The sequence below is a fragment of the Carcharodon carcharias genome, chromosome 1 (assembly GCF_017639515.1).
Source record: "Carcharodon carcharias isolate sCarCar2 chromosome 1, sCarCar2.pri, whole genome shotgun sequence".
Lineage (NCBI taxonomy): Eukaryota > Metazoa > Chordata > Chondrichthyes > Lamniformes > Lamnidae > Carcharodon > Carcharodon carcharias.
Window position 1 is genome coordinate 87,235,456 of NC_054467.1, and position 1,034,959 is coordinate 88,270,414.

General features: G+C 43.1%; 1 protein-coding gene and 1 pseudogene across 13 annotated transcripts; one reads left to right on the forward strand and one right to left on the reverse strand.

Moving 5' to 3' along the window:
• Positions 1–15,827: 15,827 nt before the first annotated feature.
• On the reverse strand, positions 15,828–16,265 carry LOC121281307 (annotated as a pseudogene).
• A 51,402-nt stretch (positions 16,266–67,667) lies between these two features.
• On the forward strand, positions 67,668–950,597 carry ank2b (ankyrin 2b, neuronal). Of its 13 annotated transcripts, XM_041195707.1 has the most exons (50): positions 67,668–67,761; positions 201,094–201,155; positions 275,139–275,231; positions 579,160–579,261; positions 586,802–586,900; positions 591,284–591,382; positions 649,414–649,512; positions 677,022–677,207; positions 682,362–682,460; positions 693,712–693,810; positions 697,992–698,090; positions 706,637–706,834; positions 711,832–711,930; positions 712,033–712,131; positions 717,621–717,719; positions 719,604–719,801; positions 723,238–723,336; positions 725,074–725,172; positions 735,805–736,002; positions 743,300–743,398; positions 743,966–744,064; positions 748,502–748,600; positions 749,087–749,185; positions 756,363–756,435; positions 781,572–781,716; positions 788,892–788,954; positions 795,334–795,421; positions 795,908–796,011; positions 797,785–797,832; positions 807,331–807,555; positions 822,433–822,587; positions 824,003–824,214; positions 824,350–824,554; positions 847,480–847,576; positions 847,753–847,981; positions 849,553–849,678; positions 854,719–854,841; positions 857,876–857,908; positions 863,542–863,563; positions 887,317–887,397; positions 889,391–889,522; positions 895,761–895,907; positions 896,931–897,267; positions 913,012–913,303; positions 916,553–916,642; positions 921,974–922,057; positions 922,389–922,553; positions 935,852–936,031; positions 939,161–939,252; positions 948,867–950,597. In XM_041195707.1, exons 2-50 carry the CDS (start codon positions 201,135–201,137, stop codon positions 949,048–949,050), a joined length of 6,213 nt encoding a protein of 2,070 aa, XP_041051641.1. In that variant the 5' UTR covers positions 67,668–67,761; positions 201,094–201,134; the 3' UTR covers positions 949,051–950,597. The 13 variants fall into 13 exon arrangements, with proteins under 13 accessions (XP_041051641.1, XP_041051674.1, XP_041051613.1 ...); XM_041195740.1 differs by lacking the exons at positions 67,668–67,761; positions 201,094–201,155; positions 275,139–275,231 and adding an exon at positions 318,203–318,309; XM_041195679.1 differs by lacking the exons at positions 67,668–67,761; positions 201,094–201,155; positions 275,139–275,231 and adding an exon at positions 420,002–420,136.
• Positions 950,598–1,034,959: the final 84,362 nt, after the last annotated feature.

A 1,034,959-nucleotide genomic window follows, 5' to 3' on the forward strand; every position in this document is an offset into this window, starting at 1 on the left:
GGTAAATAATAAGACAAACCATTGAATTGTTCAGGACGAGCTTCAGGTGTCTCCACTGATCTGAAGGCACTATTCAGTGTGCCCAGCTGGAGTCTTCAGGATGGTTGTGGTTTGCTGTGCCTATCAACATTGCGGTACAAAGAACAATGGAGCTGCAGGAAGAGGAAGGTACAGGAAGATTAGCATCTAAGGAGGCGGAGTAGAAGGTGCCAGATGTAGCCATGCAATTGCTCACCTGGCTGACAGAGAAACCCATGATAGCCAGGTACGCTTTTCCTAACATGTGTGTGAAGTGGAATGTTTATTGAGGATGACATATGAATATTTGTGGAGGGTGACTGTGAGGGGTGGGTGTGAGTTTTCAATAGGATGAGGATGAGGGTGAGTATAAGTGTTCAGATGGAGATTTGAGGAGCTACCTGGAGAGAAAGGAATGTAAGGTGTGTCGGTAAGAGCAGTGTTGGGCTAGGGAGGTGCGGGAGTAATGGATGTCACCTGACAGTCGAATGGTACTCCCCTTTCCTGACTTACTGAAGTCGTTAAACTGACACTGTCTTCAGGTCCTGGGCACCACACTACTGCTGGTCATAGCCTCTCCAACTTCTAACTTGTTTAATTTGGGTGGCTGGCCTCTTCCTCCTGTTCAGCAGAAAGAACATCTCCGTTCTGGACCTCACTGTCTCTAGTATTACCTCCAGGAAAGAGTTAGTGAACCAGAAGAGGGCAGTCTTCTCATCTTTTTCTATCATGTTTTTACCTCCAGTAGCTTTCAGTAGTAAGGTTTCTAGCAGCCATCCTGATCCCTCTGGGCTCCCTTTAAAATAGAGAGACTTAATTCACAGTGTGTGGGTTGTTATCACGCCCACACCATCATTGGTCGGGAAACCCAGAAGTGGGATGCTACTGCTGGGTCTGAGTTAAAGAGCCATGAAAAGCCATCCAAAGGAAGAAATAGGTTCCCAACCCACTACTGCCCTCCTTGCTGCATGCGCGTCAGTAATGATCAAATTCCCACCAGTGTTTCCTCTGATTAGTTTTAAATTTATCCCCTTCATGTACAAGGCATGTCCTCTGGTTCTGCTGTTTCTCACAAGATAGTTTGTCATGGTCTGCACATCTAGTTCATTTAGATTTTTAAGAACAGCAATCATATCACCCCTAGGTCTTCTCTTTCCCAGTGAGAACACACTAAATTCACATAATTGCTCCTCATAATCCAACCCCACCGTCCCTCCAGTCATTCTGCTTGCTCTTTCATGTATCTTTTTAATAGCTGCTAGCCCTTTTGGCATTGTGGTGACCAGAACTGTACACGATATTGCAAGTGCAATTGTGCCAACTATTTATTAAGTAGCAGGGCAGTCTCAGTATTTTGCCTCAATACTGACCTTTTAATACGTCCCTGCATCTAATTTACTTCATCCACTGCCACCGAACATTGCTACAATAGTTTCAATTAATTGTCGATCAGGACCTCCAGATCTCCATCATTTTTCATGCACATTATTTTTTCCTCTTATTAGTACTTTTAGGGGATTTTTTTTGTCTCCATGTCTGTCATCTGCCTATCCAATTCCCAAGTATTTTCAAGCCAACCTGTTCAACTGTGGATAAAAACAAAAACAAAAAAACTGCGGATGCTGGAAATCCAAAACACAAACAGAATTATCTGGAAAAACTCAGCAGGTCTGGCAGCATCGGCGGAGAAGAAAAGAGTTGATGTCAACTCTTTTCTTCTCCGCCGATGCTGCCAGAACTGCTGAGTTTTTCCAGATAATTCTGTTTTTGTTTTGTTCAACTGTGGAGTTTTTTTGCTTTGCATAATCTGTAAACTTAGCTATGGTGCTTGCCAACCTCTAAGCCATTTATGAATATATTAAACCAAAGGTCCCAAATCAAGCCCCTTTGGGACTCCACTGATAACATTTTCCCAGGTTGATGAAATTCCTCGTGGCACCACACTTTTAGGTTCTATTAGTCAACCATTTACACATCTATCATGAAATATTTCCACAATGGGCATCAAATGCACTGGTCTGAAGTTTTCTGGGTTGCTTTAGCTACCTTTTTCAAACATTTTTTACAACTGTTTTTATATGGAAAACTATTTTACTATCATTACAAGTGATACAATAATGAAATTTCTACAAAAAAAAAATCAAAGATAATCGATATTAGAGGTTATAACCACTTTTAAAAATTAGACCCGAAGTAATTTATGGTGCAAAGTATCAGTTTTCCTTGTTCTGTGAAGTCCATTTTATTTAGAATCACCCAAAATGTTCAAGTTCCAGTTCTCACCTCATTTTTTTTTGGCTGATGTGACTAATTGCTGCTTTACATGAAGACTAATATTAAGTACATTAACATTGTTTCCCCAGTGCACAGATGTGATGGCAATAGTGAATCTCCAAGGTGTGCAAATGTCAGGAGCCGGATTCAAGCTGGCAGGCAGGGGTAGCGAGGTGGAGTGGGGTAGTGGGAGAGAGGGAAATGACAAATTACGCTGCTCATATTTTACTAGCAGAAGTTAGTGCGAATAAGCTATTTGTAGATGAATGAAACCAGTATCAGGTTTCTTTTAAATGAAAGGTGAAAGGTGAAAATGAAATCGCTGGTTTTGAGTGTTGCAGAATCTAATTTTTGGAAGATCTTGTTTGGCTTATGATAAGCAAAGTTCCAAAAAGTTGCATGCTGACTGTAGGCTTTGCTTTTCTATCTCTCAGATTTACCCTATTTTTCTCACTGAGGGAAAGAAAACTTTTGTTTCAAGCATGTTCTCTTTTGTTTTTCTTTCTTTAACATTTATTTTTATCATTGTTTATTTTGTTTATTTTCCAAGTATCAAACAAGTTGCAAAATTTTGTTTTTTTTTAGACTTTTTCCAACTGGGGACAGTGATGGAGAGTCTGTTAAATGATCTTTACAGAATAGTGTAATGTATTTGTGAATTCCTCACTTTAGTATAATTATGTTATATCATTGTTCACCAGGAAATTATGGCCGTATTCCCCAAATATTTTCATACAAATGATGGAAAATTGTTGAGGTTGGACGTGCATTTCTACGAAATGTAATCCCATTGGGCTTGGCTGCTTGTCAAGAGCATAGCTTTGTGAAGCATAGCTATCTGCTTAAGTAAAAATTTTAAGAGCGTCAGTCACACTTCAGACATTGCTGCACTTTGGCATGTCCTGAGGTTGTGAATGGTGCTATATAAATGCAAGTTTACTTTTCTTTTAGATGCTCCAATGCACCACTGCAGAACTTCTTCTGACCTTGACAACCTAAGCCAGAAACCAGAAATTTACAAGAAGCAACAACTGATCTTTAGTTAATAGCAGATGTTCACAAGCAGCTGCAATTTAATAGATTTGTCTATTTAGACCACAGGAAGCACTTGAACTGTGGTCTTAAAGGACAAGGCTGTACTTTATCACAGCAGCTAAGTTGTAGCTGTGCTCCAGATGTTAAACTAATTGTGAGCAATACATGGGAGCGTATCTGTATTTATTCACAAGTTTTCGATTAGCAGCTTCTATGTTCAGGAGAGTTAATTTAATCAACAGGAAGCAAAACTGAACGATACCCGACTACGGTAAAATAAAATTCTGCTTGTTGTCCACCTGAATATAGAAAAGTTATGAGAAGTTCCATTATGTACTTTTGAAGTGTTGTCGTTATTGTAGTTTAGGAAAGAAAGAGGAAAGAATTTGAAAATTATGTATGTTTAAAATAGATCTAAAATTATCATACCCAAGTGCTGATACTGTGGAATATTTTATTACTATTATCTGGACGTTGCAAGGTTTAATAACATGCAAATAATGTGGCAATGTTTTTCTAATCTACTTTTCTCATTTCCGAGAGCTCTATCCTAACAGTCTAGTAATATAATTTGGAACAATAAATCCATATTAGTACTATTAGCTTGATTAGCTAAAACAACTGAAACCGCTAGTGGCTTCCTGAGACTACGACCATATATGTTTGTGGTTTTGCACTATAATGTTACAGCATTAAAATATTTTAACTCCTTCAAGATATAATAAAGCTCTCTCTGCTCAGCCCATTAAAGTACTTCAATACCAGTATTAAAAAAGTACCTCGACTGTGCCAGTGTAGCATTTTGTTTTTCAGTAAGCCACTGTAATAATATTTCTAAGTGATATTGAGAGGTTAGTGTCAATTTTTGTGAAATGTTCGCAGTTTTGTTATGTGAACTCATATCTATTAGCCCAGGTAAGCAGAGAGAGGAAACTAATTTTATTAGTTTTGAATTAGATTGGAATCCAGTCCCATAGGTCACACAGTACCATCTTTTCAGCCATTTCGATTGTTAATCTCATTTTGTTCCCTTCCTAGAGTTTGGACGATGTTATTAAATTAATTGATAAATAACAATCCAGGAAATGTTTGTTTCTTTATTTAAAACCTCTGTAATTAGAATTCTATATTTAATTCATAACAAAAATGAAAATATTGTCACAGACAAAACGTATTTGCTCTCTTACAGCCCATAATCAGTGTGTTTTGTATGGAAAGATGTGTGTCTTTTCTTACCATTAGAGTGCGTATTCCAATTAAATGATACAGTAGCAAGTTTTTGTGAGTTTAAAATAGCAAAGGTTATTTATTCTCTCACACTTACCCCAAATTAACGCAATGTCTCAGTCAGTCAGTCACTCACTCTCTCTCTCTCTCTCTCTCTCACACACGCGCGCGCGCGCACACACACACACACACACACAGATTGGATACACATAAAGAGGGTGCATTTTTACAGATTATAGTTTTTTCAATCTGATTTAGATTCCTGGTCTTCCATGTGGTAGGTCTGTGGTTTCTTGAATGGTTTTACTATAATTTTGAGTGACGTACATCAAGGGGTTGAGAGCCCTATTTCCAAGTTTGCTAATGAAACCAAGTTAAGTGGCACCATAAAATAATGCAAATTGTCAGACTGTTGTCCAACATCTAGTACAGGATAAGCGGGGATTTCTTCCAACTAAATATTGGGAGAACCAAAGCCACTGGTTCTGAATTTTGCAGTCAGCTATGAAGTGTTTGTGCTTGCCGTTGATCTCTAAGAAAGCTGCCCGTAGAGATTGTTTCGTCGTCATTACAACTGCAAATTCTAGGCTACTGTCTTCCATCCCTGCCACCGACTCCATCCCTCTTCCTGGCAACTGTCTGAGGCTGACCAAAAGTGGTTGTAACCTTGTTGCTGTATTTGACACCGAGATGATCTTCTAACCACTTATCATGTCATCATCAAGATTGAGTACTTCCATCTCTGTAACACTGCCTAACTCCACCCTTGCCTCAGTTCATTTTGTAATGAAACCCTCATCCATGCCATCGTTGCTTCTATTCTTGACTAATCCAATGCTTTCCTGGCTGGCTGCCTATTTTCTACCATCTGTAAACTTAAGCTCATCCAAAACTGTGCTGCCCACATTGTGACTTGCACCAAGTCCCATTCACCCATCGCCCCTGTGTTCCCTGATGCACATGGACTCCAGGTTCAGCAACACCTTGATTTTAAAATTTCCCCCATAGCTTCTCCCCTCCCTTCCTCTGTAATTTCCTCCACCATTACACCTCTTTGAAATACCTGCACTCAAATTCTGGTGTGTTTTACTAGATTAAAGGTGCTCTATAAGTGTAAGTTGTTGTTGTTCTGGGAGGAGAATGTTGCAAAGGGACATTGATACGTTAAATGAGTAGGCAAAACACTCAGATGAAATTGAATGTGGTAAAATGTGAAGTCATCTAATTTAGACTTAAGAATGATAGCTCAGAATATTTTTTAAAAGCAAGAAGCTAGGAATTATGGAGGAACTGAGAGATTTAGGTGTTCAAGTACAGAAACCATTAAAAACAGTGGAAAGCTGCAAAAAAAAAATTAAAGGACAAATAAATTGTTGCTCTTAATCTCCAGAGAGTCAGAATGCAGATGATACAAAGGTAGATGGAGGGACAAGTAGTATTGAGGAGGTGGGGAGGCTGCAGAAGGATTTGGACATGTTAGGAGAATGGGCAAAGAAGTGGCAGATGGAATACAACGTGGGGAAGTGTGAGGTCATGCATTTTGGTAGGAAGAATAGAGGCATAGACTATTTTCTAAATGGGGAGGGAATTCAGAAATCTGGAGTGCAAAGGGATTTGGGAGTCCTAGTCCAGGATTCTCTTAAGGTTAACTTGCAGGTTGAGTCGGTAGTTAGGAAGGCAAATGCAATGTTGGCATTCATTTCGAAAGGACTAGAATATAAAAGCAGGGATGTGCTGCTGAGGCTTTATAAGGCTCTGGTCAGACCACATTTAGAATATTGTGAGCAATTTTGGGCCCTGTATCTCAGGAAGGATGTGCTGGCCCTGGAGAGGGTCCAGAGGAGGTTCACGAGAACGATCCCAGGAATGAAAGGCTTAACATATGAGGAACGTTTGAGGACTCTGGGTCTATACTCGATGGAGTTTAGAAGGATGAGGGGGGATCTGATTGAAACTTACAGAATACTGAAAGGCCTGGATAGAGTGGACGTGGGGAAGATGTTTCTATTAGTAGGAGAGACTAGGACCTGAGGGCACAGCCTCAGAGTAAAGGGAAGACCTTTTAGAACAGAGATGAGGAGAAACTTCTTCAGCCAGAGAGTGGTGAATCTATGCCATTCATTGCCACAGAGGGCTGTGGAGGCCAGGTCATTGAGTGTATTTAAGACCGAGATAGATAGGTTTTTGACTGGTAAGGGGATCAAAGGTTACGGGGAGAAGGCGGGAGAATGGGGTTGAGAAACTTATCAGCCATGATTGAATGGCGGAGCAGGCTTGATGGGCCGAATGACCTAATTTCTGCTCCTATGTCTTATGGTCTTATGGTCTTAATGCCAAGGGCCTAGAAGTTATGTTACAGTCCCATGGAGCTCTGGTCAGATCCTGTTTGGGGTACTAGGTTCAATTTTGGACACTGCACCAAAACGAGGATATATTGGCATGGGAGGAGGTGCAGCACAGATTCACCAAAATGATACAGGTGCTAAAAAGAATAAATGATGAGAACAAGTTGCATAGACTAGGCTTGATTTCCCTTGAGCATGGAAGATTAAAGTGTAAATATCTCAACTAGATTACAGTGATTAAATGTGTTGGTAGCTAATTAGAGAGAAACTATCTCCTCTTATGTTGGACTCAATAGCAAGGAGGGTAGGGTGGGGGTGCAGATAACCTTAAAATGAGAGCTAGGCCATTCAGAGGTGATGACAGGGAGCGCATCTTTAAATAATGGATTGTGGAAAAGCAATAAAAACAGCAATAGCACTTTAATGTAAAAAAAAACATTCCAAGGCATTTCATAGAAGCAGTACAGAACAAAATGTGATAACAGTCCATATAAGGAGATATTCAGGCTGCTAACCAAGAGCTTGGTTAAAGAGATAAGTTTTAAGGAGTGTTTCAAGAGCGGGAAACAGGGTAGAGAGGCAGAGACGTTTATGGAGGGTTTTCCAGAGCTAAGGGCCTAGGTAACAGAAGGCACAGCCACTAATAATGGAGCGATTAAAATAGGGATGCTTAAGAGTCCAGAATTAGATAAGCAGAGACACTGTGAAGGTTAAAAACAAAATACTGAGGATGCTGGAAATCTGAAACAAAAACAAAAAATGCTGGAAAAACTCAGCAGGTCTGACAGCATCTGTGGAGAGAGAAAAACAAAGTTAATGTTTCGAGTCCATATGACCCTTCAGAGCTGAAGAGAAGTGGAAACGTGATGAAATTTGTACTGTTTAAAGGGGGTTGGGGCAGGTGGAGCTGGACAGAAGGTCAGTGATAGGTGGGGACAAAGGAGGGATCAACAAAGATGTCATGAACTAAAGGACAAAGGGATTGTTAATGGTAGTGGTTAATGCTAAAAAAGGCGCTAATAATGGTGTAAAGGTAAGAAAGTAGAACATGATTATAGCAGAACAAGTGTAGCATTGTGTGAAAGAACAACATGGAACAAGTGAATCAGTGATGTTAATGCCATTGAACATCAAGGGGAGATGGTTGGATTCTCTCTTGTTGGAAATGTTAATTGCCTGGCACTTGTGTGGCATGAATGTTACTTGCCACTTGTCAGCCTAAGCCTGGATATTGTCCAGGTCTTGCTGCCTTTGGACATGGAGTACTTCAGTACCTGAGGAGTCAAGAATGGTGCTGAACATTGTGCAATCATCAGCGAACATCCCCACTTCTGACCTTATGATGGAAGGAAGGTCATTGATGAAGCAGCTGAGGATGGTTGGGCCTAGGACAATACCCTGAGGAACACCTGCAGTGGTGTCCTGGAGCTGAGATGACTGACCTCCAACAACCACAACCATCTTTCTTTGTACTAAGTATGGCGCCAACCAGCAGAGAGATTTCCTCCTGATTCCCATTGACTCCAGTTTTGCTAGGGCTCCTTGATGCCACATTTTGTCAATGCTGCCTTGATGTCAAGGGCAGTCACTGTCACCTCACCTCAGGAGTTCAGCTCTTTTGTCCATATTTGAACCAAGGCTGTAATGAGGTCAGGAACTGAGTGGCCCTGACAGAACCCAAACTGGGCATCAGTGAGCAAGTTATTATGAAGCAAGTGCCGCTTGATAGCACTGTTGATGGCATCTTCCATTACTTTACTGATGATGGAGAGTAGACTGATGTGGCGGTAATTGGCTGGGTTGGATTTGTCCTGCTTTTTGTGTTCAGAACATATCTGGGCAATTTTCTGCATAGCCAGGTAGATGCCAGTGTTGTAGCTGTACTGGAACAGTTTGGCTAGGGGCGTGGCAAGTTTTGGAGCACAAGTCTTCACTACTATTGCTGGAATATTGTCAGGGCCCATAGCCTTTGCACTGCTGTCAGCCATTTCTTGATATCACATGTAGTGAATCGAATTGGCTGAAGACTGGCATCGGTGATGCTTGGCACCTCTGGAGGAGGCTGAGGTGGATCAACCTCTCAGCACTTCTGAATGAAGATTGTAGCAAATGCTTCAGCCTTATATTTTGCACTGATGTGCTGGGCTTCTCCATCATTGAGGATGGGGATATTTGTGGAACCTCCTGTTCCAGTGAGTTGTTTAATTGTCCACCACCATTCATGACTGGATGTGGCAGGACTGCAGAGCTTAGACCTGATCTGTTGGTTTTGGCCTTAGCCCTGTCTATCACTTGCTGCTTATGTTGTTTGGCATGCAAGTAGTCCTGTGTTATAGTTTCACCAGGTTGATGCCTCATTTTTAGATATGCCTGGTGCTGCTCCTGGCATGCCCTCCTGCACTCTTCATTGAACCAGGGTTGATCCCCTGGCTTGATAGTAATGGTAAAGTGGAGGATATGCCGGACCATGAGGTTACAGATTGTGTTCGAATATAATTCTGCTGCTGGCTCACAGCGCATCATAGATGCCCAGCCTTGAGTTGCTAGATCTGTTCAAAAGCTACCCCATTTAGCACGGTGGTAGTGCCACATAACATGATGGAGGGTATCCTCAATGACTGTGTGGTGGTCACTCCTACTAACACTGTCATGGACAGATGCATCTGCAGCAGGCAGATTGGTGAGGATGAGGTCAAGTATGTTTTTTCCTTTTGTTGGTTCCCTCACCAACTGTTGCAAATCCAATCTAGCAGCTATGTCATTTAGGACTCAGCCAACTCAGTCAGCATGGCCGCTCTTAGTGATGGACATTGCAGTCCCCCACCCAGACTACATTCTGTGCCCTTTCCACCCTCAGTGCTTCCTCCAAGTGGTGTTCAATGTGGAGGAACACTGATTCATCAGCTGAGGGAGGATGATATGTGGTAATCAGCAGGAGGTTTCCTTGTCCATGTTTGACCTGATGCCATGAGACTTCATGGGATCTGGAGTCGATGTTGAGGACTCCCAGGGCAACTCCCTCCCGACTGTATACCACTGTGCCACCACCTCTGTTGGGCTTGTCCTGCCGTTTAGACAGGACATACCCAGGGATGGTGATGACGGTGTCTGGGACATTATCTCTAAGGTATGATTCCATGAGGATGACTATGTCAGGCTGTTGCTTGACCAGTCTGTGTGACAGCTCTCCCAATTTAGCCACTAGCCTCCAGATGTTAGTAAGGAGGACTTTGCAGGGTCAACATGGCTGAGATTGCCATTGTCATTTCTGGTGCCTAGGTCGATGCTGGGTGGTCTATCCGGTTTCATTCCTTTCTTGTGACTTTTTAGCGATTTGTCACAACTGAGTGGCTTGCTAGGCCATTTCAGACAGCATGTAAGAGTCAACCATATTGCTGTGGGTCTGGAGTCACATGTAGGCCATACCAGGTAAGGATGACAGATTTCCTTCCCTAAAGGGTATTAGTGAACTAGATGGGGTTTTGCAACAATTGACAATGGTTCCATGGTCATAGTTAGACTTTTAATTCCAGATTTTTATTGAATTCAAATTCCACCATCTGCCATAGTGGGATTCGAACCCAGGCCTCCAGAGCATTACCCTGGGTCTCTCGATTATTCATCCAGCGATAATGTCACCTCCCCCTAATCTTTTCTCATAATCCTTCTTTGCTTCTCGTATTTGCTTTTTCACATTCCTTCTGAACCTTGTATTCAGCTTGGTTCTCTATTGTATTTGCTACCTGACACCTGTCGTAAGCACGTTTTTTCTTCTTTAACATAATTTCTATTTCCTTTGTCATCCAGCGAGTTCTGGATTTGTGGTGTCCTACCCTCCCCTTTTGAGGGAACATACCTTGACTGTGCCCAAACCATCTGCTCTTTCAAGGTTGCCCATTGTTAAGCTACTGTTTTTGCCGCCAATCTTTGGTTCCAGTCCATCCATCCCAGCTCCATTCTTGCCCCATTGAAGTCCGCTCTCTGCCAGTTGATTATTCCTGCTCTGGATTGACCAATATCCTTTTCCACCATTATCCTAAACCTTATGATACAATGATCACTGTCCCCTAAATGTTCCCTTGCTGTCTCTTGATCTACTTGGCCTACCTCATTCCCAAGAACCAGGTCTAGCAGTGCCTACTTTCTTGTTGGACTGGACACATACTATTGTAGGAAATTCTCCTGAACACAATCTAGGAATGCTTGTCCCTCACTGCTCCTTACACGACCACCATCTCAGTCTATATAAGAGTAATTAAATTCGCCCATTATAATTACTCTACGATGTTTACATTTCTCTGTAATTTCCTTGCAGATTTGTTCCTCTATAGCCTACCCACTAGCTGGTGGTCTGTATAATTACCAAGCAATGTAATTTCATCCTCCTTATTCCTTAGCTCTAGCCAAATCGATTCTGTCCTTTAATCCTCTGATGCATACTCTTTCTCCAGTACTGCAACACTCCTTCACCAAAAATGCCACCCCTCCTCCTTTTTCCTATCTTTTCTGAACACTTTGTAACCAGGAATATTTAGCACCCAGATCTGCCCTTCCTTAAACCAGGTCTCTGTTATCGCCACAACATCATAATCCCACAAAGCAATCTATGCCTGTAACTCCCCAGTTTTATTAACTATACTCCGTGCATTCACATACATGCAATGTAACTCTGATTTAGACTTCATTACTTGCTCCCTTACTCTGAATCCATCTCTTAACTTACTATTCTCTATTTTAGTGCTATCTGCCTCTCCCAACATTCCGTGCACCCTAGAATTACTTTCTAATATTTTCTCCTGGTTCCCACACCCCTGCTGAGTTAGTTTAAACCCTCTCCAACAGCACTAGCAAAATGACCCGCAAAGAACTCAGTCCCAGCTCTGTTCAGATGCAACCCATCCGGCTTGTACAGGTGCCATAATTTACTAAATACCACCCTACTTAAAATATTATGAGCTACCTGCACATAATTTTGAAAATTTGAAATTAGAAGGTAGAATTAAGATAAAAGCCACACTGACTGTTGTTGGTGAGAGGTTTTATACTGATTAGGTTTACTTCTAACAAATTATCAAAGCTGTTTTCTCTAACTCATATTCTATTATCTTAGTGTGTCCCATTGCTCCGTTCTTTCTCTTGTTCTATTCCTCCATTATATTTGTGACCTCCCTGACTCATCATCCAGTCCTAGCCATTCTTTGTTGATGGTTGCATTCTACATTTGTCAGCTTCTTCCATATCATAGAGCCTCAGTATGGGCAATCATCAGTCCTTTCTGATTGCCATAGTTGATTTATTACATCCTGATCTTCCCAATGACCTTCACTGGAGCAAAGGAAATTATGTTATTTTCAATTTCTCACAGACATAAGGGAGAAATTTCATCTCGCTGTTAGGGCACGTGCTGGAAGGGCATATCAATAAATTGCACATCCGAGCCCATGATTTTCTGTGTGGCCAGAAGATTGATGAAGGCAGGGATGAAATTTCCCTATTTCATTTCTTGGTGTGTGCCAGGAGTGCTGAATAGAAAAATCTTCCTACAATTTATTTAATTCTCTTGCAAATGCAAGTAGCAGCTACTTCCTCTTACTTTTCATGACTCAATCCTTACTCCTTCTTCATCTATGACAACAACCTGTGTTATATAATGCCTGTAATGCAGAAACGTCCTAACAACATTCTGTCCCTCTATCTACAACTTCAGTCACTACCTGATTGACTCGTAATTGCCCTCTAACATGGCCCATTAAGTACCTCAGTTGTACCATGCGACCCTCAGGGCAAATAGGAATTTTACTCAGGATTGTTTCGTCTTCAAATTCGGTTCATTTTTTTCAGTTAGAACTGTCATTGAAGCCTTGGGGGGGAGACCTTGAAAAATTCCAAAGGTGAGCTGAGTTGTGATATTGTTAAAGGAGGTTTCTTTACTAAACTCAGCAGCAATGGGCATTGATATAGTTTGTCAGTGTTGGATGTATTCGAGGAGGAGCAGCTCCAGAGGTTTGAGATCATTGGAGTTGGGGGCTTACATTAGTTGCAAGTGCTGTACTATCTACACGGTGAGAATGCACAAGAAGGGAACAGCTTGATGGAGGCGCTAGTTTGGATGGGATTGCTCCTCATGCTTGAAGGACTTCTAATTTAACATTTAGTGGCTGGAAGGCTTCGGACATGGGCGGACAGAACACCACAACATCTGGGATGCTAACGTCTCTGGTGACAGCTCTTTACTCCAACGGGGAAGGGGAATGTTGGGGAGGCATGGTATAACGGTTAGAGTGTGAGGACCACACACTTGAATCTCAGTGAGGAAGTATAAGAAGGTCACAACTTGATAACATGATTTCTGGCCTGTGCCAGCTCCTGGAACAAGACAATATGTAACCACTGAAGTACAGTGAAATTGACCATTACATTCAATTTTTAATCCACTGCATTCCGGGCACCAACTGGAGACATTATGCAGTGTGTTTTTGCCCTCTTCCACTAAATTTCAACATACTTCAACTTTAATAATGGTGCACAGTGCCATCTGGAGAGATACGTCCAATCTTACCAGTTATACATTGTTCTACAAATTCAAAACATCATTGATTTTTTTTTTATTCATTCATGTTATGTGGGCATCGCTGGCTTGGCCATCATTTATTGCTCATCCCTAATTGCCATTGTTCAGGGGGCGTTTAAGAGTCAACCACATTGCTGTAGGTCTGGAATCACATGTAGGCCAGACCAGGTAAGGACAGCAGATTTCCTTTCCTAAAGGGTATTAGTGAACTAGATGGGTTTTTACAACAATCGGCAATAGTTTCATGGTCATCGTCAGAGTTTTAATTCCAGATTTTTATTGAATTCACATTTCACCATCTGCCGTGGTGGGATTTGAACCCGGCCCCCAGCGCATTACCCTGGGTCTCTGGAATACTAGGCACTGACAATGCCACCACCTCCCCTATCTGTGCATTCATATCTGTTAGAAATATTTACTGACTGGAGTATTGAGAAAAATTAATTCACCTTCTTTACTAAATCCTCAATGTTCAGATCCCTGATGGAATCAGTAGCAAAAGTTGCACAAGGTAATGATTGTTTTTGGGGGAATGTTTACAGCACATGGATTGAGAGGAAATCGGTTTCACCATCTGTTCAAGGCGGGATGCAGAAAGCAATGTCTGCTTCTGTTGAAAATAAGCATGATTGCCATAATGAATAAATGTAATTATCATTGCACAAACAAGAAACAGCGTTATTTGCATGAGCATTAGCATCGGTCAGGCTTTATGTCTGTATGACCTTCCATCCTATAATACCTATAATGGCTTGTCGCAAAGTGAGGAGTTTTATCTGTGGTATGCCAACCATCATTCAGGTGTGATGGTGCCTGTTGAAGGATATCTTTGTCAACAAATAAAAGAACAGCATTCATTGAGATGTAATTTTGTACAGAGAAGTAAAGACTGTATATCTAACAGTGAAATGCAGAAAACTTTGATAGTTGAATATGGAAATGCAGTCATTTTGTGTAGTCAGCTGTATCAGTGTATACAGATAATGAGGTGATCAAGCAATTTTCTTAGCTGCATTTGAACAGGCCTGCCTTTTCTAGATTGTCTAATTGTTCAAAATAGCCTTATTGTCTTTTTTTATGCTTCAGCCCCAGAATGGTACTGGCTGCACTCATGTTAACAATACTCCTGCATGATTATTCAGACAAACATGGTTGGCGTTGACAAGCTCTTTGGGTGGGCATTTCCATCAATGCAAGATAGTTGGCACAATGCACATACAAAAATATAATTGGCAGTTATATTCATATTTAGCAAAATTAGATAATTGACAGTTATCTCATTGCTTATCTTGGAAATTATTTCAAATCAAACACCATATGCACTTCCCTCCAAGCATGATGCATTATGGAGAACACACCTATCTCTCGTAGAATTGCCTCCATGTTTGTTGGATTTCTGCTTCATGGTGGATTGTCCTTTTGGCCCATTAAAGGCAATTCTCAGTTCCCTGATGCAACCACAATAATCTGAAGAGCTTTGATCAGTGCTTCAATTTGCATACTTTACAATTAAACTGGCACACTGAGCATTATTTGTAACACTTACATGTACATTAGGTGGTTAACTACTGATTCAGCACAACTCTTGCAATTGTTCTGAGTAATTATTCTGATTTTTGACAGCTGTGATGAATCCTAGCTATGAGGAAACCTGCGTGTTATTGTAAGTGTGCTAAGAATAGTAGGAAAAAAATAATTTAATAAATACTGTGCTCAAAGCAAATTAAATCTTTTGGTACTCAACAGCATATTTTTTGAAGGCATACTCATGTTTAAGAGTGCTTTGTGTCTGCGACAATTGCAAAATGATTCTGCAAATGGAGCATTTGGTTTGTGTGATTTTCAAATCTACTAAAATACTCTCATTTTTATTGAACATATTAGTGATAGTCAATTTTTTTCTACCCTGGATCTCCATATTTCCTACCTTTTGAGTCCTGAATTTACCCCATATAGATTGGAAAGTGGCAAAAGCTTTCATACAAACATACAAATTAGTAGCAAGAGTAGGCCATTCGGCCCTTCGAGCATGCTTTCCCATTCAATAAGATCATGGCTGATATGATTGTGGCCTGAACTCCACATTCCTTCTTACTCCCATACCCTTTATTTACGTTGCTTGTTACTTCCTCAAAGAACTCCAATAAATTAGTCTAACATGATATCCCTTTCACAAAGCTATGCTGACTCCGCTTGATTGCATTGAGATTTTCTAAGTGCCCTGCTATAAACTCCTTAATAGTAGATTCCAGCATTTTCCCTATGACAGATGTTAAGCTAACTGGCCTGTAGTTTCCTGCTTCCTGTCTCACTCCTATCTTTAAATTTATTTACACAACATTTCCATTATAAACTGTTTACTTCAGAGGGATGAACCTGGAGGAGTGAGTGGCACCGATTCCAGGTCTGCCATGCTTGACAGGTTTGTAGGTGATGGAGAACTCTCCAAAATAATGGCCAATCATTTCAGGCTTGATTTCAACCCAGTTAAAGGTTTTCCCATTGTACACACCAACTATGTTGCCGACCGTCTTTGGGAGGATAACCATATCCTGAAGAGTCTTGACAGCCTTTGGTTTTTCCATTGGTGGAGCTTCCTTTTTCATCTTGCGCAGTCTTTTCAGGAGACACTGCTGTTTTCAGTGCAGTCCTCTGTTCACACGCCTATGCTGACGGGCACAGTACAAGTGCATCAGTTGTTCATAGGACATGTCAAGGAGCTGATCCAAGTCAACACCTCTGTAGGTAAATTTCCTGAGAGTTATTTTCTTCTTCTGTTCTAATTGGTCAGTCATTTACACCCAGTCTCGCTGGAATATAGGAGTTGCATTCGCTGTTTTGCAATCTGATGGGACCTTTCCAAAATATTGGCGCAATTTGGAAAATTAAAACGAATGTGTCTACTATCTCAGTTGCTATTTCTTTTAAGACTCGAAGATGAAGTCCATCAGGACCTGGGGACTTGTCAGCTTTTAGTTCAAATAATTTCCTCAGTAATTGTTCCCTGGCGATTGTAATTGTTTTAAGTTCTTCTCTCCCTTTCACCTCTTGATGCATGCTTATTTCTGGGTTGTTATTTGTATCCTCTACAGTGAAGACAGATGCAAAATATCTGTACAGTTCATGTGCCATTTCAATTTTCAAAAGTCTATGTTGATGTTGTGGAGGATTACTTATGACAATCAGCAAGGCTACTTAAAATCATCATCCCGAAGCTCATAAAAGGTTGGTGAATGCAATGACAGCATCCAGATGAAAGAATCTCTGAAGAATGGTATTTAGCTTCAAAATAAGAGTGTGGAAACTGTAGTAGGCCTGCCTTGATTCCGTAGCCCTTAATACCCTTGCCTAACAAAAAATCCAACAATTTCACACTTCAAATTTTCAATTGACCTATCTCCGATTGCTTTCTGGAGGAGACAGTTCCAGATATCTGCTACCTTTTTTTGTGAAGAAGTGGCCCAGCTCCAATTTTAAGGTTATGCCCCTTGTTCTGATCTCCCCCACCAGATAAAGTAGCTTCTCTCTATCTACCCTATCAAACCCTTTAATTACAATAACAACCCATTTTATATGGCACCTTTAACTTAGTAAAATATCCCAAGGCACTTAACAGAAAATTTGGCCCATAATTGGATAATTTAATCAAATGCTCTGTCAATTACTTAAAGTCATTTCAAAACTAAATATCAGAAAACATTATGCCTAACAAAGAGGAATTGTTACATTTTAATGCTTTTTTTAAACAAGTGGACACTTGGCTGGGCCAAAATTCTGGAATTCTCTACTTAACGCTGCCATGGAGACACCATCACCCCAAGGACAGTATTGGCTCAAGGAAGGCCCACCATCAGTCAACTCCTTCTCGAGGCAACCAGGGGGTGAACAATGCATATGGCCTTACCTGTATCCTGACAATAAAATTTTTAAAAACTGACATAGTAAACCAAAGTAGAATAAGTAAAAATGGCATTCTAAATAAATGTTCTATTTTAAGTGAGGTATTTTGTATAAGTTTATAATCCTTTTATCCTTGATTTATAAAACAGTTCTGCTGCTTACTTACATAATTAATGGTCTGGAGCACCTCTGTCTTTGATAACAATGACCCATGAGAAATCAGTCCATGTGGTACCATAAGTCCTTTACACTATTAAGTGAGACTGCATCTTTTTGGCTCCCTTCTCCACTTGTCCATTGCGACTCAGGTTTCAGTCCAAAAAAAAACAGCAAACACAATGAAATAAAATTTCTTTTAATGTAGTGTTGGGACAATTTTAGCAGTAAGCAAGTTCAGATTTCATTTAGTTCTGTATTAGTAATGTTGATGCAAATGCATCTGTTTACTTATTCACAGAGAGCTTTTATAAAAGGATCATCAAAGTTGATCAGGAACATAAGTTCACAATTCTATAGCTAGTGATGCAAAGTGATTAAAAAGTGATTTGTATTTGGAACCTTATATACTTTATTTCATGTTGATGTAAATCAGATTATTTAATTACCATGTTTCCTGTAGATACTGTTGAAGGAGTAGGGTGGGGAATCTCACAAAGCTCACATTAATTTGATTACATCACGTTTGAATCAATATCTGTGTTCTTTTAGAATCTTTGTTTTTCCTTCCATGTTACATATTATTCCCCAAATATTAGAGAGCAAGGATAACATCTCTGAAATCTTGACCTGTGCCACTTTAAATTGTATGCTAGAAGATACTTGAGAACAATACTGGTTCAGCTATCTCCTGTTTTATCATCTGACCTCTTGGGAAGTGCTTCCTCTATTCGCAGTGTTTCCTGCTGATGATGAGGTTGCACTTTTTAAAATTAACAATTCATGAAGGTGGTTTAAAACTACTTTTAAAAACCCTCCAACCTGCTAAAAGGAAGTGTTACGGAACTGACTGTCTTTTCATAAATATTATTTTGATAAAACATATGGGCATTTCACATTCTAATCGATTGCTGAACATTCTTTAATACTATTCATGCAGAGCTTCATGAGAATGGCTGGCTATGGTCTGCTGCTAGCCAGATATTTAATAGTTAAATTTCAGCTGACACTTTCAAATGGAAAAATATTCTTACTTCGATTTATCTGCTATTGTTTTCTTTAAAACACAAAAATATGTGACATTATAATACTACCAAGTATAGGATTGAATGTATGCTGTTCTGTCAACCCATTTGTGCCTGGCCTTCAATGATCCACCCAGACCTAAATTACACAATAATTGAAGAATGCTTAATCAGCTTCAATCATATTTTTAAAATCCAGTCAATTAATCGGACACTAAATTCCTTTTGAAAATGGGCATATAAAAATTAATCCATTTATCCCTTTTAAAACACTGTAAGAAGCAGTGAGCTCATTCAATAACTTGAAAAACAGCAAAACTTAAACTTCAAAAAAGCCTCAGCTTCATTAGCACTGGCTTCTTCGCGGAATTATAAATGTGCCCAAGTTATCTAACTTTGGAAAGTAATGGGTGGAATTTTCTGCACTTATTTCCTACTGGAGCGGTGGAAACATTTGCAGGTCAGGACCCAATTCACTAATTGGCGAGTTTTGCCAAGGCTTTTTCCCAGACCCATGCATTATCGTACCTGCTCCAGGTTCCCCTACCAATCAGGGAGGTTGAGAGGGATAATGCCCCTAAACAAGCAGTGAAGGACCACTATTTAAAGGGACCCTATATTTAAAGGGCTCGCAGTGGCAGCAGTGAGTGTTGGCATTCAAGATAGGACTAAAAAGGAGGAAACTACTGCAGTATGGAGGCAAAAGGTGGGAAGGCTAATTCCCAGTTCTTAGACTTGTCCCTGGAGTTCATGTCAAATGCAGTGAGGCACGATGAGAATTCCTATTCCCTGAGGATGGGAGGAGGAGACCAACCAACCTCAGCAAGCAGGCTGGCTGCAAGTAGCAGAGGTGGTTCCCAGAACCTGAATCCAGTGCAGCAAAAGATTTAGTGACCTTATGAGGTCTGGCAAGGTGAGAGTTCTGCTACCCTTAGCTGACAGCATCACTCTATCACCTTCCTAGCATTCACCCTTACAGCACTCCTCCGACTGACACATCTTGCTGTCACACTCATTCCTTTCTCTCCAGTCTCTACCTCCAATCTCCATCTCAACAGACAACACTCACCCTCATCCTATTACCTTCTCATTCCTCAGAGTCATACTCCTCAAATGTTCATACTCCATCCTTAGCAATCGGTTCACTTCTCACACTCATAACTCTCTGCCTTTTCTCATTGCAGGAGAAAAAAGCCCACAGCCTCAGGGAGAGGCAGAGAACTTGGGGTGGATCTGCAGCCATGACCACCATGACTGCGATAGAGAAGGAAGCACTTGAGATCAACAGGCTGACACAAGTACTGGCCATTTGATAGCAAAATGGGGTGGCCTAGAGACCTAGTTGTCAGCCTTAGATGAAAGACTGGCACTTAACTGCCTTCATGTTGAATTGATGTTGCCAATAAAATAAATATATCATCATTGGCATGCAAACTTGGAACCTTATTTCATATAGCTTCGGCGCCAACTCATGTTGTTCATCTTTCACAGGGTCCTGATGCAGGATATGAGGGAGAAGCTTAAGGAGTCCTCAGAGGAGGACCAGTACTCTGAGGATGCACTGTCACATGACTCCTGCACACCCTGCACCAGCGCAGTTACACACACACACACACACACACACACACTCAGTGGGTCTAGCATCACAGAGCGATAGGGTGGTACATGATGAGAAGCACATTGCATGCGAGCAGGAGCAGGTGCTGGAGACAGGAACAGGTTTACTCTTGGTGGATGCTGGAGATTTCAAGCCCTGTTCAGCTGGGCACAGGCGCTGAGCATCGGGTCATCTATGAGAAAGTAATTTTCAGCAGTAGAGGGAAATGTGTGTGCTTCTATCAGCATTTCCAAGGGCAATGTGCACCCTTACACAGAAAATGGAGAAATTCATATCTGAGAGGAGTGCTGTGAGATTGATGCTGATGACTATCTTCATGGAAAGCATGGCCAATCTCATGAAGAATGAGATGCGGCAGGCCAGAGAGTCTGCAGCAATGGCTTAAACGCTTTGGTTGCCAGTTTACACATTCATGCAGCTAAATACTCTCCTGCCCTTGTCTAGCAGGAAAGTGCAGGTGGACCATGAGAGTGAAGATGGAGAAAGGGTACATAACATTTGAGGCTCTTCTCAATGTGTTCCCAACAACTTCTTGGACCATATCACCCCCTCAAGCAGAGCTGCACCCGCTGCCTTCTGTGCTGAAACCCGAGTCTATGCCTGCACAGATGCAGGTGGGACAGACTTTAGCGGGGCCCTCAGGGGCCCTCAGGGGCTTCAAAACCCGGAGGATGGGCATCTCATGTCAGGGCAGAGAAACAAACAGCCTCTGTCTAGCTCAGCTGAAATCACCACACAGAAGGAATAGAAACTGTAAGAGCGAGACATCTTAGTTGCACAAGGATATTCACTTGGGTGTTTATTACTGTATAACTGCCTCTACTTTGTTGCCTCTCTCATTCATCCTGGCCATTTTAATTCTGCTGAATGGAATGATCAGCCTCGATGAGGAGGAAAGGTTGTGAATGTGATGGTTAAGTGGGTGTCTGCTGGAAGTGGGAGTCAGGTTGGTGTCGTTGTCCAAGGGGCCTTGATGGAAATCTTATAATGTTGCAAGTACACTTTTCAAGTGAAGCATGCCTGAATGAGATCGTCATAGGCTTCCCTGGCATCTAGGTCTGCATTTGCAGGCATTATACAGCACATTAGGCCCTTCCTTCTCCTTGGATGCCAAGAGATCTCCACCTTCCTGTAGCACCTGCTTCAGTCCTCTCTGTCATGTTGTGAAAGCACAGTGTATCACAACAATCCTGGAGACCATCACCAGGGCACATTGCTTCCAGATCCATCAAGGCAGCGGGCTCTCCAGCTAATGGCTTGCTTTAGTTGTCCTAGTGGTGACAAGTCTCCTATTGTACTTCTCCTGTGCCTCTGTGGTAGAGTTCCTCACTGGGGCCAGCTGCCAGGTTTTGAATGGGTATTCCTAGTCCCCCAGGAGCCAACCATTGAGATTGTCTGGTGTAGAGAATGCCTGTGTTATGTGAGATGGTACAAGTTAGATGCCTTGGCAAACAAGTCACAGGTTACCTCCTTGCAGATTGTGAAATCCTGCAGGTATCACAAGCTGACCCTGGAAGGATTTGGATGCGAAGAAATTGAGGGCTGGAGTCACCTTGGCAGGCACGGACAGTGTATGGCCACCTGCTCCTCTCAGGTGGAAGTGTGCTTCCAAAAGGCTGGAGATATCTGCGCCTACCTGCTCCAAGAGCCTGAGCCTTCTGAGGCACTGCTGTTTGGAGAAGTCAAGGAAGCTGACCCTTGGTCTAAAGACCCTATGCTGGTAATATCACTTCTTTCAAGCTCCAGCTGTCCCATGTCCCGTGAAGTTGCATGTGGGAGAAGACACTGCTGCTGGAGGGCCTGCCCCGTTGCTGTGATTGCTGGATTGGAACATACTGCAGTTCCACCTCAGAAGTCCAAGCTCTGGCAAAGTAAGCAGCCCTCATATTACAGGGAGGTCTCACAGGCAAAAAGTTTAGACTGAGCTCAGTGGATCAATGCACTTGAAAGTTATTGAACAAAGTTGCAGTTCCCAAAGAAATCAGTGATTTTAGGTTGAAAGGCTCCTGTTAGCATTAACCTTTCACGGTGGTTAATCATAGACTTGCCGATTTTAACCTTGATACAGTTGCTAACAGGTGAGTTTCAGTCAACAATGACTTCCTGCTATGCATTCGCCTCCTCCAGTCTGGTGAGATGTAGCAAAATTGTGGAACCTGTTCAATAACTGTAAAGTTGGGAAGGCAATGTAAAAGAATCTCTTAATTGTCTTTGTAATTGCCTTAATTAGCTTCCTGCCACATACTGGGGGAGGGGGGTGGGGGGAGTGGGTGGGGGGTGTTGGCGGGGTGGTGCTCACTGGCCATGGAACCTGCCCTGGGGAAAACTGGAAAAATTGATGACACTTGGATCACAATCTGATGCCACTTTTAGGGGACTTAATTCCCACATACAGACAAAGCAGCCTCACCTAGGAAAACTCGCCCCTATGGGCGGAATTTAATGGAACCAACCAGAATGAGCATAATGGCTGGGGGACCGGGAGAATTGGGTGAGAGTACTTGAATCTGATTCCTGGCGTTGGGTAACTGGATCTAATTTATTTGGGGTGGGAAGGGCCCAATGCAGGAATCCTGCCCGCTGGTGGCAAGATGTCAGTTAGGTTCACTGGAACATAGGAACAAGAGAAGACCATTCAGCCCGTCGAGCCTGCTACGCCATTCAATACAATCATGGCTGATCAAACATTTCAATGCCTTTTACCCACACTATCCCCATAACCCTTAACATTATTGTTAATCAGAAATCTATCAATTTCTACCTTAAACATACTCAATGTCTGAGCTTCCATGGCTCTGGGGTAGAGAATTTTAAAGATTCGCCACCCTTTGAGTAAAGAAATTTCTCCTCATCTCGGTCCTAAGTGGCTTCTCCCTTACTTTGAAATTGTGTCCCCTGGTTCTAGACTCCCCAACCAGGGGAAACATCTTAACTGCATCTACCCTGTCTATTCCTTTAAGTATTTTGTAGGTTTCAATGAGATCACCTCTCATTTTTTGAAACTGTAGAAAATACAGGCCCAGTTTGCCCAATCTCTCTTCATAAGACAGTCCCGCCATCCCCGGAATAAGTATGATGAACTTTCATTTCACTCCTTTTAAGGCAATAGCATCCTTTCTGAGGTAAGGAGACCAAAACGGCACACAATGCTCCAGGTGCGGTCTAACAAAGTTGAAGCAACACTTCACTACTCCTGTACTCAAATCCTCTTGCGATAAAGGTTAACATACCATTTATTTGCCTTCCTAATTGCCTGCTGCACCTGCATGCTAGCTTTAAGTGACTTATGGACAAGGACACCAAGCTCCCTTTGTACATCTACACTTTCTAATCTCTTACCATTTAGGAAATTCTCTGCACATCTGTTCCTTCTACCAAAGTGGACAACCTCACATTTTCCACATTATATTCCATCTGCCATGTTCTTGTCCACTCACTAAATCTGTCTAAATTCTCCGCTTAACATCTTCCTCACAACACACATTCCCGCCTAGCTTTGTATCGGTTGCGAACTTGGAAATGTTACATTTGGTCCCCCACATCCAAATCATTGATATATATTGTGAACAGCTGGGGCCCAAGTACTGATCCTTGTGGTACCCCATTAGTCACAGCCTGCCAAAACAAGAATGACCTGTTTATTCCTACTCTCTGTTTTCTGCCTGTTAGCCAATCCTTAATCCATGTCAGTATATTGCTTCCTATCCCATGTGCTTTTATTTTGCTAATCAACTTCCTGCAGGGGCCTTTATCAAAAGCCTTCTGAAAATCCAAATATACTATGTCCATCGACTCCCCTTTATCAGTTTTGTTAGTAACATCCTCAAAAAATCTCCAACAAGTTGATTAAGACAATTATCCCTGAGCCCACTGGAATTTAATGGTGCCTCAGGGATTTAACAGGACTCGCTCCATTTTCCCATGCTTCCCAAAGACCACCCAGCAAACCTTATCAGGTTTGCCAGTGGCCTATCAGGTTGGGGGTCCTTTGTTGACAGGCGCTCAGTATCCGACCGTGGGACCCAGCATTGGGGAGATGTGGGGGACTACTGAAAGCCACGCCCCTGCCCTTACATCTGATCCCCTTCCCTGTGACCCCCCCCCCCGACCTGCCTCCAGGGATGTAATGATGATCCCTGGTGAAGGCCTCAGAACATTACTGGCACCAGCCATTCCTGGTAACGCTGCTGGCAATGGAGAGCTGGTGGCCTCTTTTGAGGTTGGGATCTCCACCCTACTGGGGCCTTGAACGCATGGGAGGCTTGATGCTGGCTAGTTAAGTGCCGGATTGCAAGTTAATAGCATCGAGCCTCCTGGACAGGGTGACGTGGGGGTGAGGGTGGGGGTGGGGGTGGCGTTGTCCATCGTAGGAACTAAATTACATTGTGTCATCTTAGCAACTTCAAAATTTTTACATCAAGTTAACCAAACGCCAGTCAAGTTATGAAACTTATCTGACAAACTATTTTATGAATCAATGTTAAAATTGAATTATAATTAATTTTTTTGTCTGCTTCTGTTGAATTTTACAGTTGCATTTACTTTTGAATATTGGTGATCTCAGCAGGGAAAACAACTAGAGAAATAAATATCTGATAGTATGAGAGAGTTGAGAGGGAAATAACAAGGTCACTGAGAATCCCAGGTTAATAGCTCAAGGGCAATGAAGAATGGGCAATAAATGTCAGCTTCACCAGCAACGCCTGTAAGTCTAGAATAAGAAACAAATTCACTGATGATGTGTCCCCATATTGTTGGATAATAATTTGTCCAAAGTTTTTTCCAATTGTTTTATGAACACTCACTGTTTCAACGTTGATTTTTAAGTAGATTATTATAGCAAACTTTCTTATTGATGTCTTTCACTCATCAGACACTGGCAATTCAGTTCTAAACTATTTTTGGTCTTCATGGTTGCAGTGGATGTGCAGTGCGCAGAAATATAGTACAGAATAGCTGTAATGCTCCTGGAAATATATGTGTATGTTTCTGCATAAAAATAATTAATGCATGAGTGCTTTTAGTACAGTTTAATTGCGGGAAGCATTAAAGTGGTGGATATTAGTTTCCAAGTATGGTGATGATCCCAGTGGCATAGTACAGGAGCAGGAATGACTTGATAATAATGCTGAGTTTGAGAGCTACCCCTCTATACCTCTTATGAGGAGATAAACCATATAAACCAGTAAGGTCCCAGCTTTAATCCCAATCTTTGTTGAGCAGATTGATCCCAGCCCAGGTGTTGTTGGTGCACTACAATCCACGTCTCTGAAGCAGGGAAGAGAAATTAGTTAGAGTTCTTGCACATCTTGCTTGAAGGACATGTTTGGGTGCTGAACAAAACTAGGGAGGAGTCTGGCTATGAAGTCCCTGTTGAATGGATAGTCAGCGCTCACTGTCCAGGCTTGCGGGGATTGAGAGTTTTATGGAAGCAGGGAGGTAATAGCATCAAAATATTTGCTGCTACAGTAGTCAACAAACCCACTGGCATCCTTTGCATCTTCCAGCTATGTGCGTATCTTCATTTCGTGATACAAGGATAGGTAGGAAGGTAAGTTATGAAGAGGACATAAGGAGGCTACAAAGGCATTTAGATAGCTTAAGTGAGTGGGCAAAGATCTGTTAAATTGAGTATAATGTGGGCAAATGTGAAATTGTCCACTTTGGCAAGAAAAATAAAAAAAAAACATAATATCTAAATAATGAGAGATTGCAGAGCTCTGAGGTGCGGAAGGATCCGTATGCCCTAGTGCATGAATTGCAAAAGGTTAATGGGCAGGTAGAGCAAGTAATTAGGAAAGCTAATAGAATGTTATCGTTTATTGTGAGGGGAACTGAATACAAAAGTAGAGAAGTAGTGCTTCAGTTGTACAGGGCATTGATGAGATCACACCTGGAGTACTGTGTACAGTATTGGATTCCTTATTTAAGGAAGGATAACAAGAGGGTTCAAGGTCAGAGTGGGCCTTTGCCCTTGAGAAGGTGGTGGTGAGCTGCCTTCTTGAACCGCTGCAGTTCATGCGGTATAGGTAGACCTACAGTGCTGTTAGGAAGGGAGTTCCAGGATTTTGACCTAGCGACAGTGAAGGAACAGCGATATATTTCCAAGTCAGGATGGTGAGTGACTTGGAGGGGAACTTCCAGGTGGTGGTGCCCCCATGTATCTGCTGCCCTTGTCCTTCTTGATGGTAGTGGTCGTGGGTTTGGAAGGTGCTGTTGAAGGAGCCTTGGTGAATTCTTGCAGTGCATCTTGTAGGTGGTAAACACTGCTGCTACTGTGCGTCGGTGGTGGAGGGTACGAATGCTTGTGGATGTGGTGCCAATCAAGCGGGCTGCTTTGTCCTGGACAGTGTCAAGCTTCTTGAGTGTTGTGGGATCTGCACTCATCCAGGCAGGTGGGGAATAGTCCATCACACTCCTGATTTGTGCCTTGTAGATGATGGAGAGGCTTCAGGGAGTCAGGAGGTGAGTTACTCATCGCAGGATTCCTATTCTCTGACCTGTTCTTATAACCACTGTATTTATATAGCTAGTATGGTTCAGTTTGTGGTCAATGGTAACCCCCAGGATATTGACAGTGGGGGATTCAATGATGGTAATGCCATTGAATATCAAGGGGTGATTCTCTCTTGTTGGAGATGGTCATTGCGTGGCACTTGTGTGGCATGAATGTTACTTGACACTTGTCAGCCCAAGCCTGGATATTGTCCAGGTTTTGCTGCATTTGGACATAGAATACTTCAGTATCTAAGGAGTCGCAAATGCTGCTGAGCATTGTGCAATCATCAGCAAACATACCCACTTCTGAAACAAAAACAGAATTACCTGCAAAAACTCAGCAGGTCTGGCAGCATCGGCGGAGAAGAAAAGAGTTGACGTTTCGAGTCCTCATGACCCTTCGACCGAACTGAGGGTCATGAGGACTCGAAACGTCAACTCTTTTTTTCTCCTGCTGAGTTTTTCCAGGTAATTCTGTTTTTGTTTTAGATTTCCAGCATCCGCAGTTTTTTTGTTTTTATACCCACTTCTGACCTCATGATGAAATGAAGGTCATTGATGAAGCAGCTGAAGATGATTGGGCTGAGGATACTACCCTGAGGAACACCTGCACTGATGTCCTGGAGCTGAGATGTCTGACATCCAACAACCACAACCAACTTCCTTTATGCTAGGTATGACTCCAACCAGTGGAGAGTTTTCCCCCTGATTCCCATTGACTCCAGTTTTGCTAGGGCTCCTTGATGCCACACTCAATCAAATGCAGCCTTGATGTCAAGGGCAATCACTCTCACCTCACCTTGGGAGTGTTTGTCCATGTTTGAACCAAGGCTCTAATGAGGTCAGAAGCTGAGTGGCCCTGGCAGAACCCAAAGTGGGTGTCAGTGAGCAGGTTGTTGCCAAATAAGTGCCACTTGATAGCACTGTTGATGACCCCTTCCATCACTTTACTGATGATGGAGAGTAGGCTGATGGGGCGATAATTGGCTGGGTTTGATGTGTCCAGCTTTTTTTGTACAGGACATACTTGGGCAATTTTCCACATAACCGGTAGATGCCAGTGTTGTAGCTGTACTGGAACCGCTTGGCTAGGGGCACAGCAAGTTCTGGAGCACAGGTCTTCACTACTTTTGCTGGAATATTGTCAGGGCCCATAGCCTTTGCAGTATCTAGTGCTTTCAGCCATTTCTTGATATCACGTGGAGTGAATTGAATTGTTTGAAGTCTGGCATTTGTGATGCTGCGGACCTGTGTTGCTTTTGTAAGTTGTAAAGAGTTTCACTCCTTGAACATACAACTGGTGCAGCCACAGGATTGTGCTTGTTTCCCAGAGAGCTGCCACTACACTAACATCTTAAGCAACTCACAGCTCCCAGAGTTTTTTAAACCCCAGCCCGGTTGATGGATGGATCCCCAGGGACAAGGGCCATCACCTCGATACATTGCTGATGACAGAGTGAGGCATCCCCAGAGCTAGGCAGAGGAGTGCTCCAATCAAACGTATGCATCCACCAGAGCCATTGTTCAGCACACCACTGGGCTTTGTAAAATGCGTTTCTGCTGCCTTGACCAGTCTGGAGGGACTCTGCAATATACATCCCAGAGGGTGTCATGAATAGTAGTGGTCTGCTGTGCACTGCACAACCTGGTGCTGCAACATGGACAAATGTTGCAAGGGGAAGAAGTGCAAGAAACATCAGCTCCCCCTCAGATTACATGGATTTGCCAGAGCATGAGAAGGAGGCCATCAATCCAAATGAGCCTTCATGGATGCCAGGGCCATGGAGAGACATGCAAGGGATGCCGAGGACAACCTGATCCACATAAGGTTTACACAACAATAACGAATCTGCATGACCATCACTCTATCGCCAGACCTGTATCGCCTTCCTGGGGCGCAGACCTAAACCTGCCATCCTTCCTTGCAGAATTAACTCTAAACCTGCACCCTCTACCACCTAGAATAGAATGGAGAAAATTTTGTCACACAAACTCGCTAATGAGTGCTGGTATCAAGGACATCTTAGAGGTATGTGGGCATCCATGTAACAGCCTGCCTTGCCCAATTATTCTGATCCAGCGCCATCTTTAAAGTGCTTTGATTGCAATTCATGTGCCTCATTTATACCCATGGAGAGTAAAGTGGGTCACATCCTCTGGAGTGCAGAGATGGAGTGGCCAGCTTTGCGTGCATTTTAATGCATGTTCATAGAATGCTCATCAGAGAAGTAACAATTCACACAAACATTCAATAAAGAATACATGAAAATGCAACACGTTCAGGAATAATGTTTATGTCTGTACCTCCTCTCTAGCCACATCACGTTGTGAAAAACATAGGGCATACTATGACTGCTACATCTGATACTATGAAAGGGTTCAACACTGCTCAATAATAAGAAATTATTACAGAAATAAATTAAATAATGTGCATTATTACAGGTCAGAAAGACATGGATGATTCACTGTGCCACCTTAGTGCTTATATTTTATTTAATTTTCTTTCTCTACCGCCACATTTAGGTGCAACCCTGACATCAGCAGCTGAGTTGGAGGGAGTGTGCTCACTGTCATGCCCTGTTGCCTTGGATGACTGTGGCAGGCATCCTTTGGAGACATGGGGCCTTGAGGGCTTGAGCGTGCTGGGGATCTCCTGCACTGGTGCAGGGGCGTCGGCACCTCAACCATGGCTGCTGGACTTGTTGCGGTCAGTGGTGGAGAAGATGAGGAGATGCCACTAGCCCTGGGTGTGTCCTGTGACATAGCCCCCTGGCACGCACTCCTCCTTGATCTGAATGCACAATGGTACTTCCCTGCCTCCCTGAGGGGAAAGGGCTCCTGGATGGATGTCCAGGGGTCTAGTCCCCTCTCGTTGAGCTCCTGCGCCGAGCCCATGGCTAGAGTGGTGGAATGCAGGTCAGGTTGCATATGGATTGAATGCTTGACTTGGCTCTCAATGGCAGATGCCATCCTCTCCATGGATGAAGCCATGTGCTCAAATGCCTGAGACATGGCAGGTCTTATGGCATGCGTGGACTCCTCCATATCCCATGCCAAGCTGCACGTAATCACTGGCATCTCTGCCATATTTTCCCCCAGCCCCTGTTGCAAATACTGCAGGTTCCTTGTGGCTGTGACCAGAGGCCCATCATCACCCTGGAATTTAGCAGGAACCTGGTCCCCAGGAGTCTTCTGAGTATCATGGGACCTGGCTGTCACATCATCCCTCAACTGCTGGGACGTGTCTTTGGTATGCCACCAGATTGTGCTCCCAAATCTACATGTGACCCTTCTGTGAAACATGTGGGTGTATCTGTGCTGGATGACAGTGCTTCCTCTGGGACACTGACTTCTTTGTCCCCAGAGGTCAAGTCTTCAGGCTACTCCACTGGCTCCGGCCTGACCTTTGGATGGTGATGACTGTCATGGAGAACAAAAAGAGTCACATTGAGAATCATCACAGTTTGAGCGCTTCACATTTTATCGCATCAATCCCATATGCCACTAGCAGGGTGCTGCCTCTTCCTCCTTACAGTGATGGTCCAGCCTTGCTGTTTACGACTGATCATGATCCCACTTTCCCAGCAATCTGCATTGCCTCCTCAGCGGCTGTGAAGAGCCTGAGGTCAGGAACTCCACTTCCTGTGCATCTCTTCTCATGGGTGTTATGTGTCTGTTGGTCTGAGGGGAGGGTCTTCTGATTCCATCTTCACAAAAGAGCACCTTCTGTCTTTTACTGGTGGCCTGGAGGAGAATGTGCAGGGAGGCATCACTGAACTGTGGGTCTGGTCTGTTGCAGTGGTCAGACATCGGGTCCGATGGAGTGTTCGAATTAATCTGACTAATATGGCACTCTCCAGCACTGCAGTGTTCTGGCAGTGATGCACAGCCTCCCTGTTTGAACAGGAGGCTTTTTAATAGGCCGCTGGTCGATGCAGCTTTGTCAGCTGATGGTGGGTTTCACCAATTAAAAGCTGCTGCTAAACCACACATATTTTTCATGCACACTGCCAACCCTTAGAATTTTAACTATAATCATGTGGGAAACAACAAAAAGAGCGAAAGTGAAAGTGGTGCACTGCTCCAGTTACAACGTCGGGAGCAGCATGCTGTTGACAAAATCCTGGCTGTTACGTTCTAGCTGTATGAGATGAGTTTAGACAGTCCGAATCCACTTCTTAGCCGACAAGGACAACCCCCAAGTGACACTAATGAAGGGAATGGAGAAATCACAAGGTGAAGTGGGTGAAAATGGAATGTTAAGACAGACTAGAGGAAGCTTTACGCTGTATCTAACCTGAGAGTGACTGATCCTGACAATGATGCTAAAAATGGGAAAGCGTTTCATTCCCTCAGCACTTAACACCCCTCAGTTGGATATACATAAAATTCACTCAAAAATTGCCTTTTGAAAACTAAAACAACTGATATGTAGTAGAGATTCTCCGATTATAATAAAAACATCTTTCTTCCTCCCTCCCTTTGTATCTCAATTTTTCTCAAGACAATATGTGGTCAGAGATAATACCTTTTCCCTCTGGATTTACAGAAGAATGAGACTGCCTAAATGTACCAGTCATCCTTATCACTTACAACACACAGTGTGCAAGCATGTGATAACTGTGTTGAATCTTACTACAAAATGTTGTGAGTAACATTATAAATATTCCTGCTAACCACCTCGTTTTGTTCCTACATGTCATTTTGATCACTTACTTTAATCATTGATGTGCTTTTGTCTCTCTGACAAATTGTCAGTGTACCATGCAATGTTTCCATTATGTGTAGGGTGCATGATGCAACAGGTGGTAATCTGCATGGACCTGTATTATGATCTGCCCCCTGAAAAGCCTAAAGTCTAAATCTCATTTTCAAAATGTCAGATATGTACTATATAACTATCATCACAGATTTGTCTTCAAAGATTTGACATTAAAGTGATACATTAATTCAAATTATAGCCCCCACCAACTTTGAAAAAGCAAAAAAGCATACTTAGTAAGATCATAGACAATGACACTTTTTTACCAATCGCTAGCCAAATTTCTTTCCACAAACCTCCCACGTGTTCCAGAATTGGCAAGAATAAAGGAATTCCAGGTGTCGTTCTGTAAATTAGCACACAATCCATGCTGGTACTTCTGCCTTCATATACCACCTGTACATTTCATAGGCTTTCTTACATTTCCTATAGAGGAAATGCGCATTTTCCACAGGTACACAGATGGGTATAATCAAATACATGAAATTAGGGAGGTCAGTAATAATTTTACAAAAACTTAAATTCATTACTGTTGTTTTTATTGAGATGTTGAATGCTGATTTAATGAGAAATTCTCCTGAGGAAAATAGCAGTGACTTGAGGAATTAAATTGCCGGCAGGGATCTGAAGGATTCTGGCAGCATATGAGCTGAGTGCTGTGGTTGCTTCTGTTGGAAATAGCACCTTGTAATCCTTGTGTGCCTCACAATTTGATCCTGTTGTAAGGTCATGAAACAATTGCTTTTTAAATCATTTTGCACACTGAAAGTGTATAACTAACGCAATACATATAAATCCTAAGAAGCAAGGGGCTGAATTTTTGCGCAGAGAGGCTGCATGTCTTTGCAAAAATGGCTGTGGACGTCTGGATCTGGAAGTTCCGTCCCGGAACCTGGCTGCCAACAATTTTGCAGTGGGGCAGGGAATTAGGGGTTGGGGGAGAGGGTGGTAGTAGTTGTAGTGAGGTTCTAAATGGCACATCTGTGGTTCACCGAGGAAACTGCACATGTTAATGTGCAGCTGCCTTCAGGCTGATCTGATTTTGACTGGTGAGAAGTCCCAAACATGATTTGTGCACTTTAGACCTGGTAAGAGAAAATATAAAGTTAGCAGCGTTATTTGGATAAGTAAGATACCCTTTAGGACAGGTAAGGTGCCCATTTGGATATGGTCCTGGGACATCTTTGGGAGAGGTCAGGTGCCCTTTGGGATTAATAAAAGTCGACATGAACGTGAATAAAAAGTTGATTAAACTCATTGGAACTGTCAAATGGAACTGTCAAACTGTCAAGAGATTTAAATATTTGAGTAAAAATCTGTCTGCAGTTTTAAAAAAACATCAGTGCTTGCTATTTCACTATGTCTGGTGAGATAAGCCTGAGGTCTAGAATTATAGGATTAGCGCTGCATAACTGATTTCACAACCTATCATTCTCAGAGTTGGGTGCCTGTCACTTCACAGTTTGACAGCTCCAAGTGCTTATAAAGTCCTTGAAGTGGGAATGTGAATACTATGTTGTTGTATGGGATTAAGTATTTGAAGGAAGGTAAATGTTGAATTATGATCCCAGCTGAGATTACCCCTGGACAAGTCTGATCCCATGGTGGAACCCAGCTTGCTAAATCCTAACTTATATTTGTTTGTTTAGATACGTGGGGAGTAGCTACTGGACAGAGTCACAAGAGTCAGCTGATTAACTTTTAACAAAAGAATAAAACACTTATTCAACAAGAAAAGATGAACTGTATTACAATACTCCTTCCCCCACACCTATACCTTAACTGATATATACAAATTTGTAAGGATAGCGCAAGCTACAAAAGCTCTTGTCTCTTTATATCTAAAGCTTTGAGTATTTTTTTCTGCTCCTCACTCTTAACTTCACTTAACAGGATCTTTACCAGGTTCTTGTCCTTCATTTGACAGAAAGGTCTGCTTGGGACTTTCTCCTGTTGCATTCCCCTGGATTCTTGGGGTTTTTCTTTAGCTTGGGACTTGCTATCTCTCTCCTTTGCTCCAGTCTCTCCTGGCAGCTACTTTCAACCAACATTAGCTTGGGATTGGCTATCTGCCCCTTCTAGGTTGCTTCTGCTTGAGAGCCGTCTTCAAACCAACTAAACTCAAACATCTTCCAAAATCAAACTGCTGTTTTTCTTCTTGTGTTTGTGTGCATTTGTGGGTGGAACCTGCCTCTCTGGACCCCTGTTGTTAGGCAACAGCACTTTATTTCCTACTTTTGTTGCATAACTTAGCTTACAGCCGTAAAAGCCTCATTAGAAATGCAAGCATCTTTTAAAGTGAAACTGAAACTCAGTTTGACCTTTCTTAACACACAGAGACAGAAATCAAACTTAAACACTAAAGTTAAAACTCATTCCTAACACTTAAAAAATACAAAAAAACTTACTTAAGCTATCTTTATTTCTTAACACTATTGAATGGGTTTTTATCAATGAGGGTTTTTTAAAAATAGTGAATTCATTCATCGACTCTTAAGGTTATTTAATCTCAGTATGGGTCCTGCTGTCTGATCATAGTGGATACTGGGTGAGCTGGCATGGAGGGTGTAAGGGCAAAGTGTGGAGTAATGGGTTGGCATGAGTTGGCACTAAGTTGGCATAGGGGCTAAAAAGCCATGGGGCTAGGTAGTGTGGCATAGGTTGGCATGGAGATTATGAGAGGCTATGGGGGCACCATGAATTGACATGTATGGGGACTGGATTGTGTAGAGAGGGTAGAGGTTGTGAGGGCTGGAGGCCTGATTTTTGTTTCATTCGTTTTTTTCAAAACTTTGACAAAGTGCTGGAGCACTTTTCATCCAGCCTGCCTCTGCATCTGGCAGTCTCCAAATTCTTTCCAGGGTCATCTGCCACAGCTTCCATTTTCTCTGCCTACCATCTCCCCCTGCTCCTTCTGGGCCAAAGATCTGAACTTCCAGGGCGCTTTTTCCCAGGTTGGGTTTGTGGAGCCAGGAATTGTTCCGATTCAGGCCAAGATGTTTTCCATCAGAGAATTGTGCTATTAGTTTTTGACCTACTGCTCATTGTGAGATGGGCAAACAGTGCCAAGGTATTGTGTGCTCCATTTCTGGGCACTATCAAAAGACTCTTCCATTAATTAATTGAAATGTGGCTCTTTCCAGTAATTGAATAGTATATGTGTGAAATATGTTCATTTTTACATATGTGAGTAAATATGCTGTGTAAAGCACAAAGGTAAACTACAACTACGCAAAGTGCAATCTGTATTAAGTCGTGTCATAGACATTAGTTTCATGCACGTACGTAAAATTTATTTCAATGCATCTAGAAAATAGATGCTGGGGCTGAGGACCATGACAAAAAATGGGGTATCTCAGATATAGTCACAGACTCATAACAGCACAGAAGGGGGCCATTTGGCCCATTGAGTCCATGCTTGCTCTCTGCAGCGTAATCCAGTCAGTCCCATTTCCCCTCTATAAGCCAAGTAGTCCAATCCTCACCAGCAATTGATAAAGTGCCACACAATAGGCTTGGGGGTAAAGTTAGCTTTCATGGAATAAAGGGACAATAGCAACATGACTGAGCGACAGGAAACAAAAGTTGTGGTGAACGGTTGATTTTTGGACTGGAGGAAGGTTTATAGTGTGTTACAATCTTGGATGAGACCAGTAATTTTTATTTTAGAATCTAAAAACCCAGGTATTTACTAAAAAAATGAAGTCACAGGTTGACAGTTTAAATCAAAAGTATTTAGCTAAATAAAAATTAAAGAACATGACTACAAATAAATACATTCTCTCTTAAACAGTCAGTTGCAATAAAGATAATAAAGTATAATGAACTCAGTTACTCATAATCTAAACTGAATTTTTTGAATCACAGTTATTTCTACACCCATTGGACTTACAACCCCAATAAACTCAAGTCAGACACTTATCAAAAATTCGAAGATTAACGCCTTGGTCTGAACACTGCTTCAAAAATCTGTGTATGGGTTGAGATTTCTTGTGCCTTCCGCTTACTTCCGGCAAGGTTCTCCCTTTACATCTTCTCCAACCATCGTACAATTGCAAACTCCCCATTCAACACAAGCGTCTCTGGCACCTTAAGCGTAGCAACCTAAGGTCAGAACTCTCCTGATTCTAATATTTTTCTCTTTGCATCTGAATCTCTCTCTCTCTCTCTCAGCTTGGCTATCTCAGAAGTTCACCTCACTGTTAGAAGTCCTTCAGTTAACAAGATTTAGCCAACACACGAAATTTTGAATGAATTCTGTTTGAATGAGATGTCTGGTCTTCTGCAGCCAGCTTGTACTCCCCCCCGAAACCTAAACAGCTTGAACACAGAATCATATTCTATAACTAACTTATGTTCACCCTTTTTTCCCTCCATTGATTATCTCCCAGGCAACCTGGTCAGATGATCATTTCCTGGAAGCTACATGCTTTACAAGAAATCATAAGCTAGAGAAACCTGATTATTAAAGGGACCATTGCATCAACACAAATATTGGCTTTTTCTCCAAAGCACATCGACTATCACAAGTGAAGTCCCAATGGAATAGTGTTAGGACTCCTGCTCTTCCCGATACATGTTAGTGACCTAGACCCTTATGTACCAGGGTACAATTTTAAAATTTACAGAGATATGGAACTTGGAAGTATTGTAAACCCTGAGGAGGATAGCAAATAACTTTTGAAGGACATAGGCAGGATGGTGGAATGAGTGGACAATTTGTTGTGTTTAACTATTGGTACCACCAATAACCTTTTAGAGATCGATAAATACTCATATAGGCACAGAGGTGGTTGAACAAGGTGCTTTGTTTATTGACTGCAATAACTGAATTAACCAAAGCAAAATGGACTCTGCGATCCCACAGTGCCCAGCTGTCAAGTACGGCAAGCACAATAAGACATTCAAAAGACATTTAATACATAACATCTTCCTCCCCCCTTATTGAAAATGTCTGTTTAACAAAACATTTTCTGGACTAGGGGAAGAGGGTAGACTGCCTCTATGCCTGCTGAACCCATCTCAAGTCTCTGACTTCTCTCCTGCTGTGGGTTACGGCGGATTTCCGGTGCTTTGACAGAGCATTACTTATCGGAGACCGATGGCAACCCAGGACCTGCATTGGAATCCAAAGTTATACCTAATGCAGGTGAAGAGGAGACGACCTCAACTTCAGTCGAGTTAGACTGAGGAGGTGAGACGGGAGTCAGTATTCCTTGACTTGGAGATGGCTCTTCCATAAGAGGTATCCTTAGATTGTGCTTGACTTTGCAACGGTTGGTCAACATGTCTCCGCCAGGTGAGATCAGCCTTCAGGGTTATGGGTCAACTGCTGAAAAATGGGATTAGTGTAGTCAGATCTTTGTTGACCGGCATGGATACAATGGGACAAATGGCCTCCTTCTGTGCTGTAAATGTCTGAGTCTAAATGTCTATGAGTCTAAATGTCTATGAGTCTATCATTTGCTGTTTGGACTGTGTACAAAACAGGCCCTGTCTGAGCAATCACAGTAGCAGGAACCTATTTAGCTCCTTTAGCATAATTACAAGCTAGAACTTCTTGTCCAGAACAGAAAATTTTTGGCTTTGACCTTTGTACTCCTCTCTCTACTTGGTCATACTGTTGATCTTGCACAACTTGCCATGTTTTTGTTGGTCTCAGCAGATCAAAGCAAGTGTGCAGTTGCCGTCTCAGTAGTAGGAATGCTGGAGTTGCTTTAGTCGTAGCATGTGGTGTGATTTGGGATTTCAGCAGAAATGTGTCCAGACACTTTTGAATGGAGGAATGTCCTCATGCCAAACTTAAAGCTTGTTACATGGTTTGAACAAATCTCTCAGCTAACCCATTGGTAAATGGGTGGTATGGTGCTGAGGTGATGTGATGAATTCCATTACTTCTCAAAAATTTCTCAAACCCTTGCGAGACAAACTGAGGTCCATTGTCAGTCACAAGTTGTTCTGGTAACCCGTAACGACTGAACATTTCTCTAAACCTTTGAATTGTACTTTCAGCTGTAGTAAAGGACATCACTGAAACTTCTGGCCATTTGGAATGAGCACCCACAACCACCACAAACATTGTTCCTTCAAATAGACCAGTGAAATTGATGTGGATGCGCTGCCACAGGTATTCCAGCCAATCTCATGGATGGAGGGGTGCCAATTGAGGCATGTTTCTCACACTGTGACATGAAGAACCAGATCTTGCCTTGGCTTCAATGTTTTGATCCAGGCCAGGACACCAAAAGTTGCTTCTTGCAATCTCTTTCATGTGAACTATTCCACAGTGTCCAACATGCAGTCGGTCCAACACTGGTTTCTTCAATGTTGGTGGAATAATAACTCGTATGCCCCAAAGCAAACATCCTAAAGTGACTGATAACTCCATTCTCCTGGAAATGTAAGGATGAAGGTCAGGTGAGACTTGGAAGTTCGGGGAAGAGTTGCCATGCATCACAAGGTCCATGACTTTGGACAATGTTGGGTCCACTCGAGTGGTTTTCTTGATTTGGACTGAAGCAATGGGTGTGTTCTCCACCTGTGCAAAGTAGAAGATGTCATCAACATTGCCATGAAAAGTAGATTTTCGGCATTTGATGTCACATGTGTGAGCGTTCAACACAACGCCCAACGCTGCATCTTGCCTCTGTGTGGACCGAATATTGAGATGGGTGGTCAATGATTGGTCAGTAGCGTGAATTTCCGTCCAATCAGGTACTGGTGAAACTTCTGGATTCCGAAAATGATCCTCAGAGCTTCACGTTCAATTTGAACGTATTGACTCTCTCTGCTTTGCTTAAAGTCTGCGAAGCTATTGGCTTCTCCATACCCAAGGACATTGTGTGAAATAACGGCCCCAACTTCATAAGGCGACGATCACATGCAAGTCGTAGAGGTAAGGAGGGGTCAAAGTGCGTCATTACCTCAGAATCTGTCAGTGGTGCTTTAGCCTTCTTGAATGCATCATCACAGATGATTCCCAGGCTTTATTCTGACACAGAAGCTCATGAGGGGTTTCAGCAGGGTTGCCAACTGGAATAAATCTCCTGTTATAATTCAATAGCTTTAAGAACGAGTGACGCTGGTTGATATTCTGAAGAATTGGAGCATCCACAATAACCTTGACCTTGGAGGGTCCTTTGTGAAGCCCAGCAGCATCAATGACGTGCCCCAAATATTCCACAGAGGGCCGAAAAAACTAGCATTTGTCTTTGCGACTCTGTAGGCCATACTCCTCTGGCCTTTGTAGCATGGCATCCAAGTTCTTGAGATGATCCTAATCAGCCCTGCCCATTAACAAGATGTCATCAAGGTAGCACTGAACTCCAGGCAAGCCACTTAGGGTCTGGTCCATGGCTCTCTGAAACAAGGTTGAAGCTGATGTTATTCCAAAAGACAACTGGGAGTATCAGTACAGTCCTTTGTGTTGTGATGGTCAGATATTCTTGTGACTTCTCATCAATGTGCATTTGTAAGTAGACCTGAAATAGATCTACTTTGCTGAATTTCTGTCCATCAGCTAGGCCAGCAAAAAGGTCCTCAATACGGGGAAGTGGATATTGTTCAGCATACAACACAGGGTTAACAGTAACCTTGAAATTTCCACAGGTACGTATGGAGCCGTTTTCTTGAATACTGGAACGATAGGTGTTGCTCATTTACTGTGGGAGACAGGTACCAAGAGTCCACGCTTGACCAGATGCTCCAGGTCAGGTTTGACTTTTGGTCATATGGCATAAGGCACGGTTCTGGCCTTCAGAAATTTTGGTTGAGAGTCAGCTTTGATATTCAATTTTACGGTGATTCCCTTCGTGCTTTCCAAATCTCCTTTGAAAACAGCTGTCAGACCAGTGTCTTCTTTCGCAATGCTTGCTACTTCTGCCCAGTTTAACCAGATCTTCTCAAGCCATGACTGTCCAGCTAAAGCTGGGTAGCCTTTCACCACAAACAGTGGTAGCTTAACAGTCTGTCCATTTAGTTCCACTTTAACTTCAGTTCTGCCCATCATAGGTACAGATTCCCCTGTATATGTTTTTAGAAAGATTTTTGCAAGCATCAAGGGAAGATGTTTAAGCTTCTTCTTATACACAGCATCTGGGACCAGAGAAACTGCTGCCCCTGTATCCAGCTCCATATGTATTGGTTGGCCCTCCAGCAGCGGTGTTACCCAGTAACCCTGTGAATCACCTGCTACTGACAAGATGTGGAGCGGCACTTACTCTTTGAACTCAGTGTCACTCTGGTCTAACCATTCTTGCTGTATGACATGCAGATTTTTCTTGTTACACCAGACAGCAGATTCCTTTTACTCTGGTTTGCCTTTCTGATTCACTGCTACTTTTTGTTTTTACAGGCACGCTCAATGTGTCCCTTCTTGCCACGCTGACAGCGTTCAAGGTCTCTGTACCAACATTCAGATGGATGGTGACCAGGCTTTCCATGACGGTAACATTCTCAGCTGCTTGCCATCTTGTGTGCATACTCAATTGTCACGTTATGCACTCAATTCAGCTGCAGTGCTTCTTTTCCAGTCAGCTCCATGGAAACTGCAATCACTATGTTTTTCTGCAAAGTGAGGTTAGCCTCTGTCAGGAGGCGTTCCTGGATTGCTTCAGTACGAAGGCCATAGACCAACCTGTCACGGAGGGTTTCATTTAGTGTTTCATTGAATTCACAATGTTCAATTAACTTTTTAAGTACTGCAACATACTTTGCAATTGTTTCCCCCCCTTCTAGGGGTAGGATTTTTGAGTTGTTGGGCGGACGCGTAAGGTGAGCCCATGAGCAGCTGGGAAATGACCCACCACCTGTGATCGGCCCCTGACCGTGATTTCGCGCTGGCTGGCCAATTAATGGCCAGTCAGTGTGAAAGGCATGCTGAGAAGCTCAGCGCTGCCGGGGTAGGGGCGGGATGAGGGTGAGCGCAAAAGTCTACGCATGCGCAGGGGAGTGTGCACTGAAAGCTCCCTGGAAGCAGGGAGCTGCCTCAGGGAGCTGAAACATTTTAAAATAAAAAATAAAGACCTTGAAAATTGGAAAAACATGTCCCCACATAGGACTCACTCACATGAACAGAAACATGATAAAAATTATGTCAAACCATTATTTTCCTTTTTAAATTAATGCCGGATAGCTCATCCTGCCCACGGATGAGGTTTCTTCAAAAATGCAACGGCTGCCTGGCCAATTCGCCTGACTGCCAACCATAAGGTTGGATGGGCCACAAAAAGCCGCTGTTAATGAATGCTTTAATGGCCTTAACAGGCCTCTTAATTGTTGGTGGCTGCGCTGCCAACTCTTGCACAGCCCGCCAACTGCAATATTGTGTGAGTGTAGATGACATCGGGATGCTCGCATGACACCATCGTGCACTATTTTACGCCCGATTTGGTTGGACCCGCGCCCGACCATGGGATGTAAAATTCTGCCCTTGGTTTCTTTAGTGATACCTCAATCTTTCCACTATGTCAAGTGGCTTAGGGGAAAAATGTGTCTCCAGGACTTTTACAATGTCCTCATATGAATTTGTCAGGTTGCACCAAGCTTCTTAATAAGCCAAAGGTTTTAGCTCCCATCACACTTAAGAAAGTTGCCACCTTCCTATCATTTTCAATTCCATTTGCAAGGATAAAAAACTCAAAGTGTTACACTCCATTGTTCCAACAGTCTCATCAAAATGCCCCATAGGTCTGGTGAGTGTAGTCATTTTTATTTTCTCTTCTTCGTCAGGTACTTTCTGTTTACTGTAGTTTACCTTTTTTTGTAGTTGTCACTTTAAATGCTGTTACTGCTTTAAGATGGTACCCATTTGTTTAACTCTGGCTGTGAGCAGTTGCCAGTTAGCTCCTTGTGGTTCTTCCCGCACTTTTCTGCTTTGGCAGGCTCCTAGCGATTGTGGGCCTTCTTTTGTAAACTTTTTAAAACTTTCAATGCAAGAGCACTTCTTTCCTCTAGGATTCTTGCATTTTGGTCCTGTTTTGGAACTTTGGGGACTGTCTGCAACCGTCGGCTCTGCCGTTGTACTCTTCCTGCTCTTTTCTTGGGATCCCCACGATCGTGGGTCTCTTGTTCTTACACGCTTGAAAAAAAAAAAATCACTGCAGCTCTTTTTCCACTGGCTAGTTCTTTTTACTTCTGCTCTTGCAGATCCCCTTTGTTTTCTTTATTAATTTCGGGAGCGCTCGGGAGACTTCTCAGCCAGTCAGATTGGGACCAGTTGTTTCTTTAAACCCAGAACTGCAGCACTGCTCCTTGCTCTGATTGCCATTTCTTTTTAATCTTCAGAACAGCAGCAATTTGAGTTTCATTTTTATGAAACTCTACAGGGACTTTTTTTTTGAACTTTGTGCTTTTTGTTTTACTAGTAATTTCCTTCTACCAGCTGTTTCACTGTAGTTTCAATTTTCAAATGTCATACTGCAAAGGTCTGTCATCCTCATCGCCAATTTGTTGTGTTTAACTATTGGTACTGCTGATAACCTTTAAGAGATTGATAAATACTCACCGGTGCAGAAGTGGTTAAATAAGGTGCTTTGTTTATTGACTGGAGTAACTGAGCTAACCAAAACAAACATGGACTTTGTGATCCCACAATGCCCGGCTGCCAAGTACGGCAAGCTCAATAAGGCATTCAAAAGGCATTCAAGACATAACACAAATGACAGATGAAATTTAATGCAAAGAAGTGTGAAGTAATTCATTTTGGTAGGAAGAACGTAGAGAGAAAATATAAAATAAAAGGGTACTATTCCAAAGGAGGTGCAAGAGCAGAGGGACCTGGGTATATATGTGCATAAATCATTGAAGCTGGCATGACAGGTTGAGAGAGCAGTTAATAAAGCGTACAACATTCTGGACAACATCAATAGAGGCTTAAAGTGCAAGAGAAATGAAGCCATGTTAAACTTGTTTAAACAATGGTTCAGCCTCAGCTGGTGTATTGCATCCATTTCTGGGCACCCTACCTTGGTAAGGATGTGAAGGCATTAGAGAGGATGCAGGAAAGAATCATGAGAATGTTTCCAAGGACGAGAAACTTCTGTTACATAGAAAGATTGGAGAAGCTGGGACGGTTGTTCTTCGCGAAGAGAAGGTTGAGAGGAGATTTGACAGAAGTATTCAAAATCAAGTGGGGTCTAGACAGAGTAGCTGGGGAGAAATTGTTCCCAGTGGTGGAAGGACTGAGAACCAGAGGGTATAGATTTAAGGTAATTGGCAAAAGAAGCAATGGCAACATGAGGAAAAACTTTTTCACGCAGTGAGTTGTTAGAATCTGGAGTGCACTGCCTGATAGTGTGGTGGAGTCATGGTCAATTGAGACTTTCAAAGGGAACCATTATCTGAAAATGAAGAATATACAAGGCTGTGGGAAAAAGGTAGGAGAGTGGCATTTGATGAATTGCTCCTTTAGGGGGCCAGCACAGACACAATGGGCCAAATGGCCCCCTTCTGTCCTATAACCGTTCTATGATTCCAAGTATTATTAGATGAAATAGTCCAGTCTGCAAATATTTGGCCACATTTTGACTTGGATTTTCTGATTATGACCAGGCTGTGTGCAAAATGTGCCTTTTATATATACAACGAAACTGAACCAAGAATTTGATTTCAAAATTTAGCAACTAAGTTGAAATACAGAATAATTTACCCCTAGATAACCACTTACTAAAACAATCTGCCAGTTGTTTTTAAATTGGACTACTTTTGTTATGTATTCTTATACCAATTATGTAGTGTGTCCACAATATATAATGTAGTACAATAAACTGTAACAGAAGAAAAATTACATTAATAATATAAATGTTAAAAATCATATAGTGCAGAACTGGTTCTGCAACTAATGACAGCAATAACTGAAGAAGTTAGCAGCTGGATCTCAGAGCCTCTTAAGACTGAAGTGAGGCTGTCTACCATTTTGAGCTGCACTATGAAATGCCAGTGATTGTGCCCCATCCATTGCTGCACTATTCACTTACTGGCATATCTACAGTCACTTGAGTGGAAGGTTAGAGGAACATGATGTTATGATGTTCCAAGAAGCACAAGCCTCACTGTTATAGCCTTGGCCCTGTTTCTTTGCACTCCCTCGTATGTCCCCTGATCTGTATCGGAGTCATTCTCCAGGTAGCAACAAGTTAATTGAAGCCCTGCGTAATGACTCTTTCAGTTTAATCCCCAGAATTTTCAATCAGACAGGAATCTCTCCGAAGCAGTTGTGTAAGTAGTCATGGGAGATTGTCTCAGCAATGAAGGACCACTGCTATTGGGAACTGTGCTGCAGATCTCCTTGTAGCTGCTGCATTTTCTACGGTGGACTATATTTCAGAAAACAGCCATCATGACTTCACAGATGCAGCTAGTAGAATATCAACTATCAGATCTTATTGCATGCTTGGTACACACTTTAAACTAGCCATGACCGTAACCAGCTGTTCTACTCCTTTAATCACATTTTGATTTAATGTTTGTAAGTTTCCTTTAAGGTTTTGGATTTCTTTTTGCAGTACCCCTTTAAGGGGGCTCCCTTTTTAATTTGTTCCTTACTCTGTTAATTTAGTTTAATTGGTTGTACTCAAAAGAGTTAGAGCGGCAACATTGCCCCCTATCAATGTGGCAAATTACCAACACAATTGTTAACAAAAAGCAGGACAAACCCAACCTTGTCAATTACTGCCTCTTCACCCTGTTCTCAATTATCAGTAAAGTGATAGGAATAAACCATTAACAGTGCTAACAAGCAGCAGTTACTTAACAATAACCTGCTTACTGATGCTCAGTTTGATCACATTATGGTCTTGGTCCAAACATTGACACGAGCGGAATTCCAAAGGTGAGGTGTGAATGACCATCCAAGTTTGGCATCAAAGACCCCCAGTAAAATTGAAACCAGCGGGAATCAGGGGGAAACTTTCTTAGTGTTTGGACTCAGACTTGACACAAAGGATGATGGCTTTGGTTGTTAGAGGCCAATCATCTTAGCCCAAGTACAATGCTGAGGAGTTCCTCATGGCAGTGTCCTAGGCCCAATTATCTTCAGCTACATTGTCAATGACCTTCCCTCCACCATAAGGCCAGAGGTGGAGCTGTTTGCTGATAATTGCTCAGTGTTCCATTCATACTCCCTCAGACAATGAGTCAGTCTATGCCCACCTGTCAGCAGACCTGGGTAATAGCCAGGCTTGGGCTGATAAGTGGCAAGTTGTATTAATATAATGGTGGGAAGCAGATGGACAGTGAGGGGTGGGAGGACATGGTCACTATTGACAAGAAATTCAGCATATATACATCATGATTACGATGTAGCTCAGAGACTGGGTGTTCCATGTCGAGTGACTTACCTCTTGACTCCCCAGAGCTTCTCCACCACATACACGGCATAATTGGTTGGTAGATGTAAAGGATCCCATGGCACTAGTTCCAAGAAGAGTAGTGGAGTTGTACCCAATGTCTTGGTCAATATTTATCCCTTAGTTAACATCACTAAAGCATATTATCTGGTCATTATCACATTGCTGTTTATGGGAGCTTGCTGTGTGCAAATTGGCTGCTGTATTTCCGACATTACAACAGTGACTACACTTCAAAAGTATTTTGGCTGTAAAGCGCTTTGAGATGTCCAGTGGTTGTGAAATATGCTACATAAATGCAAGTTTTTTAAATTATGCATGAACTACAGAATGCAGTGTAGCAGCTTGCCAAGGCTTCATAGGCAGCATCTCTCAACATCTCCATTAACTAGATGGACAAGGACAGCAGTTGCTTAGGACCACCACCACCTGCAAGTTCCCCTCCATACCACACACAGCCCTGACATGGAAATATATTGCTCTTCCTTCATTATCACTGGGTCAGATTCCTTGATCTCCCTTCCTAACTGTGGAAGGTTCCCGACCACATGGACTGCAGCAGGTCAAGAAGACAGCCCAGATCTGGACACAGTGGAGGCCTGCCAGGAAGTCCTGTTCCCCAGCTCTGGGCAAAGACCAGCAAGCAAGGTCATCAATCCAGGATGGGAGGTGGTGGTCAGCGCCAACGCCCTGTAAAAGAGAACAGCCATCCAGTGAAGTAAGAGGATGAATGCTCTCTTCTGTTCCGACAGGGTAAGTCACTCTTCTCATCACTCTCAATTCACACACTCACAAACCCATCACACGTCCACAGGGCTCTCACACCCCATGGGACAACATCACTAACTCTCACATCACACCCTCACATCCTCATCAGGCTCATATCCTCTCGAGCTCGCTTCCTCATCCCGTCCATGGCCCCGCTCACCACACAAACATTCCACGCAGTGCCATGCGTCCTGCTCACACACTCTACATCTGTTTCCAGGAGAAGTTGGCTCACAACAGCAGGGAGAAGTCCCAAACCAGTGGTGGAGTGGCCCACATTAGGCCCCTCACTCACTTTGAGGAGCATGCTATTGCGTTGACAGGTGAGGACATGGACCGTGCCTGCGGCGACAGTGAATTTGGTGGCAAACGCCCCCATGAGGATCCCGCATCACATCATCCCTCTCTCAATGCAACTCTGAGTGCTCTCTCTCCTGTTTTTAATTCTGCTGATGTGCCCTGATTATCCTGACTTTGCTTCACAGGGAGCTCTGCCAAGTGACTGACACCTTCAGTCAGCCGGTCCCTCAACTCCATCCAGGTCCTCATCCATTGAAGATCTGGAAATAAGCAACCTGGAAGACCTGTCGCAGTGCTTACCCACACCTGCACCAGTGCAGAGAAACACACCTCAGTGGGACCTAGATTTAGGGCGGGCTTGGGTTCACAATCTTGTGGTCACTACATGGACACATGTCCACAGCAGGAGGAGACAAATTCAGCTGAGCACCCCAGCACTCAGAGGACTGCTGGGGAAGAGGCATCTGAGGTCCAAGTCATATGATGAGCCTCTGGATTTGGTCTTCTAGCTTATCATGGAGAGTCAGCAGAAGGCAGGGAAAAATCACGCAGAGCTGTTGGAAGCCCTCAACAGAGTGGCACGCGAGTCAGAGGAGTGTGTCTGCCTGCTCTCTGGTTGAAGTGGTGCCCACATGTGCGCGCATGGAGATCTCCATGAGGAAAATGGCGGATGCCATGGAGACCCTGATCCAGCAGAACATGGAGATGCGTGCAGACGTGTACTCCACCACAGTAGCCAAGGGCAAGTTCCTGCAATGGCAACGCAAGAAGAAAATGGGGCACCTCAATGTCCCTCCAAATGCTCCTTCTCCTCAAGGAGTCAGGCCGGGCTCCTTGGGCACCTGCTGGGAGGAGGAACAGAAGCTGGACACCCCAGGTCATCCACTAAGCAACCTCAGAGGCTGTCCGCTCCCTGAGAATCCCCTTTGCCTGTGATCCCCTTAACTTTGTCCTCTGTCACCGCAGAGGGAGCATCTGGCCCACAGGAGAACAGCCAAAACAAGCTGAGGCCCTCAAGGCCTTGGCTTTCCAGAGCCACAACAAAATCATCAGAGGCAACAGGGCCAACAATGGCACAGGCTTTCTTCACCCCTCCTGCGGATGTCAGGGCAGCACCTAGAAGAAGCAGTAGGCGTAGAAAAGTTAAGAATTTCTGATCACAAGTGGCTGCGTGGGCGAACATATTTTGTCGCTTTATAAACTGAAAATATATTCACTTTCACTGAGTAATGTGTAATGGTGTCTTTCAGCTTCATTTACAGGCTTCATGAGTCCTCCCCCTACATCCCTCCTCACTAGCAATTCAGCTGCACGCAGCCAGCACAGAGTGATTCTAGAGGGAGAAGTGTGTGTGTGGCAGGGTCTTTTGGAGCCTCGTGCAGACATTCTTCCAAGCATGCAGAACCTCCATCACACTCATCTCAATTTTCAATGCTGCTTGTTGGGTTTCTTTTTCAGTTTTCCATCTGAGCTGACCTGCATCTCCTCCCACTCACTGATCGCACTTCCATGTAGCACCTGTGCCCACCCAACATGAGGCTTCTCTCACTTTTGATTTCAAAAACATGTTTGTAGTCAGATTTTTACTCAATTCCCTCATCCTTTCCCCTCCCCTCACCCATGTCCTTTCTCCCATCACTATTGATGCCCTTGACATCACCTTCCACCTTCTCACTGTCACCTACCAACCCGAACCCTTTACTTTCCGGGATGTCCAGGTGAATGTGCACGTTCCCTACCTTCCCAGATATCCCACACCCAATCCATATTCACCTCCGTGACGTCCTCCTTCCCACTCCCAGGGTCTGTGTCTGCCTCCAAATCCCTACCAACCACCTTCGCCTCTCTTCTACTGCTACCGATGCACCCTCACCCTCCCACCCTTCCAGCTCACTCTGCCCCCTCTCATACTCACCATTCCCTCCGACCATGCCTACTCTTAGTTTACTCCCCAGGAGGCAGTAATTGACTCCACAGACCCCTCCCTTGCACATTCACCTGGACATTCCCCCCCAATTCCCTCCTCCATCCTTAATCCCTCCTCCACCCCACTTCCTCCTCCCCACAGACTCCTTCCTCACCCTGGAATTCTTACCCCCTCCAAACTCCTTGCCTCCTCTGAACTCCTTGCCCCCTTCGAACTCATTCCCTTACATCTTCCTCCCCTGTAACACATACCTCCCCAGTTGCTGCCTTCTCCCCCATTACAACGCCTCCCCCCCCCCCCCCACCCCCACCCCACCCCCACCTCTGAAGGACCTCTTCTGCACTGTGATTCTGTGATTCATCATCTTCAGCTCCTCCTTATTGCTCAACAACTCACAATCTCCCATTGAGGCTCCCTCATGAAAGTAACTTCCACACCTCCTCAAACACAATGAGCTAAATATTGGATAGCATTGATGATAGTTGTTTGCAGGGATTATGATTCGTGACCTGGTTTCAGAGAACCTTGATGGGGACCATACAGAATAACTTTGTTGGATTCACACATCTAGATGCTGGGTTCATTGGCTGGCTTGCCAGTCAGCCTCCTGTTACTGTCAAAGAGCATGAGGGATTTGGCTTAAACTTGGCAAAGAAATGACACAGAGCTTCTCCTCCCCACACCTCTGCTCCATCTCCGCATTTTGTTGCAGACCCAGAGTCACTGCATCTGCAGCTCCCATACCTGTTGCAGTCTTTCTGTGGACAGGTCACCCAGTCATCTGCTTACTCTGTGAAGATAAAGGAACTCATAGAGTCATAGAATACCAGCTGTTTACAATTTATACGATTTAAATGACTTGGATGAACGGACAGATGGGATGGTTGCCAAATTTGCTGATGATACAAAGATAGGTAGGAAAGTAAGTTGTGAAGGGGACATGAGGAGGCTACAAAAAGACATAGATAGGTTAAGTAAACGGGCAAAGATCTGGCAAATGGAGTATAATGTGGGCAAATGTGAAATTGTCCATTTTGGCAGGAAGAATAAAAGAGAAACATATCTAAATGTTGAGAGATTGCAGAGCTCTGAGGTGCAGAGGGATCTGGGTGTCCTAATGCATGAGTCACAAAAGGCTAGTATGCAGGTACAGCAAATAATTAGGAAAGCTATTAGAATGTTATAATTTATTGTGAGGGGAATTGAATACAAAAGTAGGGAGGTTATGCTTCACTTGTACAGTGCACCAGTGAGACCACATTTGGAATACTGTATACAGTATTGGTCACCTTATTCAAGGAACAATGTAAATGCATTGGAAGCAGTTCTGAGAAGGTTTACTAAACTAATACCTGGAATGGGTGGGTTGTTTTACGAGAAAAGGTTGGACAGACTAATTTTGCATCCCCTGGAGTTTAGAAGTGTAAGAGGCGACTAGATTGAAACGTATAAGATCCTGAGGGGCATTGACGGGGTGGATTTGGAGAGGATATTTCCTGTTATGGGAGAATCTAGAACTAGAGGTCACTGTTTAAAAATAAGGAGCTGCCCATTTAAGACAGAGTTGAGGTGAAATTTTTTCACTGAGAGTTGTGTCTTTGGAACTCTCTTCCTGAAAAGATGGTGGAAGCAGAGTCTTTGAATATTTTTAAGGCAGAGTTGGATAGATTCTTGTTAAGCAAGAATCTTTATGATATAATAAGCTATTCTTTTGTTGAACTGTTTTTCCACTGTATGTTTATTTGAGCAATTAAGGAAATTCATAATGGATTTAATAAAAACAAATTGTGTTCAACTAACTTGATTCAGCTTTTTTTTGATGTGGTAACAGAGAGTGTTGGTGAGGGGGTGGGATGCAGATTTCAGGTTACTATCAGATCAGCCATGATCTTATTAAATGGCGGAACAGGCTCAAAGGGCTGAATGGCCTACTCCTGCTCCTTGTTTGTATGTATGTACGTTGAGCACTGTAGGCAGCCATTCGGCACATTGTGTCTGTGCTGGCTCTCTGCAAGAACAATTCAGCTAGTTCCACTCCCCGTCCTTCTTTCTAGCCCTGCAAATTTATTTCTGTTCAGTTGCTTATCAAATTCCCATTTAAAAGCCATGTTTGAATCTTCCTTTACCTCACTCTCGGGTACTACTTTCCAGATCCTTACCAATCGCTGCATAAAAAGTTTTTCCTCACCTCGCTTTTGGCAGCCACCTTAAATCGGTGTCTTCTGAATTTTGACCCTACTGCAAATAGAAACAGTTCCTCTTTTTCTGTTCTGATGATTTTGAACACTTCTGTCAAATCTCCTTTCAACCTTCCCTTCTGCTCCAACCCATCCACCATCTTAAACATTCACTCTCTGCACAGTAGCAGCAGTGTGTACCATCTACAAGATGCACTGCGGGAACTCAGCAAGTCTCCTTTGACAGCACATTCCAAACCCACAACTGCTACCACCTAGAAGGACAAGGGCAGCTGGTGCATGGGAACACACCACCTGCAAGTTCCCCTCCAAGCCACACACCATCCTGACTTAGAACTTTATCACTGTTCCTTCACTGTTGCTGAGGTCAAAATCCTGGAACTCCCTCCCTTACAGCATTGTGGGTGTAACTACACCACATGGATTACAGCAGCTCAAGAAGGCAGCTTACCATCACCTTCTCAAGAGAAAGTAGGGATGGGCAAAAAATGCAATTCTCGCCAGCGAAGCCCACATTCCATGAACAAATAAATAAAAGAATAAAACAACCCCAGCTTCTCCAACCTAGGTAACTGAACCCCTTCATCCCTGGAACCATTCCCGAAGTGTAGTTCCTAGAATTGGACACAATACTCCATTTGAGGCTGGACCAGTGTTATAAAGGTTCAACATAACCTCCTTGCTTTTGTACTCTATGCCTCGGTTTATAAAACCCAGGATCCTTATGCCTTTTTAACCAATTCTCCACCTGATCTGCCACAGTTAACAGTTCAGATTCTGTGATCTTGCACCCACTTTAGAATTGTAATCTTAATTTTATGATGTGTCTCTTTGCTTTTTCTACCAAAATGCATCACTTTATACTTCTGTATTAAATTTCACCTGCCACATGTCAGCTCATTCCATCAACCTGTCTATGTTCCCTTGAAGTCTTTCGCTATCCTCCTCATAGTATACAATACTTCCAAATTTTGTGTCATTTGTAAATTTTGATATTGTGCTATGCACTCCAAAGCCTAGATCATTAATATATATATCAAAAAAGGAGTGGTCCTATTAGTGGCATCCATATACCTGCTTTCAGTCCAAAAACTAAAAGTTCACCAATACTGTCTGTTTCCTGTCACTCGCTCAATTTTGTATCAATGCTGCTATTTTCTCAATTATTCCATGGGCTTCAACTTTGCTGGCAACTCTATTATGTGGCACTTCATCAAACACCTTTTACAAATCCATGCAGACCGCATCAACTGCATTACCCTCATCAAAACTCTCTGTTACCTTATCAAAAAAAACTGAATCAAGTTACTTAAACACAATTTGTCTTTAATAAATCCATTATGAATTTCCCTAATTGCTCAAATAAACATAGTGAAAAAACAGATCAACAAAAGAATAGCTTATTATAACATCATAAAGATGTCAATCAATCAAGGCTAACACTCCACTTCAGCCTGTATAAACACACTCTGCTTGGCTGATTACATGAGTGAATCTTGGAGCTCAGCCAAGCTTTCATAATCAGGCCATCTGGAGAAACAATTGCCTGACCATTTGTTTCTGTTGATACAGTTGCCAAATGGTGTACTTTTTCAATGCCTTAATGCTTACTTGGAGAAAATTAGATATATGAAGTGGGGGGTAAAGCTCTGATATTTAAACTATTAATGGCAGTGTCTGATTGACACCTTTATAAGGTTGTAAGGGCAGCAGTTTTTTTTTCGAAGCAGATTTATGAATGGGTGTTTGTCATAAGCATTTCAAGACTAGCCATTGTTATATGGCTCTTTGGTTCTGTACATAGTACATACTGGGTGAGTGGGCATGGGGAGCATGGAAGAATCATGGGAGATATGAGTGGGCATGGAGGGGCATGGAAGATTGGAGGGGGCATGAGGATATGAAGGGCGTGGAGGGTCATGGGGGATATGAAGGGGCATGGAGGGTGCATGGGGAGTTGGTCGGGGTGAGGGAGTTTGAGGGATGAGGGCTAAGGGCCCTAACAGCCTTTAATACAATTGGGCCAAAGGTGGGCCTTCTAATCAGCATACCTCAGCACTCGCACTCTGTGGCCACCTCTGATCAGCTTCCAGAAACAGTGGGCCTGACTCAATCCATGCCCCATCTCCCTGGAATGAAAATAGTGCATGCCTGGGGTATTTACGTCGAGATGAGTATGTCTAATTGGGAAATTTACCGATTTGAGCTTTGTGCCTTCTTAGCGAAAATCAGGCCCTACAATTCAAACTAAAAAGTTACACAATAGCTATGAAGCTCTTTGGGATGTACGGAGAACAGGTAAGGTGCTTTGTTGTTTTCTTAAACTGTACTCTGTATGCAAGCAATCTTCTTTTTACCACTAAACTTCCCTTGATTCCATTATATGTTATACCAACAAGTTATATTAATATAGCACCTTTAACATAACAAAATATCCCAAGGCGCTTTACAGGAATGTTATAAAGCAAAATTTGACACTGAGCTGCATAATGTGATATTCAGACAGATGGCCAAAAGCTTGGTCAAAGAGATAGGTTTTAAGGAGAGTCCTAAAGGAGGAGAGAGAAGTAGTGAGGCGGAGAAGCTAAGAGAGGAATTTCAGAACTTAGGACCTAGGCAACTGAAGGCATGGCCATCGATGATGGAGCAATTAAAATCAGGCTTGCTTAAAATACCAGAATTAGCTGAGTGCAGATATCTAGAAAGATTATGGGCCTGGAGATTACAGAGACAGGGACTGGAAGGATTTGTAAATATGGATGAGAATTTTAAACTTGAGGCACTATACGATCTTCTAATGTAATACCTGAGTGGCAGGAATGTGCATGGTTCCAATTCATTAGTTCCAACTTGGGAATCTTGGGATTGAGGCAATTCTCATTTCATGGAAGTTTTTTTTCTTCAGTAAAGTGCAGATAAAGGGAAATTTCTATTGGGAAATACATTATGCCCCGAAGTGGGGGAGGGGAAATGGTGAGCCCACAATAAATGGCACAGAGGCACATGTGAAAGTAGTTAGCAACAGCTGATAATCTAAAGCAAAATTATAATATAAATTTCTGCAAATCCACCCAATCCAGTTAAATGGCTGGCTTCATTTTCTCAAGTCCCTAGAAACCCCAGACATTTCTCTTACAGCAGCAAGAAATAAGAATGGTGGCTTTTAAGATGGAACTGATCAAAAATATAGTTTATAACATGGCCGTATCATTAACGCTCATGTGCATGCACCTAACCAAGATACACTGCAGTATTTCAGCAAGGCGCCATTAGGTCGTGCATATGTGGCCTCTTCCCTACTGTGAGACAAAGGGACCCAGGCTGACTGAAAATCCTTCCATCGAAAAGAAAATCAGGTGGCCTATGCCATCCACCCTTAATCTGCCGTTATTGCCCCCTTTTTCCTCTCTCCTGCTCTCTTTATCTTCCCCAATCCTACTCGTTTTCCTATCTCTTTTTGCCAACTCTCCATCGATCTTCCTATCTTCCTCCTTTTCCTGTTTCCCCTTTTCTCTTTGCGCTTCCCCCTCCCTCTCTTCCGTCCCTCCCATCCGCTCCATGTTCTGCCATCTCTCCCCTTCCCTACCTGTGTCCAGCTTGTTTTAACCCTGCTTGACCCGAATGTTGCACTTGGTCTTGGCTTCCTGTGAAATATCATTGTAGATTTACTTGCATTTAACAATGAACCTGGAAGATCTGTCATCCAAAAAAAAAACTGACTAAAATGTATTTAGAGTACCTTAAAGTGTCAGTATTCTTTATTTTTTGATGAGGCTACAATAAGTTATTACTAAAGCTGGTCTCCTTTTGTCTGTGCATCACTTTGAGACCAGTAATATCATACATGAATGAAATGCGGTGAAGTATTTGACAAAGACAAATTTGAATTTTAGAGAATTTGGCCTCTGTCAGAGCTAACATAAAGCAACATTTTTTTTTTGAATTTGTACAGTTGAATTGTAAATTTATGTGACGTGGATATGGTTGGTCTGTTTGTTCCCCTTTGCTTTTTCACCCACCTCTCCTTTCCCAAGTGGTTATCTGCCTGTGTGTGAAGCCAGACAATTAACCATGCAGGCTTCACATCAGAGTGTCCAACGTTGTCCAGATGTACTTTTTCAGGAGTTGTTGCATGGAGAGTTGAGAAAGTTGAGATGGGAGAGCTTTTTTCCTCACCCTACTCCAGGGGCACTGAGGCCAATTGTGGTGCCCTTATCGTCAATCTGAGTGAGTTCAGTTAATTCAGCAGTTACTGGAGATAAAAATGAGGACTGCTGTGTTCTGTATGGCTCACTTCCAAACTTGGCTGTGCATTTTCCCAACCTAATGAAATATTTTTTATTAGAGAAAGCAATGATTATTTGCTTTCATGAGCCCATGGCACAGGTGATGACAAAATTCTCTTATATCGCAAAAAGCATGTTAGCATTCTCCCGCAGGCAAGACTTGGAACCATTTTGCTTCAGCCTCCTTTCACCTGATGTGCTCCTCTCGGAGATGCACTTTGGATGTACAATTCCCTCAAGTGAAGATGCTAATAGCCACTACATTATGCTGGTAACAAATAGATCGCTATGACCTTGGCATGCTTTCATTCAGATACTAATGGATTTATCTTTCACCCGCCCCCCCACTTTATCACCACCCATCGTGGTTTACTATTCCTTTAGTGATAATGCTTACTTAGAGCTAGGATTGACTGAATTACCTGAGTATGTTTAATAAAGCAACATTTGTGACACCTAACAACCCCTTAGTATGCATCTTGAAAGAAATTCCAAGCACAACATTTGCTCCAAAGTAGAATAAGCTGGAGTTATGTGAAGCAAGAATTTGCTATCCATGATTGGTGATCCTTTAACCGGTCTGAATATTGATACTTTATCTGGATCATATTTCACTGATGTGGTTAATGAAAGACATGCAAACCATTGTCCAAAAATTTAAAATGCTTTGTACACAGGGAAGATAAGGCAAACTAGGGGACTGGTAAATCTGTCTTCTTACCAAATCCTAAGAGGAAAGGTCTTTTTTTACCGGGGTTTAGTATGAAGGTAGATTCTAACATCAGGACCATCATCAGCTCACCATTGGTATGGAAATAAAATAGCTACAAGCTGTATGATTCTCACATAGGTTCTGTATTTGTTAGATCTGTATTTGTTATTGGATTCACCACAACTATCTTTTGGCCTGAGCTTTTGCAGGGATGGAAGGGATCCAGGCCTTAGCCAAAAATATCTGCCCTTCCAAGGTCACAGGCCCCACCCTCCAACTCCGTTGGTGTCAGCCACACACCTGTATTGAACTTCACTTAGTGGAACTTTTTGAAGCTCTCCAAAAGGGTACCTGACCTCTCCAAAGAACTCCGGTCAGTTTAGACCTTAATGCTTACTCAGAGCCCTGATTCTGGAAGTCTCCCCCCCAAACATGGCACCCACCATTTTTGCCAGGGAGACTGAGGGTGGGTCATACTTTGGACATACGTGGTTCGCGGAGGCTGCTGCACATATAAATGTGCAGGTGCCTTCAGGTGGGTGTAATTTTCAACACCCATGTTTCTGAAAGATGCCTCATGTGTTTTACACTACAGGGGAAGGTCTAAACTTACCGGAGTTCTTTGGAGAGGTCAGGTACCCTTTTGGAGAGCTTCAAAAAGCTCCACTAAGTGAAATTCAACACAGGTGTGTGGCTGACACCCAAGGGAGGATGGGGCCTGTGACCTTGGAAGAGCAGATATTTTTGCCCCTCATGATTCAGGCACCCAGGGGGGCAGGAAGGTGTCAAATAAGGGAACAGTGTGCATAGTGGCAAAGAAGCTGCAAAATAAGATGGCAACTTTGCACATTCGTGACATAGAGGCACATGAGCATGACCAATGTGAGGCCAGAGGGAGGGGACCAGGCCAGGAGTTAGAGGCAGTGCAGCACTCACCAGGGAGGAGGAGAAGGAGGACATCCAGGTTTTACCCCAAGGTAAGGATCTGCCAACTGTGGAGGTCACATCTTGATATGACTATGAACCAATGCAGAAGGTGCTCACGTTAACCTGGGAATTGGTCACCTACATGTGTGCCATGGTCCAACAAGTTCATGAAACACAGTCAGCCGATCCACATGCTCTGCCTCTCAAGGTCACCATTGCTCTGAATTTTTATGCAGTGGCTCTTTCCAGGGCTCAGCAGGAGACCTCTGCACAATCTCACAGTCAGCCACACACAGTTGCATCAGGGCTGTCAATGATGTCCTCTTTGCTCGGGTGTGGGGGAGCACGTTTTCTTCCCAATGGATGTGGTGTCTCAGACGCAGAAGGCCAGGGGGTTTACAGAATTAACATGCTTCCCTTAGGCGCAGGGGGTTATCGACTGCTCCCATGTCGCCATAAGGACAACAACTCATTAACCTGACACCTTCGTGAACAGGAAATCCTTCCACTCTTTGAATGTGCAGGTGGTCTGTGACCGCAGCAAGGTGTTCATGAACATCTGTGCCCAGTACCCTGGAAACTGCCACGACTCATTCATCCTGAGAAATTCCCAACTGCCTCAGCTTTTTCAAACAGTGATACAGGTTCGTGTTTAGTATCTGGGGGACAAGGGCCCCTTAAGCTGGAGGCTGATGACCCCCTTTAGGCGGCTGCAAACAAGGTCTGAATAGGATGATAACAATAGCTGTGTTGAGACCCACAGTACAAGATGAGCTTCAAATGCCTTGACTACGCTCTAATGTATTCCCCTGCAAGGGTGTCCGAATAGTAGTGGTGTGCTGCATGCTATGCAAAATGGCTCAGTGGTGATACCTATTACTAGAGGGGACAGAAGCCGCCCCTTTATCTACATGATCTGAGAAGGATGACAATGAGGAAGATGTGGAGAGGAAGAGGAGGCCCTGTCCAGACTCATGGATCTGACATGGTGGAGGAGGGAGAAGGCAGCAATGATAGACCAACTGAGGGGCAGGCCCATGTAGCCATGGCTGATTCTTTGCAGGAGAGAGTTATTGCCAGAAGCCTCCTAATCCAGATCAGATTCACCTAGGCTCCCGAAAATTCACGGTTAACAATACCATTCCCTGCTGAACAGCTTTCACATAATAAGCCTTTAACACGAAAGCTTCAGGGAAATGTTCATTCTCAACAAGAGAGAAAACAAAAAGCAAGTAATTAAAGTCAATGCCATAAACATGGTTGAAACTATGACTCTTGGCCTCAGCATATTGCACAAACACAATGTGAGAAGTCCTTCACAATCTGGACCCTTCACATATCTGTTCGTGGCTGTCAGTGAGCCAGCGAGGATGCCATCCTGTGCCTACTCAAATCATGCCCACCATGCTGAGAGTGCCAGTAGGAAGCAGGATTTTTCACCCAAGACCTACAAATATGATTGTATGTGCTAATAGTACTGCAGATAATACACATTGTGCAAGATGGGGCCACAGCATTGTTAGAACAACTCCTTTAATTATCTTCCACATTATCCATCCACCACCACCGTCCAGTTCCAGGAGGGTGCATCATCTGCAACATGCAATGCTGCTAGAAACCTCGGTTCCCTTAGAAACCAAAGCCTATACCACCTGGAAGACAAAGGTTTCCAATGTAGTGTGGAAACCATACAAACATGCTTCCCTGGAGCAAACATGGCATCTTGACATGAAGAGCATCCACTTACCTAACTGTGTAACACTTACATGTGAAAGACTGCCTTCGACACAGCACTCATGCTTAAACTGCACCTGATAAATTCCACCTGACATTTCAGTGTGAACGTTGATCCTTCCTGAAAGTCAATCATTGACAGACATGAGATGCTGCAAGGAGCATCTCAATCTGCTACCCATTGGTGAATTACTACCTTGTCTGGAGGAGGAAATAGTCTTCCACTGCCGGTCATGCATGGACACACCCTTGCTCCTGATGGCATCAATGTGAGATGGAGTTTAGCATGCAGGCTCCAGTGCCACTGGTGAGGACCTCCTTTATTTTATTGACATTATCATTGACGGTTTTAGTGTACAAAAGCGGGTCGAGGTGTTTTTCAGTGTAGTAATATGTATTGAAAAAGTGTGTAATTTTGATGTGTAAAAATGATAGTGTTACCACAGTGAACCCATTAAGGAACAAGGTGACATGGTGCCTTGTGCTTGCTAATGCTCCTAAAAGCAGGTGTTGCCTTGGAGGAGGTGGAGGCAGGCTGCTTATCTCTCGTTCTATATGAACGTGGTGGCCAGTCTCGTCATTCAGGGACCTGCTGGGTAGTTACTTCAGACTGCGGGCTCAGCATTTCTGCATGGCAGTCGTTGGCACTGGCACATGGGGAGCCAATGAGGGCCCTGGGGGAGGGACTGGGGACTTGGAAGAAGATGATGGTGCTGAGATGCTCTCAGAGCCTTCATACTCCTCATTAACCTCCACTGCTCTGGGTTGGCCTTGTGTGGGGGGAGGTCAGCGGGGTTAGTGTGTGACAGTTGTCCATTCCAGCAACTGTTGTGCCACCAGTGCAACTGTACCTGTTAAGGGAGCGCAGCTCCTCGTGTAGTGCATGGATGTCATGCTCATAATCTGTGTGGACTGATCCAAGTGACTGAGTGAGGCTACTTGCACCCTTTGCAGGCAGTGATGCTGCTCTTCCATCCACTCTGAGTGATGCTGCCTGTGTCTCTCCATGAGATTGGGCAGTCTCTCATGCTGGGAGAGCTCATATGGTTGAGCCCCTGAGACAAGGTAGAGCTCATCACCACGATGGACTCCTCTGCTTCCATTGCATGAGCTCGTATTGCCTCAGGAAACTCTGCCAGATGTCCACACATGTGCTGTTGATGCTCCAAATACTGTGCCCCATGTCCTTGCCCACTGGAGCATCACTGTGACTTTCCTCAATCCTCCGAGGGGGACTGTGCACAGATGTTTCTGACTCTGACACCTCCTCCTGCATTCTGGTGCAGTGCCCTTCACTCTGTGCTACCGGCTCTACACATAGGCTAAATCCCTCTGAGTATCTGTGTTGACTTAGTGTGGGCTAATAAGATTTGATCCTGCTGTAGATTATGACTGGCTTTGTGGAGTCAGAAGGTGAGTTACTCACCATAGGATTCCGAGCCTCTGACCTACTCTTGTAGCCACAGTATTTATATGGCTAGTCCAGTTCAGTTTCTGATCAATGGTAGCCCCTAGGATGTTGATAGTGAGGGATTCAGCATTGGTAATGCCATTGAATGTCAAGGGGTGATGGATAGATTCTCTCTTGTTGGAGATGGTCATTGCCTGGCATATGTGAGGCATGAATATTACTTGCCACTTATCAGCCCAAGCCTGGATGTTTTCCAGGTCTTGCTGCATTTGGACATGGACTGCTTCAATACCTGAGGAGTTGCAAATGGTGCTGAACATTGTGCAATCATCTGTGAACATCCCCACTTCTGACATTAGGATGGAAGGAAAGTCATTGATGAAGCTGCTGAAGATGGTTGGATCTCGGACATTACCCTGAGGAACTCCTGCAGTGATATCCTGGAGCTGAGATGACTGACCTCCAGCAACCACAACCATCTTCCTTTGTGCTAGGTATGACTCCAACCAGCGGAGAGTTTTCCCTGATATCCATTGACTTGAGTTTTGCTAGGGCTCCTTGATGTCACACTCGATCAAATGCGGCCTTGACTTCAAGGGTCATCACTACCTATATTGCGAGGTAGATGCCAGTGTTGGCATTTGTAATAGGCAGAATGTCTTTTTGGCCTTGTGAATACCACTCATTTTGCTATTGCATAGTAGCAGCGTGAAACAGTGCTAGCTTCACCTGTTGCTCAAAATCTTGAGATACCTTGCCCTTCCAGGGTAATCTGAGGTAGACTGGGCACTTTTCAAGGCTGAAAGTGACAGCCTTAGGCCTGTTCATGAGTTTGCGCAAAAAACAGTGCTAAATGATCTGATCAGGGTAGCCATTATCCTGCAGGATGTGTTTGATGAGCCCTATTTCAGCATCAAGCTTGCAAAGTGAGCAAAGGGCTTGGCTGCTATTCACGAGGTTGCTGATAAGGCCAATTTTATCCCAACGTGTGCATTGACCAGTGAAGGTAGGCTTGTGGTAGACTGGGGGTTCTCTACCACATAAAGTTAGGATAATAAGAATAATATTCCCAACAGAGAGCTTTATCTGCTGCAAGTGCATAAGAGAAATAATGGCAGCATGATTTTTCTGACTACTCATTTAAAATGACCTTTAATTTGTTTTAACTTAAGCAACTTAGTACCTGATTGATTGGCATTGTTGATAATACCTTCACAATAACTGGGTGTATTCAACACAAATCAAACCCCAATATTTCTGAATATGAATAAAACCTTTGGCGCTGCCCCAGAATAATATTAGCCCCCCAGTCTACCACAAGCCTATCTTCACTGATCAATGCATGCGTTAGGATTTTTACAGTTCCACATGCTATAAAATTGGCCTTATCAGCAACCTCGTGAATAGGTCCCAAGCCCTTTGCTCACTCCTAACAGGATGCTGCCGCGAATGATCAGATCATTTAGCGCTGTACATTGCGCAAACTCATGAATGGGCCTAAGGCTGTCACTTTCGATCCCGAAAAGTGCCCAGTCTACCTCAGATTACCTTGGAAGGGCAAAGTATCTGAAAAATTTGAGCAACAAGTGAAGCTAGCTGTTTCAAGTTGCTACTATGCAGTAGCAACACAAATGGCATTCGCCACTAACAGGATGCTGCCGCGAAGCCAAAAAAAAAGGTTCTGTCTATCACACAAATGAGTAATGTGGTATATGAATTTCTGTGCCAGTGTAATGCTAGGTATGTAGGCCGTACATCCCAAAGACTGGCAGATTGTATTAAATAGCATGTCCCTTCCGCAGTTCACAATGGGTAGGGTATATGGGCAGGGTATAGACCATACCCAACCAGACCGTGGTTGCAAAACTCAAAATGCAATGTCCATCATTAGATGTGATTCCACAAATAGGCAACATTTGCTAAATAATCCTCAGTGTGCTATAAATATGCTGACAACAAATTTAAGATTGTCAGTCAGGCTCGCAGTGTGGCACATTAAGCTGTACTGGAAGCTGCAGACATTAATACAGAGGGCCTTGTTCTTTGCAGACAGGAAGGACATGTACACACAATGTGCCTACTTTAGCTAAATAAAATAAATGATAGCCATTTGCTGGTTCATTTCTCAGGACAATGCGTTGACCAATCAGAGTCAAGTTGCCTGGTTAAATTTAAAAGAACACTTGGCAGTTAACTGTCAACCACCATTAACTGGTGCATTCTCTATGCCAGTGTCTTTACCAATTAGAGCCCACTTGCCAACCAATCAGCACTCTCTCCTCGTACAGTATAAAGTTGTTGCTTCCCTTGACATCAGTATTCTTGTGATTGTCCTGATGAGTGCAAGACAAAAAGCTTCAACAAAATGTCTTTTTTCAGCAATACTTTTCTAAAATTTATTTAAATGGATATTTTACAGCTAATATTATTCTGGGGCAGGGCCAAGGGTTTTATTCATATTCAGAAAAATTGGGGCTTGATTTGTGTTGAATACACCCAGTTATTGTGAAGGTGTTATCAACAATGGCAATCAATCATGTACTAAGTTGCTTGAGTTAAAACAAATTAAAGGTCATTTTAAATGAGTAGTCAGAAAAATCATGCTGCCATTATTTCTCTTATGCGCTTCCAGCAGATGAAGCTCTCTGTTGGGAAAATTATTCCTATTATCCTAACTTTATATGATTGGTAAATAAACTTGAAAATTTCCAAACACAGCACAGAGTTCAGTGGGCTTAGCAGGATTTTCCATTAGTAGGTGGATGGATAATCCTGTGTGGCCCACTAACTTCTGTGTCTGAATTGCTGATTTGTGCTCCCAGTGGAAATGCAAATTTATAAAATATGTTTTGTGTATTATTGTGCATCTTACTTTCAAAGTACATTGATGAATTGGAGAGGGTTCAAAGAAAAGTCGTGAGGATGATTCCGCAACATGCGACCCTAAGTTATGAATTAAATTCGTTTCTATTAAGGAAAATAGTAAGGAATAATCGCTGGTTTAAAATGCTGAGAGAAATGGATAATGTAGGTGCAATCTTAATTTGTGTTTGGAGTGCAGAGTTGAGCCTGTTATTGTAAAGATGCATTTAAATTCCACAAGTTCCTCACTAGTGCAGAGCAGAAGTTGTTTTGTGTTGATGATAAACTTAGAATGCAAATGAGTTTCCAAGGTCTGAACTAAATCTGAAGTGAAGTGCAATGGGACTGCATCCTCCTGGGAATTTCACTAGTGTTTCCTCAGGTGTCAGATTAGTCCCTGATGTTGAAGTTAGACTACACCTACACTCTGTCTACAGCACTGATGCTATGACGCTGCATTTGGAATGTGAATACAGCCTAAGATGAGCAAGTCTTAAGCAGAGTTGAGGCTGTGTATAATAAACCCTCAAACACCTGGTTTGTATTGGGGTTAATAATACATTCTTTGGTGCCCGATACATAGCTATAATCCAGATGCCCATGCTTCATATTTTTTGGTACACGAAGATCTGATGCCAATGTAAGATAGTAAAGGGAAGGCATGCTTGAGCAGCTACTATTCACGGAGTTTACCAGACTTCAACTGCAACATGGTTACGTTGGGAGGTCTTTGCTTGCGCCACAGTGGAATCTGAGAGAACAACCAGCAGACACTCCATCATCGGTTGACCTGGCAGTGAGGACATTAAGGGAATGGATTCACGGTGGTCCTTTGCTTCTTTCTCCTGTTGTGGGTGATCATCTTCTGCAAGAAGAGGACAAAATATCAGTGATTGCACATTGTTGTGGTTGGGTAATGTGCCTGCCATAGCAGAATAGCCCTAGGTATGTGGAGGCATGGAGAGATATGTGTACGGCTGGCATGGTTGAAAGGTGTGTATGGGTGAGGTGTAGTGTAAGGATTTTAGGGCTGAATCCTGAGTACCATGGTGTGCTGTTGGTTAAGCGATGAGGATGTTGTTGCATTGATCAGTGTGAGAGGTGTGTGGTTTGGTCAATGAGAGATGTGGGCGGTATTTAATGGAGATGATGAGGTTCTTGCCAGCTGGAGAGCTGGTGAGAGCTCCGCATCACCTCTATTTGGCAAGGCCCACTGAATTAAGTGCCAATCAGACACTTAACTGGGTAGTGCCAGGCCTTCTCTGGGATCAAGGACCGCTGAACAAAGAAAAATACAGCACAGGAACATGCCTTTGGCCCTCCAAGCCTGTGCTGATCATATTGCCTGTCAAACTAAAACATTTTGGACTTCTGGGGTCCGTATCCCTCTATTCCCATCCTATTTGTGTATTTTTCAAGCTGCCTCTTAAACACCACTATTGTACCTGCTTCCATCACCACCTCTGGCAGCGAATTCCAGACACTCGCTACCCTCTGTGTAAAAAACTTGCCCCGCACATCTCCTCTAAAGTTTTCTCCTCTCACCTTAAATCTATGTCCCTTGTAATTGACTGTTCCACTCTGGGAAAAAGCTTCTGACTATCTACTCTGTCCATGCCACTCATAATTTTGTAAACTTCTATCAAGTCGCCCCTCAATCTCCGTCACTCTAGTGAGAACAATCCAAGTTTCTCCAACCTCTCCTCGTAGCTAATAACCTCCAAACCAGGCAGCATCCTGGTAAACCTCCTCTGCACCCTCTCCAACGCCTCCATAATCCTTCTGGTAATGTGGCGACCAGAAGTGCACGCAATATTCCAAGTGTGGCCTAATCAAGGTTCTATACAGCTGCAGCATGACTTCCCAGCTTTTATACTGAATATCCCTACCGATGAAGGCAAGCATGCCATATGCCTTCCTGAACACCTTATCCATCTGCTTGCCACTTTCAGTGACCTGTGGACCTGTACACCCAGATCCCTCTGCTTGTCGATGCATTTAAGGGCTCTGCCATTTACTGTATAATTCCTGCCTATATTAGACCTTCCAAAATGCATTACCTCGCATTTGTCCGGATTAAACTCCATCTGCCATTTCTCCATCCAAGTCTCCAACTGATCTATATCCTGTTGTATCCTTTGACAATCCTCTTCACTATCTGCAACTCCTCCAACCTTAGTGTCGTCTGCAAACTTACTAATTAGCCCAGTTACATTTTCCTCCAAATCATTTACATATATTACAAACAGCAAAGGTCCCAGCACTGATCCCTGCGGAACACCACTAGTCACAGCTCTCCATTCAGAAAAGCATCTTTCCACTGCTACCCTCTGTCTTCTATGACCAAGCCAATTCTGTATCCATCTTGCCAGCTCACCTCTGATCCCGTGCGACTTTACCTTCTGTACCAGTCTGCCATGAGGGCCCTTGTCAAAGGCCTTACTGAAATCCATGTAGATAACATCCACTGCCCTTCCATCGGCGATCATCTTTGTCACTTCCTCGAAAAACTCGATCAAGTTAGTGAGACATGACCTCCACTTCACAAAACCATGCTGCCTCTCACTAATATGCCCATTTGCTTCCAAATGGTAGTAACTCCTGTCACGAAGAATCTTCTCCAATAATTTCCCTACCATTGACATAAGGCTCACCGGCCTGTAATTTCGTGGATTATCCCTGCTACCCTTCTTAAACATGGAACAACATTGGCCATTCTCCAGTCCTCTGGGACCTCACCCAAAGCCAGTGAGGATACAAAGATTTCTGTCAAGGCCCCAACAATCTCCTCCCTTGCCTCCTTCAGTACTCTGGGGTAGATCCCATCTGGTCCTGGGGACTTATTCAACTTAATATTCTTCAAGACGCCTAATACCTCCTCATTTTTGTTCTCAACATGATCCAGGCTATCTACACACTCTTCCCTAGACAAATCGACCGCTAAGTCCTTTTCTTTGGTGAATACTGATGAGAAGTACTCATTTAGTATCTCTCCCACTTCTTCTGGCTCCGCACACAGATTCCTACCTCTGTTCCTGAGTGGGCCTACCCTTTCCCTGGCTACCCTCTTGCTTTTTACCTATGTATAAAAGGCCTTGGGATTTTCCTTAATCCTGGTTGCCAATGACTTTTCATGACCCCTTTTAGTCCTTCTGACTCCTTGCTTAAGTTTCTTCCTACTTTCTTTATATTCTCCACGGGCTTCATCTGTTCCCAGCCTTCTAGCCCTTACGAATGCTTTCCTTTTCTTTTTGACTAATCTCACAATATCCTTTGTTATCCAAGGTTCCTGAAACTTGCCATGTTTATCCTTCATCCTAGCAGGAACATGCCGGTCCTGAATTCTGGGTGGAAGTTCTGCCCACCAAGAGCTGCTGGCCAATCAGAGCTGCCCCCCTAGACCCCCCCCCCCCCCCCCCCCCCCCCCCCCCCAGCTCAGCAGGCCTCCCCCTTCCCAATGGCAGGTTCCTCAATTAGGCACTGAGTGCCTTTGAACGAAGGACCACACCTGTGAGCCTGCTAGCAACTCGACAGGGTTCGCATTTCTGGTTTGCCACAGGGCAAGTCCCCTGCCCACTGTTGGGTGAATAATTGTCCCCTTAAAGGTCACAATTAGTGGTGGTGGTAGGGAGGGGAAAGGCTTTCCATGAGACTTCCCACCACAAACTTAATTGGGACCATGGCAAGAAGGCAATGGGGTCCCCGCCTGCTACCTTTCTGCCTGATTAAATACCTTCTTGCCACCAAACTTGCCATGGAGGAGGGCATTATATTCCACCCGTGATGTGCACCTGCATTCACACACTTTGACCACCCAATTAAGGATATTAAACTTTTTCCAGCAAAGAATGGCTATTTAGTAGCCTGCAGTACATTGTTGCTATTTCCTTTTCATAGGAACTTTAAAAAGGCGAGGCTGCCTGGAGTACATGGTTTCTTTCCAGTGCCATTCAGTCCCTTGGAGTGTGGAGAGGAACTGGCACAGTAATGGAGTTCAGGGCAACGCGGGAGCCACTTGAGGACATACCACTTGCAGGGAAATGCGGTGGGTGGATTAATTTTGTGCCTTGTCCACATTGTTTCCAAGAGACACGGGCAACCACGAATCTCAGCCCCTGAACCTAAAAATTGGGGAGAATGAATTTTGAGCCTTTTGCGTCTAATCACAGAAAGGAGACTTGTTTAGTGAGACGAATGAGCAATTAGTTTAATTTGAAGAGGACATGGGCCCCAGTTAAAAATGAAATGGGAATCGGTTGTTGCTTCTTGTATGTAGAAATAGAAATGAATACTTCTGTGAATTTCTAAGCCTTTCCATCACTTTGCAAGTTTTCCTTTCTTGGCCTCAAGACCTGGATTTAACACACTTTGCATTTTATCTTTTTGCAAATCTATTCTGGCAAAATCCTTTGTAACTTAAGATAGTAAGCAACACTAAATAATGTGAATATTTGTTGTTTAAAAAATACCCTTTTAAATTAACTTTTGGATCAGGCACTTAAAGTGCCTATTTGAACTGAATTTCCACAGCTCTGGTATCAAATCAGAGGAGTCGAGAGAGATATTGCGCAGGTTGAGCTTGAATTTCTTTTAATAAAGAAACCCTGTTAGTTTGAAACTGTACACAGAACTGTGGTTTGATGCATTGTAATTCTAAATTGGGCAGTGTGCTTCAGTCTAAAAGGAAAGAGGAGAACCCACGGATTTTATATGCTTCCTACTTTCTACCTTGTGTGATACAGGAGAGTCTGTGCATTAGACGAGGCATATATGTGCTTTGAATTCTGAAAGAGAAGCAGTGATTGCATTAAGACGCAGCAGCTGAATCATATGTTGTCTGTGCATTAATAGCAGGCACTGAGGAAAATAATCACATAGTCCTGCTACTAGCCAAGTGGTAATGGTACTGGGTTTGTAACCCCAAGATTAAGAGTTCAAATCTTACAATGGCAAACTATGAAACAATGTAACTTCATCTGAAACAGATGGAAAAGGGTTTGTACTTGAAAGAGTTACATATTACTATAGTGTTAATGATTTTACACTAACCTGCATGGATTTTATTTTAACATCTGCAATATTTTAAGTAAAAATTTAGGTTATATTATGTATGAGATTTCTTGTTTTGGTTACTGAATGATTGCAAATTGCCAGCATACTCATAGTGCCACTTTATTAGCCTCCAGATCAAAAATCTGCTCATTGGATTTGTTACGTGAAAATGTGATACTTGAATTTTTTTAAAAAAACATTTTAAATAAAACCCTTTTTTGTAGAAACAGTGAACCATCTCTCAGCTGTTCTAAGGGCCTGTAAATGCTAGAAGCATCCTTGCTATTAGAGACAATTTTCTGGTTTTCTGACAGAATACAGCTATGTTTGTAGCTAATTCAGTTTGCCAACAGAAACAACAGAAGGTTCTTGCATTGTGTGTACATCTAAATCAGATTATCGAATGATGACTTTGGCAAGTGATTTAATATATGAGTTATCTTGTTGCTTCCACTCAAAATTAATGGCTAAATCTATTGTGACCTGTGCATAAAAAAAATGTACTGAATACAAAAGTGAATCCCCCACCCTGTTCAAATGTATCTGATAAATAACAGAAGGGGCAGGAGAAAAGGGAATGGGAGAATAATGATTGGTGTCGTTGCTTATGATGTAATATGAGGGTCATGTGATATTAGGTGAGCTGTGACTGGTGGAATGGAAGCACATGTATAATGTAGAGGTACCAAGAACAGATTGCCTGCTAGACATCTTTAAGCTGGCAGTTGTAAGGACTAACAAGCTCAGTATATTTTTGGTGTCTGAGGATTCAGATCACATACAATTCGGCAGAATAAGCAGTCAGATAAGTGAGTCTGTAATTGGATATGATATTGAATCAAATCACCCTATACTTTCCTGATGTCTTTATTTATAGCTGCATGTATTTAACATTTTAATTATAGATAATCTAGCAGAGCACAGTTTTTCTGTTTCCTAGCTTTGATGATTGACTTCTATTGTGTTTTAAATCATCACTATTTAATTATTCTACATATTTAAAAAAAGTTAAAAATTAACAATTATAAATTCAGTGTCGTCTTTTGTTAGCGAACCTTCCGTTTTTATCTGTTCTATTTGCTGTCTTTGTCTTTTGGCTATTGTGGAGTGGATGGGCCAAGGTGTTTGTCATTGCTGTAACATCCTTCATTTGTTTACTGTGTTTGGGTGTGAACACTCCAGCATTACTGATTCTGCCTTGTTCATGCAATCAGTTTAGTGCAATTATATAATAAAGAAAGTGATTAGTGCTCAGATGTTAACATACAGCAGTATTTTCTTTGTTGCTGCCCGTAAAATCTGTGTCACTTTCCCTTCATTAATCAGGCAACTGCTGGAGGCGAAAGGAACTGCTTTAACTGTCTAACCACTGGAAGACTGTGCAGTACAGGAAATTGCCCCACCCTTGCCTTTGTGTTTTCACCTTCTCAGCAGTATCATCAAATTACTTTTGCCTGCTTTTCTTCAACGGTGCATTTTTATCAATGATGGTTTCACAGTATATTTTTAATACAGAACTAAGTTGTTACCGTATTCTCAAACAGATAAAACATGTGGTGTTGTTATGCAAGGAGCAACTATGAACTGATGTGTTATTATCAAATTTTCATTTTGTAGTTTTTGATGAGTAGGAACAATGATGTCAAAAACAAGACCAACAATTGTGACTTGTGCATGGGTTTACAAAATTTACACTTTAACTCGTTGCGTTCAAAAGATTTTCAAATCTAGTAATCTCATTTTCTAAGTCAGTTTTGTGTGTATAGTGTTCCAGACAATGATTTAGAAAATATTTAATGTGAAGTGTGACTGAAATAGTCAAAACTGCAAAATAAGACTGCTAGAATCGATACAGCCAGTGTGGTGTGGCCTCTGCTGAGCCATTTTGCCGATGAAGGGCATGTATTGCTAATGATATGGTTGGCTTATTACAGTAATTGGCGCTAGCAATCTGCTTACTCGTGTATTGTGGGTAATAATGCAGGTTGCACATAGTGTTTTAATGGCTCAGTGACTATAGTTTTTGAACTGTATATTAGGCACACAAGTCAAATGCAGGAGTGTCAGCTCTGAAGTACAATCTATAGTGCTGGTTCATAGGAAATGTTTTAGCAAGAGAGAGAGGGAAACAGAAACAAAGATGTTTAAATCTTGCCATTGGTGCAATAATGATAGCATAACAGTAATAAAATGAGAATTAATGAGAGAGCAGTGGTATTCTGCAAGAAACAGTGCTAAAAGTAAAAAAAAAAGGTAATCTATAATATTAAGCCAACAGCAGATTGAAGTTAATCCTCAATTGGTTTGCATTGGAGGCAAGTATTAACGTATTAAGATTTGGAGAACAGTCATCTGTTCATATTTATTTTCTAGATGGGCAAGTTGTGAATTTGAAAATAACGCTTGACATGAAAGAATTCTTGAAGTTCAGAATTTTTTAAGATAGTGCAAGCTCTGTGCAACAAACACCATACGTTTTATTTTACTTTACAATTTGCAAAGCTATTAAACCAGAAAATGTTTCCATGACTCGTTCAGGAACATTCCTTTTATGAATGATGATTTAATGACAACTGCTGAGCCTTGCCAAAAAGAAATATAAACTGCATGGCAAAAGGACAAATTAAATGCCAACAAGTGTCATAGGATTGAGTGAGGTGAATACTAACACTGTGCTCGGTCTATAAAAGACCCAGTGTCACTAGTTGTATTCAGAATACAGATGAATGTAGCACATTGCATGAATTTGTAGTGCAGTGTGGGGATTTCTACAGCAATCACTGACTGTTACTGAGTCAGCCTATTCTTCATGTATTTGGAATAGTAAACAAGCAAACCAGACCTGGAGTAATGGGGGTGAGGTCTTTTCTGTTCATTGCATGTCTGCATTAGCACAGTAATGTGAAGAATCCAGCAGTGATTTCAGTCCAGTTGCTGGCCTGGTGGTATGGAATAGTGTTGCTGATAGTAAAACTATTTAAATCATCAGTGACTTCAGTGTTTACATTAATGCAGCATAAAGTTATAAAGAGTTATGACTTGAAGCAGAAGAATAAGATAATGTATGTGGTGTAATCACAGAGCATCGTGGGTAACCCCACCCTACCATATGCAATGCAAGTGAGCATAAATTATATATAATTTTTTCATGACGAGATGTATCTCCCTTCCAGAAGATGAAGAATACCATTGTTAAATCCACTGTAATCAATCACACAATTTCTTGTGAAATTCTGCAGTAGCAAGTCCAACTTGTCAAGTCTCACTTCATGGAATAATATGGTTGTTCTTGTTTAAAAAGGACCCATTTTGATGCATGCCACTCTTTAGTGCAACACCTTTGATTAAGTGGGTATTCAAGCTATTGCACTCTTTGTGTCAGACAAGCATTTATAATCATATTCTTAACATGAAAAAAAATCAAAGGAGTAAATAGTTTATTTCAAACAACCATTTGATAACACACAAGGAAGTCAGTTTTTGAAAATCTACTCCATTTGGCTGGTTTAAATTTGGATTTTCATTCAAATGACAAAATCAAAATGTTTGATTGGATATTTGGAATTAAAATGAAGGATGCCTGCTGGCAGGCTATGTTGGTACAAGGCATTGGGATTGTGCTCACTCTTAGCTATAACACTTTCAAGGATGCCAATTCTCATTGATGTATAATATCTTCATTAACCCACATTGCATTCAATTCAAAATTCTTTTCATCATCGATTAATCCCACCATGATATGCCCATTCTATCTTTGCAATGTCAACCAACTTAAAGATGTCCCTACCTGAAACTCTGTTCCTCTAACTTAGGCCTTTGTGGACCCTTTCTCCCTTTGATTCCCCCCAGCTACTTCATTTCTGTTCTTTGGAACGTTCCCCCTTAAGCTCTCGGATGCTGCATCTTACTCTGTTATTAAAATCCTCCTCAAACAATTTCTGACTGAGACGTAGAGGAGAGGAGATTTCTGGTGTTGAAAGAGGATGATGGGGAATGCCTGAATATGCGAGGGCTCAGGAGCCTCAGAAAGAAGCCTCTGAATGTACCATACAGAATTATGTAGAATACTTAATAGGATAGGGAAAGTAAACCCAGAAGAATACCTTCAGACACATAAAAGCAGCAGGAAGAAGAAAACATATCCACAGTTGTGAAGGGCAAGTTTAGGACAGAAGTATTACTTTACAGAGGATAATCAATAGCTGGAGCAGATTAGCAGGAAAGGTGGCAGAGGCCATGGAGAGTGGACTCATTTAAGTAATAGCTGGATGCCATAATAGGAAGAAATAAGGGCTGTTATTCTAGAACAATAAAATCAAATGGCCTAGAGGCTATCTTAAGATCTCATGAAAACAATAAGGACTGGATTTTTGCAGAGTCGGGAAGACATCATGAACCTTTTCAAAATGGTAGGTAGGACATGGTTGTGAAAGTCCCGCCCACCCTTTCCCATGGGGGGAGGGCGTGGGGCATAATTCAAATAGGAGAGAAACCCAAATTCAGTAGGGCCATTTTATCTCAGTGTTAGGTTCGAACAGACCTCATTTTGGTTGTTGCAAGGGCCTTACCCTGCAGTGAGAGTCATGATGGAGTAGATGCAAGCACTCTTGAAAAGCAGATGAGGCTTGTGTAACTGTCATTTTTCTTCTCTCTGAGGGTTGAGAGTCTTTGGAATTCTCCTCCCCGAGACGGCGGTGAAAGCAGAGTCTTTGAAAATTCTTAAGGCAGAGCTAGATGGATTCTTGTTAAGCAAGGGGGTGAAAGGTTATTGGGGATAGGTGGGAATCTGGAGTTGAGGTTACAGTCAGATCAGCCACGATCTTATTGAATGGTGGAGTAGGCTCAAGGGACTGAGTGGCCTACTCTCTCTCCTAATTCATATGATCTGATTTTTCAAATGCTGCACTCTTAAATTTTGACAGCTACAGCCTGTTTTTTTTATTAGTGAGAATTTTTAAAAATAAACTTCTGTTGGAGTGCTCTGATCAGCAGGCCTACTGGTCATGCAGTTTCAATAAAATTCCTTATTGACATCTTCCCAAGGGCCATCATTATATCATTCTGAATGTTTGGCTGAGTTTCAAAAGCTACAATTATCTCAGCAGGCATTCTGAGTTCACAGTTTGATTGACAGTTAAGGCTATTAAAGTATTAGCTGTCTTTGATGTGGAGTCTGAATAGTAGTTCCTGTTTTTTATAAGAGATTAACCACATTAGATTTAAAAGCTTTGGGTCCAATGAATAGGAGTTTTTTTTTCAATATGAAGTGTGTGTGAGAGAGTTGTGTTAGATTGTTAGTATTTTTTTCATCTTTACATGGCTCCTGAGGTTTGCTCTTGGCAGATACTGGACGAGTGGCTATTGAGGTGGCATGGAGGCTATGAAGAGGAATGGGGGTGGATGGAGGGTATGATGGGCTATTGGGGTGGGTGGGGAGTGTGAGGGCTGAGGGCTAGAGTACCTAATGATTTCTAAAACAACTTGGACAAAATCCCAGCTCTGATCCCAGGGTCAACAGGCTTGACTCTATCCTGCACCCACCTCCAAAAGCAAAAATCATGGGTTTTGGGATGTTTTTAAATCGAACTTGTGCTGACATGTTGCGAGATTTCCAAACTCAAACTATCCACCTCTGTAGCCAAAATATTTTTCTGGGACTAATTTTTTGAACTTGCACTGCTGGCAGGGAACCTCTAATGTCTCTGTTGTGTGTATTAAGAAACTATGGGTGTGCTGATCTCCGTACATGCACAGCTGATGGGTAAAATTATCTTGAAAATACACAAATTTAGAAAATTAGGCCTCTTGTACCTATATTCCAAAACCATGGTTTAGTTCCATGACTGTAACCTATTGATACTAACCTTTATTTAGTCTAGTTGAACATTGCAATAGTTTTTTTTTCATGGCCTGGATTCTCTTTTTGAACTATCGGCCTATTGAGCTATTAAGAGGTGCAAGTTGTCATTTATCCAAGTTAAATTTTGAGTGGATTCTATCACTCTGGACAATTAAAGAAAGAAAGCTAATGTGACAGTCAATATCGAGGTCCTACAAACAACAATGAGATGAATCATCTGCTTTGGTGATGCTGGTTGAGAGAGAAATGTTGGCTAGGATAGCTGGAGAACTCTTCTTGAAATAGTGCCGTCAGATCTTTTGCATCCACCTTAGAGGGCAGACAGAGCTTCAGTTTAATGGTTCACCAAAAAGAAGACACTTGTGTCAGTGTAAGTCTATAATTGTGCACTGGAATGTCAGCTTGAATTAAGTGCCCAAGCCTCTAGAGTGGGGTTTGAACACACACACAGGCCAGAATCTTCTGCCCCTTCAGGAAGTGTAGAAGGAAGCAGGCAGGCCTGGATATTTGGTGGGTTGGTGTAAGGATCGATAACCGATGCCCTCCTGCCTCCACCAGAATTAAGTTCTGGGTGGGAAGGCCCATGGTCTACCTCCTGCCCTGCCTCCACTTGTGTCTCTTAAGTGGACAATTTAACAACTACATAAGGGAACGCTGTCCCTCATCTTTGTGACTTCCTGGAGACTCACTGCTTGGATGAGCAAGTGAAGATGATCAAGAAGCTTGCAGATCATATCACCAACCTGAAGAGACCGGGAGCCCCTGAGAGTGACATGGGAGAGTACCTGTATGACAAGCTCACTCTGCATTGACTGGGATTCTAGAACCACTTGTTCTATATGGTGGAAATGAAGTGTAACCAAATCCTCGTTGATATTTTGATTGTGGTAATTCATACCTGTGTATGCCTCCGCTGCAATCTTCCCAGCTCCAGGCAGGTCTGCCGACATGTGGCCTGTGTGACTAGTAAAGCTGTGCAGGCTGCATGTCAGCTGGAGTGGGGGTGGTGGGGGGATGGTGGCAGTGGTCCCTCAATCTGCACTAATTTCTGCATGAGTGAGGGCATGTGGTAGGGGTAGCTGCTGACAGCCACACCCCCTGTTCTTGCTGCTGACCTCTGCGAGAGCAACCCCCAATAGCACTTACATGTCACCCCATGATCCTGGACTTTGGGGGTGTTGTTCCAGAGCAGGCACAGCCTCCTCTGTGGCACACCTGAGTGCAAGAGCTGCTGGCCTCTGGCTGGCAGGCTTTGGTGGGCGGTATGTCATATCCCAGAGTCCTCAGTTAGGAGGACAGTGGCGGGTTTTCCTCTCAACTGCCTGATGGGCAGAAGATATGGCGGGCCTTCCTCCTAAGAGTTGTTGCTTTCTCAGGCAGTGGGTGAGAGCCTCTCCGTTGTGGTGAAAATCCCAGAACTGGCCGTAAAATCTAAGCCTAGCCCCCAAACACAGCATATTCCATTTTCATGGGGGTGGGACTGGATTTGGGCCTTCTGCCCAGCCCGCCTCTGCACCTGGCAGCCCTCGCACACATTACAGGGGTGGTGGGCCTGATTTCCAGCCCACCACTCCCAACACCGGAATGAAAATCCAGGTGGCCATTTTTAAAGGTTGGGTTCACAGAGCTGGGAATTATCCCGTTTCTATGCAACTGACCTGGGAACATAATTCTGGGCCCCAGTCTTCAGAGACAGGACTGAGAGTACTACCACTGAGCCAAGGCAGACACTTGAACCTCAATTTTAACTGTGCCTACTCACAATGGATGGGTGGTTAAATAGTGGTAGAGTAAACCTAACTTTATAATATCAGCGAACCTAAATACATTATGGTTATCCTCTCATCTAAGCCTTTGATATAGCCAAAGACCAAGCATAGATCCTTGTGGCACCCCATTAGATACAACCTTCAAAGCCAAAAATGTCCTATTTGTTCCTACTGACCTTTTTCTGTCCTTTAAGCAAATCTCAATTCATGTTCATCCCCAATTTTGTGCAACAACCTCTTGTTTTCTTTTGAAAATCCAAATAGACTACATCTACTGATATCCCTTTATCTACCCTGCCAGTTACAACCACAAAAGACCTTAGCAGATCTGTCAAACACAATTTTCCTTTCATAGCTAAGTGACTTTAATCATATCATGATTTTCTAAATGACCTGTTATCATGTCCTTGATAATAGATTAATTGTAAAAGAAAGTGATAAATGACCTAAGGACCATAAGTGGCAGAGAATGAAAATGCTTTGCAGCATGTAAACATATGAATGAAAAATGCTTAAGGGATTTTGCTGTTCAGAAGAAATAGTAGGCTCAGAATACTGAATAATAAAGAGCTTTGTTTCCCGTGGAAATTATTCTATTGGGATTGCTGGCAATTCTACTTAAAATAGTTCATTTCAATGAAACAATGACCATGATGTACATGCACCTGTGACTTCCACTTAATGGCCTGCTCTATTTGAAATCCTGAGACATTCATAAATCTTACAGACAATGGTTGCAGAGTAAATAAACAAATAGGCATGATGATGGTTTATTTTCAATACTCCTTTAGTCGTGAGAAAGACATTCCCAACACACAAAATGAGTCTCGTGCTCAAATTAATAGGGGCTCAGTCATCAAACATTTTCAATATTTATATAATCTGAATAAAAGCACAAATGATAGAAGCCTTTCCACAATTTTTCCAATTAAAAACGGCGGGAACTGTATCGCAGATCGTGTAGGCAGTAAGTGGAGCGATCGCACCACCTGCCTGATGGCACCATCAAGAGGCCCCAACTATTTTTTGGTCAGGCATCATTTTGACTTGATGGGTTAGCTGCCAGTGCTCAATCAACACTAACAGGGAGTTTGTCAATTAAATTAAAATGAGGGGTGGGAGAAGTGAAGTAGCTCTTGTTTGGGGCTGGGTAGGAGAGGCAATCTGAGACCAGAATCATGGGGGTGGCACTGAAACATCTGACAATGTTATAAAGAGAGCATGGGTTCCTAGATTTTATAAATGGAGAATAGAGGTAATGCTAACCTTGTACAAATCATTGGTGAGGCCACAATTTGAATATTGTATCCCACTTTTAAAATCTTACTTTAGGAAGGATATCAAGGCCATTCAGATGATGCAGAACAGACTCACTAAAATAGTACCAGTGGTAACAAACTTCAGTTAGGAGGAGAGACTTGAACTCTTTCCATTAAATGACAGAAGTGTAAGATGAGATCTAATTGATATGTTCAAAATGATAATGGGCTTTGATAAAATAAATAGGGGAAAAATATTTCTCCTTGCTGGTGATTCAGTGAGTCACTAACTGGAAAGCATGAATTTAGTGTTTTTTTACTTATTCTTTTGTGGGGTGTGGGCGTTGATTGCTGGGCCAGCATTTATTGCCAACCTCTGATTGCCCTTGAAGGTTAATCACAAAGAATGAAAGGGACCTTTTTCTTTGTGTGAAGGGTTGTTGGCACATGGAATTCCTGAAACAGCAGCGGCAGCATAATAATTTCTGGAAGGAAAGTGGATAAATATTTAAAGAAATAAATGTATGGATAAAGGGTAGGGCAAAGGGACTAAGTTTAAAAGAAATATAACTAAAGTGACATAGCGAATGGCTTCCATCTGTGCTCTTAAAAAAAGACAAGTGAAGGAAAAAGGTTTATGCTAGAAAACATCACAAAGATGAGAGGAAATTAAGGGCCTGAATTTCACACTTCCCTGGCGAGTTTTCAGGCGGGGAGAGAGCGTGAAATTGAAGGAACAGGGTTCCTTCGGTGTTCCCGCCCACCCTTGCCCCACTTGAGACCCTTGAGGGCTGTTTCTCGCTCAGCCTCAGTTTTTAGGCTGGCAAGAGAGTTTACTTGATATGGGTGAAGCTTGATAAAGAATGGGCCTGGAAATCAGGTGGGAAATTTGGTGGGGGAGGGGGCAGCCTCCACTAGAAGCCCCCTTCTGACTGCTGGCACTTCACCCCTTAAAGTCCAGGGACTACTGGACCTCCCTCCCCACCCTGGCCTTTCCCCCGACACAAAGATCGCTCCCTTTTGTAACCCCCCCGGGACCCTTTTAGCCTTGTCCCTTAGTCCCGAGACTTAGGTTCAGCCTTGTTCCTGAAGTCCCTTTTCAGTCCACTGCAGCTCTTGTCTCCGCAGGGACTGGAGACCTGCCGGCCAATCAGATTGACGGGGCCGATGTCCTGCCTGCAACTAATTGATGCTCATTCGAGTGTGAAATTGCTGTGGGGCAGTTGGAGTCAGTAAAGGTGTGTTCCCTGCCGACTCTTCGGATAGCAGGAAGGGAAACCCCACCATCTGAAAAATTCAGGCCAAGGAATTTTGATTAAACAATGACAAACTTGTGTTTTAAAGGCCAGAGGAAGAATAAGGAAGGAACAACTGAGGATAATGATGTGTGTTATATTTTTTTTAAACCTTATTGAAGAAGCTTAATGGAATTAGGAACCAGGGAGGAAGAAAGAGCATGTGTAGAATGTTATATTTGGAGCCCAGTCATATTTAGAACACAGATGCAGATGGAACAACAGAGAAAAAATCAAAGGAATAATAAACATAGTGACGTAAATAAAACAGAGAAAGACTAGCAAGATTGTAATGGAGAGGCTGGAGCCAGCAAACAAATACCCAACTGTTCAGATGTGAAGCAAGTGATTAACTGGCATTGTTCTCGGCTGTGAGGTACATTTTGGCTGTAATGCTGAGCATCATGAATGCTGGATTGTTCTCAATAAATGTGATCCAAATACGCTTCTAGGAAAGCAAAAAGCTTTCTGAATTCAATGTTAAAAATTAAATTATGTCTTCATTACATGTTGAGATCATTATCTTCTCCACCAAGTGGCCCAACTTTCCATGTACCTCAGCATCTAATGAGTGACTGAAATAATGATATTTGACCAGCGATTATTTTGAGAGGCAAATTGCACTTAGAAGAACAAAATTCAAGCAAATAAGTTATGCTAAACCTTTATGAATCACTAGTTTGGTCCCAGCTAGCATGTTCTAGGTACCACACTTTGAGAAAAATGCCAAGGTCTTCTAGAGGGTGCAGAGGTGATCTAACAATAACACCAGTGACGAGGGACATCCAATATGTGAACAGACTGAACAAGGTGAAATTGTTTTCTGAAGAGCAGAGGACGTTACGGGAGATTTGAGACTTATTCAAAATTGAGGGGTTTTGATAGAATAAATTAGGAGAGACAGTAACCAAAGGAAGTGGATTGGACACTAACCAAAGGAAGCAGATTTAAAATAATTGGAAAAAGAATCATGTGGCAAGGAGGAGAATGTTTCCCGATGGGGTTATGATGATCTGGAATGCACTGCTTTTAAAGGGTGGTGGAGCAGTTCAATAACGACACTTGAAGGGAACTGGATAAGTGCTTGAAAAGCAAAAGAAATTTCATGACTGTGGGGAAGCCAACAGGGCAGTAGGTACAGGACTGACACAAACATGATGGCTTCCTTCAGAGCATATTATTCCATGATTCATATAATCTGAACATAACTTCAAAATCCAGATTTTATCTCCCTCTGGGAGTCACATGCAGAGGGACTAAGGCACAAGGCACAATCCACAGTGTGAGGCCCAGGAGATTTCAACTTGTGGATCTTATCAGCACAGTCCTAGTCAGCCCTCCACCCAAATCTGGAGGAAAATGCTAGCTGAACAGGAAGGAAATTGAGAGGGATTTCGGACGGTGGGAGACCAAAAAAACGGTCCCTGTGAGTGATGTAAGGTCATAAGAGAGGGCCCGGAGATCCTTACTGTCAGGGGAAAGGGAGGAAAAGCCAAAGATTTCCTTGTGGGTTTACTGGAGAATTCCTGTTCCATTCCTGTTCCTCCTGACTCACAAGGGAACATAAAATGCTGCACCTCTTAAGGTCCTGGATCTGTTTGCCACCATGTTTTACTGGTGGGTCCGGTACTGGGTAGAACTGTAGCAATTTTTAGTTAAAATTGTGTAGATCCTAATTGGATCATATAATTTGTATTTTAAGGTATTCACAAGGCCTGCTACAGCAGGTGCCTCAGCCTTCTTTGTAAAGTGTGTGGTTAAAATGTTGGTAGGAGGGAGCACATGGGGCATTCTATCACTACAAAGTCCAATGAAACGTTTGGTACAGTTTGATCTAAACTATCTGGGGAGTGGGTGGGGGGTGGTTGGGAGAAAGTGTTCGGTAATGTCGTAGTTATTCATAAAATTTTGAAGTTTGATAGCAGTCATTTACAAAGATTTCTGTGTGGGATCCCCTGCAAATATTTTAACATATCCAGGAATCTCATGCAAATATGACTCACTCCCAGCAATTTCCTCTGTCCTAACTTCTGAATGACAGTGTCAGGAAAACAGTTCTAATGCAGGAAATGTTTTTTAATAGTATGAGCAACAGAGGTAATATACTGTTGCTAGTAAGCCACCAAAAATAGCAAAAGTATGCAATGCAAGATTCTTGAAATGCTGAGCTCTTGGTGTACATCATGCCTCAACCCTCATGCCAACTTGTGGACTCCCATGGTCCATGGACTCCAGTTTGGAAAGCTATCCATTATACAAGAGTTTGAAGTTGCTCTGAGTATTTACGTTCAAACTCATTTTCATACGTTGTAACATTTTTACTACTAATTAATCAGGATAGTCTTTGCATTGATAAACCTGATATATTTATACAGAGTAAAGTTCCTGTTCATTTCTTTTAAGAACATATGAGTGGTTCAGTTGGAAGCATTGTCACCTCTGAGATAGAAAGTTCTAGGTTCAAGCATCACTCCAGGACTTGAGCTGCCATCTGTCAAAAGACATCAAACCAGGGACCTGTCTGTTTATGCTGGGGACACAGATGAACATTGAAAATCTAATAACACTATTCGAAGAAAAGCAGAGAGTCCTGGTTCATAGCCAACATCAACAAAAACAGATTAACTTGTCATTCTGTTTGTGGAGTCTTGCTGTGTTGCCATTTTCAGTAATTGCCAAAAATGCAGCTTGCAGCAATTTTTCCACAAAAAACCCCCAGCATATTTCAGCAGCCCAGCACATAATGTTACAGGCAGGAGAGAGATGGCAGGATAGTTCTAGTTCTACCTCTTGACTGACCGAAGACAGATGTGTTTCAAAAGAAGTGTTTTAACCCCCTGAGTGCTTTAACTCTCAAGAACAGACAAATGACGGTTTTTCTCATAAGTTTTAAAAATAGGATAAATGCAGCACCCAAAGTGTATACGCAATAGAACATGGTCACATGATCTCTCACACACGCACACGATGTGACTACAAAAGAGGTATCATGTACTTGTGTCTTAAGAGATCTATAAAAATGCTTTGCTGGTCTGGATCTGAGAATAGACAGAGGCCTAAGACTGCAGAGACACGGCCTTGGTCCTTTCCACATAATCTTTGAGAGCTGTGACAAATTGACCTTCGAATCAAAGATTAATGAATAAATGCTTTGCAGCTAGTATAGATGTACTTCTTGGCGTGCATCAATGCTGGTTAATGTAAGAATGAATCCATTACCACAGTTTCTTGGCATTAAGGAATAGGATGCCGAGAACCAAAAACCTGTTCAGTGCCCATGAGACTTCCTGCAAATGGAAACAAGACTGTCATTATAAGAGAGGATTGGACCCCAAAAGCTTTTCATCACATCAATTTTGTCCTTGTATAATATAAGTTCTTGCTTTGAATTTTATCTTGCAGAAATAATTTTTCATATGTATTCCACTATTCGATTTTTTGGTTATTAATCAGAAAATTAGAAGTCACTATCCGTAAGCTACAACAAATAAGTAGAGACTGAAAAAGTTGAGATTTTAAATTACATTATCACTAAACATCCTAAAGTAATAGTGAATGCTTTTTCTCATTGGTTGCAGACTTGATAAAGTGCAATTGAAGTAGGAAAACTATTTTTCCTGGCAACAGCCATTATCAGCAAATGAAACAGATAAGGCAAATTAAGTAGTTGGGATGAGGCAAGTTTTTATTCCTCTTTGAGCTTCTGCATCAGTGATAATAAATCAAAATATGATACGTTTGTTTGCATCTGTGAACAGAGTAAGTCACATGTTTTTGATGCTTTTGAAATATACTTGATGAGTTAGTATTCTCACCAGAGTTATAAAGTTGACATGGAAAGTGAAAAAAAATTTTTTTTTGTAATTTTAATAAATAGCCACAACGTATATTACACAATGTATCAATGGACCCAGTTTTGGTAAAAATCAATCTATTTAAAACATCTAAATGTGTGCAGTTTTATAACATTGTAATCTACTTCAAGTCTGATGATCTATGAGGATAACATTAGGGAAGTGAGTAGTGGAAGTGGACACATGAGCTACAGCGGGACAGGTAGGGCTGAGCGGGACAAGCAGGAACGGAGAGTTTAATGGAATAGTGGATCAGTATTAAGGTCCAAGTAAATAATCAGTTTTAAAAAACAAAAGCTTTTTATCTGAAGGTGCGAAGCGTTTGCCTTGAGATGGGTGAACAAATGACACAAATAGAGATACTGTAAATAGTTTAGATCTAATCACTACTACAAAGATGTGGTTACAAGGTATCCAAGATTGGGAAATAAATATTCCAGTGCACTAAATATTTCAAAAGGACAGGCAGAATGGAAAAGGGGGAGGAGTAATAGTAAAGGAGGACATAAAGACAATAGTGACACAGAATCTTGGCTCGGAGGATCATGACGTAGAATAAATATGGGTGGAGATTAGGAATAGCAATGTCCAGAAGTGCTGATGGGTGTGGTTTGTGAGGCTTCTAACAGTAATTACACTGTGTTGGTCAGAGCAGTAAGCAAGAAATAAGTGGAGCCTGAAATGAAGGCATACAATTATTGTAGGAGACTTTAATCTACATATAGACTGGATCAGTCAAATTGGCAAATGTGGTCTAGAAGATAAGCTCGTAGACTGCTTCCATAGGAGGTTCCTGGAACAATATGTTATGGAACCAACTAAGGATAAAGCTATTTTAGATATAGTATTGTGCAATGAGACCAGGTTAATTAGCAATCTCATGGCAAAAGATCCACTGTGCAAAAATTATCATAATATAATCAAATTCCGTATTTACATTTGAAAGCAACATATTCCGGTCTCAAACAAGAATCTTAAACTTAAAGCCAAGGGAAGAGCTGGCTGAAGTTAATTGGGTAAATAGACTAAAAGGAATGAGGATAGATAAAAAGTGGGAACGTTTAAAGGAATAATTCAAAATGTTCAACAAAAATACATTCCATTAAAAAACAGGTCAGAATTTTATGCTCCCTGATCGGCGGGTTTTTATGTGGGTGCGGGGGAAACGTGAAATTGAAGGGACGGGATTCCCTCCATGTTTCCGCCTGTCCCAACAGACAGGGATTTTACGCTGGGATGGGCAAAGCCTCAGATGGGAAGTCAGCCCTCTCCCCAGTTGAGGCCTTAAGTTGCCAATTAAAGGCCACTTAAGGGCTGTTTCCCACCCAGCTTCAACTTTTAGGCTGGCAAGAGGATCGTTGTGTCTTGGGCTTTCCCCACTGAAGTTCAAAGTTATACCTCAGACGGGAAGTTGGGGGGTTGCTGCCTCCAGGTTGCCCCCTTCTGAAGTTGGGCACCCGCCCAGTGACTTACAGTCCAGTGGCCTCTGGACCTTCCTCCACCACATCCCGGCCCTTAGCCTTCCCTACCCTCCCTGCCCTGGGACCCTGATTCCTGGACTTGGTCTCTGATGTCTTCTTGAACTTCCTCTTCTGTGCACTGTCACTGCAGGGACTGGAGAGCTGTTGGCTAATCAGTTTGGCTGGCAGCTCTCTAAGGTGGGACTGCCTCCTAAGCGAGGGGCGTAAGTCCCGCATGCAGCCAATTAATGCTCATTAGGTTATAAAATTGGCTGTGGGGCAGACAGAGTTGACAGAGTTCCCCACAAACTCTTTAGATGGCAGGAAACAAGACCCTGCCATCTGAAAAAATCAGGTCATAAATTCAGCAGGAAAGATCCATCCATGACTTACTAGGGAAGTCAAAGATAATATTAGTGTTGCAAAGAATAGTAATACTTCTGAGGACTGGGAGTGCTTTAGAAGCCATCAAAGGCTGACCAAAAAGTTGATAAAAAGGGGAAAAAAATAGAATAATAGTAGAATATCGAACATGAAAGTAAACTAGCTAGGAATATGTTAACCGATTGTAAGAGCTTTTATAAGTATATAAAAGGAGAGTAGTTAAAGTAAACATTGGTCCTTTGGAGGCAGAAACAGGAGAAATTATCATGGGGCATGAGGAAATGGCAGAGGCATTGAACAAATATTTTGTCTGTCTTCATGGAAGAAGACACAAATTACATACCAGTCATAGTGGGTCACCAATTGGATAATAAGAGTGAGGAAATTTAGCTAATTAATATCAGGAGAGAAAAAGCATCGGAGAAGCCTAAGGAATTAAAATCTGACAAATCTCCAAGATCTGATAGCTTGCATCCTATAGTTCTGAAAGAGGTAGCTGCAGAGAAAATGGAAGTGCTGGTTATGATTTTCCAAAATGCCCTAGATTCTAGAATGCTAGAGTGGCCCTAGCAGATTGGCAGATTGGAAGTTAGCAAATATAACTATTCACGAAAGGAGGGAGAAAGTCAGTTAGCCTGACATCTGTCATTAGGAAAATGCTGGAATCTCTAATTAAGGAAGTCTTAATAGTGCACTTGGAAAATTTGTAGCATGATCAGATCAAATCAACACAGTTTTATGAAAGAGAAATCGTGTTTGACAGATTAGGATTTTTTGAGAATGTAACTGTCAGTGTAGATGAAGGGGAACTGTAGGTGTAGCATACTTGGATTTCCAAAAGCCATTCAGTAAGGTGCTATTCAAAAGCTTAATACACAGAGTAAGGGCTTATGGAGTTGCGCATAATATATTGACATGGATAGAGGATTTGTCAATGAACAGGAAGCAGAGAGTAGGGATAAATGGGGCATTCGCAAGCTGGCAGGCTACGGCTAGTGGATTGCCGTAAGGATCAGTACTGGGCCCTCATCTAATTACAACCTATATTAATGACTTGGACAGAGAGTAATGTATCTCAGTTTGTTGGCAATCCAAAGCTAGGTGGGAATAATCAGCTGTAAAGAAGACTCAAAGAGGTATTGACAAGTTATATGAGTTTGCCACAGATGGGAAATGGAGTATAGAAGTGTGAGGATATTCACTTTGGTTGTAAGAATAGCACAGTAGAATATTTTTTAAAAGGCATGAAACTTGTAATGATCTGAGAGACTTGGGTGTATGCATACAAGGAACACAAAATTAGCATGCATGTACAGCATGCAATTAGGAAGACAAATGGCATGTTGACTCTTATTGCAAGAGATTAGAGTACAAGAATAAGAGAGTCTTCCTACAATTGTACAGGGCTTTGGTGAGAGAACAGTTTTAATCTCCATAGCTAAGGAAAGATATAGTTGCCTTGGAGGTGGTGCAGTGAAGGCTCACTGGATTGTTTGTTGGGCAGAGAGGGTTGTCCTATGCGAGAGGCCGAGTAAATGGGCCACATACTCTCTGGAGTTTAGAAGAATGAGATCTTGTTGAAACATTTGAGATACTGAAGGGGCTTGATAGGGTAAGAGATTGTTTCCCTTGGCTGAAGAATCTGGAACAATGGGCAAAATCTCAGGATAAGTGGCTGATCATTTAGGAGAATTTCTTCACTCAAAGGGTTATGAATCTTTGGAATTTTGAGGGTTTTGGATGCTCCATCATTGAATATATTTAAGGCTGAGAAAGACAGATTTTTAAAAAATTCATTTTTGGGATGTTGGTGTCGCTGGCTGGGCCAGGATATATTGCCCATCTCTAATTGCCCTTAAGGTGGTGGTGAGCTGCCTTCTTGAACTGCTGCAGTCCATGTGGTATAGGTACACTCACAGAGCTGTTAGGAAGGGAGTTCCAGGATTTTTACCCAGCAACAGTGAAGGAACGGCAATATATTTCCAAGTCAGGATGGTGACTGGCATGGACGGCAACTTCCAGATCGTGCTGTTCCCATGTGCCTGCTGCCCTTGTCCTTCTAGATGGTAGCGGTTGTAGGTTTGGAAGGTGCTGTCTAAGGTGACTTGGTGAATTCCTGCAGTGCATCCTGCCACTGTGAGTCGATGGTGGAGGGAGTGAATGTTTGTGGAAGGGGTGCCAATCAAGTGGGCTGCTTTGTCCTGGATGGTGTCAAGCTTCTTGAGTGTTGTTGGAGCTGTACTCATCCAGGCAAGTGGACAGCATTTCATCACATTCCTGATTTGTGCACGGAGATGGTGAGCAGGCTTTGGGGAGTCAGGAGATGAATTAGTCGTCACTAGATTCCTAGCTTCTGACCTGCTCTTGTAGCCACAGTATTTATATGGCTAGTCCAGTTCAATTTCTGGTCAATAGTAACCTCCAAGTTATTGATAGTGGGGAATTCAGTGATGGTAATGCCATTGAATGTCAAGGGGCAATGGTTAGATACTCTCTTGTGGGAGATGGTCATTGCCTGGCACTTGTGTGGCACGAATATTACTTTCCACTTGTCAGCCTAAGCCTGGATATTGTCCAGGTCTTGCTGTGTTTGGACGTGGACTGCATCAGTATTTGAGGAGTCGCGAATGGTGTTGAACATTGTGTCATCGTAAATGAACATCCCCACTTCTGACCTTATGATAGAAGGAAGGTAATTGATGAAGCAGCTGAAAATGGTTGGGCCTAGGACACTACCCTGAGGAACTCCTGCAGTAATGTCCTAGAACTGAAGTGATTGACCTCCAACAACCACAACCATCTTCCTTTGTGCTAGGTATGATCCAACCAGCGGAGAGTTTTCTCTCTGATTTGCATTGACTCCAGTTTTGCTTGGGCTCCTTGATGCCACACTTGGTCAAATGCAGCTTTGTGTCAAAGGCAGTTGCTCTTACCTCACTCAGAGAATTGGAGGATATGGGAAGCAGGCAGGAAATTGGAGTTGAGGCAGAAGACAGCCATGATTGTATTGAAAGGAGGAGCAGGCTCGAAGGGGCCCAATGGTCTACTCCACTTATTTCTTCTTATGGTCACTGTACACCATTGACATGATTTGGCTTGCTACAAGTTAAATGTTCTTGATAGCTTTGGTCACCACTGCAGACTGGGGTATTTTGTATCATCCACACCCAATGCATAATATCCATAGATAAGTAAATATAGTACCAGTTCTTCAAAGGGTCTTTAACTCAAACTCTTGTGATGGAATCCATGGCTTCAAAACTTGTATTTTTTTTTAGCAAGACCCTGATTGAGTAGGGAAAGTGATCCTTTCAGTTTTTAAGGAAACTAAGACTGAAACTTAGGTTGGAAACCAAAACTTCTGGGGAGTCTGAAACTGGTTGAAACCATATGAAAGGACAATGCCACCAGAGCTCAGAAAATGATCTCAATGGTGCAGTACAGGCAGTCTGAAGTAGTTGAGGATAAATCCAGAAGCTGAGAATAGGCAAAGACCCAGCTGCTGAGGTTGTGCCTATTACTTGAAGATGACATTGGTGACTATTCATCATCCAGATCATCGTAAGCAGAGTTGAGAAGGTTCTGCAGATGTGTGCCATTTTTGGTGAAGATCATGCCCATGGAACTCTGTGCGCTGCTGTCGGTTGTGGATGAAGCTAAATTCCAGGAGAAGGAGCTGAAATTTTTCAGGAAGAAGACAACATTTTGAAGGACTTTGTGACTGAGATTGGTGACCTACATACTGAATGGACTGCCAAGCCAATTCATAAGACCTGTTTTAGCTATATCTGCCATTTGGTGCGTAATTTATAGTTTATAATTGACCACAATTTGTCTGTCAATTCATGCTTAACTTATGTTGATTCTGGGTTTTGGAGTATAGGTGATTACCCAAGATGGTGTATAGTACTTGCTTTGTTTGAGTTTGTATTGTAAAAATCTTTTAATTTTGATCTTGTGGCTTTAGTCTTTCAACAATATCTTGAGATTTCAGATATATTTTTTAAAACAAAAGTTACTGGTCTCGACCGAGATAATAATTGTTAGAATCAAAAGTTGTCAGAATTTTTTGATCATTTTTTCATAAAAAAGATTTGAAAGATGGAAGCTACATTTAAGGTTTGTATTTTAAAGCAATTTGTATCCTCATTTGTTAAAGAGAAAATGACAAGGTAGCTATCATGTGAATAAGTTGAACTTTGATGATATTTCCCTAAAGTATGTTAACAATAAACAGTTTGCTATGTTGTCACAGTATTCAATAAACCCCTCCCATCCATTGTGTTGGCAGGTTCCTCAGCCTCCGAACAGGCCAGGGGTTGTCAACTGTTGCAACCAAAGACCCATCTTTTGGTCTCTGAACATTCAGATAAAAATAGAGGCTGAGGCAATTAGGCAGATTTTTAAATAGAAAGCTGCAAGGACAAGTTTCTGCCTGGGTCAGAAGGAGAATGCAGGAGGCTAGTTGGTAATTATTTTATTTAGATCAAGCAAGATAATCTTGGAAAAGCATAGTATGCTTATTGTTAATTATTGGCAAGTTGTATTGATTTGAATGAAATTAGTTTAAACATTACCGTTGCTCTATATATTTAGTTTCTGTGAAATAAAGCACGTAAGCTATTTGAATCTGGCCTTATTTTATCAAGGCTTCAATTGGCTGACCTTTGAAAAGATTGGAGAGACACAGTGAGGCATATATGTCACACGGGGCACCATTAATTATACTTTCCTGTTACTCTGTCATATTGTTAGATATTGCCCAATATAGACCCACTCCTAAATGTAAGATGGTCAGACTGCTTACTGGAGTCACGAGAACTGCTGTAAATGAGAATATTCAAGATAAACTTGTAAGCTAGATACTTGCTGAACATTGACATTAGTAAATATTTCACAAGGTGACAATAGATTAAGGCCTGGATTTCCAGATGGGACTGGAAATTCCTGTGCAAAGTTGCACGACATTTGGCTGCCTCTCTGAATGTTCTGTCCTGCCTGTGATGGAGCCCCACCGCAATGAGTGAATTACAAAACCCTTTCTGCACATGGTAGAGCAGCAGTAAATAGGATATCTCTCTGGTTGAATTTTCTATTTTAATCTGTGATAGTTGTGGGTTACAGATCACTCAAAGTCCAAGCTGCTGTGGCAACATGCACATTGTAGTCTGGAGCTATGGATAATGATGGAAGAGGCTTCAACATTCTTTCCATCACTAACCAGGAAATCTGTCCAACTCTTACCATCTGCCATTAGCATGTGTTGGAAGGATTTGCAGGTTGCTAATCAGCCTGTTTGGCCACATTATGAACACAACTCCCTTTGCCATCAAGTTTTGGGGTGGAACTCAAACCCAGAGCTTCTGGTGTAGAGGAAGGGACACTATCCATTGTGCCAGTAGATGCCCTCATTTAATCTGTAGCAAGAAACGAATATTTTGCACTTGCCATAAATAAATGAATATTTATTTTAACCCCCTGCTATGGTTCTATTTGAGAAATTCTAGACGGTTTGCATTAGTGTATTATTTGCACAATTTTAAATTCATCTGTGAGAAATGGTCAAGAAAAGTATGGAGTATTTGTCACAAGCTCTTTTTTTGGCCTGGCTTTAAAGTTCTAGCTAAGCAACACATAACTTGGTTTGTGAAATTGTCAAGGAAATGCTCAAAATATATTTGTCTTATGTTGTCCTGAAAAAAGACTTAAATTAGAGTGAGTGGTTTGCAGTGAAATGTGTTTCCATGTCAGGGTGAAGATCCAAGACACACAGACTTGCAATGTCATTGCTGCTGGTTATTCAACTCATACTTTTGGATGTCTGGATGCCTTAAATATTGTGCAAACATTATGGTATTATCCTTTTGATCTCTTGTTTGTTATACTCTGATTTTCCAATTAGCCCTGATCTCTTGGCATTTCCATATGACACTGCAATTTTTTCCCGTTCAACTATTTGTTCAATTTCCTTTTAAAAGTTACTGTTGAATCTGAACCCACCAACCTTTCAGGTTGTGCATTCTGGATCATAATAACTTGCTGTCTTTAAAAAAAAAACTAATCTCATCTCTCTGCTTCATTTTGCCAATTATCTATAAATCTGTGTTCTCTGCTTACTGACCCTTCTACCAATGGAAACAGTTTCTCCTTATTTCCTTCTATCAAAACCCTTCATGAATTTAAACACCTCTGTTAAATCTCTCTCTTAACTTTCTGAAAAGAACTTTAACATGTAACCTTAACGTGCAGCCCAGCTTCTCTAATCATTCCATCTAACTGAAGTCCCAAATCCCTAGTACCAATTTAATAAATCTTTTCTACACCCATTCTAAAGCCTTGACGTCCTTCCTCAGGTGTGGTGCCTAGAGTTGAACACAATACCCCAGCAGAGGCCTAAACAGTGATGAGTAAAAATTTAACATAACTTCCCTGCTTTTGTACTCTTGTACCTCTGTTTATAAAGCCATGCATCCCATAGGCTTTTTTTTAACAGCCTTCTCAAATTGCCCAGCCCACCTTGCAGGGATTATATACATATACCCCTAGGTCTCTCTGTCCCTGCACACCTTTTAAAGTTCTGCCATTTAGTTTATATTCTCTCTCCTCATTCTGCCAATCAAAAGGCACCACTTTACCTTTATAAAAACAAAAAAACTGCGGATGCTGGAAATCCAAAACAAAAACAGAATTACCTGGAAAAACTCAGGAGATCTGGCAGCATCGGCGGAGAAGAAAAGAGTTGACGTTTCGAGTCCTCATGACCCTTCGACAGAACTTGAGTTCGAGTCCAAGAAAGAGTTGAAATATAAGCTGGTTTAAGGTGTGTGTGTGGGGGGTGGAGAGATAGAGAGAGAGAGAGGTGGAGGGGGGGGGTGTGGTTGTAGGGACAAACAAGCAGTGATAGAAGCAGATCATCAAAACATGTCAACGACAATAGTACAATAGAACACATAGGTGTTAAAGTTAAAGTTGGTGATATTATCTAAACGAATGTGCTAATTAAGAATGGATGGTAGGGCACTCAAGGTATAGCTCTAGTGGAGGTTTTTTTTTATATAATGGAAATAGGTGGGAAAAGGAAAATCTTTATAATTTATTGGAAAAAAAAGGAAGGGGGAAACAGAAAGGGGGTGGGGATGGGGGAGGGAGCTCACGACCTAAAGTTGTTGAATTCAATATTCAGTCCGGAAGGCTGTAAAGTGCCCAGTCGGAAGATGAGGTGTTGTTCCTCCAGTTTGCGTTGGGCTTCACTGGAACAATGCAGCAAGCCAAGGACAGACATGTGGGCAAGAGAGCAGGGTGGAGTGTTAAAATGGCAAGCAACAGGGAGGTTTGGGTCATTCTTGCGGACAGACCGCAGGTGTTCTGCAAAGCGGTCGCCCAGTTTACGTTTGGTCTCTCCAATGTAGAGGAGACCACATTGGGAGCAACGAATGCAGTAGACTAAGTTGGGGGAAATGCAAGTGAAATGCTGCTTCACTTGAAAGGAGTGTTTGGGTCCTTGGATGGTGAGGAGAGAGGAAGTGAAGGGGCAGGTGTTGTATCTTTTGCGTGGGCATGGGGTGGTGCCATAGGAAGGGGTTGAGGAGTAGGGGGTGATGGAGGAGTGGACCAGGGTGTCCCGGAGGGAGCGATCCCTACGGAATGCCGATAAGGGGGGTGAAGATGTGTTTGGTGGTGGCATCGTGCTGGAGTTGGCGGAAATGGCGGAGGATGATCCTTTGAATGCGGAGGCTGGTGGGATGATAAGTGAGGACAAGGGGGACCCTATCATGTTTCTGGGAGGGAGGAGAAGGCGTGAGGGCGGATGCGCGGGAGATGGGCCGGACACGGTTGAGGGCCCTGTCAACGACCGTGGGTGGAAAACCTCGGTTAAAGAAGAAGGAGGACATGTCAGAGGAACTGTTTTTGAATGTAGCTCCCTCCCCCATCCCCACCCCCTTTCTGTTTCCCCCTTCCTTTTTTTTCCAATAAATTATAAAGATTTTCCTTTTCCCACCTATTTCCATTATATAAAAAAAAACCTCCACTAGAGCTATACCTTGAGTGCCCTACCATCCATTCTTAATTAGCACATTCGTTTAGATAATATCACCAACTTTAACTTTAACACCTATGTGTTCTATTGTACTATTGTCGTTGACATGTTTTGATGATCTGCTTCTATCACTGCTTGTTTGTCCCTACAACCACACCCCCCCCCTCCACCTCTCTCTCTCTCTATCTCTCCACCCCCCACACACACACCTTAAACCAGCTTATATTTCAACTCTTTCTTGGACTCGAACTCAAGTTCTGTCGAAGGGTCATGAGGACTCGAAACGTCAACTCTTTTCTTCTCCGCCGATGCTGCCAGACCTGCTGAGTTTTTCCAGGTAATTCTGTTTTTGTTTTGGATTTCCAGCATCCGCAGTTTTTTTGTTTTTATATCTATAGCAATAACCTTTAAGTTTATTTATCCCTCAATCAACATCACAAAATAATTTACCCTGATGTTGATTGAGGAATACATTTTGGCCAGGACACCACGGATAACTTGCCTGCTCTTCTCCAAAATAGCACCTGAGGGGTTTAATGTCTCACTCAAAAGACAACACGCACCCACAGTGCAACATTTCCTCATGTACTGCACCGGAGCGTCACCCTAGATTTTTTGTGCTCAAACCATGGAATGGGATTTGTCCCCAGAACCTTCTAACTCAATAAGTGTGTGTGCTACCAATTGAGCCAAAGCTGACACTTCAGTGAATAAAGTGTTATAAACGAAGTGTGTAGGATACAGTTTTGAAGAGCAATATTCATTGATTGTTTTCCTGTTCTTATTAAGTATTCACAGGGGTTTGCAGCTTCTGTGGCTAAGTAGTGAGATGATATTTAATGTAATGGCGTTGGTTACAGAATGTGTCTGTTAAGGAAGTCTTTGTAGTCTTCTTTGTATTAACATGAAATCTTTATTAACTACTTGTAACTATATACATATATACAGTAAAGGACACAGGCCAGGAGCCATCTCCATGTCTCTGGCCAACACCACACTGACTCTAGCTCTGAGTCATGTGCCTTCTTGCATCATTATGTGGGAGGTACTGTGCTCAGTCCCACATTAACCTTGTAGTATACCAGACCCTTATACTACAATATTCTTCTACACCTCTGCCAGTGTTCTTCATCTGGCCCAGAGTAAGTAATAACAACTACTGAGGATTTAGAATCTGATTACCTCGTATTCCTCCAGCAGAATACGAAGATTAAAAACTCAGCAGTTTGGTGGGGGGAGAGCCCATTGTATCCTTCCATTGTATGGCCATCTATATTGGTGTTCCAATGCACTGTTATAGTCCAGATACAATTGGGCAAAAATTCAACTCCTGCCTGATGTAGGTGTAAAGTCAGTGGTGCAGCTGCTCCACCTGTCCGTTTGTGTCAGAGTGAGGCCCAAATCAAATTTGGGTTCTGGCTTTATCGCCATGTGGCTGGTATGCTGCAGGTACCAAACAAACGTTCTGCATCAGCCCATTCACACCAGGCAGTGCAGTAACTGGCAGCCCCTAGGCCGATCTTTCCAGTGGTGTGGGGTTCACCGATTGAGGAGAGCCGAGTGGTAGAAGAGATCCATATTATTCCTGTGGAGCCAAATGAACAGTCCTGCTCCTCCGGCCCCACAAAAATATACAATTTGCTTTGCTTTGTGGGACCGCCTCCTCTTCACTATCTGGCACAACTAGGCAGAATGCGCATTGTGTAATTGGGGTTCTGGACCCACAGAGGACCTCTATTTGCACATTTAAGCAGCTTGGTTTGTTTGAAGTGTACAGGCTGCTCGCCCATTTCCTGGCACGCTGGAATGTTACAATATTGGGTGTCAATGGGATGGCTGACCCCAGATTTTCAACTGCAGGCTGTCCGTTTCCCTGCTGCAAAAAGGACAACCATGATTTGAATTTCTTCTCCCAAACCTTTTTATGAAAAGTGTAAAAAATAGTGTGTGTGTGTGTGTGTGTGTGTATGTAAATCTACAGCTACTTTTGTAAAAGGATTGGCCAAATAAAATGCTGCTGTTTCAGCAGAGCTGGGTAGGACGAGAGTGAAAAAGATAAGATTAAAAAGACGCAGTTGCCATGATTAGCATGAAAGTTGGAACTGAATGTTTCCAAGTTTCGATAACATTTAAAAAAAGGAAAAGAATCTTTTGAAAAAGACAAATAAAGTAAGCACGTAAGAATAAACGTGCTATGTTTGAACACATTGAATGGAGCTTTTCTCTGAGCAGACTCTTGAGTAAGTAGTTAAGAGGCAAGCTGGCACTGGTCAAGAGTAGCTACTTCAGAATATGTACAAAGGCCCAGATGTGATTGTAGTATATTGTGCACTACATTGCATTTCATTTGGCACTATTTGATTTTTTTTACCTTTTGGCTACAAGATTATCCCCAAACAGTTTGACAGAAACAATTCATTCTGTGTTGATAAACAGCAGCAGCAAAGGTCTATTGAAAAAGAAAAATTAACAACCATTTGAGGCAGTAAAATCTCTTCACAATCACCACACATTTGTCTCATTGCAGTTGCGTGTAATCTTTTCTGATACTGCGCCATTTTATGGTATTTGGTGTATTTGAAGAAAGAAGATTGACCTTTAATCTTATGAGAAAGCTGTACTGCCTTTGTAATTGAGTGATCAGTTGCTTCTAACCAGCAACTGGCAGTTGTGTATTAGACTTTATGTGTCAGTGATTAGTAAAGTGGTTTTCCATTTTTAAAGAGACTGCCCATTTTAAACCAAAAAAGGAATTGTACTTTAAAAAATAGTGGAAGTCAAACCTTCATTTCATTGTCCACTTCTGTTGTGATCAATGTAATTTAGGCACACTTGAGCAAAGATAAAACAAAAACAACCACTTCCATTTGTATGGACCGTTATTGTAGAAAAATGACCCAAAGTAAATAGAGAAACATGGATCCTAGGCCAAAGGGGGAGCAATTTGAAGTTTCTAAATGCTTTGCCAAGGAGTGGAGAGCTGGTGCGGTTTGGAGGGTGAATTACAAAGCAAGGAATCTGGACAGTGAAGGCACAAACATCAATGCTGGGGCAAAGGAACGCACAAGAGGCTGAAAGTCAGAGGGATAGTTTAAGATAGGTTTGGATTACTAGAAAAATTACAGATTTAGAAATGGGTAAAGTCAAGAAGATATTTAAACAAAAAGAAGAGAATTAAAAGTTTGAGTGTCAAGTGACCATGAACCAAAGTGGATCACGAGAAATGGGGTGGTAGGTGAACAGAATGTGATGCAGGATAGGATACAGAGACTGCAGTTCTGGATGAGCTGAAGTTTATGGAAGATGAAGGATTGGGGGCCAGCTAGGAAGGGATTGTAATTGTTAAGCATGGGAATAGTCAAGACTAGAGATGACAAAATGAGACATGGATGAGAGATGAAGGAACAGATGGGTTAAGGTCGGAATTAAAATCCTTCAGATTGCCAGACAGATGTAGGCCACCTTGATTGTGGAGGTGATATGGGGTCATAAGATTACCTAGAAGTTGAATAGGATATTGACACTGGGAATTAGTTAATTAACCTCAAATACTGGCTGGGGAGAGGGATGAAGTTGATGATGAGGGTACAGGGCTTGTGACGGAGGCCAAAGATAATGGCTTCAGTCTTCCCAATGTTTAGCTGGAAGAAATTGATTCAGTTGAGAACGGAAGTTAAATGAGCAGTCTGACAGAAGCACTGCTGAGCAGCAACCATCAAAGATGAATTGCATGTAGCATACATGTGGAAGCTGACTGATTGCTGCAGGCGATGTTGCTAAGGGGTAGTGTGGAAATGAGAGAGCCTTGGTGGACTCCTAAGGTGATTGTTCAGGGACAAGAACAGAAGCCATTGCTACAGATACATTGCATTTGATTGAAACTAAAACAAATACAGTTTCACCGGGATGGAGGAAGATAGTATGGTTGACCATTTCAAAGGCAGAGAGGTTGATGAGGAGTGTTGATGAACCATGTTACAATCACAGAGAATGGTAAATGCGAATTTGCTTAAGGTCATGAGGGGTGATTTTGTTGAAACATACAACATTCTGAGAAGGCTTGACAGGGTAGATGTTGAGAAGATGATTCCGCTAGTGGGGGAATCTCAAACTAGGGGACATAGTTACAGAATAAGGGGACATTCATTTAAAACTGAGATGTGAAGGGATTTCTTCTCTCAGAGGGTTGTGAATGTTTGGAATTCTCTACCCCAGAGAATTGTGGAGGCTAGATCACTGAAAGTATTTAAAGAGGAGGTAGACAGATTTTTGAAATATCGGGTAGTTGAGGGCTTTGAGGAGCTGGCATGAAAGAGGAGTTGAAGCCTGGGACAGATCAGTCATGATCTTATTAAATTGTGGGGCAGGCTTGAGGGGGCGAATGGCCTACTCCTGCTCTTGTTTCTTATGTCACATCAGTGTTGTGGAAGGGAACTAATTAAACATGATTGAAACTATTCAAATTTAGGAGTTTAATTACTAAAGTACTTGCTTTCTCTAAGTTTCAAAAAAGGGTGCAAATTCTCCAGTTGACAGTTTTATTGCAGCTTAAGTTATCCCATTGCAGAAGCTGTTTTTGTTCATAATTATTTCTGACATGATCATTTCAAATAGCTATTAGTTTTAAAATGATTTTTAATATTGTAAGGAGCTTTCAGCAAATGTTGTGGTATATCTTTGGGTTCATATGAATTTTATCAATTGTGACTAACTATCTATGTAGGCAAAAATAAAGAGTTTGAATTTATGGAGAACCTTGCACAATCTCAGGATGCCCCAATGTACCTAATAACCAATTCACTAATTTTGAAGCAGAGTCATTGTTGTAATGTAGAGAAATCTGATAGCCATTGAAGGCAGCAAGATCCCACAAATAGCAATAAGATACATGACCAGATAATCTATTTTAGTGATGTTGGTTGAGGGATAAATATTGGCTAGTGTTATCATCCCAGCTGATAATCCTGGACAAGTCAGATCCCAGAGTGAAGCCTGGCTTGGTAGATCCTAAAATTGATTTTTATTTTAGAAACCGTGGAGGAAATTTACTGAACAAATTCACAGGAGTTTACTGATGAATTTTTAACATAAAGAATAAAACATTTTTCCCCTGTTTAATAAATGAACTATATTGCACCAAACATAAAGGTTGGAAAGATTGCAATACAAAAGCAAGAAAATGATTCAAACTCTCACCATTCCTCTTATTCCAGAAAATACCCTTACAGACACACAACTCCAGTGAAGATTTACCACTATCCTAACACCAAGACTTCTTGCTTGGGCTGGCCCACTTGCAAATGGTTTTCTTCTGGCCGACTTCTGAGCATTCACTAGATCCTTTTTCCCCAGCTGGTATGTCTCCTTAAGACACTCAAAACTGCACTCTAAACTCACTATTACTTCAACTGCAGAGCAAACACATGGGGCAGAATTTTTCTTCCCGTGGGCAGGTGCGTGCCTGACCCGAATGGGAGTGAAATAGTTTTTGATGACATCGGGTGAGCGTCCTGATGTCATCGCGCACTCTTGCGATCTTTTGGTCGGCGGGCACACATGAGAGATGGTAGCGTGCCTGCTGACAATTAAGGGGCCTGTTAAGGCCCTTAAGCAATTAATCAAGTTGTAATTTTCGCTGCCTGCTCAACTGTTCGATTGGTGGGTGGGTGAATAGGCCTTTGCATTTTTCACGAAACCTCATCCAAGGGCGGGATGAGGTTTCCAACGGTTACTAAAAATTTTTTTAAAATTTAAACATTTTTTTACATGTTCCTCTTCATGTGACTGAGTCACACGTGGGGACATGTTTATATAATTTGGAAAATGTTTATTTTTGTAGTTGAAATTTGTCAGCCCCCTGAGGCAGCTCTACACCTTCAAGGAGCCTTCAATGTGCGTTCCCCCATGCATGCACAGACTTCAGTGCTCGCGCTCCTCCTGCCCCACCCTGGCAGTGCTGAGGCTCTTAGCATGTGTTTGACACCGGCTGGCCATTAATTGGCTAGTCTGCGTGAAATCGGGGTTGGAACCTGATCATGGTCTCACGGGTTCCCAGGACCACCCGCCCGACAAGGGGAAAATCCTGCCCATGAGTTCCCTATACTCAGTCCCCAGCAGCGTTGCAGTATTTCTTATCAGAGAGCTTGGAACTCCTGTCTTTACTCTCTGATATATGCACTCTGAACTTATTTTCTATCTTTCCCTGTGTCCCTGTGTGTCACTGGACCTCTGTTGCTAGGCAACAGCATAGTTTTTTTCAATCTTGTGTTTTTCAAATCCCTATACTTCTAACTCCTTTTTAACCCCTCTCTTCACTTCTCATTAAAAATGAATGTGTACAAACAAATTCAGAAAATCTGACCTTTTTGTTAGGAGGATCTCCAGACCTCCTCGCACCAAACTCATAAAAAATCTAAATGAAACTAAAATCATATTCCATTTTTCTTAACACAAAAAATTATACAAATTGAACTTCAAGTTATACATTGTTCCCAACACTAGCACCTGCTCATCTTCAAAGAGTGCCATGTGATTTATTACAACCACCTGAGAGAGCAAATGAGGTATCGGTTTCACTTCTCCGAGAGACAGCAGTTCCAATAGTGCTGCATTGCCTCAGTGCTGAGCTGAAGTGTCAGCCTGGATTATGTCCTCAATTCTTAAAGTGAGATTTGAACTCACAACATTCTGACTCAAATGTGAGAGGGCTACCAATACCAACACTTAAATATTGCAAATTATCATGAAATATTTTAAAATATAACTCTGAGAAATAAACTATTGCTTTCAGAAGTTCAATCACAAAATGGTAGGATCTTACTAGCATATCAAATAGACAATTATGCAACAATTTTTGTTTGATTACACCTCCGTGAAGTGACTTGGGGCATTTTCTATATAAATGGAAACAAATATTGTAGTACAATTTTTAGCATGATCAGAAATGGGAAGTGATTTAGCAGTTAATCAGTAATGATTCAAAGAGGGAAATAAAGTGTTGCAGTCAACAGTGATAACTACTGACTCGCGGAAGAAGACTGGGCTCTTTAGAAAGTGAGATTGTGGGATAATGAAAGGATATTGTTATCGCTGTGCTGTGTCACAATGGAATAATTTTTTCTCTAAAGGTCCAGCACTTCAAAGTTCACTTACCAATAAATTATGACCCCTTGGGTTAAACAAGTAACCTCTAGCTACTGCCTTTGGCACCATAGTCCACTTCAGTAAATCCTTGAGGTAATATATTTGTATGATTAGGATTACATTCACTCATACTATAATTTAGAATAGACTTACTAATAACTCAAATTTGTAATTATGGTTGTAATATTTCTGTGCTCTGACATGTATTATTAATAATTATTCTCAACTAGAATTTACACTTTTAAACAATGCAGTTTGAGTCCTGCAGTGTAGTCTAGATTTGATGTGATTGCATTACTGACAGAAATCTAATCTGATTCCTGCTTTTAACTTCCCTTGGTACATCCTGTGAATTGACCCATATGATGGATAATCAATTCCTGCACCTTGGCTCTGTGGTTATAATATATTAATGGTTTAAATTCTGACTTTCTCAGCCTTGAACTGTAATACAATATCTTATATTGATAGCAGAATAAGGCTGAACATGCAAGAGTAGGTTATTATGGAAAACAAAAAGCACATGGTTAATTGATTTAGCTTATTGTATACTATTAAGAGTTTTTTTTAAAGCAGTATTGTATGTTTGGAGGAAATTTGTAAGAAACCATTGTACCATTTTAAGTGTTGGCCAGTTATTTCCTGGGCTCCATTCAATTATTTGATTGCAAATTGTTTTTACCGATTTCAATGCTATATCATTTAGTTACCTTCTCAATTTTCTATATATATATTTAAAACTTTCAATCATGAGCCATTTACAAAACACCTGGATAGCCAGTATAATACAATAATTCTTTACAGCTCTGATGCTAATGGATGCAGAAATGTGAAAGATACACACATGGCCACAAAAATAGAAACTGCCAGCAATTGTGTATTTTAAGCAAACATTTAGGCACCGTCACAAAATGAAAACAGCAGAGGAATAAGCAATTAGAAATGGTATGTGAAGTAGCAAAGAGTTTAGGATGTTGGCTTCTGTCAAAGTGTTGATGATCTCTGAAATGGCTGGAGCTGGATACAGAATCAATCTGTAATGGTTTTCTGGTCAGTTTTTGAGTACGATCCCTGTAGAAACTGATTACTTTTAGAAAGATATTTGAATTTCTGGTGACTGGAAGGATCACACAACAAGACTTCATGTTTTAAGACTTTTACTGTAACAAATAAACTAAAAGCAACTTTGACTAAACACTATTTCAGTGGGCAACTTATACTCTGAACTACAGAGAAATTTCTCCATTTAACTTTTAAAATGTTTGGAAATCCCCCTCCATGGTTATACTTTATGCCCCCCGCTTAAGTGGATACTTCATTCTCCAGGAACCAATCCAAAGCTATTCTTGGCTCCTGATGGCTTGCTTGCTTTTTCCTTACCCAGATGATAACTTCTCATCTCTGAACTGACTTTCATGGTGAGGGTTACCCTGAGATCCCTCCCTCTAGCCAAAGCTAGGCAAACCTTTCAGCTTCATTTAAATCCTCATGAAATTGGTCTCTTCAATATGAGTGTGAGCGTGTATCCACATGCTTTGTGGTGAACAATAGGGACTGGCTTCCTGTATCTCTCTGCTCTCACTCTTTTGCACTCTCTATAAGATTCTTACAGATTGAGCTGTCTGTGAGGTATGGGGATATCTTATGAAAACCCTGTAACCTGATACTACAATAGCTTGCTATGGACTCTTTCTCCTTTCAAAGCCCATCTCCATGGTAATGTGAATCACATGGGTCTTGTATCCAGAAACAAATGTTAGTTAGTTATCCTTTAGACTCCCAGCTCCACTCTATCTTGAAATTAAATAGTTTAAAGTATGACCAAGCATCAATAATGAGCACAGATGGAGGACCAGATATCTTGCCACCTGTTTCTATTGAAACAGTGTTAGGTGGCTTCATTATAAAAGCTTTGTCGAGCTCACAAACTCTCATGCATTTGCTCAGCTGGAGTTCTGTTTTCTCAGCTGAGTGGAGTGTATACTTTGCTTGATTGACCATCTTTATGTGGTTATAACAAGTTAATTTGTCTGTTATCTCTTTTTTGTCAATGTCTGAATGCTTATTTGGACAGATTCAGAGATGTGAAATTGTTAACGCTTCTGATACTAATACTATAATTGTCCTGTCTGACACTTTTATAAGGCTGTAGGAACAGCAAAGTTTTTTTCAATGAAGATTTCTGGGCTTTTTATCTCAGCATTTCAACAGCTTGCCATTGTTATTATATGGCTCATTGGTTCCATACATAGTGCAAACTGGGTGAATGGCCATGGAGGTGAGATGGGATATGGGTAAAACTTTTGAACTCGCCTTCAAAAGTTTCCTGAATCCAGATTATGGTTTACAACTCTGAGTGAACCATGAGCTATGGAGAATTTGGCCTGACTTCACAAAAATTGCACGGAGTTAACAGATGCCTACCCATGCCATGGAGTTGCCCACATCCCGAATGCAGGGTGTGGCTAGCTACCTGCACCATCAACCCACACTGGCAAAAATAACTGGTGCAGAAAATTGGGGCAGGAGTCATGGAATTAGGTCCAGCCTGGCATTTTAAAATCTGGGCCTGTCTACCCAAAGTCAGCCCAAATACTCTTCCCATTGTCTACAACATCTTGCACTTTCTTCCCAATAAAACAACTTGGGCATCACTGTCCCTGTGGTAACCAAGCCACCATAGCTTGTTGTCAAGCAGGATTCGGAGCAGGTCAAATGACCTCTTCATGACTCAATTTTTCCTTTAAATTAAACAGACAGTCACAAAACATAACAAACTTATATGCTTCATATTTGTAACGGTGGTATTGGCAAAAACCTTGGAACAAAGTGCCTTCAGAATTCAGGAGTGGCAAATGTAGCTTAAGGGACCCAAAAAAAGGAAGTAAATTAATAATGCAATGAAAACTTAAGGCACTAAAGTGATTTACTTGGTTTCCATGTGCCTTACGCACAATCTGATGTCTGAGTGCTAGAAAGCAATACAAACATTAAGGGGCTGAATTTTCACTATGGATTTGGGATCAGGATCTGGGCTTGTTTTTGGGTCAGAAACTGCTCCTGGGGCTGGGGAAGGGTGGGGTTAATTGATTAAAGTTAATATATTCACACGGGTGAGCCATTAATTGGCATAGAAATGGGGTCCCTGTACAATTTAAGGATGGTGGGTAATCTCTTGAAGCTGGAAGGCCAGTCCAAGGCCTTCGAGTTTCAGAGGAGAATCCGGCTGCAGTCCAAAAAATAACTTCAACATAAAGGTGCCCTCTGAGCCACTTTCTTAAAAAAAAATACAGAAAGCTCCACTGTGTGGTTGAGGAGGGCTCCCCTTTGGCTGTACCATCGCCCTGGCAGGCAGGGGGGCCTGTCTGCTTTCCAGGAGCACAGCACCCCCCCCAGATTGCCACTAGGTGCCTGCCTTGAGGCAATTGATCTTCCCCATATTATGTTCCGAAATTGGAGGCCACCAGGAAACTCCCAATTAGTTTCCTTTACCTAGCTTTAGCAAGGTCTTTAATGACCCTAATTTCCTTCTTGCGTCCTAGGGGCGAGTGCCTTTCCTGGGCCCTGAACACACTTGCCCCAAAATGGCCAGCGGTGTCCCAAGACTGGCATTCTGGGTATCAACAATATTTTCAGGCCCAACCCTCTTGTAAAGTGCATCAGCTCTGCTCACCTCAAGAAGGCCTGTGGTGTACCAACACTGGGAGATCCCACATCCTTGGCACCTCAGTCTCTGGGCAGATCTTTGAGAAGCTTGGGTGCCAATTGAGCCCACTTCGCTGGCAGATGAGGGGCATACCTATGCGTCCATGCTTGGGTTGTGGCCTGAACCTCCGGAGACATTAAGTAAAATGTTTTTTGTTATTAACTACTTTACGTAGGGGGCCGTGGGGATGCTGATCGAGATCTTTGTGGCCTGGCACACTTACACTGCAGTATGCAGCTTTCTATGGCATGATGGCAGCCTACTGATGCAGGCACTTGCCAGGGCAATTCAAATGAAGGACACACACCTTGATCCCACAAACCCCACAATTAGTGGAATTAATGTTGTAGACCCCAGATAGAATGCAGCTGGGACTAAATGATGATATTTGCAGATAAGGTGTAACTTTTGCAGCAATGGGTACAGAATAACACAAAAGTAGCTCTGGAGTCATATCACAATCTGACTCGGGTGCAGTATAATTTGAGACCCCATTCAAAGACATGGCACTGGACGGAGTGCATATTTCACTGATATGTTTAACATAATCTATATTTGTTGGACCTGCTATCGCTTTATAAACTTAATGCAGAGTTGGGTTATGTTATGAGACAGGGGTCACTCTCTGGGCCTGCCCTCTCCTAACATTAAGAATTACTAACTAGATAGTAATGGTTCACTAATGTCCTTTAAGGAAGGAAATCTGCTGTCCTTACTTGGCCTGGCCTATATGTGACTCCAGACCCACAGCAATATGGTTGAGTGCCCTCTGAAATGGCCTAGCAAGGCATTCAGTTTTTCAAGGGCAATTAAGGATTGGCAGTAAATGCTGGCCTAGTCAGCGATGCCCCTATCCCATGAACAAATTAAAAAAAAGGTCCAGACAATGGCCACAGCTTCTGATTGGCTGGCAGCTCTTGGAGGCATTCAGGCCTGTTGCCGAGTCCCCCACTGCGTTGATGAAATTTCAGCCAAGGAAATAACATGAACAGCAACTTTAATTCGGGGCTTGAATCTTTGTCGAGGCTGAACCGTTAGATGGCAAATGCCATCCCAAGTAGTGAAATTTCCAATAATTTAATATATATAACCTAAATCGGGAGTATTTTGAATGGAACAGTGAAACCCCCATGCCTCTACAAGCATTTGCAGAACTAGCAGCTAATAAATATACAAGAATAGCAGAAGGACCTCTGTCTGCTTAGTCGCCAGGTGTTTCTGTACCACCCTGCCTAGGATAAGGACACTTGAGTGTGTGTGAGGCTGTACTGGCAAACCTTTATCCCAGTGGCCACTTGTGCTGCTCATTGCTGTTGCAAAGTGTTAGACTTTGGAACATCTTCAACAAACCTCAACAGCTTTGTTCATGCACAGAGAAAGCTTGTAATTAATATAATACATGACAAGACTGCCCTTCCTCTGATATATGTTCTCTCTCATTTCCTCCTTCGAGGTGTGCCAATTATTGAAACTCAAGCTCTAATGGGAGGCACATGGAGGTGTCAGCTTCCTCCCTTTAGACTCAAACTTCTGACATTAGAGGTGCGGAGCAAAGACGCAGTAGCAATTCAAAGTTCTGTTTAGTTTCCATTAGAAAGCTCCTGAGACTGGCCTGTTTGTGTTTTTCAGTTATATCTTACATGGCCTTGTGAATACTGCAGAGTTTTAATTTGAATGTGGATAATTTGCTTTATTTTAACACTGAAAGTTTACAGAGAGTGCTGTGACCTAAGGCCCAATTTTAAACTTGCCCATCTAATGGGAACACTGCAGGTGGGGTTGGGGGCATAGGGGGAACTGAAGTGAAGGGATGGGGGCTTATTAAGAAAGTGGGAGGGACACACCTATCTTGTCCTTCCACTATCTTAACATGTCTCAGATCAGGCATAGGAGGGTCACCTGTCCTGGGCAGGCAGGGGTCCAATTTAGATAGAAAAGTTATGACCCAGTCACTGTCTGCACCTTACTCCATTTTAATGTCAATTGTGGGTGGTCTTCATGCGATAAGCCCACCTGATGAATACCTGGTGGGGGGCAGTAATGTGACCAGAAGAGGCTGAGGTAAGTTTTTTGTGATGATTCCTTGTGGGCCAAATGGAGCATCAGCACTCCCTGCTGAATCCCACAACAAATCCTTGGGGCTCCTCAGCTCTGGCTTTCTGTCTCCTGTACCACCATCGCCAGCTCCTTTGCAGACCCCTTTCCCAACACTAAGGTTATTCTAGGGAACATAGCCTTGGGTACACTGCAGAGGCCATCCAATTTCAAAATCTTGCTGAATTTCCTACAACTATTCACCAAGTCTTGCATCATTCATGCTGGCTTCAGGTGGGATAGAGTGCATAGTTTAATCTTTTATTTACAAGAAATTAATTAAATGCTAAGATTTATGAAAAAATGTTGATATATGTAGGAATTGTATGATGTTAACGTAGCCAGGTGCAATCTTTAATAATTCATTATGCTTTGTAAATATTTAAATGGACACATGATCCATTATAAGACAGTTACACAAATTGCTTTATATAAATGCTAATTCTGAATATTGTAGAGATGCTTTCAGAGAATTTTTACAGAGTTCTAAAATGTTTTCTGGTACTCAAACTCAACTGCATCTGCAAGCTTACATTAAAAAATGGTTTTGATTTCAAAGACCCTCCTTTATAGAGATGGGAGAGTCAATAGAATCTATAAAGCATTGTAAAAGAAAACTTTTGACAAGCATTCAGACATGACATTCAACTGCAAAATACAACTCTGATGAAAATAGAAGCAAATGTTCATTGTGAATATTGGGGAGATAAAAGTGACCTCAGATTTGCTGCACAACCAGAACACAGGAAATCTTCATAATCTTCTGATAGATGATTTCAGACAAACTCAGGTGCTGCCATTGTTATCAGGTGCCCTCCTTGCTGCAGCAGTTTGTCTCTTTTTGCAACCAGCCCAGACCATTTTTTTTCTGCTTACTGTTGTTCTTCGAAGGTGAAAGTTGCAGATTATTTAAGAGTACATTTTTTCCTATAGCATAAAATAGCAATCAACCTGATGGCGCATTGCAAGTGATTGCAAAATTTCCCTTCTCTTCACCTAAGGGTCATTTGCAACATGGCACGAACCATTGCACAGCCAATCACTTCTGAGCAGTGGCGTTTGGTGCCAGGGTTGGCACAGGGTGCTTGGCAAGCTAAAGAGTGAATGGAAATAGAATAACTTTTAATATATTTGGAGATGACATGGATTTCAAATGTCCTAATTTATGATAGAAGCTTGCAAAAAAAAGTCTGAAAATGCACTGTGCAAACCAAGCTTATTTCAAACAATACGTTCACAATTTAGAGATTATGAATGATTATTCAGATTCAAATTGATACCAAGTATTGTTTTAAAATAAATTTGCTAATTATTTTAATGCATATTTTGAAAAAAATATAATTGTGTGTGCATGTAAGGAAAACACAACAATATTAATATTTGAAGTCAGTAATTGTAAATAGAGGTAAAATTTACAGTAGCCTAGTGCGTCTTAAATCCTAAAGTATAAGTCAGGCTAGTACACTTAAAATATTGCAGGTTGGCCACTATTTCACTCCGTAAACCACCTAAGTTGTGACAACTCTGTGTGGTTTCAAATGGTGTGTCTGTGTCAAAATCAGTTAGAATTTTCCTTTCTATAGATTAATATTGACTTTGGAAAAAGAGACTAACGTCTTTGTATGATCAGGTAATTCAGGTGACTGCCAGTAAAACAAAATTACATTTTTACTTCTGGACTGGAGATATTTAGGATACTGAAACACTTGCCCTTCAGAACACTGAATTATTTTGAAGTGTATCATTTTGTGTTTGATAAAGCAGTCACCAAACCAAAGTGATTATGTGGTTACAGACAGTCAATCAGTTCCAAAAGCAAATCACTGCACCAGTTAGATACCACCTGATGTTTTTTTAAAGCAGGTTCGAACAGGATTTTAATGTTGAAAGACTGACTCATAAACAACAACAACTTTCATTAAAGGTGTCATATAAATATAATGAAATGCCCCAAGTGCTGCACAGGAGCATTATAAAACAAAATATGACACAGAGCCACTTCAAGAGATATTGGGTTAGACTTTCACCCTCAAGGCAAATAGCAGGAGTTGGGAAAATTCTCAACTTGGCCTGCCTGCCTCAGGAGAAAACCCTGTCTTCCCTGAGACTTTCATTCTGGGGTGGGTGCAGGCTACAGTTGGGCCACCTGACTCTGGGATAAAGTTCAGAGGCAGCCACAGGGGCTACTGGGTGCCAAGGAGGGCTGTTTAAATGGCCCGGATCAGTGCTGTGGGATTTCATCCCAGTTGTAATGAAAAAAGCAAGGCCCTCAAGCCCTCACCCACCACACACTCCAAATGCTCCATCCATGCCACCGTATGTCCCCAGGTCATTTGTGATCTAATGGATTTTTGGGCTTTTAGCCAAGAATACATAATGAGGCTTGGATGAAAGCTCAAATCCATTAAAGCTGCTGAAACACCTGAGCCCCAAGGAAAACATTGCTTGATTGACAGCTCTGGCTCTCAGATTTATGCTGTCAATTGCACAATGTTTATTTACACAAGATTAAGAGGTTTCAAGCGCTTTTAGTTTCTGCTATTGATACTTTAAATGGTCTGGATGATTGACATTTTTATTGGCCTGCAGTAAAAGGGATTTTTTTTCAAAAAAAAAGTGGGGAGTGGAAGCTCTGTTGTTGAGTACGTCCGAGATACAGATCGACAGATTTGTACATAAAAATGACATAAGGGGCTGAATTTTCTGTTCCCACCCATAATGCTTCCCACCATGCGTGGGGCAGAAACTTTGACAGACCAGCCAAAGGTCAGTTGACTTCAGGTGGGAATTTCCAGTCCTGTCCACCCAAAGGCTATGGAAATAGTGTAGGAAAATGGTGTTGAAGTAGAAGATCAGCCACATTCTACTTGAATGGCAGAGCGGGCTCGAAGAGCTGAATGGTATACTCCTGCTCCTATTTCTTATGTTCTTAAGTTATAAATAAATGACTTTTTCAAAGCTTTTTTTTTACACATCCGACTGTCACAAAAGCGTTCATTGATACTATACAATGTATAGTGGATGAATGAGCATGGAAATACCATAGCTTGGGATGGGTGCAATGAGGGGCCATGGGGGGTGAGTGGGGAGCATCCCTTGGCATGAGGGGCATGAGGAGGACCTTTTGAAGTTGGCTTTCAAAAGACTCTCTGATGCAGACTATGGTTCATGACACCACCTGAGGTGCCGTGAACTAGAACTCTTTGAAAAGCTGACCCGACCCCATGAAAATTGTGGAGGACTAGGACATGCTTATCTCTGCAAAAAAGCTGAGCTTTGGATGACCTCAAGCTTAGAGGGTAGAATGTGGGAGACCATTCAGGAGTGCATTGGAATGGTCAAGTCTAGAGGTAACAAAGGCATCAATGAGGATTTCAGTAGGTGAAGAGCTTAGGCAGGCAAAGTTGAGCAATGTTATGGAGGTGGAAATAGGCAGTCTTAGTGATGGCATGAATATGAGGTTGTAAACTCATCTCTGGGTCAAATATGACTCCAAGTTTATGAACAGACAGATTTAATCTCAGATAAATAGAATCACATTGTTGTATATCTTTTACAAATTAAGCACTAAATTGCAGTTACATTTTTACTTAACAGTGGCTGAGACGATCTGCCTGTGCCACTCCCCCCGCACCCCCACCCCCCTGTTCAAACTTTCAATGGAGCTAGAGCAGCTGGGGCATGATACTGGTTGGGGACATGGTAGAGCACTCGTGGGAAGCCCGTCTTCTGTACTTAAATCAATTTAAGGCCAGAAATTCAGCTCGGGGATATCTCAGTGGCAGGCTGAAGTGTTGCCCCGGTGGAGAATGTGCCAAACAAACGGGACTAGCAAGTCCAAGTCAGTATTTGTAAATTAAACGGAAGGAAAATGGCTGCACTGATCAGGTAAAATTGTTTACTTAAAGGAACTTGCAAGCTTGCAATGACACCAACCAACTTTGCCTCCACCTTCTCTTGCAATCCTGTACTGCTGCTGTGATGTCAGATTGCTTGTCAGACATCCAGTTTTCTTTTTATTTATTCTTTTCATGGGATGTGGGCCAGCAGTTATTGCCCACCCTTAATTGTCCTTAAGAAGTTGGCGGTGAGCTTCCTTCTTGAACCACTGTAGTCCATGTTTTGTAGGTACAACCACAGTGCTGTTAGGAAGGGAGTTCCAAAATTTTGACATTGAAGAAACAGCGATATAGTTCCAAGTCAGGATGGTGTGTAGCTTGGAGAGGAAATTGCAGGTGGTGGTGTTCCCATGCATCTACTACCCTTGACTTCTAGGCGGTAGTGATTGAAGGTTTGGAACGTCCTGCCGAAGGAGTCTTGCTGAGTTCCTGCAGAGCATCTCATAGATGGTACTGCTGCCACTGTTCATTGGTGGTGGTGGAAGGAGTGAATGTTTGTGGATGGAGTGCCAATCAAACAGGCTGCTTTGTCCTGGACGGTGTCAAGTTTCTTGAGTGTTGTTGGAGCTGCACTCCATCCAGGCAAGTGGAGAGTATTATCACACTCCTGACTTGTGCCTTGGACAGGTTTTAAGGAGATAAGAAGTGAGCTCCCTGACCTGCTCTTGTAGCCACAGTATTTATATAGCTGATCTAGTTCAGTTTCTGGTCAATGGTAACCCCCAGGATGTTGATAGTTGGCGATTCAGTGATGGTAATGCCATTGAATGTCAAGCGGGGATGGTTAGATTTTCTTTTGTTGGAGATGGTCATTCTCTGGCACTTGTGTGGTGTGAATGTTATTTGCCACTTGTCGACCTAAGCATGGATATTGTCCAGGTCTTGCTGCATTTGGATATGGACTGCTTCAGTATCTGAGGAGTCATGAATGGTGCTGAACATTGTGTAATATTCAGGGAACATCCCTGCTTCTAACCTTTATAATGGAGGGAAGGTCATTGATGAAGCAGCTGAAGATGGTTGGGCCGAGGACACTACCCTGAGGAACTCCTGCAGTGATATCCTGGAACTGAGATGATTGACCTCCAACAACCATAACTATCTTTCTTTGTGCTAGGTTTGACTCCAACCAGTGGAGAATTTCCCCCCTGATTCCCATTGACCCCAGGTTTGCTAGGGCTCCTTGATGCCGCACTCAGTCAAATGCTGCCTTGATGTCAAGGGCAGTCACTCTCCCCTCACGTCGGGAGTTCAGCTCCTTTGTCCATGTTTGAACCAAGGCTGTAATGAGGTCAGAAGCTGAATGGCCCTGGCAAAGCCCAAACTGAGCATCAGTGAGCAGATTATTGCTGAGTAAGTGCTGCTTGATAGCACTGTTGACGGCACCTTTCACTACTTTGCTGACAATTACGAGTAGACTGATGGGGTGATAATGGGCCATATTGGATCTGTCCTGCCTTTTTTTGTAGATGAACTGCAATTTCCTTCAGTGAAGGAGCCCAAGGGAAAGTTATTTCATCTTATTCCAGCAGCTCTGGAAGAAGATTTGTATACTGTTGTTGCAGATTGTTTAGCAGGTTGGTGCCCAAAATGTACACCTAGTGACAGGCACCCACCAGTTGATTGCAAAGCCAGGCATATTGCCCTCAAACTTTATTGGGAAAGTTGGACCCCATTATTTTAAAACTGATATTTGGAAATATTTCTTTGTTACCAACGTTTATTATTTTTTGAATACTTTGACAGTTGTAGTAGTAGTGACATCAAAAAGAGGCTGCAGGCTATAATGGAACAACTGAGTGTTAGAACGGCAACTTTTAGTGGGGTAATTGACCTTTTACTTAAGTTTCACTTTTCTTATGGTTCTTAAGTTCCATTTTAGGCTGGGTTCTTGATGATAAATGATCATCTCGGCTGGTGATTCTGGTCATTTTTGAATGTGGTGATGTTTGAAACAACATAACGGGTTAATACTTTTTTGCACGTGAGATTAGAGAGGGGTGTTTATCTCACACTTCCCTTTTTTGGCCTGTACCGTAACAGCAGGTGACTTTCTCCCCATCCTTCTTTCATGACTGCATTTAATAAAGTTGGTGGGAAGTGCATGAGAAAGGTCCAAGGATAACTCTCTTTCTCTCTCACTTTCTCTACTCCTTCTTACCAATGGGGAAGCAAATGTCTTCTCTCCTATTTCCCTTGTGGCAGTTAACATTGGGAACTGTCACAGAATATATCCCACTAACTAAAGCCATTAGTGCTAAAACTATTCCCTATTCCTGGAATGCAAAAATATATCCTGGCTTCTTTTCTCTGTTGCAAACTATCATAAGACCATAAGACATAGGAGCAGAAATTAGGCCATTCGGCCCATCGAGTCTGCTCCACCATTCAATCATGGCTGATAAGTTTCTCAACCCCATTCTCCCGCCTTCTCTCCGTAACCTTTGATCCCCTTACCAATCAAGAACCTATCTATCTCGGTCTTAAGTACACTCAATGACCTGGCCTCCACAGCCTTGTGTGGCAATGAATTCCATAGATTCACCACTCTCTGGCTAAAGAAGTTTCTCCTCATCTCTGTTCTAAAAAGTCTTCCCTTTACTCTGAGGCTGTGCCCGTGGGTCCTAGTCTCTCCTACTAATGGAAACATCTTCCCCACGTCCACTTTATCCAGCCCTTTCAGTATTCTGTAAGTTTCATCCTTCATCCCTTCCTCATCCTTCTAAACTCTATTGAGTATAGACCCAGAGTCCTCAAACGTTCCTCATATGTTAAGCCTTTCATTCCTGGGATCGTTCTCGTGAACCTCCTCTGGACCCTGTCCAGGGCCAGAACATCCTTCCTGAGATACGGGGCCCAAAATTGCTCACAATATTCTAAATGTGTTCTGACCAGAGCCTTATAAAGCCTCAGCAGCACATCCCTGCTTTTATATTCTAGTCCTCTCAAAATAAATGCCAACGTTGCATTTGCCTTCCTAACTACTGACTCAACCTGCAAGTTAATCTTAAGAGAATCCTGGACTAGGACTCCCAAGTCCTTTTACACTCCAGATTTCTGAATTCTCTCCCCATTTAGAAAATAGTCTATGCCTCTATTCTTCCTACCAAAGTACATGGACCTCACACGTTGTATTCCATCTGCCACTTCTTTGCCCATTCTCCTAACCTGTCCAAATCCTTCTGCAGCCTCCCCGCCTCCGCAATAGTACCTGTCCCTCCACCTATCTTTGTATCATCTGCAATCTTAGCCCAGGATGCCCTCAGTTCCTTCATCTAGAACATTAAGGTATAAAGTGAAAAGTTGTGGTCCCAACACTGACCCCTGCGGAACTCCACTAGTCACTGGCCGCCATCCTGAGAAGGACCCCCTTTTCCCCACTCTCTGCCTCCTGCCAGACAACCAATCTTCTATCCATGCTAGTACCTTGCCTCTAACACCATGGGCTCTAATCTTACTGAGCAGCCTCCTGTGCGGCACCTTGTCAAAGGCCTTCTGGAAGTCCAAGTAGATAACATCCATTGGCTCTCCTTTGTCTAAACCACTCGTTACATCCTCAAAGAATTCTAACAGATTTGTCAGGCATGACCTCCCCTTGATGAAACCATGCTGACTTTGCCCTATTTTATCATGCACTTCCAAGTATTCTGAAATCTCATCCTTAGTAATGGACTCAAATCTTACCAACGACTGAGGTCAAGCCAATCGGCCTGTAATTTCCCTTCTTTTGCCTCACTCCCTTCTTAAACAGGGGGGTTACATTAGTGATTTTCCAGTCCTCTAGGACCCTCCCTGACTCCAATGATTCCTGAAAGATCACCACTAATGCCTCCACTATCTCTTCAGCTATCTCCTTCAGAACTCTGGGGTGTAATCCATCTGGCCCAGGTGATTTATCCACCTTCAGACCTTTCAGTTTTCCTAGCACCTTCTCCTTGGTAATGGCCACCATACTCACCTCTGCCCCCCGACTCTCTTGAACTTTGGGGATGTTACTCGTGTCTTCCACCGTGAAGACTGACGCAAAGTACCTATTCAGTTCCTTGGCCATTTCTTTGTTCCCCACTACTACTTCTCCAGCGTCATTTTCCAGCAGCCCAATGTCCACTTTTGCCTCTTTCTTACCCTTTATATATCTAAAAAAAACTCTTGCCATCTTCTTTTATATTACTGGCTAGTTTACCCTCATATTTAATCTTCTCCCTCCTCATTTCTTTTTTAGTTGTCCTCTGTTAGTCTTTGTAGGCTTCCCGATCCCCTAGTTTCCCACTGCTCTTTGCCGCATTGTATGCTTTCTCTTTAGCTATTATGCTGTCCCTGACTTCCCTTGTCAGCCATGGTTGCCTCATCCTCCCTTTAGTATGCTTCTTCTTCCTAGGGATGAATTTTTGCTGTGTTTCCCAAATTACTCCCAGAAACTCCTGCCAATGCTGTTCCACTGTCTTTCCTGCTAGGCTCATCTCCCAGTCAGTTCTGGCCAGCTCCTCCCTCATGCCTCTGTAGTTGCCTATATTCAACTGTAATACCGTTACATCTGATTCCAATCTCAAATTGCAGGGTAAATTCTATCATATTATGGTCACTTCCTCCTAAGGGTTCCTTCACCTTAAGCTCCCTTATCAAATCTGCCTCATTACACATCACTAAATCTAGAATTGCCTGTTATCTAGTGGGCTCCACCACAAGCTGCTCCAAGAAGCCATCTCATAGACATTCTACAAATTCCTTTTCTTGGGATCCACTACCAACCTGATTTTCCCAGTCTACCTGCATATTGAAATCCCCCATGAACACTGTAACCTTGCCTTTTGTACACGCCTTTTCTATCTCCTGGTGTATCTTGTGCCCCACATCCTGACTACTGTTCGGAGGCCTATACGTAACTCCCATTATGGTTTTTTACCTTTGTGGTTCCTCAACTCTACCCACACAAATTCTACATTATCTGCCCCAATGTCATTTCATCTTAAACCCCTCTTCCCTGTCCCCTTCAACTTTACCTTCAAGAATAAGTGCCCAGATCTCATAGACTTCTTTGTCACCAAGATTGAGACTATCCGATCAACTGCCTCTGTCACATCCCTCCCTTCCACTGGCTCACCACAGCAAACTTGCTCTGACAATCTCTCCTGCTCTAGCCCTGAACTCGCATCTTTCTTCAATTTCTCCCCTTTCTCTCCTCATGCCCTTTTTGAACTCATCTTGCTCACAAAACACACCTCCTGCTCCCTTGATCCTATTCCCACTAAATTGCTGATCGCCCAACTTCCCCACCTGCTTCTCATGTTAGCCAATATTGTAAATGTTTTTTTCTCTTCAGGTGTTGTCCCCCTCTCCTTTTAAATCTGCCGTAACCAAAACTCTCCTTAAAGTCTAACCCTTGACCCCACCATCCTTGCAAACTACCATCCCATCTTCAACATCCCTTTCCACTCCAAATTCCTTGAATGTCTTGTTGCCCTCAAATCCATTCCCATTTTTCCTTGAACTCCATGTTTGAACCCCTTCGATCAGGTTTCCGCTCCTGCCACAGTGCAGTGTCACAGTCTCACAGAATTTGCACTGTGACAAAGGTAAATTTTCTCTCCTTGCCCTTCTCAACCTGTCTGCAGCCTTTGACATGGTTTACCACGTCATCCTTCTCCAATGCCCCTCCACTGTTGACCAGCTGAGTGGAACTGCTCTCACCTGGTTCTATTCTTTCCTATCTAATTAAAGCTAGAAAATCACCAGGAATGCGTTTTCTTCCTGTTCACACACCGTTGCCTCTGATATCCTCCAAGGATCTATTGACCGCTTATCTGACACCCAATACTGGATGAGCAAATGTTTCCTCCGATTAAATAATGGAGATCCTGAAGCCAATGTTTTTGGTCCCTGCTCCATACTTCATTCTCTGGGTACTGATTCCATCTCTCTCCCTGGCAACATTCTGAGATTAAGCCAGTCAGTTCACAATCTTGCTGTTACATTTGACCCAGAGATGAGCTCACAACCTCTTGTTCATGCCATCACCAAAACCATATATCTGTAACATTGCCTGACTTCATCCTTGTCTCAGCTCATTTGCTGTTGAAATCCTCATTCATGCCTTCGTTACCTCTAGACTTGAATATTTCATTGTGCCCCTGGCTGGTCTCCCACATTCTACCCTCCGTAAACTTGAGTTCGTACAAAAACTCTGCTGCCTGTGTCTTAATTCAGGCCAACTCCCGTTCCCCAATCCCCCTTAAACTTGCTGACCTACATTGCCTCCTGATCAAGCAATGTCTTCATTTTAAAAATCTCATTCTTGTTTTCAAATCCATTCATGATCTTGCCCCTACCTATGTTCGTACTCTCCTTCAGCCCACAACCCTCCAAGGTATCTGTGCTCCTCGAATTCTGGCTTCTTGTGCATTCCTGATTTTAATCTCTCCACTATTGGTGGCCGCACCTCCAATTGCCTTGGTCCTATACTCTGGAATACCCTTTCTACACCTCTCTGCCTCTCAAGCTCATTTTCTTCCTTCAAGGCATTCCTTAAAAGCGACCCTTTTAAGTTAGCTTTTGGTCACCTGACCTAATATCTCCTTATGTGACTTGGTGTCATATGGTGAAAGGATTTGAGATGTTTTATTGCATTAAAGGAGCTATATAAAAAAAGTTATTATTGTAACACATTCAAAATATAAAGCACACCATTACCCCACACAATGAAAAACTATCTTTAGGAATGTTCACAGAATTGTTACAGCACAAAAGGAGGCCATTCAGCCTGTTGTATCTTTGTTGGCTCACCAAATGAGCAATTCACCTAGTGTTACTCCCTTGTCTTCTCTATATAACTCTGCGCATTCTTCCTTTTCAGATAATAATCCAATTCCCTCTTGAATGCCTCAAATGAACCTGTCTCCACTACACTCTTAGATAGTGCATTCCAGATCTTAACCACTCACAGCATGAAAAAGTTTCTCATTGTTTCCGTTGCTTTGTTTGCCAATTACCTTAAATCCATGTCCTCTGGTTCTTGATCCTTTCATCAATGGGAACAGTTTTTCCCTATCTATTTTGTCTAAATCCCTCATGAACTTGAATACTTCCATCAAATCACCTCTAAGCCCTCCCTTCTCCAAGGAGAACAGTCCCAACTTCTCTAATTTATCTACATTACTGAAGTTCCTCATACCTGGAACAATTCATGTGAATGTTTTCTGCACTCTCTGCAATGCCTTCACATCTTTCCTGAATTGTGGTGCCTAGAACTAGATGCAATATTCCAGTTGAGGGGGAACCAGTTTATACAAGTTTAACAAAACCTCCTTGCTCTTGTACTCTTTGCCCCTATTAATAACGAATGGGATGTTATATGCTTTATTAACCACTCCCTCAATGTGTCCTGCACCTTCACTGACTTATGCATTTATATGCACCCTGTTTGATCTGCCCCTGTATCCCTTTAGCATTGTACTCTTTATTTTGTATTGTCTCTCTTTGTTTTTCCTACCAAAATAAATCACTTCACACTTCTCTGCATTGAATTTAATCTGCCACTTGCCCGTCCATTTTTCTGTTTCCTGTCATTAAGCCAATTTGTATCTGTCCCTTTTATTCCATGAGCTATATCATTGCTTTCAAGCCTGTTGTGTAGCACTTTATCAAATGCCTTTTGGAAGTCCATGTACATTACATCAAGAGCATCACCCTCATCAACCCTCTGTTACTGCAGTTTAGTTAAATATGATCCATGCTAAGCTTCCCATAATGAACCCATGTTTGCTCAAGTAACTGTTAATTTTTCCCCAAATTATTGTTTCTAGAAGCTTCCCACCACCCCAGTTAAACTGACTGCCCAGCAACCACAGGCAATTCTGGGGAGGTGGTGGCATAGTGGTATTGTCACTGGACTCAGGGTTCAAATCCCACCATGGTGAAATTTGAATTCAATAAAAATCTGGAATTAAAAGTCTGATGATGACCATAAAACCATTGCAGGTTGTGGTAAAAACCCATCTGGTTCACTAATGTCCTTTAGGGAAGGTCATCTGCCTCCTTACCTGGTCTGGCCTACATGTGACTCCAGACCCACAGCAATGTGGTTGACTCTTCAATGCCAATTAGGCCAATTAGGGATGGGCAATAAGTGCTGGCCTAGCCAGCGATGCCCACATCCCATGAACGAACAAAAAAAATCTGCAACTGAAGTTCATATTTTTGTACTTAAAAAATGATTCAAGCAAAGATTATGCAGGAAATCTTCTTGAATTCTGCAACAATATCTTTTGCAATATGACCAGAATGTTGCTTTGTCATGGAAACAATCTTAACATAACCGTTTCCTTCCTACTCAGTACAAAGCCTTAGTAAAGCTGTCCTAATTACAGCTCTTGAGAAGCAGGTCTCTTATGTGATGCTTTCCCACACCTTCGACTCCAGTCTCTCAAAATCAAAAATTGCCAAATTGGGAACAAAATTTATCATCATAACAACTTGCACTTACACAGTTCCTTTGATGTAATCCCAATGAGCTTCACTGAAGCGATTTATTTTAAGAAAAGATGCCAAGTTAAAGAAGAGGATATTTGGACAGGTTAACCAAAAATTTGATGGATGAGAGATGAGCTTTGGAGAGTCTTAAAGGAAGAGAGGGGAGTGGAAAGGCAGATGTGTTTAGACATGGGTCTAGGTGGCTGAAGGCATGGCTGTCAATTGTGGGAGAAGGGATGGACAAGAGGCCAGAGTTTGAGACTTCAGTGGAGTTAGAGTTGGAAAATGTTGTGGAGATGGTAGAGGCAAGATCATGGAAGGGTTTAACTTTAGGGATAAGCATTTTCAACTTGAAGCATAAAGGGATCTGGAGCTAATGCACTTCAGTCAGAATAGATTGGGTGAGGGCAGCAGAGTTTTTGAGTAGCCAAGGGTGGAAGATGGGGGACCAATCGGAAGAAAATAGAATAGTTGAGTCTGGAGGTGGCAAATTAGAGTTTCAGCAGCTGATGAGCTGAGGTAGAGATGAAGGCAGGTGATAAATAAAGGCGAAGGTATGTGGTTTTTCTGATGGATTTGGAAGCTCGGCTCTGGGTCACATAAGACACTGAAGATGCAGGTGGCCTGGTTTGACATTGACTGGGGAGGAGGCTAGAGTCAGCAGTGAGGTTACAGAATTTCTGGCAGGAGCTCAAAATGACGACTTCGGTTTTCAGTCTTTAGAAGAGGGAAAGTACATTTAATCCAAAATTAAGAACTGAGATAATGTTGAGGTTGCCTTGGCTAACTCTTCATCTCAGCAATTGGTTCAAAAAACTACTTCTGTCATGATTTCAGTGGATAAAAATTGATGAGGCATCGATATCTCCAGTACACATATTGGGCTGAATTTAACTTAAAGGAATGGATAGATATTGGTCTGTTGGAGAGAGGTCAAGTTTGAAGAATCCACTTCCTCACCCCAACACCCCTTCCTTTTTCAATTATTACTGAGGCTGGACGAGCAGCCAACCCACCATAGGGGGCAGGTTGGAACATATGATGATGAGTTGCAAGCCTCATTGTCAATTAGGCTTTAAACACTAACATTGGATGTCTGGGTTTTTCGAGCTACGGGAAACCCAGTAGCTTCATTGAGGTGAGGTCTTGGTGGAGTCAGGAGGTAAGTGTCTTCACACCCTGCCCATCCCACCCAGCCCCTAACAACTCAGATTCCAACATGAAACCCCTGATTTCCACCACCACAAGGTGACTGGACCCCAATCCCCATAACACCCCTTGCCCCTGACTTACGTGCTGCTACCGCCTTCACTGACTGGCTTCCTGCCCAATTGGAAGCCCAACCTGTCGATCAGACTGGCATCCAGACAGGGAACCAATGAGTAATGCCACGGACATGTAGGGCGGTCCCACATTGCAGGTTTCCCATGCATTTCTGATCAACCTACCTCTTGCAGGTCAGAGAAATAAAAACTCCCCCCATTGTCTGCAATATACTTTGAAAAATAATATTTTTTGGGTATATGGTGGAATGGCTTCAGTGTGGGAAAAAAAATGCATGTTTCACTAAAAATTAGAAAGTAGGTGCACACACTATAGGGCAATTTTACGCAAATGTGGTGGCCCCCCACCTCTTGATTCAAAAATTCATTAAGTGGCTCAGGGCAAATCTTTCACCCCATTTGGGGAGGAAATCCCGTCTCGAGAGCTGCCAGCAAATCAGATGGCTAGCAATTCTCTAGTCTCAGTAACGCCACTGAAGAGTGATGGCACTGCTAGGACTACAGGCAGTCCCCAACAAAGAGGAGCCAGGAGCCTAACACTGAGGTAAGTTTGGGGATTTGCTGGGGCCAGGTTGGTAATTCCTGGCACATAAGTGGGAGATGGGCTTCTGCAGTGAAGTTGGGGGAACAGGTTGGAGGGAACCATCTGAGAGGGGGGGGTGCCTTCGTTGGGCACAGAATGCCTGAACAGAGATGCGCGCGCCCCCAACCCCCGCCAGCCTCCTTCTGGGGTGGGGGTTGGGGAGGGAGAAGGGCTTAAAATTCCACCCTATGTATATGAATCATTTCTGTTCAGTCATGTTCTATAGGAGTTGAGTTGACTAACATTGAAGATAATATTCAAAGCATAAACTTAATATCCACCAGCAAAATGCACTGAACTTGGACTGCAGCCTAATTCTTGTTTATTTTATTGACTGTCATCTTGCAGAACAGAATTTAATGGCCATTTTCAAATGTAGCTCCTGATCCACCCCTTCAAACACTAGCTGTTGACCTTGAAATCAATATTAATGTTATTCGTATCTATTTGCATTACTTTGTTTTTACACCCAAGCAATTTGACCAGAATTTCCTTTCATGATCTGTTTGAATACCAGTTCCGGCTACACATTCGAACATCCTGTACAGCTCTATTGAAACCTTAGAAATGTTGGGACTGATTTTGCTCCCTGCCCCCACCACCTGGGAGCAAGTCACATAAAGTGTGTCTCTGTCTGATATGGTCTAAACCCCTCCAGTATTTTGAATTCAGGGCACCTGCATAGCTCGGATTTAGCCCCAGCCACAATCTGACAGCCTCAAGATCTGATGGGTGTTCATGCTGACCCTGAAAAGTGAACAATTGTTAAATTGGATTTCCCAATTTCAGGGGGGCTGCACAAAAGCAATAATGCCCAGTAAATCTGCAAACCAAGGAAAATGAAATGGAAGGGCATGGTGACATCACTTATTAGTTACCAATCTCCTTTTTTGCACCTGCTTCATGAACAACGCAATAAGGTTATGGTCCCAGCATCACCATCTTGGCCACTTCTGCTTTGTTGTAGCAATAGTTATAGCCTGGCACAAAATAGAGGAAACTCAGTCTCCTGGTTACTAATTGCTTTGTCTAGGTTCCTAATGTAGATGATAATGAATCGAACGTAGAAATCTCTGGACCATATTTCCCCAGGCCAAATGATGCTCATTAATAATTACTTTTTGGCTTTTTGTTGTCAAGTTAGTTTTCAGTCCACTTTGCTATATGTCTCCTAATTTTATCATCCTTCATCTTTGCTTTTTGTTTCTCCTAAGGCAGTTCATCTATTACTTTTGAAATTTATAGCACAGTGCCATATTGACAGAAGATTTAACCCCCAAGGGTTAGTGGGAAGTAAAAAAATAAGTCTCTCACCCAATCCCAATTTGTCTATTCCCAGTTTTAACTAAACAAGTGATTGGGCGGATGACCAATCTGCTGTTGGGGTCAGTCAGTCTGTAAAAGCTTTCAAAGAGGTTATGTGCTTCCATTTTTAATAGTGGTTTTATAAACAAAAACTAACCCATGTAGATCTTGCCCGCAGCTCTTTTCTAAAGTTATTATTGAATTTTCTGCTGGCACAATTTTTCAGACAATTCCATTGCTACTTGGCTATAACTATTGCTACAACAAAGCAGAAGTGGCCAAGATGGTGATGCTGGGACCATAACCTTATTGCATTGTTCATGAAGCAGGTGCAAAAAAGGAGATTGGTAACTAATAAGTGATGTCACCATGCCCTTCCATTTCATTTTCCTTGGTTTGCAGATTTACTGGGCATTATTGCTTTTGTGGGAGTTTGGCAAACCCAGCTGGTTAAAGGAGGCAAAAAGGGCTGTGTGTCTGAAGTAAGTACAGCAGTGCCTGTAGCCCAGGAGGTGTAGGAGTGTTTCTCCAAGTCCAACAAACTTCTCTCTTTACAGGCCCAGCCACTGGGCTTCCTGATCTCAATTTCTGATCTCCCTAGGTCCCCTAGTTCCCCTGCAACCACTGCATAGCTGCTTTCCTTGGTTGTAAACCTGCTGGAAAAAGAAATAAAGGACACGTTGCTGTTAATCTCATCCTTATTTCCAGGTTTCCCATCCAAAAATCACCCCTGCCTTGCTGCCTCCATGTCCTGAAATAAATATTGGGGTCATTGTCCCTGGGTTTTAAGTTTGAATCAAGGTAACCATGTATTTAAAGTCACCTCAAGCTGTTAGGTTTTACTGAGCACCCTCACATCCATTTGTGCAGTAACCTAGTTACTGGTCGTTGTGGGGCCATTACTGCAATGTTACACGATTTTTCTAATAGCTAGTTTTTCCATCCATTAACTTTGGGCAGAAAATCAAGCCTTAAATTAGCAATCTCATTCACAGAGGCCAAGTGGAAAGCCAGTGTCGAAAAGGAAAACAACGTCATATGATCTGTAATCAGGCCTGAAATAGAAACAGCTTTACTTTGCCTCTGACTTGTGCAATACTGACCTGTCGTTGCCTGCTGCTGACAGAGTCCCTTAGCATCTTTCGCTGTAACCGCTAATCAGTCAAACTCATTGACGTACAATTTTAAAAGTCACCTCTTTCCTTCCGTAACTATTGTCCCGCACTAGTTAACTTACAGCAAAATATTGAATCTGATGCTGCACATCACCAATGTTTAACTATAACTCAGCTCAATGGAAGAATAAAATTATTAATTCAGCTAATAGCTAAAAAGCGACACATGGTCAGACAGACAGTATAATGCCGGTATCAGTTAATGTCTTTGGCTATGATTCAAGTAGCAATGGAATTGTCTGAAAAATTGTGCCAGCAGAAAATTCAATAATAACTTTAGAAAAGAGCTGCGGGCAAGATAGTGAAAGCCATGGAATAATTGCACTTTCTCACCACCTTTTTCAAGAATTGATCTCTAGATATATCTCCAAGTAAAAATGATCCTCATATGCTTTAGAAAAACAAATTCAAGGTTGGGTTTTGGAAATTGGAAATCCATTTTGAATCAGTACATTTGCATGGTGACATCTCCATGAGGCATTCAATCACTTGTGTCAATTGCTAAGGCAGCATTATATATAATCAGCTGGGTTTACTGTTATTCTTCAGGCTTATCCATGATGAGATCGTTAAAGTTTAGTTTGTAGTCAAACTAGATACTCACTCACTCACTCTCACCATGTAAACCTTAGTATTTTTGTCTAGTTTGTATATGAAGCCTAAGGCTGGACTTTAAACAGTCTGTTTAAAAGATAAACTTAATCATGGTTAAAATTATATCATTCTTATCAATTGTTTCTGCATTACTCCAAATGTTTACTACTGGGAGTGGGAATGGAGATGGGTGGAGATGCACCAGCTCTCAATATTCACTGATCTCTGACTATATAACTGTGGTATCCATTAGGTATCAGATTCCTGGCATCATAGCTGCCTGAAACCATTTTCTAAATCAGTTGAAGCTGGCCAAGGGGCCAAGACTGCATCTTGAAATTTAAATACTGATGCATTTAACAGGAGTGAAGGTATCTATCTAATACAATTATGGCCTGCATAAATGAGGTCACTACTGGTGATGCCACTGGTTGCTACATGTTCATTAACAGATGTAGTATAGAAAGCTGCTGCTCCATGACATTATTATTCAGGAAGATTACAGCATTCATTTTAGATTTTGTCCAAACATTTACATAAGAGCTGAATTCCAGAGGTGAGTTAAGAGCGAAGGCCTTTAACATCAAGGCAGCATTTGATTGAGTATGGCATCTGGAGCCTCAGCAAAATTGAAGTCAATGGGAATTGGGGGCAGACTCCTCACAGGTTTGAGTCATACCTCACACAAAAGATGATGTTCTGGTTGCTGGAGGCCAATCATTTTAACCTCAGGGCATCGTTGCAGGTGTTCCTCAAGTATCCTAGGCCCAACCATCTTCAGCTCCTTCTACACTGGTCAGAACTGGGGATGTTCTCTGATGATTGCACAATGTTCAGCATCATTCACGACTCCTCTGATACTGAATCAGTCTGTGTCCATATGCAGCAAGACCTGGACAACATTCAGGCTTGGACTGATAAGTGGCAAGTAATATTCATGTCACACAAGTGCCAGGCATTGACCAACTCCAACAAGAGAGAATCAAGCCATCTCCCCTTGGAGTTTAACAACATTATCATTGCTGAAACCCCCTCTATCGACATCCAGCAGGGTTGGAGGGTGGGTGCGTGGTGGTGGCGATGGGGGCATGGGGAGGGGGTTACCATTGAGCAAAAACTTAACCGGAGACCAGCTGTAAAAATACTACGGACACTAGCCGGTCAGAGGCTGGAAATTCTGTGATGAGTAACTTGCCTCCTGACTCTCCGAAGCCGGTCCACCATGTACAAGGCACAAGTCAGGAGTGTGCTGGAATATGCTCCACTTGCCTGGATGAGTGCAGCTCCAACAACACTCAGAAGCTCGACACCTCCCAAGACAAAGCAGCCCACTTGATGGGTATCCCATCCACTCAAACATTCATTCCATCCACCACAGTTGCAGATTCTCTGTGGTCTATAAAATGCACAGCAGCAACTCGCCAAGCCTCCTTCAACAGTCTCTTTGAAATCTGTGAAGGACAAGGGTGGCAGATGTATGGAAAATCACCATCTGTAAGCCCCCTCCAGGCCACACGCCATCCTGAGTTGGAGCCATATTGCTGTTCCTTCACTGTTGCTGCATCAAAAACCTGGAACTCCCTAACTATACTCTAGGTGTAAGCGGTTCAAGAAGGTGGCTCATCATCGACTGAAGAGCAATTAAAGATGGTCAACAAATGCCTCCTTGCCAGAGGCATTCCCATCCCATGAATGAATTTTTAAAATGTATTGCTTTTTTTTACTGCACTTTGTAAGGAGACAAGTGGCTCTTCAAATCTTGATATCTCTATCAGTCTGCATTTCAAAATTAGCCCACTAGGATGAGTACTTTCATACTATTCAGTCCGGGCTCGCAGCCATTCTGGGCCTCCAACCCACATCAACTGCTCCTAATTGTTTATCATCATTTTATGGTTACCCTACTTGCCAGTTCTCATTACGTCATTGCACGATTGCTTCTGAACATTACTATCATCTCTCCCAAACTGTAGCGCTGACTGCTTAACCTTGGAATAAAACTGTTTGGGATTACGGTGAGTTGTGCACATTGAATCAAGCTCGTGACAGACTGTATTTTTATCCTGTATAGAGAATGGATGATTAAATACTAATAAATAAGCACCTGTCTCCATATTTGTTCTACTATAATCTTGGATACAAACATTGTGCATGAATGTATTTGTGTCCTAATATAAGGGGTAATTTTATGAAGTTGCGCTCTGGCTGGACAGCCTCATCCACTGGGATTGTATGTTGGGAACCTGCAATTGTGTGAATCACAGAATATCAGAATAGCATGGAATTCTGGCTGTCCTCCAATCTCCACAGAATCCATACCTTCAGTCAGTCCCTGTAGAACAGCTTGACACCAACTTGCTCTTAAAGCATATGTGGTTGCGATATTGGGGTCCAATATCAGTTTTATTTTCTGCCATTTTATTATGTGCATGTTTTGCCTTTAAACTTGAGAGTAATGAGTATTAAGATATGATTTTCCCATGGAAATTACTACAATACATTCTTTCCCTTGTGTTCTCTGATTTTTAGGTACAATAGAAATTAAATATGACAGTATTTTCTTCATATCTATCTCCAACTATGTATGCATATTGCTCTTTAGCTTTCACTACTTCACATATCATGTTGCACAGCGGCAGACAAATACTGCACAAATTTGAACAGGAGTGTCACAGAATCACAAAGTGCAGAAGAGGCCCTTTGGCCCATTGAATCTGCACCGACACATGAGAAACACCTGACCTACCTACCTAATCCCGTTTACCTTCACTTGGCCCTTAGCCTTGAATGTTATGACATGCCAAGTGCTCATCCAGGTAATTTTTAAAGAATGTGAGGCAACCCTCCTCCACCACCCTCCCAGGCAGTGCATTCCAGACTGTCACCACCCTCTGGGTAAAAAGGTTTTTCCTCACATCCCCCTAAACCTCCTGCCCCTCACCTTGAACTTATGTCCCCTCGTGACTGACCCTTCAACTAAGGGGAACAGCTGCTCCCTATCCACCCTGTCCATGCCCCTCATAATCTAGTACACCTCGATCAGGTCGCCCCTCAGTCTTCTCTGCTCCAATGAAAATAACCCAAGTCTATCCAACCTCTCTTCATAACTTAAATGTTTCATCTCAGGCAACATCCTGGTGAATCTCCTCTGCACCCCCTCTAGTGCAATCACATCCTTCCTAAAATGTAACGACCAGAACTGCACACACTACTCCAGCTGTGGCCTCACCAATGTTCTACACAACTCCAACATGACCTCCCTACTTTTGTAATCTATGTCTCGATTGAAAAAGGCAAGTGTCCTATATGCCTTTTTCACCACCTCACTAACATGCCCCGCTACCTTCAGAGATCTATGGCCACACACGCCCAGGTCCCTTTGTTCCTCAGAACTTCCTAGTGTCATGCCGTTCATTGAATACTTCCTTGTCAAATTACCCCTTCCAAAGTGTATCACCTCACACTTTTCAGTGTTAAATTCCATCTGCCACTTATCTGCCCATTTGACCATCCCGTCTATAACTTCTTGTAGCCCAAGACACTCAACCTCACTGTTAACCCCCTGGCCAATCTTAGTGTCATCTGCAAACATATTAATCCTACCCGCCACAAAGTCATCTATGTCGTTTATATAAATGATGAATAATAGGGAACCCAGCACAGATTCCTGTGGTATGCCACTGGACACTGACTTCCAGTCACTAAAGCATCCTTCTGTTATTACACTCTGTCTCCTCCAACTAAGCCAATTTTGAATCTGCCTTATCAAATTACCCTGTATCCCATGTGCATTTGCCTGCTTTATAAGTACTTGTCACTTAAAACTTAAGACTATTGCATTCAGCTATTGTTTGTGGAAAATACGCATATGCCTTAAGGTTACCACTTATGCAGTGAATGCATCATTTAATATTCATGATGCTTTCACGGCAAAGATTTTCTATACAATGAGGACATCTTTGTTGTTTGACATGCAAGTTTTGTATTGATCTCTTTGTCATATAACTCTCTTGGTCATGATAGTTTCTTTTTTCATTTCATCTAAGAGTTGCTTAGCTGAAAATTTTCTGGAACCAGCATGAGGTCCTCTTTCATTCCGTGAGCCATACTGTTATTTGTTTTGTACTCTCCCTGAAACACAATGGGCTAATTTTTATCTTTATTGCTTGGGTGGAAACATGGTGTAGGTTGCCTGCTTATTATAGAGCCTGCTGTTTCTTTTAATTCAAAGCGATGAAGATTAAAATATAATATTAATAATAATTACTAATATTTATCACTGGCATACATTTTCCAAGGGACCTTGAATGGATTTTTAATGTTTTGACTCGCCATTGAGCGAGGGCGTCCCGAAACTTATTGGGAACCTGGAATTAGTTGCAGCACATTTGTTAGTGGCGTTAAACACAGCCATTGTGTTTACATCCAACTTCTGGTGTCTTTCAGCTGAACTATTTAAAGGGACACTGTGAAGATGACAAATGAAAGGTTGTGCAGTAGGAGGAATAGAGGAAGCAACTGGACTAATGTGGCAAGGCTGTGCCTCGGTTCATATGCATCCCTAGACAACATGTCGTGCGTAAGGGTCCCACAGGAGGTGGTGAAAGGAGAGAACAAGCACTCCTCCAGAGGAGGTCACTCACTTTTAAGGATGCACCATCACAAGGCTCATGTAGAGAATGCACCAGCTCAAATGCGCACACCTTGGCTAAGGTCAGTTGGGTTATTAGAAGTGAGGAAGAGCAGATGGTGGAGGCTGGATGCTGATGCAGGGCCTCTGGGACTGCCAGTGAAGAGGATAACTCTGGAGCAACAGCAAAAGATGTGTGAGGTGGTTGCAGCCTTCTAGCTGCACACTGTATGCTTGGAGAAAGATTGGATGATTCCATATCAAACATGAGTCCCATTATGTCACAGGCATGTGCAATGTTGTCTTTGGCCATGGAAAGAGTGGCCACTGCACGGACCATCCATTGTGGGAGCCCAATGAGAGCAAGCTGACCCTCAGTAATGGCTTACTCTTGAATGTGAATTAAAACAGATTGATCTAAAACCTAGTCTTGGCCCTTCAGTACCTCATTGCTGTGTAGCAAAGTGCTCTCCAGCTCACTGCTAACAAGAAACTGTGAGTGGGCCATGGGAGGGAAAATTGTGAAAGGGGACATGGAAGTGTAGACTTTGCTCCTCTAAGCATTTGCACTTCTAATTCCCAGCAAACTGCGGCCCATCTCCCACAAGTCAGTGCCTCACATGCTACCTTGTATCCCAATGGCTGAGTCCTCCCCTGCACAGGTGCAGGTGGAACAATGTTTAGCAGGGCCCTCAGAGGCTCCACAAACCAGAGGATGTGACTAAGAGCATCCTGGCAGTCAAAGTAGAGACCTGAGCATATAAAAACAGAAAATGCTGGAAAAACTCAGCAGGTCTGGCAACATCTGTGGAGAGAGAAACAGAGTTAATGTTTCGAGTCTTTTTGACTCTCCAGAGCTGAAGAGAGGTAGAAATGTGATGGGTTTTATACTGTTGAAGACAGTTTGCTGGGAGTTAGAAGTGCAAATGCTTAGAGGTGCAAAGTCTACACTTCCATGACCCCTTTCACAATTTTCCCTCCCATGGCCCACTCACAGTTTCCTGTTAGCAGTGAGCTAGAGAGCACTTTGCTACACAGCAATGGGGTACTGAAGGGCCAAGGCTAGGTTTTAAATCAATCTGATTTAATCCACATTCAAGAGCAAGCCATTACTGAGGGTCAGCTTGCTCTCATTGGGCTCCCACAATGGATGGTCCGTGCAGTGGCCACTTTTTCCATGGCCAAAGACAACATTGCACATGCCTGTGACATAATGGGACTCATGCTTGATATGGAATCATCCAATCTTTCTCCAAGCATACAGTGGAACAAAATAGAAGGTCAGGGATAGGTGGGAGCTGAGGAGATATTTGACAAAGATTTAATGGACACAAGACACACTGCCTACAATGTCAGTGGTCTCAAATATGAATGTAGTGATTTTGTACATACTTTTACTTTCCATTCATGTCTATTGGAAACAGATCACGAGTGAGTGGTTAAGCAAAATGGTCAGCCAATCTAATAAGTTAATAATGTAAGTGAATACCATGGTGATCACATTTTAATCCAATAACTATTTCCTATGTTACCGAAAGGGAAACAAAGGCTTGTAATTTCTGACCGGTGATCCATTGAGCGTACGTTAATACATTTATTTCATTTCCAACTGCTCCAAAGGGCCAGAATTTGTCTCAGTAGAGCGACTAACAGTATCTGCCATTAGTCAGATTTGCTCCTGCACACTTCAGCTCAAAAACATTTGCCCACTAAGTTGCTGAAAGTGCGAGCTGATGACGGCAGAGCACAGTGCATTTAGGACTTGAGTCAACAGGCCTATCAACAGGTTACTTCCTTAATGAATCAGATTTAGCAATTGGGAAATAAACAGAGAAACACTGAAAAGGAGGGTGACTTTAAGGGTATAACTTTAATGTCAAATAGGATAGATAAATAGAAATAAAATGATAGAGAAGACAAGAATGATTGGATTAAGGGAGAGAGAATTCCGAAGTCCAAATCATTTGGTTAAATTGTGGTCTCAGCATCAATACTGTGGAAAGCCATTTGCCACATTTTTACCGATCTGAGTTGATAGAAATCAGCATGATGGTGGACCTTTGTGTTGCTTGGTAGCCTTAACTGTGTAGCCAGAAAGCAGAATCTGCTTTTTTAGTGACCTTGGTGCAAGATTCAGTAGGCTTAGGTTGCATTTTGCTAAAAGGACTATTGCCAGTGTATTGTATCATATATAACAGAGTTGCAATAACGGGAAGTAAGAGTCGGAACATCACGGAAATTGCATTTAGAAGAAGCCTCATATCAAACAAATCTAGTTTTCTAGGCGTTCAAGCCTCAATTATAGTATTTCTATTTGTATTTTCAATTATTATCAAATTTTACTGGTATCAAATGACATCTAAATGAACACTCAATTTTTGATGTGCAGTATACAGAAGACGTTGAATGTAAATATGTTATGAAGTCGTGACCTAATTAAAGATGAAATTTCAAAAGGTTTATACTTAACTCTTTTCCCTACATAACTGTATAACCATGTGATGCCATTTTGGAAGATGTTGTCGACAGTGCTATCAGTGTTGTTATCATCAGCGTTGATGCACAGTTTAGGTTCTATCAGGACCATTTTGCTCCACACCTCATTAAAGCCTAGGTCAAAAATGGGCAAAGGAACTGAATACAAGATGTGAGGTGAGTCTGATTGCCCTTGACATCAAAGCAGCATTTGACTGAATTTGACATCAAGAAGCCCTAGCAAAATTAAAGTCAATAGGAATCAGAAGGAAAAATCTCCACTGGTTGGAGTCATACATAGGACAAAGAAAGATGGCTGTGGTTGTTGGAGGCCAATCATCTTAACCCCAGGACATAGCTTCAGGAGTTCCTCAGGGTAGGCCCAACCATCTTAAGCTGTTCCATAAACGACCATTCTTTCATCATAAGGTCAAAAGTGGGGATGTTCACCGATGATTGCACAGTCACTCTCATCTCACCTCTGGAATTCAGCTCTTTTGTCCATGTCTGGGCCAAAGCTATAATGAGGTGTGAAGTTGAGTGCCCCTGGCGGAAGTGAGCTGGTTACTGCTGAGTAAGTGCTGTTTGATAGCACTGTCACTGATACCTTCCATCACTTAGCTGATGATTGAAAGTCGATTGATGGAGTGATCATTGGCCAGATTAGATTGGTCCTAAATTTTGTGGACAGGACATACTTGGGCAATGTTACAGATTGTCTTTGTAGATGGCAGTTTTGTAGTTGTAAAGGAACAGCTTGACTAGGGGCTTGGCTAGTTCTGGAGTCAAGTCTTCAGCTGGGATGTTGCCAGTGCCCGTAGCCTTTGCAGTATCCAGTGCCTTCAACTGTTTCTTGATATCAGGTGAAGCAAATTGAATTGGCTGCAGACTGGCATCTGGCATCCCTGAGGAAGAGGCCGAGATGGATCATTCACTCGTCCCCTGCTGGCTGAAGATGGTTGCAAATGTTTCAGCCTTGTCTTTTATACTAACATGCTGGGCTCCCCCATCATTGAGGATGGGATGTTTGCTGAGCCTCCTCCTGTGGTTAATTGTTTAATTAAATGGGGTGAGAGGGACACGTAAAATAAAGCAAGTTGCCAGCCTGTCACCTTCGTGTCCACCCCTGACCTGTCCCACATATGACACTGGGTAGGTAAGACATCAAGCAGCCTGCCTGATCTTAGGCCTATTGAGGCCCTTAAGTGGACAATTAACTGCCATGTAAGGACCTCATTTCGCCTCTGCTGTAATTTTTCAGTCAGTGGGTGAAGGCGGGGGCAAGTCGAGCAGTCCGGCAGTTTTCACTGGACAGGCAGGAAGTGGGGGTTACCTCCTTTGGTCCTTTTGCAAATTCCCTATGCCAGTTGGGGTAACCACCACCAGTTGCTCCCCACTGCCTCTCTAAGCCAACCCCCAGCCTCCCTCCCTGCCTGCCTTGCTGGGGTATCTCATTTATGCCTGTCCAAAATTTGCCCGAACTTAACTGAAGTCCAGAAGACATGTTCACTTGTTCCTCGGGACAGTTGTTGTCCCAGCAGTAGCCACTACTCTCTTCTGGCGCTGCTGAGACTACAGAGCTGCCAGCTGATCTGATTTGCTGGCAACTCTCTAAGGTGGGACTTCACATTCTGATCCTATTAAAGCCGCCCCCAGTGTATTATTGCTGTTGGTAGCCTGGTTTCTAGTCAGCATAGTGCCTGCCGACGGACTTTTCAGTTGGGGGTCCGGATAATCTGTTCCCCTAACTCATTTACCAAGATGGTAATGCCTCACAACATAATGGGTTTATTCTCAGCGTGAAACTAAGACTCTTACCAATGCTGTCATAGACAGATGCACCTGCAACAGTTATATAGTTGAGGATGTTATGAAGTAGGTTTTTCCCTCTTGGTGATTCTCTTACAACCATTTTTTTAATTAATTCATGGGATGTGGCTTCACTGGCTAGGCCAGCATTTATTGCCTAGCCTTAATTGCCCTTGTTCAGAGGGCATTTGAGAGTCAACCACATTGCTGTGGGTCTGGAGCCACATTTAGAAATACTAGCCCAATGACAATACCACTATGTCACTGCCCCCTAACCCCCACCCCCCTGATGCAGACCCATGCTGTCTGACCTCTCCTTCAGGACTCTGCCGGCTTTGTCAGTAGTGAGCCACTCATGATGGTGGGCATTGATGTCCCCCCACTCAGGGCACATTCTGTGCTTTTGTTAACCTCAGTGCTTGTTCTAAGGAGGTCCCAAATATCATGCTTGATTAAGAGATGTTGCAATGGGTCTTAATTTCTTAATAGTGAAGCTTCAGGGAACAGTAAGAATGTGCTTCACTGATTTCCTCATACTTCTGTTTTCTCTTTCTTGTGAAAAATATTCTATTTTTCTGTTTGTCACCTCTGATGATTGGAGTGAAGAACTCAACAACAACTTAGATTTATATAGAGCTTTAACATAAAACATCCCAAGGTGCATTGTAAAACAAAATATGACATTGAACCATAAAAGGTGTTAGGTCAGATGACCAGAAAGTTGATCAAAGGCGTAGGTTTAAGAAGTGTCTTGAAGGAGGGGAATGAGGCAGAGAAATATGGGAGGGAATTCCAAAGCTTAGGCTTGGCTGGTTTAGCCTCAGAGAGTTGCTAGGGAGAGGTAACTAGGGAACAGAGTTTGAAGCAGGAACTGAAAACAACAACTTCAGTCTTCCCAATATTTAATTGGAGGAAATTCCTGCTCATTCAGTTCTGGATGTCAGATAAGCAGCCTGGAGGAGTAGAGGGGTTGGTGGTCAGGTAGAGTTAGGTGTTGTCAAAAGTGAAAACATGACAAGTAATGCTGTGCTTTTGGCTAATGTTGCTGAGGGGCAGCATGTAGATGAGAAATAGGAAGGCACCCAGGACATCCTTGGGGAATAGCAGATAAATGCTACAAGAAACTTTTGGACAGGAAAGGGAAAGGAGATGAGACAGTAGTTTGCAAGTGTGTAAGAACATAAGAAATAGGAGCAGGAGTGGGCCATTCGGCCCCTCGAGCCTGCTTCACCATTCAATAAGATCATGGCTGATTGGATAGTAGCCATAACTCCACTTTCTTGCCTGGCCCCGCTCCCCTTCCTGCCCTCAAATAACCCTTGATTCCCTTGTAGATCACAAATCTGTCAAACACAGCCTTGAATATTTTCAGTGACCTCTGCTTCACTGCTCTCTGGGAAGTCTGAGGGAAGAAATCCATCCTCCTCTCTACCTTAAATGGGAAACCCCTTATTTTGAAACTATGCCCACTAGTTCTAGATCTCCCCCATGAGGGGAAACATTCAGCATTCACCCATTCAAGCCCCTCAGAATCCTATATGTTTCAATAAGATCACCTCTCATTCTTATAACTTCCAATGAGTATAGGTCCAACCTTTCCTAATAAGATAACCCCTTAATCCCAGGAATCAACCTAGCAAACCTTCTCTGAACTGCCTTAAATGCAAGTATATCCTTCCTTAAGTAAGATGATCAAATCTCCACAGAGTACTCTAGATGTGGTCTCACCAATGCCCATGTACAATTGTGGCAAGACTTCCCTATTTTTATACTCTTGCAATAAAGGCTAACATTCCATTTGTCTTTCTAATTATTTGCTATACCTGCATGCTAATATTTTATAATTCATGTACCGGGCACTCAGATCCCTCTGTTCTGCAGTATTCTGCAGTCTCCCTCCATTTAAATAATATTCTGCTTTTATATTCTCCCTGCCAAAGTAGACAACGTCACATTTTTCCACATTATACTCCATCTGCCCAATTTTCACCCACTTGCTTAGCCTATCTGTATCCCTTTGCAGACCCTTTGTATCCTCCTCATAACTCACTTTCCTATCTATTTTTATATCATTAGCAAATGTAGCTACAATACACTCTTAATGCAAGTCATCAATTTGGATTCTAAATTGTTGAGGCTCCGCACTGACCCCTGTGGCACTCCACTTGTTACAGATTGCCAACTTGAGAGTGACCCATTCACCCCGACTTTGTTTCCTGTTAGTTAGCCAATCTTCTATCCATGCCAATATATTACCCCAACAACTTGGGCTGGATTTTACGGCTGCAAATCAGGCCACCGCCCACCTCCCTGCACTTGTGTAAAATGTGGCATAATGACATTGGGTTGACAAGATGATGTCATACTACACCCTTCCTCCACCACCCAGTCTCCGATAAAATGGAAGGTGAGCGGGTGCGGGAATCAAAGCCCACCGCGCTTTTGGGGGAAAAAATTAATTAACAAGCTTTTGAGCTTGTTAAAAAGCCAATTGACTGGATTTTTCATTGCTCACTCCGTTTTTTGCCAGTCACATGAGAAAAACGTTGGGAGTGAGTTACACCAGGTGAGGAGGCAGCACAAGGACGGATGAAAAGGCCTGTAAATGGGACCTATAGCTGCATGTAGCAGCAGAGTCTGCTGCTGAAGGTGGCAGTGTTTAGCTGCTAGTGGACTTTATTTGGTCAGTTTTTATAGGCTGACATAACAATTAAGGAGAGAGTGAGAGAGAAGGGGGACCTTTAAATTGGTGGCTGGAACCAATATCCAGTTCATCGCCTAAGCCCTGTTTGCCTGGGCACCCTAGACACCTGGTTGGGTGCAGAGCCATCCTTCACAATGCTAATTGGCTGGTATTCCTGCTGGCTGGTTGCTAATTGGCCAGCTGACTCTTCATTTGACATGTTGAAATAACAGGAATAGGTCCGAGTGCACTTCCCATTCCGCCTCACTTACCCCACCAGTAACTATAAAATCCAGCCCCATCAGCTCTTATTTTGTGTAGTAACCTTTAATGTGGCACCTTATTGAATGCCTTTTGGAAATCCAAATACATAAGAATATAAGAAATAGGAGCACTAGTAAGTCGTTTGAGCCTGTTCTGCCATTCAATAAGATCATGGCTGATGTGATTGTGGCTTTAACGCCACTTTCCTGCCTGCTCCCCACATAAGCCCTAACTCCCTTGTGAATGAAAAATCTGTCTAGCTCAGCTGTGAATATATTCAATGACCTAGCCTCTACTGCTTGCTGGGAAGAGAATTCTAAACATTAATGACTCCTGAGAGAAGAAACTCCTCTTCATCGCTGTTTTGCATGGGAGACATGTATTTTGAAATACACTCCATCTGCAGGTGCGCCTTTATTACATTCTCAAGATATTAAATCCTTTATTACATTCTGCTTGTTACATCCTCAAAGAACTGTAATAAGTTTGTCAAACACTATTTTCCTTTCATAAAACATGTGACAGAGTCTGGAGTTGTTTTTTTTGAGAAAGGCAGTGACGGCAGATTAAAGGTCAGGTGGCAACACCTGAAGAGAGAGAACAATTTAAAATTTCATCTGACATGGGGCCGAGAGAGAAAGTTGGGTGGTCGGCAGTTTAGTAGGGATCGAGGTGGCATTTACAAAGTGAGCTTGGAGAGGATGTGAGAGAAAATAAGAGAGCAACTAGAGAAAGATGTGAATTCAGGGCGAGGGCATAGGGAGTCTTTAGAGGAAGTTTGGCCTGGTAAGATAGAAGCAGCTGATTGTACGGTCTTGACAAAGAAGCCCCTCAGCCGTAAGGTTGGAGTTGAGGGTGGAGGAGATTTAAGAAGGTAGTTTGTACTGGAAAGAAAGAAGCCATGGTTTACCTTTGCATTCTAGAATGATCCTGGATTAGTGAACAGTTTTTAATAAATGAGAGCAGGACCTGATTGTGCTTTACGTGGTGCAGCCAGATCTGCAGTGATTGGATAAACCAGCTATCCACCATATCCTTTCGAGTCTGTGTCCCTCAAGCTCGAGAGAATGAAGATGAAGGCTATAGTAGGGGAACAGGGTAAGAGAGAATATTCATTTTACTGGAGACGAGGCATCAAAGTTTGAAGTGAGGGTGAGGTTGAGCGAATCTGTAGGTGCTGAAATGTTGGGGCGAATGGTGGGCCAAAGGTTAGACAGCTGAGATTTGGAAGAGCAGTTGTAAGTGAATTGGATGATTTTTTTTCCCCAGGGGCAGATACAGAAGGAACTAGAGTGGTGCAGTTGGTATGCTGCCCATAATGAGCCAGCACCGAGTGCCTCGATGAGCCCTTCAGAGACACAGAGGAAAGCTGTAGGCTCATCAAAGAGGGAGTCGAGCCTGAGTTGACAGCAAGAGAGCAGGAATGTCGAGGAGTACTGAAAAGTTGGTATAGAGAATTGGGAGGACTGAGTAACTGAGAAGGGAGAAGTGAAAGGAGGCATGATGCTAGAAGAGAGATGCCTCAGAGGAGTAAAAAAGAAAAGCTTTTTTTAAAAAAAAAAGCAAAAGTGGAGAAACTGTGATGGGCTTGAGTCAGGAGCAGCAACCAAAATGTGTATGCGAATAGAATATCATCATCACACCAGAACCTAAAGCACAAGCTCACGTCCTTTCAACCCCATGACATTTCGGCCATTTTAATTTCACTTGGAAAATACCTGTTGAGTCATAGAGTTATTAGGGTGAGAAGGAGGTCAGTTGGCCTATCAAATTGTTGGATTTGAAGTTGGACTGCATTATTAACACTGTGACATTCTCCAATCCCTCTTATCATGGACAAATTACCACACAAATAGCTTATCAACATGGATAGGAGTCACCAGGAATTGAGTTTTAGTATGGTGAAGACCTTCTCGCGCTGCTGATAGCATATATGCTGACCCAGAGAGACAACAGGAGGAATAATTGCTTTTCCGACGTTAATATTAATTGTTTAACTAAGTGTTTCGTTGCTAGTAACCCTATTGCAGCCAAAGGTTGGATCAGAATGATTGGAAGTCTAAATTGTCGTTTGGTGGCGTGTTCTAAAATCATCAGCAGATTAGAATTTTGAGAACAGCCATCAGCCATTGTAACTCTGCAACACAGTAAATTAGAATCTACTGACTTTTAATGCATGCTGCTACAGATAATTGATTCTCTAAAGAATCTTGTCCCTAGTTCTGTAAGCATCAAAGGCAGACTGCTGCTCTCACAGGTGAATTGAATATATGAAGACATCCTGACATAAGAAATGGGTAGGCACAGTAGACCATATGGCCTCTTGAGCTGATTCTGCTATTCAATAAAGTCATGGTTGAAATTCTACATCAACTCTACTTTCTTATTCTATCCCAATATCCATGATTACATTAGTGCCCAAAAATCTATCTTCATGTTAATAAGTTAAAAATAGAAACAGGTGACTTTTGAAGTCAACTAATTTCTTGTTATTTTTTGTCTTCTTTTGATAGTTAGGAAAGGTAACTGTTAATTACTTACATCTTACAAATTCCAATTGCAAACGCATCATCATCCCTGTTGCTATAATGTGCGTGATCTATAAAATACACTGCAGCAACTCACCATGGTTACTTTGGCAATACCAACCTCAGTTGTGATCTGTACCACCAGAAGAACAAAATAGGAATGTTAGAGAAACAATGGACAGGATTTTTGGGTCGTCGGGTGAGCCTGGGAGCGGCCGGGAAACAGTCCGCTGCTCTCGATTGGCCCCCAACTGCAATTACACGCTGGCTGGCCAGAGTGAAAGGCACGCTGAGTAGCTCAGTGCTGCTAGGGTGGGTGCTGGAGGAGCACGAGCGCAGAAGTCTGCGCAAGTGCAGGGGAGTACGCACTGAAAGCTCCCTTAAGACAGGGAGCTGAAGAATATTAAAATCAAAAATAAAGATTCTGAAAATGTGAAAAACATGTCCCCACATCGGACTCACTCACATGAATATAATTTTTTAATGTTTATTTCAAATTTTAAAAAAAATTAATGTTGGAAACCTCATCCTGCCTGTGGATGAGGTTTTCTAAAAAGTCTAAAGGCCGCCTGGCCGATTCACCTGCCTGCCAACCATAAGGGGCAGTGAAAAATAGCTTTAAATTAATTGATTAAGGGCCTTAATAGGCCTCTTAATTGTCGGTGGGTGCGCTGCCAACTCTCGTGTGCCTGCCGACCAAAATACCGCATGAGTGGGACACTCGACCAATGTCATCACGTGCTATTTTAAGCCCAGTTGGGTCGGACAGCTGCCTGCCCGTAAAACGTAAAATCCTGCCCATTATCTCAAAACTCACTCCAAATATGCGCCATCCAGAGATAAAAACAAAAAAACTGCAGATGCTGGAAATCCAAAACACAAACAGAATTACTTGGAAAAACTCAGCAGGTCTGGCAGCATCGGCGGAGAAGAAAAGAGCTAACTTTTCGAGTCCTCATGACTCTTCAACAGAACCTAGTTCTGTTGAAGGGTCATGAGGACTTAAAATGTCAACTCTTTTCTTCTCCGCCGATGCTCCTAGACCTGCTGAGTTTTTCCAGGTAATTCTGTTTTTGTTATGTGCCATCCAGACTTGGATACATATTGTTTTTCCTCCATTGTCACCATCAGAGTCTTGGAATTCCTTATGTAACAATAAATATGGCCTCGGTGCCTTTCGCATCCAGAGAGAAAATTAAAAAGAGTAAGAATGACAAAAGAGATGCAGACAGGGGTGTCTTTCCTTATTCTAATTTTATTTTTAAAAGAACACTAGCTCAAATTTTCAAAGAAAACAAAGCTGCTTTGAGGAAAACATATAAAGAAACAAGCAACAAGAGACTACAGAATGCAAAAAAACTGACATATAAGGGAGAGACCGTATTCCTTGTCATGCTTTGCACAAGGCTACAGGCGATCAACCAGTAATATTTTTTTTAAAATTTATAAAATTAAAATTTTCAGTGCCAGAGAGGTTGTTTAACTATATTTAATGCCTATTGAGGCCATTGACAGGATCATTTAAACAATTAAAGGACCTGTCCATCCAACCTTAAGGTTGACAAATAGAAAAAACATGAAAACTCACCCAACAGTGGGATGAGATTTCATGCAGAGTTCTAAAAAGTTTAATAAAGTTTTACTGTAATTTATGAACATGTCCCATCTCGTGTGTCATACGCATCTGAATGCACCAATCCTAACTTTTTTAGGCATGTTTAGTGGATAGGTAGCACAACTTCATGTCTTTACATTGATTTCAATGCCAAATCTCTCAGTGAGGGTACCACACAGTCTGCGGAAGAGCAGAGCAACTTGGACTCAACCACTTTTCATTGTGCAAGCATCCAATCCGGAAGTTGCTGTCCAATTTATTCCATAATAACAGTAAGTGCCGCTAGCTTCTCCAGTTTTTGATGTGCAAAATCCAGGCTTTGGTACTGAACTATGGAAAATTGACTAATCTTTTGACAAACACATAAGTTATTAAACTTCAAAATTTTTAATTTCAATTTGCAATGCTAAGTAGAGTAACCCTTCTGTACAATGTGATTTTTGGAAGACTTAAATAATATATGTGAAGGGTATACAACAGGGAGCATGTATATTTTCTTTGTTACTGTGGAATCCATAAACAATTTTGCCATTATCTGATGTTGTAGCATTGAGAATAGCCTTATTCTGTTTGTAAAAGGTCAAGGGTGAAAGTGTTTGCTAGGGCAAATAAGCAAGATGATATCACTTGTTTTGCAGATCAAATCACTACATTAATTTGGAAGGAAGAGGGATGTTTGTGACCATACCACTGCAGCAACATTCTGTTATCTGATTCTGTAACCACTGTTTTTGCTTGACTGAAAACAAAAATTGTGTTTTTATCCATACATCATTGAAGTGTTTGGCCAAATTTTGTCTCCGCAATCAATTAGATTGATTGAGATAGGATAGCAGGATCATTATACTGTGGGAAAATTTCACCATTCTCCTTCATGGCAATGTTCTTATCTGCACATCATATAATGTACCCTACAGGTTATTGCATTTTTAGATTTGATGCATACTAGCTGATTATTTATGTTATTGTATTTTGATAAGAGTATTAGTGGATTGCCTGGTGAGTCAAAGGTTAAGCTTTTGGAACATGAGAAGGCAGGGGCTTGCAGGGCTCTGATTGCCTCTGAAAGGAGTTAGAAAGAACCTTGTAAGAGATCAACTCAGAAATAAATGGGGATAAACATTCCAGGGCTGAAGAGCTACCTGTTGCTTTTGGCTCTACCATGGCCAAATCCCAAATCCCAGGAATGAGGTTCCTACCATGTTGGGAAACAGGCATCTGCTGCAGCAGGTGCTTATGATGGGTACCAATCTGCTCTCCAGTAGGAGGACAGACTGTCACCCTGGCAACCTGAAGGGGTGCACACAAGGCTGAATGGTTCAAAGACACTGATGCTTGACTTTAATTCTGCATGCCACTCCTTTGACAGTAGCAAATATCAATCCATCTGGGAGCAATTGATTTCTGCTGAATGGGGCCTGCAAACACCCATGTTTGCTTTCTGCAGACATATATCCTGCTGGATCTAATGTTAGAATTTTCAGAAGATCCCAGGAATGAGATGTCCCTAAAAACCTGAGGAAGAAATGCTCCATCTCACTCAATTTTAACTTGTCATGTTTTTATGAATGGATCTGGAATCCCACCCTGAGTAGTACCACATTTTCTGGGATTGTAGGGATGCCCCTCAATGCAGTTCCCCAGCTTGACCAGCATAATATCAGCAACTTTTAGCAAAAGCCAAAAATTATATTAAACCTAATTTACCAAACATCTGTGGGAAAGCATTTATTGTTGATTTAGTCTTCAATCATGTTTAAGGTAGTACCTTAATTCAAAATCATCCTCCATATTTACATAGTGAGACGGTCCTTCTGGAATTTCTGATGCTTACATGTTAATCGTTTGATTTTGGATGTTTGCTTTGAATTCTGAAATAAACTTGAGCACGTGACATGATGTAAAGATTTAACATTGTCAAGAATCTTGATGGAAAGTTTCATTTGTCACATTCTAATGCACTATAAGCAAGCCCTTGAAAATAATAAAATTATTTGCAGAAACAAAATCACACAAGTGTTAAACACCACATGCTTTAACTAGTTTTGATGTTTTATACAAAAAAGTGTTATATATGAATAGCTTCTTTTATTATTCCTGTTGGTTTCTGTCTGCTGCTGGACTAGGGAAGATGTGGGACTTAGAAACAGCAAGTCCTGGAACACCATGTAAATGGACAGGCAGGTTGTTAATCTTATATTATTCTCAAGTTGTATGGAGAGGTGTGTACGGGAATTATAATCAGCAGTGAAGTTAAATCTCTTAAACTGGCTGTGATATATCGAGGAAACTGGATGAACTCGAGGCTTACATAAGCTATCGTCTCTAATAGATAAAGTTACTACTGACATTGTAAATGTAGTAAATGTTTTTTCTGTAGGTAAGTTGGATCATTTGCTGTTTTTATGTCTTTATAATGTTATAAACTTCATTCCCAATGTAAGCATTCAGATTCTCAAGTCGGCAGGTGAAATGATGAAAAATAATAGTTCAAGCAATTTGCTTGTTTCACCGATTTTATTTTTGAATTGTGTCACTCACTGCCCATATTTGCTTTCATTGGGGCTAATTTTCAACTTCTGACTCTGTGGACTATGATCAGATGGTTCTATAAAGGGTCGGTGATCTGCTTTGCCAGATTATCACCCCGGCTAAAAGTTAAAAAAAAGTGCCCTCATTGTTTTCTTAGATCTTTGGTTGTTCTTTGTTGGATGTTTCCCTATTCATTCATTTATATGATCCATCTCTCTTCAATTTTAATTTGTTGCTATATCAGCATGAGATTTGCGGCAATCCGGTACAAAGAATTTGTGGATATATACAATTATGGCAGTGAAGCAGATGGTCAAACATGCTATGGTTGACTACTCAGCATTTGTGCTGGGATTTTGATTGAATGGGATTTGTTTGAAGCCATTGTGCCTTATTTACAACTCCATAAAGGAGTGCTTCAGGAAATAGGTTTGTGATAGACTAGGCAAAGGATTTCCTAGTTACTACCTTGTCCATATTGTCCTTCCTTATTCTATGCATTTACCAATTTTAAAAGAGAAAATTTTGCTTGACTTTAACTCAGTGAAAATTTAGTTTTGGGGAAAAAAAGTCACTTGTGTGGTCCTCCAATTTTACAATTATTTCTGGTTGTTATAAAAGCTGGCACTATATTTTATTACATGGTACCTAGCCTAATTCTTCTGTAATCTCCTTCCTTGCCACTCACCCTACAGTCATCTAGTCAGCAGCATGTCTCATCTATTTTGAGACACTACAGTGCATTTTACAATCACTGTATCTCCTGCCACCACACTGAAACAGAACGTTGGTGCCGCTGATGTCATCATTGTGCATCTGGAACAGGAAGTTGGCACCCACTTCGTCCCTAGGCACATGCATGGTGCCACTTTTGTCATCGTTTGCGCCTATTGAACTCTTGCCACCTCCTTTCTTGCTGCCCTGTTGGCCGCTTTGCTTGCTGCCCCACTGGCTCCCCACTCTACCCTTTCCTCCCCATCCCACTTGCCGCTTTGCTGGCTGCTTTGCTCCTAGCCATACTCACTGCTTTTCTCCCATCTCACTCACCACATTTTTTGCCACCCCACTCGCTGCTGTTCTCCTGCCCCACTCACCACAGTTCTCGCGACCCCACTTGCTGCTTTTCTGCTGCCCCACTTGCTGCTTTGGTCACCGCTCCACTCCTAATCTTTGGCCTCTTCGCTTGTTACCCTACCTGCTCCCTGTAGACAGCAAAGGTGCAGGGCTGCGAGTGATGGGGAGACAGTGAGGGGTCAGGAACAGCTAGTGAGGCAGTGAGAAAATTGCAGTCGCAATCCAAGGATTTTTAACTGATGTTTTCGGGTTCAATATTCTGTGACAACTGCAACCTTTAACTATGGTGAAAGGAGAAACACATTTTATTGATACTGCACTTGTTTAAATATTTTTACATTGCTCAATATTATGGATAGTCCCACCCTCTGATACAGGCAGGTATCTGTGGCTGGCAATAATGTCACAGGCACTGCAACTGCATGTCCAGTGAGTACCCCTCCCTGCAGTGTTGTTGGCAGCAAATGCAGTCCTCAGCAACCTCAACAATACCACCAATAGTGGTTGCTGCTGCTGAGACTGCAGGGAGAAAAAGCAGGCACCTTGAAGGGCAGGCACTTTTTAAAAATGTGCCGGGGTCAGATAGGCAGGTCCTGTTGATTTGAAGGAGTGAAATCGTCAGAGGCGGTGTTGGAACGATGGGGCATTCATGGCCACCAGGGAGCCCCTGCATGGGCCATGAAGCAGCCATTAAGGAAGCGCCACCCCCCCCCATTAAAATACCAACACGGGAGAAAAGTGGGCACTAATTAGCCAATTAACTCAATTAATTGGTTGCCCACTGTCATTTTACCAGCCCTCCTTCTGCCTTCTCAGCCCGTTTCCGGAGGTCTGGTAAAATCCAGCCTGTTAACTCTGTTTCTTACTCCACAGATGCTGCCTAACCTGCTGAGTTTTATCAGCATTTTCTGTATTTATTCTCTATTCATACTGTGCTTGCCTGCCCCATACATTAAGTCAGCAAATACCAGATTTATGGCTAATTGCAGTGATTTACTTATTTGAATCTACATTGTTGTTGAATGGTGCTTGTTCATGGAAAACAAAATGATAACATCATATTCAATCCAGAAATGATCTCAGAAACATAATTTTTAATGTAATAAAGCTACACCCTAAGTTCGAATATTTTAATTTATTTGGTCAAGATAGTAAATTGTGGCAATAACTATTTAGAGAAAAACTTCAAGAAGATATTTCAAAGCAAAAGACAAAAGGTTTAAAGAAAACTCACTCATCACTTAAAAATAATGCATTTTCAATAGCACTGTCACAAGTACAGACCACTGCCAAATATTCTAAACTAGTCTGTTGTGCATTGAGAAATTCAACTTGCAAGACTACATCTTTATGGAAGGTTCTTACGAAATAACAATTTTGAGACCTCTTTCTAAAATTCCATGGAAATAAATCAAGATTTGTTCACTTGAGTTCTTTGCATGTGGCTCTGACAACCACAGAGTCCAAGTCTGTTTAAATTGAAATGATCCAGAGCATCAGTTGATGAATGAACTTAGAATTGAATTGCTAGGCTTTTGCCAACAGCTTGTGAGGATACGGTTTGTCAGTTCTAATGTACCAACATTTATTGTATGAGACCACTGAAGCAAGTAGGACATTACACCATGTACAAAGCAAGAATGTCTTATTTTTTAAAAGGGTATAATTTTGAGCTGGTTAGAAATTAAATTTACTTTTGTGGTGAATTTCTTCAGATGATATTTAATGATACATCATTTACAAAATTTTTTAACATAGACGAAAAAGAATAAAATTAGAAATTTTTCATTGATATGCACTCATTTAGGACAGTATAAATTAAGGTTGGAATTCAAGACCAGAGTATTGTGTGCTTTTATTAAAAAGCTCTTTAATTGATTATAAACAGAATCACATTCATAATTCAATTATAAAACTTTGATTTGGCATGAGGCAAAATATTAACCACATCACCAGGAGGTTATAGAAATGTACTTCAGTTACCAGCTTGGTGACTTATTTGGAGCAAGCTGCTCCAGAATTTTAGGCAGTCCTAAACTTGCCAACATTGCTATAGCATCATTTTAAACATGATTGCTGATTGAAATGGCTGTTGTTTTTAAAATGGAAAAACTACAAAAGGAGATGTATAGGTAATTATATTTTAAGATTACTTAGATACTTTTTAATCAATTAGCATACTGATGAAATACAAAGTATTGGGAGAAATTAGCTGTTGTTTGTTCTTTTACTTAATGTGATTCTTGGTAGCATTATCAAACAGTCTCTAATAGCCCAACAGTGGAACTCATTCTCAGGATGGATTCATTTCTTTGTTTTTCAGCTCACCCTTTCCTCTGATTTTTATCTCTGCTCTCCCCGTGCTCGCTTAAAAATGGTAGTTGTCCTTGACTTTAATTCCAACTGATATCTCACTGCAAGTGGTCATTCTTTATATGTATATCTGGGCAGAGTTGACAGGTTATTTCAAGCTTGGGCAGCATCACAGCAGGTTCCGATTTTGGGTTCAACTAGCTTCCAAAAAGGTACACTTCTCAGCAGGGGGCCATTGGATAGCATTCAGCAGCAAGAAGCCTGGCTGTTATTTCTATCTGATTCGGGAATGCTGACAGCTGACAGTTTAGTACCAGCCTAAGTGAACACTGCACGATGTACAGATTTTTGGAGGCAGAGTTTAACTTTGAGCCAAAAGCTAGTGAAAGTTAAAATTGATCCATGGTCTATTTTACACCAGATATTTTATTGTCTTCAATCAAAATTGAAGAAATACAATGGCATTTTTATGGTCAGCAATGAACGAACAACGCTTGCTGTTCATTATGCTTACTCTTGCCTAGAGACTTTGGGGAGTTCTACAATATGATTTATAGCAGTTAGAAATACAAAACAATGAGGCATCTTTTAGATCCATTAAAGTGAAGTGTCTGGAGAACCAGGGAATTTGAACAGCAACTTCCTGATGTCCACATTTAACTGTGCATGTGGTCAAGAACTGGCTGTCCAATTTAGTCCCTCTTAACAGTATGTCAAAAGGAACATTTGACATGTTCATTTGATTTTACTCTGCCAGTCACCCGTTTTCAGGTGACAAACAGGTGATGATATTTGAAAATCGTTCTTGTCATTGATTTTTTTAAATTGGAACAATTGTGCTTTAATTATTTGACCTATATTACCAACAACGTTTAACACTTTCCATAACAGAATTCAGTGCTGCAGTTCAAAATATCACATTACAAACAATTAACCTGTAATTATACATGACCTTTTAGTCTGATAGTTTTTCTACTGCATAATGCAGTGCTGGTGTTAGTAAATTTAGATGCACTTTCTCAAAAAACATGGTTCCATTAGGTATGTTAATAGTGTTGCTATGCAACAGTTAAGAACAGCTACATGATATATATCTAGATAAATGACCTAAATTGACACCAATGACACAAATCCAAGATGAACAAAGTTACCTTGCTCTGAGATAGTTAAATAAATAGATTTTTAGTGGAGGGGGTACAGGCAGATTCTGTAGTTGAGAAACATCTGCTCAGTCTCCCATTAGGAGGGTTTGTCTAACGAGACTGATGCATTTGAAAGTGATGATATCAGACTGATTCATTGATTTCTGTTTGAGAAGGAGTGAGAAAAATATCAAGTGATTACTGGGATAAAATCATTGCTTTTATAGTGAACTTCACTTTCAATTTAGTACCTTCCATAATTTTCAACATTACTATAAAGGCACAACAAGTACCTCCTATCTTGATGGCTCATTCTGGTGCCTTTCAATCACTCGTGGCAACAGCCAATAGGATCTTGAATCTCATAGCCAAAATAGTTGAGTATTAGTAACAGGAAGTACTCTATGCTCAGAGTACTTCTACTGCCTTCAGTTCTGGTTATCAAGAAACAAGAAAGATTATTAGAGACAGCGCAGAGAGAATGCACAAACTGATACCTGGTGCCAGATTTTCAATTCTAAGGTGGGACTAATCCTGATGTTGCGATCCCACCTTCTTTGCCAGACTACTGAGAAATGGGATTTTCTGGACCTGGAGAACAGTAAGGGTCGGTGCTTTCTGAAAGCAAAACATGAGAGCAAGAACCATATTGGCACTTGGGGTTGTGGGTCGGGGAGCAGTTGGGAAAAAACAAAATGGAGGACAGAGTTCATGGTCTGAAGTTGTTGAACTCAATGTTAAGCCCAGAAGGCTGTAAAGTGCATAATCGGAAGAAAGAGGTGCTGTTGCTCAAGTTTGCATTGGGCTTCACTGGAATGTTGCAGTAGGCCAAGGACAAATGAGAGCAAGATGGTGAATTGAGATGGCAAGCAACAGGAAGGTCGGGGTAATGCTTGTGGGTGGAGCGAAGATGTTCTGAAAAGTGGTCACCCAGATTGTATTTATTCTCCCCAACGTAGAGGAGATGGCATTGCGAACAGCAAATAGAGCAGACTAAATTGAAAGAATTGCAAGTGAATTTCTGCTTTACCAGGAAGGAGTGTTTGGGACCTTGACTGGTGAGGAGGGAGGAGATAAAGGAGCAGATGTTGGGGATATGCGAATACATGGGATTGCGTCTGTAATAATCTTACTGATCTTTTAAGTTTTTTTTTCATTCATGGGATGTGGGCTTCGCTGGCTGGGCCAGCATTTATTGTCTATCCCTAATTGCCTTTGAGAAGTTGGTGGTGAGCTGCCTTCTTGAACTGTTGCAGTCCATGTGGTGTAGGTACACCCATAGTGCTGTTAGGAAGGGAGTTCCAGGATTTTGACCCAGTGACAGTGAAGGAACGGCAATGTATTTCCAAGTCAGGATGGCAAGTGACTTGGAGGGTAACTTCCAGGTGGTGGTGTTCCCATCTATCTGCTGCCCTTGTCCTTCTAGATGGTAGTGGTCATGGGTTTGGAAGGTGCTGATGAAGGAGCCTTGGTGAATTTCTGCAGTGCATCTTGTAGATGGTACACATTGCTGCTACTGTGTGTTGGTGGTTGAAGGAGTGAATGTTTGTTTGTGGATGTGGTGCCAATGAAGTGGGCTGCTTTGCCCTGGCTGGTGTCAGGCTTCTTGAGTTGTGGGAGCTGCACTCATCCAGGCAAGTGGGGAGTATTCCATCATACTTCTGACTTGTGCCTTGTATATGGTGGACAGGCTTTGGGGAGTCAAGAGGTGGGTTACTCATTACACGATTCCTAGCCTTTGACCTGCTTTTATAGCCACAGTATTTATTTGCCTAGTCCAGTTCAGTTTCTGGTCAATGGTAACCCCCATGATGTTGATTGTGGGGGATTCAGTGATGGTAATGCCATTGAACATCAAGGGGTGACGTTTAGATTCTCTCTTGTTGTAGACGGTCATTGCCTGACACTTGTGTGGCGCGAATATTACTTGTCACTTGTCAGCCCAAGTCTGGATATTGTCCAGGTCTTGCTGCATTTGGACATAGAGTGCTTCAGTGTCTGAGGAGTCGCGAATGGTGCTGAACATTGTGCAATCATCAGCGAACATCCCCACTTCTGACCTTAAGGTGGAAGGAAGGTCATTAATGAAGCAGCTGAAGATGGTTGGGCTGAGGACACTCCCCTGAGAAACTCCTGTGGTGATGTACTGGAGCTGAGATGACTGACCTCCAACAACCACAACCATCTCCCTTTGTGCTAGGCATGATCGCAACCAGCGGAAAGTAAGTATCCTAATCTTGGAATAAACAATAGCCAAACAAGTTAATAAGTAGAATATTTTTACAAAAACATTATATCTAAAGGAATAGTTTTGTTTTAATTTATATATGCAAGTGATAATAGTCAATAATAGGTTAGACAAATGTTGTTGGGATTCTTGCATGAGAGGCTGAGGGATCCACTATGTTGAAACTTAAGGGTTAGAGCAAATTAAATTCTGTATCCATTGTTTCCTAGTGAAGATATTTTTATAGCTAAGTTTGGGATTAAATCTTATGTTATTTTATCATTCAGTTTTTAGCTTGTGGTACAATAAAGCTGGTAAACACTAATATTTCAAAGTTTTTATTTGAAGTAGCCTTTACCTGTTCTCAATTCAGTTGATGAAATCTTTCAAATAAAAGGACAATATTTTCAACAAAACAATTCTACAAATCTTTGTTCACTATTATGCAGTTTTTAAATTGATCTAAATTAGTTTGAAATCCACCACTGTTTCACTTTTGTGCAATGCACTCTTGGTTAAGGCAACATGCAGAATTACCAAGTTTTTTTTTCATGGAGTCCAAGTGGATTTTAAAGAAAAAGCATCTGATTGGTGAGTAAATTCTGGGAGCGGACTCGGAGGGAGAAACACTGGAGCGGTGAGTATAAATCTAGCTTACCTCGGGGATTCGCGGCCTTGTCACTAGCGAGCAGACTCGGAGGGAGGAGCACTGGAGCGGTGACCTCGGGGCACAGAGTAACTGAAGCCAAAACTGAAAAATTGACGTCACAGGAGAGCTGTGACCTGAACGGCTGGTAGGAAATCTGCACCAAATTTGAAAAAAAAAACACTGCAAAGCTAATTAATAAATTAATTGTCTATGTAGAGGTGGCTGGGCTGGTGATGTGCTGTAGCTGTTTGATGTGGGAGCTGGCAGATCCCATTGCGAGCTGCAGTGACCACATCTGCAGCAAGCGTTCCTTGCTGGAGGACCTCCGGCTCAGAATTGATGAGCTGGAGTCCAAGCTCCGGACGCTGCAGCACATCCGGGAGGGGGAGAGTTACCTGGATGCTTTGTATCAGGAGGCGGTCACACCCGGTGGATTAAGTACCTCAAGTCCGGTCAGTGGTCAGGGTCAGCAGGGTGTAACTGCAAGTGAGGCAGGTAGAGGGATCCTGTGTTCAAGAATAGAGGAGCCTCAGCTCCTGACCTTGTCCAACAGGTACGAGATACTTGCCCCCTGTGTGGATCAGGAAGAGGGCTGTAGGGAGGATGCGCCAGCTGACCACGGCACCGTGAAACGGGAGGCCGTTCAAGAGGGGGGAGAAAAAAGACAAGTGGTAGTTGTAGGGGATTCTATATTTAGGGGAATTGATAACTTCCTTTGTAAGCAGGATCCAGAGTCCCGCATGATATGTTGCCTGCCTGGTGCCAGGGTGAGGGACATCTCTGACCAGCTTGAAAGGATATTGGAGAGGGAGTGGGAGGATCCAGTTGTTGTGATCCACGTCGGGACAAAAAACATAGGTAAGACTAGGAAAGAGGACCTGTTTGGGGATTATCTGGAACTAGGAACTAAATTAAAGAACAGGTCCTCAAGGGTTATAATCTCCGGATTACTACCCGAGCCACGTGCAAATTGGCATAGGGACTCGAGAATAAGGGAAGTAAACACGTGGCTAAAGGAGTGGTGCGGGAAAGAGAGGTTCCATTTCATGGGGCACTGGCATCAGTATTGGAATAGGAGGGATCTGTACCGTTGGGACGGTCTCCACCTGAACCAATCTGGGAACAATGTTCAAGCGAAAAGGGTAAATAGGGTGGTCAACAGGACTTTAAACTAGAAAGTGTGGGGAGGGGAGGGCAGGGTAAAACTCCAAGAAATATGACTAATGGGAAACAAAGCAGCAGGTTAGCAAGTGGGGCGGGGAGGGGGGAGGGGGGGTGTGGATTCAACTTCAGGGAAAATTATGAAAAAAACTGAAAAGAAAGGAGAGCCAGAAGAGGCTATTAAAGTCTCCAGAACGAAAAGTAGGACAGAGTGTTTGGACAGGGCTCGAAATCTAACTTCAAACATATCAGATAAAGGGACGACAATGAGTAAGGGGACGGGAAATACAGGACTGAATGTGTTGTAGTATACGAGATAAGGTAAATGAGCTTGTGGCGCAGATTGAAATTGGCAGGTATGATGTGGTGGGCATCACGGAGACATGGCTGCAAGGGGATCAGGACTGGGAGCTAAATATCCAAGGATATACATCCTATTGAAAAGATAGGCTGGTTGGCAGAGGGGGTGGGGTTGCTTTGTTAGTAAGAAATGAAATTAAATCGATAGCAAGAAATGATGTAGGGTCAGATGATGTAGAATCTGTGTGTGTAGAGTTGAGGAACCGCAAAGGTAAAAAAAACATAATGGGATTAATGTACAGGCCTCCGAACAGTAGTCAGGTTGTGGGGCACAAGATACACCAGGAGATAGAAAAGGCGTGTACGAACGGCAAGGTTACAGTGATCATGGGAGATTTCAATATGCAGGTAGATTGGGAAAATCAGGTTGGTAGTGGATCCCAAGAAAAGGAATTTGTCGAATGTCTATGAGATGGCTTTTTGGAGCAGCTTGTGGTGGAGCCAACTAGGGAACAAGCATTTCTAGATTTAGTGATGTGTAATGAGGCAGATTTGATAAAGGAGCATAAGGTGAATGAACCCTTAGGAGGAAGTGACCATAATATGTTAGAATTTACCCTGCTATTTGAGAGGAAAAAGCTGGAATCAGATGTAACGGTATTACAGTTGAATAAAGACAACTAAAGAGGCATGAGGGAGGAGCTGGCCAGAATTGACTGGGAGATGAGCCTAGCAGGAAAGACAGTGGAACAGCATTGGCAGGAGTTTCTGGGAGTAATTTGGGAGACACAGCAAAAATTCATTCCTATGAAGAAGAAGCATACTAAAGGGAGGACGAGGCAACCATGGCTGACAAGGGAAGTCAGGGACAGCATAAAAGCCAAAGAGAAAGCATACGATGCGGTGAAGAGCAGTGGGAAACCAGGGGATTGGGAAGCCTACAAAGACCAACAGAGGATAAGTAAAAAAGAAATAAGGAGGGAGAAGATTAAATATGAGGGTAAACTCACCAGTAATATAAAAGAAGATGGCAAGAGTATTTTTAGATATATAAACGGTAAGAGAGAAGCAAAAGTGGACATTGGGCCCTTGGAAAATGACGCTGGAGAAGTAGTAGTGGGGAACAAAGAAATGGCGGAGGAACTGAATAGGTACTTTGCATCAGTCTTCACGGTGGAAGACATGAGTGAAATCCCCAAAATTCAAGAGAGTTGGGTTGGAGATGTGAGTATGGTGGCCATTACCAAGGAGAAGGTGCTAGGAAAACTGAAAGATCTGAAGGTGGATAAATCACCTGGACTAGATGGATTACACCCCAGAGTTCTGAAGGAGATAGCTGAAGAGATAGTGGAGGCGTTAGTGGCTATCTTTCAGGAATCACTAGAGTCAGGGAGGGGGGAGTGAGGCAAAAGATAGGATATTATAGACCGATTAGCCTGACCTCAGTCGTTGGTAAGATTTTAGAGTCCATTATTAAGGATGAAATTTTAGTATACCTGGAAGTGCATGGTAAAATTGGGCAAAGTCAGCGTGGTTTCATCAAGGAGAGGTCATGCCTGACAAATCTGTTACAACTCTTTGAGGAGGTAACGAGTAGGTTAGACAAAGGAAAGCCAATGGATGTTATCTACTTGGACTTCCAGAAGGCCTTTGACAAGGTGCCGCACAGGAGGCTGCTAGTAAGAGGTGTTAGAGGCAAGGTACTAGTATGGATAGAAGATTGGCTGTTTGCCAGGAGGCAGCGAATGGGGGTAAGGGGGTCCTTCTCAGGATGGCAGCCGGTGACTAGTGGAGTTCCACAGGCGTCAGTGTTGGGACCACAACTTTTCACTTTATACATTATGATCTAGATGATGGAACTGAGGGCATCCTGGCTAAGTTTGCAGATGATACAAAGATAGGTGGAGGGACAGGTAGTATTGAGGAGGCTGCAGAAGGATTTGGACAGGTTAGGAGAATGGGCAAAGAAGTGGCAGATGGAATACAACATGGGCAAGTCTGAGGTCATGCACTTTGGTAGGAAGAATAGAGGCATAGACTGTTTTCTAAATGGGGAGAGAATTCAGAAATCTGGAGTGCAGAGGGATTTAGGAGTCCTATTCCAGGATTCTCTTAAGGTTAACTTGCAGGTTGAGTCAGTAGTTAGGAAGGCAGATGCAATGTTGGCATTTATTTTGAGAGGACTAGAATATAAAAGCAGGGATGTACTGCTGAGGCTTTATAAGGCTCTGGTCAGACCACATTTAGAATATTGTGAGCAATTTTGGGCCCCATATCTCAGGAAGGATGTGCTGGCCCCGGAGAGGGTCCAGAGGAGGTTCATGAGAATGATCCCAGGAACAAAAGGCTTAATATATGAGGAACGTTTGAGGACTCTGGGTCTATACTCGATTGAGTTTAGAAGGATGAGGGAGGATCTGATTGAAACTTACAGAATACTGAAAGGCCTGGATAGAGTGGATATGGGGAAGATGTTTCCATTAGTAGGAGAGACTAGGACCTGAGGGCACAGCCTCAGAGTAAAGGGAAGACCTTTTAGAACAGAGTTGAGGAGAAACGTCTTTAGCCAGAGAGTGGTGAATCTATGGAATTCATTGCCACGGAAGGCTGTGGAGGCCAGGTCATTGAGTGTATTTAAGACCGAGATAGATAGGTTCTTGATTGGTAAGGGGATCAAAGGTTACGGGGAGAAGGTGGGAGAATGGGGTTGAGAAACTTATCAGCCATGATTGAATGGCAGAGCAGACTCGATGGGCCGAATGACCTAATTTCTGCTCCTATGTCTTCTGGTCTTATTCCGGTCTTATCAGAGCTAGCACATGATTCTATAAACTGTTACTGAAAGAAAAATGTAATTTCTATGATTCTTTCACTAGCTGCCAATTTTAAAGTACTTTAAAGTACTAGTGAGTCATAGACATAAAAATGAGATTACTGCTGTAACAAATTGTTTTTTTCCAAGCATTGATTGAAGTTATTCTGTACAGTGGAAAAGCCGGCCTAACCCAACAGCGCAATAAATGATCCAAAGGAGAAGCCATTGTATTCAAGGCTGTCTTTATGAAACTCGTACATAAATGTGTCATAATGGCACAGCTTCATTTTAAAACTAAGGATAAATTTTAGTTTCTGACCCGCGTTTTATATTAGAATTTAATGCATGTAAATAGTTTAATGTTTTCTAATACTCATACCTGGGACATGAAACCAGAGCAGCCAAAATGTAGAGCATCTATTTCACGTTAATGGTCACATACATAATAGATATTCTTCACCAAAGATGAAGCTACTGTCACCTTTGGCCTGTCAGCGCCTTTTCAAAGCCAACTAAGGATGAGCAATAAATGCTGGCCTTGCCAGCGATGTTCATATCCTGAGAATGAATTTTCTAAAATCTACTTTTGTGATATTTCACTACACTACACATGAACACTTTTAAATTCTTAAATTTAAAATGTTAATCTTGCTATAAAGGTGACAGTACATGCATGAATTGAGTTCTGTTACTGGTTGCTTCTGCGGACTTCCATCTACTAAATTAAGATGGGTATTAATCTTTTCAAACTAAATGGTTCACTTCCATTAAAATAGCAGTCAGGGGAACATCAGAAAAATATGTTAAGTGTTTGCCTGCTACAGTTACCAACAATAACTATTATTTTTACATGTTCAAAATCTCAAATAATCTCTCTCTCTCAAGAGAGAGAGCTCTCTCAACTGCCAGTCTGCTTGCATAAAGTCAGTCTCAGGGTAGAATTTTCCAGATCCAAGGCAAAGGACTGGGAGATGGGAAGGCTGGCAGTATGGTGGGGACAGGTGTCAGGAGTGGATCCTGGTGCCTTCCCACTGCCACCGCATGTTGCCAATAGTGGGAACCTAAACGGCACAGCTGGCCATTGGAGAGCCAATTGAGCTGCTTAAGGGTCACTTTCCACCCCCAGTGCCATTTTTCCCACATCAGGAGGGCCACTTGCAATGTGAGGAAACTGCAAGGTAAACCCTGGCAGCCTCTCATTGCATTCTTAAGGGGGAGGAGGCCGGTCTCAAGGGCCGCTCCATGGCTCTTGGGGGCGGGGGGGGTGCGGGGTGGCGATGGCAGGGGGTAGTCCAAGTGGCAGTGCTCCCCACTGTGGCGAAGGTACCACTGCTGGCATATACTGTTCACCTGAACCCGATTCCTGAAAATAAATCATCTGTCTTTGAGGGCGCCTTGGCATTGAGTAACCCTCTCCTTCATGGTGCAACTTCAGCTAGAGGTGGCACTGCCAAAGTTGCTGAACTTCTGGCCCTCTGACTGGTCTGGCAGCTTGGGGGGGTGGGCAAACTACTATCCTCAAGTTAATTGGCCATGGCTTGATCCTTGTTGGCAAAATTCAACCCCCAGTTTTTTGTCTTCATGGGCACATAACGTGAGCTTTGTGTGTCATACATAAAGTTTAAATAAATATTCCACTTAATATCTTGAGCTGCATATATTAGCAATCCAAGTGTTCTGATTTAGGACTTATCTATCAAAGAAGCAACAGTACCACAAACAATCCTTTCAAAGCCTCCAGATCCACACATTTAAACAGGATAAACCAGAGGGTATGCAATTGATATTGAATTCAATATTTGAATTGACACTTGCTGGTTCAGATTGTGCATTGTTCATTCATGACTCTTCAATCGGATTAGATGGGGAGATGCACAGTTGGTTACCCTGTTCACACAGTTCCTGGATGTGCTGCTGAGAATGCTGCGCTGTTTTGATGGTTTGCTGATTTGGGAAGTAATACACTGGATCAGATTAACCAATGGTAAAAGTGAGATGAAAAATAAATGCGTATCATTCAAAATAGCGGTAACAATTAATGCCTATGGGGGTTAAAAGAGCAGTGGCAGCATGGGTAGAAAATTTGCTAAGAGTCAGAAAGCAGAGAGTAGTGTGGAATTATTGTTTTTCAGATTGAAGGGAAGTATGCAGTGGTAGTGCCCAGGACTACTGTTCTTTTGATGATCCAGCATAGCGGAGCAACCTCGAGGGGCTGAATGGCCTACTCCTGCTCCTTGTTTGTATAATATTAAAGCTTGCAGATGACATAAAACTCAGAAACACAGTAAACAATGAGTAGGATATTAACATACTTTAGGAGGACGTGGACAGACTAGTGAAATAGGCAGATGAAATTTTATACAGCGGTTTGATGCAAATGATGAGAAGCAATATAAAGCAAATGGTGCAAATTTAGCTATGATACAGGAACAGAGAGGCCTGGGGTGCACATACACAAGTCCTTGAAGGTGACAAGGCAAGTTAGTAGTGCTGTTTTCTTTTTTTAATTAGTGGATTCAGGGTTTTTTAAAATAGAGGCAAAGAGTCAGGTTTGTGTGGAAGAGGCAGGAAGGTTGAATCGGGGAACTTCCTCACCTGACAGACTGTCCCCTTTTAAAAGGGACCCCGTCCAGCATATTTTCCCTCTGAGGAGGTACGAGTGGGATGGAATCAGGCCCACCACCTCCAGAGGCAGTTGGAGGTGGTCATGGGGTTAGGTGAGTGCCAAAGTGGGCTGGTTAGAAGGCCTGTCTCGATTCTCTGGGACTTCGGACCAGTTATATTATAAGCCCTAACCTAATACAACTCTAGCCTTCACTCCTCACACTCATTAACCTCTCGTCCATCCCCCGTGCCCCCTTCATGCCTCCCATGCCCACTCTTACACCACATGCCCCTTCCAAGCTTCCTCATATCCCACTTGCTCACTCCATGACTTCATATCCACCTATGCCCCCCATACCCCCCATGTTCCTTTATATGCTTCCATTACCCCATTCCCTTTTCATGCCATCCCCGCATCCTCCATGCCATTTTATCCAGTATGCGCCATGTGCAGAACCAATGAGCTATATAAATCAGTGGCAAGTATTTGAAATGTTCATGGGGAAAAAACAGCCAAAAACATCTCCGTTGGGAAAAAAAACTGCTATTCGTACAACCTTATTAAAGTGTCAATCAGACAGAGCCATTCATTGTATCAAAGTCAGAAGCTTGATGCCACTTCACAGCTCCTAATCGTGTCCAAATAACCATAAAGATATTGGAACAACAAATCAAAGAAAGAATAACTTATTATAACCTCACAAAGATGTCAATCAATCAAAACTAACACTTCTCAAGTTGTCTAAAAAGACCCCTGCTGAGCTGATTCAATTTGTGAGTCTTAGAGCTCAACCAAGAATTCATAATGATATCATCTGGCAACTGAATCAACAGAAACAGATGGCCAGACATTGGTGTCACCAGCCATGAACTTGAAGTTGGCTGGACTCCATGAAAGTTGTGGGGTAGTGTGGGATACCTACCCCTGCAATAGAGTTGGCCAGGTGGGAGTGCAGGTTATGTGCTTGCAACCCACCCTGATCACATGCCGGTGAAAATTGCTAGAAATGGGAATGAAGCCGGGAATCCTGGAATCGGGCTCACTCATCATTTTTGGTTTGGCCTAAATCCACAGAGAACAAAAGCAAGGGAAATCTATTCTAAACCCTTATTAATTACTGTTTAGGTCTCAGCTGGAATATTGTGTTCAGTTCTGGGAATCGTACTTCAGGAATGACATCAAAGTCCTTAGCGAGGGTGCAGAAGTGATTTATTAGAATGATGCCAGGGATGGGGGTCTTCAGTCATGTGGAGAGATTCATAAAGGGATTATTCTCACTGGCGTGAAGAAGGTTTAGGGGAGATTAATGATAAGGTTTTGATACAGTAAGTAAAAAAAGTTTCCATTGGTAGGTGGGTCAGTAACTAGAAGAGACAGATTTAAGACAAGTGGTGAAAGAAATGGGGAGAATCTTTTTTACATGGCAAGTTATGATGATTTGAATTTCACTGACTGAAATGGTCGATGGAAGCGGATTGAATAGTATTTCAGAAGGGAATTATATATAGACTTTGAAAAAGGAAAAAGAATTCCAGACCTGTGGGGAAGTAGAATGGGAAAAACTATAGGGCTATGGGGAAATAGCAAGGGAATGGAATTATCTGAATAGATCTTCCAAAGAGCCATCAGATCCATGAAGGGCTGAACAGTCCCATTCTGTGATGCATGATTCTCTAAATTTGCATTTGTATAAGCATCTTTTTAACGTTGTAAAATGTCCCAAGTTGCTTCACGACAGCATCATCAGAGACAGTTTTATACCATGCCACATTGCTGCTGATGCCTGCTCAAAGAAGTAGGTTTTAATGACCGTCTAAAGGAAGACAGAGAGGCAAAGAGAGGAACAAAGTTAATGGGCTGAATTTTCATCGTCAGGATGAAATGTGGGTCAGAAATCCCCAGAGGGCACTTTTGAAGGAGACGGCCAATTAAGCAGCTGCCTGCAGGGGCTCTGTCAACTTAAAGGTGGCGGGTAGACCTCTGAATCTGGAGGGTCAATAGGAGACTTGTCAACAGTCAAAGATTGGAGCTCAACTGTTGGGTGGGAGCTGCTGAAGTATGTAGTTGGTGGTGGGGAGGTGGGGGGGTGGTGGGGAACAGGGGGACACGTGAGAGGGCCTCTATTCCCAGTCGCCAGCCACAAGTCAGGTAGGTAAGATGACCAGGAGGGTTAGGACCTGTGGGTATCAGTGGAAAGCACCGCCCTGATCTACTCCTCAGTCACCACAGCCATCCCTCACTTTCCTATGGCACCTTTCCATTCAAATGCAGGAGAAGCAACATCTTCCCTATTACCACCTCCCCTTTCATCATCCAAGGCCCCAAACATTCCTTCCCGGTGAAACAGTAATTTATTTGTACTTCTTTCAATTTAGTTTACTACAATATGACCTCCTCTACATTGGCGAGACCAAGTGAAGATTGGCTGACTACTTTGTGGAGTGCTCCCATTCAGTCCACAATTAAATGTGGCCCTGAGCTCCTAGTCACCTGTCATTTAAATTCCTCACCTTGCTAACACTCTGACCTTTCTGTTCTTCGCCTGCTGCAGTGTTCCAATAAAGCTCATCGCAAGCTCAAGGAACCGCATTGCATCTTTTGACTGGGCACTTTACAGCCTTCTGGACTCAACCTTGAATTTAACAATTTTAAGTCATAATCTCCATTTTGCGTAGTTTTTCTTTGGTGGCTTTTGCTTTCCTTTTTTTGCTTATTTCTTTGACAATGACATTGCATTTGGATGACAGCAACTTAGGACCCTGCCATTCACATCTCCTCTAAACAATTATCTTGTTTCTTTACTTATTCCATTACCAGTCTCCTTGGTGTTGCATCATGAAAAAAAATCACAGAATCTTTACAGTGAAGAAGGAGGCCATTCAGCCCATCTAGTCTGCACTGGCCCTCTGAAGGAGCATTCTACCTAGTCCCACTCCCCTGCCTTATCCCTGTAGTCTTGCACATTCTCTCTTGTCAGATTGTAATCCAATACCCTTTTGAATACATTGGTTGAAACTGCTTCCAACTCCTCTCAGGAAGTTCATTCCACACTCCAACCACCCTCTGAATGGAAAAAAAAATTCCTCACATCATTATTACTCCCTTTTTCCAATTACTTTGAATCTGTGTCCTCTAGTTCTTGATGCTCTTTTGAGTGGGAACAGCTTCTCACTATTTACCCTCCCCATATCCCTTAGGATCTTGAATACCTCTATCAAGTCTCCTCTCAGCCTTCTTTTCTCCAAGGAAAACAGCCCCAACCTCTCCAATCTATCCTCTTAGCTACAGTTCTTTATCCCTAGAATCATTCTTGTGAATCTCCTTTGTACTGCTTCCAATGCCTTCACCTCCTTAAATTTTGTAATTTAATTTCTCCTGTCCCCCACCCTATCAAGGACCTTTTGTTCTTCTTCCCAACTCCCCCCCCATCCCCTTTCATTCACTCAAAACCTTTGTAGTTCCAACTTTTCTTGGCTCTGATGAAAAAGTTACAGAACTCTGTTTCTCCACAGACACTGCCAGACTTGCTGAGTATTTCCAGCATTTTCTGTTTTTATTTCAGGTTTTTAGAATCTGCCGTTTTTGGCTTCTGTTTAAGAGGCAGAGATATTTAGGGAAGGAATTCCAAAGCTTGGAGCCTAGATGGTTCAATGCAAGGTATAATGCAGGAAATTGAGGTTCACAAAGGCCAGTTTTGAAGAATGCAGAGATCTTGGAGAATTGTAGGGCTTGGGAGGTTACATAGATAGGAATGGGAAATCCCAATCCATAAAGCATTAACAAAGATCTTGACATACGTTGCCTTGTGCAGGAAACATTTTTTGAGTCTAGAAATTGAGGAAATGTTTTTTCAGTAACAACATACAAGATTGATTCCCATATATGCTTAATAAACATTAGCACAAAACTTGAGTATAACTGCAAAAAAGAGACATGCTATCAAAGCTTTTCATCTTGCACTCATCAGGATAGCTCACAAAATTTTTTTCAAAAGTAATGGGGGAACAACAACTTAAACTGCATGAGAAGAGAGTGCTGATTGTTTGGCAAGTGGTGGAGGTGTTGCCATGGAAAATGTAGCATGGAATAGTTAACTGCACAGCTTTGTTCAAATTCAAACCAAGCAGATTGACTCTGGCCAAGGCATTGACCTGAGGAATGAATCAGGGAATGACAGCTCCCTAAGCTTTTGTTTAGTTGAAAAAAGGCACAATGTGTGGACACATTCCTTTTGTCTGCAAAGGACAGAGCACTGTCTGTGAATATATGTGGCTGCTAGCATGCATAATGTGAGCCAGTGGTTTTCAGTGCAATTCTTAGCACAATCAGGATTTTTTAGCAGGTGTTGTCCAATCATGGAATAACATCTAATATTGGACACTATGTTTTGGGTTTTGCAAGCATGGGCTGGTTGGGTATGGTCATTACTTCACCTGTTACAGTTGAAGGGACATGCTTGACATGCTGTTTGATATGATCCTCCAGTCATTGGGATGTATGGCCTACATGCCTGGCACCGAAACAGCACTTAAATTCAAATACCACATTACTCATTTGTGTGAAAGGCAGAACGTCTTTTTGGTTTGATGACTGAACCCTGTTAGTGGAGAATACCACTCATGTTGCTACCGCACAGTAACAGCATGCAATGACTAGCTTCACCTGTTGCTGAAATTTTTGAGACACCTTATCCTTCCAGGGTAATCTGAGGTAGACTGGACACATTTCAGAATTGAAAGTGGTGGCCTTAGGCCCATTCGTGAATTTGTGCGATATACAGCGAGCGATGATCTGATTAGAGTAGCCATTATCCCGCAGGATGGCTTTGATGTGCCCTTTTTCAGAATCAAGCTTGTACGGCGAACAAATGGATCAGGCCCTATTTAAGAGGCTGCCTTTAAGGCCAATCTTATAGCGTGTGGAATTGTAGGAATCCCAACGTGTATATTGACTAGTGAAGGTAGGCTTGAGATAGATGGTAGTAGAGAACACACTGGCAGATTTCTTGATAACACGTCAAGGAAAGGAAGCTTGTTTGACTGCTGTATTCCAAAGGTGAATTTGAGCACAGGATGAAGTCCATTAAGGTGTGTAAGGAAATTCTTACATGCAGCTGCGGTGTCAAACATAGCAAACATATCACCTACGTAGCGGAAATATACAAGGTGTTAGAGGTTAGGTGTCATTCCATTCAAGATGCGTTTCTCATGGAAACCGACCAGGATGTTTGCGAGAGCTGGCTAATGGGGATCCCATTAGATCCAGTACCGTCTACTTGGGCATACATGGTGTTGTTAAAACTGAACTCAACTGCACAAGTTGCTGAATTCAGCAACATTGATAGCATATTTCTTTTTTCCTGCAATACTCGAGTTCTATACCACAAAATTACCGTTTGTATATCTGAGACAGAGGTACAACAAATATATATCCAAATTCTGGATATCAACAACATAGTTCAACACACGGGGATGTTATGAACAGCTAAGCTATCTATCAAATTTCTCCAAATGTGTACTAGACCCAAGGTTGTGCCAGTGTTCGCCTCCAAGTGTCTTGACAATGCCAAAGTGAGAGACAGTCCCACGATCAAGCAAGTGTTTATGCAAGATGAGTTGGAACAAATTAGCGGGAGGGCCATGAATTTATGCCATGCCCTACACTGCACTTGGTCTGAGGTGTGGAAACTCCTTTCGTTTTTTGATTTGATCTGCTTTCGATGCTATATTGCTTCAATGGATGACCGAACCATAAACAATACCCACTTAAAACACACCCGCACTGTAAACTAACTTAAACGGAAATGGTTTGGCAACGCAATTAATAATGTTGCCAAACATGGAGAAGAATTTCTCCCCCACTGTTGGGGGTGAAGTACAGGAGCGGGTGGGTGTGCCTCTGATCGGCGCCCCCGATCGGGGGTGCACCACCATTTTACATGGGTGGGTCAATTAAGGCTCGCCCAGCGTGACGTCCACCATGTGCTCCCTGTGCGGGGGATGGGGGACGGGGGGATCAGTTGTGAGGGGGGCGGGTGGAATTCCATAAGCCAGGAGTGCGCTCTTTTGCACATGTGCGCGGAAGAGCACACTCATCTCCCTGAGCTAAGTGCTGCCTCGGAAATCGACGCCAAGTTTAAAAATGGTACATGTAGAGAAATGAAATTTCCCTGACATGTCCCCTCATGTGACACTGTCACATGAGTTGGGACATGTCCATCACTTTTAAATAAACTGTTATTAAATTTTTAAAAACCTACATGAAACCTCATCCCACCTGTGGATGAGGTTTCATGCTTTTTCTGAAGCCCGCCAGTGCTCCCGGCCTGCCCACCAACCTTAAGGCTGGACAGGCAGGTCCATTAACTGGCCTAATTACTTCTTAAGTGGCCTCAATTGGCTGTTGACAGGTCGGTGGGCGCACAGCTGATTCGGCTGTGCCCCTGCTGACCTGAAATTTGAAATGACGTCGGGAGTTCTGCCCGACGTCATCCCGCGTCATTTTACTTGTTGGCGAGCGGGCCCTGTCCCCTGCTCGCTGACCTTAATATCCTGCCCATGTAGTGAATCTTGCTAACCATGATCTCTCTGAAATCAAGGAGTTCATTCTTGTGAATGACTTTAATTATGTTGTGCCCTTGTCCACATCAAACAGAAAGAGGTATTTGCTGAGTTTGAAATCCTCTACTCCGATCTATCCCGCCACAAACCAGCATCTACTGAAGATGCTGAATTCTTGAAAGTGTGCCTAGCTGATCTAGCGCACTCTTAGGTTGTGGGATTCCAAAGGATTTGACCGATTTTCACATGCAACAAGAATCCTGGTGGTGATAGGAGGCCTCAAGGCCAACCCAGACATAAATATCTGTAAACCCGACAAAGGTACAGGAATACTGTGTGACTATGTCAACAAAATTCATGCCATTCTTAATGACGGGTCCAAATTTGTATCCATTGGACCAGCCCCTAGCATGACTAGATAGCCCAGCTCGAAAGTAAGTTACAGAAATGCTTGTTGGACTTGTTTAGGAGTAATGAGCTGCTAGGTTGGATTTGTCCTCACAGCTCACTGCATCTGCTTATGTAAGGGCTGCCCAAGACACACAAAAGTCCTTTGCAAAGACCATACAGGACTTGCTGGTGGAGCTGCACTCATTCAAGCAAGTGGAAAATATTCAATCGCACTTCTGACTTAAGTCTTATACGTCGTAGAAAGACTTTGAGAAGTCAGGAGGTAAGGCAGTTGCTGCAGAATACCCAACCTCTGACCTGCTCTTGAAGCCACAGTATTTATTTTGGATGATCCAGTTAAGTTTATGGTCAGTGGTCACTCATGACTATCAGGATATTGATGGTGGGGAATTTGACAATGGGGGTAATGCCATTGAATTTTAAGAGGAGTTTCTTAGAATCTCTCTTGTTTGAGGTGGTTGCTGCCTGGCAGTTGTGTGCTATGAATGTTACACCACTTATCAGGCCAAGTTTGAATGTTGTCCAGGTTTTGCAGCTTGCAGGCTCAGACTGCTTCATTATTTGAGGAATTACAAATGGAATCAAACACTATGCAATCACCAGTGAACATCCCCATTTCTGTTATGATGGAGACAAAGCCATTGAGGAAGACACTGAAGATATTTGGGTCTAGGATACTACCCTGTGGAACTCCTGAAGTGATGTCCTGGGTCTGAGATGATTGACTGCAACAATGGCTACCACTTCCGTTGTGCTAGGAAAATCTACAGCCAGTGGAAACTTTTTCTCTTGAACCCCACTGACTATAATTTTATTAGGGCTTCTTGATGCCACACTCTGTCAAATGCTGCCTTGATGTCAAGGGAAGCCACTCTCACCTCGACTCTGGAATTCAACTCTTGTGTCAGTGGTTGGACGAAGGCTGTGATTTGATCTGAAGCTGAGGGGTCTAGGTAGAACCCAGGCTAAACATCAGTGAGCTGCGTAATGGTAAGCGCTGCTTGATAGCAGTGTCGATAAAATCTTACAATGACAGAGTAGGCTGAATGGGCTGGGATTACCATATTGAATTTGCCCTGCTTTGTGTTGAGTATGCAAGCATGGATGAATATTCCACTTTGCCAGGTAGATCCCAGTATTGTAGCTGTACTGGAACTAGTATGACAAGTTTAAGTCCCAATGTGGCATTTGGGAAATTTGTATGTTTATATGTTCCTATAAGTATGAAGAGATATGGGGCAAAGGCAGGCATATGTAGTTAGGTCGCAGATCAGCCATGATTTCATTGAACGGCAGAACAGGCTTGGAGGTGGGGGGTGGAGAAGACTGGAGGGTCAGAGGCATCTTGTTTCATAATCAGCAGGAGGTTTCCTTCAGTGTGCATATTTGTAGGAGTTCTGAGATGCTAAGGTCAGAAGTTGACCTTATACTGTTAACACAAACTCACGTGTCCTGAGCACCAAAATGCACACCGTACCATTTTTCTCCAGAGAAATCCAGAAATGTATGAATAGCAGAGGTCAAGACACCTATCTCACTGTATTAATTTGTATATTGATGCATCATTACCAGTGTCTTAGCATTGAGCAAGCAAGAGCAAGAAATAATTTATGGACAAAATGCTTTAGCACTGGGAGACAATGTAACTAATTGTTGATTTGTTCTGTTGCATGATAAAGAACTGGCTTATTTTTTACACCATGTTAAACCTAGTAATGCCATGCATTTTGATAAGTAATTTTTTAGGTCAATTTTTTTGAAGCAGAAGTTACCCATAAATTAAAGATTGCCGTGTCGCTCTCTGTTTGCAATCATAAAAAGGTGCATATGGTTCAAATGTAAAAATGGAAGAGCAATAATCAGAAACATTTTCTTTGTCCATTGACTATGATTAGGGGGGAAAATTCCATTTTATTTTTACCAGCTTATCTTAACTAATGTCACATAAAAAGCTCAGACAGAGTCTATAGTCTAACTCTGGCTTGTTGCTCCTGGTAATGAATATTACTAACAATTCTAATTAATATTATGAAAGGGTAGTTTATAATAAATGCAGTTTGCTTTGGGGCAGATTACTTGTTGGTAGATTTGAACCCTTTTCCTAGTGCAAAGTAACCATCTGCTGGTTCTATGGCAACCAACTGTTCCACCAAATGCTCATGTCATTATACAGTGGCTTAAATTCAGCAAATCAGCTGCTGTTAGAATAAAGAGTCGATTGGTTCAGAGTCCAAAGTTGTCACCAGCAGCTGGCCCATTTGTGGTTGGAAATGCCCTTGAATTTGGTGGTTATGACAGACAGCAGTTCTCTGCCATGCCCAGTGATTTATTCAAGACCGAGTTCGAGGATGCCTGTCCATCTATCTCTCTGCCAGAGATGGGGTGGGAAAGAGAGGGTGCAATGTCTTCTGGTAATGGAATTGATGAGGGTATGTGTTTTTACAGTTCCCACTGTCATTAGATGGTGAGAGGTGTCTACTTATACGAAGGCTGCAGATTTATGTGAGATGCAAATCTGCAGCTGCCACAAGTGGAATCACATTAATAAACAGTCATGAGAAAACAACAAATGTTACTCTGCCCCAAAGCAAAAACATGTCTCACATAAATATGGACAGTTGCATGTGCCTGGAGCTGGAGTATATACTAAATGTTTATCAGTAGAGAGATATTTAAATTGATAATTAATACAGAGAAATGGATATTTTAGCATTCCCCAACAAATGACAGACTGCAAATTGGCAGTAATGTTTTTTTTAGGTTTTTGGAGTGTCTAGCCAGAATACGTAAACTGCTTTTATTATATATATATATATATATATATATATTTATTATTATATATTACCCTTTGAAAATCCATATGACAGTTAAAAAATTGTGTAAAAATTATTTTATGAAATAAATAGAAAATATTATGCAGATCAGCATGAATACACTGAAATCATCTCGCTCAATAGTTAAGTCATTCAACATTATTTTTTATAAATTTGTATCACTCTGCACCCACATCCCCCTTTTACACCTCAGCCCTATCTCCACCTGTATTTGCAGCCTTAAGATCCTCTATTCACCACATTTCTGCATCTACATATTTGCTCAACCACACCCTCTCCTCCAACTTTGATGCCAAAGTCCCTCATAAAACTAATATTCACTCTCACCCTGGCCTTTTCTCTGATTATGGCTCTCATTTCCACTCCCTTATGTCCAAGGGACCCAAACTTGAAAGATTATGACGGACAGCTGGTCTTAGTCATTCACCATCAGATCTGGCTGGACCACATGAAGCACTATCAGGTGCTGCTCTTACCTGCTAAACAGCTCACTATTTCAATCATCCTGGAATGCACATAAACCCAGCAGATCAACTTTTTAAGCCCCTCTTCCCAATCTCCTCCATCCTGACCTCCAACAATAGGTGCAAGGGACTCATAGACTTCTTTGTCACTAAGATCAAGACCATCCGATTAGCTGTCTCTGCTGCTTCCTTCCCTTCTATAAGTCCACCAGACCAAACTTCCATTATAGAGCCCTCTATGTTTTCTCTCCTTTCTTCCCTCATCCCCTCTCAGAGCTCAACTTGTCCATGAGACCCACCTTCTGCTCCCTCAAACGTGTTCCTACTAAACTGCTGATCACCCAAGTTCCTAGTTCTGATGTTATTAATGGCTCTCTCTCTTTAGGTGTTGTCCTAGAATCTGCTGTGAGTACCACCCTTGTCAAAAGACCATCCTTGACTTCACGACGCTTGAGAACTACCACTCCATCTCCAATCTCACTTTCCTGTCCAAAGTTCTTCAAGGAGTTAACTCCTAAATCTGTGCCCATCTTTTCTGGAACGCCATGATTTCTGAACTTGCCACAGTACTGAAACAGCCTTTATCAAAGTCACAAATGACATTCTATGTGACTTCGGTAAATATAAACTTTTCCTCCTTGTCCTTCTCAAGCTGTTTGTGGCCTTTGACATGGTTGAGCATGACGTTGTCCTTCAATGCCTCTCCACTGTCGTCCAGCTGGATGGGAGTGCCCTCGACTGGTTCCATTCTTATCTATCCAATCAGAGCCGGAGAACCACTTGCAATGGCTTCTCTTCCTGCGCTGTTACCTTTGGTGCCCCCCTTTGGTCCCCTCTTATTTCTCACCTATATGCTGTATCTCAGCAACTTAATCCAAAAATGAAGCATTAGTTTTCACATATGCTGATGGCACCCAGCTATACCTCACCATCACCTCTCTCAACTGCCCCACTGTTGCTAAATTATCAGACTGCTTGTCCAATATTCAGTGCTGGATGAACAGCACTTTCTTTGAATTAAGTATATGGGAAGGCTGAGTTATTGTTTGTTTTTGGTTTCCACTTAAAACTCCGTTCCCTTGCTACTGACTCCAACCCTCTCCCTGGCAACTATCTGAGACTAAACCAGGCAATTCACAACTTTAGTGTCATATTTAAGCTCCAGATAATCTTCCGACCACACATCTGCACCATCCTATAAAACCAATTATTTCCACATTTGTAACTTTGCCCTTTTTCAGTTCATGTGCCACTGAGGCCCTCATTCATGCCTTTGTTACTTCTAGACTTGACTATTCTAATACATTCTTGGCCAGTCTCCCACATTCTGCCCTCTTCACTTCCACCCTGTGTGTATCTGAATTTTGATCAATAGCTCTGCACAGCAATGTGGTTGGAACAGGGATTGATGCTCTATTTTGACACCATAGATGCTCTGTAATTCTGCCTCAATGTACTGTGTAGCTTGAATTTGCAACATAACAGGTGAAACTTTCATTTCAGTGCAACATGGAATGGTCAGCAGTGGATTAGCTGTCTGAGGTCCGTTCCATCAGTTTCAAGTACTGTATATTTTATAACAGCAATAAAGAGTATCTGTGACAAATGAAAGCTGAAATTTAGTGGTCATGTCTACCCACAAGAATAAAAAGATTGTCAAAACCAGAGGATATTAGTACCACTTGATTTATTTTCAATTGTTTAGTTAGATGTTGGAGAACAATTTCATTTACTTTGGTTTTTGTGGAAGTACTGGGACTGGCAAGCAGATTTTGGTGAATCCTTCCTTACGAGGTGTCAGTTCAGTTAAAGTTTTAGCCAATTATTTTACTGTCTAATTTTTTATTACGTTGGAGGAGAAGTGAAAGTTAAGAGCACCAGAGTGAAATTACAGAATTCACCATAGAGAATTGCAATTTTTATTATTTGATCATACTGAGGTAGCTCGCAGGCTGAACCAAGCAACTCCACAGTGATCTGGCTGAAAGATTTTCTATTGTAATAGAAGACCCTGCACATTCTAAAGGTGCTTGCAGGCAACTATCTTCAATTCTTCCATACTTCTGTATGACATCCCTTTCTCAAACTGCCTTATTTTTTACAAGCCTGTACTGCATAATTTACAATATAAATTTCAGAAAAACATTCTTTACTCCTGAAGGCCATGATGTTGCCGATAATGTCTGCCCATTGATTAGGATTTTGATCTTTCTCCTTAATTTGAATCTGGTTTTGTGATTGCTGCTGTTACTTTCTGATGAAGGCTGAATGCAAGGGGCCACATTGTACCAGATATGCAGGTGGCATATAAACCACTGAGTGTGTCAAAGAATGTTCAATTAATTCTGATCGCATGTTAACCTGTTCATTCTTCACGGAAAATGTGTGTAAGAATGCTTTACTCAAAATAAATTGCTACCAGGCTGTGCAATAAATAAATGGTAATAGAGCATACTTCTCTGCCCTTAGCTTATCTTTCCCCCAGCTGTTCTCCCCAAAGCTATGATGACACTGGTCTTTTTTTAATCTTAACGGTATCTTCTAAAAGCAAGCTCTAGAGTAGTTTGGCTCACTGGTAGCAGCTTCATCTCTGTGTAAGAAGAATTGAGGTTTAGGCCCCACTCCAGACCCTGTGCATGCTGTGTATACTGACACTTCTAACCAGTACAGAGGGATTTCTGCATTGTCAGTTGTGCCACTTCTCAGATGCGAAATTAAGCCCTTTGGTCAATATCCAGTGCACTCTTTCGAGTGGAACAGACAAGTTCTTGACCAACATTTAATCCTTAACCAAAACAGATTTAAAAGGTCACTAATCCCATTGCTCTTTGTGGGACCTTGCCATGTGCAAATTTTCTGCTGCATTTGATGGCTTAACAACAGGGTGTAGGTGATGTGGAAGAATCGGTAGGAAACGTTTACTACCTCTCCAAGGGGTGCCCAACACTATTTAAGTGCAATCAAGCACTTAAACAGGCAGTGTTGGGCCTCACAGAATTAAGTCCCCAGTAGTTCCTTCACTATCACTGGGACAAAATCCTGAAACTCCTCCCATCCTAACAGCAGTTTGGGTTAAAAACAAAAAAACTGCGGATGCTGGAAATCCAAAACAAAAACAGAATTACCTGGAAAAACTCAGCAGGTCTGGCAGCATCGGCGGAGAAGAAAAGAGTTGACGTTTCGAGTCCTCATGACCCTTCGACAGAACTTTGGGTGTTCCTACAACACATGGACTGCAGCACTTCAAGAAGGTGACTCACCACCACCACCTCAATGGCAGTTAGGAATGGGAAATAAATGTTGTTTTAACCAGCGATACTCACGTCCCATGAATGAATAAAAAAAAGTAAGGCAGAAGCCCCACACCTGAGAGCTGCTAGCCAATCAGAGGCTGGCAGCTCTACATTACAGACAGCAACACTGGGAATGGTGGTGGTTGTCAGAAGTGCACAGGGGCTTCACCAGCAGTCATTGCTGGATCACCTAGAGCGAGGCGGGTGGGGGATCATTGGTTGGGGTCGGGGTCAGGGGGGTCAGAGATTCCGTTGCAAGGGCAGGAGCCACTCTTAGTGTCTCAATTGGGAACTGTGTGCCTTTGAAAGAGGGGAGCCCCCCTGGGAGGCCACTGCAAATCTGAGAGATTTTGCCAGGTGGTCTTCAGGATGCATGGGGAACCCATGGAAATTCAGCAGAATCCCTGAATCACCAGTAAATCCTGGTGGGCTCAGGGATAATGGCCTTTTGAGTGGCTCACTAATGAGTCTACTTAGCTAGTGGGTGGGTTCCCCATGTTAGCCCATACTTAACATTGACTTCTGCCAGCAGGAATGCGATGCCTGGCCTCCCCGTGATTATATGGGCCCCCTGCCATCTAGACCGCTCCAGTGAGCTCCATTAAATTCCAGCCTATATTTCAAGCACCTTGGGAGGTTTTGAGAATGTGAACAAATGCTTGAAATACTTATTCTAGCATGCTGAACATGCAGGAAAAATACATTCACAAAACCAAACAGCTCATATTAAGCAAATGTGACCCTTAATGGATTAACAAGCAAATTAAAAGTGAAATAAAGGGGACAAATTGCTTATAAAATTCAAGTCAGAAAGAAGGGGCTGATTGGGATGAATATAAGACTTTGCAGAAATGTTAAAAGGTGATTAGAGGGGCAAGAGAGACCTGGTGACAATGAAAACAACTAACACTGAGTGTAGCAATAAAACAGTTCTTTCAGCAGCAGAACAATAAGAGGACTGCCAGGGAAGGGGTGAAAACCATAGAGATGCAAAACACTGAAACTGAGGATGAGCACAGAACAGAAGGTATTCAGAATAATGACTTTTTCCAATTCAGCAAGGAAGACTTGAGAAACATGCCTTGTGCAAACAAGATATTGCAAGTTAAATCAATTATGCTGTTATAACTGAGATTGAAATGCGAGATGGTGTAAATAGAGAAATAAATCCCCACAGTGCTGAGACACACTAGGGAGGAGATTTCTGAGACACTCACTGCACGAACAGATTAGAAACAGACTATCATAGATCATACAGCACAGGAGAGGGTGATTTGGCCCAGCATGCCTTTGCTTGTTCTTTAAAAGAGCTGTTCCATTAGTCCCATTCCCTTGCTCTTCCTTGTAGCGTGTAAATTTTTCCTCTAAGTAGATGTCCATTTCCCTTTTGAAAGTTACTGTTAAGTTGGCTTCCACTACCCTTTCAGGCAGTGCGTTCCGGATTTCAGCTTGCTGTGGAAAAAGAATCCCCTCATCTCCCCTTGAAATTTTTGCCAATTACCTTAGATCGGTCCCCCCTGGTTACTGACCCTCCTGCTAATGGTAACAGTTGATCCATCTTTATGCCATCAAAACCACTCAAACCTCTACGAAGTCTCCCTTAACTTCCTTTGCTCTAAGGAGAATAATCCACATTTACAGAGAAAAACTGAGTCAGGCTGTACAAATCTGTTAATATAGGAAACAATTAATATTCATTGGGAAAAATTTATGTTACTATTGGGGGAGTACTGAGTGGGATTCCTGAGGGGAGAGTACTGCGACTACTGCTGCTTCCAATTTACATTAATTACATGAATTCAGAAACTCAATGCAAAGTTGGTAAATTTGGAGATGATCATCAACCTAGAAGGGACAATGGAATTTGGGAAAGCAACTCCAGCATTACAGAGTGAGTTGGAATGAACTGATGAATTTTAATGCAAAAAAATGTAAAATGTGAAATACTGCATGCAGCAAAGCAAAAGCTAGATGAAATGCATATTCCATAGTGGCGGTGAAATAGCTAAGGATTAAGCTGAAAGAGATGTAGGAATCAATGCCAGTCAGCAGTTAACAAAGCCAGTTGAATACTAAACTACATGAACTAAATGATAGATTATAGTTCAGAGGAAGGTATGGCCAAATGTCAGTTCTAAATGCTGGAGGCAATGCAGAGATCAGCCATCAGGATGTTCGCTAGGCTGATGATTTCATCAGAGATACTCTGCCTATACTGCTGCAGCTCTGTCAGAAGTGAGACTGCCTGGGGTTTCCCTAACCTGTGGGACAGGTTATGATGGATGAGCAGGAGTTGTCCACGGAGGAAATTCCCAGTCCTGGTATCACATGACTGAGTTATGAGAAAAGATTTAAGAAACTTGGTCTTTTCAGCTTAAAAAGGAAAGACCTGAGAGGTGATCTTATAGAGTTGTATAAACTTGTTAGCAACAAATAAAAAAATAACTCGCTATATTACATTAACCTTCAAGAATATAGGTTCAAATTAATAAAGCTTGATTTTAGGACTAATATCAGGGCCAGAATTTTATGGTCGATGTGTGGGCTTGGCAGAAGCGGGCGGGGGCGGTTGGGAAGCCGACTGCCGACCATGATCGGCGCCGCACTGCCATTTTACATGGGCAGGCTAATTAAGTCCTGCCCTGTGTGGATTGGGAGTGCTACCTTTGCGGGCAGGGGGAAGAGGGAGAGTCAGGTCTAATGCGCAGTTCACGCATGCGTGCGAAAGAGCGCTTCAATCTCCAAGGCACAGAGCTACCTCAGAGATTGAAGCGCTTTTTAAAAAAATTAATAAATACAGTAAAAATTGGATGAAGCATGTCCCCTCATGTGATTGTGTCACATGAGATGGGACATGTTTTTAATGTCAAAATAAAGTTTTTATTTGTAATAGCTTTAGGAAACCTCATCCCTCTCATGGATGAGGTTTCCTAAAAAATGTAAAGGCCGCTTGGCCTTTCCGCTTGCCTGCCAACTGTTAAGTTTATGCTGCCCGTCCAACCTCAAATTAATTAGGTCCTTAATGGCCTTAATAGGCCTTTCAATTATCGGTGCACACGTAGCTAACTCTGGCACATGCCTGCCGAAGGAAATATCACGCGTGTGCAAGGTGACATTGGGACGCATGCACAACGTCATCGCACCGCATATTATATTCTAGTGTGTTGGGCGCGTACCCGCACGCCAAAGGTAAAATTCTGGCCCAGGAATTTCTTCATAACACGAAGTGACCAACATGTTGGATAAACTTTAAAGAGAGAGGAGTGGAAGCAAAAACTCAAATATTTTAAGAAACAACTGGATACAACATCAAGGGAAGCATTAAGATATCTATGGATAGACTGAATAAATTTTGTTCATCCTTCATTTATCTTATGAGTTTGTGTTGAAGCCCTATCATCGGTCATAGATACCACTAGGATCTGAAATTCCAGACAAGCTGGAGACCCATTGTTCTGTCTGCAACTCTGAGGTGGAAATTTGTGCAACTACCAGTTCTTATCCTAAAGTGAGCACAAGATTGCAGAAATCTATACTAACACTTGATTTTTGTCAGCATTTAAAAAATTCTACTCTCCATAAACATGATGTATAATGTTTTCGAATTGAAATGGAATTTTTTTTTGCAAGACTATCTTTTTGGTTATTGGCCATTAACAATAGCTTAACCTTGCCTGATCTTTTTCGTGTATATACGTTCAATGAAGGTCAATTCCAGAACTCAACCGACTGAGGGAATTAGTGGAAATCATAGATGTCTGATATCTTGATGGCTGGGGAAGGAGGAACATTGTTACTACTTAGCTCTTTTACTGAGGATGGTTAAGGAAAGCTGTGACCTTTAACTGCAGTTGGGTCATGATCCCAAATTAACTATTGGCTTCACTGGAAATTGTACAGCATTTTAAAAAGCCGTCAAAATTAAATAATATTTGAAAAGATGAAAAGTAACATTTTAACACATGGATTAGTCTGACTGTGTAGTTGAGTGTGCTGTGAGGTTAAGATGTGGGCTGATATTTTACAGGGCCCCTGAAAGCTTGTGAGATGGTGGGGGCAGCGTGAAATTGGATGGGATGGTGGGGGATGTCGTACTCGTCATCTTTCTAACACTTCTGGTCTTTTCGCATCGGTGGATGGGCACTTCACCATGGGGAGATCCTGACGGGTATGCCCTGGTGGCCTCCATGTGGGCTCAGTAGGGGATAAGCCCTCCTGATCAGACACCCTGTAGTCCATGGAGAAACTCCCGGCAGCAAGGTCCACCCCCCCACTGAAAGACCCCTCACAGGGGCCCACTTACCTGCACTCCTGGCCTTCTCCATTGTGGTACGTCTGTGGCCTGCTGCAGTCCCAGAAGTGACCACTGTTCCTGATGGTGCTACTGAAACTGAAGAGCTGCTGGCCATCTGTTTGGTCCTCCCTTAAAGGGGTGGAAGCCATGAGTGCAGACAATTAATTGCTTGGACAGTGTTAAATTCAGTCAGGGTTTCTATGACCGGTGGAGGCTGGGTTGCCCCCAACTTTCTGGCCATTGGATGGGGCCACCACTGTCCTGTAAAATTATAGCTGTGGAATCATTTCCCTTGAGTGTACTGGATGTCATGAAGACAGAACAAGTGACCTGCATGAGATTTACAAACATCTTGAGATGTGGGTGAAATTAGTGGGATATTGCTAAAGGACTATACTTTAGCAGTCGTTTCTGTGTTTTTGTGAATCATAATTTTCATTTGGACCTTTGAAGCTTGTGATACATATGATCAAAAGTTTAACATATTAAAACTTTACACACAAACAGTTTGGCTGGGACACTTTAGAAAAAAAATTAGATACTTTGCAGGACATTACTGAAGGAACAGAATTAACTTGTGTTCTGAGCAGGGGACAGTTAATTAGAACAAAACTAATCTGCTCTATTAGTCCGGACTATCAATATAACTTGACTATTTGCTGTTTTAACTTTGAATTTATTTGTGTTTTCACTGGTATTGACTCAGCAGCTCTGTGTACTTGTACTTAAATGCATCTGGTCTATCCAGTGCGATGGGAACATCTTTGTTAAATTTAACAATGCTAGTTACCTCATTCGTATTACATACTAGCATTGGAATTTTCTGGTAAACAACTGCAGATTATTTCTTTAATCCTGCATTAATGTTCTTCATTAATCCTCTCCTGAAAATGGCATTGTGCACTGAAGATATGAAACAAACAGATGCTGAGGCACAGAAGCACTGGCAATAATCTTTCAATGTTTCCTGGATTTGGGGGAGGTGCTGGAGGACTGGAGAATTGCAAACATTCCGACCTTATTCAAAAAAGGTTGTAAAAATCTGCCGTGCAATTACAGACCAGTCAGTTTAACTTCGGTGGTGGGGAAACTTCTAGAAACAATGATCTGGGATAGAATTAATAGTGGAAAAATGTTAAACAAAAACAGAATTACCTGGAAAAACTCAGCAGGTCTGGCAGCATCGGCGGAGAAGAAAAGAGTTGACATTTCGAGTCCTCATGACCCTTCGACAGAACAAGTTCTGTCGAAGGGTCATGAGGACTCGAAACGTCAACTCTTTTCTTCTCCGCCGATGCTGCCAGACCTGCTGAGTTTTTCCAGGTAATTCTGTTTTTGTTTTGGATTTCCAGCATCCGCAGTTTTTTTGTTTTTATCTCAGTGGAAAAATGTTGATTGATTTGGAAGAATCAGCATGGATTTGTTAAAGGGAAATTGTGTCTAACTAACGTGCTGTGGTTTTTTGGAGGGCTAACAGATGGTTGATGAGGGCAAGGCCGTTGATGTGGTGTATATGGACTTCCAAAAGGCATTCGATACAGTGCCACATAACAGACTTGTGAGGAAAGTTATGGGTCCTGGAATAAAAGCAACAGTAGCAATGTGGATACAAAATTGGCTGAAGGATAGGAAACAGAGTGTAATGGTTAATGGGTATTTTTCAGGCTTGAAGAAGGTTTATAGTGGAGTTCCCCAGGGGTTGTTATTGGGACCCTTGCTTTTCCTGATATATATAAATGATCTAGATCTTGATGTGCAGGGGACAATTTCAAAGTTTACGGATGACACAAAACTTGGAAGAATTGTAAACTGTGAGGAGGACAGTGTAGACCTTCAAAAGGACATTAACACATTTGGTGGAATGGGCAAATAGGTGGCAAGCTTGAAGTGATACACTTTGGTGCAAAGAACATGAAGAGACAGTATAAAATAAAGGTTTCTATTCTAAAGACTGTACAGGAGCAGAAAGACCTGGGTGTATTATGTACATAAGTCATTAAAGGTGGTAGGACAGGTAAAGAGAGTTATTTCTAAAGCATATAGTATTCTAGGCTTCATTAATAGGTACATAGAATGCAAGAGCAGGGAGGTTATAATGAACTTATGTAAGATACTGGTTAGACCTCAGCTGGAGTATTGTGTACAGTTCTGGGTACTACACTATAGGAAGGATGTGAATGCATTGGAGAGAGTGCAGAAGAGGTTTACAAGAATGGTACCAGGGATGGGAAACTTCAGTTACAAGGAAAGATTGGAGAAGTTGGGAATGTTTTCCTTGGAGAGGAGAAGGCTAAGAGGAGACTTGATAGAAGTTTTCAAAATCATGAGGGGTCTGGACAGAGTAGATATGGAGAAACTGTTCCTTCTCGTAAATGGATTGTGAACCAGAAGGCACAGTTTTAAAGTGTTTTGCAAAAGAAGCAAATGCGAGGTGAGAAAAACTTTTTCACACAGCGAGTGGTTAAGGTTTGGAATGCACTGCCTGGAAGTGTGATAGAGGCTGGTTCAATTGAGGCATTTAAGAGGGCATTGGATGATTATTGTTTCTACTTAAATGTGCAGGGTTACGGGGAAAAGGCAGGATATTGGCACTAAGTTAAAATGCTCAGAGAACTAGTGCAGACGTGATAGGCCAAATGGCAGCCTTTTACACCATAACAATTGTGTGATTCTGTCTGCATCATGTGGCTACTAACAAAAGAGGAAGAAAACTCTACACAAAACTATATGTAATATTAACAGTAGCTGGGATGTGGAAGTAATTATAAGTCAGTATATGAGAGAAGTTTGATGATAGCTTTAAAGCACTTAATCTATGCAGTTTAGTTTACAACATCTTCTGCAACCATTAAACACATCTTTCAAAACCTATTACCGGTATCCACTATGCCATGCATGCAACATGATTTAAAAAAAAAATATGCAATTTAAATAAATTGAAATGTTATTTATTTTTATATACAAGTTAAATCCGCATTGAACAAGCAGAATTTTCAATACCATAGACATATTTAGAAATTGTTAGAAGTATGACCAACTCTTGTCTATTTTTTCAAAAATTGTGACCCAGAGTTTCCTCCAGCAAGTTCTACAATGAGCAAGTGAACTGAACTGCCAGTTTATAGCCCAGACGGTGAAGTTGATGATCACCCTCATGAGCTCTGAATCACAATAGCAATTTGCATTTGCTTAGCACCTTAATCATAGGAGAAAACACTCCCATGAGTTTTATTGAGGGAGAAAGGCAAAGTAAATCAAATAAATAAAGCAGATAAATCAAGCCACTGCAGCCATGTTATTTACAAAAATGTAGAAGAACTTACAAAATCATGATAAAACTTGGTTGTTAATGAACAATGGCTCCAGCACTAAGAGCTTTTGTCTTGTTAAAATTATTAATAGATCTCTCATGGTGATGTTATGATAAATAGCATATGTTATTTTATAAGGACAGGAGGATTGTCACATAATTGATGTGATTTTCTATTACTAGGGTGAACCTACAAAGTTGTACGAAACAGACATTAGGTAAGGTCAGGGTTTAATACCTTTTTAGGCTTTTTAAATGTGGTTCATAAAATGAGTCAAGGGTTACAGACAATCCTGTGACATTTAAGGTATTTGCAATAGCTTGGGGACTTCAACAATTTAAACAAATATTTTTGCTTTTTCTTGAGATTGCTCTGTACATTGGGCTGAATAATACGCAGCAAAAACGGGCCTGAATCGTGCCCGCACTGATGTATTATTAGTTGTGATGATGTCACATCACGTTTCCCCATATCATTATGCTGGAATGTGATAATACTGTAGGCGGGTGGACCTAGAAGTCGGAAGACTGCTCACCTTGTTCAAATTGAATTTAGTTACTTTGTTAAGCTTCTTAATGTGGCAATTGACTGGAATAATACGTGCTGGGAGCAATAAAATGCTTAGAGAATGTGAATGATGCCAGGTGGGGATCTGTTTAGTGAAAGATTGAAAGAATGGGTTAAGAATCACCAGCTGGGTCCTTAGTTTGACTTCAGCAGTTCAGGCTGCTGCGGTTACTGCTATCATTTGCTATTGGAAGTTGTGTTTCCAGGGGAATACCTTGGCTGTTGTGAGGCTTCATTTTGTCTCTGAAAGGTGCATTTAAACCCTCAATTGTACCTAATCTGTTTGGTTGTAAAAGCGTGGGTATAGTGGTCTCCGTGGGAGACACATCCTTCAGTAAGGAGGAGGAGTAAATGGAGAGGAAGAAGGCCAGATTGTCAGGGGCAGGATGTGCTGGTGGTGCATGAGGGTGGCAGACCTGCACCAGAGCAAGTTGCTGTGAGGTGTAATGCTGCAACAACGGAGGCACAGAGCAAGGATTTAATACTGCCAATCGAGTATATAGGCAGAGAATGAGTGACCTCCAAATGTCAGAGAGACAGTGCTGGAAGAGACTCAGGTCCTCCAGAGCCACAGTGACCTCTCCCTCTCTCTCTCCCTCTCTCTCTCTCTCTCTCTCTCTCTCAGCTGTTGGCAGGGCAGATTGCTTCCAACTGTGTGGATGGTCACTCAATGCCAGTAGCTGTAAAGGAAACTGTTGTGCTGATTTTTTTTTTTTGCCACTGGATCCTTTCAGGCTGCCTGTGGAGACCTCAGTGGTATGATACAGCCTGCTGCATATCATTACATTTAGGTCTTTACACAATGGACCACCACAGTCAACTTGAATGAGCTAGAGGCTTTGTGGCAATTGCAGGTTTCCCCAGAGTTCAGGGAGCAATAGACTGCTCTTAAGTCACCATAGAGGCCAGCCCCAAACATTCATTAACAGGAAGGCCTAACACTCTTCAAGTGTCCAGTTGGTGTGTGACCACAATCGAAGAATTATGCAGGTATGCACTAGGTATCTGGGCAGTAGCAATGAGTCTTCCATTCTCCGGAACTTCCAGATGCCAGACATGCTTACTGGACCTGATGCTCTGAATGGTCAGCTTCGGGGTGACCAGGGTTACCCTTTTAAGAGATGGCTCATGACGCCTGTGCGGGATCCTGGAACGACGCAGAGAGGAGTTATAATGACAGCCAGAGTACCACCAGGGCCATCATTGAGCAGACATTTGGGCTGCTAAAGATGAGGTTCCGATACTGCAGTGCTCCTTCTGATCTATCCAGGTATGTGGCATCCAGAGCTTCACTGATAGTCATTGTGTGTTGGGCTCTGCATAACCTCACCATTCAGAAGGGATGCCCTGGAGGAAGAGGAGCTGCAAGATAGCAGGCATTCCTCTGATGAGGCGAGGAAATACCTTGATGGAGATTTGCAAGGCATGCATGGGAGTGCGTGGATGGCCTTGACACACGGGAGGCCTTAATAAGACAGAGGCTCCAGTAGGCCAAGCACTCCTGGCCTCTGAGATACGTGTACTGCCTGTGTCTCAATGTCATTCCATTTAGACTGTGAGTTCACCTGAGAAAGTCCTGTCAGTACACTTATCATCTCGATTCCTTAGGCATTGTTGCATCTTGACCAACGTTCACTACTGACAGTTCATGAATCTTTTTTCCATACATTTCCCAAAGTGCTTATAGATAAACTGAGCTTCTGCATGGGGATAATACATTGAAGATTTATTTACATAATTGGCAATGGCCCATCTCATGATAATACCTACAGTACACAACCATGTGACCCACTAGTGTGGCGTCGTCTTAATTCTTTTCTGTGTGCTCCAGTGTATTGCTCCCCTTTTGCTTGCTGCTGCACTGGAGAGAGGCTGCTGATCTGCTTGTCCCTTTGCCCTAGATGCTTTTGGCGGGTGTCCTCTGTGCAGCTGAGGCCTTGAATGCCCTGCCATGTTAGAAGACTCCTGTTGAGTCACAGGAGGAGCTTCTGTCATTGCGGCAATGGAGGAGGACTGTGCCAGCGATGGAGGGGAGTCTTGAGAGATGCTCCCAGTTGATGGCAACTGCTGCTCATCCTCTGCCATGAGGACTGATTGGTTCTCCCTGCCTCTCTCAGATCCCAGGAACTGACTCCATGTCCAGGCTCCCAGTCCCCTGGTCGCCCTGGGTCTGAGCCCCTGAGCTCAGAGTCAGGGCGATGGTATGCAGGTCAGAGCATTGCGTCTGCGATGCGCTTGGTTTGCCCCTCCAGGACAGTCGCTAGTCTGTCCATGGAGGAAGCTTGGTGCTCCAAAGAGTGGTGCACATAGCCTAGATGGACATCTCCACAGTCTGGGTCAGAGCACGCAACCCCTCTGGTATATCCACCAAATCTCCATGCACGTCGTGCTGGACATCCTGGCATCTGCCGCCTCAAGAAAGACTTCAGAGCTTATCATCCGACTTAGACTCAGTCTCTGGATCATCTCAAACATTTCTCCTCCTACTGCCCAAGGCCTGCTCCACCATGCTTTCTGGCAGCTACACAAGCAAATGTGAAGTGCCTTCACCAGATTATGCTTGCCCTCGTCCCAATTTGCTAATCCATGCCGAGGCGCCTGTATCTGTGCTGGTGCTAGGGGGAGGGTGCTTGGTGCAGGGAGAGGATATGCTGGTGCTTGGTACAGGGAGAGGATATGATGCTGCACCCTCCGAGGCTTCCTCTTTCTCCTCGAAGGCTTGTTTTGGTCCCTCAGGGCTAATGTATTATAGGATATATAAAGCTCAACATTGATAAGACCATCCTCAAATCACTCGATCTGACTGGACGGAGGTGGCCATGGAGGTCAGCAGCAATGGTGTGATGTCTCGAAACTGGAGGCAACGCAACAGGCTAATTGACCTTTTGAAATCTGCAAGGGTGAGTCCTCCTTCTGTGTATTAGTGTGCAAGGAAGGCTCAATAATGCTCGAGCCTTGAGAGTACCTCTGAAGTCCAAGGCACGTTATGCACCACTGTCATTGCTTGTGGCCCCAATGCATCTGTATCATTGGGTGGTGGGGGTGGATGGTGGAGGACAACAGCAGAATCTCCTCCTCCAGCGACATGAGGATTGTCAGATTAGGCACTCCACCTCCACCCCCAGTCCTTATGCTCTCCTGGGCATTGTGGATCTGTTCTTCCTGAAATGTGGTGTGACATTGTTATGTTTATTCAGTGGTACCTTAAATTCAACACGCATCCAAACTCTGTGAGGGATGCGTACTCTGCACAATAATTGGCAGCCATTATGCTGTGTCCGTTGCTGCTGACCTCCATGGCCACCTCCGTCCAGTCAGATCGAGTGCAGATATCAGCAACAACTTGCCATGAAAGCCTGAACCCTCTGAGGTATTGGCACTTAAACATGGCAAGGGAGCTGACCCTCTACCTGTAGACCCTAATTTGGGGCAGCTCGCCTCCTTTGAGCTGGAACGCTGTGCTCAGCCTTCTATCCTGTGGAGCAGTATGTGTCTGAGGGGAAGGCAGCTGATGCTGCTGCGGGTGCTTTTGGTCTTGATACTGCTGCTCCTCATGTTTTTTTCACCAGAGCTGCATAAGAGCAGAGCTGCTCCCATACCACAGTGAGGGCTGACAGCGGGGAAATACAGATCAAGGTTAGTGAAGTACAAGACAATTGACATCCAAGAAGTTTGACATCGCCTGTCAAGCAATAAGAGCATACTCTCACAAGAAGTCTTTTAGCAGCAGCCTTTCACCTGCAGCTCTTCAGTATCACCCTTTGAAGGCTTCTCAGCCTGTCTGTTTCACTGAAGAAGCATACCCTACTGTGCACTTGCCGCATTGACCCTGGAAAGATGGAAAGAGTTCGGACCTGTGCGCTAACTGTTACAGACAGAATGTGAGATTAAATTCATAGTTAATTACGTGTTTGCATATTTTAATGACTTCCCCAACAACTGCGCAGGGGTTCCCTGCTCGCCGTCAAATCTGGGAGGGTGTGGAATCATATTTGGTTCCCAACACTGCCACTTTGTGGGGGTTTAACCCTCTACTACCTGAGCCTGTCTCCCTTTGATTGTTAAAATTCTGTCCATCATATTTCAAGTTGCACTTAAGGAAACTTTTGTTAGCTTTCTCCAAATGTACTGATTGAATGTTAAAGATCTCTCACCACCCTATGCTTTCAAGAGTATGACATAGATGTGAAAGAATCAATTTTGACCTATCCAGCTCATTGGGAAACAAATGAGATTGGGTGCAATGTTGAATTTGCACTCTGCTTGATATTACTTTCCATTGAAGCCATTAGTGTGTGATATTGGGACATTGTAAAACTGACATTCCCCCAGTTCCATGGGTTTCTCACTTATGAGTTTAATAAAAATCGCTCGTGATGTCACAGCCTGCAGTTACAAAAAACAGCAGGACAGATGCCCCTCTTCTCTTTCAGGACCATAATGCATATATAAGAATGTAACATGAAAATGCTATTTAAAAAGATATTGTGTTATGACCACAGCTGGCGTTAATTGCTGCACAAACCAAATCTCAGAGGGAAACTTGGCTGACGGGCCATACCCTATTTTGTATTCTGACTCCCCTTTGATACTCAAACTCTCAATTTATCTAAAAATGCAAATGTTAGATCTAACCTATTTACTTGTACCTCAAGTCTAACATCTCTATCCTTTTCATGTTTCAACCTCCCCAGACAACCTGGCTCCTGTTAATCTCTGCCCATCTTAATTTAATCACACCCACACACACGTGCACACACACACACATACACATACACACACCATTTTCCACAGCATAACACGATATTCCCCAAAATATTTTTAAAACATCCATTCCTCACATTCCTAAGACAGCTTTTCAATTTTGAACATTTATTGGTGAAGGTAAACAAAAAATTCATAAAAGAATTGATCCTATCCATTTCAACAGAAGCTTATTTAATAGTTCTGTCTGTGTTCTCTGGCTGCTTAGATATCTTACGTGCATTCTGAAAATTATAGCCTGTAATTTGTCCACAGCTTAACATACATAACACATCATCACAGAATGTAGAAAATGAAATGAAGATCCTGAGGTGAACTTTGTTAGTTTTAAAAACATAATAAAGTTAGTTGATCTTGATTGAACAGTGGCATATTTGGATCACTTTCAGCCATCCTAAAACTATCTAGCTCGATTAAGTAACAAGGAAAAACAATAGTGACAGATATGAACAAACTTCTCTTCTTGTATCTGCTTATTTTAAAAGAGCACCATTACTGAGCTGCCTAGTTGTAGTGTGATAGATACCACTGTGTAAAGCACCAAAACAGTTGCCATCATTTACGTTAAGTGGTTTCTGAGATTCTAACTTGGGATGCACATGATTCTCATCTGTTCTGGGTCTAGTTTGTAGTTAATTCTGCTGCAGTTGGCATGTATTGTAAGCAATTTCTTTATTTGTTAAAACAGAAAGGGCAACCAAAATATTCTATTACAGTCTTGGCCTTAAACTGAAGGAAATACAGCTTCCAAATTGGGGATCTGGATTAAAAATGCATTGCAAGTTGATTAAAAATTACAAGGAAACTATGCTGAGACACAATTTTAAAAAAAACCTCCTTCCTCGGTTAGAATTTTTTAGATTTGTATGGGATTTTTGAAAGAAACATTGGCAGTAGCCTGAGGCAAAAAGTAAATCTGGCCTATTAATTCCTGAGGAATGAAATCACAAGCCAATTATATAGCCTGAATCATAAGTACCACAGACACTTCAGTGACGTGTTACTATTAAAACTGTTTTTATTTTTTTGTTTTACCATGCTTCTTGTAGAATCTTTTGTTCATTCTGTCATTTTAGTTGGAATTCTTTATGCTAAATGGGGGTTGGTGTGTTTGATGTAATGTTGAACAGGCTGCACTATGGAGATGATTAGTGGGTTCTTTGTGTGAGAGGCTGTGGTTTAACATATCTGAAAGGCAGCACCTTTGACAGTACTGCACTGAAGTCTTGGGCTGGATTATGTGCCTCAAATCTCTGAAGTGGGACTTGATCCACAACCTCCTGACATAAAGCAAAAGCGCTACTGTTGAGTTTTCCCCACATTGGGCTAAGTAATGCCCCCTAACTCAACTTCAGAAAAGTATCAGTAAGTTTTTCCATTTCCCACAGCAAACTCCCCTTCTGGCCTCTCTGAGTAATATTGTCAGATTATTGACAATTTATATAGAACTATGAGTGGTTTTGTGCTGCAAATTCATACTCAATGGAAATGATGTTGTGGCTGCTGTAAATTAATTTTGGAGATGTCTTAAAGTGGTGAGACAGACTTTTATCCCATTACTCTTTGTTAGTTTTGAACCCTGGCACCAGAGGTGAAAGGATCTTGCTTATTGAACCAGTCGTTTTCATTTTAGGCTTTTAGATGTAACTATGCTGGTTAGGATATAAAATTAAAAGTAAAATCATTTTTACAACAACTTTTCATAGTCTGATCCCATGGGTGTAAAGGAGATTTCTTTGACTTGTGCAGTGCAGTGATTAAGTGACAGAGCAGACTGTATGAACCATCCTGTATCGTTTCTTGAAGCATTCCACACTGTATTGTGTTTGTCATTTGAACTCTTGCTCCCTTCCAGGCAAACAGTACAAAGGATGCATTTATTCTAATGCTGGTGTCCCAGTGATTCAATTCAGAGCATTTTATTCAATCAAAGGGAGGCTGAAGAGAGGTCAGACAAAAGATCTGAGTTAAAGCCTAGCAAATAAAGAAGTGGCATTTTCTAATGCACAGTGTTAGTTGTTGTATAGCATTTTGCATCTAGGAACTAGCTGTTAATCGTCTTCTAGTTTTGAGGAAAATGTATCTGTGATTAAGCATATCTTCATTTTAATCTCCAACCACCACCAACACCTGCACCCCCCCTCCCCCCACCACCCCATCACTTAATGGAGAAAGGCACCACCCAATGCAACATTAAGTCACATAGCAACCTGTAGGAATAATTCCTGGCCAGAGCTGTTGGCTAAATTCTGCGAGGGCTACAGTTGGGCACAACGGGCCTTAGCCTTGTACTAGTGAGGGAGTGAATCACACCGAGTTTCAACCTGCTCGCCAGTAACTTTTCTGGAAGCTGCATCAGGTGACAACAGGACTAGGCTCAGTTGTGATGCTGAAGGACTGCCGACACCCACTGGTGCCATCTTTACCTTCTCTGCTTGGGTGATAAACTGGTGGGGAGACTCACCCATCTTTTTATAGAGCCCATCCTCTTTTCATTTTCATTATTAAATTCATCACTATTCTCCTGTTATTTGATGTTGCTGCTACTCCAGAGAGTGGAACTCTGCTGTTGGTGAGAATTCCTGATCTTGCAAAACTATTGTAAGAATTCCCACTCACAGCAGTGTGCCTCCTTTGGAACAGTAGCAGCTGTAATAATCAACAGGAGCCAGGAGTGACGCTGAGGAGTGGTGTCAACAGGAGCACTGATTTTCTTTGGAAGTGCAAACTGATCTCACAATTATGACTGAGCTGCCTAGTTTTAGTGTGATGAGCTCTGAAGAAGGATCATACAGATTCGAAATGTTAATTCTGTTTCTTTTTCCACAAATACTGCCAGATCTGCTGAGTTTTCCCCCCCAGTATTTCCTGTTTTTATTTCAGATTTCCAGCGTCCACTGATTTTGCTTTTATCAAAATGATGACTTCCTGGCTGGTTGGCATTTATGCGTAGATGAAAGAAAAGTCTTCCATTTTCCAGCTATGCAGCCCTCGGCTCCACTCAAGTACAGTAATGTGCGTTGTGATAGTCAAGGCCAATGCAATCTACAATAGTTTTGACACCTGCTAACAATGCCCTAGTTGGCTCTTGTTTGCCAACTGTGGCTCAGTTGGTAGCAAGGTCACCTCTGAATTACAAGGTTTTGGGCTTAAGACCCATTCCAGGGCTTGAGCTCAAAAATCAAGCTTGGCACTCCAGTGCAGTACTAACGGAGCACTATTAGAAGTGCTGTATTTTGGATGAGCTGTTAAACCAAGACCCCATTTTCCTGCTTGGGTAGATGCAAAAGATTCCCGTGGCACTATTTTGAAGAAATGCAGCAGAGTTATTAACACCTGCGGTCTGTCCGCAAGAATGATCCAAACCTCCCTGTCGCTTGCCATTTTAACACTCCACCCTGCTCTCTTGCCCACATGTCTGTCCTTGGCTTGCTGCATTGTTCCAGTGAAGCCCAACGCAAACTGGAGGAACAACACCTCATCTTCCGACTAGGCACTTTACAGCCATCCGGACTGAATATTGAATTCAACAACTTTAGGTCGTGAGCTCCCTCCCCCATCCCCACCCCCTTTCTGTTTCCCCCTTCCTTTTCTTTTTTTTCCAATAAATTATATAGATTTTCCTTTTCCCACCTATTTCCATTATAGGAAAAAAAGAAAAAAAAATAATTTTTTTTATACATCTTTTATGCTCTCCCCACCCCCACTAGAGCTATACCTTGAGTGCCCTACCATCCATTCTTAATTATCACATTCGTTTAGATAATATCACCAACTTTAACTTTAACACCTATGTGTTCTTTTGTACTATTGTTGTTGACATCTTTTGATGATCTGCTTCTATCACTGATTGTTTGTCCCTACAACCACACCCCCACTCCACCTCTCTCTCTCTCTCTCCACCCCTCACACACACACCTTAAACCAGCTTATATTTCAACTCTTTCTTGGACTCGAACTCAAGTTCTGTCGAAGGGTCATGAGGACTCGAAACGTCAACTCTTTTCTTCTCCACCGATACTGCCAGACCTGCTGAGTTTTTCCAGGTAATTCTGTTTTTGTTTTTGTTTTGGATTTCCAGCATCCGCAGTTTTTTTGTTTTTATCAGCAGAGTTATTCTCAGTTTCCGGGCCAATATTTATCCCTTGACAGACTTCACAAAAACAGACAGGTCGTTATCACATTGCTGTTTGTGGGAGTTGTTGAGTGCAAATTAGCTGCCAGGTTTCCTACATTAACCTAATGACTACACTTCAACAAGTACTTCATTGGCTGTAAAGCACTTTGAGACATCCAGTGGTTGTAAAAAACACCATTTAAATGCAAGTCCTTTCTTTTCTTCAATACTAAGGAGACAAATTACTCTGGGGGCTCTTCAGTGTGTCCATTGTAATTTAAACAAAATAGTTGCAAAACCCAAGTGTTTTCTCAGGGGTTCTGCAGCCCTTCCACTGAAGTGAACAAGTGGGTAACACCCTGTGGAAATTCACCCCCTATTTTATAGAATTAATACAGCACTTTGCTTCTCTGGCAAAAGTTGACTCTTGCCAGTGTACAGTTCTTCAGACACAATTGGCACCCTGGGAGTTTGCCCAGATAGCTATTCTTTTTCCCTGAACTGTTTGGGGAATTTTACGCTCAATAGGGCAATTAAAAAAAAAATCCTTTCAAGGGATATGAACACTACTGCTAGGCCAGCATTTATTGCCCATTCCTAATTGCCCTCAAGGTGGTGGTGAGCTGCCTTTTTGAACCGCTGCAGTCCATGTGGTGTAGGGACACCTACAGTGCTGTAAGGGAGGGAGTTCCAGGATTTTGACCCAGTGACAATGAAGGAATAGTGACATAGTTCCATGTCAGGATGATGTGCGGCTTGGAGGGGAACTTGCAGTTGATGTTCCCATGTATCTCTTGCTCTACCTTCTAGGTAGTAGAGGTCATGGGTTTGGAAAGTGCTGTCTAAGGAGGCTTGGTGAATTGCTGCAGTGCATCTTGAAGGTGGTACACAATGCTGCTACTGTGGGTCGGAGGCAGATGGAGTGCCAATCAAGTGATCTGCTTTGTCCTGGATGGTGTTGAGCTTCTTGAGTCTTGTTGGAGCTCCATTCATCCAGGCAATTGGAGAGTATTCCGTCATACAACCGACATGTGTCTTGTAGATGGTGGACAGGTTTTGGAGTAATTGCTGTGGTAAATAAACTATTAACAGATTCAGTTAAAAATTTTTAGAGCAGTACCATCTGGTATACAAGCTAAGTGTTTATTCTTCTGATGTGTTTTTAACACCAGTCAATGTGAGAGCTGGGATCAATGTTCGGACCAAAAAAGGCTTCTGTAAATATTCTTCTTTGGAAAAAGAGTTTATAAATTTTTGACATTTTTAAAAAAATGTACAAGTAAGGCCAAGGTAAATGAAAGGAATATATACCATTTTAATTTGGCAGGATCAACATCAAACACTTCCATGTCACACAAAGTTGGTATTAAATGCTGAGTAAAGATCTTTTTATAATGTTCTGATAATGATCCTAACAGCAAGTGCACCTATCTTCTCCACTGCAGCAACATTTCTCCACTTTTTAAAGGTCCATCCCATAGCCTTCTGAGTGCATTGGGAGATGTTTAGTGCTGCACAACCAATGCCCACTCAGAAACCAGAAAAAACTTGGTTTGAATTTAAATCCTGGATTTGGAGGTGGAAAGCTCAGGTGCTGGAGGCAAAAGGTCCAGTTCACTGAATCATTCTTCTTTCTCCTCAAGTGACTATTCCTTTGCAAGAGTCTTAACAATGTGCATAGACAAGGTATTCTGTGTGTAGGATGTTATGACTTTATGCAAACCATACTCTTAGCTAATGTGCTTTTTCCAGCAGGAGTCACTGGATAGCAATCAGGAGCAAGACTCTGGCTGATTTTTATTTTCCCCACGGAGAGCTGAGGGTAATGCCTCAACTACTGACGTGGCACAGACCAGGAATTGGAATCTTGGAATCTTCTGGTCTGTAAAGCGTAATGTTGCACCTTTATCCAGTAGTCAATTGAGGGGGGAGCTGTATTTTGATTTTTATTCATTACAAAACCAAAATGAGCTGATGCTTGGACATTTTTTCCAAGATCCGCAGTATCTCAGGATTGCATGATAGTAAATGCAGCTTTAGTATCGAAATAAGGGGCAATCCTTGCAACTTCTTGATGATTTAGCCTGAAATCAATTGTCGAGAAAAGGCTTGAGAGCATTCTATAGGATGCTTTAAGTGAACATCTAAAGGCACAGTTATCACTGCAACCATGAGGTTAGTTTTAGAAGCAATTAAGTCATGTCTTACAAAGTTACCAGGTCCTTAGAAAAGGTAGCCAAGACAGTGAATGAGGTTAATCAAGTAATGTAGTTTACCTGGATTTTCAAGAGTTCCTTATTAAGCATTTTAGGGGATGTTAATCATAAAATGATTTGTAAATTATCTAAATAGATTGAGAATTGGTTTCACCAAATCGAACCCCACCAGGAGACTAGGTGTGCTTTCTCATATAGGGCATGACCACTAGAATTATAGAGAGGAAGGAGTCAACCAAACAAGATAGTTAGGGCCATCTTCAATCTTTTTGAAGTGAGTGCGCTGAGAAAACATCCTCATTTTAAGCACTGAAATCATTATATGATGTTATTCAGTGTTTGCATCCCTACAGCTTTCAACATACAATCACATGTCCCTCCTGATGCATGAGAGCCGTTAAAGTCGCAATCCGTTAATGCCTCATTCCTAACAGCATACCAACCGTCATGCACCCTTCCCTCCCCAGCCCTCTTAACACATGTTTGTTTCAATTATAAAGATGTTCCTTTGCAATCTCATGACCCAGAGCCTTCTTCCTATCTCACCTTGACCAATGACCCACCTCCACTCATTAGCAGTCAACTGCAGACCTTCTCCTTTATGGTAGTTAGAGTGGTCAGGGTTTGTGCACCACCTCTGGTTCTGCTTCTTTTCCTGGAATTGTGCATCCTCTTCTGCAATTGAAGAGTGACTTTGAAATGAAGATTATTCTCCTAAACAATCATTCCTATTCAAATATGACCAATGCAAACTCTATTAGCAGCATACTTATCATGATGTTTTGTGCCAACTAATCTCTGGCATTTAAACCTCCCTCATAGCACCTGGTGCCATGCAGAATGTCATGTGTCCATCATGCTGCCTAACACTTTTGGGCAACACACAAGACAATCACAACCTTCCATGTATGTCCACTCAAGAATGGTGACACATTCACCCTTGCAGATTTCAGATCATTGAGTCGTTAGTGGCACTGAAATCCAGGTTTTCTGGACAACCCCAAGGCTTTTCACCTCTGCTGTGACCTCTATCCAGGCTGATTTTGTCAGGCTGGGAGGTCCTCTCTTCCCATCAGCAGCCATTAGGACCTCCTGCCTGTCACTTAGTCTGGAGGAGGGCTTGCAGGGGGGTCATCTTCAAACCTTGGAGTTATCCTTAGCCCTCCCCATTTCCTGGCTCCATTCTCTCGGTCATCTGTGGAGAGACATAGTTAACAGCCTGATGTTCAGTGTCTCCCTAAACACTTGACATTCATCAGGGTGATGGATCAGCCACATTCCAATGCTATTTCTTCCATGGCAAAGGTTCTGGATGCTTCCCATCTGTAAGAACAATCGGGCATATTTAAAATTATTCACTTACCTGTTGCAGTGGTTCACATAAAATGAGATTCATCAACAGAACGTTCAGATTCACCCATACAATGTTGCCTGGTGCGTATGACACAGTCCCATGCCAGGGGTCCATTTTAAAGGAACGGCTGTGACCTCTTTCTGGGTGACAGCTGCCACTTCTGTGCCTGGATGTTTTGCTTTCATTGGGCGTGCAGCCCCCCATACCCAGAAGCTGATGGCCGACTCCCCGCTGGCTGCACGTTAATCAGACCGCTCACATATTATTGAACATCTTTCCAAGGTGGGGGCGGGTGTCAGCGAGCGAGCCACTGGCTTCTGGGATGGACTTCTGCGCATCGCTGAGGTACATAAAATTCAGTCCTCACAAGCAGCAAATGGATTGTTTGTGTGTTTTTTTTCCCCCGCTTCTAAGTTTATTATTATTGGGTTGTTTGTGGAGGCATTTCTTATTTTCTAAGCACAAAACCATCTGCAACCTTTTGGGAAAAAATATTCTGAATTGCATTTTTTTTACATTTGGACAGGAATTTTTAAACCTGTATAATGCTCAGTTACTTTAGGTGGAATTTAATGCCCTTTCTGGGATGAGTTTGGAGGGAACAGGGCATTTAATTGTGCAGGCAGGTGCCAGGTGGGGATTCCACTGCTTTCCCGCCTCTGCACCGATTAAATCAAAAGTACGAAGGCTCGTGGATGACCCGCCCTGACGCGAGCAATTAATGACCACTTAGGGGCCTCATCCCACCACTGCACATGTTCACCCAGTGGTGGGTGGGGCATTTGCTGCATGGGAAGCCCAAAAAAGCATACCCTGCTGTTTGCTTGTGGGCTGTCAGGTGGGATCCCTCATTGTCAGGAACTCAATGGCTGATTGAGGGACTCAGCATTGGGAAGTGGGAGGAAGTAGGGGTGCGGGAGAGATGGGGTTGCTCAGAGCCACCCCTTCCATTTCTTCTGAACCCCCTGCACCCCATCTAGCCAGCGACTCCCTCCCCGTGACCTCTGTACCTCCCCCACCTGTGGCCTGGATCCCTCACTGATCCTTGATCCCTGGTGGGTACATTGTTGGCAGCCACCGCTGCTCCCCTGGTAGTGTTGAAGGTAATGAGGAGCTGCACACCTCCAGTTAGCCGGCAGCTCTTCCGCTGCAGGGCCCTATACCCTGGGGAATGCAAACTGCTGGCCACTTAGTTGCCTGATTTAAATGCTTAATATGGCGGGCATCCCCAAAGAAGGCAACATGGTGCTCTCGCTGGCTATCCAGCACGTGCTCCTTTTTAAAAATATATTAGCTCATGGGATGGGGGCATCGCTGGCTAGGCCAGCATTTATTGCTCATTCCGAATTGCTCTTGAGAACTGAGTGGCTTGCTAGGCCATTTCAGGGGGCATTTAAGGGTCAACCATATTGTTGTAGGTCTGGAGTCACATGTAGGCCAGACTAGGTAAGTATGGCAAATTTCCTTCCCTAAAGGACATTAGTGAACCAGATGGGTTTTTACGACAATCAACAATGGTTTCATGGTTATCATTCGACTTTAATTATAAATTTTTTATTGAATTCAAATTTCACCACCTGCCGTGTTGGGGCTTGAACCCGGGTCCCCAGAGCATTACCCTGGGTCTCTAGATTACTAGACAGTATTCACTATGCCACCACCTCCTCCTCTCCATCCTGAGTTTACTGGCAATTTAAAATTGCCTTAATAGTGGCTGAATTCCTGTCACACACCACCTACGTGCCTCTCTGTGAGAGACCCAGAGATTCCAGTGATAACCCACGCACTATTTTTACCTTTTTGAAGCTGCCTGCCATTATCTTCAAGAACCAAGATGTGTAAAGCTTTAATAAAAACAAAAAACTGTGGATGCTGGAAATCTGGAACAAAAACAAAAATACCTGGAAAAACTCAGCAGATCTGACAGCATCTGCGGAGAGGAATACAGTTAACGGTTCGAGTCCGTATGATCTTCATCAGAATTAAGGAAAAATAGAAAAGAGGTGAAATATAAGCTGGTTTAAGGGGGGGTGGGACAGATAGAGCTGGAGAGAGGGCCAGTGATAAGTGGAGATTGCCAAAAGTTGTCACAGACAAAAGGACAAAGGGGTGTTGACGATGGTGATATTAGCTAAGAAATGTGCTAATGGTGACATTAAGGGTAGCAAGCAGGGCGAACAAGGGATAGATAGCTTTGTTACATTAGCATTTTAGAAGTAAGCTCAGTAATTACTCATGTACCTTGACTGGTGAATGTTGAGTTCTAAAAGTATGCCAGGTAGTCTGCATTTTTTTAAATACTTCAGTATTTTTTCACCGTTTAAATTGATTTTATCCCACTATATCTTACATTTATGCCAGCATGTTTGATGTTTGAGAGTTGATGGGGCTAGAAATTGCCCTGTTTCTGGTGCACTAGTGTGGGTATCCAGTGAATGTGTACTGGAAGTAGTTGGTCCTTGCCCAAGTGGTCATTCATCTGTACCAAGGTACTGAGTCATTGACAAAAATCAAGAGTAGAATCTCCAGCTGATTTTTCTTCTCCCTACCCCAAGCTACTAAAGCCATTTGAAACATTAGCTGACCTGAGTAGGAATCAAAGTGTTACCTCTATTGTGTGTCTTTATTTTGCACTGAAATACATTTGCAACTGAAAGTATCAACTGTGGTTCAGTTGGTAACTTCTGAGTCACAAGGTTCCAGTTTCAAGACCCTTCCCAGGGCTTGAGCACAAAAATCAAGGCAGACACCCCAGTGCCATATTGAGGGAGTGCAGCACTGGCAGAGATGCTGTCTTTTGGATGAGACGTTCAACCGAGGTCCCTTCTGCCTGCTTGGGTGGCATTATTTTGAAAAAGAGCCAGCGAGTTATCCCCAGTGTCCTGGCCAATATTTACCTCTCAATCGACATCACAAAAATAGACTATTTGGGCATTATTACTTTGCTGTTTGTGGGGGTTTGCTGTGTGCAAACTGGTTGCCATGCTTGCTACATTACAACAGTGACCACTCTTCAAAAGTATTTCATTGCTGTAAAGTCTGTTGAGATGTCGGTGGTCATGAAAAGTGCTATATAAATGCAAGTCTTTCTATCTTTTATTAGAGGCTTTTTCTTCCAAATCTTTGTGTTCTTTAGTGAATGAAGTAATCCCATTGAACAAAGTAAACAAAGCCTTTTCCCTGGGAACAAAATCAACGTAAATATGTGAGCAATTGTGCAGCTTTTATCTGTTAAAGAAACACTACAGAATCGCACAGCATTCCACACAACACCATGCTTAATTTTTTAAAATAACTTTGAGAGCATGGATATGGCAAGATCTCAGTCAGTTATCCTCTTGCTAACTGAATTCTATTAGTGTCTGATTCTGCAATCTACTGATCTGATTTGACTTGGGAGTGCAATAGGGGTAATAATAATGGGCAGTTTTGGTGCAGATGGGAGGTTGAAATGTGAAAAAAAATCTGAACCAGGAAACACTCACTTCCAGTTTTAATGAAGGTGGGATGAGGGGCAAGTGACCAATTTGGTTCAGAAAACAGATCAGTCATTCAAATCTCTTCTTGTGTGCCTCCATTTTTGCAAAGTTTCTAATTTTAATCCATGTTGGCTGGATTTCCCTGGGCTTAAGAAACCCAGCAGGTAAAAGGAAAAAAGAAGAACTGGATCCATCAAATAAATATTGTCACAACTCTCTGCTTGTGGGCCATAAGGAGCAGGAGTGTTCTCCACCCAACAGCTTAGCCTGTCAACAGCCCTCTGATCTCTCATTCTGTCCCTGATGAATCCCTGTGAATCATGTTGGCCTCTGAATGGAAAATTTGTCTGAGAAAAAAACATATATTTGACAGCAATCTGAGTCCCTGACTCTAACTCTTTTCCCTGAACCCACCTCCTGTTCTGAAACCTCACCCGTGGCAAATATCACAGCTTTGATAAAACTTCGGTGTAGTTACATTTAAAGCCTGGCATTTAAATCTGTGCCTTAACCCTCCACTATTTACAGACGTACATACGAACGAAAAACCGGAGTAGGCCATTCAGCACCTCGAGCCTACTCCGCCATTTAATAAGATCATGGCTGATCTGATAGTAATCTGAAATCTGCATCCCACCTACCACCGATAACCTATCACCTCTTTGCTTAACAAGAATCTATCCACCTCTGCCTTAAAAATATTCAAAGACTTGCTTCCTGAAAAGGTGGTGGAAGCAGAGTTCCAGAGACTTTCATCCCTTTGAATGAAAAAAATTTGCCTAATCTCTGTTTTAAATGGGCAACCCCTTATTTTTAACCAGTGACCCCTAGTTCTAGATTCTTTCACAAGGGGAAACATCCTCTCCACATCCACCCTGTCAAGACCCCTCAGGATCTTTTATGTTTCAATCAAGTTGCCTCTTACTTTTCTAAAGTCCAGCAGATACAACCCTGGTATGTCAACATTTCCTCATAAGCAAACCCACCAATTCCAGGTATTATTCTGGTAAACCTTCTCTGAACTGCTTCCAAAGCATTTACATCCTTCCTTAAATAAGGTGACCAAACTGTATACAATACTCCAAATGTGGTCTCACTAGTGCCCTGTACAACTGAAGCACAACCTCCCTACATTTGTATTCAATTCCCCTCGCAATAAATTATAGCATTCTATTAGTTTTCCTAATTATTTGCTGTACTTCATTGTAGCCTTTTGTGATTCATGCACTAGGACACCCAGATTCCTGTGCACCTCAGAGCTCTGCAATCTCTCACCATTTAGATAATATGCTTTTTTATTCTTCCTGCCAAAATGGACAATTTCACATTTTCCCACATTATGCTCCATCTGCCAGATCTTTGCCCACTCACTTAACCTATCTATATATGTTCGTAGCCTCCTTATGTCCTGTTCACAACTTGCTTTCCTACTTATCTTTGTGACATCAAATTTGGAACCATCCCTTCAATCCCTTCATCCAGTTCATTTACATAAATTGTAATAGTTGAGGTCCCAGCACTGATCCCTGTGGCACGCCAGTCATTACATCTTGCCATCTTGAAAACGAACCATTTATGCCTACTCTCTGCTTTCTGTTAGCCAGCCAATCTTCTATCCATGCCTATATGTTACCCCCATACTATAAGCTTTTATTTTCTGCAATAACCTTTGATGTGGCACTTTAACAAATGCCTTCTGGAAATCTAAGTGCAGTACATCCAATGGTTCCCCTTTATCCACAGTAATGTTACTTCCTCAAAGAACTCTAATAAATTGGTTAAACACGATTTCCCTCACACAAAACCATGTTGACTCTGTCTGATGACCTTGAGCTTATCCAAGTGTCCTGCTGTAACTTCTTTAATAAAAGCTTCTCACTGGAATAGCTTACCCACTGGAACTCACTCCAAATACCTATATTATTTGAAAAACCCAATCAGACTCTCTAGTGCAATCTTTTTTAATCACTGTAGCAGGTAATTTGTGAAAAGATTCATCAAATGCTTTGTTTGGTTTGTTTTTGTATTAGTTGGTAAGATGCGTATTTAACCGAGTTAAAAGAAAAAAGCTTACATTTATATAATATATCACCACTTTGCTTGGGGTGTCTTAAAGCACTTGACATTCAATAATGACTTATATTTATATATTTCGGCCTTACATAATAAAACATTGCAAGGTGCTTCCCAAGAGCATTGTAAAAGAAAATCTGACACTGAACCACGTAAGGAGATAACTAGTCCAATGACCAAAGGCTTGGTCAAATAGTTAGCTTTTAAGAAGTGTGTTAAAGGAGGAAAGTGACATAGAGAGGTGGAGAGGTGTAAAGAGGGAATTCCAAAGCTTAGGTCTTAGACGACTGAAGGTCCAGCAAATAAAGGTGGAACGATTAAAATTGGAGAAGCTTAAAAAGCCAGGATAACATAAGTGTAGGTAATTCAGATGGTTGTGGGGCTGGAGATGACTACAGAGATAAGGAAGGGTGAGGCCATGGAGGGATTTGAAAACAAGGATAAGAATTTTAAAATCAAGATGTTGCTTGACCAGGAGCCAATGTAGGTCAGCTAGTGCAGGGGTGATAAGTGTCCAGGACTTTGTGCAAGTTAAGACACAGGTGGCTGAGATTTGGATGACTTCAGGTTTACGGAGAGTAGAAAGTGGGAACCAGCCAGAATTGGGTTGGAATAGTCAAATCTAGAAGTAACCAAGAAATGAATGAGCATTTCTACAGCATATGAGCTGAGACGGGGTGAAGTTGTTATGTTCTGAAGGTGGAAATATGCCATTTGAGTGATGGTGAGAATATGTGGGTGGAAGCTCATCTCAGGGTCAGATATGACACCGAGGTTGCAAGCAGAGTAGTATGGTTTTTATTCAGTCAGGGGATGTGGGCATTGCTGGCCAGGTCTGCATTTAATGCCCACCCTTTTTGCCCTTGAGAAGATGGTGGTGAGCTGCCTTCTTGAACTGCTGCAGTCCATGTGGTGTAGGTACATCCACAGTGCTGTTAGGGAGGGAGTTCCAGGATTTTGACCCACTGACAGTGAAGAACGGCAATATATTTCCAAGTCAGGATGGTGAGTGGCTTAGAGGGCAACTTGTAGGTGATGGTGTTTCCATCCATCTGCTGCCCTTGTCCTTCTAGATGGTAGTGGTTGTAGGTTTGGAAGGTGCTGTCTAAGGAGCCTTGGTGAATTTCTGCAATGCATTTTGTAGATGGTACACACTGCTGCCACTGTGTGTCGGTGGTGGAGGGAGTAAATGTTTGTGGAAGGGGTGCCAATCAAATGGGCTACTTTGTCCTAGATGTTGTCAAGCTTCTTGGGTGTTGTTGGAGCTGCACTCATCCAGGCAAGTGGAAAGCCTCAGATTGTTGCCAGGGAGAAGGATAGACTTGGTAACTAGGGAACAGAGTTTGGAGTCAACAATCTCTTCTGCTTTCCCAATATTTAATTGGAGGAAATTCCTGCTCATCTGTACTGGATGTTAGATAAGTAGTCTGATAATTTTGCCACAGTGGAGAAATTGAGAGAGATGGTGCGGACATAAAGCTGGGTGTTGTCAGGGTACGTGTGAAAATCAATGCTGTGCTGTGGCAATGCTTGCAAGGAGCAGCATGTAGATGTGAAATAGGAGGGGCACAAGAATATCGTTTTGGAGGACACCTGAAGTAACGGCGTGGGAACAGGAAGAGCGACCGTTTCAAGTGATTCTCTAACTACAACTAGATGGATAAGAATAGAACCAGGCAAGTACAGTGCCATCTGCTTAGACGGCTGTGAAGAGGTGTTGTGAGGGATTAATGTGGTCAGCCATGTTAAAGGTTGCAGACGGGTTGAGAAGAATGTGGAGGGATAGCTTAATTTAGTCGCAATCACTTTTGATAAGAGCTGTTTCAGTTCTGTGGCACGGGTGGAAACCTGACTGGATGTTCAAACACGGAGTTCAGGAAAGATGGACACTGATTTAGGAGGCAGCATCTTCAAGGACTTTAGTGGAAGTGAGATTGGAGATTAGGTGGTAGTTTGTAAGGGCAGTCGGGTCAAGGTTTGGTTTTTGAGGAGAGGTTTTTTGAAGGCAACATGATAAGATGCGATATAAACACTAGTTTTCTTTTCTATAAGAAACTTTCCATAAGAAACTACTAAGAGAATTGAGGAAGAAAAGGCTGTTCAATTAATTGCTTTTGAAAGTGAGTGATTTCTGCTCTGCAGGTGAATATGGGAGTCCTTTTGTGCACATTACAAGATATCATAAATGCAGTGAGATGAATGACCAGTTAATCTTTGTTTTTTATGTGTTGGTTGAAGGAGAAATATTGCTTCAGACCCCAGAGAACTATTCTTTAAATGTGATTTTTATGTCTCAAAATATTTGAGCAGGTTGATATTGCAGGCCAATTGGAGCTAGAACTAAGTATAGATAAATTTTATTTCCAATTTCATTGTTGTAAATTGCACTTGCATTTTGCGACAAATGGATTTTGTTGTAATGTGCTAATTTGCCATACTTGGGCTCAATGCTCACTCTAGTGGTAAGTTTCAGCAGTAGCAGGGGAAGCCAGAAACATTGTTGATAGTATGAAAGCAGGGATTTCTCAGTAGAGAATATTTCCTTGGGGTAAGATATGGCACATATTTGTTAGAAACCTAAGTGTATTAAATGGGCCATTGAGAAAGTAGTTAATACAGAAAAGACTACAACCTGCACTAAGCTCAATGACCATTGTCATTAGTATTTCTTAGATATGGTAAAGTAGAACAGTTAGCTTGCACAATATTGCAACAATTTGAATTGATCACTTTTTTATAATAAAAATTATTTTGAATACAAACTTTGGAATTGGTTGTTCATCTAATTTGCTGCCATGGGATCCTTTTGTGCACATGTTGGCTATCATGTTTAGACTGAAAAACACTTGGACATGTCCCGGGGAAAACATGTTAAACATGTTATATAAAGGCAAGTTTATTTTTCTCAAGAATCATTGCAGAATGAAATAAGAAAAGGCTGCCCGGTTTGTTCATGCTGTCTTTTAAGTCCAAGTATAGGACCTACTTGGAATTTTCCATTTCTCTGTGTGAACGTTCACCTTTATGAAGGTTAGAGTGGTTAGCAAAGCATATAGAATCGAGTTATTCATAAATAGAGGCATTGAGTACCAAAGCAGGTAGGTTATGCTGAACCTTTTATAAATCTCTGGTTAGAGCCCAATTAGAGTTTTACGATGGTCCTGGTCATGACAGTTCTTGAGAGGGTGCAGAGGATATTTACCAGAATGGTTCCGAGGATAGGGGATTTTAGGTACAAGGTTAGGTTGGAAAGGCTGGGGTTGTTCTCCTTTGATTTAAGGAGATTGAGAGGAGATTTGATAGTGGTGTACAAGATGATGACAGGTGCTGATAAGGCAGACAGTGAAAAACTTTTCCCGTTAGCTGATAATAGAAGGACTAAGAGACACAGATTTAAGATTTTGGGCAAGAAATGAAGAGGGGATGTGAAAGAAAATCTTTTTATGCAATGAATAATTGCGACCAGGTACTCTCAGCCCATGAGGATGTTGGAAGTGGAAACAGTCAATGATTTCAAAAGGAAATTGGATATCCACTTGAAGGAAAAGATTTGCAGAGCTATGGGTATCAAGCGGGGGAGTGCGACTAACTGGATTGCTTTGCGGGGAGGCAGTAAGGACTCGGTGGGCCAAATGGCCTCTTTCTGTGCTATAAAAGACTCTATGGCCTACAGCTGTCTTTGCAAAAATGGCAGCACAGACTTGGGTCTGCAAGTCCTGGCCTCAAATCAAGCCCCCACCATTTTCACAGGGGTGTGGGACTGAGGGCCATTTCAAATTTACACATCTGTAGTTCACAGAGGCAACTGCACATTGTTAAGGTGCAGCTGCCTCAGTCAGATCTGATTTTGGCTAATGGTATCTCTAAAATAAGATAGGTGGGATTTTCCGGCCCTGCCTGATGTCAGGATCGTCCAGCCCCACTGAAATCCAATATACTTTTGTCTGGGCTGCCGAGTCTTCCACGGGTGGGTCCTGTCACGGCAGGGCTGGAAATGCCGATGTGTGCACTTCAAACTTTGTAGGAGAAGGTCTAAAGCTACTGGTGTTTTTTGGAGAGGTAGAGTACTCTTTTGAATGTTGTCTCTGCACACCTTTAGGTGTGGTAGGTCCCTTTTGGGAGTGGTAAGGTGCCATTTGGGATTATTAAAAGTACATATGAATGTGAGCAAAAAGTGATAAACTCTTTGGAAGTGTCAATCTCATTGGAGCTGTCAAGTCCATTGGAACTGCCAGGAGAACTGTCAAGGTATCTGTCAAGGAATTTAAATCTTCTGCCCTTTAAATTAAAAAAAGTAGTATTAAAAAAAAATCAGTGCCAGGCTGTTTCATTCTGTCTACTGACATAAGCCTGAAGGCTATCATCAAAGGATTAGAGTTGCCTGATTGATTTCACAACCTTTCATTATCACAGTGTAGTGCCTGTCGCTTCACAGTTTCATTGACAGTTCCAAGTGGCTCTATACTCTTTGAAGTGGGACTATGACTTCAAGTGCTTATTTTCATAAGGAATTAAAGGAAGTTAAATGTAGTAAATGGGTATTTATCAAATAATTTTTTTTTGAAATGTGAATTCATCAATGGACACTTAAGAACTTTATTTGATCTCAGCATGGATCCTGAGGTCTGCCCATGGTGGATACTGGCTGAGTTGGTATGGAAGGTGTAAGGGGAAAGGGTGGTGGGAGGGAAGCATGGTTTGGCATGAGTTGGCACGAAGTTGGCATAGGGCTATAAAGGGCCATGTGGGATGAGTGGAGGGGCATAGGTTGGCATTGGGGTATGAGGGATCATGAGGTGGGTGGGGGTCATGAGATGGCATTGGTTGGCATAGACAATGCATGGAGAGTGTGTTGTGGGGGTTGAGGGGTGAGGTCTGGAGGGCTGGTTTTTGTTTTATTTTTTTATTTTCATAGCCTCAGCAAAGTTCAGTGCACCCAGGCCAGACGTTCGCCCAGCCAACTTCGGCACTCGGCAACCTTTTACCTCTTTCCACCTGCTACAACTCCCATTCTCATCCATGCCCTCGGATCAAAACTCAGAACTTCCTGGGCACTTTTTCCTGGGCTGGGCTTGCGGGGCTGGGAATTGCCCCAACTCTGCTTTCCTGACCCAGGAATGTGTAACTTTACTTCTAAGTCATGTGGTTGGTGTTGGATGTAATAGCCTGAATTTTATCAAGTTATCAAGTAATGAAAAAATAAACCCTTAAGCCAGGGGTGGGGAATCTTTTTCTTATCCTTGGCCATGCACACATAGACAAAATCAGTCGTGGGCCACACACATATAAAATTCAACTTAATTTAGATTTTTTTTTAGAGAGAATACAGAAATGTTCAACTCACCCACTGTTTCAATGCAATGGCTGAATTTGAATATTATATTGTTAAATATTATTTTAGTAATTTAGCTGATGCTTTTATTCAAACCAAATTGGTAACAGTGATGATAAATGTTATTTTGAAGGCACTACTGTTATAGGTCTATATATTTAGAAATCTTGATGTGAGCGGATGAAATTGTACAAGGGGCCGGATCCAGCACAAGAGCTGTAGGTTTCCCACCCCAGCCTTAAGCAATTATCTAATATCATCATTTGACAGCGCCTTCAAACCCACGACCTTTACCACCTAGGAGGATGAGAGCATGGGAACACCACCACATGGAAGTTCTCCTACAAGCCACTCACCATCCTGACTTGGAAATATATCACTGTTCCTTCACTGTTGCTGGGTCAAAATCATAGAACTCCCTCCCTTACAGCACTGTGGGTGTACCTACACCACATGGACTGAAGCCTTTCAAGAAGGCAGCTCACCACCAGCTTCTCAAGGGCAATTAGGGATGGGCAATAAATGCTGGCCTAACCAGCAATGCCCACATCCCAGGAACAAATATAAATTTTTTAAGATTTCATTTAGAAAGCATAAACCATGACGATTCTTCCTTACATTTCTCTCAGTTACGTATATAAATACATATTTATGTTACAACATAAATGGATTACAGTAATCCTTGCTTGGTAAGGGCTCTATTGTGATAGGCCTTTGGTTTTGTAAAGTTACAGTTGCCAAATGACTTTTAACAATCTTGCCTTGGCAGAGAGACTTTGCACAGCATGAAATGGGAACACAACAATCAGCTACTAAAAAGTGAAAAGCTAATAGAGTGCGGATCCAGATTATAGTTTAACTACCTGTGACTAATCTTTTAACCCAGGAGCTTTATTTCTGTATTTTTCACAATATAGTACTTAAAATGTTCCTAGAAGGGTGGTGCATGTGGATCTTTGTCTTCCAGTGAATACCCTGGGAAAACAATCCAGTAATAATTTTCTTTTGGGACACAGATATGTTTACAGTGTGTTATGCTATGTCTTCTGTACATTAATCAACCTCACCCTGAGCTTCTTTGAGGATGTATTGCTATACCTTGTTGATGTCTGGTCAAAATATTAATGACTATTCTGGTCACATGCAAACATTTTGCCATATGCGGATAGAAGAGTTCCAATGTGTACACATGTACATTTTACCACTGAGGGTGGTTTCTTCCTGTCAGCCAGTTTCATAAACACGAGGTTGGCAATGCAGTGAAAGTGAATGGACTCCAAAGTGGAACTATGACTAACCATGCGTAAGAGTTTACCAATAATGCAATGGTAATACAGTGGCTTCTCTGTCACTGTGATAACCTGAGATCAATTGTAGGCCATTCTTAACATCTGCATACACTGCTCAACTCTCCAGGTGTCTCAGTTAATACTTACACTGTTTAATATGAAACTGACTAACAGTTGAGGGAAGTCCTAGGTTTGATCTTCAATTCACTAAGTTAACTGATCACATGGCAGCAGGGGACTAGAATTCAGCACTCCTGTGAGTGAGGGAAAGCAAAAATCTACTAAGGCTCCTGCTACCTCTTGCTATCTCATGACCCTTGATGGAATATGTACCAGTACCAATGCTGACTGAATTAAGCATATCTGTGATGGCCTATATAGTTTGATGGCCTGTGACACTTGCTGTTGAGGCTTATACATGAGGAATGTATACTTGAATAAAGTATCCAGAGCTTGGTCTGTGTCTATGTAAGAGTACATCTGCTTGAGTCAGTGCTTTCAGGAAATGAGGGCAGGTAATTGGAGGGGACAAGATAAATTATACAATCATTCCTCCATCCACCCTCTTTAAAAAGTGTACAATGTTAATAATATGAACAAATCATTTGCATCGCTTTTTTCAAATGACTATCAATCAGTATTGTGAAAGTAAAATATTCAAGCCTAGTTAGACCAGTAATTCTACTACAATATAATGCTGGGTTGATTTACTTTATTCATACAAACAAAATGAGGAAAATGTCATAAGAATATATCTTAAAACTGCTTACCTAACCTTTTTCCTTTTTTTGCAGGTAAGTAAATGAACATTATTATGAGGAACTGACATGGAAAGATGAGCACCATGTTACAGAAGGTACCTGTTCTGTTTTCCTAATATATTGATTCTGCTCTGAGTAATTACACTGATAGGTTGCTGGTTTTATCTTCAATGATATCAGGGCAATTTAATCCTGAGTTCCTTTTAATAGCGGTTCAATATGTGATGCTCCTCTTACATCATTTGTTGGTCACATTTACTGTGTGCTGATGAGCACAGCCATAAATAAGGCCATTCTTTTGGAGTTGAAAGACTCAAACATTCAGAATAAAATGGTTTGTATCAGAGAGCACAGAATAGATCCAGTAGGAATGTTAACAGGAGGATTTGAAATAGAGTTTAAAAATATTTGTTTTAATAAATCTAACCTTGATGTTGTGTAGTGTCTAAAAACAAATGAGTTCTCCAATCTCTAATTTTTCTAACTCTTTCGAATTCAGCGTTGTGATGGGCTGTAGCACTAGTGGGCACTCTGGCTATGGTATCATGGTACCATGGTACTGGAGTAATTTCTTGATGACAAGTCATTGCAGCATATGTTTGCCCTCTGGCTATATATAGGATATCTGAAGTTCAACCTGAATTGACCCCAACTTATTCAACTTGAACCTAGACCCAAACTACATTTCATAGGTGGAAACTTGTCTTAATTTCTGGTTTTCCAACTTGTACTGCAAAATTGTCTTGATGAACAGAGATCAGCCTTTTTACAAGGAGTCTGAACCAAGCCAACTGAAACCAAGCCACAGCATGATTGAAGCAAATCAGCTTGTATGAGTTTAACTTTTTGACCTAGCACTACGCTCTCTCCTGAATATGTTGACTGCAGTATTACAGATGGAGAAATGAGGTAATCTTCAGTTAGATAGAACTATGTGTGCATACCTGCTGCTTCCATTTCTTCATTTTGGATTGATATTCATGATGCTATTGTGGCCATGAGGCACCTTCATAAGCAGTTTAAGAACTAATTACATTAAAGACATATAAACTGTTACTTGCAGTGGGAGGCTGAGCATTGTTTACCTATGATCTAGATTTTAAATTCTTTCTTAAAGCACGACATTGGCTTGACTTGGACAGCATCAATGAAGTGAGTGTGACTGCCCTTGACATCAAGGCCACATTTGACCAAATGTGGCATCAAGGAGCCCTAGCAAAACTGAGGTCAATGGGAAACTGAAAACTGAAAAAATGTGAATCGGGGGAAAATTCTCCACTGGTTAGAGTCATACCTAGCACAGAGGAAGATGGTTGTGGTTGTTGGAGGTCAATCATCTTAGCTCCAGGACATCACTGCAGGAGTTCCTCAGGGTAGTGTCCTAGGTCCAACCATCTTCAGCTGCTTCATCAATGATCTTCCTTCCATCATAAGGTCAGAAGTGGGGATGTTCGCTGATAATTGCATAATGCTCAGCACGATTCGTGACTCCTCAGATACTGAAACAGTCCAAGTCCAAATGCAGCAAGACCTGGACAATATCCAGGCTTGGGCTGACAAGTGGCAAGTAACGTTTGCACCACACAAGTACCAGGCAATGATTATCTCCAACAAGAGAGAATCTAACCATCGCCCCTTGACGTTAAATGGCATTGCCATCACTGAATCTCCCACTATCAACACCATGGGGTTACCATTGACCAGAAACTGAACTGTACTAGCCATATTAATACTGTGGCTAGAAGAGCAGGTCAGAGGCTGGGAATCCTGCGATGAGTAATCCACCTCCTGACTCCCCAAAGCCTATCCACCATCTGCAAACCACAAATCAGGAGTGTGATGGAATACTCTCCACTTGCCTGGATGAGTGCAGCTCCCTCAACAGTCAAGAAGCTTGACACCATCCAGGACAAAGCAGCCCGCTTGATTAGCACCACATCCACAAACATTTACTCCCTCCACCACTGACGCACAGTAGCTGCAGTGTATACCATCTACAAGGTGCACTTCAGGAATTCATCAAGGCCACTTTGACAGCATCTTCCAAACCCACAACTGCTACCACCTAGAAGGACAAGGGCAGCAGATAGATGGGAACAGCACTACCTGGAAATTCCCCTCCAAATCACTCACCATCCGGACTTGGAAATATGTCACCATTCCTTCACTGTCACTGGGTCAAAATCTTGGAACTCCCTTTCTAACAGCACTGTGGTTTACCTACATCACATGGACTGCAGTGGTTTAAGAAGGCAGCTCACCACTACCTTCTCAAGGGCAATTATGGATGTGCAATAAATGCTGGCCCAGCCAGCAACGCCCACATCCCATAAACGAATAAAAAAAATAATTAATTATGTAATCTACACTTTGAGGTGAACAGGGATTTGAGGCAGAGTATACATCAGATTGATTAGAATTCTTTGGCTGGGCAAATCCATTCAATGTGATCTTGGTGGTTATGCCAGGATCCCACTTGCCAGTGCTAACTAATGTTATCCAACTGGGATCAAGCAGAGGGCACCCACATCAATGGGACAAGTGGGCATCACCGAGGATGAGTTGTCCTGCCCTCCTTCCCAGAAACTTGCAATAGCCCCTTTGGCTCCTTGTATAAAAGGGGAACTCAAGGTAAATTTAAAAAGAGAATTGCATTATTCTCCAGGGGTTCAGACAACTTGTTTATGCAACATCTGCAGACGTGTTCACCACCTAGGACCATGTTCCCCCAGAATCCAGTCAGTGGGAATACCTGGGGTGAGTAGTGCCATTTTCAGGCTCCAAAAGTGATGGATGAATGTCTGACTCCATAAAGAGTAGGCGGAAAAATTCTAGAAACAATCAAAACCCATCACAGCCCGGTCTCTGCTGCTTTTCAATAGGTTTTGCTAATGTTTTACCACAGTTACAATTGGAAACTGTGGAACTAGGATTTTCAGGGCCATTTACTTTAAAACCGTTTAAAAATAGAATTTTGATGTGGGCTATCTACTTCAGCTTAGCACATACACATGCTGACTTCTGCTCCTCATTATATTGCAGTAGGATCAGATATAGCAGCAAATGGGGAATGGATGGGAATAGTATAAATCGGATTTAAAATAACACATACTTTTAAAAAAAAAGATATATCAAGCTCCCTGGTTAATCCTGTAAGCTGATGCAATAGGTTAAGTAGATCAGAAGGAACCCGATTCAATCCTTGGTCTGTGCTGAGTTCGCTGACCTCAACTGCAGCTACAGCTAGCCTCAGTGCCTTTTGTCGAGAGGGGAAGTTGTTTCTGTTTGCTGTCCACATGGTGGTCCATGTGTGAATGTTGTTTGAGGATGTGATTCAACTCAGAGCCTGATGAATAGCCTTCCAACACCTCCTGTCATGGATTGCCCATGAACAGAGGTCCATTGGGTGGAATACTAAGGGTGTCAATTGTCCCTTGGAACTGGTAGAAAACTGTCTTGGGCAGCAGAGCAAAAAAGCTGTAACAAATAGCCTGTTATTTGCCTTATCTGGGAACTGAATGCCAGGCAGATCATGTGATATAATTCATTTTGTGTTGTCACCCAAGACTAATAACTACCCTGATATCTCTATGGGAAGGGAAGAGAGAAATTGGCAGGGTTATTTTAAATAAAAACTGAGACAGTGAGATTTTACGACTTACAAAGTTGACACTTCTGACAATAAACAAACTGATGAGTTTGTGCAGTGCATGAGTCAGTTCAATATTCAGTTTGAGCCAGTATTTCCCTCTCCCTTCTAATCCTCCAGTTTGTTATCTCCACCTCCCGGTTTTTACTTCCATCACCACCATGCTGTGCACCATTAAAGCAGACAGCCAGCCTGCACTCAGTCTGTCAGTGCGGCTTTATAGTTGGCTTTCCGGAGATGTGTGAAGGTTGTTAAGATTGTTTTGCTCTTAAGTTTCCTTTCATTACCAGAAAGCAGGAATCCTCCTCTGCTATCACTAGGCGCAATGTTCTGAGACAGCAACACTTCAAAGAAAGCTTTGCCTGAAGATTAGGCCTAGAAATGTTCCAAAAAGATTGTTAAGATTGTCATATCTTGTACAGAACCAAATGTTATTCCTATGGTAATTGTAGTTACTCTCTGCAGGATGAGACATGGCCCCTAATTTATGTGACTGATGTCAAGTTAGTAACTACCATTTGAGTTTCAGATGTTTCTTGTATTCTGCGAATAGGGTAATGACCAAAAGTCCAAAAAGCAGGAATGCTGGCAGCTGATGTGAATGTTTAAGGAAATCAATACCCTATTTTTAAAAATAATAACATCAATAATTTGCTCAATAAATGAAATAAAAATCCCTTTTTAACTGTTTTGGAGTCAGTGATACCCTTGTGGCTAAATGTAGCTGTGGTATCAAGCATTGTGTTTGTTGCTTTATAGAATTTTGCACTTTATAATGAGAATTTTAAGCCTTTTACATGTTTAATTTATTATGGATACACATTTGCATGATGCATTTCGACATTTTCTATGGTATGACACGAAAAGTAAACTCTTTTTAATAATGTGATGTTTTCTGTCATGTTGTTTACATGTAGGCCAGCACATATTCTGTAGAGTACTTCAAGGAAGTCATGTTTTGAAGGCTGAGATGATGCAATTGACTGTGAGAGCAATGCTTGAGTAGTTTATTTGTATCATCTCAAACCCTCCTTGTTTCAGTGCCTTGAGATATATTCTGGAGTGTGTTATGCAGCACAATATTTTCACATATCTAAGTGTGAAGCTCATACTGTTTGATAGATGGAAGAATCTTGTTTGTGCACCTGTGAACTGATAATATTGCTAGTTGGAAACAGTGTTATTGGAATTTATTTTACTGATTCTTATAAGAGAAATTCATAGCTTTATTGAATTATAGTTGAATGGGCATGCATAGGTATGGACATGAAACTCAGAAACATGTTGATGTCAGAATTAGATTCAGGTTAGTTTACCTTTAGGAACATAACAGAAGTAGGCCATTCAGCCCCTCAAGCTGCCACCACCATTCAATTAGATCATGACTGAACAGTATATTCGTTCATGAAATGTGGGCATTGCTGGCAATGGTAGCATTCTTTGCTAGGTTGGAGTGCCACATGCACTGGCCAAAGCAGCAATATTTTGTAGATCTTTAGGAGGCTATTTGAAAAAGGGCCTGATTTCTGTTTGCAATAAATGCCCACCCATATACATTTGCCAGCATCTCTAATATTTGAGCGGAAAATTTCTGGTCACTTTTTCTCCCCCGATCCAAGGGTGTTAAGGTCAAATTTAACATCTCTGCTGTTATTTGACTTGGGCCAACTAACTCAACAGCGACTTGAAATTGAACCTGAGGTGTTCCGGCTCTGCACAGCTCAATTATACCTTATTTTTATGGACTGAGCCATACTCCAATTGGGAACTGAGGAACACTATCTTCATTGGAAAGTGTTGAACGTTTCTATCACATGTTTATGAATACATGTCACAAATTAGATTTGAAATGAATCTACTTGTTGCTTGTACATGAGGTAGAATTTTCTCATCGGCGTGCGGGGGTGGGCCCCACACGCCAATGCATAAGATGACACATGGTGATGTCAGGCGTGCGTCCCGATGTCACCACGTCCCGGTGTCATTCTGATCCTTCATTCAGCAGGCACGCACTGGAGTCAGCTATGCGCCCACTTTAAGGTTAGCGGGCAGGCAAAGAGCCCAAGTGGCCTTCGCATTTATCATGAAACCTCATCCACAGGCGGGCCTTAATTTCACTGGAAACTTAAACTTCATTATCAAAATCAAGCCCCTTTTGTAATTCTTTTAAGAACAAGACAGTCTGTGCCTAACTTAATTGACATAACTAAATTGGTAAAATTATGCTCTTTTAAGTTAATACTGTTTTGGTGGGTAATATAATAATTAGTTGATTGGCACAGTTCTGATTAGTTCTCCAAGTGAAAGGAATATGTGTCAAATTCAGAAAAACTAATGCAGGATTTACTTGAAAATTAAGTTACTAATATTTTTTTAAAAACCTTCCCATAAGATAAAGTGATATGAAGGTATAGCCAAATATCATTTCATATGGTTCTAACACATTAGCACAGGTCTGAGAAAATTCCTGGCCAATATATCAAGCAGCAAAAGTTGATCATTAGCAATAATGCAATAAAAACAGTAGTTAACTCTGCTCTGATCATCTTTTAAAATTTGTAGCCTTTTTAAAATAAACTTGAAATAAGTGTGCAATAATTGTGATTTTGCTTTAAATGATCAAAATAGTTATTAAAATAAATTCGATTTTTATGTGGAATATTTATTTTCAAATAACTCATCTCAATAGAGAAATAATACTGGGACCAAACTTTTTAATGGTCTTATTTTAAAATTCATTCTCCTGTTGTTGAGCATCAGCTGTTGGGAATGCACAGTGAGACTTCAGGCACAGAAATCATTGGACCTCTTGAAAGTTTTCAGATTATTGAAGCACATTAAGGTTATTGAACAGAATGTCTTCAAGAAACTGCTGTCATCCATACCTGAGTTCCCAGGTGAAACTCCATACTGGGAGCTTCAAATTCTAAAATGTACTCTGTATTTTCTAAAAATCCATTTTAAATACCATTGAATTTAAGTATTGCTAAAAAAAGAGACATATCAATGCTTTTCATCTTGTTCTCTTCAGGACACTTTGCAAGAATACCAATTTAAGGGGAAAACAGCAATTTAAACTGTACGAGAAGGAAATGCTGTTTGTTTGGCAAGTGGACTCTGATTGGTAGAGGCGTTGTCATGGAGAATTCACCAGTGATGGTGACTAACAGATAACTGCCAACCAATCAGCACCCACTTCTCATATGGTATAAATTGTTGTTTTTCCCTTTCTTGGTATTCTTGCGAAGTGTCCTGATGAGTGCAAGACAAAAAGCTTTGACATATCTCTCTTTTTTTCAGCAATACTCAAGTTCTGTACTACTAAACAGCTATTTTCCATTGAATTGTTGCCTCAGGGAAATCCACCATGCCAGCTGTTCCCACTTCAGACTCTCCATTGAGGCTTAGAAGTTCAGCTGAATGGTAGTATACAATTTTTGTATCAAATCACTCTGTGCTGCACCTCCTGCGTCCTCAAAACAACTCACGGACTTAAAGTTTCAAAAATAAGTCAACTGTCTATTAAACGTTTCTTTAAGTGCTGCTGTATTGCTCCCCTAATAAATGATTGGGTAAATGAAGTGCTTAATGAAGGCCTGGGTGCATGAAATTAGCTAATCTCAGCCAGGGCAATGGGTGGAGTGCTGGAAGACTGACATGGGGCCTTTTCCATGATTAAGTGGGCCGGGCCGCCATGGTTCCTGCCATGACAGGCCCGTATCTGTGGCACAATGTACTCTGGCTTTAACATACCCAACTACCTGCCTTTTTATACCATTATAAGTGGAATTTACCTGCCTTCTCTTCATGGTTGGAGTGGCATGTTACAAACATTGTGTGCTGCCATTTATGGTAGGAGGGTAACATTATGGCTCAAATTCTATTTAGGAGGTGAGCTAAATAAATGAGAAGCACATGTAACAATCTCAAAGGTAACTCTGCCAAGCAAACATTTTTGAGTTTTTGTACAGATTAATCTCTTCTCTCGCTAGTCTCTCTTATGCCATCTGCTGTGAGTGCATGGCAATACCAGAGCTGTGCTTGGATTAAAGGGTAAAACATAGATGGGTTTATTCAAAATCACTTTTCTCTTGATGTATTTATTTTGAATTACATATATCTGATTTAAAATAATTTCCAACGAATTATCAATTGATTAAATATTAATCATGCCTTGACATTAAAACATTTTCATATTAAGTGGCAAAATTGTATTAAAAAAGAAACTTGTAGCCGATGTGTCATGACCAACAGTGAGCTGTATAAATGCCTGTGCGGAGTTGATTTTCAGACAATAATTGCCAATTTCACAAGTTATTTATCAAGTTTTACTGCTCCTCTTTACATGTCTTTCCACAACACTTTCAATATTACTTTAACATAATGTTTGTAAATTGTTTTATACCCATTGAGTTGCTAGAGCTCCCTCCCAAAGGTAATGGGTTAGCAACTTCAGAATCTCCTGGGCAGGTCTCTAAGGAGTGGATTTTTCTTTTTGATATGTGTGAAGGTTTTCTACCCAATGTTGAACCTTTCATTTCCATTGAAATCAATGGCTTGAAAGTATCCACCTATGTTTAAAATTTGAAGCTGATACATATTGTTAAGGTAAGAAACATAGTAGCTGGATTTTGAAAGCCTGTTGGAGGCAGTAATGAAGGTGGGTAGGCCCACAATTTCTCAGTGCGAGTTAGATGCCGATTTACCAGCAGCTTCCAGTCTCCAGGTCATTTTTAAGGAGGCAGGTTGGTGATGATTGCTGTTCACCAGCAGGCAAAGGGTGGTTTAACATAATTAAAAGGCCCATTAAGGCCAATAATTAGAGGCAGACTAGAAACTTCTAATCGACCTTGAGATCCTGAGGTGTCCAGAACCTGGTAGATGCCTGCATTGTGAAAAGTGCTGAGAGGGCATCTCCACCTTGAGGCACTCTCTCTTTCACTTACTTTCAATGACAGACTACAGCTCCTTAAGTGCTGGAAGACCCCCTATTGGCCTCCCAGATTCTGGAGGCTGCCCACCTTCCTCAATTGGATGGCAAGCACGTCCTCTGCCTATTAGTTGGCCATTTCTTCAAAAATCATACTGGGTGATTATTTCCGAAAAGCTGTGACTCAGGACTGGGATGTGATCCTGATGTCAGAGTCTAAACACAAAACAAAATCCAGCCCATTGACTCCGATTAAAACATTTGTGAATGGATGTTTAGTAATGACAACATCAGATTAACAGTCATGCCATCCATCATTGAATAGCCTTCACCACATGCTGTCTAGGTCTCAAAATCTTACCCATAATATTATACACTTTCAGCACATTCAATGTTGGGCAGATCCATTTTAACTCAAAGATGACAAAATTAATATAGTAAAATGCCCCAAGATAGTGTTACGTGTATAGTAATTGTGTGTTTAATTATATGCAGGTGGTGGGCATTAACTGGGGATTCATTTGTGCCCCTATAAACCAACAGCTTGGCCTAAATAGCCAAGTGGTTATGGTACTGGGTTTGTAACCCCATGATCAAGAGTTCAAATCTCACAATGGCAAAAGCTATGAAACAATGTAACTTCATCTGAAACAGATGGAAACAGGTTTACTCAAAAGACTATCAAGAGTTCAAATCTCACAATGGCAAAACTATCAAGAGTTCAAATTTCACAATGGCAAACTATGAAACAATGTAACTTCATCTGAAACAGATGGAAACGGGTTTGTACTCGAAAGAGTTACAATCCAGAAAATAACATCAAGAGTTCAAATCTCACAATGGCAAACTATGAAACAATGTAACTTCATCTGAAACAGATGGAAACGTGTTTGTACTCGAAAGAGTTATAAACCAACACAGATTAGTTAAGTTTCCTTTTATAAATGTTGTCCTTTGTTACTGTGCACCTTTAATGGGCTATCACTTTAATTTAATGCGTTAAATTGCCCATTTGTTTAATGTTATACTCAAAAAGAGTATAAACCAACACAAATTAGAACTGGAATTGTTGGTTTAGGAGGTGTATACTTGTAATCTGTAACACTGCAAATAAATGCTTACAAAGTATGTAAAGATTAGTTCTAGTTCCACATTTCATCAGCTGGCTTTCTGGGACATAACAAGGAGCTGGGATGGGATCACAATGCCAGGTCATCGTGGTTGCAACATCTCAGGGTTGGTTTTCATCCCTTCTTCCAGGTGGGAACAGGGCAGATGTACATTGAAAATCAGCCTATAATACTTTTGGCTTTGTCCTGTGGTGCAGCCACTGGATTTTCCACACTTCCCTCCAATTAGTGAGCTGCAAATTGATGCTGGAAAGATGCAGCAGCTTGCCTATCAACTTAAAATAAAGCCCCACCATAAGAATGGTTTGAACCCCTCACTGGTGACAACAGACTGACATTGCAATTACTATGCCCAACATGTGTTCAATGTCCCCAGCTACAATGAAAATCAGCCCTGTCCAGTTTCGATGTCAAAACCATAAAATGTTGCAAAATGTTTCAGTGGATCCTTCTGGTATAAAAATTGGGCTATAGAAACTACTGGAGCAGATTTCACTTTCAAAGTAGTCAAGTGCAAAGTAAAGCAGCATCACATAAAGACAAATGTCTGGAGCTATTCAATGTTCTACATCCTTGAGCAGTCATACAGCACAGTGCAGTTCTATCTAATTGCATATTTCGGCTTGGCCATTCTACAATGATTCATATAGCTCCTTGTGCTATTCAGTGGTAAAGCTAAAGGTCAGGTTCATTGCATGAATATAATAATAGTTTTTCAGTGATTGAGAAGTGAATTATCTGCATTTTTCTCCGAATTACAGATAATTTACGTAAGGGGCTATTCGAACCATAAATTTAACCATACAATATTAAAATGGGACTTGTGTGTTCCAAAGGATTTTAACAAAAATCATACTTTTATTCCTTTTCGATCAATTTAATTAACAACTTCTTGATATCCCAGCTGGAGGCTGGAGACATACTGGGTGTGGATTGGTTGTTCAGCGTGTTGGATGGGGTAAACATAGAGGATGAAGCTACAGGCTAGAACTGACACTGGATGCAGGCAGAGTTGGGCCATGGTGGATTTTGGAGAAAGATTCTGGCTTGGGCTACAGCTTAGGGTAAGGCTGAATCATTAGTTGGGTGTGGGTAAGGAGGAAAATGCAGGCTGTGCTAAGGTTCAATTTTGACGCAGATACTGAATCCGATATAAGGAAGAAGAAGGAATGTGCAGATATGGCATAGAGAGTCTGGAGAATGGGTGCAGCTAAGCCTGGGTTGAGATCTACTGGGGACAGTAGCGAAGGCTGTGGTAAAAAGGTTGGGAGCTTGGTTGGGCCAGTAGTGGCTATATGTAAGTGTGAAATCAAATGTGGTGGGTGAATGGTGGCAACAGCTACTGTCGTAACCAAAGAGAAGATATTCACGGGGAGCAGTGCCTTTTTCCTTCATATTGCAGTCAGACCAGTGTTGACATCACAAACAGCCACTTAGTCACAAATACGGATATTCAGTTTTATTTAACATTCTGGATAGAATCCTGTATCAGTCATCATTGTTGCCTTATACTTAAAATACCCAGACAAATTATCATGTGCCTTTCTTTTGTTCATTTGTTGAATGTGGTCATCACTGGCATGGCCAATATTTATTGCTCGCCCCTAATTGCCTTTGAGAAGGTTGTGAGGTGCTGCTGCATTCCTTGTGGGGTAGGCACTTGGTCAGTGCTGTTAGGTAGTGAGTTCCAGGATTATGACAGCACTAAAAAGGAATAGTGATATATTTCAAAATCAGGATGGTATGTGACTTGGAGGGGAACTTGCACATGGTGATGTCTCCATTGACCAAATGCTCTTGTTCTTCTACGTGGTAGAATTCGCAGGTTTGCAAAGTGTTGTTGAAGAAGCCTTGGCGAGTTCCTGAAGTGCATTTTGTGCTCAAGTCAGGCGGATATGTCCTATAAGACTGGACTAACTCTTTCAGTAGTGTTGCTACTGATTTACTCTTGGTGATGCATATTGAAGCCTCCTCCTAGAGTACATTCTGTGCCCTTGCTGCCCTCAAGTGTTTCTTCCAAATGGTGTTCAACATGGAGGGAGTCCTGATTCACCAGCTTAGGGAGGGTGATAAGTTGTAGTTCTTGCATATGATTGACCTGATACCATGAGATTTCATGGGGTCTGGAGTAAATGCTGAGCCCACTCCCTCCCAATGTATACCACTGTTCCGTCACCTCTGGTGGGTTTGCCCTGCTGAATTTTCCAGTTTCTCCTGGACATACCCAGGGATGGGAATGAAGGAATCTGAAACATGAGTCTGAAAGGTACAATTATGTAAGTTTAACTATGTCAGGCTTTTGCTTGACTAGTCTGTGAGATAACTCTCCCAATAGTGGCACAAGTCCCACCGATGTTAGTGAAAAGGGTTTTGCAGGATTGATTGTTCTGGCTTTGCCTTTGTTGCATTCGACATCCAGTGGATGGTCAGGTTTATTCTTACTAGTTATTTTTGTAATGACTTGATACAGCTGTGTGGCTTGCTAAGCCATTTCACAGGGCAGTTAAAAGTCATCCATGTTGCTGTGGGTCTGGATTTACATGTAGGCTGGGCCATGTAAGGACAGCAGATTTCCTTCCCTAAAGGACATTAGTAAATCAAATAGGGGTTTACAACAATCCAGGAGTTTCATGTTCGCCATTGCGGATACTAGATTATTATCCAAGATTTATTTAATTAACTGAAATGAAATTCACCAGGTGCTGTGTGGGATTTGAACGTGTTCCTCTGGGTTACTAATCCAGTAACATGACTATGATGCTACTGTTTCTTTTTTTTTAGGGTAGCCACAGCATGTTTCTCAATTCTAGCATTTATGTGATTTATTCAGTCCCTTTAGAATGTTGCAAAACAATTTAACTCCTTTGGCTGGATTTTACAAGGTGCAGTGGACCTACCAGCCCCGGCTAAAATGTTTAGGGGGAGCTCTGCAGCCATTTAATGCTCGATTAACCTTTAATAGCCTAGAGGTAGGGCTTCCACCCCTCGGTGACAAAAAGTCACACCTCAGAGAGCAGTCGGGCAATTAGCCAACAGCTCTCCAGTACCAACAGACCACTGGGAGAGATGGACACTGCCAATACTGCACTCGGGGCTTGACAAGGTGAGCTGTGCTGGATCAGGACTTTGCAAGTGTTTGGAGGTCTTGCTGGGCGGCACTGGCAGGCCCTAGCAAATGGGTGGGGGATTGGATTACGATAGGCTATTGTGGGGAGTATCTTGGTAATTGGGTGTGTAACACCTTGGGAAAGCCCTCCAATGGGCCCTGGGTGGCAGGGAAACCTGCTGGGCTAGGGGCTTGGCGTGGGACTCTCCCACTGCTAGTTAATTCCCATCAGTAGTGTGATGAGTGAGTATGAATTGGTGGATGGGCCATCCGATGCCACCCCCACTGCTGGTAAAATTATGGTAGGGTCAGGCAGGTAGGTGGCGGGCAAGGTGCCCACTGGATTTTACATGCCTTCAACCCACCAGCGGGAGAGTGTAAATGCAGCGCCTCATTGCTTTCATATTTATATGGCTGCTGGTACGTTTTACTGCTCCAACACATTTCTTTAGTGAAAAGTGGGCTATCTTGGGCCCATGAAATCCAAGCCATTTTGTTGACTGGTTATCTGTTATTGGAGTTCTGGTTTATTGTACTGCATTGATGTGTGGGGCAAAAAAAAAGCCTGTTTGGAAGATGTATATTTGTAAATAAAGTTAAAAAAGAGGCTGTACTTTGAATATTGAAATGTCAGGCAAGCACTAATTCCTCTGGTATGACAGCCAATTTGTCTTTTAAAGCAGGTTCAGTTAAGCTCAGGAATTTGAAACATTGATGTATATAATGACTATTTGCACCATTTGGCGAATAGATGGTTAAGTGGTGCTTCGAGAGTTGGCTATTCTGAAGACATCAAAGTAATCAGTTAGATGTAAGCCCCGATGTATGTGTCAATGAGGTAGATGAAATTAGGATTGACAGTGTCTGATGGAAATCCTTTTTTTAAATGTGTCCATAAGAAAAGCTGGCTGCAAAAATATAGGGCAGAAACTTTCGCTTGGTGGGCGGACACGTGCCTCGGAGATTATGCACCACTCGCCCACACACACGTGCGAAGTTCACACTTGTCCGGCTTGCACTCCCCCCCCACCCCCCCCGGCAGCGCTACTGCTCATGTTTCATGCTGGGCGGCCCCTGCCAAGCACCCCGCCAAGGGCAAGATTCTGCCCATAGTCCAAAAAGACCTTCAAAGAGGAATTGAATTTAAAATTGAACTGTAGCACGCGACTTATTCACAGCCCTAAGTGGAGTAAAGAAGGGAGAATTACATGACAACATAAAGTCGCTTTCTTCATAGGCATAATGAGAGAAAACCTCTCAAAAGATATTCCTGCAGTACAGTTTGCTGAGTTTTTTGAATCAGAATAAATAGTCTCCCAAATTTTATGGAAACAGGAACTTTGAGGAAAGATACTGAAAGCCTTCAACCTTAAAGAACATTTAGGATTGTTATATACTCTTGAGTATTGGCCTATTCCGATTTCTGAAATAATGGCTTTACACTTGAGGCTTATATAATTCATAAACCAATGTTGTGGTTATTTCAATTGGTACATATCTGGACTTCAGATGGTTAAACTCTCTTGTTGGAAATAGCCACTGCCTGCCACTTCTGTGATGCAAATGTTGCTTGCTACATATCAGCTCAAGCCTGATTGATGCCCGGTCTTACTGCGTGTAAGCGCGGACTGCTTCATTATCTGAGGATTTGCATATGGAACAGAACACTGAAATCATTCCTGGCTCAGAAGATTGAATCGAAGATGTTCTAGGGAGTAGTTTATTGCAGTTGTGTTAATTATTAGTGCATAGAGCACTGAAACCTATGCAATAGCAAATTATGTGAAAAAGATAGATTGCACATTCATGGTGGACAAGTTCCACTCATGAACATGCTGTGAAACAGTGGGTAAAAGAGTGCTTTGAAAACCCAGAACCATGACGCCTTCACTTTCCATCTATACGACAACATACAAGTACTGAAATGTTTCTTGGTTACATTGTGAGTAATAAGCAGGTTGTTTGCACATAAGTGTATACTAGGGGCTGTTAGTATGACCTTTTTGTATCTGATAGTTGTAGAAATGTATTTTGTATAAAACTAGAACAAACAAACCTGAGGATGAGAGTTTAAAGGTACTACCAGTTAAATTTGGTTAAAGGAACAACTAATTAATGTTTGACATTGTTCAGTGTTGAAACAGATTGCCACTTAGCAAGGAAAATACTCAAAATGGAATTCAATTCATCCCTGGGTCAGAAGTGGTGGAAGGACTTAGTTTTAGGCCTTGACAAGATGATAACTTATCAAAATAAATGTTGAAATAGGACCTAGATCAGTGTGTCAAATATGGGGAACCATTGCAAATATTTGATACACAGTTTGGTGCCCCTATTTCCTAACTTCCAAATAATGAGGCACCTACCCAAAAGGAAAATAGTGCCAACGTTTAAGATGCTACTCCTGCTGCATCAAGACTGATTTGCCCCAAATATGTTTTGGAGGCAATTTGCAGTTTTCTGAATACCAACAAACAGAACTGTTAACTTGCCATGTCAGATCAGAGATGTGACCTTGTGGGCCAGATTAGAGCATTCCTTTCCCCTATTTTCTTCAAATAGATTCTATTCCCCAGCCCCCAAAGTGATATTGATGGATTTGTCTTATACACCTGCTCATGAGACAACCATGGCTATAATTGTGTACCTTCCAATTCCCAGATTCCCTCTTAATGACTCTCAACTCTTCTCCCAGGCTAATATAGCAGCTGGAAAAATTAAATAGATTTTAATTATTTATGAATTTTAATTTCAGTTTGATGCATGACTAATTTCAAGTCCACTAGATTTGATGCCTCTGAAATAGATCAGTGTTTAATTTTTACACTTTCTGTAGAAAATGAAGTGTTGAAAATCTTCTGTTGCCTCAAGCATCTAATTCGTCTTCACACTTTTTAAACACTTCAATAACAGCTCCACAAACTACACACCAACATTGTTGATGCTAGAAACTATTACCACTTATCAAGAACACACATGTCCTGAAAAATAAATTGTGATTTATATTAGCTTTCTTATTACTTCATTCTGTGCTAAATCTTTGTTGTGTCACAGCTCTACTACTTCACTTTGCCATGGTTGTACTTCCCAGCTTGATCTTATCCCTCTTACGTTGTTGATGCCTACATGGTGGAAATGCTGTAAAGTTTAAGGTTGCTGTGGTCCTTTGCTGGTAAATTGTGAAGTGCATCATCATGATGTTCCAGTAAATTATCCTGACAACAGGAAACAAAATACAACTGAAGTAGCTGACATTTTGCAGGTAAATAATATTTTGTAGATTTTTTTCTGGCGCTCGTTATTGTGGTAAATACTACCAACTGTTAGTTGTAGGGGTATACTTTTGAAAATAAGGATGCTTTATGAAAGATAAAATAAATAAGCAAATAGTATTTTAATAAGATATTGTCACCAATCAGGTATAAATTGAAATTGTTCAAGGGAATCAGAATTTGTACATGATTGCTTCATGACCTGATGTGTCAAGGAATTCACAAGTGGCAGTTCTTAGTTTGATTAATGACGAGTGACCCCAAAAACATAAAGAAAATGACAATTTTGAGTAATGATGGCCGCAGCATGATTAAGGGTGCATATACGCTGCACCAAGTGAGCTGAGTATGAATTGCTGCTGAATTTGCTTTGCATATGGAGAACTAATTTATATTGGACCACCAGACATCTTTTTTGCTGTTTTATTTTCAAGTTGATCTGATGTCTATGACCATAATTGTGTATCCTTGATGATGCCACTGCATTTGGAATGCATGCACAATTTGCAGTATTTACCAACAATGAAAAATATTACATTAATTATCTCTACCAAGGCCAGTTTTATGGTGATATTATTTGTGAATATCATGAGGAGGAATGAATATATTATAAATAGGATGTTTGAAAATAGGAGAGTTATATTAATTGCATCTCTAAATTTTTCTTTAAATTCCCTATTTCATTTGCCATGCTGACAAAGTTGCAACCCTGCCAGCCATCCCTACACTATAGATTTTTGAACCATAATTATAGAAGATATGTTCATATTACATCCCGCAACTTTCAGTTTTAGTGTAAAGCACCCCCCCCCCCCCCCCCCGCTTCAGTTGATTTCAATGCAAAAGAATATTGGGCAGAATGTATTCAATATTTTGGTGAGGAAACTTGGAAATCAACATTTGGGACTGCTTTGAGTGCTGATAAGAGGCAAAGACTGGGAACATTGAACCATCTGCTGTGTGGATCAAGGTTTAATTTAATAGGAGTGCATGGGAAATGATTTGTTACATTGGAATTCTGTACTTGGAATATTTTCTTGGATCTGGAGTTGATTTTGAGAAAAATCAGTTTCTTTTTTTTAAGAGAACAACAAGGCAATGTCTGTCCTTTTTCAGATTTATTGACATCTATTATTTGTCTGAACTTGTTTGACCAGTTTTTAAGCTGTGTGGAAAAGAAAACAGCAGGCCCCCATGTCTGTGCTAAAATAAGATAGCTTGCAGCCATCAGGGTTTTGGGGCTCACTACCTTATGAATCCATAACCAATGAGGGCTTTTATCAGCAGTTATTGGGCTATTACAGAGGGGAAACATCTGAGAGAGACTGACTTCAACATGGGGTATCTATATGACCTCAATATTCCTTGTCTATAATAGGAATAAATTAATGAAACAAATGGCCCTGCATTAAAGAATACTGGACAATGTTGTAGATTTTCTGATGGAATTTTATTTAATTCTAGAATTTATTGTAAAAGAATAGCGATCAGTGTAGTGGTGTAGACTTGAGGAAAGTAAATCTAAGGGTACATTCACATAACATAAGCATGTGACCCTATTACAGCTGATGCACATATTTGTTCTCTTGGGACTTGTTTCCCTCCATAGTCTTGCTAAATGGGAATTAAAGTCTAATGTGTTTCAAGGCCAAATTATGGGAAATGTGTTTACATGGAAGAAGTGACTACACAAGGCACAGCTTTTCGTGAAAGGTACTTCACTAACTCCCCAAGTGAATGTGACTGTTTCCTCTTTAGGTCAATGATTTTTACTAAGTAGCCATGCATTTATTGTCAAAACTATAAAATACTTCAATCATTTTCCATCTGTTTTCTTCATCTTTTGAATTGAAGCTGTATTGTCGGATAATAGCTATCAGATGGGATAACGCATTCACATGAAATACCTTTAATGATATTTAACCAGGACATTAACCTGTCCATATTTATATATTAAAAGTGATACATGTCTGTATTTCCATCAGATCACACTTTCCATATCACAGTTTTCTGTCACATTTATGTAGGCAACTTATTTCCAGGTAAATTTTGTTGCTGCTGTTCGGCTCATAGGCATGTTTTGTTCAACATTTTTTTTTCAAAATCAGAGATTGAAAGGCAGTCATTTGGAATATACAGTTGATTTTCCCAACAGAAAATATTAAAGTAGGAGTCACCTTTAATGGGTGTACAATTCAGTTAACCAGATTACCATCCGTGGATGGAACATTACCCCAGGTTGTCTGGAGCCTCTCACTTAAAAATAATCTTAATAGAATAATCACTGGAGACAAAGAGAAATAAAGCCATACATTGAATTTTGGATTCTTCCAAAGCAGCCTGAAGAGCAACTGAACTCTGAGTGAATTCACCTTGCACTGTTCCCTCATTAGGTCTTGAATTTCCTTAACGTCTGGTACAGCCCTCCTAGATCTCTATGTTCTTCCAACTCTGGGCTTTTGTCTATCCCTGACAACTTTTGCTCTTCCTTTTATTTCCTTTACCCCACCATTAGGGGCTGAGCCTTCCTTGGTCTAGGCCCTAAGCTCTAAAAATCCTTCTCCAAACCTCTCGGCATCTCCACTTCTCCCTCAACCTTTTAAGACCATTATTAAATCTTGCCATTTGACCATGCCGTTTGTCACCAGTTTCAATGCCTCTTTATTTGTCTAGATGTCAATTTCAGTCTGATTACAGTCCTGTTTTCCCCATTTAAAGCACCATATAAATAATACAAGTTGTTTTTGTTTAGCCAGGTGAGGGGAAAACTGGAATGCTTTTAATTCATTGGAGGTTGCATCACTTAATATAACAAGGGCAAGGCATAATAATATTGTTAGGAACAATTGAGCATTTCAAATATTTCATCAGAAAACATTTAAGAAAACATACTGGTGGCAATATGATGGGTGGTTCTAAGTAACCAATTACTCCCTCTTGTGGCTGATATGGATAAGCATCATTAGTTTTTATTTTTAAAACTTTATTTTTAAATTTTAGAAATATGAGTGGAAAATTTTATTACCTTATGAGGAAAAGAATCTGTGGCATTTTTTATAATCATGGCAATGATATCATGTTCATGAAACATCTAGTTTTCCGCTTTATCTCTCCTTTTTAGAAAGTGTTGACTCATGTTGGAGTACCAAATCACAGGAAGTCTAGTCGTTTGCTCTTTGAAGCCCGGAATTTAAGCCAGCTGCTTACACTAGCACAGATTCGATGCTGGAAGTGCAACTTGGGTAGAGTTTGCTTCTGTTGGAACTCCAAGAGCTCCAAGGGATAGTAGGATAGTGCAGGAAAATGGCATTGAGGTAGAAGATCAACCGTGATCTAGTTGAATGGCAGAGCAGGCTCGAAGGGCCAAATGGCCTACTCCTATTTCCTATTTTCAGTATAAGATCAAAAATTTTGCATGGTTGAGGAAGACTATTTGGCCCACCTTAGTTCATCCATCCAGAGAGATCCCAACGCCCCACCTTTCCAACTGGGTTACTCACATATTTGTTTAATGATTCCAGGATTTTTGCCTTCAATACTGTATCTGGAAGTCTATTCAACACATTGTTTACTCTTTGTGTGAAGAAATAATTTCTCAATATCAGTTCTTAGATTATCTTTTACTAGTTTATTCCCACGACCAATTGTCTGACTGCTGCAGTTCAAGCTGAAGTGATATCTGGGCACCTGGAGTGGGCAATCGGACTGTGGGGTCTCTTTCATGGAAGTTTTCCTTGTAGATGTTCATGGAGTTCTCTCAAAATCCATGGTAATCCTCTGTGCTGTTACAGTCCTCTTGCTAGTGGGCTTCTCCATCTGAACAGTTTTCTGCACCGCTCTGTTTGATATAGCCTCTGTTGCCTGTATCAAAGCTTGAAACTTTATCAGTATAATCCTTTTGAAAAGAGGGCCTATGAGCTCCAGGTCCCCTATCTGTCCAAGTGAGACATGATGCATCGAGAATCTCCAGCAATGGCTCCCTCTTAATGCACCATCACTACCTACTACTGCTCATTTGTGTTGTGTTTGTCACCTACTGCACTCCCCCCCTGGCTGATTCTCCAATTCCCTCTGTTGATGGAACTGGTTTATTTGGGATACAGTGAGTGACAGTGCATGGTGTATACTGCTGGCATCAAGAGGTTAAGGAGTTCATGTCTTCATCATGTGACTTAGTTAGAGGATTAAAAGTGTGAAGGAGCTTAAGAGTCTTTTCCAGAGGAGCAGAATTTGGATATCACTTCAGTGTAAAAAAATGTAATGAAACTTTTATGATATCGTTCACTGATTAGTACAGCCTTTATTAGGGAGAAAAGAGAGAAAAGCAGAATGTTCCTTACTGAAGCAAAAAAGATTCTGAGGGGGCTTGAGGAGGCCTCACAGTTGGAGGTGGCAGGACCGCAGAGCTTTGCTCTGTCTATTGCATGTTACTTCTGTAATTTACCATTACTGTCCCAAGTTGTAGCTTCAGTAGGTTGGTACCTCATTTTTAGATATGTCTGGTTGTAGTTATGGCATACTCTTCTACACTGCTCATTTAAACCAAGGTTGATTCCCTGGCTTGATGTTAATGGTAGAATGGAGGATGTGTCGGTCAATGAGATTACAGATTATTAAAGAATACAGTTCTATTACTGGCAATGTCCCACTGTGCTTCATGCATGCCCAGTTTTGACCTGCTAGATTTGTTTGAAGTCTATTCCAATTGGTGCAGTGGTAGGCCCACACAACATGATGGAGAGTATCCTCAGTCTGAAAAAAAGACTTTGGCTGCACATACTCTGTGCAGTGATCACTCCTCCTAATACTGTCATGGACAGATGCCTGTGTGATACGTAGATGGGTGAGGGTGAGGTCAAGTAGGTTTTTCCCTCTTGCTGTTTCATTCAGTGTCTGTCACAGGTCCGAGCTGGCAGATATGTCCTTCAAGGTTCGGTCAGCAGTGGTGCTACCTGCCCTATCTTGGTGATGGATATTGAAGTCCCCCAGTCAGAGTATATTCTGTGCCCTTGCCCTCAGTTCTTCTTCCAAGTGGTGTTCATCATGGAGGAGTATTAATTCATCAGCTGAGGATGGGTAATAGGCGGTGTTCAGTAAGCGGCGTCCTTACCCATACTTGACCTACCTAATGCTGTGAGACTTGATGGGGTTCAGAATCAATGATGAAGGCTCCAAGGGCAACTCCCACCCAATGGTATAAGACCATAATACATAGGAGCAGAAGTAGATCATTCAGCCCATCGAATCTGCTCCACCATTCAATAAGATCATGGCTGATCTGATAATCCTCAACTCCACTTTCCTACCTTTTCCCCATAACCCTTGACCCCCTTACTGATTAAAAAATCTGATATCTCATGCTTGAATATACTTAACAGCCCAGCCTGTACAGCCCTCTGCGGTAAAGAATTCCACAGATTCACTACACTCTGAGAGAAGAAATTCTTCCTCATCTCTATCTTAAATGGCCGACCCCTTACTCTGAGATTATGCCCTCTGGTCTTAGACTCTCCCAAAAGGGAACACAACCTTTTCAGCATCTTCCCTGTCAAGCCTCCAAAGAATCTTAAATGTTTCAATAAGGTCACCTCTCATTCTTCTAAACTCCAATGAGTACAGGCCCAACCTACTCAACCTCTCCCCATAAGAAAATTACTCCAAATCCAGGATCAACCTAGTGAACCTCCTGTGGACTGCCTCCAATGCCAATCTATCTTTCCTTAGATAAGAGGACCAAAACCGTTCACAGTATTGTAGGTGTTGTCTAACGAGTGCCTTGTACAGTTTTAGCAGGACTTCCTTATTTTTATACTCCATTCCCTTTGAAATAAAGACCAACATTCCATTTGCCTTCCCTATTACCTGCTGAACTTGTCTGCTAGCTTTTTGTGATTCGTGCATGAGGACTGCCAAATCCCTCTGTGCTGCAGCTTTTTGCAGTCTTTCTCTGTTTAAATAATATTCAGCTGCTCTGTTCTTCCCACATTATATTCCATCTGCCAAGTTTTTTTGCCCACTCACTTAAACTGTCTATACCCCTCTGTAGACTCTGTGTCATCCTCACCACTTGCCTTCCCACCTATTTTTGTGTCACCCGCAAACTTGGTGATGGTACATTCATTTCCCTCATCCAAGTCATTAATATATATTGTAAATAATTGTGGCTCCGGCACTGATCGCTGTGGCACTCCAGTAGTTACAGATTGCTATCCTGAAAGTGCCCCCTTATCCTAACTCTGTCTTCTACTAGGTGGCAATCCTCTATCCATGCTAATATACTACCCTCAACACCATGGGCTATTATTATGTAGCCTTATGTGTGGAAGTAGCCTTATTTGTGGTACCATATCAAATATCTTTTGGAAGTCCAAATATATTGCATCTACTGGTTCCCCTTTATCTATCCTGCTTGTTACCTCCTCAAAGAATTCTAATAAATTTGTCAGGCATGATTTCTGCTTCATGAATCCATGCTAACTCTGCTTGATTGTATTATGCATTTCTAAATGCTCTGCTATTACATCCTTTATAATGGACTCTAACATTTTCCCCATGACTGATGTTAAGCTAACTGGCCTATAGCTACCTGCTTTTTGTCTTCCTGCCTTTTTGAATAAGGGTGTTACATTGGCAGTTTTCAAATCCTCTGGGACTTATCTGGAATCTAAGGATTCTTGGAAGATTACTACCAGTGCATCCACCATCTCTGTAGCCATTTCCTTTAATATCCTAGGATGCAACCCATCAGGTCCAGGAGACTTTTTGGCCATTAGCCCCATTAGTTTCCCTAGTACTTTTTCTCTAGTGATAGTTATTGTGTTTATTTCCTCACCCCCCCCCCCCCCACGGCCTTTTGCTCCTTGATTACTTCGTATTTTTGGAATGCTATTAGTATCTTCTACCATGAAGACTGTTGCAAAGTATTTGTTCAACTCCTCTACCATTTCCTGGTTCCCATTATTATTACCCCAGCCTCATTCTGTAAGGGGCCAATGTTCACTTTGGTCTCTCGCTTCCTTTTTATATGTTTAAAGAAGCTCCTGCGGTCTGTTTTTATATTACTTGCTAGTTTCCCCTCAAAGTTTATTTTCTCCCTCTTTATTTTTTTCAGTCATCTTTTGTTGGTTTTTAAAACTTTCCCAATCCTCTGGCTTACCACTAATTTTTGCTACATTGTATGCTTTTCACTTTCAATTTGATACTATCCCTAACCATGGGTTTATCCCCTTCCTAGAAACCTTCTTCCTCACTGGGATATATCTTTGTTGTGGATCATGAACTATTTCCTTAAACGTCTGCCATTGTTCATCAACCGTCTTTTCTGCTGAACTCCTTTCCCAGTCCACTCCAGCCAAGTCTGTCCTCATTCCTTTGTAATTACTATACAACTGTGCCATCATCTCTGGAATGTCTGTTTTACTGGTGGGACAGGACATATCCAGAAATGGTGATGGATAAGTCTGGGACATTGGCTGAAAGGTATGATCCTGTAAGTGTAATTGTCTCCATGTCGCTTGACTAGTATGTGGGACAGTTCTCTCAATTTTAACACAAGTCCTCAAGATTTTAGTCAAGAGGGCTTTGCAGGGTCAGTTGGGCAAGGTGTGCTTTTGTTGTTTTTGGTGCCTAGGTCAATGCTGGGTAATCTGTTTGATAGCTGCCTCCTCTTGCCTTTTGTGCCTTATTAAGGTCATTAAAAATTTTCCAGCTTTGAGCAAAGGTGTTGGAATGGTATTCCCTATTCTAACTACCATTTTACATTGAGCCCGAACATTTCTGGTAACCTATATGTTTCTGTTGTAGAGAGGGCTTCCATCCCCTGCTTAAACTCCTGCAGGAGGTCTTCCACAGCAAAATCTAAAAACAGGTTTTGGCTGCTTTTCAGCAGATATTACAGATATTTTTGGAGTAAGAAATTCCTGTGCTATAGCAAAAACTACTGGTTGATGTTTGGTTATTTCTTGTATAGGCGCCTATCCCTGTCAGCGTGCTTTTTAATACCTGAAGCTCAGACAAATTATTAAAATAAGACTGTAAATTACTGTGAGATCAGTGTTAATTACATAGGGTGGTGAGAAATTGTACTTGTTTAACTCCAGTTGGGCTCACGCTTAACTGGAAAATCGAGCCTTGTGCCTTATAGCACACTAAAGGTGCTATAAATATAAGCTGTTATTGTAATACATTTTTCAGGCATCACAAAGTTGCAGCTTTCTTCTGTCATCACGTGGGTAATTTTGTGATTTTGCACATCCAGTGGGGGATGTTATCGACTGATGATGCTTATTGGAAACAGATTTTTCTTTATTCATTTATGGGGTGTGGGTGCCGCTGGCTAGATCTGCATTTATTGCCCATCCCTAATTGCCCTCGAGAAAGTGGTGGTGAGCTACCTTCTTGAACCACTGCAGTCCATGTGGTGTAGGTACACCCACAGTGCTGTTAGGGAGGAAGTTTCAGGATTTTGACCCAGCGACAGTGAAGGAACGGCAATATATTTCCAAGTCAGGGTGGTGAGTGGCTTGGAAGGAATGTCTAAGTAGCCTTAGTGAGTTTCTGCAGTGCATCTTGTAGATGATACACACTGCTGCCACTGTGGTAGAGGGACTGAATATTTGTGGAAGGGGTGCCAATCTTGTGGGTTGATTTGTCTTGGATCATGTCAAGCTTCTTGAGTGTTCTTGGAGCTACAGTCATCCAGGCAAGTGCAGGATATGCCATCACACTCTTGACTTTGGCCTTTGTAGTTGGTGGACATGGGAAGTCAGAAGGTGAGTTACTCGCTGCAGGAATCATAGCTATTGACCTCTTCTTGTAGCCACAGTATTTATATGGCTAGTCCAGTTCAGTTTCTGGTCAATGGTAACCCCCAGGATGTTGATAGTGGAGGATTTAGTGATGGTAATGCCTTTGAATGTCAAGGAGTACTAGTTAGATTCTCTCTTGTTGGGGATGGTCATTGCCTGGCACTTGCGTGAAGTGAATGTTAATTGCCATTTGTCAGCCCAAGCCTGGTTATTGTCCAGGTCTTGCTGCATTTGGATATGGACTGCTTGAGTATCTGAGAAGTCATGAATGGTGCTGAACATTGTGCAGTCATCAAGGAATATCTCCACTTCTAACCTTATGATGGAAGGAAGGTCATTGATGAAGCATCTGAAGATGGTTGGGCCGAGGACACTACCCTGAGGAACTCCTGCAGTGATGTCCTGGAATGAGATGACGGATGTCCAACAACCACAACCATCTTCCTTGGTGTTAGCTATGACTCCAACCTGCAGAGAATTTTCCTCCTGATTCCTATTGATTACAGTTTTGCTAGGGCTCCTTTATGCCGCACTTGGCTGAATGTTGCCTTGGTGTCAAGGGCAGTTACTCTCACCTCATCTCTGGAGTTCAGCTCTTTTGTCCATTTTTGAACCAAGACTGTAATGAGGTCAGAAGATGAGTGAAACTGGTGGAACCCAAATTGAATGTCAGTGAGCAGGTTATTGCTAAGCAATTGCTGCTTGATACCACTGTTGATGACCACTTCCATCACTCTACCGATGATCAAGAGTTGACTGATGGTCCGGTAATTGGCAGGGTTGGATTTGTCCTGCTTTGTGTACAGGACGTACCTGTGCAACTTTCCACATGGCCGGGTAGATGTCAGTGTTGTATCTGCACGGGAACTGGCTAGGGGTGCAGCAAGTTCTGGAGAGCAGGTCTTCAGTACTATTGCCGGAATATTGTCAGGGCCCATAGCCTTTGCAATGTCCAATGCCTTCAGCCTTATCCTGATATCATGTGGAGTGAATGGAATTGGCTGAAGACTGGCATCTGTAATGCTGGGGACCTCCGGAGGAGGCCGAGGTGGATCATCCACTCAGCACTTCTGGCTGAAGATTGTTGCAAATGCTTCAGACTTATCTTTTGACTGAAGTGCTGGGCTCCTCCATCATTGAGGATGGGGACATCTGTGGAGCCACCTTTTCCAGTGAGTTGCTCAATTGTCCTCCACCAATCATGACTGGATGTGGCAGGACTGCAGAGCTTAGATTGGTGAGAATGTGGTCAAGTATGCTTTCCCTCTTGTTGGTCTCCTTATCACCTGCTGCAGACCCAGTCTAGCAGCAATGTCCTTTAGGACTCGGCCAGCTCGGTCAGTAGTGGTGCTACCGAGCTGCTCTTGGTGATGGACATTGAATTCCCCCACCCAGAGTTGTGGGGGGGGAGGGTATGGGTGGGGGCGGGCGGTACGTGGCAATCAGCTGGAGGTTTCCTTGCGCATGTTTAACCTGATGCCATGAGACTTCATAGGGTCCGGAGTCAATGTTGAGAACTCCCAGGGCAACACTCTCCCAACTGTGTACACTGTGCTGCCCCCTCTGCTGGCTTTGTCCTACCAGTCCAGTGACAATACCACTACGCCACCGCCTCCCTCTGGGCTGTGCATGTTTTTTTTGATCTCTTAAAATAACGGTTGAATGATTGTGTGCAGTGGGACCCAAATTTTGGCTGTGGAATCTCAGTACATGAGGATCTCCAATTGTAGCCAAAACCAGAAAATTACATCTTCTGTCAGCTCAGTTTCTATTGTTTGAACTACTGGACAAAACTAGAGCAGGATTCTAATTCCTGTTACAACTTTTCAAATAGGATTCCTGGGAAATTATGGTAGATTCCCAAAGTGACCAGATCTCCAGATTTATTTTTGTGTTCAATTACTGCACAGTGTTTCCAGTGATATTATGTAGATTAATTAAAACTGTTTTCTGCAGTGTAGTCACTGTTTTACTATGGGTAGCAAATGCTGTCTTTCAGTAGGCAGATGGCCCCTAGGAATATAATGATATTTGGAGGGGGTTCTTTGGAGATTATCAATGTTTATAGGAGCTCCCACACATAGGAAGGTTTGAAAATCACATTTGTAAAGTACCAAGTAGTCACAATAGAAATAATGTACTAAATAAGCAGTTGATTTCTTTTAAAAATTAAATCCAAAGGTTCTATCCCAATGCAGAGTCGAAGGTCAAAATCATTCCCGCTGAGAAACAATGAGAGTTTGACTTGCTGTTTCCAGTAATCCATTTGGTTATGACCTGGTTTCTTTGTAAAGCTTTACTCAATGAGATTCTTTAGATTGTTACTGCATTTGCCCCCATATTTCCCAGGCAATATGCCACTGGCCACAATGCTTCTAAAGTAACTTGGAAAGTAGTGTGAGCATATTTTCTCTTGGGTGGGTGGTAGTAAATTTGTTGCTGGATTTCTTTTGGTCAGCAACCTAATTTTCTTTGTGGCACTGTGAAGGGAACCATGTTAATTTGATTGCCAAGCTGACATTCTGCAATGACCATTTCCACTGAAACGATCCCAGGAAGCAGAAGGGAGTGAAATCTTCAAAATAGCAAAAGTGTCATTTAAAAATTGTAAGCAAATAATAAACATCTGTAAATTCTAAATGGATGACAGCTAAGGTTGTTGTAGGTAAAGTCTGCGGGCTGTCAGTACAAATTAGGCAAATTCATGTCCGTCATTGCCCCTGCCGCAATACATTACCTGGCACATTCTTTTCCTTAAGTGGCCACATCCTACTGGAAATCTGAAACGGGGTGAAGGAAATTGCAAACCTGCCACTGACAGCAACCATTTTTATCAATACTCCACGTTAGACAGTGGCTATACATAATGAAATTTAACCTTGTACAGGATTAAGGAGCTGATTGAGGAACACTGTTGGTATGTTACAATTTCCTTATTGGAAACATGTTTAATTATTGTAATAAAAGATGCCTAAGCCCAAAACAAATCAGAACAGTTACAGTAATGAGAGAGCATGGATTTAAGGGAAGTATGTCAAGAGAGTTCTTTCCCTCAAATAGTTCACTGCATATTGCTGAGGGAAAGGTTTATGGCCTCCATGGAAGTTTATAAAGCTCAACTTACTTTGGAGGATAGGGTGTAGATTTCAGGTAAAAGTTCACCGACCCAGAGAAGCTGCTGGAAAAGATTTACTTTTACATTTAGTCCTCATAATTTTTTTTATCATCCAAAGGAATTGTCTTAACTCTAGTGTGCCTGATTCTAATATGTACCTTTTTATTTTTCTGGAATCATTAGTGGTAGTTCCTTTCAGCAGTTAGCAGGTCATTTTGATTTAATGCCTAGTACCCTCCAAAACATTGTCGTTTTTAAGTAAGTAGATGTTTTCACAGTAGGTAAGTATATTGACTGTTTATACTGCAATACATATTAGTGACACTTGTCTGCCTGGTGGGGCATGGATGAGCAGGAATAAGCACCAGGTCACTGGGATCACCCTTCCTCCTGTCCCATGTCCCAGCTGGAGTCAATTGATTTCCTGTATTATCTTGGAATGCCAGTTTGGTGTCCACAGCTCAATAGCAGCACTCAAATGTGGCAGGGGCCTCAAAACGGTTCAGGCCTCAATGTGGTAGCAATGGACAGATGATGAACTTGCTCCATTCACCAACCATACACTGTGCACCTAAAATTAAAATCAGCTTTGTTTTATTCCATATTTAATTTCAGGAAGCAAAAAAATAACAAATAAGTAAATTAACATTTTAAACAGGAAGACATTTAACAATTTATATTACAGGTTAATCAAAAAAGTAAGTTATTTTTTAAATTAAAAACATGGAGGCCAAAGTCGAAAGCAACTGAAAATGGGGGTGGAGGGTCGCAATACATGATTAACCTGTGCCCATTGATTGTGATGCAGGCAGCACGCCGACTTTCTGATGCCTACTCATTTCAAATTATATCAGCACACAGCCAGCGCTTACAGCACTGTTTGGCTAGATGCATTAGTAGGGGACCAATATAATGAGTGGATAGCGCCACTTAAGTTAGCCTGCACCTCTTAAAGAGGATAAAAGTAAAATATTGTGGATGCTGAAAACACAAAATGCTGGGAAAACTCAACAGGTCTGGCAGCATCTGTGGCGAGAGAAACAGAATTAATGTTTCAAATCCATATGACTGTTCTTCAGAGCTAAAGAGAGGTAGAAATCTGATGGATTTTATACTTTTTAAGAGGGGCTGGAGCAGGTGGAGCAAAATAGAAGGTCAGGGATAGGTGGGGAGCTAAGGAGAGATTGACAAAGATGTCATGGACACAGGACAAAGGAAGTGTTAATGGTAGTGTTAAAGACTAAAGAAGGTGCTGATAGTGGCATAAAGATAAGATAGCAAAATGTGTTAACAGCAGAACAAGGGTTCACTCTGTGAAAGCACAGCATCGAAACAAGTGATAGATGGCCCTGTTGGAGTGGGGGTGGGTGGGTGGGTGACGGCAGTTGGGGAAAAAGGATTTAAAAACCTTCAAAAATAAATAAATACATTTTAAAAATAAATAATTGGATTAAAAATTGGGTAAAGATGGAGGAGAGAGTTCATGGTCTGAAGTTGTTGAACTCGATTTTATGTCCAGAAGGCTGTAAAGTACCTAATCAGAAGATGAGGTGCTGTTCCTCCAGTTTGCGTTGGGCTTCACTGGAACATTGCAGCAAGCCAAGGAAGGACACGGGGCATGAGAGCACCTCCGTTTTGGCTGACCTTCTTGAAATGACTCTGACCTGGGAAACATTGAAGATTGGCACAACATGAGAGAGAATGGGCTGACTCTACTCTGGAGGTCTTGATGGAGGAGATGAAAAGGAGGAGGGATGTCCTTCATCTGCAGGGGGCCAGGAAGCCCCAGAGACACATGCTGAGAAGGCAGTGGGAGCAGATAACCATGTACATCAATGCCCAGAGTCAAGCTCTGATGCCCTGGATGCAGTGCTGCAAGAAATTCAATGACCTCACATGAGCGGTCAAGGTCAGTGGTACATCTTCAAATGCACTACCTCACCAACTGCACCATTAGCCTCAGCCACTACTCAATTCACCACACCTTTATCACTCACCTTCCAATAACCTCTATCAATCAGGGCATATACCTAAAATTTGTATGCTTCACTACACCCTCATACTTAGCACTGCTGCACGTTTCACACTAACAAGTCACAGCTTACACACTGCCAGTTATTCAACCATGGCAGCCATGTTATCTAAACTGAATTGATGACACACATAGCACACTTCATTCTCTCATGGAGGACCAGGTGGCGAACAACTGGAGGGAGACAAGCACTTGTACATGCCTTTACCCCCCTCATGACCCCTCAACAATGGTTGAGATGCTCCTGGCCATTATTGGGATATCATTTGTTGATTCTGTGGCTAGTGGTGGTGCTGAAACCATCTGGTGGGTTGAAACCATCAAAGGTAACAGGAAACTTGTGCTCAGTTCTCCTTCTCATAAGATCATTAGAAATAGGAACTGGAGTAGGCCATTCCATGCATCCAGCCTGCTCCACTATTCAATAAGATCATGGCTGATCTGGGGCCTCAACTCCACTTTCTTGCCTTCTCCCCATAACCCTTGTCACCTTTGTAGATCAAAAACATGTTTACCTCATACTTGACAATATTCAATGGTCCAGCCTCCACTAGTCCCTGTGGAAGAAAATTCCAAAGATTAATGACCCTCTGTCTTAAATGGGAGATCCTTTATTTTTAAACTCCTCACAAGGCGAAACATCCTCTCATCATAAACCCTGTCAAGCCACCTCCGGAATCTTTTACATTTCAATAAGATTCTCATTCTTCTAAACTCCAATTTGTATCGGCCCAACCTGATCAACCTTTCCTCATGAGCCAATCTCTTCATCGCAGGAATCAGTCTAGCGAATTGCTTTCAATGCAAGTATATCCCTCCTTACATAAGGAGACCAAAACTGTACACAGTACTCCAGGTGTACTGGTCTTGCCAGTGTGCTGTAGAGTTGTAACAAGACTTCCCGCTTATAATAAAGGCCAACATTTCATTTGCCTCTCTATATAACCACTTGCTGTACCTGCATGCAAACTTTTTTTGTGATTCTCGTAAAAGGAACCCAGGTCCCTCTGTACAAAGATTCTGCAGTCTCTCCCCATCAAATAATAATCTGTCTTTCTATTCTCCCTGCCAAAGTGGACAACCTCTCTCTTTCCCATATTATATTCCATCTGCCAATTTTTGCCCACTCACTTAACCTATCCATACCCCTTTGCAGACTCTTTGTATTCCCCCTTACAAATTGTGTTCCTACCTATCTTTGTATTGTCAGTAAATTTGGCTACAGTACAGTCAGTTCCTACATCCACATCATTAATGTAGATTGTAATTAGCTGAAACCCCAGTGCTGATCCCTGTAGCACTCCACTATTTACGTTTTATCAGCCTGGAAATGATTCGTTTATCCTGACTCTCTGGTTCCTGTTAACACTGAAAGAAATCAGTATTAGTAGGGAAATGGTGTTGGGGAAATTGATGGGATTGAAGGCCGATAAATCCCCGGGTCCTGATAATCTACACCCCAGAGTACTTAAGGAAGTGGCCCTAGAAATAGTGGGTGCGTTAGTGGTCATCTTCCGAGATTCTATAGACTCTGGAACAGTTCCTATACATTAGAGGGTAGCTAATGTAACCCCACTATTTAAAAAGGGAGGCAGAGAGGAAACAGGGAATTATAGACCAGTCAGCCTGACATCAGTAGTGGGAATAATTCTAGAGTCCATTATAAAAAAATTAATAGCTGAGCACGTGGAAAACAGTGGCAGAATCGGGCAGAGTCAGCATGGATTTATGAAAGGGAAATCATGCTTGACAAATCTACTGGAATTTTTCGAGGATGTAACTAGTAGAGTTGATGAGGGGGAGCCAGCGGGTGTGGTTTATTTGGACTTTCAGAAGGCTTTCAACAAAGTCCCACATAAGAGATTGGCGTGTAAAATTAAAGCGCATGGGATTCTGGGTAGTGTATTGAGATGGATAGAAAACTGGTTGGCAGACAGGAAACAAAGAGTAGGAATAAACAGGTCTTTTTCCGAATGGCAGGCAGTGAATGGTGGGGTACTGCAGGGATCAGTGCTGGGACCCCAGTTATTCACAATATATATTAATGATTTAGATGAGGGAATTAAGTGTATAATCTCCAAATTTGCAGATGAGACAAAGCTGGGTGGAAGGATGAGCTGTGAGGATAATGCAGAGATGCTTCAGTGTGATTTGGACAAGCTGAGTGAGTGGGTAAATGCATGGCAGATGCAGTATAATGTGGATAAATGTGAGGTTATCCACTTTGGTAGCAAAATCAGGAAAGCAGATTATTATCTGAATAGCTATAAACTGAGAGAGGGGAATGTGCAACGAGACCTGGTGTCCTTGTACACCAGTCGCTGAAGGTAAACATACAGGTGCAGCAGGCGGTAAAGAAGGCAAATGGTATGTTGGCCTTCATAGCCAGAGGATTCGAGTACAGGTGCAGGGATGTCTTGCTGCAATTGTACAGGGCCTTGGTGAAATCACACCTGGAATATTGTGTGCAGTTTTAGTCTCCTTATCTGAGGAAGGATGTACTTGCTATAGAGGGAGTGCAGTGAAGGTTTACCTGACTGATTCCTGGGATGGCGGGACTGACATATGAGGAGAGATTGATTCAATTAGGATTATATTCGCTGGAGGTCAGAAGAACGAGGGGGGATCTCATAGAAACCTATAAAATTCTAATAGGACTAGACAGGGTAGATGAAGGAAGGATGTTCCTGATGGTGGGGGAGCCCAGGGCCAGGGGTCACAGTCTGAGGATATTGGGTAGACCATTTAGGACTGAGATGAGGAGAAATTTCTTCACCCAGAGAGTAGTGAGCCTGTGGAATTCATTACTACAGAAAGTAGTTGAGACCAAAACATTGTATGCTTTCAAGAAGGAGTTAGATATAGCTCTTGGGGTGAAAGGGATCAAAGGATATGGGGAGAAAGTGGGAGCAGGCTATTGAGTTGGATGATCAGCCATGATCATAATGAATGGCGGAGCAGGCTCAAAGGGCTGAATGGCCTGCTCCTGCTCCTTGTTTCTATATTACATCCAACACCATGAGCTCTTATCTTGTGCCGAAACCTTTTATGTGGCACCTTATCAAATGCCTTCTGGAAATCCAAACACACCACACCTACTGGTAAATCTTTATCTACCTTGCTTGTTACATCCTCAAAGAACTCTAATAAATTTGTCAAACATGATTTCCCTTTCATAAAACCAGGCTGACTCTGCCTGGTTTTATTAAGATTTTCTAAATGCCCTTCTCCTCCCTTCTTAATAATGGATTCTAGCATTTTCCCTCTGACAGACATTAGGCTAACTGGTCTATAGTTTCCTGCTTTCTGTCTCCCTCCTTCTTAGATGGAGATGTTAGATTTGTGGTTTCCCAATCTGTTGAGACCTTTCCAGAGTCTAGGGAATTTTAGAAGATTGCAACCAATGCATCCACTATCTCATCAGCCACTTCTTTTAAGACTCTAGAATGCAGATCACCACGTTTAGAGGACTTGTCAGCTTTTAGTCCCATAAGTTTTCCAAGTACTTTTTCTCTAGTGATCATCATTGTTCTAAGTTTTTCCTTGTCTTTTGTCCCCATGGGATGTTTTTCTACTATTCTTGGGATTTTTTTTGTACATTTTACTGTTAAGGCAAATGAAAAATACTTGTTCAAAGTCTCTGCCATTTCCTTGTTACCCATTAATAATTCCCCAGCCTCTTCCTCTGAGGGACCAACATTCACATTTTCTATATGTGTAGAAGCTTTTACTGCATGTTTTTATATTTCTTGCTAGTTTTCTTTCATACTCCAATTTCTCCCTCTTTTATTATTTTTATAGTCATTCTTTCCTGGTTTCTAAAATGTCCCCAATCTTCTGGCCTACCACTAATCTTCATTGCATTCTACATCTTTTCTTTCAATTTGATACCATCTTTAGCTTTCTTCGTAAGTTATATGGTCCATCCTTCACATGAAGTCTTTCTTTCCCAATGAAATATGTATTTATTGAGAGTTATGAAATATCTCCTTAAATGTCTACCACTGCTTCTATACTGTCTTACCTTTTAACCCATTTTCCCATTTGGCTTTTACCAACTCTTTCTTCATACCCTTGCATATGCCCTTATTTAAGTTTAAGACCCTAGTTTCAGACCCACATTTCACCCTCAAAGCGAATGTGAAATTTCAGCATACAATGATTACTCTCACCTAGAGGATCCTTTATTACGAAGTCATCAATGAATCCTGTCTCATTACACCTTAGTAGGTCTAAAGTAGCTGGTTTCCTGGTTGAATCCAGGATGTATTGTTCCAAGAAACTGTCCCAAATACACTCTATGAACTCATCTTCCAGGCTACCTTTACCAGTTGGATTTGTTCAATCCATATGAAGGTTAAAAATTTCCATGATTATTGCAACATCTTTCTTACAAGCCTCTGTTATTTCTTGATTTATACTCTGTCCTAAAGTGTAGCTATTTTCAGGGAGCCTATAAACTACTCCTACCAGTGACTTTTCCCTTTGCTATTTCTTATCCCCATCCAATTTTGTTCTACATCTTGATCCTCTGAACTAAGATCATTTCTCACCAGTGTACTGATCTCACCCTTTATTAAAGGAGCTACCCCACCTCCTTTGCCTTTCTCCCTTTGAATATTCACACTCCAGCCGTGGTCACTTTGCAACAATGTCTCTGTAATGGCTATGAAATCATATTCATTTATTTCTATTTGTATATCAATTCATCCATCTTGTTATGCATGCTGCATGCATTCAGATAAAAAGACTTATTTGCTGGTGCACTCTTCTGTTTGTATACTCTGTCCGTGTCACACTCTGGTTTAAAATCCTCTCTACAGTTCTAGTTATAGATTCACCAGGGCACCCACCCCAGTATGGTTCAGGTGAAGGCCATCCCAATGGTGCAATCCCCTCTTTCCCCAGTACTGGTTCCAGTGGCCCATGAATTGAAGCCCATTTATCCCACACCAATTTTTGAGCCAGTCATTCAACTGTCTGATCTTATTTGTGCTATGCCAGTTGTGGATTACTACCTTTGCGGTTCAGCTTTTATAATTTATTTTATTAATTCATTGGTTGTGGGCTTCGCCGGCGAGGCCAGCATTTATTGCCCATCCCTAGTTGCTCTTGAGAAGGTGGTGGTGAGCTGCCTTCTTGAACCGCTGCAGTCCATGTGGTGTAGGTACATCCACAGTGCTGTTAGGTAGGGAGTTCCAGGATTTTGACCCAGCGACAGTGAAGGAACGCCAATATATTTCCAAGTCAGGATGGTAAGTGACTTGGAGGGGAACTTCCAGTTGGTGGTGTTCCCATCTATCTGCTGTCCTTGTCCTTCTAGGTGGTAGTGGCCATAGGTTTGGAATGTGCTGTCTAAGGTGCCTTGGTGAGTTCTTGCAATCCCAAGTTGCTCATTCTCCCTCAGCAGAACCTTTTCCATAGTCCTAATTATGTCATTGGTACCCACGTGGACTATGACAACTGGATCTTTTCCCTCCCATTCTAAGTTCCTCTTCAGCCCTGAGGAGATATCCTTAACTGAGGACTCATGCTCTCGGCTGCAGAGAATGTTAGCTATCAGGGTAACACTTACTGCAGATGTGGTTGCCGTGGATCACACAGACATTCACCAGCACCCACATATACAGCTGCAAGACACCACTTGGCCTGCCATGTTTATTTTGTTCTGTTTAACTAATTAGCTTTCAAGTTTAGAAATATTACTTAACAATAAACTGTAATTATGTTATAGATTTCAACTAGTTATGCTATAAATTCAAATTTGTTACAATACTTATCTCCCCAGTACGGTCCCATTTTAGAGAGGGAGAAAAAAAGTGAAATTTCACCTAACTACTCACCTGATTAATGCTCCTGGGCTTCAGCTTTCAGGTCTTGCTGTCTTCGGCTTTCCCTCTCAGAACACTCCTTTTTTTTTGTAAAAGACCAGGCAGGACCACCTCCTTCACTGCACTGAAGCCCCTCACTTATCAAATTCCCAGAGATAAGCACTCAGCTTTGCTGCGTACCTGAACACCACCACTTTTCCACCTCCACCAGAATTAAGTTCTGGGCGGGAAGGCCCATGGTGGACTTTCTTGCCCCGCATCAATTAATGACCACTTATCAGCCTCATCCCACTGTCTCTGGGATTAACTCAGCTGTAGGCAGGCTTGTTGCCATGCGGCATATACGACAGGTGAACCTGTGTGGGCCCTTTGTTATGGACAAAGCTTGTTATGGACAAAGAAAAAGACAAGTTGCAAAAAAATGTTTTGGATTAGAGGAGAGCAGATTTTAGTAAAATAAGGCAGGATCTGGCCAAGGTAGACTGGGAACAGCTACTTGTGGGAAAATCTACAGAAGAGCTGTGGGGGGTGTTCAAAAAGGAAATGGGGAGGGTACAGGCTCAACATGTTCCCTCTAGGGTGAAAGGAAAGAGTAACAAGCCCAGAGAACCATGGATGACTAGAGATATTCAGATACGATGAGAAGGAAAAGAGAGGCTTTTAGCAGGTACAAGGGGAGAAAATCAGCGGAGCATTAGTGGAGTACAGAACGTGCAGGGTGGAACTTAAGAAAGCAATTAGGAGAGCAAAGAGGGGATATGAGAAAGCTCTGGCTGGTAAAAGTAGGGAAAATCCCAAGATATTCTATAAGGATATCAATGGGAAGAGGATAACCAGGGAAAGAGTAGGGCTCATTGGGGACCAAGGGGGCAATCTATGGGTGGAGCCAGAGGACGTCGGTAGAGCGTTGAACGAATACTTCATATCCATCTTCACCCAAGAGAATGAGAATGAGGATGAAGGTATGGAACTCAGGGAGAAAGACTGCGAGGTCCTTGAGCAAATTGATATAGGGAGTGACAAGGTATTGGAGGCGTTAGCAGGCTTAAAAGTGGACAGATTTCCAGGTCCGGATGATTTGTGTCCCAGACTGCTGAGGGAGACAAGGGAGGAGATAGCAGGGGCTCTGACCCAAATATTTAATTCCTCTCTGGCCACCGGAGAGGTGCCAGAGGACTGGAGAACAGCTAATGTGGTTCTGCTATTTAAAAAGGGTTGTAGAGGTAAGCCAGGGAACTACAGGCCAGTGAGTCTCACGTCAATGGTCGGGAAACTATTGGAGAAAGTTCATAAGAAGAGAATCGATCTGCACTTGGAGAGGCAAGGATTGATCAGGGATAGTCAGCATGGCTTTGTCAGAGGGAAGTCATGTCTAACAAATTTGATTGAATTTTTTGAGGAGGCGACCAGGTGTGTAGATGAGGGTAATGCAGTTGATGTAGTTCATATGGATTTTAGCAAAGCCTTGGACAAGATCCCACATGGGACACTTATAAAGAAGGCAAATGCACATGGGATACAGGGTAATTTGATAAGGTGGATTTAAAACTGTCTTAGTTGTAGGAGACAGAGGGTGATGACAGAAGGCTGCTTTAATGACTGGAAGCCAGTGTCCAGTGGCGTACTACAGGGATCTGTGCTGGGTACCCAATTATTCGTCATTTACATAAATGACATAGATGACTATGTGGGGGTAGGATTAGTAAATTTGCAGATGACACAAAGATTGGCTGGGTGATTAACAGTTGTTGAGTGTCTTGGGCTACAGGAAGATATAGACGGGATAGTCAAATGGGCAGATAAGTGACAGATGGAATTTAACCCTGAAAAGTGTGAGGTGATACACTTTGGAAGGAGTAATTTGACTAGGAAGTACTCAATGAACGGCATGACACTAGGAAGTTCTGAGGAACAAAGGGACCTTGGCGTGTGTGTCCATAGATCTCTGAAGGTGGAGGGGCATGTTAGTGAGGTGTTGAAAAAGGCATATGGGACCCTAACCTTTCTCAATCGAGGCATAGATTACAAAAGTAGAGAGGTCATGTTGGTGTTGCATAGAACCTTGGTGAGGCCACAGCTGGAGTACTGTGTGCAGTTCTGGTCACTACATTATAGGAAGGATGTGATTGCACTGGAGGGGGTGCAGAGGAGATTCACCAGGATGTTGCCTGGGATGAAACATTTAAGTTATGAAGAGAGGTTGGATAGACTTGGGTTGCTTTCATTGGAGCAGAGAAGATTGAGGGGCGATCTGATCGAGGTGTACAAGATTATGAGGGGCATGGACAGGGTGGATAGGGAGCAGCTGTTCCCCTTAGTTGAAGTCACAAGGGGACACAAGTTCAAGATGAGGGGCAGGAGGTTTAGGGGGGATGTGAGTCTGGAATGCGCTGCCTGGGATGGTGGTGGAGGTGGGTTGCCTCACAATCTTTAAAAAGTACCTGGATGAGCACTTGGCACATCATAACATTCAAGGCTATGGACCAAATGCTGGTAAATGGGATTAGGTGGGTAGATCAGGTGTTTCTCACGTGTCGGTGCAGACTCGATGGGCCGAAGGGCCTCTTCTGCACTGTGTGATTCTGTGATTTGTCACTTGGGGATAGGGGGTGTGGGGGTGGGGGAAGTGGGAGTCCCTTGATCAAAACAATCAGTTGCTGATTGAGGGACTACATATCAGGAAGGAGGAACTCGCTGAGAGCCACCATCCTGCCCTTGCTTCTGACTTGCTCTGCCCCTCTCCTTGCCACTCCTGCCCTGCAAAACAATCTCCACCCCCCCCCACCCCCCCACAAATTACTTAACAGTAGCTCTGGGTGCTTTGGGGGGTGCCCAGCAGCCACAGCCTCCTCAGTGGCGGTGTTGAGCATGAGCTGCCAGCCTCTGATTGGTCAGCAGTCTTGCTAGGTGGAACTCCCGCCCCTGGGGCCTTGATTCCAGAGTAAGTCCCGCCAGTGGCCTCGCCACTGACTGATTGACATTTGGTTTTGTGAGCCTTCCGAAAAAGAGGTGGCACAGGTCTCTTGCCAGCTCTTCTGCTTGCAAATGAGACCCCCAACTCCACCATAAGATTCCGTCCTCGGTCACAAGCTGAGATACTGGCACTGGTTGTAATTTAAAGGAGAGCACAGAGGCGGTCTCTGCACATTCTGAGACATTAGAAACATGAGTGGCCTGCAGCCAGAGCAGAGTGCAAGGATAGTGAAGGTGTTAGGATGGTAGCCCACATCCTCAGATGAGCTCTCTGATGAGACAAGCTCTCGAAGAAGACAGATGGACGTGTGCAACAAAATGCTTGATGCATTGGGAATCTTGCCAGAAAACCTGTGATCAAGGAACATGGAAGAGTTCAGCACCACTTGACAGACGGCTTTGCGCAGAACTTAAAGTGCACCCGTTCCAGTGAGGAAATGGTGGCGAACTGTTTGCACCATGTGGACCCAACCATGAAGCAGCATCTGATGGTCGACCTCACAGCTTCTTTTGCACCACAAGCAACAGCTGCCCAACATCGGAGTGCTGCAGTGGAAACTCAGACTGCCGTCAAGCAAGTCGAGCTACTGTCATAGTTATGGTTTGCGGTGTTCAAAGGATCTTGCAGGGTATCACATCAGTCCAGCAATCTGTCCTTCAAAATGTTACAAGGATTGCTAAGGCCACCCCCATCTCATCCAGCCCTGGGCGGGAGTGATAGTGACTCCATGCGGCATAAAGCTGCTGTCTTGTCTCAGGAATATATCATTCATCCTCCCACTCTGCCTTTCAGTTGCCGTCAGCCAGCCACCCAAAACTAATGTTGCCCATGCTGGCATGGTGTAGCTCTATGACAGGCCTTACTCTCCAAAGCTGCTTGAGGTTGTCCTCCAAGGCCATTTGCAGTCTCCAGCAGTGAAACTCAGCAACCTTCCATGTTGCAGCCACTGGGGTAGCACCGCATAGGAGCACTAGGACTGGCAAACGTACATGGAAGACAGGCACTAAGGGAATGCACAAGGTGATTAATTTAATTTTGTTCGTGATGGGACATAATTTCATTTATGTATTTGGTTTGGAGTGGCTTATTTTGTAGAGACTTTTATTGCTCCGTTATGGTCAAGCGAAGGCTGCGATTGCCAGTTACAGAGAAAAGATAACGGAGTAGGACTGTTGTTAAACAGGGCATTGGGGCTGTAGTTACTAGTTCTTCCCATTGCTGGTATTGTACTCAGATGAATTCTTCCCAGACAGCCTTGTCAAAAAGTGGCTGTCTAGGTTGCCTCCCCCACCCCCTTTCCTCTTGCACTTCCTCTTTCTCTCAGCTATTTGTTGGATAGCTATTGGAAGAGGTTGACCTTTCATGATGGTGAGATCGTTCAACATGCAGCAGACCACCACAAATCTTGACACCGACTCTGCTAAGCACTGCAGGGTTCCTCCAGAGTGGAACAGGCACCAGAGGGGTTTCAGTACCACAAATGATCTGTTCTATCACATCTTGTATGGCACTATGGCTTTCATTGTATGCATAGTGTGTGGATTAAGCCCCAGGCACATGAGCCATGTTGTCACAAAATGGAGGCATCCTAACTGCTGCCAGGATACTGGAAATCCAGCTGCTCCTGCTGCGTATGGCAACACATCAGCTGAAGATCAAGAGAGTGGAATCCCTTTCAGTTCTGGCATAAGACAAAGTTGACATGCAGTGCCTACAAAGCAATGTGTGTGCAGTCAATGGCACTTGTACCATGTGGAAGTCTGCAATCCTATTGAAGCTGCAACCTCACTCCGCCTACTTCTTTGGCAAGAAAGAATGAAATGTAGTTATCTCTCAATGAATAGAAAGCCTCAGTGACCTCCCTTAGGCAACAGTGAATGGAAAATTGCAAGATCTAGCAAATATTTTCACCTTCAACCTGGAAGGAGCCAGACACACAAGTTTTTTCTCATAGTCACCTTCACAGCCACTGGTTGCAGCTGTGAGTGCAGCAGGTAGCAGATTTCAGTGTGGACATCTTTACTGAAGCACAGATGTTTCTCAAATTGTTCCTTGCTGAGGTTCTGGTTTCTGAACTTCCTGGGTGGATGTGGCTTCCTGCTGAGAGCCCTTCTATATATACTGGTACAGAAAGAGAGGAACACGCACCATCATGTTTCCGAGCGCTACTGAAATAAGTGGCCCAGGGTATGCTCCAAGTGGAGTGGCCACCTTCGAAGATTAACTAAATGTGGGAACCTGCCCCTGACCTTGTTAAGTGGCAGTTCAGCAGTGGAGATTCTCAGCAGACACAGCACAAATTCAAAGTTCTGTGGATTTTCACTTCAAAGATCTCGCATTTGTGATAAATTCTGATAATGCCCTTGATGCCCTTCTCATTCTAAACTGCAAATCCACTTTTGGTTAGTGCACCTGTGATCTCTTTGCTATGCAATGTTTTATAAACTTGTGCATAGGCTATAAACCTTTCAGTCATACTTGTATATCCTTCCAGGTTGATAGAATGGGCATACCAATAATACTTGAGGTAATCGATACCATTTATTGAACAGTAACCTTTTGCTTTATTTGAACATTTGAAGCAATCGAGTACAAGTTTAAAAAAAATATGCAAATTACATTTCAAATGTGCTGGACAATTTTCCTGTGGAGCTATAAGACTTAATTATATTGATCCACTTTGTGATTTAATATGATAATCACCTACCCCTTATTTCTCTGTTCTTGCATTTGCAGAAAACACTCTACATACCCTTTATTATTTCAAAAAATATTGGATGAAGTATTTCAGTAATTCTGTCTCAGAGAATCAATTAACATCCATCACATGGCTTCATAGCTCAGTAGTCTAAAACCTGGAATTATGTTTGTTTCCCTTCTCAGTATTTCTTCTACTGCCTCTATAGGTTAGAAATTGGCATGTGTTGCATCTGTGTTTTGAGCATAAAGTAGGTACAAAGAATATCAGTTTAATTGTGGGACAGCAGTGAGGTCACTCTGTAGAGGTATTGGCTCTTCTGCTGAGGGGTGACTTAATTGAGGTGTACAAAAATATGAGGGACTTAGCTGGGTAGACAGGAGGTCAGTTACTGGGGTCATAGATTTAAGGTGATTGGTAGAAGGATTAGGGGGGACATGAGGAAAAACTTTTTCACCCAGAAGGTGGTGGCCATCTGGAATTCACTGCCCAAATTGGTGGTTGAGGCTGAAACGTTCAACTCATTTAAAAGGTACCTGGATCTGCACCTGAAGTGCTGTAACCTACAAGGCTACGGATCAGATGCTGGAAAGTAGGAATGAAATGAGCAGCTAGTTTCTTTTTTGTTTTTTTTCTCTCCTTTGTGGCCGCCACAGACAAAATGGGCTGAATGGCCTCTTTCTGCACTGTAACTTTTCTATGGTTCTATATTTCTACCTGAAACATTAACTCTGTTTCGCTGCACGCATGTTGCCTGACCTGCTGGGTATTTCCAGCATTTTTTGTATTATTCTATCAATACTTGGCCACTGGTTCAAATGCATTCTGGCCATTTACTGCCAAGTGCAGGCTCATTTTCGTGAATTTATATTTGCATTATTATAGTGCATTTCCTGTCGTCATGTTTTAACAAAATAAACTAGTAAAATAATATTTTGGGCTTGACCCAGTATTGATCCCCCTGCTCCGCTCACCTCGAAAGCTAGGGTCCAAGTTGTACCGTAAGATAAAAGTAAAATATTGCAGATGCTGGAAATCTGAAACAAAAACAGAAAATGTTGGAAAAACTCAGCAGTTCTAGCAGCATCTGTGGAGAGAGAAACAGAGTTAACGTTTTGAGTCCGTATGATGTATGGCCCATCTGAAGAAAGGTTACCCCTGTAGTGGTCAATGCCATTCTCATCTGGGTAAGGATAAAGATACTGCCGGTCTGGGCGTCTTCGCAACCAAGTTCTCTGGAACACAAATGATCTTTTTTTGCAATGGACAGAGGCCTTGATTTCCAAGGCCCTGTAGATACAGGTGTGGAATCCCAGAACCTAGTGAATCCATACCTTTTCCTTACGTGAGCTCGCATTGGACTAATAGAAGGTTTATACCTGCCATGCTGTGGATTTTCAGCCCTTTTAATTTTAATACCTGCATTATTTATAAATATTTTGAAATGAGCCCTCGAGGCAAACACAGGTATTCCACTGTCAGAGCTGTGCAATTAAAATTAATACTGATCATAACATTTTGTCTACTATTACTTAATTTTATTATTCAAGCTACGTTTCCTCTTTTATTCAGAGAGCTTTCACCTCAGCTACAAGACAGTTGTTGGAAACCTTATCAAACATTTTCTAGAGGCCAGAAAATTAAAGTCTGGATTGCACAGTAAGCGGTGAAGTGTTGGCACTTGCTGCTGACCTCAAAAAATGTTGCCTGCATGACAATCTAGTGATCTCTGACCTGGATTGACCCTTTCACGATGTTGGGTCAAGGCTGGGGGATCATCAGGCATATAGCATTGGTGATTTCATCAAGCAGTGTAAACAGTTAATCACATTGAAGGATTTTTACAGAGAGCAAACCATGAGTAAAACACATTATTATTCACGTTTTATAAATTTTACAGAGAGCAAAATAAAGATTGGGCATACACATGGGAATAAGTAGAATCTGAAATTATATAATTAAAAAATATATTAAATATCTAAGGAAATTTTTATTGTGTAAAATTTTTCAGCCCAGCACTACGCTATGTAAAGCGCTAGGCTATTAACATGGGAAAGGGCGTAAACTGAATCTGGCTTGGTTTTAATGTCCACATGAGCAAAACTCCACAAATGTAAAATTAATTTTTCAGGGCCAGAGAGGTTGTTCATGAGTAATTATGGGTAGAATCTTCTGGGTGGCGGAGCCCGCTCGCCAGCGCTTAAAATGTCTCGCGCTGACGTTGTGCAAGCGTCCTGACGTCAGCGTGCGGCATCACGATATTTAGGTCGGCGGGTGCGCTATGCAGCGGGGCATGCGGCCATCTTAATTAAAGGCCTCGTTAAGGCCCTTAACTTGCCAATCGTTGACAATTTTGAGGGGCCCGTGTGAACTTCGGCTTGGCGCATGGGCCCAACGGGCAGGCGGGTAGGTGATTTTTTTATAAACCTCATCCAGTGGTGGGATGAGGTTTGATAGCAGTTTTAAAAAAGTTTAATAAAGTTTTTGTTTATTTCATTAACATGTCCCATCTCGTGTGACATTTTAATGAATTTTTTATTGTTCTATTTTTTATATTTGTCAGCCTTTCAGTGATCTCCCTGAGGCAGCACTTTGCCTCAGGGAGATGTGCGCTCACAGGCGAAAGAGCACACTCTGACAGTTGGGGAATTCACCACCCCCCCCCCCCCCCCCACCCCGCACAGGAAGTGCATTGGCCCGCCCACTTAAAATGGCGGCGGGGCCCATTTTGGCGGCGACAATTGGCTGCCCGCCCACTGCCGAGCTGGTGGGACCCATCAAGGGCAAAATTCTGCCCTATGACTTAGTTTGCATTAAAATCCCACTTACATCCTTTCAACAATGTGTAACGTTTCAGGGTTTGTTTTACAGCAGTAGCAAGTATAAAAAGGGAAGCTCACATGTGTCATCTGATTCCTAAAGATTTCTATCTGCGCATCCTATGGAGCAGCGGGGAATCACTGACAGCAGCTTTTGGCTTTCTATGTTTAACTGCATATGTGTGGATGTTAGAAGTTGTTGTCAGTCTCAAGTTATGATGGCGAGCACTGACGGTTTTTCTGTCATTATCAACGCAAAATCCAGGGCTACTTGTCAACTATTTTACCAATTGGGCAGAATTTAATTCTTGCCCCAGCAGTGGATTGGGTGGCAGGGACGGGATGGTGTTGGGGTGGAGATTGCTCATCTGCTTCTCGACTATCTCCTCCCCGATTAAGTCAGGGGCGGGGAAGGTAGAGGAAGGCCTTCCTACCCGGAGGCCAAGTCAGGCCTTTAAGTGGCCAATTAATGCCCACTTAAGGACCTCATTTTGCCACCATTGGTATTCCACTGGTGGTGGTGGTGCCGTAAGCCACATGGGAGGCCTCACAGTAAAATCTGGTGTCTGCCTTGCTGGCTCAGTGTGGGGAGGGGCTGGGGTCAGGGCCCTTCAGATTCGGGCATCATGTGCTGCTTGGCAGGCCCCCTCAGTAGCAAGGGCCCTCCCCCCATCGAAAGAGTCCCCCTGGCCTCCACAACAACATCCGACCCCACCTCACTGTCTGACTGGCCGAGGTGAATCCCACAAACCCACCTATGCTCTAGGGCTGTCTTCATTGTGACTGCTGTGGGGACTGGCTGCAGTACCAGAAGTGGCTACTACCCTTGGTGGTACTGCTGGGACTAAAGGGCTGGCAGTTCTTGGAAGCAACAACTCTGTCCTTAAAGGCACAGAAGCCCCAATGCCAGACAGCAAACTGCCTGATTGCCATTGAATTCTGTTGCATCTTCTGAATATGGCTGTGGTGGGGCTGCCCTCGGCTTTCCAGCCAGAGGATGGGGCCACTGCTGCAACTAGTAAGTTCAGCCCATTATGTTATATCTAAAAACAACAAATAAAAAAAACAAAAACAGAATTACCTGGAAAAACTCAGCAGGTCTGGCAGCATCGGCGGAGAAGAAAAGAGTTGACGTTTCGAGTCCTCATGACCCTTCGACAGAACTTGAGTTCGAGTCCAGGAAAGAGCTGAAATATAAGCTGGTTTAAGGTGTGTGTGTGGGGGGCGGAGAGATAGAGAGACAGAGAGGTGGAGGGGGTTGGTGTGGTTGTAGCGACAAACAAGCAGTGATAGAAGCAGAATATCAAAAGATGTCAACAACAATAGTACAATAGAACACATAGGTGTTAAAGATAAAGTTGGTGATATTATCTAAACGAATGTGCTAATTAAGAATGGATGGTAGGGCACTCAAGGTATAGCTCTAGTGGGTTTTTTTTTTTTATTTTTTATTTTATATAATGGAAATAGGTGGGAAAAGGAAAATCTTTATAATTTATTGGGAAAAAAAAAGAGAAGGGGGAAACAGAAAGGGGGTGAGGATAGAAACCTTAATCCTGTGTTGTAGGGATGATTTTCTATAGATTTGTTATGGTGAAGGAGTGGATTTAGGGAAGCTGCTAGTTGCTTAGAACGTTTCTTAATATTTTTGCAATAAATTATTTTCTCTTCCCAGGTTACTTTCTAAATTATTGCCTTTTTTGACTATTTCTGACCAAATATAATTCATTAACCAAGGTTCCAAGCTTTCCCCCACAAAGCCTAATCTGCTTTTCATGAGTTATCTACTCGGAGATGTCAAAGAAGAGCTTTTCTGAATCCTCCTCTGACTTTTCATAAATGCATTTCTAGGATAATAATAAATCCCATAATATTATACTTTGGCATTCTGCTGCTGCAACAACTCCCAGCCTTCTCTATACATATAATGTGCATTTCAATATTAGTTAATTTTCAAATTCTTTTTAAAATAACCAGGTGTGTTTTAATAACCAATCTGCAGCCCAGCACCACAGTATGTAACATATGGAGTTGTTGGCACATGAAAGAGTATGGACTGAATCTAGCTTGTTTGTAATGTCCACATGGGCAAAGTGGCTTGCCAACTTGCAAATCTTAAATCTTTATCTTCAATGATAGAGCAATAATCTGAGTTCTTGGAGCACCTGTTCATTGTAGAACCTGTCTGATTTTCATTCCATGGAATGAAATTTGGGTGCGTTTTACACTGGGCAGGCAATTCACTCTGCCAAATTACTGTCCAGGTAATAATTAAAATTTACTCCTCACTACCTGACATGAAGACCACTTGGGCAAGGCACTAGAAGGCTGCCAATGCCCATGAAGCCCTTTCAAAGGAGGAGAGCAGAAGAGTGAAGAAAGTTGATGTGAAACAAGCATTCTCCCTCCTGCAAAAGACAGCTAAAAATAGGTATTAATTATTAATGAAACACACATAGCTCAGGGTGAGAAAGAGGTCATAGAAATGAATGATTATCAAAGATGGATTTGTACCTTAATGCTTGCTGAGTGGTTATAATTAAGGACAGTGGGAAATTCAGTATTGTTGGTGTTCGTAAACTTTCCATTCTTCAGTGTTCAGAAGACAAGTCTGTACGTGTGGCATATTTTGTGAATTCACCTCTTGTTTCTGAGAATACAACAAAAGTGAGAGTAGGAAGATGGCAAGTTCTCAGAATACCTTCCTCCCTCGTTATCAGGAGTCTGCCTTGTTTCTGACTTCACAAGTGAGGAGAATTAATACCCAATAGACTGCACGCTTTCCCAGTCAATAACTGCACATCCGTAATGTGAGAGTGTGTGGGAAGGAATGCAAAGCATAAAAAGAACAGCTGTTAAAATCAGCATTCCCTTACCTTGCTTTTTATAAAAATGACCCCTTAGACGGCATTCTATGCTTGTATTTCTTTTGTAGCCTCCAAGACAGATGTGGATTCTCAAGCATGTGTGATTTTTAATTGAATTCTTAATATGGATATTATGAATGATTATGTTCGGTTGAATTTTATTCTGAATAGTGTCCTCCAACTGTTGGATCAAGCTGTTTTATTTGGTTGAGAGGGTGGGCATAAGATGTGTCAGTGCTAATCTCATCCCATGGTGAGCTGTGTGTGAAACCTGACTCTGGCCTCAGTTTTCTTGTTTACCACTAGGTTAGTGCTCATGGGACTTCTCCAGATTCTTGGCTAAGATTAAGGACCCATCAAATTGGTCACCAGCGCAAACTGATTGCTTACTGCTACTTGGTTTAATGACCATTTATGACTGACAAAGGTGTTTGCAAATTACCCATTTATAATGATCATAAAAATCAATCCCTTAAAATAGTTATAACTATTGATTTTAGATACTATGGGGAGGATAGCAGGGGGGAAGGACTTCATTCAGTTTCTTGAACTCCACTGGATTGCCAACCATAGGATGCTACAATTGGCCTCAATGCCCTGAGCTAGTGCAAAGAAAATTCAGCTAGACCACTTGCCTCTGATCTCTATGCAGTGACTTCTAGGAGGTGTTGGTGTTTGATGAAGACTGGACTGTGATGTCACTACCCTACAGTCAACAGCCTGTCAATTTATTCTTAAAGCTTACACATGCAGAATGGGTAGCTGGAGTACCAGAGAGCTGATGGCTCATGAACTACATGAAGAACAATCTGCATGTATACGATACCTTTAATCTAAGAAAACATTTCGAGGTGCTTCGAAGAGTTATAATCAGACAACAATGGACAGGAACCCAAAGGAAGAGATATTGAGGGGAATATCAAAAATCTTGGTAAAAGAGACGGGTTTTCCAAAGGTGTTGAAAAGGATAAGCAAGAAGTGGAGGGGTATAGGGAAGAAATTCTACAGCATGAGTTCTAGGTGGCTAATGCCACTGCCACCAATGGAGGGGCAAAAGGAGAAGTGCGTGCCCAATCCAGAGTTAGAGGACACTATTCAGAATTAAATTCAACCAAACATAATCATTCATAATATCCATATTAAGAGTTCAGTTAAAAGTCATATATGTTTGAGAATCCATATCTGTCTTGGAGGCGACAAAAGAAATACAAGCATAGAGTGCCTCCTGAGGGGTCATTTTTATTAAAAAAAAAACAAGCCAAGGGAATGCTGATTTAAACAGCTGTTCCTTCACTGTCGCTGAGTAAAAATCCTGGAACTCCCTCCCTAACAGCACTGTGGATGTACCTACACCACATGGACTGCGGTTCAAGAAGGCAGCTCGCCATCACGTTCTCAAGGGCAATTAGGGATGGGCAAAAAATGCTGACCTAGCCAGCCACGCCCATATCCCATAGACGAATAAAAAAAAATAAATTAAGAATGGGAACTGAGGTCAATGGCTTCAGTCTTCCCCAGATTTAATTGGAGGAAAGTTCTGCTTATCCAGTACTAAATGTTGGATAAGCAGTCTGATAACTTAGAAACAATGGAGGAGTTCAGAGAGGTGTAATGAGGTAGAAACAAAAACAAAAATACCTGGAAAAACTCAGCAAGTCTGGCAGCATCTGCGGAGAGGAACACAGTTAACATTTTGAGTCCGAATGATCCTTCGACAGAACTAAGTAAAAATAGAAGAGAGGTGAAACACAGGCTGGTTTTGGGGTTGGGGGGATGGGGGGGGGTGGTGGACGACAAGTAGAGCCAGTAATAGGTGGAGATAACCAAAAGATGTCACAGACAAAAGGACCAAAAGGTGTTGAAGGTGGTGATATTATCTAAGGAATGTGCTAATTAAGGGTAGAAAGCAGGACAAGCAAGGTACAGATAGCCCTAGTGGGGGTGGGGTAGGGTGAAGGAATCGTAAAAGGCTAAAAGGTAGAGATAAAACAATGAATGGAAATACATTTAAAAATAATGGAAATAGGTGGGAAAAGAAAAATCTATATAAATTATCAGGAAAAAAAGGGGGGGAATCAGAAAGGGGGTGGGGATGGAGGAGAGAGTTCATGATCTAAAATTGTTGAACTCAATATTCATTCCGGAAAGCTGTAAAGTGCCTAGTCGGAAGATGAGGTGCTGTTCCTCCAGTTTGCGTTGTGCTTCACTGGAACAATGCAGCAGGCCAAGGACAGACAAGTGGGCATGAGAGCAGGGTGGAGTGTTGAAATGGCAAGCGACGGGGAGTTCTGGGTAATACTTGCGGACCGACCGAAGGTGCTCTGCAAAGCGGTCACCCAGTCTGCATTTGGTCTCTCCAATGTAGAGGAAACCACATTGGGAGCAACGAATGCAGTAGACTAAATTGAGGGAATTGCAAGTGGAATGCTGCTTCACTTGAAAGGAGTGATTAGGCCCTTGGACGGTGAGGAGAGGGGAAATGAAGGGGCAAGTGTTGCACCTTCCGCGGTTGCGTGGGAAGGTGCTGTGGGAGGGGGTTGAGGTGTAGGGAATGATGGAGGAGTGGACCAGGGTGTCCCGGAGGGAACAATCCCTGCGGAATGCCACCGGGGGGGTGAAGGGAAGATGTGTTTGGTGGTGGCATCATGCTGGAGTTGGCAGAAATGGCGGAGGATGATCCTTTGAATGTGGAGTCTGGTGGGGTGATAAGTGTGGACAAGGTGATGAGGTAGAGTTGGGTGTCATCAGCGTACATGTGTCAGGATGGTTTATTGGCTTGGAGGGCCAAGCCACTAGTTACCAATTCCATTCCTCTCTGGAAACTATCTGAGACTGAACCAGACTGTTCACAACCTTGGTGTTATAATTGACCCTGAGAGGAGCTTTCAACCACATAAGATCACAGGAAATAAGAGCAGGAGTAGACCATTTGTACCATTGAGCCCGTTTTATCATTCAGTAAGATCATGGCTGATCTGATTGTGATCTTAACTCCACTTTCCTGCCTGCCTCCATGATGTTTATATACATGCTATCACCCAATTGTAATATCATCTGATTTTGCCCCTGCCTTAACTCATTAGTGCTGAAACACTCTTCATGCCTTTGCTACCTCTGGACGTGACTATTCTAATGCACTCCTGGACAGTATCCCACAATCTATCGTTCATAAATTTATGGTTATCCAAAACTCTGCTGCCAAGTTCCTAATCACACCAAGTGCTAGAATTTTAGGCCCTGCTTGAGATGGGCACGGAGGCAGGTGGTGCTAAAAGTAGCATTGTCGCATGGCATGCTGCCTACCCAGCTCCATCCCTCCCCTGGGCCATTTTCCTGGAGGTGGAATAGGGGAATTGCCATGGCTACCTACAAGCGGTGGGTAGCCAATTGACTCTGTTATTGGCCACTTAAAGCCAGTTGTGAAGACCAACAGGAATTTTCCAGTTGGTCTCCAGGCCCTGCAAATGCTGGAGAACAATACAGCTGCCTGGAAGCAGCCTCCCCACAGCAGACCAGGGATAGGAATGGGGTGATGGGTGCACTCCAGGAAGGCTTAGAGGCACAGCCAGGTTTCTTTTGCAGTCATGGGCTGCCTTGTGGAGGAGCTTCCCTCCAGCAATGGAGGCCTGCCTGCCAGATCTAATCTTTGATTTATTTTTAAAGAAGATTGACCAAGGATGCCTCCATTTTAGGACACCCTCCCCCTCACTTATTTGCAAAGGCACCCTACTGCTTCCCAGCTGGAGAGCCTCCGATTGGTCCTTCTGCTTTGAGAGTCCTCACCACATCCTTAATTGGATGATCAGCCCGCCGTCTTGCCATTAATTGGCCAATTTGGAGAATATCACAGGTGAATGATTGTTTTCCATACAGTATGGGCTTCTGACCCCCATATGATCCTGATGTGCCATCCTGCCCCAAGTCCTGTTCACCTATCACCCTTGTGTTCACTGACTTGCATTGGTTCCTGGTCAACCAAGGCCTTGATTTTAAAATTCTCATTCTTGTTTTCAAGTCCCTTCATAACCTCACCCTCTCCTTATCTCTGTAATCTCCTCCAGCCCCATTACCACGTGTCTTTGCTCATTGATCCCTGGTTTTTCAGGATCACTGATTTAATTGCTCCACCATTGGTACTGCACCTTCAGCTGCCTAGGCCCTAAGTTCTGGATTTCTTCCCTAAACCTCTCTGATTCTCTACCTCTCTTTCTTTCTTTAAATTCTCCTTAAAACCTACTTTGACTATTTTTTCCCCCCATCTGTCTTAATATTGCCTTATGTGCTTTGGTGTCAAATTTTGCTTTATACTGTTACTGCAAAGCATCGATGATCATTTTTATTCGTTAAAGTTGCTATATAAATAAAAGTTGTTATTGCTTGGAACATTATCAGATACTTTTTGGCAATCCATATGGCCAACACCTATAGACACTCCCCTTTCCATCATATTCCTTAAAAAAATTCAAGTAGATTAATCAGAATTGACCTGTTCTTCACAAATCCTCAATGCCTCTCTTTGAACAACCGTTAAAGCATTCAGTCACTGCCTTTAATGTTAAGAGTAATTTCCTTCATTTGATGTTAAACTGATAGATCTATTGTTACTGGTTTCTCCCTCCCTTCTTTAAATAATGGAGTGACATTCTCAATTTTCAAATCCAGAGACATAATTCTTCAATCCAGGCTTTGGAAAATTGTGACTAACACATCTGTAATGTCCTTACATTTCTTTTAATAATCTTGGGTGGAAACCATGTTGAGCCCATTTATTTTCTTCATTACCATTTTTAAAAAACTTATTCGCTGTTCCTCCCTTGACTTATTTTTAGGTTCCTTTGTTATCTTTCTCCACTGTGACAACAGATACAAAGTATTCATTTATCAAGTTTGCCATTTCCCTATTATAGTTTAGTCTGCATTTTTAATGGGACCATATTTTCTTTTACCACTGTTATTCTGGTAATATATTTATAAAACATTTTTTTTGTTAACCTAGTGTTGCTTGTTATTGCTCTTGTGGATTTCCACTTTTCCTTCTTTTTGTGTTGGCTTTTTCTTTCCTTCTATAAACAGACCCTGTCTTGCTTCTACTCTGGTTTGATGAGTTCTGCGATGGCTCCTATGTTCAATGTACTATTCTGCAGACACTGTCACATGTGGGACAGGTGGTGCTTGAAGATTTGGGTAGATGGGTTGTTTGGAGGTTTGTACATTTCCTCTGATGCTTCGACTTCACCCCTGCACGTTCCCGACAAAGTCTCTCGATATGTTTGGTGCCTTCCCAATGAGCCTTCTCCATTTTGGTTGTCCACAAGCCAGGGTCTCCCATGAGTCAGTGGGGATATTTGACTTCTTTGGGAATGTTTTGAGGACATCCCTCGTGCATACCTGCTGCCCTCCTAGGAGTTTCCTGCACTGCCTGAGTTCCAAGTAGAGCAGTTGCTTTGGGAGTCTGTGTCAGGCATATGAGCTACATGTCCCGCCTAGTGGAGCTGGTTTTGAGTGCTTAGCACCTAAATACTGGGCATGTTGGCTTGAGAGAGGATGCTGCTGTTGAACCACCTTTCTTGCTGCCTGACCTGGAGGATCTTGCAAAGGCACTGATGATGGTACTTGTCTAGTCTTTGAGGCACCTGCTGTAGATCTTCGAAGTCTCCAAAACGTACAGGAGCACAGGGATCACTGCTGCCCAGTAAACCAAGACCTTAGCCGTGGGCCTGAGATTCTGTTCCTCAAACATTCTTTCCCTTTGACGGCTGAAAAGGCTGAGTTGGCATATTGGAGGTGACAATGAATTTCATCATCTATGTCGTCTTTGTCAAGAGGAGGTTTCTAGGATACAGAAAATGGTCCACATTTTCCAGGATCTTGCCATTGATCATAATCGATTGCGGGGAGGGGGGACGTGGAGGTGTTATGGGAGCTGATTGGAAGATGACCTTAGTTTCCTGGTGTTTAGTGATAGTCCCATTTTCTCATATGTTTCAGAGTCAACAGTGATCTAGAGCTCAGTCATAGAGCTTCAGTATGCAGATGACGCCTGTGTACGCTCATTCAAACTGAGGCCGGAGTGATTTTGGTTTTGTATTTAAGGCAGCATAGGTTGACTAACTATCTGTTATAGAGATTATCTCCATGGCTGTGGGAATTTGCTGGAGGTGAGGTGTAGTAGCTTTTTAGCTTGATACTCTCATCTCATTTTTTGACAATGCTTGGTTAAATGTATAAGTAGAGCCTTTATCTTTTGTGCATATTTTTATACCTTACCAAGTACTTCCATTATTTGTAATATTTTGGTAATTTTGAAGTACTTGCCACTAAAGTTCAATTTGGTTCCAGTGGCAAAATAGCCCAACCTATGATAGTTTATAGGAGGCATTATGTAATTGTTGTTACTCTATCCGTGATTGACTAGTTGAAGTATGATGAACATCACCTTATTATTCTCTGTTCTCTATTCTGCCCTGAAGCTACTTTGCTGTACCCGCTTTGCAGGCTCAGGCAGTGTTTATTCCCACTGCCTCTGTAATCAGTTATAAGGAACTAGTCTTGATATCTAAGGGAATTATTTGAACTAGAACAACATACGCAGGTTGAATATAAATCAAAATGTTTCAGATTTATTTTCCTTTTCTTACTAGATACATATTCCCCACAATCCAAGCATTGAATTTAATATTCAGCTCTAGGCCACCTCTGTGCATGTGAGTCATGTACTTTTTAAATGCTTAGTTTCTATACTTACAAATAGTAACTATCACGGCCCTTATTCGGTATCCCAGAATAATTTACAATAACATTCCTTTTTATACTGCTTCAGTTTTAAACATGAGAGAATGCAGGGGTCTTAGCTGGTTCTTTGGCAAAACCGATTAGTCCTCATTTCAAAGGCAATAGATTGGTCAAGGTTCCCCTTTAGCCAATGCATAAACTGTCACTTAAATGTATTCCCATAACCAGAAAAGGCAAGGGCTCATGACACTGGATCTTGGCTTTGGCATTTTTCTTTTTCTTTGTTGTTTTGTTTTTTGCTATAGTTTCATTATCTAATCTTCCAGTAGACCAACTTGCAAAAAGCTATCTCTGGGCTACAGCTGATTTAAGTGAGCAACACCCATGGGACCCAGCTGACTTTCAAATGTCTAGATGTAAATCTACAATGTATAAACATTGAATTTTTCCTTCATGCCTAGCAGATACGTGCTTTCATCTATTGCAGCATTTAATAATGCTTGGCAGTAGCCAGTAGACCATCTCTTTTTGGCAGTAACATGGCTTCATCTTCGCTTCATCAATTGCAGATGCAAATACAATTTTTCAAATTAAATTGTGATCCCTGCAATCTCGTTTGGTTCATTAGTCAAATCACATATCGAGGGTATTCCAGTGGGGTGTGCATCAAGGAATTACATCTTGAATAAAATTCTTTGACAGGGATTTTCTTTCAGGTTTTAATTCTAATTTAAATCTATGCCGCTATTTTCTGTATTTGTTAACTCCAATGCGCAGGTTAATGTATAATATTTAAGTAAATAATTTTTCTTCTCATGTCTCGTTTATGTTTAAGCTGTCCTTTGCTGTTATATGTGAATACATCAATTATCCATCTCATTTAACTGAGTAAAACCATGTGGTAAAATAATTGCTCCAGAAAAATAACAAAATCACTTTGTAAAAGAGACTTCCAGCAGATTCTACTGTTTTCCTGAGAAAATTGATGGCCAAATAGTCTAATGAAGTATAAGGGTGAAAAAGAGAAAAAACACACTTTCAAATTGCTAGAGATTTCTATTTGATCAGCTTTTCAGAAAATAAATACATTACAAATAAAAACATTCAATTTCTTACTTAATGTTATTTAAATCCATTTAACTATGAATTTCCTTCGATTGGTTCTCACACCAGCACCATAACTTTGTCAGAATGGGTCGATATTTAACCTACTCCAACTGGTGCAAACTGGGAGTCAAGAGTGTTAAAATGACAAGGCAGTACTCACCTCCCTATTCGTTCATGCGTGTGCTGCCATTTTTATCTCCGATTCGGACTCAGGCAGTCCAGGCAGCTGCTTCTCAAGTGCAGTGTTATATTTACATAGTGCTCTTAGCATGAAAATTGAATTGCAGGAAGCCTATAGTTGAGCCAGTTTGCTCAGAAAAATAGATGCAAAAGCTTTGCTTTTCTTGAATAAATTCAACAACGGCTACAAAATGATACCTACCACGTAGGTACTACCCAAGACTTTTTTTTAAGTGCATTTTTCCCAACATTAGTACTCTGATGCTGTGTTGCTCCGGTGGAGATATTAGAATGGTTGGTTTTGATCTAATAGGGCAGTGAGGATGTTTGTGGTGATGTTTCTGGGCAGTGAGACTCTGTGAGGGACTGGTTACGAGCTAATACATCTCAGCCAGGGCAGAGCAGTATATCTCAGTTAACTTAGCAACACCACATGTTTCATGTTAGACTGCAGAAAAATCATGCATTCCACCAGAAAACTGCACATGCCAAATCTGGGCTCCTTCATGTGCTCAGCAAAGGCTGTACTGCAGGTCGTTCAATCTATTTTATAATTTACTTCCAAGACCTTTCTTTTAAATGCAGAGGCGTCAAAGTTTTCACCTTTGTCCTGTTCGGTAGTGCTTGTCTTCCAGTTGGTTGTATCCTCTACCGTCCTTTTCACCAGTGCCAGCTGTTGCTCACTTTTGATGTAAACTTTCACCCTGTGTAGAATCCTCCAATCCACTATCAATCCTACACAGGCTGTTGAGGCTGTGCTGATGCTTGTTGAAAAGGGAAAGGTTGACAGAGCAGATTGGTGAAGTTGGCTTTGCTCACCTTCTTCCTCCAATGGGGTTGATCCCAAACTTGCAGATAAAGCAAGTACAAGGCAGGTTATGGATTTTTAGGTATGAGGAGTGATGAAGCATCACCAGATTGGCCTATTCCATGATTATATATCAAGATTACTGAACCAGGCTATTCAGTCCATCCAGTCTTTGTTGGTGTTTATGCTCCACTCAAGCCCCCTCCCATCTTTCCTCATTTAAATCTACCAGTGTAGCCATCTATTGCCTTCTCCCTTATATGCTTGTTTGGTTTCTGCTAAAATGTATTCATACTATTCACTTCAACCACTCCCTGTGGTAACAAGTCCCACATTCTCACCACTCTTCTAAATTTCCTATTGTATTTCTTGGTGACTAATATTGATGTCCTCTGGTTATGCTGTTCCCCACAAGAGGAAACATTGGATGGAATTTTATGTTTCACCATATTGTCCCAGAAGTGGGCTGGGAGCTTGTCACCTAAGCACCTCCACAGCAATTTTATCAGCAGGGGAGGCATCGGAAAGCCAGCCTGCCCTTGGGCCAATTGAAGCTCTTGAGTGGCCAATTAATGTCAACTTAAGGTCCTTTCCCCACTGCTGCTAGTATTTTACCAGCCGACGGAAGTGTCTACACCCTGTGACGAGGCCACCTATCTGGCCCTGGCAAAATCCCGGATTTATCCCAGGTAGCTGGTTTCATAGCTCTTCTTCATTGGGGATCGCCTGTAGATCCACCATCCCATCACTTCCCCTTTTCATTGGCCGCCAACTCTCAAAGATGGGTCTTACTCTCAGATGGGGGTTTAAGTGCCTTCTTGAGTCAACTAACAAGCAACCTAGCCAAGCAAAGGTAGATTCACTCCAGACTTTTCAGATAGTGGCAGGGCCATTGCCTCCATGTTAAATTATGGCCATTCTCTCAGTATCCACTCTATCAAACCTTTCATAATTTTAAAGACCTCTAGGTCACCGCTCAGCTGCCTTTTTTTCAAGAGAGAAGTGACCCCATCTGTCAATCCTTTCCTGATATGTATGTCTACGCATCCTTGTAAATCTTCTCTACATCTTCTCCCATGCCTCTATATACTTTATGTAATATGGTGACCAGAACTGCATGTAGCACTCTAGGTTTGGTCTAACCAAGGGATACAAGAAAATCAGGTTAAAAGGCAGCAACTGCGTTGCTGCAATCCTCTTGACTCTCTGTTCCTAATGATCTGATGGAGTTCTGTGTCCACAATCCCTCAGACTGCCTGCTCCAGGGGTCTTGTGGTCTGAATAGAAGCTGTCCCTCTTCCTGCTTGCTTCCACTCCTGGTACTGTGCCCCAATTTGTTCTGAAGAAACGGCGCTTTTTTGTCTTTAGTTCTATCTAAGGTTTGTGAATTGTGTGGAGGCTGCCAATCTTTGAATGCTGAGTGTGACATGCAGTGGGCAGCGGACAGGATCAGGATGGTGGCAAACTGCAAAACTTGTCAGTAGGTTACAAGAATAGTGCATAGCTTTCCTTGCACAACCGGGCAACAGCAGTGTGTGCCAGTTCTTCAACTATCGCAGGAACTCCCTTCATTTTTAAAAGTCTGCTTAAAACTCATCTCTTATAAGTTAAAACACACACAGCTCTTCTGTTTCCCTCTTCCTCTATAAAATGCCTTAGGCTGTTTTTCTATGCAAAAAGTACTTCACAAATTCAATCTCTTGTTGAGAAAGGCTGACTGAGAATAGGAGAAAGTACAATGATTCCTGATTTCAACATAGTTTGAAGTAGAATGGAATGCACAGCAAGGTGTTTTGGAGCTTAAGAATGAGAGAGGAAAGATCAAAACAGCACACACCATATTACTAGTAATGAAACAGATCAAGGTGAGAAAGATTGTAATGGAGAGAAAGAGATTGGAAGCTAGAGATATTGAGCAGAATTTTGCTGTCGGCGAGCAGGGGGCGGGGCCTGCTCTCTGACATGAAAAATGACGCAGGATGATGTCAGGCGGAACCCCCGACGTCACCCCGCCCCATTTAAATTTTCAGGAAGGCGGGGGCGCAGCAAAATCAGCTGTATGCCTGCCGACCTGTCAATGGCCAATTGAGGCCATTGACAGTATCATTTAAACAATTAAAGGACCTGCCCGATCAATGTTAAGTTTGGTGGGCAGGCCAGGAGTCCCGGCGGCAAATAGAAAAAACATGAAACCTCATCCACCGGTGGGATGAGGTTTCATGCAGGGCTCTAAAAAGTTTAATAAAGTTTTACTGTAATTTATGAACACGTCCCATCTCATGTGACATTGCTGCCCCACCCGTCCGCACAGGAAGCGCATAGCGCTTCCCACCAGACATCATGCTGGGCGGGCTTTAATTGGCCCTCCCATGTAAAATGGTGGCGGGGCCCAATTCTCTTGGGGGGATCAGCTCCCCGCTCGCCAGAGATTGGGTCGAGCCCGCTCGTCCGGCAGGCAGAAAATTCTGCCCATTGTATGGGCTACCTTTCAAACATGAAGCTTTACCTTGTATCCTTCCAGTAATGTAACATAGGTATAACAATTATCTCGCCAGGTATGAGCTATGAAGATTTGAATTATAATGTAAGATGCTATTGCACTGCTGGCATTGTTTATAGAGTACTTAAGCCCAGTTTATATAAAGAGTAGGACCAGTGTCAATGAGGGGACTTGTTTGTTCAGTGAGGCTGGTAATCCTTCACAAAGGACTAAATAGGTATGTTTTCTCTCTTCAAATTTGGAAAAAATATTATTTTGGATAATTCCAAAACTCATTACCCAATGATGAACAACATGGTAACTGTGAATTAGTTACCATTTATTGCCATGCTTTTCCTCACTGCTGAATTTAGATGCAGGACAGGAACACTGGAAGAGATTTTTGCTATATTGTGAAGAATATAATTTCAGCAACAAAATAGAAGACCACTGTGACTTTGTTTTCTACATGTATTCCAAAATGTTATTTAAATCAGGATTCTTTCCAATCCCATTCATATCATTCTACATTACTAATGTGCAGAAAATTGTTTGTACAATATTATTTGAGAGAACAGAGTGAAATATTTTAAAAGCTGAAGTCTTTCAGTACTAAAGATGTTCATTTAAAAAAAAGACAAACTGTAGATAACGATTGCAAATTCTCTTGGTGTACTATTGTTTCAAAATGTCACACTCTTCAAAGTCTGAAAATAGATTTCAAATAGAAAAGAGGGAATGTCTGTGAATCGGTAAGCTGCAGCTCTTTGATATATTCCAGTTGCCATTAATTCCAGAAATTACACAAAAAGTAAAGCTGATGCTAAAGTTTAATTTTTAATGGCAATTTTCTTAGTATTTTCAAACGTTCATATTTGTAGACACATTTTATGAAAGCGTTGTACATTTGATTATACAGTACTTGCTGGAGGAGTACAGCGGCACATTGAAGTTTCTTGACATGACTGTGCTTTCATAACAAGCCATATGAGTTTAGAGATTGAAGCAATTTGCTTGTGATCCCTGGTCTTGTTTCTTAACAGACCTGTTTGTTGGGCTCATTATCCTTTCCTACCAATGTAGCTGTAGGTAAACAAATAATCTTAATTGAGTCTAAGTGAGAGAAAATGCTACATTAACAAATACAGTTATTTTGAAGTCTCTCTTCCTATCCCCAAGCCAGCATATTACTTTTTATCCAATTTTCTTTCCCTTGTCTTCTGAAGGTGTTGCTGTATGAGTCCAAATTCATGGGTCACCATGAACCTGTACCAGCTGTGGGTTATTTGGCTTTAGGAGTCAACCCTTACCTGGCAGCTAATTTGTGCTAAATTTAACATTGGCAACGAAGGCCCACATACCATCTGGAAAAGCATTAGAAACCCTGAGTCACTTTTCTTCGGGAGGCCAAATGTTATTTCGAGGCAATCAAGCACTTAGCTGGACAATGTCAGGCCTCCAGTCGAATTCTTTTTTTCTTTATTCTTTCATAGAATGTAGGTGTCTCAAGCAAGGTGAGCATTCATTGCCCATCCCTAAATGCGCTTGAACGGAGTGGCTTGCTCGGCCATATTTCAAAGGACAGTTAAGAGTTCAACTACATTGCTGTGGGTCCAAAATCATGTGTAGGCCAGGTCAGTTAAGACAGGCAGATTTCTTTCCTCAAAGGACATTAGTGAACCAGATGGTTTTTACACAATTGACAATAGTTTCAAGGCGCCTATTACTGTCACTAGATTTATTAATTGAATTTAATATCTATCAGAGCATTTGTCTGGGCCTCTGGATTATCAACCCAGTGACATTACAAGTACACCACCATTTCAATGGAAATTATGTTCTGAACAGGATGGAAATCCTGCCCCCGGGAGCTTCCGGCCAATAAGAGGTGCACTGACCACTACCAGTATTGCACACAGGCCTTCACTAGGGATTACCGGTGGATCCCAGGAGAAAGGCGAGTTTATGCAGGATGGGGAGCTGGGAGGGAGCACTGGTGATTGGGGTGGGCATCAAAAGCAAGGACAGGATGCAGTGTTTAGCATCCCGCATATAACCCTCTCTCCACCCCCACCACCTTTGCTGGGTTCCTTGATCAGGCACAATTGTGCCTGAGAAAGAAGGAGCCCTCCTCCTCACTCTCCCCACACCCCCACTAGTGTTTGCCAGGCAGTCTTACTGGATGATGTGTTCCCTGCAGGATGAGACCCTTAAGTGGTCACTTATTGACCTCTGGGCAGGAAGTCTGCCCTCCACCCTTACCTCCTGAAGCTTGAACAGGGCGAGTTAGAAAGGTGGCAGCATGTCCACCTGGACCCTCCTGCCCAAATAAACAGCTCTCCAACCTCCGGGAGGGTTGGGGGTATTAAATTCTGTCCTGAATCTCAGCATGTGCCGTTTTCTGTAGGGGAGGGTCAGTTGGTAACAATCTGGAGTCAGATCTTTTCTTCCTTGACCTAGAGTAGTGAAGCTAGTTAAAATACCCCTATATTACCTTCCCTAGATTAAGGGAGTGAATTCAAGTTTGGCAGAGTGTAAAATGGGCACTCAGCAAATCAGCCACCCTGCATTTGTTTTTTAACAGGTAGGAAAATTAGGCAGGGTGTGTAATGGGTAGACGATCCATTACCGTCATTTTTCCACCCCTGTCAAAGTTTGAGCCACTTGCTTTGCCTTGGATAAGTCCTGGGGGATAGGTTTTACCTTTTTTGCTGGTGGTTACTGGTTGGACCCATCCACATCCAAAATATCTGAATGGAGCCGGCCTGGGTCCAGAACTGACCGTTACACAAGCTCCTGGTTAGCAAATATGAGGGACCTAATGTAGAAGCAAAATGCTGCGGATGCTGGAAATCTGAAATAAAAACAGAAAATGCTGGAAAAACTCAGGTCTGGCATGCTGTGCAGAGAGAAACATGGTTAATGTTTTGAGTCCTATCTGACTCTTTGAGAGACCTAATGCAAGTTTTAAGCAGTCTCCACTGAATTCTAAAATGTAGCCTGATCTAAACAGCGTCTTTCAGTTGTCTTTGGGGTGCAGGACTTGGATTTCTGAGCTTGGTCCTTTTCATGCCTGTAAAACAGGTACAACAGAACCTAATCTCGATCCCAATGTGAGCCCATACTACAACTCTCTGGCAATGTTGTTAATGCTCTGAGGCGCTTCTATATTGCACTGGGTGTTAATTTATGAACCGTGTTATATGTACAAAACAAATTGTTTAATATAAAAGCCTATATCAGATACTATATATCTGTACAGTTTTGGTTAAAACCTTGCAACAAAATAGTGAATTGACTGCATTTAAATATGCCCTTATTAATGGCTATGCCATGGGAGTGGTCATGATGTAATTTATTTGAATACCATTGTTCTATGTATCCCACTAGCAACTGAAAAAGAAAAATTCGATACCTCAGACTTTAGTTTGTTATGGCCCATAACTTCTATTCTACAGGATGCCGGACCTGGCGGTACCCCAAAGATGCACTGGGGGAGCCCACCACACCCCATCCCCTCCAAATACCCCCGAAGTTTCCACGGCCCTTGGTGAGACCACACCTGGAGTATTGTGTGCAGTTCGGGTCTCCTTACCTAAGAAAGAATATACTTGCCATAGAGGGAGTGCAGCAAATGTTCATCAGACTGATTCCTGGGATGGCAGGATTGTTGTATGGGGAGAGATTGGGTCAACCAGGCCTGAATTCACTGCAGTTCAGAAGAATGAGAGGAGATCTCTTTGAAATGTATTAAATTCTGACACGGCTGGATAGACTTGATGCAGGGATCATGTTTCCTCTGGTTGAGGGGTCTAGAGGGGTCACAGTTTCAATATGGGGTAGGCCATTTAGGACTGAGATGAGGAGAAACTTCTTCACACAGAGGGTGGTGAACTATGGAATAATCTACCACATGCTAAGTCATTGAATATATTTAAAAAGGAAATAGATAGATTTCCAGACTCTAAAGGTGTTAAAGGGTATGGGGAGAGAGCAGGAGTATGGTGTTGAGATAGAGAGTCAACCATGATCATATTGAATGACGGAGCAGGCTCGAAGGGCCGAATAACCCATCTGCCTATTTTCTATGTTTCTCTATCTTACAGGAATAGTTTTCCAGGAAAGTTAAAAGAATTAAAACCATTTCTAACTCCTGGATAACTATAGTACTGACCACCAACCCCCCACCACCCCTCCCCTCACCACCAATTTACCCTCTCAATCCCCATGGTACCTGCAGACTACCCAGCATGGGACATCTCCACCAGCCCCCGACTACCTCCTCGACTCTCCTGACTACAACCCCCACAACTTCCGACTGCCCTCCCCATTCCCCCAACTACCTTCCTGAGCCCCCCATGGGAACGCCCAACTGCCCTTCCCTACTTCCATCCCCACCCCCAGGCTACCCCACAGACCCCAACTACCATCTTTGACCACCCCCTCACTGGACATGCTCCCCCTGCCACTGACTACCTGACCCTGCCTCCACTGACCACCGAACCACAGCCCCACTGATCACCCCCGCCACTGATCACCCTGCCCGCTGACCAACCCACCCTCCCATCCTACCCATTTACCTTACACATGTACCTTCTCCCTGGCTTCTCAAAGTGGCTGGACTTAGCTGCCATAAAGCAGGTAGGTTTAGTGCCGTAAAAAAGGGGGCATGTCTTCCTCACCCTGGACTCTTCTGCACTTGACTGAAGGCCTTGGGAACCTGCTGCATTGCATCTTTCACACCCGGCCCAAGTTTGAAGGTCAGGCGAGAAAGGTGCAGATGCATTTCAGTGTAAGTAAATAGGAGCAGAGTGACAATCTGACTGTGTTTGCCACTCCACAGAAGTTATGGCCCTATATCAATATTAACCACCAATAAATCTTAACCTAAGCCCTATGCATTGTTGATTTTCTTACTCTTTTGATTTACTTACGTTGCTGCACGGATTTGTTTTACATTAACTCTTTGAGAGTGCTGCAAATTCATAAGTGAGAAACTAGAAATAGTTCCAGGAAGAAGCCATACAAGAGTAACCACTGTCTAATAGTCTTAACTGACATTATATCACTCTAGCAACTGTATGTCGGTAGAAGAATGCACTTTTTTGATAGAATTTATTGAAGGAAGATGTTAAAGGCAGCTAGATCAATGATGGAACAGTATAAAAACCTGACTGGGAATGAAATGGCCACCATTATGCTCTTCTTCTCTTCGATATAAACATACCAATCATACACAAGGATTGGTGAAATAATAATATGGCCTGAATTTTTCAGGCGGTGGCGGGCGTGGAGCCGACCGCTGTCTGTGATCAGCTCCGCACCAGCATTTTATGTGGGCAAGCCAATTAAGGTCCGTCCAGTGTAAGATGTGAATGGTAGTGCTACCTATGCAGGCTGGGGGAGGAGAGAGAGTCGGGGCCAGCGCTCTTTTGCACATCTTCCTGAGGCATGGAGCTACCTCAGGGAGATTGAATCACTGCTGAAAATATTAAATACATGGAGTAAAAATTTATTTGAACATGTCCCATCTCATGTGACTGTGTCATAAGAGACGAGACATGTTTTTATATGTAGGAAATTTTTAAAATTAAATTAATAAATGCTTTAGGAAACCTCATCCTGCTCATGGATGAGGTTTCCTAAAAAGCGCGAAAACCGCTTGGCCTTTGCGCCTGCCTGCCAATCTTAAGGTTGAACGGGCAGCATTAACAATTAGCTTAATCACTTCTTTAATGGCCTTAATAGGCTGTTTACATATTGGCAGGCGCACATTCGACTCTGGCGCCCGCCCACCGAAAGAAACATCGCGAGACAGCGAGGTGACATCAGGACACAAGCCCAACGTTGTCACGCGTTGGCGTGTTGGGCTCATCACCAGACGCCGACTGAAAAGTCCTGCCCTATGAGTTCGTAATTTGTTCGTCTAGATTCTTGACTGACAAGTAGAGGCCACAATCAGATCAGCCATAATCTTATCAAATGGCAGAGGAGGCATGAAGTTACATTGTTTCATAGTTTGCCATTGTGAGATTTGAACTCTTGATACTCTTTTGAGTAAACATGTTTCCATCTGTTTCAGATGAAGTTACATTGTTTCATAGTTTGCCATTGTGAGATTTGAACTCCTGATCTTGGGGTTACAAACCCAGTACCATAACCACTTGGCTATTTAGGCCAAGCATCACCTAGTTGTAACCCTTTCGAGTACAAACATGTTTCCATCTGTTTCAGATGAAGTTATATTGTTTCATAGTTTGCCATTGTGAGATTTGAACTCTTGATCTTGGGGTTACAAACCCAGTACCATAACCACTTGGCTATTTAGGCCAAGCTCAGGCCTTCTGTAAGATGTAATGAATCCTCCTGACTCTTGAGTGAGATCACCTGCTGTTTAATTTCTGTTCCAACTTAAACTTGACAGCAGGTAGATTTGTACTTTTTAAGCTCTCCCAAATTTGAACAATTCTACCAGAACCTACTGCTGGCTGTCGGAACAGAGGTGCAATCCCAGAAAAAAAGGGATGGTGTGTGTCGGATTCCTACAGGGATGCAGAATCACCCACATACAGTTGGTTTTGATAGTTGTTTCATTTTCACACAAATTTTCTTCTGCTGAATATGGAAGGATTGAGGATTGTATTTTGCTCATCAAATCTTCAAAACCATGCTGCCACCCTGCCACCATATTACATTCTTCCTCTCTTCGACATAAATGTACCAATCATACACAAGGATTGGTGAAACAATAATGTGGGCTCTTTACTTGAAGATGAGACTATATACAGATGGTATTCACTTGGGGGGCTAGGTATAGTACATTTAATCTCTACTACTGCTTGTAGACTGACTACAAGTCATGAGACTAATACATCACATCCTGTCAAGGTGTATAATGGTTAACAGTAGTTTAAGATAAGCTCCTTAAAGGTGTATGCACATCATAGCAACCCCCAACATGCACAGCAACCATCAGACAGTTGCTCATTTAAAGCAGAAAAACAGATGGATAAATTTAATGGATAAACATGAAGGGGTGAGGCTAGTGGGCAGTCAACTGGAAGTTGTTGATGAGCAAATTTATACAATGTGGAGACCTTGAGCAGAAAAAAAATCTTAATATTATCTAAGAGAATGTTATGTAGCTACAATCATACAAACTTTTAATTTTGAGAATGTTTATAACATAATGGTTAGGCAATTCTTGTCCAAATTGCCCTAGTCAGATATCATTTATTATATGGTACACCCCAGCATTTGATTTTTTTAAAATTCTTTCACAGGATGTGGCATTGCTGGCTAGGCCAACATTTGTTGCCCATCCCTAAATTATTGTTTTTAGAAGTAAGACTGAATTTCCACATGCACATTGCGTTAAATATAGAAACAGTTCCAATAAGGCAGAATTTTGTCTTTAGCACCTGGCTGGAAATATTACCTGGGTACAGAGCAGAGTGCAAAGTGGCAAAGAGAAACATCCAGATGCCCATAACTGAGCTGGGGCGTGAATGTTTTTCCATTATTTTAACTAGAAGTAAAATTGAGCAGGTTTCATTACAGGACTGTGATCCTACATGCACAATTTTACTGTCCATCTTGCACCTGAGTAGTGCTTGCTGCCAAGGTGTTAAAGGCTAAATTCTACCCTAGAATCTTTTTTGGGGATGCCCATATTTGATCAGGAGCAGTTAGCAGTAATTTGAGTTGTAAATGAAACTTTCTGCTGATATGCCATAGCATAAGGGATCTTCTGGTTGGGAGATTTGAATTCCACTGCAAATTGCCATGAATTTTACACATGATGCTAATTTAATGAATTTAACAAAACTGACCATTATATTGATGATTTACTTGTTTGGAACTAATTAAATCAAGAATTGTAGTTTCCCAGTACAAGAACACCAAACATTTTGGAGATACCCTCCATTGGTGCAGTTGTGGTAGAGTGGAACCCTTTCCCCAACATTGAACTGGCCCAAATTTGAAATTCTGACTTAAATACTAGGGAAATTTGCATGGCTAATGTGTGTCATCCAGCGATAGCTCTGCCCCTGCAGGTCTACTTAAAGAAAAGACTGGCTCATCAGTTAACAAAATGATCCAGCAGGCTTCCCTTTCTCAGGTATTGGTTTGTCAGAAATGCTGCAGAGGATTTACTTTAGGAATCTGACTGGATCAAATCGACAGCCCTTTATAAAATTGGTGGGGTATAGAACAGATAGCCAATTCAATCCTGTCTGTTTCCCACTGGGCTGCTTAGAGCAGAGTTAACTTCATTGTATCACTTTAAATATTCTCAAAAAGCATGTTTTTGTGTTCACCTATGGTCTTTGGAAACATCCACCAATGAGAAAATCAAATTGAATAGCTTATGAACACAGCTTAAGGTAGGAATGACATTATTTTTACTTACACCCCTCCCAGCCTAATCCAGAATTCTAGTTGTAACATTCTGGTTACAGCCAAGGAATCATACAAATATTAACTGTACAGATAGCATCTCAGCAGTGCTGCATCAATGTGAATTTATAGCAAAGACCTAATTGTATCTTGTCTACATTATTGACAGTTATCTTCCTTTCGAAAGGTCATGTTAAAGATGTCTGGAATTAGAAACGAATGAGTCACAACTAGTTGCTATGGAAATCTGTCCATATTATATTGCTGTAGTAATATGACTTGCTCATTGTGCCATTGAAATTTTCACAGAAGGCACATGAAAAGGAAAATGGAAGAAATGCATAAGTAATAGCTGCTATTTGTTTGTCTACAATAGTTTTTCACTTACTGGTTTTGCTGGTGCATATCTGTGACTGGTAAAGGATTGAATGTTTGTATTTTTCTAATAGTAACCTACATATTTCTGATCTGTATGACTTGCTGCTACTTTCTGGGCAAAGAGATAGAATTTTAGAATAGGCTTGGACATAGGACATTATTTTATGCCTGTTGCTGCCTGTGACATCGCATGTAGGGAAATAACTGAAGTCAAGTTACCATGAGGTGCTCGACCAGTTTATTTGTGTAATTTGAACCGTGATAAGTATTTTTATCTATTTTATAATCATCATGTGGAACATTCCACAAAAATTAATACAATATTGGTCTAAATAATTGTGCTTGAAAAACTAGTATTGTAATATTTCTCTGCATTGTCCCAATAATAAAAACATTCTTTCCAAAACCTTACCGAAGAAAGACTTCATCTCACTCAGATTTCTCAAATATAAACAATGAGTCAACGTGCTGTGACAGCTTCGTATTTTCAATAAACCTAGGACATGCATTAAAATGTAATGGTATTTTAGCCATTGGGCTCTCTTCAGGCAAAACATGTGGGGGAAAGAGCTGCCTGAAGAAAATCCACATGTACTCTTAAAAATTCCAGAGTTACCAATATTGGCCTTTAAAACTTTCTAGCTACAGGGAACACCTATGGGAAGATTTTCTTGGGTTGCTACTCAGGCACACTTGATTGCCTTAATGAAGACCCAAGAAAATCCCCTCTTTACACACAGTAAAGATATATTGTAAAGTGGTGTTTGGCAAATTCAATTTTTAGTGTATGCTGTGAAAGGTTTGAGGTGAGCGTGTGTTTTTTTTGAGGTGAGCGTGTGTTTTTTTTGAGGTGAACGTGTGTTTTTTTGAGGTGAGCGAGTGTTTTTTGAGGTGAGCGAGTTTTTTTTGAGGTGAGCGAGTTTTTTTTGAGGTGAGCGAGTTTTTTTTTGAGGCGAGCGAGTGTTTTTTGAGGCGAGCGAGTGTTTTTTGAGGCGAGCGAGTGTTTTTTGAGGCGAGCGTGTGTTTTCTTTAATAAGAAAGGTTCTATGATAAAGATGATATGGTAAATTTTAGGTTTCTTTTTCCTAATACAGCCTGTTTTAAGCTGAAAAGTGGAGGAATAAATAATCATGTAAAATGAGGCCAGTAATTATTGAGTGAAAAATCAATAATAATATAGGCTATTAATCATTTTCCCCTCACTTCTGTTTTCAATTTATCGATTTCTGAAGTGATCGAATATAAACAATTGGATTTCATGGCAGCATGTAAACTGCAATTTATAGTCAAATTTACTGTAGACATTGTGCATTTTATTCAGAAGTGTCAAATATAGTGTTAAAAAAACCACACAAGGTTTGCATCATCTGCTAAGTGATTGATTTGATAGATTTCACTGCAAGCTTGCTCCAATTTAAGATCCTCTGGATGAAATAAATTCTAGTTATGAATATCTTGTGCTTGTCATAGTTTATGATGTGATTTTGTGGTTATTTATGACTAAATCACAAAACTTTGCATCCAGACAGCATATTGATAATGGTATTGGACTGGTGATCCAGGGGCCCGGATAAATACCCTCCACATATTGTAGAATTATTACATCCATAGAATTACATAGAATATACGACACAGAAATAGGCCTGTTGATGCAACCAATCTGTGCCATGTTTATACTCCCATCTTTCTTCATCTGAATCTACCTTCATAACCATCTATTCCCTTCTCCCTCATATTCTTGTCTAGCTTCCCCTTTAAATGTATCTATTCGCTTCAATCACTTCCTGTAGTAGAGAGTTCCACATTCTCAGCCCTCTTTGGGTAAAATTCCTGCAGCAATGTCCTGGAGCTAAGATTATTAATGCCCAACAACCAAAGCCATCTTCCTTTGTGCTAGCTATACTCAACTAGTGGAGTGTTCTTTCCCTGATTTCCATTGACTTCAGTTTTTCTCGGGCTCCTTGATGCCACACTCAATCAAATAAGAACATAAGAAAGAAGCAGACTGCTCCACCGTTCAACGTGATCAAGGTTGGCCACAGTCTTCTGGGGTAGAGACATCCAATACTTCACAACTCTTTGAGTGAAGAAATTTCTCCTCCATATTAGCCCCAAATGACCAGTCCATATTTGGCTCTGCAGCCCTGGTGGAACACAAACTGAGCATCGGTGAGCAGGGTATTGCCGAGTAAGGGTCACTTGATAGCACTGTCAATGACACCTTCCATCAATTTGCTCCATCAATGAATATATTTAAGGCTGAGGTAGACAGATCTTTGGTCACTCAGGGAATTGAGGGATATGGGGAGTGTGCAGGAAAATGGAGTTGCGGCAGTAGGCCAGCCTTGATCACATTGAATGGTGGAGCAGGCTCAAAGGGCATCGCTGCAGGAGCCCCTCAGGGCAATATCCTAAGCTCAATGATCTACAGCTGCTTCATCAATGACTTTCCCTCCATCATAAGATTAAAAGTGGGGATGTTCATTGATTGCACAGTGTTCAGTATCATTCACAACTCCTCAGTTACTGAAACAGTTTGCTCTGCATGCAGCAAGATCTGGACAACATTCAGACTTGGGCTGATAACTGGCAATTAACATGTGTGTCACACAGTTGCCAGGCACTGACTAAGTCCAACAAGAGAGGATATAACCATCTCCTCTTGACGGTCAACAACATTACCATCACTGAATTGCCCATCATCAATATCCTGGGGTTACCATTGACCAGAAACCCAACTGGACCAGCCGTATAAATACCGTGGCTACAAGAGATCAGAGACTGGGGATGCTGTAAGTTCACTTCCTGACTTCCCAAAGCCTGTCCACCGTCTACAAGAGACAAGCCAGGAATGCGATGTAATACTCCCCAGTTGCCTGGATGAGTGCAGTTCAAACAACACTCTAGACAGGACAAACCAGCCCACTTGATTGGCACCTTTATGCATTCCCTCCATCACCAGCACATGGTGGGAGCAGTGTGTACCATCTACAAGATGCATTGTAACAACTTGCAAAGCTTCTTTCGACAGCATCTTCCAAACCTGTGACCATTACCACCCAGAAGAACAAGGACAGCAGATGCATGGGGACACCCCCACCTGCAAGTTCCCATCTGAGTTACACATCATCCTGACACTTAGAGCTATATCACCGTTCCTTCACTGTTGCTGGGTCAAAGTCCTGGAACATCCTTTATGACAGCACTGTCAGTGCTGTCAAGTGGACTGTAGTGGTCTGGAAGGCAGCTCACCACTACCGTCTCAAGGGCAATTAGGGATGGGTAACAAATGCTGGCCTTGCCAGCAATGCTAACAACCTATGAGCAAATAAAGATGAAGGAGAGATGAGACAAGGGCTTGGGGGGAAAGTACATTTTATGTTTTAATACTTCTGACAGAGAGCAATGGGACTGCGTTGTGAAATAGTTTGTTCCAGTTGTAAAAGAAAATAGTACATATTTTAGAGCACATTTTGTCATTATCAGAAAGAACAGACTCTTGCCAAATTGCGACACAGTGAACTTTTCACAGTTCATTTAACAGTGCTGCTTTTTTTTGTTCATGTTCAACTGGGCAATAATGATTGATGTGTATCAGCAAGATTTATGGGTATTGCATGATAGCATAAAGCTTATTTGTTGTCATTATTTGAAGTCAAAATTTCCCATGTTCAGTCTTGGTGAGTGAAGCTTTGTGCTTAGAATGCAATTTAAGAATTTATCTTTTATGCATTGTCATAAATTTCTATTTGGAAGCCAGATTTCCTCCTCATTAAGGGTTTAGCGATAGCTGAAATAACAAAGATTTTATTCACTGGTTCAAAGGTATCCTTAGAGCCATGTAAAATGATGCTTTGGTGTAAAAGAGCAGAATTATTTGATATTGATAAAGATCTGATTATGGCTTGGAGTAAAAGCTGGGGAGTAATTTTAATTTTTGATAGGGCCGGAAACTGCTGATAATGGATTGGTCACCTGTGATAAACACTATTCGATTTATTTCACCATTGAAGTCAAAAAAGGCTTTGGATGATACTGTTTCGATTCTGTTTTTAATAGATCAAAACCAAGTTGGAAAGCTTAAGTCCTTTTCAGAGGTTGCCTTCGTATGTTTTTACTTCAAAACATGTTAACTGTCCAGCAGTGATTGAATATGTAACCGTAAATATTTAGATTGAATCAGAATTAAAAAAGAAAGTCTGTCTATCATTCATTTTGCTCTAAACTGAGTAGACAAAAATGTCTACAATTAAAATAATTAGGGTGATGCATCAATCAATAGAGCAGAATGAATATGGAGCTTAATTAGTTGATTTTCTCCATAATTTTTTTGTATTAAAAAAAATGCACTAATTAAACATAGATTTCAGTTTAACTTCTTTTTTCCCACTTTGCTTCAAATATAGCTCAGTTGAGTTAGAAATGCAGTGAAACTCAATCCTGATCCAGGAAAATCAGTTAAACTCATTGTTATAATCTCTTTCTTGAGACTTCCCAAAATGTGACAGTTGGATATTGACAACCATGATGGATCACCATCAAATAATGCACCTGCTCACAGTGATTAGTATGTTGGAGTCAGCACTTAGCCAGATCTCCCTGTCTGAGGATTCTTTTGACCACCATTCTGTTTTATTGTCATGCTGATGCTATATTTCTGATATAATGACAAAACTCTGCACACCATAGCTGAAATAAGCCATTGACATAGTCAAAAGAAGCTTTGTAGTGATGTGACAATGAAATAGTACAGACCAGAAAAGATTTAGTTTGATCGTTGGTGGGGGTTCATTAGCTGATGTAGGGTAATCCTGGAGATACTGCAATTGCCTTCAGGATGTCCTGTTAGGAAAGAATAAAACTAAGTTCCCAGTCCTGATTATTTAGCATAAGTTCTGCTAAATAAAACCTGAACTTTGGATGAGAACAGGTTATGGCCTCCACTGCACACATAACCAATTGACACACGCTACCTTCATGTGAAAAATGATCATCGAAAGGTACAGGAGAGCCAGAAATCTGTATGAGTTGCTATGTTCAGATGAGGCAGATAAAAGGGAAAAAAATCAAAGGGAAGAGATAGAGAAAACAGAATCTTCAAATCCAACGCATTATGGTCTAACTGCTATAAAATTCTAAAGCAACAAACCTATGATCATCTCTATTATTTGGCCCATAAAGTGTCACTGGCAATTCTAGGTAAGACTGCCTCAAGTAGTCACAAGTGACATGAAATTAATAAGGTTTAATATTCAAACAAATCTGTGAATACTTCAGCAAGTGAATAACATTGATCTTTGTGATGATGCTTTAATTCCTCCTGGCCTGGATAGCTGCATTTTGCTTTTAGAAACTTCACTCCTATTTTTCCCCTTTGCAGCATCTGTGCTTCTCTTCTCGTTTTGCTTGTGCAATATTAGCTACTCATTTAAAAAATATAGCTTAACCTCCCTCCAAGCTTAGGGGAGGGGTCAGAATGGCTTTACATATGCTGCACTGCATGTGCTCATGGAATTAAGAAAATCAATTAACTAAAAGAAGCCTGACTATGTCTTTGAAAACTTGATTTCTTTCTTTTTAATATTTTATTTCCTGTTCAATTTCTACTACCTGTCTATATGTTTCATATAGATTCACTTAATCCGTTATTCAATTAATGGATTTGTGAAATGCATACTTAAGTAATATTTTAAATGAATGCTGCTTGCCAGATTTTGTGAAAGTGCAGGATATTTGTGTGTTTATTTGGATTTATTGTGGAGGTGGTTTCCAATTGTTTAAATTATGCTGAAAACCAATATTAAGTATTGAAATTAGATGGGAACCCCCACATTAATACAGTAAAGTTCCTGCACTATTCACTAGGGATGAGCGTTTGAATTTTGGCTTTGGCTTTGGAAGATGAAAGTTTGCCTATTCATAAAGGCCAAGTCAAAGAACAACCCTGACAGCCCAGAGCAATGTGCTATCTTCTCTTGATAAACCAAGGAACAGAAGCATATTCCCCCATTAAACTGCTACACATCACATGCATATGCATCACGAGACTGGCAAGGAATATACACATAAACACATGGCAAGATCAACAGAGCCCAGGCCCATGCAACTGCTACCTGCAGCAACACTCAAGACTGATATCAGATAATACACATAGATACATAGCCATCACAGGACTATTGAAAACTGAATATGTCTCTGTTGACCCCCCTCTCATTCTCCCTTCCAAAACTGCCTGCCCTATTGCGGAAATTGAAGTACACACTTGCCTATGAGATCGTTGTAAATTTAGTGTATGCTTGTAACTAGCCTCCCCCCCCACCAAAAAAAGCACCTAAAGTGCTACAGTTATAGGACCATCAAGAATCAGACAGTCCTTATAAGATCACTGAAGATTGGAGTTATATTTATAATTAAGCAATATAGAACTATCTCTTGTTCCTCAACAAATTGGCCAGGAATGTTTAAGTGCAATTATTTTAGCTACAACTACCAAATTAAAAGAAACAAGACCTGGAAAACTTATGTCTTTGTGAATAAATTGAAATATTAAATTCTGACCACTTTGGGTTTTCAGTTTGGCTGAGCGCTCATCCCTATTAGTCACAGAGGGTTGCTTATCAGAAAAATGTCACATTGCAGCAGTTTGAATTACAGGAATTGAAAGCTCCTGTTATTTGCTTGCTAACAGTATAATACCACTCTGCAATGCCAATGGTTTAATTTCTTACACCGTGACTCTTCTTTTCTTAATTCCCACATGACAGCAAGGTGGGAGTGAAATCACCCCCACTCCCCGGGAGAGATTGTTACGTCACAGGGTAACTTTCCAGGATCAGATGGTCCCAAGTCGTCAGGAGGTAAAGGCTTAATAAGCACGTACTTGTAGTGCTGGACTTCTGTCATAAGCTCGAAAGGAATCTTGAGATCTGAATTACAAGAAGTCATGCTTTACCTGTCCATGTAAAGTCACACCAGCATTATTAACCAGCTTTTCCCCAGCAATAACAAATTGGCCAATTTTTTGTGAAATGAATGCATCTTGTGGCTTGAAATCCTGTCATTTGCATGTAATTAATCACATTTCCAAATGTTGCATTTAAGCAAAACCGATTGTTCTATTAAATGTCTTGGTGGCATTAAGTAATTTTGCAATAAAGTTGAAACTGTGGTAAATTGTTGGAAAAATCCAAATGTTAGTGAGTAAACAATTTTCATATACAAGGTTCTCTTCCAAAACTGGTATGCAAACAAATATTATCGTATTACCAAGTTGAAACTTTCTTGCATTGAAGAGATTTTTTTATGAGTACTTTATTTTGTTGAAGAAAATGAAAGGAATGCATCCAGTCAGGTCTAACTTACCAAAATGTGCTTTTCCGAAATCTTTTTCAAAAATTGAGTTAATAATGAGCTGTTTGGCTTTTCATTTGCAGGTATCACTGTTTTTTAAGGCTATGCACAGGAACTTGAGTCTACAAATTACATGATGGTCCCAGCGTGATTCTGGAGCTATCCCCACAGGAAGGGAAGCCAGAAAATAGGGTGCATCCAGGAATGTCTGGGTTTCTACCCACTTCTTAAATTTCCATGATTTTGTGAGCACATCTCCCCAGTTAAGTGTGTTACAGGTTGTGTCTGTGTCTCTGCAGGCTACTCAGAGATTCCCACCATTCCCACCAGTGGGACCAATGTCTGCTGAGAGCAAGTAGAGTTTAAATTTGGGGAGGTCAACACTGAATTATCCTGGAAGTGGCAAGGTGGTGCTCCAAGATCACATTAGCTCCATGGGTCAAGTGCCCTGCTGCTACGGGCACAGGCACCTACCACCAAACCCCCAACAAACATTGTTGAAATGTTCCCATCCCCAGGAATTGGACTGGGGTCACCACTAGGACAGAAATTCTGTACTTCCATCATGCTGAAAGCGCAACGGTGCAACAGAATATTTGGCATATTTTTCAACTTTCTGTTTCTTGATGGGGAATTTTAAACCTCAAAAATGGATGGATTTGGGTTGGGTGGAAGATGATTGTTAAATATCTGAAATCTACCACTGGCTTTCCTACTTTTTATGTTCTTTCATGGGGTGTTGGCATCGTTGACAAGGCCACCATTTATTGACCATCCCTAATTGCCCTTGAACTGAGTGGTTTGTGAGGTCATTTGAAGGGCAATTAAAAGTCAACCACATTGCTGTGGATCTGGAGTCACGTGTAGGCCTGACCAGGTAAGGATGGCAGATTTTTTTTTCTTTATTCTTTCATGGTATGTGGACATCGTTGGTAAGGCCAGCATTTATTTCCCATCCATAATTTCCCTTGAACTGCATGGCTTGCTAGGCCATGCCAGAGGGCAGTAAAGGATCAACCACATTGCTGTTGGTCTGGAGTTACATGTAGGCCAGACAGGATAAGGATGGCAGATTTCCTTCCCTAAAGGACATTAGTGAACCAGATAGGTTTTTACCTAGACAATGGTTTCATGGTCACCATTACTGAGACTAGCTTTTTTTTTTAAATTGCAAATTGAATTTAAGTTTCACTAGTTGCCATGGTGGGATTTGAACCTGTGTCCCCAGAGCATTAGCCTGGGTCTTTGGATTATTATTCCAGTGACATTACCCTACATCACTGCCTCCCCTGAATAATTTTGTGGTTGCCATTACTGAGGCCAGCTTTCAATTTATTACTTGAATTTAAATTCCTCCACCTGCCATGGTGGGATTTTGAACTTGTCCTCTCAGAAGTTCAACAGAGGTTCAGCCTGGGCCTCTGGAATTACTAGCCCTGTGACATTATCACTTTCAGTTCTAACAGCTGTTGTCAAAGGTAGAGTGCACAAGTAACTAGCTTGCAGGAAACGAGTTAGTCATTTAAATATTATAATGAGGCTACTTGCCTCAGAATTAACCACTCCCTTAAATTTAACCCAGGCCTTGGGAAACCCAGCAGCTAAAAAGAGGTGAGGACTGCTGGTTCCAGGAGGTAATTGTCTTTGCAGTTAACTGCTTGATCCAATTTGCTTGCTTCAGCCACTTTCTGTGATCAGGCACCCCACTGCCGTTCCCCTTCCAATCTCCGCAACCCCCCCCCCCCCCCCCCTCCACCCCACCCCACCACGTTTCTGATCTCCTCTCTGTGTTCTGGTCTTTCCCTGGTCTTTCTCCCAACCCTGGCCTGTGATCACCTACCTAGCTTCCAATCTTTGAATCACTCTCTCCCTTTTTGCTCTCTGGCTACTTCCTGGTGCTGAAGGCATACCTACTTGAGCCAGCCGGCCTCTCAATCTGACTGACTGAGCTCGGGAAATGGAAATAAAAATACAAATCAGTCCTACCATTAAATTTGCTAGAAATTGAAGGTGACCACAAAGCTGCCTCCAACTCTGCTGCCTCCTTCCATCCTGAACCTGGGATAAGACAGGGACCTCTTTCTCATTGTATGATCTTAACCCGGCTGTGTCTTTGAAACCATATTAGATAACATTTTAGACTTCAGTGGAATTCATTTTTGGCAATGCCTGGTTAGTGATTTTGAGACTATGGCTTACTTGCCTGAGGCAGTACCAACAGTATCTGGTATTATGACAAGACCAAAAATTCATCATGAAAGTTCTGTCATCAAATTTCTGCTATAATAAAATGCCAGGCAATTTCCCGACTTGCGCTACCCGCTTTGGCAGCAAAAATCTAGCCCGACGTTCTAGTAGTCTGTGCCAAATGTCTAAGCACCCTTATCTCTGGATGTACCAACTGCACTATTACTTATATGATCGCTTTATTACAGTATGTTCTCTCAAGACAGGGCCAATAAACTGCAGTATAGGGCTAGCACAATTGATGGATCAATGATAAATCTGAGTTGGCAGCACCCTCCTGCCATGTTGTATCTAAGAATAGATAATGGCCCAGATCTTCCGGTCTCCATCTCATTGGAGACCAGACGTGCAACCCAAGATCGTGCATCGGGACCCCACCAAAGTTCTGATGCACTGACCTTTGTAGGAATTGCCCAGGAAGTTTCAAGTTCTGATGGGCAATTCTCCTGCTTCTCTGAGTCAGAGTCAGAAACTTCAGACGGTTCTGACGCACTCACCTGGATAGTTAGCCCTGAAATGTTAAACAGAAAAATCCTAGTCTAACTCCTGGGTAACTACAGAACCCTAGTCATTCACACTGACACCCAATGCGCCCCCACCACCCCCCACCCTGAATCTACCCTGTTCCAACCCGACACGACTACCCGTCCTGACCCAACCTGACACGACCACCTCAATACATTCACCCACCTACCCACCTCACTCCCTGCCACCTACCAATCTGCCATCCTACTCATCTGCCACCCTACCTACTTCCCTAATTGCCTCACAGACCTTACCCACTTACCTCACCCACCCTACAACCCTGCCCACTCACCCATTCACTCAGTCACTGACATTCACACTTACCTTATGGCAGCTAGTGCCGTCAAGAGTGGGTGTTGTTTGTCTCTCTAGAAATGAGTTAATTGAATGCATGAAAGAGAAATGATGAAAGATATGATATGTCCTGAGGACTCAGGAATGCTCATTTATTGTCGAAGAACTCATGGCCCAGATCTTCCGGTCTCTGGATTATCGAAGACCAGGCGTACAACCAAAATGCGCTTTGTGACATGTCAAAAGACCCGATGCATTGGCCTCCATGGGAATTTTCTAGGAAGTTTGAACTTCCAAACGGGCACTTCCTCTGCTCCCCCAGACCCTTCGCAAAAGCATCCTCACATGGATAGTTACCCAGCAAATGTTAGACAAAAAGATCCAAGTCTACCTCCTGGGTAGCTGCACAACAGACCCCCCCCAATCATTCACACTGATCCCCTGACTCCCTGTTGCCACCCCCCCCCCCCATCCCACCCGACTGCCCTCCAACTACACCTCATGACCCCCACCGCCCCCCTCCCCGACCTGACTAACCATCTGGCCTAACCCACCAACCCCTCCTGATCATGCTAACTCCGACCATCCGACTACTCCCCAACCCGGCCTGACTAGCCCCCACCACCCGATCAGACCTGACTACCCTCTAATCCACTATATCTACACACCCATCTACCCACCTCAATCACTTGTCACCCTACCACCTACCCACCTACTACCCTACCTACTTAAACTCTACGACCCTACCTACCTCCTACCCTGCCATACTACCCACCTTCCACCCTACCCCTTATCCCCCATTCCATACACCAACCCACCTTACATCCTACCCACTTATCTGACCAATCCTACCCAACTAGCCACTTAACCTCACCCACCCTATCCGCTTACCTACTTACCTACCACCCAACCCATTCTCTCATTCACCCATTCATTAACATTGACCCATTAACTAATATTTACACTGGACATTTAAACACCGTATGGCAGCTAGTGCCGTAAAAAGTGGGTGGGTCCAGTTTTCCCTCCGACGCTGCAGCTCTCTGATGGAGCTCTTGGATGGAAGCTGCGTTTTGCATTTCAGGAGAAGCCAGGCTCTGAAGACCAGGCCAGCATTGGGGCAGGAAAAAATAGGAGCTTAGCAGCAACCTGAGGATGATTGCTGCTCCTCGGAACACCGGACCCATATTTCCCAATCACTCCAATTCGGATGTATTTTCAGAAAGCCAGGAGGGACAAGTGATTCTGACTGACTCCCCATGCAAACCTTGCCACTTTACATGAAATCATGATCAAAATCTGCATGACTGGAAGGAAGACTTTGATTTTCTGTTATAGAAACTTTCCTGGTTTGTAGACCATGGAAATGACTTGAGGCTCAGGATGCTAGAATTGGCAGCTGTTTCCTCTTTTTATGACAGTCACTTATTTGGACTTCACTTTGTGAATTTTAGTTCATGAATTATGTTTTAAGATCATATATATGATCCCACTTGAACCACTGATGGATGACAGTGACATTGGTGGCATAAACTCACCTGGGAACAGTTGGTGAACTACTTTTCCTCTAGTCATCTACCATTAGTTCTGGATTTTTACTGTTAGGGCAGGAGTCCATCCTCACTCCTGTCCCTATCAAAATTGATACCAAAATCTATCTACCTAAGAATGGCACACAACTAATGAGTGTGGCATGTATACAATGAATCAGGGGAAAAGAAACATTCAGTATTATGAGAATAACTTAGGGACATTTCAATGTATTGTTAAATGGACAGATGTGTGTCTTCTGGGACATTGACTTTAGGATTGAACCCAACGCATGCAGATGAGGCTTTTATTGAAGAACAAGGATTGCCAAGCATCCCTTGTGAGTATCTTTCCCTTTTCAAAATCTGTTAAATGTGTCATTTGTAATAGAATGCTGTGTAAAGATTTATTTGCACTCCATCTGATGCTAAATTTATAGTGTAAATCCAAAGGTAAGGCTGAACCAGACTCCAAAGCCTTCTCTATGGGCAGACTCATTTCTTGGTGTTGACTCATTCTATCTTCAGAGATTGATTTAAGCTATGGTGGCCTCCATATTGAAAGTGAATGTCAATGGGTACAGATTTTCTTTGGCTACCTTATCTTAATCTGTCATAATCTTGGACACCTCTATTGAATCTCCCCTCAAACTCCTTTGGCCCAAAGAGAACAACCCCAGCTTCTTCATCCTAATTTTGTAGCTGAAGTCCCTCATCCCTAGGACCATTCTCGTAAATTTCCTCTGTATCCTTGCAAGGACCCTCACATCCTGACTAAAGCGTGGTGACCAGAGCTGGACACAATATTGTAGTTGTAGCCAAATGAGAGCTTTATAAAGGTTCAGCATAACTTCCCTGTTTTTGTACTCAATATTTCGATTTGTGGAGCCCAATATCTGTTGTGCTTTGCTCACCACTCTCTCAATATGTCCTGCCATCTTCAAAGACCTATGCACATGAACCCTCTGTATCTACACAATCTTTAGAACTGTGCCATTTAGTTTGTTTTCTCTTCCTGTCCCTTCTGCCAAAATATATCACCTCACACTTCTCTGTATTAAATTTGATCTGCCACTTGACTGCCCATTCTTCTAGTCTGTCTGTGTCCTGTTGCAATCAATTTATATCGTCCTCACTGTTTACTGCTCCTCCAAGTTGGGTATCTTCAGCAAGTTTTGAAATTTTACCCTGTAGTCCATCATCCGCACCATATATTTGCAAGGAAGTATTCCATAAACGGCATGACACTAGGAAGTTCTGAGGAACAAAGGGACCTTGGCGTGCGTGTCCATAGATCTCTGAAGGCAGAGGGGCATGTTAGTGGGGTGGTGAAAAAGGCAGATGGGACACTTGCCTTTATCAGTCAAGGCACAGATTACAAAAGTAGGGAGGTCACGTTGTAGTTGTATAGAACCTTGGTGAGGCCACAGCTAGAGTACTGTGTGCAGCTCTAATCGCCACATTATAGGAAGGATTTGATTGCACTGGAGGGGTCGCAGAGGAGATTCACCAGGATGTTGCCTGGGATGAAACATTTCAGTCATGAAGAGAGGTTGGATAGACTTGGGTTATTTTCATTGGAGCAGAGAAGACTGAGGGGCAACGTGATCGTGGTGTACAAGATTATGAGGGGCATGGACAGGGTGGATAGGGAGCAGCTGTTCCCCTTAGTTGAAGGGTCAGTCACAAAAGGACATAAGTTCAAGGTGAGGGGCAGGAGGTTTAGGGAGGATGTGAGGAAAAACTTTTTTAGCCAGAGAGTGGTGACGGTCTGAAATGCACTGTCTGGGAGGGTGGTGGAGACGGGTTGCCTCACATCCTTTAAAAAATACCTGGTTGAGCACTTGGCATGTCATAACATTCAAGGCTATGGGCCAAGTGCTGGTAAATAGGATTAGGTAGGTAGGTCAGGTGTTTCTCATGTGTCGAAGCAGACTCGATGGGCCAAAGGGCCTCTTCTGCACTCTGTGATTCTGTGATATATCTATATATATATATATATATATATATAAAAAAAAGCACTGGTCCTAACACTGAACCTTTGGAAATACCCCTACCGTCCTCCAGTCTGAAAAACAATCATTTAAAAGGACTCATTGTTTTCTTACCTTAGGCCAATTTTTTTATCCAAGCTTCCCATTCAATGAGCCTCAATTTTGTTAACCAGCCTTTTATATGGTACTTTGTTAAATGTGTTCTTAAAACCCCTATAGACAACATCCATTGCTTTCCCTTCATCAATCTTCATTGTTACTAAATCAAAAAATTCAATTAGATTGGTTAAGCACAAAATGCCTTTTCCAAATCCGTGCCGGCTCTCCTTTAACTAACTCAAACCTCTCCAAGTGCCTGTTAATTTTTCCCTGACTATTGTTTCTAAAACCTTACCCACCACTGATGTTAAACTAACTGGCCTGTAGTTACTAGGAAAGTCCTTTCACCCTTTCTTGAAAAAGGATGGCACATTTGCCACTCAATCCAATCCCCTGGAATTGGATCGAGTGGCAAATCCTCTCTAATAGGACCCACTCCACTTCTTAGTACCCACTTAAATTTACATATGCTAGTAGAAGATTTTTGGTTCCATTTCATGTTAACTGCCATTCTATTTTCATATTCTCTCTTTGCCAGCCTTATTTTCCTCTCCATCCCCTCTCAACTTGTTGTAATTCACCTGGTTCTCATTTGAAGAATTCATGAGACATCCATGATGCACCCTCTTTTTTTTTGTTTTGTCAAATGCTCTATTTCCCTTGTCACCCAAAAATCCCTGGCTTTAGTTCCCCAACCTTTTGACCTTGTTGGAATGAAATGGGAGAGGCCATTTATTGATTTGCAGGGTGAACAGCCAGTACGGGGACTGATTATTGTTTTTGAAACCTTACCCAGTATGCTGTCAATGTTATTAAGCACCAGACACCACCTGAAACACCGTAACCGCCTGAGCCAACAGGCCAATTTAAAAAAAATTCTTTCAGATAGATTAAAGGCATAAAGAGATCTATTGTTTAGAAATGTAATTTTCCTAATTGAAATTTATATTACTTTCTGATTTATTCACGTATTGATTTACTTTACCACTTCAAATTATATTGTTTCTTTCTGAACACGTTTTTGAGAGGATCTTTAACTTTATTAAACCAGCTGAGTTTAAACTGGTATATTGGTAGAAATTTAACTGGCTTGACCTCACATTTCTCTGCATTGAACTCCATATGCCACAGTTTTGCACACTTACTTGATCTAATAATGCCCATTTATAACATTCCCCTGCCAGCCACATGCATAACAGAATATTCCTAAATTCAGTTCCTGGTTCGGAGTAGTTGATGCCACCCCCCTGTCAGGCATGGTTTCGGCAGGGGGTAGTGAGGGGGGCACATAAAATATGATGGTTGGGTAGCCAACCACCTTCCCTCCTACGCCCAACCTAGTCCCTATAATATGAGCGGGTGAGGGACGGGGCTGGGTAAAGCAAAGCACCCACTAGCCCACCCATCCTTAGAACTGTTGAAGCCCTTAGTATGCCATCTAACTTGCTGTCATCAGCAAATTTGATATATGGCTCTATTCCTTCAGGAAGAAGAAAAGAAGGGAAATCAGGTTGGAGGGAAACCTGCACAGGTGATCTACAGGGAAGCATATTTTATTGGAGTCTGAGATTTTTTAATGTTCCTTCATCTATTCGAAATTTGGCATTAAAATCTCCATAAAGCCTTAGTATTTTGATATGGAAAGAAGCACTGGCGGAGAAGTAAAGCAAAAAAACGTTGATCTAAAGCTATGAATACAGTTCACGTGGAAACTGGAAAACCTTTTCAGGGCATGAAACGCTTTATGCAAACGGTACAATGAATCTGGCACTTCATGATTTTTGTTCTGTTTCACATTCATGCGTTGAGCTGTAAGATCTACTAAAGGTTACTTACATAATACTGAATAGTGTGTTGTCAAATTATATTGCTTCTATTCCATAGGAAATCCAATCTAATACTTCTTTTCTCTCTCCCTCTAATTTGCTCCTCATTTTCTCCACTGAGTGTTGAGTGATTCATGCTGGACTGCACTACATGGATAGACTCTAGTACCTCAAACAATTTCCCATTATCTAAGTGGACAGACGGCATTGGCAAACAATTCAATTAATAGGATAGGATCCCAGCTGGGGTAGGATAGTATCCCTTCTTTACTCAGCTGCCATTCACACTTGTGCACTTCTCAGTAAGCATCACTGCATGGTCATTATGAATATGAGTCCTGGCTGATTTTTTTTTCTTTCCCTTTCAAACATACAGAAGCTGAGACCAAGGGCTGAATTTTGAGGAATGGGGTGGGTGGGGGGGGGTGTTCCCATTGGAAAATGGACAACTTTAAAAAGGCTGCCCTGCAGCAACAATACACTGCAGGTAGCCCTAACAAGCTACAAGGGTTGAACTTCTGCCACTCAGTGGAAGGAAATCCAGCCCACGAGAGTTGTCGGCCAATCTGATTGCCTTCTGTTGAAGGGTCATGAGGACTCGAAACATCAACTGTACTCTTCTCCGCCGATGCTGCCAGACCTGCTGAGTTTTTCCAGGTATTTCTGTTTCTGTTTTTATTCTGATTGCCAGCAGCACTTGCATTCTGAGCAATGCCAAAACTCAGTGGTGGCCGTTGCTGGGACTGCAAGCAGACTCGCAAGGTAGAGTCATGGGCACCAGAGACAGGGAAGTCCCAGGCTTTTTGGGCGGGGAGTGATTGGAAACTCTAGAAAGGGGGACAAGAGGAGCAGTTGGGAGGGTTTTGTAGCCCAGGCAGGGAGACATAGATGGGAGGCACCGTCTTTGGGGGGGGGGCATAGTGCTCCCCCCAAAGAATGTACCCCTCCTTCCCTCCTGCCTTTTCACCAACTTTGGTGATAAAACAGCCCTCCCACTCTTGCCTGCCTTCCACTGCTCAGCATTTTAAGGCAATGGAGGCAGATCGAGGTCCTTAAAATTGCCTCTTAACTGGGCAGTTAAGGGCTTCAATAGGCCTAAGGACAGGTGGGCTAGTGGGTGCTTTATCCCCCACCCTGTATTATAGGGACTGAGTTGAGTGGGGGCGGGAAGGTGGTTGGCTACCCAACCATCATATTTTATGTGGCCTCCTCTCCTTGCCAAAAACATGCCTGGCAGAGGAGGGCAGGATGGAGGGGTGGGGGTGGGAGGTGGGGAGGGGTAGGGGGAGAATTGTTAAATCCAGTCTCAAGTCTTGCACCCCACAACTACCCCGAACTAGGAATTGACTTTAGGAATAATCTGTTATGCATGGCTTGACATCACGCTGTTATGGTGTATTTATCCCCTGAACCATTGGAGAATACATTTGTTCCTTGCCCTCTTCAGTTTTCCCCTAAATTTTTCTCCATACCTCTCTTCTGATGGCAGTGTCTCGGACATTAGTGATTTGCTAATACTTCATCCAAAAAGCAGTTTGTCATGTGTGATAAAAACGGAAAATGCTGGAAATACTCAGTACGTCTGGAAGCATCTGTGGAGAGAGAAACAGAGTTAACATTTCAGGCCGATGACCTACCATCAGAACTGGGAAAAGTTAAGGTAGTGAAAGGGGGTGGGGGTGGAGGGGAGAGAGTGGAAAAAGAATAAAAGGGAAGGTTAGTGATGGGGTGGAAGATGTGAAAGATTAAATAACAAAAGACTTGATGATGCAGGGCCAAAGCAAGTGGTGATGGGACAAGAAAAGAAAAACAAAAGATATGTCGAGAGGAGATGCGAATGGCAAAATGATGAACAACTGCTGTCAGAAAGCAGGAACAAGGGAAAAATGAGACTAAAACTGAAACCTGTAAAGAAAATGGAATTAAATGGGCAGGGGGCAGAGATTACAGTCTAAAATAGTTGAACTCAGTGATGAGTCCTCAATTCTATAAAGTTCCCAATCCAAAGATAAGTCGCTGTTCTATAAGCCTGTATTGTACTTCATTGGACCACTACAGAAATCCAAGGACTGAGCGATCAGAGTGAGAGCAAGGTGGAGAATTAAAATGACAGCCAGCCAGAAGCTGGGTGTCACGTGGACTGAATGGAGGTATTAAATGGTCACCTAATCTGTGTTCAGTCTCCCCAATGTAGACTGTATTGTGAGTGCGTATACAAATCAAAGTAAGCACACAAAATTCTCTGTTTCACCCTTGAGGAGTGTTTGAGGCCTTGGATGGTGAGGAGAGAGGAGATAAAAGGGCAGGTTTTGCATCCCCTGCACTTGCATGGAAAGAATCCATGGGAAGGAGAGGTTGTTGTTGGGAGTGATTAAGGAGTAGACCAGGGTGTCATGGACGGAGTGGTCCTTTCTCAGTGCTGAAAGGGAAGAGGAGGTGAAGATGTGTTGGCATCACGCCGGAGGTGGCGGAAATGGCAGAGGATGATCTGTTGAAAATGAAGGCTGATGTGGTGGAAGGTGAGAACAAGGGGGATCATATCACGACTCTGGCAAAGAGGAAGGGATGAAAGCAGAAGTTCAGGAAATAGGATGGACATGGTGGCGGGCCTTGTCAACCACTGTGGGGGTTGGGGTTGGGGTGTGGAATCCTTGGTAGAGGGAGAAGCAAGACATATCAGAAGTGCTGGTATGGAAGTTGGCAACTGAGATGGAGAAACTGAGATAGAGAATGGAGGAGAGTTCTTATAGGAAGCGGAGTGTGAGGAAATGTTGTCAAGATAGCTGTGAGAGCCAGTGGGATGCTGTTGAATATTTGTTAATAGTCTATCCACAGAAATGGAGATGGATCAGTCAAGGAAGGAAAGAAGAGTTCAAGATTGACCATCTGCAAGTAAAAAAAAGGTAGAATTTTTTTTTCTTCATTCCCGGGATGTGGGCGTCGCTGGCTAGGCCAGCATTTATTGCCCATCCCTAATTGCCCTTGAGAACGTGGTGGTGAGCTGTATTCTTGAAGCACTGCAGTCCATGTGGTGTAGGTACACCCACAGTGCTGTTAGGAAGGGAGTTCCAGGATTTTGACCTAGTGACAGTGAAGGGACAGCGATATATTTTCAAATCAGGCTGGTGAGTGGCTTGGAGGAGAACTTCACGAGGTTGTAGTCCAAAGCAAAGTTGATGAAATTTTCCAGTTCAGGGCGAGAACAGGAAATGGCACTGATACAGTCAACAATGTATTGAAGAAAGAGGTGAGGGCCCCAACTAGGACTGGAGCAAAGAATTTTGCGCACATCCCACAAAAAGGCAGGTAAAGCTAAGACTCATGCAGATATCATTTATTGGGATGAACCAAGTGAAGTTAAAGGAGAAGTTGTTCAACATGAAAACAAGTTCAGCCAGTTGGAGGTGGGTGGTGGTAGATGGATCATTTGGTAGGGCTCCCAGTCACTTAAGATGTGAAGATTCTTCAAACCATCCTGATGGGGGATGGAGGTAGAGAGATTGGACATCCATGGTGAAGAGGGGTCAGTCAGGGCCAGGAAATTGGGAACTGTTAAAGTGTTGAGGGTATTGGAAGATTCACATTGTAGGTGGGAAGAGGCTGGGCAAGAGGAGAAAACACAGTCGGGATAGGAAGAAATCAGTTCAGAGGGACAGAAACGGGCTGAAAAAATAGAAGCGATTTTACCAGCCCTCTTGGGACTGACTGGTGGTGGGTGGGTGTGTGTGTGTGTAGGTGTGGGTGTGTATGTGTAGGTGGGTGGGTGGGTGTGTAGGTGTAGGTGGGGTGGGGGTGGCAGTGGGAGGCACATGGTGGGCAGTCAGTCTGGGGACCTGTAAAACAGTGAGGAAAGTCGATGGTTAGAGTGCCTGTTGTCTTCCTACTGTCATCTGTTTCACCAGTGGCAGGGAAAGTGAAGCATGCCTTCCTACTCAGAGGCCAGTTGAGCTACTTAACTGGCTAATTAAGAAAATTTTTCCACCATTGGCATATTGTCAGCTGTGGGTGGGCCCTCTACCACATGGGGAGACAGCCTGGTGAAAATTATTGGCCTCCCATTGGGCTTGGGAGGGAAGACCATCTAACTGGGAGCTCCATGAACCACAGAGGCGCCCCCAGTGGCAACGTTCTCACCAACAATCCCCTCCCCCACCTCATCTGGGGGTGCTGGGGCCTGCCTGACTGGCCCTGGCACCCCCATACCCCAGGTGCACTCTTAGCTAGGCTGGGAATCCTGCAATGAGAAACTCACCTTCTGATTCCTCAGAGACTGTCCACCTGTCTACAAGGCAGGAGTGCGATGGAATACTCTCCACTTGCCTGGATGAATGCAGCTCCAACAACACTCAAGAAGCTTGACACCATCCAGGATTGACACCCCTTCCACAAACATTCACTCCACCACCACTGACGCACAGTAGCAGCAGTGTGTACCATCTACAAGATGCACTGCAGAAACTCACCAAGGCACCTTAAGCAGCACCTTCCAAACCCACGACTGCTACCACCTAGAAGGACAAGGGCAACAGACACATGGGAATGCCACCACCTGGAAGTACCCCTCCAAGCCATTCACCATCCTGACTTGGAAATATATCGTCATTCCTTCACTGTCGCTGGGTCAAAATCCTGGAACTCCCTCCCTGACAGCACTGTGGGTGTACCTACACCACACGAACTGCAGCAGCTCAAGAAGGCAGCTCACTGCCAGCTTCTTGAGGGCAGTTAGGAATGGGCAATAAATGCAGGCCTAGCCAGTGACACCTACGTCCCGTAAAAATGGATTTAAGAAAAGTTAGGTGCAGTTCTAGTGGTGGCCACTTCTCTTGGTGGCGTTACTGAGTTGCTGGCTTTCTGATTGGCCGGCATCCCTTGGAGGTAGGAGCTCTGCCCTTAAAGACACAGATGCCCCAACAGATTCCCAGCTAATTAGTTGCTGCATAGCTGAAAAATGAAGCCAGGTGTCCCACAAATGGCCAAGGTGCAGTTGCCCCGGTTTTCTGGCCCATTATTGGCACCATGGTGCCGACAGAATTCTGGCTGACAGGTCTACCATGGCAGTGCTGTTTGCAGGTCTTGGAAAGGAGATATCAGCAGACAGATTGGCTTTAGGTTTATGAGGTTGGATATCATGGTTTGCATGAAGGTCAGCGAAAGCTTTCGATTAGGCATTTTACAGCCTTTTAGACATAACATTGAATTCTACAGTTTCAGACTCTAAACTTTCCCCATTTTGTTTCCTTTTTCTTCACAGGTTTTGGTTTTCATCTTAGTTTGCCATTGTTTTTGATTCAGATGCCAGGTGTTCAACATAGTGCCATTCACATCTCCTTCAGACATATCTTTTGTTTCTTTACTTCTCCCATTACCATTCCCTTTGGTCCTGCATCACCAACTCTTTTGTTATTTAATCTTTCCTGCCTTTCACACCAAACAGACCTGCCTTTTTTATTCTTTTTCCAGCATCAAACCCCGCCCCCCCCCCCCCCACTTAATTACTTAAAACATTACTAACTTTTTCCGGTCCTGATGAAAGGTCATTGACTTGAATCATTTCACTCCACTTCTCTCTCCCGACAGATGCAGATACAGATTCCAGCATTTTCTGTTTCTTTTCAGATTTTTAGCATCCACAGTAATTTTGCTTTTGTCATGGGTGACCCTCGCCAGGAGTGTCAGCAGAGTTTGACGCAGGAGTTTGATCCCATCTGCACAAGATATGCATACTGGTCACTGGAGAGTTCCAGGACTGGAAACTTATCTCTCCTCCTTACTGCTGGAATATTGTGCCCAATCATAGCACAACCACAAATGCCCCAGCTGAGATGGTTCCAGATCAGATTGCTGCGTTACTAAAGCACATGGGTAATTTGATTTTTGACTATGTCATTTCAGCTGCTCGCTCATACATATTCTCCGACTTTTATTTCCATGGAACTGAAAACCGGGGAAATGTATAACATGCGCAAAGTCAAACGAACCCAATGATATATTTTAACACCTGGGTTATTCTACTATTTGCTGTTATTTTTTATTACCTAAGCGTATTAAAGGTAAGAATTAACTAATAGTTTTTTTCTCAAAGAGGGAGGGGATGAGAATGTTGCTGACTCATACCTTGCCAGATACATGTATTTTGTGAAGTGCCACAAATTCCAAATTCAAATTTCTCCCATGCCACACTGGGGTGATGGTTGTCTTCATCATTTGGGCAATACACTGGCAGGATGGATTGCCTTTTGTTGGAAATGAAAACTGAATAATTTTTCTGATGGGCAGGTGTTCTGCCCTGCAGGTTTATTGGCCAAGTGGTGAACATTAAAAGCATTCAGTTAGCATTCAGTATTCCAGTGGTTGCAGGTGATATGTTGAAAATTTTAATCCAATGTTTCTACAATTATTTCTATCAACATTACACAGAAGCTCCCGGAAAACTATTTATTGTCTTTATTTAGTATGTTGTGAAAAACAGATTCTATAAATTTCAATTCCGTACTACTTATCACGGATATTTAAAATACTGAAAGGTATGTGTGTTGTAACTCTCACATGAAACCCATATAATTTGTTCATCATCTACCCAATATCATACTCCATTTCTTCAACAGGACCCTGCACATATCCATTTTAGTCCAGTGGATAAACTGCAATAACAGGGATTCCTTTCCAGGCACACCACCATTTTCCTCAGATTGACCAGTCTTGTAAACAAGCACAGAAAGGACCACAATTGGTCTTTCAGCTCAACAGTACCAAGTAATACAGTGTAGAAATGCTAAAAAAATCCCTGCTGTTCATCATTCTTGGGCATCTTTTCCTCTAATTGTTGGTGAGTCCTCCATCTTTTTGAGAAATTAATTGGCGGGGGGAGAATTCATTTAAGAAAATGCACCCCATTCCTAATACTTATTACCCTGAATCCTCTCTTTAAAACATGAATGAATAACATTATCTGGAATATTTTCTTGAAAAGAAATAGTGAAGAAAGGTGAATGCCCTTCCAAGAAAGTGCATTTGTGGGATTGGTCTATGTGGAAAAATGATTTCCAAAGATTTCTGTTAGTGTAGTTAAAAACAGTACAATGCACTGGTGGGGGTGGGGGGGGTAGAATTTTCCTGTCCCTATCACCTGGTTTGTACTTCAGAATGTAGCAATACTGAGAGTCGAAATAGTGCAATGGATTGAATGTTTTTGTGCCAGTACTCACAGTAGAGGAAAATGATAACATGCCAGACATCCTAAGGAAACTAATATTGAATCAGGGATGGAGGCTTACCAACATTAATGTAAGCAAAATAACTGAAAAGAAGAAATTAATTGCAGTAAAGAGTAACAAATGTTCAGGATTAGATGGTTACCACCCCAAGATTTTAAAGGAAGTGGGTGAAAACATTGTAGATATCTTAACATTAATCTTCCAAAGTTCTCTCAATTCAGGAACCATTCCTTTAGATTGGAAGCATGTCATTATGCTATTTAGGAAAGGTGGAAGAGGGAAACCAGTGAATTACAGACCAGTTAGCCTAAAAATTGTTGTTAGGAAATTACTAAAGTCTACAACTCAGGATAGGGGCCAGTTAGCTTAGATGGCTAGCGTATGGTTCAGAATAATGTCAACCGTATGGGTTCCTGTTCTGGCAGAGGTAGACTTGGGAGCCTGCCTCCTCACTCTGCCCTGAGAGTGGAAGGCAATGGAAAGCCACCACTGACAAAAACTGCCAAGAAAATGGCTCAGGATGAAGCAACAGCAGGCAACGAGCCAAGAATCTGTCTTCAGGCAAAACACACATGAATGAACTAATGATTAAGGATAGGGTGACTGAACACCTTGAATATTTTCAGCTGATCAGAGAGAGAGAGCACAAATTTGTAAAGTGTAGATCATGCCTGACAAACCCGATTGAACTTTTTGAAGAGGTGACTAAAGTGGACAAGGAACTGTCTGTGGATTTTATTTATGTGGAATTCCAGAAGGCACCTGATAAAGTTCCTCATAAGATACTGTTAGCTAAAGTTGAAATTTGTGCTAAATTATTGACCCGGCTAGGAAATAGAAGTTACGCTACAGCTTTACAAAGCCCTGGTCTGACCACATTGCATGTGCTGTGAGAAGTCTGGTGCCTTAGGAAGTATATTTTGGCCTTGGAGGGAGTACAGTTTAGATTTATCAGAATGATACCTGGCTACCAAAGTTTAAATTACAAGGCGTGAATACACAAACTTGGATTGCACTTATTGGAATTTAGAAGGATTAGTGGTGATCTGTTCAAAATTCTTGAGATATTGAGGGAAACGGTAAATAGAGAAAATTATTTCTGCTGGTTGGAGAGTCTAAGACCAGGTGACATAGTCTAAAGATTAGAGTCAAAACTTCCAGAGAAATTAGGAAGCGCTTCTTCACACAAAAGGATGGTAGAAGTTGAAACTCTCTTCCTCAAACAACAATTAATACTAGCTTAATTGTTATTTTTAAATCTGAGATTGATGGATTTTTGTCAGCCAAAGGTATTGAGGGATTTGGAGTTAGGTTACAGATCAACAACAATCTAATTAAATGGCAGATTAGGCTTGAGGGCCAAAATGACCTATTTCTGTTCATATGATCTAGTGCTAACTTAACACTTGATTCTACCCACTGTAGTTATCCTATTTACAGATCTAGATCTCATGAGCTCACCAAAAAAACTGGTGAAGGCATCATGAACCATCAACTTCAACCCTTTCCCTGGCCTCTAAGGCTGAATAAAGCTGTTCACAATTTTGCTATCCTTTTTGGCTCTGCAGTGAACTCCCGTATCACACACCATCACCAATTTCCATGCTTCTACTTCTGTAACATTCGCTGTGTCCGCTCCACTTTTGTTTATCTGCTGCTGATAACCTCTTCCATGGCTTTGGCCTCTGGACTCCAATCTTCTTCTGGCTGATCTCCCAGCTTTCACTCTCCATAAACTTGATCTCGTCTAAGGCTCTACCTCCCAGAAAATGTTGGAAAAACTCAGGTCTAACAGCATCTGTGGAGAGAAAGACAGTTAACGTTTTGAGTCCGTATGCCTCTTCTTCAAGAGCTAAAGAGAAGTAAAAATGTGATGAAATTTATACTGTTAAGAGGGGTGGAGCAGATGAAGCTGGATAGAAGGCCAGCGATAGGTGGAGGCAAAGGAGAGATTGCCAGAGATGTCATGGACAAAAGGGGTGTTTGTCAACACCTTGTTTAGCCAGTACCACTATCATTAACACCTCTTTGTCTTTTGGGAGCATGTTTCCCTTTGGTAACTAGATGAATTTAATATCAATAAGCCTGACCTCAAAAAAATGATACTGGCCCCACAAGAAGTGGTGGCATAGTGGTAATGTCACTTAACTAGTATTCCAGAGACCCAGGGTAAAGCTCTGGGGAACTGGGTTCGCATCCCACCATTGCAGATGGTGAAATTTGAACTCAATAAAAAAATCTGATTTAAATCTGAATTAAAAGTCTGATGATGACCACGAAACTATTCCTGATTGTCGTTATAAACCCATCTGATTCACTAATGCCTTTTAGGGAAGGAAATCTGCCATCCTTACCTGTGACATGTGACTCCAAACCCACAGCAATGTGGTTGACTCTGAACAAGTGAAAATAGGTGTAGGCCTACCCAGTGATGTCCATATCCCATGAACGAATAAAAAAACTCTCTAATTTTAGGAGAAACGGTTTTGGTTGTTGGAGGTCAGTATTCTCAGCTGGAGTTCCACAGGGTAGTGTCCTAGGCCCAACTATCTTCAGCTGCTTCCTCAATGATCCAATCAGAAGCTTGCTGCTGATTGCACAATGTTCAGCACCATTCACGACTCCTCAGGTACTGAAGTAGACTGGACTAGCGATATAAATATTGTGGCTCAGAGGCTAGGAATCCTGTGGCGGGTAACTTGCCTCCTGATTCCCCAGAGCCTGCCCACCATCTAAAAGGCACAGGTCAGGAGTCTGATGGAATACTCTCCACATGCCTGGATGAGTAAACTCCAACAACACTCAAGAAGCTAAACACCATCCAGAACAAAGCAGCCCGGTGATTGGCACCCCATCCACTAACATTCACTCCGTCCATTACCAATGCACAGTGGCAGCAGTGTGTACCATCTACAACATGCACTGCAGGAACTCACCAAGCCTCCTTAGACAGCACCTTCCAAGTCATTGACTGCTAGCTTCTAGAAGGACAAGGGAAGAAAATGCATGGGAACCACCTGGAAGTTCCCCTCTAAGCCACACACCATCCTGAATTGGAAATATATCGCAGTTCCTTCATTGTCGCCTGGTCAAAGTCCTGGAACTCCCTTCCTAACAGCGTTACCTCCACCGCATGGACTGCAGTGGTTCAAGAAGGCAGCTCACCACCACCATCTCGAGGGAAATTAGGGATGGGCAATAAATGCTGGCCCAGCCAGTGATGCCCACATCCCATGAATGGACTAAAAAAATGACTCCTACAAACTGACAGAGTGATACCCGTTGGCTATGCATAGCGATCAAAATTTACCCCCATAGATTTGAATCATAAAGAATTTCATATGCCACCACAATTCATTTTTCTGCAACTTCTCAGTGCTTTTTCCCAAAAAAACTGATGTGCAAACCTTTGTGATGTTTGATTATTCACTTGGCCCATATTCTACTTTGCTGCAGTTTTCACAGAATGCAGTTCTTGAATAAACAGAAGACCTCAATATGGTGTTGGTCAGCCAACTGTTGCTGAACCCTAAACTACCTTTCTCCTTTATTGTGCATCCTTTATATACTGTAGGAGTGCAGTCTACCGTGATAGTTTCTGGCAAAACTACCTGCTGACTGCGCTCTTGAAAAGTTCTTGTGCCACTGCAAATAGATAATGTTACATGTGGTCCCCTACTTGGATGTCTAACCATGAATATTTTCTGTTATTGGGACAATTTAAATAATTTTGGTGAGCTCCTTGACCTTCAAGCGTCCTCCTGGAAGAAGCCTGTGTGGCCAACCTGCTGTAGAATGATCTTGTTTTGAAATGTAAAATTTAAAAGATTTTCGCCCACTCTTGTGCAGTCAAGCACACTGTGCTTGATAGTGGAGGCTTTCAGTTCTTTAAATTGTAAATACTCCTTGCACCATTCATCACCAATGCTGGATGCCAAAAATGAACAGGCATCCTTTTGTGTCAAAAACAGTTGCTCTGTAATTCTATCTGCCACCACAAACGTCATAACTGGAATGAAATTTCCGCTATGTTGATGCTGGTAAAGCTCCAAGTTTTGTCACTTGCAAAGAGCAATCCAGGCAGTCTCAACAGTTATTCTATCTGCAGACTATCAAACACATTAGGTACCTCTTTGTAACGGGAGTTCACAAATCTGACTCAGGACTTCTACCTTTAGTTCTTGCTCTCCCTCCATGTTGTTCAGTCTCACTTTTCTTCATATTTGAGTTCTGATGAAGGCTATGAACCCGAAAAGTTAAACCATCTTTTCTCTTTTAGATGCTGATGGTTCTGCTGTGTGTTTACAGTATTTGCAATTATTGATATTATCCTTTTCAATTAATTGTCACCTATGGTGTAAGGCTCAGGAAAGGCAAAATGGTGACTAACAATCAGATAACTAAATGGAGAGTTGAGTGCCTCCTCGACTATTTGCACCTTTTGGGGGAAAAAAACCTCAGATTTATCTGCTGTGCGCAAGACTTTTAGCAGAACACTTCTACTCTGATATCTCAAAGAAATGCAGTATTGTAAGCAGTGTAGATGGAGGAGTAAAATTATAAAGCAATATTGATAGATTAAGTGAATAGCAAAGTTGTGGCAACTGGATTTCAGAGTGGACAAATGAGAGGTCATCCACTTTGGACAGAAAATTGATAAAATAGGGTACTTTCTAAATAATAAAAAGGTAGAAACAGTAGAAGTCAAAAGAGACTTGGGAGGGTATCCAGGTAAACAGATCAATCAAATGTCTTGAACATGTACAGAAAATAATCATAAAGCTTAATAGAATGCTGGTTTTTAATATCTAGAGAAAGTCAAAGTTAACATTTCACGTTGATGGCATTAACTCTATTTCTCTGTCTAAAGATACTGTCTGGCCTGCTGAACAATTCCAGCATTTGTTGTTCTTAAATTGAGGTTTGAAATATTTGTACAGGCTGAAGAATAGGAAAACACTCTTATTTAAATGGAGAGAGACTGCAAAAACCTGTGGTACAGAGGAATCTGGGAGTCCTGGTACAGGAATCTCATTGAATGGCGAAGCAGGCTTGAGGGGCAGTATGGCCTACTCTGCTCCCATTTCCTATGATCTTATGATCATTAGTATATAACTCCAATGTTTATTCACATTCCACTTATTGATAGATATGCAGCCTTTCTCATTGAAGTAAGTAGCAAGCTGCACTTATAGTCAGCAAGTGTTTCATGACAAAAGCCGTGCTGTGCTGCAAATTGACGATAATAAACACTGCCCAGTAAGCTGGTTCACTACAGCCTTTCTTTTACAAGTAGCAATAGAAGGGAAGGCACACAGCAAAACTGCCACGTGACCTCTACAGCTGACCCAATTTGCACCTCCTGGCTGCAGTGTTTGTATCCATGGATGTCAGCAAATTCCTTCTATTCTAAAGTCCCACGGCACAGTTAGTGCCTCAGATACTTATTTCCATTTTCATGATGAGAGCATAATATCTAATTTCAAGTGAGACTTTATTATTTCCTCTGGAATTCTTTGCTGTATAATAAACTTGTCAGATTGCGAAATCCATCTACTCTGCCTTCTAGGTGACAATTGTGGTATTTTTGACCCTGACCCTTAAATTTGCTTGCAAACCTTGATGCTAAATCTGTTGAAAAGCTTCACACTTTAACTTAATAATGTTTATATATTTGGCATTGCATATCTTTAAATTTAAATCTTTAAAGTGAAACAATCTGTGCAGCATCAGAAATATTTTCTTAACTATGTTCCAATTAATAAGAGCAAACAAAAGCCAGTTACCCTGGAACGTTAAGTCAATGCCAGTCTTTGACATTGTTAAAATAACATAACACCCACTGAGTAACATGAGAATAGAGTCGACTGGATATTTTACCTAATTCCAATTTTAACTGTGGTGCGAGTGTAGCATGTGGAAGCTTGGGCAGGCGGGAGTGTCCATGACTGTACTGGTATGAGTCCTGGGTCATTTTAATTCCTCAACACCATCTTCCAGAATGGACTCATGCCCAATACTAATAACAATTCCAAGGAAGCTAGTGGTCAGAAGCAGGATTTTGTGCTGCAGGAGGCCAGTACTGGGCAGCTAAGGTAAGCTGTCTCGACACTGTGGTAAGTGGTGAAAAAGGGGCCATGACTACTGTCAGTAGTGGAGGAGGAAGCCCAAGCCATGATGAGAACATAATGTAAGGAATAGGAGAAGGAGTAATTATTCTAACCCTCAAGTATGCTCAATTGTCGAATTGGAGCATGGTTGACCTTTTATCTCAACTTCACTTTCCCACTCACCCTCATGTCACTTTATGTACAAAAATCTATTTACTTCTGATTTGTATGCTCAATTGTTGGGTGTATTCAAAGCCCTCTGGGGTAGAGAATTCCTAACGCTAAGTGAAGAAATTTCTCCTCACCTCAGTCCTAAATGACAACCCCTTTTTCTGAGACTGTGACCCTGTGTTCTTGACTCTATACTCTCCAACATCTACCCTGTCAAGCTCCTTGAGAATTTTATATGCTTCAGTGACATCAGCTGTTGTTCATCTAAACTCCTGGAAATATAGACCTAGCCCACTCAATCCTTTCTCATAGAACAATTCCGTTATCCCAGGAACCAATCTAATTAACCTTTTTTCCATTTCCTCTAAGTATATCTTTTCTTCCTCAGCAGTTAAATGGTGAAGGCACAAATCCATTGTGCCATCATGCTCCTCTTGGTTCCAGATCAACCTTAAAGGAAACAAAGGCTTCAGTGTTTCATGAGTGATCTGTTGTGGCCCATTTAAAGAAGCTTTGGTCCACTTAACACTTTCTACCATGGGTATAACATGTGTGGCGCAAACTTTGCCTATTGCTCGTTCAAACAACGGCTAAGGATTATGATTGGCATGTTACAAGTAGGCGCCCACATATTTCACCCCTCTCCTATTTTTAATTAGTTCTGTTGAAGGGTCATGAGGACTCGAAACGTCAACTTTGTTCTTTTCTGCAGATGCTGCCAGACCTGCTGAGTTTTTCCAGGTAATTCTGTTTATGTTATGGAAATTACAGTGACTGTACCTGGAGTGGGAGTAGAGTATTAAGTAGTGCATTTCCATTTTCAGCTCATTATTTTCAGATTTCAGCTGGTTGGAGGCTGTGAATACCAAATGCTATTTCATTTTTAAAGGTAAATTTTTATTTCTCTCTTTTTCAATTAATGAATTTTAGAAAATACTCCAGATATTGTTCTTTAGTAAAATGGGGCACAGACTGAAAATGATTTTGGGACGCTTACCTTCCTGTTTATGCTGGTTCTCTGGCCACTGCCAATTTGGTTCTGGCCTATAGTTGGGCATTGATATCAATTTTAAGGTGCAACTAGGATACCCTCTGCATGCTCTATATTTGTTGCATTGAGTAGCTTAACCAAAAAGCAGTGCAAAACCATTTTCACATCTTATTTTTATGGGGTCATGAGGAACAGGATTGGGTACAAAAATACAGTGGCTTCCTGCCAGGCAATGTTCAGCCTGCCCCGGGATTGTCTTCTACCTACGGCCGAGGCTGTTGGCTAGCTCAGTGTAGAAAGTGGCTGATTTCTGCATGCCACCTGCTCATTTTGTATCAAATGTTAAAATCTATCCAGTGTCTTCAGGCTTTCTTAAAAACCAGACATGTCAGGATTTATTGCAAGTGCAGAAGATTGGGAGAAGTAGTAATGAATCAACCACTACTAAGGTTACATAGTGAAAAGCAGCATTCGTATAAAGGCACACCGACAATCTGTTGTGCATTCTTATCTGTAATTTCCTAAGCTTCTGTTGTGAGTTGGGCGCTCTACCTTCATCTGAAATTTTCTCCCTATTGGTACCCTTTAGTGGAAGATTGATAGAAACTATGTATGATGTAAGTCACACAGCAGTTCAGCCTTCTGGCTGTGAATGTGTTCCTTGAATAAAATACCATTATTATTATTATTATTTTTTGAGATTTCCGTCAGTTACATCAACTGAATGGGACGGCCTCTTGAGAAAAATCACAGCATAAAAGCCTGTTTTTCGTATGCAGTCACATGGTAGGGAACAAAACATTTCTTTAATCACAAACTTATTAGGGAAATCAAGCCACAGGGCAAACAAAACATTTTTTTATTGTCAAAGAATGCACAACAAATAGCACTGGGAGCTTACCATACAGTCCCGATTACACCACTCTGATAGACCATGTACTTCAAGCTACTACTTATGAATCGGGTTTATTGAGATGTAAAATGAAGCAAAAGTAAGAGTAACCACAGACAATTTTATAAGATTACAAGGCTTTACTCAACACATAAGGAGTAACTTTAAATTTTGTCAAAATGGATGGCAGTGGTCAGTTGCCTGTTATATACTCCATCTGAATCAGATGAGATAGATCATGGCTGGCAGAACCACTGCCCATGCTGAGGTTGAAAGCTACCCCTTAGTACCTGTTTTAAAACAATAAATATGTCAATGCTTTCATTTATCTTGAAGTAATACAATACTCTTATTTTGGAATAATACCCATGGTGTGATGTTTACATGTGAAATCATATATTCAATTGATCCAACTTGTTAGCTCCACGATGAAGTAGAGATTCAATGAAGAACTTTTTAACAGAGCTCCAGTTGTATCCCCTTTCCACTTTGAAGATCACTTTGGTATGATCCATACACACCCAGCCCAATAGACCCTGCCGCATTCTCCTTCCTGATGGCAAAAATTGGGAGAGTTGTCCCATAGAATAGTCAAGCAACAGCTTGACATGCTCAAGCTCTCAGAATCATATGCTTCAGTCAACATCCCAAGCTTCTCCATCATATCTGTACTGTCCCATCAGTAAGATAGACCCACCAGAAGTGGGAGGGAATGGCCTGGGAATCTTCAATGTTGACTCCAGACCTTATGAAATCTCACAGAATTAGGGCAAATATGGGCAAGGAAAGCTCCTGCTCTTTGTCACCTATTGTCTTCCCCCAGCTGATGAATCAGTATTTCTCTATGTTGAATGTCATTTGGAAGAAGTACTAAGGTACAAGGGCACAGAATATACTCTGGGTAGGGAACTTCAATGCCTATTGTTAAGAATGCCTCGGTGGCGCTACTGAGCGAGCTGGCTGAGTCATGAAGGACATAGCTGCCAGACTGGGCCTGTGGGAGGTGGTGAATGAGCCAATACAAGGGAAACATCTCTACCTTATGCTCAACAATATACCTATCACAGATTCATCTATCCATGAAAGTATTGGTATCCGCGACCACCCTGCAGCCCTTTTGAAACAAAATTCCATCTTTACAGTGACAATACCTTCCATTGTGTTGTGTGGCACTACCAACATCCAAAATAGATAGATTGGAACAGATCAAACAGCTCAAAACAGTTCATCACGATGTGCTGTGGGCCATCAATAGCAGCAGAATTGTATTTCAACACAACCTGGAACCTCACAGCTCAGCACATCCCACATTCTATCATTACCAACACTTCAGGTGACCAACCCTCGTTCAATGGAGAGTGCCAAAGAGCATGTCTGGAGCAGTATCAGGCATACCTAAAAATGAGGTGCCAACCTGGTGAAGCTATAGTGCAAGACCACATGCATACTAAGCAGCAGCAGGAACATTCTATAGACAAATCCAAAACCAACTGATCAGATCAAAGGCCTGAAGTTTGCCACATCCAATCTTGTATGGTGGAGGACAATTAAACAATGGGAGGAGATGGCTCCACATTCATCCTATTTTCAATGATGCTAGCATGCTTGTGCAAAGCGTTAGCAACCATCTTCAGCCACAAGTACTGAGTTGATGATCCATCTTTGCCTTCTCCCATCATCACAGAAGCCACTTTTCAACGAAATCAATGCACTCCATATCAATGCCTCTAAACTGAGCCATCACATAGCAGCCCAAAAATTTATGTGCAGTCTGCGCACATCAGTCCCTTTGAGGTAACAACATGTGTGCCTGTGCATAAAAAACTTAAAAGGCTCATGTACTTAAACAAATCGATCACACACAACAAAAAAAGTTAGAGAACTCTTTTGGTCACTGTTTTATTAGGAGATAGCTAAACACACTGGGATACAGTCATGGCTATGGACCCCAACAACATCACAGCTGTAGTCCTTGTGCTTCAAAACTAGTTGTATCTCGAGCCAAGCGCAGTTACAAAACTGGCATCTACCCAACAAAGTCAAAAATTGCTCATGTATGTCCTGCCCACAAAAAGCATTACAAATCCAATTCAACCAATTGCTGCTTTCCACTTTCAATCATCAGCAAAATGATGGTATGGGTCATTAACAATAGTGCTTGCTCATCAGTATCCTGCTCACTGATGCTCAATTTACTTTCTAGGGCTAAATATTGGCCAAGACACCAGAAATAACTATCTTGCTGTTTGAAATCGTGCTATGGGATCCTTTTTATCCACCTGAAAGGGCAGACAGGACCTTCATCCAAAAACTGGCACCTTCCTCAGTACGGCACTGGAGTGACAGCCTTGATTTTTGTGCTCGAGTCCCATATCGGTACTTGAGCTCCAACTTTCTGACAAGCTGAGAATGCTACCAATTGAGCCATGGCTGAAACAGCTAAGGTGAAAGTGATTGCCCTTAGCAACAGCGCAGCATTTGAGCAAGTGAGACATCAAGGAGCTTGAGTAAAATTGAAGTCACTGGGAATCAAGGGAAATCTGTTCACTGGTTGGTGTCATACCTAGCACAAAGGAAGATGTTTGTGGTTGTTGAAGGCCAATCATCTCAGCCCCAGGACTTTGCTGGTTTTCATATTTCCATGACCATCTTCAGCTGTTTCATCAATGACCCCCTCTCCATAATAAAGTTGGAAGCGGGGATGCTTGATGATGATTTAACAGTGCTCAGTTCCATTAGCAACTCCTCAGATAATGAAGCAGTCCATGTCCACATGCAGCAAGACTGGATAAATCCAGGCGTGGGCTGATAAGGGGCAAGTGACATTCATGGCCAGGCAATTCCCTAAAATCAACACCCTTGGGGATCACTATTGATCAGAAACTTAATTTGACCAGGCACGTTATTGTGGCTACAAGAGCACATAAGCACATCATGACTGTAGTGTGTACCATTTTAAAGAGCATTGCAGCAACTCCCAAACCCCAGACTTCTACCATTTAGAAAGACAAAGGGCAGAATTTTATGAGCTGGCGAGCGGGGATGGGGCCCGCTTGCCAACGCATAAAATGACATGCAGTGACGTCAGGCGGAACTCCTGATGTCACCGCGCCCCATTTAAATTTTCAGGAAGGCGGGGGCGCAGCAAAATCAGCTGCGCGCCTGCCGACCTGTCAATGGCCAATTGAGGCCATTGACAGATCAATTAAAGTAATTAGCGGACCTGCCCGTCCAGCCTTAAGGTTGGCAGGCAGACCAGGAGCCCCAGCGGGAAGTAGAAAAAATATGAAACCTCATCCGCAGGTGGGATGAGGTTTCATGTAAGGTTTTTAAAAATATTTTTTTCTTTTGGAAATTATGAACATGTCCCAACTCATGTGACTGTCACATGAGGGGACATGTAAGGGAATTTTTTTTTTCTATTTTTAATAATTTTGAACGTAGAGGCGATCTTCCTGAGGCAGCACTTAGCCTCAGGGAGATGAGTATGTTCTTTTGTGCGCATGCATACTCTCAATTTTAGGCATTGCCCCCCGCCCGCCCACACAGGGAGCACATAGCACTTCCATGTGGATGTCACGCTGGGTGGGCCTTAATTGGCCCACGCATGTAAAATGGCGCTGCGCCTCTGATCGAGGACATCGATCAGAAGCACGCCTGCAGGCGTCCGCCCATCAACTTCCCCCCCAACGGGGGAAAATTCTGCCCAAAGAGTAGCAGGCACAAGGGAACATCACTGCCTTCAAATACCCTTCCATTCGCACCTTTCTGACATGGAAATAATATTGTCATTCCTTCCTCAGTGCTGAATCAAAATCCTGGGGCAGAATCTTCTGGTCGGCGGGTGGGGGCAGGCCCTGCACACCGACGCGTTAAATGACGCCTGGTGATGTTGGGCGTGTGTCCCAATGTCATCGCATGTCATTCCGATCTTCGGTTCGGCGGGCACGCACCGGAGTCGGCTGCACACCCGCCAAACTGTCAAAGGCCTATTAAGGCCATTAAAGAACTAATTAAAGTACTTGTCAGGGCTGCCCGTCCAACCTTAATGACGGGCAGGCAAAGAGCCCAGGCAGCCATCACATTTTCCATGGAACCTCATCCATGGGCAGGATGAGGTTTCATGAAGGGTTTATTAATTCAGTAAAATGTTTTATGAAAATTCATAAACGCCCCAGCTCATGTGACAATGTCACATGAGGGGACATGTCTGAATAATTTTATGTTTTTATTTTTCACATCTTTATGACTGAATTTAATCTCCCTGAGGCAGCTCCGTGCCTCACAGGCCCCGACTCTCCCTCCTCCCCCCACCCGCACAGGTAGTGCTGAGCACGTCCGGCTGCGCGTCACGCTGGGCGGGCCTTAATTGGTGACACGCAACTGTTCGCGGGCGGCGATCAGCCCTGCACCGCTCCCGACTGGCCCGCCTGATGGAGAGAAAATTCTCCCTCTGGAAATCCCTACCTAGCAGCACTGTGGAAGTGCATTCCCCACACTGGCTGCAGCGGGACGAGGCTGGCTCGCCATCACCTTCTCGAGCGCAATTAGGGATGGGAAATAAAAAGTGCTGATCAGCAACACCCAGATCCTGTGAATGAATCAAAAAGAAAACAAACTGGGCCATCGGAAGGAAGTAGAGTTAACTTCCCCAGTGGTACAACACTGGCAATCAAAACAGCATTTAGGTACACAGGAATTCCTGAAGATTCTCCTGATGTTGATTTAGTGGATTGTCCTGCACCAATAATGGCGGTTATCTATGATGCCGATTAAACAATCCATCTCATCAGACCTAAGCATGGCTCTTAGAAGTAACTTTAACACATTCATGAAGAAGTCCATTTCCTCCAAAATAGATAATGAAGCTGTCAGATTTTTATGAGAAGCACCTTACATTTGTTGCAATGGTGACAAGTAATAAACTCCCATAACAAATGATTAAGACATAAAGAAGTAATTTCACAAATGAACACTTGCAGTGTTTATTGTTCAACTTTGGTGTCACATTTGATCCATAGATGAGCTTCCAACCACCTATTTGCACCATCACTGAAATGACCTTTTCCAACCTTAGTAAACATTGCTTCACTTTGTCCCTGCCTCAGCTCATCGGCTGCTGGAACCCACATTGATGTCTTTGTTACCTCTAGGCTTGGTTTTTCTAACTTACTCCTGGATGGCCTCTCGCATTCTACCCTCTGTAAATTTAAGGTTTTCCGAAACTCTGCTATCCAACCTTTCTCACACCAAGTTCATTTCCCCCCACCACCCATGGGCTTACTGACCTACACTGGCTCCAGATCAAGCAATGCCTTAATTTTAAAATTCTTATTCTTGTTTTCATTTGCCTCCCAACGCCTTGCCCCTCCCTGTTATCTCCTGCTGCCGCATAACCATCCAAGACCTCTGTATTCATCTAATTCTGGCCTCTGGAGCATCCCTGATTTGAAGCACTTGACCACTGCTGGACAAGCCTTCAGCTGCCTAGGCCAGGGGTTGGCATTTTTTTTGCCTGAAGACCCCTTTTAAAAAAAATTGTCATAAACAAAAAACTATTCGGAGCCACAACATAGAAATTTGGCATTTCTAAACCAAATGCTTGGCAAATTGTCTTTTTTTATTATCAGTTATGGGATGTGGGCTTTGCTGGCTAGGCCAGCATTTATTGCCCATCACTAATTGCCCTTGAGAAGGTGGTGGTGAGCTGCCTTCTTGAACCGCTGCAGCCCATGTGGTGTAGTTAGACCCACAGTGCTTTTAGGGAGGGAGTTACAGGATTTTGACCCAACTACAGTGATGGAACGGCGATATATTTCCAAGTCAGGATGGTGAGTGGCTTGGAGGGGAACTTGCAGGTGGTGATGTTCTCATCTATCTTCTGCCCTTGTCCTTCTAGATGGCAGCGGCCGTGGGTTTGGATGATGCTGCCTAAGGAGTCTTGGTGAGATCCTGCACTGCCTTTTGTAGATGGTACACACTGCTGCCATTGTTCGTTGGTGGTGGAGGGAGTGAATGTTTGTAGATGGGGTGCCAGTCAAGCAGACTGCATTGTCCTGGATGATGTTAAGCTTCTTGAGTATTGTTGGAGCTGCACTCATCCAGACATGTGGAGAGTATTCCAACAAGCTCCTGACCTGTGCCTTGTAGATGGTGGACAGGAGTCAGGAGGTGAGTTACTCACTGCAGAATTCCTAGCCTCTGACTTGGTCTTGTGGCCACAGTATTTATATGGCTAGTTCAGTTTCTCGTTAATGGCAACACCTAGGATGTTGTTCTTGCGGGATTAGGCACTGGTAATGCCGTTGAATATTAAGGGGCGATGGTTAGATTCTCTCTAGTTGGAGATGATCATTTCCTGACACTTGCGTGGCACGAATGTTACTTGCCACTTGTCAGCCCAAGCTTGAATGTTGTCCAGGTCTTGCTGCATTTGGACATGGATTGCTTCAGTATCTGAGGAGTTGCGAATGGTGCTGAACATCGTGCAATCACCAGCGAACATCCCCACTTCTGACCTTAGATGGAAGGAAGGTCATTGATGAAGCAGCTAAAATAGTTGGTTCTAGACACTACCTTGAGGAATGGTTGCAGTGATATCCTGGAACTGAGATGATTGACCTCCAACAACCACAAACATCTTCCTTTGCAATAGGTATGACTCCAACCAGTGGAGAGTTTTCCCCCTCATTCCCATTGACTCAAGTTTTGCTAGGGCTCCATGATGCCACACTCAGTCAAATGCTGTCTTGATATCAAGGGCAGTCACTCTCACCTCACCTCTGGAGTTCAGCTCTTTTTTCCATCTTTGGACCAAGGCTGTAATGAGGTCAGAAGCTGAGTGACCTTGGTGGAACCCAAACTGAGCATCAGTGAGCAGGTTATTGCTAGGCAAGTGCTGCTTGTTAATACTGTTGATGACCCCTTCTGTCACTTTACTGATGATTGACAGTAGACTGACGGGGCAGTAATTGGCTGGGTTGGATTTGTCCTGCATTTTGTGTATGGATCATACCTGGGCAATTTTGCAAATGGCTGGGTAGATCCTAGTATTGTAGCTGCACTGGAACAGCTTGGCTAGGAGTGCGGCAAGTTCTGGAGCACAAGTCTTCAGTATGATTGCCGGAATATTGTCAGGGCCCATAGCCTTTGCAGTATCCAGTGCCTTCAGCTGTTTCTTGATATCACATGGAATGAATCGAATTGGCTGAAGATTGGAATCTGTGATGCTGGGGACCTCCGGAGGAGGCTGAGATGGATCATGCACTCGACGTTCTGCCTGAAGATTGTTGCGGATGCTTCAGCCTTATCTTGTGCACTGATGTGCTGGGCTCCCCTGTCATTGAGGGTGGGGATATTTGTGGAGCCGCCTCCTCCAGTGAGTTATTTAATTGTTGACCACCATTCAGGACTGGATGTGGCAGGACTACAGACCTTAAACCTGATCCGTTGGTTGTGGAATTGCTTAGCTCTGTCAATCACCGCTAATGCTGTTTGGCATGCAAGTAGTCCTGTGTTGTTGCTTAACCAGGTTGACAGCTTATTTTTATATATGCTTGGTGCTGCTCCTGGCATGCCCTCTTGCACTCTTCATTGAACCAGGCTTGATCCCCTGGCTTGGTGGTAATGGTAGAGTGGGGGATATGTTGGGCCATGAGGTTACATTCTGTGTTTGACTACAATTCTGCTGCTACTGATGGCCCACTGCACCTCATGGATGCCCAGTCTTGAGTTGCTAGACATGTTTGAAATCTATCCCATTTAGCACGGTGGTAATGCCACACAGCATGATGGAGGGTATCTTCAATGTGGAGGCGGGACTTTGTCTCCACAATGACCTGTGCGGTGGTCACTCCTAGCGATACTGTCATGGACATATGCACCTTCGGCAGACAGGTTTGTGATGATGAGGTCAAGTATGTTTTTTCCTCTTGTTGATTCCCTCACCACTGCCGCAGACCAAGTCTAGCAGATATGTCCTTTAGAACTCGGCCAACTTGGTCTATGGTGTTGCTACCAAATAATTCTTGGCAATGGACATTGAATTCCCCTGCCAGTGTACGTTCTGCACCCTTGCCACCCTCAGTGCTTCCTTCAAGTGGCGTTCAACAACATGGAGGAATCCTGATTCATCTGCTGAACGGGGGGGTGGGGGGGGGAGCTGAATGGCGTTATGGAATAATCAGCAGGAGGTTCCCTTTCCCATGTTTGACCGGATGCCATGAGAATTCTTGGATTCCGGAGTTGATGTTGAGAACTCCTAGGGCAACTTCCTCCCAACAGTGTACCACTGTGCTGCCACCTCTGCTGGGTCTGTCCTGCAGGTAGGACAAGATGTTCTCAGGGATGGTGATGGTGGTGTCTGGGACATTGTCTGTAAGTCAGTGACTATGTGTGTATGACTATGTCAGGCTGTTGCTTTACTAGCCTATGAGACAGCCCTCCCAATTTTGGCACAAGCCCCCAGATGTTAGTAAAGAGAACTTTGCAGGGTCGACAGGGCTAAATTTGCCGTTTGTCGTTTCCAATGCCTAGTTGACGCTGCGTGGTCCGTCCGGTTTAATTTCTTTTTATTTACTTTTTAGCTGTTTGATAGAACTGAGTGGCTTGCTAGGCCAGTTCAGAGGGCATGAAGAGTCAACCGCATTACTGCGGATCTGGAGTCACATGTAGGCCGGACCAGGTGGAGATGGCAGATTTCCTTCACCAAAAGGAGTTAGTGAACCAGATGGGTTTTTACGACAATCGACAATGGTTTCATGGTCATTATTAGTCTTTTAATTCCAGATTATTATTGAATTCAAAATTGAAACTTGGTCGCCAGAGCATTAACTTGGATCTCTGGATGTGACAATAGCACTACGCTGCTGCCTGCCCTAGGTGTCTCTGTTGTAATGCATAATTTATATATAAGTAAAATACATACATGGAACTTGTGTATCAATAGAAAATAAAATTAAAAAGAAAATAAATCTAACCGATTTACGCACACTGTACTGACAAAATTTTGCAAAAATAGCGACATCTTTAAATCAAGCTTTAAATTATGATGCCTAGAATTTAGGACATTTTTTCAGATATTGATTCTGATGATAAAAAAAACTTCTAACAGCACATTCAGAATAATTTATTGTCTCAGCTGTGTCAGAAACAACAATGGCTGCAACTATAAAACCTGTTCCTCAAAGCAAAGGCATTATATATAAGCATAGTGCCGCCATGCCACTTGTAAAAGGTTTATTTAGAGCATGATAATGTTTTTCGTTAAAACAAACATTTGACCATAAAATGCAGCATAATGATTAGCTTTTTGTCTCCAAGGCAAAAACAATGCTCTTACTTTTCTTGACTTTTGTTTTAGACTTTTTCACGTTAATGTGATCCAACTGGAAAAGATTGAGAGCTGCAAGGGAGATGTATAAAACCACATGTGGCTCTGGAGCCTCAAGTTGCACTCGCCTGGCCGAGGCCTAAACTCTGGAATCCCTTCCTAAACTTCTCTGCCTTGCTCCTCTCTTTCTTGCTTCAAGACACTCCTTAAAATCCACAACTTTGACCCGGGTTTGGAAATTTGCTCTAATATCACCATATATGGCTTGGTGTAAAACTTTGCTTTATAAACTCCAGTGAATAACCTTGGGACATTTTACTACATTAAAGGTGCTATATAAATAAAAGTTGCTCTTTTGCAGCTCCTGAGTAGGACAGCAGAAAGTGGATAATGGAGAATAAGGAGAGTCCAAGTTTAAATTAAAGAATTAGAGGAAAGCAGAGACAAGCATAGTTCAGGTGGGATATGTGGCTCAACGTATGAATTGATAATCCTCAAAAGGTGTCCAAGAGATTTGAAGTAATATCAACTCAGGATTTTAACTTCAAGAAACCCCTTAATTGCAGGAGTGTATTAGAATAACCTGAGGCCAGTAAAGCAGAAACCAAATCATTGACTTAGGCCTGAATCTTCTGGTCGGCTTGCGGGGGCGAGCCATGCTCGCCGACGCGTAAAATGACACAAGATACCGTTGGGCATGCGTCCTGACATCACCGTGTATCATTCCGATCCTCAGTTCAGCCACGTTCAGCAGATTTGGCTGCACGCCCGCCGAACTGTCAAAGGCTTATTAAGGCAATTAATTAACTAATTAAACTGATTCTCAGGGCTGCCCATCCAACCTTAAGGTTGGCAGGCAGGCGAAGAGCCCAGGCGTCCTTCGCATTTACAGTGAAACCTCATCCACGGGCGGGATGAGGTTTCATGGAGTGTTTATTAATTAAGTAAAATTTTAAATTAAAATTCATTGACATGTCCCAGCTCATGTGACACTGTCACATGAGGGGACATGTCTGAATAGTTTTTTTTTAAGTTTTCATAAAGAAAATAATCTCCCTGGGAGATTCCTGCGCACATGCACGAAAGAGTGCAGGCCTGAGCTCTGTCTCCTCCCCCCACCCGCACAGGGGACGCTCAGCGCTTCCGGGTGCGTGTCACGCTGGGCGGGCCTTAATTTGCCTGCCCACAGAAAATGTTGGCGCGCAGCCGATTGCAGGTGGCGATTGGCTGCCTGCCCAACCTGCGTGACGGGGAGAAAATTCTCTCCTTAGTGTTCGGCAAATATTTTAAAATTTCAAAGATAACTTTTTCCTTCCAGTAATGAACTAATTGTTGGCACTGGAAATAAACAATTTAATTATTTAATTATAAATAAGAAGAATGAATTCCCAAATAGTAAATAGGTTGTTTTAAATAAAATTGAACATATGTCCGTTATAGTAGTTAAAGAAAATGAAATATCAATTTCTATGTTCATTGTAGATTTGCATCAGGAAGTATTAAAATGCTGAATTTTCTGCATCAGCTACCCTCACATCCCTTCCAAAAAATTAATATTATGCCTTTCACCGTCATATTCTCCTTTGGATTTTCTTTCCAGTAAAAAGGGTATATCTACAGTGTAAGTAACAAGCTGATGTCCCATTGCACTTTCTACAGAATCACTTGTCTTCGCAAGTTATCACATTCATATAATTTTGAATTGTCAGTTTTTTTGTTGCTTTGTAAACTATTTTAAAGCTGTTGTTAACTTTGGCTAGTTCTCTAAACTGATATGTATGTTTCACGAAAATGAATTGGAAAGGAGGACAGATAATCAGGTTGTTGGGGTGAAATGGCTGAGATTTTCAAAATAACTACTGAAGGAAACATGAAAAAAAGTATCCTTTTTCATTCTAAGAATGTAAAATTAACATTACAAATCAGAACAGGCTGTACAACGACAGATATGATACTTGAACTTACAATCCAGAGGTTATGAGTTCTAATGCCACCATGACAAAGTTGTGAAATTGAAATTTTTGGCCAATGACAGAGAAAAATTGACAATAAAACTTGCTGGATTTTTGTAAATATTCAACAGTTTTGCCAATGTTAACACCAGAGATGTGGCAGCTCCATCCTGCAAGGGGCCTACCTCTGCATGTTCAAAGCAACTGCCTGTATCAAATCATAGCTTTCTTTTAAAATGGAAATCAGGATCCTATGATCTAAATAGATCGCCATTTTGGGCAGAATTTTACATGCCCCTTCCAGTGGGTTTGCAGTTGGGGTGGGAGGGGGCAGCTGTAAAATTCCCCAGGTGGCTTTCCTGAGCTACACGCCCACCTGCAACCTGTTTGAAATTTTACAGGGGGCGGGTGAGGCCCACCCACCCTTGCCCCATTTGAGCCCCTTTGGTGGCCAATTGTGATTTCTGTTTTCGGGTCTTGGTTGCAGTTCGGTAGGTCTGAAGAAGCCTTTGTAGTCATACGTAGGTTAACTGTAAGTCTTTGTCGACTCTTAAAACAATGTACCAATATACAATAAAGGATACAAGCAAAGAGCTGTCTCCATGCTTGCTGGTACATGTGGCTCTGTCCCCCAACACTAGATTGACCCTGGGTGCAGGTCATGTGCTCTCTTACATTACTGTGTGGGCTGTACTGTACTCAGTCCCACATTAACCCTACTTGTGCCAGACCCTCATACGACACATCCCCCCCCAGTCTTTATCAAATGTATTTTAAGTGATTATAGTGTACCTCATGTCTTACATTGTTATTACTATCAGATATTTACATTGTCATTTCTACATACCCTATCTCCCCCTTCAAGTCCTTGAATTCAAAGGTTCAGAATTCTGGAGACCTTATAACACTTACATATCTTGTTTGCACTACTGTTAGAGGAGTAGCAGGCTCTATTGCTGCTGGTTCTTCCTGTAGGTTTGGAGATTATTCTGGCATCTGGGTATGTTTTCATCCTTTTCATCCATTCTTTCGTTGAACCGCTCTTGCTCTTCCCTGGCTGTTGCGCTGATCGGTGGTTTCTTGCAGGGTGGATGATCATTGTGCTCATCTGATTGTTGTTTCTTTCGCTTCTTCCATCGTCATGTGGGTCATTGCAACGTATGTGGAAGTTTATGTTTCAAAAATGGAACCCTCGTTCCCACTTGTTTCATAATTTTACCCAAATTTTTGAGTACTTCTTTCCTAGTTGTTTTTCAAGCTTATGAACCTTTTCATTCAGTGCAGCAACTACTCTGGTAAGTTGAGTTTTCTTTGATTCAGAGTTACCTGCAGAACTCTTATATAAGTTTGACAAGTTCACCTGGGCATTCAGGTCTGTTTGGAATCTTCCTTCCATGGTCACTGACTGCTCCTTGTGCTCTTCCAATTCACTCATTAATTCATAAGTCTATTTCATAGAATTTTTCTTATCTGCTTTTAAAGTCTGGATTTGCTCTTCCACATTGCATATCTCAGCCTTCATGTTGTTCAGATTGGACCAAAGTTCAAGAAGTTCATCAGTTTTGGTTGTTGATTCTGCTTTCAAGCAGCTGTTCCTCTTTCGTACTTTACTGGGGATTTTCTGTCCCTCTTTTTAAGTTTTATGCGCTCCATATTTGGCAAAGGCTTTTAATATTTCATCAAACCTGGTTGAGGATTCATCAATGCCTGGCATTAGGAATACCAAAAGTTCACCAAACCAATATAAAAAGAGGTTAATCTGAACATTTTTTGACTTTCTACTTAGACTCGATGTACTTCAGTAGTTTAGAAATTCTGTTCTCAAGGATGTCAAATTTTCTGTTAGGTTTTGCCCTTGGATAAGTCCAAATTGTTGTTGTTGAGTGGAATTGTGATCCATGGTTAAATTTTTAAAAGTGTATGTTCTGCTTTAAGAGCTTTCTGAATTTCAAAATAGTGCTACTGTTCACTTGGAGACAAAGGGATTTCCTGCGCCTGCTGTTTTTGGCACGCTCCACGACAATGGCAATTGGTCTCAGCTTGAAAAAGAAATTTTCAACAATGGCTGCCTGGATCAACTACCTGCAAAGTCAGTCTAACCTCAGTGGCGGGGAAACTATTGGAAGCAATTCTGAGGGACAGAAATAATCTACACTTGGAGAGGCAGGGATTAATCAAGGACAGTCAGCATGGTTTTGTTAAGGGGAGGTCATGTCTGACCAATTTGATTGGTGAATTTTTCAAAGAGGTGACCAGGTGTGTAGATGAGGGCAATGCATTTGACGCAGTCTACTTGGACCTCAGCAAGGCTTTTGATAAGGTCCCACATAGGAGACCGATAATGAAGGTAAGAGCCCATGGGATCCAAGGCAATTTGGCAGATTGGATCCAGAATTGGCTGAGTGGCAGGGAGCAGAGAGTGATGGTCGAGGAGTGTTTTTGTGACTGGATGCTTGTGTCCAGTGGGGTTCTACAGGGATCGGTGTTGGGTCCCTTGCTATTTGATTAGACTTGAATGTAAGAGGATTGATCAGTAAGTTCGCGGGTGACATGAAAATTGGTGAGGTGATAAATAGTGAGGAGCATAGCCTTAGATTACAGGAGGATATAGATGGGCTCGTCAGATGGGCTGATCGGTGGCAAATAGAATTTAATCCAGATAAGTGTGAGGTGATGCACTTGGGCAGGACAAACAAGGCACGGGAATACACGCTGAATGGTAGGACCCTGGGAAGTACCAAGGATCAGCAGGACCTTGGTGTGCATGTCCACCGATCCCTTAAGGTAGCAGGACAAGTAGATAAGGTGGTTAAGAAGGCATATGAGGTACTTCCCTTTAATAGCTGAGGCATAGAATATAAGAGCAGGGAGGTTATGCTGGAACTGTATAAAACGCTGGGTTGGCCACAGCTAGAGTATTGTGTGCAGTTCTGGAATCTGCATTATAGGAAGGATGTGATTGCACTAGAGAGAGTGCAGAGGAGATTTACCAAGGTGTTGCCTGGGCTGGAAAGTTTTAGTTATGAGGAGAGATTGGATAGACTGAGGTTATTTTCCCTGGAGCAGAGGAGATTGAGGGGGGACATGATTGAGGTGTATAAAATTATAAGGGGCATAGATAGGGTAGACAGGAAATAATTTTTCCCCTTGGTGGAGGGATCAAAAACCAGGTGGCATAGATTTAAGGTAAGGGGCAGGAGGGTTAGAGGGTGTGTGAGGAAGAATTTTTCAGCCGGAAGGTGGTGTGAATCTGGAACTCTCTGCCTGAAAGGGTGGTAGAGGCAGAAACCCTCATAACACTTAAGAAGTATTTGGATGTGTACTTGAGATGCCATGGCATACAAGGCTATGGGCCTAATGCTGGAAAATGGGTTTAGAATAATTAGGTACTTGTTTGACCGTTGTAGACTCGATGGGCCGAAGGGCCTTTTTCTGTGCTGTAGACCTCTATGACTCTATGATAGCATCCTCCTGCTTAGCATCTCACTTTTTTAAGTAGTAAGTTTGTTGAATCCTGCTATTTGCTTTCTCTCATATGAGAAGTCGCTATCCTCCTGGATTATTTAATTATTTTTTTCTGTTTCAGAGCGAGTTCAGAGATTGGGTTTTAGTGATGGGTTTTTTCAAACTGCACTTCTGACTCTGAATTGTTTAAAGATTTCTGAGGACTTGCTGTAGCCTGGAGTTTTAAAAGATGTAGCTCATCCCTGCTGTGTACTCTAGGATTAGAAGCTGGACTTCCAAATAAGATTCTTACGTTGCAGTAAGGAACTTTAAATTTCTGCCCTCAGCCTCCAAACTTATCTTTAGAGTTTTTTCCTGGCAATTTTTCCTCTGTGCCTGTTATTCCGGAGCTTCTTTTCAGGTCAGACTACTATGCTGAATATTTACTTCGTCTTCCAGCATTTTAGTTTTTTTCTGCATTTTTTGTGAGGTGTTGGATTTTTCCACAAGCTGCCACCATGTTGTAGGGTGTCGTTACACTATTGGTAGGCCTTCATTGTAGTAGGTAGGTTAATTTTAAGTCTTTATTGACTCTTAGAACTATTTACAAATATACAGTAAAGGATACAAGCTAAGAGTGGTCTCCTTTCTTGCTGGTGCACACAGCTCTGTCCAATGTTACACTGACCCTGGGTGAGGGTCATGTGCTTTCCTACATCACTGTGTGGGTGGTACTGTACTCAGTCCCACAGTAACCCTATATGTGCCAGACCCTTATAATACAGCTTCTCACCCAGATGCATTTTTGAGGCCGGTGCGAGGAGGTCAGGGACAGAAAGGAAGTATAATGAGGTTGCCTGCTTGGGCCTCGGGCATAGATAGGGGGGCTGCCTTCCTTATGGACCTCCTTTCTCAATCAGGTTCCTCTCCCCTTCCTCCTCCTCCTCCTCCTCCCCCCCCCCCCCCCCCCCCCCCCCCACACCAGGGCCTCCCCTACACCCCTGCTGTAAGACTCCCCACGCTTAATTGGTTCTGGGCTCCTGGCAATTAGAATCTGGGGGCTGCCTGTAATCCCAGCAGTGACCACTGCTCCCAGTGGCACTGCTAGTACTACAGAGCTGCTGACCAATCAAATTAGCCAGCAGCTCTGAGACAGGGCTTCTTTAACCATGGAGCATTAAACAACTGGAAGGCTGCTGACACCAGCGGGGACATGTTCCCTGACGACTTTTTTGGTAGTGGGGTGGGAAACTGGAAATCTGAAAAATCCTGCCCATTAAATCAGAAATGTTCAGTGTGTGTGCCGCGCAATGTTGAACTGTGGGTCTTGCACATATTTTGGGACTTGTTAGACGAATCTTGACAAATTTCATAGAGGTTGTGCTGTTCAAGTTTTGACTTGTGTTTCTGGATGTACTTCCAGTGGACCCTTTGAAAATTTGGGATGAGTGTGTTTTTAAAAAGATTTCTGAATTTGATACCAGCAATATTAACATCTAGAGGAATTCTATTTAAAAATAATAATGTTTTAAACAGTCTGATGATTCTCCTATGCTCTTGCATCTGTACACCAGGTTCTCTCCATTTCTTTGTAAGCAGTCATTTTTCTCCTCAGCTCTCTTGGAATCCCAGAGGATTCTATTAAGTCGGATTGACTCCAGCAGGGAGTCCGGTTGCCGTAGTAACAGCCATGCAGCATCTGACACGACACTATAATTACAAGGTACCTGGGAGCCATGTGTGTACGTGTATCCTTGCCACTTTGTGGCATCTCTGTCAAGTCATTGTTTATATCGGGGTGGTTTTGTATTATTCTGGTCTGGTTGAAGCCAGCCAGCTGCATCAGCACGGTGGAGCCCTGGGTTACCGGTGAAACATCTCATTAGGAAGAATAAGGGAAATCTCAGTGGACCCTCACTGCAGTCACGTTGGTGACTTTTATACTAATTAACAAGCCATCCATACGGAAGAAAGACAACAAAAATGACAGAGTGCCATCTGCCATTAAGTCAGTTAAATCCAAATTATTATTGAAACTAAATTAAAGAAATGTGTACTTTTGGTCTGCACAGAATTAAATAAGGATTTCAGCATGAATGATTTGAGTTAGCAGCAGCTGTGTGGTTGTGAAAAGGGACAAGGATTGCTACTCAGTCACTTTATCAGGTTCAGATAAACAATAAACCTAGTCAAAACAGAAAGTTAAATCTCTGTGAGCATTAATAATGGGATAGAAATGGATTTAAAAAGTCACAAAGTATACGAATTTAGCATAGGACAGCCTGCACCCAGTCAGCCCAGATGTTGTTCCAACTGCCAAATTTGTGGTGTCCACATTTTAAGCATCCCAAGCAGACACCTGACATTGGTGTTTGGTCCCCTTGAATATGTTACCTGAGGGCCACTGCCAGGGAGACAGTCAGCCAGACATGGATGATTTCACTCAGGCCAGCTGCCAGTGGAGGAACAACCTGTGTAAATGCTGGTCATCACACACTAATTACTGCGCTATTCATTGAGGAGAGTATTAGAAAACTTCACCTTCTTAGACCCAAGTGTAGGGAATTCCTTCTTACAAATAACATTATTTCATGAGTTCATGCAGTCCAGCTTCTTGAGACCACTCAGATGGCTCCTTTATTTTTGCCTCCCTTTTCTGTTTTACTTGTCCTCTCCTGAAAGTGACAACTTGCACTGGGAATTGATCCACAGGTGCCAGGAGCCCCATAGGACTTAATTCAAGTGGAATTAATACAGGTGCGTGCCATGGCAGTGCAGGCTCTTTGACCTTGGGGGCATCGCAGCCAAACCTGATCTGTCCTTTCCCATCCATATAGGCAGACCTTTTGATTGGAGTTCACCAAATAAGGATCAGGAGTGGGTATTCTAGGTGAACTTTCCTCTCTATTTTGGGGCAGTATTTTTTGATATTTCTTTCTCTACATTGACTCTGTTCTCTAGTTAACAATGCTTTGGGCAGAATTATTTTAAATCTTAATGTAAAAATAACATTTGTACAGGTAGTTGTGATTGATGTGCAATTACACTTGTGTCATTAGCAATCTCAGAATGAGCTTCTCCCAGGGGCTGAATAGATAAATGGCCTGATGTGGCATTGAATCATATAGACTGAGAAGGAACCACTTTTGATTCCTTGCCTGTACCAAGTCAGATGACCATAGCTAGTAGAACAATTTTCCTTAGTGTCCCCAAATTTAGGAAAGGGAAATCAACCTGGAATTCCTGACCACCATGTGGTGACCGATGCTAGAAGGTATACTGAGTGGGACGTCAGATTTGCACTGGATTGGACTTGGATATGATGGCACCAGTGATCCAATAGCTTATGAATGCTGTCTAAGCTTACATGTGATGAATTGCCACTGAGCAAATCCTAGAGAGCTAATGGGACCTCAGTGAGAGACAGTATTTTAAGGAGAGGAAGGAAGATTGGAAAGAAATTTGGGGGGATAAATTGATTACATTGAACCTTTAAAGCATCATGCTGATTTTATAGTTGTATTGCTTTGATCCTCCCCTTGCTCTCCATGCTGAGTATAAAAACAATTGAATTATTTCAGGTGCACTTGACAAGCAGGAAGTGGCAGATGTGATGTAGTAGCCCAAATGTTCTCTGACTTCAGTTCTTTTTCTGCTTAATTCACTAGACTGGTTATAATTGGTTAAATAAAGTTCAGCAGCACATTCAGATAGCCTTTGTTACTACAGCTTCCAAGGAGACGTCATCATGCTTGCCCACCCAACTCCTCCTCCTTCCTCCCCTCCTTCCAGCAAGTGACAAAACACTCAGTCTGGTGTGTGCAGACAAGAGATTTTGATGGGAGAGCAGTATTCTTTCCACAAAAAAAACACAAGTAGAAAACAATGAGCGATGAAGCCCAGAAAAGTGATGGTGGAGATAAGTGCAATGGCAACAATCAGAAGCGAAAGAGACCCAAAAAGGTAAGAGTGGAATTTACTGTTACAAGCAGGGTTTGGAGAGGGATGCTGAAGAGCTGCTCCCTTAGAAACCAGACAGGCGCCTCAGCTCATCATTATATATCTCTGTGTGTGTCTCTCACTCTGAGCAGAGAAGCTACTAGAAATGTGTTGATAAGATAATTGAGCTGATAATAATCACAAAATTGCCTTTGAAAATTTGACTTAAATCACTGCAGTTAAGATCAAATTGTGTTTCTGATGGTGATAGTGATTCTTCAGTTTGGTTTTGTATGTGGTGAACAGAATTGTTATTTAGACGCGTCGTTGTATATTATATGAACTATATAAATAGAATTTATTTATTCATTTTTGTCTGAATAAATGCAAGACAATAAAATTGGTATCGTCTTAAAAGAGAGAAAATATTTTTTTAAATACTTTCTATATAAAAACATTTTTTGTAAATCAAGGAAATGAAACAATGGATCAGCAGTTATTATTCTGACACATCTTAAATTGAAACAATGGAGGGTCTTATGAGAATCAAGAGAGGCACCAAATAAACTTGATAATTGGGCAGAGATTTACCATTCAATTGTTGTTCACTACCAATAGCAGAATGAAATAAGTTAGCAGCAGTTCAAGATTTATCTTGCATCCAGTTCATTACAAAATGTTTGCACCTAAAATTCAGCTTTTTGCAGGCACTACACGATTTTTCAAAATTGAACCTTTAAAACTCTGTTTTCTCAATTTACATTGTCTCTATGGCAGCCAACAATAAAATGTGGCATTGATAGATTTCAGGAAGGTATCTTTCATTGCAGGCTGCCATTTGAGCTTGAGCAGAATTTATCTATAAAATATGTCTCTGGTCAATATCTTCCGTGCCATTTAAGAAAGACGCATACAGGCATGGCATGATTAAAAGACAGAAGGTGGCATTATCTCTACAATACATCAGTGCTGTGTCCATATGATAACCCTTTAAGTACCAGAATTTAATATGTGGTGACAAGCATGATAAGAATTTTATTACAGCTTTGTTAAAGCCATAAAGAATTTTATTATAGCATTGTTAAAGTCAGACTAGAGGTTCACTTGCTTTTATTCTGACATTATGTTGTGAGAGAAATAGAGGCTTTTATTATTTATTAGTATTCAAATTACTTTTTAGAATTGTAACAACAAGGATTTTATTTTTGATATACCATTTTCAGAATTGCCCCTGACCCTGTGTTTCATATTTCATATCAGAAATCCAGAGCCATTGTTGGAAAAGCAGTAAAATGTTTGCTTTCCAAGTCAGTGGTGAAGGGTTAACCACACCCCCCCCCCCCACATCACTAAGTGTGATGATCTTCATTAATATTTACTCGAATGATAACGAGGACAGCCCCACCCTGGGAACACCAATAGAAATCTGGCTCATCCCTGTAACTCAGGGGCTCATGTGTAAAATTGTTGTGAAGTGAGAGGCTTTCAACAAATAATGTAATCAAACAGTGCTGATTTCAGAACTGAGAAAACGTACACTGCTGCACATCCACTCTGCGGACCTGCTGGTCACCATGGAGAAGTAGAGTCTGGGGGAAAGGAGTTGTTGTTTCAAATTTCAGAAAATAACCATGACAAATCCAAGTGGAAAATCATGAATCGAAAATTCCAAGCAGCATATAATATTCAATGACATTTACTGGTTAACCCAAAGGAATTCCAGACTGTAGAGTTACTGTTCTGCAATGAAGAATTATGGCTTAACCCAAAAATTAGGCAAAGACACAGACCATTTATTAACTTATATTTAAAATATTTATCAAATATTAACTAAATTTAACATATCTGTTCATTTTATTAAACTGTATGTATACTGTTTATCGCTTACTTTTGGAATGAGAATTTAAAATGTGATTTGGATCAGGTTAAGAGAATGGGACACTGGGAGCCCTGTAACCTGTTTCAAATATCAGCATTCAAGTGCAAAATGCTATGTCAAATTTTCAGCCTTAAGGTGCTTTGTCACGTGTTGTTTTTTACTATTAACTGTATGGGTTTTCTATTTATTAAACGTGGTACAGATTGGATCTACCAAAGGCAAAATATTGTTAGGTTGCACATACCAAACCGTTTCAGGCATTACAGCCAGTATTGATAGGGTTGATCCATATTGCTTTGCCATGTGTTATTGTTACTGCTGTGTTTGTATGATTTCTCACAACTTTGGAAATCTGCATCTCTCCTAACCTATGTAAAAGACAAAATATGAATATGCTTCAGCAAATATCGAAATGTAAATGTATAAAAGTAGCAAATAGCATTGAATAAAAACGCAAGCTGATGATCACAATCAAAACTTGCTGATAAGTTTGCTTTAGAAGAGGTAAGATTGTTCATTTTCAAATTGTTTCTAGTTAAATGCAAGTGGTATGATTTAGGTATGGCTTCTGCCCTGTGAGATTGCATATATCTAATCCTCTAGAATAATCTGTGGGGTTCTCAGTAAAGCTTTTAGGTGGCAAAATGCTTCCATTATTAGAACAACTCTGGGTTGCTTTGGAAAAGGAATTTTCAGTACAATGAGTATTATAGCAGTGATAGTAGCAGAAGCAGAGTAAGCAGGAATATGTTGTTTTGCTTCTGCCACACAGAAGATTTGTAGTGGTACGGGATGTCTTTCAGTCAATATGCTGTTAGAACTGTCATCGTATTTCTTCAAAAGTACTGCTTCTTATCATTGGTTTGCAATATGGACAAAGTTCTACACTGATTACCCGGACAATTCTATAACTGAATCTTTTAGTGAAAAGGAACTCTGGCACTCATTACTTTTATATGAACGTCGAAAAAATCTGACATCTAGGTTGACACTCCATTGCACTACTGAGGGAACGGGGCGCTGTTGGGTGTAGCATCTTTCAAATGAGATGTTAAATCAAGCCCTCGCCCGCTGTCAGATTCATATGAAAGACCTCATGGCACCAGGGCGAAGAAGAGCAGGTGAGTTATCCCTGGGATCTTGGTTAATATTTATCCCTCAACCACTAAAAGAAACAGACTTCCTGGTCATAATCACATTGCTGTTTGTGGGAGCTTGCTGTGTGTAAAATTGACTGCCACATTTCCTATATTACAACAGTGAATACAGTTTAAAAGCACGACTTTGGCTGTAAAGCATTTTGGGATGGCCTGAGGTTGTAAAAGGCACTATAATAAATGCAAGTTTTTTTTTCTATGAGAGAAGAAAATCAGAGATAAATAACCACATTTTGTGGCTTATGTATTCAATTATCCAACTTATAAATTGTATTGGATTACATTTACCCTTTTAACTCAGATTGGCATAACTATTTTCATGTGTTCTCCACGTGAGTTTCAGTCACTTCACAATCTTCCTTGCAGTTGTGTACTGAGTAGCCATAGAGGCTTAGATAAAATACCAGAATCCAGTTGCTTAATATGGAAATAGCTTTTTAACAAACTCTTAAACACAAAATGCAGCAAAAGCTTAACATATTGTACCACCATCTGGATACAAAGGCCAATAACAGAGGATTCAGTGTACAGTATTGGTCACCTTACTTAAGGAAGGATGTGAATGCGTTGGAAGTAGTTCAGAGAAGGTTTACCAGACTAATAACAGGAATGGGTTGGTTGTCTTATGAGGAAACGTTGGACAGACTAGGCTTTTATCTGCTGGAGTTTAGAAGAGTAAAAGGTGACTTGACTGAAACATATAAGATCCTCAGGGGTCCTGACAGGGTGGATGTGGAGAGGATGTTTCCTCTTGTGGGAGAATCTAAAACTGGGTGTCACTGTTCAGAAATAAGGGGTCGCCCATTTAAAACAGAGATGAGACGAATTTTTTTCACTCAGAGGGTTGAGAGTCTTTAGAACCCTCTTCTGGAAAAGGTGGTGGAAGCAGAGTCTTTGAATATTTTTAAGGCAGAGATGAATAGATTCTTAGTAAGCAAGGGGATGATAGGTTATCAGTGGTAGGTGGGATGCAGATTTCAGGTTACTATCAGATCAGCCATGATCTTATTAAATGGCGGAGCAGGCTTGAGGGGCTGAATGGCCTACTCCTGCTCCTTGTTCATATGATTCACTTTGTGCTTATTGATACAAATCTCATATCCAACCTGGAATACAGAAGCCTTTTTGTCTCATTTTTTAGGTGTAAAATTAAAACTTGGAATTTGAGCACTAAGCATTGAGATTCTATTCATCAGTGACAAGTGGTTGGAAGTTCGATTTCTTAATACTTGAAACTTGAAATTTGAGAAGGCCTATCGCCAGAAAGTTTGTCAGAGCGCCCAGGAAATTTCCCTCCTCAAACTATATTATTGATGAGGGAAAAAATAGGTTAAAGTTTGCAGTTGTATATGTTGGCTTGTTTATTTTCTGACAAATTATCAGTGATCAGGAAAGGCCATTTCTTGGTTATTGAAGCTCATCCCTCTAGTAACTCCATACTGAGACATATAATTTAATGTTAAAATAAACATTTTTTTCTAGCTATGATGGTTGGTAAATTATTTAATGTGAGCTGTTTTTCTGATAATAGAGAATGGAGGCCGGATTCACCTCCACTTCTGCTGTTTTAGTGGCAGTGCTTGAGGATGGCAGGGTTGAGGGGAGGCAATTGGGGTGTGGTGATGAAAAAATAAGAGCAGAAAATTGCATTAGGACCCCAACATTTTGAATCCCTACCCAATAATTGCTCCTTCCAATTTTCCAACTGAATGCCCAAAGCACAGATTGGTACAGATAGATTCTCAAAAAGGGGATAATGACTGTGTAACAATACTTGCATTTTCAATCATTATTGCCACAGTAACACTAGTTGCTCGGAACATCAGAACATACCTCACACAATATTGTAATACATGTAGAGAATTTTAAACAGCGAAAAGAATCAATTGAATTGATAGAAGGATCAGCAATGACCTGAATACTTGCAGACAGGTATGTCTTTAAGTGTTCTCAGTGTCACCAAAATAGATATAATTTGCAATACTGTTTGCCTCTTTAAGCCATTAAAACATATGGCTTGTCCAGCTTAAAGGGTCAGATTGCTCAGCAAACATTGTCACAGGAGCAGAAAATTTTGATTCTCATGTTTTCCCAAATGCCATGGCAAAATTGTTTTAATTGCATAATTTTGGAAATATTTATTGACTTAAAAACATACTGTACTAATCGTACACTATCAATTGGTAACATTTCATTTAGTGCCCTTGATAAATGATCAATTTATATTCAGTGTATTCCTAGTATAAAGCAGAAACACTTTTTCAAAGCCAGCAGGGTAAACTTGGCTTTACCGTGGGTTGCTACATGACAATAATCAAGATCCATCTTCAGTTCAAATACTGGTTGACGGTTGCACATGGAGTATGACTTTTCAATAATTAGCAAGCTTGTCACAAATATAGAATGCAGTACCCAATATTGAAAAAAAAGGATAGCTCTTTCAAAATCTGGCACAAGCATAATGGACCAAATTGCCTCCTTCAGTGCATTATCAATCTATAGATTTGAAATTTGGATATCATTTTGCTTTAATGTGAATAGTCATTTTCTTTAATGTCAATAATCATTTATCAGAAAAGCAAGGTCAGAGTTCCCATCATTGCTGGCTTGACTTTCACTTAGGTTTCTCACTTAGATAAAATCTTCATTCATATTTGAGCTGATTGTATTAATTGTTCATCTTTATATCAAATTGCAAACTACACTGGTGTCAAAATTACATCTAATCTTTAAAACATCAATTTGTATTGTAACAACTGGATGACATTACATTCTAAGTATCATGGCATCAAAAACTCAGCACAGTACTGTCCTCACACATTCACATTTGCCTAGTGTCATGACCATGGATCCAATCCCCAAATTGCTTATTGACATATTAAACTTTTAAGTAAGTCATTTTTTTTTAGAAAAAGAAATAAAGCAAAAGCTGGCTGAGACTGTAAGGTAACCACTTGCTGAAAAATTCCTATGTGGATTACTTGACCAACAGTTCAGAGAAAACAGAATGTTGCACCTAAAAGGTGTGACACAGCCTACCTTCGACAGAGGTACTTCAAAGGAAAAGATACGATGCAAACTGAACTGTAATCTCCTGTGGTTGCGAAGATAGTGGAATATAATTACCATCTCAGCCGAAACCACCACCTGTTGAGTAATTTCCCAGACTGTGAACATGAATTGAGTTGGAAAAGAAAACAGATCTGGGCGTTTGTTTTTTCCCTTCCAGGAATATGCAAGGAAAGGGATTAAAAAAATCAACTGCAACCTTAGTCTTGTGTGCATGTCTGGTGTTCTGTTCTGGTGTGTGTGTGTGTGCCCTGATGATCACAGCTGGGCATCCCTGCGCTTGCAGGTAAAAAAGTCTTCTCTCTGATTGCTGGAAGCAAGTCACAAGTCAGTGAAGCCACAATCGAAAGGGAAACAGGACAACTCCTTTCAGCTAACCTGCAGTACAAAGAACTCCAACCCAATTGCATAATAGTCAAAGTCAGTGCTACCGGAATCACTCCAACTTAACGGCCCCAATGTTTTGCCATCTCCTCCTCACGGACAAGCAAAAGGACTGATTCGTATATTTTTAAAAACTTTTATTTTTGGACTTAATTTCTCATTTCTAATTTGCACAAAAGTGTGTTGCATTTTTATTATTTTTCCTTGCATTTAGTAACTAATAAACTCACTCCTTAACCAAGACAGCCTGGTTAAATTGGCTCCTTTTAAAACATAAGTACATCTGGACTGGGAAAAGGTATCCACAAGGGAAGGGTTCCTTATTAAATTAACCTTGTTGCGACCTACCGAGGGGGTTGAATAAAGAAAGGAAGCCAGTTCATCCTTCCTCACCTGGGAGCATAGCAATTTGGGGTACCTCACCTGGAATCATAACAAATTGGGGGAATCTTACCTGGGTACTGGTTGTAACACGAGTTACAACACAATTTCTGTCCAGAACCTTTACAATCAAGCTGAATATGCAGTAGATTTATTTGGATTAATGAAGGTGCAGTTAAGTGCTATCTAAAGTTTATATATTCATTGGAAAAGGTATACAATTGGATTTTTAACCTAAAAGCAGGATACTACCCCGATGAATAAAATTGATTAATGTAAGCGAAACATAAACTAGATAAAGTCACCGTAAATTATTAATGATGGCTTCCATAGTGCATCCGGAAAGAACTGAACCATACACACACATTCCCCAAAAGGTAAATTATACCCTTGAATTGTAGATGTCCTGTTAATTGCATAAAGAGTTTCTCAAGAGACTTCATGCTTTGTTTGAGCTCATAGAAACTGAAGATACTGATTTCTAATTTATATACCTGTAAGTACCACAGCTACTCATTTAGTAATTCAATCTGAACCAGAACAGCAGAAAATACTGAAGCAGAAAAATGCTCCATCACTTCCACAAAAGTAGTTACATTTCTAAATGTGCTGTTATGTCCACCGACATTTTAGAAATTGTTTTCTCCTTTTCAAGCACTAAGTATCAAAAGCAAAGCATGTTCTACTAAACTGTTTTTAACTGCTCATTTTTATTAATTTGTATCACGTGTTCAATCCCATATTGAGGTGTTAATTAGAGGCATTGAGCAAGAAATTATTTTATATGTAACTCATCTGTTACGGGCTGTCATGAAGTTCCATTCCAGTGACATCAGGAATAATCCATTGTTCCTATCCATGATCTCACTGGATTAAAATATTATCATATTATGTAGGGGTGTTCCGTACAAAATGGCAGATCCCAGGTTAACCCTAACTAGCAGGTCAACAGCATTATTTACTCTCTATAACAAGGGACCACTGAGAGATTTGACAAATGGAGACTGTGGCTGGGGTTTTAGCAGCATATTAGAGATGGGCTGGGAGATGGAAGATTTGGAAAATGGCGATGAAAGGTGTCACAAGGGGATATTCCCAACAGCAAGAATGGCAGCAGCTCAGCCAATCACGGACTGGAGATGGGTAGCCAATGATGGCAATTTTCCAGGTCCACCAGCATTTCGCCAGTAGCATCATGGCCTCCCGCTGTGTGGGGAGGCTGTCAGCTGCATTGGAGTGGCCTCCCAGTGGCTTACCTGGATAGGTGGTGAGAGACAGGAGAGTTGGTTTCTGGAGGCACCAGGCACTGAGGAAGGGGGCCCTGGCAGCAGTGGCCACCCCTGAGACTTCAGTGCTGCTGCTTGAGAGATTACCCCTTTGATTGCTTGGACCTAGCTTGCCCCAGCTCAACAAAATTACTTTTCATCTCCCCTTCAAGGGCATCTCAATATGGAGGTGACCTCTGTTTTCCCTTGCATTGCGGCAGCAGCCATCTCAATCAGTGAAGCTGCTGAAGGTGTATAGCTGCTGGCCCTCTGATTGGAATGGCATCATGGAGAGGTAGCTCACCGCCCTTAATTGAAAGGCAGTTCAGGTGGCGTTGTCTTAATTGGCTGCCGCTCAGGAGATTGCTGCCACCGTCTCGTTGCCCTTCTGTGTGAGCTAAGGACCCAATCAGGACAGACTTCGTCATGGCAAAATCCCAGCTTCTATCCTTCAAAAAATGTTGAGATTTAGAGAATTCCAATCAAAATACTTTCCCTTTAAAATAATATAAATGAATGTCAAGTATGTGTCAACCTGAAATGGAATGTAGTAAATATATTATTTGCATGCTTTTCCTCTGCATATCAGGCATTTGTGGTGATTGTGTTGCACAGGAAACCTTATTCTGTAATTCACCCAATTTGTATATGTACAACTCTAGATAATGCCATTTTCCATTTTGCAGATCTAATGGTAACTTTTAAAAAGAGAAGATTTATAGCTTTTTAAATACTGGCAGAAGTCCACTTCCTAATAATTCTAATTAAGTCTAATTATACATGCCAATTAAGTCTAATTATTGTAATAATAATTATAATTACAATCTCCCAGCATAACAAATGAAGCCTCCACATTTTGTATACGTAAGCATCTTGGTCTTAAAGTTACTGATAACTGTTTCGATATGGACAGCTTCTTTCCTCCACTTATACTAAAAAGGTTGAGTCAAAAATTTATTTTAATTTACCTTAGAAACATTCTGAATTCTAGTGTTAGCACTTTGAAGCCACTTCAGAATCCAGAAATTGAATAGCAACCTTAAGACAATTAAATAGTCTTAGTAATTGACCAGTTGCTATTACTTCTGCCACCAAAGGTAGGTTGTGGGAGGGTGGGTAGCAGTGGTTGGAGTGCAGAGGTAATGTTTTCATTCCCGTAAGTCTATTTGCCTGTAAACAATATATCTTAAACCATTATATAGGCAAAATACTGCAGATGCTGGAAATCTGAAACAAAAACAAAAAATGCTGGAAAAACTCAGCATGTCTGACAATCAGACCTGCTGAGTTTTTCCTGCATTTTTTGTTTTCGTATCTTAAACTATTGATGGGTTTCAACAAAACTTGGTACTCGGATGGCCCAAGGAAGAACTGATTAAATTTTGGCAAAGGTGCAGATCCGTATGCAGATCCTGGAACTTTTTAAAGGATTATTAACGTTGGGAGATAGGGTGAATTGACTTTGTTTTATAATGTTGTGGGTTGTTTGATTTAGAATGTTATGGATTGTCTCAGCTGCAGTGGTGGAATTTGTCACAGCTGTCAAAATGTGAGCAGAGTTTTTGGATGTGGATTAGCCATTGTCTAAACGATCCAGATTGCTGCCATTATGTGAAATTTTTAATATATGTAGAATAGTGAAGAACACCTGAGTGTTAATTCTATTGGCACGTTTTATGAGAAGATGGTCAGCTAGAAGTGCATAAATGTTATAATGTAGTTTAACTTTAAGTTAACACAAGATGACAGAGGTATGCGCTCCACTTGTTACCTCTTCGCTTGTTACCAGCTGTTTTTTTTTGGAAACATGAAACCTTTTTACTCAGCATCAATAACAAACCTCAGTCTCAATTATGAGCTGTGGTTTTACATATATGTCCATGGTAATGCAACATAATTTGAGACCTCTACACCTAGCCCCTATATAATGAAATGTGTATTAATTGTAGGGTATTTAAAAAAAAAACTGGATTTAAGATACCTGGTTTTAAGCAGTTTACAATAAAGGAGATGGTGAAAGGTGATAGAAATAGAATTAGAATTGAAACCTCCAGTGCAAGAGGTAGTGTCGGCACAGTCAAAATGAACCCTATTCCTATACTGTAATTTTTATGGTCCAGATTTTGCAGTACAGGTCCAGAATCTCAAATCTGGCTATCCAAAAACTGGTGGTGTCCGAAAACCAAACATTTTTTTAAAGCAGACCATGCACGAGTTTTAAGTGCTATTACATGAGTGAGAAAACTTACTGGCTTGATCAGGGAGCTGCTGCATTGGTAGGGTGGCCTGCTGAGTAGTTATCCACATTGCGCATCTGTTATTTCCCATGCTGTGAGGTCGGAGTGACCCTTGATCTCACCCCACTCAGCTCAGAGAAGTTCTGGGAGTTGCACTGTTCTGCATAGCTTCCATCTTGGGTGTTTCTCTAGTGCTCCAGTGACCTGAAGTAAACAGTTTTTAAGTCGTGGCCTTACCTAAACACTATCCAGCTTCAGTGTGGCTGGATTAGACAAAGATTGACAGCCATCAAGCCTAAGTCTAATTACAAGACACATACTGCGAAATGTCTTGGGACCCTTTTCCGTAAACTGGTAAGATCCGAAATCCGGCATGGACTCGGTCCTGAGGTTGCCGGTTTTGAGACACACTACCTGTAGCAATGAGCACAAAACTGCAGCATTTGCTGTCATTACTCCTCCTCTAAAACAATCAGCAACTTCTTGGTAGTCCACACAGATACAGTCAAATGCAGAAATCCAGAAGTTGCTGTCAGTGATTCTACAGGTTAGGCTGTTGAAGGTCCCCCAGGCTGCAATCAATTATAAATCACTGAAATGATGAAAACTTGCTGTTTATTTATGTCTCTTGTTGAAAAAAAAATTGAAAGTGAAAGATTTGATGCATTTTGCTCCCTGTCTGTGAGAATACTTCAATGTGGTTAGCTGCTTACTCCACTTGATGATATCACTATTGCTGGAGACACCTGGAGATTGCCATGATTTGGCTCCAGATTCAAACTGAACTGCATAAATACAAAAGCAAAATATTGTGGGTAATGGAAATCTGAAGTGAAAACAGGACATTCTGGAAATATTCAGCAAGTCCACAGTTGAAACTTAGAAGTTTAAGGTCACTTCAGTGGCCACTGTCAGGCGTGTCAACCAGTGCTGTATGGTCTTCAATGACGAGGGCACAGATTTCTATGGCCATCTGCCTGAAGAGTCTCCTTTGGCACGTGTTCTGGGTCATCTCCAGGTGGCTCCATCCTTGGAGGTAGATCCTGTGTTGAGGAAATGGTCTCCATTGTCTCCCTGTCCTCCTTTCTTCTCCCATATCCTCCTGGTGCCCAGGGTTCAGCTCTTCCTGTGGAATTTTGATTCCGTGGGTTCCAGCCACCGTTTAGTACACCAACGCAAATTATAACATGACTGACCACCACACAAATGTACATTTTCCAGCAGGTGCCACTGGAATTTGACTAATCTTTCTCCACCTGCTGTAATTATGAGTTCTTTAGATGTCTCAATGATGAGATCTTGAGACTTGTATATTTAAACATGAATCTTTAACAATTTGCAGATCCCAGGTATGGTCATGCACGGTGCTGTTACCTCCATGCAGGCTGGTTCCAGAACGTTGTTTCTGGACTGTTCTCTCAGTCTATTACCATGTGACTCTATATATGATACTGTGGGCGGTGCTATTCTCCTGTCCCACATTAATCCTTACTCTGCTGAGCACCTTTACATTACAGTGGCATGCAGGCACATCATGCAACATCACCTCCCCCCCCCCCGCCCAAAAAAAAAATAGAAATATGTCACTGGCACCACTCATTAAGAGAACAAAATAACAGGCAAGCACATGAAGATTGAAAAGTTTAAAATCAGAAATTGATAATTATATATTATCCAGCTGGAACTTTAGTGTTCTGAAGCTTATAGGGTGAATGATTGAGGAAAGTGGGAAATTTCACTATTTTGACATCAAGAAAAGAATGAGTCAGAGTTGAAAGAAAGAAAGAAAATAGATTGATACAGTGTGTGTCATGCCTTCTGGCTTCACAACTAATTGAATGCTTTTCAAGTGTAGGTCACCCATGATATACAAGCAACTACAGCAGCCTTTTTGCATATGAGGTACCACAAAAACTAAGATAAATGAGTGGTATTGTCTTGAGATGTAAATATTGGGTACGACAGTAGGACAACATAGTTACTCTTCTTTCAGTAGTTCATTAGGATGTTTTCTTTCTCCCTGAATATAAGTCCGATGTTTTATCTGTAATTCAGTATCTCCGACATTGAAGGAGTGCCTCACTAACACATTGAAGTTGTAGTCTAACATAGGAACCATTATACTGAAAATCTTAACATCAATAATGGTTTAGGAGAGAACATTCAAGGATAAATATTTTGTTAATAACAATTTCCATACCATGAGAAATTAAATAAGATGAGGCAGTAGATTTAGGCTGACCTGAATTTTTAATTTCTCTCTGGCCACGGGGAAGGTGCCAGAGGACTGAAGAACAGCTAATGTGGTTCTGCTATTTAAGAAGGGTTGTAGAGATAAACCAGGGAACTGAAGGCCAGTGAGTCTCATGTCAGTGGTAGGGAAACTATTGGAGAAAGTTCTGAAGGAGACTAGCTATCTGCACTTGGAGAGGCAAGGTTTGATCAGGAGTAGTCAGCATGGCTTTGTCAGAGGGAGGTCATGCCTAACAAATTTGATTGAATTTTTTGAGGAGATGACCAGGTGTGTAGATGAGGGTAGTGCAGTTGATGGACTTTATATGGATTTCAGCAAAGCCTTTGATAAGGTCCCACATGGGAGACTTATAAAGAAGGCAAATGCACATGGGATACAGGGTAATTTGAAAAGGTGGATTCAAAATTGGCTTAGTTGTAGGAGGCAAAGGGTGATGACAAAAGGATGCTTTAGTGAATAGAAGCCACACAAAGATTGGCCGGGTGGTTAACAGTGAGGTCGAGTGTCTTGGGCTACAGGAAAATATAGATGGGATAGTCAAATGGGCAGATAAGTGGCGATGGAATTTAACCTTGAAAAGTGTGAGGTGATACACTTTGGAAGGAGTAATTTGACAAGGAAGTATTCAATGAACAGCATGACGCTAGGAAGTTGTGAAGAACAAAGGGACCTTAGCGTGTGTGTCCATAGATCTCCGAAGGCAGAGGGGCATGTTAGTGGGGAGGTGAAAAAGGCATATGGGACACTTGCCTTTATCAATCGAGGCATAGGTTACAAAAGTAGAGAGGTCATGTTGGAGTTGTATAGAACCTTGGTGAGGCCACAGCTGAAGTAGTGTGTGCAGTTCTGGTCGCCACATTATAGGAAGGATGTGATTGCACTGGAGGAGGTGCAGAGGAGGTTCACCAGGATGTTGGTTGGGATGAAACATTTAAGTTATGAAGAGAAGTTGGATAGACTTGGGTTGTTTTCATTGGAGCAGAGAAGACTGAAGGGCAACGTGATCGAGGTGTACAAGATTATAAGGGGCATGGACAGGGTGGATAGGGAGCAGCTGTTCCCCTTAGTTGAAGGGTCAGTCACAAGGGAGCATAAGTTCAAGGTGAGGGGCAGGAGGTTTAGGGGGGATGTGAGGAAAAACGTTTTTACTCAGAGGGTGGTAACGGTCTGGAACGCACTGCCTGGGAGGGTGGTGGAGGTGGGTTGCCTTACATCCTTTAAAAAGTACCTGGTTGAGCACTTGGCATGTCATAACATTCAAGGCTATGGGCCAAGTGCTGGCAAATGGGATTAGGTGGGTAGGTCAGGTGTTTCTTATGTGTCGGTGCAGACTCGATGGGCCAAAGGGTCTCTTCTGCACTGTGATTCTGTGATATTTCACAAATTTAGATATTGGGTAAACATGAATAAATTTCTCAGAAGAAAGAAGGCTAAACTGGGAATTAGACATATTGCTTATTGGAAGAACTATGTTGGGGTATGAGAAATGCTGAGTGGGTGGTCCAGGGCGTTTGAATAATTGCTTTTTTTCATTTACACAAATGAACTGAACTTCGAACTCAATGCAAAGTGGTCAAATTTGTTGATGCCAAACTAGGAGAAGCAATGGAACTGCAGAATTACAGAGGGAGTAGGACAACATCTGTAAGTTGGCAGATATTAACACATATTAAAGTATTGCACATACTCGGAAAATGTGGCTGAAATAGCTAAAACTGGAATTGAAAGAAACTCAGCAGCCTTGGTAGACTGTTAAACGTATGTAATCAATGCAGAGCAACAATTAGCAAAGCTAATAGAATATTGAACTATTTAGTCAAAACAGTTATACGTAAGTCGAGGTCATGGTCAAACTGTGCAGTTGGTTAGTCAGACTGGACCTTGAATACTGTGGCTAGAACTGGTTGTTGAGACAGATGGGAGACATTCAAGTGCTGGAAGTAGTGCAAAGAAGGACCAAAAAGCTGAACCCAAGAGAATGAGTTTTTTGTAAGTTGGCTTATGGGATGTGAACATCAAAGGCTCAGCAATATTTATTGCACATCTCTCATTACCCTAATGACATTAACAGTCAATCACATATCATGGGTTTGGTATCGCATGTCGGCCAGGCCAGGGTCGGTGTAATGTATCCCTTCCTTGAAAGATGCAGGCTTTTACAATAATTGACAGCTTTCTTGGCAATTTTATCAGGTGTCAGTCCACAAGATTTATTGAATTCAATTTCACAGCTTGCCATGTGGGATTTTAAACTTGTTGGGTGGAATTTGTTACAGGCAATGGGAGGCAGGTCTGGATGTTTATGGGGTGTTAAATTCTCAAAGTGATGTTGGATTGGGATCCCAACATCATCCCACACTCTTCTGGTTTCACTAGGTGGTTTTGAAGATGCACTGGGAGCCCCCACACAACTACTGGGTATGGTACTTAAATATTATAATAAGCAATTGAGTTCAGTTTTAACCAAGGATTCTGGATTTAACTATTTCCTGAGCTGTGTGCAACTTACCAGGGTCATTAAGGTGAGTACACAATGAGGAGAGCTACTTCAGTGAAACGAACAGGCTGGAAAGCCTTTGATCAGTGGAACTGAAAAGCTACCCAGTGAGGGACTGTTGCTACCAGCATTTCAGTTCTTTTAGTGCTTGACAGGTAATTGCCAACATCTTGGAAAACACTTCACCTGTCTTGCACTTCACTCACTTTCAGCTGCCATTCCCTGATGCCAGCTTTTACCATGGCCTGGGAGTAGTTGACGCAAATCTGCTGCACTCCTCAGCCATATGCTGCTCAGAGCAGAGGAGATGGACACAGCAATCCAGTTCCAAGGCGATGAGACCCCCAACACAAGGTGTGCAGGCAAAAGATTAGCTCTGTTAACATTTGTGAGTGCCAGTGCCTCGGGAGACTCAGACTTTCATGGGAGGCCTTTGCTGATGTCTGCAGCCTCCTGGAACAAGACCTCCTTTCCGGTTCAGTGTAGAGGCTTTAAATCTTAATCCAATTACTTTGTTTCATGTTTACTACTTAGGGCGGACTTTCCCCAGATTTGTGCAAAGTGTGGCAGTGGGCCACAAAAAAGTTGTTTTAGCCGCCAGCTGCAATGGCGGAATTTCACACCATATCATCTCATTCCCGCCTCATTAATTATGCAGCCACTGGAAATGTACCGTCTCGCTGGCAGGCAGCCTCCGATTTGTCTACTGTGCCTTTACCTCGCCGCCTCCTCACACAAGGCACCATATTTAAACTGCAACCGCATGAACACTTCTCAATGCTTGCAGCCCAGGACGTGGCCCCAAAAACCAAGTAGAGTGAAGCCTCCCAATTTCAGTGACTTATCCCTGGGATGCCTTCTGGATGCTGTGGAGGCCCACCGCGATGTCCTCTATCCCCATTCTGGCCATAGGAGGCCTATCAGTCTCTCCACCCCAGCTTGGGAGGCAGTGGCAGAGGTGGTCAATGTCAACGTTGCAAACAAGAGGTTGACCATCCAGTGTAGAAAATGGAAGAATGATCTCATCCATGCCGTCAGGGTAAGGCAACCTTCTTATCATTCTAAACTCTCACACTCACAACACCATCACACATTCACTGGCATCCCACTCACTGCCAGCTCAAGGGTCATCACCCCTCACTCTCTCACACACACTCTCACATCTCCATCTGGTCCCATCTCCTCTGGAGACTGCCTCCTTAACCCCCACCTTGAGGCCACTTCACAGATCAACATTTGGCCCCACACACATCCTGGGATTCCCCATTCCCCAGTACAGTCTGCACCCTGCAGCCTCTTCCCTTTCCTGAGGTCACTTCTCCCCATTCCTCAAGCAATCTCAAGACCTGCAGCCATTGAAAAGGCATCCCTGTCTCATGGCTGGTCTGGTAGGTAGAGACCTGCCCATTAGCGCCTCCTAAAAGTGATGTGGCGCTGCCTGCAAAGCCTGGCGCTGTTGATCGTGAGTGTTGCCCGAAGCAAGATAGACAAACAAACCTCGAAGTCCTGAGCGAAGTGCAGCTCGCAAGGTGCACTTTGTTGATGTTCAGTTGTGGACCACGTCCGTGTGCAATCACACTGATGTGCCTGGATGATTCTGACGAGCAGGGCTTATAATGAGATGTTAAAGTATTGAAATTAGGCTCCCGATGTTTGGCAGCGCGAAATGCAGCCCACCACTGACGGGTGGAGCAGATGATTGCAGACTGGTTTCATGACGGCGTGAAACTGAGTTTTGGTTTCCAGCCTTAGTGTTTAAATTCCGCCTGCCTCTCTGGATCAATATTTATCAATACGATGTCTGAATTAATCCAATGTAGCATGTTTACAGTTGACTGTCTTGGTGAATTGTCTTAACACTTAATGAATTGTGCACCATGACACAATATTGACATCCCAACACTGATCACATCTGTCAGTTTGTTTTTCTTTTGTAAAAGGAAAGCAATGAAATTGAAACATAGACAAGAAAAAACTGGATAACGGAAGTTGACATTGTAGCATATAAAATACTAAATGTAGGACAGACTTACATCTGATGAGCAACATGGCAACGTTACAGTGGAGCTCACCAGTAAAACTTGGAAAATGACTGGTCTGAACTTGTCTTTATACCTTAAAATGGAACTCTAGTTTGGACCAGTACCAGTCATTTCCAAGTTTTACTGGTTTTTCCTTCTGGTTTAGTTCATGGTTTCTGTACAATATCATGGTCAAATTATTTTGTACATATGTTTTCATTTTGAATACCGTTGGATTCATTAGTTTCCCATACAGTCTATCTTTCAACATTGTCTATTTTTTAAATGTAGTTTACTCATGTGGTAACTATTGCCCACCACCACGTTCACAGCTGTTTAAAGCAGCTTTGTATCGAGATGGAAAGCCATCTCCACTTACAAGTGACAAAACATGCAAGTTTTGAAAACAGAAGAGTTTTGCCAACAAGTCAAAAGTATCACTCATTAAAATTTCAAATTTACTTAACATTGGAAACGCCTGAAATGTTTCAGTTCTTTGGATATTTTTCTTGAATATGACCATGCCTTCATAAAGATTTTTATAGGGGTAAGTTTTCCAACTCCTGTGCCTAAGGCAGTGAGTTGAAATAGCTTGAGATCAGGAAGGAGAGCACAACCTGAAGGGAGTCTACTGGATCTTTCATAGGTTAATTTAAGTCCACACCATATTGTATTGTAACTAGCCCAGTAAACTTTCAGCAATTTCAGTGTTGAATTGAAAATTCTGAGAGCAAGCCTGAAACATTATTTTGAAAAGTCATTAAAATCCCATAAAGGTCTTCAATGTCATCAGTGACTCTGCAAACAGGACCCGTTCTTCATTGGTTGAAACTATCTGAATTCAACATCAGCAATGCAATTTTTTGTGGTGCCAGCAGTGTTTGTTGGCTGGTTTACAAATCCATGGATCAATGTTAAAAGATGTGTATGTTAAGCAGTTTCACTTCAATTAATGCAATGCTCATATGTATTGTCTGAAAAGATGTTAAGGTATTAGAAGTGATTATGATGAGTTTTTTTTTTCATTTGGAGTTGTGAAATGGAAGCTACTTAAGTGTAATGGAAGTATTGTTCAAATTATTGTCAGTATAATTGATGAGGAGGTCCATGAATTCTTAACAATAAACATGAACAATCATACTCCCCTCTGACTCTGGTCTGTTTTGCACACTCCCTCCCCTTTGCCACACCATTGGCAACCATCTAGGGGTTCAAAATTCTGGAATCTCCTCCCTAAACCTCTCCAAATTCCCTCTCCCCTTTAAAGATCTTTTGTAACCAACTCTTTAACCAAACCTTTGGTCACCCATTTATTTATTTTTTTTGGCTTGGTGTTCATTTGTTTCTAAGTACACTTCTGTGAAATGTCCTGTGACATTTTTCTAAGTTAAAAGTACTTTATAAATTCTAGTGTTGTGTCTCAGTGTTTTGAAGGACAAAATACAGATAGCGCTCCTGCTGCTGATATTGTCCAATAATGTGTGGATGTTAGATGAGAACAGGATTTGGCTCAGCTCTGCTACCACTGTCAGGGAAATAGCCAACACACCCTGTAGGCTCTTACAGAACTGCACCCCAGCTTGAATTGCATCATTTAGGAGAAAGTTGGAGAGAAGTACTGTAACAATGATCTCATCACTTTATAACGAATATGTAATTACCAGCATGGGAGTTCTAAACTATGATGGAATATTCATCACTTTATGACTTAAGACTTACAAACAATTTTTGAGACTAACTGGCTTGTAAAAACTTCAACTTGTATGGAGGTTGATAACTTAAATTTATAAACTTATTCTTTTGGCATTGTTAATGAAGTGATTGGGAGTGCATTGGATTAGCATACTTGTTCTACTCCAAAAAACCCAGCGATGAAGGATAGAACTGGAGCCAACATACTTTTTATGAGCTTTTATTTACAGATACACATTACAAAACATGCACCTCCTTACCCAACAATCCCAGTTTCAGTCTATTCCTATTTATGGGTGTACATATGAATCCCCAATTAATGCCCATGACCTGCATACAATTAAACACAATTAATATATAATTAGCATGATAGATTTTTCATCCATTAAAATTGCTGCTGTCTTTTTCACCAGCAGAACTAGAGTTAAAGCAAAATCTAAACTGATGGAATGAAAGCCTCCTAATCTTAACACTTGGATAGGATTCTGCATAAATTAGTAGTAAAAGGAGGTAACAATAGCTTGCATAGAAAAGGGGAAATCCCATTGGGAATGTTTGCTGCTGACAGTGGATTAAAAAGTGACCAAGCATTGCATTGTATAGTACTGGTAACAAGCTTCTAACAACTACTAACATAGTAAATCAAGTTGGCAAGGGAAAAAGCTTAAAAATATTATTATTTTAAATTAGTACTCGTTCCTTTGCTGTCAAACATTTCTGTGGAGAACACCAATTGAAAGAGTGCAATATGTGTGTTTACTTTGTAGGTGAATGTGTGTGTCATTTGAGTCTTATTATTATTATTTGTGCGAATGCTAATTAGATGTTTTTATTTGCCTTGTAACATCTATTCTAATAAAAGTGAGAGAAAATAAAACCTTTAATTCAATTCAATTCCCAGTTTTTATAGAATAGTTGTTTCCATTTATCTTTTTCATTAGTATATTTGTGATATCCTATTAAATTCTGATTGTTAAGAGGGTTTGTGTAAAAGTGGCTTTTCTGATCCATCTATCCTCTGTAAATGGAACACCAATAGCCAATCAGAGTTCTTTAAGCATTGTACAGCTAAAAAATGGAATTGAATCTTGGTGTTATGACAGTATAGTTGTTGAAAACTATTGAGGAAGCAGGGGTGAAGATTATCTGAGGGAGTGAGCGTGAGGGCCAAGCACTTTGTTGTGAATAAAGTTCAACGGGATGCAGTTTTAAAGAGGAGTGTCACAATTTGAATTTTACATTTTCGGCCTTTTTAGTGATAAAATCTAGCACCTCCTTTGAAATCTGTTTAATATCTGTGTCAGGAAGACATTTATTTTTTAATTTTCTCTCTGCCTCTTCTAAAGATCATGCTGACTTAGGTTTCCATTGATACCTGTCATCCAAAATCACAGCCAAAGGTTGATTCTTTGTGTTAGCCTTGAAAGGCTATTCAACTATAGGGAGCACCACTGCTGAAGCCAACCGTTCCCTAACACACTGTACTCTTGTAGCAGGGAACACTGAAACCATAAAAGTGCCTCCACTTCTTCAACTGAGATCAGATCAGTCGTGACAAGGGATCTTCCTGGCCTGGGTGGCTTCGTTCCAGACAACAGAATAATTCATTGTACCAACAGAAAGGGAACACACACATTTAACATGACACTTAAAAACTGGGTGTGTAAGCTAAAGAATAAATGGATCATTGATGCATTCACATAAAAGTACAGCACAGAAACAGACCATTGACTCAATTGGTCTATGTCAACAGTTATGTTCCATATGAGCCTTCTCCCACTCTACTTCATTTCACCCAGTCATTTGAAAGATGAAGGCTGCTTGGCAGTGCATCAACCCTGTGTAATGTTTTTCAAGTAATACGTTATCTAAGATTGAAAGGTAAATGAGCAAAATACTCCAATTCATTCACTGCTCTAAGTAATTTGCTTATGTACAATGCTATCAAAGGTATGAGAGCAGGTTATGCAGTTGTTATATTGTGTGAGGGCCAGTGGGTGATATGAAGGGAAATCAATTCAACCATAAGCTTGCATTCTGGTGGCTTAGTAAACATAATAACCATAGAGTCCTGACAGTCCCAGATTTGATCAGTAGTAAATTACGTGGAGGCTGAAATTTGTTGCAGACAGGAATGTGTCTGTTCAGGACCTGTGCTGCTGATATTGGCAAGTTTCTATTGCAGATGCTCAGAGCAACCTTCTTTGTAAGGGGATTCACTCTTTAAAAAATAGGTGCTTTCTCTTTGGAGATTTAAGCCACTCAGGTGCAGCACATTGCCACCAATCTGACTCTGCTGTCACTAATGAAGTGCAGGGTCTCATTGAGAGCCAGCAACTACTCGTAATGGGAGCAGAAGGACAGGCTTGCTGCTCACACGTTCCTGTTACAAAGAGTCATTGGATTGTATACAGGTATGGTGACCCTACCTGATTTTTTTCCAGGGGGATCTAGAACAAGGAGTCACAGTCTCAGGATACAGGGTAGACCATTTAGGACTGAGATGAGGAAAAACTTCTTCACTCAGAGGGTGGTGAACCTTTGGAATTCTCTACCACAAAGGGCTGTGAAGGCCAAGTCACTGAATATATTTAAAAGGAAATAGATTTCGGGACTCTAAAGGCGTTAAAGGGTATGGGGAGAGAGTGGGAGTATGGTGTTGAGATAAAGGATCAGCCACGATCATATTAGGTGGTGGAGCAGGCTGGGACCCTGCTCCTATTTTCTATGTTTTTATTATCACTTAGGCAATGAGATCAATTTTAGCCTCTTAGCATCACCACACTTTAAAAGTTAAATGAAAGTGCTTTTTTTTCCACTTTTAATACCATGTCTCCAAAAGATGAGGAAATGCTCTTTATTTCTATGCTTTATCTAAGACTGCTTCCTGCAAAGTGCCAGGAGAAATGCTTGCACTTAATACAAATGTGATTACTAGATTAATTTTACTAACTATATAGAAGTGGTGCTTCTCACAGTTAAATAAGCTATAATCTATTACATTTTTCCAGGATAATTGAATTGATAAATTTGATGTCCAACATTGAATGGAGACACGCACAAACTCTGAAGATACCAGGCTCTATTCCTGATCTAAGTAGAGATCATATGATCCATGCAGACAAGGAAAGCTATTCATCCCATTTAAGCTGAGCTGTGCAAAAGGGAAAAAAAAGACTGCAGCTTAATGAATTTCGTCTGAACTTCAGGCTGCATGGAAGCAGGGAGCATCGAATAGCCTCAGCATTTCTGGACTATAGTAAGGAAAATGTGAGCCAGATTGCTGTCCAGAAACTGCACGGATGGATATTGAATAAGCACATAGTTGAGTTTGGGTATGAGGCACCCTGTAGTTGGCTAGAATACCAATATTTGATGTCTGAGCTTGAGCATTAAGCATCAACCCTTTGCCAAATACTGGAATACTGATAGTGCCTATGAAAGTATCAGAATGAATGTCTTCAGTGCAGAATATTGTAAAGATAGATTTAAAAAAATAATTCTAGGGCATTAGCACACACAGATGTATGGTTCATTACTTTTGGTTCTGTTGAACTAATACTAACTTCAGAAGTACTTGTTTGTTTATTTATTTGTTTTATCTTTCAGTCAACAATATCTTGCAAGTTTTTCTTTTCTCTTCCCTTAAAGATATAGACTCCTTTTGTGGTTCTGGTTGCACTAGTACCTGGGCCTATTTACCATTATTTATATAATGAGCCATAAAAATGAAATTGGTGGCAAGACTAAGGAGTTAATCAGAGAAGTTGAAGACATCTGGATTTTCCAGCCCTGCCTGCTGCTGGGATTGTCCAGCCTCTCTGAAAGTCAGCGGACTTTTGGCTGGCTGCGGCAGGTCCCACCACAGCGAGGAAGGAAAACCCTGGCCATGGCTTCGATATTCCCAGTTTTTAACTGGAGGAAATTGTGGTTCCTCCAAGCCTGGGTGTACGACAAGTGGGTCTGTTTTCAGCATATTTATTCCTACCCTGTCTTGTTACGAAAATTAATTTGAATGGATCTGAGATTGTCATAAATTTCATTGAACTCTGAACTCCACAGAAAAATTTGATACAATGCAATCTGGGTTAATCACTTCTCTTTCAGTACATATTGTCACAGATGGTTAATTATGGCTCCCCTTTATTAATTCACCTTGAAAACATTGGATCTGTAATAAAATTATACGTTAATGGGACAGCATACAGGTCTGGAGGCAAAGTCATGCACACTTCCTGCATTTTGTCTTGTAGTATTTATCATTTGTTACATCTGAACAAAAGGTGAACACTTCTGTTGTTGGGTGCTTATGGACTGCTTTGTCACTAAGGTTGAGACCATCTGCGCAGCTGCTTCTGCCACATCCCTCCCTTCGGTTATCCCACCAGGCCAAACTTCCTCTAAGGTTTCCTAGCAAACCTTGCTCTAACCCTGAACTTGCATCCTTCTCTAGAATCTTTGCTATCTCCCCTCATACCCTCTATAAGCTCATCTTGTCCATGAGAACCACATCCTGCTTCCTTAACCCTATTCCCGCTAAGCTGTTGATCACCCAATTTCCCTTACTAGTTCCCGTGTTAATCTAAGAGTTATATTGTCAACAGTTCAGTCTCCTCAGGTAGTGTCTGCCTCTCCTTCGAATCTGCCAAAATCATTCCTCTCCTCAAAAAAACAAATCTTGACCCCTCTGTCTTTTCAAACTAACAACCAATCTCCAACCTCCTTTTCTTTCCAAAGTTTTTGAAGACATTGATGGCTCCTGATTCCATGCTCATCTTTCCCAAGGCTCCATGTTTGAATCCATCCTGTGAGGTTTCTGCCCTGCCACTGTAGCAAAATGGTGCTTATCAAAGTCACAAATGATGTCCTGTGTGATCCCCACTGTTCTGGACCCTTCCATTGTCTCTATATTGTTAGACTGCTGTCAGGCATCTAGTACTACATGAGAAGAAATTTACTCCAACTAAATATTGTGAAGACTGAAGCCATTGTCACCAATTCCGCAACATAAACTCATTTCCCTAGCCATCAACTCCATTCCTCTTCCTGGCAACACTCTGAGGCTGAACCCAGACTTTCCATGACCTCAGTGTCGTATTTGATCCTGACATGATTTTCTGGCCTCATATCCATGTTATCACTAAAATTACCTATTTCCATCTCCATAGCATGGCTCAAATCTGCCCCTGTTTCAGCTCATCTGCTAAAACCCTCATCCATGCCTCCATACCTTTATTATCTCTTGACTTAATAATTTCAACACGCTGCTCGCTAGTCTTTGACATTTTACTCTGCATAAACTTGAGGTCATACAGTCTTTGTTGCTCATGCCCTAACCTGCACCTAGTCCCATTCACCCATCACCTCTGTGTTCGCTGACTTACATTGGTTCCCAATTAAGCAACACCTCAATTTTAATATTCTCATCCATTTTTACAAATTGTTCCATGGCATCACTCCCTCCCAAGCTCTGTAATCTCTTCCAGCCCCACAATCCTATATGATATCTGCACTTCTCTAATTTTGGCCTCTTAGGAACCCTGATTTAAATTGATTTACCATTGGTGGCTGTGCCTTCAGCTGCCAATATTTCAAATTGCTTCCCTAAACCTCTCTACATGTCTCCCTCCCTTTCCTCAAAGAAACTTGTTAAAATCACCTCATCTGCCCTGAAACCTTCCTATGTCTCAGTGTCATAATTTGTTTCATAATGCTACTGTAAAGCACCTTGCAATGTTTTATTATACTAAAGGTGTCATATGAATGCAAGTTGTTGGGCATAGTAAAGAATTTGAGTGACAATAATCAAGTTATTTGCACTTTGCTTAGTTTTGATTAGTGGATATAACATACTAAAATCCTACTTGAGAGCCACAAAATAATTTCAAAATAATCAAGAGTTATACTTTGTGTAATGGGGCAATATTTCTCAGCATGACCTCCTCTCCTTGTCAGCTGACAGTAGCCTTGTGTGACAATGTTAAACGATTCTGTCCTGTTGTGTAAGGCAGAGTTGCATGGAGAAATTTGCAGCTGTAATAGAGCTGAATATCATTTTAGTTATTGATTCTAAAGATAAAATAATCCACAATGTAAATTACATCACTACATGGAGGTTATGTCATCATCCTAGCGATTGATAAACAGAATTTTCCTACACCACAATTGTCTTTATTCCGGGAGACTTGGCAACTTTTAATCTACTCATTTTGCAACAATATATACAGAGGCAGGCCTGCCTTTCTAGGTAATGCTGTACTGAACTATCAATTAGGACCTCTGTTTATCCTGAATCAAAGCATAGACCTTTGCACATTGCAGAGGCATAAAACATAATGGGGGGGATTTTAAACTCAACAATGGGTGGGTTAAATTCTTAAAAATCTGAAACCTGCCATGAAAACACATATTTCTGCTTTAACCATAGAGGCTGAGGCAAGTAATCAGCCCTTGAGAGGCAGGTTAGTCAGTTAAATATATTAATGAGTATGTGTTCGTCAGATTTTTAGTAACCATTTAGATTTAATTGTTGCAGGCCAGTTGAGAGGCAAAAACTGCTGATTCCAGCATGTAAGTGCCTTTCCCTTACTGCTCGTGGACCAGCAGGAGCAGGAATGCTTCCCCCCCGACCTCTTCTTCCACGATTGGCCTTCCTCCCTAACATTCAGCAACTACCCTGTCATCCCCTCCCCGCCCCCTCCCCAACTCCCACTGATCTCCAAGTCGACCTGTGATTTCAACACTCCCCACACGCCATAATTTCTTCCTCCTTCTTCTCTGGTCTTGGTAGCCTTCCAGTGCAGACCTACTTACCTGACAGCCAAGCAGCCACCCTCAGCTGGCCAACTATTAGCCGAGAGATGGAGAAAAAAATTCAGATGAGGCCCTGCAGCTGAGTTCATCAGGACATCTGCGTTCGCAGTACTTCTGGGTTTCCTGGTCACTATAGGTTGTCCCCCATCTCCCCCTCCCCACCAACTACCACTCTGCAATGCCCTATTCCCTCCATGTCTCCCATAAATATTGGAGCCAATGTGAAAATTAAAAATTCAATTTTGTTGTTGATTCTTATGTCCCAATTTTTGCCAGTAGCCTGCAGTATAAACCATCATGAGTGGCAGAACTTCCAACCATCGTGGTATGGCAGTTTGGGATTTTCTTCCTAAACCCCAGTTGCCCACATTACTCTCCATATTCAATGACCTCCACCAATATTCATTACAAGCCCACTGACTCCCACAGCTACTGTGACTACAGCTCCTCAAACTCTGCTACGTGTAGGGACACCATCCCATTCTCTCAGTTCCTTTGCCTCTGTTACATCTGTTCCGATGATGCCACTTTCCAAAACAGTGCTTCTGACATGTCTTCCTTAACCGAGGTTTCCCACTCATAGTGGTTGACAGGGCCCTCAACCGTGTCCGGCCCATCTCCCGCACATCCACCCTCACATCTTCTTCTCTCTCCCAGAACCATGATAGAGTCCCCCTTGTCCTCACTTTTCACCTCACCAGCCTCCGCATTCAAAGGATCATCCTCTGCCACTTCCGCCAACTCCAGCATGATGCCACTACCAAACACATCTTCCCTTCACCACCCCCCCGGGACACCCTCGTCCACTCCTCCAACACCCCCAATGCCTCAAACCCCTCCCGCAGCATCTTCCTGTGCAAGAACAGAAGGTGCAACACCTGTCCTTTTACTTCCCCACCCCCCCTCCTCACCATTCAAAGGCCCAAACACTCCTTGCAAATGAAGCAGTGCTTCACTTGCACTTCCCTCAATTTAGTCTACTGCATTCGCTGCTCCCAATGCGGTCTCCTCTACATTGGAGAGACCAAACGCAGTCTGGGTGACTGCTTTGCAGAACACCTTCGGTCTCTCTGCAAGCATTACTCAGACCTCCCTGTCACTTGCCATTTCAACACTCCACCCTGCTCTCATGCCCACATGTCCGTCCTTGGCCTACTGCAATGTTCCAGTGAAGCCCAACGCAAACCGGAGGAACAACACCTCATCTTCCAACTAGGCACTTTACAGCCTTCTGGACTTAATATTGAGTTCAACAACTTCAAACCATGAACTCTCTCTTTCATCCCCACCTCTTTTTGATCCCCCTTTTTTTCTATATTCATTTTTAGTTTTTAATTCATTTTTTTCCCACTTGTTTTCATTATTATTATTTTAAAAATTTATTTTTATTGTTTTAGCCCCAGCTTTTAATCTATTTTTGAGCTTTTCTCCCCACCACCGTCCCCTCCCCCCACCCCACCCCCACTAGGGCCATCTGTCACTTTCCAGAGTGCTTACCCTGGTCCGGCCATTGTCACATTTTGCTTTCTACTCTTAATGTCATCATTAGCATCTCCTTTAACCAGTACCACCACGATTAACAACCCTTTGACCTTTTTGTTTATGACATCTTTTGCAATCTCTCCTTTGCCTCCACCTATTGCTGGCCTTCTATCCTGCTTCATCTGTCTCCCCCCACCCCCCAAACCGTGTATATTTCACCACATTTTTATTTCGCTTTAGCTCCGAAGAAGAGTCATACGACTTGAAACATTAACTCTGTCTTTTTCTCCACAGATGCTGTCAGACCTGCTGAGTTTTTACAGCACTTTTTGTTTTTATTTCAGATTTCCAGCATTGGCAGTATTTTGCCTTTATCTTTTTCCTTAAAATTAATCACTTTAATCAGACATTCCATCTCTCTCCATTTCTGTTCAGTGTCTTACTCCTTCACCTCTTATGAAACATCTTGCAACATATCGCTGGAGACCTGATACCAATATGTAATACATTAATGACTGTGCTTTTAAGAAAAAGCACAAAGAAATTGTAAGTAAATGTTTTAACCAGAGAAATTTAAATCCCAGCTGTCAGTTCTGCAACATGTGGCATTTTTAACAACAGCAATCTGCCCTAAAACTCCAGAACATTGCCTGTTTACAGCAGATCTGCAGTATAATCTGCATCTGAAAAGCAGATCTGCATTTCTAATCCCCGATTACTCCAAAACTATTACACATCCAGGATGAATTTTTAATAGCTGTCACCAGCCAATTTTGAAAGACCTACTGGTATATTGATACCAGTCACTTTTACTAAGTAGATATCACACCCTCCTTCTCCTCTTGAATGTCAGAGGTTGCAGCTGTGTTACTAAATGGGATAGATGTTTGTACAAAACACAATGGGCAGGATTTTCCAGTTTCGCCCGCTACGGGAATTGTAGCGGATGGGATGGAACATTTGATGGACCAGCAAAAGGTCCATTGACTTCAGGCTAGCCTGGGGACAGGAAAATCCCGTCCAATGATTTGATTGTCAGTAAGTATATATGAACAGATGGCTGTAAATGGTCACAATGATACAAATGATGTGATCTATGTGATGGAGTTAGAACAAAGTTTGAATATTTTACGAATATCATGTTAACTATTGAAGTGTTTTGAAGTTCAAAACCATTAGGGTAAAGTTACCATCCAGTTTTCCAATTTCCCACTGTAACTTTGCCGGATGATCAGTGGAAACACCAAAAATGCAGAAGTGGTAATTTGAGTCAGTTTTCTGAGGTTTCCAATAAACTTTTACTGAAGCTATGGTGGGAGATTCGGGAATCATCACAGGTATTCCGTACCCCTATCTTTGTATTCTCAAGAGCTAGCATTCTAAACTCGGCCTTCATTGAGTGAAATGACTCAACAAGTTTTTACATGGTTCTTATTGCATTAATACAATCCCTCGTTAATCTCTATGAAGCAAAGTCTGAAATTTGAACATACTTTTCTGAGGCTAATAGTGGAGTATTGAAATATAGGCGTGGAAGGTCACTTGGCCCATCTTTGCTCATTTGTTTCTGAAAAAAAAATCCCACCTAACCTCCCCCCTCCTCCTGCCCATTTTCATTGTCTAACTGTATCTTTAGTGAATCTAACATTTTCATCTCCATTCTAGTTAGAAGATGATTCCAAGCATTGATAACTCTTTGCACAAAGTAGTTCCTCTTGACACATGGATTAAGTTGTCCTTTCATTAGTGTTAGCCTGGGTTTCCTTGCTCGATTGTGATTACATTGCATCATAAAAACACATTGCTAACTGTTCAAACTTTGAGGTCTGCTTAATATTATAGAAATTTAGCATGAACAAGCTATTTATTGTGAATGTAAACGTATGAAACTTGCATAATATTAGCTGTCGGGATTTGTGTTTGAACCCCTCCAGTCAGGTTTTCATCCCACCACAGTATGGAAGTGTCCCTTATATGTCACAAATGACATCCTATATGAATGTATTGTTGGTAAACTGTTTCTCCTCATCTTTCCCAATCTTTCTGCTGCCTTGGACATGGTTGACCCATCCTCTTCTCGCTATCCAACAGAGGGGGATTGCCCTCACCTGATTTCAATTTTATCAATCCAGTCATAGCCCAAGAATAACCTGCATTGGATTCTCCCACATCGTCACCTCTGGTGCCCCCAAGGATCTACCCTTGGTTCCCTGCCATTTCTTATCCACATGCTGCCCCTTAGCAATACCAAGCAAAAAGATGTCTTATTGCACTTGTATGTTGATGACTAAGAGCTTTACTTCACCACCACTTCTCTCAACCCCTCTACTGTATCTGATTTGTCTCACTGCTTGACCACTTGCTCTTGGCCTACGCTGGGATTTTCGAGTTGCCGTTCAGCTGTGCACAGCTTAAAGGGAACATTGGCTGGAATCTTCGGGCATAAAAAATAATTGAGAGGTCATGACCCTGCTTGGGTAAAAGGTGCAACAACAGTGGAAATCTCCATGAAGTTTGCCTATTAAGAGGCTGCCTCTGTTTTTGTTATCCAGTTAGATGGTAGCCTCTGGCAGCCCCCACTATAAGACCAGTGGGAGCACTGCTGATGTTCAGACTAAAGTAGCGGAAGATGGGCACTGCAGCCGTCATTAGTGTCTGTGGAGCGAATGATAAGCTCACTGCATACAGCTAACAGAGACACCCCTCTGCATGATTTTATCACTGAGTGGCAAGGCTGCAAAAGGAGAAGACAGCAGCCTCACCATTTTCTGCCAGTGAACTCTTCAACGGCATTAGAAGTCGAGCCTCATACCTCCTGCTGTGAAGCAACATCCTCTCAGCTGCTGGGGGCGGTGTGGTAGTGGTTGTGGTTGTGGAGGGCGTTGGCGGACATAGCAGGGAACACAGGCACCATTCATAAGATCTTATTGGAATGGATAAATCCAGGCTAATTGCCCCTGTAATCACCCTAATTGGGTACCCCTGAGGGGTGGATAACTGCTGCGCCTGAAAGCTGGCCTCATCTAATTGGGTACCCCTGAGGGGTGGATAACTGCTGCACCTGAAAGCTGGCTTCATCTAACAAAAGCACATGGAGGCGGGAATGGGTCAGGAATAGATCTGGTGTACAACTATCCAAATTTACCACACCTCCACCTCCAAAGGGCTGGAAAGGTTCTAGCCACTGTCTGCACACCTCCACTTCTGGCCTCTTGCACATCCCAAGTTTTATCACACCACTATTAGTAGGCATGCCTTCAGCTGCCTCAGCCCTAAGCTCTATAAACCTACCTTTTCACCTTATTCTCCTCCTTTACCATGTTTCTTAAAACCTGCCTCTTTGGCGAAGCTTTTGAGAGGCTGAGAGAGTAAAAGGCAGGATGACGGACAGGGGGAGAGCAAGAGGCGCCACCATCGAGAGGCGATGAGAGCAAATGGCAGGGAGAGCGAGAGGCAATGAGAGAGACAGAGATGCAGAGAGTAAGATGCAGGAAGAGCGAAATGAAAGGAGAGTGAGTGTCAAATTGTGTTTGATAATGTTTCTGTGAAGTGAACACCTTGGTAAGAGTTACTATGCTAAAGGTGCTATATAATTGCTGTTGGAAACAGATGGAAGGCATTAATCAAATTAATAAAAACAAAAAAACTGCGGATGCTGGAAATCCAAAACAAAAACAGAATTACCTGGAAAAACTCAGCAGGTCTGGCAGCATCGGCGGAGAAGAAAAGAGTTGACGTTTCGAGTCCTCATGACCCTTCGACAGAACTTGCGTTCGAGTCCAAGAAAGAGTTGAAATATAAGCTGGTTTAAGGTGTGTGTGTGGGGGGCGGAGAGATAGAGAGACAAAGAGGTGGAGGGGGGGTGGTGTGGTTGTAGGGACAAACAAGCAGTGATAGAAGCAGATCATCAAAAGATATCAACGACAATAGTACAATAGAACACATAGGTGTTAAAATTAAAGTTGGTGATATTATCTAAACGAATGTGCTAATTAAGAATGGATGGTAGGGCACTCAAGGTATAGCTCTAGTGGGGGTTTTTTTTTATTTATATAATGGAAATAGGTGGGAAAAGGAAAATCTTTATAATTTATTGGAAAAAAAAGGGAAGGGGGAAACAGAAAGGGGGTGGGGATGGGGGAGGGAGCTTACGACCTAAAGTTGTTGAATTCAATATTCAGTCCGGAAGGCTGTAAAGTCCCTAGTCGGAAGATGAGGTGTTGTTCCTCCAGTTTGCGTTGGGCTTCACTGGAACAATGCAGCAAGCCAAGGACAGACATGTGGGCAAGAGAGCAGGGTGGAGTGTTGAAATGGCAAACGCTTTGCAGAACACCTGCGGTCTGTCCGCAAGAATGACCCAAACCTCCCTGTCGCTTGCCATTTCAACACTCCACCCTGCTCTCTTGCCCACATGTCTGTCCTTGGCTTGCTGCATTGTTCCAGTGAAGCCCAACGCAAACTGGAGGAACAACACCTCATCTTCCGACTAGGGACTTTACAGCCTTCTGGACTGAATATTGAATTCAACAACTTTAGGTCGTAAGCTCCCTCCCCCATCCCCACCCCCTTTCTGCTTCCCCCTTCCCTTTTTTTTTCCAATAAATTATAAAGATTTTCCTTTTCCCACCTATTTCCATTATATAAATAAAAAAAAAACCCCCACTAGAGCTATACCTTGAGTGCCCTACCATCCATTCTTAATTAGCACATTCGTTTAGATAATATCACCAACTTTAATTTTAACACCTATGTGTTCTGTTGTACTATTGTCGTTGACATCTTTTGATGATCTGCTTCTATCACTGCTTGTTTGTCCCTACAACCACACCCCCCCCCCCACCTCTTTGTCTCTCTATCTCTCCGCCCCCCACACACACACCTTAAACCAGCTTATATTTCAACTCTTTCTTGGACTCGAACGCAAGTTCTGTCGAAGGGTCATGAGGACTCGAAACGTCAACTCTTTTCTTCTCCGCCGATGCTGCCAGACCTGCTGAGTTTTTCCAGGTAATTCTGTTTTTGTTTTAATCAAATTAATGATAGATGACATTATGGTTCACCCTTGTGTGTTCCCAGCTTATTTATTTGTCCATAATATAACATGCTACATTATTTCAAAAAGAAACTTGCATTATTCTTCCACCAGTCATAATCATGCATTTATCTTTTCATACTGCACTGTCATTGGTGTCAGGATTGCCGATACAGTATTTACTATTGGACTCATGGAGATCGCTGAGATACTGTGGCCAAACCTTGTCTTCAGTTGTTGATAGTTTTAATTTGGTTAGTATCCTTTTACAACCTGTCCAAAAGCTCAACTGTGAATAGCATTCACTTTTCTAGACTAAGATTATTTGCGTAATTATTTACATCCAGGTGCAAATGATTTGAGACGAAGGAAGCAATATTATCGTGTGAGTCAAATTAAAAGAGATGACGACAAATAAAAAGGCTTGTCACAAGTAGGGGGATAAAAATTCACAAAACTTCTGCAGAGCTCTGAAAGTAGACTCATTCTGTCAGTACTCTTTATAAAGGCTGAAAGGACCAGGAATTTAAGAAGTCACAGGCCAAGATGAAGGAAAAGGGACTATGGACAAATGCTAAAGCAAGACAGTGTTTGTCCTCTTGTTTGGTGGGTGAAGTTGAAGAACTGCTGCAAGAAGGATTGTCCTCTGTGCTCCACAGTGCCATCTTGAAAAAACAATATCGCAGCATGCCTGCAAGATGGTAGAGTCAAATTTCAGCCCACAACCGACCATTACTGGTATGTGGTAACTTGTGACAGCTCAGCAACTTTCTCTCCACCTTTCCCAACACCCTTAAACCCTGTGGTGACTGTTTCTCATTGTTATTCCAGGTAGGCCAGTCAGGGTTTGTGTGTGCAATCGAGCAGATTACACAAGATTAATCTTGGCTCCTGATCTTGCCATGCCATCTTTCATACAGTACCATGTAAAGGAGGAAACGGTGTGATTGGTTCTGAAGCTCAATGGTTAGTGAGGCGTTCATGTCTCAAGGAGATGTCACCAGGTGAGGTTCACTGGTGTGCAGTCTCCTTTGTGAAGATTAGTCTGACAACACAACATCTGCCAAAGTGAGACATTTCATCCCTCTGTGGATTTAATGTGGCAGGTGTAGATCGGAGGTTATACCTGTCTGGCTTCCCTCAGAGCTCCTACTCAAGCTCCAAATATCTTGGCCTGGAGGATGCCTTTTGTTGAATCTTCTGATGCTAATAAATGGAGTTTGGGCAAATAAATAATGACAGCTGGCTCAAAGGCTAAGTGCCAGCAGTATATAGAACAATAATAAGAAGGGCCTGAAAAAAAAGGGGCCTTAAAAGGCTGTCTACTTGCAGATTTACCTGAAACCTGTTTCCTGCTGGGTTTCCAAGGTCATGCTGAGATTCAATATTCAGCATACTCAGCTCAAACCAGATATTAGCTTGAAGCCCATCCCTGCACCTTCTACATGCTTCAGAAGGAAGTCCTCTGCACTTGTGCAATTGCCTCCACCTCAGAAAATTGAATTGTCCTGGAAACCAGTGTTAAGTGGCCAGCTCCATTTTCCAACCACTGCTGCATGTTTTTGGACACAAAGCGGAAAAAGCCAAGTTGGCTCCATTAGTCTCTTCCTTTAAGTTTACTCCTATTTCCAGCAAATAACTTATTTTGCATTAACTCATAGAATATGCTGGAATCACTAAGTTTTTATAGAAAAAATACTGTAAAATTTTAAGTTTAAATAAGGTCTGTAAATCAAGACCTAATCACCGTATTTGTTCATCTTTTATTACTTTTTTCAATTCCCCCATTTCTCTCCACTTAAGGTATTGACTTTTGCCAGTATACGGTTCCACGGACTCTGAGGGCTATTGTTGTGCTTTCCTTGCCACCTCGGCTTGGATCAGCACAGGCTGAATATTGAACCTGGGAGTTTCTTCATCTGCCTTTTATTGTCAATGAAAGCATTTGAGTAGATTTTTTGCATTGCATCATCATATAAATGAAATAGTGTACAGAAGGAGAGCTGTTTAATATAAAATACCGCTGAATAATCTGGAAAGCAATTTTTTTCTCTACTTGATGTCAAATAATTTGTCCCCCCCCCCCCCCATAATAATGGACAACTCTTCCAATATGAAATATTTTAATGCTGCTAGAAGCAAAACAATTTTTAAGTGTTTGTGCCTTTTAGAGAAACTGTGCTCAACCCCAGTAAAACCAGTAAATAAACTGGTTTCTTCAAATTAGTTTGAAACTAATTTCTAATCATTTCTAAATCACTGAGGGTGGGCTTTGATGATTCAGAGTTGAAAAATGGGTTGGGTGAATAAAAGGTCATAGCCACTTGTTGAGAGAACAGCGAGAAGAGAAATGTATTTTCTGTCCAACATTGCAGCACTGCTGGATAGAGAGTGCAATTCCAAAGAATCTTACACATTAACATTCCATCGGGTCTGGTGAAAGGCTTCTTTTGGTGGCAACCAATGTCTTTATTGAAGGACAAAGTACACTTGACAAAAGCATCTATGTGCAGCATGCAGTTTTCATCAAACAAATACACAATGTCATGTTTGAAGCCGCTTTTCACTTAAGCAGAAGAAAAATTAGCTTGGTACAGTTGATGCTGTGATTTCGGATGGAATTTTATTGACCTCAGGGTGATGGGCTGGGAGGCAGGGGATCTGGGAAAATAACAGGGAGTGGCACCAGTCCCACAGCCAAGGAAGTTTGCCAGAGTTGGGGCTGTGATTTCGGATGGCATTTTATTGACCTCAGGGTGATGGGCTGGGAGGCAGGGGATCTGGGAAAATAACAGGGAGTGGCACCAGTCCTGCAGCCAAGGAAGTTTGCCAGAGCTGGGACCGGTCATGGCTCAGCTAAATGGAAGTGGGCAGCCAATTTGTATAATTAAAAACCCAATTAATGTCATTTTCCCCAGACTACCAGCCTTTTCTAGCAATGGAGCAATCACCCTGCTGCATGGTGAGGCAGCCTCCCTGCAGCACCCTGGGAGTTGGGGGGTGGGGGGAGAGGATGGTCTATCGGAGCTGGAAGCTCCATGGCTCAAGGAGGGTGTTGCCAGTAACACAATCCGCATATGTAGCCCAGTGCTGCTGCTGGAGGGATTTCCCCTCTGGTTTCTGGGGTCTGGCTGCTTGGTTCAGCAAGAAAATAAAATCATGCTTACCCCTGTGAGGGCTCCTCTATTTTGAGGTGCCCTTGCATTCTCCTAGTTGCCTCAGCAGTGGCCACATCTCTCGGTGGCTCCAGAGATGCTGTCCCTCTGGGCTGAAAGTGTGGAATGCTGACCCACCATCCTTACTAGACTGCCTCCCTGCCTGTTAGGCAGTATTTAATGGAGGCAACGGGGTTCTCACCCACCGGCTGGAGACCCAGCTGGAGCCCCAGCGAGAGCCCTGTGTTGCCTCTTTTTGGGAGGCCCACTGAATTACGTGCCAATAAGGCACTTAACTGGGCAATGGCAGGCCTTCTATGGGATTAAGGACCTTGGGGTCAGAAGTCCTGCCTGTCAGAGCTGCTAGCCAATCAGAGGCCAGAAGCTTTATTGAACAGCTGCGCCTTCTGGGAGATGGTGGCTGCTGCTGGTGCAACACTCACCTAAGGCGCAGGATCATCATTGGAGGGGGTCACTGGGGAGGGCGCTCAACAGCAAATGCAGAGGGGTGGCCCTCAGTGGCCTACCCTTTCCTTTTGCCGGGCCCCTCAATCAGATACTGTAAATGAGAGATTCCCCAGGAGTCCACAAGCAATCCTGTGTGGGTTTGCTTGTATTCCCTCCATGGTGAGCTTCCCACCCACCACTGGATTAATACCAGTTGCTGCAGGATGAGGCCCTTAAGTGGGCATTAATTGCTCACTTAATTGAGGTGGAGGTGCGAAAGTAGAGGGGCCTCCACCTGCCTGATTAAATGCCTGCCCCCTCACTAAGCTTGCCATGGAAGAGGGCATTAAATTCCATCTTCAGATTTCAATTGCCTTCTCCTTGCAAAGGAGAATTCGTTCCTCACCTCCAACTTGGAAACTACCCTGACCACAAGACCGCCACCATTTTGGAAAAAATTCACCCACCCCTTGTGTGTCTGATTAAGTTCAAGATTGATTCTTCTCCCCAACCACCCCCAGCTCTTGATTCCAACTTAGATTAGACATTTCCCAGAGGAGCATGTAAAAAAAAAATCTAATTGCTTTCTTTCAATACTTTCCCTGATAGAGTGTTCTGGGTATGAACTTTTGGATCACGTCAGAATACAGGCTGAAGACGTTTTATGATCAACAAGAGTAAATTTTTTGAAGTTCTGAACCAATAATGATAGTAGCCTGGATTTAAAAAGCTATATGAATGTAAATTGTTGTTGTTGAATGCATCAAAAAATCTGGAGGCTCTTTATCCTTTTTCCCGAGGCTTCTTCTAAGTAGTTTCAATTTTTGCCGTGTCATTTCAGATTTTTATTGAATTCAAATTCCTGCTGTGAGGCAGGATTTGAACCTGGGTCCCCAGAACATTACCCTGGGTCTCTGGTCTAGTGACAATACCACTACACCATCAGGTAGTGGGTGTCATTTCAGAATAGACAAAAAGCAGGGGCTCCTTAATTAGCTGCAGCATTTTAAATACTGCAGCACAACTTGACTTCCCTTCCTACCAGCAACATTACCCAATGACCAGCAATTTTACTACTAAAACCCTGCATGTAAAGTGATAGACACTCTGTAAATCAGCATGTTAGTGTCAAGGTCACATGAGCAGGCCAAAGCCCCACCCCACAGCTAACTAGTTAATCAGAGGAAAACCAGTTCTCAATGTCCTTCTCCCGCACCTGGCTCTGACTTGGTTTGTCTGAACTTGATACAGATTATGTTCTAATTTTAACTTTCAAAACTCACAAACATCAACCACCATTCTTTCTTTCAATAGCAATCATATTAATCTCTTTTGTATTGTTCTGTTTAGATTTTTTACAGACTGATCGGTGATTATTTCATAACATGATTATGAACCCTGCAGGGGAAACACTGGCTCATTTCCCCTCCAGTCCTATGCACAGTGTCAACTTGCATCTCCCTTCTCTGTTAAATATTTGTAGGGGTCCTTGGCATCCACCAGCCTGAAATCTGGATCCTGTGAACTTCAAATCATCACATGCTCCCATGGATTCCAACAGCATATTGACCTCCAGTCTGACACCCTTGTTCTGGCCACCTTCACGCATATGGGAACGAATTGATTTTTTATAGAATGGCCAACATTTAAAAACATTTTTTTTCTCCACTACACTTTTGTCAATGTTAACTCATACCAAATAGAATTTCCAGTAATATCAAAAATATAGCAGAACAAGCAGTTAGAATATGAGTATAGGGTGAATCAAATGAAATTGAGATAAAACATTAGCAGAAAACTGGAATTTTAATTAAGACGAGTTCAGGTGATGTGCTAAAAATGCTCTGCACCCTGTAAGGAGAAAAAACAGGTCAGAAGGATGCTTTGTGAAATGGATTGACTTTGATGTTACTGTTCTATACTGATGGGCATTTAATTGCCATTTTTAAATTGTATATTAAAATGTGCAGTTTATTAAGCACACGTTTTCATTGGCAATGATAATTTTTACTCACTTGGCATTGGACTCGATTTCCATTCTCTCATAACAACACTGGGGGGGAAACGGAATACCATATGTTAGGATCTGTAAAGTGTGTTTTACGAGAAAATGGACTGGGCTCGATTTTCATCTTCGAGGCAGGTAGCGGGAGTTGGAGAATTTCCCAGCTCAGTGCGCCCGCCTCGGGAGAAAGTGCCAGCAAAGCTTCAGGCGGGTGTTAACTGTCGGGCCAGTCACCCCCAAAAAGATATCAGAGGCAGCCACAGGGGCTGCCAAGGTGGGCTGTTTAAAAGATCAGTGGGGGCAGGTAGCTGCCCTTTAAAGGGACAACATTTCTGACGAGCAGTTAGTTGCCTGATTCCGTAAAGTGCATTTGAGGTTCAAGGTGGGGGTCGCCTCCAGCTTTCAGGTCTGGGTGGCAATGATAAAATACTGGCCTTAATTTCTTTTTCATAAGATTTAGTCATTTATTTAAAGTAAGATGCCCCACAGATTCTATGCAGAAGCATATTTTACCCTCTCCCTTTTACCTTAGCAACAAGTTATTGATCTGCACATGATTAGATTCATCTTGAGAAGATGAGGGTAATTGGGAGTGATGGTCAGGGGTTAGAAGGATTTAGATAACATTAGATGTGAAAGCAAAACTCAATAGTGTGTAACCTTTACATGAACCTGAAGATTGTATAAAGGCCTTGAATCACTCCTTGATGTTGGTGCTTATTTTTAATGAGATTTTCAGTTGTGTGTGCATGGTGAAGTGAGGAATATTCTGGTCAGTTTTCTGTTTGCAGCAGCTACCATTGGAGGTGTAGACCGCCACTGTACTCCATGGATTTCTGCATAATGACATTGATATGACACTGTCAATTATTGTGCTGTTCTAACTGTATGTTTATCAAGAAACAGCTTCTAACAAATCAACAGGAAACGTGCCCTGTATACATTTAAATGTGGGCCGCTCACCATCTGTCACCTTGGAAAGAGCTCTGAGACGTCTTTCTATGTGTCCTGAACCCTATAGGAATGTGAGTTTGTTTTAGCTGCTTTGTAAGATTTTGGCAATTGTTCAAAGAAATACATACTGGTTGGCATGGATGACTGGCAGAGCAGAACCCAGTTTGCCTTTGCACTGGGCCATAGACCCTGCTTCCAATTGTAGGGACATAGTAATTTGTATGATTGGGGCAACCACTTCAGTGGCACTTGTCACAATCCTACCTTGCAAGATGGAGCAGCCCACAGTCATTCAGCCTGAGAAGAGGGATGTGGTCTACTGAAACCCTGAATGGTTTAAAGGGTAGAAAGCTCAGGTAGGGGGTTGGCATAGATCCTACCGCCGGGATATGGCTGCAAGAATCAAAAATAAAGGAGCAGTGTTCCAGATAAACTGAGTTCTGCCCAAATTCTGACCCTTCCTATTCCAGGCCAGAACTTTTAGGTTACCCTTTTTAATATTATAGTGAAGCTTCATTGCTCAAAACTCGAAGGATACAATAATTTTGTTGGTCGTTGTGTTAACCTTTGAACTCCTCTGATGACAAAAAGAACATACTTAAAATTTGGAGAATTATATTAGTACCAAAAGAAAATTTCTGCCTTAATTATGTACTGAGAACTTTTGGATTCATTTAACACACAACGTGGAAAGTTTTAAAAAAGGTGAAAAAATTAGTTCACAAATGAACATGCTGATTCCAGGAATTGAGAATGCTTCTAGAGAACCTCTTGGCCAGCATCACCTGTGTGTCGCTGTTTTACTCGATAAGGAAGTGAAAGACTCTCCGGAGGGAGCTCTTAAAGGGACAGTTTTTACCAAACAGCTTTTTCTTGTTTACTTGTGCTGCATACAAATGCATTAACAATCAAAACATGGAACAGAATTTTGAGTTTGGCTTGTCGCCCACGATCAGACCCCGACCGTGATTTTACGCTGGCTGGCAAATTGACGCCATCCAGCGTGAAAGGCGTGCTGAAAGGCTTAGCACTGCTGTGGTGGGAACAGGAGGGAGGGTGAGTGCTGAAGTCAGCGCAGGCATGGGGGAGCACTCACAGAAAACTCCATGAAGGCCTCAAGGAGCCAAAGAATTCAAATCGAATAATAACAGATTTTAAAATCCGGAAAAATGCCCAGGCAGCAGAAACAGTCACTTGAACACGTACAAGGTGAAAATTCTGTGCAAAGATTATAATTTTTAAAATTAATATTGAAGACCTAATCCCGCCTTTGGATGAGGTTTCCTCAAAAAGGCAAAGGCCGCCTGGCCAATTCGCCCACTTGCTAACTGTGACGTGGACAGGCAGCGAAAAATCACGATTAGCATGTTAATGGCCTTAATAGGCCTCTTAATTGTTGGCGGGAATGCTGCTGATTCTCGTGCGTGCCTGCCGACTGAAATATCATGCAAGCATGCTATGATATCAGGATGTTCGCCCAACATCATCATGTGCTATTTGACGCTCGAGCGTGTCGGGTGCGTGCCTGCATGCCAAGCGGAAAAGTTCTGCCCATGATTTTGTGTAACAGAAACGTTACAGTGACTAAAATGGTCAGTAGCTATACTCTTTGATGAAATCTGTTCCATTTTCATATTGGGTCAAAAATACAGGGCACATTGAAGATAATAACTTGACTCGCTCAGTAAATATCCCAAGAGCCTTATCCTTCAACACCTTAAGAATAATTTAAACTTTCTCGATGCTATTATTGTTTGTTTGTCCTTCCTCCTTGCTGTAATTTCAATAGAAGAGGTATTATTGACCCCAAATACAGCTGCCAGGGTGTTAATTAGCCGCCTTTTCTTTATCAAGTTGTGAGCTGAATTTAAACCCACATCCCAGAAATGTAGCAATTATGACTTAGTACCAACCAACCTAGTATCTCTTGGTCAAAAATGATTGTTATTTATGTTGCCCAGTAATTTCAATGTAATTATATTGCACTGTAGCAGGTCACAGATTTCAAAAGGGAAGGTGAAGACAGAGGAAGAAAGTGTGATCAAATTTATTGATATGCTATTTTGACTTGTGCTGTCAAGGATATGAATTACCATGGCTGTTCTCACATTCATCGACTATAATTTTTGGTACAGGAACTTCCGAACAGGAAAACAGGAATTCCGAAAATAAGGCATTAATGATATTTGTACCGTTTTCCAGGATTTTTTGTGACCCATCCACCAAAACTATGGCAGACAAGCAAGGAAAACCTTGCAGAAGTTCATCACTTCTATATTTTAAAACAAACTGAAGGAAAGGTAAAAACAAAAAACTGCGGATGCTGGAAATCCAAAACAAAAACAGAATTACCTGGAAAAACTTAGCAGGTGTAGCAGCATCGGCGGAGAAGAAAAGAGTTGATGTTTCGAGTCCTCATGACCCTTCAACAGAACTAGGTGAATCCAAGGAAGGGGTGAAATATAAGCTGGTTTAAGGTGTGGGTGGGGGGCGAGAAATGGAGGGGGGTGGTGTGGTTGTAGGGACAAACAAGCAGTGATAGAAGCAGATCATCAAAAGATGTCACAGACAAAAGAACAAAAGAACACATAGGTGTTGAAGTTGGTGATACTATCTAAATGAATGTGCTAATTAAGAATGGATGGTAGGGCGCTCAAGGTATAGCTCTAGTGGGGGTGGGGGGAGCATAAAAGATTTAAAAATATTTAAAAATAATGGAAATAGGTGGGAAAAGAAAAATCTATATAATTTATTGGAAAAAACAAAAGGAAGGGGGAAGAAACAGAAAGGGGGTGGGGATGGAGGAGGGAGCTCAAGACCTAAAGTTGTTGAATTCAATATTCAGTCCCGAAGGCTGTAAAGTGCCTCGTCGGAAGATGAGGTGTGTTCCTCCAGTTTGCGTTGGGCTTCACTGGAACAGTGCAGCAAGCCAAGGACAGACATGTGGGCAAGAGAGCAGGGTTGAGTGTTAAAATGGCAAGCGACAGGGAGGTTTGGGTCATTCTTGCGGACAGACCGCAGGTGTTCTGCAAAGCGGTCGCTCAGTTTACGTTTGGTCTCTCCAATGTAGAGGAGACCATATTGGGAGCAACGAATGCAGTAAACTAAGTTGGGGGAAATGCAAGTGAAATGTTGATTCAATTGAAAGGAGTGTTTGGGCCCTTGGACGGTGAGGAGAGAGGAAGTGAAGGGGCAGGTGTTGCATCTTTTGCGTGGGCACGGGGTGGTGCCATAGGAGGGGGTTGAGGAGTAGGGGGTGATGGAGGAGTGGACAAGGGTGTCCCGGAGGGAGCAATCCCTATGGAATGCCGACAGGGGGGGTGAAGGAAAGATGTGTTTGGTGGTGGCATCATGCTGGAGTTGGCGGAAATGGTGGAGGATGATCCTTTGAATGCGGAGGCTGGTGGGGTGATAAGTGAGGACAAGGGGTACCCTATCATGTTTCTGGGAGGGAGGAGAAGGCGTGAGGGCGGATGCACGGGAGATGGGCTGGACACGGTTGAGGGCCCTGTCAACGACCGTGGGTGGAAAACCTCGGTTAAGGAAGAAGGAGGACATGTCAGAGGAACTGTTTTTGAAGGTAGCATCGTCGGAACAGATGCGACGGGGGTGAAGGAACTGAGAGAATGGGATGGAGTCCTTACAGGAAGCGGGGTGTGAGGAGCTGTAGTCAAGATAGCTGTGGGAGTCGATATGCTTGTAATGGATATTGGTGGACAGTCTATCACCAGAGATTGAGACAGAGAGGTCAAGGAAGGGAAGGGAAGTGTCAAAGATGGACCACGTGAAAATGATGGAGGGGTGGAGATTGGAAGCAAAATTAATAAATTTTTCCAAGTCCCGACGAGAGCATGAAGCAGCACTGAAGTAATCATCGATGTACCGGAGAAAGAGTTGTGGCAGGGGGCTGGAGTAGGACTGGAACAAGGAATGTTCCACATACCCCATAAAGAGACAGGCAAAGCTGGGGCCCATGCGGGTACCCATAGCCACACCTTTCATTTGGAGGAAGTGAGAGGAGTTGAAGGAGAAATTGTTCAGTGTGAGAACAAGTTCAGCCAGACGGCAGAGAGTAGTGGTGGATGGGGATTGTTCGGGCCTCTGTTCGAGGAAGAAGCTAAGGGTCCTCAGACCCTTACACCTCCATCCCCCACCAGGATGGTCTGAGGGCCCTTAGCTTCTTCCTCGAAAAGAGGCCCAAACAATCCCCATCCACCACTACTCTCTGTCTGGCTGAACTTGTTCTCACACTGAACAATTTCTCCTTCAACTCCTCTCACTTTCTCCAAATAAAAGGTGTGGCTATGGGTACTCGCATGGGCCGCAGCTTTGCCTGTCTCTTTATGAGGTATGTGGAACATTCCTTGTTCCAGTCCTACTCCGCCCCCCTTCCACAACTCTTTCTCCGGTACATCGATGATTACTTCGGTGCTGCTTCGTGCTCTCGTCAGGACTTGGAAAAATTTATTAATTTTGCTTCCAATCTCCACCCCTCCATCATTTTCACGTGGTCCATCTCTGACACTTCCCTTCCCTTCTTTGACCTCTCTGTCTCAATCTCTGGTGATAGACCGTCTACCAATATCCATTACAAGCCTACCGACTCCCACAGTTACCTCGACTGCAGTTCCTCACACCCCGCTTCCTGTAAGGACTCCATCCCATTCTCTCAGTTCCTTCACCTCCATCTGTTCCGATGATGCTACCTTCAAAAACAGTTCCTCTGACATGTCGTCCTCCTTCCTTAACCGAGGTTTTCCACCCACAGTCGTTGACAGGGCCCTCAACCGTGTCCGGCCCATCTCCTGCGCATCCGCCCTCACGATTTTTCCTCCCTCCCAGAAACATGATAGGGTCCCCCTTGTCCTCACTTATCACCTCACCAGCCTCCTCATTCAATGGATCATCCTCCGCCGTTTCCGCCAACTCCAGCATGATGCCACCACCAAACACATCTTCCCTTCACCCCCCCTGTCGGCATTCCATAGGGATCGTTCCCTCCGGGACACCCTGGTCCACTCCTCCATCACCCCCTACTCCTCAACCCCCACCTATGTCACCACCCCATGCCCACGCAAAAGATGTAACACCTGCCCCTTCACTTCCTCTCTCCTCACTGTCCAAGGGCTCAAACACTCCTTTCAAGTGAAGCAGCATTTCACTTGCATTTCCCCCAACTTAGTCTACTGTATTCGTTGCTCCCAATGTGGTCTCCCCTACATTGGAGAGACCAAACGTAAACTGGGCGACCGCTTTGCAGAACACCTGCGGTCTGTTCGCAAGAATGACCCAAACCTCCCTGTCGCTTGCCATTTTAACACTCCACCCTGCTCTCTTGCCCACATGTCTGTCCTTGGCTTGCTGCATTGTTCCAGTGAAGCCCAACGCAAACTGAAGGAACGACACCTCATCTTCCGACTAGGCACTTTACAGCCTTCGGGACTGAATATTGAATTCAACAACTTTAGGTCTTGAGCTCCCTCCTCCATCCCCACCCCCTTTCTGTTTCTTCCCACTTCCTTTTGTTTTTTCCAATAACTTATATAGATTATTCTTTTCCCACCTATTTCCATTATTTTTAAATCTTTTATGCTCCCCCCACCCCCACTAGAGCTATACCTTGAGTACGCTACCATCCATTCTTAATTAGCACATTCGTTTAGATAATATCACCAACTTCAACACCTAATGTGTTCTTTTGTCTGTGACATCTTTTGATGATCTGCTTCTATCACTGCTTGCTTGTCCCTACAACCACACCCCCCCCCCCAACTTTCCCCCCCCCCCCCCAAACACACACACACCTTAAACCAGCTTATTTTTCACCACTTCCTTGAATTACCTAGTTCTGTTGAAGGGTCATGAGGACTCGAAAAGTCAACTCTTTTCTTTTCTGCCAATGCTGCCAGACCTGCTGAGTTTTTCCAGGTAATTCTGTTTTTGAAGGAAAGGTAGATTCTTCCAATGTTTTATAAAGGAATTCTGGGAGGTTAATACTCAGGGAGCATTTCCCTCGTGTTCATATTAAGCTGCAAGTATGCAATCAAGTGAAAGAGGGAGGAATGTAAACAGCTAGATGATTAGGATTAAACCTGTCTGAGCTGGGTTCAGATGAAGCAAGCATTTTACATAATTAATGATCATAGCCTGTCTTCTTTCTTTGTGCTGTGGGATGTTTTATTACATTAAAGCCACTGTGAAGATATATGCAAATTGTTGTTTATGCTTTGCAAATTAAACCAAGAACAAATATTTATCTTCTGCTTACAGTAGGGTTAGTATAGTGAACGTTGTGACCAGTGCTAACAAAAGTAACGTGAATAAGTTATTAATCTTTTTTTCACCATCCTCTCCTGGAAGTGCTCACTCACTGCATTATGTTCCAGGGATGGACAATGCTTGTCCACTGGTATGTGGCTCAAGTGGTCACACTTGATGAACTGAGAAAATGAGCATCAACATGCTATTTACATCACAGCCAAACACAGTCTTCATCTGATGCTCATACATGAGAGCTTTGCAGCAGGTTACCAGATAATCAACAACAACAACAATAATGATAATAGTCAACCCTGGTTGAATGTTCTTCTCCCAGTGTCAGTGGTATTTAGGACAACTAACACTCCCAATTGCCATACTGACTGAAATCAACTAACTGAGTTGAGCATGGTTTGAACCTGGTGACCTAAGTGATTCTGTACCTGCAGAGCATTTTTGGGGAGTCATGTGAAGTGTTAAAAAAAAAAAATGAGTCTGAACTAGTTGTCAACTTGCGATTGGTAGAGATTTCAGGTTCAATTTCTGACACATGTCGAAATAGCTTTCCTCAGTTGGAGCTCCCCCTCACTTTTATTGTCTTTCTGCTCTTACTTTTCACTTCTTTTTCTCCTTGTTGCCACTTCAACACTATTTTCTTTCTATTGTACTTTTTGCAAATTTGGAGCTGCCCTATGTGGAGCAGGACGGGAAAGTTGAAGGAGCTAGATAGGCCTTTCAATCAGCTAGGGAGTGGGATGTTAAATAGAGCAAGAGGAACAAGACTTTGAAAAGAGCAGGGCTTTCACAACAGCATAGGATCAAGACTTCAAAAAGAGCAGAGGTAGTATCTTTTTAAAAAGAGCAGAAAGAGTGAAGTTTCAAAAGTAGGAAATGGAGTGGGGGGCATAAAAGGAGCAAGGCTTCCAAAACAGTATGGAAAATGTAAATTAGCAAGCTGACTCCCACGTAGAGTTGGTCCAAACTGTCCTGCCCAATGATCTCTGATGCCTCATTTTCGTCACTATCTAAATCTATTCTTGGACTGAGGGTTAAGTAGCTGAAAGATGGTGACACATGATACTGCTGCATAGCAGGTTCCTGCTTGCTGGAAGTGAGAGTGAGACAGAAATGGAATAGAGTGAAACAGCGAAAGAGAAGGAAATATCTTTTGCAGACCTGACACTGCAAGTACCCTTAGCCAAAGGGACGTGAAAGTATTTTTTGATGTGGATGTCCAGCTTGAAAAGGTTTGAGAACAGCTGAATAAGACTGTTGCTTTTAAATTTGTTGTTAAGATAGACAATTGACTTGAACAAGTCTTGAATAAAGGTCTACAATGGTCTTGACGTCATTTGCTAATGATAACTACAGAACGAATGTAATTTCATTTTTAGGCACTTCTTTGTTCCTTGTTAATAATCTGTCATGGAGTAAAGATACATGACTGTAATCGGATTTATTTTATGATAATCTTGTATTCAGATCTTCAAAGGATTCTGTATATTTCCATAATGAAATTAAATCAGTATCATGGGATGCATTTTCAACTTCTGCCCCATTCCCTCAATGGATTTAATGTCGTCAGTGTTCAGAACAAATTCCTAGGGATGTCTGGCGCCACGACTTGTGTTTTAAACATATTGAAGGATGGGTTAGAAACCATTGTCTTTGGTCCCTGTCACAAACTCTGCCCCCTAACCCTCTCTCTGCTCCTTAATCACTGACTCCATCCTTCTCCTTGCCAACTGACTGTGGCTGAACCAGACTGTTAGCAACCTCAGTCCCATATTTGACCCAGAGATGAGCTTCCAACAACATCCATGCCATCACCAAGACCATCTTCATAACATGACTTGACTCAGCCCCTTCCTCAATTGATTTACTACTGAAACCCTTTGTTATCTCTAGACCTAACTATTCCATTGCAGTGCTGGCCAGTCTCCCATATTCTACCCTCTTTATGCTTGAGGTCATCAAAAGATCTGCTGCTGATGTTGTAACTTGCACCAAGTCCCTTTCACCTATTACCCCTTTGCTCACTGACCTACAGTGGCTCCTGCATAAGCAACATCTTGATTTTAAAATTCTCATTCTTGTTTTCAAATCCCTCTATGGACTCACCTCTCCCTGACTCTGTAATCTCCTCCAGCCACACCACCCTCCGAAATGTCTGTGCTCCTCTAATTTCGGCCTCTTGAGCATCCCCGATTTTAATTATCCCAACATTGGTGGCTGTGCTTTCAGTTGACTGGGCACTAAGCTCTGGAATTCCCTCCCTAAACCTTTCCACTTCTGTACCTTGCTTTACTCCTTATGGACACTCCTTAATACCTAAATCTTTAACCAAACTATTGCTCATCTGTCCTGATATTTCCTTATGTGACTTGGTGTCAGATCATCAGACGTCAGACATACGATTGAAGATACACGTTGTGACCTTGTGGAAGTCCTGACACTTGGTCGGATCACTGTAGGAATTTACCAAGAACTTTCAGCTTCCAAAAGGCAATTCTCTTGACCCCTGGGACTCTCCGCGAATATCTTCAAATCTGAGCTAGACAATTCTGGCCAGGTCCATGGGGCTTACCTCAGTAGTTACCCAGGAAATGTTAAACAGATTAAAATCTAGTCTAATACCTGGGTAACTACACAACTAACCCCCAATCACTCCCTGACCCAACCTGACTAAACCTCACCCCCCTAACCTGACTAACCCCCCACCTGACGACTACTTCTGACCATCCAATTACCCTCCCAACCCGACTACCCGACTCCTCTCCTGATCCAACCCGTCTACCCCATATTGATTACTCACCTAACCCCTTAATGACCTACCGACTCACCCACTCTACCCACCTCAGCCCCTACCCACCTACCTACCCATCCTACCCACTTACCCATCTCACCCACGTACCCACTTATCCACATACCTACTTCACCCCCCCATCCACCGACCCACTGAACTACCTGCTCATCAACCCACCTACCCATTTATCAACTTACCCACCTGACCCACATCACCCACCACACCTGCCTCACCCACCTACACACTCACCCACTCACCTATTCACTCATCTATTCGCTGACATTCAGACAAGGCCTTTAAACTTATCATGCAGTGGCTGGTGTTGTAAAAAGGGGGCGTGTCATGTTTTTCCTTGGCTCTACTCCACTCTGACAGAATTTCCTGTGGGACACTGCATTTCTGTGACAGCTGGGATCAGAAGGTCCCGGAAGAAATGTACAGCAACATCGAGTCAGGGGAATTTATAAGCACAGCGGCAATCCGACTATCATTGCCGCTATTTGGAAGATCTGGGCTACTTTATAAATACAAGTTGTTGCAGCATTTTCAATGGCGTGTTCTTCTAATAACTATATTTGTATTGGATTTGAAAGAAATAGTAACATTGCTGATGTGCTGCAACCAAAGTAGTTTTGCCATTGTGGGTGATGCCATTTGTTGTATCACAAGTAAACAGCTGAGAGATGTTCCACGCCTGGATTCCCATATGTATTGTGCTGCAAATTTTACCAATTGCTTTGGATCTTTACCCTGATACTTTTCTTTAGATCATGAAAATTCTTTTTTATATTCTGCCAGGTGTGGCAGGGCCTAATGCAGTGTTCATATGCTCTGCTATCTGGTGGCATACCTTGCTTCTGAGGATTTCCTCTCGATGGTAAAATTTTCATGTCTACACTATCCTCCCCACCCCCAGCTGGAGGAGATCATCAGACAGAATTTTCTTCTAAACATCTGGATCTTTTCAGCATTGGAAATTTCCCACTGCAGCAAAATCTTTATCGTCTGCAAGCCGTTATTTATGCTGCTGCAGTTGTTCATTATAAGTGTGTTCAGGGGATTAAATAGCCAACAGAAGCTTATTGGAATGCTATTACGTTGTGATCCAAGTCAGGAAAGAGCAAGAGTTCTCTGCAATGCAGTGCCTTACACCAGTAAAAAAAAAAATTAATTTGAACAAAGTAATGGGGAGATATAGGGCTGGGGTAACAGCCAGGATTCACTCCAGTTACTGCTGCATTGCAGAATCCTCAGAACATTTATTTACAGAGAAAAGAGTATTTGACTGTGCTTTGTGGTAAATATAGAGATATGTCTGGACCGTTTAACAAAGAAGATTCAATTAGTGTATATTGTTATGACTGGGTTGGGAGGAGTGTGCAGTTTGACTAGCTCCACCACTCCGCAAGTTGCACCATTAGTTTAAAAGTTTAATTCATTCACCAAAATGGCCAATTGTTTACCTTTTCTACTGTTGCCCAGAATAAAAGAGACTTTAACCAGGCTTCTTTCATTAAATTCAGATGATTGACTTATTATAAAATAAAACTTTTTTAAAAACAGGTTGCAAGAATTGGTTAACATGCAATTTGTAATCTGGAAGTGTAACTATCTATCTCTCTTAAAATTCCCTAGCACGCTTGCACACACAAATGACAAACAGATAGAGATGGGCAGTTGAAGAAAAGACTTTATAAAACAAAGGATAAAATTCACAGGGTTTCAACGTTGTCAATCTGGAGCTCCCTTGTGTGAAGACAGATCATTAGTCCCAGTAGATGCCTGGAGGTTCTCACCAATGGAGCTTCAGCGGGTAAGAAAATAGAGCTAGATCAATCCTTCTCATCTCAGCCTCTCAGGTTTCCAATGACAGACAAGTTCCACTGAGATGTAGATTCCTAGCTGGATACTGATAACCACTATTTCAGGCAAGAGTGAGAACTGGGCAGCTTCACTTTCTCAGTTCATTACAAGAAGTTCAAAACATAAAGCTCCTCGGTCAGGTGATTTCCAGTAAATCACCAGGCCTTTGCCTTTAAAACTGCTTTTTTCACATCAGTTAAAGTGATTACAGTTCAAATAGGCAAACAGCTCTTCTCTTCAAGGGCCGTGCAGGTCAAGTGATTTCTTGGAAAAGGCATGCTTGCTCACAGTTCAAGGTGAACTTATGACTTTTTTCTAAAAAAAAATCCAAGTGTCTTAATAATGCAATGCCCTTCCAAATTTTAAAAACAAGTACATTTCTTGAAGATATGGTTCAAAGAATATGGAGTGTTTGAATTTGACAGGAAGGCTTGTGTCATACTAATAGTCAACCACCTATTCTCTGTGAAGGAATCTCTCATCATGTTTATAGTGACAGGATTTTTCTTCAGTATTTTTCATCTTACTGAAGTGGTGGCTCATGCTGAGGGGTTGGTTTCACAGCCTCTGGCACCTTCCTACTATCTCATTCAAATAGACATTCTTTGCATGATCCAGCTGTTCAACTGTGGTTGCTTCACTCATCCTCGCCTCATTCAGTGACCACACTCATACATGCTTTCCATCAGGATTGAACATACTTCCTCCTTAGCCTGGGGCCATTGATAAGCGCTAACATATCACTGATTAAGGAGGGACCTCATAGAGGTTTTTAAAATCACAAAAGTTTTGAGGGGACATAGATTCAAGATAAATGGCAGAAGGTGTGAGATTCAAGATAAGTGGCAGAAGGTGTAAGGGGGACATGAGGAAGAACTTTTTTACGCAGAGGGTAGCGGGTGTCTGGAATTCACTGCCCAAGTTGGCGGTAGAGGCAGAAACTCTCAACTCTTCTAAAAAGTACCTGGATCTGCACCTTAAGTGCTGTAAACTGCAGGGCTATGGGCTGGGTGCAGGAAGGTGGGATTAGAAAGGGCACCTGGGTGTCCTCAGGCTGGCATAGCCAAGATAGGCTGAATGGCCTCCTTCTTTGCTGTAACTTCTCTCTTGTTCTATGGAGCGTGAGATTAGGGAAAGATTGATAATGAAATAGTAACAAAGAATTATAGACTCAGGATTATCACTATTATTTAAAAAATGTTGTCAGTTAGGAGATAAATTGGAGGGAATTGCCAGTCTTTCCTGGAAACTACTCACAGTTCCCCAATAGACCCCCGCAGGCCCTTTGTCTGTTGAGCACTGGCATAGGTCCTGTTTTGGGCGTCAAGAAGACACCACCAAAAGAGAAACACACAGTATTCAGTCTCAGTGGAAGTTTTCCTGCTCTGTTACCCGAGGAGGATTAAAAAAGTTTTTCAGAAGCTTTCTTCAGACAAATTTGGGCCTTGGGCTCCCCCCTTGGAGCGTGTTCACTTGCGTGTGTGTGTGTGTCTCTGTGACACTGTTACTACAGGTCTGTCCCAAACATTCAAATGACCCATCCTTCGAATTTAGGAAGGGTTAGCAGTGGTTACAGTGGCAATGGAAGCCCTGTCCTGCTGAACTTCCTCCTCCTCAAACTCGATTGTGGGATTTCCAAGTTTCTAATCTTTTCAGGGAACAATAGCATAGCGGTTACATTACTGGATCAGTAAACAAGCAACCTGGACTAAAGATCTGGAAACATGAATTCAAATCCCACCACACCAGCTAGGGAATTTAAATTCAGTTCACTAAATGAATCTGAAATAACAAGTTAGGCCTAGATTTTATTCAAGAAAGAAGGGAGACAGGAAACAGGAAACTATAGGCCAGTTAGCCTGACATCTGTCAGAGGGAATTTACAGAAGAGTGTAAGAAATAGGAGCAGGAGTAGGCCATTTAGCCCTTCCGAGCCTGCACTGCCATTCAATGAGATCATGGCTGATCTTCTACTTCAACACCGTTTTCCTGTATCCCTTAATGCTTTCAATGTGTAGAAATCTATTGATCTCAGTCTTGAACATACTCAACGACTAGGCCTCCCTAAGCCCTCTGTGGCAGAAAATTCCAAAGATTCGCTTCTCTCTGAGTGAAGAAATTCCTCTCATCTCAGCCCTAAATGTCTTGCCCCTTATTTTGAGACTGTGTCCCCTGGTTCTAGACCCCTCCAGCCAGGGGAAACATCTTGCCTGTATCAAGCCTGTTGAGCCCTGTAAGAATTTTGCATGTTTGAATGAGATCACCTCTCATTCGCCTAAACTCCAGAGAATAAAGGCCCAGTCTATTTAATCTTTCCTCATAAGACAATTCCTCCAACCCAGGAATTAGTTTGAAGGACCTTGTTGCACTCTGTCCAATGCAAGTATATCCTTCCTTAGGATGGGAGACCAAAACTGCACACAATACTGCAGATGCGTTCGCCTCACCAAGGCTTTATATAATTGCAGTAAGAATCTTTACTCCTATACTCAAATCCTCTTGTAATAAAGGCCAACATGCCATTTGCCTTCTTAACCGCTTGCTGTACCTGCATGATAGCTTTCAGTGACTCATGAATGAGGACATCCAAGTCCCTTTTGAAGTTCAAAACTTCCCAGCCTCTCACCATTTAAGAAATACTCTGTATTTCTGATTTCACTACCAAAGTGGATAACCTCAGATTTCTGCACATTGTATTCCATCTGTCAAATTTTTGCTTACTCGCTGAGCCTCTCCAAATCCCCTTGAAGCATCTTTGCATCCTGCTCACAACTCACACTTCCACTTCGTTTTGTGTCATCTGCAAACTTGGAAATATTACATTTCATCCCACATCCAAATCATTGATATAGATTTCGAATAGCTTGGCCAAGGACTGATCCTTGTGGTACCCCAGTAGTCACAGCATGAAAATGACCCATTTAACCCTGTCCATTTTGTCCATTAACCAGTTCTCGATCCATGCCAGTATATTCCCCCCTCAATCCCATGGGCTCTAATTTTATTTCCTAACTTCTTGTCCGGGACCTTATCAAAAGCTTTCTGAGAATCTAAAATATCGTATCCACCAGTTCCTATATATATATATATTCTGCTGGATATATCTGCAAAAAAACTCAAATAGATTTGTTGAACATGATTTTCCTTGTATAAATCCATGATAACCTGGCCCAATCTTACCATTATTTTCTAAGTGTCCTGTGATCACATCCTTTATTGTAGATTCTGGCATTTTCCTAACAACTGATGTTAAGCTAACAGGCCTGGAGATCCCCATTTTCTCTCTTCCTCCTTTCTTAAATAATGGGGTTACATTTGCCACCTTCCAATCTGCAGGAACCCTTCCACAGTCGATAGAATTTTGAAAGGTGACCATAAATGCATCTACTATATCTACAGCCACCTCTTCCAGCACTCTGGGATGTAGATCATCAGGTCCAGGAGACCTGTCCACTTTAAGGCCCATCAATTTCTCTAGTACTATTTTTTTTTACCAAGAATACCTTGCAGCTCCTCATAAGACCATAAGACATAGGAGCAGAAATTAAGCCATTCAACCCATCATGGCTGATAAGTTTCTCAACCCCATTCTCCCGCCTTCTCCCCGTAACCTTTGATCCCTTTACCAATCAAGAACCTATCTATCTCGGTCTTAAATACACTCAATGACCTGGCCTCCACAGCCTTCTGTGGCAATGAATTCCATAGATTCACCACTCTCTGGCTAAAAATGTTTCTCCTCATCTCTGTTCTAAAAGGTCTTCCCTTTACTCTGAGGCTGTGCCCTCGGGTCTTAGTCTCTCCTATTAATGGAAACATCTTCCCCACGTCCACTCTATCCAGGCCTTTCAGTATTCTGTAAGTTTCAATCAGATCCCCCCTCATCCTTCTAAACTCCATCGAGTATAGACCCAGAGTCCTCAAGCGTTCCTCATATGTTAAGCCTTTCATTCCTGGGATCATTCTGGTGAACCCCCTCTGGACCCTCTCCAGAGCCAGCACATCCTTCCCGAGATACGGGGCCCAAAATTGCTCACAATATTCTAAATGTGGTCTGACATATTCTAAATATGTTATGCCAGTTTTCACATGGCTCAGGTAATAATCCAGAGATTATTACCTTTTGAAATTTTGCTTTTTAATTTAGTGCCTAGCTCCTCATACTCCCTAAGCAGAACCTCTTTCCTAGTCTGACCTATGTCATTGATACCTACATGGAGCACGGCACTGGACCCTCCTCCTCCCACTGCAAGTCCCTCTTCAGCACTGAGCAGATATCCTGAACCCTGGCACCGGGCAGACAATACAGCCTTCTGGATTCTTACTCTCAGCTGCAGAGAATCCACTGTAAAGTCCGTTATTAAGGAGGTAATAGCAGGACATTTAGAAAATTATAATACAATCTGGCAGAGTCAACATGGTTTGTGGAAGGGAAATCGTGTTCTTTGAGGAAGTAATAAAAAAGGTGGATAGAGGGGAACCTGTAGATGTGGTGTACTTGGATTTCCAAAAGGCATTCAATATGGTGCCACATCAAAAGTTACTTCACAAAATAAGATTTCATGGCGTAGGCAGTAACATATTGGCATGGTTAGAGGATTGGTTAGCTAACAGGAAACAGGGAATAAAGACAAATGGGTCATTTTTGGGTTGGCAGGTTGTAACTAGTGAAGTGCTACAGGGATCAGTGCTGCGGCTTCAACAATTTACACGATATATTAAAGAGTTGGATGAAGGGACTGAATGTATGGCAGCTAAATTTGCTGATGACTCAAAGATAAGGAGGAAAATAAGTTGTCAAGAGGAAATAGAGTCTACAAAGAGATATAGATAAGTTAAGTGAGTGGGTAAACAATTTGGCAGATGGAGTATAATGTGGGGAAATGTGAGCTTTCCACTTTTCAGTAAGACTAGAAAAGTAGCATACTATTTAAATGGAGAGAGACTGCAGAATTCTATAGTATCTGGGTGTCCTGATACATTAATCACAAAAAGTTAGAATGAAGGTACAGAAAGTAATTAGGAAGGCAAATAGAATGTTGGCTTTTATTGCAAGAGGAATGGAGTATAAAAATGGGGAAGTTTTACTGCAGCTGTTAAGGGTCTTAGTGAGACCATATCTGGAGTACTGTGTACAGTTTTGGCTTCCTCACGTAGGATATAATTGCATTAGAAGCTGTTCCTGGAATGTTCATTTGACTAATTCCTGGGATGAAAGGGTTAGCTTATGAGGAAATGTTGAGCAGTTGGGCCTAAAACCATTGGAATTTAGAAAGATGAGAGGTGATCTTATTGAAACATATAAAATGCTGAAGGGGCTTGACAGGATGGATGCTGAAGGATGTTTCCCCTTGTGGGCCAGTCTAGAACTAGAGGATGCTGTTTAAAATGAGGGGTCTCCCATTTAACAATGTGCTTTAAACAAAGACTCAGATGAGGAGAATGTTTTTCTCTCAGAGGGTCATTAGTCTGTGGAGTTCTCTTCTCGGGAGCAGTGGATGCTGTGTTATTGAATATATTTGATAGTTTTTATACTTTATATTTATATATTTTATATATTTTTTTTGATCGACATTGGAGTCAAGGGTTATGGGGGGCAGATGGGAAAGTGGAGTTGAGGTCATAATCAGATCAGCCATGATCTTATCGAGTGATGGAGCTGCCTCGAAGGACCGAATAGCCTACTGTCTGCTCCTAAGTCTTGTGTTCTCTTGTTCTTGTGTTTTTAAAAGGCAGTTTATATAATACTTATAAAATAAGAATATGAAAGGTATGGGTAGTGCTTTAGAAAAGACAATTCCATTCCGTAGAATTCACAACATCACAGGGACAATGACAATGCCTCTCAAATATAAAGGGCATTTTAAAAGAATTTGAATCATTTGGCATCTTGGACATTGCTTCCTTTAAAATGTTATTTTCTTTTTTATTTAGCTTGCCTTGCTCAATCAATTTGTGACATGTTCCTTCCTTAACTTGTCTAATCTAATTTGTGTCATTCCATATATTTAGCATTATTTGTCCTGGCAAATTAAAAACTGAAAATACCAAGGAGGACACTGGGGGAAAGGGAAGGTTCAACCTGACATACCACTATAGGGAGCCAATAAGCTTGAAACTGATATACCTCCAGTGCTGAGAGTCATCCCCATTTCACAGACTGCCTGGCAAGTGGCAAATAACTAGTGGAAAGTCAATGAGAGCTGGTCACCTGCTCACTTTTAGAGAAGCGCCGGAATTAAAGGATTCATACTCTAACAAATATTTGCAAATTAATACAGAAATAAGTAATGCTGAGGTGTAATGTTGATTTTAAGCAATGTGTTTTAAACAGTCATTTCTGATGCTTTGGTGTTTCAGTGACAGGGCCACACGCCTGTCTGTGACTGCCATCTGCTCACGCCTGCCCCCTGCTCTTGTCTGCCCCCTAGCAGCCATGGTGCAGGTTAACACTGGGGAACATGAACACTGAATCACAATACCTCCCCATGCACATGGATTTCAGGGCAGCAAAATGAATTGAATGTGCCAGGAAATGTCAAAACAATAGAATTCAGATAGATTTTAGACTCAGTTGTTTCCTGCCAGATTCCAAAATTCGAAATAAGCTGTCTGCACCACAGAAATTACTTAGAAATTGATGAACCTTTTAAGGCACACTTAACAGATTTTAAAGAAAAAACTGTTAAAGCAGAATATTACAGCCATCTCTTCATGCCACCCTTTTCTCTTAGCTATATGAAAACAATTAGACACTTGGGTGATATGTCATTCCCTTCATCATTTACTTGCTGGAGACTGTAATATGAAACTTCAGAACTAAGAGATACTCAGGCAGCAAGTATGGTGGATCTAATATTGAGGTGGTTCTCATTACAGTGCTGTAGCACTTTGACTTTTCTCTGCTGAATTAGCTGATCTCAGCCCAGGGAGTGTATGAGTTTTAACACCACTGGGCAAAAAAGTAATGGCCAGGATTCCTGCTTCTGGCCACTCTCCAGTGGCCTCTGCTGGATATTGGGCATTTACAGGCATTGAAAAATTAAATACCACTACTACATTAACTTGGATTTCGATGGACATCTTTTAATATAGAAAATCCTCCAAAGGCCTATTTGGACAGAGGGACCAAGGAGGCTGAAGGCAAGGTCAGGCAAAGGGAGAGACAGATGTTAAAGAGGTCAGAGACAGAGGAATAATTGAGAGGTTGTAGGATTGGAGGAAGTTCCAAAGTTAGTAGTGAGACAAAGGAGGGGTTTAAACCTAAGGATTAGAGTTTTAAATTTGAGGGTCAGAATTTTACCGACCCCCGCGGCTAGTTTGCAGGCCGGTGGGCTGGGGGGGAGTTGCGTAAAATTCCTGGATGGCCTTCCCACTGTCCTCCTGCCCACCCTTGACCTGTCCGCAATCTTTCATGGGGCCTGCTTGTCCTCGCCCCAATTGAGGCCCTTAAGTGGCCAATTATAGGGCTGCTTCCCACCTGGCCTCAAGTTTGAGACTGGTGGGAGAAGCCCAGCAGGTCACCCTGCAGCTCAGGCCTCAGGTAGGAAGGGGGGATCGCCTCCTTCAAGGGTCCCCTTTCCACATTGGGCATCCCCCTACCCCACCCCAGGTCTGTCCATTGCAGGTGCTTCCTCTCCCCACCCACCCTCCCCACCCCCCCAAGCCTTTCGAGCAACCCCCACCCACCCCTCACGGGCCTCACCCCCTTCCTTGCCGTGAGACCACCCGCACTTAACAGGCCTGATTTTCATTATTGAGGCAGGTAGTTCAAATCTGGGAATTTCCCAATTTGGCAGACCCGCCTTGGTATAAAGTGCCCCATTATGTGCTATTTCCAGTATGGGGAGGTGGGTGTGGGATGGAGTTGGACCCTCCGCCCTCTGGTGCAGATCCATGGGCTGGTTACAAGGCCTGCCTTGGTTCTCTGCGATTTTGTCCCAGTTGTTTGGATACATTTTACAGCCCTCTAGTCCCCACCCCTCACACCTCATCATCCCCCACCCACTCCCTTGCCACCTCCATGCCCCAATTAAAACCTAATGCCAATCATGACCACACCCAGCCTTATGGCCCCATTATAACACCCATGTCAACTCGATGCCAAGCTATGCCCCTCCACCCACTCATAATGGCCACCTACCATCCCTGCCAACACATGGCACTTACATGCCTATTCACCCAGTACATGAGTAACAATGGCATATGAGAAACTGCTTAAAAAAAAACACCCATTCATAATTTTTTGAATAAAAAAAACTGCTGTTGCTACAACCCTATAAAGGTGTCAGTCAACCAAACTATTAAAACATCAGTAATAGAAACTTTAAGCACTTGACCTTTTAATCTTGTGAAAAATAAACATTGAGCCATTGCCAAAGGTGGCCACAGTACAAAATAACTTGCTATAACTTTATAAACCTTTATAAATCAATCAAAGTCCACACTTCTCTCATTCTGGGTAAACAGAGCTAACTCTTTCATGAGAGTCTTGGCTCTCAGTCAAGCCTCATTTTGCATGCTTGGGGGCTATAAAGAGGCATGGAGGTGGGTGGGGGGCATAAGTAGTCATTGAGTTGGCATAGGAGCTATCAGGAGCCACGGGGATGGGTGAGGCTGTGACTTGGAACTGAGTTGGAATGGAGGGTGTATTGAGGGAGCATGGATAAGGCCTTTTCAACTTACATTTCAGAAAGGTTCCCAAATCCAGATTTTGGTTCATGACATCTCTGAGGGGCCGTAAACCACTAGTCATGGAGAAGCTGGCCCTGCTCCAAAAAATTGGGGGCAGAGCTAGGAGACACCAACCTCCGCAATGGAGCCACCCAGTTCAGGAGTACAGGGTATGGATTTGCCACTCACCCTTATCCCTCACCAGTAAAAATTGGGGGCATCAGGAATAGGGATGGGAATGCTGGAATTGCCCACCCCCGCCATTTCACAGTTTCACAGAATCTTTACAGTGCAGGAGGCCATTCAGCCCATCGAGTCTGTACTGGCTCTCTGAAAGAGCATTCCACCTTTTCCCCTCCTCTGCCTTATTCCCGGAAACCTTGCACATTCTCTCTTTTCAGCAGCAATCCAATTCCCTTTTGAATACCTTGATCAAACCTGCCACCATCACCCTTTCAGAAAGTTTGTTCCAGACTCCAACCACCCTCTGGGTGAAACAATTTTTCCTTATATCAAATTTACTCCTTAATGGCTTCAGAGACTTTCTGAAGCTGTGAAAATCAGGCCCTTGGTCCTGAACTTGAGGATTTGGAATCTGGGGTCTGCTTGTAGTTGCAGTCCTGGCCACAGGTGCTACTGGGACCACAGATTTCTTTTTTATTCCTTAACATGATGTGGGCTTCACTGGCTGGGCCAACATTTTAATTGCCCGTCCTTAATTACCATTGAGAAGGTGGTGGTGAGCTGCCTTCTTAAACCGCTGCAGTCCAGGTGGTGTAGATACACCCACAGTGCTGTTAGGGAGGGAGTTCCAGAGCTGCTACCAATAAGCTGTCTGAGGCAGGACTTCTGCCCAAGTGAGAAGGGTGGAAGTCCTGACTCCAGCCAATTAACTCTCCTTACAGTGTTAAATAGCAGCCGGGCTGCTGTGATTCAGCGGGGGTGCATTGCCCGCTGACTCTTCAGGGGGCGGGGCTAGGAGGGAAACTCTATCATCTGAAAATTCCTGCCCGAAGTGTTGGGGACCAGGAGTGTGATGGACGAGTGTGACTTGCCATGGGATAGGATTTGAGCTGCAGGATATTAGATCAGCTAGTGTTTTTAAAGTTTGGAGGATTGCCTGCTAATCAGGAGCACATTGGAGTAATTGAGTCTGGGGAAGGTCTGAAGCTGGGATGGTGGAAGGCAATGCTATAGAGGTGGAAGTAGGTGTTTTTTGTGATACAGATGATGATGTTGGACATATCTCATAATGACAGCTGCAATGGGGGACCGGAAAAAACCTGAGGGCATCTTGCTATCCTAGGGAATTTTGAAATCCACAGAGAGAACAAAAGAGTATTACAAAATATTGTTTAAACAAAATTGAATTATGTGCCACCAGTTTGTCCAAAACTCAGTTGTCTGTGGTATCCTGCTCTATTTGCAGCAGCACCTTCCAGGCGCATATCGGCCTTCACAGTCATCTACGTACCCACCAGAACCTGGTTAAACATCCCAGATGATGAACGTAGTCATCATCACATCGAAGGACTAACAAGAAGAATTATGTTGTACTAAACTTCTAAGTATATTAATTCGTAATAAAATCAGTAAGATGAGTCACTTGCAGTAATGGGACATGATTAATTATGACAGTTCTGTCATAAAACATAATTATCATATTTAATTTCATAATGTTCTGGTAACATTCATTTGCTGCACAGTGTAAGCTCCTTATTGAGAGATTTGTGAATTTACTATCTAGTATTTGTAAACTGATAGTTGTATAACTGATAAGTTTATGGCTAATTACTTGCTGATAAATTAGAGGAAATGTAAATCAGTTGTTTTGTGTCAATCTTTGTGGAGGATGAACAAAGGCGGGTGTGGCATGAATTAGAGTCATAGTTGTTGCGATTTGTTTGAGACCCAGAGGTGACATCTGCTGGCTGAATAGTGCTGCTATTTCCTTCACTGGTTGCTATGTTAAGAAGTAATTATTCTTTTCTTTAACATTTTATTATTTTTTTTGATCAAAAAATTTTTTGCTTTTGTATGGGGGGATTTTTTTTTTGCTTGAGAATTACTAACTGATTTAGGGTTGCCAACCACCCAGGATTGCCCTGGAGTTTCCTGGAATTAAAGATTAATCTCAAGGAGAACAAACTGCAGTTGTGTTATGGAGACATAGCACTGTTTTCCAAGAGCCTCCAGCGCAGCGAGGCCTGTTAGAAATGACACGTGCACGTGTCCCCAGTGTGTGCTGGAATCCCGTGAAGCAAGAGGCTATCCTGACATCACATAGCCCATCTGGCTGATGCAATGCCAGCATATGAATTTGAGCTATGCTTGTCCTAACAATTAATTTGTGTGTCATTCTGTGAAGATCAGATGTGAGGCTGCAAGGCGGTCCCCACGCTAACACTCCTTAAAGGGCCAGCCACCCAAATTGCCGGTAAGGTAATTTTTTTTACAACTTTTTCTTCTGTATAATGTCTGGAAGTACTATTGAGTATTTCTGAAGGTCTTCTGTGTTGTGTTCCTGGAGAGTGTTGCTGCATCTTCACAGGGGATAAAGACAACAGGTGACCTATGCAAGAAAGTGTGGCACAAAGGCAAGAGATATGGGGACAGCAGTGACAGTGCCTCTGGGTTTGCAGCATGACTGGGAAATGGGGCAATGGCTGCAGAGAGAGTAAGCTTTGCACCTGCCCTCTGTCACCTTGGAGTTAGACACCTCCATGCTCCCCAACAGTGACAGGAGGCTGCCTGGCAGGCCAGCCAATGCACCCAGCACTTTGGTGTGTATCCTTATCAGCTTTCTCCTGTCATTATCCTCATTTGAATCCGTTGCAGCAGAACTCATGCAGCAACTTCAGCCTCCTGATTGTTGGCAAACAAATCATCCTTTACCCCTGGCCTTGTTGCAGCCCACTCATGCCTGGATGACTCACCAGATGTTGATCCCAACTCCATAATAGCCTTTAAGACATGTGCAGTGCCAGTGTCTGAGCTGGAGGCTGAGAGTAAGAGATCAAGTGGCAGGGTCTCTTTGCCACTGCTGTGCTGTTGTTCTGTATCTCTTACTCATTGGACTGCTGTGGCTGGGCAGGTGGCAGCTCTTGGGTGTCTAAAAGCAGGATATTGTTGGGTTCCCTATGACATGGAAAGAAATCCTGAACTTTATTCTTTTGCCATTTTAAAACAATGAATTTTCTGCTGAACCAAAAACAAACGGTTGCTACAAGTCACATGACCACAGGGTTGGCACTATGCTCTGGGAGCTACCACCAGGAGTTACAAGAACAAAAGAATTCCTTGCTCAGTCTGTGAAACCTCACACCTCTTTGCACAGACTCCATATAATCAACAAAAGCAGAGGAAGTGCAGGTGAACTGGCTCACCAACTGGAACTATCACAAAAGACAGAGATTGAAACTCATTATACTTGATGAAATGCTAAAAACCAGCTGCCTCTCTCCTAAGGAGGAACAATGGAATTCTGGCCAGAAGCACAGAAACCGATTGTTATGCTGCAATAAACCATTAATGGACCATGTTGTGTGACCAAAGCCTCTATCTCTTTGGACAGTTTTAAGTTATATCTTTTGCCTCACTTATATCCTTTGTCTGCTGTTTAACATCCAACTGGTGAACCACCAAGAAGCAGAACTCCAGACAGAATAGCAGCCTGTTCCTCAGCGCCTGTCTCTGCTGGAAGATTTCCTACCATTGCCTGCAGAACTGACCCAGTCTTTGTGTATCTACTTCATCTTACGGTATCAGCACCAACTGTAAAGTGATGGTCTTCAGCCAGCTGAACTTGAGCTTTTACTGAAAGAAATCCTCAATGGACTCTGGACTCTGGAAATCACTAATGTTCATTTCTGTGGTTCTTGTACTGTTACTACCCATAGTCTGTCACCCCACTTAATGCGTTCTGCGTGTGCCTGTGCGTGTGTGAGTAACACGAGTTTGCTGCTGGATCTCACACACACAGCATTTGGAAAAACACGCCTCCACGTACTTTAAAAACTAATTTAAAACATCTGCTGTTTATGGACAGGTGGTGAAAGAAAAAAGTACAGTTTGCCCGTCTCTCCTCTCCTTAACAATATTATGAGGGGAAGGTTGTTTTGAGGAAAGTAGGGCTGGGGCTTAAAGCAAGAGATCGTTTGTTACACCATCAGTAGCTTGCTCATTGTGCTAGACAGCAGGATGAGGGTTTGCTGAGATTTGAGAGGGGGCATAAAGCAAGAACACATGGTCATACCCAAAGTTCTCAGTGATGTTTGAAGACACGGGCCCCATTGCAGCCGACTCCATATTGCAGACCACTATCTTCTCTGTAGGGCTCGAAAGATGCAAGCATCCTTGTGCCCAGATGATTTTGTTCTGCTTCCCCCTATTGTGTGCCACCTTGACCTGCAAGAGAGAGGACAGAATGAATGTCAATGATTGTGTATCACTGTATTTGGATGATGTGACTGCCACAGCTGAATAGCTGGAAGTATTTGGAAGCAGTGAGAGATGGGTGCGAGGCTGACAGCATTGGTAGGTATGTGAGGTGAAGTATCGGTTTTCAGGTGTACGTCCTAAGTACTAGAGAGTGCTGCTGGGTGAGTGATGGGGGTGGGGTGCTTTGAACAGCACTGAGAAGTTGATATTGTAGTAGGTAAAAGATGTCATGTGAAAATGCACTTACTGACATTGACTACCTGTGTGAGGCCATTAGACCTCTTGAGCTGCTGCCAGGTCTTCAGTTCCAGGCTTTGATAGTGGATCTCCCTGGCCTCATGTTTCCACTCCCTTCTGGCCCCCTGTGAAACCATGGTATCTCTCATCTTGCTCACTTCCACCATGAGTGCCTCCAGTGCCACATCCGTCACTCTGGAACCCTCTCTGTGCCCTGGTAATCATTTTGCCGCTATTTGAATTGCAGCAATATTCTTCAGTGCAGGTTCCCTTTTAAGAGGGATAGCCTAACTTTAAGAAGAACAGGCTAACTGCGATGTGTGGTTTCTGAACAATGCTACTTGGCTGAACGCAGAGAGAGTTGGCAGTGTTAAGAAGAAGACATCACCACGGGAGCTACTTGGCTGGATGTTACAATTATGCAGATGAGGTCAGGTGCACCAAATTTGCACCCTTGCCCACCTTGATCTGAATGGATGAGGGAATGTCATGAATCACGATCCCAGTACTCAAAAAACAGGGCACCTGAATTTCTAGCCCTGGGATATTACTGTGAGCAACCCGGGAGAGAAATCGTAGAAGCATAAAAATAGATTTGCTTTATTTTCATTTTCTTTGAAAACTTTCTTTTCTTTATTCTATAAACACTGGACATGGGAAAAAGGCCACCTGACTGACCGCCAAGGATCATTTAATTGGGTAATGAAGAGCTTAACTCCTTTCCAATAGGGATGAGAAAATGGTATGACACAGAAAGACAAATCACTGACCTTTGGCGGGAATGTGGGGAGGGGAGGTTTGAGGCAGGTAGTCATGTGAGAAAACTTCCAATAATATGTCCAACTCCAGAGTTGGCAACCCGAAACCGATCCCTTTTTCCTATATGAGCTGATTAACAGATATTACAGTGATACACCTGGATCTGTCACCATAATATGTATAAGGGGTCAGACTGCTGCTGCATGGAAATGTGCTACTATAGGGGTCATTTTTAACTTCCTGCCAGGTGAGAACTGAGTGGAAGTGAGTCAGTTGCCCACTTGAGCAGGACGTAAATTGGGTGGCTAGCCAGCATGGGCATGAGTATGTTGATGAGGTCCTATGACCAATTCCATTGATCTTCTGACCTCTCAGTAGTGCCAAGTCTAGGCTGGAAAATGGATCCTGGCTAATGTCTAGGCCCAGATGCTTTGTAGACCTTTATGATTAGGATTGCATTTCACTTCATTAGTTCCCTCAACTCTGTAAAGTTTTTACTTTGCCTTCTCTCATAGCTTCTTCCAATTCTCAGGCTATTTCACCGGCTGATTATTCCCCTCACTAACCTGAGACTTCTGATCTCAATTGTGGTAACCTTCATTGTGCTATAATAACTAAGCTAAGCAGGGAAAGTGATCCTGAAGTGTTCCTGGTCTATGGTTTGGAACCATGCCACTATTATAGGCATAGAACCATCAAAGCCCCCCAAAAAAACATTTAAGGTTAAAATTTCCCTATAAATTTAGATTTTCATGATGATGACCTGTCGTATGTGGAGAGATGTGGCTGATGAGCAATGTTCCCTCTATTTTGTTTTATGTGCAGCCTATACTTAGATGCACAGGTCCTTTAAGTTTTTTTGCACTGCTGCAAAATTGGGTGTGTCAAATTGCTTTCAGAAAAGTAATGCTGAAATATTCGCTTTATATAAATCGATACCCCCAAAAATATATAAAAGGAAAACAATGAGACATTACGTGCAATCTGGAACCTCTGTGTCAATTTGGTGAAAGGACAGAAAACAGAATTTACTGGACTGGAGGGATTAAATAGCGGTGCACTCCAGTGGTCAACATTGCGCCAATTGCTCATCTCAATATGTATAAAGATCTGAGCTCGGGGATTAAGGGCAGAATATCAAAATTTGGTTAAAATAAAAGTCAATAGAAGGGAAAATCGGGTGGGGTGTATCCCACTACCATTTGTTTTGCGATCCCACCAAAGTTGAATTTTATCCCCTGTAGAGTTTCAGATGTACAAATTTTTAAGACAAGTTAATAAATCTGTTCTTTGTTAAAAGATATGAACCTGGATTTTAGTAGGTTCTGTATGGCAGTGGGGCGGGGTGTGGGCGGTAAGTGTTGCGGCTGTTCTGTGTTTCCAAAGTTTCTATAGAATTTATATGTAGAGCTCCTTTAAGTGGGGTTCCCATCCCAACAAAAAGGCAGAGGCCCTTTGTGTGGGGAGCCTTCTTCACGGCTCAAGCCCACAAGAGCAAGTAGCTGAATTGGGGAAGTGAGAAAGATAATGGTGGGGGTGGGGGGTGAATCTCTGGATTATGTGGGGGGTGGGTGGGGTTTGGTGGGGTGTGTCCAGGTTGCGGGGCGGTGTCTGACATTGGTCTGTAGGTTTCTGATTGCAGGAGAAGAATCTAATGGTGGCCCAGGGGAGATCTGGATTGCAAGAGAGAAATCCAGTGGTGCTCGGGGTGTCTGATGGCTGTCAGGGTAGAGGGCGCAGACAGAGCACAGAGGGCAGTGTTCATCGGTAGAATGGTGAGCCTGTTGGAGCGTTTGCCTCATTAATTTAACCCTTCTCTCCTTCTTTAAACTGTTGAATCTCCCGAGGCTTGAAAGACCTAGCCGCCTCCAGGGAAAAATAGAATGGCTGTTAAAATGAAGGTATATGTCCTTATTACAATATTTAAATAACCAGTTGGTTTTCTTGGAGTAGCTTATTTGTCACTCCCCTGCCCTGCCCCTCACAAAACTGGATGTAGGTGGATTTGAGGAGGGTTTTATCCCTGTTTGAGATTTTTTGCATTTTAACCTTTGACAATATCCCAACCCACCCATTGTTGGGAGTTACGATTTTAGACTATGGAAATTTCGGTATTGTAAATAGGGAAAATGAGTACAAAGCAATGAGGTAACGCTGAAGCTCTTCAAGTTATTGCTGAAAAAGCAGTTAGAAACTATTTGGTTTTGGGCACCTCACTTTAGGTTTCAAGAGTTATTAAGGCGGATTTATAAGAGCTTGACTAAGATGATCATAAGGATGATGGGCATTAGTTATGAATTGTATTTAGTGCTGTTTTCACTAGAAAAGAGAAGGTTAAGAGGAGGTCTTAGGGATGTTTAGGATTATGAAGAGTTTTGATAAGATAATTTGAGAGAATTATTTCAACCGGTCAGTGAATTGATGACTAAAGGACTTTAAATTTAAAGTTATCACTTGAAAATAATGAAGTGCTTAGGTACTTTTTTTATGCAGGCACTTTTTAACATACAAACCACCCTTTCCAAAGAGTGTTAGAAGTAGAATTCCTAAAGCTTCTCAAAGGAAAGTGGATAAATATTTGAACAAGAAAAAATGAAAAGGTTATGGGTCAAGGGGCAGGGGAATTTGATTAAAAGAGACATGGTATAGGGACAGTGGGTGGATTGACTTCCTTCTGTGCTCTAACATACTGATTGCACAATAGCCTACAATCCTAGTGAAAACAATTTTCCTTGTAAAGCACCAACAAATTGATATAGGGGTTGAAAACAATGCTTGAAACATTGATAGTCAGCATGTGTGCTTTGTAACTTAGCGCTGAGTATTCCAGTTATCAGCGTGCTTTCCAAAATTTGTTTATTTTCATTCATTCATGGGACATGGGTATTGCCAGTTAGGCCAGCATTTATTGCCCATCCCCAATTGCCCTTGAGAAACTGAATGACTTGCTAGGCCATTTCAGAGTCAGCCACATTGCTGTGAGTCTGGAGTCACATGTAGGCCAGACCAGGTAAGGACAGCAGATTTCCTTCCCTAAGGGATATTAGTGAACCAGATGGGTTTTTCCAACAATCGACAATGGTTTCAGATAATTCCAGAATTTTATTGAATTTGAATTCCATCATCTGCTGTGGTGGGATTCAAACTCACGTCCCCAGTGACAATACCACTATGCCACCACCTCCCTGCCAACATATAAAATATACATTTCAGTTACGAATTTAAATTAAACTCTAAAGTGGTCTAAAAAGATGATGGGCCCAGATCTTTCAATCTGCAGGTAGCCAGAGACCCAACATACTTTGGAAGATGCACTATGGGACCCCTCGAAAGTCCCAACTCATTGACTCTGTGGGAATTGCCCGTGAAACTTGAATTTCCAATGGGCACTCCCTCTGCTCCCCGTGACCCTCCGCAAAAGGCTCTAATTCTGAGTTAGAGTCAGAGGCTTCAGACACTTCTGACTGACTTACCTGAAAAGTAACCCCGGAAACGAGAGACAGAAAAAATCCTAGTCTAACTCCAGGGTAATTATATAACAGAAAGCCACCTTCCCACCCAATCAGCAAACACTCACACTGACCATCCCCTGACCCCCTCAATCCGACCTGACTAGTTCCTACTGCCCGACTACCACTCTGGACCCCCCCCCAACCCCCCAGCAACTCTATTTAAAAGGATTATCAACTACTTTCAAAAAAGCTGATTCTACTGGGTATTGCTGTGTTTGTAGAATCTTTGCAAGTTTGCTGCATCATTTGAAATCTACAGGGAATGGCGTAGCACATGTTATAGGATTTGGTCCTGACTTCAAGAATTCTGCACAAAGCTCTTGCTCCCAGACATGAGTGCAGTAGTATATATTTTTCCCTGACCTATAGCGTGGCAGGGATAATGAAATAGGTGACTGCAGAGGAAGACAAGCTGCTTGAAGAGGAAGGAAGAAAAGGGGAGAAGGGCTTTCAACACAGGGCCATATTCATTCAGGGCCATTGGAGCAATTCTCCTACCTTGAACCTCAATGAGGAACAGTGTGAGCTTCAATAAGGACCTGCAGCCTCACAGCAGGGCAAGCATCGCATTGCCACTGGCTGTGAAGGTGACTGTGGCCATGAACCTTTAGTAGCTGGCTCTTTCCAGGCTGGAGTGGACAATATTTACAATGTCTCCCAGTTCACCGGGATGTCACTGAGGCTTGTATGCAAAGAGAGTTGAATACATCTTATTCTCTCTGGCTAAAGAGAAGCAGGCAGAGCGAACATGTGGCTTCATGAGGATTCACCATAGTGCAGGGTTCCATTGACTGCACACACATTGCTTTGTGGGTGCCACATGTCTACTCTGAGAAGGACTGCAACTGGAAGGGACACCATTCCCTAAGTGCCTAGCTGGTGTGACCATGCTCTGTGCATCATATAGGTGAATGCTTGGTATCCTGGCAATAGTCATGGTGCCTCCTTTCCGTGGCAGTCAACTGTGCCATCTGCATTTGAGCCACCACAACAAACCAGAGTGTGGCCAATATGCGATCAAATGGCTCATAACTCTGGTGCACAAAACAGCATGCATGTAATCAAAACCATGCTGCCACATAAAATATGACAGAGCAGATCATTGGGTGCTCATATAATGCTTTCACTGTTTGGATTACTCTGGTGGAGTCCTGCAGTACTCAGCAAAGCATGTGTCAGGATTTGTTGTGGTTTGCTGCAAAGCTATGGTCATGCCCACCAGCTATACGGTGAGCAACTGAGGAGGAAGCAGAGGAAGGGAGTAGGCAACCAAAATGTTTGTTCTTTCTGACCAGGCTGTCTGTTTTGACATATCCGATTGCAGTACAGTACCAGTGAACATAACTCCAATTCTCCGTTTACCAACAGTCGCACCCCGACCTTCCCTCTGTCACTGACCATCACAGTATCCTCTTGTTCACAATTCTAAGTAGTAGCTACCGTAAAATGAACAATACTAACTAAATTTATGAATTAAACCATCCAATAGTCAACTAATTACTGTGTGCATTTCTTTAGTGCCTTCTCCTTTGTGCTGCTTCCACTCGCCAAGTGCCGAACTCTGTGCTAAATCCTATGACAAGTTGGTGCCAGTCTCCTCCATGCTACTTGGCATTGATCTGACAGACAGGCCTATATACCAAGCGTTTCATTGTTCCCGCCCGTCATCCTCCTTTGGTAGGTCACCTCATCAAAGCCATTATCCTCTGCAAAGCCCTCTGCAACAGAGCTTGTGTGTCACCTTGCCCCCTGGTGAGCTTTCACCTGTGCTACTCTTGTTCCCTACCCAAGTTGCAGGCCAATCATGTCTGCTAGTCCGACCATGTGCAGATCCCATCTCTAAGCTACTGTCTAAAGTATACACATTGTCAGCATTGAGCTTGTGACTGTGAATGTGGGAGCAAGTGACAGTGTTTCTCCTTCTTCACTGCTTCCCTAGCTCTTATATCTTTAGCTTTTCCCCCACTGCCTGACCAGGTAGTAGCTCTTGGGTATCTGAGCGGAGAAAGTTACAAGGATAGAGTTGTGGTTGTGGGAAGATGGGGTTAGTGGCAGGAAACAAGAGGTGTATGCTTACGCCGTATACTGTAAATTAGAAGAGTTTGTCAGATGAGGAGGAAGTGGAATATGAGAAGAAGGATTAGGAATGGGTATACCATCATCTTCCATTGTTACAGCCACATTGCTGGTCACAGCCTCAGTCATGGTTACTCCAATGATGGAGAGCATCTTCCCTCCATGGAGTAAGGACATGTAGCTGTGCCTGTCCTCAACAGTTTGGTACTGCTGTCCTCCTGTTACAGGCCAGCTTTCCTGGAAGAGAAGGGAAAAGTGTGTCAGTGAGTGCGGTGCAATGTGTTTGGGTGATATGCCTGTCTTGGTTGGATAGTTGACTGTGTGCAAGCTCTGAGTTGGAAGCTTGCAGTACTGCTAATGGGGTAAGGATGAAGTGAAGCCATAAATGTGAAGTTAAAATCAGAAAATGCTGGAATTACTCTGCATACATGACAACATTTGTAGAATGCGGAATCTTCTGCTCTGAAGTCTAAGGTTGGTGGCAGGCATGGAAGTGGGTATTATTCACACTGAGGGGGGTCAAGATGGCTTAACATACACAGTCTTGTGCTGTTCAGCTCATTATTTATGCATCCTTGTGAAGCATGGCGAATCTCAAAGAGGGGCAGGCGGGAAGTCTCACCTTTACTTCGTGGGGTCAAAGGTCCAGGCACCATAATTAAACGGCACCCAGACAGCCTCCCTCCCTTTATCCTCAGTCTGTCTCTCAGGTCCAGCCTCTGCTCCACCCTGCTGTACACCTCCACCCATACTCGCACACCACCACCCCCCCCAACCAACCATGTGACCACCCCCTCCAGTCTTTACACAACTTGTGCTACTGGCACCAGATATGAGTGAAGTTATGAGTGGTCCTTAAGAGGTGAAAGCAGTATCTACTGACCTCAAAATCATGGAAGAAGTGCAACTCGCCATGTGTATGCCACCTTTATACAGTCGTAAAGCTGAATGTTCCATTTTCCTGCTGGCAAAGAACTTAATTTGATGAGGGAACTTCAATCAGGTGAGATGGCATTTTAATGAGCATGCATAACATGCTAATGTATACAAAAGGGCTTCCTGACATTGTTTGCTGTGATGCTCGACCCGCCTTTAATCCGCCTTGAAAGCCCCAAGAACAGATTTTAACTTCCCCGCCCACCTCCCACCTGCCACACTTCCTGCTACTGGTGGGACTGGAAGATCCCACCCAATACTTCAGGTCAATAACCTTCCATCAGAATTGGGAAATGTAATAGAAGATGTCGCAGTTATTAAGCAAGTTAGAAACTTAAAAAATAGGAGCAGGAGTTGGTCATTCAGCTCTTTGAACCTGCTGTGCTATTCAATATGATAATGTCTGATCCTCTATTTCAACGCAGTAGTCCTGCACTGTCCCCATACCCTTGATGCCTTTAGAGTCCAGAAAAATATTTTCTTAAATCTATTCAGTGACTTGGCCTCCACAGCCTTCTGTGGTCGAGAATTCCATAGGCTCACCACTCTGAGTGGAAAAGTTTGTCATCATCTCAGTACCAAATGGTCTACCCCATATTCTGAGACTGTGACCCTTTGTTCTAGACTCCCTAACTAGAGGAAACGTCATCCCTATATCCAGTCTGTCCATCACCATCAGCATTTTATACATTTCAATGAGATCCTCTCTCATTCTTCTAAACTCCAGTGAATACAGGCCTAGTTGACCCAATCTCTCCTCATATGACAATCCTGCCACCCCAGGAAGCAGTCTGGTGAACCTTCCCTACACTCCCTTTATGGCAAGTATATCCTTTCTTAGGTAAGGAGACCAAAATTGCACACAGTACTCCAGATGTGGTCTCACCAAGGCCCTGTACAGCTGTAGTAAGACATCTTTGCTGTTGTACTCAAGTCCTTTCACAATGAAGGCCAACATACTATTCGCCTTCTTAACTGCTTGCTGCACCATCATTGCTTTCAGTGATTGGTGTACAAGGACACCCAGGTCCCTTTGTACATCAACATTTTCCAATCTATCACCATTTAATTAATTGCCATTCTGTTTTTCCTCCAAAGTGAATAACTTCACACTTTTCCATGTTATACTGCATCAGCCATGTATTTGCCCACCCAGTCAACCTGTCCAAATCATCTTGAAGCCTCTTAACTCCCTCCTCATCACTCACATTTGCACCAAGTTTCATGTCGTCAGCAAACTTGGAAATATTACATTTGGTTCCCTCATCCAAATCATTGATATATATTGTGAATAGCTGGGGCCAAAGGGCATTGATCCCTGTGGTACCCCACTAGTCACTGCCTGCCACTCCGAAAAAGACCCATTAATTCCTATTCCCTGTTTCCTGTCTACTAACCAATTCTCAATCCATGCCAATATATTAACCCCAATCCCATGTACCTTAATTTTTTACACACTAACCTCTTATGTGGGACTTCATCAAAAGTTTTCTGAAAATCCAAATACACCACATCCACTGGTTCTCCCTTACCTATTCTGCTAGTTATGTCCTCAAAAAACTCCAGTAAGTTTGGCAAACATGATTTCCCTTTCATAAATCCATGCTGACTTTGTCTAATCCTGTTTTATTACACATCCTTTATAATAGGCTCTGGCTTCTTCCCTACCACTGATAATAGGCTAACCAATCTGTAATTTGTTGTTTTCTCCTTTCCTCCTTTTTTTAAATAGTGGGTTACATTTGCCACCCTCCAATTTGCCGGGACTTCCAAAATTCTGTAGATTCTGGAAGAATTTTTCCATGGCCACCTCCAGTATCCTGGCGATTTATCGGTTTTCAGTCTCGTTAATTTCTCCAGCACTATTGTTTTATTAATGCTAATTTCCTTCAATTCCCCCTTCTCACTAGACCTTTGGTTCCCTAGTATTTCAGGGAAGTTATTGTGTCTTCTTCCGTGAAGACAGAACTAAAGTAGTTGTTTAATTGCTATGCTGTTTCCTTGTTCTTGATTATAAATTCTCCTGTTTCATTCTGTAAGGGACCAACATTTGCCTTCATTAATCTTTCTCTTTTTACATGCTTAAAGAAACTTTTACAGCCCACTTTTATATTCCTTGCCAGTTTATTCTCATGCTCTATTTTTCCCTTCTTAATCAATCTCTTGGTCCTCCTTTGCTGAATTCTAAACTGCTCCCAAACCTCAGGCTTGTTACTTTTTCTAGCAACTTTATATGGCTCCTCTTTGGATCTAATACTATCCTTGGAGGAGAATTTTCTCCCCGTCAGGGGGGAGGGGGTTGGGCAGGAGCGGGCGTGGATATGGGCGTGCGCGCAGCTGATCGCTGCCTGTGATCAGCTGGGTGCCGCCATTTTACATGGGCGGACCAGTTAAGGCCCGTCCAGCATGATGCACGGCTGGAAGCACTCAGCACTCCCTGTGCGGGCAGCGGGGAGGGGTTGCCTGAGTTGGGGCCTGCCTCAGGGAGATTAAGTTCCAAAAAATTTAATAAAGGAAAAATTTTTTTTTAAGACATGTCCCCTCGTGTGAACCTGTCACATGAGCTGGGACATGTCTATTAATTTAATTAAAATTCTTTTCAAACCTTTAAAAGCCTTCGTGAAACCTCATCCCGCCCGTGGACGAGGTTCCATGAAAAATGCGAAGGCTGCCTGGGCTCTTCACCTGCCCACCAACCTTAAGGTTGGATGGGCAGTTCAGTTTATTGTTTTAATTGATAGTTAACTGGCCTTAATAGGCCTTTGACAGTGCGGCAGGCACGCAACCGACTCAGGTGCCCGCCCGCCGAACTGAAAACCTGAATGACGCACGGTGGTGTTGGGACACACGCCCGACGTCACCACGCGTCATTTTACTCCTCGGCGAGCGGGCCCTGCCCTCGACTTCCTTTCTTAGCCATGGTTGGGCAACTTTTTCTGTTGTGTTTTTGCACCAGAAAGGAATGTATAATTATTGCGATTTACACATTAATTCCTAAAATATTAGCCATTGCCTATCCACCATCATGCCATTTAATGAAGTTCCCCAATCTATCTTAGCCAACTCAGGCCTCATGTCTTCATAGTTTCCTTTGTTAAGAATTAGGCCCCTAGTTTCAAATCAGACTACTTCACTTTTCATCCTAATGAAGAATTCTATCGTATCATGGTCACTGTTCCCTGAAGGACCCCGCACAACAAGATTATTAATTAATCCCCTTCTCATTGCACAATACCAAATCCAGGATAGCCTGTTCCCTAGTTGGCTCCTTGACACCCTGGTCTAAAAAACCATCTCATACACACTCCAGGAATTCACCAGCCACAGAATTATTAATAATTTGATTTACCCAATCTATATGTAAATTAAAGTCACCCATGATCACTGCAGCACCCTTGTTACATTCATCTCTAATTTCCTGTTTAATGCCATCCTCTACCTTATCAGTGCTGTTTGGAGGACTATAGAAACTCCCACTAATGTTTTCCGCCCCTTGCTGCTTCTTAGCTACACCCAGACTGACTACATCTAAGTTTTCTGAGCCAGTGTCTTCTCTCATTATCACAGTGATTGCATCCTTAACTAACAATGCTATGCCATCTACTTTTCCTTTTTGCCCATCCGTCCTAAATATCAAGTACTCTTGGATATTCAGTTCCCAGCTTTGGTCACCCAGCAGCCATGTTTCCGTAATTGCAATCATATCGTACCCGTTTACTTCTATTTGCACTGTTAATTCATCTACTTTATTGTGAATGCTTCATGCATTCAGATACAGTGCCTTTGGACTTTTTTAACATTTTTACACATCCTTTTTGTACTGTGGCTCTATTTGCTGCTAGCCCTTGTTTCCTCTGCCTTCCACTTTTGTTTTCTACATTTCTGTCTTTCATTTCTATCTTTGTTTCTCTCTCTTGTGTCTCCCCGCTCAGGTTCCCCACCCCCCCTCCCCGCCGCCATTCTAGTTTAAAACCTCCCGCACAGTACTAGCGAATACCCCTGCGAGGATATTTGTCCTGGTGCTGTTGGGGTGCAACCTGTCCAGCTTGTACAGGTCCCATATTCCCCAGAATTGGTCCCAATGCCTCAGGAATCTAATTCCCTCCTTCCTACACCATCTCTCCAGCCACGCATTCATCTGGTCTATTCTCCTATTCCAGATCTAGCACGCACACGGCACTGGGAGTAATCCTAGATTACCATCTTTGAGGTCCTGATTATTAAGTTAATTCCCAGTTCCCTATATTCTGCTTTCAGGATCTCATCCCTCTTACCTATGTTGTTGATACCGATGTGGACTACGACCTCTTGCTGTTCACCCTCCCCTTCAGAACGTCCTGCAGCTACTTAGGGACATACTTGAACCTGGCACCATGGAGGCAACATACTATCCCCGTGTCACGTCTGGGGCCACAGAAACTTCTGTCTCTTCCCCTTATTATAGAATCCCCTATCACTATTGCTCCTATTCTTATTCCCCCACCCCCATGTAGCTGAGCCACTCATGGTGCCACGGACTTGGCTCTTGCTGCATTCCCCTGAGGACCCATCTCCCTCAGCATTATCCCAAACAGAAAATCTGGTGGAGAGGGAAATGGGGACCCCTGCACTAATGCCTAGTGCTTTTACTCTGCCTGGCTGTCACCCATTCGCTTTCTGCCTGTGCATTCTTTACCTGTGGTGTGACAACTTCACTCTACGCACTATCCACGAAGACTTCATCCTTGTGGATTCTCCACAGTGACTCAAAGCGCAGTTCTAGCTCCAAACCACAGATTTCGAGTAGCTGCAGCTGAAGACACTTCCTGCATACTTGGGGCAGAATCTTCTGCTCATTGTGCAGGGATGAGCCCCACACGCTGACGTGTAAAATGATGTGCGATGACGTTGGGCGTGCATCCTGACGTCACTACACGTCATTCCGATATTCTGTTCGACGGGCATTCACTAGAGTCAGCTGCACGCCCGCCGTAATGTCAAAGGCCTAATAAGGCCATTTATTAACTAACTGAAGTACTTGCCAGGGCTGCCCGTCCAACCTTAAGGTTGACGGGCAGGCGAAGTATCCAGGCAGCCTTCGCATTTTTCATGGAATCTCATCCATGGGCAGGATGAGGTGTCATGAAGGGTCTATAACTTTAATTTTAAAAAAATTATAAAAAATTATATTAAAATTTTTAATAAAATTTTTTATTAAAATTCATAGACATGTATTTACCATTTTTCAATTTATCAGCTGCAGCTGCAAGCAGAGCCTGTATAACCCCTGTCCTAAAACTGAACTAAACCTCACCTTCTCCCAACCCAAAGAGCAACTTTTAGTTAGCTGCTAAGTTAAAGTAAGATCAGACTTTAGATGGAAATGAGCCCTTAAAAGTTCATCTCTCACCAAACTCCAAATGAAGCACTCTAATGCAGCCCAAAGCCACTGCAGCACTTGCACATGAATTAGATTAGAATGAGGGAGAGTTGTGCTGTGCCAGCTTCACCTTCTTGCTTAGGCACATCTTGAGTCCAGTGGCAAGGCAAAGTTGAGGTGGCTGGAGATGATACCGCATGCACTGGATAACCTCAGTACCTTGAATGCCCCGACCACAGTCAGCACTCCACAACGCTTTTTGTTTAGTTGCCCTTACTGACGTTGAACTTGCGTTGAGCTCTTCTGCCCACTTCGCCTGCATAGATAGGCAAATCCTAACTCACTGATGGAGAGACACGTCGGCTATGCTCACTTGCCTATTGCCCGTCTGTCAAGATGGTTTGCCAGGGAGTGTCGACTGTTACATGCAAACAATTATTTGGAACCACAGATAAGAGTGGGAAGCAATGAAAGGTTAACTACTCCAAAGAGTGCAACATGTCCTCTCTTTACAGAGTTACTACTCCTCCTGGGCATACACCCCAAAATAAGTATAGAGGAGATTGGGAAAACTAACAAAGGGGAAGGTTTGTAATCGGATGAAGGGCAAGAAAAATTAAATGACAACAGGATTGATAGTGCAAGGTCAGAGTGGTAATAGGACAAGTAAAGAAACACAAGATAATGCAAACAGAAAATGGTGTAAATGCTCATCAGGATCTTTACAGGGAGATGACCTTTCATCTGAACTGATGATGTATCTAGAGGAGGTGTGAATGGCAGAATCAAGCACAGCAGCCTTCCAAAAGCAAAAAGGGAGAAAAACCAAAATCAACAAAGAAAAAATAAAACAAAATGGGGGCAAAGGTTCTAATCTGAAATTGTTGAACTCCATGTTGAGTCCAGATGACTGTTAAGTGCCCAGTTGAAAGATCAGGAGCAGTTCCTTAAGCTTACATTGAACTTGATTGGAACACTGAACGAGACTCAGGACAGAAAGATCAGCGTGGGAGCAAGTTGGGGAATTAAAATTACAGATGACCGGAAGCTCAGGGTCATACTTGTGGACTGAATGGAGATGTTCTGTAAAGCATTCACCCATTCTGTATTTGTCTTCCCAGTGTTGAGGAGACTGCATCATGAGGAGCAGATGAGCATATTAAATCAAAAGGGGTACACGTAAATTGCTGTTTCATCTGGAAGGAGTGTTTGGGGCTTTCAACATTGAGAAGAGAGGAGGTACAAGGGCATTTCCTGCACTAGAAGGTGCCGTGGGAAGGGGAGAGGTTGTTGGGGATAATTGAGGAGTAGACCAGGGTTTCACAGAAGGAACGGTCCATTCAGAATGCTGAAAGGGGAGGGGAAGATGTGTTTGGTGGTAGCATCAAGATGAGTTTTGAGGGAATGGCAGACGATGATTCATTGAATAAAAAGGTTGTTGTCCTGGAAGGTGGGAACACAATTGTGGTTCTGGGAAGGAGGGAAAGGGGTGAGAACAGAAATGGGCAAAATTTAACGGACCCAGTTGAGGGCATAGTCAACCATGATGGGGGGAATCTGTGGTTGAGAAAAAAGGAAGACCTGTTGGAAGTGCTTGTATAGTTGGTTACCCCGTCAGAACAGAAACAACAGAGAGGAAGGAACTGGGATAATGGAATAAAGTCTTTGCAGGAAGAGGGAAGTGGAGGAAGCATAGTCATGGTAGCTGAGGGAGTCTCTGAGCTTATAGTGAATATTGATGGTCTATTCCCAGAAAAGAAGGCAGCAGTTAAGGAATGAAAGGGAAAAGTCCGAGATGGACCAGGTGAAGGTGAGGGAAGGATAGAGATTAGGAGCAAAGTTGATGAAATTTTCCAGTTCAAGGTGGGAGCAGGGAACAGCACTGATTGTACCAAAAAAGAGGCGAGGGAGGGCTCCGAGTGGATTTGGAATGTTCCACATATCTCGAGTTAGAAAGAAGTTGTTCAATGCAAGAACAAGTTCAGCCAAGTGGAGAGGGTGGTGGTGAATGAGGATTGGTTGCGCCTCCATTCATGGGGAAGAATTTTCCCCCCATCGGGGGTGGGGAGTGATGTGCAGGAGTGGACGCGGGCAGGCGTGCCTCTGATCGGCACCCCCAATTGGGGGCACACTGCTATTTTGTGGGTGGGCTGTCCGCCAGGAAGCACTATGTACTCCCTGTGTGGGTGGGAAGGCGATTCCCTTAGCCAAGAGTGCGCTGTTTTGCGCATGTGCGCGAAAGAGTGCACTCATCTCCCTGGGACTAAGTGCTGCCAAATTTAAAAATGGTAAAGGTGCAAAAGCAAAATTTCCCTGACACGTCCCCTCATGTGACACTGTCACATGAGTTGGGACATGTCCATCACTTTAGATCATACATTTATTAAATTTTCAAAAACCCTCATGAAACGGGATGAGGTTTCATGCTTTTTCTGAAGCCCGCCAGGGCTCCCGGTCTGCCTGCCAACCCTAAGGTTGGACAGGCAGGTCCATTAATGAGGTTAATGACTTTGTCTATGGCCTCAATAGGCCATTGACAGGTCGGCGGGTGCACAGCTGATTTGGCTGTGTCCCCGCCGACCTGAAAATTGAAATGATGCAGGGTGACGTCGGGAGTTCCGTCCAACGTCATCCTGCGTCATTTTATGCGTTGGTGAGCGGGCCCATCCTGTTGGGGGACGGAGCTGTTGAGAGATTGGATGCTCATAATGAGAAAGGAGATGGTTAACAAAGCTGTTAAAGTGTTGGAGGGCATCAAAATGTAGTTGGGAAGAGACTGAACAAAGGGAGAAAAAATAGTGTCATGATAGGAATAAATGGGGACGAATTTTCCAGGAATAAAACAGGTCAGTGGAACAAGAACAGGCTGAAATGAAGTCTCTACCAGGATGGCCCTGTTTATAGAATTGAGAAGGAGGTAGGAGCGGGCTATTTGGGGTTGGAGACTATGGAAGGAAGGTCGCCAGAGGAGATGAAGTCTGTGACAGTCCTGGAAACAAATGGTCCAGTGGAGGTAGGAGAAAGTGTCAAAGAGTTGGTGTTCATCCTTTGCTCTGTGGAAGTCTGTTTGCCAAACAATAAAAATGCCACCCTTGTGAGCAGGTTTAATGACAGTATTAGGATTAGACTTAAGAGAATGCAATGTTGCAAATTCAGAGGGAGACAGTTTACAGTTAGTGAGGGAAGTAGAGAAATTGAGATGGCCAATGACACATTGACAGTTCTCAATGAAGAAATCCGGAAAAGGTAAGAGTTGAGAGAGAGAAGTCCAGGTGCAGGGAGAATTCTGAAGGTGGGTAAAAAGACCCACCTTTCGGGGAAAGACTCCTGGCCAGAGTAATGGGTGCGGTGACGAAAGTAGAAAATCATTGAGATGGAAATGTAAGGCCATGACCCTGAGGCTTTTGCTCAGGACAGACCATTCAGAGTTAGAGACAGGAAGACTGGAGAGTATCATAAATACATGGCAAATGGTGAGATTGGAAAAAGGGATGGGGAAGAAGAATTTGGAAGAGCTTTGATGTCCATGAGTTGTTGAAGCTTGCAATCCTTTGCACCTGAGAGGAAAAAATAAAGTTTTTTGTTAAAGAGCCAGATAAGATGAAGGGTGAAATGGAACTTGTGGACCAGGTCAGCTTTGAGATAGTGAGTCGGTGCTGCTGAAGAAAGAGACAAGAGCGTGCAGCTGGTGGCACATGGCATTGAGTGTGGGTCTCAGGATGCAGTGGGAATGCTGGTCGAAGGAATGCTGAATATCTTGAAGATATCTGTAATCATGGGTGGTTTCCAGCATCTGTAATGTTTCGCTCTTCCATGAATGTGAGGTGTGAGTCATGATTGTTAGAGATTGTTGGTAGGTGATTGAAGCCAGGATGGGAAATTGAGCAGTGTCTCAGGTCCATTTATAAGGACATAGCATTTGCAGTTGCATTCACTGACCTTGACCACTTGTGAGAGGTTGTTAAATTTCTTGCAGCGCTGAATCCAGGCTCTCAGGGCTACATTGCTTGCACTGACTGCGGTGGCTATCTGCTCCAATTGATTTCTCAGAGATTGTCTGGAGGGCTTCCTGATGCCCTATTGAAAGCAGAACACTTTCTTCTTGTCCACTTACTGCACCAAAGACTCCAGTACTACGTATGAAAACATTAAAACACGTTCTCTGCCATGATATTCCATTAGCTGGTGTTCTTCTTGCTTGGAATGTCCTGCCTAGCCACTCGTAGCACCTGTTTCAGCCAGGATGCACCTCCCCTTTTAAAGATGCAGGCTGGTTTTAGGTGCAGGCTAGCTTTAAGTGATGGTAGCCACACATGAACTTGGGTCCCCTGCTGAAACATGCAGCCACTCAACAGCCCATTTAGTGCTGGTCTGCACACTACAATCATCTTACTTAGCAGGCAGCGCAATGTTTGCATGCAACCAGCATTGACAGGAATGGTTCTGGGTTAATTGCACATTGCGATCCCGGTGCTCGAATATAGCCTGCATAAACTCATTGTGATGCAAGACTATGGAACATAAACCTATGATTAAAGGGAAGCCCATTAAATTCCATTGGAAGAAACGACAGGTAGTTACTTTAGCCAAATGAAATTGGTATGTTCAGCGATCCTAGGATGCAATTTGTATTCAAACTGACAATAAACTCGATCTCACTTGTATCTTTAAGTACACTTCATCATAAATATCAATCGACATTTTTAAAATCCAGCCATAAATCAGCCTTTGGCCTAATTGAAATGAGACCTGGATTTATTTTCTGCAATGTTCTCAGCCAGTTCAAATCTGGCCTCTATCCAGCCCATGCTCACAAACATACATACACAGATAATATTGATTGCACATTGTGTTGCCTGCAGGTGTTCCATCAAGGTCACTCTACAGAATATTCATTTTTATTTTGAAAGGTAGTATGTTGTTATGAGAATTAACCCATGTCAATGAAATGAAAGTATCAAATTTGGATTTCTGAGGTGAAACACTGCTGAAAATCCTGACTGTCTGACTAAAAGATTGACCCTTATAGTGAAGATAATTTCTACGGCAGAAAAATAATCCATTTCCAATTAGGAAATGAGTAAGATCATGATATGCTATTGTATGGAATATCCTATAGAACTTGCTTAATAGACTGTTATATTATCTATTAAAGCGCAGGCAAATGCACAGAGAAGCCACTTGTTGCCAGGGTCTAAATGTACACATATCATCACGCCTTAGGGCTGTTCTTTGAAAACACAAGGTTAAAGCTATATTAACTGGCATCTTTATGATGCCTCTTGATGTGACATCTCAGTTTGCACTGTATAATTTTAGGCACATGAAACTTTGCATAACATATTTTTAAATTATATACATTTGGTGTTCATTCATTACCTTATTCTTTTCAAATTGATTATGTAATTTTTCTGAGTACACAGTCACACTCCAAAGTGTTGATAGATATAAAAAAGAAAAAGAAAGGCACACCGGAAGTGAAAAGATAAAAGCAAAATACTGTGAATGCTGGAAATCAGAAACAAAAACAAAATGCTGGGAGAACAACAGTTCTGACAGCATCGTCATATGGACTTGAAACCTCAGCTCTGTTTCTCTCTCCACAGGTGCTGTCAAACCTACTGAGTTTTTCCACCATTTTCTGTTTTTGTTTGACACTGGAAGTGAAATTGGGTGTTAGCACAAAATGAGTAGTGAATTGGAATCACATTTACAGCTTGCCTGATTTGTTTTCCATGAATATTAATGAGAAAGAAAACCAGATGAAATGCAAAGTGAGCTGCCAACTCACTACCACCCTTTCTGTGCTACTATCACAAGTTTCACCACCATTGTGTTTTATATTACCTGGGGCGGAATTTTCCGATTGGCGTGCAGGTGTGCGCCCAACATGCTCAAGCATCATCGTGCACTCACATGATATTTCGGTCGGCGGGCGCACACTAGAGTCGGTAGCGCGCTGGCCAACAACTAAGAGGCCCATTAAAGTAGCAATTGACGGCAAGCGAATCGTCCGTCAGGCAGTCTTTGCATTTTCGATGAAACCTCATCCAAGGGTGAGATGAGGTTTTCTTGATTGATTTAAAAAAGATTAAAATGTTTTGGAAAACTTTTATTCATCGATATGTTGAAGTGTCTCCTTCTGACGCGTGGACATTTTTCCCCGTTTTCACATTGTTTTTATTGATTCTAAATTTGTCAGCCCCCTGAGGCAGCTCTCTGCCTTCAGGGAGATTTCCTTCTGTGCTCTCCCGCACCCACGCTGACTTCAGCGCTTGCCCCCCTCCTGCCCCCACGCAGCAGACCTGAGCCTTTTGGTGTGTGTTTCACACTGGTTGGCCGTTAATTGGCCAGCCAGTGTGAAATTGCAGTTGGGGGCGGTCGGCGTCTGTTCTCCGGCTGCTCCCGGGCCTGCTGATTGCAGGCGGCCACCGACCCGAAAATTCTGCTCCTGGAGCCGGAAAGGTACAACTGTCTGACAATCTGTTAAGTTCTCAAAAAACATTATATAAACACAGAAATACCTGGAAAAACTCAGCAGGTCTGGCAGCATCTGCAGAGAGGAACACAGTTAACGTTTCGAGTCTGAATTACCTTTCAACAGTTCTGTTGAAGGGTCATTCGGACTCGAAACGTTAACTATGTTCCTCTCTGCAGATGCTGCCAGACCTGCTGAGTTTTTCCAGGTATTTTTGTTTTTGTTTTGGATTTCCAGCTTCCGCAGTTTTTTGCTTTTATTATATAAACACAGGTTGACTCGAGGACTTTTTTTGAAATTTGCTTTCCAAAAGAGAGCACCTGTGCAGTCAATTTATAGCTAGAGACCTGGGCGAGGACTCTAACATAATAAACATGCTCCAGAAACCAGGCTACCCATTAGCAATACCAACGGAGATCAGTTGAACAATAATGATAAGAGACACTTACAGAGCAATACAGCAGGGGGCATTTCTGCAGCACACAAGCACACTGTATCCCAAACTGTTTCTTCACAGAATTCCTTTCACCTTAGATCAATATATTTTGCCAATAACAAGTACCAGTCTTTCCTAGCTCACATAATCTTACTTTAAATAAGATCTCATGATCTTATTGAAACATATAAGATCCTGAGGGGACTTGATAAGGCGGATACCGGCAGGATGTTTCCTCTTGTAAGAGAGACTAGAACTAGGGTACACAATTCAAGAATAAGAGGACTCCCTTGTAAGACAGAGATCAGGAAAATTTATTTTCTCTCGCAAAGGTTGTTCATCTGTGGAATGTTCTTCCCCAGAAAGCAGTGGAAGCTGGATCACTGAATTAATTTAAGGCTGAATAAGATGGAGTTTTGATAGAGAAAGGAGTCAAGCATTATGAGGGGCAGAAAGGAAAGTGGAGTTGAGACCTGTAATGTCTTGACGTACCGGACAGGTTTCTACTTGAAGCAGATAACTTTATTACAGAGCTCTTTTAGAAGCTACATGCTTGAATCAGGTCTATGACTAGAAAGCTCTGCCCCTCTCCCCTCCCCAAGATTACCTGCACTTAGGGCTGATTTGTTAAGAACAATTACGTGACCCTTAATAGGCAGTAGGAAAAGCTATACCTTCAACCACTAAAAGACCACAACCAGATTAACCATGATCTTACCAAATGGCAGATCAGGCTCGAAGGACCGAATGGCCGACTCCTGCTCCTAAGACCCATGTTCTTATAATTAAGCCTCCTGAATCTACTTGTTCATGTTCCTTAATTTGACAGGACAGAATTAAAATATTTTTAGCTGCACCCATACAATATTGCAAGATCATAGTTTGACAAAATTCACCCTCTGCTGCTGATGGGGTAAGGGTTTTTTTTGCCATTGGCCTGAAAAATTCACGCTTGGCATGTTTGGCATGTGCGCCAAGTCAGCAGGCTCGGAAGAGGACGTGACATGCGCTTCCACCCATGATCAGCCCCCAAACGCAATTTCGTGCTGGCTGGCCAATTAAAGCGTGAGCGCTGCCGAGGGGGAGGTGGGGGCGGGTGCCAACAGAAGTAAGGTGCGGATGAGCGCTTTTAGCAAGCTCCCTGAAGGCAGACAACTGCTGCGGAGCTACCTCAGGGAGCTGCAGACCTGAACAGATTAAATGACAAGAAAAAAATGCAGCAAACTGTGCAGCACATTCAAGCACCTGACAGCAGAACTCAAAAAACATCAGCCCCCAGGTATCTTTTTTTTTGTTATATTTCACTCTGGACATTTCATCCCAAATCCCTTGGATTAGGTTTTATTAAAAATGGGCTGCCTGCCTGCCTGTTTTTGCCCATGCAACAAGCACAAAATCGCACGGGCACATAAAATTATGGACAACAGGGTTTTTAATTGCCTTAACTGGCCTTTTAATTGTTGGCAGGCGTGGCTCTGATTCCCATGCATGCCTGCTGACCTCAATATTGCTCACATGCGCAATGATGTTGCGACGCAGGCCTGACGTCATTTCGCGCAATTTCACGTGAGTTCGGGTTGAGTGCGCGCTCGCCAGATCAGCATAAGGTTCTGGCCATTATTTCCTCTAAACATTTTAAGGAGGATTGTTGCCTCTTCTTTTGTTAGAAAACCTTGCTCATAAATTTAAATTCACCTATAGAAATTGTTTGCCACTTGCATGCCCATCTCCCAACTACTATCAGGGTGACCAACTGTCCTGGGTTTAACTGAATGTACCTTTTGTTTAAACACTTTAAGTCATGGAATGTCTGCCAATGAAGATTAATTTTTAGAGGAAGAGGAAGTGATTTGTCTGGGTGTGGGGGTATCAGTCAAAACATTCTGTTGGGAAGAGAAAAGCTTCTCAGATGGTTCTATGGTACAGTACATTATAATACCAACATGCTGTGCCAGGAGTGTAGTAGGATACAAGTTTGTGTCTACAATTTCTCACGATGAGCCTCCTATTAAAGATGCTATCATGGGGAGAACAGCATGGAGAAGGATCTCTCCACAGGGCCAGAAGAGTCACTGTGCATATTAGCGGAGGCCAACAAACATTTCACTTGCATTATTTCAGCAAGGAATGGTGTATGGCATGGGTATATTCAAGAAAGGAGGCAAAACAGACTGCACATCAACATAGAATACATTTTAGTGCCATGAAAATTAAATAAATTATAGATGATCCTGGTAAGTGGGTAGTTCAGTAATGCATTGATATACGAGTGCTGTCCGTGGGCTTTGGGCCCATGACGTCTAGATAGCAAGTTCCTGTTCTGAGATGAACCATCAGGTACAGATCGGAGATGAATCGCAGCAGTCAGCTATAGGAAAGAGGAAAATCTTGGACGAAAAGCTGTTCTGAGTCACATCGGCACAACAAATAGAAATCAAATTTGATCTACAAAATTACTTGTTTGAGTTGGCATGCTACAGCATCATTATCCAAAAGTTTCCTCTTTAGTGTCTTAACAGAAGATCTTCACCCAGTGAGAGCCACATTATAAATTCAGGTGCAATCTGTTCTCAGTTTTCTGTCCTTACTTCTAATTGTTAGAGAATTATGGGCAGCACATGCCTCAATCTGAGATCGACGCCCTTATGGCAGATGACGCAGGTGCAGAAGAAGAAAACCTGGGCCACTGTGCTCCTCTTGTCTGATAGGCGTGCTCTTTGAGCGAAACGTTGCAAATAAGAGGGCAGCATGGTTGACTCAATGCACAAGCAATCAATAAATCCCGTGTCTACATCCTGCTCAGTGTAATCGCCCAGATTGTCTGCTCTTGTGGGTTTAGGGTACATCTTTGGAAGGGAATGATATCTCCTGGCCCAAAGTTCTGCCCTGACATTTGAGTTTCTAGTTCTTCTGGGTCATTATGTTTTAGAGTTAGACTCCCTTGCCAGTGCAGGCACTGGCTACATAAATAATCAATCAATCTTAGAACACTGTGGGCAGAATTTTCCCATTGGTGTGTGGGGGCAGACCCTGCATTTCTGCGTGTAAAATGGCGCACGGTGACATCGGGCGAGCATCCTGACGTCACCACGTGCCATTGCGATATTTCGTTGAGCAGGCGCGCGATGATATCCGCTGCATGCCCGCCATTAATTAATGGGCTACTTGACTCCCCCAATTGATGCCGATTTTTCGGCGCCTGTGCAATCTTTGGGTCGGTGCACTGACGCAACGGGCAGGCGGGTAGGACATATTTGAATTAACCTGATCCACAGGCGGGATACGAGGGCTCAGTGGGGTTGCGAGTGTGCTCTGTCAAGTATTGATTTTTCATAGTTATTGAAACTTGCCTGTGTGATCTGCAATACTTTAAAACATATCCTAGCTGCTTTGTCTGGACACTTAACCTTCAGGTCAGCACTCTGCAGTAATTAATCTTTTTTGGGCCTGCAGGTTTCAGAAAGCCTTCCCTTAGCCTGGGAATGGGAGCTGAACTGTCCACTGAAAGCACCACCTCTGAGGAGGAAGGGAGGGTTAGAAGGAGGAGGAGGCCAGGAGTGGACATTCAGCCTCCAGGGGAGCTGCCTTTGTGAGGAGAGGCACAAGGGGCGCAGGGCCAAGAGATAGACCAAGGTGGAAGGGGCCACAAAATACGCCACTATCCTGCTGCCAGGGTATACAGGTGGCGAAGCAGCTACCTCAATATGTCTGAGCTGCAGTGCCTTAGGAGGCTATGTCTCTCAAGGCAAACAGTCACCTATATCCGTCAGATGATTGGGCCTGAGATCTCTGCTAACTGTGTGGGTGGACGCCCCCTGCCAGTGGCTCTAAAGGTCACAGCTGCCCTCAACTTCTATGCCTTTGGCTCCTTCCAGGGGTCAGTGAGTGACCTTTGCGGTGTCTCCCAATCAGCTGCCACCCTTATATCAAGCAGGTTTAGACGCTCTGTTCAGACGGGCATTCACCTTCTTCCACTTCCGTTGGGACCAGGCAAGCCAGACACAGTGAGCCAGAGGCTTTGCGGCGATTGCTGGCTTCCCCCGCGTTCAGGATGCAATAGACTGTACACATGTGGCCATCAAGGCGCCAGCGGGTGAGCCCCGTGCCTTTGTCAACAGGAAGGGCTTCCACTCCATGAACGTGCAGATAATGTGAGATCACAGGATGTTGATTCTACAAGTTTGTGCAAGGTACCCAGGCAGCTCCCATGATGACTACATCCTCAGACACTCCCAGGTGCTGTGGCTATTCAGTGCTCCTGGCTTGATGGATGGCTGCTGGGTGACAAGGGCTATCCCCTCAGAAGGTGGCTCATGACGCCTCTCCGCCATCCCAGAACAGAGGCTGAGCAGTGATACAATAGGAGCCAGGGCACCACAAGGGCTGTGGTGGAGAGAACCCTCGGTCTTCTCAAGATGCGCTTCCGATGCCTGGACCGCTCAGGGGGCACTCCAGTACCCGCCAGATCGTGTGTCGGTGATAGCGGTTGAATGCTCTGCACAATCTTGCGCTGGAAAGGGGGGGATGCTGTGGACGATGAAGACATCGTTGCAGTGGCTGTAGCTGCACACGATGAATCCAGCAGTGAGTCCGATGATGAGCACGCACAGGGAAATGCTGAGGGGTTAGACGCTAACCTGGACTCCAGGGAGGCAAGGACACCCAGGAGGCTTTAATCCAATGAACCTTCAGCTAACCTACCACAGATGGACCTCCAGGACAAGCCTGGGCTGCAGGCTCCATACTCGATACCCAATTGCCAAATCTGCCAGATTAGGAACAGTAACTAAGGGCATTGTTAATAAAGATGAACTTCCCACAAAGCACTCATAACATTTTTGGAAACCATGCACATGCAGAAGAAAAGAGGCACCCTCAGCCATGGTCACATGTCTGAATTTAATATCACAGGCAAAAAAAGTTAAGACAAAAAAATGACACTGGTGTTCCAATTCAAAGCAAATCATAAAGACCTCATCTCGGGCCAACACAAAAGCACCAGTGATAAATCCGTGGTGTGCCTAAGGTGCCTTATGTTTACGTTTCTGGGTGTGTCTTGGTGCTGCCCCCTTGCTGGGAGTGGCATCTGAGCCAGCCTGCTGACTCTGTTGTCCTGTTGGCCTCGATGACCTTGGCAGTCGTCCTCTGCTGGCCTGTGCTGGCCCTGCCTGGGAGGGAACTGCCAGTTCCACAGCTGGCACCTCCCCAGTCATTGCAGCCTTGCCAGATGCTACGGTCACTGGGAGAGGGGCGGAGGAGCTACTGCCCTCATCTGGAGTGCCCTGAGAGGTGCCCACAGAGACAACAGGTAGCTGCTGCACCAATGTGAGGTCACTTCGGTCCTCACTGTTCACCGTGGATGGATGGGACTGAGCTGGGAAACTTGGTGCCCAGACCATTTCCCACACTGGCACTGACCAGCTAAGGTCAGTGCCAATGTGAGAGCTTGCTGGTCAGAGCGCATCCCCAGGAAGCCCTGATGTGGAGAGGGTCCTCCAGGAGACCCGAGAGTCGCCACTTTCTCCATGGAGGACGCATGATGCTCGGACATGTGGCTCATTGCATCGGCGATCATCCGCGTAGACTCCTCCACCAAGGAGACTCCAGAGGCACATCATCAGGCACCGACTGAGCATGTGCCTGGTACCCTGCAGTCCTCTGACTGCTGGCACCATGGGCACTCTGTCTCTGCCAGCTCCTCCAGCTACTGTGAAGTGCCCTACCTGTGCCCTGGGACACTAGCCGATGTTCTAACTCCCACTGAGGTGCTAATATCTGCACTAGTGCCTGCCTGGCAGAGATGGTGTGATGCTGGTGAGACTTCAGGGCCCTGCTCTTCTGATGCTGAAAGGAAGAACAAGGATGTTGGATCAGTTAACGTGGTGACAATGACAAAGTGCATCCCTGTCCCCCAGATCATGATACGCTCATCCTTCCATAAGCAATGGTCAAGCCATGTTGCAAAATTAAATCACTGAACATTCAGCACAGCTATGGCTGTTGGGAAAACAATGCTGACCTCACTGCTGGCCGTACATACCTGGCTCTGGCACCCCAGCATCGCCGACACCAGTGGACCTGGGTGCGTGGCATCTCTCCAAATCCAGGGCCTCCTGCTCAAACAGGCTGAGAATGGCTAACTGTGCCTGGCCGCTGCCAGTCCTCACACGCTCTGCAGCATTGTGAGCATTCTTCTCCTGAAAATGAGGGAAGAATATTGATTAGTGCAAATTGCACATGGACTCTCTTCGCGCATGGCCCACCCCAAACAGAGTGGGACATATCAGGGCTCCAGTGTCTCCTCACCCCGCTGCTGCCGAACACTCACACAAAGATGCTAGGCCTGTTCCCCACCCCACCCAACCCCCCTCTTGGCCACAAGCTGCCTACATCACATTTGGCACCACACAGATCACAGAGGGCAGTAGATGGTTCGTTGCCACGCCACCTTGAAGCTCTCTTTCCAGCATTTCATCACCCTGACTTTGACATGTCCTGCAGTTCAAGCACTGTGCTTAGGTGCAGCTCCTCCAGGCTGCCCCCACACCAGTCATGTGGGTCTCAGTGTAACACATGCTGTGGGCGCAGAAGCCATTCTTCATCACCCTCTCACAGTGACTTCGGCATGGGAAATATCTGCTGGCCCACCCAGCGAAGGACATATGCCATCAATGATTCAATGCAGTCACTATACTCAGACTTGGTCGGGGGGACACCAGGGCGGGGGGAGCTGACTTGCTGGGTTAAGTCACCACTGCTAACATTGTCCTCACCCTTCCAGAGCACAACAAGTCATTGAAGCGCTTGCGACAGTGGACCCAGGTGCGCCACACCATGTCGCAGGAGCTCACTACCTCCGCCACCTCCTCCCAGGCAAGTTTGGTCATGTGGGGGGGCCTCCTCCTTCCGTCCTGGGGAACCAGCACCACCCGCCGTGCTGCCATCTCTTCAAGGAGGGCAGCAAGGCAGTCATCAGAAAAACAAAGGGCCTACCCTCCGGCCTGGCCTGCCCCAATGCCTTACCCTCCAGACTTGCGTCACCTCCATTGCCCATCTGCAGAGCCCTTCGCCCAGCCATTGCGAGCAGCCTTTCCAAAGTTGCCAGGCCTTCCTTTATACAGGCCGCTGGGTTGCCATTGGACCCGGCAGGCTGAGCATGCCTGCCGCCGTCCGCCCACTCCCGCTATGCACGGGAGTCGTGAAGTACGCTGGGCGGGCCTTAATTTGGCATGCCTGTGAAAAATAGTGATGTGGACCCATTCGCAAACGGCGATCGGGTCCGCGCCAGCCCACACCCGCTCCCTCTCTGCCACCCCCCCACCCCCGCCAAAATTTAGCCCTATGAGATTGATGGAACAGGCTTCCAAACAGTACAAATAAAGGAAAACGCAGTGGAGGATGTATTTTGCACCTTTGCCAGCCAAATTCTAGACCGCTGCTCATCAGGCATTTAAAAATGGGGGAGAGAGGCAACGAAGTAGGGATATGGCAATGCATGTCCTTGAGCAATTTTCCAACCCTGCCAATCCCAAATCCATTGATGCATCTGAAAGATTGATCGATGAGTTAGCTGGCTGAAAAATCTGGGGAAATTTTTGCAACTCCCTATTTATCTGACCGTTTTCACTAATCCACCCTCTTTTAAGGTTTCCACAATTCTGGTACTAACTTGTGTAAAAGTTGCATGCAAATGGCTTTTGAATCCATTACAGAGAAAAACAAACTTCCAATGGATATCCAGCATTGCAAAATTTCTTGATAATCAAAGTGAGCTGCTGAGCACATTCTGTAAAACAAGCTTATACTTGCTTGATCCCTCTTTCAAAGTTATTTTAATACAAGTTTTCTCATCTAACTAGCCTTTGAATTTAATTGTAATCATAGCATAATTCTCAAACTGCTTAAGGGGACATTTTGTTTGTTGCTGAAAGAAATGCTTTCTTCAGCAATATTTCTCTGCTTACTAGGCATCAAGTCTCTGGAAAAAAAAAGGCTGCAAACAGCACCTAGGCAGTAACCGTTGTTGTCTTACATGTATATCACATACAAGGTTCCTTTTCTTAAAAAAGCAAAGCCGTAACACGATGTTGAGAGCTTTTCAATCAGACATATTCACCTGTCTTTTCTTTAAACTCCTTGTAATTATAATTATAGTGAAGCAAATCCACTGCGAGTCTTTAGTTGGAAGCACTGGCCGCATTTTAATTGTCATCACTTCCTTCGCTCCCTCATTGATATCATTGTGAAATGAGGCATTAAATTTCAGCATGTTGCCACCATTGATAGTAAGATGCAATCCAAGGCACTATTCCGCTCAGTAAATCTTGTAGGCTCATAATCTCAGTGATTTTTCTGGCACTCACTGTTTAAATATCTTATATGGAATTCAATAGAAATGGTGAAGAGAAACTATTAATGATAATTCTTGATAACTTTTTCCCCATTTTCCTCTAGTTTATCCTGAAGATTCAAGTTGAGATATAGCTTCAGTGCATGAGCAACCTGAAGTACTTTGCCTGGCTGCCAATCTTAGCACGAGCTGCAAATTAAATGAAGTTTGCTTTCACTTATATGCACTCAGAAACCACTTTTGTATGCAATTCTCATGCAAGCAAGTACCAGAGATGCAGAAACTTTAGGGGGAAAAGTTGGATAGCTCCAAAAACAGTTGTGATCATGGTTCATGATTAACCTGTGCCCATACCTTCCATAATTGGCAGCATACCAGCCATGTGCTGCCTGCTTATTTATATAATTAGTAGCATAGAGCCCAGTGCTAAACATGCTGTAGAGTGGCTGCACACCTCAGCAGGAGACCCAAGATTGTGCAAAGCTAGTACCACTCAAAGCCTGACTACACTAATTAAAACCAACCTGCACTCCTTAAGGGGCGCTACCTACTGGCTGCAGCAGGTGATGGGAGTGGCTGGGAAAGAGAACCTGACCTGGAAAAATGACTAATGGTAGAACAAGGAAAGGGCATGCTCCAGGTTTCTCAGATGCAGCACTGGAGTCCTTGGGTCAGGAGGTGAAAGCATGCACATCTTACCTCCCCCACCGCACCATCCCCCCCCAACACAATGCCCCTCATCACAAACCTTACCCGTCCTTACCCGTGAGCCTTTCTCATTTCAGATACCCAAGAACTGCAAGCTGGTCAGAGTTCTGCAGGTTGCTCCTGAAATGATAGAGGGACAGAAACATTGTCACTGGCTTTAACACTTGCAGTTATCAGCTCAGAAATTAACACTGCACATACTTTAGAGGGTAGCTTAGAGGCAGAACCTTCACATGGCGATGCATTCGGTACAATCCAATGATACATCTGAAAAACAGAGTAGTTTTGGAGTCTATTATAAACAATAGTGAACTTCATTTATATGTCCAGCGTTGCAAGATTTCTTGACCAATCAGAATGAACTGCTGAGCGCATTCAGTAGAATAAGCTTAAATCCATTTCAACACATGTTTTCTCACCTAACTAGCCTTTCAATTTAATTGTAATCATATAATTGCTCAGACTGCTTAGGAGGAATGAGTGCTTTGCAGTCAGGATAGGGGGAAAGGGTGTGGCAAGGGCCAACTCACCAGAAATGGGGCACACACAGCTTCTGCTTCAGAGGACTCAGGTGAGAAATTTATTGGGGTGGCCTACAGAAAAAGGCCTATGTGTTTGCACACAGAGATGCTTGGTGCATTGGCAGGCTGCCAGGAAGGCTGCAGTCGCTGTCAAAAAACATGGAGGAGTCTGGTACTGACCTTGCACAGGGCTTTTTACAGAACTTGGACCCTGACCTTCCCAGCATGGACGTAACCATGATGCAGCATCTGATGGCTGACTTCTTTGCTTCCGTTGCAGCATAAGCAGGAACAATCCATCATCTGAGTGCTGCAGTGGAAGCTCAGGCTGAAGTCGTGCAGATTGCTGGCATATACTCTAAGACTGCTGCCATCATGGCTGCGAATGTGAATTTGCAAAGGGACTTGCAGGGTCTCACAGCAGCCTAGCAATCTGTGCTCCAGCTGATTACTATTGGTATTAAGATGCTGCTCTAGGTGAATGGTAGTGGCTCTTTCAGGATGACAGCATTTGTCGTCTTGCCTTTGCCAGTTGTCCTAGCTTGCAGCTATCTATCAGTCACTCAGCCCAGGCTGCTGCTGCCCAGGTGAAGATGGTACATCGGAGCATTCAAGGCCCCTGCCTGGCCATCTGCAGCCTTCCACCAGCCATGCTGCAGGCGCTGGGGTAGCACTGCATAGGAACACTACACCAGGCAGTGGAGCACTGAGGATGGGTACTAAGGGAATACACAAAGGTGATGAGTTGACTTTTCTATGGAATACTGGATAGTTTGTTTGTTAAAGTTGGTTTGGAATGTTTCTTTTGTGGTGGCTTTTATTTCAGCATTGTGACCAAGATTTGCTGTGATGGAGAGGAAGGTAAGGTGTGGGACTGTTGGTGAATGGGCAATTGGAAGTGCATTCACTGAACTCATAGTCAGATGAGCTGATCCCAGCCAGAAAGGAGATTCTGTTAGGCGTCGCCTTCTCTTCCTCCTCCTACTACTGCTGTATATCTGGTGGGAAGAGCTGTGCCCCCAAGATTGCGAAGTTGTGCAATTTGCAGCAGTGGCACCCACTCTGGAGAGCACTTCAGTGCAGCTCCAGAGTAGTCCAGATTTTTCTGAGCCCTCCTCATTGAATCAGAGATGTCACACACAGTGTTCCTGGTTTGGGCTGAGGTAAGGGAATTGCTCCCTGAAGCCCCTGGATGGATATGGCCTCCTGATAGCAAGGGCTTTGTGCAAAATCCTTGAAGTCAGGACAAAATCTTTCAGCAACTCCTTATAGACTTCAGCAACATTAAATAACAATGCAAACACCAAACAATTCTGTAAACACAGGAACAGCCAGGAGAAATCAATCAACAACTAACCTGAAAGTTGTTGATTATCCCTTTAAATGGCACTGGTGGGACATGCTTCCTATGTTGAACACATGCTCAACTGTGCATGTTTCAGAGAGAGCATTAGCTGGAACACTGAAGTCAAAAATGGCAGTGCCAGAGTCAACTAACTGTTACATGCTGACTGATGTCATGATCTTCCCACTGTGCATACTTCAGGCACATGCTTCCAGCACCTGCAATAATGACCTCACCAAAGTTGTGCACACATGTGGAGCAGATGCCAGTTTTGACCTGATATGGCACCCATAATAGTTTTTTAAAAATGGCTCCATACAGCCAAATTTTGTGGTTAGGACATAGACCAGCAGAATGGCAGACAAGTGGCAGATAGAATTTAATACAGAGAGGTGTGAAGTGATGCAGTTGACAGAAGGGATAGGGAACAGAAGGGATAGGGAAAGGCAATATAGACTAAGTGGCACAGTTCAAATTTGTGTGTAGGGAGAGTGTGTCCTGGGGCTTCATGTACATAGATCTTTGTAGGTGGCAGGACATATTGAAAGAACAGTTGCAGGGCATATGGAATCTTGGGCTTCATAAATAGAGGTGTTGAGGACAAAGGCAGGGAAGCTGTGCTGAACCTGCATAAAGCTCTGGTTAGGCTACAACAGGAGTATTGCATACAGTTCTGGTACCACACTTTAGGAAGGATGTGAAGGTCCTTGAGAGGGTGCAAAGGATATTTGTCAGGGGTGAGGGATTTTAGCTACAAGGTTAGTTTGAAGAAGCTGGGGTTGATCTTCTTAGACCAGGTGAGATTGAGGGGAGATTATGTACAAGAGGTGTATGAAATTATGAATAAGATAGACAAAGAAAAGCTGTTACCATTATTTGATGGTACAAGGATGAGGGGACACGGTTTTAAGGTTTTGAGCAGGAGATGAAGGGGAGAATGTAAGGAAGAACTTTTTTTACATAGTGCATGGTAACGACCTGCAACTCGCTGCCTAGGTGTATGTGGGAAGCAGAGACAATGAATGATTTCCCAAGGAAATTGGGTGGTCACTGGAGGAAAATAGTCTTACGGGGCTATGGGGATAAAGTGAGGATATGGAACTGATTGGATTGCTCTAGGGAGAGCCAGCATGGGCCCGATGGGGCAAATGGCCTCCTTCTGTATTATTATGATTCTAGGTCGTAACTGGGTAATTATCCACATTGTTTGGTAGATGCCAGTGTTGTAGCTATACTTGAACACCTTAGCTAAAGACATGGCTAGTTCTGGAGCACAAGTGTTCAGCATTACAACTGGGATGTTGTTAGGACCCATAGAATGAGTAGAATAAAATTGGAATGTCACAAAATAATGACAGATGAAATTCAATATGAAATATTGAAACAGCTACAGAAAAATCAAAAAGGAATAAAATTGGATAGACCACCTGGTATTGATTTAGGCACCGGAAATGGCAAGGGCATACCCAACTCTTCTTACAAACATCTGGGGCTTTGTGCCAAAATTGGGAGAACTGTCCCACAGACAAGTAACAGCCCTGCAGAGTCATAATCACAAAATCATAACTTGTGGCCAATGTCCTGGACCACCATCATCATCCCTGGGTATGACTTGTTCCACTAGCAGGACAGACTCAGCAGAGGCAGTGCAGCACAGTGGTATATAGTCAGGAGGGAGTTGCCCCGGGAGTCCTCAATATTGACTTCAGACACCAGGAAGTCTCATGTCATCAAGTCAAACATGGGCAAGGAAACCTCCTGCTGATTACCAACTACTACCCTCCCTCAGCTGATGAATCAGTACTCCTCCAAGTTGGAGAAAGCACTGAAGGTAGAAAGGGCACAGAATGTACTCTGGGTCTGGGACGTCAATGTCCATCAACAGGATTGGCTCAGTGGCACTACTACTGATGGAGTTAGCTGGGTCATGAAGGATATATCTGCCAGACGGGGCCTACAGCAGGTGGTGAGAGAACCAACAAAGGGAAAAACCTTCTAGACCTTGTCCTCACCAATCTACCTGTTACAGATGCATCTCCCCATGACAGTATAGGTAGGAGTATCACCACTTGTGAATACAAAGTCCAGCACTCACACTTGAGCATACCCTCCATTGTGTCCTGTGGCATTACCACTATGCTAAATAGGGAAGATTCAGAACAGATCTAGCAGCTCAAAACTGGGCATCTGTGAGGTGCTGTATGCCATCAGCAGCAGCAGAATTGTATACAACCACGATCTGTAACCTAATGGTCTGCCATATCTCCCACTCTACTATAACCATCAAGCCAGGGGATCAACCCTGGTTCAATGAAGATTGCAGGAGGGCATGCCAGGAGCAGCAACAGGCATATCTAAAAATGAGGTGTCAACCTGGTGAAGCTACAACCGAGGACTGTTTGCATGCCAAACAGCAAAAGCAATATGTGATGAATAGAGCTAGGCAATCCTACAACCAATGGGTCAGATCTAAGCTCTGCAGTCCTGCCACATCCAGTCGTGAATGGTGGTGGACAATTGAACAACTAACTACCGGAGGAGGCTCTACAAACATCCCCATTTTCAATGATGGGGGAGCCCAGCATCTCCATGCAAAAGACAGGGCTGAAGCATTTGCAACCATCTTCAGAAGTGCCGGGTGGATAATCCACCTCAGCCTTCTCTCCAGCAACACAGGTGCCAGTCTTCAACCACAACAAAAACAAAAAATGCTGGAAAAACTCAGCAGGCTTGACAGCATCTGTAGAGAGAAAGAGAGTTAACTTTTTGAGTCCGTATGACTGAAGAAGAGTCATACGGACTTGAAAAGTTAACTCTATCTTACTCTCCACAGATGCTGTCAGACCTGCTGAGTTTTTCCACCATTTTTTGTTTTGTTTCAGATTTCCAGCATGCGCAGTATTTTGCCTTTATCCAGTCTTCAGCCAATTCGATTCACTCCATGTTGTATCAAGAAATGGCTGAAACCATTGGATACTGCAAGGGCTAAGGGCCCTGACAACATTCTGTTATTGGTACTGAGATTTGTGCTCCAGAACTAGCTGTGCCCCTAGCCGAGTTGTTCCAATTTAGCTACAACACAGATCTGTCCTATCCACAAAAAGCAGGACAAATCCAATCCAGCTAATTACCATCGCATCAAGACTCCTCACGATCATCAGCGAAGTAATGGAAGGTGTCGTCGACAGCGCTATCAAGTGGCACTTACTCAGCTATAACCTGCTCACTGATGCTCAGTTTGGGTTTCACTGGGGCCACTTGGTTCCTGACCTCATTACAGCCTTAGCTCAAACATGGACAAAAGAGCTGAACTCCAGAGGAGAAGTGAGAGTGACTATCCTTGACATTGAGGCAGCATTTGACAGAGTGTGGCATCAAGGAGCCCTGTTTAAGCTGAACTCAATGGGAATCAGGGGGAAAACTCTCCACTGGCTGGAGTCATCCCTGGCACAAAGGAAGATGGTTGTTGTTGTTGGGAGGTCAATTATCTCAGTCCCAGGACATCACTGCAGGAGTAAATCAGGATAGTGTCCTAGGCCCAACTATCTTCAGCTGCTTCATCATGGACTTCCCCCTATCATAAGGTCAGAAGTGGGGATGCTCCCTGAAGATTATACAATGTTCAGTACCATTTGCAACTCCTCAGATACTGAAGCTATCATATTGAGCAAGACCTGGACAATGGTCAGGCTTGGGCTGATAGGCAGCATGTAACATTCACGCCACACAATTGTCAGGCAGTGACTATCTTGAACAAGAGCAAATCCAGGTATCACCTCTTGACGTTCATTGGCATTAACATCCCTGAAGCCCCCACTATCAACATCCTAGGGGTTACCATGACTGGGCCAGCCATTTAAATACTGCGGTCACAAGAGCAGGTCAGGGGCTGGGAGTTCAGCGAGTAACTCAGCCCCCCAGCAGCACCCCCCCCCCCCCCCCCCCCCCCCCCCGAGGAAGGCGGGCCAAGTGGGGAATTTTTCTGACTCCCGCTACCCACCTCTCAGATGAAAATCCTGCCAAAAGAGTTTATTTTGGCCTGTAATGGAACACCAATGGCATGAAAGAAAATAGAAGGAGCTACTATTATAAGGAATGAATGTGATAAAGAGGCCTTGTTATAGGTTGATGCAGTTGCAGTTTGTCCTAATTTCTCTGCTATTTCATGCTGCAACACATTGGAATTCAACTCTTTTTGTCTGTAAAACTGGCAGTGGCACTAAAAAGGTGACATTTTAACATTGTTATTGCTCAGTTATCCATCTTGAATATTTCTCCAATGGCTTTGCTATAATAAACATCTTCAAAGGATTACATAAACAGAATTACCTGGAAAAACTCAGCAGGTCTGGCAGCATCGGCGGAGAAGAAAAGAGTTGACGTTTCGAGTCCTCATGACCCTTCGACAGAACTTGAGTTCGAGTCCAAGAAAGAGTTGAAATATAAGCTGGTTTAAGGTGTGTGTGTGGGGGGCGGAGAGATAGAGAGAGAGAGAGGTGGGGGGGGGGTGTGGTTGTAGGGACAAACAAGCAGTGATAGAAGCAGATCATCAAAAGATGTCAATGACAATAGTACAATAGAACACATAGATGTTAAAGTTAAAGTTGGTGATATTATCTAAACGAATGTGCTAATTAAGAATGGATGGTAGGGCACTCAAGGTATAGCTCTAGTGGGGGTTTTTTTTAATAATGGAAATAGGTGGGAAAAGGAAAATCTTTATAATTTATTGGAAAAAAAAGGAAGGGGGAAACAGAAAGGGGATGGGGGAGGGAGCTCACGACCTAAAGTTGTTGAAGTCAATATTCAGTCCGGAAGGCTGTAAAGTGCCTAGTCGGAAGATGAGGTGTTGTTCCTCCAGTTTGCGTTGGGCTTCACTGGAACAATGCAGCAAGCCAAGGACAGACATGTGGGCAAGAGAGCAGGGTGGAGTGTTAAAATGGCAAGCGACAGGGAGGTTTGGGTCATTCTTGCGGACAGACCGCAGGTGTTCTGCAAAGTCGTCGCCCAGTTTACGTTTGGTCTCTCCAATGTAGAGGAGACCACAAAGGATTAGTCCAGGTTGTAATTTCAAACTTATGCAGCCAGCATGTGCCAGTACTAAGAAGAAATGTCCCAAAACAATTTTTGAAAATGTGTTTTGTTGCTTGTACGGCCACAGCAATATTAATTAGAGTCACGAGAGGCATTGCAAAATTCTTGCAGCTGATGATATCATTCAAACAAGTAATGATGGTACTCTTTGCAGAGGTGATTTAAATATCACATACTGAGGAAGTTATTCATTTGTGAGGAGACAGGGAGTAAAACCTGTGGCCTTAGTATTTCCAGCATTGGTTGCAGACTAAAGTGCAACTGTTTAATACATTGGATTAACACTATACCAGGGAGTGTATTTTGGAAGTTGTTTTTAATGTTGGTACAGAGTACAGGGAGTTCTGCCTATCTGCCCTTGCAACTACCATATACCAATGTTTAGTGAGAAAGTATTCCATTTCCCCATATTATAATCGTCACCTTGACAAATACAGAGGGCAGAATCTTGAGTGACATGGGCTTGAGCCACCAGCCCCTGTGTCACCTCTTTTCACAAGGGCCCGTTGCACCTTGTGCCACTCAGGCATTGACAGGTCAGTGGCGGGCCTGCATCCTGGCTGGAAATTCCGCCTGCCATGAGCTGCTGGCCAATCATAGCCCGGCAACTTTTCTGTACTCTGAGGAGCCACTGGAAGGCGGTGGCTGCTGGCAGTTCATTCACTCACCTGTGACCTCAGATCAAGGACAGGCCTAGGGGACAGACGAGTAATGGCAGGAAGGGCATTGTGGGAACAGGGTCATGGGGGTGAGTGGGGTGTCAGCAGCTAGGTCAGGTGGTGCGGTCTCAGCTGCCACCACTACCACCACCTTCCCAAAGCTGGGTTCCTCAATCAGGGACTGAGTGCCTTTGAATGAGGGACCCTCTCTCTCTCTTCCTCCGCCCCCCCAGAAGTCTGCAAGTAGACATACCAGGGTTTGCTCATCCTGCTCCCTGCATGGCGAGCCCCTGTGACCCGCCACTGGGTTAATGCCAGCCGCAGCAGAATGAGGCCTTTAAATGAGCATTAATTGCCCACTTAAGGCCCTAATTGGCGACGGGGTAGGAAGGCTGTCCACAGGCCCTCCTGTCACGCACATATTGGAGTGAGAGTGGGAAGGGGGCAAGGAGGTGGTGGGATCTCCACCCACGTCCCTCTCGTCCAACTAAATAGCCCCTGCCACCAAACTCGCCACAGGATAGGACACAAGTTTCTGCCCAGAGATTATTATTATTAATTCAGAATAAACATCAAAGTATTTGTGTCCCAGGAGAAATAAAACAGTTTGGACCAGTATCTTATTCCCTAGTTTTTACAATTTTCTCATTTTGGGATGGATTCAACATTTTGCTTGGACCATGCTGGTCTTCAATGTATCCCACAATAGTTACTCCTGGTGAACAAATGGGACTCAAAATGAAGGGAGAGAAAACACTAATTGTAAAAGTAACAGATGTAACAAAATTATTTCAACACTGTAAGAAATGAATTGTTGAGTTAGCACTGCCAGTGGCTAGCTTTGCCATTGGCTGTACATGTGAGGAAATAGCAGCCATTATGCCCATGATTTTCTGGCTGGTGGGATGCCTGAATGTAGCCTCTCTTGATTTGTGTGGCCAGCAGAAGATGCTCCTAGATGGCAGCACAAATTTACCATCTAATATCAACCAGACCATTTGTGTAAATGGGAAAACAATTGTAACAAACCTGCAATTGGAATTCTGAATCCATCTATAATCGATCTATTCCTGATCTTGATAGGGTGGCAGGGGCATGGTGAGGGGTAGGGTGGGTGGTTGTGGGGATAGGGCGGCAGGGTAAGTGGGTGAGGGGGTTGGGTGTAGTGGGCAAGTTTGGGGGGTAGTTGGGGGGCTCATCAAGTTGGGGGCAGTAGTTGAGGAGTTGGGGGGGGTGTTGGTTGGGTGTAGGAGGGTAGTCAGGTCAGGGATGTAGTCAGGTCGGGGGGGGGGTTCCTAGTTGGGGAGATCGGGGGTAATCAGGTGGGGGAGGGGTTAAAAAAATAAATCTGTATGGAGTTAAATATTGCTGTTTTAATTATATCCGCTAAAAGTAAAATTCAAAGATGTAAGTGTCGGACATCTGAGAAGTGTTATTTAACCAGCTCTTTGGGCTTTCACTGGTGTGCCACAATGTTTGACGCTCAAATCCTTGTGGTGAGCACTTACACTCATCTTTTGGAGACCTGCCCTCCTGATAAAAAGACTATTATTGATGATCTGTGGCTGCTGGCTTTATTGAACACAACTTGAATGAACTACATGCTCTTAAAATTTCTACATTTCTTTCAGTTAAGCACTTGATTTAGATGAATTTTCAGTATTTGCTTGTTATTGGAAAGAAATAACTGGTGCTGGAGACATTCATAATTACTTACGTGGCTATCTGGGCAACCCAAGGATTGAGTGAAGTACTACATTACTCAAATAGATTCTGAGGTCACCTTTAACTGCTTATTTTAGATTTTTGAATACAAAATCACATACAAGGTAGAAAGACAAATCGTCAGAAGCAATAACATTACAAAAGTCAGAGCCCTCCATTCCGCACGCATCTATAGATACAAACATAATTACCGATTGCTGACAAAATTGTAGAAACCCATTTTCATGAAAAGACCTGCTTTAAATAGGAAAACAAATATCCAGTGCTTCAGCAGAGACAACAGCAGTAGCTGCACTAGTCATTAAAGCAGACTGCACCATTTCTCAACAAATAGTGAGGTGTAGTTTAAGCTGGAAGGATTTTCCCCACCCACACCCTCCCCCTCACTTTCTGTTAATATGGGTCCTGCCTGCTCTAGTTGGGGGACACAGCCAGTCCCAGGGCCCCAGAAGGCCATGCTCTGACGTTATGTGCTCAAGGATATGTTCTTAGTCTGTCTGCTTATTATCTATTGCAGCTCCAAGGAGAGCTGGTCTCAAACTTGCTTCACATTCTTGGGAAGGATTGCATCTGTGGAACTAAATTGCATTTTGAATTAAGGGTGCTGCAAGAATTTTGTTTGAGAGGTGACCTTTCCAGTGGGATTGCAGCTCTTGATTCCTGCCTCCTTTGCACTGTCCTTGCTAGCAAGTCATTTAAATTTGTGGTTGGGGATGATTTGAATTCTTAAACTGGGTTTTGGCATTTCCCTTCTGGTATGGCTCACGCCGCAGCTCACCTTAAAAAAGCCCGGGAGCTTGATCATGAAGAGAAGGAGAAGGAGAAGGAAAAGGAGAAAGAGAGGAAGAGACAATCAAGGAGAAGCAGCGAACGGCTAAGTCGTAAACGCAAGGTACGCCACCTTACCAAAAATATAGTAGCATTGACTGTTTAAAGACACCTGCTATACGTGACTCTACTCAGCAATGATTATAGATTCACTGCATTGTGGTGCCCTGCTAGCCCTGTCAGAATACCATTAAATTTATAAACATATGCAAAATCAGGTTTTCTATTGTAGGATACCCAACCAGATTTAATTAACTGGATTAAAAGCTGCCCTTTTACTGTTTACTTCTGACTGCAGCAATGATTTGTTTTCATGCAGTGCTTGTGCTGTATCTTCCAATGCTGTTTATTTGTGTGCGGTTGGGAGTGTGTGTGTGAATCTTCCATCACCAGCATGCCCAGAGATACTAGCTAGCAATGCCCTTTGCAGCAAACAGAAACTGCAATAAATTGTCCATCTGCTGGTGCTGTGCTGAGGAGCTGCCTTTCTACTTTGCAATGTGCACAAGGTGCTAACAGATATTAAAAAGAAACTGAAATGATTTTTATCTTTTATAGTGTCATCTAACCTAACTACATTTTACAGAAGTAGATTTATTTTTGTTGATTCCAGTTACTGTCTTTGTTTAAGCAAAGCTGTATTGAATTCAGCTAGAAGTGACTGAGGTGGTATGGTTTAATATTGCAATGCGAAGGCTTTTCTGCAGTAGGGGTCAAACGCTGTTTTAGGAACACCTACTTTCATTATTAGGCACTGCTGCAATTGGAAACGATGGTTTCCTTTTTTGATATCTAAAATATCTAAAGACTGCAGGATTTGAGATTGTAGTAAATTAGCTGCAGTGAAAAATGTAATGTTTGAGGAATATTCAGCAATATTATAAAAACAACCAATGACAGACACTGTAACAAGTTGCTTGAATTTATGCAGTACCTATTCTAGTCAAAGAGAATGCTTATTGATGGGCATTTTTAAATGAAGATAAAAACAATTTGATGTAGGGCTGATTATTTTTCATATCACACCTAATAATGCCAAAGGAGTTTTCAGTGAAAGACATATATTTATTTTTAAAATAGATTCAAATCCAGGCCAGGAAAAGACATAAAATATTGCATTTTCAGTGCTCAAGATATTGCAAAATTTTGACTGGTTCAGTCTGATCAACAAGTTATAAATGTATACTGGTTTTGCATGTTAGATCTTACAAGAAGCTGGAAATCAATTTGGTGCATCCAATGGTTCCTTCCAGTACTTGGGTTTGTTCCCAAATAGCGCCACTGCCTGTAAAACAGTCAGTACCTGCTAGTAAGGAAATTAATTCCAAAACCGAAGCTTCTAAAACTGTGAGTAATTCCATATTGATGAATGCTGTAGGCATCTTCTTGAATTAAAATAAGGTCTGCATTCTATCATTATGCAAAGATAACTGTTTTTATTCTTTTTCTGAGTCCACAAATGGAAAAAAATGGTTCACTTTTATAGAGTGTATTAATATAGGTACATGTGTAAAAGAATCCACAGAGTAAGGCCTTAACAAGTTTGATTGCTGTTTCAGTTAAGGCAGTTGCCATAGATGACATAAAATCTCAGCATCATACTTTGTTCTTATATCTGTCTACCCCTATCATTCTTCCATTCAGATCTTCCTGTTCAGTAAGAATAGTACATGGAGAATAATTGCACTTAAATATAATTCAGGACCCACTCTAGTGGGTAAACTATTCTGTTTTTAATTTCTAGAACCATAGAGGAAATTTGGTGCTGCACCTGTTTAGACAGTCTCTTGAAATTTCAGCTCGGGGTCATGGGTGGATCTTCTGTCCACCATGTCAGTGAGACATAGCTGGAGGAGATCCCAGGCTCACTCAGAAAATTTTGCCTTTTTAAGCCATCTATAGGCCTCAGCAGGACATAAGAGTCCCATTCATACCTATTGAAAAGGCTTCAAAATTTATGAAGGGGAGTCGGAATTGATTTGCATTTCCCAAAACAACGTATTTGCTTCATTGGGAGCTATGCCTACCATCCAGCTCCGGAAAACTTATTTCAGCTTATGTTTTTGGAACACTTCATCTGTGGTGAAAATGATTTGTGAGTTAAAGCAATAAATTTAATTTTGCAAAATTTGAGCAATTCTGATTTATTTGAAAAAACTGAGATTGCAATTTTTCCGAATCACCTGACTCTGGTGTTACAGGTGAATAGAATGGTTTAATGTTTAATGTGCTTTTATTAGTCATCAATAGTGACTCCATTATTGCAGACCCTAGTGGCCAGGAATGACTACAGTCTGGTACCTTTAATCAATTGTACTGTAATAGTTCCTCAATATTATGGTTCAGTTGTGCGTGCACATGTGTGGTTGGTGTCCTGGAGGTTAATAAATAGAACTAAGTCCAAAGTGATACATTGCCTGCATAAGAGATGGGCCACCTATCCTCATTTATTCCATGTTTGTTGTTAATGGCTTTAATATTGCTGATTGAAACAGTCCATTGTGCCATAGAGTTATGTTTCTGAATGTATAAAGACTTATTGGTGCACTTGTGCTCATCATCTAATGGTTAGTTGTACTTGAATGTTTACATCTATCAAATAATGGTAATGTGTCTGAGTCCTACAATCTGTAATGGTTGCATTTGTCTTAATCCATAGAGCTGTATGAATAGTTGGCTGACCTAACCCATTACGGTTTAGTGCAGGCTCTTTTATGTTTGAGTTTCAGATCTAAATGCTGATTTCACCTTGTAGTTTCCTAAGAGAAAGAAACACCTCCCATAATTTTAGGTCCTGAAACTTTTTATTGTTGTAGTTACAGTAAGTAGGTGAAGCATAGTGTTGCTGGAATTTCCTAATGTTATAACACAAGGAGACCAATTTTAGGATTGGAAAGCAAGGTAAATGCAATGTATTCCACAGTTTAGTACCCACTTCAGTATATCTAAGAGATGGGTTACTATGTGAACCACCAAAAGCTGCCCATGCATCTTTCAGAAGATATTGGAGGGAGGTTGTTTTTGCTCTGATGAAAGATCATTGAGCTAAATGTTAACTTGTTTCTTTTTCCACAGAAGGTACTAGACCAGCTGAGTATTTCTAGCATTTTCTGTTTTTATTTCAGATTTCCAGCACCTGCTGTATTTTGCTTTTATATCAATTATTTATTGTTTTGGCTACTCAATTGGGGCTTTCAGTCACCAATCGCATTGTTATCTCTTAATTGTCATATTGGTTGTGTTTTTTTAAATCACATATCACGTGTTTCTTGAATTCCATGTTGCATCTACTATATTGCACTTAAATCTGTTCATTACGATATAAATTGCAATCTGTCTATTGTCAGTCTGTTCTATTTGGTCATAATCACATTGCAAGCTTTTTAGTTATGTGTTGAGTTGTAATGTTCTTATTCTTTACAGCATGGCAATTTTGCTCATATGATTCTGTAAAATTATGTTACACATAGAGAAGTAATTTCCCAGTTGTAGTTTATATGGTGACAACCTTTAGCTCATTTAATGCTTTGTACCTCTGATGAGGGTTGGAATTCTAGCTCTAATGGCATGTAATAGGGAAGTACTTATTGTCTGCCATAAACACAGATAAATCTGAATACTTTTACTGGCATAAAGGAAATAGCTACACTTGACTAGGCTATACAAATGGTGTTTCTTTTTGTGAGGTAGTTCAGGAGTTGCATTGGTAAAGGGTTTATTTTTAACAGTCAAGTTCAGAATGCATTGACTCATATCTCCATTAGTTAGATGCCTCAAGGTACTTTGTGGAGGCAGTGCTGGTGGTTTTACAAAGTAAGCTATGAGAGGTCAGGATTTTGAAGTAAAATACAGCTGAAAGGAATTTTCTCGGTGCAAAATTATTGACAGATAAAATGGAAGCAGATGGTGCAGATACAAATCTCCATTTGTGTTAATCATCAGACTGCATTTAACACTTGAAGGATCGCCTGGAATCCTTTGAAAATGACTTTTGCCTAAAACTCTGAATCTTCTCCCACCAGTGGTTCCATGGTATCACAGAAAGAGAGAATTTTTATTGACCATAGGTGAAGTGATACCAGTGCAGTAGGTACCAATCATTGGATTTTTTTTCATGATGTTGATCTTTGCAGAAAAGGTGCAGTGCATACATCTGTAAATTCCCTGAACACTTTTTTATTATTCAAAGCCGATCTCTTCATGCTTGTAAAGTTCTGATATCTGAACAATGAAACAGGAATAAAATAAGAAACCACGTTAAGGTCTTGTAACCACAGTACAAGGTACAAGATTCTTGAGTTCTTTTACATGGAAACAGTTAGTGCTTTCTTTAAGTTAGAAGTAATTCCATGTGAGTGATATCACATCTAATTCTATATATATGCAGAAGTACCATTGTCCAAGTAATATATTTTCTAAAAGGTGTAAAATTAAAGAATAATTATTTTTATAAACTAGTCACTCCTTTGCTTCAATGATGGTGACATCAATAGACATTATGGCCTGAATTTTAGCAGAGACGGAAGGGCTCTGCACCTTAGCCGAAATGATGCCAGAGCCCCGATTCCAGAAGCGCCACCCCTGAACTTAGCACCCACTATTTTTGCCAGGATTGATGGGGGGGGCGGGGAGGCGGTTTGGGGGGAATGGGGGCATGTTGTACTTTGCGCAGCCATGGTTCACAGAAGCAACAGCACATGTAAAAGTGCAGCTGCCTTCAAACAAATCCAATTTTTGTTGCTGAGTTTTCCAAAACACAACTTGTAGGCTTTAGACATTTGAGGAAAAGGTCTAAAGCTGCCAGAGTTATTTGGATAGGTAAGGTATCCCTTTGGGAGAGGTGAAGTATGCTTTTGGGAGAGGTAGGGTACGGGTCTGGGATTAAGAGTAGACATGAATGTGAGTAAAAACTGGAAAAGCTCTGTGGAACTGTTAAGCTGTTAAGCCATTTAAAGCCCCAGACCCTTTACATTTTTGAAAAAAAATCCAGCCTGCATTTGAAAAAAAAACTAAAAAAAAAAGGGAAGAATTTTCCCTTCGGCGGGAGGTTGTGCGGGGGCGGGCGGAAGCGGGCGCATACCCGATCGGCACCCCCTATCGGGTCGACGCTGCCATTTTACGTGGGTGGGCCAATTAACACCCACCCCACCTCCATGCCTCAGGGAGCTCAGTTGAAGTTCGGAAAAATTTAATAGAGGAAAAAAAAATTTAAGGACATGTCTCCTCATGTGAAATTGTCACATGAGCTGGGACATGCCCATTAATTTTTCCAAAATTTTTTATTTAATTAATAAATCCTTCATGAAACCTCATCCCGCCCATAGATGAGGTTTGATGAAAAATGTGAAGGCCGCCTGGGCTCTTTGCCTGCCCGCCAACCTTAAGGTTGGACAGGCAGCATTCTTAACAATTTCAATTACTTTCTTAATGGCCTTAATAGACCTTTGAGAGTTTGGCGGGTGTTCAGCAAATTGACAATCTTCATGATGCTTGGTGACGTCAGGACACACGCCCGATGTAACCGCATGTCATTTACGCGTCGCTCGCCCGCCCCCGCTCGCCAACTGGAAAATTCTCCTGTATGTCTGCTATTTCACTGTTTGTTGACTGTTGGATTAGTGCTGTTTGACTGCTTCCACAACCTATCATTATCACAGTTCTGGCCTGTAATTTCACAATAATGACAGCTCCAAGTGGTTATAAAGAGATTAGCTTTCATGTGGGGCAATGAATGCAAATATATGTTTTCATATGGGATTAAGTACTTGAAAATGTTTGGTTTTATATAAGGGATTAAATACTTGAAGGGATTAAAATATTTTCAATGAGAGTTTTTTAAATGTAATGAAGTCTGCAATAGACGCTTAAGAACTTTATTTCATCTCACCATGGCTCCTGAGATCAGCCCATTGTGGATACTGGATGAGTTGGCGTGGAGGGTGTAAGGGCAAAGGGTGTTGGATGCGGGGCCATGGGTTGGCATGAATTGGCACTAAGTTGGCACCACGGTTACTTAGGGCTATGCCAATGAGTGGAGGGCTTGGGTTATTATGGAGGGTATGAGCAGCCATGGTTGTGTGTGGAAGGGCATAGATTGGCAAGAAGGGTGTGAAAGGGACATGGGGTGAGTAGAGGGGCATAGGTTGACACAGAGGATATGAGAGGTTATGGGGGGGTGGATGGGGGATATGAGATGGCATAAGTTGGCCTGAATGCGGCATGGAGAATATGTGGAGATGAGATGTGAGGGGTGAGGGCTAGAGGGTTGTACTTTGTTTTATTGTCCCGTGGGGGTGGGAGGGTGATGTTGGGGGTGTAGGGGCATCCTGTGGGGTTGGTCTGGGTCTTCACAATAGTTACCCAGAAGTTAGAAGAGGTTTTAATCCTTCTAACTTTTTCTGAATAACTATCGGTGTAACCCTGGCAAGACCCAACTGAAGTTTGCGATTTAAACCACATTTTTGGATGGTTCCCAGTGCAGCACAGTTGTCCAGAGGAAGTGTGCCATTCTAAGCAATTGCTGTGCAAACCCTTATGTCGGAACTTCCCAGCGGGATTTCCCAGTGCATCTTTAGGGTACCCCCAAACCTGGTGCTGGGGAGCTTGGAAGTTACGGGTCACACCTGAGCTTGGTTGGTGGACTACTGTCTTATCTCAAAAATATCGTGTTGTTTCCCATGTACTTCATCAAGGATAGTGTGAGCTTTACCAGAAAGCTGGGGTTTTCAGTAGCAAGCAGCCATTATTTCTGCATCCTGGCTTCATCACTGTGTGGCTTGAGATCTATTCCAAAAATGTTGTGGAAGCAGCTTGAGAACTGTGAAATTCATCATCAGTTTCAGCCACAATTTCTGCTGGGTGGGATTTGTGAGGGCCAAAACCAACAGAGTAAGACGATAAGACATAGGAGTAGAAATTAAGCCATTTGGCCCATCGAGTCTGCTCTGCCATTCAATCATGGCTGATAAGTTTCTCAACCCCATTCTCCCGCCTTCTCCCCGTAACCTTCGATCCCCATACCAATCAAGAACCTATCTATCTCGGTCTTAAATACACTCAATGACCTGGCCTCCACAGCCTTCTGTGGCAATGAATTCCATAGATTCACCACTCTCTGGCTAAAGAAGTTTCTCCTCATCTCTGTTCTAAAAGGTCTTCCTTTTACTCTGAGGCTGTGCCCTCAGGTCCTTGTCTCTCCTACTAATGGAAACATCTTCTCCACGTCCACTTAATCAAACCCAGGTGTCCCTGGTAATATGACTTAACTTCAACAGAAAATGACACCATAAAGTCATACAGATACAAGAAAATCTTGGCTAAATGACAAAGCCAAGCTTCGTGGTGAGTTTCAAATGCACTTTTGAACTCCTGTGATTTGGTGGTGTACCATGAGGTTTTGTAAAATGCAAATGGGTATTTGGTTGGAACATAACTAATATCATTGGCTGCAGTCTCGGTTGGATCTGCTGTAATCAGAGCATCTGTACTTTAAGCTACTTTCAAGTATAATCACTTGCTTAATACATTCTTTTCCCCCAGTAATCTACAGCTGGTGTCAATTTTAGATCAGTGACCAGTGATTCTGTGTAGCTCAGCTGATGTAGAGATTAGAGATTAAGCACTGGCGACAAATGCAATACTGAATTCGATTTTTGAAGAAAATCTAAGTTAATGTGACTACAGACATTTAACTGGAAGTCCAATTTAAAATCATTTTGCAATCTGCAATCACTGTATAAGGTTTTTTTAAAAAAAATCTGCAGCTTTAATCCATATTTAGAAGTGTGACCTATGATGTTCAGTATGACAGTTACCTATTTTGCTTCTTCTTCAGAGCATATGGAAGCCCTCTAATTTACCCCGCCCTCCACTCTGCAGTTCTTGTTCTCATTGAGAGGGCAAGATGTTTTCAAGCCTTCACTACTGCTATGCAGTGCTTAGGAAGTTCACTGATGCTCACCCCATGTGACCAGTTATCATTTTTCGATGACTACGAGTGATCTGATGGCAGATTCCATCCAAGATACCACCATTTTGCAAAAAGCCATACTTGTTCATCATTTCTGCTGATAAGAGGTTGAACAATTATACCAAGTGCTAATGATTAGAAATATAACTTCAAACTTTATCAGAATGGTTTGACATGGTGATACAAATAATAATTTGTTAAGAGACACATCTTGAGAGCAGATGTGGTTTTTATAAAGCTGACCTCATGCAGCTTTAACTTTACTCTGGTTCATTCCTATTATAATGAAAACGAGATAAATTTTCTCCGTTAGCACTCCCAACAGAGTGCTTCACATTCCTGACATGTTAAATTCTGCACTGGCAGGGCTTCAGGTGAAAATTTACCTTAAATGCTGCAGGGTCTGTACTGGGCATTTCTTGCACTATGGGCCAAATTTTCCTGGATGGATTGTGATTCCAATGGCTCCCTCAGTTCCATGTCAGGAACCTGGAAATGGCTGTGGTGGGACGTTGGACGTGACCTTCCCGGAGGTGGCCAATTAAGAAGCTTCCCCTGGGAGCACTGTCCAGTTAGGGGCAGCAGTCAGTTCCATTGTCGGGAGGTCCATTCAGTGTGGCCCGTGGGGAGGGCCATCAATGCCCTCACAGTATGAGGAGTGTTGGTGGTGCCGTGTATAGTGGCGCTTTCAGCTGGTTTGCAGCAACTGCCATTGCGGCAAGAATTACATTAGCAGAGACTTCTGTCTCCATGAAAGGGCTGCAATGGCATGTCTGCTGCTTTGGGAGGCCTGACCACTGTGATTTATTGCCAGCAACATAATAAAAAGCCTCATTTGGTTTGTGGCTTAGACCTCTCTCAGTGAAGCTGCCTTTGCTCAGTTTCTGGGCTCCTAACACAGCGTGGGACCTGTGTACCATCGGAAAATTTGTGATCCAATTCCACAGTAGGAGCTAATTGCCCATCAAGTCCCCTGATTGGCTACTCACCACTGCCTGCATTCTGGGGTGGAATTTTATTATCTTCTGCTGGCATGTTTGCAGGTGAAGGGGCCTGTAAAATTCCCTGGGTGGTCTTCCAACTGTACTCCCTCCCACCGCTGACCTGTCCGCAATTTTACTTGGGGCAGGCAAGGCTTAGGGTGGCCCATCCACCCTTGCCCCAACTGAAGCCCTTAGAGGAAAATCATTGGCCACTTAAGGGCTGCTTCCCACTCAGCCTTAATTTTGAAGCTGTGGGATAAGTTCGGGGGCAAAGGGGAAGTCCAGAGGTGTCCCCCCTCCCCCTGGGCCTCTCCATAAAGAACCCCGCTCCCCATGCTTCTTCTTCTCTCCCGGCCATGGGACCTTAGCACTTACTTGCTCCTGGACTCCAGGGCCTGGATTTTCACTCCCGAGCCAGGTGAGTCAGGAAATTTCAGGCTTGGCACACTGACCTTGGGAAAATGTGCCCCGAATGGCGGGCTCTTCGTTCCAGGGGAATGGGTGCATGCTGGAGTTGTGTCCATCTACCTTGGAAATAGTTTTGGGATGGACAAAGGGGCTGCCAGGTGCTGAGACGGGCTGGTTAAAAGGCAGCTCATGCCTTTTCACCCATCCCAATGACTTCTCATAACCACCATCCCAACTCATGCCCCTCTACTCATCCCATTGCCCCTTATTGTCTTGAGACAGGACTTTTATCAATGAGACTGTTTGTTTCTTTTATGTATAGTGAAGTCTGTAATAGAAACTTAGCGCTTTAATGTTTTTTCATCTCAACATGGCTCCTGAGGTCTGACAGTGGTGGATACTGGGTGAGTTGGCATGAGGGGTGTATGGACAAAGGGTGGTTGGGGGCCATGGGTTGGCATGAATTGGCACAGGGGCTAAGGCATCATGGGGATGATTAGGGGTTGTGAGTTGGCACTAAGTTGGCATAGGGACAATATGGGGCTATGCAATGAGTAGAGGGGCTGATTTGGAGTGGAGGATATGAGAAGCCATTGAGATGGGTGGAGGGGAATGGGCTGGCATGGAGGGTATGAGGGGCCACTGGAGGTGGATGGGGTGATGTGGGTGGGGGGTGGTGACAGGTGAGAGCTAAAGGGCCTAATATTGAACAACACAAGTAGGCCAAAGTCCCAGAGAACAAAGGCAGGCCTTTTAACAAGTCCGCCTCAGCACTTGTCAGCCCCTGTGTTTAAAATCAAGATTAATTGCATACTCTCTTGCTGTATCTCATTCTTTCTCAGGCCCTCAAAAATGAATTTTTTTACTGCAGTATCTCTTTCCTCCTACAGCCTTTAAATTCTAATAGTGTTACTTAACAAATACTTCTTAATCTATCTGACTTTCTGGCCTACCCTTTCTTTAGCTTTAGCTGGTGTTATACACTACAGTTCAGTCCTGCACACTATTTCCCATAAATCTTACTGCTGCATTTTGTCTAATGAAAATTGAATGATAAAGGAGTATGCTCATTTTTATTGGTCATCTCAATGAACAGACTGTTATCATTGGTACTACTTCCCAGTTCTCTTTATTCATTCTATTTGCACACATCAGCTTCCACGACAGGCCTGTACTTCCTATGAACGAAGGCTCAAACCCATCCACATTTCTTCAGATATAAGTAACATCATCAGAGGCAAAACATCTTCCTGTCTCCAAGGATACACCATATTATTTGTTATGGTTCAAATGACTTCTTGGGTTTCAAACCAGATTCTCTGCCCTTTCACAATACAAAAACAATAGTATCCCCAAAAGAATAATTAACTGAAGTATATTTTAAAAACTCTGGTTGCAAGCCTAGATAAAGATTTTAGTAAGAAATATAAAACATACAATCCAACTATTTCCTTTTGGAATGTCTTGCACTGCTCACCGTTCATAGCCAAATAATCTGCTCTTTCTCACTGGTCCACACCTATGCTGCTCCTGAGAACCTAACTGCCTCCATTTTATTCCCCTTTATCAATTGAGCAGAATTGTTTAGGCATTGCTATGGTGGCCATGGCTCTGTTGGTAGGATTTCCACCTGTGAGTCAATAGATTGTGGGCTGAAGTCAGGATTTGAGCACAACAGTCTCGGTAGACAATTCAGTGCAGTACTGAGGGAATGCTGCACTGTCAGGAGTGCCATCTTCCAAATGAGACATTGAACTGGGACCCTGTCTATCCTCTCAAATGGGCATATAGGATCCCATGACACTATTTCTAGGAGAACAGGGGAGTTATTCCTGGTCTCTGGTTAATATTTATTCATCAATCAACACCACAAAAACAGATTATGTGGTCATTAGCACATTGCTGCTTGTGGGAGCTTGCTGTGCAGCAATCAGCTGTCACATTTCCTACATTACAACAATGACAGTACTTTAAAATGAACTCATTGGCTATAAAGCGCTTTGAAATGTCCAGTGGTCATGAAAACAGCGATATAAATACAAGTCTTTCTTTTTTGCTAATTATCATGTGGAGAACCACAATGAATGCCCATGACCCAACCCACAGTGTGCACTAGGGACACCAACAAAACAACAGAACCATCCTTAATTTGAATATTATCAGGTTTAAAAATGCCATTTTATTTTTTTTAAATGCTAGTGTAAATGTATTTCTGATGTCTTATTGTGTGCCATTGCAAAATTGATAGGCAACTCACTGAAATAAAAAAAATCAACTTGTGTTGCTTTGTACTTGGATTTTCCCCTCAAATAAATAATGCAGCAGCTTGTTTGACTAGGGTAACAGTTGTGCCTCTCACAGATATTATAACTCACTGTCTGTCTTAAACTCATTTGTATTCCATTAGAAGGCTCCACTGCTGTTGAGTCTGACACTCATTAATCAGGTTTTGGAGGGTAATGGAAGTCCAGCCATAGTCTTTTTGGGAGCATGCTGTGAGTGTAGGAAGGATTGTCGATATTATGCATACGGTCCCTTTGTTTAATAGAGAGAGTTACAGCATGTGCAGTCTGCCATATTATGTTAAGGTGCTTACACTTTTACGCTTGTTATGGGATCCTATTTGGGAACGTGTCTTCTTTGGGCAGCTGTCTCGCACTTAGTCCATGAGTTGGTAGCTGATCGCTGCTGTGTAATATGAAATTAAAGGTAGAAATGCAAGCACTACATAATCCAGGTTTATTTCATAGAAGCAAGATCCCTTAATCCAACTGAACACTTATAGACCAACATTTCTATTGCCTCTCACAATAACAACAACAACCTAATGTAATAAAACATCCCAAGGCACCTCACAGAGGCATTATAAAACAACAATACAACCACATAAGGAGATATTAGGAAAGATTACCAAAATCTTGGTCACAGAGGAAAGCAAGGCAGAGAGAGGCGTGGAGAGGTTTAGGGAGGTAATTCCAGGACTGAGGGCCTAGACACAATGATGGAGCAATTAAAATTGGGGATTCTCAAGAGGCCAGAGCTAAAGCAGCATAGAGATCTCAGTGGGTTGTGGCGCTGGAGGAGATTCTGATGATAGGGAGGGGGCAGGCCATGGAGAGATTTGAACATGAGGATGAGAACGTTAAAATTGAGATGTTGCTCAATCAGGAACCAGTGTGGTTCAGCGAGCAGAAGTATGATGGGTGAACTGACAGAAAGATGCTTCTGGCCATGTTCCCATAGTGCAAAAGCACCTATAGAAAAAATTGCATTGAAAGATTAATACAATTGAAAGAAAATTGTAGGGGTTGAAAAAATGTGCAAGGCCTTATGTGTTTGCACAATATTGCAGAGAGGCTCCTGCAATTTGGGCTTTTAATTGCATAGTTTTTAAAATTGAGAAATCTACGTAAAGGACCAACTCTGTGGTAAAGGACAGTACAAAGCTTAAAGAGAGTAGTAGAGAACAGGTCAACAAGAAGCAGTGAATAGGTAATGCCACAATTTAGTATTGAACCCTAATAGAATATGAAGAAGGAAAGATGAGAGAGAGCCAGAAAAATAGTTTTACTTATTTATGTTATGAAATGATATAAACATAATTCAGACCTTTGCAATGCAATTTTATTATTTTTACTTTTAATAAACGGTAATGAGGTCGCTTTAATCTAACCTGCTAGCAGGAAACTGGTGGGATCAGGCTATAACAGTGTAAAATGGGCGGCTGATCTCATTTTGTCAGTGTCCTGTTCCCAATGTGACTTGCAGCTGAGTGACTCCTTCACTTCATCAGGCTCATCACTGTGTTTCTCTTGTAAATTTTATTATGATGTTTTGATCCTACTTCTAAAGTGTGGCATAAGTCAGCAAGCTTGATTTCATTGTTAGTTTAATTATTTCATTGTTCCTCAAATCTGGTAATGATGCTATATTTGGATAGGAATATAATTAGCCTGTCCAGATGGCAATGTTCCGAGTGTCAAATGTCACTTGAACACACTTTGGTATGCTGTGGGCGTCTGGTATATTTCATCAAGAATCTGAATACAACAATCACCACTGATCTGGCAAAAAAGTCAATGCACTATCTGAATTCTCTTGAAGGGCCTGTGTAATGTACAGGTCCTATGTGGAGTTGTTCCAAGTAGGAGTAGTAAAATTATGGTGACCATTTTGCTCAATATCAAAGGCTGTTTTCACACACTGCTGGAGGACGAGGTTATTAAGGAACCACTCAATCAGACAATTGAGATGTGATAATAAATTTTATTGAGTTGTTGATGCAGAATCAGTATTGAAAACATGCCTTGAAGGCTTACTTTCACCTTCACATGGAAACTAAGAAAAACAGTGATATCCCATAATTACATAGCAGAATAATATTGTTTTATTATATATATATATATATATATATATATATATAAATGATGAAAAAATGTTATACTCAGTTTCTCACTGTAGCCTCACTTACAAATGTTATTATTTAGACTGATGGAGGAAAAACTTACACTTGGAATTTCCTTGGAGGAGCTCTTGGTCATTATAACTTCAACCGAAAATTGGTGGTAACACAGATACATATTAAATGAGCTTTTTGTTGATCTTCACCTGAGGTTCCATTGGCCAGTGAAGATAAGAGCTTATTATTACCATCATACTCAACGGTTGTGGCCCATTCAGTAAATAACTTCAAAGAGCTGATTTCACAACTTTTTCCCTGGTTTGTACCCTCTACTAGCCCTTCCTCCATGTAGGCCTCTTCCAGAGAAGGTAGCCTTCTCTCAGTATTTATCTCTCAATACTCTGTGCTGGTGTGCACTCCATTGACCCATGAATCTCAGGCATCAATCTTTTTAAAAAAAACGAATTTTATGATGAGATATACAGGGAAAATGTTTCCTTAGTTTTTTTCTATGTGTGGCAAAATGATTGACATGTTGGCCGGGATTTTATGTGTGGAAATTGGACTGCTGCTGTCCTGTGCATGAACAAAATCCATTTGATGACGTTGGATCACAAACCCAATTTCAACACGTCGGTTTCCCATAACACGGTAGCTGAGTGAGTGCCAAAATCCGCAGCCTGCCCACCATTTAGAAAAAAACTTAGTAACAAACAATTGAGCTTGTTAACAAGTCAATTGACCTGAATCATGTCACCTGATTGGTGGGGGAAGGTGCACGAGAATGGGCAGGCTGCTTTATCACCAACTTTGGTGAAAAAGCCGGAAGGAAAGAGGAGGGCACCTCCTTTTGGAGGGGTGCCCTAAATACATCGAGCACCCTCACCCCCCACCAAGACGCTACCCTTCCACCCTTTGTGCCTCCCACCCAGACTCCAAAATCTGACTCCCCACTCCTCTCTTGCATTCCCTAGAATGCCCGATCCCGCACCGCCCAAAAATCCTGGACTTACCTGAGTCCATGACCTATGCTTTCTTCTTTGAGGGACTGTGCTCTCTACTGAGTTCTGGTGCTGCTAGGACTGCAAGAACTGTTGGTCAATCTGATTGAAGGGCAGCTGTCAAGGACAGGACTTCCTTGCACTGAGAGGTAGAAGTCCCACACTGAGCTTATTAAGGCCACCTCTTGTGTAATATCACCACTATCAACACCACTTCGACCTTTTGTTTATGACATCTTTTGCAATCTCTCCTTTGCCTCCACCTATCGCTGGCCTTCTATCCAGCTTCACCTGTCCCACCCCCCCTTAACCAGTATATATTTCACCACATTTTTCTTCTCTTTAGTTCTGAAGAAGAGTCATAAGGACTAGAAATGTTAACTCTGTCTTTCTCTCCACTGATGCTGTCAGACCTGCTGAGTTTTTCCAGCAATTTTTGTTTTTGTTTCAGATTTCCAGCATCCACAGTATTTTGCTTTTATCACTCTGGGCAGCCTCTTTTACATCAGTCAGTTTGTATAAAATCCAGTCCGTTATCTCTGTATGTATATAAAACATCTCCACAGAAAGAGAAAGGTAATTCTTTTGTCCATATTTTGTAAAGTCAGGACAAATATGTGACCATTTAACTCTTTAGTCACAAATTTTAAGGGCACAGCCTGGAGTATAAATGGAAAGAGTGGTCTGAAAATGGTGTTAGACCATTTAACCTCCCCCTTCGATGCTAGCGCTGTGGCTATCACCATCTTAGTATAGGAACAGGATTAGGCCATTTAGTCCCTCAAGTCTTTACCGCGATCCAATGGCTCATCTGGGACCTAACTTCAGATAACCACCTCTGCCCCATACCTTTGTTTAACAAAAATCTGTGAATCTCAGTTTTAAAATTAACCATTAATTTAACATCAGTTTCCAACTTGGGTAGGATACTGAGATGGGCTGCCCAAGTGATCAGCTGTTTCGGGTGCAGGTCATTTGTAATATGCAAACTGATCTTTTAATATATACAGGATCCCAATAGCAATTTTGAAGTACAAATAGATGGACTGTAAAGGAGACTCCTCTTGGGTCCCAGAGAAAAACTACACACTTGCCCTTGGACTATCCAGAAATTTAAAATTAATCACTCCTGCAAGCAAAACTGGGAGAAAAATTATAGGCGTGTTAAAGAATTGCATGTTTTTCTTTCATTTTCTTTGAATGCTTTCATATGAGAAACCTGTTTGATTCATAATCAACAATCATCCATTCGGGTAACAGAGCCTGTTTGTTGTTCTGACATTGGAAGATAGTGTGTCACAAGGATGGCCATGTTAGGCTTGAGAATGGAGTAGGTGGGATGCTGCTGTTGGGAGGTCACATGATAAAACATGATTATATCCAATCAGAGTTGGTAACTCAAGGGGTTAGATTTTTGCTGGAGGCGTGAAACAGAAGCCGGACTTGTTTCTGTCTTGGAAGCCCACCTCCGATGGGAAGCTGACTGGAGTTCGTATTTTCCAGGAGTGAGCCCTTAATTGATATGGAGATGGGTTTTGCTGCCCAATTAAAACTAGTGGAGGCAGGAATGGAGGGGGACTCATCCAGACATCCCCAGCAGCCATCACTGAGGCTGCTTGTTGTCCTGAGGGAGAGAGTTGGTGTCAAAGCCTGCCACTGCAAAACATGGAAGTGAGACGTCACAGGGGAGCTGGAGGTCAGGTACCCATGATTGAGAGGAGGAAAGTCCTCTTCCTGGAGGGTAGAAGGAGGAGACCACCTCATAACAGGAGCAACTTTCTGTTCAATGACGTCTCTTCCAGCCTCCAATTCCTTCTCCTCGCTTAACCTCCTATTCCTGCTCCTCCCATGATCAGTTGTCCGCTCCCCTGGCCTTACTGTCCTCAAGGTCCACACCTCTTTGGAGGGCCAGATTACGGAGAGTGCAGCAGACCACCACAATGACCAAAACTCTTGCGGGAGGGTATTGCACGGAACAACCCAATCGATCCAGACACTGGACTCAGTGCTCTCTGACCCTGTAATGCCCCATTAGTTGTGAATCTGATGTGTGCTCCAGGCATGGTAAGGAAGGCATCTGTCACCTGGGTGATGCACCAGTGTGCAGTCTCCTGTGAGATGGCACGGGGGTCCACACTGTGACTGCCTGCCTAGAAAGTCGCAGACTCCTTTGGCACTAGTTCCCTGTCACCATAGGTATCTTTGCCTCTATCTTTACATCTTGTATTCAGGGTGGTGTCCTCTTCTCATTCATGCCCCTCATCCCTGTCCTTTGGCCTCCCAATTCTCATTGGTCTGTCCTTCCTGTGCAGGCTGCTGCTCCTCTCCAGTGGCCTTGAGTTCTGAGGGTGCAGCACCCATTTCTAGCTGCAGTATCCCTGGTACTCAGGTGGAGTCCAAACAACCTTGCCCACTGCTCCAGTGCCCACATGATGCCAGGAGGTTGATGGCCCCCTGAACTGGCAATGTTCTTAATTTTTACTTTTCCACTTGGCATGTGATGGGCTGCTGCAACTTTAAATTCAAAGCGGTAAATCATTGAACCAATGATAAGCCATTCTACTTTCATTTAGAAACGTTTATGGCCTCTGTGACTCACCCCCAATGTGGCCAATTCCTGATTCCATCTGCTCTGAGGGAGGCAGCTGCAAAACATGAGCCATCTCTAGGAAAATCCAAAATTTTGACAGATGGGGTTTTCTGAAGCCCTCAACTAGCTTAGTTGACCTCTTTGGGAGGTCAGATGAGTTCACAGGCCTGCACTCCCACCCCCATCCTTAGGAAAATTTATAATGCCAGAAATGAGAGTTGGCAGTCTGGAGGTCACAACATCACCACCATTTTTTCTGGCCACCCACCTCGATTTTGGCCTGACTCAGACCATGACCTTCCAACCCTGGGTCCCATGGTTGTAACAACAAGCAGGCAGCGATTGTGCTCTGCCTGCCTACCAATTACCCAATATGCTCCTCAAATTGCCTCCCCAAAATGAGTGAAAGATAAAACCAGTTGCCTGTACTTACAATGCTAGTAAGTAACATTTAATTTGAAACATTGAGCGAGAGCACGAAAGTTGTATCCAGGTGCCTAGTTCTCATTTCTCTCTCTGAATTAACAAATTCAGGGAAATGGCAAGAATAATACTTATGAACAGCAACAGTGATACAGATAATTCCATGTCTCATGGCGTATAAGAAAACAGATCACATTTGTAAACTAAAATGAAAATTTGTCCCCAAGATGTGATGCAAGAGCTTGTCGCACCATCACTTTCTTTTGTGCATATGTGTGTATACGTGTGTGTACATGTGCATGTATATGGCCTATTATGATATCAGTAGAGACCAGCAACACTTCCATTTTTTTTTTGCTCATTCCAGAAATTTATATAAAAGAATGAAGCCACACATGAACATGAATACTAATAACTACACTCTAACTTAAATAGTCAGTTACGTTTAAGATATTAAATGTACAATGAGCAAAGTTACTTATACTTAAACTGAACTTCCTAACTCTAATTCCCTTCTACATTAATTTGACTTACACCCCCAAATCTGAAGTAAGATACTCATCAGGAATTGGAAGACCACTTTGGTTTGAGTACTGTTTTAAATATTTGTATAAGGGTTGCGATTACTTGGGCCTTCTGCTTACCTCTGGTAAGATTTTCCCTTCAAATCTCCTCCAAACATCCCACTGTTGTAGGCCCCCCCCCCCACTCCATTCGATACAGGCATTGCTCGTGTCGTAAGTGTAGTCATCTCAGTTTGAAACACTCCAGGTTCTAATGTTCTGTAACTTCAGAGTCTTGGATCTAGACCTCTCTCTCTCTTTTCTCAGCTTGGCTTTACCAGAAGCCCAACTCACTGTTAGCAGAGCCCTTTAGTTAACCACTTTTTAAAAACTACTTTTAGCCAATACACAGAATTTCAGCTGCATCCTGATTGAATGATGTTTGGGTTTTGAAATGCAACAGTACTACAAAGAACAAAGAAAAGAGCAAAGAAAAGTACAGCACGGGAACAGGCCCTTCAGCCCTCCAAGCCTGTGCCGATCATATTGCCCGTCAGCTAAAACATTTTGCACTTCCAGGGTCCGTATCCTTCTATTCCCATCCTATTCATGTATTTGTCAAGCTGCCTCTTAAGCACCACTATCGTACCTGCTTCCACCACCTCCTCTGGCAGCGAATTCCAGACACTCACTACCCTCTTTGTAAAAAACTTGCCCCGCACATCTCCTCTATATTTTTCTCCTCTCACCTTAAAATCCTATCCTCATCCTTTCTGACTTGCTGTAGCCATATGATCTCTACCATGAGGGAAGCTCTGTAAGCATCCATTTTACATCAGTTCAATAAAGACTTCAGACTGAAAATACACTGAGAAAGCACTGCTGCATTTGAGCATGAAACAAAGAAAATGATCCTTGTAGCCAACTCGTTCGAAGTTAAACCCAAACTGCTTGAACACAGAACCACACCCAAGAAGCTACTCACCTCTATAACTAACTTCTAGTTGACCCTTTTCCCAAGTGTTTATCTCCCAGGCAGTTTGATCACATGAGCAATTACTGGAAGCAAGTTGCTTTTTTACAATAATTCTTTTTTCAGAGATACCTAGCTCTTAACTACCTAGCACTCCAACATAAAATGTAGGTTTTTGCCCCAAAAGCACACGGGCCATCACAGGCCATTGCGATCTTCTTCCCTTTCACCTTCTGTGACAATATTTCTATCTCTCTTTGGTTTGTCTTTTTGTTTCTCTGTCACACTTTTTTGTGATGGTTATAGCAGTAGTTCAAATTACATTGGTGCAGTGTAACCTTTCCTATTTGTTGAGTTATTTTGTTAAGTTGTTTTGTAAAATGCAGAGAAGGCGAAGTCCATTAAAAAACCCACCTTCTGGTGCCAAAACTAAATTGTCATTTCCATTACTTCTGAGGCACCCGCTCGTCAGTAGAAATTGATTACTGCCTGTCTTTTTCTGTTTGACGGAACAACGAAAGAGACTGGTACCTCAACCAGACAGTTTTTTAAAAGATCATTTCTTTTCTTTTCCAGTGGCTGTAAACTTTGATAATCAAAAGACTGCCATCAACCAAATTAATAATTTAAACACTAGTTTTCCTGAAGAGCTAATTTGCCGAGTGCTAATTGATGCACAGGCCAATGTAGCTTGTTGTTTTCTTCTTAAGAGTTGAAGTCATGCCTTAGTACAGCTGTGCCTATTTATGGGACAAAGCTATTGTGCTTAGATGTGTCAGCTGTGGCTCAATTAGTAACACTGTCACCTGTGAGTCAGGAAAGTTGTGGATTCAAGTCCCACTCTAGAATATGAGCACAAGAATCAAGCTGACACTCTAGTACAGCATTGAGTGGGTGCTGCATTGTCAGAGATGCTGTCTTTTGGATGAGATGTTCAACCAAGGCTCCACCTGCCCTGTTCGGTGAATGTAAAAGATTCCATGACAAGAAGAGCAGGAGAGCTATCCCCAGTGTCCAGGCCAATATTTATTCCTCAATCAACATCACAAACACAGTTGTCTGGTCATTACGGTGTTTTTTTTTGTGGGAGCTTGCTGTCTGCAAATTGGCTGCCATCTTCCCTACATTATACCAGTGACTGCACTTCAAAAGCATTTTGAGACACTCTGTCGTTGTGAAAGGTGCTATATAAATTCAAGTCTTTCCTGCATCAACACATCTTGGAACACAAATGTGATCCTGTGGATTTTAAACCTTCACGTCATAAAAAAATATTTGTAGACACAAATCCGGCCATGATGGAAACATACCCTAGAGCTAAATTTATAATCACACTAAGAAAACATAAAGCAAAACCCAAGCTGTGCTATATTCATTCTGAGAAAGCAGGCATTCACCAGACATTAATCCAGTGCTGAGTATATAGGATTAGCAGGATTCAAAAGTATGTTTCCTAACTCTGTTTCCTAACTCTCTTAATTACGATTCAATCCTCCCACCATCTGCTTGGGTTTTTGGCTGCATGTGTGTGTTCACATGATGTGGGCGTGGTGGACTAGATTTCTGCTTTTTGCTTTAGTTTGAAAACTTCTTCAATTAATTAGTCATATTTGGTAGCCAATGAAAAATCCTAACCATATTCTCATTTCTGTTAAGTCACCAGAGAGTGCGCAGCACTTGCTTTGACCAGTTCTCTCCTAAAATGACAACCAGTGTCCTACATATCATGAAGGACCTTGATTTGTATGTTAGAAGAGACCTGCCACTTCTCTTGTGTAGTATAAAGGGTTAACAGATGGGATATGCTTATGTATGACATAGATGATGATATACTACTGACATTGGTCATGTATTCGACTCAAGAGAGAGAGAGAGAGAGAAAGAGAGAGCTTGGAATCATGGCTAAGAGCAACTTGCCTACACGGTAACCTGTTTAGATGTAGTGCTAATAAACAGGTGTTGAGCAGATGCCAGAGTATGTCTACAGTCTGTCTATTAACAAAGTCCCATGCCTAGAGTGTAAGATTGAAGAACACATCTCAGAACATAGGTGGCAGCAGTGGAGACATAGATGTAAAAAACACATCGGTGTTATCAAAGGAGCCACAGAGTGAAGAAAACTTTGAAAGCAGCTCATAAAAAAATCAGTGGAAGAAGGATACACACTGGAGAGAGGTAACAATGATTGTGCATTGTCAACAGCCTCTCCTCATTTGACTGTCTCGAGGGCCCATAGAGAGACCAGCAGTGGGAGTTATAGAAATGCCATTTTCTCCAGCACTGAGCAGCATCAGGCCTTCATGAAAAGAAGCAAAAGCTTCAAGATAGTTGCTTTCTTTATGCAGTAGGTCCAGCAGCAGACACTGTTTTCCCAAGGCAGGAGGTGCAGGAGTCCACCACGGATTTTGAGTCCATCCTTAAAGCCTTTTATTAGCCTAAAGCAAAACTTAATGATTGAACGAGCAACTCTTAACCAGCAGTTGCAACGACCTGACAAATTGATTGAATTATTTCCAATCAATCCATGTCGCCTAGCAACTTTTATGGATTTGGGATGCTGAAGGACGAGCTAATCCATGTTCCCACAGTCATGGGTGTCACGGATGAAAAACTCTCCGACTTTCTGCAGACCAAAAATGATCTTACTTTGGATTAAACGGTCCAGCATGCAAGGCAGGCCAAGCTTCGAACACTTAATCTAGTTATAATTCGTTGCAACTCTGAGGCTTCACATGATTTTGTGGATTACGTAGGTCTACAAGCAGTGTCCCCACCCATAAAAAAACTACCAAACCAGGCGAAAGGACGGGAAAATCCATGCCTGCAGTCATTTTGAGATGCTTGCGTGTAGCATGGAAAAGCAACATAGATGCCAGGACTGCCCAGCAGGGAGCGTGGAATGCTTCCAGTGTGACAACACTGGACACTTCAAGCATTTCTGCAAATCCAGCAATTTTAATCAAAGTCAAACACAAGAAATTATTTATAAAACAAATTACATCCAAGAAATAGAAAGTCAAGAAAAAGACAAAATTACTGAGCCCTGAGGGGAATTTGATAACTTTAGTCCAGACTATTGGTCAGTTACAGTGCAAGTCGAGGCTTCGGTACTACTTTTAAAATCGACACTGCCCCTGCCGAATACATATTAGCAGCTGACCTCAACTGGTTTCAGCCAATGACCCTTCATCCATCAGGCATCAAATTACAAGGTTCAACTGTACAGGGCTTCTAATCAAAGACAGGATTATTGCTCCTGTCAGCTACAAGGGGCGGCAGATCGTTGATTCTCTCTATATTCTTTACAATCAATGTACATCCTTGTTGAGCAGTGATGTTGGCCCACTTCTAGGAGCTCTAGAAACACCAGATGACGCTCATCATTTGAACAATCACTGTCTTTCACGTAGCAATCTTCAATCTTTTATTTAGAAGCAGTGGAAATTCAGCCTTTAGAAGCTGAAGAAGTTTGTACACTCAGCAGTGAGTTCCCTTCTTCCACAGAAACAACTTCCACTAGATAAAAACAAAAAAACTGCGGATGCTGGAAATCCAAAACAAAAACAGAATTACCTGGAAAAACTCAGCAGGTCTGGCAGCATCGGCGGAGATGAAAAGAGTTGACGTTTCGAGTCCTCATGACCCTTCAACAGAACTCACTAGAGTTCCACTAGATCCTGGGCAGAGATGAAAGTTATGAATCTCTCAGTTCATCATGAAGTAAGGCCAGAGGTAGTGGATGCAGAAGACACTGCAGCAGTTGGTGACCATCCCCATGAAGACCTGCTGGACCTGAATTGGCTTCTCCTTTGCAGTACTGACTGATCTCTTGGAGGTTGGGGTCCTAGAGGATGATTCATCTTTCCACTTGATGGATGACTATATGAAGTATCTGTTGTCTTTTTAGAGGAGTCAGCTATGTCTTTAGTGGCTGAGCAGCATTCAGATCTTAGTTCTGCTGTATCTACATGAATTGTCTAGCCTATCTCCTGTTGTCCATCAAGAATCCTCCACACAATGCCTTGCTTGAGTCCAGGCCAGAGTCAATGAGGATCACACTGCTAAAGAGCAAGGGTGAAAGTCAATTGCCATCCATACTTCAGTCCCAGCTGAAAGTCTCTTTCCCTCCAGAGCTGGAGGTCAGCTGCGGGAGAATCTGTAACATTTCTGAAGCTGCAGAATCCTGTACAGCAATCTTGTTCCTGAATTAATTGCCTACAGGAAATTTGTCTCATTACAGAAGATGAGGCTGTCCTGTCTCCATGTCCTCAGCAATTCTTCCCATTGCCCATAGTGGAGCAACCTCACACAGAGAGAAGTATGGCTCGCTTAACACTGCCTACAGAAAGTAGACAGTCCAACTGAAATATCATTGGGAAATCATCTCTTTTTCTGACAGCCTTACAGAATGTAGTTTATTTTCCTTCATCATCTAAGTTCATTGAAATCTCAGATCTTCAACTGCCTTTTCAGTCATCAATAAAGCAGTGGATGATACAGCTGTGAGAGTCTTCCCTGGAGTTGAAGATCATTCCTCTTCTGAAGCTGTTTCCCCAGGTGCTTCGAGGGAGCAACAAGTTCCTCAGAGTGTCTTGAGTTCTCTTCTAGTCTCAGAGAGCCCAAGGATCCAAGCTTTTCAGTCTTCTCTCTCAGATCGGTCTTTCATTGAAAAGTCTTTGTTGTCCTTACTGTTCATTCATCCTGCAACTTATATTCTGCTTTCCAGCATTGCTGCTAAAGTGCTGTCCCATTCTGCACATGATGTCCTACCCGATGCAGAAGAAAACCCTCAGGTCTCCAAGATGTCTTCCCTAAGGTTCGCATTGAATCCCCCAGGACTGTGACTTGGCGAGGGGAAGAGTAGGAATAAGAGTTGTAAAGAGTCTGTATTTGTAAAAAGGGAGTTACAGAAATGTAATGTAGATAGTTAAAGATATGGGGCTGCATATTATGTTCCCCCACCACCCTACCGGGTGTGTTTTTGGTGGGGTGAGGGGGCCTTGTAAAGTGGGGCAGGTGCCCACTCCACCACCTTCCAACCCACCCACAAGCTCACCCCATAATTGGCAGGCACCGAAATTAGCAGCTGGCCCTGCTATATTTAAGTAGATAATCAAGGGTCAGTTAGGCTTGTTGCCAAGCCACTTGACCCTGATAATCACTGCCCACACCATAAAATGTTTGGCGCTTGGCCTGAATAGCCAAGTGGTTATGGTACTGGGTTTGTAACCCCAAGATCAAGAGTTCAAATCTCACAATGGCAAACTATGAAACAATAAAATGTTTGGCGCTTGGCCTGAATAGCCAAGTGGTTATGGTACTGGGTTTGTAACCCCAATATCAAGAGTTGAAATCTCACAATGGCAAACTATGAAACAATGTAACTTCATCTGTATAAACAGATGGAAAGAGTTACAACAGTGACTGCACCTCAACCAGTCGTTGCAAATAAGTGCATAAATGTTTGGTTTGGGCAGGAGTGGGCAGCCCTATTTTTTAAATAATATCTTCAGTGGGTGGGAAGGAAAGAGGGGCTTCTATGTCTGGGGGCTGCCCTTTGAGGATTGGGTGATAACCTCCCCAAAATAGAACACCACCCACCCCCCATTTCTTCCTACTACCTGCATCATTAAACTCACCACCCCCAACCCCCTGCCCCACTTCCTGACCTGCCCAAACCCTCCCTGCCCTGGACCTCAGATTGCCTGTCTTCCTCCTGCTTTTGCAGTCCTGGCAATACCCACTAACATGCGCTTGCTGCTGCCAGGACTGATGGTGCTTCTGGCAACTCCTGAGGGCAGAACTTCCTCCCCTGTGTTTAGCCCACCCCTCCCCAAGCTTAGCCCGCCCGCAGCGCTTTATGGCTGCAGGGCAGGCTGGCATGGAGCGGGGGAGGGTTGGGACCAGGGCGAGCCGTCTGCCTGACCCCAGTAATATTCAGCCCATAGTTTCATGTTCTTGTTGAAAGTAGGATTGTACACTTGGGGGGACATAGAGGTGTCAAATAGGACATGTTAATCTATGTTATAGATGATGATGTACCACCGACACCAGTCAGTCATGTGTTAAAGAGAGAGAGATTGGAACAACATGCCCAGGAACAACAAGTCTAATCTGTATTCTGTTTAGATGTATTCCTAATAAAAAAAGTGTTAAGCACACACCAGAATATGTCTATAGTCTATCTACTAGCCAAGTCCCATGCCTAGAGTCCAAGATAGAAGCTAAATAAGTCCATCTGAAAATGGCAGCAGATTGAATATCTGTATTAATGCCACGATGAGTCCACAGTTCCATTTTGAGACCATTACTACCTCGTTAACTACTGACTTTAGCAAATTAAAATCAACTTCATTGCCTTTAATTTTCATAAAGCCGACGAAGGCTTGTTCTTTATTCCACTCAAACGTTGAAACATGGCTCCTTCAGGACATTAAGTTGATTGTTTGCTGGGCTAGGAGCTTACTTTGTTCAGTGTTTGTATAAATGAGTCTTGATTCATGTGCCACCTCTGTCTATTTGCATGAAGTACTCAGAAATGAGCTTCCAAAAAGATGAAGATCAACTCTTTGTGTGATTCTACTTTTCATCCAAAGTAGTATATATATATCGTCAGTTGCTGCTGTTATTACTTATTCAGTAAAAGATCATTAAAATCCATCTAGTTTCCCTTTTATGTTTACAATGCATGAAGCATATAATACTGTCACAAAATTTCTCACAATTCAAATTTTTCAAATGTTTTTTGACCATGTGTTGTGGCATAACATTTACTTTGAGATTTCCTACTTATTATATTCTGTGGATGTTACTGTTTTTTTTTGCCAGATACAAAACTCAAGATGAGATTTTGCTCCAGCATCCCTGGTGCTTAATTACGAGCATACAAATTCGGAGCAGGAGTAGGCTATTCAGCTCCTTGAGCCTGCTCTGTCATTTGCTAAGATCATGGCTGATCTGATTGTGACCTCAACTCTACTTTCTGGTCTACCTCCCTATACCCTTTGACTTCCTTGTCAATCAAGAATCTTATCTAACTCAGCCTTAAAAAAGAATTCAATGACCACTGCTCTCTGGGGAAGAGAATTCCACAGACCCCAACCACCCTCTGAGAGAAAAAAATTCTCCTTATCTGTCTTAAATGGGTGACCCCTTATTTTTAAACTGTGTCCCCTAGTTCACTAAGTTAGAATGCCAGTCACTTGGATCTCCCTTTGTGGTGCACTGAACTCTGAGAATAAGTGTAAGGGTGTGCCTGTGTTGCAACATGCTGGTTATACCCTTACATTTCAGTTAGATTACATTCAGGACTGAGGAACACTTATGAGAGTTATGCACTCCAACTGGTATTGACATTATCAGCATGTCTCTGTTAGCCAATCACCCAGCCAAATAATGAATTCAACAGGAACAAGTGCATAATTTGTGTCTGCTCCCCCATTGTTAGAGGCAATAATAGAAAGGTAGTACAAAAGACGAAAAATAATCTCATTCAATTTATTTAAGTCTTCTGTAATTTACTTTGGCTTTTGCACCTGCAAAATATTTTGTTGTATTGTACTATATTTTCAAAGTATCATAATTATTAATTTTTCAGTGTGAATATGATTACACATGTATGACAGAAGTCCACTGATAAATTGCAGCAAAACTCTGCTTGTGCAAAAACAAAACCCATAATCAAATTGCTGCCAAGTGTGTAAGGCTAAGATTTTAATATTATAGAAATTCCATATACCCTGGAGTGATTTCCGTGCAGTAACTTAACCTCTAGGTTGGAAGGGTGTTCACAATGTGCTAGTTTAAGGAAGTTACTATTTGAACAATGTCTTAAAATAAAACAGTAGCTTTGCCCCAGAGCTTAGTGAAAACAGTTTATGTATGTGCGCACTCTTAAAAGCCAACAGATTTTGGATGAACATTTCAATGAAAGCTTAACCCCCAAAATTAATTATAAACCTGAATGCATTGATATTGAGGAAGGGTTTCACCATATTAAAATGTGAGGAAATTGTTACTAGGATAAAAGTATAAATGTTATGACCAGGTCTTAATTGTAAGTAAAGATTTATCATACAGGTTGGTTTAATTCTGTTTGTGTTTCTAGTTGGCCTCATTAATAATTCCCTATCTGTCCAGTGCTGCAGCTAATAACCTGATATTTATTTCTGCTGGCTGTGATGTGCAATCAGAAGATCCTTCTTGCTTGGCCTAAATAGCCAAGTGGTTATGGTACTGGGTTTGTAAGCCCAAGATCAAGAGTTCAAATCTCACAATGGCATGAAACAATGTAACTTCAGAAGATCCTTCTTGTAGTTCATGGTGGCTTGAGATCAAAACAACCACTTTTCAAGCTGATGAGTGGTTTTAGGAAGACATCATTGTGAAGATGGCATTACAACATCATTCTACTCAAAATGGCAGGATAGTCTTTCTCAGTGCCTGACATTTCAGATTCATTGCTTGAGTACCAGATCCTAGAATCCAAAATGTGATTTTATAATTTGATTTTGTGACTCTCACTGAAATTACAGCAGGAGTTCAGGATAACTTTCTGAAATTCAGGTCAATTATGCTCATAGATTAATTTCAGCATTGGTTGATTTTACATGAACAATCATAAAACCAATATTAATAGAGATTATTGCTTTATGGGGCATTCATCATTTTCTCTAAATTGGCATTAGAAAAGTTAATAATTGATTACCCTATCATGATTAGTGCTTTAGGTAGAAATCCATTTCTAGATCCGGTTTTATGACTATGAATATAAAATATGGGGGCCGTTAGAATACAGATATTCAAATAGTACATATGCAGTTGGATGACCTGAGTTATAATTCTGACCTGTGTCTGATAAGGGAGGATTGTGTTCTTTGCATGCGTACTCTAGTTACTTGCATCAAAATTGTGGTTCTTTTTTATATTACTAGGAAGTGGATAAGATAACTTCGGGCTCACCAAATTAACTTCTTGGGAACCTTTAAAACACTTTGGCCTCAAATTCCACAGGATGTTTTGCTGGTTCTTCTGCCACAACTTGAAACTCCTAAGGAAATGGGGTTTCTGCCAAGCTCTTTATTACTTTGTGAGGGGAGAAACTTCTGTTCACCCCATTGCAACTACCAAGATGGTGACCCATAGAATTGGGGGACCTGTTCCGCACTGATTGTGATTATACAGCAGTCAACATGAAACCTAAAGTCTGGATGTGTTCTCACATTGCCCATCCAAGTTTCACTGGGATTAAATTAATGTAATGAAAATTGGACAGGTTCTATAATTGATGCGTGATTCTCTCCATTTAATTATTGCACAGGGGATAAAGATGTAATTCTGCTCCACTATATCTTGTATCATTGGTTGGATCGTCAGCTCAAGCTAACTGGTCACCAGCATACTGTTAGATATTGTTGAAGTCAAGAAGTCTTTTGTAAATTCATGAACTTTCCATTTTGATTCACTGATTCAGGAAGACCTGAAGTTTATTCACAAAGTTGAGCTAAATACAATAAAAGTTATAGTGGCGATCTGCCCAAGGGCAGATTCTCTGCTCATTTCTCCACACCTCGCAGTCTTGCAATTTCCTCTTCATTTGTTAAGAGATTCCCATTTTCAATTTTAATGATCAACATGACTAGGGAAAAGAATACATGAGGTGGTTTCCTGTTGCCTTCCTTACGTGTGCTTAAAGGAAACACAAATCCCCTTCCTGAAGGACGCTTGGTCTGTAAGCAGCTGATGGTCCTTCCACCATCACCACTGAAAATTTGGTGGTTCTGACATTGGCTATAACTCACAACCCTAAGCATGGGACCTTTACTTGGGCCTGAGTCGATTTATTAAAGGGGAGGAACATCCACATGCTGAGGTCTCAAATGGTACCACTACCATATACTGTAATGCTATGATAACAAAGATATATCCTTTACAATATACTTTACAAAGATTGTTCTGTTCAGCACTGTTAAACACTTCCAAACTGTAGGTTTATTCAGATTTTCATGTTCTGTTTTCTATTTTCAAACCTTACATTCCACAGTCTAAATTTTCCAATCAGCGTTATTGTAACACTGGCAGTAACCCATTTAAAATAAATAGATTACCATTAGCACTAAAATAATGCTAATCAGAAAATCTAGGTCAATGAGTTGAAATATAGAGACTGTTTATATTATAATGTTATTCTGATTCCCAGTCAGTTAAATAATTTATTAATAATTCTGGATTATTCACCAGTTAATAAAGGAAACAAAAGCAGAAACACCTTGGGCAGTATTTTGTGGTCAGTAAATGGCACTGGCTATTTGTTATATTTGCACTTATAGAACTTTTGCTGTAGGTTTTTGAATTGGAAATTGCTGTTAGCTAACTTTTCAAACAGCAAAGTACCCACACTTGGGACCTGGGTGAGCAAGTCAAGGAACTGTATATCTCCTTAATCAGCTGGATTGAAGAATCATTAATGAGTAGCACAGAGTCTGAACCAGAAAGTGTAAATTGGAATATTGAATTCAATGTCAAATCCTGTAAAGAAAGCAAAATAAAGGGAAAGGATGATTGGATTAAGAGAGGTAGATACAAGAGACAGAGAAAAGGTTAATTAAAAAAAAATTATTATTATAATCTGAGGGAATAATACTCCACATTTGTAAAGAGTAATTTTAAGTGCCAGGGATAGTGTTTTTTAGTAATTAAGAATTGTCACGCTGTTATAAGCTTCCGCTGAAATGTAGAAGCTTAATTTTTTCTGGTGAGTTTTGTCCTTATCTGTAAGTTAAGTACTGGAGCTTCATGCTGTTCGATATATTGGAATGCTGAGTCAGATGGTGCGATACACTTACACTCACTTTTGGAAGAACAGGACATCTCAAACAGCAACTTCTGAATTTCTGCATTTAACTAGGCATGTGTGGTCAGCAAACATAGTTGTCTGATTTCCATGTAAGTAACAGAGTACACTGTTAGCCTCACAATTATTTCCACCACAAAATCTGGCCCCTTATAACTTTTCTTCTATCAATATTTAGTACATTATGGCTTGTTCTGAGAGTCATTCAACATTCTGTGTGCATTTACAAATATAGGTGACAGCTGACATGTTCATTCAAGTGTGATTCCACAACATAATCAGGCCCCCTGCTTATGTATATTTTGATTCCAAGTATATTAACACTCCTAAGATTTCTATTGAACAGTGTAATTGAAGGTGTATGTACAAGACAATTACTGTCACAAGATTTCAGCCATTTTACGCCACCTCTACTGACTCCATTTGTTGGTCTAATGGGCTTGCCAATTTTCATAAATTACTGGCTTTCAATCCATGGTACTGGAGCAAACAGTATATTAAATATTATGAAGTAGGTGATATTGTCAGGCCATATCATCATTTGCAAGAGCAGAAATGACCAGTTAATATTCAACCCTGAGGGTGAAGACCAGGGAGAAGAAAATCAGACATGGTATAAAATGGGCAACCAAACTGCCATGAGACAATTTGATATTATTGACAAAGATCAATTTCATTCTTTCCCACTCCCCTATGGGTTTTTTAAAAAATGAAAACGTTTTAACTCATTTGTAGTTTCCATAAGTAAATGCTCATTTCATTACAAAAATAAGCAACAAAGATCAGAAATGCCCAGGCTCTGCAAGATCAAAGGCTGTGCTGAATTAGCAGATCACCATTGGGGCGCTGATGGAACATTAAAATTGGCTTACATGTTCACTGAGCTGGGAAGGGAGGAATTGGCTGTAGTTCATGCTCCTTTGTGGTTATTTTCTGTGACAACCAGCTTGAAATGAGCATGTAAGGATGTTGGGCGAAAGCAGAACTGGGCTTTGCTGTGATGCCTTGATGATGAACAGTCTACCAACATGCACTTGGGTAAAGTAACAGAGGGCAGATGCAAGGAATAAGAGGAAAGAAAATGGAAAGAAAAGTTGTTTTGTTAATGTTGAATGTAATGATTAAATTTTGTATTACTTTTGTAAAATAAAAGCAGAAAATGCTGGAAACACTCAGCAGGTCAGTCAGTGTTTGTGGAGAGAGAAATAGAGGGCTGGATTTTACAGCTGCAAATCGGGCTGCCACCCCTAAACCCCCCCCATGTGAACATAAAATACAGTATGATGACATTGGGTTGGCAATACAGCATCATCACATTAGTCTCCAAAATTATGGAAGGTGAGTGGGTGCAGAAATCAGAAGCTTGTCTGCCATTTTGAAATTATTAATGAACAAGCTATTGAGGTTGTTAACGACCCAATTGTCTGCAATTTTTCCTGGCCTGCTGCATTTTTCAGGCATCAGATGTGAAAAAGCTTGTGACTGATTTATGGCAGCTATGACAAGGTGGCACATAGGTGGAAGTAAATCTCCACACACTGTGACCATGGCTGAATGTTGCAGCAGATTCTGCTGGTGAAGGTAGCAACATCTGTATGCGTTTTTAACTTATTTTTGAAGCCTGCCATAAGAAATAAGGTAAAATTGGGAGAATAAAAACCTTTAAATTTGTAACCGTGACTAACTTCCTCTTGGCCACACAACCCCTCTGCTGCTTGACCTCTTGTTCTGACTCCTGATTGGGCTCAGTATCAGCCTTCGCACTGCTAATTGGCTGCCTTCCCACTGGACAGCCACTAATTGGCCATCCAATGAACTGATTCAATGAACTGAGATGGTGGGTGAGGAGGTAGTGAGCGGACCACTTCGTTTCTGCTCCACCTTACTCGCTGCATCGAAAAACGTAAAATCCAGCCCAGACTTAAAGTTTTAGGTCGATGACCTTTGGTCGGAACTGGGCTATCTGAACAGTTCTGATGAAAAGTCATCAATCCAAACTGTTGGGCTCAATCTGGAGATGGGTTTGGAGACAGGGATGTGTCGGGAATGTAGCAGGACAACCCATTGGGAAAATGCTGCTGCTCTTCCACATCTGGGTGACTTTCCCGGAAGAGTGCTGCCAGGGGAATCGGCAGCCCAATCCACTGAGGCAGACAATGAATAGCTCCAATTAAGGTGCCAATCAAGTGCCATTATCCCATGTTAACAGAACTTTTTTTGGCACAAAACAGAACCCTTGCTAAGCCCAGAGCCTACTAACTGCATGAAGGCAGATTCACAGCAATAGATCGGAGGACCCTAAGAGCCTCAAACACCAAATTGCGTAGCCGCAGCCACAATTATTTCTGTGGATGTTGGCCCTAATAGTCCTGGGCCTTCTTTTTAAAACATATTCAACAGACGCTTCCCTTTTGAGGTACCCTCATCCCCACCTTCCTCTCTCATCTGTACCCACCTGGTCTTCACATTACTGCAGCCCTCTCATTGAGCCTCCTGCTTCGGGAGAGGATTGTGAACCTGGAGGTAGGCAATTGGGAGGCTGCATCATGTAGGTTGCTCCGGTGGGCTTGCATTAGCTTCGGAACGCCATATGATCCCGACATCAGGGTTCAGAGCCTGCAGGGAAATTCAGCCAATTAACTCTGCTTTTCCCTCCTTGGAGGCTGCCTGATCTGCTGAGTATTTCTGTTTTTATTTCAGATTTCATCGTCTGCTGTATTTTACAGTTTTGTGAATTTTGCTTTTAAAGATGTCAAATTCTAAAGCAACCTGGTTGTGAGGTGGGTGATACACTCTGATTTGCTATCTTAGTGCTGCACCCCTTGGGTTTTCAGTATTGTCCAGGCTGTCTGGGACATGTACAGAATGGAAGCAAGGCATGTTTCACATAAAAGGAGTAAGCAGAGGTAGAAAGAGAGCCAACCTGGATGACGCTCACATCACATAGTAGGCATATTTAAGACCGTAAGAAATAGGAGCAGGAGCAGGAGCAGGTCATTCGGCCCCTCGAGCCTACTTCGCCATTCATTAAGATCATGGATAAACTGATTGTGACCTTAACTTCTCTTACCTGTCTGTCCCCCATAACCCTTGAATCCCTGGTAGATCAAAAACCTGTCTAACTCGGCCTTGAATATATTCAAACCAGCCTCCATTGCCATACCATCTCAAAGGAAGATAGTTGTCGTTGTTGGAGTCCAAACATCTCATCCCTAGGATATCACAGTAGGAGTTCTGCAGGGGTCGCATCCTGGGCCCAACCATCTTCAGCTGCTTCATCAATGAGATTCCTTACAAGGTAAGGTCAGAAATGGGGATGTTCACCGATGATTCCACGTTATGCAGTACCATTTGCGACTCCTCAGATACTGAAGCAGTCCGTGCCTACATGAAGCAAGACACGGACAATAGTCAACTTTGGGCTGATAAGTGGCAAGTAACATTTGCACCACACAAGTGCCAGGCTATAATCATCTCTAACTAGAGAAAATCTACCCATTACCCCTCAACATTCAATGCCATTACCATCACTAATTCCCTCATCATCAACATCCTGGGGGTAATGATTGACCAGAAACTTAATTGGACTAACCATATAAATACTGTGGCTACAAGAGCAGATCAGAGGCTGGGAATTCTGTGGTGAGTAACTCAGCTCCTGACTTGTCAAAGCCTCTTCACTATCTACAAGGCACAAGTAAGGAGTTTGTTGGAATATTCTCCTCTTGCCTGGATGAGTGCAGCCCCAACAACACTCAAGACGCTCTATATCATCCAGGACAAAGCAGTCTGCTTGTTCATGGCAGTAGTGTGTACCATCTACAAGATGCACTGCAGCAACTCACTAAGGCTCCCTTGAGAACAAATTCCAAACTCCGTGACCTCTACCACCTCTAGAAGGACAAGAGCAGCAGATGCATGGGAACACCAAGTTCCCCTCCGAGACACGCACCATCCTTACATGGAACTATATGATTGTTCCTTCACTGTCACTGGATCAAAATCCTGCAACTCCCTTCCTACCTACACCATGTAGATTGCAGTGGTTGAAGAAGGTGGCTCAGCACTGTCTTCTCAAGGGCAATTAGAGCTGGGTAATAAATGCTGGCCTAGCTAACGAGGCCCAAATCCTGTGAACTAATAAATAAAAAAGACAGCTCATCACCTTCTCAAAGTCATTTGGGGCTGGCAACAAATGCTGGCTTTGCAATGAATGGATAATGAAACATATTTTCCTGTAGAGGGAGTGAAATGAAGCTGAAACTAAACTGGTTTCTTGGATGAGAGATTGAGGAGATTATGCTATATTTCCAGAAGTTTAGAAGAGTGAGAGGTCACCTAATTGAAACATATAAAATTCTTAAGATGCCTGACGGGATAGTCACTGAGAGGTTGTTCCCCTGGTTGGAGACTATAGAACATGGGGCAGAATTTTACGTCCCACAGGCGGGCACGAGCCCAATCCAATCGGGCATAAAATCATGTGCAGTGACGTCGGGTGAGCATCCCTAATGGCCTATTAAGGCCATCAATACATTAATTAAGAGCGATCTTTCACTGCCCGTCCAACCTTAGGGTTAGTGGGCAGGCGAATCGGCCAGGTAGCCTTTCGATTTTTGAGGAAACCTCATCCGTTGGGATGAGATATCTGAGATTAATTTTTTTAAAAAAATGTTTGGACAGAATTTTTGTTATCTTTATGTTCAGGTGAGTGAGTCCTATGTGGAGACATTTTTTTTCTGCATTTCATTTTTGTTTTAAAAATTCTTCAGCTCCCTGAGGCAGCTCTCTGCCTTCAGGGAGCATTCATTGCGTGCTCTCCCCCCCACCACCCCGCTGCCTGCACTGACTTCATCACTCGCCCTCCTCCCGCCCCCACCCCAGAAGCGCTGAGCTTCTCAGCACATGTTTTACACTGGCTGGCTGGCCGTTAATTGGCCAGCCAGCGTGAAATCGTGGTCGGGGGCAGATAACGAGCAGTGCCCTGTTTCCCGGCTGCTCCTGAGCCTGCTGACTGCATCTGCCCGACGACCCGAAAATCCTACCCATGGGTCACGGTCTCAGCATAAGGGGTTAGTCATTTAGCTGTGAGGCGAAGCGAATACCTGGAATTCTCTAACCAGCGAGCTGCAGATGCTCATTCGTTGTATATATTTAAAACAGAAGACAATGGGCAGAATTTTCTGCCTGTCGGGCGGGTGGGCCTGACCCAATCACCAACGAGCAGGGAGCCAATCCCCACTGGAGAAGAGGGCCCCGCTGCCATTTTACGTGGGTGGGCCAATTAAGGCCTGCCCAGCGTGACGTCTGGCGGGAATGCTATGCACTTCCTGTATGTGTGGAGGGGCATCCCTAAAATCGAGAGTGCGCTCTTTCGTGCATGTGCACGAAAGAGTGCACATCTCCCTGAGGCTAAGTGCAGCCTCAGGGAGATCGCTTCCACTTTGAAAAATATTAAAATATTGAAAAAAAAAATTCCCTAACATGTCCCCCTCATGTGACAATGTTACATGAGATGGGACATGTTCATAATTTACAGCATAACTTTGTTAAAATTTTTAAAACCCTGCATGAAACCTCATCCCGCCACTGGATGAGGTTTCATGTTTTCTTCATTTGCCGCCGGGTTTCCTGGCCTGGCCGCCAACCTTAAGGTTGGACGGGCAGGTCCTTTAATTGTTTAAATGATCCTGTCAATGGCCTCAGTTGGCCATTGACAGGCTGGCAGGCCCGCAGCTGATTTTGCTGCATCCCCGCCTTCCTGAAAATTTAAATGGGGCGGGGTGACATCAGGTGTTGCGCCCGACGTCATCCCGTGTCATTTCACGCGTCCGCGAATGGGCCCCACCCCCTGCTCGCCGACGGCAGAATTCTGCCCAATGGATTTTTGGATACTAAGGAAATTAAGGGACTTGAGGATAGTGCAGGAAAGTGGAGCTGCGGTAGAAGATTATCCACGATCTTGTTGTATGGCAGAGCAGGCTTGAAGGACCAAATGGCTTATTCCTGCTCCTATTTCTTATGTTCTACGTTGTTATAACATCAAGTTGATTGTTTATAGGTTGAATCTGATACTCAGACACTTTTAAATGGAGTTCGATAATTAAAAGCTTAACTCCAGATTAAAGCATGGCCTACTCCCTACTCAGCCAGTGAACTATTCAGTCTAGTAGATTTTGCAGGAGAGCTACTTGATTTCCTGCAGCTTTGTGTGGCTATTTTTAAGCTCATAGTAATCTTTAGGGCAATTTACTGTCAAACAATAAGCATCTGGTCAGGCATTAAGAGTATGTTACACAGCATCAACGCTAGTCCACATTGTCTGAACTAGGTCTACATGCTGATAAATGTGTAGGCCAGTGTAAGAATAGCACTAATTGTGCTACTTACAGGGCAGACTAATTGACGTCATGCTTCATAATATAAATTTTAAAATGCATGCTTCACGAACATTAAAGGGTTAATTTTGTGGGACTGGCATTCCTAATGCTTGATTGGAGAATGGATGGAGAATAGAGAATGAAGCCAGCCTGTCAGATTGCTTAAGGCTCATTTTCAGCTTCCACTAGGGATATGGAAGCATAAATATTTCGAGCACGAAATGAGGCCATTTGGCTCATTGTATCTTCTATTTGCAGCAATCTGAAAATAATCCCTGCAGCCGTCTCTCTCCCATGGTCCTGTTTCTCCCAGTGCTTCTGAGATTCATCCAATTTTTACTAACAAGATTTAGGGTTCTGCTAATTTTCTAGTGATTACAGTTAATTTCGTAGCATTGCATATTGAATGCATTGTCTGCTGAACCCAGTTCTTCATTCCACATTGCCATTTGAGGGAAGCTCTGTGCTGGAAAGGCATTACAAAGTGTACCCTTGCAAGTAAGATTCAGACCAAGCTCCCAAAACACCAGTAGGCTTCATTTAATTTAATACAATTTAATTCTTTTAAACATCAGACAGCATTGGCATAGATTTGGGAGCAGGGTGGAATAATGGAGAATGCTTTAAGACAAAAAAAAGTTGAACTTGTCCTACACCTACAATGACAACTTGCATTCCTATAGTAATTTTAATATATTAAAACACCTCAAGGTGCTCACAGGAATGGCTTTAAACACGATTTAACACCAAATCACATAAGGAGATATTAGGACAAATTACCAAAAACTTGGGCAATGAGGTAGGTTTTATACCAGTAGCATAATAGCACAAAGTGAGAATAGATTAGTTGTGTTCCCAAACTACTCCACCTGCATAAAAAACCTCCCCATAGCCCTGACTCGGTTGATTCCCAAAATAATCTACCTTTGTGTAACATGAATGAAATGTTTTGTAACTTGTGATGGAAAATTTTCCCAAAGTATATTTTTTTTGTTGTCATTTTATACATTATTTGGTTATTTCTCCCCAGTAGGTCAGACTAAGATCTTTGCCAGCTTTGCTTTGATATAAGCCAGTGGGAGGAAGGGTGTAACATTGGACTGATGTAGCTCACTAGACTTCAGTTAATGAATACCTTTGGCTGAAGGGTCCACTGTCAAAACTGCTACTTTTTGGCTGAGTGGGAAATGATAGGACCCAATCCATTTGGCATGAAACCCGCTTGGCTTTGGGCATATTGATTTATGCCCATGCCTTTACTCACACACCGTGGTCCTGATATCAGCTGCCAGGAATTTGTTAGAGGCCAAGAATTTCAGAATCTCCTTGCGGCAAGATCAAGTGAAGCGGAGCAGGACCTGGAAATAGATTGTGTCCCACACCTTGACCAGAAATTTAAAGATAGATTCAAAAGGAAAAAAAGGAAAACATTTAAAAAGAGCATGTCTGGTATTATGCATTTGCTACACAACCTTCAATATTAGGCTTGACCTCAATTTTTCTTTACCATAATGAATACAATTCTTTAATTCAATTTAGTGATGATATGCTTTGGAAAGTCTAAAAACATAATCTATATTTAAAGGCTTATATTGTTTAAAATAGACAAGTGAGATCATACTCCTATGTATACCAAGGACCCATCTGTTTAGGCACCTAATAATATATTTCAATTCCAAAAGATATAACTGAAAAACGCACACAGTTTAAATTTAAAAAGCCATTCGTATTTATTATAAACTGTGGTAGGAGTTGTACATTAGGATTTTGTTGTCTTTCCACTTTTATGGTCTTCCATTTGACAGAGTTATTCTGGCATTTCACAAAGGCTACATTTTTTTACATTCAAGTATTGTTATTTTGTTATATCAAGAAATTTAGCAACCATACCTTCAGTCCCTTCATCCAAATCACTTATGTAAATTGTAAAAAATTGTGGTCCCAGCACTGATCCCTATGGCACACCAGTCATTACATCCCGCCAACAGAAAAAGACACATTTATGACTACCCTCTGTTTCCTGTTAGCGAGCGAATCTTCTATCCGTGCCAATACGTTACCCCATACACCATGAGCTTTTATTTTCCACAGTAACCTTTGACGTGACTCCTTATCAAATGCCTTTGGAAATCTAAGTACAGTACAGTAGCAGAGTTGATAAAGGGGAGCCAGTAGATGTAGTGTATTTGGATTTCCAGAAGGCATTCGATAAGGCACCACATAAAAGGTTATTGCACAAGATAACGGTATAGCTCACGGTATTAGCATGGATTGAGGATTGGTTAACACACAGAAGACAGAGAGTCAGGATTAATGAGTCTTTTTCAGGTTGGTAAGGCATAACTAGTGGAATGTCACAAGAATCAGTCCTAAGGCCTCAATTATTTACTATCTATATTAATGACTTAGAAAAGAGGGCAGAGGATAATGTATCCAAATTTACTGACCATACAAAAATAGGTGGGAGGGCATGTGATGGGGATATAAGGAATCTGCAAGGGGATATAGACAGGTTGGGTGAGTGGGCAAAAACTTGGCAGATTGAGTTTAATGTAGGAAAGTGTGAGGTCATACATTTTGGTAGGAAATATCAAAAGGCAGACAATTATTTAAATGGACAGATTCCAAAAAAGTGCAACACAGAGGGATCTGGATGTTCTTGTGCATGAAACATAAAAAGTTAGCATGCAGGCACAGCAAATAATTAAGAAGACTAATGGAATTTTGGCCTGTATTACTAGGGGGCTGAAGTTTAAAAATAGGGAAGTCTTGTTATAACTGTACAGGGTATTGGTGAGGCTACACCTGGAGCACTGTGTACAGTTTTGGTCCCCCTTATTTAAGAAAGGATATACTGGCATTGGAGTCAGTTCAAAAGAGATTCACTAGGCTGATTCCTGAGATGAAACTGTTGACTTATCAAGTACAGCTAAACAGGTTAGGCCTTTATTCGTTAGAGTTTAGACGAATGAGGGGTGATCTTATTGAAATGAACAAGATTCTGAGGGTACTTGAAAGGGTAGACGTTGCGAAGATGTTTTCACTAGTGGGGGAATCTTGAACTAGGGGACATAGTTACAGAATAAGGGGACACTCATTTAAAACTGAGATGCAAAGGAATTTCTTCTCTCAGATGTCAGTGAATGTCTGGAATTCTCTACCACAGAGAGTTGTGGAGGCTAGATCACTGCAAGTATTTAAAGAGGAGGTAGATAGATTTTTGAAATATTGGAGAATTGAGGGTTATGAGGAGCTGACACAAAAGAAGAGTAGAGACCTGGGTCAGATCAGCCATGATCTTATTGAATGGCGGGGCAGGCTTGAGGGGCCGAATGGCCTACTCCGGCTCTTATTTCTAATGTTCTTACATCCAACAGTTCCCCTTTATCCACAGCACATATTACTTCTTCAAAGGACTCCAATAAATTGGTTAAACACACAATTTCTCTTTCACAAAACCATGTTGAATCTGCCTGATTGCCTTGAATTTTTCTAAGAGCCCTACCATACAATCTTTAATTAAAGCTTCCAACATTTTCCCTATGACAGATGTTAAGCTAACTGGCCTATAGTTTCCTGTTTTCTGTCTCGGTCACTTTTTGAACAAAGGAGTTACATTTGCTATTTTCCAATCTAATGGCACCTTCCCCGAATCCAGGGAATTTTGGGAAATTAAAACTAACGTATCAACCATCTCACTAGCCATTTCTTTTCAGGCCCTAAATACAGAACCTCATTTAAAGCAGGTGCTATTTAAATCTGAAATCATGATGGTTCATAGTTAAGCCAAATCATTTTCAACAACAACAGTGCAAATCTCAAATATAGTTTATAAACAGATACGTCTAGTGCTTTCTTTGGAGACAGTTCAGTGTTAAATGCCATCCTGATTAATGCATTTTTAAAAAAAAGTAATTAAAACAAACACTGGTGGCAACATGAGACAGTTTATGTCAAGCTTCAAAATACTGAGAACTTGATAATATCACCAGAGATTTATTAATATCCAGCACTGCTTAAGCATGCCTTTCATTGGTATGTTAAACATGGCTGATAGACCACTGCATAAACACTGCTCAGTCTCCAAGCGCAATAAAAGGGCTCTTAAGTTTCAAGGCAACTCCCAAAACTCTCAAGGGAAGCTCTCCCTTCATGGGTCTGTGCTCATCTTCTCACATCACTGGATTCTCTAAAAAGCAGACGTTGTAAGGGCATCAATTTTTGATTGAAATTCTGCCATATGCCTTGTTTTAATGCAGTTAGTGTGCTAACATAACTTTATTACTTACAGTTTACCCTATGCATGCAAATAGATACAGTTTTGCTTTGTCTAAATCCTTTTTTGAGAATCCCATTGTATAGTTAACATATTCTGCAAAGCAGTTTTTTGTGAGAATATTGATGAACAACATGCTGGGATGAGCTGACACTGCTGAACAATAAGTGTCATCGAGTTAAGGAGATGCACAAACCAAAATACCTAAATGTGTTGCATAGTCAATGGGCAGAATTTTGCCCTTGGTGGGTGTGCGGGCCCCACCTGCTTGGCGGCGGGCGGACAGCCAACCTCCGCTGCCAAAACAACGCCCGCCGCCATCTGTCAAAGTGCGCTGTTTCGGCACTACTCCCTGAGACGAAGTGCTGTCTCGGAGATTAGTGACACTGTCAAAAACTTGAAAAATAGAGAAATAAAAATATTATTAACATGTCCCCCTCATGTGACAATGTCACACGAGATGGGACATGTTAATAAATATCACATGACATTTATTAAAGGTTTTAAAAAGGAACATGAAACCTCACCCCGCCAGTGGATGAGGTTTCATGTATTATCAGAAGCCCGCTGGGACTGCTGGCCTGCCCACCAGCCTTTAGGTTGGACGGGCAGGGTCTTTAATTACTTTAATTAGCCTGTCAATAGCCTCAATTGGCCATTGACAGGTCGGCGGGCAGACAGCTGATTTTGCTGTCCGCCCGCCTTCCTGAAAATTTAAAGGGACGGGGATGACGTTGGGGGTTCCTCCCGTGTCATTTTCCCGTTGGCAAGCGGGCCCCGCCCCCAAATCACTGATGGGAAATTTCTGGCCACTGTCTATGGTGTGTTAAGATTGCAGCATAAATCCACTCATGGCAGTTACCAAACTGCAGAGATAAATCTCAGCTAGATGAACCTCTGGCCTTTCTCTTTAACTTCATCACACTCAACAAAAAAGATAAAATTTAGTATGTAGGTAAGAAATAAGATCAGGGGCAGAATATTGCTGTTGTCACGCGCCATTTGGATATTTCTTTCGGTGGGTGCCAAGCTGTCAGCGGCCTAGTAAGGCCATTAAAAAAGTAATTAAACTTGTTAAGAACGCTGCCCGCCCAATCTTAATGTTGGCGGGCAGGCGAAGAGCCCAAGTGGCCTTCACATTTTTCAGGAAACCTCATCCACGAGCGGAATGAGCTTTCCTGAAGGTTTTATAAAATAATTAAATAAGATTTCCAAACTTCGCAAACATGTCCCAGATCATGTGACACTGTAACATGATGGTACGTGTTTAATTAAATTTTTACCTTATTTATTAAAAACTTTTATAATCCATTCAATCTCTCTGAGGCAGCTCTGTGCCTCAGGGAGATTGCTGCACTCTTTCGTGTGCATATGTGAAAGAATGCAGGCCCCGACCCCCCCCCCCCCCCCCCCCCCCCCCCCCCGCCTGCACAGGTAGCGCTGAGCTGCACGTTACGTTGGGCGGGCCTTAATTGGCTCGGCTGTGTAAAATGGCAGCACGCAGCTGGTCACGGGCGACAATCGGCTCCATGCCTGCTCCCACCCAGCCCGCCCACCAAAGGAAAAATTCTCCCCCAGGAATAGTTTGTGTACTCTGTAGTCCAAGTACTCTTGCCTGCTCCATCGTTTAATAAGGTCATGGCTGAGCTTCTTCCTCAACTCCGCTTTCCATCCCCATATCCCTTGATTCCCTTAGTGCCCAATATGCTATCAATCTCAGTCTTGAATATACTTATTGGAGAGAATTTTTCCTATGGCCTGCGGGCTGAGTGGGAATGGGGAGGGGTGGATGGGCACAGAGCCGATCGCCACCTGCCAATTAAGGCCTGTCCAGGGTAACGCACTGCCAGTAGCACTCAGCGCTGCCTGTGCGGACCAGGGGGTGGGAGGGGTGTTAGGGCCTGCGCTCTTTCGCACATGCGCGAGAAAGAGACACAGAAATCTCCCTAAGGCAGCTCCGTGCCTCAGGGAGTTTGAATGGGTTAGACAAGTTTTGAATAAATAAATTAAAAATTTATTTAAACATGCCCCATCATGTGAGAGTGTCACATAAGCTGGGACATGTTTGTGAAGTTTGCAAAATTTATTTAATTATTTTATAAAACTTTCAAGAAACCTCTTCTCGCCCTTAAGGTTGGATGGGCAGTGTTGTTATAAGTTAAATTATTTTTTAATGGCCTTAATAAGCCATTGACAGTTCGGTGGGCATGCAGCCACCTCTGGCATGCGCCCGCCAAATAAAATATTGAAATGATGCGTGAAGACATCAGGACACACACCTGACGTCATCTCGCGTTATTTTAAATGTTGGCGTGTTGAGCTCACCCCCGCATGTCGACCGCAATGTTCTGCCCATTGACTGAGCAGCTCTGGGGTAGAGAATTCCCTACTCTCTGAGTGAAGGAATTCCAAATCTCAGTCCTAAGTGGCCGACCCCTTATCCTCTGACGATGCCTCCTAGTATTAGACTTTCTAGCTAGGGGAAACAACCTCTTAGCATCTACCCTTCCAACCTTCTCTGAATTTTACATTTTCTTTAGATTACCTTTCATCTTTCTAAATACCGGAGATTGTAGGCCCATTTTACTCAATCTCTTCCCATAAGACAGGCCTCTCAACCCAGGAATCAACCTACCGAACTTTTATTGTACCCCTTTGAAGGAAAATGTACCCTTTCTTGGGTAAGGGAACCAAAACTGTACAAACTAAACCAGGTGTGGTCACACTAAAACCCTATATAATTGTGACAGGATTTCCTTATTCTTATACTGCAACCACTTTCAATAAAGGCTAACATACCATTTGCCTTGCTAATTATATGCTTTACCTGCATGTTAGCTTTGATTCATATTCTAGGACTACTGAATCCCTCTGCATACCAACATCTTTTAACAAATATTCTGCTTGTTCATTTTTTCTACTGTAGTGAATAACGTCATCACACTATACTCCATCTGCCACTTGCTTGTCCAGTTATGTAAGTTGTATAGCCTTTTGCAGTCTCTTTTCATTTTCCAAACAGCTTTCCCACTTATCGTTGTATTGTCAGCAAACTTAGATCTTTAGACTCAGGCCCCTCATCTAAGTCATTGGCCTGGATTTTCACTCCTGGGTTGGATGTGCAGAGTCAGAACATTTCCTAGCTCCGTGAATCTGACCTGGGGAGAAAGAGGCCTGGAAGTTGGGATTTTCAGTTTAGGGGTGTGGGCTGGATTAGAAGTTAGTCCCGCTGACCCCAGAATGAGTTATTAGGTTGCCAGGTGCAAAGGTGGGCTGACCAGAAGGCCTGTCTCTGTGTTCTAGCATGGTGTGGAAGGTTGAACAAAAAAAAAAATTAAAACAAATAATCCCCTCCAACCCTCAATCCTCACCATCCCACGCACCCCCATGCCTAGTCTATGCCAACCCATGCCATCTTATGCCTCCACCTGCCTCCATGGACCCCCATACCTTTCATGCCAACCTATGCACCTGTACCCACCTTGCAGTCCCTCATACCTTCTATACTGTCCCATGCCTATCCACTCACCTCCAAAGCCCCATCATATTACCTATGCCAACCCATGACCCCCACTCATCCCCATGACATTTAATAGCCTCAATGCCAATTTAGTGCCAACTCATGCCAGCCCATGTCCCACCCACTATCCTTTCCCCTTACCTCTTCTATGCCAATTTACCTGGTATCCACTTGATAAGACAAATGACACAAACCTCAGGATCCATGCTGATATAAAATAAACTTGTCTGTTGATGATGTCACTACTTTAAAAAGAATTCTCATTGATTAAAAAGATCAAAATTTTGAAATTCCTTCAACTAATCTCTTATGAAAAACAAATTCACCTCAGTGCTTAATCCCTTCTGTTATAGAAAGTGCTTAATCTTTTATGAAAATGTTTATATTCTATAACCACTTGAAGCTGTCAATCAAACTGCTCACTTAACAGGCACCCCACTGTGAAAATGTTCAGTTGTAAAATCAGTCATGCAGCACAAATCCTATGATGATAGCCCTCAGGCTATGCCAACACAGTGAAATTGCCAGCACTGATCTTTTTTTAAACTCAACATTTTTTAAAATTTAAAGCCCAGCAGAGTTAAACCCCTTGACAGCTTTGACAGTTCCAATAAGTTTTGACAGTTCTTTTACAGTTTAATAGTTCTAATGGGCAGGATTTTATTCATCGGTGAGCGGGGGCAGGGCCCACTCACCAACGCGTAAAATGACGTGCAGTGACTTCGGGGGGAACTCCCGACATCACCACACCATTTAAATTTTCAGGAAGGTGGGGGTGCAGCGAAATCAGCTGCATGCCCGCTGACCTGTCAATGGCCGATTAAGGCCATTGACAGAGGCGATTAAGTAATTAAAGGACCTGCCCGTCCAGCCTTAAGGTTGGTGGGCAGGCCAAGAGCCCCAGCATGAAACCTCATTCATGGACGGGATGAGGCTTCATGTAGGTTTTTAAAAATTTAATTAAAGTTTTGGTGAAAGTTATGGACATGTCCCAACTCATGTGACATTGTCTCATGAGGGGACATATTAGGGAAGTTCTATTTTTCTATTTTTAGGTTTTTTACATTTACAGCCGATCTCCCTGAGGCTGCACTTATCCTCAGGGAGATGAGTGCTCTCTTTCATGCACATGTACGAAAGAGCACACTCTCGATTTTGGGATTCCCCTCTTCCCCCTCCGTGCCCACACAGGAAGCGCATAATGCGTTTGTGCAGGCTTCACACTGGGTGGGCCTTAATTGGCCCGCCCCCATAAAATGGCGCTGCGCCCCCAATTGGGGGCGCCAAAAGGAAGCACACCTGTGCGCACCCGCCATTCAACTTTGCCCCCAACGGGGAGGAAATTCAGCCCAACTAGTTTATGTGCTTTGTTACACACATTTGTGGCTATTATTAGAAATCCCAAAGCGCACATGACCTCTCCCGCAGAGTACCTTAGCTCGACCAAAGGACATGTGACCTCCTGGAATTATATCTATTTTACTTCTCTGAAAGGGTACCCTGGCTATCCAAATTAATCCACAAGGTTCAGACCTGCTCCTACCAGGTCGAATCTGCAAACTTTGTGTTTCAGCCACTTACCTCACCAAAATCACAAGTAGAGGCAGCTGCTGACTTATATGGGCCACTGCTTCCAGGAACCAAGGATGTGCAATTTAGAACAAACCCCCCTTTCCCCCCCCCTCCCCTACTACCCTGCAAAAGTGGCCAGGCTAGGATTTGGGGACAAGACTTCTGGATTCGGGTCTCTGCTGGCCTTTAGACAGAGAGCATCTCCATCTGCACGAAAATTCAGGCCATTGATACAGGTTATAAGTATCAAGCACTGATCCTTGTGGCACTCCACTAGTTACACCTGGCCATCCTGAAAATTACCCATTTATTCCTACCCTCTTGTTTCTATCTGTTAATCAACCCTCAGTTCATGCTCAGATATTAACCCTCCCCACCATCCCATAAATCCCAAACTTGTGTAGCATCTTCTTGTGTGGCGTCCTCTCAAAAGCCTTCTGAAAATCCAAATATATTACACCTACTGATATCCCCATCTCTGCCCTACTAGTTATGTCCTCAAAGAATTCTTAATTATGTCAAACACGATTTCCCTTTCATAAAGCTGTGTTGAAACTGCTTAATCATATTAAGATTTTCGAAGTGCCGTGTTACCATATCCTTTATAATATATTCTAGCATTTTTCCTACTGCTGAGGTCAGGTGAACTGGCCTAGTTTCCTGTTTACTTTCTCCCTCCACTCTTGAACAGCCTGGTTACATTTGCTACCTTTGAAACCACAGGGACCATGTAGAAACTAGAGAATTCTAGAAGGTCAAAATCAATGCATCCACCGTCTCAGTAGCTACTTCTTTTAAAACCTGACATGCTAACCATCAGGTCCAAGGGATTTGTTGGCTTTTAGTCCCATTAATTTCTCCAGTGCTTTTTCTTTACCAGTATTAATTACTTTAAGTTCCTGAATCTCATTAGGCCCTTGGCTCCCAACAATTTCTGCAATGTGTCTTCTATTGTGAAGACAGAATCAATATATGTGTTTCACATCCCTGCCATTTTCTTATTCCTCATTATAATTTTTCTTTTTTTCTAAGGGACCCATGTTAATCTTTTATGTATTTTTACATAATTGTAAAAGCTCTTGCAACCTGTTTTTATTTTTCTTGTTTACTCTCATATTCTATTTTCTCCCTCTTCATCAATTTCTTGCTCATCCTTTGCTGATTTTAAAACCCTATCAATCCTTAGGCTTACGACTTTTCTTGGCAACATTGTAAGCTTTTTTTTAATCCGACACTGTCTTTAGCTTCTGTAGTTTGCCATGAATTTATTACTTTTCCACTGGAATTTTTATTATTCAAGGAAATGTACATTCATGGAGAATTAAGAATTACTTATTTAAGTGTTTGCCATTGCTTATCTACAGTTATTAACTTTTATCTGAATTTTCCAAACTCTGTCAGCCAACTTACCCCTCATACCTCTGTAATTCTCTTTGTTTAAATTTAAGGCCACTGCCGTTTATTTTGTGGCAGGGTTGCGTGCTGCATTCTCCAAAATATCACATTAGTATTGGGTTACTGATCTCACTCAGGCTGATGGGAACATGGGAGGGAAAAATCATGAGAGCCTTTTGCAGGTTCGTCTCCTTCAACTTTTAGCAGTCATCCTGAAGTAATACAGTATTGGCGGATTGCCCACTGTGGTATTGGTCAGAGCCAGTACATGACCTGGAAGCTGGGGAGAAAATACATTCAAGAAGAAGTGCCATATTTCATTTTACACTTTATCGCAAAACTGTAACTGTCAGCTTAAAAAGGGCAAGCTGTTAATGAACTTAAAAACAATGAGAATTTCGATAGGTACAATGTGATCCTGAGAGTGACACCAAAACACTAAGTTAGTAACAAAACACTAAGACTTGCTGTGTCACCACATGATGCACTTTTAAAATGATTAAAATGGAAATATTACTGAACTGCTTGAACATAACTTAGCATTTCTGAAGTGTTGAAATCTCAACATGATACTGTAATCATTGATGGCCAGAACTCTCTTCCTGGGAGGAGAGAAAGTGATACCTCTATAAAGTGTAAAAATGGTGGAAGTTTTGAATACATTGGGCTGAATTTTACAGGGGAGGGGGCATATTGTTCACCGTCGCTGTTACAAAACTCAATTCCAAATCAACCAACTTCAAAAACAAAAGGCTGCCCTGCAGCAATAACTGCTGCGGGTGGCCTAAATGAGCAGAAACCGCCCCTCAGTCGAGGAAGTCCTGTCTTCGAGAGCTGCCAGTCAATCTGATTGGCTGGCAGCTCTAGCAGTCCCAGCAGCACCAGAACTCAGTAGTGGGTGCTGATGGGACTGGGAAAAAGAGCAATGGATTCTGGACTAAGCTAAGTCCCAGGCCATGAGGGCAGGGAGCGATTGAGCACCCTGAGTGGGGGTTGGGCATGGGAATGCAGATTTTGGAGGCCAGGCAGAGAGACACAAATGGGGCATCATCTTGGGAGGGGGTGTCCTTGATGCACGGAGCGCAAACCCCGAAGGATGTACACTCCCTTCCTTCCCGCCTTTTAGTCAGTTGGGATTAAAAAAAAAGGCCTGGCCAATTCTGCCTACACCAACCATATTATGGCACAGACAGCATAATATTTGAGTCAATTGACCATTAATTATTTTTTAAAAATGGTGGGTGGTCTGCTGATTTTGACGCTTACCTGCCTACCGTATTATAGGGACGGGAATTGGGAGTGTGTGGAAAGGCAGTGGGCTAGCCACCCATTATATTTTACGTGCCCCAACACTAATATAATGTCTGGCAGTGGGGCCATAAAGTTCAGTCCGTTACTTTGCTTTTATTCTTTCATGGGACGTGGTGGGTGTCGCTAGCTAGGTTAGCATTTGTGCTCACCCCTAACTGCCCTGGAAAAGGTGACGGTGAGCCGCTTCCTCAACCTCTGCAGTCCAAATGGTGTAGGAATACCCACAGTGCTGTTTGGAAGAAAGTTCTAGGATTTTGACCCAGCAACAGTGAAGGAATGGCAATATATTTCTAAGTCAGGATGGTGTGTGGCTTGGAGGAGAACTTCCAGGTGGTGGTGTTCCCATGCATCTGCTGCCTTTGTCCTTCGATCGTAGGTTTGGAAGATGCTGTCGAAAGAGCCTTAATGAGTTGCTGCAGTGCATCTTGTAGATCGTACACACCATTGCCACTGTGCGCCAGTGGTGGAGGGAGTGAATTTTGAAGGTGGTGGATGGGGTGCCAATCAAGCGGGCTGCTCCATCGAGGATGGTGTAGAGCTTTTTGAGTGTTGTTGGAGCTGCACTCATCCAGGCAAATGGAGAGTATTCCATCACACAGCTGCTTTGTAGATGGTGGACAGGCCTTGGGGAATCAAGAGGTGAGTTACTCGCTGCAGATTTCCCAGGCTCTGATATACTCTTGCAGCCACGATATTTATATGGCTGGTCCAGTTAAGTTTCCGGTCAATGATAATCCCCAGGGTATTGATGGCGGGGAATTCAGCGATGGTAATGCTATCGAATGTCAAGGGGCAATGGTTAGATTTTATCTTGTTGGAGATTGTCATTGCTTGGCACTAGTGTGGTAGGAATGTTAATTGCCACTTGTCAGCCCAAGCCTGTTTATAGTCCAGGTCAGGTTACTGCTAAGTACATGCCCTTGATAGCACTGTCAACAACACCTTCCATGGTTTTGCTGATGATGGAGAGTAGACTGTCGGGGCGATAATTGGCTGGGTTGGATTTGTCCTGCTTTTTTGCATCCAGGACATACCTGGTCAATTTTCCACATTGTCGGGTAGATGCCAGTCCTGTGGCTGTACTGAAACAGCTTGACTAGGGGCACGGCTAGTTCCGGAGCACAAGTCTTCAGTACTATTGCTGGAATATTGCCAGGGTCCATAGCCTTTGCAGTATTCAGTGCCTTCAGCCGTTTCTTGAAATCATGTGGAATGAAATGAACTGGCTGCAGACTGGAATCTGTGATACTGGGGGCCTCAGGAGGAGGCTGAGATGGTTCATCCATTTGGCACTTCTGTCTTAAGATGGCTCTAAATGCTTAAGCTTTGTCTTTTGCACTGATGTGCTGGGCTCCCCATCATTGAGGATTTTTCTTTTATTCATTTAAGGAATTGGGCATAGCTGGCTAGGCCAGCATTTATTGCCCATCTCATGCAGATGACATTTAAGAGTCAACCACATTGCTGTGGTTTGGAGTCACATGTAGGCCAGACTAGGTAAGGATGGCAGATTTCCTTCCTTAAAGGATATTAGTGAACCAGATGGGTTTTTACAACAATTGGCAATGGTTTCAAGGTCATCAACAGTCTTTTCATTCCAGATTTTTATTGAATTCAAATGTCACCATCTGCCATGGTGGGATTTGAACCTGCTTTACCGTGCGGTTTTCATTTTCAAAAAGCAGAGACTTGAAGGCACCCTTTGATTAAGAGGGGAAAATATTCAAGTCTTGAAATTAGAAGACACACATGCCTCCAATGATGACTACAGAAAACTATTGTCGATTATAATAGCCTTCAGAATGTATCATACATACTGCCATGCACAATTGACTCAGGGCTATTGGCATTATTTCATTGTACAAGAATGTTTTTTCTGACTTAAGTATAAAAAACACCTTAGGTCAGTGGGTGGGTAAGTGGGAGGATCCTGAAAACCTGCAGCCACTATAACATTAGTGACAATATGCCAGAATGAATGTCACATGCAGCTTTATGTCTGAGTATTTGGGATGGCCTTGAGGGATTGAAGTCTCCGTCCAGTGCAAACAAAACCGCTGAAGAAAGCATGCGTAAAATTGAGTCACACTCCCTGTGTGAATTGCTGCGTTCCCAGTGGTCCAGACACTGCCGTGGCCTAGACCCCCAAAGAGGAAAATCACTTTTTTTTAAAAAAGCATTATGGCACCATGACCCCCTTCCTTCAGCATGGATTTCTAAAGGGCTGTGTTTAACTAACATGCTAGAGTTTTTTGAAGAGGTAACAGAAAAGGTTGATGAAGGTAGTGCTGTTTATGTGGTGTACATGGACTTTCAAAAGGCATTTGATACAGTGTCACAAAAAAGACTTGTTAGAAAAGTTATACCTCATGGAATTAAAGGGACAGTAGCAATGTGGATACAAAATTGGCTAAAAAAAATGGGAAGCAGAGAGTAATGGACAGTGGATATTTTTCAGGCTGGAGGAAGATTTGTAGTGGAGGTCCCCAGGGTTCAGTATTAGGACCCTTGCTGTTCCTGATATATATTAATGATCTAGATCTTGGTGTGGAGGGGACAGTTTCGAAGTTTGTGGATGATACAAAGCTTGGAAATGTTGTAAACTGCAAGGAGGACAGTGTAGAACTTCAAAAGGGCATTGACAATTTGGTGGAGTGGGCAGATAAAGTTCAATACGGAGAAGTGTGAGGTGATGCTTTTTGGTAGGAAGTACATGGGCAGACAATATAAAATGAGGGGTGAAATTTTGAAGGGGATGCAGGAGCAGAAAGACCTGGGTGTATGTGTGCATTAGATCATTGAAGGTAGCAGGACAGGTGGAGAGAGCAATTAATAAAGCATATAGTATCCTGGGCTTTATTAATAGGGGCATAGAGTACAAGAGCGAGGAGGTTATGCTGAATTTTTATAAGACACTCATTAGACCTCAGCTGGAGTACTGTGTACAGTTCTGGGTGCCACATTATAGGAAGGATATGAACACATTGGAGAGAGTGCAGAGGAGGTTTACAAGAATGGTTCCAGGGATGAGAAACTTCAGCTATGAGGATCGATTGGAGAGATTGAGACTGTTCTCCTTGGAGAGAAGAAGGCTAAGAGGACATTTGATAGAAATGTTCAAAATTATGAGGGGTCTGGACAGTGTAGAAAGGGAGAAGCTGTTCCCGCTCGTAAAAGGATCAAGGCAAGAGGGTACAGATTTAAAGTGATTTGCAAAAGAAGCAAATGTGATGTGAGAAAAACTTTTCCACACAATGATTGGTTCGGGTCTGAAATGCATTGCCTGGAAGTGTGGTGGAGGTTGGTTCAATTGAGGCATTCAAGAGCGCATTGGATGATTATTTGAATAGAAACAATGTACAGGGCTACATGGAAAAGGCAATGCAATAGGTCATAATGCCCATTTGTAGAGCTGGTGCCAACACGATGGGGCAAATGGCCTCCTTATATGCTGTTTAAATTCTGTGATTCTGTGGTAAAGCTGACTTTGAAGATTATTATGAAAAAGAGGGTGACCAAGGATAATGTGGGCCCTTAAAGTCAGACATAGGTGATATCTGTAAACAAGGAAATGGCAGACTTGCTAAATAATTACTTTGTAAAGTATTCACAGTAGAGGGAATAGACAAAGTATGAGATACAAGAAAAATTAAAAATAAAGCAAGAGATTATTTTTTATTCATTCATGGGATGTGGGCTTCACTAGCTGGGCCAGCGTTTATTGCCCATCCCTAGTTGCCTTTGAGATGGTGCTGGTGAGCTGCCTTCTTGAACCGCTGCAGTCCATGTAGTGTTGGTAAATCCACAGTGCTGTTAGGAAGGGAGTTCCAGGATTTTGACCCAGCATCAGTGAAGGAACAGCGATATATTTCCAAGTCAGGATGGTGAATGGCTTGGAGGGGAACTTCCAGGCGGTGGTGTTCCCATGTGTCTTGTATCCCATGCCCTTGTCCTTTTAGATAGTAGTGGTCATGAGTTTGGAAGGTGCTCTCGAAGGAGCCTAAATGAATTCCTGCAGTGCATCTTGTAGATGGTACACACTGCTACTGCTGTGCGTCAGTGTGGAGGGAGTGAATGTTTGTGGATGTGGTGCCAATCAAGCGGGCTGCTTTGTCCTGGATGGTGTCAAGCTTCTGGAGTGTTGTGGGAGCTGCAGTCATCCAGGAAAGTGGGGAACATTCCATCACATTCCTGACTTGTGCCTTGTAGATGGTGGACAGGCTTTGGGGAGTCGGGAGGTGGATTGCTCGTCATACAACTCCCAGCCTCTGAACTGCTCTTGTCGCCCAGTATTTATATGGCTAGTCCAGTTCTGGTCAGTGGTAACCCCTCAGGATGTTGGTAGTGGGGGACTCAGTGATGGTAATACCTTTGAACATCAAGGGGCGATGGTTGGATTCTCGCTTGTTGGTGATGGCCATTGCCTGTCACTTGTGTGACATGAATGTTACTTGCCAGTTGTCAGCTCAAGCCTGGATATTGTCCAAGTCTTGCTACATTTGGACATGCATTGCTTCAGTATCTGAGGAGTTGCGAATGGTGCTGAACATTGTGCAATCATCAGCGAACACCCCCACTTCTGACCTTATATTTGAAGGAAGGTCATCGATGAAGCAGCTGAAGATGGTTGGGCTGAGGACACTACCCTGAAGAACTCCTGCAGTGATGACCTGGAATTGAGATGATTGACCGCCAACAACCACAACCATCTTCCTTTGTGCTAGATATGACCCTAAGCAGTGGCAAGTTTTCCCCTGATTCCCATTGACCCCAGTTTTGCTTGGGCTCCTTGATGCCACACTCAGTCAAATGCTGCCTTGATATCAAGGCCAGTCACTCTCACCTCACCTCTGGAATTCAGCTCTTGCCCACGTTTGAACCAAGGCTGCAATGAGGTCAGGAGCCGGGTGATCTTGGCAGAAACCAAAGTGAGTGCCAGCAAGCAGGCTAGTGCTACATGATAGCACGGTTGATGACCCCCTCTATCACTTTACTGATCATCGGGCGTGGACAGATGGAGCAATAATTGGCTGGGTTGGATTTGTCCTGCTTTTTGTGTACAAGATATACCTGGGCAGTTTACCACAAAGCTGGGTAGATGCCAGTATCGTAGTTCTACTGGGACAGCTTGGCTAGGGGCACAGCGAGTTCTGGAGCACAAGTCTTCAGTGCTATTGCCAGAATATTATCAAGGCTTATAGCTTTTGCAGAATCCAGTGCCTTCAGCCGTTTCTTGATATCGTGTGGAATGAATTGAATTAGCATCTGTGATGCTGGGGACCTCTGTAAGAGGCCTAGGTGGATCATCCACTCGGCACTTCTGTTTGAAGGTTGTTGCAAAAGCCTTATCTTTTGCAGCGTTTCGAAGGTGCTGTCGAAGGAGCCTTGGTGAGTTGCTGTGCTGCATCTTGTAGATGGTACAAACTGCTGCCACCGTGTTTCAGTGGTGGAGAAAGTGGATGTTGGAGGGGCTGGATGGGGTGCCAATCAAGCGGGCTGCTTTGTTCTGGATGATGTTGAGCTTCTTGAGTGTTGACTTCTGGTCCTGCCGGTGGGGGCTGCGATGGTAGGAGTAAATCCTGCCCATTTTCTCCTTCAATAATCTTGTATATTTCGTACAATGTCTAACTTGTATCAATTTCAAATCCAGTTCTCACAGAGATATGGTGAGGAGGGTTAATAGGGGTAATATACTCAATAACAGTAATCTGTATATACAAACTTGTCTTTCAAATGGCTTGTGATTACTATGTAAATCAGAGGTTGCAGATTAAAGCAACTAATATCTTTATTTACAAATAAGTCGCAATATGGAACAAAAAAATCAGTATGTAATTTTGCTTATACAGATACGTAGAATGAATGTCTGTAATGTGTTAATTCATTAGAATGATTTCTGATTTTTCCGAAGATTTGAGAAGCTATGTAGATTTTACATGCCTCCAGTGAACTTACAAATGTTCACAATGGAATAAACAATTTCTTTGGTTTTCACAATAAGAATGCAAGAAATTGTAAACCCAGAAGTGGGTGGGTTTGGTTCAGGAGAGATGTGAAAACTTAAAACAAACCTCAAACCTAATCCCAAACTGCCTCCAACCTGCTCAGATTTTTTTTAAGGGAGAGGGAGGGATGGGCAACCAACCGACTCCTAGAAAATGGTTTGGCCATTTAAATCTGATAATGAATCTGCGTGCTGCAGATTTAACCTAGCTTCCAGGTTTAACCCTGAGTATCCAGGTTTCCCCAGCCTCCCAGAACTTGATAGCTAAATGGAGGGCAACGACACAGGATAGGTAAGTGCTTTTCCACCGTGTCTTGTGGGCCGTGAGGAGTAAGAGTGCTTCCAGCCTGTCTAAGCTGATCTGTTTTTGCCTCCGCAATTAGAGCCTGTTCCCCTGCAGTTGGGCCCATACACCTTGGGATTCAACCGCCCTCCCCTACACTATTAATAATCCAGCAGCAGACTCTCTGCTTGTTTCTGGATTGTGGCCTCCTCTGTTGTCTTTGATGAGGGAAATATTCAGTGTAGCTCGTTCACCTCTTAGAATCCTCTTGATTTGGATTTTCATTGATTTTTTTATTCTTTCACAGAATGTTGGTGTTGCTGGCTGGACCAGCATTTATTGCTGATCCCTAATTGCCCTTGAGAAGGTGGTAGCAAGCTGCCTTATTGAACCGATGATAGGGAGGGAGTTCTGGATTTTGAGCTGGCGACAGTGAAGGAACGGTGATATATTTCCAAGTCAGGATGGTGTGTGACTTGGAGGGAAACTTGCAGGTGGTGGTGTCCCATCTTCCTTTGTGCTATTTATGGCTTCAACCAGTGGAGAGTTTTCCCCCTGATTTCCCAATGACTCCAGTTTTGCTAGGGCTCCTTGTTGCCATACTCTGGCAAATGATGCCTTGATGTCAAGGGCAGTCACTGTCACCTCACCTCGGGAGTTCAGCTCTTTTGTCCATGTTTGAACCAAGGCTGTAATGAGGTCAGGAGCTGAGTTGCCTGGGCAGTGTCCAAACTGGGCGTCAGTGAGCAGGTTATTACTTAGCAAGTGCTGCTAGATAGCACTGTTGATGACCCCTTCCATTACTTTACTGATGATGGAGAGTAGACTGATGGGGCAGTAATTGGTTGGGTTGGATTTGCCCTGTTTTTTGTGTACATACCTGGCAATTTTCCACATTGCTGGGTAGATGCCAATGTTGTAGCTGTACTGGAAATGCTTGGCTAGGGGCACTGCAAGTTCTAGAGCATAAGTCTTCAGTACTATTGCCAGAATATTGTCAGGATCCATAGCCTTTGCAGTATCCAGTGCCTTCAGCTGTTTCTTGATATAAAGTGGAGTGAATCGAATTGGCTGAAGATTGGCAGCTATGATGCTGGGGACCTCCACAGGAGGCTGAGATGAATCATCCACTCGGCACTTCTGGCTGAAAATTGTAGCACATGCTTCAGCCTTATCTTTTGCACTGATGTGCTGGGCACCCCCATCATTGACGATTGGGATATTTGTGGAGCCTCCTCCTCTAACCAGTTGTTTAATTGTCCACCACCATTTATGACTGGATGTGGCAGGACTACAGAGGTTAGATCTGATCCGTTGGTTGTGAGATTGCTTATCCCTCTCTATCACTTGCTGCTTGTGCTGTTTGGCACGCAAGCAGTAATAGCTTCACCAGGTTGACACCTCATTTTTAGGTATGACTGGTGCTGCTCCTGGCATGCCCCCCTGCACTCTTCATTGAACCAGGGTTAATCCCCTTGCTTGATCGTAATGGTAGAGTGGGGGATATGCTGGGCCATGAGGTTACAGATTGTGTTTGAGTACCATTGTGCTGCTGCTGTTGGCCCACAGCACCCCATGGATGCCCAGTCTTGAGTTGCTAGATCTGTTCGAAATCTATCCCATTTAGCATGGTGGTAGTGCCAAACACACGATGGAGGCTATCCTCAATGTGAAGGCGGTACTTAGCCTCTACAGTGTGTGTTGGTCACTCCTACTGACACTGTCATGGACAGATGCATCTGCGGCAAGCAGGTTGGTGAGGTCAAGTATGTTTTCCCCTCTCTGTTGGTTCCCTCACCACCTGCTGCAGACCTAGTTTAGCAGCTATGTCATTTAGGACTCGGCCAGCTCGGTCAGTAGTGGTGCTACCAAGCCACTCTTGGTGATGGACTTTCAACATGGAGGAGCATTGATTCATCAGCTGAGAGAGAGTGGTACATAGTAATCAGCAGGAGGTTTCCGTGTCCACGTTTGACCTGGTGTCATGAGACTTTATGAGGTCCGGGGTCGATGTTAAGGACTCCCAGGGCAACTCCATTCCGACTGTATAACACTGTGCCGCCATCTCTGCTAGGTCTGTCCTGCTGATGGGACAGGACTTACCTATGGATGGTGATGACAATGTCTGTAAGATGTGGTTTTGTGAGGATGACTATGTCAGGCTGTTGCTTGACTAGTCTGTGAGACAGCTGTCTCCCAATTTAGGCACTAGCCCCCAGATGTTAGTAAGGAGGAGTTTGCAGGATCGACAGGGCTGAGATTGCCGTTCTCGTATCCGGTGCCTAGGTCGATGCCGGGTGGTCTGCCCGGTTTTATTCCTTTTTTTGTGACTTTGTAGTGGTTTGTTACAGTGACTTGCAAGGCCATTTCAGAGGGCATGTAAGAGTCAACCACATTGCTGTGGGTCTGAAGTCACGTGTAGGCCAGACCAGGTAAGAATGACAGATTTCCTTTCCTAAGGGGTATTAGTGAACCAGATGGTTCCATGGTCATTGATAGACTTTTAATTCCAGATTTTTATTGAATTCAAACTCCAAATTTGGATTCGAACCTGGGTCCCCAGATCATTACCCTGGGTTTCTGGATTACTTGTCCAATGACAATACCATTATGCCATCGCCTCCCCATTAGATTTAAAAACAAAAGGTTATGAAGAAAATTAATGAAAATTAACAATTCTGCAGGTCCTGATGGCTTCCACACCAGGATATTAAAAGAAGTAGGTGAGGGAATTATAGGTACATTAAGCATGATCTTCCAAATCTCTCCTGATTCAGGAGTGTTCCTGAGGATTGGGAAATTATTAATCACTCCACTATTTAATAATGGTGAGAGGGATAAACCAGGAAATTATAGAACTGTTAGTCTAACGTCTGCTGAGGGAATGGTACTCGAATCTGTCATTAGGAACAGAATAACTAAGCAGGTGGACAAATCAGACAGGGCCAGCATGGGTGTAAAGGGTAAGTCATGTCTAATTAACTTAGTTGAATTTGAATTTTTTAAGTAGGTCATTAATATAGTGGGAAAAGGAGTAATGGATAAAATATATATGGATTTCCAGAAGGCATGCGATAGGATTTCACACAAGAGACAACCGGGAAAGATTAAAGTGCTGTGAATTGGAAAACAACCTTTTGACATTGTTAGGAAATTGGTTAATGGTAGTAGGCAAGAGAGTAGGGATAATGGGTATGTACTCCAACTTCTAGAATGTGGCCAGCAGTACCCTTCAAGGATCTGTACTGGGGTCTCACTTTTTCACTATATTTTTCAATAACTTAAGTGAAGGAATAGAGAACTGTATGTCAATGTTTGCTGATGACACCAAGTTAGTTGGCATAGTAGTAAATTGTCTAGGTGGAAGCAGAAAGTTAAAAAGGGATATTGATTAGTGATAGATAAGATCGGAGTATTTTCTAAATGGGGAGAAACTAGGAGAGGCTGATGAGCAGATTTTAGGGTTCCATGTACAGACATCAATAAAAGCTAGTGCATAGTTCTAAACAATAATTTAAAAAGTTAAGAGAATGTTAGCCTTCATCTTATGAGGACTGGAATACAAGGGATGAAAGTTACGCTGCCATTGTACAGAGCTCCAGTCAGACCACAGCTAGAGTATTGCATTCAGTTCTGGACACCACATCTCAGGAATGATATAGAATCATAGAACCTTAGAAAAGTTACAGTGCAGAAAGAGGCCATTCAGCCCATCATGTCTGTGCCAGCCAGAAAAAGATTAAAAAGAAGCTGGCTGCTCATTTTTATCCCACTTTCCAGCATTTGGTCTGTAGCCTTGCAGGTTACAGCACTTCAGATCCAAGTACCTTTTAAATGAGTTGAGCATTTCAGTCTTAACCACCTATTTAGCCAGACCCCACAGCCCTCTGCGTGAAAAAGTTTTTCCTGATGTCTTCTCTCATCCTTCTACCAATCATGTTAAATCTATGCCCCCTGGTAATTGACCTCTCAGCTAGGGGAAACAAGTCTTTACTGTCTACCCTATCTAAGCCCTTCATAATTTTGTATACCTCAATTAGCTCACCCCTCAGTCTCCTCTGTTCTAAAGAAAACAGTCCTAGCCTAGCTAATCTTTCCTCATAAGCTGCAATTTTCAAACCTTGGCAGTATTATTGTAAATCTTCTCTGTACTCTCTCCAGAGCAATTATGTCCTTCCTGTAATATATATTGGCCTTGGAGAGGTTTGCAGCACAGATTCACCAGTATGACACAGAGGATTAAATTCTGAGGGCTGGTTGCATCAACTCAGTTTATATTCTTTGGAGTGTAGAAGGTAATGTAATTGAGGTGTTGAAGGTGATCAAATCAGTTGATGGATTAGATAGAAAGATACTGTTTTCTCGGGTGGGGTGTCCAGAGCAAGGGGGGATAACCTAAAAATAAGAGCTAGTTCAGCGGTGATGTCAAGAAGTACTTCTTCAAATAAAGCAAATTAAAAACTAGAATTTTCACACCTCAAATGCTATTGAGGCTAGATGAGTTGAGAACTTTAAAACTGAGATTGATAGATATTTGCCAAGTTGAGGGTATTAAGGGAAATGCAATCAAGATGTAAGTATGGAGTTACTATCCTCCATGACTAATTGATTGGTAGAGCAGCTCACATGGGGTTAAATGATGCTACACAACTTGGAAGCATTGTGAACTGTGCAGAGGATAGTGCAGAACTTCAAAGGGACATAGACAAGTTGGTAGAATGGGCAGACAGGTGGCAGATGAAGTTTAATGTAGTGAAGTGTGAGGTGATTCATTTGGTAGGAAATAAATGTAAAATAAAGGGTAGAACTCTAAAGTGGGTGGAGGAGCAGAAGGACCGGGTGTATATGTGCATAAAACATTGTAGGTGGTAGGACAGGTTGAGAGAGCAGTTAATGAAGGATACAGTATCTTAGGCTTTATTAATAGGGGCATAGAGTACAAGAGCTAAGAGGTTATGTAGAACTTGTATAAGTCAGGAGTTTAACTTCAGCTGGATTATTGGGTTCAGTTCTGGACACCACACTTTAGGAAGGATATAGGCATTAGAGAGGATGCAGAAAAGATTTAAGAGAATGGTTCCAGGATGAAGAACTTCAGTTATGAAGATAGATTGGAGAAGTTAGGACTGTTTTCCTTTGAGGAAAGAAAGTTGAGAGGAGATTTGATAGAGGTGTTCAAAATCCTGATGGGTCTAGACAAAGTATATAGGGAGAAACTGTTCCCACTTGAGAAAGGATTGAGAATGAGAGGGCACAGATTTAAAGTAATTAATAAAAGAAGCTAAAGTGTTATCAGAAGAAACTTTTTTACATAGCAAGTGGTTAGGGTTTGGAATGCACTGCCTGTGAGTGTGGTGGAGGTAGGTTCAATTGAAGCATTCAAAAGGGAATTAGATTGTTATCTGAAAAGGAAGAGTGTACAGGATTACAGGGAGAAAGACGGGGGAATGGTAATAGGTGAGCTACTCATTCGGAGAGCCGATGCAGACACAATGGGCCAAATGGCCTCCTCCTGCAGCGTACCAATTCTGTGATTGGCATTTTCCTGTTCCTATGTTCGTATAAACAAGCATTTATCATGACTAGACCATTTTTTTTTGAGATTGGTTGAAGAATGAATATGAGCCAGGACACCAACAATAACTCCTCTGCTCTTCTTTGAAACAGTGCAGTTACTTTTATTTGAGCAGGCAAGACTACCAGGTCTTAGAGGGCAGCATCAGCTTAAATTTTGTACTCAATTTAGTCTCAAGGATTGGGATTTGAAGCTGCAACCTATTAACTCAGAGGGAGAGTGCTACTACTCAGCCATTGCTGATTGGCAAACCCTAACAATGCTCCACACGAATGAGTAAGAAAAACTCAATGGGGCAAATGGTGATTTCTTTTTTCCCCTACAACTTCTTCAATTTTACCTTCTAATGTAAGGTTAGCTACAGTTGAGCATCATTTTAATGAACTATTACTATTATCTAGCAAACATTTTTTCCCTGGTGCTTGCTGAAGTTTCCTTATAATTATCAAAACAGCCTAACAATTAAAGAGATGAATCCAAGGTCAACGGGGAGGTGATGGTGTAGTGGTAATGTCACTGGACTAGTAATCCAGAGGCCTAGGGTGGAATTTTCTGTGCCCAGTGGTGCAGGTGTCGTGGTGGGAAGGCCAAAAACCGATTTCATGATGTTCTGAAACCAGTTTGCAATTGTCCGCACCGCCCATTAATGGCAGGCTCCGTTTCCCATTGCCGCACGTCGGGAACTTCATTGTAATACATCTGCATATCATTATAAGCCCAGCTGGATGGAATCATCCCTCCACACTGGATCAGCCGAGCACGTCGGAGTGCCAATGTGTTTCGCACCTGAACATAAGCAAAGTGCACCTGGCGAGCTGCACTTTGCTCAGGACTTTGAGGCTTGTTTGTCTACCTTGCTTCGGGCAGCACTTGTGGTCATCAGTGTCAGGCTTCGCAGGCAGAACCACATCAATTTTAGGGGGGCTCATGTGCAGGTCTCTATCTACCAGATCAGCCATAAGGCAGGGGTGGCTTTTTAACGACTTCAGGGCTAGGGCTTGCTTGGTGAAGGGGGAGAAGTGGCCTCAGAAAAGGGAAGAGGCTGCAGGGCTATGACATTACGGGGAAAACAGGGTATCCCAGGGTGTGTGTGGGGGCACATGTTGATCTGTGCAAGTGGCCTCAAAAGGGTGAGAGCTGAGGAGGCAGTCTCCAGAGGAGATGAGGCCAGATGGAGATGCGAGGGTGTGTGAGAGAGAGTGAGTGGTGACGTCCCTGGAGCTGGCAGTGAGTGAGAAGCCAGTGAATGTGTGATGGGCTTGTGAGTGTGTGAGTTTAGAGTGATGAGATGGTTGCCTTACCCTGGTGACACAGATGAAATCATTCATCCTCTTTCTGCACTGGATGGCCAATCTCTTCTGTGCAGGGATGGCACTGACCACCACTGCCACCGCCTCCCACAGTGGTGAGACTGATGGGTCTCCTGCGGCCAGAACGGGGGTAGAGGACATGGCCGCAGGCACCAACGGTGTCCAGAAGGCATCCCAGGGATGCATCACTGAATTGCGGGGCTGCAATCTTCTTGCCTTTTGGGGCCATGTCTTCTGTGCAGTAGTCCTGGGCTGGAAGCATTGAGAGGTGTTCGCGCAGCTGCACTTTAAATATGGTGCCCGGCATGAGGAAGCAGTGAGGTGACAGCATGGTAGGTGAATTGGAGGCTCCCCGCCAGTGAAGTGGCGTGTTTCCTGGGAATGCATGATTAATAAGGCAGGGTTGGGACGACATATTGGAAAAGCCTGCCATTGCTGCCAATGGGTAAAACATCCTTTTTCCCACCTGCTACCACACTGAGTGCAAATCTGGGATGATTCCGCCACCAGGCTAATACTCTGGGGACATGGGTTCAAATCACACCATGGCGCTGGTGGAATTTAAATTCAGTTAAAATCTGGAATTAAAAGCTAGTCGCAGTAATAGTGATCATGAAACCATTGTTGATTGTTGTAAAAATCCACCTGGTTCACTAATGTCCTGTAGAGAAGAAAATCTGCTGTCCTTACCTGGTCTGGCCCAATGTGATTGACTCTTAACTGCCCTCTGAAATGGCCTAGCAAGCCACTCAAATCAAGGGCAATTGGAGATGGGCAACAAATGCTGGCCCTGCCAATGAAAGAATAAAAAGAACAACTTGGCCCTAACATATTGTTACTGTTTTTCTCCAGCACTTTGGTATACCTAAACATGCTTTTCAACAGTATGTAAATGTGTGTTGGGTTTATATAGTGTTAATATTTGCACAGTATCCTGCAAGCTGTAGAGGGGAACAGCTTTAATTTAGTTTAAGTTAGCAGCTGTAAGTCCTTTAGCATACTTCACAAATCCAACATAGATATTTTAACATTTCAAGATATGTCAAAACAATAGGGAAAGGAACTATGAATATTGAAAGAAGTTAACATTTTTATTGATTTATAGAAGAAAAAAGCTGGTTAACCAAGAGATTCAATGACTCAGCAAATTCTTCACAACATGTGATAAGTAGAGGATGATAACGATTCTTTACAGTACTCACACCCAATACATGTAGCTGTTTAAAATCTGGTAAATGCATCTGGATGCCACTTGAATGTATTTTTGAAGTATCGGGGCCTAACACAGTAAATAGTGTGTTCTGTCCACCAGGCAAACTCATTGATCATTAATTTTACGTGTGGTTTTGTGTACTGCAGCTCCAAACCCATGGACATATTTCATTTTATAGTTTATGAAATCATTTTCTGTAGAATCACAAATGTTTAGAACCACTAAACATTTAAATTCTAACATTTTCTCGATTTCCAAGCAGTGCATTCCTCAAAGGCTTAAAGAAAGTTGGTAAATTAGCACCACTTGTATCTATTAGCAACACATTGTGTTGATGTGGATTACATCGCATTATACTCAAAATAGTCTCTTTGAAAACCAGGTCAATACAGATGTATACAACATGTGCCAGTATGTTCCACTTCAGAGTGAGTTTGGTGCCAGAATAACACCAGAACTGGACTTCTCTTCATGGGAATGGGGCACATTCCTCATCAGTTGTTCCATTCAGTGTTTTGTTATGAGTCCATTCCTTTGATGAGGCACTCTGTAGTGTAAGTTTTAATGCTTTCCACATGTAATTCAGACAAGAAAAAACAATAAGAAGTCCATTAACATTTTTCTTGCACAAATTGACAGTACATCTGTATTTTCTTTCATCCACTGTGCTTATTCTATATGTGGACTTTAGAGGTTGGATAACTTTGAGGCAAGGTAGGAAGCAGCAGCAGCACCAGTAACAGTAGCACCATCCTAATAAATGGTATCTACGGAGTAAAACAATTGCATACAGACTCCAGTTAGTTCTCGATCTGGATGAATTGGTCTCAGCTTAGGAACTGAAGAATGTAATGTGTGCAAATCCAACTTCTTGTTGCTCATGTGGCTACAGCTTAGTGGACAATAATGTCATTATTTATCAAGAAGATTTTCAGAAAAGTGAGTACAATCATCAGGTTCTTTGGGCGTTGCTGTTTGTGTTTATATATTCTGCAATGTAGTAAAACCTAACAATCTTTTGAAAAGAGGCTTTTCATTTTTCACTTGCAGTATTTCTCCTCCAAGCCTTAGTTACCCTCTCTCCTCCTTTAGCTTGGTGTTATTTCTTGTTTGATCACATTTCTGTGAAGTGCCTTAAGATATTTTCTTACATTGCCAGATAAATGCAAGTCATTTATTTAATCCTGGCAAAGCTATTTTGGACATCTTGTGCTAACATCCAATCTTTTGAGTACGTGGTTGGTTGCTTGTTATTCATTCTTGGGAGGTGAACGTCGGTATTTAAGACCAAGATAGATAGGTTCTTGATTGGTAAGGGGATCAAAGGCTATGGGGAGAAGGTGGGAGAATGGGGTTGAGAAACTTATCAGCCATGATTGAATGGCGGAGCAGACTCGATGCGCCGAATGGCCTAAATTCTATGTCTTATGATACTTATTGCCCATTCCTAGGACAGGTGATGGTAGACATTCTTCTTGAACAGCTGTAGTCCAAGTGGTAAAGATACTCTTCCAATACTATTAGATAGAGAGGTCCAGGATTTTAATATGCCTAAGTTGGGATGAGTATTACCTGGAGGGGAACCTGGAGATGAATGTTTTCACATGCAATTGCTGCCTTTGTCTTTCAGGGTGACATAGTTCATGGGTTTGGAAAGTGTTGCCAAAGAAATCTTGGTGAGTTGCAACAGTGCATCCTGTAGGTGGTAGGAGGGGAGACGGTGTCGTAATGGCATTGTCACTGGACGAGTAATCCAGAGACCCAGGGTAATGCTCTGGGGACCGGGGTTCGAATCCTACCACGGCAGATGGTGGAATTTGAATTAAATAAAAATCTGGTGTTAAAAGTCTAATGACCATAAAACCATTGTTGATTGTTGTAAAAACCTATCTGCTTCATTAATGTACTTCAGGGAAGGAAATCTGTCCTTACCTGGTCCAGCTGTTTGTAGTACACATAAAAGATTGGGAGGAAAATGTAACTGGGCTAATTAGTAAGTTTGCAGACGACAATAAGGTTGGAGGAGTTGCAGATAGTGAAGAGGATTGTCAAAGGATATAACGGGACATAGATCGTTTGGAGACTTGGGTGGAGAAATGGCAGATGGAGTTTAATCCGGACAAATGCGAGGTAATGCATTTCGGAAGGTCTAATACAGGCAGGAATTATACAGTAAATGGCAGAACCCTTAAGTGCATCGATGGGCAGAGGGATCTGGATGAAAGTGGCAACGCAGGTGGATAAGTTAGTCAAGAAGGCATATGGCATGCTTGCCTTCATTGGCAGGGGTATTGAGTATAAAAGCTGGGAAGTCATGCTGCAGCTGTATAGAACCTTGGTTAGGCCACACTTGGCATATAGCGTGCAATTCTGGTCGCCACATTATCAGAAGCATATGGAGGCGTTGGAGAGGGTGCGGAGGAGGTTTACCAGGATGATGCCAGGTCTGGAGACTATTAGCTATGAGGAGAGGTTGGAGAAACTCGGATTGTTCTCACTAGAGCGATGGAGATTGAGGGGCGACTTGATAGAAGTTTACAAAATTATGAGTGGCATGGGCAGAGTAGATGGTCATAAGCTTCTTCCCAGGGTGGAAGAGTCCATTACTAGGGGACATAGATTTAAGGTGAGAGGAGAAAACTATAGAGGAGATGTGTGGGGCAAGTTTTTTATGCAGAGGGCAGTGAGTATGGAATTCGCTGCCAGAGGAGGCGGTGGAAGCAGGTACGATAGTGGTGTTTAAGAGGCAGCTTGACAAATACATGAATAGGACTGAAATAGAGGGATACAGACCCCGGAAGTGCAAAATGTTTTAGTTAATGGGCAATATGATCAGCGCAGGCTCGGAGGGCCGAAGGGCCTGTTCCTGTGCTGTACTTTTCTTTGTTCTAGCCTGCATGCAACTGCAGACCCACAGCAGTGTGTTTGACTCTTAAATGCCCTCTGAAATGGCCTAGCAAGACACTCAGTTGCATCAAAATGCTAGAAAGTCAAAAAGGAATGAAACAGAATGGATCACCCAGCATTGACCTAGGCACTGGAACTGACAACGGCAAATTCAGCCCTGTTGATATAGCAAAGTCCCTCTCGCTAACATCTGCGAGCTTCTGCCAAAATTGGGAGAGCTGTCTCATGGACTGGTCAAGCAACAGTCCAACATTGTCATACTCACAGAATCTTATCTTGCAGACAATGTCCCAGACGCCACCATCACCATCCCTGGGTAGGTCCTTTCCCACCGACAGGAAAGGCCCAGCAGAGGTGGCGGCGAAGTGGTATCCAGTCCAGAGGGAGTTGCCCTGGGGGTCCTTAACATTGACTCTGGACCCCATGAAGTCTCATGGTGTCATGTCAAACATGGGCAAGGAAACCTCCTGCTGTTTACCACATTCAGCATCCTGCCACCACCCCCAGCTGATGAACCAATGCTCCTCCATGTTGAACACCATTTGGAGGAAGCACTGAGGGTGCAAGGTGGGGGACTTCAATGTCCACCACCAAGAGTGGTTCGGTAGCTCCACTTTTGAACGAGCTGGCCAAGTCCTAAAGGACATAGCTACTAAACTGGATCTGCGGCAGGTAGTGAGAGAACCGACAAGAGGGAAAAACATACTTGACCACATCCTCACTAACTTGCCTGCCGCAGATGCATCTGTCCATGACAGTATTGGTAGGAGTGACCACCATGCTGTCCTTGTGGAGATAAAGCCCCATCTTCACATTGAGGATACCCTCCATTGTGTTGTGGGGCACTACCACTGTGCTAAATGGGATAGATTTCAAAAAGATCTATCAACGTAAGACTGGGCAACCATGAGGCGCTGTGGGCCATCAGCAGCCGCAGAATTGTACTCAGCCACAATCTGCAATCTCATGGCCTTGCATATCCCCCACTCTACCATTACCACCATAAGCAGCAAGCGATAGAGTGAAGCGATTCTAAAACCAATGGATCAGATTTAAGCTTAGCAGTCCTGCCACATCCAGTTTTGAATAGTGGTGGACAATTAAATAACTCACTGGAGGAGGAGGAGGCTCCACAAATATCTCCATTCTCAGTGATGGGGCAGCCCAGCATATCAGTGCAAAAGATAAGGCTGAAGCATTTCCAACAATCTTCAGCCAGACGTGCCAAGTGGATGATCCATTTCGGCCTCCTCCAGATGTCCCCAGCATCACAGATGTCAGTCTTCAGCAATTCAATTCACTCTGTGATATCAAGAAACAGCTGAAGCACTGGATGCTGCAAAGGCTATGGGCCTTGACAATATCATGGCAGCAGTACTGAAGACTTATGCTCCAGAACTTGCTGTGCCCCTAACCAAGTAGTTCCAGTACAGCTACAATACTGGCATCTACCCAGCAATGTGGAAAATTGCCCATGTATGTGCTGTACACAAAAAACAGGACAAATCCAACTCTCCCAATTACCGCCCAATCAGTCTACTCTCAGTCATCAGTGAAGTGATAGAAGGGGTCATCAACAGTGCTACCAAGCAGCACTTGCTTAGCAATAACCTGCTCATTGACACACAGTTTGGGTTCTGACAAGGTCACTCAGCTCCTGACCTCATTACGACCTTGATTCAAACATGGACAAAAGAGCTGAACTCCAGAGGTGAGGTGAGAGTGACTGTCCTTGATATCAAGGCAATTTTGACCGAGTGTGGTATCAAGCAGCCCAAGCAAAACTGGAGTCAGTAGGAATCAGGCAGAAAACGCTCTACTGGTTGGAGTCATACCTAGCACAAAAGAAGATGGTTGTGGTTGTTGGAGGTCAATCAACTCAGTTCCAGGACATCACTGCAGGAATTCCTCAGGGTAATATCCTAGGCCCATCTATTGTCAGCTGCTTCATCAATGACCTTCCCTCCATCATAAGGTCACAAGTGAGGATGTTTGCTGATAATTGCACAATGGACTACAAGTGCCAGGCAATGACAATCTCCAGCAAGAGCGAATCTAACCATCATCCCTTGACATTCAATGGCATTATCATTGCTGAATCCCCCACTATCAACATCTTGGGGTTACCATTGATCAGAAACTGAACTGGACTAGCCATATAGATACTGTGGCTACAAGAGCAGGTCAGAGGCTAGGACCCTGTGGTGAGTAATTCCTGACTCCCCAAAGTCTGTCCACCATCTGCAAGGCAGAAGCCAGGTGTGTGTTGGAATACTCTCCACGTGCCTGGATGAGTGCATCTCCAACCACACTCAAGAAGCTTGACACCATCCAAGAATATGCAGCCCTCTTGATGCACACCCATTTACAAACATTCATTCCCTTCCACCATCAACATACATTGGCAGCAGTGTGTACCACCTACAAGATGCACTGCAGGAACTCACCAAGCCTCCTTAGATAGAATCTCCCAAACCCACAACCACCATCATCTAGGAGGATAAGGGCAGCCAACACCTGGGATCACCACCACCTGGATGTTCCCCTCCAAGTCACTCACCATCCTGACTTGGAAATATATCACCGTTCCTTCACTGCTGCTGGGTCAAAATCTTGGAACTCCCTCCCTAACAGCACTGTGGATGTACCTACACCACATACACTGCAACGGTTCAAGAAGACAGCTCAAGGGCAGTTAGGGATGAACAATTTAACCAGTGAAGCCGACATCCTGTGAATGAATAAATAAAAGCTTGTACATACTGGTGCACCAGAGGTGGAGAGGCTGAATGTTTAAGCTAGTGGGTGAAGTGCCGATAAAGTCTTTTGGATGATGTCGAGTGACTTGAGTATTGTTGCAGCTATGCCCGCCAAGCAGAGATTATTCCATCACGCTCCTGACTTCTGCCTTGTAATTGGTGGAAAGACTTTGTGGATTTATGTCAATTTGGTATATCAAATGATCAAATTTTTTCAAAATTAAGAATAAAACTAAAAGATTTTAAATATTTGAATTCTTCCATCTGAGTCTGTAGTATGACATATGATTTTTTACCTGGTTTACTCAGATGGTTAGTGACCTAAATGGCAATGGTGGATTTTAACCTAATTTAAAGGAAAGTGTTCATCATTTCTAATGTTTAGCATTATAATTATCAATCACAAATGATGCATTTTTGCAGTGACTAAGAACACTCTGGAGCTTCACATGAGGTAATGGTCATTTGTGTTTCTCTCAGCCTTAATTTGTCCTCAGTGGACTGGATTTTCGTGGAGTCTGGACTTTTACAAATAGCAGTTGAGACGTGGATGCGAAAGTCTTGTCCCATTTCCGACAGATCCAATTTTTACCAACACGGGGAAGGTAGAGTGGCATGATTCATACAAATAGGAATTCATAGGGCCATTTTAACTTACTGCTGAGTTCAAAAAGACCCAATTTTGCCAGTTCCAAGGGCCTAACTCACAGTGTTGGAATTACAGATTTATGGAGTTGACATAACCCACTCCTGAACAGACGGATAAGGTCTGTTTAAGTGTCATCATCTGAAGCTTTTTTATGTCCCCTACTCTTTAGCTTGAATAAAAACTGGCATAATCTCTCAGTAAGATTTAAAAAAAAAACATGGTCTGCTGAACTGCTTTGATTGCCAGGCCATCTGATATAGGCTAGAAAAATGACAGTTTCAATAGAGTACTTTGTTGACATTTCGCAAGGATTATTATGATGTCATTATGAATGCTTCGCTGAGTTTGAAAAGCATTATCTGAGTAGGGATTCTGAGTTTACATTTTGATTGACAGTTTAAAGAGACTATTAAAGGATTATCTATCTTTGATGTGTCAACTGAATATAAGTGTGTTTGTTTTTTTTTAACAGACAACCTGCTGAGATTTAAAACATTTTAGTGGGTTTCATGGATGGGAGTTTTTTCACTATCAATTGTATATGAATGAGAACTGTATTAGAATTTTTTTTTTTCATCTCCACATGGCTCCTGAGATTTGTCCATGGCTAATACTGCATGAGTGGCTATGGGGATGGCATGGAGGAATGAGAGGGAAAGGGGTTGGGTGGGGGGCATTAGTTGGCAGGGAGATCACATGAGGTGGCATGGGGGTGGATGGGTGATGTGGTGTGAGGGGTGCGGGCTAAAAGACTTAACTTCTAAAATGACTGGGATGAAGTCCCAGAGAAACCAGGCAGGCCTTCTAACCAGCCCACCTTGGCCATCATCAACCACTGTGGCTTCCTATGATCTGCTTATGGGGTTGGCAGGCACGACTCTAACCCACTCTATCTCTCTGGAGCGAAACTTGGGTCTGATGGGGCCATTTAAACCAAGGCTGGATCTGCCGAGTTGGGAAATTTGCCAACTCTCAATTTTAGCCACGGATTGCCCATCTCACTTTGTCCAACTTCCTCTTGGTCTTTGCCCTTGTCAATCACCATGGCTCCCTCTTCCACTGTGGTGATGATGCACAGGTATGGAATGTCTCCTCTTATCTGGGCCCTCTTGTAGGCATTATGTGCCTGTTTCTCCTGAAAGTCCAAAAGAGTAAAAGATAATGTACTCTTGGTCTGTATGGTCAATGCCAACTGCTCATATTAATTCAAAGCTGCATGTATGAATGCTGGCAGGCCCTCAACCGCACTATGGCTTTTTGCATTGCCGAGGAGTCAGAAAGTACCCTGGACACACATTCCTCCCATGTTCAGAGCAGTTCTTTAGCTGTGGTGTCTGCTGGAGGTTGAGCACCCAGAAGTCTGTCTTGAGGGTTTGGCTTTGCACTCGCCTTGCCAGAGTAAGTAAGGTCATCGGACCTTTTCTCACACTGGACCCAATTTCTGTGGACCACACTCCATCTGCTCGCTGTGTTGGTGACTTCCATTCAGGCCTGCTTGGTCCGAGGGGGTGGCATCCTCTTGTCACTTTCCAGAAAGTAGACCTCCCTCTTCTCCTTTACTGCCTCGCGGAGGGTCTCCATGTCAGCATTTATAAAACAAGGGGGTGTCCAGACCAGTTTCTTGGCCTATGCTTCCTCAGAGACATATTTCTTCCAGCAGGTAATGCAGTGAAAAGCCAGCCATGGTAATACCTACCACACTCTGTTTAAATCAGGCCCGCTTTCTTTCAGTCCTGCCTTCGTCCCCACCCCCACTGCAGCTAATTAGCTGTCAAACCCACTCTCCAGCCAATTAACAGAATGTCCCTTTGAAAAAATGGGGGCTGTGTCTGCTTTTTTTAGGGAATGGAATCAGAATCTGGGAACAGTTTTAATCTCCATTTCTGGCCCCCAGAAGGAAAATCCTGCTGCTAATGACTGCTTTATGTGGTCGCCAGGGATGCCTGACAAAGAAGCCAAACATTATTGGTTTGGACATCTTTCCGTCAACTTGTGACATGGAACGTTGATCACTAAAATTGGCAGTCATTGGATCCATTTTGCTCCCACAAAATAGGCATGAAGAAGTCCAATTTCTCCACTTCAGCCCCCACCACCATGTTTCTAAAATAAATGCAGTGGACCATAGGGGAGAATCTTTGGTTCAGCGAGCAGGAGGTGTAAAATGATGCGGGGTGACCCCACCACGCATCATTTAGATTCTAAGTTCAGCGGGCGCACAGCAGAGCCGGCTGCACGCCTGCTGGACTATCAACGGCCTACTAAGGCCATTTAACTAACAATTAAAATAATTAACGAAGCTGCCCGTCCAAGATTAAGGTTGGTGGGCAGGCGAAGAGCCCAGACAGCCTTCGCATTTTTCATGGAACCTCATCCATGGGTGGGATGAGGTTTCATGAATGATTTTAAATTTTCCCAAAAATTTTAATTGAAATTAATGCACATGTCCCAGCTCATTTGTCAGTTTCACGTGAGGGGACATGTCATAAAATTTTTTTCAACACTTTATTGAACTGTTAAAACTTAAAACTAATCTCCCTGAGGCACCTCATGTTAATTGGCCTGCCCATGTAAAATGGTGGCATGGACCCGATCAGGGGCGCCGATTGGGTCCACCCCCGCAAAACCCCCTCATGGGGGGAACATTCTACCCATAAAGAAGTATATAGCCAAACTTGGAACAGCATTTAGACTGCTGTATTTAAAATGTTCCTACTGTAAAGTAATGAATATTCAGCAATATTTAATATTAGAGTAAGTGAGAGTGAGTCGATTAAAGCATGAGGAATAGGACAAAGTGCTTACATCCAAAATTATTACATAAGACAGTTTTAATGGCTTCTATAAAGTTGCTGTAACACATTGAGGAAGATTTTACCCTTGTCGGGCGAGTGCAGTGAGCGGGCCCAGGAGCAGCCGCGCAATGGTCTGCTGCCTGCGACTGGGCCCCAACCGTGATATCACGCTGGCTGGCCGTTAATTAGCCAGCTAACGTGAATTGTGCGCTGAAATGCTCAGCACTGTGTGTGTAGAGGGGGGAGGAGGGCTAGCACGGAAGTCAGCACATGTGTGTGAGTGTGCTTACAGAAAGCTCCCTGAAGGCACAGAGCTGCCTCAGGGAGCTGAAGGTTTTTAACTTTACAAATAAAGATGATAAAATTAAGGAAAACATATCCCTCATGAGCAGGGACATGTTAAAAATGAGTTTTAAAAGTTTTTATTTTTTCTAACCACTGATCGAAACCTCATCCCGTCCATAGATGAAGTTTCTCAAAAAATGCAAAGGTTGCCTGGCATATTCGCCCCCCCACCAACTGTAAGGTTGAATGGGCAGGGAAAAATTAAATTAATTAATTAATTAATCAATAGGCTTAACAGCCCTCTGAATTGTTGGTGGGCGCGTTGCCGACTCCTGTGTGCGCCTGCCAACCAAAATATCTCAAGTGCACGATGACATCGGGACGCTCGCCCGCCTGACGAGGGAAAAATTTTGCCCAATTGAATCATCCAATCTGGATATGGGTTTGATGAGTACAAGAAATTTCAGCTTGAAACAGATGGAAGCTGAGTGTTTATATTTTAATTAAATATTAGTTATGTCAATTAGATGTGCACACAATTTCAGAATGTTCCACATATTGCGTAATCAGGTTCTCACACATTTAAAATGGGTTGCTGGGCACAGAGCCAGATATGGAAGATGCTTTAAGGATTATTTAGACCATTTTAATTTTTGGCCATTTCTGAACTCCTGTTTTGCTGCTGTTACTTTTACTTGAATGATCAGGAGCGTTGTGGCTGTTTTTGATCTCATGGTAGTGGCACAGTGGGTTTACTTATGGGAATTTCCCCATATTTCTGCTTTTTGAGGGCAGAAAACCTGACCATAAGAGACCAAACAAGTTCAGCTGTGCCAGAGGTCCTAAGCACTCATTACTGAGAACATCACCGCTGCATCTATAGTTAGGAGCATGTATATCTTTGTCGGAGGAGCAGTGCATGTGCAAGTGTCAATTCCTAGTGTGATGGCATGAATGTGATACCTTGATTAACAAAAATAACCCCGTGATTAATATTAATGCTGGTGAGTTGCTGAATAGATTTTTGGTCTGTCAGGGCATAAAGGATATTGGGAGTGGGTAGGAAAGTGGAGTTGAGGCAGAAGACCTGCCATGATTGAATTGAGTAGCGAAGCAGGTTCGAGGGGCCATATGGTCTACCCCAGCTCCAATATCTAATGTTCTTCAAAATCCCTCCCAACAGGGTATTCTTACATGAAGGATGAGAAACAGCATGCTAGTCCCCATGACCTAGAAGGACAAGGGCAACAGATAGATGGGAACATCGCCACCTGGAGGTTCCCCTCCAAGTCACTCACCATCCCGACTTGGAAACATATCGCCGTTCCTTCACTGTCACTGGGTCAAAATCCTGGAACTCCCTTCCTAACAGCACTGTGGGTATGCCTACACCACATGGACTGCAGCGGTTCAAGAAGGCAACTCACTACCACCTTCTCAAGGGCAACTAAGGATGGGCAATAAATGCTGGCCCAACCAGCAAAGCCCATATCCCGTGAATGAATTAACAAAAATGCAGCTTGATTGGTCTAATGGGCCACTCTGCTACCAAGTACGTGCAGACCCTGACATACACATTTGACTATGATAATAGGAATCTGGATCTAAAAACTTTTGATGCACGGCGGTGCCATCTGCTGAAAGGACATCTATAGCTAGGATGCACCATTGGGGTGGCACAGCCAATGACAGTAACAATTAGGTGAACCTTTAAAACTGTCTCCTGTCTAAACAATGCTGCCCTATAGTGAGGGTTCATTGAAATGACAATCAGAGCCTACAGCCACCTGATGTTATACTTCACCAGCCAACAAACTGTGAATCAGGCACTGGGCTGTGCTGGTACTTGCCTGCAAACTCTTATTCACTCCTCCATATTGGAATTTATTTCATTTCATTTTGCCTAGCACTTCTTTACAGCTCTGGCGATGGCTAAATACAGAAATGCTTTTAGAGCCTTTTCAAGAAATTAAGAAATGTTTTATCTCAATCTGGCCATTCGCTTTCAAGGGGATGCAGTTTTTATCTACGTTCCCTTGAATTTCCAGAAGAGCAATTTTTCCAGCCCCATTCCACACCCCACCTTTGAACTAGACAATCTACCTGCACAAGACCAAGTCTGTACATGGAGCTGAGAGCAATTACATTTAAAAAACAAAGACTTGCATTTATGATACTCTCTGCACTTCTTGCTAGCTTTGCACACTGGTTCCTAGTCATTCTGGATGTCAGTTTGCCAGAATAGAAAATCTTCCTCTTTATACAATTGAACTTAAAGATAGGAGGAAATAAATGACATGTGCGTGCTCAGAAAGTATTACCAATATCATTTAAGTAACATGCTGAGTTTCTCAATGTGCACATCCTTTGGATGGAAGAACAGAACTGAATTCTTAAATATCTAAAAATAACAGCACACAAGTTTGCATTCCTGGTCTGTTCTGTTACTATATCCATATTGAAAGGAATCTTACTGGGGCAAGGGACAGTGCCCGAGGGAGGGGACCTGTTGAGGTATTCCAGCTTCAACGCAGCAAAATACTTCACTCCTCGCATTTCACTTCTTGTGCTGACTGGTGTCCAATGCTGGTTTAATGTCAAGTTTTTGTTTATTGAAAATATTTAAAAAACACAGGGAAGAGAAGTGAGAGAATTTACTTGCTTGTTTGACGACACATAACCAAGGATGTTTTCCACTGTTGTTTATGTAGCAAAGTCAAAAATAGTCAACCAAGGGCCGATAAAGGAAATCAGTAGGGGGGATATGTAGAAACTATTTTCTCTGGTCTGTGACTCCAGGGAATTCAAGGATAAGAGAGCATAAGTTTAAAATTAATGTTCTTAAACTGGGTAATCTTAATTATCATAAAATCAGCATTAGATCATTTAGCACTGAAATCAGAAATAACTTTACACAAAAAGCACTGAAAATCTAGAGTTTGTGCCCTCAAAAGATTGTGTATCCTGGATCAAATGAAATTTTCAAGACTGAAGTCCATAGGGCAGAATATTGCCGTTGGTTTGCAGGGGCGGGCCAGACATGCTGACATGTAAACTGATGCACAGTGACATCAGGCGCACGCCCAACGTCATTGTGCATCATTTCGATATTGCATTTGGCAGGCACGTGCCGGAGGCAGCTGTGCGCCCGCCGAACTGTCAAAGGCTTATTAAGGCCATTAAGAAAGCAATTTACCCTATTAGCAACACTTCCCATCCAACCTTAAGGTTGGCGGGCAGGCGAAGAGCCCAAGTGGCCTTCGCGTTTTTCAGAAAACCTCTTCCACGGGCGGGATGAGGTTTCCTGAAGGTTTTATAAAATTAATAAATAAATTTTGTCAACTGCACAAACCTGTCACATGAGCTGGGACATGTTTAAATAATTTTAATATTTATTTAGCTTTTATTATCCACTTAATCTCCCTGAAGCAGCTCTGTGCCTCAGGGAGATTGCGGTGCAGGCCCTGACTTTCCCTTCTCCCTCTACCCGCAAAGGTAGCATTGAGCACTACCAGCCACGCGTTACACTGGGCGAGCCTTAATTGGGCCATCGGTGTAAAATGGCTGTACACAGCCGATTGCGGGCGGCGATTGGCTCTGTGCCTGACCCCACCTGCTCCCACCCAGCCCACCCGCCATAGGTAAGATTCTATCCATAGTTTTTTTGTTAGGTAAAGGTGTCAATGGATAAGATGGGTACATAGAGTCTTTTTTAAAATTCATATATGGAATGTGGGCTTCGCTGGCTGGCCCAGCATTTATTGCCCATCCCTAATTGCCCTTGAGAAGGTGGTGGTGAGCTGCTGCCTTGAACCACTGCAGTCCCTGTGGTGTGGGTACACCCACAGTGCTATTAGGGAGGGATTTCCAGGGTTTTAACCCAGTGACAGCGAAGGAATAGCAATATATTTCCAAGTCAGGATGATGGGTGGGGGGCTTGGAGGGGAACTAACAGGTGGTGGTGTTGGTGGTGGTGTTCCTGTGTGTCTGCTGTCCTTGTCCTCCTAGATGGCAATGGTTGCGGGTTTGGAAGATGCTGCCTAAGGAGCCTTGTTGAGTTCCTGCAGTGCTTCTTGTAGATGGTACACACTGCTGCCACTGTTCATTGGAAGGGAGTGAATGTTTGTGGAATGGGTGCCAATCAAGCGGGCTGCTTTGTCCTGGACGGTGTCAAGTGTCTTGAGTGTTGTTGGAGCTGAAATCACCCAGGCAAGTGGGGAGTATTCCATCACACTCCTGACTTGTGCCTTGTAGATGGTGGACAGGCTTTGGGGAGTCAGGAGGTGAGTTACTCTCCACCAAATTCCTGGCCCCTGACTTGCTTTTATAGCCACAATATTTAAATGGCTAGTCCATTTCAGTTTCTGGTCAATTGTAACCCCAAGAATGTTGAGAGCGGGGGATTCAGCCACTGAATGTCAAGGGGCGATGGTTAGGTTCTCTCTTGTTGGGTCATTGCTTGGCACTTGTGTGGCGCAAATGTTACTTGCCACTTGTGAGCCGCCCGCAATCAGCTGCGCCTGGATATTATTCAGGTCTCGCTGCATTTGAACATGGACTGCTTCAATATCTGAGGAGTTGTGAATGGTGTTGAACAGTGTGCAATCAACAGCAAACATCCCCACTTCTGACCTTATGATGGAAGGAAGGTCATTGATGAAGCAGCTGAAGATGGTTGGGCCGAGGACACTACCCTGAGGAGCTCCTGCTGAGATGACTGACTTCCAATAACCACACCCATCTTCTTTTATGCTAGGTATGACTCCAACCAGCGGAGAGTTTTCTCCCTGATTCCCATGGACTCTAGTTTTGCTATGGCTTCTTGATGCCACACTCGGCCAAATGCAGCCTTGCTGTCAAGGGCAATCACTCGCCTCACCTCTGGAGTTCAGCTCCTTTGTCCATGTTTGAACCAAGGCTGTAATGAGGTCAGAAGCTGAATGACCCTGACAGAACCCAAACTGAGCATCAGTGAGCAGGTTATTGCTAAGCAAGTGCTGCTTGATAGAACAGTTGATGACCCCTTCCATCACTTAAATGATGATTGAGAGTAAACTGATGGGCGGTAATTGGCTGAATCCCCCGCTCTCAACATTCTTGGGGTTACAATTGACCAGAAACTGAAATGGACTAGCCATATAAATATTGTGGCTATAAAAGCAAGTCAGGGGCCAGGAATTTGGTGGAGAGTAACTCACCTCCTGACTCCCCAAAGCCTGTCCACCATCTACAAGGCACAAGTCAGGAGTGTGATGGAATACTCCCCATTTGCCTGGGTGATTTCAGCTCCAACAACACTCAAGACGCTTGACACCGTCCAGGACAAAGCAGCCCGCTTGACTGGCACCCATTCCACAAACATTCACTCCCTTCCAATGAACAGTGGCAGCAGTGTGTACCATCTACAAGAAGTACTGCAGGAACTCAACAAGGCTCCTTAGGCAGCATCTTCCAAACCCGCAACCACTGCCATCTAGGAGGACAAGGACAGCAGACACACAGGAACACCACCACCACCACCACCACCTGTTAGTTCCCCTCCAAGCCCCCCACCCACCATCCTGACTTGGAAATATATTGCTATTCCTTCGCTGTCACTGGGTTAAAACCCTGGAAATCCCTCCCTAATAGCACTGTGGGTGTACCCACACCACAGGGACTGCAGTGGTTCAAGGCAGCAGCTCACCACCACCTTCTCAAGGGCAATTAGAGATGGGCAATAAATGCTGTGCCAGCCAGCGAAGCCCACATTCCATATATGAATTTTAAAAAAGACTCTATGTACCCATCTTATCCATTGACACCTTTACCTAACAAAAAACTATGGATAGAATCTTACCTATGGTGGGCGGGCTGGGTGGGAGCAGGTGGGGCCAGGCACAAACCAGGATTTGTCCTGGTTTTTTGTGCGCAGGACATAACTGGCCAATTTTCCACATTGCTGGGTGGATGCCTGTGTTGTAGCTGTACTAGAACAGCTTGGCTGGAGGCATTGCAAGTTCACGTGCACAAGTCTTCAGTACTATTGCCAGAACGTTGTTGGGGCCCATAGTCTTTGCAGTATCCAGTGCCTTCAGCCATTTCTTGATAATACATGGTGTGAATCAAATTGGCTGAAGACTGGCATCTGTGATGCTGGGGACCTCTGGAGGAAGCTGAGATGGATCATCCACTTGACACTTCTGGCTGAAGATTGTAGCAAATGCTTCAGCCTTATCTTTTGCATTGATGTGCTGGGCTCTTCCATCATTGAGGATGGGGATATTTGTGGAGCCTCCCCCTCCAGTGAGTTGTTTAATTGTCAACTACCATTCATGACTGGAGGTGGCAGGACTGCAGAGCTTAGATCTGATCCGCTGACTGTGGATTTGTTTAGTTCTGTCTGTCACTTCCTGCTTATGCTGTTTGGCATGTTGTCTTGTGTTATAGCTTCTTAGGTATGCCTGGTGCTGCTCCTGGCTTACCCTTCTGCACTCTTCATTGAGCTAGGGTTGATCCCTTGGCTTAGTGGTATTGGTTCAGTGGGGGATATGCCGGGCCTTGAGGTTACAGATTGTGTTTGAGCACAATTCTGCTGCTGCTGATGGCCCACAATGCCTCATGGTTGCCCAGTCTTGAGTTGCTGGATCTGTTTGAAATCTATCCCATTTAGCAGGGTGGTAGTGCCACTCAACAAGATGGAGGGTATCCTCAATATGAAAACAATACTTTGTGCCCATAAGGATAGTGGTCACTCCTACCAATATTATCATGGACAGATGCATCTTCGGCAGGCAGGTTGGTGAGGATGGGGTCAAGTATGTTTTTACCTTTTGTTGGTTCCCTCACCACCTGCCGCAGACCTAGTCTAGCAGCTATGTTATTTAGGACTCGGTAAGCTCAGTCTGTGGTTGTGCTACATCCTTCTTTGTAATGATTTTGGATCTTTGACTCTGAGGAGGTTGAAACCCCATTCAAGTACTTCCAGCATTTTCTGTTTTCATGACAGCCCATTCACTTGATTGGGAAAGAAGGAAGCCAGAGAGAAAGTAAAGGAGTGAGAGGTGTAGATTAAGTATTACGGAGAAAAACAGATCAACAAGAGAAAACAGAGCAAGAGGAGGGATTAAAAAGAACAAAACCGCCAAAGAGACAGAAGCCGGTTTGAATTGTGTGCACATAAATGCATGAAGTACCTGGTATGCTTCATAGGGTTTCATCTTACTTATGTTGGGCTGGCTGGGTGGGGGGGAGCCAGTTGCCGCCATGTTACGTGAGCGGTTAAATTAAGGCCCACCCAGCGTATTGCTTGGCCGGCTACCCGTGTGGACGGGAGGGTGGGGGGGGGGGGGTACGCGTGCGGGTGGGAGAATCGGGGCCTGCGTGAAAGAGTGCAGCAGTCCCCCTGAGTCACGGCGCTACCTCTGGGAGATTCAGTTGTTAAAAGAATTTTGTCATAAATAAAGTTAAAAAAAACTTAAACATATTCCCTCATGTGACGCTGTCACATGAGCTGGGACATGTTTGTCAAGTTCACCAAAGTTATTTATTAATTTTAAGAAACCTTTCCTGGAAAACATGAAGGCCGCTTGGGCTCTTTGCCCGCCAACCTTAAGTTTGGGCGGGCAGCAGTGTTAATAAGCTTGATAATTTCTTTAATGGCCTGAATAGGCCGTTGACAGTTTGGCGGGCGCGCAGCTGCCTCCGCCGCACCCACCAAATGAAAGATCTAAATGACACGTGATGGCGTTGGGACGCACGGCCGACACCATCTTGTGTCATTTTGCGCTCAGCGTGTCGGGCCCGCCCCCGCATGCTGACGACCATAAAGTTGTTGCACTGTTTTCTATAGGTAGGAGATGATGTAACAGTATGAACAGAGACGTGCTTAACATCCCTGGTTACAAAATAATCAGGAGGGTTAGACTAGGAAAAATGGAGACACAATATTAATTAAGGATTCTATATAATACTAAAACATATGGATTGTGAAAAAATTCCAAGCATTTGATCAGAGTTAAGAAATTTGAAGGGAACTACTACTCTGTTGGGGGTTCATTATAGACTGCAATGTAGTGGAAAATGAGAGAGAAAGATATGTAGCAAAATTAGAGAAAATACCTGAAGGATTGAATCATAGTAAGGGGTGACTTTTACTATCTGTAGATAGATTGGAATAACAGTAGTGTGATTAGCAAAAAAGATTAGAGGTTTCCACATCGAGTTCAGGACTGCTTTGTAAATGAGTATTTTTTTTACCCCAGCAACTTAATGAGGTTATTCTGGGTTTTGTCATAGAAAATGAACTGGGGTAACTGGTAAGGTAAGGGTCAGGGAAATCTATGAAGCTGCCAGCAGAACACGATTAAGTTCAATAGAAAAACTGAAAAGGAGAGGGAGCAGCCAAAGATAAAAGTACTTGACTTTAAAATAAATCATTTCCGTGAGACCAAAGGAGAACTTGACTGAATAAATTTACAAGGAAATTGGCAGTGAGACAGTGGATGTGTTGTCAACCAAGAAACGATTCTGGTATAAGCCCGACATAACACAGGAAACAAAGAGGTGCAGCAAAAGTTGGAAATCCCCATATGTATAGTGCAATTCAATTTAAAATGAGACTTATAAAAATTAAAGGCAAATTCAGGGCTAATTATACCAAAGTAAATTAAGCAAACTATGGAAAATATAGCGGGGACTCAAAAAATAATGGGACTGAATTTGCAGGTCACTCTCCACCACCACCCCCAAACCCCCAACTAAGAAGTCAATCAGGAGCCCGCCCACAAGAAAGCTGCCTTATTATGGTCGATGTCAATTGGCTCAGGGCAAGATTACTGCCCACCACCCTTTGGGTGGGGGAGGGTGTAAAATGTAAAATGGGGTCTTCCTGTCACCTTCCCACCTGCTGCTGAACTATCTCCCATTTTACAGGGAGCTGGGAAGGCATTGGGTGACCCGCCCATCTTGGGCCTGTTGAGACCCTTAAGTGGACAATTAATGGCACTTAAGTGCCTCATCCCACCACCACCACGATTTTACCCATGGCATGGGCAGGGCCAGGTTAAGTGGGTAGCCTGGCAACTTTTACTGTATGGGCTGGTATCAGGGAGGGGGAGGAATCATCCTTTGGGCGGTCCCCTGTGCCCATTGGAGGCTTCCCCAAGGTAATACTGCCCCTTTAGCTCTACCCCTGACCTCTCAAATCTGGCCACCCTCACCTCTCCCTTACCACCCTCACTGAGGCCTGTCAGTCAGCCCTCAGTGTTACTTTGAACTTAGCTTCAGCCTGGCCTCCATAACCTCCTCTTCTTTGGGGAATGGCTATAGTCCAAGCAGTGGCCACCACTCCAACCTGGAACCAATCCTACAATCAGATTAGCTGGCAGCTGCATAAGGGACGTCCTCCCCAGATGGGGGTGGAATTCTTGCCCTGAGCCAGTTTATGCCCCGGCAAGCATAGAATATCTGTGCGGTAGCCAACTCCCAACCGACTTTTTTAGCTGAGTGGGGGGTGCAGGGAACACAGCACCCCATAAAATCCTGCCTACCAAGCCCTTTGTTTTGGTTTGCCTGTAAAAAATGCTAGTGATATTGAAAGGACATTACATTTGGAGATAGCACAATTAGATGGGAAGGAAGTAGTACTGAAAAAATGGAACTGAAAGGATGGAACCTTCTAGAATGCGCTGGGAAGCTAGAGAAGCATGTAGCAGAGCTTTCAACTACAATCTTTCAGAAATCCTTCAGCATGAAAGTTTGAGGACTGAAGGGTTGCTGATCACTCCTGGTCACAACGGGATAAACTGGATATCGAACTGCTGGCCTAACGGTGGTGGGTAAGCATCTAGAGGCCATAAAGTGGGTTAAAATTAATATTTACTAAGAAAGACATGGGTTAGTAAGGACAGCCAGGACATTTTGTAAAAGGCAAATCATGTCTGGCAAATATTGTAGAATTCATTCAGAAAATAGCAGAGTACATTGATGGAGGAAACACTGTCGATATTATTCATTTTGATTTTCAAAAGGTATTTGATAAGTTGACACATTGGAGCCGTGTGGCAGCATGCTTATGAAACTGAAGAGAATGCATGGTGGATATTTTTTAGATTGGAAGGCTGTAAACAATGATGTCTCCAGGGTGTGAAGACCACTGTTGTTCTTAATACGTGTAAATGATCTGAACTCGCAAATGTGGTGCACAGTATCAAAAATTGTAAGGCAACATAAATATGGGAAATGTAGTTAACAGCAAGGGAGGACCATAAGTGACTTCAGGAGGACATAGGTTAGTAGCTTGAGTAGAGAGATCATAGAAAGGTAGAGCACAGAAGAAGGCCAGTCGAACCATCGTTCGTGTCATCTCTTTGGTAGACCTATCCAATTAATCACCCCCAACCCATCTAATCTTATCCCATAGACCTATAATCCTTTTCGTTCAAATATTTAACCAATTCTATTGAACGTTACTATTGAATTTGCTTCCCCCCACCTTTAAGGCAGTGCATATGCCAGGTCGTAACAATTTTATTTTATTTCTGCACCTGATTTGACTCCAATTCATCCTTCTCCATCACTCCTTTTTCTTTCTCTATCCTTGAATATCATTAGTTAAAGAGAAAGGTGATCTCCATACCTGTTTTTGGGAACTATAAAATTCTATCCCCACTGACACTATAATCACAACTAGAAAATTATTATTTAATTATTATGGATCTTTCAGATGTTATAAAATTACTTCATTATTATACCACATGTAGTACAATTTCCACTTGAATCTTTTCATTAAATTCTAATATTTCAAACAATTTTGCTTTTAAATTAAGCTGAGTGCAGAATGCTCAGTGCATGTTTTGAGTACTGCTGCTAAATTCCTGGGTCATGAAATGAGTATTAGGCACCTGATTAGCTCGTGCAAGGAACCAAATGCCTTTTTTTGGATGACTGCCAGAGATGCCTAAATATCGTCTTCCTGGTGTGTTCTACTAGTGCCATTTGGGCGCTAGTACAGATCCCTGTGAAATTGATATATTTTGGTCCCATGAGGAATGTGTGCAACATGGATAAATTTCAGCCCAAAATGCAGCCAGGAGCCACTTCTGGCACAGGATTCCTGCCATCTTGCTCAAATTGTGATAAACTGATTAAGATGAATTAGACGAAAAGTGTAGTCCACGAACTGCAAGGGAAGTTGTTGACTAATGAGCAGTATACATCCAAATATAACCAACACTGTTGAACAGCTGTGATCTACACCAATCTGGTATGTGACTCTGGAGCAGAACATTGGAGCACCAAGCAAGACTTTTGTTTTCAGTGTTCCTATTTAATTAAATTATTAAGGCACCCTATAACAAAAATGAATATTGTTTTATAAATAGTCAGCCTTATCAATAGCAGAAAAAATAGAAATAATAATGAATGCTACAAGTTTACAGAAGAAAGCAGGAGTGAAGATTTGCCAGTTTGCTGAATTTCAAGTTCTGCATAAATGAGCAATGTTTGCAACACTTGCAAGCCAGAAGTTCCAGTCTGCTAACAGCAGTCAGTTCAGAGAATTGAAAGTGATGGCAGATAAATGTAAGTCTTCTGCAATCTTTGCAATGACATTCACTTTTGATATATTCTTGCTGTATTATTTTTCCTTTTTCCTCCTGTTGGCATCATTGTACCACTTGACATGCCAGCTGAGAGAAGAGGCCCATAGACAGTCAGCCCAAGTAGCTGTGTCACCAGCACTAGCTGTGGCATGCAAGTGGTCTGTGAAGAGTCTGCCTTTTGCTCAGTACCTGTCAAGAATGGCACAGCTGAGATCATGAACTACGGTGGGAATGATGGATATGAAGCTGTATCCAACTGTGACAAAACAGCACAGTTAAAGTACACAGCACCATTGTGTTTTTACATAAACTAATAAAGTTATTAAACAGCTTTATTATTTGCACACCTTTGGGATAAATGATATTTGAACATTATTTTTAAGAAAACTAAAATAGACTTAATGTTGCCATGTCCTTTTCCATGCCTGTGCTTGGCAAGGACTATCTTGTGAATGCGATGTTGATTGTAATTTGCTGAGGGATCATTTAAGCTTTTATGTCGCAAACAAAAACCCAGGACTTTTAAGGGAAAATAATAACAGGAATCTAATTAGATTTAGCCAAGCGTATTTGTAGCAAGAAATAAATTATGTTGAAATGTAATTTCCAATTCTGTTTCCAACATATTTGATCCCAATAAAATGGGTAAAATGGAATTTTTCTCAACTGCTAGCTGTGAGTGTCCATGGAAAATAGTTTACGCTGGTGCCCAGCATGTTTTGTGGAATTATGGATGTGTGCTTCATTTCAAGGAGTTAATTAACTGTTGAAAGAGAATTCTTCTTGTTCACATTCCATGAACCTCAATTTTGTTTTTCTAAGTGGTATCTTGATGACTAATGGCCTCCTTTCAAATATGTATCATGCCAACTGGATTATTTCTTACTTTTCTCACTTTGTGTTAAGAATCATTATCAAAACTTGATTAGCAGAATCGGTACATGACTTTTTTTTTGAATGAGATAGTAAATGAATCCTGCTTTTAATAATTGTAGAGGTTAAAAGTTAGTCAATGAGTGCCGTGGCCACTAATATTTGAAGATGTGACAGAGAGAATATTGCAATTATGCAATATTTCAGATTCTGAAACTGAGAAATTGGAGCCATCAGAGCATGGTGAGACATTTAGTGGGACAAAAAGAACCAGTGCTTCCTGGGCATGTGAAATACATGTGCCACAATATTTAGCCAGGAAATGTTCTGTCATCTCTGGCTCTTCTATTTCATAACCAGATGGTGGGAGGCTACCAACCAAATGGTGGAGGTTTTAGTTTCCTTTAATTTACCTTTGTGTGGAGCAGGGTGAATAGGACTGCTCCTCCTGGCTCCGCATCAATACCATGGCCACTTCTGGCCTTTGTTTTCTCCTCTCCCGTTCACCTTCCTCCTTCCCAGGACCTATCGGAGAACTGCTGGCTGCAAGTTGCCTCTGGATGCCTGTTCACCACCATCAGCAAGGCCCAGAATTATTCAGATGAGGCTTAACGCCCTATTTGGAATGAGCCTTGAGCCTGCACCTTCTGGCCTCGCTCCAAGTGTGTTGCGGGTCAGTAAACTAGCCTAAAGCAATTTTTCCTCCTCTGATTTGGATGCTGCCCTTTCTATTTGCCTGTGAAATTAAACAAATAAAGGAGAGTGGAGAAAACAACTGCTGTTATTCCATCAAACTCTTCTACAATCCTTACATCAGGTGCCTCTCTATCATTAACATTTGTGATGCCCTTTAATACCAAAAAGGGCAATATCTTAAAATCAAACCAGGTGATGAGAAAATAGTGTAGCCAGCAGCTGTCAGGGTTGGGATAGGGGAGGTAGGCGTTGGGGTGAAGGTGGTGGGGGTGTAGGTTGCAGTTGTTTCCCCTTGTTCATCTGTCTGCCTTTAAATAAGCTGTATCATAAATCAAGGAGGAGGAAGGAAGAGATTGGGCACAATGCTGAATAAGACATCGATTGTCAAGTATAAAATACTAGCAGCATTCTGGAACATGTTCCGAAGCAGCAAGCTATTTTTCTTCAAAAAAAAAACAAAAATGGAAGATCTATCTGTTAATTCACTCCAAAGCCAGACAGTGAAGTAGGAAACCAGACATCAGTCTTTTTACTTAGATTTATTTACAAAATGCAACATTACATATGTCTGCTTCCTCCTTAACCAACATCTCGTGTCCCAGAAGTTTTTCTTTATGCTCTTGATTACCAAATGAACTGTTGGTTCTGAAACTTACTTTTGAAACTTGTCTAAACCAAGAGTTTTACACTTAGATTTATTCTAAAATTCAGAATGCAGTCATGAAATTGGGACCGAAAGACTGGATTGCAATTAATTTGCATAATTGGAGGGAATACTTTATTTAACTGGGGGTAGTCAAGCAGTATGGTTAGCCTTGCTTGGGCTTATTTGCTTCAGTGTGTAACTGAAAGAAAATGGAATAAGGAAAATAAGTGATTGAAATAGATGTGTGAAAGATGAAACTCATCAGAAAATTATGCTTAAGAATAGATTTGAAGAAGTTGGGCTTCTGGCACAGAGCTCAGGAACTCATTAGAAATTCAGGTTTATAGGTCCTGTTGATTTTCCTGTGGACAGAAGTGCTTTGAGGCCCACAGACATTTACACTCAAATTTATACAATACATTCCTGGACAAGATGCCCCTTGCAACTGCCAGCAATTGTATTTGAATCTTGAAAGCTCTTATTTGTGATGGTTTCAAACACTTGGGACCCACAGTTGATGATAACATTTGGCAACAAAGGCCAAGCCTCAGAATCTTCTAATGAATGAATGATGTTCATCAGAACTAATCTATGTTTGTCCCACATAATTTTATATCTGAAATATGTTTTTAGGCTCAGTGACAAACTGGAGGGAATTTTGATCATAGTTTATGGGATTTGCTTTAAAATGTAGTGGCCAACTTGGTTATCCTGGCAGCTGTTTTAAGACCTATAGAATGATAAAAATCCACATGCCACAGTTAGTGAAATGCCTAACTGTAACCTCCATTCCCAAATTAACCGGGATGTTTCTGCAATGTCAGTTATTCCAGATATTGGAAATAGCAGAAGCAGTAGTTTCAGGTTTAGATCCATCCTGACAGCTGTGTTGTTCCAGGTAATAGCTTTGTGTATTGCTAATATTTGGTGGCTGTTATAAATATTTTGGGCCATATTTTGAGAGGTTTACATAATGCAAAAAATGCAGCATCTGCATGATGTTGAATTTAATGGCCTGAGTATAGCCAATGCCCATTGTAACCACAGTGCACACTGAGGAGAATTTTCTCCCCGTCGGGGGGGGGGGGGGGGGCGGGCGGGCGGCGGGTACATAGCCATTTTATGTGTGCGGGCAGTGGGAGTAGGCTGAATTAGGGCCTGCATTCTTTTGCGTGTGTGCGCAAAAGAGCGCAGAAATCCCTGCCTCAGGGAGTTTAATTTCATTATGCAAAATTTAAATTTTAAAAAAATTTCAGACTTCCCCTCGTGACAGTGTCACATGAGCTGGGACATGTCAATGAATTTTAATTAAAAAAGTTATCTGATTTATAAGTCCTTCGTGAAACCTCATCCTGCCCGTGGGTGAGGTTCCATGAAAAATGCAAAGGCCGCCTGGGCTCTTCGTCTGTCCACCAACCTTAAGATTGGATGGGCAGCATTCTCAATAGGCTTAATTATTTCATTAATGGCCTTAACAGACCTTTGACAGTTCGGCAGGCACGCAGCCAAATTGGCTGCCCGCCCGCTGAACTGAAAATCTAAATGACGCGCAGTGACGTTGGGACTCACGCCTGATGTCACCCCGCATAATTTTACGCCTCGGCGAGTGGGCCCCAATTCTTCCCACAGAGTTTGCTCTTAAATCACAGTTAGCTTTCCCAGTGGCTGAGCTGTTTTATTCAGTTAGTAATGTGGAGTGTGTGTGGGGTGCAATACAGTTGCAACAATTGGCTTCATTCCCCTCAGGGAGGGAAAAACTAGCTAATGTTTCTGCTACACAATTCTATTGAATGACTCTGCGGGTGTGGTGTATGGACATCGTTTGTCTCTGCACTCCCATGAGGGAATAGCCTGATGATACTTATATCATAGGCCCACTCTTGAACTGAGTGCTTGAGCTGAGTATTGGTTGGTGGCCAATGCCTGTAAAATCAAGTAATAATTTTTTAAAAATTGGCTCTTCTCATTTTGTCGCAACTGAATGTAAGAATGCATTCCATGCTAATAAACATGGCAGTGTTTGTTGCGTTGTTTAATGTGTGATCAGTGGGTCACTTTTCCTGATACCTACACCTACATGTATGGCACAATAAAAAGGCTACACACGGTTACAATTGGTAAAGCTTTAGTAAGCCAAGCAAGTACTGATGCATTGGAATTCACACTGAATGTTGTACATTTAAAGAATTACCATATTCATAAAGTGCTTGGTAAAGATTCATTTGTTTGAAAGCTCAAAATACAACTTAAGTGCTGTCAAAAATTTGCAAAACATTGGTGTGTAATGTTATGCCCGTGAAAACTACGTATGACTGGGGGTTAGTTTTGTCTCCACTTCTTGGTCAGCAGCAGTCGCTAGACCATCTGATTTTCAATTCTGTGCTTGAAGGTTGTGTTTCTTTAAATGTAATTAAAGGAACTGCATCAAAAAAGCACAGTGCAGCTGACAATGAATATTAGTGTTCACAATTTTAGATGTTTATACTGTAGTGTAAATGTCATTTTGTCAGCACATTTTTGATATGCAAATGTTTCAGTGCTTCTAATGTTATGGTACTGTACCCAGTCCCCTCTGATTCAAATAATTATATAACCAGATTTTTTGCTGTAACTTTTCGTGGTGATTAGAATACTGAATATCCAAAATAAACAAATACCACCACAAAGCTCAGCTTAAGTGTTTCTGAATTAGAATAAAATAAAGCTGTAACATGAGTAAAATGTGAACTATGCTAATCTGTATTGGGAATGATAAGAGGTAAAGGAAAGCAAGGAACATTACACGCTAAAACAAAACAGAATTACCTGGAAAAACTCAGCAGGTCTGGCAGCTTCAGTGGAGAAGAAAAGAGTTGACGTTTCGAGTTCTCATGACCTTTCAACAGAACTAGATGAATCCAAGGAAGGGGTGAAATATAAGCTGGTTTAAGGTGTGTGTGTGGTGGGGGGGGGGGGTAGGGGGAGAGAAGTGGAGGGGGGTGGTGTGGTTGTAGGGACAAACAAGCAGTGATAGAAGCAGATCATCAAAAGATGTCACAGACAACAGAACAAAAGAACACATAGGTGTCGAAGTTGGTGATATTATCTAAACGAATGTGCTAATTAAGAATGGTTGGTAGGGCACTCAAGGTATAGCTCTAGTGGGGGTGGGGGGAGCATAAAATATTTAAAAATATTTAAAAATAATGGAAATAGGTGGGAAAAGAAAAATCTATAAAATTTATTAGAAAAAACAAAAGGAAGGGGGAAGAAACAGAAAGGGGGTGGGGATGGAGGAGGGAGGTCAAGACCTAAAGTTGTTGAATTCAATATTCAGTCCTGACCCCCCTTCCACTTCTCTCCCCCCACCCAAACCCACCCCCCCTCCCCACACACCTTAAACCAGCTTATATTTCACCCCTTCCTTGGATTCACCTAGTTCTGTTGAAGGGTCATGAGGACTCAAAACGTCAACTCTATTCTTCTCCACCGATGCTGCCAGACCTGCTGAGTTCTTCCAGGTAATTCTGTTTTGTTTTGGATTTCCAGCATCCGCAGTTTTTTTGTTTTTATAACATTACACTCTAATTGTTTTGGGATGAATGCAAAGTATACATTTTCACAGATCTCAATTGGAATGTTACAATTTGAAAAGTAGAGATTCAGCCCAATTGTACTTTGGAGGCCTTATGTATAAATAGAATTCCAAGTATTGGATGTTTTCATCCAAGATTTTTAGATTAGGTAAATTTCCACTATTGTGCTAATGACTGTGTATTATGTAAATCCAAATAGTGAATGTTCTTTTCCATGCTCCTGAGTGTAGGTTAAATTATTCCAGTCTAGAGAACACTATTGGTTTTACCTATAATGAAGAACTTGGACAATGGAGCACGCTTGCTTGAAGTTTAACAGTGAAGTAGATTGTCTTCATGTTCCTGGTAGGGCTGTGAAGGCTATTTAGATGTTCAGTTTAGTTTACAGTTCCACAATTCACATTTCAAACCCAAATTCTGAATTTTCCAGAACATATCACAACTACTCTGTTCATTTCACACAAGTTATGAAAAACAAGGTGCAAGGGGAGGTGGTGGCAGATTGGTATTGTCACTGGACTAGTATTCCAGAGACCCAGGGCAATACTCTGGGGGCTTGGGTTCAAATCCCACTATGGCAGTTGAATCCAATAAAAATCTGGAATTTAAAGTCTGATGACCATGAAACCATTACTGATTGTCATAAAAACCCAAATGTCCTTTGTCCTAATGATTTCCCAAAGGAAATGTGACTCCAGACCCACAATGTTGTTGTTTCTTAAATGCCCTCTGAATTTACCCTCTGAACATGGGCAATAAATGCTGGTGACATCCCATGAACAAATTTTAAAAAATAACAGAGCGCTCTTTAATATTGTGGATTGAAATTCTTTTAAAACTCACAACATATTAAACATATTAATACAGGGGAAAGTTTCATTGTCTGAAATGGTCAGACGACCCCAGTTCAAACATAGCCATTCTATTGCCAGTTGCTTGGACAGTTAATTGTACATCAGGGAGAGATTTCAACCATATCTGCAAAAATCTAGAATGTTTCAATGAAGCTGTACATAAATCAATTACCACCTCAGAGAGAAAAAAAAATGCCCTGTTGAGGGCATTAAAAATGCAACAGACTTTTGGAAATGGGTGAATATCATTAATATCTACTCTATTTCTTAATGGCACTTTAGGCAATGGAAAGCTACCAGTCGCCCGGCTGCTGTGCTGTTAGTCACAAGAATGCATATGAATATGAAATGAACTGAGCACCATTACAAAGAATGGATTCTGGAAATCAATGACAGAACCAAAGCTCATCACAACTCATCATGCAAATGAATATTTGTTCTTCCTCAGATAAATCAATACATCTAAAGGCTTGCACCATTTGATGGAGAAATTTTTTAAGAGCCATATAGAGTGCAGGCAAAAAGGGACTTTGTGTCATTTTACAAAGCATCACATTTGACAGTTCAATATTACATAGTTTTCCTCACTGCTTTTTTCTCCTGATTTCCCTTACTATGCACAATGCACAGGTGAAAGATAGCCAGGTGATAGCTATGAAGTTTTTACAATGACATTCGGAAACTAGAAATGAGGAGCTGTGCAATAGCTCTTTTCTTAATTATTTTGCAACCTTGTTTGGAGGGAAGTGTCTGATTTCCATTTGGTAGCTACTCCCTATGACATAGTTGAGATCAGGAATATAAAATTTGAGCACAAATCCCACTAGCCACAATCGACTGGTACCGTACATTGGAGCAACAATTTACCATGTTTAGTTTCACAGTGTTCAATTAAAATATTTATTGAAATTTTATTAAACCCAATTAAATGTTGCACAGAATTAAAATTAAACGATAAACTTGAGTTATTACCAATGCATAAATTAGTTCCACTAAGGTATAGGTGATGGCGTAGTTGTACTGTTACTGAACGAGCAATCCGGAGACCCAAGCTCATGTACTGGGGACATAAGTTCAAATCCCACCATGGCAGCTGGTGGAATTTAAGTTCAATTAATAAATCTGAAACTGAAAACTAGTCTCAGTAATGGTGATCATGAAACCATTGTCACCAATCTGATTCACTAATTTCCTCCCTTTAGGGAAGGAAATTTGCTGTCAGCTGGCCTGTGTGTGACTCCAGACCCACAGCATTGTGGTTGACTTGGAACTGGCCTAGCAAATCACTCAGTTGTATCAAACTGTTACAGAACAGTCAATGAGTAATAAAACTGGCATCGACCTAGGCACCGGAAACGACAATGGCACACCCAGCCCTGTCGACCCTGCAAAATCCTCCTTGCTAACATCTCAGGGTTTATGCCAAAATTGTGAGAGTTGTCCCATAGGCTTGTCAAGCAACAGCCTGACCTAAAAGCAAAATACTGCAGGTGCTGGAAATCTGAAATTAAAAACAGAAAATGTTCGATTAAACTCAGCGGGTCTGGCAACATCTGTGGAAAGAGAAACAGAGTTAACGTTTGAAGTCCAATATGACCAACAGTCTGACATCATCATACTTACAGAACCATACCTTACAGACAATGGCTTAGATTTTAGCTGAGTCGGGATGACTCGGGGCCCTTTAACAATGGCAGGCAGATCTCAATTCTGGGATTCCCGATCCCATTCCCAGGCTTTCCAATTTTCACCAGGACCTTAAAAGGTTGCAGGCTGGTTCAGATCAAAAGCCTGGATCCTGCAATGCTAACCTGACTCTCTCCATTGTAGGGGATAGGTAGTTGGTCCTCATCCTTCACAATTTTCATGGAGTTGAGCCAGCTTTTTAAAACTTCGTGGCACCTCAAAGGTATCAGGAACCATAGCTTGTATGAGGGAACCTGTTGAAAGGTAAGTTCAAAAGGTCCTTTTTATGTCCCCTATGCCAGGCTATGCCCCTCTACTCACCTGCCCTGGCCCTTCATGGCCCCATGCCAAGCTATGTCCCATCTTTTCACTAACACCCCCAACCCCCCAATCCTATGGCTCCTCATGCCTCTATGCTAAGCTGTGACACTTCCATGCCCATTCTATACATTGTATAGAACCAATGAATCCTATAGTGACAATAGTATGTGTAAAATAAATCTTAAAAAAAGTCATTCGTTCATAACTTTCCACTGTTAACAAACAATTCCATTACTACAGGGCAATAAAAGTGTCAATCATCCAGACCATTTAAAGTATCAATAGCTGAAACTGCAAGCACTTGAAACCTCTTACCCATTTGAAAATAAAGGTTGTGAAATTAACAGCAGAGATCAGAGAGCCAAAGTTTTCCCTGGGGTTCAGGGGCTTCAATAAACTAATGGATTTCTGGGCTCTCATTATGCATTCTAGGAATGAATGACTTTTTTTAAAGCGTTTTTTTTACATATCCTCATGAAGGATGATGGGGAAGCGGTTGGAGCTGCATAGCCTGGCATAGGAGTCATGGGGGCCATGAGGATGGTTGAAGTGCAATGGGGTGTCATAGATGGGGCATGGGGAATGTTTGGGTGGGGGTGAAGAGGTGAAGACGAGAGGGCCTTACTGTTTTCATTATAACTGGAACACAGTCCCACAGCAGCCAGTTGAATCTTTTAAACGGCCCACCTTGGCATCTGGCAGCCCCTTAGGCTGTCTCTGACTTTGTTTCAGGTTGGCTGGTCTGACTGCAACTTGCACCCATCCCCTTGCAAGGAAAGATTTTGTCTTTGTGGGCATGTTCTCCCGAGACAGGCGCACAAAGGCGGGAATCTGACTTCTCCTACCGGCCTGGAGATGAAAGTTCAGGCCAGTGTCCTGGACTCCACCATTACCATCCCTGGGTATGTCCTGTCCAACAGGCAGGACAGATTTACCAGAAGTGGCAGCAGAGTGGCATGCAATCCAGACCCGTGAAGTCTCATGTTGTCAGGTCAAACATGGGCAAGGAAACCTCCTGTTGATTACCATGTACCACCTGCCCTCCTCACCCCCCTCCCCACACCCTCACCCCCCCACCCCGCCTCACCTCAGCTTATAAATAAGAATGCCTTCATGCTGAGCACCGCTTGGAAGAAACACTGGGGGTGGCAAGGGCACAGAATGTACTCTGATTGGGGATTTCATGTCTACCACCAAGCGTAGCTCAGTAGCACCACTACTGGCTGAGCTGGTCGAGTCCTAAATGACATAGCTGCTAGACTTGGTCTACAACAAGTAGTGAGGGATTGAACAAAAGGGAAAAAACCTACTTGACCTCGTCTTCACCAAGCTACCTGTTGCAAATGCATCTGCCCATGACAGTATTGGTAGAAGTGGCCACTGCACAGTCCCTGTGGAGACAAAGTCCCATCTTCATATTGAGGATACCCTCCATTTTGTTGTGTGGTACTAATAGTATGCTAAAAAGGATAGATTTCAAATACATCTAGCAACTCAAAACTAGGCAGCATGAGGCGCTGTAGGCCATGAGCAGCAGCAGAATTGTATTCAACCATAATCTGTAACCTCATGTCTGTCATATCCCCCGCTCTACCATTACCATCAACCAGGGGAACAATCCTAGTTCAATGAAGAGTGCAGGAGGGCATGCTAGGAGCAGCACCATGCATACCTAAAAAAACAAATGAGGTGTCAACCTGATGAAGCTAAAACGTGCAAGACTAATTGTGTGCCAAACAGTATAGGTGTGGCATATGATAGACAGAACTAGGCCACAACCAACATATCAGATCTAAGCTCTGCAGCCCTGCCACATCCAGTCGTGAATGGTGTTGGGCAATTAAACAACTCACTGAAGGTGGAGGTGCTGCAAATATCCCCATTCTTGTTGATGGAGGAGCCCAGCACATCAGAAGACAAGGCTAAAGCATTTGCACCCATCTTCAGCCAGAAGTGTCAAGTGGGTGATTCATCTTAGCCTCCTCTTGATGTCTCCAGCATCACAGATGCCAGTCTTGAGACAATTTGATTCACTGCACAATGATATTAAGGAATAGCTGCAGGCACTTTATACTGCAAAGGCTATGGGCCCTAACGACATTCTGGCAGTAGTAATGATGACTTGCGCTCCAGAACTAGCTACAGCCCCCAGCAAGGCTGTTCCAGTACAGCCACAACACTGGCATCTACCTGGCAATGTGAAAACTTGCCCAGGTATGTCCTGTCTACAAAAAGCAGGACAAATCCAACCCAGTCAATTACTGCTCCATCAGTCTACTCTCGAATATCAGGAAAGTGAGAGAAGGGGTCGATGACAGTGCTATCTATGGCATTTACTCAGTAGTAACCTGCTCAGTGATGCTCAGTTTGGTTCTGTCAGGGCCACATCCTGACCTCATTCCAGCCTTGGCCCAAACAGGGACAAAAGAGCTGAACACAGAGAATCCAACCATCTCCCCTTAATATCCAATGGTATTACCATCACTGAATCACCCAACTATCAACATCCTGGTGGTTAACATTCACCAGAAGCTGTACTGGACCATCCATATAAATATTGTGGCTATAAAAGCAGGTCAGAGGCTGGGAATTCTATGAAGACTAACTCAACACCTGACTCCCCAATGCCTGTCCACCAGCTACAAGGCACAAGTCAGGCGTGTGATGGAATACACCCCACTTGCTTGGATGAGTGCAACTCCAACAGCGCTGAAGAATCTCGACAACATCCAGGACAGTGCAGCCCACCTCATTGGCACCTCATCCACCACCTTAAACATTCATTCTCTCCACTAGCGATGCACAGTGTCAGCAGTATCTACCATCTACAAGATGCACTACAGCAACTCACCATGGGTCCTCCAACAGCAACTCCCAAAACCGTGACCTCGACCATCCTAGACAAAGACAAGGGCAACAGATGCACAGGAACGTCTCCACCTGCAAGTTCTTGTCCAAGCCACACACCAACCTGACTTGGAAATATATCACCGTTCCTGCACTGTCACTGGGCCAAATTCCTGGAATTCCCTTCCTAACAGCACTATGGATGTACCTACGGATTGCAGCGGTTTAAGAAGGCAGCCCACCAACACCTTCTCATTAGGGATGGGCACTAAATGCTGACCCAGTCAGCAAAGTGCATATCCTGTGAAAGAATAAATTGTGAAATGAGTAAATGAACAGGTAAAACCCTCTCTTCTAATAACTGACTTTAGAATTAGTTCCTGCAGCCTTGTGCGGGATAGTCGGCATTAAGACTCTGCCACTGGCCACGGTCCATCACAATTTATTTTGCTCTAGCTCAGGAGATGTTCTACTCTTGATGATTCTCCCTAAATGTACTCGCCTGGGCCTTTTGGCCGGCCCCATCTTATTATTCCATCTGGCAGTGTGCATCCTACTGCCACTCTGGTGGGGGCTAGGTTCACATTTGAAATACCATTTCATAATCCTATATTATCTAAGCTCACAATTGTACATGAACTTCAAATTAAAGGCATTGTCTTTCATATACTGCAATATCCCAGGTCTTTATTGGTCTTCAAAAACTGGCTTGGTTTGGTCCTGCTTGTGATTGTCTATTCCATGTCAAACACTGACTTCCTAGCTTTGTTAATTCTGTTATTTTTATTTTCTGCAGCCGACTTTGCCTCATCCTAGGGTGTTGCTGCTGATGTCTTTGGGCTGTGTATCAAACAGCATTCAGCCAGTGAGGGGACTGACATTCTTCTGAGTGCCTGAATTGGTGCAACACCATGGTCACATGGGCCATTAACTGCAAGAGCTTTATCTATCAATTTCCTGGTGTTGAGCAACCAGTAGCACATGATCATTTTCAGTGTATTTTCTCCTTCGTCTTCCTCTTGCTCTGCTACTCTCAATTTTACCGGTCACTACAGATGCTCTCATTTCTCTCTCCTAATTATGACTCCATTGGAATTGGAATTGTCCCTTGGTGATCAACGGCAAAAGTTCTTATTTTATGCCTGCTTTCCTCAAAACCTTCTCGTTATTTGTGTGTGTTGTCCAACTAATCCTCATCATATATCTCAGAAACCACAGGTTGGATTTTACAGACCTCCCACTGGTGTATTTGAACTTGGGGGGAGGGGGGGGGGGGTGCTTGTAAAATCAAGTGGGTGGCCTTCCTGCCCAACCCTGACCTGTCTCCCATATTACAATGGGTGGGGAAGGCATCAGGTCTCTCTTAGGCCTATTGAGGAAATTGATAGATAAAGCTCTTGCAGTTCAGACGTTATGGCCATGTGTTAATGTCTCATGTGACCATGTCGTTGCATCAAATACTCCTGGGTGGTAAATAATTCAGGCTTTAAGGGCCTCTTTCTGCCTCCATTGCTATTTTGCATGGGGCTGGGTGAGATGGAGGCAGAGTGGGTAGCCCAGCATTTTTCACTGTGTGGGCTGCAGTCAGGCTGGAGGTGGGCGAGGGGAGTATTCCTCTTTTGGTGGGTTCCCTACGCCAGTTGGAGGCACCCCAAAGATTGTAACCCCGCCTCTCAGACACGGCCCCCATCCCCCATCGCCCTTGCTAGGATCTGCCATCCAAAATCCCAGACTCAACTTTAAGTCCAGGATCCATCAATCATTTGCCTTGGGAACTGCCTGTAGTCCCAGCAATGACCACTGTGCGACACTGTACTGCTAGGACTACAGAGTTGTCGGCCAATCAGAATGGTTGCCAGCTTTCTAAGGCAGTACATCCTCTCAGGTGGGGGCGGCAGTCCCACTCCAAAACAATGAAGGCTGCTCCAGTGCACTATCACGATGGGGCTGCTGGGTTTTGGGTGGGCGGACGACAAGTAAGTTTATGGTCAGTCAGGTGAGGATACGACGCCCTGTAAAGTCCAGCCTACATCTCTATTGCTTTTAATTGATCTTCCATTGTCTTGCTTATATTCCAACTTTCACATCCGTAACTGTGGTAACATTGACCAGATGTAGCATTTTAGTAATTTCATTCTGCTTTCCGTAGAGATGTTCTTATTTCTGAAGAGGTGTGACATTTTTGTAAATGTTTGTTTTGCAATTATTATGTGCTTCCTGGTTGTGTTGATCACTTTTCCCATCAGATATTATTAGGCTACCTCGATAAGAAATTGATTCAACAACTTTTATTTCTTTCGATTCCACTATTATTTTGTATTTAGGTGAAATCCTTTTCTCTGATATTACCATGTGCACTGTTTTGTTGCAGTTTAATGATAATCCATATCTGTTACTGTTTGTTACAGTTATGTCTCAGAATCTTTGTGGTTTTCCCTCGTATCTGCCATATTACTGTGTCATCCGCATATCTCAGATTATTTATATTCTGAAATTAAACATCTATGTTTAATAAACAATTCACTGTAAAGATTGAAAAGATCTGGAGACCGAACACAACCTTGTCATGCTTCTCCTTTTATAGCTATCCATTCACTATATTTATTGTCTGTTCTGACTGCTGCTGTTTGCTTCCAGTATAAGTTTTGAAGCAGTCTTAAACCTTACCTTTCTATGTCCAAGTGACGTAGCATTTCAAACATGTTTGTGCCTCACTCTGTCAAATACCTTGATGTAATCTATAAAAGATAGGTACACAAATTTTTGAACCTCTATTGCTCTCTCCATTATAGTTCTTTACACAATGTTGCATTTCTTGATCCTTTTCCTTCAATGAACTATTGTTCTTCTGATATGTCTGATCCAATTCTGCTTTGTAATCTCATAATGATCCTTCGAATGATTTTGATGATGTGACTCATGAGGCTGATTGTTCTATGAAGTTTGCATTCTGTTGCACCTGTTTTTTTTGTTAGGTACAAATACTGACTTACAAAGATCTTCTAGAATTAAGCCAGAGTCGTACACTTTGTTGCGAAATGATGTCATCATCTCATATCCAAGTTCGCCTCATGCTAATATCATTTCCATGTTTATATTATCTGGTCCCATAGCTTTACCCTCTAGCTTTACCATAGCTTTGTCAGAAAATACAATGACATAGATAAACATATACCAAAGGAATGTGGTGTATCCAAAGAAAAATGGTTTAATGAACAATGTGAATAAATTGAACTGCTAGAGGAAAAAGGCATTCAAATGATGTATTACAAAGTGAAAGAGGTTACCAACTCTAAAAGCTACTGAAGTGGAAGCAGCTGCATCAAAGCTAAAGATGGCACAACAATGTTGGAGAAAATGACATCCTGGATAGATGGAAAAAATATGCACAAGAGCTATTCAATGACAAAAAGAAGGACCGCCAATCACAAAAACAGGAGTAAATAAGCTATCGAGAAAGTGAAGATGTTTAAAGCTATGGGACCAGATAACACATCCAAAACTCCGTTGCTCATCCATCACCAATTTCCACTTGCATATAACCCTTGCTGATCAAGATTGTCTCCTGTAGTTTGACTCACTTCATGGCCTTCCTCCTCCTTATTTCAAGTGAGTGTCTTATCAAGTACCATTTATACATAACCTACTTCTGTGATGTTTCTACAGAATGATTCAACAAAAATATCATCAAAATAACTAACTTTTAATTCAAGTTTTTGTACAATTTTATGAGCTGGATTTTACATGGAGGGCGGGCTCCCCCCTACCCCAGCATAAATTGTGGGGGCGAGCCCTCCACTGCTTCGCCGGCTCACCCTGCGTTAATTTTTCAGGTGTCAGCCCTTTAATTAGTATGAGGTGGGATTTCCTTCCATCTCCAGGAGGACTCATAGAGCTGCCAACCAATCAGCGGCCAATGGCTCTGCATTCGGCAGCGCCAAGTAGGGTTGGTGGCCATTGCCGGTGCTGCAGGTAGGGCAAGGAGGTGGCATTCAGCAACGCACCTGGACATTCAGGTACATCTGGGATCTTGGGGCCAGGCTGACAGGCCCCAGCAAAAGCGGTGGTGGGGGCACATTGTACAGGACTTGGGGGTGGGAGAGGGTGCACATTGGGCTTGGGGAGACTAAACTGTAGGAGCGGGACCTCCAATTGCCACAGGGCACCCAGGAAAGAGGCAGCCTCCCTTTTACTGACCAGCAGCCCACGGGATTCAACCTGCTGGGCTGTACTTTGGGCCCAGATTTCTCCCACTGCTCATTAAATGAGATTGGTAATGGGTTAAGGCCCTTAATTGGGCATTAATTGCCCACTTAAGGGCCTCAATTGGGTCACAGATGGGTGACCCACCTGCCAGCTCCCTGGCTGCCTGTAGAATTGAGGAGGGGGTGGGGTGTTGTGGCTGGACAGTAGTGGACATGCTGCTAATGGCACTGCATACAAATTTACAGGTCCACCTGCCTGTTTTCCCACCAGTGGGTGGCCTATAAAGTACAGCCCTATGACTTTTACCGTATACCACATGTTATTAAAATTCTAAATAAAACCAAAACAAAATCCTATTCAATTCACTGACTCCCACACCCCACCAGTGAAGCTCAGCTTCAGGAAGCTGAGGCTTAGCTCTCAAAAGCGAAACACCAAAGCTGTCTCACTCCCAGAACAAAACACATTACACAACATATTACATCACAGGCCAACATGAACTCTCCTTCCTTACAATTTGTGTTGCGCTCTCCCTCTGTCTCTTCCCCCCACCCACCAGTCCCTCTTTCCTAGTTTGTGTTTCTCTCTAAATACTTCCCTCCCCTAGTCTCCCAGTTGCTCTGGGCTCAGAGTTTCCAAATGAATATTTTAGCCTTAATGCTAAATGTATCATTTGAGAGTTTCACATGCATTGACAAACCTCAAACCATTTCATGAGCTTTGAGCAGAGGACATTGTGTACTGGAGTCGATGGCTGGTTTTACAGATGACACAGATGAATTTAAATTTAATATACGAACCCCTTTAGTCCTGGGTTCCCTCATTATTTTCAGGGTAATCTTTTATTTAGCATGAAACTTCTGGAGGAATTACACAAAATGGAACTGGAGATAGAGCACTGTGCACCATTACAATAGTAATTTAAACTGTTTTCAATGTGATTCCTTCAGTTGAAAACATTTTTTCATCTAAAATCATGATTGGTGATAGCCCCTATGCTGATGTGGATCTGTCTTCCTATCGACATTTTGTTCTTGTAGCATTGTTGGGTGAATGAATGCTCATTTTTTAAGAAGTGAATCATTCGTGCAACACATTTACTGGCAGCAGCTTCTGAGAGCAGAGCATGAAGTAGAGACTGTGCATGTCACCTGCAATATTAGTTAGGTTTATTTTCATATTGTGAAAGTAACAATGTTGAAGATTCAAGCTACCAAGATTGAGCATATAAAACAAACTGAGAACTGAGCAAATGCTGCAATATCAGAGTTGTTGTCCTTAAGAAAGGATGTGAAACTGAGGCTTGTCTGCCTATTGTAGTGATTCAGATGGACTTTAATTGCAATGGATCTACTTGAAAAAGAAAATAGGCAGTTCCCCTGGTTCTTGGTCAACATTCCTCTTTCAATCAATATCATGAAAAATAGATGAACTAATTGTTCATCCTCATTGATGTTATGGGTTCCTGTTGCACATAAAATAGGTTTTGCATTTGCCCACATAACAATGGACACTGTACATCAAAAGTAATTAATTGAGTTGGATTTTACTAGCCCTGTGGGGACAGGCTAGGAGGCGACAGGGTCAGTAAGATTGCAATTAAGGTTAGGTGTAGATGGAGCATCTGTCTTCTTCCCTCTGCCATGCCATTTCACCAGTGATGAGGCAGGTGGAGGATGGTCCTCCTGCTCAGAGGCCAATTAAGTCACTTCGGTGGCCAGTTGAGGGCTGTCGCTGACATTTTACTAGTGGGACTTTCACCGTGTGGGGAGACAGCCAGGTAAATCCTGGTGGCCTCCCTGTTGGCTCGGTGTGGGAATGCCCTCGTTCTGTGGCCCATGGAGGGGCCCTCTGGTGGCAATGGCCACCTGTGCAGCAACCCCCTCCCTCCTCTCACTGACCACACCCTGCTGGGGCTTGCCAGACTCCAGTGGTTGAGAGGGCAGTGTGCTTCCACAACAAAATGGAGGAAGCCTTTTTTTTTGCCTCACTCTAGTATTAAACTATTTTCACTTTTTAATTATATTTAAAGTGGTTCATTACTCTTTCAAGGTATTTATTGGTTAGTTCTGTTTCCAAGGCCACCATACTTCTTTCAGATGGAGCCTTAGCTGTGGCCATTCTCCCAGTGATATTTCTGAGACTACTGAGCAGCCAGCTTTCCAATTGGCTGTCAGCTCCTGGGGGTGGGAGGCCATCATTTAAAGGGGCAGCAGCCCTGATAACAACTAATTAGTTGCCTCACACAGGAAAAATGCAGCCACAGGGCCTGGAAATGGCTGAGGCAGGATTGCCCCTGGCTTTCCAGATCATTAGCGGAACTCCTACTGTGACAACAAAATTCAGCTCATTGTGTATAAAGTACTTTAAGATACTCCTGAGACATGAATAGGTGCATTATATAGAAGTGAGTCTTTATTTCACTCATAAAGCCAGCAGTGGTAAAGACAGAAAGGTACATTTGCGGACACAAGAAACTTGATTTTTACAAAGAGGTTTATGAAATATGACATCATTCCTAAGCAATTGGCAGTGATAATTCAGCCCATCTAATCTTCTGTGTTTTAACACTGATCACCTCACACACACAAACAACTAACAGCTGCAGTAGGCTGTTCTAACATTGTAAATCCTTTGCTGCATTGGAGGAAACTTTTTTTTTTGCCTCACTTTAGTATTAAACTAATTTCAGCTTTTAAAGTGTTACATTTAAAGTGGTGCTGTTACTCTTTCAAGGTGTTCACAGGTTTTGCCCGAAAAGTCAGTTTCCAAGGCCACCATATTTATCACCAGGAAAGTCTGCTGCACTAGGTGCAAATTTTGTCAACAGTCGTACTGTGGTTTTTGTAGGAATTGTTGCAAATCTTTAAGTACCAACTGAAAAAAAATCAGTTTTGCTACATGTCACTTGTTTGCCAACCTGGTAAAATGATTTCACTGTCATTTTATTAGGCTATTCGCGTGTACTGCTAAGAAACATCAGGAATTAATTTAGGAATTGTATATGGGTGCAACACTTCATAATTCTGCAGTACAGGGAAAGGGCAGACATCCATATCCTGAAATGATTGATCTTAAATAAGATATAGGAACTCAATCTGATGACTTTAATTAAAAAAAATTATTCCTGTAAAAAAATGTCTGCAAGACATTGCACTTAAATTTTCAACTGTCGTAACATTCCTCAAAGTATTCAGTGGGCTAACAAAGTACTTGGAAGCATAACACTGAAAGCTATTCAGACACGTTAGTGCTATGTAAAGTCTGCTGTATATTAATTAGGATGTTTTAAGACTGTGACAGAACAAGACTCGGGGAACCATATGACAAAGTTTTGTGTCACTTAGGAGTTAGATCATTTAGTGCTGCACAGAAATTTCAGTACCAGCACTGTATTTTGCACTCTAGTCATTCATTTGCATACATAGCTTGTCTGGTGGGTGTAAAAATAGCCAGGCAGTGCCTGAGTTGGGAATGGTTGGAGTTTGCTGCCAACTGTGTGGCGTTTCTAACTCTACTTCTTTCAGAATTGGGTGGCTAGCAGTAAGTTCAAGGAGTGGCTTAGGGCAGCAGAGCAGCAGTGACCATCTGGATTAATTGTGCTCATTTGGAGAGCCTCGTGGCTGGGGTCCTTCACACGGGTAACTGTTGACAGGGGACTGCGATGGGCAATGCACCACTTTGCCATTCTTGTCATACAGACAAGGGTATTCAGAGGCGTACGGAGTGGCAGGACATAGACACATACCCTGACTATTACTCTGATATAAGCAAAGAACCCGAGGCACTGGTGAGTCTTGAATGAATGAAATCTGAAGTGTCATATTTAAAGAATGACCCTGCTATGGAATATGAAGTTGAATTAAATAAATGACACATGACTCTTAGAGTCTGATACTATAACCTTCTCTAAAAGGGAAATGGTACCATATCTGTGCTCATAGGAAGCTAGAAACTTTTCATTTGCTGTGTCATCTCCTGTGATTATAGTGTTATTTGATTTCTGATTTTGCAGATGTAATAAAAAGTTCACAATCTGTAGTTAACAATTATTGCTGGTACTCAGTAACCATCCGGCATTGTGTGAACAGCCATAATTATTAAAAATGCATTAATTTAATTTATTTTGGATGCTGCCGACCTTTGTTTCGCTTCTGGTGGTTTGGGTTGATGGTTGGTGAATAGCAGAAATTTGATATTGTAAACCTTTTCAAACAAGTCTTAACAAATCTCATTCACTACATAGACTTTTACATGGGTATTTTGGGAGTGAATCGTATTTGCTTATTAAATCATTGGAGAAAAGCAAATGTGTAATGCAAGGACAGCTAGTCTCATTGACTTTAAGCTGTTGTGACAGCTGGATCTTGTGAATTGAATGTCACTTGTTAAAAATAGAACAATTGATTAGGGAAAGCAATAGAGGGAGGGGTGAACAGTATATCAGAGTATTTGGATTTTTTTGTCTTTTAAAGTTTATTTCATTTAAAACTCAACCATTTAACCAATATTTTAAAACGTTATTATAAGCGCACTTTTTGAAATTGTTTTATTGACATTTTCATGCCTGCACTAGCTGTGCAGAGCATGGCTGTGTAACACAATGGGCAAAATCGTCCCAGATTTGCACTACGTGCAGTAGCAGGTGGGAGAAATGACGTTTTACCCGCCGGCCGCAAAGGCGGGTTTTCATGTCGTATCATCCCATACCTGCCGCATTAATTATGCATTCCCGAGATACACGCTGTGTTGATGGCAGGCAGGCTACGATTCACCTGCCATGTCGTCACCTCCATGCTTCATCACGCCAGGCACCACATTTAAAGTACAGTTGCATTCAGTGCTTCCAGCCCAGGACTGTAGCAAAGAAGACATGGCCCAGAAAGGCAAGAAGGCTGCAGCCCTTGAGTGCCTTTTGGATGCCATGAAGACCCGCTGTGATGTCCTCTACTCCCCCTGTGGCCTCAGGATGGACAGCAACATTACCACCTTGGCTTGGTAGGTGATGGCAGTGGTGATCAGTGCTATTGCTGCACAAAGGAGGGTGGCCATCCAAAGCATGAACGATCTCACCCGTGCAGGCAAGGTTTGGAAACCATCTCATCATTCACAAGCCCGTCACACATTCACTGGTATCTCACTCACTACCAGCTCAAGTGACATCACCACCCATTCTCACACACACATCCTTGCATGTCCATCTGGCCTCATCTCCTCTGGAGACTGCCTCTCCAGCCCTCACCATCTTGAGGCCACTTGCACAAATCAACATGTGCTCCCACACACACCCTGGGATACCCTACTTCTCCAGTACAGCCCTCGTTTTTTAGCCTCTTCCCTTCCCTGAGGCCACTTCTTCCCCACTCCCAAGCAAGCCCTAGTCCTGCAGCCATTGAAAAACAATTCACATATGGCTGATCTGGTAGGTAGAAACCTGCCTGTGAGCCCCCCTAAAAGTGATGTGGTGCTGTCTGTGAAGTCTGGCACTGATGACTGCGAGTGCTGACCGAAGTAAGCTAAGCAAACAAACCTTGAAGTCCTGAGCGAAGTGCAGCCTGCCAAGTGCACACCTTATGCGCTGTTGTGAAACATGTCAGTGCGTTTTCCTGTCAACATAAGTCCAGCAGGCTGGCCTTACAATGATATGCAGATGCATTACAATGAGGTTCCCGACATCTGATGGCGGGAAAGGTGGCTTGCCATTGAAAGGCTAAACGGACGATCGCGAACTGGTTTCATGGCGTCGTGAAATTGATTTTTGGTCTTCTCACCATATTGCCCACCAGTGGGCACAAAAAAAAATCACAGCCAATGATTTAATTAAATGCAAGCCTTTTGGTTTGAGAGCCCAGCACTATTTATCAGACTGAGCACCTTCTCCTGCACTGACTCCAAAGTAGTAAAAGCCCACTATCACTTTCTAGCTTATCCTCTTTATGAAATGTGATATTTATTTGTTCTTGTGCCAGGATTGATACTTAATATAGCAAGAGAATTGTTATTTCATGATTGTGAAGTCAGAAATGTGACTCCATGTGCAGACTGTCATTTTACAGCCAGAGGCAAGGTGTGGAGCTCCATAGATTTTTAAGGGATCATTGAAGTTCCACCAGAAGCCACGTTTCAGTAAAATCAATTCAGTAGCTGTGATCGTGGTGACGTCCAAGGTATCACATAATCTCATAATTTATTCACAGTTATGGGCTTTACACATTTAGAATGGGTGCTGGCGGAAGAGCCTCTGTCGCGACACGAGGGTTATGGGCCGCTCCTCAGTTCCAAGTCATTAGAATTATAAACCTTGTGGAATTTTTGGCGGAGACTGAATTTCTAGACCAGTCAGCATAAGTCTGATGGTAGCTGTCAGTGAAAGACTCAAATTGCTGCACGCATATCTCTACTTCAACATTAGCCATGTATAGGGTGATGGGATAATGATATCACATGCTACAGAAATTCTAGCATACACCAGTATTTATGAATTGGTAAAATACTCTCCTTTTTACAAACCTAATTCTATATAGACTAGTAAACCACAGCTAGCAATGTAATAGTTAGAATTCAGTGCATCATTATAAGTATTTAGGTTCTAATCTGGCTGGAGGATAAATTTTAAGAATGTATTCTTTCAAGGGATATGGGCATTGCTGGCCAGGTCTGCATTTATTGCTCATTCCTAATTGCCTTTGAGAAGGTGGTGGTGAGCTGCCTTCTTGAACCACTGCAGTCCATGTGGTGTAGGTACATCCACAGTGCTGTTAGGAAGGGAGTTCCAGGATTTTCACCCAGCAACAGTGAAGGAATAGTGATATATTCCAAATCAGGATAGTGTGTGGCTTGGATGGGGGCTTGCAGGTGGTGGTGTTCCCATGTAACTGCTGCCTTTGTCCTTTGAGGTAATAGCAGTCATGGGTTTGGAAGCTGCTGTTGAAGGATCCTTGGTGAGTTGCTGCAGTGCATCTTGTAGGTGGTACACACTGTTGCCACTGTGCAATGGTGGTTGGAGTGAGCAAATAGTTAATGTGGTGCCAATCAAGCAGGCTGCTTTGCCCTAGATGCTGTCAAGCTTCTTTAGAGTTGTTAGAGCTGCACGCATCCAACCAAGTGAAGAGTATTCCATCACGCTCCTGACCTGTGCCTTTTAGATGGTGGACAGGATTTGGGAAGTGAGTTATTCACTGCAGAGTTCCAATCTTCTGACCTGCTGCCACAGTTTTCATAAGACTCGTCCAGTTCAGTTTCTGGTCAATGGTAACCCCAGAATGTTGCTAATTGGGGAATTCAGTGATTGTAACTCTTTCGAGTACAAACACGTTTCCATCTGTTCCTATTCAGATGAAGTTACATTGTTTCATAGTTTGCCATTGTGAGATTTGAACTCTTGATAATCTTTTAAATGAAAACCAAATCAACAAAATTGGGATAAATCAGGCACAGCCCCTAATTCAGGTCAGCTGTAAAACCAAGGACAAAAATTTAAAGGAACATTAAAACTAAATCAAAATGTGATTAAAGGGGTCAACAAAACACCCCAGTCCCCGCGGTGCCCACCGGGCACGGAAGGCCTCGAGAGTGCCAGCGGACACCGCGTGCTCCCTCTCCAGGGACATCCGGCAGTGAACGTAGCCGCGGAAGAGGGATAAACAATCGGGCGGGACGCCCCTGTCGATCACCGGCTGCCTGGACCTGTTAATGGCCAACTTGGCTAGGCCCAGGAGCATGTTCACGAGGAGGTCCTCTTCCTTCCCGACCCCCTTCCGCACCGGGTGCCCATAGATCAGGAGCGTGGGGCTGAAGTGCAAACAAAACATCAATAAAAGGTTTTTCAAATAACTAAAAAGGGAGTGCAGCCTACAACACCCTATGTATACATGGTCCACAGACTCCACAAGACCGCAAAAAGGGCACGTGTCCTGAGAGTCCGTGAACCTATGCATCCTCTTATTATAGGGGACTGCTGCATGCAACACCCTCCAACCCAGGTCCCCGATAGAAAGGGGGAGGACACCTCCGTAGAGGTCCTCCCTTCGGGGGCCTCCGCCACCGGACGGCAACAAGGCACGCCAGGGCATGTCCGGGCAACGGACAAGGGCGAGAAAATGGAAGGTGTGCAGCAGCAGTCCATACAAAAAGCCCCTCTTTGCCGTGCCAAAAGGCATGGAGGGCATGTCCCCGAGGCAGCTCATATTGCGGGGCACCAGCACCCGAGGGAGGGTTCGGGGCTTGGGGCCAATGTGGAATTCTGTCCGAACAGGGGAACGTTCAGACGGAAGACCACCGCGCACCTGGGCCACCTCAAGACCCAAAATAATGTCGGGTCCGAGCACGACCGTTCTCAGGTCTTGGATGGCATCGGCTGCGACCTGGACACTCATGGACGCGCGTCGCGCCAACTCCTGCGGGAGCATCCAGCCCAGTCCTCCGCCACCCAGCACGTCCCCGATCCTGGTCACCCCTGCGGCCACAGCCCTCCTCTCCGCCAACCACTGAAAGGGATGGAGGGGCGGATTCCTGAGCAGCGGCTCTCTGACGATAGCCGCTACTCCTGACGGGGGAGAGCTGCGTCGCGAGGCGACCACTTTCCAGACTTTGATCAGGTCCTGGTAAAAGACGGGCAACGCCTGCAAGGAGCCACCGAGGCCCATCTGTTCTATAAACAGGAGCTGCACGTCATAATTCAGGCCGTGCACCTGACGGAAGAAATACGTCGTCAGGGCACACCATCTAGGAGGAGCCTTGATGTAGAGGTATCGCTGCAGGGTCTGAAGGTGGAAAGTTGCCACCTGTGTGCGTAGGCACACTAGCGCCTGACCACCCTCCCTAAGCAGGAGACTCAGAACCTCGGCAGTGACCCAGTGCAATCTTTTGTCCCAGAAGAAGTCGACTAACAATTTCTGGATGCTTGTGACAAAGTCCGGGGGAGGGGTCAAAGTGACCAGCCGATACCACAACATGGCGGCGATCAGCTGGTTTATGACCAGAACTCGACCTCGGTAAGATAGCACTCGGAGCAGTCCTGTCCAGCGCCGCAGGTGAGCGGTGACTTTCGTCTCCAGTTCTTGCCAGTTTGCCGGCCAGGATTCCTCAGCGGGGCAGAGATGGACCCCCAGGTAGAGGAGGCTGGTCCTGCTCCAGGTGAAAGGCCTGAGCTCCTCGGGTAGGGGATCCATCTGCCACTGACCGACCAGGAGTCCAGAACATTTACCCCAGTTGATCCTGGCAGAAGAAGCGGCAGAGTAGACCTCCTGGCACTCGCGCATCCTCCGCAGGTCAGCCGGGTCACTAAACATAAGGAGCCCGTCATCGGCGTAAGCCGAAAGGACCACCCCGATGCCCGGCCCGCGCAGAACCAATCCCGACAACCTCCTCCACAAGAGGCGCAGGAAAGGCTCCACGCAAATAGAATACAACTGGCCAGACAGGGGGCAGCCCTGACGTACCCCTCTCCCAAAGCGAAGGGGCGCCGTCAGGGACCCGTTAACCTTCACTAGACACTCCGCGGCGGTGTACAGAAGTCGGATCCGGGCGACAAAATGCGTCCCGTACCTGAAATCTCGCAGAGTTCCGAGTAAGTATTCGTGATCCACCCTGTCGAACACCTTCTCCTGATCGAGAGACAGGAAGGCGCTCGACAGGCCAGCCCTCTGGGAATGGTGGATGATGTCCCGGACCAGATGGATGTTATCATAAATGGTTCGGTCCGGGATGGTGTAGGACTGGTCAGGGTGGATCATGTGGTCCAGCACGGTGCCGAGCCACGAGGACATGGCTCGGGCGAAGATTTTGTAGTCCGTGCTGAGGAGGGAGACCGGGCGCCAGTTTTTTAGAAGGCGGAGATCCCCCTTCTTCGGCAGCAGGGCAATCACGGCCCTGCGCCACGAAAGGGGCATCTCCCCGGTAGCAATACTCTCCCCCAGGACCCCCGCGAAGTCGCTCCCCAAGACGTCCCAGAACGCCCTGAAAAACTCCACGATCAGCCCGTCTAGTCCCGGGGTTTTGCCCCTAGAAAGACTGTCAAGTGCGCCGGTCAGCTCCCCCAGACTTAAAGGGGAGTCAAGCACTCCGGGCCGACCTGCGGCAGGTCCTCCCACAAAACTCTGCAAGCTTCCTCACTGGATGGAACCGGAGAGACCAGGGCAGTGTAGTAATCTCGGGCGATGGCCCTGATGCCCTCCGGATCAGAGACAAGGGATCCGTCATCGGCCAGCAGCGTAAGGAGCTGCTTACGGACCCCGTGCCTTTTTTCCAGCGAGTAGAAGAAGGGGGAGCCACGGTCCATCTCCTTAAGGAAACAGATCCGCGACCTCACGAACGCGCCCCGAGACCCGACCAGTTGCAGGTCCCGCAGCGCGCCCTTCTTCTCATCGTACACTGACCGCAGGGCCGGGTCCGCGTCGGGCTGACGGAGACGTGCCTCCAGGTCGAGCACCTCCTTCTCCAACTCCTCGACCCTGGATTTGCGTCTCTTTGTCGACCCCTTCGCGTACTCTTGACAGAAAACTCGGACGTGAGTCTTGCCCACGTCCCACCATAGCCTCAAGGAGGGGAAGCCTCCCCGCTTCCTTCTCCAGCCGGCCCAGAAGCGACGGAACGAGTCCAGGAACCGCTGGTCTTCCAACAACAGGTTATTAAAATGCCAGTACGCGGACCCCGTCCGAGCGCAGAACGAAGTGAGCTCCGCCCACACCAGATGGTGGTCGGTGCACGGAACCTGCTGTATAGAAGCAGCCGGAACGCAGGACACGTACGCCTTTGAAACGTAAAGGCGGTTGAGTCTGGACGCTCCGACTCCAGGTGACACAAAGGTGAACACGCTGGAGTCAGGATGGAGATTTCGCCAGACGTCCACTAAGTCGAAGGACCTGACCAGGTCCCGCAACTTACTCACACCTCGCGTGCAGTGCGGGGTACCATGACGGTCCCGGACCCCGCGGGTGCAATTGAAATCCCCCCTGAAGACGATGCACTCGCCAGCGTCGATGGAGCCGAGATGAGTGGACACTTCTTCAAAGAAGCTCGCTTGCTGCTGCGTGCCCAGGGGAGTGAAGCACCGCCCCCCCCAGACGCACAGTCAGGTGCAGCAACCGGCCTGGCACCGGCTCCTTGACCCCCAAGATCTCCGGCTGAAAATGCGGGGCCAACAAGATAGCCACCCTGCCCGAATTGGAGGCTAGGTGACTCATGTAGACCCCCCCTTGCCACTCCAGGAGCCACGTGGCTTCGTCTCCCGGACCGGTATGGCTTTCTTGCAGGAAGCACAACGCATACTTCCCATCCCTGAGGACCGAGAAGTTCTGGAACCTGCGCTGTGCGCCCCTACTGCCGCGGATGTTGAGGCTGGCTATAGTCGTCTTCATTGTCAAAGGTACATCAAACATTCAGCTTAAGTAATTAAAAAGAAGGGGACTTTTTAGTCCTTCCTCTCCTTCAGGAGCCCAGCGAGAAACGTTTGGACCCTCCGCCGCGCGTTCCTATCCAACTCGGGAGACTTGAGAGCCTCACGAGTGGACCAGAACATCAGCGGAAAAGAATGCCACCGGTCCAAGGCCAACTGAACCCTGTCTCGGCGACCGCGGTGCCCGACAAAAAGTCCCGGAGTTCCCTTGGGGGGATGAGGGGGGAGTCAGTGGAGGGCACCAGGGGATCCACCGCCTCGCATAATCCCCAACGCTCACCACCGACACCCTGTCCTCCTCTGGGTCGTCGCCTCCAGCTTCTGACCCCTCCCCCGCTTTGAGTACGGGGGCAGATTCGGAGCTGCCAGCTGACTCTATCTGTGCCTCGATCCCACCCCCAGGATCAAGGCAAGAGGAGTCCTCTCTGGTCTCCTCTAAACATTTTGGGCCAGAGGGCAGCGGCAGTTCTGATGCCCGCTCTCCTCCCGGCTCTGGGTAGTCCGGGGAGCTCAGGACAAGCTCCTGACCTAAACATAGGACGCCCGGTGTCAAGGTTTGTGAGGGAGCGGGAAGGCCCTCCTTTTCGCCGCCACCCAATGACCCATTAACATTTTTAAAAATTTCAAATCTGCAGTCCCCCAACGAGCCAGAAGGTATCTCGGGGGTGTTAAGTGCCCTGGAGTCGGACACCACCTCAAGGGAGGTGCCCTCAGTGACCCCCGAGGGGCCCTGTTCAGGGGACTGCAGCAGACTGGTAAGGGGAACAGTGGTAGGGGTAGGGGTTTCGGGTTCCCCCAGAGGGCAGGGCGAGGTTTTACTGGGTGGAGACGCCACCACCTCTTCATCAGGGGAAGGGACACGCCCAACTTCTTCAGTTTGGGCGTCACCCACTTCCTCCTCCGAAGCGTGACGTCTCTTCCGGGTCAGGCTGGGGGCTAGGGAGACCTCCATTTCCGAGGCCCCCTCCTCCTTGTCCAGCCCTCCCGGACACTCCACCCTCTGGGTTTTCAATGTTTGTTTCCCCGGCTCGGGGTCCCGCGTCTTTTCCCCGCTGGCCCCGGGAGCACGTGCAGGGATGATGCCGGGACCAGCACTTGGCGCCTTAGCGCCCACGGACCCGCGAGCACACGTGGACACAACGCCGGGGCCGGATGATGTTTTTTCCCCCGAGCCGGTTTTTCCAGGTGTTTGGGGGGTTTGGGGCGTTTCAGGGGCCGCCTCCAAATTTCGGGTCTTCCTCCGCGCCTTCTTACGGCGCGGGGGCTCTCCCCCCGCCTCACCGGCAGCCGAGATGGCAGCTGCTGCCGGGGTCGCTTCCCCTTGCAGGGAGGGAGATGGAGTGGTGGCGGGGGGAGGAGGGGCGGTGCCAGCCGCGGCCGCTTGGGTGGGGCCCTTGGCCTTGGAGGCGGGGCAGTTCTTTCTTACGTGCCCCACCTTCTTACAGGCATGGCACTGCACGCCCTCCGCGGTCCAGAAGACCCAATAGGCGGTCCCCTCAAAATTAACTGAGAAGGCCCCCTCCAGGCACTCCTCCCGGGCCAAGCGGATGAAAACTTGGCGCCGGAAGGAGTACACGTGGCGGAGGGCCGAGTCTTTGAGGCCGAGCGGGACTGGCGCAACCCCTGACCTCCCCCAGCCCATTAAGGTGGGGGAGGAGGAGCCCACATGGTATAAAGGGCGGGACATTTGAAATAACAATCTTCTGGGCGGTGGCCTCAACGGGGTCCACCGCCAGAAAAGTCCCGCCCACTGTGAGCCCCTTCTGCAGGGCAAGTTGCACCGCCTGCCCGGACCTCAAAAAGATGGCCCTCCCATACATCTTTGAGTCCGCGACAATGGCTGAGGGGCCGACAACCCCAGCCATAGCCTTAACGCAGGCCTCAATAGTCATCTCAGGGTGAGCGTAGCATTTTACCCCGAGGGCCCTGGTGAGGAGACGGAATGGCGACAGGGCAGCGGGAGCAGCAGGAGCTGCAGAAGCAACCACCCCCGCATAGGTCTTTTTTGTAGGCCCTGCCACCGGTGACAAAGCCGCCTCCACATTAGCCCTCGAGGGCCCGGCCACAGGAGATGTTGAACTGGCCTTAGGGCCAGAGCCACGCCCACCCTTGGAAGGATTGGCCATTTTTTTTTAAATTATATATATTTTTTAATATATATATATTTTTTTTAAATATACAATGTTCCTCCCTAGGGAGAGAGAGGTAGTAATAACCTCCCCCTTTTGTACAGGAGAGGAGAGGAGGGAGAGGAGTGAAGGACAGGGAGGCACAAGAGGGAGAAGGGAAGAGTCCAGGTGGGTGTCTCCAATGAAAGGTGGACATTGGGTGGGGGCCTGATGATCTTCTTGCAGGGGGAGGCGATGCCTTCACCAGCCACCGCTGGCCTTACTGGGAAAGGGCTGGGTGGGGCGGGGGGGGGGGGTAGCAGAAAGGTGGTTTTAACCACACACACACACACACACACACACACACACACACACCCCTCTCTTCCTTCCCCAAACCTTCCTGCAGTCTTCTTTCCTCCCCCTACAAAACACAGTCCTTTATTGCCCCCACCTTACACAAACAATAATGTTGGACACCCACCTAGGATGTTGTTTTTAGACACAGTCCTGGCCTCCTGGCCTTCCTGTCCTGTAGCAACAGAAGCTGTTCCTCTTCTCTCCCTCTCTCTCCTTTTGCTCCACACGGGCAGGTCCAGCAGCAGCAGCAAACACCTTCGAGTGCAGGTCCAGCAGCAGCAGCAAACACCCTCGAGTGCAGGTCCAGCAGCAGCAGCAAACACCCTGGAGTGCAGGGGCAGCAGCAGCAGCAAACACCCTTGAGTGCAGGGGCAGCAACAGCAGCAAACACCCTTGAGTGCAGGGGCAGCAGCAGCAGCAAACACCCTCGAGTGCAGGGGCAGCAGCACACAGCAGAAGCAACCCCAAAAGCAGCAGCAGAAACAGTTGAAACACTGAGGAGCAGCAACACCAACACCAACACCACACACCTTCTCTCCTCAGTATCAGGAAAAAAACTGAATCCACAATTGCCTCCACGAGATCGTTAAGAAGATGAACTCTTGATAATCTTTTAAATGAAAACCAAATCAACAAAATTGGGATAAATCAGGCACAGCCCCTAATTCAGGTCAGCTGTAAAACCAAGGACAAAGTTTAAAGGAACCTTACAAACTTTAAATCAAAATGTGATTAAAGGGGTCAACAAAACACCCCAGTCCCTGCGGTGCCCACCGAGCATGGAAGGCCTCGAGAGTGTCAGCAGACACCGCGTGCTCCCTCTCCAGGGACATCCGGCAGCAAACGTAGCCGCGGAAGAGGGACAAACAATCGGGCGGGACTCCCCCGTCGATCGCCCGCTGCCTGGACCTGTTAATGGCCAACTTGGCGAGGCCCAGGAGCAGGTTCACGAGGAGGTCCTCCTCCTTCCCGACCCCCTTCCGCACCGGGTGCCCATTGATCAGGAGCGTGGGGCTGAAGTGCAAACAAAACATCAATAAAAGGTTTTTCAAGTAACTAAAAAGGGAGTGCAGCCTACAACACCCTATGTATACATGGTCCACGGACTCCACAAGACCGCAAAAAGGGCACGTGTCCTGAGAGTCCGTGAACCTATGCATCCTCTTATTATAGGGGACTGCTGCATGCAACACCCTCCAACCCAGGTCCCCGATAGAAAGGGGGAGGACACCTCCGTAGAGGGCCTCCCATCAGGGGCCTCCGCCATCGGACGGCAACAAGGCACGCCAGGGCGTGTCCGGGCGACGGACAAGGGCGAGAAAATGGAAGGTGTGCAGCAGCAGTCCGTACAAAAAGCCCCTCTTTGCCGTGCCAAAAGGCATGGAGGGCATGTCCCCAAGGCAGCTCATATTGCGGGGCACCAGCACCCGAGGGAGGGTTCGGGGCTTGGGGCCAATATGGAATTCCGTCTGAACAGGGGAACATTCAGACGGAAGACCACCGCGCACCTGGGCCACCTCAAGACCCAAAATAACGTCGGGTCCGAGCACGACCGTTCTCAGGTCTTGGATGGCATCGGCTGCGACCTGGACACTCACGGATGTGGGTCGCGCCAACTCCTGCGGGAACATCCAGCCCAGTCCTCCACCACCCAGCACGTCCCCGATCCTGGTCACCCCTGCGGCCACAGCCCTCCTCTCCGCCAACCACTGACAAGGACGGAGGGGCGGATTCCTGAGCAGCAGCTCTCTGATGATAGCCGCTACTCCTGACGGGGGAGAGCTGCGTCGCGAGGCGACCACTTTCCAGACTTTGATCAGGTCCTGGTAAAAGACGGGCAACGCCTGCACGGAGCCACCGAGGCCCATCTGTTCTATAAACAGGAGCTGCACGTCATAATTCAGGCTGTGCACCTGACGGAAGAAATACGTCATCAGGGCACACCATCTAGGAGGAGGCTCGACGTAGAGGTATCGCTGCAGGGTCTGAAGGCGGAAAGTTGCCACCTGTGTGCGTAGGCACACTAGCGCCTGACCACCCTCCCTAAGCGGGAGACTCAGAACTTCAGCAGCGACCCAGTGCAATCTTTTGTCCCAGAAGAAGTCGAGTAACAATTTCTGGATTCTTGTGACAAAGTCCGGGGGAGGGGTCAAAGTGACCAGTCGATTCCACAGCATGGCGGTGATCAGCTGGTTTATGACCAGAACTCGACCCCGGTAAATATCGAATGTTTTTTTTTATTCTTTGATGAGATGGGGGGTGGGGCCAGAGTCAGATGTAGCTCAGACCAGGTAAGGAGGGCAGATTTCCTTCCCTACAAAGGTGCGTAACTCTTTCGAGTACAAACCCGTTTCCATCTGTTTCAGATGAAGTTACATTGTTTCATAGTTTGCCATTGTGAGATTTGAACTCTTGATCTTGGGGTTACAAACCCAGTACCATAACCACTTGGCTATTTAGGCCAAGCCTCCAAATCAGTGATTGTAATGCCACTGAATGTCAAGGGGAGATGATTAGTTTCTCTCTTGTTAGCGATGGTCATTGCCTGGCACTTATGTGGTACAAATGTTACTTGTCACTTTTCAGCCAAGTCTGAATGTTGCCCATGTCTTGCTGCATATGGGGTCGACTGCTGCAGAACTTGATGTGTCATGGGTGGTGTTGTGGATCATGATGGGAGGAGTGCACAGTTAATTTTAGCCCCATTTCTCCACAGGTCATAACAGAGTTTGGTGGTACCTCTCTAAAGCTCCCTGGGTCTGTAAATGGTATGCTGTGGACGTACTGTTTCATACCCAAACTACACATTGGGTAGGATTTTACCGTCGGCGAATGGAGGTAGGGCCCGCTTGCCGACGCGTAAAATGACGCGGGATGACGTTGGGCGGAACTGCCGACGTCACCCCGCCCCATTTAAATTTTCAGGATGATGGCGGTACAGCAAACTCGGCTGCGGGCCCGCCGACCTGTCAATGGCCAATTGAGGCCATTGACAGGATCATTTAAACAATTAAAGGACCTGCCTGTCCAACCTTAAGGTTAGTGGGCAGGCCAGGAGCCCTGGCAACAGCTGGAAAAAACATGAAACCTCATCCACCGGCGGGGGTGAGGTTTCATGTAGGGTTTTAAAAACTTTAATAAAGTTGTTTTGGAAATTATGAACATGTCTACTTAGCCTCAGGGAGATGTGCGCTCTTTTGTGCGCATGCGCGAAAGAGCGGACTCTCGATTTTATGGATCCCCCCGCCCCATCCGCACAGGGAGTGCATAGCGCTTCCCTGCGGACGTTATGCTGGGCAGGCCTTAATTGGCCCACACACCTAAATGGCGTCGTGCCTCCGTTCGGGGGCGTCGATCGGAAGCGCCCGCCCATCAACTTCCCCCCCAACAGGGGGAAAATTCAGCCCATTATGTTTTTAAAAATTTTAGACATATATTTGGAACCTTAATCTGACTAGATCTCCATCAGTAATCCACATCTAGTAAAAATTTGGGTTAACTTCTCTACACAGCCTTAGCTGTAATCGTTCTCAAAGGGCTGGCCTCTGGAAATTGAGTTGTCATATCCATAATAGCAAGGATATAATGGTATCCTGTTTTTGTTTTCAACAACAGTCTCACACAGTCTACCAACACTCTACTAAATGGTTCTCCTAAAATGGGTATGGGAATTAAGGTGTCGGTTTGATTGCATGTTGTGCTTTTCCCACCATCTGGCACGTATAGCATGCTTTACAGAACTACACCATATCCCTGTGAAGACCTGGCCAGTAAAAATGGTGACTTATACGTGCTTGGGTCTTTTAGATCCCTACATGCCCTGCCATAGGAATCTCATGAGCTATCCTTATTTCCTGATGATATTTGGGCGGTACCATGACCTGATCCACTCTTTGTCTGCAAATCTGTGAGGAGGTCTCCACTTCCTCATCAGAATCCCACTTTTAATACAGTAGCATTCTAGAACCCCTTCTGCTTCAGCTTCATTTTGAGCGATTGCGCCACTTAACTTTGATTGAGTCTCAGCAAGCCAACCTAGAGACGTCTTACTGAACATTTCGTTCGGATTGTCCAAACCCTCAAAGCAAGTTTCCGAAAGCTAAATATCTGTTTGTGGTGCCAATTTTACCAATGATGATGGAACTTGTTTAGCCATTGCTTGGGTCACTAAACAAGAAGGAAAAATTCCAGGAACCTTTTCCTGCAACTGCTCTGTCTCCTTGACTTCATCTGGTCTTTCTGTAACTACTAGAGAAGCTACTACTTTCGCTCTAGCCAAATCATTTCCGAGGAGTAAGTCAACGGGCAAACTATGAACAACCCCTACTGTTACCATTCCAGACATTAGGTCTCGCTCCAGATGCACCCGATACAAAAGTGTGGGTATATACTCCCTGCCAATACCATTCACTAAAACCTTGGCATTTAGCACACTCTCTTGTGGAAAAGTCAGGCCTTTCCCCAGCAAAAGGGATTGGGTAGCCCATGTATCCCTAAGTATAACTATAGGCTTACCTGCTTCACTGGAGAAATGAGGCTTTACTTTTCCTTTTGATAAGAATTCCCTGTAGCTTTCAGGTATCTTGTTCACCTCCCCCGCACTCGGACTCACAGCTGCGGTTAACATACAACTTGATCAGTTGTATTTTCAGCTGGGGCTTTCTTTTCTGAATCACCCTTACGTACCCTAATAAATCCCATGGATTTCCTATGCAACTTCCAGCAATTTTCCCGAATGTGTCCCACTTTGTTACAATGGAAACATTTAGGCCTTTGGATGTTACTCCCACCCTCAGAACTCTCTTTTTTGGTCTGAAGAAGAGATTTCAGCAGACTCCCAGTTGTCCCTTCCCTGGCTACTTGCCTTCCTTTCACCCTCCCACTTTCTATCTTTCTTGGGTGATGGATAAAGGATTTGAATTTATGGACAAGCTCGTAATCATCAGCCATCTCTGCTGTCTGTCAAGCTGTTGAAACCTTCTGGTTCTGTGTATGAGTTCTTTCAACAAGAGGGAGTGAATTTTTTAATTTCTCCAGGAGAATTATTTCCCTGAAGGTGTCATATGTGGCTGCATCCAACGATCAAAGTTTGTTTGCTTTACCCTCTGAAATTCATTGTTGGTCTGCTCAGGCTTTTTCTTTATGTTTCAAAACTTTTGCCTGTATGTCTCAGGGACCATGTCATACGCACTAAGAATAGTCTTCTCTAATGCATCTCTAGTGACCTCTCTTGTATCCCTTCCAATTCCAAATGATGCGCTATTACCTCAACTATAAAAACAAAAAAACTGCGAATGCTGGAAATCCAAAACAAAAACAGAATTACCTGGAAAAACTCAGCAGGTCTGGCAGCATCGGCGAAGAAGAAAAGAGTTGACGTTTCGAGTCCTCATGACCCTTCAACAGAACTTGAGTTCGCGTCCAAGAAAGAGTTGAAATATAAGCTGGTTTAAGGTGTGTGTGTGGGGGGCAGAGAGATAGAGAGAGAGAGAGGTGGAGGGGGGGTTGTGTGGTTGTAGGGACAAACAAGCAGTGATAGAAGCAGATCATCAAAAGATGTCAACGACAATAGTACAATAGAACACATAGGTGTTAAGGTAAAGTTGGTGATATTATCTAAACGAATGTGCTAATTAAGAATGGATGGTAGGGCACTCAAGGTATAGCTCTAGTGGGGTTTTTTTTAAATAATGGAAATAGGTGGGAAAAGGAAAATCTTTATAATTTATTGGAAAAAAAAGGAAGGGGGAAACAGAAAGGGGGTGGGGATGGGGGAGGGAGCTCACGACCTAAAGTTGTTGAGTTCAATATTCAGTCCGGAAGGCTGTAAAGTCCCTAGTCGGAAGATGAGGTGTTGTTCCTCCAGTTTGCGTTGGGCTTCACTGGAACAATGCAGCAAGCCAAGGACAGACATGTGGGCAAGAGAGCAGGGTGGAGTGTGAAAATGGCAAGCGACAGGGAGGTTTGGGTCATTCTTGCGGACAGACCGCAGGTGTTCTGCAAAGCGGTCGCCCAGTTTACGTTTGGTCTCTCCAATGTAGAGGAGACCACATTGGGAGCAACGAATGCGGTAGACTAAGTTGGGGGAAATGCAAGTGATATGCTGCTTCACTTGAAAGGAGTGTTTGGGTCCTTGGACGGTGAGGAGAGAGCAAGTGAAGGGGCAGGTGTTGCATCTTTTGCATGGGCATGGGGTGGTGCCATAGGAGGGGGTTGAGGAGTAGGGGGTGATGGAGGAGTGGACCAGGGTGTCCCGGAGGGAGCAATCCCTACGGAATGCCGATAAGGGGGGTGAAGGGAAGATGTGTTTGGTGGTGGCATCATGCTGGAGTTGGCGGAAATGGCGGAGGATGATCCTTTGAATGCGGAGGCTGGTGGGGTGATAAGTGAGGACAAGGGGGACCCTATCATGTTTCTGGGAGGGAGGAGAAGGCGTGAGGGCGGATGCGCGGGAGATGGGCCAGACACGGTTGAGTGCCCTGTCAACGACCGTGGATGGAAAACCTCAGTTAAGGAAGAAGGAGGACATGTCAGAGGAACTGTTTTTGAATGTAGCATCATCGGAACAGATGCGACGGAGGCGAAGGAACTGAGAGAATGGGATGGAGTCCTTACAGGAAGCGGGGTGTGAGGAGCTGTAGTCGAGATAGCTGTGGGAGTCGGTGGGTTTGTAATGGATATTGGTGGACAGTCTATCACCAGAGATTGAGACAGAGAGGTCAAGGAAGGGAAGGGAAGTGTCAGAGATGGACCACGTGAAAATGATGGAGGGGTGGAGATTGGAAGCAAAATTAATAAATTTTTCCAAGTCCCGACGAGAGCATGAAGCAGCACCGAAGTAATCATCGATGTACCAGAGAAAGAGTTGTGGAAGGGGGCCGGAGTAGGACTGGAACAAGGAATGTTCCACATACCCCATAAAGAGACAGGCATAGCTGGGGCCCATGCGGGTAACCATAGCCACACCTTTTATTTGGAGGAAGTGAGAGGAGTTGAAGGAGAAATTGTTCAGCGTGAGAACAAGTTCAGCCAGACGGAGGAGAGTAGTGGTGGATGGGGATTGTTCGGGCCTCTGTTCGAGGAAGAAGCTAAGGGCCCTCAGACCATCCTGGTGGGGGATGGAGGTGTAGAGGGATTGGACGTCCATGGTGAAGAGGAAGCGGTTGGGGCCAGGGAACTGGAAATTGTTGATGTGACGTATGGTGTCAGAGGAATCACGGATGTAGGTGGGAAGGGACTGGACAAGGGGAGAGAGAAGGGAGTCAAGATAACGAGAAATGAGTTCTGTGGGGCAGGAGCAAGCTGAGACGATCGGTCTACCGGGGCAGTTCTGTTTGTGGATTTTGGGTAGGAGATAGAAGCGGGCCGTCCGAGGTTGGGCGACTATCAGGTTGGAAGCTGTGGGAGGGAGATCCCCAGAGGAGATGAGGTCAGTGACAGTCCTGGAAACAATGGCTTGATGTTCAGTGGTGGGGTCATGGTCCAGGGAGAGGTAGGAGGAAGTGTCTGCGTGTTGACGCTCAGCCTCCGCGAAACCACCACCAAACACATCTTCCCTTCACCCCCCTTATCGGCATTCCGTAGGGATCGCTCCCTCCGGGACACCCTGGTCCACTCCTCCATCACCCCCTACTCCTCAACCCCCTCCTATGGCACCACCCCATGCCCACGCAAAAGATGCAACACCTGCCCCTTCACTTGCTCTCTCCTCGCCGTCCAAGGACCCAAACACTCCTTTCAAGTGAAGCAGTATTTCACTTGCATTTCCCCCAACTTAGTCTACTGCATTCGTTGCTCCCAATGTGGTCTCCTCTACATTGGAGAGACCAAACGTAAACTGGGCGACCGCTTTGCAGAACACCTGCGGTCTGTCTGCAAGAATGACCCAAACCTCCCTGTCGCTTGCCATTTTCACACTCCACCCTGCTCTCTTGCCCACATGTCTGTCCTTGGCTTGCTGCATTGTTCCAGTGAAGCCCAATGCAAACTGGAGGAACAACACCTCATCTTCCGACTAGGGACTTTACAGCCTTCCGGACTGAATATTGAACTCAACAACTTTAGGTCGTGAGCTCCCCCCCATCCCCACTCCCCTTTCTGTTTCCCCCTTCCTTTTTTTTCCAATAAATTATAAAGATTTTCCTTTTCCCACCTATTTCCATTATTTAAAAAAAAACCCCACTAGAGCTATACCTTGAGTGCCCTACCATCCATTCTTAATTAGCACATTCATTTAGATAATATCACCAACTTTAACTTTAACACCTATGTGTTCTATTGTACTATTGTTGTTGACATCTTTTGATGATCTGCTTCTATCACTGCTTGTTTGTCCCTACAACCACATCCCCCCCCTCCACCTCTCTCTCTCTCTATCTCTCCGCCCCCCACACACACACCTTAAACCAGCTTATATTTCAACTCTTTCTTGGACTCCTACTCAAGTTCTGTCGAAGGGTCATGAGGACTCGAAACGTCAACTCTTTTCTCCGCCGATGCTGCATTACCTCAACTATGTCTGCTTCCATTGCTTCTTCGGTTAATCCTAACTTCTATTTATCTGCCAATTCCCTTAGCTTATCCTTGGTTACTTGTTGTAAACCAGTCAGGAATAAATCTTCCATCTTTAAAAAAAAAATCATAGCAACTTCCAAAGCCATGTCAGTTACCAATGAATCAGAAACCTGATATCTGTCTTTTTATCCTTTAACAATTATTATTAATCTGCACCCAATCACTCATTTTCTGTGCTTCAAATCCCATGAGAGACCTCAAACTTATGTTACGGACTATGATGGGAGGAATGCGCAGTTAATTCTAGCCTCATTTCTTCACTGTTCGTAACAATAGTTTAAATGTTTAATTCACCCACAAAACTGGCCAATTGTTTACCTTGGATACTATTATTCCCAGCATAAAAAGACTCTAACCAGGCATCCTTCAGTAAACAGAAAAAAAATCAACTTATTATAAACCAAACTTCTTTTTGAAAACAAGTTCATAGACTGGTTAACTTACAAGTTGTCATTCAGAAGTGAAATAATTTTCCCTTTTTAAAAACCAGATATTCAAACCCCCATATACTCTCACACAAACACAAAACAGGACAAAATGAATACAGCCCTCTGCAGAGACTGGAGTATTGGAATGTCTCTTTTAAAAGGATAAAATTCGAAGAGACCTCGACACTGTTGATCTAACAGAGTTCTGGTCACAGTAGGTCTGGAAGTTCTTTCAGACAGATTTTTTGGTGAAGTTATCCTTGATGGCTCTTACTTATCACAACTTGGTGACTTTCAAAGTTAAACAAGATGATTTACCCTGATGAGACATTTCTGAGGAAAGTTTAACACAAAGGAGGGAAAGAGAGTCTTTTTATTGTAACCTGCTTCTAAGGGACCTACACACTCACTGAAAGTATTTTTTAAAGACAAAGATGTTCAAATAATATTTCTCTTAGGCCAGGTTTTTTTAACCAATCAGCAAGAGTCTGGCAACAGCAGTTCTTTGTTAGCTTAGATTTACAAAGTATCTCTTCCCTCTCCTGTTGTTCCCCACTGGACATCTACATTGATCTGTGTTTTCTTGAAGAGTGGCATATTCACTGCCCCACATTAATATTACAGACTTTTAAAAAAATAACTCAGGAGGAAGAATGACTAATATTCGATGTCCTTAAATTTTTCAAAAATAGGTTCCTCACTATGGTTACAGTTTACGGTTGAATACAATTCTGTTGCTGCTGATGGGTCACAGCATCTCATGGATGCCCAGTTTTGAGTTTGAAATCTATCCCGTTTAGCATGGTGGTAGTAGTGCCACACAACACGGCAGAGGGTATCCTCAATATGAAGATGGGATTTCGTCTCCATAAGCAGTGGTCACTTTTATCAATACTGTCATGGACAAAAGCATCTGTGACAAGTAGATTGGTGACAATGAGGCGAAGTAGATTTTTCCTTTTTATTGGTTCCCTCACCACCTGCCGCAGACCCAGACCAGCAGCTATGTCCTTTAAGACTCGGCCAGCTCAGTCAGTAGTGGTGCTACCGAGCCACTCTTGGTGATGGACATTGAAGTCCCTCACCCAGAGTACATTCTGTGCCCTTTTCACCCTTAGTGCTTCCTCCGTGTGGTATTCAACAGGTGAGATGTTGGGTAGTGTAGTAGGTGGTAATCAGCAGGAGGTTTCCTTGCCCTATTTGACCTGATGCCATAAGGTCTCATGGGATCTGGAGTCGATGTTCGTGGGAGTATTGTTTTTCTCCTTACATTAAAAACATTGAGAAGAATGTTTAAAGTGGCTGCAAGATGTCTGATGCTTACAGCAACCAATTTGAATCCAAAGTGACGTGAAATAACCTATTAGGAGAGATGCTTTAATTCTAGTCCATTCAGCTGTCAAATAGTTGTCCTGATTTCTGAATTATATGTACTTACACATTAATATGCATCTGAAACCACTTTCATCAACATAAAGTGATAATGCGAAGGTGGAGTAGTGTAATTATCACTGTTCTGTGCTAACTGAAACTGAAGAAGCTGATAAAGGTTTTTTTCATAAACAAAAACACTTGCTTGTTCGTGATAGGGGGATTTTCTCAAGTGTCCTGTATAAACAAAATGCAAACAGCATTACACAATGTGTAAAAAGGAAATCGTGCTACGATTGGTTGAAAATAAAATATTAGGGTGGAAAAAATGAGTTTTATTTTTACTTAATGTACAAGTTTGAACAAGGGATTCAGGATATTGAAGGACTCCGGCATCATAACCAAATGTAATCCTATCCAAAACCACAATAATTATACTACTCATGCATTATGTTATTACTTTTTTGTTGAGGCAAAGTGCTTCCAGTGACTTCTGAATAAAGGTATTTGTTTGACATCGGTGAAAATCTAACAGCAGCATACCACATTTGAAATTGGCTTGTTCGCTTTGTTGTGCTAGAGTTTGTGGGCTGCAAGTCATACTCAACATGTGTTAAATATTCCAGTTTCATGCTCTTAATTGAATAACTTAGCATAGCAATGAATCTGTGAATGAAGTGAAGCTTGTTTGAGGTGATTTTTATCTTGCATTTCAGATGGAAAGAGTTAACAAGCTCCTTTTTTGTTTTGCTATGCCCTGTTTTGCAAATGATCTCAGGCCATGCCATTGATACTTGTGATGTTGTAATTCCACACAGATTAAACATACTTGTCTCTATTAATTTTCCTGCAGTTTTATTCCCATTCCTAAAGATGCTGACTAATATTGGATTACAGTTCCACAGTAAGTCTCCAACAGCTTTTCTAACTGGCCATTCTACAGCTTGGGTCGATCATATGTTAGTTGACAGATACCATCTTCACCCAATTTCCCTTCTTTCTTCCAATGCACAGGTACAGAGGCCATTTGTAGCTCTCCACTACCAGTTCATACAGCCACAAATCAGAGAGAGAATTCGGAACTATGCGCCGCATATACACACTGAGTCATAGACAGAGCTAAACTACTTTTTGTCTGTGTCTTTAAAGAGATACCAACATTGAATCAGCATTAGGGCCTCAAAATACAGTGAAATACTGACATACTTATGCCATAACTCCAGCTGAAATTCAGCAAATCTTGTAGGATTTGCCTGGCCCAAACATAGGCCTGGGGTTTCACTCCCAAGTCAGATGGCGGCAGGCGGGAAATTTCCTGGCTCCCTGCACAAGCCTCGAGAAAAAGTGCCCTGAATGGCAGGATTGTTCCGAGGGGACAGGTATGGATGCGGGATGGAGTTGGGTCTGCCACCCCGGATGAAGATCAGTGGCGGCCACTGGGGCTGCCGAGTGCTGAGGTGGGCTGTTTAAAAGGCCCACCTTGGTTCCCTGAGATTTCATCCCAGTTGTCTTCCTAAACATTAGGCACCCTAATCCTCACCCCTCACACCCCCACCCGACCCTCATGCTCATACATGTCAACTCATGCCCCCCACCTACACCTAATGGTCCCTAAAGCCCTCCATGCTAAATTATAGCCCTGACCCACCAATGTTCTCTCTCATTCTCTCTAGGCTAACTCACTTAGTATCCACCATGGGCAGACCTCAGGAGCCATACTAGGATAACAAAATAAAATTCTAAATATCTATTACAGAGTTCACTACATTAAAAAGTTCCATTCTTGAAAGCCCACTCAAAACCTTTAAATCCCCTCAAGTTCTTAATCCTTATCGAAACAAAAAAGCTTGTATTCAAAACCCCACATCAAAGATTGTTAACCCTTTAATAACCTCTTTGAGCTGTCAAGCAAATTATAACCCCTCCACTTGTGATGATAGGTTGCCCAAGCATTAATTGTGCAATAACGATAGCACTTAGAGTTATGTCAAAAAACAGCTATTGAAATCATTGAACATGTTTTTTCAATTCAGACAGATAGGCAGGCATTTTTTCTTAAATTTAAAGGACTGACCATTTAAATAACTTGACAGATTGATAGTTCCACAGACCTTATTCACCCTTCAAGAACATTTGTGACTTCTCTACAGATTCGTAACTCCCACACTATGAGATAAGGTTCTTGCTCTAGTGAAAATTGGGTCTATTGGCCCTGTTAAGTTTGAGTTTCTCGCATGTGCCCTCACCCCCCTCCCCACCCACCCCAGAACAATAGAATCTGCCAGAAATGGGAGTTGGTTTTCCAGATCCAGGTCCCGCTGCTATTTTGTAATGTCCTCGGACTCTCCACAACTGTGTGAAAATCCATGCCCTTCACAGCAAAGGGGGCAGGGTATATTGTAGGGTCTCCCAATGCTGGCCTCAGTAAAATTTAGTGAAGGTATGGAGGCCAATTTATACAATAATATAAGATTTACCAGTTTTTTGAGCAGCACTGAAGGGCCCAAACAGTTGGCTTTCCGCAATGAGAGGACCTGGCCCCCATGTAACCGGTCTGTGTGGGATTGTGGACATTTAATATACACTGTTAGGGACATGGATGCCAGCTGTGCCTATACAAATTAGGTACCCTCCTCAACCCCACAATGGGCACTATCCTGCAATAAGTACTCAATCATGAATTTGGGGTCTAGTTAACTGGATGGATAACTTCTTCACAGAACATCTTGGCACATTTGATTTCTTTTTTAAACAAAGGGGTTGATTTTCATCTGAAGCACAAATAGGCTTGTACTCATGTGCTCACACTTTCAGGAGGTCTAAACCAATTCCATAGCTGGGTCTCATCTGCATAATTTTCATGAATGCAAGCACTGTTTCAACAGCACACCAATAAGGGGGGTGGAATTTGGCAGATTCTCCGCATATCCAAGAAGTGACTTATTTGCATAGTTGTTGTCAAACCGTGTCACATAGAGTCACAGAGTTGTTACGTTGTAGAAGGAGCCCATTGCCCATGGTGTCTGCACCGGCCCTCTGAGCATTTTAAATAAGGGCTAATCTCCTGCCTTTTTCCCGTAACCCCGCACATTGTTTCTCTTTAAATAATCATCCAATGCCCTCTTGAATGCCTCAATTGAAACTGCCTCCACCACACTTCCAAGCAGTGTATTCCAAACCCTAACTACTCGCTGTGTGAAAAAGTTTTTTCTCACCTCACAAATGCTTCTTTTGCAAATCACTTCAAAACTGTGCCCTCTGGTTCTCAATCTGTTTGCAAGGAGGCACAGTTTCTCCCTATCTACTCTGTCCAGACCCCTCATGAATTTGAAAACTTTTATCAAGTCTCCTCTAAGCCTTCTCCTCTCCAAGGAAAACAGTCCCAACTTTTCCCATCTTTCTTCATAACTGAAGTCTTACATCCCAGGACCATTCTCGTAAACGTCTTCTGCACTCTCTCTAATGCGTTCAGATCCTTCCTATAGTGTGGCGCCCAGAACTGTACACAGTACTCCAGTTGAGATCTAACCAGTGTCTTATATAAATTTATCATAGCCTCCCCCCTCTTGCACTCTATGCCCCTATTAATAAAGCCTAGAATACTGTATGCTTTAGTAACAGCTCTCTCTACCTGTCCTGCCACCTTTAATGACTTATGTACATATACACCCAGGTCTCTCTGCTCCTGCACACCCTTTAGAATAGTATCTTTTATTTTACACTGTCTTTCCATATTCTTTGTACCGAAGTGTATCACCTCACACTTCTCTGCATTGAACTTCATCTGCCACCTATTTGCCCACTCCACCAATGTGTCAATGTCCTTTTGAAGTACTACACCGTCCTCCTCACAGTTTGCAATTCTCCAAAGTTTTGTGTCATCTGCAAACCTTGAAATTGTCCCCTGCACACCAAGATCTAGATCATTTATATATATCAGGAAAAGCAAGGGTTCCAATACCAACCCTTGGGGAATTCCACTACAAACCTTTTTCCAGCCCAAAAAATACCCATTAACCATTACTCTCTGTTTCCTATCCCTTAGCCAATTTTGTATCCATGTTGCTACTGTCCTTTTTATTCCATGACCTATCACTTTCCTCACACGTCTGTTGTGTGGCACTGTATCGAACGCCTTTTGGAAGTTCATATACACCACATCAACAGTCTTTCCCCCATCAACCATCTCTGTTACCTCTTCAAAAAACTCCAGCAAGTTAGACACAAGTTTCCTTTGACAAATCCATGCTGACTCTTCCGGTGACATCTCACAGACGTTTCAGGGTTGCGTTATCTCAATGCGAAGAGTGTGTGATAGAGCAAATCAGATACATTTGGAGAAATGGTGAGGACTTCAGTTCAGGGAAGATTGGAGAATTGCTTGGAGTTCTAAACAAGAACATAAGAAAGCAAGGAATGAGGAAAGGCCATTTTTCTAAGCAAGCCCAATGTTTTCAGAGACCTAGTAAGATTAGTTTATTCATCAATTTTATCCAAGACATTTAGTCTGCCGAGGAAATAAATCTTCTAAGTTTCTTAACCATAAAGTTAAATGGAGTGGATAACCTTTGATCCCTGACCAGTTGCCCTCTTTGGCATGGCATTCCCATGGTCCCAATGGCTTATAAATTAATATATTCCAGCTAATGTTTGGTCACCTGTATCTATATTTATATCTTAACCCATAATTTTATTTTAATCAAATATTTGTTCTGCTGTTTTCAAAGGTGATAACCAATACAGTGTTGTTGCTGGAGTTTTCCTTTTGGAGGTAGAGTGGAGAATCTCTATACACTCAAGCAATTATTGATGCTTGTAAATTTTATGTTTGACTCCTCTGATGTTGATTGGATGACGTAATATTATTAATAAATCTATTTTCAAGACTCTGACCCTGGCAGTCTCAGAGCCAGAGTTTGGTCAGTTTGATTTTCTAAAACAATTAAAGTATTAGAAAACACAAACTGTTCAAGCAGGGCTTGGCTGTCAAATCACTAGTGGGCCCAAAATTACTCGACCTTTCTGGTTCACTCCCCTTATAATGCTAACAGGGTTGTGGCTGAAGAGCTTGAAATTTGGCCAGGAATTAAATGCGCCAGCTCTTGGGTTTATACTGGGAGTTCTTGCTGGATCTTGTGAGGGGTGACATTTCTGCACCTGACTGAAGTGCCACAGTTATTTACAAAAATTTTACAACACTAATCCTCAGATTTTCTTCAAACGCAATAGGCCCTAATATACATAACATAAAATCTGGGATATCAGTCACAGTTGAAAATAAGCCACATTCCTATTTCACAGCTGTCAGTTCAATAAAAAGAACAGAGTGCAGAACAGGTGGCTTCAGAGAGTTAAAATATAAACATGTTATTTATCAACACTTATTTTGAAAAAAAAATCAAGAATTTTTAAAAATACATTCTATTTTGACCATTAGCATCCCGTAGGCATTCTTCTAAAACTGAATGCTATTTGAATAACACATAATCTGGGACATTTTATAAAGAAAAAGTCTTAAAATTAAATGCACCACATAATGTCAACCAATGAAATACAACAAAGCAAAAGATCATTCAATACATTACACGATTAAATACATTTCCAATCTCTGTTTAAATCTTGTGCATCATGTATTTTCTATCACTCAATATACAACGTCACTAGTATATTGTGTATATTTATTTTCCTCTCTTCCTGGAGCTTCTTAAGCTGCACACCACTCATCAATCAAAAGTTGGAGCTGTATCTGTTTCCTGGGGCAGAAAATTCGGGTCGGCAAGCGGGGGTGGGCCCTGCTTGCCAACATGTAAAATGACGCGCGGTGATGTCAGGCATGTGTTCCTACGTCATCGCACGTCATTCAGATATTCAGTTTGGCGGCTGTGCACCAGAGTCGGCTGCGCGCCCACCAAACTGTCAAAGGCTTATTAAGGCCGTTTAAATTCCAATTAAAACAATTAACTGAGCTGCCCAAACAACCTAAAGGTTGGCGGGCAGGCGAAGAGCCCAGGTGGCCTTCGCATTTCTCATGAAACCTCATCCACGGCGGGATGAGGTTTCATGAAGCTTTTAAAACATTAATAGAAATTTTTAATAAAATTCATAGACATGTCCCAGCTCATGTGACACTGTCACATGAGGGGATATGTCTTTAAACTTTTTTTTCCCTTTATTAAAACTTTTAAAAATCATAGTAACCTCCCTGAGGCAGCTCTGTGCTTCAGGGAGATTTCTGTGCTCTTTCGCGTGCATGCGAAAGAGTGCGGGCCCCGACTCGACCTACTCCCCCTGCCGACACACTGAGCACACTGCGCTTCCGGGTGCGTGTCGCTTTGGGCCCACCCACATAACATGGCGGCGCGCAGCCAACCGCAGGTGGCAATTGGCCCAGCCCCCCTGATGGGGAGAAAATTCTCCCCCTGGTCTCTGCCACTAATTATTCTTCCTCCTTCGCTTCCCTTGAATTCTCTATGTCAGCATGGTAGATGCAAATGTTTGAATTGTGGCTGTTTTTTTTTTGGCATCTTCTTCCTCTTCCTATGGTCACCATATCTGGAAAACTTAATTATTCTATTCAACAGAAAAGCGGTAATACGCTTGAAACCTAACAATTTTAGTCAATGATTGCTCAAATACTGATGTATGCTACTGGATGAGATTAGATAACCTGGTTTGGTTTAGGTACTGTACAGATATAAATATCAAAATATTTTAAAACGCAAAACTACTTGCCATTTTGCATATATAGGACAACCAAGCATAATTATAATTTAATAAAAGATATTCAGTGATTAACTATGAAATATTTTTTCACAGCTACCCTACCTCTATCAACTATGTATATATGAACATTTAAGTAACATTATTTGAGTTAATGTATAATGTTGAGTATATGGGAAGGACACTTTAATACTATCTGTGTTCATGTAAGTTAACAGTTTCCCATAAATTGGGAGGTCCTGCAGCTTTCAAAATGCTCTTTGTATGTACACAACACAAGATCATTATGGGGACAAATTGTCCTGGCATTATGGCATATATTCATCTTGCAGAATGTGCAGTGATATTTTAGAACTGACATGTTGCCTAAGTATAGATGATCTGCGTCATGTTATATGTGACGTTAACCTGGGGGTGAAGTGTGCTGTTGATGTGAGTGGCATGAAGCTTCAATAGGTGTGGGAGTAACAAGGTCAGGGAGATGGTGCTTGTGAGAGCAATGCATTATGTTTGTAGTTGCCATCACGTTTCCAGGGATCGCTGCAAAATATTCTGTATCCTGGAAACAGAGCCCTGGGTGCCTCCACAACATATTGGGCAGAATTTTATGGGCACCTGCCAGTGGGTTTGCAGACTGTAGGGGCCTGTTAAATTCCCCAGGTGAACTGCACACAGCCAATCTGCCTGTCTGCAGTCTGTCCAAAATTTTAGGACGGCTGGGTGAGACCTAGGTTGCCCACCCACCCACCCTCCCTCCTTCCCTCCCTCCCTGGCTCGCTCGCCCCAATTGAAGTCCTTAAATGGCCAAATTATGTTTGAGGCCGGTGGGAGAAGTTCAGGGATGGTGATGATGGGCCACGGTAGGGTGACAACTTATGAAATAAGATAAGGGACACTTATCTTATAGGGGTCACTGTTTAAAAATAAAGGGTCGTCCATTTAAAACAGAGATGAGGTGAAATGTTTTCACTCAGAAGGTCGTGGGCCTTTGGAACTTTCTTCCTGAAAAGGTGGTGGAAGCAGAGCCTTTGAATATTGTTAAGGCAGAGGTGGATAGATTCTTGGTAAGCAAGGGTTATTGGGTAGGTGGGATGCCGATTTCAGGTTACTAGCAGATCAGCCATGATCTTATTAAACGGTGGAGCAGACACAATGGGCTGAATGGCCTGCTGCTGCTCCTTGTTTGTATGTTGACTGGGGGAGTGGGTACTGGTGACCATAAGAGCAGTGTTTTGGGGATGGGGGCATGGTCTGCTAGTTGTGAGAGAGATACACCCAAAGGAAAAATTTCTATTGAATTTACAGGACCTTGCTTTCATGGAGTGCCAAGTGAGGATAGTGAGCCATTGCAATTTTGCACCTATGAGAGCGATAGTTGATTAGTTGGATATTGTAACATTTAAGGTACAGATGTACCAAGTTCTGATAGATCAGACCCGACCTCAAAACAGAAATTGAACTGTGTTGAAAGATCTAACAGGGCACAGATCAGTCCAAGCAGCAGTAGCAGTTGTTGAGTCCACTGATGCAGTATAAGGAAGCTGAAGACTTGAGAACACAGTCCAGATCCAGAAGCTGAGAATAGATTGCTGCAGATGTTTCTGTTACTGGAAAATAACATTGGTGTGTCGACGCCATCCAGATGAAGTTGAGCAGGTCTGCAGACATGTGCCATCTGTGTTGAAAACAATGCTCCTGGAACTCGGCTTGGTTGTGCGCTGCTGATAGCTGTGAATCAGTTTAACTTCTAGTAAGATAGGAGCTGAAATTCCTCATGAGGAGTTTAAAGGGCTTGAGACTCGCTGTGATCACTGAAATCTGAGTGGATTGCTGGGTAAATTCGTAAGATCTGTCTTGGTTGTAACTACCATTTGGATGCAGTTTACAGTTTATATTCATCCACCAGTGGCCTTATGTTAATTCTGGATATTAGAGTATGGAAAGATAGCATTTAGTGTTTGTTTTGTTGTATAGTAAAAAATCTTCTGTTTTAAACCATGGAATCTTGTGGTTTTGTGCTTTTAGCAAATAACTGGGATTTCAAATTCCGCCTACTTTAAAATAGAAAAAATTTACTGGTCCCTACAGAGATCATATGAAAGTGAGCATAAGAGTAGGGATTGGGGACGGGGTGGTCTGCTGGTGACCATAAGTATGGGGATGCCTCAGGAGGGAGAGATGGGGGGGAGGGATGTGATGCCTCCATCACGGATCCATCAAATTAGGGCCCCTCTCCCCACAGTGCTCTATCAGGATCCCCAACAACCTCCCCCCCCACTAATATACAGAAACAGCAATAAAGTGCTAGTAAGCAAACAAATACAGAAGAGAGTAGAATACAGAGTTATAGTACTACTGGGTATAACTGGACTCAGGTAGATGGGAATCAGGTGATACCTCCAAAGCCGATTATTTGTTGTAGTCCATTAAATGTTCACGCTCTCAAGCTTGAAATCCCACAGTATGATCACATAAGAGTTTCTGAGTTTAAACCTTTAAATGAAATAGACGCAAAATCTTCATTATTCAGTGGGATTAACGCCTTGCATTCCACTCCTACTCAGACAACCCCCCACCCCCCCCCCCAACCCCTGTCAACCCCCGGGGCAAAAGTTATGCATAACGGAGCACTTTTAATCAAGGCAGGTCTGCCGAGTTGGGAAATTTCCCAACTTGAGCTACCCGCCTCAGTACCAAAAATCTGGTCCTAAGAGTCTTGAAAGATGATTTGCACAATTTCAGTGTGCCATTTAATAAACATAAAGAACTGTGATTATACAATTATATTTGATTATATCAGGTATAGACAAGCAGACTAAGGCCAGGATTTTCCTCTCGGCGATTTGGGTGCGGGGCCTGCTCGCTGAAGGGAAAATGATGCGGGATGACGTTGGGAGGAACCCCTTTAAATATTCACGAAGGTGGGCGGACAGCTGATTTCGCTGTCTGCCCGCCGATCTGTCAATGGCCAATTAAGGCCATTGACAGGTTAATTAACCTTATTAAACATCCTGCCCAGCCAACCTTAAGGCTGGCGGGCAGGCCAGGAGCCCCAGCGGGCTGCAGATTATTAATGAAACTTCACCCACTGCCGGGATGAAGATTCATGTCCGTTTATTAAAAAATTAATAAATTTTATGTTTATTATTAACATGTCCCATCTCGTGTGACATTGTCACATGAGGGGGACATGTTAATAATTTTAATATTTATCTATTTTTAGAGCTTACTTACCTCTCACGAATCTCCCTGAGACAGGACTTTGCCTCAGGGAGCAGTGCGCTATTTTGCGTGCATGCGTGAAAAAACGCACTTTACCAGCTGGGATTCCCTCCACCTCCCCGCACAAGAAGCACATAGCGCTTCCTGTCAGGCAGGCCGCAGGGCAGGCCTTAATTGGCCCGCCCACTCAAAATGGCAACAGGCCCCATTTTGGCAGCGGGGTTCGGATGCCCACCCGCCGCCGAGCTGGTGGGGCCCGCCTGCCCATCGAGGTAAGAATTCTGCCTGAAATCTTTTCTATCCCAGATAGGGCTTCCCTGTCTTAAAGAGTGCCATTGGAGATGAGAGTGCCTTTGGAGATGTATGCCTGATTTCTGATGGACATGGAAGTTCTTCTGATCGATTTACCATTCAGTGCCTTCTTGCAATGGGAACTATACTTTCTATTAATCTCAATCTGGTTTGCAGAGTTTCTTCCTGTGTTTCCAATTATCAGTCAGCAACAGCTAAGGAAAGTCATCACTGCATTTTGCGTCTTCTGAAATTGGTCAGCCTGGATTGGAGTTTATCTGACTGAAATACGATGACATGAATAACTACTTTGAAATTGATATTAATACAAATATGAAACAGTTATCTTTTTTGAGCTGATACAGGCATCAAGTATTAATTAATTAAGTCAATTTTATGTAAATGATCTAATTCTTGGTGTGTAGGGGACAATTTCAAGTTTGTGGATGACACAAAACTTGGAAGATTTGTAAACTATGATAAGGACAGTGTAGAACTTCAAAAGGACATTGACACATTGGTGGGGTGGGCAGATAGGTGGCAGATGATGTTCAATGGGAGAAGTATGAGGTGGTACGTTTTGGTGCAAAGAACTTGGAGAGACAGTATAAAATAAAGGATACTATTCTAAAGGGTGTGCAGGAGCAGAGAGACCTGGGTGTATATGCACATAAATTAGTAAAGGTGGCAGGACAGGTAGAGAAAGCTGTTTCTACAGCATACAATATTCTGTGCTACATTAATAGGTGCATAGAGTACCAGAACAGGGGGGTTATGATGAACTTATATAAGATACTGGTTAGACCTCAGCTGGAGTAGCGTTACAGTTCTGGGTGCCACATTAAGGAAGGATGTGAACGCATTGGAGAGAGTGCAGAAGAGGTTTACAAGAATGGTCCCAGGGATGAGACAATTTAGTTATGAGGAAAGATTGGAGAAGTTGGAACAGTTCTCCTTGGAGAGGAGAAGGCTTAGAGGAGAATTGATAGAAGTTTTCAAAATCATGAGGGGCCTGGACAGAGTAGATAGGGAGAAACTGTTCCCGCTTGTAAACAGATTGAGAACAAGAGGGCCCAGTTTTAAAGTGTTTTGCAAAAGAAGCAAATGCAACATGAGAAAAAGCTTTTTCACACAGTGAGTAGTTGGGTTTGGAATGCACTGCCTGGAAGTGTGGTGGAGGCAGGCTCAATTGAGGCAGTCAGAGGGTATTAGATGATTATCTAAATAGAAACAATGTGCAGGGGTACGAGGAAAAGGCAGGAGATTGGCACTAAGTTAAAATGCTCAGAGAGCCGGTGCAGACATGATGGGCTGAATGGCCTCCTTCTACACCATAACAATTCTGTGATTCTAAGTACGGCATAAGAACCAAGCATATGGTTTTATTTCTAGAGAGAAAGAATTGAAAAGTAGGGAAGTTTTGGTAGAAATTTATCAGGTATCCAATACTAAGAATACTGAGTGCAGTTCTGGTTGCTGTATTATAGAAAGGATATAGAGGGACTAGAGGTGGTGCAGAGAAGATTTATAAGAATGAGACGAAATGCATAGGTATACATATCAGGAAAGGATCGACAGGCTGGGTTTTTTTTACCCTTTTAAAAATAGAAGGTTGAGGGGTGACCTAATAAAGGCCTTTAAAATTATGAAAAAATTTGATAGCATGGATACAAGGAGAATGAACAGGATTTAATAGGCCTGATGGGAGGCTCTCGCCCACCAGTTGGAGAACCGATGGGAATCCTGTCGGTTCTGGGGGTAGGTGCGATGGAATTAAATGCCCATCAGGCAGGGACAATTCCTGGGATTGAGGACTCCAAGGTTGGAAGTCTTGCCCGCCGAGAGCTGCCGGCCAGAGGCTGGCAGCTCCTCATTGCCGTCATGGCAGTGGGAGTGGTGTACCCACCAGAAATGCAGGTTCAATGAGGGACCATCAGGCCAAAAGTGAATGAGGGCAGGATGGGAGTCAGGAGGAAAGGGTCATGTGGAGGGTCAGATGCAAGGGCAGGGGCATTTCTTTCAGCAGCCCCCCTCCTTTCTGCTCCCAGGCTCCTCAATAATCAGGCACTGAGTGCAGCTCCCACTTAATCCCTGAACCACCACTAAATTGCGATGGGCTCAGGGATAATTGGTGTCAATTGGCTCATTAATGAGCCTAATTGACAACCCACTGCCAGCATGCGGGATTACCCCAACAGGCCCTTCCTGGCCCCAATGGGAGTACCCCTGCCCAATTCCCTTGGCACCCCTGCCCTTATGCCTGCTCCAGTGTGCTCAATTCAATTTGCCCAATGTTTCTATTTGTGGCAAAGAGCATAACTATAGGTCATCAATATAAGATAGTCACCAAGAAATCCATTTGGGACTTCAGAAGAAGCTTCTTTACCCCAATGAATAGTGAGAATGTGAGACGTGCTACAGGGACTGGTTGAAGTGAATAGTACAGATGCATTTAAGATAGACAAACATGAGTGGAAGAAGGGGATAGATGGTTACAATGATAGAGTGAGATGAGTAAAGATGGAAGGAGGCTCAATTGGAGCATAAATGCCAGCTTGGACTGGTTGGGCTGAATGGCCTGTTTCTGTGCCATATATCCTATGTAATATGCTCATTTTAAATGTGGGCATTTTATGTGGTTGGGTCTGTATTACAAAATAAGTTTGACTGGAGCTTTATCATATAACCCTATACCTATGGAATGTGAAAGTGACAATTTTTCGTAGTTCCTAAACTGTTACTTCAACATCTGCACAAACTGCTGTGAAGTAGTCAAACAAATCACTCATCTTTGCATGAACCCTGTTCAACAGTGCCAATGAACCAATTTTCAACGTGTTTCACTCTTACTTTCTATGCATTGAATCTTTGCAAATTGTATTGTTTAACCTTTACTGTAGCTAAGGAAACATAATTGAAAAGTCAGTTGTTTATGCAGGAAAACAAATGCCTTCATTACTTTAATATCCTTTACCAACTTCCTGGATATAAAATGATCCTAAATTCTGCTTCAATTTTTCTTTACTATCTTCGCTCCCTGCCAGTTTTACCTAGTACATTTTCTCAGTTCATCCTATATTTGCTTTTTGTACCATTCAATTCAGCTTGTGAAAAGCCCTTTAATTCTGAAAACAAGTCATAAAAGCATTTTAAAAATTGCAGCAAAACCAGGCAATGATAGTAGTGGTTCCAAATGCCCAGACTGCTGAACTTATCAGTCTGCCCTAACTCCATGAAAATCTAGTCCATTGAACTTTGTTCCATCAGTGTAAGACAAAATGGAGAAGTCTGAATGGTGCTTTTCAGCACTAGTTGATTTTTCCTTGAACCTCAACTATTGTTTCAAAACATTGGCAGAAAAGAAGAGTCAAGTCAACCTTTAGAAAAACGGAAACATTTGGAAACTCTCAGTGGGCCTTAAGCATTTGAAAAGTAAATAGACAGTTTAACGTTTTGATTGATTCACTTCATCATTGACCTTTTTTTGTCCAAATCTGTTTTCTGTTAAAGCTGCAACAAGGTGCAAACCTCAGTTAATCTCAACTGTAACAACCCATGGCCCAAGTGGAAGAAAAGTGCACCCCATGCTTTTAAATGTACTGTCTCCCTCAAATATTTCAAAACAGAAATACATAAAACAGTTGGGTATTTTATTAAAGCATGTTTCAGGATTATTGCAGCAGAGTTCTTTTAAAGGTACACAATGTCCGGAAGAAAACTCTTTGATTTTCTAAAATTTTATACAGACTTACAACATATTGTAAATCGAAATGCATCAACTCGTATGGTTACAGTAGACATTTTAAAAATTCATGCTTGGGATCTAGATGTCACAGATGAGGCTCATCCCTAGTTTGATAGAACTGAATTGCGAGACCAGTACTTGGGCAGTTAAGAGTCAACCACGTGGTTGAGAGACTGGAGTCACATACAAAAGCATTGAATACAATTATCATCATTAGAGAACCTTGCAACTATCCCAACTACTCCAATTGGTTGATCCGCCAGTGCAATCAGATCAGGTGAGAAAATAGGCAGACTCTTGAGGCCAAAACGGAATTTCTCAGAGAAATGAAATAAATAAAGGCCAGGCTCGCATTGTTCTGGTTCTGTGCTTGTAATCTTTTCTTGCTGAAAGCGCTGGTGTCTTTCTAAAGATTTCAAAGAATTCATTTTAAAGGTTTGGGCCTTACAATAGGTAATTCAGAAAGTACAAGGACACTTCACAAATGAGTCTCAGGAATTTTAATATGTTATTGTTAATTGGAAGTTCTAGCTCTGTAATTCAAAGAATTATTGTTCCCCTTGGCCATGATTCCTCAGACTGTGCAGACAGCATATCCACAAGAATAGTTAGCTTTTCCAGGGTCACCACATAGCTTTTAGAGCAGACAATGACCTAAGAAAGAACTTTATGAGCATGATTAATATTTGTATAAATCATGGAGGACAATATTGTCTCTGTAGGTGTGATAAATTGTAGAGAGGTCCCCCAAATATTATTCCAAAATCAATTCATTCATATTTATTTAGAAGAATCCAAATTTTGTCTGTCATTTTGGTGTTATCGGTCTAACAGGAAATTTCTGAATTTTGAAATCCACATGAAGTTGCAGAATGCTGTTATTCCTTAACATTGATGAAAGTTATGTTCAGCCTTCATCCACACTCCCTGTGATGTGGTTTATTTAAAGGAAACAGCTGCCAGCCGCCAGCCCTCGTGACAGCTGCTGAAGTATTTGGTTGGGTCTCCCCTGACTGATAACAACTAGTTTCCTCATCACAGTAAAGAGATCCTTCTCTCCCTGTCATACTCTGTACTACCTACAATGGACCAAGTAGCCCACAGTCAAATCAGCACCATCACTGCATCGCCCGTTCATCATACACACACTTGTTTTCTGTGGTCCTCCGACTACTGTTTGGCACAAAGGTACTCATAAGCTTTATTCAGGATAAACTGCTGTGCTGCTCAGATTGCTGCTTGGGGTGCCACTGACAACTCACCATTATGTAGCAACACAAACTCATTCACAGGAAATCCAAACCTTTAAAGTGCAAACCACTTTTTCTGGCACATATAAAGTGTATTGAAACTTTTCCAGCATCAAGCTTGGCACTATAAATATTAGGCAAAATTTTTACAGTTCCAATTTCAGAAGTCATGAGAAATTGGCACTATATAAACCGTGCACAATTACCTTTAAAAGAAAAATGAGGATTTGTGTGTCTCATGGATGTTTCGCTGTACTGGCCTCTTTAATTGTGCTACTGCCTTTAAAACCCACTTTGCTCTCAATGGCCCAGATTTTGTAGTCAGCGATGAAGTGACTGTGTTCTCTACTGACTTCAAAAAGCTGCCCTTAAATATCTAGGCCGGGATTTTACATTGGTCGGGCGGGCTGGGCAGGAGCAGATCGGGGGCAGTCGCTGCACCGCGGTTTCATGCAGGCTGGCCCACCCAGCATAGATCACGAATGGTAGCTCTGAATGGGAGAGCCGGGCTTAGTGCGCAAAAGAGTGTGTGAGGCATGGAGCTGCCTTAAGGAGATTGAAGCGCTTTTTCAAAAATAAGGACATGAAAAATTTAATGAAACATGTCCCCTCATGTGACTTTGTCATGAGATGGGACATATTTTTATTTTGAAAATAATGGTTTTATTTAAGTTGTATTAGCTTTTGGAAACCTCATCCCGCTCGTGGATGAGGTTTCCTAAAAAACATAAAGGCTGCTTGGCCTTTTGGCCTGCTCGCCAACGGTAAGGTTGGATGGGCAGCGTAAAATGCAACTTAATTACCGAGTTAATGGCCTCTCAGCCGACATGTCATTTTACGTTCCAGCGTGTTGGGCGCGCGCCCGCACACCGAATGTAAAATTCTGCCCCTAACGATCTTTGTGGGGTAGATTTCTCTTCCGCTCATTAATTTAATTCTGGCACCAACTGTTCTATTCCAGAAAGCCAGTTGGTGAAGGATGATACTGCAGCCAATCTTGAATCAGTCTTACATTTATTTACAGAGTAAACCATTATAAGCTTACACCTCCTAACTCAGCCACGCTACCGTTTCTGTAATTGTCTCCTTATATATGCTCATGAAATTCCAATGAATGCGCCTCTACCGACACATAATTGAACACAATTGAGATACAATTAACACCAACACCAACAAACCAGGAAACAAAATGTGCTGATCATCCTTCAATTTTTAATCGTTTTTCAGAGAGTGAAATATAGATTGGGACACATGCATGGGATTAAGGTAGAAGCTGAAATATCAAACAAACATTCTTAAAATTATTATTTTTATATTCAAAACCTGGTTAATTTTTATCACAATTGAGAAATTTGACATACCACCAATATGAAATTATCAGGGCCAGTGAGGTTGTTAGCAAAAAATATGAGATAGTACACTGTTTAAACAGGGGTGTTCTTCCTGTAGCAGCCCTGGCTTCCACTGTGGTGCTGCTGAGTGCAAGAGCTGTTGGCCTCTGATTGGCCGGCAACTCTTGTTAGGTGGGTCTTCCACCCCGGGGTCTTGCTTCCAGGGGACAGCCCGCAGGTGGCCTTGTTACTGCCTGATTAGCTTGTGGTTCATTGCGCCTTCCCAAAAAGAGGGGACAGCATGAATCTGTCACCGGCTCTCCAGCCAGCAGGCAAGACCCCTGGTGCATCATTAAGATTCCACGTGATATGTGGGGACTTCAACAGTGCCCCCTACAGGTGAGCAGGGAATCAGTGCCAGCAGCTTCTGGATTTCTGTGTTTAACTGTAGATGCCCGAAAGGTTTTGATGAAGAGTCATATGGACCCAAAACGTTAACTCTGTCTTCCTCTCTATAGATGCTGTCAGGCCTGCTGAGTTTTTCCAGCTATTTTTGTTTTTGTGCCGGAAGTTACTGTCAGTTTCATTGTAGTAACAATGGTGAATGCTGGCTGTTTCATCATCACCACAACTGCAAAGCCGAGGCCTAAATTTTATCTTCACTGACTGCAAATACTCCGTTCAAGAAAAGAGAGAAACTGAAAGCATAGGCCAGTTAGCCGAACATCTGTCATTGGGATAGGCTAGAATCCATTATTGAGGAATTAAAGCAGGACATTTAGAAAATCATAATTAGACAGAGTCAGCATGGTTTTAACAAATGTTTTGAGGATGAAGCAAGCAGGGTGGGTAAAGGGGAACCAGGAGGCGCTGTGTATTTGGATTTCCAAAAGGCATTTGAGAAGGTTCCACATTAAAGGTTCATGTATGAGATAAGAGCTTATAGTGTTGCAGGCACTATATTAGCATAAGTAGAGGATTGGCTAACAGGAAAGAGAGAGACTAGAAAAATGGAACATTTTCAGATTGACAGACTGCAACTAGTGAATCAGTGATGCGGCCTCAACTATTTACAATCTATATCAATGACTTGGATGAAGGGACAGACTGTATTCTAGCCAAATTTGTTGACAATATAAAAATAGGTAGGAAAGTAAGTTGTGAGGAGGGTACATTGCAAAGTGATATAGGTAGGTTAAGTGAGTGCGCAAAAATTTGGCAGATGCAGTAAGACGTGAGAAAATATAGGGTTTGCTTTGGCAGAAAGAATGGAAAAGTAGGATATTATTAAAATGGAGAGAGACTGCAGAATGCTGCAGTACAGAGGAACAGAATGTTTTTGTGCATGAATCACAAAAAGTTAACATGCAGGTACAGCAAGTTATTAGGAAAGCAAATGGAACATTGACCTTTATTGCAAGGGGGATGGAGCATAAACTTAGGAAGCCTTGCTACAACTGTACAGGGCATTGGTGAGACCACACTTAGAGTAGTGTGTACAGTTTTGGTCTCCTTACTTATAGAGCAATATACTTACATTGGAAGCAGTTCAAAGAAGGTTCACTGGACTGATTCCTGGGATGAAAGAGTCATCTTATGGGGAAAGTTTAACCAGGTTGGGTCTATATCCATTGGAGTTTAGAAGAATGAGTGGTGACCTTATTGAAACTTTAAAGTTTCTGAGGGAGCTTGACAGGGTAGTTGCTGCAAGGATGTTTCTCCATAGTTATCTAGAATTAAGGGACACAGATTAAAAAAATAAGGGGTCTTCTATTCAAGACTGAGATGAGGAGAAATTTTTTTCTCTCAAAAGCTTGTTAATCTTTGGAATTCTGTTACCAATGTGCAGCAGGCAATCATTTGCCGATTTCTACTGGCAGTTCTTTTCCAAGATGGATACCGAGGGCTAAATTTTGTTTGTGGGTCGTGATCCCGTTGGCGGAAGGAAATGCAGTCCGGTAACCCACACATGCTGGGGTCAGGATCCAGAGGGCAATTTTTGAGGAAACAGCTAATTAAGTGGCCACTTCTGGGATCCATGTCCAATTAAGGACGGAGGGCAGATTCCTGATGCTGGATCAGGGCCAATAGGTGGCCCTTCTGCTGTCAGAGATGGGAGCTGCTGATGTAGGAAGAGATGGCACCTCTAGATGGAGATGCCCTCTAAGAGGACACAGCCGCCAGGTTGTCACTGTGAATAGGGAGTCTATCAACAGGCCGCAATCATGGCCATGGTTGGGGGCTGGGGTGGTGGGCAGGAATTAAAAATGATAGCTGGAGTGCTGGACCCTTCAGTTCATGTGTTCATCAATCTGGTTGCGGCCTTAGCAGGGAACCTAACTCGGCATCTGCACACTAGCCTTAACAGATCTATTAAGGGGGTTAAAAACAAAAAACCGTGGATGCTGGAAATCCAAAACAAAAACAGAATTACCTGGAAAAACTCAGCAGGTCTGGCAGCATCGGCGGAGAAGAAAAGAGTTGACGTTTCGAGTCCTCATGACCCTTCAGCAGAACTCAGTTCTGTTGAAGGGTCATGAGGACTTGAAACGTCAACTCTTTTCTTCTCCGCCGATGCTGCCAGACCTGCTGAGTTTTTCCAGGTAATTCTGTTTTTCTATTAGGGGGGTTAATTGGCTTTCTGCTGCTTGTGGACAGGTAGCCGCTTGGCCTTCCAGCACCCCCCTCACCTCCGGCCCCTGCCAAACACCCAAACAGGCCCTTCAAAAGCGCTGGCCAGCAGCAGGCAATTATGAGCCCATAAGCCTCCAGTTCTGCCTTTGTGGCTGTTTAAAAATTCAGCCAGTGTGTCACTCAGACTTAGTGCAATATGAAGTGTGTCGCAAGTTACGATAAGCAAGTATGCAAATTGTAAATTAGTGAGGTACTATCTTAATAATAGTAACAAAGCAAGTTAGGAAGGAAATCCTGTATCAGTGCTGTGTAACCTTTGCCTTATTTAGTAACAGAATACTGAAAGATGCCAAAATTTCCATCATCTGAGTAATGTCTAGAACCAGCACTAAGATCTCACCCACGCCCTTTCAATGGGCTGTTTGAATACACTTGCAAACTGATGCCACGAGGAGAATTCTGGATATGTTGAATGATGTCAACATTTGCTTGTGCAGGGTACTCTGCTATTATAATATAATAAATGATTCTTCAGACACTGACTTCATGCGGCTGTCATATGGCAGAATAATCCACTCTGGATGAGTAGTGATGAGCATTTGGAACCATTTGAATTACTCAAACATTAGATGGTCTGAGCGTGAATCCAAACCACCCTCCTGTTCCACAAAATAAAAAACCACATTAAGTTCATAGGGAGGACCTTTCCAATTGAAAGCAAGATAGATGGGCTATAGAAGCATATACCTCTTTCCAAGATTCCTGTGCAAAAAGATAATGTGGATGGATATCCTACCCCACAATCTACAAGAAATATGCAACTGTACAATTCCAGAAAAACATTTTGCATAGACATGCAGGAACATAAGAAAGCATGGAACAAGTAAATTCACCTTATCATCCTATTCAGTCATTTTTACACTATACAATACAAAAAGAAATCTCAGGTCTAATCTTGGTAGAAGTGGACTGTTTAAGCAGACAGCTCCTAAGCCACTATCGGAGAGATAGTTTGCAGGCCTCTCTTATGGGCAGCACTTTCCTGTTGGCGAGCGAGGGAAGCACAGTGACGTCGGGCGGGTGCCCCTTCATCACTGCATGTCATTTAGATTTTCAGTTCGGCAGGCGCGCAGCTGAGTTGGCTGCGCATCTACCGAACTGACAAAGGCCAATTAAAACTTAATTATCTCAATTTAATGATCTGCCTGTCCAGCCTTAAGGTTAACAGGCAGGTGAAGAACCCTGGCGGCCTTTGAATTTTTCATGAAACCTCATTCACGGGCAGGATGAAGCTTCATGAACTGCTTTAAAATCTAATAAAAATTTATACCTTATCCTTTGACATGATAGTATCACATAAGAGGACATGTTTTAAAAGTTTAAAAATCCTTTATTTAAAAGCTGAACATTGAAACAAATCTCCCTGAGGCAGCTTCTTGCATCAGGGAGATCTCTACGCTTTTCCGTGTGCATGCGCAAAAGAGCACAGGAAAACCACTCAGGGAAGTCCCGTCCCCCCCCCCCCCCCCCCATCCCCCCATCCACCCACTCACCCGCACAGGGAGCGTTCAGTGCTTCTGGGCATGTGTCAAGGTGGGGTGGACCTTAATTGGCCCGCCCACGTAAAATGGTGGCGTGGACCCGACCAGGGGCGCCGATCGGGTTTGCTTCTGCCCCCATACAACCCTCCCGGGGGGGGGGAATTTCTGGCCTATGTTTCTGCCTTTTTAACTCTTGCTTTTTGCTTCTGTCTCCATTCCCTTCTGCTTCTTTCTTTGATCTCTTGACCTTTCAGGTAGGAGGTGGTTCGTGGTGCACTTTTACATGAGGAGTAATAAAAATACATAGACTGGTTTGTGTTGTGGTTTTTTTTATTTCTATTTGGCCCACACCGTACATGCGGGTATTGAACCTCTACATGGGCAAAAAGTTCTAATGCCATTTACCCAATCTGATTTAATATCCCTTCAATCTCTTTCCTCTGTAGTGGTAGAAAATTTCCCCTCATAATGTTCCTGCCTTAGGCACGTCCCTCTTGCCCTTCTCCTTACTAATTTAATTTTGAATGAGGTGCTCAACTTCCAAATAGTCCTAAAAAAAAACAAAAAAACTGCGGATGCTGGAAATCCAAAACAAAAACAGAATTACCTGGAAAAACTCAGCAGGTCTGGCAGCATCGGCGGAGAAGAAAAGAGTTGACGTTTCGAGTCCTCATGACCCTTCGACAGACCTAGTTCTGTCGAAGGGTCATGAGGACTCGAAACGTCAACTCTTTTCTTCTCCGCCGATGCTGCCAGACCTGCTGAGTTTTTCCAGGTAATTCTGTTTTTGTTCCAAATAGTCCTGCCTCCCTTATGTCGCTGGTGCCTCCCATTGTCCTTATCTCTGGCATCCATCCTGATTGACCATTATCCCCTGACTTGCCACTTTATCCCCTGTTGCATCTCATCCTGCACATCCCCTTCCCTACCCTTCCTCCTATTGCCTCCCTGGAAACCTACAATCATATCAATTGCCTGTATGCTGCCCCAACACCCCTCCCTAGTAGCACATCATCTCCACAATCCTCCATGACCTTGCCAACCTTTGTGCTATTGATCCGCAGTGTACATATCACTTCATTTATTCCTTTGCCCTTTTAGTACCATTCCTGGTCCCCTTAGTTCCCCTCCCCACAACCATCCTTAGCCTGACCTTTGCTTGTTCCAGTCTCAACCACCTGCAGTCTTCACAATGAAACCAGCAATTTTCTGAACTCCTTATAATGCTATTAATAGACCATAGTACTTTAAAAATAACGTGTCAGTTTCCTGGCAATGGTAGCAACTGGTTAGTACAAATTGGCTGAGGGCAGGTGTTAGAGCAATGGCAAGCAGGAGTGGCAGCAAAACTGGATGAGTGAACAAGAGTGACAAAATGGACGAGGCCCAAGTGGAATGGATGGTCTGAGCCAACTAGAAAACAGCCAGTGGTGCAGCAGGGAAATAAAACTGAAGAGGAAACAGAAGGTCATCCAGAAATTAATACATAAATTAGTTTAATGAGTTTAAAGGATTGTAATTTATAATGAGTTCAGCTGGCTGTTGATGGAGCTGGAAGACTGAGTTTGGTGCATTCCCGGTATCCATTGTTGTTATGATATATGCTGAAGGATTTTCCCTTCGGTGATTTGGGGGTGGGGCCTGCTTGTTGACGGTAAAATTATGTGGGATGACATTGGGCCCAACCCCCGACGTCATCCCAATCCATTTAAATCTTCAGGAAGGTGGGTGGACAGCACAGTCAGCTGTCCGCCCGCCGACCTGTCAATGGCCAATTAAGGCCATTGGCAGGATAATTAAGCTTGTTAAAGACCCTGCCTGTCCAAGTTTAAGGCTGGCGGGCAAGCCAGGAGCCCCAGCGAGCTTCTGATTATTCATGAAACCTCATCCACTGGTGGGATGAAGTTTCATATCCGTTTTTTAAAAATTTAATAAACTTCATGTGTTTCTTATTAACATGTCCCATCTCGTGTGACATTGTCACATGAGGGGGACATGTTAATAATTTTAATATTTCTCAATATTTTGACTTTTCTTACCTGTCAGTAAACTCCCTGAGACAGGACTTTGCCTCAGGGAGCAGTGTGCTCTTTCGCACACATGCACGAAAGAGCACATTTTGACAATTGGGGATTCCCCCCCCCCCCCGCACAGGAAACACATACCGTTTCAGCGGTGAGGATCGGCTGTCCGCCCGCCGCCAAGCCGGTGGGGCCCGCTCGCTCATTGAGGTCTAAATTCTGCCCCATGGATTGGAAGGCTTAAACTCCCCGCATGGAGTTGAATCGCTCCTGTGGTAATTGATTCAACAGCACAGACCTTTGCCATTATCTACCTATCACTGCGCACCCCCCCCCCAATTGAAAAACATAATTAATATAAATGGCTACAAGGTTGTCAGATTGTCATTAAAAACCCAATTCATTCACAAATATTTTTAGGGAAGGAAACATGCCATCCTTACCTGATCTGGTCAGGTCACTCCAGGAGCACATCAGTGTGGTTGACTCTGAATTTCCCTCTTATGTGTCTTAACAAGCCACAGTCATTCAAACTATCAGCAGCTGAAGAAGAAGTAGAGATGACTAATAAAAACTAGCCTGTTGCCGTTCACTGCTTTGAGAATTAATTTTAAAAATCAAGCAAAGGATACAATGGGGGAGGTTTCCTTGTGTGCACCCAGCTGCACTGGATCATATTGATGCAACAGTATTAGAAAATCAGGTGAATGGGAACATAACGCTTATAAAGTAACCTATCCGATTAAATTAAAGGAGGACAGTTTGCTTGGTTTCTTTTACTGACACACCCATCTAGTTTGTGATTGTCCAATATTCATAGTGCCCCATGAAGAGCATGAAAATGCTCTTTCATAAATTAAAATTCAGATTAGCTCCCAGTGTGAGTGCATATTAACCTTTAAACCCCTATTAAGATGTTATGGCAGTGTGGGAATTTAACTGAAAAATAAAACCCCTTCCTATTTTTTCACTAATTCTTAACGTAAATATCCAAAGTTTAATTTGCGGATTCAGTTTTGAATTTAAATTGACATAAATATTAGCTTTCTTTGCACACATTGGTTATATTCCCCAATGCACAGCAGCATCAAAAATATATTACAAAAATAAAAATAAAAATACCTAGAAAAACTCAGCAGGTCTGGCAGCATCTGCGGAGAGGAACACAGTTAACGTTTCAAGTCCGTATGACTCTTCAACAGAACTAAGTAAAAATAGAAATATTTTTAGATATAAGCTGTTTAAGGGGGGGGTGGGGGACAAGTAGAGCTGGATAGAGGGCCAGTGATAGGTGGAGGTAGCCAAAAGATGTCATAGACAAAAGGACAAAGAGGTGTTGAAGTGGTGATATTATCTAAGGAATGTGCTAATTAAGGGTAGAAAGCAGGACAAGCAAGATACAGATAGCCCTAGCGGGGGTGGGGTGGGGTGAAGGAATCGAAAAGGCTAAAAGGTAGAGATAAAATAATGGATGGAAATACATTTAAAAGGAAAATCTGTATAAGTTATTGGAAAAAAAAGGGGGGGTTCGGAAAAGGGGTGGGAATGGAGGAGAGAGTTCGTGATCTAAAATTGTTGAACTCAATATTCAGTCTGGAAGGCTGTAAAGTGCCCATAGTCGGAAGATGAGGTGCTGTTCCTCCAGTTTGCGTTGAGCTTCACTGGGACAATGCAGCAGGCCAAGGACAGACATGTGGGCATGAGAGCAGGGTGGAGTGTTGAAATGGCAAGCGACGGGGTGGTCTGAGTCATGCTTGCGGAGAGACCGAAGGTGTTCTGCAAAGCAGTCACCCAGTCTGCGTTTGGTCTCTCCAATGTAGAGGAAACCGCATTGGGAGCAACGAATGCAGTAGACTAAATTGAGGGAAGTGCAAGTGAAAAGCTGCTTCACTTGAAAGTAGTGTTTGGGCCCTTGCACAGTGAGGAGAGGGGAAGTAAAGACGCAGGTGTTACACCTTCTGCGGTTGCATGGGAAGGTGCCATGGGAGGATGTTGAGGTGCAGGGGGTGATGGAGGAGTGGACCAGGGTGTCCCGCAGGGAACAATCCCTACGGAATGCCACTGGGGACGGGGGTGAAGGGAAGATGTGTTTGGTGGTGGCATCATGCTGGAGTTGGCGGAAATGGCGGAGGATGATCCTTTGAATGCGGAGGCTGGTGGGGTGATAAGTGAGGACAAGGGGACCCTATCATGTTTCTGGGAGGAAGAGGAAGGTGTGAGGGCGGATGCGTGGGAGATGGGCCCTGTCAACCACCGTGGGTGGAAAACCTCGGTTAAGAAAGAAGGAAGGCATGTCAGAGGAACTGTTTTTGAAAGTGGCATCATCAGAACAGATGCAATGGAGGCGAAGGAACTGAGAGAATAGGAAAAATATATTCTTTGTAAACAAGGTCATAGAGCAAATCTTTCTCTGTCTGTTTCAATTTTGAAGGACAGTTACAATTTAAAAAGGAAAATTTTGCCTGTTGCTGTGAAAGTATATTTTTCAGTAAATTATTGTGAAAACCATAGTAACAAGAATATTTGGTGAACAGTCCATTAAATTAATTGATCCAGTTGTATCTTATAACTAGATTTGCTAATTTTACTGACAAAAGAAAATCATACTACAACCACCAGTTGTGACTGTATGGTTTGATAATTGCTAATATGTAAACATATATCTGCCACAAGGGCTTAGCCTTAATATAAATCTCGTTGTATTAAGCTGCATGAAATTGTCTATGGCTTTATGTTGAAGCTGTCTCCAAACAATGTTTGTCTGGTTTTAAAAGCTTATTTTTCACCAGATGCCTCAATGATTATTACATAATCTTAAATTTTGTCTGTTTCTCAAGTTCTCAATTTCCAGAATACTGAAATTCAATTTACTACCACAAACTGCAGAGAACAGGATGTCCCTAGTACACAATTTGTTCAAGCAGAGATAGGTTGCCATGTTGAAGCAATTAAGACTGGATTATCAACAGATGAAACTAATACTAGTTCTAACCAGGCAATTCAAGAATAAACACCAGCCTTCACCCAGTTTTCAATGAGGAGAAAGTACTTCTCTGGGACCTTGCACAATATCAGTCCATCGATGACTGCTTTACTGGGCTTAAATATCCAGGAACTTTATGGATTTTTTTGCTGCAGCAGTGGACTAGTCATTTACTATTAATCATTTTGAGTAGCTTTTTTTACATGTTGGCAAATTCATTTTTGCAGATTGAAGGAGGATTAATAGACCTTTCAGTCTTCTGCCACTCACTAAGCAGACACAATAAGATAAATGAGCCAAATAAAGCAGTGATACCGTGTTTGATTATCATATCGTGGTATTTTGAACTGTCATGAAATGTGACTAGCCATATTGTGCAGATCAGACTGTTGTGACAACACATTGTGACATAAAATTCTATGACATTTTAGTTGGAAAGGTCACATTGACCCTGTTTATGTGAAATTGTTTTGTGTTGCACAGGCTTTTATTGACTAGTTCATTGGATAGCAAGGCATGGGTACAGTCAAGTCAGCAATGTTAGAGACATTTGCTAACTTGTATCAGAAACCAGTTTATGGACAAATTTATTTTGTTATGATTCCCATAGATACAAGTAACTTTTAAAAAGACAGGAATACCCATGATGCCAGTGGAATGAAAACCAATGGACAAGTTTTCTCTCGTTAAAATTTTTATTGTAACAAGCCAACTAAATCATCATAATTCATTAAAAAAATTCAAATATTAATTAATAGGCAAGTGATATTTCAAATATAAAGATAAAGTTCACTTTAAATAGTTACAACAGCAAAGATGTGCCTCATCTATTTACAAGCACTCACATCACTTCCCACACAAATGTGACATCATCTGTAACCTCACAGCCTTTCCAACTCAGGTAGGATCTCTCACTTCCTACTCAATGGGTTTGACACACAAATCACTTTAATCACAACATATTCCATCCTAAGTTCCTGGGTACAGTCAACACCCAAATGGCACACCCCTGCAGAACCTCCTTAGTTAGATTGATTACAGTCTTGATGGCATAGAATCCCAAGAGACTCCATCTGCAACTTTCAAACTGTGTAGTTAGCTCTGGCAAAACTGAAACAGCAGCAGTGGTGGGCTCGTCAAATCCACAGCTCCTGCTCTCCTTGTCTTCAGCTCACTGTATTTTCCAACTGTATAACATAGGCAGTAAAATAGCCCCTGCCCTAATCTCAGAGTCTTCTCCCTGTTTCTTCACCAGGATTTATTCTGAACTGCAGCTTCTGAGACCAGCTATAATTGGATCACCCAATTAGATGTCGATTTGACCTTTGCTTTTTAGTTTTCATTCCCATAGCAACCTCAAGTCACGTGGGCATTTCTTGAAAGTAAAATATTTGCTGGAAGTCCATTTACGCCCTTTTCATAATACTATCTAATTTCACTTTGGAATTAGAGGGACATTCCAAAAGAAAATACAGGCTTTTCCCCAAAGCACAAGGGTCCTCACAATTTATCAAATGACTTCTCTTTCTCTCCTGAAAAAAATCTTCCTGGGGTTCTAGTAGCCCTTGTGAACATGGCCAGCCTCCACACATAAACCTAGGGGAGAATTTCCCCTCTGTCGGGCGGGCTGGGCGGGAGCGAGCGCGCGCAGGTGCGTAGCTGATGGCCGCCTGCGATCAGCTATGCGCCGTCATTTTACACAGGCAGGCCAATTAAGGCCCGCCCCGTGTGACACACACCTGGAAGCACACTGAGCTACCTGTGCGGACGGGGGGAGGAGGGAGAGTCGGGGCCTGCGCTCTTTTGTGCATGTGTGCGAAAAAGTGCCCGAAATCTCCCTGAGGCACGGAGCTGCCTCTGGGAGATTAGTTTAAGAATAAAGTATTGTGAAAAAGAAAAAAAAAATACGCAGAAATGTTCCCTCATGAGCTGGAACATACTTAAGTATTTCTATAAATTTTTAAATTTAATTTATAAAGCGTTCTCGAAACCTCATCCTGCCCATAGATGAGGTTTCATGAGAAATGCAAAGGCCGCCTGGGCACTTCGCCTACCCGCCAACCTTAAGGTCGGATGGGCAGCCCAGACAATCAGCTCAATTAGTTGATAAATGGCCTTAATAGGCCTTTGACAGTTCGGCGGGCGCGCAGCCGACTTCAGTGCCCACCAGCTGAACTGAAGATTGGAATGATGCACTGTGATGTCGGGACACAAGCCCGATGTCACCACGTCTTTTTATGCGTCAGCGTGCGGTGCCCACCCCCACACGCCGACCAGAAGATTCAGGCTGTAGATAATGAGCATCAATAGGCTTTTCCACTGTGGCGGGCATATTAGTCAAGCCCGATCCTGCTCTCACCTGGTTCTGAGGGAGACATGTTTAATAATAAAAAGTAGGAGCTATGGCTGATTTTTCTTTCCTTCATCCACAATGCTGAGGCCAGTTGTATGACCACAACTACTCCCCTGGACAAAATCAATGAAATGGGCACAGGATAAAAATTGAGCCTGGGAACCTCTGGTCTCTGTGAGTTAGTGTTTCACCAGGGAACTAGGTTGTAACTCTAAAGCACTATGCCATGCAGCCCAGAGCCTCCTATCCAGGGCACTATTCAGTATTCTAAATGTTTGCTCTTTTTCTTCGAGTGTACAAAAATAAGAAAATCGTAGAAGTAAAGTCTAGCTTGTCCACTGACTCTCTCTCATAGAATCTTGGCACCCTTAGCATTATGATTCCCAACATCCCCTATTCACTAGCAGCCTTCTAAGAGAAGCAAATAACTAGACAAAGAAAGGGTGAATCAGGAAATTCCACTTTGACCCCCAGTGGCAATCAAAACTAGTCCATAAAAACCTGGCTATGAGTTGAAAACTAACAGGAATATTGATCTGCCAAATACATCTGCCTGATCTCAGCTGATGTCATGGGTAAATGTGAATAGAGGCTAGATTTTTACTTAGAGGCACGATCTGGAAGGTAGCACTCACGGCACACTTACCATTAGGAGGAGAGCAGATGAGCAGACAGTCCTCTCAGTTAAGCAATGCTATATGCCATTTGGATACTCAAGAAGGGAGAATACTTCATCTGGTACTTTGATGGAGATCACTGTGTGGGTGCAAATGCAGCAGCCCTGATTTTAACTTGCATATGTTGACAGGATAGGAATGATGTGCCCAAATGTACCATCATGAGGCTTGGACCAAATAAACTCCTGGGACTCATTAGCATCCTGAGTTCCCGAATCTGTGGGAATGAAGATGTGGCTGCTAGGCAGTTATGATCAGGGCAACAGATGGAAAAGTTTTGCATATGGTTCACTAGCTGTCTCTGAATCATCTTCATTGTTGGGTAGATGTGTCTAGGTTAACAGAAACATTCAGTGGCACTTTGTTGTCACACTGGCTCTTGATTAATGTTCCCTCTAAGCTGTGTGGGTGCAGCCAAGCAATAATCAGGAATCTGCAGCATAGGCCATGAACAAGCAATGGTGCCTTTAAGTTGCACACTTGCGAGGCCATGCGTCAATCTTAAAGGGACTATGCAGTGCAAGAAACAGACCACTTACACTGAAGGAATATTAGAAAGAACTTTGCTCTTGATCTCCTCCTTTACTGCGATGCTACTGAAAATAGGGCATAATATGATTGGAATGCTTCTCAGAAAGCGTCCAATTTTACCTTTAATAAGATATTAATTTATTTTAATAATGCTATCAAGTCTGCTGCAACAGCATCCTCTGGAAAGATGAACCTTCTTCACCTGTACTAATTATCTCTCAGAGTGAGAAGTGCCTACTTCTTTCTGCAAGTGTCAGCCTTGACTCTTGTCTTTGAGTCAAAAAGTTGTATGTTTAAGTCCCATTCTATAGAATTTAGTGCATAGATCTAGGCTGGTAATTCAGCATAGCAGCAAGAAAGTACTGCACTGTCAGAGGTACCATCTTTTAGATGGGACATTAAACCAAGACCCAGTCGGTCCTGTTAGGGTGGATGTGATAGGTCCCATGGCACTGTTCGAAGGAAACAGAGGACTCAGTGCCAACATGTATCCCTCAAACCACACCTAAAAACATTGCCATTTGTTGGATTTTACTGTGTGAAAATTGATTGCACATAATTTTTCCTGAGGAAGCTTAAGAACTCGTATTATCTTCCCTTAATTTGGGGAAGATGGGCAGAAGATCCATTCAATGGCCTCCCTGCTCAGGATTTAGAATGTCAGAATAAATTAGGCAATATCTTCTAACCCAAATCCTGGTGGATTTCTTCTGGTGGAAAATCAAGCTTTCAGCAATCAAAAAGCCCCTGGATTTTCAGGGTCAATGAATTCTCAAGTACTATAAAAGAAAATTGAAAATGAAGAATTTAAAGTATCAGCTTTGTAATTTTAAAATACATATTCTTTATTGGCTGTTACTCAAATATAGTATTACAGTTTTTAGTTATGTCTTGTGATTACCATGGTTGAACTTCTTTGGGTGCATAAAACAGAAACAGGACTTTTGCACCCCAAGAAAAGTGAGCATTAAGACATCCCCAAGCTTTTGGAACATTTTGAACTTGCTGACTTTCAATTTTGATAGTGTCAGAAGAGAAGCAACAGCCATTTTACCTCTTCACTATCATCAAAATGTAAATAACACTTGATGGCAGTGAATGTAGCTCTGTGCATGCATGTCAATACTCTAATTCCTTGACTAAAGAAGAATGCAGAGCCAGCAGAGTAACTTTACAATGCTAGTTGTAAACTGCTCAAAGTCGGTACTAGTTATCTGCAGTATAACAGCAATAATATTAGGAGTATTCTTATGCAGGGCCTCAACTCTCATGATTAAATAGGATTATAATGATTCATAAAGTCAAGGTCATCCATGACTGATTTTAGTTTTGCCTTCTTCTCCACAAAGTAAATGTAATGTCTGTAATGATAACAATCATCGCTGTAGAAGCAGGAAAACAAATAGTTATTGGTTTGATTGTGCATATAAATAAGATGGTGCGTCTTATGTATTTTTAGTCTGATGGGCAGGGAAACTATACAAATAAATGTAGATTATGTAATGTATTTTCAAATAATATGCAGTAATATTTTGAACATTCAAGTTAACACAGTTGAGGAGATTCCATTGAAGAGAGTGATCTTTGAAACTGCAGTGGTCACAGACTATGGGATTAGTAAAGTCAGGTTTTCCATTGGTGCAGACTTATGGGCTGGTGGAGTCACATGAATACTGCAATGCTGTAATATACAGCACTCTGAGCTCAGTTAGCTTGGTGAAATACCATTGGTGGAAATGCAGACAATGTAACTGTTCAATATCCAGGACCAGTGTAAAAAAAAATCCTGCCTTTTATCTCCTTACTTGACTGATAAACATGGTTAGATAATTTACAGAAATCTAACAGAGATAGAAACTTTCTGATGTCCTTGCTATATATGTGACCACGCCTCTGTCAATGCAGATTGTGGAGGGTGTCACTGTACCACTGCATCATATGTAATGCTGGAGCAGTGATTGACTAACAGGAGCTGCAGGGCATCATTACGTATTAATGCAGACTACCACGTCTTCTTTCGGTGCACTGCAGCATTGCTGGACTTGATTCTCTTTTGGAACTCAATTAAACAAAAGCAGCTGGAGAAAAATATGGCAGATAGTCACACTGCCCTGAGGAAATGTTCTCTACATAAATATCTGTTTTAAAGGCATTTTTACACTATTTTCTGGGAGATATGCTTGAGGATGTGAAAAAAAATCTAATGAAGTGTGTCACTGCAGTGCAGCATTTCTTTGAGCTGTTTCATTGGTAGAATTTGAGAGGCAGGGTTTTTGATGTTCAGCCCTTTGAACGTAATACAGTTTAAATCAAAACTCTAGCCTTTTTATTGATGTACCTAGTGCTGGAATTCAAAGCAATTACAAATTTTCAAGCAAAATATTGAACATTGTACAAAAATATGTCCATACCATCCCTGAACACTGAGTTTCACTGGGAAAAATGGGCTGTTTTTATTTTTGACCAGGATCTTTGATAGAGTTGTGGTCCTGAGGGGTTGGTATGTTTACCATATTTATTTCCAAAACAACTGCCAGGCATGCTTCAAGACTATTCTGGAGATTGAGAACTGATTCACGTGTGTTTTATCTCAGTCACCATAGGCTCCTCCATGTATCACACTCTAATCTATTTATTATTATTAATCTATTATCACACTGCTAGATCCTGCTCCAGAAATGGCTGCTGGGAGTTACAAAAAAGAAGCTTAGGTTGGCATTGTCCCTGGTGTAGGATGGGGAGATGATGCATGGTGATGTCAATTCCTGGTGAGGGAGAATTGTGCAACAAGTCAACCATGCTTCTCTTTGGAATTTCCCCCACAAGAGTCCTTAAAGTAAGCTATGGGCTGGATTTTCATCCTAGGGCCGGGAATCAGGAAATTTCCTGGCTTGGTCTTCCCTGTCTTGGGAGAAAGTGGCAACAAACATGGGATTTTTGTTCCCGGGGTTGGGGAGGATGGGGTAGAGTCGTAGCAGGGGTATAACAGGAGGTGGGCCCACCACACCCGGAAAGAGTTAGGAGGTAGCCACAGGGGCTGCCAGGTGCCGAGGTGGGCTGTTTAAAAGGTCTGCCTCAGTGATCTGGGATTTCGTTCCATTTGTAATAATGACAGCAAAACAAAGAACAGCCCTCTAGCCATCAACCCTCACACCCCATAGCGGTTCATGAAGGCAGCTCACCACTACCTTCTCAAGGACGATTATGGATGGGCAATAAATGCGACACCCACATCCCATGAATGAATGAATAAAAAAAAACCTCACATACTCCCCATGCCCCATCCATGCAAACTCATGCCACCATCCAACCCCCGTGGCCCCTCATGCCCTCCATGCCAAGCTATCCCCCTCTAACCACCCCCCATGAGCTCGCATACTCTCCATGCTAATCTATGGAATTTCCATGCCATTCACCCACTATACACACTGCACAGAACCAATGAACCCTATAGTGACAATAGTATGTATGAAAAAGCTTTAAAAAACTTCATCCCTCCATAACTTTTTAAAAAGAACTGTTTTTACTGCAGCCCTTTGAAAGTGTGCATCATCCACAACCTTTAAAGTATCAATAACAGAAACTGCAAGCACTTGACCTCTCTTTATCTTATGTTAATAAACATTGTGCAATTGACAGAATAGATTACAGCCATCAATCAAACAATGTTTTACCTGGGGTGCAGTTGTTTCAACAGGCTGATGGATATCTAGGCTTTCAACTGATGTGTGGGCTAATGGTGATGACAATTCCTGGCAAGTTTTCATTCTAGAGGTAGGAGCCAGGAAATTTCCTGGTTCGGTCTGCCCGCTTTGGGAGAAAATGGCAGCAAACATGAGATTTTCATTCCGGGCGCGGGGTGGGTGGCGGGTTGCGTAGGTTGTGGTGCTGAAGGACCTTGTCCTGGCTTCAATGCTTTTGCACAAATCAGTTGCACCCATACATGAGTACACAAGTAGGCATTTCCCTTCGAATACAGCATGACTCAGAGATTGAGCAGAGATCACACAGAGCAGGGCAAGCTGCTAGAAGAGGGAAGAGGAAGTAGGAGGGGAGAAGGACTTGGAACAGCAGACCGGGCTGTTCAGAACACAGGATGTTTTCCTACCAGGGAGGATTGCGTGTGAGATGTTTGCACTTCAGTAAGGACAGTCTTCACTAAAACTTAGTGCAACTACCGCAAGCTCAGTGCAGTGCAAGGACCCAGCATTAAGGCAGCCATGAAAGTAACTGTGGCCATGACATTTAATGGGTCGAGCTCTTTCTGGGGTGCAGCTAGAGATATTTACAACATCTCTCAGTTTGCCTTCCACTGTAGTGTAGGAGTTCACTGAGGATCTCTATTCAAAGAGGGCTGAATACATTGCATTCTTTTTGCCAGAAAGAAGCAAATGGGGTGAGCACACTCCTTCTCTAGGACTGTAGGCTTTTCAAGGTGCAGAGTACCACTGACTGCACACACATTGCTTTGCAGGGACCGCATGTCAACTCTGTCCTATATCAGCACTGCAAGAGATTCCACTTCCTTCAAGTGCAGCTGCTGTGTGACTATGGTCAAGATATATTCACTGACTTTGATCACTCCAGCTCCCTGGGACTTTATTCCTGGCATTGACCTTGATAGCGCTCTGGTCCCATTTCCTTCTGAGCATTTGTCTGGAGTGCCTCCTAGCCCCCTACTGTACCACACTTCTCTCCTTTTCACCTCCTTCACCAAGATCTCCATTGCAATGTCTGAGAACCTTGAAGCATGCTTTCTCCCAAGGTTATGGCCTTATTGAATCTTCTTCAACATCGGAACAACTTATACAAGTATACAAGGACATCCACCACTGGCTCCAGGCACAATGCTCATCCACTTAAGAGATGCAGGATGGCTTTAAGTAGTGTGGGCTGGCTTTTAAATTGCGCTTACTTCACACGATTTGTCCCCCCCCATCCCTGACCACCTGCTGATGCTTGTAGATGCTGAACAATGTTTTTAGTGCTGGCTGCTTGTTACAATCATAGTAATGTCACAAAATTGGCGTGCTGCCAGCATCACATTGCACAGGCATGTGGTAATCGCACATCATGAGGCCTGCACTCATTTTTGGGTGCTGTCCAATTTAGCCCCTACCAGAGGATGAATTCTATAACCATCTGAAATGACAAGGTACAAACATTGGAAATCTGTAATTAAAATCAAAATTGTTGGAAACATACAGGAAGCATATTGGCATATAAAGCAAAACGGATGAGTATGATGAAATCTGTGCACCATTTTTCTTTTCATATGCTGATTTGTTTGTGGTGTATTTTCACCACTTGCTCTTTCTGTGTCACTTCGAATCATAAGTTGGGTTTACGCAACCAAGCAGCTACTAATGATTTCCTTATGAGTTTTAAATGCCTTTGTTTGAAAAACAGCTTGTGCTGAAAGAATTTGATTATTCTGGGTTGCCAAGAAGTTACTCAATCACGAGTTTTATTCTTCATATTTTTTCCCTCGTTCAGTGTCCTTTATGTTTATCAGGTAATTTCTGCAGTACTGTTAATGATGGGCGCATAATTTGGACAAGCTTTATTATAATCAGACTGGAGTGATTACACTTTACAGGAACTCTTTTTATACAATCCAAGGTGGCTAACAATTCTGTGTGACACGACCAAATGCATATGACCTGAATGGAGTATTCCATTGCTCTATTTGAGAAAATAATTTGCAGCTTTAAAGGTTCAAGAAATTAAGTAATAGAAAAAAAACAATATTTAATATAACCAGCCCCAGGCCAGTAGTGGTTTACTTGGTTTGCAGCATGAAGGCTGCATACTCTTATAGTTACCCACAAGTTAATATTTACCACTGACTATCTGGAATTCCCTTTTATTGCATGTAACCCATTAGTGGAGCAAAATGCATCGCTAATTGATGGTATTTCTTTTTTGCAGTCTGACAGCAATGCAAGCTTCCTTCGTGCTGCCAGAGCAGGGAATCTGGATAAAGTGCTCGAGTACCTCAAAGGAGGGATAGACATCAACACATCAAATCAGGTATGCAGAGTTTTTAGCATTTGGGAATAATTCCTTCTTGAAAATTTCTATGGCTTTGGTAAAAACATGTCAGGAATTTGCTTGGAGCACTTCTACTCTGCTGTCAGAACTATGCTAGAAATGTCATGGAAATCCAATTTTACTCTTGTATAAGTGGGGTTTCTACTGTGTTCTGATAAAGTTAGGGCAGTGAGCAGGGAGATTTCCACAGAAATTTACAGGCATAGTCATCTTTATAAAACAACTCAACATCAGCCTCCTTGACTTGTCCATGTTTCATTGGGCCAGATTTTGCAGTCAGTGTTGAAACAAGGGTGCTCGGCACTGACCATGAAGTAAGTCTGGCTAAGAGAATCAGCGTTCTCCCTGGTGAGAATTTCCACTCTATTATTGTATTGTGACTCCGGTGTTTGTTACTGGAGTTTCCCAGTTTGGAGTGATGTAATCAGGCTGTCCGAGCAGCCAATCACATAAAAAAATTTTCACAGACACCCGCCCAGGCAGGAAAATAAAAGTAGTAAAATAAAATCACTTTTCAAAGTTTTTTTAACAGAGGGCAGATTAAAGATTGAGACACGCACATTGGGTGAAAGTAGAAGCTAAACTATTCTGGAAAAGCTTTTAAAGAATAGTGTAAAACAGATAGTCAGTGGCAATGCTTAGCACATTGCTGCTGTCTGCGAAGTTTTTGACCTAACAAAACTGCTCGTTTCTTCCGGGATCTTCCGATCCCAGTTGAAGGGGAAATGGGCAGTACAGTCTGTACCGGGTAAGTCCAGCGAGCATAGGAAAGGAGAGGGAACGAGGGGACACGCCCCCTTTTTACAACACTAGCTGCCGTATTTGGGGAAGGTCCAAGTCTTTTAATAAATGAATGTGCGTTAGTGAATGGGTGAATGAGTGAAAGGGGGAGTGAGTGGGGAGGTGGATGAGGTAGGTAAGTAGACAGATGGCCGAGTGGCTGAGGCAGTTAGATGCATAGCTGGGTGAGGTGGGTAGGTGGGTGAGCGAGTAGTTGGGTTTGGGGGGGGGTGGTCATTGCGTAGTTAGCTCGGGTTGGGCAAGTTGTCTCAGGGTTTGAGGGGTAGTCAGATGCTCGGGGAGTAGTTGGGCTGGGCTGGCGGTTAGGTCGGGGGGGGATAGTTGGAGGGTGTAGTCGGGTGTGTGGGGGTGGTCAGGATGTCGAGGATATGGTGGTCGGTGGCGGTAGTTGAGTGGTCAGGGTACTCAGGGTGGGTCGGGGTAGTCAGGTTGTGGAGGTATTTGGGTGGTCGAGTGGATAGTCAGATGGTCGGGGGTGTAGTTGGATGGTGCAGGGTAGCCGGGTGGTTGGGCAGGTAGTCAGGTGGTTGGGGGTGTAGTCAGGTGGTGCAGGGATCATCGGGTGGTTGGGCAGACTGTTGTGTGGTTGGGGGATGTAGTCGGGTGGTGCAGGGATCATCGGGTGGTTGGGCAGACTGTTGCGTGGTTGGGGGGGTGTAGTTGGGTGGTGCAGGGATTGTTGGGTGATTGGGCAGACTGTTGCGTGGTTGGGGACGTAGTCGGGTGGTGCAGGGATCGTAGGGTGGTTGGGCAGACTGTTGCGTGGTTGGGGGGGTGTAGTTGGGTGGTGCAGGGATTGTCGGGTGGTTGGGCAGACTGTTGCGTGGTTGGGGGGGTGTAGTTGGGTGGTGCATGGATTGTCGGGTGATTGGGCAGACTGTTGCGTGGTTGGGGACGTAGTCGGGTGGTGCAGGGATCGTCGGGTGGTTGGGCAGACTGTTGCGTGGTTGGGGGTGTAGGCGGGTGGTGCAGGGATCATCGGGTGGCTGGGGGATGATCAGGGTGTTGGGAGGGTTGGGGGGATAGTTGGGTGGTGGGGGGTTAGGCAGCTGGTCAGGGGGTAGTCATGTAGTTGGGAGGCTAGTCAGATGGTGGGGAGAAGGTGTTTGAGGGGGTCAGTTGTAAAGTTACCCCGGCTGTTAGACCAGGTTTTAAATTGTCTAACTTTTCCTGGGTAAGTATCCAGGTAAATCCTGCATATCTAGCCCAAGTCTCTGCCCCGAGTTCAAAGTTAGAGACATTCACAGAAGGCAGCAGTGAATCAGCCCATCGGATATTGAAACTTCCACAGGGTCCTGATGGGAATCTCCCATAGTACGTCCCATCTCTGACAATCCAGAGGTAGGAAGATTTGGGCCCTAATGATTAATCATTTAACAGAACTCCAGGATTATAAAAATATATTTTCAGCCCCAGATCTGTTTTCATCAAAGTTTATTAATTACACTGCCATTAAAACCTCAGTCACACCTGATTGAAAAGGTATAACTTTTTAAAGGGGTTTCAAGTGACATTGTGGGAGCAGGAGAGTTGAAATTCTCACTGATTTCAGTGATTGCTGGCTATGGGGATGTAATGGGATGGTGGGATATAAACAGCACAACCTGTGTCAAAACTGAGTGCCAAACTACAACTTCAGGATTTCCGCACTAATCTGCACCTGCCTGACGTTCTGAAGTTGTGGTCAAGAGGGTAACGAGGGTGAATGCTGACATTTTGCTGTCGACACCCCCTGCCCAATGCAAAATCTAGCGCAATCTTTCATCAGCCAAGCAAGCTTCATTGTCCCTACTGCGCTGTTACATCCATGGTATCACATTTTAGTTCATCTAATCACTAGATTAGCTTGAGAACTTTCACTGGAGAAATAGATGGTGGCTACTATTAAAATCATAGAAGTGATACATTATTTCCTATAAAGCAGAGGTAATGAAATATAAATTAATTGTGTGGTATACATCTCTTTTATATTGATTTAGGTACTTTGTATTTTATGACTGCAGTTAACCAGACATTTTATGAGGCTCAGCAGCAGTCAAGAAAGTTGGAGTCGCAAAATTTGAATCATGTCAGGGCCACTAATGCACTATTGCGTGGATACATTAATACAGAACAATTATTTCGAAAGAGTGTATCAACCAGTAAACTGTTATGAAAAAAGTTAATGTAAAAACAGATCTCATGGGCTTCCATACCTAGTGACACAAATAAATTAAAACTATTTCAATTTAACAACGTTCTCTTATTGACTGAATTGGGAACACGGTGGTTGGCAATTGTGAAGTTACACATGAGCTTCAAGTATCTTGTATGCCCCATCTGCTGCTGGGCACGCTTGTGTTGTGGACCACGGCCCGCCTTTTCTGCTCTAAGCATGATCGCCCCCAGCCCCAATCTTGATGGAACATGATCCATGATTCTGAGGATTAATGGCAATGACAATGTGGTGAAATACACCTTATCTATTTTAGAGGAAGCTGGTGCTCAGTCGCAGAGGAGTCTCTTATATATCAGCTGGTGAACTTAATAACTCGTTCTAAATTTCCCTATATGGGTGCAAAGAAGAGTGTTATGATTTGACATTAATATTTCTTACTAACAAAATTCGAATTTGCAGAAAGAAATTTCTCCCCTGGATACTGCAGAAAATCGGCTATCCTGAAACTTTAAACTAGTTTCCAGAAATAATCAAGAACAGTTAAAATGTGAATACATCTAATTCACTACATCCCATTGGAAGCTTCCTGCAGCTAGATAAAAGCAAAATACTGCAGATGCTGGGATTCTGAAACAAAAACAGAAAATGCTGGCAAAACTCAGCAGATCTAACTGCATCTGTGGAGGGAAAAAGAGTTAACGTTTTGAGTCTGTATGACTTTTCTTCAGTGCTAAAGAGAAGTAAAAATGTGATGAAATTTATACTGTTTAAGGGATTGGAGCAGCTGATGCTGGATTGAAGGCCAGCAATAGGTGAGGGCGAAGGAGGGATTGCCAAAGATGTCATGAACTAAAGGGTAATGGGGTGTTAATGGTAGTGGTACTGGCTAAAGGAGGTGCTGGTGGTGGCATTAAGATGAGAAAGCAGAATGTGATTATAGCAGGACAAGGATAAGCACTCTGGAAATTACACACACCAAGCACATCTTCCCTTCACCGCACCCCCCCACCCTCCCACCCACCCAACCATGTTGGTATTCTGTAGGGATCGTTCCAGGACACCCTGGTCCACTCCTCCATCATACCCAACACATCATCCTCCTCTCATGGCATCTTCCCATGCAATTGTGGAAGGTGCAACACCTGCCGCTTTACCTTCTCCTTCCTCACCATCCAAGGGCCCAAATACTCCTTTCAGGTGAAGCAGACTGGGTGGCTGCTTTGTGGAACACCTTCGGTCTGTCCACAAACATGACCCACACCTTCCTGTCGCTTGCTATTTCAACACACCACCCTGCTCTCATGCCCATATGTCTGTCCTTGGCCTGCTACAATGTTCCAGTGAAGCCCAGCGCAAACTGGAGGAACAGCACCTCATCTTCCAATTAGGCACTCTTCAGCCTTCCGGACTTAACGTTAAGTTCAACAACTTCAGACCATGAACTCTCTCCTCCGTCCTCACCCTTTTTTGTCCCCTTTTTTCAATATCATTTTCATTTTTAAATTATTTTTATCCACTTATTTTTATTTTTATTTATTTTCATTTTTATTCATTGATTTATCCCCACCTCTTATCCTATTTTAAATCTTTTTTTCCCACCACCACCCCCTCCTCCCACCCCACCTCCATAACGGCCATCTGTCACTTGTTTGTGTTGTTCTTTATTATCACATTCTGCTTTCTGACCTTAATGCCACCATCAGCACCTCCTTTAGCCAGCACCACTATCATTAACACCCTTTTGTCCTTTTGTTCATGACATCTTTGGCAAACCCTCTTTTGTCCCCACCTATTGCTGGCCTTCTATCCAGCTTCACCTGCCCCATCCCTCTTAACCAGTATAAATTCCATCACATTTTTACATCTCTTTGGCTCTGAAGAAGTCATATGGACTTGAAACATTAACTCCACTTTTCTCTCCATTGTTGCTGTTAGACTGTTGACTTTTTCCAGCATTTTTTGTTTTTGTTCCTGCAACTAGACCTGGACACCATCCAGGTTTGGACTGATTAGTGGCAAGTAACATTCGCACCTCCAGGCATTGACCAGCTCCAACAACAAGGGGAATTAGGGATAATTTTCCTAGGTCCTTGGAGATGGAAATGGTTGTGGTGGTTGTGGGGGAAGGGTAAGCAAATTTAGAAAAAATTCATTGGGCCGATTCGCTGATTAGTTCTCACCTCCAGCTGCTTTTCTCAGGGGTTGGCCGGGTCCGGTGTCAGCAACTAACACATCAGTGGCAGGATGCCAATTAAGGTATTTAAAAGATCAGTTTTCAGCAATTTTTCCGGCACTAGGCAATTTTTCCAGTGTCACAAGGGCTCTCGCTGTCTCAGCAGTTCGGCAACTCATGGGAAGTGGCTGCACAGTGGGAGGTTGAAACTGTGAAATTATAAAGCTTTTTTAATGTTTACAGGAAAGATATGGCAAGGCTGATGAATTCCCATGTAAGAGACTTGCCATAGTGTGAGGATCTCCTGCTGATTGACTCAGATAGTGCTGAGACTGGTACATTGCCAGCCACTCCCCTGATAATGATGGTGCCTCCATTCTGTCCCTACAGTTCCTATTGATTGCTCCTTAGCTATATCTCACTGATAACACTGTGAAGGTTGGCAGCCACCTTAGCAATGGGCTTCACTGTTTCCGCCACCTTCCTCCAGAAGCCATCTAGCTTCCCTGGATGGCAGTTCCAGAAGAAGGTTCTTAATTGACCATCTCACATAAGATCGTGCCTGAAGTCCCACTATTGCTGCAAATGGGATCAGGACCCAAAAATGGTCCTGATGCCCAAAAATTTTCAAAGTCTGGAAGTTTCAGTCCGAAGTGTTGAACCACCTCTCTTGACGTTTCACTGATATCACTATCACTGATATCCCTACCATAAACTTCCCAGGTGTCACCATGAATCAGAAACTGAACTAGACAACCACATAAGTGATGTAAATACAATAACAGGTCAGAGGCTGGATATTGTGTGGGAATTGCCTTACCTTGTGTCTTCCCCACGCCTCTCCAGCAACTGCAAGGTATGCCACAAGTATGATGGAAGACTCTCCACTTGAGTGTTATTTCAGTTGCACCCATCTGGTCATGAAGGTTGATATTATTCAACCTTCTGCTTGACTGGTAACCCATCCACCATCTTTGAACATCCACTGCACTGTGGCTGCAGTGTTTACGATGTACAGTGTGTACTGAGGAAACTCGCCAAGGCTTCTCAAAAAGAATCTCCAAATTTACAAACTTTGCCGCTTAGAGGGCAGCAGGCACGTGGGCATCCAACTACTTTCAATTTTCCCTCCACGTCACATATCATTCTGATTTAGATGTATATCACCATGCCTAACAGCAGTGAAGGAGTACCTTAACCACACGAACTGCAGCAGTTCAAGAAGATGACTCACTACCACCTTCTCAAAGCCAATTAGGGATGAGCAATAAATGCTGGCCTTGTCAGGACACCCAAATCCCTAGAATAATTTTTTTAGTCAATTGGCTGCAACTGGATTAGACAGGTTGTAGTTACATATGCATCCTGAATTATTTTTATACAGCATGTTGGTTTTACTTTCTATCTTAATTTATGTATAAAGGAACACAATTTTGCTCTGATTTTACTTGCCAGCCAGTTTAATAGATTTGAAATGGATCAACTGCTCATCACCCAGATTTTAAAGACATTCAGATGCAATTTCATTTCTTTTAAAACTTGTTTTAAGGGAGCAAACTCCTTTCTCACAACTGTTTGCAAAAGAAAAAGGAAAATAAAAAATTAATGCAGGTTCCATCTTGAAATCCAGAAATGCTAGTAATAGTGTGGTCAGATAGTTCCAATCAGAAGTTATTTTGATTGATTGGTACACTTTCCAATTAACGTGACGGTCTAGATATTAGAGGTGAAGTTTAATCCTTCATTGTATATATTAACATATTTTAAATGTTATTTTAAAGAGTTCTGCTTTCAAATCCCTTTACGGCTGAGGGGCCAGAGTAAAACTCCAAACTGAACCCACCACCGTGGATTGAGGTTGGGTGGAGGGTTGAGTGAGGGGGTGCATAAGATTCCCAAATGTCTTTGGTGCCCAAGGTACAAAGAGTTTTCAATACGTCTCTGCCAGTAATACTGAATGGCTAACACAGGACAGTACGCCTGATATAAGCGTTTTATCCACTCTTGAAACAAGCATTGACGCGACTTTTGAATTATTTTATTTTATTGAATTATTGTATTTTATTTTTGAATAATTTTTTTTAAGTGGGCTGTGATATGTCTTAATAGCTTCATTTTAAATTTGCAAGATGAAAGATTTGATGAAAAAGGTTGTATATTTTCAAACATGATGATAATACACACAAGTGTTGCAATGATGGAGTTCAGTGTGACATTGGTTGCCATGAAGCATTTCAGTAAACTAGTAAAAGTGAACTTGGATAAATATGCCACTTTAACTGAAGGATTTAGTGTATTATCCTCGCATTAGTCCATTGGAATGTAAGTGTTCATATTGTGATATTGATATGCAGCTATACAGTGGTATGTATACTTTACTGTTGCAGAATGGCCTCAATGCATTGCATCTGGCAGCTAAAGAAGGACATGTGGAACTTGTGCAGGAATTACTGGAGAGAGGTGCAGTCGTTGATTCATCAACAAAGGTAATATCTGACATCAAACACTCTGAACAAATTATTTCCTTATCTGGCATTATTATATTTGAAGTGTACAACTTTATATGTACTCTACATACCTGCAAAAGAAGCAATGAGGAAAAATGTTTTCATGAGTATTTGGGATGTGGAACATACTGCCTGAGACCCTGGGGAGGCAGGATTGATTGAGACTTCAAAAGGGAATTGGACCATTACCTGAAGAGGGAAATATTTGCAGGGCTATGGGGAAAAGGCAGGGGAGTGGCATGAGGTGAATTGCTCCTTTAGAGGGCCGGCACAGACATGACAAGCAAAATGGCCTCCTTCTGTAACCAATGATTCTATAAGTTTTTTCAGAAAGGTAAAAGATTTGAGACCTACAATAATTTTCTCAGCAGCACCAGTTCTGTTTGCTGAGCAAGGGATTCCTGAAAGAGTAATATGTGATAATGGGACCCAATTCACTTCTAGAGAATTTAAGAATTTTTCTGAACAGTATGGGTTGAACATCATCACTTGATCTCCGCATTACCCAAGGAGACACAGTTTTATAGAAAGACACGTCCAGACCATCAAGAGAACTATCTCAAAACGCCAAGAGGCAAAGGAGGACCCAAACTTTGCCTTATTGTCACTCCGAGTTATACCTCTCAGGGTTGATATGAAGTCATCTGCTGAGCTATTCAATGACAGAAAGTACAAGAAAACTCTGGCAACTGTATCAACAAAAGCAGTCTGAACAGATGGCCTCATTTTGAATACTTGGCTGAGCTCCAAGAATGGCTAATGCCATTAGACCTCAGCAAGCAATGTTTATACAGCAGCAGAAGGGAGTGAAAGCATTGGTTGACATTTCTATTATCTTGTAATAAACTTGGATGTGGGGTGGGGTGTTATAAGGAAAGAAACTCAGGTTTGAGTAACCAACTAAAAAAAAAACAGGCATTCAACATTCCCATTGAATTCCATTGGCCCTTTTACCTTCTGATAAAGCTGTTAGTCAATCACAGCCATTCATCCTGTCAGAAGCTGTTCTCCATTTCATAGCTCTTAATCTTGTGTGAATTAACACACTGGCAATGCAAAAACAGGCTGGGCCTGTATCCATTGGAGTTTGGAAGGATAAGAGATGATCTTATTGAAACATATGAGATCTTAAGGGGACTTGACAGGGTGGATCCAAAAAGGACATTTTCCCTTGTGGGAGAGACTAGAACTGGGGGAACACAGTTTAAAACTAAGGGGATTCCCATTTAAGAGATAAGACGAATGTTTTCTTTCAGAGGGCTGTGAGTCTTTGGAACTCTCTTTCCCGAAGAGCAGTGGAGGCATGGTCATTGAATATTTTTAAGGCAGAGGTACACAGATTCTTGACCAACAAGGGAGTCGAGAGTTATCACTGATAGGTGGAATGTGGAGTTGAGGCCACAATTAGATCAGTCATGACCTTACTGAATGGTAGAGCAAGCTCGAGGGACAGAAAAGCCTACTCCTGCTCCTAATTTTTATGCACATATATTCATATAAACTGCTGTTTCTTTGAAGTTTTTTTTTGCTTGTATGTTTATTCACACAAGATTAAAAGTTGTGAAGTGGAGAAGAGCCTCTGACATTGATACTATGAATATCTGTGGTTGATTGAAAAGGTAAAAGGGCCAAGGGAATTCAATGGGAATGTTGAATGCCTGTTTTTTTTTGGCTGATGACTCAAGACTGGGACTCTTTAGTAGTTCACACCTCTTCTGAAAGGCCATGAACCACATATACTTACAGAAGGGGCACGACTCTACCAAAATTGAGGGAGGGGTTTGAACTGCTCAACCTCACAATGGAGTTAATAAGAGTGGGAGTGCTGTGTGTAGGCTGGCTACCCTTGACCAGATGGGGTTACCATTTACCAGGAACTGAACTGAACTGAACTATCCTTATAAATACTGTGGCTACAAGAGCAGGTCAGAGGCTAGGAATCGTGTGACGAATAACTCACCTCCTGACTCCCCAAAGCCTGTCCACCATCTACAAGGCACAAGTCAGGAGTGTGATGGAATACTATCCACTTGCCTAGATGAGTCAGCTCCCACAACACTCAAGAAGCTTGACACCATCCAGGACAAAGCAGCCCACTTGATTGGCATCACATGCACAAATGTTCACTTCTTCCACCACTGAAGCACAGTAGCAGCGGCGTGTACCATCTACAAGATACACTGCAGGATTTCACCAAGGCTCCTTCAACAGCATCTTCCAAATCCACGACCATTACCATCTAGAAGGACAAAGGCATCAGATAGTTGGGAACACCACCACCTGGAAGTTTCCCTCCCAGTCACTCACCATCCTGACTTGGAAATATATCGCCCTTCCTTCACTGTTTCTGGGTCAAGATCCTGGAACTCCCTTCCTAACTCTGGATGTACCTATACCACATGGATTGCAGCGGTTCAAGAAGATAGCTTACCACCATCTCCTTAAGGGCAACTAGAGATGGGCAATAAATGCTGGCCCAGCCAGCGAAGCCCACATCCCGTGAATGAATAAAAAGACTCCCTTATCCCATGCCAGCCAAAATTGCCGGAAATGGGAATGGGGCAAGAATCCAGAATTGGATCCCACCTGCCATTTTAAAATTCCTCCAAAATCGGGCTGACTCAGCAAAAAATGGAAAAGCAGTATTATATTTAAATGGCAAGAGAATGGGGAGAAGTTGGTATTCAGAGGGCTCTGGGTGCCCTTGTACACTAGTCACAGTAAGTTAACATGCAGGTTCAGCAAGCAATTATTAAAACAAATGGTATGTTAGCCTTTATTACAAATGGATTGGAGTAATACAGAAATCATATTACAATTGTATAGGGCCTTGGTGAGGCCACATCTTTAGTCCGTGTTTAAGGAAGGATACTTGCCTTAGAAGGCATGTAGCATGGGTTCACTGGACTGATTCTTGGGATCAAGAGATTGATTATTCCCTGGAGTGTAGAAAAATGTGAAATGATCTTGCTGAAATAAATACCAAATTAGGAATATAGGAACAGGTGTCGGCCATTTAGCCCTCAAACCTGTTCCACCATTCAATGAGATTGTGGCTGATCTGTGACCTAACTCCACTGACTCATCTTTGCCCAATATCCCTTAATACTTTTGGCTAACAAAAAACCATTAATAACAATTTTAAAATTAACAATTGTCTAATATTAATTGGCATTTGTGGATGAGTTCTCTGCACTCCCCCAATCCTAAGCTCCCCACCAGTGGAAACAATTTTTCTCTCTATATGCCCTATGTCTTCCCCTTAATAGATTGAAAACTTTACTCAAATCACTCTGAATCATCTTAATTCTACAGAATACAACTGTGGTTTGTGTAATCACTCGGAGTCCTTGGCTTTCTATTCCATCATTCAAGTCGTCAATGAATACAGTGGGTAGTTGAGGCCCCAACATAGATCATTGCAGTGCCACTAGTCACATTCTGCCAGTTGCAGAACCTGCCCGTTATCCTTACTCATTGTCTCCTGATGCCCAACTAATTTCCTAATCAGGTCAATACTTTGCCTTCAATTCCATGAGCTTTGATACTAGTTAACTATCTCTGATGAGGGATTTCTGGAAGCCCATATAAATAACATCCATAGCCATTGCTCTGTCCACTTCAGTAAACTCTAGAAATAATTCAGTTAGATTCATCAGGCATGACTTTTTTTAAATCCATGTTGTCTCTCTCTGATCAGCTGCAAATTTTTAAGGGGCTTGACATTTTAGATGCTGGGAGGATGTTGCCCCTGACTGGAGAGTCTAGAACTAGGGGTCACAGTCTCAGAATAAAGTGTTCACTATTTAGTACTGAGATAAAGAAAAACTTTTTCACTGTAAGTTAATGGACCTTGAGAATTCTCTACCCCAGAGGGCTGAAGATGCTCAGTCATTGAGTATATTCAAGCCCAAAATCGACAAATGTTTGGATAACAAGAGAATTAAGAGATATGGAGATGGTGCAGAAGATGTACCTGAGGTATAAGATCAAGCATGATCTTGTTGAATGGCAGAACAAGCTCAAAGGGCCAAATACCTGATTTCTGTTCATGTTTCTTGTGGTCGTAAGATAAACAAAATTAACATATTATTCAAGTTGCATACCATTTTTACGAAAGTGTGACACATTCCAAGATTTGATCATCAAATCATTTCATACTTATGTAAAGTTAACTCTTTACAGATGAACTTGAACATTAATAATAGCTTTCCTAAATGTTTTGCTTCCCTTTCCTTAGAAAATACATTCTTTTCTGCTCCAGGCTTCTTTGTCATTCTCTATTTACCTCTTCACTCCTGAACAAGGTGGCTTGTTCTGGGTTTTCTGTCTTTCTTGCTAATTATTTCTTTCTCTTAACAGAAAGGAAACTCAGCCCTACACATTGCATCTCTGGCTGGACAAACTGATGTGGTTAGAACTCTAGTGAAGCAGGGTGCCAACATCAATTCGCAGTCCCAGGCAAGTAACTGAAACACATCAGGATGGGCACACTTGAAATAAAATGGCAACATAAAAATTGTTTTCTGTCTATCATCATCATACTTTCTGATACTCCTGTACTGGCTCTGCAGCTGGTAAAGTGAAGTATCACTTTGCCTTTAATCAGATTCAAAACTAGTTTATAAGTTCATTAGCCTGTGTGTACTTCTATTAACTTGAGTTCATAACATTAAGCAAATGAATTGTTACAGTAATTCAACATTCAAAGTCTTTTAAGAATTTCCAAAGAGAATGATTTTCAGATATCCATGTAGAATGTACAATGCTTTTGTGCTTTAATGTTTTCTAAAGTAGAACTTCTTTGTACCATTTAGTTTTTGATCTTGTTATATTCCTTCTGATGGAAATTAACTGATTTACTAAAAACTATATTTCCTTTCATTTTAATGACCATCTTTACAAATTGTTTATGGAGCCCCTGATCTTGGAGTATGATTTGCTGCTTTCAAATTGCACTGTATGTCACACATTATTATCCATATAATGTGCACTTTAGGAGCATATACCTAGTGGTTGAAAAGTAAAATAATACTGTACTACCCTGTCGTGGTTGGAGGTCATGAGGCACAGTGGATAGTGTCTCTACCTCTGGGCTGGAAGCTCTGAGTTCGAGTCTCATCCCAGGACTTGATGACCAAGGAAGGTGCATTCATAATGCAGCCAAACAGGTCAAGCTGTAAATCCTTCCAACACATGCCAGCGGCAGGTGGTATGGGAGGGAGAGATTCCTGGTCAACCATGTAATGGAAAGAATGTTAGAGCCTCTATTATCACTATCCAAAGCTCCAGACTACAACATGTATGTGAAAGTTCATGTTGCCATGACAACTCGGACTCCCTGAATTCACATTAATGCACCAGCATCCCGTTACATAATTTTGATAATTGTTTAGGTGCATGATTTATATTCTTTCCACTTTAAGTTATTTGTAGTTTCAATGCTATTTAAATGCTGAATGTTATTTTGCTATCCAGCTCCTCCAGACTGTTTATTTTAAATTTCACAGCATTTTAGGTCAAATTTTACTAGCTGCATTGATCTGTCTCTGATTAATTTGCTTTAGTAAGTTACATATTACACATACATATTTTCACAGGAATCAACAATGGTTTGTTACTTAAGAAATAAGTAGAGTTTTTCTCTCACACAGTAATCCTTCAACACCTACTAGCAGCTGCAGAGTGTAATGTGATTCCCAAGGGTGGATTTTAACTTTCACCACCAGACAGACAACTGGCAGAAGATTATACACCCCTTATAGATCCTGCCCAATTTTCCTTTCCATTGCAAGAAAGGTACTACAATAATCATGGGTGACTTTAATATTTATATAAATTAGACAAATCAGTTGGTAAAGGTAGACTTGAGGACAAGTTCAAAGATATTCAGGACGGTTTCTTAGAACAATATGTTGTGGAACCAAAAGGGGAAACAGGCTCAAACTGAATGCGATATTGGTAGTGAATCCACAGCCCAAAGCCATAGGGCGGAATTGTCTGGATCTGTTGGCAGTGGGCATCATGGCAGGCGTGTGGAGAGAGTATGGTGTGAGGGGCATAAATCGGTTTCACTCCGCCATGAAATTACAGCGGGATCATCCGATGGTATCCGCCATTGCGGAATGAGAATCCTGCTGGAGAGGCCAGCGTGAACACGATTTGCATCCTGGTAATGGGATGCAAAGTCAGGCCCAACTACAATCGTCACCTTTCACTTGACTTACTGTTACACCGGCGGGAAAACATCCGGCCAAGAACACATAGGCAGTTGTGACATGCAGAATTCAGGACTTATCGTTAGGGCCTTGCACAAATTGCGGATATCTGAGGAGAAGAAGATGCTGGAGCCCTACAGCTACCAGACCCTGGAGGAACACATGCATCGCATGCTGGGTGGGTTCTTATGGACATGGTTCCGCCACGATGCAGCTTTCGTAAGTTGGGAGGTCTCCACTGGTGCTTTGGACCTTCATCAGAACATCACAGTCTTGGCGATGAGCTGCTATGGATGATTGGCAAAGTTGCAGGGGCAGGGAGGGGCTGGGGTAGGGTGGAGTGGAAGGTCTAGGTGTGAGTGGGATAGGAAGGTGTACCCGGGGAATTGAGGTTGGGAGGGGGTGATAGAGTTGTCGGGGGGTGGGGTGGTGAGGTTGGAGGGGAATGAAGGTGTTGGAGGGGGAGTGAGTTTGGGAGGGAGAAGGAGGGTGGGGTAGGAGGGAGTACAGGCACAGGAGGGAATACGGAGACAGGATGGAATATGGGGACAGGAAGGTGTAACAGGGGAGAATGCTGAGAGTGGGGATGTAGGTGTAAGAGGGGGAGGAAGGTGTAAGCAAGGGTGTTCGAACAGTGGATGGTGTCTGGGGTGAGGAGGGAGTTCGGAGAGGGGAAAGAGTCAGAGGGGGAGAAGGGAATTTGGAGAGGGATAGGTGCCCGGGGGAAGAAGGAGTTCAGAGAGGGGAAGGTGTCTGTGGGGAGAAGGGAGTAAGGGTGAAGGAGGGTGTAAGTGGTGGTGGGGGGAGGTGGGGAACGTCTAGTTGAATGTGGAAAGGAGGAGTCTGGAGAGTCAGTGACTGCCTTCTGGGGAGTGAACTGAGGATGGGCATGGTAGGAGGGAATGGTGAGTGTGAGAGGGGGCAGGGGGAGCCGGTAGGGTGGGAGGGTGAAGGTGTGTCGATAACACTAGAAGGGATGAAAAGAGTGGTTGGTGGGGACTCGGAGGCAAACACTGACCTTGGAGGTGGGAAGGAAAATGTCGGGGAGGACAATGTGGATGGGGGTGGGATTTTCAAGAAAGTAGGGAACATGCACGTTCACCTAGACATCCTGGAATGGCAAGGGTTCGGACTGATAGGTGATGGTGGGGAGGTAGAAGGTGATGCCGGGGTGTCCAGAGTGATGGGGAAAGGACATGGGTGACTGGGGGAGGGGAAAGCATGAGTGGGGCAGTTGGGGCTTACGAGAAACTTGACAACTACCATTTCGCAAAAATTAAAAGTGAGCGGTGCCTCAAGTTGGATGGGCAAAGCTGCTGCTTGGGAGTGCAGTCAGTGGCTGGGTGGAGATACAGGTCAGCTCAGATGGATAACTGAAAGAGAACCCTAGCAGGCAGCATTGAAAATGCTCGGGACGGTAAAGTGAATGTGATGGGTGGAGGCTCTGCGTGCGTGGGAGAATGCTTGCCTGAGGCTCTGAAATGCCCTGCACCCCCCTCCCCACACAAACACACTCACACACACACACACACACACACACACACGCTTCTCCCTCCAGAATCACTCATTGTCTGGCTGCGAGCAGCTGAACTGCTATTGGGGAGATAAGGGGGGGAGGGGGGGGGGGGGTGGTTGCGGATACAGTGAGAGGACAGGTGAAGTCTGTAAATGAAGCTGAAAGAGAATATCTCATATTATTCAGTGAAAGTGAATATATTCAGATTATTAAGTGACAAAATGTGTTCACCTGTGCAACCACTTGTGATCAGAATTTCTTAACTTTTCTAGGCCGATCACTTCTTCTTGGTGCTGCAGGAGGTCTGGAGACAGCCTGTGCAATGGTTGGCCCTGTTGCTGCTGATAACTTCAGCGTGCATCCTCTGGAGAGCCAAGGCCTTGGGGGCCCCAGCTTGCTTTTGCTATCCTCCTGTGGGCCAGCTGCTCCCTCTGCAGTGACAGAAGACGAGGTTGAGGGGGTCACAGGCAAAGGGGACTCGGAGAGAGCAGACAGCCTCTGGGATTTCTGAGTGGATGACCCAAGGGTATCCAGCTGCCACTCCTCCTCCCTTTGGGTGCCTGAGGGCCCAGCCTGACTCCTTGAGGGGAAGGAGCACCTGGAGGGACGTTGAGGTGCCCGTTTCCCCCTCACGTTGCCACTGCAGGAACTCACCTGTGGCTACCATGATGGAGTGCAGATCTGCACACATCTCTTGTGTTCTGCTGGACCAGGGTCTCCATGGAGTCTGCCATCCTTCCCATGGAGACTTCCATAGGAACCACTTCATCAGAGAGCTGGTGGACACACTCCTCTTACTTGCTTGCCACTCTGTTGAGGGCTTCCAACATCTCTGTGTGATGTTCCCCCCATCTTCTGCTGACTCTCCAGGATGAGTTGGAAGACTGAATCCAGAGGCTTATCATCTGACTCGGACCTCACAGATGCCTCTTCCCCTACAGTCCTCCGAGTGCAGAGGAGCTCGGCTGAATGTGCCTCCTCCTGCTGCGGACATGTGTCCATGTGGTGACCACCAGATTATGAATCTGAGCCTGCTCCAGACCTAGGTCTCACTGAGGTATGTGTCTGCACTGGTGCAGGGTGTGGGTAAGCGCTATGATAGGTCTTCCAGGCTGCTTATTTCCAGCTCTTCAATAGAGGAGGTGTCCTCTTGGCTGGAGGTGAGGACCTGGATGGAGCTGAGGGACTGGTTGGCTCAGGGTATCGGTCGCTTGGCAGAGCTCCCTGTGACTCAAAATAGAGATAATTAGTGCGTGGCAGCACAGTCAATAACAGGAGAGAGAGCACTCAGTTGCATTGAGAGAAGGATGATGAGGTGCAGGATCCTCACATGAGTGTTTACTATCGACCTCACCATCGCCACAGGCATGATCAAGGTCCTCACCAGTCAGTGTGATGGCACACTCTTCAATGTTGGCCCCTCCCCCAGACTGGGACCTCTCCTGCAATAAAACAGTTGGAGAGTTTGTGAGCACCCTGCATGGCACTGCGTGGAATGTTTACTTGGTGAGTGGAGCCATGGATGAGGACGTGAGTTCCAGAGGGTATGAGACTGACGGAGATGTGAGGGTGTGTGTGAGAGTTAGTGGTATTGCCCCTTGAGGTGTGAGATCCCTGTGGATGTGAGATAAGTTTGTGAGTGTGTGATTTGAGAGTGATGAGGTGGTTGACTTACCCCGGCGGACGGATGAGAGCATTCATCCTCTTCCTGTACTGGATGGCTGACTGCCTCTGTGCCCCAGTGGTGCTGACCGTCACTGCCACTGCCTCCTGAGCCGGATTGGTGACTCTGGTGGACCTTCTGCGGCCAGAGCTGTGGTAGAAGTTCCACTGCTCCCAGCAGGCACCACAGAGAGGCATCACTAAATTTGAGGGCTGCTGCCTCCTTTGCTTTTGGGGCCTTCTGCTGCCTGGAGCAGCCCTGATCTGTGGACATTAAGTAGGCTGCACTCTGGTGTGCTTCAAATTTGGTGCCCAGAGCAAGGAAGTGATGAGGTCATGGTGTGGTGGGCAAATCCAAGCCCGCCTGCTAGTGATCTGGAGTGTTTCCCTTGAATGCATTATTAATGAGGCAGGACGCGCCAGGAACGGAACGGTACAGCGCAAAAATTCCGCCCATAGTCTGGAGTTCAGAACCATTTTCAGGTCTGGGCCTCATTTAAGTGTTACCAGTGAGCAATGGGGATCAAATGTAATCAGGGGGTTGTAGGCTGGCATGGAGATGCCATGAGGGCTATTAGGGGCCATGAAGGGTGGATGGAGATGTGAAGGGGGTGTGAGGAGCGAGGTCTAAAACAATTGGGATGAAGTCACAGAAAACCAAGGCTGGCCTTTTAATCAGCCTGCCTTGGCACTCACCCACCTCCATGGAAGCCTACAGTCTACTTCTTGGGTTGGTGGATCCAACTCGATCCTGCCTCCACCTCCCTGGAGCAAAAATTGGGGGTGGAATCATCGCAGAATTGCACTGCGTGGCAGCGGGTGCGAAAAACAATGTTTTACCCACCAACCGCAATGGTGGCTTTTTGCGCCGTATCATCCGCTTCCCACCTCATTAATTATGCAGCCACTGGGAACACGTTGTTTCACTGGCGGGGATATTTGAACAGGCTTGTTTAGGGTGGGGCCACTGGGAACCCATTTAAAAACCTACTTGCAAATTTATTAAGGCGGGCAAATTGGGTACAAGGTTCCCACCAAATATTACTTGGCAGATTGTCCTTATTTCAGGTAAGGTGAGGCTACCAGCAGTTGAAAATGTCCCCCAGTGTATATTCTAATTTTAGTTCCACTGTAATGTAACTGCTATACAACATTTTGTTGAACTTATAATCATAAATTACTATTTTTTTAGACAGCTTTTAGCTTAGATATAGTCAATTTTTAGAAGCATTTGTATTGCTAGCTGCAGCTGGTTGCAGACTGCAGGAGGACATTGGCAGACTGATACAATGGGCAGACACGTGGTAGATGAAATTTATTGTAGAGAAATTGTGAAGTGATGCATTTTGGTAGGAAGAATGAGGAGAGGGAATATAATCTAAATGGTAGGAACGGAGAACACAAGGGGTTTACATGAAGAAATGTTTAAAGGTGGCAGGAGAAGTGGATATGGCTGTTAAAAAAGCATTTGGGATCCTTGGCATCAAAATACAAAACAAGGAAGATATGTTAAATCTTTTACAAATCATTGATTATACCTCAGCTGGAGTATTGGCCAGATTTTCACTTCTAGGGCAAGTAGCTCGAGGTGGGAACTTTCCCAACTCAGCAGACCCGCCTAGGTTTAAAAGGCTCCGTTAGACCCAACTTTCACATCCAGGAGTTGGGGGCAGGATCGAGTTGGACTCACTGATCCCAGAAGCAGATTGTAGGCAACCACTGGATGGGCAAGTGCCTAGACAGGCTAATTAAAAGGGTTGCCTTGGTTCTCTGGGGCCAGTTGTTTTAGATCGCACCTCTCACACCTCCTCCCACCCTCATGACCAACCCATGCCCCCAAGTACCTGCCCACTCCCCCTCATATTCCCCATGCCCCCTACATTCCCCATGCCCCCTCTTATTCCCCATGCTCCCTCATACCCCCATGCCACTTCCATAGCCACTCACCCAGTGTCCACCATGGGCAGACCTCAGGAGCAACATGGAAATGAAATAAAAGGACTTCTAACAATCTAATACATTTTCACTCAAACATACTTGATATTTAGAAAAGAAACTCCCATTCAAGAAACCCATTCAAAGGTTTCAATCTCCTCAGGTGGTTGATATCTTAGAAAAACAAACAAACTTCTATTCAGATCCCAAATCAAACACAGCTAATCCTTTAAAAGCCTCTTTAGTTCCCAGCTATCCCTGACCTTTTATCTTGCTTCACCTGCTCCATCCCCTCTTAAACAGTATAAAACCTGTCACATTTCATCTCTTTATCTCTGAAGAAGAGTCGTACAGACTCAAAACGTTAACTCTGTTTCTCTCTCCATGGATGCTGCCAGACCTGCTGAGTTTTTTCAGAATTTTCTGTTTTTATTTCGGGCTTTAAAATTATTTTTGTGGAGCCAATTATGTCAACTGTCAGCTAGGGCAGCCTGATATATGCTAGACTTAATGTGGTGAACTACATGGAGATGTCCATTTGACCTTCAGTCAATTGCTTGAAAGTAAAATCAACTGCATTGATTTTAAGCATTTAAAATGGTAATTCTATTTGTTCAGCCCTTTTCTGATGTCTTCAAAGGTTCATTGTAATCAATTGCTATTCACAATCTTCAATAATTTGGTACCATTTATCTAGCTGGAGTATAAGTGGATTTCTCAAAGAAATTAATTTAATTAATGTTTTCAGTGCATTCTCAGGTTCACTAAAGTTGTGTTTCTAATTTGAACTTGGTAACTGCAATTGAATTTTTCATCAGTATTAAAAGAAATTTTGTGAAAGTATTTTGCAAGGACAAAAATTCCATGGCCCAGATTTTTGTCTCCAGGCTGGGTTCGCAGTGTAGGGAAATTTCCAGACTCAATGAACTCAACCTTTAAAAATGGCTGCCCACAGGTTGGATTTTCAGTCGAGGGCGAGGGGCGAGCGAGGGTGGGTTGAAATAGGAGTTAGGGCAGGCAACCCCAGAATGAGTGCAAATGCTGCCAGTGTGGAGGTGGGCTGGGCTTAAGGCTTGTCTCTGTGCTCCGGCACAGTTTTAAATTAAAGAAAGCAAAAAACATTCCTCCAGCTCTCACCCCCTACCCCTCACCCCCCACACACTGCTTATGTCCTATCCATGCCAACTCATAACATCCACCAAACCCCCATGGCCCCTCTAAACCCCCTGTGCCAACTTAGTATAAACTCATGCCACTGCACAGCTCCCACCTACTACCATTTGCACTTACCCCTTCCATCTGAATTCGCCTAGTATCCTTTGACACTCCTGGGCAGCTTTGACACTTCCTGGACTGTTTGGCAGTTCCTGGACAGCTTGACACTCCCTGAACAGCCAGGTAGTTCCAATTAATTTGTGTGTAAAAAGTGCACAATCATGTTTAATTCCGACAATCCCAAAGGTTGCCTCATCTCTCCCAAAGGTGTTCCAGGACCTTATCCAAAGGGGTACCTTACCTCTCCAAAGAATCTGCTAAGTTCAGACCTCTTGCTTGGTCTGCTCTTCGTGTTCTGGGATACACGCAGCTAAGGTTCAAAAACTGGAAGTCAGTGGAGGAAGCTGGTGATTTAAATGGCCAGCTGCCTCTGCGAATCACTGTGCATGAGCCCCGGCCTGACTCCAATCCCACCCCAGCGAAGATTCCACTATAAGGTTTGCTAAAGTTGCTGTCAGTGCAAGACGACTCTTTGCTTGGATCAATTATTTTACAGCAACAATATCTGTGAATACCTGCAAAAAAATTGATTCTTTAAAGGAACCACATAGGGGAGAATTTTCTCCCCATCTGGGGGTGTTGAGCGGGAGCGGGCTTGTGGCCAATCGCTGCCTGCGATCGGCTGTATGCCGCTATTTTACGTGGGCAGGGCAATTAAGGACAATTAAGTGTCACGTGCACCCTGAAGCGCTGAGCGCTCCCTGTGTGGGTGGGAAGGGGTGGGGAGGTGCGGTCGCCTGTGTCGGGGCCTGCGCTCTTTCGTGCATGTACGTAAAAGAGCACAGAAATCTCCCTGAGGCACACAGTTGCCTCAGGGAGATCAGTTTAAGTTTAAAAAAAAATTTTTAAGACAATTCCCCTCATGTGAAACTGTCACATGAGTTGGGACATGTCCATTAATTTTATTAAAAAATTTTACAAGACTTTAAAAACCTTCATGAAACCTCATCCCACTCATGGATGAGGTTCCATGATAAATGCGAAGGCCGCCTGGGCTCTTCGCCAGCCCACCAACCTTAAGATTGGAAGGGCAGTTCAGTTTATTGATTTAATTGATAGTTAACTGGCCTTAATAGGCCTTTGACAGCTCAGCGTGCACACAGCCGACTTGGGTGCGTGCCCACCGAACTGAAAATCTGAATGATGCGCAGTGACTTTGGGACGCACGCCCGACGTCACTGCCCGCCATTTTAAGCATCGGCGAGTGGGGCCCACACCCGCTCAGCGAGCTGAAGATTCTGACCATGATGTTTGGGATGTCTGGCAAGAAATAAAGTGCTCACAACAATACTTGACCCTGCAGTCATTACTACATTATTAAAGGAGAACAGATGAGTGCTTTGTTAATGTGGATGAAATTATATTTTTCTTGTCTCTTCTGTAAAGTCACATGTTTCCCGTGGTTGGATGAAAGTGGGTGCAAGCTAACATGTCATGGCCCCCAGATATAATAATCTGTTGTCACTCACTGCCAGGGTTTACACACAAGAAGGATTGAAGAACAACCAGTTGTTGTGGACCCATGTGATCCAGCAGCTTCAGAAGAGGAGAACATTTGGGAGAAATGTTTACTTTTGTGTAGGATAATTTGTTGAGATATTGATTGATATCGGTACTAGTAAATTTTACACCTGCATTAAAAAAAAAATTAGGGGTTATTTTGGCCAAAGAGTGAAAACAGGGACTAAATGGATGCTATGCTAACACAACATCCCTGTTTGAGAGTCTGGATTTGGCACACAATTTTGGTTCCAATTTCTGATTATCATAATTTGAGTTTGCTTGCAGAAAGTAAACTAGAAAGCTGCAGATTTAGCATTCGAGTACTGATTAATTACACTTTTTGTATTTGTGGGTTCCACTCCCTCATTTCCACTGATGTGTGGGTGCTCTGGCTGCCGCACAATGGCAGGTTACAGGCTCATGAACTGAGGGAGGCGATGCACAGGCTCTTGGATGTGGCACCGTATGTCTTAGTGGAGGAGACAGATGCCAGTTCACCCTCCTATCCATCTTGGCCGCAACAGCTGGTGCTGTGTTGCCTGGCCTCATACCCTTGTCCAGAGCAAGGGTGAGCCCCAGCAAGATGCCGATGCCCAAGCAGTCCAATTCTACTGATGATTCCTCTGTGTCCAATAACGCAAACTCTTATTAGGTGAAATCTTCAGGGATAAATGTTGCTGTACTGTTGATGAAGCTTTAACAAATATCCCCAAAAGTCTTCTGTTGCATTTCAAAGGTTTTCTTCACAGCTGCTAGAGAAATAAACATTAAATGGCAAGTTTCCCTTTTAAGTAGCACTTGGATTTGATTGCCGCATTTAATAGCAAACAGTTAGCTACTGTGAGATGAGTGTATTGCATGAAGTGCTAGCCGCCAAAATGCCATGCACCCTCTTTAGTGAGTGTGAGCAGGTACATGCCCTCTAATTTTGTTTGGCGTGTCCGGATGATTTATTTCAGTCCGCAGCCCCTTTAAATTATTTTGTGTGTCTGTGCACAGCAGCTTAAGGAGCCGACTTGTGCACAGTCTGCACAGGGACTTTTGGATTGCTGAGTGGCCACACAGTTTACAGAGTGGCCACGCAGTTTACAGGGAATATTGGTGAGTAGGCATTAAGTGGCAATCAAATGTTTAACTATAGTCTCCAGGAAGCTATTACCCACGCTGGCTTCAAGTCCTCCACCAAGGCGGTGTCTTGCACTAAATGTGGCCTAAATGAGTCTTGCAGCTTAAGACCCCATCTTGGTCACCTCTTCAGCACTTAAGTTTCCAGCCAAAATCACTCCCCATTTACATTTTTATAGGAGGTCTTGTGGCGAATGGGTAGCATCCCTGCTTCTGAGTGAGAAGCTCTGGGCTCAAGTCCCAGTCCAAGACTTGCCAACTATGGAAGGTGTGTGCATAACATGGTCAAAACAGGTTAATCAGCAACCTGTAGATCCTTCCAATATCCGGCACACAATGAAATAGCAGGTGGTGGGAGAAGGGGAATCACCCGGTCAGCCGTACTTGATGCGGAGGGGCGGCCCTCAAGCTATAGCCTCTGGTGTCAGGCTAGTGATGTTTTCAAGGAGAAAATAAGCATGTGCTTTGTCTGCCTCATGTGTCACAAGACATCGGAAAGCCTCTAATTTACATGGTGACTTTGATGTTTTTAGAAATTCTCAAAATGCTTCAAAACCAATTAATTTACTTTTTCTTTTAAGCGCAGTCAGTATTTTTAGATAAAGATGGCAGCCAATTTCCAGACAGGGAAATCCAGTTAACCAGTTAACCCACCTTTAGTGTTATCTGAGAGAAGAATGTTGCAAAATACCAGCAAAATTCCGTATGATTCTTCAAATAGCGTTAAGGGGCATGATTTTCGATCACCCTTGGGGGCAGGATTGCGGGTGCAATTGCATTTGAAAATAACCCATTTCAGTATCTCTGTCGCATGCTGCTATTTTCAAAGTGAGGGCAGACAGGATGGGGGCTAGGTGGGGGGTGGGAGCCAGGAGGAGCCAGAAACCCACTTGGCTCCAACTAGATGCCTGTTAAGCTCCTTGAGGAGTTTGGTAATGGCTTGGAGAGCAACAGAAGGCAATTTTCCAATTGCAGATCAGAGAACCCGAAAAGTCTGGTGCAAGTTAGTGCACAGCCTTTAGTCGCAATATGGGGAGCCATTAAGTCATTGATTCTGAAGAAATTGATTTTGGAAAAAAGTGTTATTGTGTCATAGTGTGCATTATATCTTACCATTGGCCGTTTGGTCTCTGCTCTGCGTTCTGCGGCTGCTGGCCCTCTGATCTCCTGCCTCCTCTTTTTTGCAAGGCAATGACAAGCCCAGTCATGGCTGCCATCTGCCTTTGAGGATTGTACTCAGCAGTCAGTTTTTTGCCTCCTGGCAGCACTCACCATCATTGATCGGATGCTGAGCTCATCTACGGCCCAATTAGTAGACCTGCATTTTAAGATAGTGTTGCATGAACCATGTAGATGCGGCGCTGGGTCGGTAGCCAGAAAATGATCTGAAAGCCGGGATCCTGATCCCAGATTGAAAATCAAGCCTTTGAGATATTCTATATCCACCAAAAGAAACAGATCAGTCCATCTCACCCCATCTAAAAGATATATTTTTGTCAGTACAATAATCCCTACATATTGCACTAATTTATTAACCTAGATAATATGCTCAATTTTTGAAATTATGTTTGACACAACCTTCATAATTTGGAGGTGAGAGTGCTACCAAAGGGCCAATCTGTCACTTATCATCGTCATTATGGCCATTAATTAGTTATCCTTTGTGTTGCCATTGCTGCACTATATATTGGTAATGTTATTGCAACAAGCTGTTCAAAGGTTTTAGGTGCTGGACACAATCAAACAGATCCAAATATTCAGAATATGATTGGAATTTTGGCATCCATCCGTGTATTCCAAGCTTTATGACACAAATGTCATCAATCATTGCAAAAAATAATCTATTGACTGTTTATGGCTACTTAGATAAAATGCTATTTTAAAATATTTGCTGGATGATTTGATAGTCTGACATTTTCTTAACTGTGAATATGAATGTTGTTAATTAGTACTGGGATCAAGCCCAGAGAGGTTAGAAAGGAGAGAGTGTCAGAAGCTGAAATGGCTAGAAATAGATTGTGCCAAGACTTATCATTGACACCTTCTTGAAAAGTGTTTTGCAGCTTTTTGAAGTTAGCACTGGACCTTGTGTTTTTCCTTTATTAAAATGAATGGAAAGTTGAGTATCCCTTGATGCGTTTACCTTGCATCACTTTAGTAGGATTGTTATATGGTAAAATTTCCATGAATATACAAGACAAACCTATAGAGGCAGTATTCTTTTGCTGATACTTTTTTGAAGCAGAAACAGCTCCATCAGCAATACAAAATCATCGCAAGAGGGGTAGGTTGTTCCTTTTACTGCATGGCCATCTGCACAGGTCAAAGATATGCTATTTTGCTTTTGTAGCTTGTATGTATTTTGCCTAGCCTTTGGGGAAAGTTGGCAACCAGAAAAGTTATAAATTGCAGCTGTCAGAAACTGCCAATCTGTCAGGATCGAGGCAGGAGCTGGTGATAATGGCTCCCAGCGTTTTAACTATCCCTTTGGACAGTTTCTGCTGGTGGGTTGGGAGGGGTTAAAATCAATTTCCACACCCCCCCCCCCCCCCCCCCCCACCACCGCCCACCAAACCAAAGATATGAACAACTGCAGGTGAAACATTTATGGCACGGAATGAGGCTACTTGGCCCATTGTATCTGTGCCAGCCAAAGAAGGTTATCAAGCCTAATCCCACTTTCCTGCTCTTTGTCCATTGCCCTGTAAGTTTCTGCATTTCAAGTGCATGTTCAAGTATCTTTTAAATGAGTTGAGAGCGTCTGCCTCTACCACCCTATCAGGCAGTGAATTCCAGACACTTACCACCTTCTGGGTGAAAAAAATTCTCAATTCCTCTCCAATCATTCTGTCAATTAATTAAAATCAATGTCCCCTGGTTATTGACCTCTCTCTAAGGGGAATAGGTCCTTCCTATTTAAGCTTTCCAGGCCCTTCATAATTTTGTACATCTCAATTACATTTAAAAACAAAACTCAATGAGAACCACCCATCTGTGGTTCACTCAGGAAGTTAAGGATAGCATTAGATTAAAATAAGAGGTTTACAGTGTAGTAAAAATCAGTAGCAAGTCTGAGGACTGGGAGTGGCAGAGGGTCACCAAAAAGTTGATAAAAATGGAAAAAAATAGAATATGAGGGTAAACTAGCCAGGACTATAAAAAGGTATGTAAGAGTTTTTATAAGTAGAAAAGAGGAAGAGAGTAGCGAAAGTAAACATTGGTCCCTTAGAAGCAGAGACAGGAGAAATTATCTTGGGGAATGAGGAAATTGCAGAGGCATTGAACAAATATTTGGTACCTGTCTTCACAGCAGAAGACAGAAGTTTCATACCAGAAATGGGCTAAAAAGAGTGAGGCAATTAAAGAAGTTAATATCAATAGAGAAAAAGTATTGGCAAAAATTGAGGGATTAAAATCCGACAAATTATTGGGACCTGATGGCCTACACCCTAGGGTTCTAAAAGAGATCATTGCAGAGATAGTGGGTGGGCTAGCGTGATTTTCCAAAATTCCTTAGATTTGGGAACAGTCCCATTGGATTGGAAGTTGGCACACGTTACACCATTTTTCAAGAAAGGAGGGAGAGGGAAAACAGTGAAAAAACAGGCCAGTCAGCCTAACATCAGCTGCTGGGAAAATGCTAAAATCTATTATGAAGGAAATCTTAACAATGCACTTGGAAAAGCATAGCATGGTTAGAATAAGTCAACATGATTTTACTAAAGAGAAATCTTGTTTGACAAATTTATTAGAGTTTTTTGAGGATGTAACTGGTAGTCCAGATAAAGGGGAACCAGTAGGTGTAGTATTCTTGAATTTCCAAAAGTCATTTGATAAGGTGCCATACGAAAGGTTAATAGACAAGATAAGGTCTCATAGAGTTGGGGGTAGTATTTTAGCATGGCTAGAGGATTGGTTAATGGATAAAAAGCAGAGAGTGGGCATAAACAGGGCTTTTTCAAGCTGGCAGGCAAGGATGAATGCTGGGATTTCAGCTATTTACAATCTGTATTAATGACTTAGATGAAGAGACAAAGTAATGTATCAAAGTTTGCTGATGATACCAAGCTAGCTGGGAAGTTGAGCTTTGGGGTGGTCACAGAGAGGCCGCAAAGAGATATAGACAGGCTCAGTGAGTGGGCAACAAGATGGCAGATGGAGGGCAGAATCATCCCAGATTTGCGCAAGGTGCGGTAGCAGGTGGGGAAAAGGACATTTTACCCACCGGCCGCAGTGGTGGGTTTTTGCGCTATACTGATCCATTCCTGGCGCATCTCGCCTAATTAATAATGCGTTCCTGGATTGCTGGTGGGATGGCCTCTGATTCACCTGCCCCATCGTCACCTCAGGCCTTCAGTAATCCAGGTCCCATATTTAAAGAGTGTCCCTCCATAGAGCTAGTGCTCTCTAAGGGATTGGAAGCTGCTGCAAAGTCATGGCTGCCAAAGGGAGAAAACATGTTGCTCCTAAATTTAGCGAAGCCTCCCTCGGGTGCCTACTGAACACAGTAGAGGCCCGCTGTGAAGCCCTCTACCTCCGCTGTGGGCAAAGACAAGCAAGCAAGGTCACCAATCTAGCATAGGCAGTGGTGGTCAGTGCCCATGCCATGCAAAAGAGGACAGCCACCCAGTGCCAAAAGAGGGTGGATGATCTTCTCCATTCTGCCAGGGTAAATCATTCTTCTCATCACTCTCAACGCACACTGACAAACCCATCACACACCCACAAGGAACTCACTCACTGCCAGTTTAAGGGACATCACCATTCACTTTCTCACACACACCTTCATATGCCCTGCGGATCACATCTTCATCCCATCCATGGCACTGCTCACCATTCACGCATGCCAGGCATCCTTCTCATCTGGCCTGGCAGGATCCCTGCTTACAGTCTCTCCATCTGTCTTCATGCGGGACGAGCTGATGTACAACCAAAAGGGAGATGTCACAGACTGGCAGAGGAATGCCTGACATCAAGGTCCTCACAGAACTAGAAAATAGAGTCATCCAACTGGCTGGCATGATCTGGACCATTCCTGTGCTGACAGTGGGGTGGCTGGTGTTCCACCAAGTGAGGATTTAGCAGTGCAACATCCAACAGCCAACGTTGATGTACGTGAGTGGCCCTGTTCCCCAGTCCCCTGCCATGCTCTAATTATCTCTCCTTCCTTTCGCAGGCACACCTGGGAAGCAGCCGGGGTGGTCCACAAGCCAAGCCATGAAGCCCCGTAGATGCCTTGGAAGTAGGATCTGGTGACACCCTAATTAAAGACCCATCACAGTGCTCACCCACACCCTTCACCAGCGCAGAGACACACACCTCGGTGGGACCTAGTTCTAGAATAGCTTCGGGGTCACAATCTGATGAACACATCGCACTGCCTGATCCACAACAGGCGGCAGCAGGGACTTTCCATGTTTCCAGCACTCGGAGGACTGCTGGAGGCCAGAAATCTGACGAATCCGAATCAGATGAGGAGTCTGTGGACTCAATCACACTTCAATCGCTGGAACTGCAAAGGCAAACTCGGGAATATCAGGAAGGGATGTCTGCTGCAATCCTCAGATTGCAAGACACAATGGAGGAGTCTGTCCACGTTCAGTCTGAGGTGATAGCGCTGGCATGCCAACGCACCGAGGTCAACACTGGTGGGGTGGTGGCTGCCATGGAGACCTTGGTCTAGGGCGTTGATCCAGTACCATTGCGTGGGCTGAAATCCACAGCTGATGCCATAGTTTGCCTCCAACATGTCAACACGAAAGGGGTGTGGGCAGCTTTATCTCATTCCAGTTTCCCCTTTCTCCTCAAGGAGTCAGCCAGGGGCTGAGGGCACCCATAGGAGAGTCAACAGGTACACACCCAGGTGACACCAGGAGTCTCAGGCCCATCCAAATCCTCTCTTCCTTTGACTCTAGCTCCACAGGCCGAGGAGGATGCCACTGTCACATAGTAGGACCCCAAAAGCAGGCCGAGGTCCTCCATATCTAGATCCTCGAGTAAGCCTGACACAGTCATCACGGACAGGACATAGCAATCAGCAGGCTGCCCCCACCCCTGCTGCGGATACCCGGGGAGCACCAAGATGTAGTGGCAGGGTTAGGAAGGTTAAAAAGATGTAGTTGCACCATCCGGGCACAGGTGTTAATCAAATGTACTTAACATTCACTATTGTAAATAAACTCGCAAGAATGTCTCCCTGCCTTTGGCTCCTTTTTACGATGAGCAGTGTTCATATCACTCAGATGTGAAACCTTGGTTCCTGCACAAGATAAAGATGGGTTCTCAGTCCAGGGCCTCTTCCCTGTGCTTTGTGCAGCCTTCAGACCAAAGTGATGGTCTGGCTTCACACTCACTGGACATATTAGTGACGCCTTCACCTCAACGGTGCTTATCATTGCTGCCAGAATATCGTGGGCAGGCGTCACAGAGTTCCGTCATTCTCTCTGTGTGCTCTCTGCACCTTTAAGGTGGGGATTGCCCCCATTTTATCAGCATCTGTGACCAGTGTTGCTGTGCTCCTGAAGGGCTCAGTTGCTGAAGGCTAACAAAAGATCAAGTGCATTTAAAGTTTCATGGCTGCATCTCTATGATATGACCACGATCACAGAACGCAAGGGAGCTGCCCTCAGCCAGACAGGAGTCAGACATTCACAGAGGCAATGTGAAGATCTATGGAATGTCCTCACTGCATGTTGTCATCATCCTCCTGGAATCTAGAGACTATTAGGGCCTCCGCTGCATCTCCATTACATGATCCTGAGCACTGAGGATATATGCACTGCCATCAACCACAAAGGAGTCAAATATCACAGATGCAACCTGAGATGTCAGGACTATCCTCACTGCATCTCGACATCATCCTCTATCAATCTCGCAGCTATGATGGCCTCCTGAGCGCACCTGCCTTTTCTGGCCAGTGTGATGGCCTCATCAGCATCCTTACCTTTTGCCTTTGTGGCCCTCATCATTGTCATCCCTGTTGACATCCTCCTCATTGGAGGAGACATACAGCTCCCCCATATCCTCCTCAGCCAGCTCCTCCCCCTGTTGCAGCACCAGTTGTGGAGCGCACAGCAAGCGACGATGATGCACGACACACTCTAGGGACTGTATTGCAGTGCTCCACCTGGCCTGTCGAGGCACTGGAACCTAGGGCAGAATCTTCCAGTTGGCATGTGGTGGAGGGCCTGACACGCCGACTCATAAAATGACGCACGATGATGTCGGGCGTGTTTCACGATATTTCGCAGCCAACTCCGGCGCATGCCCGCCAAAATGTTAAGGGCCTATTAAGGCCATTAAGAAATTAATTAAAGTAGTTAAGAGTACTGCCCGCCAACCTTAAGGCGAAAAGCCCAAGCAGCCTTCGCGTTTTTCAGGAAACCTCATCCACGGACAGGATGAGGTTTCCTGAAGCTTTTATAAAATAAATAAATACATTTTCCCACTTTTACAAACATGTTCCAACTTAAGTGACACAGACACATGAGGGGACATGTCTGAATAAATTTTTAAATCAATTCTTCAATTTTTTTCATAACCATTCAGTCCCCCTGAGGCAGCGTCGCACCTCAGGGAGATTGAAACACTCTTTTGCGTGTGTGCACGAAAGACCACTGGCCCCGACTCTTCCTCCTCCCCCCAACCGCACAGGTAGCGCTGCGCTACCGGCTATGTATTATGCTGAGCGGGCCTTAATTGGCCCACCAGGGTAAAATGGCGGCACGCAGTCAATCCTGAGCGGCGATCGGCTCCGCGTCTGCACCCACTCCTGCCCAGCCCGCACGCCATAGGAGAAATCCAGGCCCTAATTTTCAAAATGCCTATCGTTTGCTGCACAAAAGTCCGGGTCACGACATGAGCCTCGCTATACTGTCACTCTACTGCAGTCTGAGGCTGTTGCATGTGCGTCATCAGCCACGTCCTCTGTGGGTAGCCCTTATCCCTGAGGAGCCAATCCTGCAGCCTCTCTGGACCTTGGAAGATGTCAGGGATCTGAGACCTACTAAGGCTGTCGGAGTCGTGGATGCTCACTAGGAATCGTGCTCAGACCTGTATGATGTGTTCGTGGTGGTCACACACTAGCTGAACATTCTGCGAGCGAAAGCGCTTGTGATTGATGTAGTTAACTGCTTGTTGCCATTGAGATCTAAGTGTGCAGTCGAAGGCACCCTGCACCTGTGGAAAACCAGAGATCTGTGCAAATCCCAGTGTTCTTGTGTCCTGTCGAAATGCACAAAGTTCTGAGCTTTTGCAAGGATGGCATCCGTGACTTCCTGGGTACACTTGTGGGCGGAGGCATGTGAGATCCCACACAGGTCACCTGTGAAGCCCTGCAAGGAGTCACGGGTGTAAAACTTGAGCCCCGCAGTCACTTTCACGGCCACTGGCAGTGGATGCCCTCTACGTCCCCATGGCACCAAAATCCTGCAGCAGGTGGCACATCTGACCAACCAATTCCCTAGACTTGTGCAGTCTTCAACAACACTGATTCTCGGTCATCTGCAGGAATAACAGACATCGTCCATAGATCCTGGGCCTAGCAAGGCACCTAGGAGCTGTGGTTCGCTGTGGATCTTCAGCTGTGTGCACAGCAGGCCCTGCTGCCCTTTCATCTTGGGGGAGGTGTTCTTCCTTTTGCTGAGCCAGACACCTCTGCCGGTCTCTTACCTTCCTTCCTTAGTCTCTATAAGTCACAAGGCATACCGCTAAATCACCAGGCCCCATGATCCTGATGTTCTTCTTCTGCAGGATCAAAGAGAGACATGTGGGTTAGCATATGTATACTGAGAACCTCTCTTGGTTAAGCCTGAGGGCCCCTTCTTGTATACAGAAGATTAATGGCCACCACTCGGATGGCTGGTATGTGGTGCGCTCATTGGCTTTCTGAAACCCCACCCACCTCCGCCCCACACCACTTGACCAATTGGCAGCAGCTTTGGCTACTGGACTGCATGCTCTGCTGTCACCTCAGGTGCAGGCATTCTCCTAACCTACACTATAAGGCTGTGTTGTTAGCTTGAACCATGATGGATACTGGTCCAAGCTTTACTAACGATATCGCAAGGGGCTGTGAGCACCTCCACTAGTGACTGTGCCATGGCCGCCTTTTGCAAGGGGATTCTACAACTTGTCCAGTCGACCAATTGCTCTGTTGCCCCCCAAAATGCACATTAATTTGCAGTCTGCACCCAAGGGTTGAAAAGCTCTGGAGCACTTGGTGGCACTTTCATGCTTTTGCTTAACTTGAGTGGGCAGAAAAGTTTCAGAGGCCCGACTCCAAGCATGTCAATGTTGCTGCAGCTGAACGGTCGCAGCTGCGGAAGAATGTTCATTTTTGACAAGCTTTTCCAAGTCTGTTACTGCTTCCCTCACCTCAGCTCCCACAACACCTCTCCCGCAGCATGTGTTTGAGTATTTCTTTCAATCTGTGCTGCTTCCTGACACCCCCGTCCCCACACCACCATCCTCCCCACCTTGTCCTTGTATGCGCTTGAGTATTTTCTTCAGTCTGTGCTGCCTTGCCCCCAATCCTGGCCTGACCCGCACTGGAGCCCTTTCACCGGCACCGCACTAAAAGTCAGCGGGGAAAAACCACTTGCCTGTGCCCCCACGATTGTGCAGCGCCTCTTCCTTGATGCTGTTGACTCAATTTTATTTCCTGGCATTTAATCAGTGTGACCTCAGATTGGGTCTCATTCAAGTTGAGGAGAAAAGCTGCAGCTTTTGGGTAGCTCACCATTTTGGAGGGCAGGAATTTTAGTGAGGCAGTAATGAGTCTGCAGCAGCACCTTAAAAGGGAGGAATGGAAAATAGGATGGAGTAGGGCGGGGGTCAGTTCAGCAGAAGATTGAACTGGAAGAGAAATATAAAGAGCTTATCAAGCTCCAGGCAGTCTTTAAGACTTAAAAGTTCTAAAAATGATAAAGAGAAAATAACTTGCAGTCCTACTTCCAGCTTTACCTGACTGCAGTGATACTACAAGTAGCTACGTCCTGACTTGTACCGGCAGCGCTTTCAAACTAAGAAAGCAGTTGTGGCAGTGCTACTTAACATGACATGTCATTTAAGACCTAGTAAAGTTACTGCATTAATTGGGTCCCGCCAGTTACAAGCAGGAGCTAAAACCACCCAAACTGAGGCCTGTAAACTGCAGTATGCAGGTCTCCAACAGTAAGCTGCTAATTCTTTTTTTTCTGTAATTGTTGTCCCACTATTATCCCATTCACACTGAAAAATGGGATGGTAGGGAAATAAAAATGGCCCTATGCAATTCAAGTGTTGGCATTTTTGCCCAGTTTTGAGATTGTAAACTGAAATAATACTCCAGTGCAGTACTATCACATCTACCTGTTCCAGGTATAGGTTACAAGTGAGCTTATGTCCTGGCCAACATTGCTTCATAAACCCACTATGAAAATCAAGTTAATCATCTCATTGTTTTTTGGGATCTTACTGTGTGACAAATGGCTGCCACATTTATCTTTGGAATTGAACTTCAACAGTAATTCATCGCGTGCAGGCCAATTTGAGTGAGAATTTTATTAAAGGTAAAACATGATGTGCACAAGTCCTTTTGTTGAATTGATCTAAGTCATGTGATTCAGCTGTTGCATGGATTTTAAAATGAGTGATAATGGTAAATCCATTCAGAAATTGCAATGTATGCTGTGCTGTTCACTGCATGTATCAACAAGAGTGTAAGCATCACAGTCAACCAATGATACCAATGAATAAGCCAAAGCCCTGTTTTGCTATTGTGTTACAAACAAAAATCTGTTTTAAATTTGTAAAATTTAAGATCCATCTGATTAGCAAACTCTAGACTTTTATTTAAGGAACAAATATTAAGAACAGGAACAGCACTCATTACAATATTGCACTGTGCACACTAAGCATTTTTTTATCTGTATCATTTCTCAAAGTCTACTTCATTATTAACTTAATTGCTGCCTGGATTCAAAATTGTCAGATCTATATAGCTGATAACTGCAGTATTTTTAGGTGCCTTGTGCAAAATCTCACCTATTTTGATGCCTCATCCGTTTTAGCCAATACCATAATTGCCTTGCTCCATTAGATGCTGCCATAATTTTGTTTTAGGTGCCTAGGATAGTTCTATACAGCTTAGTGCTAATAATGCACACTTAAAAGTTTATTATTTTTCACGTGAAGATACCGAGCTCTGTGTTTTTCTCTTTATTACGAAATGTCACCACATGAAGAAAACCCAATATTTCCAGAACAACCGTTGTTTTGTTTCATCAGTAAACTTTATTTACTGATCAAATTATTTATATTACAAAACTATAGAAAAGTAGTCCAGAGTATTTGGCAGAAATCTACTTTTGAAGGGCTATGAAAGGATACAACTACAACAGCACAAAAACAATACAATTAAGGGGAATGTAGTCATGGAGAGTGTCAAACTTGGCACTTTCGACAAACAATTGAGAAAATTGGATGGGGAAGCCTACGCCTGTAAGCCTAATAACAATGGAATGCATGCAGTTATATGAATGTTAGGAGTATCTCTGCTAGTCACAGTCCTTTATCCCTGCATTCCCTTTTTGCAAAAGAAAAATGAACATGTAACCAGGGTTAAAGAACTAGTACTGGGGGAAGAACACCAATCTTGAAAATCATTGTTTTGTTTCATCAATAAACTTTATTTGCTGATCAAATTACTTACATTACAAACTATAGAAAATTAGTCAAGAAGAAAGTTTTGCAGTCAACAAGAGGAGGAACAGGAGAGTCTGTAGAAGATGAGAACATAGGAGGCGAGATGCAACGGTTTGTTTGGTAAAGGCAGGGCAATTAAGAGGAAGCGCATATGATTTCAGTTTTAATTGGATAGTCAAAATATATCAATGGCCCAGCATTTAGTTGCTATTTCTTCAAGGAGTTCTGTTTTATTGTTTTAGTGCTTAACACCTTCTGAAAATTGGCAGTAAGAGTGTCCGGTTTTAAGTTGAGTTTTTTTTTAAATAAATAAATTGAACTTTGAAAGCTTCCTAGGATAAAAGGCTCAAATGAGTATTAACTGTGGGTTATTGATAATGTAAATACTCTAATTAGTGATAGTTCTGAAAGACAGAATAAGACAGAGAAAACAGGAATAGAGAAACATGCTTCCTGAAACCCATCACAAAATAGAGTTCTGTATTTTTGGAGCATTCTTGGAAATTAGAAACCAGTGTTACCAGATTGGCACCCTCGCCCCCACCTCCATCAGTGTCAGGCTTATGTCCTTCACCTCACCATCCCCTTATTATAGTTCTCAGGGATCCACCTGTACACCAAACCTTACATTCCACGGAACAGCTCTACTAAACCTCAGGTTCCACCTCTACAGTGCTACCAGAACACAGCCCTGTTCCCCTGCTTCCCCTCTCCACCCCCCCAACCCCAACCATGTCACAAAACCCAAGTAACCCGAAACCAGCTATGCCAAAATCCATCATTCCATCATTCCCATCTCAGTGCTGAAAAAATCTAGGGCCACTCTCTCAGTACTGCTAAAGCCCATGACAATGCAAAAATACAACCAAACCCCATCCTTTCTCAATGTGGCAACATTTACTTCCAACTGGTGTAGCATCTCTACCATCTTGCTGTTTGTCTTCAGCTTTTAAAGAATGGTCAGGGATGAAATGTAAACACACAAGTGAAGGAACATATATAGGCCATACATTTAGTTATTCACAAAATGCTACCAGACCCTCCATTGCAACAGTCAAAATCCTAGCATATGGAATAATAAAAATGTAATTTGATTTAATCATGCACTGTAAATTAGTTATCTCTTATCCCCTACAGGGAACACAGGGTGGCATTTCATTCCCCTCCTCCCTAGGAGTGGGCTTGGAGGCAGGAGGGCTCTAGAGAAGTCTGGGGTTGGAGTGCCATCCCCTTCCTGACTCACACTGATTAAATCAGAAGAATGGGGAAGATTGAGGATGGCTTTCCTACCCTGAGGTCAATTTTGAAAAAAAACCTGGGTGTCGCTGGCATGACCAGAATTTGTTGCTCGTCCCTACTTTTTCTTGAGCTGAGTGGCTTGTTAGGCCATTTCAGAGGGCAGTTTGGAGTCAACTACATTGCTGTGGAGTCACATGTAATCCAGACTGGGTAAGGATGGTAGATTTCCTTCCCTAAAGGACATGGTGAACCAGATGGGTTTTTACAACAATTAGGGATAGTTGTCATGGTCACCATTCCTGAGAATAGCTTTATATTCCAGATTTATTTATTGAATTTAAATTCCACCAGCTGCCATGATGGGATTTGAACCCATAACCTTGGAGCATTAGTCTGGACCTCTGGATTACTACTGTAGTGCACTACTGTTGGCAGGGCTGCTGGGACTGATGAGCTGCAGCTTTCTGATTAGCTGGCAGCTCTTGGAGATGAGCTCTTCACCTTTAAATGCATGAAAGCCTCAATGGCAGACAGTTAAATGCCTGATTGACATTTAATCCAGTTTTTCTTTCTGGAAAAAAAGGGTTCTGCCTAATATGAACCACCTCATCCCAAAATCTAGCATTGTAATTGCTCCAGCTATAATGCTACATTTTAATCCTTTGCAAACCTTGAAGTAGTGATTTTTTTTCCCACCACAATTTTACTAGTAGGACACTGAGTGATTGATTGAATTGAATTGAATTCCACTTTGTAAATGAGCAGCACTTTTGTAACTATAAATGGCACAATAATAACAGGAGTCGCTTCGTAAGGGCTGGCCACTTTAACAGCCAGATTGTCAAATTTGCTTTAAATGGACAATCCTAAAAAAAACCTCACAGTGAGGCTCTTGAGAGTTGTTATTTCTTATAAAATCAACAGATTCCAAAAGCTATTTGTACACAATGTTCAACTAAATGAAGCAAATACTCAATTTAACACAACAAAATATTAATAGTAATTTAGTATATATGCATTGAACTCTTTGCTGTTTAATTGATTGGATTGTTTTATGTTGCTGGGAAGTTTCCTTTGAACCATCTATTCATATAGATGCCGGTACACCATGGGCCCTGATATCGGGACAGAAAATGGCTCCCAAGCTCACACGGGTGGATGCGGGACCATGGGGCAATTTTACTGGCGGTGGACAATTAAGAGGTCACTGCCGGGACTGCCATCCAAGCTACCGGCGCAATCAGAGGTGGCCACTGTTGAGGTTGCAAGGGGAAGGAGGGAGTGGAATTTTTTTTCCTTATATGCCGGGGCCAGACAGACAAGCCCCGTGGTCAGTGGGATGAACTGTCCAGCAGCGCGGGCCAGCTAGCCAGACCACCCCTGCAGGAAAACACTGGCAGGCTACCTCGACTCGCCAAGGCTTGTAAAATGGCCATCAATAGGCAAATTATTGACCTTAATTGATCACCTGCCTCTGGTCAGTGAGCACAGAGCTGCTGCCATTCCCACTGTTGATAATATCCCATGGTGGGGACACGCCAGCCTTCCCTCCCAGTGGACATAGGCCACCCTGTAGCAAGGTAACCCTCCAGTTGCTGCAGGCTTCTTAAAAATGTAATACTTTTAAAATATGCAGAGACGATGCCTCAAAATGGAGGTAGCCCCTCTCTCTTTCTTTGTTACCTGAACTACGGGCTGCTGTCCCTTTCATGTTGGAGAGCTTCCTTTTGGCTCTTAATTGGATGGTGAGCCCATCCTCTGGCCACTAATTGGCAAATTTGAGGCAAATCACTGCCAGATGACCATTTCCCATACAGGGCAGTCATGTGACCCCCATTTGACTGTGATGTCAGGGCAAAATCCTGAGAGATCCAGAGATTAGGATTGAGGCAACTGAAGGTTTGACCACTATTTTAAAGGCTTTTATTGTGGTTTTTTTGATAATCTTGTGGAATTGGCATTAGGAATCAATGGTGCCATCCTTGGATTTCTCCCGTCCTATGCTTTGAGAAAATAGAGCAGAGGATTATGACGCACGTGGGACGTAAGTGGTCTCAGTGGAATACTCAGCAATGCTTGAGAAGATTCTGTTGCCCTCACAAAACTATAACAGAGTTGTTCCACCTGCCAGACTGCTTTGGGCCTAACCTAACCCCTAACCCTAATGCTCACTTAAGGGCCTCATCCAGTTATGGAGGCAGCCCCTCCCCCTACCCACCAACCACCATCCCACGTAGGGAAACCTGCCAGCTGGTTGCTTGGCGTGGGCCTCTTGCACCGCTGGTTAAACCCCAGATGACTAAAGAATGAATAGGAAAATGGCTATGAATGGTATGCACATGAACTACCAGGAGGCATTTAAGATTAAGTTCCTCATAAGAAATAGTTAACTAAAGTTGAAGCTCATAGAACTGAAGGCAAGTTATTGACTTTGTTAGGAAATTGGCTGAGTGACAGGAGTTGTCAAGTTGGGATATTGGACAGGTACTCTAATTGGCAAGATGGATGAGTGGTTTCCCACAAGGTTTTGCATTGGAGACTCAGCTGTAAACACCATTAACAACTTAGATGATGGCATAGAAAGCCACATATCCTAGTGTGGCCCTAACACAAAGATAATGTGGCTTAGTAAGTTGAAGCAAAGAATAGAAGCAGATATAGATGGAAGTATACAATTACAAAGAAATATTAATAGATTAAATGAATGGGAAGGTATAACAGAGTACTTTCTAAATGGTGAAAATTTACAGGCAGTGGATGGTCCAAAGAGACTTGGATACCCATGTACTTGGATCGTGAAAATATCATGAATGTGTACAGAAAATAGTGAAAAATGGCTATTGAAATGCTGGTCTTTATATCTAGAGGATCAGAATAGAAAGGTGTAAAAGTTATGCTTCTGCTAAATGAAACCCTGCTTAGACCTCACTTGGAGTTCTGTGAGCTGTTCAAATTCCTTATCCCAGAGGGTTGTGGAAGCTCAATCATTGAGCATGTTCAAGACAGAAATTGATAGATTTCTGAATACTGTTGTGGACAGGAGAGAGAGGCAGAACCAAACTCCTTTATTCTCTCACCATCTGTCCGTAAGCAGAGGTGGCCACAAGTGCTGTCAGATGCAGAGGCAGGCTGGTTAAAAGGCTGGGACTTTGTCCCAATTGTTTGGTTAAATATTAAGCCCTCTAGCCCCCACCCACTCCCCATGCCCCATACATGCATAATGAAGCTTGGTTGAGAGCTCAGACTTCCATTAGTTTGTTGAAACAGTTGCACAAAAGAGAAAATATTACTTTATTGACGGGGAGGCTGTGGTGTAGTGGTATTGCCACTGGACTAGTAATCTGGAGACCTAGGGTAATGTTTTGCGGACTTGGGTTCGAATCTCACCACGGCAGCTGTTGGAGTTTGAATCCAATAAAAATATGGCATTAAAAGCCTAATGATGACCATGGAGCCATTGTCGGTCATAGTAAAAACCCATCTGGTTCACCAATGCCCTTTAGGGAAGGAAACCTACCATCCTTACTTGGTCTGGCCTACATGTGAATCCAGACCCTCAGCAATGTGGTTGACTCTTAAATGCCCTTTGAACAAGGGCAATTAGGAATGGGCAATAAAGTGTTTTGTCACTTGCTCAATGCTATTTACCAAGATAAAGAGGTGTTAAGTGCTTATAGTTTCTGTTATTGATACTTTAAGGGTCTGGTTGATTGACATTTTTATGGGCAGAGTTTCCCATTCAGCATGCGGGTGTGCGTCCAACACGCCAAAACATAAAATGATGCGCGAAGACGACAGGCGTGTGTCCTGATGTCATCATGCTGTCTCACGATATTTTGTTCGACGGGAATGCGCTGGAGTCGACCGTGTGCCCGCCAATAATTGAAAGGCCTATTAAGGCCATTAATTTACTGATTAACTTCAAATTTATGCTGCCCTTCCAATCTAATGGTTGGCAGGCAAGCGAAAAGGCCAAGCAGCCTTTATGTTTTTATAGGAAACCTCATCCGCGAGCGGGATGAGTCTTCCTAAAGCTAATACAGATTACACAAAAACTTTATTTTGAAAATAAAAACATGTCTCATCTCATGTGGCACAGTCACATGAGGGGACATGTTTCATTAAATATTTACTGTCCTTGTATTTTTTTTAAAAAGTTCTTCAATCTCCCTGAGCCAGCTCCATGTGAAAGAGCGCTGGATCCGACTCTCCCTCCTCCCCCCGCCCACACAGGTAGCGCTTCGCTACCGCTCGCGATCCACGCAGGATGGTCCTTAATTGGCCCGCCTGCATGAAATCATGGTGCGGAGCTAATTGCGGGCAGCAGTCGGCTCTGCAACTGCTCCCGCCAAGCCCACCCAAACAATGTAAAATCCTGGCCATAGGGTTGTAGTAACAGCAATTTTTTAAAGCAAGTTATGAATGCCTGTTTTTTTAAAGAATCTCCACACATGCCATTGTTACTATAGGGTTCATAGTTTCTATACAGAATGTATGTTAGGTGAATGGGCATGGAGGTGCTATGAGTTGGCATGGAGGGTATGAGTGGCCATTGAGAGTTGCTGGGGGAGCAAGGGTCGCCATGGAAGGTATGAGGGGCCATCAGGTGTGGGTGGGGGCACGGATTGGAATGGAGGGTATGAGGGACTATTGGGTGTTGGTGGGGTCATAAATTGAAGATGGAAACTTGTGTGTAGATGCATAGGCCATGGGAAGGGTTTTAAATGAATATTTTGTCCCCATGTTTACAAAGGAAAGGGAGGATGTAGATATGGTAGTCCAGGAGGAACACTGCGAGATATTGGATGGGATAGTCATAAAGAGAGAGGAAGCACTCGAAGTGTTGAAATCCTTGAAAGTTGATAAATCACCAGGATTGTTTCCGAGGCTGCTGAAGGAAGTCAGGGATGAGATAGCAGATGCTCTGAGGATGATTTTCCAATCTTCACTAGATGCAGGGGAGGTACCAGAGGACTGGAGAAATGCAAATGTAGTTCCATTGTTTAAAAAGGGATCAAAGGAAATGCCAAACTTACATCAGTGGTGAGCAAATTAGTAGAATCAATCCTGAGAGATAGGATTAACTGTCATGTGGAAAGGCATGGACGAGTCAGGGATGGTCAGCATGGATTTGTTAAAGGAAGGTCTTGCCTCACAAATTTGATTGAATTTTTTGAGGAAGTGACAAGAAGGGTTGATGAAGGTAATGCAGTGGATGTTGTGTATGTGGATTTTAGCAAGGCATTTGACAATGTCCCACATGGCAGATTGATCAGGAAAGTAAAAGCCCATAGGATTCAGGGTAATGTGGCAAACTGGGTAAAAGGTTGGCTTTGTAACAGGAAACAAAGGGTAATGGTCGATGGATGCCTTTGCGAATGGAAAGTTGTCTCAAGTGGTGTTTCACAGGGCTCAGTGTTGGGACCCTTGCTGTTTGTGTTGTATATTAACAATTTGGACGTGAACGTTGGGGGCACGATTGGGAAATTTTCAGATGACACAAAGATTGGCTGAGTAGTGGACAGTGTAGAGGATAGCCATAATCTCCAAAATGATATAGATGTGTTGGTGAAGTGGGCGGTAAAGTGGCAGATGGATTTTAACATAGAGAAGTGTGAGATCATACATTTAAGGAGGTCAAACAGTTACAGGGATTACACAATAAGTGGGAATATACTAAGAAGGATAGATGAAGTGAGAGATCTTGGCGTACAAGTACACAGGTCCCTGAAGGCAGCAGTTCAAGTAGACAAGGTTATAAAGAAGGCATATGGAATGCTCTCCATTGGCAGAGGTATAAAGAATATGAAAGTAAGGATATAATGTTGGAATTGTATAAAACACTGGTGAGGCCATAACTGGAGTATTGTGTGCAGTTCTGGTCACCACATTACAGGAAGGAAGTAATAGCTCTGGAGAGAGTGCAGAGGAGGTTTACAAGAATGTTGCCAGAGTTAGAAAAGTGTAGCCAAGAGGAGGGATTGGATAGGTTGGGATTATTTTCCTTAGAACAAAGAAGGCTGAGAGGTGATTTGATTGAGGTGTACAAAATTATGAGAGGAATAGATAGAGTGGACAGGATAAAATTGTTTGCCTTGGTGGAGAAATCTAGAACCAGGGGACATAGATTCAAGATAAGTGGCAGAAGGTGTAGGGGGTACATAAGGAAGAACTTTTTTACGCAGAGGGTAGTGGGTGTCTGGAATGCGCTGCCCAAGTTGGTGGTAGAGGCAGAAGCTCTAAACTCTTTTAAAAAGTACCTGGATCTACACCTTAAGTGCTGTAAGCTGCAGGGCTGTGGGCCGGGTGCAGGAAGGTGGGATTAGAAAGGGCGCCCTCGGGCTGGCATGTACAAGATGGGCCGAATGGCCTCCTTCTGTGCTGTAACTTTTCTATGGCTCTATGCGGGACACAAGTAAGAACTTTTGAAGTTATCTTTCAAAAAGTTCCCAAATCCAGACCATGATGCACGACTCTTCTGAAGGACCATGAACCATGAGTCCATGAGAAGCTGGCCTGACTCCACAAAAATGGTTGAGGGGTTCGAGATGCTTACCCTGCAATGGAACCTTCTAGGTTAGGAATGCATGGTGTGAGCTCACCCTTCTCCCGCACCAGCTAAATGTGGGGGTGCCGGGAATGGGGGAAAAGTCTCAGAATCAGATCCCGTCTGCCATTTTTAAAGGCCCGCAGAGTCTCCCAAGCTCCATGAAAATTCTGCCTATTGGCTTTGAAGGGAGTTCAGTGTTGATTTACGAGAATAATACTTGGACTCCAAGGCTTAAGTCATGAGGAGAGATTACACAAATTACAGTTGTATTCACTGGAATTTAGAAGGTTAAAGGTGTTTTGATCAACTTTTTCAAGATATTAAGGGGAATAGATAGGATAGATAGATATAAATTATTTGCACTGGTTGAGGAGTCCAGGACTGGGGGTTGGGAGGGTGGGGGCTAGAGACAAAATATTAGAGCCTGGCCTTTCAAAAATTAAGAAACACTTCTACTTGTATTGTTTGGTAGAAATTTGGAACTCCCTTCTGCAAACAGGATTTGATGCAAGATCAGTTAGTAATTTTAAATCTGAGATTGATAGACTTTTGTTAACCAAAGGAATTCGGGCTATGTGGCAAAGGCAGGTATATTGAGTTAGGCTGCAGATCAGCCTTGATTTCAGTGAAAAGTGAAACAGGCTTGAGGGGCTACATGGCCTTGCTCCTGTTCCTATGCTCTTACATCTTCATAGTGTCTCAATAAATAAAACAGAACACTTAACCTGTATCATCCCCATTTTGCTGTAAGTAACACTTTTGAAGGTCAGCAAAAAGTCAAGGTTAGGAACCATCTTAAAGTGCAACACATCTAATTGGATAGTTTGAGGTCAATATTTGGTTCATATACGAATATTAGGACACACAGCTGACAACTGCTGTCTGGAGTGATATGTATAAATGCCACCTGTGCTTCAATAGACTTAAATTGGAGTTAATACAACTTCAACACTGAAAAGAGGCTTGGCCTAAATAGCCAAGTGGTTATGGTACTGGGTTTGTAATCCCAAGATCAAGAGTTCAAATCTCACAATGGCAAACTATGAAACAATGTAACTTCATCTGAAACAGATGGAAACAGGTTTACTCAAAAGAGTATCAAGAGTTCAACATTTAAAAGATTATCAAGAGTTCAAATCTCACAATGGCAAACAATGTAACTTCATCTGAAACAGATGGAAACGGGTTTGTACTCGAAAGATTTAAAAGATTATCAAGAGTTCAAATCTCACAATGGCAAACCATGAAACAATGTAACTTTATCTGAAACAGATGGAAACGGGTTTGTACTCGAAAGAGTTACATCTTTATTTAAAAGATTATCAAGAGTTAATTTAAAAGATTTAAAAGATTATCAAGAGTTCAACACTGAAAAGTGCAACAAAATGCAAATGTGCAGCAGTAAAGGGATCTAGACAGACCAGAATCTAATTTTTGAAGAAAAACCTCAAACTGATCTGGTATTTCAGTTCCAGTTCAATGTTTGCTTTACAGTAATGGCTCAGAGGCTTGTATCCACTCAATAATAGTTTGTAAAATTTTCTTGTAAAAAAGGCAACATAAGCAATTAAGCTAGACTTCTGGGTTTCAGAGTTATGCTATGGATGTTGTAATGATCCAGTTAGGGGCTACTAATGTTTAAAGAGAAACCTGAATACCTCATTTTAAGCAATAAAACTACGTCACAAGATTTTACTTTTTAAAACAAAGCAGAAACTTTATTGTATACAGAACAAATTAAACAAAACAAATACAATTAAGTTAACAATATAGCTTATACCTACATATGTTGGCCTTAATTTACTTCTTACTTCCCCCAAGAATTCTCTTCTACATTATGATATATTTAAATGATTTACTTCTATAGCAAACAACCATAAGTATGCCATAATCCTAGGAAGACTATTTTAACTCTCCTCAAAGGTAAAACTTCCATTTCCCATCTCTTGACTATGGATGCCTCACTCCCTTGTTTTAATTTCTTTTCCAATATTTCCAATTTGCCACAAGAGTCTGTGAGGACCATAGTGGATTCTTCCACTAGTGTCAAACTAGGCAATCTATTATTTACTTTGGCTATCTCTTAGTAAGTTGCAAACTACACCAGGTCCAAACTGCAACTAACTGTCACATCAAGCACCCAAATAAAGTTGAACCAGAGAACCCCCCTAAGATGATGTGGCATGCTCTGGAATGATCTCAAACAGGCCTTCATGTTAATTATCTTTTATTTCCAATTCCTTCTTTGACCTGATGAAATAAATGGATTTTACAACCCTTCAGGGTTTACTGAATGGTTCTAAATTAATTAAGCACTAACTCCCAAAACAGAAACAGCTATCTGGATTGCCCTTACTGTACAAGTCAGGCACCAGTTCTTTAACTCAGTAAGCCCAACTACTGTTTTATGATCATATCTTTCCAGCTGTTAACCTCTTATGTCAACATGGCCCCAACCTTTTAAGTGTAATAGACTCTAAGCTGGTTTTAATTGCATTTGCCCTATTTTCTACAGTTAAAACTTTAATTTCTAAAACATTCATCTTCTAAAACACTTGAAACATGGATTAGATGTTCACAGCAATGGACCTAAATAGTTTGAAGCCATTTATCCAAGTCTAGTTCAGTTTTCCACTTCAGGCATTATACTGAAGGTCACAGACCTAAAACGTTAACTGTTTTTCTCTCCACTGATGCTGCCTGACCTGCTGAGTATTTCCAGCATTTTATGTTTTTATTTCAGATTTCCAGCATCTGAAGTATTCTGCTTTTGCTAGTTTAGTTTAGATTTTTCTCAGGTATTATTGGGAAGCAAGACCCTCTGGGCAATATATCCTTTTTTTTGTTGTGCGATGCCAGTTAGTTTTGAAGCAGCGGAGATACAAAATGGAGATGAGGAACATTTCCATTAGCTTCCCAGTATCAGTTGCCATTTTATTATGTTTTCCTGGAAGTGATAGCAGGCTGGATCCACCTGACCATATTTGGGCAGACATATTGAAATCCCAGATTTGTGATGGGAATACATCACATATTTTTCCTGTCAAATACCTACAAAGCAATACTAGGCATCAGGAATTCCACCATGTCCCTGCTATCCAGCATTGTTAAGGAAGCAGAGGGTGGGTGTGATGGTGGTGCGGAGTGGCTTTAAGTTTTATCAAAAAGCACAATGGCTTGTCGAAAAATTATTTTTAGAAAAATGTTGCCTTTGACATTTCTGGAGGCTTCGGATCACATTATGATAACGTTCCCCCTGTATCATCCAAAGTGAGTGACCTGGCAAATGTGGAAATAGCTCAGATCCTGTCAAAACTAAATTAAATGAGACTCGTCGATCTATCCTTAGAGAGATGGTGCATCCTGAATGGTAAAATCTAGCCCTATTAATTTTAAACTAATCTTTTCCAAAATTTGGTTTAAAATTTAAGAAAAACTTTAATCCATTCCTAACAAAGTTAAATGGGCGACAGGGGTGTCACCTGCCAGCTGAAGAACTGGCGGGAGCCTGCGCCACCTCTCATAGGGAAGGCCTCCAGGAATTAAGCATCCATCAGCTGGCCAGCATCAGGCTTTCCCTGGGACTTAGGACCCCGGGGGTGGAAATCCCACCCCCGAAAGCTGATGGCCAACCAGAGAAATATATACTCCACATAATATTTCACCACATTTTTACTTCTTTCTAGCTTTGAAGAAGAGCCATATAGACTCAAAACATTAACTCTGTCTTTCTCTCCGCAGATGCTGTTAGACCTGCTGAGTTTTAGCTGCATTTTTTGTTTCAGATTTCCAGCATCTGCAGTATTTTACCTTTTTCCTTTAAGGAAAAGATATGCAATAGCATTGGAACAACTAAAAGAAAATAAAAATAAAAATAGAAAATGTTGGAAATACTCGACAGGTTAAATGTGGTCTGCGGAGGGAGAAGCAAAGCTAATGGATCAGATTTTCTTTTGGGCACAGGAACACCCAACCTGCACACTTCTGCAGCTTCTGAAATGTACACCTGATTTTGCCTGGGATTTTTGTCTTTTTGCACAGGGGTTGGGTTCAAAGTACATTGTCTGAACCACCGTAGAGTTCATGTGTGTGGTTGTGGAGGTGTGCTTATTTTGGTTTTCCAACACAGCAGCCCAGCTCCCAACGTCATTTAAAGGCCCCTTGAACCTCACCCCATGCCCCCTCCGGCTGTCCATGCTACCACAAGGCCCTTCCAAAATATCCATTCCACCTCAATGCCTCTCACTCAGCCTCATGCTAACCCATCCCACCTCAGATCACGCATGCCACCCCTATGCCCCCCATGTATCCTCCATAGCCACTTGCCCAATATGCACGACGTACATTCCTCATGAACCGTGCAATAACAATGGGAATTATTTTAAAACCCTTGGGAAAAAATAAACCTCTAACAATCTAATAAAACCCTGAATTCAAACACACAATCATTGATTCTGGAATAAAAACTACTCCAGTGCAAAAAACATTGCAATCCTTAAAGTGAACAAATCCTTGTGAACAAATAAGAAACCATATCAAAGGCATATTCCATTATTACCGCATCTTAAAAATTTCAATTGTTCTTGGATCAATAAACCACCTGTTGAGTTGAAGCCATTATAACTTTTGAAACCCAGCCAAGCATTTGTTTTGGCCACAGCTATCACAACAAAAGCTTCTAGCTATATTGCCTGAAACTGGTAGAATAGAATGATGTCCAATTTCCATTTCAAAGCAGAGTGTCTGTCAATCCATGGAGGGGAGCAGCTGCAGAGATTTTTTTCAACTTTCATAAGTAGTATTTTTTTTGATGGGCGGAGCTGTCAGTCAATTTAAATTACAGTACAAAACATGACAGCAGTGGCTGATGAAACATTTTTCTTTATATTTTTCAATGCATTATAGCACTTCTGATATTTGGAAAAGTACAGTAATGCAAGACAATACTAGTCAATGTAAGGGTCAACTTACCTTTGCAGGACAGATCCTTAGGATGAATCACTGCATTAAAAACACATCTACATTACAATGCAGCATCTAATAGTTACATTTGAAGATGTAAAAATATTTTACCTTTCTGAATGTTCCTGACTCAGAGGCTCCCACATTACGGATTAATGTCCTTGCAACAGCCAAAATGGGGTCATAAGTTCAAATGATCCTACTGAGTTCAGGTTTCCTCTTGTGTGAATCATGTCCGGCCCCCATTCACCCATCTGCAAAAATTGTATTTGTTAGAAATGGGCGCAGGACTGCTGCATCTAGGTTCTTCCTGCCATTTTTAAAGGTCCGCAGATTCTTCCCGACTTCTTGAAAATCCAGGCCTATGTTCAGTGTTTTGTGACCAGATTTGCACCTCCAATGGGAGTCAAAAATCCAGCGTAGTATTTCAGGTCGATGACTCTTCAACAGAACTGGGAAAGGTGAGAGATGTAATTGGTTTTAAGCAAGTACAGACAAAGGGGAAGAGGGGAGGATGGAAAGAACAGAAGGGAAGGTCTGTGATAGGGTGGAAGGCAGGAAAGATTAATTGACAAAAGGGATGATGGCGCAAACAAAAGGAGGTGGTAATGGAACAAGTTAAGTGTTACAGACAGGAGGGGCATTAATTTAAACTGCACTAATTTCTCCCCACACCACTCGAATGTAAACAGAAAAGTGTTATAACTTGCTTTCTCCTTTAAATGGTGGCATACTTCTCCAATGCTTTGATTTTGGTGTTGTCTAATTTCTATTAAGAACCCAACAGCAAACTCGGGATAGGATGAACACAAGGGGTTAGTTTATTTGCACATACTCAAAACAACAAAATTGCCCCTTTTGTATTCATCCAGTAAAAGAGGGATGGAGAAAAGAAAGATTTACAGTGCAAAGCACAAGAGAGAAAAGAAATGATGTTTTACATGGGTTTACATTGAGTCCAGAATCAAAGTCCAACGAAGAATTCCATCACAGAGGTCAGCAGGCTGAAAACTGATGCTATATAATATGATTTTCTGGTGGAGTTGACTTCACATAATGAATCAGTCTTGTAGGCTATGGTACAGAAGTTCCAGCGTAAACAATGTAGATGGAGCCAGATATTTAATCTTGGCAAAGCCACTTTTCTGTGAGGCTGCTAAAACAGCAGACCAAGGTTTTGCAGTACAGCAAGGCAATAATACTGGTTGCACAAGCTAGAAGTCCATGTCACATGACTACCACCTCTCCACATTGTCTTTGAGAAGGGATGTGTATCCCTTGTCTGGGTCCCCAAGAAGGTTAAACGAATCAACCATTAAGAATTGAAAGGAAGGTTGCAGGGCCCTTTGTCTAACAGACAAGTAGATTCTGGTTGGCCAGCCTGGGTTATGAAATGCAGATGGCTTTTGTATAGCTGTCTTTGAATTTGTTCTCTGTACCCACCGTGGGGTCATTAGTATCTCTTCAGAGATAACAAGGTACAAGTTTCTTTGATACTGTCATGGGTAACTCATTTTATTTAAGGGTCACAGACAGACATGGATTCAGCCAATTTAAAAGGCTTTTGTCAAATTTTAAATTTTTAGAAATAGTCATGAGAATGCCTATATGTAGATAGTTTATACAAATGTACAGTCAGGTCTTAGCCGTTCAGAGAAGATGGGTTTAGTTAAGGTGGGAATGGGAAAATCAGAATCATTATCAACAGCTGCTGTCTGAAAAAATAGCAACAGAGGTAATGAATTGAAATTATTGACCTGAGTGTTGAGTGCAGAAGACTGTAAAGTGCCTAATCAAAAGATGAGGAATTGTTGAGCCTTATTAGAACAGAATGAGAGGCCAAGGAGGACTCAGAATGGAAGTGGAATGAAGAATTAAAATGATAGACAACCGTAAGTTTGGGGTCATGCTTGCAGACAAAATGGCAATGTTCCACAAAGCAGTCGCCCAAAGTGGAGGAGACCACATTGTGAGTAGTGAATACAGTATACTAAATTGAAACAAGAAAATGTGAATCACAACTTCCTAATAGAAATGATTGTGCCCCTGGACCATGGGAAGGAAGAAGGCAAAGGGACAGGTTTTGCATCTCCAACACTTGCACGTGAACATACCACAGTCAGTGGGTAAGTGTGTTAGGGGTGATTAAGAAGTGGATCCAGCAAAGCTAATGCTCCCTTTGGAATGTGGAAAGTGGAGGAGAGGGGAAGTTGCATTTGGTGATGGCATCAGTGATCATACTGAAGGTGGCAGAAGTGATGGAGGATAATTCATTGAATGTGGTGGCTGCTGGGGTGGAAGGTGAGAACAAGGGGAACTCTTCCTGCTTCCTGTAAGAACACTTCTCCATTCTCCCAGCTTCTCCATCTCCATTACATCTGTCCTGACGATGCCACCTTCCATGCCAGTGGTTTTGAAATGACTTAATTTTTCCTTAACCAAGGATTCCCCTCCAATACAAAAATAAAAATAAAAATACCTGGAAAAACTCAGCAGGTCTGGCAGCATCTGCGGAGAGGAACACAGTTAACGTTTCGTGTCCATATGACTCTTCAACAGAACTAAGTAAATTCCCTTCCAATGTGGCTGGCTGGGTCCTCAGCCATGTCCATCCCATTTCCTACATTTCTGCTCTCACCCTTTCCTCCCTCCCAGAACTAGGATAGGGTTCCTAGGGGATAAAGCCATTGTTTGATTAAGATTTGCTGATTCAATCAAATATTTAAACTGGATGCTAGGTCAGCACATAGAGAAGGAAAATACTACAGGCTATGTGAGAAAAACAGGATTAAGGGATTAAAATAAACATCCAGGTACGAAGCTAGCATTGACATAACATGATACATTAAAATGCCTTCTTTCAGTGCTCAAATTTCTAAGATTCTATACCTAGCTTCAACACTGTGAAGCTGCAATGCAGGGGACCAATGTCTAGTCATATCTGTGAAGAGAGCATGATGTATTTATTGTACAGTGTTGATAAGGATTGCTTCTCTTTGCTATCAATGCCACTTATGCTGAAAACTTGTAAAGAGTTAGAGAACCAAGGCATGCATCAACCTACTCTAGATATGAGCAGTAAATTATTATTGTAGAATCATACAGCACTGAAGGATGCCATTCAACCCATTTTTAAAAAAATTCATTTATGGGATGTGGGCACTACCGGCTAGGCTAGCATTTATTACCCACCCCTAAATGGCCTTGTTCAGAGGGCATTTAAGAGTCAACCACATTGTTGTGGAGCTGGAGTAACGTGAAGACCAGGTAAGGATGGCAGATTTCCTTCCCGAAGGACCAGATGGGTTTTTCCTGACAATCGGCAATGGTTTTGTGGTTATCGTCAGACTTTTAATTCTAGATTTTTATTGAATTCAACTTTCACCATCAGGTGAACCCAGGTCCCCAGAGCATTACACTGGGTCCCTAGAATATTTGTCCAGTGACAATACCACTATGCCACCGCATATCCTCCCTCTTTGAAAGTGCTGCCGAATCAGTTCCACTCACTAGCTTTCCCCCTAGCCTGTACTTTTAAAATTTCCTTGCAACGTATACATCCAATTCCATTTTATAAATTACTATGGAATCTGCTTTTGGGCAGTGGATTCCAGTTCATTACCAGTGTGGATGCAAATAGAACATTTTTTTTTTGGTCGGTGGTGGGGTGGCAGGGGGGTGCGGTTGTGGGAGAGCGGGTTGGTGGGGCACTTGGTGAATGATATGTAAAACGGCTGTAAAACTAGAAAGTAAATATAATGCCTCTAGGAGAATCACAACGGGAGAGAGGGCGAGAACAACATTCTAATACACGGACACTTCGGGAAGCGGTCTTGTTAAAACTGAAACTAGGATAACGCCGTCCAAATTATGTTAAAAGTCACTGAGGAACTGATTGCTTTTTTTCTTTGGGATAATTGGGATAAATTATCTTTGGGATAATTGAACAAAGTACAATTACATCACCATCCCTGCTGCAATAATTATACTATGTTATAACAGCTAATAATTTACTGAAATCACACATCTCCTTCATTAATAATAAAAGCAGTTAACAGCTGTCCAGATTATTGTGGATCTACAATGCAGTTTAAATTATGTTTCATTATAAAATCCAGACAGACTGTACGTGGATAGACAGCAAAAAATCTAAATTGAATGTGTTTAACTCAATACCAAATCTCGTTCGCCATTTTATGACTCAACACTCAAATCGCTGTTATTTGAAAATCTGTAAGGTTATATATAGATTGTTAGAGATTATAAGCATTCTTCGGGCAAAAGCAGAATGTTTGTTAATAGCCCTCATAATACATAGAACAAAATAATACAACGGAGATATTCCAATATATTTAGCGCAATTTGCGGAGTACAAAAGTGAATATGAAAATCAGGGGCAGGATTTTGAGTTTGGTGCGCGGTCAGTGGACCCTGGCGGGGCCAGGAAATGGGACGCCGCCTGCGATTGGCATCCGACTGTGATTTCACGCTGGCTGCCTGCTAATCGGCCAGCCAATGTGAAAGGCACACTGAAAGGCTCAGCATTGCCAGGGCTGGGGTGGGAGGCGGATGAGTGTTGAAGTCAGTGCGGGCGCAGGGGAGCGCTCACAGAAAGCTCCCTGAAAGTGAAGAGCTGTCTGAGGGAGCTGAAGAATTTAAATGCCAGAAATAAAGAGTTTAAAAACCGGGAAAAAAATGCCCAGTCATCAGAGTTAGTCACCAGAACATATACCTGATGAAAGTTCTGCCCATACATTTTTATGTTCGTTTAATTAATATTAGAAACCTTATCCCGCCCTTGGATGAGGTTTCCTCTAAAAAGGTCGCCTGGCTGGTTCACCCGCCCGCCAGCTGTAACGTTGGACAGGCAACAAGAAATCACAGTTGATTACTACATTAATGGCCTCTTAATTGTTGGTGGGCGCACTGCTGACCATCGCGTGTGCCCACTGACCAAAATATCGTGCAAATGCGCGATGATATTGGGATGCTCGCCTGACATCATCATGCACTATTTCACCCCACTTGAGCAAAAAATTCTGCCCCAGCAGTGGGAAATTCTCCTTCAAATTGTCATACTTTTTGAGACAGCATTGGAGCAGATTTTTTTTTAAACCTACCTCCGCATATCCACACCCAGCAAATTGCACCTGCTTTCTCCTATCCCAATTCCCTTTAAGACCTGCCAGAGGTGCTTACTGCCCCATAAGTGGAGTCAGGGTGGTTGGCCAGCTCGGTCAACCCAGCACGCTCCATTTTCACTTAAAAATTTGCCTGAAATAATTAATGGTATTATAACCGTGATGGGAGAGACTGCAGCAGGTACCCCTAAGCCAAGCACTGCTTAGAGGAGGACACTTTATGTGCTCATACTGAAGGTTGATGTTTATTTGTCTGCAATGTGCCCTTTAAAGCACTTCATAGACTGAGTCAGAATATTTGTTACTACTCTGCATCAGCATGGTATATTGTTCTGTGGGAATGCTTTTAGTTTGTGTTACAATGAGGAGGAGAATAAGAAAATGCAAGAGGTCAGATTGAAGGCTCCTCAAGTGGGACATCAATGAAGCCTCTCTTCCCTACACATTGACACTCAGCCAATGGAAGTAATGTTTGCACACCCACATGAAATATTGATGCCACATGTGCACAAGCTTTTAGTTATGAATTGTGATATTTCCTGAAGGCTTCTGGCTGTAGTGTAATGTCCCCAATTAACGAGCATTAAATAATTTTTGGTGCCCCCTGCTTCACTACATGGATTTTCTGATCTTAGTCTGCATTTATAAATTCCTCCATGGCATCTCTCCAATCTACCACTGCAGTCCTATGGCAGCTTACCCTGTGAGCTCTTCACATTCTTTTGTGTCTTTGTATTACATTGGCACTTCTTTCAATTATCAGATCCCTGCTGTTTGCAGATCTGTATTTTAACCTTTTGCTGTGCTATATCTCCCCCGCCTTTAAAAGTTACCTCTAAATCTTTCTCATTAAAACTATATCTTCATTGAGTTCCTTTAACTTTCATCCTGCTCCTGGTCAGTTGCATGCTACACCTTTGCGCTTCATCTTGAAAGTTTTGATACTTTCAATGTGTCACATAAATGTAAATAGTTGGAAAATTATTTGAATAAATGTGTTGCCTTGACCTAAAAAAGATTTCTGGTTGAAAAATAGTGCAACATGCCACTCAAATTGGTTACATAATTCTGCAATTATATGTGTAAACTGGTTCAAAATATCCTCAAAAATGTGCTTTTTTCTCTGTATAAAACCTCAGCCACAGACTCCCTAAGATTTTCTAGAATCAGGAGAGGCTCGTTTGCTAATGATCTCTATACATGGCTGCATCTCTAAAGCTGCACCTCAGGTGCTCATCAGAAGAAGAGGAAAGAAAGTACGGTAGAGACTAGCTGCTGATCAAGATATATCTCATCAAAATCTTCGGGGATGTGTTCCATATATCAGGGCTGGACCCTGAGGTGGTTTCCACTTCCATCATCAACAAAACAACTTGGCATGGAGCATAGAATATTCTGGCATTGAGCGGGTTGATTATGGCTTCCTGTCTGTGCAGTACACCCCATCAGTCTTTTCAATCATTCATAGCATAGAGATTGTCAAAGACAAGAGGCGGAATTGTCGGCTTTCGTTTATGGCAGCATCATGGCAGGCGGGAGGAGACAATACAGCGGGAAGGGCAGAAATCGGTTTCGCATTGGCATGAAATCACAGCGGGATCATCCGATGGTGTCCGCTGTGGCGGGTCGCGAATCTTGCTGGAGGCTGGCGTGAACCTGATTTACATCCTGCTAATAGGATGCAAAGAAAGGCAGGACCGGAATCATCCCCCATGTCTGATTTACCGTTACACCGGCGGGAAAACTTTTATATGCCTCCCATTGCTTTGACATCCACAGCAGGGGTGGAGACAGCCTGTGCAGTGGTTGGTCTTGTTGGCATTGATGATGTTGGTGTGCACCCACAGGAGAGCCGAGGTGTTGGGGGCTTGGGCTTGCTTTAGTTGTCCTCCTGTAGGCCATCCACTCCCCCTGCGGTGGCAGAGGACAAGGTTGAGGGGGTCACAGGCAAAGGGGATTTGGAGGAAGCAGACAGCCTCTGAGATTTCTGAGTTGATGGCCCAGGGGTGTCCAGCTGCTGCTCCTCCCCACTTCTGGTGCCAATGGACCCCAGCCTGACTCCTTGAGGGGAAGGAGCACCTGGAGTGACGCCATTTCCCCCTCACGTTGCCACTACAGGAACTCGCCCATGGCTACCATGATGGAGTGCAGTTCAGTGTGCATCTTTGCATTCTGCTGGACCAGGGCACCCATAGCGTCCACTGTCCTTCCCATGGAGACCTCCATGTGTGCACATGTGGGCACCAATTCATCAGGGAGCAGGCGGATGCACACCTCCGACTTGCATGCCATCCTGTTGAGGGCTTCCAACAGCTCTGTGTGATATTCCCACGCCTTCTGCTGGCTCTCCACAATGAGTTGGAAGGCTAAACCCAGAGGCTAAACCCAGAGGCTTGTCAATTAACTCAGTCCTGACAGATGCCTCTTATCCAGCAGTTCTCCAAGAACTGGGGAGCTCGGCTGAACCTGCCTCCTCCTGCTGCAGTCACACAGTGACCACCAGATTTTGAATCCAGGCTTGCTCTAAACCTAAGTCTCACCGAGGTGTGTGTCTCTGCGCTGGTGAAGGATGTGGATAAGCACTGTGACAGGTCTTCCAGGCTGCTTATTTCCAGCTCTTCAAAGGAGGTGTCCTCTTGTCTAGAGGTGAGGACCTGGATGAACTCAGGGACTGGCTGGCTGAGAGCATAGGTCGCTTCCAGAGCTCCCTATGAACCAAAGTAGAGATAATCAGTGCATGGCAGCAGAATCCAAAAAAAGGAGAGAGTGCACTCAGTTGTGCTGAGAGAGGATGATGTGCTGCAGGATTCTCATGAGCGTGTTCACTGTCGATCTCACCGTTGCCGCAGGTACGGTCCATGTCCTTACCAGTCAGTGTGATGGCACACTCCTCAAAGTGAGTGAGGGACCAAATGTGGGCCATTCCACCCCCTGTCTGGGACCGTTCCCTGCTGTTGTGAACCAACATCTCTTGCATGAAAACAGATGGGAGAGTGTGTGAGCAGGCCACATGCCATTGCAGTTGATAAGGATGCATAGAATGTTTGTGTGGTGAGCGGAGCCATGGATGGGATGAGGATATGAGCCTGATGGAGATGCGATGTTGTCCTTTGAGGTGTGAGGTCCCTGTGAATGTGTGATGGTTTGGGAGTGTGTGTTCAGATTGATGTGGTGGTTGACTTACCCTGGTGGAATGAATGAGATCATTCATCCTCTTCCTGCACTGGATGGCTGACATTGGCGCTGACTGCTGCTGCCATCGTCTCCCAGGCCACATTGGTGACTCTGGTGGACCTCCTGCAGTTAGAGCTGGGACAGCGGCATTTGCAGTGGCCTTCCACTGCATCCAGCAGGTGCCCCAGAGAGGCATCTCTAAAGTTGGGGCTGCCGTCACCTTTGCTGTCATGGCCATCTTTCGCCAAACTATTCAAAACTGCACAATCAAGCTAATGCTGAAGGCATGTAATTGATGAATACTGGAAGAGAAGTGTGGTTCATGAAGAATCCTGCTTCGGACACAATGAAGTAGGCTTTGTAGCCTTGAGTATATTAACAGCAAGTATTTATTAGCAACTCATAATTATGTACATGTATACAGTGGAGGGTACAGGTATGGAGCTGATTCCATCCTCGGTGTTCACACATCTCTGTCCACCACTAGACTGATCATGTGCCTTCCTATGTCACTGTGTGGGTTGTACTGTACTCAGTCCCACTACAGTTCACTGCTGTAATATTGATTTGTACAATCATGAAAATCTTAAAACTGATATATTGCAATCACCTAGACGAAGCAATTACAGTCAGAAACTATTGGAGAGCTTCCCAAAAACGTACTTTAAGTAATGAGAATTCTCTGTTGCTTAGGAGCTTCTGAGGAATACATAAGAGCCCCTCAAGGTACATCTAAGTCAGGGACACGGAGGCCTGACTGCACAAGAATATCTGACGTGCTCAAGAATGTCAGATCTCTGGAATCTTCTCCACTCATGTTAGCATATGCTTGGGGCAGGCAGAACTTTCATCTGTCCCAGATATGGCCTTCGATGTCACAGGGGGCTAACCTGAGGGCAGTGAAATCCCTCAGTCCAGATCTCCCTACTACTGTGCAACTTCGATGTCTCGGTGAATCCGGCATCAGGTGTGCTCAGAGGTACAAGTGGAACACACCTGGCATTATGAGAAATATCAGTTCCCTTATAGATTGGCAATTGTCCTTTTCATCAAATTTTATTTAAATGTTGTCCAGCTAGTTTCTTGCCAGCATGATTTCTCTCACTTCCCCTCCTCTCTCTGACCATTCTATTTGCCCCTTGATTAATGGCCCATGACTAAGGAATTAGAGTGCCAAACTTTGCTGGCTGGTCACCCAATGGTTGAAACCTGTCCTAAAGCATTGGCCAACCTCTGAGAACAGCATCACTAGAGCATAACTCATTTGTTTATTTTTCTGTAAAGTTATATTTGTACTTACATTGCAACATTTTCTCTTTTGCGTAAACATTGCAATAAAAAGCATTACCTTCAGCCTTTTGAGTGCTCCCAGTATATTTTTTCAATGTAGGTTAACTAAGCTGCCTCATTAAATTGCCACAACAGTGGGTGATTTTGAAAACTGTGGATCCTATGCTACTTGGAGAATTCCCCCAAGAATTTCGTAAAGCAGATTTAACTTTCACAATAATTGCCTTTCCAAAAGCAGGCTGCTTAGCTCAAACACGATGACTTAGCTGTATGTGTCAGTGATCTATATGAAAGGATGGTGAGAATGGGTTCAAACATAAACGCTGAAGCTTTGAAGGATTCAATGCATTATGCTTGAACACATTAAAGTAAATAATTGGAAGTGGAACTGAACTCATTGGTTCATTTTGGATTAATATTAATTGACATTATCCAAAAATAAGCATCAATTAAGATAGTGGGCCAGACTTTTGCTAATGTGACGGGAAGGTCGAGTTGGGAAATTTTCCAACTGGACAGATCCGTTTCCATATAAAGGGCTCCCATACCCAGTATTTTTGCTCTGGAGAGGTGGGGAAGTGATGGAGTTGGGCCAACGCCTCCGGAGGCAGGCCCAAGGCGGTAACAGAGGCAAGCGGATTGGCAGGCTGGAATGCCCGCATCCATTTACTGGAATGTTGTCTAGTTTCAGTAATGAATGTCAAGCCCTCAAACACTTACACTCCTCACTCCCTCAGCATCCCTCATTCCTTCACCTTCCATTTTCCACTCCCTAGATCCCCCTTGCCCCTCCATGTCCCTCATGTATCCTCCATAGCCACTCACCCAGTTTGCTATGGGAAGACCCCAGGATGTCTTTGAAATGGATTATTTTTTTAAAAACTTCTAACAATATAATCTTATCCCAACACACCATAGTGAAAAAAACCTCCTTTGACAAAAGCCATTCCAACAACTTCAAATCCTTCAAGTGCTCAGTGTGTTGAAAAACAAACAAACATCTATTTCAATGACAACATCAAAGGCAGAAAACCCTTAAATGAACTCTTGAAACTGTCAATCAAAGTGTCAATACAGCCTCCTGCTGAGATAAGTGGTTGTGGACCTTTTGAAACTCAGCCAAGCATTCATAATGGTAACAGCTATCAAAACAAGCCATTCTAACTCTCAGACAATGGATTCTATTGAAATTGCAAAAAAACAGATGCCTAAGATTTTTTTTAAGTTATACCAGATGGCCTGTCAATCAATGTACTAAGCAGCAGGTGTGTGCCTCTAACTGACAGTTGTTGAAGGTTCTTTTTGCATTTTAAAGAGCTCTGGGCATTTAAAATCATTACATTATAGTTCCCAAGCAGTGTTTTCTTCCATTTTGAATGCATAAGAGCACTTTTCCCAACGGGAAAAGGACTCTAATGCATGTCAACATTTACACATTACTGGTGAATGTAATGGTCAATTTACCTTTGCAGGACAGAGTTTTATAGTCAATTACTGTGGTGAAAATACACCTACTGTAGAACGCAAGATCTAACTATTGAAATTGAAAGCACCTTTTAAAATATATTTGAAAGTCTATCAGTGAAGAAATTCCGAGACCAGGTGACTTTTATTCTCATTCTCTACTTGGGACTGGATTTCCCCATGGTTCATATCTCCTCTGAAAGGCTGTGAACCAGGTATACTTATTGGGACCGACTCTACAAAAATGGGGTGGGGGTTGTGTTGGACTGCCCAGCCCAGCAATGGAGCTGGCAAGAGCGGGAATGCTGCATGTGAGAAAGCTTCCCACACTGGCAAAAATAGCTGGAAATGGAAATGGGAGCAGGAATCCTGGAACCAGGTCCCGCCTGCCATTTTAAAAGGGCTCCCTGACTCTGTGAGCATCCAGGCCAGTACCTCACATCTTTAGTTTGGTTATGTTTTTTTTTGTTACTTTTTTAGTTATGTTATTGTGGCTGTGAAACACTTCCATCAAAGACTCAAAAAAGAGATGGTTGCCGCTAGGCTTTGACCCAAACAATGACTGCGTTTTAATATGTTCCTTTTGCACCCTGCTCCTGCATGACAGACTGTCACTGTGATGAATGGAGATCCTCTGTAGCCAGTGGCTGGGTCAGAATTGCAGCTTTCATGATCAAAATTACAGAGAAGGCCTCTAGCAAGTGTAGTTTAGCTTACAAACCAAACTATGCCTGAGTAATAATGATATAGTGTGTGGCACAAATGAAACAAGTTATGAATAGTAGAATGGCTATATATTTAAGAAATCTGTGCATATCTAATTTGATTTGTGTGCTGGTAAAAATCCATTGTCCCTGGTTGCTCAACCCTGCAAAAATTTTGCATTGCTGCTAGTTTGTGGATTTTAAAACCCGTGCATGAACCATCAATCCAGAATATCTAATGACTGAAAATAAATCCACCTGCTTATTTTGAAAGTTATCTAAGTGCCAGTTTTCACCTGCGTTGCTTCCAAATAAAACCTGGAAATGGCTGTCACGCACGGTAAAAGTGGACACCAATCCCATTCCTACAAGTCACCTTCTGAAAAGACCTGCATCAAAGCACCCTCAATAGCTTTTCTGGTGTCTGCACCTGAAGATATTTCAGCAATGTAAATTATACATGCATGAATATTCAAAGACTATGCAAACAAAATTTCTCCAATAGAACTGCTTGCAAATCAGAAGTAAACTCTCCTCATAAAATCCTGGCACTGTGGCATTCTGAGCTGCCAGTTAGCTACTGCTTGCATTAAGTATGTTTTTTTTTATATTTCTGACATTCTGAATAAATAATAGCTTTGCTGCTTCAAGATGTGTTGCTGTTAATCTGTTAAGCTTAGTGTTGGAGACTGCGTTCAGTGCCGTGCCCACGGATGACACTTTTGCCACATGTTGGATGTGGCCATTGTGAAATAACTGCAGCCTCCCTGGATCACTATTGAATTTATTTGTCTAGGCCATTCCTGAGACATTAAAATTGACTTCTGCCACAAAGCAAGCGTTTCCCCCATGAAAAGAAAGAGAAGCCTCACAGTTATATCTGCTCTCTGCTCCTATCCCTTCCCCATTGTTCCTCATATCCATACTCTGTTCTCCCTTCTATTGCTTGGCACCACACCTGTCCAACGTAGCCTGCAGGAGCACTGATCCCCTGCTTGGGCGCTGCTGCCATTCTAGTCATGGCACAGTAGCACAAATTCATTCATGGGGACAGAACCTTTAAATAGCGGTGAAAGAGCAGATATGCAAATCACACTATCTGGCTGACAATTTGTTTTTTTAAAAACTAGCCAGAATTCCTCAGAAATTACTTCAATAAAAGCTCCACTCATATTTCCTTTAAAGTTCAAAGTTTGTCTGGATCTCCTCTGGGGCTTCCATTTAAATGACTCTTTAACAATGCTGCTGCTTCCACATGTGCTCAAAGTCTACCCTGTTCATTCTAGTCAGAGCCATAGGAAAATCACATGCTACTTCAGCCTGATGCGTTCCTCTGGTATGCTGTACTCACATTGCCTCCAGAGAGCACCATAAGAGGAATATTCTCTAATATACTGAGGGCCATAACTTCACGAAATGTAATTACTCCATTGCAGTATAATTGAGCAATGAGCATGTTTGGTAGGCAGCAGCATTTTAATTCCTATCAATTAACTTTTTTAAAGTGTCTATAAATTTTAGATCTGTGATACTCAGAGACTAGAAGGAGCCTTGTTCCAACACATATGTGTGCTTATTACAATTACAGATGAAACTACAACGCAGGAGGTAAATAATTTAAAATATAAAGGTTAGAGTCCTATTTTAAAAATTGAGGCTCTATCTACCTACTCTGATGGATGTAAGAGATCCCATGCCAATACTTCAAAGAGGAGTTATCCCTGGTGCCCACTGTATGTAATTTTCATACAGGTCGGTAAATGGGGAGCAGCTCGCTTGCCGGGCAGACTACTTAAATAAGCAAATCAGCACATTATGCTGATTGGAAGATCCCAACTGCAATTCTCTTCTGCCCATTTGTACCAGACATTGATTGAATGGCCTAGCTGTTGACCCACACATGGACTACTAGAGACAGTTCAAAACATGACACCCTTAAACCTGGCTGGCAGCATGCAGATAAATCCCTGGTTCCCAAATATCTTGGGCATTTAGCTAGCAAGAACGGGTGGCATAGAAATGTAGAAAATAGGAACAAGAATAGGTCATTTGGCCCTTCGAGACTGCTCCGCTATTCAGTGTGATCATGGCTGATCCTCTGTCTCAACTCCATACTCCCGCGCTCTCCCCATATGCTTTGATGCCTTTGGAGTCCAGAAATCTATCTATTTTCTTCTAAAATATGTTCAGCGACTTGGCCTCCACAGTCTTCTGTGGTAGATAATTCCGTAGGTTTGCCACCCTCTGAGTGAAGAAGTTTCTCCTCATCTCAATTCTAAATGGTCTACCCCATATCCTGTGAATGTGACCCCTTGTTCTAGACCCCCCCCAGCCAGAGGGAAATGTCATTCATTCAGTCTGTCCATCCCTGTCAGAATTTTATATGTTTCAATAAGATCTCCCTCATCCTTCTAAATTCCAGTAAATACAGGTCTAGTCAGTCCAATCTCTCCTCATACGACAATCCTACCATCCCAGGCATCAGTCTGGTGAACCTTCATTGCACTCCCTTTATGACAAGTATATCCTTTCTTAGGTAAGGAGACCAAAACAGGACACACTACTCCAGGCGCTATCTCGCCAAGGCCCTTTACAGCTGCAGTAAGACATCATTGCTCCAGTACTCAAGTCCTCTCGCAATGAAGGCCAACATACCATTTGCCTTCTTAACTGCTTGCTGTCATCTGCATGCTTGCTTTCATTGATTAGTGTACAAGGACAACCAGGCCCCTTTGTATATCAACATTGCCCAATCTCTGACCATTTAAATAATACTCTGCCATTCTGTTTTTCCTACTGAAGAGGATAACTTCACACTTATCCACATTATACTGCATCTGCCTTGTATTTGCCCACTCACTCAACCTGTCTACATCACCTTGACACCTCTTAAGACCCTCCTCATTGCTCACATTCCCACCAAGTTTTGTGTTGTCAGCAAACTTGGAAATGTTACATTTGGTTCCCTCAACCAAATCATTGATATATATGGTGAATAGCTGGGTCCCAAGCACTTATACTTGTGGTTCTCCACTAGTCACTGTCTGCCACTCCAAAAAATACCCATTTATTCCTACCCTCTGTTTCCTGTCTGCTAACCAATTCTCATTCCATGCCAGTATATTACCCTCAATTCCATGTAGTTTAATTTTACACTCTAACCTCTTATGTGGGATTTTATCAAAAGCTTTCTGAAAATCAAAATACATCATGCCCACTCGTTCTCCCTTATTTATTTTGCTAGTTATGTCCTCAAAAAAACTCCAGTAGGTTTGTCAAACATGATTTCCCTTTCAATAACTCTATGCTGAATTTGTCTAATCCCGTTGATATTTTCTAAGTTCTGTCATCACACCCTTTATAATAGACTCTAGCATTTTCCCATCACTGATGTTAGGATAACCGATCTGTAATTTGCTGTTTTCTCCCTCCCTCCTTTTTTAAATAGTGGGGTTACATCTGCCGGGACTGTTCCAGAATCTACAGAATTTTAGAAAATGATAACCAACACATCCACTATTTCCATGGCCACCTCCTTTAGTGCCCTGGGATATAGATTTATCGGCTTTCAGTCCCATTAATTTCTCCAGCACTATTGTTTTAGTAATACTAATTTCCTTCAATTCTTCCTTCTCACTAGATCTTTAGTTCCGTAGTATTTCTGGGAAGTTATTTGTATCTTCCTCCATAAAGACAAAACTTAAGTAATTGTTTAATTGCTCTGCCATTTCCTTGACCTCTATTATAAATTCTCCCATTTTAGACTGTAAGGGACCTACATTTGTCTTCACAATTTTTTTTCTTTTTAGATACTTAAAGAAGCTTTACAGTCCACTTTTATGTTCCTTGTAAGTTTACTCTCATACTCTATTTTTCTCCTCTTAATCAATCTCTTGGTCTTCCTTTGCTGAATTCTAAACTGCTCCCAATCCTCAGGCTTGCTACTTTTTCTAGCAACTTTATATGACTTCCCTTTGGATCTAATATTATCTTTAAGTTCTTTTGTTAACCATGGTTGGGCTGCTTTTCCTGTTGTATTTTTGCGCCCGAGTGACTGCTAGGCCAATGTTGCACCTGGAAAATGAAAGATTGTTCACACAATATTTACCCTTGTAGAGTTGCTGTTATTATGTAATAAAGTGCATCACTGGGTGTTGAGCTTCTATGTTTGACAAGCACATTGAATTATGGTGCTTATCATCCAATATTAACTTCATTTGCGAAAATACATCTGCTCTGGAACTGGGACCTCATTTGGTGAGGCCTATTTTTTATTTTGATAATTCAAGATTTCAGTGGTCCAAAAAGAACCTTTACAAAAGATGCTTTTTAACATCAGACCTATAATGCTATTTTATCTTCATCTTCTTAATTGCACAAGTAGCAATTTATTTAATGTTGCCATGGGTCACTGAGGGAATTCATTTGTATGCATTGCATGCCCTCAGGCTTTAGTATTGCGTGAAATGATGTTTCAATTTTATTCTTTTTCAAAACATTGTCCATCTGTTACTCTTTAACTAAAGACATTAGGCTGTGATTGCTCTGTTATATTGCTTCATTGAAACATCTTTTGGGTTTTCTTGCTATTGTTACACCATGGGAGACATGCATTTAGCATGTTTAGTTATTATTTAATAGACATGAAAAGGGACAAGGCATTAATGAAAAATATTTGACAAAGGTATTTTTGTTTGGTGATAGAGAATAGTCATTTGTGTCGCAATAATATTACAAACAGAAGTGATGAAGTTTTGATACAATTTAAGTTGTGTTTCTTTTCAAATAAAAGATTAGTCAAACACTTTTAACTAAAGATGGTACCTCCTTAACCGTTACTGAAAAAAAACATTCAGTTCTCCTTTGTATTTTAATGAATTTGATTTACCTTACATATCTCTAAGGTTGGAAATGTCACTACACAAGTCACCACAGTGGAAAAAAATATTGAAGTTATGGGAATGCAGAAGAGGACAAGTAGGATGACAGAGGCGATGGATTGATTGGATTAGATAAATTGTGGATGTTCTCACTAGAAAACATAAAGTTGAGAGGTGATAGGATTGCTGTTTATAGAATTCAAAATGGTCTAGATATTGTAGACCATAACAGGCTGTTTCACTTTGTGCAAAACAATAGAACCAGAGGACACTGTGCTAAAATGGGGGTAAATTCAAAACCAGCGTTTGGAAACAATGGCCGAAATTTTTTCACTAATTAAGTAGTCCCACTACTGGAACCAAAAGTGGGAGCTGACTCGACGTGTGGGGGCGGTGGGACTCTGAGCAGCAAATTACTGGCGGAAACCAATTTAGAAGCTTCGTTCTGTGTGTGTTAGAGGAGCAAGGATTTGGGCTGATTGGTGAGCCATAGGAGAGTTTCCTCTTTCTCTGCTATATCACATAAGACTCCAGAGGGCAAAGGCTCAAGCACTGAAATACTCCTTATATCTTTCATTTTGCATCTAAGCATGCCTTTAAGGGAGGCTTAGTGATCAGAGTCCACAACCAGATGCTGGTCATCAACTGCATCTCAAGCATGAGAGCTGGATGCAAAACATTCATCCGTTCTGCAGGCTTGCCCTTTGGCCAAGATGTGGGCATCGTAGCTCGGTAGGTCATGTATCGTCCAGATAATATTGGTTATTTGCTGTTCCCACTACAGTGGCTGCATTGGAATTCCAGGTGTCACAGACTCTGATTTGTGCAGTTTGTAGAGGTATATATGGAAGCCAGGAATGATGCATTTGGTGCCCAGTTCTTAAACAGAACCATTCTTTCAGGGAGCTGCAAGGACACAGTTGTATCATCATCATGCACAAAGCGCCATATCTGCATGTATGATACAACATGCACTCGTATCAGTGTGTACAGGGTTTAAGTTTTAAGTCGTGTCCATCTCTGCATTGTGGGCATGGTTTGATTATGCGGACAAGCTGGCGGCTCATTTACAGTTAATGGCCTTCATGTGAAGGGGACAGGTTGTGATGGTCTTATTACCATGCGTGCTTTCAAATATGGTGAGGCTCGTATCTATGATGGAGAGGTTTGCAGTCATATGAATGTGACTGAGTCAAACTCTATTTGCTCCCTTGTAGGGGTTGGGCAGTCCCTTGTGTAATTGTGGAGTCAATTTACAAGAATCTTTATGTGGAAGTATGTCATCAGGTACTGGCTGATGGCAAGTGTTATATAGGTGGACCTCATGGAAATCTGTTTTGAACAAGGACCCATCTGGCACTGAACCACTCCTGCATAGTGTCAGCCCTCGCTACATGGCCATCACTCCCTGCTACTCTTGCCATTGGTGGGCTCCTCATCTTCATCCATTTTAGAATCAGTAGAATGTGCAGGGGCTTCTTCCTCCTCATCTTCTTCCTCCTCAGAGGTAGCAGCCCCGCCCGTGGCTTAGAGGAAGGATGTACCATCCATGGCTAACTAACAATCTTAAAGGTAGTATCAAATTCAAAGAAAAAGCTTACAATTCTGTGAAGATTAGTGGCAGGTTAGAAGATTGGCCAGAAACAACAGCAAAGAATGGCTAAAAAATAATGGGCAGAATTTTCTGCCTAGCAGGCGGGCGGACCCGACCCAATCTTCAGCAGGCAGGGAGCCGATCCCCACCGGAGAAGCGGGCTCTGCTGCCATTTTACATGGGGGGGGATCAATTAAGGCCCACCCTACGTGACGTCTGTGGGAAGCGCTATGCGCTCCCTGTGCGGGCGGTGGGAGATTCCCCAAAAGCAAGAGTGCGCTCTTTCGCGCATGCGCACGAAAGAGCACACATCTCCCTGAGGCTGCACTTTGCCTCAGGAAGATCGCTGACACTTGTAAAAATATGAAAAATAGAAAAAAAAAATCCTTAACATGTCCCCCTCATGTGAGATGGGACATATTCAAAATTTACATAACAATTTTATTAAACTTTTTAAAATCCTGCATGAAACCTCATCCTGCCGGTGGATGAGGTTTCAAGTTTTTTCTATTTGCCGCTGGGGCTCCTGGCCTGCCCACCAACCTTAAGGTTGCACGGGCAGGTCCTTTAATTGTATAATTGCTCCTGTCAATGTCCTCAATTGGCCATTGACAGGTCGATGGGCCCGCAGCTGATTTTGCTGTGCCCCCCGCCTTCCTGAAGATTTAAATGGACCGGGATGACGTCGGGGTTTCCGCCCGACATCATCCCGCGTCATTTTACGTGTCGGTGAGCGGGCCCTGCCCCCTGCTCACCGACAGCAAAATTCTGCCCAATGAGGACGGAGAAATTAGAGTACAAGAGAAAGCTAGCTAGAATTATAAAGACAGATAGTAAGAGTTTCTACAGATATTTAAAAAGGAAAAGATTAAGTAAAGTTGGTCCTTTACAGAGTGAGTCCAGGGATTTAATAATGGAAAGTAAAGAAATGGCAGATGAAGTGAACAGATATTTTCTATCTGTCTTCACTATGGAGAATACAAATAACATCCTAGAAATAAATATGCATCAAAAGGTGAAAAGGAGTGAGGAACTTAAAGCAATTACAGTCATCAAGGAAAAAGTGCTGAGAAAATTATTAGAACTAAATGCTGACAAATCCTGAGGTCCTAATGGATTTCATCCTAGGGTCTTATAAGAAGTGGTTGCTGAGATAGTAGATGCATTGGTTTTAATTTTCCAAAAGTCCCTAGATTCTGGAAAGGTCCCATCAGATTGTAAAATAGCAAATGTAACTCCTGTATTCAAGGTAGGAGGGAGACAGAAAGCAGGCGGGTTAGCTGAACATCTGTCATAGGAAAAATGCTGGAATTATTAAGGAGGTAATAGAGGGCACTTAGAAAGTCTCAATGCAATCAGGCAGAGTAAACATGGTTTTGTGAAAGGGAAGTCATGTTTGACTATTTTATTAGAGATATTTGAGGAAGTAACGAGCAACATGGATAAAGGGATGTGGCTGTGCTGTACTTCGATTTGCAGAAGGCATTTGGCAAGGTGTCATGTCAAAGTTTACTACACAAAATAAGAGCTCATGGTGTAGGGGATAACATATTAGCATGGATAGAGGATTCCTTAGCTAACAGCAAACAGAGTAGGCACAAATGGTCATTTTCGTGTTGGTAAGATGTAATGAGTGGAGTACCGCCTCAATTAGTGCTAGGGCCTCAACTATTTACAATTGATATTAATGACTTGGATGAAGTGACTGAATGCATGGTTGTTAAATTTGTTGATGACACAAAGATAGGTAGGAAAGTAAGTTGTAAAGAGGAGATAAGGAATCTGCAAAGGGATATAGATAGATTAAGTGATTGGGCAAACCTTTGACAGATGGAGTATAATGTGGGAAAATGTGAACCTGTCCACTTTGGCAGGAAGAATAGAAAAGCAGCATATTATTTAAATGGGGAGAGATTGCAGAACTCAAAGGTACAGAGGGATCTGAGTGTCCTGGTACATGAATCACTAAAAGTTAGTAGCAGGTACAGCAAGTGGTTAGGAATACAAATGGAATGTTGTTGTGTATTGCAAGGGGAATGGAATATAAAAGTAGGATCATTTTGCTACAGTTGTATAGGGTATTGGTGAGACCATATCTAGAGTACTGTGTATAGTTTTGGTCTTGGTCTCAATTGCATTTCCTTCAAGCTGTTGACAGATACCCAGATATAAGAACATCATATTTACTAGGGCAAATACATCACATATGTTATGGGTGCCAATTCATTCTGCTGCGAGACTGAGTTTTGGAAATATTAAAAGTGATTTATTAGCAAATCAAAACTTAAAGTTTAAAAAACCTGATTATGATCTCCCAGTTAGAGATCATTCTTCATATGTCAATATAGAGTGCAAATACACCCCCCACACTGTTCCATTAAAAAATTGGCATTTACACGTACACCTCCAGGCATCTGACTCAGAGATGCCTCTCCCCACTTCAGACTGAATGGATGGTGTCTCACTGTATTGATAAGATGATAAAACATAAAACATTCCAAGTGCTGAAAACACAGGACTTAAGTTTTAACTCCTGATAGGGGTGGGTACGGATGCAGGTGGGCATAGAATTTCACGCCACCAGCTGGTGTGCCAGATTCTTGGCTCCATCCCATCTCTGGACAAATTTCTCAGAAGTGGGATGAGCGGATGGCAGGGTAATCCTCCTGCATGGATTTAAAAATGTTGAGGAGAGGGCCCCTTTCACTTATCTGCCATGGCACCCTGCTGATGCTTTAAACTAAAGTGCCACCTATTGGCTCCCCAGGTTCACAACTTCACCCTTAATTGGCTGGCAAGCTCGCCCTCTGGCCATTAGTTGGGGAAAACACAGGTAGATGTGACTGTTTCCCACACGGGTTTCTGATCCCCATTGGAGTCTAATGGGAGGGTCCTGAAGCCTCTGGGAAAATCCTGCCCACAGACTTCAAGTTTCATGTCAAAAACCTTCCATTAGAACACCTATGTCCATTTACACTGCAAAATTTTGAAGTTTGTCAAGCCAAACTTGACATAATTTCAATTCGACAAAATCTTAGTACTTGCAAATGAACGCAAAATAGTCAAATTTTGCTTACAGCTTTTGAACTTGGTTAAACCTTCATCCCAGTATACATGAGCATGCACACACAAAAACCTCTTGGTTATTGCTACATACGGATGGGACAATGTAATATTATCGTTAATTTTAATATCCTAATAATTCTAACATTCACCTTAATCAGATGGTAACATCTCCAAAATTCGCCCTTTAATAAATATATTAAAAATTATGTTTGAAAACACAGTCTATGGCTGTGCCTAATGACTTCTCCCACTTTGATAACTGCAGGTGATATCATTATTGATCATCTTGTTGCAACATCTCCAGTTTTTTTTCAGTACTGAATGGAGTGCCAACTCAGCAAAATAATGTGCAATTCCATTTTTTCTGGTTACTAGTTATTACCACCCCCTCCAAAAGAATTGTTCTTTGTTGAATCACTTCAACTAAATATGTCACATATTTAATGTTAGATTTAGAGTGTCTATTTCTAGTGTTGTGACCATTCTAAAGGCCTAATTCACCAACACAGAGAACCTAAGGGATTTGAAAATTTGTCTGATGCGTATTCCAGAAATCACAGATTTCATGCATTGATTTGCATAAAATCCAGTCTTGCTTTAGAGGCTGTGGAGGCTCAATCATTGAGTATGTTCAAGACTGAGATTGATAGATTTCTACGTATTAAAAACGTTCCAGGGATACAGGGATAGTACAGGAAAATGGTGTTGAAGTAGAAGATCTGCCGTGATCTCATTGAATGATGGAGAAGTATTGAAGGGCTGGATGCCTACTCCTGATCCTATTTCTTATGTTCTTACATTAGATAACAGCAATCAACTCCAGCAACTTATTGGCAAACAGAGATGCATTTTAATATTCTGCTTGGGATCACCATATTTAAATAGATCAGTTCCTCAGATTAGATGTGATGGTTCCACAAGCGTAATAGGGATAATATGACATTGCAGAGTGTTAGAGTGCAGAGTGTTAGAGAGCCAACATTTTGTTCCCTCAGTTCATTGGATTTCAAAGTTTTTTTACTTTCACAATCCATGTGAGGCCATGATTTCTGTTCTGTTTCTGTGACTGGGATATGAATTTCTCTATGTGTTGTACCCAAGGGATTCTAGGCACTTTCCTACAAAGGAGGAAAGGTCAGATAAAAAATCATTCTGAACTCTAGACATACTGCCCCGAGATCATTGGCAAAAGATTGGCCTGTCAGCCAGACATCTTGGTCTAGATTTTCAGGTCAGCAAGCTTTATAATAACACTGGCGTTATAACCAAATTAAAAAATCTGAGCTAGTGAGCAAAGACCAATCAAAAGGGAGGGGACAAGATTTTTCAAGACTGTACAAGAGAAACGATGTCTGTCTCTGAAAACTGTTCATGCTATGTGGTTTGTGTCAATCAACAATAAAGCTGAGATATTTAGGCAGGAGTTTTGGTATATGTCTTTCATTTCTTGTGGGTTGTTGCTTAATTCTAAATGTGCTAACTTATGCCACTTTTTAAATTCTATTTTAGAATGGTTTCACTCCGCTCTATATGGCTGCCCAAGAAAATCACATTGAAGTTGTGAGGCTCCTGCTGGAGATTGGAGCTAATCAGAGCACAGCCACTGAGGTAGGTTACTCTACGCTGACAATCCGTTCAATTAGCACTTATAGAATGAGCAACGGCCAATTTTTTAGACTGTGTTACGAATATTAATATTGAAATGTTGGAAGCATTTTCTCCTGGTCATTCATGGCTTTTATAAGTGATAGTTCACCAAACCTCAAATCTGATGTGACCAGAATTTTCTGCCCAAATAATGATGAGGCTAATGGTGCTTACTGGTATTTATGCACAAATGTTACAAGAACTTCAGGTGAAGGGCAGTTTGGTGCGGGTCTCCTAAAATTGCTGCCCAAGTTGTGATATTCCACCATTAGCTTCATGAAGATGGCATCTCACAATCTGCCTCACCATTGAGGTGCATTGAATGGAAAGTTGCTGCATTTGCACGGTAGTTACAAACTAAAATCATTCCTTTAACAATGTGATGTTCTAATTCCTGCCATTCAACCTCTCTGGCACTGAAAATTAACCACTATAATCAAGGAATTTCATTCTTCATTTTTTTTTATTAGAGATTTTAAAATTGTAAAATTAAAAAATTAATGAGCTTTTCTGTTCTGCATTCTTACACTCTTCTTCCAGTCTTTCTCTCTACCTAGCTTTCTTTTGGTGATTTGACACTGAATTCGCCTACTCTAATTTACACTTACCTTCAGTTCTTGCACTGTTTATTTCAAAACCCTTCATTGATTGATTAAGGAGCTACACAGTTGCTTGCCGCTGTTCAGTCAGGTCCCTGATACCCGGTTTCTCTCACTGTGACATGATTAGCTTGTACTTTCAGCAACTTGCCACATAAAAAACTTAAAAAGCTAAACATACAAGGACAAATCTAATTAATGCCAGACATTTTAGATGCCCTCCAATGACAAACTATGTCCATTAATTTGTGTTAATACAAACTGGTAGTAGAGGAGCGTCTAGTTAAAGATCTTTAATTTGCATATGTCGCAATTAATTTAATCCCAGTTCATCTGAACAATCTTTTGTTAAATTGCAAATTTCTGCCTTCCCACCACATCTACCACATAGTCTGTACACCAAACTAAGATAGAAAGGACAGTTTTGCTGTTGATTAAGGAGTCGAGGATGAAAAATTAAAAATAAGATACAGTGCTTGAGGTCTTTGTGCATTAGTTCAATATAGAATAGAATCATAGAATGGCTGCAGCACAGAAAAAGATTATTTGGCCCATTGAGCCCTTGCTGGCATTCTGCAAGAACCACTTAGCAACTCTCAATTCATTGCCCTGCACCCCCCACCTCCCCGCCCCCCACCCCACCCCTTTCCCCGTAGCCCTGCAGAATTTTCGCTTCTGAAGCTTATCCAATCTCCTTTTGAAAGCCACAATTGAATCTGCTCCCCACCACCCTTTCAGGCAGTGCATTACAGATTTTAACCAATTGCTAAGTAAAAAAGATTTTCCTCATAAGGCTTTTAGTTCTTTTATCAATCATTTGAATCTGCATCCCCTCATTCTTGGCCCTACTGCCAATTGGAACAGTTTTTCCCTATCTCCTCTGTCTAGGCCTGTCATAATTTTGAATACCTCTATCAACCGTCTCTTCTCCCAGGAGAACAACTCCAGCATCTCCACTCTATCCCGGTAATTGAAGTTCCTCACCCCTGGAGAAATTCTTGTAAATCTTTTCTGCATAGTCTCTATCTTATAAATATTTTATAAATGAATATCTCTATTTCACTTCCATGACAACAGTTACTGCACTCCTAGGTAAGGCTTGTGTTGAAGAGCTTTGAGATGTCTCTGAGACACATGGTAAATACATGTTTGCTTCACTTTGGTAGTGAAAGATGACTAAAAATGAAAATAGGAAAAAAATTCTGATTTTCCTGTCATTTATTTGCCTGCTATTTCTAAAGCCTGACTTGTTGAGGACTGAGTTCTATTATTTTGCATAAACCAGCTCCTAAATGTGAACCCTTGGGCTGCGAAATCCAATGAGTCTTGTTAAATGAACTAAATCATTTCATGTAAATTTCAGTTTAGAGTATTAGTCATTCATGTGACAAATTGACAGTGCTTCCCTGAATGTGACTTGCGGTAGGTTCCCATGGACCACAGCTATTTAATTCCATTTTCATGTAGCAAGATAGAGGAGTTTATGGTGCTCTGGGCATGCTGTCGTCTAAGGTCTCAGTCTTTTACTTATACTTAGTGCAATTACTCTAATATGCAAATATTAGAAATAAACACCAATCACGCAATAATTAACGAACTAACTAAAGAAAATCAAAAGGACTCTTTTTGCAAACAAATTTCCCTTCTTCCATTACCCAAATGCAAGCTTGACTGAGTCAATTGACGGGAGGAAGGGCAGAGATTTTGATGTGCACCATAAATGGAAGAAAATGTAACTGGTTCCTTCATGTTTTCCTAGGGCAGAATTTTCATTTGGCGGGCAGGGGCGGGTGCAGAGCCGATCATCGCCTGCGATTGGCTCTGCGTCGCCATTTTACGTCGGTGGGCCAATTAAAGCCCCGCCAAGTGTAAGGCGTGACTGGTAGCGCTCAGCACTACCTGTGCAGGCGGGGGGAGGAGGGCGAGTCGGGGCCAGCGCTCTTCCACGCATGTGCACAATAGAGCGCTTCAATCTCCCCGAGGCATGGAGCTGCCTCAGGGAGACTGAAGGGCTTCTAAAATAATGAAATAAAAGGTTCATAAAATTGTTTAAGTGTGTCCCCTCATATGACTGTGTCACATGCGATGGGACATGTTTTTATTTATATGAAAATTTTAGAACTTATTTAATAAAAACTTTAGGAAACCTCTTCCATAAGGTTGGATGGGCAGTGGTGACAATAACCTTAATTAGATCCTTAATGGCCTTAATAGGCCATTTACATATCGACGGGTGCAGAGCCAGCTCCGGTGTGCCCCCGACGATCGAAACATCACTACTGAGCGCGATGACGTTGGGGCGCATGCCTGATGTCATCATGCATCAAGTTACACGTTGACATGTCGGACGCCCACGCCGACTGAAAAATTCTGCCCCTAATGTATGCGATGTTCAGGTGATCCAGTACACTTAGGCACAGACCGAGAAATATCTCCACTACACTGTGTAATTTGTCTGTCAAATTTTATGAATGTTGGGGCTAGGGAGGGGGTAGCTGGAAAAGAGACTTGCTAAGTTAAATAAGGAACGGGAAACTGGGGTTCATTTCAATAGGTCAAAACAGATTAAAGAGAGAGCTGAAGCAGGTGTTCAAAAATGCAATAGGTTCTGATTTTTTTTTTAAATACACTGGTCAATGAATTGGTAACTAGAGGGCATAAATTTAAGGTCATTCCCATCAAAATGAAGGGAGGGATTCAGATAATTTTTTGCACAAAGGGCTGTTAGGACATGGAATGCCCTAGCAGAAACTGTGGTGGATGCAAGTTCACAATGTTCTTAACAAAGGAAAGCAGATACATTTTTGAGGGAAAAAGACATTTACAACTGTACAGGGAAAGGGCAGGGAAATGGGACAATGTGAATTGCTGTTTCAGAGAGCCTTTGCAGGTGTGATTGGCTCATTGGCTTCCTTCTATGCTGTTAAATTCTGATTCTGTTACAGATACCCATGGGACTGAGGCCTGCAGGCACCATCTGTACTTGCCCTTAGGTTATAGTGAATCAGTGTGGGTCAGAGTTTCAATGAGGCACAGAACATAGCCAAACATGCTGTAGGCTTCTCATTACTCAGTTAGATAAATGGTAAATATCCTCGGTATTAGCTGATTCATTCTATGTGTTTTGGTAACCTAAGATAGGAACTTTGTCTGCACAAAGGAGGCCTCCTGTTTCTCCTTATTTGGTTTGTTGATTAATGCATGACTGGTGTTTGGTTCAAAAATTTGAACATTAGAGAAATTGAAGTAAGTCTAAGTTAAAGACCTAGACCTTAGGCTACAGCATTAGGGGCCTGAATTTCTGCGGAGGTTCTCACAATTTCCCATCATTGGGAAATCAGCAAAGAAGAAAGAAAGAAAGAAAAGTACAGCACAGGAACAGGCCCTTCGGCCCTTCAAGCCTGTGCCGATCATATTGCCCGTCAACTAAAACATTTTGCACTTCCGGGGTCCATATCCCTCTATTCCCATCCTACTCATGTATTTGTCAAGCTGCCTCTTAAGCACCACTATCGTAACTGCTTCCACCACCTCCTCTGGCAGCAAATTCCAGACACTCGCTACCCTCTGCGTAAAAAACTTGCCCTGCACGTCACCTTTATAGTTTTCTCCTCTCACCTTAAATCTATGTCCCCTAGTAATTGACTCTTCCACCCTGGGAAAAAGCTTTTGACTATCTACTCTGTCCATGCCACTCATCAATAGTACCATCGGAAAAAGATGTAAGCTACCATGGACTTTCAGGGGCACTGCTTCTTCAGAAGGGCAACAACATACAGATTGTGAACTTTTGAAAGAATGTTATGGGCAGAATTAAAAGAGTGGTGGGGTGGGAAGAGTCAGCGGGGAATGCACCACTACCAATACTGGCTGCCCCTCAGCCATTTAACGGTCAACAGAAATCCCGCCTCAGAGACCGATCAGCCAATTAGTTTGGCTGTCATCTCTGTAGTCCCAACAGTGCCACGTGGAGCAGTGGCCGCTGGGACTACAAGCAGTCCCCAATCTGTGAGTCCCTGAGTTCTGGACCAGATAAGTACAGAGGTTTTCATGGCGGGGAGGGAAGGTGAGGTTCAGAGTGGGTGGAGAGGTTGGGGGTGGGGTAGAGGGGTCTCGATGGAGAGGCCAGGGAGCATGGAACACCTGGGGGTTGGGGCAGGGCAGACCTCGTGGGAGGTGTCACCTGGTATGGAAAGGGGGCCCTGAAGGGAAGTGTCCTTTCCCACACAAGGCCGAGCAGGGTAAACTGTCAGGCTTCACCTATCCCTCCACCCTGAGCTCCTCTTGCTGGCCTCAAAATTCAGACCAGGTCAAAAGAACCCATAAAATTGAGGACAGGTCAGGGGGAGGGTTGGGCAGCGGGAAGGCTGCCCAGGTAAATTAACCTGTCTGTAAACCCTGCCGAGGAGGGGAAAACCATTAAATTTTGCCCAATGCATATATAAAGTTCAGTTTTCAGGGAAGTTGTAGTGAAAAGGTGAAGGTGAGAAGTGACTCCCCTCCCCATTAAACTCTCATCTCCTTAAAGACTTTTTATTCAACTCCATGTCCCATGAGCAGCAAAGTTTAAAAGAATTCAGCATCATTAGGGGAGAGAAATAACTCATGGGAGCTGGTTGTTTTTACAACTTGGATGATAACATTAAATTATACATTTATCAACATAAACCAGAAACTCTTCTATTAACTTCACCGTGACAACAATGCCTTCTTGAGAGTATTCAGTCTTTACTTGTATTTGAAATTCTAGAGAAACATTAAAGGGATTTAAGGCTGGTTGATACAGACCAAAATTTTGCTGTAACCTTTAAAGTAAACTTAGTGAATGAATAACAGTAAGGAACTTGCAGTGAATTAATATTATTGTTATTAATATTAGTGTTAATATTAAGGGTAGCTTATGGTGAGTTAACTCTTGAATTTTTGGTAAGTCTGTACTTTATGGTAAAAATGAGCCTCCTGCACCTTTTCACCAAAGCATTTCTTTAATTCATTTCAGGGAATGGGAGCTATTTTACAAACTTTGTATTTATAAGTCTAACAATTCCTTTTTGCTGACTTGAAAACAATAGATCACTGATTTTGAAAGAAAAGATTCAAGGAAATGCTGGTGGATTGTAAGCATCTCCTGTACTGTCCTGGAATTAAAGTAACTGTGGCCATCTCTTCTCATTCTGACTTGCCCTATATTCAAAAAATGAAAAGCTGCACCAACCAAAATAAAGACTGCTACAAAAGCAATATAGTGCAACGCTAGAAACTTGAAATCAGAACAGTAAGTGCCAAAAACGCTCAGCTGGCCAGGCAGCATCTGTGGAGGGAGAAACAAAGTGAACATTTCAGGTCCATCACCTTTCACCGGAGCTGGAAAAAGTTACATATCTAACACGTTGTAAAAGCAGACTTAAGCAGGGGAAGGGGAAAGATGAGGAAAAAAAGCAAAATGAAAGATCTGTATTAGGATGGAAGGCAGGAGAGATTAAATTACAAAGAGATGATGGTGTAAGGCAAACAAGGATGGTTACGGAACAATAAATGAAGTAAGGGATGGGTCTCGAGGAGCTGAAAATGATAAAAACAGAATTATTACCAGCAATTGCTGTATGAAAAAATGGGAGCAGTGGTTACGGTCTGAAATTGTTGAACTCAATGTTGGGCCTGGAGGCCTGTAAAGTGGCTAATTGAACGATGAAGTGTTGCATCCACGAGCTGCTGTTAAGCTTCATTAGAATAATTTAGGAGACTGAGGACAGAAAGGTCATAGTCGGAGTGAAATGCAGAATTAAAATGATGGTGATGGAGAGCTCAGGGTCATGCTTGCTGGCTGAATGGACATGATCTGAAAAGCGATTATCCAATCTGTGTTTGACCTCTCCAATGAAGTGGAAATCACATAGCGAGTAGCAAATATGGTTTATTAAGTTAAAAGAAAGTAATAAGAAAGTGAATAAGAAAGTAAATCATTGTTTTGCCTGAAGGATGTGTTTGCAGCTCAGGTCTCTGGACAGGAGGGATGTAAAAGGATGAGTGTTGCATTTTCTGTGCTTGCTTGTGAAGGTTCTATGGAAGGGGGTGAGGCTTGTTGGGAGTGATTGAAGAGTGGACCAGGTTTTGTGGAGGGAATGTCCCTTCTGAATACTGAAAGGGGCAGGGAAGGTGTGTTTGGTGTGGCATCATGTGGAAATAGCAGAGGATAATCCTTTATATATGGTGGCGGGTGGGGTGCAAATTGAGAACAAGGGGAACTCTATTGTGGTTCTAGGAGGGAGGAGAAAGTGTGAGAGCAGAAGTTTAGGAGATAGAATGGACATGATTGGGGACCCTGTCAGCCACAGTGGAGGAGAAGCCTTGGTTAAGGAAAGGACATATCAGAAGCACTATGGAAGATGGCATCATCAGAACAGATGTGACAGAGATGGAGAAGCTGAAAATAGAACAGAACCCTTTCAGGAAACAGGATGGGAGGAAATATAATCAACATATTTTTGTGGGAATCAGTGGGCTTATAGTCGATATTTGTTGACAGCCTATCTCCAGAAACGTAGTTGGAGATGATAGGAAAGGAAGGGAGGATTTGAAGATGGACCATGTTGTTGTGTTTTATGCATCAGAGAAATGCAGAAATGGCACACCAATTTCTTTATATATGCAGTAATTTTATTTACAATGCTTCTGAAAAGCTCTCATGCTTACGGTTTCTAGCTTTGAGTTTAGTTTCCCTTTCTCAGTTACCACACAGGCTTGACTAACAGCACGGAGAACAGTCAACAGATACACACACTCAAACACCTGACAACTGAATAACACGCATGTAGGGAGGGGGTGGAAATTGGAGGAAAAGTTGAGATGAGAGGAGGAAGTGGCGTTGATTTAGTCATAAATATACCAGAAAAAGAGGTGAGGGAAAGGAACTGAGGAGGACTAAGAAAAAGAATTTTCCATGTATCCCATGATAAAACAGGAAGAAGTAAATAGAGCTAAAGGATAAGCTGTTCAATGTGAGAACAAGTTCAATCAGGCAGAAGAGGGTGGTGGTGAGTAATGACTAGTAGTGCGCCCATTCAAGGAAGAAAAGAAACGGTAACCCTTTGGCTGGAGGATGGAGGTGGAGCGCAATTGGGCGTCCATGAAAAGGAGATGCTTTTAGCTGGGAAACTGGAAACTGTTAAAATGGTGGGTGGCATCATAAATTTGCCAACTGTAAGTGGGAAGATACTGAAGAAGAGGAGAAAAAAAATCAGGTTGAGATAGGGAGAAATAAGTTCCTTGGGTTAAGAACAGACTGAAACAATGGGTCTACCAGGGCAGCCCTGTTTGTGGACTTTAGGACGGAATACATGTGGGTTGTCAGGCATTTGGGGACTTTAGAGGCTGTGGATGGAAGCTGTCCAGAGGAAATGAGATCAGTGACAGTCTGGAAAATAATGATTTGTTGTTCTTTGATGGGACAATGATCTAGGGTAGGTAGGAGGAGGTGTAGGAGAGTTGGCATTCAGGCTCCAGAAGGTAGAGGCCTGTTCACCAAAAAACAACAGCACCACCCTTGTCAGCATGTTTATTGGTAATGTTGGGGTTGGACCTGAGAGAATAGAGTGGGGTGCAAGTTTAGAAGGGATAGATTAGAGTCAGTGATCCGAGTGGAAAAATTAAGGTGGTTGATGTTATACTGGCAAGTATTTGCCAATGAAAATATCTGGAGTGGTTAAGAGGCAAATGGAACAATAATCCTGATGGTGAGAGAAAGGTTCCACTGTGCTGAGGGATGACTCCTGGCCAAAGATATGGGCACAGAGGTGACTGAAGAAGAGGTCAACATCATGCACAGCTCAAACTTCATTGTTATGGGGTGTAAGGGGATGAAACTCAGGCTTTGCTGAGGACTAAATGTTATGTTCAGTGACCTTTCAGAAGACAAGCTGGTCAACTGACATTTAACTCTTGCCTTTTACTAGTAAAATTATGAGACCACATATTCAAAACTTTTCTAAAACTCTGTCAATGATCCTGGCAAGGCTTTTTCCAACAAATTCCTTTATCATTTTGAACAGATAATGCAGTAATATATTGAGTCCGTATGACTCTTCATCAGAACCAGTGTTCTGATGAAGAGTCATACGGACTCAAAACATTAACTCTTGTCTTCCTCCACAGATGCTGTCAGACTGCTGAGTTTTTTCAGCAATTTTTGTTCTTGTTTCAGATTTCCAGCATCCTGCAGTATTTTGCTTTTATATTTATGTAGTAATATATCTTGATTTGAAGCACATAGTTATTAAATAATTTTGCATAGCATTGTCTGAAGAAAAGAATATATGGTTCATCTGGATCTTCCATTTCCAAGAATGAAAAATAATTTAGCAAACAGGAAAATAATGTGCAGTGCTCCTTCATCAGTATATTTTTCCCAAAATGAGAAATGTAATCCATGTATTGGGAAAAGCCCCCACTGACTTTGCATCCTGTGCTATGATTATAACATCATAGTCTATAAATAAGGTTACCAGTTGGTTACTGCAGAATGCTAATTTACCTCATGACAGATGGGAGAGACCCGTAGATGATGACGACTTCCTCATGAATGGGACGAAAATTATATTCCAGAGCTACAGGCTGAGATGTCTATTTTTATCACAAGTTCCAAAACAATATATACAATTTCTTAGCCTCAGGTTAGCTGGTATTGTTCAGAGTTCCCTCTCATCAGGTATTGTCTTCCTGTCCTTTAAACCCACTGCCACCAGCCCTACCCTCAAGAAAAACAACCCTGGACCCCGCAGTCCTTGGCAGCAAGGTTATGAATAGTCTGGTCCAACTTCAGGCTGTTGCCAGGGAGAGGGATGGAGTCGGTAGCTAGGGAGTGGATTTTGGAACAGGGACCAAAGACAATGGGGGCTGACTTGTCTCAAATTTGCACTAAGTGCGGTAGCGGGCTGGTAAAATGACGTTTTACCTGCTGGCCACAATGGCAGCTTTTTATGCCGTATCATCCCAAATACGCTGCCTTAATTATGCATTCCTGGGAAACACAACATTTCCCAGGCAAACAGGCTCTCATTCGCCTGCCATGCCAGCACGCCGGGCGCCATACTTAAAGTGTAGCCGTGCGCACACCTCTCAGCGCATCCAGCATATGACTGCTCTAAAGAAGACATGGCCCTGAAAGGGAAAAAGACTGCAGCCCCCAGTTTCAATGACGCAGTGGAGACTTGCAATGATGCCCTCTACCCCTGCTCCAGCTGCAGGATGGGCAGCAACCTCACTAATCTGGCTTGGGAGGTGGTGGCAGCGGTGGTCAGCACGAATGCCCTGCAAAATAGGACAGCCACCCACTGCCGCATGAGGATGAATGATCTCCTCCATTCCGCCAGGGTAAGTCACTCTTCTCTTCACTCTCCACTCACACACTCATGAATCCATCACACATCCACAAGGCCTTCACTCACTGCCAGTGCAAGGGACATCACCATTCACTCTCTCAAACTCACCGTCATTGTTCTCATCCCGTCCATGGGACCACTCACTATCCACACAGCCAGGCATACTTATCATCTGGCCTGGCAGGCGTCTCTCTTACTCTCTCTACATCTCTATACATGCAGGACAAGCTGGCACACAACAAGAGGGAGAGGTCACTAACTGGTGGAGGAATGCCTGAAATCAAGGTCTGAAGGACTTTGAAAACAGAGCCATCCAGCTGGCCATCGAGGACCAGACCCGTTCCGTGCTGGCGGTGAGGTCGGCGGTGCTCTACCAAGTGAGGATCCAGTAGTGCAACATGCATCAGATAGCCATGCTGTGAGTGATGTGTCCTTTTCACAAGCCACTGCCATGCACTAATTATCTCCCCTTGCTTTCACAGGCACATCTGGGAAACAGCCAAGGGGGTCCATGACCCAGGGACTCCAGTCAAGCCCCGAAAAAACCTCTGAAGAGGAATCTGAAGGCACCCGACTTGAACTGTCACAGCGCTCACCCTCACCCTCCACCAGCGTAGAGACACACACCTCAGTGGGACCTAGTTTTAGAGTAGCCCCAGGATGAGCTCATCACACTTTCTGATCCATAGCAGGTGGCAGCAGGGACTTCCCAGGTTTCCGTCACTCGGAGGACTGCCGGAGGCCAGAAATTTGCTGAGTCCAAATCAGATGATGAGCCTCTAGACTCGGTCAGGTCTCAGTTGCTGGAGCTGCAAAGGCAAGCTCGGGAACATCAGGAAGGGAACTCCTCAGATTCCAAGGCACGATGGAGGAGTACATCCAATTTGGGCTGAGGTGATAGCGCCAACATGCTAACGCAGCGAGGTCAACACTGGTATGATGGTGGCTGTCATGGAGACCTTGGTCCAGGACGTCACTCCTTCACTGCTGTGTGGGCTGAACTCCATTGCCAATGTCATAGTTGGCCTCCAACAGTGTGAATGTGAGAAGGGTGTGAGTCAGCTCAATCTCACTCCAGCTACCCCTTCACCTCAAGGAGTCAGACAGGGCCCCTTAGGCTCCCATAGGGAGGATGTTCAGCAGGTGCACACTACGAGGCCATCCAACCAGGTGACTCCAAAAGTGTCCAGCCCATCCGAATCCCCTCTTCCTGTGACCCCCAGCAGCTCCAGCTCCACAGCTCGAGGAGGGTGCCACTGCCACACAGCACTGTGACACTGAAAGTAGTCCAGGGCTCTCCAGGTCTCAGTCCTCCAGAGGATGCCCATCAAGGTCATCACAGATAGGGTGTAGCAGTCAGCAGGCTGCCTCCACCTCCACTGTGGATGTCCGGGGAACACCAAGATGTAGCGGCAGGGTTAGGAAGGTTAAAAAGATGTAGTTGTAAAGCCTGGGCATGGGTGTTAATCACTTGTACATAATGTTCACTTTTGCCAATAAACTCCCAGAAATTTCTGCCTGCCTGTGGCTCCTTGTTCTGATGAACAGTGTTCATGTCACTCAGATGTGAAATCTTTCTGCACAAGATAAAGGCAGGTTCTAAGTCCAGGGCCTCATGCCTGTACTTTGTGCAATCTTCGGGCCAAAGTGATGGTCCGGCCTCACACCGATGCCTGCCCCGCGATGGTGCTTGTCATTGCAGCCATAATGTTGTAGGCAAGTGTCACAGAGTTCCGTCATTCTGTGTGCTCTCAGCACCTTTAAGGTGGGGCTGGCTCCCATCCTGTTAGCATATGTGACCAGTGATGCTGTGCTCCTGAAGGGGTCAGGTGCTGAAGGCTGACAAAGGATCAAGTGCTTCTAAAGTTTCGTTGCTATGTCTCTATGATATGACCCTGATCACAGAGCGCAAGTGAGCTGCTCTCAACCAAACAGAAACAAGACATTCTCAAAGGCTATGTGAAGATCTATGGAGTGTCCTCACTGCATGTCATCATCATCCTCCTGCAATTGAACGACTTTTAGGGCCTCCACTGCATCTCCATGACAGGAGCATTCTCACAGAGGGAATGTGTGCGGCCATACGCCAGACTGGAGTCAGAAGTTCACAAATGCAACGTGAGGATCTTATGGTTTCTCCTCACTTCATGTCGTCATCATCCTCCCCAAACCTAGCAGCTATGCGGACCTCCTGAGTGTGCCTGCCTTGTCTAGCCAGTGTGTGGGTCTCATTGCTGTCATTGTTGCCTTCGAGGACCTTCTCATCCGCAACACTGTTGATATCCTGCTCATCGGAGGATTCCTCCTGCTCCTGTATCTCCCCCTCAGCCAACTCCTCTCCCTGTTGCATCACCAGGCTGTAAAGGGTACAACAGGCGATGGCAATGTGTGACACACTCTGTGGACTATATTGCAGGGTTCCACCAGACTGGTCCAGACATCAGAAGCTCATTTTCAGCATCCCAATGGTTTGCTCCACCAAGTTGTGAGTTGCTGCATGAGCCTCATTATACCTTTGCTCTGCTGCAGTCCGAGGCCGCCGCAAGGGTGTCATCAGCCACGTCCTCTGCAGATAGTCCTTGTTCCCAATAAGCCTTCCCTGCACCCTCTGTGGACCCTGAAAGAATTTAGGGATTTGTGTCTGACCGAGAATGTAGGAGTCATGCACACTTCCTGGAAACTGTGCGCAGACCTGCAGGATGCAATTGTGGTGGTCGCACACAAGCTGCACATTTAACGAATGGAAATATTTGTGGTTGACATAGTTGACCACGTATTGCAACAAGAGATCTGAGCCCTTTGTGAGTGCAGTCGATGGCACCCTGCACCTCTGGGAAACCCAAGATCTGGGCAAATCCAATTGCTCTTGCATCCTGGCTCTCCTGGCGAAATGCATAAAGTTGTGTGCCCTTGCAAAGATGATATCCATGAGCCAACGGATGCATTTCTGGGTGGAGGCTTATGATGTCCCACAGAGGTCACCTGTGGAGTCCTGAAAGGAGCCATTTGTGTAGAAATTAAGCACCATGTTCACTTTCATGGCAGTGGATGCCCTCCATGTCTATGTGGTGCCAAATCCTGCAGTAGCTGGCAGATGTGACCAACCAGTTCCCTAGTCATGCACAGTCTTTGGCGATACTGGTTCTTGGCCATCTGCAGGAATGAAAGGCAGCGTCTATAGAGCCTGGGTCTAGCTAGGCACCGAGCAGTGGATCTTTGGTGGCGTGTGCAGGAGAACCAGCCTTCCCTTCTTCCTGAAGGTGCTGCTCCTCTGTCTGCACAACCAGATGCCTCAGTTGCTCTCTTCTCCATCGTCTTTGCTCTCTGTACACCATGAGGCATACAGCTAGTTCACCAGGCTCCATGATCCTGATGTCCTCCTCCTGCAGGACGGAAGAGTGAGATGCGTGGGTTAGCATGGGTGTACTAAGAACCTCTCTTGGTTAATTTTGAAGGCCCATTAATGCATCCTGGAGAGCACTGGCCACCACTTGAGTGGCCAGAGATTAGTGCACTGCATGGCTGTCCGAAACCTCACCTTCCTCTACCCCACTCCACCTGACCGATTGGCAGCAGCTTTGCCCACTGGACTGCATGCTGTGCTCTCAGCTCAGGTGCAGGCATTCTCCTAACCCGCACTGCAAAGTTGCACTGTTAGCTTAAAACATGGGGGAGACTGATCCAAATAAGATGATAACATTGCAAGGGGCTGTGAGCGCCTCCTCCAGTGACTGTTTCATGGCCAGCTTTAGCAAGGAGATTGTATAACATGCTCGTCATCCAACTGTTCTACAGTCCACTAAAACGCTCATTAGTTTGCAGTCTGTGCCACGGAGGTGAAAAGCTCTGGACCACTTGGTGGTACTTTCATGCCTCTGCGTTGTTTGAGTAGAAAGATAAACTAGAGGCCCAACTCCAATCATATCACTGTGGCCGCACCTGAACTGTCTGAGCTGCAGAGGAATGGTCACTTTATACAAGCAAGCACGCCAAGTGGGTGGACAATTCAGCAGGGGGGGATCAGTTCGTCTGGCTAGCCTTTTAATGATATGCAGATATATTACAATGAGGTTCCTGACATCTGATGGCGGGCCGCGTTTCCCACCATCGATGGGTTGAGTAGACGATCGCAAATTGGTTTCACGATTTTTGGCCTTCTCGCCATATTGTAGGCTCATGCCGCCGAGCACACCCAGTACCAGTGGGTACCAATGATTTGACTATGGTTGAATTTTACCATGGGCTTTGGGACTTGAAAGTCCAGCTAAAAAGTGAGTCTTGAGTGCACACTTGCCAGCAGTGGGACTGGCTAGGTGATTTTAGCACATGTGGCCCCTAGTTGGCCGCCTGTGGGCCCACCATCCAGGTAAGGGTGGCAGGCTGGCTCCTGATACTGCCAGCTCAATCAGAGAGCCCCCATTTCTAGTCCCCCAGACTGCTGCAGGCAGGCTGCCTCAAGAAGCTCACAGCTTCCGTCATTGACAAAATCCCAACAGCTATGTAAAATGGCCCCTAGCTGAGGCTTTAATTCTTTAAATTGCCAGCCCACCTCAATGGAGCAGGCAGCTGATTCTCTGCGCAGCCCACTGCTGAGAGCCATCCTGACACAACTCCCCACTATTTTACTGGCCCCTGTTCTCAGCTGGTAAAATTCAGCCCCAATTACTTCAGCCTTTCCAATATTTGTTGGAGCAAATTTCTACTCATTGGATGTTGGGCAAGCAGTCTGACAATTTTGCAGGAACAGTGGAGGAGTCAAGAGAGGTGGTTTTGAGGTAGAGCTGGCTGCCGTTAGAGTACATATGTGAAAAGTCAATGCACTGTTTGGAGGATGTTGCCAAGGGGCAGCATATAGATGAGAAATAGGAGGGGACCAAGGATACTTCCTTGGGGCACCAGAAGTAATGGTGTGGGAGCAGGAAGAGAAGCCAGTGCAAGTGATTCTCCGGTTATGATTAGGTAGATAAGCATGGAAACAGGTGTGTGTAGTCCCTCTAACCTGGAAGGCAATGGAGGAGGATGGTGTGGTCAATGACGACAAAAGCTGCAGACAGGTAAAGGACGAGGAGGGATAGAATTCCTTTGATACAGTCACATTTTCAAACTCCCTCTCTGTTCCAAAGTCCTTGAGTGTGTTGTCCCTTCCAAATCCATGCCTACCTTTCCCAATCAGGTTTCCACCCCTGCCACAGTATTGAAACAGCTCTTAATAAATCACAAATGACATCCTATCTGGCTAAAAACAATGCTATGGGAGCCAATCACTCTTCTTGGGGTGAGGTTTAATCGCCAGTCACTTACAAGGGAGGTGGAATTGTGAGGGTGGGGTTTGAAGGAAGAAAGCAGTGGGCCAATGGTTTATTCCCTGACTGTTTTGCAGGCTCGATGGAGTCAGTACTAGAACCTTGAAGCTCATTCACCTGAGGACATGTTCACCGAACCATGGGAAGAAAAAATATATATGTGTGCATGTTTTGAGCCATTGGAATTGATCCAAGGGCTTTCCCATCACTGTCTTCCCTCCTCAGTCACCATTGCTGCCCTGGTGGAGGGGAGCTTGTAACCCCAATTGCTCATCCATGACTCCACTGGGGATTGGGACCGAGGGCTTGGCAATCCCTGCCCATCACAGTATACCCTGGTGAGTGCAGCATGGCCTTGCAGGATGCTGTTGTGAGATTCTGCATGCTCTTTTGACCACTGCAATTCATATCCATGATGGCAGCAGCCTGAGCCTGCATGGATCTCCTGATCTCTGTCTGAGCTTCCAGTGCAGCACTGAGATATTGCATGGCTTCTGCCTGTGCTACAGTGGAAGCTGAGACAGTGGCTACCAGACGCTGCATCACAGTTGGAACCGCTAGAGTGGTCTTCAGGCTGGCCACCACTTCCACACTGAATGGGTTCCAAGCGCTGCACAAAGCCCTGTGCCAAGTTGGAGCCTGACTCCTTCGTGCCCCTTGACAGTGACGGAAGGCTCTGTGGCAAAGACCTTTCAGTCCACCAAGTATCTCTGTGTCTATGGTCACTAACATTCTCCTGAATAGCACCCCATCAATGTTCTTTTCTGGGTCTCTGTAATTTCATCCTTTGAAGAGCTGGCAAGTGAGTCACCCTTTCCCCTGGCCTGACTGCAGTGTGCTCCTGTCAGGCAATTCACCAACTGTAGATCCTGATTCCATACTGTCTTCTAAGGTATGCAGAGTGCCAGTACCTGAGCTGGTGACTGACAAGTGTTGGGCCAAACGACAGTGTTTTCTCATCTCTCTCTTCCTCCTGGCTATGTTGCGGCTGACTAGGTGGCAGCTCTTGGATTTCTGAAAGTATAAATGCAGAAGGAGAGGGTTGGACTGAGGTAAGGGGTTAGGAGGAAAGCAGGGGGTCCACAGTGACACTGTCTAAAGCTTTCATTTCATGCCAGATGTCATGATGTGGGTAAGGCGGGAGTTGACAAGGAGCATAAGGCAGTAATTTAACATCATCCTGAATGTCCTTGGCACTGCTAGATGCCATGGTCTCTGTTGCAGCTGGCCTGATGACTTGGAGTATCATCTCCTCAATTGGGCTGAGCGGATGGAATTGTGGTGGTCCATCACCACCCCTCCACTCCTGCTTCACTTCCCTGGTTCTCCTATTAAGGACCACCTTGTCTTGCAAGAGAGAGGAGAGAATGTCAATGATTATGTGTTTCGGTGATGTGCCTGTCAAAGCTGAATAGCTTGAGGTTTGTGTAGACAGTGAGAGGCGAGTGTGAGGGTTACATCATTGGAATTTGTGTGTGTTAGGAATTAGGGCTAGTTGAAGTGAGTTATATTTGTATTTATATGTATTGGGAATGAGTTTTAGCTTTAAGTTTATGTTTAATTTGTATTTCTGTTTTGGTGTGTTAAGAAAGGGAGGAACTTGATTTTTAGTTTCACTTTAAAGGACGCCTGCATTTTAATGAGATTTTATGACTCTTGAAGGGGAGTTAAAACAAACACAAGGTAGAAAAACTGTGCTGTTAGAGGCCCACAGACAAAAGGTGAAATAGAACAGTTTTTAGTTCAGTTGAAGCTGGGAGAGGCTGGACACAGCATATGGAACTGCAGAGAGAGCAGATTTCACAAGAGTCCCAAAAGGTCCCAAAATCAAGAAGTGAGACAGAAAGGAGGGATCCCAAGAAGATGTTCTAGTCAAAGGATGTCTAGAAAAGGTTCTATTCAGTGGAACTGAAATTAAGGAGCAGAGAGGAAGGCTCCAAGCTTAAAGGGAGAAAGCTACAGGACATAGACTTAAAACAAAATCGGCTTGCAAGAAGCCAGGAGATCCAAGGAGATAACCAAAAGTCTCTTTACTATGGAAGTGTGAAGCGGTGGTACTCATTGGCATGACTGAGTATCTGAGAGAGAATTCACGGAAATAATTTTAAATGGACCCTTGTGGAAAGCATCCGAGAGAAAGCATTATTTGGGAGAAGATTCCAAAGTGAGTTCTCTGAGAGTGGACATTGGAAACCCTCGTGTGAAAGTTTCATTTCATGAGACCGGTTGGCTCACAGTGTGACAAGTGTCTGGGCGAGTGGATAAGAGATCCATAGCATCTGTTTGGGGTGGTATCTGTCACTTGGTTTCAGAGGTGGTGTGTCTAACCACAGGTCACCTATTGGTTTACATGGAATGTGTACTTACTGCGAACATTAGAGTATAAGATAGAGTTTTTGTAACTTGTGTTATTCTTATGGATCTGTATATGTGAAGCGAAAAAGATTGGTGAAGAGGTATGTGAAGAGAAAAAGATTGGTGAAGACAAATGTAGGTCCCTTACAGTCAGAAACAGGGGAATTTATAATGGGGAACAAAGAAATGGCTGACCAACTAAATACATATTTTGGTTTTGTCTTCACAAAGGAGGACACAAATAACATATCAGAAATGTTGGGGAACACAGGGTTTAGTGAGAGGGAGGAACCGAAAGAAATCAGTATTAGTAGGGAAATGGTGTTGGGGAAATTGATGGGATTGAAGGCCGATAAATCCCCGGAGCCTGATAACCTACTTCCCAGAGTACTTAAGGAAGTGGCCCTAGAAATGGTGAATGCATTGGTGGTCATCTTCCTAGATTCTATAGACTCCAGAACAGTTCCTACAGATTGGAGGGTAGCTAATGTAACCCTACTATTTAAAAAGGGAGGCAGAGAGAAAACAGGGAATTATAGACCAGTCAGCCTGACGTCGGTAGTGGGGAAAAATTCTGGAGTCCATTATAAAAGATTTAATAGCTGAGCACATGGAAAACAGTGGCAGAATCGGACAGAGTCAGCATGGATTTATCAGGGGGAAATCATGCTTGACAAATCTCCTGGAATTTTTCGAGGATGTAACTAGTAGAGTTGATGAGCGGGAGCCAGTGGATGTGGTTTATTTGGACTTTCAGAAGGTTTTCGACAAAGTCCCACATAAGAGATTGGCATGTAAAATTAAAGCGCATGGGATTGTGGGTAGTGTATTGAGATGGATAGAAAACTGGTTGGCAGACAGGATACAAATAGTAGGATTAAACGGGTCTTTTTCTGAATGGCAGGCAGTGACTAGTGGGGTACTGCAGGGATTGGTGCTGGGACCCCAGTTATTCACAATATATATTAATGATTTAGATGAGAGAACTAAATGTAATATCTCCAAATTTGCAGATGACACAAAACTGGGTGGGAGGGCTAGCTGTGAGGAGGATGCAGAGATGCTTCAGTGTGATTTGGACAAGCTGAGTGAGTGGACAAATGCATGGCAGATGCAATATAATGTGGATAAATGTGAGGTTATCCACTTTGGTAGCAAAAACAGGAAGGCAGATTATTATCTGAATGGCTATAAATTGAGAGAGGGGAATGTGCAACGAGACCTGGGTGTCCTTGTCCACTAGTCGCTGAAGGTAAGCATGCAGGTGCAGAAGGCGGTGAAGAAAGCCTTCTGGCCTTCATAGCCAGAGGATTCGAGTACTGAAAGAGGGATGTCTTGCTGCAATTGTACAGGGCCTTGGTGAGACCACACCTGGAATATTGTGTGCAGTTTTGCTCTCCTTATCTGAGGAAGGATGTACTTGCTATAGACGGAGTGCAACAAAGGTTTACCCGACTGATTCCTGGGATGGCGGGACTGACATATGAGGAGAGATTGAGTCGATTAGGATTATATTCTCAGAAGAATGAGAGGGGATCTCATAGAAACCTATAAAATTCTAACAGGACTAGACAGGGTAGATGCAGGAAGGATGTTCCCAATGGTGGGGAAGTCCAGAACCAGGGGTCACAGTCTGAGGATATGGGCAGACCATTTAGGACTGAGATGAGGAGAAATTTCTTCACCCAGAGAGTGGTGAGCCTGTGGAATTTGTTACCACAGAAAGTAGTTGAGAACAAAACATTGTATGTTTTCAAGAAGGAATTAGATGTAGCTCTTGGGGCAAAAGGGATCAAAGGGTATGGGGAGAAAGCGGGAGCAGGCTATTGAGTTGGATGATCAGCCATGATCATAATGAATGGCGGAGCAGGCTCGAAGGGCCGAATAGCCTACTGCTGCTCCTAATTTCTATGTTTCTGTATCTGTAAAGATATGGTTGCGAATGAAGGAGTAGTGTAACATAGTCCATCTTTTTCTTGTTAAAAGTACATCAGCAGACTCTGTGACTCTGTTTAGGAGCCGTCTTCCACATTTCGAAACAAAAAAAAATTAGGACCTATCAAGCCAGATTCTGCCCAGGGAGATTGGTGGGTATGAGATGTCATGTGAAAATGCATTCACTGATCTTGACTGCATGTGTTTGGTCATTAAACATCTCCTGGTACTGCTGCCAGGTTCTCAGGGCTAGGCTCTAGGCATTTGCCTCCCTTACCATCTGCTCCCATTTCTAAAGGGCCTGGTATAAAGGCCTGGCCCCCCACTGATCCCACCTTCCCATGGAAAAACACCTCTCCTTGAGGCCACTTCCAATTCAAGCAGAATACCGTGGATGCTGTTGATTGGAAATAAAAAAGAAAATGCTGGAAATACACAGCAGGTCAGGCAGTATCTGCGGAGGGAGAAACAGAATTAATGTTGCAGGTCAATGACGTTTTATCAGAACTCTAACACTAGTGCCTTGAGTGCAGCATCTGAAAACCTTGGACCCCCTTCCATGGTCTGGTATTCTTTGTTCCTTCACTTTACCTGTATCATTTGAGTTATTTGCAGTCTTCAGTTATCCAGTGCAGCTTCCCTTTAAGAACGATATACTGCCTTGAAGGCGAGTTAGAATCCATGTTAGCCTTGCCTCCGTGGCCCCCTGTTGTTGTGCAGCCAACCAGCAGTGTGGGTCATGCATGGCAAAATGTAAATGAGGAGGCAGCACAAAGTTTACATGCTACAAAGAATAAAGAAGTCTTGCTACAATTGTAAAGGGTTTTGGTGAGACCACGTCTGGAATACTGTGTGCAGTGTTGGTCAGCACGTTTAAGAAAGGATTTATTTGCATTGGAGGTGGTACAGGGAAGATTCATGAGATGGGTCCCTGGGATGAGGTAGTCATCCTGTGATGAGAGGCTAAGTAAATTGGGCATATATTCTTTGGAGTTTAGAAGAATGAGAGGTGATCTCAATGAAACCTACAAAATTTTGAAGGGGCTTGATAGGGTAGACAATGAGACACCGTTTCTGCTGGTTGGAGAATCTAAAACACGGGAGCACGGTTTCAGGATAAAGGGACCAATCATTTAGGACTGAGATGAGGTGAAATTATTATACTCAAAGTGTTGTGAATCTTTGGAATTCTGCATCCCAGCGAGTTGTGGATGCTCCATCTTTGAGAACATTTAAGGCTGAGATGGACAGACTTTTGATATCTCAGGGAATTAAGGGAGATGGGGAATGGGCAGGAAAATGGAGCTGAAGCCCAAGATCAGCCATGATCATGCTGATTGGCAGAGCAGGTTCAACAGGCCATATGGTCTTCTCCAGCTTCTAGTTCTTGTGTGCCTGAAAAACTGCGCACACAATTTTTTAGCCCTTTTGAGTCCAATTTATTTAACCTAACAAACAACAGGGGGATGAAGAACAATATTAAAATTATCAAATCTATTTTTCTACATAGACTCCACCCTTACATTAAAACAAGGTAGATCTGCACCTCAACTCTATTTATCTGTCTTTGCTGCATATCGTTTGATACATTTATCTAATAAAAATGTATCTCACTTCTCACTCTTTCTAGAACTCTTCAATTGTCGTAGTATCCACAACCTTTGTGTGCGTGCGGCCGGTGGTATGTGGTGGGTGGGGGGGAGGTGGCAGGGGGGCTGGGGAGGATTGGATGGGAGAAGTTCTTGATTTCCACTATGCTTTGTATGAAAAACCTCTTTCAGTTTTCATTTCTAAATTGCCTGGCTCTAATTTTAAGGCCATGTTCCCTTGCTCTTGATTCCCCCCACCTACTCTATCAATATTATAACGTCATAACAATCCTTTTAACATGTTAAACACTTCGATTAGATCTTCTACACTCTAGGGAATATAAGCCAAATTTACACTCCCAGGGAGTGTTTTTATTTTCAAAGCCATATGAAAGAGAAGAGATGGGGCTACTTTATGATAACATTCCTCTCGGCTTTCTGAAAACATTGCTACTTCCTCCTAGGTATTTGGAATCATAAATCCTCTGGCAGAATCATAGGCTTGTTTGAAAATTGGTCACAGTGAGCTTGTTGCATCCTTTCTTTATCTTCTCCATCTTTTGATCTGACTTTGCCACATTCACTGTGGTTTTCAGGCTGTTCTCACAGTTTGTGGATTCCAGCCAGGGCTCAGTTTGAGAAAAACTTGAGGGTTCATGGCACAGTGAATTTTAATAAAATGGCAGGTGTGAGATGTTCAAGGCAAGAGCACAATTGCATTCTCGTCTCAAGGCACTGCTGTCAGCTTCTCCCTTAGCGCATTCGATTTGCATTTGAAATCTTCGAGGGCATCTAGAAAGAGCCAACTATCTGATCCAGAAATTAATGAAGCATTCACCCAGCTGAGTTCACAAATAGTGGGAATAATTCAGCCTGACTCTAAAAGATGCATACGTTCATTTACTCACTTACTTCAGCCAAGTTGTAGCAGTCCCAAGAGCATGATGCATGGAGGCTGCCAATGTAAATTAACTTAAGTGTTTCTTTCATCACAGGTAGCCCCTTTACTTCTTTGCCTTTCAGTTGTTTCTTTAACCATAAGGAAAAGGGATTTATCACTTTCGGCACAGAAACTAATATTATAGTTCTCATTTTAACTTAATCATAGCATTTTACAGTACTGAAAAAGAGCATTTTTTCCATTACAATTGCACTACTTCTTGTAAAGAGCTACCTACTTAATTCAATTTCTGTACTTTCCCCATACCATTTTATTTTTCCCTTTTTAACTGTGGTCTCAGCTGGTAGCACACTTGCCTCTCAGCCAGGTGATGGATTCAAGACCCACTCCAGGACTTGAGCACAAAAATTAAGACTGATACTCCAGTGCCATACAGAAGGGGTGCTGCACTATTGTAGGTTCTGTTTTTCAGGTGAGATGTTCAACAGGATGGACTTAAAAGATCCTGTGGCACTATTTTGAAGAAGTGCAGGGGAGTTGTTCTCGGTGTCCTGGCCAATATTTATCGCTCAATCAACATCACAAAAACAGATTATCTGGTCATTATTACATTGTTGTTTGTGGGAGTTTGCTATGTGCACATTGGCTGCCGCATTTCGTATATTACAACAGTGACTGCACTTCAAACATACTTCATTGGCTGTAAAGCGCTTTGGAATGCCAGGTGGCCATGAAAGGTGCTATACAAATGCAAGTCTTTTCTTTATTTTGAGGCTTATCTAAGAAGGTGCACAGTATCCAATCATCGCTGAACAAACAGTGTATGTACGTTTTGTTTAAACGTTTTTAGCTGCATGACAAAAACAGTGATTCAGTAGAAATGTGACCCAGTTGAAGGTATGCAGTTAAGCATCCTGGAATGTTGCATTTTGTTCAATTATGTTTTTTAAAATTACATTTTTAAAGGAACTTTTTATATCTTTTCCTCATTTTTCTTTTTCTTCAGTCATTTTGACCTTCAACTGAAGGACGCCGAGATTTACGCCACTGAATCAGCATTAAAAATGATGCACAAAAAGATCATTTTCCTCTAACAGAAATGTTTCAACACTTCTCCTCTGTAACTCAGCTAGTTGGAAGGACTCAGCAGGGTGGTGGATCAAACTTTCAAGCATTATAGTATCATGTAACCATCTACCTTACCACTTTAACATCTCTGAAGTGGTTTCCGCTTAGTAGCAATGTTGAAGTCGCAATATAGATTCAGAGCCAGGGCCTGACCTTAATCCAGAGAGAAGTGTTGTGGATGGGACTCATGGAGGAGGCAATCTCACAGCTCGTGGGTTTGACAGATGGAGCCTAAGTCTAGTGCAGTGTCAAATTGGTTTAGAAAGTGCCAGGAGAGATGCTAGTGATTACTTTTGAAACCTTTAAATGCTTAGAAAATACAGATGCTGCAAATGCCTTTAATACATTTAATGACAATGATGATAGTTGTTTTTAACAGCACGGCTGTATTTTAATTTAATTTATCTATGACTTAAATACTGCTTTATGACAATCTAGTATTGCCGTTAACAATAAGAGATTGCTGTCTTGCATAAAATGGAAGCATAACCCGACCATGTTTTATGAGTGTAACCTGTGTCATAAAACGTAAGAATTGGCATTTGATCCATTGTGTTCTCTAATTGTCTTTGGTGTTCTTTGAAATGGTCAACTGGGTTGATCATTATTCATTGTAACCAACCTGCCAAAACTTAAAGAGCCTTGGGACAGAAAGAGTTTTTAAATTAATTTTCTCCCCATTATTTTGTCTCTTCATGCTCGGGAACAGTTTCATGGTTGTTGGCTGCTTGACAGTACATACCCCAAATGACCATTTTTCATGTGTGAACCTCAACACCAAATCACTATGTGTCAAAAAACAATTAGTTCTGAGGTCAACATAGCCTAGCCTACTCCTATCCTCACCTAATTTTCATGCGAGCACATTCTATACTAGCCACTTGGTAGCAATCGGGAACAGGAACCCTGGCTGTGTATTCAATGCATTTACCCACTAATCTGTCAAAAAGATGAGATATATGTTGGAGCACCAAGAGAGTAGTCTCCATAAGGTCCTAATGGAAAGGTGTAAAATATTGCAAAACAATTGATTTTAGAAAAATGAAAAATGAATGAGTTTTGGTTAGGTGGAAAAAGGAATAGGCATATAGATCTGCAATGGACTATCTTTAAAAATGAAGTAGTAAAGTTTCAAACCATTATATTATTTAAACTGTGACTACTTCAAGTTTAATGATGCTGTGAATAAATAAAAAGGTTAAAAGCAAAATAATAATTACAACAAAATGTAAAAAATGAGAATAGGTATGAAATTAGAAAAGGGATAAGGAAAGCAAGAATAGAGTATAAGGAGAGAATTTCAAAAATGAGATATCGTTTTGCAAAAAAGTGACATGAAAATCAATATCAGTAAATGTTAGGTGATAAATTTTGGTAACAAATATTAAGTTAATAATTATTCTTTGAATGGGGAAGTTTGTGTGATATTAGTGAATCAGTCGATGCCCAGGAATATAAATACAAATTTTGTGAAGAGTCAGGCCTTGTGGCTGGTTTATAGTCATAGAATATGGAAGTCTAATTAGAAACTGTTCTCTCCTGACTTGAAAAAGCAGGTTTCCATGTGATGGGCTCAATATTATTCAGCTTCAACAGATAGATTAGGGAGTTCAGGTTCACAAGATACTAAAAGCTGTACTTCAAATGAATAAGGCCATAAAAAAGCTAATGGATACAATGGGTTTTATGAAAGGACATAGGAATGTAAAAGCTGAGATGTAATGGTTAAATCTATATAAAACCTGAGTAGGACCATAGCCTGGAGTAGTGTATGCAGTTTTGGCCTCCACAACAAAACAAAACCATTGAAGTGATAAGAAGGGCTACAATGCAGATTCAATGGGATGTTGACATGAAGAAATACAATTATTAAGAAATACTTGAAAGATAGCGAGTGTTTTCATTGGAACAGAAGAGATTATGTTGTGCTTTAAAAGCAGTGTTAAACATTTTCAAGGGATCAAGTTTAGATATAACTAATATAATAATACTAGTACAGATCTTCAAAATATTTGTTGTATTACTGTCTTTATTCCAATGGCACTTCTTTAAATACAGGATTTTTAGTTTTTTTTTTACCAAAAACCTTAACAGAATTAAAATGTCTCACTCAGGAAAAAGATGCAAAAAGCTGTCCATTTGTAAAAACAGGCCTAGGAATATAAATACATACTTTGTCAAAAGTCTAGCCTTGTTTAGTCATAGAATATGATTAGAAACTGTTTTCTCCTGAATTGAAAAGGCAGATTTACATGTGATGGGGTCAATATGATTTGATAAATAAACACTCTTATTTCCTTGAATGTTATAATATCAGCATCTACCACTTCCTGACTACAATCTTGTTCATGACCAAGTCCTTGGTTAGGAATCAAGTTTCATACCAACACTACAACTGCTACTTCCTTGAGTTTGTACGGTGACATGCCGATTGGAGTTAGATTGTATAGAAACTCTGGGGGTTATAGATTGTTATCATCTTCTTCATCTATAGAATCAAGCTGATGCATTATTTTAATTCATTAGACAGTCTTTCTAAAACCTTATCATTCGTATTTAGTGAATCTTCATTCTTAGCACAAAGAACTTTTGAATAATTAGTTGTATCAAATAATTATCTCTGCCATTTTGTCTCACTTAACCAATTCCATCCTCTCATCCATCCATTCCATGCCATTTCCATCCCATGTCATTCCATCCTCCTCATGCCATCCCTGCCACATTCCTCCCATCTCTCCCATGCCATCCCCATCCCACTCTTGCCATGCCCATTCATCCCGCCTATCCCATCCCATTCCTCACAGAATAACCTCTCCAGCCATGGTAACTTTGTTGTTGGCCTCCGCTTGCTTTTTGTTTCCCACCAACACACCGTAGTTATCAACCATTGGCAGCCACATGTTTTTCGCTGCTCCAGCCCTCCGTGTGGCCCGCATGTCTCTGTGTGCGCCAGGCACTGCCCACCAAATAAACCCACCAACAAATGGACCCTTTAAACTGACTAGTCAAAAGATTCCAGACAGACAATTCTGAGTGTTATTATAGATAATAGCATAATAATAAGTAGAAATATCCAGGGTAAAGTTCAAATTTGATAGTGGCTATGCAATGTGCAGCCTATTCAATTTGCCTTTCCATTGGCCTATGGAAGCCTTTAGCTATATCTTTGTTGCCTCCATGCTTGACTTCTGAAATATTTTCCTCACTGGCCTCCAAAATGTCCACTCGACATAAACCCCAACTCAGATGAAATTTCTGGCCCACGTCCTGTGCCACATTAAGTTTCACGCATTCATCACACCTGGCCTTGCCAACCTCCGTTGGTTAGCCACTTCCCAACACACTAACTTCAAGATCCTGATTCTTGTTTTTTAGCCTCGCCTGAGGTAACCTTCACCCTATCTCTGGGATCTCCTTCAGCCCTACTTCTCATTTAGCCTTCTGATCCATACATCTTATGCATTCTCCCTTCCCCCACTTCTCCATCAGTGGGAGAGCTCTCAGGAAGGATGTGCTGGCCCTGGAGAGGGTCCAGAGGGGGTTCACAAGAACAATCCCTGGAATGAAAGGCTTAACATATGAGGAACGTTTGAGAACTCTGGGTCTATACTCAGTGGAGTTTAGAAGGATGAGGGGGGGATCTGATTGAAACTTACAGAGTACTGAAAGGCCTGGATAGAGTGGACGTGGGGAAGATGTTTCCATTAGTAGGAGAGACTAGGACCCGCGGGCACAGCCTCAAGTAAAGGGAAGACCTTTTAGAACAGAGATGAGGAGAAACTTCTTTAGCCAGAGAGTGGTGAATCTATGGAATTGATTGCCACAGAAGGCTGTGGAGGCCAGGTCATTGAGTGTATTTAAGACCGAGATAGATAGGTTCTTGATTGGTGAGGGGATCAAAGGTTACGGGGAGAAGGCAGGAGAATGGAATTGAGAAACTTATCAGCCATGATTGAATGGCGGAGCAGACTCGATGGGCCAAATGGCCTAATTTCTGCGCCTATGCCTTATGGTTTTATGGTCTTATGGTCTTCACCTTGCTAATTCTCTTCATGCCTTCAAAAGTCTCCTCAAAACCACCAATTCAATTAACACTCTTGTTACTATCCTGTGTTTCTCCTCTGGTGAAGCATTTTGGGGCATTTACTAAGTTAAAAGGACTTTGTAAAGCAAGTTGTTATTTGTATTTTGTGGTTGACCTGTTAAATCTGTCGTCAAACTTTCAAGTAACCAAATCAAAGCCACCTTTTGTTGAAGTAAAATCCTTGTTTCTGCATTGTCAGGATGGGTTCACTCCCCTAGCTGTTGCGCTGCAACAGGGTCACAACCAAGTAGTTGCCATCTTACTGGAGAATGACACCAAGGGAAAGGTGCGGCTACCGGCCCTGCATATCGCTGCCAGGAAGGATGATACCAAATCTGCGGCTCTGCTACTACAGAATGATCACAATGCTGATGTGCAGTCCAAGGTAGGGCAATTCATGCATTGTATTGGGCTGCTTATAAAGCTGGAAAGGATGAACATCCATCACCTCATGTCACATATAAAGTAATTTTAGTGAGATTGTGCGTATTTAACCTCTTTTGAAGCAGGTTGTTTGTTTCCCCATTTCACAGTGGGGCATTCATTCTGATATCTTTGATTTATTTAAGATATTGATATGTGTTCCCAATCCCATATGATGCACATGGACACAAAAAATGTATGATGCAGAACAAATTATTTTGCTTTATTGATGACTCCATTCTTTGTTATTTTGCCCCTTTGCTACTCACTGTAGCCCACATGCTCAGGTTGGCCAACTGATCTGTTCCTGGGTTTCCACCAATCCTTCTCAGTAACTTGTTAAAGGGAATGGCCTTTAAGAAGCTCATTCTCAATTTTTTCCTCGATGTGGAAGAAGATTTACATCCAGAGAATCTTTTGGATTGATGTTTGAAAAGAAGTCTGCAATTATGCATAAATCTGAAGCAAATCATAAAAATGTACATTTGATAGACACAAGTGATTCTGCTTGTTCCAGATTATTTGAAGACATATTGCATAATAGTTAATTTTCACACATTTGAACATGAGTGCATGTATCTCCTGCTCCTAAATACTTTCTATATTAGAGCCTTTTTCACCTGGAATAGGCAAACCCCTTAAAATACTGTTCACAGTTTGTTGACATGGTTGACAGTAGCCGGGATTTTCCAGCCCCGCCGGAATTGACTTTCAACGGGACTGGACGCTCCCAGTGGCGGGCAGGCTTGGAAAATCCTGCCTACTGTTTCTGCAGGAAAGTTTGCAGCTTAATAACATGACTAATCAATAATTAGCACAAGAGTCGTAACTCACACCCATATTACCATCTGCTATAGAGTGTATTCATGTTGGGACACCTTGGTTTCAGCCTACCCAAGGTATCTGTACTGCATCCTTGCACACCGCTAGAGTTAATGGAAAATATAAAATAGAGAATTGGAATAATGAGACTTGGCTGAGAACCCAAACATCCATTACTTTTGTTGAAGCACCTGAGCCCCAGAGAAAACATTGCTTAATTGACAACCCTAACTCTCTGATTTCTGAGGTCAATTTCACAATGTTTAATTACACAAGGTTAAGTGGTTTCAAGGGTTTGTTATTGATACTCTAAAGTGTCTGGATGATTGACATATTGTTCTGTAGCGAAATGACACTTTTTAACATAGTGGAAAGTAATGAATGATTGAATGACTGTTTTAAAAGCTTTTCTTTACACATTCTACTGTCATAAGGGTTCATTGGTTCTACACATTGTACTGTGGGTCAGTGGGCATGGAAGTGCCATAGCCTGGCATGGGGACATGAGGGATCATGAGGGCGGGTGGAGTGCCATAACTTGGCATAGGGAGCATGAGGAGGGACTATGGAGGGCTTGTGGTTGGAGGGGCATAGCTAGGCATATGCAGCATGAGTTGGCATGAATGGGACATGGGAAGTGTGTGGGGGATGAGGGGGTATGAGGGAATGGCGCACTTTTCTGTTTGTATTTTGACTGGGCTGAAGTCTCACAGCCCCAAGGTGGGCCTTTTAAACTGCATTCCTCAGCACCGAGCAACCCCTTTGGCTGCCTCCCACCTCTTTCCCCAGTCAGCTGGCCCGACTCCAGCCCATACTCACCGCCATTTCTCCCCCACTCATCTCCCCTGGCCCGCAATGGAGGTCCTGCCTTTGCAGGTGTTGTCTCCCGAGGCAGGCGAGCCAAGCCAGGTTTTTCCCTGACTCCTGCTACCTGCTTCAGAAATAGAAATTCAGCCTTACAATTTTTGGGAAACTCTTTGGTTTAGGATAAACAATTTTAATACTCCCTATAATTAAAACAAATCTACAAAATCCTCTCATCCCAGTTTCAATTCTATTTCACCATCATCAAAAAACTAGCACCTAGCAATGCCCATCCTCCTGCTTCCTTTGAAAACAGTTAGATAAATGATTAAAAAGGGGATTGAAGGTTATAAGCATAGATAAAAATGATGAAATAGTCTGGAACATGACAGTCTAAGTCTTATGGGACTATGCGTGGGCCAGTTGTGGCATCAAATTCTCCAATAAATTAAGATCTTATTGTGCCTTGGGCAGACAAACTAATATCCTGGAATTTTGTGCGACCATCTTCATAAGTCAGTAAAATAATTGATACTTTATCATTTTCAAACTGACCTGTGGCTCGGTCTCTGCCTCAGTAGATTGAGCATGCTTTGTAGATTAATCTAAAAAGGTAAATTGTACATGGTTAGTTGAGGGTGTGGCCTTGTGTTCTTATGTTCTTGCAATATTATACTGGTATAATGAATTGGGTAGTTAAGAGACATCGCTGATGAATTGCTTTTATATAAACACCATCATAATTTCCATAGCTTTCGGAGATATTTGATGCTGCTGGGGGATGCTGCTTACAATGTTAATAGATGCTAAATAAATACAAGTCATTATTGCCATTTGATACAGATTATACATAATCATACTGGTCTTTACTAGGTTTTGCAATACACATTGTGTTTTCTGTGCAGATTTCTGTGACAAAGAATCCTGTATGTCTTCGCTGACAGACAGTCCTTTGTTTCAGTGCTTCTTTCCATTTTAAATTCTTCATTTTCTTCCTTCTTACACTTATTTTTCTGCTTCTTATTAACGCTGGCCCAGATGATGGTGAATAGGACTACAGAGGTACATATCCAGACCTTCTCATATTTTCTCTTTTTTTGAAAGCTACCCTCAATAGTTAAATCATTATATTTCCAAATCCTTCAAATGAAAGAACTTCTTGTTTTAAATTTCTGATTTCTGGTGTTTATATTGTTTTCATTTTATGCTTTATCATTCGTCTGAGCACATTTGCCTTCCTTTGCTCAGAGCTTATGTTTTTTCTTCTTGTTAATGTTCCCTTTCTTTTTACAGAGATTCTAATGATTTGTCCTGCTGATATTGTGGGAGAAATTTGGGCAAACTCCCTCAGAAATTTAAGGGCTATGTGTTGGAATTCCAATACACAGTGCCACATCTTCGCTCCTTGGAGTTTAATTTAAATTGGTCAGATCGATGTTATTGGCCACAAGATGGGTAGGAAATTTACTGCCCCTTTAAAGCTGATGTTGCAGCTCTTTCCATTTTTAGAGTGGCTAACCACTGTTACAAGCAGTTTCAACCCTTTTAATGTGCAGATCAGAATTATATGACATACATAAGACTCCAACTGCCATTGTAGAGAGTGTGTCTCCCATGCTTTGCCCAGTTTTATAGGCAGCACAGCTGAAGAAACCCCAAAAGGTAAGTTTAAAATTATTTTTAAAGAGCCAAGGTGGAGCAGCAGTATTTCTCTGTCGCAAAAATAAACTGGGTGTCTGTTGTCCTGGGCTGAAACCTCAACCCTGCAGCTGCTGCTGCCACCTGCCCCCCAACATCAGCGGGGCATCCTCTCAGCCATAAGCTATTGTGGTAACCCGAATCCAGAAAGTTGTAATGTGATATCCATTTGGCATCCATTGCTCTGCAATTCTATTTAAGTGAGCCCTGGCACTCATAATGGCTCCAGCCTCTACAGTCCTGTTATGGTGACTGACCGATGCATTTTGCCAGAAAGCAAAATCTACTCCCACGCATATTTCTGGGACTAAGTTACTCCGGGATCTACACGCCCTAAAATTACTTCTTAGTGAATTCATTTTTATTTTCTGTATTACTGTGTTATTTCCCAGTTGATTATCCCTCAATATACTTGCATTGTTTATGTCACAATTGTTCACCCAACAGCATAGTCACACAGTAATGATACAATTAGTCATTTGGTAATACAGAACTTGAGTATTGCTGAAAAAAGAGACATGCCTAAGCTTTTTGTCTTGCACTCATCAGGACACTTTGCAAGAATACCAATATAAGGGGAAAACAACAATTTATGCTGTATGTGAAGAGAGTTCTGATTGCCAACCAATCAGCAGTGTGGCTGGCTGGCTATGTAACCCTTTGGGAGTCTCTGCACCAAAGTTTCACTAAGGCTGAATAATTTATTTAAATGAAGGGTGCTGAGAATAACTCCACCTGACTGGGCAATGCTGCAGTTACTCAATGGGACTACAGGGGAGACTGAAATAGTTATTTCTTTTTTCTTCATTAGGTGCTCTAACCTCACACCAGGACCATCCTGTCTTGTCAAGCATTGGGCCTCGGGTACTGGCCATCAGCCTCCTTCCCTTCAGCAAATCAATAAGATGTGCTTAAAGATTGGGATGTCAATAGCTGCTTATGTGCTGTTGTTGCCCAAAATTCCATCCATTAGCTCAATACATTCCCTGCATGCCTTGCATTATTATTGGGGAGCAATAATTTAATATGACAATGAATTGATCTTGCATCAACAGGCATCTCAGGGGTTTTGCACCTCCCCCCACCACCACCCCAACCCCAACCTCTGACTTCAAATTGAAAATCTGCCTCTATGTTCCTTTAAGCACTAAATTAGCCATCAGTTTGTAAACATTAGATAATTTTTCAATCAAAAACCCACCATTAAGTTGCGTAATGACAATAATTGAGCAAATTACCTGAGCCCTTGCATGCAACGAGTTGCCTCACCTACCATGTGAATGCAACAGAAAATCTACCCTCATATTATAATAACTGTGCTATTGGCAAACTTACAAAAAGTTTATTCTGACAGTGCTGGAAATGATTCCTCCACAGATTGGAATCCCATGGCCAAAGTATATCTACCTGTGGTCTGGAATCTCTCCACTACCATATTGCAACTCATTAAGCTTTGTTACCTAGTTCAAATACAGCTACAGAATGCAGTTAATGAACTGAGAGAGGTTCCCAAATATAATTCTGCAGGAAAAAAAAAACAGGGAATTAAAGTCAACTCCTTCCTGGCGCTGATGATGATATGATTCCACCAGTAAAACAAGGGAATGCTCTGGGTGACTCGACTTACTGTTTGCTGTGGGATAGTTCAGTATTTATTGAGATGGTCATTGTTTCAGGTTCTGCTTTTGGGTGAACAAGGGTCTTATTGAAGATCTGTGTATCAGACACCTTGATAGTTAAGCTATACAGTGGTTGGGTTTACATTTTCAATGTCTTTCCCTCCTATTCACAGAGTGGCTTCACTCCTCTGCATATTGCTGCCCACTATGGAAACGTGAATGTAGCTACTCTGCTATTAAACCGAGGAGCTGCTGTGGATTTCACAGCCCGGGTAAGTTTTTTGTTTCCTCCTGGTTTTGATTTTAATTATTTTTTTCTCCTTTTAGCTTTGCAGTCATTCTGTCTTCACACAATTCTCCAACTATGAAGGAAGCATAGGATAGCCTGATCATGGCTTCCATCAAAATGGCACTGCATCTGTTGAAGGAGCTGAGATTTCTGATAATTTTACCTCTTTAGGCTGAAAAGCAGTGTTCCAGAATAGTAAGTTTCTGACACTGCACAGTTTGCTAAGAACAACAATCGGATGGGCCAATGGCCCCTGAAGGACATTTCATCTTAGGACTTGAGCAAATTTCCAACATGGGAGCCCACCAATCTGTCAGTATAAATACTGAGGCACACCCATGAAGGGCAAGTGTTAAATGGTTTACCTTCACATTACCTGCAGTGAAATTGTGATAGAAAAGATTAGGTTTGCAAAACTAAATGAAAGCCTCAAATAAATAAATGTCTTTCATGTCTATATTAACAGTATATAAAACTCAGCTTCTACTTAAAGTGTGTTTTGAGCATAAATTTTTGTGAACAGAATAACTATAATTTAAAGACTGTCAATTTCCTTAGCTGATTCAACACCGAAATAAGTTACTGTTTTGATCAGTTGCTGATTTCCCAAAGCAGGTGACATTTTTACAAACATGGTAGGAATTTCTTTGGAGCTGCTCCCAGTTCATTGCCCTAACTTCACTGGATGTGCATCGAAACCCCTGTACACCAGATAAACAGAGTTTTTGTTGTAATTCCGATGACATTATATTGATAGAATCGGAAGCAAAAGCAGCTCTGAAGGCACTCTTATGTTTAGGTGCTGGTCAAAATAATGGAGTAGCTAAAACAAATGTTTTACTGTAGAACTTTGATGACTTGTTGAGGTGTTGCACCTCATTATATTTGGTAAAAACATTGATTCGGCATTTTATTGATATTACAGTGTCATTTCTTATTGTTTTAACCTAATGAATTTGGCCAGACAGCATATAGCCCTTGGTCCACTGTTTACATTTTCAAGTTTGGCTGAATGGTAAAAGAACAGTTTAAGCCAGTGGACCTGCACTATGAATGTGGGTAGTTGTATGTACATTTAAAAATGATGTATTATACTCTAAAGCATGTGTTGTGCAATGGAGTTGCACCTGAATAAGAACACTCGGAAAATCTATAATTTAACCTGTGCAATTATAATGACAAGCTATAAATATTCAAAATGTAAAATGTTTTATTATGTCAGGTTTCTAGAGACTGAACTTGAATGAAATAAGATCCAAGTCATTCACTATTCCTTGTAGGAAATACAAATTGTTGTGGCTTCCCTTGGATTATTTTGGCTCCAGAAGTATATCATGAATTTAATGGCATAAAATCACTGACAAAGAGAAATGCAGTATCAGACTTTGAAAATTACCAGAAGATTCAACCAAAAACTTAATGACAGTTGCTTATTTGGAGTCACTGAGCTGATTGGTGGTCATCATAAAGTTTCAAACCTGAAAATAGGAAGCACTCAGCTACTAGTCATGGGTCACATCTATATATGAGAAAGGATGGCAACTCTTTGGCATATCCAGTGATCTGGATCAATTCATACAGATGCATCAGAGAAATTATCACTTTTAAGACTACTAAATGAAGCTAGAATCACAAACGGACAAAAACTGAAAGGGAATTTCATGCAATAAGTAATTGTGAACTTCTACAATATTGAAAGGTCAATAAAAATTTTGGCAGATGGACCATGGCTCTGTGATTAGGAACTGTATTGTCTCAAAAGTATGACAATTGGCTACAAAGTGTCATGTGTCATGTTAATCAATTTATGCAGAGACCAGGGATGGAATTGTCTCAGATTTGTACAAAGTGCGGTAGTGGATGGGAAAAAGGATGTCTTACCCGCCGAACCCAATGGCAGGTTTTCACACTCTATCGTCCCATTCTCAATGCAACTTGCTCAGCAATAAATAATGCCTCCCTCAGGTGCCTACTGGATGTAGTAGACGTCTGCCGTGAAGCCCTCTGCCCCCACTCTGGGCGAAGACCAGCAATCGAAGTCACCAATCCAGTGTGAGAGGCAGCGTCAGTGCCAATGCCCTGCAAAAGAGGACAGCCATCCAGTGCCACAAAAGGATGAATGATCATCTCCGTTCCGCCAGAGTAATTCACTCTTCTCATCATTCTCAACTCTCACACTCTCAAACCCATCACACATCCACAGGATCTTGCTCACTGCCAGTGAATCACCATTCACTCTCTCACACGCATTTTCATCTGCTGTGCAGATCGTGTCCTCATCCTGTCCTTCAGGCTGAGGTGATAGCGCCAGCATGCCAATGCACTGAGGTCAACAGTAGCAGGATGGCGGCCACCAGGGAGGACTTGGTCCAGGACATCAGTCCTGCACTGTGTGTGGGCTGAACTCCAGCACTGACACCATAATTGGCCTCCAACAGTGTGTATGCAAGATGGGTGTGGGGCAGCTCGATCACACTCCAGCTACCCCTTCTCCTCAAGGAGTCAGCCAAGGGCCCTCGGGTCCCCATAGGGAGGAGGATCAGCAGGTGCATGCCGCTGGGCCATCCACCCAGGTGACTCCGAGAGTGACCAGCCCATCCGAATCCCCACTTGCTGGCACTCCAGCAGCTCCAGCTCCACAGGTTTAGGAAGGTGCCACTGCCACACAGCAGGACCCCGAAAGCAGACCAAGGCCCTCCAGGTCTCGGCCCTCCAGAAGATGCCCACCAAGGTCATCACAGAAGGGTGTAGCAGGCTGCCTCCACCTCCACTGTGGATGTTGGAGGAGCACCAAGACCTAGCAGCACGGTTAGGAAAGCTGAGAAGATGTAACTCTTTCGAGTACAAACACGTTTCCATCTGTTCCTATTCAGATGAAGTTACGTTGTTTCATAGTTCGCCATTGTGAGATTTGAACTCTTGATCTTGGGGTTACAAGCCCAGTACCATAACCACTTGGCTGGAAGAGGTAACTCTTTCGAGTACAAACCCATTTCCATCTGTTTCAGATGAAGTTACATTGTTTCATAGTTTGCCATTGTGAGATTTGACCTCTTGATCTTGGGGCTACAAACCCAGTACCATAACCACTTGGCTATTTAGGCCAAGCCTTGGCTGGAAGAGGTAACTCTTTCGAGTACAAACACGTTTCTATCTGTTCCTATTCAGATGAATTTACATTGTTTCATAGTTTGCCATTGTGAGATTTGAACTCTTGCTCTTGGGGTTACAAACCCAGTACCATAACCACTTGGCTATTTAAGCCAAGCCAAACTTTAATTTAGATGTAACTCTTTCGAGTACAAACCCGTTTCCATCTGTTTCAGATGAAGTTACATTGTTTCATAGTTTGCCATTGTGAGATTTGAACTCTTGATCTTTGGGTTACAAACCCAGTACCATAACCACTTGGCTATTTAGGCCAAGCCCTTAGTTGGAAGAGGTAGTTGCACAGCCTGGGCATGGGTGTTAATCACTTGTATTTAATGTTCACTCTTGTAAATAATCTCCCAAGAATGTCTCCTTGCCTATGGCTCCTTGTTATGATGAGCAGTGTTCATGTCACTGATTTGAAACCTTGGTTCCTGCAGGTGTCTCAGTCTGGGGCCTCTTCCTTGTGCAGTGTGTAACCTTCAGACCAAGCTGGTGGTCCAACTTCACACTGACTGGACACATTTGTGATGCCTGCATCTCAATGGTGCTTGTCATTGCTGCCAGAATGTCATGGGCAGGCGTAACAGAGTTCCATCATTCTCCCTGTGTGCTCCCACTGAGTGGGGCTGGCCCCTCATCTCTTCAGAGTCTGTGACCGGTGATGCTGTGCTCCTGAAGGTCTCAAGTGCTGAAGGCTGATAAAGGATCAGGTGCATTTAAAGTTCATGGCTGCACCTCCATGATATGACCCTGATCATGGAGCGCAAGGGAGCTGCCCTCAGCCAGACAGGAGTCAGACATTCACAGAGGCTATGTGAAAGTCTATGGAATGTCCTCACTGCATGTCATCATTATCCTCCTGGAATCTAGTGACTATTAGGATCTCTGCTGTGTCTCCATGACACGAACCTGAGCACTGAGAGTATGTGCGCTGCCATCAGCCACCCAGGAGTCAAATATTCACAGATGCAAGGTGAGGATGTCAGGACTGTCCTTACCGAATCTTGTCATCATTCTCCATGAATCTTGCAGTTATGAGGGCTTCCTGAGCGCACCTGCCTTTTCTGACCAGTGTGATGGCCTCATTGCTGGTATCCTCGCCTTCAAGGACTTCCTCATCATCATTCCTTTTGACATCGTCCTCATCAGAGAATATGTGCAGCTCCTCCATCTCCTCTTCAGCCAGGTCCTGCCCCTGTTGCAGAGCCAGATTGTGGAGCACGCAGCAAGTGATGATGTGTGACACCCTCTGGGAACTGCATTGCAGTGCTCCACCAGACTTATCAAGACACCCGAACCTCATTTCAAAAATACCTAACATTTGCTCCACTAAACTCTGGGTCAGGACATGAGCCTCGTGATACCATCGCTCTACTGCAGTCTGAGGCTGCAGCATGGGCATCATCAGACACGTCCTCTGCGGGTAGCCCTTGTCCCTGAGGAGCCAACTCTGCATCCTCTCAGGATCCTGGAAGATGTCAGAGATCTGAAACTTGCTAAGGATGTAGGAGTCATGGAGGCCCCTGGGAATTGTGCGCAGACCTGCAGGATGCATTTGTAGTGGTCGCAAACCAGCTGAATATTCAGTGAGTTGAAGCCCTTGCAGTTGACGTAGTTGACTGCTTGTTGCCACAGAGTTCTAAACACCACATGAGTACAATTGTTGGCACCCTGCACCTGTGGCAAACCTGAGTTCTATGCAAATCCCAGCGGTCTTGATTCCTGGCTTTCCCGATCCTGGTCAAAATGCACAAAGTTCTATGTTTTTACGAAGATGGCGTCCGTGACCTCCTGGATACATTTTTACAGAAAGGCTTACGAGATCCTGCACAGATCACCTGTGGAGCCCTGGAAGGAGCCATGAGCATAAAAACTGAGCGCCACGGCCACTGGCATTGGATGCCCTCTGTCTCCCCGTGGTGTCACATCCTGCAGCAGGTGGCATATGTGACCAACCAGTTCCCTAGACGTGCAGTTTTCAGTGACACTAGTCCTTGGTCATCTGCAGGAATGAGAGGCGCTGTCTATAGACCCTGGGTCTAGCAAGGCACCTACAAGCAGTGGCTCGCTGTGGATCTTCAACTGCGTGCGCAGCAAGCCCTGCCGCCCCTTCATCTTGAGGGAGGTGCCCCTCCCTTTGCCAAGCCAGGCACCTCCACAGCACTCTTTCTTCTTCTCTGGCTTCTATAAGCCATGAGGCATACCACTAAATCACCAGGTCCCATGATCCTGATGTTGTCCTCCTGCAGGATCAAAGAGAGAGATGTGTGGATTAGCATAAGTGTCCTAAGAACCTCTCTTGGTTAAGTGTGAAGGCCCCTTCACACATGCAGGAGAGTGATGGCCCATGTGTAGTGTGCTCCTTGGCTGTCTGAAACCCCACCCACCTCCGCCTCATTCCACTTGACAGATTGGCAGCAGCTTTGGACATTGGACTGCATGCTGTGCTCTCTCCTCAGGTGCAGGCATTCTCCTAGCCTGCACTTCAAGGCTGTGTTGTTAGCTTGAACCATTATGGATACTGACCCAAACCTTACTAAAGACATTGCAAGGGACTGTGAGCACCTCCACCAGTGACTGCGCCATGGCCACCTTTCGTAAGCAGATAATACAACTTGCCCAGTTGGCCAATTGCTCTGCTGCCCCCTAAAGTGCACATTAATTTGCACTCTGCACCTGAGGGGTGGAAAGCTGTAGTATTTGGTGGAACTTTCATGCTTTTGCGTCGCTTGAGTGGGCAGAAAAGCTTCTGAGGCCTGACTCCAAGCATGTCATTGGAGCTGCAGCTGAATGGTTTCAGCTGCAGAAGAATGCTCACTTTTGACAAGCTTTTCCAAGTCCGTGGCCACTCCCCTCAGACTCTGCCCCCCCCACCCCCACCCCATATGCTTGAATATTTCCTTCATTCTGTGCTGCCTGCCCCCCACCCCCACAGCATGTGCTTGAGTATTTCCTTCAGTCTGTCTGTGCTGCCTTGCCACCCCCACAAGCCTCCCACCCCGGCCTGACCCACACTGGATCCCTTGCCCCAGCACCGCACTGAAAGCCAGCTGGAAAACGTGGCTTGCCTGTGCCCCTAGCAAATGTGTGATGCCTCTTCCTTGATGCCCTATGGGCGATGCTTACGAGCGCTGTGCAAGGTTGTGTGCACTCACCTCTGAGTTCCCTTTAAATTTTAGATTGCCAGGTGCGTGCTTTTCAAAGGCAGTCGTGAAGCATGCTGTTCTGAAGTCACGCCGATGCGGGCGGTAACTTTAATGTGGGGAGATGCTTCTGGCAAGCAGGGATTATAATTAGATGCAAATGTATTAAAATGACGTTCCCGACGTACCGAGGTGGGAAATGCAGCCCGTCAATTCCGGTGGACCGAACGATCGCAAACTGGTTTCACAACAGAGTAAAACTGATTTTTGGCCTTCTCACCATATTGTCCTTTCCCCCACCTGCCATAACACCCGACATCAATGGGGCTGGAGAATTTCGACCAAGGTTTGTATAGCTTAAGGAAAGCAGTTATTTTATAGTATATTTTATTATTTTTTGTATAAAGGATTCAATCCATTCATGTGTGGTTGGTTCCTTGATGTTGAGAAATACAGCAAACCACTATTTTTCAATTCTTTGAATGATCGTTCTTTGTGAAAACAAGATGGCTTGGTCAGACTACAGAACTGTGACTGAAGTGTGCCACAGACATATGGCAAAACATAAAACGTGGACCAGAATGCAAAAGCAAAATGCAAAATCTCATGAGAATATTCAAGCTGAAATTGAAAGTGTTTATTACGGGCATTTGATCAGAAGGTGAGGCTAATGTGAACTGAGTCAGGAAAGACATCTGGGATCCTCAAAGAAAGAGTAATAGAAGTAAGAGCACAAATAATCAATATTGGTATTCAGAAATACAAATGGACTAGAAAAGAAACTAACAGTAACGTTAACAGAGTAGTACACAAAGGGATTATGGCCGGAATTTTATGGCTCCATTGAGGTGGGGATGGGACCATATAATGAGCGGAGCTATTCTAAACTCTATTGACTTCTGCGGCTCCAGAACATCCTGCTGATGTAAAATTCTGCTCTATGTCTCTACAGTGATATCAAAACATGTATATAATGCTTGTTACAAAAGATTCGTAACTGCCGTATAGTGTAGAGAAATGTGAACAGTGGTCATGCAGTATCATACATTTCCCCAAAATAAATCTGGATGTTAGTCATAATTTGGAATGCAGCAGTTCAAGAGGGCAGCATACACCCACCTTCTCAAGGGCAGTTAGGGTTGGGTAATAAATGCTGGCCGAGCCAGCAACGCCCACATCTCCTGAATGAATAAAAAAACTTGCTCACCTTGCTTTAAGTATAGACCAAATATACAAATATAGAATCACTGAATCCTCATCATACCAGCTCCAGTAAACAGCTTGTACTGATTCTTGATGTGACAGGGGAAGGGCTACTTAATGCTTACTGAGTACCATGTAATTTACTCAGAGGTGGTACAATACAAAACATCCTAGACAAAAAAAATTGATGTTACATGAGAGCTTCTCCAGCCATGAAATACTTAATGAAGTTTTTAGTGCCATTGGTTCACAGTTTTCAAGTACTGTGTTCAGATACCTTGCCAGTAAATGCAATGTCATTTACACAACTTCAATTTTTAATTAGGCACATTTGGAGGAACTCATGAGATAGGCCAAACTGACAGTAAAAGATTTCATGAAATTGTGCAACAGCAGGAATGATTTGAATTTGAATTTTTAAATTTGACGTTTTAACCTATTAGAAAGCACAACTCCTTTATAGGAATAAGAATAAGAACCGATCTACCAATCATGACAGAATTACTGATAATTAATATTTGCTAAGATACAGAAAGGAGCAACAAACAAAAGTTTCACTTTGGTAATTACTCATGTAGTTTTTCCAGGACTGAAATCAGGTGATAAAGTGTATCTTGGAAATTCTACCACAATTACATAGGTACGCAATAATACATCTGTCTAGATGTCTGTCATGGGGAAGTTATTAGAATCAATCATTAAGGAGGTTATAGCTGGACACTTAGATGAGCCCAAGGCAAGCGGGAAGAGACAGCATGGTTTTGTGAAAGGAAAATAATGTTTAACCAATTTATTGAAGTTTTTGAAGGAGTAACATGTGCAGTGGATAAAGGGGAGCCTATAGATGTACAGTGCTTGGATTTCCAGAAGGCATTTGATAAGTTGCTACATCAAAGATTATTACGGAAAATAAAAGCGCATGGTGTAGGGGGTAACATATTAGCATGGATAGGAGATTGGCTGGCTGACAGAAAGCAGAGAATATGCATAAATGGGTCTTTTTCTGATTGGCAAGTTGTGATGAGTGGAATCCCACAGAGGTCTGTACTGGGGCCTCAACTTTTTACGATTCATATCAATGACTTAGATGAGGGGAGTGAAGACATGGTAACTAAATTTGCAGATGACACGAAGATAGGTAGGAAAGTATGTTGTGAAGAGGACATGAGGTTGCAGATGGATAGGTTGAGTGAGTGGGCAAAGATCTGGCAAATAGAGTTCATTGTGGGAAAATGTGAAGTTGTTCACTTTGGCAGGGAAAACAAAAAAGCAGAGTAATATGTAAATGGGGGACATCTGTATAATTCGGAGGTGCAGAGGAATCTAGGGCCTGAATCTTCTGGTCGGTGTGTGGGGTGGGCCCCACTTGCAGATGCATGAAATGATGCATGGTGACTTTGGACATGTGCCCCGACATCACCGCGCGTCATTCAGGTCTTCAGTTCAGTGGGCGCGCATCAGAGTTGGTTGCGTGCCCACCGAACTGTCAAAGTCCTATTAGGGCCATTTAAATACCAATTAAAAGGATTAACAGAGCTGCCTGTCCAACCTTAAGATTGGTGGGCAGGCGAAGAGCCCAAGTGGCCTTCGCATTTATCATGAAACCTCATCCACGGGTGGGATGAGGTTTCATGAAGGAATTATAAATCAGATAAATTTTTAAATTATAATTCATTGGCATGTCCCAGCTCATGTGAGGGGACATGCCTGAAAATTTTTTTTCTTTTTATTTAAATTTTTCATAATGAAATTAAACTCCCTGAGGCAGCTCCACGTCTCAGGGAGAGCCTCCTCCCCCAGCCAACACACAATTCTCCCCTAGGTGTTCTAGTACATGAGTCACAAACAGTTAGTATGCAGATACAGCAAGTAATTAAGAAGGCTAATGGAATGCTATCCTTTATCCTGAGAGGAATTGAACATAAAAATAAGGATGTTATGCTTCAATTATACAGGGCATTGGTGAGACTGCACCTCGAATACTGTGTGCAGTTTTGGTCTTCTTATTTAAGGAAGGATGTAAATGCATTGGAGGCGGTTCAAAGGAGGTTTACTAGATTGATACCTGGAGGATTCCACTCATCACATCTTGCCAGTCAAAAAAAGACCCATTTATGCATATTCTCTGCTTTCTGCCACAGCCAATCTCCTATCCATGCTAATATGTTACCCCCTACACCATGCGCTTTTATTTTCCGTAATAATCTTTGATGTAGCACCTTATCAAATGCCTTCTGGAAATCCAAGCACAATACATCTATTTTATGAGGAAAGGTTGGACAGACTGGGCTTGTTTCCACTGGAGTTTAGAAGCGTGAGGGGCGATTTGATTGAAGTATACAAGACTCTGAATGGCCTTGAGAAGGTAGATGTTGAAAGGATGTTTCCTCTTGTGCGTGAGTCCAGACCTAGGGGGCACTGTTTTAAAACTAGATGTCGCCCTTTTAGGACAGAGATTAAGAGAATTTTTTTCTCTCAGAGGGTTGTGCGACTTTGGAACTCCCTGCCTCAGAAGGTGGTGGAGACAGGGTCAATGAATATTTTTAAGGCAGAGGTAGATAGATTCTTGTTAGGCAAGGGAATCAAAGGCTATCAGGCTTAGATGGGAATGTGGAAACCGAAACAGAAGATCAGCAACCATGATCTTATTGAATGGCGGAGCAGGCGCGAGGGGCCAAAATGGTCTACTCCTGTTACTATTTTTTTGTGTTCTTACGTAATACCAGCAAAGAGCAGTTGCATCCAAGGCACATGTGATGAAAACATAACATTGTACTTTATTTGGCCATTAGAGAAACCAATGAAGAATGAAGTCTTAAATTAGCAATAAGTCTAACTCAACTGTATTATCTTCGTTATGTGATGGATCAGAGACAATAAAAAAAATGTCCATAGCCAACGGAGGTTCTTGGAGTAACATTGCATCATGAGATTAGACATCCTGAAAGACTTATAAAGAATCATATGTTAAAATTCTAAAGTTTCAAAACACAACTAGGTGTATTTCCTTATTAGTTTCAAGAAATAACAATATATTATTTTAGATATTTGTTATATTGATATATATCAATATATTAGAACTTCTCTAAAAATTGATGAAAATGGACAGCACAAGAAACATTTAGTTATAAAAAGTGCAATTCTTTCTTGTTTTCAAGGACGTTGACAGTAATAATATTTTTAAGTAATGACAAGTCAACTTGAGTATAAGAATTGAGACTGTCCCCTAAAACTACTAAATGCCAATGTTGCAATTATAATTAAGTCCAAAATAGACACATTAAACAGTTTACCAGATAGAGATTATATGCTGCCAAAAACTGCTGAATGCAATTTTTTATAACGTTAAGAAATGCAGTTCAATGTTCGATTGTTGTGAAGGTTAAAAAAAATGCAACGTAACAAATCAGTGAGAAGCAGGAGGTTTCATTAAAAAGCTACTGATTTATAAACATTGAAATACATTTGTTGATGAAGCTGTCAATTGTGTTAAAAGACAGCTGCTCAGTTCTGTCAAACACTCAAAAGCCGTTCTTCAAAAAAGGTTTGTTACACCTCATGGTCTTTTTTCCCTATTTCTAAAATTGTTATATTCTTATTCCATTCCAAGAAAGCCCTTAAACAGATGTAATGGTATTGGAATTGAACTGTTGCTTTTTAATACATTGTTTGTTTTGTACATTCTGTGGATATATATTGTGTATCCTCCTTCACCTTTCCCCAATCCCAATCCAGAATGGAATCACTCCACTACACGTAGCTTCTAAACGAGGAAATACCAACATGGTGAAACTGCTTCTGGATCGAGGAGCTCAGATAGATGCTAAGACGAGGGTGAGTTTTTGTTACTTAATGCAGCACTGCTTCCCCTTAATACATCATGCTCGTCAAGTTAGTACACTGTGTTGTAGTCTATACTGAGAGTTTGGGAAGAGGTGTGTCTTTTCAACATAAGAGCAGATTCACTGGAGCTAGGTTTGAGAGCGTGCATTTACAGGTCAGTGCATTTTCATATTGACCAACTGAATGTGTTGTCAAGCATACTGCACATAGTGAAAAAATGCTGATAAAAAGAATGAAAATTAGTTTAAAGCTGCATATCATTGCTTTAAAGACTCTTCAAAGTCTGCTTTAGCAAATGAGTCTTTCTGAAAAAGCCCTCGCATAAAAAAATTAGGAGAATATTAAGCTGAAAAGCATTTAAATATAATGCACAATGTTTGAATTATTCTTCCAATATGTCAATGAATTTTAAAGAACACTTGGTGCTAGAAATTGGTATGCGCCACATCTGATATCTAGGTGTAAAATGAAGGATGGAAGGAGCAATTTTGGACAGAGGTATATCCAGTCCTGCTGGAAGTTTGTCTGATTTGGCAGTCAATGAACTCAGAGTGCCTGAACTGCCCACTTAAAATGGGCATTAAGTACTTGATTATGCTAATTAGAGGCCTAGCTATTTCAGGACACTCCTGCTAAATTGTACATAAACTGAATAGCTTCTCCTGGTTTATGCATTCTGTACTTAAAAGGCCTGCTGGAGGCCACTGAAGGAGACCTACTTTTTCATTATGTTCTTACCTGAATGTGGATCCAGGAAAAGCAGAAGTGAAACTGGCCCCCAAATTGGTCACCAAGATAAAAGCAAAAAACTGCGGATGCTGGAAATCCAAAAAAAAAGTAAAAATACCTGGAAAAACTCAGCAGGTCTGACAGCATCTGCAGAGAGGAACACAGTTAATGTTTCAAGTCCATATGACTCTTTAGCAGAACTAAGGAAAAATAGAGAAGAGCAATACTTCTTAAAGGTAGGCATTCCTTGAAAAGAAATGGCAGTCAATTAAACTAGAAACATTAACTGTGTTCCTCTCCACAGATGCTGTCAGACCTGCTGAGTTTTTCCAGGTATTTTTATTTTTGTTTTGGATTTCCAGCATCAGCAGTATTTTGCTCTTATCTTAGTGTTTAATGCTGCATCGGTTGCCTGATCACCATCCTCATCATTAACTTTATTCTGACAGAGTGATCAATTACCTGTTGTGGAACCCCCTGATTTTATTTCCATTGAATACAAGCAAATTACTTCCTTCATATCAGAAGTAACTTATTTTGCTTGTTACGTCAGCACAGCAAATGAATTAGAGCTTGCAGCCTCTTAAAATGAAGCCTTTGTTTGAAAATAACCTTTGTAAAATTATAATAGTGACACTGTAGTTACTTAATTATAATTTTATCAGAATTAGAAAATAAACAAACAACCTTGTGATGTGAAGGCACTTTCCTTATATTATCAGCTTGATTTGTTTTTAGTACTCGAGTATTCATTTTCCATCTATCTGTACGTTAGGGTTATTTTAACTTGATGTCTGGTTTACTTATATCCTTCACGTGCGTGTTGCTGAAGTGATTTTCTTTTTACATTACTGGTGTCTCTTTTTCTTGCTTTAACCGCATTCCATTTGTTTGCTATGGCTATGGGTTTGTAGGGTATTGATGAGGTAGGTTTGCTGTTGCATGCCAGTCCTGTGCATTTAAAGGGGAAGTCATCTGGCTCTTCCTCCTCACTTCAAAATTCACACATTTCTCATCTTTGGAGGTGCCAGCTATCATGTGACTCAGGCTAACAATGGAAAAAAAAACGCTCAATGTGAAAACTACAATACAAGCAGCAAGAAAAATGTTTGTCAGCTATCTCTTGATTCATACCCATATCCTAATCTGCACCCATTATAAATATTGGCCAGTCAGTGCATCAGCCTCATTGCTTTCATGTGCTATTAACTATTTGCAATGTGTTCTACAACTGAGAGTACGCAGCAGTACATTAAGATGGTCCAATGGTCATTACTGCTGCTAGATCTTTACATACAGTGAGGTGAGCTGAGAAAACTAGCAGGCAGATAGTACCATAAATCTACAAGTTTCTTACTGGAAGTATTCAAAATGCCCTTAAAAGAAAACTAAAATGTTTTAAACCACTTAGTTCCTGAGAATTTTAGAAATATATATACATATTTAAGGGGTAATTTGAACCTAACCCGCTAGTTAGAAAACCCATAGGGTCAGTTGGAACACTGATTTTATGCTTATCTAATATTCACTTCATTCTCTTCAATGGAGAAGAAACTTAGGTGGGATGTAAAACCAGCATTCCATCCGAACATGTCAGGTTACCCATGTGTGGCTTAGGTCAAAATTGCTCTCATTATTTTCCAAGGGTAATAATGAAGGTCAATCTGTGTAATATCTATTTTTTTGTTAAATTATAAGGAAGATTATTCCAATTAGGTCCAACTTTTTCACCTAGGTAATATTGTGTTGCATTCTATTATCGCATTGGGCCAAAATGAGTAAGTTACAAATATGTTTGCAGTAATAAATTGGAATAAGTTTCCATCAAATTCAAAAATTTCTAACAAGAGGGTCTGGTTCATATTTGATTGCTTCTGTAGGGTTTAAGGTTCTGTTGATAGGAAACTATTTACACTCGAGTATTCAACTTTGTGGAAACCAAGATTGGATTCAGACTGATTAGAAATTTTTGGAGGCACATTGTGAGGAGCAGGGCATTAGATCTAACATTGGATAAAGTAAGGAAATGGTGCAGTAATTGTGTGTCATTTATATGACAATGTTGCATGTTTTTGAACTTGAGTTTATAAGTAATTTACTACTTGATGAAAATCTTCAGTAAGTTTTGAACTTTTTTGAAGGTTTCTCAGCCAAATCTATGGAGAAAAACTGCTTTATAAAATTGGACCATTTTTATAGCGATATTATTTAAGCAGCACCTAAATAGGTTATTGATCACAAAGGTCAGTATAATATTAATTTATTACTACAGGTACCCTTCATTCAGAAACATGTAAATTCTAGCAGTAGTAATGAACTAAAGACCATTTATAAAAATCACAAATGATAATTTGTTATCTTTCAAATCAAGCCTCTTCAGTATTATTTTAGTTGAATGTTTGTTTTTTTGTATGCTGTCTATGTAATTATTTGTTGCTTTCATTGTTATGCCTGTGCCCACAAAGTGCTCACCTTAAGCAGATTATCCCATGGAAGTAGTGCCACTGTTTCCATCACCAAATTATACATAAGCTTTAATTAAATCTTTAATTTAATCTTTAATAACTAATATATCATCAACTTCATCATTTTATGGTTCACCCTGTCATGAATTCCTGCTTTTAACCAATACTAACAATATTATGGTACAGTCTAACATCTTCCTCTTTAAATGTTAACATTCAACATACTCCAGCCTGTGCTGCTGTATTGTTTCAAACAATCCAGGAGCCAGAGAAAGTAAGTTGCCATCCTTCCAGTTGTGCAATTTCGGAAACAAGTTAGTTGCCAATAGGTTCTCTAGTTTAGCACTTTCAGTAAAGACATGTCTCTTCCTAATTTGCCTGCATTGTTGGCATTTCCTTTCAGAAGAACTAAATTATTTATTTGATACATATTAATAGGTAAAATACAATTCAAAGCTATAATAGACTAGAGACCAAGCTAAAAAGTAAAATTATGATCTAAAAGCACATTTAAGCTCTGATAGATTATCATTCTGACTCTCCTCTTTACATTTTGATTGCCAATATATTGAAGCTCCCTTTTCTTCGTATTGATTGGTGGAGCAGGCTCATTGGGCCATATAGTCTACTCCTCCCATTCCTTACGTTCTTATGTTCTTTGAACTGTTCTATTTATTAATCTCATCATTTGAGCCTTCATATTTCTGCCATGTTGTGATTATCCATTGGCAAGGGAGGCAGACAAAATTTGGCAACAAAATTAATGATGCATATTTAAAACTTTGGATGTGAATTTTCTATTTCCAATGCAAGTTCTTGTCCTCGTCACTTAAAATTTTAAGTGGGATTTCATTTTTAAGGAAACAATTGATTTATCACAATAGTTTTTCTGGATTGCAAATTCCTTATGAGAAAAAGTACAGCTTTATCTAGATATCATGCAGTTTGTGTTTTAACTGTGTTGCTCTTTTCCATCAGGATGGTTTGACCCCACTTCACTGTGCAGCAAGGAGCGGACATGATGGAGCTGTAGAAATTCTGCTTGAGAGGGGGGCCCCAATGCTCGCCAGGACAAAGGTAGTTTAGTGCTCACTGTGGCATAGTGTACAACTTAAGAGTATGGCATTTCAGAGTAATGCATAATAAATTCATTATTTATTTCATAAAATTTGGGAGTAACTTCTAATTTCTGCTCTTGTGAGATTGAGGAAAGGAAAGGGAGCTTTGGCTATGATGTACTTCACCTGGGAATGCTTGATGTTAACATTGGGTGCACTGAGAGTCCCTCACCATGTTGTTAATCCCCCATCTTCCCCATACACCGTGCCCAACCCAGCCCCCACCACCACCTGACCTGTCTTGTAAAAGTTAGAATATGATTGTAGAAATCTCTTCATATATTTCTTTATATTTATGCTCGGTGTACGATATGAACATGGGAATGTAGAGAATAGGAGGGTAGCATTGCAGTTCATGTGGCCAGCCCCAAAGTCTCAGAACTATCATAACCCATGCTATGATAGCCATCACCGTGGCTTTTAAAGGAGCAGAACTGCTATTTTGACATTCTTGTGCAAGAAGAGTTCATGCCACAACAAATGCTGTGCTGTATTCTAGTCCAAACCTGCATGTTTCACTAGCTTTATGTTAAAAATGATAAAATAGATTCTTGTTGAATAACAGCACTATGTGAGTTGGAACTAAACAATACAGACTCAGAGCATGGAATGTTCTGGTGCTGCCAGCGGCGGATATCATGGCAGGCAGAAGCAGAAAATTCAGAGCGAGGCCAAAGTCGTATTCCGGCAGGCTAGGATAAATGAGTCAGAATTTTCCGCTTGACAATTTCATGGTGCAGGGGGTGGCAGGTCAGCTTTCCCACTGATCTATGCTGGGAACGCCATTTACATGCGTTAGTATGTCATGAATACCCTTTAAAAACGCAACTTGGCGGAACACGTTCCCCCTCCCAATTATGTGCCACACCAGTGGGAAATTAGAACAGTCTAAATCACGACCAGATACCAGGAGCGTGCAGCTGTCCACCCTTGCTTCACTTGTGACTTTGAGGTGAGTGCAACATCTCTGGTTCCTCAGAGATGCCAGTGTTAGCCCACACTGGAGGAGGTGCTCATGATAGCTGCCTTGGGTGTTGAGCTGGTCTGCTCACCATGGTTGCTGCGCTACTCCGGCTGGACAGAATTGTGTGCTGCGAGTCTCGGGCAGGGCTGCACTCTAACACAGAGAACCAGCACTGGTGGGGGGGTTGGGATCAGGGTTGGGGGTGGTGGTGAGGAGAGGAGATGATAGAGACATGAGGGTGAAGGGGGTTTGGGAAGGTTGGAAGGGGTGAAAATGATGGCAGGCAGAGGGAAGATTGGAGGTGGGACAGCTGGGGCTGAACATGGAACTGTAGAATGCAGACACAGAGGGGGCTGGGTGAATGAAATTAGCATGATGGGAGGGGATGCACACAGGCTCTAGAGTGTGAAAGGGGAGGGTTAGTGTGGCATAAGAGGGAAGGGTTGCACAAGACTCATCATTGAGGTAAAAACAAAAAACTGCGGACGCTGGAAATCCAAAACAAAAGCAAAAATAGCTGGAAAAACTCAGCAGGTCTGGCAGCATCGGCGGAGAAAAACAAAGTTGATGTTTCGAGTCCTCATGACCCTTCAACAGAACCTCATCATTGAGGTGCTGGAGAGCTAAGTGAAAAACAGTCATTGTCCCTAGAATGATGCCAAGAGGTCAGGGTGGAGGATTAAAGGCAATCCTGGGGCTCTGTGGGCCATGCTACAGGGCTACACCTGGCACACACGCTGTGTTCCAGCTCCAGGCAGGGGCAAGGCCTGTGTGCTCAATGGAGTTCAGGCACAGCTTGGTTGCAGGGCGTAGTCATAGTCTCACAGCTGGTGGTGATGGGGGTGTCTGGCTCAGTAGATGGTGGTGTCTGGCTCAGTACTAGGCTGCAGATGGGATGGTCATGGTCAGGGGAGGCACCTGAAACCTGTAAATGGGGAAAATGTAACAAAGGGGCGTACTCAAAACACAACCTTTTAGAGGGGCAGGGCTGAAGTCCAGTTGGGGCATGGGGACATCAACAGTGATGGGTTCAGTGGAGAGGGCAGGAATGTCCACCACAATGACAATGGAATCCAGGATTCCTGGGGGAGGCTGGAGAATCAATAGAGGGAGGTCTACCTACACATCGTGAAGCTCCAGGAAGATGGGGGAACCCGAACTCTGACGGGGAGGGTCGAAGCAGATCTCAAAGTAGAAATTCAGCATAACTATCTTGCGACACAGTTTATAATCAAAACTGGAAAACAATCTGCAAGGGAGGGGGCTGAGGCAGTGTGGGAGGAGCCCAGGGTTGGACTCAGGGGCCCTAACGGGGGCACCCTCACACTGCTTAGAGTAACAATGTGGAAATAGAGTCTGAGCTGATAGAATTCACGAAGAGTTAATTGAGAAGATGCAATTGGAGCCACTGACATTTGGAGTGCTTTAACAGGAAACTGCAGGAGTCACTGGGTTCACAATGAATTGGATCAATTTGAGCTTTAACAGAGAGGAATGAGAGAGTGGAAGATGCAGCCAACCTGACAGGAGCACAGCTGCTGGATATCTGCAAGATGGTCAATGAAAGCCTCTAAGGTGCTTTCTCCAATTGGCATGGCCAACGGGTCAAAGGGCATCCAGTCATTCCAAAAGTGCAGGTAAGGCATAATTAGTATACCAGATCAGACATAGCAGGAGTGCATTAGGTAAGGTTGAATATATCCTGGATGTGCTCAATCCTCTTCCAATCTCTCTGGGATTAAGATGTCAAGGACTTGGGGTGGCATCTTGGTCACCTAGATCTGTGAGGTAGCGCCTCAGCTGGAACACTGGATCAGGGAAAGGCGAGTAGCACAGATGCAGCTCTAGGCCATGACTGGCTTTCTGGTAGTGATCGGAAGATCCACTGTAGTTGCCCATTACTTGTTAATCTGTTGGATCTATCTGTCCACAGGGAGAAAGAGTGAATAATGGAGCCTACCCTCAATCTGCCTTCTTGATGGCAGTGGTCCAATTGAGGAGCAGAAAAAGAGCCCAGTGCCGCCTGGCACAGCTTTGAGAAGAGGCCTGGCCTGAGATCCATGGTCTGGGGAGCCTCAGCAAGACCCGGAGGATGAAGAAGTCAGACCCATCCTGCGGAGGTGACTTGCACGACCAAGGGTCCACGCAAGACCCCGTTCCTATCTGGAGATGAGCGAGAGACAATGCTATGCAAATCTGCGCTTGTCAAGAGATGTGACGGCTCATATCTGCTTCATCCGGTGGGAGGAGCTAATGCTACGTGGGCTGGGAGGACATCCCCTGCCAGTGCCCCTGAAGGTCACCGCTGTACTCATTTCTTTGCCAGTGGGTCCTTCCAGGGATCCACAAGGAACCTATGTGGCATCTTTCAGTCCTCAACACATAACGTGTTAAGGAGGTGATGGATACCCTCTACAGTAAGACTGATCATTATGTAAGGTTCACACTAGGTGAAGCTAGCCAGGTTGCTAGATTCCTTGGTTTCATGGCTTACTCTGGCTTCCCTAGAGTACAGGGTGTGATCAATTGCACACATGTGGCTTTGGGAGCTCCATGGCAGCATCCCCTGATGTTCATTAACAGGAAAGGGATCCACTCCCTAAATGTTCAGATGGTGTGTGACCATCAGAAGCACATCATGCACATTTGTGCCAGGTACCCTGGGAGTTCCCATGGCTCATACATCTTGAGGCACTCCCAGGTGCCTCAGATATTCAAAGGGCCACAGCACTTACAGGGCTTCCTGCTGGGTGATAAGTGGTACTCGCTGAAACGATGACTCATGATACCCGTGTATCATCCTCAAAGTGCCTCGGAGGAAAGATACAGTGCAGTGCATAGTTCGACAAGATCCATCATCATTAGCAGACCACTGGCATCCTGAAGATGCACTTCCAATGCCTGGACCACTCAGGTAGGGCTCTGCAGTACTCTGCACAGCGGGTACCCCGCATCATCAAGGTCTGTTGTGCCCTGCACAACCTGGCACTTAAAAGGAGAGATCACTTGCTAGAGGGAGACATGGAAGCGCTGAGATCTCCTCAGATGATGACCATCTAGAAGGGCAGGAACCTGAAGAGGGCGATGATGAGGAGCTTCAATATGAGATTGGGGTCGAAGCCACAAGATGCAGAAGACGTACCTGTGACACGCTCATAGCCACAAGGTTCCAGAAGGAATAAAGTGCAGGCAAGAATACCCAAGCACATTCCTCCTGTCCCTTGGCAGCATACCAGTGATCTGAAAGGCCTTTACAACCACTAACATTGAGAGCAAAGTCAGCATTGGACCTCCAGCCCTCATGTTCCACCAGGCCCTAATCTTTGGAAAGGTCAGTAGCCAAAGCTGCAGTTAGCCACTCCAGGAAGTGAAGGGCAGCATGCCAGAGTAAAGTCCACATCAGGTGAACGTGATGCAGTCGTCGCCTCCTGAATGAGACACTTCTTGCTGCCACAGAGATGGACACATGGCTGGAGAGACATGGCTACAGGTCTTGTGCTTTGGTATGAACAATGAAGACAGCTATTTGATGATGAGACGAGAGTGATAACCCTCCCATGCAACCAAGCATGCACAGCTTCATGGTGTGTTTTAATGAACATCACTTCGTAACTCAATTTGCAGTCACTTTTAATAAAGAGGTTGGCACATCTCCCTGACATTAGACAAGGGGTGAGTAATTAACATGAGTCAGCTAAACATCACATGAACGTGAGGCTCACAAATAGAGGTGAACACAGAGTGGGAGCTTGGGTCATCCTTGCAATAAGAGGCCACATAGATGCACATGCACGATACATTCAAATGACAAGACCATTGTCATGAACAGCGAATGTATTTACAAAGATGCGTGATATATACAGTGAGTGAACATCTGTACCCAAAAGTGATACCAAGGTTTCTTAATCTTTCTAACCCTACCACTATGTCTTTATGGATAGCCAACATCTGTAGCAGGGGTGGAGGCAGCCTGCTGACTGCTACGTCCTGTTGTCTTTGATGACTTTGGCAGGTGTTCTTTGGAGGGCCGAGGCCTGGAGGGCAGGAGACCCTCCTCCACCTGTGCAGCTGGTGGTGACAAGGTCATAGGCAGAGGGGATTGGGATCGGCTGAACACTCGCAGAGTTACCTGAGTGGATGGCCCCAGGGTGTCCAGCTGCTGGTCCCCCTCCCTGTGGGTGCCCAAGGGCCTCTGTCAAACTTCTTGGTGAGAAGGGGCACCTAGACAGCAGTCGAGTGCCCAGCTCCCCTCTCGCCTAGCCACTGATGTATCCCATCAATGCTTCTAGCAATGGGGTGATGGTCTGAGCGCAAATCTGGCAGGACCTGCTGGACCACAGCAGCCTCTGCCCTTCCTATAAAGGCCTTGAGGTGCTCGCATGTCGGAGCCAAGACATCAGACAGAATGTGGACAGATCCTCCATCCTTCATTCTAGTCTGTTGACTGCATCTTGCAGCTTTGCATGATGTTCTGCTATTTGTCTTTGCATCATGTTTGTGATGGCCGCTTCCAGAGGTTCATCGTCTGACTCAGACTCAGTCGGTGGCTGTTCTCTAGCAGTCTTCCGAGTGCCAGAGACCTGGGCTGTCTCTGCCTCCACCTGCTGCACCCTGTGTGTTCCTCAGAATGAGACTCCAAGCCTAGCTTAGATGTGTGACCCACTAAGGTGTGTGTCTCTGCGCTGGTAGAGGGTGCAGGTTAACGCAGTGTCGGCTTTTCTTCAGATGGATCCTCGCATCCTCCCCTGAGGTGGCCTGGGGGCTGGAGCTTATGTTGCCTGTGCTGGTCAGTCGGGACCTGCTGCTGCCTGTAAGAGAGAGAAGATAGATTTAGTTCATGAACAGGCTGAATACAATATTGCATGTCACTCATTGAGAATGTCAGGATGTGATCAACACATGGAGGGCTCATCACTACTGGCTTCCTGGGAGAGACCGATTTCGCCTTCCCCATAGGGATGATCTCTGTCCTCCCCTGCCATCTCGGCGGCATTCTCCTTGAATTTGGAGAGCTGCTGTATATCAGTGGTGTCTCCTCCAGTCTGGGATCTCTCCCTCTTGTTGTTGGCAAGCTTGGCCTGCATGAAGACAAATGGATGGGATGTCATGAGAAGGGGATGGGCAAAGGTTGGGAAGCATGCATGCCTGCTGTGTGTGCTGATTCCCCCCCCCCCCCCCCTCCCCCCCCACCAACACACACACACACACACACACACACACACACACACACACACACACCCCACACCACCAGTACGAGCTGAAAATGCTGTTTTTGCAGGACGATAGGTGCTGAATAGGTTTTCAATGCTGATATCTCTCCCGCTAATATTGTGTGAGATCCCTGAGCTGTGTGACGCTTTGAGTGCATAATGCCATGATGAGAGCATGAGTTTGGAGTGAGCTGAATATTGACTTACCCTCGCGGTGCGGTTTAGATAATTCACCCACTTCCTGCACTGGATGGCATTTCTCTGGCAGTTGCCTGCGGAGCTGATCTCCTTCATGACCGTCTCCCAGGCTGGTGAGGTGAGGTTTGTGGACCTGCTGGATCCATCTCTGGGAAAAATAACCTCCCAGTGCCAGTGGACATCTTCAGTTAAAGTCTCCAGAGAGCCATGGCTAAACCTTGGTGCACTCTTCTTGTTCCTTGGGGCCATCTCCAGAACTTCCGATCACACAGCTGGGCTGCAGAGAGGAATGTGTGTGTTTGGGTGGTGTTTAAATATGGCGCCTGGAACTTCAGCCCCATGAGGTGATGGCGAGCTGACGAATCAGTGCCCCCCTCCCCCCCATGTGATTCAGTGAGCAGTGAGCCTATACATAATTAATCAGTTTTCAAGCAGAAGATCAGGCATGAGAACCTGACCCACTGATCAGCGGGAAACCCACTGCTAATCCCCCCTGCGACTACGCTTAGTTTCCATAGCGGAAAATTCCACTCATGATGTCCAAGCTTCAGTCCTATTCTAATCCGAGTTAGCTGATTTCAAGTACATGGGCAGAACAGTTGGCTTCAGCATCTTGGAAACAGAGCAGGGAATTAAATCAAGTAAGCTTCTTGTTTTTGATTGATCCCTGCTGGAAAATATCTGTATGCAGATGTCACATGACATGATAATAGACCAAACTTTGGAGGTAGCAATGCTATTCCTTTGAAAGGCAATATGTCATATATTTAGACAGATACACCGACAGTAGATAATTAAGCTAGCAATGTCTGACTAAATTGTTACAACTTTCTAGCCTTTACAGTCTTGCGGGATGCAGGGCTCAGCAAATTGAGAGATTTCACTAATGGTTGTATAGCCTGGCACTGCTTAATAATTAAGGCCATAAACGAGAGAAGGGTCGATTTGCACTTAGGGACTAGTCAACTTTCTATTGGTCAAAATTAACCCCAGCTGCTTGCCAGTATAAATCAACACCCACAGAAGAGATTGGGAGATTTTGTTTTAAATCATAAAAATGATTTCTCCCAACAGATTCAATCACTTTGTTGTATTGCAGTGCTTCATACCGTATTCTACCTGACGAGTATCAGGAAGTTCTGCAAGATTGATCCGATCTCCCACCGTAACTTTGGCTAAAATCCTCGAGATGCAACTTCCTTCCCATTTCTCCAGAGATTCTGCTATTCTTCTGCCACAGTTGTGGTGGACGATTGGGGAATCTTTGAGTAAATCATACCCCAAGATCTTTATTTTGGTAAAATCAATAAATCAACCGCTGAGTCTGTGAGCTTCATGCAAATGAAGATTTTAATTCTAGCATAAGCTGGGAGAGATGTCACCTGGTTGATTTGCAGGGTCTCTCTCTCTGATACTAAGTCTGTGTAACAAATCTATAGCTTTTAGATATCACATTTCACTCCACTGCTTGGTACAACCTTCAATATTTTAACATATACATCAAATATCCTAACCAACGAACTAGTAATTCATGCTCTGCAGATGTTCCTTTCATCTTAGCTTCAGTCCTTGGAGTTTGTTAGTGTTTTGGGTCTAACAGCACCACCTCTGTCCTCTTATCACCCTAACAGTTGTTTTCTCAGCCTGTGAAGATCATTAAATTTTACAACTTGTATTCTTAGCTAGTTTCCCACAGTACTATCTACACATCCCATCATTCCTACAGCATTGGCTACAATTCCCATCATGCTTAGAGGCTTTAAGGCTATTAAATGTTTTAATATCCACAAATATAAAATAATTTCAGTTATCCCACTTCGATCTTGAAATGACAGCTGTCCCTTAAATTGATAAATGCTTTTCTAAAAACAAATCAGAAATCGCTGTTCCTCCATGAGCGTGTACACCTGCCATAGTAATTTCTGTGAGGGTTCTGCTGATCTACCTCTGTAACTTAAGCAGAAGATTAGCAAAAACCCAGGAGGAACTACAGCTGTTTACTCCCTTTCTTTGGAGTTTCTGCTTCCGCCAAAGGAAATTTTCTCCTAAAGTTATCTAAAATCTACCCCTAGTTTGAGTGAATGATTGATCAATAATAATCTTTGTGTTTATTCTTCCTTTTTGTGTGAACAGAATGGTTTGTCACCCCTCCATATGGCTGCACAGGGAGATCACGTGGAATGTGTCAAGCATCTACTGCAACATAAGGCACCTGTCGATGATGTCACACTTGACTATCTCACTGCTTTGCACGTCGCTGCTCACTGCGGTCACTACAGGGCCACCAAGCTTCTTCTGGACAAGAGAGCCAATCCCAATGCTCGGGCACTGGTAAATACAATTAAAGAAGAAGTTCACTTTATGGTTGTATTGAACTATCAATGATACTGCATAAAAAGGCTGACATTTTATTAATTCAGCTATACCATTGTCCTGATTTATGCTGCGCATAGAGTTATTATGATCAGAAGTTCTAATTATCCGTTCCATACCAGAAATTAAATTACGCAGTATAATGGAAAACTGTGGCACCAAGAAGTGAATGTTGCTTTTGCTGAGTTTTCTTTTGATTTTCTTTACCTATTTTTAGTTCTCCAGAGAACATGTTCCCGGTTTTCGGGGCTCTGTTAAGGCTAATTTATAGATGGACACTAGAAGATGCTGCCAGAGCTACTTGCACTTGATTTTCATCTTGCTGTAAAGGGAAGTGCATTGTTGCCAAATAGCCCCTCTATTTTATTGCATGCACTGTACCAAATTGAGAACTTACTCCACACACAAACTTGGCCTTGCAGCACAGAGTGGAGCACTGACATATGCATCATTACAATAATTTATCAAGCACAAAATTTTGTAATTTTTCCTGCATTTAACACTTCATACATATTTTTATGTTGCAGCCAAAGTTAAGATTCTTTCTGTTGATAATTTTCATGGAAGATGTCAGTGTAACTACAAAGCAGATATTTGCACCAAGTATTTTGCTAAAATTAGCACAACAGGAGGAATGTTGTAGCAAGTGGTATCAACAGTGGCAGGTCTAAGGAGTTTTTGGATTGAGTGCAATGGTACCTCCACTACAGTGACATTTTTTATAGATTACAGAGTTTTCTACATTGCAACAGTGATGACACTTCAAAAGCACTTAATTGGCTGCAAAGCGCTTTAGGGCATTCTGATGTCCTGGAGAGCGCTATATAAATGAGTACATTTTGAAAGAATTTATTATTATCATAGGGACACAATTATGTGACTGGTAAAGAGGAGAAATGAAAGAGTTGCATGAAAATATTTGGACTATTTAACAAGATTATTCAGCAGGTGAACATAAACAATTTGATCGGTCCAGGAACAAAATCTAACCTAAAATCACAGAGCATGCTCAAGAAGAAGTGTTCAGCAAATAACATGGATTTCAGAGTTGCACAATCCTTTCTTAACACATAACTGTTGAAAATCAAAATCACAGAAAAATCAAGCAAGCACTCTGAAGGACGGTAGTCCCTTTTAAAATTAAAGCTGATGGCTTTTGTAAAACCAACATTCATTTATAGCAGGCATCAAGGTTATTGTTCAGAAATCACATAATAGCATGTTAGTGTTACAAAAAAATGTCATCAATATATGTTCTCTATCAAAAGTAAAACAGTGCAGACGCTGGAAATCTGAAATAAAAACTGAAAATGCTGGAAATACTCAGCACATAAGACATCTGTGGAGAGAGAAAAAGCGTTAACGCTAACATCAGTTCTGATAAGAGGTCATTGATGTCAAACTTTGTTTCTTTCTTCATAGAGGCTGCCAGACCTGCTGAGTATTTCCAGCATTCTCTGTTTTCTCACTGTCTGTCATTCTGTTAACGATAAAAGGGCTAGATTGGAAAATCGGCTCCAAACTGACCTTTTTAAAAAAGAAGGCCATTCCTTAGCAATAACGTGCTGCCAGCGGCCTAAACAAGCTGAGGCTGGGCTTCCACCTCTCAGTGTAATGAAGTCCCACCCTCAAGAGCTGTCAACCAATCTGAGTGGTCGGCAGCTCTTGCAATCCCAGCAGCACCAGAAGTCAGTACTGGACACTGCTGGGACTATAAGGAGGCCCCAAGATGAAGAGGACATGGCCACCAGAGAGAGGAAAGTCCGGGGTTTTGGATGGGGAGGGACTTGGGAACCTAGGCAGGAGGCTAAGAGGTTGGGGAGGCAGGTTTCACAGAATCAGAGAATCACACAGTGCAGAAGAGGCCCTTTAGCCCATCGGTTCTGCACTGACACGTGAGAAACACCTGACCTACCTACCTAACCCCATTTACCAGCTCTTGGACCATAGCCTTGAATGTTATGATGTGCCAAGTGCTCATCCAGGTACTTTTTAAAGGATGTGAGGCAACCCGCCTCCACCACACTCTCAGGCAGTGCTTTCCAGACTGTCACCACCTTCTGGGTAAAAAAGCTTTTCCTCACATCCCCCCTAAACCCCCTGCCCCTCACCTTGAACTTATGTCCCCTTGTGACTGATCCTTCAACAGCTGCTCCTTATCCATTCTGTCCATGCCCCTCATAATCTTGTACACCTCGATCAGGTTGCCCCTCAGTCTTCTCTGCTCTAACGAAAACAACCCAAGTCTATCCAACCTCTCTTCATAACTTAAATGTTTCATCCCAGGCAACATCCTGGTGAATCTCCTTTGCACCCCCTCCAGTGCAATCACATCCTTCCTATAATGTGGCGACCAGAACTGCACACAGTACTGCAGCTGTGGCCTCACTAAGGTTGTATACAACTCCAACTTTTGTAATCTATGCCTCGATTGATAAAGGCAAATGTCCCATATGTCTTTTTCACCACCCCACTAACATGCCCCTCCACCTTCAGAGATTTATGGACACACACGCCAAGGTCCCTTTGTTCCTCAGAACTTCCTAGTGTCATGCCGTTCATTGTTTGGAGGAACAAAGGTGTTGGGGGGCCCTGATGTGCATATTGCACCCTCTCGCATGATGTGTCCCCCTTACTCCCAGCCTGTTCAACAAAGCTATTTAAAAAAACAGCCTTCTCATTCTTGCCTGTCTGCCACTGCCTAACATTTGATATCAATGGAGGTAGATTGAGGGCCTTCAATGAGCAATAATTGGCTACTTACAGGCCTCAATAGGCTTATGGGTGACCAGGCTAGTGGGCACCTTATCCCCCCTTGTAGTATTATGGAGGATTTGAAGGTAGGCTGGAAAGTGGTGGGCTAGCCACCCAAAATATTTTGCATTCCGCCTCCAGCTGAAAACACGCTTTGGGGGTTTGTGGGGTGGTGGTGGCGGGGATGGATGTGGGGTTCGTAAAATCCAGCCCTGGATTTACATACAGGATGACTCTGGTTGTAATGGATATTATATTACAAACATTTGAAAAAGAGAAAGGGAAAAGATCATCTGGTCCATCAAACCCACCTTGTTCAGAAATGGTACAGCCACATAGACCACCAACCTGTTCCCTCGTAACACAATCTCCTGAGATAAACAAAAAAAGAGGCTTGGCCTCTTCCTGTTGGCACCTGTAAGTGAGAGAGGAAAGAGCGAGTGACATCACAAGCTTGCTCCAACATGGAGGCACATGGATTCTTACTGAGTGGAGTCAAAGTCCAAGCATTGTGATAATATTTATCTGCTAGACAATATATTTCGTTATGGAGTGATAAATTAAAAAATATATGACAAAGAATTCTGGAAATGAGCATTCTGCTCATGCGTGTGAAAATTTTTATGTTTATTCCACTATTTAACAAAGTTAATCTGGCAGAATTTTTTTGATATCATTTTTATATTACTTTTTAGAATTTTATTTGGTGCATTATTTTATATTAATTTTTCCTGTTGTAACATATTATTTGTTTATGTGCTGTGCATTGTGTTCCTGAGCAATTAACTACTCGATTGTCAAAGCCCCATATGTGAGAAATGGTGATCAGGCTTCAAGTGTCAGTTGAGATAGAGAGTGGTTATCAAGAAACAGCATTAATATGGGAGTCTGTTGATAAGGGGTTAATTAGGGAGACTTTATTTGAGGGTCAGACTTCCTTAGGGAGGGGAATTCAATGCTTATATGCTCTTGAAGTGTCACAAAGGTGATTATATTATTCCATCGGCAGGTCCCAGACCACTCCAAAGGCAAGTAATTTTTAGAAGGCCTTGAAAATAAGACTGCTCACTCTGCTTGTACTTGATACCACATGGAGGATAGCTTTATTGCAGTGTCAACCCTGGTTTCCCAAGAGCAAAAAGAGGTTTGACATATTTCTAAAATGTGGTTGCCCCTGCCTATACATCAATAAATTTCAAATTTACTGGCAAGAATTGGAGGTGGCTGCATGTGTAGAAGCAGTTCTGTGCAGATCTTCCTTGAGGCCCTGATAGTTCAGTGTGGGTCCAGGCAGCATGAACAATGGACTACCTGACTGTAAAGCGATTCTGTATCTATCAGTCTCAAGACACTAGCTTTAGATTAAAAACAAAAAAACTGCGGATGCTGGAAATCCAAAACAAAAACAGAATTACCTGGAAAAACTCAGCAGGTCTGGCAGCATCAGCGGAGAAAAGAGTTGACGTTTCGAGTCCTCATGACCCTTCGACAGAACTTGAGTTCGAGTCCAAGAAAGAGTTGAAATATAAGCTGGTTTAAAGTGTCTGTGTGGGGGGGCGGAGAGATAGAGACAGAGAGGTGGGGGGGGGGTGGTGTGGTTGTAGAGACAAACAAGCAGTGATAGAAGCAGATCATCAAAAGATGTCAACGACAATAGTACAATAGAACACATAGGTGTTAAAGTTAAAGTTGGTGATATTATCTAAACGAATGTGCACTTGAGTGCCCTACCATCCATTCTTATTTAGCACATTCGTTTAGATAATATCACCAACTTTAACTTTAACACCTATGTGTTCTATTGTACTATTGTCGTTGACGTCTTTTGATGATCTGCTTCTATCACTGCTTGTTTGTCCCTACAACCACACCACCCCCCCCACCTCTCTGTCTCTCTATCTCTCCACCCCCCACACACACACTTTAAACCAGCTTATATTTCAACTCTTTCTTGGACTCGAACTCAAGTTCTGTCGAAGGGTCATGAGGACTCGAAACGTCAACTCTTTTCTTCTCCGCCGATGCTGCCAGACTTGCTGAGTTTTTCCAGGTAATTCAGCTTTAGATTAAACACAGCTTTAGATGACAGTCATGGGAACCTGACTGAATTAACATGAGATTTACATGCATGATCTTGGAGTAACAATTTTGTGTGCATGTTTGATGTGAATGCTAACCTGGTTGTTTTTTTTTTGGTACAGAATGGCTTTACTCCACTGCACATTGCATGTAAGAAAAATCGTGTTAAAGTGATGGAACTTCTTGTGAAATACGGGGCCTCAATCCAAGCCATAACAGAGGTAGAAGGAAATTTTAATACCTAGTCACTGCCTCTGTTGCATCAATTTAAAACAAGTAGCAGCCCCTGCAGAGGAGTAAAATGCTATTGCTTTGTTTCACAGTCTGGCCTTACACCAATACATGTGGCTGCCTTCATGGGCCACTTGAATATAGTACTCCTTTTGCTGCAGAATGGAGCGTCTCCGGATGTTTCTAACATTGTGAGTATGGCTAGCCTTAATCAGTAGAAAGTGTGTACAAAAGGTCTGAGCTTGTTTACATTCCTTTATAGTGCAACACTTAAAAATATATTTTTAATATTCCATTGAAAACAATGAGAGCTTGTGGTACTATCTGATAAATAGGTTTGAAATATATTCCTCTGTGCACTCTCGTTGACTAATAACTAGAGTGTGAAAGGGCAGCAAAGGCTTATCTTCACATCACGCAGGTTAGCCTTCTCACTTTCAACAAAGAACCCAAGAATTCACTCACCACTGATTTGCCTTCCAGGCAAAACTAGTTCTGCTTATTTCAGCATAGCAGAATGTTATCTAGAAATATTACCATTTAGAGCAGTGCTATTATTATGGAAAGACTTCACTGTATCTTAAACCCTGAAGCCTTAACCTGGTGTCACACCTCAAAGCACAACACTATAATTTCCCTACAGGTTTTAAAGATTGTAATAGATAAATAAGGTCATATTACTGTGTTAGAACTGCGTTATAGGCTATATAATTGCTTTTCATTGGTATGGAATGTGGTGTAATCTGAAAACTTTAGAAAACAAACATAACTGATGTGTGATCATACTAACCAGGACTAACTTACTGGAATATTTCAATCAATAATGATCCAACAACAGATAACTTCTGGCAATGGCTTCTGGTGGCTCCATTCATTTAATGGAAGCTACAAAGAAAAAACAAGATTGGCTCCAAATGCAACTCTCTAACAGTGACACAGAGGAATAAACTTGAAATGACGGGTTTCTATGAAGGGGAAAAGTCCAACATGAGCAAAACGCCACTCCAAAATGAATGGTTACAGTTTACTTGTTTCCGTACTGGTTTTCATGCCTTGTTACTCTTGAACATGTATATAAAGAAAAAATAAAACAAAATTAACACAGGGAAAAAAGGTGTTTATTGCAGAAATCCAGGCATGAAACTCCCACTATATGAATGGAGCCTTCCAGAGAAATAGAGGGCTTGTTTGATACAGAAGAGCTGAGCGTTTGAATAAATTTGGAGAGTAGAGTGAAATGCTGGCATGCAGGGCTCTATTCTCATTATGGCTATTGAGTATTGAGTCCCCACAGAATATGGTAATTTCTTTGCCTCTGGGGATTTTTTTTACAAATTCAATTACTCTACAAAAAAAATCCAACTATATGTATTAAGTATAGAAAATCAAGGATGCTGTATCACACCAAGCTATTTGCCCTAACCTTAACGAATAGCCAAGATGTTAAGCACACATCAAAAGTATATTCAGATTCAGTTTCAATATTCATCTGAAAGTTCATAAAGTCAGGATGTACCAGTGAAAAAGATGACTTTTTGCACTGTGAGGCTATGGCTACAAATTTCATCAGAGATGTTCCTGCTCCATCACCGTAACTTCACCGGACGTGTGCCAAAATTCTTGTTTAAGGATATTAATGGACATTCTTACACATTTTGAGTTACAGCAGTGGATAGGAGCAACTGTGAGGAAATTCCAGGCCCTATGAGTTTCTGCCAGAATTGTAATTAGGGCCAAAGCATGGGTCATAGCTATTTTTTGTTTTAATTATGCTAAGTAAAGCTAAGTGGCGGCTATATAAAAGGATTAAATTAGCTTAAAGACTACAGCTGGAACTCATTTGGAGAAGCTGGCTGTGATGTTCAGAGTCCCAACTCTGAGCCCTTCACCCTGTTCCCGACTGTACAGAGCAGACACTTTTGGTGAGAAATTGGGCTCATTTGTGCCAATCTTTAGGAACTATGAGAATCCTTAGAACTCCAATATGGCATTTATGGTATGTGCGTACATTAATGGGGTGAATCGTCATATTGATGTATGCGTAGCATTCAGTGAATGTCTGCCAGATATGCAGAGCTAGTAGATCCTGATGTCAATAAGTGTGCAATGCTGATGCTGATTTGATGACAGCCGTGCCATTTTGGAGCTCAATGCTCCAGCTAATACTTTCTCTTAACCTTGTGCAGTTAACAAAAATTCAGCAGAAGCAGAAAGAGATCATCAACAACTTACTTTGAGGTTATTTGATGATTGACTTCTACTGGCTGCTGCTATGATTCCCAACTATTTGGCGCTTTCATAGTTGTTTCAAGTCACAAAAGTCTACACGGAGTAGTGTGACAAGTGGTGAAAGACCTTTTGTCTGATTTCAAGGCACCTTCATAAGCCAGATATGGGTGCACAACCAGATATTCCCCTTGGAATACAGCATGACTTGGAGAATAAAGAGAGTGCACACCGATAAACTGGTAGAATAGAAAGGAATAAGAGGGAGAGAAGAACTCTCAGCAAGGAACAATGTCCACCCAGGATTTTCAGAGAGCAATTATCCCACCCAAACAATGTATGAGTTGTTTGCACTTTAGTAAAGATGTCCTCACTGCCACCTTAGGGCAGGGCAAGGACGATATTGCCAGTGACAATGAAGGTGACCATGGCAAAGAACTTTTATGCACCTGGTTCCTTCCAGGCTGGCACTGGAGATATTTGCAACATCTTGCAGTTTGCCAGTCACAGTTGACTAAGGGAGGTCACTGAAGTTCTCAATCAATCAGAACTAACTGTATATCAAATTCTCAGTTATTGCAAGGGGAATGGAATATAAATGTAGGTATGTTTTGCTACAGTTGTACAGGGAATTGGTGAGACCACATCTAGAGTATTGTGTACAGCTTTGGTCTCCTTATTTAAGAAAGGACATAAGTTCATTAAAAGTTCAGAGAAGGCTCACTCTATTGATTCCTGGGATGAGGGGGAGGAAAGGTTGGACAGGTTGGGCCTGTATCCATTGGAGTTTAGAAGATTGAGAGGTGATCTTACTGAAATACGTAAGATCCTGAGGGGACTTGACATAGTGAATATGAGAGGATGATTCCCCATGTGGGAGAGTCCAGAATGAGGGGACACAGTTTAAAAATAAGGAGTCTCCCATTTAAGACCAATTAGGAGAATTTTTTTCTCCCTAAGGGTCATGAGTCTGTGGAACTCTCTTCCCGAGGGAGTGGTGGAGGCAGGGCCATTGAATATTTTTAAGGCAGAAGGAGTAGATTCTTGACTAACAAGGGAGTCAAAGGGTATAGTGGATAGGAAGGAAAATGGCATTGAGGCCATGATCTTATTGAATGGCAGAGCAAACTTGAGGGGCTGAATGGCCTACTCCTGCTTCTAATTCATATGTTTGTGTGTGCTTTTGCCAGAGAGAAGCAGCAGCGTGAGCACACAGCTTCACTAAGATTGCAGGCTTTTTCCCAGGTAGTAGGGTGCCATTGACTGCATGGACATCGTTTTGCCTGTCAACACTTCTCTATACCAGAACTGAAAGTGATTCCACTCTCTCAAAGTCCAGTTGGTATGTGTGTGACCATATACAGAGAATCATGCAAGTCAATGACTGATATTCCATCAGCAGTCAAGATGTGGTTGTCTGAGGTAGTCCACTGCAACAGCTATATTTGAGCTACTATGGCAAACAAAAAGGGCTACGGAGGGACAAGCACTATATTGTCCCTCTGGTGGATGACCTCATTGTGCAACCCATGCAAAGGTAGTCAGCATGCACACAATGAAAGCCATGCTTCCATACAAAATATAATAGAGCAGACCATTGGTGTGCTGACACAATGTTTCTGCTGTCTGGATCAATCTGGAGGAAACCTGCCACAATTGGCAGAGAAGGTGTGAAGATTCAGGGGTCTGGCGCATGCTGAAAAGCTCACCATTATGAGGGGACAGCCCTTAACCACCAGTTATCGAGTGAGCAGCTGAGGAGCGCTGTATGAAGAGCAAGAGGAGGACGAGAAAGGGAGGAGGCAACCTGAACACCCACTTTCTGCCCAGGTTGTCCGTAAGTGTGATAATAGTAACCACAGCCCCAATTCCCCTTTCACTAACCCACACCTGACCTACCTTCTTCCCTGACCACCGTGTCCTCTTGGCCACAATGCAAAAATAAAAGTCACCAGAAAATAAACATTTCATGAAATCATGCCATATAATATAACAACGTAAACTTAGCAGCCCTTACGCATTCCCTTCCATCCCTCTCTTTCGTGCATCATTGCCTGTCCCAATGCTCCAAGCTCCCAAAGTGGCTGCTGCATGGTTTGTGGGAAGCTGATGACTTTCACTGGAGATACTGAAGATAGTCTTGGAGGGTGACAGTAATCTGAACTGGCTGTTTGACAGTCAACAACAAGGGCTCTGGTAGAGTGACAAGGGTGGGAGGATAAATACTGTCTTCCTGAGGAGAAAGGTTGATGCACCCTGCAGTATGGCTATTCCCTTGGATGAGCTCCTCAGCAATCCAAGTACTCTACTGAAGGACAGATTGATGGACTGCTGTGTCTTCGCACGCTGTAATCCACAGCCATGATGGCAGCATTCTGAGCTTGCATGGCAGCAAGCTGACCTTGCATGATAGCAGCCTGGTCTTCCATTCTAACACTCGATGCTGGGTGGTTGCTCCTTGTTCAGCAATAGAAATTTGCAACATTAACCATCATATGCAACATCGTGGTTGGGTCCACAAGTGTGCAAGCAGAGTTGACCACCACTTCCGTGTTGGAAGCTCTGTGTAAATGCCTGTGTCAAGTTGGTGCTGGACTCCTCCATGTTCCTTGACAATGACTTTGGGCCTTCTAGTAGGTTTCCTGATGCACCAAACATTTCATTGTGCATACTCATCAGCATATTTCTGGTGGCTGCCCTATCAAAGTTTGCATCCGAGTTCTTGTGTGCAACCTCGCCTTCAGCGGCCTGGCACCTATGCCTTCCTTGTCCCTGCCCCCTGTCCTGGCTGAAGCCAACCTGTGCCCATTGTCTCAATGGATGCAAATCCTACCTTTTAATCCATTTTCATACATATATGGAGTGTCAGTGTCTGAGCTGGTGGTTGCAAGTGAGAGAGCGATTATCTTCAACTCAACTCCCAGCACCTGCTCCAAACATAATGTACCTCCCCTTTCAGAGGTGCAAGCCATCTTAAAGCATTGCAAAATGGCTTTAAGTGGTGGTAGCCATTCACAATATTGGCTCCCTGCTGTTGCACCCAATCGATGAACAATGCGTTTAACACTGGTTGGACACAGCGATCATTCAAATGAGCAGGCAACACAAAGTTAACGTGCTAACTTGTTTGCAATTAATGGGCACTGGTTAATCCTGCATTGCTATCCAATTTAGTTTCCTTAATCTGTGCTTACAAGCCCAAAAGACACGGTTTGAATTGAAATTTCCTAGATTTCAGGGACATTTCAGTTTATTCCATTGAATTAAAAAAAAACATTGTTCTCAACCTTGTTATTTATGGAGTGATATGGAAAGTATACCAAACAAATTGACTGCTGTATTTTTTCGTCTTTGATAATTTGTTCTACAGCACAATAGAAATGGAGTTCTCTGTCACATCTACAATGGCAATGTTTACCTCTGTCTTGTTTATGAACTATTTTTCTTTCCATAGCGTGGAGAAACTGCATTGCACATGGCTGCACGAGCTGGACAAGTCGAAGTCGTGCGCTGCCTGCTACGCAATGGGGCCCTTGTGGATGCTAAAGCTAGGGTAGGTTTTGTAAAAGAACAGCGCATGATTATGTCTATTGATGCTACCAGAACAGATGTTGATACTAACCAAAGGTGTTAAAAGTTTAGTGTTGTGCAAAAATAACAAGTTAATGTTTAACAACTCATACTTTTACATGTTGGAGCTGTGATATCAGATAAACTGGCATTCGTGGCTTTTGCAACAAAGTGATTTATTCTCAGCTCAGGTGTCTCTATGTTCATATTGCAGGCATCATAGGTGCTCAACCCCACCAGTTTTTATTGGAAAAGCTGGAGCATGACATAGCAGTTGGGTGGGGAAGGTGTTGAACCATCAAAACCAATCTTCCTTCCATTCCCTCATTTCCCTAAGAGTAGCATTGATGCTCGTTATCACAAAATCTTGGCTATGAACCATGAAAGCAAGAAACAATGGCAGGAACTAAACAATGGAGAAAAAGATGAAAGAAGGAGCAACATCAGAATTTTCTTTTAATCATATTCTTTGATGCCTCTTGGATATTACAACAAAGTTATGATTCATGTGGCACACATTTTGTGCAGTTTTTGGCTATTAAAAAGGTACATTAGCATTATAAATTGTGAGGTTGCTGGAATAAGCCTTCTGTTGTGCCAGATTTCACAAACAAAATGGAAAGCTTAGGTGAAGGAGAAACAAAATCCCTTAAACTGTTGTATATCTGTTATTGATCAGTATTTTTTTGCAATTTCCATGAAGCGCATTCAGTAAATGCAAGTGTTCAGTCTCATTTACCAATTTACTTACTGGTCAATATGCCACTAAAATGCGGTTAATGATTGTTGTGAATGTTAAAGCTAAAGTAACCAATCCAAGCTAAGTGCAATTTCAACAGATGGCTCAATATGAAATTGGCACTAATAAAGCACACTATGACTGATACAATGGGTAACATGTAGAAGACATCTTTTCAACAAAAGACAGACTCAGTGGTATCTGACAATTACTTGAAAATGAGGGTAATTAGCCCCATTCATCTCCAAATTGTATGTTATTTTGTGAATGAATTTAAAGTTGCCTTACAGATGAGAAGAGTCGATGTGAATATGAACAATCTTCTGAAATTTATATTTCTCCCAATTAAGTTTCCATTATTGACTCTCTTCCCTTCACCCTGGTTTACCCTTCACCCTTGGTAGAGTCTTGGCTGTGAATATATATAGTCACTGATGATCAATAATGATTCAATAAAAGACAACTTCTGGAAATAGATAACAGGACAGGAAATTGAATTTGCAGTACACCATTCCTATAAAGTTCTCTATCAGAAACCAGGCCAAGATCTGGCAGAGCAGTGAAGACTGAATGTCATATTTTAACCTTGTGCTCCTGACAGAAGTCAGGCAGACAGCAGTTAAAATTAGCCACGAGGCTTTCTCACTAATGACCTGCTTCATTTGAACAGTTAGGAATGTTTGAGCTCATGACAGGATACCTGCTGGAAATTGGTGGGCTTCTTCTTTAATGTTCAAATGGGGCTCCAAAGACAGCATTGAAACCTGACTACTATTGATAATTTACATTTCCATGGATTGACCAGAAGTTGGTATTAAGTTTTAAACCCTTTTATATACAGCTTTTGTTGCAAACACTGGTTTGCCAGACGGTAGATGGAGTTCATTCAAAACTGTTGTCTTTGTATTACAAATGTAGTCATCTTTTTGAACATATCTATGGAAAATTACTCCAGACTTTTTCAAATACTATTTTTATTGGATGATCACTAAAATGATTGTTTTTAAATTGGTTTCCAAATTTGCTTAAGGCAGAAAGCTGAAGATGGTGTGGTCCTGCTTGGAATTCTGTAGACAAAGCTGCAATGGACAAGAAATATTTTGTATTTATTCCATTTTATTCCCCCAGGAGGATCAGACACCATTACACATTGCCTCAAGGTTGGGTAAAACTGAGATTGTGCAGCTGCTGTTACAGCATATGGCTTTTCCAGATGCTTGCACCACTAATGGCTACACCCCACTTCATATTTCTGCCAGGGAGGGGCAGGAAGATGTGGCTTCCATTTTGCTTGAGGCAGGTGCTTCACACTCATTAGCCACAAAGGTAAGAGGTTATTTGTTTGTTGGAGATGGAGAAATATTGAACTAATATTGATTTGCAACATAATAGGAACAAGCGACTGTTTATAACAAAGGTAAAACATGGTTTTCATAGCCCTCTGGTGACATGTTCAAACTTCTATATGTTGAATCCTGGTTCCAGCTTTAATTTTCTTTATTGAATGATTGTCCTGGTTTGTCAGCTTGAGGTTAGCAAAAACTCTATTCGATACATATTTTCTGGATATCATAATTATATGTGATGCTGCTGAGAAATTAAACATTGTTCCGCTTTACATGTAGCCACCTCTCTCTGTCCCCACCCCCTCCAATCCTATAATAAGTTTCTTCCACTATAAAATTGGAAAATTCTCCTTACTGATTTGCCAGTCACTTGCTGTAAAGCAAAGAAACTCACCAGATTGTAATAAACTGTTTATCTCTTCATCTATAATTCTCAACTGTTTCTTTTACCAATTTATTGCTTCTACCAACTGTGCAGATTTCTTCCCACTTTCAAGCCAATACTCTTTCTTACTTTATTTCATTATAGGACAGATGTCTTTCAGTTTAAGTTGGGGAACTGTTTATGAGAAGTTGAAAGTTAAATTAGGTGATTTAATTTTTTTTTTAATCCACCACTTTCCCCAGTCTCAGCAGAACACCTGCAGCCCAGGGTGATTTTCCGTCTTCCATGCTGAGTATCTAAATACAATTGCCAGTTTCAAGGTAGCTGTTTGCAGCTGGCCTGTTTCCAGTTGTACTGAGTGCCAAAAGTGTTCTATGTACAAGTTTTCAACATATGAGGAAGGTTTGACTTTTCATCATTCCGCCTGGCTTAATCGATACTGAATCCCCAGAGGTAAAAGCTGGCAAAAATACTAACAAAATAGAATAAATCTTTGGCTGGCCAGACAAAAAAGGGAAATAATCCTACTGCACAAGTGCAATTTTCTTATGAGGTTGGGTGTATCAAAATTTGAAACAACTAAATAGATCCATTTCAGGTGCTTGATGCTTATCCTTAGATGATGGATGTAAAATGGATACCAATATATTAATTGCAGCATAGAGAAAGAATAAAATGAGAGGGATGGTTCTTCCACTACCGTGATTATTTGTCATAGCTGTTTACTTCTCCAAAATTGATCAGCTCTTGACTATAAAGCTATATTGGATTCATGGTGAAATACTATAAAAAGTATATTAAATAGAAAACAACATAATGGGCCAGAATTTGATGTAACAGGGCACCTAATGCTTTTTGTTAGATGTGCCCATCCACTCTTCAGTTCAGTTTTTGTTTTTTCCCCACAATGTTGCTGAAAATGTGGGCTGGTAATAATACAACAAGGAAACAGGACACCCAGGATGTGTGAACAGTGCAATCGACATGATATCCCTTTAACCAATCAGATTTAACGATTGGGAAATAAACATAGGAATGCCTGGTGAGGAGGGTTAAGTAAAGGGGTGGAATTCAATGTCAACCAGGTACAGAAAGAGAAACGAAGGGCAAAAGGGAGAAAAAAGAGACAAAGGAAAAGTAAGAAAAATAATTTTGAGTTTTAAATTTGGTATTTTTAAGATCTTGAAGAAATCAAAACTTCAAGGAATGCAATTCCACGCTCGTAATAGTTAATTTTTGATGCCAGAAAGTTTGATTAGCAGTAATTATTGCTTACCACATTGTTAAAAGGATGCTTTCATTTGTTATGACAAGACTTAACTTTCTCTGATAAGTTTAATAGACAAATACAGCAAGTTCCAAAAAAAGAGGGACTCAATATGAGATGCATTTTTGCAAAGCTAAAGGCAGAGCGGCACAACTCAGTCAGCAGCTTTTAGATATTCAGATTTAACTGCACATCTGCTTCTTGCCCGAAGTTGCTGTACCAGCTACCCATGATTAACAGTGAATGCCATTAGCCTTGCTGTTATTTTGACATCAAATTCTGGCCCCATATTTTAGAAGTTAATGTTCTGTGCTAAGTAAGGTGCAGATAAATCTGTACAGAACTCCAAAGTTGTACGTTTTCTGGCCAATACTGATTTTCTCAAATGTTTACAAATCATCCATTACTGCTGGAACCTTCCAAAGTCATGCTGAGAAGTAAGGTATATGGAACAAGAACATATCAACTATCTATGTAAATTTGATAATTATCAAGTAGTAAATCAATCTTGTTCCTTTCCCAAGCAGCAAACTATATGTCATAGCCAGCAGTCACACACACACACACACGCACGCATATATGTACGCACACACACACACGAATACAAGTTTCAAATCATCCCTATCCCTATCCCTGAACAGCATGCAGGCCTATTAAGGCTCAATGCCAGGAGCAGAACTTGGCTAAATTACTCCCAGAGAAACAGAAGGGAATAAAGAATCAGAAAAAAAATGAAAGAAAGAACTAGTAGACAAAGCAGGTGTATTCATTTACAAATTTCAATGTACTGAATATTTCATGAGCACAGTATTGATAACTTTATATTCCAAACAAGCCACTGGTCATTTGTCCAATAAAAACAAGCAATTGAATCAGACATATCGTTAAACCATTTATATTGATAGTCTCTTTCAGTTAACTCACTCTTCTTCAACTAATGTCCTCAAAGAGCCTAGACCTTTTGAAAATAATCTTGTTTCAACTGGAATCCATACATTCCCCACTATATATTTCAGAATAACATGCTTCAGTTCCGTTCTTTTTAGTGCAAACATCCTTTAATGCGACAAGTGACATTGAGACTCAGTCACATAAGGGCTAACAACCCTCCTCACTTGCACAATAGTGAATCTTTGGAAAGGTATCACAACATTCATTATGAGTCCATCTCCTTCTGGTAGACTTTCTAATTTTAGTAATATAGTTTATCTAATGGAGAAATGCTACAATATAATAAATCTCTCCAGAACTAACACTAAGCAGCTAGTACATAAGAGATGTACTCTTATGGGTTATGACAAACTCCTCAAGTGGTAATATTTATCATATCTTGATGCTGTCTGTGACATTTTCCATTTCTGCCACGTATAAAAAATATGCCATGTTAAAATGAATACATATGTTTTAAAGGCAACCCATGAACAAAGGGAAAAATATCCACCTAGTTGCCAGATCACACGCTTTTGTAGAAGCAGTGTCCATTACCAACTCTTCTGTTTTGGATAGTTAAATTACCAAGCCATCCTCACTCAAAGAATTATACATTGTATTCCAAGATTTCCCAAGAAATGTTGTCCCAAAATTTCACTTGAGAAAAGTCATCATGTATGGTAAAACTACTACTATTTCACCATTGTGTACACCTGCCTATATTTTTCACGAGTGTTATACAGTATTATTGTATCCCTGTTCCTTATTTATACTGTATTCTATGCATGCTTGTTAACTAAGTAGCAGTTGTGTTTCCTCTGTCCCCTAACGCAGAAGGGATTTACCCCGCTACATGTCGCAGCTAAGTACGGGAGTCTAGATGTGGCAAAACTCCTTCTGCAACGCGCTGCTTCTCCAGATTCTGCTGGCAAGGCAAGTTACTATTGAACTTTTAAAAGTTCAGTCTGGATATATGCTATTAGTTTTGTCTACCATGAGAAGATAAAACTAACACAATTCTGGCCATCTAAAATTTTGGGCAACAAAAAGCAATTTACAGTTTCTAATTAGAAGATTCATAATTGCATTGGTTTATGCATAAAACATTACACGTGGATTCCAAAATTTATAAAAATTATGGTCTCCCAGGCCACTGAAGAAAAATTTGATACTCAAAATACAGAAAATATTGAATGTCACTGCAATTGAACCTATTTTTCTAGTAGCTTGACCTAACTACCTTTGTTGCATGTCAAAATATTACCTGCGTAGTCCTTTTCCCTCATCCCTGTGCTTTCCAAACCTAAAGTACTTCTGCTCTCACAGCACCTTCCCGGATTTCTGCATGAATCACTAGAGATGAGTTCTGATTCATGTTTCCATCTTGGTAATGTGCTCCTCTTATATTCTGCCTGCTGCTGTCCATTCTGTATGCCAAATATTCCAAAAGAAAATGCCTCACCCAATTTTAAGCAGCTGTTCCACAGAAGGTTTTTACATCACAAAAAAACTTCTGCTTATACCGTGATGCGATGTGGTTTTCTTATTCCTGCCATCGGGAGAGAGATTGTTGCATGGTAAGAATAAAAAATTAACATCCGGCACTGCTGTTGGCCACCCTGACCCCCTTTGCATACCTGAAACACTAACTTCCTGTTTTCAGGGTAGCAAGGGGGGTGATTCAGCTGCTTCACAGTTGTTGACCTATATTCTGTTTGCACTTGTGAGCAGGAGGCAAATTAAATTTACTTGGTGATTCCAGGGTGAAAATATAGTCTTCTGTTTTATAATTTATTCCCTTAAAAACAGAAGGAACAATGACTAACTTCTGTTTGAAGATTTATCATCCAACAAACAGAATGGGCAAGGTCTAGAAATGGAATACTTGAAGGCAAATTATACACTCTTCGCATTTCTGTTAATTACTATTTCCACTCAGCACATGCAATGCAGAGCCCCCACAGCAACATCCTCTCATTTGTTGCATTGTGGGATTTCCAAACTTGACTACTTGAAGTATGTGTGAGACAAGAATATTCCTTCAAAGACAACTGCTCACAACAGTGCTTTTTGTTGCTGTCCCTTACTCGGCAGGAGTAGAGGGATGGACCTGAACAGCAGCACTGCCTTTCCTGAAGTCTGTTTATTTGTTGCCGAGGAAATGGGCACTTGGTGCCATGTGTAGTCATTCTACTGTACCTAAGTATTAGTGCCACAAAATTGTTCAACTGGTGTTTTGTTTTAGCACTGAGTAAAACTGCCTCAATTGTTGATACTACATCAATCACAGCATCTGGGTTAGCAAGATTTTGATCTTGCTTCATTCCAATTGTACAATTTGGAATAAAGCAAGATCAAAATCTTGTTAGTGCATAAAAGATACCTTTACAATTTATTGAATCATCATTCAAATTATGAAAATTTCCTGACTGTTGGAATACAATGGAAGTTCAGTTTGTTATTGTGTATAGAAGCCATTAGACATGGCAGTTGATCACGATGCTGTAGGATCTGCTTTAGCTCCTTTCTTTGACACTCACCTTTCCATTTTTGATGTTTTTGTACAGACAAGAACTGCTTGCAGCTTCAATTTTCTGTATTTGTGGTTTGCTAACACACATTTCTTTAAGAACAGCACTAGCACTTATTAACAAAGACGAATTCTTACAGAACGGCCTAACCCCACTCCATGTTGCTGCTCACTATGACAACCAGAAGGTGGCGCTGCTGTTGCTGGAGAAAGGTGCCTCTCCCCATGCCTCTGCCAAGGTATTAATTGCTACAAGAGAATAATAATTGTCAGTAACCTCAAAACAAAATGCTGTAGATGGTTTGATGTTTTTGAGTTTAACAGACAAATAACTAACAATTGTATTTTAATGCAGAGATTCTTGCTAACATTTAAATGGATAAACCTTTGGCATATAAATTAAAGCCTGTATGAAAAATTCCTTGAAAACTGAAAATGTGTAGCATTTTCTCCATCATGATGTCATCATATAAGGGCAGCTGTGAAATGTTCTGCAGGATTGTATATTCAAATGGTATATTTGCAAAACAACAGTGTGGCATAGCATCTCTTCTTGACTGCTGTTCTGCAGTTAATTTTTATCTGAAGATTGGACTTCAATGACTGTAACAATTTGCAAAATAAGACACAATTAGTAAACGCTACTTTGATATTTTATTTCTTGAATCAATTGTTAAGTTTTGACGTGTTGAATAAAAGTATCAATTACTATGCTTGACTGGAATATGACTAGTTGCAAAAGATAGGATCTTATAATGTAGATATTAATGGCAATCAAAAACGTTAGAGCAACCGTGCTACAACTTTATGAATCTACATGCTACGTATAACCCTAAGTCACTTGATGCTACCGTCCCTGCTAAAACTCAGATATGATTTGAAAACAAAACATTTTTGTGCTGTTTTTGCTGCACTGTTGCAAACAGGATAAATAGCACAACATTCCTAGCCATGCCACAGAGAAAATGGATCACCTGCAACTAATGCTTCCATTAATTTATCCTCTAGCTTGATCTTAATTTATTTGAATTGAAATCCAAAGATTGAAGAATAAAAACAGGAGTCATTCAGCCACCTCCGCTTGATTTGCTGCTCTGTATTTCAGTTCTGTTTCCTCACTTTTGATCCATATTCCTCGATGCACTTACCAGGTAGAAGGGGTCAGATTTTCATGGCAGGGGTGGGTGTCAGGAGATAGGACTAATTGTACCATCACTATCACGCCTCTGTCTTGAGATTGCCGAAAAGTGGGTTTTTCCAGGGGTCCAGGCCCTAGGTAGCTTGGAGACAGGCCTGCGGCAGTGGAGGTGGCTGAGTCCAGATCGGGCAGGTTAAAGCCCCGCCTAAGTTCCCAAAAACAATCTTTGGCCCGGTGCTTCCAAGGTAATCAGTGGATCATCTGTATAAAGTTGAACCTTCTGACCACTTTAATCCTCCCCCCCCTTACTCTATCTCCTCACTCCCTCACTCCTTCTCCTCATCACCCTTACCCTCTCACCTACTTCACCCCTCTTACCCTCACTTCTTCAATCTCTCACTCTCATCCCCTTCATCCATTATCCACTTTATGAACAGAGCTCATAAGCCCTATTAATAAAGTTGAAAGCCATTGAATAGCCATTAAAACTCCCTGAGTAATGAAACAGTTACTTCAAAACAAATGTGTAAACAAAGTTAAGCACTTGTGAAACAATTAGGCAGTTCAATTGCAGCCAAGAGCCCATAAAACTCATAGTGTAAACAAAAGGACTTCAGAACTGCCATCTCAACAGATGTCCAGACTAAATACATAAAAGCAATGGGAAAGATGAACAATTTACGCAGTTATCATACAGACTACCCTTTCAGTAGTATGAAATGTATTCGACCTATACATCCATTAGATGAGCTTTTTTAGCTCATCTGAACACTCATCTTTAAGATTATTTTAACTCATCATTAAGACCCACCTTAATGAATACAAATAGAACTCAAGCTACATGATTTAATGATGAACACCAAAAGAAGCAAAACCAGTTTACTTACATTTTAGGCTCCTCCCACCTCCAATCAATGGTTCATGCCTCCATGCAGCTGGTAAAAACCTTATCAGATGCTAAAGTCCAGCTGCTCCCCAGAAAATTAAAATAAAACTTACTTGGGGTGGGCTCTTAATAAGCCCACAAAGTTGTCTGTTGCCACCTTAATAGGAACCAGTGGGTTCTGGGGCCTGCTCCCACCCCTGCTATTGTGAAAATAGGCAATGGCAGAAATGGAGGTGGGACCTCCAGCCATCACACTCGGTGGCCATGTTTTTTTCTGGTCCAGTCTCTGTTTTTTCCCAATCGGGACTATAAAGATCCAGCCCAAAATCTCAAGTCTAGTAAGTTTCAGTTGACCCAACATCCACAGCTTTTTGGAAAAGAGAATTTCAGATTTCCACTATCTTTCATGTGGAAGCAACTTCCTGATTTCACTTCTGAAGGATGCTAATTTTTATATAATACCTCCCTGTCCTGGTTTTCAAAGGAAATTGTTTCCCTGTATCTATCCTATTGAGTTTGTTCATCATTTTAAATACCTTGATTACATCATCCTTCAGCCTTCTAAACTCTAAGGAATAAAAACCAGGTTTATGTAACCTGTCCTCATAAGTTAACCCTTCAAGTCATGTATATTTCTACTAAATCATGACTGCACCATCTCCATGGTCAATATATCCCTCCTGAGGTCCAGATGGGGTGTAACCAAGGCTCCGTACAGCTGACGCAGAACTTTCTCCCCTTTGATTCCAGCCGTCCTGAGTTACAGGCCAATATTCCATTGATATCTGGAAAAATGTCTCTGGAACATTATTCCTTTAAAGTTTGAATAATTGTAGCACATTTGATGTTTGATGGGGCGGCGGTGGCATAATGGTATTGTCAGTGGATTGGTAATCCAGAGACCCAAGGTAATTCTCTGAGGACCTGGGTTCGCATCCCACCATGGCAGATGGTGGAATTAAAAGTCTAATGATGACCATGAAACCATTGCCAATTGTTGTAAAGACCCATCTGGTTCCCTATGTCCTTTAGGGAAGGATATCTGCTGTCCTTATCTGGTCCGGCCTGCATGTGACTCCAGCCCCATAGCAATGTGGTTGACTCTTAATGCCCTCTCAATGAGAGCAATTAGGGATGGGGTGAGTAATAAATGCTGGCCTAGCCAGTGACGCCCACGTCCCAAGAACGAATGCAAAAAGTGCAGTAGAAGCTATTGGTGTAATGTTTCACTTGTCCCAACATTGGTGAAAATAGGAATCTTTGTGTTTTACTATTTTAGTCGAGTTTGACTGCTCAAAGTCAAATCTTCTCCCCTCAGAGAAAGTGCTGGATATACAGACCACTGCTTCTACAATCCTAATCTATAGAGGAATTCCTTCAGCTATACCAGCTGCATACATAATCCTCATTCCTACTTGGTCAACACAGCTTTCTTGTGTACTGTACAGAAACACACTGGTCTTTACGAGAATTGTCAGAACTAAGCAGCATTGAATCCTGGATAGAAAGTTAGCTTAGGTCTCCATGAGTTAAATATAACACTGAGCACTACTGGCCTTGTCTAGTTCAAATAAAAAACATTAAATGCTGCAAACCAAAACAGAAACTGAAAATGGTGGAAACAAACAGCAAGTCTATATAAAAGGTTGGGTTGTTAGAACTGGGAACTGGAACGTTTAATGGGTGAAATCTTCTGCTGTCCCTGGTGGTAAACTTGGAGGTGGGAAGGGCATTTAATTAGACAGGATGGTGGTGTACCTGAATCTCACTGCCTTTCCGCCTCTGCCAGAATTAAGTTCTGGGTAGGAAGGTCCATGGTTGACATTCCTGCCTCGCCACCAATTGAGACCCATAAGTGGCCAATTAATGACCACTTAAAGGCCTCATCCTGCCACTGCTAGTATTAACCTAGCTGCAGGCAGGCCCATCGCCATGTGGTATGCATGGCAGCTAAAACCATATGGCCAGCTTGTCACTCCCTGGAGGAGGTCCCTTGATCAAAGGCACTCAGTGCCTGATCAAGGGACTTGACACTGGGGAAGGGGAAGGTGCTGAGAGCCACCCTCCTGCTGTTGCTGCCAAACCCGCTCCTCGCATCCTTCTCATCATGACCCCAACCCCATGAAACTCTACCTCCGCCCCATCCCCCACATTATTTACCTGTTGTCTGGATTGTCCACGATCCTGGGACTCTGCTGCCTGTACTTTTGGCAGCAGCCAGGGCTCCCCAGTGGCGCTGCTGAGCACAAGAGTTGCCAGCCTTTGATTGGCCAGCAACTTTTGGTAGGCAAGACGTCCGCCCCCGGAGTCTTGAATGAAGGGATGGCCCACCACTGGCCTCGCCACCACCTGATTGGCTTGTGGTTCGGTGGGCCTTCCCAAAAAGAGGCAGCACACTGACTCTCCAGTCGACAAGCGAGACCTCTGACTCCTCAACAAGATTCTGCCACTAAATCTTTTAATGAAATAAACAAAGCCCCTTTTTGAAGGAAGGAAGAAAAATAATTTGTCGAATGCCCAAATGGTTTTTTTGAAAACCTGAAAGCGAAGACAGGTCGAGATTATCTCCGTGAGGCAATAGAAACGTATTAATAAAAGAAACTGGTCTGGTCTATTATTGGCTGATACATGAATATTCTGTTTCTTTTAGTTGGTAGTTACCAGCAATTCTTTTTTTAGGGACCAGTACTTGTTTAAATAATATTTATAGATGTACAATGTGCACCTTTGGGTTTGAAATCTCGTAGTAAAGAACATTATCCATGATTTGGTGGTAATATTAGACATTCATTATTCTCAAATAATTTGATCTGTGTTTATTGAAGTTTAAAAGCATAGTTAGAAAGATAACCAAGAGGAGGATTATTTGTAGTTGAATTGAGCTCTGGTCAGAAGTTAAGAGATCTGGTTAGAAGTAACATGGAAATTTTGAAATCCCTGTCTGTTCATATAACCCTGTTCTTGTTTGTAGGCAACCCTAACATCCAACCCTAGCTCTCTACAGTCATGTTCCATAACACAAACCATAACAGCATTCACATCAATGTACCAGGTTTCATTACCTAAGAAACTTTCCTTAAATTCATCCTTCAGGATGTTGGCCCGTAGTAGTGTTATCTTCGAATCAATTTGCACCAAATGGCTGACCTTCCAATACTTGTCATCACCCTTGCTTGGTACACTGCTAAAGCTAGGTTCTGAAACATAATGTGCCTACATTTTCTGCAATGCAATATCTAATGTTAACATTAACATGTTTAAAATAAATGGGCTACTGGCAACATTAAAATGTCACCAATCAGAAAATCCAGGCTAACATGACTTTGTGGAGGGAAGGAAGTGCTGCTTCTTTTTTTATATTCTTCTGCTTCTTATTCTTCCTACTCCTTTAGTTTTGTTTCTGAGCTAGGAGACTGTAACTTATTATTTACTATAGTAATAACTAGTTAACTAATCAAATAAATAAATAAGCAACAGACACGGCAGGGTAGGTGGTGTGGAGAACATTTCAGTCCTCGACAACCATATCTACGCTAAGTGTCTGCAGCAACTTTGGCTCAGAGTTGTTGAGCTGGAGTCCAAGCTGCAGACATTGCAGGCATCAGGGAAGGGGAGAGTTACTTGGACACTTGGTTCCAGGAGGAAGTCACACTCCTTAGGTTGTGTAGAACTTTAGAGTTGGTCAGTGGTCAGAGATAGGAGGGTGTGACTATAAGTCAGGTAGGTAGGGAGAAGCAGCATGTCATGATGGAGGAGCCACAACCCTTGACTTTTGACAAACAGGGACGAGATATTTGTTATTTGATCAAGGATTCAGTGTGGGTGAGCAAGCTAATCATAGCACATGGTGCAAGTGGAGTGAGTGGAAAGAATGTGGTAGTGATCAGGGTCACTATAGTCAGGGGGAAAAATGCTATTCTCTGGAGCCACAACTGGGAGCTCCAAAGTTTGCGTTGCCTGCTCAGTGCCAGGATTAAGGACATCTTCTTGCTGCTGGAGATGAACTTGGAATGGAAAGGACACGATCCAGTTGCTGTGGTTCACATGTGAACCACTGACATGAATGATGCTCTGCGAAAAGAATTGCAGGATTTAGGATCCAAATTAAAATACAGAACCTCAAAGGTAATAATCTCTGGATTGTCACCAGACCTACAATTGGCATAGGCTCAAGAAGATTAGAGAATTAAACACACGGCACAAAGAGTGATGTGGGAAGAAAGGTTTTTGATTCATGGGGGCACTGGCAGCAGTACTGGAGAAAGAAGAAGCTGTTCCATTGGGATGGGCACCAGTTAAAACAGGCTGGGATTAATGTCCTGGTGAATCATGTAACTAGGGCTGAGGAAAGGGCTTTAAACTAACAGGAATTAGGAGAGTGTCAGGTAAAGTGGGATTTAGAAATTTAAGGAGAAAAGTCATAGCAATAGAGTAGTGTAGCAATCTGGGTAAAAACAAGAAGACTAGGACAGGAAGGGGTAGAGAGGTTAATGGTAATAGTGCATCAGTGAATAAGGTCCATGCAAAGAATAGTGGTAAAAAAATTTAAATTAATGGCTCTTTATCTGAAGATGGCACAAATAGAGATAAACATTTTAGAGTTAATTGCTATTACAGAGGCATGGAAGAAGATTTTCAAAGCAGGTTTGGGAACCCAAACACTTGATGAATTCTGGTTCCCAAGCCCACACCTCAGTTGCGCCACTCTCACGACACTACTTTTAAATTCAAATGGTCTCGTTGGCCAGGAGGTAAACTTGGCACTCAGTTAGTAGCACTGAGCACCTCTGGGAGGCAAAATTAAGGTCCGGTGTTAGCACTGGTGCATGTAGATTAATTAAAAAACAATTTTGAAACAAAGACAAATAAATCTTAATTGGCCGCACAACAAACCCAGAAGCTGTGCATTAAGATTCCATTCAGCACTGGAACATGCTCCTTAATGAGCTTAAAGGCTGTTAATCAATGGTGAATGGGTTTCCTGTTCGCTCCCTCCACCGGCCCTTTGAAAATTAAAAGCTGTCCTCGAAGTGCTGGGATCCCAAGATGATCCCAGAGACTATGATTTAGAAATCATACTCACACCGGGCCCCCATCCTGCAGCCCTTTGAATATCCAGCTCATGGTTACAAGGTGACCGAGATTGGTAACAAATATTCCAGGGTACACAACATTTTAAAAAGACAGCCAGCATGGAAAAGGAGCAGGAGGCACCCTGAAAGTAAAGGATAACATAAGGACAGTAGTGAGAAAGGATCTTGGCTCAAAGGATCAGGAAGTGTGAATCACTGACATGAGTGATGCTCTGCAGAAGTATTGATGAAGATTAGGAAGAATAAGGGTCGGAAATCAGTCATGGGAGCAGTTTATAGGCCCCCAAAACAGTAATTATACCATTGGACAGAGCATTGATCAAGGCATAATTGGAGCTTGTAACAAAGGTAATGTATTAATTGCAGGGTACTTTAATCTTCGTATAGACTGGACAAATCAAATTGATTGAAGTTATTAAGATACTAAATTTGGAAGCGACATACTCTAGTCCCAAGCAAGAACCTTTAACTTTAACAAAGTCAATTACATAGGCACAATGGCAGAACTAGCTAAGGTTGATTGGGTAAGTAGGCTGAAAAGTATGGCAGTAGATAAACAGTAGGAAAAATTTAAGGAAACAATTCAAATTATCTGAGGCTTACTAAGGAAGTTTAAGATGGCCTGAGATTAAAGAAGAGGCTTATATTGTTGCTAAGAATTTTGGTAAAATTGAGGTTTGGGAGTGTTTTAGAAACCAGCAAAGGGTGACCAAGAACTTGAAAAATCAAGGGGAAAAATAAAATCACTGAGAATAAACTAGCCAGGAATATAAAAAACAGATTGTAAGAGCTTTTGCAAGTATATAAAAAGGAGAAGAGTAGCTGAAGTAAATGTTGGTCCTTTAGTGGCAGAGACAGGAGAGATTATCATGTGGAATGAGGAAATGGCAGAGACGCATAACAAATATTTTGTGTCTATCTGCACAGAAGACAAAAATTGCAGAGCAGAAATAGAGGGATACCAAGGCGTTGATAGGAGCGAGGAACTTAAGATAACTGATAGCAGCAAAGAAAAAGTATTGGAGAAACTTAAGGGACTAAAAGCCAACAAATCCCCAGAACCTGACGACCTCCATCCTTGAGTTTGAAGGGAGATAGCTACAGAGATAGTGGATCCACTGGTTCAGGCTTTTAAATATTCCTTAGATTCTAGAACCCTCCTAGCAGATTGGAAATCATCAAATGTAACCTCTATTCAAGAAAGGAGACAGGGGAAAGCTGGGAACTAAAGGCCAGTTCGCCTTACATCAGTCATCCGGAAAATTGCTGGATTCTCTTATTAAGGAAATCAGAACTATGCACTTAGAAAATCGTGGGCAAGATTTTTCCCTTGGTGGGGGTGCTCGGCGGGGGCAGTCGGGCAACTGACTGCCACCCTCAATTGGCTCCACTCCGTGCTTTCATGGAATTGGCTCGCCCTGCGTGGATTGCGAGCGGCAGCACTAAGCACTCCCTGTGCGGGCAGGGGAGGAGGGAGAGGCATGGAGCTGCCTCAGGGAGATTGAAAAGCTTTTTAAAAAAATTAATGATGACAGTAAAAATTTAATAAAACATGTCCTCTCATGTGACTGTGTCAGCTGAGATGGGACATGTTTTCAATTCCAAAATAAAGTTTTTACTTAAATTTTATTTGCTTTAGGAAACCTCATCCCGTTCATGGATGAGGTTTCCTAAAACATGTAAAGGCCGCTTGGCCTTTTCGCCTGCCTGCCAACTGTTAGGTTGGACGGGCAGCGTAAAGTTGAATTTAATTATCTTGTTAATGGCCTTAATTGGCCCTTTAATTATCGGCGGGCAAGTAGCCGACTTCGGGCACATGCCCGACGTCATTATGCATCATCTTACATTCCGGCGTGTCGGGCCGCGCCCGCACACTGAGCATAAAATCCTGCCCCATGTAATCAGACAAAGTCAACATGGGTTTACAAAAGGTAAATTATGTTTGACAAATTTACCACTGTTTTTTGAGGATGACACCAGTAGGATAAACAAAAAGGGCCAATAGATTTAGTATACTTAGACTTCCAGAAAGGCATTTGATAAGGTGTCACACCCAAGGGAAAAAATGTTTCGATCATTGGCGGGCGCATGCCTGACCTGAACGAGTGTAAAATGGTGTGCGATGATGTCGGCAAGCGTCCTGACCTCATCTCGCACTCGCGCAATATTTTGGTCGGTGCGTGTGCATAGGAGTCTGAGCTGCACCCGCCATTAATTAAGCGACCTATTAAGGCCCTTAAGAGCCCAATAGACTCGAATTTTTCACTCCCTTCCAACTGTTTGGGCAAAAAGGCCAAGCAGCTTTTGCATTTTTGGTGAAACCTCATACACGGGCTGGCTGAGGTTTTGACAAGCGATTTAAAAAAAATTAAAACTTTTAACACTTATATTTAACATGTCCCTGCTCATGTGACAGTCACATGAGGGGATATGTTTTCATTATATTTAATACGTTTGTTTTTATTGTTAAAAATCTTCAGCTCCCTGAGGCAACTCTGTGCCTCAGGGAGGTTTTACTGCACGTAACCCTGCAAATGTGCAGACTTCCATGCTCCTCCTGCCCTTCCCCTGGCAGTGCTGAGTGCTGCAGTGTGCAATTCACATTGGCTAGCTGTTACTTAGCCAACCAGAATGAAATCCATGTTGGGGCCTGATCATGGGTGGCGTTCGGCTTTGCGACCGCTTCTGAGCTCACTTTTGCAATGGTGCCAGCAACATCGGCACATCAGCTTGTGTACTTGCAACCCACCCCTTATCCTGCACTGCTGAAAATCGCTAATGCTGAGAATAGAGGCGGGAATGCGGGAATCAGATCCCATCGGCCATTTTTAAAGCCCACATGACATAGTTCGATCCAGTGTCAGGATGGGAAAATCCAGCCCTTGGTCTCTCAGGGAGTCAATGGATCTGAGGAGTGGGCAGGAAAGTGGAGTTGAGGCAGAAGCTCATACTGAATGGTGGGGCAGGCTTGAGATGCTATCTGGTCGACTTCTGCTCCTATTTCTTATGTTCTTATGTGCAAATGATCATTAAGCCTTAACTCTCATCAAACCTTTCCCCTGTTGGTGCACTGAAATTAATAAGTAACAGGAGTGCCTATAAAATACCATTACCTTTTTAAATTTACACAGAAGTGATTTTTTGTCACAACCTTAACCTGAAGCCATGTTTTATAATTTTTTTTTGTAGTTGCCATGGATTCCTGCTTTAATTATACACAATCTGCCAGGATGATTATTAGGTGTAATGAGAATGCGAACATGTATTTTCAACTGAGTCAAATCATAGCAAGTATAAAATTGAATGCCAAAACTAATTAAATGAAGATGGATAGCTAAAAAAGGTTTTTCAAAGGGTCAAGGAGATGCAGTGATATAGGTAGTTACACAACTACCTACTACTGTAGGCATGATTAATGGAATGGAAGGTACCACACTAAACTCTCATTCTCTAGCAATGTAATTGGATGTCTAACACTGTTCAGTCTTAGGCATACAGATAGTGAAAAGTGTTGCAAATTGAACTGGTAAAAATGTTTTATTTTAGAACATATGGTTAAAAAATAATAAACTATATTTGGTAAATAATATCTAAATTAAAAGCCAAATAAATTGAGTTAAATCTCAGTCAGCAAATTAAGGAACAGATAATTGGTGGATTTGCCTGTAGCTAATATTTTGCAAAGTAAATTTCAGCATTGATCAGAAACTGGTAAAAGCTAACTGCCTCGGGTTTTAAATTTGTGCCTTTCCAGAATGGCTATACACCTCTGCACATTGCTGCCAAGAAGAACCAAATGGAGATTGCCACCACCTTATTAGATTATGGAGCTCAGACGAATGCCCTAACAAAGCAGGGAGTGACCCCCCTCCACCTGGCTTCACAGGAGGGACATGTGGACATGGTCTCACGTCTGATGGATAAAAATGCCAATGTTAATGTGGCCACAAAGGTAACTGCAAAGCATTGTTGTGTCAAAGACATTTACCATTGTGTTATCGTTTATTACTGTGAAGAGAGAAATGTTTGAATGTTGTGAAATTGAGACGCCTAATGTTTGGTGCCTTTACTTTTACCTGTTGCTCTGGGTGAATCTTTTGCATTTTTGTTCTAATTTTATAAAATAGTGTTAAAAACTTAATAAATTAAATTGAGGAGTCCATTATTAATAAATGGAGAGGCAAATAAGTTCAAGTTCATTTCTTCCTCATATTTATTACCCTGGTGCAAGGATTGATTATAGAAATCAATATAGAAATTATTTTTTGTCTATCCTAGAGTCTGACAAAGCATTGTGTAGATTTTAAGACTACATGAGCGTTCTATGTTCATAGGGGCCAATAATATGAAGGCAGTCGCCTGAAACTCTGATGCACATCAGGTGCTTATTCTCTATTATCAGCCTTGGAATACAGAGAAATGCATGAAGGAGTGTCTCATCTTCTGCAAGCCTACACACTGGCTGTACGAAAGGCTCATCGAGGCTCCACCTGTCATTTCAAGATGGCAGGCCCCATAATGTAGGCTGAGCAGTCCAGACACTGAGAACAGGATTTTAAGGCCTCATATGAGCCAGGAACTGAGGCAGGCGGGCACTAAAAACAGTGCTGTTAACCGACGTGCTGGTTCCCTGGCTCCATCCCACCCTGGGTCATTTCCCCAGAGGTGGGATTGAGAGTGGTGGGTTGAGGGAGGGCAGATGGCAAGGCTACCCGCCCATGAATAGCAGGTAGTCAATTCAGCTAATTAATGGCCACTTAAGGCTAATTGTTGAAAGCCGACTGAGATTTTCCAGTTGACCTCCAGGTCCCTGCAAGTGATGAGGGATAGTTTAACTGCCTGGCAGCTGACCTGGGGGCCAGCGCTCCAAGCAGACTTAGAGGCCTTCCTGAACTGCTTGGGTTCAGCAGCAACCGCAGGCCGCTCTGTAGAGGGGCTTCCCCCTAGCTGCTTCCCGGCCAAAGTGGTGGCCAGTCTGTTGGAATTTATTATTTTAACTTTGGAAATGTAGGAGAGAGCATCTCCATTTTATGGCACCCTCTATTTTCCTTACCTGCCATGGTTCACTGATGCTGCTTTCAAACTGGAGGGCCTCTGATTGGCCCTCTAGCTTTGAGAGTCTGCCCACCGTCCTTAATTGGCAAGCCACTAACCATAATTTGCCAATGCGGGGAACATCACAGGTGAGGAACACCGTGCAAACTTCTGAGCTCCAGTTGAGCCTGATGACAGGGTTCAGGAGCCCACAAGAAAATCCTGCCCTCAGACCCTGAGATTTCTAGGAAGGGAGGGGGAGTCAGGCCAAAAGTGGTTGAAGGACCTGGCAAGACAGCGGACAAGGAGGTCATACCAAATTTAAAGACGGGACTTAATGATATTTTTTTTCCTCCATTTCCCACCTGGCAGCCAGCCAAACTGACAACCTGACAAGCTCCCGGATAGAAAACCCAATGGCAGGAGATTGCAGCAAAGGATCCATGGGGATGGTGCCCAGTAATTGGGAGGTGGGCAGACTGCAGATTGGGCCTTATGGGGATGGGGAGAGGTCACTGATAGCGACAGGGGGTGAGACATAGTAAGATCAGAATCGACCAGTCAGGTCCAAAGGATTCCTTGAGGGGCCAGGGTGAGCATTCCTGCTCCTCCTGGCCCTCAAGGAGTGCCTTAAAAGACACTTAACGTTTGGAACTGTGAATTTTAAGTCAGGCTGACAATTATACTGTGGGAGCCTGATTTAAATATGTTAATGAAATGTGCCACCGCTTCAAGAGAGGACACTTGCATGCCACAAAAACCATCACCGTAAAAACAACAGAAAGCATCAGATTGGTATGTGTTTCACGTTATTGTGGACAAATTTGATTGCTCGTGCAGGGTAACTGGCTGTTGGAAGCCCTTTAGTTGCTGCTGTCAACAATAACAAGTTGTATTTTTATAGTGTCTTTAATGTAGTAAAACATTCCAAGGTGCTTCACAAAGTGTTACCAAAAGAAATTTGACACTAAGCCACACCAAAAACTTGGCCAAAGAGGTGGATTTTAAGGAGTGTCTTAAAGGAGAAAAGCACAGTAAAGAAGCCGGGGGAGTACAGAGGGAATTCCAGGGTTTAGAGCTCAGGCAGCTGAAAGCCTGGCTACCTATAGTGGAGCAATTCAAACTGAAGATGCTGAAGAGGCCAGAATTCATTGAACACAGATACCTTGGAGGGTTATGGAGATTACAGACATAGGGAGGGGCGAGGCCGTTAGGCAATGAGAATTTTAAAATCGAGGCATTACTTGACCAGAAGCCAATGCAGGTCAATGAGCACCCGAGTGATATGTAAACAGGACTTGGTGTGAAGTAAGAGTTTTGGAGGGTCTCAAGTTGACGAAGGGTGATAGATCAGGGCCTGAATTTTTCCCGTATCGGGCGGGCTTGGCGGGGCGGTTGCAGAGCCGACCGCCACCTGCGATCAGCTCCACACCGCCATTTTACACGGGTGGGCCAATTAAGGCGCGCTCTGCATAATACACGAGCAGTAGCGAGCGCTACTTGTGCAGACGGGGGGAGGAGGGAAAGTCGGGTCCAGCGCTTTTTCACGCATGCACACGAAAGAGCGCTTCAATCTCCCTGAGGTGTGGAGCTGCTTCAGGGAGATTGAAGCGCTTTCAAAAAAAATAAATACATGCAAGAAAAATTAAATGAAACATATCCCCTCATATGACTCATATCCCCTCATATGACTGTGTCACATGAGATGGGACATGCTTTTATTTTTCGTAAAAAGTTTTTATTCAATTTGTTAAAGCTTTAGGAAACCTCATCCCGCTCATGGATGAGATTTCCTAAAAAACGTAAAGGCCGCTTAGCCTTTTTGCCTGCCCACCAACCGTTAGGTTGGCCGGGCAGTGTATATTTGAAATTCATTAGTGCCTTAATAGGCCTTTTAATTATTGGCAGGCGCGCGCCAGCCAAACAAAACATCGCGAGGCAGCGTAATGACATCGGGACACACGCCCGACGTCATTGCGCATCATTTTACGTGCCGGCGTGTCGGGCCCGCCCCCACATGTCGACTGTGAAATTCTGGCCCAGAGGATGGCCTGGTGTTCGTTGGAATCATCAAATCTAGAGGTAACAAAAGCATGGATGAGTTTTTCAGCAGCAGATGAGCTGAGGCTAGGGAAGATTTGGGCAATGTTACAAAGGTGGAAATAGGCAGCCTTAGTGACAGTGTGGATATGTGGTCATCCCAGGGTCAAGAATGACACCAAGGCTGCAAACCATCTGGTTCAGCCTCAGTTAGTTGCCAGGGAGAGGGATGGAGTCGATGGCTAGGGAATGGAGTTTGTACTGGGGACTGAAGACAATGGCTTTGGTCTTTGCAATATTTAGTTGGAGGAAATTTCTGTTCATCTAGTGCTGGGTATCAGACAAGCAGTCTGGCAATTTAGCAACAGCAGAGGAATTGATGGAAGTGGCGGTGCAGTAGAGATTATGTCGTACTGAACATGTGGAAACTGATGCTCCTTTTTCAAGTGATATTGCCAAGGGGCAGCATGTAGATGAGAAATAAGAGAGGCCAAGGATAGATCCTTGGGGGACACCAGATTTAACAGTGCAGAAGTGGGAGGAGAACTTGTTGCTGGTGATTCTCTGGCTACAATAGATAGATAAGAATGGAACCAGGTGAGAGTAGTCCAACATAGCTGGATGACAGTGGGGAGGCAGTGGAGCAGATGGAGGTGGTGTGGTCAACTATGTTAAGGGCTATAGACTGGTTAAGAAGGATGAGGAAGGAAAATTTACCTTTGTGACAGTCACATAGGAGACTTAGATAAAAGCAGTTTTGGTACTGTGGCAGGGATGGGAACATGACTGGAGGGATTCAAACATGGTATTCCAGGAAAGATGAACATGGATTTGGGAGGTGACATGTTCAAGGACTTTTGAAGGAGACATTCTCCCACTATCAGACACCCAATATCCAAGCCCAGGCCTCTGTTGCATTAAGCATCATGTATGCCATAGAAATACTCCTGTTTATGGATTTCACATCACCATGTGCAGTTTAGCTGGGCACATTCTGATGGCATTTTTGGTTCCATAATAAGGAATGACGCAGAAACTAAAGAGAGTAAAAAGACAATCTGTGGCAATGAATTGTACCTTTAAGATATTTCACAGCAAGAAATGTAAATATTTATTACATTTTTGCTAGCATCAAGTCCTTGGTTAACCTTGCATGTGAAGTGGTTGAGCAGGACCACCTCGCACCACAACAGGGCCATTTTTCTCTCCCTTCCACAGCCAGGCCTTGATATCTGGTGAAACTAGTCATCTATTAAATAAAACCCAAGAGATGATAGCAGTCAAGATATTCAGCCTTATGTCTCCCATTGGGACTGCAACACTCCAGATTTATAGCTCTGGGTTTTATTTTAAATTAAAATATTGCTTCATAATACATATTTATGAAAACCGTAACCGATCTTAAGAAGATGTGCAGCTGATATCTAATGGAATGCCTTCAGACAAGTTTATTGGTATCATTTTTCTTACATGAAGAATAGTGAAACTTGTTTGACTTGAGGGCTGCCCTGAATTTATGATATGAAGAGTCCATTGACATTTGAAAGTCTTCGAGTCAAATTTTCAGCAAGAAAATATGTAGCTTATTTATGTTTGAAAATCCATTCTTTAGAAGTTTTTGAATGTTAATGACCAGCAAAAAAGGGTGTTTATACCATAAAATCAATCAATTTGTCTTCTCTGGCCATTTGATTAAATGATTCCAATCTGACACCAAACCTTTAGCTTTTTTGAGTCAGCTGAAAACATGGGCAGAATTTTCTCGTCAGCCTGTGGGGGCGAGCCCCACGTGCCAACACTCAAACGATGAGCGTTGCTTCCCGACGTCACCACGTATCATTCTGATCTTCCGTTCGGCGGGCAGGCGCTGCAGTCAGCTGTGAACCCACCGAACTGCCAAAGGCCTGTTAAAGCAATTGATAAACTAATTAAACTAATTCTGAACGCTGCCCATCCAACCTTAAGGTTGGTGGGCAGGCGAAGAGCCCAGGCAGACTTCGCTTTTTTCATGAAGCCTCATCCACAGGCGGGGTGAGGTTTCATGAAGTTTTGATTGATTAGATAAAAAATTTAATGGCAGTTCATAAACATGTCCCAGCTCATGTGACACTGTCACAGGGGGTATGCCTGAATTATATTATTTATTTATTTATTACAGCCTTAAAACTGCACTTAACCTCACTGAGGCAGCTCCGTGCTTCAGGGAGGTTTCTGTGCTCTTTTGCACGCATGGGGCTCATCCTCCCCCCCCCCCGCCCGCACAGGTAGTGCTGAATGTGACCAGGTGCGCGTCACACTGGGCGGGCCTTAATTGGCCTGCCCATGTAAAATGGCGGTGTGCAGCCAATCCCGGCTCCTCAGCTGCTCCCAACCTGCCCGCCAGACAGGCAGAAGATTCTGCCCTATGATTAAAATGCAAATTTAGTACACTGTACAGTCTTCACGGGACATGTCCAGCAAATCTTAAACTTCTGATTTTTTGTTAAGACAATAACTGGATTGTGTGTTTAATTATAACATTATCGACAGGAATGAATTATTAAACCATCTGAGAACTGTACCTTTCCTGCTCTCGTATATAAAACCAAAGAAGATAGCAAATATACTTTGCAGTAATTTGAAAAATAATGGCCCCATGCTGGAATTTTGACACCATTCACTCATTGGTTCCTGCCTCTCCTGATTGTATTGCCATTGTGAAAGGAGATTTTGCTTTTTACATTTTTTTGGGCCAGGTACAGTCGACTCAGTCAATCCACCTGGCAATCGGCTGTCAGCCACAATGGGCCCCACCTGCTGGTTTTGGGTGAGAATGATCGGTACCAGAGCTGACAGGTTATCTGATGCAGCAAACAGCACTCTGCAGCAGAGCAGAGCACCAGTTTGGCACCTCATGAAAATTTACGCGGCCCAAGTTGAAAACTTACCAGCCTTCCAACCAATGTCCCCTCTAATTTTTTTAATGTTGTGCACAGTATTTATTTAGGTGTGTGGATCCTTTACATTTGTTTGCAGAGCCCTGCATGCTTGGTAACTCTAAGGGGCTGACTTGTGCTCAGCCAGCATCGGAACTTCCAGGTTGCTGCGGCCACATGGCTTAGACTGTGCTCCCGACTGTGGCCTTGAGTGGGTACATCATCAATTTCACATCAGTTTTGAGGCTGACTTGAAAATCAGTCTCCATAAGTCTTGATCTTGTTAAGAAATGGCCTATGAAAAACATTATCAACTGCCTTTGGAAAATGCCTGCGCCCAACATGAATCTTAGGGAGCAGGAAGAACAGTGGCCAAGGAACGCACTTGCCTTCCAATTAAGAAAATAGGCGGGTTCTCAAGGCTGGAAGGCCAATAGGGGGCCCTCCAACACTGACACATTGGCAGCCCCTCCATGGGAGCTACTGATGTAGGTAGGAGAGGGAGGGCACCTCAAGTTGGAGTCATCCTCTGAAGACCTTTTAGCGCCTTAAAAATAAGAAGAGGCCACAGCTGTTAGGCTTGGCAGTGTGGAGGGAAAACCTCTCGCGGGGCAGCCTGTGGCCACAGCTATAGCCATCTTGCACTTGTGGTGGAAAAGAGAGGGATGGGTTAAAAGTGATAGATGGAGCGGCTCTCCAGGCCATCGAATTAAAACTCCACAGCATTCAGGTACCATGACCAGCTCTTCTCACACCACCACCACTACCTCCAACCTACCCGGCCTAGAAATCCTGCCCCAGTAAAAACCAAGACCATTACTATGGCCCTGTTGGTTCAGATTTTTTTTTTTCAAATTTATCTGCATATCTCTTCAGGTATCACATATCCACTGTTCATCAGTCTGTAATTAACTCCCAATAGAGAAATACATACAGTATGTTGATTTGAAGGGCAAGCTTCCTATGGTAAGTTCAAATGTAAGAAAATGTTCTTTTCAGCTGTACTGGCAGATGGCCGGAATAACATTGGTTCTGATGAATATAGCAATGATAAAAGCTTTGGGTCAAAAAAGCTGATATGCAGAAAGCAAGCAAAATAGCTCCTGCCATTATAGAAAATTATATGAAGAGACCAGAAAGGGAGCAATAAATATAAATCTTATATAGAAATCATAGAAGTCAGTGATTTAAAAAAAAAGAAGTGGCTCCACGCTTATTAAAAAATTTCATGTGTCATCTCTCTCCTATGTCTGTTATTAGAGCGGATTGTCAGCACTGCACTTGGCAGCTCAGGAGGACAAGGTTAATGTTGCAGAAATTCTGGTAAAACGAGGCACAAATCTTGATGCACAGACTAAGGTATTGCAGCACTGAATTATTTTTCTTAGTAGTTTTGTTTTATTCTTATTCATTTTCATAGCCAGCCTTGGATATGCCACACTCATCTATAGTGGTTGGTGAACTTGTGAACTTTTATAATATGTATTTTATGTAGACTAATATCAAAATGCAAAAAGCTAGTTTTTTTTTTTCTCTCTCTTTTGGTCTCAATTCCTCTCCTCTCTCCCCCTGAATAATGGGGACAAGGTTCCATTTGTGTCTATCGTTCTCTGGCACCACATTCGATTGATCACTCTTCCTGTGTGAGTCTTGGAAATGAGTGGCACAAGGACATCATTGATGTACTCTATCCTTTTCTTGTCCAATGATGTTCACAAACCCAAGAATATTTTGGAAATGAGACCATATGTTAGATTTTTGGCTGAACTGCATCACATGCGAATAATGATAAAATTTAGCATCTACTTGTGACAGCAAATTATTCACTTTTCTGTTTTAAATTTCTTGTCACTTTTATAATATTTCAGGATTCCTGCAGTCATAAAGTTGTCTTTATACGTTCTGACTAAAACTTCTTTCTTTCAGGTTGGCTATACTCCACTGATTGTGGCTTGTCACTATGGAAACGTTAAGATGGTCAATTTCCTCCTACAGCATGGCTCCAATGTTAATGCCAAAACCAAGGTAAAAAAAAAAGAGCAACTTTTAGTCCACAGGATATATTTTTTAAACATTTGTTTTTTTGTATACAAGGTCCTATTAATTTATTATCGCTTATTGATGATCCCTAGTTGCCCTGAAAAGGTGATGGTTAGTGTGTTCCTTGATTGCTGCAGGTCTTGTGTGATAATGCTCTTCCTATCATGATATTAGATTAGGAATTCTAGGATTTTAATGCAGTCGCAGTGAAGGAAAAGCAACATAGATATAAGTCAGAATAGTGTGTGATTGGAGGGGAACATGGACTTGATGTTGTTCCCATGATCTTTTTACTATTTTCTTTTGTTGATGGTCAAGCTGACAGGGCTGGGAGACGCTGTTGATTACACATGGCGAATCACTGCAGTTCATTCTATACAGGACATATTGGAGCCACAGTGTGCCAGGGATGGTAAGGGTGGGTAATGAAACGAGCAGCAGGGGCCAGATTCTGTTGTGGGCTGGCATGGGCTACTTCATTATCAGAGGAGTTGCAAACAGAGCTGGACAATGTAAAATTCAGGCCTTAACTTATGTTTGGGGCATGGGCACCACCCTCAGGATCTCCAATATTAATGTGATAATTGGGCTATTTATCAGGTACATTTCCATCTCTCCGCCCCACCCCACCACCCACTGATGTCAGTTTTGCTAGGGCTCATTGTCACATATTTGATCGATATCAGGTGATCCTATATGAGCAGGCATAGGAAGAGGGAAAGCTAACCCATGGGCCCTCATCTTCTCAGTCCCGTGGAGCCAGGCCTTGAGGTGGAATTTGAAGCAAAATTAGAGAGCCTTACATCGGTGAGCCATTCTGATACGGTCCTGCCTATTATCGATCTTGCCAGAGATGAGATGACACCAGCTGTCCTCCCGCCAGTGGTAGGTAGCCAATTATTCGCAATTAGATGCCCAATTGGTGGAAAATTGCTATCAGGATCCTCCTATCGAAGGACAGGCCCCACTGAGGCCAAAGCCTGGCAGGTGTCTGGAGGCATCCTCCCAAAAAGAGGTTGGGGGACCATCAATGCCTCCTTAAAATCCCCCCTTCATGATTCAGGGGTATGAGGGGGGCATAACCATGACCATTGACTGTTCTGTGGATGGGTTCTCCCTCCACAATGATGGCCTTACAGCTTAACCAAACTTAATTTTAAAACTGCAGAAGCATTCAGCAGGTGCCCCCATCTTATGTTGGATGGATTTGCGGTTTGATGCTTAACCTGTTTGGCCGCATTATGAATGGATCTTCCTTGGTCGTCAAGTCCTGAAGTGGGACATGAATCTGGAGCTTCTGGCTTAGAGGCTGGGATGCTGGCTGTCTTGGAGACCTTGCCTCTCTAGACCTCTGCTGTAGTATAGGGTCTGGCACAAATAAGGTTAACATGGGACTGAGTACAGTACCACACACCCAGTGATGTAAGAAGGCACATGACCCAGACCCAGGGATTGAGTTTGGTTGTGTAAAGACCTAAGCACGGAGATAGCTCCTAGTCTATACCCTTTACTGTACATGTGTCAATAGTTCCAGTTGTTACTAAATACTTAGAGTTAACCTACAGAAGACTACAGAGATGTCTTTAAGACGTACTGACCTGTAACAGCTACAAAACTAGCATCTACCCGAGTATGTGCAAAATTGTCCAGGTATGTCCTGGACACAAAAAGGACAAATCTAACCCAGCAAATTACCGCCCTATCAGTTTGCTCTCCATCATCAGTAAAGTAATGGAAGGGGTCATCAAGAGTGCCGGCAAGTGGCACTTGCTTAGCAATAACCTGCTCACTGATGCCCAGTCTGGGTCCTGTTAGGGCCACTCAGCCCCTGACCTCATTACAGCCTTGGTTCAAACATGGGCAAAAGAGTTGAACTCCCGAGGCAAGGTGAGAGTGACTGCCCTTGACATGAAGGCTGCATTTGACAGAGTGGCATCAGGGAGCCCTAGCAAAACTGGAGTCAGTGGGAATCAGGGGGAAAACTCTCTGCTGGTTAGAGTGATACCTAGCACAAAGGAAGATGGTTGTGATTGTTGGAGGTCAGCTATCTCAGCTCCAGGACATCACTGCAGGAGTTCCTCAGGATAGTGTCCTCAGCTCAACCATCTTCAGATGGTTCATGAATGACCTTCCTTGCATCATGAGGTCAGAAGTGGAGATGTTCACTTCTGATTGCACGATGTTCAGCACCATTCATGACTCCTCAGATACTGAAGCAGTCCATGTCCAAATGCAGCAAGACCTGGACAATATCCAGGCTTGGGCTGACAAGTGTCAAGTAACATTCGCACCACACAAGTGCCAGGCAATGACCATCTCCAACAAGAGAGAATCCAACCATCACCCCTTGATGCTCAATGGCATTACCAACACTGAATCCCCCACTATCAACATCCTGGGGATTACCATTGACCAGAAATTGAACTGGACTAGCCATATAAATACCGTGGCTACAAGAGCAGGTCAGAGGTTAGGAATCGTGTGATGAGTAACCCACCTCCTGACTCCCCAAAGCCTGTCTACCATCTACAAGTCAGGAGTGTGATGGAATGCTCCCCACTTGCCTGGATGAGTGCAGCTCCCAAGATACTCAAGAAGCTTGTCACCGTCCAGAACAAAGCAGCCCACTTGATTAGCACCACATCCACAAACATTCACTCCCCCGACCACTGACACAATGGCAGCAGTTTGCACCATCTACAAGACGCACTGCAGCAATTCACTAAGGCTCCTTCGACAGCCTTCCAAACCCACAACCACTACCATCTAGAAGGACAAGGGCAGCAGATAGATGGGAACACCACCACCTGGAAGTTCCACTCCAAGTAACTTACCATCCTGACTTGGAAATGTATCGCCGTTCCTTCAATGTCGCTGGGTCAAAATCCAGCAAAACCCACATCCCTTGAATGAATTTAAAAAAAACAACATCCACAATCATAAAAGTTTGCTGAGGCATTAAAACAGAAATGCAGAAAATATTCAGTCAATGGCATGAGTTCTGATGAAAGGTCATTGACCTGAAACATTAACTCCCTTTCTCTCACCACAGATGCTGCCAGACCTGTTGAGTATTTCCAGCACTTTCTGTTTCTATTTCAATTTTCCCCACATATGCAGTATTTTGCATTTGTATAAGCTGTTGAGGCAAATGCATTAGCAGCTTTCGAAAGGAAACTAGAAGAGTTTCTGAGAAAAAAGTGAATAGAAAGATAAGCCGTAGGCAGAGATAAAGCAGATAGGATGGGAGGAGATGTGTGATTTATAAACAGCACGGATGATTTGGGCCAATAGGCCTGTTTCTGTGCTGTATATTCTGTATTAATTCTATGTGATCTATTCTAGACATCATTCTCCAATGTTAGTTGGGGGATGGTTCTCTCAATTGACACTTAAGCTGTTCACTCCTCCGCAACCATTTTTCAACTATTGGCTAATCAGTTGAGTTCACGAAGAAAGCTGTCCACCACCACCTTCTCAAGGTCAAATATGGAATAGACAATAAAAAATGGCCTGCTAGTGATGCCCACATTTTGAGAGTGAATGTAAAGAAAAATTCTATTGTGTCTTAATGAGCAGAATTTTACGCTGTTTGGGCAGGTGCGCTCCCGACTTGATCGGGCACGAAATCGCATGCGATGACGTCAGGCGAGTGTCCCGATGTCATCCCACGCTCGTGCAATATTTTAGTCAGCGGGCGCATGCAAAAGTCAGAAGCGTGCCCGCCGGCAATTAAGAGGGCAATTAAGTCCATTAACGGCGCAGTTGTCTGTCATTTTACATAGCCCGTCCAACCTTACGGTTGGCGGATGGGCGAATTGGCCAGGTGGCCTTTGCATTTTCCACAAATCTCATCCACAGGTGGGATGAGGTTTCTGTGATGAAATAAAATATAAATAAATTTCTGTGAACAGCATTTTCATAAGCTAAGTTGTCAGGTGACTGATTATGATGCATGGACACTTTTTTTCAGCTTTTGAATGCTTTATGTTTGCTGCTTCAGGTTTTCAGCTCCTTGAGGCAGCTCTCTGCCTTCGTGGAGCTTTTTGTCAGCGCCGGCCTGCGCCCATGTTGACGTCAATGTCCACCCTCTTCTCACCCCTACTCCGGTAGCGCTGAGCTTTTCAGCGCACACTTCATGCTGGCTGGCTGGTAATTGGCCAGCCAGTGTGAAATCGAGGTCGGGGGGCCAATCGTGGTCAGCGGTCTGTTTCCCAGCCGATCCTGGGCCCGCTGATCACGCCCACCCGACGACCTGAAAATTCAGGCCAAAGGGTTTCAGCAGTTCATTCTCAACATGGACAGAACTTCCTCAATCCACTCTTGCAGTGATATGCTAATGATGGGCAATCAGATTTCTCACTTGTGCTATTTCTTTCCTGTTATCTGAATGCTCTTGAACAAACCTGGCTGTGTACTCAGAATGGATATACACCTTTGCATCAGGCAGCACAACAGGGTCACACCCACATTATCAATGTCCTCCTTCAACATGGAGCCAGAGCCAATGCCATCACTGCAGTAAGTCTATCTCTTTGCTTGATAGAGTAGCTGGAAGATTGTGTGTGTGCAGAAGGCTTATGCCTCAATAGGAATCATTGTTAATTGCTGCTGTCATCTCAAAAGGTCACAATCTATTGATTTTAGCATCCTTTTCAGCTGTGTTTAAGCTGTGTTTAAAAAAAATATATCTTACATCATCTAGTTTTTTACCATGCTAATAAGGTCAGATCATGTAATAAAAGGACTGCATAAATAATTTCACTGTTATTTAGCTGTTACTAATAACCACCTCTCCAGTTAATGTAAGTTTTATAATGTATCAAGTTCTAGTCAGCTTATGGCAGTGAGGTGAACCTGCACATTTGAAATAGATATGATGAGTGGAAAGTTTCAAATAGTATCCTTTTAGGATTTAGTGATCACCATTGACGGGACATCAGCTCACACAGGGCCCTGGCGAAACAATGTGCAATTTCACAATTAACCCTACTCTTTCCCTTACAGAATGGTAACACTGCCTTAGCAATTGCCAAACGCCTTGGATATATCTCTGTGGTTGATACCTTGAAGGTTGTCACAGAAGAAGTCACCACCACTACAACTGTGAGTATATCCCTGAAGACAAAATCTCATCAGGGAGTTTCGGGTACTGTTCTTTCTTGGCATTTTAAGAATAAATTTGATTTTTATGTTGCAGCATTTTTTGCAGTATTGGTTGTAAACTAATATTATAAATCTTTGCCCTGTCACAAATAGGTTTAAGTATTAAATTATTTGACAAATTATGACACTAGATTAGAGACATAAGTTTGTTATTTTTGATATATAAATATTTGCTGATGGGACATCTACTTGCTATAGGTGAGGACAATCAGAATTTTCTTACAGGACTGTCTTGATGGAAGTTTATATATAGCTTGAGGAATGTATTATTAATTAAGCAAAATATCATGACTGCTTCACAGCCTAGTTCAGCAGAACCCTTGGTTTAAGTTGATGCAATGAGGAAAGAAAGAAGAGGGAATATGAAATCATGTTAATTTACAACATGTTTATTGAAATAAAACCAATAATTTACATATCAATTGGTTGTCATAAACAATTTGCTGCTGAAATTGCACAATGCTTTTCCTAAACTTGGTTCTAAAGACTGCTGTGTTGGGGGTCATTTTCAGGATCTCTGTTGCCAAAGCTCTCATGGGTCATTCAGATACTTCTTGACTTCCATGCTAATATCAGACGCTCACCCCATTAGGGGCATTTCTAGGCTGCCCGGTGAAGGGGTCACAAATTGCAGTGAAACAATAACAGTAGCTGGCCACATTACAGAAAGATACACAATTAATGGGCAGAATTTTACGAGTCAGCGAGCAGGGGCGGGGCCCGCTCGCCGACGTGTAAAATGATGTGTGGTGACGTTGGGGGAACTCCTGATGTCACCACGCACCATTTAAATTTTCAGGAAGGCGGGGGTGCAGCAAAATCAGCTGCACGCCTGCCGACCTGTCATTGGCCAATTGAGGCTATTGACAGGGTCAATTAAGTAATTAAAGGACCTGGCCATCCAACCTTAAGGTTGGTGGGTCGGCCAGGAGCCCCAGCGGGAACTAGAAAAAACATGAAAACTCATCCGTGGGCGAGATGAGGTTTCATGTAGGGTTTAAAAAATTTTAATAAAAATTTTGTAAAAATTATGGACATATCCCAACTCATGTGACTTTGTCACATGAGGGGACATGTAAGGGAATTATTCTTTTTCTATTTTTAATATTTTTGAAAGTAGAGGCGATTTCCCTGAGGCAGCACTTAGCGTCAGGGAAATGAGTGTGCTCTTTCGTGCGCATGGCGTGAAAGAGCACACTCTCAATTTTGGGAATCCCGCCCCCTCCCCCCCACCCGCACAGGGAGCGCATAGCACCCGCCCATCAGCTTCCCCTCCAACGGGATGAAAATTCAGCCCAATAATTCTGGATAGACTCCTCTAGTTAAAAAAACATAGGAGTTTACTACAGACCACAGGTTGGGCATGAAAGGAAGTCCAAAACAAAAACAGAATTACCTGGAAAAACTCAGCAGGTCTGGCAGCATCAGCGGAGAAGAAAAGAGTTGACATTTCGAGTCCTCATGACCCTTCAACAGAACTAGGTGAATCCAAGGAAGGGGTGAAATATAAGCTGGTTTAAGGTGTGTGTGTGGGGGTGGGGGAGGGGGCTGGTGGAGAGAAGTGGAGGGGGGGTGTGGTTGTAAGGACAAGCAAGCAGTAATAGAAGCAGATCATCAAAAGATGTCACAGACAACAGAACAAAAGAACACATAGGAAACTGTGGACACATGCAGCTTTGAAAAAGGGTATGGCGGTGCTGCTGGAGGGAGAGGTCGAGTGTGTTCATATGGCGGCGCATGGCACTGAGTGTAGATCTCAGAATGTGACGGGAACAGCAGTCTGAGAAACGTTTTATGTCCCGGAGATACCTGTAATCCTGGGTGGGTTCGAAACATGAGGGGTGGAATTTCAGTTGAAATCCACATGGGGCACTGAGAAAGGAGATATGGCTGAGAAAGCGGGTTTTAGTAAACACCTTGTCAAACACCAGGAGAGAAATGGAAAGCAATGAAGGTGAGCAAGGCAAAAGAGAGATACGGAAATCTTGTCGCAGAGACCAACAAAACTTGTTCAAGGAAGGCATTTCTTGAAGAGCAGTGGCAGTCAATTAAACACAGAGATAAAAACAAAAAACTGCGGATGCTGGAAATCCAAAACAAAAACAGAATTACCTGGAAAAACTTAGCAGGTCTGGCAGCATCGGCGGAGAAGAAAAGAGTTGACGTTTCGAGTCCTCATGACCCTTCAACAGAACTAGGTGAATCCAAGGAAGGGGTGAAATATAAGCTGGTTTAAGGTGTGTGTGTGTGGGGAGGTGGGGGTTGGGGGGGGTGGGGGGGCAAAGGAAGTCAGTTTGTTCTGAACAAAGAGATTGGGTATGTGAGAACAGAAAAGTTATTTTAATAAGTGCTCCAAACAACCAACACTACAAGGGAAAACCCAAATGGCTTGGAGTCAGATTGATGTAATGTATCATAAATCACCCCTTGAGACACAGTACTCATCTTAACCTGGAGCTTGTAAGTGACCTTGATAACATAAAGAAAATTTAAGTTGCGGCAACTTTGGAGGAAAGTGACCCACAGAACGACTGAGTTCAATATGAACTGGAATGTGTATATATTATATATATATATATATATATATATACATGTATAAAATTTTAACTGGGCTGAATGAGAAACAGACTTAAGCGAATTGGTTGAGTGAAGTTATTCAACAACGCTTCGTAGCAAACAAGTGGAACCCTTCTAAAGGAGTAATGCTTAATATGTACAATAATTAGATTACTTGAATCACAATTTCACCCCATACAAGCATGACACTGAATAGATTTACAAACAAAGCAAAGTGAAGTAAAAAGGAAGAAAAATACTTCTACACATCCTGTAGTGAGAATGGGGAAACTGTTCATGGAGATCTGTATAGAAACATGCAGAAATGAGTAAATAGGGCAATCAGTAGGGCAGAGGAAGACCTAGGTAAAAGCTGTAGATGAGAGACATAGGGGAGAATATTCTCACTGTTGGGTGGGCGGTTCAGGAGCGGGCACAAGCAGGTGCATAGCCGATCATCGCCCACGATCAGCTGCACGCCACCATTTTGCATGGCAGGCCAATTAAGGCCCGCCCAGCGTGATACGCACCCAGAAGCACGTAGTGCTCCCTGTGCGGGTGGGGGGAGGAGAGAGAGTCGGGGCCTGCGCTCTTTCGTGCGCATGCACGTGAAAGCACAGAAACTTCCCGAAGGCAGCTCCGTGCCTCAGGGAGATTACTTTGATTATGAAAAGTTGGATAAAAGAATTTTTTTAAAATTCAGACATGTCCATGTCAGTTACAGTGTCACATGAGCTGGGGCATGTCAATGAATTTTAAAATTTTTTATTAAGCTTATAAACCCTTCGTGAAACCTCATCCCGCCCGTGGATGAGGTTCCATGAAAAATGCGGAGGCCACCTGGGCTCTTTGCCTGCCCGCCAACCTTAAGGTTGGATGGACAGCCCCGACAAGTTCCTCAATTAGTTTAATAAGGGCCTTAATAGGCCTTTGACAGTTCAGCAGGCATGCAGCCGACTCTGCTGCGTGCCCGCCAAATTGAGGATCAGAATGACACGCAGTGATGTCGGGATGCACGCCCAACATCACCACGCCTCATTTTACACATCAGCAAGTGGGGCCCACTCCCACACACACAACAGAATATTCAGGCCATAATTATTTTAGTACAATATGAGGTGAGAACTATGAAAGATACAAATAGGCTTGAAACAAAGGATGAGTACAAGATAGTAAATATCTTGCATGATTACTTCCTCCAAGTACTCACAAGAGAAGGCCATGAACAACACGCTTCACCCCAAATAGATATAATTGAAATAAACTCTCTCCCTTCCAAGATAGAACCCTTAGGCCAGGACATTTAGGTCGGCGAGCTTGGGGGGCGGGGGCATGCACTGACGCGTAAAGTGACGCAGAGTTCCCTTTTGAGGCCATTGAAAAAGTAATTAAGCTCATTAATGGACTTGCCTGTCCAACCTTAAGGTTGGCAGGCAGTCCAGGAACTTCAGGACTTAAGCAAATTTGATCCATTTCATTGAGTTTCTGAATCTAAGTCATTGATGTAAAGCAATAACAGTAGTCGTTCCATTATCAGTCCCTGGGTCACCCCACTTTTCTAAACATAATATAACTCTTCTAAACAAGCACCCAGTTTCTTGCACTCTTCAGCCAATCTCTTAAACTGCGGGCTTCAGAAAAAGCATGAAACCTCATCCACGGGTGGGATGAGGTTTCATGAGGCTTTTTAAAAATGTAATAAATGTTTGATTAAAAGTGATGGACATGTCCCAACTCATGTGACAGTGTCACATGAGGGGACATGTCAGGGAAGTTTTATTTTTGCCCCTTCACCATTTTTAAATTTGGCACCAATCTCCCTGAAGCAGCACTTAGCCTCAGGGAAATGAGTGCGCTCTTTCGTGTGCATGCGTGAAAGAGCGCGCTCTCGGCTGAGTGAATCCCCGCCGCCCGCATAGGGAGCGCATAGCACTTCCCCTGGCGGATGTCACGCTGGGCAGGCCTTAATTGGCCAGCCCACGTAAAATGGCGGCATGTCCCCAATCAGAGGTGCGCCCGTTTCTGCACTTCCCCCCCGATGGGGGAAAAATTCTTCCCTTTGACAAAGACTCAAAACAAACAAATTCCCATGGACAGAATTAATATCTTCCTGGATTAAGAGAGACTAAGGAGGTGATCTGAAACATTAACGATCATGATGAAGGAGTCACTGGACACTGGGGAGGTACCAGTTAATTGGAAACACACTAATATGCCATATTCAGAAGGCAAAATAGAGCAAATACAGACTCACTAATTTTACCCAATTCTGTGTGAAACAATGGAATTTATTTTCAGAAGTGAACTTGAAGAATAACTGCACAGCAGTAACAGCAATCAACATGAATTTAAAAGTGAAAAATGCTGCCTAACCATCCTCCTCAACTTCTATGAGAATATGACAATCCAATGGACTGTAAAAAGTCTTAGTGCATGATACTTAGATTTTCAAAAGACAAGTTACAAAGTTTCATATGAAAGACTATTGCTTAAACTCATAGCCATGTGGATTTCAAGTAATTTTTGGGAAAGTTTAAGAGATTGGCTGAAGAGTGCAAGAAACTGGGTGCTTGTTTAGAAGAGTTATATTATGTTTAGAAAAGTGGGGTGACCCAGGGACTGATAATGGAACGACTACTGTTATTGCTTTACATCAATGACTTAGATTCAGAAACTCAATGAAATGGATCAAATTTGCTTAAGACATCAAACTAGGTGGGTCAATGGGATTAGAGGAGACAACCCAGAAATTACTTTGGACAAAATATAGAAGTTGACAGAATAATAGCAGATTAAATTTGCACAGATAGGTGTAAATGCTGCACATAGGAAGGAAAAATGATGACATAGGTACTCCTTGAAATAACTAAGATGAAATTGAAAAAGACCTAACAGTCTCCAGTAAACCTGACACCCAACATGTCCAAGCAATGCAAGAGCTCCAATCAACAAAACCAATAGAATCTCAAACTTTGCTGCTAAAAGGATAGGATTTAAACTTGAGGAAGCCATGATCTCACACACTTTGATCAGACCACACCTTGAGTATCATGAGATCCAACTGTTAACAGAGATGGTTGATTAGAATTAAGTAAAGCATACGCCAAGTTTAAATATAACTTTACAATGAACCTTATTCGCTTTCAGAACAGAACAGTGTACCCTATATTAATATAATAGTGTGAGCATATATTCCTATCCATTTTAGGAATTGGCAAATGGATCAGTAACTACAATCCATAAAATAATCATCTCCTTTATTGGTTAATACATCTGTTTTGGGAAGCTGCATCCTAGACATATAGCAATGTTGGAAAATTTTCTGTTCTGAGTGATGCACCACAGTGGTGAGCAAAGTATTACGGGGACAAGGGAATCATAAAGAAGCATGACTGCTTGTAATTTTCTGCATTTGCTGATGTTCACTTGCTATTTGACCTTATTCCAAGGTAAGTAAGAGAAAGGATTATGGATTTTGAGATAGATAGTAAAACAAAATATAAATGTAAGGGCTGAATCACTTAACTGCAGTAAATAATTGTAAATGCATAACCTCGAACATCTGCCGGTGAATATTGAACCTGTCAATATAATATTCTTTGAAAACAATATACAAAAAGTAGATTCACAATAAGTGAGCAAAATAGGTCTTACCTGATTCCTCTGCTATAACTGACCAATTTACATTGAGCCGAAGGTCTCTATGGCAGTGTTCTGGTGGGTGTCAGATTATCACTAAATGCTGCCTTTACTTCTCAATAATTACTTTTTGCTGTTCTTCTAACATCCTGGTTCAGGTAACATCTGATCGATGTGTCTGTCTTTCAAACAATGCCACAAGTATTTGAAATTCAATCAAATAAAAATAATGATATTGGCTGTGCACAGAGATTCAGGTTAATATCATTAGTATTGCAATTTGTTTAAATCAAACTACAGCTTTGTCCTAGTGAAAGGGAAAATAAATATTGAGTAATAGAAGTTTTAAGATTATATTTATTCTGATAAACATACTGATCCTGAGAGGTTAGATGGCATAAATCAGCCAAGACTGCAGCACAACTGACCAGGCCTAGATTGGCTGACTCTCAGTTAGGCCATGAATTTCTATTTGGAACTGAAACTCCTTCCATCCTAAATATATTTTGTGACATCAGAGGGGGCAGGTCAAAGGGGAGAAAATTCCCTGAGGCTCCTGCTGCACTACCACCCACTCCCCGCCGATCCCCTTGGCAACCAGCTTTTCATTGTGATTGGGATTATTGCCATTGAATTTTCATTGCTATTGCAATTAGGGAAAAGTATTTCAAGTTTTGAACCAAATTTGAGAAGTGAAGAAAGTCAATGAACAAAGAAGCAGTTACCCTCTGAGCTTACCAACAATAATTATTTATTGAATTATAAGTTGTGGTGCCTGATTGATGTAAGCACAATTGGCAGAACTTTCAAAATAGATACAACAGAAATAAAACTGAGGCTGACAGGTTGGTATGCTGCCATTCAGTGGTTCTTCCTGCAAACAGTTAACCTATTCCTGTATTTCTATTCCTACTTATTGCAGACTGTAACTGAAAAACACAAGCTGAATGTACCTGAGACCATGACTGAGATTTTGGATGTCTCAGATGAGGAAGGTGAGAAATGTTTTTCTCTGTACAATACTATCAACAATGATATGAATTGTTGCCATACTAAAACTATGTTTATTATTCTCATTCCTTGATGTGTTGGTTATAATTTTAAAATGCAATACCATTTTAAAAGATCTAACCCAGATTTTTTGATAATATAAGGTGTTGTTCATAACTGTTAGTTTGTTTTATTTTCTATACCCTAGAGTGAAGGTGAGAAATTCTAAACTAATATTGGAGTCATTTCATTTGTCTAGCTATTTTGCCCTTCGTTGATCTTCTGGTGTTTTTGCTGCAAAATATATCTTGCTAGAGTCAGTTTTCCTGTCATTTCAGCCAATTTTAAATGATCTATAATTTGCATATTATCTAGCTGATAAGTAGTGAACAGGTTTCTCAGGATAAATTGATAATAATGCTAGAAAGTTCCCTGAATCACATTTCAATCTGGTGCAAAAATAAAGTCCAATCTTCATGTGGCCTTAAGTTCCTCTGGAAGATCATTTGTTCCTGAGCTTGTGTCAAGTTCCTTGCATGGAACTGTAATTAAAAGTTGATGGGATCTATGGCGTGTGTGCATCTCCCTGTTATCAAGTAGTAAAATGGAAGAATAATTACTATAAACTTAATTGGCTAAAGTATCCTTCTGGGTAAAAGCACTATCCACTGAATTACTGAGCCACCTAGTCCAATATGATTCATCGTTCAATCTTTGGTTTGTACTAAGTTAGCTGATCTCAGCTGGGACAGCAGTTATGATGCATCAGTTAAATTGTCTGTGCCACCCTGATCTCCTGATCATTGACTGCTGCCAGAAAATGTATATGTAAAAGATGAAGCCTGATTTGGGCTTACCTTTGACAATACCCAGGGTGAAGTACCCTATCAGCACTCACCTGTGTGAACTTACATATAAAAAATAACCACTTTGGACAAGCACGTGAGGGTACTTGGTGACATTGAAACAGTACACCAGTGGCATTAAGTGCCTTCAGGAGAGGAGCAGAGAAAAGAGACAAAAAACTGAGAAGAAAAAATAATTGGAAACATACACATCACATGATCCATAGGTCACTGCATTTATGAAAATTAGTGCTCAGATTTAAAAAAAACTCACTGCAAGCAGTGTAAAGCACTATAGGTACTGCTTGCTCTTTGTCTGGGGCTATGTTGGTTATGGATTCTGCAACAACAACTTGAATTATTTATCACCTTTAATGTTGTAAAACGTCCCATGGTGCTTCCAGGAAGCATTATCAAACAAATGACATTGACCCTCATAAGGAGATATTGGGGCAAATGAATAAAAGCATGCTCAAAGAGGTACATTTTAAGAATCATCTTAAGAGAGGAAAGGAGGTAAACCGGTGGAGAGGTTGAGGAAGGGAATTCTGGAGCTTAAGGCCTTGAAAGCTAATGGCATGGCCACCAATGGCAATTAAAATTGGCCAGAATGTGGGAATGCAGTTATCGGGATGAAGAGCATTACATAGCTATGGAGGGGCAAGGCCGTGGAGGGATTTGAAAGCAAAGATGAGAATGTTAAAATCAAAGTGTTGCTTTACCAGGAGCCAATGTAGGTCAAAGAGCACAAGGGCGATGAGTGAACAAGACTTGGTGTGAGTCATGATACAGGCAGCAGAGTTTTGGATGAGCTCAAGTTTACAGAGGGCAGAATGTGGGAGGCTAGCCAAGATTGCATTGGAATAGCTAAGTCTAGAGGTAACAAAAGCATGGATGAGAGTTTCAGCAACAGATGAGTTGAGGCAAGGGCGTGGTCAGATAATGTTAAGGAGGTCGAAATAGATGGCCTTAGTGATGGAATGGGTCTGTGGTTGGCAGCTCATCTCAAAGTCAGCTATGACACCAAAGTTAGCATTTTACCAATGATTAGGGGTCGCGCTGTCACATGGAGAAACCACCAGATAAACCCTGGTGGCCACCCAGCAGCCTCCTTGAGAGAATGAGAGGGGTGGGGGTGTGGTGCCTCCTTTTTGGGCACACTTTAGCCCATGGAGGATTCCCCCAGCAACAATGGCTGCCCCTGCGGCAACAGTGCACCTGCCCCGAGTGACCAATCCCCCGCTCACCTCACAGGAGCATGCCTGCCTGTAGCCAGCATCCACACTTGTCTTCAAGATGCACAGCTGTTGATGGACCTTCTCCTGCCAAGTGGAGCCCCAGCAATAGCCATTACTTGCCATGCTGCTGCTGAGGCATTTGATTTGCCAGCCCTATGATTGGGTGGACGGGTTTTGGGGGCTGGCTGCCTTCTTTAATAAGAAAGCAGCCCCAGTGAAGCCATTTAACTGGCTATTCTGGCAAAATGCAGCCAGGATCCCACTTTCAGCCTAAACAACGGGACTTTTGCTGCCTCCGCAGAATTCCGGCCTGTGTTTTCTGATGATGTCACCAAGGGACAGCTTTTGGATGAGGACTAGGAAGAGGCCAAGAATAGATTCTTGCAGCCAGCAGAGGCAACAGCCTGGGAAGCAAAGCCATTGCGGATGATTTTTTGGCTATGACTGGATAGATAAGAATGGTACCTGGTGAGTGCAGATCCATCCAGCTAGACAAGAGTGGAGAGGCAAAAACAAAAAACTGCGGATGCTGGAAATCCAAAACAAAAACAGAATTACCTGGAAAAACTCAGCAGGTCTGGCAGCATCGGCGGAGAAGAAAAGAGTTGATGTTTCGAGTCCTCGTGACCAACTCTTTTCTTCTCCGCCGATGCTGCCAGACCTGCTGAGTTTTTCCAGGTAATTCTGTTTTTGTTTAAGAGTGGAGAGGCATTGGATGATGATGGCAAGGTCAGCCAAGTCAAAGGTTAGTGTCAGAATGAGGAGGGATAGTTTACCTTTTTCACAGTCACATAGGATATCATTTGTGTCAGTGGCCAGATTGGAGGGATGCAATATAAAATATAAAAAAAATTTCAATCCAGGAATTATTCATAACATGTCTGCCTTCAGCATTTTTTTGAAAATGACCCAACAGCCATAGGATGAAAAAAAACTGGCATTTGTGGTATTCCTGTTCCTGAATGTTTTCTTTCAGTCTTGAAATGGGCCTCTATGTGCCATTAAAAATTTGTCATTTCTGTCCAATCATATAAATATTTTGTGGTGTCAAAAAAAATCAAACGAACATCAGTTACCTTCATGCATACGGCATGGAATTGCTCTGTGTATGCTACTGTTTCGCAGCAGTGTTTCATCTTGATAGTTGTTGTTTACTGGTATGCAGGATAAAGGAAATCCACAATGAAATGCTAGGTTTATGTTTTACTATTGATAGAGAGACAGGAGAGGCATGGGTAGATGTTTATCTTCACCAGGTAGGTGGTAATTTAGCAGAGCACTTCCACAACCATTAGAGAACACAGCTGATTTTTATTTCTTTGATTTAAATGGATTGAAAATCAGTCCGCTTTTATTAAGTGTAGTCAGTCTGTTTTGACAGATTACTACTGAGGTAGTAACGATAAAATTCTACCTTGCTATCTTAACTGTTTGTAATTATCAGGGTCGCTATTTGAAAATACAAAAAAAGATTAATTATAAATGAGAGGAGTACGTGTATGACCTAGCCCTGCTACTCCACAGGCCATACCTTTAATTTAAAAGTTTAATTTTCTCACCAAAATAGCCAATCATCTATTTTTCCTACTGATGCCCAGAATAAAAGAGTCTTCAACCAGGCTTCTTTCAATAAAATCAGAACGATTGTTTATAATAAAACAAAACTACTTCTTAACAAGTTGCAAGTACTGATTAACACACAATTGTAATTGGGAAGTATAACTATCTATCTCTTCCTAAAGAATTCCCACAGTCCATATATAGACACACACAGACCAGCAGAGGACAAACAGATAGTCTCTCTGCAGGGATGGGTTTTAGAGGATGGGTGTCATAAAATAAGGGATAAAGTTTGCAGGGTCTTGATGCCGTCAACTTGGAGTTCCCTCATGTCCCGGTGGCCGTCTGGAGTTCTCACCAGCTGGTCTTAGCTTTGAACGTTCAAATGCAGACCAGTTACACTCAGATGCAGGTTCTCTGGCTGCAGGTTGACAGCCACACACAATTTTAGGCAAGGTGAAGAGAGAGAGTAGCCTTCCTTCCTCAGCTTGTTCCCAGCAAGACTGCTTTCACAACCAGCAGGTTTACAACTTAAGTCTTTTTCTCTCTCCATGTGATTTCCAGCAAGTCAACCTTTGCTTTTTCAGTTTTTTCCCTCCATCAATTAAAGTGATCGCTGTTCAAAACAAACAACCAGATTTTCCTTAAGCACCATAAAGGACAGGTGATTTCTTGGAAGAGGCCTGCTTGTTGACAGTTCCAAAGTGAACTTATGACCTTTTTTTAAAAAAAAAATCGCAGGTTAGAACCCAAATGTACAGATAATGCCATGTCCTTCCATTTTGTAAAATAAAAATTCAATCTTGAGAGATATGAGTCTAACATAAAAACTGTAGAAATGCTAAGGAATTGGTCAGAGATCCATATAAGTTGTCTGTTCAAATGCAAGACTTGCATTTTTAAACAATGCAGTAAATTTTATATGGTTTCAAGTAGTGGTGGAGCTGGGTTTTGAGTGACTAGGGATAGGGGACACACGGATTGAACTCCAGCTCACTTAGCCCAAAGGCTGTGCCAGAAACTGGGAATACCAACCCACCTACTCAGAAGTCCGAGCCAGGCACTGGAGACATCTGGGGGCCAAATCTGGATGATGAATGGGTGACAGTGGTTCCTGGGTTAAGAATAACGCTGGTCTTCCAAAACTGTGTGGGCTGACCTCGAAAATAATTTGGGGGTGGGGAGCAGGGTGTGGGGTGACTCCGTCATTTGTATAATCTCTTATTTACAATTCCCTCAGCACTTTTCCAGAACATGGGTCAGTCTAATTGTTTCCCCCAGGCAGAACACAGGTGGAACCAGGTTGGTTGTCCATCAAAGGAAAGGAAATTCAGACAAGCTGTATAATGGCCCACCAACTCACTTCATTGGCTCTTGCCCAGTGAGAACAATCCTGGTAATTATGGTGCAGGGAAATCCAAACTCACTTGATTAGGAACATTTTGTGAAGGCCCTGTAGGTATAATTCTGTGATTCTCACAATTGCAGGAGGATTATGAATTGTGGCCTCCAATCCATGATTCTCAACCCATTAGAATGAATCACAGACTGGATGCCTATTTTGTGCTCACTGCTCCCTGCCAGGGGCTCAGAATTGCAAAAACTATCCTGTAAATCTGACGGGGAAAATGTGAGACTAATCTATGTATGGAATTAAATTATGTGGTCTGTATGCCAGCTAGTTCTAATGTGGTGGGACAAAGCGTGGGCAGAAGTGGTTTGGAGGTGAAAGAGTTGATAATAAACTTTTATTTGCTGTTACTTATATCATGAGCCACTACATTTACAAAGTGATAAAACTGATTCACCCCGACACTGGCATCTCCTCCAAGGCCATGAGCATCATGAACTCGTTCGTGAACAATATTTTCGAGCGCATCACGGTTGAGGCTTCCCGCCTGACCCATTACAACAAGCGCAGCACCATCAGCTCCCAGGAGATCCAGACCACTGTGCGTCTGCTGCTGCCCGGGGAACTGTCCAAGCACACCGTGTCGGAAGGGACAAAGGTGGAGACCAAGTATTCCAGCTCCAAGTAAAACTCTGCAATGGACTGAAAAGCTTTCAAATTGTGAGAATACACCTGCAAATTAATACAAGAGAACCCTTCTACAGGGTGGTCTTTAGCTGCACTCCTAGCCAGGCAGATAAGGAAGGCCTGTGGAAGAAGGAAAAATCAGCTTAGACTAGTTTAAGACCAGTTCTACTGGAATACCTTTGGCCAGGCTGTTAATCAGCTTCCCGCTGCTTCGGGAAACAAGCTGACTGGAAAACCCAGTCGGCCTCCAAAACCTACCTTGACAAGGCTCTTAATGAGCCTAATTGTGTTTTCAAAGCAAATCAAAGCAGTCCAGAAGCCAGTAGCTTTTTTTGCCTTCTCTCTGTGAAAGCTGCAGATCAATTTTTTTTCAAATTTAAAGAGCTGTGGACATTTAAATCACTTCTGATCATGACGGTAGAGTTCCAAGCATGGTTTTCTTCGGTTTTGAATGCATAATGGTACTTTTCCCAATTGGGAAAGTATTCTGATGCATCTTTTTTTTACATTCATTCATGGGATGTGGTCCTCGCTTGCTATGCCAGCATTTATTGCCCATCCCTAGCTGCCTTTGAGAAGGTGGTAGTGAGCTGCTTTCTTGAACTGCTGCAGTCCATGTGGTGTGGGTACACCCACAGTGCTGTTAGGAAGGGAGTTCCAGGACTTTGACCCAGCGACATTGAAGGAACGGCAATATATTTCCAAGTCAGGATAGTGAGTGACTTGGAGGTGAACTTCCAGGTGGTGGTGTTCCCATCTATCTGCTGCCCTTGTCCTTCTAGATGGTAGTGGTAGTGGGTTTGGAAGGTGCTGTCGAAGGAGCCTTGGTGAATCCCTGCAGTGCATCTTGTAGATGGTACACACTGCTGCTACTGTGTGTCAGTGGTGGAGGGAGTGAATGTTTGTGGATGTGGTGCCATTGAAGTGGGCTGCTTTATCCTGGATGATGTTAAGCTTCTTGAGTGTTGTGGGGGCTGCCCTCATCCAGGCAAGTGGGGAGTATTCCATCACATTCCTGCCTTGTGCCTTATAGACAGTGGACAGGCTTTGAGGAGTCAGGAGGTGGGTTACTCAGTGCACTATTTCTCTGACCTGACCTGCACTTGGAGCCACAGTATTTATATTGCTAGTCCAGTTCAGTTTCTGGTCAATGGTAACCTCAGGATGTTGATAGTGAGGGTTTCAGTGATGGTAATGCCATTGAACATCAAGAGGCGATGGTTGAATTCTCACTTGGAGATAGCCAGTGCCTGACACTTATGTAGCATGAATGTTACTTCCCACATGTCAGCCGAAGCCTGGATATTGTTCAGGTCTTGCTGCATTTGGACATGGACTACTTCAGTATCTGAGGAGTCATGAATGGTGCTGAACATTGTGCAATCATCAGCGAACATCCCCACATCTGACCTCATGATGGAAGGAAGGTCATTGATGAAGCAGCTAAAGATAGTTGCACCGAGGACACTACCCTGAGGAACTCCTGCAGTGATGACCTGGAGTGGAGATGACTGACCTCCAACAACCAAAACCATCTTACTTTGTGTTAGGTATGACTCCAATCAACGGAGAGTTTTTCTTCTGATTCTCATTGACTCCAGTTTTGCTAAGGCTCCTTGATGCTGCACTCGGCCAGTTGCTGCCTTGATGTCAACACTTACACAATGCTGGTGAATGTAAGGGTCAACTTACCTTTGTCGGACAGATCTGCACGATTAATCACTACAGTAAAAACATATCCAACTTATAACACAGCTTCTAAGAATGGTATTGGAAGCTGTCAAACCATTTAACGCTTACCTGCCAGAATGCCATTGACTCCTCAGCAGGAGGAGGTTCATGACTGTCAATCAAGGTGGGTTTTCAGGAGCCTTCCAAAACCAATCCAACCTGATGGAAGCTATACTTCCTCTAGAACTGTCAATAGCAACCTCATCATAGAATGTATATGTGGGGTCATTACCTGAACCTGACCCAAAGCTCTCCCAATGTATTGGAAGTTTGTGTGGGCTGCTTTTCCAATGGGAAATTCAAAATTGCAGTCCCATAGACTTGGTTTTTTGACAGATCCAACCCATTTCCAACTTCTTTGGACCATGAAACTCCAGACCCAGATTGCTAAACCAAATCCTGTCTCCAACCCACTCATTCTGGCTTTAAATGAGTCAGGAAGGTGGACGGGCAATGAGCCTTGAGCCTTACTATCATTCAGCGTTTTGAATTTAACTGTTGCTATGATTCATACCATTATTTTTCTTTCTGTACCTGGTTTGACATTGACTGCATTATTAGAATTGATGCTTCCTGGATCAATCTCTGCACTGTTCAATCCTCAAAAATTCAATCTGATTGTTAAGAAGTCATACAGTTGCATAGCCTGTTCACTCAGATCTCAGATGCTCTGAACAGGGTGCTGCACCATTTCAATTTCTCCATAACAGCAAATGTAGGGCAAAGTCTCATAGAAATTAGACAGGTAAGGGTAAATTTAATGAATGGTGGACTTCATTTATTTGTTGGCTACAGCAAATTCTGGGCAATTAACTTATAGATACCAGAGAAGGAATGATTTCTGTCAGCTACGAACAACATTTGTCGATTAATTTTACAGACATTTTTTATCCTTTCATGGGATGTGAGCATTACTGGCAAGGCCAGCATTTGTCACCCATCCCTAACTGCCCTTGTGAAGCTTTCTTGAACCACTGCAATCTATGTGATGTAGGTACACCTACAGTGTTGTTAGGAAGGAATTTCCAAGTTTTTGATCCCCAACAGTGAATAAAAAGTGATATGGTTAAGTCAAGATGATGTCTGACTTGAAGAGGAACTTGCAGGTGGTGTTCCCATGCGTTTGCTGCCCTTGTTCTTCTAGCTCGTAGAGGTCACAGGTTTGGAAGGTGCTTTCATAGGAGGCTTGGTGAGTTTCTGGATCTGGTATATAGTACACCCTGCTGCTACTGTGCGTCCGTAGTGGAGGGAGTGGATATTGAAGGTGGTGGATGGAGTGCCGATCAAGTGAGTTGCTTTGTTCTGGATGGTGTTGATCTTCTTGAATGTTGTTGGAGCTGTAGTCATCCAGGCAAGTGAAGAGTATTTCATCACACTCCTGATGTGTTCCTTATAGATGGTGGACAGGCTTTAGGGAACCAGGAGGTGAGTTACTCAGCTTAGAATCCCCAGGCTCTGACCTGCCCTTGTAGCCACGGTATTTATATATCTGGTCCAGTTAAGTTGCTGGTCAGTGGTAGCCCCCAAAATGTTGATGGTGGATGATTCAGCGAAGGTAATGCCATTGAATATTGAGGGAAAATGGTTGAATTTTCTCTTGTTAGAAATGGTCATTGACTGGCATTTGCGTGGCACAAATGTTACTTGCCACTTATCAGCCCAAATCCGAATGTGGTCCAGATCTTGCTGCATATAGAAGTGAGCTGCTTCAGTATCTGAGGAGTGACGAATAATATTGAATACATTGCAATCGTCAGCAAATATCCTCATTTCTGACATAATGGATGGAAGTTCATTGATGAAGTAGTTAAAGAGGGTTAGGTCTAGGACACCACCTTGGGAAACTCCTGCAACAGTGTCCAGGGGCTGAGGTGATTAGCCCCGAACAACCACAACCGTCTTCCTTTGTGCTAGACCTGACTCTGACCTGTGGAGAGATGTCCTCCAATTTCTATTGACTTCAATATTACTAGGTTCCTTGGTACCATTCTTGGTCAAGTATGGCCTGATGTCAAAGGTAGTGACACGCACTTCATGTCTTGAGTTCTCCTCACTTTGTCCGTGTTTGGACCAAGGGTGAAAATGAGGTCAGGAGCCAAGGAGCCCTGGCAGAACTCAGCAGGGTACTGCTGTGTTAGTAGTGCCTGATAACACTGTCGACGGCATCTTCAATTCCTTTGCTGATGATTGAGAATAGACTGATGGGGCAGTAATGGATGGATTGGATATGTCCTGTTTTTTGTGGACAGGAAATACCGAGACAATTTTCCATGTTTTCAGGTAGATGCCAGTGTTGTAACTGTACTAGAACAGCTTGGCTAAGGGCGGGTCTAGTTCTGGAGCACAAGTCTTCAGTCCTACTGCTGGGATGTCGTCAGCACCCATAGTATTTGTTATGCGCCTTCAGCTATTTTTTTGATATAAATGGAGTGAATCCATGTTCAAATGCAGCAAGACCTGGACGATATCCAGGCTTGGGCTGACAAGTGATAAGTAACATTCGCACCACACAAGCACCAGGCAATGAAATCTGCAGCAAGAGAGAATCGAACCATAACCCCTTGACATTCAATGTCATTACCATTGCTGGATCCCCCACTATCAATATCCTGGGGTTGCCATTGACCAGAAACTGAACTGGACTAGTCATATAATTACTATGGCTACAAAATCGGGTCAGGGACTAGGAACCCTGGTGAGTAACTCACCTCCTGACTCTCCAAAGCCTGCCCACCATCTACTAGGTACAAGTCAGGAGTATGATTGAATACTCTCCACCTGTCTGCTTAAGTGCAACTCCAATAACACTCAAGAAACTTGACACCATCCAGGATAAAGCAGCCCGCTTGATTGGCACCCCTTCCACAAACATTCACTCCCTCTACCACCAGCGCATAGTGGCATCTGCACTGCAGAAACTCACCAAGGCTTCTTAGGTAGTACCCTCCAAACCCATGACTTGTTATCATCTACAAGGATAAGGGCAGCAGATAGATGAAAACACCACCACCTGGAAGTTCCCCTCCAAGCCACTCACCACCCTGACTTGGAAACATATAACCGTTCCTTCACTGTAGCTGGGTCCAGATCCTGGAACTCCCTCCCTAACAGCATTGTGGGTGTACCTACATCATAGGGACTGCAGCTGGTTAGGAAGGCAGCTCACCACCACCTTCTCAACTGTATTTCAGGATGGGTAATAAATGCTGGCCTAGTCAGTGACGCCCACATCCTGTAAATGAATTTAAAAAAAAGTTGCTGAAGACAGGCATCTGTGGTTTTGGAGACCTGAGGAAGCGGCTAATACTGAAGACTAATACCCATAATTTTTCAGTGTGACACAAGCTATATTTTGCTGCTAAATTATAAACATCCAACTGTTGGGGCTGAACTTTTCCATTGGTGAGCTGGGGGGCGGGGCTCACTCGCCGACGCGAGATAACGTTGGGCAGAACCCCCGACGTAATCCTGCCCCATTTAATTATTCAGGAAGGCAGGGGGAAAGTGTGATCAACTGTCCGCCTGCTGACCTGTCAATGGCCAATTGAGGCCATTGACAGGGTAGTTAAATCAATTAAAGGCCCGGCCCGTCAAAACTTAAGGCTGGCAGGCAGGCCACGAGCCCCGACGGGCTTCTGAAAAGCATGAAACCTCATCCACCAGCGGGATGAGGTTTCATGTAGGGTTTAAAGAAGTTTAATAAAGTTTTTGTGCACTTTATTAACATGTCCCATCTCGTGTGACATTGTCACATGAGAGGGACATGTTAATGATTTTTTTATTTTTCTATTTTTACACTTTGACAACCTTTCAGTGATCTCCCTGAGGCAGCACTTTGCCTCAGGGAGATATGCACTTTTTCGTGCACATGCGCGAAAGAGCGCACTCTGGCATTTGGGGAATTCCCCCCCACCCCCCGCCCTCACAAGAAGCACAATAGCGCTTCCCGTTGGGCGTCATGCAAGGCCCGCCCACTTAAAATGGCGGCAGGGCCCGTTTTGGCAGCGGCTATCGGCCACCCGCCCGCCAAGGGCAAAATTTAGCCCTTGGTGTTTTCACATCTGCACACTCAAAAGTGTCTCAATTTACCCTTTGTAATTCTGATGTCATCCAAAGGACCAATGCTTGTTTCCTCCCTGTAGAGACTGATAACCTTTTAAAAAGAAATTTGAACTTCCAGTTAATAGCTGAAAAGATGACAACTAAATTTTACACTTTAAAACTTTTATTGTAACCAAAGACTACAAACATTCTTGACTAAACACTGTCATAGTAGGCAACGTTTACATTACACCACAAAACAGAACATTCCCTTTTTTCTTTTAGTACAACCAAAAACACTTAACAAACACACTTTATACTGATTTTTAATTAGACATTCAATTCCCCCAGAACCACCCAAGGATTCACTTCTCTTTTCCTTTCTCAGCCTAGGAACGTTTAATCCCAGAACAGGCGTTGAAAGTGAATTCCACACCCCCCACCACCCCCACCCGAGCCCCTTCAGAGATTCTTCCTGTAATGCAAATTAGGTGAATCCTACAACCTCATTTTAATTCCTCATGAATTCAGTCTTTTCAATCCAAGCACTAACTCCCAGAGGCATCCCTGCATGATGAATCACGACATCTTGCTGCCTATAGCTACTCTCTCTCCCAGATCGTGGCATATTAAGCTTGTCTGTGAGTTTTCAGGGATATCTAGACCTCTCTCAAAGCCCATCTCCATGACAATGTGAATCACATATGTCTTGTATCCAGGTAGAAATGCTGATTAATTATACTTGAGACTCCAACTCTCTTTTATCTTCATAGTTAGTAGACAGTTTAAAGTACAACTGTTTACAACCCGACATTCTGAACACTTGTCTGAGATTTGGAGTCTCAGCCTTTCCACTGTTAGCACATAGGCTGCTGCTTTTATCTCCAAGTGTGAGCAGCTTCTTAGCAGTAAAATAGTCTGGATCCTCTTTAATCTTTAACAATGAAACCATCCAGGCATGCTGTCAGGTAGACGTCAGAACAGGTCACATGACCCCTTCATTTTACCTTAAAGACATAGGCCAGAATTTTCCCATCGGCAATTTGGGGGCGGGACCCGCTCGCCGAGGGGAAAATGACGCGGGAATGACGTCAAGAGGAATCCCTGACGTCATCCCGGTCCCTTTAAATTTTTAGGAAGGCGGGCGGACAGCAAAATCAGCTGTCCATCCGCCGACCTGTCAATGGCCAATTAAGGCCATTGACAGGCTAATTAAGATCATTAAAGACCTGCTCGTCCAACCTTAAGGCCCCAGCGGACTCCTGATAATACATGAAACTTCATCGACTGGCGGGAAACTGTCCGTTTTTTAAAAAGTTTAATCGTGTGCCATTGTCACATGAGGGGGACATGTTAATAATATTTTTATTTTCCTATTTTTTAAGTTTTGTTCACTGTCACTAATCTCCCTGAGACAGCACTTAGTCTCAGGGAGCAGTACGCTATGCGCGCGAAAGAGCGCACTTTGACAGCTGGGGATTCCCTCGACCCCTGCACAGGAAGAGCATAGCGCTTTCTGTCGGGCAGGCCGCTGGGCGGGCCTTAATTGGCCTGCCCACTCAAAATGGCGCCGGGGGTTGGCTGTCCCCTCACAGCCTCCATGGACAAAATTCTGCCCATAGTCCCAAAACATAACAATCTTATAAACCTCTTCATAGTAACACTATTTTGTGCGAAGCCCTGTTCACCTAGCACCTGTTGTTACTCACGGTTGAGCATATTTTCATCCTCTAATTTTGGTCTCCTGAGAACTTCTGATTTTAATTGCATGATAATTGGTGGCTATGCCTTCAACTGCCAAAGCCCTGAGCTCTGCAATTCCCTTCCTAAAGCTCTCCAACTCTCTATCTATCTTTCTTCCTTTTACATGCTCCATAAAACTTACCTCTTTAATCCAGTATTTGGTTATTTGACAAAATATTATTATAGGTGGCCCATTGTCAAACTTTTGCTTTATGACGTTCCTGTGATGCATCTTGGCACATATTGTTATGTTAAGTGTTCTTTATAAAAACAAATAGTTGTTTTTTGTAACTTGATGCCTAATTATCATTAGTATTAGTGCTGATTTGACATTTTAAGATGCATTAAACAAGTAGCTGAATTTTGCCCTCGCAAACTGGGTCAAACCTTTGTCAGTTAGGGGAAAAGAGGCTGGGGGATCCAATTCCAGGGTTCCTAGCCCTATTCCTGCCTTGTGCTATTTTCAAAGGCACGGGATAAAGATGTGGGGGTTGCAATTCCACAGTCAGCAATCCAAACTGCAGCAGTTCCTTTGCAGGAGTAGTGATTTCAGAATCCAAGCAATTTTCATGGATTCGGGCCAGCTCTGGCATCAAAAGTGAAATGGTTCCTGCCAGATCAGAGGTGTTGTGTACCATTTGGTTCTGGTACATTTTACAGGTAGCTTAAAAGGTGTTGCCAATTTCACATGTCATAACTAGATGCTGTATAATGTTTTAACTTGTTTTTTTAATGCAGTGGTTGATTATTGGATTTTGTACTTAAAAAATTAAAAACCATTAAAATGGCCAGCATTGTGAAAGATGCATTAGGGTACTTTATCCTGATGATAAAGTTCTTATCTGCATTCAATGGTGTTGAGATTCGGCCTTTCATGTGTCATTTGGGCCTTGTGCTTTGATTTTTGCAGTGATTGACTGTTCAACCATCTGTTGAACCTTCAAAATAGCTGAACAAGTGGCTGATTTATTTGACTGATAGGTCAGCCATTTGTTCAACCTTCGAAGCAATCAAAGGCTTTAATGTATTCAACTCTAGAGATTTTGTTGACACAGTTATGCAGTGGAATCTCACTGTGAAACCCCACTAATGCATTCAGCTCGGCAAGGATTGTTGATTCAGCTCTCAAGGTGACTGTGAGATTTATTTTGATTAACAGCTTTATGAACTCTGAAGAGGATTGAGTTTTTGAAGTGATTTCTGAATAGCCATTTGTTTATTTTGATAGTTTTATGACTGCCAAAAAAAGATTAAGGTTTTTTCAAGTGAAGTTTGAATGGCTGTATGTTTGATTGACAGTTTTATGAATTCTTAAGAGGATTGCTTTTTTTTCAAGTGAAGTTTGAATGGCTGTATGTTTGATTTACAGTTTTATCAGCTCTTAAGAGGATTAAGGTTTTTTCAAATGGAGTTTGAATGACTGTTTATTTTGATATATTCATGATCTTTTCAATACTTCTCAAAGTTATTATGCAGCTTATGAGTTCTGTCCATCATGAATATTGGCTGACTGGCCACAGGGTGAATGTAGGGGGCATGGATGGTATGGAGCGGGCATGGGGGATATGGTGCATAGGAATATGGTGATATGGAGAGGGCAGAGAGTTATGGCATGGGCTGAGATTAGTATGGAGCGGGTAATGGAGCGAGGGGTGAGAAATTGCCTAAATTTCATGTACAGAACTGGGCCGAAGTCCCAGCAAATGGAGGCGGACCATCTAACCTGCCGACCTCAGCATCCCCAACTGCCTCCACTCCCACCTCAGGCTCACATCAGATGGTGGCAGCCCCAACCCCAGTCTGTTCCCACCACCCCGTAGTGAAAATAGCGTGGATTTTGGCTGTGATATTCTAACTCAATTGAATTTATTTTTTTTTTGAATTGAGTTTCTTCCTATTAGGAAAGTTTTAACTTTGTCCTGAAAAACTACCTAATGTACCCTCTATTTGTCTAAATTGAAGCTTCATATTTGCTTCAGTGTTTGCAATCCCAGTGTATAATTTCTGATGATGTTGTTCAGATGAGGATTTGAATAAACTCAGATAACAGGTAATCTAAATGTATCTAACTTAAAGAATTTATTTTGGGAAACAGGGAAGAAGTATGAATATCCTGATTTTTAAAAAATCTATATTCAGCCCATCTGCTTTTCCAGTCACTCAGCTCTGTCTCTTCAAAACCTCATCTAACCAGGTTTCAAGCTGTATAGTCCTCTATGCTTAACCAAGGAATATGATCAATCTGATTTGAATGCCTTAACTGTCACTATTCTGTGTGGAAATCTATTCAAATTGGCAAAAATTAATGTCCAATTGTTTAATGCTCTTGTGTGCCATTCCCATCTGCACTGATTATGGCATTAATCTATTTACTTTAGAAAATGATTCATTACTCATCCTGCTTCTTCCAATTGTTTACAACAGAGCTTCAGCTTTGCACTTTGTCAGCTGACAGTAGTCCTTAAAAGGTAAAATGTAATCTGTAACCATAGCAACGACTATATAAGCTTTCATGTTGAATAGGCAGCCATTTATCAATAATATCTTTGTCAAAGCAAGCATCGTTAATTCCCATTTAACCCGTTTCTAGCCAGAGAAAAATATGGTGGAAGTTTGTGCAGTCGTTGAATTCTTGTAAGCCTAAATATGTCAATCTTTCAGGGTATGTTATGATTAGGATATTGAAGCTAAAAGGTTTAATTAATGGTATTTCTGGTTGCCAAAGTAGCTGAGCAACATTATTAAAATGAGCCATAATTTTCATGTTGCTGGGCATCTAGCACAATCTGCTGTTAGTGAGACTTGCCCATGCCCATACAGGTCTTTAAAATTTTTACATACCAAGTTGCTGAAATTGCAAGCTGAAGCTGTCACAATGAGGGAACCAAGGCATCTGAGAAAATAGGGCAAGGAATTGTGTATCTCCTTAGCTTATGGGTTGTGAAAGTAATAATATCTCAGACACAACAAGGTAGAGCCTGGATGTTCACTCTTCAAGGTAAATCACATCAACACTACACGAGTAATCTAAAATACTGTATAACTGTCCCAAGCACAGTTCACATGCCCAGATATTAGGGCCTACTGATAATTTTGTTTCGGTAACAACAGGTAGCTTTCAAAATCATTATTAAGCACCTAGTTTAAGCATCTCACCTATAGTAATAGGAGAGAAACAAGTATACTTGGTAGAGGGGTAAAGTCTGCCCTGGCAGTGAAGTGCATGTTGAATGCAAAACAATAAGTCAGGCTTTAAGGTTCACTCCCCTTCATTGCCATCAAAATAAACAACAGGATTTTTAACTAGTTTAAGAGGCGTTGACTCCAGCATGTTCTCATGACAGCTGCAGATGAGAGGGCCCTTTTGGCCCCTTCTAACTCAAGCAGCTAGAAAAAATATAAAGTCACCTCATCAAAGCACACAGTTGTGATTGTCTTAAAACCAGAGGTTGCTTGAAGTGATAACGGGTGCTATTTTTTCATCATTATAATATTACAAAATCTTTAACATCAGTGGCGGATTAGTAATTCTGCTTCTTACCTCTTCAATTTCTGATAAATCATTTATATTGGTAGTGTCATTATGAACCAATTTTAACTAGTGGATACCAAAGCAAAATCATTTGCAATGGACCATACTTAAGCTCCTTGGAACATTTTTTAGTATGTGAATGTTGTCACATAAATGCAGGTTCTTGTTGCTGTAAATGTTACAAATACCCAGACTAATGCATTGAGGTGTAATTTCACCAATTTGATTAGAGATTTAAATTGAGCCCTCTGTATATGTTTTTAGTATATTTTAAAATACTTTGCTTGCATTACAAGAATTGATTTTGTTTCATTCTGATTAAACCTTCTCATTTCTTTTTTTCCCTTTTACCGAACAATTATAGGAGAAAACTTTTACTCACTATCTTCTCAGAAATTAAATCACCTATCCAGTATGTTGCAATTTTCTTTTTTGCTTGACTTATTCCTTTCAAAGCTTTCATAGATTTGGAGTCTATTAATAGTTTGAGCAATAGTTATAGTAACAACGCTGTGCTTTACCACCGCTGTCAGTGCAATCTACTTCAATTTACTCTCCTTTCTTTCTTTTGATTAAGGAATGCATATGGCCTAATAATGATTAACTAAGACTTTTGACAATATAGTCGCTGCAAACTAATGAGCAGCTCAGAGATGCGGGTTTCTTCTAATGGACTTAAATGCTAGTGAGTAGTAATAGAATACTTTAACCTGAGCCACAGATAATGATTTTAGATCTATGAATTGAGTTCCACTAATGTCACATATAAGGGTTAATTTTAACTTAAAGCAGTGCTGGAAATGGCTGGTAGCAAATCAGTACTGTTATATACACATTTCAATATTCTCTTCCAGTGGAAAGGTCAATTGAGTGGGATGTATAATGGGCAGCAGATCCACCATTGCCACCACTGAAAGTTAAAATGAACCTTATAGATTCTGAGAATATGTCATGTAAAGTTCTAGGGAATCTCATCTTCCTGCCTTGGTCTGTAAAATCTAATGTACATCAATCTCATTAGAACTCTCTGTCTGACACACATAGCTGCCCCATTGGTTCATCTTGACCCACTACTTAATGTTGCCCAGGCCATACCAGTTGACATGGAGAACTTCCATGGCTCAGTAGGTACAATCTGGATCACCCCATCTTTGTGAAAGACTGCAAAGGAGTGCTTATCACCAATTGTCCATCTGAAGAAGAATGAATATGATCAACTCAAAATATTCTACCCCACATACCTGACTCAGCACGAATGTAGAAACCTCCATCCCACCCTGGCAGAGGAGAGCTCAATTGACACTCCACTACACATTTTACTTCTGGCTATCCTTCAACTCTTCCGAATTGAAATCCTGCAGCTTAATGAAGGAATGACAGATCTAATGATTTCCCCAATCCTCTTCCTCCACCTCACCAAAACCAACTTCTGAGCATCCAACAGCTTGCTGCAGTTGGTTGAGGAACCACAGCCATTTATTGATTTGTACCAAATTTTCACTCTTGGCTGCATGAGAACACATTCTCTGCTCCTGTGCAACTTAGAAAAGCCCACAACACACATGATGCTGGACTTTACACTTCCCCATCAGGGACACATATCACCCTGTGGGTGGCCTTCCCACTGCCTACCCGCTCATCCTGGAACTGTCTGAAATTTTACCGTGGACAGGGGAGGTGTCAAGTGGCCTGCTCACTTTTGGACCTCTTGAAGCTCTTTTGGCCATTTAGGGCCTCATCCCACTGCTGCCGGTATTTTACCAACCATGGTGGGGAGGCCTGTTCTATGCAGGAAGCCCAGCAGCTTTAGCTGCACAGGCTGGTGTCAGGCAAGAGTGGGCCCTCCTTTGTGAGAGTGCTGGCCCCATCAGAGGCACCTCCTCCCTCAAGGTCATTACCACCCACCCCCCCCACCTTTAACTCTCCCCCCAGGACTCTTGAACCTGGTCCCCATCCACCTCGCCAAGACTGCTGACCTCCGGACCTACTTGAGCTCCTCAGTGTGGTGAGACTGCCTGTATCCCAGGAGCGGCCACCACTCCTACCTGGACTGCTGAGACAACAGTCAGATGGTCGGTAGCTCCCTAAGATGGGACTTCCTCCCAAGAGAGCGGTGATAGTCTTGCCTTAAAACAATTAATGCTGCTTCCAGTGTTAAATTGCCTTGGGACAACCATTGGAATTGTGGGTGGGACCCCCACCACAGCAAGGTCGGGGTGTCGGGGATGTGTGGGGTGTCGGGGGAGGGGGGGGGGCGGTGGGGAGGGAGGGTGTGGGAGTGGGGGGGTCACCTCACTGTCCTGTAAAACCAAGCCCCTTGGCAAAGCACAAACGGCCATTTACCAATCAGAGCAAGGAGTACATGGTTTGGGAATGGAGCGGAGATAATATCAAGGGTCACTGTGCCCTTTCCTGCAAGTCTGCCTCCCATTAGTCCAACTGCTGAAGAGAGAGGACAAAGGATCCCATTCAGCTCTTCCCTATTCTCATTATTGCCTCAACCCACTGACTAATAATAATCCTAAGGCCCCATTTCCCAGTGAACCCACAGCCACCCTAACCAGGAAAGACTTTCGCCTTGCAACAGGCACCTTCATCCTAATTTACACAACTTAATAACTATGTATGTTGGGGCAAAACAGCTCTTCATCATCTGTTTAACAAAATGCGCCTGAACTTAGTAGTTAATAGATGGTTGAAAATAAAGTGTTCCCTGTGGTGGTGACACTGGTGCAGACAGCCTCGATATAATGGGATACAAGGCAGATTTGAACGTGCAATTTCCAATTTCCCCAGATTGTTGGCGCAGAGGACTGTTGAATGATATTTGGATACTTCACCATTGGGAGAAAGGAGAACCCTCTTGTGTACTTTCTAGAAACTGTTAATAAACTGTCTCCACACAGTGAGGTACCAATCTCAGCTTTGCCACCATGAGGTGTCAGTGAGCAGAGGTCAGTTGTAAGGTTAATGCGCACAGTGAAAGATATGTTACATTTCTCCATTTTCTATCCTGTACTTTTGCTTTTAATTAACTTGATAAATTTTAGAGGCTTGTTGTAAGAATATACTGTTTAATCAATATTTGCTGTGGTCAATATTTACACTGTTGTATCTCCGAAAGCAGGTTGCATGCATCTAGCATGCTAAGACATAATTATGTACTTACATAATGTTGGTTCCCATCAAAATTGTCAGCCTTAAAATGATAACAAAAATACTTCAATACTTGTCTGAAATTTACCAGATAGTATTGAAATATCTGAGTGGGAATTAATCAGATAATTAATCAATCTTGATGAATACAAAACATTGCCAAATGGAAAACTTGCTTTTTAATTAATATCGGTTGTACATAGGAACAGAGGAAATAGGAACAGGAGTTGACCATTTTGTCCATTGAGCCATTGAAAGAGATCATCTACCTCTTACGCCATTTTCCCACTATCCCCATATCCCTTGATGCCATGAGTATCCAGAAATCTATCGATTTCTGTCTTAAATAGGTTCAATGACTGAGCTTCCACAGCCCTCTGGGGTAGAGAACTCCAAGGATTCACCATCTTGAGTGAAGAAATTCCTTCTCATCTCAATCTTAAATGGCCTGTCCCTTACTCTGTGATGGTAGCCCCTGGTTCTAGAATCACCAACCAGGGGAAACATCCTATTCACATCTACCCTGTCAAGCCATGTAAGAATTTTGTAAGTTTCAATGAGATCATCTCTCATTCTTTGAAACTCTAGAGAATACAGGTCCAGTTCCCTCAGTCTCTCCTCATAAGACAATCCTGCCATCCTAGGGATTAGTCAGGTGAATCTCAGTTGCACTCCCTCTATGGCAAATACACCCTTCCTTAGATAAGGAGACCAAAACTGTACACATTACTCCAGGTGTGGTCTCACCAGGGCTCTATACAATTGCAGCAAGACATCTTTACTCCTGTACTCAATTCCCCTTGCGATGAAGGCTGACATACCATTCGCCTTCCTAATTGCTTGCTGCACCTGCACGCGAGCTTTCAGTGACTCGTGAACAAGGACACCCAGGTCACAACACTTCCCAACCTCTCAGCATTTAAGGAAACGCTCTGCCTTTCTGTCTTTTCTACCAAAGTGGATAACTTCACACTTATTCACATTATATGCCATTTGCCATGTTCTTGCCCATTCATTTAGCCCGTCCAAATCCCTTGAAGCCTCCTTGCATCCTTCTCACAACTCACATTCCCACCTAGTTTTGTGCCATCAGCAAATTTGATTTATGTTTGATTCCCACATGCAAATCATTTTTATAGATTGTGAACAGCTATGTCCCAAGCACTGATCCTTGCAGTAAACCCACTAGTCACAGGCTGCCGTCCTGAGAATGACCCGTTTATTCCAGCTCTCTGTTTCCTGTCTGTTAACCAATTCTCAATCCTTAGCAGTACATTATCCCCAATCCCATGTGCTCTAATTTTGCTCATTAACCTTCTGTGTGGGACCTTGACGTTTTCCCTCTGGACCAGAGTAATGCTGTGCTGTACTGTGAAATCAAATTAAGTTTCAAATGTATTGAGTCTGCATTGAACTGCTGTGATTTCTAAGACCATGATCATTTCAAAGGGGTGAATTGGTGCCAGCAAAATTCTACTTTGTGCTGAATTTTCCTGACCTTGTGGTGGTGGGAACGGAGTTGGAAAGGAGGGTGGGATATTGGGGAGGGTCTGCGTCAGGTCGGTACCCCAATGCATTCCCACCGCAGGGGGCAGGCAGGCAACTTAAATAGTAGGGGCCCCAATTAGGGGGCATGCTATGATGCCGCTGGCAGTTCCATGGAGGCAGCCTCTCAGTGACAGGCTGAGAACCATTGGAACCAGAGGCTAAATCCTCCAAAGAGGGGGCCATTGCAGGAAAGGCAACCCCCTTGACCCTAATGATCCAAATGGAGGGTATTCCCCTCAAATCCAAGGGGCTTACTATGTTCCCCCTTTAAAATAGTTAATTACTTTTGACCCTTCAATGTTGCTCCTCAAATCTGCCTGAGCCACAGCCACCTCCCCTGGTCAGGCTACCAAGCTCTAGAGCTGCAGTTCCTGTGATTGAGCTGGTAGCATTGGAAACCCACCCACCATCCTTAATAGGATGGCAAACGTGGCCAATTTGGAGGCCACATCTGGGAAAATAGTTCTGCTGGTCTGGCTTCCAGCATGTATGAGCCTGGGATTCCTATTTGGTCCTGAAGCCCATGGGAAAATTCTGCCCAATGTTTCAGGTTGATGATTTTTCATCGGAACTGGGAAGAGTTAAAAACGTTTTAAGCAAATGATGGGGGGGAGAACAAAAGGGAATGTCTGTGATGGGTAGAAATCAGGAGAGATTAAATTGCCAATAGGGTTGAAGGCCAAAGGTCATGGTAATGGGACAAGCAAAGAAAAAGGAGATGTGCCAAGAGGCAGTGTGAACAGCAGATTGTGCAGTTGCCTTCTGAAAGCATCAAAGGGGGAAAAACAAGAGAGTAAAATCAACACCAACCAAGAAAAGAGAAGAAAATAGGGGCTGAGATTATAATCTGAAATTGTTGAATTGAATGTTGAATCTGGAAGGATGTCAAGTGCCTAATCAAAAGATGAGGTGCTATTCCTTTGCCAGTACTAATATATCCAGCTGAAATGAAGATGGATATTTCCCCATTCGTGTATCCTGGATTTTGTCAAAAGTATGCCTCCTTTTTATTTTTATAACATTGCACAGTTGTATTTTTCAGTCCACTTTACTTGTATATAAAATTATAGAAATAATTTGAAAAACCAAATCCAAAGAATGTATTTCAGAACAGTTTCTCTTGTGGAGAAAATTAATGTGTTTACGGCTTCGTAGTGCACAGCGACAGCGGTAGTTCTTTCTCCCTTGGAAACAAATTGACATGTCTTTTGGCTTGAATAAATCCACAAGAAATAGTTTTGAAAGGATAATGCACTGTTGTATAATGAACAAGTGTGTAATGCATGCAGATTGCTGTAAGCAAACAGTATTTATCAATGCATAAAACAACTTAAAAGCAGCTTTATTTCACTGACAATAATGTGACTCTTGCACATATATAGTTTCACTTAAATTGAGTGTATATATCTAAATGATAAAGCTGTAACTATATAAAATTACTTTTTAAATCCCTGACCCTCATTTGTCCACTGATGAAGGGTTCTCCCCTTCACCAAGCAAAATCTTTGGGAGATTATTTTTAACCTCAAATGCACTTTTACACCTTTATTAAAATACACTGCACCAGATATAGAAAACAATGATCAGGTTATTACCTAATAAACTGGCAATAATTATTGATAATTAATTCTTCCTTGCAAATATAAGTTGGCAAGGGTACAACTGTTTAAAGCAGTGTATAGCAGAACTGCCATGGCCAGGAAGGGCCAGATTTAATTCCCAGTCTGTGTTAAATTAGCTGATCTGGACCAGGACAATACTTTGAATGCTGGAAATCTGAAATTAAAAACAGAAAATACTGGAAACACTTGAAAGGTATGGCAGCATATTGGAGAAAGAAACAGAGTTAATTGTTCAGGTCAATGACCTTTCATCAAAACTCACCCAAGACAATTTGCCCTTAGGTTAGGGAGGGCAAAATTGGCCAGAGTTCCCAGTTACAATTACTGCCCAGATATTGATGCTGGAAGTACCAGTACGTTGATGAGAAAAGGGTTAGGGTCAGAGTTAGTTGTTGGACAGTCAAGGAGCTTGCAAAAAATCAATGCCAAGAATCACATCTGATGAATGGTCACCAGTGTGAGATGCATGGAGTGGTGCCTGTGGAACTGTGTGCTAGCAGGAGTTAACACTTCCAGGAAGTAGGGATGCTTTGGGAGAAAATTGACTGAAGTAAGAAGGTACAGGAGTAATTTATGTTAATATAAGTATTTTCTCATAGTAGTCCACAAAGCAAACTACAGGGGCTAAATTGCACTGTATTGTTTTGATTACAATACTTCATCATTGTGGATTTTCTTTTATTCATTCATGGGATGTGGGCATCACTGGCAAGGCCTACATTTATTCCCATTCCTAATTGTCCTTCAGAAATGTTATTAAGCCACCCCCTTAAACCACTGCAGTCCATGTGGCATAGTAACACCCACAGAATTCCAGGATTTTGATCCTGTGACAGTGAAGGAATGGTAATATATTTCCAAGTCAATGTTTGTGAAACTTGGAGATTAGGCTGTTTCCATGCACCTGCTGTCCTGACCTTTTAGCTGGTAGAAGTTATGGATTTTGAAGTTGCTGTTCAAGAAGCTTTGGTGAGTTGCTGTGGTGCATCTTGTAGATGGTACATACTGCAGCTTGATCTGCCACTCGTGGAGGGAGTGAAGGTTTAAATTGGTGAATGGGGTGTGCATCCAGTGGACTGTTTTGTTCTGAATGGTGTCAAGCTTCTTGAGTATTGTTGGAATTCCACGCATCCAGGCATATGGAGAGTATTCCATCACGCTCCTGACTTAGAACTTGGGGATGGTGGAAAAGCCCTGGGGAATTAGGAGGTGAGTCACTCTTTGCAAAACTCCCAACCTCTGACCTGCTCTTAGAGCCATAGCATTTATATGCCGGGTCCAGTTAAGTTTCTGGTCAATGTTGACCACTGCACAACCACCCCCACCCATACATGTGCACATACCTGTCCAAAATGTTGTTGGTGTGGGATCAAACAGTGATAACAAATTTGACTGTCATGGGGTGGCTGATAGCCTCTCACTTTTGGAGATGGTCATTGCTTGGTACTTGTTTGGCGCGAGTGTCACTTGCTACTTAACATACAGAAAATGCGAGCTAGAAGAAGACCACCTGGTCCATCCGATCTTTTTCATACGGTTATGATGCTCTATGCAACACAACATGTTCAATACAATACGCTTCCTTGCCACCCAGAGCTATGGAATCTCCTGGAAGAGCCAAAAAACTACATAAAAGCTCAGGCCAGTTAGGGTAAATAAACCTGGACAATGCAAACAATCAAAACCAGTCCAGGAGAAGCCCTGTCTTCTGATTGATTTTACAAAGTATCTATCTCCTGTGCAAGGTGGTGTCTGCCCTAAACAGAAAATGGTTCCAGCCTTTGCATCATCGATTCCAGAAAATCAGTGTTCCTCGCATCACCAGGCTACCTGTTTATTTCAGCCTACTATTTGTTAATAAGAGAAACGTCCCCAACTTTTTACAGTTGCAGTGCACTGTTCTGTTGTAATGTATTGCAGCTACTAGGTTCTTATTGTACATTTTTTTTCAGCCTTTAGTAACAAGCAATTTGTGCTTTAATGCTGCTTGACTGTGCATGATTAATTTCTAGCTTGTGCTTTTTTACTGGGATCACATTACAATCTCAGTGTCTCTCCTGACTGATCAACTATCTCTTGATCCCAAGGAGATGATACAATGACAGGTGATGGAGGAGAGTACCTTAGACCAGAGGATTTGAAAGAACTTGGAGATGACTCTCTACCCAGCAGTCGGTACCTGGACAATATGATGTATAGAGGAATAGGACGCCTTGGAGAACGCTCAGACAGGTAACCGTGTTTAGGTTTTACAAGCTTGATCTAAATGCTGCTGTAACTGATATTTACATTTGAGCAATCTCATTGGCTAAGAGAAATTCCAGTCTCAAACAGCTGTGTATAGTGCACTGTGCTTTACTTTCCAGGAAGGTAATAATTCTTGTTAGTTGTGCATGGGTGAAACATTCTATTCCCTCAATAATTTTGAAGGATTCCAAGCAAAGTTTCAGGAGTAGCCAGGCTGTCCAAACAGACCAAAGCTGCATCTCAGAAGGCCTTACTAAACTGCTTGCAATAATGATCTCTTAAGATATGCATTTCAATTGTTTTCATACCAACTGCTGATTTTTATTTGTGATATCTGGAAGGTTTACAAATATGGCATCCATTTATTCTGTTTTTGTGTTATTATATCTCTAATTGTGAGTAATAATCCATAATATCAAATTTATAATCAGTTCATTAAGTTTCCTCAACTAATTATAATCCTTGCCTCTGCATTTTACTTAAATTTTATTTAAAACACATGAAACCCCAGTGTACTTCACAACTAAGGTTGGATTACTATTCACCTCAGCAATGTAAGCAGAGGAGTAGTGCTTATCAATTTACAGAGAAACTTACTATGCTTCCTTCTCAAATGGCTAATTTGGAAAGTGCGCTGGATGGTGAGGTACTCAACCACATAGGCAAGAAGATTTTGGGTTTGATACCCAGGCTGTGCTGTGTTGGTCAATCTCACCTGGGCCAATAGTTCTTATGTTGCAATTGACCTCAGTACCCTTGAGGAAGGGAAAGGAAAAACCAGCCAGCTTTCACCCCAATAACAATATTGCGCACTTATATTAGCACCTTTAATGTAGTAAAAGTACTAAAGAACTTCACAGGAGCATTATCAAACAAAATTTGACACCAAATCATGTAAGGAGACATTAGGATAGGTGACCAAAAGCTGGGTCAAAAAAGTAGGTTTTAAAGAGCATCTTAAGTGAGGAGAGTTTATGGAGGGAATTCTGTACCTTGGACCTGTGAAGCTGAAGGTACAACTGCCAATAGTGAAGCATTTAAAACCAAGGATGTGCAAGAAGCCAGTATTGGAGGAGTACAGAAATCTTGATGGGTTGTAGAGCCACAGGAATTTATAGAGATGGGGAAGATGAGGCTGTGGATGGATTTGGAAATAAGGATGAGAATTTGAAAGCTAATGTGTTGCAGGACTGGGAGCCAATGTAGGTCAGCAAGCACAGTGGTGATGGTGAACAAGTTTTGGTGTGAGTTAAAATATGGGCAGTAGAGTATTTGACTTGCCCGGGTTTATGCAGGATGGAAGATAGGATGGCAGCCAGGAGAATATTGGAATAGTTAAGTCTTGAGGAAACAAAATCATGGATGAGGGTTTCAGCAGCAGATGACTTGAGACATGTCAGAGTTGGGAATTGCCACAAGGTTGGAAATAGGCAGTCTTGTTGCTGGAGCAAATATGCAATCTGAAACTCACCTCAGGGACAAATATAATACAAAGGTTGTGAATAGTTTCATTTCACTTCATATATTTTGAATAGATATTGGAAACTAGAGTATAGTGAATTTGTTTAGGGCTTCAGGTGTTCTGATGCAAACCTTAGTAGCTGTTTGTCCTGCTCTAAGTGCATGTAAATGTCTGTGAATTCCATTAAGAATAATGCTAATTCTGGCTCGTGCACTGATACACTGGTTTTAGGCTTCAGTACCATGGGATAACTAGCATTCAGGTGAAGGCCATGATCTGCCACAGAATTAATTACCATAAATTTTGGCATATAAATTGACCAAACGTATAAGACAACCCCATTTTTCTCACCCCCAGAATTATAATTTTTGCTTATATTCAGCATGTAAATCAACCCCCACTTTTCAGCCATATCATTCCATACTGTTAGAAGCTATTATTAAAGACATTACAGCAGGACACTTAGATAAATTCAAGGTAATCAGGCAGAGTCAACATAGTTTTGTAAAAGGGAAATCATGTTTAGCCAATTTATTAGAGTTGTTTGAAGAAGTAACAATGGATGTACTGTACTTAGATTTTCAGAAGGCATTTTATAAGGTGCCTCATCAAAGGATATTGTGGAAAATAAAAGCTTATGGGGAAGATGAGGCTGTGGATGGATTTGGAAATAAGGATGAGAATTTGAAAGCTCAGGTGTTGCAGGACTGGGAGCCAGTGTAGGTCAGCAAGCACAGTGGTGATGGTGAACAATTTTTGATGTGAGTTAAAATATGGGCAGAGCGCATACCTCTGCCACATTGTGCTAACTCAATATTATTCCAATTACATAGCTCTTTCTTGAAGCTTTTTCCTGCCTGGTTGATACTTTCTAACGACAAAGCTGAGAAAAAATAAATATTTTTATTAAGAGCTTCCACCTCAGTGTGGAGGCTTCAGGACAATCCATGTCCAACAAACTCACAGTTTGAAAGCTGTGACAAATTGCACCAGAGAACTGAGACAATCCACAATATTTTAGAGTAGTCCAGAACATTCTAAATCAAATAAGCCTAAACATTCTTTAGAAAAATTCACCCAATTTTCCAATGATAACGGATAGCCCCTTTAAAACATTCTAGGATTCAGATCTGGATCAGCACCTTTGTTAAAAACTAATCAGCTCTTCTTTACCCTATCAATGTACCAAGTTTCATTGAAATCTATCCATTAGTTTTTGAGATATGTTATTTATAGACAAACAGACTAACAGGGGCAATAACATTACCTGTGCCCACCCTCCGTGATGAAAGTAACAAGGACTTATACAAACAATCACCCAGTCAACCTCCTGTCAGTTGTATTCTTCAGCAGCTAATCAAATTATCCGGCTATAGCACAAAATCACTCTTTGTAACAATTTTTTATACCTTTCTTTCCAAGGTGATAAGATTTTTCGTTGACAGCTTCATACGATCCTGTCAAATCCAGCTTAAGCAGCAATTGTCCAGTGAGGCATCTAATTCTTTGTTCAAACACAATATTAGAGAGTCTTCCCAGAAGTTGTACATTTGTTTTAAACTCCCTTCAGTAATTTTCAATCTCTTTTGAATGCTATAGATGTCTTTAGATCATTATCAATGCACACAACAGCAGCTTCCTTTCTTGATTGCGCACATTTCATGACCACCAAGATAATTAAGCTATCAGAGCCGCTCAAATCATTGACTTCTTACACATTATTTCTTAATGAATTAAAGACAGAATTTCTCTGATAAAGCAAATTTTAAAAATTGCTTCTTGTTTCCCTGCATTTCAAAAGAAGACAAACTCTGACATCATCAATCAGTATCAGTTTGTACCGCTTTCTCACAGTTTTCAAAATACCCAATGGAGTGCCTGCCTAATTATCATTTTTTAAACATATTCAGGTATTCCCATATTTTGCACTTTGCAACCGTTCAGGACAAACAATATGGGCTGGATTTTTGTGGAATCTCCCCAACTCTGTGGGCCTTTAAAAATGGCAGACAGTACGCAATTCCTGGATTTCCAGCCCCATTCCCAGCACCTCTAATTTTCACCAGCAGGGATCAAGGGTGTGGGCTGGTGGAGGTTGCGAGCCCACATGTTGCACTCCTGACCTGGCCAGCTTCATTGCAGGAATGGGCATTTCCTAGCTCTCCACAGTTTTCCTGGAGACAGGCCAGCTTTTCAATGAGTCGTGATTCACAGTCCCCCAGAGGTGTCATGAACCCATAGTCTGGATGGGGGAACCTTTTGAAAGGCAAGCTCAAAAGATCTTACCTATGCCCCCCCCACGCCAACCTATGCCCCATTCACCCAAGCCTCATTATGCATTCTTGGCTGAGAGCCCAGGCATCTATTAGCCTGTTGAAACAGCTGCATCCAAGGGAAAACATTGCTTGACTGACAGCTTTCTCTTGGATCAATTTCTCAATTGCACATTGTTTATTTACACAAGATAAAGAGGTGTCAAGCGCCTGCAGTTTCTGCTTTTGACACCCTAAAGGGCTGGTTGATTGACATTTTTATAAGGGTGTAGTAAGAAGAAGGTTTTTGTAAGGAAGATATGACTTTTTTAAGGCATTTTCACACATTACATTGTTGCTATAGAGTCCGTTGGTTCTGTACAGTGTGTATCCTGGGTAAATGGGCATTGAAGTGCCATATTTTGGCATGGAGGGTATAAGGGACCATGGGGTGGTTGGTGGGGCATAGGTTGACATGGAGGGTATAAGGACAGACCATCAGGGGTTGGTGCAGGAACATAGATTAGGGGGGTGGTTGAAGGGCGATAGGTTGACATGGAAGGCATGAGTGGACATTGGGGGCGGTTGGAGGGATATAGGTTGACATGGAGGTTATGAATGGCCATTGGCGATGGGTGGCATGAGTTGGCATGGAAAGGACATGGGGAGTGTGTGAGGGTTGAGGGCTAGAAGGATGTTTTCTGTTTTAATTGTTAATTGTAACTGGGACAAAGTCCCAGAAGACTGAGGTGCACCTTTTAATCAGCCCGCCTCGGCACCCAGCAGCCACTGTGGCTGCCTCCAAACTCTTTCCGGGGGCAGCGGACCTGACTCCACTTAGCACCCATCTCTTCAGAACGAAAATCCTGCCTTTCCAGGCACTTTTTCCTGGGGCTAGCGTGCCGAGCCAGGAAATTTCCCAACTTTGCTACCTGCCTCTCGGTTAAAATGCAGCCTTACGTCTGCACATTCTTTATGTTCTTATCAAAATATAAAGTTTCACCAAAGTAACACAGCTTTGAAGAATGTCTGTTTATTGGTTTCAACCCAAGGATTTTATGACTTTTGAGCCTCTGGCTAAATGTTCCATATCTTTGAAAGAGCAATTTTCTATCACAGCCCAATAGCTCTGTTCATCAGCAAAAAACAATAACTTGCAGCTTTTAACAGGTTATTTTAGTTTTAAAAGCTTTTTGGCCTTCACAATGAATGCTGGTAAGATATGGTCAGCTTCTGTACACCTGCCTACAGCAAACTGTATTCTGTATTTCATTTAAACTATGAATGCTCCCCCTGGGCTGAATAGCTTTTGCAAATCTCAGCCACAAACTTTACTTTGTACAGTTTTGGCTTTAAAATTCTCATCTTTGTTTTCAAATGTCTCAATGGCCCCATCCCGCCCAATCTCTGTATCTCCTCCAGCCTCACAATCCTCCAAGATATCTGGACTCGTCTAATTTTGATCTCTTCAGTACCACTGATTTTAATTGCTCTTCCACTGATGGTTGTGGCTTCAGTAGCCTAGGCCCTCAGCTCTGGAATTTTACTTTATAATGCTCCGGTGAAGTGCTTGAGAAATTTTATTATGTTAAAGGTACTAAATAAACACAAGTTGTTGTTGAAAATACTGGCTGGACTTTTCCGGCCCCTCCCGCCACTGGGCCAGAAAATTCCACCCACTGTTTATCGGATTAGGCCCAATCTGCCTGCTCAAGTGGCCATGAGAGATTTAAAGAAGATTAGAGGAGCTCTTTTGGTGTCCTACTCTATATTTACCCCTCAAGCACCAAAACAATTTCACTGATCACTAATTTGATTGTTGTTGGAGTTCCCTAGCTGTGTATATATTGCTGTTGCATTTATCTACCCGTCTAACATAATAACTACATTTCAAAAGAAATTTGGCTATAAAGCATTTTTGGACATCTGAAGTGTTCAAAATATATGCAAAAATGTAAATGCAGGTCCTTTCCTATTGTTGGGGAGAAGAGCAAATCAGAAGCCAGAAAGTTCCTCATTGGAAGAGGTGGAAGAGATGAATAAGTGAAAGTCATTCGTGGCCATTTTACAGTGACATTGATAAGCACTGGAAGGAGGTCAGCTGCATGACCTCTCAACCAGGCCTGTTATGGTAGGGAGAAATGAACAAAACAAATATATGGAGAAAGCACTTAACAAAACTCAAAATAATTAATTGCTGTAACATTTATTGGGAAGAGAATAATGAACACACAGCTAAATCAACCTGTTAGAAGTGCCCAGCTTTGCATTTGGCATGACGCCAAGCTGCATGTAAAATTATGAGGCAATGGACGTTACCCTTTCCAGTTACTAACCATGTCTTTGACTAATTAAACAGCTAAATGTTTTTTCTACTGTGTACTGTGTATGTAACGTAGCAAAACGTCAGTAAAATGTTGTTCTTTTCCAGCGCGATACTGTGAGCTTCTTTCAAAAATAAATCCATGTCCTTCCAATTCTTCTAACTGTTTTGATAAATGTGATAAAAGGAATGACTTTGATGTTACGTTAGAAGTTTTTGTCTGTCGGTTAACGTTGTTGTTCTGTATGCATCTGCATGTGTGGGTGTGGAAGAGAGCATAGTTTTGCCATTGTTCTGCCATTCTCCCTTCATTGTTGCTGTTTTCCCTCTCCTTTTCATATGCTTCCACACAGTGGTGTAAACAGGTAGGTGTTCCTTGACACAAGAGTAATGTCACAGTGCTGTGGCAGTGTCTGTAATCCACTTTTGCTGATATGGTAATTCTGCTTGGGGTTGGGTTTTGAGACATTCATCTGGTGCACTGGAACTGCTTTCACGGCTGCATTGCTTTCCTTTGGTGTTTTCTTATGTTCACTGCTAAGCTGCTCACATCAGGCGAGGTCTACAAGACTCTAATAATGCTGAAACAGCTGCCATTACTACCTTCCTTTTTCTTGTGACTGCTGGCCTGAGATTCAGCAGCCTGGATTATTCAGCTGGAATCTACCACTGATTGACAAAATGGGGGTGGGATAGGGGAGGCGAGTCGAAGCTTGATTATGATTTTATATTTTTCTTCCTCTGCCAGTGGGTTGCTGGGTGTATATTTTTAGGAATACATTCTTGCTGCAGAGACACAATTTGTTTTCCTCTTCCAGGTATTTGTTGTAAAAAAAATTATAAACATGATTTTCTTCGTATTTTGCTAGCAGTCACATCTATTTACTGTTTACTGTGATCACCTATTTTACTGTTTGTGCTATTACTGCTGTCTCTGATGTACTGCTTGCCTGTTAAGGATTAGACATTGCATTATATTATGATTAATAGAAATTATGAATGTTATTTTATAGACATTGGCATTTTATGTTTTAAATTTTTATAAAAGCTTTAATGACATCCTATGAAAATTATTACATTATGATTTTTGAATTCATTAATAACCTTTTGTCATGTCACATAGACAATGTCTCGAATCCAGCCACGTAGGTTATGTTGCTCTGACTTATTTAGCTGCCACATTAAGGTAATGCAGAACTCTGGGAGAAAAGCTTCAGTTTTCCCTTACATCTTCATTGTTGAACTTGCTATCTTTAGACTTGAAAGAGCAATGCATACGCTTAACCCTTTAAGAGCACATTTGTACTTGAGTCACTCAAGGTAAATGTAACATGGAAATATAACCTGAATGTTGAGGCAACAAAAAATCCATCAAAAAGAGAAACAAAAGAAAAACTTGCCATTCAATGGTGCAAATTATTGATTGTGATCTGATTATTATATGTATTTTGACTAGTATCTTGTGATATATATTTGACTATTGAATCTGGCGTAAGCTGATATCTTAAATACTGGGTTCAGAATTCTTAGCAAGGTACAGGTGGATACTGTAAGGGGGAGGGTGCCATCAGCTTCACAATGTGATCTTAACAAAGACTTGAGGGAGGCGCAAACACTGTCAAGACCACCAGGAAAAAAAACAGTGGGTTGCAGGAGAGCGGCCAGAAAAGCCTGTGGTAAATAAAAATAAGATACCGTTCTTCATGCAGATCCCTTGGGGGTGGTCGGTCAGAGCAAGAGAATCCTTAGGCCTCTCTTGGCTCAACCCTTACTATACAAGCATCTTTTTGGAACCCACTGAAATTTAGAGAAGAAAAAGTTAGCCTTATTGAAATGTGCAAGTAGTTTTTAAAAGAATTTTCTTATTGATAGTTGGCTGCAGCAATATCACTGATGTAACTTGCTCTATTACATGCAGTGGCAGATTTGACATCAGAGTGGCTTAAGAGATACTCAGCTACCTAGATCCTTGCATTCTGCATTACCCATGGCTAGAATAGTTTCCTGAAGTTGATAGGCTCTGGAGCCACTCTCAGTTGCAGACTCTGCTGTTTACCCTTGTAGAACACATGGGAATGCTACTGTTGGTGACCTCAATGGAGTGCCTAGCAGGGAAATCCAACTCAAGGGTCTCCATGGGAATAAGAAAATTTGTTTCTAAAAGAGAAACTGAAGTTAATATTTGCTTCTATCAAATTGAAGTGTGCTTTCAATTAAAAATACTCTCTCCAGACTTCCCCATTTCTCAAAATTATTAGATAAAATCAAATTTCTTACTGTTTAAAGTAACCATTCTATGTCAGGTGAGAAAGCATTCTTTCACGTTAATGTTTGGATTTAATGAGTATAAGCTTTACCTGCCAAAATGAAGTGGCTTAATATGCCAGGACAGACTGATGGCTGTCAAAAGCTGATTGTGTGGCAGCCAGAACAATGTAACTTGGCTCGTCAAAAGGCCTAGTGTGTTACAAATCATTTGTTGCAAAGACTTGACTGTACTGTAAACCCTCAGAAATATTACCATTGGCCAAATACAACCTTTTCTGTACCATTGGCATGAAAATAAGTCCAAACATATGGAGTGTAATGTGCTTCACAGAGTGGAAGGTAATCTGGCAGATTGCCCACCCTTTGTATAACAGGCTGTATTTTTGTTTAATTGATTTCAGCCACTGCCCAGGAAATAAAAATAAAATTGTCCCCAAGATATTTTTGCATCACTCTAGGACAGGAGATGTAGAGAAAATGTTTCCACTTTTGGGAATCCAAAACTAGAGGCCATAAGTGTAGGATAATCACTAATAAATCCAGTAGGAATTAAGAGGACACTTCTTTACCCAGAGTGGTTAGAATGTGGAACTTCATATCACAAGGAGTAGTTGAGGTGAATGGTATAGATGCATTTAAGGGGAAATTGGATAAGTATGTGAGGGAGAAAGGAATAAAAGACTATGCTAATAGGGTTAGATGAAATAGAGGTGAATGGTGATTCATGTGGAGTATGGACACCAGTTGGGCTGTATAGTTTGTTTCTGTGCAGGAAATTCTGTGCACTTTATCTAATATTGATTTCTAATACTTTCACAGAACAGTTAATGACTGTCAGAGCTTCCAAAGCAGTTCTCAATATAGTTCTATGAGCACTTTTTAAATGCAGTTCCCATGTGTACTATTTAAGGTATTCCTGGTAGTACTATGTCATATAAACGTAAGGGGCCAGATTTTCCCCTTTGAGGCAGGAATCCTATTTTGCGCCACTTCCCGACATTGTAATTCAATCTTTCGAGTGGCAGTGCAGCCCATGCTATTTTCCTGGGTAATGGAGATAGGCTAGAGTCATGTCTACTGCCTCAAGAAGACTGGAACAGTGGTGGGTGGATGCTGCGATGAGCAGGTTAGAAGGTCCTTCCATGGTTCCCATGCCCACTCATCAGGTTTCCACTATGGAGAGAATTCATGAGCCCTATAATAACATTGGGAAGTCTTTGAAATGCCCATGAAACTGTTGAAATAAACAAACAGCCATTCAAAAGCCTTTTCAAAAACTTAAATTCTCTTAGGAACTCATGAAACTGTCAAAGACAAAGTCATTCAAACTCCACTGGTCCATTGCTTCAAAGGCTCAGCAGATGGCTGGGCTGTCAAACAAAGAAGTCAGCAATCTGGTCAGCTATTTAAAAGGCTGAACAGTTGGCTGGGCTGTGAATTGGTGTAAAGACAAATCCAGGGTCCAAATGACATATTAAAATCTGAATCTCAAAACAGTTGAATACAGAAGAACACTTTATCCAGTGGATAATGTACTTTAATATACTTGAACACTTTCACAATATTGGTCAATTTAATGGTCACTTGCCTTTTAAGAACAAAGGCCTATCATCAATCATTGAATGAAAAATATACTAAAATTATCATACAGCATCTAATTATGACGTGAAGTTGTCAACAACTTTTAAACCTACCTACGAGTGCAGTATTTGTATTTCAATTGACCTCAGTCCCCCAGGCAATGGAGGGGAAAGAAAATTAGCCATTGTTAGTACGGTTAGTTGTCCAATGATATCTGTGTTGGAAAGCCTGACAGGACTAGACTCAACCAAGGTGCTCTCCAGAATTGGACTGCTGACACCCGTATGCAGCTCACACATGAAATAAGCTGACTTGGGTGTGGAACTGGAGGGCTGAGAGTACCCAGAGGATCCTGATCCAACATGTATACAGTGCCCTGTTAAGGCATGAAGGCAAAAAGACAAAATTAGATTAGAAAATACATGTAGCAAGAGGGTAGATTTCTACCTATAGTTGTAAAGTAAGTGATGCAGCGTTTGAAAACACACTTCAGGGTGGGATTTGTGAATAGTTATAGAGCTTGGACTAGTGAAATAAAACTGAACCAAGCCCAAAGGTTACTCTTTGGTATGTGAGTTTTTATGTCTGGTAAAAATTATTGCCAAACCTCTAATCATGTTACCATTTACTGGATTAAGTGGAGAAACTACTTAAGTTGCTATAGTGCTTTTCATGTACAGAGAAATGTTTTGGAATGGACAATGAGTGGGCAACAGAAGGAAGGTAAAAGGGAAGAGATGGATTAAAAAGAGCAAAAAAACATGGCCAAAGGAAAGGGGCTTTTGAAATAAGGCAGAAACACTGAGAGAGGTTGTTCCAGAGAGCAGGAGCATAGGCGCTGGAGGATAAAATAGGAACCTAGGAATATTTGAGAATGAGAAGATAGTTATTGGCAGAGTACTTTTGTCCATTTTTGATTAATCTCAAATTCAACTGCCTTCCTTCTCAAAATAGCACTCAATTCCTTCTGCCCCAAGAAACATAACTAATTGTTGCATGAACTCATTACCAACTTCAGTGGTCTTCCCTGGTTCCTTATCAGACAAGCTTCCTTCCTACCTTTTGATTGAAACTGGTACCTATGGTTCCTTTCTTACTCCAAGGTCTGGATTTTCGTCCTGGGGTCGGGTTGACTGAGTCTGGAGATTTCCTGGCTTGGCGAACCTGACCTTTAAAAATGCCCACCTGCAGGTTGGATTTTCAGTCAGGGAGGGCAGGCCAAAACAGGAATCGGGGCAGGCGACCCCAGAACAAGTACAGAGGCTGCCGGATACAAGGCGGTCTGGGTGTGAGACCTGCCTTTGTGCTTCAATGCTATGTTTAAACAAACAAAAAATAATTAAATAAAAGTATCTCTCCAACCCTTAGCCTTCACACAATCCCCATGCTCTATCCATGCCAAACTATGCCAACCCATAACCCCACCCATCCCCAATGACTCACATATCCCCCTGCCAGTCCATGCCCCTCTATCCACCCCATTGCCCCCATACCTTCTATGCTAACTTAGTGTCAACCCATGCTAACCCCACCCACCACCCATTACCCTTAGCCCCTTCCTGTCAACTCACCTAGTATCCTTGTCAGCTTTGACACATCCTGGACAGCTTTGACAGCATTGACACTTCCTGGACAGCTTTGACAGCTGGACAGCTCCTTATCAGTTCTTAATAGCTGCACAGCTTTTTTGACAGCTTAACAGTTCCAATGAGTTTGTGCGTTTAAAAAGTATGCAATCACATTGGGCAAGGTTTTGCCCTGGGGAGTCGGGGGGGGGGGGAGTGCTTGGCGGGGGCAGTCGGGAAGTCGCTACTGGCGATCGACTCCATACCGCGCGATTTTGTATGGGAGGGCCAATTAAGGCCCGCCCAGCATGGAAAGCGAGCAGCAGTGCTCAGCACTGCCTGTGCGAGCGGGAGGAGGAAGGAGAGCTGGCCTGGTGCAAGCTGCCTCAGGGAGATGAAGTGCGGTTTTTAAAAAAAAAAGGAAATAAAACTGTCATAAAACATGTCCCCTCATGATCTGGGACATGTTTTTAATTCAAAATTAAAATTTTTATTTGATGTTTATTTGCTTTAGATAACCTCATACCACTTGTGGATGAATTTTCTGAAAAAATATAAAGGCCCCTTGGCCTTCTCGCCTGGCCACCAACCGTTAGGTAGGACGGGCACCGTAAATTTGTATTTAATTAGCTTCTTAATGGCCTTAATAGGCCTTTTAAATTTCGGCGGGCGCGCAGCTGACTCCGGTACACGCCCACCGAATGAAATATCGTGAGACTGCGCAATGACGTCAGGACGCTCGCTCGGCATCATCGCGTGTCATTTTACCCTTGGGCATGCACCCGCCCACCGCCCATTCACTTTTGATAATCCCAAAGGGCGTCCTACCTCTCCCAAAGGGCACCTTACCTCTCTAAAGGAGTACCCAAACAAATCCACCAAATTTAGACCTCCTCTTACCTGGTTCTAATCTGCACACTCCGGGTTTCACACTCCTGCACTTCCAAAATCCCACTTCAGTAAAGGCAGCTGGTGATTTAAATGGCCAACTGCCTCCATGAATTGCGCATGCCCGAACTCTGACCTGACTCCAGTCCCATCCCCGTGAATATGGGGAATGCCAGGTTCGGGGGTGGGAATTCGAAATTTCGACCATTTCCAGGATTTTTTCCATGACAGGGAGCCTCTCTGTTGTGGCGAAAATCTGGGCCCCAAGTTTCTTTATTTTTTTGCTTGGACCACCTGATATTAGAACTCATTGTCACTGTGAGCAATTCAACTTGGATCAACTTCTTAAGTTCCTTACTTTAATATCTGATGTTCCTTGACTTCTTTCTAATGTGACTCAAGTAGACCTGTGTGAATTTATAGGGTTGAATATGATTATAACAGCACCCAAAGAAATCTGCTTATAATTAATACCAGCTTCTGCAGGCCTTTTGATACACAGCATAGTCACATATTTACAGTAAGACGTATGTGACTGACCACTACTTGCCTCAATGTACCTTCCAGGGGTTTCCACAGAATGATCATTGTTCATGTTGCTGAGCAGCTTTATACAAAGCCAAAGGCGAGTTTGCTCATCACCACATTGGGATTCTTGGAGTTGATTTTTGATTCTTTAGTTGCATGTTTTTTCTAAAAATATATCCCCTTTAAAACCTTCTGATTTTCTTAGATTAGTCATAGTTTGAATAATTAAAGTACTATCTTTTTCAAGTAGTGGAGGTGCTAACTACTTCTTTCATTCTGATGCACACTGCCTTCTGTGTCAGCTGATGCAGCACAGAAAATATTCTGATTCTTCAGTCACTTTCCCACTGATTTTTAGAGTATCTTGGTTACTCTGATCGAAAGAAAAGCAAAATATTCCATAATTGTGTTAAACATCTCCTATATGTCTTATTTGGGAGAGTAGGTCAGAATTTATTGCTCACTTAGTTTAAATGCTACATCATATTAAACTGGTTTGTGGTGACTGTATTTTTTATTTTGACTGCTCCCAGTAGTTAGGGATTGAGTATTTTGTCCCTTGAATGCAGCCATTGGCCATACTTTATTTTCTTTTTATTGAATCCCACTCCCCTGGAAGTTGCATAATATGCTAATAGCATGCTTTCTTCACTCTCCTGCTCATCCCATCACATCATCTTTGTGCTGCTGCATTTCCATTGCAACTGGCCAACCCATCAGCCTGCGATCCTTCAGTTCAGACAGGTCCAACACACCAAGCCATGGCCCATACCAGAGGGACAGTGCCATGATTGAAGAACTAATCACAGCTACAAGTAGCCAGGTATGCAACATTGTATCTCTGATATAGTTTGAGTAGCACTTTTGCTGTTTTAATGCAAATTTATGCCTTATCCCTAATTTTTAAACTACATGCAGTATTTTCACTAATAAAAAGGATTCTTCTTTGCTCTGCATCTGATTAGATTTATTCCTTTTTACTTTTATTCAAGAATTCTTCTTAGATAATGTGCTTCCTCCTTTAAAATTGAAAAACTAAGGAATAAAGTAGCACTTCATGTATTGTGCTTTGCTATAAAATGCAACTCAAATTTAGTATTAAGTGGTTTTCATTGTTAAGAATCCAATACGTACTTAGAATGAAAAGTTTATCATATGCATCCAATTACATTTTAATGGTTTTGAAATTGAGTTGTATCATTAAGTGCTGTTATTATTAAACCTTATTTATAGAGACAGTCTCATCAGTAGTTACATCATAGAAAATATCTCGTTAGTTCTAAAAAGAAGTGTTCCTTTGAATTTATAGGTAGCTCTGGCCAAGGGCCCTGACAAGGACTCCTCATATCGCTTAAGTTGGGAAGGAGAGAACTTGGACAATGTGGCTCTTTCTTCCAGTCCAATCCATTCAGGGTGAGATTTATAAACATATCTGGCAAGTACAGAGAAGAAAGGGAAGTGCATGTGTTTGTGGGTGAGCTGGGAAAACAGCATGTGATATTCTGCATTCACTGGGAATATATCACTCTGTCCAAGGATTTTTAAAATACATTTTAATATTGCATTTTTCACATTTAAATAAGTTTTTTTTTAAGTTTCATCCTTAAAATGCATTGTTTTTGTATATTTTCAAGGTTTATTAATTTTTCATAATAATCTTGTTCCATGAACTGTAAGCATTTCGATGAAGAGATGTATAGATTTTAGGACGGACTATCAGACAGACTCAGCAGGAGGGCTCCGCATTCACATGGAACAGGCAGATGGAAAGCACCACTTTGGCTTTGGGCTCACATTTGTCCTTCAGGCAAGACCCCTAGAGCTCAGTTCACTCAGCATGCCAATATATAACTTACCATACACCACACCTTCCCATTGAAGTGTACTTTATAGCATTTACCACTTTAACCAATTAAGCTCCCTCTCTTTGCAAAGTGGCTGAGACACAAGAAATTTTTCTGAAGTTTAAACTTACATTTTGAAGTTATGTTCAAATTAATCATTGAAATCAAAACATTATTTGTACATACTTTAAACTGAAACTTTGATTGCAAATACTTTGATTTCACTTTGGAAAGGATAGCTTTAGAATTCCTACCCAATATTTCAACAAGTGATATAGAGCACCCAATAACAAGATATCAGCTGCCAACGTTATTCAACCAATCTCAAAGATAATCTCACTGCAGGCACCAATTTTTAATAGCAAGGCTATCAATTCAGGATGTCAAACTGAGGGCTTTAAATGGCCGTATTAAATTATTAATATTTAAAGGAATAAGTAGATGGCTACTCAATTTTTTTAATATAATCATCTCTCAGCATGGCTTCAAAGCATTTGCATTTTCAGCAGAGATGCTAAGATAGCATGAATCTGAATAAAACTGTTTAATCCTTATTACAAAAGGATACAAGATAAATCTTGAAACATCTAATGTAGTAGAAGCCATTTAAGACCACCTTACAGAGAAGGCCCATTGGAAACTGATTTGCCCTCATGAATTCCTGTGGATTGGCCTGCTAGCATCTTTCTACTTGGCCCATCCATTTAGACAATGACTGTTGGCTTCTAGGAGAATTTTCAACATAACACAACAATATCTAAATCTCTCAGCTGACTAGGATACCATTGAATTGAAATGCCAATTAGCTGAAGGGGGAGGTGCAAAAACTAAGCATCCACCTACGAGATCAACTTTTTTATAGCTATGCAAACAGAGATGAGTCGTATAGCTGATTGATCTGTTGACGTGTTTCTAGTTCCCAGTTTCCTGGCATTTCGGTCAGTTGTGAAACTCAGCTGTTCTACCAACACTCAAACACAGCTGAAAAATCATATTTTACTGAGAACCTACTTTGGTTGTGTACCCAGTTGAACAGTGGAATCTCAAGGTTGATTAAGATTCAATAATTGACAGGGACCACTGGATCGATGATCCAGAAGTACAATGGTCAGTGACAATTGGTTAATCTGGATACATTTATTTCCATTGAGGTATCTCAATTAAATGGCTTTTACTAAATTTTAGATGAGTTTAGTGAATGCAGTAGTGATTGACTATCTGTGAAATTGTCATGGTTGCTGTGGTTACATTTCTCAGCATATATTTATTGTTGCCCTCCCCCATTTATTATCTTTTTTAAATCCCCCATTGCTGCCTCCCACCTTTGTATCTTATCCTTCAGCTACTGGAGCAAGATGGTGCAAGACATAGGAACTTTACAGCCAGCAGGGTGAGAAGACTTTTATCCTATCTGTCTAGACTGGATCTGAACTCGGGGTTGGGTGGGAAGGGATTTTAAGCCCACCCATCCATTGGTTTCCGAAGAGGTGGGCAGTTAAAATGCCACCAGATTGTAAAAGATGCTTCTAGACAGGCAGCTAAGATGCCCACCCAAAGCTGGAAAGGTCCTAATTTCTATGTGGCAATGAGGTTCTAATGATGCCCTTGGGCCCAGCCATAATCTTCACCTTGGCTTGAGTGGGGAGGCTACCACAGTTTTCCCACCTAGGGAAGAGGATTGGAGAGCTGAAGAGTCCCTATAGTTCTCCTTCATAGAGCCGGGGGAGCAGGAGTGCTCCTCCATGCTTCATAAGGAAAGTTTAGTCCTTCCTTGCCCTAAACTCCCTGAGCCTTTCACTATCAGAAGTCACTTCCAAAAACCTGTTTCCTGAGTGCCTGGAGGCTGACTGCTGCTTTCCACCTACTTCTGTCTAGTTCCAGGCAGGAAGCATGGTAATACAATGAATGGTTAAAATTACCATGGCCTCAGACTGCTGTGGGCAGCTGAAAAACTAGCTGAAACCAGTAGCTGCCCATTGAAAAAACATTTAAAATCCCTCCCAGATCCTAGAGGTAAAAGTCAATGTCTATCCAACTGTACTGCATTGCGTATTCTTCGATGATTTTGTTAAAGGCCATTGTGCCTAAGTATATAAACAATGCTGAACTTTCCAAATGAAAATGTGTGATTCCATATTACTTTTGACATTTTGTGCTGGTTTTAGTAGCTAAATTATAATTTTGAAATGAATCATTCATGTTAAATGGAGACAAGGACTGAAAAAACTTTCTGATACCCCTATTCATTATTACAACTATTTGTAACCAGTAGTTCAATGCAAGTAACTCTGCCACCACTTACCTTAGTTATTCCTGCAACAGTAATGCAGTACTCTAAATGTTAACCACAATGGCTAAAGCATTTTGTTTCCTTGGCACTGTAATGGCATTTCAAAACAATCAAAATAATCACCGCAGAGAGGAATCTCCAGCTCATCAATTTAGGCCCTCTACGGGGCATGGCTTTGCAGCAAGCAGACTCCCTAAAGAAAATAGTCAAGGTTTCAAGCTAGTGAAGTTATTTATTAGTGCTGATTAAAAGTAGAAACATATTTCATTGATGGATACTGTAGGGGTTCCCCTTTTTCCTCAGAGACCCTCCCTATACTCAAGTTCATGGCACCAGATTCACAAGTATATGGCTTGAACAGAATGACAAGTGAGACAATTTTCTTCTGATAATTCACAATTGCTTTATTGAATCACCCACAACCCCAGAATACAGAACCCAAAATTTAAAGCAACCTATTCCCCAGTACCCGACACAAAGTCACCACGGCGCAGTTAAAATTTACAAAAACACAGAAAAAGCACCACGTTCTGTCCTGAAACCTTAAGAAAAAGAAAATCCTCATACCAATATCACCAAGATATGGCTGAAACAAGTTACAAGGTACTGGCAAAAAACACCAAGTTTTCGCCCCAAACCTTCACAAAACCCTCAGACCAATATCACTACAATTTGGCTGAAACTTACAATCCCAACACGGTTGGTCTGTTCGGTGTTGACTGTAGGTCTGAGTCAAGGTGACCAAACTCGACCCTCCTTCTGACCGCAGCCCCAAACCTTCAGGCCAGTATCGCCACAATATGGCTGAAAACACTTACAACCCTCAACACGGCTGGTCTGTCTGGTGTTGACTGTAGGCCTGAGTCAGACTCGACCCTCCTTCCGACTGCAGTCCAAAACCTTCAGACCTGCCCTTCTTTTATAATAATCTAACTCTGACATGTCAAAACACATTTCCTGTTGTTCCAATGTCCATCGAGTGGATTCCACGCAAAGTCCAGACAAATGTCATCAGTTCCTGTTGGTTGAAACAATGCAGGGTTTTCCATGGAAGATGTATCTAGATGAATATTATTTGTTCTCATTGCATGAGCAATTCTCCTGCTGTTTGAGGTGGCAGTGTAACAGCACCTGGCTCCTAAGTTAATGAGGGTTTGAGACCCTATTTCCAGTACTATTGTCCTTGAATGTATTGAATTGATGATATGTCCTTTGTCCCATTGTATTGGGTAATCAGACTTGTTGATCGCGTTAGTCAATATCCAAAGTCTTTTGATGAGTCATAGTGTTTTCATTAAATAGCCGAATTAACCTCTTGCTGCCCAGCCCTGTACTTCTGACTGCAGCTTATCTTTTTGAAATTTATAGCTCCAACCATGAGGTCAAAATATGTCTGTGGGTTTGAAATTATGTTCCATAAGTTTCCCAGTTGGAGGGGATTTTGATCCTACAATACCTGGAAATAATCTACTAGTTCTGTTATCCATTTGGATTGATATTTTCGGAGGGTTTACTACTTCATTGAAAGAAAGAACAAAAGATTTTACTGGTTCAAGGCCATTTGCATCCCCTCCCTTGACATCAGTAATATATGAAGTCTCCCAACCAAATGGGTACGTGATGAACATCTGAGGATCCATTCATTTTAACCCTTTCCTGTCAGCAGAACTCCATCAGATTGTTAGTTAAGTAACAGGCAGGTAACCTACTAGCATGAACTTTGACTCCATCCCACTGTCCTCGATATTAACCTGAAGGTTTTTGCAAGCAGGTGAGGCACCCACATAAAGCATTGATGAAATTAGAGTCCTATTACGTTAATGCGATTGCTATGGCATTTTGACTGGGGCCTGAGAGGGATGTTGCCACTGCAGCTTTTCTATAAGACTTAAGCAAGTCAGCAGCCAGTGAAGTGTTGAAGAGACACTCCGGGTGAGTCAGAAAATGTCCTTCGTGGCCAGGAGGAGCAGTAGTGCGCCTTTGGAACCACAAGAAAATTTGCAGCCTCCCCAGACTTCTTCCCTTTTCTCCTATGAGACCCTTCTGAATCCCCCCTCTTCCCACTTAGGTAGAAGCCAACAGACGGCCAAGAGCAACCTCATCTATCATCGTACTAGCAGATAGCTCCACCCTCTTTCTGCCTTTTGCCTGGCAGTGTCTTGAGATATCGTGGTCATATGTCTTCTTGAGCAATTAACCTTCTGCTAGCTCATCCCCTGCTTTCCATGCATATTCTGTTTCAGCTATTCTTCTCCAATCTCTGAAAGTGAATCAAGGTGAAGATTTGCATCGTGGCTTTCTGTGTGGCTCCATTTGCTTTATTGCATTTCATAGCCCTCCTTAACCAAGGATTAAAATTCTTCAGTGCTTTGTCTCACGTGGTCGTGTTAACTTGGCCACCAAAAAACAAGTGCAAATGTCAGTATTTAAACTCGCATATTCTTTTCCAGACTGGGTATTCATTTTTATTGGCTAATGGAAATTTGCACCAAATGTTTGTTCTTTCTTTAAACATCAATGAAAGAAACAGGAAAACAAATTATGAAATGTAAGCCTATCTATTAAATGACCATCCTGAAGTGATGACTATTCTATAATAAATGTTCCATTTGTTTTCTTGTATGAAGCTACTAATTTTGCCATCTTTACACATCACATTACAGCAGCATTACAATTGTTGCATTTAAAAAGGCAATGTAACTCTACAAGTATAATTTCCCATCCTAAAGGTTAAGAGCATCGATGAAGCAGAGCACTGAAGTGATTTTTTTTACTCAACTAGTATTGGGATAAATGAAAAGACCATTACTGACATTATCACTGGTGCAGTGTGATTTTTTTTCATGCTTTCTTCCTTTACTAATGTAAATCTGTTTTATGCAAAGAATTAGTAAGGCCTGAATCACATTGTTTGGAATTCTTTCTGAGCAGTGGTATAGAAATGTTATTGACATAGAAGTAACTCATAAAACTAAATAACCAGACCAGTCCTGTGATCCACTTATTTTATATACTGAATTTATAACAATTTAGGCAAAATGGGAAAAAAATAATTTTATTTGAAAGAGAATCATCTCTGCACTTGTATAAAGTCACTTCATAAGGAGAACAGTTCTTTAATTGGAATTGTACTTATTGTTTAATGAAATAATATTATTTGTTGTTGCCTCTTGTGTGTTTTAATATCCTCTTGACAACTGTATTAACATCTTTATGTTTGGAGTCTTATTTTCATTAGATGTGCACCAACTAACAGTAACAGAACAAATACCTTGATGAAAAATGCCTTATGTAGTAAAGTTTCACTTTTCTTTGTAAGGAAAACTTGCAAAGCATATACACCCTGTCTGCTTGGGACTGACATAGCGAGGTAGAGTTTCTGCTTTGAGCACAATCCATGATCCATCTGCAAATTGCATCCAAAATTGGAAACATTTTGAGAAGTATTTTTCTTTCCTCAAGTTTCTGCTCAAACTCCTTTACATTTACAAATACAAAATCTGCCCTGAACCAACACAATCAGGCAGTGTTTTGAAAGTAATTTAAAAGATAATTTAAAAACTACCTTTTGCTTTGAAATAGGTTCCTTGATTTTTTTTTATTCATTCACGAGATGTGGGCTTCACTGACTGGGCCAGCATTTATTGCCGATCCCTTAGTTGCCCATGAAAAAGTGGTAGTGAGCTGCCTTCTTGAATCCCTGCAGTCCATGTGGTGTGTGTAGGAAGGAAGTTCCAGGATTTTGACCCAGCGACAGTGAAGGAACGACGATATATTTCCAAGTCAGGATGGTGAGTGGCTTGGAGGGGAACTCCCAGGTGATGATGTTCCCATCTAACTGCAGCCCTTGTCCTTCTAGATGGTAATGTTTATGGATTTGGAAGGTGCTGTCAAAGGAGCATTGATGAATTCCTACCGTGCATCTTGTAGATGGTACACAATGCTGCTACAGTGCATCAGTGGTGGTGGGAGTGAATGTTTGTGGATGTGGTGCCAAGCAAGCAGGCTGCTTTGTCCTGGATGGTGTCAAGCTTCTTGAGTGTTGTGGGAGCTGCCCTCATCCAGGCAAATGGGGAGTATTCTTCCACACTCCTGACATGTTCGTTGTAGATGGTGGACAGGCTTTGGGGAGTCAGGAGGTGAGTTCCTTGTCGCAGGATTCCTGGCCTCTGACCTGTTCTTGTAGCCACAGTATTTATATGGCTAGTCCAGTTCAGTTTCTGGTCAATGGTAATCCCCAGGAGTTTGATAATGGGGGTTTCTGTGATGGTAATGCCATTGAACATCAAGGGGTAATGGCTAGATTCTCTCTTATTGGAGATGGCCATTGCCTGACATTTGCGTGGTGCGAATGTTACTTGCCACTTGTCAGCCCAAGTCTGGATATTGTCCAAGTCTTGCTGCATTTGGACATGGACTGCTTCAGTATCTGAGGAGTCACAAATGGTGCTGAACATTGTGAAATCATCAACGAACATCCACGGTTCTGATATTATGATGGAAGGAAAGTCATTGATGAAGCAGCTGAATATAGTTGGGCGAGGACACTACCTTGGGGAACTCCTGCAGTGATGTCCTGGAGCTCAGATGACTGACCTTCAGCAACCACAACCGTTTTCCTTTGTGCTAGGTATGACTCCAACCAGTCGAGGGCTTTCCCCCTGATTCCCATTGAATCCAAAAATAAAAGCAAAAGACTGCGGATGCTGGAAATCCAAAACAAAAACAGAAACAGAAATACCTGGAAAAACGCAGCAGGTCTGGTAGCAGAGCACAGTTGACGTTTCGAGTCCTCATGACCCTTCAACAGAACTAAGTAAAAATAGGAAAGGGGTGAAATATAAGCTGGTTTAAGGGGGTGAGGTGGGGGGGGGTGGTGTTGTTGGGACAAGCAGCCAATGATAGGTGGAGAGAATCAAAAGCTGTCACAGACAAAAGAACAAAGAGGTGTTGAAGGTGGTGATGTTATCTAAAGGAATGTGCTAATTAAGAGTAGAAGACAGGACAGATGAGGTACAGATGGCTCTAGAGGGGATGGGGGAATACTAAAAGGTAGAAATAAACAATGAGTGGAAATACATTTAAAAATAATGGACTAGGTGGGAAAAGAAAAATCTATATAAATTATTGGAAAAAACAAAAAGGAGGGGGAAGAAACGGGAAGGGGGTGGGGATGGAGGAGAGAGTTCAAGATCTAAAATTGTTGAACTCAATATTCAGTCCGGAAGGCTGTAAAGTGCCTAGTCAGAAGATGAGGCGCTGTTCCTCCAGTTTGCGTTGAGCTTCACTGGAACAATGCAGCAAGCCAAGGACAGACATGTGGGCAAGAGAGCAGGGTGGAGTGTTGAAATGGCAAGCGACAGGGAGGTCTGGGTAATGCTTGCGGACAGACCGAAGGTGTTCTGCAAAGCGGTCACCCAGTCTGCATTTGGTCTCTCCAATGTAGTGGAAACTGCATTGGGAGCAACGAATGCAGTAGACTAAGTTGATGGAAGTGCAAGTGAAAAGCTGCTTCACTTGAAAGGAGTGTTTGGGCCCTTTGACGGTGATGAGAGAGGAAGTAAAGGGGCAGGTGTTGCACCTTCTGCAGTTGCATGGGAAGGTGCCGTGGGAGGGGGTTGAGGAGTATGGGGTGATGGAGGAGTGGACCGGGGTGTCACGGAGGGAACGATCCCTATGGAATGCCGCCGGGGGGGGGTGAAGGGAAGATGTGTTTGATGGTGGCATCATGTTGGAGTTGGCGGAAATGGCAGAGGATGATCCTTTGAATGCGGGGGCTGGTGGGGTGATAAGTGAGGACAGAGGGGACCTTATCATGTTTCTGGGAAGGAGGAGAAGGCATGAGGGCGGATGGCGGGAGATGGGCCGGACATGGTTGAGGGCCCTCTCAACCACCGTGGGTGGAAAACCTCGGTTAAGGAAGAAGGAGGACATGTCAGAGGAACTGTTTTTGAAAGTGGCATCATCAGAACAGATGCGACGGAGGTGAAGGAACTGAAAGAATGGGATGGAGTCCTTACAGGAAGCGGAGTGTAAGGAGCTACAGTCGAGGTAGCTGTGGGAGCCGGTAGGCTTGTAATGGATATTGGTGGACAGTCTATCACCAGAGATTGAGACAGAGAGGTCAAGGAAGGGAAGGGAAGTGTCAGAGATGGACCACGTGAAAATGATGGAGGGGTGGAGATTGGAAGCAAAGTTAATAAATTTTTCCAGGTCCCAGCGAGGGTATGAAGCAGCACCGAAGTAATCATCGATGTACCGGAGAAAGAGTTGTGGGAGGGGGCCAGAGTAGGACTGGAACAAGGAATGTTCCACATACCCCATAAAGAGACAGGCATAGCTGGGGTCCATGCGGGTACCCATAGCCACACCTTTTATTTGGAGGAAGTGAGAGGAGTTAATGGAGAAATTGTTCAGTGTGAGAATGTCCCAACAACACCCCCCCCAACGCCCCCCCTTAAACCAGCTTATATTTCACCCCTTTCTATTTTTACTTAGTTCTGTTGAAGGGTCATGAGGACTCAAAATGTCAACTGTGCTCTCCTCTGCCAATGCTGCCAGACCTGCTGAGTTTTTCTAGGTATTTCTGTTTCTGTTTTTGTTTCCCATTGAGTCCAGTTTTGCTCGGGCCATTTGAAGCCACACTCGGTCAAATGTGGCCTTGATGTCAAGGACTATCACTCTCACTTCACCTCAGGAGTTTGGCTCTTTTGCCTATGTCTGAACCAAGGCTGTAATGAAGTCAGGAGCTGAGTGGCCCTGGCGAAACCCAAACTGGGTGTCAGTGAGCAGGTTATTGCTAAGCAAGTGATGCTTGATAGCACTGTTGATGACCCTTTCCATTACTGATGATTGAGAATAGGCTGATGGGGTGGTGATTGGCCGGGTTGAATTTGTCCTGCTTTTTGTGTACAGGACATACCTGGGCAATTTTCCACATAGCCAGGCAGGTGCCAGTGTTGTGGCTATACTGGAACAGCTTGGCAAGGGGCACGACAAGTTCTGGAGCACACGTCTTCTGTATTATTGCCGAAGTATTGTCAGTTCTCATAGCCTTTGCACTATCCAGTGCCTTTTCTTGATATCACATGGAGTGAATTGAATTGGCTGATGACTGGTAACTGTGATGCTGGGGACTCCTGGATGAGGCCGAGATGGTCATCCACTTGGCACTTCTGGCTGAAGATTGTAGCAAATGCTTCAGCCTTACCTTGTTTAAGAATGGTAACTTGGTTCAGTTTGATTCATACAGCGGAAAATGGGTTTATCACGAAAGTGAGCATTTTTAATCACATTGTCAGTCCACCACCTGTGAGTAACTCAATTTGAAATGGCTGAAAGTGTCTTTTTAAAGGAACAGAACCATTTGCTTGTTATATGGTAGTACAGTAGTCTGGAGAAGAATTTTCTTTGCTCCTTTGCTGATTTCATTTCATTGCTTGGACACAGGCTATGAAATAATAAATTATTCTGATCATGATGTCATGCCTTAGTTTACCAGCATACAAATGATACCTTGCCTATTATTGCTGTGATTTGCCATAGAAATCGCTGACAAGCCACAGGTGTGGCTATGGCGATATTGTTTTAGCCACATGTACTAATTTCAAGAAAAATATTCTTAAACATAATACAGGTGAATGTACATTAAGTGTGTATATTTACTTGATAAACATCTACCTCTGTTCATTGTGAAATTTTTAGTCTCCCTCTTTCAGGCATGAATTTATCAGATACAGTGCAGCTTTTGGGTTTTTGTTCAGCTGTTACCAAACAATACTTCCAGTTCATCAGAATGATTGCTGAGAATGTTGATTTACGCACAGGATGTACCAGACCCATCACTGATATCTATCCAGACTATGGTTGGATGACGCTTAGGGTTTGTTATAACATTCCCCATTGGAGCTGCTTATTGGAGACTATAGATTCGATTACTAGCTCTCAAAGTTTACTGTTTGGAGGCCATGAATCCAAAGCAGCTTTGTTGTATGTTAGACATGACAATGTGAATGTGTGAATTGCCTCTAATTTAATTAGATGAGTGAATTTAGATTAAAGGCATGATTTTCGACTGGATAAAAGGATTGAGTGAGCATGGATGTGGTACAATTCTAGCTGAGTTTCATGAAAAAAGCTGTTTGTTGCTCTCTATTACTCTATACTCAACTTACCCCTCTCTTTCTCATGAATTAGGGGGACCTGCAACTCATTCTTCCCACAGCCCAGTACCTTAGCATTAAAACAATGACTATACCACTGGAATCTCTTTCAGTGTATCAAATAAATCAAAGTGTTCTGTTTATTGAGACCTCAGATAAAGAATGACAATTGGAAATGTCACCTGCTGTGCCTGAAAGTGGAATCGACTCTACAGAAGGCAGCACCATCCAAATGAAGTCTAGGAATCCACTAGAGCCTTTACACCAAACTAGACCTACAAATGTCTCATATGACCGCAGATTGAGTGATTGTTCCCTTTCACCATTTACATTCTGCCTCACGTGAATGAACAGCCATCACTACACTATCCAAATCAAAAAGAAGTATTCAAAACAAGAATAAAGTGGATAATAAAAGCTTTGTATTTAATTACAGTTTCCTGGTTAGTTTCATGGTGGATGCTCGTGGTGGATCCATGCGGGGCTGCCGGCATAATGGGCTTCGTATTATCATTCCCCCTCGGAAGTGCACAGCCCCAACACGTGTGACTTGCCGCCTGGTTAAACGTCACAGACTGGCCACAATGCCTCCTATGGTGGAAGGAGAGGGCCATGCAACTAGGCTAATTGAAGTTGGACCATCAGGTGCTCAATTCCTTGGGTAAGTTCCTAAAAATGCAAACTCTATAAACTGCCAAATTTATCTTTTTGCTTTGTTTAAAATGCAGTCATTATCAATCCAAAGGCAACATTACACCCTGTTAATTTTGATAAATTTAAAGAAATATTCTTACAGAAAGATTAATTGTCTATATATATTTCTTCGGATAAGGGCCAGCCTGCTAATATGCAATCACTGAAGAACTTGTCAATCTACAGTTCTGGGCAATGTGGTAGTAGTGTAACAGGTGGTGGTGTCTAATCATAAATTACAAAGAAATACAAAACTAAAGCAAGATTTGTTTTAATGTTAATTGCAAAATGAAAATTATGCATTTCTAATGTGGCAAAATGTGTTATGTTGTATTTAGAGCACAACGTAATCAAGATGCAGTAGAAAGATACTCAGCAAGTCTCTTCTTCATTCATCATGAGAGTATAATCACTAATCATTAGCAAGCTATTGTAGAGCAAGAAATAGAGGAACGGTGCTAAATTATCCAGCATTAAATTGTACCTTTAAATATATTCTTAAGTAGAGGTTGATCTAACGTATATATTATGTACATATAAGAACATAAGACTTTAGAGAACAGGGAGAGTCCATTATGTTCCACAAGCCTTTTTCAGTTTGATTAAGCAACCCTACCTACCCATCTATACACCCTTTAATCATTTCTCTTTCCATTACAATGAATGGGATTGAACTGTACATGAATTTTTATCATATCTTGTATGGGCTTTATTAATCTGCATTGTCAAATTACGATTTTGACTTAATATTAAATTGACATCCCAACATGAGTAATTTAGCTATGCCCAATCAAGTCAATCAAATACCAGTCAGCTAAAGTATAGGCCCAGTGTTGGACTAATCTTGCTGAAACTATTAAGGAATGATACAGGGGCCATAATGAATGCAACATCCTATTAAATATTAACACTACAGATATGTATCTGTACTGATACAAGTATCTGCACTGGCATCCAGCTGGAAATAAAGCAGTTTGTGTCATTTGCATACTACATACATATGTGCTTCTTACCATCTCCCCCCTCCACCCCACCTCTGCCGCCCACCATTCTTTCACCTGTCAATCTCACTAGCTTCACTTTGTCAGGGTGACCTTTCAAAAGACCAGTATGAAACATCTTTTGAACTGCTATATTTTGTTGTTCCTGAGAAATCTGAATCTTTTGCAATGAAGCCAAGGTATCCTAAGAAGCTTAGGATAGTGTAGAATACAAGGGAGAGACTTAGGAAAATAAGAGAGGAATTAAGCCTTTCACAAACAACCTTGTTTTCACTAATTGTCCAGCAGGCAATCACAGAATCAGTTGTCAGTCAGCTGTTTTTAACTCCTGTGTTATAATATCTCAATGATTGAGACATTATCAACAATAACTGATGGTCAATTATTAATATCTGTAAAATGTCTTAATTGTAAGATTGCAAAATTCCTAATAATTTTTTAAGCATCCAGCATATTAAAAGAAAAGGTATTGATTGCATGTTAATGATTTCAAGATAGGCAAGCAATATAGGCTTGAATAACTAAAAGAAACAATCAGAACAAAGACTGAATGTTTGTTGGTTTTATACTTTTCATCTTCTCTCTTCCACTGCTGCTTTGGATTTACTCAGTAAACTGCATCTTCCTAATTCTCCTCCCCCTCTAAATGAGGGAGAAAGCTTGGTTAGCCGAATCCTGCAGCTTGGGCCTTCAGGAACCAAATTCCTTGGGTAGGAGAGACAAACAAAATGTTCAGAGAAGAATTCATTGGATGCCTCCATGCATATTCCCTGCAACCCTTTCCAACACTCTTTATGCTTTAATTTTTTAACACATCTATCTTTACCCCTTACGTGTTTAAATGTTTCTTTTGTGTATAATATATATATATATATATATATAGATATAAATATATTATATATTATGGATCACATTTGCTAGAAGTAAACTGTTGTGGTGTTCTGTGGCTTTGTGTTGTTAATGTTGTCATAGCTGGGAATACTGTGCTTAACAGAGTAAGGAACTCCTTCTGTTGCTTTCCTACCCTCCATCCCTTTTGTTAATTCCTCATGTGTTAGTGGACATTATAAAATGTTCACTCATATTTTCCTATCCTTGTTAAACTGTGTATTAAATTGTAGTCTGTAACAAAGTGAAATGGAAACTGTAAGAAGGCTTATTAGAAAGACGTAATACAAGTGTGCTGAAGTTCTTGTGTCTTGTTACCTATTTATAGGCTAGGATCCTGCTAAGATTTAAAATAGTTAAGTCCTGGGTCTCAATTGGGCTTAACTTTTTAAATCCAAAAAATAAATTCAATCCAGCATTTTGCCTCTTTCGATACAGTGTGGTCTTAATGGTCTTTTTCTCTTCCTCATTTCTTTCCTGTGATACTACGTTTTTTTTCCCCCCTTGATTCATTTACAACACAAAATCAAAATCATGTTGCGCTATTAGTTAAGATGAGTCAGCTGTGGTGGGGATGGAGGAGAACAATGTAAAATATTTAATGTATGGATGATAACACAATCAATTTGATTGTTTTGCCCATTCATGCCCCATTCATTTTTTATTTTCCATTTTTATCTCTCGATGTATCTCCCAATATTTTCTTGCTGCTGATTCATTTATTCATTTGGAAAATGCTACCAATTTCCTTTGCAATTGCTTTCCTAATTACCATTACTGCTCAATCTCCTATCCATTTTCTCTCAAGTTGCTGTTTTATATCTAACCTTTTCCAACTATCTTTAGTGTCTGTGTTTTCAGCTCTGTTGTTCCATTCCTTTGTACTGTCAATCTGCATCTGATGCCGGATACCCCATGTTCTATGTGGTTGGCCTCCATGCAAAAAAAAAGTTGGATTTGGAGCTCTCTGATTAGCAGAGAGTGGGAAATTTTTGTCTGCACCACTATTTGATAATCAGACCTTTTAGTTCCTTTTGCTTTGATAGTTAACACATTCTTGACGAGGAAGTACATTAACAGAATCATTAAGTACAGAACCAGCAACAACACAGTCACTGTTGCAGCAAAGGCCACCAAGATGTATACGTAGCTAGATGTCAAGCAGAGGTAAATGATATTTCTGAGAAGTATTTACTGAAGAACATTCCTTCACATTTCTTGTTTCACTGGGTAAATATATTCTAATATTGCTACACTGTTCAAATAAAAATAAATTCTAGTAGTTTTATTACTTAATTAGGAAGCTGCCCTTATTCAGTTACAAATACTGGATTTATATCCTTACTCATGACAATTAAGGGCTGAATTTTCACCATGGAGGCAGGAAACAGGAGGCGGGTCTGTTTTTGGGTCAGAAAATCTCCTCCAGTGGAAAACTGATTAACGTTCAGATTTTCATGGTGTGAGGTCTTAATTGCTATAGAAACGGGTTTCCTGTCCGCTTAAAACCAAAGGGGGTAGGAATGGAGATGGGTCAGATGAAGTGTGAGACTCATTTAGACCCCTCATGGCAGCCATCACTGAAGCTGCTGGCTGTCCTGAGGGAGTAACTGCAGTGTTCCACTGCACCAAAGATAAGCGAGATGTCCCAGGAGAGCTGGACACTTGGCACCCAGAGCATAACCCTCCCTCCATTGATGCCAAATTGGATCTAATGCTGGAGACTGTGGGCAGAATTTTCCGTGCCCATTGGCAGTTGATGCGTTTGGCAGTGTGAGCGGACAGTATGGTGAAGAGGCAAAAATTGGTTTCATGATGTTGTGAAGCCAGTTTGCAAAAGTCCACTCTGTCCATCAATGGTGGGCAACATTTCCCACCGTCGGACGTCAGGAACCTCATGGTAACGCATCTTTATATTATTATGAGCCAAGCTTTCCGGGATTATCCCCCACCCTGGACTATCCAAGTACATCGGGGTGATTGCACGTCGACGAATTGCATTTTGGAGGGAACTCGGAAGTGAGCGCACAGTAACATTGCGCGGCCTTCGCAAGGGTTGCCAGTTGGATTTCAAGGTTGTAGCGCCATGCATTAAGGCAAGGGCACAGGCAAGTCACTTTTTCCCCAGCTCGCTGACAGTGCGGTGCCAGGGCAAGGGCTGTCCTGTGGTTGAGGCAAGCTGTGGGGAGAAGGGGGGGCAAAGGCTGCACAACGGTTGAAGTGACTTGGGGGGAGGGGCAAGGTCTGCACTGTGGTTGAGGTGACTTGTGCAGGGGTGCAAGGGCTGCACTGCTGTTGAGGCGACTTGGTGGGGGAGCAAGGGCTGCCCTGCGGTTGAAGCAAGTTGTGGGAAGGTGGCAAGGGCTGCACTGCAGTTGTTGGTAGTGCACATGTGGGTGGAGTGCAGTGGGGGGAAGCGGCCATGCATTAGGGAAAGTTTGTATAAAGTGACCATTCCTCCACAGCTGCAGCAGTTCAGATGCAGCCACATTGACATGCATGAGGTCGGGCTTCTAGCTTATCTGCCCTCTCAAACAATGCAGGGACATGAAAGTGCCACCAAATGCTCAAGAGCTTTTCTCCCCTCAGGCACAGACTGCAAATTAATGAGCGTTTTAGTGGACTGCAAAACAGTTGGACAACTGGGCATGTTGTACAATCTCCTTGCTAAATCTGGCCATGGAGCAGTCACTGGTGGAGGTGCTCAGAGCCCCTTGCAAAGTCATCATTCAGGTTTGGACCAGTCTTCCCCATGGTTTAAGCTAACAGTGCTGCCTTGCAGTGTGGGTTAGGAGAATGCCTGAACTGAGAGCACTGCATGCAGTCCAGTGGGCAAAACTGCTGCCATTTGGCAGGTGGAGTGGGGTGGGGTCTCAGGCAGCCATGCAGCGCAGTAAACTCTGGCCATCCAAGTGGTGGCCATCACTCTCCGGGATGCATTAAGGGGCCTTCAGACTTAACCAAGAGAGGTTCTTAGAACGTCCAAGCTAACCCACATGTCTCTCTCTTTCATCCTTCAGGGGGAGTACATCAGGATCATGGAGCCTGGTGACCTAGCTGTGTTCCTCATCACTAACAGAGAGTGGAGACGAAGGAGAAAAGAGACCAAGAGGCGCCTGGCTGGCAGAGGGAGGAGTAGCACCCTCAGGAGGAAGGGGTGGCTGGGGCTCCTGCACACACTGCTGAAGAGCCACAGCGAGCCATCACTGATTGGCGCCTAGCTAGACCCAGGGTCTATAGATGCCGCTTTTCATTCCTGCAGATGTCCAGGAACCAGTGTCGCCAAAGTTTGCGCATGTCTAGGGAACTGGTCGTTCACATCTGTCACCTGCTGCAGGATTTGGCCCCATGGGGATTTGGAGGGCATCCACTGCCCGTGGCCATGCAAGTGACCGTGGTGCTCAATTTTTATGCCAGTGGCTCCTTTCAGGACTCCACAGGTGACCTCTGTGGGATATAACAAATCTCCATCCAAATGCATCCATGAGGTCACAGGCTCCACCTTCACGAGAGCACACAACTTTGTGCATTTTGCCCAGGACCACAAAAGCCAGGATGCGAAGAGCGCTGGGATTTGCCCAGATCTCAGATTTCCCACAGGTGCAGGCTGCCATCGACTGCACTCATGTGGTGCTCAGATCTCCATTGCAACAAGTGGTCAACTATGTCAACCGCAAGGGCTTCCACTCACTGAATGTGCGACCACCACAAACGCATCCTGCATGTAAGAGCCCTTGGATAACATTGTCATCCAGGGCAAACACGTCTGCAGTGAATGTTTGCGGCTTGAGGAACTTCAGCTCAGAGTCATTGAGCTGGAGGCTGAGCTGCAGACTCTGCGACACATCAGGGAAGGGGAAAGTTATCTGGATGCCCTATACCAGGAGGCAGTCACACCACTTAAGATAGGGTCTTCTGATTTGGTCAGTGGCAAAGGACAGGAGCATGTGACTGCGAGTGAGGCAGGTAAGGGCACCCAGAGGGCAGGAATGCAGGAGTGTGAGCCTTTGCAATTGTCCAACAGCTTTGAGGTTCTCTCAGCTTGTTTGGATGAGAGTGGGGGCACCGTAGTACAGGAAGCCATCCAAATGCGGGGAGCCAAAAGGAATTTAGTGGTTGTAGGGGACAGTATAGTGAAGGTGATTGACACTGTTTTTGTAGCAAAAAGCGAGAGTCCAGACGACTTTATCGCCTGCCCGGTGCCAGGGTTTGGGACATCAGGACTAGAGAAGAACTTGCAGTGGGAGGGGCAGGATCCAGTGGTCATGGTCCATGTAGGTACCAATGACATAGACAGGATGAGGAAGGAGGCTCTGCATCGTCAGTATGACGAGCTAGGCACCAAATTGAGAAGTCAAAGATAGTATTTTCTGGATTATTACCTGAACCATATGCAAGTTGACCTGGGGCAAATATGATTAGAGAAATGAATGCTTGGCTGAAAGACAGACGTGGGAGAAGTGGGTTCCGGTTTGATGGGCATTGGCGCCAGTATTGGGGAAAGTGGGATCTGTACCGTGAGGACGATCTACATCTGAACCATGCCGGGGCTAGTGTCCTCACAAGCCGCCTAACTAGGGAAGTAGAGAGGGCTTTAAACTGAATAGTGGGGGCAAGGGATCAAATCTGGGAGGATGTGGTAAACTAAAGAGTAGAGACAAGGCAAGAGAGACAGGTATTATTATGGGAAATGATAAACAGACTGTGACAGGAAGGGACAAAGAGTACAATCCTAAAAGTAAACCAGTAGATAAGGCTAGTCGCTACAAAAAATAATAAAAGGACAAAACTAAAGGCTCTGTATCTAAATGCATATAGTATTTGAAACAAAACAGATGAACTGATAGCACAAATAGAAATAAATAAATGATTTGATAGCCATTACAAAGATGACATAAATTGGGACCTGAATATTGAAGGGTATGAGACATTTAGGAAGGACAAGAAGTTAGGAAAAGGTGGAGGGGTGTCTCTGTTAATTAATGATGGTATTACACATTAGAGAGAGATGACCTAAGTTCAGGAAACCAGGATATAGGAACGGTTTGGGTTGAGATGATGAGTGATAAAGGCAAGAAGTCAGTTGTGGGAGTGGTTTACAGTCCTCCTAATTGTAACTACACAGTAGGACAAGGTATAAAAGAAGAAATAATGGGAGCTTGCCAGAAAGGTGCAGCAATAATCATGGGGGATTTTAAGTTACATATAGACTGGAAAAGTCAGATGGGCAAAGGTCATGTAGATGAGGAGTTCATAGAATGTTTTTGGGATAGTTTCTTAGAACAACATGTTCTAGAGCTAACCAGAGAGCAGGCTATACTAGACCAGGTATTGAGCAATGAGATATGGTTAATTGATAACCTCCTATTGAAGGCATCCCTAGGTAGCAGCAATCATAATTTGATTGAATTTTACATTCACTTTGAGGGAAAAATGAGTGCATCCAAGACTAGTAATTTAAACTTAAATCAGGGTAATTGTGAGCGCATGAAAGCAGAGGTAGCTAAAGTGAACAGGCAAATGAAGTTAAGGGATATGTCAATAGAAGTTCAGTGACAGGTATTTAAAGGGATATTTCAGAATACACAGAATATATACATACCGAAGAGAAAGAAAAATTCCAAGGAGAGGTCCCACCATCTGTGTTTAACTAAAAAAGTTAAGGACAGTAGCAAACTAAAAAAAAAAGCATATAATCACACAAAGATGGGTGGCAGGTCGGAAGATTGGAATAAATATAAAGAACAGCAAAGAATGACAAAAAGATTAATAAGGAGGGTAAAATTAGAGTATGAGAGAAAGCTAGCTAGTAATATAAAGATGGATAGTAAGAGTACCTATAGATAATTAAATAAATGAGTTAACAAAGTGAACATTGGTCCTATAGAGAGTGAGTCTTGGGGAATTGATAATGGAAAGTAGGGAGATGGCAGATGAATCAAATAGGTAACAAAAACAGAAATACCTGGAAAAACTCAGCAGGTCTGGCAGCATCGGCAGAGAAGAGCAAAGTTGACGTTTCGAGTCCTTATGACCCTTCAACAGAACTAAATAAAAATAGGAATGGGGTGAAATATAAGCTGGTTTTGGAGGGGGGGTGTTGTTGGGACAAGCAGGCAGTGATAGGAGGAAATAACCAAAAGATGTCACAGACAAAAGAACAAAGAGGTGTTGAAGGTGGTGATGTTATCTAAAAGAATGTGCTAATTAAGAGTGGAGAGCAGGACAAGCAAGGTAGCTCTAGTGGGGGTGGGGTGAAATAAACGATAGGTGGAATACATTTAAAAATAATGGAAATAGGTGGGAAAAGAAAAATCTATATAAATTATTGGAAAAAACAAAAAGGAGGGGGAATAAACGTAAAGTGGGTGGGGATGGAGAAGGGAGTTCAAGATCTAAAATTGTTGAACTCAATATTCAGTCCGGAAGGCTGTAAAGTGCCTAGTCAGAAGATGAGGTGCTGTTCCTCCAGTTTGCGGTGAGCTTCACTGGAACAATGCAGCAAGCCAAGGACAGACATGTGGGCAAGAGAGCAGGGTGGAGTGTTAAAATGACAAACGACAGGGAGTTCTGGGTAATGCTTGCGGACAGACCGAAGGTGTTCTGCAAAGCGGTCACCCAGTCTGCGTTTGGTCTCTCCAATGTAGTGGAAACCGCATTGGAAGCAACGAATGCAGTAGACTAAGTTGATGGAAGTGCAAGTGAAAAGCTGCTTCACTTGAAAGGAGGGTTTTGGCCCTTTGACAGTGAGGAGAGAGGAAGTGAAGGGGCAGGTGTTGCATATTCTGTGTTCGCATGGGGAGATGCTGTGGGAGGGGGTTAAGGAGTAGGGGGTGATGGAGGAGTGGACCAAATAGGTATTTTAGCTTCAGTCTTCACTCTAGAGGACACAAGAAAGATCCTGGAAATAGCTGTAAATCAGGAAAAGGAAGTGAGAGAGGGACTCGGGAAGATTACAATCACCAGGGAAGTGGTATTGAGCAAATTGTTGGGGCTGCGGGCTGACAAATCCCCAGGTCTAGGTGGACTTCACCCTAAAGTCTTGAAAGAAGTGGCTAGTGAGATAATTGGTGCACTGGTTTTAATTTTCCAAAATTCCCTAGATTCAGGGAAGGTTCCATTCGATTAGAAAATAGCAACTATAACTCCTTTACTCAAAAATGGAGGGAGACAGAAAGCAGGGAACTGTAGGCCAGTTAGCCTAACTTCTGGCATAGGGAAAATATTAGAAGCTATTATTAAAGCTGTTATAACAGGACACTTACAAAAATTGAAGGCAATCAGGCAGAGTCAACATGGTTTTGTAAAAGGGATATCATGTTTAACCAATTTACTGGAGTTCTTGAAGAAATCACTTGTGCTGTGGATAAGGGGGAACTAGTGGATGTACTATACTTAGATTTCCAGAATTCATTTGTTAAAGTGTCACATCAAAGGTTATTGCAGAAAATAAAAGCTCATAGTGTAGGGGGTAACGAACTGGCATGGATAGAAGATTAGTTAGCTAACAGGAAGCAGAGAATTGGCATAAATGGGTCTTTTTCTGGTTGGTGGGATGTGACAAGTAGTGTGCCACAGGGGTCAATGCTGGGGTCTCAACTTTTTACAATTTATACAAATGATTTGGATGAAGGGACCAAAGGAATGGTGACTAACTTTGCTGACGACACAAAGATGAGATAGGAAAGGAAATTGTGAAGAGGATGGAAGGAGGCTATAAAGTGACATAGATAGGTTAAGTGAGAGGGAAAAGATCAGGCAAATGGAGTATAATATGAGCAGGTAGGCAGGAATGTGCCTACACTGAATGTAATTACATTCAAATCAGCTATGATCTTATTAAATGGCAGAGCAGGCTCAAGTGGCCTACTCTTGCTCCTAATTCGTATGTATGTAGGTCTGCACGTGGTTCCCAGGGAGTGTCCAGGACTCCTACATTCTCAGTCGGTCTCAGATCTTTGATGTCTTCCACGGTCCACAGAGGCTGCAGGGTTGGCTCACTGGGGACATGGTCTACCCACAGAGGATGTGGCTGATGACACCTGTGTTCAGCAGCGCAAAGGTACAATGAGGCTCATGCTGAAACTTGTCCCTTGATGGAGCAGACCATTGGGATGCTGAAAGTGAGGTTCCAGTGCTTGGACCGGTTTGGCGGAGCCCCGCAATATAATCCAAAGAAGGTGCATTGCATCGCTGTAGCCTGCTGTGCCCTTTACAACCTGGCGCTGCAACGGGGTGAGGAGCTGGCTGAGGAGGAGAAGAAAGAGCTGGATGTCTCTTCCGATGAGGAGGACGTCGATGGGGATGAGGGTGAGGAGGTCCTCAATGGTGAGGATGACTGCGATGAGGCCATTGCACATGCCAGATGAGACAGGCATGCTCAGGAGACCCTCATAGCTGCTAGATTTGCGGAGGATGATGATGACATGCAGTGAGGAGACACCATTGATCCTCACATTGCACCTGTGAACGTTTGACTGGCGGATGGCTGCGCACATACATTCTGTGATAAGGTTCCTGTCATGGAGACACAGAGGAGGCCCTAATAGTTGCTCAGTAGCAGGAGGATGATGACATGCAGTTAGAATACTCCATAGATCTTCACATAGCCTCTGTGAATGTCTGACTGCTGTCTGGCCGAGGGCAGCTCACTTGTGCTTTGTGATCAGGGTCATATCATAGGGATGCAGCCGTGAAACTTTACTTGCACCTGATGCTTTTTCAGCCTTCAGCGCCTGAACTGTTCAGCAGTGCAGTGTCACTGGTCATGGATGCTGACGAGATGGCGGGGCCAGCCCCACCTCAAAGGTGCTGAGAGCATACAGAGAGAATGATGGAACTCTGTGATGCCTGCCCACAACATTCTGGCACCATCGAGGTGTAGCCATCAGTAATGTTTCCAGGTAGTGTGAGGCTGGACCATTATTTTGGCCTGAAGGCTGCACAAAGCACAGGGAAGAGGCCCTGGACTGAGATACCTGCCTCTATCTTGTGTAGGAACCAAAGTTTCACATCTGAGTGACACGAACGCTGCTCATCAGAACAAGGAGTCATAGGCAGGGTGACATTCTTGGGAGTTTATTCACAATAGTGAACAGTATGTACAAGTGATTAACACCCATGCCCTGACTATGCAACTACACCTTCCCAAGCTTGGCCTAAATAGCCAAGTGGTTATGGTACTGGGCTTGCAACCCCAAGATCAAGAGTTCAAATCTCACAATGGCAAACTATGAAACATGTAACTTCATCTGAAACAGATGGAAACGGGTTTGTACTCAAAAGAGTTACACCTTCCCAATCTTCCTAACACTGCCGCTGTGTCTTGGTGCTCCCCAGATATCCACAGTGGAGGCGGAGGCAGCCTGCTGACTACTATGCTCAGTCTGTGATGACTGTGATGGGCGTCCACTAGTGGGCTAAGCCCTGGAGGGTCCAGCCTGCTTTTGGGGTCCTGCTGTGTGGCACCCCCTCGGCCTGCAGAACTGGAGCTACTGGGGTCACAGGAAGAGAGGATTCGGATGGGGCTGAACATTCCCGGAGTCACCTTGGATGGCCCCGGGGTGTGCACCTGCTGATCTTCCTCCCTATGAGTGCCCAAGGGCCCCTGGCTGACTTCTTGAGAAGAAGTAGAAGTTGGAGTGAGATCGAGCTGCCCCGCACCCTCTCGTGTTGACACTGTTGGAGGCCAACTATGGCACCAATGATGGAGTTCAATCTACATAGCAGTGGAGGACTGATGTCCTGGACCAAATTCTCCATGGCAGCTGCCATTCAACCAATGTTGACCTTGGTGCATTGGCATGCCAGCGCTATCACCTCCGACTGAAGATGGACGGACTCCTCCATTGTGCTTTGCAATCTGAGGAATGCAGCAGACATCCCTTCCTGATGCTCCCAAGTTTGCCTTTGCAGCTCCAACAGCTGAGGTATGACCAAGTCCAGATGGTTGTCATCTGACTCGGACTCAGTGATTTCTGGCCTCCAGCAGTCCTCCAAGTGCTGGAAATCTAAGAAGTCCCTACCTGCTTTGAATCAGACAGTGTGATGTGCTCACCAGATTGTGATCCCAAGGCTACTCTAGAACTTGGTTCCACCAAGGTGTGTGTCCCTGCACTGGTGAAGTGTGAGGGTGAGCGCTGTGCTGGGTTTCAATGAGGGTGTCTTCAGATTCTTCTTCCAATGTGTCTTTGGGGCTTGACTGGAGGCCCTGGGTCATGGGCTCCCTCAGCTGTTTCCTAGATGTGCCTGTGAAAGCAATGGGAGATAATTAGTGCATGGCAGTGACCTGTGAAACAGGACGCATCCCTCACAGGATGGCTGTCTGATGGATATTGCACTGTTGGATCCTCATTTGGTAGAGCACCGCCAACCTCACCATCAGAACAGGAACGGTCCAGATCTTCACCGGCCAGTTGTATGACTCTATTTTCAAAGCCTATGAGGATTTTGTTATCAGGCATTCCTCCACCAGTCTGCGACCTCCCCCTCTTGTGTGCCAGCTTGTCCTGCATGAATACAGATGGAGAGAGTGTAAGCAGGATGCCTGCCAGGCCAGATTATAAATATGCCTGGCTTGTGTGGGTGATGAGTGGTCCCATGGACAGGATGAGGACAATCAAGGTGTGTGAGAAAGAGTGAATGGTGTAGCAGGGGCACCTCCCTGTTCAGCAACATCTCCCTCTGTCTCCAGCTCCTTCTCTTTTACTGCCTGCTCCTGATCCTTCCCCAGTGAGCTGTCTCCTTCCAGGGCCTCACCATCCTCAAGGCTCACACCTCTCTAGAGGGCCGTGTTATTGAGAGCACAGCTGACCACCACAATGACCGAAACCTTTGCATAAGACTATTGGTTGGCACCATCCAACTGGTCCTGGAAGTGGAATTGCACCTTCAGAAGCCTGATAGCCTGCTCAATGGTTGTTCTACAGGGCAGGTGGTATTGGTTGTATCACCTCTGTGCCTCTCTCTGAGGCTCGCATAGTAGCTATCCACTCATGGATTTCCCTTGCCCCATAGGATCCATCCATACCCTCTGGGGATTGGAGTGAAGATATGAGGCAGAGAATAAAGGAGTTATGGTAGCTGCCTCTAAAGCGAGTGCGCACATGGAGGAAGATGTTGTTGTAATTGAGGCTAGTTGGATATTCAGGGAGTGAAAGCCCTTTCTGTTGATCGATGTCACTGGCCAGTCACGGAGTGCCTTGATGGCCTCACGGATGCATTTGAGGATGACCTGTTTCTGGGTAATCCAATGATGGAGGGAACTCCCAATGCTGACTGTACCTCTGAGGGCATGTTTGTTGTTAGATGAATGTGCTCTCCAACTCTGGCAAAGTGAGCATCATTTCCCTGTGAGATGCAGTGGTGTCCTGCTATTTTTGGATATCACTAAGGTCCGCATCTGATCCCTGGAAGGAATCAGAAGTGAAGATGTTCAAGGCCACAGTGACTTTGACAGCTATGGCAACCAGTGCATTGAGGCATGTGGTCTTCGGCGATGAGGACACAAATGTCTGTGATCATTTGTTGTCTCCTGTGGAACTGCTTTTTCAGTCATCTCCAGGTAGCTCTGTCTTCAGCAGGCAAACCATTATTGAATGATTGGCCTTCGTTGCCTTCCTGTCCTTCTTTCCTCTCCCGTACCCTCCTGGTTCTTGAGCTTCTGCCCTCCCTGCGGAGGGTGTTCCTCTCATTGTTACAGGGCCTGAAATTTGACAATCGTGCAGCAATACCAGCTGGACCCTTCCTTCTGGCCAGGTGACCATCCAGTATTCCTTGGCAACCTTGCCCCCTGCTCTTCGACACCCATGATCTTGGGGTGGTGGTGGCACCACTCTTCAATGGGCTGGATAGGAATCCCACCCTCTTCCCAGTTGAGTTCAATGATACCTGCTAAAAAGTCCTTTTAGAGCTGGTCAGGGGATGTAGTTTGAATTTTTAAAATGCCATACAGCTCACCCTTGCCTTCAGAAACTAACTAGCTGAAGGCAGGTGGATACAAAGTAGGGAGTCAGTCATGGCAGGAAGAAACTTTCAATACTTTTATATATTGAAAGAAATGAGCACAAATGCATTACATATACCATTTAGTCATAAACAGAAATGAATAGATGGGGGAGTTGCAAAACAGTAAGAAAATTAAATTCAGCACAAGAAAATTATTTGGTATTTTGACCCTTAATCTGCATTTCTGCAATTTACTCTCATTTGTTTATTAAATTATCATTGATAATGTCTATAATATGATTTTCTTCAGGAAAATATTAAATTTGTATTAGTTTACCAAAATTCAGAACCGCTTCAAATCCTTGTGGAATGCGGAGTGGAACCAGTAAGTCTATATTATAAACTTCTGGGATATTCGCTAATTGTGAAATGGTTGAAGAGCATTTCAAGATAACTTCTAGGCAGTAAGATGTTGAATTTGTTTCAAAACAGTTCAGATTTCTAGCATATCATTCAACTTCAGGACTGCACCCCTCTTATAGAATCTTGGGCATCTTTCTGTTTGCAATTTCAATTGAAGTTCATTCCGATTCAGACAGTTAAATGCGAATCACTAATTCTGATCTCTATCACCTAATCACAAAGCAGTCTTGCCGAAATTCTCAACATGAATGTCTGCTGCCTCCTAATAGGCTAGTTTCTGTTAGAAAGAGGAGAGAAAATAAAAATTGAACAGGAAATACATTTTGGCTGCTTCATTTTAAATGATGGAATGCATTTCAATTGTTGCAACCTATTTCATATGCAGCTAGATTGAGGTAACTTGACACTGAGGCAAACCCTGCATCCCTATTCAGTAGTCCCTATCTGAACATCTTGCATCCATGTTGAAAAACGAATGCCAGCTCACTTTGTTACTGACTATATAAAGGGGATAAAGAGTGTCATGAGACATGCTAGAATTAGGTCTGTTTCCACATTTTACTCATTTCTAACATCTGGTCTTTCAGGCCTGTGATTGTGGAGATTCCACACTTTGCAGCCGTGCGAGGGAAGGAACGGGAATTGGTGGTGCTGCGCAGTGAAACTGGGGAGACCTGGAAGGAGCATCAATGTGAATATACTGAGGAAGAGTTGAATGAAATATTGAATGGGATGGATGAAGGTACCAACTTTGTTGGGGTGATGGGAGGCATCAGGTAGTGCAAGAGACAATTGATAAAAAATAAGAGCCATTATAATTATCTTATGAAAATATTTGGGTTACCGTGGGTCCAACATTCATCCTTCCTTGAAGATGCATTTGGACCCATTAAATCAATCTAAAGTTGCCCTTGTACTGTGGGCTGCCGTAGGCCTTACCCCTGGATTTTACTGGGAGTAGCTGAAGGAGTTGGTAACTTTTGAAGGTATGGGTGCTGAAACAGTAGCTGTAACAATGCAATGATGGTGTTACAATGGGAAAGCAAATATCTTTTCTGCAACATCGGTCAATTATTCAGAAAGAAACATATGCAGTCATAGTTTATTTTATTCCATGTAGAATAATACCATCTATTAGAGCAATCAATAGGATTGTACCTTGCACTAGAAACAGTTCTCCTCAATTCCAGAATAAAAATTATCGAAGTGTTTATTATTATGGTATTATTTTTGAATGACAGAATTTCATAATTTTATACATTCAACTTTAAAATCTAAATTGATCAAGATTCTCGTTTATAGTTATAAACTTAAGGATTTATGTACCACTTCTGTGTGACTAGGGATTGCTGAATAAATTATGATCTCTCAGCTGTATCACACAAATTGTACAATTACTACTTTTCCTGCAATGCAAGTCAGACATTGTCAGACTACTGCTCAAGCTAGGGGCCAGCGATTTTTGATGCCTTCAGACATCGCCACCAACCCGTAATCACTCACTCTCACCCTGAGCCCTTTTTCAGATGAAGGTTAGCACACTTCATGATGCCTTCTCCAAAGTTGCACTTTCAATCTTCTTGATTTCTTGATCACATCAACTGCTTTGGTTCTTCTCACCACCAGCCTTCCACCATTCATTGTCTCTCGAATGCTTGACACCCACTCTCCATCACTTGCAGCTTATACACCCTCTGTTTCTGTATTCAGCCACCAACTCTGCATATTTCAGCAGGTATCTTTCACATGCTTCCTCCAACCTTGTCTCCAATGGATATGTCAACTCTATCATGTTCAACTATGGAGAATGTTGCTTTTTTTCATGTATTAGATTCACTCCTCAGATTTACCTTTTAACTGCACCACCAACATTGACATTGTTAAAATGTACAAGCTACTTTGCCCAGGGCCTACGTAAGGCTATAAAAAAGCACAAATTCACATTGATTTAATGGATCCAAATTAAATCATAAGTATGCTCTTAAAACAATGTATTTTAGCAATTTAATGCTTGAGTCCAATTCAGATTTCTGTGTCTATGACTTTTGGTAATTTGTTATCTTTTTAAATCACTTAACAGTGGGATGTAAATTTATGATTAAGGTACGCAATTTTAATAGAAAATCCGCAGTAATGATTTTTCTTTACTTCTTATAGTGCTTGACAGCCCAGAGGAACTTGACAAGAAACGTATTTGCCGTATCATCACCAGGGACTTCCCACAGTACTTTGCAGTTGTGTCCAGGGTCAGACAGGACAGTAACTTGATTGGGCCAGAAGGGGGTGTGCTGAGCAGTACTGTTGTACCACAGGTTCAGGCCGTCTTCCCTGAAGGAGCTTTAACTAAGAGGATTAGAGTTGGCCTCCAGGTAACTGATCTCCCAGAGTTTTAAACAACATACCATCCTGGAACCAATTATTAAACATGTTTAAATAAGAGGTATTAATTCACTGTGTTTTATACATGAAAAGAGTTTTGATTGTTTTTCTTTATTAATGTCCAGGCGCAGCCCATGCACTTTGAGCTAGTCAAGAAAATTCTGGGTAACAAGGCAACCTTTAGTCCAATAGTCACCCTGGAACCTAGAAGAAGGAAATTCCATAAACCTATTACTATGACGATTCCCATTCCTAAATACTCTACTGAGGGGCTAATGAATGGCTACGGTGGAGATACTCCAACTCTCAGGTTACTTTGTAGTATAACAGGTAAGATATAAGTACTTGGTTTTAAATGGTGACACAAAGCTGAGACTTTTGTTTTCACTGCCTGCCTGTTAATCTGGTGGAGCGTATTGTTAGCCTGTTAAAGAATCTGACTGATTTTCATTCCACTGAAATGAGAACAAACATGATCACTAGGGTATACCGCTTCAAATCCTCCTTCCATCTGACCCACGCCTATTTACCCTAAGTCTTGTTTTCCTGCCCATCAAGCACTATTTTTCAAGTTGTTGGATTGTCTCTTAGAGCAATATGTCTGCATTTTTCTCAAGTCTATTGTGAGACACCTTACTGAACAACTTCAGAAAATGCATATATGCCTCATCCATTATATTCCCTTTATTTAATCCTCTTCAAAATCCTCTTTTAATTTTCTTACAAACAACTAGCTTGTAACCATGCATTTCTAAATGCTCACTAATTTCACCTTGAATTATAGATTCTAAGAGTTGCCCACTAATCATGGAAGATGAAGTTTTTCAAATTTGCCCTTCACTCCATTCTTGATCATAGGTGTTACATTAACTATTCTTCATGCCCACCTTGCAATTGTCATATTTAAGGCAGATTGAAAAATGTGGTCCGAGCCTCTGTTACCTCCTGTAACTTCTTTCAACAGCTTAGAGTACGAGGGCCAGATTTGCACAGAGTCTCAATCTTGAAAAATAGTAGACGGGACCCGGTTGTGGAAGTCCTGCCCCCATTTCTGACAGATCCACTTTTTGCCCGGAGGGTTTTAGGGGCAGGTTGAGATGTGATTCACACAGGAGGGAAACCCGAACTCAGCAGGGCTATTAGAGCTTAGTGCTGAGTTTAAACAGATCCCATTTCGGTTGTTGCAAGGGCCTTAACCCACAGTGTGGTGGCCACGAGTTGATCGAATAGGTATAAACACTTTTGAAAGGTGAATGAGGCCTGTTCAAGTGTCATGATCTGAAGTGTTTTAAATTTCCCACTCTTTAAACATGAAAAAAACATGCTTAAGCTGTCAGTGACAGTTTAAAAAACCCTCTGCTGGACAGCTTTGATTGACAGACAATCTGGTAGTGCAGTTTCAACAGAGATCTTTGTTGACGTTTCCCCAAGGTCTATTATTATTTCATAATGAATTCTTGGCTGGGTTTCAAAATTTAAAATTAACTCAGCAGGGGTTTTAAGGTCACAGTTTAAAGAGTCTATTGAAAGATTAGCTGTCTATGATGTGGGCTCTGGATGGAAGCTTGTTTTCATAAGATATTAAATATTTTCATCTCCACATTGCTCTTGAAGCCTGCCCATGGTGGATACTGTGTGAGTGCCTATGGAGGTTCCATGGGGGGTATGAGAGGGTATGATGGATAGGTGGGATGCATAAATTGGCATGGATGTATGAGGGGGCATGGGGACGGTTGGGGGTGTGAGGAATGAGGGTTAAAGGCCCTAACAGCATCTGAAACAACACAAAGTCCCAGAGAACCAAGTTGTGCCTTCTGCCCAGGCCACCTCAGCTCTCACCCCCCACCACTCTGTAGCCACCTACATTCTGCTTCTGGGGTTGGCAGGTCCAGCGCAATCCTACCCTTGCCTCCCTGGAGTGAAAGTTGGGTCTAAAAGCACCTTTAAAGCAAGGTGGGTCTTCCGAATTGGGAAGCCTCCTACTAGCCTCAGGAGTGAAAATCCGGCCCCAAGCCATCAGCCTGAGTCTTCCGAGGAGTGGAATCACTGTCGGATTGCCGCTCCACTCCTACTCTTTTCTACCGTGCTAGAGCTCTGCATTTCTGGCTGGGACTTCTGATCTTGGTTTCACCAGAAATGTGGAGCATACCTGAAATGGAACTGCTTCTTCATAGCGTTGCATCATCGGGGGAAGATGAGCCATGCCCCCTTTTTATGGCACTAGCTGCTATATTTGGGTAAGTAAAGAGTTTTAATGTCCCAAAGCTTCCTTGAAAAGCCACGGAGAGAAGGTAAGTGGGTAAGGCAGTGGGATAGGTAAGGGTGAGTGAGGAGGTAGGGTAGGTAGGGTGGAAGGTGGGTAGGTTAGCAGGATGGCAGGTGGGTAGGGTGGCAGGTGGGTATGGTGGCAGTGTGGCAGCTGGGCATAGTTGCAGGTGCATAGGGTGGTAAGTGGGCAGGATGGCCGCTGGGTAGGGTGGCATGTGGGTAGGGTGGTAGGTAGATAGGGCGATGGGTGGATAGTGTGGTAGTTGGGTAAGGTAACCGGGTGACAGGTGAGTGAGTGGGTAGTCAGGTTGTGTCTGGGGCTAATCAGATCAGCTCAGTGGTGGGTGGTGCTGTCAAGGGAGGAGACGTGTTTTGGGGAATCACAGTGTCAGGAGTAGTAGTTGGTGGGGTTGAGAGGGAGTCAGGGCGTCGTGGGGTAGTCAGGGGGTCAGAAGGGATTCATGTAGTGAAGTTGGGTTAGAGGGCTAGAGAGGACGGGTCAGGGGGTGTCAGGAGTTCAGGGGGCTTCAGGCAGAGTTGGGTGTCAGGGAGGTAAGCAGGTGGTCAGGTGGGAGTCTGGGGTTCAGGGTGAGGATTGGGTGTCAGTTGTATAGTTACCCAGGAGTTGCCATGGTTTTTTCTGTCTAATATTTCTTGGGTAACTATTCAGGACATAAGTCAGAACTGTCCAAAGTTTCCAACTCTAATTCAGAGTTGGAGACTTTTTCGGAGGGTCCCAGGGAGCAGGGGAATTGCCCATTGGAAGTTGAAACTTCTGTATAATTTCCATGGAATCAGTGCGTTGGAACACCCAACAATCTGGAGACCAGAAGATTTAGGCCAGTAGCTATTCCCTAAACTCTTTTAGTACATTCTTGCTTTCACCATTTATTTAAAAAAGTGAAAAGTATTTATTAGATATGTCAGCCATGCTTTCACCTTGCGCAATTGAACTCCCTTTATCTCCGAGTGCTCCTGCCCCATCCTTTATTATTATTTTACTGCTCTATTTACTGTAATAGCTCAGTAAATCCTGGAATGGTGCATCTCAAAATGAGAGGTGTGAATTAGATTTTTTTTTTCTCACCCTTCAACTCCCAATTATTTTTGTTCCACAGATTAAAAACAGGATATCCGGGACCTTGTGAAGGTTGGACCCAATGGTCTGTCTTCTTACTAGTGAAACAAAATGATAGAGGCAGCAACAGAAGAATGATAGAGAGGGAAATTAAGGGGAATTAGAGTCATATTAGGTACGGAAACAGAAATGGAGGGAAATAAAAATTGGATTAAGAGAGAGAAAAAAAGAGACAGAAAGAAAAAGTGAGAAAACAATTAAACAATTTTTTAAAAAATCCCTCCAGGAACAATTTATTTCATGCAGGAGTAAGGCTCCATGATTTCAGTTGTTCTTTTTTTGGATCACCAAGGTGTAGTTTCATGTCAAGAGCAAAAATCACAAAGCAGGGTCTTTATAACATGGCATGAGGGTGGGTGGAGGGCATGAGTTGGCATGGAGGCGGCAAACCGAAAAATTTTCCAACTCTTGCGGAGATTTATGGTGAGTGCCCATTTTTATGAAGCTGATTACAACTTATGATGTTTCTTTTCCACACCACAAACTGTTAGTTTCTTTTTAGCACACTAATAATGATGAATGCCTGAACTCGCTGGGTTAAATTCAATTTCCATTTCTATAATTTGCTGTATATCATACTTAGCTTTGTTTCTGAGTCAAAAAAGATGGTTTCAAACCTGTTCAATCTTCTTCTGTTGATGCAGTTGCTCGATAACCTCATTATTAATACTTGGCTGAGCTCCAAGACTGACTAATGGATTTAGGTCTGTTGACACTGTTCACATATCTCGAAGGGGAGTGCTGGCTTTGTCTGATACTTTTTTGAGGTTGTAAAAGTTATTCTCTCTTTGATGTGATGTTAAAGAGGCAGAGAGATGAAGGGAGGGAATTCCAGGGCTCAGGGCTGAGGCACCTGAAGGCCTCCAATGGTGGAACAAATATAATTGGGATGTACAAGAGGCTAGTATTAGAGGAGTGAGGATATCTTGGAAGGTTGTGGGGCTGGGAGAGATTACAGAGTTAAGGAGGAATGAAGCCATGGAGGAATTTGTAAACTAGGATGAGAATTTTAAAGTTGTCATTTGACCAGGAGCCATTGTAGGTCAGCAAACATGGGACGTGCTGCAAGTTAAGGCAATAATAGCAGAATTTTGAATAACTTCAAGGTATAGAGGATAGACTGTTGGAAACCAGCCGCAGTGCATTATGATATTTGAGCCTAGGGATGATGAAGGCCTGAATGAGGGATTCTGCAGCTGGTGAGTGGAGACGGGAAAAGTTAGGCGATGTCACTGAGGTAGAAATAAGCATTCATAGTGATGGCATGAATATGAGCTCAAAAGCTCATCTCGCGATCAAATGTGACACCAAGGCCATGAACAGACTGGTTTAGTCTCAGACTGTTGCCAGGGAGAGGGTTGGAGTTGGTGGCTAGAGAGTTTGGAGCGGAGACCTAAAGCAATGGCTTCCATCTTCCCAATATTTAATTGGAGGCAATTTCTGTTCATCCATCACTGGATGTTGGATAAGTTGTCTGATAATTTAGAAACAGTGGAGGAATCAAGCGATGTGATGGTAAGGTAGAGCTGGGTATCATCAGCATACATGTGAAAACTAGCACTGTGCCTTTGGATGATGTCACCAAGGGGCAACAATAGGAATGGGGCCAAGAATAGATCATTTGAGGACACCAGAAGTTTTGGTGCGAGACCAGGAAGAGAAGCTATTGCAGTGATTCTCTGGTTCTGATTAGATAGATAAGAATGAAACCATGCAGGAGCAATCCCACTCAGCCGAATGACAATGGAGAGACATTGGAGGATGATGGTGTGGGCAACCATGTCAAAGGCTTCACATAGGTTTAGAACGATGATGAGAGAAAGTTTGCCTTTGGCCACAGAGGGTATCATTTGTGATAAAAACAAAAAAACTGCGGATGCTGGAAATCCAAAACAAAAACAGAATTACCTGGAAAAACTCAGCAGGTCTGGCAGCATCGGCGGAGAAGAAAAGAGTTGACGTTTCTAGTCCTCATGACCCTTCGACAGAACTTGCATTCGAGTCCAAGAAAGAGTTGAAATATAAGCTGGTTTAAGGTGTGTGTGTGGGGGGCGGAGAGATAGAGAGACAGAGAGGTGGAGGGGGGGTGGTGTGGTTGTAGGGACAAACAAGCAGTGATAGAAGCAGATCATCAAAAGATGTCAACGACAATAGTACAATAGAACACATAGGTGTGAAAGTTAAAGTTGGTGATATTATCTAAACGAATGTGCTAATTAAGAATGGATGGTAGGGCACTCAAGGTATAGCTCTAGTGGGGGGTTTTTTTTATATATAATGGAAATAGGTGGGAAAAGGAAAATCTTTATAATTTATTGGGAAAAAAAAGGGGGGAAGGGGGAAACAGAAAGGGAGTGGGGATGGGGGAGGGAGCTTACGACCTAAAGTTGTTGAATTCAATATTCAGTCCGGAAGGCTGTAAAGTCCCTAGTCGGAAGATGAGGTGTTGTTCCTCCAGTTTGCGTTGGGCTTCACTGGAACAATGCAGCAAGCCAAGGACAGACATGTGGGCAAGAGAGCAGGGTGGAGTGTTGAAATGGCAAGCGACAGGGAGGTTTGGGTCATTCTTGCGGACAGACCGCAGGTGTTCTGCAAAGCGGTCGCCCAGTTTACGTTTGGTCTCTCCAATGTAGAGGAGACCACATTGGGAGCAACGAATGCAGTAGACTAAGTTGGGGGAAATGCAAGTGAAATGCTGCTTCACTTGAAAGCCATATGAACACACTCGACCTCTCCCTCCAGCAGCACCGCCGTACCCTTTTTCAAAGCTGCGCGTGCCCCCAGTTTCATTTTATCCTTCGGCTCATCCGACGCCTCAACAAGAAACTATTTCTCTTTCTCTCAAGTGCTAAGGAACGCAAGCTGCAACAACTCATCGACACCAACACCCATCTAGGACCCTCCACCCCTGCCTGTTCCTCCGTCCCCACCCTTTCTTCCAATCCCAACCCCAGCCGTGTATTCACTATACCCCCTGACCTTCCCCTCTCCGATGCTGAACGTTCAGTGCTCAGCAAAGGACTTAGTTTCGTACCCTTACGCCCTCACCTCAATGAATTTCGGGCTCGGCATGATACTGAACTCTTCTTCCGCCGTCTTCGTCTCCGGGCTCACTTCTTTGGGCAGGAGTCTTCTCCCAGTTCAACGGATCCTTTTACCCATCTCCAATATTCTCCCTCCACCTGGACCCCTCCCTCTGGATTCTTACCTTCTCTCGATCTTTTCATTGAGAACTGTTGGCGCGACATTAGTTGTCTCAATTTCTCTGCTCCTCTCACCCATTCTAACCTGTCTCTCTCTGAACTTACTGCACTCCGTTCTCTCAGGTCCAACCCTGACATTGTCATCAAACCCGCTGACAAGGGTGGTGCTGTTGTTGTCTGGCGCACTGACCTCTACCTCGCGGAGGCTGAGCATCAACTCGCAGACACTTCCTCCTACCTCTCCCTGGATCATGACCCCACCACTGAACATCAAGCCACTGTTTCCAGGACTGTCACTGACCTCATCTCCTCTGGGGATCTCCCTCCCACAGCTTCCAACCTGATAGTCGCCCAACCTCGGACGGCCCGCTTCTATCTCCTACCCAAAATCCACAAACAGAACTGCCCCGGTAGACCGATCGTCTCAGCTTGCTCCTGCCCCACAGAACTCATTTCTCGTTATCTTGACTCCCTTCTCTCTCCCCTTGTCCAGTCCCTTCCCACCTACATCCGTGATTCCTCTGACACCTTACGTCACATCAACAATTTCCAGTTCCCTGGCCCCAACCACTTACTCTTCACCATGGACGTCCAATCCCTCTACACCTCCATCCCCCACCAGGATGGTCTGAGGGCCCTTAGCTTCTTCCTCGAACAGAGGCCCGAACAATCCCCATCCACCACAACTCTCCTCCGTCTGGCTGAACTTGTTCTCACGCTGAACAATTTCTCCTTCAACTCCTCTCACTTCCTCCAAATAAAAGGTGTGGCTATGGGTACCCGCATGGGCCCCAGCTATGCCTGTCTCTTTATGGGGTATATGGAACATTCCTTGTTGCAGTCCTACTCCGGCCCCCTTCCACAACTCTTTCTCCGGTACATCGATGATTACTTCGGTGCCGCTTCATGCTCTCGTCAGGACTTGAAAAAATTTATTAATTTTGCTTCCAATCTCCACCCCTCCATCATTTTCACGTGGTCCATCTCTGACACTTCCCTTCCCTTCCTTGACCTCTCTGTCTCAATCTCTGGTGATAGACTGTCCACCAATATCCATTACAAACCCACCGACTCCCACAGCTATCTCGACTACAGCTCCTCACACCCCGCTTCCTGTAAGGACTCCATCCCATTCTCTCAGTTCCTTCGCCTCCATCGCATCTGTTCCGATGATGCTACATTCAAAAACAGTTCCTCTGACATGTCCTCCTTCTTCCTTAACCGAGGTTTTCCACCCACGGTCGTTGACAGGGCCCTCAACCGTGTCCGGCCCATCTCCCGCGCATCCGCCCTCACGCCTTCTCCTCCCTCCCAGAAACATGATAGGGTCCCCCTTGTCCTCACTTATCACCCCACCAGCCTCCGCATTCAAAGGATCATCCTCCGCCATTTCCGCCAACTCCAGCATGATGCCACCACCAAACACATCTTCCCTTCACCCCCCTTATCGGCATTCCGTAGGGATCGCTCCCTCCGGGACACCCTGGGCCACTCCTCCATCACCCCCTACTCCTCAACCCCCTCCTATGGCACCACCCCATGCCCACGCAAAAGATGCAACACCTGCCCCTTCACTTGCTCTCTCCTCACCGTCCAAGGACCCAAACACTCCTTTCAAGTGAAGCAGCATTTCACTTGCATTTCCCCCAACTTAGTCTACTGCATTCGTTGCTCCCAATGTGGTCCCCTCTACATTGGAGAGACCAAACGTAAACTGGGCGACCGCTTTGCAGAACACCTGCGGTCTGTCCGCAAGAATGACCCAAACCTCCCTGTCGCTTGCCATTTCAACACTCCACCCTGCTCTCTTGCCCACATGTCTGTCCTTGGCTTGCTGCATTGTTTCAGTGAAGCCCAACGCAAACTGGAGGAACAACACCTCATCTTCCGACTAGGGACTTTACAGCCTTCCGGACTGAATATTGAATTCAACAACTTTAGGTCATAAGCTCCCTCCCCCATCCCCACCCCCCTTCTGTTTCCCCCTTCCCCCTTTTTTTTTCCAATAAATTATAAAGATTTTCCTTTTCCCACCTATTTCCATTATATATAAAAAAAACCCCCACTAGAGCTATACCTTGAGTGCCCTACCATCCATTCTTAATTAGCACATTCGTTTAGATAATATCACCAACTTTAACTTTAACACCTATGTGTTCTATTGTACTATTGTCGTTGACATCTTTTGATGATCTGCTTCTATCACTGCTTGTTTGTCCCTACAACCACACCACCCCCCCTCTACCTCTCTGTCTCTCTATCTCTCCGCCCCCCACACACACACCTTAAACCAGCTTATATTTCAACTCTTTCTTGGACTCGAACGCAAGTTCTGTCGAAGGGTCATGAGGACTTGAAACGTCAACTCTTTTCTTCTCCGCCGATGCTGCCAGACCTGCTGAGTTTTTCCAGGTAATTCTGTTTTTGTTTTGGTATCACTTATGACTTTGATAAGGGCCATTTTGATACAGTGTCAGGGGTAGAAACCTGTTTGGAGGGATTTAAGCGCGAAGTTCTAGAAAAGATTGGGAATGGATTTGGGAGGTCAAAACAGGTTCAACAAGTTTGGAGAGGAAAATGTGGTTGAAGATGTGATGGTAGTTTGCAAGGATCAAGGGGTCAAAAGTTTTTTTTTGAGGTGGGGGTCACAACAGATTTAAAGGAGAGAGGGACAACACCTGAAGGGAGAGAAATATTTAGAATATTGGCTAATGTGGGGACCAGGAAGGAATGTTGGATGATCAGCAGTTTAGTGGTAATAGGATTGAGGGAACAGGATGAGGTGATGGACAAGATGAGCTCCCAGAGGGCATGAGGCGATATAGGAGAGAAACTAGAGAAAGATGCAAGTTCAGGGGCAGGGCAGGGGGGAGAATTAAAGAGAGTTTGGCTAGGCGACCTAGTGGAAAGGATTTATGCAGCTCCTGTAGCTGATCAGATTGTCTCTATCTTAGTGATAAAGAAGCCATGAGATGCTTGCACTTGTTGAAGGTGAGGGTGGAGGGGACATGGGAGAGGGGTTTAAGAAAATACAATCCCACCTCCAACCTGCATTTCTTCTCCAAGGTCCTTGATCTATATAGTCTCTCAGATCTGTACCCATGTCTTCCACAATACACCCATAGAATCTGTTCTCCTACAGCACCAAAAACTATTGTCTGTGATAATGGCCATGCTGCATTATCTCTCCCATCCTCTCAGCCTCTGCAGCCTTCCGTACATTCGACCACAGCACGCTTCTTACATGCTTCTCCACTGTGTCCAGCTTTATTGTTTCATGGTTCCATTCTTAGAAACAGAGAGAGATTTATGCCACAGAAGGAGTCCTTTTGGCCCATCATGTCCATGTCCTATCGAGCCTAACCCTAACTTTCAGCTTTTGGTCTGTAGCCCTATAGGTTATGTCACCTCGAGTGCATATCCATTTTTAAAATTTAAATCTGATGAGAGTTTCTGCCTCTACCACCCTTTCGGGCTTGAGTTCCATACTCCCATACCTTGGTGAAAAATTTACTTCTCAACTCCCCCAATCCTTCTATAAATTACTTAATATCTATGCCCCCTGATTACTAAACTCTCTGCTACAGAAATAATTTTTCCCTCTCCACTCTATCCAGGCCACTCATAATGTTATACAGCTCAATTAAATCATCCCTCAGCTTCTTCTGTTCCAAAAAAAATTACCCCAGCCTATCATAAAAGCATAGAAACTAGAAGCAGGAGTAGGCCATTTGGCCCTTTGAGCCTGCTCCGCCATTTAATATGATCATGGCTGATCCTTTATCTCAACGCCATATTCTCACTTTCTCTCCATACCCCTTGATGCCTCTAATATCCAAAAATGTATCAATTTATTTCTTGAATATACTCAGTGACCCGGCCTCCACTGCCTCCACCCGCCGATAACTGATAGGCCTATTAAGGCCAATAACGAATTAATTAATGTCAATGTTTACGATGCCCGTCCAATCTTAAGGTTGGCGGGCAGGCAATAAAGGCCAAGCGGCCTTTCATGTTTTTTTAGAAAATCGCAATCACGAGCAGGATGAGGTTTCCTAAAGCTTTTATGAATTAAATAAAAACTTTTTCTGAAATATAAAAACATGTCCCATTTCATGTGACATTGTCACATGAGGGGACGTATTTAATTACATTTTCAATCCATTTGTTTATTTGAAAAGCGCTTCAGTCTCTCTGAGGCATGGAGCTGCCTCAGGGAGATTGAAGCACTCTTTCGCACATGGCCCAGACTCTCTCTCCTCTCCCCACCTGCACAGGTAGTGCTGAGCACTACCGCTCGTGTCTTACGCTGGGGGGGCCTTAATTGACCCACCCATGTAAAATGGTGGCATGGAGCTGACAGCGGGCGGCGGGCGGCGGTCGGCTCCGCGACCACCCCTTTCCACTCCTGCTGAGCCCACCCGATGTGGGAAAAATTCAGGCCTCTGTTTCTGGTCTGTCAACCAATCCATGCCAGTATATTATCCCCAATCACATGTGCTTTAATTTTGCCCACTAGCCTCTCATGTGGGACCTTATCAAAAGCCTTCTTGAAATCCAAATACACCACATCCAGTGGTTCTGCATTATCTATTCTACTAGTTACATCCTCAAAAAATCCAGTAGACTAGTTAAGCATGATTTCCCTTTCATAAACCCATGCTGACTGTCTAATCCCGTTAATGCTTTCCAAGTGTTCTGTTACCACATCTTTTATAATAGATTCTAGCATTTTCCCCACTGCTGATGTTAGACTAACTGGTCTGTAATTCTCTGTGTTTTCTCTCCCTTTTTTAAATAGTGGGATTACATTTGCCACCCTCCAATCGGTAGGAACTGCTCCAGACTCTATAGAATTTTGGAAGATGACCACCAACATATCCAATATTTCCAGGGCCACTTTCTTTAATACTCTGGGGTGTAGATAATCAGGCCCTGGGGATTTTTCAGCCTTTAACCCCATTAATTTCTCTGGCACCATTTTTTATTAATACTGATTTTCTTCAATTCCTTCCTCTCATTAGACCCTCGGTTCCCTGACGTTCCTGAGAAATTATTTGTGTCCTCTTTTGTAAAGATAGAACCAAAATATGTGTTCAATTTTTCTGCCATTTCTTTGTCCCCCATTATATTTTCCCCTGTTTCTGACAATAATGGACCTAAATTTGTCTTCGCTAATCTCCTTTTCTTCACATATTTATAGAAGCTTTTGCAGTCAGTTTTTATGTTCCTTGCAGGTTTACTCTCACACTCCATTTTCCCCTTCTTGATCAATCTTTTTGCCCAATTTTGCCAAAATCTAAACAGCTCCCAATCCCCAGACTTGCTGCTTTTTCTGGCAATTTTATATTATTCCTCTTTGGATCTAATACTATCCCTAATTTCTTCTGTAGCCATGGTTGAGCCACCTTTCCTGTTTTATTTTTGCGCCAGATGGGAATGAATAATTGTTGTAATTCATGCATATGTTTCTTAAATATTACCTCACCACTGTCAACCCTTTTAGTAAGATTCCCCAATTCATTGTTGCCAACTCGTGCCTCATATCCTCATAGTTCTCTTTATTTAGATTCAGGACCCGAGTTTCGGATTCAACTTCTTCACTCTCCATCCTAATGAACAATTTTATCATTTTATGGTCGCTCTTCCCCAAGGGACCCCGCACAACAAGATTGTTAATTAACCCTTTCCCATTGCATAATACCCAGTCTAGGATAGCTTGCTCTCTAGTTGGCTCCTTAATGTATTGGTCTAAAAAACCATCACGTACACACTCCAGGAAATCCTCCTCCACTATATTGTTGCTAGTTTGGTTTGTCTAAACTATGTAAAGTCACCCATGATTACAGTTGTACCTTATTGCATGCATCTCTAATTTCCTGCTTAATGCCTTCCCTTACATCTCCAATACTGTTTGGGGGCCTATAGACAACGCTCACCAATGTTTTCTGCCTCTTGGTATTTCTTGTCTCCACCCAAACAGATTGCACGTCATTATTTTCCGAGCCAATATCCTTCATCACTATTGCATTGATTTTCTCTTTATGAACAATGCTACCCCACCTCCTTTCCCTATTTGTCTGTCCTTCCTAAATATTGCATAACCCTAGATGTTCAGTTCCCATCCTTGGTCATCCTGCAGCCATGTCTCCATAATCGCAACAATATCATAACCGTTTATATCTATTTGCGCTGTTAATTCATCTACCTTAATGCAAGTGCTCCACGCATTATGATACAATGCCTTTAGACTTGACTTTTTAACCTTGTTAGTCATCTTGGCTTTATTTTGCACTATGACCCCATTTGTTTTTCGCCCTTGTTTTTTCCGCTTTCAACTTTTGCTTCTTACTTTTCTCTCTTTCATGTCTATCCTTGTTTCCCCCTCCTCTGTCTAACCACCACCCCCCCCCCCCCCCCCCCCCCCCCCCCCCCCCCCACACCCCCGCAGAGGTCATTGGTCCCAGTCCTGCCCAGATGCAACTCATCCTGTTTGGACTGGTCCCACCTTCCCCACAACCGGTCCCAATGTCCCGGGGATCTGAATCCCTCCCCTTACACCCTTTCTTCTGCCACACATTCATCTGATATATCTTGTAATTTCTACTCTTGCTAGCACATGGCATTGGTAATAATCCTGACATTATTATCTTTGAGGTCCTACTTTTTAATTTAAGTCCTAACTCCCTATATTCAACTTGTAGGACCTCATTCCTTTTTTTTAAACCTATGTTGTTGGTACCAATATGTATCACGACCACTGGCTGTCTGCCCTCCCCCTTCAGAATGCCGTGCAGCCTCCCTGAGACATCCTTGACCTTGGCACTAGGAAGGTAACAGACCATCCTGGAATCTCTTTTATGGCTGCAGAAATGCCTGTCTGTTCCCCTTACTGTTGAATCCCCTATCACTATAGCCCTGCCACTCTTCTTCCTCTGCTCTTGTACAGCATAGCCACCTGTGGTACCATGTGTTTGGCTCCTGCTGCTTTCCATTGAGAAGTTGTCTCCTCCAACAGTATCCAAAATGGTATATCTGTTAGAGAGGGAGATGGCCACAGGGATTCCTGTAATATCTGCCTTCCTCTACTCTGCCTGGTGGTCACTCATTCCCTTTCTGCCTGTTCAATCTTTACCCGCGGTGTGATCACCTCACTGAATGTACTGTCCATGATAATCTCAGCATTGCAGATGCTCCACAGTGAATCCACCCGCAGTTCCAGCTCTAAAATGCTACACTTCCTGCACGCATGGACGCCAGGGACACTAGAAGTGTCCATGTCTTCCCACATAACGCAGGAGGAGTATATCACAGGTGTGAGCTCTGCTGCCATGACTTCCCTTTAGATTAAGCTCGTTAGTTACTCCCTTTAAAGAATACTAAACTATCCAATCTTTCCTCATAGCTAAAATTTTCCATTCCTGGGAATATCCTCGTAAATCTCCTGTATCTTGCAGTAATTCTGTGACCAGAACTGTATGCAGTACTCTAGCTACTATCTAACTAGTGTTTTATATAGTTTGAGCATGACCTCCCTACCCTTCTATTCTAGTCCTCAGTCAATAAAGGAAAATATCCCGCATTCCTTCCTGACCACTTTATTTACCTGTCCTGCTACCTTCAGGGATCTGAAGATATGCATTCAAAGATCCTTCTGTTCCTTTTCACTTCTTAGAATCCTACCATTTATTGTGTATTCTCTCACTTTGTTTGTCCTCCCCAGTTCATTACTACACATTTCTCGAGATGGATTTCCATTTGCCATTTTTTGTGCTAGACCATTGATATCTTCCTGCAGTCTACAGCTTTCTTCCTCACTTTCAATCTCACGGCCAATTTTCGCATCATCTGCAAACTGCTCAATTATGCCCCCTATATTTAAGTCTCAGTCATTGATATATATCACAAACAACAACATACCCAGTACTGAATCCTGCTGAGCCTCTCTGGAAACCAGCCTTCCAGTCACACAAACACTTTGCTTCCTGCTACTGAGCCAATTTTGGATCCAACTTGCCACTTTCCCTTGGATCCCATGACCTTTTACTTTTATGACAGTCTGGATGGAATTTTCCGGTCCCATCTGCCGCCAGGGTCATCTAGTCCTGCCGAAAGTCAATGGACTTCTGGCTGGGTCACTGAATCTCCCCAGGTGGGTCCTGCCATGTGGGGCCAGGAAATCCTGGTGTCTGTCATGAGGGACCTTGTCAAAAGCCTTGCTAAAATCCATATAGGCAACATCAAATGCACTGCCACCATCGACCCTTTTTGTTACCTCCTCAAATGTGTCAGAATTGTTTCCAATACTTTGCCCACCACTGAGGCTAGGTTGACTGGGCTGTAATGACTCAAGCTATCCCTTCCTTCTTTTAAAAAAATGTTGGACAATGTTAGCAGTCCTCTGGCATTCTGCCTGTAACCAGAATAGATTGGAAAATGATGGTCAAAGCTTCCTTTATTTCTTCCCTTGCCCAGGATTTGTTTCAAATGTAATACTCCTTTCACCTCCTTCATTTTGGCCTACTGTATTCACTGCTCCCAATGCGGTCTTCTCCATACTGGGAAGAGTAAATGAAGACTGGGTAACTGCTTTGCGGAACACCTTTGCTCAGTCCGCAAGCATGAAACAGACCTTCCTGTCGCTTGCCATTTCATTAAACCATCCTGCCACATGGCCACTTGTCCGTCCCTGGCCTCCTGCAATGTTCCAGTGAGGCCCAACAAAAACTGGAGGAACAGCACCTCATCTTCCAATTAGGCACCTTCTGGACTTAACATTCGAGTTCAACAACTTCAGACATGAATTATCTCCTCCATCTTTACCCCATTTTTAATATATTTTTTAAAAAATGTAATTATTCTTTACTTTTATCCTTTTTAAAAATACTTTTTCTCCTGCTCCCCCCACCACTAACAGGGCCTTCTGTCACTTGTTTCGATGTTGTGCTTTCATAGAGAGCTGAACTTTATTCTGCTGTTATTGGTTTTTATTCATTGATGAGATGTAGATGTCACTGGCTAGACCAGCATTTATTGCCCATCCCTAATTGCACTTGAGAAGGTGGCGGTGAGCTGCCTTCTTGAATCGCTCCTGCCCATGTGGTGTATGTACAGTGCTGTTAGGGAGGGAGTTCCAGGATTTCAACCCAGCGACAGTGAAGGAACGGCGATATATTTCCAAGTCAGGATGGGGAGTGGCTTGGAGGGGAACTCCCAGGTGATGGTGTTTCCATGTATCTGCTGCCTTTGTCCTTCTAGATGGTAGCAGTCGTGGGTTTTGAAGGTGCTGGCTAAGGAGCCTTGGTATGTTTCTGCAGTGCGTCTTGTAGATGGTACACACTGCTGCTACTGTGTGTCAGTGGTGGCGGGAATGAATGTTTGTGGATGTGATGCTAATCAAGTGGGCTGCTTTGTCCTGGATTGTGTCAAGTTCCTTGAGTGTTGTAGGAGCTGCACTCATCCAGGCAAGTGGAGAGTATTCCATGACACGCTTGATTTTTGTGCCCTGTAGATAGTGAACAGGCTTTGAGGAGTGAGGAGGTGAGTTACTCCATGCACGATTCCTAGCCTCTGACCTGTTCTTGCAGCCGCAGTATTTATATGGCTCATCCTGTTCAGTTTCTGGTCAATGGTAACCCCCAGCATGTTGATAGTGTGGGATTCAGTGATGGTAACGCCATTGAATGTCAAGGGGCGATGGTTGGATTCTCTCTTGTTGGAGATGATCATTGCCTGACACTTGTGTGGTGCTAATGTTACTTGCCACTTGTCAGCCCAAGCCTGGATATTGTCCAGGTCATGCTGCCATTTGGACATGGACTGCTTTGGTGTGTGAGGAGTCGCGAATGGTGCTGAACATTGTGCAATCATCAGTGAGCATCCCCAATTCTGACCTTAAGATGGAAGGAAAGTCATTGATGAAGCATCTGAAGATGGTTGGGCCTAGGATACTACTCCGAGGAACTCCTGCAGTGATGTCCTGGAACTGAGATGATTGACCTCTAACAACCACAACTATCTTCCTTTGAGCTATGTATAGCTCCAAACAGTGGAGAGTTTCCCCCTTGATTCCCATTAACTCCAGTTTTGCTGGGGGGGCTCCTTGATGTCACACTCAGTCAAATGCTGCTTTGATGTCAAGGGCAGTCACTCTCACCTCACATTTTGCTATCTTACCTTTATGCCACTATCAGTACCTTCTTTAGTCTTTAACACTACCATTAACACTCACTTTGTTTTTTGCCCATACATCTTTGTCAATCTCTCCAAGCTCCTACCTATCCCTAACGTTCTGTTTTGCTCCACCTGCTTCACCCCTTCTTAAACAGTAAAATATCCGTCACATTTCTACTTCTCTTTAACTCTGAAGGAGAGTCATATGAACTGAAGAGTCATATGGACTCACAACGTTAACTCTGTTTCTCTCTGCGCAGATGCTGCCAGACCAGTCAAGTTTTCCTAGCATTTTCTGTTTTTATTTTAAATTTAATTTGGGGCCTTTGGTATATCCACTTTCAAGGATGCTAAACACCTTAACATTTTCTCCCTTATTGTGCTTAGCCTATCCGATATTTCACACTTCTTCTTAGCTGCAATGTCTGCTTTGTCCCTCGCTTGTGAAAACAAACACAGATGTTCAGATTTTCACCATGATGGAGAGCCTCTCCATTGTGGCAGTGGCTGGAAATTGCTCCTGAACAAAGGATCTCCCACTTTTGAAGGGGCAGGAATGGAGGGGCATCACATTTTTCATATGTGCGTATTACGGAGGCAGCTGGCCATCAAATTAACAGCTGCCACCACTCTAGTCTGATTTTGTTAGCTGAGGAGTGTGGACCCAAAGTGTGCAAGGTAGACCTGGTAAGAGCAGGCCTGAATTTGGCTTATATCTTTGGCTATTCTGGGGTCTCCTGTGCCAGGATGAACTATGCCCGCTCACTAGGAAGGAGAAGGAGGAGAGGCAGGACAACTAGGTACTGCCCTATGGGAAGGGTGTACAGACCAAGAATGTCCTACCTCAATATGATGGATCACCAGTGTCGAAGGGGACTGAAACTAAGCCGTGAGATGGTGACAGGCATATGTCGCATGGTTCAACAGCAACTCGAGCCATAATCCATTGAACCCCCATCCCCTGCGAGCGACTGTGAAGATAACTGTTGCCCTCAATGCCTATGTCTCGGGATCTTTCCATGGATCATCAGGAGACCTGTCTGGTAGATCCCAGTCAGCAGCATACAGCTGTGTTAAGGCTGTAACTAATGCCCTGTTTGCTCATGTTGGGTATCAAATTAATTTTCCTATAGATTCAGCAGTTCAGATGCAGGGAGCCATGGCCTTTGGTCAATTAGCAGTCTTCCCTCATGTGCAGGGTGTCATTGATTGCACCCATGTTGCCACAAAGGCCCCAACCCAACAAGTGGACACATTTGTCAAACAGAGGTCCTTCCACTCACTCAATGTCCAGGTAGTTTGTGATCATCACAAGCTCTTCCTTCATGTTTGTGCAAGGTTCCCTGATAGCTGCCACAACTCCTTCATGCTAAGGAGTTCCAAACTCTCTCAGCTATTTCAGCTACCTTCACAGATCCATTGTTGGCTTCTAGGGGACAATGGCTTCCCCTTAAGAACTTGGATAATGTCTCCCTCTAGGAGCCCACAAAGAGTGGCAGAGCACAACTACAACAACAGCCATATTGTCACCAAGAGCACCGTTGAGCAGGCCATTTGGCATTTTCAGGATGCACTTCAGGTGCCTCGATTGCTCAAGTGGAGCTCTGGAATATGCCCCAGTAAGGGTATCAAGAACACTAGTGGTGTGCTTCATGCTGCACAACATGGCACATTGGAGGGGGTTACAAATCAATGATGATGATGCCATGGGCAGACCTCCAACTTCTGAGGAGGAGGAGGAAGCCCCTGTGCATTTGGAAGATTCCAAAATAGTTGAAGGTAAGGAGGTCGCTAATGGCAGAGCAGCTGGGAGGCATGACCATGTAGCCAGGGCTGACTCTGTACAGGAGGGGATCATCGCCATATGAGTCTTGCGTAAAATAGATTCTCGTTTGGTTCTCCAGTATCAAAATTGCCATCAGCCAGTTCCTTGTGACATACTTCCATCTAAAGAACCTTGTACATTGACTCCACAATTACTCAAGGGGCTGCCTATCCCCCACAAGGGAGACAATAAACATCAATAAATTGGACTCAGTCACATGGCTGAAATCCTTACTATCATAACCATGAGCCTCATCATATAGCAAACACACATGGTAATAAGTCATTCACAACCTGGTCCCTCTCATGAACTCCACTGACCGTAAATGAGGGGACCATGCCACCAAATTGTCCATAATCAAACCATGCCCATAATGCTGAGAATGACACAATGTTAGAATTCAAATCCTATACATGCTGATGGGATTGTATGTTGAACCATACATTCATATAAGACATCTTGCGCATGAGGAGTCCATATCTATCCAACAACAGCTTTTTGAAATAACTTGCACACCATCCATTCTAGCCAATGGTCCAGTTTCTGACGTGGTTGCCACATGCAACATTCCTGGCTTCCATATACTTCTGCTTACCACACAAAGCACACCCTGTAACACCTGGAATGCAAATGCAGCCAAAGTAGTGAGCACAGCAGACAACCAATATTACCTGCACAATTCATGGCCTCTCAAGCTGCAGTGCCTACACTCAGGCCAATGTGTAACACTGCAGTGAAGATCGATGCCTTGCAGCTGGCATTCATGCTTGAGATGTATCTGCTGGCCAGCATCTGTTCATGACTCTGATCATTAAGCCTCCATTAAAGTCAAACTTGGATGGGCGATGAAATATGCAAGGAGCATCTCAGTACTTGAGCCTTTGACCTCTGGATTCTTATGTGATATAGCAGAGAAGGAAAGAGCCCTCCAAAGCAACACAAATCAGCTGACAACCTTGATCCTCTTAAAGCACAATGAGATGGACCTTAGCATACTACCCTCATTATCATTGGTAAAAGCTGTCTTCATAAAGTTACCATTCTTTTTGAGCTCTTGTCATGTCATGTACAAGCGTAAGTAAATATATTCAAGAAATGCTCAAGTGAAATGTATTACCATGGTGAACCCATTTGTTCGCTAGGTGAGATGGCACCCTTCGCCCTCACACACCTCTGCAAAGTGCCCTCGTGTTGCCTTGGATGTGTTGGAGGCAGGCTGCTTACTTTTCTGTCTAAACAGCAATGAGGAGCATGGTGATCTGCCGTGTCGTGCAGGCACCTGTTGGGGACCTCCTTCAAACTGTGGCCCCTGCATCACTGCATGGGCAGCTGTGGTCACTGGCACATCACCAACAGACAACTGTTAAGGCATCCTGGCAATCTCAATGGCTATTAAGGGGCAGATGCATCTCAGCCAGGCAACCCCAGTCTGGACCATCTCAATGGTGTTCTTCACCCTTTTCCTCCGCAACGACAATATGAATTTATGTTAGTCTGAGATATAGTGCTTGCAGGGATATTGCTCTTTACCACGTCAGTACCTCACAGTGCTCATTCACACATGTTCTGTGTGAACCTGCATGAGCTGTGTACACATACGAGCCTCAATGCTGAGGCAAAGGTATGTGTCATGTCTCACACCCTAGCTGCAGTATGCAGATATGACCGTTCCCATGAAGTTCTGTGTGGATGAGCCAAGCTACTCACTTTCACAGAACACAACAGGTCATTGGACCTTTTCCTGCTCTGAATCGATGAGCGCTGATGGTCTCCTGCTGTGCACACCACAGCCACTATTTGAATCCAGGCCTTCTTGCATTCCTCTTCTGCACCTCATCCACTAAAACGTGAAGGTCCTGGTGGGAAAAGCGTGGGGTAACTAGACCCATCCCTTCCCCCGCGTCTCCTGTGTGTGACATTCTATGAATAAAAATATAAGGCTAAAAGAGTTGTGAACTGTAATGTTCTCATTCACTTTTGTGTGCTTACATACAGCAACCATTTTCATCATATCATCAATGATTACTGATAAGGTGTGGTGGAGAAACTGGCTTTCCGCAAATGTTTGGTGGCATGTATGTTGTGGTTGTGACTCTTAAGGTAGCATGCTGTGCTCTGTGACCACTGACAGCCTTACTGGTTTCCCCCCTTTTAGTCACACTATTATGCTGTGACTGTGCAGATGTGAGGGACTTGGTCAAGGGTCAACAGTATGGATGCATCCTGATAGATGAGTGGCAGGAGGGCAAATGGATGGGATAATGAGCATGGCACCGTTCATCATTTATCCATCCACTGAGCCGTGGCAGCTAACTACATTATTGCATAATATCTGTACCAGGTAGTGGTGGCAAGATGATGCCATCTCCATTACTTTGTCTTGAGAATCCCTGTTTTCAATGGTTCAGTAGATTACACTTTGAATGGGCAGCAACAATGACAATCCAGGGTCAGCTGACAGTTGGACAACATTCACAGCTTGGACACCCACCTATGCAAAGACGTATCATCCGTGCCACAGGGACTTCACCATTGTTGGCGCCTCTCTTTCAGAAGGTCCATGTTTTATCTGTACCTGAGTCGCACAACCTGTGGTGTGTTATTCATGCCCTTTTTAATTTCATCTTTGCACTTTCTATACTCCTTTCTGCTTTCTGCAGTTTGAATCTTTGGCAGCTGCATAATTTTTCTTTTTTGCCTTATCCTATTCTGTATGTCCGTTGACATTCCAGGGCGAGGGGGTTATAGGGGGAGGTGGGGTGGGTGGTCTAACCCTTTTGCATTGTTGGAACATGTTCTGGACCTTCTTTAGCTCTTCTGCTTTGAATTCCTCCTACTGCTCTGACACTGATTTACCTACAAGGAGCTGTTTCCAGTCCACTTTTGCAAATCACATCTCAGCTTAATTGGACTTTGTTGTGTTCCATTGTTAGGTTTTTGATTGTGTCTGTTGACTGCTTACTGTGCTGGGTGCGGTTACAGAGAAACTGAAAGTAAGCTGGAAGCTTGTTGCAGACATTTTAAAAGCATTTGCAATGAAGTCCTGTTCACCCATAGAACTTGGTGAGACACATCTCTACTTATCTCCAAGGCATAAAACACAACAGCCTTCACCCAAGTTAAAACTTTTACCCTTGTTCTGTCTTAATCCTTTTCTCAGGGTGGCCAGCTGCCCTGTATTTTAAGGGATTGCCCCAGTTATTTTGACTGCCCCATGTCCTGAAGGGACGCCTTTTGGCCCTTATTTCTGGGATAGCCTGTGGGAGATTCACCCTGAGAGTCCAATGTGAGTTTGAGTGATTCAAGCAGGGCTGCAAATGAGTGAGTTGGCTAGCAGAGAGATGGTAAAGTTGTGACTCAACAAGATAATTTGTAAGTTTTAGTTGAATTTAAAGCATCCTTTGCTATTATGGTCTCGAGCTCTCCCTCCAACTGTGACTGCCACCCTCCACCTCACAACTATGATGCTTACCAATCTCCTCTCCTTCTCCTCCTCCTGCTCTCATGGCCTCTGCTCTCAAAGTCACCAGCAACCACCCACCCCTCCCCCTTGATGGTTTAAGTGTCCCTTATTTTATTTCATAAGATTTGGTCACCGTGGCTTTTCCATAACTACTCTAAACCAAACTGACCAGTGAAGTCAGCCATGGTAGCATGGAATTGGTTGTATTCCAATTGTACTAGGAAATATCATTCTTGCCAGTATTCAGAACTGAATGTAGATGGAGAGCAGGTCTTTTTAACCTTTCATGGGACATAAGCCTCCCTTGCAAGATTAGCATTTGTTGCCCATTCCTACTTGCCTTTGAGAAGGTGGCAGTGAGTGGCCTTCTTGAATTGGTGCACCGCCCACAGGAAGTTCCAGGATTTTGATCCAGTGACAGTAAAGGAAAAGCAAAATAGTTCCAAGTCAGAATGGTATGTGACTTGGATGGGAATTTGCAGGTGGTGCTTTTCCCATGCATCTGCTGCCCTTATCCTTCTAGGTGGCAGAGGTCGTGGGTTTGGAAGGTGCTGTCGAAGGAAGCTTGATGAGTTGCTGCAGTGCATTTTGTACATGATATGCACTGCTGCCACTGTGCATCAGTGGTGGAAGGAGTGAATATTTAAGGTGGTGGATGGGGTGCCGATCAAGTGCTTCCTGGATGGTGTCGAGCTTCTTGAGTGTTGTTGGAGTTGCACTCACCCAGGCAAGTGGAGAATATTTCATCACGCTCCTGACTTGTGCCTGGTAGATGGTGGTCAGGCTTTGGGGAGTCAGGAGGTGAATTACTCACTGCCGAATTCCCAGCCCCTGACCTGCCGTTGGTGATCTCACACCTACCTGGTCCTGCTTTACTGTCTGGAGGTTACCAAAATTCTTGCAAATGTTTAACACAGAAGTGCTATTAATTATACTGAAAGTTCAAGTTGGTTGAGTTTTATAAACACCATAAATGGCATTTGGATTTCAGCAATTTACTCATTTTTCATGCAGGTACATTTATTTTTCAAGTTCTGCTGTTCCATAAGCTTCCTCCTTCTCCATTCTAACAATATGTAAATGCACTGTGTGGCAAATCTACTCTGTATACGTTTAACTCTCTTGTGGTTGAAAGGCACATTTTACAGTTGGAGTAATAGTTTCTGGCTTTGCCTTGCTTCCTAGGTGGAACAACGCCAGCCCAATGGGAAGATATAACTGGAACTACACCATTATCATTTGTCAATGAGTGTGTTTCCTTCACTACAAATGTGTCAGCTAGGTAAGGATTTTAGAGAGTTTTAAAGCTGTGCACCCATGATTTCCCAAGATACATCAGATTGCTGAACTTAAAATAATCATCACATATTATCAATCCTAACCAATTTGGTACTCTACATGAAAAGCAAATGGCTGGCTGAGACTGAATAAAGTGTATCTTTTTTTGCTTGTTTGCAGGTTCTGGCTCATAGATTGCCGGCAGATTCAAGAATCTGTCAACTTTGCCACACAAATGTACAGAGAAATTATCTGTGTACCGTACATGGCCAAATTTGTAGTTTTTGCCAAATCACTTGATCCGATCGAGGCACGGTTGAGATGTTTTTGTATGACAGATGACAAGGTGGACAAAACATTGGAACAGCAGGAAAATTTCACGGAAGTTGCAAGGAGCAGGGATGTTGAGGTACTAGAACAAGTAATGAATGAGTTTAATGGATAGGCAGTCCTCTGCAGTAATGGAGGAATGCACCAAGGTTTGATCTGTGCATTTCTTCCTCCAAAACTCTAAATCATGGGTGCAGTGAATAGAGAAACATTACAGATTTGTAATTTTCTCCACGCAATTTTTCTCTATTCACTGTGCCCACGTGATGCAATGCATAAAAGCACAGTAGCATGGAAATGTGCCCACAAGGCACCACTTTATACAATAAAATCTGTTGTATTTCTCCACTTTAACACATATACCCATATGCTTGAACTTGACATTTTTTGTAAAGTTTAATTCACTCCCTCTGATTCAATACAACTTTATATTGCATTTATTTTGACTATATTTTGAATCACAACAATTGTTAAAAATAGTTTAAAATAACAGTGTATCTATATAAAGACTCAGAGATAAATCATCCTAGATTTGCACTAAATGCGGTAGTGGGTGGGAAAAAGGTCATTTTGCCTGCTGGCTGTAATGGCGGGTTTTTGCCCCATATCATTCCAATCCCACCAGGGTAAGGCAACCATCTCATCACTTTAAACTCACAAGCCCATCACGTTTTCACTGGCATCTCACTCACTACCAGTTCAAGGGACATCACCACTCACTCTCTCACATACAGCCTCACATCTCCATCTGGCCTCATCTCCTCTGGAGACTGCCTCCTCAGCCCTCACTCTCTTGAGGTCACTTGCACAGATCAATGTGTCCCTACAAACACCCTGGGATACCCCTCTTCCCCAGTGATGCTCTAGCCTCTTCCCTTGCCGAAGCCACTTCTCCCCCTTCCCAAAGCAAGCCGTAGCCCTGTAGCCATTGAAAAGCTACCCCCCATCTTACAGCTGGTCTCATAAGTAGAGACATGCCCGTGAGCCCCCACTAAAAGTGATGTGGTGCTGCCTGCACAGCCTGGCACTGATGACCACAAGTGCTGCCCAAAGCAAGGTAGGCAGACAAAGCTCAGAGTTCCGAGTGAAGTGCAGCTCGCCAGGTGCACGTCACTTATGTTCAGTTTTGAAACACATCGGTGTGCAATCAGCGTAGGGGGATGATTCTGGCGAGCTGGGCTTATAACGATGTACAAATGTATTACAATGAAGTTCCTGACCTGTGGCAGCAGGATACACGGCCCACCGTTGACAGGCGGAGCAGACGATTGCGGACTGGTTTCACAACGTTGTGAAACCGATTTTTGGCCTTCCCTCCATATTGTCCGCTCACGTCCGCCATGACGCCTGACACCAGCGGGCACGGAAAATTCCACCCTCAGTCTGACTCCATCCAAAAATACTTCTGTTTCCTAAGTTCATGCAGACATTTTGTTAGTTTTAAACTGACAACAAATGTTAGACATTCAGTACTATTAGTTCTTGTACCCACCCTCCTCTTCCTGCCCCTTCCTTCCTCTTTTACTCTGTCCCTCTTCCTCTTCCTTTCTAACAGTGTAATTAAAACATACAGCATAAAAAGTGAATGAATCAGAAACATGTTATGAATGGGGACATGAATTTTCATCTGAATCATTTGTGTTTTTGTAGGTATTGGAGGGCAAGCCAATTTATGCTGACTGTTTTGGCAATCTTGTGCCTCTCACAAAGAGTGGACAGCATCATCTGTTCAGTTTCTACGCTTTCAAAGAAAATAGGCTTGCACTGTTTGTCAAGGTATAGTAAATCAAGTTATTGTTTGTGCCAGTACATATAAGGAACTTGTAATGTATCAAGGTATATTTAGACTTCATGCTTATCTATTTCATTCCTTTCCTACCTCTCAACTAACCTCCCAAACTTATTAAAAATTCTGAATCGTGCTGGATTTTGGTTGGAAACCATTTACCCTCCAGGATCCTGCCACAGGTACCATTTAATATGTGTGCGTCCAGAGAGCAACTTATTTAACCACAGGATCCCCTGCTCACCCAAGACCCAACACTTGCAGCAGAGCACATTGGATACCCACCTGCACAGGACCCTTTAGAGACTTTTCCTTTCTGTACCCCAGGGACAAAACACTCAATTGAACTGAGCTAACTCTGTAGAGACTGGAAATCACACCTGGGATCTTTTGGTCTGTAAAACTTTGCCAATTATTGGGCAGTGATTTAACATTTCATCATTTTATTTTTCGCATAATTAAATTACCTGCTCCTCGAAAATGAAATGTAAAGAAGGTTATGTTTAGCCAGACTAATATTTCATTTGAAATCTGTCGCCTGTCCAAGTGTCAAATTCTGGTGAGGTCAGGGTAGGTGGGAACCTGGCAGGAAGGCCATCTGAGAAATTTAGTGCTCACACCACCACCCCCTCCACCCCCCCAAACCTACAACCCGGCAGCAGGGAAATGTAAAATTCTTTCCTATATCTTTTTTCAAATAAGGAGACTCTCCCTACACTTTTATATTCCATTCCTGTTGCAATAAACAACAGCATTCCATTTGCATTGATCACTTGCTATACCTGTATACTAACGTTTTGTGATTCATATGCCAGGACACCAAGATCCCTCTGCACCATTGAGTTCTACAATCTCTCTTCGTTTAAATAGTATATTGTTTTTCTATTCTCCCTGCCAAACTGGACAAGTTCACATTTTCCCAAATTATAACCCATCTGCCAAATTCTTGCCCACTCACTTAATTTGTCGGTATCCCTTTACGGACTCTCTACCTCCTCTTGACAATTACTTTCCTACCTATCTTGGTGTTATCGGCAAACTTTGCTACCATACATTCAGTCCCTTCATCCCAATCTTTGATGCAGATTGTAAAAATTTTAAGGCCCAGCACTGATCCCAATTGCGCTCCACTTGTCACAACTTGCCAACCCGAATAAGACCCATTTATTCCTACTCTCTGTTGCTTGTTAGCCAACCAACCCTTTACCATGCCAATATTTTACCCCCTACACCATGCAGTCTTATTTTGTGTAAAGTAACCTTTGATGTGGCACCTTATCAAATGCCTTCTGGAAATCCAAGTACACCAATCCAAGCTGCCAGCCAATCGGAAGCCAGCAGCTCTGCGTTTTGACAACGCCAGCAGGGATGGTGCCAACTGCTTGTACTTCAGGTAGACCAAAGAAGTTCAGCAATAGACCCAGACACTCAGGTATGCCCTGAATCTCATACAAATTAGGAGTAGGAGTAGGCCGCTCAGTCCCTCGAGCCTGCTCTGCCATTCATTAAGATCATGGTTAATTTGATTGTAACCTCAACTCCACATTCCCACCTACCTCCAATAACCTTCATCCCCTTGCTTATGAAGAATCTATCTACCTCTGCTTCCGTCACCTTTTGAGGAAGGGATCTCCAAAGACTCACGACCCTCTGAAAGAAAAAAATTCTCTTCATCTGTCTCAAATGAGTGACCCCTTATTTTTAAACAGCAATTCCCTGGTTCCAGATTCCCCCACAAGAGAAAACATTCTTTCCACATCCACCTTGTCAAGACCCCTCAGGGTCTTATGTTTCAATTAAGTCACTTCTTACTTTTCCAAACTGCAGCAGATACAAGCCTAGCCTGTCCAGTCTATCCTCATAAGACAACCTGCCCAATCCAGGGTGTTAGTCTAGTAAACTTTCTCTGAACTGCTTCCAAAGCATTTATATCATTCGTTAAATCAGGAGACCAATACTATACATAGTACTCCAGATGTGGTTTTACCAATGCCCTGTATAACTGAAGCATAACCTCCCTATTTTTGTATACAATTCCCCTTGCAATAAACAACAACAATCTATTACCTTTCCCAATCCAGGACAAAGCAGCCTGCTTGATTGGCACTCCATCCACAAACATTCACTCCCTCCACCACCAATGCACAGTAGCAGCAATGTGTACCATCTGCAAGATGCACTGCAGGAACTCACCAAGACTCCTTAGACAGCACCTTCGAAACCCATGACCACTACCATCTAGAAGGACAAAGACAGCGGATGCATGGGAACACCACCACTACCCTTCCCGCCACACACCATCCTAACTTGGAAATGTATCGCCATTCCTTCACTGCTGCTGGAACTCCCTCCTTAACAGCACTGTGGGTGTACCTACACCAAATGGACTGCAGTGGTTGAAGAACGCAGCTCACCATCACCTTCCCGAGGACAATTATAATGGTCAATAAATGCTGGCCTAGCCAGCAATTCCTAGCAATGAATTAATTTTTAAAAACTTGCTATACCTGCAAACTAACCTTTTGTGATTCATGCACTAGGACACTCAGATCTCTCTGCACCTCAAAGTTCTGCAATCTCTCACCACTTAGATAATGTGCTTATTTTTTATTCTTCTTGCCAAAATGGACAATTTCACATTTTCCCACATTATACTTCATCTGCCAGTTCTTGCCCACTCATTTAACCTATCTACATCCTTTTGTAGCCTCCTTATGTCCTCTTCACAACTTACCTATCTTTGCGTCATCAGCAAATTTAGCAACCATACCTTTGGCCCCTTTATCCAAGTCATTTATATAAATTATAAAAAGTTGAGGACCCTGCACTGATCCCTGTGGCACACCACCCATTACATCCCGCCAACCAGGAAATGGCCCATTTATGCTACCTTCTGCTTCCTGTTAGCTAGCCAATCTTCTATCCATGCCGATATATTACCCCCTTCACCATGAGCTTTTATTTTCTGCAATAATCCCTGATGTGGCACTTTATCAAATGCCTTCTGGAAATCTTAAGTATGGTACATCCACCTGTTCCCCTTTATCCACAACACCTGTTACTTCTTTAAAGAACTCTAATAAATTAATTAGACGTGATTTCCTTTTCATAAGACCATGTTAACTTTGCCTGGTTACCTTGAATTTATCTAAGTGTCCTGCTGTAATGTCTTTAATAATAGCTTCCAACATTTTCCCCATGACAGATGTTAAGCTAACTGGCCTGTAGTTTCCTGCTTTCTGCCTCCTTCCCTTTTTGAATAAAGGAGTTACATTTGCTATTTCCCAATCTAATGGAACCTTCCCCGAATCTAGTGAATTTTGGAAAATTAAAACTAACACACCAATTATCTCACTAACCACTTCTTTTAAAACCTTAGGAAAAAGTTCATCAGGCCTAAGGGACTTGTCAGCCTGCAACTCCAGATATTTGCTCAGTCCCACTTTCCTGTTGATTGTAATTTTCTTGCATTCTTCCCTCCTTTCCATTTCCTGATATACAGCTATTTCTGGGATGTTACTTGTAACCTCTATAGGGAAGACCAATGCAACATAGTGGTTCAGTTTATCTGCCATCTCCTTATTTTCCATTATTAATTCCCAGACTCATTTTCTCTCATTGGACCAGGCTGGCAAGCTCTGGCAGATGGGTGGGGGGCATGTTGGACAGGGCAGTGGGGACAGGTGGACGTGGGGAGGCAAAACTATAGGGTAGGGCCTCCAATTGGCACCAGCGGCCCAGCAAGAGGCACTCTCCTCTTTAACTGCCCACTTAAGGACCTCAATTGGGCCCCAGGTGGGCAACCTACCCAACATCTCCCTGCTGCATGTAAAATGCCAATGGCATGGGGCCTAATTTACGGGTCCATCCATCTGCGTTCCCTCCTATCGATGGTCCGTAAAGTTCAAAATGATTTAAAAGGTTTTTTAATGATTTCTTTGTGTTGGCCATTATAGTGACAGCGAAAATTAATTTGATCTTAATTTATTACAGGAATCCATTAAACTGTTTTCTTTTTTTGTGTGCTGGGGACATTCTGGTGTTGTGGTACATTGCGCTAGCTCCTGAAGGGGAAGCATGTGATCTAGTTGTAATGAATCCATCCACTTTCTGATAGTCTGGTAGCTTTGGAAGTTATATCCTCATGATATGATGGGCAAGGGAAGCACCCTTATGGTTGTGATGTAGCTATCCAATTCCTGTTGGAATAAGGAGCATAAAAAGTAATAATAAATCTCATCAATCTCTGGTAATCTTATTTGGCAGTATGTTTATGGTTGGATGTATCCATTCAAGTCCAACTGTTAATGGTTATTATCCCTGAACCTTTAAGTTGGTAAAATCTATTTATAACCTATGCTAGCAGAGTTTCTGCAGCATTGCTCTCAGTGGATCATGCACTGCTATCACAATGTGATAGTTAAAATATTACAGGAAATAAGTATGAAATGTATACAAACTGCCTGCTATATGCAAGAGCTTTCATATGTTATAGAGACTTGGAGCATGAATAAACATTTCTGCCAATGTGATTTGTGTGCTGTGGTTTTAACACATCCACCTTGACTTAAGAGCTTTCATACCCCAGATGATCAAAAGTGGATTCTGAACCCAGTACCCAAACGAACTTGGAAAGCATACCTTACCAATGAGAGTATTCTTATATATGACTATAGTTTTATATGTAAATGCTTATACTAAAACTTAATGTTTTTATATTAAACTTTGAATTTTAACATGTCCAAGTTGTGAGAATGTGCTGGCTTATCATTGTGAATTCTGAAGAGTATTAAATATATTACAATAGTTACAACTATACAAGGTGTTTGACAAACAGTTTCCTTTTTAGGGAAGAAACAGTCTGTGTGTCCTTTTTAGTATGAAGAACTGTGAACAAATGATGCATTGATGCATTTCAGTGGGATTAACCTAAATGGATGGGTGCTGGCCTGCCAGTTTGCCAGATATATGCAGTGTATTTCAACATTAGTTGTATGAACCAACTCCAATTCTGAACTGTGTCACACCAGGTACGAGATACAACTCAGGAACCTTGTGGACGATTGTCCTTTATAAAAGAGCCAAAATCGACAAGAGGCCTTGTACAACATGCAATCTGCAACCTCAATATTACGCTGCCGCTTTACTGCAAGGTAAAAAAAATGTTCTACATTTCAAATATAATAATGTAATTTATTGTTTAATTACATATTAGGACCCAATTACCAATTGTGGTCCGAACTGCAGATGCTGCTGCACTGTGTACATTTTGGCCAGTATCGCCCAATAGGTAATTTGGTCCTAATACATCACTGGATATCAATTAGCATATTAAATGGGCCTACTGCTTCACTTGAGGTGTTCTAGAGTTCCAGACTTGGGGAACCTTTGCCAGGGCCACAATGACAGTGACAATGGGTTGATAGCCCGTCACTTTTAAGTCATTGTTATCTTGCATCTGCGAGGTGGGAGGCCTGAAAGTTCATGCCTGTTTGTGACATATTAAACCTTTTATTGCTAAAATCGGGCAATAGTAAATCTTGAGTTTTGTTCAGACAGGACACAACAGAGGTCTAAGATATCATGCTTAGAAAAATAATTGTTTTTCTTTTTGTGAAATAGTAGGCCCTGAAATTCTTGTGTTGGGGAGGATGTCAGCTGGCAATTACACATTTGCGGAATCAAAGTTTGGACAAGGTTGATGCATGCTGAGTCTCATTTGTAGAAGTACCCTGGTTCAAATCCTGTGGTATTTTTGGCTTTGCAGAAGCAACACCTGCAACAAAGTTAGGATTTAATTTAAAAGGGGCAATCCATCCAAAACTGTTCGCCACAGCAAAAATACGTAATTGTTGGTTATACGGCACAGAAACAAGCCATTCATTTCAACAGGCCTGTGCCAATGTTTATACTCCACATGAGCCCACACTACTTCATCTAACCCTATCAGCATGTCCCTCTAATCCTTACTCCCTCATGCATTTATCAAGCAGCTCTTTAAAGACATCTATGCTATTCTCCTCAACTACTCCATGTGGTAGCCAGTTATATATTCTAGCTATGCATTGGGTAAGGAAGTTTCCCTTCAAAACTCATGACCACTACCACCTAGAAGGACAGGGGCAGCAGATAGGTGGGAATACCACCGCCTGGAAGTTCCCCTCCAAGTCACTCAACATCCTGACTTGGAAATATATCGCCAGTCCTTCACTGTCACTAGGTCAAAATCCAGGAACTTCCTAACACTACATGACTGCAGCGGTTCAAGAAAGCAGCTCACCACCACCTTCTCAAGGGCAACTAGGGTTGGGCAATAAATGCTGGTCCAGCCAGCGAAACCCACATCCCTTGAATGAATAATAAAAAAAAATGGCCAATCTAGTGTTGAAAACAATTATTGCCATTGTTCCCTCATCATGTAGTGTTAAATGTTGGATGTTTGATCCCCTTACCCCAGTAGTCTGACTTTTCCTGGCATTGTGTACTGTTCTGTAGAAGAAATGCTGTTTTAATTGGTTGCTGCATTCTCTGTATTCTACAGTCACAGTCAGTCAGGATTCATGGATAGGTGGTCTTATTTGTAGGTATAAAAGAGCAAAGACTGAGGATAAGAGTCTTCAATGGGCTAGTGTGCGTTAGAGAATCTGAGACAATTGACATAAGTAATGCCAGGTAACTTTGCTTCTGGAGCTAAGAACATGCTGTTGTTGATGGTCCAAAGGGAATTACTTGACTACTGTGTTCAGGAATAGCTATTTGCTTCTCAGTTGCCTTTCCTGACCAAGTGAAGTCATTAAACTTGTACCACTACCGTGATTCTTTAGCGATTTGTAGGTTCCATGCAAAGCCACAGACACAGCCACTTACTTCCACCTGGCCCATGCTAGTGCATGTAATGACTCCTTCCAACAATGGCATTCTGCTGCATCCTGCTTTCTCTATTTTAGACCATGAGTACTTTCACATCACCTCAGAGAAAAATCCTCACCTTCTCCCATTTCACTCCCCCTGCTAAGAACCTGCTCAGCTTTTTAAATGTGTGCAGCTGTTTGAAAATAGAAACTGTGTCCTCTCTGTGCTCTATTCATGAATCATGAATTTCCACCCTTCTACCTCCCTTCACCCCCCACCCCCCCCAACCCAACCCAACCCAACCACCCGTCTCAGCCAAATCCCACTCACCTTCTGCTAACCTTTGTCCTTATTCCTGATTCCAGCAGGTTTAAGCTCCACCCCATTACGTCACTGCATAATATACCACAGACTTTTCTTATTGTGTGCTTCTTTGCCCAATTTCCTTGCTTCATAACTTCCCCTCCCTATCCCACTCTTTCCCTGCCACAGGCTTCTATACAGCAGCAAAGACAAGCTGATAGCCTGGCATTTTAACACTTGAAATTTAACCTCTCACTAGTGATAAAGAAAATAATGGAGTTTTAGTCTGAAAGGAAAAAAAATGTTGGTCTGTGCAGGTGGTAATTACCCAAATAAATGAAGCAGAAAATGACAACTGCCTGGCTGAAATATAGATGTAAAATGACTTGCTGAACATCAATCCCAACATTTTACAGCATCCAGTAAAAGCCTTTTTGACAGCATGTAGGTGGTGACAGATTAGATGTGGCAATATTTAAGCATCTTTTGTCAGATACTGCATTATTTCTCCATTGTGTTCATCTGAAAGTAGAAATGTGTCTTGATCATGTGCAAAATATTTAAAGGATTCCACTTTACGCATATAAAGGACTGCAAATGATTTTGTGGTATTCAGAAAGTCCAATTTCAACTTAATCAGTGATTCAAATTGCTTATTTTTCCGCAATCTATTCCTAACAATTTTTGCCAGCTCATCGGGAAGATCTTATCTGTTCTTCCATTCTTCATTATTCAGAGCAAGATAAGCTATTACTAAACAACTCATTCAAACTAAAACCCTTGCATGTTGTCTTGGACCTTATATTGATAAAAATCAGTCTTATCAATGTAGGATGGATCCAATCTTTTCTCTGTGAGCTTTATACTGAAGCTTGCTTTTTGTATTGCACGGCGCTTGTCTAGAATAATTTGTAATGTTGATGAGCTGTGACTCCTTGATGCTCTTTTTATTTCTGTTTTACCACATCCTTTTCTGATTATTCCATGCTCTGCCTGTTCTTCTTCTTTCTTTTATCACCTTTGGATGAAAAGGAGTCAGATTCAGATCAGGAGCAAGAGGAAGAGGTAATTTTAACACTAGTAATCCATTGCTGCCTAACTATATCATCGCTAATATTCCAACAAGGCCTGGAATTGATTCCAAAATGAAACTATGCTGTTTCCAACAATTGTGCAATATTATCTCCTGTTAATTGTCCATTGATTTCCAGCATCAGTTCTTTGGCAGTTGATTAAGAAGTTTAAATCTAAGTTTGAAATAAATGATGTATTTAGTTACCCATGGGGTTTGGAGCAGCACACTGCGCAAAATGAAGCTATCATCATTTCACCTACTATGACAAAGACAGTCCTTTTTTCTCACCACTTTGTTCACCATTTTTCTCTCCTCTCCATCTGTCTAAAACAATTGCCTTTCTCCTGGGGTATAATCCTACAGGCATCACTCGCCCTTCAATATTTCAATCATGTGCTCATCATTCAGCTGTAGTCTTTCATATGGCTGTTTGCAAGCTATTCAACCACATGAAGCCAACCCCAGGCGGAATTTTATGGCCCACCCTGCCAGCGGGATCTTCCAGTCCCGCCAAAGTCAATGGAGTTTTGAACAGCTCACCACATTTTCCGGGCTCACTCCTGCCGCGATGGGGCCATAAAATCCTGTCCTTGGCTGTCATCCACATTTGCGTTTGCAACAGGGGTCACTGAATAGTGACCAAGATTTGGAAGCCTTGCCATATTATTCCCTAGCCTGAGGATACTGAGGTCCTTATAGTGCCTGAACTAATGCTATGGCTGGGAATCATTTACATAAGAGAAAGGAGAAAATCTAGGCCATTTGGCCCCTTGACTTCCTTATAGGTCAAAAATCTGTCTAATTCAACCTTGAATATATTCAGTGATCCAGCCTCCACTGCTCGCTGGGAGAATTCCAAAGAAACAACCCTCTGAGAGAATAAATTCCCTCTCATCTCTTTCTTAAATGGGAGACCCCTTATTTTGAAACTAACTATTTTGAAACAAAGTCAACATAACATGGAAAGCAACCACAGGTATTCCTGGTCTTTATAATTCAGCGAATCATTGAATTGACGTATTGAGAATTTGGCAGGCTCAAATGGTCAATCTTAAAGAGGCAAGCATGTCTACTGCAAATGCTATTACTGTTAGGTACTTACAGCAACAACTTACTATTCTGCAGCATTCTTCACATACAGAACAGGCACTGTAAGGCAAAAGCTTTGAGAGAATTTGAAGGCAAGCATGACACTCTTAAAGTCAATTCACCAGGGCATGAGAGAATTTTTAGCTTATTATCGACATGGTTAATGTCAATCTTGGTGCAGGGCTGAATAAATTTTTGTGTCAGGTAGTGGGGAAGCAAGCAGAGAGACCATTGGAGAAATCAAGCCTTAGGGGTAATAAAGTCATGGATATGATTTTGGCCACTGAGGGGGAGAGGCAGCGGTGGTTGACGTTTTCGCAGTGAAAGAAAATGATCTTGATACTAATCAGGGGATCAAAAGTTCATAGTCCCAGCATCCTGATGTTAGCACAGCCATGATTTCAGACATTGATCCTGTTAGGTTGGGTGGGCAGAGGGAAGGTCGCGCAATTTATATATCCCAGGGAGGTGCAAATGCCAAAAGGGATGCAATTCAGAATTTTAGGCACCTATCTACTCCAAGAGGCTGACAAACATATCAGACAGTGCGTGTTCTGGAAGGGAGTGGTTCCTCCTTCAGGACGGTGCCAGCAGTGCCCCTATGATCCATCTTTGTTAGGGGATTAAGAAGAGTTCCTTCCTAGCCTCAGAACCAACCTCTTTTACAATGCTCTCACCCTTATAAGATTTCACTTAACCTCCATGAAAGGTTATTAACCAAATCTCTCACTCACCCTCTGCATTCATAACAGAATTATGACAACAATACTGCATAAGGGTCACTAATAATCAGTCCTCAGGAAAGGAAAGGAAGTTAAGCTCAAGCTTGAGTGCAGTTCAAAGGGAGTTACTTGAAAAGGATTTGTTACTGAGTTCATTTAATGAATTGTGATGCCCCATGAATGATGATATGGTTTGCAAGTTTAAATGACTCACCATAATGGTAAACGTAGAATGCTCAAATTGCTTCATCTTTATGGCTGGTAGCACTCCGAAAATTGTAGTGCTGAATTTACTGTCCGGATCCCTTTCCCGATCAATCCTCTGCCATTTCCGACTCATTGTGGGAATGATTGGCCAGAGTACCTGCCTGTTTCAGTCTGGAATCTGCTTGTAATATGCAAATTGGAGATCCAAGCCATTTTTAAGCTCCCAATGAAATTTTCAGATACCAGCAGGTCTGCTTCCACAAATCTTCTGCTTCCCTTACCTCCAGAGAGCTCCACGCTCACTAATAATATGTTCATGAAGCATAAATGGCTCGCACCTCTTGCTGAAGACATAGGGCATGTAGCACAATTCCAAATCCAACAAACTCAGTAAAACTATGCAGCATTAGCATTTGAATGGGCTAAAAACATCCACTTTTCTTGGATTATTTTCTTCTCTTTAGAATTTGACCAGCCACCTAAGTCAGGGCTGATCTTCTTAAAGGAGATCTGCCTGAATCTTACTTCTCAAGTGACATCTTTGACGCACCCCAATCCCCCTCATGCCGCCTCCCCCAGATGATAGCCAGATGAGGTGCCAGTCAAGCCTGCTACTATGCCTTTCTGCTATTCTCAAAAGACATAAAAGGTTAGGATTTCCAGGAAGGTTCCCAATTCTCCTTAATGGAAACTGGGGTGCACCAGTTACATTGTTTCTGCCAATCTTCTGCCAAACTTAGAGCAGGAGATCTGGAGGACCTCCACAGAAATTCCAAGTGCATGAATTTGGGAGGAGACTTAGTTCAAAGTAGGATGCAAATTACAACATTCCACAAACTGGTCCATTTATTTGCCCTACTTCATCCATTAAACATATGAGGGAATGTAGGGCTGGATTTTCCAGTCCCACCAGCAATGGGCATGGCCATGGGTGGGACAGCAAAATTTGGAGAGTGGCTAAAAGTCAATTGGCGTTTAGCTGCTCCCCACATTTTCCCATCCCGCCTGCAATGATGCCTGCTGCTGGCGGAACCAAAAAACCCCAGCTGTAGTTTCTGATGATCAAAAGTCGTTCAGGAAAAACTCCAAAATATTCATCCATCCTCACTCTCTGCTATCCATCCATGATTGTCAGTCCTCCACAGGCAACATTCCTCGCTTCTGGTGGAGCTTGAAGAGGCTGGCAGCGATCAGGACCCTGCACAGAATAAGGTGCAAGAATAAGCGATGGATATGGATATCTGTAAATTTGGAACTTGTGTAGGACATATCCGGGGATGCAGGCAAATGCATAATTGAGCCTTGGAGAAATAGTTGCTGTGAACTAATAGATAAAGTACATAAGGTAGCCCAGGAACGACCCTCCATGGGCTACTTTAAGGTTAAAAAAAGTATGGATAAGTATTTCAGTGGGGGGGTGGGGGGAGGCATTGGTGAAAGGCTAAGGCAAACATTGCCTTCAGATAGCCCAAGTACATCAATATCCCATTGTCCTGTTAATCCCATTCATTATACACAAACGTAGCTATGAAATAAGGAGATGACCAAACAGCACCATTGAAATGCAAGATAATTCAAAATGGTACATTTCCTGGCCTTGTAACAACTCTTCCATATTATTTTAATGATAGCTATTAGTTTACTATCACTGGCTTCTAGGACTTTTTAAGCATGTTCTGAATAAGGTACACGTGTTTATATTCTACTGTTGCTATTAGCTTTTAAGGTTGTTGTTTTACATGTGCAGGTTAAGGTATAATATCTGTAGCTGAAAACATTAGGGTACATTATCAACATTCTGGCCCAGATATTCGCTCCCGAGTCGGGGGCGCAGAGTTGGGACATTCCCGGCTCCGCGAACCTGACCCAGGAATAAGTGGCCTGGAATGTCAGATTTTTGTTCCGGGGGGCAGATTGAATTAGAGGTCAGGCCAGCCACCCTGGGAAAGAGTGTGGAGGCTGCTAGGTGTGGAGGTGGCACTGGAAAGCCTGCCACTGTGCACTGGCACTGTGTGAAAGATTGAAAAAAATCCCTCCGGCCCTCATCCCTCACCTGCCACACACTCCCCATGCCCCACCTATGCCAACCCATGCCACCTCATGTTCCCAACCCATCCTCCCATGCACTCTCACATGCTCAATGCCAACCTATGTCCCTGTACCCACCCCACATTGATCCCCATACCCTCCATATCAACCAATGGCACTGTGTCCACCCCCATGGACACCTATACCTTACATACCAACCTGTTCCCCTGTACCCACCCCCCATGGCCCCTAATACCCCTATGTCACCCTATGCCCTGTACTCACCCTCAAGGCCTGTCATACCCCTGTGCCACCCTATGCTCTTTTATCCACACCCTTCACCCCCATGCTAACCTGTGTCCCCTCTCATTCCCATTGTCCTATATAGCTCCCTATGCCAACTTAATGTCAACTCATGCCTAACCATGACCCCACCCACCACCCTTTGTTCTTACCCCCTCCATGTCAACACACCTAATATCCACCAGGACAAATATCAGGAGCCATAAAATAAAGTTCTGTCTATTGATGATGACGCTATTTAAAAATAACACTCTCTTTGATTAAAAAATTTCAATACATTGAAATTCCTTCAACTAATCTCTTATAAAAGCAAATATTTCATTTCAGTACTTAATCTCTTCTCTTATGGAAACAAACATTTTATTTAAGTACTTAATCTCTTGAAAGTAAGCATCTCTATTCTATAACCACTTGGAGCTGTCAATCAAATTGCTCACTTACCAGGCACCACATTGTGATAATGTTAGGCTATAAATCAGTCATGCAGCAAAAATCCTATAATGGCAATTTAAAGCCCAGCACAGTTAAATCCCTTGACAGCTTTGACAGTTTCAATGAGCTTTGACAGTTCTTTACAGCTTGGCAGTTCCAATGAGTTTATGCACTTTTACGCACATTTATGCCTAATTTTATAAATCCTAAAGGGCATTTGACCTCTCCCAAAGGGTATCTTACCTCCACCAAAGGACACCTACCGCTCTAAAATGGTACCCTAGCCATCCAAACGAATCCACAAGATTGAGACCTGCTCTGTGCACATCAAACCTGCACACTTCCAGTTTCAGGCACCTAACTCACCAAAACCACACATAGTAGAGGCCGCTGCTGATTTACAGGGTTAGCTGCCTCCAGAAACCATGATTAGAACCCGCACCCATTTCTCCCACAGCGCCTCCCACCCCCAATGAAAATAGTAGAGGCCAATTTTGGATAGTGGTCTTCCAGATCCGGAACTCTGCCAGCATTTTCATGCAGAAGAAGAATTCAGGCCTCTGCCTTTGGGTAAGTGATAGTAGCCATGAGTTACTAGACAAAGTATGAAAATATTCCGAGGATGACTTTCTCCTGTCTCTGAGAAAGCATTTGACCTCCATTCAATGTTTTCCCACAGCAGTGTGGCTGAGATAGGGAACTGGGAAATATGGGGGACTGCACACATTAATTCAAGCCCTGCCACTGTTTCCAGTAAGTCATAGCCAGCCATAAAACCTTATGACCAGTTCTAATTGATGAAGTATATCATGTACTTATTTTCTACCTTTATTATTTTGCAGGTGACTGGAATACAAGATAAATGTAAGAATATTTTCTATCTGTAAAATATAAGTATTAAGATAACAGAGTATGAACTATTTAAAATAATTTAACAATCTGTTACTAACGCTTGTAGAAATAACAGTAATTCTGTTTACAACTCTTTAATTGATTAAAATGCTAGTATTATACTTTGCTTATATAAAGCATTAATAACTAAATAATCAGTGTATCATCTAAGCATCCACTTTCCTTTGACATCCCTTATAGTCCTGCTGTGCCTGTTGCGCTCATTATGAAATTCTTTCATTTTTCCATGTTTCTCTTTCATGCTCTTTGATGAGCAGGGGACATGCCTCCTCCATGTCTCACTTGATATTTAGTTCCATTATATTTAAGTAAGTGTTCCAATATCAGGACGGCAGCAGCTGTGGTGAAGTACAGTTTTGGTTTTTCATATTAAAAACTGAACACAGAAGTCAAACAACAACACCTGATATCATCTTTTGAAATATTCTATCTTCAGGACATTGCTAGGGTTAGTTTTGAAGCATTCCAAAACACTTTATACTGGCCTTTGGGAGTTTAACACTTATGTGCATTGGTGCTTTTAATGTTTCTACAGTTTTCCCAATTTATTTTGATAGAAGGCTGTTCTCTGAAGTGTATGATAGCAGTAATAGTTTTAATTTAACAATGCATTTAAGCAGAGAACCATAATCTACCCAAGTGGTTCCACAATGTGCTGAGGCTGCCAAAGCCTGGACTCTGTCTTGGTCACACAGTAGTATACATTGCAGATACCAGCAGCAATGAGGAAATACAGTAGCCGTCAAGCTCCACATTGCATAGATGCAGCTGTTTAAAAATATCATTGCAGTTTCTAGTTGCAAAAGATCCCCAATGTCGGGGAAAGCATTGATTCCAATACCACAGTGCTAGTGTACATTTTGCTCACCTGTGGCCTGAAAATATAGTCTCCTGTGCCTTCACCAGCTGTTAATATCTTCCAGTGTGGTACAGTAATATGTTTTGAAAGTGTAGGGAAAAGCCATTTCCTTAGGTATCTGTGCTACTAAACGCACTAATAGCATCTCAACAACAAGAATTCACATTAAAATGACACATCCCACAGCTGTTCATAGGCATGATGATCAAACAAAGTTTGATACCCAGCCAGTTAAGGAGAAATTAGGAAAGGTGACCCAGAGCTTAGTCAAAGAATTAAGTTTTCAGGAGGAAAGGTGGAGAGGTTAAGAAAAGTGTTTCCCAAGCTTAGGGCCCAGGCAACTAAAGGCATGGCTATTAATGGTGGAGTGATAAAAATTGGGGATGTGTCAGAGGCTAGAATTGGAGGAGTGAAGAGATCTCAGAGGATGTTACAGTGACAGGGGTCAGGCCACGGAGGGATTTGAAAACCAGGACAAGAATTTTAAAATCTCAATTTGCAAAAGAGCTGGGAATGTCTTTGGTAGTGGCAATGTTGCATAAGTATAAATTCACTGTATAGATTTGCAGTGTGTTAACAGTACTCAGACTTAGTAACTAGACCTATTCTCATCTTTGGAAACACTAATCTGTTAACTATTCTAATTCAACGCTACATGATGAAACAACACCTAGCCTTACTGAATGACATTATCTAACCCCTTTAAAGACCTTAGTATCAGTTCTAATTTGCTCGGAACCAAAATCATCCTGTCCTCAGTTGCTATTTAGAAAGCAGCTCTTAAGTAAATAGTGCAGACAGCAAAATCAGATTGGATTTAAAATAACATTTTTTACAAAAATTCTGGCAATTACGTGGTTGAAATAATATTTTATAAATTTTGCAGAGATTCAAATCAGTTTCCTTTCATATTTAATATTACTACTAGTGGCTCACATCATAGTGCTGACATGAAGTTAGAGGAACTGAAACCTTGTTCCAAAACATTATTACTAAAATCAATGGATTTTTTTTTGAAAAATATATATTAAATGAGAAAAGCGGACATATAACAAGAGTAACATTGAGCATTTAATCAAAAGCATGTGTAAAATTATTAATTAAATATATACAGGGATAATTAATCAATAAAAGGAATAAGTATTTTTATTTTCTGAAAAATTGGGCAGAATTTTGCCCTTGGTGGGCGAGCGGGCCCCACCAGCTCTGCAATGGGCAGGCAGCCGACCCCCGCCACCAAAATGGGGCTTGCTGCCATTTTGAGTGGGTGGGCCAATTAAAGCCCACCCAGCAGCCTGCCCAACAGGAAGCGCTATGTGCTTCTGTGCGGGGGGTGGAGGGATTCCCCATCTGTCAAAGTCCGCTCTTTCGCAAAGTGCTGTCACACAAGATGGGACATGTTAATAAGAAACACATAAAGTTGGTTAAATTTTTAAAAAATGGACATGAAATTTCATCCCACCAGTGGATGAAGTTTCATGAATAACCTGGAGCCCACTGGGGCTCTTGGCCTGCCCGCCAGCCTTAAGCTTGGATGGGCAGGGTCTTTAACAAGCTTACTTAGCCTGTCAATGGCCTTAATTAGCCATTGACAGGTCGGTGGGCGGACAGCTGATTTCACTGCTCGCCCGCCTTCCTGAAGATTAAAGTGGACCGGGATGACGTTCGGGGTTCCGCCCGATGTCATCCTGCGTCATTTTCCCCTCAGCGAGCTGGCCCCGCCCCCAAATCACCAAGGGGAAAATCTTGGTGTTTATTAAAGATATACAATTGCATAAATATAATTAAATAGATTGATAAAATAAGAGGAATGAATACAAACACAGTTGCAGCGAAATAAAGGTGTGATCATTATAAAATTATTGCTGAAAGAAGAGGCATGCTATTGAAGTTTTTTGTCTTGCCCTAATCAGGACAGATTCACCAGAATACCATTTGTAAAGGGAACAACAATCTATACTTCATGAGAGAAGAGTGCTGATTGGTTGGCAAATGGACTCTGATTGATAGAGGCATTGCGATGGAGAATGCACCAGACAACAGTTAACTGCCAAGCTTTTGTTCCATTTCAAACCAGGCAGTGTCAACTCTGGTCAAGGCATTGCCCTGGGAAATGAACCAGGGAATGGCTGCCCTGAAAGCCTTTAAAATTGGTATTCTTGCTAGTCTGTCCTGATGAGTACCAAATGAAAAGCTTTGACAGCAGGTCTCTTCAGCAATACTCAAACTCTACTACCAAACAATTATTATAAAGTTAATTTTGGACCAAGTGATAGCAAGCCAGCCAGCAACATCTTTTTCAGCTGGAGGTTGATTTGAGGGTAGGTGGAAATACTTTTGCTCTGGGATTTACATAAACTTAAAGATAAGATTACTATTCTGCAGCTTGTTGCCAGAGAGAAGTCAACTTGCATTTTAAGAATTACTGAGCCCTGTTACTGCTTCTGGCTAGATATATAAAAAAAACCCTCAAAGCCCCCCATTTGCCCTGTGGATATTGGCACTTTGTACGTACAGTACTTTTATTGATTCAATATTTAATTTGGTGCAAAAGTGTTATCTTTCTGAACAATTGACATTGCCCCAAATTAATGCGCTGAATAATAATTAATAAAGATAAATGTTGCAATCGCTGCCTCCCAAGAAGCAAAACATAAGCAAATTTAAATTATTATTTTGTGAGAAATTATCTTTTTTAACTGTAACTACAACTTGCATTTATATAGCATCTTTGAAGTAGCAAAATGTGATAAAGCACTTCACAGAGCCATAATCAGAAAAAAAAGAATGCCAAGCCAAAGAAGGATATGTGCTAGAAGTTTAATGAAGAGGATGTAGCTGCATGTGATTTGGGAGAGAGTTTATTCAAGTGGTAGATGTGGAATGAGAAGAGGATGGAGAGGGATGGAAAGATGTGTGTTGAGGTATACAAGGAAGTGGGTTGAGATTGCCTTGTCTGTGAATATAGTAGGAGAGTTTATGGAAGGGTGAGGTATAGGAAGGAATGGATGGCAGGGAAATTGAAAGACAGGAGGGCAAAATTAAATTGAGATAGAAATGGAAATTATTGAGGATGAGGATTTGCCCAGAGCCGAAGCTGAGGGATGAAAGGAGGCAGGATATCTCATTAAGCAACCAAAGTGTGGCTTGAGAACCAGTTGAGAATTGGGGTTTCAAAGGAGATCAAAAAGGGATTGAACAAGGTAAGGTGCTTGAAAGAGAAAGTTCCAGGAGAGTAGGAAAGGAATTGAGGTGTGATTTGGTGATGAGAGCCGTACTGCCACCACGGTGGTTCGGTTGTGTCAGGTAATGAAATGTATAGCCAGGTGAGAAGGCTTCAGTAAAGGGACAAGGTGTGACCACCTGTGAGTTGAGTTACAATAGCTAATATAATTATAAATGATAACTAGCCTGATCTGAAATTACAATGTATTCTCAATTTGATTAAACTAAATATTTAAAATTTACAATGAGTATAAACCCACTTGCTCATTTATTACCTCGTCATGAGAAGCCAGAAAAACTCTGGACTTGATAGAGGAATCAAAGCTATTATCTTCAATAATTTAATTTATCTACTTGTTAGAATAGAAACCCTGCTCACTCATTTTTTGAGTTCAGCACTTGGCTGCTGCACTGAGCAGTACACGAAAATGCCAGAGGAGCCAATATCGACCAAAGCAATGATACAGGAGAGCTTGGCCAAATGTAGAGACAACAATAGCAGGAGCTGGGCAGGGTTATTTCAATCATGGTCAGTAAGTGAGGGATGGGGTAAAATATCCTGAAGGTCATCCAGAAAAGATTCGTGAGAATAGTTCCAGAGATAAGGAACTTCAGTTATGATTTTCTCCTTAGAGAAAAGAAGGTTGAGAGGAGATTTGATAGCGGCGATAGGGAGACAGTGTGGATAGGGAGAAATTGTTCCCACTCATGAAAATATCAAGAACGGTAAAACTTAGATTTAAAGTAATTAGTAACAGAAGCAAAAGTGAAATGAGGGAAAAGTTTTTACGCAGCAAGTAGTTACAGTTTGGAATGCACTGCCTGAGAGTGTGGTGGGGGCAGGTTTAATTGAAGCATTCAAAAGGGAATTAAACTGTTATCTGAAAAGCAAGATTGTGCAGTGTTTTGAGAGAAGGCGGGTTAATGGTACTCGGTGAGTTGCTCATTCAAACACGATGGGCTGTGCTGTAACAATTCTGTGACTGAAAGCAAGATCCATAGGGGCAACCAGGAGGGAGTCATGCCAGAGCATAAAGGTGTACTGTCAAAAATACATTTGTTATATAATGCAGTCATTTTGGAGAGACAATGTCTAGAGATCTAGCAATGGGCAAAGAAGAAGCCAGCAGGAGAAGGCAGACAGGAATCAAATTTTATGTTTACATTGAGGGGTAGTAGAAGGCCAAAAGATAGCAAGAGCCCAAAAAGGAGAAAAGAAGGCAATTAAAATGTAAACAGTTAAAAAGAAACAACATTTGAAGTAAGATGTTCATGAACAATTAACAACTTGACAGATAGAAGGGGAGCACTTTAACTGGCACTCATCTATTTCTCTACTAAGGAATGGGGGCAACAGGCAGAGGTTGGACACCTTTTCCACGAAAGAGATGTTCCGATTCAATTTTTAGGCAGTCATTAAATGGCCGCCCACTTTTTTCCACAAAAAGTACATAGCATGTTTAAGTAAGCAAATCGTGGTCCAACTTTTGTTCAGAATTCCGAAGGCTGCTTTCATATACGATGGGTGGTAGTCTGTCAAGAACGCTAGGCCCAGTTGAACCAGATTTTGACCCATTCCTTTGGGTCAATTACAGAGTCCCACTACTATGTGTCCTCCCCACCCAGGATTGAATCCCACCTGCCCAACAGAGTAAGCAGAAGCCAAACGCTTTCCCTTTCAGAACCAAGGAGCCCAGCAGAGGACCTGTTTTACCCTTGCTCCTGTCAATTAAATGAACCTGAATTAGGTTTGGAACTCCTGATCATTGCTTTGGGTGAGCATTCTGAATGCACCACTAACTTTGCATCCATTTTGTTCAAAAAATTACTCTGGGTGTCTAAAAAGTTTGAAAAACAGCAGGGCCAATTTTTACTTTTGATGACGGTGGAAAACTGGTGGCAGCCCACGGGGTTTATAATTGAGTGGCTGATCTTCTGTTGGCCTTTATCTGCCACCGAAAGTAAAAAATCTAGCCATTCCTGAAATTGAGACTATCAGCTAGAAGTTCTTAGATAAAAGCAAAATACTGTGGATGCTAGAAATCTGAAACAAAAACAAAAAGTGCTGGAAAAATTCAGCAGGTCTGACAGCATCTGTGAAGAGAAAGACAGAGTTAACGTTTTGAGTCCATATGACTCTTCTTCAGAGCCGGAAGTTCTTCTTAGGTAGAGGGAGTTGGAAAAATTCCGAGCCCAGGAGAAAGTGTCCATAAGTTTGGGATTTTCATTGGAGCGGGTTCAGTCTGCAGTCAGTTCAGCTGATCAGGGAAAACATTTGTAGGCAGCAACAGGTGCATGAAGTTGGGTTGTTTAAAAGGCCTGCCTTGGTTTTTAATATACCTGGACTTTGTCCCAATTATAATAAAAACAGAAAGGCCCTCCAGCTCTCACCCCTCACACCCCCTCATCCCCACACACTCCCCATGCCCATCTGTGCCACCTCGTTCCCCCACCTACTCAAATGGCCCCTCATGCCCCCATGCCAAGCTATGCCTCCCTAAACAATCCCTATAGCCTCTCATTCCCTCTATGTCAAGCTTTGGCACTTCCATGCCCATTCACCAACAATACCCTGTGCAGAAGCAATGAATGCTATAATGACAGTAGGATGTTTAAAAAATTAGTTAAAAAACTGTCATTCACTGATTACATTCAACTTCCTTAAAAAAAACACCTTATTACTACAGCCCATTAAATGTGCCAATCATCCAGACTCTTTAAATTACCATTAACTGAAACTGCAAACACTTGAAACCTCTTCATCTTGCATAAATAAACATTGTGAAATTGACAGCATAGATCACAGAGCCAGAGCTGTCAGCTTTCCCCGGGGCTCAGGGGTTTTAATATGGCTAATGTATTTCTGGGTTCTCAGCCAAGAATACATAATGAGGTCTTGGATTGGGAATCTCGGAATCGTGACCCATCCCCACCACTTTTAAAGGGCTCCCAAGTCATCCTGACCTGGTAAAAAAATCTCCCTCAATGAAACTAGTGGCCATTGGCTATGACTACATGCAGACTGGACATTGAAAGAGAGGATCTCTTAAATATAAAAGCAAAATACTATGGATTCTAGATCTCTGAAACAGAAACAAAATTTGCTGGAAAAGCTCAGCAGGTCTGACAGCATCTGTGGAGAGATAGACAGAGTTAACATTTCAAGTCCATATGACTCTTCAGAACTAAAGAGAAGTAAAAATGTGGTGAAATATATACTGCTTAAGTGGTGGGGGGGTGGGGGGGGGTGCGGGGTTGGTGAGACAGGTGAAGCTGGATAGAAGGCCAGCAATAGGTAGAGGCAAAGGAGAGATTGCAAAAGATGTCATAAAGAACAGGTCGAAGGGGTGTTGATGGTGGTGATACTGGCTAAAGGAGGTTCTAATGGTGACATTAAGAGTAGAAAGCAAGATGAGCAAGTGACAAACGGCCCTACTGGGGGCGGGGTGGAGGGAGGGGACGGTGTGGGAGAAAAGATCGAAGTAAGACAAACGGTGGGGACAAAACAATGAATGGATATACATTTCAAAAATAATAATAATAGAAATAGATGGAAAAATATATATATATAAAATTTAAAAATAAATATTTGATAAAAGGGGATCAAAAAGGGGTGAGGATGGAGGAGAGAGTTCATGATCTGAAGTTGTTGAACTCAGTGTTAAGTCCAGAAGGCTGTAAAATGTCTAATCAGAAGATGAGGTGCTGTTCCTCCAGTTGGCGTTGAGCTTCACTGGAACATTGCAGCAGGCCAAGGACGGACATGTGGGCATGAGAGCAGGGTGGTGTGTTGAAATGGCAAGCGACAGGAAGGTGTTCCGCAAAGCGGCCACCTAGTCTGTGTTTGGCCTTTCCAGTGTAGAGGAGACTGCATTGGGAGCAGCAAATGCAGTAGACCAAATTGAAGCGCTGCTTCATTTGAAAGGAGTGCTTGGGCCCTTGGATGGTGAGGTTGGGGGGGAAGTAAAGGGGCAGGTGTTGCACCTTCTGCGAGTGCATGGGAAGGTACCGTGGAAGGGGGTTGAGGTGTTAGGGGTGATGGAGGAGTGGACCAGGGTCTCCAGGAGGGAACGGTCCCTACAGAATGCCGACGGGGGGGTGAGGGGAAGATGTGTTTGTTGGTGGCATCATGCTGGAGTTAGCGGAAATGGTGGAGGATGATCCTTTGAATACTGAGGCTGGTGGGGTGACAAGTGAGGACAAGGGGGACCCTATCATGGTTCTGGGAGGGAGAGCAAGGTATGAGAGCAGAGGCGCGGGAGATGGGTCGGACATGCTTGAGGACCCTGCCAACCACCGTGGGTGGGAAACCTTGCTTAAGGAAGAAGGAAGACATGTCAGAAGCACTGTTTTGGAAAGTAGCTTCATTGGAACAGATGTGACAGAGGTGAAGGAACTGAGAGAATGGGATGGAGTCCTTATGGTGTGAGGAGTTGTAGTCCAGGTAGCTGTGGGAGTCCGTGGGCTTGTAATGAATATTGGTGGACAGTCTAACAGCAGAAATTGAGACACCGAGGTCAAGGAACGGAAGGGAAGTGTCAGCGATGGACCATGTGAAAATGATGGAAGGGTGGAAATTGGAAGCAAACTTAATGAATTTTTCCAGGTCCAGACAACAGCATGAAGCAGCACCGAAACAGTCATCGATGAACCAGAGAAAGAGTTTTGGGAGGGGACCTGAGTAGGACTGGAACAAGGAATGTTCCACATACCCCATAAAGGGATAGGCATAACTGGGGCTCATGCAGGTACCCATGGCCACACCTTTTATTTGGGGGAAGTGAGATGAGTTTAAGGAGAAATTGTTCAGTGAGGGAACAAGTTCAGCCAGACAGAGGAAAGTGGTGGTGGATGGGGATTGTTCAGGCCTCTGTTCAAGGAAGAAGCGGAGAGCCCTCAGACCATCCTGGTAGGGGATGGAGGTGTAGAGGAGTTGGACATCCATGGTGAAGAGGAGACGGTTGGGGACAGGGAACTGGAAATTGTTGATATGATTTAGGGCATCAGAGGAATCGTGGATGTAGGTGGGAAAAGACCAGACAAGGGGAGAGAAAATGGAGTCAAGATAGGAAGGGATGTGTTTCATGGGGCAGGAACAAGCTGACATGATTGGTCTGCCGGGACAGTCCTGTTTGTGGATTTTGGGGAGGAGGTAGAAGCAGGCTGTCTGAGGTTGAGAGACTGTGAAGTTGGAAGCTGTGGAGGGAAGATCTTCAGAGGAGATGAGGTCAGTGACAGTCTGGAAACAATGACTTGATGTTCGGTGGTGGGGTCATTGGCCAGGGGGAGGTAGGAGGAATTGTCTATGAATTGGCGCTCAGCCTCTAAGAGGTAGAGGTCAGTATGCCTTAAACACGTTTTTTTGAACATCTCACTCTGACGTAATAAAAGAAAAACGCTTTTAACTAGGTGACAGGGTAGATAGACCCAATTATCATTGAAAACCCTATTGGGAATATAATTACAATCCTGAATGGAAGAGTGGAAGGGGAGATGGTGGCATAGTGCTAATATCACTAGTAATCCAGAGGCCCAGGCTAATTCTCTGGACACATGGGTTCAAATCCCACCATGGCAGCTGGTAGAATTTGAATTCAGTTATTAAACCTGGAATATAAAGTTAATGATAGTGACCATGAAACTACGATTGTTGTAAAAACCCATCTGGTTAACTAATGTCCTTTAGGGAAGGAAATCTGCCTCACCTGGTCTTGTCTACATGTGACTCCAGCCCCACAGCAATGTGGTTGACTCTTAACTGCCCTCAGATCAAGGGCAATTAGGGATGGGCAACAATTGCTGGCTTTGCCAGTGATGCCCATGTCCCATGAAAGAATATTTTAAAAACAATTGACAAGACAAACCAATTTTAATATTATAAAAACAAAAAAACTGCGGATGCTGGAAATCCAAAACAAAAACAGAATTACCTGGAAAAACTCAGCAGGTCTGGCAGCATCGGCGGAGAAGAAAAGAGTTGACGTTTCGAGTCCTCATGACCCTTCGACAGAACTTGAGTTCGAGTCCAAGAAAGAGTTGAAATATAAGCTGGTTTAAGGTGTGTGTGTGGGGGGCGGAGAGATAGAGAGAGAGAGAGCTGGAGGGGGGGGTGTGGTTGTAGGGACAAACAAGCAGTGATAGAAGCAGATCATCAAAAGATGTCAATGACAATAGTACAATAGAACACATAGGTGTTAAAGTTAAAGTTGGTGATATTATCTAAACGAATGTGCTAATTAAGAATGGATGGTAGGGCACTCAAGGTATAGCTCTAGTGGGGGTGTGTTTTTTATATAATGGAAATAGGTGGGAAAAGGAAAATCTTTATAATTTATTGGAAAAAAAAGGAAGGGGGAAACAGAAAGGGGGTGGGGATGGGGGAGGGAGCTCACGACCTAAAGTTGTTGAATTCAATATGCAGTCCGGAAGGCTGTAAAGTCCCTAGTCGGAAGATGAGGTGTTGTTCCTCCAGTTTGCGTTGGGCTTCACTGGAACAATGCAGCAAGCCAAGGACAGACATGTGGGCAAGAGAGCAGGGTGGAGTGTTAAAATGGCAAGCGACAGGGAGGTTTGGGTCATTCTTGCGGACAGACCGCAGGTGTTCTGCAAAGCGGTCGCCCAGTTTACGTTTGGTCTCTCCAGTGTAGAGGAGACCACATTGGGAGCAACGAATGCAGTAGACTAAGTTGGGGGAAATGCAAGTGAAATGCTGCTTCACTTGAAAGGAGTGTTTGGGTCCTTCGACACTCCTCCATCACCCCCTACTCCTCAACCCCCTCCTATGGCACCACCCCATGCCCACGCAAAAGATGCAACACCTGCCCCTTCACTTCCTCTCTCCTCACCGTCCAAGGACCCAAACACTCCTTTCAAGTGAAGCAGCATTTCACTTGCATTTCCCCCAACTTAGTCTACTGCATTCGTTGCTCCCAATGTGGTCTCCTCTACACTGGAGAGACCAAACGTAAACTGGGCGACCGCTTTGCAGAACACCTGCGGTCTGTCCGCAAGAATGACCCAAACCTCCCTGTCGCTTGCCATTTTAACACTCCACCCTGCTCTCTTGCCCACATGTCTGTCCTTGGCTTGCTGCATTGTTCCAGTGAAGCCCAACGCAAACTGGAGGAACAACACCTCATCTTCCGACTAGGCACTTAACAGCCTTCCGGACTGAATATTGAATTCAACAACTTTAGGTCGTGAGCTCCCTCCCCCATCCCCACCCCCTTTCTGTTTCCCCCTTCCTTTTATTTCCAATAAATTGTAAAGATTTTCCTTTTCCCACCTATTTCCATTATATAAAAAAAACAGCCCCACTAGTGCTATACCTTGAGTGCCCTACCATCCATTCTTAATTAGCACATTCGTTTAGATAATATCACCAACTTTAACTTTAACACCTATGTGTTCTATTGTACTATTGTCGTTGACATCTTTTGATGATCTGCTTCTATCACTGCTTGTTTGTCCCTACAACCACAGCCCCCCCCCCACCTCTCTGTCTCTCTATCTCTCCGCCCCCCACACACACACCTTAAACCAGCTTATATTTCAACTCTTTCTTGGACTCGAACTCAAGTTCTGTTGAAGGGTCATGAGGACTCGAAACGTCAACTCTTTTCTTCTCCGCCGATGCTGCCAGACCTGCTGAGTTTTTCCAATTTTAATATTAGATGGATATAATCAGGCTTTTCAACAAACAGGAGTGTTTTTTTTAATTCATTTGATTTGGGCAACAATTGTGGGCAAGCACTTGAGAAGGTAATAGTGGAAGGAGATAGTGAGCCACCTGCTGTATGTAGCAAAGACACTGCCACTGTACTGCTGGTAGGGAGCTCCAAGATTTGGATCCAGTGAACTGATTGTTTATCATAAAGGTTATTTTCTTGTACTAAATTGTTTCAAAGGTAAAAGCATATAAAATATGATTTTTCACAAAGTTCTTATTGCAGTAAATGTATTCAAATTGAGCAAGTTAGGTGTACAGCTGAGGGGACTGTGCTATATTGTGGGTTTCAGTGGGCATTTTTTTCAATTCTGCTGTAACAGGGAAAGAAATACTGCACATAAGATAAAAAAATAAATTAAGATCTTGTCACTCTGTAGCTCACTCATTTTGAACATAGAAAGATAAAGTTATCAGCTTGCATTAAATTACCGTTACGTAAACTACTAAAGTGCCTTATTCCACAAATATAATATCCATGAAATAAGATTATTCACAATCTCATTTCAACTTTTAAATTAATCAAACTTCCAAATTTTCTTTCCCTAAAGCGTGGAAACTATTTAATGCTGGAATTGTTTACATGTTTCAACAAAAATGCATTTCTATGAATTGTCTGTCCTACTTTTAAATATTTGGCAGCAATAACCACTGTACTTCACCACAATGTCACTTAACATTTTTAAAAATTGCCTTTGGTATTCAGTGCTTACATAAGACTGCATGTCTGGTGCTGTCAGAACTTTAGTTTTGCATGGAAATAACTTGGCTTAAGCGTTCTGTGTGTTTGTGTGAGTGTTTCAAATTTTTCATTTTGCTATATCCACCATATTTTTTTTTCTGAATTCACCACTTGTTACATTATTGATCTCTATTAGTAAATTTTCTTTAATTTGTCCATTTTTATTAATTTGGTCGATTTTTTGCAAGTGTTTTTTTTTGTTTAGTTGTCAGAACAACTAGGATGTTCCAAGGAAAGGACCTTACTTCATTTAAATAGCTTTTTCTTTACTCTGTACATTTAGGTTTGAGATTCTTCTTGTTGAAATGCCGGTTTGCAGCTGGTTCAGATAATATGATATTCATTGCAGTTTTTCAGTTCTAGTTCCTCAAAAAAAATAAGCTTTTACTTAAAAATCTTTAGAAGTAGAGGGCTACAAATGTTGTTCTGACAGTTTGCTAGCACTGGCTTTCTTTAAGAGGAAATCAGCTTTCTGTGGTTTCTGATCTTTTCCTTTAGACATGAATCTTACATCTAAACAATCTTGAGATGCCTATCTCTGTGTAAATCCACTGCTCCTATTTATTTCAGTTTGTTGATTTGTTGATGTCCTGATTAATTCAATTTGTTATTGCTTTGGTGTTGTACGTGGTGTGGATGTGTTCTGGTGAAAATAAAGCAAGTTATTTCCTGCCTGTTTCTTTCCAATTTTGAGTTGGCTTTGCTTTGCGATTGTACCCACCCTCAGACCCTGTGGATCCCTGTCTACCATCAAAAATCCATTTTTTTTATTTTGACCTACCGCTTCAGACTCTGTATTGTGTCACCCCGATTACATTTTCCAATCTCTGTTTTTTGAATCCCATTTTTTGAAAAAAATTGGAACCATTTCTGTCAAAAACAAAGATGAAGAGGAGGAGACTGAATCTGCTGAGATTTCTTCTGCCATAAAATCACACCTGGTCCATGACGTCCCTGTACTAGCAAGCCCAGACTTGCTTTCAGATGTGTCTGACATGAAACAAGACTTAATCAAGGTGACGAAAATTTTGAAAACAGATTCAACAGCAGGAAGTAAAGGAAGTCCCATTGAGGTGAAGGAATTAGCAAAAGAAGCTGAAGAAGAACCAGGTGAGCCATTTGAAATTGTAGAGAAAGTGAAAGAAGACTTGGAAAAAGTGAGTAAGATTTTAAGAAGTGGAACATACACAGGTGAAGAACCCATACACGAAGCCATTGGCGCTGGAAAAGATGAAGAACCCCCGGAAGAAGACTGGGTTATTATCAGCGATGAAGAAATTGAGGAGGTCAAGCGAGAGATGCCAGCAGAGGTCTGTGAACCTATATTTGTAGAGCACCACATTGACAGAGGGACCATAGTGAAGATTAAGAAAGATATGAGTGGAATGCTTAATTATTTGGAAAATGATCTAGATACATATTTAACACAAGAAGTGGCAATACCTTCAGCAGTTTGCCAAATAGATACTGTTCAAGAAAGAATTGATGCAACGATTATTGCTAAAGATATTAAAAAGGGAACACAGCAGATGATCTCAGAATCTGTGTGCTCGGAGGCGGGGAAAGAACATGAACTATCAAACTTAATAAAAGACCAAACTAAATTAGCTCCTGGAAAGACAAAACCTGTTTTTCAGAGATTCAAGGAAGAAAATACAATGTATTTTAAGGATCCTGCATTTCAAGATCTAACTACAGATACTAGGACAGAGGTTGGAAAAGTGCAACAGAATATTATCACCGAATCTGATTTCACTGAGGTAGTGAAGGAAGAAACAACATTAGTGCCCCCAACTGTTGCAGATGACATTTCACCCGTGGTGGAAGAAACTCCTATTGGTTCAATAAAAGAGAAGGTAAAAGCTCTTCAGAAGCGTGTAGAAGCAGAGGAAGGACAACGGAAACAAACTAAAGCTCCAGTAAAAGATGAGATCTCCACAACATCGACTAAACGAGTAATAACCAAAGAGGTCCCTGTTTCTTCTACTGTTACAGAAAGACTTGAAGAAACAATGTCTGTGCGTGAACTGATGAAAGCATTCCAATCAGGACAAGATCCATCCAAGAAAATGTCTCGACTCTTCCAACACACGTTGGATACTTCTTTACCAGAAAAACAAACTTTGAAAGAATTAAAGAAGCCTGAAGAATCTCATCATGTATGTGAAAGTAAAGAAAGTCAACCAGATTTGTTTCCCCATACAGTTGGTGATGAAGTTAAAGCAGATGAGTTAGAACTTTCATCAAAAGAATTTCAGTCACAAATGCTCACACAGGATATGTTACACAGAGGTTACAATGAAAAAGTGTTGACTGGTCCAATTTCACATAGCACAGGAGAAGTAAGAACAGAAGCTAAAGCAAAGGAAAGGATACCATCAAGTAAAGATAAGCAGGCAATCACAATATCTATTGAAAGAAATGATCTCGGTTCTGCAACATCAGAGAACTATGAACCTGTTTTTACCGAAGATCTTGAAAAGCAAACTGAAATACACAGTAGCAGAGTAACTGTGACGACTGATTTACAGATCAGTCCGGACAGGAAAACGTCCACTGATTTCACTGATGTCATTAAAGAGGAGTTAGAAGATAATGACAAGTATCAGCAATTTAGGAAAACTTCAGATACTCCAGAAGCAGAACTTTACCTTGAACAGGTAGTGACTAGTCCAATTCACCACGATCTGAACATTAGTTTCACACAAGAATATGTGAAGGATGGATTTACACCAGATATGGCATTGCAAAATGGTGCCCTTGATGACAGCTCAGAAAGCCTAAAGCATGAAGGTATTGCTGACTCTCCTAGCTTTAGCTTAGGTGATGGCACACCTCAGATTAGCTCTGAGGAGAGTTACAAACATGAAGGTCTTGCAGAAACCCCTGAAACAAGCCCTGAAAGCCTGTCCCTTTCACCAAAGCAAACTGAACAAACAACATTAGAAAAACATGATGTTGGAGATCTTGCCAAAACTGACAGTAAGGAGCAAAACTTTCAGAAAACCACACCTTCTACACAGACTATTGGTTATACTGCTGCCACAGAAAAGGAAGGTGATTCCGTCATGAAATCATCTGCCATGATTGGGGAGTTCACGGTGAATGACGTTTCACCACAAGAGAAAATGCATGAATATGAAAACATTGTCTCAACTGAGGCAGTTTCTGATGTAAAAGCAACAAAAGAATTTTTTGATGGCACTGATGCTGAACTCACTGCAGACTCTGGCTGCATTGAGTATGATGAATTTCAATCAACAGAGGTGACTCAAGCCACATCTCTTTTAGACGAGGTGGATGAACAGACCACGAGTGAATCAGTCTCTGCCCTTAAAGCTGCAGATGATGTGAGTGAAAAAGATGGTTTTCTACAGGAAGAGACAGCATCCCTTCCCATTCTGGATGTATGTGATGTTTCACTGGGGAGTCGATTTGAAGACGAAGATGAAAACTTCTCTGTTTCTATGCCAAGAGGGAAAGCAGCTCCAGAAGCTTCTTCAAAAGAAAAGGACCAAGAAGCAGTTTCACCAGTTAGCTCTTCAGTTTCACCAGAGTACACAGCAAGGAGTCATGTGCTAGAATTATGCCTAACTGGAGTGTCACTCGATAGTCTCAGTCCAATGACAGATGAACACATTGTCAGTCATAAAGATTCTCTAGAGGCTAGTCCCACACAGGATGATATTGACACAACTTCACACAAATCCCCAGATTCACTCGAGCCAAGTCCAATAAAAGAATCGCCATGTCCAGATTCTCTTGAAAGTAGCCCTGTGGAACAGAAGTTGAGTGCAGCAATTTCCATTGCACAACAGAATGAGAAGCCAACTTCTACCATGGTCACTGAGAAAAAAGGTGAAAGAATGGATATTTCTTTGGATGCCACATCTGTCAGGAGTAGAGTTTTCAGAGACATGCGGGGAGAAGGACCCATAAACAGAGAGACAAGGAAACTTATGTCACCTGAAGGAAGTGCAGAGGAAGATAGTTTGGACCAAGTATCGCAAATGGAAAGTTCAGGGAAGAGCCCTCTTTCACCTGAAACCCCAAGCTCTGAGGAGATCAGCTATGAAGTCACACCCAAAACACCTGACGCACACATTCTATCAGTTGCTGATAAACCAATTGCAATCCCTGAAATCCAAGAGGAAATTGATGATGATTCCCCAGAGAGTGAATCAAAGAAAAGGTTTACACCAGAAGAAGAAATGTTTAAAATGGCAGCCAAAATTAAAACATTTGATGAACTAGAAGAGGATGCTAGATTAAAGCGTGAAGGTAAAAAGGAACTAAAAGAACCTGAATTATCCCCAACTCCTGCTTTAACCAATATAGATGAAGCAGAAGTAATAATTGTATCTCATGCTGAACATAGAAAGAGCTCCTCATCTTCAGAAAGTGAGCCAGAACTAACTCAGCTAAGCAAAGATGCTGAATGTGGATTGATTATGGAACCTGTTATTAGAGTTGAACCTCCGTCTCCACTACCCGCTGGAGTTGATGGGTCTAGTCCTGAAGATGCAGAGTTTCACCCTATTGTGGGCAAAAAATATACTTTTAAGATAATAGATGATGAAAAGGAATCAAGTGCCCAAGTAGCAGAAGATGAAAATGACATAGATTTAACAAAAAACAGAAGCTTGGACACAGATTGCAATGTTCTAGCTGATTCACAGTCTTGTGAAGCAGTGCCTAAAGTTATCATAACATGTGGAGCTAATGAAATTGATCATTTTTCTGAAGTCTGTTCTTTTGCAGCTACTTGTGACTCTATTGAAGAAATTAATTCTTCAGAAGCAGCCTGTTTCATGCCTGAAATGCAAGAGGATGATCTCCTAACTGAGGAAGATGTCCAACATCTTGAGCAAGCTGCAGAACTGAGAGGTGAACTGTGGGTGGATAGCAAACCTGAAGAATATCAAGTAAAAGCAGATGACAAAAAGCAACTAGGCCAAGAGGAAGCTGTGGAAGCAATTGACTGTGCAGAATATAGCTCAGATTTTACAGATGAAGCTGCATTGCAGGACATACTCTCAAGGCAAGAAGCTGAAGAGCAGCTAAGCAAAGTAATAATAACTAAAACAGAGGCTGACCTTGACTCATGGAATACAATTAGAGAAGATGATGAGGTGTTTGCAGCCCGTCTTAAAGAGGAAGAACAGAAAATATTTGGCCTAATGGTTGACAAACAGTCTCGAGGTGCAACTCCAGACACCACACCAGTAAGAACTCCCACTGAGGATGGTACACCAACCAATGAAAAAAACCCATTCTTATTTCAAGAGGGAAAATTGTTTGAAATGACCAGAAGTGGCGCTATTGATATGAGCAAAAGGAGCTATGGAGATGAAAGTTTCCATTTCTTCCAAATCGGAGAAAATCAGGCTGCTGAAGCTTTAACAGAAACATCAGAAACTGAAGATGAGGTGAAGTCTCCCAAAATTGATTGCATGCCTGATAGATTTCCTACCCAGCCTCAGACTGAGTTTCAATACAGTTCATTACCAGATTCAGTGTCCAATGTTGAATCAAGTGTTCAATCCTCTACCGAGTTAAATTGCACAGATGAACAAATAGCGACAAAAAACGAGCAAAAATCAAGAATTCCAATCAAAATGGGCATTTCTGCATCAACCAAACCTTCAAAAAAAGACTCTTCTGTTCCTGAAGTGGCCGAAGTAAAGCCTTTCAACTTTGATGATGAGGTAGATGCTATTACCTCTCCTGAGTCAACTATGACTCATGTCCAGTTAGACTTTTCTACGGTGACAAGGACCATTTGCTCACAGCAGGCTGGAAAGAGTGATGATGATTCATCAGACTCATCACCTGAAGAGCAACGTTCAGTTATTGAAATTCCTACTGCAATTGTTCAACAAACTTATCAGGCAGAGGCAAAATCAAAACTTCCTGTTAGACATACTGCTGTTGTAACAGCAATACCTCGAGCACCAACTACACCTGAAGACAAGGCTCCTTCAACATCTCATTCATCCCCTTCAAGTGTACAAGAAGGATCGACAGATGATTCAGTAAAGTCAAAGTCGAGAATTCCTGTTAAGGCAGTTGCACACAGATTTGACCACCACTCTTCATCTATGATGCCAGAAGTGAAAAAGACTTCAGAGTCCATCAAAACCCATGAGGTTAAATCTAGGTTGCCAGTAAGACAAGAACCACGAAGCAAGTCTGAGTCTGATGCGGTCAATTCTATAGAGTTGAAATTTAAACTTTTAAATAAAGGGAAGAGTTGTGATAATGAACCTGATGCAAAAGAGCTGACCGACCACTTTAGCACTGGATCAGAAACATCCGAAAGTACTAAACCAAAAGTATTCCAATCCAGACTTCCAGTGAAGACCAAAGTTAGCCAAAGTTCACAAGCTGTAACTGGTTCTTCTAAAGGCAACAAGGATAAATTTTTGGAACTTTATAAACATTCCATTGAATTTTTTGAAGAGATAAGTGATGAGGCTTCAAAGTTGGTAGATCGTTTGACGGAGGAAGAACGAGAACGTGAGGTGTTATCAGATGATGATAGCAGTGCTGTAGATAGTTCTATTGTTGAAACTGAACATCCCAGTGAAACACACCAACCTCTTCCTGAAGATCTGTTTGACGTGAGGCCTATCTGGGATGAATCTGTTGAAACCCAGATTGAAAGAATTCCTGAAGAAAATGGCCATGATCATTTTGAAGGTACCAGCCATCTACTAGGGTTCTTTGTGCTATAGCACACCAGAATTTGTAGTTAGCTTTGCAGTTCATTCAGTTGAAGCTTTTGTGATTGTTCATGTGGTCCTGTGAGAGTCTGTGTTGTGGCTTTGTGATTTTCATGTTTTGTGATGTGCTACTAGACTGATCTCAAGATTGGCAAGCTGGAAAGGGAAAGAGGGGATCATAGATTTAGGTCATAGAAAAACAATGGCAATTTATCAGTAGCAGCTAGCATCAGTAATGAGGAAATCCTTGACCATTTTGAATTTGATTTTCCCACTTTCTGCAAGAAGCATTATGGTACTGAGTAGAAAGTCTAAAACCAGCATAACTAGTAATCATAGGGTCCGATTTTAACACTGTATATGTGGATGGCTTTTGAGTAGACTAAAATTGAGCCCAGTGTTAAATTTAAAATGTGGAGATTTAGATTTCACGAGAGGTTTGTAAAATAAATGATTATTCATTTAATAAAAAAATAAATTGGATGTTTTTCATGTATATCTATGTTGATTAGAATATTTAAATTTTGAATACTAGATTTAAAAAAGTATATCACTAAGGATGAGTTTATTTATGCAAAAGACAACATTTCAAAATATCCAACGACAGCTGTTTATACAACATTCAACAAGCTTCATAAATGCTTCTTTATTTAGTTTGGGAAAATTGAAATTCAAAAAGAGACCACTGCAAATCCAGCCTCATTGATAATAGGGGCACCAAGATATTAATTTCACTGACACTACCAGTTTGGAGTGAGATAGAAAAATAAGTTCTTTATTTAGCCAACCACCTTGTTTAAGGAAAGTTTCTAGACTACTTGGTGCTAAGATTTATAGTAATTTCACTGCATTGTCCATCTCAAACCAGGCTGAATGTTATTCCTTATCAGCAGTTGGAAAAAGTATATATATTTTTTAAAATTACAACAACAGAAGAATGCACTGGGGAGATTTGGAAGGAACATACCACTGATATTTGGGTGAAGGCAAATCATAAACCTAATGTATGCTTGAGCCTGGTATGGAATCATTTTCCCATGGCTTAAGTAAAATGATTCCAAATAATATTTACTTAAAAATTACAAAGGAAACTATTTTCCTAATACAAAAATTCTTACAATTAACATGGTTTTTATTTAACTACCATAAGATCCCCCATTACATTACAGTGAGTTGAAGGATGTGATATTTTCTAACAATAGATACGTTAGCAGCAAAGTGTGACAGGAGTTTGCTCTAGGAATTAAGTGTGCCATTATCAAGTGGCATCTACAAGGGTGTGGCATTGGACTAGCAATTTAGGGGTTGTGAGTTCAAATTCCACCATGACGAGTAATGGAAGTGAATTCCATAAAGGTAGTCATTATAGGCTGGCACCAGAAAATGAACATGAAGGCTATAGAATTTCTGCAAAAACCATCTCTGCTCAGTCTGGTTTATACATTACTTCAGTTCCACATAGTGCGGTTGGTCATTAATACCCTTGAAAATTAGAGATGGACAGTAAATACTGTCTTGCTAGTGTTGCCTACACCCCATGAATAGGTATAAAAATTCAAGATGTTTAATAAACATACTTTAGTTTTCCTTAGGAGTTTATGAGGAAAATATCTTCCAGAAAAGTGCATAGCAATATATGCAAACATTCTTGCTAAATAACTGATTGCACTGACAACTGTGGCACCTGAGTATACAGAGAGCCATATTTTAAAAGGATGAAATATAAGGATGATGCCATTGTTCACTGTTGTAAAACAACATATACATTTTTAAAATTGCTTTTCACCGTAAAGCTGTTTTCTCATTTAAAATTGTGTTCTGAGTCTTCTAGCTAGAACTCTAGAGCACATGTAACTATAAACATCTGATTATCACGCTGAAGCTGAGATTCAGTGCTAGAATCCACACATAGGAGGTAAACTGCAATCGGAGTTCTCCCACCCATTTGCTGTGACTTCTGCAAAGAGCTGTGAAATCCCAGAGTAATGGCATGAATGGCATTTACACAGTGATTCCAAGATTTCTGTGGCTGTTGCACCCAAATTATTATAGATGAGTGGGAATTCCTTCATGGAGGTTCTGTGCCTGTATATTCAAATCCACAGAGGTGGGCTGAGTGAAGCTGCACTATTTATATTTCTGTATCCCGTATAATTGCATTCATTTCTACATGCAGACTGTATGTCATGTTTACAGTTTGAATATGTATGTATATGCAGGCATTAGCTCTATCATTTTCTCAATGGAGTGACTGAAACTAATGACCCAATCTTCCAATTGAAGTAGCAACGAATGTTGAGTTGTTTGTCGCTGTTGCTTGTTTAGAACTCAGAGGAAGTCCTGCCCCACACACAAGTGAAGGACCTGGGTTGGAAGTGATTAACAGCAGGAGATATATAGGGAAGGCACCAATCTGTATTTAAAAGTAAACTTTATGAACAATCCCCAACTCCCCCTCATGTCCATCCCCACCCAGCCCCCCACTCTACAGCCACTTCCCCACCCACTAACCCACACTCATCACCAATCTAGCCACCACACCATCCCTGATCCCAACCCCAGCATTAAGTTCAGTAGTATAAACACATGTAAGTACGGGAGAAAATCCAACTACTGTGTCAACAATTCAATAAAGCACTTTAAAGTCACAAGACCAATTCCTTTACCATCTATTTCATTTTAAGTACTTTTTACATTCACTTCAAGACTTTTCCATGTTTACTTACGTTAAATTAAAGGTTATACAAACTTATAAAAGCAATTAAAAGCCTTTGAAAAATTAAAAATTATTTTAAAAAATGCTCAAGAATTTTTGAAAAAAATGCTCAACTATAACACTCTAAGAATGTTGGACCTTCAGGGGCATTCCTTCCACTACTGATATCAAAGGAGGCATGGCCTCAGCGCTTCTATGCTGCACCACTACCTTGTGTGGCTTTATTTGCAGATGACTGCATCCTGCAGCCAGGACAGGAAATCCCTAAAGCTCCAGTGCCAAAAGGTAAGGCTACCGTTTAAGTTGTAGTCAGCAGCATGTGCCTCGGTCTCACCCTTGACTGGAAGATCTAAGCGAATGAATTAAGGGATTCACAAGTCCACTGATGTCTGCTAGCATGTCCCATGAATATTTAATGTTGAATACAGATGTGCCTGGTCTCTGCCAGTACTGGTTTGACATGCAGCTGTTTGCCGATGAACAATACACAAGCTGAGTTTGGGTTTTGGTCAGTTTAGGGATGATATCAACTTTCATCTGCCTTTATAAAACAAGAAAGATGCAAATAATAAAAAGAAAAATACCGCAGATGCTGGAAATCTGAAACAAAAACAGCAAAGGCTGGGAACACACAGCAGGTCAGCATCTGTGGGAAAAAAAAACAGCCAAGTTAGCATTCCAAATGCAGATCTTTCTTAAAACAATATCCTTATTCCCACAGCTCAATTCAAATTAATTTTCTAGATTTACTGTTTCCATATCTTAAAGTATATTATTCCCAATAAGATCATTTCTCAGGTGCCTCTTTTAAAGTGTTTTCAATTTTTCTTCATAACTCAGGCCTTCAATGCTGGAGGTCAGCTTTGTAGTGCTTCTCAACATTGCTTCTAACGCTACAGGATCTTCCATGTGATAATTAATTGGTGCATTCTCATGTTGGAGCCTTACTATGTTAAAAAAATGATTCACTTTCCTTGAAAGATCATTTTAAAAATAATATTTCTAATTATAATTAAGGGCATTAATATATAATTCAAACAAAAAAGATATATCTGAACTTAATGCACAGGAAATGTTTGGTGGCCTTATATCTTTGCGATGCAGTGATGTACATAATGTTTGGGTGCTTTGTTCCTATAGGCACCAACTGCCAACCAATTGATCAGATTATTGTGGGGGCCAATCTTTTAATTTAATTAACAGAAATGTTTAAGTAAAAATAAATTTGAGTGGCTTAAGCTAACGATTCATGTCTTATGTTTCCAAAATCAGCGGAAGGCTGGTTGAGTTTAATGTGTGAACATAGCAGCGGAATTAGAGCATGATTCATGAAGGGATCAGTTACATTAAAACCCGCATTTTAAAAAAAATTGGAAGGATCCCTCCAACATGGAAGTTTGGCATATTCTCAGGGTTGGGGCAATTCCCCAATCCAAATTGAGAAACCTATTCTTTACTTCCATCCAAACTTTCCATTTCATAATTAAGCAATTTGCTCTGAATTATTCATCTTTGTCCAGAGTGTGTTTTGTATTCTTTCACTCCAAACTGGTTTGTCAGTGTTATTTAACTTTCCAACTATATTTAAAGGAAAAGACTCAATTTGGTAGTATGCCTCGTTAACAATATCAATAGGATTGACTTATTTGCCGTAGAGTACCTGTTTTGCTCTGTTATACATAAGTTGTTGCTGTTTCTTTTTTTAATTTAAGCTGTGGATGCTCAGGAGGATTCTGAAAGAGCTGAGCAAAGGCTCTATCTTATTGCTGACCATCTTGGATTCAGCTGGACAGGTAAAACTTATAACTCAGTATCTTTGTGTCCTAATTTCTAAACGATGCCTTTATTTAAGATTGGTCTGGTAGTTGAAGTGAGATCATTTCAGTACCAGCTGCGGCCGCCATCCCCAGTGCTGGTGGGGCTGTACCTAAGGGGCGAAAGTGCCACCTGAAGTCTATTGCTGTGGGGCAGATATTCTTCTGCTGGGTGGTTATCCACTGCTACCCACCAACCGCCCCGGCCCGTACCATCCCGTCCTACGCTGTCCCCCACCCCCCACAACTTTGTAGCTGGAGGCATGGTAATCAACCGTCCCAAATTTCCTGGGACTGTCACTTATTTTAGGCGCTTGTCCTCCCTCCCAGGGCCTCTGCAACCAGAATGATCCTTGCCCTGTATTCTTGATCATGAAATCTCACACTCCCCTCCACTCCTTCAAATTTGCACACCCCATCAACCCCACCACACCACACCCCCCAACCCACCCCTACCCCCACCCTCAACCCAGCTTGGATACCAATGTGTCCCATAATTCATTCCCTAAGAGCTGGTCACTAGCTGTGGAGAACATGATGCCCTGTAGAATACAAACCATGGTTGCAGTTGTATGGGTATTGACATTCCCTTGTTCATTGATGTCTCTTCTAATAGTAATTGGTCATGCCATTGCCCTCAATAATTCCCATTCAAAATGAGATTATCCATTCAAAAGAAAGACAGGATTAGAACAGGTAGTATGTTTATATTGTTTAAAAACTAATAGTGACAGATTTAATGAGGGTTTCTTGCATGCCTGTTATTAAGCCAATTGCCATTAGCTGCTCAATCTCAATCCACCTAATGTCTGCTATTAATCTAAGAGTTGTTTGTCACTGAGCACTTCTTAAAAATAAGACATTTGGTCCTGAATTTCCCAATCTTTCATTGTAAATGACTGGGAAATCAGCAGAATGCCTGGAGAAATGGTATAAACAGCAGTTTAAGTTGTTTTTCTGGGAATTCTGCCAACCTCTCACCAAAGTTACAACAGGAAATCCAAGAGAACCCCCACAGAATTTCCAGTCCATTAACTTTCAAGAACTTCTCCAATAAACTATCATTAAATGCTACGCGTATAAAATCAGCTTAATTACAATTCAGTCTGCAATAAATTAGATGCAAACCATCAGTGTTATTAATTTATCAGTCTTTCTCCATCAGATTCCCCAGCTCTGTTTCCATTTGATTCTTTCTCGGTTTATTTTCCTCCATCAATCTCTCACATATAATTTTAGTCCATTATAAGGAAGAGCATTAATCTTGGTGGTTTACATTTCGCTTTTCATTGACAGCCTCTGGATTAATTCTTCCTTGTTCTCCTCTTTTGTGAGCATTTATTTTGGATATTTATCACCCATTCATGAGTAATGGGTATAAAATCTATCTTGAGGTGCTGGAGGATGGATAAGACCTGTGGAACTGATACCCTAGGAGGAATCAAAATATACCAATTGTGGAGTGTTGGAAATATCATGTGATATGTGAAAATATGAGGTGAAACCTTAGTCAGAGTTGGAGTAGTCCCTGAAAATGTTTGCCTTTATTGATTAACATTTTACGGACCACAGGCTCTGTGTGCTACTTCTGGTTTGTCCCAAAATTTTCTTCAAGGACAGTAAATAATTCTTCTTATTCTATGAAGATTCCTTTTCTCTATATTTCAATTAGAAATTAAGCTAAATCTTCTGTGATTCTTCATGATATGCATTGGACAGAGAATTTCTCTGTAATCAACTGGAAATACCCTTTCGATAAACTTACAATTATGTTATAATCTTGAATCATTCAGAACAATTATGTCCATGATCCGGATCTTGAGCAAAATGTCAGCAGGCCTCATTGGACTAGCTATTGTCTGGAACAATCATTGCATGCCTAAATTTACAATAATTTTGATGTGATTCAGTGAAAAGAAACCCGAGTGAATTTTGTGTACATTATTTGTATATACATTTGCTTTTATTGTAGAGCTGGCCAGGGACCTGGACTTCAGTGAGGAACAGATCCATCAGATCAGAATAGAAAACCCAAACTCATTGGTGGACCAGAGTCAAGCATTATTAAAATATTGGTTGGAAAGAGATGGCAAGTGTGCTTCAGGTAAAACATTCTTTGTTTAAATACTTTTACTAACACATTTCATATGAAGTGCAACTCTGAATTATGTGCACTACTTACCTCATTGGCTTATGTATAGGTTTGAATTTCACTCCTATCTTGTATCAGTAATACATAATCTCCAACGTCAGCAATACTTCCAGAAAAAGAGAAATACACAAACTGTTTCTAGCTAATGGCATTGGTCAGGAAAAACATTGCAATCTACTGTACCTGAAAGTATAGTTTTAAAATGATTTTTAAAAAGTAGTCAGTTTTACCACAGAATTGGTTAATTGTTCTGTTGTCAGCACATCGCAGACGTTGCTGTCCTTCCCTTCACACCCAACCAGACCTCCTCTCATCACTTCCCTGTCAGGTACTTCATCTTCACCAAATTCCTACTCCAATCATTCATTACTCTTCATTCTTCCTTTACTCCTGCCATCGCCGTGGCTTGACTTTCCCTTGAACAAACCCACAGCTACTCTGGATGCCTCTCCTGGCATCCTACCAGAAGGAAAAAAGCAGTTTGGGCCAAACTCTTATTTCCCAGTTTTTACTGGCGTTCCATTTTAAGGTGTACAAGGCCAGTTCGGACCAGTATTCTTATTTCCCAGTTTTTACTGGCATTCCATTTTAAGGTGTACAAGGCCAGGTCGGACCAATATTATTATTTCCCAGTTTTTACTGTTTTTTCCTTCTGTGCTGCAGTGGATCCGCATACTGGCAACTAACACTGGCATTAGAATAACAACATCCTTCTCTGTCACCAGCTTCCCAAATTATGCACCCATTGGGGGCTAACCTCAGCAACCTCCTTCTTGTCCCATGAACCACGCCTACTACCACACTCAATAACCACTGCCCTACACTGCATTTTCGTCTAGAACGCCGGCTCACTTGTGAGCAATGCCCATGCCTTCTTCAACCTATTGTGCCATACTGGCATCCAAGCTTTGATTAAACTTGGCTCATGCTTCCTTGTCATAAGTCTCCCAGCTGGCTATACTATCCATCATCCACAGAAACTGCTGGTGTGGCACCTTGGCCTCAGTAGCAAGCCATGGCCTTTCCTAGTTCTCCTCTGACATCTTTTCCTTCAATTACTTAACCATATTTTTCTCTTTTCATTCATGGGATGTGGGCATCATTAGCAAGGCAGCATATGTTGCCCATCCCTAATTACTCTTGAGAAAGTGGTGATGAGCCAGCTTCTTGAACCACTGCAGTCCATCTGGTGTATGTGCGCCTACAGTGCTATTAGGAAAGGAGTTCCAGGTTATTGAGTCAGTGACAGTGAAGGAATGGTAATATAGTTTCAAGTCAGATTGGTGTGTGACTTGAAGAGCAAGTTGCAGGTAGTGCTGTTCCCTTGTGTCTGCTGCCCTTGTCCTTCTAGGTGATGGATGCATTTTTGGAAGGTGCTGTTGAATTGTTTTGGAGTTGCTGCAATGCATTTTGTAGATGGTACACAGTGATGAGGGAGTGAATGTTTAAGGTGGTGGATGGGGTGCCAATCAAACGGGCTGCTTTCTCCTGGATGATGGCAAGCTTCTTGAGTGTTGTTGGAGCTGCATTTGGCCAGGCAAGTGGAGAGCATTCCGAGACAGTCCTGACTTGTGCCTTGTAGATAGTGAACAGGCTTTGGGGAGCCAGGAGGTGAGTTACTTGATGTAGAATTCCCAGTCTCTGACCTGCTCTTATAGCCACAGTATTTATATATCTGGTCTAGTTAAGTTTGTGGTCAATGGCACTCCTTCAGGATGTTGATGGTCAGGGATTCAGCAATGGTAATGCCATCGAATGTCAAGAGGAGATACTTAGAATCTCTCTTGTTGGAGTAGGTCTTTACCCTGGCACTTGTGTGGTGTCACTTGCCACTTATCAGCCCAAGCCTTAATGATGTCCAAGTCTTGCTACATATGGACACAGACTTCTTCAGCATCTGAGGAATCGCACTAGAGACTGAACACTGTGCAAACATCTGCACTTGTGACCTTATGTTGGAGGGAAGGTCAATGATGAAACAGCTGAAGATGGTTGGGTCTAGGACATAATGTTCCACACCTTTCACTTCTCCTTTAAAGCCCCCATTATTATCCACCTCCACCCCAAGTTTTTCTCTGAGAAATCTTTCCTTCTTTCTTCTCTCAACCTTTGCACTGATCTTCAGCCTTGGTGATTTAAACCTCCATCTCAGACGTCCTTGCCCATTCTCCTCTGAATTCACTGTCTTCTTTTAGCATGCATCCCTCCTAAACCTCTCCCTCACTATAAATTCTCCTACCCATATTCATGGCCACTTCCTTGGACTTATGATTCCCATGGCCTTTCTAACTGCCTAATCTTTGGCCCTCCAATCACATGAAAGCTGTTGATTTGCTCAACCACTCCCTCACCTCTGCCTTTGAAGTCTCCTCCCCAAATGTCCACAGCCTTCGATCCCAGTCACTCCCCTGATATAATCTTTATTTTTTCTTCTTCAAGTGGAAGGGATGTAAACTTCAGCATTTCCGGCACACTACCAGCTTAGCCATCCACCACCAGGTTTGGCTGGCAACTTTAGGAATCTCTACTGAAACCCATCCACTAATTTAAGATCAGGCTGGAGGACAGTGCTAACCCGAAACCCCTTTGCATTTGTTATAATCTAATAACTGGCCCTCATCCTGAACACCCATCTCACCATCACTATTAGCAAGTGCTCAGTGCTCATGGATTTCTCTGTCACTGATATCACATTCATGGCCCTGCTGTCTTTAGGGAGGGTGTGGGAAAGACCAAATCAACTGAAGGACACGGACAGGCCGAGGACATGGAGGCCTTGCTGAATCAGGCAACCTCATTGTTGTTTATGGATGCATTTCCTGCCCAGCAGCTGTCCAGATTGACCACTGGTTGGTGACAAGGAAGGAAAACCAGCAGCAGGAGGCTACAGACAGGGAAATTTTGGGATAGTCCCTGGTATTTGGGAGGGAGAAAGGTTGATAGTCAGGATGGGGTAAGGTTGAAGGCTCCTTCAGGGGCAGAGGAGACAATCATGCTCCTCTTAGTCCACAAGGAGTGCTGAAAAAAATCCACTTACCTTGGGGATCAAGCAGCTTCTGACTCCCTTTCACTGCAGGTTTCCCAAGCCTTGGGAACCCTGCACAGCAGCAGTAAACTTTAAATCTGACTCTCAATTGTATGGTGGGAGCCCGATTTAAATATTTTAATGAAATGTCCCACCTCTCCATGCAGGGGACACAGTTGCCATGAAACTTACAAAAACCACAGAGGGTGCATGTGCTGCTGTTTAGAGTTGCCTTTTGACCAGTGTGCTCCAGGCTGATCTTAAATTAGTGGATGTTTTTTGTAGAGTTTCCTGAAGTTCTCCTGGGCTTTCATTCTTCTCCAAGGTTCTGAAATATACTGTCCCTCTCAAGATCTAAGCATTTTCAAGATCTTTAGCCCCCTACTTCAATCTCTTCAGTCAGTTTCCTACCCCAACCACAGCTGATGGCCTTCTGATTGTGCAAACAACATTGCGAGCCCATGGGGACAGTGAGCTTGGAGGCAGCCAATTGGGAGTGCTTCTAGAAAGCCTGTCTCGCTTATGGCAAGTGCAGGCTTGTGACTCCCATTTGGTCCTGATGTCACTTTCCCAAAGGCCATGACAAAATTCTGCCCATTATCTTTGATTTTTAGTACTAACTCTGGACCGTTGCCATCAACTCGTTCCTTCTCCTCCCTACTGTTGAAATAAATCAAAATGTCCACAGCCCCAAACTGAGTTTTCTACTTATCCTCTTCTTCATTTTCACGTCATAATATTTTCCACTTATCTGAGTCCATGTGCTGCTGAAACTCTCATTCACACCTTTGTTACCTTCAAAATCATTGCTCAGAATGTTATCTCCACCACATAAGCAGTAATCTGGCAGAAAGTATGACCCACCCATCATGGAACCCAACTAATTTCCATTTTATTCATTTCAATTGATATGGCAGTTTCAATTTGCCTTGCTGATTATATTGATTGCTATTTTCATGGAATGATAAAATGGTATAGTGCAGAAGAAGGCCATTCGTAGATCAAGTCTGCTCTGGCTCATTTTAAAAGCAACCCAATTAGTCTCACTCCCCTGCTCTTTCCCCATATCCCCGCAATGTTCTCTCCTTAAAGTATTTATCCAATTCCATTTGAAGGATACTATTGAATCTGCATCCACCACTGTATCAAGCAGTACATTCCAAAACCTGACCACTTATCTCACGGAAAAAGATTTTCTTCATGTTTCCTCTAGTTACTTTGTCAATCGCCTTATCTATGTCCTCAGGTTATCTACCCTTCAGCCATTGTGAACATTTTCCCTTTGTTTAGCTAAACGTTTCTTGATATTAAATAACTCTATCAAATCACCCTTTAGCCTTCTCTTCTCCAAGAAGAACAACACCAGTTTCTCTACTTTATCCACAAAACCGTAATCCCTCATCCCTGGAACCATTGTAGTTAAGTTGCTGTACCCTTTCTAAAGCCTTCACATTCTTTCTAAACTGTGGTGCCTAAAAACTATACTCCTGCTGGAGGCTGGTATATAGGTTTAGTATAACTGCCTAGCTTTTGTATTGCACGTCTCAGTTTATAAAGCCCAAGATCCCATATGTTTTATTAACTGTGTTGTTAGCCCATTGTGCCACCTTCAAGGATTTGTGCACAAATCCCCTCAGGTCTCTGTTCTTATATACACTTTAAAATTGTTCACATGTACTGTGCCTCCTCATTCTAACGTAATGTGTCATCTCACACTTTTGTACATTTAACCTCAACTGTCATGTGCCCACCATTCCACCAACCTGTCTATGTCCTCTTGAAGCCAATTACTACTTTTATCGTTGTTGATAATACTCCTAAATTTTTAGAGAATTTTATAGAATATAAATATTTCTATAGCTCTATTAAATAAATTTAAGAGTTTCTATTCTGTGCCTTTATTTGCCTGTCCCATTTTTTTCTTGAATAGAGTGTTACTCATTAAACAGTAGTAATATTGCTAAATTGAAAAGTGAGACATGCTGCCAAAGCTTTTTGTCTTGCACTCATCAGGACAAGATAATTGGTAAGAATGCCAATTTTCAAATGATCACAATTTGCATTACAAGAGAAAAGGATGCTGATTGGTTGACAAATCAACTCTGATTGGCTGAGATGTTGCCATGGAGAAAGCCACAGGGAACTATAGGCTCCACAGGCTCCTGAGTAATTCAAAAAGGGCACAAGCCTGAAATATATTCCTTGTGTTTGAAGAGAATGGGTCCCTGCGTATGAATGTATGTCACTTGCAGCACGAGTAAATTAGCCATGTTACAATCTCAACTGATTATCTTAAATTGGTTGCTAGTTTGAGCTATTAGCACATTCAGGTTTATTCAGCAAGTGCTGCCCAATCCAGGAATCGCATCTAACAGTGGACAATTTGTTTTGGGTTTTGTAAGCGTGGGCTGGTTGAGTGTAGTCTGTGCTTTCTGTGCCTATTACGAGCAGTCAAAGGAACATGCTATTTGATTCAATCAGCCAGCCATTGGAAAGTATGGTGTATGTACCTGGCATCACACTATCACTGAAATTCATACATGACATTGCTCTATTGTGTAATAGGCAGAGCATCTTTTTGGACTGATGGGGGCATCCTGTTTGTAGAAAATACCACTTGCATGAAATGTCTTGCTTAATGTGTCCAGAGCATTAGCCTGGGTCTCTGGATTGCTGGTCAAGTGACAATAACACTATGCCACCATCTCCCCATGTTCTCCCTTATACTTTTGCTGTTCAGCTATGATTAAAGGATTAATTGTATATGCTTGTTATAATGGGTAGTTACAGATAGCTAGGTTTGTCTACGAGGTAAGACTGCCATTTCTTCACAGATTGTACAATGTTTATAAAAACTCTTTTGTCTGCTTGCCTAAGCACTGACATGTATGCAGTATTTAATTCTAATGTTTAATTCCTCTTTTTTTTTTCTTCCTTGTGAATATATCTGTGAAAACACACAGTCCTTCTTGAGATCCTGGAATTAAAAAAAGACAATTTCTTTTTGGTTTGAGCCTTAATGCTTATTAAGTTGAAACTTTAGATTGGAAAAGGAAACACATTCTCTCAAATGGTGTATTGTTCTCAGTTCTCCAGCAGTTAACTGTAAATCATTGGTTTGTTAAATATTTTCCCTATCAACATTTTTGCTCTTTTCATTCGAAGACGAAAAATTAATGGAGACCTTGGCCAAAATTAATCGCATGGATATTATCAGCTTGTTGGAAACCACACAGACGTCACCTAGCAGAGAGCTTGTTTCCCGCACTTATGCTGAGATTGAACAAACAATAGCACTGGATCACAGTGAAGGTAAATGCATTTCTCAAAATCTAAGAGCTAGTAAATAAAATCTGTATAAAAAACACTCAGGAGTAATTTTCAGCAGTGGCGGAAAACTGCTGATGATGGATTAGCCACCCACTACACACCCTGCTGAACATTCCTCTCCATGGACTTCATCCAGTGGGTGGGGTATATAACAGTTGGCAATTTGCGACCATCAGTTTTGCACCACTGCCCCTGATACAATTGCAGAGGGGGCAGGTGGGAGCCCATAGCTACTGGGAATGCGCTACTGACATGGTGCCCAATTTTGCCCCCCCCCCCCCCCCCCCCCCCGCCCCAAGAGGGGCTGTAAAATTCTGATCTGTATGTGCATTTGATGGTTTGAGCCAGATTTCAAGATTTCTACCTTCCACTCATTTTCCACAGCTGAGCAGGATCATCAAATATTTCATCACCTCAGCTAATGTGAAACATTCAAATTGATTTTCAACATGCTACCCAGGTGTAAGATTAGCTTTGCAGATTGAGTGCGTGATATAGAAATCATTTGATTTTCATTTACATTCATTTAAATAGGAGGTTTTTATAATGGACAACTGATCCACAAAACTAATTTTACACTGGGAGGCAAATTAACATTCTATTCCATTCTTTCCTTCTCCATCCCTTGTAATGGTGGAACAAACCTGATTCTTGTTATTTCATAGCACCATCTGTTTGTTCTCCAACACTGCACCTAAATGGCGCCCATTTAAAGCACACCCCTGAAACAGTGCACTGAGTCTGCCTTTTAGGTGCTGTGCAGGAAATGTCCACTACTGTACCGAACAGTTTCTCATGTCATACTTAGCGCTGGTCAATTTTTAGAATCGTCACAGATGAATAGTGAGGAAAAAATATTCATTAATATTTTGGATTTAAATCTACTGAGCCATGTAGACATGAAAGCCAAATTGAGTTAATATTCACACTTTTGAACACATTGCTTTCCCTAACACAGTCCATAATAGCAGCTCACTGTAAACACTTTGCTTTTTCTACTTCCAGGCTTCTCTGCACTTTCAGATGACCTGTACAGTCCAAAGACCACGAAATTTGGACAGCCAGCTTCTAGAGAGCTTTATAGTGATCTAGCCCAAATAGTACGTGAACACCATGGTGAATACTTTCAAACACAACCACCTCTTGTCTCAGAGGAAGATAGTTCCATCAGTAGCTGTAAACCTCAGGAAACCAGTCCACAGGTCAGAGCAAAGTCACGGGATCAATTGGAGGATTCGGGGGATGAACAGTCCATCTCCAAACTCTTGAGACAAACTCAAAAGGAAAAAGAAACTGAAGCAAAGGAGAAATCACTTCCTGACTCTCAAAGCGAAGGACCCATGTAAGGTTTCATTTGACTTAAGTTTAAAAGGCTGATGTGGCCAAACTACCTGAAGAATGTGTTCATAGTGTTTTTAGTACAATGAGAAGAGATTATCTTAATTATTCATTGGATGCTTACATGAGTGCTATTTTGCCATTGGACAAGATAGCTGAGAGTGTATTGAAGAATTTCATAGGAACCTGTTAAACATTCAGGGCGGAATTTTCCGGTCCCATCAGCAGCGGGTTCCGTGGTGGGCAGGAGCAGAAAATTCAGAGTGAAGCCAAAAGTCAGATTCCCACCGATGGAAAAACGAATTGGAATTTTCCCGTCGCGAGTCTCATGGCAGGATAAAGTCGGATCGGCTTTCCCACTGATCCTTGTCGTGAATGCCATTTGCATGCATTAGCATGTCAAGAATAGTCATTAAAAACACAACTCACCTCAATCACATTCCCCCTCCCAATTACTTGCCATGCCAGTGGGAAATTAGACTGGTTTAAATTATGACCAGATGTAAGTAGCATGCACTTGTCCACCCTCACTTCACTTGTGACTTCAAGGTGAATGCAACATTCAAAGCCTATCTGCAACAGCAATGCTTTGGTTCCTCAGCGATGCCAGTGTTAGCCCACATTGGTGGGGGCATATGGTGGGACTGCTCACCGTGGCTGCCTCAGGTGTTGAGCTGGTCTGTTCGTAGTGGCTGCCTCGGGTGTTGAGCTTGGCTGCTCGCCATGGTTGCTACACTACTCCAGCAGGACAGCATTGTGTGCTGCAAGTCTCAGACAGGGTTGCATTCTAAAACAGAGACTAGCATGGCAACTGGGGTGGGGGAGATGACAGAGACATGAGGGTGAAGGGGGCTTGTTAGGGTTGGATGGGGGTGAAGCAATGGCAGGCAGAGGGAAGACTGGGGATGGGGAAGCTGGAGCCCAACATGGAACAGTAAAATGCAGACATGGGTGGATGGGTTCTGTTTGCATGAAGGGGAGGGCTTTAGTGTGGCACAGGAGAGATGGGTTGCTGTTGGATCCTAATCGCCAGTTTGTTGAACCCTGTTCGCACACTTGTTGTAAGGGGTGGCCGAGTTGAAACTAATGATAGAGTTGAGCAGCAGACACTTCATAGGTAGAAACTCTGTGTTTGTTTACAAAGGTTCTCAGCAGCCACTAAACATTAGCTTACACTTCAAACTCTATCTCTCCACTACTCCTGCTACTAACTACTGACTACTAACTACAGAGGTAGCCTTCACTACTCTGCTATTGGATACCAAGATCATGAGATTTTCCTTAATAACATTCTTCTTAAAGGTATATTACACATCAGATTACCACATCCCTCCCCCTTTACTCAGAAATACATTTTATATTTACAATTACAATTTTCTGAAAATAGCGAAATATTTACACTGATAAGTAATTTACAAATTCAGTGTTTCTGGGGGTTTCCTTATGCGTGTAGAGCACCTCAGCTCCACAACTTCAAATACTTTGTCAGGAATCTCCTTTTCCGGAGTTGTCTAAACATCAGGTGCTTTGGTGGGCTGCTGCAGATTTGTACTGTCCACTCTTGAAGGAACAACAGATGTGTCTGTTCTAGGGTGAGTTCTCTCAACAGGAAACGCTGAGCCGGTTTTGAACAATGGTGAAATCGTTTCTTGGTGATTTGTTTCTCTCTTCCTTAGATGATCCACATGTCTCTGTATGACTCAGCCTTCCACCTCCACATGGTAAGATAGAGGTCCAGTCACTGCAATTATTTCACCCGTTGACCACTTCGGTCCTTCTCCAAAGTTCTTCACATATATCGTTTCTCCCATGGTTAATTTCCTCTCCCAACTATGCCAGTTGTGTCTAGATTTCTGACTCCCCTGATTCTTTTCCACCTTCTCCCATAAATTTGGCATAATTAAGCTCAATCTCATCCTGAGATGGCATTTCATCAGTAACTCCACGGGTGTGACACCTGTTGTTGTGTGAGGGGTAGTCATATAATGGAAAAGAAAGTATGCTAGCTTGGTTATTCAGGGATCTCCAGTTAATTTCTTCATGCCTGCCTTGAACTGCCCTTTCAGCCAATCCATTTGAGAAAGGATGGTATGGTGAAGTTTTTTCACGAATGATACTTTGAGGCTGAAAAACCGCAGAAACTCAGCACTCATAAATGCCATGCCGTTATCAGAAACGACCACTTCTGGTAGTCCATTAATGGCAAAACTTTGACTTAACCTCTCAATTGTAGCAGAAGGCATTGGTGATTTCACCTCATATATGTCCATCCATTTTGAGTGGGCATCAACAATGAGCAGAAACATTGTTCCTGGGAAAGGTTCAACATTGTCAATGTGTAATCATATTCATCCATTCCCAAGGGTGTAATGGAGCTGTTGAAGGTAACTTTTGCAGTTGTTGACATTGCATACAATTCTTCACTAAACTCTCTGTGTCACCATCCATCCCAGGCCACCATAGGTAGCTGCAAGCTATGGTCTTCATTCGGGATATACCTGGATGAGTGCTGTGTAGTTCAATTAGCAATGGCTCTCTACCCTTTGGAGGCACTATCACTTGTGCTCCCCACAATAAGATAACCCTGGCTGGTTATTTCATGCCTTCTGTTAAAGTATGGTTTCATTTCATCAGACACAAGCTCTTGTGACCAACCATGAAGTACTTGTTCTCATACTTGTGATAGGACTGGGTCCCTACTTATCCAGGCTCAGATCTGTCGAGTGCATGCCAGCGAGGAATTTAGCAAATGTAATAACAAAGTAAGCTCTTGTGGAACTGGGACTTTCACATCCTTTTCTTGTAAAGGCAAATGACTAAGTGCATCGGCATTTGCAATTTGACTACCAGGCCTAATGTACAAAAGTGTACTCGTATGCTGCCAGGATTAAAGCCCATCATTGTATTCTTGCTGGGGCTATGGGTGGAATAGCCTTGTCCACACTGAATAATCTTAGCAATGGCTTGAGGCCTGAAACAATAGTAAAATGGCGGCCGTGTACATACTGTTGAAATTTCTTGACATCAAAGATGATGGACAGGCCTTCTGTTTCTATCTGTGAGTATCCCTTTTCTGCTGTGGTCAGTGTTCTTGATATGTATCCTATAGGCTATTCCATGCCATCGTCCATCTGATGGGAGGGCACGCTCCCATGCATCATAAGTCAACATCAATTGTTTTCTCTGGTCATAATGTATGAATAGGTTGGACGGGTGCAGTAATTATTTGACCTTATTGAAAATTTCTTTCTGGGGTGCTTCTGAAGACCAATGTTGGTTCATTTTGAGTAAATAATGCAGGGGTTCCAGTTCTGAAGACAAATTGGGTAAGAACCGCCCATAATAATTGATCATTCCTAGGAATGATTTGAGTTCTGAAGTGTTCTTTTGTGCAAGTGCCTTTCTTATGGCTCTCAATTTCTCCTCAACTGGTTGGACGCCCTGTGAATCTACCCAGTGACCCAAATAGATTACCTCCCTCACTCGGAACGTGCACGTTTCTTTTATTAAAGGCACCCCAGCCTGCAAGAAATGTTTTAAGACATCTAAGTTTGCCAAATGATCCTTTTCAGTGAGTCCCATCATTTAGAACGTCATCTAAATAGACTGCAACCTGGGGCAGTCCCTGCAGTAAGCTTTCCATTGTTTTTTGGAAGAAGGCGCAAGCGGAAGAGAAATGGAAAGGCAATCGAGTGTATTGGTACAACCCTTTTTGGGTATTAATTGTGACAAATTCCCGGAAGGCATTATCTAACTCTAATTGTTGATAAGGATGACTCATATCAAGCTTCGTGTAGGTAGTTCCACCTGCCAGCTTGGCATACAGGTCTTTGATTTTTGGTACGGGGTGTCTAGCTTAGCTACTTTATTAACTGTCATTTTGTGGTTTCCACAAATCTGGATGCTCTGGCTGGGTTTAAGAACTGGAACTATGGTGCTGCGCATTCTGAGAACTGCACAGATTATATAACGCCCACTTTTTCTAGTCTGTCCAGTTGGGTGTTGACGTTTTCTCTCAATGCATAAGGTACTGGTCTGGCCTTCATGAATCAGGGGGGTGGCCTCAGGATCCACATGAATTTTTGCAAGCTGCCCCTGGATCTTCCCGAGTTCGTCCTTGAAGACTGTGGCGTACTTTTGGTAACCCGCTTGCTCTTAATTGGAAAACTTCAGCCCGTTCCAATTTAATTTCCTTTAGCCAGTTTCAGCCCAGGAGGCTTGGCCCCTCGCCCGCTACCACCATCAAGGATAGCTTTACCGATTGGCTCCCATAATAAACAATTACTTACTTATGCCTTTGACTTGAATGTCTTCACCCATGTATGTTTTTAACTAGGCAGTTGTTTCTTCCAAATTTAATTGATGTTCCCCACTACTCAGACATTTGAAGGTATGTTCCCCGATTACTGTAGTGGAAACTCCTGTGTCCACTTCCATTCGAACACGTCTACCATTCACTTTCACTGTTACATAGATTGGTTCTGTTCTTCCAACCTGCAAGTTATACAATGAATAAATATCTGAATCTGTTGCTTCAGGCTCTTCTACATTGTAGATCTCACTGCTTTTCTTCTTTTGTTTAAAAGTCTGTTTGACTCTTTCCCTACACTGTCTCATTGGGCAGGGAGGATTTTTATCTCATTGGGCGGGCCCAGGAGCGGTCGCAAAACTGACTGCCGCCCACGATCGGGCCAGCCAGCATGAATCACACGCTGCAATGCTGAGTGCTGCTGAGTGCAGGCAGGAGGAGGAAGAGCGCTGAAGTTTGCTCATGCACATGGGTGCGCGCACTGACAGCGCCCTGAAGGCACAGAGCTACCTCAGGGAGCTGAGGAATTTTAAAAACATAAATAAAGAATTTTAAATTGTTAAAAAATATGTCCCCTTGTGACTGTCACATGAGCAAGGACTTGTTATCAATGAGATTTAAACGTTTTTATTTTATTTTTAATTCCTTTTGGAAACCTCATCTCACCCGTGGATGAGGTTTCATAAAAAATCCAAAGGCCGTCTGGCTGATTTGCTTGCCTGCCAACTGTAAGGTTGGGCAGAAATTTGGGCTGAGTGGGAATGTATGCGCCCGACCTGCTCAAGCGACAAAATGACTGGCGAGGACGTTGGGCGAGCGTCCCAATGTTATCGCGCACTCGCACAATATTTCAGTCAGCGGGCGTGCGTGGGAGACGACAGCGCACCCACAGACAATTAACAGGCCCACCAAGGCTATTAAAGTTCTAACTGAATGAAATTTTTTGCTGCTCGTCCAACCTTACTGGTTGGCTGGCAGGTGAAAAGGCAAAATGGCCTTTGGATTTTTTAGGAAACCTCATCCACGGGCAGGATGAGGTTTCCAACAACAATGAAAAATTGAATTAAATTTTTAAAAATTCATTCATAACATACCCCTGCTCATGGGGACATGATTTTAACATTGCTAACTTTTTTATTTTTAATGTTATAAATCTTTAGCTGCCTGAGGCAGCTCTGTACCTCAGGGGGCTTTCATTGCATGCCCCTGTGCTCATGCACGAACTTCAATGCTCGCCCTTCTCCCGCCCCACCCTGGCAGCGCTGAGCATTGTAGCGATCGTTTCATGCTGGCTGGCCATTTATTGGCCAACCAGTGTGAAATCAATGTCGGGGCCCGATCGCAGTCAGCTTTGTGACCACTTCTGGGCTTGCCTGCAGCGTCCGCCCGACAAGGTACCAATCCTGGCCTTTGTGTCCATTATTATGACAATAGAAACATTCTATCTTTTTAAAGTGCCAATCGTTAAAAGATTGTTTGTTTCCACCTCTATTGATATTACTCCTTGTTTTCGTCACTAAGTCGTCTTTTCTAATTTTCCTTCTAGTGGGGGCTGTTTCCGGCCGCTCAGCAGAGTCTTGCACTTTCGCGCCCCTTTTGGCGGGGGCTTCCTGCCCTATATGGAGGACGGTGCCATTTTGTGTGTCCTGTATGGCTTTCGAATCTCTAACTGCACTTTCCATTGCCAGTGCAATCTCTAGCACCTTCTTAAAGTCCAAACTTTCGGATAGCAATTGCTTCTGAATTGTGTCCTCATTCACACCACACACTAAACAATTTTTAAGCATATCTTTTAAGGATGTAGAAAACTCAGTGCTTCATTCATTGCTTCAAGCTTGCCACATGGCTCGCAACTATCTCCCCCGGGTCTCTAATTCTTGAATTAAACATGAACCTTTGCATCGTTACTGAGGGCTTTGGTTGGTAATGGCCCTTCATCAGGTCCACTAATCCATCAAAATTTCTCGTGTCTGGGACACTTGGTGCCATCAAGCTTCAAATCAAGCCATAAGTTTTATTCCCACATGTATTTAAGAGGATCGCCCGCCTCTTCTCTTCCCCCGTAATCTCATTTGCTTGGAAAAAGAACATGAAATGCTCAATGTTGTGGGACCAATCGTCCATTGCTGGATCGAAAGGATCAATTCTTCCGAATTGCGGCATGTTGTGAGGGAGTTACTTCGATGATTTGAATGTAACTTATACTTACAATTGCTGTGCAAGTTACAATGCCGATATCATTTCTCTTGATTTTGTCTATTTAACTTGTTTAATCCTCGTCGCCAATATGTTAAATTCTAATAGCCAGTTTGTTGAATCCCATTCGCATGCTTGTTGTAAGGGGTGGCCGAGTTGGTACTAATGATAGAGTTGAGTAGCAAATACTTCATAGGTGGAAATTCTGTGTTTATTTACAAAAGTACTCAGCAGCAACTAAACATGTGCTTACATTTCAAACACGATCCCTGCACTACTGCTGCGACTAATTACTGACTACTAACCACAGAGGTAGCCCGTGCTACTCTGCTATTGGATACTAAGATCATGTGATCTTCCTTCATAACCTTCTTCATAAAGGTATATTACACATCAGGTTATCACAGTTGCACAGAGACTCATGGAGTGAGGGTGAAGGGAAACGGTCTGCTGATCATTGATTGAGGAGCCAGAGAGCTGAGTGATAGACAGTCGTAGTCCCTGGACTATTGCCTAGAGGTCGAGGTGAGAGATTAAAGGCAATCCTGGAGTTCTGTGGACCTCATAGACACGGTGAGAGATTAAAGACAATCCTGGGGCTCTGTGGACCTCATAGTCATGGCGAAAGAAGAAAGGCAGTCCTGGGGCTTTGTGGGCCATGCTACAGGGCTATTCATGGCACACATGCCGTGTTCCCACTCCAGGGAGGGGTAAGGCCTCTGTGCTCAATGGGGGCAAGTTTGATGTGCAGGGCGTGATCATAGTTAGTGGTAATGAGGTGCCTGTCTTGGTACAGAGCTGCTGATGGGATGATAATGGTCAGGGGAGGCAGCTGCAGCCTGTAAATGGGGAAAATATAATAAGAGGTGGGTGCTCTAAACTCTCCTGGGGGGGCAGGGAGGTGTCACCTCTGTATGTGACCATGCACACAGCCTCAAGAAGGGGAGGGCAGGAATTTCCACAACAATGACAATGTGATCTAGGGTTACTGAAGGCTGGGGAGGTCTACCCGCACATTGTGAGGCTCCAGGAAGATCAGAAGGACCCAACACTTACAGGGGGAGGGTCAAAGCTGGTCTCAAAGTAGAAATGCAGCACAACCATCTTGCGACCCCAGAGTTATGACGCAGTTTAAAATCGAAACTGGAAATAAATCTGCAAGGGAGGGGGCTGAGGCAGTGTGGGAGGAGCTCACAGCTGGATTCAGGGGCCCTAAGCTCACACTGCTTAGAGTAACAATGTGGAAATAGAGTCTGAGCTGATAAAATTCAGGAAGAGTTTATTGAGAAGATGCAATTGGAGCCACTGACATTTGGAACGTTTTAACAGGAGACTGCAGGAGTCACTGGGTTTACAATGAAGTGGAGCAATTTGAGCTTTAACAGAGAGGAATGTGAGAGTGGAAAATGCAGCCAACCGTGCCAGGAGTACAGCTGCTGGATATCTGCAAGATGGTCAATGAAAGCCTCTAAGGTGCTTTCTCCAATTGACATGGCCAACGGGTCAAAGGGCATCCAGTCATTCCAAAAGCGCAGGTTAGGCATAATCAGTATACCAGATCAGACATAGCAGGAGTGCATTAGGTAAGGTTGAATATATCCTGGATGGCTCAATCCTCTTCCAACCTCTCTGGGATTAAGATGTCAAGTAACTGCGGTGGCACCTTGCTCACCTAGATCTCTGAGGTAGTGCCTCAGCCAGAACACTGGATCTGAACCATGATCCATCAGGGTGTGTGCCTCTGCGCTGGTGGAGGGTACAGGTGAACGCTGTGATGGGTCTTCTTCAAACGAATCCTCACCATCTTCCTCTGAGGTGGCCTAGGGCTGGGGCTTTTGTTGTCTTTGCTGGTCTATCTGGACCTGCTGCTGCCTGTAAGAGAGAGAAGATAGATTTAGTTTATGAACAGGCTGAATACAACACTGCATGTCACTCAGTGAGAATGTCAGGATGTGATCAACACATGGAGGGCTCATCCATACTGGCTTGCTGGGTGAGGCTGATCTTGCCTTCCCCGCAGGAGCGATCTCTGTTCTCCCCTGCCAACTCAGCTGCATCCTCCTTGAATTTGGAGAGCTCCTGTATGTCGGGCCTCCCTCCTCCAGTTGAGATCTCTCCTTCTTGGTGTGGATAAACTTGTCCTGCATGAAGACAAATAAATGCGATTTGATGAGAAGGGATGGAGCCAAGGTTGGGAAGCATGCATGCCTGCTGTGCGTGCTGAGCCCCACCACCCCATCCCACTCTCAATAAGGGCTGAAGATGCTGGTGAATAGGCTTTCAATGCTGATATTTTGCCCACTAATATTGAGTGAGATCCCTGAGCTGTGTAACGCTTTGAGTGCTTAATGCCATGATGAGTGTGAGAGTTTCAATGAGCTGAAGGTTGATTTACCCTGGCGGTGCAGTGAGATCTTTCATCCTCTTCCTGCACTGGGTGGCATTTCCCTGGCAGTTGGCCGCGGAGCTGCTCTCCTTCGCGACCACCTCTCAGGCCGGTGAGGTGAAATTAGTGGACCTGCTGGATCCATCCCTGGGAAAAAGAGCCTCCCGGTGCTGGTGGGCACCTCCAATTAAAGTCTCCAGGGAGCTGTGGCTAAACCTTGGCGCACTCGCCTTGTTTCGTGGGGTCATCTCCAGAACTGCTGACCACACAGCTGGGCTGCAGAGAGGAATGTGTGTTTTCGGCTGGCGTTTAAATATGGCACCAGATACTTTGACCCCATGAGCTGAGAGTTTGAGTTTCTAATGTTTCCTGGTGTGCGAAGTTGCCTATGCAGGGAGTAAATGAGTTAGCCTACCTGCCCCAGCTAAGCTACATTGACCTCCTGTTCTTCAGGACATAACAAAAAAGCATCAAGTAAAAGATGGTAGAGCGGATTTGCATCATATTTCAGTTATGGCACAATATTGTGAGAACTGGACTCAGAATTTTGACATTTTTACACAAGGCATTCTGGTTAGAGTGGCCGTTCATCTGTTGGGCTTCTCCTGACATTTGTATTTTGCTAATCTGAAGTTTCCAAAGAAACAGCTCAAAATTTTGATTCTACATTATCATCACATGCTTCTCTCTGACTGTCAGGACCACTTAGGAAATAGTTGTTCTGAAGCCAGTAAGGAAAATTTGAGCTCAAAACTATTTCCTTGCCTGCTTGACACAAATTATAAGACTTGTTTTTATTACAAGGGTGGATCACAGACAGTAATGTTAATTAGGAAATTAGGAAACAGTTTAAACCTCAGGACTTTCATGCAAAGCAAGTGCAATTCTAAGCCAAAGTGATCTATCATTTGTAGTTGTAAAAGTCAGGTCTTTCCATCAGTTTCTTTTTGACAGTTCATAAAGTAAAACACAAATTGATGTACAGAGAATCGGTTCTACACAAAAAAAACTTTACAGTTAGCAGAAGTCCGATGATATAAACATATGTTGTACTAGGATATTTAAATATAGGTTTGGAACAAACTGAAAAGCCCAATTTCAACCTTGGGGGTGGGGTGCAGGGGCTGAGGTGTACGCAGACTATGCAACAGGAAGGAGGAGTCCAAGTTGACACCAGTATGCTGCCTCATTTAAATGTCCCAATGCTCACTCCCACCTGAAGCTGGTGAGATAATGTGGAGACCAGAAGTGGGAAGTCAGAGCAAATGGAAGATGGCATCAGAATATCAAGGAAACAAGCACCAGCAATGTAAGTGCAGGGCTGGGGCTGGGGAGTGGGATTCCTGGTGATCATGCTCAGGGAGGAAAGGGAACCTGAGCAGAAGAAGCCTAAGGATTTCATGTGCAACCAGAAGGGGCAATCTTAACCCACCTAGCCCATGAGAAAACTTTAAAAAAGGAAGTTACCTGGGCATCCTCTGACCCTGAAAAGCTTATAAGAACATAAGAAATAGGGGCAGAAGTAGAGCATCTGGCCCCTCGAGCCTGCTGTGCCAGTCAGTAAGATTATGGCTGATCTGATGTGGCCTTAGCTCTACTTTCTTTCCTGCCTGCCCCCATAACCTTTAACTCCTGTGTCAATCAAAAAATTGTCAAACTCAGCCTTGAATATATTCAGTGATCCAGCCTCCACTGCTCATGAAGGGGAGAGTATCCCAAACACTAACAACCCTCTGTTTGAAGAAATTCCTCCACATCTCCAGCTTAAATGGGAGACCCTTTAATTTGAAACTCTGTCTCCAACAGTTCTGGATTCCCCCACAATGGGAAACACCATCTCAGCATCAACCCTGTTAAGCCCCCTCAGAATCTTATCCGTTTCAATAAGATCACCTCTCATTCTTCTGAACTCCGATGTGTATCGACCCAACCTGTTCAAACTTTCCTCGTAAGACAACCCCTTCATCCCAGGAATCAGCTCTCTGAACTGCTTCCAATGCAACTTTGTCCCTCCTTAAGGAGACCAAAACTGTACACTCTGGGTGTGGTCTCACCAATGTCTGTACAGTTGTAGCAAGACTTCCCTTTCTTCAAACAGAGGGTTGTTAGTGTTTGGGATACTCTCCCCTTCGTGAGCAGTGGAGGCTGGATCACTGAATATATTCAAGGCTGAGTTTGACAATTTTTTGATTGACACAGGAGTTAAAGGTTATGGGGGCAGGCAGGAAAGAAAGTAGAGCTAAGGCCACATCAGATCAGCCATAATCTTATACTCCATTCCCCTTTGCTTTAAAGGCCAGCATTCCATTTGCCTCCCTAATTGCTATCTGTACCTGCATGCTAACTTTTTGTGTTTCAGGCTCACTGTCAGCTCTTACTGGTGGCTCTCAGGACTCTCAGATTTCACAGTTCAACTAGAGCCAGGGTTCAAATTACACCATTGGGCACTGCAGTATCCTTTTGGTCTCCAAAATCTCTGGGGCTGCAGGAAGAAAATGGACAGCACCGAGCCAACATTTTAAGCCCACGCTTGCATCTTTCCCAATTGGCAGGCATGGTTGCAATCAGAGCTGTGGACCGCGATTTTCCGGCCCTGTTGTGGCGGGAGCCTCTGCAGAAGGTTCAGTGGCCCAGACAAAAGCCCATTGACTTTTGGCAAGACTGGATGATCCCAGCGATGGGCGGGGCTGGAGAATCCCACCCATAGTCTCAACTGAGCTCAAAAGACAGGACAACTGAGGAGTCAAAATCAAAAACAAAATACTGTGGATTCTGGAAACATGAAATGTAAACAGAAATTGCTGGAAAGAGTCAGCAATCTGGCAAGAGTTAATAGCTGAAATCTTCCATTGACCGCAGCAGCAAAATCTGGATTTAAATCTGTTATGCATAAGGACCCTGCAGAAGTCCTGGCACACATCCATGCGCTGTAATTGCTCAGGAAGTTTAAACTTCTTATGCACTGATTTCCATTGTCCAGGACCCTCCATGAATGTCTCTGAAACTAAGTTCAGTGTCAGAGTCTTGGGCCAGACTGGCAGGACTTACCCGTATACTTACCGAGGAAATATTACGCTAGTTAATACCTGGCCTAACTCTGAGATTAACCAGCATAACTGGACTGAACACCACAATTGGTCATGCAATCACTACTTACTGCTGACCCGACTCTGTCTCCCACCACCACCGCCCAGACTGACCCGACCACTTCCATGACCCGGCTACCTATTCCCCTGATCACTGCCCACTTGACCCAACCAAACCTAACCCACTCATTCACTCACTCAGCCAACCATTCACTCACCCACCTACCCACTTGCACCCACCTACCCACTCGCACCCACCTACCCACTCACACCCACCTACCCACTCTCACCCACCTACCCACTCTGAGTTGGCCGAGTCTTAAAGGACATAGCTGCTTGACTGGGTCTGCAGCAGGTTGTGAGGGAACCAACAAGAGGGAAAAACATACTTGACCTCATTATCATCAACCTGCCTGCCGCTGATGCATCTGCCCATGATAGTGTCAGTAGGAGTGACCACCGCGCAGTCCTTGTGGAGTTGAAGTCCCGCCTTCACATTGAGGATACCCTCCATTATTGTGTCGCACAATCACTGTGTTAAATGGGATAGATTGCAAACAGATCTAGCAACTCAAAACTGGGCATCCATTAGGCAACGTGGGCCATCAACAGCAACAGGATTGTACTCAAACACAATCTGTAACCTCATGGCCCGGTATATCCTCCACTCTACCATTACCATCAAGCCAGGGATTCAACCTTGGTTCAATGAAGAGTGCAGGAGGGTATGCCTGCAGCAGCACCAGACATACCTAAAAATGAGGTGTCAACCTGATGAAGCTATAACGGAGGGCTACTTGCATGCCAAACAGCATAAGCAGCAAGTGATGGACAGCGCTAAGCAATCCCACAGCCAACGGATCAGATCGAAGCTCTGCAGTCCTGCCACATTCAGTCGTGAATGGTGGTGGGCAATTAAACAACTCACTGGAGGAGGAAGCTGCACAAATACCCCCTCAATGATGGGGAAGCCCAGCACATCAGTGCAAAAGATAAAGCTGAAGCATTTGCTAAAAGCTTCAGCCAGAAGTGCCAAGTGGGTGACCCATCTCGGCCTCCTCTGGAGGTCCCCAGCATCACAGACGCCAGTCTTCAGCCAATTCGATTCATTCCACATGTCACCAAGAAACGGCTGAAAGCACTGTCTAGTGCAAAGGCTATGGGGCCTGACAATATTCTGGCAATAGCACTGAAGACTTGTGCTCCAGAATTTGCCATGCTCCCTAGCCAAGCTGTTCCAGTACAGGTACAACCCTGGCATCTACCCGGCAATGTGGAAAATTGCCCAGGTATGTCCTGTACGCAAAAAGCAGGACAAATCCAACCCGGCCAATTACTGCCCCATCAGTCTACTCTCAATCATCAGTAAAGTGATGGAAGGGGTCATCAACACATCTATCAAGCGGCACTTGCTTAGCAATAACCTGCTCACTGACACCCAGTGTAGGATCTGTCAGGGTCACTCAGCTCCTGACCTCATTACAGCCTTGGTTCAAACATGAACAAAAGAGCTGAGCTCCCGAGGTGAGGTGAGAGTAACTGCTCTTGACATCAAGGCAGCTTTTGACAGAGTGTGGCATCAAGGAGCCCTAGCAAAATTGGACTCAATGGGAATCGGGGGAAAAGTCTCCACTGGTTGGAGTCATACCTAGCACAAAGGAAAATGGGTGCGGTTTTCAGAAGTCAGTCATCTCAGCTCTAGGACATCACTGCAGGAGTTCCTCAGGGTAGTGTCCTCGGCCCAACCATCTTCAGATGCTTCATCAATGACTTTCCTTCCATCATAAGGTTAGAAGTGGGGATGTTTATTGATGACTGCACAATGTTCAGCACCATTCGCGACGCCTCAGATACTGAAGTAGTCCATGTCCAAATGCAGCAAGACTGGACAATATCCAGGCTTGGGCTTACAAGTGGCAAATAACTTTCGTGCCATACAAATGCCAGACAATGACCATCTCCAACAAGAGAGAATCTAACCATTGCCCCTTGACGTCCAATGGCATTACCACCACTGAATCCTCCACTAGCAACATTGTGGTGGTTACCATTGACCAGAAACTGAACTGGACTAGCCATATAAATACTGTGGCTACAAGAGCAGGCCACAGGCTAAGAATTCTGCGACGAGTAAATCACTTCCTGACTCCATAAAGCCGGTCCACCAACTCCAAGGCACAAGTCAGGCGTGTGATGGAATACTCCCCACTTGCCTGGATGAGTGCAGCTCCCACCATACTCAAGAAGCTTGACACCATCCAGGACAAAGCAGCCCACTTGATTGGCAACACATCCACAAACATTCACACCCTCCACCACTGATGCACAGTAGCAGCAGTGTATACCATCTACCAGATGCACTGCAGAAATGCACCAAGAATCCTTCAACAGCACCTTCTAAACCCACGAGCACTACCATCTAGAAGGGCAAGAGCAGCAGATAGATGGGACCACCACGTAGAAGTTACCCTCCAAGTCATTCATCATCCTGACCTGGAAATATATTGCTGTTCCTTCACTGTCGCTGGGTCAAAATTCAGGAACTCCCCTCCTAACAGCACTGCAGGTATACCTGCACCACATGGACTGCAGAGGTTCAAGAATGCAGCTCACCACCAACTTCTCAAGGGCAATTAGGGATGGGCAATTAATGCTGGCCCAGCCAGCGAATCCTACATCCTGTGAATGAGTAAAAGAAAAACCTCACGTCCACCTACCCACTCACACCTGCCTACCCACTCACCCACCTCCTCATTCACTTAGCCACTCAATCATCCACTCACTCACCCATTCACTAACCTGCACTCATACAATAGAAGACTGGGGATCTTTGAAAACTTACCTGAATACAGCAGCTAGTGCCATTGAAAAAGGGTGTCTCCACTTCCTCCTTTGACTCTGCTGGACTTGCACTGGCCCATTTCTGCTCCAGCCAGTATCAAAAGTCCTGTCTGGGTAGTCCTGTTAGGGGGCAGAAAACTTCATGGGCAGCGGCAATGCACCCAGTATTGTCACTGACTAGAAGATCTAGACCAATGTTTTTTCCCTCACATGCTGCCTGACCTACTGAGCATTTCCAGCATTTTCCGTTTTTAAGTCAAAATGACTCTCCATTGAAGAGAAAGAAGTAAAGGGGCATGCCAAGCCACTCAGCTGGCAGAGTTGGTGAAAGTCTCCTATTGACATACGTGGTGGCCAGGATCAGTTTGCTTATCTGAGCTCTTTGTTGACTTAAGAGGGGAAATATCACTTTTCATAAATATCAGCTTCAGCAAAAGAATCTTTTCTCATGCGGAAGAATGCAATTGTGATGAATGTCAGGCACGTTAACACTTGGTGTGTCAAAGTGCAAACTATTTATGTTTGGAATGCCAGAATGAGCCCCCTTCAAAGAAACTTTCAGTTGCAGGACTCTAGAATTTTTTCTTAGCAATTGTTACTGGAATTTGATCAGAAGTAACCAGATTATACTGAAAATTGTTGCTTTGAGTGATTTGATTTTGATTGTGCTTTTACTGACAGTCATTTTGGAAATCATCTCAAGTGCACAGTGAAGGTGATTTTGAAAGTTTGAATTGGGTAGAACATTGATACATCAGTAGAATATTAATTTCTGCAGCTTTAAAGTTTTTTCCACTATAGGGTGAGCTTAGTCTGCAGAAATTCAAACTAATGAGGGACAGAAAAGAGCTTCAAAATTAATCTTTAGCTGTAATTAATAATAGTCAAATGTTTGTAATACCTCCATGATATGAAAATTCTTTCGGACAGAGTGAGGAAGCAAGAGACTGCAGCATCTGGTGGGGAACTCATTGATTTTCTTAGAGAAAGATGTGAGGAACTAGAAAAGTCTGATGTCCAGGAGAAAGAGGAATTTGAGCAGCCTGAAGAGATGGTAACGCTGAGGATAGAGGAACAAAGTCCCATTGTACAGGAGCCTGATGAAGTTCAAGTTTGTGAGGAGTTGCAAGCTCCCCAGACAATCGGCCCCACTATAGTGGAAACAACAGAGGAGCAGCCAGAGACCACTAAAAAAGCCTTTGAGGAACAATCGCTAGAAAAGGTAAGATTGTAACTTAATGTACTGAACAATTTTTTTCATATGAAAAGATCATGATGTGAGGAAAAACTATCATTTTTATATTGGCATTTGTTTAATTCAGCTTCTGAAAGACCAGTGTCTATGACTAGGCTTTGTGCACTTAAATGATTAAACCTCATTCCTTTTTCTCAGAGTCATAAATCCATGAAATATGGGGTTTACAAAAATTCAATAAGTACAAACACAGGGAGCCAGCTTTGGGCTTCCAGAATCTGAACTGAACAACGAATAGCATAGAAGTATCTAATAAAGGAGGAATGAATGTGACTTCTCTCAGCAATACCAAAGAGCAGTTTTATTGCTGTTACTGATTGATCTTTCACCCACTGATAGCTACACTTTACTTAATAGTTATTGTTACACTAGCTTTCTGATCTTAACCTCATATGGAGATCTTTCAATGGTCTCCTGGGCAGTCTTCCATCTTCCACCCTCAATAAACTTGAGTTCATCCAAAACACTGCTGCCCGAATCCTAACTCGCACCAAGCTCCTTTCACTCATCATCCCTGTGCTTGCTGACTTACATTGGCTCCCAGCCCCCGAATACCTCCCTATTGGAATTCTTATCCTCATGTCCAAATCTCTCCGTAGACTTACCCATCTCTCTTTCTATAACCTCCTCCAGACCTACACCCCTTCAAAATCACTGTGTTCCTCCAAATCTGGCTTCTTTCCATCCCACTCTGCTTTCACCCCCAGTATTAAGATGGTACCTTCAACTGCCTAAGCCTAAAGTGCTGGAATTCCCATCCTAAACATCTCTTCCTCTCTGTTTTCATGTAAGACCCTCTTTGAAACATATCATCTCCACAAGGCTTTTTGTCACCTCTTTGTCTGCTTCTTTGGTTCAGTCTCAATTTTTTGTCTGATTATGCTTCTGTGAAGCACCTTGGGATGTTTTATTATGATAAGAGCATTTTATAAATGCAAGTTGTTTTTGTTGGTAAGAAACTGTTTCCTTGGGTGGTAATGAGGTTCTGTCAGGATAGACTCAGACATAGGTTACTGTCAGTAACTGTAATTTATTTCAAGGTGCTTTTCTCAACCGTTTTTTCAGCAGACCAGTTTATAATGTAAGAATAGTAACCTTAGTGAGGTCATGTTATTACGATACATTTATGGACAATAAATATTTAATAAGAAATCTGAACACCTTGTTTTAACCATTAGAACCACGCCACAAGATTTCCCTTTTTTTAAAAATGAAGCAAAACCCAGTATGTAAAAGAATTAAACAAAACAACTATCATTAACTTAGCAATATGGTTTATAACTAAATATGTTATGCACTCAGATTTACTTTTTACTTCCCCCATGAATTCTCTTATAAGACACATCAATCTTAAAATCATTTACTTCTGTAGGGACCATCCATAAGTATGACAAAGTCCTCTGGAGAGTTTTTCACAGCTCTAGCTGTTCTCAGAGATAAAACTTTCATTTTAGAGTGTTACGAGTCTGTGGAATTATCTTCCCCCAGAGAGCAGTGGAAGAGAAGTCATTAAATATTTTTAGGTTAGGTTAGATAGATTCTTGATTGACAAATGAGTCAAGCAGTAAAGGGGATAGGCAGGAAAATAGAATTGAGGCCATATTCCTTTGTTTTGGTTATTTTTCCAATATTTCCAAGATAATCTGCCGATTACCTTCTTTGGCAATAAGTCAATGTGACGTCTTCTACTGTAGAGTTTCCCACTGGCTTCAAACTAGGCAATCTTCCAGCTTCTGTCCCTCACAAATTCAAACTGAGATTAGGACTCATCTGCCATCCACATAGTCAATGATGAAGTTAGGGTTCTACTCTAATTACAGTGCAGGTCTAACTAACTGTCATTTATTTTGGAGGATCTCTCAATGAGCTGCAAACCACACGAGGTCCAAACTGCAACAAAAACTTCTCCCAACAAACACCTAGATAAATTGAAACCATAGAGCTTTCCTAAGATGCACCCATCTCCATGACAATGTCGCCTGCTGTGGGCTATCCTCAAACTAACCGTTAGGCTAATTGTATCTCATTTACAATTTCTTCTTTTTGAACTGATGAAGTAATTGCCCTTTATAACCTTTCAGGGTTCCCTGAATGCTTTTAAACTAATTTAGCTCTAACTCCCAAAACAAGAACACCTCCCTGGACTGCACTTCTTTGCAAGCAGTGTAGACATCACATCCCCAGTTCCCCAGCTAAGTAAGCCCATCTGTTTTATGACCTTACCTTTTTAACTGTTAACCTCCTAAAACAACATGGCTCCAACATTTTAAATTGGAGGCTTTAATTGTATTTATCCCATTTTCTACAGTTAAACTTTAATTCCTAAAACTAAAAATTATATATTAAAACAAATGAACAAGATATTTGCAACAACATCCACTTTTTTTAGGAGAACAATGCTTGTATGCTGTTGCAACAGAAAATTGTTCCTGCTGTAAAATGGTTTTCATTTAAAACAGGCTGTCTCTTTACTATCTAGAAACCTAAACATGCCTGTTTAATCCGAATTTAATCCCCATTAGAAGTTATTGAAAAGTGGTGGCTTATTGGTGCAATAGATTTGCATAGCAATATTAGTTGCCACTGATTCTTATTTTAGCTGCGGCATTGTGAAAGAAACATGTGACATAGTCTACCTTCTCACATAGATGAAAGGAACCTCAGTGAGAATGTCGTCCCCAGTCCACTCTTGTACACCTCAGACTGGTCTGTTTAGAATAGTACAGGTGGAAGCTTTGGAGCTGGTCACTTGTAGTAGACACTTGCTGTGAAAGAGATCTGGAAGGAAAAGAAACATTTAAAAGTATAAAATGTTATCTGTAGAGACATGAAACCTTCACACAGTAAAGCAGTTTTCAGCGTTTTTTTTAAGAAAAATGTTCATGTTTTATTCCATAAGCACTATTAACAATTTTAACCTTATAATACTCTTAAGAAAGAACTTGCATTTGTATAAAGCCTTTCCTATCCTCAGAGCATGCTACAGCGTCAATAATGTGATGTGATACGTGTCAGATGAGGGAAAGTAAATATACTACAACCAGAAATCCAACATTTTCATTGTGAACTCGTAGATTACATGAAATAATTCCTTATGAAAAGCTGGTAGGTTAAAGCAAAAGGGCAGCTTGAAAAGAATAAACTTTTCTAGTGAATAATAGTGTGGGGCTTCAGTCTGCCAGCTTTGCAACCTGTCTCCTTGACTGCCTTCACCAGGAGATAGCAGAAGAGCTGGGGGCCCTTGAAAGCAGTTCTGATGAGGAGACAGTAACTACCAGGGTCATCCGCCGACGGGTGATCATTCAGGTACCCAACACTGGAATGCTGGTCTTTGATCAAGTATAGAATGTGCTAGTTTTCAATTTAGATCAAACTTTTTTTGTGCATGGAATTAGCAATATCAATTTTTCTGCACTGATGCATGCTAAGATTTGTGGCATGGTGTGAATAATTGTGGTTCTTAGCATTTTGATGGAATTTTCACATAAAGTAGTTTACCTAAGGAAGAGAACTCCTTGCGTGTGATTTCTTTTCACTATTGTTTGAACAGTGTGTCTTTTAAGCGTTCACTGCAGTTGATCATTTTTATTTTAATTTGAAATTTGCTGTGTTTGTGATTTCATAAAATACATCTTTTCTTGGATTTATGATTGACTGATCCCAGTTAGTCTCACAAACATAACCCATCAGGAGAAGGCAAGAACAATGGATTGTCAGGTAGTGGCATCAAGTCTGAATATGTATCAACAGCTTTACAGGAGTTGTTGTACTATATATATAAAAAAGCTCTCAAAAATCTCTCTACTTTGTTTGCATTGAATAGTAACGGTCCATATTTATATAACATGTCACCTTATCTTTCATTGGCATGCTGGAGGAGGATGAAAGGAGATGAGAGGGCTGGGTGATGTTGGAGGATCCTTCTGCACCCACTAGTTTTATTCATTAACTGAACCAATTTTCAGAACTTGTACATCCTCTAACTGCCTTTCCTGATGGGTGCGACCTTTTATTTTTGATAACTAAATCAATTCATGACCTAGAATTTGTCGGAGGCATTTTGCAAGCCGTGTTAGTTAGATTTCTTCCTGCACCTTTCAGCTCAAAGCTTTTTTTTGCCCTATAAGTTGCTGGAAGTGCAAGATGTTAATAATGCAGCAATGGCAATTTCTTCAACCCTGGTGAACAGTGGGACAAACAGTGTATCCTTAGCCACTGAGGTTAAAGAATTGAGAAATAAACAGACGGAAGACTGAGAAAGAGTTTTAATTAGAGTGGGTGAAGTAAATGTCAAATCAGGCATAAGAAGAGAAATAAAAAGAGGGGGGAAAGGTTGGAATTAAGAAACAGAGAAAAAGAGATAGAAAGGATATAGTCTGTTTTTTAAAACTATGACATTTTTTTAAATCTCCAAAAAAACTCAACCTGAAGGAATTAAACTCCACAGTTGGTGGGGATTTGCAATTCATGACATATTTGTTCCTTACCACAAGTTGCTGGCTGATTTGCACATTAATAAGGATGTGCATTGTTCACATGTCATGATTTTTTCAGCAAATTCTCAACCAACATAAATAGAAGCAAAATTGGACACTGGGTCTGTGACTTTGCTATGAGTTCCACTCCGCATTGGGAGCACTTGGCCACAGGGTCATCACTCTTATGGATTTGCTAGCAAAAATAACATCAACCCATTCAGATAATTTCATTCAAATATATTTTCCTCTGCTACTTTCACCACGAAGTGTAGATAAAGTGCAGAGCACTATTTCACATTCACATCTAAGTTTTGCTCAAAAGAATGACAAAGGAAAATGTATTCCATCATTCTTTATTTTGTCACTTTTTAAGCTATTACTATTCCTTGTGCCATTGAATATTTGTTGTTCCTGTGACTTCCAGCATTTCAAACTTTTTGTTTGTGGATGGGGAAGTAAAAACATCAGTAAACAAGAATATCCCTTGTACATCCAATCTCACACCCACTCAAAAATCAGGGCAACCTATTTCACCTTCACTCGCCACTGTCTCTATTTTACCCTACCAGCATTGCGACTCTTGTCCATGTCTTCATCACCTTGAGGCTTGATTTTACCGTTGCTTTTTTAATAGTCTCTCCAGCTCCTCCTTACACAAACCCAAACTTGTCCAAAACTCCACTCCTTACATTACGTCACACACTAAGTTCCAAGCACATCTCGGCTGATTCTTCTAGCCAACCTCCATTGGTTCAGCACCCAGTGCACTGGCATAAAGTCCTCACCCTCATCTGCAAATCCCTACAGTTTTGCCTCATCCTATTTATAACTTATTTCCAGCCCTAGAGTCAAGCCCATAGCCCACACTCGCTACAATTATGGTCTACTGTGTTTTGTCTTTGCCACCATAATGATGGAGCCTTCACATTCTTTAACTCAAGAATTCTCTTACTGACCCCCTCCACTTTTCTCCATCTCTCTCCACTTTTTAAAATTTTCCTCAAGACCTTGCTCTTCTCTATGCTCTTGGCCGCCTCTCCAAATTGTGCTCTAACATCCCATCCAGTCCCACAAAGCAGCTTGGAATTTTCTACTACATTGATATTGGTTGTTAGCAAATAAATTACAGGTGCACTAATGGCTGCATTTGTAACTCTTTCGAGTACAAACCCGTTTCCATCTGTTTCAGATGAAGTTACATTGTTTCATAGTTTGCCATTGTGAGATTTGAACTCTTGATCTTGGGGTTACAAACCCAGTACCATAACCACTTGGCTATTTAGGCCAAGTTTTGGCTGCATTTGTAGGGGATTGAACTCCTAACAGGTAAGTACAAGCCTGAAAACGAGCCCTCAGTGATATTTAAGCCTATCTACCATGCTCAAGGTGTACATTCCCAACTCTTGGTAGGTTGCAAAATGGTGCATCTGCAGTAATATATTGGATACAGGAATTTATAAATTGCACCCAAAACAATCATCTGGCCTTTTGTTGGGTGTGTTAAAGTGGCATTGATAATTGTGTTATAATGAAAAGAAGGACAAGTTGTAGAATGTATTTTGCAAAATTGCAGAAAATCCCATTTAATAAAAATAGATGTTAGCTTACGCAGTTACCAATAGACCAATGGAATTAGTTAAAGCCATATAGAATCACTGTATGCAATCCACAAAACACCAGTAGAAAGCTCAGAATTCCACGGAATAAAAATTAATTTGACTTATTTTAAACCAGTGGCCCTGATGACAACTTTGATATATAAATACGAATTAGGAGCCAGGAGTAGGCCATTCGGTCCCTCAAGCCTGCTCCACCAGCCAATAAGTTCATGGCTGATCTAACTGTGGCCTCAACCCCACATTCCCACCTACCCCCAATACCATATGACTCCCTTATTAGTCAAGAATCTATCTATCCCTAGCTTAAAAATATTCAATGACCCTGCCTCCTCTACTCTCTGGGGAAGGGAGTTCCACAGATTCACAACCCTCTGAAAGAAAAATAATTCTCCTCATCTCCACCTTAAATGGGAGACTCCTTATTCTTAAACTATGTCCCCTAGTTTTGGCATCTTCCACAAAGGGAAACACCCTTTCAGCATCCACTCTGTCAAGCCCCCTCAGGATTTTATATGTTTCAGTTAGATCACCTCTCATTCTTTTAAACTAAAAAAGGCCCAACCTTTCCTCATAAGCTCACCCCCTCATCTCAGAAATCAGTGAAGTGAATGTTCCCTGAGTTGCTTTTAATGCAGTTAGGCCCTTTCTTAAATAAGGAGCCCAAAACTGTACACAGTACTCTAGATGTGGTCTCTCCAATGTCGTATACAACGATAGCAAAATATCACTCCCTACTTTTATATTCCATTCCCGTTGCAATAAACAACAACATTCCATTTGCCTTCCTAATAGCTTGTTGTACCTGCATTTTAACTTTTTGTGCATCATATACCAGGACACCCAGAGCCCTCTATACCTCAGAGTTCTGCAATCTCCCTCCATTTGAATAATATGCTACCCATCATTATCAATGGTGGTGCCTGGTGCCCAATTCTTCGGAAATGGCAGTAGTAAAGATCTAAAAATTGGAGAAAGAAATGCATGGGCCATAACTTTCGAGCCGTAGCGATCACCATTGGATTGCCACTCAGCTCCTTTTGATTAATCTTAGTGCACATTTCTCACCCAGACTTCTGACCCGGGCCTGCTTAAAGGTGTGCAGCATAGACTGGTTCTTGAGTTCTTCCAGTGCAGGGCAGCAGCATCGGGGGAAATGAAGCCATTCCCCCTCTTTACAGTACTAGCTGCCATAAATCAGGTAAGTTTAAAGGTCCCAGCCACTTTGAGAAACCAGGAAGATGGTAAGTGTGTAAGATAAATTGGTTCGCGTGGTCAGTTGAGGATGGAGAGTCGGGTGGTCAGGGGGAGGGGACCCGGGTGGTCGGGGTGGGCAGCTAAGGCAGTTGGGTGGGTAGCTGGAAAATAGTGGGGTCGGGGGGCAGTTGGGGGGTGGGGGGGTAGTCGGGGTGTCAGGAGGGTGGTCTGGTGGATAGTCAGTGTGGTGAGGGGTTAGTTGGGGGTTGGGAGGATAGTCGGGGTGTCGGAAGGATAGTTGAGGTGTTGGAGGGGTAGTCAGGGGGTTGGGAGGATAGTTGGGGTTTGGAGAGGTGTGGTTGGGAAGTCCAGTGGGATTGGAGTCGGTGGGGTCAGTACCATTATTACCCAGGATTTCGAAGGGGTTTTTACCCTTCTTTCTTTTCCTGGGTAACTATTCTGCTAAGAGAGTCAGAACCATCCAAAGTCTCCAATTTAATTTGGAGTATTGGATTGTTCCCAGTGCAGGCTAGTCGCCCATTGGAAGCTTAAACTTCCCGTCAATTCCTGTGTAGCTCTTGCATGTGGACTTCGAGGGGTCCCCCAGCGCATCTTCTGGGATGCCTCAGAGGTGCAACGCCCCAGGGAACGGAAGTTCTGGACCCGTTTTTTTTAAAATAGAGATTTTTAAGATTCTCACTGTTCCCTTCATTGTATCGTTAAATTAAAGGGCAAATATTTGCCCTGCTCTCATGGATTGCAACCAAGAGCCCATAAAACTACCTGAGTAAACAAACAAATTTGAGAACTGCTATCTGAACAGATGTCTAGATTGAATACATAAAAGCAATGAGAAAAGATGAAGCATTTACACTTGGTTATCAAGCCATTTTACTCTAATCCATGGTTCACAACTGCTGGCGTAAAACCCAATAGCTGCTAAAGTCTGGCCACCTGCAAAAAAAAATGTTTAAAACTTACCTGAGGTGGGCTGTTAATGGGCCCACAACACTGTCAATTTCATCTTCATAGAAGTGTGCAATTTCCACAGCCTCCTCCCTCACCCATACTTGTGAAAACAGCTGATGGCAGAAATGAAGGTGGGACCTTCGGCACCCCCCACCTGCTCAGTGGCCATTTTTTTCAGTCCTGTTTCTAATTGGTCCTGATCTGGACCAGGAAAATTCAGTGATACGCAAATGAGTTTGAGCAGAAACTCAAAGGATAAATTCACCTTGAAAAGCTAATACAATTTTGAGCACAGTTTGTGGCCAGATTGTCGATTGCACTCAAAGAAAAATGTCTGTTCCATTATCTGGTATTAATAGAGCTTATTAACTTCCTAGGCTGATGACATGTCTGATGTTCTACCAGAGTCAGTTACTGAAGAACAATACACAGATGAACATGGAAATACCATTGTAAAAAAGGTATTGCAGTAGCAGGCATGACTAACCTTGATGTGCATTCCTTTTTCTCCTCATATGGATGGAGAAGGGATTTTCTGGCCCTGTCCACGGTAGGCCCCGCCGTGGGAGATTTGGCGGCCCAGTCAAAAATCCATTGACTTTCGGCAGGACTAATCGATCACAGCGGAGCCAGAAAATCCCACACTGGAACATTGACACATACATACTACTTACCTCACTGCACTTCATTAAATTACTAAAAGTAACTGAGGTGCAGTGAAGTGAAATGATAAATTGTCCATGCATGAGTAAGCTATTAAGCGTTTATTTTCTCATTTTCTTTTCCCTTAAGGTTACCAGGAAGATTATCAGGCGCTTAGTTTCACCCGATGGGACAGAAAAGGAGGAAGTGATAATGCAAGGAGCAGAGCAAGAACCAATTACAATTGAAGATGGAGATGGATATTCAAAAGTTTTAAAACGGACTGTACTGAAAAGTGATAGTGAACAAACAGAGGTTAGCTTTAACACCTCCTCCTGATTGGCAAAATATCTTCTATTTTCTTAAATCATTTGTCATTTCTCATGTTTTTTTATTCATTAATGGGATGTGGATGTCTCTGGCTAGGTCAGCACATATTGCCCAACTCTAATTGCCCTAGAGAAGGTGATGGTGAGCTGCCTTGAACCGCTGCAGCCCATGTGGTGTAGGTACACCCACAGTGCTGTTAGGGAGTTCCAGGATTTTGACCCAGCGACAGCGAAGGAACGGTGATATATTTCCAGGTCAGATGGTGAGTGGGTTGGAGGGGAACTTCCAGGTGGTGCTGTTCCCAACTATCTGCTGCCCTTGTCCTTCTATATAATAGTGGTCGTGGGTTTGGAAGTTGCTGTCTAAGGAACCTTGGTGCATCTTGTCGATGGTACACAGCTGCCACTGTGCGTTGGTGGTGGAGGAGGTGAATGTTTGTGGATGGGGAGCCAATCAAGTGGGCTGCTTTGTCCTGGATGGTGTCAAGCTTCTTGAGTGTTGTGGGAGCTGCAAATGGAGAGTATTTCATCACAATCCTAACTTGTGCCTTGTAGATGGTGGACAGGCTTTGAGGAGTCAGGATTTGAGGTTCTCACCACAGGCTCCCTACCCTCTGACCTGCTCTTGTAGCCACAGTATTTATATGGCTGGTCCAGTTCAGTTTCTGGTCAATGGTAACCCCCCAGGATGTTGATAGTGGGGGATTCAGTGATGATTATGCCATTGACTGTCAAGGGGTGATGGTTAGATTCTTCTTGTTGGAGTGCATGGCACTTGTGTGCACAAATGTTACTTGCCACTTGTCAGCCCAAGCCTGGATATTGTCCAGGTCTTCCTGCATTTGGATGTGGACTGCTTCAGTTAAATAGTTGTTGAACGTGATTCAATTCAAATGCGTCTGGATATGTAGCAAGTATAAATTTCTAATTGAGGTCAATGATTAATCTCAATTTTATAGTTGACATATAGATGATATCTAACTTAGGAAAGCCACTGGCCTCAAAGTGTTGGGAACAACTCTATGGTAACATCTAATATATAAGGAAATATCTTTCCTTTCATGCAGAACAACTAACCCAGAAACTAAGGACAGGACATAATGCTCCCAATGGTGGCTAGGATCCAAACCCCTGCCCTTTCCTCCCACCGCGACCCCTGGCCACAGCCCCCCCGCCCCGCCCATCTGCCCCCAACAAACATCCAGCAGGCCCACCCCACAGCACTCATTCCTTCCTCATTCACTGGATTCCTTGTCGGTCCTAGGTCATTGGTGAGCATATTACCAGCAGGAGCCAGCTGATTGGCCAGCAGCTCTCAGAGGGTGGGATTCTTGCCTCCTGGCTCCTAAATCCTGGAAAAAGCTCAACATTGGCCAGTTAAGTGCCTGATGGGCACTTAATTCCAGCAGGCCTTCCCCTTTGGAGGATGACAGTGAGTTTTTGCCAGTTCTCCAGCCGGGGCTGGGCGAGTGCGAGACCGCTGTTGGCAACATTAAATTCCATCCTAAGGTTCTAGCATTAATGTATAAAAACACAAAATGTGGGACACACGTTTGTTAACATCCAAAAAGATAAAATATGGGTTAACATTTTGGATAGAAATCCTTCATCAGAATTGAAAAAGGAAATGAGGTGAGCCACGTACTTCATAGAACTGCCTGAAACAGAGTGGTGGAAGGTAATCCTTGGTCTGTGGCACCAGTATTGATACCAAAATTGGCTGTAGCAACCATGGTTTAGGCAAAGGGAAATTGGCCAGGTTTTCTGCTCCTTTTCTCTGTCAGGTGACTCCTACTGGGAATGTGAATGCATGGATGCTGATTCACAGGAGGATCAAGTTTGCTTGTTTTTCTCTGATATATCTCAGCCCATTACCATAGACCAGCCATTGCTCCTATCATCCAGAGTGTGCATTTATCTGCTCAATATTTGGTTAATTTATAGTCAGCCTTGATGTTGAGTAGAAATAGAAAGTATTATAGTTTTCTGGTTCTATCACATGCCCTCTGGTGATTTTCTCAATTTTGATGAGAAATGCAATAAAATAAATACTTAAGTAGACTATGGACTGGATCGTCACATCGGCGAGTGGGGAAGGGGCCGCCTCGCAAACGCGTAAAATGACGCAGAACGACGTCGGGCAGAACTCCCGACATCATCCCGTGTCATTTGCATTTTCAGGTTGGCGAGGGCGCAGCCGAAACAGTTGTGCGGCCGCCGACCTGTCAATGGCCTATTTAGGCCATTCAAAAAACAATTAAGCTTATTAGTGGACCTGCCTGTCCAACCTTAAGGTTGGCAGGCAGGTTGGGAGTGCTGGCAGCCACCTGAAAAAGCACGAAACCTCATCCACGGGCGGGATGAGGTTTCACTGCTGAATCAAAAATTTAAGAGACACATTTAATTGATATCCCAACTCATGTGACATTGTCACATGAGGGGAGATGGATAATGAATGAAATTTTCACTGCAGTAACTTTTTTACTTTGGGAACCGACCTCCCTGAGGCAGCACTTAGTCTCAGGGAGATTGGAGTGTTCCTTCGCGTGCATGCGCGAAGGAGCACACTTCCGATTTTAGGAATCCCCCCGCCCGCACAGGAAATGCATAGAGCTTCCCTGCAGAGTCACTAAAAATGGTGGTGCCTCCCCCCACCCCCAAATTTGGGGGCGCGATCAGAGGGCCATCTGCCCCCACATTCCCCCACTAATGTGGGGGGAAAATTTTGCCCTATGGCTCAGTTACTAAACAGATTAATTAAACAGTAACTCGATAAATCAAGCAAAATCCACACGATGATCTTTTTCAAATTGCATAGCTTAGATGCCTTAAAGACATAAGAGGGGGAGTTTTCCCAGTCCTGGGGCAGCAGGATGGAGGCAGGGGTCCAGAAAATAGCAGGGAGCCACATCGGGATGGCACTCTGATGCATTCCCGACAGGGAGGTTTCCCAGGATCGGGCTGGCATTCAGATCAGATGCTCGCTGCAAGGTGGCGGGCGGTCAATCTGGACATTTAAGTCCCCAATCAAGTGATGTTTAGAGCAGCAAAGACTGCACCCTCTGAATGAAGGGGCCTGCCTTCTTGCTCCCTCTAAAAGATGTAATTGTTTTCACTCCTCCAAGGACACTTCCATTTTGACTTGCCCTTGCATTCTCACATCTGCTTCAGGGCCCCTGCCTCTCTCGGTGAGGCTGCTGAGACTTTGGGCTGAAATCCCAGGCCCCGCCCAAGGCTGCATGGAGGCTGGCACGTGGTAAAATAGCACCAATGGCCAAAATGCCACAGCCCTAGACCCCTCCCACCCCCAGGCTGTTTTCCTGGAGGTGGAATGAGGGGCGGTAGGGCTACCTGCTCTCAAGCAGTGTAAAATGGCACATGATGACGTTGGGTGAGTGTCCCAACGTCATCGCGCACTTGTGCAATACTTCAGTCGACAGGTGTGCTAAACTTGGAAGTGTGCCCACCAACAATTAAGAGGTCTCTTAAACCCATTAGTGGCACAGTTAACTGGGACTTTTCACTGCCCATCGAACCTTATGGTCAGCGGGCGGGTGAATCGCCAGGCAGTCTTTGCATTTTTCAGGAAAGCTCATCGAAGGGCAGGTTAAGCTTTCCATCATTTCCAAAAAAATTTGGACAGAATTTTAATGTTGTAAATGTTCAGGTGACCGTTTCTGATGTGTGGGCACTTTTTCCCAGTTTTTAAAATCTTTATTTTTTTGTATTTAAATTCTTCAGCTCCGTGAGGCAGATCTCTGCCTTCAGGGAGCTTTCATTCCATGCTCCCCCTGTGCCCACACTGACTTCAGTGTTCACCCTCCTCCCGCCCCCAACCCAGGCAGCGCTGATCATATCAGCACGCGCTTCACGCTGGCTGGCCGTTAATTGGCCAGCCAGCATGAAATCACAGTCGGGGGCCAATCGTGGTTGGCGTTCCATTTCCCTACCGCTTCTGGGCCCGCTGTCTGTGCCTGTGCCTGCCTGCCAAGCTGAAAATTCAGGCCGAAAAGTTAGAGAGACGCCCTCCCTTTTTTACTTACCTGCAGGTGCATCCTACTGCTGCTTCCAAGCTGGAGGGCCTCCTATTGCCCCCGCCACCTTCAAGCATCTGCCCTGAGGGTGGTGAACCTGCCTTCTGGTCAGTAATTGGCCAATTCAGGGAAAATCACAAATGAGTGACTAGTTCCCATGTAGTATGGGCTTCTGGCCCCCATTTGAACCTGAAAGTGAGATATTGAAGCCCATGAGGAAAATTGTGCCCCCTTGAGCTGCCAGCCTCGTGATTGGGTTGGCAGCATCAGGAACCTGCCCATCATCCTTAATTGGATGGCAAGCTCGGAGGGGGCCAATTAGGAGGCCGGCTGCAGGAATACAGGGTCCCAAAGTTGGTAGGAAAATTCTGCCCAGTGGCTCCTAAACGCCAGGGTGAGGATTTTCCCCTCATCGGGCAGACCCAGGATGGGCCACGAAACAGTCCACCGCCCGCGATCGGACCCTGTCTGTGATTTCATGCTGGCTGACCAATTAGCGGCCGACCAGCGTGAAATGCACACTGGGAGCCTCAGCGCTGCTGGGGTGGGGGTGGGAGGAGCACGAGCGCTGAAATTTGTACATGCGCGGGGCTGCGCTCACTGAAAGCTCCCTTAAAGCACAGGGAGCTGAAGATTTTCAAAAACAAAATTAAAGATGTTAAAAATCCGGGAGAAATGTCTGCACAGCAGACCCACACACCTTTATTTGATGATTATTAAAATCCTGCCCAATCATGGACAAAAGAGCTGAACTCACAAGGTGAGGTGAGAGTGACTGCCCTTGACATCAAGGCAGCATTTGACCAAGTATGGCATCAAGGAGCTCTAACAAGACTGGATTAAATGAGAATCAGGGAAAATTCTCCACTGGTTGGAGTCACACCTAGCACAAAGAAAGATGGTTGTGATTGTTGGAGGTCAGTCATCTCACTCCAGGATATCGCTGCAGGAGTTCCTCAGGGTAGTGTCCTCGGCCCAACCATCTTCAGCTGCCTCATCAATGACCTTCCTTCCATCATAAGGTCAGAAGTGGGGATGTTCACTGATGACCTCCCGACCTCTACTGACGTAGCCCCAACCTCTCTTGACGACCGGCTCCCAAACCTCTTGATGCTCCCCGATCTCTCTCGATGACCCCCCGTCGACCTCTCCGGATGACCCCCCCTCCAACTCTCTCTACAACCGACCCCAAAACCTCTCTTTTGGTGACCCCTAATCTCTCTCTCGACGACCCCCAGACCTCTCTTGATGACCTCCCAGAGCTCTCACAACAACCCCTGACCTCTCTCAATGACCTCTCTCAATGACCTCTCTCTTGACGACACCACCCCCTGACCTCTATTGACGACACCACCCTCGAACTCTCTTGATGACCTCCCAACATCTCTCAACGACCACCCCTGACCTCTCTCGACGATACCCCCATTCCCCGCACCTTACTCCCACAATACTTACCTCGTTGCCATGGTCCTCGCTGTTCCTGCGCCGACTTTAAGTCTGCACCAGGACTGGCTGGAAACCAGAAGCGATGTGAACAGTAATCTCTGGTTGGTGGTGGAGGGGCAGGAGGGAGGGAGGAAAGTGAGGTGGGGAAGGAGGGGAGAGGGGAGAAGGAGGGAGGGGTCAGGGAAGAGGAGAGGGGGAGGGGAGGGGAAAGAGTGGAGTGGGGAAAGTGGGGAGCGAGGAAGGGGAAGAGGAAAGAGGAGGGTGAAGAGGGAGGAAAGGAGGAGGTGGGGGAAAAGAAGGGAGGGGAGAAGAGGGAGGGGAATAGGAAGGGCTGGGGAGGAGCACAAGAGGTGTGGTGGGAAGGAGGGAGAGAGAGAGAGAGAGAGGTTGGATGGGGGGTGTTGGAGGGTTGATCCTACGCATGCATACATAATCAGCTGTGACTTTAGTAACTTTTGGCTGTATAGATAGTCACATTTTTGCTGTGATCGCTGCAGAATGGCAATTGATGACAATGATGTCATTTGATAACTATCTGTTGACATCGCAAGTATGGTTCTGAGGGAAAATGATAGTGAAATGGTCAGTTCTGAATTAAAATGTAATAGACTGATAGCCAGACGATTACTTCTGAGTGCAAGTGATGACAACATGATTGCATCTGAGAACAATTGATGTCAAATGATGGCAAAATTGTTGCAGTTGAGTGCAGTTGATGTCAAATGAACGCTGTTGAAAGCAAATTATGTCAATTGGTATGAATGGGCAGGTTGGAACTTTTCTTGTGAGTAAGGTTAGTTTGTACTCTGACATAAAGATAGAAGCCAATCCCTTGATGCACTATAGGCAAAGTGCTTGACATTAAGTTACTGGAGAGTAATTGCAACCTCTGGACCTATACCAGGGTGAGGAAATGATGCCCCAAGCAAAGCAGAGACAGAAATTTGGAAAGAAAAATCAACAAAAGAGAATTGATAACATAGTCAAAGAATGCCAAGACCAGAACTAAGACATGTCTGCTAATCTCCAGATGCTGCTAAAAGATAACAACTGGTTTCATGGGGAGGCAGTAGAGTGGTGGCATTGTCACTAGACAAGTAATCCAGACACTCAGGGTAATGCTCTGGGGACCTGGATTCAAATCCCACCACGATAAAATATCTGGAATTAAGATTCCAGCGATAACCATGAAACCCATCTGGTTTACTAATGTCCTTTAGGGAAAGGAATCTACCATTCACACCATTCTGTTGTGGCCTACATGCAACTCCAGATGCACAGCAATGTGGTTGACTCTGAAATGGACCAGCAAGCTTCTCAGTTGTATCAAACCACTAAAATCAAGCCAATAAGAAATGAAACCGGACAGACGACCTGGCATCCACCTGGGCACTAGAAACGATAATGGCAAACTCATCCCTGTCGACCCTGCAAAGCCCTTCTTACAAACGTCTGGATGCCAAAATTGGGAGAGCTGTCTCACAGACTAGTCAAGCAACAGCCTGACATAGTCATACTCATGGGAATCATACCTTGCAGATAATGTCACAAACACCACCATCACCATCCCTGATTATGCCCTGTCCCACTGGCAGGACAGACCCAGCAAAGGTGGTGACAAAGTGGTATACTGAGTTGCCCTAGGAGTTCTCAACATCGACTCCAGACCCTATGAAGTCTCGTGACACCAGGTCAAACATGGGCCAGGAAACCATCTGCTGATTATCACGTACCGTCCCCCCTCAGCTGATGAATCAGTCCTCCATGTTGAACACCACTTGGAGGAAACACTGAGGGTGCCAAGGGTGCAGAATGTATTCTGGGTGGGGGACTTCAATGTTCATCAACAAGAATGGTTCAGTAGCACCACTACAAACCGAGCTGGCCGAGTCTAAATGACATAGCTGCTAAACTGGGTCTGTGGCAGGTGGTGAGGGAAAAACATACTTGAGCTCATCCTCACCAAAATGCCTGCTGCAGATGCGTCTGTCCATTACAGTATGGGTAGAGTGCCCATTGCACAGTCGTTTTGGAGACAAGGTCCTGTCTTCACATTGCGGATACCGTCCATTGTGTTGCACTACCACTGGAACCTTGGTTTTCAAGGGATATTGGCAACCTGGTTAAGAAGAAGAGAGCGGTGTATAGCGGGCATAGGCAACAAGAAGCAAATGAGGTACTTGTAGAGTATAGAAAATGTAAGAAAATACTAAAAAAGGAAATCAGGAAGGCAAAAAGAAGACATGATGTTGCTTTGGCAGATAATGTGAAGGTAAACCTGAAGAGTTTCTACAAGTATATTAAGAGTAAAAGGATAGTAAGGGACACAAATGGTCCCCTTGAAGATCAGAGTGGTCATCTATGTGTGGAGCCTCACGATATAGGGGAGATCTTAAACAGTTTGTTTGCATCAGTATTTACTCAGGAAACTGGCATAGTTTATAAGGAAGGAAGGGAAACAAGCAGTAGATTCATGGAACATATAGAGATTAAAGAGGAGGAGGTGCTTGCTGCCTTACAGCGAATAAAGGTAGATAAATCCCCCGGGCCTGACATGATATACCCTCGGACTTTGAGGAAGACTAGTGTAGAAATTGCAGGGGCCCTGGCAGTAATATTTAAAATGTCCTTAACCGCGGGTGAGGTGCCGGAGGATTGGAGGGTAGCTCATGTTCTTCCGTTGTTTAAAAAAGGCTCCAAAAGTAAACCAGGTAATTACAGGCCAGTGAGCCTGACGTCAGTAGTAGGTAAATTATTGGAAGGTGTTCTGAGAGATCGGATATATAATTATTTGGACAGCCAAGGGCTGATTAATGATAGTCAGCATGGCTTTGTGCTTGGTAGGTCGTGTTTAACGAACCTTGTAGAGTTTTTCGAGGAGGTTACCAAGAAAGTAGATGAAGGAAAGGCTGTGGATGTTGTCTACATGGACTTTAGTAAGGCCTTTGACAAGGTCCCACATGGGGAGGTTAGTTCAGAAGGTTCAGACACTTGGTATCCATGGAGAGGTTGTAAACTGGATTCGAAATTGGCTGTGTGGGAGAAGACAGAGAGTGGTAGTGGATGATTGCTTCTCAGACTGGAGGTCTGTGACTAGTGGTGTGCCTCAGGGATCTGTGCTGGGACCATTGTTGTTTGTTGTCTATATCAATGATTTGGATGATAATGTGGTGAATTGGATCAGTAAGTTTGCTGATGACACTAAGATTGGAGGCGTTGTGGACAGCATGGAAGGCTTTCAAAGCTTGCAGAGAGATCTGGACCAACTGGAAAAATGGGCCAGAAAATGGCAGATGGAATTTAATGCGGAAAAGTGTGAGGTGTTACATTTTGGAAGGTCAAACCAAGGTAGGACATACACAGTAAATGGTAGGGCACTGAGGAGCGTGGAGGAACAAAGGGATCTGGGGAGTTCAGTTACATAGTTCCCTGAAAGTGGCGTCACAGGTAGACAAGGTTGTAAAGAAAGCTTTTGGCATACTGGCCTTCATAAATCAAAGTATTGAGTATAGGAGTTGGGATGTTATGGTGAGGTTGTATAAGACATTGGTGAGGCCAACTTTGGAGTATTGTGTGCAGTTCTGGTCGCCTATCTACAGGAAGGATATCAGTAAGATTGAGAGAGTGCAGAGAAGATTTACTAGGATGTTGCTGGGTCTTAAAGAGTTGAATTACAGGGAAAGATTAAACAGGTTAGGACTTTATTCCTTGGAGCGTAGAAGAATGAGGGGAGATATGATAGAAGTTTACAAAATTATGAGGGGTATAGACAGAGTAAATACGAGTAGGCTCTTTCCACTTAGATTAGGAGAAATAAACACGAGGAGACAAGGCTTTAGGGTGAAAGGGGAAAGTTTTAGGGGGAACATTAGGGGGAACTTCTTCACTCATAGAGTGGTGAGAGTGTGGAACGAACTACCATCTGAAATGGTAAATGCGGGCTCACTCTTAAGTTTTAAGAATAAATTAGATAGATACATGGATGGGAGAGGTCTGGAGGGTTATGGACTAGGTGCAGGTCAATGGGACTAGCAGAATAATATTTCGGCACAGACTAGAAGGGCCGAATGGCCTGTTTTCTGTGCTGTAATGTTCTATGGTTCTACCACTATGCTAATTGGGATAGATTTCGAACAAATCTAGCAACTTAAGACTGGGCATCCATGAGGCGCCTAGGGCCATCAGCAGCAGCAGAATTGTACTCGAACACAATCTGTAACCTCATGGCCCGGCATATTCCCCAGTCTACCATCACCATCGATCCAGGGTATCAACCCTGGTTCAATGAAGAGTATAGGAGGGCATGCCAGGAACAGCACCAGGCATACCTAAAAATGAATTGTCCACCTGGTGAAGCTACAACACAAGACTACTTGTGTGCCAAACAGCATGAGCAGCAAGCATTAGACAGAGCTAAGCGATTCCACAACCAATGGATCAGATCCAAGCTCTGCAGTCCTACTACATACAGTCATGAGTGGTGGTGGACAATTAGACAACTCACTGGAGGAGGAGGCTCCACATATATCCCATCCTCAATGATGGAGGAGCCCAGCACATCAGTGCAAAAGATAAGGCTGAAGCATTTGCAAAAATCTTCAGCCAGAAGTGTCAAGTGGATGATCCACCTCGGCCTCGTTCAGAGGTCCCCAGCACCACAGGTGCCAGTCATTAGCCAATTCAATTCACTCCTCGTGATATCAAGAAACAGCTGGAGGCACTGGGTACTGCAAAGGCTATGGGCTTTGACAACATTCCAGCAATGGTACTGAATACTTATGCTCCAGAAATTGCCATGCCCCTAGACAAGCTGTTCCAGTACAGCTAATTTGCTGGCATCTACCCAGCAAAATTGAAAATTGTCCAGGTATGTCCTGTACTCAAAAAGGAGGACAAATCCAACCCAGCCATTTATCGCCCTGTGAGTCTATTCGATCATCAGTAAAGTGATGGAAGGGGTCATCAACAGTGCTATCAAGTGACACTTGGCAGTAACCTGCTCACTCACACCCAGTTTGGTTTCCACCAGGGCCATTCAGCTCCTGACCTTACAGCCTTGGTTCAAACATGGACAAAAGAGCTGAACTCCAGAGGTGAGGTGAGAGTGACTGCCCTTGACAGCAAGGCAGCATTTGACTGAGTGTGGCATCAGGGAGCCCTCGCAGAACTGGAGCCAATAGGAGTCAGGGAAAACTCTCCACTTGTTAGAGTCCTACCTAGCACAAAGGAAGATGGTTGTGGTTGTTGGAGGTCATTCATTTCAGTTCCAAGACAAAACTGCAGGAGTTTCTCAGGGTAGGCCCAGCCATCTTCAGCTGCTTCATCAATGATCTTCCTTCCATCATAAGGTCAGAAGTGAGGATGTTTGCTGATGACTGCACAATGTTCAGCACCATTCACGACTCCTCAAATACTGAAGCAGTCCATGCCCAAAATACAGCAAGACCTGAACAATATCCAAGTTTGTGCTGACAAGTGGCAAGTAACATTCGTGCCACACAAGCATCAGGCAATGACCATCTCCAACAAGGGAGAATCGCACCTTGACATTCAATGGCATTGGCATTGCTGAATCCCCCACCATCACCATCCTGGGGGTTACCATGGACCAGAAGCTGAATTGGACTAGCCATATGAATACTATGGCTACAAGAGCAGGACAGACGCTAGGAATCCTGTGGCGAATTACTCACCTCATGACTCTCCAAAGCCTGTCTATCATCGACAAGGCACAGGTCAAGATTGTGACTGAATATTCTCCTCTTGCCTGGATATGTGCAACTCTAAAAACACTCAAGAAGCTTGACACCACCCAAGACAAAGCAGTCCACTTAATTGACTCTCCATCCACAAACATTCACTCCCTCTATCACTGATGCACAGTGGCAGCAGTGTGTACCATTTACAAGATGCACTGCAGGATCTCACCAAGGCTCTTTAGATAACATCTTTCAAACCCATGACCGCTACCATCTGGAAGGCCAAGGGCAGCAGATAGATGAGAACACCACCACCTGGAAGTTCCCCTCCAAGTCACTCATCATCCTGACTTGGAAATTTACTGCTGCTCCTTCACTGTCACTGGGTCAAAATCCTGGAACTCCCTCCCTAACAGCACTGTGGGTGTACCTACACCACCTGGACTGCAGCAGTTCAAGAAGGCAGCTCACCACCACCTTCTCAAGGGCAATTAGGGATAGGCAATAAATGCTTGCCTAGCCAGCGATGCCTACATCGAATAAAAAAAACATGTGGGTTGGGCACATATAATGCAACCCATGAGCTGCACAGGTGCAAAGTACACCTGCGTATAAGTGGCCTGACTTTGCCAGATTTTGCACGATTTACTGATGTATCGCTCATGCTACACCAACAACACCAGTGCTGCATTGTTATTGAATTTGATACTATTCCAGTCTGGGAGTTGAGGCTAGGGAACCACATGTAGGAGTTTGTGCTGTGGAAAGAATGAGCCAATTAAATAAGTAAAAGAAACTTGCCTAGTTTAAAATTAATTCATGAATAATTAGAATGACTTTGACTATGATTATTGTCACTGTGAAATGTTGTAGAGAAGGGTTTAGTAAGTATTATGCAAAGGTAATACAGGAAATATGTACTAGTGCATTCTTTATGCAGCACTTCTAATCTATATATTATAGAAATTATGCATCCAATCAGTGCATTTCTTGTCTGTCATGTCCACATTCGATATTTCTGTCTCATAGCTCAAAAAGATATAAATGAAGGACTCCCCAGGAACCCAAAGGATCAGTTCTGGAATATCTCCAACCTCTTAATTCAGCTCTGCGTGAACTTATCTTGTGTTTTCTTAACAGTAGTTAGACATTGGAGCTTCTACAGGACAGAAATCTGCAGAAGGATTTAAATGTTATAACATTGCTGCCTTTACAAAGCATTCTCTGCTTTACAATGAGCTGCACTTCAGTAGATTTGCTAATACATATATTAAAGCATTGTGCATAGGATGTTTGTTGGATCTCACAGCGCTATACTTGAAAGTGCCATATTTACATCTGATCACCTTGCATATCATAATCATATTGCAGCAACAAATCGCAATTGAACAATTTCAAATAAAGTGTTTCTAAAGAAAGACACCTGCTTCCTTCTGAGCTTGTTAACCTATACTTTCTTGAAGGGAAGCAGAGGCAGAGCTATATGAGCAGTTGTGAATACAGAGAAACTTCTCAGGGCAACAGCAATGAGCCTCCACCTGACTTCATGACATTCCTATTTAGAACATTTTTCCACAAGCACTGGTTGCACAGTTGTTTATAGGATCGGGCTCAATTCAATGCATTGGCATGTTAGCAACTTCCCTGAGGGAACCCATTTTGGGCCTTGGGCCTCGGGCCTCAGGCTCCCCACTGCCTATTGCATCCAGAGTTTCTTTACCACTTAACTTGGATTCCTAGCTGTGGCTTCCTGCTTCTGCTTCTTCTGCTTTACTGGTGTTGGTGAATTGTGGTACCTGTTCGCCAGCAGGCATTGGATTTGAGCAGGAGGGCTCAAACTTTTTGGTAATTAACAGCCGAGTCTTCATGGCCCAAACACCCCAGTTTGGGACTCAAGCTATCCCCACTTCAGTCCTCCATTAAAATCATGGCCATAATAATATGTATTTCCTTTTTACTGTCTGGTATGTTGTATATTTTCAACATTTTCTCTTTTCATACTATTTATGATCAACTGGTCTGTGCCATAACTATTTCTACGTGTTATTTTGTTTATACATGTATAGAATACTTAATATCACAAAATCCTCTGTGTGTACCCACAGATGACATTTTCAGAACCACATGTGGCCGCTGGCTCTGAATTCCAGTCTGAGCAGGTTGAGGGTCGCAGGGTCAGTAAGGTCATCAAGACAACTGTCGTCCACGGAGACAGAATGGAGAAACACCTTGGAGACCCCAAGTTAGCTTCTGACCTTCCAACAGCCAAAGATGATTTTAATATGGTATGATATGGCACTTTTAAATCCTTACCATTGTCTTTTCATTCAATGTATCCTTTTTCCTTTTCCACAAAATATAATTCAGAGTAGAAATTCTGCAACTTATGTAGTCAGATAAATTATTTTAAGTGTGATCTATTTCGTTTGGGCTAGCCATTTCAAAAAACTGATCGATCTTGGAGCAATACACAAAAGGCTCACGTTTTGAAGGCTGATTTAATCTTGACTTTTTCTTTTTTTTTGAAGCAATTTTCTGGATAACACACTTTTAAGCAAAGTAATTTTCTTGGACTATAAATTTTGACTCACCCTGATATTTGCCCACCACCTGCACAGCTTATTTCTCAGATCTTTGGACCTGATAGGGAGCCAGGTCTGATTGGGAGTCCATCTTAGTATTGACTAAACACAGAATATTATGAACCATGGTACAATTCACAACTTGGCCATTGTCTGCACCATTTAAATATTTTCATCATACAGGCAATGGATATTTCAACAATTTATTTTATTTTTATTTTGTTCCCCATTTTGAATTTATTTTCTTTCCTAGCTTAGGGTCTTGCTGTATGAGTGAGCAAGCAGATGTCTTTGCTTCCAGGTCTTTCCTCTTCTTAAGTCACTTCCCATTAGGAAGTGCAAGAGAAACCCATATTGACTGACTCTTTGATTCCTTTCCCTCATGGGGAATCTTAAGTGTTAATAAATGTTCTTCTACCATTGTATACTCATGTTCAAGGTCACTACATGTTGTCCACTCCTATTTTTACGTCACGTAAACACATCTACTTTCAAAAACTCTGATTGAGAACCTAAGACCCTTGCGTCAAACCTTGTCATCATGGTTCCCTAGAGAGCAGGAAAAATGTTTTGAATGCAATTAACTATCCCATGTGCTGCCACTGCTCTGCACAGACACGGAGGGGGAAACTGGAATACCAACCGAATGAAAAACATCAAGGACATGAGAGTGTTGAGTAGTATTAGACTGGCACAGGCTATTATTGGCAGAAGAGCAGGACAAAGCAGATGAGTATGATCTGCAGAATAAATTACAATATTATGCCCTACTTTCAACACCCAAACAGTAACCTTAATTTGCACTCTTACATGTGCCAATAATGCATACGTCAATGGGGGAGTACTCTAGCACACTAAAATGACCTCTGACAAACTAGTTATTTAAATAAAATTTAATGTATGTAACTCATAACAGATAATGACATTAGTTCCCTTGAATGCAAATTCATTGTAAGGGCAACTGGTGAATGTATTTTGTAATGTGTAGCAGAATATTTCCAGAAATATGTATCAGGAACGTAACAGGGTTCAATGTATAGACTGTCCAGTGGCAAAGCAGTTAAGGGTTCAGATTTCATCTATCATGAAAAATGTTAACATTGATGACATCCTGGAAATGGCTTAAAAAGAGGATGAATACACAATGCCAGAATATGTGAAAGTGCTTGACTCAGGCTTCATCCTGAATCATTTCTTAAGATGTATGACATCCTCTGCGGGGTGTTTCCTGATCTACAAGCCTGATACAATGGGGCAAGTTTTAGGATGAGCAGATGGTAGGATTGGGTGTTGGTGGGCTGGTTCAATTGGCAAAACTTCAAAGTGTGTTGGTACAACCGCTCCAACCCTTCGACTTCCAGATTTTACTGAGGCAGGGCAAGGGGTGGGCAGCCAACCTGGTCCCAGAAAGTGGAAAGGCTTTGAAAAGATGTTAATGAGGCTGGAGGCAGGTTCATCTGTGGTCGACTGAGTTTCATGAGTGGGAAACCTGACAGCTGCAGCAAGACGAGGAGCTCCATGGAGAATGTAAGTGCCTTCACAGCACTCCCTGTGGCCCACGAGTAGGAAGAGGGCTTCCTCCCGCCTGTTCCAAGCCCCCTCCCCCACAAACTCTGACACCATCTGAACCCCTCCCCATTCATACCCACCCCAACCCCTTAGATTAGACCCCTCCTCCGGAAGATGGGGTTACCTCCCCCTTTGGGACCTTTTGGTTTTGAGGTTCCATAATACGTGGAAAACCTAGACCCCCAGGTTTCCCGCATGTTCTGGACCCCCAACACCCACCCCCCACTCTCATTCTCCCACCCAATTTGCCAGCACATTCAACAACTATGGTTACCATTAACCAGAAACTGAACTGAACCAGCCATATAAATTGTGTGGCTACAAAAGCAATCAGAGGCTGGGAATTCTGTGACAAGTAACTCAGCTCCTGACTTCCCAAAACCTGTCCACCATCTTCAAGGCACAAGTCAGGAGTGTGATGGAATACTCTCCACTTGCCTGGTTGAGTGTAGCTTCCACAACATTCAAGAAGCTTGACACTATCCAGGACAAAGCAGCCCACTTGATTGGCACCCCATCCACCAACTTGAATATTCTCGCCCACCATCACCTGCGCACAGGTGCAGCAGTGTACACAATCTATAAGATGCACTGCAGCAACTCACCAAGGCTCTTTCGACAGCACCTTCCAAACCTGTGACATAGACCACTAGGAAGGACAAGGGCAGTTGATGCATGGGAACGTCACCACCTGCAAGTTCTCCTCCAAGTCACTCACCATCCCGACTTGGAAATATATCGCCATTCCTTCACTGTCGCTGGATCAAAGTCCTGGAATTATCTTTCATAACAGCACTGTCTTCTTGAACCACGTAACAGTGGTTCAAGAAGACGGCTCACCATCATCTTCTCGAGCAGTTTGGGATGGGCAATAAGTGTTGGCCTAGCCAGCGATGTCCACATCCCATGAAAAACTTTTTTAAAATCCCCCAAATAACAGCAAATAACCTCAGTACGCCTTGAAAACTGAGTTATTTCAAATAAAAATGTCAGTCCAAGTTTTAAATGTTGGAGTAATAAGATTATTCTAAGAGTAACCCTGAGAATGATAAGGCGAATAATCAAGTAAGCAGCAGTAAGGCATCTCAAGCAGCCTGAGAACTTTTCTGGGTCACTTTGACACAGAAATTACTGTAAGTTTTCCACTCAGGAAATGCAAGACTATTGTGCTTTTTTTTTGTTTCTCATTCTTTGAGAGGTTTATACAGATTTTTAGTGCAGCAATATGTGTTTATGTATTTGTACTGTTTTCATTCTGCCCAGGCTCTAAGTTTTTCAGGGAACCATGGAAAGGTCCACATCCCAAATGTAGCTCACAGAGAGATTGTAAAAGAGGATGGATCAGTTATTAAAAGGTTTGGGCTATTCTGTAGTGTTCTTGTTTTTTTTCAGTAGCTAGTATTACTAACCAGCTAAAGTGTGGTGGCGGTCTGCCTGCACCTCTTACCACTCATGTGCAGTATTTGGAAAGTAGCCACTGTGGTGTCATTTAACATGACATGATTGGTGTATGCTAACAATTAATCTAGAGGCATTGCATGCAGTGATTTGAAACCTGCTGGCATGTTTTTAAGTTATTTTGTTGCTCTGAAGCACTGTTAAACTATAAAAGCCATTTGGAGAGTGCTGGCAGATGGCATTGGCTGCGATAGCTTCTGGTGGGAGACAAGGCACAAAATAAGATAAAAGTATTGCAATATGACTCATTTTGTGTGTTTATTTGTAAAAAGTACATTGAGAAGCCATTTAATCAAGCAGTTCAGACGACCACTCTATTTTGTAAATAATTTAAAATGAATAATTAGGATACATTACCAAATTATAATTGTGACTACAGTTGTGACTATGTTAAGTAATATTCAGTCAGCATAGAAAGTGATATGCAGCATTACTTAATAAATATACATGTAGGGCAATAGACTGCTTCTTTACGACATGATTCTAACTCTTAATTCTCCTATGTGAAGGCAAAAATGAGATTTACCATATAAACGATTTACATCGAAAATCAAGGGTACCTCAAAATTTTCACCTTAAATTTTCCAAGAGCTGAATTTTCTGCCTATTGCGCGGGCGGAGTGGGAGCGGATCCGATTGCAGCCAGCGATTGGGTCCATGCCACCATTTTACACGGGCAGGCCAATTAAGGCCCGCCCAGCGCAGATTGTGGCTCCCGAGGACAGTGGGAGTGGGCGGGTGGTGGCGGGACTGCAATGACCACCAGGTCCAATGTCGACTTGGGGGCCTGTTTTAAAAAGCTACTGCAGCCTTTCAAAGGCTGACAAACACGGCTAGTGGAAGGGCTCCCCAGAGCACTGCTGGTGATCAGGCCAGGTAGGAGGGAATGGCAGGGGTGACATTTAGCCCCTCGTTTTTCAGATGATTGCCTTGCTGCCCTCCTTGAGGAGGTGGCAACATGGCGGGAGGTCCCCGTACCCCAGGACGGGTGAAGGAGGCCTCTCCACATGACCAAACGTGCCTGGGAGGAGGAGGCGGAGGTGGTGAGCTGCCGCGACCTGGTGCGATGCACGTGGATCCAGTGTCGCAAGTGCTTCAACGACTTCTTGCACTCGGGAAGGGTGAGTACCAGCTTGGCATTGGTCACTTAACCCCCCCGGCGCCCCCCTACCCCAGGCAACTCTGAGTGTAGTGACTGCATTGAATCATTGACAGCATGTGTCCTTCGCTGGGTGGGCAGCAGATATTGCCCATGCCGAGGTCACTCTGAGAAGTTAGTGAAGAGATGGATTCTGCATCCGCAGCATGTGGTACACTGAGACCCACATTACTGTTTTGGAGGCAACCTGGAGGAGCTGCGCCTAGACGCAGTGCTGGAACTGCTTGACATGTCAAAGTCCGGGTGATGACATGCTGGTAGGTGAGCTTCAAGGTGGCATGGCACCGGTTGATCTGTTGTCCCCTGCGCTGCACGTGCTTGCGCCTCCTTGCTATGGAAGGTTAGACCGTACGGTACCAAATGCAATGTAGGCAGCATTTGGCCAAGGGGGGTTGGGGGGAGGAAACAGGTCTAGCATCTTTGTGTGAGTGTTTGACAGCAGCAAGGTGAGGAGACACTGGAGCCCTGCAATGTCCCACTCTGGCTGGGGTGGGCCGTCCGCGAAGAAAATCCAGGTACAAATAACACTAATCAATGCTCTTCCCTCTTTTTCAGGAGAAGAATGCACATAATGCTGCTGAGCGGGTGAGGACTGGCAGAGGGCTGGCCCAGGTGGCAATTCTCAGCTGCTTTGAGCAGGAGGCTCTAGATCTGGAGAGGTGCCATGCGTCCAGGTCCACCAGTGTCAGTGAGGCTGGCGTGCCAGGGGCAGGCATGTGGGCCCAGCAGTGAGGTCACCATTGTTCTCTCAGTAGCCATGGCAGTGATGAAAGTTCAGTGACTGAAGTTTGCAACATGCCTTGACCATTGCCCATTACAAGATTGTGGAGAGCGCAGCATGCAACTACTCTGAGTGACACACGATATGGGGGGTGCGCCCCCTGAGCAGTCCAGGCATCGGAAGCGCATTATGAGAAGACCGATGGTTCTCTCCACCACAGCCCTTGTTGAGGCATGGCTCCCATTATGCAGCCTCTGTTCTTGGATAGCGGAGAGGTGTCATGAGCCACCTTCTGAGGGGATAGCCCTTGTCAACCAGCAGCCAACGAGCCAGCCAAGCCAGAGCACTGAAGAGCCTCAGCACCTGGGAGTGTCTGAGGATGTAGGCGTCGTGGGAGCTGCCTAGGTACCTTGCACAGACTTGTAGAATCAGCATTCTGTGGTCACACACTATCTGCACGTTCATGGAGTAGAAGCCCTTCCTGTTGACGAAGGCACTGGGCTCACCTGCTGGCACTTTGATGGCCACATGTGTACAGTCTATAGCATCCTGGACACGGGAAGCCAGCAATGGCCGCGAAGCCTCTGGATCGCCGTGTCTGGCTGGCCTGGTAGTAGATGAAGGTCAATGCACGCCTGAACAGAGTGTCTGTAACCTGCTTGACACAAGTGTGGACAGCTGATTGGGAGACACCGCAAAGGTCACCCACCGAGCCCCGGAAGGAGCCAGAGGCATAGAAGTTGAGGACAGCTGTGACCTTTAGAGCCACTGGTGTGAGGTGTCCACCTACACAGTTAGCAGAGATCTCAGGCCCAATCATCTGACAGATATAGTTAACTGTCTCCCTTGAGAGACGGAGCCTCCTTCGGCACTGCACCTCAGACATATTGAGGTAGCTGCTTCGCTGCCTGTATACCCTGGCAGCAGGATAGTGGCATCTTCTGTGGCCCCTTCTTGGTCTACCTCTTAGCCCTGCGCCCCTTGTGGCTGCACCTGTCCTCCCAAAGGTGGCTTCCCTAGAAGGTGAATGTGCACTCCTGGCCTCCTCCCACTTCTAGCCCTCCCTCCTCAGAGGAGGTGCCTCCAGTGGAGAGTTCAACTCCCATTCCCAGGCTAAGGGAAGGCTTCCTGAAACCTGCAGAACCAGAAAAGATTCTTCACTGCAGAGTGCTGACCTGAAGGTTGAGTCCAGACCAAGCAGCTGGTATGCATTTTGAAGTATTGCAGGTCACAGATAAGTATCAGTAACTTTAAAAAAACGATATTTGACAGAGCACACTCTTGACCCCATTGAGCCCTCTTATCCCACCCATGGATGAGGTTTATACAAATGTGTCCTACCCGCCTGCCCGTTGTACCCGTGCGCTGACCTGAAGGTCGCATGGGCCCTGAAAATTTGCAGTCAATTGGCACCTCAAGGGCCTTAAGTGGCCTGTTAATTAATGGCAGACGTGCATCAAATATCATCGCGCGCCCGCCCATTGAAATATCGTGATGGCGCGCGGTGACATCAGGACGCTCGCCCGACATCACTGCATCATTTTACGCCTTGGCATGCGGGTCCCGCCCCCTCACGCCAATGGAAAAATTCTGCCCCATCTATTTTTTTGGAAGGGGAGGTCGGGTTGGGATTCTTTCTAATATTCTCCATTCCTCTGCTGAGGACAATGGCTGGAATTTTCCGGATCTGCCCACGACGGGAATCAATGTGGGCAGGACCAGAAAATTTGGAGAACAGTCAAATGTCCCTCGTTTGGACAGGAATTTCCGATCCCACCATCCTGTCCCAATGACTCATACTGGAGTATAGTTCAATGAGTGCTTACTTCTTAAGTATGTACCTATCTACCTTTTAAACCCATTAAGTTGTTTCACATTATGTGCTTCTGAGGGAATGCTACATTCTCCCATTCCTTTGTTACGGAGATTTTTTTCCATGGTTTTCTTTTAACCAGTTTATTTCGCATTTTAACATTCGAGATCCTTGTTTTGAAATACACTGCTGGATGGAGGACTTGTTCTCTGTGACCCTGTCATGTCCCTACTCTAATTTAAACATCTCAATCAGATCACCCTGATCCTCATCTCTAGGTAATATGACTTAAATTTACTTTGTCTCACATCACAGCTAATCCCTTTAATCCAGTATCATCCTGGTGAATCATCAATGAGTTTTCTCAAGGAAAATCTGTCCTTCCTCAGAAGCAAGTATTGGAGCATTAGTGATTATGTAACTGGACAAATAGTCAAGAGGCCTGAATTTATGATCTGTAGACATGAGCTCAAATCCCACAGACCAGCTGGGAAATTTAAATTCAATTATTTGAATAAAATCTGGAATAAAAAATCGAGTAGCAGTAAGGGTAACCATGAAACTACCAGATTCTTGTTTTTAAAATAAAAAGATACGTTGTCCTTTCTCAACCTGGCCTATATGTGACTCCAGACCGACCTTTTGACTCTTAACTGTCATCAAAGATGGCCACATGCCACTCAATTGTATCAAGAAATTCACAACCATCTCTTCAAGGAAAATTACCAATGGACAATAAATACTGCTCCCACCAGCAATGTCCACATCCTGTGACTCAAGAAAAAAAATTGAATTTCCAACACTGAAAATGATATTCCTACTGAGATACTTCCAGCTGCTTAAGCCCTAAACTCTGGAATTCACTCCCTAAGCTCATCCACCTCTCTACATTTCTCCTTCGAACCGGTTCATCCAATCTGACTTTTTGGTTACCCGTTCTTCTATCGCCTTATTGGCATGATGTCAAATTTTATTCACTATAAAGTTGCCTTAGAAAGTTTTACTAATTTGCAAAAACAAATTTTTGCCAATGCAAATAATGGAGCCTCTTGAAACTGAAAGACCAGTTGCTCTTTTTCCCTAAACTGCACCAAATGCCTCATCAATCAAAGCAGTTATCTGTTTTTTTTCCCTCCTCTAAATGAAAGCTGTAAACGTTTTTTTTTCAAATTAATAAGGCTCTAGGCAGATAAATCATTTTGGATTATGATACTAGAGATCCCAAGCAGTGTTGTCTTCAGTTTTGTATACATAGTAGCACTTTTCCCAATCTGAAAAGTATCCTAATGCATCTCAATACTTACACAATGCTGATCAATATAATGGTCAACTTACCTTTACAAGATAGAGCCCTAAAATCAATCAATGCAGTAAAAACAAAGTTAACTTAAAATACAGATTTTAACTATTGAAATTGAAAGCAGAAATGTTTTTTGTTTTGTTTTTCAAAGCCTGTCAATGAAAGTATTCCAGGAGCAGGTGGCTGCTTTTACTTTTGTTTCTTTACTTGGGACTGGAATTCCCCCATTGTTCATACCTTCTCTGAGAGGCTGTGAACAATGTATACTTACAAAGAGGAATCAACTCCACTGACTCCACGGGAGAGAGGGGTTGCAGTGTCAAGGGAGTTAAACTGCCGAAACCATACATTGGAGCTGGCAAGGTGGGAATGCTGAGTGTGGGCTGACTGACAACACCCTTAACCTGCATTGGCAGAAATTGCCACAAATGGGAATGGGGGCAGGATTCCCGGAAGCGCCCACCATTTTTAAAAGGCGTCCTAGTTGGCACAACTCCCAAAAATCTGAGCCTATGTACCTGTTGAAGCCCAACTTCCATTGACCTTTTTGATCACATTTTGCACATATGAGCTAGCTTTTGATGGCTTCTGTGACCAGGCAATTAATGTCTTTTCAGTCATTTTCCTCCATGCTTCCCCATTTTAAGTCAAAAGGTAAGTATCTTACATTTTGTTATTTTAAACTGTATCTTAAATCTGGCAGTATGGATTAGCTCCACATTTGGCAGAGTATTTACCAATTGAATGACAAGAGCACTCAACATTTCTCTTTAGTCTTACTCTATTCCAAACCTCAGAAAACATTTTAATCAGTTGATCCCTTTGGTGCTGTGATCCTTTGAAATACACCATTCATTGATTGCACAGGGAAAATGTATCCAATGCCCTAAAATAAAAGCAAAATACTGCAGATGCTGGAAACCTGAAATAAATACAGAAAATGCTGGGAAAACTCAGCATATCTGGCAGTATCTGTAGAGAAACAGAGTTAACGTTCTGAAGTAGAGTCATACGGACTCGACACATTAACTCTGTTTCTCTCTCCACAGATGCTGCCAGACCTGCTGAGCTTTGCTAGCATTTTCTGTTTTTATTCCAACACACTAAATATTGGCACAGATTTTCAACACGATGAAGAGCCTCTCTGTTGTTGCAAAAATTCTGCAAATGGCTGAAAATTAACTCCCACCCCTTGTATTTCACATCTTTGCCGAACGGGACTCAAATTGGGCCAGGGTTTGTACATACGCAATTTGTGGAGGCAGCTGGCCATTTAAATCACCAGCTTCCTCCACTGAAGTGGGAGTTTGGAAGAACAGGAGTGTGGAATCCGAAGTGTGGAGATTAGAACAGGTAAAAAAAGGTCTGAACTTGTTGATGAGCTTGGATAGCCAAGCTACCCCTTTGGATAGGGTTCCTGGGACACCTTTGAGAGAGGTAAGGCACAATGTAGGAGAGGGAAGACATCTTTTGGGAGAAGTAAGGCGCCCTTAGGGAATGTTAAAAGTGAACATGATTATGCACTTCTTACGCACAAACTGGTCCAGCTGTCAAGGAAGTGTCCAGCTGCCAAGGAAGTGTCCAGCTGTCCAGTTGCCAAGGAGGTGTCCAGCTGTCAAAGCTGTCCAGGAAGTGTCAAATCTGTCAAGGAACTTGCCAGGATACTAGGTGAGTTAGCATGGAGGCGTTAAGGGCACAGGGTAGGGTGGTGTGGTGTGTGGGTTGGCATGAGTTGGCACTAAGTTGGCATAGGGCAATGGGGAGGGTAGAGGGGCACTAAGTTTACATAGGGGTAGGGGGCAACGTGAAGATGGCTAGAAGGGTGCTAAGTTAGCATGGAGTTGTGAGGGGCCATGGGGCAGTGGGTGGGGCATGGGTTGGCATGAATGGGGAGTGTGTGGTGGGATGATGAGTGAGGGCTGGAGGAGTGTTTTTTGTTTTATTATTATTTATTTAAACACAGTGCCAGAGCACAGAGGCAGGCCTTGCGCCCTCTACACCCGGCAGTCTGTGCATTTGTTCCAGAGTTGCCTTCCCTGATTCTTGTTTCTGCCCATGCAACCCCCCCCCCCCCCCCGCCCATCCCCCATCCCGCATCCCCACCCCCTATGAAAATCCGACCTGCTGGTGGCCATTTTTAAAGGTCTGGTTCACTGAGCAGGGAAATCACCTGACTTGGCGAACATGACTCAGGGACAAAAGTCTGGGCCATTCAGTTTAGAAAGGTTCAATTTTTGGAGGAAAATTTGATATGAACCAATCTTGTTAGAGTTTTTAGATGAAAGGTTGAAATATTCCATCTTTGTTTCTGCTTCCATCATTTTTTATTGAAAGGGCTGAGATTATTTTGCAGCTCCGCTGGAGCTAGCAATTGCTAGTGTTAGATAATTCGACTTCTTCAGTGTGCTGATTATTGTTTTCATGAAATCAATATATTATACTCCTCATTATCACACTGCATAATCTCAAAATTCTTATATGTACTATAGATCTGACTGAACCCGATTTCCTGTTGGTTGTAATGTTCCTACCTAGTTCCTAGTAACTCCATAGCACAAAACTGTCCACAGTGGATCACAGATGCCACTGATTTGATAGTCGTATAATGACAGCTGACGCGAGAAGTGGAAACAAATACATTGATGCAGTAAGGTTTGCTTTTCCAAGGTTGGGATTAAGGCACATCATTGATGTAATGAAGCAGTATACTTTGCATCTAACCATGGTGTATGAATACCACCTAGTTTTCATTTTTATACAGCAGTGTAATTTCAAATCTCTTATAGGCACTACAGTTCGGAATGAACCCAACTTTCTTGCTGGCTGTAAGATTCCAATGAGTGGTTGATGCTAACATTGGGTGCAGATTTTAGAAAATAGTGTGGGGTAAATTTTGATCTGGGCCCACTGCATAACCAGAGCATCTGCCTCACTGATCTCCAAATTGCTAGGGTCCTTCAACAGGCATTATTTTCCTAGTTTACGCATTTAAGTCGTCAATGTCTATTTCCGCTATCTGCCTGGAACACTTAGGGCAGGATCTGCCAATCAGCAAGCAGGGGTGGGGCATGCGCGCAAAAGAACGCACTCCCGTCTGAGGGAACCCACCATCAACCCCCCCCGCCGCCCGCACATGGAGCGCATAGCGCTTCTTAGTGGACGTCACACTGGACGGCCCTTAATTGGCCTGCCCACGTAAAATGGCGGCGCGCCCCTAATTGGAGGCGCACCCGCCCACACCCACTCCCACACTCCCCCCCAGGGGGGAAATTTTTCCTCCTTAAAAAAAAAAGACCCATGTGAACTTACAGTGCGAGCAATGCCTGTGCAGCTTGGACATAGACTGTTTCATTGCTAAGTTGGAATGCTTTGTGATTATTTCATGGCAGAAAAAATGGATGTAACACGTATCAATTTCTGCCCCTTTATTTGTTGCCATTGACGTCCTTCATTTTAACTTCACCGCCCCCCCCCCCCCTTAACAAAAAACTTGAGCAAGTCCCTGAATATGCATTGGATGATAGGGTTGAATTATTTTTCTTTTTAGTATACTTAATCCTTGCCTGAATTTTTCAGGCAGCGGGCAGGCTCAGCGGGAGCAGACGGGGGCAGTCGCAGAGCCAATCGCTGCCCACAATCGGCTCTGCACCGCCATTTTACATTGGCGGGCCAATTAAGGCCTGCCCTGCGTAAGACGTGAGCGGTAGCGCTCAGCGCTACCTGTGCAGGTGGGCAGGGGAGGACAGAGAGTCGAGGCCAGCGCTCTTTTGCACATGTGCGCTAAAGAGCGCTTCAAACTCCCTGAGGCACAGAGCTGCCTCAGATAGATTGAAAGGCTTTTGAAATTATTAAATAAATGGTTTAAAAATGTATATAAACACGCCCCCTCATTTGACTGTGTCGCACGCCGACTGAAAAATTCTGCCTCCTGCCAATGGGAATTCTTTATTTCCATATACCTGTACACTTGTACCACTCAACGCACCGCATTCGGCTGTGCCTAATATATGAATGAAACAAACATGCTGCTTCAGAATATGCAGAAAAATATATGCAAGCCTTAGTTATTTATTGCACATTGTAAAAAAGTTCTCTTTTCATAGGCATGCTGTTTCCTCAACAGAGCAGGGCCCCCCAATTATTTCTTCACACATTTGGGGGAATGATAAAAGATTATTTACAATTTAAGAGCCCAGTCTACATTTCGCCATTTAAGCCAGATGTTTCTTCAAATTTATATCAATGGTTTTCCGTTTGTTAAGAGCTAAAGCATGAGGATAAATACTGCACTAATTTATTGTACAACTGGAAGAGTGCTGTCAGTTCTTGATTGGACTGTTCATGGATTTTTCTGCTCTTAAAATAATTAGCAAAGTGGCTGTTTGGAAAGCATTAATCGTATCCATAAACATAATACTAAGTTTTGTTTTCCTGGAGCCTCCCTTTCTCCTCTCCTTTATTTGTTTACTCTCTCTTTTCCATCTCTGTCTTGTTTTCTCCCTCCATCCCTGTTTCCAGGGCGACCATGAGTAAGACTAGCACACAGAAGAGGACTGTGGTGAAGGATCAGGAGGGGAAGCATATACACGAGGAACGGCTGGAGGACGTGCCTGAAGCGCTTCAAAAAGACGATCTGAAACACGACCTACAACAACTTCTTGGTCGCTTTTGCAGTGAGGACTGGAAACAGGATGAAAAATAAACAGCTCAAATCACGCATATCTATTCTGTCACTACTGCACAGTTTGCTCACATGAAGAAATTGTATATTATTTTTTTCCATCTGAAGATGCTGGAGTACCTGTGCAGAAAGGTAGATTTGAATTAGACTTTTCTTTACCGTAAGTAAATTTGTGACCAAAGATGGCATCCATATCTTGGATGACTTATACTGTTTGAACAATAGAGCTTCCTCATATGGCTGTATTAGGAACATGCAAACATTGCTGCCTCCAAACTGCAACAACTGTTCTGAAATTCAGAAAATACTTCATCCACAGGCCTCTTCTCATTTTCTGTTTCAGAAGGACTTTACAACACAAACATGTAAATAGCAAAAGTGTTTTGGCTTATGAAACTAAGACACTGCCTACCTTGACTACACCAATCACCACCAAACACAAGATCCTTTCTTCATTGCCGAATTGAGTCTGACTAAATGTCGCCATAGTAACAGAGTGTGAGTGTGCAGGCCTAGTAGGGAGCACTTATGAATCTTACAGTCCCTCAAAACTTCTCAAAGCTTAATAACTATGCTAGCACCTGTACTTAATGTATCAGACATATCTCCATTAATTGCATTAGTATGAATTTAAACAGTGGGTGTGTGGCAGGCTACATTTGGTCGTGTAATTCATGCTGCCATACTTGTTTCCAGAAATTTGCAACTTTCTTCACTGCTTCCACCAAACCACATAGTCTTGCATCTGTGGTCTGGTACTTTCTACTGGCACCTGCACCGTAGATAAATGGAACTGGGATGAACTTTACAAAAAAAAGACAGAATCCTTTGGTTATTTCAGCATTATGTAACAAGACTGGCTTCTTTTTGTAAGTGCATGTAGTATTTATAGCTGTTGTAATCATCTATACGGTTGTTTAACCATCTTTGCACTGGGGAAATGTTTCAGCTCGCTGCCTCAACAAAAAAAAGAGTAACAATAAAAGCAGGAATCAATTATGGTAAATATATAGTATTTTTTAATTGTTCAGTTCTATCCTTCAATGTATTCATAAGATTTTATTGTAGATTTTCTTTAAGTTATTATGGCACAGAAAACTTGTTAATATGAGGACAATATCTGCTCAGTGCTCAGAAAGTTAAATAAATAAATCTTTAATTTACTCACTCAATTAGTGCAGGCAGAATGTCAGTCCTGTTTTGTTTGTGTCGAGGCCTGTACTGACTGACTACAAGAACCAATGGAGAGAGTGTGTAACTGTTTTGGCCATGCTATGTGGTGTTACTTGCAGCACAGATGATGTCTCTGTAATTACATTTTGATTTATACCTTTTTTTTGCTGTGTAATCAAAGAACTTCAGAACTGTGAGAAGGAGTGAATTTTAAGTTGACGAATCAGCATCTTGTTCCCATGGTGATAACAAATATTGTATATGATATCTATGAGGGCATGTATTAGAATAAAGATAAATGGAAGCAAACTTAAAACACTAACAAATACATAGCAACTGCAATGTGTAAAATGGCTGATTTAATTAAAATAAAATGTACAAGTGTTACATGTAAATGTTTGTGATTATTATTTTTTCTCCCAAGCAGTAAAATGCTTATAAATGATTGTGATGGTCTTGCAGCTGCCAAAACCAATCAGGTTTTGGCAGTAAAATCAAAATGACATTTGTATCTTGTTTTTAATTTCAAAGGATAGCTTTTTTTTGGAAAGAACCGGAAGAGACGTTTTCACCATGTCTTTCAAAGTTCTTTGTTAGGTTTATATACATCATAATCTGTTTGAAGAATTATGGCAAAGGTCTTGAAACACACTGTTAGCACAGTGATGAACGGTGCTAGTAATTAATTACTTGGATTATTAATAAAATGAAGTAAAGTTCAGGAACCTTTATTATAAAAATTTGAACTGCAGCAGGAACAACGATTTATCCAATACAAAATTTTGCTGTTGACCAGTGTGGTGACTTTTGCTACAGAATTTTCAAAACAGGCTGTTCCCAGAACTGAGACTTCTGAAAGCTGACCAATATGGCAGCACGGTTTCTTTACAGTGTTTATAATTCATAAATTAACTTTATTTTATTCTGTACTTTTTTTGTTTTCATTCCACACTGAGAGTATGGGCTGGAGACCTGCTGCTAAGTCCCTGCTAGTACTGAACTGAAACTGGCTGTCCATGGGTGTTTGAGTGACCCATAGTGTCTCATCTTCTTTCCCTGCAGAGAAGCCTATATACTTGGCACCATTGATAGTAAGACTGAGACTGGAAAACATGTTGTGCTGTAACTCCTGGTGGTGATCTTTCATCATACAGATCAGCACACTTGGCTTATATAATTAACAAGTTTCCCCTAGTGAGATATAACTTCAAAATAAACCATGTCATATGCAAACATTTTTAATTTCTTAAAGTGTACACGAACTTGTGAACCAAGTGACACCCGCTTCAGCTATAGCTAACAGAAAGCTGTAAGAGCTGTTATTTAACTTCACCCCACCACAAAATTAAGAAACTGATCTTTATCATTAAATGTATAAATGTAACTTATTTTGCGCTGACAGAAAAATTGCAGGAGATGGAGAACGAACTCAAGCTTATTTCAAAGTTTTATTTAGAGTAGAAAAAATAAGAGAAACCCAACCCTGAAATTAAAAGAGGTTATTATATGATTTCCCAATAAAATGAGTGCAACCATTGGGCATTAAAGTGTGCTAATGCCCCCCAAAATAGAGTATCAGAATTACTCAGGATACTGATGAATACAGAAAACAACTCAACACCCGTTTAAAGGTGACACATTAAAAATGAGAAGAATGGCTGCAACAAAAATGAAAATGTACTGAGTGTTTCTTGCTTTGCCTAACTTTTATCATCTCAAGAAAGCAAGAGACCTCATTCATTGACTCAGTTGGATTATGGTAAGTTATTTTAGTAACCATGAGCGGAATTATTTGGTCCCGTTGGCATCATGGTGGGCGTGAGCAGATGATATGGTGCAAAGGCCAAAAATCCATTTTACTCCATTGTGAAACCTGTTTGCAATCGTCGGTTCCACCCATCAGTGGGGGACTGCCACACATCGGTAACCAAATTTCAATGCGTTATCATCTCATTATAAGCCCTGTTCACAGGAATCACCCCCCATGCTGGATCATCCAGGCATGTTGGCATGATGACCTGTTTCACAACAGTACGTAAGCGATGTGCACCTGGCAAGCTGCATTTCACTCGGGCCTTTGAGGTTTGTTTGCCTACCTTGCTTCGGGCAGCACACGCAGTCATCAGTGTCAGGCTTCGTAGGCAGAACCACATCACTTTTAGAGGGACTCACAAGTAGGTCTCTACTTACCAGATCAGCCGTAAGGCAGGGATGGCTTTTCAACAGCTGCAGAGATAGGGCTTGCTTGGGGAAGTGGAAGAAGTGGTCTCAGGCAAGGGAAGGAGCTGCAGAGCGAGGGCTGTACTGGGGAAGGGTTGGGGGGGGGGGCGGTTGGGTATCCCAGGGTGTGTGTGGGGGCACATGTTGAACTGTGCAAGTGCCTCAAGATGGTGAGGGCTGAGGAGGCAGCTTCCAGAGGAGACAAGGCTAGATGGAGATATGAGGGTGTCTGTGAGTTTGAGCGGTCATGACCCTTGAGCTGTCAGTGAGTGAGATGTCAGTGAATATGTGATGGGCTTGTGAGTAGGTGAGTTGAGATTGATGAGATCGTTGCCGTACCCTGGAGGCACAGATGAGATCATTCATTCATTTTCTGCTCTGGATGGCTGACCTGTGTGCAGTATTGGCACTGACCATTCCTGCCACCATCTCCCAAGCCGGATTGGTGAGACTGAAGGGCTTCCTGCAGCCAGAGTGGAGGTAGAGTTCATCGCGACGGGCCCCCACGATGTCCAGAAGGCATCCCAGGGATGTGTCACTAACTCGGGGGGGTTGCACTTTTTTTGACTTTTGGGGCCATGTCTTCACTGGAGCAGTCCTGGGCTGTAAGAATTGAGAACTGTGCGCGTGTCTGCAGTTTAAATATGATGCCTGGCATGACGAAACGGCGAGGTAACATATGCCAGGCAAATCAGAGGCCATCCACCAGCCAGACATGTGGCTGCATAACTAATGAGATGGAAAGGGGAGATACGGTGCAAAAACCCACCACTGCGTCCGGCAGGTGAAACGTCTTTTTCACACGCAACCAAATTTAGTGCAATTCTGGGACGATTCCGCCCTATATAAATTAAATCATGACAATCACTGTGCACAAATCTTGACTACGTTTTGCTGCATGATAAGCCGTCCATTCAAAGTTTGTATATGGCTTGTTTTATCTTTTATTTTCTGTGTATTTTCCAATCAATATCAAAGCAATAAGCATAGAAACAAATGGTTCCATGCTTTATTCTTTCTGGAGTAAAATGTTTTTGCTGATGGGCAAGAAATCATTGGTAACTCATGTCTACTTTTCTGACACAAATGTATTCCTGACAATTTTATTCCTGTTCAAGCAGGAAGGTGTTTTATTCTGAGGTTACTTACAGTTGAGTACTCTAGCGCTGCTTCACTTATCAGTCCTTTCTTCCTTTTAATTTTCTTCATTGATAGCTTGTCATCCTTTTGTGCTTTCTGTAGAAGTAGATATTTGGAGTGTCTTTATTTTATTGCTAAGCGCAAAATTACAATCTAGGTTTTAAGCATAGGTTGATCAATATTAATATTATGCTGTATAGGTTAGTACAGTAGTAAATGACCAGCAGCGGTGCTGGAACCCATTATAAGGATGATGTCATCAACAAAGTAAATGGAGTAACTCGTTATGACAATAACAAAAACATTGATAAAGTATAAAATCTGAATGAGACCAGTACACTTCCCCTTAATGGGTTATAGCATCCAGTAGTCATGACTGAATAAAAGATTGCATCCTGTTAGAGGGTCTTGCATACAGTTCAATATTTCAGAAGCTGGGAGACGATACCCTACCCAAGGGCGACTACAAGTCAACTGAGCTTAACTGAAATCAGACTGATAACCACATTCTAGATAGCTAATGGGTAACACATTCTCATGTGTTATAATTTCCATGAGTTTTAACATGGTTTGTGTTATCAGGGTTTGGCTTTGATTCCTCCTTGTGAATTGGCTGCTGTTGAGTTACACTGATTTTCCAATCAGTTGGAGAAAGGATATGAAATTGGCCGCAGTTGGGGATAGTTACTGTTACTGTGGGTCTTTGACTATTTCTGCCTCAGATAGCGGTTCTCTAGAGTTACTTTGGCAGGATACCAGAAGATAGTGTAACCAAATAAGGCAGTAACGTTTGAGTTATGTTACTTGTAATTTTGTCTTTTATATTGTCACAGCAGCAGAGTAAACCAAGCCCACTGCATCCAACACATATCCATCATTGCTAGGGCTGATAGAGGCCTTTTGAATATAAGCCTTTGGTATGTATACTGAATTGGTGTGGCATCAGTTCATCCTAACTTAACGTTGCAAACATCTCATGTTCTACTATTTCTGTAGGAGAAGCTTGTGACAAAAATTATTGGGGTTGTCCCTCATTACTTGTAGAGGAATTGTGGGCTATATTAGATATGTATTGGTTCCTGCTGTTGTTAAAGTTGATTGGTAAATAGTTTTAAAATTGTATGAACACTTGTCATGTTGACAGGGAGATACTCTTTCCCTCTGCATCCTAGTTCACTGATGCATTCCATATTTATCCTCTCACCCAAGTTTATACTAGCCTTCCTCACTCCTCCTAAGTCAGTTCATCATGGCACTCTTGCCCACTTCTCTCAAATTCAAATGATACTCCTAACACCCACTGCTCAGTTCATGGTGCACTTCTACCCCTCCCCCAAGTTCAAGCTAATACTGTTTCCACACTACCTCTTTGTATGCTGAGACTTCTCATCATCTTCCCTCTCCCAATTCAAGCTGAAACTCTTCTCTCCAAGCCGCCAAGTTCGTGCCAACACTTTGAGGTACAATACTTCATCATTCCTTTAATTAAATAAAGACTGCCACACTATAGGCCACAGATCCACTGCATGGATCTACACTGAATGTTAAACTCTAGAATGCAAACATGTTAAATTTAATGTACACATTCCTTAAAGTTAAAACTTGTTAAATCAGGAGCAGTGGAATGTATTCTAACTTGCTGTACCACAAAGGGTTAGGAAATAGCTGTCGCGTACAGAAAATTAGTCATCTTAGTTGTGTTATCAAGGTGAGGTACCAAACAGAAGTCAGTTTCTTGTTATGAAGACCTGCTTATGTCAAACATCAAACCTTTAAAAAGTCAGAAAAAAATAAAATAAAAATACCTGGAAAAACTCAGCAAGTCTGGCAGCATCTGCGGAGAGGAACACAGTTAACGTTTCGAGTCCGTATGACTCTTCAACAGAACTAAGTAAAAATGGAAAAGAGGTAACATATAAGCTGGTTTAAGTGGGGGGGGGGGGGGTGGTACAGGTAGAACTAGATAGAAGGCCAGTGATAGGTGGAGATAGCCAGAAGATGTCATAGACAAAAGGACAAAGAGGTGTTGAAGGTGGTGATATTATCTAAGGAATGTGCTAATTAAGGGTAGAAAGCAGGACAAGCAAGGTACAGATAGCCCTAGTGGGGGTGGGGTGTAGTGAAGGAATCAAAATAGGCTAAAAGGTAGAGATAAAACAATGGATGGAAATACATTTAAAAATAATGGAAATAGGTGGGAAAAGAAAAATCTATATAAATTATTGGAAAAAAACAAAAGGGAGGAGGAAGCAACGGAAAGGGGATGGGAATGGAGGAGAGAGTTCATGATCTAAAATTGTTGAACTCAATATTCAATCCAGAAGGCTGTAAAGTGCCTAGTCGGAAGATGAGGTCCTGTCCCTCCAGTTTGCGTTGAGCTTCACTGGAACAATGCAGAAGGCCAAGGACAGACATGTGGGCATGAGAGCAGGGTGTTGAAATGGCAAGTGACAGGGAGGTCTGGGTCATGCTTGTGGACAGACTGAAGGTGTTCTGCAAAGCGGTTACCCAGTCTGCGATTGGTCTCTCCAATGTAGAGGAAACCACATTGGGAGCAATGAATGCAGTAGATTAAATTGAGGAAAGTGCAAGTGAAATGCTGCTTCACTTGAAAGGAGTGTTTGGGCCCTTGGATAGTGAGGAAAGGGGAAGTAAAGGGGCAGGTGTTGCACCTTCTGTGATTGCATGGGAAGGTGCCGTGGGAGGGTGTTGAGGTATAGGAGGAGATGGAGGAGTGGACCAGGGTGTCCCGGAGGGAACGATCCCTGCAGAATGCCGCTGGGGGGGTGAAGGAAGATGTGTTTGGTGGTGGCATCATGTTGGAGTTGGCGGAAATGGTGGAGGATGATCCTTTGAATTCGGAGGCTGGTGGGTTGATATGTGAGGACAAGGGGGATCTTATCATGGTTCTTGGAAGGAGGGGAAGGTCTGAGGGGCCTGCTGCATTGTTCCAATGAAGCTGAACGCACACATGTCTGTCCTTGGCCTGCTGCATTGTTCCAGTGAAGCTCAACGCCAACTGGAGGAACAGCACCTCATCTTCCGACTAGGTACTTTACAGCATTCCAGACCGAATATTGAGTTCAACAATTTTAGATCATGAACTCTCTCCTCCATCCCCACCCCCTTTCCGAGCCCCATCTTTTTTTTCCCAATAATTTATATAGATTTTTCTTTTCCCACCTATTTCCATTATTTTTAAATGTATTTCCATCCTTTGTTTTATCTCTACCTTTTAGCCTATTTTGATCACCCCACCCCACTAGGGCTATCTGTACCTTGCTTGTCCTGCTTTCTACCCTTAATTAGCACATTCCTTAGATAATATCACACCTTCAACACCTCTTTGTCCTTTTGTCTATGACATCTTTTGGCTACCTCCACCTATCACTGGCCCTCTATCCAGCTCTACCTCTCCCAACACCCCCCCCCCCCCCCCCACCCCACCCCACCCTTTAACCCAGCTTATATTTCACCTCTTTTCTATTTTTACTTAGTTCTGTTGAAGGGTCATTCGGACTCGAAACATTAACTGTATTCCACTCCACAGATGCTGCCAGACCTGCTGAGTTTTCCCAGGTATTTTTATTTTTGTTTTGGATTTCCAACAACTGCAGTTTTTTGCTTTTATTTAAAAAGTCAGGTTTTCATTGAGACAGACTAAAGTGATTTCAAATCTGCAGCAAGATGATCAAACCTAACTACATCTAAGATAACAAGTCTATGAATTCCATTATAGACAATGGCTTCCCTGTGGATTTGTAAACAACTGTTGTCTTATCAAATCAGAGATATTTATGGAGACATCCACGTATTTAACAATTGAAGATGAACCATTAAAAGGTTAATTTCTTGGACAAAAGACCTGGATTTTTCTCAAAGAAAGCTTCCTGGAGGAGCTAATTGAGATATCATTGGAAAATAGAATTATTTTTTGAAATACTGGCAGTTGGAGAGAGGTCATGTGGCCAACCAAGCATTTTGTGTGTGTTTGAAGCACCTGTTTGTTTGGGGCAGAAAACTAGCAGCAGTTGAGTGAAAGAAAGCCTCTTTCCACTCCCCGCCACTCTCTCTCTCTCTCCAGTTAAAAGCTGAGCCCTGTCTACTAATATAGCTGTGACTTCTTTCTGCAGTAGACAAAGATTTTTAAAAGAAAAAAATCGCCTCCACAGCTGCATCTCCATAGGAACAATGAACTCAGTCATCTACCTAATCAGAAGCAATAAGACCATTGGATCCCACATGCAGCCGGACCAGACAGCAAGCTACAATCTGTGAATTTCTTTTATTTTTTACGAACTCTAATATGGCTAAATCTATCCTCCCCTACTCTCATTTGTATTTGTGTGTGTGGTTTTCAAGTGTGTGCATGCGTGTGTTTTTGCGGGAGAATTTTAATATCTTATCTGGGTCGGTTTTTTTTTAGTGTGATAAAACAAAACCTTTTGTTAACCAAGAAAATCTGTCTGACTAGATCTTTATAAGTACAGCACATAAACAGTTAAGTACACACTAAAATTGAGATTTCCGTAGTTACTGTTGTAACTATCCAAATCGTGCATAGCAAGGTGCGACAAAAGTAGTTAGATAAATTACCAGATGTTTCAGTGATGTTGGTTAAGGGATAAATGCTGGGAGGATAATAAGGAAGCTCCTGTCATATCTTACAAAAATTGAATATTTAATAGCCAGCCTAAAGTGAGGTGCTCAGGGCTTCAATTTAACATCTGATCTAAAATGAAGAACCTCTAAATATGTAGTACTGAAGCCAGCCTGGATTATGTTCCCTGGAGTAGAGCTATGAACTATGACCTTCCGTCTGTCAGGTAGGTGAGTCGCCACTGTACCAAGGTTAACATTATAGAGAAAAGTTAGACGTTGAATCTCCTCAAACAAAATTTACACATGTATTAGTTGTCTCAAGAGTGGAGTATTCATAAATCTGTACATGGCTTATCTGCCCAGTCTTATAACTTTCACTCTTCAGTGAATGAGTACTGTTCTAAGGATTCCAAAGAGAGAACAAAATGGCAGTTAAAACGGCACATTCTTAAAAAAAAATTTTGCTCAATCACAAAATATAGATTTATGTCAATAACTATTTGAGACTATCCTTTAGCGATTTGAAATTGAGGTAATAAAGAAAAAGCACAAGGATGTAAACATGTTTTATTTTAGCTCCTAAACCAATGAAGCTACAGGCCAACAATAACAGACCAAGGCCATAAAATTTGGTTCTTTGACAATAGCTTTTTTCTGGCTACAAAGTAACACTTATGGTATGTCCATACACTTCTGGTACCAGTTGCACTGGACTCTAATTTGGTGAGCGCGGTAATGCATGCACAAGAAGCCCCTGCCAGCAGTTTGCAAAGTGAACAAAATGAGGTGTTATTCAGTGTGAACTGCTGGTGTGACACCAGCACTGCTACTTTGAGAGGAATGTCATATAAAAGTATCTGGCATAGCAAGGGTTAATGTGGGACTGGGAAACGGTACTGCCAACGATGTGATGTAAAGAGACATATGACCTGAGACTAGAGTCAGTTGTGGATTGGACAGAGGCCTGTGAAGAAGCAAGCATGGAGTTATCGAAAAAGAAGTTCTCACAGTCATATGGGCTTGCGAGAAGTACTCTGACTACATTATTGGCCTGAAGGTCACCATTGAAATGGATCATAAACCATTGGTCTCACTGTTACACGAGAAGGAACTTGCAAAGATGCCCCCCATAGTTCAGAGATTCTGTTTGCATCTCATGGGAATTGCATATGAGATAGTATAAGCTCAAAGGAAACATCAAACACCTGCAGACACGCTATCCAGGGTCCGATCAACTTTCCTGCAACACATGATGTCAACCTGGTTGAGCAGCTCGAGTCATACTCCTGATTGGTGAAAAGACAACTGCCAGCTACCTCAGGGAAACTTCAACAAATCATTTAGGAGCAGATATGAGATAAGGAGTGTGTCCACATCCACCATTACTGTTAATAAGGGTGGCCACAACAGGGGCCAGGCGGTAGTGTGCAGAAAATTTGGTTTGAACAGCAGAAACACTTCACTGTGATAGATGATCTGCTGGTACATAACAAGTGGTTGGTCATTCCAGCCTCCCTTTGGCCTGAGATTCTTCAAAAAAATTTATCAAGGACAACTGGACATTACAAAGTGTAGTGCATGTGCCCATTCTGCAGCATGGTGATTGGGAAAAGAAGGGCCATTGAAGAAATGGTCACAAACTGCCAGGTGTGTGCGCTGTACTAGTTGGACCAGAGAGAGTTCCTCATCCCCACACAGTTCTCTGCTGGGCTGTGGGAATGGTTGTGAATCAATTTATTCATCCTTAATGGCAAGTCCTTCTTCATTTCAGTTGACTACTTCACCCAATGGATCGAGGCACAGCAATTACATATGACGATCAACAAGTAGGTCATGAAATCCTTGAAGGAAATGTTTGTGAGCCATAGCAACCCAGACCAGGTGGTGTCCAATAACAACCCACAATTGGCAAATGAATACTTCACCCAATTTGTCATCAATTACGGCTTTCAACACTGTACTAGCTCCCCAAGGTGTCCACAATAAAATGGCGAGTCGGAAAGGGGAAAATGCACCACTAAAGCCCTTAGGAGAAAGAATGACAATTTCCCTACGGCACATTTAACTTATAGATCCACCCCCAATGTGGACTAGCCCCATCAGAGCTCCTGATGGGAAGATAACTCGGCACCCGGGGGTGGGGGTGCTGCATTGAGAGCAGGAGTAGCAAGATTGTAATGTAAGTATTTTGGGTAAAGACTTGGGGGAGGTGTAGTATAAGACATAGCAAGGGTTAATGTTGGAGTGGAAGTACCACCAACAGTGTGATGTAAAGAGATATGTGACCTGAGACTAGAATCAGTTGTAGGCTGGGCAGAGATCTGTGTAGAAGCAAGCATGGAGTTAACTCATAGCTGAGGCTATACCTTGCATTTATGTATATAGTCACATGTTATCAATAAGCACTTAATGTTCAACTATACAAGACTCAGAACCTCTTTGTGAGACCTACTGAACATATAACATAAAACAATGAAAACTCCAGCAAACATTGTCTCTTAAACATGCAAAGAGGAACATGCATTCGGTAGGAGGAACAGCCATCCCAAGCCCCCTACCCTCCACAAGCACTATTTAAAGTGATCATCAACTACTTACAAGTTAGTTGTTGATTGATTTTTATTGTCTGTTTTGTGCATTTTTTGAAGTTTTTGGTGGTTTCTATGTAGTTGTTGAATAAAGTCTAAAGGGGGTGATGTGACCTGATTTCAAGGATTCTGCAAAAAACACTTGTTCCCAGGCTTGGATGCTGTAGCTTGCATCGCCCTGAGATTACATCATGACAGGAAAAGGAGCAGAGATGATAGAGTAATTGTTCTCAGCAGCAGACAATATCTGCCCAAGGAATTTGGGGAGCAATTTTCTTAACTAAACCTGTGCAAGGAACAGTGGGCAGAATTTCCTGTGCCCACTGGCATCAGGTGTTTTCAGCGGCTTCAGTGGACAATATGGCAAGAAGGCCAAAAATCGGTTTCAGATCGTCCACTCAGTCCATCAATGGCGGGCCATGTTTCTCGCTATCGAACGTCAGGAAGTTCATTGTAATACACCTATATATCATTATGAGGCCAGGTGCTAGAATCATCCCCCACCGCAACACAGAGCCCTGAAAGTGCCACCAAATGCTCCAGAGCTTTTCACCCCTCAGTCACAGACTGCAAACTAATGTGATTTTAGTGGACTGCAGAACAGTTGGATGACTGGGCATGTACAATCTCCTTGCTAAATCTGGCCATGGAGCAATCACTGGTGGAGGCGCTCTCAGCCCCTTGCAATGTCAGCATCCCGGTTTGGACCAGTGTCCCCCATGGTTCAAGCTAACAGGGCAGCCTTGCAGCGCAGGTTAGGAGAATGCCTGTGCCTGAGCTGAGAGCACAGAATGCAGTCCAATGGGCAAAGCTGCCGCCAATCGGTCAGGTGGAGTGGGGATTCGGGCAGCCATGCAGCGCACTAAACTCTGGCCATCCAAGAGGTGGCCATCACTCTCTGGGATATGTTAAGAAGCCTTCAGACTCAACTAAGAGAGGTTCTTAGTACACCCATGCTAACCCACGTGTCTCTCTCTTTCATCCTGCAGGAGGAGAACATCAGGGGCATGGAGTCTGGTGAACTAGCTGTATGCCTGCATGGTCTGTGCACGGTTTCCAGGGAGTGTCCACAACTCCTACATTCTCAGTCAGTTAAAGATCCCTGATGTCTTCCAGGGTCAACAGAGGCTGCAGGGACGGCTCCTTGGGGACAAGGGCTACCCGCAGAAGCCATGGTTGAAGACACCTGTGTGGTTCCTGTCATAGATACGTAGTTGAGGCCCTAATAGTTGCTCGATTGCAGGAGTATGATGACAAGCAGTGAGGACACTCCATAGATCTTCACCTAGCTTCTGAGAAAGTCTGATTCCTGTCTGGCCAAGGGCAGCTCGCTTGTGCTCTGTGATCAGGGTCATATCATAGAGAAATAGCCATGAAACTTTAGAAGCATCTGATCCTTTCTCCACCTTCAGCACCTGCCCCCTTCAGGAGCACAGCGCCACTGGTCACAGATGCTGATGAGATGGGGGCCAGCCCCACCTCAAAGGTGCTGAGACCACACAGAGAGAATGACGGAACTCTGTGGCGCCTGCCCACGACATTCTGGCAGCAATGACAAGCACCATCGAGGTGCAGGGATCAGTAATGCATCCAAGGAGTGTGAGGCCGGACCATCACTTTGGTCTGAGGGCTGCACAAAGCACAAGGAAGAGGCCCTGGACTGAGACACCTGCCTTTATCTTGTGCAGAAAGGATTCACATCTGAGTGACACGAATACTGTTCATCAGAACAAGGAGCCATAGGCAGGGAGACATTGTTGAGAGTTTGTTGACAATAGTGAACATTATGTACAAGTGATTAACATCCTTGCCGAGGCTGTGCAGCTACATCTTCTTAACGCTTGGCCTAAATAGCCAAGTGGTTATGGTACTGGGTTTGTAACCCCACGATCCAGAGTTCAAATCTCACATTGGCAAACTATGAAACAATGTAACTTCATCTGAAACAGATGGAAATGGGTTTGTACTCGAAAGAGTTACATCTTCTTAACGCTTGGCCTAAATGGCCAAGTGGTTATGGTACTGGGTTTGTAACCCCAAGATCGAGAGTTCAAATCTCACAATGGTAAACTATGAAACAATGTAACTTCATCTGAAACAGATGGAAACGGGTTTGTACTCAAAAGAGTTACGCACCTTTGTAGGGAAGGAAATCTGCCCACTTTACCTGGTCTGAGCTACATCTGACTCTGGCCCCACCCCCCATCTCATCAAAGAATAAAAAAAAACATTCGATATTTTGCTTGGCCTAAATGGCCAGGTGGTTATGGTACTGGGTTTGTAACCCCAAGATCGAGAGTTCAAATCTCACAATAGCAAACTATAAAACAATGTAACTTCATCTGAAATAGATGGCAACGGGTTTGTACTTGAAAGAAAGAGTTACATCTTCTTAACGCTTGGCCTAAATAGCCAAGTGGTTATGGTACTGGGCTTATAACCCCAAGATCAAGAGTTCAAATCTCACCATGACAAATTATGAAACAATGTACAAAGTAGTGCTTTGAGGCTTGGCCTAAATAGCCAAGTGGTCATGGTACTGGGCTTGTAACCCCAAGATCAAGAGTTCAAATCTCACAATGGCAAACTATGAAACAATGTAACTTCATCTGAAACAGATGGAAACAGGTTTGTACTCGAAAGAGTTACAGCCTAAATGGTGTTGAACTCGAAAGAGTTACATCTTCTTTAAAAGCTTGGCCTAAATAGCCAAGTGGTTATGGTACTGGGCTTGTAACCCCAAGATCAAGAGTTCAAATCTCACAATGGCAAACTATGAAACAATGTAACTTCATCTGAAACAGATGGAAACAGGTTTGTACTCGAAAGAGTTACAGCCTAAATGGTGTTGAACTCGAAAGAGTTACATCTTCTTTAGGCTTGGCCTAAATAGCCAAGTGGTTATGGTACTGGGTTTGTAACCCTGAGATCAAGAGTTCAAATCTCACAATGGCAAACTGTGAAACATGTAACTTCATCTGAAACAGATGGAAACAGGTTTGTACTCGAAAGAGTATCAAGAGTTCAAATCTCACAATGGCAAACTATGAAACAATGTAACTTCATCTGAAACAGATGGAAACAGGTTTACTCAAAAGAGTATCAAGAGTTCAAGTCTCACAATGGCAAACTATGAAACAATGTAACTTCATCTGAATAGGAACAGATGGAAACGTGTTTGTACTCGAAAGAGTTACATCTTCTTAGGGGCATGCCCTCCGTGCCTTTTGGCACGGCAAAGAGGGTTTTTTTGTACGGACTGCTGCTGCACACCTTCCATTTTCTCGCCCTTGTCCGTCGCCCGGACACGCCCTGGCGTGCCTTGTTGCCGTCCGGCGGCGGAGGCCCCCGTTGGGAGGCCCTGTACAGAGGTGTCCTCCCCCTTTCTATCGGGGACCTGGGTTGGAGGGTGTTGCATGCAGCAGTCCCCTATAATAGGAGAATGCATAGGTTCACGGACTCTCAGGACACGTGCCCTTTTTGCGGTCTTGTGGAGTCCGTGGACCATGTATACATAGGGTGTTGTAGGCTGCACTCCCTTTTTAGTTACTTGAAAAACCTTTTATTGATGTTTTGTTTGCACTTCAGCCCCACGCTCCTGATCTATGGGCACCCGGTGCGGAAGGGGGTCGGGAAGGAGGAGGACCTCCTCGTGAACCTGCTCCTGGGCCTGGCCAAGTTGGCCATTAACAGGTCCAGGCAGCGGGCGATCGACGGGGGAGTCCCGCCCGATTGTTTGTCCCTCTTCCGCGGCTACGTTCGCTGCCGCATGTCCCTGGAGAGGGAGCACGCGGTGTCTGCTGACACTCTCGAGGCCTTCCGTGCTCGGTGGGCACCGCGGGGACTGGGGTGTTTTGTTGACCCCTTTAATCACATTTTGATTTAAAGTTTGTAAGGTTCCTTTAAACTTTGTCCTTGGTTTTACAGCTGACCTGAATTAGGGGCTGTGCCTGATTTATCCCAATTTTGTTGATTTGGTTTTCATTTAAAAGATTATCAAGAGTTCAAATATCACAATGGCAAACTATGAAACAATGTAACTTCATCTGAAAAAACAGATGGAAACGTGTTTGTACTCGAAAGAGTTACATCTTCTTAACCTTCCTAACCCTGCCGCTGTACCTTGGTTCTCCCCAGACATCCACAGCGGAGGCGGAGACAGCCGGCTGACTGCGATGCCTTGTCTGTGATGAGTTTGGTGGGTGTCCTCTGGAGGGGCAAGACTTGGAGGGCCCCAGCCTACTTTCAGGGCCCTGCTGTGTGGCAGTGGCACCCTCCTCAGCCTGTGGAGCTGGAGCTGCTGAGGTCACAGGATGAGGGGAGTTGGATGGACCGAACACTCCTGGAGTCACCTGGGTGAATGGGCCCGGGGTGTGCACCTGCTGATCCTCCTCCCTATGGGTGCCCAAGGGCCCCTGGCTGAGCCCTTGAGGAGAAGGGGAAGCCCTCTCACGTACACACTGTTGGAAGCCAACTATGGCGTCAGTGATGGAGTTCAGCCCACATAGCAGTGCAGGCGTGATGCCTTGAACTAAGGTCTACATGGCGGCCACTATCCCACCAGTGTTGACCTCGTTTTGTTGGCATGCCAACACTATCACCTCAGCCTGAAGATGGGCGGACTCCTCCATCGTGCCTTGCAATCTGCGGAGTGCAGCGGGCATCCATTCCTGATGTTCCCATTTGCAGCTCCAGCAACTGTGACATGACCGAGTCCAGAGGCTCGTTGTCTGACTCGGATTCAGCAAATTTCTGGCCTCTAGCAGTCCATCGAGTGCTGGAGACCTGGGAAGATCCTGCTGCCGCCTGTGGATCAGACTTAGTAATGTGCCCACCATTTTGTGATCCCAAGGCTACTCTAAAACTAGGTCCCACCGAGGTGTGTGTCTCTGCGCTGATGGAGGGTGTGGGTGAGTGCTGTGACAGGTATTTAAAGTGGCTGCCTTCAGAGTTGTTGTGAGGGTGACAAGTTGGTACTATTGATAGAGTTGATCTGCAGACACTTCTTGGGTGAAAACATTAAGTTTATTTACAATGTACTCAGCAGCAACTACACATTTGCTTTCAACTCTAACTCTATCTCTACACTTCTGATTCCTGAGGTAGCCCGCACTACAGATCATGTGATCTTCCTTAACATGCATTATTCTTAAAGGTACATTACGCACTAAATAAAACCATAATTATTACATTCCTCCCCCTTTAACTTGGCTATACATATATTTACAAGTACATATTTTCAAGACAACATAATATTTACACTGGGTAAGGAATTCACAAGTTCAGTCCTTCAGGTTTCCTGGTACGTATGGATCGTTGCAGCTCCACAACTTCAGATTCTTTGTCAGGAACCTCCTTTTCCAGAGTTGCCTGAACATCAGATGCTTCGGTGGCACTTGAAGTTCTATATCCTCAACTTTTACAGGAACATAAGACATGTCAGTCCTGGGTTGAGTATCTTCAACAGGAAACGCAGACCCGGTCATGATCACAGGTGGAACCAAATCTTGGTGATTTGTCCCTCTCTTCCTTAATTGGTCCACATGTTTACGGATTATACGGCCTTCCACCTCCAGGTGGTAACATAGAGGTCCAGGCACCGCACTTATTTCACCCGGTAACTATTTTAGTCCTTCCCCAAAATTTTTCCCATATACCACGGTGCTCTCCCATGGTAAATTTCCTCTCGTGACTATGCCAGTCGTGTCTAGTTTTCTGGCTTCTCTGACTCCTTTCCACCTTCCCCTCTAAATTCAACATTATTAAGCTTAATCTCATCCTGAGATAGTGTTTCAACAATAACGCCGCAGGTGTGACACCTGTTGTTGTGTGAGGCACGGTCCTGTAATGAAAAAGAAACGTGCTAGCCTTGTTGCCGAGGAATCGGTTAGGTTTTTCATGCCTGCCTTGAACGTTTTCAGCCAGTCCATTTGAGGAAGGGTGGTACAGTGCAGTTTTCACATGAGTGATAACATTGAGGCCGATAAACTGTTGAAACTCAGCACTCCTAAATATCGTGCCATTATCAGAAATGATTACTTCTGGTAGTGCGTGAATGGCAAAACTCTGATGTAGTTTCTCAATTGTAGCGCCTGACGTTGGTGACGTCATCTCCAATATATCCAACTATTTTGAATGGGCATCAGCAATGAGCAGAAACATTGTACCCAGGAAAGGTCCAATGTAGTCAATGTTTAGCTGCACCCAGGGTCGACCTGGCCACTCCGAAGGGTGTAATGGAACTGTCACTGGAAACTTTTGCAGTTGCTGACATTGCACACAGTGCTTTACTAAACTCTCTATTTCATCATCCAACCCAGGCCACCATAGATAGCTGTGTGCTATGATCTTCATTCAGGAAATTCCTGCATGGGCACTGTGTAGTTCAATTAAAAGTAGCTCCCTTCCCTTTGGAGGAACTATCACTCGTGCTGCCCACAGTAAGATGCCATCCCGGCTGGTTATTTCATGTCTACTGTTGAAGTATGGTTTCATTTCGTCAGAAGCAGTCTCCTGTGACCAACCATATAGCACTTCCTCTTATACCTGAGATAGAATGGGTCCCCATTTATACAGTCTCTGATCTGTCAAGCACATAAAGGCAAAGAATCTAAGAAATTTAACAGTAAAATAAATTCCTGTGGAACTGGGACATGCTCATCAGTTTCTTGTAAAGACAAATGATTAAGGGCATCGGCATTTGTGATTTGATAGCCAGGCCTATGTACAAAAGTGTATTCGTATTCTGCCAGAATTAAAGCCCTATTAGTATTTCCATATCTTCTTTCTACGTGCCTTCTTCTTTCCAGCACAGACTTTAATCTCGGCCTTCTTTTTGACTTCGCTATTGGCCAGATTTCTCTCAGATGCAAGGTCAACTTGTCTGAGCTCAGTGGCTGAGTCTTCCAAAATTTCATTATCTGTCTGCTTCTTGGGAAATTCTGTAATTTTTGCTTCCAAAGACTCTTTGACTTCATTTAGCTGATTCTTCTCTTTTTTGTATCTATTTGCTGCCTCCTGGAAAATTGAACATTGTTGTGTCTTCACTGCCAACTGATCCTTCATTTTATTCAGAGAGGTGCTGAATTATTTCTGTTTCTCTTCAGACTTTTCCAGAAGTACAAACTTTGACCTGAGGGAGTCTTGTAGCGTGTGAAGGTCTTTCAGCTGGTTTTCTTTTCCCCTTCGAAGTTTGCTCACCTCATCTCAAACTCTGTCATCAAGCAGGGTCTCTTCGAGTTTCTCCTGCTGTTCTTCTAGGTTTTGGCTTAAGACAGGCTGCATTTCTTCATATTGTTGAGTCCTCACACACTCCTTTATCAAAACAGGAATGTTTCCAACTTCCTTTTGAATTCCCAATGGCCAATCAAGGATGATGTCCCTTAGAAGGCTTGTTCCTCTGCCTCTCAATACCAACACCGGTAGCTTTGCTGATTGGCTTCCATAATGGACAGTTACTCTGCTTATGCCTTTCACTTGAATGTCTTCACCTTATATGTTTTTAGTTTGGCGGCTGTTTCTTCTAAACTAATTGATGTTCACCATTATTCAAATATCTGAAGCTATGATCCCCAATTATTGTAGTGGAAACTCCCATGTCCACTTCCATACTAACAGGTTTGTCATTTACTTTCACTGTGCCAAATATTGGTTCTGTCTTTGCAACTTTCAGATTAAACAACGAGTAAATATCTGAATTTATTGTTTCATACTCTTCTACACTGTAGATTTCGTTGGGCTTCTTCTTTTGTTTACAAGCCTGCTTGAATCTTTCCTTGCATTGTCTCATCATTTGTCCATTTCTATGACAATAGTAGCATTCGATTTTTTTAAGCTGCCAATCGCTAGAAGACTGATTGTTTCCACCTCTATTGAAATGATTCTTCAATTTTGCTGCTAAGTTATTTTTCTTTTTTCTTCGGCTAGTGGGGGCTGTTTCCTGCTTCTCAGCAGAGTCTTGCTTTTTCACGCCACTTTTGGCTGAGGTTTCCCCCTCGATGTGGAGGACGGTGTCATTTTGCGCACCCTGTATTGCTTTTGAATCTCTTACTGCACTTTCCATGGCCAGCACTGTCTCTAGCACCTTCTTGAAATCCAGATTCACTTCAGTCAATAACCTTTTCTGAATAGAGTCCTCTTTCACACCACACTCTAAATGATTTCTGAGCATGTCGCTCAGAGTAGTACCGAACTCACAATGTTCCATTAGCTGCTTCAACTTTGCCACATAGCATGTAATTGTCTCACCCAGGGCTCTATTTCACAAATTAAACCTGAACCTCTGCATCATGACTGAGGGCTTGGGTTCAAAGTGACCCCTCACGAGGTACATCAAATCATTGAAATTCTTCAAATCCGGGACACTGGGTGACGTCAAACCTCAAATCAGACTGTAGATTTTGCTCCCACAAGTACTCAAGAAGATCACTCGACTCTTCTCTTCCCCCATAAACTCATTCGCTTGTAAAAAAAAATTCTATATATTGAAAACAAAAACAGAACTACCTGGAAAAATTCAGCAGGTCTGGCAGCATTGGCGGAGAAGAAAAGAGTTGATGTTTTGAAACCTCATGACCCTTCCACAAAACTGTGGAGTACAGCAAGAATCTATCGTAAGTGAGTGATACTGTTTGAATCTCCAAACAGCCTATGCCTGCAAGTACATAAACAGTTAAAAAGCACCATATGAGCCTTGTAAACCCTCAGGACCTGTGATCATCAGCAAGTTCCTGGGAGCCAGGCTGGACATAGAAGAATGCAAATAAGATAGATTAGGTGTCCCAGGAGGCAGACTAGAGAATTAGGTTGAAAAACAACTAAGATTGAGCCTGTTTTCAGCAAATAGGGAAAGAACAGTTGGTCCTAGTTTAGATAGGAGGAAAGGTCTCTGCCTGGGTGAAAACAGGGACATACCTGTTACCAGAGATGTCTGTTTAATGTAAACTTATATGTTGACGAGTTTGGCATCTGAAAAATGTTCTTGTATGTGACGGGTAATGTACAAATATGCTGAACACTTGCAATTTAGCAGAGAGCTACCTCAAGCTGCTTGAGGTGGGTCTCTCCTTGCAATTGCTCGAATAAACAATCGCAACCTATACCTAAACCTCCTGTGGTCTGTTTGTCAAAGCTACCACAACAGTTTGGCATAGTCGGTAGGATACTCGGGTCGGATCCTCATTTTATCACCCAAAGTTAGTGCAGTAAGCCTGCCCGAGAACAGTCCAGTCGAATATCAAAAGAATCGGGAGGAGGACTCAGGACAGGAGACAGGACGCATCGGGATAGGAGGCAGAGCCGCGCAGGTGGGCTAGTGATGCCAAAGCCGCACAGGGAGGCTGGACCACTACTGAAGATAGGAGGAGGAGCTGTGCTGATGGTCTATCATTTGAAATAACCATAGGCAAAGCTGTGCAGGGAGGCCAGACCCCAGTGAAATAAGTAGACCGCATGTACTGCAAGTAACTAAGTTGTTAGGGCCGCGCAAACTAACCGCGCAGAGTCAGACGGGAATACAAGAACAGAGTGCCATCAGGAAAACAGGAAAGTGCCATGGAATTGATTGGGGAATCATGGACTCCATCACGAGGTTCATAGCAGAACAGCAGTCAAGATTAATCACGAAAATGCAGAAGGAGGGGTGGAATCCACAGGGAACTCCCGGAGAACAAAAACAGTGATGGGTAGAACGGTAAAAGGATAAGACAAAAAAAGAAGTGATGATTATTATTACACTGTATTTGCAGTTGTGTAGACAGACTAATACTAAGCTCCAGTCGATGAGAAAGGGAGAGACAAAGACAGATCCAGGACAGATCTGATCACTGGCAGCAGTTGCAGTGATACTGATCAGGAGGAGGAAAGCTCCGAAGGTGAATCCAATGACGATATTGGGACGAAACCGCCCTCATACAACACCATACCAACCACCTCACACTGTTTGTCGAATCCCATGGCCCCTATGGCAGTAACTGTTATGAAAAGCAAAGTCAAAAAAAGCGGATTAAAAGCCAAAGGGCAAAGTAGGGGGGCTGAGGAATGGAAAGAGGATGAGGAGGTTGAGAGGGTTATGGGGAAAGTTAAGCACATACCATTCAGCCCCGGGGAGAAGCAGGTTTTGCTCAAAGAATTGCTGAGACTTAAACCTTGGCACAACAACCCAGATTTTTGAACCAAACTGCGGGAAATGCAAGATCTCCATGCAATGCACCCCCTTGATTCCCATATAATGGTAAAGGCCAAATGCCCAGGGGATTTTTGGGGAAGATTTCCCCTGCAGTTTAGAAGTGGAGATTGGGCAAAGCCTGGGGACATCCCAGATCGGGAGAAGGCGACAGCCCTGCACAGGGACTTTGAGGTGTCAGTTAAGGAAGCCTTGGGAGAGGGAGAGATGAATTGGGGGGTGCATAACATCCATAGTACAGAAGAAGGGTGAGTCCGTAATGGACTATGCAGAATGAAAGTGGGAGATGTGTGTACAATTTTCAGGACTACTGCACTCCGTGTGGGATGATGAGATTTTCCTGAAAATGTTGAAGGAAGGGTTCGGACCCAAACATCAGAAGGTCATCAGGATGGGTCTTTCAGTAGGAAGGAACTATTTGGACATTATGCATTGGGCCACAGAGTTGGAGGCCCAGGGACGTAAAGTGGCCCCAGTGGCAGCGGTTAGTTCGAGGGTAGAATGTTTTGATTGTGGAAAGGAGGGAAAAATGGCCAGGGAATACCGGAGTAGGGGAAAGATGCCGGTGAATACAGGGCTGCGGTGTATGAACTGTTGGAAGACTGGGCACCTCCGGAATGATTGTTGGTCTCCAAGAGGGGGACAGGAAGGCCGGGGCCCCAGGCAGTCCTAAGGTTGACCCGGGTCAACAGCTGCTGACAGTGGACAAGGCCCGGAGGCAATTCCAGGACTTGTCAAGCCATGCATAAATAGCACCAGCCCTCAGTTTGTCCAGGGCAGGAGACCCACGCATGTTTGTTGACGCGTTGATAGGGGGCCAGCAGTGCAGAATGTTAATAGACACCAGGGTGTCCATTTCAGTTACGGAGCTGGACCTACCAAATACTTGTGTTACCATAATGATAAGTGGGGTACATATACGGGCGAGACAAAGTGAGGTTACTCCCTTAGAGATGGGGCGGGGGGTTGATCGTCCCTATCCGGATTTGGGTAGGTCAAACTAATGAAGGGAGCATTATGGGAATGGATATTTAAAAAAAATTAGGGGCAGTAATCAGCCCACAGGGCGGTAAAATTATTATGCAAGGCCCACTCGAGAAGAATCGAATACTGATTCTTCTATGTCGTGTGGCTACAGTAACGGAGTCAAACCCAGATCAATGGAAGCAACATGGGCAATGGGGCATCCTATGTCGGCAAGATGCCAGAGTCTGGGCACGACACAAACATGATTGTGGTAGGGTTAAAATGACCCCCATACATATTTTGGGGAACACCCTCCGAGGACACAATATCCCATTTAATCAGAGGCACAGAGTGCAGTGTGGGACATCATACAGAGTCTAGAGCAGGACGGGACAGTGAGGAGGACCTAGTCCACCACCAATTTCCCTATTTAGCCCATTCAGAAACTGGATGGGTCATATTGACTGACAATTGACTATACAGCTTTAAATAAGGTAACACCTAGGGAACACCCAATAGCAACAAGTCCTGCCATCATATTCAATAACTTATGACCGAGCCACACAATCTTTTCGGTCCTAGATATAGCAAATGGGTTTTGGGCAATACTGTTGGATGAGGAATCCCAGAACAAATTCACCTTCACGATAGGGCACAGACAATACACTTGGATTCGCTTGCCACAGGGCTTCCACAATCGTCTGGCTATTTTTCACCGAGTAATGTGCGATACTTTGAGTCACGCAGAACTAGATGAGGGCAGTGTAGTGATCCAATATGTGGACGATCTTTTGATTGCCTCAGAAACGGCAAAGGGACAGATAGGGGAGCTGTTACACATTTTGGAATTATTAGAAGAGGCCGGGTTTAAAGTAAGTGTAAAGAAAGCTCAGTTGGGAAAACAGGAGGTGTGGTACATGGGTAATGTGATATTGCAAGGGAAACGAGAGATTCCCCGTAGTCAGAAGGAAGCTATAGAAAGAATGCCGAGACCCATAGGTGTGCGAGGGGTTAGGCAAATCTCCTTTCTCAGTGACTGTCTCCGTCTCCGACTTACCCCACGTGGATTTCAATTGAAATTCCACCCCTCATGTTTCGAACCCACCCAGGATTACAGGTATCTCCGGGACATAAAACGTTTCTCGGACTGCTGTTCCCGTCACATTCGGAAATCCACACTCAGTGCTATGCACCGCCATATGAACGCACTCGACCTCTCCCTCCAGCAGCACCGCCGCACCCTTTTTCAAAGCTGCGCATGCCCCCAGTTTCATTTTATTCTTCAGCTCATCCGACGCCTCAACAGGAAACTTTTTCTCTTTCTCTCAAGTGCTAAGGAACGCAAGCTCCAACAACTCATCGACACCAACACCCATCTAGGACCCTCCACCCCTGCCTGTCCCTCCGTCCCCATCCCATCTTCCAATCCCAACCCCAGCCGTGTATTCACTATACCCCCTGACCTTTCCCTCTCCGATGCTGAACGTTCAGTGCTCAGCAAAGGACTTAGTTTCATACCCTTACGCCCTCACCTCAATGAATTTCAGGCTCGGCATGATGCTGAACTCTTCTTCCGTCGTCTTCGTCTCCGGGTTCACTTCTTTGGGCAGGAGTCCTCTCCCAGTTCAACGGATCCTTTCACCCACCTCTAATATTCTCCCTCCACCTGGACCCCTCCCTCTGGATTCTTACCTTCTCTTGATCTTTTCATTGAGAACTGTCGGCGCGACATTAGTTGTCTCAATTTCTCTGCTCCTCTCACCCATTCTAACCTGTCTCTCTCTGAACATACTGCACTCCATTCTCTCAGGTCCAACCCTGACATTGTCATCAAACCCGCTGACAAGGGTGGTGCTGTTGTTGTCTGGTGCACTGACCTCTACCTCGCGGAGGCTGAGCATCAACTCGCAGACACTTCCTCCTACCTCTCCCTGGACCATGACCCCACCACTGAACATCAAGCCATTGTTTCCAGGACTGTCACTGACCTCATCTCCTCTGGGGATCTTCCTCCCACAGCTTCCAACCTGATAGTCGCCCAACCTCGGACGGCCCGCTTCTATCTCCTACCCAAAATCCACAAACAGAACTGCCCCGGTAGACCGATTGTCTCAGCTTGCTCCTGCCCCACAGAACTCATTTCTCGTTATCTTGACTCCCTTCTCTCTCCCCTTGTCCAGTCCCTTCCCACCTACATCCGTGATTCCTCTGACACCTTACGTCAAATCAACAATTTCCAGTTCCCTGGCCCCAACCGCTTCCTCTTCACCATGGACGTCCAGTCCCTCCACACCTCCATCCCCCACCAGGATGGTCTGAGGGCCCTTAGCTTCTTCCTCGAACAGAGGCCCGAACGATCCCCATCCACCACTACTCTCCTCCGTCTGGCTGAACTTGTTCTCACGCTGAACAATTTCTCCTTCAACTCCTCTCACTTCCTCCAAATAAAAGGTGTGGCTATGGGTACCCACATGGGCCCCAGCTATGCCTGTCTCTTTATGGGGTATGTGGAACATTCCTTGTTCCAGTCCTACTCCGGCCCCCTTCCACAACTCTTTCTCTGGTACATCGATGATTACTTCGGTGCTGCTTCATGCTCTCGTCGGGACTTGGAAAAATTTATTAATTTTGCTTCCAATCTCCACCCCTCCATCATTTTCACGTGGGGTCCATCTCTGACACTTCCCTTCCCTTCCTTGACCTCTCTGTCTCAATCTCTGGTGATAGACTGTCCACCAATATCCATTACAAACCCACCGACTCCCACAGCTACCTCGACTACAGCTCCTCACACCCCGCTTCCTGTAAGGATTCCATCCCATTCTCTCAGTTCCTTTGCCTCCGTCGCATCTGTTCCGATGATGCTACCTTCAAAATCAGTTCCTCTGACATGTCCTCCTTCTTCCTTAACCGAGGTTTTCCACCCACGGTCGTTGACAGGGCCCTCAACCGTGTCCGGCCCATCTTCCGCGCATCCGCCCTCACGCCTTCTCCTCCCTCCCAGAAACATGATAGGGTCCCCCTTGTCCTCACTTATCACCCCACCAGCCTCCGCATTCAAAGGATCATCCTCCGCCATTTCCGCCAACTCCAGCATGATGCCACCACCAAACACATCTTCCCTTCACCCCCCCTATTGGCATTCCGTAGGGATCGCTCCCTCCGGGACACCCTGGTCCACTCCTCCATCACCCCCTACTCCTCAACCCCCTCCTATGGCACCTCCCCATGCCCACGCAAAAGATGCAACACCTGCCCCTTCACTTCCTCTCTCCTCACTGTCCAAGGGCCCAAACACTTCTTTCAAGTGAAGCAGCATTTCACTTGCATTTCCCCCAACTTAGTCTACTGCATTCGTTGCTCCCAATGTGGTCTCCTCTGCATTGGAGAGACCAAACGTAAACTGGGCGACCGCTTTGCAGAACACCTTCGGTCTGTCCGCAAGAATGACCCAAACCTCCCTGTCGCTTGCCATTTTAACACTCCACCCTGCTCTCTTGCCCACATGTCTGTCCTTGGCTTGCTGCATTGTTCCAGTAAAGCCCAACGCAAACTGGAGGAACAACACCTCATCTTCCGACTAGGCACTTTACAGCCTTCCGGACTGAATATTGAATTCAATAACTTTAGGTCTTGAGCTCCCTCCCCCATCCCCACCCTCTTTCTGCTTCCCCCTTCCTTTTGTTTTTTTCCAATAAATTATATAGATTTTTCTTTTCCCACCTATTTCCATTATTTTTAAATATTTTAAAATCTTTTATGCTCTCCCCACCCCCACTAGAGCTATACCTTGAGTGCCCTACCATCCATTCTTAATTAGCACATTCATTTAGATAATATCACCAACTTTAACACCTATGTGTTCTTTTGTTCTATTGTTGGTGACATCTTTTGATGATCTGCTTCTATCACTGCTTGTTTGTCCCTACAACCACACCAATCCCCTCCACTTCTCTCTCTCTCTCTCTGCTCCCCCCCCCCCACACACACCTTAAACCAGCTTATATTTCAACTCTCTCTTGGACTCGAACTCAAGTTCTGTCGAAGGGTCATGAGGACTCGAAACGTCAACTCTTTTCTTCTCCGCCGATGCTGCCAGACCTGCTGAGTTTTTCCAGGTAATTCTGTTTTCGTTTTAGGCAAATCTTAGGGTTGTTTAATCACTGTAGGACGTTCATGGAGGATTTTGCGAAGTTAGCAGCACCCATACAGGAATTGATCAGAGGGGGGAAGCATCACAGGATTGTATAGAATGGGGTGAGAAACAATAGCTTGTACTGCGCTAAAACTGGTGCTCACTCGAGCGCCAGCCTTAGAGTTGCCCTGTATGGGGAATGTGTTTAATCTCTATACCCATAATGGGGGAGGGTTTGACAGTGTGGTGTTGTCCAAGAGCATGGGGATCGGATGAGACCCGTTGGGTATTTTTCAATGAAGCAGTCGCCTGTGGCTGGTGGGATGCCTTGGTGCATAGCAGCAATTGGCTGTGCAGCTTGGGCTGTGAGAGCCCCTCAACCAATAATAATGCTTGGGGACCTGGTATTACACATAAGACATACTATAGTGGAATTATCAATACAGGAAAATTTAGAACGGTTTCAGATAGTAGGCGAGCAGCTTGGGAAGCTATGTTACCTCCGTGAGATAAACCAGTTGTAATAGTTCGCGATTCAGGGACTAACCTGGCAGAGGGGTTGCTGTCAGAAGGGAAGGAACATGTTATTGGACTCCAGCATGATTGCTCATGGGAGATAAATGAGGAGAATCCAAAGGCACTGAGGGAAAATGAATTAGAAGATGCGGATCTGTCCCTGTTCATGGACGGATCCCGTGGGTATGTGGATGGTATCCTGTGCACTGGGTGGGCGATGGTGGATGGAGAAGGACAGATCTTGGGTAGGGGAAAATTGACAGGTAATTTTTCAGCTCAAGTAGCAGAGTTAGTGGCACTGAAAGAGGCTTTGCAAATAGCGCAGGGAAAAATGGTTAATATTTATACGGACAGTTATGTCTTTGGGGTAGTACATGATTACATGGTTGCCTGGAGCCACGGGTTATGTCATGTCAGGAGGAGAGGGTGCAGCATGAAGCGATAGTTGGAGACCTAGTAGAAGCTGCTAACCTACCCCTAGAGGCAGCAGTAATAAAAGTGAAAGCCATCGGAAGGTAGCGGAGCCCACCGAGCTGGGCAACCAGCACGTGGACAAAGTGGCTAAAGAGGCCGCAGCTACTGGCCCAGAGTATACTGTGGCGGTAACAGCAGCTGGGTTAGAGGAGGTGAATGTAGCGGATTTGCGCAGAGATGCTAAGAAAGAGGAGCGAGAGCAGTGGAAGGGGCAAAGTGTAATAGAAAGCATAGATGGTAGTAGCCAATGTATCCAACAGAGTCTTATGAGAATATACCATGGGAGCTCTCATCATGGAAGGGAAGCCATGTTAGGACAGATGGGCAGATGCTGATGGTGGCAGGGAATGGGAAGAGGTATAGCTAAATATTGTCAGCAGTGTCTAATATGGACCCAACATAATTCAGGCAGGCCCATTAAAATTCGTATGTCGCATCAACCCTGGATGAGGGGTTCCTGGAAACAGATACAAATAGATTTTACGAGATCCCTCCTGCCGAGCCGAGGGAAAAACTATTGCCTGGTTATTTTCGATCAATTCACAAGATGGGTAGAGGCTTTCCCCACACGGATTGCTCAGCCACAACTGTACTATTGTGGAATTACTCAATACAGGAAAATTAAAAACGGTTTCAGATAGTAGGTGAGCGGCTTGGGAAGCTATGTTACCTCCGCGAGATAAATCGGGGCGCGTACTCAAAGAAATATGTAGGTGGCGAGGAATTAAACAGAAGTTCCATGTCCCCTATTACCCACAGAGCTCAGGCATGGTTGAACGAATGAATGGGACCTTAAAGTGAGCATTGGCAAAGGCCATCCAGGTTACAGGACAAGGGTGGGCAGACTTATTGCCCAGCGTTCTTATGGGACTTCACGTGACACCTAACAGAACAACAGGGTTAACCCCATATGAGTTGATGACGGGAAGAGCGATGAGGTTGACAGGAGACGTCATAACTGGCAGTGAGGAAGTGGGGCCGATGAGGGAGAGAGTGAAGCAATTTGTCCGGGAGCTGTGTGGACAGCTTCACGGGCTAAGGCAGGAGGCCAGGGATCAGCAGATTATATGGGATTTGGAAGGGGAAGTCAGATCGGATCAAGCTGAAGTGTCTGGCATAGGGGAGAAAATTATGGTCAAAGTTGCCCCCGAGAAATCTGGGTTTGCACCCAAGTGGGTGGGACCATATGAGGTAATCATGAGCAGCAATACTTGCGCATGCATGGACTTTAGGGGAAAGGAGCGCTGGAAACACTGGTCACAATTGAAGCGATTTATTAACTGACTTTTATCCACAGAACTAACCTCAACCAACCAGTGACCACTGGGATGGTTATCTGTTTAAGTTCACAGAATTTTAATTATAATGTCAACACTCGTGGGCATGGCGATACTGGCAACAAGGTCGGGAGTGATCACTGCTCGTCCCACACTGCCGGAGGGACTGTGGTACAGCATGGGCAGTGTCAAATGTGACACACAACGGGGATTGATAAATGTAACAGTAGGGGAACAAGTGCTTTTGAATTGTTGTAAAGGCTTGCTTCAGATTGGGTGTGGAAGTGTCAGAGACATGACACGTGTGAGAGGTTGGTGGGGGCTGTTTGCAGAAGTTGGCTCTTATGTTAAATTCCCAAATCTAACTACTGTGTGTTTTAAGCTTAAGGAATGGGCAGGGCAGTTCGATTTTGTCTGTGAACTAGAGAGCCATGTTTACGAAGCATGTTTGACAATGTAAGAGAACATGGTTACTCATTCTCATGCTACAGATTCTAAATGGAACATTTGTAGCCCAAACAATAACAATGTACCGACTTGAGGAAACAGTGATGGGAAGTGGGCGTGGGAGGTCCACCCAGAAGAGAAGATTGGTACCATTATCCAGCCACCTCCCACAACTACCTCCACAGTCCGAGCAGAGGCAATTGAAGCCTCTCAAACCACACTAACCAACCCACCTTGTCCTGCTATGAATCCAGGGCTGACGAATGGTTTCGTATTGGTTAATCAGAATAAAGTTTTGTCTGATAATGTACACCATGAGCTGGCACCCATAGTCTTGCACATATCCGGTATTGCCCTGCCCCAGTGGTGCTCAACCCATACTCGAGCACTTTATATGGCTCTAATGGGCCAGATGATGACTGAAGCAGTTCAGTTCAATGGTGGGAAGCGATCAGGTCTAGAAGGAAACTGAGATAAGCACAGAATGATGAATGACACTGCCATGATATTCAACACAGGGATATCAATGGTTAATTCTATTGACCTAGCAACTGTTGACCAGAAGGTCTAATCTTGAGCTCTAAGCTTAAGGAAATTTTAGAGTGGGAACAGGGAATTCATAACACCCAATTAAATACAGACCAGGACATGACACAGCTAATCCAAAACCTGGCTACCGTGCTCGAAAGTCATGCGATAAACTGATCGGGATAGGGATAAATATTTCAGACGAAGCAAGCAGATATGATGTTTGCAGTATCAATGGATCCTGGGCACTGGAACAAACCCGAGAGAATTTAAGACAGATTAGTGAAGGGATAGTTCCTTTATGAGTAACTAATGAACATTTATTTAATCTTACATGACATAAGGATCATGACTTTGACAGGTTGCCAGCTCAGAAGTTTAACACATGTATATAGGATGAATGTTGAATGTACAGTGAATAATAATACGTTAATAGGCATTGTCTTAGTAATACCTATTATATCTATGTCAACACCTGGCAGGACATTATATAGAGTAGAAAATATTGGGGTGGTACAGGGGATTACTATATTAAGTACCATGATATTCCGCCATATGCAGTATATAAGGGAATATAGTTAGCACCACATTAGAAGGATATAGTATGGAGGCCACTGCAGTAGTATGTGCCCGTCCAATATATGAGAGGCAAGAAGCTAGGTGTGGATTTAAAGCAGCAGCAAACTGTACAATGGAAACTATATGGGTTGCAAAAGAACCCACCCATGTTGCATATACAGGGAATGGGAGATATTGTATCACCACGTGGCAGCAAAAGATCCAATATGGGAACAACCAGATGTGCGCCATCCACAATCCTTCAGTGCGCCTACACCTGCAGGTGCCAGCAAGGGTGCGGAAGGTAGAACTGATCGAAATATACAAGAGAAGAATGGCTACTATTCAGGTCATGGAGACCCTTCAGGATAACCTGACAGAATATTTGAACCACTTCTCCTATGAAATTCCCTTATTACCAGAGCACCTAAACGCGATTCGGAGACAGGCTCAGCAAATGTACAGAACTTACTATACACTGCAGCAAAAGGTTAGAGCCTTAAAAGAGGATATTGAGCAAATAGGTTCCTCCACTTGGTGGGAGGATCTGTGGAATTGGGGCTCAAACGTACATATAGCCCTGGATTCGGATTATCTCCCATGCCCTAGTTATACTTCAGCTGATATTGATTATATATCTAACATACTTGATTCACTGCACCTGAAGGAAACAAAAAAGGTGGCGCTGGGGGAGTTTTAACAGATGGAGAAGGAATTTAGCAAGTCAGAGGTCTGAATTAAAGGGCTAGTTGAAACAGATGGTCTGACCAGTACCTTTTTACGTGTCAAAGCTGGGTACCTGGCCAGTATCAATGGGTGGCGATATGTAAAGGGAGAAGACAGTACTACTGTAATTGGCTACCTTGGGCTAGGCCAAGGGCCAAAAGGGGGGACTGTTAGGGGGGACTACAGGAGTACTGTAAGAATCTAATGTAAGGGAGTGATACTGTTTGAATCTCCAAACAGCCTGTGCCTGCAAGTATATAAACAGTTAAAAACCACCATATAAATCTAGTAAACCCTCAGGGCCTGTGATCATCAGCAAGGCCCTGGGAGCCAGGCTGGACATAGAAGAATGCAAATAAGATAGATTAGGTGTCCTAGGAGTCAGACTGGAGACGTAAGTTGAATAACAACTAAGATTGAACCTGTTTTTAGCAGATAGGGAGAGAACAGATGGTCCTAGTTTAGATAGGAGGGAAGGTCTCTGACTGGGCGAAAATAGGGACATAAGATGCATGTATCTGTTGCCAGAGATGTTTGTTTAATGTAAACCTACATGTTGATGAGATTGGAATCTGAAAATTGTTCTTGTATGTGACTAGTAATGTATAAATATGCTGAACACTTGTAATTTAGCAGAGTGCTACCTCAAGCTTCTTGAGGTGGGTCTCTGCTTGCAATTGCTTGAATAAACAATTGCAACCTGTACCTGAGCCCCCTGTGGTCCATTTGTCAAAGCTACCACAACAAGGCCAATTGTCTGTGGTTGGTTTAATAGGATCAATTCTCCCAAACTGTAGCATTTTGAGAGAAGATAACTTCTTCAATTCTAACGCAGCTTGCCACTTACAATCATTGGGTGAGATACAGTGCTGATTTCTTTCTAACTTGATTTCTTCTGTTCAATCCTGTTTTATCCTCATCACCAGTTTGTTGTAGGGTTGCCAAGTTGTGCTATTAATGATAGAGTTGATCAGCACACACTTATTGGGTGGAAACTTTAAGTTTATTTACAATATACTCAACAGCAACTACACGTGTGCTTTCAACTCCAACTCTAAGGGCTGCATCTTACCTATGACAGGTGGTCTGGGCGCAGAGCTGATAGCTGCCCACGATTGGTTGCATGCCACCATTTTACGTGGGCAGGCCTTACTTGGCCTGCCCAGCGTGACACATGGCCAGTACCTGTGCGGGCAGGGGAGGAGGGAGAGTTGGGGCCTGTGCTCTTTCGCGCATGCACGCAAAAGAACACAGAAATCTCCCTGAGACACAGAGTTGCCTCAGGGAGATTAAGTTGAGAGTTAAGGTCTTTTAATAAAGGAGGGAAAAAATTATTTAAACATGTCCCATCTTGTAACAGTGTCACATGAGCTGGGACATGTTTGTGAATTGTGCAAAATTTAATTAATTATTTTATAAAACCTTCAGGAAACCTCATCCTACCTAAATGTTGCGCACTGACATCGGTACGCACACCTGTCCCACGCTCGCCGACAGCAATATTCTGGTCTATATTTATACTGACTGCAGAGGTAGCCCGCGCTACTCTCCTATTGGTTACTACAGATCATGTGATCTTCCTCAACAAGTATTACTCTTAAAGGCACATTGCACACTAAATAAAGCCATAATTACCACATAGTACTTAATGAGCCAATTGTGTGGGAACCATGATCGTCAGACAATTTTAATGAAGAGTTATCATGGTCGTCATCATCATCATCATCCCTATATCAGTAAAAATTTCTCTTCATTGTTTTTATTCTGATGCCTATAGTCTGCCACCATCTTAATTAATAACTGGAAAAGACCTGGGCCTGAATTTCATGCTAGGCAAGCGCACCAAATCGGTGGGCTCAGAAGCGAACATATAATCCACTCTTGGGTGAGATTACGTTTCCAACGCGATTTTGCTCTGGGTGGCCAATTAAGAGCCGCCTAGCGTGAAACATGTTGCTCAATGGTTGGAGGGGCCGGGCAGAGGCGGGAGCTTGTTGGGCACCGGGTCCAATGGCGACCCGGTGGGGGACTTAAAAGCAGCAGAGGCAGCTCCCTGAAGGCTACCAGTGGACACTTTGTAGCTTTGGAGTAATTTGACAAAACATTTTTTTTGAGCTGCGATGGCATCTACACCTATTGGGCAGGCCAGGCTGGAGGGCAAATCCTGTATCCTGTGGGCACTCCCCCCATCCTCAGATGAGTGCCCGGGAAGTCTTTTGGAGGAGGTCAGTGCCAGGTGGGACATCCTCATCCTCAGGAACGGTAAGAGGCCACTGCACCTGACCAAGAAAGCATGGGCCCTCTCGTTCAGAAATGAATAAATGTCATGACTTGCCTGAACAGATCCTCAGTCATCAGCTTCATGTAACTGTGGACTGCTGATTGGGACACTCTACACAGATCTCTCACTGATCCTTCAAAGAGCCGGAGGCATAGAAGTTGAGGGCCACCTTGACCTTCAGGGCCACTGGCTTGGGGTGTCCACCCACACAGTTGGACGTGATCTCAGACTCAATCATTTGACATACGGAAGTCGCAGTCTCCCTGGAGAGACAGCGCATCCTTTGGCACCACACCTCCGACATGTTGAGGTAGCTGCTTCACTGCCTGTACACTCTGGCAGCAGGATAGTGACAGCTTCTATGGCCCCTTCAACCTTGGACTCCCTGCTGGGCCTGCTCTCCCTGCGCCTCTCCTCCCACAGGTCTCTCCCTTGGATGCTGACTACGGACACCTGGCCTCATCTCCCCTCTGCCCCTCTCTTCCTCCTCAGAGGAGGTACACCAGTGGAGTACACAATCCTCATTACCAGAGAAAAGAAAGCTATCTGGTGACTGGAAAAGTCCACACAATATAAATCCTCCAGGGGCCTTGGAGATGTCGATAAGTCCTGAAATGAAGGCTAGCAATGTACAGGCTGAAGCTCAAAACAGGGATAAAGCTGTCAAGTTTCACTAAGCAATCAGCAGCAAACTATTAACTAAACTCCGTACTACTCACAATGGCAATGCTCCAGATCCTTTTTATCCCACCCTTGGATGACAATTTGTTAAAAATGGGCAGAATGCCTGCCCAGTTTGCCCTTGTGCTGTGCGGGGAATCACGCAGGCAATGTAAAATCGAATACAATTGGCTTCTTAATTGGTCTTTAATCGTTGGCGGGCGCAGTTCACTCCCGCACGCCCCTGCCGACCTGGATATTGCTTGCATGCATGATAATTTTGGGATGCACGCCAGATGTCATCTCGTGCAATTTCATGTGCGTTCAGGTCAGGGGCACGCCTGACCTCAGCACATAAAATTCAGGCCTTGGAAATAAAATGGCACTTATGTGAGATGGTGCTTGCCACTTGAATACCTTCTGCTGCGCTTTGATAGAATTTCCATCAAAGAAACAACTGTGAGCACAGGATTAATAAAAGCAAATTAGCACATAAAACAGCAAAAATACTCCCAGAAATGCCATAAGCCTAAATTTCATGCTTGGCATGAGCGGCCATTGGGGGTGGGGGTGGGGGGTGCGGTGAATGAGTATCATGAGTTAACATAGATGGGGAATGGGGAGTGTGTTGGGGGTGAGGGCTAAATGGCTGTTTTGGTTTTATTGTTTTTTTCACATAAGGGACTAAGCCCCAGAGCACTGAGGTGGGCCTTTTAAACAGCCTGCCTTGGCATCCAGCAAGCCCTGTGGCTGCCACTGCACTGTTTCTGGGGGCAGTGGGCCCAACTCCCGCTAACACCCACCTCACCTGAAACAAAAATTTGAATATCCAGGGCACTTCTTCCCGAGTCAGGTTTGCGCAGTTGGGAGTTTTCCTGACTCGGGAATGAAAATTCAGCCCTTAGTTGCAGTTTACTTATCTCCCTTCTCCAACATTACAACAGTGACCACACTTCAAAGGTACTTCATTGGCTATAAAGTGCTTTGAGATGTCTGGTGGTTGTGAAGGATGCTATATAAATGCAAACCTTTCTTATTTCCTCCTGCTTATTTCTCCCTTTTTTCTCTGTTTCTTTCTTGCTTTTTCTTTGTTTCTCTCTATATCACCTTCTGCTTCTAATTTCTTCTTATCTGTTACATGTGAGATGACAGATGCCATGCCATGTTGTGGCAGAGGAAGGAGCAATCTATGGCCGGAGCTTCTGGCAGGGGTAGTCATGAAACCTTTGTGGCCCATTTTCCCTTAACTCCACCACCATTTGTGCCTCCTCCCAATCCCTTGCTTCCATTGTGCCTCCATTCCCTTACTTACCTCTTCACATTCTGATTATTCCTACTTACTCCCAATGCTTTTCTTACCTCCCCTCCTTGGAACTATTCATGCAATTCCTTTATTCCCCCATTTCCTTTACTCCACTGTCACTCACCTGAACATGAATCTACCTTTCCTTCCCTCATTCCTACTCACTCCTCCAAAAGCAGGTAGTGAGAACGCAGGTTCCCCTGATTGCAATATATGCTGACTTTAAACAAATAAACTCTATGATGACTCTTCCTTGTTAGGCTAACTGCTAATGAAAGGTATGTGTATAAAAGTGACATTAGACACACGGAAGAACAAAGAAATCCAGCTCATCACAATTTTTGACAACAGTACATGTTTAATAAGCTTGTAAATCCTGAATGAATGTGGCACATAGGGATACTTGGAAACACCTTGGGCGGAATTTTCCCAGAATTGCACTAAGTGCAGTAGTGGGTGGGTAAAATCGAGTCCTACCCACCAATGAAAATGGTCAGTTTTCACACCATATCTTCCCGAGCCTGCCTTATTATATGTTCACTCCGGTGAAACATACTGTTTCCATGGCAGGCGGGCCTGCTCGCCATCACCTTACTGTTGCATCAGGCCGGCTACCATCTTTAAGAGGCAGCTGTCAGCAAAGCGCTCATTCCCACCAGCTCACCACTGCTGCTTGGGAGACATGGCCTGCAAAGGCAAAAAGACTGCAGCCCCCTGCTTCAACAACAGGTCCTCTGAGCAACTGCTGGATGCCGTGGAGGCCGTTCGGGATGTGCTGTACCACTGCCCAACTGCAGGATGGGTAGCAATGTCACCAACCCGGCTTGGGAGGCGGTGGCAGCGGTGGTCAGCGCCAACGCCGTGCAGCAGGGGACAACCACCCAGTGCCGCAAAAGGATGAATGATCTCCTCCGTTCCATCAGGGTAAGTCACTCTTTTCATCACTCCCAGCTCACACACTCATAAACCCATCACACATCCACAGGGCCCTCACTCACTGCCAGTGCAAGGGACATCACCATTCACTCTCTCACACACACTGTCATTGCCCTTAACCTATCCATGGGACCACTCACCACCCACACATGCCAGACATACTTATCATCAGGCCTGGCAGTCGTCCTGCTTACACTCTCGCCCTCTCTATCCATGCAGGACAAACTGGCACACAACAGGAGGGAAAGGTCGCAGACAGGTGGAGGGATGCTGGAATTCAAAGTTCTGACAGAATTCGAAAACAGAGCCACCCAGTTGGCCGGTGAGGACCTGGACCATTTCTGTGCTGACAGTGAGGTCAGCGCTGCTCCACTAAGTGAGGATCTAGCTGTGCAACATCCATCAGATAACCATGCCATGAGTGATGTGTCCTCTTTCACAGGCCACTGCCATGCACTAATTATCTTCCCTTGCTTTCGCAGGCACATCTGGGAAACAGCAGACGGAATCCATGACCCAGAGCCTCCAAGCAAGCTCCGAAGAAACCTCTGAAGAGGAATCTGGAGGCACCCCCCCGATGTCCTGTCACAGCGCTCACCCACGCCCTCCACCAGCACAGAGACACACACCTCAGTGGGACCTAGCTTTAGAATAGCCTTGGGGTCACAATCTGGTGAGCACATTGCACTATCTGATCCACAGCTGGCAGAGGCAGGGACTTCCCAGGTGTCTGGCACTTGGGGGACTGCTGGAGGCCAGAACGTTGCTGAGTCCTAGTCAGATGACGAGCTTCTGGACCCGGTCATGTCACAGTTGCTGGAGCTGCAAAGGCAAGCACGGGAACATCAGGAAGGGATGTCTGCTGCAACCCTCAGATTGCAAGGCCTGATGGAGGAGTCTGTCCGCCTTCAAGCTGAGGTGCTGGTGCCAGCAGGCCAATGCACCGAGGCCAACACTGGCAGGATGGTGGCCGCCATGGAGACCTTGGTCCAGGACGTCGCTCCTGCACTGCTGTGCGGGCTCAACTCCATTCCTGATGCCATAATTGTCCTCCAACAGTGTACGCGAGCAGGGTGCTGGGCAGCTCGATCTCACTCCAGCTTTCCCTTCCACTCACGGAGTCAGCCAGGGGCCCTCGGGCACCCATAAGGAGGAGGTGACTCTGGGAATGAGCGGCCCATCCGAACCCCTCTTCCTGTGACTTCTGCAGATTGAGCTTCACAGGCTGTGGAAGGTGCCACTGCCTCACAGCAGGACTCTGAAAGCAGGCCTGGCCCTCCAAGCCTCAGCCCTCTAGAGTAGACCTGCCAAAGTCATCACAGATGGGGCTTCACAGTCAGCAGGCTGCCTCCACCTCCATTGTGGATGCCCGGGGAGAACTGTAGCAGCAGGGTTAGGGAGGTTAGGTAAAAGTAGTTGCACAGCCTAGCCACAGGTGTTGATCACTTGTACATACTGTTCACTATTGTGAACAAACTCCTAAGATTGTCACCCTGCCTCTGCCTCCTTGTTCTGATGAGAAGTGTTCTTGTCACTCAGATGTCAAACCTTTCTGCACAAGATAAAGGCAGGTGTCTCACTCCAGGGCCTCTTCCCTGTGCTCTGTGCAGGCTTCAGACCACAGTGATGGTCCAGCCTCACACTCCCTGAAAACATTACTGATGCCTACACCTTGGCAGTGCTGGTCATTGCTGCCAGAATGTAGTGGGCAGGGGCCACAGAATTCTCTCATACTCTCTGTGTGCTCTCAGCACCTTTAAGGTGGGGCTGGCCCCCATCACACCAGCATCTGCGACCAGTGATGCTGTGCACCAGCTCCTGAAGGGCTGAGGTGCTGAAGGCAGACACAGCATCAGATGGGTCTAAAGTTTCATGGCTGCGTCTCTGATTTGTCCCTGATCCAGGAGCAGAAGTGAGCTGCCCTCAGCCAGATAGGAATCAGGCATTCTCAGAGGCTATGTGAAGATATATGGAGTGCCTTCACTGCATGTCATCATCATCCTCCTGCAGTTGAAGGACTATTAGGGCCTCCACTGTGTCTCCATGACAGGAGCTTCTCACAGACAGTATTCGCGCTGCCTTAAGTCAGACTGGTGTCAAATGTTTACAACTGCGACGTGAGGGTCTCCTGAGTGTTCCTGCCTCATCTAACTAGTGCGAGAGCCTCATCCCTGTCATCGTCACCATCAAGGACCCCCTCATCCTCATCCCTGTCGGCGTCCTCCTCATTGGAGGAGACATGCAGTTCCTTCATCTCCTCCTCAACCTACTCCTCTCCCTGTTGCAGCACCAGGTTGTAAAGGGTGCAGCAGCGACAATGTGTGACACCCTCTGTGGACGGTTTTGCAGGGCTCCATCAGACCGGTCCAAGAACCAGAACCTCATCTTCAGCATCTCAATGATCTGCTCCACCAAGTTGCAAGTTGCAGCATGAGCCTCATTATGGCGTCACTCTGCTGCAGTCTGAGGCTGCCACATGGGTGTCATCAGCCACGGCCTCTGTGGGTAGCCCTTGTCCCCGAGGAGCCAACCCTGCAGCCTCTGTGGACCCTGGAAGACTGCAGGGATCTGTGAGCGACTCAGGATGTAGGCGTCATTACACTCCCTGGAAACCGTGCCATACCTGCAGGATGCGTTTCTGGTGGTCACACACCAGTAGCACGTTCAATGAGTGGAAGCCCTTGCGGGTGATGTAGTCCACCGAGCGTCGCGATGGAGACCTGAGCACCACATGAGTGCAGTCAATCGCACCCTTCACCTGCGGGAATCCCAAGATCAGGGTGAATCCAATGGCCCTTGCATCCTGGCTGTCATGGTACCGGGCGAAATGCACAAAGTTGTGTGCCATGGAGAAGATGGCATCTGTGACGTCATGGATGTATTTGTGGGTAGCAGATTGTGAAATCCCACAGAGGTCACCTGTGGAGCCCTGAAAGGAGCCACTGGCATAGAAATTGAGCACCATGGTCACTTTTACAGCTACTGGCAATGGATGCCCTCCATGTCCCCTTGGCGCCAAGTCCTGCAGTAAGTGGCAAATGTGAGCCACCAGGTCCCTAGACATGAGCAGTCATTGGTGACACCGGTTCTCAGTCATCTGCAGGGATGACAGGCGTCATCTATAGACTCTGGTATGCGCTGACCAGCCACGGCTCACTGTCGCTCCTGGGCAGTGTGTGCAGGAGCCCCTGCTGCCCTTTCTTCATGAGGTTGCTACTCCTGCCTTTGCAGGTCCAGGTGCCTCAGTCACTCTCTCCTCTGTCTTCTATGGTCTCTGTGGGCCATCAGGCATACAGCTAGGTCACCTGAATCCATGATCCTGACGTGGTCCTCCTGCAGCATGAAAGAGAGAGAGATGTGGTTAGTATGGGTGTACTTAGCACTTTTCTTGGCCGTGTTTGACCTCCTCTTACTGCTTCCCGGAGAGTGCTAGTCACCCCTCGGATGGTCAGAGATGAGTGCACTGCTTGGCTGCCCTATCAACCTGCGACATAGGGGTTTCTGGTCCAAACCAGGATGCTGAGATTGCAAGGGGCTGTGAGCACCTCCAGCAGTGACTGCTACATGGCCAATGTTGGCGAGGAGATTGTACAACGTGTGCAGTCCAACTGCTCTGCGGTCTAATAAAGTGGTGGCGGATCCTAAGTCCATGCTGGGGGGGTGCAGGTGGGCGGGGTTGGTATAAGGTATGGAGCGCTGGGTGACTCTTTGGTGCCTCTGCGTTGCTTGCATGGGTGGGAAAGGCTAGGAGCCTGACCCCAATCATATCACTGTGGCTGTGCCTGATCTGTCTTAGTAACAGAGGTATGGTCAGTTTATATGGGTGTTCCTAATGCGCGGCCACTTCCCTCACTTACCCTGCCCCCCACCCCCCTTGATTGCCTGTGTGTGGGATACAGTGCCAGGGCAGCACTTGACCACCTCCCCCTCAGCAGTCACCTTCGAGGCTGGCCAGCACTTTGCCCCCAGACAGCCCCACCCCTCAGCAGTGGCCTCCAAGGCTGGTCGCCACTCACCCCCAGATACCCCGACTCCTCAGCAGTTGCCTGCGGAGCCAGGCCTCAGTTTCCCCCACCCCCGCCTGAGGCCTGTATACAATGGGTGAGCTGTGGAGAACGCTGCTGCTCATTCACCTCACTTCCCCCAAAGTGAAGGCCGCCAAGTGCTGTTGTGAAACAGGTTGGCGTGCTTTCCCGCCCCATGGACGGATGACCTGGCGGGGTTCCAAGAGACCGGCAGGGTGGCCTTTTGATTATATGCTAATGTATTACAATTAGCTCCCCGTGGACCGATGGTGGTAAATGCAGTCCGCTGTCAGTGGGCTGAGCAGAAGACCGCGACCTGCCTTCACACTGTCATGAAGTGGGTACTGCCATTATTTCCACGCATGCCACCTATCACACCTACCGCCAGACGGCCTGGAAAATTCCGCCACTTATTCAGGCTAAACTGCTCATTCATTATTTTAATTTGTTATACTTTTGATTTCCAGACATCTGAATAAATGCCCATTCTATGGAGATTAAGAGGGAAGGGTTCTCCTGTTTGCTATGAGCATAAAAATAAGAAAAGGGTTTATTTATTATTAGACGACAGCAGATACTATTGTTGGAGAATACTACCAGCTGAGGAACAGTAGTTACGAATATATTTGCCTTTTGCCCCTCATTCATTGAGTATCTCAGTTCATCCTGTTTTCATGGACGTAAAACTAACCTTTCCCAACGTGAGTGTTCCTGGAGCAGCAGTGCACTTTTCAGGTTCTTATTTTAATTGAAATTGACCCCTGGCAATAAAGGAGCAATAATGAATGGATTTGTTCTAAATTGTGTCTAATTTCTTTTTCCTCCATTTCAGGGGGCCAAAGTTCAAGAATGTCAGACTGAAATATCGCTAGAAATTATGGAGTTGGCCCCTTAAAGGATGCCATTTGTATTTAGCTACAACAAAGCTGAAAGATGCTTGCAAATAAATAGAATTTGTTTCCCTTGGAGAGGCATCTGGGATTGGGAACAACGCTGAGCAAGTTGATTTGTAGGAGTGTTGTAAGATAAATATATAACCTGGTTCTTGTGTATTTCTCCTCCTTGTGCTTACTCAGTGAATAAACATCAAGGTATAACCACACATAAAACAAAAGATATGGGTTCATTTATTCAGGATTTGAGATATTGATAGCAGTATTTTGCAGTTGGAGAACTAGGACACATGTCTGAGTTGGTATTTTCTCCAGAACAACCTAAGACTAAGGACAGAATCATCCCAGATTGGCACTAAGTGTGGTAGCGGGCAGGAAAAAGGATATTTTACCCGCTGGCCTCAAAGACGGGTTTTCACGCTGTTATCATCCCAATTCCCACCTTGTTAATCATGCATTCCCAGGAAACACACCGTTTCGCTGGCGAGCGGTCTCCGATTCACCCGCCACACCCTCACATTGCACCGGGCACCATATTTAAAGTACAGCTGCACGCATACCTCTCAGTGCTTCCAGCCCAAGACAGCTGCAAGGAAGACATAGCCTCAAAAGGCAAGAAGACTGCAGTCCCCGATTCAGTGCCGCATCACTGGAATATCTTTTGGACACCTTGGAGACCCGCCATGCTCTGGCCACAGGAGGGGCAGCAATATCGCCAATCCAGCTTGGGAGGTGGAGGCAGTGGTGGTCAGTGCCAACGCTGCCCACAAGAGGTTGGGCATCCAGTGCAGAAAATGAATGAATGATTTCATCTGCGCTGCCAGGGTAAATCAATCATCTCATCCCTCTAAACTCATACACTCACGAGGCCATCACACATTCACTGGCATCTCACTCACTGCCAGCTTAAGGAACATCACCACCCACTCTTTCACTCACACTCTCACATCTCCATCTGGCCTCATCTCCTCTGGCGATTGCCTCCTCATCCCGTCCATGCCTCCGCTCAGCAAACACACACGCCTGCCATCCTTTTCATTTGGCCTGGCATGCGCCTCACTCACACTCTCTCCATCTGTCTTTTTGTAGGACAGGATCGCACACAATCCCTGGGAGAGGTCTCAGACCAGAGGTGGAGTGCCAGATATCAAGGTCCTCATTCCCTTTGAAGACCATGTGTTGGAGCTGGCTGGAGAGGACTTGGACTGTTCCTGTGGCGATGGCGAGGTCGGTGTCAAACCTCCAAGTGAGGACCATGCACCAGGTCATCCTTCTGGCAACTCAACTGTGAGTGCATTGTTCTGTGTACCCCAGCGGCCATGCACTAATAATCTCCACGTTCTCTCATAGGCACATCTGCCACATCACCCTCAAGCAACTTTGGCCCCGACTCCAGCACCCACAGCACCTCGAATGAGGACTCTGAGGGCAGCACCGTAGAAGACATGTCACGGCGCTGACCCACACCTTCCACCAGCACAGTGACACACACCTCGGTGGGACCTACATGTACAACAAACTCGGGTTCACTATCTGGAGAGCACAACACACAAGTTCCACAGCAGGTGGAGGCAGGGACACCCGAGATCACAGGCACTCAGAGAATTGCTAGAGGCAAGGGATCTGCTGAGTCCAAGTCAGATGATGAGCCTCTGGACTTGGCCCTCAATCGGTTGTTGGAGCTGCAAGGACAATCACAGGGACATCAGGAAGGGATGCCTGCTGCACTTCTCAGATCACAAGGCACGATGGAGGAGTCCGTCAGCCTTCAGTCTGAGATGATTGTACTGTCTTGCCAATGCACTGAGGTCAACATTGGTAGGATGGAGACCTTGGCCAGAACATCCATTTTGAACTGCTCTGTGGGCTTATCTCCATCTCTGAGGCCATAGCTGGCCTCCAACAATGTCAACACGAGAGGGGTGTGGGGTAGCTTGATCTCACTCCAACTTCCCCTTCTCCTCAAGGAGTTAAACAGGGGCCCTTGGGCACCCACAGGGAGGAGGATCAGTAGGTGCACATCTGGGGCCATCCACCCAGGAGTGTCTGACCCATTCGAATCCCCTCTTCCTGTAACCCCAGCAGCTCCAGTTCTACAGGCCGAGGAGGGTGCCACTGCTGCACAACAGGACCCCGAAGACAAGCCAGTGCCCTCCAAGTCTCGGCCCTCCAGAGGATGCCTGCCAAAGTCATCATAGACAGGGCTTCACAGTCAGCAGGCTGCCTCCACCTCCGCTGTGAATGTCGTGGGGAGCACCAAGATGTAGCGGCAGGGTTAGGAAGGTTAAGAAGACGTAGTTACACAGCCTGGACATGGGTGTTAATCACTTGTACATAATGGTCACTATTGTCAATAAACTTCCAAAAATGTCTCCATGCCTATGGCTCCTTGTTCTGATGAGCAGTGTTCATGTCGCTCAGATATGAAGCCTTAACCCCTGCACAAGATAAAGGCAGGTGTCTCAGTCCAGGGCCATCTTCCTTGTGCTTTGTGCAACCTTCCCAGCACACTGATCTCTTGATCTTGGAGTTACAAGCCCAGTACCATAACCACTTGGCTATTTAGGCCAAGGTCCCCAGCACACTGATGGTGCACCTTCGCTGTTACTGGACACATTAGTTACACCTGCACCTTGATGGTTCTTGTTATTGCTGCCAGAATGTCGTGGGCAGGAGTCACAGAGTTCCATCATTCTCTCTATGTGCTCTCAGCACCTTCGAGGCACAGCTGCCCCGCACCCTCCCCCCCCACCACCCCCCCCATCTCATCAAGATCTGTGTCTGGTGACTGCGTGGTCCTGAAGGGTTCAGCTCAGGAAGGATGCCATAGAATCAGGAGAAGTTAAAGTTTCCTTGCTCCATCTCCATGATATGACCCTGTTCACAAAACCTAAGTGATCTTCCATCAGCCAGACAGAAGTGAGACATTCACATAAGTTATGTGAAGGTCTATGGAGTGTCCCCAGTGCATGTCTTCATCATCCTCCTGGAATGTCGGGACTATGAGCTTCCACTGCGTCTCCATGTCAGGAACATTATCACAGAGGATACGTGTGCTGCTGTAAGCCAGACTGGAGTTAAATGTTCACAGATGCAACGTGAGGATCTATGGTGTTTCCCCACTGCATCTCATCATCATCCTCCAACAACCTAGCAGCTATAAGGGCCTCCCCAGCAGGACTGCTTTGTCGAAGTGCGAAGGCCTCATCGCCATCATCCTTGCCTTTGAATACATCCTCACCCTCATCCCCGGAGGCTCCTCCTCATCAGAGAAGATGTGCAGTTCCTCCTTTTCCCCTCAGCCAGCTCCCTCCCCGTTACAGCACCAGGTTTAAAAGGCACGGCAGGCGGTGACAATGTGTGACACCCTCTGTGGACAATATTGCAGGGCTCCATCAGACCGATCCAGGCACCAGAATCTCATTTAAGCATCCCAGTTGTCTGCTCCATCAAAGTGCAAGTTGCAGCATGAGCCTCATTAGACCGTCGTTCTGCTGCAGTCTGAGGCCACCGCATGGGCATCATCAGCCACGTCCTCTGTGGGTAGCCCATTTCCCTTAAGGAGCCATTCCTGCATCCTCTGTGGACCCTGGAAGATGTCAGAGATCTGTGACCAACTGAGAATGTAGGAGTCAGGGACACTCCCCTGAAACTGTGCCCAAACCTGCAGAATGTGTTTGTGGTGATTGCACACCAGCTGCACATTCAGAGAATTGAAGCCCTTGTGGTTGATCGTGTGGACATCTGAGCACCACGTGAGTGCAGTCGATGGCACCCTGCACCTGTGGGAAACCTGAGATCTGGGCAAATCCCAGTGCTCTTGCTTCCTGGCTTTCCTGATCCCAGGCGAAATGTGCAAAGTGTGGGTCTTCGCAAGCATAGTGCCCGTGACCTCATGGATGTATTTCTGGGTGGAGGCTTGCAATATCCCTCAGAGGTTACCTGTGGAGCCCTGAAAGGAGCCACTTGGATAATAATTGAACATCGTGGTCACTTTCCCGGCCATGGGCAGTGGATGCCCCCATGTCCCCCTGGTGCCCAATCATGTAGCAGCTGGCAGATGTGACCGACCAGGTCCCTGGACATGCACTGTCTTCAGTGGCACTGGTTCTCGGTCGTCCGCAGGAACGAAAGGCGATGTCTATAGGCCCTAGCTAGGCACCGACCAGCGATGGCTCACTGTGGTTCTGCAGTGATGTGTGTAGGAACCCCAGCCGCCCCTTATTCCAGAGGTTGCTTCTCCTCCCTCTGCCCAGCCAGGCGCCTCCGTCATTCTCTTCCCCTCCTTCTCCAATCTCTGTAAGCCATGATACAAACAGCTAGGTCACCAGGCTCCATACTCCTGATGTACTCCTCCTTCAGGATGAAGGAGAGAGACACGTGAGTTAGCATGGGTTAACTAAGAACCTGTCTTGGTTAAGCCTGAAGGCCCCTTAACGCATTCCAGAGTGCTGGCCACCACTTGAATGCTCAGAGATTAGTGCGCTGCATGGCTGCCCGAAACCCCACCCACCTCCACCCACTCCACCTGACCGATTAGCAGCAGCTTTGCCCATTGGACTGCATGCTGTGCTCTCAGCTCAGGCCAGGCATTCTCCTAACCCACACTGCAAGGCTGCACTGTTAGCTTGGGGGAGTCTGGTCCAAACCGAAATGATGACATTGCAAGGGGTTCTGAGCACCTCCACCAGTGATTGCTCCATGGCCAGCTTTAGAAAGAAGACTGTACAACGTGCCCAGTCGTCCAACTGTTCTGCAGCCCACTAAAGCACTCATTAGTTTGCAGCTTGTGCCAGAGGGGTGAAAAACTCCGGGGTACTTGGTGGCACTTTCATGCCTCTGGGTTCCTTGAGTGGGCAGATAAACTAGAGACCCAACTCTATGCATGTCAATGTGGCTGTGCCTGAACTGTCTCAGTTGCAAAGGAATGGTCGCTCTATACTAGGCTTCCCTAATGCATGGCTGCTTCCCTCCCCCCCCACCACTCTACATGTGCTTGTGCACTACCATCAGACCAGGCTGCCTTGCCGCCACAACTCGCCCCAGCCGCAATGCAGCCCTTGCCCCAGCAACTGGATGCAATGGTCTCACGTTGTGGTTGAGAATTGGTACTTCTCTGATTTGTCCTCTTTCTGTCTCATTGGGTGTGATGACCTCATATGACCTTGACCTTGGTCATTGTCACTTTAGCTAGTTGCCGCGTACCTTCTGAAGGATGCTGAATTCAAACCTACTGTCCTAACTTTAAACTCGGCAATTCTTCGCCTGCATTCCTCTCATGCATATCTTTCATCCTCCTCTGTTTTTTCAAAAGTTCTACTCTGGCTTCTGGAAGGGTAGGTTGATTAAAACCAGGTAGATTCGTTCACACTGGTCTGCCAAATATGAGATCCGCCTGTGATGGAATGGTTGCACTTAGAGGTGTTGCCTTAAGGTGTAGCATTGCAAAGTGTAAATCTTGTGTGGTCTCTGCACTTTAGAATGGAAGATTTCACCATAAGAATCATTTTTTCAGCCATGCTGTTAGACCTGGGGTGGTTGGAGAAGTAGTAGTGGATCAGGGGAGGTAAGACCGCTGGTAGATGGGAAACAGAGAGAATGCCTTTACCATCAGTTTGAAAATGGATGGAGAGGGACAGTCTCAAAGTCAGGTAGATACAGAGAGGCTGGTGTGGGTTCAAATGTGGCCACTTTGTGTTTTATGATTGATCAATACTAACCACATAATATCAATAAATGAGAGAGGCTATGTGCAAAGAATGGATAGGTAACATAATAATCCTTTACACCTTAATTTTTTCAGTATTCTTAAAAATGGAGAGAACACATTTTCCAAAATGTTATGTGCAACCTATATTTATAGAAGTAACAGCATGGCAGCTGAATTCCTGCCACAGTTTCAACAGCTTGCAGTAGCACAGGTTTAACAAATGCCAAGTTAATTTTAAAAATAACAATTATGAATACTGGATGTGATAACAGTCTCAACATCTGTGCTATCATTTAAATTTCACAGATTATCATCACTTGCTGTACAGTGGCTTATCTGTGTTTCTACATTTCTAGCATACAACACACATTTTGCTGAGTTAGAAATGAATTGTACTTATTGATAAAAATAGTGAGATGTTAAGGCCCCAGTACAGACCACTAATTGTATCTGGCCAACTTGCGTATACATCCATTCTTCCTATTCTCTCTCTCTTCTACCTCCCAATTAATGCCCTATCCAAGCTACACAGCCAGATTAACCATGTACTTATTGAATGGTGGAGCAGATTTGAGGGGCCAAATGGTCTAACCTTGCTCCTATTTTTTCTGTTCTTATGAACACCAGGAGTGAGAGGAATTGCATTGTAATGAGGTTTCACTTCAGTTGAAAGGAACATTGCCTCCCTCAATATGGCCCACAAGCCCCTTTACAGTGCACCCTTTACACACTCCCCATAGGAATAAGTTCCCTTGGCCAACATCACTCACTAAAGACCAAGAGCAGAAATCTGTACACAGTAACTTTATTCGGAAAGACATCAATTATGCAAAAGAACAACTCAACTATTCACCATCCTGCTGCCCCTTGATGCCTATCTTGCTGATGCCTTTGCGTGTCCTAGTGCTCCGACACAGTGCACCCCTAGTGGCTGCAGCATGGCTGGTGAAAGGCTGCTGACATTCAATGGGGGAGACTGCAGATGGCCTCAGAGGATACCCTCGAGCAGCTCTGAGTCTTGAAGGCCTGGTTTTGGACTGCAACACCCCAAATAGTGCCTTGGCTGGCTGAGAGGCAACAGCAAGGGCACGGACAGAGTGGCATTGGTGGGAGCTCGAATGTTGTCATCCCGTGAGAGAACAGCAGGTTTGTGCTCCACTGATCATCTCCAATGGGACATTGCCTCAACAATTCCAGTAATCTGCTGGCACATGGATTACTGGGCTGCTGTGAAACCCTGCTCCATCGAACACTGGGATATGCACCTATGATGGGAGCTGCCTGGTCTGGATGGAAACAGTCACAGAATGGGTGGCAGCAGCCTAAGTCTACACGTCAACAGCCAGAGATCTCATGAGACCTGCCTGAGCTTTCCATGCAAGCACTGATACATTGGCAGGATGACAGTGGAAGCTGAGACAGTGGCCAGCAGACATTCCATGGTGGGTCTGTCTGGAGTGCTGCCATAGAGGTGCCCATCAACTTCCATGGTGGAAATGATGGGCTCCAAGATCTATGAAATTTTTTTGAAAAATACACTTTATTCATAAAATATCTAAAAGAACATTGCAAAACTTTTCAAAATGGCCATCATAGAGAGTGCAATGATATTCAAATTTTCTACATAGATCATGTTGCACTCTGAGGTTCTCCACTACAATTGTGGTACATGTGATATTTACTGTATACATTCAGTGTGAGTCACACAACCTGAGGGGCCCTAAACAATTCCCAGCCCCTTGGTGCACTATGGCTGAATGGTTTTAGACAGCGGCCCTTCCCCATTACGTCTTTGCAGCAGCTGCCCCAAGCTTTAGTGCGTCCCTTAGTACGTAGTCCTGGGCTTTGGAATGTGCCAGTCTGCAACACTCGGTCAGGGACAACTCTTTGTAGTGGAAGACCAACAAGTTTCAGGCAGACCAAAGAGCATCTTTTATTGGGTTGATGATCCACTAGCTGAAGCTGGTTGGTCTTGTTGTGTATACATGGGAACAGCCCGTAGAGCACAGAGTCATGCGTCATGGAGCTGCTCGGGATGAACCTCGAAAAAAGTCACTGCATCTCTCTCAGACCTTCTTCGCAAAGGCATATTCCACAAAGAGGTGGGTGATGGTCTCTTCACCACCACAGCCACATCGAGGGCAACGTGCAGAGGGGGGTGAGACTCAGGTGTGTAGGAAGGATCTGACAGGGAGGGCCTTTCCCACCACCAGCCAAGTTATGTCTTGGTGCTTGTTTGAAAGTTGTGGCGATGAGGCATTCTGCCAAATGACTTTGACAGTCTGTTCATGGGGTCATCCAACAGGATCCACCATCTCTTTCTCCTGCAGGGCCTCTAGGATATTATGTGCGGACCACTGCTTGATGGACTTGTGGTCAAAGGTGTTTTTCTGCATAAACTTTTCCATGAAGGATACTTGGTGCTTTCTGCGGCAGCTTGGCCAGACCCATCCTTCACAACACCGGGGACAGGTAGAACCTCAGCACGTAGTGACACTTGGTGTTTGCGTATCGAGGGTCTAAGCACATTCCCTCTGCCAGAGTGGAGCCGGACTCCTCCAGTTCCTTGCCAGTGCCTGGAGGCTATCAGGCAGGACTGCTGATGCACCTCACATCTCGGTGTGCACGTCATCAGTGTTTTCGTGTGGTCCACACAATGAGGTCCTCACCTGAGTCCCATGCAGCAGAAATGCTGTGCTATCTCGCCCACTGGGAAATTCATACATAAACGGACCTATCTCCCTGTCTTAGCTGCAGCCCACTCATGTCCAGTGGCTCACCAGGTGCAATCCTGATTCTACCTTAAAACTTTAACATTCTCGCAGTGCCAATGTCCTGAGCTGGTGGCTGCGAGTTTTAAGTTGAGTGACGGTGTTTCTTCATCAAAGCTCTGTTCCTCCTCTGACCTTTCCAAGGCTACGGGGAAAGCGAGGGGGAAGGGACAAGCTACATGGCACTTTCAGAGAACCGGAATGGACTTGACAGGCCAAATAACCTCCTACGGTGCCATAACCTTTCCTTTGCTTCTGCAGGGTCTGGGCAGCCAGTAGTTCTTGATAATCTGAAAGCACAAAAGCATAAAGGGAGGGTTGGTGTGAGGGAAGTGGTGTGAGAGGAAAGCAGAAGATCCACTGTCACTTTATCTGCAGCTTTTATTTCATTACACACCTTTCAGCATGAGGGCGAGGTGTTAATGCAGAAGGTGTTTAAGGCAGCAATTTACTATCATCAAGATGGCCTCCACTGCACTGAATGCCACTGGAATTGCTTCCTATGATTTGAAGGACCATCTCTTCCAGGTTGCTAAGGAGGTATATTCATCCTGGTCCTCCTCTGGGTCTCTGGCTTTCCTACCTGGGGTTGGTGACCTTATCCTGTAAAAGAGAGAAGACAGAATGGCAGTGACTGTGTGTCAGTGTGCATGTGTAATGCCTGTTATATCGGAATAGCTGGAGCAATAAGTAGGCAGTGGGAGGTGTGTGCATGGTTGGTATACTTTGAAGGTGTGTGTGAGAGAGGTGTAGTGTGAGGACATTGTGTATCCACTGTGTGTTGCTGGGTGAATAATAGGAGTTTGGTGCATTGAGCAGTGTGAAATGCAAGTGGTGAGGTGGGTTTGGTGTGTGATGTGTAGCTGCATTTACTCACTTGGCCACTCGAGTGAGGTTGTTAAACTTCTTTCTGTACTGCTGCCAGGTCCAAGATGCCATATCTGGGCATTCACAACCCTTGCCATGTGTTCCCACTCCCAACACATGGTCACTCTGGAGGGATTTTTGCCCCCTCCAGAACCATTGTCTCCTCCCTGGTTTTGGCAGAGGGAATGCAAGGCAGTACCGCTAAACACGGGAACCCACTCCTTCCCTTGGTATGGCATGGTTTTTCAGTCGGTGACCAATAGCAATAGTCCAGATGCCTGCATTGCATTGCTGCAGCTTCCCTATAATAGGGAATGTGCTTTTAAAAAGGGAAGGCTGCCTGGAATAGTTTTCTGAAGAATGCTACTCAGCTCCCTGTAGTGTGCAGAGGAGGCCTGCACTGAAATGGGGACCAGGACTGCACAGGGCCCTGCACCTTTCCACTCTACAATCATGGATTGAGTGGGCAGATGAATTTTATGTTTTACCTATTCTGTTTCCAACAGGTGTGGGCATGGGCACACCTCCTGTACCCTCCATATCTCTCACAACCAGTTTGCTATACCAGGCATTAACCACAAGATGGCACACTGCTCTAACAATTGCAGGATCCTTGTAATGATAAGCTTCAAATCAACGAAGGTAAATATTGAAAACAAAAACAGAATTACCTGGAAAAACTCAGCAGGTCTGGCAGCATCGGCAGAGAAGAAAAGAGCTGACGTTTTGAGTCCTCATGACCCTTCAACAGAACTGGAAATATTGAACGTTTCATGAATTAAAGGCAATTCAAATGAAGAGCAGTGATAAACGTGACTCCAGTTAGAATTTTCTCTTCACCTGAAATAGCATATAGGGTCATATTGGCCTTGCAAACTCAAATCAGCACCGAGCTACAGGGCAGAATTGACCCGGGTTTGCACCAAGTAGTGCAGGTGGAGTTGTTGGGAAAAAAGACATTTTACCAGCCAGCCGCAATGGCAGCTTTTCTTGCTGTATCGTCCCATTCCTGCCTCAGCAGGAAACATGCCACCTTGCTGGCGAGCAGACTCCAATTTGCCTGCCACAACATTATCTCGCTGCTTCCTCACACAGGGCACCATATTTAAACTGCAGCAGCACGCACACTTCTCAATGCTTGCAGCCCAGGGCTGCTCCAGTGAAGACATGGTCACAAAAGCTAAGGAGAGTTTAGCCCCCTGATTCAGTGACGATAACTATAGCTTCACTCTTCCCAATCTTTAATCGATCAATTCCAACTAATGCAGTATGAAAAGTCAAGCAACAAGATAACCAGACAGACGCAGCAGAGGGGTGAAGAGCAGTGAGGTAGGACTGGGTAATGTTGGGTTATGTGTGAAAACTGGCATTTCTCCAGATGTCACCAAAGAGCAGCCTGGTATGGAGAAGTGGTGGGGGAGTAGGTAGGATCAACGATAGATTGTTGAGTGACTCCAGAGCTAGTGGCCTGAGGGCACTTGGTCTATGACTATATAGGTATGACCCGAACCAGGCTAAGGTGGTCCACATAACTGAACAATAAAGAGAGGTGTTAGAGGAGGAAGGTGTGGTCCGCCGTGCCAAAGGCTGCAGAGAGGCCGAGAAGGATTAAAAGGAATAGTGCATCATGGTCACAGTCACATAGGATGCTGTTTGTGGTCACAAGAAAGGTATCTATTTTTTAACCAAATAGAGTTACTGTACTTAGATGGCTGTATTTATGTCCAAGTTGGTCTCCAATACCTAAACAAGACTGGGGCTTGTGAATTACTGAGACTTATTAAGAAGGGCATACTTAACAACAGACAAGGTGTAATTTTATGAATGTGACTTCTCAATTAAGGCAGGTGAGCAGCCAAATTCTATACAGATTTTGCTGGTTTTAGTTAGGGCATAGGACAACTGAGGTTTCCCACATTACAGAGTTTGCTGCATGTTTTGTGTAAGCCAAAGTCCGATGTGGAAGTAATCATTTGAATTTGAATGTAAGGCATTACTTTGGAAAGAATGTAAGCTGGTGAGACTTTTCTTTAATCGCTAACAAGACTTTGAATTCTATTCCTCACTTTCTATCACTTTGTAAATATTGACCTGAGCCAGTGCCAATTAGTTTAAGTGCTAATTAACTAGAAGTGAAAAATGGATTTGCTTGTGGCATTGGGTCTCCTGATAAAAGCAGTACTTTCCTTTTTGCAAGACGGCAACAACTGAGTCAGTTAAAAAATAGGGCAATGGTAAAAATGAGAACAACAATCTAAATTTACAACATTTCCATTCATGTGCCCCTCCCACTCCTTTAGTACAGTCAGACTGCAGCGATTTTGTGCCAGTCATTTGGAATCATAGCCTTGTTTTAACAGCATTGGTAATGTAACATCTTTTTAGCAATAGATTATTACTCCATTAGCCTATCAATTCAATCACCCACAAGATTACATTGAAGCATTTCTAAATCTTAATAACTCAGAACTCTATTTACTTACCTAATCACTTTTTAAACCCCACTATACTTTTATTTGTTCAAAATCATTATTACTCCTTCACCTAAATTTTGTTTGAATTTCTTTTTTTTGTCATCCTTAACAATGATCCTTCAGAACCACAGAATAGCATAGCATACATAGTAGAAGGCTATTTGGCCCATCACATCCACAACCTGGCTCTATTTGTCCTGAGCTTTGTATCTCTTGGTTGAAATTGGATTGTGCATCATGAGTATATGCCTTGCAGCTAAATGCATCGATGCTGCAGGCAGCTGTGCTGATGGGATGCATCTTTAGCTTCTAGCAATTTCTTGTAGAACCATCGAATTGTGACATGACACATTTGCTTAGATGGTTTACATTATAAGTGTGGACTCTAGAATTTATAATGAAACATATAAAAAAGAAAGATAGAATGCATGACTTTAAAACTGAGACTGAATTAAATCTGCAAACTTACCCTAGCCCAATTATCCTTGGACTCGAACCCTGCACCATCTGAAGACTATACTCGTTCTTGAATCACATGTTTAATGCCTTGAGAGATTGACCAGGAAATATCTGTAGAAAAGTGAATCCAGCTCTGACTATAGACACACACCACTTCCAACACTTCTCTGATCAACTCAGCAGCCAGTTACCTTAACTCTGGTGTTATGACATAGCCGATGGTAAATGCTGAATTGTTCAAATCCCAAAGGGAAACTTGAAACAACTGCCACAGCTTGTTTTGCAGTTTGTATAAATTTTGAGATGTGTGCCTTGAATTCATTAGTAATAAGAGCACCAAGTCTTATAGGATTTACAAAACTAGATTAAACATTTATTAATAAAAGAAATGATTTTAAATGTATGCAAAGATCTACAAATTAGTACTATGATAACTTCTAAATCCCCAAATCAATCTAACTCCCATTTACAGTTTCGTTAAGTCAACAGTAAGGCTCAAAGATTTTAAAAGACACAGGCAAAGAAACATGATACCCTGAACAAGTTGAATTCAAAGTGAGTTTTCTTAACTTCAATCCTTTGAAGGTAGCAGCTTGAGGCCTAGATGCTGAAGATTTGTTCATGCTTGTAAGATGTTAAAATGCCTACCCTTACACACAGCCTCTTACACACAGCCTTTGCTTTGAGAAATACATAATTTCTCCATTGAATAAAAATCCCCATTGTTTCACTGTGTCTTTGGACTTTATCTTCCCTGATAATAAAAACCTCTCATAGAATCACAGAATCACACAGTACAGAAGAGGCCCTTCAGCCCATCGAGTCTGCACCGACACATGAGCTGACCTACCTACCTAATCCTATTTACCAGTACTTGGCCCATAGCCTTGAATGTTATGACATGTCAAGTTCTCATCCAGGTACTTTTTAAAGGATGTGAGGCAACCCGTCTCCACCACCCTCCCAGGCCCTGCATTCCAGAACGTCACTACCCTGTGGTTAAAAAGGTTTTTCCTCCTATCCCCCCTAAACCTCCTGCTCTTCATCTTGAACTTAGGTCCCCTCGGGACTGACCCTTAAACTAAGGGAAATAGCTGCTCCCTAACCATGCTGTCCATGGCCCTCATAATCTTGTACACCTCGATCAGGTCACCCTGGTCTTCTCTGCTCCAACGAAAACAACCCAAGTCTATCCAACCTCTCTTCATAACTTAAATGTTTCATCCCAGGCAACATCCTGATGAATTTATGCCTTGATTGAAAAAGGCAAATGTCCCATATGCCTTTTTCACCATCCCACTAACATGCCCCTCTGCCTTCAGAGATCTATGGTCACACACGCGAAGGTGCTTTTGTTCCTCAGAACCTCCTAGTGTCATGCTGTTCATTGAATACTTCCTTGTCAAATTACTCCTTCCAAAGTGTATCACCTCACACTTTTCAGGGTTAAATTCCATCTGCCACTTATCTACCCATTTGACCATCCTGTCTATATCTTCTCGTAGCCCAAGACACTCAACTTCACTGTTAACCACCCAGCCGATCTTTGTGTCATCCGCAAACTTACTAATCCTACCCCCCCACATAGTCATCTATGTCGTTTATATAAATGACAAATAATAGGGGACCGAGCACAGGTCCCTGTTGTGCGGCACTGAACACTGGCTTCCAGTCACTAAAGCATACTTCTGTCATCACCCTCTGTTTCCTACAACTAAGCCAATTTTGAATCCACCTTATCAAATTACCCTGCATCCCATGTGCATTTGCCTTCTTTATAAGTCTCCCATGTGGGACCTTGTCAAAGGCTTTGCTGAAATCCATATAAACTACATCAACTGCACTACCCTCATCTACACACCTGGTCACCTCCTCAAAAAATTCAATCAAATTTGTTGGGCATGGCCTCCCTCTGACAAAGTCATGCTGACTATCCCTGATCAAAGCTTGTTTCTCCAAGTGGAGATAGATTTTCTCCTTCAGAATTTTCTCTAATAGTTTTCCTGATGTGAGACTCACTGGCCTGTAGTTCCCTGGCTTACCTCTACAACCCTTTTTAAGTAGCAGAACCACATTAGCTGTTCTCCAGTCCTCTGGCACCTCCCCCATGGCCAGAGAGGAATTAAATATTTGGGTCAGAGCCCCTGCGATCTCCTCCCTTGCCTCCCTCAGCAGTCTGGGGCACAAATCATCCGGACCTGGAGATTTATCCACTTTTAAGCCTACCAACACCTCCAATACCTTGTCAGTCCCTATATCAATTTGCTCAAAAACCTCGCAGTCTCTCTCCCTGAGTTCTATACATTCATCCTCATTCTCTTGGTTGTAGACGGATGTGAAATATTCGTTCAACATTCTAGCAATGTTCTCTGGCTCCACCCATAGATTTCCCCCTTGGTCCCTAATGGGTCCCTCTCTTTCCCTGATTATCCTTTTCCCATTGATATACTTATAGAATATCTTGGGATTGCCCCTACTTTTACCAGCCAGAGCTTTCTCATATCTCCTCTTTGCTCTCCTAATTGCTTTCTTAAGCTCCACCCTGCACTTTCTGTACTCCACTAATGCCTCTGCTGATTTGCTTCCATTGTACCTGTTAAAAGCCTTTCTTTTCCTTCTCCTCCTGTCCTGAATATCTCTGGTCATCCATGGTTCTATGGGCTTGTGACTCCTTCCTATCACCCTAGAGTTGAGCCTGTACCCTCCCCTTTTCCTTTTTGAATGCCCCCCACTGCTCCTCTGTAGATTTCCCACTGTTGGCCAGATCCTGCCTTATTTTACTAAAATCGACTCTCCCCCAATCCAAAATATTTTTTTGCAACTTATTTATTTCATTGTCCATAATAAGCTTAAATTGTACCATGTTGTGGTAGCTATCACTAAAATGCTCCCCCACCACTACCTCAGCCACCTGTCCGGCTTCATTCCCCAGAATTAGGTCCAGCAATGCGCCATCCCTTGTTGGACCCTCTACATATTGACCTAAAAAATTCTGCTGCACACATTTCAAGAATTCCACTGCATCCAAGGCCTTAACACTATGTCTATCCCAATTACTGTTGGGAAAGTTGAAATCACCAAATATAATTATCCTATTGTTATTGTTTATACACACCTCCGCAAATTGTGCACATATTTGCTTCTCAATTTCCTGCTGACTATCTGGGGGTCTATAATAAACACCTAACAATATGGCTGCTCCTTTTTTATTCCTAAGCTCTACCCACAAAGCTTCATTTGATGCCCCCTCCAAGATATCACCTCTCCTTACTGCAGTAACTGACTCCTTAGCTAATAATGCAATGCCTCTTCCTCTTTTACCCCCTCTCCTGTCTCGCCTGAAGATTCTATATCCCGGAATGTTGAGCTGCCAATCCTGCCCTTCTCTCAACCATGTCTCAGTGATGGCTACTATATCACAATTCCACATGTCAATCCACATCCTTAACTCATCCGTTTTACCTGTAATACTCCTGGAATTAAAGTAGAGACCATCCAGCCTTGCCTTACTCCCTTGAAACTTATTGCAGCTGTACTCCCTCTGACTTGATTGTTTGATTGTATTATGATGTGTCCCTATTCTGCTAATATTCTGTTCCCCCTCCCACTGCCAAATTAGTTTAAACTCCTCCCAACTGCACTAGCAAACCCACCCACAAGGATGTTAGTCCCACTCTGATTCTGATGTAGACCGTCCCACTTGTACAGGTCCCACATTCCCCAGAAACGGTCCCAGTGATCCAGGAATCTAAAACCCTCCCTCCTGCATCAACTCGTAAGCCATGTATTCATCTGTGCTATTCTCCTATTTCTAAGCTCGTTAGCATGTGGCACTGGGACTAATCCAGAGATTACAGCCCAAGAGGTCTTGCTTTTTAGTCAACTGCCTAACTCTCTGAATTCTTGATGCAAGACCTCATCGCTCTTTCTACCTATGTCATTGGTACCAACATGTACCATAACCTTGGCCTTATCACCCTTCCCCTTCAGGATGACCTGCAGCCGTTCAGTGACATCCCGGACCTTGGCACCAGGGAGGCAACAGACTATCCTGGAGTCACATTGACGGCCACAGTAGCACCTATCTGTTCTCCTGACTATAATCCTCTATTACTATTGCTCTTCCTCTCTTCCTCCCCTCCTGTACAGACAGGCTGCTTGTGGTTCCAGAAGCTTGGCTCTGTCTGCACTAAGTTTTACCAGTAATCTTTGGGATAAATAAACTCAGTAGGCAGAAATTCCCCCCCGTCGGGGGTGAAGTTTAGGAGCTGGCGTGTGGAAGCGCGTCTCTGATCGGTGCTCCCAATCGTGGGTGCGTTGCCAGTTATTGTGGACAGGCCAATTAAAGGCTGCCCAGCATGAAGTCCGCAAGGAAGCACTATGCGCTCCTTGTACAGGCGGGGGAGAGTTCCCTGAACCAAGAGTGTGCTCTTTCACGCAGGCGCACGAAAGAGCGCATTAATCTCCCTGAGACTAAGTGCTGCTTCAGGGACATTGGCTCCTGTCTGAAAAAATTTTAAAAACAGGAGAAATAAATTTCCCTGACATGTCCCCTCATGTGACACTGTCACGAGTTGGGACATGTCCATCACTTTCATTGGCAATTTTATTAAAAATTTTAAAACCAAATGAAACCTCATCCCACCCATGGATGCGGTTTCATGCTTTTTCTTAAGCCCGCCAGGGTTCCCAGCTTGCCCATCAACCTTAAGGTTAGTTCGTTAATTACTTTAATGACTTTGTCAATGGCCTCAATAGGCCTGATGTCATTCCACGTCATTTTATGCATCGGCGAGCAGGCTCCACCCCCTGCCCGCTGACCGGGAAACCCTGGCCACTGTTTCTAAACTTTATCTGGCTAGGAGACACATTTCACCCCTCCTTTGAAAACAATCTAGTCTGATTTATTTAAAAATGCAGATGTTCTCTTGACAACTATATTTCGACTCCTCCCCATGTTTACCTAATTAACATTTCAAACAGGGAAGCATATTCTTATCAGATTGACACTCGTGGGTTGAATCAACACTTATTAAAAATAAATAATGAACATTATGTGGTGTGTAAAAGAGCAAAACGTGCACTTCACTAACTTCCTTTATACGTGAAAATATAACCAGCTTTCTCTCTAAACAGGAATTTTAAACAGAGATTTGCTTGTTAAAGATTCAAACTGGTCATGGTTTTTTGCTGAAACTGGTACAAACTTGAAAGGCAGAATTTTCTGCCTGTTGGGTAGGCGGGCTCAACCCATTCTCCAGTGGGCGGGGAGCCGATTCCTGTCAGAGAAATGGGCCCCACCGCCGTTTTAAGTGGGTGGACCAATTAAGGCCCGTCCAGCGTGACGCCGGCGGGAAGCGCTATGTGCTTCCTGTGCAGGTGGGGGGGGTTGCGTAAAAGCGAGAGTGCACTCTTTCACGCATGCGCACAAAAGAGCGCACATCTCCCTGAGGCTAAGTGCAGCCTCAGGGAGATCGCTGACAGCTGTATAAACATTAAAAATAGAAAAATAAAAAAATCCTTACCATGTCCCTTTCATGTGACAATGTCACACAAGATGGGGCATGTTAATAAATTTCAATAAAGCTTTAATAAACTTTTTTAAACCCTGCATGAAACCTCATGAGGTTTCATGTTTTTTCTATTCCCTGCCGGTGCTGACTCTTGTTGGGTCTGGTAGGCTGACTGTCTTCTACCTAAAGGTCTAAGTGATTTTTTTGTTGTGAGCCCAGACAACAAGTGTTTTTTATTTATTATCCTTTCACAGGATGTGGGCATAGCTGGCTAGGCCAGCATTTATTGCCCATCCCTAATAGCCCTTGAGAAGGTGGTGGTGAGCCACCTTCTTGAACTGCTGCAGTCTATGTAGTGTACATACATCCCCAGTGCTGTTTGGGAGGGAGTTCCAGAATTATGACCCAGCAACGGTGAAGGAACAGTGATATAGTGCCAACTCAGGAGGGTTTGTGGCTTGGAGGAGAACTTGCAGGTTGTGATGTTCCCATGCATCTGCTGACCTTATCCTTGTACATGGTAGAGGTCGCGGGTTTGGGAGGTGCTGTTGAAGGAGTCTTGGTGAGTTGCTGCAGTGCATCTTGTAGATGGTACACACTGTTACCACTGTGCATCATTGCTGGAGGGAGTAAATGTTGAAAGTGGTTGATGGGGTGCCAATCAAGCAGCCTGCTTTGTCTTGGATGGCGTTGAGCTTCTTGAGTGTTGATGGGGCTATTCAACTGTGGAGGGCACAACATCATAGTCTAATCCTATACTGACCAAACATGCACTTTCCAGAAGTTGGGATTAGGATCCCTGGTTGATATCTTATTTCCTTAGTCTGAGTATCAGGTCAAATATAGCTTCCATGTTGGATCACTAGTTTGGTTGGACTAATGGTTCTGGGTTGCAAACTTGTTTCGGGACGGCCGAGTTGGCACCATAGACAGAGTAGATCAGCAGACCATTCTTAGTTAGAACTCATTCTATTTATTTACAAAGGAACTCACAGCTACACTTGTGTGCTAACAACTCAAACTCTGTTTCTACGTATTACACGCACTAATTATAGACTACTGACTGACTACTGAGGTAGCCCACGCTACTCTGCTATTGGATACTAAGATCATATGATCTTCCATTATAGCATTCTTCTTAAAGATATATTACACATCAGATTACCACATCCCTCCCCCTTTACTCAGAAATACATTTTACTGTCACAATTAAAATTTTTCTCAAAATATCAAATTATTTACACAGATAAGTAATTTACAAGTCCGTCTTTCTGGGGGTTTTGTTATGCACGTAGAACATCTCAGCTCTACAGCTTCAGATTTTTTGTTAGAAATCTCCTTTCCTGGAGCTGTCTGAACATCAGGTTCTTCAGTGGGCACCTGCAAATCCGTTTCAACTCTTGCATGTCTAGCCGATTCTTCAGACTCTGTACTCAGTTGAGTTCTTTTGACAGGAGACGTTGGTGCAGTTGTGAGCACTGGAGGAATAATTTCTTGATACTTTGTTTCTCTCCTCCTGATATGATCCACATGTCTCCATATGACTCATTCTTCCACTTTCAAGGTCTTCCACTTTCACGTGATAAGGACGAGGTCCAGTCACTGCACTTGTTACACCTGATAACTACATGGGCCCCTCTCCAAAATTCTTCACATATACTGTCTCTCCTACAGCAAACTTACTGTCATGACTATGCCAGTCACAGTTTTCTGACAGCCCTGACTCCTTTCCACCTTCCCCCCTAAATTTGGCATTATCAAGCACAATCTCGTCCTTAGATGACGTTTCAACAACAACTCCACAGGTGTGACACCTGTTGTTGTGTGAGGGGTCGTCCTTTAATGGAAAAGAAAATGTGCTAACTTGGTCACAGTGGAGCCTCCAGTTAATTTCTCATGCCAGCTTTGAACATTTGAACTGCTCTCTTGGCCAGTCCATTTGACGAAGGGTGGTATGGTGAAGTTTTTACATGAGTAATATCATTGAGGTTGATAAACTGTTGAAACTCAGCACTCATGAATGCGTTATCTGATTTGACCACTTCTGGTTGTCCATTGATGGCGAAGCTTTGACGTAGTTTGTCATTTGTAGCAGATATTGATGGCTTCACCTATATATGTCCATCCATTTTGAGTGAGCATCGACCGTAAGAAGAAACATTGTCTCCATTAAAGGCCCCACATAGTCAATATGCAATCACACCAATGCCCTTCCTGGCCACTCCCACAGGTGTAACAGAGCTGTTGCAGGTAATTTTTCTACTTGTTGACACTGCATTCAACTCCTCGCTAAGCTCTCTATTTCCCCATCCATTCCAGGTCACCATAGATAGCTGAGTGCTTTGGTCTTCATTCGGGAAATTCCTGGATGTGCACTATGTAATTCAGTTAACAATGGTTTTTGTCCTTTTGGAGGAACAATCACTCAAGCTCCCCACAATAAGATACCATCCTAGCTGCTTATCTCATATCTTTGGTGAAAATACGGTTTCATTTCACCGGATTCCTGCTCTTGTGACCAACCATGAAGAATTTGTTCTCGCACTGTGGATGAGACTGGGTCTTGAATTGTCCAAACCGTAATCTGTCTAGCACATACCGGTGATGAATCTAAAAAGTTCAACAATAAAACGAGCTCTGGAGGAACTGGAACATTCTTATCATTTTCTTGCAAGGGCAAATGACTAAGTGCATCAGCGTTTGCAGCCTGATTTCCAGGCCTGTGGATGAAAGTATATTCATACACTGCCAGGGTCAACCCCCATCTTTGTATTCTTGCTGGGGTTATGGGTGGTATAGTCTTGTCCTCACTGAACAATCCTAGCAAAGGCTTGAGGTCTGATACGATAGTTAAATGGAGGCTGTGTAGATACACCAAAGATGATTGACAAGCCTTTTTTTCTATCTGTGAGTACCCCTTTTCCGCTATGTTGAGCGTTCTTCATACATATCCAATAGGCTGTTCTGAGCCACGGTCCATTTGATGAGAGGGCACTGCTCCCACTCCATCACATATCAATGCCAACTCTTCTCTCGGGTCAAAATGTACTAATAGGGTGGATGAGTGCAGCAATTGTTCACCTTGTGAAAGCTTCTTTCTGTGGTTTTTGCGAAGATCAAAGTTATTTATTTTTTATTCATTCACGGGATGTGGGCTTTGATGGCTGGGCCAGTATTTATTGCCCATCCCTGGTTGCCCTAGAGAGGGTGGTGGTGAGTTGCCTTTTTGAACAGCTGCAGCCCATGTGGTGTAGGTACACCCACAGTGCTGTTAGGGAGGGAGTTCCAGGATTTTGAAACGGCGACAGTGAAGGAATGGCAATATATTTCCAAGTTAGGATGGTGAGTGACTTGGAGGGGAACTTCCAGATGGTGGTGTTCCCATTTATCTGCTGCTCTTGTCCTTCTAAGTAGTAGTGGTCATGGGTTTGAAAGATGCTCTCAAAGGAGCCTTGGTGAATTCCTGCAGTGCATCTTGTAGATGGTACACACTGCTGCTACTGTGTGTCGGTGGTGGAAAAAGAAACAACTTTGGTCTTGGCAAATACCACAGGTTTTTATAGAGTAGGTAATACAGTGGTGTCAGTTCTGTCGACAAATTAGGCAAGAAGCACCCATAATAATTGATCATTCCTAAAAATGATTTGAGCTCGGAGGTGTTCTTTGGTGCAGGGGCCTCTCTTATGGATCTCACTTTTTCTTCAACTGGGTGGAGGTCCTGTGAATCTACTCTCTAACCTAAACAGATTACCTCTTTGCTTGGAACGTGCCCTTTTCTTTTTGTAAGCACATTCCAATCTGCGAGAAATATTTCAAAACCTCTTCCAAGTTTGAGAAATGATCCTTTTCACTCAGTCCTGTCACCAGGACATCATCTAAATAAACTACAACATGGGGCAGTCCCTGCAGTAAACTTTCCATTGTTCTCTGGAATATGGCACAAGCTGAGGAGACTCCAAAAGGCAAATGGGTATATTGGTACAACCCTTTGTGTGCATTAATTGTGACAAATTTCCAGGAGGCCTTCTCTAACTCAAATTATTGATTGATAAGCATGACTCATATCAAGCTTCGTGTAGGCGGCTCCACCTGCCAGCTTAGCATATAGGTTTTCGATTTTTGGTACAGTTTGTCTGTATAACTTAGCCACTTTATTAACTGTCAATTTGTGGTCTCCACAAATTCGAACACTTTGTTCAGGTTTAAGTATGGGGACTATTGGTGCTGCCCGTTCTGAGAACTGCACAGGTTGTATCACTCCCAGTTTCTCTAATCTATCCAGTTCAGCGCCGACTTTTTCCCACATTACATAAGGTACTGGTCTGGCCTTCATGAATCTGGGGGTTACCTCTGGAGCCCCATGAATTTTTGCCTGCAGCCCCTGGATCTTCCCGAGTTCATCTTTGAAAACTGAGTTGTATCTTTATAGTAGCTCTGTAACCCACTTGCTCTCCATTGGAAAATTTCACCCCATTCCAATTTAATTTCTTTCAGCCAATTTCATCCAAGGAGGCTTGGCCCCATGCCTGTTATCACCATCAAGAATAGATTTACTGATTGGCTCCTGTACTGTACAGTAACTCTGCATATATTTTTGACTTTGATGTCTTCTCCCATGTAAGTTTTCACTTTGGCATCTATTTCTTCCAAATTTAATTTACATTTCCCATAATTCATTTATTTGAAAATATATTCACTTATTACCGTAGTGGAAACTCCTGTGTCCACCTTCCATTCTAATAGGTCTATCATTCACTCTCACTGTTACATAGATTGGTTCTGTTCTTCCTACCTTCAAATTATTCAATGAATAAATATCTGAATCTGTTACTTCAGGTTCTTCTACATTGTGGATCTCACAGGGTTTTTTCTTTTGACTAAAAGCCTGCCTGATTCTATCCTTGCAATGTCTCATATGGTGTCTGTTTTGATGACAGTAAAAAACATTCAATTTTTTTAAACTTCCATTCATTATGAAGTTATCTGCCTCCACCTCTGTTACCATAATTTCATGTTTTTGCTGCTAAGTCATTTATTTTTATTTGTCTGCTAGCAATGACTACTTCCTACTTCTCATCAGAGCTGTGCATTTTCCTGCCCTGTTTGGCTGAGCCTCCACCCCCAATTTGGAGGACAGTGCCATTCTGCACTCCCTGTATGGCTTTTGAATCCCTTACATGGCCAGTGCTATCTCTAGTGCCTTCTTAAAATCTAAATTTGCTTCAGACAGTAATCTCCTCTGAATTGTATCTTCATTTTCACTGCACACCAAACTATCTCTAAGCATATCATTTATAGATGTACCAAACTCGCAATGTTCTGTTAACTGTTTCAGACTTGCCACATGACAAGCAACTGCCTCCACTGGGGCTCTATTTCTTGAGATAAATTTGAACTGTTGCATTGCTACCAAGGGCTTTGGCTGGTAATGACATTTTATGAGGTTCACTAAGTCATCAAAACTTTTCAAATCTGAGGCAATGGGTGCTGCCAAAATGAATCAATCCATAGGTCTTACTCCCACACATGAATAAGAAGATTGCTCGCCTCTTCTCCTCCCCCATAATGTTGTTCTCTTGGAAAAAGAACATGAGGCATCCAACATAATGGGACTAATCATCCAAGGCAGGATCAAAAGGATCTATTCTTCCAAACTGCAGAATGCTTTGAGGGGGCTGCTTCGATGATCAGGACGGAAATTCTACTTATAATTACCAAGCGAGGTATGGCCCAATTTCGTTTCTCTTGATTTCTTGTTTTATTCTCATTCTTCCTTGCTTTTTCTTTGTTTTTTTCACCTCATCGCCAGTATATTGGATCCTAGTCACTAGGTTGGTTGGACTTAAGGATTCGGGTTGTACACTTGTTCAGGATGGCCAAGTTGGTACCATAGACAGAGTAGATCAGCAGACTGTTCTTAAGTAGAACATATTCTATTTATTTACAAAGGAACTTAGCAGCTACACTTGTGTGCCAACAACTCAAACCCTGTCTCTGCATATTATAGACCCTAATGATAGACTGCTGACTACTGAGGTAGCCCACACTACTCTGTAATTGGATACTAAGATTGTGTGATCTTCCATTATAACATTCTTTTTAAAGGCATATTACACATCAGGTTACCACATTCCCAGTAGCTGCCCCATCATAGATCAGTTAACAGTACAGGGAGCACAGATTGATATTCTGCTTTGTTTAGCTTGGTATTACAATAGACAGTACTTTTACCTGTACTTGCTGAGAATGAAAAATATGCGCATTTGGTTAGAAGTTGGAATGAGGGTTCTCAGAACAAATAGAGACCCAAGTGATATGGAAAGTAATAGAGGGGGTGGATTGGCTCTGAATTTAAGTATCTTTTTTATTCATTCTTGGTATGTGGGCATCATTGGCTAGGCCAGCCAATCCCTTGAGGGCATTTAAGAGTCAACCACATTGCTGTGGGTCTGGAGTCACATGTAGGCCAGACCAGGTAAGGACAGCAGATTTCCTTCCCTAAAGGGGATTAGTTAAGCAGATGGGTTTTTAACAACAACAGTCATTATTAGACTTTAAATTCCAGATTTTTCTTTATTGAATTCAAATTCTACCATCTGCTGAGGTGGGATGTGAACCCAGATCCCCAGATCATTACCCTGGGTCTCTAGAAAACCAATCTAGTGACTGCGTTACCGCCTCTCCCGCCTACAATTTATAAGAAATTTGGAACATAATCTAAAACCTAGTAATTTAAGTAGTAAACGCTTTTTAAAAAACCGATTGAAGTGGAATTTAATTGAAAGATATATTGACATTGCAAAAAGATAACTTATCAGTCTAGATTTCTGGGGTAGTCTCTGCAAAGTGACTTGGGTAATCTCAGCAGTTACATGAATTTCTTGGGAAGGATTTTATGTCCTGAGGGTGGGGGTGCGCCCGACCCTATCAGCTGTAAAATGATGCGCGATGACATCGAACGAGTATCCTGAAATCATCACGCACTCGCGCGATATTTTGCTTGGTGGGCGCGCGCAGGTGCAGGAGCTGTTCCCGCCATTAAGACCATTAACAGTCAAATTGACGGAGATTTTTCCTTGCCTGTGCAATTTTGCGTTTATCGCACAGGCAATACGGGCAGGCGGCCAGCCAAAAATTTCAAAAACTCATCCAAGCGCAGGATAAGAAAGGTCAGCTGCATTGCCAGTGTTAGTATTGAGGAGATTCAGGATAGTTTGCTGCTGGTGACTTATTGGCACTTGACAGCTTCATCTGTTTGGGGCTTCATTCTTTGCATTTCTTGGGTTCATTTCAGGACTCCTTGGTATCTACAAGGCCCCCGGAGGATTCAGACAGTGTGGATCCTTCCAGTTATCAGACAGCCTTCCCTTACCCTGGTAATGGGGATTGTGCTCTCTGCTAATGGCAAATCTTCTGAGGAGGAAGAGAGGAGCAGAAGGGAGGGGAGGCCAGGTGTCCCAATGCAGCTTCCAGGGAAGGGGCCTGGAAGAGTATAGCGCAGGCATAAGGGGCATGGGGCTAGCAGGAAGCCCAAGGCGGAAGAGGCCACAGAAGATGCCACTATCCTGCTGCCAGGGTTTACAGGCGGCAATGCAGCTCCCTCAATATGTCTGAGGTGCAGTGCCGAAGGAGGCTACACCTCTCAAGGGAGAGCGTGACCTCCATCTGTCAGATGGTTGGCCCTGAGATCAGGTCCAACTGTGTGGGTGGACACCCTATGCCAGTGGCTCTGAAGGTCACAGTGGCCCTCAACTTCAATGCCTCCGGCTCTTTCCAGGGGTCAGCAAGGGATCTTTGTGGAGCCTCCCAATCAGCTGTCCACAGTTGCTTCAAACTGGTGACAGAAGCTTTGTTCAGGCAGGTACTGACCTTTATTCTTTACCATACGGATGAGGCCAGCCAGGCTGAGCGAGCCAGAGGCTTTGCAGTGATTGCTGGGTTCCCCCGCGTCCAGGGTGCAATAGACTGCAGGCATGTGACCATCAAGGTACCAGTGGGTCAGCTGGATGCCTTCGTTAACAGGAAGGGCTTCCACTCCATGAATGTGCAGATAGTGTGTGATCACAGGATGCTGATTCTGCAAGTCTGTGCACGGTACCCAGGCAGCTCCCATGACGCTTATATCCTGAGACACTCCCAGGTGCCGAGGCTCTTCAGTGCTCCAGCCCGACTGGATGGATGGCTGCTGGGTGACAAGGGCTATGGGTTGAAGAGGTGGCTCATGAAGCCTCTCCGCCTTCCAAGAACAGAAGCAGAGCAGTGTTACAATAGGAGTCATGTCTCCACAAGGGCTGTGGTAGAGAGGACGTGCTTTCAACGCCTGGATCGTTCAAGGAGAGCATTACAATACCCCCCAGAGCCCATGTCACTGATAGTGGTTGCAAGCTGTGCTCTCCACAATCTGGCACTGGCAAGTGGGGACCCACTGGAGGAAAAGGGTCTTGACACAGCTGCACAGGCCACAGTTGATGAGTCCAGTAGTGAGTCCAAAGATAAGCACAGCGAGGAGAACACTAAGGGTGTGGAGCCAGACCTCAGTAACCTACGGGGAGGCAGGGCCACCAGGGACGCCTTGATCCAACACTCCTTCAGCTAGGCTACCAAAGATCAGCTTCAAACGCATGCCAGGGCTGCCTCCTCAATCCCGGTTGTCTGAAAGGATCTTTTCATTTGAACACAAAGAACACTCAGTGCCTGTGTAATAAAGTTCAGAGCCACTTACATCCAGCATTACATACTGGCATTCCCTGCACCAATAAAATAAAAAGATGAAGCATACCCAGGCCATGATGACAAAAACAAAATTTATCTCATTTTAACAATTCCAAACTATTTACACAAATTTCTCTGGTCTTCATTCCCATACCAGTATAGGTAAGTAAATATTAAATGGACATAAAATCACCCGTGACCTGTCCCTCTTGTGCTCATGGTGCCTTTAATTTACATCTCTGAGTGTTACGTCTTGGTGCTCCCACCTTGTTGCCACTGGCATTGGAGCCAGCCTGCTGACTCTGCTGTCTTGTTGCCCTTGATGACCTTGATGTGTCCTCTGGCCAGTGGAGCCTATGCTGGCCCTGGCTGGGAGGGAGCAGCCAGTGCCACAGCTGGCATCTCCCCAGTTGCCGCTGCCTCATCTGATGCCATGGTCACTGGCAGAGGGACAGAGGAGCTGCTGTTATCCAGAGCGTCCTGAAAGGAACCTACAGAGACAACAAGCAGCTCATGTGCCAACATGAGATCGCTCTGGACCTTCCTGCTGACCATTGATGAACGGGCACCTAGCTGGGACACTGGATCCATCTCCCACACTGTCACTGATCACCTCAGGTCACTGTCTGTGTGAGGGCTTGCAGGTCTGAGCACAACCCCAGGAACCCCTGATTCTGTCCCTGGAGCTGCCTCTCCATGAGAGTTGCCACCCTCTCAATGGAGGAGGTAGTGTGCTCAGCCACGAGCGTCAACATAGTGCTCACGCTCCGCATGGACTCCGCCATAATGGAGACCATGACACACATACGCTCATGGTTTTCCTCAGATCCTCCCACCCATCTCGCTGGACATCCAGCATCTGCTGCCTAATGGACGACTCCAGAGGTTCATCATCAGCCACCGGCTGAGCACGTTCCTGGTCCCCAGCAGTCCTCCGACTGCCAGCGCCCTGGGCACTCTCTGCCTTTGACTGCACCTCAAGCGAATGTGAAGTTCCCTCACCAATGTGCACTGAGATATAGCTGCTGAACTAATTCCCACCAAGGAGCTGGTGTCTGCGCTGGTGCCTGGTTCAGAGAGTGAGTGTGGCACAGGTGCAACAGAAGCTTGGTGTTTCTCCAGGGTCAGGGGTAGGCCTTCAGTGTCTGCAGATTGGATGCCTGCTAGTGAACCTGAAAGGGAGAAGAAGGACATGTCATTAGTTAAAGTCATCACACTGTCACTGTGCATGCCAGGCACCCTAGTGAGACAATGGAGATCTGCATCACGGTGCCATCATCTTCCCATGATCAATGGGGACTCCAGGTTCGAGGCTCACATCAATGAGGAGACTACACTAGAATAGTTGCACAATCCGAAACTCTCACCTCTGTGCTCTGCGCTCTTACCTTCGTCTGGCACCCCCGCCTCTCCATGCCCAGTTGCACGGGGAGTGTGCTGGCTCTCCTCCTCAAACCTGCTGAGCAGCAGGGGATTGGGCTGCTCTCCACCTGTACGTGACCTCCCCACCTTGTTATGGCTTGTCTTCTCCCGAAAGGACAGAGGTGCATTGATTAGTCCACTCTCTACCTCCAGCACCATTGCAGCCTGGCCAAACCCAGCTGAGGAACACCTTGCAGGGCACATCCAAGTTGTGACCCTCGAGCCACAAGGCACTCAGTCCAAGGAACCAGGGCTCACCCTCTTGGCCAACTCCGGCATCAGTGACAGTTGGCATTCAGACTCTAGCACCTCTGAGCTCCACGGGGGGATGGTTACTCCTTAACACTTCTCGCCACTGATCCATGCCAGCACGGTACTCATCCTTCCTGAGTGCAGCTAGTCATTGAACGCTTCTGGCACTGCACACATGTGCGTCACACCACATCATGGCTGCTCGCCATTGCTGCCACCTCCTCCCAAGCCCTCTTGGTGAGGTGTGGTGGCCTCCTCCCGTCTCTGAGGACTCGAGTGTCCCTCCTGGCAGCCCCCTCCTCCAGGAGGATGGTGAAACACGCGTTGGAAAAGTGGGGGGGGTGCCCAAGTGTCCACTGGACCTACCCTCCCTCCTGCCGTGTCCAGCCCCTCTCAACTCCATCACTTCGGTTTGGGAATGCAGAGGAAACGTCCTTCTGGGGCAGGCTTCCAGGGTCTGCCTGGGATGTTTTCAACCCTTCCTGACCAGTGCGGGGTTGCATTTCACGCGGGGCAGGCCTTAATTGGCCCGCCAGCGTGAAATCGCAGTCGGGAACCGATCGCGGGCAGTGGACGGTTTCCCGCCTGCTCCCGGGTCTGCCCACCATGCCCACCCAATGACTTCACAACCCTGCCCCTTATGTGAGAGTAATGAATGTGCCATCTTTACAAAAGGGCCAATTTGTTAACCATAATTGAATTATTTGCCTTTTAACCAGAAGCTTTGCTGGGTTGATTGTCTCTCAATGTAATGCATGGCATTATAATGTTTTTATTTTAGTAGGGTGGAGGGAGGACAGAGGGAAAAAGGAAGAGATCTTCAAAGGAATACAAAATACTTATGTTAATCTTGGAACTAGTGTAAACTTCCAACTTTTTAACCTCAGGCTGCTTTAGAAAGTCTAGATAGCTCTACACAACCAATGATGAAGTTCACTGCAATTACTTTGTAGCCTCATTGATAACTAAATTGTAAAATTGCATCAAATTACACTTGCCGCACACAGAATCATGAGAGTTCTCCATCTCATACAAAGATTGGATAACCATTGAATAGTTTGGGTTCATTTCTGTGTTGCATCATTTTAAATGCATTCAAGGGATACTGAAATCCAGTAATCCAGGAGCAGAATTTTTTTCGCTTGGCGGGCAGGTGCTTGCTTGACTCGCTCAGCTGTGTAATGATGCGCGTTGATGTCGGCCGGGCGTGTCACATCATTGCGTTGATGCCCGATAGTTCAGTTGGAGGGCGTGTTAAGGCCATTAAATAATCAATAAGCTTAAATTTTTCACTGCCCGAGAGGCCTTTGCATTTTTTTGGAAGCCTTATCCACGGGCAGGATGAGGTTTCCAAAAGCAAAAAAAAAAGCTTTAAAAAGTAATCAATAACATCTCCCTGCTCATGTGACATGAGGGGACATGTTTTATTACATTTTTAATTATTTTATTTTTTAAAAAAACACTTCATCTCCCTGAGGCAGCTCTGGGCCTCAGGGAGATTTTCAAGTGCAAAGTCCACGCTTGGCCTGCTCACCCTACTCCCCCTGGCACCCCCCACTCCCCCCCCACCCCACCGCACAGGCAACGCCTTAATTGACCCGCGAGCATCGAATTGCGGCCCATCCGGTCCCGATTGTGGGCGGTGGTCGGCTTCCTGACCACCCCCTCCCACCCCCACCGAGCCCGCCCACCAATGGCATACTTCTGCCCCAGGGGCCTAGATGAATGACATGAGTTCAAATTCTACCAAGGCAGCTTGTGTAATTTGAATACAGTTAGATATGTGTGTAATGAAAAGCTACTGTCAGTAATGATGGCCATGAAACTTCTGAATTGTTGCAAAAACCCCACAATTCACCAACGTCCTTTAAAGAAGGAAATCTGCCATCTTTATATGTAACTCCAGATGCTCAGTAATATGGTTGACTCTTGACTGCCCTCTGAAATGGCCTAGCAATCCATTTGTTGTATGAAAACCATGACACAAACCTATAAGAGTAAAAGAAACACAAACTGGCATTGACCTAGTCACCAGGTTTGGATGCAACAAAGGCACAGCCTGTAAAGCTCTTATGATGTGCTAAAATTGGGAGAGCTATATCACAGACTAGTCCAGACAACAACCCAAACTCCGCCATCACTATTCCTCGCGATGTCCTGTCCCAGTGACAGGAGAGAGCCACCAGAGTTAGCAATATTGTGGTCTACAATCAGGAGCAAGTGGTCCTGGGAGTCCTCAATAATGAAGTCTCATGGTATCAGGTCAAATATGAGCAAGAAAATCTGCTGATTACCTCCTGTCATTGACCAGGAATTTAACCAAACCAGCCACATAAATACTGTAGCTACAAGGGCAAGTCGGATGCTGGGAATTCTGCAGCAAATAACACCTCCTGACTCCTCAAAGCCTGTCTACGATCTACAAGGCACAAGTCAGGAGTGATGGAAAGTTCCCAAAGCTTGGATAGGTGCAACTCCGACAACACTCAAGAATTTTGGCACCAGGACAAAGCAGCCCGTTTGATTTGTCACATCATTCACTGCCAGCGCACCATGTTTGCAGTAAGTATCATATACAAGATGCATAGCAACAACTCACAAATCTTCTTTGACAGCAACTCCCAAACCTATGATCTCTACAGCTAAAAGAGCATAGGCAAGAGGTGCTTGGGAAAAGCACCACCTGCTAGTTGCTTTCCAACTCGCACACCATCCTTATTTGGGAATATATTGCTCCTTCATCATTGCTGAAACAAAACCTTGAAACTCCCTACCTAATAGCACAGTGGAGCACCTAGACCACAAGGACTGCAGCAATTTAGAGACGGAATCTGCCTCACACCTTCCTCTCCCTTCCAGAACCATGATAGGATCACCCTTGTCCTCACTTATCACTCCATTAGCCTCCGCATTCAAAGGATTATCCTTCGCCATTTCCGCCAACTCCAGCATGATGCCACCACCAAACACTTCTTCCCTTCATCCCCCCCCGGCAGCATTCCACAGGGATTGTTCCCTCCGGGACACCCTGGTCCATGCCTCCATCACCTCAACCCCCTCCCACGGCACCTTCCCATGCAACCTCAAAAGGTGCAACACCTGCCCCTTTACTTCCCCTCTCCTCACCGTCCAAGGGCCCAAACACTCCTTTCAAGTGAAGCAGCATTTCACTTGCACTTCCCTCAATTTAGTCTACTGCTTTCGCTGCTCCCAATACGGTTTCCTCTACATTGGAGAGACCAAACGCAAACTGGGTAACACTTTGCGGAACACCTTTGGTCTGTCCGCAAGCATGATCCAGACCTCTCTGTCGCTTGCCATTTTGACATTCCAGCCTGCTTTCATTCCCACATGTCCATCCTTGACCTGCTGCATTGTTCCAGTGAAGCTCAACACAAACTGGAGGAACAGCCCCTCATCTTCCGACTAGGCACTTTACAGCCTTCCAGACTGAATATTGAGTTCAACAATTTTAGATCATGAACTCTCTCCTCCATTCCCACCCCCTTTCCGATCCCCCTTTTTCCCAATAATTTATATAGATTTTTCTTTTCTCACCTACTTCCATTATTTTTAAATGCATTTCCAACCATTGTTTTATCTCTACCTTTTACCCTATTTCGATCCCTTCCCCCCACCCCACCCCCACTAGGGCTATCTGCAGCTTGCCTGTCCTGCTTTCTACCCTTAATCTCACCTATTAGCACTTTCCTTAGATAATATCACCACCTTCAACACCTCTTTGTCCTTTTGTCTATGACATCTTTTGGCAATCTCCACCTATCACTGGCCCTCTATCCAGCTCTACCTGTCTCCCCGCCCCCCCCCACCCCCACCCCCGCTAAACCAGCTTATATTTCACCTCTTCTCTATTTTTCCTTAGTTCTGTTGAAGAGTCATACGGACTCAAAATGTTAATTGTGTTCCTCTCCGCAGATGCTGTCACCTGCTGAGTTTTTCCAGGTATTTTTATTTTTGTTTTGGATTTCCAGCATCTGCAGTTTTTTTCTTTTATCTTTATGTTCTCAAGGGGAATTAGAGATGGATAATAACTGTTGGCCTTGCCAGCGATGCCCATATCCTGGGAATGAATTTAATAAAAAACACATTTTTCAACACTCATTTATAAGGGGTTTCAAATAACTGCAAGGCAATCTAGAACAGAATAAAACTGCATCATTTTATAAAGACAATTTACAGAGATCTGTTATTGGTGAAAAGGTAAGAATGTGTTCATAATTAATTAGAGTGAAAGAACACATAATTAATAGTCAGATAAGGCAAACTCAGTGGAACAGAGCATGATTCTGATTTATAAATGATGCATCAGTTTATTCCAAAATTAGCCCAGAAGCATTATGACTGCAAAGAGGTTTTAGGAAAAACAAAACTATCAAGGGCAGCATTTTACAACCCGTGGCTGGGCGAGTGCCCGACCTGATTGAGTGTAAAATAGTGTACGATGACATCAGGCGAGTGCCCTGACGTCATCACGCACTTGCACGATATTTCACTTGATGGGCGTGTGCGAGAGTCAGAGCGCATCCGTTAACAATTAAGAGGCCTATTGGGGCCATTAATCAATTAATTAACTGCTATTTTTCACTGCCCATCCAACCTTATGGTTGGCGGGTGGGTGAATCGGCCAGGCGGCTTCTGCGTTTTTTTGAGGAAACCTCATCCATGAGCAGAATGAGGTTTCTGACATTAATTTAAAAAACATAAAAATGTTCTGACAGCTTTTTTATTATGTCTATGTTCATGTGAGTAAGTCCTTTGTGGGGGCATGTTTTTCAAATTTCCCACATCTTTATTTAAAGGGTTTTATATCCTTCAGCTCCCTGAGGCAGCTCTCTCTTCCCCCAAGTCTTTATCAGATGTCTATCAGGTTATTTTAGTTTACTCCATTTATTTACATCATTATTACTACCCCATCTTCCCCCTTCAAATATCTGAGTTCATTGGTTCAAGTGGTCTGGAGGCCTTACAGCCCTGCTGCATCTCGATTACACTACTGTTGAAGGAATGGTGGGCTCTGTTGTTGCAGGTAAACTCTGTTGACTTAGGGGTTGTTCTGGCATCTGGGTTTCTTTTTATCCTCTTTTTCCATTCCTTGATCTTGAACCGTTCTTTGTTGATTCGCCAGTAGTGGTAGGAGGTGGTTGTTGCTCCATCCTGTTACTTGCGGGGTAGACGAACATGGTCATTTCCATGTCATTTTTTCCTCTCTTTGTCATGTGGGTCATTGCGATGTCCTTTGTGACAGAAGATGGATATTTCTGTTATGAGGAATTATGTGATTATTTAATAAGCTCACCTTTGCCTTTGGCAATGTGGTCTGCTATCGGTAATGTGTGGCTGCTACTCGGTTCCAGCATTATCTGTGGCACTGTCATGCTGGCTGGGAGTTGCAGTGTTTGTTTTGTGCTTACATTATTGGCATCCTCAACAGTTGGAGACTGACACTCTCCTGGTTGTTGGTTGCTCTCTTATCTATCCTCCATTCGAGGCATCATGGTAACCATCTGAGTGGTTGGCTATCCTGACCAATGAGAGCTTTCAGGCACCTGTAATGAAAATGGACAAACCTCCTTTGCAAAGAGAGAAGACAGTTCAGAGCTGCAGTCCCGGTCAGGATCCTCTTCCTTGTTTGAGCTCTCAGGAACTTGCAGTTCTGTGTAATTTACAACAGTAATTGTCTTGACATCTTCTGCCATTTTGAGAAGATTCAGGGCTACTCAAGCATCTCTACTCAAGAGAGAAGAAGACTGATTATGGATAGACATACATCAGCTTGAAGATTTGTTTGCCATCCTACCTTAGTGGTTCCAGAAGCATGCCTATGACTGAAGTCAGATTCCTCCAGGCCCATAGATTAGTGTGTCTGTTGTTTAGAAGCAAGAGGTCTCTCAGCCACGGTTCTTTGTCCGATAGGACTATAACACTGTCTCCCATTTCCAATTTAAAGTTTGTGAGATGGCCATTAACCAAAATGTCGTCATTCTGGTTCGTTGACCTCACCCAAAAAGCATGGCAGTGTGTCCTCTTGCTGTGCAGTCTCAACCTCATGAATCAACTTTGGGTCTTCTGTGCATTTAGATGTTTTGACCTTGCACAGTTTGCGGGAGTGACCAATCTTGTTACACTGAGAGCATTCGTCTGAAATTGCAGGGCATTGATCTCACCTGTAGGGGCACTTTTCTCCACAGCGCTGGCATGGTCACTCTACTGGTCGCTTAGGGTAGTGTTTGGCCTGGATTGCCCCTGTTTCTGTGCTGCTTCAGTAGCTGGACTACAGGATTTCCTTTGCACTGCAGTTTATTTTCTTCTCTTAAAATGGAACTGTGCTCCACATGGAGTTCTGTTTGCTTAACCACTGGATAGCTTTCTCAAAGGTTAGATCTTCCTCCGCTTACAGCACGTCTGAGAATGCGTCATCCACTACTCCTACACCTATTCTATCCCTGACAGGTTTGAATTCCAGGTCTCCATATTCGCAGCCTTCAGCCCTTTTGTACAGATCATTAATGAATGAGTTGACAGGTTCTCCTGGCTGCTGGTCACGTTTATTAAATTTTGCCCTTTTGAGGATTTTGTTGTTTCTTAGGTTAAAATAAACATTGAATGATTTTATTACTTCTTCAAATTTAGCAGATGATTTGTTGATTCCTTGTCTAGCAATAATGTCCGCTTTTGGGCCTACCAAATAAAGCAGTGTGCTAATTTGTTGAGCTTCTGTCAGTTTATCCAAATTTGAAGCAATTATGAATCTAAGGAATCTTTTCCTCCAAAATCCCCAATTAAGTGATCAATCTATGCCTTGGCTAAGTCCAAATTGATCTGGAAGAGTGGATTTCTGATTCATGGTTAAAAGATTTAAAAGCGTAAGTTCAGCTTTAAGAAGTTATTGAAATTCAATATGGTGCTGCTGTTTGTTTGAAGACAAAGGGTTTACCCATGCTCGCTAGTTAGTGGAGGCTGATGTTGCAATGGCGCTCATGCTTAACCTTGAGAAAATGTTAAGCAATGGCTGTTTGGATCAACAAGCTGCAGACTTCTCCGTTTCAGTGCTGTGCGATAAGGTCATGAAAATGTCAAATTCTGGCCTTTGCTAGTCTTTAAAGCTGATTCTTTAGTTGTGATCCTTCTGAATTAATTAAGTTTTTTTTCCGGAGTGAGCTCAAGTGTTCAGGTGCCAATTCAGGGATTTGATTTTTCTGATGGCAATTTCTGACCACTGAACTATTTATATATTTCTCAGAGCTTGCTGCACCCTGGAATTTAAAAGTTTTAGCTCACCCCTGCTAGGTGTTCTGGCTCTGCATTCTGGGAATTGAATTTGGACTTCTAAGTCTTCAACTACAGTGAGGAATTTTAAATTTCTGCCTTCAGCTTCCAAGCCTTTCTTTGGAGCTTTTCCCTGGCCATTTTCCTGTGTGTGCCTGCTTCTCGAGCTTTTCTTCAGGTCAGAATGCTTCTTTGAATGTTTCTTTAGTTTTGCAGGATTTTAGTCTTTCTTTGCATTTTTTGTAAGGTTTTGGGTTTTTCCATTCATTGCCACCATGCTGGAAGGTGTTGGATTTCACTCATTAGGTCTTAATTAAGTATTTTTAATCTTAAGTAGGTTAACTGTATGTTTTTATTAACTACAAGAACTATGCCTGTTATACAGTAAAGGGTTCAAGCTAGGACCTTTCTCCATGCTTGCTTGTGTGCATGGCTCTGTCCAACACTAGACTGATCCCTCGGTACAAGTCTTACATCACAATGTGGGCAATACTGTACTCAGTCCCACATCATGTGCCAAAGCAATATACTTCAACACACACTTGAGAAAAGAAACACAGTTAAAGGGAATAGGGCACTTATATAATCTGTAACCAAAAGTTCATAGTGCGCATGTCTGTCTTGTTGTAGGAAAACAGTTTAATGCAGGTCCATTGAAGATGGCTTTTTGCTTCTGAAGGGTTAGTCTAGGTGGATTCAAATGGCCAAAGTTGTGGCAGGATGCCCTCAAAGAGATGAATGTGCAGCAGATCATCAAGTTAAACACTTATGGCATTCGTATTGGGAGGTCCAATTACTTTCCAGTTGGACTTGGATTTAGGAATCAGGCTGGGAGCTTTTTAAAACTGTTACAGCCTCTAGGATCTCAAAAGGCCAAGATGACACTGCCTTTTCTGCAGCTGCTGCAGCTTGTGGTGTTCTTCTGCAGGCTGCCCAGGGTCCTTCTGGGTCTTGAGATAAGAACGCATAATTTCCAGCCAGTTTTGGTCACATGACCAATACTGGTATTGTCCAGCTGGAATGGCTTAGTTAAAGGCCATAGCTATACAATGGAGATAATGGATGAGTTTTTCACACTTAAATTGGTTTCTGCTCAACCCCCATTGTTGGGGTTCCAACTCAGAGGCATGGAGTCTTGACTTGTCTTTTGGATAAATCCCCAAACAGTAGCAAGTGTGAGTTCCACAGAGAGTATTTGTCTTGATATGTCCATTGCAGGGGAGTCCCCCAAACAGGATGATACAATTAGGAACTTTCCAGAAGATTCACATAAACTGTGTTGAAATTGCAAAAGTCATCTAACCCTTGGCAGCCATCTTAATAGTTCATCCTTATCCACTTTGAATAAAAACCACTCCAGAAACTTCTATACAAATACAAAGTCGATATTTAAAGATATGAATATGACACCTCTTTACCAGGCACAATATGCCTCCACCGCATGGGAAAAGGATGGAATCTTGTCACAAAGCTATCATATTTTTCATAATATTATAGGAAATTGTAAAGTAGGCTTATGTTTATGTGTGTGTGTGGATGGTTCTGTCTGTGTGGCTGAATTAATTAAATTAGAGGTGGATAGTCTGCAAGGTCTAGGTGTAAAAGAGTTAGGTGTAAAAGGACATGGGAAATGCTAATGAGTGAACCAGAGTAAAGTTTCAGCAGATGGGGTGTGAATGAAATTTTCATTTTAAGAAATGTGGAAAGTGTTTGGTTTTCAAAGGGATGGTAGGGTGTTTACAACTAACATGATAAAAAGGGTAGGTTATTATGTTGACTTTTTCCCAAAAGTGCTGGTCATAATGACACATTGAAGATTTTACTATTATGGGAGAAGTAAATTCCAAAGACATGGGGGAACAATGGGATTTATAGATTAAAGAGGAAGAAATATATTTAAAGAAGGATTGGAAGGCTATGGGTGTGGCCGTGTGAACCAGACTTGGGGAAAAGCCTCTAGCCACTTTTCAAAAGTCTGCTGTTACAGTAATCAAAGTTGTGTTAAAAGCCTTTGGAATTCTACTGTCAAGTGGGTGCTTGTGGTAACCTTGCTGGATTTTCGCTATAACTTTAAAACTATTTTGGGCTGTTGCCTTAAAGCGGGTGTGCAGTTGGGAGTCTCGTTAACCAGGAATTTTGGGAATTGTTATATTAAGTAATCATGTAATTGTAATCTTGTGTATGTGTTTTCTTCTTTTCTTTTGTTAATAAATGTTTTAATTTAATTTTTTAAATCTCTAAAGGTGTTAGTGGACTCATTATTTCTGAATTCAATGCACAAGCCTTTTCATAATAAATACACATTGCAAAACTGTTGAGAGCATGGCCAAGTTTTCCTTGTGGATTTAGTCAGCAGGTAATTACCACCTGTTGTACCATAACAATCTTGGTTTTCTTTTACATTGCTTCCATAGTTCCTTTTACTGAAATTGTAAGTTTATTTTAAGCTTAGGCTTTCTCAGCTTCCTTGTTTCTCTTTAGGATGAGGTACAAGTGTAATTGAATTTCTTTGGGTGTTGGAGCTAGCTTTAAGAAGACTTGTGTTCAGGAGCTTAATACTTTCTAGCCCCAATTACCTTTTTTAATATTCCCAGATATGCCTTGTCTGGTGGGATAGGGTTTTTATTAATGTTTGATTGTTGTCCTTTGGAAAATTTACTACCAACAAATATGTACTTTCTGGTGAGCTGCAGGGTTAGCAGAGAATCCTGTTTGAGTCTGCAGTCCCCTGAGAAAGAATCTGGTTGCACAGACTATTAAGGACTAGTCTTTTCCTATGCAAATTTCTGTTATTGCCCAGCTGTCCTGCCTTAACCCTTCGATGGCTGTCTCTATACCCATTGGTTAGATAGTCTGTTTCTGGTACATTGACTTATCTTCCAGGTTATATTTCCAGGGTGATGGTGGGTGATTAATTATTTTTAATCCCTTGCAGCACATCTGGGTTTGCCTCCTGCACCTAGTTTTCAGTGGATTCTGAAGCTGAATTGTTGGTCTTGGTGAGTTTTGAAGTTTGAACTGGACCATTTGATCTTTTAGCAGGCAGTGCCCCACTGGCTGTACTTGTATTTTCCTTGTGGTTTTCCCAAGTACTACTTGTCTTAAGACTATCAACTTCCCATTTTCCTTCACCTCAGTGATGGATTTTTCCCCAGTCTGTCCCATGTCCGCTGGGACACTACTGCCTGCAGGTGGTGGTCTAGTTTCTGCTGCATCCTTTGTGGCACTTCAAGTAGGTGAGGCATCTCCATCACTTTCTGTCTGCCTGTTTGGGAACACTCTTGGTCCTATTTAAATCCTGGAAGATTTCTGCAAACCACACCTCGGGTGAATTTCTTTCAACGCTTGCTGCTTTTATCCTAGTACTTTTGCTCTCCTCTGGTGCTTTTAAATTCTACAGGCCCAATACTGGCCTTTGTAACCTTAGCTGCTTTAAATTCTACCAACTTTACCCAAGTCCTTGTAAATTTTGCTGGCCTTCCTTGAACTTCTTTAGTCCTTACTGATTCTATCGCTCCCCCCCACCACCCCCCATTGGTTTCTAGGGTATTCCTCAGGCCTCTCCAGTTGGGCAGCATTTTGCTTACTTCCTTCAGCTTTTCCAATCTTTGTGGACTGCCCTAGACCCTCTGGACACAATGTTGCGCTTCCAGCCAAGTCATTACCCAACATTGGTCAACCTCCTGCATTGGTAAGCTCGATATGACCTATCCGAGTGGCCAACTTACTATGCAGGTAAATTTTAACTAAGGGAATCTGCAAGTTTACCAACATTGTAGTATTTGTTCTGCTTTCAGGTGGCTCGAGGCGCTAAATGAGGCCCTTAAGTTGCCAATTAATGGCCAAATTCCCACCCAGCTTCAATTTTGAAGTGGTCATGGACGGGGCAAAGCCAGATCATCACCCGGCTCATGCTTCAGGCAGGACAGTAGGTGGGAAGGCACTTCCCTCATGACCCCCTTTCCTGGTCAGGGGGCTTTCACCAAGGTCTGTGCCCCATGGATGCTCCCTTCTCCCCAACCTCTCACTCAAGACCCACCCCTTGCCCCACTTCAGGGCCTTTTGCTTTGCCCCTGCTTAAAGACTCCCCCAGTATTTACCTTCTGTCCATATCCTGGATCTTCTTCGCTGCAACTCGGTGTAGTCCCAGCAGAGGCTGCCACTCCCAGTGGCGTGACAAGGATGATGGGGCTATCGTCCAATCAGATTGGCTGGTAGCTCTCGGAGGTAAGACCTCCTCCTTGGAGCATTAAATGTCTGAAGGGCAGCCGGCATCAGCCCGGATGTATACCCCGCTGATTCTTCAGGTTGTGGGGTGGGAAGCTCTGCCCTATATTTCTATTTTGTTTCACCTTTGTAGTTCAATATCCAATTGTTACAGCTCAGAAGAAGGCCATTTGGCCTATTGAGCTTATGCCAGTTCTCAACAAGCAAAATTTAGCTGGTGCAACTTCTCTGCCCTTTTGTTGTAGCTCTGCAATGTCTTTTTCTCTTCAAATGCTTATCTAGTTGTCTTTTGCAAGCCACGATTGAATCTGCCTCCAACATTTTTGCAAACAGTGTATTCCAGCATGTAACCACTTGCATAACAACACTTTTTCCTCATGTCACATTTGGCTTTTTGACAATCATCTGAATACAGTCCTCTAGTTCTTGACCCTTCTGCCAATGGGAACAGTTCCTATTTATCTTCTATGTTTCAACCACTCATGATTTTGAAAAACTTTATTAAATCTCTTAACAACCTTCCCTAAGAAGAACAAGTTCAGCTTCTCCAATCTATCGATATAATTTAAGTCCCTCAACTCTGGAACTATTCACGTAAATATTTTCTCTCAAGCCTTCACAGCTTGTGTGATGCCCAGAATTGGATTCATGGGTGGAATTTAATGCAATGAGTGTGGCTTCTGGATAGTGGGACCAGAAGTAGGCAGCCATTTGTGCTCGAGTGTCGGGAGCTGCAGAATATGTAATTATTACAAATTGTAAGTGCGCACAACAGGCAATTGAGCGGTGAGAGCAGGTAGGAGGTATCCATACTCATCATTAGCTGACTTGAGCTGCAAGTCAGAGAGGGTGAGAAAAGGCTTCCCTCTGCAAACATCCAGTCTCTGGAGGCAGGGACAACTGCTGCCGATTGAGAAAAGTGATCCTCCACCCACACACCCGACTGGAACAGTTTTGTGCGTCTTGCAGGCTCCATCCCCTTCCATCAATTCACCACCCCCAACACTCTCCCAGCCCCCCAGCCCGATTGTGTACCCCTGTCGGCTGGAAAATTACCTTCCTGGACCCCTAAAGTCCCCACCCCGCTCCCCCCCAACCCAATCAGCAAAAGGTCTTCCTACAGACAAAGAATGACTGCACAGTTTAGCAATGCGTCCCTGCAGGTTGTCTGGGAATGGTGGGAGGTACCTTTTTCTAGGGATGGCAGTTGGAGACCCATCCTGCTTGACTACAGTGGCCTAGATAGAGATCACAGAGGAGGTGAGCAGCCATGGGTCTATTCAAGGTCCTTGTTCCAATTCTGCAAACCCATGAACAACCTCCTCTGATCATCCAGAGTAAGTGGCAATTGGTGTTGCATCAAAGGGCCTCTCGTGAGGTTATCAAGCAAGGGACTTTGCATGTAGGGTAAGAGTCCAGGCTGGGAAATGTATCGTCATCACCAAAACCATAAGGCAAAAGAGGCCAGACTGTGTGATAATGGTGTATAAATAAGATGATTGGGTATCAGTTAAGTTGGTGGCCAGTACGTAGCATGGGAATGGATGGGGACAGTGGAGTTATGTATTTCTTGACATACCACTAAGTCACCATTTAATCATACAGGACAAGGAGGCCTTCAATGCAGGAGAGAAAATTGGTGAACAAATTATACAGTACAGAACATTTAAAGAAGTTTGGCATTTGTTTCAGTTTTGCTGGTATTGTCAATCGTGGTAGTTTCCCAATGTTGATATACTCTGCTCCTCTTGTGCCATGAAGACAGCAACTCACTGTTTGATCCCAGCAGTTCCTTTTCTCCTTGCAGCTGCCACCATTCCTTACCCATTGATATTTGCAACCCCATAAGTAACAAAATATAGGATTAAAAAAATCAAATCAGAAAACGAGCCGATGTATGCATGCGTACGGATTGGGCTGATATTGGTTGATTTCAGGAACTGCAGGATTCTTGAACTGAATGAGATATAGTTGATGCCAGGGCATTCAACATCCTGGGGGTTACCACTGACGAGAAACTGAACTAGAGCAATGGTATAAATATCATGGCTACAAGAGCAGGTCAGAGGCTGGGAATTCTGCAGCGAGTAACTCACCTCCCAACTCCCCGCAGCCTGTCCACCATCTACAAGTTGCAAGTCAGAAGTGTGATGGTATACTCCCCACTTGCTTGGATGAGTGCAGCTCCAACAGCCCTCAGGAGTTCGACATTTTCTAGGGACATTCATTCCCTCTACCACTGTTGCACTGTGACAGCAATGTGTACCATATACATGATCCACTACAGTAACCATGGCTCCTTTGACAGCACCTTCCAAACTGTGACCTCTATCACCTAGAAAGAGATGGGGCACAAGGTTCCCCTGCAAGTTTCCCTCCAAGCTATATACCATGCTGACTTGAAACTATACTGGCATTCCTTCACTATCACTGGGCCAATATCCTGGAACTCCCTTCCTATCATCAATGTAGGTGAATGAAGGAAAATGTTAGAGTCTATTATAAAAGATGTAATAGCAGAGCATTTAGAATTACATAATCTAACTAAGCAGAGTCAGCATGGCTTCATGAAGGGGAAATCATGCCTGACAAATTTATTAGAATTCTTTGAGGAGGTAACAAGCAGGATAGATAAAGGGGAACCAGCAGATGTAATATATTTGGATTTCCAAAAGGCATTTGATAAGGAACCACACAAAAGGCTACTTAATAGGATAAGAGCCCATGGTTTTGGGGGTAGTATATTAGCATGGATAGAGGATTGGCTAACTAATAGAAGACAGAGAGTTGGGGTAAGAGGGGCATTTCAGGATGGCAATCTGTAACTAGTGGAGTGCCACAGGGAACAGTGCTGGGGTCTCAATTATTTACAATATATATTAATGACTTAGGTGAGGGAAGTGAATGTACTATTGCCAAATTTGTGGATGATACAAAAATAAGTGAGAAGGCAAGTGGTGAGGATGACACATGGAGTCTACAGAGGGATACAGACAGGTTAAGTGGGCAAAAAAGTGGCAGATAGAATATAACATGGGAAAATGCAAGGTTTTGAACTTTGGCAGGAATAGAGGAGCTGATTATTGTTTAAATGAACAAAGACTGCAGAAGGCTGCAGCACAGAGGGATTTGGGAGTCCTTGTGCATGAATCCCAAAAAGCTAGCATACAGGTTCAGCAGGCAATAAGGCGGGTAAATGAAATGTTGGCCTTTATTTCAAAGGGAATGGAATATAAAAATAGGTAAGTCTTGCTAAAACTATACAAGGCACTAGTTAGACTACACCTAGAATATTGTGAAGAATTTTGGTCCCCTTTTCTAAGGAGAGATATACTAGCATTGGAGGCAGTCCAGAGATGGTTTACTAGGTTGATTCCGGGTATGGAGGGATTTTCTTATGAGGAGGGGTTGAGTAGGTTGGGCCTGTACTCGTTGTAGTTTAGAAGAATGAAAAGTGACCTTATTGAAACACATAAGATTCTTAGGGGGATTGACAGGGAAAATGCAGAGAGGTTGTTACCCCTTGTGGGAGAGTCCAGGACCAGAGGGCATAAATTCAGAGTAAGGGGTCGCCCACTTAAAACAGAGATGAGGAGGAAATTCTTCTCTCAGAGTGTAGTTAATTTGTGGAATTCTTTACCACAGAGGGCTGTAGAGGCTGGGTTGTTAAGTATATTGAAGGCGGAAATAGACAGATTTTTAATTAGTAAGGGAATCAAGGGTTATGGGGAAAAGGCAGAAAAGTGCGGTTGAGGATTAGCAGATCAGCCATGATCTCATCAGAGAAGACTCAATCAGCCGAATGGCCTACTTCTGCTCCTACAGCTTAAGGTCTTATGGGTGCAGTTACACCACGTGGACTGCAGCGGTTCAAGATGGCTTGACAAGAGGAGAGTGGAAGACCGAGTTCAAGTTGGCGAATCTGCACTGACTGCCACCTCCCTTCCTTCTCAGTGAATGGGATCGAGCTTCTTCATCTACATCCTGCCTTGAACAGAAGCCCAACCAATCCATATTCACCACCATCCTTCTCCCTCTAGCTAAGCTTGTTCTCACATTGAACACTATTGATTCCACTGACTCCCTCTAAATAAGAAGTGTTGCTGTGGGAATCTATATGGGTCCTTGCTATATATGCCTTTTTTGTGAGGTTACTGGAGCATTTTTTGTTCCAGTATTACTTAGGTCCCCCTTTTTCCAGTAAATTGATGAATGTATCAGTGCCATTTCCTGGGGCATAATCTTGCCCTTGTCAGGTGGGCAGGAAGACAACCACTGCCCGTGATCGAAGCTGGAAGGCGATTTTGCGCTGGCAGGCCAACTAAGGTCCACCCAGTGCGAAATGCGAGCAGCAGTGCTCAGCGCTGCCTGTGCAGGTGGGGGTGGGGAGTACGAGTGGGATGAGTGCGACCTTTGTGCATGCGCGCGAGTGTGTGCTTCAGAAAATCCCTGAGGCACGGAGCTGCCTCAGGGAGATGAAGATTTGTGAAAAAAGAAATAAAGAATTTCCTTTCAATAATCTTGTTAATGGCATTGAAAGGCCTTTTGATTGTTGGCGGGTGCATTGCCGACTCTGGTGCATGTCCACCGACTGAAATATCGCAC

Coding starts and splice junctions, on each gene's coding strand:
- ank2b (XM_041195679.1), top strand. CDS start 420,002: ATGGCTCACGCCGCAGCTCACCTTAAAAAAGCCCGGGAGCTTGATCAT. Junction 682,461..693,711: donor CTGTGGATTTCACAGCCCGG/GTAAGTTTTTTG, acceptor ATCCCAATCCAG/AATGGAATCACTCCACTACA. Junction 717,720..719,603: donor TTGTGGATGCTAAAGCTAGG/GTAGGTTTTGTA, acceptor TTATTCCCCCAG/GAGGATCAGACACCATTACA.